General features: G+C 39.8%; 3 protein-coding genes, 6 long non-coding RNA genes and 1 pseudogene across 34 annotated transcripts; 4 read left to right on the forward strand and 6 right to left on the reverse strand.

Annotated features, from left to right (window-relative positions):
• The first annotated feature begins 88,910 nt into the window (after positions 1–88,910).
• DLC1 (DLC1 Rho GTPase activating protein) lies at positions 88,911–573,645 on the forward strand. 19 transcript variants are annotated; one of them, XM_045055298.1, is made up of 19 exons: positions 88,911–88,967; positions 96,443–96,509; positions 166,327–167,468; positions 258,702–258,851; positions 276,840–276,980; positions 362,731–362,764; positions 543,511–543,582; positions 549,516–549,597; positions 556,666–556,729; positions 559,039–560,462; positions 560,975–561,151; positions 563,606–563,765; positions 563,887–564,085; positions 565,639–565,852; positions 567,447–567,561; positions 568,129–568,347; positions 569,167–569,384; positions 570,117–570,290; positions 571,044–573,645. In XM_045055298.1, the coding sequence occupies exons 3-19, from the start codon at positions 166,452–166,454 to the stop codon at positions 571,162–571,164; spliced, it is 4,581 nt and encodes a 1,526-aa protein (XP_044911233.1). In that variant the 5' UTR covers positions 88,911–88,967; positions 96,443–96,509; positions 166,327–166,451; the 3' UTR covers positions 571,165–573,645. The 19 variants fall into 19 exon arrangements, 18 of the variants coding, with proteins under 18 accessions (XP_044911233.1, XP_019683895.2, XP_019683900.2 ...); XM_019828336.3 differs by lacking the exons at positions 88,911–88,967; positions 96,443–96,509 and adding exons at positions 149,496–149,990; positions 153,242–153,500; XM_019828335.3 differs by lacking the exons at positions 88,911–88,967; positions 96,443–96,509 and adding exons at positions 150,324–150,740; positions 153,242–153,500.
• On the reverse strand, positions 94,828–97,370 carry CB1H8orf48 (chromosome B1 C8orf48 homolog). Its single transcript, XM_011281405.4, has one exon. The coding sequence runs from the start codon at positions 97,190–97,192 to the stop codon at positions 96,278–96,280; it is 915 nt and encodes a 304-aa protein (XP_011279707.3). The 5' UTR covers positions 97,193–97,370; the 3' UTR covers positions 94,828–96,277.
• Positions 135,600–183,122, reverse strand: LOC109498755. Of its 4 annotated transcripts, none has more exons than XR_006596363.1 (4): positions 181,341–182,817; positions 175,656–175,733; positions 174,100–174,229; positions 135,600–136,010 (listed from the first exon to the last, which is right to left on the reverse strand). It is a non-coding gene; the product is annotated as an uncharacterized LOC109498755 (long non-coding RNA). The 4 variants fall into 4 exon arrangements; XR_006596362.1 differs by lacking the exons at positions 135,600–136,010; positions 181,341–182,817 and adding exons at positions 155,886–156,487; positions 182,964–183,122; XR_002155645.3 differs by lacking the exon at positions 135,600–136,010 and adding an exon at positions 155,886–156,487.
• On the reverse strand, positions 148,430–153,242 carry LOC123384790. The gene is made up of 2 exons (XR_006596366.1): positions 152,053–153,242; positions 148,430–150,859 (listed from the first exon to the last, which is right to left on the reverse strand). It is a non-coding gene; the product is annotated as an uncharacterized LOC123384790 (long non-coding RNA).
• Positions 183,171–188,447, forward strand: LOC123384792. The gene is made up of 2 exons (XR_006596368.1): positions 183,171–183,252; positions 188,321–188,447. It is a non-coding gene; the product is annotated as an uncharacterized LOC123384792 (long non-coding RNA).
• Positions 314,251–315,350, reverse strand: LOC101086302 (annotated as a pseudogene).
• On the reverse strand, positions 565,649–567,452 carry LOC123384789. Its single transcript, XR_006596365.1, has 2 exons — positions 566,615–567,452; positions 565,649–566,049 (listed from the first exon to the last, which is right to left on the reverse strand). It is a non-coding gene; the product is annotated as an uncharacterized LOC123384789 (long non-coding RNA).
• An 11,141-nt stretch (positions 573,646–584,786) lies between the features above and the next one.
• On the forward strand, positions 584,787–586,862 carry LOC123384791. The gene is made up of 2 exons (XR_006596367.1): positions 584,787–585,875; positions 586,660–586,862. It is a non-coding gene; the product is annotated as an uncharacterized LOC123384791 (long non-coding RNA).
• Positions 586,863–589,666: 2,804 nt separating this feature from the next.
• Positions 589,667–677,097, forward strand: LOC111560099. 2 transcript variants are annotated; one of them, XR_006596372.1, is made up of 6 exons: positions 589,667–590,345; positions 592,416–592,508; positions 598,352–598,417; positions 602,041–602,124; positions 617,981–620,690; positions 676,247–677,097. It is a non-coding gene; the product is annotated as an uncharacterized LOC111560099 (long non-coding RNA). The 2 variants fall into 2 exon arrangements; XR_006596373.1 differs by lacking the exon at positions 676,247–677,097 and adding an exon at positions 645,380–651,233.
• Positions 623,258–699,547, reverse strand: TRMT9B (tRNA methyltransferase 9B (putative)). 4 transcript variants are annotated; one of them, XM_003984641.5, is made up of 5 exons: positions 699,151–699,547; positions 655,206–655,405; positions 642,918–643,072; positions 636,679–636,852; positions 623,258–630,283 (listed from the first exon to the last, which is right to left on the reverse strand). In XM_003984641.5, the coding sequence occupies exons 3-5, from the start codon at positions 643,069–643,071 to the stop codon at positions 629,253–629,255; spliced, it is 1,359 nt and encodes a 452-aa protein (XP_003984690.2). In that variant the 5' UTR covers position 643,072; positions 655,206–655,405; positions 699,151–699,547; the 3' UTR covers positions 623,258–629,252. The 4 variants fall into 4 exon arrangements, with proteins under 4 accessions (XP_003984690.2, XP_019683907.2, XP_019683908.2 ...); XM_019828348.3 differs by having other exon boundaries at positions 642,918–643,126; positions 699,151–699,543; XM_019828349.3 differs by lacking the exon at positions 699,151–699,547 and adding an exon at positions 698,966–699,083 and having other exon boundaries at positions 642,918–643,126.
• Positions 699,548–839,880: the final 140,333 nt, after the last annotated feature.

The following is an 839,880-nucleotide window of genomic DNA, read 5'->3' on the forward strand; positions in this document are numbered from 1 at the left end:
AATTTTAAAGGATCACTCCTAAAGCTCTATATGGGACTTACACATTGATTTAGTGTCTTGTTGAGATGTGATCTAATAAATCTCTTTTACATGATAAAATGCTTAAAAAGCTCATTTTAAGACCATGGTATAAAACTACATATAAAGTAATCCTAATGTAATGCAACTTATTCCTGTAAACATTGAAAATCTTAATTTTCTAAATGCTTTAACCAAGGATATTTTTTTAATGTTTATTTTTGAGAGAGAGAGAGAACGAGCTCAAGGGGCAGAGAGAGGGAGAGAGAGAATCCCAAGCAGGCTCCGTGCCATCAGCCCAAAGAGGGGCTCAAACCCATGAATTGTTAAGATCATGACCTGAGCAGAAGACCTGAGTAGGAGGCTTAACTTACTGAGCCACCCACGTGCCCCTCACGGAGGGTATCGATAGGCAGTGGATAAAGCAAATATAGTCGTACAAGATAAACAGCAAATAGTTTTAAGGGGAATAATAAGAAACTATTTCCTGGGTCATGTAATAACGCCTTCATGACCTGGAACCTAAAACTCACTTGTAATAAATCAAGTGTATTATGCATACCATATTTGTCTAGGCATGAGCTAAAGTCACGGTGCAAACAACAAAAATACCAAACATCCTCCTGTGTTGGCTAACACACGTGACTTCTGTTTCTTAACCTAGATCCCCTACTATCTTTTCTCCACCGCCTTTTCTCTTGCCCGTTTCTTTTTTTTTAATGTTTATTTATTTTTGAGAGGGGGAGAGGCAGAGAGAGAGGGAGACACAGAGTCTGAAGCAGGCTCCAGGCTCTGAGCTGTCAGCACAGAGCCCGACGTGGGGCTCAAACCCACAAACAGTGAGATCGTGACCTGAGCCGAAGTCGGACACTTACTGCACTCAGCCACTCAGGAGCCCCTACTTGCCCATTTCTAACCATTACACTGTCACTTCCACTGGATTGATTTGTCACTCTGATAGAGTTTTACACAATTAATCAACATTAGTCACCTGCCTGAATACAAGCTCCTGTGCAATGACTTTTCAGCGCCTCCTAACAAAAGGTAGAATTTCTTAAATGTCTGCTGGTCTTGTGACTTGCTTTGACCTTTCAACCGTGTCAGAGTGATGTTGCCAGTCACAAGCCTGGCCCTCCAAAGACCTCTTACGCTGTGTTCTTTGTCTTGGAACCCTCCACCACCCTGGGCTCAGCTCTGGCTGGGCGGTGAATCAAAGACCAGGAAGGAACAGAAACAAGCCAGCCAGCCATCATCTAGCCAAACTGACTGCCGACTGTAGCCATGTAGATAAACGCAACCAACACACAGGCAGCCAGACCCAGCGAGCTCAACCCCAAATTCCACCCCAGTACCATAAAGACTTGTTTCTCAGCCGCCAAATTTTGTGGTGATATGTCATACAACAAGGGTTATTTGGTATAGTCTCAGGAACCACTTCCTACTTTGCTAAATTTATAGTTCAACTTTTACTAAATTCACAATTTATATATCTACCCACGTGGTAGCGTGTCACCCATTAGTTCAAACAGAGGCATCAGCAAGAAGTGAGAGACTAATGCAATGCGTATCACCTGTAATTATGTTGCCTTGTGTTAAATAGTCAGCATGAAGATTTAAAATTAACATACTTCTAGAGAGAAGGATTATCTGGAAACTATTTGAGGAGCACAGGAAATAGACAAATAGTGGAAATAGCCACTTGGAGTAATTTACTCGTTTGATTACTTAGAATAGCCTGTAGCCAAAGCTTCTTTAAGATGAACTATTGAAGTTTCCTTCATACGTTTTGGTAGTTGATTTCAACTTGCAAACGGAAACGTATGGGTTATAAATAGTAATAAGCAAAATGGTGCATCGATAATGTGGTGACACTGCTTTTAACCTCAAAATCTTAGTGAATCTGGAATTACCCAGCTACGCTTCAGAAATGTTTGTACCTTTGAAACACAGCATTTTATGATGCTGAAAATAACTCACTTCCTACGACCTACTGAGAAACCCAAACACAGCGCAAAGTGTGATGCAGAAAAAGCAAAACAAAACAAAACACAAAGGTTTTCTTTGCTCTAATGATGAGAAGGCAGAGATAATGCAAACTGGGAAATAAAAAGCCGATTGAATTTAAATGCTTAAATCCATCTGAAAGAAATAAGACTTGTTAAGTTAAAAACCAGTGACTCACTGAAATGTTTCTTTCCGTGTCAGATGAACAAACGTGATGTGGTTGTTTTAGGAATACAAGGTTGTCTACTTGAGGGAATCAACCAGACCCTCCACTGTTTTTACACTTGTACGCTGTCCTCAAAAGTTCCAACATCTCCTTTCCTCTCCCTGCCCTCAGATGATGGTTTGCTCCCTGTTGAAATCAGAATTTCCACAACGTCTCACCACCCCAGCTCATCTCTCCTTCTAGCTGTGCCCATACACTTCGCCTTTTCTTGTTACTATGAATGAGTGAACTATCCCAAATCACCTCCTCCAATATCCTCTAATATCCCCTATACTTCTGTATTCCTTCTGTGAATTTCCGCCATAGTTTCCTCATTATCTGGAGCTAATTCCTCCGATACTCTGATGTAACTATGGAGGAAAATCGTGCTAGGCTACACTTCCAGCACAGTAGTTATAAAATAGTGGCCCTCGTGGGGCGCCTGGGTGGCTCAGTTGGTTGGCCGTCCAACTTCAGCTCAGGTCATGATCTCATGGTTCATGAGTTCAAGCCCCGCGTCGGGCTCTGTGCTGACAGCTGGGAACCTGGAGCCTGCTTCGAATTCTGTGTTTTCCTTTCTCTCTGCCCCTTCCCCGCTAACACTCTGTCTCTCTCGGTCTCAAAAATAAATAAACATTAAAATTAAATTAAATTAAATTAAATTAAAATAAAATAATAAAATTTAAAAAGTGGCCCTCAGACCAGCAGCAACAGCAGCAGCCATCTCACTGGCAACTTGTGAAGAATGCAGATTGAATATACTACTCCCCCCAGGCCTATGAATCTGAAACTCCATAATAGAGCCCAGCAATCTGTAAATTAACAAGCCCTCTGGAAGATTCTACTGCGCCCTTAGGCTTGAGAACGATTGCTAGAGCAATGGGCTTCCATCCAGCCTGAACAACGGCCCTGTCTCCACAAGATCATGCTATTAGCAAAGAATCATGTTTTATTCTCTGCTATCTTTATATTAAATAGTATCTTGACCCCATATACTGTACCCGCTATAATTTTTTCTTCTCTTATAGAAAAATCTTTTTTTTATTAAAAAAATATTTTAATGTTCATTTATCTTCAACAGAGAGGGAGAGACAGAGCGTGAGCAAGGGGAGGGGCAGAGAGAGAAGGAGACACAGAATCTGAAGCAGGATCCAGGCTCTGAGCCGTCAGCACAGAGCCCGACGCGGGGCTCGAACTCACAGACCATGAGATCACGACCTGAGCCGAAGTCGGACGCTCAACCGTCTGAGCCACCCAGGAGCCCCAATACCTAAAATTCTTTATCATACACTTAAATCAGCTCAAAGGACTTCTGAGGTAAGGTAAATATTGGCACTTTAAAATAAAACTGCTATCTCCCTCTTTTAAACTTTATCCGCTAGACTCTAAATGCATTTTAATTATACATTGGGCAGAATGAGAACAGCACAACAACAGCTGAAAAAGAAGAATTAATCCCCAACAAATGGAGCCAAGTTTTTAAAGTTCAGGAGCATTACGCTTAAGATTGCATTGGGGGGGGGCGCCTGGGTGGCGCAGTTGGTTAAGCGTCCGACTTCAGCCAGGTCATGATCTCGCAGTCCGTGAGTTCCAGCCCCGCATCGGGCTCTGGGCTGATGGCTCAGAGCCTGGAGCCTGTTTCCGATTCTGTGTCTCCCTCTCTCTCTGCCCCTCCCCCGTTCATGCTCTGTCTCTCTCTGTCTCAAAAATAAATAAACGTTAAAAAAAAAAAAAAAAAAAAAAAAAGATTGCATTGGGGAACATTCTGCCCCCTATCTGCTCACAAGCAACAGCTCAGTTTTTATGAATGCAGTTTAATCTACCTTGTAGAAATGAACAGCAAAACACAGGAAAGCATCAGTCCATGAGTAAGTGAGGGGCTGCACAGTGTATTAATAGCTGTTGCTAAGTGCATGATTTAAGTATTATTCACAGTGTATTTTCTTAGGTTAATAGAAATCAAATAAGTACACAGAAGGGATTCAGCGCTACATAAAGTGTCGATGGTGAACAGCAAGCAGAAAACTTGCACCCAGATACAAAATAAACGTGGGTTTAATGTCTGCAGTAATCTCTTAGAAAAGTTAATGGAAAAAATATGTCCTCTTAGAAAAGTTAATGGAAAACATATGTCCAGAGACTAAGTAAATTTTCAAGAATAAAACTGATTTATTTCTAGTCTATGTTGCTTTCATCTGAAGGAATAACACTGATCTGTCAGAATTAACATGGAACGCCTCCTTTTCCTGTCTCTCGAAATCATTTGAAGTCTGCAATGGAGATCCAAAGTCTCACCAAGTGCTGCTGACCTTGGGAATGGCAAACATGCAGGGGGGAGCTCTTAACAGGTGGGTGTCTTGCATCATGCTGATTTTTTGCAAATCGCGAAGCCTCTAGGATAAATAGATAATTCATGGAACCTTGAAATGAGTTTACTTCCTAGAAGAAATAAGAAACTTCTCTCTTCCTGTTTTTTAATGACGTTTTCTTTACTTTGCTCTGAGATACAGAAAAAGAGAGACAGGGACAGACACAGAGAGAAAACCAGACTGGGCAAAGAGGTACCCTGAGCTGCAATTCAGGTCAGGCAACAGCCGGAGCTAAACACATGGAGAATCTGAAGCTAAACATCTTGTCAACCCTGGGATGGGCATGGTCCCGAGGAGGAAACTTGGCAGCTACAGACACTATGTCAGAAGCCCAGATAGGGCAAGTCTTACCTTATTTGAGATCCGAATAATTTATCACGTTAATCACTCTAGACATGGAACCCCTTAGAAACTTCTTGAGTAGCTCTAAGAACACATGTGCTCCATTTGTGAATGCTATTAATACCTCATTTTGTACAGTAAGGGAGTCGTTTTATCTGACTATACACACAGGTCCTAAATTTGGAGACTGACAAGATTAAATGTGGTAGAAAATGGACGGCCAATGCAGTGAAGAGGAGAGTCACCTACTCTGTGAATCCTTTCCCATGTTTCTCTCTTTCTCTTCTCTCATTATCTCCTCCATAAAATAAAGGTTTAAGTAGCAGAAATCCGCCCTTAGAACAAGACTTAGACTGGAATTGAAGAGTACCGTGTGGGACCTTGCAAGTAGGACAAAGTGTTCATTTGAGAAGGTGGTGCGAGAGTGAATTCAAATGTCAAAGACTGTTGAGGAAAAAAAAAAAAGAATTCACTGAGGGGATTCTATATGGGGGAGTAGGGGTAGATCTAGCAAAACACCTGAAATCATGTGCAGAATCTAACTATTTGAAGATTTTACTCTCAGCACGGTCTTATTCAAACTACATAGTTTTAAAACTAAATTTTTGGGGGCGCCTAAGTGGCTCAGTTGGTTGAGCGTCTGACTTCGGCTCAGGTCGTGACCTCCAGGTCTGTGAGTTTGAACCCCACGACAGGCTCTGGTGCTGACAGCTCAGAGCCTGGAGCCTGCTTGGGATTCTGTGTCTCCCTCTCTCTCTGCCCCTCCCCCGCTCACACTCTGTCAATCTCTCTCTCCCAAAAATACACATTAAAAAAATTTCTTTAATCAATAAATAAAACTAAATTTTTTGGTAGTGTAAAAGATGGACTGAAAAAGACAGAGTAAGAGGAGAAAAACCATTAGGATATCAGTGTCAGAATTCAGGTGAGTTGATGAAGACAATGACAACAGCCAAGAAGACGTGATAAGACACAGTGAGACACAGTGATCTTTAGCAAATGAGTGAATGAAAGGGATGAGAAGTCAAAGTGGGTCTAAACTTTCAAATCACACAGAGATAGGAATGGGAAGAAGAGTATCCATCTGGAGGGAAATATCATATGCCTAATTTTAGACACATTGAAATTTGAGGAAAACAAGTCAACTATCAACTATGCATAGAAAAAAAGGACAAGACTGAGGAAAAAGGTTTTAATAAACAGTCATCATGTTGGACAAAAGAAATACAGTAAGTTTTAAAAATATACATTTCAAATTATTTGATTTTTCCAGTTTATACCGAAAAGAAGATAATGGACCCATAAAGATGCCATTAATAATGCTTTTTAATTTTTTTCATATTTATTTATTTTGAGAGACAGCATGGAGGAGGGGGAGGGAGAGAGACTGAGAAAGACAGAATTCCAAGCAGGCTCCGTGCTATCAGTGCAGGCACACGCACGTAGCTAGAACTCATGACCTGTGAGATCATGATCTGAGTCAAGATCGAAAGTCGGACACTTAACCCACTGAGCCACCCGGGTGCCCCCATTAATAATGCTTCTTTTAAGAAAAGCTCTGCCCAAGCTCATTTCACTTTTAGTCTTGCAATCCTTAAATTTAAACTATCATTGTTTTAATTAACTACGACTTAATTATTATTTCACGTTAGAATTAGTCACGTTTTGTAATTATACTTTCATATGTAATAAATCAAAATACATATAAATACAATTATTAACTTTCCGCTTTGGTTGCATTACAAGGTTGAGACATAAATATCTGAGATTTGATAACTGATGACAGGTTTTAATATTAGTTCCATTTAATGCATTCTTCTTACCTATAGTACCATAAATTTGCTCTCACCCTGACATTTATCAAATTGATAAACAATGAATACAATGAATTTAACTGTTGGAGTTAAAGCATTTTGTTTTTTGGTTTTTTTAAGTTTATTTGTTTATTTTGAGAAAGAGAGAGAGAGCGTGCACACGAGTAGGGGAGGGGCAGAGAGAGAATCTCAAGCAGTCTTCAGCTGTCAGAGCCCAACAGCCTAACGTGGGGCTGGATCTGGTGAACCGCAAGGTCAGGACCTGAACCGATATCAAGAGTCGGTCGCTTAACCAGTTGAGCCACCCTGGTGCCCAGGTATTTCGAACGTTATATGTGTATCAAATACTGGCTGGAGACACTAACTGAAATTACTATTCAATCCGTGTAAAACAAATATTTTTTATTCTTTTTTTAAAAAGGTATAGATAATCCTCTATGTGTAGCCTATGCACTTGATTAGAGCAATGTGATTGACAAGCGATTTTAATCATTTTCAAATATAAAAAATGATTTTAATTATAAAGGGGTAATTTCAGTAATTCATTTATGCTGTAAGTAAAGATTGCTATTGATTGAAGTAACGTAATTCAAAAATATAAAAAGGTTACTTCTAGAAATGGAAAAATGTCTTTTGAAAAAGAATCTAAATACCCATATAAATCCAATAATAGATTTATTAATGGATTTATTTTACGGCACAAAGCTGATGTTGATTCGCTAACCCATATGCCCTTATGTGGCCTTCTCTAAAGAAAATCTAGTTAAGGGGTGCCTGGGTGGCTCAGTCGGTTAAGCATCCGACTTCAGCTCAGGTCATGATCTCACAGTTCATGGGTTTGAGCCCTGCGTCGGGCTCTGTGATGACAGCTCGGAGCCTGGAGCCTGCTTCGGATTCTGTGTCTCCCTCTCTCTCTCTCTCTGCCTGTCCCCTGCTCACACTCTGTCTCTGTCTCAAAAATAAATAAACATTAAAAAAAATTTTTTTTAAAGAAAATCTAGTTAAGCAGAGAGAATTTGTTATTCCTCAGTACTCTTTTCATATCCATTTCCTCTGTAAAACAAAAGTTTTGCTGAAGTCTGACCAGTTAAATAATAAATGTGCACTAAATGCTAACTTGTAAAATACGAATGTTGTATTTCAATGCAGAAGAAATAACAGAGGATGGATATGTGGTGTCAATGTCTGAGAATCTTGAGAGGAAACCTGGGGACTTCTGTAATCTGTATATCCATGTGAAAAAAACAAAACTCACACATCAAATCTTACAAAAAGTAACTCCGGATGAACTGTAGCTCTCAGTAAGAAAAGCAGTACAGTAAAATTTTCAGAAGATAATACAGGAAACTATCTCCATTGCCTTGATATAGGGAGAGATTTTAAAATATATATACAAAAAGCATTATCCTTAAAGGAAGAAATCCGAGCCATGAACCACATTAAAATTAAGAATATCCGTTCTTCAATATATATTGTACAAAATGCATCATGCTACACAAATAACCAAGAAAAGCCTCAAATGAAGTATGTTTAAAAAAAAAAACTCATGGGGGCGCCTGGGTGGCGCAGTCGGTTAAGCGTCCGGCTTCAGCCAGGTCATGATCTCGCGGTCCGTGAGTTCGAGCCCCGCGTCGGGCTCTGGGCTGATGGCTCAGGAGCCTGGAGCTTGTTTCCGATTCTGTGTCTCCCTCTCTCTCTGCCCCTCCCCCGTTCATGCTCTGTCTCTCTCTGTCCCAAAAATAAATAAATGTTGAAAAAAAAATTTTTTTTTAAATAAAAATAAAAATAAAAATAAACTCATGTAAATCGATAAGAAAATGGATAGCCATCACGATACGAAATGGGCAAGAGGGACAAAGAAGAGACCCACAACTGAAAATGTGCTCAAACTTTATACTCATCTGGAAAATTCCAATTCCAGTTTCCATGAGACCTCACTACATATGCACCAGCATGGCTAAAACTGGAAAGAACGATATCACCAATCGCTAACAGCATGAAGAAACGGAATCAATGCTCCTTGCAGGAGACTGACTGGGTGCAGCCATTTAAAAAGAGCATTTTAGGGGCGCCTGGGTGGCTCAGTCAGTTAAGCCTCTGACTTTGGCTCAGGTCATGATCTCACAGTTTGTGAGTTTGAGCCCCGCGTCTGGCTCTGTGCTGACAACGCGGAGCCTGGAGCCTGCTTCGGATTCTGTGTCTCCCTCTCCTTCTACCCCTCCCCCAGTCACACTCTGTCTCTCCCTCTCTCAAAAATAAATAAACATTTAAAAAATATTTTAAATAAGTAAATAAAAAGAGCATTTTATTCATGCAAGTCTGAACAGACATGGAACTCAAAAATCCTATGATCTTCTTCTAGGTATAATACCAACAGAAATATACATATCTATATACACATATATATGCATAATAACTCCAATTAAATATATTTCCAAGGCAGGGGAAACTAAACTGTCATTTTAGAAGTCAAGTTGGTGACTGCATTTAGAAAGAAAAGGGGTTTAATATTTGGGAAGTGCTTCTAGACTGTTGTCAACATTCTATTTTGACTCGGGTAGTGGTTACATAGCTTTTCACTTCATGAGAACTTATTAAACTGTACATGTATATTTTTTGTGTACTTTGCTGTCCGGAGGCAAGGTATTTCCAAACTAGAAAATGTGTTTAAAATGTAACAACTTCACTTTTTAAACAAATATGGATCTCTCTATTTGCACATAAAAAGGAACATTTGTTGCCTGTATGGGCAGATATTTCAGGTTTACAAAATATAGAATTCCTTCAGTGCCTTATGTGGAATATAGAAATCTAAGTGAACTCACAAAACAGAGATCTGTGAACTGAATTTCACTAATTAAAAGGATAACTCTGACATCAACAAAGCTGAAAAGGAGTTTCCTCCATGCCAGCTGGAGGGCATCTGAGCCCTTATCCATATTTTATCTTTTCCATAGAAATTTGTTTAATTTGTTAATTCCAAAAATGAAGGACCTTGAGAGCCCTCAGCCTCAATGCTGCATTGTTTTTGGAAACTTGTATTAGGAAAGTCATTTTTTCCTCTGCATTGTTCGATAGAAATCCTGCTTTGCAAAGAATTCAGGTCTTAGAGTCAAGTGCCTTTGAGAAATACAAATTAGTATTTTTAGAGGCCACATTCTTTTCATGTCAGAGCCTGATGCTGATAAGCAGCGGATAGGCAGCCTGAAAGATTGTATTTAGTAGATTAACCTGAGTCCCCCAAAGTGCCACATACCTCTGGAACTTCTCATGAGGTTAACTGAGTGCTCTTAGTTTTCCTGGATGCAGTTGGATGCATCAGGACCTATACTTGTCTCTGAAGTGAGACCAAAGACTGAAAATTCTGCTCTGAGCAAAGCAAATCAATGTGAAAAGCAGTCTCTTTATTTTCTGTATCCCATGGGTAATGGTAAAATGTTGAGTGAAAGAGATGATGAAAACCTTTATAGGTTATTAAACGGCTTATATTGCCCTTGAAACAGGGGGCCCAAAGTCAGTTATTTCTGTAGGACAGAAAGTAAAAGTCTGGGCTTTGAATTTGGGGCTTAATAGAGCCTTAAGAAATAACAAGGTAAGTGAAGAGCCAGCCAGTTCTTGGGCAGGAGCCAAAACGGTTATTGGAAGAAATCAGACCCTGTCCATAGGAAGCATTCAAGCCAAAATGAAACCAAATTGACTCCCTGGACTGGCCCGGGATTGCAAAGGAACAGAATCCGTTGGACTTTCCAGAGTGGGCCACAACCAAAGCAGCAAATAAAAGAGTAGATTCCGTGACTTTTTTTTTTTTTTTTTTTTTTTGTCCATTACATGTAGTCTGCTGTGGTACAGAACTGCATAAAACATAAAGAGAAATCTGTAATTAAAGAAAACCCTGAAGTGGTGTAAGAGAATGGTTGGTCTGGCTGGTAATTCCGTCCTTAGTGATTATCAGGCTGGCCATTCCCACATGAACCTTTTCTCCAATTTATAAGTTACCTCACCTTCCAGCTGCCTCTCTGGAAAGAAAGGATATATAATTGGGAAGAGAAGCTCCTCTGGAGACCCCTCCCAAGTAGTCAGGGTAAGGTACCTCCTCAGTATCTCGGCCCATTAGGGGCTTGCACTTTCTTGTCTGAAGGCAAGATATGGTTGCAATTTGCTTTAGGGGGCTAAAAGAGGAAAGTCAGCAACATGCCAAGCACTTCTCTGGCTGCAGCAAATTGCCGGAGATGTTTTTTCTCCCCCTGAATTACTCCCAGGCAATTGCTGTAAATCTCTACTATGGAAATATAAGCTGAGCCTTAGTATACAAACTCATAACCACCCACGGCAATTCTTACAACAAACAAGTGGAGGTTTACTCGGTATGCCGCAATATATACCCTCCAAATGATACCTCATGCTATTCAAGATTTAAAATCCCTTTTTTCAACTCCACCAATTAGAGGTGTTATTATCGATTTATATAGTTGTTTCTTTAGGCTCACCCACAGGTCTACCATTTTCAGAGCTTGGCATTTTTCTTGCTTCCCAGAACTTCCTTCTCAGGGGATCATTTGTCTCCTTCCCAGACCACATTTGTTAAAAAAAAAAAAAAAAAAAAAAAAAAAAAAAAAAAAATTCCTTCAGTAGAGTCTCTTGGTCATAAACTTTCTCAGTTTGTATTTGTCTGGAACTGTCTTTATTTTACCCTCATTCATTGAAACATTTTTCCCAAGTCTATAATTCTAGATTGATATTTTCGCTCAATCTTTTAAATCTATTCTACAGCCTCTGGCTTCTTTGTTTGCTATTGAAAAGGCATCGGTTTAACTACCACTCATTTACGTGTCACCCACTTTGCATTCTGACAGCTTTCGAGATCTTGAATTCTTTTTCTGCAGTATCTGTTTTCCATAGATGGAATTTATCTTTATTTTATTTGGTGTGCATTTTTCTTCCCATATCCAAGGCTTAGTATCTTTCATAAGTACTGGATATTCATCAGATTTTATGTTTGTGTTTTTACGTATTATATATTTTCCATCATTTTTCTCTCGTCATTGACTCACGGAATTAAGATTATGCCCATATCAGCTTGTTTCTATCTTCCAGTTCTCTGTTCCATGGAAAACAAGAAATAAATGGCCCACTCAAATTAGAAAAATTCGAAGAGAATGAGGCTGTATATAAAGTGTCCATTTGAAAGCTGGACAGATGAAGGCAGACCAGGGCACACGCAGCAACCAAATCTAAGCAGTAGCAAACCTGTTAACATCCTAGGTCCTAAGGAACAAGGAGATGGGGGGAGGTTCCAACCCTTGGAGAGACATCTGTATATTGCAGTCTGCCTTGTGATAAGCAATTACTTTCTGTGGAAGAATAAAACTGGAATGAGTCACTGTGCAGAGAGAAATTGGATGATTAATTATCTTTCCATCTTTCTTCTTCCCCACCTCCACCATCTTCTGTCAAGTCTCCACCCTGACTGGCTCCAGCTAAAAGCAGAGGGCATGGGACATAGTCCTTACAAGTCAGCCTGGCACAGACAACAAGGGTGGAGTTTCTCCTGACTCTCTCATGCTTGTGGGTTTGTTTGTTTGTTTTTTTATCGTGGCTTGTGTTCCTTGAAATATTAACTGTAGGAGTCGTTTGAGCCTGCATTTAAATTCCTTTCTTCCAGATTAAGTTTGCCCTTGCTTTACCTAGGTGACAACCTTTTTTTGGGGGGGGGGAGAACTTCTATGGCCTGAATATTTATATCCCCCCCAAATTTTTATGCTAAAGTTTTAACCCCCAAAGGTGTTGGGATTAGTAGATGGGGACTTTGGTTTGGAAGGTGTTTAAGTCCGGAGGGTAGAGCCTTCATAAATGGGATTAGTGCCTTATTAAAGAGGCTCCAAAGAGATACCTTGCCTCCTGGTGCCATGTGAAGATACAATGGTAAGTCTGTGACCTGGAAGATGGCCTTCACCCACTCATGCCAGCGCCCTGATCTCAGACCTCCAGCTTCCAGAACTGTGAGTCATAAATTTCTGCTGTTTATTAGAAGTCCCCCAGTCTGGGGTGTTTTGCTATAGCAGCTTGGACAGACTAAGAAAATTGGTGCCAAGAGTGTGGTTGCTGCTATCACAAATACGTAAAAATGTACAAGTGGCTTTGGCGCTCTATTATGGGCAGCGCCCAAAGAGGCATGTTTGGAAAAGCCTATGCTGCTTTGAAAGAACTCTTAAAGGCAAAGCTGGGGAGGGCTCAGAAAAGGAGAGCTGTAGAGAAAGCCTCAATCTATAAGAGAATATCTAAGTGCTCATGAAAAAGACGTCGGGGGGAAATAGTAATGGTAAGGGCTATTTTGATGAGGTCTCAGATGGCAGGAAGGAACATGTTATTGGCAACTGGAAGAAAGACGATCCTTGTTATCAAGTGTCAAGGAGCTTGGCTGAATTGTGCTGTGTCCTCGTGTTTGGGGAAAGGTAGAACTGTGAGCGATGAAATTGGATATCTGGCTGAAACTACTTCCAAGCAAAGTGTTGAAGGAACAGCTTGGCTTCTTTTGAATGTTTACGGTCAAATTTAAGAAGAAATAAATGATTTGGAGACAGAGTGGTTAGTCAAAAAGGAAACAACACTTAAATATTTGGAAAATTCTCAGCCTATCCATATCGGAAGAAGAAACCACGCTCATCAAAGAACACAAGGGTTGTGGCCAAGTTGGATAGAGTTTGGTGTACATCCATCATCTCAATGGAAACTAGGAGTTATTCATCAAGATGGTGGGGAGATTGGTTTAGATGTTGATCTAAACAAGCCAAAACCTACTTTCTAAGGCAATGAAAGCATGACCCTGAAGGCATTTCAGAGATCTTCTGGGCTGGCCCTCACACTACCTATCTGTAGAGAAGAGTAGAAGGCACCTGCAGGGGGGAAAAAAAAGGCAAAGGAAGAACCTCTACTGTCCAGGGCCACCTCACATCCTGGGTTCAGCTCCAGAATTTCAATTGTGGCGCAAAAATCCTCAACTGCCCCAGGCTCGACACCCACGATATGGCTGCACCTCCAGGGGGCGCCTTCTCCACCAGCCTGTGGAACCCAAGAGCCCTGAAGGTACAACTGCCTCCACCTGGATTTCAAAGTGTCCTTGAGAGCCTCCACCCAGGCAGAGACCTGCTTTGGGGGCAAGACTATTGCAGAGCCCCCAGTGGGGTATTGCCCACCGAGGCCATGGGAGCAGGGCACGGTCCCCATGAACCCCACCCACATTGGTAGATCTGTTGGCCTGCGATTCCAGCCAACTGCAATTCTGGGGGCTCAGCTGCAATGTGGGACACGGAGCCAAGGGGGATTTAGCGTTGTTTGCCTTGTTAGGTTTTGGTCTCCCTTTAGACCTTTTGCTGCCATCCCCCTTCTGAGTGGCTTCGCTGTCTCCGCTTTGCTCCGCCGTTTCGGAGCTGCATGCACCTGGAAACAGTGCTCCTCCTTCTGACAAATGATCAGAAGGTCAAGAGTCTCCTAACGCTACGTCACAATGTGTCATTCACTTCACTTCATCTCTTCATTCTGCATTTCATCTCAAGGCATCGCAAGAGGGAGGGTGAGTACAGTACAATAATTTATTGTACAATTTTACTAACATCGTTAATATCTTACTGGGGTTAATTTTTAAACTAAACTTTATCTTGGGTCTCTCTGCCCCTCTCCCACTGGCATTACGTCTCTCTCTCTCTCAAAAATAAAAACATTAAAAAAATTTCAACTTTATCTTTGGCACGTATGTATAGGAAAATCCGTGGTATATAAAGGGTTTCAGGCATCCAGGCAATTTGCCTTAGGATGGATGGTATCTTGAGTCTCCCTCATACTTGCTTTCGATGATATGTGGATGAGACTGGATGAAGACTTTTAAGGTGATCCTGGAACCAGTTAAGATTTGGGGCGCTATCCAGATGGAATGAACGTATTTTACATGTGTAAAGGACATGAATTTTGAGAGGTCAGGGGCAGGATGCTGTGGTTTGAATATTTGTGTCCCCATCCCACCCTCCCCCCACCCAAATTCACGTGTTGAAATCCTAATGCCAATTCTGACAGTCTTAGTAGGTGAGGCCTTTGTGAGTTGCTTAAGCTTCGAGGGTAAATCCCTAATAAATGGGATTAGTGCCCTATAAGAGAGGCTCTAGAAAGATCCATCCTTCATATGAGGATTTAGCAAGATGACTCTGGCTATGACCCAAAAAGACAATCCTCATCAAAAGGTGACCCTGCTGACACCTTGACCTTGGACTGACTTCCTAGCCTCCACAGCTGTGAGAAATACTTAGTCAGTGGTATTTTGTTAGAGCAGCCCAAACAGACTAAGCCGGGAACACTAAGCAATCTAGCTTGAGTTTGTTCCGGCCATACAGGGGTTATGAAATTTGACTCCAAATATGCGTATGGTTGGGAATTGGGGTTATTTCCATTTCTGACTACTCCATTACTGAGACATGCAAATACTCATACTACCTTCCTCTCTAGAACAGATTTTCTCCTACTTAACAACCTGATTCCGTATCCTTCTGGGGACCCCAGCTTTGTTTGCAAATCCCTGATTCCTCATCCTAATCTATTTACACCCCAGCCTTGGTACTCTGTCTTATTTGTGCAGCCTAATGAAGCCACCAATGTTTGACAGGTCTCTTCAAGGCTAATGCTACTTTCTTCTGTTTTTCTTTTTCAGCTTACTGGGATGTAATTGATAAATAGAAATTGTATATATTTAAGATATAAAATTTGATGTTTTGATACATGTATACATTATGGCTAGTTAACATATCCATCACCCCATCTAGGTACCGTGTGTGTGTGTGTGTGTGTGTGTGTGTGTGTGTGTGTTGTGAGAACACTTGAGATTTACTCTCAGCACATTTCAAGTAGATACTGCAGTATTGTTAACTGTAATCACTCTGCTGTACTTTAGACCTCTGAACTCAATGTTTAGAAAACTGTTAGAATGTGTACTTTCTTATCATTTCTGTTCTGTAAGGAATTCTCTTGGTTTCCTGCCCTCCTCACCTATGCTTTTGTTTTGGGGGGTTTGTCTGTTTATACCTGTGTTCAGCATTTTTAGGAACACTGTAGTAGAACAGTTTCTCTGAACATCCATTCTGCCATAGTGCTTGAGAGGAAACGCCACAATCACCTTTTGAAATTTGGTAAATGTATTTGATAAATACATTCTGAAAAAAAAATAAAAATGACTGAATTCCCACTCTATTGTGAGAATTATATATTTTACTACACATAATGGCCAAAGGAAAATTATTTTTGAGTCCACAGTTCCTTCTTTGTTTCTCAAACTGATCTTATTTTGCAATGATTGGACTGTCCTGACAAAGAGTTCCAGACGGTCATAGCTAATGCTTATGCCTTCCAATCACAAGGCTGTAGTTCGCATTTTCCCCCGTTGGTTGTGGCTTTTCTAATGGTTCCACCTTCTCTGTGGTGGCGACTTTCAAAATGTGAGCAGAAGACTGGTTCAAAATCACCTGACACCCTTATGTAAATAAAGATTTAGGGCCTAAAGGCTAATATGGATCATTACATTTAGGAAAAGATCCAGAAAATCTTCATATTAATTCAGCCTCTATATGACCAAGAGCCACTGAATTATAGGATAAGAATTTTTATGCAAGCACCTTCATTCTCTTTCCTACTAGGTCCCTTGGAAATCGATTTAAATATTGTTAGGAGGTAACAATCATGACTTCCTGTAGAAAGTAGGAACTTCTTTTCTTTCTTTTAAATAGTCATAAGTGTTTTTTTTAATATATGAAATTTATTCTCAAATTGGTTTCCATACAACACCCAGTGCTCATCCCAAAAAATGCCCTCATCAGTACCCATCACCCACCATCCCCTCTCTCCCACCCCCCATCAACCCTCAGTTTGTTCTCAGTTTTTAACAGTCTCTTATGCTTTGGCTCTCTCCCACTCTAACCTCTTTTTTTTTTCCTTCCCCTCCCCCATGGGTTCCTGTTAAGTTTCTCAGGATCCACATAAGAGTGAACACATATGGTATCTGTCTTTCTCTGTATGGCTTATTTCGAAAGTAGGAACTTCCAAGAGTCCTGTGCACTTCCTGTTCGAAATGATGAAATGCTCATTTTGATATCCATCTCTCTTTTTTTCTATAAATCATACAGATATTATTCACACTCTAAACTTGAGAAGCTATGTAAATATCACTAATTTAATATGATGCCCTACTGGTACATTTTAAAAAGATAAAAATCAGGGGTGCCTGGGTGGCTCAGTTGGTTAAACTTCTGACTTCAGCTCAGGTCATGATGTCATGGTTCGTGGGCTGGGCCCCACGTTGGGCTCTGTGCTAACAGCTTGGAGCCTGGAGCCTGCTTCAGATTCTGTGTCTCCCTCTCTCTCTGCCCCTCCCCACTCCCAGCCATGCTCTGTCCCTCTCTGTCTCTAAAAAAAAAAATTAAAATTAAAAAATGATAGATAGGAGCGCCTGGGGGGCTCAGTCGGTTAAGCATCCGACCTCAGCTCAGGTCATGATCTCGCGGTTCATGAGTTCGAGGCCTGCATCTGCCTCTGTGCTGACAGCTGCTTAGGATTCTGTGTATCCCTTTCTCTCTGCCCCTTCCCCGCTCACACTCTGTCTCTCTCTCTTTCTCTCTCTCTCTCTCTCTCAAAAATAAACATTAAAAAAATTTTTTTGAAATGATAGATAGATAGATAGATAGATAGATAGATAGATAGAAAGATGGATAGATACATATAAATCAGTGTGAGAGAGGCCAGTGGAGATTTCATGTAGCAAGCAGGACTTGAAGAAACAATGATAAGTGGTGATGCATGAGAAAGGATATCAAGGAGAGGGATCAGACACAGGCTGCAGAAGCAAGGACACTAATGCAGCATCTGAAGAACAGTGAAGCATCCCAACTGGAGTAAGAATCCTGTTAGACAAAATAGAAGATAAGATTGAGGCTCGAACCTCATATACTGGCTTTGGAATTACACTTGGAGAATCTCAGCATCTGGCAGATCCTGTAGATTAGCTGAACCACACCCAATCCCACCCCCCTCATTCCTTGCTCACTTCCACGGTAGTGTGTCAGAGATGAATACTCACCTCCCAGAGTCACAGTTAGATGTGGTCAAGCGAAACAGTTCTTGGCAATGAGATGTAAGTGGCAATTGCTAGATTTCATGTACAGCCTCTGCTTTCCTAAGAAAGAAACAAAGGGAGGTGGCCTAGCTGCCTTTTCTGCTTCTTGCTCTGAACGTGGACCTGGTGTCTGTATCTATCGCGGCCCACCCTGTGACCATAATATTTAAAAGATTTACGTGGAGATAGTAATTTTGCTGAGTGGAGGTTGCAGATCAGCTGAACTGTGCCAGCCATCGACGTCTGAACTTGGCATAGTGTGAGAAAAACACACCCTTATGTTTAAAGCGCCCTTGGATGAGTTTTCAATTATATGTAGCCAGACACATTCCTAAATTATACTTTAGGGAGGCAGAGAGTATGACTTTTTTTTTTAGGTTTATTTATTTATTTATTTTGAGAGAGCACACCTGGAAGGGGAGGGGAGAGAGAGAGTGAGAGAGAATTCCAAGCAGGCTCCGCACCGTCAGCCCGGAACTTGATGCGGAGCCCGATGCAGAACTCCAACTTATGGACCACGAGAACAGAACCTGAGTCAAAGTTGGAGGCCTAACCAACTGAGAGACTTTGAAGACTTGGATGTTGGTAGCATTTAACTTGCCTAGCAACTTCATTTTGGCCCCATAACATAAGTCTCCTAAAGCACATGGCAAAGGCACCTTCTGGAGATAAGGGAATTAGTCATGGGGACAAAAATTATACAGAACAAAGAGAAGAAAAATACTATCTGAAAAAGTTACGAGTCACACCTGGGTGGTGGGGAGTCATCAAAGATGTCCCAAGCAAGTTAGTAGCATCTTAAGGGTGATTAACCGGGTGGTGGTAGTAACATGAATCAGGAAGGGGTAACTCTTATGTTTACCGTCAAAGATTTGATAAAATTATGTTTTTGTTGGAACCAAAGAAGATTATTAGTTACACATGAAAAGAATACCAATATATGATCATCTACAGATGCTCTGATGCACCATAGTTAAAAATGGGAAACCATCCAGAAGTCAATGTACAGGTGAAGGGATGTGCGAAGTGTGGTATATCCACACAATACCCTATAGCTCTGGAAGATAATAATACCTAGTGACACTGGAACATCTAAAACTGACGCAGACTTTTACAGTCAGGTATAAATTAATGCATGCACTACCCTGTTCCATTTATAGGTGGTGAAGTTAATAATATATACACTGTTGGAAGGATTGTAACAATTGTGTAGCAAAAAAAAAATGCACAAATGAGCAAATAAAACACTTTAGTCAAAAGAGGACTCGGAAAAATATCTGGGGTCAAAAATTCAAATTTTGCAAAGGGTCACCTTCACATCCCAGTTTCTCTTTTTTTTTTTTTTTATTTAAAAAAATTTTTTTTTCAACGTTTATTTATTTTTGGGACAGAGAGAGACAGAGCATGAACCGGGGAGGGGCAGAGAGAGAGGGAGACACAGAATCGGAAACAGGCTCCAGGCTCTGAGCCATCAGCCCAGAGCCTGACGCGGGGCTCGAACTCACGGACCGTGAGATTGTGACCTGGCTGAAGTCGGACGCTTAACCGACTGCGCCACCCAGGCGCCCCCCCAGTTTCTCTTAATACTTAAATCATATTTTTCTGGCAATTCTCCCCTACACATTCAGGAAATTAATTGAAACAGAGTTATTATTACTAGCATATGTTAGTAATGGATGTTAATATTTAGTATATAATAATATAATATGTATTTTTAAATATATATTATTAGTAACATGTATGCATTCTATTTATTATATATTATATTAATTCCATTGATATAATTATCATGTAACATACTCTGCTAGTCCTGGGGAGCTGAGGATGATAAGACACTTCTGAGCCTTGAAACTTCAAACTAGGGAGGGTGAGAGAAACACAACACTCACACACACAACACTCACACACGCAATCTTAATAACTATGAATACTGGGTATTTTGTATGTGTTTCATGATCTATAAGCTTCATAAATACCCTTTCAGATCGATAATGTTATCTTCATTATACAAATGAGAAGTTGAAGCACCTAGCCCTTACGGAATATTCCCCAAGGACACAAGCTGGTAGCAAAGCCTGTTGTTATGAGCTACCTACTATAATTGGAAGAAAGAGGCTTCAAAGTCTAAAAACCTACACAGGCAATTGGTGGGGACAAAAGGCCAGAATATTTGAAATCATGTTTTTTTCTGGAAAACGTAGGTTATATTGTGAGAGTAACTATGCCGAAACCAAATTAATGTAAGTACTATGAAATAAATATAGACAAAATGTGATAAGGGCAGAAAGAAAGGAGTTGATAATACTTTAAAAATACATTTACTAACATAATTTTTAAATACGGGCAAATATAAAAGTGAAAGGAATGACTTCGGATCCTATCCATATAGCCCCAATTATTTTATTAAAAATAAATAGGGGCGCCTGGGCAGCTCAGTTGGTTGAATGTCCTACTCTTGATGTTGGCTCAGGTCATGAGCCCAGGGTCATGGGCCCCATGTGGTGCTGAGTGTGGACCCTGCTCGAGATTCTCTTTATCTCTGCTCTGTCCCTCTCCCCTGCCCATGTACTCTCTCTAGAATAATAATAAAATAAAATAAAATAAAATAAAATAAAATAAAATAAAATAAAATAAAATAAAATAAAATAAGTACAAGATAGAAATTCAAACAATATAGACATTTAAACAATAATAGACCTTTATCTCCACTAAGCCTTTTGCTCCAAAGCAGACAGTGTTAAGAGTTAAAATGACAACATGTATAATATCTTCTATTAAAATTGTGCAAATACATACACTTGCAGACATATTTTGCATCTGAACTCCAACAGTAATGTAATAATAGTGTTCTGTATCTTGTTTCTTAGATTTTCCAATCTTAAAGCTACTTTCATTTCAGAGTTAGTTCATTGCTTTAAGTACTACATAGTGGTTCGCTTCATGATATATGAAGAGAACGAATCGTTATCTCAAAAGCTGACGGTTATTTGTAGCTAGCTCGTAAGAGCCTGTCTTTATTGTCTTTATGAAATTTTGATACTCTCCCTTAAGTCTTTTTTTAGCGTTTCTTTTTTTCCTTTTAAATATAATGTATTGTCAAGTTAGCTAACATACGGTGTGTACAGTGTGCTCTTGGCTTTGGGAGGAGATTCCCATGTCCTTGAAGTCTTCCGTGTCAGCCTCCTGAAGTGCCAGCAGATGGCGATATGACAACACGCTAGGAAATGTGAATTGGCTCAGGGGATGCCAAACTATTTGAAAGTCAAAGGACCGCTCCTTTCCAAAGTAAGAACAAAAACAAAACAAAACAAAAACAACTTCACAAATGTGATCTTTCATGATTTAAGGGTGATTTTGAGCAAAACAGCATAACGTAATCTAAATTAACACTTGTTAATTTAAAAGCTTTGCAGAAGGGTCGTAACAGTAGGTCATGGATCAGCTAAAGGATCTGAGTGCCGGTAGTGAAAGTGGTAGTGGTTTTTACTGGCTCATAATTAGTGACAAATCATTTCCACTCACACTCTCCTCGCAATGACCCTATGAGGTCAGGAAGTCAAAAGATATCTTCATTATACAGGTGAGAAAACTGAAGTTCTGCTTTGCAAAGGCTTAGTCCCAAAATCTGCCTCAAGTGCGACTCTTCTGACTCCAAAATATTGAGCTGTTCCCAAGCCACCAGTTCATTTGCTGGATCTATGATTGTCTTCGTGTTGGTTTTGCTTGCTCATCATAGTGCGTGGGAACTATATACATGATGACATTTTTAAGATGAGAAAATACATTTGCTAGTATGCCATTAGTACAACCAAGATTAAATCTCACCCGGTAGAGAGAAGAGGAAAGAAAAGAAAAAAAGGAGAGATAAAGGGACATCAGAAGGGAGGACAGGTTAGGGGCGCCTCGGTGGCTCAGTCGGTTGAGCGTCCAACTTCGACTCAGGTCATGATCTCACAGTTCGTGGGTTCGAGCCCCACGTCAGGTGCTGTGCTGACAGCTCAGAGCCTGGAGCCTGCTTCAGATCCTGTGTCCCTCTCTCTCTCTCTACCCCTCCCCTATTCATGTTCTCTCTCTCTCTCTCTCTCTCTCTCTCTCTCTGTCTGTCTCTCAAAAATGAATAAACATTAAAATTTTAAGAAGGGAGTACAGGGTAAAGGTAATGAAGGTGGAAGAGGCAAGAAAAATGAAAGGACTGAAGGAATGAGAAAAAGGAGCTGCACGTACAACTGAATAGACTTTGAGATGGTGTAAGAATCGGTCCCAAACACTGATTACGTCTCTACTCCCCACATGCCAAGCTTGGTATCCACAGCCCGCAGAAATAGTATAATTGCTTCAATTCTTGAATGTCTTTATGTAGAGAATATATGATGTGTGTGTGTGTGGATGTATGTGCGTGTGTAAAATGTTAGACATATATATGGTATTTTAAGTTAAAATCACTTAAAAATGGGCAGGTAGAACTGGATGTTTCAACAGGATTTGCCAGTGAGGTGGACCAATTAAAAATTTTTTTAATGGTTATTTGCTTTTTGAGAGACAGAGAGAGAAACAGAGCTTGAGTGGGGAGGGGAGAGAGAGAGAGACACAGAATCCAAAGCAGGCTCCAGGCTCTGCACTATCAGCACAGAGCCAGAGGCAGGGCTCGAACCCGTGAACAGTGAGATCATGGCCTGAGTTGAAGTCACAGGCTTAACCAGCTGAGCCACCCGGGTGCCCCATGAGGTGGATCAATTCAATCCTCTTAAATCCTGCATCGCCTCTACAAAACTAAGACTTTGCAGACACAGAGTTATCGGGAGCCTTAAATGAGATTGTCACACAGCAGGTGTGCACGTGTGCGTCTCAGTCCAGCTAATACACAAGTGTCTGTGTATTTTGACATTAAAGCACTCAGCCTCTGTGACCTGGCCCTTGTTTCTCCAGCCTTGTCTTGTCCCAGGTTTCTCTTCAATCACAGGAACAGCAATGTCCCTCTGGGTTTTTGTTTCCTTTGTTTTGCGGGTGTTTTTACTTCACTTTGCTCTTTTCCTCTTTCAGCCCCTGTTCATCCTTGTTTTTGTTTTGTTTTGTTTTGTTTTGTTTTGTTTTGTTTTGTTTTGTTTTGTTTTGTTTTGTTTTCATATGCCTACCAGCCTGTAATCAACAAGGGCCACCCCCCTTGTGAGGCATCCAGCTCAAGCCCAGAGCACATATTCTGTTAAACCGTGTGAAGGGCATCACTTCAGACAAACTGCATGGCGGTGTCTCGAATTGCTCATGAAGAAATCAACTTTTCCTTCAGCCAAGGACCAACTGAAACTAGGTAGCGCATCTCTCTAGTAAACCGGGATGTTCTTAGCTTGTTTTCTTCACAATGCGTTAGACGTCTCAGGACACCAAGAGGATGATCAGTTCATCTGTCAGTGCAAATCAGAAGGTGTGCTCATGTCACCTGGGCAGCCACCAGAGCTCTGCCTCCAGTGGGATTCTTCACTGTCTACCACTCCCAAGCGCCCGAGACTCAACTTAGTCAAGGGAGCTGATGGGAATAATTAACACTGACACTAGCTAAGTTTTGTGGGGGGGAATAAACTCCAAAGTGAAATGTTTCTTGATTCCTTTTACTACCTCCTTTAGAGCAGAAATTTTAAGTATAGGCTGTCACCCACCCACTTTACTCTCACCTTAATGCAGGTTAAATGGTGCCATCCCATCACCCAGTGGTTTGAGACACTAAATACACAGAGTTTAGAAGTCACAACACAAGCCAGAATGATGTGCAGACAAAGAAGCTTGAGGTGGAGAGTCTCTGGATATACCAACGTACCCTCTCTTGGTATTACCTACGTTCTTGGAAATAATCTTCACAGACCTGGATGCATTTTACTTAGGAATAATAGGCGACCGTCAGAATTGATTAGATAATTCCAACTTCTCCACAAGAAAGGAAAAACAAAAATCACTAGGTAAATGCCAATGTGTTCGTTTCTATAAGAGGAGATCAGACTGAGCGTCTCATGACTAATTCCAAACTTGAATACTAGTTCTTGGTTGGATTTGAGGAAAATCCTGAAGCTTGCTTCAATGAATAGAAAGTCACTTTGCAACTTGATTCTTATTATTTGTTGTGAGGCTGGTGCCATGTTCTGAGATCTGGGAAAGAAAAGAAATGAGCCAACCCTCCATGTCAGTTGTCATTCTCCTTTTCATCCCAGTCCTCTCTTTGAGGTTCCCCTTAGATTCCAACATTTCCAAACAGTACATAAGGCACAGAGCTACAGCGTCCGCCTTACATTCCCATAAGTTAAAGCAGAAAAATAATGACTACAAACTGAGGCACAGGATGGATTTTTCTTGCTCTGAAGTACAAAGGGATTCTAACTATGACCAGCATTCAAAGACTGTATTGCTTTCTCTGTCTTTAACAGAATGTTACTTTATTCTCTGTGTCTGCAAATTTCAAAGATAGGCACATGGATGAAAAATACAAGTCTATTAGCAACCTTTTGTAAAACCTTCCTGTTGTAAAGCTTACCACAAGGTGGCGCTCTTTCTTAGTGTAAATTTCTTTGAAACTCCAGGTTATTCTGAAGTGTTAGATTTCCAAGTTGGGACTGGAGAATTCCCTATATTATTCCATATCTCCAATAATTACATCAGTTGGGTGTTTGGGTAGATTAGCTGATTCATTTTTAAGTGACAAAAACAATTTACCAGTTTGTGCTTTCCGTGGAAATGATGCTATTGGGAAAAGGTTTTTCTGAATATAGAGGACATTGACTAAGGAAAGGCTTCAGTAGACTTGAGGTTTGGATTCCAGTTCTACTGACTTATTCCCTGAACAAAGTGAAAACCCATTAAGCTTAATGAGTCAGAAATACCTTGTCCAGAAAATGATCATCGTTATACATTCCTCACATAGTTGTTTTGATTATTAAATTAGATAATTTACATAAACACTGAACATCATAGGCTTTCAAAGAGTTCACCTTCATGCACATACACACGCCCTTAATGCTAACATGTGCCTAACTTGTTCCCATTTCGTAATGGCTTTTTTTCTCTAAGATAAAAATACTACAATAATGTGCTTCAGCCTTTTTAACCCAAAACTTTTTCTTTGGATCTTCAAGCCAAGGAAAAAATCTATACAATATTTAGGATATTGGTAAAATCTATCTCAGATTTAATCTAATATTTATCGAGTGCCCGCCATAAGCGGCACACGCTTGAGAAATATTCTATATGCTTGAGAAATAGCAGGGAACAGAAAACAATACCTGGAATCAGACAATAGGAATCAGACAATAAAGGTATAAATAGAGGAGATAAGGTCATGTGGAAACCAAATAGAGTAGAGTGGCTAAGAAGGCTTCTTGAATAGGTGATATTTGAGTTAAACTGAAATGTTGAGAAAAAGGTTTGCTCAGAACTGAGGGAAAAGAATTACGAGAACAGAGAGCAGCAGAGGTCCTGACAGAGCAATCCTCTTGAATTGACTGAAAACAGAAAAGAAAGCAGTGTGACCAAAGTGTGATAATCGATGAGACAAGAGAGACAAAAGTTGACAATGTACGTAAGGACTAGATCACGTGGCGTTGAAGATTTTATCTTGAGATGAGTTGTCTCTGGGGTTTTAAACTGAAAAGTAACTTCATCTTATTATTTTACATATATTTCAGATTCATAAATATGAAATAATAATGAGGGCTTTTGTTGCTTAGGTATATTGTTTACTAATTCCTAAACTAATGTTCGTAACCAAAAGCATCAAACTTCTGAACATTTATGAAAAATAAACACTTGATCCTGTGGGTTTAATATAATTTAGAGTTGTTTATAAGGGAACAGTTTTCACACCACAATGAAAACACTGAAATTATTTCTCAGTGGCATGAAATCCCTCTCATACTTTATATTTTCTCTATTCACCAGTAGAATGTAAGTAGAAGTGACATTTGCCTCTTCTGAGCATTTAGGAAACTGATGCATTTTCTCCATTCTGTTTTTCCCCTTCTTCCACCAGAAAACAAAGGTCTACTTAGACCTGAGGGGCTCATTCCCTAAATTGCTGGTTGGAAGAAAGCCCCCCACCAAACTGGCACAGTCTCATTAGGCTGTTTCTTTATTCCCACCCTTCCTTCACCTCTCTGCTATAAAGATATTTTTCTTCCATGAAGTTCTATTCAATCCCTGCAAGATAACCAGCCAATGCTCAATGCTCAAAATCCTTCCACTCTGTCAAGTCTTAGCTTTCTTGTCTGTCCTGCACTTTATCTCATAGAACTCCTTGCCTGTCTGCCCTGCCCTAGAGAGTTGGGGGTGGTGGGGATCTAAGAGTTTAGTAATTTTGCTTGCGAGATTCTTTTTGCCCTCACTGTAGGGATCAAATGCCATTCTTCCCATGTGTCTTCTGCCTGCTAGTAATGGAGCCTCATCTGCCCTTGTCATGGAACAAACAATGAAAACTGACAAGCTGCAGAGGATCCTGGAGCTAAAAGAAATCCCATCAATTTTTGTAGGATACATGGCATCAAACTGCTAAGGCAGCAGGTCAGGTAATGAGAATCAAGGAATTATAAAAACTAAGATGGACATTCTCTTGCTTGTTGAAAGAGATACTCATATCAAGAAATCCAGTGTTGAATCAGATATTTAATAAGGACATCGAATGAGTAGCTGAGAATTTAGAAATACCCTGAAGTCATCTCCTGAAGAATCCAAACATTTGACCACAAACTGAGTTGATCACATGAAATCAACCAGACTATTGTAGATTAAGGTAGAGCTGCCATCTTAAGAAGATGCTCCAGGGGCACCTGGGTGGCTCAGTTGTTTGAGCGTCCGACTTTGGCTCAGGTCATGATCTCACGGTTTGTGGGTTCGAGCTCCACATCGAGCTCTGCGCTGACAGCTCAGAGCCTGGAGCCTGCTTCGGATTCTGTGTCTCCCTCTCTCTCTGCCCCTAACCCACTCGCATTCTGTCTCTGTCTCTCTCAGAAATAAAAAAACATTTAAAAAAATAATAAAAATTAAAAAAAGATGCCCCAGGTTTCCCATGTACTCTTCCTAGTCTTAAAGGGCATAGACTGAATCTTTTGAATAGACTGAAGTTCTCTACTCGTGGTTTAACGTGTTTAAGGAAAAAGAGATTAATTGGGGGAAAGAGCAAGGAAGACATTAGAGAAAGATTGGGAGGGGAAGATATTTCACTAGAGATTAGTAATACCAGATGATAAGATTTAAGAATCCCTGCTATTATGTTTAATACTCTACTTAGCATAATGTCTGGGACATAATCGATGCAGAATGCATGAGTGTTGTGTGAGTAAATGGACGGATGGATAAGTGGATGAATCAGTGATGATTGAATGAATTAATAAATCAAAATTTATTTTGTTAGCTCCCTGGTTATCAATTTGGCAGGGAGATAGAACTACTCAGATTCAACTGATCATTCTCACTTAAAGATTTGGACATGTTCCCTGTCCTCCTGCACCGTCCTACTTCCTTTAAGAATCATTCTTCAGGGGGCGCCTGGCTGGCTCAGTCACTTAAGCGTCTGACTTTTGATTTTGACTCTTGATTCCAACTCTTGATTTGGGCTCAAATCATGATCTCACGGTTGTGAGATCAAGCCCCACGTTGGGCTCCATACGGAGGGTAGAGTCTGCTTAAGATCCTCAATCTCCCTCTCCCCTATGCATTCACTTTCTCAAAAAAAAAAAAAAAAAAAAAAATTAAATCTTCACAATTCACTTTGACCGGTCAGGGAATGAAAGTGGAACACTGACAAGTTTAGGATTAGCAAGGTGAAAGAAAAAGGAAGTGAGAAGCGGGATCTCAAGTTACCTAGATCCAAGGTTCTAGATAAGTAATGAAGACTAAGACATAAAGAAAGAAAAATACAGTCATCTAGCTTCGAAAAGGTGAGAACCAGAAGGAAGTTTTTGGAAACACACAGTTACTGTATTTGATGTTAAATAAAAACCTATTTCCAATTCAATGCCTACCTCACATCCAACTCTACCTTTTGTGTACCATCTATGTATCAAGACTGTATTCGCATCTCTCCACTAGAAATATTAAATGTTTCAACACAATTATATAGTAAAAAAAAATGGCTTGTGAATTCCTATTAAGAATAGCTGGCTTTCAGAAGAAAACTGTGCTCCCACGAACACTTAAATAATTTTTGGAACAGAGCCAATAACTGGGTAATTGACAATTGGTCTATGAATACTTATCTTTGCTTAACAAATGCAAAGTTGATTGTCCTAGATATAGGCTAATCTTAGGAGAAAATAGCACAAATGAAAATAGTGAATATTTTAAAACGAAAGAAAACAATAAATTTTAAAATGTATATGTGGCCAGAATATTTTAAAAGTATTTTTTAACCCTTTTTTAATAGTGAATTTAAAGAGTATGTAGCCGTACTTACAGAAAACTTACCTGCTGTGTGTTCAGTACAATAATGTCCTTAAAGCATATATTTTTAAATTTAATACAATGACTGGCTTCGAGATGCCTACCCTGAATCTAGATCTTGGCTTGCCAATGTCGATCAGTTCTCTAGATTACCTCCAGATGGCAATATCTCACTAAAATTATAATAGTAGGCATCTATTTGCAGTAGACCCTCCTCAAAAAAATCCTATTGGACTCAAGTGCCAGGTATGTAAACTCTGTCTATATAATTTGTCTCTTAAAAGACTGACAGAAAGGTAGGTTCTATCTAATCATCAAGATCAAAATGGAATGCTCACTCTAAGCCCACATTGACCAGCTGTGAGTGGTTTACTTGACTTCAGTGAATTTTCAGTCATTGATTTGACCACTCTTGGACTCACCCAGCTTTTAGTTCAGTTCTATTTTTGTTTTTTGCATTAAAAGTTAGACGTCTGTTTTAAGATTGTATTTCTCTCTGGCTCCCCAAGACTGATTTTAGGTTTTCTGGTGTAGCCTGAGGATTGCGTAGCTGAACTGCATGAACTCATTGGTCATAGCACACCAGATAAAAGTGGATTGGAATCTTTGTGACATTAAGCCAGTTACTCTCTAAGCTTGGTTTCCTTATTAGTAAAACGGGGATAATAATATCTAACTTGACATGGTGGTGGTGAAAATTAATGAGATATTGCATGGAAAGCAGTAAGAGGTATCTCATACATGAGCAGCTAAATAGAACCAATTATATTTCTTTCTGATTGTCACTGTGAACACTGACTGCCAAGATGCCACCCAAGAACTAATCTAATCGAAGAACTTGGAGTGTTCCTCTTTTCCTCCATCGTTTCACCTGTCACCTTGCAATCTCCACTCATTTTTCACGAATCAGCTGTAGTTTTTCTATTGAAGATGTTCCAAGTTCCATAATCAAATTGAGCTGTGCATTCCCATTACTCCAACAAGACTCTGTTGATATTTCTGTTGCAACTTTGCCATGGTGTACCGTTACTTACCTGTTTGCACATCAGTGTCTTTCAATTGACCTTGAATTTTGCAAACTCAGAAACTATATTTTATTTATTTTTTGCCTTCCTACTGCATAGTACAAAGTACAACACATAGTAGGTTCTCAGTAAAGGTTTGCATGAATGAATGAATGAATGAATGAATGAATGAATTCCCTTTCATAGACTCCATCTTGACCACATTTCAGATCTCAGAATTCCCACAGTCCTTTATGAGTGGATTGCAAAATCAGTCTGCTCTGCGCTTTTCCCAGGATAGTGGGAGGAATTGCTTATCTAGTCCCTTTGATTTGGGGCCAGAAGGAATTACTTTTGGGAAGATTGCCCTGCTGGAAACAGTAAACCTTTTACTCTTTTATTTTTTTCTTTCTTTCTTGATTTCCCTTTCAAACCCCCTTTGTCCTATCAGGCTAAAAAGGATTTAAGCCATGTTTCTGTGCCCACTAAATGCTCCTGCCAAAGATAAGAAAGGAGTAGACAAAATTGGAATAGTCTTGTTAGATTTCTGGCATTATGAATAATTGAGCTTTTTGTGATATGATTTAATTTTTACAATTAAAAAACAGAGAAAAGAACTGGCAGTAGTTGAAAAATTCCCGTTGCTCTATTATTAAAACCCATTTTCTACGAAAAATAATCTGACCAAAAACGTGTTTTAAAAAAATATGGCAGTTACGTGGCATTTTGGAGACTAAAGGGAAGATTGGTTGACTGTTTCATTTGTTCATTTTTTGTTTTTTTCACTTTTCAACAGGAAGTTCTGCCTTTTACCTGATAAGATTCAATCATTTGGCTAAATAGAGAAATACTGTCTACTTTTCTGTGTTCAAATAACATCTTTTACCTGATAAGATTCAATCGTTTGGCTAAATAGAGAAATACTGTCTACTTTTCTGTGTTCAAATAATATCTTTACTCATAACTTTTTAACTGGCTGTACCTCATACCTCTCTGATTGTAATCCAAATCCATTATCTGGTGGAATGGGTCACATCATAGTGCATCTTGGCCAAAATTTTAGAGTGGCTTGGAGATATTGGAATGGTTTCAAACTTCCTATGTCTAAAAGGCTTGAAAAAATAATTTACTAAAGGAATGTCAAAAGTTGGGATTAATTACCAAGTGGGAAATAAGTTTTAAGAGTAGCATCATGAGACATAATAAGATATTCTTAATACCTAAATTATAAAAAGGGTACAGGGGTTGGTTTCCAGATTCAGGTGCAGAGGGAAGGGTACCTGACTACAGATCATCGTGACCTAGACAAAGGCAGGGAGCACACTCTCCTGCAAGTATCCAGTGCCCACAAATGGATGCCCCATAAGGAGCAATCACTTAGCCTTTTAAAGATGGAGTGCTCATTTATTTTTAATTGACTCTAAGTAGTTTGGAGGCACCTCACCACAAACTCACCTTACTTGCCAATCCATCCGAATTCTAAGTTACAATCACACATGTCATGCAGAGAAAAACCCTTGGGAAGGAAAAACTTCATCTTCAAATAAAGAATTAACTTCTAAGGATTTTGTCTAAGGAGTTCGGAAACTTAGCACAGTATCAGATGGTGTCTTTGGACCATATTTGATAGTCTAAGCAGATTATGTGCATGGCCTTTTTTTCCCTCCTCCTTCTCTTCCTTCCCCTTTTCAATTCTCAATATATTTTCCACTTCTGTATATCTTACAATTTGTAGGTTACTAGTATGTGGCTCTGTGGGAAAGGCAATATATTCTATGGTAATTGGCTCTAATTGATATTATTCCAAATTATGCTTCTCCCTACCATACAAAAATTAGGGATTTGATGCAACTTAACTGAAAGAGAAACAAGAAGGCAGATAAAAAATGTTAGTCTAGGCCAGTTTCCTATAGCAACCATTCCTTTCCCCATGCTCCAACCATTTGGTGTTTTTGTGACTTTCACGAACTGTTGGCTCATATATAGTTATCTTCTATGTAACGAAAATGGGTTATATTAAAATGCTAAAACAAATTTAAAACCTAACTTACTCAGAAAGTACCCTTGAGTAAATACTGGGTGGTATATATTTCATAGTTAATCATTAAGAAAATTAGTTGAGATTTAAATAGTATATATTTTATAGAGAGAGATCCAAAGCTGTAATTGTGTGACAGGTCAGGGAAAAAAGAAGGATGTCAAAGTAGAGGAAATCAACCTGAGGACTCGGGATTTCATAATGCCATCCCAACACAACTTAACCAAAATTAATGTCAAAGTATAACATCGTGATTCAAGGGCATGTTTTAAATGTTTGGAAATGAGATAAAAGTAAAAATTTAATAAAAATGTACTTGAAAAGTAAATATCTCCGGTCAGAGTTTGCATGTTCCTTTCCTTCGTCCCTCAGAGATGTAAAAGTTCTTGGATTGCTTTCAAGTTCATGCTTCCACAGTCGCATGCCATAGAAGTTATTATTAGCCAAGAAACAAGAACACGCCAATCCATTTTGTGCAAACCATTTTGTGTCTAGAATATAAAGATTGCCAGCCATATGGACATATTGTCATAAATAATTTTGAATAATAAAGATCATATTTTTTTCAACTTTTATACAAGTTATTTCAATTAAAAATCATTCAGAGGTTAATGGATCATCTGACATCAAGAAATGGCAACACATCAAACTTCATTGATTATTACACTTAATTTATATTGCTATGTGATTTATCACTAACAACTATTGAATATCCCTAATATATAGTGAATTGAAACCTCATGCTACTGGATAATTATTTGATGTTAACAAAGAACAGATTATATTCAGATCTTGTGCAATTTATAGTACATGTGATTTTTATTAGTGCTTGGCTCATTGCTTCCAAAATTCTTCCAAATTTTTTTATTAAAATTGTTCTGAATTGAGTTTAGTGAGCAAGATGAGTTCTTATTTTATTATCAAAGTTTCCAGCACATAATAATAAAAATCTGTGATGTAATTGCATAAATATCTCCATTGCCTGGCAATAAGAAAGAACATACAAATAAATAAGATAAATAATAATCAACTGAAACGCACTCCAGAAAATTATCACATTTTCTTTTATCGTTTCTAAAACCATTATTTTTTTTTCACCAAAGGTAATAGAACATTTCTACCTATTTAGATACAGGTAATACTTTTTATCACATTCATATTTTTAATATTACTGAGAAGTTATTCAATGGACATGTTAGATGTTTTAGGAAAAACAATTCATAACAGAAGTTTTTCAACATAGCTAACTTTTCAGAAATTAAATTACTAATTAGCAGTAACAGACCTTTAATGTAAAAAACTGTTTATCCAAGAAATATATGAAACATATATGTGCTTTAAAAACTCAAACACTTCTGAAAAATTTAGGATGAAAACGGTTATCTGCCTAATCACTATTTTTCTCCATTTCTGGCTTTCAGAGACAAAAAAAAAAACCCTTTGTTTTTCTGAATTCTTCTGGTAGTTATCTCCTCATTTCTGACTCATTAGTTCCTATTGATGCTCTTGATTTATTGACTGTAGACATTGTTGACTTTCTGATAGGAGATAGGAGAATTTCGCTCACTTAAGCCACATTTTTCCTGCTCGTTCTATCCTAATAATGACTTCATTGCTTACAGATGCTTCCTTGATTACTGTAGAAAGTTTAAATAATAAAATTAAACCACCTACTCTTGACCCATTAATCACAGTACCACTTTAGTCCTCGCCTTGTAGAATGAGGAACTGGTTACTCCTACCTTTCCCTCCACTCTCTTGCCTCTTCCACATATGATGTCAGATATGTATTTACTTCCTTTATATCATCAGAGTTGATAATATTTATGTTCTTTTGTATCCAGTTAATCTCTGAAATGGATTGATTAGTGGAGCATAACAACAAAACATTTTCCAAATTGCCACTTACCTTATTTACATTCTGAAGTTCTCTAAATTTTCCATCATAATTTAGGTCACACTCTTTTCTCAGAGAGATGACTCTCAGATAATTTCATGAACTTCTCACATTCTGGTTTTCTGGGCCAAACCTAACTGGCCATCGAAGAGTCACTTTATTATTACATTGGGCTGGAGCTACTGTTTCCTGAATCCTGTATCTTTCTCTTCCATCTTCTGCTAAAGGTCATTCTCAAAAACTCCAAGAAAATGGTATAAAGTATATCTGAGAATGACTTTATTTTACTCTTATATTTGAAATTTTAAATATATTTATTTATTTTGAGAGAGAGAGACTGCATGAGTGGGGGCAGGGGCAGAGAGAGAGAATCCCAAGCAAGCTAGGCATTGTCAGCATGGAGCCTGATGTGGCCTTGAACTCACATGGGCTCAAACTCATGAACTGTGAGATCATGACCTGAGCCAAAATCAAGAGTGGGATGCTTAACCAACCAGCCACCCCTACTCTCATATTGGATTAGTAGTTTGGCTGGGTATAGAATTCTAGGCTAGAAATAATTTTCTCAGATTTCAAGACCCTGTCGCATTGTCAGTTAACAATCAGTACTACTGTTCAGACTGATATCGTCTGAGTTTTGTTTCTTTCAAAGTTATCTGCATTTTCTCTTACAAAAGCATAAGGAACATGGTTTTATATTACTTGTATTCTTCACTTTAAAAAAAATTTTAACAGTTTGAGATTGCAATGATGCTGTAGGTCTCTTAACTTTTCTGTCAATATTTCTAGACTTTGCCCTACACTCTGGATGTTTACCTCAATTTTTTCCCAACTTCATTTTTATCTTGCTAATTGTTTTCTATTATCCAAGGGATTTCTTATTTCTTGATGGTGCTCCCTCAAAAATGTAACTGAGCATACATGTATGTGTCAAAATTCATGAAACCTCAAATGTGTGCATTTCATTGCATGTAACTTATACTCCAGTAAAGATGATTTTATAAGATGGAAATTATCCATCAACTTCGTTTCCACTGTTAACCTCTCTTTCTCATTCTGCTGAAATATTTTTCTTGCTGATCTCTTTGCTTCTACCTTTATCAATCTTGAAAATATTCTCCCCGTTCAGTAATAAACAACTTTTAATACGTGACCCAGATCATGTTAGGCTTTCCACTGAACACAGAAGAGTATCTACACAAGTTGGCATAGATTAAGAGGTCTATCTATTGTCTGCCCTTCTCTCCAACTTCATTTCATTTCTCTTATTCACTAGGTTTCTTTTATTGTTTAATTTTTAATGTTTATTTTTGAGAGAGAGAAACAACACGAGTAGGGGTGGGGCAGAGAGAGAGGGAGACCCAGAATCCGAAGCAGGCTCCAGGCTCTGAGTTGTCAGCACAGAGCCTGATGCGGGGCTTGAACTCAGCAGCTGTGAGATCATGACCTGAGCTGAAGTCAGACACTTAACCAACTGAGCCACCCAGGCATGCCAACTAGGTTTCAATAATAGAGGTTTTTGTCTGTTTTGTTTTATTTTGTCCTGGGGTAGGTTTTGTTTTTGGTTTGGTTTGCACGTTCTTGAAAATGCTAAGCTCATTCCTGTTACTTCAGCTTGAACTCATTCCTTCTGGTTGTCTGCACAGCTGACTCCGTCTCATCATGTAGGTCTCATTGTATCTCACCTTTTCAAGGAGGCCTTACCTGACCACCTTATGCAAAGGTCTCCTCCATTTACTACTATACATTTAAATTTTATTTTTTTTTAACTTTAAAACAAAAATTTTATTTATTTTTGAGAGAGACAGCATGAGTGGGGGAGGGGCAGAGAGACAGAGGGAGAAACAGAATCTGAACTAGGCTCCAGGCTCTGAGCTGGCCAGCACACAGCTTGATGTGGGGCTTGAACTCACGAACCACAAGATCGTGACCTGAGCCGAAGTTGGACACTCAACCGACTGAACCATCCAGGTACCCCTACATTTTCCTTTTTTTTTTTTTTAATGTTTATTTATTTTGAAAGAGAATGTGCATGTGCAAGCGGGGATGGGGACAGAGAGAGAGGGAGAGCAGGAATCCCAAGCAGGTTCCATGCTGTCAGCCCAGAGCCAGGTGTGGGGCTTAATCCCATAAACCGTGAGACCATGGCCTGAGCTGAAATCAAGAGCTGGACACTTAACTGAGCCACCCAGGTGCCCCCATGTACTTTTTCTTTATAGTGCTTAGCACTTTCTAAAACAATCTTGTTTCCAGTCTCTCCTGGGACAGGGGAGCAAAGCAGAAGAAAGCTTTGTGTTTGGTAGTGTTGTCTTTATTTGCACATATCTAATATTTTGTGTCTTGCTCAGGTAGCTGCATTTTATCAGCATCCACTCCCATTATCTATATTAACCAATGGATCATGCAGTCTTGATGTTACAAAAAAAAATCCTAGCAGAGCAGGCATGGTTTTAGAGCCAGAAAGATCTTTGGAGGAATTCTGGGTCTCCATTTATTTTGTGATCTTCCATGAGTTAGCTTTAGTCGTCTAATCAACAAAATGAAAAATTATATTTGCTCTGGAAAGGATTATTTGAAGAAATTATATGACCGTTTTCTTAGATATAAAACCAGTAGTTGCTTAATAAATTTAGATCATCTTCCCTATCTGCACTTATCCATTCGCAAAATACTGACAGAATACCTACTATCTGCCCTTAAACTCTCTGGTCTCCATGAGTGTCCCTAGTGCCAAAATCTTACAACCCCCAATAAAAACTTTTCCATTTTGAATCAACATTAATGTTAGGATGTTTTAGTTTATGTTAATAGGAAATTTGTCCTCTATTATCTGTACACATTCTTCCTTATGTCGGTCTTGTGACAATACTTTGCTTCTTCTAAGTCTTCTTGCCCCAACTTAAATATTCCCAGTTGTAATAAATGTTCCTCATATGACGCAGCTGCTATTTTCTGGGTGAATTCCTGTTTGTCATTTTTCCATGTAGTGCTTATTGCCTAGAACTTCACAAAATTCCCCATGTGTTTTCACACTAGGGCATACTGGAACAAGACTGTCATCTCCTGAATTTATTTTACTCGTCATCACATTAACTTTTGTTTTTTCAAGTGGCATCATATGAAGTCTCATGTTGAGAGGCTTCTAAATCTTTCCACATATGTTTCTGTTAAATAATGTCATCTTCGTGTTGTACTTTTACAGATGACTTTGTGTGTCTTAATTCAAGATTTACAATTTCCTTAGTACATTTCGGGCAAAAAGGTTGTAGCGATATCCTATCTTATCTAATTTTCTATGATTTTGAATAGGCAACAAGTGTACTAGTGGAGAACATTCTCAGCTTTCCCCCCAGAATTTGAATAATGTTGAATGCTAACCATTATGTAATGCATGTTTGCGTTCATCTCCGCTCACTAAAAATGAAGTTTTGAAAATATTGACATCTGGGCTTTATGTATGTGTGCCTGTACCATCTGGTGGATGTTATTTCCTTCTGGAATAAAAGAATTACATAGTCTTCTAGGAAGGCAAGTTTGGCATACATAGCCATAAATATAGAACAAAATGAAAAGAACAAATTGGTCAGTAAATTTCAAATCTGTTTTTATTAACAAGCAAGTAATAAATGTAAACATCTGGAATGTGTAACCACTGAACCAAATTTAAATCTAATTCTTAAATACATCCTCATTTTATTTCCATTAAAATTGATATTTTTGTGCTATAAATGGTTGTATTTTCTGTTCATATTGCAGATTCAGAGTATTCATTTAGTGGGATAGTTTTATGTTTCAAATAGATTATTTTCATTCATGTCTTAAAAGCAGCAATTTCTCTAAGGTGCTTGATAAATATGTACTTTTTGTGTTTACCAAACTTGTATTTTTTTCTTCTTTCCAAGGTTTTATTTGTATTCCAGTTAGTTAACATGGAGTGTAATATTAGTTACAGGTGGAGAATTTAGTGATTCATCACTTATACAACACTTGGTGCTCATCACAAGTGCTCTTCTTAATGCCCATCACCTATTTCACTCACACCCCACCAACCTCCCCTCCAGTAACCAGCAGTTTGTTCTCTATAGTTGAGTCTGTTTCTTGGTTTCCTTCTCTTTTTTCTCACTGTGCCATTTGTTTTGTTTCTTAAATTCCAAATACGAGTGAAATCATTTGGTATTTGTCTTTCTCTGATTGACTTACTTCACTTAGCATAAATACTCTCTGGCTCCACTCATGTTGTTGTAAATGACAAGATTTCATTCATTTTTATGGCTGAGTAATAATCTACTGAATATAATATACATAAATATATATATGTCTTATATATATATGTCATATATATATCATATATATATGTCATATATATATGATATATATATATATATATATATATATATATATATATATATATGTCTTTGTTCATCAGTCAATGAAGTTTTGGGCTCTTTCCATAATTTGGCTATTGTTGATAAATGCTGCTATGAACTTTGGGGTGCATGTATCTCTTCAAATTAGTATTTTTATATTCTCTGGGTAAATATCTGGTAATGCAGTTGCTGGATCATAGGGTAGTTCTATTTTTAACTTTTTGAGGAACCTTCACACTGTTTGCCAGAGTGGCTGAACCAGTTTGCATTTCTTCCAACAGTGTAAGAGGGTTCCCCTGTTTCTGCCTCCTTGCCAACACCTGTTGTTTCCTGTGTTGTTAATGTTAGCCATTCTGACAGGTGTGAGGTGATATCTCATTGTAGTTTTGATTTCTATTTCCCTGATGATGAGTGATGTTGAGCATCTTTTCACGTGTCTGTTGGCCATCTGTATGTTTTCCTTGGAGAAATGTCTGTTCATGCCTCTGCTCATTTCTGATGGGATTTTTTTTTTTTTTAGATGTTAGGCGTCGTCAGTTCTTTATATTTTGGATCTTACCCTTTTATTGGATATGCCAGTTTCAAATATCCTCTCCCAGTCCATAGGTTGACTTTTAGTTTTGTTGATTGTTTCCCTCGCTGTGCAGAAGCTTTTTATTTCGATACAGCCCCAATTGTATATTTTTGCTTTTATTTCCCTTGCCTCAGGAGACATACCTAGTGAGAAGTTGCTATGTTTGCTACCAGAGAGGTTATTGCCTGTGTTCTCCTCTAGGATTGTAATGGTTTCCTGTCTCACATTTAAGCTGATAAACATTTTTTTGAGGCTAGGAACATTGTGTCAGTTTCTAACTGAATCAAATTTTGTGTTGATAGTATCTCTAGGGATGGAACTCAACTTAGTAAAAATTTCTGTGGTTTTCATTATCACCCCACCCTGAAGCAGTCATATATGAGGATTTAAAAAATATTCACCCACGTTAATTGGAAAACTATGAAAAATAAATTCATTAAATTATGGTGTATGCCACCTGCTGGTTTTGGTCACCTATTATGCATTTCATCAGTTTCAGATATAACATCCTGACTTTTCTTTAGTGAACCTCATCTACCTCAGTTTTCAGTCCATATGGTCTCGTTGGGACCAAACCCATGCCCTACGCAGAGTGTGGGAAGGTGATGCACACCTGGCCAAACAGTCGGTCCCATCCTCTTAGGCACCAGGTATAAGGAATGAGCCTTCAACAGAAGTTAGAAAAATAAGCATCATTCCTACAACTTTTGCTGAAATAGGAAGAGAAGATCCACGTGTTTACTGAGATTACCAAGCAAGTAGGAAGCGAGCGCAGGCATGTTGGAGAGTATTTTTGAAATCACTTGGAAATTACACCTCAATGTGGAAGACCACATACAGGAAAATATAGCTGAGAGATGGAGAGGTATTTCTAAATATATTGTTTCATCATTTGGACCTTGCTGTACCTGAAAATCAATTTCTGGACTCTTCAGTTGTGTGAGCCAATAAAGGTCCTCCCCCCCCACCCCAACCATTTTTAAATTGAGATTCTGCCCTTTTGCGATGGAAAGTTGCTGATTAAATTGCAGTTCACCCTCACAATTTTCCCCAGGCCCTGGTTCCACACTGGACAAGCCTTTCCAGGATAGACAACTGGATTGCCATGATAGTCATGTGTAGTTTCCAGTACTTCCCCCACCAGCAGCAAAAAATATATAGGATATATTAAGACACATGCCAATTTAACTGCATTAAATTATTACAATAACAATTAGAAAAAGCCATAGTCCTCATGAGCAAGAGACAGTAGAAGCAATCTGGAAATGAATCTTTCAGCTAAAACAGTGGTCAGAAGACTATGGTCCATGAACATATCTAACCCACCACCTGTTTTTGCAAATAACATTATTAGAACACAGCCTCTCCCTCCCCTATGGACCGTTTTTTGTGTCGCAGTGGCTGATTTGAGTGGTAAAGACCGAGACTCTATTATCTGCAAAACCGGCAATATTTACTCTCAGGCTCTTTACAGAAAAAGTCCGTAGATATCACTACTCGTGGATCACCAAGTACACTAAAAAGGGCTCAAATGTGTCCTTTTATGAGCTCATGAGTAGCATGCGTCTGATCCCTGGAGCCCAGGGTCCAAAACTATGCTGAAATGGCCAGTGTGAAACTCAATGGCCAGTTACCTGCATTTCTATTTTAATAATCACATCAAAATAAGTGAATCATAAAGCTAAAGGTATGGAAAGGTTTTGCTGTTATTTCAGGGTATAAAAAAGTAATGATGTGTGTTATTTCAACTATAGAACATTAGACAACCCATAGTCTAAAACGTGAGTTCTTACAGTGTCCATATCTGTCATAGGAACATTTAGTGCCAACCATTTCAAATGGTTTTTATGAATCCCAAAAGAAAAAAAGAAAAAAACAAGTAATTTATGTAAGACTATATTGAGGTTTTATGTAGAGTTATACAATGTAGAGCTTCCTACATTTTTGGTATGCATGGGGAAAAAAAACTGAACATAACTTTCTTATGATCTAAAGGTATCTAGAAATTTTTACATCACTGAGCGTCTCAGCCCAGAGCTTAATTCATCTGGCTTTTAATTCATCTGTGCTGTTGCCAGTAAATCTGTCTATGGTTGCAAAACTACATCAAGATTTTAGAACACTGTATTTACAGAACATAAAACAGACATGACCATGAAAATCTACATGTGGTTGTTTTCCTCTGTGACTTTTATACTTTCTCTGCTTGTGGAAATCTAACAAAAAGAACAACTTAAGAGGCCTCCAAAAAATATCCCAGGAAAACATCCCTTATGAAAATTTCTGCTGCCACCACTTGGGGAGAAAAAAAGAAACATTTTCTTCAGATTTCCAGTCCATTGGTCAGGAGTCTTCGGCTTTTAATGTCTTTAATAATTACTGGGTTCTATGTCCATTTTCAGGTACCTCCCCACAAAGATTCTGTCTCAGTGGGTACAGGATGGGACATAGCTATCTGTGTTCTAACAAGCATACTAAAACAATTCAGGCATAGGCACTGGAAAGCTCTGTTTTGAAAAACTGCATAGGGGCGCCTGGGTGGCTCAGTCGGTTGAGCGTCCGACTTCGGCTCAGGTCATGATCTCGCAGTCCGTGAGTTCGAGCCCCGCGTCGGGCTCTGTGCTGACAGCTCAGAGCCTGGAGCCTGTTTCAGATTCTGTGTCTCCCTCTCTCTGACCCTCCCCCATTCATGCTCTGTCTCTCTCTGTCCCAAAAGTAAATAAACTTCAAAAAAAGAAAAAAGAAAAACTACTGCATAACCTTCCCTGCTTCCAAAGTAATGAATTTTCCCATCTAGTTGTATTAGTTGATTTTTGCTGTTTAACAACAAAACACAAAGCTGCAGGGCTTGCAAAGAGCAGCTGTTGTTTAAATGACCGAAATAAGCTGGGTATCTCTAAGTAGCTCTGTGTATAAAGGCTGGGCTGGCTTGTATGTCAGGGGTGGGCCGACCCATCTGCTCGTCTAGACCAGCTTCAGCCGACATGACCGAGGCAAGTCTCATCCTCCAGCAGACTAGCTCAGACCTGTCCCCATGGTGATGCGGAGACGCTGAAGTAGAAGCCGGGTAGGTCTCTAGAGGCCTAGACTCAGGACAGGCTTGCTGCGGCTCCCACTTCAAGTGAATAGGCAAAGCAAGTGACATAGTCAAACTCAGAATTACAGGCAGGAAAAACCCTTCCTGACACTTTAGTGGGAAGGACTGCAAAGTAACCTGACAAAGGGTAGGGGGACAGAGAGGTGAAAAATTGAGGACATTATTGCAGTCAAGCTCTAAAAAGTACAGAAGAATCTCTGGACTGAAAGTGAATAGTGAGTCATGAGTTTTATTTGGGGGGACGTGGGTTGGTGGACATGCTGAGTCAAGGGCATTTCTGGAAATGGCACAGTGTAATCCCTTCGTATCAAGGTACTTATCCACAGCCGACGCTGTCTTTTCTTCTGTTATCCAGTGAAGTATGTATACGCTGCTGTGCAAGTTCACACCGACTATAAATACAACTTTATATACTGTATTAACATAATATAGTGCTACGTGTCAGACAGAGTTGAGTTCATGAAGCCATCCAACGAATCCAAGCAGAGTTTTATATGAAATGTGAAGGCTCTCAAATAATAATTATGAACATTTTTTAAGAATCATGCATTTGAAAATCAATGATTTCTTACTTATTGTGAAAAAACTTAAGGTTTCACATTTCAGAATGCATGATGTCCTGGGATGCCATGTGTTCAAGCTCAAAGCTGTGATAAAATATATTTTTGAGTACGAAAGAACATACATTTTCAAAGGAGGGTGTAAAATGCCAACAATACATTATCTTAGAATTTTTCTTGAATTCTTTTTATATTCAGGATAGATAGTAACTGTGGCTCATACTTGCCTATTAAATTATATTATCTCAAGACCTAATTGTATTCTTTCTATATTACATGCATGCTGAAATAATAAGACTGGCTTTCTTTAAACATTTCCTGAAATTGATACATCTAAATTCAGTCCGGTTTTGGTTTTTGTTTTAATTAATGTGGATTAATGGAATTTTGTATTATAAAAATATCAATATATCTTTATTTTAATGAATTACCCCAGTACTCTGAAAATTGAAGCTTTTGTGTACATAACATGTAAATATTTAACAGAAATCATTTTGACGCATACATAAATCAGTGCTGGGAGAGTCACTGTTCTCAAAGTAAATACAGAGAGTGAAAAGATAAATTCCTAGTCTTGTGCCTGGTCCTGTCGTGGGAGAACATAAGGACCTCGTTACAATAAATAGACAACTCTTTCTTGTAAACTCACATCTCAGACATTTATAAAAATAGGAATTACTGGCGATAAATACTCTTGAGTTGGAATGCCACAGGAGATCTCCTGCTTAGGATTTCTTTTTTTGCGAAGTCCTCACTAAGTCCTGATAACCAAGGAGCTTCGAAGAAAAAAACATGAGAAGGCACAGAAGGCTGGTACGCGTGGGGTACTGAAAATCAAAGTTCTCATTTTCAGAACACGTTCATTGTTAATAAGAGTGCAGTACCCTTATGCCATGTTTGTTTCCTGGCTGGAGTTTCTACCAGACTTTCAAAAGTGCCAAGGGCATCCCATCCCCCAAGGATCCAATAAATTTGTTGATTTGATGTTACGGACTCGATACCATCAAAAACGAAGTGAACCACGTAAGGGGGCACCTGCTCATTTGGAGCTGTTTGATCATGAATTAACTAAGGCAGGTTCCTAAACCAAAAATACCAATCACACACTGCCTATCAAATCATCATCTTACTTTATTTCGTAGGATTTTGAAAAGCGTCACCTTTTTGTTGTTGTTTTGAAAAGTTACTTGAAAAATGGAATAGCTCCTGCAGGATCTGTCCTTGAAGCTTTTTTAATGCAATTACAGTTGGTATTTAAATTAATATGGTAGTACAGGATAGATTCCAGATTAGAATGGAGAGACTTCCAAAGAGGAATAATGAGAACAGCAAAGAAACTTGCGTCCAGCTCTAACTAGAAACAAGCTCAGACTCTCCAACAGGAGGCGCTTTGGCTGTTCAGACAATAAAGGACTAACCAGGTTTATGTGCCATTCCTACTGAGCACCCTTAATGTATCCGTTCCCTGAGGAAAACTGGGAGGGTGTGCTTTTCCACTGGTTGGGTTACTAAGCAGTAACCGGGAGGGCAGGGAATTTGCTTGTTCACCTCGGTATCACTCAGACCCCAAACCCTCCTGGCAAATAGTTGGTGCATGATAAATAATGGAATGAAGGAATTACAGATTTTAGATAGTTTTAAGGTCCCCGTAGAATTGGTGATTTTATAACAAGCGTAAAGCTCGCATTTATGCGTGTGCGTGTGCTATAAGTATGCTGTTACTGGTTTGAGACAAAGATCTAAAGCATCCATAACAGGACCTTTTAGAGATAGGGTTTACATTTCATCTTGACAGCAGTGAACATTTACTCTTCATCCACCCACCATCACCAAGAAAAAATACCTTCAAACTTCTTATATCATTGATTAGAAGTAAAACAAATCAAAGCCATCGGACCAGTTTAATAAGGATGTTGCCTGACTTTCTCTACTGACACAGTGGATACCTTGGTCTGAGTAATGACGCTCAGTGAATATAAACATATTGTATAATTGACGCTTCGTTAAAGCAATGTGAAGCATACATGGAGGGCTAAGGCCGCCAGAGAAATTTCTCATAAATATGTAGGTTAGGACAGAAGTCAATGCTTCTAAAAATCCTTTATACTGCTAACCCATACCCCATAAAAGCAAATAATAGCGTCAAGAAAGCCATCTCCAGATGGGGCCACTTCAAAATAAAAGCCCTTTGCAGGTCACTTCTGCCTTCTATTCATCAGCCTGTGGTCCAGAATCCATGAGTCCTTACCTGTATTTCCTGAAGGGCTCTTCTGTAATGTTAAGTGAGCCAAGGGCCAATGAAGTCTCTGTAGACTTCCTTGGGGTTCTGTTTCCACACTCCACTCCCCACCTCTCCTTGACCCTATACAATGGAAGCCTTCCTATCTACTTTACTTCTCTGGGTAAACAAAGGCCAGAAGTGGGGAAAACAGTTAAACTCCTTTAAATACCTCTATTACAAAAAAAAAAAAATCGTAATTTTAGTTAAGATTTTTTTTTTAATTTTTTTTTCAACGTTTATTTATTTTTGGGACAGAGAGAGACAGAGCATGAATGGGGGAGGGGCAGAGAGAGAGGGAGACACAGAATCAGAAACAGGCTCCAGGCTCTGAGCCATCAGCCCAGAGCCTGACGCGGGGCTCGAACTCACGGACTGCGAGATCGTGACCTGGCTGAAGTCGGACGCTCAACCGACTGCGCCACCCAGGCGCCCCATAGTTAAGATTTTTAAAGCTCAAACTTGGGGCGCCTGGGTGGCTCAGTCGGTTAAGCATTCAACTCTTGATTTCAGCTCAGGTCATGATCTCACAGTTCCCAGTTCGTGAGTTCAAGCCCTGTGTCAGGCTCTGTGTTGACACTTGGGATTCTCTCTCTTCTCTCCCTCTGTCCCTCCCCCCCAAATAAATAAATAAACTTAAAAAAAAAAGATTTTTAAATCTCAAACTTAACCTACCTTTGATTTTTATACCACTATATTGAGGTACGATTGACATACAAAAAGTTGTAGATATTTAACGTGTACAACTTGATGAGTTTAGAATTAGTGGACACGGGGAAACCATCACCACCATCTATGTTGTATATTCACCACCTCCAGAAGTTTCCGTTTGCCTTCTTTATTATTATTATTATTATTATTATTAGAATCAAAAGGTAGAGTGGTGGTTACCAGGGATTGGGGGCAGGGAATATGTAGGTGCATTTGTCAAAGGATACAGAGTTTCCATTATGTAAGATAAATAAGTCCCGAGATCTTCTGTACAGCATAATGCCTGTGGTTAACGACACTGCAGTGTATACTTAAAAATTCAATAGAAAGGCAGCTCTTATATTAAACGTTCTTACCGCATAAAAAAGTAACTGCGATTTGTATTACTTCTTTAGTACAGCCCTGTCGGGATTTTTAAGTGAACAAACTGCAATGAATAATACTAGAAATGTTTGCTCAAAAAACACTAAGAAATGTTGGCCTGCGTTTATTCTTTTTTTTTTTTATTCGGTCTTTCCTTCGAGAAAAATGTGTACTAATTTAGACAGGGAATTTGATCCACAGAGGAAATACATAAGGATGTTGAGGGAGAAATGAGCCAGGCACTTGGATTAGCTGAGCAAAATCTAGAAAATCTGTAGTGTGGGAAAACTAACAAGCAAAGAAAAACACATGCTCTAAATATTTTACGAGTTTAAAAGCCAATTGTTGCCTGTGAAGGACTCAGTCCTGGTAAATCTCCAGGCTTCTCTGCTTTCCGTTTCTTCAGAACAAATTTAAAAACAAAACAAAACAAAAAAACATGAATTTAAAAACTCTGGCATTGTTATTTTTTATAATCTAGTCTCATAATCTTAGTATACATATTAAAAATGCACAGTTTCTATCACATATTTTACTATGTATCGTAGTGTGTATATTCTTTGAATTTTTCTAATATTACAAATTGAAATGTTTGTATTTTTCATTGTCATGAAAATATTTCTAGTCTTACAGATTTAATTCTTCACTTCTGTGGTCTGGATAGCAGACTGATCCTTTGGTTTGCCTTGAACGAAGAAAACTTTCTTTTTTTTAAATGTTTATTTTTGAGAGAGAGAGAGAGAGTGCAAGTGCAGAGAGAGAGTGCAAGTGCAGAGAAAGAGGGAGAACAGAGGATCAAAGCAGGGTCTGCGCTGACAGCAGAGAGCCCTGTGCAGGGCTCGAACTCACGAACCAAACCCGTGAGATCATGACCTGAGCCGAAGTCAAGAGCCAGACGGCTGCTTAACTGACGGAGCCACCCGGGGAACCCCAAAAGTTCTTGTTACGTGTGAGAAAGGAAAAGAGCGCGTGTCCATCTGGGCGTTAAGCTGTTCTAGATCTTCTGTTTACCCCCTGGATCCACTCTCCGTTCTTCTCCCTCAACTCAGTGTGGACTTCATGGAAAGATACTTTACTTTCTGACTTCAGTTTCATTTGAATGGAGAATGCCAGCAAGAGAATAATAAAGGAAGGGAGGAGAATGGGGTCAGGGATTTAACCTCCTTTTTGCCCTCCCTGGAGAGTCACCTTGGAGACGGGCAACTTCTTTCAAGTAAAGAGGTCATAGTTAATGTCAGTACCCCTCTTCACATAATCCCTCTCCCCCCCCCCCGCATCCCTGTCTCTCCCTCTCTACCCTCCCTCCTCTTTCTCCCTCCTTCTCAATACCATAATCTTAATACCTTAATAGCCCTGGGATCCTCACATGCTCTCTCTTAGGTCCCTTGCTCCTAACTTACATCTTTGAAAGTAAACTAAACGTGCCTCTTCCCTAGTTGTCGACCCTACTCTTCTTCCAGCTATAGCAATCAGTAAGAGCCATGTACTGATGGAGAAGGAACCTGCCTTCTCTGCCTGCAAGCCCTCACAGCCCACTGCTGCCCCACCGAACCTGCTGTCTCTGAAGTCACTGGTGGTGTTCAGCGTCCACAATCCCACTCCTCTCAAAATAGCCTTCCTTACACTCTCTGTGCCCTTCGAAGCCCTGGAGAAGAGCATTCATGCGTTCTTTCTCACACATGTTTTGGGTCACCTTCCACCAAATCACTTTCTTCTTCCATCTCCTTAAAAGCTTTTATCGGCTACTCCTAGCTTAAATGCTGTTGTTCTCCAAGTCTCTGCAGCCATTTCTCTAATTCTACCGGATTCCAACAGTAACTACGGTTTTAACTACCGCCTACACTCTGAGGCTTCCTAAATCTATAATTCCAGATCTTTTTGCTAATTCAAGGCCCGTATATTCAACAGTTCCATTATCAGTTCTAATGTGATCTCTTGGATACCTCAAAACATAGATGTCGGTTTATTAACCCATCTGTATCTCCAACTTAGCTCTTCTCCTGAATATTCTCACTTAAGCAGATATTAGAACGATCTCCCTGGGCACAGAAGACAAGAATAGTGGATTCCGGGGTGTGCCACCCAGATCCCCTCCTTTAAAACAAAGGCATGCATTCCCCCAGTTGCTACAAGAATGCAGACAGCTTATGGATGAGTCCCTCCCCCAAAAGTGCCCTTAGGCACAAAGAGAGCTCCTTTGCCCAAAGTTATGCCCTTTTCCCCGGGACAGTCCATATCCAGTGATTGCTAAATATGGAGGAGCAAAGGCCCACCCTCCTGTCTCTATTGGGAACAGCTCTGATGGCTCTCCCAGCCCCAGATCACCAGTACGTCAAAGAAGGCCTCTGCTGCGAGTACATCAGAGTTCAACTTCTCACTCTGCCCAATCCTGCTTTCCTCAGTCTCTTCCAAGTGTATTCCTGGGAATACTCCCCCCTCCCCAAAACTGCCTGCACAAAATCTTACCTCCATGTCTCTCTTCCAGGAGGCCCAATCTAAGAGAGCAGGAAGTCAGTGTCAGTCTTCATGACCCCATCTTCCTTATCTCCTTCCTGCAATGGTCACAGTCTGAATTCTGTCTTCTGAATAATCACCCTTTCTTTGAATCTGCCTTAGTTTAGATCTCTATCATTCATTATCAGCATTAACACAATTAACTGCTAACGGTCCGCCTAACTCCAGCTTTTCTTTCCTCTGTCTTATCTCCACTCTGCTGCCATTAATGACCTTTGCAAATAAAAAATTCCATCACATCACTCTCCTGTTAAATTCCATGGAGCTTTTATAGTGAATTGAACTCTTGCCTACATCTATAGCATCAAACCCTTTACTTACCTTACTACTATTACTACCATTGCTATTGCTGTGGCCTCTGCCATCACCCCTCACACACATACCCACTCACTTACTTGGAATCTCAAAAAATCCGCGTGGCTCTGGTTTTCCCAATAGCGTATGCTCCCTTGTGCTCTGCTGCCTTTGAAAATGCTTGTCCTTCTGCCTGGACTGTCTCCTTTGGTATACTCCATCCTTCACCTATGTTTTCTCTAGCTCTGAAACTTTAACATGTGGCTCCTGTTAAAATGCAGATTTTGACTCAGTAGATCAGAGGCTGCAAAGACGGTGCCTAGTCAGGGCGCTATCCATAGAGCAGCAAGGTCTGAATGAACTCTGACTCATTTGTTAGGAAGCAGACACGCAAAGCTATTGTTATTTAGTGGCGACATCTGAGTAGGAGCGTTACTCTGATATAAAGCAACACTGGATCCTATTCATATTCTCCTGTAGTCCACTTACAGAGAATTTGTCCAGGGGAGAACATATCAAGGATCTGTGAGGTACCTCTTTGTCGCTGGTCTATTCTCCCCGGCGGCAACCCCACTGGTTGTTCATTGTTTTACGATGACAGTGTTCCCTAAAAGATCACCCTATCTACCAGTGTCATCTACAAAGTGTCGCTAGTAACAAATAAAAGCAAATCAGTATGCAAGGGAAAAAAAAAAACTAAAATTAATTTAAAATGTCCCAAGCTAGTTAGAGTGATAGAACTACAACCTGTCAAAGTTAAATTAACCTCAAAAGTAAGCGGCCATAGGGGAGAGCTTACCACGTCTCTTCCAGAAATGAGTGACCCTTACCTTAAAAATGTTTTGTCTTATTAATATGACATCAGACAGGGTATTAGACTAATGCTGTCATTCTTGGAAATTAATGAAGCCTGAATTACAAACTTAAGTTCTTTTAATACAGTTCTAATAGCATTCATATATTTCATTTTATTAAAACCAGCATATATTTGCTCGTGAGGTTTTTGCAGTGGGTATTCAAGGAAAAGATGGAAAAAGGATAGATCACAAAAAGACGAAACTAGTAAAATAAAAATCAAATTTATAATAAAGACAAATAATAATTAAAATATTATTATTATTGAAAGATTAGGAATAAAAAGTAGCCATGGCAAAAGAAATAATTCACCAGGGATATATGATGATTCTAAATCTGTACGCATTTGAAAACGTATACCCCAAATGCGTAGAGTAAAAACCGATACAGTCACCACGAGAAATGGATAAATTCATTGTCGTACTTGGAGATTTTAGGATACCATTGTCAGAAATGTGTAAGTCCAGTAAATTAAAAAAAGTCAGGGATATTGAATCGATTTTAGTATCTTTGGGCCATATCTTGCTAATCTTCCCTCTTTTATTATTAACACTGCTACGATGGTGGCAATTGTTTGCTGTAACGGTAGACTCCTCAGAGTCCCCTGGAGTGAGTCTGTCTGTTCGTGGTGGACCTAAAGAGATTGTCGGTGGCTGTTTTGAAATAAAACCATCTGTAACATTAGCTGGGGCCCAGCTGGATGCATTTGGCCTTCAGCCAATTAATATAGCCATTACAATCTTTTCCAGTTCATCTTTGGGGGACTCATTCCTTGAATTTGACTAGACTTTGACATTTTTTTTTAATGCCAAAGCCTGCTCTTTTGGGGGCAGCCCTAAATAATTGCTTTAAATTTTCAATGGACAGAGGAGATTGATTTCCAAATGAGGGCTTCCTCTGCTTTCTGATGGGGCTTGGGCTCAGAGGTCGCAACAAAGAGAAGAAGCCTTTTTTCCTGAGTCTTTTCTCTGTCAAGTTAGGAAATCCGTGAGAAGCACCCTTCCTCCAGGATACCCCTGGACTCTCATCCACTCTACGAATCCTTAGACACACACTTGTCAGCTGCACAGTGCAGGAGGAGCGTGGAGGGGTATTTCTTTGTATTTACACCACCTGTTACATAGGAATCACCAGTATTCTCCTTAAAAGTTATGGGGCAGGGCACCTGGGTGGCTCAGTACGTTGAATGTCCAACTCTTGATTTCCACCAAGGTCATGATCTCATGGTTCATGAGATCGAGCCCCGCTGGTCAGCGCAGAGCCTGCTTGAGATTCTCTGATCCCCCTCACTCTCTGCCCCTGTCCCCCTGCTCACATGTGCACATGCACTCTCTCCTAAAATAAACAAGTAAACATTTTTTTCAAAAAGTTATGGGGTATTCTCCCTTGAGTAGAGCCCCCCTCATCATTCTACTAGAGATTCCATCACAACAACTGCTTGCATGGTCTTTGGTTATTACCACTCTTCAGTTTCTCTACCAGGCTAAGCCAAGGTAGCTTTTCTCCATAGACTAGTAAGAACCTAAGGGCAAACTGATTTTTTTCCAGATTTATTGAGGCGTAATTGACAAAATTGTATAAATTTAAGGTGTACAATACAATGATTAGATGCACATATATGTTGTGAAATGGTCACCGTAATAAGATTATTTAACGCATCCAACATATAGTTACCTTTTTTTTCCCCCTTGTGATGAGAACATTTAAGATTACTCCATTAGCAAATTTCAGGTATACGATACCATATTATTAACAGCAATCACCATGACATATATTAGGTGCTCAGAAGTTATTCATCTTGTAACTGGAAAATTATACTCTTTGACCACTATCTCCTATTATCCTCACCTGCCCCCAGTCCCTGGCAACCAACATTCTATTCTTTTTCTATGAGTTGGACATTTTTAGATTTCACTTATAAGTGGGATCATACAGTATATCTGATTTAGTTCACTTAGCATTATGGCCTCAAGGTCTCTCCATGTGGTTACAGATGACAATATTTGCTTATTTTTTTAATGGCTGAATAATATTCCAGAATAATATTATTCTCGTGTGTGTGTGTGTGTGTGTGTGTGTGTGTGTGTGTGTGTGTATACCACATTTTTTCTATCCTTTCCTCCATTGACTGCCACTTAGGCTATTTCCATGTCTCCCTATTGTGAAAAATGCTGCAATGAACATGGGACACAGATTTCCCTTCAACATAATGATTTTGTTTATTTCTGATATATACCCCGAAGTGACATTTTTCCAAGGAAGACATACAAGTGGTCAATAGGTGCGTAATAAAGTGCTCAACATCACTCATCATCAGGGAAATGCAAATCAAAACCACAATGAGATAGCACCTCACACTTGTTAGAATGGCTATTATCAAAAAGACGAGAGAGAGCAAGTGTTGGAGAGGATGTGGAGAGAAGGAAACCCTTGTGCACTGTTGGTAGGAAGGCACTTGGTATATCCACTATCAAAAACAGTATGAAGCACCCTCAACAAATTAAAAATGAAACAACCAAATTGATTCTTGTCCTCCCATGTTTGTTCCATTAATTCTAGAAACCCTGCAAAGTTTATTAATTTTGGGGGTGGGGGTGGGCGATAATTTTTGAAAATTCTAAGTTCTGTGTAATTTCTTTTATACCTAGACTTTTGCCTGACAGCTATGTAGAGCCCGAAACAGGTGCATTTATTACCCATCCGTCTCCATCCCTATTGACAAAACAGAAGAAGGTAGACAGGTCACCTGATACAGCAGAAAGAAGACCGCTCAGATGTCAAGACAAGTCTGAGTAGGTTTGCAGGATTTGTAAGAAGATGCAAAAGTAACCATTGTACGTCTCAAGGATTATCAAAGGGAAAGGGATCTCCGTGAAGCTGTTCAACTCCTAAAACTCATTATCTCACCTGTACATCGTCTGATGGTTTAAATAGTAGATGAGTGCCTGGACTACTGGAACCATCTATTGTATACCAATCCACAATGGGAGGCCTGTTTTCTCATTTATCTGTGCATCATACTTATACCCTCTTTGGCGCTGTGGACTCCTGCCTTGACAGGTAGATTTTACTTAGTATTATAAATTTGCCACCCTCCCCCCCATACTCTTTAAGCCCCCTTAAATTGAATATTTATAGCTAATGTCCTTCTCTGCCTCCAACTTAGAAAGCCTCTATGCAGGCAAGCACACAGATACACAGACATGCACACCTTACACAAATATAACTAATCTTTGTGCACAGCGCATAGCACATAACTGAGCACCCTCCTCTGAACTGAGGGTGAAGTTATTGTGCATTCCCATGAGTTGAAATATTTCCCCCTAAGCCCTTCCTTCCATTGGCAGAGGGAAATCATCTATCAGAATCAGCTAGTGGATATTTTTACACCAGGCAAGTTCTGTCTGGAAATTCAGGCATGTTGTGCTTACCTTCTACCCGATTTGAAAATCAAAGCCGCTTAAGCCACTTTTGTTGATGAATGTGTTTATTGACTGTGTTAGGATGGGAAAAAATACTTCCTATTTTCTGATTCTGTAATCCTAAAGCAGTCAATTAAACTTTTCTCAGAACCAATTCTCTTTGCAAAAAGGAGCTAAACATTTTGTTCTCTAATGTTGCTTAGCAATGGGATTTATAAAGCACTGGTGTTGGAGTCACATACATGGTTTGAAAACTTAATTTTGTCATTAACTAGTTAGATAGCATCGATTAAGTTATTTCCTCCCTCTGACCCTCAGTTACCATTTAATCAATAAAACGCATATGCGCATATATATGTATATATGTATATGTATATATATATATATATATATACACACAAAAGCATCAGACTAGACTTTTTTATTGTTCATTTCACAATCTCTATCCTTTTGAGAGGACAGTTATGAAACCATTCTGACGTACAAATGGCATAAATAATGATACCATCAACAACTGTATATTCAATACCCATATTAGAAACACAGTTGGGGCCTCCTGTGAACCTTCCCCAAGTTACATTCCCAGCCTCTGCCATAGTTACCTTTATTATGGATTTACTTTTTATTATTCCCAAGCATTTCTTTACTATATCTGTATGTATTCTAACCCATCACTTCCTGTGAATCATAGCATACTGGTAAATTCCTTGACAGTTTGCTGTTTCCCTCTTAACATAATATTTGTGAGTCTCATCCAAGAGTATATATTAACTCTCATTGACTCATTTTTCACTGATGTTTGTATTACTTTTGGTGGACATACCACAATTTATGTACTCATTCCCCTCTTGATAACATTTCACTTTTCTGGTTATTTGCTAGAACCCACAGTGAAACTATGACCACTGTTATACAAGTCTCCTTAATTGGTTGTATATATGTCTAGGAAAGGAATTGCTGGGGCGTAAATTATACATTTCTCAAATCTACGAGATTATGACCAACTGTTCTCCAGCATGATTAAAACTATTTATATTTCCTCATCAGTGAAAAGAAATCCTGCTGCTCCATATCCTGGCTAAGACATTTGTTATTGTTGGGCTTTTTCGCTTTTTTGAAGTCTGAGGGCTGAGGAATGGCATCTCTTTGTGACTAATTTGCATTTCACTCATTTCTAGTGAGGGTGAGAATTTGTTCCTGTGTTTATTGGCCATCTGTATTTCCACAGGCCTTTTCGGGTCTTTTTCTATTTTTCTACTTCGTTGTTTTCTTTTTGTTACTGACTTATAGTTTCAAAACTCTATTTTGAATACTAATCTTTGGTAATTTTTTGCATTCCAAGTATCTTCCCCAAACTGCCTTGTTTTTTTCATTTTTTGTTGTGTCTTTTGCTACCCAGACTTTTTCAGTTTTAATCTTTCCTTTATATTTTTACTTCATTTGTCTTGTTTAAGAAATCCTTCATCTCACCTTAAATTTTCATAAATAGTCTACTTTCTTTTATTGTAAATAATTTAAAACTTTTCTTTCTTTCTTTCTTTCTTTCTTTCTTTCTTTCTTTCTTTCTTTCTTTCTTTCTTTCTTTCTTTCTTTCTTTCTTTCTTTCCTTCCTTCCTTCCTTCCTTCCTTCCTTCCTTCCTTCCTTCCTTCCTTTGTTTATTTTTTCGGGGGCAGGTATTTATAATATCAACCTTGTCATCTATAAGTTTTCTATGTATGTCAGAGCCATTTCATAAGATTCTTGTTTCTATACTATTGGCCTATTTGTCTCTGCTTTTGTCTAATACTGTCTTATTCAATAAAACTTTATAAGCCTTGTTATCATAGGACAAGAGCACCCACTAGGTTTTTCTTTTTTTAAAAGTATTCTATTTCTTTTGAGCTCTTTGACCTTTTTAAATGTATTTTTAGAGTCATCCTGCTAATCAAACCTCTATCAAGATTTCTATTAGAATTGCATTACCTTTATGGAGAGAATTGGTAAAGAATTGACATTGATATTAACTTGGTTATTTTTATCCATAAACATAGAATGGCTCAGTTAATTTTTCAGTTCTTTATATACGTTTATTTTCTTCAATATCCTTTAGTAAAATATTATACTGTTCTCCAGATAGTTTCTCTGATCTTGTGATTGACTTTTTCCTAGGTACTGTATATTTTTTTGTGGCTATAGTTAATCATGTATTTGAACTTTATGTTTTCAAATGTTTTTTTTCCCTTGGATGTAGTAAATTATTTTTGTAGATTGGTTGTATATCTAGCAAATTTTATACATGAATAAATATATATCACTAATTTATATTTAATTTTTAAAATTTCTAATATGGAGGGTGCCTGTCTGGCTCAGTCGGTTAAGCAAGTGTCTGACTCTCAGTTTCAGCTCAGGTCATGATCTCATGGTTCATGAGATCAAGCCCCACATAAGGCTTTGTACTGACAGTGCGGAGCCTGCTTGGGATTCTCTCTCCCGCTCTCTCTGTCCCTCCTCTGTTCATGCTTTTTTCTCTCTCTCAAACATTTCAAAAATGTTTCAGTATTATTTGTGCATTCCCTTTCTCTTTTTCTTTGAAAAACTCTTCCAGATTTGACTACTCTATGAGTCTCTTTAAACAGTCAACTTTGGATTAGATTAACTTTGCTAATCCTCTCTTGTAGTTTTTTCTGTTTCATTAACGTCACATTCATTTGTTATTATTACCTTTTTCTATGATTTCAGGTCTATTTTGTTTCTTCTGTAATTTCTTGAGTTGGATTTTTATTTCACTAATTTTTAGATAATCTTTATTTCTAATATTTGCATTTGTGGACATGTATTTTTCTTTAAAGTTTTTTTAATGTTTATTTTTTAGAGAGAGAGAGAGAGAGAGAAAGCATGTGCAGGGAAGAGGCAGAGAGAAAGGGAGACACAGAATCTGAAGCAGGCTCCGGGCTCTGAGCTGTCAGCACAGAGCCCAAAGTGGGGCTCAAACTCATGTGAGATCATGACCTGAGCCGAAGTCTGAGGCTTAAGTGACTAGACCACCCAGGTACCCTGATAAGCTTTTTAATTATGTTGTTCAAATCTTCTTTATGAATTTTTATCTGCAGAGTCTATTATTATTGAGAGATGGATATTAAAGTTTTCCCCATGAAGAAGAACTTTTCAAGTTTCTCTTACAGCTCTAACAATTTCTGCCTATAAATATTTGTGATATAACTACAATCCAGTGTGCAATCATTATATTTCTTCGTGAGGGTGAACCTTTTATCATTATGTAATAGCCATTTCATTTCATTTCATTTCATTTCATTTTATTTATTTTATTATCTTTTTAGAGCGAGGTGGGGGTAGAGACAGAGGCAGAAGGAGAGAGGGAATCATAAGCAGGCCCCAGGCCCAGCGCGGAGCCCAAAGTGGGACTCAATCCAACGACTCTAGGATCATGACCTGAGCCGAAATCAAGAGGCAGATGCTGGGATGCCTGGGTGGCTCAGTCAGTTGAGCATCTGACTTCAGCTCAGGTCATGATCTCGCAGCTGGTGAGTTCAACCCTACATAGGGCTTGCTGCTGTTAGCCTGTCAGCACAGACAAGGCTTCAGATCTTCTGTTCCCCTATCTCTGCCCCTCCCCTGCTTGTTCTCTCTCAAAAATAAATAAAGATTTAAAAAAAGAAAAAAGAGGGGCGCCTGGGGGGCTCAGTCAGTTGAGCGTCTGACTTCGCCTCAGGTCATGATCTCGAGGTTTGTGAGTTCGAGCCCCGCGTGGGGCTCTGTGCTGACAGCTGGGAGCCTGGAGCCTTCTTGAGATTCTGTCTCTCTCCATCTCTCAGCCCCTCCCCTGCTCATGCTCTGTGTCTCTCTGTCTCTCAGTAATAAATAAACATTAAAAAAAAAAATTTTTTTAAGGAAGAAAGGAAGAAAAAAGAGTCCGATGTCCCATGCTCAACTGACTAAGCCACCCTGGTGCTCCTGTAACAGCCCTTTTAATACCCATTTTACTTTTTTGCCCAAAAGTCCATTTCCTTACAAGAGTCCAGTTAACCCAGTTTTCCTTTGGTAGTATTCACCTGGCTTATCACTATCCTTTTACTCTCAACTTTTCTCATTCCTTAGTTTTAGATGGACCTTTTAGATGGACCTTATGTGTTCCATCTAACAATCTCTTAGTTAGATGAGCTTAGTCCATTCACATTCTTGGAGATCATTGGTATTTTTGGCTTTATTTCTACTACCATTACATCTAGCTTAGTTTTTTCCTCTGTTATCCTTTATCTTTCCTGATATACTTTTGGTTGATTTTTTTACATTTTTATTTTCTTTATTCATTTAGAAGACATAAGTTCCATCTTTCTCCTGGCTTACTGCTCCTTTAGCCTTGAGAAGCTTTACCTACTTCATTCGTGGCTTCTGCAGATTTATCTTACTCTTTTCTTAATGTGTGGGTGTGTGAACTCAGCTCTGCACTTGACTTTTTAAATGTTTATTTCATAAACAATATTTAGGGTTTTGTTGTTGTTGTTTTCCTTTTCTTTTTTTTTTTTAATTGGGAGGGGTTTTCCTCCATACCAACCCATTCTGTTAGCAGAAAATCTTCACCCTGTTCTCCCTCTCCTGTTAACATCTCTTCAAACTGATCAGTTGGATAGTGAGGAAGATAATTTCCACCTCTGGATAATGGAAATTTTTAATAATTCTTAAAGACAGAAGGGAGAAAGTCGCTTTTTCCTGTTTTCTGACTGTCCATACTGATAGCAGTAATCAAAGCTTATGTGGAGGAGTAGTTCTCCAAAACATATTCTGCTCAACTCCTGCCAAAAAAGTTGGCCACAATACTTTCTTGTAGACTCTAATTCTCTAAGGGCAATAAAAAAGGTTTTATATGACTTTTAAAAGTTGCTCATCTCTCAATTGTGTTAAGTTGAAAAGAAAAAGATGGAATGCCTGTACCTACTTTTTCTGAAAAATAATTTTTAGTAGCTGTCCTTAGACTCTAGAGCATAAATTGATGACATTTGGTCCACGTTGCAGCTTCCTCCCATATGTTGGCCTCCTTACTGTCTTTTAACGGTTCGAAATCTAGACTTAGAAGGTTGTTGATGGTCGCAGAGACACTCTGACTACCAGAGTTTCATGTTCCCCTCTCATAGTATAGAATAAGTTCTTGCAAGTGGTTGAGCGAAGGACAGCTGTATCCCCAAGTCCCTTCTCCTTTGTAGATAGGTTAGAGCATGTATCTATTTCTCGCCAATAGAATATGAGTGAAAGCGATACATACCCATTTCTAGGCTGAGGTATTTAAGTATCATATGTGTGAGATTCCTCACTCTTTCTGCCTTCTAGAAGCTTCATGGCACCAGGCTTATCTTGAAATTATAAAATGGTAGGATCACGAGAGGGAATTCTGAGTTGTCACTTGGAGGACAGCCATGTAACTCACTCTTGACTGTGATATGAGCAGAAACCAAACATTTTTAATATTCACCCCCTGAGATTTAAGAGTCATTTATGGTATCAGTTGCCTAACCTAGCTTGTACAGTGACACTTTTTTTTCAACAGGCACCTAATACTTTAAGCCTCCAAAATTCGTGGCCGTTGTTAGTTGCTTTTAGGGTAAATATCTCCACCCAGGAGGTGCAATAGTGGAGATGTGTTTTTCAGTGAATTATTTCATATTTTTTACCTTTCAGGGTTTTTGATGAAATTCCTTCAAGGGAAACACACACATATATATTTTTTTCATATAATTTTCATATATTTCATATAATACATATATGGGAAAGCTGTGTTTGGAGGTGCAAGCATTTTTTAGTATATGCGGATTTCAAAGAGAGCATATTCGTTATTTACATTAAATTTGCTCTGAGTTATTAATAGAGCAAATTAAATTACTGTTCAATGTGGTGGTAAGTAGAGCCAATTTCATTATGTTAAGTGGTACTTAAAATGCTCCTAAGTCTTCAATCATTTATTATCTTAGACAGCACATAATAATATGCTAGGTTTTTTTTTTTTCCAGTGAATGCTTTTAAAGGTAAGGGACAGCTGTGTAAGAAATCAGCTTTAAAAGATCCACTCCAATAGCTGTAATTTAACTTTTTTAGCAAGTGGATAAAAATTAACTTCACCTTTATATAAATGCATGAAAATTTACTCAGTTATCTAATAATATTCTAATTACTCTATAGTTAGAATTTTATGTGAGTGCAAAAAAAATAAAAATAAAAATTGAAAAAATGATTTAGCCTATTAAGCTACTGGTGCAAACCTTCCTCTGGGCTCACCTGATATTCTAAAAAGGAATGTGTGAGCTTTTTTCCAGTCCTAAGCTAAGTAAGGGTGTACGTTCTACCACATGTTACTCAAAATGAAACCATTTACCTTTCCAACAAGGTCATGATTAGAAGCTTTATTTTCCTATCAAATTTGAGCTCTGTTTTGCAGTATCAGGATACAATATCCATAGTGCTTAGTTCTATGGTACGTTGTAAGTGAACCTGCAAGGATGGACCATGTGCCTATTGCTTAAAAATCCTGTTTTGGGGGCACCTGGGTAGCTCAGTCGGTTGAGCGGCCGACTTCGGCTCAGGTCATGATCTCGCGGACCATGAGTTCCAGCCCCGCTCATGATCTCGCGGACTGTGAGTTCCAGCCCCGCGTCGGGCTCTGTGCTGACAGCTGGGAGCCTGGAGCCTGTTTCAGATTCTGTGTCTCCCCCTCTCTGACCCTCCCCCATTCATGCTCTGTTTCTCTCTGTCTCAAAAATAAATAAACGTTAAAAAAAAAATTTTTTTTAAATCCTGCTTCACATAGCAAACAGGGATAGAGTTCATTTACCTTTACTAATGCACCAGACTGTTAACCCCCTGTAAGTAATGGTTTGGCTGTATTAATAAGAGTATTATAATGGGAAGCCGTGCATTTTACAGATGGAACATGTACACCCTTAGAAACATATAAGATCATGAGATTTTTACGATAAAATGAGTATATTGGAGCATAAGTTAAATAGTTACTACCATTTAGTAGGCAGCTTGTATGTGTCGAGAGTTGTGATAAGTGATTTATGGGCATAATCTTACTTAATGTTCACAGCATCCTGCAAGTTGAATTCCTACTTTAGGTAAGTAAATTGAGTCTCTAGGAGGATAAATACATTTCTGAAGGTAACAAGGTTAGTTAATGGCGGAACTGAAATTTGAATATTGCTTCCAAAGCCTGTGCATTTTCCACAAAAACACACTGCGTGCCTTCCCAACTACTTGATACAGTTGTATTATGAATTACATATTTTATATTTTATTTACACAGAATTTAAGTATTTTTTGTACTGATGTACTGATCCTATCCCAAATCAACGGAAAAGGGAAGGAAATACCATTATCATTATCATTCCAGAAGCTGGCGACTACAGTTTTCTGGGGGATTAAACTGCTGCAAGACAAAATTATAAATCTGCCTCCCAGTAGAAAGGATCCTAAGCAGGGAATCCCATCTAGTGTGGCAGCCTCTGACACTGGCCATTGCCAACCCAGAGGCAGTCCCCTCCTCTTTCTCTGCTGACAGTTCTCATGGCGGAATTTCCTTAATTTTAGAGATAGAAGTGATCACCACCTGAGCCCCTAGGGATGAATCCTTAGTACTGTAAGCCAGTTTTTGTAACTTCTTTCTCTTTGAGAGGTGTTTGGACAGTCAGGCCTCCTGGATGCGGCTTCTAGAAAGCCTTTGCTTTCCTAACGTAGATGTGATTTCTTAAGATGCTCCAGTCATAGGATGGGTATGCCAACAGATGGCATCTGAGGATGGCTGAACAGAAGGTGCAAAGGACAGCTTCACTCTACTTGATAAAATTGTGTAATCCTTCTCAGCTCCAGTTTTCAGATAAGTAGGTCATTATCCTAAATGTGTAGATACCATGTATGCGGTTCAGAAGAGGAAATTAGAAAAGCCACTAGCATATTTGGGTTTAAAGAACTTCAAAATGCACATTTTATAGGTTTAATTTTCATTATTCTTTTAATATTTCAACCAAAAAAATCAGTAAGATATAGTGAGATTTGTTTTTTCCTGTGCCTATGTTAAAATACTAGAATTAAAAGCAAATTTTTGATTTCACTCTTCTAGCTTGGGACTTTCTAAATATGTCTCTCTAGGGCCACCATCAATAAAATTAGGCTGTTTTCCCACTTCTTAACAGCTCCTTTCTGCCTGCTGACATTCAAGCCAATGCAAATGTCCCTTGTCCCCTCCCCTCTATACCCATCCAGACCCCCTCTACCTAGGGAGTTATTAAGAATGAGAAAGGTAACTGGATAGGGAGGAACAAAGAAGAGGGGGAATTTCTAAGACACTGGGCATAGAAATTGGGGTAAAGGAACTCTTTACCATAATTTTAACATCCAGATAACTCTTTAAATCCAATTGAAAAATATATCATTAATCCTGTGGCTTCATCCAGAAGGGGCACAGAAAGAAGATCATTAGGATAATAGGCTTTGTTCCAGCCTTTAGACACAGAGGGCTTCTCACAAACCCAACACCCTGTGGAAAGCATTCTGATGTTCTGTTTCCGTAAAGAAGAACCACAGACACAATCACATGCTTATTTGCAATCCTTGAAGTGCTTTAGAGTAAAGATACCGTGACATACAAATTGTCATTTCTAATGTCTCCGCATTCAGAGAGAAGGGTTTGATTTCAGAACTGCAAACAATGTTCACTTGCCAAGTATAAAATGAGCCTTCTCCCAGGTATAGAAGTGACTGCAGTCTCTTCAGGGCCACTGTCTTGATTATGAAGTACTATGTCTTTTCTCTCATCCTGCACACCGCATCAGAAATTAGAATGGCAGCTGCTAACCATGCAAAAAGATTTTCCATTTTCAAGGGAAAAGCATTATTTTATGAATTTAATTTTCTCTAACAGAAAACATAATCCACCTACGAAAGAGCATGATGATTTAATTAACATCTAGCTGTACCTTGGCCACTAATGGATGCATTGTTCCTTAACCAGTGTCAAATTCAGAAAATGCTGCTGCCAGATTAAACCTCTCTAAGGAGGAATAAGAAAATATACGTATCTAATCCATTTATATCAGGAGAAATGACCTGGGGCAGTAATGTTATTTTCTATTAAGGTAATCTGGAAAGTGGATGGAAACCAGTTAGACAGTAATTTAATATAAGCACAACACAGAACTCAGAAATGAACAAATTTATTCCTTTACTGAAGAATGGTTAAATGGTACCTTAAGCTTGTATGTGATCTGAGAAAATTGTTTTCAAAGCCTGGAACATAGTAATTTTATGAGCACTGCTTCAAAGGTTATTGAGAAAGTATTCCAAAGGAAATATAAAGGACATATTTCCTCTTATAAAAGTCATTAGAGAGGGGCACCTGGGTGGTTCAGTTGGCTAAGCCTCCAACTTCAGCTCGGGTCATGATCTCATGGTTCATGAGTTCGAGCCCCGTGCCAGGCTCTGTGCTGACAGCTCAGAGCCTGGAGCCTCCTTCGGATCCTGTGTCTCCTCCTTTCTTTGTCTCCTCCTCTCTCTGCCCCTCTCCTGCTCATGCTGCATCTCTCTCTCTCTCTCTCTCTCTCTCTCTCAAAAATAAATAAACATTTAAAAAAATGATAAAAGTCATTAGAAAGTCATTACCTTAACTTATATGTTTATAGTAAGATTTTTTTTTAAGTAAGCTTAAGAATTCTTTACTAAGAATAAAATGTCTGTGCAATAGAGTAACACATTTGATCTAAGCTACCCAGGAGCCCTGAGTGCCCTCATGTGGCTCAGCACCTACATTGTGACTCTGTGTCTCTGTGATCCATGAAATCAGTGTGATACCTGGAAAATAAGGAGCCTCCAGGACCCTGCTCCAAAGATGATGGCCAAAATTCTTTCCAATTATTTATTACCTCAGCTAAACTTGCTGTCAAATATTCTAAATATTTTTCCTTTATGTAAGTATGGTGAGTAGGTAGATGATAGATAGATAGATAGATAGATAGATAGATAGATAGATAGGTGATAGAGACATAGAGATGTAGATAGATACATTGGTAGATATATAGACACATATATAGAGATGTAGAAACATAGATAAATATGCCAAAATCCTAGTAGTGATATGAAGCTTTATTTTACAAACCAACTTAATAGGGGCGCCAGGGTGGCTCAGTCGGTTAAGCATCTGACTCTTGATTTCAGCTCTGGTCATGATCTCACGATTGGTGAGTTCGAGCCCCACACTAACAGTGCGGACCCTGCTTGGGATTCTCTCTCTCATTCTCTCTCTCCCAAAATAAATAAATAAACTTAAAAAAATAAAAAAATTTTAAAAAACCAACTTAATAAAACATCTGTTTGTTCTGACCATTCTACAACTATCCCAATCCTAAACATTCTACATCCCTGACTCCTAACACGATAGCTTTCTAAATATTTTTTAACGTTTATTTATTTTTGAGAGACAGAGTGTGAGCAGGGGAGGGGCAGAGAGAGAGGGAGACAGATTCTGAAGCAGGCTCCAGGCTCCGAGCTGTCAGCACAGAGCCCAGCATGGGGCTCGAACCCACCAACTATGAAATCATGATCTGAGCCAAAGCCAGATGCTTAACTGACTGAGCCATCCAGGTGCCCCTAACACAGTAGCTTTCATATCACCTCCTATATCTTGACCTATGATATATCAAACTTCTAAAACTTTTACAAATTGAGAGTTACTTGTTGGTTGTATCACTTTTTCTCTCATTGTCTGGAAGTAACCATTAGGATTAACTCAAGGTACAATTAGGAAGTTACGTCTCACTTCAAACAGGGTCAAAGATAGTTTCACTTGCATGCTGTTTCACAAAACTGACACCTCATATTTTATTCTTTAGCTTTCAAATAAATGTAGAGATTTTGCCGAAATGAATAAAGAGATACTTTTTGAACGTGAAGAAGATATAAATTAAGACCTGTAGTAAATTAGTGCTTCAGAAAAAGCCTTGCATATTTTAAGGAATAAAAAAAGAAAGGCCTATTAAGAGCTTTTCAGAATCTCCTGAGAGATTATTTGCAGAAAGAAACCAATTTTTATGCAGAGAGTATTTTCTTATAATAACGGTGATTAAAGCCAATTGAATAGGTATAAAGGGAGATCAAGAACAAAATTGTCCATAGATTCAATGCAGTCCTGCCTGGTAACAGAAGATGAACAAAGGGTGAATCTTCAGGTTCTAAGATTTTAATATATGTTTGATGGTTATGCTAGTTTACAAAGTCACATAAGCCATTATTAGCATACAGTAACCCTCCCCTTATCCGCGGGGGATACATTCCAAGACCCCAGTGGATGCTTGAAACTATAGATGCTACCGGACCCTATATATACTATGTTTTTTTTCTATACATACATACCTATGATAATGTTTAATTTATGAATTGACAAATTCATAATGAAATTTCATTCATATGAATTCATATGAATTTATGAATTGGACAAAGAGATTAGCAACAATAATAAAATAGAACAATTATAACAACATGCTGTTATAAAAGTTATGTGAATGTGGTCTCTCTCTCAAAATATTCTGTTGCACAGTACTCACCCTTCTCGTGATGAAGTGAGACCATGAAATGCCTACGTTATGAGAGAAAGCGAGATGGGTGACCAGGCACTGTGACGTGGTGTTAGGCTGCTATTGACCTTCTGACAGTCCATCAGAAGGAGGATCATCTGCTTCTGGACTGAGTTACTGTGGGCAACTGAAACCTCAGACACCAAAAAACAAAACCATGAACGAGGGGGCACTACAGGCATACTTGGTCTGTCTCATTGTGCCTTGTTTTATTGCCCTTTGCAGATATTGTTTTTTACACATTAAACGTTTGTGGCAACCCTGTGTTGAGCAAGCCTGATGACGCCATTTTCCCCACAGCCTTCGCCCACTTCGTGTCTCTGCGTCATATTGTAGTAATTCTCACAGTATTGCAGTTTTTCATTATATTTGTTATGGGATCCGTGGTCCGTGGTTATGACTCGTGGAAAGCTGCGATTATGGTTAACGTTTTTTAGCAATATAGTATGTTTAAATTAAGGTATGTAACATAATAGACACAATGCTATTACACACTTAAAGTATGGTGTAAACATAACTTTTATATGCACTGGGAAACTAAAAAAAATTGCTTTATTACGATATTGGTCTTATTGCAGTGGTCTAGAATCAAATCTTCAAGATCTCCGAGATAGGCTCGTACCATAGATTGATAATTCATTTATTCCATTAGATTCTATTGGTTAGAATATTCTATAAAGTGGAGAAGGAAGCAAAGCTTAATAATACATTCATTTAAGAAATATGTTTTCAATGCCAACTCGTTGCAAAGCCCTGTTCAGGATGCTAAGATATGTCAGTAAATAAAACAAAATCCCCTTTCTCATGGAGTTTTTATTCTGTTGAGTGATATGCCTAATAAACAAATAAATGCATAAATAACTGAATGCCATGAGGAAAAAATAAGACAGGATAAGACGGAGTATGATGAAGGGTGTATATGCTATTTCCATGGGTAGTCAAGAAAGATCCCACAGTTAAGCTGACATTTGAACTGACAAGTAAATACAGAGAAATCCATCTGGGAAGGGGTATTCCAGGACAGTAGTCATCAGGTCAAGTTCCCAGGGCAGGAGCACTGCCGACATCTTCGAGGAACAACCAGAAGGCCAATGTACCCAGACAGTCGAGGGAGCAAGTTGGGAAGTAGAAGAGAAGGATAAGAGTTAAGTAAGGTCAGAGAGCTGGGGTGAGAGGCCAGGCTATTACAGGCCATCCTAAGGGGGTTTTATCTTATTCTAAATGAGGCTGGAAGTTACTAGAGAATTTTTTCAGATCACTTATTAAAGTAGGACAGTAATGGAGGGTCAAGAGAATAACATGATCTGATTTATCTTTTAATGGATCGGCCAGGCTGCAGTATGGAAAATAGATTGCAGGGCAGCAGTGTAGAAAAAGGGAAGCCATTCAGGAAGATCGGCTGATGGCCAGCTCTCTAGGGCAGTAGTAGCCCAAGTGGTGAGAAGTTGGATTATGGATATATACTTGAAAGAAATGGACAGAACTGGGTGAAGAATGTGTGACAGCACATTAGAACTACCTAACGGGAAAATGTAACTCTCAGATAAACAAAACGTTCTGATTTGTAATAGGAGACATAGGAGTTTATATACATTTTTGGTGAAAATACTGTTACATACGTTTTGGTGAATATAGAGAAATGTCTAACAGGTAGCACTGTCCTGAGCTGAATAAGGTAGATCTAAAAATAGCGAGGCACTCCCGTCATTAAAATTTTCAAGGCAGAGACCGTGTATATCCATCCACAGTGTTGTTCCAGAGGGCTGTGGTATCATCAGTTGAGGGATTATACCGCTTGGAGTTAAGCCTTTTCATGATTTTCTTTCCAACAGGGGGAAAATTAGAAGCAATGAATAAACCAGTGGAAAAACTTCAGAGAAATGAATGATAAGTTTTGTTTTCCTATAATCTTTGTTTCAAAATATCCTTCATACCATGAACTTCAGTGAAATATATGTCGGTTCCTGTGCTGATGTATGAATACACCCACAGCAGATTGCACATACAAAACCTCGGTCAACAAATAGAGAATGGTTTCATTGTCTGCAGTAGCATTCCCTGATTGGAAACAGTCCCTTGGGTATTCATTACTGAAGATAAATCCCACCCCTTGAAACTGCGGCCACCTCGCTCATGATACCAGACAAGACATTGCTGGTGAATCCATTTGTTCTTCTCGGCTTTAGACCAACACAGGTGATTAACCAGGTAAAGCTCTTACTCTTCCTTTTATATTTAATATCATATAAATACAATGTATATGTATATGTATGTATATGATACATACATATGTGCATTATTATCTGAGAGGTTTGCGTGTTCACATGTTTCTGAAAATATAGTTATAATACTTTACTCTTGAAATGAAGTTCTGTAAGTAGAGAAAAATGTCTAAAATTAAATGTACATTAAAAAACCTTGAGATGCTTAGGGTTGCTTTCTTGTATTGATTGAAGGTGCATTCATCTAAAAACATAATACTTTCGTGTGCAAGCATAAATTTTGAACAATAATTGATAGTTGCAATGTTCTGTTATGTAACTATTTGGAATTAAGATTTCTGCTGCATAGTTCAAAGTGAAAATACTTGTTCAGTTTAAAGCAGACAATACTGTGTGAGATTTGCATTTGCATTCTTGTTTCCATTCTCTATTATTTTACTGAATAATTTCAGTACATATATCATCAAGTTATCATAGCATTTTGAAGTAATATTTATGTATGTTTATGGTGATTTGGATTAGAAAAATTAATTTTATAGTGTTCTTTTTATCATAAATTTTTAAATAGAATTTGATCAAAATCTAGTAAATAAATCATTTATGTCTTCTGACAATTAACTAAGGTACCAAATAGATCTAAGCATTCCCAGAGAAATATGTTAGCAAGGTTATATTGTCTAAAGGCATAGCTTTTACAAAATTCAGAGCTGCTTAATCAGCAATGTTACAAATGAAATGATTGGTTGCCTTGAGGTTGGGGGCTAATTGAATGAACAGACAGCATGTTTCTCCTTATAGCAACCTATAACACTAATGGATAAGCTAATTCTTCCTTCCCTAAAGTAATTGCACAGTCATCCTTGATTTAAAATCATTTGCATTTACTTGGTTGTTTTCAAACAGGGCAAAGGTCCTGAACAGTTATACTAGGAAGATTTAAATTGTCAATGTGATGTAGAGAGTAGGACCTTTCAGTGTAAGTAATTAAGATTTACCGTGCATCTTTTTTTTTTTAATGTGATGTTGAATCTGCTATCTACTATGATTAGTAAGAAAGCTGATATTACTATAAATTAACCTTATAAGACCCTAATTATGATCTTATTAGTTCTCTGTTGATTCAATTGCTATTCTATTCCATATGATGTAGGAAACTCTGAATAAAATGTTGAAGAAAAAACTCAGTGATTCTCATCAATCAAACTCTGCTTAGATTAGGCTGTGAGTTGTATTTGTTAATTACTTTTTTAATATTGCTAAGACTCATAAACCAATGAGATGTCACAAACATTACGTAGAAATGTATGACAGTAAAAGTCAGCACCCTGACAGTAAACTGAGCCCATATTTCCATTACTGTCTTCATGTGCAAAAATAAATGATTACAAGTTAAGTATTAGTCAGTATGTTTTTACCATTCCGTATTAGAGACAATTTACAGAGCAAGATAATTTTTTGAATGCATTTGCATTCTTGTTTCCACTCTCCATTAAACAAAACTTGTTCGTTCTTTGAACAATTTAATTTATTCATCATCTTCAATTTATCTTAAAATTTAGCATGTTTACTTCTTTATGTTATATTAATAGTCAGGCTGTCTAAAGTATTGCCACGTAAAAACTTTAAGAAATCTTAATTTCTAGTGTCTTAAAATAAGTCTTCACCCTAGTAAAAAGACCTGTGCCTTAAAATCATTACAATTATACAATTATACAAATATACAATTATGTTGTAATGTTGTATGGCGACAGATGGTGACTACATTTACTGTGGTGAGCATAACTTAATGTGCAAAATTGCCAAATCACTATGTTGTACACCTAAAACTGAAAGAGCATTGTATGTCAACTTTACTTCAATAAAAAAATTCAATTATATTATCAGTACAGGTGAAAATGGTCTGATGACAGATAATTATATTTGCTGCAAATGCTTTTATCTAAATAAATTTTTTAATAATAGAGGAGAATACAAAGGTATTCCCTTGAAACCTTCACGGAATTGGAAAGTGTAAAAAAAACAAAATTCATGGAAATAGTAGGAACTTGAAAGGCTTATTTTTTGTTTGCTTATTCGGTTGCCTGGAAAAGCCTTTATTTTGCTATAACTTAAAAAAAAAACTCTATGAGAATTTTAACATATAGAAAAGCAGACAGAGTAGTGTAGGACCAAGTGGTAGTAATTAATCACATATGACCATTCTTGTTTCACACAGAACCCTTCAGTCTGTCCTTGTTTCCATGTTATTTTGAAGTAAATTCTAGACATCATATAATTTCATCTGTAGATATTTCAGCATGCATTGCTAATAAGCTTTTTTCTTTAAAATACAGTTGACCCTTCAACAACGTGAGTTTGAGCTACATGGGTCCACTTTTACATGGAGTTTTAAAAATAAAAACAGTACATTACTGTATTTTCCTTATGATTTTCTTAATAACATTTTCTTTTCTCTAGCTTATTTATTGTAAGATTGCAGTGTATAAGACATATAACATTACAAAATATGTGTTAAGCTACTCTTTAGGTTATTGGTAAGGCTTGTGGTCAACAGTAGGATATTAGTAGTTAGGTCTGGGGGGAATCAAAAGTTATACGTAGATTTTCGACCATGAGGGCACCCCTCGCCCTCAGGTTGTTGTTCAAGGGTCAACTGTACCACAATACCATGATCACAGTTTAAAAAATAAGCATCCTTAATTATCACCAAATAAGTAGGAAATGTACAACTATCCTGTAGTCTCCTAAATGTCTTTTTTTTTTACATTTATTTAAATCAGGATCTAAATAAAGTTCACCCCTGGAAATTCATTGATTTTTAAAAAAATGCTTTAATCTACAAATTCTCCTTCTCTGTTTTTTGCCCTTGCACTTTGTGGAAAAATCCCTGGTTTTAAGTCTCAGGGAATTCCCATCTGGGCTTGCTGAGTATAGTACTATGGTGACGGTACTCCGTATCTCGCTGCCTTCTGGATCGTTCATAAGTTGGTATTTGAGTCTAGACAACCACTCGGATTCAGGATCCAGGTTCTGTTTGAGGCCAGGAACTTCAGAGTTAGCCTTGTTCTTCCATCAGGAGGCATTTAGCGTGTGATTGCTTTCCTTTTTGTGATGCCAGCAACCATTGGTGTTCAACATTGTATATTTTACTTTGAAATGTAAAAAGAGAGTTGATTCTGAAAAATAGTGGACACATTGAAGATACTTATGGAAGCATAACCCCGAACGAAGTATGAATATTACTTCTAGGTTACTTGGCTGGCAAAATCACCAAAGAGGGTGTTTTTTTTTTCTTATATATGCCTGCAGTTTCTAGAACTTGAAATTATACATAGTAAAAATTAAAGGTCTCAAATTTGTTAGAAAATGCACACTCAACTCCTTCCCCTCTTCTCTTTTCTTCATTTTCTTGTTCTTTGACCTCTTACTCTGGCTCTTTAGCGGACGCTTAACCAAGTTATTCAAGTTGCCGCCTCACATACCAGCTTTATTGTTACCCTGATTATTCTAACAGTTACTCCCCTGTGAATATTAACTTGGTTGTAACAATGATGTTTCCAGGAATCAAAAAGAGGGCACATAGCCTGAAAAATAATATTTGTCCTGCTTCCAACTATCTGAGAACTGTGGCTCACATGGTAAAATGCCAACATTTTTTAAGTTCTGTTTATGGGATCACATGGGCAGAATATTTTAAGTGATAATTTTCGCAGACAGGAACTTCTGCATTAAAGTATAAGATAGCATCTGCTTATTGGAATATGGGAATTGGGGCTCAAGAGCTAATCAGAAACCTGATTCCCGGAACTAAAGTATGAGAAACCAGACCTAGAACAAGGCTAACTTATTAGTGGATGGCTAGGCATTACATTTGAGCTGCTTGAAGCTGTCACCTAGAATAACATTAAATGGGACAAGGGGATCCCTCAGGCAGGGTTCATATGATTATATCTTAAGAGATTGGATGAAAGTGGAGTTCCATTTGATAAGACCGAAAATAAACAAATATGTATTTGTCAGGAAGTACTGAATAAGCAAAATATGAAACACAACTTAAATTGGGAAAATATCCATTATGGTCTTATAAAATGGGTATGACGTATAAAATGAGTAAATTCCATTTAGAGTAGTTAAATGAGTTTATGTTGCAAATAGGCGAATACATAAAGGCCCTGATCAGTTGGTGCTTGTAAATGTATGTATGTACACAATATGAAAATGAAACGATGAAAAAGAACTTTATTTTCGATGCTGCTTATACCAATTCCATGATTTTATGCTAAAATATGTTTGCTTTAAATAAAAAAGAACTCTTCAACTACCTAAGGTTTTGAAAGGCATAAAAATAAAAGGAAATCTTTATTAGGAATAAAAGTAATCCTATCCAGGGGTACTGTGGTAGAGTTTTATATTGTCACTGTTCCTTCTTTTTAACTATAATGTACTTTCTGATTTGAGTCAAGATTATTTGCTTGAGGGTTGTCTAGTAATTGACAAAAAATGTAAAATTTCTTAATGTTATTTTGAAATCTCTTTGGACACCCCAGTTATAGCTAATTTTCTGTGATTCAGAGAGCATGAGTAACCATACGGGCATAACTTGTTTTATTGTGCTTCACAGATATTACATTTTTCTTGGAAATTGAAGGTTTGTGGCGACCCTGCTTTGGGCAAGTCTATCCACACCATGTTTCCAATAGCATTCACTCACTTTGTGGCTGTCACATTTTGGTAATTCTCTCATATTTCCAACTTTTTAATTATGATTTTATTTACTGTGGTGACCTGTGATCAGTAGTCTTTGGTATGACTATTGTAATTGTTTGGGGCACTAGGGACCGCCCCCCACATGAGATGGCAAACTTAATCGATAAATGTGTCTTCTAATTTCTCTCCAAACCAGCTGTTCCCTCATCTTCCTCCCTTTCCTCTGACTTCCCTATTTCCTGAGATACCACAATATTGAAACTAGGCCAATTAATAACCTCCAATGTCCTGTAAGTGTTCAAGGGAACCACAGAAGCTCCTATCTCTGCCTTGAAATCAAAAGCGCGAAGTGACTAAGCTGGTGTGGAAGGCCGGTCAAAAACTGAGAGGGGTTGAAAGCTAAGTCCCTTGCACCAGTTAGTTAAGCTGTGGAGGCAAAGGACAATTTTTTGAAGGAAATTAAAACTGTCACTCCAGTGAACAGATGAATGGTAAGTTAAAATGCCTTTGTGCCGCTATGAAGGGAGTTTGAGCCGTCTGGATAGAAGATCACACCGGTCATATTTCCTTAAGTCGAAGCCTAATTCATGGCAAGGCCCTAACTCTCTTCAATTCTACGAAGGCTGGAGGTGGAGGAAGCTGCAGAAGGAAGGCATGGAGCTGCAGAGGTTGGGTCCTAAGGTTTAAGGAAAGATGCCATCCCCATAACGTACAAGTGCAAGGTGAAGCAGCACCTGGTGACGTAGAAGCTACCGCAAGTCATCCAGAAGACCTAGTTCAGATGATTAATGAAGGTGACTACACTAAACAACAGATTTTCAGTGTAGACAAAGCAGCCATATTTTGGAAGAAGATGCCTTCTAGGACTTAGATGGCCAAAGAGAAGAAGTCAAAAGCCTCAGAGGGCAAGCTAACTCTCTTGTTAGGGGCTAATGCAGCTGGCGACTTTAAGTTGAAGTCAATGCTTCTTTACCTTCTGAACATTCTAGAGCCCATGAGAACTATGCTGAAGCTACTCTGTCTGTGCTCTGTAATTGGAACAACAAAGCCTAGATGACAGCACACCTGTTTTCAACATGGTTTATCGAATGTTTTAAGTCCACTGTTGAGATCTATTGATCAGAAAAATAGATCACTTTCTAAATACCACTGCTTATCGCTAATGCACGTTGTCATGCAAGAGCTCTGATGGAGATGTACAGTGAGCTGAGTATTGTTTTCATGCCTCCTGACACAATATCCATTCTGCGCCCATGGATCAATGAGGAACTTGGAACTTTCTTTCTTTCTTTTTTTTTAATGTTTTTATTTATTTTTGAGACAGAGAGAGACAGAGCATGAGCAGGGGAGGGGCAGAGAGAGAGGGAGACACGAATCCAAAGCAGGCTCCAGGCTCTTAGCTGTCAGCACAGAGCCCGACACGGGGCTCGAACTCACGGACTGTGAGATCATGACCTGAGCTGAAGTCAGACGCTTAACCAACTGAGCCACCCAGCCACCTCGGAACTTTGACTTTCAAGTCTTATTATTTAAGAAATATATTTTACTAAGGCTATAGCTGCCATAGCCAGTGATTCCTCTGATGGATTTGAGCAAAGTAAATCAAAAATCTTCTGGAAAGGATTCACCATTCTTGATATCATTAAGGGCATTCATGATTCAAGGGAAGAAGCTAAAAAATCAATATGAACAGGAGTTTGGAAAAAATTGATTCCAACCCTCATGTATGACTTTGAGGGGTCCAAGATTTCAGTCGAGGAAGTTAACTGCAGATGTGGTAGAAACAAGAGAACTGGGATTAGAAGTGGAGCCTGAAGCTGGGACTGAATTGCTGCAGTCTCATGATCAAACTTGAACGGATGAGGAGTTGCTTCCTATGAAAGAACAAAGAAAGTGGCTTCTTGAGATGAAATCTATTCCTGGTGAAGAGTCTGTGAAGGTTGTTGAAATGACAACGAAGGGTTTAAAATACTGGGGCACCTGGGTGACTCAGTCGGTTGAGTGTCCGACTTTGGTTCAAGTCATGATCTCGCGGTTCGTGAGTTCGAGTCCCATGTCGGGCTCTGTGCTGACAGCTCAGAGCCTGGAGCCTGCTTCAGATTCTGTCTCCCTCTCTTTATGCTCTTCCCCTGATCCCACCCTGTCTCTCTCTTAAGAATAAATATAAACGTTTCTTTCTTGATAAAATAAAAAAATAATAAAATAAAATACTACATATATTTAGTTGCTAAGGCAACAGCAGGGTTTGTGAAGATTGACTCCAATCTTCAAAGAAGGTCTACTGTGGGTAAAATGCTATCAAACAGCATCACATGCTATAGAGAAATTGTTCATGAAAGGAAGAGTCAATCAAGGAACAAACTGCTGTCTTATTTCAAAAAATCGCCACAGCCATCCCAAACTTCTGCAACCACCACTCTGATCAGTCAGCAATCATCAACATCAAGGCAAGACCTTTCACCAACAAAAAGATTATGACTTACTGAAAGCTTAGATGATGTAGCACTTTTTAGCAATAAAGTACTGTTAATTAAAATATGTACATTTTTACATATAATGTAGAGCATATTTAATATACTACAGTACAGTGCAAACATAACTTTTTATGCACTAAGAAATAAAAAAATTCATTTGACTCACTTTATTGCAATATTTGCTTTATTGCAGTGGTCTGGAACTGAACCCACAGTGTCTCTGAGGCATGCTGGTATATTTCTTTAGTAGAAATGTCGAGTCCCATTGAGACATTTTAATTACTTTAGGTTTTAATTTCCCCTAGGAATTCCTTAATTGATTTCCTCTTACTTAAGGTTTCAACCAGCGAATTCTATTCAACCCATGCCTTAAGAGAGTTTGTAAATTAATTGGAAGGTTATCAGAGGAACAGGTATGTCTCCTCATAGTACAGTTACTTAAATATAAATCCATAAAGAAATCATTGAGAATTACATAATTCAGGGCCACTTAGAGTCTGAATTTTTGGCACATCTCCTAAAAGAAGAGAAGCCTATTTTTGTTACTGCCTGCTCATGACAGGGCTTATGGGTTCTTTAGATATGGCCATCAGGGTCAGCATCTCCAACTGATAAAACTGGGTAGTACCTCTGATTCAGGCCGTGTATGAGGATACTCACCCTGAATCAGAATGTCCAATAGGTCCATACCTCATACAAACCAATACATACATAGGAAGTTTGAGATTTGTTTTCCTTTCTCACCTGTATATTTTACTTATTATATAAGGACATTTATAGTGCATTTTCTTTCTAGAATGGTCCAAGCTCTTCAAGGACCTTTACATTTTCCAATTTAGGATCAGACTGTCAATATCTACCAAAAAAGAGAGATTTTTATAGGAGTTAAATTTACATATAGATTGGCTAAAATTGACATTGCAGTATGGAGTCTTCTGATCTGTCTACTTAGCATATGCATCCATTTATTTAGATCCTTGTTAATGTCTCTCAATAATGTTTTATAATTTTCTGGGTAAATTACTTCTACAACTTCTGTAGTTTATTCCTAGATACTTATGTTCGTGGTTAACCGTGGTTCCTGCCTTCTTCATCAATATTTGGCAATAAAATTGTAAAAGGAGTTAAGATATTCTCTATCTCTTTGTCATATGGAATATTCTGACTAATATAAAAATGTTAGTAAAAAAACACCTGAGCCTAGCTTCTCTTTTACTGATCAATAATTAACAGAATTTTCCCCGTAGATCTTGAATTCTTTTCTTGTATTCAATTTACTTTTAGTAATTTATTATTCTTCTAGGACATTATCCTTTTTATCTGAATGTATAAAATTATTAACATGAGATTGGCATAATGCTCTTTATAATTCTTTAATCTTTCCTGCTCTAGTGAATATATCTGTTTTATTATTTCTCATGTCATATTTTTCTTTTTGTTTTGATCACACATGACAGGGAATTTTTTTTTTTAATTTTTTTTTCAACGTTTTTTATTTATTTTTGGGACAGAGAGAAACATAGCATGAACGGGGGAGGGGCAGAGAGAGAGGGAGACACAGCATCGGAAACAGGCTCCAGGCTCCGAGCCATCAGCCCAGAGCCTGACGCGGGGCTCGAACTCACGGACCGCGAGATCGTGACCTGGCTGAAGTCGGACGCTCAACCGACTGCGCCACCCAGGCGCCCCGGGAAATTTTTTATTATTGGTATTTTTTATAAAAACAAGCATTTCAATCAGTATGTCTGTTAGTTTTCTTTTTTAAATTTTTTTTATGTTTATTTATTTTGGAAAGAGAGCGAGAGAGACAGAGTGTGAGTGGGGGCAGGGCAGAGAGAGAGAGGGAGACACAGAATCTGAAGTAGGCTCCAGGCTCTGAGCTGTCAGCACAGAACCCGATGTGGGGCTCCAACTCACCGACTGTGAGATCATGACCTGAACCGAAGTCGGATGCTTAACCAACAGAACCACCCTGGCGCCCCTGTTTGTTAGTTTTCTAATTCACAATTATTAAGTGTCATCTGTGTTAATTTATTTCTGCAACTTTTCTCTTGCTTTATTTTTGGTACTTAAGTTACATGTTTGACTTATTTTCAGTTCTGTTTTAATGATAGGAACAATTAAACTTTTCTGAATATAACTAAAACATGGACAATTTTCACATTTATATTCTATAAAGAATTTCATATTTTCTTATTCAGAATAATTACAATGTTAGTTTTGCAATTATTCCCGATGGTAAAAAAAATTATTTCTTAATTATTTTTCAAAATTTCAGCTTGTTCATGGAGTGAGGCAAAGTTGATGTAACAGTATGTATGAGGGAGTTGACTTGGGATTGACATAGCATATTCTAAGGCCACTGCATAAACTGATTTATCACATACTGGTTATTAAAGCAGGGTAACAAAAGTAATAATGCAATAATATTACATTTTACTTTGAGTCAGCTGAAGAAAAGTACAAATGTGTACTTTTGTTTGCAAATGTAAATTTGTTAATATCAGCTTATGAATTGAAGTAAAAGAAAGATGATAACTCACTCATGTTTTGTTTGGCCAAGAAACTCTTTCTTGAAAGAGAACAGGTGTTGAATATGTAAATAATGAAAGTAATCAAAGCAGAACTACCATGAGTGGGCTCAGCAGAGTTGAGGAGGGGTTGGGCTTGCCCAGTTGTCCCCTCGGCCTACTGAGCAGAGGGCAGCGAAAGGGCAGCGAAAGGGCTCCGACTAGCAGCATGCACAGAACACTCTTACATACTTGAAAAATGACGTGAAGGGAAAAATAGTGGAATTTTGGTCGGATTTCACCTTCGTCGTTACTCCTCTCTGAAGTATCATAATTATTTTCATTTGAAATTGCAGTACTTATAATTGTGCATAAAAATCTGAACACTCCCGGGGCGCCTGGGTGGCGCAGTCCGTTAAGCGTCCGACTTCAGCCAGGTCACGATCTCGCAGTCCGCGAGTTCGAGCCCCGCGTCAGGCTCTGGGCTGATGGCTCAGAGCCTGGAGCCTGCTTCTGATTCTGTGTCTCCCTCTCTCTCTGCCCCTCCCCTGTTCATGCTCTGTCTCTCTCTGTCCCAAAAATAAATAAACGTTGAAAAAAAAATTTAAAAAAAAATCTGAACACTCCCCAAACTCAGGAAAGTTAGCTTCTCTGTAAAACGAGAAAGGGGGGGGGGGGGCGCAATTGCTTGGGTGGCTCAGTTGGTTAAGCATCAGACTCTTGATTTCGGCTCAGGTCATGATCTCGTGATTCGTGGGATCAAGCCCCACATTAGGCCCTGTGCTGACAACATGGAGCCTACTAGGGGTTCTCTTTTTCTCTCTCTCTCTCTCCCCCTCCCTGCTCGTGCACTCACACTTTCACTCTCTCTCTCTCTTGAAATAAATAAACTTAAAAAAAATTAGAAAATGGGAGCCTAATGAGGTTTATTTAGACAAAGGCCAGACACTGCTGAGGGCAGAGTAAAATTAGTAGTCAGACTCTTGACATCTCTTTTCTTTTTCTATATAAACTACTTTAATTCCCGATAAGACATTCAAGTCTGCATTCCACACAAAGATGGCTAAATTTAGTTGTCTTGTGGCTATCTTATTCTATATATAATGTCATTTCAAATCTTGCATGTAGCAATTTGGATGAAAATAGGTCACAATGTGTCTATATAAGTGTTTTGCTTTGTTTTGTTTTGTTTTTTTACTCAGTCTGTCTGTGTAGTTGCGAAGTGTATTTTGAGTGGGGACCTCCAAGAGAGCAAGATGTTGACTTTGAATAAAAATATCTTCCTTAAATACATATATCCATATATAATACGTAATGATATCATTTCTTATAGCCTGGTCAGTGTCTCTTATGTTTGTGCCTACTGCAACTCCATTCAAGATTTTATCTCCATCACAAACACACACACACACACACACACACACACACACACACACACACAATGATCTTTATCCTATTGTAGATGTATAAGAGTTGCTTATTTCAACTTAAGTTAAAGAGAGTAAGATGTATCGATATGCTGAAAAGTATAGTCCAAAAAATAGGATTATGTTTAAGGCAAATTGTTTGTTAGTTCTAACATGGTGTTAAAACTCATTCAAGTGGCCAAAATGAGCAGTCTAACAAAGATTGCATAATTAATTCTCATAAGTAATGGGAGAGGCAAAGCAGATGGCCCAGTCACTTTTTATGTCATTACTTTGGTTTGAAAATTGTCCAATGTCAACCCTAATAAAAAAAACTTGAGATATAAGCTGGAAATGCATCCATCTTTCATCTGATTTTTTTTCTCCAAATTAAGTGTGGACCATTTGTTTCTGAATGTTAAAAAAAATAATATCAATAAATTCAGTAAGAATTTGGCTCCAGTAATGCAAGTATAACAGCAATAAATATAAAAAGTCCAGAAGGCATATAATATGAAAAATGTAAATTTTCCTTGTCCTTGCTGGACTTTTTTATGAAGAACAAGATGGCCCAACTCTTCTCTCTTTCAAACAACAGAGCATTGTAGAAAAGAAGAGGGTGTGTTTACATCTGAATTTAGAAGTCAGATGTAAAAGCTTGCTTTCCATCCGTACCCCACCCCCACACTGAGTACACAGGCATTTAACACGGTAGAACAGTTATAATGACTCTAAAACAGTTACCCCTGCAGGTAACAATTGCTAAGACATTGGTTGCCATAAGTGTTTAGCATTTCTTGAGCTTTAACTTCCTAGCGCAGCCTTAGTTTGTTTGAATGTTCCATGTGATTATTTTTAGTTTCATGAAGTCAGGGTTTTGGAAGGAACCTGGAGGTCCCTAGGAAAATGTATAAAGGAAGTAAACCTTTAATTTGAAAGACTCCCCTATGTATCCCTGTTTTCTCTTCCTCCTTTCTGAGCTCATCTGCTCTCGTTCAAAGCACAAATGGTCCAGAAAATCCCAGTGCTATTCTGCCAACCTTCTAAGAAGCTAAAGCATTATCTTTTCCATGAAAATATCAATGAAGTTTAAGACAGATCTTTAGGAATCTCTTGATGCTTGAGGAGGGTTGGGAACGTTCCACAAAACTCTGTGGCAGAACCTGAAATTATAGACCGTCACGCCCGAAGGCTCTTACTTCAAGGTGTGATGAGCCACAGCAGCTGAGAGGCTCTACCAGGAAAACCCACCCTTCAGTCCTCAAACCGTCTCCAACCTCACCCTCCTACTAGTTCCAGAGGACAAAGTCATAAATAAATAGAAGGCCGTGTGTGACAGTTCTTAATGCTTTCTCACAAAGCTAAAGCAGCCACCCAGTCATTGACTATAAAATGTGATAGTATTGGAATTCATTTATTCACCATTTTAACTTCCCCCCATATAACCTTTATCATTTTCATCTCAAAAGAGCCTATACAGGGGCGGTTGGGTGGGTCAGTGAGCTTCGGACTCTTGATTTCTGCTCAGGTCATGATCTCACAGTTCGTAAGATCGGGTCCGTGTTGGGCTCTGTATTGACAGCACGGAGCCTGTTTGGGACTCTCTCTCTCTCTCTCTCTCTCTCTCTCTCTCTCTCAAAATAAATAAATAAGCATTTAAAAAGGGAACCTATACAAAGTGGACCATTTGCCATAAGTATATTAAAAATTTCTTAATTCAGAGAATTTTTACACTCATCAGATATATGTCTAGAAGATTCATACATACATACATGTAAGGGTAGCATGTATAAAAGGAAGACATTTCTTAACGTGGCGTTTTTCTAGATCGTTTTTGAGTGACAGAGTTAGAAACAAAAATTCCAGTGGCATAATGTGCCATGATCATAGGTTTCCCACAAGATTTATTGAAAGCATTTTATTTAGGTTGATTTAACAGTGGTGGATCTGTTTAAAAAAAAAAGGCAGTTCTATTTAAAGATCTTCTTTAAGATATTGGAATACAACAAACCACAGGCAAGGTTTGGCACGGCATTAATGATACATATTTCCATGATTAGTAATCTTTCTCTACTTGGGAGCATCTTGAAATATCTTTGAAGACTTCAAGATTAAAAGTAATTTTTAGGGTTTTTTTTTTTTATATTCATCTCATTCATGGCCAGGCTATTCACAATGCCAAAAGTAGGACATTTTGATGCATTTCTCTTTATCAAAATTCCAAACACGAAAATGACTTTTGAAGTGACAAAAGATAAGTTGTTTCTGTTTACCTGTTGCTTCCATCATTTCAAGATGCTGTATTCACTGTTGTTGGTTTCATAGTTCATATACTTTCATGAAATGAACACATTTATAATCAGTCAGGAGGATTGTCACCTGACATCTAGAACACTACTCTCTTTCAAAAAGAACATGCTTGTGATTTTTGTTAGCAAAAAAAAAAAAAATTAACTAAATGTGCCTTTGATTGGGGAGGACAGGCAAGAAGCATCTCTATCATTTCTTTCTTAGTGATCTTAATGCCTGTGACTGAAAAGTAATAATGACAATTTCGCTGGTGACCTTTAGTCACCCCACTCAGATTCTCTACATGTCCGAAGAGAAAAGCAGTGTCTGTGATTCATACTACCCCAGTTTTTCACAAGAAATAAAGATATCTACACAGAAATAGAGAAAAAGCCACAGTAAAGTAGGAATCCAAGATTGAGTCAATCAAGTATCACATTTGAAGGGAGTGTTCACAGTGTACAAGACTAAAACGTCATAGTGACATCAGTTGTGGACTTATACCTGCTGTGTATGAAATTTTAAAATATTGTAAGAGCAAACTGAAATTAGATCATTTTTCCTAACTTCTGCAGCAATCTCTAGATTGAAAGTATATGTCTAGAAAGGGGTCAGAATATTGTTTTGAAAAGCCAACGATAGGAGAGGTAAAGACTGGGTTCAGAAAAAAAAACAGCAATGTATAAGGTACAATGAAAATGAGGAATATAGACCCTCTACAGACCCTTTCCTTCCTTCAGGAGAATTATGCAGAATATTGAAGAGCTCTGTGCAGCGTGGGTTTGTGGAAATTCGCTCAGAACGCAGGCAAAAAGGTGGAAGTAACTTGGAAGAATCTGATACGGTGTTGGGATAGACAGCAGTTGCAGAAGCAAGGAATTCGGCTGACCCCCAAAAACAAATCAAAACAGTTGCCATAAAATCAACAATTACAGACAACTCTTGGAAACTGAATACAGGCCTGAGGAAGGCAGATTGCCCTAGGCAAAATCAATGAAAGAGGTCTGTCTATACCTCAGAAGATCATGAGGATTTTGTTTAAATTAGGAAGTCTTATATTTGGGCTTCATGCTTATTTATATATACAGAGAGAGATAGAGACAGAGACAGAGACAGGGCACAAGCTGGGGAGGGGCAGAGAGAGAGAGACAGAGACAGAATCCGAAGCAGGCTCCAGGCTCCGAGCTGTCAACACACAGCCTGACGCGGGACTCGAACTCAAGAGCCGTGAGATCATGAGCTGAAGTCAGATGCTTAACCTACTGAGCCACCCAGGCACCCCGGCTTCATGCTTTTTATTCAAGTTTTATTATTATCACGTGGCGAGAGGATTTTTATGTGTATTTTCTCTCAACTGTGCTTTGTCACAATAGGACAATTTCACCCTGGGGTACAACAATGTAACCATTATGAGCACACCCCCACGTGGATAAAGGTCTTTGTCCCCAGGACAGCCTTTCCTCAAGGACATGCAGGACTGATTTCCTAATCAATTTTTATTGTATCAGTTCTAAGTGTAACTAATAACAATATGTCTTCTCTTTTAAAATAAACTGTGAAATCAGGTTAGTCCCATAAAAACCCACCTTAAGAAATCCAATTTTGTGTCAGGCAAGAGGTACTCCATGATGCTCTAATAATGAATAACCCCGTTAGGTAAGTGACTTAAAACGACAAAAGGTTTATTTCTCATTGGAGACACACATCTGCTGATCTCCTTTATGTTGGCCCATCTCCAGCATCCAAGCTAGCAGGGTAGCCTCTATGTAGAACTGACAGGTTGGCAAAGAGTGAATTGACACTTAAAGCTTCCATCCAGAAGTGACACACATCACTTCTACTCAACATTTCACCGATCAGTGCAAATCGAACGGTCACTCTCAGTTTCAGGGGAGCAAAGAATTGCAATCCTACCGTGTGCCTAGAAGCAGCTAGAAATATTTGATGGACAGAACTAATGGCTCCCACATGTTCCCCACTGGATTTAAGCAGTTAAATTCTCTGGTGCTCCGAAAGTGGGTGTGCTGATAAAAACAACTAAGGGATCCAGGCACTTGGAATCAGGGATGCCAGATTCCCCCTGCAAAACACCTTCTCTTGGCCTCTGTTCACAAAATTGATCATGGCTCTTATTAAAAATCAAATCCAACTGGAACACAGATTGGGTGAAGTGCGTTAGGGAATACTGCGGTGCAAATTCAGAAGAAATTTGAACAACTTTGCCACCTCAGACCAGAATATCTTATTCATACACTGAAGCGAAATCGCTTGAACAGAAATAAAAAGAAATAGCACTCAGGCTTGAAATATTTGGGAGGAAAAAAGGAGGGGGCCCGAGGGTGTGACCCTGTTTAACAAGCATGACTCAATAAAATTTCTGGGATTAATTACAAGCAACAAATCCAAGTAGAATAGTTGAGAAGCTAACTTGACCAAACCTTGTTAGCAGAGATTGATCGTGGCATAGCCACTAAGCACTAAAAAAAAATCCTAAGGCCCCCAAAACTGCACCATAAGAAGCTTCAGGCTCAGGCAATAGGCTTCTGGATGCTGTTCTCGTTATGAATAGTATTCAGGATACTGAATGAGAGAAACCTCCTCAGTGGGAAGAACCTTGGCTGCAAGACTGGCTAGCCATGATTCGCATCATAGTTTCAACAAATGTCTTCTCAGTTATAAAAATGCATTCCAGATGAATTAAAGAGCTAAAGTTTTAAGAATTCATAAAAATTGAGAAAAATATACTGGTCACAAATTGAAAAAATATATATTGTGGAAGGATAAGAACACTTAAAAGGGAAAAAAAAGCAATGAGTTATGTAATACTTTAAGAAACCAGTAAGTTTGACTACAAAAAATGAGGGAGATATTAAAATATAAGTGGAACAAACAAAAGGCTAATTGGGGGAGAGAATTAAAGCATCACAACAAATAGTCTGCGTCATTGAAGTATAAAAGTCGTAAATCATCCAATAGTAAAAATAGGGGGATGAGGCAAAACAAATTCAAAAATTTGAATTAAAATTTTCTAAAAGTCATTCCAAAAGTCAATAAATATCACACCCATGTAGCTACTTTTTTGCATTCCGTGTGCTTGGCCTCCTTGCTCTATTTAGCTTCTAATTGTTGGATTACCCAGGCGCCTTACCCTTGGCCTCTTTCTCTATCAACAGGTGCTCCCTAGGCCACCTCAGCCAATTGTAAGGCTTTAATTCCCATATGTCAATGAACCAATATCTCATCTCTCCCTCCAAACTCCAGATATTTATATCAAACTGCTGATTTTAAATCTCCACAAATATATTCCAAAGAAGGATGCATAAGCATCTGGGCTAAGAATGGTTAAGTTTTATAAACTAACACCAGACTGTTGTTTAGACAGATGAAGGATAGCCTAATGAAGAATATGGATCATGTGGTTAAAATACAAAGAAAAACTTGGCAAGGGCTAGCTTTGGTATTTGACTTCTCACTGTGCACTAGCAACCCATAATTGTTATCAGATTCTGTTTTATGTTGAGTGGATATGGTCCAGAACTGTGAAAAATATCTTCTCTTATAGGAATGTGAGGGCAATCTGACTCCATCTGTCACCTGGTTGACTGCCCTGGGGTAAACTAGCTTGTTAGGTGACCTTCTCTTTTCTTATCTCAAAACTATGTGCTTGGTCACAAAACAAAAGAACTTCCCTAATGTGGAGCAAAAGAGTAGCCATGACCCCTCCTAGCCCCCCCCATATTTCTCCTAGTCTAATAAATATCACTTAACCATGAAACCCAAGTCTATATCTTTAGTCTGTGAAAACAGCTGCTGAGATGGTCAAGTAGCCATAATCTCTGAAATATTGTATATTGAGCCAAAAGTTCGAGGTAAATGGCACCAAGATTTTTATTTGAACTTTTGTTTAATATTGTTTCTGTCATTTTTATAGAGTATGCTTTAATTTTATTGCTTTATTATCCAGTAAAATTGGGGGTTTTAAATATGCTATACCCCCAGGCTATATGTTTTTGTAATGTAGTAAATTTATATTTAATAGTCTTACATTGGATGAACACGGCAATTATAATTTTTTACTGCCTGCAAAAGTTTTATCTTTGCTTCTTCTCTCTTTTCTTGGTTCTCAATCAATGTATTCACCTAGATGTCATAGACAAAATTTGAAATAATGATCTCTTCCTCATTGTGCCAAACCTCTTTCTTTTTAAATATTTATTCATTTTTGAAAGAGACAGACATAAGCTGGGGGGGGGGGGCAGAGAGAGAGGAAGACACAGAATCCTAAGGAGGCTCCAGGCTCTGAGCTGTCAGCACAGGGCCTGTCCTGGGGCTTGAACTCATGATCCTTGAGGTCATGACTGAGCTAAAGTCAGATGCTTAGCTGACTGAGCCACCCAGGAGCCCCAGGCCAAACCTCTATCTTTCCTGGGTTCTTTCTCTCTGGCAATCCACACAGTAGCTTAAGGTAACTATCATACCGGTTAATCTAGGACAACGAGCCTTTGCAGAATGTACTTGGAAAATTGGAAAAACTGGCATTTGAACCAAATCTGGGCTCAAACTAGCACCTACACAATAAAGGTCAGGAATTTTGGAGTTTAGTCCGCACACAATGGGAGTGATGTTACCAAAGCATTTTTTAAATGTTAACCTGGAATTGCATAGAGGTATTGACGTAAAAGCATAGAGTGGTCAGGGAAAGAATGACAAAGTTATTGCAGTCATTAAGGCAGGACTTGATAAGGGTCTGGTACAGTAGTTTTGGTGGGGCAGTTTAAGGAAAAGGATGAATTAGTAGGTTACCAACAGAAACTTGCAAGATTGGCTAGCACATTATTTTAGTTGTCTAGTTGTTGTATTTAAATATCAACATATAAGAAAAGACTTCATTTTTATTTCCCATTTAAAAGGACCTACTGATTAAAGAACAGCATTGTAGCTCACAACATTGCCCAATTTCAAATATGAAATCAATGCCACGTCGCCCGTCGAAAGCAAACTCTATTTGTGATGTTCAAAGGTTTAGCTTTATGTTTGAAAAACACACCAATGCTTTGAATTCTATAAAGCTCTTCAAACAAAAAAAGAACATACATGTCTCTTCCACATTTATCATTTTGTTCAGCAGAGTTTTGTTTGGAAAATGTCTGTGATATCCAAAAACAAAGTTCCAGATGGAGGAGGTGAAAATAGACGTATGTTCCAGCTGTTTTTAATCTCTCACTTTTTGGCTGTAGTTAAAATGAAACACACCCTTTAAAAGACAGTATTGTCACTTCAAATGTGAGGGGTTCATGGAGTGGCCACTCACAGAATTCTGAATCTTCTAATAAGAATGGTTTCTGTGCTTGCACAGTCTTGTGGTATATATGTGTGTGCATCTGTGAGTGTGCGTGCATTATGAGTATGTGTGTATAAACAATTTCCCTGAATGGTTCTAGAGGTATGTGTATTTCCAACACCCCACTGCACAAACATACAATCCTAAGTTTACAAATTCCTCTGTTATATCATTACATTGAGGTCCCTGACATAGGTGGATATTACTTAGTTTTGGCAGATTTCTGGTACCTTAGAGTGATCAAAACTAGGTAAGGAAGAGCAAGTCTTACTTGACCACTCTCTGCCAGCATCTCAAATTCAGCGGATCTTGTGGTAATGGAAGTGTTCTTTTTTTTTTAAAGTTTATTTATTTTGAGAGAGAGAGAGAGAGTGCACAAGTAGGGGAGGGGCAGAGAGAGAGAGAGAGAACCTCAGGCAGGTTCCATGCTGTCAGCAAGGAGCCCGACGCAGGGCTCAAACTCCCAAACCATGCAATGGCGACCTGAACCAAAATCAAGAGTCGATGCTCAACCCACTGAGCCACGTAGGTGCCCCATTTGTTTTTAAATGTTTATTTATTTTGAGAGAGACGATCCCAAGCAGGCTGCACACAGCCAGTGCGGAGCCCAACATGGGGCCCTGAACTCATGAACCATGATCATGACCTGAGCCAAATCAAGAGTCGTATGCTTAACCGACTGAGCCACCCAGGTACCCCTGGAACTGTTTTGTATCTCCACTGTATCAACATCCTGCTATGATATACTATTATAGTTTTGCAAGATGTTACAATCGAAAGAAACTGGGTAGATGGTACATCAGATCTCTCTGTACTATTTATTAGAACTGCATGTGACTCTATAATTATCTCAAAATAACAAGTTTGTTAAAAACTCCATCAGTTCAGTTATTTCGCTCTCCCCCAAGAGAACAAACCTCTTATCTTTAATGTCTGCTGATGACACCAGCGCATAGCTGATGGGAACAGAGGCATCAACTTTGTTCTTCCCTACCAACCCCCCCACCCCATTCAGTCTTAAGTCCTGCTGATTTACTTCCTGTTTCTAGAACCCACCTATCTCTTCCTCTCTTTCTCTTTCCCACTGCTGATGCCGAACTTCAGAGCATTATTATCTCTTTCCTTGATTAACAAAACAACCTCAGAGTTGGTCTTCCTGCCTTCAGCCTTATCATTCCAAAAAAGTAGTTCTAAATGCAGCTGTGTATTATACTCCCCCGAGAAGCTTCTGAAAAATACTGTTGCCACAGCTCTGCCCCAGCACAAGTCAGAATGCCTAGAAGGAAAGCCTGGGTAGTGGTTTATTTTGAGAGCTTCTCAGGTAATCCTAATGTGTAGCATGATTGAAAATTATTATCTTCACTACCTGTCTTCAACTTAAGATTCTAGAATGATTTAGCTAAAATGAAATTCTGGCAATTTCATTCCAATCCTTTACCTGCCACCCCCTCTGCTTGGGTTTGAATTGTGTTCCACTCCCCTCCTTCCCCGCTTACATATCAAAGTCCTAATCTGAAGAATGTGACTTTAGTTGGAGATAGGATCTTTAAAGATAGTCCAGTTAAAAGGAGATAATTGGGGGCGCCCCGACTGGCGTCCTCATAAAAAGGGGAAATTTGCCCATGCACACAGGGAGGACTCAACCTGACATGAAGGCAAAGATTGGGATAATGTGTCTATAAGCCAAGGAATACAAAAAATTGTCAGCAAACCACCAGAAACTAGGCAAGAGGAAGAGACAGATTGTCTTACACAGCTTTTTCCCCCCTAAAGAATCCGTGTTTTGCTAAGGAATTAGTAAGTTTGTACGGCCTATACTGTAAAATGAAAATATTAAATATCATATTTATGGTATTATCTTGAAGAGAGTGGTTGTGCAAATGTTTTTTTTTTGTTGTTTTTTTTTTTTCCCCTCACACCACTTCATTGTGGAAGAAAATCTCTCCAGGGGTGTGCATTATCACATCCTGACTTTGGAAAAGCTGCCAGCCTGGAGCAGAGTGTGATAACCTCCCGAGGCAATAGAAACGTTCTTTCATTTAAGAGATGAAGTTAAATGGATGGGGTGTTTTCCTCAAAGCTTTCTCCCCCATGGGGACTAGAATTTTGTCCATGTAGTCTACCTACTTCACACACACAGACACACACACACACACACACACACACACACAGGTTGTTGTTATTGTTGTCTTTAATGCATTAAAATTTTTTCTAGGTGACTTTGATGTGTGCACTCCACGTTGCATGAAATACAATAAATTTTTTTTTTGATGGAAGGACGAAATTAAAAACAAAGAAGGAAGAAAAGAGGGAGCTCAAAAAGGAGAATGGGCGTCTCAAGGCCCAGCATCCCTGGTCAAATTCCTGAAAATTATTTGTTAAGTGGAAGGCCTCTACATCTTTATTTATTTATTTATTTAACGTTTTAGTTTATTTTTGAGACAGGGAGAAACAGAGCATGAACAGGGGAGGGTCAGAGAGAGGGAGACACAGAATCCGAAACGGGCTCCAGGCTCTGAGCTGTCAGCACAGAACCCGACGTGGGGCTCGAACTCACAGACCGTGAGATCAGGACCTGAGCCAAAGTCGGCTGCTTAACCGACTGAGCCACCCAGGCGCCCCTACTACATCTTTAACACTATCAAGAAGTAGCAGTTGTCACTCTCTGTAGCCACCATATTAAGCCCAGTATCTTTTAGGCCGTTTTGGGATTTGGAGGCAACTTAGTCCTCCCTTACACATTTTACTTCAGTCTGTTTCTGCTATTATTTACAAATAGGCCCATCTTGAATTGGGGCCCCTTGTAACAAAGGGCTCTAGAATTTGTTCAAATTGCAATACACAGGTAGTTCCGTTAGTGTTCCCTCTCCCTGCCCCCAGAGAATCAGTCACTGGAGAGGTTTCAGCATGCTTCTCTCACACTTGTCATCCTTCCTAAAATTTCTGGACCACCCACAGATTTTTGGTGACGTCACTGCCCTTCTCAGTTCCATTAGAGTGGCAGTTAGGGACTGCAGACTGAGCTCTTCTGGAAACATAGGTTCTCACAGGCCCTGAGTCTTTGAAGCTCCATATCGTTCTGAGGGTCATGGAGGCAGCATTCTACAAGCTCAGCAGAAATACCGGAGCCTCCCCAAGAGAGAAATGTTACCTACGAGATACAGCGAAGTCTGGACCCTTAGGAGTATTCCACCTACAAGAGAGGGGGACCTGTTGCTTCTCTTTCAAACCCCTGGTTACTTAGGTAGCCCTTCGGGATCCCATGAGTGAACAGCAACGGGGGCATGTGCCCTTTATGGACAGCATCAAAACGGCACAGAATGGAATTTACTGGAGAGCTTCTGCTTTTAATTCCTTAATCTGGACGTCCTTGGTAGAGAATGGGAGCCAAGGGTCAGCCAAATCAGCTGAACTTTAGGCAGTCATCCTACCCTGGCCAACAATTGATTCCATCTGTGCCTGTTGACAGACTCGTGGGCCATTGCCAGCAGCTCCACCAATAAGAGCAACAGCAATTATGTATCCAAAGTTTCTATCTTTGGTGAACGTAACTATGGGAATCTCTTGCCTGACAGATCCTCAAAATATAAATCAAGGTTACATATTAAAGCCACAGTACATCCACGTTGGAGCTCGTTGTTCAAAGTGACCATTTCACTTCTAAAAATACACAGTGCTGGTCTCTTGAACAAGTGGTAGGTGGGACTTCTATTACCCTCACCAGTTTCAGGCTACAGGATTCACAGAGCGTCATTACAGCATACTTTAATGAGTCAAAATTTCATTTAATGCAATGTAGTGTATTTCCGTCATCAGTCAGATATCAGGGGTGAGTTATTCTAAAGAGTCTGATTGCATTTTTGATGTTTGACAGTCAAAACTTGCCAGCCCCACCCTTCTGCCCCACATTTGGGTTAGCTAAGAAGAAAGCCCAGGTGCTCCCGTATTTGTTACTGGCAGGAAATTCAAACCATGCTGGTCCCAGCACACAGGTGGGAATCCTCACCTCAGCTCCAGTCTCTAATGGCAAGAAAAGCCAAGGCAGCCTCTTTTCCTCTTTTTGGAGCCATTTGGAGATCTGCTTGGGAGTTTGCCCTTTGTCCCTCCGAGAAGACTTCATTATGTGAGTAATAAACCTTTCGTAACCTCTCAGGCATTGTGTGGGGTCATCAGTCTTGACATCCAAAGCAAATTTTTGGTGGCATGCACCACAGTGTACTTTCTCCTAAACCTCAGTTAATACGTCAACAAACAGTGGGGTCAACAAAACCAGGCGTTAAGATTATTTCTGCCACCCTGATAGAATTTTGCATTTTTCCCTGTAATTTGAGTCTGCCGCAAGTTGGAAATTTTCTGTATTTCCTATTCCAAAGGGTATTAGCAACTGAGAACAGAAGTTCAGCTGACTTTTCCTTTTCTGTATGTTAAATTAACTATGTATGTCATTTTCATCTGTCAATTCCAGAAAAAAAATGAGGGGCTAAGACCACACCTAGGTAGAGCCACAATTCCTATGTCTTTGCAACTTGTTCATGCTGCTGCGGATACAACTAAATTACTATATTAGGTTCCATCATGAAACAAACTAATATGTTTAAAATGGGAGATATTCTGAGCTGGGTGTCCCAAACATTCCTAAATAGCTCTGAGATTGGAATTTGAATGACTCAGACGTTCAGAACTGAACTTTCTTTTCTCTCCGTCTGACACATCACTTACTTCTGCCTTAAGGATTTCATTATTATATTGTTTATTAAAGGCATAGAGATTTGCAGAGGCAGAATTTTTTTATAACAATTCTAGATGACAGAAGGTAAACTAAATAGATGCATATTTATGTAATTTGTATCTTACAATTACACAAATTGCATATTTGTATATTCCTAAGTTGCTGGATGCGTTTTTAGTGCATTGGGGAAATATGTGGTTTTTCAGCATCTGATCTGTTGGACTTTCTTTTCCAGCTGTACTGGAATCTCTTGAGTGCAGCTATAAAGAGTTTGGAAAAAGGATATTCATTCCTTTTGGATGTACTCAGAGGCAATAAAAAATTTTGTTCAAGTTTAGCAACAAGAAACTTGTTGCTTCAAAACTGCAGAAACCCATGAATTATCTTTATTTTTTTAATTAATTTATTTTAAGAGAGAGGGAGTGAGCAGGGGAAGGGCAGAGAGAGAGGGAGAGAGGGAACCCCCAGATTCTGCACTATAAGCACAGAGCCTGACGCTGGGCTCTATTTCATGAACTGTGAGATCATGATCTGAGCCAAAATCAAGAGTCGGATGCTTTAACTGACTGAGCCACCCAGGAGCCCCTGAATTATCTTTAAAATGAATAATTCAGATGATTTTTTTTTCTATCTGAAAACGTGGATTCCAAAGAAATATTTTTATATTTTTTAAAATGAAAACTGTATTACTCGGTCACATACTTCTGGAAAGATGTCTTATCAAAAACATCCTATTAATTTGCCACTGAGAAAATGTATGTGTATTCATGATAAAAGGGAAGCATCAACCCATGGAAAGAGAAAGAAAAGTCATAGCTGCACAAAAACAAAATGTTGACAGAAAAGGGTATGCCTGAATTATTTTTCCTATTTTGGTGCAAAAGACATATTAAATTTCATTGCTTTGATGCACTTGTTTTTTCATCCATGAAGCTTTTGTTGGGCCCCATTCGTGCTCAACTGTGCTACACGCCATAGATATGATGTAATGTAAAGTCTCCACACTTGAGATGCTCACAATCAAGTAATAAGGAAAAACATATTGAGACACAAGTATTCTAATATGAATTTATATTAATCCCATAGGAGCATGATTGATTTTAATCAGTCAATTGTTTTAGGGTTATCAAATGAGTGCAATGAAAACAAGGTTTTAGGTTGGGCGAAATGGTACATCAAACCATATGATCATCTCAATTGACGCAGAAAAAAAAAATTTTTGGACAAAATTCAACATTTTTTGTGATAACAATTTAACAAGTTTAGAAGGGAACTTCCTCAATATAAGAAGCCCACTTATAAACAACCCACAACTAACATCATATTCAATGGTCCAAGGCTGAAAGCTCTTCCCCTCAAACCAGGGACAAGACGGGGGAGCCTGGGTTCCTGTGGGTTAAGCATCCAACTTTGGCTCAGGTCATGATCTCAGGGTTTGTGGGTTTGAGCCCCGCATCAGGCTCTGTGCTGACAGCTCGGAGTCTGGAGCCTGCTTTGGATTCTATGTCTCCCTCTATCTCTCTGCCTCTCCCTGCTCACACTCTATCTCTGTCTCTCAAAAATAAACAAACATTAAAACAATTAAAACAAAAACAAAAACAAAAAACCACCAGGGACAAGATGAGGATGTCTGTTTTCACCACTGGTATTCATTATAGCACTAGAAGTGAGAACCAAATTAAGCAAAAAAGAAAAAGAAAAAAAAATTATCCAAATTGGAAGGAAAAAGTAAAATTACCTCTGTTCACAGATGACATAATCTTATAGCTAGGAAACTCTAAATAATCCACTTAAAAAAAACCCAAAAACCTGTTAGAGCCAATAAGTGAATTGAAACAAATTTTCAGGATCCAGAATCAACATGCAAAATATCAGTTGTGGTTTTATTCACTATCAGTGGACATCCAAGAAGAAATTGGATTGGAAAAAAATTCATTTACAAGAGCAAACAAGGGAATAAAATACAGTGCTTAGGAACAGATTCAACAAAAGAATCCTACAACTGATACACTGAAAACTACAAAACACTGCTGAGAGAAATTAAAAGCCTACATTAATGAAAAAACATCCCTTGTGCTTGGATTGGAAGGAAGACAATATAGTTAAGATGACAATATTATCAAAGCAATTTACAGATTCCATGCAATCCCCATCAAAATTCCAATGATGTTTATTGCAGAAATGGAAGAAACCATCCTAAAATTTATATGGACTCTTAAGAGACACTGAATAGCCAAAACAGTCTTGAAAAAGAATAACAGAGAAGAAGATTTCACATGTACTGATTTCAAAACTAACTACAAAGCACAATAATGAGACATTGTGGTACCAGCATAAGGAGACCTACAGATCAGTGGAATAGCATTTAGTGTCTAGGAATAAACCCTCAAATTTATGGTGAACTGCTTTTTGACAGGAGTGCTGAAACTGTTCAATGGGGAAAGAGCAGTCTCTTCAATAATTGTGCTGGAAAAACTGGATATCCACCTGTAGAAGAATGAAGCCTTACTTCACACCATAAATAAAAAGAAAATTCAAAATGGGTTAAAGACCTAAACACAAGACCTAAGGCCACAGAACACTTAGAAGAAAACAGAGGGACAAATACACATGACCTTAGGTTTGGCAATGCTTTCTTAAATATGACAACAAAAGCATAAACAACAAAAGAAAAAACAGACACATTTGACTACATTAAAATCCAAAAGTTGTATGCACCAAAGAACACTATTAAGAGACTGAGAAGGCAACCCACAGAATGGAAGAAAATATTTGCAACTCACATATCTGATAAGATTTTCAGATCCAGAATATATCAATAACTCTTCCAATTCAATAAAATAGTCAACCCAATTAAAACAAAAAAGGTCTTTGAATAGACATTTCTCCAAAGATGATGCACACATGGCCAATAAGCACTTGAAAAGATGCTCAACCTCATCAGGCAAATGAAAATCCAAAGTGAAATGAGTCGCTGCTTCACACCTACTTGCATGGTTATCGTTTTTAAAAAATAGAACATAACAAGACATGGAAAATTTGGAACCCTTGTACCTTGCTCGTGGAAATGTAAAGTTCTGTAACTGCTGTGGAAACCATCTGGCAGTTCTTCAAAAAGTTAGAATTACCATGTGACCCAGCCATTCTACTTCTAGGTATCGACCCCAAAGAATTGAAAACGGGTGTCCAAACAGATATTTGTATGCCAACACTCATAGTGGCATTATTCACAGTAACCAAAAAGTGGAAACAACCCAAGTGTCCATCAGCAGATGAATGAATATACATGCATCTAATGTATATGCATATAATGGTACAATATTCAGTCTTAAACAGAATGAAATTCTGATACATGCTACAATATAGGTGAATCTTCAAAACGGTGTGTGGCAAAATAAGCCAGACACAGAAGAACAACTGTTTTGATTCCATTTATATGAAATGTCTAGAATAAGCAAATTCATTGACACAGTACATTAGAGGCCAGCTAACAGGGACTGGAAGGAGCAAATGGGGCGGGGGGGGGGGTATTGCTTAATGGATCTGGAGTTTCTGTTTGGGGTGATGAGAAACTATACAACATTGTAAATGTAAATTATGCCACTGAATGGTACAATTAGCCATGGCTAAAATAGCAAATTTTATGATATATATACGCACACACACGTTATAACGGGGGGGGGGGACAAGGTACAGAAGAGAGTACATAAGTTATTTTTTTTTTAATTTTTGTTTTCAACGTTTATTTATTTTTGGGACAGAGAGAGACAGAGCATGAACGGGGGAGGGGCAGAGAGAGAGGGAGACACAGAATCGGAAACAGGCTCCAGGCTCCCTCCGAGCCATCAGCCCAGAGCCTGATGCGGGGCTCGAACCCACGGACCGCGAGATCATGACCTGGCTGAAGTCAGCCGCTTAACCGACTGCGCCACCCAGGCGCCTCATGTTATCTTTGATGTTTATGTTTGCATAAAGACTTGAAAGGCATAAGAAACTAGCGTAAGTGGCTACTTACGGTTAACATGAATATTCAGCTCATACACCCTAATTCAGTTCAGACTGTTTAAAATCTAGAAATACTCTGTCCCGATTGGTAAATGGCCACTCCCCAATTCCTGCATTTCTTCTACGTCTGTCCTCATCCTGGGATACCCGGTTGTCTGATCATTCAGCAAGTAAAGAGTTAACCCCTGGCAGGCAAGGGTCTGGCTGGACAGCATAGAATTAAGTGGGATGGGATGGGATCAGGGTGGTAGGAAAACTGCATACTAAAACCTTTTAACATCATTTTGATTTTTTAAACGGTGTAACTGTATTACCTATTTACTATAATGAAATAGAAGAACTAAAACAAAATTAAAGAGTACACCAGCTAGGGGCGACTGGGTGGCGCAGTCGGTTGGGCGTCCGACTTCAGCCAGGTCACGATCTGGCAGTCCATGAGTTCGAGCCCCGTGTCGGGCTCTGGGCTGATGGCTCAGAGCCTGGAGCCTGTTTCCAATTCTGTGTCTCCCTCTCTCTGCCCCTCCCCCGTTCATGCTCTGTCTCTCTCTGTCCCAAAAATAAATAAACGTTGAAAAAAAAATTAAAAAAAAAAAAAGAGTACACCAGCTATAAAAGACAATTAAGAGAATTTGAATAAAACAAATGTTACTTGTAGACCACAGCAGCACAAAGAACAAGAGAGTTCAGAGATGTGAAAGTTGTGTAGAGGATAAAATATGGGGGTGGGGGGGGAGGCATAGAAGAAGATGAGATTAGATAGGTAAATGGGAACCAGATATGAAGGAACCTCTATGTGGCATTGGTTAATTTGAGCTATTTCTACAACACTGACAAATCAGATACTACTTTTTTAATCAAGGAAATAAGTTGAACAGGTCTCTGTGTTAGAAAAATAATTCTGCCAACTGCAGACAATGGACTGGAGAGGAGGGAAGCCGGGAGTGAGAGGCTGAGATGACGAGGATAGTGGTAATGAGATGGAAATGAGAAGTCATGGTCAGAAGATACTAAAGAATGATCCAGTGGTCTTGCTGAAAAGTAGTTAGCTTGGGGGTTGTTAAAAGAGGAGGAACAAATAATGACTCTAACATTTCTAGCTTAGTTGACTAAAGGGGTGGATTATGACCTTTAATGGGGAATTCTAAATGGGAAATTATTCCGAATTTGATTGTGAAATGTGAATATATTGAGATGGCAAAGAAAGAATGACATAATGTGGATTTTAAATAAAAAGTTACTATGAAAATGGTAATGATTTGTTTTCCATTTTATTTAGGAATGACTAAGAGGAAATATGCTAAATTCTACAGGATACAACAGTATCTTTATACATAAATGAAGGTCTAAACTCCAAAGAGTGTTATTGGAACATGATACAAAAACTGTTTTGTGCTGATTTTTACAAATTTCTTTTTGACTGTGACAGTTTAGGTGTTAGACATGTAGAAAAATGGCGTCCAGATGCTGTCAGTAATTCTAGGATTTATGTTTTTATAGGGAAATAACAGATAAAATTCCTCAGAATGCATCTAACACTTTTCCAACAAATGTATTTTCAGATTACCATGGTATTCTCCAGGGGGTGATACTGTTTCATCTGAATGGAAATTAGGAGGAACCAGAAAACTTTCATAGAATCTTTATGAACAAAATGGCTTTTTAGAGCATTCTTTCCTCAATTCTGTATCTATCTCCAGCTTCCCCCCTCCCCCCCATCTCCTGCACTTAACCAGGAATACAGTGTATTCAAAGTCTTCATTTCCTTTACTTACATTTACTCCTCAATCCACTTAGTCTGTCTGCCCAATTTCTGTAAGTGAAGTGACTATGGCTAAGGTCAACAGAATCCAACACATAACTAAGTTATCTCACAGGAACTTTCTGTTGAGTTAGCATGCTTAGACAACCCATCCTTTTTGGAATATTCTTTCTTTGATCTCTGTAACATGACACATTCCTGGTTTCCTATGATCATTTCTTCTCAACCTCCTTTGCTGGCTTATTCTCTCCCACCCAGCCATTAGTTGCTGAATTTCTCAGGGGTTGCTCATAGCCCCTCCTGTCTCTCACTCTACTTTCTTCTAGAAAAGCTCACCATATCTCTTATATCAAGTCCCAACCAGATGTCAATGATTCCACCACCACCACCCCTCCAACTTTATTTCAAATCTCTAGGCTCAACCTTTTCTTTAGACTGCACCCACAAATAACCAACTGTTTCTCAACCTCTCAATGTGGATGTCTCAAACATACCTTAAACTTTGTCCAGATAATCACACTCTTAATCACTACCATCAAACAAGATCTTTTCCAATATTCCTATCTTAATGATGTTATCTTTCATCCAAATGCACAAGTCAGAAACTTAGTAACATTCTTAACATTTACCCTTTATTAAATCCCATATCCATTACTTCACCAAAGGCTGTTATTACCTCCTAACCATCTCTTACATTTCTGTACTTCTTTCTGTTGGTATGGTCAAAACCCTAAACTACCAACATCTCTCTCCCGGATTGTGAAAACTTTGCAAGTATACCAACTACAATGTTGCCCTCTATAATGTGAAAAAATGCACTGGATGGAAAGTTTTTAGTCCTCACATCTGTGAAGAAAACATAGTAAAGTCTTAAATTGGTTTCCAAAGTGCCTGTAAAAATGATGATTATTCAAATACACAACAGAAACATTTATCCACATTACACATTATCATTAATAAACACTGTGTTCTGTTTGGATAGCGTAAGTGGTTTGGACAGGTGGTGGAGAAAAGGTAAATGACAAACACTTTTTTCATTCTGCCACACCTGTTCGGTATCTGACCTTTCAAAACCAGAGTTTCTGATCTGACTTTTCTCACTCAGTCTTTTCCAGATTATTTTGGGATCATCTGAAAGCCTGGGGAGGCCCTGATGTGCATCTCCAATAAGGGTAAGAAAGTCTCTGGTATAAAGATGTTCATCCATTTTCTCTTGGAGTAGAAGTGACTCCAGTAAAGTCTTCTTTTGTCTCAGAAAGGCCGATTGAGCCAGTTCTGCTCTTTTTCTGTTGCAACTGGGGCACTGAGAAGAAATGTGTTGATCAGCTGTGGCCACCTGTTTTGGTGCTGTCCTTATGTTTTTTAAGTAGATTCTGTTCAAAAGTTCATCAGGCACAGTACAGTTTAAGGCATCTATCTCTGAAGCCTCTGCAACCAATCTAAGCTGTGGCTTTTTTTGTCTGCTGCTCTTTTTCTCCTTCAAGTTTGCTCTGCGATGGATCAGGCTTATCTGAATGGCGCAAAAAGACTGCCGGGCGTTCAGTTCTTCATCGGATACCCGAGTGCTTTGTGTCTGAAGTTTAGCGTCTGGTTGGTACTGTCCAGAGTTAGTTTCTTTGCCCTTGAGATAGTTGATCCATTTTCTACTGAACTTCTCCTCATTATTTTTGTAGTCTGGAAGCTCAGATTGTTTGTCTCCGTCTTCCAAGGGTGTGGTCGGCTTTCCACTCGCAGGTTTGCTCCCAGAGGCCTGGGGCCAGGGCTGCAGTCCTCCAGAGGAGCTGAATGAACCGGAACTCTGTACCTCATCGGGAATGGTGTCCTCAGAAAGGTCTGCCATAGCCCTCAAGTCCATTTGGGCCAGTTCCCCTGGCTTTTGTGAATTCCTCTGTGCAGATGGCTATCCCTTTGCATCATACTTGGGTGTTCATCGGCTTTGTTCCGGTCAAGACTGGCTCAGGAACTAGCGAGCCCCGAGCGCACCGAGCGCACCGGGGATCAGTCTCAGGGCTGTCGCTCGGCAAGGCTCCCCTTCCGGGCTACGCCTTCCCGCTGCCTTGGCAACGGGGGCGGCAGCGTCATGCGGTCATGCGCAGTGGGTGCGGGCAGGCGCCGAGCTCCTCCTCTTCCCCCGCCCTCCCCAGCTTCGCCTCTGCGCTGCGCCGACAAGCGCAGGTCTCGCTGGGTGTGCAAGGCTCAGACCGTGTTTGCTTTCCAGCGGCTTTTCTGTAGTGCTGTTTTAAATATAAAATCTGACAATCCTTTAGAAAAGCTAACAAACTCCTTTTCCTCAGAGGTCAAATATTTGTCTGAGGCCGACGGGGGATAGGTGGCCTCTGAACTAATTCAAGAATGTTGCCCTGCCCAAATTAAAAAAAAAAAAAAAATGCTGGCCGAAAAGCGCAAGCAAAAACACGTCTGCAGATCTTCTAGCCAGGAGATCACCTCTTTGTCAACCATGTCTTAGAGTAAATATCGAACTGCTGAAACCATCCTTACAAGACTGCCTGCACATCTTGCACAACTTTCTGTGCTCCAGTATTGGGACGTCAGTCTGTGCTCCGGCTTTGCGAAACACGGGTTCTCAGGTCTTTGGTTCAAGCAGTTCTCTGGCTGGCATGTCAGCACCCCTTCTTTTTATGTGATTTATTATTGTTACCCCTTCAAATCCCATTTCCTCAGGAAGGGCTTCATACCCACCCCTGCCCCAGACTCTTTACAGCCTTTCTTTCATGGTTTGCAGCTATTTGATGACGTCCCCCCACATCACGCCACTAAATTAAAACCTCCCTGACGCATTAGAAGGCGTTAGATACATCTGTTAAGTAAATGCATTGAGTGACTCTGAAAACAGAAGTAAATGCAACGTCACAAAGTAGATTCTGTGAAATAAGTACTACCAGGTCAAGGAACTCCCATCTTTATCTTTCTGAACCACCCCCACCCCAACCCATTTACTCTTTTACCGGACATATCCTTTTAGGATAGCCTCTTTTAAAACATGGCAGAATTTTATTAATAACTATTCTCTCGAATCAGAATACGTTGACTCTAAAGATAGACTTTTTCTAGGTCTTAATAAATGTCTGAGTCTAGGTCTTAGTAAGTATGGGAGATAATTTCAAGAGAATGGGCTCCCTGGTCAGTCCCGTGTGTGTTATTCAAGTCTAACCAGGATATACTTAATGTTATTCCAAAAATGTCCACCTTGGCAAAGAATCAAAAGTCTGAAATGTTCAAAAAGCATCTCTCAAATATGAGCCAGGTTCATATTAATGATAAAGAGATTGCAACTTCATTTATTCAACCCAGATAATATTTTATCATATGTTAGTCTTTATATAATTTGTGGATAGCTCCAAGTGATTTCCAGCATCTCAATAGCTCAAGATTTCATTTTTTATGTTTATTTTAAAAACCTTCCTTATAGTCTGAATATTGATACGTAATTCATTATAATGCTTTTTAACTGAAAACATTGATCAAAGAGCTATACTTTAAATAAACTATATTCATGTCCCCTAAAGTGCTAAATATTTTTTAATAACCTTATCCTAGAAGCAGATACTTTTGGGAGAATATCCTGTAATTGACTTTTCTTTCTTTCTTTTTTTTTTTTTTTTTTTTTTTTGGAATAACCAGCATGAGCCAGTAAATTGTTTAGTATTCTATGTGCGTTTTCCAAGACCCAGTTAGGTTCCTTCCAGGGTCCTGACAAAATGCAAGTTTAGTGGAACTTGCCGAAACATCTCCTGGCTATCTTGCCCATGCTTTGACACCCATGGCTGTTTGGATCCCTTCTGTAGGTTGGCTCTTTTTCTCTCAAATGTATGCTTGTGAAGTGCCATAACTAATGTGCTCTGGGTGCCTGGGTGGCTCAGTTGCTTGAGCATCTGACTCTTGATTTCAGCTCAGGTCATGATCCCAGGGCCTAGGACTGAGCTTATGCTCAGCACGGAGCCTGATTTGGATTTATTCATATTCTCTCTCTCTCTCTCTGTCTCAAATTTAAATAAAAATAACACATAATTAAAAAATTAAAAAAAAACAATGTGCTCTGGCACACACAGCGTAGGCAGGAGCCCTTGCCACTTCAAGGGCTGGGAGGAATAGGAAGTAAGGAGATAAATCAGGTGCTCCTGGCCTAACCACCCGATGGCACTACTTTTGTTGCCCTGCAGACACTGTCCCTTCCTTCAAAGTTCTTAACGGGGAGCAGGGCGAAGCTCTTTGTCCAGCTTTCCCTCAACAATCAAGTGTGCTTTACAGCCAGGGGCTTACCCCCAGAGGGAGAAGGTCAAAATTAGTCTTCCTGTCTAATTCCCTTTCTCTCTTATTTCTCTTTTTTTGGAACAGGACACACTTCCAGTTGCTTCCTGGGGGGGGAAAAAAAATATATATATAATATATATATTTTTTTTCAGCATACACACACAGCGATTGTGGTGTACAGGGTAAAAGGAGGGCATCCAGTTTATGAAAAAGGGAAATTAAGTTAACAGATCTTTCAAAAATATTCTACCCTTTACCTAAACTTCACAGCATTGTTCTTGGTTCTGTGGATTAAGCAAAATAAAATATTATTTCTTCTCCTAAGGGTCTAAGATGAATGTGTGAGAAATCTCATGGTGAGGAACGATTTTTGCAGAGTAAAGAATCTTATATCACTCATATTAAAAACATTATTGGGGTGCCTGGGTGGCTCAGTCAGTTAGGCATGTGACTTCAGCTCAGGTAATGATCTCATGGTTTGTGGGTTCGGGCCCCATGTCGGGCTCTGTGCTGACAGCTCAGAGCCTGGAGCTTGCTTCAGATTCTGTGTCTCCTTCTCTCTCTGCCCCTCCCCTGCTAATTCTCTCATTCTCTCTCTCTCTCTCTCTCTCTGTCAAAAATAGATAAACATTAAAAATTTTTTTTAATTATTTCAACTTACGGGACAGTGGTTGTTATTCATGTCTTTAAAATGTTTTCCCTCTCACAAATATCTGAAACTTTCCATTCTTTTTTCCTATGTATCTTCTGTAATTTTGCTGAAATTGATTACCTTATGCAAAGTCACCTTTTACTTTAATAATTATCGTTTTGCAAAGGAAATACATGTTTATTGTAGGTACTTTAAAAGATAAATATAAGCCTCCAATGTTGATTTTAAGTAAAAGTTGCCCGAATTCCAATCTCCCAATGATTATACTATAAACATTTATAAAACATTTTCTATTTCTCCTTAAATAATTTTTGTTAACAAAATATTATGTTTTTATGAACTATTTTCTTCAATTAGTAATAATATGACTTTTCCATTCAAATTATTTTGAAAACATTTATACATATTTGATTTAAGTAAATGATTTAGGCACAAGGTATTTCCAGTTTTTCGCTCCAAAAAATTATTGGAATAAATGTTTCTCTAATTAAATCTTTATGTATATTCATAGCTATACATTTATGATAAATTCCAGAAATTATACCTGATTGATCAAAATGTATGTACAGTTTTAGGGCTTTTAAGATATCAGTTCCTTCCTTTCACTTTTTACCCCCTACTGCATTGTAAAAAAATCCAAGATAAAATATTATTTTATCCATAATTATTCAGTTTATGTCTCTCAGAAGTAATGCCTGTCTAAAAATCTAACCGCATTATGATGATTATCACACCTAAAACATAATAATTCCTTAATATAATCTAATAATTATTCTGTAGTCAAATTTCTCTGTGTCAAAAATGCCTTTTTTGCAAGCTGTCGTGCTTGTATTGAGGTCTCCTCGCTGCATTTGGCTGATAACACTTCTCAAGTCTCCTTTCCTCCACAATTCTTCCAAAGTAAAACCAGTTTTCAAAAAGGAAAGAGAAAAAAAATAATAAAAGAGCACACAGAAATTTAGCTTTTTCTCTGTATGTATGATTACGTTCCCCGTTGACAATTATTAAAGTTCCTAATTTATGCTTCCCAGTTTCTTTGAGAAATTATAAATCAGTACACATTTGTACACTCTTTCTTACAAAAAAAATATATATGCAGCATACTCTATGCATTTCTTTACACTTGTTTTTGTTTGTTTTGTTTTGTTTTGTTTTTTCTTAGAAACCTATCTGGGATATCACTTCACTTCATTCTAGACACCCTCCTTGTCTCTGTTTACAATGGCATTGTCTTCTGTGTGGGAATGTACCACAATAATTCTCACATTTTGGTGGGCATTTTGGTCTTATAAGGAATCGAATTTTTCTGTGTATTTGTGGAGATATATCTCCAATAAGATTTCTAGGAGTGAGATTAGCAAATCAAAAGGCAAAGGCCTATGTAGGGGTTTTTTTGTTTGTTTGTTTTATGTATTTCCAAATTCCCCTCTATAGGGGATACATATTTTGCATTCCTGTCAGCAGTGTATAAGAACAGTGGTTCCCAAGAGCCTGGCCATCAGGATATGTACTCAGAGTTATCAATTTTTGTGAATCTAATGGATGAGAAATGGTATCTCAGTGTAATTTTAAATCGAATTCCTCTTATTGTAAGTGAGACTGAACACCATTTTATGTATATAAGGGCCGTTCATATTTATTTTTTTGTGTACTGTCCATTTATTTTACCCATTTTTCCACAAGATTTTTGATTCATTCTTCTGAATTTTTAAGAAGCACTTGTTCTAATATTGGAGGGGCTCCTGGGTGGCTCATTCCGTTAGGCCTCCAGCCTTGATCAGCTCAGGTCATGATCTCACGGTTTGTGGATTCAAGCCCCACATCAGTCCCTGTGCTGGCAGTGCAGAGCCTGCTTGGGATCCTCTCTCTCGCTCTCTCTTTGCCCCTCTCTCTCAAAATAAATAAACTTAGAAAAATCATTTTAATATTGGAAATATTAACCATTTGTCTGTGAGATCATTCCCAAATGATTTTCACACTTTATCGTTTCATTTGCATATGCTCTTTGCCATGCAAAAGTTGGATTTTTTATTTCATGTTGCAAATGTATCAATCTGTTTCCTTATGTTCTAGGATTCTTAATCACATTAAACATTTTTGTCTAGTCCCATGTTATAAATAAACTTACCCAAGTTTTCTTAGAGTATTTGTGATTCTTTTTATTCTCTGTGTTAACACTCTAATTCTTTTATAGTTTCTTCTCTAATGTGAAGAATAAATCTAATTTTATACTGTTGTATATGGCTATCCATTGATTCAACCATATATACCAAAAGGTTCTTTGTTACCCCACTGTCTTTAGATGCTGACTTTATCATAAATTCTCATATGCATTTAGTTTTTGTTTGTTTGTTTGTGTTGGGTTGTGGTTTGTTTGTTTTGAGTTTCGATTCTAGTACAGTGCTTTTTCTTTCAATTTCTACATACCAATACTATACTGTTTTAACAGACTCTGTAGTATGTTTTAACATCTCATAGGGCCAGACCCCTCTCCATTTTCAGGTAGTTCTTGTATGTTCTTATATCTTTATCTTTCCAAATGACCTTTATGACCAACCTGTCTTGATTCAGGGTAAAAGTAAAAAACCTACAGTCTTTTATTAGAATCCACTAAATTTATAAACATTGAGGATTTTTTAAATTGGGTCTTCCTATCCGGAAATATGGCGTGTCTTCACAAGTATTCCAGTATACTTTGACATCTTTTAGGGAGTTTCCCCATTTAGATTCTGTCCATTTCTTTAAGTGCATGGATTTTACTTCATTTCATTTTATATACTTTTATGTTAGTGATTGTACAGTGATCCACTGTATCTTGCAACTGATTATTATTTATATACTGGAACACTATAGATCTCTGTATTTTTAGTTTATAGCCTGCTAGTTTAGTAAATTTTTATTGTTTCAAGTAGCTGTATCTTTGTCTTAGACATGTGAAACATATATAAAATTTCCTGATAGTTTAGAAATATTTTTGAACTTAGAAAAACAAAAGTCAGAATGAGCTGCGTGACACAGAAATGTCCTATAAGATTGCTATTGTAGCAAAGCTCTGGTAGATAAATAGATGATAGATAAAATATTAAGGAAATTCATCAATTAATAGAGAACAAACTCTCAACTAAAGATGTAAGTAAATTTACTATCTGTGCTTTTTTTTAATATTACAGGAGCATTATTCACATTACCTGGATTTGTGGTTTTCAGACTTAAGTTTAGGGGCACCTGGATGGCTCAGTTGGTTAAGTGTGGACTTTGGCTCAGGTCATGATCTCACAGTTGACAAGTTCGAGCCCCATATTGCCGTCAGCACGGAAACAGCTTCTGATCCTCTGACTCTCTCTCTCTCTCTCCCTCCCCCCCATGCACGTGAGCAATCTGTCTCTCTCAAAAATAAATAAACATTTAAAAATGATAAAAGCATTAGCAATTTTAAGTTTAAATAAAATGAAATCTTGCAAATGCAACAAGGATACACATTTTTTTAATTTTTAATTTTACATATTTATTCATTAATTTTTTTTGAGAGAGAGAGAGAGAGAGAGAGAGAGAGAGAATACGTGCCCAGGAGTGAGGAAGCGGGAGAGAGAGGGAGGGAGGGAGGGAGGGAGAGAGAGAGAGAGAGAGAGAGAGAGAGAGAGAGAATCCCAAGCAGTCTCCATGCTCAGTGCAGAACCCAGTGTGGGACTCTATCCCAGGACCCTAGAATCATCACCTGAGCCAAAATCGAGAGCCAGGTGTTCAACTGACTGAGCCACCCAGGTGCCCCTAACAAGTTTTTATTTCTAAATAATTTCTAAATATCTACTATTTATCTAATTTGAATAGATAATTATAGACAAATTGATTCATACATAACTGTTATAATAAAAACTAGCAACACAGTTTGAGCCAAGGCATTCCAAGTATTGCAATTTTAATTTTTTAGAATAAAGAAAAATGACCATAATTTCAGTTATCTCTTTTTAAAGAAAATTGCCAGAGAGATGGAACATTCTTTTTAATATGTGCGATGGATTCCTTTGCTGGGGCTGCTATAATAAAGTACCACAAACTGAGTGGTTTAAACAACAGAAAATGTCCCATGATCTGGAAACTAGTAGTCTGAAATCAAGGCACTGACAGGGTTGTTTCCTTCTGAGGGCTGTAAGGGAAGGGTCTGCTCTGGGCATCTCTCCTTCACTAGTAGATGGCTGTCTTCATGTTCATATGGTATTCTCCCTGTATGTGTGTCTGTATTCCAAATTTCACCTTTTCTAAGGACACCAGCCATATTGGTGTCTCACCCGATTGACCCCATTTTAAGTTGCTTACCTCTATGAAGACCTGATCTCTAAATGGATGCACATTCTGAAGAACTTGGGGTTAGGACTTGAACGTAAGAATTTGGTGGACATGCAGTTGAACCCACAGCATGTATTTTTTATGAAAAATAGATTAAAGGCTAGTCAGATAGTTTGCCTCCAGAATAGCCTTTTAGTGTAAAACTGCTTGTAATGTGCTAAGTGAGAAAATAGAGTAGTTAAATACAAGCACTTAAGACGCACTGCTTTGTTGGGGTATGTAGAGCTACATTGTAGTGAGTGATGTTGACTTTATTTGTCTGTTAATTAAGAAGTATCTTTGTTTTGGGGCACCTGGGTGGCTCAGCCGGTTGGGCATCCAACTCTCAGTTTCGGCTTAGGTCATGATCTCATGGTTTTGTGGGTTCAAGCCCCACGTCGGGCTCTGCTCTGGAAGGGCAGAGCCTGCTTTGGCTTCTCCCTCTCCCTCTCCCTCTCCCTCTGTCCCTCTCCCCCTCTCCCTCTCCCCCCTTCTCTCTCACAGAGAGAGCCCCTCCCCTGCTCACACTGTCTCTGTCTCTCTCAAAATAAATAAATAAACTTAATTTTTTTTTAAAAAGTATCTTTGTTTTAGATGAAGGTCTTTGGGGGTCTTGTGAATATAATGTATATTCTCTGACACTATTACAAATGTGATTGGCCAGACTTTAGAGTGATGGCTCACATCTAGTGTTTCAAATAAGAAATTTTTGTTTTTTCTGGAAAATAACTAAAATTTAAAATTTTAATTTTAAACAGTTATTTTAAAGTATTTTGATTCATATATTTCAGAGATTTTAATGTTTTCAAGTAATGATTTTCCACCGCTCCATTTGAGTATCTGGTAAAATTCCAAACAAGTGTAGGGCAGAAATTACTGTTATTTTAGAAAATAAATATCTCTAATATATTTTAGTGCATCAATGGTGCTATTCTTCACAAAAAAATAATGTGAAATATGAATTTGAATTGTATGATTTCTTTGCTATTTTTCTTGAAAATTCTTTGGTAACAACATAATACGTAGATTTTCTAACCTTATTTATTTCCCCTTCACTTTTCAAATTGAGAACCATTCTCAGCATCTTTATTCAATTTTATGAAGTTAGATCCCTGGGTCGTCGGACAATACTATTTAATACTGATGTTGGCATCTAGGAAATTATTGTAAATCAGAACCTAATTATAATACATTTATCTTCAAAGCACAGAGGATACATGAAATGATTCCAGAAATGTTGCCATTAATTTGAAGTTGAGTTATATAGTTTTCTGTTTTCTTGAGGGATAGTGGTATGTGCCTCCGGATGATGGGGAAAGAAATTGGAATTCACAGTAGTTTTCCTGAAAACTACTACATACGACGATTTTTCTTCTACTCAATATCTTTGCAAAGCATTTTACTGTAATTTTCCTACTTACAAAGTAAGCTTTCACTGTAAAATGAATATTCATATGATTGCATAGGGTTGAATGACATAGAAACTGCAAATAATTTCATTTGAGACCGATATTTCCACAGAACTATTTTACTGAAGCGTTCGTTCAAAGCCATCATAAAAATATCACCATGCTCGGGAAAGACATCTAATGTAATAAATTGAGCTCACAGACCCAACGTATTTTATCTCCTTATTTTAGATAGGCATTTTCCAAAAACAAACTCTATCACTGAAGAATGTAAGACTGTTTCTTTAGAGCCTTCCATGCTTAACTTGAAAGCTGTCAACCCAGGAGGCTGAAACAGAGCAAGATTATGAAACCTGAGTGAATAGCTCATTCTTTGCGCCCATGCCCTTGCTGCGTGCTGCCCCGTGGTACAGGCCGGAGAGGTATGCACTATGATAGCTAATGAAGCACTTCCTTTATGTCTCGCTGACCAGAACTCTTATTTGAAGCCTGTATATTATGCCACTGAAATCTCACAATATCAGCCTTTGTTCCGGCTAGCAGAGACTGTTTCTTGTCTTTTCTGGGGCTGAATTTCATGCATCAAACTTGTTAGACCCTTTGCTAGTAAGTATGGCTCTATGCTACTAAGCTAATTGCTGCTGTTGTAAAGTTTGTTTTGGTTTTGGTTTCGGGTGCCCTTTTTTATTGCCACATCCCCCAAAGCCAAGAATTTATAATTCTGAAATCATGGGGAGACAAAAGCTTGGAGGTGAAAGCCCCTGGGCTTCCTGCAGATCCCTCCTCTTGGTTAAACATAGTGATAATAACGAACATTGTAAGAACAAGAACAAGATCGAGAATGGAGGGAACGGATCAAAACTCATTGGACTACCTAATCCTAAATGAGAAGTGTTAAAACCAGTCCCCTTGTTATATTTTAGCATATTATTCTCATACTGTGTTATCTGACTGGCTATCTTCCTTCCCTCAACTACTATTATATAGATGGGCCCCGACACAAGCTTTGATAAAGTGACCTAAAGAACTACAGAGTGGTTTTCATAGCTCTCTATCAAGTATGGGCTTCAGGTAACCTAAATACCAACAAGAAATGTTAAAAGGCTCCTCGGAGCTTATACATTCCAAGAAGAAAAAATTATGAACCTCCTCCCCAAACTTGAGTTGTATCAGCTCCTTCATTTTTGCTTCTCGTGATGCAAGAGGGACAGCAGCCCCCATCTTTTGGGTGCTGCTAACTATTAAATAAGGTAACATAGACTAGAACTTGTTACGCAACACATGGTAGTTGCCGTCACCATCAGCGCAATTCCAGAGTAGATGTGATAGGGAACCTGGAGACTGAGGTCCTTCTAATGGGCTCCTACATTATGAGTAATCCAATTGTTTGCAAGCATTCTACTTTTCTGATTCCCCAGTTTTGCATTTGTATTCTACCTACCCAATACAACTTACCAAAGCACTTGTAGAATTAAATGTGTAAAAATACTTCGAACATCAAACAACTGAAAACATGTAAGTTACTTCCTCAAATGAAAAAAAAAATAGAAGTGATTAAAACACAGGAATTCCTTGGGCTCTACCATCTCAACATTTCTCTCATCTTTGTATTTTTTCTGATTGTCTGATCTCTCAATTTTAGTGAGATTATCGAACTTTTCAGGTCAATAGAATGTAAATGTCAGAAAAGTAAATCTCACAATGCCAGCCATTGTTCTAGGTAGTAGAAGCTGAATTCTTTCCTTTGCTAAAGTGCATGCACCAAATTTGCTGAAGTCTTCAAGTATAAATGTAGGTCACTACCTAGAATTTATCTTATTTTCCTCGTCTCTTCATATTTTTTTGTATTTTTATTCTCTTCATATTTTTATCTTTTTTTAGTTTATTTGTTTTGAGAGAGAGAGGAGACAAGTGCACACATGAACAGGGGAGGGGCAGAGAGAGAAAGAGAAAGTTTTGTATCAAATTTTCTAATCTTTGGTAAGGAAAATGCTGTTAGTGATATAAGGCTGTCATCTGAATTAATTTCAGATTTTGATTTCATGTTAGGACATGTGGAATAGCATTATAATATATTCATATGTTATAGTCATAATATTAATAATAGCATGAAAGGCAATTGTGTTGGACCTATAGTTTTCCCAATAATTGCTGAATTGCCTCTCCCCACAGCCTATTAAAACTGTTGAATTCTAACAAAAAATTCTGAAATATAATAACATCCCTTTTGCCTATTCCTTACCTAATATTGTATTCCTTGGAAGTATGCTAAAAATCAAAATCAGTTTAGAGTGGCACTTGTTTGGAGTGAGAGTTGAAAACTAGAATTATGGTTTCTGCCAACTTTTTAAAGATTGGATATAGGTCTTCACTTCTAAGTATTTTGCTATCTCATAGGAAAAGATAACTAGGTATTTATTTAATACTTGACGAGTATATCTGAACAAAGTGATTAACCAAGGTAAAGACAAATTCCATGACATTTCATGGTACTTTGTCAATAGTTTTAACAATTTATGTTTGAGTTTTAAATTCTTACCTTGTTTGGATGTTTCTTTTTTTTTAATTTTTTAAAGATGTATTCATTTTTCAGAGACAGAGAGACACAAAGCACGAGTAGAGGAAGGGCAGAGAGAGTGGGAGACATAGAATCTGAAGCAGGCTCTGAGCTGTCAACACAGAGCCCGACGTGGGGCTCGAACTCATGGACCATAAGATCATGAACTGAGCCAAAGTCGAATACTTAACCAACTGAGCCACCCAGGCACCCCTTGATTGGACATTTCTAAAAGCAGGTACTATTTTTTCCATCTATTTGGCATGTCCACTCCATCCCCACCTCCCAGCATAAAACTGAATCTTACAGTCAGTTCTGCCATGGCCCAGTAACTCAGCAACAATGTGTTCTAAGGCACATGGGAAGAAAGAAATGCCTAGCAACATACTTCCATGGACATAGTATCCATTTCCCATCAAAGGACAGCAGATCTTTTTAAAAATTAAGTAATTTGATTTTCTATACTTTTTCCTACTATTACAAAGTATTTGGAGATGCTTATGCCATCAAAAATCTAGAATTACTAGATATTAAAGTAATTAGGCAATAATAGAGATTGGGGAATTAAGTATGGTACGAGGTTAGAAACTCACGAAACACAGAAAAGAAACCTATGAGTGAGCCAAGGAGTCTGAATCCTTGAGGTCATCTCTAAGTCCTTCCACTCCCCAACAAGATCCCTCCAGTCAGTTACAAAATCCTGTAATGACACCCCTCATATAGGCTGCTTCTCTTCAGTCAGCTCCCCAGTATAGGACATCAATGTCCTTCACTGGATCCAGAGCACCTGTCTTCAAGTTGACTTCACAATCTCTAGACTCTTCTCACACCCTTCACTTACTTTTTTCTTTCCTTCCACACCAGCTCCTTTCAAAATAATTATCCACACTGCAACTACAGTAGAGCACAGCTCCCCTGATTTGTGTTTCTCATCGCTTCTCATCAGTTTGTCTGGTCTGGAACCACAGCTGACATGGATTGGATCATTCATATTGGAAACAAAACAGTAAAACATTTAGGATAATAGTTACTAAAGTCTTTATCTAAAAACATTTGAAGAAGAAGGAGAAAGGAAATTGCTTAAGCAGCTGAAGATTCTCCTGGGGAAAAAACCTAACACTCAGTATTCAATAGCAGATTCCCCCTGCCTCCTACCCATTCTCCTCACTGATTACGACTTCACCCTTCAGGTCTCAACTTATCCATCACTTGGGACAAAACTTTTCCTCAGACCTCTACCTACTCATGCTTTCATGAAACAGAATATGCATACAACAATGACCACATTATAAATAAGTCTGCAATCATGTCATAAGTTGTTTATGGTAGGTCGTAACTGATGGACTGTAAGCCCTACCAGGACTGCAAAAAGTCTGTCTTCTTCACCATTAAGTTATATGTCTTGCACGTATTAAACCATCATTACATTTTGAAAATAATAAATGAATTAAATGATCAAATAATTCATTTGATGGTCTCCCAACAAAGAGAAGCATCTCTAATAGCTTCCTCAGAAGTTAGCATAGTTTTCCCTACTTTTGCATTGCATGCAATATTGATTCAGGTACTCGAAATAATTGACCAGCCAGGCCTCATTCAGTAAAACACGCATGGTTAAATGTACAGCCTGTGTCTGTGTTTGGGTCCAAATCCTTGTCATCTGGCCTTGCCTGAGCAGCAGCCTCAAGTAGACCTCTGCCCTAAAACCCCTCAGAAGGAGACCGAAGCAAACAGGCATCATGAGGCAGTGCTCAGAAGTGGCAACTTACCAGGAAGTCGCCTGGCCTGGATCCCCTACAGTGATTCTTAAATTCTGCTGCACTTTAAAAGTCACCTTTTAAAATATCGGGTAGTTGGGTACCTGGTTGGCTCAGCGGTTAAGCATCCAACTCTTGATTTGGGCTCAGGTCATGATCTCATGGTCATGAGATTGAGCCCTGTGTCATCGGGTTCTGCCCTGAGCTTAGAGGCTGCTTGAGATCTCTCTTTCCCTCTGTCCCTCTTCCCCACTTGCTCTCTTGCCCTCTCTTTCTCACTCTCTCCTTGCTCTCATAAATAAATAAATGAATAAATAATTATATTATAAAAATAATTATAATATTTATTCATCTATTTATTCATTTGTATATACATATTGGGTGGTAGCCAGACCACTCCCAATGATAGTTAAATCAGAATCTTTGGGAGGTGGAGCCAGACGTCAGTGTTTCCTGTAAGGCTCTAGGGGATTCTGTCCAATGTGCAGCCATATTAGAGATGCCACACTGCAGGAGCAGCAATGTTGGCATCACCTGGCAGAGCCTTACGAGGGACACAGCCCCTCTCAGACCAACTGAACTGGAATTTGCACATTAAAGCACATCCCTCCATAATTCCTGTGCATGTTAAGGCACTGCTCTATGACATCTGTCCCAAATACCCTTTTATAAAATAGACACTCTTACCATTATTACCTTATGCCCAGACAGTGCTCCTTCTCATTTCGCTTTCTGCCTTTTGCCCTTCTCTGCAATCTGTGCTCCAGCCGTTCAGAGCTACAATTGCTTAATATGCCACCCTCTTTCATTCTTACTAAATTGTATTTGTTTCACATTATAAAATATTTGAAACATTCAGGAAGTTCAGAGGAAAGTTACTGCTAGAACCGTTGTACCCACCATTAACACGAAAGAAAAAATAAACTCTTACTATGATTCATTAAAAACCAAAAATATGCAAAAGTAATAAAATTAAAGCCACTTGATCATCTCTATCCAGTTTTATTCCTTACCGTTCCTCCCCAAATGTGTTCTCCACCCCAAAACTGGTATATTTTGTATCTTTCCAAACATGCTTTTTTTCCCTCCCATTTGAAATAACATAGCAAGTAAAGTAGCAAGAAAGCCTCATCTCACGGAGCTTATATTCTACTGTGTGGAGACATGTAATAAACATAATAAGTAAATTACATTAGAAGGTCATGTGTGTGACAGGGAGAGAAATAAAGCAGCAAAGAATGAGAGGAAGCTCTGAGGAGTTTTGTAATTTTAAACCGGAGGATCTCTCCAAAGAGATGAAATTTGAACAGCCATGAAGGAGACAAGCGAATGAACCGGGAAGTTGTGGGGAAAAGTGTCACAGACTGAGGGAACAGCAAGAGCAAACGTCCTTCATTGAGAGCAGTCTGGCATGCGTAAAGAACAGCAAAAGTGCTTGGGCTGGCTAGAACAGATTAATGGAACTGGAGGTTAGTAGTCAAGCGTTAATGAGAACCCAATCATGTAGGGCCTTGTAGGCTGTTGTAAACTCTTTGGTATTTTCTGTGAGTCAGATAAATAGCCATAAAAATGTTCTGAGCAGACATTTTAACAAGATATTCCTGGCTGCTGTGACAGATTTTAGATGAGGAAGGGGGAAGTGTGATGGGGTTGGAGTACAAAAATAGAAACAGAAGTCCAAGCAAGAGATAATAGTTTCTTGAACGCGAATGGTAGCAGTGGGAGTGGTAAGAAATGGTCATAGTTTGGGGACATTTTGAAATTCAAGCTTAAAAGGTTTCTCAATGGTACTGGTCCTGAAATGTGAGAAAGAGAAGAGTCAAGGATGAGGGGCACCTGGGTGGCTCAGTCAGTTAAGTGTCTGACTTCAACTCAGGTCATGATCTCACGGTTTGTGGGTTCGAGCCCTGCATCCGGCTCTGTGCTGACAGCTCAGAGCCTAGAGCCTGCTTCAGATTCTGTTTCCCTCTCTCTCTCTGCCCCTCCCCTGCTCATGCTCTGTCTCTCTCTGTCTCTCAACAATAAATAAATATTTAAAAAATTTTTTTGATTATTTTAGAAAAAGAGTCAAGGATGAAAAAGTGAAGGACTGAGTCAAAATTAATGCAAATAGGAAAACTAAAAGACAATTTGACGGGAAGACGGGAAGAGCAGTGTTTGGAAATTTCAAATCTGAGATGCCTTTTGGACACCAAAGTAGAGATTTCAAGTAGATATTCCAGTATGTAAGTCTGGAAACCAGGAAGAGCAAGCTAGATGGCAATATAGAAGTTTGAAAACCATGTGTATATACTTGTATATAGATAGTATTTAAAGCCATCAGGCTGGATGAGATCACAAGAAGAATGTTTATAGATGAGAAGATAAACAAGAAAGCCCTGTGTATTCTAATACCAAGGGTTGAGGGATGTGAGGAGGATCCAGCTAAGGACACTGAGAAGGAGTAGCAAGGGAGATACAAAGAACCAGGAGAATGTAGTGTTCTGGAAGCCCAGTGAAGAAGGTAGGTCAAGCAGAAGGAAGTCATCAACCATATCAAATGTCCTCAAGTAAGATAAAGGCTGAGAATCAACCATTAGCTTTATTAATGTGGAGGACTTTGGTGACCTTGACAAGAATAGCTTTGCATTATAGGGATCAAAGATTCATGGGACTTGGTTTTGTAGAGAATCAGAAAAGAGAAAACAGAGACAGTATGTGCAGGGAACTCTTTTGAAATGAGTTTGCTATTTTGAAAATGCTTTGCTATAAAGGGGAACAAAAAATCGAGAAATAGCTGGCAGAGCAAGTGGGCTCAAGAGAGGATTGTTTTTAATATGAGAGAAAAGCAGTATGTAAATGTGCTGTTGAGAAATCCAATCAAGTGCAAAAATATTCAGATGCAGGAGACAAGAAGAGAAAGGCAGAAATGATGTCCTATCTATAGCGGGTGAGAGAGGAAGAAATTTAGTACGTGTATGGAAAGGTTGGCCTTAGACACACAGATAGTTCATCCAAAATAATAGAAAGAAAGGTGTTGTGTGTATATATATATATATATATATATATATATATATATATATATATATATAAAAGCTGCTGGTTTGTAAATTGCAATATAATGATGTATAAAAGTTATTGATCATAATTAAGGGCACATAGGTAGCTACTGCTATAAAAATTTAATAAGGTTCTGTAGGTATTGATAGCTATTGCGTTAATGAGACTCACATTGTGTAAGTTGAAGTAACAAGATTGTACTTTGTCATTCCTATTCCTAATTCTGTGGATAGCCAATGACAGCCAGCTAAATTCCTTAAAATTCTCTTGCTTTTCCCTCCAACGTTGCATTGCAGAAGTGTATGTAGGGAAGGAGAGAGTAAGCCTGTCCTCGTGATCAATCCCCAGGCTTGTTCTTAGGCAGATCAATCTTAAGAAACAGATATGAAGCTAGAGTCCCTTAAAACTCTCTGTGCCTACATATTTCTGGAAAATCTTTCTGTGCTCTCAGAGATATGTGTATACAAACTGAAGACCATATTTTGGAAGAACAAGTGCCAACCTGAAAATCTAAAAGCTCTGTTCTTAGTCTTGGCTCATATAGTTGACGGTGTAAATCACTCAACTCACTGAATCTTGATGCTGTCTTGGCAAATGAGCTGGGCTAAGACAATATTTTCCAAAGAGTTTTCAAATTAATATTCCCCGTGAAGTGTTCTTAGTCAAAGAAGTTTGGGAAATGCCATCTTTTTTTTTTACAGAAAATACAATACACATTTGTAGAATAAATACACTGAGAATTCTTACAGGAGGAAAACCCGTTTACCTTCATTTAGTCCATTGATTTCTAGGCTATTTGACCATAAAAGATGGTTTTTTGTGTTAAAGAACAGACTTCAAGGCTATCTGGTTCAGAGTTTTCTGTGATTCTCTCTAGCTGGATAGTTCCATGATTTAAAAAATATAGTGTAATTAACATACAGTGTTTATTAGTCTCAGGTGTACAATATAATGATTCAACAATTCTGTACATTCATCAGTGCTCTTTGTGATGAATGGACTCTTAATCCACTCCACCTACTCTACCTGTCTCTCCTCTCACCACTACAAACCTCCCCTCTGGCAACCACCAATTTATTCTCTGTTTGTAAGAGTCTGTGTTTTTTTTTTTAATTTGTCTCTTTTTTTTCTTTGCTCATTTGTTTTGTTTCTTAAATTCCATATATGAGTAACGTCATATGGTATTTGTCTTTCTCTGAGTGACTTATTTCACTTAGCGTTATACCCTCTGATCCATCTATGGTGTTGTAAATGGCAAGATTTCTTTATGGCTGTACAGTTCCATGACTGGACATGAAACATGTAGCTAGATTCAAGTCATAACTGTAGTCACCAATCTGATTAAATGACTCATCCATTCAATAGGGTTTAAGGTAATTTTAAAACAGATAAAGCTGCTGTAGAAATAACTAAAAGAACGTACATAATATTTTGCTTTAAGATTCTATTATTTATTTTCTTTCTACATAGTGCTTCTGCAGAAAATCATGGACAGGAATGAAAATTATCCTCGTCTTTAGTATTAAAATTCAAATTGCCCTTAAACATCTCAAACAGATCATGCAAAACTTCATTCTGTGTTAGTGTTTCTCTGTTGTATGGTTAGGGAAGATGCCTGGCTTTCAGATTCTGAAGATACATCACTTCAGGGATGAAGATACATCACTTGTTTCCTCTAATCTCAGTACCTGCCTGGCACAGAGTAGGCACAATAAATATTTCCCACAGGAATATAGCTGTTTCTGCCTATCCGTGTGTATTTTTAAAACATGCCAGATAGCCATCTTTGAAAACAATGGAAACGAGAAAGGAAAGGATAATGCATTGCTAGACTGATATTAAGCTCCAGTATTTTCCTGTGATCCTTGAAAATCTGAATGTATTACATCCCTGAATTGCATTTGTCTATTTTGGCAGTAATACTCTCAGAGCTTTTTTGGAGATTAGTTTAATATGACCTTCCGTTCCCGAATCCATGCAGGTCTATTTCAATCAACCTGTTCTTTTCCAGATGTTTTCTCTACTGCGTCCTTTAACGTGGTGTAAAAACTTAATCCCTCTGCTGTTTAACGTATCAACGTTTTGTAGACTAGTTGTGTCACATACGTGAATTATGTGTGTTAGCTGCACAGCAATGGTTCTGTGTGATTTCACTGGGTTAGTTCATGGGTGTGTGGAAACACAGATAGTGGAAATGTAATGGGAGGGTTAAAGCAGTTAAATTTGCCTACCTTCCCTAGCTCTTTGGAGTACGTTTTAAAGAATTTTCAACTGAGATGGAAGGACTTTCTCAGATGGTTTGTAATTTTGTTCAGGATAATGAGCTCCCAAAGAAAAGACTTTTTCAAAAGCTATTAATGGTAATACAATTATGTTACCTGATATTCAGTGTTTTCTTCTAATACTCAGAGACTTAAAATCTCGCTAAGACTGATTATTGGACAAAACAGACTTTAAAAGATTTGACTTAATTTCTGCTTAACATGTTTATTTCCTTGCTGTGTTTTTACTGCTAATTTTTACCAACCCCAGAGTAAGAAAATCAGCCCTTTTTTTTTAATAAGTGGAGACCCATTTCTTGGTTTTTAATGTAGTAGGTCAGTTATAACTAAGTTTAAAGAAAGGGAAAAAGTGCAAAAGATAAAATTAACTTCTTATTTTGTAAATCAGGGACATAAGGCATAAAAGAGAGAACAGCTTTTACTGAATGTCAATAATTACAATCGTCATTTCACTCAATACATTCCAATATTTTTCTGGTGTGCACAAAAGTATTTTCTAAAAGCGGATTTCTGTTGTCAGAAACATGTGAGATATTCCCTGTGACTCAGCTAAAAAATTAATGAATTATGATGTCAATCCAAAGAAACTAGATTGTGTTGGTTACCACCTATCTCATTGTTTACCGATATGTTGACATAGAAATAGACCATATTTCTATGCTATCCAGAAATGGATATGCTATCAACTAAAGCCGCCATATTGCTAAATCCATATAAAAGCTGATCATAGGGAGCCTCGGTGGCTCAGTCAGTTAAGTGTCTGACTATTGATTTTGGCTCAGGTCCTAATCTCATTGTTTGTGAGTTCAAGCCCCACATCAGGCTCTATGCTGACTGGCTGATAGCACAGAGCCGCTTGGGATTTTCTCTCTCTCCCTTTCTCTCTGCCCCTCCCTCTCTTGTGCTCACTCTGTCTCTTTCAAAATCAATAAATAAACTTAAAAAAAAAAAGCTGATTAGAGTAAGGATAGGTTCCTAAACCTCTATTGCAATTTCTGTATCAAACTTCTTTTTCCAGAAGTGATAATATTTCTCACTATTTTTGTAATTATTGCACTTAAAGCAAATATTTGACATTTTTAAGTACCAATTATACGCCAGGTGATTACCTCAGGTTTAGAATTACCTCGGGTTTAACCGAGACGATTTTTCTTGAAGAAGATAGAAACAAGGAACATTAACTTTGAAAAAAAAAGTCTTAGCAGTTGATGTCAGGTAGTTGAATATTTCTAATAGAACTGGAGTCAAAGGATGGGGGGGTGAACTTGTTAATTTAACAATTCTCTACCACTTTCAGATGAACAATAATACTTTGTGACATCTAAGTAAATACCTCCAATGTCCTTTAGTTTACTTTTCTAAATACTTATTTTATGTTCCTTACATCCTTTAAAGTTGCCTTTAAAAATTGCTTGCTGTAATCCGTCATCTTCACACCTACTTCTGTATCCCAGACCCTCACATACCTCTCCAAATCTCCCCTCTTATTTTCTGGAAGCTAATTCATTAATTCAGTTTTGTACTGGATGCTTGGCTGACAAGAATGAATGAGATAGACTCAGAAAGACAAATACTAGTCAATTGTGTAATGGCCAGTATGGGAGTACAGACTGCTGTGAACTCATATAATAGAGTTAGCTAATCTAGAGTGTGTTGGGGGGGAGAGGGAAGTAGAGGAAGGATAGGTACGTCTAACAAAGACTCATAACAACAACAGTAAACATATTGCACTCTTACTATGTCCTAGGCACTATATATAGGAAAAACCCATAAACCTTCATGACATTGAAAGAAAGAGGACGTAACCACATTACCTTTCTCTGGAGGACAGAGGACCACACACAGAAAGAAATATTTCCTTGGTGCCTGAAGAGTAGTAGTCACGAGAGTGACATTCACATAAATGTTAACACATTATGCTATATCACTGATGAAGTGCCCATTTTCTTCTTTGTTAAATTTAGTAAGTGTAACTTGTGATATGAGTAGACCTTTAAGTTCTGAGTCCATGGCAAGAGAGCTCCTCTTACCCAGGTCTATCTGAAAGCAATTTCATACAGCGCTGAGGGCTTTCAGTTCTATCTGTAAAGCCACAGAAAGATCAATATTTGCTCAATAACTCTTAAGAATCTCCAGAAGGTTATAAGAATCTGTGCAGTTGTTTATCATGAGTTCTGAATTAAAAATACTATGATGTCCCAACTAAACAGCTTTTGATACAAGATAATACTTCTATTGTATCATCAGCTTTCTGTCAGATAATGTGAAAGTTTCCTCGTTATTTAATTGAAACAGTCATAGGCAATAAAAGTTGTCAATTCATCAAAGGATTTTAAGAGATTATATGTCATAGATATTTAACATATGATTATTATTAAGCTCAGAGTATTTTTTTTCTACATAACTTCATTCAAGAAGAAAGACCTTCTCCAAAGACTTCTTTACTCTAGGATACATAGAGCATCTATTTCAGGAAATGTACAGTTGTTTTAACAATATACAACATTCCAGAGACTCTAGCCAAGTTGTGACAGAAACCATGATTGATGAATAAAATGTGGAAGATGGAAAGAAGCCTAAACCTGGGATATAATATTCCAAAGTGATTAGGGCCAATTACTGAGATGTCGACCCCATTGGAAGCATGGCCGATCTTCTAATGCTGGCTTTCATTATCAAAAGGCCGTACAGACTGAGTGGATCCTGTAATAAAAGACCCAAGAGAACAGAGGACTTTGGTATTTCCTTAGTTTGCATAAAACTTCAATGCGGAAGCAGAATGACATGTTGGTGATTCATGGATGAACCAGTCATCTTCTATAAATGAGACATCTGGAAGGTGATTTCAAGTTGCACCTTAAACATAATCTTGTAAAACTTTGCAGCTAAATATGGCTTTAAAAAGTTCCTCTGTTGATTCCAATATAAAAGATGTAATTCAATCCTGTTAGGGCTTTTTAAAGCGTTCCAAAATATTTCATCATATTAAAATAGTTTTTCAAGATTGAGATTCATAAACATTTTACATTGCAACTGATTAAAAGAAAACAAATTCTTGAATTCTTGGTCTATTTTTAATGCTAGAGCATTAAATTGCAGAATAATTTCAGACCATGAAATTCCATGGGTATTTGGAATTTATGGTGCTCTACAATTATTGCTGAAACCAAGATTAATGACCAATATGAGAAAACCATTACATCTGACAAGCTGGCCATAGGTCTATAAATAGCATATGCTTTACAGGATTTTCAAAACTATTTTTGACTTTATAAAAGATATGAATTACAAGATACTATAAAAAATTGTTTTCTTAATCCCTTCCCCTATTCTCTTCAACGTGTCTTTGAAGCCAATGCACACATCTAATGACTATGTACAAACTATTGTGCTTGGCTGGTATCCCAGTGTGCCTTTAAAAAATTAATAAAGTTGTGAAAATGGTTAATTTTTAATACATTTAATAGGGTTTACAGCATTTTATTCATCATAAAGCATGGAAACATTGGATTCCCAATTGCTCCTTTGCTCTCCATAATAGTATAATAATATAAAAGTTGTTTTTAACCTCATAGACAAAAGATATCAGGCAAATTGAGAGTCTTTTCAAATATGATACCATTTATCTTTGCATAAATGGTTCAGCCAGATAATCTGCAGGTTCCAAATTCAGTGCCTTGTCATCGTTGGATCATCTGGCTAAGTGCTCGCTATATAAGGTACAAAAACTAGAACTGACAAAGCACATTCAACAGAGTCGGACACTACCACAGAATCAATTTACAATAGACTGAGGTTTTAAGAGCAGAGAATAAGAAAGAAGGGTAAACCTTGTACAAACAAGAGACTGCAGGAACCCACCCTGGGCCCCATTTTTGGCCGGGAAAGGAACCCCTGGCAAGCAAAGGCAACTTAGAAACAACTCTGAGCCTTCCTCCGTGGCATTCATAAAGTTGAAGCTTTCCTCGTTCCGTTCTTTATAGACACTTCCCTGGTACCTTTGGGTCGAATGTTCTGCTCTGATCTAAACAGAATCCAGAAAATTTGGATCCTGTTATAAATGGGCCTTTAATGAAATATTCGTTCTGAGCACTCAAGTATTTTGTTTCTAAATCTTGCAGCTTAAATGTAGTTACATCTACATTCATTCGTAGCTAATAAAAAAAAAATGTTGTGAAGTGCCTAATACGTGCCACCCACCGTCCTAGCACTGGAGATACGATGATGAACAAAACGGAAGCTTTAAATCCCAGCGCCTGTGGACAGCACTGCAGTCCCTCACAACTCCAGGCGGAGTGTTGTTAAACTTTAAATCTATGTGAATAGCGTCCCCTGAAGTTGGCAGTGTGCTGAGTGTGTGGCCTTTATGTGGTGACCGGTCTGCTGTTGGATGCATCAAATTCCTCTTTTAGCCAGCGTTACTGAACAAAGAGACGTTGAAGCATGTTGTCCAAGTGAATTTCCCCAAAGAAATAAAGCTTACACGAGAAAGTGCCAAAATATTTTTAACTATTTTAATGGACAGCTTTTCCAAATGGATTGTACACTTCCATGCCTTGCTAAAGAGAATAGGCCGATTAGACTTAACTTATTCTTAATGATCCCATTTCATCATCTTGAACATAGGCTATTAGACTGTGCTAGAATTCAGTGATTATTCTCAGGGGCCTGAATCATGCAGAATAGTATGCAATCGCTGAGCGGCCCCAGCTGCTACACTTTTCAGTTCTTTTGTCTGCTTTCTGTAATCTCTCCCTTTATGCTGTTGGCTCTCAGATCCTCCCATCTCTGCACCTATTACAAGTTTCATTTTCTCATGCTCAAGTACTGTGTTTCATCTGCTCTGAACAGATAAGTCGCAAAATCAAACTTGCTCTAAGCAATTATACTGTATATACACCATACACTTCTTATTAAGACCATGAGGGAAATGACTGCTGAAAATTTTTTCAGTTTGGCTGCTCCATGACCTCAGTAGTTTCTCTGCGTTGCAGGTTGTTGGATTTGTCAGTTAAGTGACCAGTGTATTAATGCTTCCTGTGTGTGTGTGTGTGTGTGTGTGTGTGTGTGTGTGTTTATGTGTGTGAAAGAGAGTGATAAAGACAGTGATAGAGAAGAGTGAAATTGATTACTTTGTGTGCATATACACAATTTATGTATCTATTATCCATGGGCTGCAAATGATATCGAATAACAAAATAATTATATTTGCCATTCTTAGATTATCTATTCATGATATTGACGACTGCATCAGCTGTTTGATCTAAATTATCTATTTCTGAAGTTCAGGAAATTTATAAAACAAAATGTCACAGTTCTACAAGGTACTACTTTAGGAAAGAATACAAAGATATTTTCTCTGAGTCTAATCTTTCAAAAATGTTTTCCCTGCTTTGTATTTGTTTCTTTCATTGACTATATTTAAAAATAAATGTCCACTAAACATATGAGAGGTATAGTAATCATTACAACAACAATATTAGCTGCTGCTTCTTTAGTGTAAAACATCATTGCCAAGTAGAGTGTATCCACAGGTAAGGCTAGTTTATGATTAGAAAATTTATCCATGTAATTTATATTAATAGCAAAAAGAAGAGAACATGTAAGAATTATGATAAATTCAGAAATATTTGACAAATATATGTTGAATAAAACTGTCATTAATAGACAACATAATCATCTATATAGAAAATTTTAAGAAATCTACAAAAAGCTATTAGAACTTGTAATTGATTTAATCATGTCTCAATTACATCAATATACAAAAATCAATTGTGTTCTTATATGTTAGCAACAACCAATTGAAACTGTAAAGAACAACATCGAAAATATAATTATGGATATGTTTAACCAAAAAAAAAATGGAAGACCTACAACCTGAAAACTATACAACATTTCTGAATGTTTAAAAAGACCTAAATAAATCTAAAGATGTCCCAAGTTTATTGATTGAGAAATCAGTAGTGCTATAGAGATGTATTTTCCTCAAATTGATCTACAGATTTAACAAAAATCTCAAACCAAAAAGAAAAAAAAGAAAGAACTTCATGATTGAAAACATTTGACTCCTCAAAAGACTCTCAAGAAATAAAAGGAAAGCCACAGGCTGAGAGAAAATACTTGCAAAATATATACTGATAAAGGATTTATATTCAAAATATATTAGAGATATACAACTCAATAATAAGAACACATAAAACCCGAGTAAAAAATGGGCAAAATACTTAAAAATACAATATTTGAGTATATATGATTTATAAAAAAAATCCATAAGTGTCAAATAAGTACCTGAAAATATTCTCAGTCACATGATAATTTAAATCTTTAAAAATATGAAAATTCAAATCACAACTAGATACCAATGCAAACCAACTAGAATGACTAAAATTTATAAATCTGACCATACTAAGTGCTTTCAGAATGTAGAGCAACTGGGTCTCTCAGAGACTGCTGTATAAGCAAAATAGTTATACAAAACAGTTACATAAGCAAAATAGTTTTTTAATTAAAAACTTAAAGAACCGTTTGGCAGTTTTAAAATATAACTAAATAGACAATATATGATCCAGAAATTCTATTCTTAAGTACTTATCTAATGGGAAGAAAGCATATTTTCACCCAAAGATTTGAATATAATCTTTGTTTCTGCTTTATTTGCTATAACTAAAAACTGGAAATAATCTGTCAATCAATTCGTGAACATTGTGGTAAATTGTGGTATATCTATATAATGTGATACTACTCAGAAATAAAAAGGTTGAACTCCTGCCCTGCGCAGTGATCTAGATGAATGTCAAAACATTATCTTGAATGAAAGAAATCAGATCTAAAACAAAATAAAATGTATGCTTTCATTTCTATGAAATTCTAGAAAAAGTGAAACTCATTTTGACAGAAAGAAAACCAATAACTGCTAGAGCCAGGAATTGAAAGAAAAGAATTACTGTTTACTGAGGGAAATTTCTGGCATGAATAAGACATTCTATAGCGTGTTTTTGGTGATGGTTATAGGAATTTATATATTTACTAAAACTCACTGAATTAATACACTTGACATTGGTGACTTTGTATGTAAATTATAACCCAAAAAAGCTAATAATAACAATAAAAAAGAATTAGCCTGTTAAATTGTTCATTTGATAGCACAGTCATGTGGAATATCAGAGAATTGTGATGGTTCTAAATAGTTAATAGCCTACATTTATTACAGAAAAACCAATAGCACAGAATTTGCTAAATCCTGAGAGGACTTTCTGAACTCCTGTCCTGGTTTTCATCTGTGATCAGTGTCTGTCCGGACATTCAAAACTATGTCTTTAGATTGTTATTTGAACAAATATCCCCAGATGAGTGATTGGCATGTTCAAGGCTTCATTGAGTAACAGGTTCAGGTTTCTTATCTTGTCTTAGCCTCATTGCTAGCCTTCGGGATAATTAGTATAGTACTTCAAGCCTAATAAGCATTTTGGTGATTACAGGAATTGATTGACCTGAATGCATGCTTTTTGAACAATACTTGCAGGATACATGTGACACATACATCCGAAGCAGATGGTTTGTCCAGACATCATTTTGTGAGGGATGGCGCTTATCTGGCGTATTCAGTTCAAGAATTGGAATGTTGAGTGGGACTTTGTTTAGTAACAAGCTTCAATCACTTCACTTTAGTCATATCTAGAGAGGTTCATTAAACTTGGGATTTCATAAAGACCACAAAAGCCGTTTGCTTACAAGAATTGAAATTTCACCACGGAGTGGAATGTATGGATGATAAGTTTTAAGTTTAAACCTATTTTTAATCATAGCAGTCCTTTACTGAGGTAGCAGTGAAATGCTTACCTGGGACCATGGATATGTAAACTGTGTCTCCTGAAAGATTTTAAAAATAGGCCAGTGGCTAGTCTTATAAAAACATCTTTCTTCTCTTTTTTGCCGCACTGGAAAATATTTTAAAGTTTTCCCCAGCTTTAATCAAGAAAATAAAAATAATTTTCTAAATCTGCGTTACCTGAAATCATTTTCTATCACCCCATCCTTCCCCAATACTTAGAAATCATTCACTCTGGAATCTTTCAGTATTTAAATTTTAAAATCCCCACCCCTCCTCCACCCTGCCACTCTTCAAAGCCTCATTTCTAGGAACAAAAACAAAGAATCAAACCTATCACTTGCTGACCTACAGAGGTTGTGATGTTATTTAACTGGAAAGGCATTTCCTGGGCACCCACTGCATCAGTCACTGGCTAGGGGAAGAAGTCTCCTACCTCAAGGGGCAGATTGGAGGGACGTCATTGAAACTGCTCTTCTTTAAAAAAAAATTCTAATGTTTATGTTTTGAGAGAGAGCACAAGCAGGGGAGGGGCAGAGAGAGAGGGAAACAGGGGATCCAAAGCAGTCTGTGCCCTTATAGCAGAGAGCCTGACGCAGGGCTCAGACCCACAAACTATGAGATCATGACCTGAGCGGAAGGAAGACACTTACCCAAGTGGGCGACCCAGGCACCCTGAAACTGCTCTCCTTAAAGTAGCTCTCAGCATGCTGATCTCATCGGGGCTTTCACTAAAATACAACTAAGCTTTTGCTCAACTGAGCAAAAACAGAATCAAATGTTGCCCAAAATCTGTATAAATAATGATTATGACCAAATATGATGGTAGGATGTGAAATTATTCAAAAGAAGAATATTTTACAAAGATTACGGATGAAAAAATGTAAATGGCTAAATGCAACGCACAATGACAATGTCTTATTGGCTCTATATTTCAAGAGTGAGAAGCAAATGTAAAACCAGGAAAAATTTTGTGAGATGAAATGACCTTTTGAAGGCAAAAGCAAAAAGATACAAGTGATGACACTGTTATCCGCGTAGCAGGCAGCAGAGGAGAGGACTGTTTCTTTCAAACAGTACTTACTTTATTCATACAGGGCAGCGATCTTAAGGGAAGAGCTGGAGTCAGCCAGTCTGAGGTTGAAACCTGTCGTGGCCACTTACTACCTGAAGGATGTCGGGCAGGCTACATAGTGATGCTAAGTCTGTTTCTCCGTCTGTGAAATGGGATACTCATCTGACCCTGCTCCGGTGCTAAAGGAGGAGTACTGACTGAAGAAGGCAAGCAGTGCCACACCCACTGATGCGCCACCCTCCTGTGCTGTCCTCCTTTAACTGGCCAAAGGCACACACAAACTTCTGATGCACATTGGCCACAAAGCTTAAGAGGAGATGCAACTTACTATTGTCGCCTATCTCCAGGGCCTTCAAATTCCCTACCCGGGACACAGCGCTACTCCTGACACCCTCTTCAAAGAGTAGGGGGTCTCAACCAGATCTGGAAACACTAATTCTTGACATGCTGCTATCCTTTCATACTTGGTGCTTACATCACCATTCCAGAAGTGTCTTCCCAGAATAGATGTGTTCCCATTTACAGGAATGTTTGTAAACATCGGGTCCTCCAGGCTCCTAAGCCACATTCAGTCTCCGTTCCTTCCCTTCCTCACCTGGAGGGAGAAAGCGGCAACAATGTTGAGTAGCAACATCTCTGCTCCCGCTGGTGGGCATTTCAGACTGTAGTTACTAATACTGTAGTGCCTACTTTGAAGGTTGCTAAGTGAGTAGATGCTGGAAGGTCTCCTCACAAGAAATGGTTTTGTAATTCTGTAGGGACGAATGGTAACTACACTTATTTCTGCTGGTCATTTCACAGTACAAATTTTGAAACATTATATTATGAACCTGGAACCAATATAATGTTATATGACAATTACACCTCAATTAAAAAAAATAAATAAAGGTCAGTCTCCCCCAAGGGAAGCTTGGAGGGTTTTGTGAGGATTAAATGCAATAAGCTTATAAAATTTTAGACGTGTAGTAGATACTCCACGTCAGATATTTAATAGTGATGAAATAATTAAATTATATTAATAATAATATTAATTATTTTGGTTTTTACTTCATAGAGCCTTTATGAGATTTAAATGAGGTAATTGATGTAATCTGCGCAGCCCAGGGCCTGGAACACACTGAACTTGGCTGTTCAGGGCTGGCTGTTACTACCGTTATGTCACTGCTCTTCTTGTTGCTGTTGTCATTGTCACCGTCATCAGTAGGTGCCCTCACTCTGCACTCATCCTTTGCCTAAAAGTACTTCAGTCTTATAGCCTGTGTGCCCTTTCTCAGTAAAACCTTGACTCAAGACATGAGATTGTTTCCCAGTGTAGACAACTTGTACTCTATTTGATTGAGGAACTGAATGGGACACTCAGCTTGAATTTCAAACATTTTCAGTGTTGTATTGTGCTCTGGAGGGTGACAAAAGAGCAGTCAGTGAGATTCAGGGCTGCCATTCACACTATTTTATAACAACACGTGTTAGAATGATTGAGTGTAGCCAACTTGTGGCGAATAGAAATGATAGAACCAGAACACAACTACAGAAAGTGATGTTAACAGAAACATTACATGTTAATGGAAAGAGTGTTTATCTTCCTTGATTTTTTTCTCTTGATCTAGTGAGACCTTTTTAGCTGGAATTTGTGCTAATATTCAGCAGACTAGTGTGTTTGTATTTTCTGTTCTGATTTTTGACAAATTAAAGATTTAATGTGCTTAAAATAGAAGCTTACAGACTCAGAAATATACTGCCTTATTAATTGTATCACACCTAATTGGTCTAGATCCTGTCAAAGCATATTGGCTGTTTTGTAGGAAAGATGCTAATGATTTAAAATTCTCTTATATCTAGGGGCACTTGCGTGGCTCAGTTGGTTAAGCATCTGACTTTGGCTCAGGTTGTGATATCGTGGTTCACAAGTTTGAGCCCCACATCAGGCTCTATGCTGACAGCTCAGAGCCTGGAGCCTTCTTTGGATTCTGTATCTCCCTTTCTCTCCGTCCCTCCTGGCTCATTCTGTCTCTCTCTCTCTCTCTCTCTCTCTCTCTCTCTCTCCATCTCTCTCTCTCTCAAAAATAAATTTTCAAAACCATTAAAATTCCCTTATATTTAATAATACTCCAAAATGATGTGTTTTCCAAAAATATGGTAACTTTGATACCAATTCTTAGATGCATGGAAACAATTTTTGACATGCAGATGGTCTAGTACTTCATAGTCACAAAGGATTAAAGAGAAGATTGAAGATACTCTAAATGCAGGACTTGTTTCACCATGTCCTATGGATATGGAATATCCCTTCTCCAAAAGTTGCCAACAGCTTATGGCTGTAGGTCATTGTGCAAGGCCGCTTGTGATTTTCAAATTTAGAGGCCACCCAGGGCATTGGAAGAAGACTGTGACCATGGACAATGTAACGTGGATTAGTCCTGCCTTGTAAGTCACTAACTGCCTGTCAGGATGCAAGGCATTTAATCTCCTAGAGCCTCAGTCTGATCATTTGTAAAATAGGAGTTGGGTGTAACTGCCTTGCTGCTTTACATAGTTAGTGAGAAGTGCCAATAAAGTAACTCAAAGAAGCTTGTTTCTTAAGACTTTTATTCCTCCTTTATTGTAGCCTCCCCTAAAAATACATACATCTTTAACCTATCTCTCTGTACATTAAACAAAAGCCTTGAACTCCTTAATTCTTCTCTGCAGTGATAACCTATAATCCTTAGAATTCCCCACTCCCTCCAGCTTCACCTGTCCCTGCTCATGATAGAACCTCCGAACTTCGTGTGCCTCTTTGTGCATTCTCCTACCCTCTGTGTTATGTAAAGCTCTTACTCCTCATTAATCAATATCTATGACTTACTTAGTTGGACATTATTGGTGTGTAAAGAGGGAGATACTGTTTCTTCTTCTTTGTTGTTAGTATTGTTAGTGGTAAAACAAACCTCCTTTCCCCCAAAACTAATTTATCAGCTATATGAGAACCAGGCTCCCACTTGTAACCTCTGCACAGTGTCCAATGTAAACATAGTATCGTGGTTTTGGTAGGGCCCCAAAAGGTCTCATTAGCAGTGACGTGAATCTGTGCCTCCATCCACGATTAGATGTATAGTTGGTTCTATAAGACCAAGAAGGAACTAGAGTAAAACTTTGGTTCGGAAGCATATTTCGTTCCAGAAACATGCTTGTAATCCGAAGCACTTGTATATCAAAGCGAATTTCCCTACAAGAAATAATGGAAACGCAGATGATTCATTCTACAACCCAAAAATATTCGTATAAAAATGATTACAATACTGTAATATAATACAAAAATAATAAAGAAAAGACAAAATATAAAGAAGATAAGTTAGGGGCGCCTGGGTGGCTCAGTGGGTTAAGCGTCCGACTTCAGCTCAGGTCACGATCTCGCGGTCCGTGAGTTCGAGCCCCGCGTCGGGCTCTGGGCTGATGGCTCGGAGCCTGGAGCCTGCTTCCGATTCTGTGTCTCCCTCTCTCTCTGCCCCTCCCCCCCTCCCCCGTTCATGCTCTGTCTCTGTCTCAATAATAAATAATAAGCGTTAAAAAAAAATTTTAAATAAAGAAAGAAAGAAGATAAGTTAACCTGCATTTACCTTTGAAAACCTTCAGGACTGGTGTGAGGGAGACAGGAGAGGAGGGTTATTATGGAGGACAACTTCCACTATCACTAACGGAATCACTGCTATCTATTGGCTTAATTGGCTTAATGGAATCTTTCTTTTCCTTTTTGTTCAGATTTAACAAGGAACCTATCCAATGACGCTTGGTTTTGCCTCCTTTTGAGGATTTTGCAGAAATGTGACTTTGTGTTGTCATGAAACAGATTCATTGCTCGCACTGCTACAGCCTTATTCAGGTGGTGTTTTCTACAAAATTTTGCACTGTTTCCCACATTTTACACATCTCCCTAATCTCATTTGAAGTGAGGGATTCCTCCGCCTTTTCTCCTCCTCCTCTGCAGACAAGATGCAGATATAGACTTCTTACAAAATCGTGCAATTTTGGCCACTTGCGATCTCATCCATACTTCTTAGTGATGTCCTTCTTAACTTCCACCATAATCACCTCCTTACTGCCTTTCTCTTCAACCCTTTTCTGCATGTATATACTTGCATGAGTGTTGACTACAATGCAGTATTAATAAACTCTTGTCATAGACTGTATTGAATGTAACTGGCAATAAGGCAGCAGAGGAAAGGGTCTATATGTGCAGGCAGCCTGACCTCGAATGAAGCAAAGCATTCCCAAGCTTCCTCTTGTGTGGAAAAGCAAAGGGCTGTCCGTAGGTGCTTTGAGGGGACAAAAAATACCCTAGTGCCACTTGTGGACACCTCACAATGTTCTGAAAACTTCCTAATTTCTACAAACACCATGTTCTGAGACTGAGCATCCGAGCATGGGAGATGATCACCCACAGCCCCACAGCAAGCAAGAGAAAGAGAGAGAGAGAGAGAGCGAGAGGAGAACCTTTGGTTCAGTTGTGATCTTGTGACATCGGTGTCATAATAAACATACTAGTCATATTGCAAGACATTGCTCATTTATCAATTTAAAATTTCTTAGAAATGTTTGCTTGTCTTGTGGAACACTTGCAGAACAAGTTACTTGCAATCCAAGGTTTTGCTGTATATAGAATGTTGAGTTCTCAAAATCTAGTAATAAGCAGAATTATACAAACCAATAGACATTTATAAATATTAATATTCTTCAAAATATAGAATACTGTTTTGCATAATAATCCTTAATATTTGTATCACAATGTGGGGTGCCTGAGTGACTCGGTTAAGCATCTAGTTCAGGTCATGATCTTGTAGTCTGTGAGTTCGAGCCCCATGTCAGGCTCTGTGCTGACAGCTCAGAGTCTGAAGCCTGCTTCAGATTCTGTGTCTCCTCCTCTCTCTACTCCTCCCCCACTCACACTCTATCTCTCTGTCTCCAAAAAATGAATAAACCTTAAAAATTTTTTTAAAATATGTTTGTATCACAATGTATAACTTTTTGGTTTGTTTGTTTTATGAGCAACCATACCCCCTAACTTATTAAAATCTTGCTACAAGCCAGTGTGATAGTTTCAAAGGACAATTGCTATGTCCCTGGGCTCCCTTTATGAAAAAAATTATCATTTAGATATATACTCTAATTTTTAAATGTTGAAATTTGCCCTTATAAGAATTTTCTTGAGAAAGTCTATTCTATTTCTGTATAAACCAATAAACAAGGTATAGTAGGAAACTCAATTTGTGCCTAAGATGTGTCCACCCTGATTTTCAGGGAGATCCAGATGTTTCTGTCTCGTGGCATTTATATTTCCTTCTCCCTTATTGTGAAACTTCTTCCCCAAGCTTTTGTTCAGATGTCACTTTCCCATAAACTTCCTTCCTAATGACCTACCTAAAATAGCGCACATGCAGGCATGCACGCACACACGTAGAAACACACAAGTGCACACATAGGTATCACTAGTCCATTGCTCTAACTTATTTTCCTTTTAGCAGCTGCCATTACAATTAATATATACACATGTGGTTAATGTCTGCATTCATCTTTAGAATATAAATCCCAAAAGGGAAGGGGCTTTGTCTTCTTATCGATCTAGGACAAAACCCTTGGTCAGTGTCTAGTACCTAATAAATTTTCAATAAATATGTACTGAATAATTGAATGGGTGCTTATGAAGAAATAGGGATCTCCTGTCATTTACATGAGTGGGAGTCAGATGGACTAGGTCATGAGAGGAGGGTGGGCAGCATTGCAGGGATCAGATGGGATGTTCAGTACAAGATCACTCAGATTTTCCTGCGTTACACTCCCCAGAGACTCACAAAGGAGTGCAAAAACAAAACTGTTTTAACAAATGAAAGTCTGTAGAAGGAACAAAATACTAGACGAATCAGTCCTGCAGTTTTCACTGCTGAGAGAGAAGGCAGTGGCTTTGGGGCTGACCCCAGCTGGCTCTGGCTATGGCAGTGACTGGTTTTCATCCCCATGAGTGTGTCCCATGCCTGGTCAGCCAGAGTGGTGGTGCCTTTCCTGGAGATCCGTACCTCAACTTCCACTTAGGATCTGTAGGAAAAAGAGCCACCTCTTTGGCTCATTTGAAGCAGGAAAGGGAAGAAATGGTGCATGTCCTATGGGAGCCAGGAGTTTTCAGGGCACACACACACCAGTCTCCAGGAACTTCCACAACAGTGTGCCCTAATTGTGTCCCCAAATTGATCTACTCTGCAAAATCCAAGTTACAATGTGCTGAGCCTTCTATTGAATTACAGTTGGTGCAGTGTGTGTGTGTGTGTGTGTGTGTGTGTGTGTTTAAGAAAAAAGAACATATAATCAAGTGAAGATACGGTCCTTATCATTAATGAAGTAAGAGGGCACAAACATAGAAGGTCTTCACCATGGAAAATGGTAAAGAGGTATAGTCAAGTAGGCTCATCAAGGAAAGGTTTTTGGAGAAATAGGTGAGATATTTTGGGAGAGCTAGCATAAGTGGGAGTCAGTGGAACAAGACCTAAAAGGTTTGGAAGGAATTTGGACATAATACTCAAAAGGATGACATTAAAAAAGGGAGTCATAAATAATCAGAACTATAGAAACAATATATGAAATATTTGTGATTACAGAGATTTTGAAAAATCGTCCTTGGAAATACATGATTTGGTTTTTGGTCCTCACTATCTACTATTTGTTTCTTAAGGATTCAGAAATTCACCTTCCTTGTTCACAAAGAGTGGACTAATGTTGTCCTCTTTTCGTGATTATTTGCAAGATTAAGAAATTCATGTAAATGAAAATTACAATGTGATATATGGGAGTTGTAATAGTCGCCGCCATTAATTTTACAAATGAGGAAACTAAGGTCCAAACTTATGTGCCTGAAGCCATACAGATAGTTGTTGACTGAGGCTTCATAAAATGTTAATTCTTTGCAAACATCATTTCCACTACATTTCAAATATATTTTGTCCTTCCATACTATGTGCTCACCATGGAAAACAGAAACTACTAAAAATTACAGAACGTAGAAATATATATGCCAGGTTCTATTACTTAAGGAGAATCACTGTTGTATTTTTGATGTGTTTTTCCAGGGCTTTTCTCTATGAATAGGTTTTTGTGATTTTTTTTTTGTTTTTTCTTTATGGTAGTTTTATTGTTTCCTGTTTATAGTAATCACTAGTCTAAAGTAAGCATTATTAATGTGGCAGAGCATTTCAACTAATGCATACTCCAAGTTTTTTTTACAATAATTAAAGATAGGCTGTTTCCAAATTTCCCATGGAATTATGCTGCCATAAACAACTTTGGATACAATTTGAAAACAATTGGCATTTAAGGTATTTATGGGGCACCTGGGGGGCTTGGTCGGTTGAGTGTCCAACTTTGGCTCAGGTCATGGTCTCTCAGTTTGTGGTTTCAAGCCCTGCATCAGGCTCTGTGCTGACAGCTCACAGCCTGGAACCTACTTCACATTCTGTGTCTCCCTCTCTCTCTGCCCCTCACCCACTCATGCTGTCTTTCTCTCTCTCTCTCTCTGAAAAATAAACATTAAAAACTAAAAAAAAAAGTATTTATTCTTTATATTCACTTTTATTACTCTCATTTTATGAAACTGGAAGGTTTCAGATTAATATTGAAAAGAACTTTGGAAATGGTCAAGTACAGTAGTTTAGAGATGGAGAAATGAGGGTCAACAGGGTAAGAAAGGATAATGAGGAGTAGAACACAAACGGATGGAAAGACGGTAGCCAAGAACTTGCGCCTTGAAGTCTGATGTACTTCTCAGTGTGAGAACATTGACAAGTTCAACCTCAGTGACCTTATCTACACAAGGAGCGTATTAATAGGTCCTAGTTCCTAGGATTGTTGTCAGGTTCAAATAGCAATTCCATACAGCTCTGAGAGTAGGGCCTGACAATTAATGAGCCCTCAATACATATCTGTTATGATTCCCAATGTTTTAGTAACAAAAAACAGAGTCAGGGAAAAAACAGTTCCAAGTGGAGACAGGACTGAATAATGGCTTCCTCATTTTAGGAGAAGTTGAAGTGTATGTAAGTACAGAAGGAAAGAAACAGATGAAGAGGGACTCTGAGAGATGAGTTATCCTTAAAGTATTTTTTTAGTTTGGCAGAATCGTGTCCAGAAAAACATTTTCCCCAGTATTCTCTTCCCCTTTCATTTTCTTATCCCCATCCCATCCCATTAAGTGATACTTCAGTATTTCTTGCCTCGAGGGATGTGTGAGGAGAAAGCAGGGAAAGGAAGCTTCTTCTGGCTTTTGCAAGAACCCCCTAACATTTTATTTTATTTTATTTTATTTTATTTTATTTTATTTTATTTTATTTTATCTTATCTTATCTTATTTTATTTTATATTTTATTTTATTTGGTCCCTTTGGGTGCTAGTCAGACCTTAATGAATTCAGAGCATAGGCAAAATATTTTGGAGAAAAATATCATAGGCTAAAACTAGGTGTCTGTCCTGAGACAAGAAGAGCTTTTCTTGGGGTGGGGAAGGGAGCCTTGTAACTAGCCAACTGGGTGACTGGACCAGTCACCTAGACTAATTGAAGTTCCATAAATGGATGTATTTTTAAAGTACCAGAAATATACAGTGTTTTTTTCCATATATGATATGTCTTTCTAAAAATAAGCAGGCAAAATGTTTTCTTTTACTTAGAGATAGCAGAGCTGAGAATGGTTCTTGTGCTCACTATATATATGGCACCATATTTATTTAGAAGAAAGGATAAAACTTCATCCACATATTAACTGACTTTCTCCCAGGGATTTTAGCAAGAAAGAAGTAGTAATTCACATTAAATTCCAACTATTATTATTATTACCACCACCACCACTAATAATGATGATGATAATAATAATAATAATAATAATAATAGATATTGAGTTTCTACTGTCAACTTTTACTTTACATGCCACAAAATGAACCCTCCAAACTTGTAAAAGATTGTGTTAGTCTTCTTGGACTGCTATAACAACATCCCATCGACTGGAAGGCTTAAACAACAGACTTTATTTCTCATAGTTCTAGAGGCTGGGAAGTCCAAGATCAAGGTGTTGGATGATTTGGCTCAGATTAGAACTCTCTTCCTGGTATACAGATGATCACCTATGTGTCTGTGTTTTCGCAAGGCAGAGAGAGAGAGCTCATCTCATAAGGGCACCATGCCATTATTACGTCCATAAAGAGTTCCATCTTTGTGGCCTCATATAAATCTAATCCTCTCCAAAAGGCCCCATCTCCAAATACCATCACATCAGGGGTCAGGGCTCCAACATATGAATTTGAAGTTCGGGGAGGGTGGGGACACAATTGAGTCCATAGCAAGTGCCAAAATATGTACGTATCAAGTTTGTTTGTTTTTTTTTAAAGCAAACTACATTTGGTGACTCCAGTTTAATTTCTGCAATAGGTTGGATCTGGAGCTAGATTTTGTTTGTATTCAAAAATCTTGATAGAACACACTCTTCCTTTCCTTATTAAAATATGAGTACTAATGCAAAATTAGAACAATATGTCATCTGATTTACTATATTTTGGGTCAAGTGGTGAAAGAACTATTCAGACAACCTGCCAGGTTCTGTTAGGTTACACCCTGAGCTTCACGGTTTAAGACAAATGCAAGCTGAAATATTGACTCATAGGCATGTGGTCTGGCTGAAGTGTGTGCTACATGTTTCTGGAAACACACACACACACACACACACACACACACACAGCCAAGAAACACAGAAATGTCTTCAGAGAATGAAAGCAAAAACCTGAAATGGAGTATCTTGTCCTACCAATTTCCACCATTTCTTAGAAAAGCAATTAGGTATTTCCTCTGTGGTTTGCATTTCAAGGAATTTTTTTTTAAAACTCAGCAGTAAGCAAGTTTCTTTCTGTATCATCGCATAATTCCATTTTTCCTAAGGCACAGATGCATTAGCCTTATGACTAAGGCAGCAGGTTGGTAGGTAAGCACAGAGGACCTAGGGAAAGCATATAAACATGACATGGGAAAAGAAAAATAATACATCAGTCAAGTCCAAATAAAGTTGCAAAACAGGCCTCATATTTTGACTTTTGCCTTCATTCCCTCAGATGCCAGCATGTTTCCTTCCAGTTTATATAAGTCCCCAAAGTGTCTTTACAGAACAAATGTTCAGCCCCTCTGTGCACAGATGTGCCTCTTGTTCTAAGTTACCCTTGCCTCTCCCCCAACCCTCTTCCTTCACCGTCCACAACAATCAAAATTCCTGTTCTTTCCAATGTACGGATGGGAGAAAATGATCTAATTAAACTAATGCTCAAATCTGATTTCCTAATAACCTTCCATCCCTTCTTTTCCTGGCTCTTAACTGGGTGGTTTTAGGAACAGAACTGTAATACATGGCCTTGCACTCACAGTAGGAGAGTCTGATGGGATTCAACTTAGTATGCAGAAAAGTAACATATATTTACAATACAGGAAAAAGCAGGACTCTGGCAGTGACATTCCCATTGACCTACAGGATTTAGTTGTTTCATCGTTCCGGCAGGATAGAGGTTCCCTTTATTCTTATCTATTTGCTTTCTTTTGCCCTGAAATTCTTCTCTCCATTGCAGGGAATGACCTTCCTAAATGTGAGTATTCATCTGTAGTTTTTGGTATTCCTGTAACAATTTTCTCTTTCAATATCCCCAAACAAAAGGCATGTCTGAATGAAGGCATAAAGGGTGAAGAGAAAACAGAAAAAAGAATAACTAAATACACTTTTGGATCATCTGGCAAGGTGTTTACAGAGAAGCAGATATTAGAGTTAGGCCTTTGGAAAACAAAGATCTGGAGTGAAATTTTAAAACATAGTTTACTTAAAATGGAAAATAAAACAATACCAAAAGTGGGGCACCTGGGTGGCTCAGTTGGTTAAACATCTGACTCTTGATTTCAGCTCAGCTCATGATCTCACGGTTCGTGAGTTTGAACCCCACATGGGGCTCCACGCTGGCAGTGGAGAGACTACTTGGGATTGTCTCTCTTTCTCTCTCTGCCCCTCTCCTGTTCTCTCTCTCTCCCTCTCCCTCTCTAAATAAGTAAATAAAGCTTAAATAGATATTTGTTATTTGCTAAAACAAACAAACAAAAACAAATGCCGTGTAGGGTGCCATGCAGGCCTACATATTTATACAAATATAAGATTAAAAAGGAATTGGTAAAATTATCTTTAAAGGGTCACAATCATCTTCAAAATCCTTAATAGTACTGAATCTCGCTGTAGGTGTTCAAAAACATTTGTTGTGCTTAACTGATCTTCTTTATTCTAATTAATATTTGAAAAAAATAGATTCTTGCTAACACAACTACTTGGCCCATTCTAAGAAAAATATTTCTTCTAATTCACTTATTTTACTTGCTTACATATCTTGCGCCATCTGTGGTTTCTGTCTCCTTGGTGTTTAGCAATAATTGTCGTTATTGTTGCCTTCCCAACTAGAAGAGAAGCAAATAATCATCTCTTCATGGCTATTCAGATCTAAGCTAAAACAATTTATCTTATGTGCAAATTGTTGGGCATACATACTAGTAATTGAACAATCTCTCAAAAGCTTCAGTGCCATCAGACTGGCTTCCCTTGCACACAGTCCAAAGGAAACAGAGAGACCAGCCCTCCGGGGATTCGATCTCCAAGGTCTGTGAGTCGGTTGCTCAGAATGACTTTGCATGTGGAGTTGTTTTTGCCCTCAACTTTGAAGTCAAATGTCTGTGTTTTTGATAGTTCACACTTTCTACTCGAAACCCAAAATATTATTTTAACTCATTAAAAATCTTGCAGCTCAGCAAGGCCCCAAATAAAATAGCTACTGTGTTCCTATGATTCATTTGTCTACATAGGAACTTGGCAGCCATAATCAACACTCTGCTTTGGCTCACGAATACCTAATATAAGTAGAGGAAACTCTGCTATATTTTGTTCCACAATAGGATTATTTTAATAGTGAAATTCAACCATCCAGCGTAAGGATAAAAGAAACCTATTATGACACATGTTTTATAAACTCTTTCAAACTGTGTTTCTAACATTTGAATATTGGCAAAGTTTTTGCTATGTTCTGCCCAACCTATTTTTTTTCAACTCAAAATTAGATAATGTAATTTCACAAAAACTTTAATTTCAAAGAAATTAAAAGAAAATAATTAGGACCAGGATATAGAAGTGATATTATATAAATGTGAATATGTCCTATTGGTTATTGAACAGAATATTAAAAATTTCCAAGAGTTTAATAATTGTTTATGTCATTTCATTAAAGGACAGTTCTAATTGTGTTCTTTATTTTTAATGGTTAATATGCCACTTCTATCAAGGCTGATAATTGATAAGTAAAATAATGATTTCTATTGGATGCCCAAATAGGCATATGCATGGATTTGTTTACACTTAAAAACTGGCTGAATTCCATTTTCAAACATTTGACTAATATTTACTTGATATTTATTTCAAATATAAATTATTATCCTACTGATATGAAGAGTTTAAACTGGGTAATATTTAAAAATTCTAGGAGCAGAGTAACCTCTATTCCAGGAAATATTAGGTTGCTCGGTGGGAATCCATTGGAACTAAGGGTTATCTAAAGATATGTCTCCAGTTTATAAATAAATGATGCTATTTCTTCCTTCTTGAATGACAGTGGGGAATATTTTTTCAATTCTCTGGACCTTGATCAGATACTTCATTTATGAAAACATTATAAGAAAAAATAATACACATCCTTTTTGAAGGTATTTACCAAAATGGACCATAGTTTTAGCCACAAAAGAAGTCTCAATACATTAAAAAATTCAAGTTATCCATAGTATGTTTTCCAGCCATAATGGAATTAAATTAGAAATCAATAGCAAAGATACCAAGAAGACAACAAACCATTGTTTCTTTTAGACATAGGATGCAAACATTCTGAATAAAATATTAGCAAATTTAATTCAATAATATATAAAACATAATATATCATATAAAATATACATCATATAAAAGATAATTATACATCATGACAAAGTATCCTAGGAATGCAAGATTCTTTTAACATTGGAACATCAATGAAATGTGCCATTATTAAGAGACTAAAAAAAGAAAAACTTTATACATACTAAAAAAGAAAAATCTCATTCAGAAAAAATTGGGGGGAAGGGATCCCAATATCTTTACTGATTAAAAAATACTCTCAGCATACTAGAAATAGAGCAGGTCAGGATTTTTCAACATCAACATCGTCAGTATTCTGGGTCCAGTAATTATTTGTTGTGGGAAGCTGTCTTGTGCATTACAGTATGTTTTGCAGTCAAGAGCATCACTTCCCCTGTTGTGGTGACCAGAAATATTTTCAAACATCTCCAAATATCCCTGGGGAACAAAATAACTTCCAGTTAAGAACCACTGGAATAGAGGGAACTTCCTCACCCTGATAAAGGCATCTACAAAAATACTTTGCAGCTAATATCATAATTAATGATAAAAAAACAAATGCTTTTTCCCTTAGATTCAAGAAAAGGCAGGAATGTCCACTTCACCTATGTTATTCAGTATTGCAGCGCAGATTCTAGCCCATGGAATAAAGCAACAAAAACAAAAAAGAAATTAAAAGCATTCAGATTGGAAAAGAACAAGCAAAAGTGTCTTCATTCACATACAACATGATCACTTATTTAGAAAAATCTTAGGGATCTTCAAAAAAGCTACTAGGTCTAGTTAATGAGTTTTGCAAGTTTGCAGGATACTAGTCAATATATACAAATGAGTTGTGTTCTCTATAACAGTAATACATAATTGGAAATGGAAATTTTTAAGACATCATTTACAATAGCATCATATAGATAAATCTGGCAAAAATGTGCAAGACTATTACAGACAAAAGTACAAAACACTGACAAGAGAAATTAAAAATCTAAGGTTTGAGATACATTGTGTTCATAGAAAAGAAGACTCAATATTATTAAGATGTTAATTCTTTCTCATTTGTTTTAAATACTAAATTGATCAAGATCCCAACAGGCTTGCTCTTTGCTTTTGTTTGTTTGTTTGTTTGTTTGTTTGTAGAAATGAACAAGGTGCTTCTAAAATTCATGTGGAAACGCAATGGCCTAGCTAATCCAAAACGACTTTTAAAAAGAACAAGTAGCAATATTTACAATAATTGAGTTAAAAACTTGCTGGAAAGTTACTATAATCAATGGTATGTGGTATTCTGAAAGATAGACAAATAGATCAATGGGACTTAATAGAGTCTAGATATTGAACCACACATATTTGGTCAATTAATTCTTGTTAAAGTGACAAAGACCTTCTGTGGAAAAGGATTGTCACAAATGGTGCTAGAATAATTGGATATCCATATTATAAAAAGGAAAAAAACCCTTTGATCATACTCTCGCCGTGTAACTTTATTTTTTTAATTGTTTTTTAAAAGTTTTACTTATTTATTTTGAGAGAGAGAGCTTGTGTGTGCACGTGTGGGAGGGGCAGAGAGGGAGGGAGAGAGATAGAGACAAATTAACTTTAAAAGTAGCAAGGATCCTAAATATAAAATCTAAAATCATAAAACTTCTAGCTTAAAGTATAGAAGAAAATATTTGCGATATCAAGAAAACTAATTTCCTTGCCGTGAGACCAGAAGCACAATCTATAAAAGAAAAAACCTGATAACTTTTTAATTTATCAAAATTAGGAATTTCTCCTTCCCAAAAGTCGCTATTAAAAATGAAAGACAATCTAGACTGGGAAAAAATATTTTCAGTTACTTGATAAAGGACTTGTATGCAGAATACACAGAGATCTCTCACAACTCAGTCATAAGGAAAGCAACAAATCAAAAATTTTTAATGGACAAAATATTTGAACAAACATTTCACTGAAGACATGCTGGTGATAAATAAGCATCAGTCATTAGGAAAATGCTAAGGAGATACAGCTATACATCTATCAGAGTGGCTAGAATCAATCATCCCATTGTCAGCATGCAATGTGGAACAACAGAAACTTCTGGTGCAAATATAAAATGGAGCATCTACCTTAGAAAATAGTTTGTCAGTTCCTAAAATTCAAAAATACGCCTGTCAAATGAATCTACCACTCGCTCCTAGGAAATAAAAGCATATGTGCATACAAAGACTTGTACGTGAATGTTTATAACAGTTTTGTTTGTAATAGTCAAATAATTTTGTCCCGATGATGTTGTCCCAAATGTACATTAACAGATGAGTGGATAAACTGTGAATGCTATATCCTTATAATGTAATGCTACTCATCAATGAAGAGGAATGGACCATTGATACGTGCAACAACATGGATGGATCTCAAATAATTATGCTAAGAATCCAGAAGAAAATACATACAGATGATTTCGTGTAGATAAATATCTAGAAAATTTAAACTAATCTGCAATGTCAGAAAGAGAATCTGTTGTTGCTTGGTGGTCAGGGGGGAGAAAGGAGCAAAAGGATTGGGTGACAGACAGGCACAAGGAAAGTTGGAGGTGATGAATATGATGCATTCATTATTTTGATGGTGGCGATGGTATTACAGGAATATGCATTTGTCAAAACCGATGAAATTATAGACTTTAAATATGCAGTTTATTGTGTGGAAATTATATCTCAATAAAGGGAAGAAAAAACACAGGAGAAATGCCAAAAGTAACAAGAATCTGAGGAATTGACAGATGAGAAATAAAAATGAAGATAATTGGCAAGACAACCAGAAAACAGTAGCAAAAACATACTATCTAAAGATGAAACACAAAAGCGGGACCTTTGTAGCTTTAAGGGATGGAATTGGATTGCATGGTGCTGGGGGGAAAGTCCTGTACCTGGTAGTACCAGGTTCTATCATAGAAATACAGGAGGTGGGATTAAAAACAATCACACAGACAAGCATTTTGGCCAAGTTTTCGTGGTTTTTGGTCCTCAACTACTATCTATTAGACAACTGTCTCTTATGGTATCATTTTCATGTGACCAAGAACAGCGAAAAAATTTAAATTGAATAATAATGCAAACCATGATAGTGGTTCACTGAGGTGTGCTGAGTGACTAAATCATAGCTCATGACCTTGGCACTAAATACCAACTTTTCACCTGTGTCATCCTCCCATGTAAAATTAGTCTCTGTGCACTAAATCCCAAGTTCTTCAAAAGAACACTCCAGCATTTCTCCACTCTTCTCTACATCATCTTTTCCCTCCCTTGGGGAAGATGCCATACTTACGGAAAAACAAAACAAAACAAAACAAAACAAAACTAGGCAAGCATCTTGTTCATTCTCCCATCCTGATAAAAACTTCTCACACTATTACCATACCATGTGTTTGCTCCCCTCTGCAGTAATACTTCAAAAACATTGACTCTACTTGTATCTCCAATTCCTTTCCTCAAATTCTCTTTTAAAACATGCTAACTAGATTTTTGTCCGCATGATTCTCTGAGCTTATTCCTGACATTATCAATAGTGACTTCTACATTATTAAATCCAATGGCCAATTAGTTCCTTCTCCTCTTTTTTTTTTTAATTCTTAAACATTTTTATTTTTGAGAGAGAGAGAGCATGAGGTGAGGAGGGGCAGAGAGAGAGAGGAAGACACAGAATCTGAAGCAAGCTCCAGGCTCTGAGCTATCAGCACAGAGCCCGATGCGGGGCTCGAACTCACAAACTGCGAGATTATGACCTGAGCTGAAGCTGGACACTTAACTGACTGAGCCACCCAGGTGCCCCTTCTCCTCTTTATTTATATTCACTCAGTGATCTGTCTTTTGCTGTAAATTCCAACTCTGTGTTCAAGACTTGCAAATTTATTTCTCTAGCTAGACCTCTCTTCCAAACTAGAATTCCTATATCCAATTGGATCCTTGGCGTTTCTATTAGAAGAGTTTAATAAGCATCTCAGATGTAATACATCTAAAATTAAAATTCTTCTCCATATGATATAAAATTTACTCCACTGAGAGCCTTCTCTTACTCATATGATGGCAACTTTATCCTTGAATTGCTCAAGAGGTTTTTTCATCTTTTCTTCTCATGCAGCAAGTTTAATTCCTTAGGAAACACTCTTGCCACTAAATACCAAAGAAAAATTTTACACCTGACCTTTCTCACCTTCATTTGAGCCACCTACCATGTCTCTCACCTGGATTACCCCCCATAGTGACCTCCTAACTGGCCTCCCTGCTTTGACCCTCTATCCCTTTCAGCCTATTCTTACAACACCAGCCAGAGTGACCATATTATAATGTAAAGCAGACCTTACCACTCCTCTGCTCAAAATCTGACAAGGACTCCACTTTTCAGTCCCTCAAAGCCAAAGTCCTTTGAAGATACTATTTAACCTGTTCCTCCTTACCTCCTTGAGTGCATCTTCTAGCTCTCTACCCCTTTCTCCTTCAACCGTATTGATCACCTTGCTATTTTTGGAAATAGCCAGGCACGTTCTTCCTTAGGACCTGTTTATTCCCCTTGAAACTCTGTGACCCCGATACCTGTATAGCCATCTCCTTCATCTTCTAAAAATCTTTACTAGAAAGTCCCTTGGTGAGACCTACCCTGGTATCTCTTATTTAATTCTGGAACATGATCATCCCTCAACACTCATTCCCCATATTCTTTTTTTTTATTTTTTTAATGTTTATTTTTGAGAGAGAGAACACATGCACAAGAGTATGCATGAATGGGGGAGGGGCAGAGAGAGACAGGGACACAGAATCCGAAGCAGACTCTAGGCTCTGAGCTGTCAGCACAGAGACGTGGAGCTCGAACTCACAAGCCATGAGCTCATGACCTGAGCCAAAGTCAGATGCCTAACCAACTGAGCCCAGGCGTCCCCCACCCCCTCGCCCCATATTCTTTATCATGCTTTACATTTTCTGTTCTCCTCAGTAATTATCCATATACTACATAATTTACTTATTATTTTTATTGTTGATTACCAATCCCCTACCTCCCATTTAAACTCCTTGAGGGGAAAGTTCTTTCATTTCTTTTTCTTTATTATGTTTTTTTTTTATTTAAAACCAACTTAGTTAACATATAGGGTAATAATGATTTCATGAATAGAATTTAATAATTCATCACTTTAGCCCATCCTCTACCAACACCCCTCCAGCAACCCTTAGTTTGTTCTCTGTATTTAAGAGGTTTGCCTCCCTCTCTGTTTTTATAATATTTTTGCTTCCCTTGTCCTATGTTCATCTGTTTTGTTTCCTACATTCCACATGAGTGAAATCATATGATATGTTTTTCTTTGCCCGACTTATTTCACTTAGCATAATACACTCTAGTTCCATCCACATTGTTGCAAATGACAAGATTTTATTCTTTTTGATCACTGAGTAATAGTCCATGGTACATATATATATACCACATTTTCTTTATCCATTCATCAGTCAATGGACAGTTTTGCTCTTTCCATAATTTTGCTATTGTCGATAGCACTGCTATAAACATTGGGGTGCATGTGCCCCTTTGAACCAGCACTCCTGTATCCTTTGGATAAATACCTAGTAGTGAAATTGCTGCATCATAGAGTAGTTCTATTTTCAATTTTTTGAGGAGCCTCCATACTGTTTTCCAGAGTGGCTGTACCAGTTTGCATTCCCACCAGCTGTGCAAAAGGGTTCTCCTTTCTCCTCATCCTCACCGACATCTGTTGTTTTTTGAGTTGTTAATTTTAGCCATTCTGACAGGTGTGAAGTGGTATCTCATTGTGGTTTTGATTTATATTTCCCTCATGATGAGTGATGGTGAGCATCTTTTCATGTGTCTGACATCTGTATGTCTTTTTTTTTGGAAAAGTGTCTATTCATGTCTTTTGCCCATTTCTGCACTGGATTATTTGCTTTTTAGGTGTTGAGCTTGATAAGTTCTTTATAGATTTTTGGATACTAACCCTTTATCTGCTATGGCATTTGCAAATATCTTCTCCCATTCCATAGTGTGCCTTTTAGTTTTGCTGATTGTTTCCTTCACTGTGAAGGACACTTTTATCTTGATGAGGTCCCAATAGTTTACTTTTGCTTTTGTTTCCCTTGCCTCTGGAGACACATCAAGTAAGAAGTTGCTGTGGCTGGGATCAAAGAAGTCGTTGCCTGTTTTCTGCTCTAGGATTTTGATAGTTTCCTTTCTTACATTTATGTCTTTCATCCATTTTGAGTTTATTTTTGTGTATGGTGTAACAAAGTGGTCCAGGTTCATTTTACTCCATGTGGCTGCCCAGTTTTCCCAGCACCACTTGCTGAAGAGACTGTCTTTATTCCATTGGATATTCTTTTCTGCTTTGTCAAAGATTAGTTGGCCATACATTTGTGGGTCCATTTCTGGGTTCTCTATTCTGTTCCATTGGTCTATGTGTCTGTTTTTGTGGTAGTACCATCCTGTCTTGGTGATTACAGCTTTGTAATACAGCTTGAAGTCTGGGATTGTGATGTCTCCAGCTTTGGTTTTCTTTTTCAACACTACTTTGCCTATTTGTGGGTTTTTTTCTGGTTCCATACAAATTTTAGAATTGTTTGTTCTATTTCATTTCTTTTTAATCTGGTTGTTTTTAATGATGCATCCCAGATACATAACAGTACCGTGAATATAATAAATACAAAGAAATATTAGTTGAATGTGTGGATAGATATTAAGTATATTTACTTGTATATACGGAGGCTCTCAAATGGTTCTACTTTAAAAGTTATTTATTTTGAAAGAGAGAGCATAAGCAGGGGAGGAGCAGAGAAAGGGAGAGAGAGAGAATCCCAAGCCAGCTCCATCCACACTGTCAGCCCAGAGCTTGATGCAGGGTTCAAACACATGAGCCATGAAATCATGACCTGAGCCGAAACCAAGAGTCGGACACCCAGCTGACTGAGCCACCCAGGTTCCCCACGAACGGTTCTATTTTAAAGGACAAAATATAAAAAGTATATTTAATAGAAATGGAAGGCATATTCCTTCAAGGACATAAGCCTTTGTAACAACTTCATGACCCCCCCCTCATTCTCACAGTGGTGGGAATGTGGCCTGTACTCTAGAGTATGGGGTAAAGTGTAAGGTAGAGTGACTCTCCATGGACAGAGTTTTAAGTGGATCATAGATTTTATCCCAGAGAAGACACCTGGACACAGGCACTTTCACCTCTTTCCCAGGTGCACAGAGCAGGTAAGAGACAATGTGTGGCCTCATTTGAAAGAACTGTAAGAGAAGCTAGAAGAGAGTGTGAACTCCAGGCCCAAAGTGAAGAGGAACAATTTTTGAATTGGCTGAAGATATAGAGACATTTTTGGCCGTGATTATTATGATGCTTCGCAAGGATGCTGAAGCGTGCTGCATGGTGATGTTAGCTTATGTTTTCACATGGAACAAATTCCTTATGTGACATAGAAACAACCTTAGCCTCTACTGGCTGGACACACCCAGACCTCTCTAAAACAAGTCACGGGTGGCTTGGGATCTTCATGCTTCTGACAGCATCCTGACCCTACTGGACAGACAGGGAGAATTGTCAGTTTCTAAAACCATATACACTATTGCGTTTGTGCAAACTATAATTTTTTAATACTTGCTCAGATTATTGTGTAAGCTATTTGCAATTTATCAAGATACTTTTTTCTTTATAATTATTCTTGGGTTGCAATAATTTTCAATGAAGGGAAATAATGAACATAATCATCCAAGAGACAGGTACAATTAGTTTTGGAGAATTTATATGACAGATCCTTTGGTTAGTTTATCATCAAACTTAATTGTGTTCCTTTAATAAATATTTATGGATTAATGCTAAATGTTTAGTGAAAGTGAGTTTGACACAAGTTTGACAAGATTGATTTAAAAAAAAAAACCCTAATGTACATGTGTATTATTAGATGCAAACCACAAAACTGTATTTTTTTTCTTAAGTGGGTGTATGTCTATCAAAATGAACTATTGGAAAAAGCACATAGAAAAACGCTTTAGGAGTGCCTGAGTGGCTCAGTCAGTTAAACATCTGACTTTGGCTTAGGTCATGATCTTACAGCTCATGAGTTTGAGCCCCGTGTCCTGCTCTGTGCTGACAGCTCAGGGCATGGAGCCTGCTTTGGATTCTGTCTCCCTTTCTCTCTGCCCCTCCCCTGCTCACACTCTGTCTCTCTCTCTCTCAAAAATAAATAAACTTTAATTTTTTTTAAATACTTTAAAACCTAATTAGAAATCTTGAATATATTGTTTTCACTGCTTTGACATACATGTGATAACTCTAATAAGTCGCAGGCAACGTTGTTAAATACAGATTTTAGAGGATTGATTTTCATAGACAAAGTGCTCCTACATTTATCACACTAAGTGCATATGTGTGAATACTTCTGAAGTGTTTTAAAGACATTCATTCCCTCTATCTATGTATTAATTATGATTTTGCCATTCTAATGATGCTATTCCTTCCTAAAAATGGAAAGAATCAAACTTTACTTGCACTCACAATGTGACAAATGATAAATGTGGGTGCTGAACTAATGATGCTTGCTACTCAAGTTACAAAGAGTGAAACATTCTTTGCACAGAATAGATCTGGCTTTGCACAGCTGAGGGGTTGTTGGACTACATGAGAGTCCTTGAGCAACCCCGTAAAAGAAGTTGAGGTTCAGAGTTCATGAAGACACCTGGGAGTTGGCCAGTCATAGCCAGTGGGTATTATTTAGTCCTAGTACCTGGGAAGAAAGTTGATCTTCACAGTCACTTCTATTCCTTATTATTCCTTTTTTTTTAAGTTTATTTATTTTGAGAAAGAGACACAGAGAGAGAGTGGAGGAGGGGCAGAGAGTGAGGGAGAAACAGATTCCCAGTGTGGGGTTTGAACCCACAAACCTCGAGATCAGGAATTGGACACTTAACTGACTGAGTCACCCAGGCACCCCTGCTATTCTCTTTTCTTAAAAAAAAAATGTTGGGGTTGGGGTGCCTGGGTGGCGCAGTCGGTTAAGCGTCCAACTTCAGCCAGGTCACGATCTCGCGGTCCGTGAGTTCGAGCCCCGCGTCAGGCTCTGGGCTGATGGCTCAGAGCCTGGAGCCTGTTTCCGATTCTGTGTCTCCCTCTCTCTCTGCCCCTCCCCCGTTCATGTTCTGTCTCTCTCTGTCCCAAAAATAAATAAACGTTGAAAAAAAATGTTGGGGTGCCCGAGTGGCTCAGTTAAACATCTGACATTAGCTCCGGTCATAATATCACAGTTTATGAGTTGGGGCCCTGCATCGGGCTCTATGCTGACAGCTCAGAGCCTGGAGCCTGCTTTGGATTCTGTGCCTCCCTCTCTCTCTGCCCTACTCCTCTCTCTCTCTCTCTCTCTCTCTCTCTCTCTCTCTCTCTCTCTCTCAAAAATAAACATTAAAAATAAGTACATAATTCCTCCACCAGTAAAAATGTTCCAAATGCGTACATTTAATTCAGAGTTCAAAAGACTGACGAGTTGTTTGTTTGTTTGTTTGTTTGTTTTAATTATCACAGAGGGCAAAGTAAGGATGAGAGAGGACAATAAAGGGTGAAAATAATTCTAGTTAAAAATGAATACCGCATCAGCCACAATGGCTTTACATGGACTATCATCTCTAATTTTGAAAAATCCTTAGATCCAGAGGCTATAAAACTGAGGCTCACATGACTTTCGTAACTTGCACAGGGTCATCATGATTGTTAGTTCTGGAGCCTGACTCCTATGCTCATACTCTATTTTCAGCTTTCTAACGGCCTCTATACCATATTTTATTAGTGATCTAGCTCAGAGTAATAAGGAAACATGTAAGGAACTGATGTATTTAGATTTACATGCAGAAAGGAGAAAGGGACAAATGCTTTGGACCACTTCTGTGTGCCTGACACTATGTTAAATATTTAGGAAATTATCTCATTATTTATCTTTATACTCATATTTGGTAAAGCCTTCATGAGAATATAAGTTTTGAGATTTGTTTGGAGTCAGGCAACTGAAGGAAGAAAAATAAATAAGAGTGATTAAAGATTTGGGAAGTAATCCTTCCAATAATAGAATAAAGCATGAAGTCTTGTTTGTTTAGAGAAGAGAACGTTAAGGAGAAAATTACTGTTAAGAGTGTCTAGATCTCTACAAAGGCATTTATAAATGTACGTGAATAGGGTTTTGTTGTTTCCTCAGGCCAGTGGAAACAGGGCAAGACAAAATTGTATGAAGGGGGGATTATGTCACTCATGAGGAGAAGCTTGCTAAGAATTAGGGTACTAATATTTATTGAGCGCCTACTGTCTACTAGAAAACCAGAAGCCCAGAGGCAGAGATAGAGATAGAGATAAACAAGTTATTTTAGGAAAGAACTTACATCAATTCCCATTCCATTCTGCTCCAGTGTTTTCCTGAGGGAAATAAATATAAATTTATAAATATATGTGTATATAAAGCGAATCCTGTGTTCCAATCTGTGAGTTATGTAGGGCTGTCTCTATTTTTAAAGGGGGATCTGAAACTCAGAAAGTTTCAGTCTTCCTAATTTCATACAGCAAGTAAGTGTGAGTCAAGACAGGCAGTGGAACTCTCCGAGGATGGAAAAGACACAAAATCTGGAGTCAGAAAATCTGAGTTGTGGTGTGCACTTGCTCACTTTTCATCATGTGATTCTGAGAAAAATAATTCCACAAATTTCCAATGCTTTATATTTAAAAGAAAAATAAGAGCACACACGGGGGCGCCTGGGTGGCTCCACTGGTTAAGCTTCCAACTTCGGCTCAGGTCATGATCTCGGGCTTTGTGAGTTCGAGCCCCATATCAGGCTCTGTGCTGACAGTGTGGAGCCCACTTCAGATTCTATGTCTCCCTCTCTCTCTCTCTGTCCTTCCCCCGCTAGTGCTGTGTGTGTGTGTGTGTGTGTGTGTGTGTGTCTGTCGCTCAAAAATAAATAAACTTAAAAAAAATAAGAGCACACAAAAAGATTATTGGGAACAGTAAATGGGCATAGTTTCAGTGGAAGTATTTTCAATATGAATATAGTAAGTCTTCAAAGGATTTATGAAATTATGGACTTCCTTCTTGCCATGTAGTTGAAGGTTGCATTAAAGGAATCTAAATGCTCATTTTTTAAATCGCTCATGTTTTTCTATAAACTTCTAACACTTGCTTTTCTGCCCACATGTTTTTACTTGAATGCTTCTCATCTTTAAATTCATATGCAGTCTTTTTGTCTTGCTATTTCATATTTCTCTAATAGTCCATGATTTGCATTACTTCTGAGAGATTTTAGTTATCTATCCAGTAAGAAAAGAAATCGTAGCTATCTCATCATACTTCTTCAGGTTATCAGCTACCCACTATCTCTGGGGATACTAAAAAGATGGCCGTTGTGATATCTAGTTATCTGTCAGTCTTTATAAAAGTTAGAGCCAACTGAAACAGAAGCCAGCAGTGAAAACTACTTACAATGTCAGAGACGCACAGGGTGACTCTTAAGGCTAAAAAGTTTAGTGTTTCTTGTACCTTTCTATATGTTATTCATTTATCATATTGAAATTGGATTTGTTCGCATAATTCCCATTACGGGAAATCTCTAGAAATTTGTAAGCTGCACGTAGACCCAATAATCAGATTGATGTAATCACTAGTCACAGGAAAAAAAAAAATGCTTAGGTCATAAATAACAAGAGAATCCACTTATTGTAAATAAAGTAGAAGGGAGACATTACAGAGCAATTTCAACCAAGCAAGATAATTAAACTCAGAGATACTGTTTCCTGTTTCTCTGGTATAAACAACAAAGCGGCTCCACTGGCCTCTGCACAACCTGGATGTCCTAAGGCCACATCCCTCTCCTTTCCTTCCACTTTCCCTAAAGAGAATTCTGGGTCATAAAGGAATGAGAATTGGTATAACTTCTTTCCTGAAAGGACTTGAGCTTCCTCTGCGTTGATATTTGTGTCATCTTATTATAAGACGAGCTAACATCTATTATTAATTGATGCACTAATTAAAGCCATATTTGCAGTTTCCATTAGCTTATTCCCTAAATTCTCCAGAGTTGGCTGTCTGGTTTTAATCAAAACCAAATGGTAGTCCAAGTTCCCAGCCTGAAGCGGCTAGGAGGAAGTCATTCAGTGGAGGCACAAGAAAGCAGAAAAGATAAACAGATGATAGTTCACAAAATTTGTGTCGGACGAAGGGTGCAGATACCGTGAGCTGCTCTGGAGATGTGATTCAGGGACTCTGTCATGCTGGATGGAAGAACTTGCAAGTACTTAATGTCAGCAAGACTGTAATGGGATCAAGATGGAGTCTGTCTCCTGCTCTCCCAGCCCTGCGCTTGTGTAACTGGAGGATTCTGACTGGAGGTAAAGCTGCATGTGCCATGACAGAAACTACTTTAATTCTGTGAAGGATTCCTGGGATTGGAGAGGTTTGAAGGCAACGTTCTATCTCCTGGCTTCTCGGGATTATCCTCACAGACCTTGTCAGGTACAGTATGCAGGGCTGTAGCATTTTAACTTGTAAGTAGGGTTAAAAAAAAAAAAAGAAAAAGAAAAAAAAACTTTTGCGTTTAGGGGATTACCGTTTTTAAAACACCTAAATTCATCTTGCTCTCCTAAGAGATCTTCTGAGAGGAGAACGGCAAAGGTATTTGGATTAAGTTGTGCACATGCATTTAATATAGTGGAAATGCTGTAGAGGAAGGAAAAATCTGTTTTCTTTCCTTTTTTTTTTTTTTTTTATTCATCAGCAGTGTGGGATAGAGAAAGCTCTACGACTTTATGACTCTCCAGCTAATCACCTCAAGAGCTTTGACAAACTCACTTCAGTTCTGTGTAAAATCAGAACTCCTAAAACGCCCAGGCGGGCTGTGCTCGGCCCCCCTCCCTCTGCTTCGTGCACTCTTTCTCACATGCACTGCTCAGAGGCAGGAAATGCTTCCCAGGCAATCTGGGCCTGCTTGTGGAGGCCCCTTTCGCAAAACATCAGTCTGAATTTAGTGGACAGAAGTCACTAGGAACGCCTTGACAGACTCCTGCTTTAACTGCGGCTCCCTCCAGCTGCAGAGGGTGTTTTTGTTAGAATCACACACTGCGTAAAACTGCTTAGAATAGAGCCATGATCTCAACCACGAAAACGTGAACTTATATTTTGGAGGAACTAACGGGGACGGACTTCTTGGCTAGCCTGAGCGTTGAACAATGTCATGCCTGGGCGTTTCAGCTCCTCGCTGTCTAGGTAAGACGCTGTGGACTCTCTGTCTTTGTATGTCGAGGCAATCTTTGAAGAGGCAGAAAGTTTGACAGAAAGGCTAGCATCTTGCACTGAGTGGTGATTTCCTAAGTTGTGGAGCTCAGCTGTGAAGTTAGAAGTGGAAAATGTTTAGTGAGGAGGAACTGTGAGTCAAACTGTTTTAGCACAATGTCAATTCTAAAACGGGCTCCACAGAGATTTTACTCTCTTCCTCCATGAACGAAGAGTTTATTTGAATCCCTCTTTCTCTTGACTTTTTGATGAATAAGACCAGGTTTCCTGTTAGATGGCATAATGCAAAACAAATACATATTCTCACACTTAAGTGTGAGGGGTAAATGATTTCTTTTTATCTTCCCCTTCTTTTGCCAACAGGGAGAGTAGATAGCACCAGACTGACTTTTCTTGATGATGTATCTCCAGAGAATATTCTGTGGCATGTAAACATATTAAGATTAGACTCCTCAGTAGTTCCCCAAACCGGTCTCAACCACAGCTCAAGCTGTTAGTGTACAACTTAAATGTTTCATTAAGAAACAGGTAAACACACGAAACTTCAAAAATTATTTCTATCCTAAATAGTATTTAATCTGACTTTCAAACACTTTAAATGTTAGAGTTGGGCTTAGTTTATAAGGACTTTCCTAGATTCACTGCCTAGGTCATATTTGTGTGAATATTTGTGAATAATTAAAATAAATCTGAATGACAATGACATTCGCTATTATCATTTTAAGGCAGCTGGAAATCACTACAGTCATATGAAAAACCAAGCATGTATTCATGTATTCATAATTCATATAATCATAAAATTAGATTTCTGTGGGGCTGTAGTCTCTTTAAGGTATCTTAAATGTTTAAGCCTGTACTATATGAAGTAAGAAATCTAGCAATGACTGAAATAAAATGGACTTGCAATGCATAGCATCCTGTTACATTTATATTTCCAAAGATTGAAAAATGAAAATAATTATTTTAAAGAAACAATGTGGGATGGCATGTGAAGGGAATAAATATTCAGGCGTATCTCCAAATCAATTAAATGACCACCAAACGTAACAAATGAAAGATGAGAGCCATTTGACAGTTGGATCATAAGAAATCAAGTGTTTTAATTCTAAACTTTCACGCAGTACAAGGTGACCATTTGTTGCATTAGCTAACTTACTGAATTCTATGCTAGAATGAATTATCTTGGTGAATTTTAACTATTCATTAACAAATTAAGATGTGTTATTACCTTTAAGTATTACAAAAATCTATTGTTAAGCATGTTAAAAATAAAATGCTGACTTACCTAAATTATGATTTCATAATTGAAAAGATTTCATAATTCTTAATAATTCACAATTTGAATTCCTAATCCAAAAGAATTTCAAGGAAGGAAAGATCTCATAAGAGATCACTTCTTGAAGCACTGTCCTGAGGTTTCCACAAGGCAGCTGAGGAATGACATTCAAACATGACCTGTCCAAGGTCATATTGCAAGCTAGTGGAAGAGATAACAGAGGAACCCTGCTTCGTAATTCAGATATCTTTACACTACATCACCTTCTCAAGTAATAATAATTATGCAGAGTGAAGTATGAAATATGTCCAGTAGAAGGCTACTTTTAGACAGAATCTTATAGCACCTCTTTAAAAAATAAAAAAGTCCTAAAACTGCCACCCGGGAGGGGGAAAAAATCATGGCTTAAAAAAAAAAAAGAATCAAATTCACTAAGTAATGAACTTGTCTCAAATGCAAAAGTTTTTATGCCTTTAACCCTTCAATGGAGTAACTTGTTGGTGACAATTTTGTTATATTTCCTATTTATGCTAAGAAAATCCATATGCTAATAATTATACTAATATTAAACTGATGTTTCTTAAAAGCATAGGGCTAGGAAGGAGTTGTCCGATTCATGTCCTCGTATTCAAATAGTATCATAACAAATCTATCCCAACCAGCAATGATCAGGGCTTTTATTCCCCACATCAGAACCGGTCTAAGGACCTCATGCACCCAGACATTCTTTCTTTTATCTAACCTAAATCTCTATTGCTGTAGCCTATTTCCAGTTTTATGGGTTTTTCCTCTGTGGAAACGTGGAAAACCTAAATGGACATATGAAAACATAAGTGTACGTTTGTGGGCCAAATAAAGCCCACTTGCTTTCATCTTGCCTTGTATGGCTTATTTTCAATCCTTTAATTGGTTCATACATCTCCTCTGAGCCTTCTACAAGGTCCTTTAGTTGTAGAATGTAGAATTTCTTACAGTATATAAATAAGTGTCTGAGCAGGGCAGTGTGAAATGAGAGAGTTGGCTACTTAAGCTGTATCATACTTCATATGTGACAGTATATGGTGCCATGCATGCTGAACACTGCACTCTCCAAGGCAAGAAACTTTCTTATAAAACTAATATATGTCATTTCTACTACATGCCATTTCTTGGAGGGAATGTGTGTCCTGATCCTTTCTTTTCCATTTTTACGAACCAGATCGAATTTCCTGATGTTATTACACTTCAAAGATACGCCATTCAACACTTTTGGTGTCACCGTACTGCACATCATTGGAATGAGGAATAAATTCAGTAAAGCAGTAGCTTATACAACTGACTGCATGATTAGCAGGGAGCCTAGCAAAAAAGAATGCATCAGTTTATATTTTTCTTAAGGATATTATAATTTAAAAGGCCGATTTTCCTGACCCCATTTAAACCTGCCCACAGCATCCACCTCGCTACAAAGACCTTAGGTAAGCTTTCATCTCACTCATAGAGGATTGGGTCTTACTGGCTTTAAACAAGTTTAAATTGGGGACGTTTTAAATTAATCTTTTATTTTTCTCTTACGTGTTTCTTCTTGGAAAATGAATGGTGTATTATCTTACAATGAGAATCTCTCTGTAGAAATCATTACAGTACAACAGGTTTCCGAAGAGATGACCTAGTCCTGGATCGGAGAATTTTATTATCAAAATAGAGAAATGTCAATAATTGTACATGAGAATTTAAAGAGGGTGAGGAAAAAGTAAAAACCTCTGGATTTGAAGGAGTTGGCATGACTGTTGTACCTTCCTCCCCCATGTGAACAGTAAGCCCCATATGCCTACAACTTTAACCAAACAAGTTTACAAAGAAGTCCAACTCCAGACTGACTTTGGTGTGGTTATAGGAATGCAACTTTTATTTCCATGGTTCCCTTTTGGCATTAAATTGGTAGTCAGTTCTTAGAGTTTTGAGACATAGATGGACTTAGTTTTTAGTTAAATTAAACGGAATAAAGGTAAAGTGTGGACCTTGAGACCACTTTTAAAAAGAGATTGTTGATTTTGATTCAGTAGATTATAGAGTATATAAGTCAAGTTGAATAAATAAGGACTCCTCTGCAAAAAAAAGGTGGGGGGGAGAAAATTTAAACAGCATGCATATGATTGTTCTCATTAATTAAGATAGATGGGCAGGAAAAATTGTATTAGTTATATGTGTAAAAAATGTTTTGTATATGAATGAATTAACAAAGTATTTTAGCAATACAATTGAAGGAATTCAAAGGGAAAATAAGTTCTGTAATGGAAATGAGAGAGAAAGGAAGTAGGAAGATCAAAGCAAGTTTAGAAATTCAATTAATGTTTCTTTTTATTCTCAGCAATTAACAAAATACTTAACATATGGTGTCCATACCTATTTGTCAATAAATATTTGTGAATAAATAGGAAGGAACAAGGAAAGAAAGGAAAGAAACACCAGTGATAAAGAATGGGAATTGTGGGACTTTTTTTTTTATTTTCCAGACATCCTGTGATGATAGAATAATTTTTACAGGGGAGGAAAAATAAGAGGTTGTCAAGAATCATCAGAGCCTGAGGCCAAAGGTTAACAACATTCTCATAAGATGACATTACAAATTCATTAGAAACCAGAAGGAAGCGTGAGCATCCAGAAGTAGTTTAAAATGAAAAGTTACATGAAGCCAGTGACAGAGCACTAGTGCATTTTCCACTATTTAAATGGGGTGGAGAACTGAAAAGCTCATGGGCAGAGTCAGAAAACTGGCTCTAATTTGCATCTTTGCCACTTGATGTTCTGTGATTTGTAGCACATCCCATAACTACTTTGAGTTTCTGCTGTTTATTAGTAAAATGTGGCAGAGAATGAAAACACTTATATCACTGGGTCATGTTGAGCATCACATGAGATTTTATATGGGCAAATAGTTTTGCACACAGTGCAAATCTTTGTTTAAAAGATTTAAATAAATCTTTGTTTAAAAAAGCATAGGTCAACTAGTCAAGAAAGAAAGACTCATGGTGTTTCACGTTTTGGCCAAGTTGCTCATCTATATTGAAATAGCATGGGAATGCAAGGGATAGTTCCAGCTCATACTCAGCCATGGATTCTGCAGCTAAGGTCAATCAAAAATTAAGGAGTCGTCATCGTCATCATCATCATTAGTATCATCATTACGTCCCGTAACATCTAGTGAGTTCTTGCAGTATGCAATGGGTTAAGTGTTCTACATATATCATTAACTTTGTATTATTATTTTAGCTTAATTTTATTATTTAACCCTCAACAATTTTTCATTATTCCCATTACACAAGTGAGAAAACTGAAGAACACATTTAGGTAACTCAATCACCAAGAAAAAGAAATGGTTCTTTAACCATATTGCCTTCACAAAAAAAAAATGGAAATAATAACTTCTGCCCACCGATAGGCATTTGACCTTGAGCTAGTGACTGAAGCCTGCCAAAATTCCTCCCTATAAAATTAGGGCAATGACAGCAACGACTTCCTAGAGTGTTTGTGCGTGTTATTGCCAAGGGACATAGTGTAAGGACAGTACCTGACCCATAGTAAATGCTTAGGAAGTGGGAGTCTTTTTTTTACTGTTACTATTATAGTGACCATCAGAAGTTTTCGATGCACCTGCTATTCTGTATCCAACAAACATTTGATAATAAAAACAAGTTCAACTGTACATAGGTGACAAAATAAAATGAGAATTGTACAGGGGCGCCTGGGTGGCGCAGTCGGTTAAGCGTCCGACTTCAGCCAGGTCACTATCTCGCAGTCCGTGAGTTCGAGCCCCGCGTCAGGCTCTGGGCTGATGGCTCAGAGCCTGCAGCCTGTTTCCGATTCTGTGTCTCCCTCTCTCTCTGCCCCTCCCCCGTTCATGCTCTGTCTCTCTCTGTCCCAAAAATAAATAAATGTTGAAAAAAAAATTAAAAAAAAAAAGAGAATTGTACATATTAAATACAGACGGGAAAGTTGACATCAGAGGCGGCAACCCCTGCCAGGATATGACGTAACAGAAGTAGCTAAATTCCCAATGATTTCATGTTCCTGATTTCCATGGAAATCATACTTATTTGAATGAATGCCATCTCAGTCTCCTGTTGTCACCTAGCAATCTAAGCACCTGTGTCGATGTAGCCATATCTCTTATTTACAGTGAGCGATTACTGTGTCTACCGTTAGAGGGTTCTTAGAAATGATAGCAAAGCTAAAAATAGAAAGTGGCCACTTAAAGCAAAGACACATCTCACCATGCTGATGATAAAGCTTTATAATCCATGTCCCTTGGTGAACAGAAATGTTGTTTTGCCATTCAAAAAAAAAAAAAATAGCAGCCAAGCTCTTGATATCAAATTTAACTCTAAGATATTTCCTATTGCATGAAAAATCGCAGCAGAAACAAGTTCAGAGCAAAGGCTCTCTTTTTTGGTTATAAGGGATTCTGTAGAAAAAAAAATATCAAAAACAAATGATTAATTATTCATTAATTTATTTGCAGAGACATCTAAGATATGGTATAGTTCTAGATGCTCAAAGGATTCTGCATATGATGGAACACTATCAATGAGAAAACTGTGTACTTTTGAAAAATAGGCAAATCTAAAGAGAATACATGTATCTAGAAAATACTGCATCCATGATGCAATATTATTCCCCATGATGTATTATTTTTTAAATTTTATTTAAATCTAAGTTAGTTGCCATATAATGTAATAATGGTTTCAGATGCAGAATTTAGTGATTCATCACTTACAAATAACACCCAGTGCTCATCCCAAGAAATGCCCTTCTTAATGCCCATCACCCATTTAGCCCATCCCCCCCCCCAACACCCCTCCAGCAACCCTCAGTTCTCTGTGTTTAAGAGTCTCTTACGGTTTGCCTCCCTCTCTGTTTTTATCTTCCTAATTCTGGGATCATTTGGAAACCAGTTATCCTCAAAAAGGTCTCAGTGATATCAGGAAAATATTATGAAGTATTCCACGATTTCCTCAAATTGCCTGTGGGTTACTTAAGAAAACATTAAGAGAATCAGCAGACCTGGCTGACCTGAGCCCTAAAGTGGTAGTAAGTCACACTCTGCCAGTATCTGGGCCCCTCCCTGCGAAAGAAAGAAAGAAAGAAAGAAAGAAAGAAAGAAAGAAAGAAAGAAAGAAAGAAAGAAAGAAAGAAAGAAAGAAAGAAAGAAAGAAAGAAAGAAAGAAAGAAAGAAAGAAAGAAAGAAAGAAAGAAAGAAAGAAAGAAAGAAAGAAAGAAAGAAAGAAAGAAAGAAAGAAAGAAAGAAAGAAAGAAAGAAAGAAAGAAAGAAAGAAAGAAAGAAAGAAAGAAAGAAAGAGTGAGGGAGGGAGGGAGGGAGGGAGGGAGGAAGGAAGGAAGGAAGGAAGGAAGGAAGGAAGGAAGGAAAAAAGAAAGAAAGGAAAGAAAGGAAGGAAGGAAGGAAGGAAGGAAAAAAGAAAGAAAGGAAAGAAAGGAAGGAAGGAAGGAAGGAAGGAAGGAAGGAAGGAAGGAAGGAAGGAAAAAAAGAAAAGAAAGGAAGGAAGGAAGGAAGGAAGGAAGGAAGGAAGGAAGGAAGGAAGGAAGGAAGGAGAGAGGGAGGGAGGGAGGGAGGAAGAAAGAAGGGGAAGGGGAAGGGAGGAAGGAAGGAAGGAAGGAAGGAAGGAAGGAAGGAAGGAAGGAAGGAAGGAAGGAAAGGAAGGAAAGAAATGACTGAGGCTGCATTACATAGCAGGAACCTGAAGGTAAAAATAGGGCACAACAGGAATAATAATTTATAATTTTAGAAATCTGCTTTTTTTTAAATGATGGACTGACTTCTAGTGAATTGACAGAGTTAATTTTCACATTTACTTAACTCCTGGAATCTTTGGCCCCTGAAAGCTAAGAATAAGAAAAAATTTTCCAAGCTCAGGATACACATGAAAAATAGGTCAATATTAAAAGAATATTTTTAAATTGGGTACCTGCTTCTTCAGTTTTCTTCTAAAGCCCAAAACTGATGGAAGCTTGGATGTGTCTTTGGGAAAAAGGAATGTACTACTTATTCCGCTGGCGTGGTTCATTATAGGTGGTTTATTTTATAATGTACTATTTTTTATGATATCTAGACAGCCTAAATGCATGGTAGCTCTCTCATATATAATATTTTAAGCTTCATGAAGCAATTTACCAATAAAGAGTTTCAATACGAGTTTGTTTTCCACAAACAGCTAAGAGGCATAATGAGTAAATTCCAACATCTGACAAAATATGTGGAAGTAGATGGATAATGATTTTGTGAAGAATTGGGACACAGATTGCTACTCAAGAAAGAAAGTCTGCATCCAATCATATGGAGATAAATTCACACATCATATTATTAAAGATCTCTCTCTCCCACAGTCTATTACTAGCCCTGTCAGATTTGGATCAGACAGAATGAATATTTTAAAGGAAAAGCGCTAATTATCTTTTACTAAAATCTGGCTACCCCAACCCCTGACTAGAGTCATAGAAATGCTTTTTTAAAACGTGGTATCTTTTTTGGCTTTTTGTTCATGCATTTACATGAAGGAATTAAGAAGAGTCATATCTGCCTACGCTTTCTTACTGCTCCTAAGCGTCTTGAATATGAGACATCAGTTTGGCAATGAAAAGCATTGCTCTTCATGTTATCATTGAGTTGGAGAGCAGTAGGAAGATGCCCAAATGTGCACCACTTGGTTTGCTAGGTAATTTGTTCCTTGACAGCCTCATCAAGAAAATGAATTTCGTTTTGGCCTCTGCAAATTCTCACTGTAATCAATATTTACTTTGACATTAATGAGCCTACAAGTGAAAAACTCTATTAAGTTGTGATCATGTCTGTGTTGTTGCTTCTGTTCTAATTGTCTGATTCAGTTTGTAAGTGGTTTGGGGGCATTTACTAGTTGCAAATGTGACTCCCTGAAAGTAGGCTCAGAGACATGAAGATTTGATATCGTGATAGGATCTTCAGATTCCCAGTGACTCCATTTCACAGACCTGACCCTTATATTAGCAACAAAGTAGGTCAATGTAGCAATGTTCTTTTCTTGGTTCAGATGCGCTCTTTATCTTTAAAGAGTACATTTTAGAGAGTTGAAACTACTTTTAATTAAAAGGAGAGTATTCCCCTCATTTCTTCTCTTCTTTCCCACAATGGCTGAGAATATGCTATATGGTAGATATTACTCTTATATATGCTTTAAAAAAAGTACTCGGAGGACAACATGACCTACAATTTAACATGGGGTAAGTAATTAATATGAAAGACCCTAAGGGAAATCAGAAGCAACTGTGGACATCTAAAGAAAAAGTAGAAAAATAAAGAGAAAGTGGCAGTAGTGTTATGTCTTTAGTTTCTAGTAAATACATAGAATCTGTGTGAAGGTATTTAAAGATGACCCGGAAGTCAATCATGTGTGCATGCATATGTGTGTGTGTGTATGCATACATACATTTTAAAATTTTCAAATTTTTATTTATATGTGTGTATATATTTATGTCTATATACGTCATTTGTTTCTGAAAGGATAAAATGAGATACCCACATTTAAGGGGTTGAATCAGGAAAGTTGTCATTTTCTAAGTACTATGAATGAGATGTCCAGGAGAAGTTGCAAAATAGTGTAATGAAGAATTCCTCTTTTCATATGCAGTTACTTAGTTCAGGTTATGTACAGCTTATTTTCTATATCTTATTTTTTAATTTTTAATTTTAAAGATTTGTTAAATGTTTTTTATTTATTTTGAGAGAGAGAGAGCGTGCATGCATGCACAAGTGGGGCAGGGGCAGAAAGAGAGAGAGAGAGAGAGAGAGAGAGAGAGAGAGAGAGAGTATCCCAAGCAGGCTCCATGCTGTCAGCACAGAGCTGGATGTGGGGCTAGAACTCATGAACCTTGAGATCATGACCTGACCCAAGATCAAGAGTTGAACACTTAACCAACTGAGCCACCCGGGGGCTTCTTGTTTTCTGTATCTTAAAACTTCTGTTCAGATAACATTTTAGAGAGCTATAGCTAAGAGGATTACCAAGAATATTTGTCCTGAATGGCATAAGTTCCTAAAAGGGTCAAAGGAGGGAGCGCCTGGGTGGCTCAGTCAGTTAAGCATCCGATTTGGGCTCAGGTCATGATCTCATGGTTTGAGTTCGAGCCCCGCATCAGGCTCTGTGCTGACATCTTAGAGCCTGGAGCCTGCTTTGGATTCTGTGTCTTCCTTTCTCTCTGCCCTCCCCTGTTGCACTCTGTCTCTCTCTAAAAAAAAAAAAATAATATATATATATATATATATATATATATATATAGAGAGAGAGAGAGAGAGAGAGAGAGAGACAAAGGAGGAAGAAGGCCATTAAAAAAATACCACCTAAGAATCTTATAGAAAACTACGTGACATTATTGGCCCAAAATAAATACCCAAACTGGCACCTTTATTGTGCTAAAGGAATGAAAAAAGGTATATGTGTTATTGTGAGGGGGTAGTATTGTGAGTGGGAAAGGGAATACAGGGAATAGTTTGGCCCTATTGGATGTGTTGTAGAGGAACTGCAATCATATTTACCTATCAACTCAATCTTAAAATCACTGCTCTCGAGGCGCCTAGGTGGCTCAGTTCGTTAAGCGTCTGACTTCAGCTCAGGTCATGATCTCGTGGTTCATGGGTTTGAGCCCCACATTGGGCTCTGTGCTGACATCTCAGAGCCTGGAGCCTGCCTTGGATTTTGTGTCTGCCTCTCTACCCCTCTCCTGCTCCCACTGTATCTGTCTTTCTCTCAAAAATAAACAAATGTTGGGTCACCTGGGTGGCTCAGTTGGTTAAGCGTTCGACTTCTGCTCAGGTCGTGATCTCATGGTTTGTGAGTTCGAGCCCTGCATCAGGCTTTCTGCTGTCAGCAGAGAGCCCACTTAGGATCTTCTGTCCCCCTCCCCCCCTGCCCCTCCCCCGTTCACGTTCTCTCTCTCTCTCTCTCTCTCTCTCTCTCTCTCTAAAATATAAACATTTAAAAATTTTTAAAAAATCACTGCTCTAGAACATATTAAAATTTAGATTAAATTTAGATTATTATTTAACATGCTTTATGAGATTCAGAAATTTTTCTTTATTTCAAGCAAATAACACATCGAATCATCACAGTTTGTTTTTAGCTGTTTCTCCTATTACCTCCATATTTCTAAACAACATGATTATACAATTTCTTTTTTCCATTTTAGACATTATCTATTAAGTTCCTATTTTGGGAAATAAAGAGTTAGCTCTCCGAGACTATTCTTCCCAGCATCTCTAACCCCATCCCCTACAAAAATGCTATGTTTCAAAAAATAGTTGCTTTCATAATTTTTTATTAAGTCAGTATTTACTACTTGCATTATTTTGGCCACACAAAAAAATCACTGCTAAGCCAAGTAGTGTACTATATTTCTTTTCTTTTAAATCTCTTTTTCCTGGAGGTAATAACTGATTTTTCTAGTTTTCTATGTAATTATTACTAATTCTTCCACCTAAATTGCCTGACTTTATTATAAAACCCTCTCAATGTGGTCACATACCTCATATAATGTATTATATCCATGTTTTTTCCTTAGAGTCATCTCTTGTAGAGAACTTTGGGATTTATTTGAAATGATTGCTTGCTAGGCCTGCTACATAAATTTCATCCTGAAAATTCCATTCCCTGATCTTTGTGTTGAATTTCTGACTCCCTTGTTGCCGTGTCTTTTCCACTTTATTTATTCTCTTCTTTAGGTGGAACTATCCCTACAGTAGCTTCTTGAGAAGAGGGGGGACATATTTTAAGTCTCCTCATATAATTTTATGGTAGAAATAATTTCTCATCAGAATTTTGAAGATATATTTGCCTGTCTTGTTTCCAGTTTTTCTATTAAGAAATCCAACACCACCGAGATTCCCAATACATAATATATAATCTCTTTTCTCTCTCTGATAACATGTATGTGCATTTGCTTAACTCTAAAGCTCTGAAATTTCACAATAATGTTTTCTGCTGTGGCCTATTTTTATTCCTTGTAGTACTGCATACTTTATGAATTCCCTTGTGTCTGAAGACCTGGGTCTGCAAAATTTTCTGAAAACAAATTTGTTAAATCTCTCCCCTCAATTTTCTCTGAATGCACCTGAGAAATGTGGTTCCCCTCCAAGATGACAAATGGGTTTTCAAGTTGTTAGTAATTCTCTGGAGTTTATTGTCGCCCCTGCTATCTTTCTGAAGGAGGTGATTCTAGAATAGTGAAACTCTGAACCTCAGCTCCCATTTGATCTGGATGTTGTGGAGGCAGGAAATTTGCTACAGAGGGCCTTATTCCTCTAGTTTTCTCCTCTAGAAGCCCTATCCAACATTTACACCATCCCCATACCACTCACTATTTATAAGGAAGGAAGGAAGGGAAGAAGTGAGGGAGGGAGGAAGAAAAGAGAGGAGGAAGGAAGGGAAAAAGGAGGAAGGGAGGAAAGGAGGGAGGGAGGGAGGAAGGGACAGGAAAGGGAGGGAGGGAGGGAAGAGGGAAGGAAGGAAGGAAGGAAGGAAGGAAGGAAGGAAGGAAGGAAGGAAGGAAGGCAGGCACACAGGGAGGGAGAAACTGATGACCTTCTGTTTTATGTTAAACTTTACATGGTATCTGTGGCCATGAGAGGACTTATTTTTTTTTTTTTCTTTACGTGAGTTTCTTCCATAAAATTGTTAAGTTCCTTTAGGAAAGGTAGAATATATTATTTAGGTTTATATTCTCAATGTTTAGCGGGGTGTCTGTGGCCCCTGGGCAGTAAATAAACAGGTATTGAAGACTTGTCCAGGTAGCTTTGCTGTCAGCTCCTCAATGCTGCACCCTTGATTTCAGATACAAGTGCCTTATTTGCATCACCTTCTCTCAGGCTATAGAATGAGCAATGGTGATTATCATCAGGTTCTTCTTTTCTAAGGACAATTGCCAGGCCAAAATACATAGTATGTGTTTATTTCAGAAGCAGGTACAAAGGAGAACATGGTCATTTGATATCAGATATAGGTCAGTGATTCTCAAACTAGAAGGTCTCCAATTGTTGTTATTGTTTAGTGTAATAATGTTTAATTTCAGGGCACCTGGATGGCTCAGTTGGTTGAGTGTCTGACTCCCAATTTTTGCTCAGGTCATGATCTCAGGGCCATGGGATCAAGCCCCACATCGGGCTCCACTGTGAGTGTGGAGCCTGCTTGGATTTCTCTCTCTCTCTCTCTCTCTCTCTCTCTCTCTCTCTCTCTCTCTCTCTCTCCCCCTCCCTCCCCCCATCTGCCTCCCCAACCTACACGTGCTCTCTCCCTCTCTCTAAAATGATAAAAAAAATTATATTTAATTTCAATTAACTTTAAAATACTGTATGGCATAAAATGCTTATGTCAAGGAATGGTTAAGTGTTACAAAATTAGCTCAAATAATAAATCTGAAATTAATTGTGTCTAAACACCCTATGCACTAATATCACAAAAAGCAAATTTGGACATTTTACAAACATTTTCCAAAATGGTTACATAATTAGAAGTACATAGAATCTCTTGTAATATTAATGCAGTGGTGTTTGAACACATGCATTTAAGAAGTGAAAAATCCCCATGGAAATTCACTTCATAAAATCAACACCCTGCAATGACCTATACTTTTCCAGATCCTTCATCCAAATCCTCAGCTGCTGAGCTCATTCTGAATGGAATTGCACAAAAAAGATTACAAAAAATATTAAATTGAAATTTGCAAAATAACTAGTATTTAGAAATATCATTTTAAGGAAAGCAGCCTGCTGAGGAGGCTGATGGGGAAAATCAGGTCTTTTACAAAGACTTCTCCATCTATAGGATGGGTTCCAGTCAATTCAGATGATTTAGAAAATGAGGTCAGTATGCTCAGATGCAATTGATAATAATCCAACACTACTTTTTGTTAATACTCTTCAGCCTTTAGATCGTAGAGGCAGGTTATAGCTATAAATCTTATAAATAGAATTTAAATAGGAAGTGTGAATAAGAAAGTCTGGAGAGAGAAATTTTTTAAAAATCTATCAGACTGTAGGATATGGAATGAGCACTCAAAATGTAGTGATGATAGTCACAATGATAATTATGAAATTTTATGTCTTAAGAATATATAGACACTGTACATTCACAAGAATGATTTGGAAATGTCCAAAGAACCTAGATTCGCAGGACAGGAGTTAATGTTTTGTGTTCAATCTACCTAATTTACAATCTCTTCTCGCAACTACATGGCCTCAGAACTTGTTGAACTATCTTCCTTTGACATTATAAAAACACTTACCTATTTGTCAAGGTTAAGTGAAATAATATTATGATAAGGTCCTAGGGGCAAAATTTTTATGTAATCTGTCCCCCAAGGAGTTAATAAAACTCATTTTCTTTTAAGTAAAAGAAACGAATTCAGAATTTAGTCTCAACTTAAATGTAAATGTGGTTTAGGAATGACACAGTAATACCACTTTGCATTTCTTAAGTTAGCCTGCTCTTTCTACACTGGATAAAAATAAAGAAAAGAAAGCATCTAAAACAGAACCGCCCTATTACAACCCAAATTTGCCCATGAAAGCAGAAATTTTCTGGCCTGCATCTATGCGTTTTTTCCACTTTCCGTAGCCTCCCACACTATAATGACTTATGCATGGAATTCAGGGACTTTATATTTTCTTTTGAGTGCAAAATGAATGCCAACATGGAAAATGTGCATGCTGACCATTTTCAAATGGTCACAGGCCTTTGAGAGAACCAGATAGTATCCAGAAAGATATTTGGTCAGGTTAGGGTACCAAATTCTAGTACATTCCTTAATAAGTCTGCTGGTCTTCACAGGATGGGAATATTTACCTTTCTGGCAAGTGCTTAGTCAGAATAGCTTGAAGTGTTTGGTAGGGACTCAGAATCCTTTTCAATAGACTGAAATGACCCAAAACCAGTGTAGTAGTTAATCTTGTTTACGGCTGAAATCAATAAGCCAATCCATGTTATGTGCTGACAGTTCTTGTGTGGAGGAAAAACGAGAAGTGTCTACTTTTTGAATGGGATTTTTCTTTTATGGTCCAATAATTTGGTTTCATTTTGGGGCAACATTTGGATTAGTCATTTTTGCAAAGTTCAGTTTACATTGGTATAATCTGTTTCCTTGAACTAAGGGGTTTGAATAGTTCAAGGCAAAAAGGAGATGGAAACCTGGAATGTATTTATATTCTACCCTATCTTATGCCTGGTTTTCTGGTTTACTGAAATTTTTATGGCTAAAGTCTAATAGAAGTATACAAACGAAACTCCTTGGAGGCCAAAAAGAAAGAGACCGAAGTTTCTGAAGAATTGTACCCATTGTTTTATCATGCTCACATCTTCTTTTTGGTTCTCTGAGTTCCTGCCTGAGGAGTTTAGATTTTATACACACTAAATGTATCTGGAGGGAAGGGGTCCAGGTAGAATCTCATGCCATGGAGACAGTAAAGTTTGTTGGCTATCTAAATTTGGGCCTTAGAACCTAGGCCTAGTGTAAATCCTGGCGTGCTTCCTGGATGTATTGCCTTGGGCAAGTTATTTAACGTCTCAACAAGATGAGCTTGCCACCTAGTAGTAGCAGTAATAGCATGACTGTAAATGTATTTATCCTAAGGCATGGCCAGTGGTCTGTGTTCCATTTTCTTATGAATTATGTGTTAATAGGAGCTAAACCAGATTATTCCATGTTTCTTAGTCTCTCCCTGAGTAAATACGTCCTGGTAGTTTGGCCTCTGTATTAGCTCTTTCACAGACTAGTCCATTACACAGGCTGTCTCTGTAGCTCACGTTTTGCACGAGCAGCTCCTGGTGGCCATTGCTGCAATTCAAACCGAGCAACAAATAGATTTCTGTAAGAACTTGGGTTCACAAAAGTAAAGCAGGAAAGTATGTCAGCTAGAGTAACAAGTTTCTTCTGGTGATTTCTATTAAGTACTGCAAGGCAAATATGTTCTTAATGGAGTGTCAAACACTCAGGACTTACGTCTTCATTCATTAATAGGTCAGTCGATCCACCTGCTTTTCAAATGCTGTCAACGTTTTTTGACCAGAAATATTACATGTGAAGTTTTCTTCTAATATTAGGCTACTTCTTAAAGAAAGAACATCATTAAATCTATGGAAAGAAGCTTTGTAAATTCCCTTACTTAATCTTTCCTAGCACAGATTAAGCACTCTCTTTTCCAAGACACATTTTGACTCTAGAATGATTATCCTAAACTATATATAAATTTTTAAATTTTTTTCATAGGTGGCAAAATGATAAAATTCGCTCTCTTCTTCGGTCCGCGCATATGACGTAATGTCTCCTCAAGTTCCATCTCCTTCAGTGTCACATGGAACATATCTCTCAGTCTGTTGTCAAACTACGATGACATGTCTGTAGCTATCAGAAAGAGAAGCTGGGAAGAACATGTGACCCAATGGATGGGGCAGCCTTTTAATTCTGATGATTGTAACCCAGCATGCCATCATGGACTAGTAGCTGACAGCTCCCAGGCAAGTATGGAAAAAGATGCAACTTTAAATGTGGATCGCAAAGAGAAGTGTGTTTCACTGCCAGACTGCTGCCATGGCTCAGAGCTGAGAGACTTTCCTGGGAGGCCAATGGGTCACATTTCAAAGGAGGTGGATGAAAATGACAGCCCCGAAGGTGAAGATCAGTTTCTTTCTCTGGAGGCCAGCACGGAAACACTAGTGCACGTGTCTGATGAGGATACCGATCCCGATCCCTATGTTACAGATGATAAACAAATTTTAACTACGCAAGGACATAAGATATCAGACCAACATACTATCAGAGGAGCAGGCTCCTTAGTAAAGACACTGCCCGTCATGGAAGGTAACCAAAGTAACTCCTGGGGAATGGCTGGCGGAGCTGACTTGGCACTGGTAGAAGAAAAGAGGGGGAAAAAACCTGTTGACACTACAAGTAAAAGCCTGGAGCTTTGTAATGATATAAGCTTAAGTGAAGTAAAAGATGCATCCCAAACAAATGCATGTGACTCTTCACATGTGAAAGATATTGTGCCTGAGAAGCAATTGCTTAATTCGGCTGTAATTGCTCAGCAACGAAGAAAACTTGACTTCCCTAAAGATGAACATGAAAGAAACACCTGCGGTGTAGTACAGGATGAGTTCTTGGCTATTCCTCACAAGGGCAGAGGACTGCCATTATTAAAAGCAGATTCTGGAAGCTGCCTTCTGCAACCTCCTTCCTGCCCTGATGGAATGTCAGCTGAAAATGGCCTAGAGAAGAGTGGTTTCTTAGAACATCAGAACAAATGTCTTCCAAAGGTCAACTCAGAAGATGGCATGCAGTGTTTACACTTAAAGGAGACTCTGGCCACCCAGGAACCCACAGATAATCCGGTCAGACTTCGCAAAAGAAAGGTAAGGCACATGCACAGATTATCTGGTTTTCGGATTTTTATAAATATCCTTGTTTCTATCACTTATTATTTTGCTGGGATTAAAGAGATATGCAGATGTTTCTTTTGCCGTATAGTGTAGCTGTATAACTCAAGGATTATCTTCTTGGGGGGAACATCAGAATATGTAAAAATTAGAATATAATAACCTATTCATTTCACTAATAGTATTTATCATAGTTTGTGAACTATGCTCTTTGGAATTGTGTTGAAGACAGAATTGGTTTCACTTTCCTTAGTTGGAATTAAATAGCCACCAGATAGCTCATAGTTCAAGGCCTAGCTGATAAGTGTTCTCTAATTTTTAGAAAGAAAGTAATAATACTTTCTTTATTTAATGTCAGTTATTTGGACTTATTTCTTCTGCCCTTCAAAAAGTATATTTTATCATAATTAAAGTGGTATGAATCACACGTTAAAAATGACCCCTTTACATCTCCAAAGACAACAGTATGCCCTACCTCCAAATATGTTTATAAAAATAATACCCTGGCACATTTGCTATCATTAGGTGTATCAACTTTAATTCTGAACCAAAAAGAACCAATAGGTGAAATTACTTTTTATGGTGAGTCTCCTTTAACTACTCCTGTAGATGCCACAATCCCCGTAGAAGTTTCCAAGTGAGAGAAGCAAAGATTGGAGTGGAGTTATTTGAAGCATGGCTTAGCTAGTAGACTCTTGACCAAAATTTGTCTTATCTTTAGGATTTTCCCCAAATTCTTCCCACAATGTAGTGGTTTACTATCCTGATGTAAATACAAATATAATTTCTTCTATAAATGCAACGTGGTCGTTGGCATTGAAAACTCCCTGTGGACTGGACAACATCTTTCCTCCTCTTTTGATATAATATTAATCTATAATGGCACTTCTCCTCATACAAAACCAATGTTCAACTGGACTATGTACAATGAGGAAAGAAAACAATCTCTAACTCTTTGTGGGGGAAAAAAAGAAAAAAGAAAAAACAAAGTCCGGTTTCCATAAACTGTGGTTTTGCTAACAAACTAGATCAGTAACGTGTCATAAATTAGTTTAAATGAAGTCAAAGACTTGACAGCCAACGATCAGTATGCTCAAACTCTATGACAACAGAGCATTCTGTGTTTCTGGCAAACTCTTCTTTCTTTATACATCACATTGAAATATTAATGCTGCATAAAGTTGTTATGATTGGCATGCTCAGGTCACTTTTCCAGAAATGTCCTATATCCTATCAAATCTGCTGGGAATGCGATAATGACATAAGAAATTATTAATCGACCTATGACATAGCTCCCCTAAAATAAGACAAACCCTGCCCAACTGCTGACAAACATTAAACATTCCAGAAACATATGCTCACCACTTGGACATTTATATCAATAGTAAGAATGCTGGAAAGAATTTTCTCTTGGACATGTCACTATAGCATGGTTACATTAGGAGAGATGTAATTATAACCTATTTACAAGTTCTAACTTAAATATTCTATTTTAAGCATGTCATTATCCTAAAGTGTTATGGCGTCGTCTGGTGGAATATTTGCTTCGACTCTACAATTCCTTCGGGATGCGTTGTAATAAACAGATTAAATGCAAAATTTCAAGTTTGGACTTTACTCTAGAAAAGCATCATTATGGGAGAAACCTCTGTAACCAAAGTCTGTAGGAATTTCTGTTCTGTTCGATAGTGAATGAGTATTAAAATACCTTTGAATTGGCAATTTACCATTTTAGAGCTTTACCAAGGAAAATAGTAGAGCAAACTCATAAACGTGCAGAAACGTTTATCATTGTATTGTATGTTACTGACAAAAAAGAATGTAAATTTCCATCAATAAGAAATGCTTAATTATTGTCTGTCTATACTTTGGAATGCTATGCAGCCATTAAAAGATAGAGGGAGATCCATGTACACTAACTGAATGATCTCATGATACAGCACATCTGGCAAAAGGCAGGGGCAGACCTGGATGTGTAGCACGTACCAACCTTATATGACAAAATGTGTATATTATAGATAAAAATATAAATACAAATAGGAACGGGGGTATAAACCCCTCTATGTGGTTAAATAAGACTATGCAAAATCCTGGCTATCTAGGCATAAAATTATTAATAGCAGTTATTTTGAAAGAATGGAATTAAAAGTATAGAAGCAGGGGATTTTCACCTTTTCCCCCATATAATTGTTATAAAACATGTTAGAAATATGGATGAAATGCATGCAATGAACAGAAGTACAAAAGCAAAATAGTACTAGATATATAAAGTATTTGGAACATGTTCTGCATGGCACAAAATGACCTTTATATAGTTATTATGACTATCATTACTTCTATGAAATAGAAACAAGTATGTATAAAGTTTTTCAAAATGTCAACAAGAATTCTAGTCAACTACTCCATTCATAATACCAGTGCACATCATTTAAAACAGATAAGCCTTGGGGCGCCTGGGTGGCGCAGTCAGTTAAGCGTCCGACTTCAGCCAGGTCACGATCTCGCGGTCCGTGAGTTTGAGCCCCACATCGGGCTCTGGGCTGATGGCTCAGAGCCTGGAGCCTGTTTCCGATTCTGTGTCTCCCTCTCTCTCTGCCTCTCCCCCGTTCATGCTCTGTCTCTCTCTGTCCCAAAAATAAATAAACGTTGAAAAAAAAATTAAAAAAAAAACAGATAAGCCTTTTGGGGAGACACACAAGCCACATTTTCATGTCTAAGGTGTTAGGGACCCAGATGCGAAAAAGAATTTGCTTAATTGTCTGTATCTTTAAAACTATTTGTCAGCCATGGTGACAGCTTTAAGATTAGTGCATGTAAAGGTGAAGTAGAATATAAAGTAATAAATTTTTAGAGAACTTTAATCAGCTTATTATCTGATGGTCATATGAGTGAGCCAAATCCTTCACTGAATTTATGAGCATGATTTTTTTTTGGGGGGGGGTCAGGATATAATCAAGGTTCTAAGACTTGTAAAAAAAATAAAACTCAAGTAGAGCTTCTAAGAGTAATCCTGAGAATGTACTGAAATAGCATTATACTAGAGATATAATTGTATGTTACATATACATTATCATTTCTTGAAATCTATAAATCTTGGCGGGCATTCACTGTTTTGCATGCTGTATTTTTGTTGTTGTTGTTGCTTTCCAATGTTATCTCTGGCCATCCAAGGATGGCTACACATGTATTTATTAAGCATCCCAAGTGGAGAGGGCTACATTTGTAGTGTATATAAATATCAATCTTTTAAGCTAATAATTCTCCTCAATATGATGAAATATATAATTAAAGTGAAGCCAATGAAATCAAAGGAAAACCAAGTAGATTAGGAGCAGACATTAGCAAATGAGTCAGAAGGTCATGTGGCATACGACCAGCATTTATAGGGTGTGGGTAAGTCTTTGGGGTAAGGCAGCTGGTTCAGGGCAATTCTCAGAGACAAATTCCACAGAAATCTGGAGGAGGGAGACACTCTAAGAAGTGGTCTCTTTAAACCAAATGAGATGTGAAGATGGAAAATATGTAAGGAAAGGCTTGAGGTTAGACTTTTTTAAAGAACTAGTGTATTTGTTCTTGATGGTGGTTACCTAATTAAAGAGAGTCCAACATTTAGTCTTCTCTAGAGACTATTTAAGTAGTTCCCAAAGTTTTGCATAGCCGTAATAGTTATATAAATGTATGAACATAGTTTTATTTGCTCACACAAAATATAATCCATATTACAAAGCGACATAAACTCCAGAATATAATGCAAAAAGGATCTGAACCTTGAGAAGACACCTGATTCCACATTCGAACAAAAATCTCACGTCCGAGCCAGTAAACTAAACTGTATCATTTTTGCTGTAGTTTTGACGGCTGTCATAGAAAACCAGCATAAAAGTGGCTTAAATCTAACCTCTTTTTCTCACATACACATAATAATTGGGTATAAACAGTACTGGACCAATATGTAGCCTCTATGTTTTCACAGCCCCAGACCCTTTCCATCTAACTGTTCTACCGCCTTGAGCCCTTATTGAGAGTCAAGTCGGTGGGAAAAGGAGGGAGTGCAGGGGTGGCCACAGTCCCGTGTAAGGCAGGACCCAGAAGGTGCACACTTCTTTTTCTCCCACATTTCATGTGCTAGAGTTTAGTTACATGGGCATACCTAGCAATAAGGGCTGAGAAATGGAGTCTGCATTCTGGGTAAGCAGGCGTCTGCTAAAAATTCTATTATCAAAGAATAAGGAGAAATGTTATATTATCACCCATACCATTAAATATGTTGAGGAACAACACTCTAACAAATTTATTCCAGTACATCATGGCCTGTGGTGAAAGGAATAAACAGGCTGCTGTATGTTAGGTGGTGTTTTGTATACATACTTAATTTCACACTACAGAATACCTTCCTGTGTTAGGAGACTTTTCAAAGTGATGTTGATCAAATGCTACACTTTGTTAATGGAAAACTCCCAGGAATGAAACATTATACTGTATATACTGTACTTTATCCCTGGACAAGTGTAATATATTAATTAGAAATGACTGATAAAATCAAGTCTTTTCTCCTTACCCTATCTCTAACATATGTATAAATTCAGTAAAAGCACACTTCTACTTGAAACGACCTTCTCATTCCTTTCTATGACCTTCTTGTTTTTTCCTGTCTCCTGACTGCCAATGTGGGAGCCTTGTAGCATGAGGAGGCTGTCAATGACCAATGGGTGACATAAAGAACAGTGTAAATCATGGAAAAGATAGAATGGGCCAAGATAGGAAGCCAGCTGGAAGAATACAAAAGGGAAGGAAAAAAATTGTCTAAGAAATAAAAACAAAAGGATGGTTAAGCCAAAACCCCCAGATATGCTGAATGAAAGCAGGGACTAGTGGAAGAATTAGGCTTTGTTAAGAAGCCTACTATTATTTGACAAAAAGGAAGGAATACAAAGCAGAGTAAGTATATGTACCCCTGCAGATAGATTCATAATGTATGATTTTATACTGAGTTCCCAGGGTTTTGAAACAGATAATCCTGTTGAGTAGATTATACTGTTTTTAAACTTTGTTTTCCTGGCTCAAGGATTAGGACTGGCAGAGAAAAGTCACCACCAGGGGGAAAGCGGGCATGTAGAGAGGTAACTAGGTCTTCCCAGCCATATTTTAACTGGGTTTGTGTCTCAGATAAACCTGGCAATTTTGCGAGCAGCTCGTTTTGTGTTGTTAGGCCACTGAAAACCATCGAATTGTTTTATGCCATTTAAACTAGTGTTTGCCTTATGAACAACTAGAAAGCCGGAAACATATCTGCAGACATTGGGGGCTCAAATATTTTGCCTCATAATATACTATGTTTATTGTATAGTATATCGTATATCGTATTGTATTGTATAGTATAGTATATAGTCCCCAAAACACTACTGGAGTGTTCTCAAGTAAGACTTCTGTTTGACTCACACTTCAGGCTAGCACGGAAGGGAAAGAGAAAGAGTGCAGAGAAAGAGAAAAGGGGTGGGGCAGAGGAAGGGGAGGAGAAGGAAAAGGGAAAGAGAGAAAGAGAGAACAGAGGGGAGGATAAGTTATATTAGGTTACCAAGAGAAGCACCAGTCAACAGCAAGGAGAAGCAAAGCTCCAAGCCCTTGAGAAAAGTGGATTTCTAGCAGCTGGAGTCAGATTCTATTTCAGCACAATGCGCTTATGGTGATCACCAGCACGAGTTTAGCAAGGAGACAAGGAACACGAATTTGATTCCAGGGCTCATAGAGCAGGTGGAGAGGAATTATTATTATGGGTTCACATGAGGAACTCTGCCGAGTAGGGCCAGTGTTCGCCAGCTCACCTCCACCAGGCTCAGGTGAAGCCCCAGTGAGCCACTATCTCAAGATCCCCAAATGGTTTCACTTTGGGGGGACTTTTCCAAATTTCCTCAGCCAAGTTAGTTGCTTGATTCTCTCCTCATTCACAGAGGACTTCTCTCTTTTGTAACCTTTACTATAAAATCATTTGGTCCCACCACTGCTAACTAAAACAGAAACTTGGTGGGACCAGTGTTGTGTCTGTAGAGGTTCAGATTTGTGTCTGTAGCATTCAGCCCAGTGCTTAGAACTCCATTCATCAGCATTTGAATGAATGAATATTGGTGTTATGGTAAAGAATTTATTTTCAGAAGACGAAATCAGATGTCAAGAGCCTAAGAATAAAGACGCAGAAAAAGTGGAATCATACAACCCAAATCAGAAAACAGATAGCTCATGCTTTGTACTATAACCTCCTCTCTGTGCTCCCTGCTATTTTCATGCTAAAACAGAGCATGAGAGAAGAGGAAGAAAAGAACTATGTAAAATCTGGTTCTCCGAGGCAATCTTTGAGTTTGATTATTATTACCATTGATCTCAAAACAACAAATTAATTGTAACTCATTGGTGCATAGAAATCTGAGGGGTAAATGTTATTTAGAATCTACTCAATTGTTTCCAGAGAGTAATGGGCAAGAGTAAGTGTAGAGAAGGAAATATTAGCTTATCCATTCACTTTTATTTTTAATTTTTATCCTTTAATTTTGTATATAGAAGGTATATATTAATACAAACGTATATATGTTACAGTTTATAAGGAAATACTCACTGAGGAGCATATGACTGAGAATGTTGGGAGGCCACTGGTTCAGAAATCCTCCAGCTTTTCTGGTTCATGTCATTCTGAGGAAGTCAGGAGTGGAGTGGAGGGGAAATGACAGGAAAAATAGAGTAAGAGACTGAAAGATAAATGAGTAGGAGAGATTAAGGGATTTGTTTAGAAAGTGTCACACCACAGTAAATTTCTTTGTAATTTATATTGTGAAAACCACATAAAGTAGGGAGATTTGTTGCCAGGTGCCTCTAAGGCAGAAAAAATATACTCTGAATGAGAGCAATTAGATCTGGATGTTTCTTGTTCCAGATTTTTTTTTAAAAAAAGTAGTTATGATGTGCGATGGGCCTCTGATCCAAGCAGTGCCTTGAATCAAAACTTCAAATTTACATTCTTAGTAACAAGATCATTAATAAATTCACATTAATCCAACATCAGCTTTTATTGGAGCAAGAATTAATACACGTTTATGATGTTATTTTAAATAATTAATGGGTATTTCAGAGCCAGTTGCACATTAGAGGCAAGCGTAATAGTGAAACTGATTTAGTTTCTTCCTCGTGGATTTCTGTTACTAGAAACCAGGACCAGCTTATTAATCTTATAATACCAACAAAACCGCCATAGGTTTTGGCTCCCTCCCTCGACGAAATGCCAATATCCACAAAAGTTGGGATAACTAACATAGCCTACAGAACAGGGCCCTGCCTCTGTTATCTGGGCGCTAAACACAGTGCTGCCCATGGAATCTGTTCACTTTCTGGCTCATGTTCTTAGAAATAAAGTACTTCTCCCTGCTGCCAACAAGATCTCTATTCCACAGATAGTTTTCTAACTGTCAAGAAAATTAGAGTGCCACTTTCGAGATAACCTCGCAATTTTCAAAGGAAACATAAGCAAATAGGAAAATACACTTTTATTATTTTTTTTTCTGTCCTGTATCTACATTGGCAGAGGAATAAAACTAGTGATTAACGAAGCTCTTCAATTTTGGGTTCTATCTTTTGAGCCAGTGGAGCTTTAAAAGGATTTTATAGACGTTAAAAGTTTTATATACATTAAAAGTTAACCCAGGCACTTCAAAACAAGTTGAAATAGCATTATTATTTGGTCTAGAAAATGAATAGCTTGGTCTGAGCTTGATTTTCTAATCAAGAAAATAAGCTATGGTGAGGAGAAAGAGCATAATCTAAATTAAAGTATGTTATTTAATCTTTGTGAAACTTCTATGTCTCTAAAAAAAAATGGAGGCAACATTCCCTATATCACAAGGTTGCTAGAACATTAAATGAGATAGAAAATGTGATTAAACAGCTACCTAATAGAACTACTGTAACAATCCATTCTTTACCAAAATTCAAGGTGGGTTGAGAGTTGAATAACTGAACACTTGCAGGCAGAATCTATATTCACAGCATAAATAGCATCCAGGGTCAGTAGCTAGTTTAACTGGAGATTTCTCAAGTGCTGCATGGTCCATGGTAAGCCTTCACACCTTCTACACTATGGGGATGCCTAGAACCAAGTAAGCATAGAACTGCTTCCCTCACCTGTAGCTTTGTAGTCTTGTATGTTACTGGTTTTCTCTGTGCTTTGGTTTTTTCATCTGTATAATGGAATACTTCACTCTGTTGTTAGGAACATTGAATGTTAATATATACAAGTAATTAAAACAGTGCCTGGCTCATAGACAACACTATGGACTTTAGCTACCCATAGTAGTTGTTTTGTTCTTTGTTTTACTAAATTGCCCTTGTTATAGATCTGAGAGTAAGCTAAACTTGTCTGGGAATAAGTGTGGGGAAAGATTGATAAAAGTTGAGAGAGGATTTAGTATCATACAGTATATCATATCCTATACTGTATCATATCATCATATAGTAAAGCCTGGAATATGCATTCATTAACTAAATAAATATTAAGTACATTCTCTTTCTCCACACTTGGTTGTGTGCAGTATAAGATCTGAATAAAACTCATATATACATCCTTATGTAAAGGCACTTCCATATTCAAAGGGCTAAGTCACATAAATAACAAATGACAAAATATTCAGTTAAATTAACTTTAATAACTATTACTTTTAGAACCTCATATAATATTAGGTTTGGAACCACAAGTATAGTAACACCATGGTTCAACCTAATCCAAGGAAGAAAGTATTGAGATCTATGGAACTAAAAGCATTACAAGCTTCCCTGTGAGGAAGTCAAAGAAGGTTTCACCAAGTGATGCCTCAGCTGAGCTTTGAAAGATGCAAAGACTGTGCCCTTGAGAGAATGAAGGAGAGGAATCTCTCTGTCCTTACTTTAATATTCTTGGAAAATTAAATTTTACTATTTTTTTAATACACAGACTTCAGTCTTAGGGTAAGTGAAATAAACCAATACTTCAAGAAAGTCATTTGCAAACAGTCACTTTTAAATGCTAAGGTGTGTTTTCCAAACTATTTCGTGGTGATATAAACATCAAAAGAGGAGAACAGCACTTCATATGCCATACTTTAGCTGAGGCAAAGCAGCTGTTTTCGTACTTAGATTTTTAGTTTCGTCATTTCTGGGCTTACTTTACCTAAAATAAATAAATAAGTAAATACATCATCTGATTTCATCATATGAGTGAATCCTGGGAAAAAAAAGTGCTAGATATGTTAATTTCCTCCCAGCTAGTATTTGATTAGTTTGCAGAGAAGTGAAATGAAGATTAGGGATGTTTGCTTGATGACTAAAGCATTATCAGGAAATGTACTCACAAAATGGCTCCGCTGTAAGATTGTGGTCAGACAGCAGTACGCAGTAATTTTCTGACCCTCATAGATATGTAAGAATCATCAACGGAGTGCCACTGGTTAATTTATTCATGGTGGACAATCATAACAAGGGGATTTAACAGCATAATTCATCAAAACCATAAGAAGTAAAAAAGCAAGAGCATAATTCCATTTTTAAAAAAAATCAGGGGCGCCTGGGCGGCTCGGTCGGTTATGCGTCTGACTTCGCCTCAGGTCATGATCTCACGGTCCCTGAGTTCAAGCCCCGCGGCGGGCTCTGGGCTGATGGCTCGGAGCCTGGAGCCTGCTTCGGATTCTGTGTCTCCCTCTCTCTCTGCCCCTCCCCCGTTCATGCTCTGTCTCTCTCTGTCTCAAAAATAGTAAATAAACGTTAAAAAAAAATAAAAAAAAAAATCAATTCTAATTACAATGTTTCACATCCCACCCACATATTGGCCTAGTGCGCAATTGGAGATTTTCTTCAGAGTCGCTTGGAAAAGGAACCCAAAGGTGTTTCAGCCAGAACATAACAGATGAGAAATGTACTTCATGAATATCTGATAAAAGTTCAAATTTCGATTTTCATCTTGAGTTTCAATGAAGAAATCCTTTAATAATAAAATCACATAGGGGTGCCTGGGTGGCTCAGTCCATTAAGCTTTCCCACTTTTGATTTTGGCTCAGGTCATGATCCCACGGTTTGCAAGATGGAGCCATATGTGGGGCTCTGTGCTGACAATGCAGAGCCCGCTTGGGATCCTGCTCATTCTCTCTCTCTCTCTCTCTCTCTCTCTCTCTCTCTCTCTCTCTCTCCCTCTCTCTCCCTCTCCCTCTCCCTCTCCCTCTCCCTCTCCCTCTCCCTCTCCCTCTCCCTCTCCCTTTCTCTCAAAGTAAATAAGCTTTAAAAGATAAGAGGGCATAGTCCCTATGAGTGATGTGAATTGTCTGATGGATGACAATGTATTCAGAGGACGGCACTCGGACCACGCTGTTCATCCCCTGTTGTTACACAAAGAAAGACTGGTGCTCACGCTTGGTGGGCTGATGACAACCTTCATTTTCAACACCGTTATTTAGATGTTATTTAGATTAAATGTCAACTTGTGCCGCAAAATCCATTCTATGAATTTTTGAATGAGTTAAACTTTTTCTTGAGAGAATTGTGAAGTGTATAAAGCCTATATAGCAGGAATATTAAGGATAAAATAAGTTTACTTAACAAAAATATTACATATGTATATACATATGTAAATTAATATATAATACATATATAAAATTATATATGCATATAAATTAACTTTCAATATCTGCAGTAATCAAGCACAATCTGGGATGCAATATTTGGCTTCCTGCAACAACGCAGTCTTTATTGATACTTGCAGTAGAGGATGTGACAAAACACAGAGGAACTAAGTGGTTACTACCACAGGAACATTAGCAAGCTGGCTGGTGGTATTCTACTCCCACATGTTTCCAAGGGAGATGTAAAAGGAAACCAGATGGAGGCTAGGCCTCTGCAGTAAATATCACCTTCGAAGTCTGTGGACCATTTTCTCACTCCCCCCCCACCGCCAGCCTCCCACCAAAGGCACAGGGACGTGGAGTTGGGGCAACACAGCACTGGTCTTCTGAGCTCTCGGGTGCAGTGTGTATTTGCCATTGTGCATTAGGACTGTAATTTCAATCCATTTCTCAATACTATCATCCCTTGCATCTTGTCTACATTTTTTTTAACGTTTATTTATTTTTGAGACAGGGAGAGACAGAGCATGAACGGGGGAGGGTCAGAGAGAGGGAGACACAGAATCTGAAACAGGCTCCGGGCTCTGAGCTGTCAGCACAGAGCCCGACGCGGGGCTCGAACTCACGGACCGCGAGATCATGACCCGAGCCGAAGTCGGCAGCTCAATCGACTGAGCCACCCAGGCGCCCCAACATCTTGTCTACACTTTACTGTAAGATAGTAGCATGATGTTTAACGTCCCGTCCTATGTTGATTTACCCGACAAGGAAGATGTAATTCACTTGCCTAGACTGTTGTAGGCAGCATCCTACAAACAAATATGGGGTGAGAGACAGAATCTGCTTTTCATAGGTTCAGGGAATGTTCCAGCTGGAAGAGACTTTAAATACTCTTGCATTTCACTGTAACTGGAATAATGTGTGTGTATTGACAAGGCCAAGGAGCTATAATTTAGAGTGTTAATAGTGGTATGTCCTGTTACCAACGTGAAGCTGCTGCCCCACAGAGAAGATGCTGAGTTGCATATTATCACGGAGAAGCTATAATTTAAAAGCAATCAGAAAGAATTGGCCAACATCAAAATGTAACACAAACCTAATATTAAGGTTTTTTTGAACGATGAAAGGAAATGTTTTATCCTTCTATTTCAGACATTTGTCCTCTCGGTGTGCAGAAAAAAAAACCACACAGCTTTGAGAATTTAACTACCATTTCAGGTATATGCTGACAAGAATATAAATTTTGAAAAACTGAAAATAGAGTCTAAAATGAAGTTTATTTTTCTCAGCTTCTTCCAGTTTCTAGTTTTATAATAAAAAGTCTTTCCTGAGGCATGAATTTTCCTTTAATTCAATTATTCTGTACTCTCTCCCTGCGACCAACAGAGACTTTTATCATAAATATTATCTCTGTCCACTTAGAAGTTACAAAGTGGTTTCTCTCAGATGTCTTCAGTGTTTGGGTTGAGGCATGATAAATTTTAAACAAGCTGAAAAGTATTTCAAACAAGTTCCATACTGTGAGCAATCATTAAAGAGGCAAGGAGAGAAAGGAAATTAGCCAGCAGATTTCAGTATTATCTTCACGCAAAAATTTTTAAACATATTAGTGATTATGTAAAGTGCTACGTTTTTATACTTAAAATTTGACATAGACTAGAAACAAAAAGTATGCTAAGTTGTCCATCAGCCTATTCTAGGCAACTTAAAATGGAAATAAATCTGCTCTTCACATGCAATACATTATAGTTATTATCATCTTAAATTTCCAAACCTGAACACTAAGATGATTTATTTTATTGATAGAAGATAAATAAGCAAGAGTCATATGGTTTACAGGAAGCCAGTTGATTATGAAATTTAATTTCTAACTTTTCAGATAAATCTTTTCATTTTTAAAAAAAGTTTTTTTATATTTTATTTTTGAGAGAGAGAGAGAAAGACAGAGCACGAGTCGGGGAGGGGCAGAGAGAGGGAGACACAGATTACAAAGCAGGTGCCAGGCTCCTGGAGCTGGCAGCACAGAGCCCAACACGGGGCTCGAACCCACTAACAGCGAGATCATGACCCGAGCTGAAGTTGGCCGCTTAACCGACTGAGTCACCCAGGCACCCCTAAATCTTTTCTTTTTTTAATGTTTATTTATTTTTTGAGAAAGAGAGAGAGACAGCGTGTGAGTGGGGAGGGGCAGAGAGAGAGGGAGACACAGAATCCGAAGCAGGCTCCGGGCTCTGAGCTGTCAGCATAGAGCCTGACGTGGGGCTCAGGAACTGTGAGATCATGACCTGAAGTCGGAGACTTAACTGACTGAGCCACCCAGGTGCCTCATAAATCTTTTCATTTTTAAGACGACCAGATTTACACAGGACATGTCAATAATTAAGTCACTATGCTGATGTAGAGACTTCTACATGTGAGCTTCTGCCCAATATCTGCCTCCAGTATTCCCTTCTAAAGTCAGAGCACTGTACAATACCGGGCTGGAACCCTCGTTATCGCACAGATCATTGTAGCAAAGCTCGGTGCACATAAAGTTGTTTGAGGTAAGGGAGGGTGGGTAGGATGATATAGGAGAACAAGGAGAACTGCAGGCTCAGAGAATGAAAATTTGTATGCCAGTAGTTGTTATCAAAATACATGGAAGTCAGGTAAAATCTGTTGTTTATGAGGAGAGACTAAAACAATATAATGAATAATAAAAATGGCTGCACTGTGGTTTCCTACATAATATGAGGGCTCATAGAAGAAATACAAGAGTCAATCTCTACTCAGAAGCAAATACAAGTTCATAGGACCTAGGAACCCTTGCTGTTGGAAGGGAATGGAAAGTAGTCACAAAGTCCTGCTTAAAATACCAAAGAGGTGTAGCCAACACACTTAATGGTGAATAATAACCTTGTCGGGGGATTTTTGTTGTTGTTCTGCATTTCAAATACAAGGAGTTTTACTTGACACGGCGTTTTCAAGTAGTTATTACCATTTCAACCACTTAACAATAAACCTTGATTCGGAAAGAATTATTAGCAAATTCACAAATATTTCCTCCTGGGCCCGGCCGGTCCACTTGCAGGTGCCTCCTGATCTCACTTCCGTGTGTCAGTCCTTAAGTCCCACTTCCTGTTTTGGGCAGTGGGCACCCAGGTGGGAAGCAGCAGACGGATTTTCCCGAAGCACACTACTGTTTGCTTTTGGGGGCTGCTTATATTCACAGTCACCTATTTACCTTCTCTTAACTGCTGCCGCCTCCGTTCTTTCTGCACGGAATGCCACTGCCACTTGATAACACCCTTCTGCATTCCTGACCTGCTTCTCGTGTAACTTTTTGAGACCCAAGAACCAAACAGGTGCGTATCATTAAGAGTGAGTCATAAGCAATAGACACCCCCCCCCAGATGTACAGTCCCACCCTTTCACTTAGGAAGGAGATGGAAAAGCCAAATTTACTTTGAAGCAATGCAAATTAAAGTGTGCCCACGGCTCTAAGAGCTAAAGGAAATCAACCCATTTGTCAAAGATGTGTTTCAGAAATTCAAAGTGTTTATCAAAAACTGTTGCCGGATCCCTATTGTTACCCCTCCCTTTCTCTCTCTTTTTTTTTCCTCTTTCTCTGCTGGGCTAGTCATAGTTCCAAAAAGAAAGCGCAGATGAAAAGTTGAGACCTTTGGAATCCCACTTCACTTTGGAAACACTGTAGAAATGCACTCGCGAGTTCAGCTGTGACTAACAATAGTTATGAAAATAATTCTGCATCCTCAGTATTTCTCATCCCAATCCCCTTAATCCCCTCACCATCTCTTGCTCAAATTACTGCAACATCATCCTGATTTCTTTGGCTCCAGTCCTAAGCCCCACAAATCCACCCTCCGTACGGCCCTCCAAATTATCTTTACCCAACGGAAAACCGTCCCCCTGACCACCGCCCCCACCGCCGTAGCTTTAAAATCCCAATATTCTAGACAAGGTTTTCAAGGACAGTCACATTCTGGGCCCTGTTTACCTTTGTAGTCTTTTCCGCTTTTCCTCGTCTCACATTGACTAGGCACGTTAAACGTCTCTCAGTTATCGAAACTCAGCATACTTTGTTTCTCACCCATAAAGCTCCCCCAGCCCACCTTCCTGCCCCTGGCAGTCTTCGGGTTTCACCGTACATGTCACTTCACTCAAAAAGTCTCCCCCGAACCCCTCAGACTGAATTAGAGCCTCCTTCTAAGTATCATCTGTGCCCGCCGTAACCCTCTGTACATACCCTAGCCTAGCACTTAATCACACAGTGTTGGAATTATCTATTCATACCCATATTGTAGTGGCTGAATTGTGCAGCTCCCCCCCCCCCCCAATAGGAGCATACCCTAACCCAGGAACCTGTGAATGTGACCTCGTTGGGAAAAAGCGTCTTTGCGGATGTGATTAAGAATCTCAAGATGAGATCATCCTGGATTTCCTGGGTGAACCCTACATCCAATGCCAAGGGAATTTATACGGGGCCGAAGAGAAGACAGACACAGAGGAGAAGCCCATGAGAAGATGGAGGCAGAGATTATGCAGGCAAGGAACTCCTGGAGCTGCCCGAAGCTGGAAAAGGCAAGGAAGGATCCCTTCGCAGAGCCTTGGGAGAGAAAGCACAGCCCTGCCGCCACACTTGGGAGTTCTGGCCCCAGGAACTGGGAGAGAAAAAAGTTCCGTATTTCTTTTTTCTTTTTTTTTTTTTTTTTTTAATTAATTTATTTATTTTGAGAGAGTGAGAGCATGACTGAGGAAGGGGGAGAGAGAGGGAGAGAGACAGAGAACCGCAAGCAGGCTCCGCACCAGGTACACAGAGCCGGATGTGGGCGGGGCTCAAACTCACCAACTAAGAGATCACGCAGGACCTGAGCTGAAATCGAGAGTCAGACACTTAAGGAACTGAGCCACCCAGGCGCCCCCAAGAGGCAGCCTCAGGAAACTGCAGTAGTCGCTCCTTAACCGTGTCTTCGGCCAGCTACCTGCGGCCAACCGCCTCCGGAAGCACAGGCCCCGCCTTCTGACGCAGCATCTTAACGTCAGTAGTCACTGGGGTAGGTCCCAGCCCCTGTGTCATCGCCTCGCTGCCCCTCTGCACATGCGCGTTTTATTGTCTCCCATCCTCCCGGGGAAGGGTGAGTACACTACAGTGAAATATTTTGAGGCAGAGTCCGAATTCACCTAAGTTTGTTTGCAGTATATTGTGAGACTCGTTCGACGTCCTTATTCGTTGTTAATCTGCTGTGCCTCGTTTATAAATTAAACTTTATCGGAGGTGTGTGGTATGCATGGGGGGAAAAAACCGCATCTAGGGGGTTTGGTACTACATGCGGTCTCCAAAATCCTCCAGGGGTCTTGGAACTTTCCCCAGTGGGCCAGCGAGGGGGGGGGAGGGTACTTCTCTAGCACACAGACCTAACCTCAAACTAAATTCCTGGGAGGCCGCGACCAGCACGCTTCGAGTTTATTCACCGTTCTCCCCCTCGTGCCTACCTTGTGCTGGCACACGGTGTGTGCTTACTACACACACGAGGGCTTGAAGGATTATTACATTTTGTAGAACGAGGGCCCGAGGGGAGACAAGCACAGTGTGTTGACCATTATCTTCGTGGACAGTAATAATTAACGCTTTTTTTTTTTTTTTTTTACCGCTTTCTTGTTCCAATTGAATCACTTAATCAGTTTTTCCTCATCTTTTATTTCATCTGATAGTTCTTTGGAAATTGTCATAAAAGTAACTGTAAACGATAGCAAATACCATGGGGACATTTCTACAGAAAATGTAGCTTATTTTCTTTGAGAGATAACATGCCGGCCATAATTATAAGTAATTATATGAAGTAAAAATGCCTGAATCAGTTCCAAGCTTTAAATTGCCTCACTGCTCAACTTGAGAAAAGACACTCCCAGTAAGATAGCACTGGTGTATTTACCAATTCCATATTTTTTTTCTTTTTATAAGTGATACATGCACATGGCCAAAAAAAAGTATAAAATGAAGTTGAATTTCCTCTCCGACTAGTCCCATTTTTCCAAAGACCGACCTTGCTAACTGTCTCCAATTCTGATTCATTACCTAAGTGACGATAAGTAACTATAAGTACATGCTTTTACCTGGGACTTGGGCTCAGGTCATGATCAAACCATTCATGACTTCAGGCCCTGCATCTGGCTGTCTGCTGTGGGCACAGAGCCAGCTTCAGATCCTCTGTCCCCCACTCTCTCTGCCCCTCCCCCACTTGCACTCTCTGAAAATTAAAAAAAAAATACATGCTTTTATTTATATTTATTAATTAGTGACAGTACATAGGATTTATGCTGTTCACTTGTGAACGATGAGGTATTTCATTCGTGTGCTTAACAGATATCTTTGCTGTATCCGTTTGCTAGGACGGTTGTAACACAGTACCTGAAACTGTGTACTTCAACAGTAGGAATTGCTTGTCATTTTATTGGTTCTGAAGACCCAAAGTCTGAGATCAAGGTGTCAGCAGGGTTAGTTCCTTCTGTTGGCTGTGACAGAATCTGCTCTGCGCCTCTCTCCTGGCTTCTGGTCTTCGGCTGGTCATTTTTATTGCTCTTTGGCTTGCAGACATATCACTTGATCTCTGCGTTTATGTCCACATGGTGTTGTGTCTGTGTCCAGATTTCCCCTTTTTGCGAGGACACTAGTCATTTTGGAATGGAAGTCCATCCTGCTCTGGTATGACTTCATAAATTGTCAACATATGAATTTGTGGGGTGAGGGAGATAACATTCAGCCCACAGCAGTTGCTTATATTATGCTAAGCATAGTTCGATGTAATGGACTAAATAAAACAACGGCTGACAAATTTTCTATCATCCGAAACTTACTTTCAGTGGAGTTTAGTCTTCTCATAATAGTTCAGAGCTTCTCCCCTCTACCTACGGATTTTTATTATTTACGTATTTTTATTTCCTCTGATATTTGCCTTCAGGAATATGCCTACTAAATAAAATGCTCATTTCTCCATTTGTTGATTATTCATTTTAAATAGCATTTCATTCCCATTTCAGAAGTTCGGAAAATGAACACTTATCCCTTGATCTACCTCTCCTCCCCCAGCTGATCCACAGCTGGGTGTTCAAATAGATTCATTTTATTATTCATTGCCCTTTAAAATATTTATTGTTTAAGTCCTATTTTTAACTAGAAATTGTTGCTATTCAGTTACCTAGTTGATAAACAGTTAATTGAGCACTTGCTGTATACCAAGCACTCCTTTGGATGTGAGAGACACAAAATAACATCTTTGCTTTCAAGGACTTACTCTGTAGTACAGGGAAGCAGAAAAGAGATCCAGCAAATGGATAGTAAACCAACTAAGGAGTAGAATGAACAAAGGAAGGAACAGAATCAAAGAGCAGGATCTTAGATACCATATGAAGGAACAGTTTCTAAAGGGAGAGTGCAATCAGAATGTTTCAAATGCTGTGAGTAGCTCACCAAGAAACTTGGCATTTAACAGCATAAAGTCCATTGGCTGGCTTGTTCATAGTTTGGCGGGGGCATAGGTTTATTTTCATAGAGTTCTTAAGACCAAAAGGGAGGACAGGAATTGAAGAAAGTAAGCAGAGCCAGCTATTAAACAATGATTTAATATTTGCTGTAAAAGAAAATGAAGGAAGAGGGTGAAAGCCAGAAGATGTGTAGTCAAGAGAGAATTTTGTAAAATGTTAAATGGGAGAGATTTGGACATCAAATTTGGAAGCTCAAAGAAATGACCCAGTACAGAAAGTATCATTACTACAACAGAGGAGGCAGGAGTGTTGTCCTTGAACTGGTGAAAGAGAAGGGGATCCAGTGGCCAATGGAGGGATTGGGATTAGAAGGAGCCAAAACCCTGTATATGCCACAAAAGCGAAGGTGAAGCAAATGAAGTATGTTTTCTGCTCGCTCTTTGATGGTACTGTATTCATATTTTACAGATGGAGCATTCTGTCAAACCTCTCTGAGAACACTAATTATAGGGATAATTTAATGTGAGGTTTAGAGGTTTTTAATGTGTAATTAGTATTACCTGAATTATTTCTTTTTGTGCAGCAGTCTGTTTCCCTGCAATTGATTTTTCTTAATTATTTAGTGATTTGGGTTCCCTTCCCTTATTATGACCAAGGAGAATTGGATAGCATAGGTGACTGTTGTATGACCCCTCTATGATTTCTGTAGAAATCCATTCTTCTCATAGGAATGATTTATCTCCACTTCTCATGTTTCTATCCTACCTGTATGCTCATCTCTGCATGAGGAGGTACTATAATAAATTCCTTACCATCTCCCTGGATCCAGTCTTTTTCCTCTTATTCTGGTTTATTCTATACAGTATAATCAGATTTAAACTTCCTAAGAAAACGTCGTCACCAGGTTATTTCCCTTCATGAAAAAGCTAAATAATGTCTTGCTTTTTGTCAAATGAAGATAATATCCTCAGCCTGTATTTTAAAGTTCTCTATTTAGTCCTTGTTAAAAGTTTAAGCTTAGTCTCACTACTCTAATAAGTCGTATAGAGACGCACCACAGATCCATGCTGTCCGGCCACCATGGGCTCTTAGAGGCTCTGAGTCACTCTATACATACACCTAGTTCCTCATTCTAGCATTTACCACTTAACTGTTTCAAACTCATTCTATTTCTTAAAGTTCCTGAAGCTACCTCTCCCTCCCTCTCTCCCTGAAAATATCTTCACTGAGGAAATAAGTGAATGATAATTAATCTTTTTAAAATTTTGTTTGAAAGTCAACCTAATAAATGCCCTGATTTGGTGATACCAAATGCACTTTGAGGAACTATGTATTTTCCTTGTGTATTCTCAGTGATCAAAATGGTATAGTGAAAAACTGGGAGTTTTCCAGCCAATGGATGGATGGATGGATGGATGCCTGAGATGAGATGGATGAGTGAGTGTGTACTTCCCCAGCTATAGTTGAATTGTCTCCATTTTCAGTATGGTTGGTGGAGGACACAACTTTCCTTGCTATGGGTCTGGAAGAAGGAAAAAAGATTCCCTCATGGTTATGTCTTTTCATATCCTCCAGTCTACTGTGTTAGTCTTCTTTGATTTTACAGACAGGAGGGAGTGTATTCCATAATAAAATTATAATTGTTTGCATGAACATATATTTTTGTTAATGTATTCAGTCATCAATTCATTTATTTAGCATTATTTTTAGCATATAACATTTAGGCATCATGTTAATTGCTAGATAATCAGAGATGAATATTATTTTCTTTAAGAAATTCAAAAAAAACTTGAAGGATAAAACTTTCCTAACTCTAACACTTAAGGAATATGCTCCATTAGCATGATGACCATTTATCCTTGTTTGTCTGGCCACTCTGCTTTATGCCTGTTGTCGCCACATCGCCTACTTTGCTCCTCCATTCACCTTCTGAAGTGTCCCATTTTATCACCCAAATGGGACCCAGATTACATTGTTGACTTATGCAGTGCCATACTAAAAAGAAGCGGGTTATGGATGTGTATGTAAAAATGAAAATGCACCTTCCTCTTCTAAATTTGTATTTATTAGTGGCGTAAGAAAATCCTGTTGAAATTAGTAGAATATATTTGCTTTTGTTTTTAATTTTTCTAATGTTTTGAAAACCTCAATCCAATATGTTTTGATAGAGATTAAGCTTTAGATAACTAATGCTTTTTTTAATGCTTCAAAAATATCATGGAAAATAAGGCTCTTATAGCTGGATGTTCACAGAAATCTGTGGAAGAGCTAATATTCACAAAACAATAAGTGACACTAATTAGATTTCTGAAGCAATACTAAAATAGCTCATTATATATTCTCTTTAAAGTTCAAAATGTATAAAATACTTATTAGTGGGGCGCCTGGGTGGCGCAGTCGGTTAAGCGTCCGACTTCAGCCAGGTCACGATCTCGCGGTCCGTGAGTTCGAACCCCGCGTCAGGCTCTGGGCTGATGGCTCGGAGCCTGGAGCCTATTTCCGATTCTGTGTCTCCCTCTCTCTCTGCCCCTCCCCCGTTCATGCTCTGTCTCTCTCTGTCCCAAAAATAAATAAAAACATTGAAAAAAAATTTTTTTTTAATAAAAAAATAAAAATAAAATACTTATTAGTTTTAAATTGATACGTTTCACCCATCACAATTCATCTCTATAGCTTCTTTTAGCTTTAAAAGGCAACCTACTCACTTTTCTTATTCCCTAGGAAATGGTAAACTAAGAACTGATTACCTGTAGAAGTTTCTACACTACCCCTTCATAATTCAGTGGAGAACTGGTTATGAAATAATGACCCAACCATGTGGGAACCACAAACAACACAAGATTGAAGGTACTGATGAGTTTAGATCCATTCTCTTTTTATAGAATAATTTCATTCAACACTAATTAGTTTTCTGAGATGACGTCCGGGTCTCTTTGACATCACAGGCTCATTTCTTAGTGCCACATACCCAGTACTTGTCAATCACTGACCATAGTTTATTCTTCTAAAGATTTAAGTAGCAGCCTCAGGGTTTATATTTCCCCAAATTTACCTCAGAGCTGAAATATACCAAAGAGTCTCCCAATCTCTGGAAGAGATTCTGTGGTTATGGTTGTATTTTTTTTTCCTTGTGAAACTACCACTGTTTATAATCTCTATTTTCTATGGTTGCTATTCATAAAAGGGTCTTTTTAAACTTTCTTTCTTTAATTCACTAAGTAAGTCCAAAAATCTCCATGGCTTCTGGGCACATGCTAAGAATAACAGGAAATTCATTATTATAACCAGTGGTATTTAGCCAAAGCCCTGATAGGAAAGATGGCCTTTGCTGAGTCTCAGCATCAGAAAACTAAAATCCTTTTGAACCAAAATTGAATATCAAGGTTTTCTCCAGACTAAAGAGTTTTAGAACTAAACTTTAATTATGAAGATATCTGTACTGTGTTATAGAAAACATCTTTTTTCAAGTCTTTTAAAAACAAATTCAACCCTGACACAACACGTTTAAGTCAAAGAAGGAAAACCAGCTACAAGTATTTAGGAATCTACTACTTTTTTTAGACAAAATTGTAATTTGGTCTTGTCTGTTAAAAAATGCCATTATGTCACTATCAAAATATGTTCTCATTTAATTGTTAATACCTGCACTTTGCGTTGGTATAAACCCACAAGAGACTTAGTGACCAAATAAAACCAGGAAGGAAAATTTAGGCAGTTACTCTAGAGGTCTTTTATTTTCAGTAAGTCAAACTGACACATCTTTGCATAAATACTACAGAAGAGTAACGTGGAACCTGTTATTGTTCTTACGTTATAATGGGGGAGGGCACAGGGTTAGTTACCTCCTAGAAGAGTGTTGTTCTCTTTCCAGCTCTGACAGCACCTGTGACCTGGAGCAAGCCTGTGCCCTCCATAGGATTGTTTCCTCATTGTTCTGGGGAGGGTATTGAATTAGGAAATCTTTCTGTTTCCCCCCAGCTCCCCATTTCTCTGATTCCCACATAGTTGTTTGATAGTAAATTGTGTTTGGTTGTCAGCATAGTGAATGTTGTTTATTTATCAGCATTTACTTTCAAATATTAGAATTTGTCACACAAAGTTGTCACAGCAATGGAAAGATGATAACCGTGTCACTAAAAAACAAGTACTTCAAAAATTTCCTTCTAAAAACCTGTCTTCCTGTTCCATGTGGATGGTTTACTGATAGATTTCACCTGAGCATTGAGTGTCTGTCTTAGTCTCATCAGGCTGCTATAACAAAATACCACAGGCTAGGTGGTTTAAACAATAGACATTGTTTCCTTATAGTTCTGGAGGCTAGAAGTCTGAGATCAGGGTGCCAGCGTGTTCGGATTCTGGCGCGGAGTCTCTTCCTGGCTTATGGGTGGCCACCTTACTTTGTTCTTACGTGGTGGAGAGAGGAAGCTTTGGTTTCTCTCCCTTTTAATAGGATGCTGATTCTGTCATGGAGGCTTTATCCTCACGACCTCATCTAAAACTAATTACTTCCCAAAGGCCTCACCTCCTAACACCATCATATTGAGGATTAAGGCTTCAACATCATTTGGGTGGAAGGAAGAGGTCACAAATACTCAATCTACATGAAGGATCTCTCTTAACATATCAGGTTAGCACGTCACCCTCCGCCTCCACACTCTGATGCTCAGCATCACACAGTCTGCCTCTTGGTGGTTCTCTAATTCCTTCATATTTGTCTCTTCAACTATAACCTCTTTAAGGTAAAGACAGGTTTTCCTTTTTTCCTTACTTTTACAGTGACTAGTATTTAGGCACTTAGTAAATATTTATTGATAGATTGATAAACCCTCTATAGTGCTGAATACAATATTTTGCCAAGAAAAAGTTAACATATTTGTAAGGGATGTGTACTTAGCACTCTTGCTGTAATACCCTCACTAAAACTATCAGTATATTATAACCGTTTAATTATTTAATAGTCATTGTTTGTGTTTCTGATGAATAAGGAACTTCTGCTACTCAGAGGAAATGTTTACATCACCCTGATTTAGTAAATGGCATCGTTTTGTTTAAGACACTAGCATTTCCTGCCAGATGAAGTCCAGGGGTGTTTCTTCCCAATGAAGCATGACCCAGCAAACTGTCAGGGGTTCAACTATATCCTAGGAGACTTGAGCACTGAAGACTTCTGGAGACACAGGCCAAGTCTCATAGTGTGTAAAGAATTCCCAAGGATTGGGGCACCTGGGTGACTCAGTCCCTTAAGCAGTAGGCTCTTGATTTTGGCTCAGGTCATGATCTCACAGTTCATAAGATTGGGTTGGGCTCTGCACTGACAGCACCACAGCCGGCTTGGGATTCTCTCTGCCCCGCCCCCCAACTCTGCGCATGCGCGCGCTCTCTCTCACTAAATAAATAAATAAATAAATAAATAAATAAATAAATAAGAAAAAAAAGAATGCCCAAGGATCAATGGTCATTAATTCAAGATATCTAATGAATTCTTAAGCAAGTGTTGGATTTAATTTTACACTGTTTAGGATAAATTATAGAAAATTAAACATTGAATTAAAACGTAAATATTTCTGCAAGATTTCCAACTTCTTAGCCTCTCTTTCATTCCTTCCTCCAAGAAAATGAACAACCACTCCCTTCATTCAATGTATGTATGCACGTATATATACACGTAAGTCTGTAGCAAGAACAGCATTAGTTTCTTCTGGAAGGAGACTCAGATTCCTAAGGTGAAGGACACTGCTCCCAGTCTCTCAACTATTCCCTGGGAAAGTTAAAAATAAGTCCCACTGAAAAAATAAGTTGGCACTTGTTATTTGAGAAAATTGCTTTATTCCAGGAACTGCCTCATGTAGCAGAAATTTATTTACCATCTGTGTGGACTTTAAAATTTTTCCATCTTAACTGATACACAACTGAAATAGAAACAGACTTTCCGTGCGTAGGTTTTCCACAGGCCTCAATATTTTAAAGGGTGTTAACTAAGAAACTTTTGGGATTTTTGTGGTCCCCAGAGTGGGAGAGCCCCATGACTGCCCCTCAGGTCTAAAATCTCCTTCTGGAGACAGGCCCCAGGCTGATGTCACTAGTGACTTCAGGTTGGGGTGAAAGGGGTGGGGGGACCTGCCAGGGAGCATTCCAGGGACTTTGCTGAAAGGCATTCTTTATTTTAAATGGCCAGTAGAACAGTTACCTAGCACATTATGTTCAAATAATAAAATAAAAATAAAAGTCCCTTGGGCAATAAATGTCTTCTTCCTGAATTGCTTTTAAGTTATGTAGTCAGATAAGACAAATGTGCTTTCCTCTTTTTCAACTGTATCAAAGGGTTATTTTATTCAAATGTTTTATTAAATTTTTCCACAAGAGGAAGTAACTTTGTTCACTGAGGGGAAAAATGAGGTTGAATGGGTGGCTGAACACAAGTAGATTTATTGTTAAGCAGTGCTTTATATAAACTACAGAAAAATCAAGGGAAATCCAAGTGCCACTTTTTATACCAAAAAAGCTGCGCTGCCCAGATGTTCTCCTACAGTATTAAGCTATTCTACCATTATTCTCGAGGACAGAAACTAGAGTGGCTGTATCTCTTTACATTGTATGCTTTCCCTTCAAGAAAACTCAAGAGCTTTGGACCATTTGGTTATCTGTAAAGACTTTATCAAAGCAGTATCTCACTTTTCTAGACATGGAATGTTAATTTAACAACTATTGGAAGGTCAAAATCATGTCCAGTTATGTAGGGTGTATATTTTAATAATATGTTTCTTATTGCAAATTTTGATGCTAATCTTAACATTCAAACATAAATTTCAATAAAACTTGTAGGAGATAGGAAATTACACAACCTATCCATAATTTCCCTTTTCCAAATTCCTATAATTCCTACACTGTTTTAGCATTAACTGTGTGCTGGCACCAGACCTGGACTACATGCATTATCTCATTTAATTGTCACAAAACTTACCAATTTAGTAAAAATTGGTAGATGAAAAATATGAGGCCTTGACAAATAGATAACATACTCCCAGGTCACAGATCAGTTAAGTGTTGGCTTAATTGAGTCAGACCTCCAAAACCCATTATTCTGGCCATAGCTTTAGGATTAGCCATTAATATGGAAAACCCACATCTGATGGAATATATAGGAATTTTTAAAACATCAGTATTAATCTCAGCTTTTAAGGCCGCCTTTAAAATATAGAAGACTTCAGAACTTCAAAGACTGTTGTTTATTTACAAAATTGAAGGAGAGGCACTTTTACTCTTTGACCTATACATTGGAAAGTAGGCCTGTGAAAATTTAAAAAGTAGGGCTGTTACCCAGACTTACAATCACTGTCCAGTTCTTTGTCACTCCTAGAAAACTGTGCTGTTGCATAAAATTCATAAAAGAAAGTATAAGAGAGTGGCTTCCGGAAACAAAATTCAGTTTGATTCCTGGATCTCTTTCTGGTAGTGGCACTGAGAAAGTCATTCATTGCGTTGGTCTCAGTCATCTGCAGGATTGGAGTAACAATGATACATAAGTGTGGGAAATAATTTTCATGAAATCTGTCACAGAGGACGCAAGTCAATGGTAGCAAAGCTGATGATAATCTAACTCATGGAAACTGAGGGGCAGGGATAAGTAGAACTGTGTAAAATATGAGTAAGTATAGTGTGTAAGTACATGTGTGACTGAATACCACCATATTCTATGAAAACAACAGTTGCTCTAACTAGAACAAAAATTCTGATCATGTCCTTATTCTGCCTCCCCTCAACATTAGTATGTTGCTGCTTTGTACAATAATTTGCATCTTTTAATAGCTTTAAGGTAAAAAAGAATATGAAATTGAAGTATAAAACAAAATCAAGAGTCTAATCTCCCACTTAAATTTCTGTTGTATCTTCTGCAAATTAGCCTCTCTATGTCAAAACATAGAAGTAAATGTAGTGATAATAATTCCAACTTTACTGCGATATTAAAATGACTGAAAGGGAGATTTCTGCTGAGAGCAGTATTGTCCCAACGAAACTTCACAGTGAACTCCAGAAAGAACAGACTCAGATGCCATTAGTCTCACAAGGAGTAAGAAGATCACCAATGAAGCACTCTTCTAAAAGCACACCAACATGAGCTAGGAATAAAGGGAAGACCCAGAACCTGAGTAGTGGGCAGACTGGAAGAACAACATGGAAACTGGGAAACTGAGTCTTGAGCCAGCCCAGGCTGAGCTAAGCCCGTCAAGGTTAGTAGTTCTCCTACCTAGTGACAGAAGCAAAAACACTCTGGCAAAAAAGCATTCCCAATCCCCAACCTAGGTCCACAGAACTCCCACCTATTAAGATCAAGCAATGACCTTCAGTTACAGATTACGAAACAGAAGGCTGCTGCTAGAGCCGAAAGTCAGAAGAGGGCTGATCAGAGTCCAGAAGCTCCAAGTTTCTTGTACTTTTGTAGGAAATGGGGGTTGCATTAATATATGTTTTTAACTTTAGATTTTATTATAATGTAAATTTGCCATGCTAAAAATAAATGGCAAACTTTCAAAGATAAAAGAGTAGAACTTGGGTGAATAAATTTTAAGGAACAAAATGTGATACAAACAAAAACATCAGTCAATACCAAATAAATGCAAAATATTAAAAATGGGATAAATAAAAAGGGAAATGTGACAAAATCACAATAAATGGAAATGGATTTAAATAATTATTAAGTTTATTATATGGAAAACACTCCAGTCACATGCTGTTTACAAAGATCTGTAATGTGTAAAAGTTTAGAAAGGTTGCAAGGTAAAGGAAAAGATAAAAGGTAAATACAAGTGAAATATAGACATTTAAGACAAATTATTAAAACTACCACGTAAAATTATAAGCCACCAATATTGACAAAAATTTCAGTTCACCATGATAATGAGTATAAACTATATACAACTAAAATGGACTAAAAACATAAAGAAAACATTGAACACCTATATATATATATATATATATATATATATATATATATATATATATAGAACTATATAGAAATTCTGAAAAATCTACAATTTTGGTGGGAGGCTATCAAGAGTAAAAAGTTAATAAAGCATCAAATGCTTTAAGCAACAAAATAAGCAAGCTTAATCTGATGCATATTTAGAACTCTATATAATAATTAGAATTAGAATATACATATTGTTCTCAATCACACATGGAGTATTTTGAAAATTGCTACTGTAGACTGTGAAAGATTCTGTGTCTCTCTCTCTGCCATTCCCCTGCTGGCACTCTGTCTCTCTCTCTCTCTGTCTCTAAAAAATAAATATTAAAAAAGTTTTTTAAAAAATAATTGGATTATAAGATATAGTGTACATCTAAACATATGGGTTGGGGGCACCTGGGTGACTCAGTCAGTTGAGCGGCTGACTTCAGCTCAGGTCATGATCTCACGGTTCATGGGTTCGAGCCCCGCGTCAGGCTCTGTGCTGACAGCTCAGAGCCTGGAGCCTGTTTCAGATTCTGTGTCTCCCTCTCTCTCTGCCCCTCCCCCACTTGTGTTCTGTCTCTTTCTGTCTCAAAAATAAATAAACATTAAAAAAAAAAAGATTAAACATATGGGTTGTAAGAAAAAGAGGTACTTACAGGGAAATGTAAAAACATTAAATGCCATTATAAAAGAAGAAAAAGTGAATGATAACGAAGCAGGTGTCTTAAGGAGTAAGAAATAGAATGATATATAAACCCAACTCAAGAAAGGAAATACTTAAGATGAAAAGAAAAATGAAGGATAAAAGCAAATATAAAATTAGGAGACAAAAAAAAATGATAATGTGGAAAACCTAAAAATAAGTATACTGACCTCTATCAAGTCAAGAGAGAGGGAACAAATAATAATACAAATAGTGGAATAATCAGTGATAAAGATTAGGGAATATAATGTACAACTTTAAGTTGATAAACTTGAAAAATTAGATGGCATAGACAAATGATTAAAAATTATAGACTTTCACTGAAATCAACCAAGAAAAAAATAATCTTATAACACTTTTAAAAATAAAAAACCTTTAAAATTCTCCTACAAAGGAAACAAAAAACAGTTTTATAAGCAAATTGTACTTAGCTTTCAAGAAACAATTCATTTCAATCTCTTTATAAACTTGTGCAGTGGGCGCCTGGGTGGCGCAGTCGGTTAAGCGTCCGACTTCAGCCAGGTCACGATCTCGTGGTCCGTGAGTTCGAGCCCCGCATCAGGCTCTGGGCTGATGGCTCAGAGCCTGGAGCCTGTTTCCGATTCTGTGTCTCCCTCTCTCTCTGCCCCTCCCCCGTTCATGCTCTGTCTCTCTCTGTCCCCCCCCCCAAAAAAAAACCTTGAAAAAATAAACTTGTGCAGAGAATAGAAAAGAATAAATGTCACTCATGAACATAGATGCTAAAACCTGAGCAATTCAGCAGTATAAAACCAGATAAAACACTTTAATCAAATTAGTTTAATTCTAGGAATAGAAAGGGTGGTTTGACATTTAAAAAATCTATATGTGTCATTTTAAATAATCATTTGTGAGTTAAAGGGGGAAAAGTATGGTCATCTTAACAGATTCATAAAAGAACATTTGGCAAAATTCAACACCCTTTTTTTTTTTTAATTGAGAAAGCAGGAACAAGCTAGAACTATTTTAACCTAAAAAAGTAATACCTATTTTAAAAAGAAAAGCCTACAAAAAAATAGAATCTCTGGGGCACCTGGCTGGTTCAGTCCATTGAGCTTCTGACTCTGTCTCAGGTCATAATCTCTCCATCCCCTCACCCTCAAGTTCAAAACCCCCATTGGGCTCTGTGCTGATAGCTCAGAGCCTGGAGCTTGCTTTGGATTCTGTGTCTCCCTCTCTCTCTGCCCCTTTCCCCCACGCCCACTCTCAAAATAAACATGAAAAAAATTGTTAAAAAAAGAAAAGAAAGAAACAGGATCTCTAATGGGGACACACTACCATGGTCTGTCTTCAACTTTATGCTGGAGATTCTCCCAAATGCAGGGAAGGCAATGGCAATAAAAGTCTTAAGAATCATAATTTTTGCAGATGATATGATTTTCTACTAAGAACATGTGACAAAAATAGTCAAATTATTAAAAATAGTAAGGGGTGCCTGGGTGGCTCAGTCAGTTAAGCATCCGACTTCGGCTCAGGTCATGATCTCACAGTCTGTGGGTTCGAGCCCCGCGTCGGGCTCTGTGCTGACAGCTCAGAGCCTGGAGCCTGTTTCGGATTCTGTGTCTCCCTCTTTCTCTGACCCTCCCTGTTCATGCTCTCTCTCTCTGTCTCAAAAATAAATAAATGTTAAAAATAAAATTAAAAAAATAGTAAGTTTAACAAACCCACAAATGTTTAGAAAATGTGTATTTTAAAATTTACCATTTATGAAAGCAGCAAGAACTATGTTACAAAGAAGTCTTTATGTGATGTAACTTTGCACATTATACCATATGCTGGATTATAAAACTTTACTGAGAGATATTAAAGGGGATCTAAATAAGTACAGGGATATATTATACTCACAAAATAGAAAGAGTCAGTATTGTAAAGATACCAATGCTCCCAAAGTTGGTCCATACATTCTCTACAGTTAAAATCAAAGTTCTGTTTTTCAAGAAACTTGACAAATGGATAATAAAATATCTCTGGAAGAGCCATGGACGGAAGAATATAGCCAAGAGATTATTAATGAAGTCATGCAAGGTGGGAGAACTGGCCTGCTTAAATGTCAAACATTTTTAAACATATTGAATTCATATAATGTGATACTTATGAAGGAATAGACAAATTAGCTAATGAAACAGGAGAGAAAGCCAAGAACAACCCCGCAATAGTATGGGAGGATGTCCTTGAGGGAAGGGGTGTGGATACCTGGAAAATTGATTATCTGTGTGGAAAAGGATAAAATTAAATCCTCCTCTCCTCTTCCTCTTCCTCTTCCTCTACGGTTCTAGATGGAAGATTAATGATTTAAATATGAAAAGAGAACTTGAAATATTTTCGGTGAGAATATGAGCAGATAAATTTATAACCTTGAAGTCGAATAGTGAGGAATTCATAAACACAAAACACTAATTACATAAGATGTGTACATTTTATATGTTAAAATTTGGAAATTCTAAATTCATCAAAACACAATCTAAAGGAAGCATTTTAAAAAGTGCTTTCAAGTCAGAGGAATGCCAATTAAAATCACAATGATTCTACACCCTCCAGATTGGCACTAATTGAAAAGTCTAACATACCAAATGTCAGAGTTGATTAGGATCCATAGAAACTTGTATACAATCCAGAGATCAATATAATTGATATAACAATTTTAGAAAACAATTTGGCATTATATCTTAAACATTCACATATCTAAAATTACTCTCACTACTAAGTATATATCCTTGGACACAATCTTGAACTTACCCCTCAAGAAATGTGTACAATAGTATGCATTGCATTAATGTTCTAATAGCAAAACAACTAGAAATAATCCAAGTACGCAGTTGTGAAGAAATGGATGAATGCATTGTAGAATATCAACACGATGGCATATTGTACAGATATAAAATAAATTAAGCACTTCAACCCACTACACTAGTTGTTTGTAATATAATGGTGATGGGTGTAAGAGAAGCACATTTCAGAAAACTACATAGAGTTCAATATGTTTGTAGAGCTCAAAAGGAACTAAGTAATATCCCATTTAAGTACACACATATATTCACAGTTTAAAGCGTCTATTTTTAAATTTTTTATTATTTTTTTAAATATTTTTAAATTTTTTATTATTTTTTTAAATATTTGAGAGAGAGAGAGAGAGAGGGAGAGAGAGAGCAAGCAGGGATGGGTCAGAAATAAAGGAGAAAGAGAATCCCAAGCAGGCTCCACACTCAGCATGTGCCCGACATAGGATTCGAACCCACCACAGTGAGATCGTGACCTGAGCTGAAATCAAGAGTCGGCCACCCAGGTGCCCCAGCCCCTGTTTTTTAAAAGCAAGGGAATAAAAAACAAAATAAAAAAAAACTTAAGAGTGGAGGAAGGCAAAGATGAGATAGGAAGGAGCATATAAATGGGCTCAAATCATACCCCAGTTCCATGGTGAGGTGGTGGATTTATGGGAGAATCACTGTAATAGTTGCTTCATAACTTTTGTACGTGGGGCACATGTTCCATATCAACATCATTTGATATTATAATAAAATAACGATACTTAAATGTGGTAACAAATGCAAATATGCTTTCACCATAAAGATTTAGAGAAATTTTTATTGCTGTGTTTTAAATTAATTGTGTTTGAGACCTCTCTTCCCTAATTAGATTGGAATTGCTCAAAGGCCAAGGTTATGACACAATTCTAAGTAACACTTGGTAAATACGACACATGAATGCATCAACTTGATGAAGAAAAAAAGAGTGTCTCCTGTTGCCTTGTGTTTACATGTGTTGCTTTTTCTTTTGTGTGAGTCTAGATTACATCTGACCATGTGCCCTTGGCCACAACACATCTACCCTTCTAAAATAAGAAGACAAAGATCCCTCTTTCTAAGACTCTCAGGCTTCAGGAAGCTTTTGTTCTCGGTGTCCTCCAGCATCAACTCTACTAATTGCCCAAGGCCTCACCCCACATCCATGACCTTGCAATTTTTACCCCTAATAGCCTTGAACTTGAGTATTGACTCTGGGGGAAAAACTTTCCACTGTATTCAAATTTCATCTTTTTTCTCTTCCTTTTATTTTAGTTTATCTCTTTCATTTATTTTATCCCTTGGACAACTGCAGAAAAAGGAAGTGAATTAGCTGCCATTTTCTCCTTCTGGCCCTTCTAAGCTCTTTCATGTCCCCATGAATAGCACTGCAACTCTAGTCCCAGATGGCCCTCTTTCTCTAACAGACAACTCTCTGGGGAAGGTTGATAATCCTAGTCTTTAAAGACATAGGTCCTGGGAATCCAGCAAAATGTCAGGTTTCTGTTTCCTCATCAGAGAATAATAAGCCAAAAATAATAACTCTAAACAGCTATTAGAACAATGTTGCTTCCTCATGACCAGAAATGACCAGTCCCAATTTGGAGACAATTGAGCACAAAAAGCTTTTTAATCTACATGAAATCTACCAAGTTCACTGGTTTCAACAGACCTACTCTGAAGCTAAACAAAATTACAGCTTTTTCATAAACAAGTATCTGTAATAAATCAATGGGAAAAACAAAATAGTGAATATCCCTGTAGTATGAATATGTATCAGATTACAATCTTTTATTCTTTGAATAGATCTGAAGAAACCAATCTATATTTTATCAGGTCATATTTTTAAAACATTCCTCTTCTATAGTTACTGTTACTTTATAGTAAAGAGGTCAGAATCACTCCAAGCAGATATTCTTCTTTGTGACTAACAGTATGAAATTTTAGTCACAAGGCCCAAATTCCAGTGATCTTGTTCCCACAATGTGGACAACCTGATACATATTCAGTCACACACCGTTGACATGCTAGATAACGGTCTTTTGTGAAGTTCCTTGAATGCTGGCAACCAGATAAAAGCATTTCCTAAACCCCTTTGCTTGTTTTCCTAATATATAAGAGGCTACCTTGATAGTCAAGATATTTCAATGCAAAATTGCCAGATGTATGTTGTCTACGACGACAAAGAGGAAGGCCAGGTACTTCTGATTTATTTTTATTTTTTGCGCTAATGGTACCTATGCATCCTAGTGACCAACAATAAAATGATAGAGTTATGGGAGCCTAGAAATAGTAGTGCAACTAATAAAACGTGTTCAGCACTCTTCTCTAAAGACTGTGGGTAGAGTGAGCTCCAGCACCTTGTAGAGTTACTTTGATTACAACCCTGTTCATTTCTTCTGCTTTCCAAAGGGGATAATACTGAGATGAGAACAGATGCATCTGCAGTAAGAACAAGTTACCAAAAACAAGAATGCAGAGGTATTTTGTTCTTCCTGTTCAAGATAATGTGCCAGCCAAGTTATGAAAGAAAAGGTCCCAGGTGAATGTGGACTTTTTAATTATTTTTGGCGTGCACGGTATATGTTACTATAGACTACAGGATGAAATGGCAGCTAAAATATTGGTAGATTTTTAATAAAAATTATCTTGAATAGATTTGTATGGAATTTGTATGGACTAAGTTGAAAATACATCTGCTGAATGATAAAACATATATGCCCAATGGTTGTGCAGCAAGTAGTTACGTAGCTTCCTGGGAAAAGGCTAGAGTCCCAACAACAATACGAGTCTCATTCTGCCCTATCTGTCCCTATAAAGTGGCTTTCTGCCTTGTAGTACAGATACAGAGCAGGGTGGCAAAGGAAAAAAGCTCCTAGAACTGGGCTTTCTCTCCGTTACTTCCAAGGTAATTGAGCTAGATGTTAGCAGAGATAAATGCCCCACTGATACTGTTACTGCTAGACATGTAGAGATGTGGCACGGTGTGACTTGGGAAGCACCTTTGCATACCATGTCGATTGACTTATATATAAATAAAGAAGATACAATGGCATGACAGAAAGCACGTTGGAATCAGAGAGAAGAGATGAGCCTCATGCCAGCTTAACCACCAACTTGCTCTGTGATCTTGGGTAAGTCGGTGAACACACGCCTTCACTTGTAGAAAAAGGAGACTGAATACAATACTTTGCAGGGGGACTGAGCACAGGCTGGGACAAATGCCTCCTTTAAAGGACCATGCATAGTTTGAAATCAGTAATAAATATAATTTTGTATTTGAGAAAGGGACAAACAGCTACCGTATTTTAAATTTGTAATGATTTAAAACTATGGAAGATAAGCTCCACCAAAATGTGGCCTGATGGGTAGTGACGGAGTACTTAATGTTTATCACTGAAGGCAGGAACATGCCCTGGACAGTGCAGGCGTTGAGAGGAAGGGCAAGAAGAGGCTGAAGGTGTGAATGTTTGTTAAAGGCGTGGAAGAAAATGAATGTGCATGTATTTAAGTGTTGAGAAATCCCTTGTGGACTGATGTGCTGAATTTTCACATAAAGAAATGGTGAATTCATCCCAAGGCACCTTGGTATGAGATGCTATTTCACTGACAAGATGGCTTCCGTCATGATCACATTCTGTCTACACATTTTTACATCCATAAGACCCTGTTTTCCACTCGCAGTGTGAAACTTGAACAGCCTTTTCCACAGAAGAAAGGAATGGAATCTGTTTTCAGAATCAGTGCTCATAGTACTAGTGTTTGTTGTTTACATTGTGATTCCTAAATATTCCTGGCCTTAGCGGCAGACACCTACTCATATGTGGTAATCCCTTTTATCTTTCAAATAGCAGAAGTGTGCTATCAGGAAACACGGGAGGAAAGTCTCGTTGTGTTCCTTTATTTCAGTCCGTACCATCATCTCCCCACGTATGTCCCTATGCGTTCTTTGGTCCTTTCTCAGAATCCTAGTCATCCCAAGGCTGTGCTCTCATACCTTTAGAGTCACAGTCATTGTCTTGAACTGTAAATGTTTTTTTGTTTTGCCCATTCCCTGATAGATCTTCCAAGGTAGAGACTTTTTATTTGCCTTTGCAACTCCAGTGCGTAATCAGATCCAAATAACTGTGTCATGATGACTGACTGAATAGATGCACAGAAGATTTCCAGTGACTTTGAGCAAAATGGTTATGGAAGTCTTTTAATTAGGCAACCAACATTTGCTGAGCTTTTATGAACAAGGAAGGCACTTCACAATGGGCTGTGGGAGATTAAAAAGCTACTATGAAGAGAAGAAGCACAGCCCTTTAAATACTGTCATATAATTAGGCCAGTCCTTTTCAGATATAAATGAGTACAAGATAGCGTATTTTGAAAACCTACAAGAGTCACAAACAGTATATATCAGGGTGAGGCCACCTCCCTGGCTGCTGGCATTCATTTCTTTACATGTTCATCAGTTCTTTAGTGAATACTCAATAAATTCCAAGCACAATCCTAGACGCTAATCTGTGGCAGTGAGCAGAATCAGCTGGGCAAGTTTCAGAGGGGCCAGCGTGAATAATTTCCGTTCGCTTGAAGCATGGGTAGGCTCGGGAACAGGCAGACCGGAGTCAGGATGGCATTCCAGGCACATGTACACAGAGCAATACTGGGTGACTGGGGAGGGTGTTCCCCAGGCCATCCTCCTCCTCATAAACTTATAAAAAGAATTGGGCACAAAAATCTTTTTATAGAGTATATTGTGTGGCATTCCAGTTTTAGTATGCTTATTCACAGGAAGCAGTTTTTATGTAATATTTCCCTTTTCTAGAAATCAAAGGGGTTACTATTTAGACCGGATGGGAATAGGAAATCATAATAGCAACACTGCATTAACTTTGCTGTGCAGGAGAAGTAGGTCCAGGGTATCAGCAGCCCGCACTCCGATGCCTGTGAGCCGAGGGCACTGTGGACAGGACATCTTGTTGCTTGCACTCCCAGCCCAACGCCCCTGCCCCCATCAGGAAGGCACAGTGCACTTTCAATGAACAAAGAGATAATACTTACTTCTCTAAGAGGCTGCCCAGTAATTAGCCTCAAAGGAGTCACTTGAGTCATTTTAGAGCTATGAGGAGGGAAGGGGGGAAAAACATTTAGAGCTCATTTATTGACACAGTTATCTAAAAAATAAAATCAGGAAGAAATCCACAACTAGGAACCCTTTTTGAAAAGACCACCGTCTGACATTGGGAAGGATCCAGATGAGGTCAACACCCTCAACTTCCTGTCCCAGAGAAAGACAGAAAAGAGACAGAGAATAAAAGACGGGGAGGGAAAGAAAGAAAGATGAAAAACATAGAGCTCCACACAACTTACAAATTCTCCAGAGATAAAGCAAGAAAAAGGAGAACTTTAAAGAGAACTGCTTTTTTAGAGAACTCTTAGAAGTGCTGCATTTAGAAAATCAAGCTATAGTTTGCTGGTTGTTTAAATTCATATTCTATTAGGAAAGAATTTTTATTCATTAGCTGGACACAAGAAATAGATTGATCTGTGGTAATGGAACTTCATTGAAGGCTCACATTTTTAGCTGATTAGTGTGTTAGTTGAATTTTATTCTTCAAAAGAAGACTGTCTACTTTTATATAAGGCTTTGTGTTTAATACGCTGTTTTACAAAATTGGATGCCAAATGAATAATAAATACACTTTTTGAGGGTTTTTACCAACAGTAATAAGCACACCTTTTTTCCAAGGTGAAGAAAAACTGTGGGTTTGGTTTTTTTGTATTCATTACACATGCCAGAGGTAGGATAATGGTAGAAATGTCACCAAACTTGGTTTGAGGGGGAAAAGGTAATTATAGATTTAGCCCCTGTTTGAGAAGGTCATTGGAAGTATGTTGAACTACTGACATATGAAGTGTCAGCAACATCTGTGATTTCAAAATTGTAGTAGTGACTTAATATCAGATCACTGTTTTCATACATTGTACAGAGTGAACTCTGTGTAACAGGGAACAAATTACTACTTTGGAGTTTTCTCAAATGTCAACTTAGCATTTCAAATAACAAGGGAATTCTTTAGCAGGCTCCCCCATGTTAGAACATTTTATTGACTATCTTATCAAGGCTCTAAAAAATAAAAACTTCAATTGGGAGAAATCACAGTGGGCTGGGAAGTAGGAGTTCTGTGTTTTAATTTTTGCCCAGTTTGACCCTGGGAAACTCAATTTATCTTTCATATAGATACACCCCTTATCTATAATGCAAGGGAGTGAGACTGGATGATCGTTAAGGCTCCCTCCAACTCTAAAATTACGAATCTTGCCAAAATTTCTCCACCGCGGTTGCACACCACACCTAATGGTAATAGACTTCTAATGCTTAAATTTTGGCCAGCATTGAAAGTCTTAACTTTGATGACATTTGATTGTTTGTATACCCATATATGACTTACACTCTGTGTTCTGTGGTCCCTGAAATCATTCTGCTTTGTTTATTAAATGGCTTTGGAATAGCCATCTGCCAACATTGGAGGACTCTTCTAGTGTCAGCTGGTCACCTAGAGACTTGCACTGTGGGTCACAATTTTTATACAGCCGTTACTTTATTGTTCAACCTTGTGGTTTGTATTGGTTCTCTTTGAGCCTATTCTATACTTTAATAAAGTGTTTTGGAGAAGATGATAAGTGATGATAATTTGGATAAAGGATGAATAGTTTCTCTTTTCAACTATTTTCACGCTATACCATAACACAGAGGCAAAAAGTAAAGGTTGAATTACTTCTTGGTGGGGGAGAAGGGGTGAGTGTGGCTAAAACCACCAGACTCCCAATGAGGGTTTGTGTGAACTTTGTTTTTACTGTCAGTCTCACTTAGCATTATTTGTTTATCCATCCGTTCCCTCTGGAAGACTGCTCATATTTTATTCCTCTTAGTATCCTTAGAATTTCCTATAATACCGAAATTCTTTAATTACAGTAATTACACTTGCCTTGCTCTCTTAAGAATAAATTAATATTATACTACTCTCTTTTTTCTCTCATGACTGATATATTTTATAAAATAATTTTCTACTTCATTTTATATCGTTTGTAATATGCTCCTACCTGTGGCTTCATCCCTCCTGATTTAACATCTAAGAACCTCCTAGTCATTATTATAATAAGATAATGTGACAGGAGCATTTTTATTAATATATAATCCTATTTGTTCGACTGGCGCATATTCTAAATAATCCAACAAAATGGACATAGAAATGATGGCTTTTAAAATAATTTTGTTTTTATTCTTTTACTTAGTAAACATTTATCAAGCAATGTGAGTGGGGCATAGTGCTGGATTTAGATAAGGAGTTCACAATACTCTGAAGAAGGGAGCTACATTTAAAAATGCTCAGTGCAGGGGCGCCTGGGTGGCTCAGTCGGTTAAGCGTCTGACTTCAGCTCAGGTCATAATCTCATGGTCCATGAGTTCGAGCCCCGCGTCGGGCTCTGGGCTGATGGCTCAGAGACTGCTTCTGATTCTGTGTCTCCCTCTCTCTCTCTGCCCCTCCCCTGTTCATGCTCTGTCTCTCTCTGTCTCAAAAATAAATAAACGTTAAAAAAAAAATAAAAAAAAATTCTCAGTGCAACCAGAGCATCATGCACAGAAATAGAAATGTATCAAGAACAAAGATTTTAAATGCAATTTTTGAGTTTAATATAGTTCATCTAAGCCACAATTAAGGTTGTGTTCTAAAAATGGACAATGTTTTCAATGATGGCAACTGCAGAATGAAATGAGCAGTGCGGCCATTTGAACCTATTAGTAACACTGCAGGTTTAATGAAGTTGCCTCAAACTGATTTTCTGCAGTCTGTGCAAGTACCTAGAACATACTGTAGTAGGCGCTCAGTCAACATCAGTGGAAACTCTGGAGCTGATCCCAGCTTTCTAACCTGAGGGGCCACAGAGACCATCTTGTTTGAGGGATCTACCACCTGTCAAGTCCCATATAAAAGAGATGTAAGCACATACATCCTGCTTTCAAGGGCAGTGTAGGCAAGGCTGAAAACTTGTACATGTGAAACTGTTGGCCTGCAAGCACTGCTGGGAGATGCTGGCCATGAAGATGGCCAGCTGGAGATGAAGAGGCCCCAATGTTTATAAACTGTGTAGAAGTATCATGCGGTGCTTCTAAAATTTCATTTTGCCTGGTTTTTTTTTTTATCTACATTGCTCTATATATTTAGTTGTTAACATTGAAAAATTCAGTAAATGTCTTCTTGAGTGCTCCTGGAAATGCTGTGGCTACAATATTAGGAAGACCCTTTTGAATTCTTTATGGAAGTAGTTCATCTTCAGAAAGGAAACAGGGAGTGCAAAAACCTTGGACTTAACCTACGTCAGATCACTCCTCCCCGAACATCAGTCCCCTTGCGAGGGAAACAAGGAGAATAGCTATCTACCTTTGTATACCTCGACACTATGTAATCTTAGAAACAGCCGTGTGAAATGGTTATCACATTTTGGGGATCACGCCTACTGGAGGCAGTGAATTCTGAAATAAAATTTTGATGAAAATCAACTGGAAAACTCATTTCAAAACGTAATGTCTTGGGTCAGTCATCCAGAGATTCTGGTTTCATTATGTCTGGAGACAGGCCCAGGAATATACAGTTTTTGTAAGCACCCCCTCCCACCCTGGTTATACCAACATAGGTGGTAAAGAGACTATACCTTTGTAAACATTGTCTTTGAGTATGTGAAGGAGGCGATAGTCCATCTTACCAGTAAAATAAGTACTGAGCATAACACAAAAAAACAGGCTCAGAGACCCCATCTGAAATTGTTAGGGACCCATGAACTCCAGATTAAGAACCCTTAACCTAAAATTTTTCTGTTACCAAAAACTCTGTTGCATGATACCTGGAAGAGAAGTGATGCTTTTCCTTTTTTGGACACAAAGCTTTGTTTCTTTCTTTTTAATAATTGCTATTTCATTTAATATTTATCATTTCAATCAATTAGCATCTTTTAAAAAACTGGAAATAAAATTCAACCAGAAAGCCCCTCCAATTTTTAAAAATTTGGTTAACTAACTCATTGTTCATTCATTAAGTCAACATATGTTGTGTTCCAAACAATATTCGGTTTAAGGTACAAACAATAGACTAACCAACTGCAAAACAGACAAAAACTCCTACCCTCATGAAGCTTACATTGTAGTGAGGGAGACAGATAATATAAACAATATATAAATAGAATATGTAGGAAAGTATATAGTGATACATGAAAACAAGGCAGGAAAAATACAGGAAATACAATCTAAGACAGGGTTGCCAAAGAGTGTCCCATGGAGAAGGTGACAGAGTAAAGATCTAAAGGACACGAGAGAGTGAGCCAGCCTTGCTGGTGTGGGTGTGGGTGTGGATGTGGGAAATGCAGAGTCCATGGGCACGGATAGGATAGTCGGAAGGACTTGACATAGGAGCTGAGGGAGGGGACAGGTGTGGCTGGAGCAGTGTGAGGTAGATGAAGCCTGCCTGCAGGCGATAAGCTCCAAGAATTGAGGATCTCTGGGACCCATGGCTGTTACCCTGAATGTCATGTGAGCCTTTGGAATGTTTTGAAGAGAAGAGTAACATGATACTCATATTTTAATATGCCAGTCACGTATATTTCTGTGTGGGCAATTAGTGTGCAGTGTGGATATCTGAACAAAATGATTCTGTTTATACAGCATTCCATCTCCTCCCCTTTCCTTCGCCAAAGGCAAATGTTTTCATGCTTGTGATATTTGTTTGTAAAACTTAGTATTATTAACAAAGGAGTCATTTTGTTGGATTTATAAACACAGGAGTCATTTTGCCTAATCTGTGATGAACTGTCTATAAATTCTGATATCAAATCAATTCTTATACCTTTGTCTCACTAGATTGTTTACTGTTTACTCAATCAGTCATTCAACAAGTAATTGTTGAGAGTCTTTTATGTGCCAGGCACTTGGCACATGGGGACTCAGTAGTGAATGAAATCAACAGGGCCCAAGAGTTGGTAGAAGTCACAGTTGTCTATCCTTCATGAGTTTCACCACCTATGTACCCTCAGCTAAGTGTCCCAATACTGCACATTATACAAATATTACACACTTGCACACCCCCGTTTTCAATACGTGCCCCTCAGCAGTTTTGTTCCAAGTCTGACTCCTGCCTTCTCTGTAATATTGCTGGAATTTGATCATTACTCTTTGAATGTATTTGCATATGAAATGTGGTATTTTAAGAGGATGGTAATTTATTTACTTTTTCTTAATAGATGTTGCAAACAACAGAATCAGATTTTTCCCCCAACCACTTCTTTACTTTCTCACGTTACATGCTAGTTTGCTTTTACAAGATAATTTTTTTTAATGCTCACGAAACTATGACCTTGTATAAGTTTCCCAGGAGATATGATTCTTAGCATTTTGTTGGACAAACATTTGTTTTTTGTAACTGCATGAACAAGCCAAACTGCACGTAGTCCAAAAAATAATTCCGCCTTTTTCACCACGCTCTAATTTTTAGATGCCATATTCAAGGAACAGTGGCATAATGGCAATTAAAACATTTTAATTTTATCATTTAACGATGAGGAGGATTTTAAACCTTGGCACACATAATAAAATGATTTAACAATCTGAGAAAGGTTTTGCAGTGCGTTTCCAATTTTTGCTTGTCAGCTGAAGGAACATGAAGAAAAAAAATGAAGGCAGTTATATCTTACAACTTCAGAAAGTATTTATTTGCTTAAACAATTAGCAGAAATAAATTGTCTTTTATATACTAATACATATTTTAGCAGATATTCTAATAATTATTTTAGCAGACAAGGAAGTCATCTTTGTACTTACACATAACTATAAAATAATAGCATTTCTACAATGGTAATGAAGTGCTATTGAGTTTCAAATTATAGGAAGTTGAATAAAAAGAAAACCTAGCCAGGCTAGTGGCAGCTCTATAAATTCTTCTGAGGATAGTCATGAGATTTCCAATGAGATACGCTTTCTTAAACCAGACAAATGAATTGGTGGTTTAGTTTAGACACAGTAAACATTTCTCTCTGAAAAAAAAGGAAAAAACACCCTGGGCCATCTATTTTATTAATAAGTGTATAAGGAATATCTCTATTTTCATAGTTATAACAAACAGGAATGGGAATATATGTATTATCTTTTATTGTGTACATATATATTATATGTCTTTTAATACATATATTAATTTTTGATTAAATGAATGTTTTGGTTATTTTTTACATATATGTAATCATATTTCATTTTTTTATTTTTACAAATAATTATATATTTTAAAAATATTTCATCAGAATCAATTCTGGTGGAAATACTGAAGAGATTTACTGTGATATGGGCTAGTCACTTACCTATTTCTCAGTTCTTCTGTTAAAGTAAGGATTAAATTGCCGTATAAGTTATTATGAAGAACAAGAAAGGTAATGACTGTGAATCAATTCTGAAAGGAATAAAACTAAGAAACTATAAGCCAATATTGTCATTTCATTATTACTACTCTTATAGCCATTATTATTTGGAAGATGCAGTCAGCTCAGCTGTGGAGTTAGCTGAGCAAATACAGCTGTGATAGACGATCTTGACGTCAGAATATCCCAGTGAGGTAACCCACCAGAACCACCAAGTATGTATGATTGTGGGCTTAGACTAACCTTGAGACTCAAGATTCAGTCAGGTGAGATCAGCATGGTTTGCATTGATCAAACGTACAGCAAAGTTCTCAGATTCTCAATGTTCTCAGGTCTCTCACTGTTGCTAAATGCAGGGTCCCAGGGCAAGCATACTTTAATTCTAACATCATTTGGGATCACTATAGTTTATACAGAAGCAGCTCAATTTGGAGAACACAAGAATAATTTAGCCACTTTGTTTTCTTCTGATGACTATATGGTAGTTATTTGTATCTAATACTTCAGCAAATGGTTGAAAAGTAAAAACTGTAGCCATACACTGTCAATTTAATATAAGGATATCTGCATATTTTAATATCAAATAAAAAATGTTTCAGTATCTCCTGTAGCCATACACAGAATAACATGAGTTGAGTGACACTTTTACTCTGGGTGATGTTCAATTTTCACAACAGATGTAACTACTGGGGTTAGTCAAATTATGGGTAGATGTCGGTATAACTATAATCTGGTACAATTGTCAAAAATAAACTAACTTTTAATGTTTAATGTATTTATAAAGGTGTATGTGTAAAGAAAATCATTTTGTATCCTAAATCCACTTTAACTTTTTTTCCATTAGATAACTCTTAAAATACTGCTGTAGTCTTCTTTCGTCCTTTATATAAGAGTTCTAAAGCCATCTCAAACAAAATTGGACGCTGCATGCAGCTGAAAACAAGTCAGGCTTAATATCAGCAAAATCTGATTAAGAAATAACCAAAAGTGAATTTAATGTGACCTAAATGAGGCAAAAGATAATTTATACATCGTGTTTTTTCAAATTTATGTAATCTCTGCTTTCCTTTATCTCACATTTATAAGTCTTAAGAAAATCTGACATAGATATGTATATCTTTTTGTTGTGATGATCATTTATCTGGAAAAATTTGTTCTTGGCCATTAATTTTGCAAGACTTATTAAGGAAAACTTTTTAGTCTGAAAATAAAAAGTAATCAAACATTATTAAACTATATATTAGAAAAAAGAAAAAAGGCTTAGAAAATAAAGTTTACAATTTCAGTTAAAAATAAATTTCTTTTCGAATTCTAATTTATTTTTAAATGAAACCTTCTAAGTTTCATTACCCTTAATCTGAATATGCTTTGAGGTAGTATTCCTCTTTGATTTTTTTAAAAAATATGTTTTTAAGTTTGTAAGAAAATGATATCAAAAGAGTTGGGAATTATGATATGGTTTGGGGAATAAAAACTGACAATCCCAATAGCACACGTAATTATTGAGACTTGCACAATGAATGTAGAGTTGGAGAAACCTGTCATCTGGTATTACAAAGTTACATCTGTTGCTACGTTGAAAAGTTTTCTTCAGTTCGATAATACTCGATTGTGTTTTTGATCAAGATTTTTATTTTCCTTCATATCGCATCACAACTTGCCATTAACATGCAAAGGAGCAACACAGGATTCCCATCTCCTGTGTCAGATTCCTGAATTCTCTCCTATGTGTGCATATAATATCCAGTAAATAGTAGATAAAATTTGGAATTTGCATTTTCTGCATTAACTGAAACAAAATATCAACACAATCTCTTCTTTGGAAGAGACACTGATCCCTTGTTTGACCCTGGAAGCGTCATCTCATGAATTCCAAATGGCTCTCCCTTGTTCTTGCAGAGGCAAAGGTTACATCTATTACTTTCTATTATATCAGTTTCATTGGAGTTGAGCTATGTGCCAATCTCCACATCTTCAAAGACTATTATTTACTCAAGTCCAACTGTATACTTAGCCTTCTACATAAAAAGAGTCTTTGTTAAGGCCAGTGATCTCTGATTCTATGTCATTTCACAATACTGGGATGATTTTTCTTAATTGCTTCATAAGGTTAACCTCTGGAATGATTGTGGCTTGTAAGGTACAAGATGCTCATTAAATGGGCTTCCTCAGTAATCCATGAAATGCTTGCAGACCAGCCTCAGTTGCCTGTGTCCATCCTGGTCTCAAAACAAAATCGCTGAAAGAGCCCATACTAAGAGAGCACAGATGTCTCCAAACCCCCTGTACCTCCCAGGGAACAGTCAAGAAACAATGTTGTTTTCTTTGTTGTCAAGTCTGCTGTTGTACATTTGTGGCAGTATGTTAGAAACTATATCATCTGCACCAAAACCATTCTAAACCAAGGTAGAATGTTTCTCAGATTAAAAGGAAAAATTAAGCACCGAACATTATGGAGAAAGGATGGGTGGGATTAATTTTAAGGATGATGTAGATGAACTCCTAAAAAACATTTTAGGAGATATAGGAAAGAAACAATTTGTTCAACCCTGGGAAATCCCATGCATATTACTTAAAAGTATGCTTATATTCCAGGGTTTCATGATTCATTACCAACTTTTTTCCATGCGAGTGTAAGTAGTTACCCACAGTGGCCTACCATGGCCTGAGCAATTGCAGAGGGGGTGAGTCACCTGGTAAGAAGCCTGCCCAGCCGTAATCACTCATGTGGACCAAGTTGATTAGAAGTAGTTTCCAAGATGAGTTTTATCTTTATAATTCTGCTCTTCACAGTGAAAACTTTTTTAACATTTACTTATCCATGCTGTCAATATCCAGGACCTATATTTCACTTTACTAGGGGCAAAGTTTAGGAGGATTTACATGTACAGCATTCTAAAATCTCTTAGAAACTGAAGGAATGTGCATATGTTTTCTGAAAAATGTGAAACGAGCAAACAGGACATTTTCACACTGTATTAATTTACAAGGTGTTCTAAAAGAATCAGGAATACCAATTTACGCTCACTGGAAAAAAAACATAAAAATAGAAATAAAAGACAACTATAGTATCTTCTACTCCAAAATGGCAGCCAATATTAAAGTTTTCTTTTTTTCTCAACGTTTTTTTTTTTTTTATTTATTTTGGGACAGAGAGAGACAGAGCATGAATGAGGGAGGGGCAGAGAGAGAGGGAGACACAGAATCTGAAACAGGCTCCAGGCTCCGAGCCATCAGCCCAGAGCTTGACGCGGGGCTCGAACTCACGGACCGTGAGATCGTGACCTGGCTGAAGTCGGACGCTTAACCGACTGCGCCACCCAGGCGCCCCTGAAGTTTTCTTATATGATTTTATACTTTAACTCTTAGCCTATTCTCTGCATAAATCAAAATTGACAAAATCTAGGAAAAAGATTTTACACTAAGTGTATTATATAGAAGAAATAAAGCCCTAATATCTAATAAACAACTTACATTTTTCTTTTCTGAAATAGTACTGAGAAGCAGTAAAGAGCAGAAGCTCTGGTCAATAAGGACAGAATATTTGAAAACGTATTGCAAACCAATTCTCCACAAGCACACAGTCACCTGAACCAAATCTAGTTTATGCCAAATAGGTATTACTCAATGTCTCAAAACAGTTGGTATCATAAGTCATATACTTATAAGAAAATGTAAGAATGACATGATATCAACAGCAAATGCACAACAAAAATGTTTAGTAAAAAGATAATACTTTTAATCTCAGTATTGAAGATGAATAGAATTCCAGGGTGATCATTTTATTTCCATGGAAAATTAACTGTATTCTGATTCTAAAAATCAACATTTGGAGAAAACATTGCTGACAAGTCAAGACTAAGCATACATCTTAGTTAATGCAGGTGAAGGCTTGAGCCCTGAACACAGTAAAATTTGGGGGAGTGTTTTAAAGTTGCAAGAGACATGAGACCTGAGTCCTAGTTTTTTTGTTTTGTTTTGTTTTTTGTTTTTTGTTTGTTTTTTGTTTTTTTTTTTAATCTTTGTCTGTTTTTTTTTTTTTTCCATTTAATTTACGTAGGGCCAGAGGTTTCTGCCTCCAGTGTATGATGACTTAAATCTTAGTCATAACTAAATGAACAGGCCCAGGCCATGGTTTCCAGTAACAGTTTTTTTCCCATTGGGAAGGGTTTGTGGCAATCAGAAGATGAAAAAAAGTAAAGAATGTTATTTTTTTCATTTCTAGCAATTTGAAAGTATCAGAGAAAGAAAACAAATAGACATATTTAAATGCCCCAAAGCAGTATATTATGCATGATATTAAATTCTGTTGCAGACTTGCTGAAATACATTATATCATATATTTTACAGCCCTGAGGATTGTTGCTTAAGTGGTACATTGACAATAAGCTGAGTAAGATAGAGATTTCATTGGTATTGAGGGTAAATAGGATTTTCTGCCATCATTTTCCATGTTTCTTTGTTGCCAGTTATGGAAGACCTGTCCGTGTTATTTTTTATTCTTTCCAGAGGGAATTTTACCATTCTTTCACTAAATGTCATAAAACTACTTTAGGGCTCATCAGCCATTAGAGTCTTTTTTTTCTTAAATTTTTAGAAGACACATCAAAAGTTTTTTGTTTTGGTGTGACTTTTCTGTTTTGTAATTGATACACTACCAAATCTTTTCCTACAGTGATTTTAGCACTGGGTTGATCACTATTTCAATCAATAACCATCCGGTTCCATAATGACTTACCATTCCCCAGTTTTTTTCTTAGGATTCTCTAAATCTTCCTTAGAGATGAAGTATGCTAAATATGGGACAAGGGTTTGAAATGTGCATTTGTTTGTACTTCTCAGTAGCACATTGGTATGCTGAATTAAGTCTGGCTCCTTGGAAAACTCTTGGGTGCTGAGTATGCAGATTCCTCAGGTTTTTAATCTAGAAAAAGAGTGATGTCTGGGTTATTTTTGTTTTGTTTTCTGTTTTCAGCTGTTGCACCTCAGAGTAGGATGATATCACTCAAAAAAGAGGCCTCCCAACAATAATGTCTGGTTAAGTCTGTAGTCACTGGCATATCATAGATACTAATCCTGTCCCTACTCATTAAGTGGTTTTTGTGGAATTAACCAGATGTTCTACTCTTCTGGGTTGTTTTAGGTGATATAATAATTGGTGTTCCCTACTTGTGCCTCTGTTCAGGGAGGAGAGTCAGCTGCTACAAGCTCTGCGGCTATTGTTCCATTCTCTGGTTGACGAGTTCTGTGAAGATGCGGACTGTGTATTTGTACTTTTATCTCTGAAGCACAGTCTTGTGTTCGTTAGTGCCTAGAGCTTCACATCGCTGATGTACCTTCCCTCCTCTCCTCCAGAACAATTCTGTTTTCTTTTCCTGGTTCAAGATGTAATGAATAGAAACAATCTGGGGCCAACTGGCTACTGATTTGGACAGAAGTGGAAAGACCCCAAGAGCTTGCAATAAGATCAAACCATGAAGCCGATAAACAACTGTCTCTTTCTCTCTCCCTCTGCCTCCTTCCCTATCTCCCCCAGCAGTCCGCAAATTAAAATCACTCAGTTTATAAATTCCACAAAAGCATGAAAGGATTAGGACATTCATGTACAAAGTCATGTATTTTCCAAACTCCATGTTTAAACTAAGTGTAAGTCAAGGCCATCTTCGAGACAGGCTTTTACTACTTACATTTAGTTTAAATACTATAGTTTTTGCACACACACCCTCACACACACTTTTAATGATGTTGCCTCAACTGAATCTCTATAAAAGCCAATACAGAATACAGGTATTGAAGCATTGGGGCTCCTGGGTGGCTTAGTCGGTTAAGCGTCTGACTTCAGCTCAGGTCATGATGTCCTGGTTTGTGGGTTTGAACCCCCCATTGGGCTCTGTGCTGACAGCTCAGAGCCTGGAGCCTGCTTTGGATTCTGTGCCTCCTTATCTCTGCCCCTCCCCCATTTGTGCTCTGTCTCTCTCTATCTTTCAAAAAAAAAAAAAAAGAAGTAAAAAAAAAAGGTATTGAAGCATTGCCAATTACTTGAATATTATCTTAGAAAATGTCAAGCAAATAATTTTCTTTTCTAATTGTATTTTTATATATTTTTCACATTTTGCTTTTGTCTTCCTTAGGTTCAGATTTTCTGGTAAATCTTTCCTAAAGATATAATTATGTTTTAAGTCTCCCTTTTTGCTACATTTTAGGATGCAGTATATATATGTTCTTTTGAAACATCAGTTTGATATATCCATCTCCTATCTAAAATTACTATGAAAGATAAAAATTAACTTCTGGATGCTATATAATGGTTTGAAAAACTGGAGTTGTTAATATCTAGAGAAACAGCAGAAAACATATTGTATCTGACAGGCTTCTAATACCTTTTCCTAAAGTCTTATAATGTACGCACATGCTGAATGAACTGTACAAGGGTTATTTTATGGTACATGCCTACAAAGACATAATACAATTCATATCTGCCTTTTTACACAATTAATTTTGCCAGAAACTTCAAATGAAATTAACAAGAGATTATCATAAAAACAACAAGATCTTCAGTCCATTTAAAAAAAAGTGTATATATACCCAGGCATACTGAGAAACAGGAGGAAAGAAACAAGAAAATAACAGAAATAGAGCCACAAGTGATCTAGATATTAAAGTTATCAGTCCTGAACTTTAAAAAAACTGGTTAGAATATTGAAGATAATAAACAATAAAATAGAAGATTTTAACAGATTTATCCATAAAATTCACCAGAGACATCTATTTAAAAGAATCAAATGGAAATTCTAGGTATAAAACCTACATGGCTGGAATTAAGATTTTAATAGATAAGTTTTCCAAAAGATTTAGCCAGCAGAAGAAACACTTTGTGACCTGGAAAATCAGTAGGAGCCAGACTAATGCACAGATAAAACAATGGAATTTTTTAATGTGATGCTGACATGGAGAAAATAACTAACAACATGTACTGGATTTCCAGAGGTGAGCTGATAAAAAAAAAAGGACAGAAACAATAGTTGAAGAGAATATGGTCAAGAATTTTCCAAAATGTGTAAACGAAAATTTCAAGATTGTTACAAATATGACTAAATACAAGGATATTCACTTTTAGGGAAGTTGTAATAAAACTTAAAATTCAAAAGGGTAAGGGCACATGGCTGGCTCATTCGGAAGAGCATGCAACTCTTCATCTGAGGGTTGTAAGCTTGACCCCATGTTGGGTGTAGAGATTACTTAAAAATAAAATCTTTGGGGCACTGGGTGGCTCAGTCACTTGAGCGTCCTCTTGATTTCAGGTCATATTCCCAGGGTTGCAGGATCAAGCCCCACATCAGGCTCTGTGCTAAGCGTGGTGCCTGCTTAATATTATCCCTCTCTCCCTCTGCCTCTCTCTCTCTCTCTTTATCAAATAAATAAATAAATAAATAATAAAATCTTAAAATCAAAAAGGTAATATTAACAGCAAGTACAGAAAAAAATGGCCTCACACTCAAAAGGTCAACAGTAAGACCTAAAAGAACAAATGACTCATCAATGAATACATATGTAGTCCCTGCACTGTGTTAGTCAGATACCATGGTGTACTTCTTGGAGTAGAAATCAGGGAAAAGTCTAGAATCATATATGAGTATTATGACTATTGTTTTATTAATGCCACGTCAATGAAGAAAATGGGACTGGATTTTACAGATCCTCCATGTAGAGAAATGAAGAAAATGGAAGTGTAGAAATCAATAAAAAATGTAATTAGAGAAAGCAAAAACTTAACCACTAACGTGAGTGTTTTTATTTTTTTTTTTTAGTGTTTATTTATTTTGAGAAAGAGCACAGCAGGGGAGGAGCAGAGAGACAGAGAGAGAGAGAGGGAGGGAGAGAGAGAATGTCAAGGAGGCTCCATGCTTTCAGCACAGAGCCCGATGCAGGGCTTGAACTCATGAACCATGAGATCATGACCTGAGCCAAAATCAAGAGTCAGATGCTTAACTGACTGAGCCACTCAGGTGCCCCAAAATGGGTGTTTTTCAAATTACATTGAAAATTTCCATAAACCATAACCATCACTAAATACTGCAGACAACTACCCTGAATCTCTTTTAACACAAATGATACTTGCTTGTATTATTGTAATTTTAAAAGAGTGCAGTGGTGTAGTGGAATACTATTTTATAATAAAAATAATTGGATCGAGACAAATTTGTGAGAAGAAAAAGTCAGTATTAATTTGTTCTTCAAAAATAACGCTTTAAAGTTTTTAACCTATAGTAATTTTCTTCATTACTTTGGAAGTGTAGAATGCACCTAAAACTACCACATCAATCATGCAAACTTCTCTTCGTCCCCAGTCACTCGTTTGATTTGATCTACTTGAGATTGGGAATTCTAAACCTATCCTTTGAATTTATGATTCTGAGATATTTTTGCTTTGCTTTTTAAGAAAATTTTCTGCATTATGGATCTACACGAAAGCTTAAAAAATATATTGGTGTATTTATATCATTACCTTGACTAATATAATGCTTTGCAGATTCTGGATAGCTGCAGGATATTGCTGGCCAAGCTTGCGCCTTAAAGGAGAACAGTAAATCCTGAGTAAAAGGGTTGGAGAGAAATGCCAAACATTTGACATTAGTTTAAGGATCAGAACCATTTATTAGCAAAGACATGTTATAGAAATGCAAAACAACAGCTGCCTTTTGGATATTCATAATGTTCATTATCATAGAAAGGCTAGGAGAAGTATTACATCTTCTCTGAGCTCTTTTTGCCTGTGCTTTTCTAATCAAATAGCCCCTAGAATCCTTAATATGAATTCTTGGTTATTATTAATATTTTTTGAAATTAAAATCTGTTTGGACACTTTGATAAAGCACTAATTAGCCTAGAATTTCAGCTGCCCTTGACATTTCCAACGGCCATGGGGGTGATCTTATGTCAGTTCAGCATAATTTAACAAACGACGGAGGACCAATGTGTGTTGCAGACAAATCCAAGACGTTAGATTTATAAAAATTTTATGTATTATTTCTCTAGAGTTTTTTGTTATAGTTTTTCTTTTAGCTCTTTTTTTGTTTGTTTAAATACTAAAAGAACTGTAGATAATAAATGTTAAGGGGAAAGCAAAGCTAGTCTTTGTGCTCCTGGAATTAACCTCATCTTCTCCTTTAGTTTCAACTCAAACTGGGCAATAGGACAAAATGGGGATGAAGGAAATGTATACAGAGTATCCTGTTTCTTCTGGCTTCCAAATCCGGCATATTTGTCCATGTGGTGGCTTTGAACATACAGAAGATGAATGAAATTTTTCATAATGGTAATTTGGTAGAATTATCCCAGGACAGATTTTAAGTTTGGACTGTCTGTTAATATCACAAATCATAATTAGAATTCACTTTCTGAGGAGGTAGGAACAAAGCTGTGTCCTTACAAGCATATATTATAGATAGTAAATAGAGAGTAAAAATAGTTCAACATAAAATGCTAAGTCGTAAGGCAAAAAGGAAATTACTGCTGAAGAGAAATAGTTCTCACTTGTCTTTTTAAATTGACTTCCTTCCTACTAGTTGCAGCATTCCTTAGGTATACTTTGTCACCTAAAGTCCTCCAGACACTCTTCTCTTACTGAGCTTTTATCCTTAGGACTCACTACCATGGCTTACTTTGAAGTATTCCTATATTACATGGAAAGGCACTGGATGTTTCATTTCAGAAAAAAAAAAAAAAAAAAAAAAAGCAGGACTCCTTTAACTTTCTACTGAAATTTTAAATATGTAAAAGCAATCTCACTCTTTATAAACATGACATTGATGTACGTATTTAATCAACAAGAGCTGAGACAAGAATGTTGAGATTTTTATAGGAAAACTACTTTACGTCTCTCTTTATACTTACTAACATGTTTGCAAATAATAACAATAAACAAAGCAGTTTGTATCAGTAGTATTTGTGAAATTCAGTAGTACCAAGAGAAACCACCAGAGATCATTAAATAACTTTTAATGGGCATAGAATTCAATTGTTTTCCTCAAGATAGTTTCCATGGAGCCCTGTTTCTGCAAGATACACTGTAAGGAAAATAGGTTTCTATGATAAAAACAGAATAAGATGCCTATGCGTACTCTAGCTCCAGCTAGAGTATTTATAAATTTTCTTGAAAATTCATAATGGATAAAAGAAACCACTGATACTTTTATCTAGGATATTCTAAAAATCCTGTAGTAAAGAAACTAGTGTCTCCCAAATTTATTAGACCAAAGACTTTCTCCGTCCTAATACCTGTGATCATCCCACAGATCCAGTGTTCGCTGGAATACACTTCCAGCAACACTGAACTGGTCATTTTATTCTCCTGCTGGGAAGGATATTCGTAGAGTGAGTTCAAAAAGCTGTTAGTACAGAAAAAAAAATCATTTCTACCAGGGGATTGTTTCTAGAGCTATCATAGGCTTCTTCATCACAAATGAATTAGGAAGGGAAAGACATTCTTTCCTGTACTAAATAGGTTCCAGAAAGACAGAGGCACCAAGTGTGCTTCAACTGATTAGTGGTACTCAGAAAATGGTTTAATGCTTTCTGGGAAATCACAAACAAGTGGTTGTGGGCTTGTGATGTCAGATCTGCTACCAGAAGTTGGGTTTTAGTTTGGATTTTATCTTTCAAGGGATTTTTGACTCAGAAAAAAGTAAAGAAAAGAACACGGGCACCTAGGTGGTTCAGTGGATTGAGCATCGGCTCTTGATTTTAGCTCAGGTCATGATCTCGCGGTTCGTGAGATCTATCTCTGCATTGGGCTCCACGCTGAGCATGCAGCCTGCTTGGGATTTTCTCCCTCTCTCTCTCACACACACTCTCTCAAAATAAATAAGCCTTAAAAAAGAACATACAAGGTGGGGGCGCCCGGGTGGCTCAGTCGGTTAAGTCTGACTTCCGCTCAGGTCATGATCTCATGGCTTGTGAGTTCAAGCACCATGTCAGGCTCTGTGCTAATAGCTCAGAGCCTGGAGCCTGCTTCAGGTTCTGTGTCTCTGTCTCTCTCTCTCTGCCTGTCCCCCACTCATGCTCTGTCTCTCTCTCTCCCTTCAAAAATAAATAAACATTAAAAAAATTAAAAACAAAGAAAAACATACAAGGTATATGTTCCTATTAGAATTTTAAAGAATACCAATATTGGTGCAAATACTAATTACATTTAAAGTTTGCTAATTTAGGGGCGCCTGGGTGGCTCAGTAGGTTGAGCGTCTGATTCGGCTCAGGTCATGATCTCGCGGTCTGTGAGTTCGAGCCCCGCGTTGGGCTCCGTGCCGACAGCTCAGAGCCTGGAGCCTGCTTCGGATTCTGTGTCCCCCGTCTCTCTCTCTCTGCCCCTCCCCCGCTCATGCTCTGTCTCTCTCTGTCAAAAATAAATAAACATTAAAAAAAAAGTTTGCTAAATTATCCTTGGGTGCATTATTGGATTTTTTTCAGATAGAAAGGGTTGTATCGGTAACAGAAAATGTAATACCTAAACCCAAGTATGTGGCAGAACTTCACTTATTCAGCAGAGGTCATCAGACTACTGCCAGTAGGGCAAATCTGACTCCCTGCTTTTTCTTTGCATAAAGTTTTATTGGAATACAGTCATGGTCACTTGTTGACATGTTGTCTGTGGCCGCCTTTTTACTATAACAGCAGAATTGAGTGGTTGTGACAGAGACTGTAAGACACACAAAACCTAACATATTTACTCTCTTGCCCATTGTAGAAAAAGTTTGCTGCCTCCTAGTTGGAAAAGGGTATCGTTGTATGTACTGATAAGTATAGTGAAAGGGGGTAAGTGGTTGGAGAGTAATCAGGGAGAGGAGGTGGCTGGTTTAGACAGGAAATGTCTCTGCACAGAGATGACTTTTGAGCACTGGAGAGACAAGTGAGGAAGCTAGCCTGTGAAAATCTGGGGAATGGTTTCCGTGGCAGAGGCACCATCACAGCTGGAAGTGGAGTGGGCGGAGAGTGATGTGAGGTACACATGAGCGGTAGGAGATGTGATCCTAAGTAGATCACAGATCACAACTTCTTGCTGCCGTATATTCAGATTTTGACTGGTAGGAAGCCGTTGAACTATTCCGAGTTAGAGAAGTGACATGAACTAACTTATTTTAAAACAGTCATTCTGGCTGTTTTGTTGAAACCTAACTGCAGATAAATAAGTAAGAATGAAGTAGGTAGGGCAACTTTAAAAAAAACAACAAAAACTGTAATTTTTATCCTACCATCAGACTGCAAAGGTACTATTGATGAATCGCCTCTCACCATAAATCCCATACATTAGAACAGTAGTTTCAACTCTGGTAGCACAATAAAATCTCCTTGGCAGCTTTTAAAAATACTAGTGCTAAAGTCCACGAAGAGATTGTGATTTAACATGATCGGGGTGGGGCTGGGGACATTGGTGTTTTGTTTGTTTGCCTTTTCGTTTGTTTGTTTAAAGCTCTCCAGATCTCTGTAATGTGCAACCAGGATTGAGAACCATTGTTTTAGAGAAAAATAGCGAAGACCAAACACGTGTCAATTTTATGTGACAGCTAATTATCTGGGACTGTAGAAGAGAGCAGAATGATGTGTAATATAAGTTGTCCAGAAGTTCGCTCTTCCTCGGGACTTTATAAGAACCTCAAAACTTTTCAGTGCCCTGGACAACCTTAAATTCGGATCAGGGACCTGGTTGTCTGAAGCAGGCATAGCTCTGCTTAGGTGTGTCAGTATCAAATGGCCTTTAGAGATCCCAGCAGCTTCCCGATTCTGTTATTTGAATCAATTTGTCCTACATTTATGACCTGATGGTGTTTGCTGGCAGGGAATTTCATAGGTTGAGAGTTTTAAACACAGTCATCTGTGACCAGACAGCCCCGTAAGATAGCCTCAGAAGCCCCTGCAGATCTGCCTGTGCAGTGGTCTCTAGGAGCTAGTTACCAGAGTAATACAACAATATTATTTGCTATACGTAAGCACGTGGCCCTTCTCAGCTTCAGGCACAGCCATTACGTGAGGTCATATGTGCTGATGTGATTTGCCGAAAGAAATAAACATAGAATTAATCACTAGAAAGGAGACCTTATTACTCGCTGTGAAAATGATGCCTTTGGCTTAGATCGTGTGTAAGATGGAATTCTGCGTTTTGACTGGAAGAAAATACAAGTCATATTCTGACATCCAGAGGATGCTCAACCGATTAAAATGTTCACAGGCATGTTCTGAAATAGAAGAAAACAGTGTGTATCTAAAAGAGAGCCAGCAGCATGACTAATGAAAGTCAGACAACAGGCTTTAAACAACACTGCCCCTCCTTCATCTCCTCCCCATTTCTGTTTCACCTTGATGAAGGTTTTCATTCAAGGGTAAATTGAGTCTGTTTGCTGGGCCTTCAATTCTCCGCTTGTCATCCTGAGAAACAGCCGAAGTGGCATTGAGGGCAAAAATAGATGGGAGTAAGTGTCAAGGACAAAGTAGGAGTTCAGCAGGCCATCTGAGCTTTGGGGAAATCTATGCGACATGATGAAAACTATTTCAGTGTTTAGGGTACATGCGTCAAGACAATTAACTTGAAACTTACGAGTCTATAAATTACGAAATATTCTCTCAAAGTTTGCATTTTAACACGTATATTTAGAAATGCGGTTTTTTATTGGCTGTTTTATACAAGAAACCCTCAGTCTCCTTTAACACAAGAGCTGGGTCACGTAACCCTGGTCTTCTCCCTAAAAGGTATGAAGACATAGGGAAAGTTCTTTTTCCAAATCTTAAATCCGTGAGCATCCAGTGGCCAACTACGTTCTCACATTTCTAGCAATATGTGATTTTTTTAATGTTTTATGCATTTTGGCAACGTGTCAAACAAATAAGCTGTTATAACATCAAGCATTTTTTTACGTGGTACTGGATCTTACAAGATAGAGCAATGGAGCAGAGCTCTGGGAAAACACAATTTCCTCTGCAGCTTGTCTGTTTTCTGCATTGTCCAGTCTCTGTGTGTTAAAAAGCTGCTTAAAAAATAAAAAGTTTTTTAGTTACTCCTAAAGGGACTTTAAAATTTATAAAGCCCCACTTGTCTGGACAATGATTTGAAAAAAAATCTCAGAATCTCTTTTTGTGAGAGAGTCTGGAAAAGTGAAACTAATGAAGATTGAAAAAGGGTGAGTCCTTTTGGTGTGCTGACACAGTTTCTCATTTCAAGGATTAGTCTTGATGGGTAATTGAATACTGGACAGTAAAATTTGATATAAAGTTATTTTCAAGAAAAGCACAAAACTTACCTAATACAATAAGCCCGAATCAGGAGTAGTTGTCTCTTTTTCCAATTTATCTCTACAGAACACATTTTTCCTATATACATTTGGACAATATGAAACCAAATAATAATAATAATGGGAAGCAAGATACCTGGATTCTGGTCCCTGCTTCCCGTGATCAGTTTGGGAAATTGTTATTTCTGTAGTCCCAAATTTCCTCATTTATATTTGAGAAAATTGTACTAAAGCTTTAAAATTCCTTATCTGTATGTCTTTCTTGGTTACCTTTCCCTTTGCACTCCATTAGTGGGTTTATCAGAAAATGTTTGTATTTGTTTCCTAGGGCTGTATAACAAAGTATCACAAACTGAGAGGCTTAAAACAATAGAAATTTATTTTCTTACAGTTCTGGAGGCTAGAGGTCTAAAATCAAGGTGTCTAAAATCTAGAGCCTTCCCTCTAAAGGCTGTAGGGAAGAATCACTCCCTGCTTTTTCCTGTCTTCTGCTTCTTGTCAGCAATCCTAGGTCTTCCTTGTCCTGAAGATGCATCATCCTAATCTCCGCCTCTTCATTACACGGTCTTTCCTCCTGTGTGTCTGTGTCTAGGTCTAAATTTCCGACTTCTTATAAGGATACCAGTCATTGGATTAGGGCCCACCATAATCCAGTGTGACCTCATTTTAACTTGATTACATCTGCAGAGACCCTATTTCCAAATAAGGTCATTCAGTTATCGGGGAAGAAGACTAGAACATATCTTCTGGGAAACAAAATTAAACCTAGAACAATGTGTATGAAACCTCTCACTAGTTAAGTGAGAAATAATCAGAGTAATTACTCTCCAGTCTCTCTTTCATGCTTGTTTGTCCCCCATGTCCAGTAAAGCAGCCTATAAATTCAAGGAATTGTTAGATTTATTGACAGAGGCAGAGAGAAGGCTCACCTCACTTTTTTTTTATTTTTTTATTTTTTTGCTATGAAATTTATTGTCAGATTGGTTTCCATACAACACCCAGTGCTCATCCCAACAGGTGCCCTCCTCAATGCCCATCACCAACTTTCCCCTCCATCCCACCCCACCCCCATCAACCCCCAGTTTATTCTTAGTATTTAAGAGTCTCTTATGGTTTGGCCCCCTCCCTCTCTAATTTTTTTTTCCTTCCCCTCCCCCATGGTCTTCTGTTAAGATTCTCAGGATCCACATAAGAGTGAAAACACATGGTGTCTCTCTTTCTCTGTATGACTTACTTCACTTAGCATAACACTCTCCAGTTCCATCCACATTGCTACAAAAGGCCATATTTCATTCTTTCTCACTGCCTAGTAGTATTCCATTGTGTATATAAACCACAATTTCTGTATCTATTCATCAGTTGATGGACATTTAGGTTCTTTCCATAATTTGACTATTGTTGAAAGCACTGATACAAATATTGGGGTACATGTGCCCCTATGCATCAGCACTCCTGTATTCCTTGGGTAAATTCCTAGCAGTGCTATTGCTGGGTCATAGGGTAGGTCTATTTTTAATTTTTTGAGGAACCTCCACACTGTTTTCCAGAGTGGCTGCACCAGTTTGCACTCCCACCAACAGTGCAAGAGGGTTCCCATTTCTCCACATCCTCTCCAGCATCTGTAGTCTCTTGATTTGCTCATTTTAGCCACTCTGACTGGCGTGAGGTGGTATCTGAGTGTGGTTTTGATTTGTATTTCCCTGATAAGGAGTGACGTTGAGCATCTTTTCATGTGCCTGTTGGCCATCTGGATGTCTTCTTTAGAGAAGTGTCTATTCATGTTTTCTGCCCATTTCTTCACTGGGTTATTTGTTTTTCGGGTGTGGAGTTTGGGGAGCTCTTTATAGATTTTGGATACTAGCCCTTTGTCCGATATGTCATTTGCAAATATCTTTTCCCATTCCGTTGGTTGCCTTTTAGTTTTGTTGATTGTTTTCTTTGTAGTGCAGAAGTTTTTAATCTTCATGAGGTCCCAGTAGTTCATTTTTGCTTTTAATTCCCTTGCCTTTGGAGATGTGTCAAGTAAGAGATTGCTACGGCTGAGGTCACAGAGGTTTTTTCCTCCTTTCTGCTCTAGGGTTTTGATGGTTTCCTGTCTCACATTCAGGTCCTTTATCCATTTTGAGTTTATTTTTGTGAATGGTGTGAGAAAGTGGTCTAGTTTAATTCTTCTGCATGTTGCTGTCCAGTTCTCCCAGCACCATTTGTTTAAGAGACTGTCTTTTTTCCATTGGATATTTTTTCCTGCTTTGTCAAATATTAGTTGGCCATACTTTTGTGGGTCCAATTCTGGAGTCTCTATTCTATTCCATTGGTCTATGTGTCTGCTTTTGTGCCAATACCATGCTGTCTTGATGATGACAGCTTTGTAGTAGAGGCTAGAGTCTGGGATTGTGATGCCTCCTGCTTTGGTCTTCTTCTTCAAAATTACTTTGTCTATTCAGGGCCTTTTGTGGTTCCATATGAATTTTAGGATTGCTTGTTCTAACTTCAAGAAGAATGCTGGTGCAATTTTGATTGGGATTGCATTGAATGTGTAGATAGCTTTGGGTAGTATTGACATTTTGACAATATTTATTCTTCCAATCCATGAGCATGGAATGTTTTTCCACTTCTTTGTATCTTCTTCAATTTCCTTCATAAGCTTTCTATGGTTTTCAGCATACAGATCTTTTACATCTTTGGTTAGGTTTATTCCTAGGTATTTTATGCTTCTTGGTGCAGTTGTGAATGGGATCAGTTTCTTTATTCGTCTTTCTGTTGCTTCATCGTTAGTGTATAAGAATGCAACTGATTTCTGTACTTTGATTTTGTATCCTGCAACTTTGCTGAATTCATGTATCAGTTCTAGCAGACTTTTGGTAGAGTCTATCAGGATTTCCATGTATAATATCATGTCATCTGCAAAAAGTGAACGTTTGACTTCATCTTTGCCAATTTTGATGCCTTTGATTTCCTTTTGTTGTCTGATTGCTGATGCTACAACTTCCAACACTATGTTAAACAACAGCGGTGAGAGTGGACAGCCCTGTCGTGTTCCTGATCTCAGGGAAAAAGCTCTCAGTTTTTCCCCATTGAGGATGATGTTAGCTGTGGGGTTTTCATAAATGGCTTTTATGATGTTTAAGTATGTTCCTTCTGTCCTGACTTTCTCGAGGGTTTTTATTAAGAAAGAATGCTGAATTTTGTCAAATGCTTTTTCTGAATTGATTGACAGGATCATATGGTTCTTATCTTTTCTTTTAGTAATGTGATGTATCACATTGATTGATTTGCGAATGTTGAACCAGCCCTGCAGCCCTGGAATGAATCCCACTTGATCATGGTGAATAATTCTTTTTATATGCTGTTGAATTCTATTTGCTAGTATCTTATTGAGAATTTTTGCATCCATATTCATCAGGGATATTGGCCTGTAGTTCTCTTTTTTTTTCTGAGTCTCTGTCTGGTTTAGGAATCAAAGTAATACTGGCTTCATAGAATGAGTCTGGAAGTTTTCCTTCCCTTTCTATTTTCTGGAACAGCTTGAGAAGGATAGGTATTGTCTCTGCTTTAAATGTCTGGTAGAATTCCCCAGGGAAGCCATCTGGTCCTAGACTCTTATTTGTTGGGAGATTTTTGATAACTGATTCAATTTCTTTGCTGGTTATAGGTCTGTTCAAGTTTTCTATTTCTACCTGTTTGAGTTTTGGAAGCGTGTGGGTGCTTAGGAATTTGTCCATTTCTTCCAGGTTGTCCAGTTTGTTGGCATATCATTTTTCATAGTATTCCCTGATAATTGCTTGTATCTCTGAGGGATTGGTTGTAATAATTCCATTTTCATTCATGGTTTTATCTATTTGGGTCATCTCCCTTTTCTTTTTGAGAAGCCTGGCTAGAGGTTTATCAATTTTGTTTATTTTTTCAAAAAACCAACTCTTGGTTTCATTGATCTGCTCTACAGTTTTTTTAGATTCTATATTGTTTATTTCTGCTCTGATCTTTATTATTTCTCTTCTTCTGCTGGGTTTGGGGTGTCCTTGCTGTTCTGCTTCTATTTCCTTTAGGTGTGCTGTTAGATTTTGTATTTGGGATTTTTCTTGTTTCTTGAGATAGGCCTGGATTGCAATGTATTTTCCTCTCAGGACTGCCTTTGCTGCACCCCAAAGCATTTGGATTGTTGAATTTTCATCTTCATTTGTTTCCATATATTTTTCAATTTCTTCTCTAATTTCCTGGCTGACCCATTCATTCTTTAGTAGTGTGTTCTTTAACCTCCATGCTTTTGGAGGCTTTCCAGAGTTTTTCCTATGGTTGATTTCAAGTTTCATAGCATTGTGGTCTGAAAGTGTGCATGGTATGGTCTCAGTTCTTGTATACTTATGAACGGCTGTTTTGTGACCCAGTATATGATCTGTCTTGGAGAATGTTCCACATGCACTCGAGAAGAAAGTATATTCTGTTGCTTTGGGATGCAGAGTTCTAAATATATCTGTCAAGTCCATCTGATCCAATGTATCATCCAGGGCCCTTGTTTCTTTATTGATCCTGTGTCTAGATGATCTATCCATTGTTGTAAGTGGAGTATTAAAGTCCCCTGCAGTTACCACATTCTTATCAATAAGGTTGCTTATGTTTGTGATTAATTGTTTTATATATTTGGGCGCTCCCATATTCGGCACATAGACATTTATAATTGTTAGCTCTTCCTGATGGATAGACCATGTAATTATTATATAATGCCCTTCTTCATCTCTTGTTACGGCCTTTAATGTAAAGTCTGGTTTGTCTGATATAAGTATCGTTACTCCAGCTTTCTTTTGACTTCCAGTAGCATGATAGATAGTTCTCCATCTCACTTTCAATCTGAAGGTGTCCTCAGGTCTAAAATGAGTCTCTTGTAGACAGAAGATAGATGGGTCTTGTTTTTTTTTTTATCCATTCTGATGCCCTATGTTTTTTGGTTGGAGCATTTAATCCATTTACATTCAGTGTTATTATTGAAAGATATGGGTTTAGAGTCATTGTGATGTCTGTAGGTTTCATGCTTGCAGTGATGTCTCTGGTACTTTGTGGTCCTTGCAACATTTCAGTCACAGAACCCCCTTTAGGATCTCTTGTAGGGCTGGTTTAGTGGTGATGAATTCCTTAAGTTTTTGTTTGTTTGGGAAAAACTTTATTTCTCCTTCTGTTCTGAATGTCAGACTTGCTGGATAAAGGATTCTCAGCTGCATATTTTTCTGTTCATCATATTGAAGATTTCCTGCCATTCCTTTCTGGCCTACCAAGTTTCAGTAGATAGGTCTGCTTCTATTCTTATGTGTCTACCTTTGTAAGTTAGAGCCTGTTTATCCCTAGCTGCTTTCAGACTTTTCTCTTTAGCCTTGTGTTGTGCCAGTTTCACTATGATATGTCATTCAAAGATACTTCTATCCAGCTCCAGCTCACTGTTACCAACTTTGATAATTTATTGAATATTGCTTTACATTTTTATTAAATGCTTAAGTATTTATATCTTGAATTCCCAAATATTAAAGGGTATTATATTTTTTATCCTCTCCCTACAGCCTAGTCTGGTTTCTTACCACAGATATTCAATAATGACTCAATTGATAGAACATCACAATAATAATGGGATTCAGTTTCATCCTTCCGGCACCCACCCAGAGTCCTCAGCCACATCATCCTTCTCTCTCCTCTCTCATTCTTTCTTATGCTGACATGTACAAGCACGTATGTATGGATATAGACACTCACATACATACATTCTCAGTACATTCCCATTACTTCCTCCTGTGCCTGCACATTTGCACAGCTCCAAAGTCAATGTTAATAAATGTTGTGGATTGAGAATGGGAAACTGAAATTACTGGTTTCCTGTGTGTGTGTGTGTGTGTGTGTGTGTGTGTGTGTGTGTGTGTATATATATATGTATATAGAGAGAGAGAGAGAGAGAGAGTGAGCGGGGGAGGGGGGGAGAGAGAGCATGAGCAGTGACATCTTGGGTTATGGAGTTCTATTTTGTAAAAACAGCAGTGGCTTAGAAGTCATTATTATTCCCCAGATCTGCTGCTAGCTAGTTACAGGAGCACTCCCTGGAATGTCATATTCATTTGTAACTCTACGGAATTAAATTACAGTTTGTAATGCATGATTCTGTAGGAACATCCATTTTTCTTCCTCCTTCCAGTGAATACAGAGTAATGGGGAAAAATTTTGTCATTTTCTGTGTTCCCAAAAGAGAGGTTTTTTTTTTGATTCAACAGAGCGTGTCTTGTAAAATTTATAGGACCACAGTACCCTGACATCATACAAATTGAAGATAACAGCCTGCATATAATTGCATAATAATCTCATTTCAGTCTGTCAGTTTTAGAGATAAAACAAAAGTCAGTTACTTGCCATTTTGAAGGAGGAAAGCTTAAGAGTCATGCAACGTAGAATAGGATTTGCCACTTAGATATTTGACAGTTAATCAGAAAAACAGACTCAGTTGTTAACTCTTCACATTCAGGACAGCCATTTGTGATTGGTTAATGAAGAACAGCTCTTAATTCATGCTTTTTCCTGAGATTCACCTGCCTTAATAGAGGTTTCCTTGGTGGAAATATGATATTCCCCATCCCTCCCTCCAGAGTGCCATTTCCAAAGATTTCTTTCACCACTTTCCTCAAGGTTTACTGGGCACCCCTGCCCCAGAACACACTCACACACTTTCAGTAGTGAAACTTGCCTCTTTGTTCAAAGAGAAAATAAAGTCATGGGTCAAATATTTTCTTAAGGTTCCTGTCTTCTCCCTACAAATGTACATGACTTTTCACGAATTCCTCCTTTCATCCTTAATGAAATAGGAATCACTCTTCTCTCCCGTACAGCCAATACCTTCACCTGTTTTCTGGATCCCATCCCTTCTACCTCGTCAGTGACTTGGCTCCATCAATTTTCCTAAATATCTACGCTATCAACAACTTTTCCTTCTACTGGTTCTTTTTCTTTAACTTGGTAGACTGTCGAACACGTGACTCCCTTCCTTCCACTCTGCACTTCCTTATTCCCACCCATAGATACCTTTCCCAGGCCTTACAGATAGGTAAATATGTCCCCCATTCTGTCCAGACAAACCTTATCCCCCTGGCGGCAGTTACATACTTTTGTTTGTTTGTTTCCTGAGAGCGCTTTTATTAAGAAAGATTGTCTTGAGATTATCTTGAGCTCAGGGTAAACTCTTGAGCCCCAGGTGGCCATGCTTGTCATCACATTGAGAAAGCTTACCTAGAGACGAAGCTGTAACACAGATGAGAGAAGGAGCTATGATAGCTTTGCTTGATTCCCCAATGCATCTATGTCAGAGTCTACCTACTGGACTTCTCAGTTATATTCCCAATGCCTTTTCTTTCCCCTTAAACTTGTTTGAATAGTGGTTTTGTGAGGGGCAACTGAAATAACTCAAACTAACACGATAGCCTAGTAAATCCTCACTGGACTCTTGACTGACATGGAAGAATCAATTGTGGATTTTATAGCTTACCCTCCTTTGTTGTCTATTTATTCTCTCTTATCATTTTTTTTATTTATCAGTGTTCTTCATGCAACTAGATATGACACCAATTAATTGCATATGCCATGTTATTTAATGCTTTTAAATTTCAAATTACATTGTGAATTTTTCCCTATCAGTAGCTATTTATCCATCATATAACCCATTGTTGGGAATTTAGTGGCAAGAAATACATTTTGAAAAAAAAATACTAGTTTATAAAATTGACTTTCCTAATATTTGGTTGTAAGATTGAGAATTTCTGAGAAATGTAATATTGATTCTTCTCAGCCTTTTCATTGTATAGGCTTTTTAAATCAATTACCAAGTTTCATAGACCAAAGTATTTCAGGTAATTTTGCCAATTTTTCATTCAGTGGAGAATGCATTTCCAAGTTTAATGTCTACTTTGTCACCTTCCAAACTGTGGTAGAGATTTTTAGACAATACATACTACCTCAAAACCTAAAAGCCATTTTTCAAAATATTAAAGGCAGTGTCTCAGTGGTCTGTCCCTCAAGTGTATCTACTGCTGTACTTTAATGTGTAAGTCAGGAACTTCTGGGATTCTTGGATTCTAATGTATAATTGTCACTTAGTATCTATAACAAATTAAAAGTCCAGTATTCATATCTACTGATTGAGAGTAATTAAACATAATTAGAAATATAGATCACATTTTTACTTCTGTATTCTATAGAATATTCTATATTCTATTATAAATATAGATCACATTTTTACTTCTATATTCTATAGAATATTCTATATTCTATTATAAATTCTATAATTTATTACAAAATTATAAATTTTTATAAATCTAGAGGTTCTATCATCATGATAAGAGGTACCAAAAAGAAATATAAGTGCTTCCAATAAATAAAAATAGACCCATTGAATATTACTATTTGCCCTGCACTATGTTGAGCATGGCAGAAAGATACATAAAACTGTCTCTTTTTTTTGAGGTTCACTGATAGGAACCTCAAAACTAAAGTTGCTGCATAAAGACAGAAACGGTGAATCTCTAAACTTTTGGTATTTTTGCTTCTCTTTATGCTACATCAGTGGTCTCAACCAGAGGTACAGAGAGAATCACCACTGAATACTTTTTTTAAAAGGTACAGATGCCTGGACCTTATCCAAGATCTATTAAAACAGAACTTCTGGGAGTAGGGTCCAGATATTTATATTGTACAAAACTCAGTAGTTGAACCTTAGGTGCACCACTGTTAAAAATCATTAGGTTTCAAACTAATGTTTGTAAGAATCACCTAGGAGACTTGGTAATCTGAAAATGTCCAGCCTCACCCACCATGATTTAGTAGGCCTTGAAGGAGATCTGTGATCTGGAATTTCTGAAAAGCATTGCAGTGTTTCTGCTGCAGGTGTTCCATGAGCCACACCTTATATACCACTGTGGCATGTGGATCTTATCTTATAATTTTATTTTATTTTATTTGTCATGATGTGTTTTTCCATTTTATCATAAACCAGCAAGATTCCTCTAGTGATTAAAATCAAAGTCTTTAGAGTAACAAAAGATCTTAAACTTCATTAAATCCAGGGTTTTCTGGATTCCTGTGCAACTTCGTGATTAGGCAGAGATTCTACAAAGTGTAGAAGGACAGCAAAGGGGAAATTCTCTGCCTTCCCTCACCCCGTCACGTTGCCCTGCATCCCTACCAGAGGCTACTTTGATCTCTTCCACATATTGAGTTGCTGTGTAATATATTCATTGAATAAATGGTTCTTGGTCTTCAAGAAGTATGAAAAACACAAATTAGTCCAATGTTTGTATTTCACAGATGAGATAACCAAGTCCTTAGTCAAGTTTTCTTTGCTGCCCATAAGCGTAAAAGTGGAAAATGTGAGAGCCTAAGAGAAAGCCTAGATATGATAAAAATTTATATGATGATATGCATAAGATTTCCCTTGTCCTCAAAGAAACTGAAGTATGACTGTGAGACAAGAATGCTGGAAATGAAATAAGAAACAAATAGTACTAGTGCTAATTATATTCTGTAGCAGGTGCTTTGGGATGCTGAGGACAGGCCTTATGAAGAAAGCAGAACTTGAGCTAGGCTCCAATTTGGGTAAGAATTCAAAAGAAATGGAACATGGATGTGCCCTTGCATGAAGGAGGAACTTTGCATGGCATGTGAGTAGGCTAAGAAAGAGACTAGACTAAATGGGCCTATGAGCTGTGTGTTGAGGGAAAGGGGAAAATCAATTTGGATTGATGGCTTAGGATCATTGTATGGAGGAACTTTGGAAAACCAATATGAGTAGTTACCTCCTAACCTATTTCCTAATTCCTTAAACTTCTCAATTCTTCCATGACTCTACTCAAAAAACTGTACTAAAAGATTGTCAGATAAATGACCAGGCAGGACACTCATTAGCTTTCTAGAATGGGATATATTAGGGAAAACTCACACAGAAGTGGCATGCATTTCCACCACTGCCCATCATATTCAAGTACAACACATTGGAATCCAGCTGGAACAGACATTAGAATCTGCAAAACACAGAACCAGAGCCAGACTACCATATGAAACTGCAGAACCTTGGCCTTCAGCTTTGTTTTATCATCCCAGCATTCCTTGCTTGGGGAGCACAAGCCCTTTCCCTGGAATGATAATGGGGCTGAGGTCCATGATAGCCCAACAGTTTCAGATCTTTTCTACCATTTCAACTTTCTACTCTCTTGCATCTTAAAGGGCTTTTGAAAAAATGTATGCATTTATGTATGTATGTATTTATTTATTTGGGTGGGGAGGGCCAGAGAGAGAGAGAGATGGAGAGAGAGAATCTCAAGCAGGCTGCATGCTGAGGGTGGAGCCCAACGCAGGGCTCAGTCCCAAGACCATAAGATCACCTGAGGCAAAATCAAGAGTCTGAAACTTAACTGACTGAGCCACCCAGGTGCCCCTCAAAGGCGCTGATCCTTTTAAGGATCAACATCACCTTTAAGTTTGTTAGAAATTCAGAATCTCAGGCCCTAGTACAGACCTACTAAATCAGATTTTAAGATCTCCAGTTTATTTGTATGTCTCTTAAAGTTTTGGGAAACAGTGCTTTATTAAAATTGACTTATGGGGCACCTGGGTGACTCAGTTGGTTGAGCATCTGACTTCCTGCTTCACCTCGGGTCTTGATCTCACAGTGTGTGAGTTTGAGCCAGGCATTGGGCTCTCTGCTGTCATTGCAGAGCCCACTTGGGATCCTCTGACCCCTTTCTTTCTCTGCCCCTCCCCCACTTGTGCAAGTGCTCTCGCTTGCTCTCTCTCTCTCTCTCTCAAAAATAAATAAAAACATTAAAAAATTAAGGGTGCCTGGGTGACTGAGTAGGTTAAGCATCCAATTTAGGCTCAGGTCATGATCTAGGGCACCTGGGTGGCTCAGTTGGTTAAGTGTCTGACTTTGGGTCAGGTCATGATCTCATGGTTTGTGGGTTTGAACCCCACATTGGGGTCTGTGCTGACAGCTTGGAGCCTGGAGCCTGCTTCGGATTCTGTGTCTCCCTCTCTCTCTGCCCCTTCCCCACTCACACTCTGTCTCTCCCTCTCAATAATAAATAAACATTACTTTTTTTTTGAAGAATTAAAAGCAAATTGATTTACTTCAGCATTAGCTATGGCCAGTCTCTAGCTCTTTGGGAGCCATTTCTACCTGGAAGGACACCCTGCAAGAAACCCATCTTTGACAACTTAATTCTTACATCTCAGAGACTAAACAGCTAGAGAAAGGGTGCCCTACAATGTCCCAGGGAGCACCTTTTCTTCTGAACTCAAGTCATCCTCTAGTAAGTAGTTGGGTCAGCATTCCTCAAAGTAGTGTTCTGTGAAAAACAAAAAAATTGGAGACAAAGGTTCTATGCTCGTATATGTTTGAGAAATGCTTAAATAAAGCTAAATAATTTTATTTACTTTAGGAATTCTCAAAGCTTCTATACTAATGGACATTATAAAGATTCAGAAAAGAATTACAGAATCCAAAAATCATAGAAAACAGGATTTCATAAAGTTATTTGATTATGCAGACATTTTTCGCAAGTCACAATTCTTAACATCTTGAGGAATAAATCCCTGCTAAAATCCTCAAATACCAGTTTGGAGAACATTAAGCTAGGCCCATGTGTGTGCTTGAAGCAAAGTTATGGTTAAAGCACACAGCATCTTTTGTCAGTGACACATTTTCTTATCCCGTGACTTGTATGGACCCAGCAAATGGCATCTGCCATCCCCCTGTTCTCTTTTGCCACTTTATCTTCTTGCACTGGCACGCACACAGAGACCTAGCAATCACGGAGATTAAAAGACTAATAAGAAAAACAAAAAGCCTTTCCTTCCTGAGCTCCGCATTTTAATCATAGCCTTTCCCTTGTTCTCATAGAAGCCATTTGTACAGAGGGTTTTGTCCCTCTCAGACCAAACTGGGAACTCTGGCTACCAGATTTCTGACCAGATGGTCCATCAGTGAGTATATCAAGTGACCACCAAGTACTTAGCATTTTATTAGGTACCGTGAGGAGTACAAAAACATAAGAAGACATTATTCCTGCATCCCAGAGCTTCAGTCTAATAAAGGATTAAGAGTTCGTTTCTGACAAGGGCAGAAATTGTAAAAGGCTCTAAAGAAAAACATACAATTGAAAGAGACAAGATTTATTCCTGACCCCAAAGAACTCACCATTTTTTCAAGAAAATAGACAAAAATGACTAACACAGAACGAGGAGCCTATGAGGGCAGTGCAAAAGGGTTGGTCAATTCTGAGAGAAAAGAGAGTAAGAAAGGGGTCATAGAGAGGATGACTAATAAATTATGCCCTGGAGAATGGATAGGTTATTTCCACACAGAGCAGGAAATAAAGTGGATTCTGAGCTGAAGAATAGCATAGATTTTAGGCTGACAGAGACAAACAGCTCAAGAAAGATTTGTTTAATCTTTATGTATGTTAAGAAAATTGGTTTCTGTGCAATTAGAAATACTTGGCGTGACAGTCTGTGGCCACGATTAGGCTAGATGCACATTCAGGGAAAGGAGCGATGAGTGGGGTGGAGCAATCCTCTGGAGCTGGCCTCTTGTCCCTGGGTGGGAAGCCTCGAGGACGAACAGAACACCCCAGTGTCAGGAGGGGACCCTGAGAGCCAGGAGTTGTCAGCAGTGGGAAAAGCTTGAAGGGAGGAGGCAGTGCATTGGTAGTTGAGGAAAGTTTGGGAAACCAGCTGGCAACCTGGGACTTTACCTGGAAAGGCATGCTGAACTGGGTAGACAGAGAGTGAAGCTCAGTGCCGCTCACCACTTCTACACAATCACAAAAGAACAGTGCCAGGGTGTGGGCTCAAAGCAAATAGCAGGAAGTCCTAAATACAGATTAAAGTCTGGGCCACATCTGCATCAGACAAAAGCTGGGGGAATTAACACTTCAAAGTGGCAAGTTGTAGGCAAAAACCAGACAAAATTAAGAAAAACCCGTAACATGATAGAAACATTTCAGTAGGATCTCATTGTAAGTAATCTTGAAGTAAGTTCTAACGACTGCAGGGAGAATTGGAGGAAATCCTAGACTAGGACAAATGTAGGCAACTCTTTAAGAGAAAGAAAAATAGAGAATTAGGCAATGGCACTATAACAGCAGGCATCTCGATGAAACATGAAGGGCATAGAGAAGTGTTAGGACACAGATCTGAGGGTAGGAATGACTGATTTCGGGATCTACCTTGTCCCTACTAAGGCTTCTCTTGGCTTCAGTTGTCATATCTGCTTAAAGATGAAATCACTGCATGGTCTCAAGTGCTCCTTCAGCTTTAAATTTGGCAATTCTCAGAACAAAGATGATAAAGTGAGAAAAATGAGGCAAAGAGGCCAAGAAAAGGTTCACCTGAATGTAGAGAGTGTGTCGGAAGAATTTTATCTGAGAAATGAGAAGAAGATATTTATTAAAATATACAAGTATTCAGGGGCACCTGGGTGGCTCCGTCGGTTAAGCATCCGACTTCGGCTCAGGTCATGATCTCACAGTTCGTGAGTTCGAGCCCCGCGACGGGCTCTGTGCTGACAGCACAGAGCCTGAAGCCTGTTTCACATTCTGTGTCTCCCTCTCTCTCTGCCCCTTCCCTGCTCATGCTCTGTCTCTGTCTCAAAAATAAATAAATATTTAAAAATAAAATAAAATATACAAGTATTCAGATAACTAAAAAATATTGGTTTGCCATTACCACTGCAATTGTTGATAATACTACTAAACAAAACCTTTCACATCTCTATAGCAATATGCAATTTAGAGAATGCTCTGTCGGCTCAGAAGAGAAGGGAGGCATTTGTGAAGTGTCTGCTCCTTGTCAGCTTTATGCTAGATGTTTTTATACATAATAGCCATAATTTCTTTATGAAAAAAATTGACTATTAATAATTACCTGGAATATTAAGCATGGATGGCTGTTCAATTTGAATACAATTAAATCAGTCCATTCAAAGAAGGGGGTAGAAATTGTTTTTAGGTGTTTTTTAAGAGGATAAGTTTGTTTTTGCTTTATATACGTTAAACTACAATCACTTTGACCATGGCAATGTGGCATATTTTTGCTTCAACATGGTATAATAATGAAACTGACCCAATATTGCCGAAATTTCAGGAGCACGCAACAGCTTCATTCACCAGGAGGACTTTGTGATACCCCATGTCACCTTCTGCCCAAACACAGCTCCTGTGCCTCCCAGGAGTTTCATTAAGTGAAAGATTGATTGAGGTAGTGAACCCCTTTCTCACTACACATGAATCTAAAAATGTCGGACTGTTAGTGTTGCTGGTATCGTTCCCACTGCTGTTTGTTTGTTTTCTGAGTCTTCCTCTTTGGCTGAATAAAAATACTCAGTCCCGTGAACTCTGAGAGCAAGATGTGCCATTCTCTTGACCCACCACACGACTCCATCAATATTGATTTGAAACAAACCCTCTAGGGCTGTCTGTGTTCCTGGCAACGTTTCAATACTAACATGTGGCTAATTTTTTTAGAGGATTTTTCTTCCCTTTCCTGTGCTCAAGAGGAGCTGTGGAGTTTGTGGGAAACAGCAGTTTGATTCCTGCATCTGTGGTGCTTACATATTTCCCTTAGAGATAGTGACCCTTTCTTCCTAACCCTCTTCCTTTGCTGCACGTTGTGTTCCAGGAAGTGGAAAGAAGCATATTCTAAATGCTTAGAAGGCTTTTAAGACCATATTCCTAGAGACGAGGGATGTGAGAAAATTTGTAGAATTCTCACTACTCACTCTCACAAAATTTAGCAGTTAATGCATATTATCATATTTAGCCATTTAAAGTCAGTACCCGTAGGTGCATTGTGTTACTAAATACGGAGGTTGTTATACAGACTTGTTCAAAAGCAGGTCCATTCTGCTAAAAACTAATTTCTGACTAAGTACGAGAAATATCTTAAGGCAAATAACAAAGATCTGATGTGGGGTTTTTTTTTTGCCATTACTGTTAATTTTTTTCCAGGTGAGACAATGAGTTTTTGAGTTTTTTCTTTTGTTTTAATTTCCAAAGTTCATGAGAACTATCTGTCAGAAGAGGATTTCTGGGTTTCTATTTTCAATAGCAAAAGGGAATATCCCCTTAATTTCCTATTAAATAAAATATAGACATTTCTTGGGATTATTTAATTTACTGCCCATTTTATAGCTATAGTAAAATTTACATTTAGGTTATATTTTTCTGAGCAAATAACAGAATCTTAAAAATAGTGAGATCATAATTCTTATTTTCCCCTTGGTTGGACTTTCTGAGTCTGTAATGGATGAACACTTTCAATCCACAAGGAGACGTTTAGTGTAAAAACATCCAGTTCTTCCTTTAACTTGCTCTCAGTAGCACATGTACTTTGAATTACTTTATCAGTAATGGTGACAGGTCGTACTCTTAAGATCTGTGCTTTCTCATGTATTTGACCTTTCAGTCATCAGCAAACATTTGTGGTTGAATACAATTTGAATAGAATTTAATCAACTTGAATAATGCCACACACCAAAGCAGAAATGGTGTGGAAATGAAATTTTGATTAAGTAGGCACAGAATGTATAAGAAATGCCCATTCGCTTGACACATGTAAAAATATATTATCCTTACTGTTTTACACTAAGACTCAGTAGACTGGCCACAAAGAACAGTGAGGTAAAACTTACTGATGTAGCAGAGGATCCTCTTCACCAGCTTATAAAATGTGTCTACAGCTGCAGATTGCTTCAGCAGCAAAGTTAAGTTCACCTTGAAACAAATAGAAGAAATATGGTGCCACCTGAGAACCTATACGGGGGTGACTCTACAGGGGCAGTAGACATTGCAAAGGGAGCATAAAGGGCTCATTTGTCTTTTTAAATTTTTTTAATGTTTATTTTTGAGAGAGAGACAGAATGTGAGTGGGGGAGGGGCAGAGAGAGAGGGAGGCAAAGAATCCTAAGCAGGCTCTAGGCTCTGAGCTGTCAGCACAGAGCCTGACGCGGGGCTCGAACTCATGAGCTGTGAGATCATGACCTGAGCCGAAGTCAGACGCTCGACCGACTGAGCCACCCAGGCACCCCTCTTTTTTAATTTTCAATATGTTTTTATAACAATACAGTTATTGTCCTTATAACAGTATCATAATAAAGGCCTGGAAAGGGGGAGTTGGTGGGTGAAGAGAGAAAAATAGATAGACACATGCATGGTAAGCTCAAGGGACAGGGCAAACCTAGGCAGGTCAATTCAGGTAAACAGCTTTTTATGTGTGTTGGCGCTTATATTCTTTATTGTGCTTTGCACAAGGCTTTAGCCAGCATTAAGCTCATACCACCCTCAATTCAATCAGATCCAAGCCTATTTTATTAACATGTTTCATGTCCTGTTCCCAGCACACCTTGAACTTCATGCCTTCAGTCCTTCCCATTCTTACTCATTTTCAAGACTCAGTTTAATTGTCCTCTGTGACGCTCACCCCATATGATCCAATAACAATCTCTCTCTCTCTCTCTCTCTCTCTCTCTCTCTCTCTCTCTCTCTCTCTCTCTCTCTCTTTTCTGTTTTGTGTCTTTTGTTTTTACTCTAGCACTAAACTCAGTCATTCCTTTTTGTTTTGGTTACTTGTTTGCATGGCATTCTACTAGATGTAATATAAACTTCTTAAAAGAAGAGAGGATTTATTTTATCTCTTATACACAACATAGTGTTAATTGACCTAATAGTTGCTCAGTAAATAAGGAAAAAAACCAACAACAACACACACACAACAACCTTATTCAGACCCCTCTCTGAAACCGGGGACAAAAAAAGAGAGATGGCCCAAATTTGCCCCGAGAGTAAGTTAACTACCCAAAAAGGAAGAGATTTACGGTTGCCAAAATCCCCTTTTGTCAGCTATAATATGCAGGAACCACGTGTTGTTTTCCTTGCTGTCTACCTTCTCCAGCAGTCAAAATCTACTGAGATAATTGTCTCTTGATATTACTAACCTTAGACAGTTTTTTCATTGTTTAAAAAGCTACACAACATCTAAGCACTCTCCAGCTCTAAATTATTTTTTTGTGGTCTGTTCCATTTCTCCACCATGAAAATAATGGAGATTTAGCTCTAAGTACTGTTCCATCTACCTTGGACTTCTGAAAAGAGTGACATTGTATTGTCTTAACCTCACCTTTTGAAAACACAGAAAGTTACTTTTAATCATTTGTGTAACCCTCATTACATGTGTATTCTATGTGTACACTTTAAAATGTTTTTGAAGGAAACCAAATCCCATTTTAAAATGCTATTTAATGTTCTTAAGCTCTCTAGCTCACAATCTTTATCAGTCACATTTTTATTTGTGTTTATTCAAATGATAGCCAAAGAAATCCTACTCATTGTGGAAATAGGTACAAGTGAACGCCGCAGGAGACTCATATATTATGGAATTAAACTATTTGAATTAAAAGCCACAGAAACGTATTGGTCGCTTTTATGGGTACATAGTTTATATGAAGAACAAACAAGATATATAGATAAAGAAAAATTTTTCCTCAGTGTGCTGGAGAGATTCCCCAGGCAGAAATTTGGGTTAAGAATTATTACCATATTGGGAAAAAAGAAAGCATTGTTTGGTTTCCTTATGCACAAGAGAAAGGCAAACAAACAGGTCTTAATGATCTCAGGGGATTGGAGGATGAGTAACCTCAACATTTTGGAAGCAAAAGGCTATTTTTCAAATGTCCCTTTCCCTCAGAAGCAATATACCACAAAGACGTTTTTGAGTTTCTACTAAGTCTTGTAAGGACACAAATAATGACCTACCATGCTGCCAACACATTCTCCAATCAGTGCATCCGGAAAGTTCTCTTCAATTAAAAAGAAAAGGGAAAGTTCCATAGCAGCTGTTCATGCTTTCTTTCTGTAGAAACTGGCTCTTATAGATTGATAATATTGTCTAGATATTCATGAAAGACTGGGACTTAGTAGGCAACTGTTAATTAATCTAAAAATACTTTTGAGTTCCGCTACATTCATTCTCTGCTAGGTTTACTTCAGTGGTTGCAGCGAAGCCAGAGGCCCCGTCTCCTCTCATGCAGACTTTTAGAATGATTGGGGAGACTAACGTGCATGAAATGCTTAATAATGTAAGGGACCTACTACTGACTACTTATTCCTTTTAAATTAGTAATTTCAAAAAGAGATTAATGAAATATCTATACTAAAAGAAAATTACATGCATGTTGGAATTGTCATTGATTTGTGTCCATCTTGTTCAACTTTATTGAGGAATCATTGACAGATCTCTCTGTGTATATCTAAAGTGTACGACACAGTGATGTGATATCATATACACTGTGGAATGATTACCAGGATCAAGATGTACACATCGGCACCTCACATGGCTAACTTGGTGTGTTTGCAGGCTAGGGAGGGAATGCTTAAGATCTATAAGCAACATTCAAGTATTCGATACTGTATCCATAACTATAGTCACTGTGCTCTACATTAGATTCTCTGAACTTATTTTTTATAACCTAAAGTTTTTACCCTTTGACGTACACTTCCCCATTTTCCCTGCCCCACAGCCCCTAGCAACCACCATTCTATTCTGTAAAATATACAAGTCTAAAAAATCTTTAAATTTTTTCTAATGTTTATTTATTTTTGAGATAGAGCATGAGCGGGGGAGGGACAGAGAGGGAGGGAGACTCAGAATCCGAAGCAGGTTCCAGGCTCTGAGCTGTCAGTACAGAGCCTGACGCGGGGCTCGAACCCACAGAGGGTGAGATAATGACCTGAGCTGAAGTCGGACGCCCAACTGACTAGCCATTCAGATGCCCCCAAGATCTTTAAAAATCAAGAAAATCAGTTTTTTTTTTCTTTTTAAGATTTTACATGTAGTGATACCATGCAGCATTAGTCTTCCTCTGCCTGGCTTTTTTCACCTAGCATAATGTCCTCCAGCTTTATCCATGTTGTCACAAATAGCAAAATTTCCCTCTTTTTTATGGCTGAATCACATTCCTTTAGGAGTGGTCAATTCTTTAGGGGTGGTCCATTTATCCTTTAATGGATATTTTTTAAATGGACATTTTTTTTCATATCTGAACTGTTGTGAATAATGCGGCTGTAAACATGGGGGTACAGGTACCTGTAGGATGCTGATTTCATTTTCCTCGGATATATTCCTAAAAGTGGGATTTTTGCTGGATCATATCTATTTTTAATTTTTTAAGGAGCTACCATATGGTTTTTTTGTAGTGGCTGCACTAATTTACATTCCCACCGACAGTGCACACAGGTTTCCATTTTCTCAACATTCTCTCCAACACTTGTTCTCTCTTGTCTTTTCTAGACTAGCCATTCTAACAAGTGTGAGATAGTATCTCATTGTGGTTTTGATTTGCGTTTCCCTGATGATTAGTGATGTTGAGCACTTTTTCATACGCCTCTTGGCTATTTGTATGTCTTCTTGGAACAGTGTCTTTCCAGGTCCTTTGCCATATTTTAATCATATTATTTGCTTTTAGTTACTGAGTGTTAGTGAGTTCTTTATATGTTTTGGATATTAAACCCTTATCAATTTATGGTTTACAAATAATTTCTCCCATTCTGTAGATGTCCCTTCATAATAAATTGCCTAATAATATCTTAAAAACTCTGACGCATGTTTACTTAAAACACTGTTTAAGTACTTATCAAGAGTATCAACAATTTTATTAAACCCTGTAAAGTTAGTTGCATGGCACTAGCTGCCATTTGACTTAAAAAACAAAATGTTGTCAAATAAGGATATTTTTCCATGGAGTGCCTGGGTGTGGCTCAGTCAGTCAAGCATCCGACTTCAGCGCAGGTCATGATCTTTCTGTTTGTTGAGTTCGAGCCCCGTGTCAGTCTCTGTGCTTCCAGCTCAGAGCCTGGAGCCTACTTCAGATTCCATGTCTCCCCCTGTCTCTGCCCCTTCCCCGCTTGCACTGTCTCTCTCCTCTCAAAAATAAATAATAGACATTAAAAAAAAAAGAGTATTCTTAGTTCATTGCAAGTGTGTAGCGAATCCCCTAAATCTTAAAATCACAAATATAGAATCATCTAGAGTGTATTTAATGTGCTCACTTACTGGACCTCTGTAAATCGTAGCTTCTCTGTGTGGAATATAATTACATCACTTCTCACAAAATGTCAGCTTGGCTTTATGGTAGAGAGCCGAGGTCATAAAGGTACTGTCTTTGGGCTAAAGGAAACGATGTATCCATTCAGGAACTTGTCTAATCTCTAGGATGAGAATTGTAACTCTCGTGAGTAAGGAGGAAGAGCAGGGTATATATATCAAATTGTTCCAGCCAGGACTCAACATACTGAAAGTGATGGTCACAGAGATGACCACCAGATCTCAACAAATCTGGCTGTGGAGAGTGGCACTCAGGGAGGTGGAACCGCTGGACAAGATAAATCATCTCTTCATGTGTGAAAATTTAGTAACCTTACAATTTAGTAATCTTTTTTTGTTTAATGTTTATTTATTTTTGAGACAGAGAAAGATAGAGCATGAACAGGGGAGGGGCAGTGAGACAGGGAGACACAGAATCTGAAATGGGCTCCAGGCTCCGAGCTGTCAGCACACAGAGCCCGACACGGGGCTCGAACCCACAGACTGTGAGATCATGACCCGAGCCGAAGTCAGACGCTTAACCGACTGAGCCACCCAGGCGCCCCTTTAGTAATCTTATTCAGTGAACATCTTTCTGTGTCGATAATGAGGATTTTCTGTTGTTTTTTTTAACGTTTATTTATTATTGAGAGACAGAGAGACACAGAGTATGAGCAGGGAAGGGGCAGAGAGAGGGGGAGACACAGATTCCGAAGCAGGCTCCAGGCTCTGAGCTGTCAGCACAGAGCCCAATGCAGGGCTCGAACTCACAAACCGCAAGATCATGACCCGAGCCGAAGTCGGACGCTCAACCGACTGAGCCACCCGGGTGCCCCGGTAATGAGGATTTTCAATCACTATGTTAAAGGCTTCACAGTATGACAATGTATGGATATACCAAAACTCTTTTAAAATCATTCATGATAACAAAAAAGGTAGTAAAAATAATATTAACAGTGTGTTACACAGTTCACTAACAACATTTTTTTTTTCTGGGCATTTTCATGTTTGTGATGTTTTCCACCTTTTTAAATTTGTAGTTTGTCGTGCTTTATATTCTCATTTTCAATGAATATTTACTTTTTTACCTGAAAAAAAAATAATAACCTATGATTCACAATCACATATTCCCTGTAGGAATTTCAAACAATGTGGAAAAACATATAGGTCTCCTTTGCACCCTGCCAGTTTTACCCGCACTCCCCACTGGTAGGTATCTTTCCAGATATTTGTGTATCTATATATATATGCATACAGAAATACAGAATTTGCTTCAGGTGTGTGTTTTTGTGTGTGTGCCTGTGTGTGTGCGTATGCATATATGTGTGCTGGTTTGGTACCTAAAAGATTTCCTGCTATAGAATATTGTCCTTCGCCTTTCTTTCTCCACTTAACAAATCTTCTTGGAGTGCTTTCCCTATGAGCAGTCGGGCCCTGAGTGCAGTTTTGCAGGTTGTTTCCTGCACAAGGACACCAGACTAAAGTGAGAACTGATTGGCACCTGTGTTTTACTCGTCAAGCAGTGAACCCTGGCACGGGGCTGTGTCCCTCCAAAGGGCCACAATATCTAACTTGCATTGAAGAACTGACTAGATTATTCATGGCTATGTCAGTGCATATGAATCTACCTCATGTTTGGAACTACTGGGTAATAATCTAAGGAATAATGGTGCTCTAATTTATTAAGTTAAACAGGTTTCTACTGATGTCTGCACAGGTTATTTCCAGTACTTTGGCCATAAGAAAAAAATGCTTCAGTGAATAGTATTGGGCATACTAATTTTTGCATGTATACAAGTAATTCTTTAGGATACACAACTAAAATTAGAATGCCAAGTTGAAGGACATGTCCTATTTTAATTTTAAAAGATACTGCCAAACTGCCTTCCAAAAAAGACAGAAATTAACATTTCCAAAGACATTGTCAATCTCTTTTTAAGCATTTAAAAAAAATGTTTATTTATTTTGAGAGAGAGAGAGAGTGAGCAGGGGAGGTACAGAGAGAGGGAGGAGAGAGAATCCCAAGCAGCCTCCACTCTGTAAGTGCAGACCCATGAACTGTGATATCATGACCTGAGCCGAAACCAAGTCAAATGCTTAACTGACTGAGCCACCCAGGTATCCCAAGACCTTGTCAATCTTGAGTGTGGTCAAGATCATTTTTTCTTTTTGGACAATCTAGTGAAAATAATTTCCATTTTTAATTTAATTTGCATTGTTTTGATTACCAATGAAGTTTAGAGTTTTAAATAGTAATTCTTATATAATAGCTTTTTAATGCTTTTGCCATTTTTATTTGATTTTTTAATAATTTCTTAATTCTTCGTTATATATGCTGCAAATCTTTTCTTTCAGTCTGTCAGTTGCCCTTTAAATTTTATCAGTCTTCATTTGTGGATTTTATTTTTTTTTTAATTTTAATCCCACTATAGTTAATATATGGTGTTGTATTAGTTTTGGAGGTATAATATAGTGATTCAAAAATTCTATACACTACTCAGTGCTCATCATGATATGTGTATTCTTAATACCCTTCACCTATTTAACCCATCCTGTTACCCACCTCCCCTCTGGAAACCATCAGTTTGTTCTCTATAGTTAAGAGTCTGGGGTTTTTTTGTTTGTTTCTTTTTTCTTCATTTGTTTTATTTTTTCAAAATTTCATTTGTAGATTTTTATACAGTGTCATAGAATGTTTGAATTTTTTGTTTTGTTTTTAAGAATTTTACAATTAATATTCCTTTGGTCTTATAAGAGACTTTTAAAATCGGTTTATCATAAGCATCTGTGAGTAAAATATGATGTCAGATATTTACCTAAAACATTGTTTTTTAAAACATAGGGAGGGATACATAAAATTTAACAAATATTGACAAATTTTAAGCTTGCAGATATATTAGACATCAGAGTTTATTATAATATTTTTCTGTATTTTCATATTTGTTTAAAGATATCCAGGGAAGCCAGGTGGCTCAGTTGGTTAAGAGTCAGACTCTTGATTTTGGCTGGCGCAGTTCATGCTCTCACAGTCTTGAGATGGAGACCTGAGTTGGGCTTGCGCTGGGCATGGGTCCTGCTTTAGATTCTCCCTCTCTCCCCTCTGCCCCTTCCTCCTCTGTTCACAAGTGCACTCACGCACATGCCCCCTTTCTCAGTAAATAAGTCTTTCTCAGTAAATAAATAAACAAAAGCTATTGGTACTAACAAAGTTTTTTGTTTGTTTTCTTTGGGATTTCTTTTCATTCTTTTTGTTTAAAAATTTTTTTTTTTTACATTTTATTTATTTTTAAGAGAGAGAGAGAGAGAGAGAGAGAGAGAGAGCACACACATCGAGGAGAGGCAGAGAGAGAGGGAGACACAGAATCTGAAGCAGGCTCCAGGCTCTGAGCTGTCAGCACAGAGCCCAACGCGGGGCTCGAACTTACAAATCATGAGATCATGTGACCTGAGCCAAAGTCAGACGCTCAACTGAATGAGCCACCCAGGGGCCCCAGTTCTTTTTGTTTTTTTAAAAACCAGCTTTTCAAGTTTCATTTTATTTTTTTTCATTTATTTTTTTTATATATGAAATTTATTGACAAATTGGTTTCCATACAACACGCAGTGCTCATCCCAAAAGGTGCCCTCCTCAATACCCATCACCCACCCTCTCAAGTTTCATTTTAAAAAAATCCCATGGGAGTTTTGGGTCAGACTACTTGGGTTAAAAATTTAATTGAAAGACAATTAACATTTCATTCATTCATTCATTCATTCACTCAACAAACATTTACTGTATGATGATTATGTGCTGGCGACCAGTCTAGATTCTTGGGTTGTTATCATTGAACAAAACAGGCAATGACAACTAAATTCTAGAAGGGAAACAGACAATATACATAACAAATTTGCTTTAAAATGTCTTAGAAGGAATTTTCCTATCCAGAGCAATTATGTGTCTCTCCATTTGTTACTCTTCTTTTAAATCCTTTGGTGACACTTTAAATTTTCTCCATGAAAATCTTCATTATTTCTTGTTCAGTTTCTTCTAGATATTTTAGTCTTTGTTGTCACTGTGATTTGTTTTTTTCTATTCCATTTTTTAAATGAACAAGAATGTTCCTGTGTTTTTCCTTCTTGAACTGAATTCTTTTATTTGTTTTAATTGATTGTCAGGTTATTCTCTGGGATTTTTAAGGTACAAATTCTCTTCCTTTGTAATATAATCAACTCTGGGGTGTTTTTGTTGTTGTTGTTGCTGTTTGTTGTTTCGTTTCTTCGGCCAGAACCTTAATCAAAGCGTTGAAAAAAATGAGTGATAATGAGTATTCTTACTTTTTCTTAGTATTATAGAAGTGTTTCTAATATTCCACCTCTGTACTTAAAACTTAGTCTAATTGCCTGATACTCTTAATCAAGTTAAGAATATTGCCTTTTAAATCCTTGCTATCTGAGAGAGTTTTGTTGTTTTTCTGTTTATTAAACCACTAACAAGTGATTTAAAATAGGTTTTGAGGGGCACCTGTGTGGCTCAGTCAGTTAAGCATCCGACTTTGACTCAGGTCCTCATCTCACGGTTCGTGGGTTCGAGCCCCACGTTGGGCTCTGGGCTGACAGCTGGGAGCCTGGAGCCTGCTTTGGATCCTGTGCCTCCCTCTCGCTCTGCTCCTCCACTACTCATGCTCTCTCTCTCAAAAATAAATAAACATTAAATTTTAAAAAATAGGTTTTGAATGTTATAAATACCTTTTTTGACATTTGTTGTATTTTTTATTATTCTATCAATATAAAGGTCTAATGGACTTCTTATTGTGGGAGCACTGTAGATAAAAATCTATTCCAATTATGTTATTTTGGGGGGGTCAGAAACCATGGACTAGCTTTCTCTGTAATCTATTACAATTATAATTTATTTTAATGTTCCTTAACCCTCTCTATGCTTTGAATATATCTGTTGAACTCTTTAAAATCGCACTAGGTTGGCCCAACCCTATGTCTTCGAAATTCGGTGGATGGTGCCTTAGATGTGGAAGTTTTCAAAGCTCTACAAGTATACTTACAATCAGCCACTGCAGAGAACTATTACTCTAACATGTGGTTCAGAGGTTCTTAAAGTCTAGCCCTCCATACAGCAGCAACAGCGTTATTCAGGAACTTGTAAAAAAAAAAAAATGCAGATGCTAAGAGACTCTTAAAAACTGAGAACGAACTGAGGGTTGATGGGGGGTGGGAGGGAGAGGAGGGTGGGTGATGGTATTGAGGAGGGCACCTTTTGGGATGAGCACTGGGTGTTGTATGGAAACTAATTTGACAATAAATTTCAAAAAAAAAAAAATGCAGATGCTCCGTCCCATCAAGGATCTACTGAATCAGTCTGTGTTTTGACAAGTTCTTCAGAAGGTTCTGATGCACAGTCATATTTGAGAACCACTGATAAACTGTTGACAAATAAAAAGACAGAAAGAGAGGCAGAAGGAAGGAAAGAGAGAACAAAGGAAAAAAGGAAGGAAAAGAAAAAGAAAGGGGAGGGAGGGAAGGAGAAGGAAAGGAACAAATCATCAGTACGATGATTTAGCTTCTAAATTTGTAGATTAGTAACAATAAGAAGATGCCACTCATATGTAACTAAGTCACTTTTTTAATCTATATGTATTCTTCCCAGATCTTTCAGATCGTTTGTATTAGGTCACCTGTAGAGTAAAACAAAGGATTTACAGGACTTAGGTTAATGGAAGAATTGGAAATTCAGCGTCTCTTGATTTCATCTTTGCTTCTTGTTTCCCAAGTAGCCATTGACACTATCATTTTGTAGCTTGGGAAAGTCTTAAATTTGCTAAAGTAACTTATCAGAAAAAAATGAGAGGATGGAGCTAGATAAGTAGTTCCCATAATTTTTCACTGTAAAGGCTCAGTAGTGTCAAAAAAAAGCCACAGCCACACTGCACGTGCGAGTTGTGAAAACCTATACAGTGGTAAAAAAATTCAATCTGATTTACTCATTTCTAGAAAATTTCATACAAAATATTAACAATTGAAGTGAATTTGCAATTCTAAAAAGATCTGCCTCATGCGCTTTTCAGACTTTATTTTGTTGCTGAAGAAAAATCAAAATGAGAAGTCTTAGATTTGCCTAGGATTATAGCACTAAATAGAACACTGAGAAAAGGAAATTCCTATTCTTTGAAATTGTATAACTAAACTTAGAAGGCAATTACTGTTCGTTCATTCATTCAAGGAAACAACCTTGTATAGAAACCTCTCCATTGGAGTCACATGATACTTGAAACCAAAGATTTCCTCTGATATACCCAGTCAGGGGAGAAGTATGTTAAGCCTAAGAAACATTATTACATGGGTCCAAATACAGTTGCCAGATAAAATTTAGGATCCCCAGTTCCATTTGAATTTCAGATAAACAACATAAAATGTCTTAGTATAAGTATATCCCGTGCAATATTTGGGATATACTTATACAAAAAAAATTTATTTATCTGAAATTCAAATGTAATTGGGTATCCTATATTTTTATTTGCTACATATAGTAATCCTTGTTGCAATGAGAGAGAGAGAGAGAACATGACATATATGAAAAACTAAAAGAAGTTCTGGACTTCTAACTGACATTTTCTAAAATATAGTACAGTGGTTTATGTAAGATTATATCACATAGTATGGTTGATTTTGATAATTGTATAGTTTAAGATACTTTATAAAAAATAAAATTATTACTTACATATTATATAGCATTCATATATTTAAATTTTTATCTAGCTGTAAAAAAGTGAATCCAATTGAAGAAAAATATTAAGAATAATGTAGCAGTAGTCCTCAAAATGACTGACATTGGGGAACACTGGGAATTATCAGAAAGAATGTGAGAGGTAAAACTAGAAAATTTAACAGAAGCCAGGTTCAATACAAGACTTTTTTCTAAATTAAGTCATATAAATTTTTATGGAAGAGGAAGAAATTTTTACTTTTGTCTTTCTTTGTTATCCACACCTAAAAAAGACCATCATAATATTCCTGAAAACAGTTGATGGAATTTTAATGTAAGTAGATGTTTTTCTCACGTTTTCACATCAGGAAAAGTCCTGCCTCCTTTAACATCTGAGCCCAAGGACAGAGCTACTGAGAATTGTAAAACAAACAAAACAAAACAAAAAAGCCAAAGTAACAAAAACTGCATAGATTTGCAGATATCAGGTAGGAGTGATGATACAGAATAAATAACCCACAAAGGTTGACTTTGTGTCTATAAAATGTGTTAAGTGACCATGAAAGTCAGTCTCCAATTTTACCACTTAAACACTGGTTCCAGAATGCCTACCAAATTATTTAAGTAGAAATCATATCCCACTCCCCAAAATGGACCTTTAAACCTAGTGGAGGAAGTCATCCTCAGATTTCCCTGGAATAGAGAAGAATTTCTGCCCACACAATTCTGTCCCTGACTCACATCTGCCACTTCTGAGCACTCCTTAGGACCAGCTGCAGAGATATCCTTTGAGTCTATGCAGGAGACTCTGTAAGCAATTTACAGAAGTCCCAGTTTAAAAATGCTCTATTTGAAACCTCACTGGAATTTAAAAATCAAGCTAAGGAGGAACCAGTTTTCTTCACCATGCTTTGTAAATGGAAGGAGATAACATAGGAAGTGAAGGTAAACACGAAAAAGCCACAATTTACATACCAGTTCAAAGATTCCTTGTAGTAACTTTGAATGAGGGTATTAGATCACCCTCTATCATGTGATACTAAAATGATATTGGCACATGTTACTATTAAGATAACATGCAAAGATTTTGTGGTTGAACAGACTGTATCTGGCAAATCGGAGATAATTACTGGTTTGTTTTATTACCTAATCCACATAAATTTCATCTTGAAATGCACCAGTATAAAAATTAATGTTGACTTGTTTAACTTGCCTAGAAATTCTAACATAGGATAGTTATATTATCTTTAGCCCCTGACTAGCTATTCAGATAAAAATCTTCACTGCTTCTGAAGAAAAAAAAAATGAATAACTTTCTGGTTCTTTAAGCAGGATATTATTTTAAGAAAGGAAAGTCTAGAGTGAGGAATTTATTTTCAGATGAAATGTATAACACTAATATGAGATTTCATACTAATCCAGCTGGCCTCAGATCAAATAATTCAGAATGAAGTCGGGCCAAGTCTTTTGCTAAAAGGTCCCTTTCTATTACGGGTGAACAAGGAGTATTACCAGCCCAGAATGCCAGTAAGATGCGTATGGAATCAAAGACAGTGTAGGGGCCAGAAGTTTGGATTATGAATCAGGAAGTCTTAGTTCTATTCCTGGCCTCGCCTTTAATTTATTATGGCTGTCTATGTGATGCCGCAACTCATTGACAAGCAGAACATTCAGGCAGTGCTATATTTGCTGAGCCAAATGTCCACTATTTGGAAGCATTCAGGTGGTTTACTGCATTTTTTTGGTTTTCTTCCAAATGCTTGGCATTAGGAAAACAGTGCCCCTGCGTCTCTAGGGGAGGCATCCTTTTCTCTGTACTTCACAATCTGTAGAGTGTCTGGTAATCTTCACCTCCTCCCCACTCCATGTGTGTGTGCTGTGTCCTGTGTTGCTCAATAAAGAGCATCTGGGAAAGAGGAAGCTTGGAATTATCTTCCCCAGATAGAAGGAAAGAAGGTAGTGGAGTCTCCTGTTCAACGAATTCCTTTTCAGAGACCTGGAGAGAATGACCCCCTAAAAACCCTGTGTATCTCCCCCAGATCCCATTGTGACCCAAATGACGTCACTGCTCAGGGGCTAAATAGCTCTTGGGACTAAATAAGGAACATCTTTAAGATTTTCCAATGAAAACCATGCGGTTGGCCATATTAGGCTTTTGACAACAAATCGAATTGAATATAAGTTTCTCTCCAAATTTGCCTAAGCATCCACTGACGTGTTTCTGAAAGAAATACAACTGGAAATTTCTTCCACAACTGTGATATATATTATCTGTACCTTGACAACAGCTGGTTACAGTCTCTCGACAACAGGATGTTTCTGTTCTTAGTGTTACACAGGCAGATATTGGGAAAAGGAGACATATATCACACCATTGACTCAAGGTCAGCTCACAGGCAACTAAATAGTTTTTCCTCATTAAAAAAGCAAATCATGCAATCCTATTAAGAATAGCCTATTCATGTTCTAAACAGGCACTTAATTCTTAGGCTGTGTTAAAGAGGGTATATAGAACATGGGGAAATACTTGCCTACTCTGCCCTGGTCTGAGAAGGTGTAGAGTAATATATTTAATTCTCGGCACTATTAATTGGGTCAATGACAGAATTATGTCATATTCAGAGAAGGGTAAATAGAACTAATGAGGATTTGAAAACATGTCGTATGAGAAATCATTAAGGGGACTGAGTATGATTCACCTAGAAAAGGAAGAAAATGGGCACAACATAGTTCTTCAAATATTTGAAAGGTTCTTTCATGGAATAGACACTACTTTATGCTGTCTATTTTTGGAGGGAGAAACTGGGAAGTTAAAGGAAGGCAGAATTCTCAACCTTAATAACTGTACAAGTATGAAATAGGTAGCTTCCTAGGGAACAGTGCATAGGACACAGGAGATGGCCAATAAACATCGTGAAGACTGTTAAAAACGTACAAGGACTTGTCTAGATGCAAAAGTTTCTTGCATTTAATTGTGGTTATCGCTACTCTTCCAAAACATAGTTTCTGTATATTAGAAGGAATGAAAAACAGGTTGCAGTAGTTAAGGAGAGAATAAATGATGCCTAATAGGCATTGAATTAGAAATTGCATCCATGAAAGGGAAGCAAAATGGAGTATTGGAAAAAGACCAAGGCAAGGAGTGGGGAGAGATGGGCTCTACTCTATTCAGTTTGTCAATGGAAAAGTGATCTGGATTTAAAACTCTCTAGCTGCAAAGTCAGAACACCATGGAACCAATAGCCATGATCCTAGAGCTCTAGATTTCTAAAGTCTTAATTTTGGAGAAAGTACCCAAGTACATAATGAGTTACTCAAATATGTTTTGACTTATTTTTTAATTATTTTTTTAAATATTTATTTATGAGAGAGAGGAAACAGAGTATGAGTGGGGGAGGGACAGAGAGAGAGGAAGACACAGAATCTGAAGCAGGCTCTTGGCTCTGAGCTGTTAGCACAGAGCCCAATGTGGGCCTCAAACTCATGAACCACGAGATCATGACTGAGCAGAATTCACTCAACTGACTGAATCACCCAGGCACCCCTGTTTGACCGATTTAAGTGAAAATACACATTGAAGATATGTTAATTATAATGAATTTTAAGGGATTTTACAAACATAAATAATGGATAGTGCAAAGAAGGCAGATACGTGAGCTGCTTCTAGGAAAAAAGAAGTCTCCAGAAGAACACTAAATTTCAGTCAACAATTTATACTGAACTCTACCTGGGCAACAAGAGCAAAAGTTAAGGAAAATAAATGCATTAAATAAATAAAATGCATTATTTCAGTATGTTATTATGTTGACTAAGCCATAATTACAACTGTCGACCTAACTAGCAATGCTTCTATTTGAATCCAATTCTGAGCATGTCTCTCCATCCTACTGATCCCCACTCCTACTATGTGTTGGCACAAATATGCACCAGCTCGCATAAGCTCACAAGAGCAAACTGGTGGCATCTCTTCCTGTTCTGAGTTCAATAATATCTTGTTGGTAGCTTGAAACCAGCTATGACAATATTTACGTCACAGAAAAAATGGCACATGCTACACATGAGGACTTTTGTTTCATTTGGTATCTAGTTTCTAAACATTTACTAACATACCACTCCCCGCTTCCAAGAAACAGCTTCCTCAGACAGTGTCTTCTTTTTCACTTCGATCTCAAAATATTTATGGCCGTGTTATAAAAGCATATCATTTTTTTAATTCCAGTGTAGTTAACACACAGTGTTATATTAGTTTCAGGTGTACCATATAGGGATTCAACAATGCCATATATTATTCAGTGCTCATCAAGATGGATGTACTCTTAAATTTGTTATTTCCTTATGATTACCATAATGTGGGTCCAATTCAGACTTCAGGGGGAAAAAAAAGAACTAGGACTAGAAAATAATCCTAGGTTAATTTGAACTATTTAGTATGTATTAGCCATTTGACTTTGCTGGGGGTAAAGTAGCATGAGGTTCCAAAAATGTTTGATTGTCAGTATGTGGTGAGGATCCTAAAAGTAAAATACACAGGAAATCACTCATGTGCTTACATCCTGCCAGTGGCCCCACTGCAAGGAATAAATTTGACCTTTACAGTGACCTTCATGACAAAATATATTTTGGCTCCTGTTCATATTCACCTGCACATTGTTCTAGTATTCATTCCTTTCACTCTCACTTCCCTTCCTGGTGTCCCCACCTTTTATCTGATCCTCTTATTCATCCAGCTCATTCCAGTCTAGCATCCAAGATGTGTGCAGTACTATTTTCCCAGTTCTCCTCCTTCCTTCTTTCCCTTCCCTTCCCTTCCCTTCCCTTCCCTTCCCTTCCCTTCCCTTCCCTTCCCTTCCCTTCCCTTCCCCTTTTTTCTTTGCCTTTCATTTTTCTTCCTTTCTTTCTGTCTTCCTTTCTCTCTCTCTCTCTTTCTCTCTCCCTTTCTCACTTGCTGTCTCTCTCCATCTCCATCTTCATCTTCGTATCTCTCTTCTACCCCATTCTTTTTCTCCCCATCATGATTTAGCTCTATTTTCCAACCACAGAAAACTATTTTCCAACCACTCTATACAAAGTGGGACACCCCCTTAAGTGACTGTGTAGATTCTTTCCCAATTTATTTGCTTCTTACACTTATTCCTGTATGAAACCATCCTACTTATGAATTTGTTAACTTTTGTTGTGTCTTCTCATGGTTGACTATAATATTCAAGAAAGCAGGAATTTTTAAATCTATTATCCACTTGTGACTACTTTGTCCCTTTAATGGTGCTTGGCCCAGAACAGCTATGACTGCAGGAAAGAAGGAAGGAAAGACGGGAGGGGAGAGAATTTAGCATCTTGGCCTTGATTTGAAGGGGTTAAGGTACTGAAATGTTGAGAACTTCATTAATAGGCAGCTTTACTTATTAAAGAAGGCCCTCTTCGTGGACTATGGAGACAGCATGAAATAAAATCTTCACTGAAGAAGTCAACCTAGCCAAAACCTGCAAATACGCAGCTCTATTTTCAGGCATGAGCTATTTGCTGGAGTTGAGCCATGGACATATGAAAGGTTAGAACTGTTAAATATTAATATCTGGGGCTTCAAAAACAAAGACAATAAAATTTATCCAAAGCATCTGATTTGTAGTCCACTCTATTTTGTGAGGTTTTATGGATGTATAACACAGGATACTGGTCTGTGTACTTGACACTTGATGCTGAATGTAATAGATAGTGAATAAGGAAGCATCCAGGAAGGAAGGCGAAATCAATAGGCTTATTTCTCTAAAGGAATATTGTAGACCAAGGCCGTTTGGTTTTATTCCTTTTGGCAGAGCATTTGAAATAATTTGATGCTCAGCCCATGGATTTAAAAATGTTTTTAAAGCACAATCTCAGCATCCAGTTAATTCAAAGACAAATTGTTTCTGAGACCACTGCTGGTAGGTCTAGGACAACCAGGACATACTGCTTTATCCAACATTAACTTAGTAGCTGGAAAAATATCAAGATATACTTTCTAAGGCTTTGGGAGCTGTTATTTCACTGGCTCCTATTGATTTCGTTACTATTATTCCTGAAAACATATTGCATGTGCAATGTATAACTTGTCTCATCTGCCAGGTAGAAAAACATAATTTTTGTGCTTGAGGATGTTATAACTGGGAAATTAAAATCACACAGAAAAAACATATGTGGATGTAGAGATGCAAAGAACATTATCTTGCCAAACACAACTTTGGTTTTAAAAAGAAGGAAATTATACAAGCAAATACATTGGAGAAGTAATTAAGAGGACTTTGAGTCTTCTTTCAGTCAGGTTTTCCATGTTTTGGGTATTTAGAAGAGAATTAAATTTAGAATAATCTCCAATATTTCCAGGACTTCATTTTAAGGTAGAAGCAGGATTCTACTTTAATGCTCTTTTGACTATGACAAAGTTCTGTGGCAGTGAAGGATATGATATATAGTAAGGTTCAAGTCTGTTTTCAAATATCCTGGATACTCTCAAGCATATAACATAAAACTTTATGATGACAAGAGCCTGTAATTGTGTCAGAGCCTCATTACATGTTTTAGACAGCAGGGACAATGAAAAGAAATTTAAGTAATAATCACAGCATAGTATTCTGAAGTAAGTAATACAACTCAAAAAAAATTCTTAACTTATTCTCAAACTGGATGTCTTTATGGAAATAGGACTAGCTCTTTCAATTTGATGTTAGTCTGTTAAACCAAACACAGGTTCAGCTTACCCAAATAATTTACAAATGTTACCCTAATTAATGATTCTTTGAACACTTTAATAGGCCAACTGTTTGACATCTGGGAAATAATGCTCTAGCTAATGGGGGTACAGAGACTTGTATAGAATTTGATTAATCCATGAAATTTACCCTAGTCAGTCCCTGTTCTTTGGGGTTCCCTCCTAATGAAGGCTAGAGAATTTAGGGGATTAAAAAATGCCAAAACAAAATAAAATGTCTGATTCACTTCCAATACCATCACCTGCTCCCTTGTACCTACATCCCTTAGGCTTCTGTTGTGATATATTTTCCCTTTGAGGTCCCCACTCGTGTTCCTTTCAAAGCTGATTTCACCGAGGTAAATATCAAAGACAGATGAGAAGATAGCACCATGAGTTACACATGATAGTTTTCTTCCAAAGGGCTAGCCCTGAGTCTATTACATGCCTCAATAGATTTTGCTTCTAAAGAACCTTACTGTGCTTTCCATGGCCTTTTTTTCCCAACCCAATGCCCTATCCAACCTTGATACCTTGCACAGCCCACAGGGAATCCGGAAAATTCCTAATACTAATTGACATGATTTGAATATGCAAGAATAGTAAACAGTCATGTGGAAATGACTCTCTATGGTCAATGAGAAGGTTTAGTTATTCCTGTAAGCAACAGTATTTCCATAAATATATCTCAATATTATAAAGAATTCAGGATAAGTAACCATGATCATTTACAAAAATATATACAGTTATGGGGGCTTTTTTTTAATGTGGAAAAAAAAGAAGCTTGAAAAGAAATATTGACAGTGATATAGCTTGAAGCAGCAGTAGGTAAATGGCCCCATGCAAAAATAAAACAAAATGCAACAAAACAAACAAAGCAACTTGCCCACTGTACAAACTGAATCCTGCCGCCTTTGATTATTTTCCCATTTTTTTCCTATACTCAGAAATATTCTTCCAAAAATATTGTATGGATCCTTAAATGCCTAACCACCAACAGTTATTAGTATGTCATAATTGATTTATACCATGAAAAAAGTAACATCTAATTTTTCCCAAGAATAGTCCACAGAAAAGTAGTAAATACGTACCAGTACTCACTGATGTTATACTTCTTTTTCATTTCACTTTTTGCCAGAAGATGTATATTTAAAATTCAAGTAAAATGCTTCTTTGGCAGTAGGTCAGCATCTTCCCAATGAAGAGCCCATTGATGATACAGAATAGAACTTCCTTTCCCCCTTGAGTAGAAGGCTGCCTATTATTCAGTGTCCTTTTTGTCACATTGAAGAACAGGGAACTTTTTATTCTTTCCAAGAAATGCCCTTTCAGATTTAGTAACAACATGTTCTGTTCCTCAGGAAATAAGAGAAGATCGAGATAGGGCGCGGCTAGACTCCATGGTGCTGCTAATTATGAAACTGGACCAACTTGATCAGGACATTGAGAATGCCCTCAGCACCAGCTCCTCTCCGTCCGGCACGCCAACAAACCTGCGGCGGCACGTTCCTGTGAGCTTTCCTCTTTTTCACTTCTTTTCCCATGAGAATGTTACCTCTTTATTTCATACAGTGCCTCTTGCAAATGAAACACCTCTGATGGTAGCACTACCTACCTAAATGTGGCCCTGATACTGTTTCACAAAGATCGCTCAAATAATTCTGGGCTTCGTGCAATATTATTTAAAAGAGAAGTGTGCTTAAAAAGGAAACGGTTATTATGAGCTAGACAAGAAAGAGAGTCACCTGGGGAAATTATGTTTCGTAGAGATCAAATCATCTTTATTGTAGTTGTTTCTCTCATTACCAGTCTTCTCTGACATCGTATAAGCACCATTAGCAATGGTATGTCTGTCTCGTTTAATATTTTTTCTAATATTTCACAAATTTACATTGCACGTAGGAGATGCTTAAATATTTGCTGCATGCACACATGCATGCATGGATGTTTGGGTAGATGGGTGAGTGGATGAATGGATGCTGGACTAACCCGGCATACTACAAGAAATAATTTATATGAGATTAACTTGAAAACACTCTAAAATTCACTCCATGAAATACAGCGAATAGGACAGAGGTGAGAGTTTCATTCTACACTGCATTAATTTCTTATAAGACAGATACTCCTCTGAGATTCTGACATTCAAAATAAAATTTGAAAGGCAGATTCCAGGACTGAGTATGCACTTTACATATTTACTCTATATTAAATGGCTTAGTTTGTACAGATCTACCAAATGTGATGGTAGATTTGCTTATAATTAAGCCATAAATCCCTTTTCAATTAGTCTGTTACTTTTGCTATGCAATAATCAATACATTAAGTCAAGAGATTATATATTTACCTAAGATCAAAGGGTGTAAAATCCTATACATAAATTGGAGCAGCTACCAAAATAGAACTATTCTGCATCAAATTCTCTAATTAGTATAGCTCTATCATTGATTCTGAAGTGATTCAAGACTTAACTCTGACGATGGGGCAGAATATTTCAAAGTAAATGAACAAATTAAAATGATAACTAACCTTGGTATATGCTAGGTATGATTTTAAATGATTTATGCATATTAGCACATTCATTCCTCACATTTTTTAAAAAATTTTTTTTCCAACGTTTTTATTTATTTTTGGGACAGAGAGAGACAGAGCATGAACAGGGGAGGGGCAGAGAGAGAGGGAGACACAGAATCGGAAATAGGCTCCAGGCTCTGAGCCATCAGCCCAGAGCCTGACACGGGGCTCGAACTCCCCGACCGCGAGATCGTGACCTGGCTGAAGTCGGAGGCTTAACCGACTGCGCCACCCAGGCGCCCCCATTCCTCACATTTTTCAAATGAGTGAAAGACAGAGAAGTTAGTAATTATATGCGTCAAAGCTGGAGTACGTACCCAGCGAATCTTCATCTCAAGCCATGCCATTTAACCGCTGCACCACACTGCGTTCTCTAGCTGACCATATTGGGAATCCTATAGCTTAAACAAATGATAGATGATAGATTGACGTAGAGAGGGAGAGGAAGGAATGAAGGAATGAAGGAAGGGGAAGGAAGGAGAGAGGGAAATAAATTAGATACTTCAACTTAAAGCCAGTAGAATGAAATTTTCGTTTTTGTCTGTGATCTTCTGGATAATCATTTCTTACCCTTTAGTATTCATCTCAAATTTTCTTTACAGTGAAATATTGCCCTAAGCTTCTTCTATCTTTCCAGAAAGAATCAATTACCCCTTCTCTGGTGCTGCTATAGTGTCTTGCACATACTTTAGTAGGACAGGATCCCAATGGAAAAACTAATAATATCAAAGTAACCTGAAGACCAACAAGAAGGGGTGTTTTAATCTTTTTTACATATGAAAAGTGTGTAGAATCTTTACACTCATTTCTATTATTTTTAAAAACAGAAATAACCCAGGGTGCCTGGGTGGCTCAGTCAGTTAAGCCTCTGATGTCAGCTCAGGTCATGATCTCATGGTTCATGAGTTTGAGCCCCGCATTGGGATCCATGCTGGTGGTGTGAAACCTGCTAGGGATTCTCTCTCCCTCCTTCTCCCTCTCTCTCCCTTTGCCCCTCCCCCAGTTTCCTCTCTCCTAAAATAAATTTAAAAAATAAAAATAGAAATAACCATATTTTTCAACAAGAGGCATTTCTTAGTACTTCTTTGCCATAGCATACATTTTCTCTTTAGAAGTTGTCTGATGCGAATTTTAATATCTCCCTGTCTTTTTTAATTTCTCCCCTATACTCTCCATCTATACTGAACTTTCCTCAATCCCCATGTATTTAGGGGAAAAAAACCAACCCATCTCTGTATTATTGTCTCCATCTCAGAAAGAAAGGCAGCTCTTATCTGGTAGACATGCATCTTTGTTCAGTGGTAAAGGCAAAACACAAACAGGGACAAATTCGGGTGATAATTTTAGGATTTGCCTACATCTACATCTTCAGCCTCCATTTAAAGTATAAACCAGATTTTATATTGCATGCACTGTCTCCTGGAATACAACCACCATTGCTGAGGATGGTTGATTCTATAAATTGAGATCCATTTCTGAGTTTTCAGCTCAATAAATACTTGGAATAGGCAAATTAATACAATAGAAACCTTATGAACTTTGGGATTTACAGACCTGCATTCAAATACCAGCTCCACAACTGAATATCTAAGAATATAAGAAAACTATGTGATTTCTCAACTTTAGGTTCATGTAAAAAAAAAAGGCAATATTATTTTCTATCTAATGGCTAGTTGGAAGGAGTAAATGAGAGAACATATATTAAGATGTATTGCACAGATCTGGCACAGAGCACGTATTTATACTGTGTTATTCTCTTTCCTTCTCCCATGTGCTCACACCAGGCACTGGGCTAAAGATGAATAAGACATAGCCTGAAGCCCTCAGAGACAAAAACATCTTTTTGGTCTTTATATTTTTCTAGGTCATCCCTTGTTCTTTATTTCTGTTCCTTGGTATTTAAAGCTAATTTTAAAAGTCTCTCATCATCAAAATTTTTTCCACAGGCACTTTCCATTTCTTTTGATAATTGCACCAGGGAATAAGGGGATTATAACAGCGTGATTATGACCTTGATCATCCAGCAAGTATCACTGTCCCAGATTCAGAGGAGAACCTCCCTCTTTCACACCCTAACACTCCACTGTGTATTTACAGTTTAACAGGAAAGACAAGACTACAATCAAACCGTGACCTCAGTTTGAGATTACTTATGAGAAAATGCTAGAGTGAGTTTTCTACCTATGATAAAGGGTGTAAAAAATAATAGACTGGAGTCTTTAAGAATGGATTGAAGATGAAAAATCACTACAATAAGAATACAAATAAAGACTTAAGGTTGCCTTGATAATAGAGACTTGCAAATTGACTATATCTTGGTGGTTCACCGCAGCCCAGGATCTGGTTTTCTCCTCTAGAGTCCAAAAACTTGATTTTGTCCAAGTACTCACTGTGTGCCAGTCTCTTAGAGCTGACAAATGATGGCCCATCTCATGGGATCAGTGTGAGTGGGGGATAGAGAAGGCAGTAGTGTTTACTGACAATTAATCTTTATATATGCTCATTCTTCTGTATTATAACCCTTCCCAAGAGGCATATCGTTCACTCACAATTGTTCACCATTTCCAGAACCAGAACCTCCTTGTCTGATAGCCAAGGAATTTTTTTTCCCCAGTAACAAGGTATTCTGAATATTAAGTTGCTAATTGTGTTCAAGTTAATGTGTAAACAAGGAACTATTGATAATATCTTGGAGTATTTCTTCTATGCCACAGAGAAGCTTAAAAAACATATAAGTCAGGGTCACTTCACTACCTTTAGCTGAACCTTCAACATGGTTCTATAGCATTTTTTTTTTGTCTTCCTGGTCCTTTTCCCATAATCCAAGGCAGCTATTCAAAAATTTTACTATGCTCCCCAAACCCTGACCTACCCTTACACCTTTCTCTTAGCAAACATCCTTGTGTTCCTCTTGGCAGAGAAAATGGACCATTGACAGGAACTTTGCAGCCTCACAACTGTAAATATCCGTAGGCACTCCTTTTCTTCTCTCTTTTCCTCCCATGTCCTCCCTTGTGAGCCAAGATTTATTCTCCTTTTCATCTAGTATATATTCCTTGATTTAATTCTTGTCCACTGCTCTACCATTTCTCTGCAACTCAAATCATGTCTGAAAAATCCAGTAGTAACCTCTCAGTCTTTAGCTGTAGCATTTGAAACAATTGAGTATCCTCTCCTTCCTGGATTTCACAGCTCCCGTGGCTTCTGGCTCCTCTCTTTCCTTTTCTTCTATACCCCCAGCAGTTACTTTTCATATATTTCAGTGGCTCCTCTCCCTGTATTTGCCCCTTAAATCTTATCACCAGATTTTAGGCTCAGTTCTTTCTATGTCTGACAGAATATTCTCCCTGGAAGTTACTATGGCTTCCATGACTTCCTTCATAGTGAGGGTCACCAGTGAGCCCCTTTTTGCTGGCTCCAGATCTGTATATCCAATGGATCACTAGCTACTCACTTCTTTACACCACAATTGTACTGTGTATACACCTCTACTATAGCACATCAGACTGTATTCCCACAATGGGAACTATTCCAAGATTTCTATATTCCCGTTGTCTGGCACAGTTGAAGCATGGAGTAACAGTGATGAATGGAGCCTAGTAGGAAGATGATGTGGAAGATGAATTACACAAAGCAGAGTCACAGCACAATTATTAGGTGGCCGTAGTAATGCTAATTCAGGGCTTGAAGCCACTTAGTTTGGGTATGGTAGCAGTGGAAAAAGAAAAGAAGGAATGGGCGTGAGAGATTCTGAGAGCCGCTGTGTCATATCTCATAATGAATAGAAAGGAAACAAAATAATAAGGATTTGTGCTAAACTACGTATTTGTGAACTCTGGGGTCTGACAAATGTGAGTTTTAATGTCAGTCCTGGTGCATAGTGTGAATTTGCTCAAATTACTTCCCTTAAGACTTAACTACATCGTCTGTCAGGTAGGGCTAGTGAATGTTGAAGCAGGTAATGGCTGTACAGTACTGTCTTTAGAAGGTAAATACAAAATAAATGATAGATTTGTAAAATATTTTTCAGTTTGCCTCAGAACTGTTGTGTTGTTAGAAAGGCAAGAGGTTACCCTGTTAATCACCTAATCAAATTATAAACAGGAAGGCAAAAGGAGTTCTGCCAACTATAAAGGTCAAACATAAATGGCTTATAAATTACCTGCTACTTATGACTATGCACTTGATGTTTATAAGTTACCTGCTATTTATGACTGTCAATTTGATATTGATTCAGTTTGAAATTTTAGTGTATCATATTTCTCTTCTGGTAAAATATTTGTATTTTTCATGCAAAACAAACAAACAGCCTTTAATTTGAAATCACTCAGGGCATGAGAAATTTGGTTAGAGGTGGGTGTTTTTACACACACACACACACACACACACACACACACAGGCACACACACACACATATTTAAAGTATTACCTTGCAGTTTCATTTTTGTTGTGCATGTCTTTTTTTCATTTTTTTCACATCTCATTTTTAAAAATTTATTTATTTTTAAATTTACCTCCTAGTTAGTTAGCATATAGCTAACTATTTGTTAGCATTGTTAGCATATAGCGCAACAATGATTTCAGGAGTAGATTCCTCAATGCCCCTTATCCATTTAACCCATCCCCCCTCCCACAACCCCTCCAGCAACCCTCTTTTTGTTCTCTGTATTTAAGAGTCTCTTATGTTTTGTCCCCCTCCTTGTTTTTATATTGTTTTTGCTTCCCTTCCCTTATGTTCATCGGTTTTGTGTCTTAAATTCCTCATAAGAGTGAAGTCATATGACATTTGTCTTTCTCTAATTTCGCTCAGCATAATACCCTCTAGTTGTGTATGTCTTTTATACCGTTTCTCTTTTTTCTCTTATCTCTTTTTCAGCCTTATTGAAATATAAGTGACATACAACACTGTGTAAGTTTAAGGTGTACAATATTATGATTCAGTATACATATATGTTGCAAAATGCTGGCTACAAGATTAATGAACACACCCATAACCTCACATAATTATTTTGTGGATGGGTGTATGTGTGCTGAGAACATTTAAAATTTACTCTTGACAACTTTTAAGTATATAATACAGTATTCTTAACTATAGTCACCATGCTTTATATTAGATCCCATAACTTATTCCCCTTATAACTGAAAGTTTGTGTCTTCTTTTTTTAGATTTTTTAATGTTTATTAATTTTTAAGAGAGAGAGAGAGACAGAGCATGAGCAGGGGAGGGGCAGAGAGATTGAGAAACAGAATCTGAAGTAGGCCGCAGGCTCCAGGCTGTCAGCACAGAGCTGAACGCGGGGCTTGAACCCAGCAACCGCAAGATCACAACCTGAACCAAAGTTGACGCTCAACTGACTAAGCCACTCAGGTGCCGTGAAAGTTTATGTCTCTAATCACCACTTAATCACTAATCATGACTGCCTCATTTCCTCCACCCCCAGCCCAGGTCAACCACCATTCTACTCTGTTTGTAGGCATTTGCATTGTTTTAGATTCTGTAAAAGTAAGATCATACCATATTTGCTTTTCTCTGACTTATGTCACTTAGCATAATACCCTCAGAGGCCATCTATGTTATCACAAATGATAGGATTCCCCGCTTTTCTCTCTCTCTTTTTCTCTCTCAATATACATATACGTATATATATATATATACACACACATACATATATGCATATATACATAAATTACATATATGTATATATACACATACATATACACATATGCCACATTTTATTTATCCATTTATCTGTCAAAGTAACAACATACTTAGGTTGTTTCCATGTCTTTCCCATTGTGAATAATGCAGCAGTGAACATTGGAGTACAGGTATCTTTTTAAGACGCTGATTTCATTTCCTTCAGATATATACCCAGAAGGGAGATTGATGGATAATATGGTGGTTCTGTTTTTAATTTTTTTGAGAAAACTTTATGGACTTATTTCTGGTCCCTATTCTGTTCCATTGATCTATGTGTCTATTTTGTGTTAGTGCCATGCTGTTTTGATTACTACACTTTTATTCTTCTTTTTCAAGATTGCTGTGGATCTTTGGGGTCTTTTGTAGTTCCATGTGAATTTTAAGACAATTTTTTTCTGTTCCTGTAAAAAATGCTGTTGAAATTTTGATTGGAATTACATTGAATCTGTAGATCATTTTAGGTAGTATGAACATTTTTGCAATTTATTAATTTTTCTGATCCACATACACAGGATGGCTTTTCATTTACTTGTGTATTCTTTAGTCACTTTTATCAGTGTCTTTTAGTTTTCACAGTAGAGATATTTCACCTTATTAGTTAAATATATTATTAAGCATTTTATTATGTTTGTGCTATTATAGATGGCATTGTTTTATTTCTCTTTCAAATAGTTTGTTGTTATTTTATAGAAATGCAATTAATTTCTATATGCTGATACTGATTTTGTATTTTCATTTGTATCCTGTAACTTTACTGATTATTTTTAATTCTTACAGTTTTTTGGTGAGTTGTTAGGGTTTTCTGTATATAGTATACAATATCATGTCATCTGAAACAGAGACAATTTTGCTTCCATTTAGGATGACATACATTTATTTATTTATTTGTTTGTTTGTTTGTTTATTTATTTATTTATTTATTTATTTGCCTGCCTGCTCGCTCGCTCACTCTGGCTAGAACTTCCAGTACTATATTGAAGAGAGGTGATGGGAGTGGACGCCTTTGTCATGGTGCTGATTTTAGAGGAAAAGTTTTCATTTTTTCATCATAGAATATGATGTTAGTTGTAGGTTTGTCATGCATGGCATTTATTATATTCATATACATTCCTTCATGCACAGTTTGTTGAGAGCTTTTATTATGAGAGACTGTTGATTTTTGTCAAATACTTTTTCTTCATTTATTGCGATGATCATAAGATTTTTATCTTTTATTCTGTTATTGTGGTACCTCACACTTGTTGACTTGTGTGTATTGAACATACTTGCATCCCATGGATAAATACCATTTGGACATGATGTAATGTGCTTTTAATGTGCTCTTGAATTCTGTTTGCTAGAGTTCTGTTGAAAATTTTTGCATCTATATCAAGGATATTGGCCTATAGCTTATTTTTTTGGTTTTTGTTTCATTTTGTTTTGTGGTGTCTTTATCTGTCTCTGGTAATAGGGTAATTCTGGCTTTGTAAAATGAGTTTGGGAGTAATCCCTTCTCTTCAGTTTTTTGGAAGAGTTTTGAAAGGACTGACATTAATTCTTTTTTAAATGTTTGGTAGAAGGGCGCCTGAGTGGCGCAGTCGGTTAAGTGTCCGACTTCAGCCAGGTCACGATCTCGCGGTCTGTGAGTTCGAGCCCCGCATCAGGCTCTGGGCTGATGGCTCAGAGCCTGGAGCCTGCTTTGGATTCTCTGTCTCCCTCTCTCTCTGCCCCTCCCCTGTTCATGCTCTGTCTCTCTCTGTCTCAAAAATAAATAAAAAACGTTAAAAAAAAAATTAAAAAAAAAATGTTTGGTAGAATTCATCAGTGAAACTATCTGGTCTTGGCCTTTCCAGTGTTGGAAAATTTTTTATTACTACTTCAGTTTCCTTAGTTATTGCTCTGTTGAGATATTCCATTTATATTTCAGTCTTGTTTCTTAATTTTCTTTTACTTTCAGCTTTATTAAGGTATAATTGATAAATAAAACTGTAAAGTACTTAAAATGTACATTGTGGTGATTTGATATTTGTATGTATGTGAAAAGATTCCCATCATCCAGTTAACTCACACATCTATCACCTCACATATTTATCCTTTGGGTTTTGTTGTTGTTGTGAGAACATTTTAGTTCTATTCTCTTAGCAAATTTCAATTATTGTTTTTTAATGTAGTACTATCATCCATAGTCACCATATTTTATATTAGATCCTCAGACCATATTCATCTTATACCTGAATGTTTTTACCCTTTTACCAACTCCTCTCTATTTCCTCATTGGACACTTTAAGTTCTACTAGTGATTTCTAATTTCATAACAAAAACTACAAAAATTACTTTCATTGTGAGGAATAAGAAAGAGATATTAATATTTTTGAGTCTAGCTATTCTTTCTTAAAACAATATTTAATGAGAATTTTACATGACAGGCACTATTCTAAGATCTGGTGATATATCAGTGAACAAGAGCGGTGAAGTCCCTGCTTTTGTGATACATAGATTCTCATAGAGGGAAGCAGATATTGGAAAAAGGGATGAGTTGAGTGTGGATGGATGGATGATGGATGGATGGATGGATGGATGGACCGAATGACTGATGGGTAGATAAATAGGATGATAGATGGATACAGTTGATTTGTAATAAATAAGCAAGGTAATTGATTATGAAATAGAGAATTATATACTGTGGAGGTTGAAGGAAGGAAACTACTTTAGCTTGAAATGTCAATAAATATTCAAGCTGAGACCTGATTTGACAAGAACGGGCCAACAAAAGGAAACTCTGAGTCAAGAGACAAGAAGGACATAGTCCCTACTGTAGAAACCAATATGGTGTTTTAGAAGAACTGGAAAACAACCAGTATGGCTGAAAAATACCAAGAAACCAGAGAATAATAGAACATAAGGCCAGAAAGTATAAAAGTAGTATAGATGGTATGCAGCCATGTGGGCATGAGAAAGTTGAGTTGTAAAGAGTAGGCACAGAGGTGTTTCACTCATATTCTCTCAGGTTAAAATTGTAGGGTGATATATACCTCTGCTTCTTCCCATTTACATTCCCTTCACCCTCAATTTTCCTTTATGCTCTGAGGCTACCTTATAACACAAATAGAACATTTGATGGATTAATGCCAAGTAAATGCATCTACTCAGCAGACATGTCTTATATACATACTGTGTACTAGTTTTAGGAAGATATCATGATACTAATAATAACAGTATTTATAGTAAAGGCAAACATTTAATGAAAATTATTATGTGCCAGTTACATGTACTTTGCATATATCTTGTTTAACCCTTGTGAAACTCTATGAGTGAATGCTATTATTATACCCATTTCCTTTTTTTTTAATTTGACTATAGTTGATGCACAGTTATGTTAGTTTCAGGTATACAACTTAGTGATTTGACAAGCTTAGATATTATGTTCACCACAAGCATAGATACCATCCGTCCTATTACATTGCTATTACAATATTATTGACTGTATTCCTTATATCCTGTTTTTTATTCCCATGACTTAACTCATTCCGTAAATGGAAGGCCTGTATTTCCCTCTCCTCTTTACCCTTTGTTCAACTCCTCACCCCTCTTCCTTCTAGCAACCATCAGTTTGTTTTCTGTATTTATAATTCTGATTCTATTTTTGTTCACTCGCTTGTATTAGATTCCATTTATGTGTGGAATCATACTGTATTTGTCTTTCTCAGTCTGGCTTATTTCAGTACCCTCTAAGTCCATCCATGTTACTCAAATGGCATGATCTCATCCTTTTTATGGCCATGTAGTATTCCATTATATAAATATAAATATATAAATACATATATATGTATATATACATACACACACATAGTATTCCATTACATACACACACACACACACATAGATATATAGATACACACACACACACACACACGTATACACACACCATTCATCTGTTGATGGACACCTATGTTGCTTCCATGTCTTGGCTATTCTATTGTAAATAGTGTTGCAATAAACATAGGGGTGGATACATGAGTTATTGTTTTCATTTTCCCTGGATTAAATACCCAATAGTAGAGTTACTAGATCATATGATATTTATATTTTAATTTTTTAAAGAGCCTCCATACTCTTTTCCACAGTGGTTGTACCAGTTTGCATTCTCCCCAACAGTGTACGAGGGGTCCGTTTTCTCCACTTGTTTGCCAACACTCTTTGTTCCTTGTCTTCTTGATTTTAGCCATTCTAACAGGTATGGAGTGATATCTCATTGTGAGTTTGATTTATGTTTCCCTGATGATTAGTGATGTTTAACATCTTTTCATGTTTCTATTGACCACATTTACATCTTTAGAAAAATATCTATTTAGGTCCTCTGCCCATTTTTTAATCAAATTGTCTTTTTGGTGTTGAGTTGTATAAACTCTTTATATATTTTGTATATTATTGGATATATCATTTGCAAATATATTATCCCATTCAGTCAGTTGTCTTTTTGTTTTGTTGATGATTTCTTTTACTGTGCAAAAGCTTTTTATTTTGATACAGTCTCAGTAGTTTATTTTTTTGCTTTGGTTACCTTGCCTTAAGAGACATATCTAGAAAAGTGTTGCTATGGCTGATGTTAGAGAAATTACTGCCTATGTTCTCTTTTTCTGTGGTTTCAGGTTTTACATTTAGGCCTTTAATCCATTTTGAGTTTATTTTTTTGTATGGTGTTAGAACGTGATCTAGTGTCATTCTTTTACACGTAGCTGCCATTTTTCCCAGCACCATTTATTGAAAAGGCTGTCTTCCCCATTGTGTATGTTCTTGCCTCCTTTGTCATAGATTAATTGACCATATAAATGTGACTTTATTTCTGTGCTCTCTATTCTGTTCTATTGATATATGTGTCTATTCTGTGCCAGTACTCCACTGTTTTGATTACTACAGATTTGTAGTTGAAATCTGGGGTTGTAATACCTCCAGTTTTGTTTTCCTTTATCAGGATTGCTTTGGCTATTTGGAGTCTTTTGTGATTCCATACAAATTTTAGTATTACTTGTTCTGGTTTTGTGAAGAATGTTGTTGTTATTTTGATAGAAATTGCATTTAATGTGTAGATTGCTATGGCTAATGTGGACATTTTGACAATATTAATTCTTCCAACCAATAAAAACAATATATTTTCATTTATTTGTGTCACATTTAATTTCTTTCATCAGTATTTTATGTTTTAAGAATACAGATCTTTCACTTCTTTGGTTAAGTTTATTCCTAGCTATTTTATTCTTTTTGGTGCAGTTGTAAACCTTGTTTTTTTAAATTTCTCTTTCTGCTATTTTGTTGTTAGTTTATAGAAATGCTGCCAATTTTGTGTATTAAATTTTTTTCCTGCCACTTTATTGCAGTTATTTATACTTCTAGTAGTTATTTGGTGGAGTTTTTAGGGCTATTTCTAGTATCACGTAATCTGTAAATAGTAACAGTTTAACTTCTTTACCAATATGAATGCTGTGCTAGGACTTACAGTACTATTTTAAATAAAAGTGGTGAAAGTGGACATTCTTATCTTGTTCCTGATCTTAGAGGAAAAGCTCTCAGTTTTTCACCATTGAGGATGGTATAAGCTTTAGGTTTTCATATATGGCCTTTATTATGTTGAAGTCTGTTCCTTCTAACCCCATTTTGTTGGGAGTTTTTATCATGAATGGATGTTGAATCTTGTCAAATGCTTTTTCTGCATCTATTGAGATGATCATATGATTTTTATCTTCGGTTTGATGTGGTGTATGATGTTGTTTGATTTGTGAATATTGAGCCAATGACCTTTGCATTCCAGGAATAAATCCCACCTGATCATGATTGATCTTTTTAATGCATTGTTGTATGTGATTTGCTAATATTTTGTTGAAGATTTTTGCATCTATGTTCATCAGGAATATTGGCCTGTAGTTTTCCTTTTTTGTGGTATCTTTGTCTGGTTTTGGTATCAGAGTAATGCCCACCTTGTAGAATGCATTTGGAAGCTTTTCTTCATCTTCTATATTTTTGGAATAGTTTGAGGAGAATAGGTGTTAAATCTTCTTTAAATGTCTGATAGAATTCCCTTGTGAATCTATCTGAAACTAGACCTTTATTTTTTGGTAGTTTTTTTTTTTTTTGATTGTCAGTTCAATTTTATTACTTGTAAAACAATTCATTACTTGTTTTGGAAGATTGTATGTTTCTAGGAATTTATCCATTTCTTCTGTTGCCAGTTTGTTGGCATGTAATTTTTCGTAGTATTTTCTTAATACTCTTTTGTATTTCTGAGGTGTCAGTTGTTATTTTTCCTCTCTCATTTTTCATTTTATTTATTTGGGTCCTTTCTTCTTTTTACTTAATGAGTATGGTTAAGGGTTTAATTTTATGTTTTCAAAGAACCTGGTCTTGTTTTCATTGACTTTTTCTTTCTTTTTTTTCTTTTCTTTCTTTGTCTCTCTCTCTCTTTTTTTTTTTTTTTTTTTTTGGCTCTATGTCATTTATTCCTGCTCTGATCTTTATTTTTCTTCTACTCATCTTGGGCTTTGTTTATTCTTATTCTAGTTCTTTAGCTGTAAACTAAGATTGTTTATTTGATTTTTTTCTAATTTCTTGAGGTAGACCTGTATTGCTTTATACTTCCTTTTTGGAACTGCTTTTGCTGTGTCCCATAGATTTTGGACCACTGTGCTTTCATGGTCATTTGTCTCCATGTGTTTTTTTTTTTTTTATTTCTTCTTTGTTTGCTTCATTGATCTATTGGTTGTGTAGTATCATCTTGTTTAGTCTTCATGTGTTCGTGTTTTTTCCAGTATTTTTCTTGTGATTTACTTCTATTTTCATACCATTGTGGTAAGAAAAGATGTGTTGTTTGATTTCAATATTCTTATCCTGTTTTATGGCCTAATATGTGGATTCATTATGGACAATGTTTCATGTGCACTTGAAAATACTATATATTTTGTTGTTTTGGGATGGAATATTCTGTTATGTCCATCTGATCCAGTATGTCATTCAAAGACATTGTTTCTTTATTGATTTTATCTGTATTATCTATCCATTGATGTAAGTAGAGTCTTAAGTACCCTAGTATTATTGTATTACCATAAATTTCTCTCTTTATGTCCATTAATATTTGTTTTTTGTATTTAGGTGCTCCAGGTTAGGTGTGTAAATATTCACAAGTGTTATATCTTCTTGTTGAACTGATCCATTTATCATTATATAATGTCCTCCTTTATCCTGTTACAGTCGCTCAAAGTCTATTTTGTCTGATACAAGTATTGCTACCTGCCTTTTTTTTCCATTTCCATTTGCATAGTGAATGTTTTTCCATCCCTTTTGCTTTCATACTATATATATGTCTTTAGGTGAGGTAAATTTCTTGTAGACAGCATATAGATGGGTCTTGTTTTTGTTGTTGTTGTTTTATCAATTCTGTCATTCTGTATCTTTTGATTAAAGTATTTAGGCCATTTTCATTTAAGGTAATTATTGATAGGTATATGCCTATTGCCATTTTTTTTGGCAATTTGGCAATGCCTGTTGGTCATTTTTGTAGTTCTTTTTTGTTCCTTATTTTCTTGCTTTCTTTGTGATTGATGAATATCTATAGTGTTTTGTTTGGCTTTCTTTATTTTTTGTTTATCTATCATAGGTTTTGGGTCTGTGGTTTCCATGAGGTTCATATATAACATTCTGAGTTGATAGCAGTTCATATTCATTTGATGGTCATGTAAGTTCAAACACAAGGAAGGAAGGAAGGAAAATCTTGCTTTTTCTTTTTCCCTTTATCATTCCTTTTTACTCCCTTTTCGACATTTTACATATATGTTGCCATATTTTATTTATTATTTTTTATTCATATTTTCCTTATGTCTAATTATAGCCACTTCTTTTCCACTTAAAGAAGTCCCTTTAACATTTCTTGTAAGGCTGGTATAGCGGTGTTATTCCTTTATCTTTTGTTTGTCTGGAAAACCCTTTATCTCTCCTTAAGATCTGAATGATAACCTTGTCAAATAGAATATTCTTTTTCATAGGGCTTTTTTTCCTGCTTAAACACTTTGAAATATCATGTATGTCACTCCGTTCTGACTTACAAAGTTTCTGCTGAAAAATTAGTTGATAGCCTTACAGGTTTTTCCTTGTAGGTAACTTTCTGTTTGTCTCTGGATAGTTTTAAGATACTCTTTTTATCTTTAACCTTTGACATTTTATTACTATGTGCCATAGCGTGGAACTCCTTGGGTTCATCTTGTTTGGAACTCTCTGTGCTTCTTGGACTTAGATGTCTATTTCCCTCCAAGTTTAAGGAAGTATTCAGTTATTATTTCTTCAGAAAAGTTTTCTGCACCTTTCTCTCTCTCTTCTTCAGGGATCCCTATAATGAGAATCTTTGTTCACTTGGTGTTGTAGATCTCTTAATCTATCCTCATTGTTTAAAACATTTTTTTCTCTTTTTGCTGTTCCTTCATCAAAGCTTGTTTGCTTTCCTTTATCCTTTCTTCTAGATCACTGATACATTTGTCTGCATCCTTTCATGTACTGTTGATTCCCTTTAGTATGTTTTTTTTTATTTCAGTTATTGTATTCTTCACCTTTTCTTTTCTTCTATTTCTTCACCTTTTAATATTTTCTTTCTCTTCTTTGAAGGTCTTACTGAGCTCTTCCATTCTTTTTTTTTTTTTTCTAGTCCAGTGGGCATATTTATGATCATTACTTTAAATACTTTATCAGGCATGTTGCTTATCTCTGTTTCATTTAGTTATTTTTTGAGGGTTTTTCTTGTTCTTTCTTGTGGAGCATATTCCTCTAGCTCCCCATTTGTTTGACTTCCTGTGTTTGTTTCTACGGATTAGATGAAACAGCTACTTCTCAAGTTCAGGGAGTTGTCTTGTGTATGGTGTCCCCTATGCAGACCATGGGCTTAGTGACTTTTGCTGGCTGGCTGGAGCTATGGACTGTATATGGTAGTAATTTTTTTTTTAAATCATGGCCTTTACAGAAAGAATAAGAAAAATAATAATGAAAGAAAGTAAGAAAATAGAACAGAAAAGGAAAAAAGAAAAGAAAAAAAAAAGAACAAAATCAAAAAGAAAAAAATTAAAACAAGACAATTTTTTTAGTGTTTACTTATTTTTGAGAGAGAGACAGAGCATGAGCTGGGAAGGGGCAGAGAGAGAGGGGGACACAGAATCAGCAGCAGGCTCCAGGCTCTGAACTGTCAGTGCCTGCAAACTTTGAGATCATGACCTGAGCTGAAGTCAGATGCTTAACTGACTGAGCCACCTAGGTGCCCAACAAGACACATTTTAAAAAGTAAAAAAACAAACAACATCAACAAAAAAACCGTATATACATTTAATTAAAAAGTAAAAATTTAGGGATACCTAGGTGGCTCAGTTCATTAAGCATCTGACTTCACCTCAGGTGATGATCTTATGGTTTGTGAGTTCAAGTCCCTTGTCAGGTTCTGTGCTGACAGCTCAGAGACTAGAGCCTGCTTGGGATTCTGTGTCTCCCTCTCTCTCTGCCCCTCCCCCACTCGCGCGCACACACGCACGTGCTCTCTCTCTCTTCAAAATAAATAAACATTTTAAAACTAAAGAAATAGGGCGCCTGGGTGGCTTAGTCAATTAAGCGTCCAACTTCAGCTCAGGTCAATGATCTCAAGGTTCATGAGTTCAAGTCCCACATCGGGCTCTGTGCTGACAGCTCAGAGCCTGGAGCCTGCTTCAGGTCTGTGTCCCTCTCTGCCCCTCACCCGTTTGTGCTCTGTCTCTCTCTGTCTCTCAAAAGCAAATAAACAGTTAAAAAAAATTAAATAACAAAACCCCTACAAAACCATGGCCTATTTTCTGTGCCCCAACACTACAGGGTAACTGGGCTTGTGGGCTTGTGGACCCTGGGCTCACTGAGGTGGCAAACTCCCTGTGATGACTGGATTCATCAGTTATGGCATCAAGACCTGCCTTCTGAGGCATCAGGACCCTCCGTTTATGGTTTCCAAACCTCTTCACAGCAGGCAAATCCTGCTATGGCCTGGGCTTTTAAGGTTGAAGGAGAGAGAGCATTCCCGCAGCGCCTCAGCCCTTTTAAACCTTGACTTCTCTTTTCTGTGCCAGTTGCTCTTTTAAACAATGTTTTTTTTTTTCTGTGCCCAAAGACAGAGGGATCTGTTCCTGGTTCCTCAGTGCTATCCCTCCCCACTGCAGATTGCAGTGTTGCGGTGGGGTTCCCTTGGTTACCATCCATCTCTCTTGCTGTTCTCTTGCCATTCTCTCTGCCTTTGGTTGTTCAGTAGCTGTTCAGTCAATCTGCAGTTCTTCTTCACGAGGAACTGTTCTATTAATAGGTCGAATTTGGTGTGTTCCATGGAGGAGGTGATATCAGAGTCTTCCTGTGTCACCATCTTGAACCAGAACTCTATTAACATCCATTTCCAAGTGAGAGAATTGAATCACACACGTCAAAACCTAATTCCTACCCCTCATATAGCTCATAGTTTATTAGGTAGATAGACACTTGAGCTAAATGATTTCAAGCCATTGTGGTAGGTGTCACCATGGAGGTCTGATGGGCGTGTAGCAGAGGGTGAGGTGAGGAGAAATGAGAACTGTGTTTTCATTTGACGCTCACAGTGACCCTGTCGCATAAGGGATGTGAAGTGAGTTACTCATGATCATGTAGTGAGGAAGGGGTATCTATGGGGTTCTACCTCCTGACTTAACTGCAGTGCCCCAGCTAGCTCCCACTACCGCCCATTCCAATTTTCAATGAGCTGTTTAATTACCAAAGAATTACCAGTATTTTCTGTCTAAAATCAGACCCTCTGAAGAGTACAGTTGTTATTACGAAATAGTGCATGGTTATGGGTGACATGTCAGTGTCAGTTGTCACTAACTTTTTCTAAAATTTCTTTTAATGTTACTTATTTTTGATTGAGACTGAGACAGAGTGAGAGCAGGGGAGGGACAGAGAAAGAGAGGGAGGCACATAATCTGAAGCAGGCTCCAGGCTCCGAGCTGTCAGCACAGAGCCCGATGCGGGGCTCGAACTCACAAACCGTGAGATCATGACCTGAGCCGGAGTCGGACACTTAACCGACCGAGCCACCCACGCACCCATATTGTCAGCAACTCTTTAGCATCTTCAGTGTGTGTTGGGAAAAGGAGAAGGTGGAAAGATGTGGGTGGCAGGGAAAAAGGCATGCAGAGAGCATGTACATGCCTTTCATATCAATACGTTTTTCTGATAGGATCTGGAGTCAGGATCTGAAAGTGGAGTGGACGCCATTTCAATGAATCAGGCGCCGACAAATTTGTCTTCTAACACCGAATCCAGTGACCTACCATCTTCCACCCCAGTGGCCAGTTTTGGAACCAAACCCAAGTCTACGGTGAGTTGTAAGTGATAGCAGTCAGTTTTAATTGAAATGCTGATGATCATAAGGTAAGAGTTGATATCTTATCCATTCAATATGGAAAAAAATACTCTTAAGAGTCTTGGTTGCAGTAACTTGATAGCATTTAATTAAGTACAGTCTCACATATGTTGCTTGCTTTATAATGGTAACACAAGTACCTCACTGAAACGGGTCATGGTTCTAGAATTACGCAATATATGGTACCAAATTTTGTTGCTGGATAATCAGATCTTTAAAGAACGAAGAATGAAAAATCTGGAGTTGGTTCTCCCTGAATTATTATCCTGACCACACTGCTTACTAGTCGGAAAATTACCTGAGACTAGATACATAGATAGAGAGATAGAGATATATAAAATCACACAAATCATAAATTTTACGTGGGTATTAATTGACATAGCTCAAGCTCATGTAAAGGACTTAAACACTTGGCACAAAATAAATACTGAATAAATGTAAGCTACTATCATTATTATGATAATGCCTCATCAACTTTACAGTGCTACCAAAACAAATAAAAGGAGAATTACTATGTATAATAGTATGGTCTGGTGAATTGTAAATAAAAGACATTTTCCGTTAAGTAAAAAGTTGAACTGCTACGGGAAAGCAGTATTTGACTGTAAAAGGTAACATTTGTGGAGGAAGTAATTACTACTTCAAATATCTAAAGTCCCAGCAGCTCCAAAATAACCTTCCCTAGTTTAGTGAAAATCATAGTGGCATATTATTTTTTTAAGTACCGATGTTAGCTTAACACAGGGAAACAAGTTTGGAGTGCCTGTTTGCCTGATTTTAAAATAAAAGGCAAGTCTGAAATAGGACTCAGAAGAGAATACTCTGAATTTAAAACATGGTAGATATGTTGAATTGCAGGAATATATAGAACATTTTTAAGGGAATATTTATAGAATACCTACTACGTGCCATGCACTATGATAGATTAAAGACTGGGAGAGCGATAAGACATACTTCCTGTCTTTAAAAAGCTCACAATCTAGCCAAGGGGAGTAGGTACATAAACAGTGAAATGCATATGGTAGTGCTGTACATATAGGAAATGGCAGGAACCAATGACCTACCACATAATGCTATTTTAGGGTACAGTGAAAAAACAGGGTCAAAAATACTATGGGTCAACAGGCAGACTGCAGTGAAATGGTGCTCTTCTGTTTCACAGTGTGTAATGAAGGTTAAGATGCAAAATTAAAGTATGAAACCAAATGATCTCATTTCACCATATTCTTACTGAGTACAAAGATAAAAGCCTCTCAACAGTTTTAACTCAACGGTGTAGGAACCGGTGGAGCATTGGCTTTTTGAATATTGGTACAGGTATGTGGCTGACACGTAAGAAGTAAAAAAGGAAGGTGAATTCCCTTTTTAAAGGTATTTATTCTTAAATTCGCTTTTGAAAGCACCTGCTGATATCCTAAAGAGCTGTTCTTTTCTCTCTGATACTTACTCTGTGTTCATCATTTACTTCAGAAAAATTACCATTGGCGTCTGCTATTTCTCCCTTGAAACATACATATTTTAGTGTGTGGTCACCTTGTCATTTTTAACAACTTATACAACTTTGTGTGAAGTTCCCTGGTTTTTCTTCAATACCCTCGTGTTTGTAAATGTGCTCAATATATTTCCATTGAGATATGTTTATGTATTTTTATGGTAACCAACTGTTGTAAAGTTTTAGAATGAGAAACATGATGCCATCGGTTTTATCAGGACCTTGATTCTTTAGAATACTTTGAGATGGGTCTGTTTTCAAATGTTTCATGTTTTGCCACATCATTTGACCGAACTATTCACTCCACAGGCAAAATTAAGAAATGCTAAAGTCAGTTATGAAACAGAAACAGACGTTTTTGTGCACTCCAGATTAAGTGTGTACTGAAAAGTTGTCAAGTTTGGATAAAATAGTACATGACTGTCTCCCCAGATGTTCAGGTGTGACTTGTTACCTGGGTGCATGATCACAGCTTCACAGTGATGCCACAGCTCATTAGTCTGTAAGCACTGAGAACCACGAGACAGTGAACTCAGGTTCCAGACACACAAGACGACCAAAAACTACTGACCCAATCTCGACCAATACCACAGGCAGTTAGACAACTGTACATGGAACTCTGTCCAGCTACTGAACTATAATTTAGTAAAATTCTCCAGCAGGCCATGAGAAGGACCCAGAAATAAACACTCCACTGTCACAGACAGCTGACTTTTAGGAAATTTCTTACTGAAAATGGCCAATAATGAACATAGCTTGAGAAGCAGGCTTTTTGGGGGCTGTAGGAAGGTTCATTTTTTTGCGAGGGGGTGTCGTTTTAATGTGTGTGTGTATATTTTATTTTGTGTTATTATTGGTGTTGACTATTTTGAGTACAGTTCCTTCTTACTACAGTTTGAAAATAATTCTTTGGCTGTGGATCACCTCTCTGTTTTTATTTTGTTTCTTGGCTGGAATACAGAATTTTACCTATTTTATGAGAGAGTAAATAGGTTCTTTTCCCTTCAGTTTGGAGCTTGGGAAATAGATAATGTGTAATGGCAGTCTGGCTATTTTGTGAAAAGAGAGAAAACTCCAGTATCCTACATAGTTATTCTTTTCACAGGGAATTGAAGTTTCAATGTTAATATTAAGTAGAAACATTAAATTCTAAGGACACCTACTTTTGACATCTACCCATCATGAACTAACCTTCTACTCCATCGTGTCATATTTTTACAAAATGTTTACTTTTATTTCATAATTATTTAATGTTACATTTGATTTGCTGCTGTGAAATCTATTTATAATGGTGACTAACTACCACAAATATTTGGCTTTCCTTTTGTACGTAGGACCTCTCTGGGCTTCCAAGTGCCTATTTTTTCAATAAGATTTCTTCTTTTATATGTATTATTAGAACAGGACCAAGGAGTAATCTTCAGATATTTCATGAATACTATGTATATATCATGCCAAAAAAAAATGAGCATTAAGGTATATTTCAGGGATGTATTTCACACAAAAACGAGAAAGTTGAAAGGTAGGATACCCAGTACCAAAAAAACACATTAGATAAAAGAGGTCTAGTGTTTTGTGTCCAAAAAATCACCAGTTTCTCTCCCCAAATCTTTGTTTTGTTCCTTTGAAACAGTGTCATAATGCCTTTCTTGAGAGACACTTTCACAAACAACCCATGATTAGTCATATTGTTTTAAACAAAGTCTCTGACTCACTATAGAAGGATATACTGGCGTCCTTCCAGCTATGGTAATCGGTTGTTTGAGTTGTTCTTATATTCATTAATATGGGGTTGTAACATGAAAGGTTTTAAAGCTCAGCACTAAAACCTCAGGGGTTTTGTTTTTTTCCTAAACATACTTATAAGTGTAAGTCTTCATTAAATTATTATTAATCATTAAGAGATAAACTGAGCCCTAGATAACAACAACAACAACAACAAAAAAAAACAGTGCATTTCGTTTGTAGAATAAGTAACTGGAGGAATAGGGAGAGTCTAGTATTCTACAGAATAATCAAGAGCATCATTCAGAGCAGTGCAAGGATATGTTTTCAATTTAGTCTAAATTCCCCTTCCCTCTGTCTCCCAAAAACTTCTTTAGTTGCCCTGTGATAGAATTCTAATAACAGTGATGAAACCCTCAATCATTTGGGCATGTTGGAACCACAGCTAGACAGAGCAGCTTTGAGTATGTCCTAAACTATCTAAAGGAATTTGGGAACATATTGGCATTCATATCAGAATGTATTACACACTGGAAAATAACCCTTTTATTAAAGACATCAAAAACAGAAATTATTAACCTTCATTATTGTGATGGCTACAGGGTAAAAAAGACAAATCCATCTTATTTTAGCTCAAGGTGGCAACAATGGGTCTAATTCTACAGATTGAGTACACCCCTCATCTTTTCATTATTACTACCAAAATAGCCATGAGACAGATGAGGGGAAACATCAGCTCATGGGAGGATGGGAGCTTCAGGCAGGCAGAAGCACGCCCAGCCGGACAATGCCAGCTCCTCTGGAGAGCAGTTCAGAATAAATCTTGCCCACAGGCTGCCATGACGTGACGCAAATAGAGCTCAGAAGTGGACCCTGACTGCAGTTCATGATCATTTCTCGATGACTTAAAAAGACTCCAATACTGCAATCAACCTGATAGTCCAGCCGCTTTTACTGACAGTTCCAAAAATTGTGTGGTCACTCTACTCTGTTGTTGAAGAGAACACTATCTCAGTACGACCCCAACACAACTGTTTATGCTATAGTCAGTTTAGTGGGGCATTTTCATACAATTGTTTTTCGACCCTCTGCATGATAGAAGGCAAGTAGTACTATTCTGGTCTGGCATTCACTTGCCAAAAGCATTGTCATCCCTTAAAAATATAAATGTTTTGGGGCACCTGGGTGGCCCTATCGGTTAAGCAGCCGACTCTCGATGTCTGCTCAGGTCATAGACTTGCAGTCTGTGAGTTCGAGCCCCGTGTCAGACTCTGCACTGACAGGGCAGAGCCTGCTTGGGGTTCTCTCTGTCTCTCTGCCCCTCCCTACCTTTCTCTCTCAAAATAAATTAACTTTTTTAAAAAAGCATAAATGTTTTGAGGTGCAGAGAAAAGGAGGGTGATGGCACTGTGTAAGAATTTTAACATTATATTTTATTTCTTTGTTCTAAAACTTTTTTGATGTTTATTTATTTTTGGGAGAGAGAGACAGAGCATGAGTAGGGGAGGAGCAGGGAGAGAAGGAGACACAGAATCTGAAACAGGCTCCAGTCTCTGAGCTGTCAGCACAGAGCTTGATATGGAGCTCGAACCCACGAACCGTGAGATCATAACCTGAGCCAAAATCAGACCCTTAACCTATTGAGACACCGAGGTGCCCCAACATTACATTATTTTAAATGAATGTTATTCAAGTTCAGGTCATTAAAAAACAATGTCTTCTTTCCCTTTTTTCACCCCATGAGATATTATTCAGTCTACATTTTTCTTGAAACTATCAATTTATATTTTGGCCACTGTACGTACAAGAACCACAAATTGTCACTCATTGTATTTCTGTGAATCTATATCTGTACCTGATAAAAGCAGAGACAAAAAGAATATGAACTTTAAGAAAGAGCCAGAAGTTTTATCCGGGTAATGATGATGGAGAAAAGCATGTTTGCACGTGTAATAATAATATCAAATGTAAGAAGGACAAACATGTATGAAGTACACACTGTGTGGCAGATATATTATGGATTAGTAAGGCGTAGTTCATGAATCCTTACAACAGCCTTTGAGCTAGATGCCATTATTTCCTAGACTTTATAGAAGAGGAGACTGATATGGATAATGGCTAATCTGAGCTGCCTCTGGTCTCCCGGTAGGAAGGGATGTGGCCAGGATGGCAGCCAGATACTTCGTGCTCCCCCTAAGACTGATTTATTCAGAGATTCGCCTGCCAACCACCTGGCTTCAGAACCAACATAAATTGGTTTGAGAGATTCTTATGTCGGAGACAAATTGTCGCTGATGTTTGAATTATTGGAGTGCACAAGAACAGTTTACTTGTGCAATAAAGAATAGGGGCTGGTTCATCAGAGCATGGCATAGGTCATATTGTGCTAACATCATTTTCTAAGTCATCCATCTACCATGGATTTTATGTGTGTTTATATGTATATGTACAGTATACCAGATTATATATACATGTTTGTACCTATTCATATCAGAATATATATACATATATTTGTGTATATGTGTATATGTGTATATACAGACATGCATTCCCTAGTGTTATTTTCCGAGAACCTGTGTTGAATAATTCTCAATTATATGGTTCAAATTAGTAATTATTAAATTTTTATATAGTCATAAAATTATTATTCAGTATAAGTTCTTATAATATTTTTTTATATAAGACAATTTCTCAGGATAAACACAGAAACCACAAAGGCAGACTTATTCATTGTTACCAGGTATGAGATGTGGTAGTATCTTTATCCGGGATAGGACATTTAAGATTTGAAAAGGTTTGAGAAAGGATTTCAAAAGAGAAAAGCTCAAAAGATAGAAGATAGAGGTTAATGGACACTTTGACAACCAATAATCAACTTAATTGTTGCATCTTTAAAAGGAGGACTTCCACGTAAGGCTGCTTAAAAATAAAAAAAATATATATAAAGCTCAGCCTTTAAATGTGGGAAGACTCAATATCTGTGTGAGATTCTCAAAAGACTGAGTTTTGAAGATTCAGTCAGTTATCCAGTGAAACGATCTGATGAACATAGACCACCTTTGTTACAAATAATACACTTCAGACACATTGACGGGAATTATTTTTTTCAGGTTTATTTCCTAGTGGAGAATTCCACAGTATCCTTTTTGCAGTAAATTAGGCTATGCTTCATGGATATGTGAAAAACAATTCTGCTAAGGAACTATAAAACACTGTTGGCATTTGTCTCAATTACACAGGATTTCAGTAAAATTACACGTGATCCAAGAAAGAAAAGAAAAACCATCAGGGGCTCCCCATAATACTTTCATTGTAAACTAGATTTTATATCTAAATGCAATCACCTATCTTAGGCATACTATCATTAAGCTAACCTCATTATATGGTTGTGATATATTAAATGGCAGGCATTAAAATTGAAAACAAGTATATAGATTCTGGAGTCCAAATCACATTATTTTAAAATATGTTTTAAAACCCAATTCACACACATAATTTTAGTATTATCTGTGTTTTGTCTTACCAGGGTATTATATACTACATTTTTATATCATATACTATATTTTTGTTTAAATGGTTATCAGATGATTATTTTTAACACAGCTGGTAATTTCCCCAAATGCTGTCCACTGTTTAAAATAAAATAGAGGGATAGGGGCTCCTGGATGGCTCAGTTGGTTGAGCCTCAGATTTCAGCTCAGGTCATGATCTCGTGGTTTATGAGTTCAAGCCCCGCATTGGGCTCTGTGCTGACAGCTCAGAGCCTGGAGCCTGCTTCTCTTAATTTATTTATCAAAAGTAAGTAAACATTAAAAAAAATTTTTAAACAAAATCGAGGGGTAAAACATTGTCATTTTTACAAAGATGAGCTACAAATACTCCTTTTTATTGAAGTCTTGGGAAAACATACAAGGTAATACATAAAATTAATTAGAATTTAAATAGTATTTCATAATGTCACATATGATAAGAAATAACATAGTAAAGGAAAAAATGACATGTAATTTTTAAAGAAAGTTTTGTCAGCCTCTTCTGAAACATCAAAAAAATTAAATTAGTACAGCTTACCATTAGTAAATGCAAGAATGTAATGGTCTTAGAAAAATGCCTTTGATTATAATGCTTTTGAGTGTGGCAATTTTACTTTGACATAGAAAAGCAATAACATTAAAGTATGTGGATTTTTAAAGAAATATTGGTCTTTGTTCACTAAGATTCTCATTGTTTATGAGAAAGAAAAATAAGGCACAATTTATAGCTTTTTTAAAGAAAAACTGAGCCACCAGAGGATTGGGAAAAAATGTATTTAAAAAGGACATCATTCTGTGATGATTATAATGAAATATTTCTTAGAATTCTATGATTGTAAAGCCTAAAGGAATCCATTCACATATTCTGGATTTTGAAATAATAGATAAATATGCAATTCATTAACCTTGGGCTTTGAAAAATAGAAACATTTTTATAGTCATTTGCTTTTATATTTAAAATAAATTCAAAATTCTCTCATTTCTAGTGTTTGAAGATACTGACATCTGTTTCCAATGCATTCACACATTAATTCATGACAGTCTCATTTGGGGTGGGTTATTTGATCTCTACAGTGACCTCCTCACATCAGCCTTTTCCCTTTGAATCTAGGAGCTTCATTTTGTCAAAAATAAGCATAATTCGTACCCAGATACACTGATTCTTAATACTAAACACTGAGTGCATGGTATTGGAAGAATTTTTTGATTTGGCAAAATTATTTTTGTCTTATTTGTGTTTAGTTTATATAATCTAATTAGTTGGAACAGAATTCCTAAAGCCAAAAAAAAAAAAAAAAAAGAGGGAGAGATGTAGAAATGGATCATATGGGATCATGGGACAGTGAAAATTTAGTAGATTCCTTAAGGGCAAAATAAGCCATCGTCTCCGCAACCTAAGGTTTAGTCATATGAATGGTACTTTTGTATGTTATCATCATTACAATGAGAAAAATTTAGTTTTTCCATGTGCTGATGTTACTTCTCGAATCCAGCTCATATTTTCATCCAAGAGAAATAACAACTTCCAGTTATTTCTGGGCGATGTAAAATGGCAAGCCGACAGCATGCCACATCACAGCAACCAGGAATATAATTCATAGCACTAAGCAGTAATAGTAACCAGTAAGCTATTTTCGCGGAGTCCTCACTTTCTTCGTTTCAGACCTAGTTGTCCCAAAGCTTTAATTACATATTAAATATATTCCTTGCTTTTTAACTTTTCCCCTTTGATTCTTTGACGGATAATTAATTTTGCCCCTGGCGTCTGGTGGCCTCAACTGGTTTGAGACAGCTGAAGTCCGTCGAAATGCTGAACTGAGGAGTCCGTGTGAATACTCACTAGCAGCTACACAGAGCTTACAGAGAGGGCCTCCTGAACTATAGTTGTGAGCTGTCCGCCACACAACCAATTTCTGAATGAAAAAATAACACCATCAGCCATGTATTTGAGTATTCTGAATATCACACATCTAAACATTTGGAGTCATATAACAAAAATAGGAAAGTAAAGGAATTATTTGCTTTCTATTTATTACGTCCCCAAACACCATCACTTGGGAAATATCAATATTCCTGACTATTCTGGGTATTTACTGAACATCTTATGTGTTAATTTCTGTTTTTAATCAGTTCATATTCTTTACGTTATTATCGCCACTGTCATTTTTAGTGATCCTCTTTTCTTTCCACTGTAATGACTTCATATAATCCAGATGAATTCTGGATTTGTAAACGTCAAAATCAGTTGATGTTCATGAAAATGACTCTTATTGTTTTCTGTTCACAGTAAATTTCTTTATTTTATTTTGTTGTTTTATTGATTCATTTCGAAGGCCCTGTCTGTGTATGTAAATACTATAGTAACTCACCACATAAGCATTTATCAAATTAGCCATAGTGTGAAATACAGAGAATCATCCAAACAGTCAAAAGTAACTGAATAAAATCAGTGCTGTTCAGATTGTGCTCTGGGAACCCCCAGAACTGCCTTCCTCCACCTGCCCCAGCAAGACTTACTTTTATCTCTTTTATATATTGGCCTTATGAATGCTATCTTCTTTGGTCAATCCATAGGATAAATTTTGTTCAAACCCTAGACTAAACAAACTATAGGAGCAAGAAAATGTTGAAGATTTTTTTTTTGCGTGTCTAGGGAGCTTCTGATATATATCTGCTTCGTTTCCAAGATCATCATGGTAAAGCCGCCCCCGGAACTTCCATGCTGCTAGGGCAAGGTATTCATTCCTAAAGCTTCGTCACCACTGAGTCCTGAACTCTGGGAGATAAGAAATAAGAAAGTGTGAGAGAGAGCAGAGTCTGGATCAGAGCAACTTGACTTAGCCTGGGTCTGGGGTTCTGCTCGCCTAGATCATTAAGCTTGTAAATGTGAAACAAATGCAGTACTTTAGAACATTGGGTTGTAGGTAGATAGGTTTGCCTTTTTGTTTGTTTACTTTGTTTCTATTGGGGAATAAAGTCAGAATTTAGATTATTTTTAATAGATGAACATTTAGAACTCAGAACTAGTAGAATTTCCATTTAGATACATTTCCTAAGCAAATATCAGCTAAGTACTTAATTTTACATTTGGAATTTTGTTGTATCAAAATTGTACAATCATTTCCCTACTTGTAAGTCATTTGTAGTTTTTTGTTCTATTTGTATGTTTAGTATACATAACACTACAATGGGCAGTTCTATATATTTTTTATCTGTATTTCTAATATTGTCTTATGTAGTTTCATAGACCAAAAAGTAGTTGCATATTTGTTAAAGAGAATTTTTTTATTACTAGTAATATTGAACTTCTCTTATATTTATCAGACATTTATACACCTTACTTTAATAAAAACGTAAAGAACAATGTTCTTAGCCATATGTAATAACTGGCATATTCATATCTTCATAATATTATTCTACATTTTACTTAAAAAGTATTTCTAATTTATAATGCAGGTGAACTGTAATATACTATTAATGTTATGAAATCCTTTTTTTTTTTTTTTCCAAGAAGCTATAATAACTTGCGATGGCTATGTGTAAGCTACTCTGCTAGGCACCGGGGTCGAGTTTAAGGAAAGAAGAGGTGGGGGGGAGACGACATGATTGGAATCTCTGGACTCAGACTCTGGGACCAAGAATTGCCTGGAGAAGCTGCACTGGTGAGTGCTTCTGGGAGACAGACACGTATGGAGGTGAGGAAGGCCAAACTGGTCAGTAGGCAGAATCGGTTCAAGCAGTAGCAGCTATGGCCTCGGCTGATTCTGTGGAGGTCTCTGGAGCTGGGTATTTCTTCAGCATTGTCCCAAATTGAGGAAGGGGTTAGACCTCTGTATCCTTGCACCAGCCGATTATCAGTCTTAGGCTGCCCCTAGAAAATGACGTAACTCTGAGTGAGGCAGCTCCTTGCTGCCAAGGCCCTTTCCCAAAGAGTATTTCCCGCACTGACAGCAGCAAAGGAACTGATGTACTTGGCCCTGAGGAGGGAGAAGTAGCCTCGCAGTCTCCTCCACACAGGCCATGACCTTCACCTTCATAGGGTGCATTCTCTGATGCAAGCACAGGTACCCAAGCACATGCTTGTGAAAAGATATAACAAGAACCAGATTATAGTTATTAAGACCCAAAGGGAACAACCATAAGGAACAGGAAAGATGCAGACTCAGATATGCCATTGAAGGTAGAACTCATAGGGTTTGAAAATTGACGTTTTGCAAAGGATTAGCAAAAGGAAAAAATTAAAAGTGGATCCAAGATTTACATCTTGAAGAAGTAAGACAATGGTAGGGTCACTAACTAAGGGAGTAGAGAAGCAAAGGTAGAAAAGAGGAGAAAAAGGAAGGTTTTTAAGCCAACCTTATTTTAAGGTATATTTTACATACAATAAAATATACCTATTTTGGGGCACCTGGGTGGCTCTGTCGGTTAAGCGGCTGACTTTGGCTCAGGTCATGATCTCGTGGTCCTTGAGTTTGAGCCCCGTGTCGGGCTGTGTGCTGACAGCTCAGAGCCTGGAGTCTGTTTCAGATTCTGTGTTTCCCTCTCTCAGACCCTCCCCCGTTCATGCTCTGTCTCTCTCTGTCTCAAAAATAAATAAACGTTAAAAAAAAGTTTATACACACACACACACACACACACACACACACACACACCTATTTTAAGCGTGCATACCTCCAGGATGTTTTTGGTAATAACGAAAAGAAGGAAAAACCAAGGCTAGCAGAGGAAGTTTTATTGAGGGAAGTTATATTATCCTTTTTTTTTTTTTTTGGTATTGTTTTACTGTTTTTCCAGGAATGTGATCTTAGCTAAACATGCACTACCTGATAGAATGAAATCACAAACAAGCTAATTTTTTATTACATCTTCCACAACAAACACCCATGTCAGTGACTTTTCTTCCTCCTTGATTAGACAAAAACTCAGGGACTCCCATGAGTCTTACTAAACACTCTTAAATAATACAATCGCTTTAAATTCCAAAAGGTAGCAGTCATAATCAGAAATGAGAAGGTTCAATATGTATAATAATCAGCATTTTAATCTTCCTTTACCTATAAGACTTACTCCCTCTTTTTTAGTTTGGTCTGCCTGCAGCCAGGGGAGGTTGGGAGTGGGGCTCAACTTCCTTTTCCTTCCTAGCTCACCCCATTCATCACTGGCTAGAAGCTGTGTAATGAGAAGTGAGATGGAAAGTAGAATAGAAAAGATCTCACTGGATGAGATGTTCCAGAAACTGTTACCTGCTGTATCAGTTATCTGTTGCTATGTAACAAAGCATATTTAAACTTTGTGTCCTAAAATAGTTATTATTTCTCGTGGTTTCTAATAAGTTCAGAATATAAAAGAAACTCTGGTATGTGGTTCTAGCTTAAAGTATCTCATGAGGCTGCAGTCAAATGTCTACTGGGATGCAGTCCTCTGTCAACTTTACAGGGGCTGCAAGAATCACTTGTAAATTGGCTCACTTGTGTGGCAGAGATTAGTGCTGGAAGATTTGTTCTCTTCTATGTGGATCTCTCAGGAGGGCTGCTTGAGTGTCCTCGTACATGGCACCTGGCTTCCCCCAGCGAGAGCCCAAGAAATTAGGAAGTCAGCCTAGCATGCCGGCCATATTCTGTTGGTCATACAGACCAGCCCTGGTTGAATATGGAAAGCGACCGCACGGGAAATGTTTACAAAGGTGAGAATTATTGAAGGCCATCTTGAAGGCTGATCAGCAAATGAGCCATGTCTTTCATACATGCAAAGACATTCACCTCCTCCAAAGGCCTTCAGAAGACTCCTCTCATGACAGCATCTTTGCCATCTTCAAGATCTTGTTATATTAATTAAATCCAAATTTAGATGAGACTCCCAAGATATAGTTCCTTGAGTAAGGCCTTTGGGCATAGTTCCTCTTCACCTGAAGACCTGTGAACATACCCAGTGATCAGTGCTATGATAGATACAGCATAACCACTATAAATTCTCCCATACAAAAAGGGAGAAAATGAGATGCACACAGGAGTCAGGACCTGCAGAAATTCTGAAAAACAGCATGGCAGATATTTGAATGGTTTTGACTAGAAATCATTCCTACTTACTACCTGGGAGTTAACTCTCCATGGTTCCGGGTTCATCCCTTTGAGATCTTGGTTCTGCCCTTTGAGTCACGCTTCCTTTTTCTTATGAAATGACCACTGTTTGCAGCTGAGTAGTTTTCTCATCTTGGTTTCTGCCTATAGAGTTTGGGGGTTCCAAAATCCTCCATTGGTTTTGCACTATGTCTGAATCTTTTGATCTAAAATAAAGGTGTTTCTGCTAATATAATCTCTTTGAAATTTTGTGCATCTCCTGTGTGTCTTTTTTTTTTATGTTTATGTATTTATTTATTTTGAGAGAGAGAGTGCATGAGCAAGGGAGGGGCAGAGAGTGAGAGGGAGAGAGAGAGAATCCCGAGCAGGCTCCACACTGACAGCATCAGAGCCTGATGCATGGCTCGATCTCACAAACCAAACCATGAGATCATGACCAGAGCTGAAATCAAGAGTAGGTTGCTTAACCAGCTAAACTACCCAGGCACCCCTGGCATCTCCTGTGTGTCTTATTAGAGCTTACGCCATTAGATAGAGCCAACTTACAAATGTCTTCAAGATAAGTCTTTCCCTGCCTCAGACCCCTGCTGAGTCATCTTAGAGGCAGTGCCCTGATGATTCTTAGAAATCCTTTGTTTAATATAAAGGATCTTTGATGTACACCCTAAACATCCTTAGTGAGCTTTTTGTGTGGACAGTTTTTTTTTTTTTAATTTTTGTTAATGCTTATTTATATTTGAAAGAGAGAGGGAGTGCGAGCAGGGGTGGGGCTCGGAGAGACGGAGACAGAATCTGAAGTAGACTCCAGGCTCTGAGCTGTGAGCTGTCAGCACAGAGCCCGATGTGGGGCTTGAACTCAACGAGCAGTGACATCATGACCTGAGCTGAAGTTGGACTTTCAATCTGCCAAGCCACCCAGGCGCCCCTGTGTGGACAGTTTTCTCAGGCATTATCTTAAATATTTTTGAGGACTTGGCAAAGGATTTCATCTTTAGTTATATTGTTTTGGCTGCGACCTAGATTTGATCTTACCTAGAAACATTTTCCTTTTTTAAATTTTTTTAATGTGTATTCATTTTTGAGAGAGACTGTGTGTGTGCAAGTGTGGGGCGGGGGGGGGGGCATGGAGAGAAGGAGACACAATCTGAAGAGGACTCCAGGCTCTGAGCTGTCAGCAAGCACAGAGCCTGAGGTGGGACTTGAACTCATAAACCATGAGATCATGACCTGAGCCCACGTGGGACACTTAATTGACTGAGACACCCAGGCGCCCCTGGAAACATTTTCTTAATTTTCGTATTTATTGTCTGAGGAGGCTGGGAAGAAGCTTCTGTCTTTCCTTTTGCATTTTAGTATAAGTAATAAGAAGTCAGGCAATACCTTTAACCCAGCCTGGAAATCTCCTTTGCTAGATCCCAAAATACCTTACATATATATTTTTTTGCTTTCCACAGTACCACATACAACTGTACTGCTAACTATGCTGTTGCTAAAGAAGGATCCTTTTTTCCTAGTAATACTTTCCTCACTTTTCTTTAAGCTCTCCCTGAAAGCTTCCTCAAAGGCCATCCAGCTGGTGTTAGCAGTATCTTTGGTTTCCTTTAGGCTTTTTTGTTTTTTGTTTTTTGTTTTTACAAATCAACCCTAATGTATGGCTCAAAACAATAGTAATCACCATGTCATGGTTTCCATGTACCAGAAATTCAGGAGTGGCCCAATCTTGCAGTTCCAGTACAGGGTCTCTCGTGAGGTTGCAGCCGCATAGGAGTGGAAGGTCCGCCTCCACAGGGGCTTACTCACACAGTTGGCCAATTGGTCTTTCCCCACGTGGGTCTCTTCACAAGACAGCCTTAGTATCCTCCCATCACAGCCGCTGGTATCCCCCAGGGTGAGAATTCTGGGAAACCGAGGCAGGAGTTGCAGTGTTTTTTATGAGCTAGCTTTGAAAGCCATACATCGTGATTTCTGTTGTATTCTTTTTGGTCATAAAATACCCATCAGTGTGGGAGGGGGCTTTCCAGGGCATGTTTAACAGGAAGCAGAAATCATTGGGAGCCACGTTGGAGTTTAGCTACCACATCTCTAATTCCTTTAGCGGACTCTTTACATCTCTGTTTTCACTGGTCACTTATTTTTTCTGCAGCCCCTAGGAATACAGACACTTTTTTTTTTTTAATGTTTATTCGTTTTTGAGAGACAGAGAGAGAGACAGAGCATGAGCGGGGCAGGAGCAGAGAGAGAGGGAAACACAGAATCCAAAACAGGCTCCAGGCTCTGACCCTTCAGCACAGAGCCCGACGGGGGGCTCAGACTCACAAACCACGCGCTCATGACCTGAGCGAAAGCCGGACACTCAACCGACTGAGCCCCCCAGGCGCCCCGGAATGCAGACACTTTTAACTTCTAGCTGGGGCTTGTTTACCCCTCTGGTCAGTCCTTTGAACAGGTCCTTAAATTATGCCACTCATACATCTCTGATCTATATGAAGCACTAACATGCCTTTTCCTGAAAGGGCTAGGAATCCACCTGCTACGAATACAGCCACATCTCCTTTGATTCATCACCAAATAGGCAGGCCACCCAGTCCAGATCAGGTTCCTGTGTCCCCCATGCTACAGCGACACGTATCAGCCTCTCCATGTCCAGAAGGTCCGTTTGAAGTCCCTTTAACCAGCCTTGAAATGAGAGCAAACACCCTACTTACTAACACTTCTTTGCAGGGCAGGATGTAGGGGGAAACTCCTAGCACACTAAAATCTCTCCCGAAAGTCACTTCTTTCAAAATCTTCTGATTCCCAATCCTGTTATATCCTTCGAGGGTGGGGGTGGGGGATAATTAAGTGTTCTCTCATTCGTCTCCTCAAAATACTTTTTGCAACCTCTACGTTTTCGTCTCTATCACAACTCACTTTGATATCAAATCTATCACCTTAGGGTTTAGGTCCAAACCTCAGTTTTAACGTTGATCACAGGGGATCTGTGTCCTGAGATGTGACGATGAGTGCCAGGACCACATTAGCTCTCTGGGACCCTCTGAGAGATAACGCTTTGAGCAAGGTAAAATCACAGATTCAAAGTTAAGGTCGTGTTTTTTGGTCATTCACTAAAACTGTATTCTGTCAGATAGGCCTGAGTGGAGGGAATTAGGTCAGGCTGACTCCAGGGGAACAAAGATGACACATTCTCATGTAGTTGTTACATGGGCAGCAGGAATAGGCACCAAGGATACCTGCTTATATTTATACTCAGGCTGAAGGACTATTTTTCTTAAATTTTTTACAACAATAGAATACTAAATGTAATTTTTTTCTTAGAAAATTCCTGAAAACTTTCATTAAAATATTATCATCAAGGCAGAAAGTAATTACTGTATATATGGCAAAAACTATATAATGCCACTTAAAAGCAGGAGGTACAAAACTCAAGTCGTTTCAATACTTTTATTACTGTTAACATCATATGTTTATTTTTTCCTAATTATTCCTAGCATATTTCTAAGTTACACAGAGGCATTGTTACTCATGAATTGGTTTAAAGAATATTGTTATAGTAGATTATCCATTTGCTGTATAAATTGAAAGGGCATTACAAGGACATGACTACATGTTCCCTGTGCCTCTTTTCAGTTCAGTTCAATTAAAGTTGTCAGTAAGTTGGCACACGAGGGTAGGGTAGCTCTCTTACTCTTGCAGGCGATAAAGAGCTTTTTCAGTATTGGTATAAACAAAAAAATAAATATGTAATCGGATGTCTGAATTTAAAATAGATTTAAGATAAGAGCACATTGTTTTGAAAGGTTTCTAAATAAATAAAATTATATAGAATATATAAAATATCATATACATTAGATTCTATATTGTATTATATATATTACATATTTTTTTCTCCATGGAGAATCTTTTCATGTTTTTTTTTTAATGTTTATTTTTGAAAGAGAGAGAGAGACAGGGCATGAACGAGGGAGGGGCAGAGAGAGAGGGAGACACAGAATCCAAAGCAGGCTCCAGGCTCTGAGCTGTTAGCACAGAGCCTGATGCAGGGCTTGGAACCCACGAATCCGCGAGATCATGACCTGAGCTGAAGTCGGATGCTTAACTGACTGAGCCACCCAGGTGCCCCCATATTTTTAAAATTGTGTTTCTATATAATGTATTTCACAGTGCACAAGAATGCTTCTCCAGCTCACAAAGATATTTTGGAGAAAAATTCTAACACATTTGATCTCTTCTTGAGTCATAAGTTTGATTATTACATATATTATTTTTAGATATTCTTTACTCCATGAGAAAATTAATATGCCACTAACTTAAAATTCTGTAGCCTTTAGATTCTTGTTCAGTCTTTCAAAGGACTTTCTTCTTTAGTGAGAAAATAGTACATACAGGTAGACACTTAAAACTACTAAGTTTTTTTTTTCTTGGAATAAGGACATCTTACACCTTGAAAAGGAAAATATACAAGAAAAAAAGATTAACGCCAGTTAAAAGACTGTCATCACTAAAACTTTCAAGAATAAAAAGCAAGGTAGTTACAGTATCAATATTGTTGTTTTTGTTTGCTTTTGTTTCTTTTTTTCTTTCAGAATGCTGCCATCTTCTGGTGAAATTGTATATTACTTCACATACACAAAAGATCTAAAATAGAGGCAATTTAGGTTTATATAAATGCATCTTTCATCATTAGGAGGCACCTATTTAAGATTTGTGCCCCTAATGTTCCAAAACCAAAGAGCTTTAAATAATTTTCAGGAATTTTAGGAATTTAGGAATTTTCAGAAGGTGTTTCAGGACTTACAACGCTATCAAAATGTACATTGCACAGTAAATGCATATGGAAGCACAGATAAGGCAAAGTGTCTCTAGGGAATATTTGACATTGTCCTATTTCTGTAAGAATCTATGGCTAAGGATAATTAATTTTGACAGATATTTGCGATATTCATTTTTGCAAACCTTTAAATTTCTAAGTAAGTCATCTTGAAAGAATATTTTGATTATTTTATAAAAACACTTAATAAATTCTCCCTTTTCAACAAAGAGGATTCTTGTGTCTTACACCTCTCTCCTTATCATAGAATTGTTTATATTTGTAAATTATTTTAGAATTATTTGTTAAAGGATATGTAATTATTTATTAAAGATATATAATTTATTAAGAGATATATAATTTATATACTTTAGAAAATTAAAAAATAAAGGATATAGATTTGATACACACAAATATATGCCACTCCTTGTCTGTATACCCTACTTACACACTCTAGTTTCTATCCCTTTTTATTGATTCATTGAAAAAAACTGAAGTTCTTACCGTATGCCAGTCTCTATGGTAGGGACTAAAAGTTCAAACAGAAGATGCCATCCTTGAACTTAAAAGCATGAAATTTAGTGGATTCCTTTAGCCAAGTCCTAGAAATCCTCCCTGGACTACAAAGTCCTTAAATAGCTCATCAAAAACATTTTAATCTACCAAAGCCAAAAACTAGTAAATCACAGTGCAAGATTGTGAAGCATCTAAAAGACTCATGAGCTACTTCTTTTTGTCGCTGATGGTTTCCACCAAATCTTTCCCCCTCATCCTATTAATAGTTTGCTGGCACAAAGAACCCCCACCAAACAGCCATGAAATCAGCACAGTAATCACCATTTAATAGGTAAAGAATCTTGACCCAGTGAGACCCACTGACTTGAGTTACTCGACACTATTCTGGCTATACTGCCTTAACGATGTTCAAAATTTGCCTGATTAAAAAGGTTGGTGTGGACAAGGAGAAGGAAAAGGGGTGTTGTGCTCCAGAGCAGAGCATGATCTGGGGTTGACCATGTTCCCTCAGATAGCACCAGGGCACACAGAAGACTGTTCAGTGAAGCGCCAACTTAGAGCTCAGAGCAAGGAGGAAAGCATGCCATTAGCTTGTTTCACTCCTAGCATTCCACTGTTTTTCCCATTGTTAAAAGGAAACAGGTAAATGATCACATGCATTGTTGAGTGGTGCTTATGGAATTATGTGAAATTGCTCTCCGGATTCTCTGTAGGAGAAAATATGAGCCTCTGCACAGAATGTATGCTTAAGACTTCATGTGATCAGTTCCTTACAGTCAAACCATTCTTTCTGGAAGACCCAACTAAGACAACATAGGAATGGCTTTTCTTTTGGATGCTTTCTTGGAGAAGAAGTAGAGTACAATTTAAATTTTTCCAGGCTTCATGCTGGTAAAAATTAGAAAATCTACAAGTCCTTCTTATAAGTATCTTAGATATCAATATTTCCTGCTGATTTTGGAGCTGACACAGTGTGTGTGTATGTGTGTGTGTGTGTGTATACGTATATGTGTATACATATATAGACATATATACATATATATATAGTGTGTGTGTGTAGATGATTGATAGATAGATATTCCTGTGTTTTCAAACCCAAATTTAATACATTACACTATAGTTACATGTACTTTGTGCTCTTCTCTGAATTAGAATGCTAGGCAAGCTGTGAAGTGTATAATCATTTTTAAAATTCTCATCACATAGCAAAAAAAAAAAAGAAAGAAAAGAAAAATAGCTGTTAAAATTTCCAACTAAGATAGTGGATGGAAAGAATTTGAGATTGTGTCAGCCTGCCCTTTGTCCTCCTGGTTCAGAGGTTAAGTAGAAGCTTGGATTCAGAGTGCTCACTGTGGAGGATCTTAGTCCATAACAAACTATGCAACCATTAGTATGGCAGTTCTGTTCCACTGAAACTATTTAAATAGGTAAATCTTTAAATGTTAAAAATCACAAGTTAAAAGAAGATACACTTCCATTTATATCATTTTCACATATACTCCAGAAAGTATCACCTTAAGGTACATATTATTTGTCCTTCATTAATGCTTTTTCTCTTTTCTTTTTTTTAAATTTTTTAAATGTTTATTTATTTTTGAGACAGAGAGAGCATGAGTCGGGGGGGGGGGGGGGCAAAGAGACAGAGAGACACAGAATCTGAAGCAGGCTCCAGGCTCTGAGCTGTCAGCACAGAGCCTGACACAGGGCTCGAACCCAGAAACAGTGACATCGTGACCTCAACTGAAGTCAGATGCTTAACTGACCAAGCCACCCAGGTGCCCCTCTTTTTTTCTATTTTATCAAATTCTTTTTGAAGTTGATTAGATTTAGGTTAGATTTTGTTAAAGCAATCCAAGCCTGGAAATGATAGTAAAGTTTTCATAAAACAAAGCAATAAAGATTTATAAAATTGATTTTAATATTTGATAAAGCTAGACACACTTATGAATGTATACTTATATGTCTTCTTTGTGTTTTTTAATAAATAGTTCTAAAATATTTTCATTTTGATTAAATAATTTAACTGGCTCCTATTAAAGGGTATCCAAGAAGATTCCATAAATTGTGGAAGTAAATCTCTTAGTGGAGTGCTCAATACATAGTAAGGTTTCTACCAATGATAGCCAGTATTATACCTCAGCTCATACCATAGATGTGTCCTTTAGGAACCAACATTACACTATATGTTAACTAAGTAGAATTCAAATTAAAAGATACAAGAGATGTGTTCTTTAAAAGGAATACATAAAATTGTTTTTATGATGAATTGAATAATATTTTTATAGCATACTTGCACTTTGATTGAATTCTATATCAAATTGTTCTTTGAACTGAACCGAAATCTAGTATTTTCTGTATGAGACTACATTAAGGAGAGAGACCGTCAGTAATTGAGAAAGGGCAACCCCGGACAATTGGGTTAACTAAGAGACCAACAGCCCAGAAAGGACATCCTTGTCCTACAGGTCCCAGCATAAGATGAGCAATTTACCGAGTCAAATTCCCAGAAAGATTGGAATACTCAACCATGAAGAAAAGTTGAAGATAAAGGAGGCTTTTTATCACCCAGAAAAACCCCACAGCATACTTTTGTATTCAAAATGACACTAATGAATGTGGTCATTATCTGGAAGACAAGGATTATGAAAAAGATTAATAATTCACTCACCCCTCTTTGCATCCATCTTAATAATTGTCATTTGGGTTTCGGCTGTAGCATCTTTGCTATTTCCTATAGTTACGCTTCTTTGTTGCCATTTTCTAAGCCATCCCACTGGAGATGCCAGGTCTTGGTATTTATGGTATCCTAATCATCTTTCCTCACTGGAAATATCCCAAAGAACTTATATTATAAACTAGAAATACATATATTCCTGGCAAATATGTTTTTCTGGCTTCTGACTGGCTTAACGCACAGACCTCTTTATGAGCAAAAATCTTGGGCTAAACAATATGTTAAGATGAGTTAATAAGACTGTGTTGTTGTTTTTTTTAAATAAAGCCTCGTCTACGCCTTTGTTAATGTTCCTGTTTTTGTCAATGGCATGTTTTCTTTTCATACTTGAGAAGATGAAGAAATACTTCAGCGTTTGGTTAAAATATGAAAGAAAGTTCATGAACTTTGTCTTGTAATTGTAATAATTCAAATGGCAACAAGTACGCATCAGTTTTCATCAATGATGAATGCAAACACTTAAAGGGATTTCTACACTGTGTTGGCACCTCTGAAGAAATGATGTTCTTCCCACATCACCATAGAAGAGTTTGTTTGGACATTTTCTTGTGACGCCGGTGAACCGATTACCAATCCTAGAACAATGCCGCTGTGGGTGTTCAAAATGGTTGCACACAGGCTGCCCACAGAAACAGTGATTTACATGAATTATATTTCTCTCCATAAATGTTTAATTTTTATTAGCAATTTTTAAGGAAAGCATGATTTTGGACTTTTCAGTTGGAATTTTCTGGGGCTTTTAAAATGATCCCAGATGAAGGTCCATTCTCTTTTGCCCCATTTTTTTGACATTTAGTATCCTGTTTCTTGTTACCAAAACATACATGCACCGATTTTTGAAAGAAATAACAAGTGAAATATAAATGGTAAGGAGGTGTAACTGTTTCCCAATGAGCAGAATCTCAAATCGCAGGCCAAATGGCTGATCCCCAATCAGTTTTAATGTGCTCATTGTCTGCCTCCCTTACTCCCCAATGAAATGTATTTTCAAGAGGAGTTGACTCTTGGGAATGAATTATCATAGCCCTACAGCTTTTATTGCATCCTTTCATAATGTCCTTACTCTAGTCGTGAAGATGCTTTTAAAAACCACATGTTATCTTTTGATTATTTACATTCTATTTATTCAGTAATCATTTATTGAGTGCCTACTATGTGCCCAGCATCATGCTGGATGCTAGAGCTATGATAGGCTTCCTCACCGAGTTCACAGTTAAACAGGAAGACATACTAATAAACAACTAATCTGAACTCAAGGGAGGTGGGGAAGGACACCTCGGCCAGTTCTGAGGCAATTGAGAAAAGTTGGTGTGCAGTAGGTCCCCTCACATATTTCCTTAATATTGAAGGACAGGCAGCCTTACCCTGGTGAAGGCGTAGAGAGCCAAGGGAAGAAATTTCCAGGCTGAGCAGTTAGTGAAAGCAAAGACATGGAGGTGAGAAAGCCCACAGCGCCTTTGGGGACCAGCAGGTGGTTCCGTCTGGCACAGGTGCAGGGGCTTTGAATTCAGAGTAGAGGCCAGTTAGAGTCACATTCCAATGTGTCTCCTACACCATGAAAGGAAGATAAGGGAACTCTAGCAAAGGCCCCTGGGGAACAGGGAAACCATACCTGCATTTTAGAAAACTTTCTTCTGAATGGGGAGGAAACACATTGAAATGACTCTCAGGAGAGGCACTATTTTGAAGGGTTTTATAGCAATCCAGGCACAAAAGACCGAGGCCTTTGTGCTAGGGATGCCGAGGAGGAGACGTGGACAGATTTAAGGTATGTTAAGGAATTGTAATCTGTATGATAAAGTAATATGTTGGGTATAAACAGGAGAGAGGAAGCAAGACCTCTTAAAGACTGAGCAACTGGATGGTAATACCAAGACAGGGAATATCTTTAGCATCGTCATTCCCTTCTTCTGAATTTTCATTTGAGGATCCCTCCACAATACCCAGTTCATGTGGAAAGGCAAGGCTACCTCCAAGAGTACAGCTTGTGATCCAGATCAGAGCCTGTGCTGCAAGCCATGGCCAAAGTGACGTGGGACGGCAGTATGCCTGTGAATGTGTGCGTCTGTGTTGCCAATGGCTGAGTGAGAAAGCTGGGATCCACATGTCCCAAGCAAGTCCACTTAGGGTTTGGATATGAGGAATTTCTTGGGACCTCCTCAAAAACAGGCTCTCTCCTTTGTATTGGGATTCAAGTCGTAAGAATAGGCGAATACAGCTGCTGTAGCCATCTTCCCATCCCAGAAGGAGAAACTGAGAATGAAGATAATAGAGAAGCAGAGTGGAGTGAGGGGAGCAAGAACAAGCAGGTTTTGGTGACATTGTGTGAGCCCTGCTTTCAGCCACCCCTGAAGCCAGTCCCCCAACTGGACTTCTCAGTTATGCACTAGAGAATGCAGAAGTCCAGGGCAATGCCTGGCAGTCAGTTGAAGCACAAGTGTCGGGAGCTCCCAGGAGAAATCTGCCATGGAGTGTTATCTGCAGATAGATGATTTTAAACGTGAGACGATCACCTGCTGGCGCAAGAGAAGACAAAACCCTGGGAAACACTAACAGTCACTTAGTCACTCAACAAATGTTTATTGAGCACCTTCTCTATAACAAATGCTGCATCACTGAACAGAGGCGACAATAATAATTATAAGTCCCTGCTCTTTTAGAGGTGATAGGACATTAGAGGGAAAAGAAAACAACCACAAAAGCCTATTATTATTTTTAATAAGGATATGTTTAAGGAAAAGAGAGAGAAGAAGAAGGAGTAGAGGGTAGGTGTTCAGACAGCGATCAGGGGGTCTAAGAAGTCGGCATCAGTTTTTTGAGTAAAGAATTGGAAGGAAGCGAGGACGCAGACCATATATGTGGCTGAGGCACAGCCCTGCAGGGGCAGGACCAGCGAGGGCAGACGGCTCGGGCCAGGAACCCGCTGCTGGCCGTGCTGGGAAACTCAGCAAGGGAGCAGTGAGCGAGAGCTGAGGGAGCACGCCAGAGGGGCCCACACAGCGGAAGCCTTGTGAGCCATCGTGACGACTTTGACTTCTATTCTGAGACGAGAAGCCCAGAGAGGGTTCTCAGGAGACATGTTTCATGATCTGACTTCGGCTTTAACTGGGTCCCTCTGGCTGCTGTCAGAATAGCCTGTCAGAGCAAGCGGGGAGGCAGAGAGACCCCCGAGGAGGCAGGGGTGACCGTCCTGGCCAGACAGGAAGGTGGCTTGGCCACGGTGGCAGCCGTGGTGGTGGTCAACACTGTCGTATTACAGATATATTTTTGAGGGAGAGCAAACAAATTCTGATGGATTGATGCCGTCTGTCGGAGAGAGAAGTCCAGGATGACTTCGGGGTTTCCGCCAGAGCTGGTGGAAGCGTGAGAGCAGTCCTCAGAGGAAAATGAATCGGGGTGTCTATGCAAGCACGGTCACAAAGTACACAAGAACACAGGTTTGAGAAGAAGGACCTGGTTGAGCACTTCTAAGCACTGCGGAAACACCAAAGGAATTAGATAAACACTGAAAGTTGCCTATTTAACAACAGAAAAAACAGGTCTTTGATGACTTTGTTGAGAATGACTGTCGTCCTTTTTTATTTTTTATTTTTTTTGCCAAAGTCAATTGTATTGCACTTACTAGACTATGAAAGGAGGTCTATCAATAGATTGAATCGAGTGAACCTAGCAAAGCGCGCTGTGTGCAAACTGCCCTGGGAGACAGAAAGAGGTCGAAGGTTAAGACACAGGACCTGTTCTCTGGGCTCTGGGAGCTTGGAGAAGGTGGTCGTACACAGGATTGTCCTGCACGCCCCCACTCCCTGAACATCGTCAGAGAACAGTTGAGCAGGAAGAGCACTGGCAACATCAATACCACTTCTCTTCAGTCAGGAAAAATCCACTGTTCCCCTCACTTTTAGGGCTGCTTAGCCGAGAAGCTCAGAGCCTGCATGTCCGTACCAGACCATCTAGGTTCATCTCCTAGGACTGACACGTGCCTGCCCAGGACACAAATAAGAACAACTTGGAGGGAACATACCCTCTGCTAGAACACTGGTGTTTTGTAAGAATTGTTTCCACGTTGGGAACCACTGCCTTGCATTTTCAGGTGGGTTAAACCCTACTGTCTCAGCCTCAGGTCCTTTGTGATCTGCCTACTGTGAATAATAACAGTTTGACCTTACTGTTGTGCTGTCACATGAAGAGGACAAAGGCAACACTTCAATCAGCAGGAGATGCCTTTACTGTGAAGGAGAAGGTGGCCGAGGCTCTGTGGAAAGAAAGACGGGGAAGAAAGAAAGACACCACATGACTTTGGGTTCAGTGCAGTGGAAAATATACTGCCCCAGAGATGGAAGACGTGGTGTTTAAGGACACTTTATCACTGTGGGACATTAATCTCTCAGCTCAGAAGTGGAGACCAAAACCTTACCCATTTGAGAATTCCCTATCATTTCTTCCAACAAAACAACTCTAATCTTTCCCACTCTGAGTTTTATCTTACTGGAATCAATTCAGCTGCTTGGAACACAGTGGTCACTCGAAGCCAGAGTCAAATATCTCTGGTCCTTGACTAGACTTACTAGCTTTACACACAGAAAACAGCCCTAGAGGCCATAAACAAACACTATTCAAACCCCACACAATTATTGATCGAAACTTGGGCTAGGAGAGAATGTGTGCTTTTTTCTGTAGAATCGTTATCTAAATTGAAAGCTTTCCTAAGGCACTTGTTCTAATAATATCACATCATTCTCATTTGTGAATTTAACTCAAAGGATCTCTTGCAACTCTTTCCTGTTCTACCTTCTTCACAATGGTCCTGGCAGGTCGGCCAAGACAGCTGAATTCATCCCCAAGTAGCCCAGTTCAGACGCAGTAAAACACAAAAGAGAGGACTAAACCAGAGTGTCACTTCTGTAAGCTATGTCACGAAAACGTACAGAGAACCTGATGTAGGATTTCAAAGGGTAAGGGAAAGGTTCAGCATGCCAATCTGAAAAAAGAAAGCAAACCCTTTTCAAAAAACAAGCATCATTTTCTTTTGTTGCTACAATAAAGAAACAGTGTTGTACAGAGAAATAGTTCAGGAAAAGGTCTTTGGTAGGTGCCGGCTGCTTTATGCTCTATCAGGCCTCCGATGAGGATTGATGAGGATTGAGATGCATGAGCTAATTTGTAGGCAGCTCCCCAAAACAGGATGCTGAGTGTGTCACAGGATCTTTAAGGACAGTGTGGGATCATAGCCAGCAATTCTCTGCGTCACGTGTTCTAGCAGGTCAAGGTCTGGACTGGCTGAGTAAGGAACCTTCCACATCCTAAAAGGCAAACATTGCAGGTGGCCTTTCTTCATGTAAGCTTGATCAGATATAACTTTGCAAGGAGAAGGGATCGCAGATGCTGTGAAGGGGGGAGGGACACACAGCAGGCAGGACGAGTGACCAGGACTAAAGTCAAACCCCAGATTAGAAGAGGGTGGGAGATCTTAAACAGAGAATTGAGAGAACAAGGCAAAAGTGAAGAATCAAAAGAGGAATAAATTGAATTTTCTCCTACCTGTAATGTAGTTCTCAGCATTATAAAACACAGTACATAGTCTCAAGGGGAAAATAGAGAGAAAAGGGGACAGATGCAAAGTCCGTGGCTAAGAGAGTGAGCAGGCAGGAATGGGGGTTGAAGGGAAAGTGTTCCCTGTGCATACAGGAAAGGAAGGAAGGGAGTGACACAATGCAGCAAGAATGCAAGAGAGCCCCGGCAGATTCACAGAGATGACTGTGCAGTAGGACCACATGAATGGAGAGTGACTGATGGGGGCTCCCCTGGGATAACCTGCAGCCAGATGACCTCCCATCAGTAGGGAAACAGAGACATTGGTCTGGAAGGGACAGGCCATGTATATGATCTTCCTTATGTCCAAGCATGGGTGGGTGTACCGCCCTGACTGCATCTTGAGAGAGAACTCAGAAGGATACAAAGGGAGATAAGACTGAGTCAGGGCAAGTTCAGGAACCAAAATTCACATCCTCGCTGGCTGAGCAGATTTCTTTTTTTTTTTTTTTTTTTTTTTTTTTAATATTTTCTCTTCCTGTTTGAACTTGGGAGCAATAACACTAGAGTATAAGTCAAGGCCTCTGGATTCTATCACCAACTCTTCAGTTAATTAGTGATGAGACTCTGTCTCTGAGGCTCAGTTTATTCATCCTTAAAATGAACATTTTGGGACACAGTCAGGGTTTTAATGATAGAAACTCCCCACTCACACACTTCCCACCAGTCTACAAGGAACCTTGCATAGACCACAGGCTCCATGAGGCCAAGGCCATGTCTATCTTGATCACTGCCACGTCACCATAGTTGGAACAGTGCCAAGCACACCATAGCAGAGACTCAGTGACCTGTGTGTGAAATGAATTCAAGCAGAACCACATCCATGATGCAGATCAGAGCTATCCTGGCTGAAGCAATAGGGCACCCTACTACCTCAGCTGCCCTCTTGCACCCCTGGATCCCCATGGGAACCCCAGGACAGCAGGACACCCAATTTGAACAGCATTAGCTTCTCTTCTACAGATCATAATTCTTTGGTCTCTGTGCAGCACACAATGTGTTGAAGTGTAGAAATTAATCCGGTTGGGCCTAAATTCACCTTACTTAAGGATCACTTTTCCCACTTCAGCCTCTATTTCAAAGTCTTGGTCTTTAAACCTTCTTGCTATACGTTTCCCCCCTCCCTTTGCAGAAGATGAAAGCATTTTTCCAGACAGGCCTGCTGTGAGTGACTTCATGGAAAGGAATATCTTGCGTCCCTAATGTGCCTCTCACATGGGGAACTCCTTGTATTTATTTATTTTTAAGAATAGGGCTGGGAGGTTGACGTTTCCATTAGCAGTTGAGTGATATTTTTTTTTAAATGAAAACCCTACTCCTCTGTGAGACATGCCTCACATTCCGGTCTCCCCACTTCAGGCAGTTATGTGCTACTAAATATGCAGTGGAAATGACACATGTCTGGAAACCCAGAGGCAACACCGTCTCACAAGTGCTTGCTCAGTGGTATACAATGAAGGTGTTGTAAGCGGTTAATTGAGGAAGGCAGACTCCAAGGCTCTCAGAAGAGAAATCTGTGGCACCTTCGGCATCTGGCATTAGTCCCTTCGATGTATTCAAAGGTGTCTTATGTTTGTGGGCCAGTCAGACCTACAGCAGGGTAAAGACACAGAATCATCTGACCTTCCAGAGGACCCTGGAAATATCATCGTATCTCAAGGTGAACTGAGGCCAGTGATTCCACCCACAAGGAAGGATAGCAGACCACTTAAGGGGATGGATCAGTTCCTCATACATAACATTAGATATTAGCAAGCCATGTGGGCACTTGACTGATTACATTCTATAGTCTAGCATGCTTCTATTCCAAAGGACAGAGGTAATCAGTTTAATTCAGGGCGGTTTTCTCTCCATTTATGTCAATGAAGGTATCCCTACAGGGCATTCTCTTGACCTACGTAAAGGCTAGTAATAGGATAGAGATTATGAAATGGAAATTAAAAATGGAATTGGATTACTAAGGATGATACTAATGGAATACAGATTGGATTAAGTGTAAATTAAGTATCCGAACAGGAAGGCCTTTGTCCTAGTTAAAGAAAGTGTTGAAAGTCTTTGGGCACAGATTTACCATGCAATCTCAAACATACCAAGAGTTTAGTCCTTGGCAAAATATGAGGCTCATTACATATGAGGAGGAGATTTTGCAAGTACCTTAGACAATGGAGTTTCTTAGACAACAGTTCATCTTGTTTTGAATTAAAGATATGAGACAATGTCCCTTAAAATATGCATGTTTTTATTTATACAGGTGTTTACTTTTGGTTCAACTTTGAAAGGTTTGGAAAGAAGTTCTAGCATATGATAAATTTAAAAATCACCTATCCCTATTCCAAAAAGGCAACCCATGTGAGCTTAAGAGATTTATGTGCCAGGACTCAGGGCCACCAAACAAAAGGGGATCTACAGTTGGATTACCCAGAGGCCTGGAAACTTAAAAATAATGTGTGACAGTGAGGAGGAACAAACAGGAGAGCAAATCAGAAAAAAAGTTGATGGGCTGCTGCTCCATCCAAAGTTCAGTATGTGCTCTGAGATTATGGACCAGAAACCACCTTATTACTTGTTCCCTGGCTTCAGTCACTCTCCCACCTTTTTTCTAAAGTTGGACTCTAGCACTGTATTATCCAAGATCTAGAAGGACATATCCCCGGGGGGATGGGGGGGCAGGGAGGAGAGATACAAGAGCATACATGTGAGCAAGATACACACCTGTGCATGTGTACACACACACACACACACACACACACACACACACACACACACACACACACATTCCTCCCTGCTGACACTCAAGTCATAAGTAACAAAGAGACCACTGTAGGAATTCTTTTCAAATTTCAGAGAACTTATTAGAGTACAGAAAGAGTTAAGAGAGCAGGTACCTTTGTACCTGGTTTTCTTCAGCCAAGAAAGGCAAATGACACACAAGCATACATCTTTGTTCTTGATCTTTCAAGTTCTCATGTTGGTGCCAAATTTAAAGAGATCCAAATGAAATCCAGTTTTGCAATCACCAAACACTGAGAAATACTTGAGCATACTTGACGAGTTTAGATTTGGTTGTTCCTGCAATGCTACTGGGAAATGAAGTTATAGGATTCTTTTGCATGATAGCGGGGTGGGTTTTGTGTGTGTGTTTGTTTGTTTATTTTGATTGTATGGGGAGAACATGTGAAAATGATTTAACCAGTGAGTTTAGTTCTACAGTTTAGTAAAGCAGTTTACAGTAATTTATTCTTTGCCGTTTCTGTGCCCTTTGTGTAATAGAAAGCCTTGGAATAACAACCAGGTTCAATTTCAGTCCTGCCACCAGCTTTATGACCTTGGACCAATTTGTTATCTGAGCTTCAGTGCTGTTAATTCATAAAATAGGGATAACTGTACATAGTTCTCATGGCTGCCGTGAAGTTTACAAGAAAGAGTAAATGTGAGTGCTTAGCATTCATTTATTCGATGACATTTGTTAAGTCTCCACATCATGCTTGGTCTGGTCATGCAGACACAAAGCAAAGCCTCTGCCCTCAGGGAGCAAATATTCAAGTGGAAGATAGAGAACAAACTGGAAAGAAATCCCAAGTGAAATACTTGCAGGTCAGTTCCTCAGGCTCTCATTTGTAGCTATTAACAGACTTAGGATTTTGCAATTAGTTGTGTGACTGTATGATTAATGTTTATGTCCCCCACTAAAGTGTGGGCTCCACGATGGTAGAGACCAACTATTGTATGCCCACACCATGCACAGAGGTGACAGATATGCACAAGTACAGAATAACGAGTGAATGAATGGTGGTAAAGAAATAAACAGAAGAGTATATCGTTGAGAAAACAGAGATCTGAGGGAGTAAATCTTTTGATATGATAGGACAGTCTAGAAAGTCCTCTCTAGGAATCTGGAACATTTAAAATATGGCAAGAAGCCAGCCCTGTGGAGGAAAAGAGCCAGGAGAGGAGAATTCTAGACAGGAACTGTCCGGGGCAAAGGCCCTGAGACAGGAAAGAGTGTGGAATGCTTAAGGAACAGGAAGGGGCCAATGTGGCTGGTGCACCGTGAACCTGCAGGGCCTGCAGATGATGTTAAGTGTGAGTTTTATTCTAAACATAATGTAAGTTCCCTTTCCTTCTTCCACGCCTCCCTTTGTTTATAGTTTTGTTTTGGTAACAAGACTAACATACATTCAAAAATTATGCAACAATACTAGATAATGGATAATTAATCGCGGATTACGGGAAATAGATGCCCGTGTTCAGAAGTGGACGGGATGTGAGCTAATGCATCCAGGAAAGGTTAGCCTACACCAGAATTTACCTCTAACTTCACATTTATCTTTGAAATTATTACATTTTCAGGCATTTGCCTCCCAGCTTTACAAAGTGCCCAGAAACCTGGCTGCACCAAGACAAAGTCTTCTCATTTCATGCTGGCTTGCCTCTGCTCTGGAGGATGTCAGACATTTTCACAGGCCAGACTTGACAATGCCCCAAAGCACAGGCTCTTCCTCCAGTTTTACTGGTAGACTTGCAGCAAGTTTAGGCTGCATGTTCTCTAGCACCATCATGTTCACCTTCCCTGCAGATTTTGTCTTCAGTCTAACCCCATAGACTGAATACGTGCTAACTCATCTCTGCCTTGTAAACAGATTCGACTTTAGCCACCTTTTCATACTTTCCTCTTTGGGGGCAGGAAACTGGAAAGTTCTGCTGATTTCTCAGAGTCAGCAGTGGTTAGCATCTATTGTGTCAGTGGCTCTATGGCTCTGAGCTTGGATTTATTTCCCTGGTTTTAGGACATTTTCTGTTCCTCCTTCTTCCTTCTTGACTATTGGAAATCTATCTTGGCTCAACCTAGTCATCAAATCATTAGCTGGCCCAGTGCCCAACATCTGCCATTGCTTCCTTATAGAAGATTACTGATAAATGTGATTGATCAGGAGAGTTTGGGTGGCAGTACTGTTCTCAGTCCTTTGAGTTCTGCCTTGATCAAGAAGCTTGAGTCTATTCCTTCCTACCCTACCAGGAGAGACATTTGATTTTGGTAGGGGAAGTTTGCCAAAAGGTTCCTAGATACTTTGTCTGGAACTTTCTTTGAAATATGCAAATCATAAAAATGTGTAAAGGACATTTTTTATGTATATGCCACTTCTTTAAAATGACACCTGAAATGTGTATTAAATTTCATTTAAAATACTTTCATGTTGTGAAGTAAGAAAGAAGAAGAATATAATAACTGTATATAGCATGAGCCCAACCATGCATACAAGAAGGAAACAAACCAAATTGTTGATGATGTTTATATCTGGGCAGTGAGATTATGGATTTTTTAAATTTTTATTTTTTCATTATTTCATTTCATTTTTCATCATTTCATCATTCATTTCATTTTTCATTTCATTTTCATCAAAAATTTTCATTATTTTTTCATTTCATTCATTTATTTTTCATTTTTCATTTTCATTTTACTTTTTCATTTTTTAAATTTTCATTATTTCATTTCATTTCATTCAAATTTTATTTTTTCATTTCATTTCAAATCATTTATTTTTCATATTTCAAATTATTTTTCATTTCATTCATCATTTTCATTATAATTGTCATAAAATTTTATTTTTTCATTTCATTTATATTTTCATTATTTTTTCAATAAAAGTTTTCATTTTATTTTTAGCATTTCATAATTTTTAATATGTGGATTTCCTGCATAATCAGTATAAGAGATAAGAAATCACACTGTGCAACCAGAATGCACAGAGCAAGTGTTATCCTCCTGATTCTATGTGGTCTTCAATCTGGAACACATTAGGATTAACTGAGGAAAAATAAACTAACTAAATAAAAGGGGTGGAAAAACCTTTTGGAGGTGATGGGTATGTTTATGGCCTTGACTGTGGTGGTGGTTTTATGGTGTATACTTATCTCTACACTCATCAAGTTGTATATCTTAAATATGGACAGCTTTTTCTATGTCAGTCAGATCTCAATAAAGTGAGATAAAAAAATAAAAGGAATTAACTGGAGAACTGTGAACACTGCCAGTTCCCAAACTGAGCCTTTTACCAATTAAATCAGAAGCAGAAACCCAGGCATCGGTATTTTTTTTAAGTTCCCAGGTGATTTCAGTGTACAGCCAAGGTTAAGAATCACTGGTAGACTAACTGGATAGCTTAATGGTTTGCAACGTTCCCTGCAATTAGAATCTCCTGGGGAGTTTTCATAAGACCAGCATGTGGTCCCTAACCCCAGGTTCTAATGTTAATTGGTCTGTGACAGGGCCCTCACACCAGTAGATTTAAATTTTTTCCAGGATTCTTATGTACAGACAGGGTTGTAACCCACTGTCAGGTAAACTAACCTGAGTTGAATATTCACCCTGGGCAGGGCTCTGAGCTGAGTGTTTTATGTGCATTTAATTCTCAAAATAATCCAACAAGGTGGATGTTATTATTCCCATCTCACAGAAGAGGAAACTAGTACTCAGAAACATGAAATAAATTCCTCTAGGCACGCCAGCTCTTTTGAACCCAGGTTGTCTGTCTCATGTGGAGATAGGCAAAGAAAGCATTCTCCCCAGTTTTGGAAGAAATGGGGGAAACTGGGGAGAATGTTTTCTAAATTCCCTAAGGTAGAATCTGGCATACCCACTTTTAATCGTTGATGCAGTAGCTCTTTATATGAAGTTTTTGAACTAGCAGTTGTCCCATTCAATTTCTGTGTAGAACAACATCAAGTGTAATGGCATCCCCAGTTTCCCAGACATTCTGTTTATTCATTCCCTAACCACCTGAATGGCATTAAACTTCACATATGTTCTGATATGTATTGTGGTGCTTTAGAACTTAAACTTCCAACTTGTTACAAGTTACAATGATATCTCATTGCTTAACTTGTGACACTGTCCATCTTCTCTCCTGAAATCATGGCACGGCTGCTATTTATTTTATATCATTTTTTGGTAATAACTAGTTAATTTATATTTTGAGACTTCTTAAAGAATTTTGCAAAACTCCTTACATAATTGAAGGCACTATTGGATGTCCCAAAGCCGACTTCAGGATTGCTGTTCCAGACAAATTTCAGCATCACTGGATTTGCTGAGATCTCCTGTCCGATGCTTCATTTAGAAAGAGTTGTGTTTTGCTGCAGTGGCTGAAAGTATGCTCCACCCCTTCAGAGAGTCGAGATCCCCATCAACTTCAGGCAGATCAGCAGGTGCACGTCACCAGCAGAACTGGGCTCTTTTCACTTATAATCTGAGTCCCAAGTCTTTGAAGTAAAACTCATTTGCCCAGATTTGTATAGCATTACCTGAGCGTAACATTACCCAATAAAACTAAATTGATGGGTTGAGGATACAAAATGAGCCATTTCAATTACCAGGAATTCCGGATCAGCTTATGGGGCAGGTTTTGTGAGATGGCAGAGAGGCCAGAGAACAAATACTGTTTAAAAAGATCATTTGTAACTATTTTCCTTTTGCCTGATAAAATAAGCATTATCTTTCAAATAATGTTACAGAGGAATATCATCCACAAACTTGCAGGGGAACATAGCCTTAACTTGGATAACTTTGGCAATGAGCACATAAAAACAGAAAACAAAGAAGATAAAAAAGAAAAAAGAAATGACCATTTTGGGGGCTTGAGTTCAGATAAAAGGGAATACTCACTTTTTTATTTCCCTTGTCTGTGAGCATTGTTATTTGGCTCCTTCCTTAGGAATTTTATGTTGTACTTTTAAAGGTATTAAAATCCTATTTTGTGATTGGGTTATTTGGGAAGGAGAAACTATAATGGATAAAATGGGAAAATATTTTAATGTTTATTCTTTAAAAGGAAAAGGAAACTCTTGTTACTTTTCTTTCACCTACTTTAGGCCAGGAGAAAACATAGGAGGCAAATTAATAATAGTCCATGCTGCTAAGCAAACAAGAAAAAAATACTTACCAGAGAAATCAAGGGCTTTTGGACTAAATGCAAACCAAAGTCCATCCCTCATCCTTCTACCAAGATGGCACTTAAACTTTGCAATCTCACTGATCTGGAGGAAATAAAACTGATATTTTGAGATGAAAATCTGATTAGAGTTTTAATGTTCTTCAGGTTATTTTACTGTTTATAAGTAAAAACAACTGTGTATTACATGTCTACTTCTACCTATGGGTGTGTATTTTATGTGTTTTTTGCATATGTGGCAAAGAGACTTGTTCTGACATCGCTAGTTCCAGTTAACTACTAAGTTAGAATCTTCTGACTTACAGCTGTGAGTTCCAGAAAAACTTAAAGTGGATAGAAGAATGTTTGTTATAAAGCAACATGTTATAATAACATTAGCCTTTAAAGTTTTATCTGGGTTGGGGGGTGCCTGGGTGGCTCAGTCAGTTAAGCCTCTGACTTTGGCTCAGGTCATGATCTCATAGTTCATGGGTTCGAGCCCCACGTCAGGCTCTATGCTGACAGCTCAGAGCCTGGAGCCTGCTTCGGATTCTGTGCCTCCCTCTCTCTAACCCTCCCTTGCTAGTGCTTTGTCTCTCTCTCTCTCTATCAAAAGTGAATAAACATTAAAAAAATTTAAAGATGTATCTGGGGATTTTTCAGAAAGTTCTTATCTCTTTCAAGGTAATACCTAACTTATGAGAAGATACATACAGGTATTTTAATAAAATTTATATCCTAAGTGGAATTTACATATTTTTTTTAATTATCCAGTGGTCCTCTTCTAATTTCTTCCAAGCATTCTTTACATCTTCAGAGTATTGCAAAATTTGTAGTATGTTTTTAATCCAGGGTAACTCATACAACATTGGAAAAAATAGGTGTTTTCATTCATCCCAATTTTCGTAAGAATTCAACTCATCTGTCACAAAAATCTCTCAACTATTACAATTCTCAAGAAAGAAAATCCTGAAGAATTATGATTGGACTCACAAAAGAAGAAACAACCTGTCTTCTTGTAACTTTATTCAGAATTTCACAATCCATGCTAAACCATAAAGGAAAGGCCAAACACAATAAAATGGCAGAAAACCAGTAAGAATGTGCCAGAGTTCAGAGAACAGTTGCCCCAGGCTTAACTTCATTGACCTTTAATCTCTTTGAGGCATCAGTGACTTTTCTATAAGGCATCTTACAGTGTGACCACACTCAGGCCTTGCATAGTTCCCCTGCAAGCTGGAGTCGTAACAGTCCATGTCAGACCTGACTTTTGGTGCTGAATAGTTGGGTTAAATTTGCCTAAGAAGAAATATAACAGTTTTCTCTGGAATGGCATATTTGAAACACTTTGGCATCAGACAGTAAGGTAGGATGTAATCTCTGACTCAGGGAAGAACTTTTCTGAGGCTTCTTTGACTTACGCTTATGAAGTAATTGGACTCAAAAGACCTTCTAGAACTCTAACAGTACTGTCCTAAAAGTGAAATGTAGCCTAGGAGTAAAAAAAGAGCACTGGTCAGGAAGTCAGAATTTCCATTATTGATGTACTACTTATTAGCCATGTGACCTTCAGAAATAAAGTTTGGAAATCATTTATTAAGCCCTGTACTATAGGTTAGAACTGGTGCATATAGAGCCCAGTTGCTGACTTCAAGAAGCTCAAATTGAATAGAGAAAATAAGTTAATACAAGTTACGATGATATAGTTTGATAAATGACATACAAGCATTTGGAAAAACTCTGAAGAGACAGAGATGGATAATCAGTTTTGTTTGGGGAATGTAGGCAGAAGCATCTGGAGAGGTTTCAAGCAGGACCTTGAAAGGTAACTGCCAAGTAATCTGGAATGGTGAAAACATACAGTGCGGGAGAAGGAAGGACAATTGAGATAAGATGTAAATTGAGACAAATCATGAAAAGCTTTGAATAACTTGCTAAAGAATTTGGACAACACAGCCTGTTTGGAACTAGATTTCTTCATCTTTAAGATGAAGAGCTGAATGGGACTATTTCTGAGTTCATGACCAGGTCTGCAAGTCTAAATGAGACTACATTAAAAGTTCAAGAGGAAATGCTTTGTATGAAAATCTGGCCAGATAATAATCAGTTCCTGTAAAGATAATGCCAAGTTAGTGACTATGACTCCAAACTCCAGAATAATCTCCCTTGCATCATCATATCAGTGCTTTAGTAGAGGGGATGGGGAGACTTTTTGTTTTTTTAATGAATCAATATGACTTTGTGTTATATGTGCAAAAAGGAGTACTTTCCAGGACTTCGAGTTGAATTACTTAAAATGTTATTCTAGGACGATAAAGCTACAGACAGAATTGGATTGCCCCAAATTCATGGATTGAAGTTCTAACCTCTGATGTGACTGTATTTAGAGTCAGGAAGCAATTACAATGAAATGAAGTCAGAATCGTGAGCCCTGGTCATATAAGAGACACCAGAGAGCCTGCTCTCTCCCCTCATGTGTACTCAGAGGAAAGGCCATGTGAGGATCCAGCAAGAACATGGCCATCTGCAAGCCAGAAAGAGTCCTCACTAGAATCAAATCTGCTAGACCCTGATCTTGGACTTCTAACCTCCAGAACAGTGAGAAACACATTTCTATTGTTTAAGCCACCCAGTCTCTGGTATTTTGTTATTGTTTCCCAAGCCGAGTGAACAGATATCAAACAAATGGTATTTATTATGGGACCTATTTTTTAAGTTTCAGTTAAGGTATCAAAATCTATTTTTAAAATGTGATTGCAAGTTTTAGAACATTTGAAATTTTAGTTCTTTATGGCAATTTCAAACACTAGAAAATAATATTTTTTGACAAATATATTTCTTTTTATTGTTATTAAAGTTTTCTCCAATGTATTTCAGTAAATGAGTATTTTATTTTATTTTATTTTATTTTATTTTATTTTATTTTATTTTATTCCACTGTTGGTCATAGTTTGAACCCTACACACTCCCTTCCCTTTCACCCCAAAGGGAACTCCTTTGTATGTAGCCACACACTCATTAGTGCAGAGATCTGGCTGGATCTGCTCCCAAATCTTCTTCTTAGGATTTAGCTCCTTGTCAGGCTCTCCAGGAAAAGCATCAAAAACAATTCTGTCTCCAGGAACAGACCCAGTAGGAGGTGCCAAGATATCAACCTTCTCAGGTGAACTAGCACACATTACCAATTGCCTGAGATATTACTCCCCCCATCTTTGCAAGTTTCAGGTTACAAAGTAAAATCACCACCATTCCTTCTGTTCAAGAGGAACATGATTCACCAGGCCACTGACAACTGTTCTTGGGGCTGTTTCTCCAACATCTATTTCTTCTACATATAAAGAATCTGCATCAGGATGTTTTCTGGCAGTAATGACACAACCAACTCCAAGATCCAGACGAGAAACATCTATCGGCTTAGAGTCAGCACTTCCTGCTATTGATTGTTTTTTCTCCTTTTTCTCTTTCATTTCAATTTTCTCTTTCATCTTTTCTTCCGCTCTTCCTCCTGTTATCTGTTCTTTGGCACCAGAAGATACAGTTCTTATTGGTATAGACTGTATCACTTTTTCGGAAACCGTGGAATTAGCTTGCAGTAGAGTACCAGCTGGGAATGGTATTTGTTTCACTCCGTTTTGAATTTCTGCCTGAACTAGCTCTTGTTTCAATTCTTCAATTTCTATCTTTAATTTAGCATTTTCAACTGGAAGTTTCTTCTCTTCTCTCAAAGTTGCCTGCAAAATTGCTTTCTCCTTAAGAAGAGCAACTTGCTGCTTTAAATATTCAATAATTTGATCTGCTTCTGCACCCTTCTGTTCCAGTCTCTTCAGAACAGCACCATTAGTTGCCATTTTTGTAAAGATACGGCAGAAAATCATAAATCGGTGGACAGAGCAACCTGGAGAGCCTCACCGGGTAGCCTCAGTCTTCCAAAAATAATACATTTTTGACTGATCATGCAGCTATGTGATGATTGTAAATGCAACCCTTCCAATGATGTCTTATTTCTTTTGAAATGAGAATAATCGTTGATTTTAAACCTCTCATTATCTTTAGTTTTATTTTTATTTTTTAAATTTTAACGTTTGTTTATTTTTTCAAGAGACAGAGGGAGACAGAGCACAAGTAGGGGAGGGGCAGAGAGAGAGGGAATCAGAGAATCCAAACCAGGCTCCAGGCTCTAAGTTGTCAGCACAGAGCTCGATGTGGTACTTGAACTAACAAACTGTGAGATCATGACCTGAGCTGTAGTTGAACGCTTAACCAACTGAGCCACCCGGGGAACCCCAAAAGTTCTCATTTTCTACATTTCTGAGCTAGATCAGTGAGCTAAATATTAGTGGCATTCGGCAAACTGAAATGGGCTAATGGATTTGGTGCATAAGTGAATTTCAAACCAAACAAGTTTATTTAAATTTTCTTTTTTCTTTTCCTTTTTTTTTCTTTTTTTTACTTCTAAAGGACTTCTATTTACATGCATGTGTATACTAAAAACTCTGATAATTATTTTGGCATTCACCCAACGTGAATCTTTTATCTGCTGCTTGATGCCAAATACTATGTTGGGCCCCAGGCATAGACATAGGTGGAGATGATTCTCTGCTTCCACTAAAGCTCACAGTCAAGTCTATTAGACAATGGAATTGGCAATGACAGACAATAAAGTATTCTAAGGGCTATGATAGAAGTACAGGTTGCTATGGGAGCATGCGGCAAAAGCATCTAACTAGTTAGAAGGGCCAGGAAACTTCCAGAAAAAGTTTACTTAAGGAAAGCCTGGAAGGAAGTTGGTATATATAAGGCACCAGTAACTATGTCAAATGAAGGAATTTTAATCAGTAGTAAATAGCCAAGCAAAGACGTAGGGAATGAGTTTTTAGGCAGAGTAAACATATTGTTTGAAGGTCTGGAATAAAAGAGCACAGCCAATTACAGAAACAAAAAGAAATTCAATATGGCTGGAGGGCAGAATCTCAAGAGGCTGAAATGTGGAGAAGCATGTGTCCACAGACAAACCTATTAGCCTATTTCATTCTCAACCAGTTTTGAGTAAATCAAGAATTGTGCCACTGGCTATGTAGTACAGGACATTAGAGTTAGAAGGGGCTTTAGAAAAATAATCCTTTGTTATTTTAAGTAAATAAGCAATAAAAGGTTGTGAGACTTTTTATAGGTATTAAGTATAAATTCAAACATATTTTCTCTGACTCAGAAGAAATACCACATATATACTTGGCAATGAAATTTTTTAGATGCTCTGCAACCCCTCACCAGAATGCCCCTTTCCTCTCCTTGTCCCTCCCTGGGAGTTACTCTCCTAAGAACCGAACAAGGAAAGCCTCCCATGGCTTAACTTCTATAACCTGTCTGGGTTGCAGCCTTAAAGAGCAAAGCCGCCTCTAATCACCCTTCAGGAGAAAGTGGTCTATGTTAAGGACAGGTAAGAAGGAAGAGTAGCATCATCTGGGAAATGAAAACTGTATAATATCCTAAATTAAAACTCTAGATGAAAAATATTTATCTTAAGTGGGCTATTGCCCATCTCTACATATCTCTAAATCAATCATGTTTTGAATTAAAGAATAAAATGGAAATTTCCACATATTTTGATTTAATACAAAAATCACTCAGCTTTAACTACAGTTCTAGGCAATTTGTTTAGGTATCAACTTATCTTTACTATTATATACTTATCACTTTACTTTGAAAAATAAAGGGACTGATACGCTTATCCACAGGAGTGAATGTTCTATTTTTAAAGGAAGGATAAGATAATTCATCTAATATTACCAAGCAAGGTTAATGTTTAGCCAGCAGTAAATATTTATTTGACCTCATTCTTATCTGCTTGGTATCTTACACCACACCAAACAGTGTCTACATAAAAATGTTAAAAATTGAAACCCGTCATATCTGTTCCTTTTTTCAAACTTATGTGTTCATAAAATCCTTGACACCTTACAGATCCTTTTGTCTAAAACACATGCATCTACAGATGAGGAAACTGAAGCCAGGGAGAGTAAGTGATCCATCCAACTGAGCGCTTCTGCATGTAGCTTGGGTGGGAAGTAAACAGTGTAGCAAGATTTGAAGGCAGACAGTCTGGCTCCATGACCTGCCCTCAACCACAATGCTCCATGAACTCTTTCTAGTTGCATTTAGTGTTTTATTTATTTATTTATTTCATCAGAAAGCTGTCTCTGCATGATTTCCTTTTATCTCTTTATAAGCATATGGAGCCATTCAGCACCTAACGGGAAACACATTCTATGTGTAAAATACCCCAAAATTAATTACTAATAAAGATTTATGGATCTCTTAATGGTGTGCAAAGCACTACATAGATGGTTTTGGGGAGCATGAGAACTGACTGTAAAGGATATTAATAAAGGTTTTTATTTTACTCTTTATACTTCCCTGTGTTTTTAAAATTTTCTACAGGCGGTGTCTGGCATATATGAATTAAACGTTTGTTAAAGAATGACTGGGTATGTGCTACTATATGCATGGTTATTAATGTAATTTAAAAGAATTTGAAATAAGAATTTATATTTAATTTAATGTAAATTAATTCAAGGGGATTTGTTTGCAATCTCTTTTGAGAAATGTGTCAGAACCTAAGCATCCGGAGAATTACAATTTTTCTAAGTCAGGTTTCAGTAAACACTTTCTATAAAGGGTCAGATAGCAAATATTTTGGGCTTTGTGGCCATTGCCAAAGCAGCATGGACGATACAAAAACCAGTGTACTCGGATGTGTTCTAATAACATTTTATTTGTGGACACTAAAATTTCAATTTCATGTAATTTTCATGTGCCAAAATATATGCTCTTTCACTGTTTTTCATATATCAAATAATATAGTTTACAGACTGTACGAAAACTGGAAAGGATGGATTTGGCTCAAAGGTACAAGCATGCAACTCCTTTCTTAGTGATTCTATTGGAAAAATTAACATTACAGCAATAGTGTAGCATATCAGCAATGGTGAGCTACATGGATTTGGGACTGAAGCCCAACTCTGTTTCCTAGTTTGTGACATTAATTTCGTAAATTCTTTGTGATTCACGTTCTTCTTCTGTAAAATGGGGCCAACAATAATACCCTCCTCATTAGTTTATTATAGGAATAAATGAATATAAATGAATTTATGTAAAACACAATAAGTGCTACATTTATGTTTAGTAAATACATAACTTCATTGTTTAAAAACATTTGAGGGGCGCCTGGGTGGCTCAGCGGGTTGAGCGGCCGACTTCAGCTCAGGTCATGATCTCTCGGCCCGTGAGTTCGAGCCCCGAGTCGGGCTCTGTGCTGACAGCTCAGAGCCTGGAACCTGTTTCAGATTCTGTGTCTCCCTCTCTCTGACCCTCCCCCGTTCATGTTCTGTCTCTCTCTGTCTCAAAAATAAATAAACGTTAAAAAAAATTTTTTAATAAAAAATAAAAAATAAATAAAAATAAAAATAAAAACATTTGGGACTCCTTTGGAAAGACTTTTACATCCAAGTTACAAATCATGGGAGAAGACATCACCACACACTATGGTTACCTATTTTATTAATGAAAACTGTCCCTAAATTTGTCCATTACAAAAATCTAAATCAAAATCCAATATTTGTATCAAAAATCAACTTTGAAACTTGTTATTGGATTTGACTGTTTCAAAATATAATTATCTTGAACAGGAAAAATATTCCAAAGAATGATACCAAAAGAATGAGTACACAGTTTGAAAACAATTACAAAGAGGATACCAAAAGAATGAGTATGAAGTTTGAAAACAGTTATAAAGAGGGCCTTTTGGGTAAGGTGGGAATAGAATCATGGAAGCTTTCAGTCTTCCAAGCTTAATATTCTAACATGGATAATTCTTATTTAGAAATAATCCTTCTGGTGCTTTTCTTCATGGTTACACTTCACACTTTTTAAGAATCTTAAAATCTTGGAGAGGAAATACAATATACACACATAAAAAAATTCAGCTAAGTGCCATCCATGATAAAGGACATACAAGTAATAAAGCAATGCATATTAATGAGGAAGGCTAAATGAATGCCAGTTGAAGTAGTTATAACATCTATCATTAGGGTACATTTGGGGGTGGGCCTTGAAAGAAAGGGAATACAGATTTTAAGAAAAGTTCTAGATGTGGTATGGTAGTGCTTTTCTCCTCCAGACACCTTTTCCTAGTAACAGATCCAGCCTCTGGCCACAGAGGGGAGCACGTGATCTAGCTCGGATCTTCGTAACAATCTCCAGTTTTTCGGACCTGCCAGACAAGACTGCTTATTTTAGTTTCTGGTCACAAATTAAAATTCCTAATATGCTTACAGCAATATTGCAATCGAATGAAGAAGCTGGTGTCAAAGACTAAAGTCAGCAAACCAAAGACAAGCAAAGGAGAGAGAGAGAGAGTCCTGATACAGTTAGATCCGGTCATTCTGAGGCTACGTCCACCTTCAAATTCAGGATGTGTGAAATGCAGCGTATCTTCTTTTTCCTCCCCATATCTCTTGCCATCATGCCTCCTCTTTTCCCATAGTCAGGTTCAGATTACCTGATCATTCATCTAGAAAACTAGTTGTTCAGGTTTCCTCTCCTTCCTCACCCACTTACCCTGTCCACATCAAATCCAGATCCTTGGCCTCTTTTTTCTTTATAGTATTTATTCCTTTTTTGTTTCTTTGTCTAACAAAAATTAGCGAACGCTACTCCATCTCTTTCATCTCCTGCTTTCTACTTCTCAGAGCAGTTATTTTCGGGTTTTATTTTGGTTTTGGTTTTATTTGTTTGCTGCTTCTACCAATATTTGCTTCTACATTTCTAAGTAACATATTTAACTGATATTTCTTGTTTTTTCCCATTTTGTTATTCAGCTATCAAAGATCAAGGTTTAAACTCTCCTACACCACACACACACGCACACGCACACCCATGCACACACACTATATTGTATTATGATATTCTCTTGTTTGAACTTTTTTTTTCCTTTTAGTTGCTTCCTTTGAGGCAGAGCTTATTTTCTATAGTCATTTCACTTATTCACTTCCAAACTCTCTGCCAGAACTATAAAACTTTTCTCAATATGTTGATATTACTGATCTTGTGGTCTGTCATGTTTGTTTTATCTTACTTTATGTTATTCTTGAGGATATTTCTCATCGTGCTTTACATTTTTCTGCTTCTCTGTGGACTGTTATCTATCCCTCTTTCCAGTTGTCAACCTGTCACCATGGTTCTCTTTGGCTCATCCTGGATTGGTTCCCTTGTTTCCTAGAATTCATTCATCGTTGCCTATTTTGGTTTACTTCCTTGTCATGATGGAGCAGTTTTCTCCAATGACTAAGAAACAGTGCGTGGAATATAATTTTTGAAATTAATTTCCACATCTGAAAATGCTTTTAATCTGCCTGGATACCAGATTGATAGTTTAGTTAGGTATCAAATTCTAGGTTAGAAATTAGTTTCCCTAAAAATTTCTAGACATTAGTTGATTGCCTTCTAGCTTACAGTTTTGCTCTAAGAAAGGCCGATGTCTCTGAGTCTCAACTTATATATGAGGTGTTTTCACTTACTTTATGAAAAATTTAGATTCTTCTACTTATCTCTAATGTAGTGAGAATTTACAATGATATGCCTTAGTGTTAATCTATTCCCTTTATTTCTCTACTTTATGTCAATTGTTTATCCTTTAAATCTGAAAACTCATCTTTTTCATTTCTGGAAATATTCTTGCATTTTTAAAAATAATTTCTTTCTCTTGTTTTTTTGTATGCCCTTTTCATATTTCCTACAATATAGATATTAGACTTCTTGGACTTATCCTCTATTTTTTATAACCTTTGACTTCCATTTTCTATGTCTTCATTATTTTTAATCTTTTTTCTGAGAAATTTTATACTAACTTCTTTTCCAAAACCTCTATTGAATTTTTTTTAATTTTTTTTTTTTTTTTGTTTTTCAACGTTTATTTATTTTTGGGACAGAGAGAGACAGAGCATGAACGGGGGAGGGGCAGAGAGAGAGGGAGACACAGAATCAGAAACAGGCTCCAGGCTCTGAGCCATCAGCCCAGAGCCCGACGCAGGGTAAATTTTTGAATTTTTCTTTAAAAAAGAAATACCCGTGACCCTTCATGTCTCTGCATAGTCCTTTTCTGTGGCATCCTGGTCTTATTATGGGATTCTTTACACTTACTTTTATATTGATTCTAATTATGGTTTCCTTTGCATTTTCTTTTCTGCCTTGCATTTTCTGTTTTCTCCAAATTTTGTGTTTTGCATGTATTCTTTTTTGTTTTGCCTTTCATATTATCAGCCTTCCCTATATGTCTGGTGAGCTTTGGCTCTGTTTATGTATAAAGATAAACCACTAAAAATGATTGGATGTTGTGCATTGGAACAGGGATGGGAGACTGGTACTGATGGCTAGTAATCTGGTTGAGACCCAAGTCTTTTTGAAAAGTTTTTCAAATATTGACGTCTATTGTTCTCTCTTTAGCTGACAGGTTTCTTGAGAACGAAATTCTCTAGCATTTCCTAGGTAATGTCTGGCTATGGAATGCTGATTTTCCCTTACTCTCTATTTTTATTTCTGCCCCTCATCCTGTCCTCAGCTCTGCCCAGTATTCTTGGGTCCAGAACCTGCCAGGTTAGTTTGTCCAGAGAGCAAACTTCCTGTCTCCTGCTGAAATGGCCGGTGGGCAGTTAACTGGCTCTACAACTTAGGCTTTAGGATCTGGGAATCTAACTGCTACATATAAAGTCATTCCTCCTCTTTTTATCCCTATATGCCTGTCCCAGTCTTCCAGAATAACTGGTACCCCCAATTCCTGAGCATTTTTAGGGTTTTTTTTAGCTCAACAAATATGTTTCCCTCTTACTGATTTTCCCCCAAGAAGGCTGAGACCACAGCTTTCTACAGCCTATAACATAGCTGCAAACAGTTCATCTTTCTGGAGTAGGAATGTTATTGATATCGCTCACATCTCTGTGTCTTCCTGTCACCTTCCTTTCCCTTTTTCCCCTTGTATATTCTCTTTATTTCTGTTTTTTTCAACTATTATAATATGTTTGTGAAGGAAATCTAAGTTAAATGAATGTTTATTTAATCAGAGGTATCTAAATATTTTTTGAATTTGAAATCATGCCCTCCATTCCTACTATTTATATTCTAACAAAAAGTCTTCATAAAGTATTTTTCACCTTTCTTACAGACTCTTGCAACAGCCTCCTAACTAGTATCCTTTCCAGTCTGTCATCTTTAAATCCACTTCCAACACACCTCTCTATTCATCTATCCAAAATGCAAATCTCTCAATGTCACTTCCATTTGAACTCAATAGCTCCCTATGCTCTAGAGAATAATAACCACCTTCCTTAGTATGGCTCACAGCCCCGAAGTATTCCTTCTCTCTAGCTGGGTTTTGCTCCCCTTACCACATAATGTACTTTAAACTTCAACAACATGGAGCTGCTTGTGCCTAACCATCAAACACACACATACCAACCACACAGAGATCATGTTCTCTTACCTCCTTGCCTTAATACCTACCTTTTTTTTCTATTCCTCCCCCATTTATGCCGTATTTCTGCAAGTGAGATCATCTCTAGGAAACATTTGGTTTTTAATTCCCTCTTGTTTGAGGCATAGGAGCCCCTACTCTACTCATAGAAATCTCTTTATTCATATATACTTCATATGCAGAAATGATCTTCTCATCTTTGGCACCCACAAGATAGGGACCAAGGTTAGTTATTCATCCTTCCTGATTTGCTTATGACCCTAGCATCCTGGACGTGGCCACAGACATACTCCAGCCACTTTGCTTCTTTCTTCCCTCCCCTGTATGCTTTCTGGTAACTGGGACTAAACTCTAACCCTCAAACTGATTTCACTGAGGGTTAAATCTGCTCACTGGGCACAGTCCCAAATGGGCTATATACTGAGGAAGAGGCTATATATTGCTGCTGCCTCCAACATGGCTACTCCAGTCATGTCCAGCCCTGTTGCTCTCGGTCTCAGAACACTCATACATCTGTAAGCTCCAGTGATGACATGCTTGGGGATCTATTAGATTTTCTTCATAAATGTAGATAAAGCTTTCTTCATCACCATTATTAAAGTGTGATTTTGTTTTTTTTTTTCATAAAGTGAGAGAAAGGGATGCACTAAAAAAAATCAGTCACCTGATTTTTTTTTCTCCCTTTATTTTCAGAAATACTCATAAAATACCAAAAGCAGTATATCCTGGTTTTAAGTATGTTCCTCTTGTTCTGAATCCAAGAAGAATTAAAACCTTGTCAGAAATATCTGCTGCACCTGGGAAAGGGGAAGCCAGAAAAACCAATCACGGTGACTACAAAATAAGAAGGAGAGTGTGAACTGGGGTTTACATTGACAAGACCACCCAGCCACTCCATGACTTCCTTTCTGAACACATCCCCAGACGGGACAATGGGAAAATCAATGATTCCATTACATTAAAGGAACTCTGCACTTTGCCATCAAGTTCTTGTACCTTCAGCTCATGTTACAAAGAACTAGAAAAACAGTTAAACTTTATGTACATGATGGCTTCAAGGGATTTTGTAAGCAGACCTGGTAAGCCAGCCACCACGTCAGTCCTTTTGTCTATGAAAAAATGATTTCAGAGTTCCATACAGCAGACTTGAAAGTGAACATTTAGACCACAACTTGTTTACAAATTCAGACGAGTCTACATTTCATTCCTACTCTGATTGAAATCTTAGACTATGATTGTGAATTATTTTTCTCCCCTCAAAGCCAAGAGACTCGAAATATGGCTGAAAATTCAAGCTGAATTGAAAGAGACTCTTTTAACTGCTATTGTGAATCTCTTTATGTAAGAAAATATGTACACTCAAAATTTAGCCAAGTTGTAGAGAGTAACATAATATTCTCCAAGGATAACACTATATAATCCCAAAGTACAGAACTCTGGGCATATTTTGAAAGAGCTTTTCTCAATGTCTGGGATTCTCGTGAAGTCATTTCCTAATGTTGTAACAGGTATCTAGCTTATGTAGCCTAATAATGGCAAATGCACAGTGCAAAACTTCCAAATAACAGATTTGAATGGTTTTATACTATTTATATGAATAACACCATAACACCACCAAAGGTTTATGAGTTTTCTTTTGAAGATAACCTTTAGCTTTTTACCCGAACTCATTTCTGAGTTCAAAAGTGTGAATGAAAAACTTACTTCAGCCATGTCTTGATTAACCATAACGTAGATTATCTCTCCCAAGAGCTCCCTCACCCCCCAACCCCCAACCTCTGAACTGTCTCCTGGCTCCTTCCCTCCCTCTCTTTCCCTCCCAAGGTTGCCTTTAACTCCTCCTTCAAGGAGATCCATTTCCTTTACTTTTTCTGCAATGATTACTTTGTCTTTTTACTCTAGATGAACTGAAATCAAGGTCTTTTTAATTCTCTATTTGGTTGTTACTACAGCAACTCCTGACGTGTTAGACACAGTTTATGACAGTTGGATATTGTTGAGGAGGGATAAACAGGGTGACAAGTTCTGTCCCCAAGGTGTCCTCTCCTCTCAAGTTTTATCTCAGTTTCTTCTAGCAATTCTTCTATCACATGTGGACAGGTGTGTTTCCCCTCTGAGGATCACTCTCCTCGTGTGCCAAATAAGAGAGGAGCGAGGGCTCTAAATTCCTGTTCTGCTTCACTGTTCTGGAATTATATCTATTTGCCTTCTCCGTCTACCAGAGCAACTTAATCATTTCTCATTACCCACCTATGATCCAGTTTGGTAAAATAAATAATTAGAAATTTACTACACCTGGTGGGTTAGATGTGTGCACACCATTAGATTTTTTCCTTTCACACCATATGCAAACTATGTCTAATCGCAAAGTGAAACCCACTTCTATGGGTTTTTCCATTCTCCCCCTTACCTCTGAGCCCCAAGGGAAAAAAATATACCCTAATGATTTTATCCATAGTTGCTTTCCTGACATGTCAACCTGACTTGTATTATTATCGTCATTGTCATTGTGATTGCTATAAAGGGGTAATGGCTAACCTCGTGCATTATTTCACTGGTAACCATTTCTGCCACCTTTATGCAAGAACTATTCTGTTGGCAGTGCTTTGTGGAAGACATCAAAAATCACTTGTCACTCTGTACTCTGTCTTCCTACTTACTAGAACTTCCCTCTAGATTGAAAGTACTGTAAGGGGAGAACCTATAGCTAATTTATCTTTGTGCTTTACTAAGCATAAAATATATAATTTTGGTAAAGTAAGTATTCAAAAAATATTGAATGAATAAATGGGTAGATGAATGAATATTTTATATGATAATAACATAAATTCAAAAAACATCAAAGCAAAAGAAATCCCAAGATTCTGAGAAACCCTCATCACTCTCCCAAAGGAAATACTACTAACCAAACATTTTGATGGCCTGGACCATTTGTGCTACAATTCTGGACATTTATGCAACTAAGTATAAAATTTGGGTCCATAAGTATGTCCAAACAATATGAAATATTGACTTTGGATTCACCTACTGTAGATTTATTTTCAGACCAATGTCTAGAAAAGGTACCTCTCTAAGAAAAATCAGGAGGGTATATGTATACATTGAACCAATGGCATTAAAACTATGTTCTCTACTGCCAGAATCCAACTTTCACCTAAAGGCAATCCAGTATAGGAAAAGAATACAGGTTTTAGAATCAAATATGAGTTAAAATCATTCCTTTTAATTTACTAACAGCTTGACTTTGGCAGGTCACTTATTATTTCTGACCCTCTTTCTCTTACCCAGAAGACGGGAATCATTCTCCTCCTCCTTCTTCATCTACCTAACAGACATGTTTAAATTTCAAATAAGATTTGATATCTAAATTACTTGGCATAGTGCCTTGCATAGATTAGACAATAAATCTTTCCCAATCTTGTAACTTTTATTAAAGGATATTTTATCTCTAAATGTACAGAGAGACATGCAGTTTTAATGCTTTTTTACACTCAGTGAACATACTTGATTGGGGACACCACATTGCATAATCCCAGGAGTTGTGCAAACGGCAGCCTTGTACATGATGTTCTTGTCTCAGGCCTTGAGCCATCACTTTCTGGTCAGAATAGTCACTTGGTGTAGCTGCACTGATAACAACATGAAACTGGAGGAAACACAATAGTGGACTTACCCAATCCCTCAAACTCCTCAAATCACCAAGGAATCGTAAATTCACCTCTCCTTGCATCTTCAAGCAAAGGAAATTATAGACAGCACACATGAACGTGCTTCACAGAAATATCAGTTACATATGGAAAATAAGTACCTATGCTGTTTTGGTACATTAAGGGTGAGGACAATGGGAATTAAGAGGGAAATGTTGGGGTTCCTGGGTGGTTCAGTCGGTTAAGCATCTGACTCTTGGCTCAGGTCATGATCCCAGGCTCATGGGACTGAGCCCTGCATTCGACTCCCACTAACAGTGCAGAGCCTGCTTGGGATCCTCTTTCTCTTCTTCTGTCTCTGCCCCTCATCTTCCCATATGTGTGCTCTCATCCATTCATTCATTCTCTCTCTCTCTCCATAAATAAATAAATAAATCTTAAAAAAAGAGGGAAATGAAATCACTTTCAAGTAGTCAAAGTAAAAATGATTGTTGAGTTCACCATAGTCACATTAAAAATTGAGTTTAATACCTCTACTCCGATTAGTCTGGTCTTGTCTTTGATATACACTGTATTAGTCAGTGTTGTGCAGAGAAACAGAACAGAGAGATAAAGACACAGAGACAGACATAAGATAGAGAGATAGACACAGGTAGAGACAGAGAAAGACTTCTTTTAAAGAATTGACTCATATGATTGTGGGGACTGGTAAGTCTGAAATCTGTAAAGCAGGTTGGCAGGCTGGAAATTCAAGAAAGGGTGGACGTTACAGTCTGAAGTCCAAATTCCACAAGGTAACAGGTTGGAAAATTAGACAAGGTTTCTATGTTGTGGTGTTAAGATAGAATCCCTTCTTCTTTGGTAAACCTCAGTCTTTGCTCTTAAGGTCTTCAAGAGGCCTATCCCCCAGATGAAGTATAATTTGCTTTTCTCAAAGTCAACTGATTTAAATGTCAGTCACATCTGAAAAAAAAATACCTTTACAGCAATGTCTAGACTTGAGTTTGACCAAACAACTGGGTACCAAAGACTAGCCAACTTAACATGTAACACTTATCATCACGTATCTCTTGCTTGACCAAACCAGTCACTTTTCTTGCCATTCTAATCACATAGAATCTTCCAGAGTTTCCTCCATATTTGCCATGTATTTTCAAACATTTTTTCTGAAATATGAAGTAATAGTTTCTTAGCATCTGCATTAAATAGTAAATTTATTATAAATTAAGCTGCAAATCATAGTAAATTAAATTGTAAATAGGGTAGTTCCGATTACTTGTCATGTATTACTTCATATTTAATATGCCCTCAGAGAGGAAGAGTAGGCCTTTACTTGTTTTGTCATAGATCATCCATCATATTTAGTTTATTAATTTATGATTTTAAATGGTTTTTAGTTTAGAATTCACAGAGTGAAAGCAGATTAACTCCTTCAGTTTACACTCACCAAACGTATCCTCTTTATATATTTCAATTTAAAGAGTTTGTTTATTGCTAAAGCAAATACTACCTGGCTTATAGAATGACTTAAAGTTTAGGTATTTTATTATTTTACTTATTGAAAGATTGTTTAGCTGACATCTTGGCTGATCTCGTGTACACATGTGATTAGAGAATTTGATGGATGACTCTTGGTCCTTTACACTTTGGGTACAGATGCAATCAGTCTGTTCTTGGCTGGCCTTGATGGGGCCTGTTCCTCCCTGGGGCACCAACCTAAGAGCTATACAATGTTTGAAAAGCATCTTGCATCTCAGCAGCTGCATACCAGGAGGATGAGCCTGCCTTTTTCACTTATTACGGTCACCATCTTGCCAGCCCTGCTTCGAGGCTGTCTGTCATGATTCTTTACAACATTCCAACTGCCATGACACCCTGTGGTGCTTCAGTCAGGAGCTATCTGGGAATTGTCTAAGCCAGCGATTCTCAAAATGTGGCCTAACAGCATCAACGTCACCTAGGAACTATTAGAAATCAAAACTTCTGAGACCCATGAGACTATGGCTGGAACCCAGGAACCTGTGTCTCAACAAGCCCTTCAGGGGCTCCCCATGCATGCTAGAGTTCAAGAACCTTCTCTAAGCTAAAGGCACAGCACGTGCCAACACTCAAGGTACAAGAGACACAGCTGATTACAGGTTCACCAACTTCATTCTGTCTGCAAGCTCATTTAATTTTTTTAAGTATATTTTTAAAGTTTATTTATTTGGGAGAGAGAGAAGGAGAGAGAGAATCCCAATCAGGCTCTTCAGTTTAAGTATTTTTTTAAGTTTATTTATTTATTTTGAGAGAGAGAGAGAGAGAGAGAGAGAGAGAGAGAGAGAGCACAAGTAGGGGAGGGGAAGAGAAAGGAGGAGAGAGAGAATCCCAAGCAGGCTCCATGCTGCAAGCGCAGAACCTAATGTGGGGCTTGAACTCACAAACGGTGAGATCATGACCTGAGCCAAAACCAAGAGTTAGACACTTGCAACTGAGCCACCTGGGCACCCCCAACATCATCTCAGTTTTACAGAAGACAATAGAGACAAGACAGTTCCCAGAGGTCCTGCTTTATATGATAGCATGTGTCAAACTATCCAATTATTTGAGGGCTTTCTTTTCCTTTCCTTTCTTTTTTTCTCTGGTATTTGTTTAATTACTAATTTTGTAGGGTGTTACAATTATAAGCTATAGAAAGTGGTTCAACAGGAAAAACAGTCCTTTTGCTGAAATGTGATCCTATACCCATTGTTTTTACTCAGATACTACTAAACACAATATTTCCTCCAGCATGAGTCTCAAGGGAGTGATATTGATCCTAAATATCCCTATAGCTTGATGAGAATATGCCTTTGTCATAGGGAAACTGTAAACCTTCAGACAGACCCAGGTGTTGGTAAAACCACCCTCAAAGAACAAGAATAGTTCACCTACAATTGGATACAGCCATAGAGCAGAGTTTAGCATTCCAAGAAGTATATCACTGTATATCACTGGAAGAGATTTCCAGCTCTTCAGAAGCAAAGGCATACATTTTACTTTTTTGTGAATCTTTGATGGATGTATTAATTATGGACTTTATGGATTTGGTCAGGTTGTTACTGGATTTGGAAGACCTTTGAAACATGTAGTTTACAACAATAATAAAACAAGAACACGTACTGCAGTGTGTTTACATTTTAAGCAATCAGCCAGTCAGACCCATTCATTTAACAGGAAAGGAAATAGCAGAAATTCACATCCATTGGGCCTAAGAAATAAAAAACAACCAAAAAAAGGAGTAACAGAAAGTTAGCAGGACTATATTCAAGAGAAAGGTCAATATGTAGCATTGAAGATGAAATCTAGCCTTTTTGAATACCTGGAATGCCTTTAAAGGATATGTGGATGGCTCTTCCTGTCCTTCATTCAGGTGTCTGCTCTGAGGACACCTCACCAGAAAGGTTTCCCTGACCCCCCATCTGAGACTCTACCCTATTACACTCTACCGCAAACTCTGCTTTCTTTCATAACACTTGTTACTACCTTACATTAATTGCTTTTCTGGCTGATCTTACATTTTATCATTGCTTTTTGTCCATCTCCTCCCTCCAGAATATGAGCCCAATGAGAATAGCAGGGATTTTATATGTTTTATTCACTGCTATATTTCTGTTGCTCCAAGCACATAATAGACATTCAAGCAATATTTGTTAAGTGAATGGAAAAGGAAAGAAGGAAAAATTAATATGAACCCTTGAGCCATGAATGAAACACATCATAAATTATAATTGTTATAGACTTTCTATACCAATAATTCTTAATTTGGAGAGAATCACGGTTCCTTTGTGTATTTAATGGAAGCTAGAGATTGTTTTCTTAAGAAATAAACGTGCACATGCACAAATAAACTCGGCATGCAATTATAGGGGTTCAAAAACTGGGGGCCCCAGTTTCTGCTCTATGTGCTTATATATTTACTTTTGTAGAAATAGGCTTTTAAATTTAAATCAGGAATAATCTCTGATACTTAAGAAAATTTTCTGGGGGTGAAAGCAATCCATTCTCTTGATTTCAAAACTGAAACAAGGATAGGGCATCTCTACTCTGTATCGAGCCAGAAACCAAGTGTGATTTAAACACATCTGCAAATATTAACAAAACATCTCAAATACTAAACTGTGATCCGTTGTCTGATGTGATCATTCCTAAAGACAGACCCTCTAGAAAGGAAAGATGGTAAACTGAAACTAGAGAATTACAAGGATAATGCTGTTTCTGGAGCACTTGTTATTTGCCTCGCACCCTGCTAACTGTTTCACATGCTTCAACTCTGTCTTATAAATACTGTACCCTAGAAAGGTTGTCCCCAAAGGCCAGAAAAGTCACACACTGATTGTGCCTTGCCCTCTCTGACTTAGAGGCCAATTACTAAATCATTTAAGCTACATGCATCCCTTTGTATAGCTGTTTTAACTCTGAAAATTGTCCTTAAAATTTTTTTAATGTTTTTATTTTTGAGAGAGAGAGAGAGTGAACGGGGAAGGGTGAGAAGGGGAGAGGGAGGCATAGAATCTGAAGCAGGCTCCGGGCTCTAAGCTGTCAGCACAGAGCCTGACGCAGGGCTTGAACTCATGAGCTGTGAGATCATAACCTGAGCCAAAGTCAGACATTCAACCAACTGAGCCACCCAGGCACTCGGGAAAATTGTTCTTATATGCATCATTTCATTGTCTTTTAACCTCAGAACAACTCTATGATAACGGCAGTTTAGTCTGTAAAATTCCTATTTGACAAGAAAGTTCATTCATGTATTATTAACCACTCTGCAAATACCTACTCATCTGCTCTTATAGAAATTTCCCTGTCTTGTTACCAGACATATGAACTGTAACCCATGAAGTGCTTCTACTAAAAACAAAAACAAAAACAAAAAACAAATCCAAATCAGTAAATGTGTTTGGTTTAATTGCTTGGTTATCTTACAAATATTTTGTGTGAAAAAATCATCTAAACAAAGTTTACAAAAGTAAAACTGTAGATGTTCATAACAGTTGTTGATTCTGCGGAATTCCTTGATTTCCACAAACCAACAATGAAGGTTATTTATTGTTACAACATTGTTTCAAGAATTGAATAAGCTAATGGTTACCAGTTGCCAGTTAGGCTGGTAAGTCATCCCTGTGATCCTTGGCATGTTAGAAGAAGATGAGCCCATCCTGATCATCTGACTCCTACTCCTTACACAGCACACATATGTGCATGCGTGGAGTGGATGTCACAGGACTGAACTTCTAGAGTCAGGAATGAGGGCTCATTCATCTTTGTGTCTTCACAAAAAGGAGGCACTGGCAAAGAACAGATGGTCACTAAACATTGATTTTCTCCATTGCCATGCTTACCCGGTTGTTTCTAGAGCATGTGTTATGATGGACACATTAAGAACAATTTCTCTATTTTAGAGCAGCCAATTGCCCTGTGATTTCTCCTGACTTCTGGCAAAATCAGTGAGCCCACTCCCATGCCACCGTCCTTGATTTCAGAGTTAGAGTTCAGCTGAACCGGTGGCTGCAACATCAACCAACGATTATTTCTAGCTAAACGAAAATAATTTTTAAGAACCTGACGTTGTTACTCTGTTTTTAACTGTTTCAAACATATATTATGTCACTTCAACTTCCAACAAGCCTCCAATTGGATAAGAGAATTATCTCAGTTTCCATGAGGTGGATTCTGAGGGGCAAACAGGCCACGTGACTTGACCAAAGACAAAAAGCAAGTCAGGGCAAAACTGCAGCCAGTTTGTGTTTGAAATTCATCAGGTCAGCCACAAAGGTGGTGTTCGAGCAATCTCACCAAGACCGGAAGTTCCTCTAGCTATGTGGTTAGGCTGGTGACATTGCAGGATATTAGTCAACATATGGTAAGGGATCGGTAAATACTAGCTGGATGAAAGAATAAATGAAGAAGCCTAATTGGTCAAAATTGTATATAAGTTAATATTATGGGAAAATATTTCTTTTCATGCAGTTTATATCAATAGCAGTCAGAAGAATACATATACACTGTGTATGTGTATATATATATATGCACATATATATAAACATGTATATACATATATACACATATATATAAACATGTATATACATATATACACTGTGTATGTATATATATACACATGTAGTGTAATGTATGTAATGTATAATATATACATATGTATGTATATACAGTATATATATATGTAAAATAATATATACATTCTCCCAGAAATTCAGTTTCCTTGATTTGCCTTAGCCTCCTAAATTCTGATATATATGCAGTAAATTTGAACAAGGTGGTGGGACATCAGAACGTTCCCCCTTAAGTTTCCATCTATTTACCATCCATGATGCTCATATGATTATTAAATCAAGACATTAAAAATAATTAGAAAATACAAATTTCATAGAATATGTTATTACCCTGCATCATGACCTTTGAAAATATTGGACCAATTATTTTATGGACCAATTATGAATGAACCCATCCTTAATTACAAATGAAGTAATTCATCATTCTGAAATGAGGCAGAGGATGCATTATTTAATTTAAAACTAATCCTTATTGAATCAAAGTATCTTTACTTGAACTCAAAACCCATATTGCCAATATTTAATGTGTGTTGTAGAAATAATGTCCATATAAAATACTCTTTAATAAAGACCTCCTTTTATGTGTTACATAATCAAGATTTTAGCATAGCAGAAATAAAAGGAAATTAAATATTCTCATAATATTCTGGAATTCAGTTGTACAATAAAGGTATTGTCAAGCAAGTATTTGAAAAAGTCTTCATTCTATCTCTATTTTTTTCCTCCAGGAAGAAGAGTGTACTTTTTCTTTTGGCCTCTGACCAGAAATAATTGATTTTGTTTTTGCATGCTTAGTGTTTATATTTCCAGTTTATCTCTTTTATCTTTAGTGATTAGTTAGCAAATCATTTGCTTCTACTCAATGATTTTTATATCTAAAGTATGTTAGAAAAATGACACATCCGACCCCAGTGTTGTTTTGATTTTGTCTTCTTGAGGTGCACTATAAATGTCATAAGCAATACCAGTCTGTATTTTGGTGGCATACCGCACAGTGTTGTCAAATTTACTCATTACTCATCACAGCAACACTGCAAGTGCAAGTGTTGTTATTCTCATAAATAAAAAAGATAAGATCGAAGCCAAGAACATGTACGCACATCTCAGATCAAGCTACTCTTCCTGCTTAAACCCTCCCAGCTGCTTCCCATTATAACCAGCATAAAATGTTCACAAGGACTTATAGGTCTGGCCTGTGCCCTTCTCCCTGACTTCATTCCTTCTATCCTCCCCTTTTTCACTGTGCCACAGTGACTCTAGCCTTACCTCTGTCCTCTAAGCACACCAGAACTCCTTTCCATTCCGAGGACTTTGCACCCAGAGCTCATGCTCTCCCCGCTGTCTGTGCAGGGCTCTCTCCTCACTGTTCAGGTGGCAACTCAAAAATCACCTCCACGAGAGCTAACTTCCCCCATTCCTTTGGATAAATCCACCTTCTACTCCCTCTCCAAGCTTCCGTCACTCACCAACACACGGTCTTATTTTATCTTCTTCCTCACCTTTATCTGAATGTGACATCACCTTCCTTTTTTTCATGGTTTTAGTCAATCTACCCAACAGTCAAGTTAGCTTCATGAGAGAAGGGGCTTTTCTGGTTCTGTTCATTACTCTTTCCCCAGTCCTAGAGCTGGCACAGAGAAGGCGTTTGAAAAATGTTTTGTGTCTGACTAACTCTGGGCTTGCAAAGATCTTACATTGAGTTTCTTACTCTAAAGAAAAACATAATAAAATGAATGTGTTTGCAGGTAGCTGACAAATCAGTGATAGATAAAGAAGGAGAGTAAGTTGTTTTGGACCATTTAGGAACTCACATTTAGCTTGAGCTGCTCTGCATTTTGTTTTATGTAATCTTAATAAAGTGGTGTCTTAAATGGGGGAAGAGAAGATGTGAAGGACACTTTTGTAACAAATTGGAGACCCATTTTTCTCTGAAGCTTGAAATTCCTCCTTTTGAGCAGTTTTTGAGTCTTAGAAAATTTTTATTCTTCATCTCAAAGAAAATTATTGGTAAGAAAGGATATCATGTAAGAATTTTTCATGGATTTAATAATAGACAACAAAATACTTTTTTCAATTATAGGTAAAGTAGTAATATGTGCTATGTAAAAAATACTATAATCTTCTTAGAAAATACTTTTAGAAAATAATTTTAGAAAATTAAATTCAGTTAGTTATTTGACTTAACTTTTCCAGAATCCCAGTGCTATAGAAATTCTATAGAGGTGATTGAATCCATTCCTCTCCCTTCAAGAAGATAAACAGAGATCTCATTTTTGTAACCTTCTGGACAGATTGCAGAATCACAGCATCCCCCCATTTCACTAGAGACTTGATATAATTCCAAAAAGATCATATTTAAATATATTGTTCTAAATAAACTATCTTAATTCCCTGAAATATCAATTAACCTGGGTTAATTGATAGGTTGAATCAAGTAACCCATAATTTACTCCTCCAAGAAAAGGCAAACCCAAGAAGATCACCTATATTTACTGTTTCGAACAGCTTTCAGGGTATTCTGTGTGTGCCCCGCTGGCCCTGTGGTTTCCACATGTACTTGCTGAAACCAAAGGGGGAGGTGTGCAGCTTAGACCCTTGGAAGCTGGAGGCACTTCGTCAACCTAAGTCTTTAAAAAAAGATCGCATTGTGCCCATTATGCTTTATTTGCTAAGGCGGGAAAATATCCTAGTCCACTTTACAACGATTTTCAACAGTGGTTGAAATTAACGTTTTCTTTTTTGAAATTTAAAGCTACATTAAGGAAAAAAAAAATGCTGCCTATGTTCTGTTTCCAAAACTTTCTGGTCAATCGGGGTTTTACTGTCGTGTGACTTAGTGATCATTAAAAATGCTGAAGCTAATTCGGTTTAAAACAATTTTTGTTGTTTTATGGAGGCTGATGTCAACCTAACATGGTTTGAGCCTTCATCCTCAGAAGTTACACACGTGGTACTGTGGCCACATTCTCCATGCATGATGTCAAGAAACAGATTAACAAAAAAGAATAAGGCACAGGAAGGATAATATTAAAGCCACTTAAAACAAGGAGCAAGTCCTGACTTAATGCCAACATCAATATTTTACTTTTTTTGTCATGTGAAAATATTTGTGCTTCTGAAATATCAGAAATTTCAAAAAAATACGTTGTATTTTTAAACAGAAAGTGGAACTTCCTGAGTTTTAGGGTTTATATAACTTTTTGGTTGGGGGGGGGTTCTTTGAATGTTGATATTTCTGTCTGCATCCTTTCTGAATTAGGACACAGACATTTTAAATTTGAAAACATTCTATGGTAAACAGAATTCAGCCAAGCGACAAAATCAGGCATATAGATCTCTCTCTCCTTGATCTTCCAAAACAGTAGGTGTTTTAACAAAACAATATGAATCCTCGTAACAAGTCCTCAGTTTGGACATGCTTTATTCTCAGCCTTCGTTGGAATGTCACCTTTTACTGAGCCAGACTTCTTAAAATACCGTGATGCTTAGAATTTGTTCTTCGTGCATTGAGGCCATGGCTTCATGGCGCTGATCAAATTTGAGCAAAAGGGAATCCTACAGATTGGAATTGCCGCCCACAAGAAGGTCATCTTTTCTCTCCTAGCAATTATTTTCCATGTGAAAGCAAAGAAAGTGTCCTTTTAAAAAGGTAGCCACCACTCACAAGATCTCAGCTTAAATTGTTGAGAGAGATGGGGCACCTGGATGGCTCAGTTGGTTAAGCATCGCCTTTGGCCCAGGTCATGATCTCACCATTCGCGGGCCCTGTGTCGGGCTCTGTACTGACAATTCAGAGCCTGTGGCCTGCTTCGGATTCTGTGTCTCCCTCTCTCTCTACCCCTCCCCCGCTTTGTACTCTGTCTCTCTGTCTCTCAAAAATAAACATCAAAAAAATTTTTTAAATAAAAAAAATTGTTGAGAGACTTATTTTTTTTATCGCTGTAAAAAATCATTTTTGTTAAAAATTACGCTTCAGAATTAGGGTTGACTCGGAGAAGTAAATGCCACTTGGTTTATCTTCTGTCATTTATTAATATTTTTTAAGCTAAAACTAAACTAGGTACTTGCCAGTAGAAAAACAATAATTTGGTACTTATAAAATAATAAACATTAAAAATTAAATTTAAAAGGTTAATTAAAATTTAAAAAATTAAATTAAAAGTTTAAGCTTATTGACAAGCCATCAATCCATATAATTTCCTAACATAACCAATGTGAGAACCTGTTTACTGGGAAGCTGGAATAATAGAAGCCAGGAATCCACTGAAATCTCTGTGGCAGGAGGAACCTGGCTCAGAGTGAGTCATAAATGAGTGAGTGAGCTTCTCTTCTACTGGCTCATGTATCCTCGAGGCTTATTTTCAGCCCCTTTGGGTATTGTCTTCACCTTATCTATACTTTTCATATCTATCTTTTATGTTCATTTTAACCTCAGTTCAGGTGTGTGAACATTCTTCAGAGAGAGGAAACTCCACCTACAAGGCTGACTTGCGTCCATGCTCATGATGCTGTGCACTGAGGAAAGTCGCTGTGAATAGTTTTCAGTTGTTGTGCCGCAGAGAGTCTGAAGAAAAGCTAAACAAGCAAACCAAACAAAAATAAAAACATGTGTAGTAAGGAAAGACAGATGTGTGCAATCCTAACCCCTGACTGGACCGTCACCTCTTCCCCTCTCACCGTGTGTGGTTGCACACCCAAGATCTGGGGCCCATAAACAGGATGCAGAAGCGTCACGGCCATACAATTGAAAGGTCCCCAATTTAGCAAAAGAGACCTGGAGAAAGGTAGCTGGTGACTAGTTCGAACGTGTTGGCCTCAAAACTATCACCTATAGTTAATGTTTGCTCAGTGCTCACAGGATATGCAACATTCCACTAAAGGAAGGTGGCACAAAAAAAAAAGAGGCACAGAGCCAACACCAGTCTTAGTGAGGTAGACCCTTGTGTTCAGTCAAAACTTCACAAGTATTGAGTTAAATATCTAATAATCAATACACAGAATATATGTCCATGGTCTTCTAAAGCTCCACCCCAGCCAGATTTTGCCAGGTTCTTTTAGATTCGGATGAGTCTACTAGCCAAAGACAAAAATCAGTCTTGATAAAGCAATGTTCCTTTCTCTTGTATTACAAAGCCTGGGCATCATATGTGGACTTGGCATGCCTGTGTATCTATTAGTCAATAAGCATTACTTACAACATGAAAGATGGTACATTGGCACAGGAAGAACAAAAAGAAAGAAAATATATTCATAGGTCCCATACTGAAGGATCTTAGAGTTGAGTTAGAGAAGTATGTGACATAAATATACACAAAAATGTGTAAAAAGACTTGTAAATTATAATACAGATCAGATAGATTTTACATTAGTAGTGGTACTATTTCCTAATCATAAAACACTCAAAAATCAGGCCACCCAAAAATTCAGTAGAAAAATCACTATTTCTGCAAGACTTTTCTTTCCCCTGGGTCTCTTTGAACTGTCATTTTGATGGGAAGAAACTAGATATGAATAGAACTGACCACACCTAGGTTGAGGTGATGACAGGTTTAGACCAGTCTGGGGAGGACTGGGATTCTGTTTATCCTGCAGGCTGGACCCACAGACAGGGATGAGTTTTTCCAGGATACAGACCTAGCTTTGATGAGCCCTTCTAGTTAACCCAATGATCTGTACCAGTATTATAATTTTTTATTCATGTCTTGATATGAAAAAATTGGGAATCTCTGCAAGACTAGCAGATCGTCAAACCTCCAGGAAGTAATACTTGCTTTAGGAAAGTCTAGGAGAGGGAAGAAAGGAGATGTTTACCTGCGTGTCTCCCCATCTAGACTGTAATGAGACACTCCAAGGTGGAACCTTAGTCTTCACCTTTTCCCCAGGGCCAAGGTACCTCTTGCATAGTATCTGTTTAAAATGGAATTGGATGAATCCATGTTTGGACCACTGTTAACAAATGTCTTGGCTTCCTTACCTGCCCTTGCTCTTCAACACGCTCCAGTCCGGTTTCCACATCTACCCTTACTGACTTTTCCAGCAACTTCCTTGACTTCTGTGCTGCTACACCAAATGATCACATTTTCATTCTCATCTTACGGTGTCCCTCCCACTTCCAGAATGCACCTCTCAGTTCAGAAATCTCTTCTTTCAGACTGTGTGATGTCAAAGCCTTCTGGTTTCTCTCTCCTCTGACTGGTTCTGGCCAGTGCTCTGCTGGCTTCTTCTTGACTCAGCCCCTAGAGACCAGCATCCAGTCCCAGGCCTAGTCACTTCCCATGACGTACTCTCACATCATGGGGCCTCACCTCCCTAGCTTGAGGTCCCAGAAAATTTATACTAGCTCAGACCTCTCTTCTGATCCAACAGTTTAAAAGTGCCTGGTTGAGGGGCACCTGGGTGGCTCAGTAAGCTAAGCATCTGACTCTTGATTTCAGCTCCAGTCATGATCTCACAGTTTGAGAGTTCAAGCTCCACATCGGGCTCTGCGCTGACAGTGCAAAGCCTGCTTGGAATTCTCTCTCTCTCCTTCTCTCTCTGCTCCTCCTGTACTCTCTCTGCTCCTCCTGTACTCTCTCTTCCCCCCACCCCGACACCGCCTTTCTCAAAATAAATAAACTTAAAAAAAAATTTAAGTGTCTGGTTAAGTTTGTCCAAAACCAAAATTGGCTCCTGCTACCACCTAGCCCTAGCCCCCTTCAGCTTTCTCTTTCTGCAGTATTCCATCCGCCCAGGTTCTTAGGACAGGAGACAACTTTGGCAGCTCTCTCTCTCTCGAACTCCCACAATCAATCTTTTGCCAAGTGACCCCTAATGATTTCCCCTCCATAATATAAGTTAGGTCTGACCGCTTCCCCCATCTTCATTCAATCCCATGTTCACTGCAGCTCAAGAGGCAGTCATTGGTCTTTCCTGAACTGTTATCCCTTCCCTGTTAGTGCCATCGTGGGTCCTCTTCTTTCCCCATGCATTCTCCTCTTAGCAGCCAGGGTGAGCTCTGAAAACTGCAAAGTGGGTCACATCATCACTCATCTACCTACATCCCCACGTTTAGATGCGAGTGCTTACCATAAAGACAAACTGTTGTATAACCTGGACACCACCTAGTGCCATCCTTTCTGTCACTCACCAGACTCCAGCCACTGATTCTATTTTCAGAACTAGAACAAAACCAGTATATTCTTCTAGCTCAGCAGTTCTCAAAGTATGGTCCCCAGGGCAGCGTAGAGGAAATAGAAACTCTGGAGCCCCACCCTAAACCTCCTGACCTAGTGAATCTGAAAACTCTGGGAGCAGGGCCCACCAGGTGATTCTGATGCACAGTCAGGTTTGAGAACCCCTGATCTAACTACTCTGATGTGGGAATGCCTGGAAGTCCCAGTTTTATCTTTTTATTCCTTAAACATAGCTGATTTGGTAGGCTCTTTTAGTGGACTTAGTGGAGGAAAGATATTGGGAGCCAATATGACTTGTCCAACTTAATAAGCTGGCCTTGATGGCTTTTGAATTACGAATGGCATGATATTCGTATACATTTACGTGTACATTTTTGTGAGCCTTTGGATGTTCTATACCACATCTTGAACACTTAAGTGGAAGTCAACTGATACTTGTAGACTTATGGTCTAAGTGTAAGCAAGCCTTCCTTAAGTAAAAAGCTGGACCCTCTCAGTTTCTTAAATCATTACTAAAAACATCACCTCTCAGCTTCTTGAATCATTAGTGCAGTTTTTCTCTCTCTTAAATCTCAAGTTCACCAAGACTAGGAATTATACTTCATAATTTTTAATATCTTCCTCATTACCTTGCAATATTGAGTCTTAAGTGGTAGAGTCATTTTTTAACTTTAAATTGGAATAAATATAAACCACTGCGTGTTTTAAAACATGATACAAGACGACAGTCTTTTCTCTTCGTGTTTGCTTTTCCCAGAGAATATTCATTTCTGACCTTCGTCTGTGATAATGCCAAAAGTTCTTTCTCTATGAATTCTTAAATTTCTATAGCATTTTCCAAAGAGTTCCAGCAGCTGTTTGTCTTCACATGAAAGACCAATTATTTACTGAGAATTGTTCAGTGACAGCCTGCTTCATTTATGTCTCTACCTTATGATCAGGCCTCAGAAACCACCCACTCATCAGCCTTCTGTTATGTAGCAGAGCAGCATTTATGGCCTTCTGAGATTTTCTTTGTGTGTGTATGAAATTATTGTCCCAGAACATGTTTAAGTGTTTGAGAAGTGCTATAAAGTATTGTGCAATTTAGTATGACTATTGGATGCAAGAAAAAAAATTCCTATGTATCACATTATCCCTCCCTGCCTTATGTGAAATAACCCAACGGTCTCCTCGAGGGACGGGCTCTGGTCTGAAAGCCAAGTTCATTAACCTCACTCCTGCTTCTCTCCAGGCTTTCAGGGCTCTGAACAAACTCTACAAGCAAAAACCCAAGACTAACCAGCTTCTGAGGTTTCTTTTTTGTTTTTTTTTCCCCAGTTTTATAAAATAATTGTCAGAAGTTACAGGATCCTAAAAAAAATTTCTGTTATGATCCTCACTCTCAGTACTTTTGTTGTCTGTTTTCTATGTAGTTCATCTGTGTGCTGTGTAATTTCAAGAAATTCAGAACAGTTTTTAGTATATGATGTTTAAATAGATCAGTCACTTGAATCCAAGTGATTTTTTGGTAAATAATATTTACACAGCATCACCAAATTATTACCAAAAGACTATTTGATACTCTGACAGTTCCCTTACACACACACGCACACACACACACACACATTACACATACAAACATAACACCTCTGAGATTTAGCAAGTAAAACACAACTGTAATTGCATTTTGGTTGGTTTAAATCCCAAATTTTCAAGTTTAGTAAAACAGCTTGATATGCAATAAGATTTAATCTGAAAAAAATCTTCCAATTTTCATTTCATAAGTAAAAGTCCATGGTTTGAATTTGGTTTCGAAGCCAAGAGCTGACTCAGATTAACACAGAAAGGGAAAAAAAAGGAAAGCTAGATCCTATTGATAAAGTTAGAGCTTATTTTAAAATTATTTTTAAGGAATTTCCCTAGAGACGTGTCTGCTACATGTTCCTTAATAATATGAGTGACTAAAAAATCTTCAGGTGGCTTTCTGTGGTGTTTCTGGAGAGTCCCCTTGTTTGCACATTTGAGAAAGGCCTGCAACAACACGGTGCTCTAAAAGGCAACACTACAACGGCAAAAACAACAAAACTTTTCAACATGGCCAGCCTCTCTCTAATATGTGATTTAAAAAATTAATCTCACATGCCAGACTCTGTATCCATTGTTCTCGAATAGCAGACGTGGCCCTCTTGTGCTCGGTGGCACCTCCTGGTAGATTCTAATGAAGCCACAGAATTAAATGCATTGAGATACATGAACCATCTCACATAATCCTTAAGCCAGCTTGCCACATGATTTACACTAACACTGCACGAGAGTATCTTTCTGTATTATCAAAGTCTCTCAGATACATCTATAATCAGAAAAAAATATTTATTTTTAAAAGAAATAATACCACCAACTAGTGAAATGCTTATTTTAGGCCTCAGTATTACTGTGGGATTTAAATAAGACACTATATATTATAGTCAATTACGATGAGTTATTCCTTCTGTTGCATTACCTTATCTCTATGTATATCAGTATGATATGAATACCATATGCCTAACTGTATGCTCACATCATTCTTTGTTGAAAATCTTAACTTCCTTAGGAGGAGAAATTAATTTTTATTATGCTATACGTGGCTCCTGATTTGACTTAAAATATACAGGGGAGCTAAATAAACACAAATTAAGGCATGATGACCATCAAGCCAAGCAGAAAGGTTAACTGCAAAGGTTGAAGGCAGAATAATAATGAAGAAGAGAGGCCAGCTTTCTACTCATTTCCATTAGGTCTGCCACCAAAGGAAAGGCTATTTAATTGTAGCAGGGGAATTTTGTGATTTTTTTTATATTAAGAGTATATTAATATCTTTAAACATGAAATAGTCTTTTTATTTATTTTATTTTATTTTTTATTTATTTATTTATTTATTTTGAGAAAGTGAGAGACAGAGCATGAGCAGGGGAGGGTCAGAGAGAGAGGGAAACACAGAATCCGAAGCAAGGCTCCAGGTTCCGAGCTGTTAGTGCAGAGCCTGATGTGGGGCTCGAACTCACCAACTGTGAGATCATGACCTGAGCTGAAGTCGGACGCTTAACCGACTCAGCCACCCAGGCGCCCCAAACATGAAACAGTCTTTTAAAGGAGACTTTAGGGGCACCTGGGTGGCTCAGTCGGTTAAGCGGCCGACTTCGGCTCAGGTCATGATCTCGTGGTCCGTGAGTTTGAGCCCCGCGTCGGGCTCTGTGCTGACAGCTCAGGGCTTGGAGCCTGTTTCGGATTCTGTGTCTCCCTCTCTCTGACCCTCCCCCATTCATGCTCTGTCTCTCTCTGTCTCAAAAATAAATAAACGTTAAAAAAAATTTTTTTAAAAAATAAAGGAGACTTTAAAGACCTAGTTCCCTAGGAAATAAGATGAATTTTAGTTTACTTGGAGTTCTGTTGATGTTTACAAAAGTTCTTCATTTAAATGTATTGGTAAGTGTGCCATTTATCGCTGCCTAAAAAATTACCCACAAAGTTGGCAAAGTAAAATAACAATGAACATTTATAATCTCACACCCATTTGTCAGAAATTCAGGAGCAGCTTAGTTGGTTCTAGCTTAGCATCTCATGAGGTTGCACTTAAGATATCTTAAGGTGTGCCTGGGACTGAAGAATGTGTTTCTGATAAGACTCCCCTGACCGGTGGCAGGAGGCCTCCATTCCTTGCCATGTCAACATGTAGGGCAACTTGAGTGTCCTTATGACATGGGAGCTAGCTTATCCCAGTGCAAACCATCCAAAAGAGAGAGCAAGGAAGAAGCTGCAACACATTTTATGACACAGTGTCGGAAGTCACACAGTGTTATTTCAGCCATACTCAGGGAGGGAAATGAGGCTCTACCTTTTAAAGGGAGGAGTGTCAAAGAATTTGTGGACATATATCAAAACCATTACAAACTCTATGGGTAATGCCATCTCTATGCAGTAAAGAAATATTACCTCCTAGAACTCATCGGTTTCAGTCTAAGTATTTTACTAACAGACATTTCCAAGAGAAACTCAGATACTTCAGCACAAATTAAGAATTATTTAAAATTTGGAACTTTAAAGATAAGCTAAAACTTTAAAAGTAAGAAAACTATGATCTAAAGTGTTTAACGTTTTTTTTTAAAGAGCTTATTGGGTGCTTGCTTGGCTCAGTCGGTTGAGCATTGGACTTCGGCTCAGGTCATGATATCGCTATTCATGAATTTGAACCCTGCATCAGGCTCGCTGCTGTCAGCACAGAGCCCGCTTCATATCCTCTGTCTACCTCTTTTTCTGCCCCTCCCCTGCTTGCACTGTCTCTCAAAAATAAAAAAAAAATCAGAAAAAATTAAAGTTTGTTTTGACAGAGAGAGTGTGCTTACACTAGAGCAGGGGAGGAGAGAGGGGCAGAGACAGAAGTAGGGAGAGAATCCCAAGATGCTCTGTGCTATCAGTGCAGAACCCAGCAGGGGACTCAGTCCCACAAAAGGTGAGATCATGACCTGAGCTGAAATGGGCATTCCGAAGCTTAACTGACTGAGCCACCCAGGAGCCCCTAAAGTGTTTAACCTTCTTAAAGCTATAGGACAATATCTGAGGTCCCTAGATACCCACTGTAAATTCTTTGGGGTTTAATTGTATGTTAAAATGTCCACTTCTATATGAAATTCAAGTTAATAATATCAATTCAATGTTAACAGTTCATGAACGTTAGAAAGTTTTAAAGGTGGTGGGGCGCCTGGGTGGCGCAGTCGGTTAAGTGTCCGACTTCAGCCAGGTCACGATCTCGCGGTCCGTGAGTTCGAGCCCCATGTCGGGCTCTGGGCTGATGGCTCAGAGCCTGGAGCCTGTTTCCGATTCTGTGTCTCCCTCTCTCTCTGCCCCTCCCCCGTTCATGATCTGTCTCTCTCTGTCCCAAAAGTAAATAAACGTTGAAAAAAAATTTTTTTTAAAAAAAAGAAAGTTTTAAAGGTGGTATAAATAGACAAAAAAGTAAGAAACATAGTAAAAAAGTTTTATAGGGGGTATACTCTTATACTGTAAAAATACTGTAGTACTTGCCCTCAAGGTGCTTGCCCTTTAAGTAGAGCAAAAAGCTTCCAAACATTAACCACAACAATTAAGACTATTATTCGTTAATTTTAGCAACTAACATATTGCTTTAAAAACCAGAATGATTGAACGTATTCAGCAGCTGTGGATATCCGTTAAAATATCCAGTAGATAATATCTTTAATGTTTTGATTAATAAATTAAGGGATTTAATAAAAGCAATTTGATTTATATTCAGAATTTTGTTCAGTGTAAAGAAATTTACTATAGTTCTTGAAAAAAAAACACATGTTCAAAATCCCAGTGGAAAAAATGCATTTGAATCGAAACATTTGTCAGGCCAGCTCAATAAATCTTTAATGTTCTAGTATTCAAGTCTCCCAAAGTGGGGAATATGTGGGAAAATGCCCTTTGTTAATGGAATTTTGACCCAAATACTAAAGAAAAGGGCTGTGGGAATTAAAACTAGGCTTACCAGAGAATATAGCACATTTACTGAATTCTTATATAAGTCACCTCTTTCATCTGGACCATGTGGATTTGGTGCGAATCATTATTTAGAGAGCCTACAAATAACAGCCACTTTTTTTTGTAATGCTTGTTTATTTTTGAGAGACAGAGACAGAGCATGAGTAGGGGAGGGGCAGAGAGAGAGGGAAAAAGAATTCAAGGCAGCCTCCAGGCTCTGAGCCATCAGCACAGAGCCCGATGATGATGTGGGGTTCAAACTCACTAGCTGTGAGATCACGACCTCAGCCAAAGTTGGACGCTAACTGACTGAGCCACCCAGGTGCCCCTACAGCCACTTTTAAAAGCCAATTTTTATGTTTGTTTCTTATCAAAAACGAAGGAAATTTCCTGAAAGCTAGATGAATTATCCCCCTGATGCAGGGCTTATGTAACGGTAACCTCCTACAGAAAAGACAGTGATTAATTGAAAAGGGGAAAGAGCCTCATTACAGATGGAACATTCTATTTGTTGCTAAAATGTATGGAACTGCTTAGGTATCTTACTTGGGAATCTCTTTATAGTGTCTAATTCCTTTATTGACTATTTCTCTGTTAAGCACATAGATGAATAAACCTGACTATTCAAAAAAATGTATGATTCTTTCCTACTACAAGATTTTGCATTTTAAGTTACTGGATTGATATTACTTCTGTGAGTTTAGGATCCTGCTATATTGTAATCCTTCAATAGGATATATATGACATGGTTTTCATATATTTTATTTTAAAACATACTACCCAATATTTTCTTTTGTTAACCAAAAAAAAGTAGATCATTGGACAAAGTTGCACCCAATACAAAAGTTAAGAGCTACCCCCAGAGGAGCCTGGTTTCTCAAAGCAAAGATAGGGTACATTTTTAACCCATTTCATGGATAGCAGAAATCACAAGGAGGCCATATATCCCAGATGTGATTAGGATACAGTTTAAGATAATAAAGTAGCATCTTGCTGATATTTAGAACTAGAAATCATTTGATATAGTGCCAATTTGATTGTTTAAAACCCAAACCAGCTTTTTGTCAGCCCTAATTATCTAGTCTCAGAATTAAGCAACAGCCTAGAGAAGATGCTGAGGGGAATAAGCTGGGGATGCAGACCGTAACCGGATAGTGTTTGCCAATGGGGGGGGGGAATGGAACCCCATTTATCATACAAGATTACTCTTTAGGGTCAGGTGTCCATCATATGCTTCCTGCATTACTTTCACTTTGGAAGAATGTTTTTTATTTTGTCAATGTGCCTGTAACATAAACACTCTCGTAAATGAAACAGCCACTAAACCAATTACTTTTGACCTTGATGAAAGGTAGCACCATTATAAGTATAAATCAGCACTTTACCATCACTGATGATTGATGGAAAAACCCCAGGTCTGCAAAAGCCAGCTCCATTTAAATTGCTCCTTGCTTTGGAGTGAACCTCACTCCATTGTGTTTCTTTGGAAGCATCACATGAGGTTAAACTGCAGAGCATTCAATTTGTCTCATGAAAGTGTATAAACATTTCGAGTGTGGTCATAAAAAGTAAGTGACTTTTTTTACTCCAGTGAGTGTACTCTTAGCCAGTAATGTCTGCTTGGGAAAAATGGGGCGGGGGGGCAGGGAAGGGGCAACCAGCCCAGGACTGACATGTAGAAAAGGCAAAAAGTGCCAGGGTTTCGTGTTTCACTTTGTGTTAGTGTCCCCTGCTCCTTTAAAATCCATCGCATCCACCCAGTCGGCATCTCCAATGTGATGAATGTTCAATTACTCCTTTACACTCACATTCCAGTTTTTATTTCCCAGTAATTAAAAACAATACCAATATTTTCGGTTTCTCATCTATTTTATTTCTCTTGCTATCTATGGTAGCAGGTGTTTACAGAAAAAGTAATATCTCAGTCCAGAGAAGTTACATAGAGTAGGGGTTAAGAACATAGACTTAATCTGTGTTAAAATCCTGCGTTCAATTACTGGCTTGACCATTTGCGAAAGTTGAGACCTTGGGCAGTAAGTTACCTTGTCTCTTATGTGATTGACTCTTATATAAAATGGAATAATGACAGTAGTCCCTTCATAGGGTAGTTATTAATATTATATTAGTTATTATTGCTGGTGCTTAGAAAAATGCCTGGAATAGAGCGAGCACTGAGTAAGTGTTACCTCTCAATAGGCATTGCCTATTCCCTGTGTCATTGGGGCATTTTGCCCTCATTTCATCCAGGTATTCACAAAATGCTGACCCTTCTGATTACTGTTATAACCTGTTTCTTGACTACAGCTTCTCTCTCTGACTTTTCCTTTTCTCAACCTTCTTTCCATTCTCCTCAACTTCTATCTGCCCACACAATTCTGTGGACACCAGCTGGGTGTCTTACAATTTAACTGAATTCTGACACTATGTACCAGAAGGCACATCCCACATGTTAAGGATTCAGTCACTCAAGACTGCCCTTTCCCTCCCCAGTTCAGATGCTAGTTGCAAGCCCAGGTTATTGCCTGTGCTTCAGACCGATAGCTATAGATCGGAAGTTCCAATGACCCACCGCCTAGGTTCAATTAGTTCGTTAGAGTAGCTCATAGAACTCTGCCGAACATTTTACTTACTAGACTACTGGTTTATTATATAAGGATGTATCTCAGGGATATCCAGATGGAAGAGATGTGTAAGGCAAGGCATGGGGAAAGAGTGCAGAACTTCCATGCCCTCTCTAGTGCACAACTCTGCCTAAATCTGCACACGTCCACCAACCTAGAAGCTCTCTGCACCCCATCCATTGGGGCTTTATGGAGACTTCAGCGCATAGGCACAATTGATTAAATCATGGCCATTGGTGATTGAATTCAATCTTCAGCCCTTCTCCCAGCCCAGGAGGTTGGTGGGTGGGGTGAAAGTGCCAACCCTCTAATTATTTGCCTGGCTCCACTGGCAATCAGCCTCCATTCTTAGGTACCATAGTCACCTCATTAACATAAAAAAGACACCTTCATCACTGTTACAATTTAGGAAGTTACAGGGGTTGTAGAAGCTCTGTGCCAGGAACAAGGTGGAAGATCAAATATATATTTCTTTTTACAAATCACGATATCACACCCTTACAGTCACTACTGGGTGTCCCCATAGGCCTAACCTACCTGGAAGCTATGAGGCATGAGACCCTATTGATGGAATCCATACAAAATGTTTCCATATAAGTTACCATCCGAACTAGCACACTTTTGAGAGTAAAAGGAGTTGTTTAAATTAATTATAATTACTGCAAAAAATGTTACTCAATAATTACGTAACTATTGCAGATGTTTAGACCCTACGTTAAATGATGAGACCGCTGTAACAGGAATGCCCCGACTACTATATACACTTTATGGCAGGACTGCTCCAACTCCGTTTCCCCACATATTTCATGTGTGCATATTTCGCATATACCTAACCCATGTTTCCCTCTTCCCCCATCAGGCTCTGTATGTCCTGCAGACCATAGCAGGCACCAGACAACAACTGACTGGTACATCAAGTGACCAGTAGGGCAGCAGTCAGACAGTTCCATCATTACCTGAAGTCAGGATTGAGCTGTCCCTAGCCACGTGTGTCCGAGTGCACTTTGTTAAACCAGCGAGCAACCTGCGTGCTGTTCTTGAAACAAGCAGGTGCTTGTTCGATGACATCTGGAAAGGGCCAGGAAGAAAGGTTTTTTTATCACTAGTCATCTTTCAGATGTAACCATATATCAAAGTGAGAACTTTGTTCTCTGCACATGCATATCACACATTACTAGACAAGATTATAGAAGCCAGAAAGAAAAACAGGCCCTGACCCATATTAATACACTATTCATAATTTTATATCATTAAAATAACACTCCAAAACCAAGTATTATCTTACCATACAATCTAGCAATTACACTCTTTAGTGGTAAAGTTGTAAACTCCAAAGGAGTGGAAACTTGTGTCCACACAAAAACCTGCAACCAAATGCTTATTGGAACATTTTTCATAGTTAACTGCCAAACCCCGGAAGCATCCAAGATGTCCTTCAGTAGGTAAATGGATACATAAACTGGTATATTCAGACAATGGAATATTATTCACTAAGAAGAAGTGAACTGTCAAGCCATGAAAAGGCCATGGAGGAAACTTAAATGTAAATTACTGAGTTAAAACAACCAGGAAGGGCCTCGTGCTCTATGGTTCCATCTATGTGATACTCTGGAGACAGTAAAAAGATCAGTGGTCACCAGGGGTTGGGGGCAGGGTGAGATGAATAGTCAGAGCGCAGAGGACTTTAAGAGCAACAAAACCATTCTGTATGATTCTATAATGGTAGATGCATGTCATATATTTTTGTCCAAATCCATAGAATTTACAACACCAAGAGTGAACTCTCATGCGAGCTATGGACTTTGAGTGATCAGGATGTGCCAACCAAATAATAAATACAACAAACGTACCACTCTGTGGAGGCTGTCGATAATGGAGGAGGCTGTCGATAATGGAGGAGGCTGTGCATGTGTAAGGGCAACGGGTATAGTTGCAATCTTTGTACCTTCCACTCAGTTTTGTTGTGAACATAAAACTGTCCTGAAAAATAAAGTCTAGTTTGTTTGTTTTTTAAAAGGAACATTCTGAGACAAATGCTAAACTGACCAGGATGCCCTTGTAAGCCGGGATTATCCCAGGAAAACCAGAGCATATGGCGCCCCTTCCCATCCAGGTCAGACTTCCTGCACAGACAGAGTAGAAAGGAAATCTGGAAGGCCAAATGGAAACTTTCCAGCAAAGAAGGGGATTCGAGTCCGGCGTGGTAAAAGAAATTGAGCTGGGCTCCAAGACCTTGTGATTTGAGGAGAGAGGTCCTAGAATATCTATCATGTCATCAAAAGCCGGCAATTGAAAGACCTTTACATAATGTTTATCTAAATTAAGCCTTCTTTGTCCCTCATAGGGTAGACTTAATTTATGACTCAATTCAGGCATATAACTCAGAAATGCCAACAAACATCTCTTCTGCCTAAGTATGCATCCTCAAAGAGCAGAACATTTTTAAATATCTCAATGTTTATACAATTTACAGCTTTGAAACATTGAACATTTGGTTATTATTTGATTAGTAGCCTCATTTCAAAAGCCTTTCTTTTTGTTGTTGTTGTTGTTTGTTTTAATTTTTATTTAAATTCCAGTTAGCATACAGTGTAATATTTTTTTTCTTTTTTTAAATTTACATCCAAATTAGTTAGCATATAGTGCAATAATGATTTCAGGAGTAGATTCCTTAGTGCCTCTTACCCATTTAGCCCATCCCCCCTCCCACAACCCCTCCAGTAACCCTCTGTTTATTCTCCATATTTATGAGTCTCTTATGCTTCGTCCCCCTCCCTGTTTTTATATTATTTTTGTTTCCCTTCCCTTATGTTCATCTGTTTTGTCTCTTAAAGTCCTTATATGAGTGAAGTCATATGATTTTTATCTTTCTCTGACTAATTTCACTTATATAGTGTAATATTAGTTTCAGGTTTGTGATTTTTTTTTCCAGTTTCTGTTAGACCTCTGTCACTCCAAATTTCATCCTTAGGTCCCAGTCACATTTAGTGGATTCTTGCCCTCGCTCAGGTCTGTGGTTTATCGCACATATAAAATAGATATTTCAAATCAAATTTATTAGTGAATACCACTACAATAAATATCTCCCTATAACAAAAATGTTTCTGGCATCCAGCCAAAGGCCCACTTACATGAAGTAATATTTGATAAGAGCAAATTCCAATTCAGTGAACAAAGTGATAATTTGTCATAAAAAGATTTATGTATATCATTTAAGTAGTTTTAATCTGTACCTTTTGTGCAGTTATGACTTAGGGGTATATGTTTTGAATTTCTATCAAAAGTTTAGTTCTGCCAAAGTTATTTTAAGTTGGAAGTATGAAACTATGAGATTATTAGTAAATTTGGGGTAATACGGGGGAACATGTAGTCATTGAATTATTGAAATGAACATAAACTTATATTGGAATATAACTGGTAGTAATAACTTGGTCAAGATGGGTATGAGTGAAATGCTTCCTTATCTCTCAGCCTTCTAAGACACTAAATTAAAATAAAACAAACTCATAAACTCATATATAAATTATTTTGTTTGTAAGCTAGATATTGTACAGGATTCTATGTTGATCCATTAACAAATACTTTGCCTCTATACTTTTTTTTAATTCCAGTATAATTAACAGTATAATTAATACAGCGTCACATTAGTTTCAAGTGTACAATGTATACTCAGTGCTCATCACGATAAGTGTGCTCTTAATCCCCTTCACTGGTTCACTCATTCCCCACATACCTTCCCTCTTGTAACCATCAGTTTGTTCTCTATAGTTAAGGGTCTGCTTTTTTGTTTGTCTCTGGTTTTTTTTTTTGTTGTTGTTGTTCATTTGTTTTGTTTCTTGAGTTCCACATATGAGTAAAATCATATGGTATTTGTCTTTCTCTGACTGGCTTATTTCACTTAACATTGTACCCTCTAGTTCCATTCATGTTGCTGCCAATGACAAGATTTCACTCATTTTTATGGCTGAGTAATAGTCCCGTGTGTGTGTATGTGTGTGTGTGTGTGTGTGTGTGTGTGTATACACATACCTCATCTTCTTTATCCATTCATCATTTTATGGATAGTTTGACTCCTTTCATAATTTGGCTATTGTAAATAATGCTACAGTAGACATAGAGGTGCGTATATCTTTGTTAATTAGTGTTTTCATATTCTTTGGATAAATACCCAGTAGCGGAATTACTGGGTCATATGATAATTCTATTTTTAATTTTTTGATGAACCTCCATGCTGTTTTCCACAATGGCTCCACCATTTGCATTCCCACCAACACTGCAAGAGGGTTCCTTTTTCTCCGCATCCTCCCCAACACTTGTTTCTTGTATTTTTGATTCTAGCCATTCTGACACGTGTGAGGTGATATCTCATTATGGTTTTGATTTGTATTTCCCTGATGATGAGTGATGTGGAACCTCTTTTCATGTGTCTGTTGGCCATCTGTATGCCTTCTTTGCAGAAATGCCTGTTCATGTCTTCTGCCTATTTTTTAATTGGATTACTTGTTTTATTAGTGTTGAGTTGTATACATTCTTTATGTATTTTGTGTATTAACTCTTTATTAGATACTTCATTTGTAGGGGTGCCTGGATGGCTCAGTCAGTTAAGCGTCCAAATTCAGCTCAGGTCATGACCTTATGGTTTGTGGGTTCAAGCCTCACATCAGGCTCTGTGCTGACAGCTCAGAGCCTGGATCCTGCTTTGGATTCTGTTTCCCTCTCTCTGTGTCCCTCCCCTTCTTGCTCGCTCTCTCTCTCTCTCTCTCTCTCTCTCTCCCCTTCTCAAATATAAATAAACATTAAATTTTTTTAAAATATATCTCACTTGTAAAAATCTTCTCCAGTTCAGTGGATTAACTTTTAGTTTTGCTTATTGTTTCCTTTGCTGTTCAGAAGGTTTTTATTTTGATGTAGTCCCAATAGTTTATTTTTGCTTTTGTTTCCCTTGCCTGGGGAAACATATCCAGAAAATGTTGCTACTGCCGATGTCAGAGAGATTACTGCCTGTGCTCTCTTCTAAAATTTTTATGATATCAGGTCTCATATTTAAGTCCTTCATCCACTTTGAGTTTATTTTTCTATATGGTATAAGAAAGTGGTCTAATTTTATTCTTTTGGATATGATTGTCCAGCTTTCCCAGCACCATTTATTAAAGCAACTGTCTTTTCCCCATTGCACATTCTTGCCTACTTTGTTGAAGATTAATTGACCATATAATCATGGGTTTATTTCTGGGCAGTCTAGTTTGTTCTATTGATCTGTGTCTGTTTTTGTGCCAGTGCCATACTCTTCTGATTACGGCAGCTTTATAGTATATCTTGAAATGTGGGATTGTGATACCTCCAGTTTTCTTCTTTTTCAAGATTGTTTTGGCTCTTCAGAGTCTTCTGTGGTTCCATACAAATTTTAGAACTATTTGTTTTAGTTTTGTGAAAAATACTGTTGTTATTTTGATAGGGATTTCACTGAATCTGTAGATTTCCTTTGGGTAGTATGGACATTTTAACAACATTTATTCTCCCAATCCATGAGCATGGACTATCTTTCCATCTCTTTGTGTCATCTTCAATTTCTTTCTTCAGTGTTTTATAGTTTTCAGAGTACAGGTCTTTCACCACCTTTTTAAGTTCATGCCTAGGGATTTTGTTCTTTTTGGTGCAAGGTAAATGGGACTATGTTCTTAATTTCTCTTTCTGCTACTTCATTGTTAGTGTATATTTGCCTCTATAATTTTATCCCATCTATTAAACCAAAATTATATTATACTGAATATATATATAGCATATATGTATAATATTATATTAATATAAAATATTAATATTACATACATCAAGTAATGTCTGAATCATATATGGAATTCATTTTAGTTCTAGTTCTGATAAATTCAATAAATGATAAATCCCATTAAGAGTTCTGGTTAAATGATAAAACCCATTAAGAGTGGTAGCCCCAGGTATCTCCTACAGCTCAGAGATCACCCAAAGTTCCCCACAAGTGCAGGAGATAAATCTTCTGCATTTTCTGATACAGGTATGACTTCCACATATGCCCTTAGTCCCTGCTGCTCCAGGTTGCACAGAATAGGGAGCCTGTTCCTCAGTGTAAGGACCCAAAAAGAATAGTATCACTTGTTGGCATCCAAGGGGGCCAAGAATAGACCCACCTAGTAACGGTTGGTGACAGGCTCCGAATTAAAGGTGAGGGCTGAAGATGTTAGCTTCCAAACTGGGCTTTAGAAAACTTAAAACAAGTAGCTGACCAAAAAAGGAGAAATATTTTTTTTTCACAGTAACACAAAAAATAATTACAAATAGTTAAAAATAAATAAAGGAGGAATGAACTTGAGAAAATAAGTTAATCTGACATAAGGAAGTGGAGGAAGCAGAGACAGACAACCTATACCTCTTTGCACTATTTCAGAATAAATAATTACTTTTTTATATCGTGATAACAAACCCAAATAATAGGAAGACTTTACACTTAGGGAGCTCTTGGGCAAGTACTATGATAATCTTTGGGCAGCATGTTGTTGAATCCTCATAAATAGCTCTGAGATGTAGATATTACTTCTACCCTTTTTCTTAGAGATGAGGAAACTGAGCTCAGTTCTAGAAACTTGCCCAAAGTCACAGAGCCCATTGGTGACAGCAAGGAACCTAGTACTTGTTCATGTCCACCTCTATCTTCTATTTCAGTCTTCAGTCTTGAATTCATAATTTGATTACTTATTTTTACAGCATAGCTTTTTATCTCGTTTAGTGCCACTACAGCGCGTAATAAAAGGCTGTGCATATAATGGATACTTAAGGTGTGTCTATTAACTGATTCACTAGAATGAAGCGTAAGAGGATGAGGATCTCAGGGCATGTTACTAATGGCCAGGCATTCCAGAAAGGGGGTGGGGGAAAGGTCATCATTGAAGCATTTTAAGGAGAACAGTGATATAGTAATAAATTTTAGCATGGCTGGCTGCCTTGGAAATGCCCATGAGATACAGAGGGAAGTTTTTTGCACACCAGCAAAAAAAACTGTGATTCAGGTTAGAAAAATAAGGACATGAACAAAATGAAAAAATCCATTATGAATCTAACATTGTTCACCAAGAAAAATAAACAGCCATTCTGAGTCAATTGTTCCCTGAATAAGTCACCTATCTTGAGTATCATGTTTACTGAAAATAAGTCTACATGTCTACGGTGCTCCTTAATTGTGAACTTTCATTAACCAGACTTTAAAAAAAAACAAGCTACCTCGAATAACTAGTATTTCTAAATGGCTACCATATGCAACTCACCATACTTTTCAGTAAAGTAATAGTTTGGAAAAACTCACAAATTGATTTTTGGAGAAGTTACAAATACACAAAAAGGAAGAAATAATGCAATTTTTCTAGTGAAATTTATGAACATACTCAGCTACTTCAACAATTCTCTTTCCAGAATTACTAAGGTTGAGCATAAAATTAGATGTTTTAAAATATATAACTTAACAAATTCACAAAAATAGAGCAACTTACAGCAAACGTCACAAAGTAGGATTAATAAGATATCACAATTATATAAAGCCATGTCAAAGGTAAAATGATTATGCCAAAATGGTAACTTAATTAAACATTGCATTTAGCACTGAACTTTCATAATTACAAAGTTGGGAAGGGAGACATGATTTGTTACATTTTGAAAGGAATTCACAACATGAAAATATATCTAAAGGATATTGAGTTCTGTCATGAATAATATCTTAATCAGTGGATTTGTTGGAAATGCAGAAGCATTAAAATTAAGAACTTCAATAAATGCTGAGAAGAGTTAAGTCAATGTGACTCAGCCATGGGTTTTTCTGTTTATGTAGCTTACAAAAAACGAAACAAAGCAAAAAAAAAATGACTTCCTTTTCAAATGAGTATAATAATTAGCTTTCTCTTAAGCCATGTTTCCAAATAAAAATGGCCTCAGCAAGAGTTTTGTCAGGAGCTGGACAGACTTAAAATGAATATTTGGCTATCTGAAGTGAGCATGGAATGAGAATCAGATTCTGTACTTTGTTGAAGAGGAAGCCACCAACTTTAAATACAGGAAATGTGAGTATGTTGAAAAAGAAAAAAAAACAATTTAAAGGTTAGAGGCCCAACTTACATTTTTATCCAGACAGACAGGGTTATCCCACCTCTGCTCAAGGGTGTGATCAGCACCAAAATATCCCTTAAGAATCAACTTCATCTTTGCTTTAAACACTTACACAACTATTTTAAGCCAAGACCGCAAATTTCTTTACCACAGAATATAGATAAAGCTATGGTTTCAGTCTGCAAACCTGTAGGGACAGTTGTTAAAGTTTGTGATCTTGGCCAGGAAGAAAAAACTTTCTCAGTATGGCTGACATCTTTTATTAAATAAGACATGTCAAATTCTTTTTGGAAATAAGGATATACAACATAAATTACATTTCTTGGGTAATTTCATGCGTTTATTTCACTCTGGTCCCATACATGTGTACCCTGAAAAGAGTTCTCATACTAGCATGTTGTCTCTTCTACTGTACCTGAATTTCCATTATCTTCCATTGAATGATTCAGAAACTAAGTTAAATTGAAATTATGAATGCTAGAGGGTGAAACCTTGGTGATCTTTGACTTCACCAGTCTTATGAATAATAATATAGCAGACAGTGCTTTAAGACCCAGACTCTACTCTGCTCCCCATTTGGCCAACTGAAGATCTGTCACATCGAGCAAGTCACCGATCTCTCTGGATCTCAACATCCTTATAGGAAAACTGACAGAGAAAGAACTAGATCAGTATTTCCTGATATATGGTTACATAGACTACTGGTGTACATCAGCTGATCCAGAGATAAATATTTTAAATTTGAATATTTATTTTCATGTGTATTGTGGGTAATATCAAAAACTCAAACCCATAAATTCATACATTTTATTTTTATTATTTGGAATAAGTCAAATAAAAAGGATATTTATTTGAATGTAATATTTAAGTTTTAGTAAGGGAATAATTTATAGGTGATACATATATATAGTTAAAATTCAAAAGGTGGTATTTGAAGTACTTACTTTGGGAAACACAACTAAATGATATCTAAGTCCCCTTCACTATGAAGAGCCTATATTTTTAATAAGAGAATAATGACTGTCAGAGAAATACTTTGTAAACCAAAACAGACGATATCAGATTGCCAATCAGACACAGCTTTTCAATGAACTTCTTTGTTCAAGTGGGAGCAAATAGAAATCATTGACTAGTTAACAATATCACAGACTGGAGTGATTTCAAAAGAGTCTTTAAATAAAGAGATGGAAACAAACCCATTTTTCAATGTACCTTCTTTTCTTTTATGTTGTCTTTCATGTCTTCCCAAAAATGTGAATCTCCAAACTCTTCCTGTTGCCCATTGTGCCCACAATAGGCTCTTGTGCCCTCATCTGAGACAGAGACTGTTCCTTCACTGATGGTTGTTTTCCTGCAATTTCTGAGGACATAATTGCCCGTTTTGCAATTTGTCTGCAAAATATTTTTGTGGGAACAAAAGTGAATGTTTTTAAGGAAAAGGAATAAATTACTTTGCTACTGATTCTTGCTATATTTTAACAGGCAAATGAAGAGAATTCCTATAGAACAAAACAGAATATCCTACACATTTCTGAGTGAACATATCTAAGAAAATATGCAAAACAAGCACAACCTATGAAGAGAGAAAATGCAAAATAAATTGTAGTGCTTTGTTGTTTACCACAAGACAAAAAAAACAATTTTTTTTCATAGAATGTAAGATCTTTCAGTCTATCATAGCTGCCCATTGATTGAAGGATTGCCTTTCAAAGGGCCTTCTTAATGGTAGTGTTCTATGGTTCAGATTCCAAAGAACTAAGAGAAAAAATAATTTATGTAAGTGAGGGACATGGCATATTAATAAAAATAGCACATTAAAGAGGAAAAATCATACTCCGTTTCTAACTAAAAGCATCAAGAAGAAATTAGATCAACTAAAATGTTTCAATTGTCATCACACAAAAACGAATTCAGATATGACATCTATTACTTATAGTACTGTTTGTTAGCAGCTTCTGTGTGGTTGGTGTAAGTTTCTAAAAGGTGTCCAGCTGAGGTCCCTCCTGTAAGAAAGCCATTCTAGCAGCAGACCAAAAGAATCAACATATGTCTACAACATTTCCGGAAGGCATGTCAAAACCAGCATTTCCCCCAACCATGTTTCACGTCAAAAGCATAAACAGACACACACACAGTCTGAGCTCCCACACACAGCTTTAAAAGACCTCAGTAAGACAAAATTATTTTCTCCCCTTTTACTAAAAAGTTTTCTCTTTAGTGGCTTTTTAAAGTTGAGTTATAAAACCAGATCAATTTAAATGAAAATCTTTACTTGTGGGGAACTACTAGAGGGTCAGTATAGCTATTAAAAAAAAAAGATTGTTAACTTATCATTTGAATATCACAAAGAATAACAAGACCGCGAATGATTTTTTTTCCCTCCCATTTGGAAGTTATTAGTAGACTTCCCTTTGTTCCATTAAGAAATGAGAGAAGAAAATATGAAGTTACAGTGAGCCCATATGGGCAGCAGGAAAATCGTATTTAATTGCTTTATTGCCAGAAATGTTAAATCACTTCCTGAGGATATAGTTCAAATGAAACATATGGCAACTATTAACAAAAACCCCTAATGAATTCAAAAATATGCTTTTTATAGGAGCTTTCTCATAAGCAACAGTCATGCATGTTATTTAAACCGTATATATGAATATGTATTTGCTATTTTAATTCCACAAATGTTTGCTGAACACCTACTCTGTATCAGTCTATACAGCCACTTTGCATGGACTGTCTTGTTCCCAGTGCAGGAATAGATATAACACTATAGAACCCCAAGACATGAAGCCCAAATCTAGCCATGCCTCTTCTCTGAAATGAAAGGCAAAAGACATCTTCTGACCAATGCCTCCTTCCCAAAAGTTCAGTGCCCAAGAAAACCATTGCATTTGCACCCGGGTAGTCCTAATTACCTACTATCTACCCCCTCCTTTTAATGTCCCCCCCCAGCGATGGTGCTAATCATTGCCAGGGAGCATTCACCGCATGGGAACTATTCTCTGTTGTTGTGTATCTCCTTCAGTTGGATTGTGAATTCCACAAAGAAGGAGACTTTGCCAAGGGTTTCTGTACATAGGATGATGTGAGGCATATAACTTAGGAATCAACAAATAGCTCAAATTAATTGAAAATGAAGTGTCAGCATTTATAAAATTTACTCATAAAGCTTCCCTAGAGAGACAGTTCTCCCTCAAATTCAAAGATAAATCAGCTGAGAGACTTTCAGCTGTTATGGCTGGGTACATTAAACTTTGGCTTTCCTTTCTTTAATCACACAGTTATGTCATGGAAGGGAGCCTTGGTGGCTTAATTAATCATGCAGAACATGGTGAGATTCTAAAGTAATAGGCATTGGCTACATGGAGACTAAAATATTTTTGCTTTATAGCACAACTCATTGCTTAACATTTTATTAAATATTTACTTATACGTGCTCAGTTATATACTTTGTAAACAAATAGAACAAAATAGGAAGAAGGCCTATCACTGGTCAACCTGTGATTTGGGGCAACACATTCACTTTGTTTTAAATGCCTTGGCTATAAGAAGAGAGGGCTTACTTAGATAATTTCTAAATATCTCATAGATATTTCTGCACACATATTTCATGATCTTGGCGTTTTATCATGGAATCTCTCCAAATCTTTCTCCTCCTTTGTTTCAGAAAGACTCTGATTAGTATTTTGAAACTCAGTGTTAATGACCTCAGAGGCCAGCATGCCAGTGGTTGTATCCTGGCTTCCATCACTGACTGTGACCTTGCATAAGTTACTTTCCTTTCCAGGACTCCATGGGGTTGTTCTAAGGATTCAGTGAGTTTATGCAGGTAAAAGCTTAAAACTGTGCCTTATCCATATTCAGAGCCTAGTAAGTGTTAGCTACTTTTTCCCCCTGAGGCACTTTCTCCATGAACACCTTTTAACTGCTTATCACCAACATTTGCAGTCTTGTCACTGGGAGGGTTTCTGTTCCTTCTCAAAAAAGGTACATAAGAAGTAAACAAATATCACCAAAACTGTACAATAATTTTCCCATAAAAGGGGGGGAGGGTGAGCGACTTTCCTATAGTGTAGAATCTCAACAGTTTTCTTAAAGGGAAGGAGAAATAGATGGTCCTGCTATAAAAGAAAGGATAATGAGGAAGATAATACGTAAAGCCTATGAAATCCCTTCGATGCCCTGGTCTCTGGTCATGACCCTGCACTCTGCCATTTACTCACCTGATATTCTCCTCATGGCTGGCTGCACCTGCGCCAGGAGGCAGAGTCAGCATTCATGCCCAGAGGACAAGAAGTGAACAACTACATGTAGACAGATATTAGGTCAAAATATACTTTCACTGTAGATTAATTTTGCAAAAATAAAGCCTCCATTTTTTTACCCATAGAGACATTTTCCCCTTATTTGAAAATTGCATCAGTCTCCAAATTCTGTAAGTTCCAAAGGTGAGGATCACAGCAGTTAATCAGTATCTCACAAAGAAGGTGGTATCTTGATATTTGATATTTTTGGAAATGAAGATTGATGCTATTTCCTCCCTCTCTCTTTCCCTCTCTCTCTCCCTCTCACTTTCTCTCTGTGTCTCTCTCTGTCTCTCTCTCTCTGTCTCTGTCTGTCTCTCTGTCTCTCTCTCTCTCTCTCTCTGTCACACACACACACACACACACACACACACACACACACACACACAAACAAAACTAATCACCCATTTAAGCCTACTAGCCTACTTCTCTTACCCCAACTCAGGACTTTGTCCCTGAAGAGAGGGAGAGACATTAGTTGTAGACATCTTGTTTGGTCAGTGGTTTGGGGTTAAAAGGTATGAAATCCTAGTGGGTCAGATGGATCGAAGTCTTCCAGTACAACTTAATACCCTCATGTTTATGATATTATATACATGAATAATTGAGGTGAATGGGAACCAGAAGTTCAACTTCCTTAATTTGTTTTAGAATATCCACAGAGAGTAGAACTAGACATTTATACTTTAAAATCTTTTGAAAACATCTCATTTTGAGCTCTGTTTTTTAAACAGTGATAGTGATAGATGATAGTTGCTGGGAATTGAACTTCTAGACCTCTCATATCGGTAAATTGACCCACTGGCCTAATGCCCATAGAAACAAACAGTAACAGCAGCTACCTTTTCCTGAGGACCTTCAATGCTTTATAGAAGCTACTACAGTTGGTCCTCTCAGTGACCCTAAGAAGTAGATGTGACTGTCCCTGTCTAATAAAGGAGGAATCTGAGCCTTGAAGAGACAAGGCAGAGATTTGAAATGTCCAGACACCCACCAAACAATTTATCTTTTCTGCCTCCAAAACAGGACAAAGAAATTGAACTGTAAAAATTTTACCTAAATTCAAAAAATGTTTTTGGTTTTATTTATTGCCAACATCTTTTTCAGGGTAATAGGAGTTTTCACAGAAGAAAAGAATTACATGATGATTGACAATTATTATACCTGGATCTAGTAACTTTACTGATAGTTCCCCAACTCTCATTTTTATTTTTATTTATTTTCAGCTTTATTAAGGTATGACTGATAAAATTATAAGATATTTAAAGTGTGCACCATGGGATTTAATATACACATACTTTGTGAAAGAATTTCCACCATCTGTTTGATTAACACATCCATCACTTCTCATGCTTACTTTTTTTTTGGGGGGGGGGGTGAGAACACTTAAGTTCTACTCTCTTAGCAAATTTCAGTTATCAAAAAAAATCAATTATACAATACAGTTTTATCAACTCTAGTCACCATGTTACACATTAGATCCTCAGACCTTGTTCGTCTTATAACCAAAACTTTGTACCCTTTTATCAAATTCTCCATATTTCTCCAGCCCTTGGCAACATCTCTACTCTCTGATTCTAGAAGTTCCACTTTTTTTTTTTAATTCCACATATAAATGATACCATGCAGAGTCTGTCTTGGTCTGGCTTATTTCACTTAGCATAATGTACTCTAGGTCCATGTTATTGCAAATGGTGGGATATCTTTCTTTCTCACGCGTGAATAATATTCCATTGTGTATATACCGCATCTCCTTTATCCATTCATTCATTGATGGACACTTAGGTTGTTACCATATTTTGACTGTTCTGAATAATGCTGCAATGAACGTGGAAGTACAGCTATTTCCTTGAGATCCTCTTGTCATTTCCTTTGGATACATACCTGAAGTGTGACTGCTGGGTCATATAGTAGTTCTGTTTTTTAATCTTTTGAGGAAACTCCATACTGTTTTCCTTAGTGGCTGTGTAATTTACACTTCCACTGACAGTACACAAGGGTTCCCTTTTCTACATATCATTGCCAACACTTGTTATGTCTTGTCTTTTTCTTAATAACCATTCTAACAGTTGGGAGGTGATACCTCATTGTGGTTTTGATTTGCATTTCCCTGATGATTAGTGATGTTGAGCACCTTTTCATGTACCTGTTGGCCATGTGTATGCTTTCTATGGAAAAATGTCTATTCAGTTCCCCTGCCTGCTCATTTCTCTGCTGCTAGGTTCTATTTAATATTTGCTGCATTTATGGTAGTTCATTTTATTCCTAATAACATTTTGATGTTTCTTTCTAGTGATAACATAATTTTTGTGGCTTTTTTTTTTTTTCAGGCTATTCCAGGTATTTCAGAGAAGGAAACGGCTGGTAAGTGGACATTTGGTTATGCTTTCCCTCCTATTTTCCTATTTTAGAATAAAATTCCATCTTCATGTAGACATTTTATTAAATATCAAAAGTGTATAAATCTCATCAATTTCTAGGCAAATGTTATGATTGAATTTCTGAAAAATCTATTTGTTTTGCTCAGAATGTAAGAAAAAAGTGTGGTTTTCTAACAGAACGTTACATCATGTTAGAATAAGATGTATGCTTCTTGCAGCCTTACTTGTAACCATAACCACAACTTTTTTTCTTGAGGAAAAGAATTAGATGTTGTTTAGTGTACCAGGGAACAGCCTTTGGAAATCAATTGTCAGTAATCATCAAGATTTATTTTTTTCGTCTTAAATAGCTTACAATAGTAGTCACAGAACGAAGTGTACTTATTTAAAGCTGATGCTATACCATCAAAAGTATAATTTTGAAGCAATATGAATGATTGTATGAGAAAATTAGAAAATGTATCTATGCTCTGGGCTATGATTATAACGCTTAGCAGTACCATGGGAAATGGATAAAGACTAAGGAGAAACATGGAAATGTGAAAAATTAGACTTGGATTGATAGAATCAGGTGCTTTTCAAAAATATCTTTTGATTATCCTCAGTACTGTTTTATGTTTTATGTATAATAATAATAATAATAATCTTTTTTAAAAATTGAAGATATACTACCAAACTTGAAGCACATCACTTAGAAATTTGGTGTTTGTGACTTTGTAAGAACCATGTTAAAGTTTATGCTATCATCTAAATGATGTCATGACTTAAATGACCTCACACGAAAGCATTAGTTTGTCTGATAATTTTTATATGGAGGATGTTCTCTTTCTAGTTCAGTGACCTTACTTTTGCCACCGGGTAGTTTTCACAAAAAAGCTTTCATAGTTTGTATCCTTCCATGAGCTTAACTTTTCTCTCCTCTTTAGGCTATATCTGATTTCTTGACTCTAATATGTTGAAAGGTAGCCCTTCAGAACAGAAGGAAAATACTGAACTGGCAGTTTGAGAGAAAAATTGTTCAATTTAACAAGGCAGTGGTATTTAACGGGTTCATAGCATGTAGTAAATGAATTCAAATTATAGTTCCAGTGCTCTAATACCTTAAATAGATGTGTTAGTATCTAGCTGGTGGGACAAGAAATAAATGGTTAAGTAACATTTACATCACAAAGAGAAAGAAGGTCAAAGTCATGCTTTATCTTGGGTTGTGACAGTCTCTGTAATTTCCAAGAGTAGCTGCAATTTAAACAAAGTTTATAACAGCAAAGTTGCCATCTTATTCCAGAATGTCAGCAAATTCTTTTACACCCTAAGGAGAAAATTAGGATGTGAATTCTTGGCTGGGGGATGGGGCAGGGGAAGGAAGAAGGGATAGAAATGCCACTGCTTGAGGGAATGAAGAGCCAAAGAGTTACTTTTCCTTCTGCCATTTAAATAATTTCGGTTTGATAGGGAGAAGCCTTCAGTGTTTCAAGCTTCTCAAATATTTTAAAGATAGTTTTATTAGAACAAAGAACTAATTAAACAAGAAGCATAAATATAATGAAACCACCACTTTTTATCATGATCTAACCACAAAAAAAAAAAAAAACCCAAAAACATGAAATGGTCACTCTTTAATGATTTGAGTCATTTCTATAATCCTAGGGCACCAATGAAAAGAGGTGATAAATTCCATTCCAAAAGAGGTTCCACAAGGTGATCTGTGAAAATAAGGTCTACCCATTGATACATATGACCTATCCAGACCCCCAGATGTCTGACCCAGGATGGACTAATTTGAACAGAACCTGGCTTCTATATATTAAAACATTAGAATAATTGGAATTTACTCCAGCGTGGATTTTGATGCAGATTTCTTGAGAGTGTACTGATTAGTTTAGAAGGAAATGTGATTTTGTTTGATAATTATAGGAAAGAAATTATTTTTTAAGAATCGGTGAATTTATGTGTCAAGATAAAGACTTGTGTTTGAATATTTTATTAGTAATGGTAACAGATTTGACAATTAAAAGAGAATGACTTATTTCTAGTTTTAAAGGACCATAATGGCCTAAGAAAACTGGTTCTTGTATTACTAAACTTTATTATGCCCCATTTAAAATATTTTCAATTATATACAAATGTATTCCTCTTTATGAATCTCTGTTTTTAAGCTCTGCTAGACAGAAGAATGGCAGTGAAGGCAGAGGACCTACTCAATCTTCTGAGGGTTAATTGAGCTCTTAAATAGGATTAAGCTTCATTCCCACCCTGAGGCCTGTCATTTTTTTTTTTCTGTCTTGTTAAATGAATGTAGCCTATTGTTCCATATTAAGAAAGTCTATTTTTAATCTGTGTGACCTCTCATCCAAGCCAACTGGAACCAATCCCACCAGGCCTTGTGAAGCTCTTAAAAAAAAAAATCATTTTGGGTACATTCCATTAATAATTCTTGAGATACAGTTGTGTGGTTGTTTCTGTGTGTGCTTTAAGTAGACATCTTCTATTCTGATCCATGTTGCTATGTAAATACAGCCTGGTGGAATTAATCTTGCTGCTCATCTTCCACCTTGTGATGACAAAAATCTCCAAGGGGAGACACTTTTGAAAGAACCTGCTGTTGGTTCATTCATTCCAGAAATACATATCGAGCAGCAACATATACTAGGTGTCTTTTTAGGTTCTATCAAGGAAGCAGTTTATGAATAAGGCATGTTCCTTTCCCTGAAGGAACTTAGTCTCAATGTTTTATTGGGCCAGCATCTTCCTTTTCCTCTTCTCAATTGAGAATTTCTTAAACCACCTTATTCAGAAAGCTTACCAGGAAAAGAATCAAAGCATCAAAATGTATGTTCTCAGGATCTGAAATGGGGTGCAATTAATTTATTTTAAAAAATCATAATTAATCACATAAGTATTTGTGTGTAATTGTATCCAACACATAATATTTTCATATAACTCCCTTATACCACCAGCATCTGTATGCCCCTAAAGAGTGGGCCCAATGCCATTGGTATACTCTCTAGCACATCTGCTTCCTATCTGTGTGGCCTTGAGCAAGTTACTTAACCTCCTCATTTTCCCATTTCTAAAGTATAAATAAAGAAGCTGCCATGTTGTTGTTGTAAGGCAACAATGCTTGGCACAAAATAGGCCCTGAAAAAATGGTAGCTGTTTTTTATGATAATTAGTTGTGCTTATAACTACCATGTGTACAAGCCAAATAGAAGCTAGCTGTGTTACTACTGCCCATGTCTGATCCAAGAGCTCTTAAATGCTTCCTCAGGGCACCAATTAACAGTTAAGCAGCCATCCATGTGGAAAAAAGAGATCACTTTCTCTGTAAGCCTTTGAGTGAGTTACTTCAGACAGAAGTTATCACAGCACACACAGAGTTGGTCATATTTTAACCTCTCGTTAGAAATTCCTGTCTCTGTTAGGGTGAAGTTCTCTCTTGTGAACAGATAATCTTCAACTTTCACAGTTTGTCCATGAGAAATGTATACCCTGCATCCTATTTTCCTAGGACTATATTATCCACTACATCCCTAGCCCCTGGGGTAATTGGATAGTGTCTTCCCAATTCCCACCCTTCCTCCCTCACCCCCTACACACAGTCCTGTCAACACTGCCTTCTAATCAACCCTCGTCCCTTCTCCCTGCCATTGCATTAATGCAGTCCTCCACTTCCCATGGACTTTTGCCACAGCAACCAGAACTGGCTTCCCTGACCCAACCTGTCATTACACCAGTCTACTCTCTACACTGTCACCAGAGTGATGTTTGAAAAGCACCACCTGAACGTATCAATTTCTGCTTTAACTTTTTCCTCCTCCTGGCTCTCTACAGGGTAAGGTCAAATCGCCTGCATCATACCTGGCCATTTGTAATCTGGAAGCAGTCTAATGTATTATGCTAGATAATGTCCATTTTGCCACCCAGATCTACTACTTCTCGTCAACTCTGTGCCCTGGAGGCTGACCAGTGTGGACAGAAAGAACCAGGGGACTGCCCACCTTTTTGTCTTCCCTATTCCTTCAATTCCCTTCCCTGTTCCTTCCCTATTCTACCAATAAGAGGAGACTGGGAGGAGAGGAAGGCAGGGTGTGACATTGGGGCTGTGGAGTTGGGTAGTTAGCCCCCATCTGTTTCCCAAGGAGTCCCTGCCAGCTTCTCTTAGGTGACTCTTTCCACACAAGCCCCAGGTACTGAAAACCATTCTCTCCTCTGGCCTTTGTGGCTTCCCTAAATTTATATATAATTCTGTTACTAAACTTTCCTCAGTTACCCAATGTAGCATCTGTTTCCTGTGAGGAGTCTCACCAATATACCTACCAATATTTTCTCCCCTTTCTCTTCCCTTGTGTTGGTTTGCTGGTTTGTTCATCCAACTTCAGCCATCTCATACAGCCACAGAGCCCTTTCTAGCTCTGTGTCTTTCTACTTTTGCCTGCATCATGCAACCGCCTTTCAGAAATATAGATGATAGGCAGAGATAGAAAAGGAGATAAATGGCTTATTCGGAGGGAAAAAGATATGGACATTCATCCTAAATGAATATAATTTCATTTAATTGCGTGAGAGATAAAAATGTCTACACTTATGATTTAGAACGTGTCCTCTATTGCATAGATGCCTATAAATTAGAGAATTAGCATTGCATTTTAGTCACCCAAGTGTGACTGAGCATATTTGAAAAGTAGCGGTATAAAGTAATATGAAATCTCTCATTCTAAAGTTAAATCACAGAACGCCTCGCAAATTTTGACAGAATGCATGGCAGCTCTGAAAAATAGACCATTATTATATTAACCAAAAATGGCAAAGTTTTTGCCCTGAGTGTCTTGAAAATTCTGCTTGTTTTATTAGATCCAACAATATTGTCTCCTTAATGAATTACTTCCTAAGCAGAGTTAGTCATTGATTTTTCCGTGCCCCTAGAAAACTCTGTGTTTGTTACTGCAATCTTATTATCTTGCTTTGTGGTATGCCCTCATGTCTAGGCCATGAGCTTTTCTAGATAAGGGATATTGTCTGTGTGCCCTATAATTAAAACAGCTAATAAGCACATAAGTGAGTGTTCTGTAAATACATGTTAACCAATAAATTATAACTACAAAGATGCTTTGACTTCAATCTTAATGATTTAATGTTAATATAGTTCTAAAAATTTATATAACTCACTCTCCCCCCTCCCATTACTCCTACTACCCCCGTAACTGCCAAATATTTCAGCTGGGTAATTAATTAATGGTGTTATTTGTGGACCTATCTCATACAAATATGTAAAGCGCACCATTGAGAAAGATGACTTAGAATCTGACTTTGTTTGCATTCCTTGGTCATTTTTCTTAGAATGTTTGTACTCCTGCCTTTAGGTTAGTTTGTTGGCCAGAAAATGTTAAAACCAAGATAATGAATAACTATAGCCTGAAACACTTGTGAAAGATAGCTTTCAGAAGCATATAACAGATTCACAGTCTCTCCACATTTTGTGTTGTGGCTAGTAAGGCAGAACATAGAAATCAAATGCTTCTTTGTGACAAATGTGTGAGGGGAAAAATCAGGGTTTTCATAATTTCATTCCAAGTTCCTTGTAAACACACCTAATAACAAAGCCAAGATTTGGTGCCTTTTGGTATTAATTTTCTTGGCTGCCTTTGATCACTGAGAAGAGAAATACAGATGACAAAAACAAAAACCCAAAAAACCCAAAACTGAAATGCAAAGATATTCCCCCTTTTCCAATCTGATTATCATTGCTTGATTCAGGGAATTATCCATGTGATGTATTCTGCTCTAAATCAGGTTTCAATATCTACAGGTATTGGGATTTAATGAAAGAACAAAAATATGACCGCTCTATTTCAGTTTTCCTTTGAAACATTCTGTTCCATACCATGTCTCCATTTTAGTACAGATCAGACTGGTTTTAGTGCTGTCTCACTAGACCGTAAGCATCTTGAAAGATGGAATTTCGTTTTATTCAACTTATACTCCCAGTGTATGACATTACAGTAGTTGCTTGATATCTGATAAATAAATGAATAAACAAGATCTTTTTTTAAAAAATCAACAAATGCTTTACTCCATACATATAATACTCCCAGAGCCAAATGCAGAATCTTATCATTCTATTCTAAGTGAAGTGCTTTCTGTGACTGCAAAGACCCCCAGCTGTTTTACAGGGTTCGGCAGGATCTGAAAATTGTCTTTATCTGGCCAGGCTGGGCTTTGGCCAACATTCCAAACTCTTTATTCCCTTTCACTCTCCAAAAATGAATTTCATTATTTTTATACTAGTAGCTTATAAATACTCACTTGCTCCACTTTTCTTAGTATTATGGTCTCTGTTTGCTTGCTTTTTTATGAGGAAGGAATTTAGGGTATGCCCACACATAACCTCTCAGTTTCTCTGAAACCCAATGTAAACTAATCCATGAAAAGTTGGCTGTGGTTGACTGGGCTGTTGAGAGGAAACACATTAGCTTTCAGGTATCAAGGAGTTCATGAAAAATATAAGTAAGCTATTCTTAAATGCCAAAAATCTTGAATTCATAGGATATTTTTCAGTACAGGTAATTTTCTAAATCTGTTTCTAAATGTTCTGTTGGTATTTCATTTATTACCAAGTAGGAAAAGTAAATCTAGTATGTCACCAGAACCAATCAAACATATTTCCTTTCCTTCCCAATGATATTTCAAGCAGCACAGGTACGTGATAATTTCTCTTTAACGAGTTGCAATTTGAATGATTCCCCCTGTACTTGGAGTGGTCTTCTCAGGTCTCCATAGCCAAAGGTGGCTGGATCTTTCTATGACATGTAGTGATACCTGTGATGTATTCCTGTTCATGAATTATCTTCCCTATCAGGCTCTGAGCTCTTGAAGGTATAAACGTCCTCCATTTTATCTTTGTCACCCTGCACCCAGTGTAGGATCCTTGCACAAGCAGATACCCAAACAATAGTTTTGAATCATGCGTGCACTACATTAATCTTAAGTCTATCAACCACCATAACTCTTCACATTTGACGAGCTTAAAACTTCTTCCTCCAAAAAGCCTTGTGCACATTCTGTTCCCTGCTTCATCCCTTGAAAGAATGGCTATCAGGACTGGGAAGAGGGAGCGAGGAACTACCAGTCCACGCTAATGAGGCAGTTTTGCATTTCAGTATTTTAATTGACATTGACCTTTTATCACTAGAAAAATAAACGTGTCCTTCCAATCTTCCCTGAAGAACAATTTATTAAAAGGCCCCTTTCCATCAGTTTTGTTTTACAGAGCAATAGAAGAACGTTCACGTAGTTTGAAAATCTTATCTGATCATTTTTAGATGCCCTCAAATATTTACTTTTGCAGAATTCACAGTGCACAGTTTGCAGTTCAGTTACTTTTATTAATAATATGAATACATAGACAAATATGTACCCGCAAGATAGTTGTACATTGATTCTACTTTCTTAGGGAGGTGCATGTACTTTGGAAAGGTACACATAACAAGTATTACTTTGACCTGAGTGTGAAATGACCTACCACTCTACTGGTATGACTGTGCTTTTCTTCTCTCACTGACCCTCCTTTGGTTTGAAGGACTCTGATTTGTTTTTCTAGAGGCAAAACTTTGAGATCAATCTCTCTCCCAGATGGATGCATAAATATTTCTATTGTAGACTAAAAATCACATTTTGAGATGTGGTTTATCTAAATGAGAAATCCAAGGCAGTTATTAACAACCATAACAAACTTACTCATGCCCAAGACGAGGCTGGTGCCCATTTTGTTGTGGGAAGGCTGTGCCAAACACCAGTCTGGCTATTTCAGGAGAATGGATCATGAATTCAAAAAGCTATTTTCTCCTGATTACTGTAATCAGATAGAAAAGATTTTATAGGGCGCCTGAGTGGCTCAGTCAGTTGAGCGTCCAACTTCATTTCAGGTCATGATCTCATAGTTCATGAGTTCAAGCCCCACATTGGACTCTGTGCTGACAGCTCAGAACCTGGAGCCTGTTTGGATTCTGTGTCTCCCTCTCTCTCTGCTCCTTCCCCACTAGTGCTCTGTCTCTCTCCACCTCTCAAAAATAAAGAAACATAAGTAAGTAAGTAGGTAAGTAAATAAATAAATAAATAAATAAATAATAAAGATTTTCTAGAATTCTAGGAGTGATGTTTAAGCAAAATGATCCCCTAAAGCCCCCACTTACCCACCACAATGGGGTTTTGATTTTTGTTTTAAAATTTTGTCTAACCAGAAAACACATTCCAGTGACTCCCAACTGCTAATATTATAAGCTTCTTTTTAATATAAATGTTCAATCAATTCTTCCCTAGGGATTTAAGGAAACTAGTAAGTGGAGGATAATAGTACAGTTCTTCACTTCTTTAATTTACCTTTTTAAGTCTCTGGTCTTCTTGGATATATTTATCCAAATATTTTCTCTGCTGTGCTATGATTTCCTGAAAGGCAGACATTTTTTCTTCATCTGCATAATGCCAGACTCTTAGAAGGTCTTTGACTTAATGTTTGTAGAATGAATGGTTGAATGAATAATAACAGCAAGCATTTACTCTGTGCCTGCACTTTCCTAAGCACTTTATAGATACAAACTCAGTAAATCCTCTAGCAACCCTCTAAGGTAAGTGTTACTGTTTTCCATATTATAGAGATGAGGAACCTGAGATTCAGAGGTTGCCTAAAATACCCAAAGTCACACTTTGCCCGAGGCAGGATTCAAAGCAAGCAACACAGACTAGTATGCATGCTCTTAACTACTATGCTGTATGCTGTATGTAGTGGTTAAATGCCAAGACTCCTCAGGCTGATGAATAAATTTTTCCATAACCTGACCTTGACCTTCCTTCCCAACCTTATCTCCCATCCTCTTCTAACACGTACCTTCCGCTGTAGCCATGGTAGCAACAACACTTTTCCCCTAAATTTGCTTCTACGTAACTTGACCTTTGATCCTCCTATTTCCCTTCCATAAATTAACTCCCTCAGCTCCTAAGGTCTCATTTGGGTCTCACCTTCACCATGAAGTCTTCTATGACGACTCCTGCTCATATTAATTTTATGCTTTCTGAAATATGGCCATTTTCATACTTAATGGTATATATGGATTGTCGTTTTCTGTCAAGTGATTCGTCTCAGCATTGCCTCCAATAGTCTTAAGCATGTTTTTAAAAGTCACTTACCTGGGCGCCTGGGTAGCTTAGTTGGTTAAGCGTTCAACTTCCACTCAGGTCATAATCTCACCGTTCATGGGTTCAAGCCCTGCACGGGGTTCTGTGCTGACAGCTTGGAGCCTGGAGCCTGCTTTGGATTCTGTGTCTCCCTCTCTCTCTGCCCCTTCCCCACTCGTGCTCTGTCACTCTCTGTTTCTCAAAAATAAATAAACATAAAAAAAATTTTAAATCATTTAGCATAACGCTGTACACCTAAAAAGGGTATTTTTAATAAATAAACTTTATTTTTTAGAGCAGTTTTAGATTCACAGAAAAATTTAGTGGCAAGTACAGCTCAAATATATGACATTCGTTTAAAGGCAAAACTATGGATTTAGTAAAAAGATCAGGGGTTGGGGATAGAGAGGCATGAATTGATGAAGCACAGAGGATATGGGGGATAGGGAAGCTTTTCTGTGTGATACTGGAATGGTACAGCATGTAGGAGCACCTGGGTGCCTCAGTTCGTTGAGTGTCTGACTCCTGACTTCCACTCAGGTCATGATCACAGGGTCCTTGGGATCGAGCCCCACATAGGGCTCCATGCTGAGCCTGGAGCTTGCTTAAGATTCTCTCTCTCTCTCCCTCTGCCCCATTACCCCACTCTTTCTCTCTCTGTCTCTAGAAATGAAATGAAATGAAATGAAATGAAATGAAATGAAATGAAATGAAATGAAATGAAACAAAAAATAATGGTACAGTGTGTAGGGTTTTCAGATTGGCTTCTTTCAATTAGTAATATGCATTTAGGGTTCCTCCATGTCTTTTCATAACTTGATAGCTCATTTCTTTGTAGCACTAATATTTCATTATATTGATATACCTTAGTTTAAAGAGCTTATTTAATACATTCTTTTGTTTGTTATGTTTTTAAAGTTTAGTCATTTATTTTGAGAGAGAGTGAGTGAGTGAGTGTGCTCAAGTGGGGGAGGGGCAGGGGGGAGGGTAGAGAGAGAATCCCAAGCAGAGCAGACTCCATGCTGTCAGTGCAGAGCCCAGCATGGGACTTGAACCCACAAACTGTGAGATCATGACCTGAGCTGAAATCAAGAGTCAGACTCTTAACCGACTAAGCCTCCCAGGTGCCCCTTATTTAATACATTTGTAATATAAACACTTTAAAAAAAAACTTCATTGATCGTAAAATATATTGCACACTCCACTTATTTCAATCTTTATCCTTTCTTCTTTAGGCAAAAGTAATTCTGTTCTCTTAACCATTGACTTTCATTACTTCATTTCTTTCCTTTGGAATTTCTTCAAGTTTTCAAAATAAAAATATTACTACTAAATATATATATATATTTATATATATGACAACAGCTGTTATTTATTGTGTACTACCATATAATCTCTGAAAAGAGAGCTAGATGACTCCTTATACTAAGCTACACAGAACATCAATCCCTCTGGCTCCAAAGCTTCTGTGTTTTCTACTTCTTCATGCTCAACATTGCCATTTCTTCGACCTCCAAGTGTTGTAATAAAAGTGTGGTCAAAATTAGTAAAACTGTAATAATTCATATAATTTATATGATCTACTTATTTCTGTCCTTATGCCTTTGCTCCTGAAGTTTACTGTTCCCAAAACATTCTTCTATTATCTTTTTTCTCCAAACCACACTCTTCCTTCAAGGACTCACTTGAGTGCCACTTTTTCTACCAAGCCACCTCTAATTGCCCTACCCTCTGATGAACTCTTCCTTTGAATCAGACAGGTTTCACTGCTCATCTTATCTTCTGCCCCTGAAAGGAGCAGCCTAGTATCTTGCGACCCCTCATTCTAACCCATGGCTGGAGTCTGTTGGACCAGAGGCAGGCAAGTGGGGGTGGGGGGTCACACTTGACTCAAGGTCAGAGAATAACTGGCTGACCGGTGCACAACTTCTTTCTCTCTCTCTTTCTGCCCATCTCTCCTTTCTCTCTTTTTTCTCCCTCTCCCTCTCTCTCTCTCTCTCTCTCTCTCTCTCTCTCTCTCTCTCTCTCTGTGTGTGTGTGTGTGTGTGTGTGTATTTCTCAGTTAAATTATGAGCTGAAGAAACAGTCAAACTACAACAGATGCTTTGGCTAAAAATTCATATGCACTGTGAGGTAAAGTAATAGGAAACCATCCTGCAAAGAAGAGCAGAAAAATGGCACGATTGGGCCAAGACAGAGAAGTGAGAGACAATGCAAACTAGAGAAAGAGATAAAAAAAGTAGCTGTTTCCATCCCACGTGTCAGCTGCAACTCTCAGGAGGTCTCTGCCCCACGTCTGCACGATATCTCTGTATCCTCATGCCTCAGGCTTTTCGTTGGACCTAACATGAACTAGTTCCTTGCACTCACATAATTAGGCATCCTTCTCCAAACTCTTATTGAATGTACAGTTAGTATCAAAAATACTCTGTTATTTAATGTTACCTGATATCTTCCATCATTCTCTGCTTCTTCTATATGTACACTATCCCCCAAAATATGTTGTAAAAGAGCCTCCGTGAAGAGCCAGGACGCACTTTTGTTTGCTATTTAGTTTGTTTTACTCCACAAGACCTACCCAAAACTAATTATTTAGTGAATGTTCAATAAAATTTTATTTTTTCACAGTTACATTGCCTTTAATGCTAAAGAGCTATATTACTGCTTCATAATTACCTGCAACCATAGAACATCTGTCCCAACTCTCTTAGCGACACTCATCTACATCAGGACCATCTTATCTTGTATTTATGAGACCCATGGATTTTCTCTTTTCCTTTGACCAAATAAATTATCTCCGTTTAAAAACCACACTCAACTTCATCCTGAACATGCCATTCAGTTTCTAATTGACATTGTAATTTGTTTGAGCCAAGTGCTGCTGCCCCAGACAATTTAATACTTTCAATAGACTGTATTCACATTCCCTCATTCCACTAAACACAATTAGTAAGATATTAAGTAATAATATCTAACATTGTGAATCCACAAGAAGGAACAAAAAACAAACAAATAAGCAGGGGGTGAGACACTTGACACATTTTTTTTAATAAAGTATCTTTAAGAGAAAAAAAAATCAAAATTCTGCTTGACATACCTGTATTCTATGACTTAGTATTTTTTAATTAAAAAAAGTCACCCATGTGGGTTCCATTTCAGCGATTTTTCCCCCTAAGATCTCTAACGGCTGTATTCTAACTGCAATGATGAGGACACTAGCTTTCATCTATGCAAAACAAACATCAGCTAGGTAACCCAAAGTGGGGGGCGGGGGGGGATGAAAGGCTTTTCTCTTTTATAACTTTAGTCAAGTGGGAAGCTGACTTGCTTATCATACACGGGAAGTTGCATTATTTTGTAATACTTTGGAGCACCCGATTTGGGGGCCTTTACCAAAAAAAGGCATCTCGGTCTAATTTGTGACCCTGACACTGAGATGGCACTCATCCTTCTGCAGCTAATCAAGAGCCATTCTCCCAGATGGTCCATGACAACAGAACATAAACAGAGCAGTGACCTCCTCAGCCTCACATACAGGGAGAGCCCTGAGCTTTTTGTGATGCAGACAAGAGGGCTGTGACACAGAGACCTTAGAAATGTCTTTCCAAATGGAGATAGTCTGACTCACGTACAGATGTCTTCAGGCATTCCAAAAGCATTCCCATCTAGAATGTAAGCCAATTTTGAAAAATGCCTGCAGATCACAGATATTGAGACATTTTCCTAAAGGAAACAAAATATAAAATTTCAGCGAAGTAAGTTTAGTTAGATTACAGATAGAAGTTAAAGGAAGCCATAGTTCCTTTCTTTTCTCTCTCTCTTTATTTTTTTTTTTTCTAGTAGGACTTAAGTGAGCCAAGCTAACAGCACTGATCCATAGAAAGAATTCCACATCTGGAAAGTCTTTGCTCCATCTGTCGTAGGTTTCCAGCCTTTTGCTCTTTCTCTTCCATTTCCCGTGACTTCAGCTTACCTCTCTTTTGTTTTCTTTAGTGAAATTATTCAACCCTTAGGGGTTTTGGGGTTTTATTTTGTTTTGTTTTGTTTTTAGGAGGAAGGAGAGCAAAGGAATACTTCATAATGTTTTTTGATTCTCTAGAATTTAGTCTCATTTATGTTTCTTGAAGTTTCTGCATAAGTGATATAGATAGTAAAAACTACAAATATCTGATCAACTCTATGGAATTATATTTTAGAAATACATTAGGTAGACAATGCTTTGATTTTTATGGTTGTACTTATTGGTCTTATTTTAATGGTTTTGATATTGGTCTTAATGGTTTTAGTATTGGTCTTAGACTTCTAATTTGAGAGTCTTATTTTGTTTACCTCAAGTGATAGAAGTTAATATCATAGAATACATAGAAATAAAGTTGCATGTTTGTATCATAGCACTCATTGATATCATATTTAATATAATTAAGAAGCAATGTTTAGTATGGAAGTGCTGTCTCACCACATCCCCTCCTCAGCCTTAAATGCATTAAATGGCATTGATGTTTGGAGATTCTTTTCTTGTCTGTCCTTACGTATTCTCATGGGAATCTCACCCAACTAAAGCTATATCTCCACAATCTCCAGCCCCAGCCTGTCAGCCAAGCCACCCTCTTCACCTTCAGCTGCCCCTGAGACTGGATCACAGAATGACCCACACCCCACATCCTGCACTTTCTACTGAAGTGTTTTTGCTAATACTGTTACCTTTTCCTGAAGATTCCTTTCATACTGTTTCCAAATTTCTATATTTACCTCCTCTTTGAAACCTCCCATGACCTCCTATACTCTGAAATCAGCTCTTTTCCCCAGAACTCTCAAATACTAGACTTGAAGTTCTCACAAGGGTTTTATTCCTTTATATTCTTTATCATGATTATTAAGGCTTATTCTATTATATAATAAAACCCACGTCTAGTTTGTTTTTAAATTCCTGCACATAAAGGACACTCAATTATTTTTTGTTTGAAAGAAAATGGCATTTTTAATTTGAAAATAAAAGCATAGCTTTTTAATGCAATGTTTATTAAAATGTTCATCATAATTTTCTAGAATGCTTGTTTAAGAATTCAGATTCCTAGGTGCCTCCAGGCCTACTGACTCAGAGTCTCATAGACTCAAGAATCTTAAAGGTAATATACTCTCCAGAGAGTTCTAGTCCAAATAAAGTTTGAGGCATCACTGGTTCATGTCAGTGAAAGTTTTCTGGTTATTCTTCCTCCACATGCATATAATCTGAATACATACTTCAAAGTTTGTACTGCATAAAAAAATCCTAAGGCTTAAGACAAATGATCGTGACACTGAATGGCTAGTAAAAGGTCATATTTTATTATAAATATAACTAGAAATATCTCTGAATGTCTTTTTTTACCAGATAGTGTACTAGGCTTATAAAAATATTTAAGACACTATCCTCAAAGAGCATACAGTCAAAGTGAGAGAAAAGATACATATGAAAAGTCTATTAAACAAGCAGAGTAATCAAAGATGCCATATTATGTTCATATAGTTTCACATATTTGCCACTAGCCAACTTAATCATTATCCAACCAGTTAAATATAACAACATTTTAAAGCAGTAAACATATTTGGACATCCTAGCCAGAGCAATTAGGCAGAAGAAGAAGGAAGAACAGGAAGGTTTGTGGGGGGAGAAATAAAAGTCATCCATTTTGGAAAGGAAGAAAAAAAAGTCACTATTTGCAGATACCATGATATTATATGTAGAAAACCCTAAAAACTGCATTAGACAATTGTTAGAGCTAATAAATGAGGTCAGTAAAGTTTCAGGATACAAAATTAATACAGAAAAATCTCTTGCATTTCTATACACTAATAATGAACTATCAGAGAAATTAAGAAAATAATCCCATTGAAATTACATCAAAAAGAATTTTAAAAACCTAGGAATAAATTTAATCAAGAAGGTGAAAGACCTGTATGTTGAAAATTTACAAGACCTTAATGCAAAAAATTGAAGAAAATACAAATAAATAGAAAGATATTCCAAGTTCATGGGTTGGAAGAATTAATATTGTTAAAATGTCCATAACTACCCAAAGCAACATGCAGACAGTGCAATTCCTATCAAAATTCCAATGGCGTTTTTCATAGAAGTAGAACAATTAGTCCCAAAATTTGTGTGGAACTATAAAAGACCCCAAATAGCCAAAGTAATCTTAAGGAAGAACAAAGCCAGAGACATCACCCTCCCTGATTTTAAACTGTGTTACAAAACTATAGTCATTGAAACAGTATAGTACCAGCATAAAAATAGACAAATAGGTCAATGGAACAGAACAGAGAGCCCAGAAATAAACCTCTAAATATATGGTCAATAAATTTGCCACAAATAAGCCAAGAATATACAATGGGGAAAGGATGGTCTCTTCAACAAATAGTTTTGGGAAAACTGGACAGCTACATGCAAAAGAATGAAACTGGACCACTTTCTTACACTGTACACAAAAATTAACTTGAAATGAATTAAAAACTTAAACATAAAACTTGAAGCCATAAAACTCCTAGGAGAAAACATAGGTGGTAAACTCCTTCACATAAGTCTTGGCAATGATTTTTTTGAATCTGACCCCAAAAGCAAAAATAAACAAGCAGAACCACATCAAGCTAAAAAGTTTCTGCACAGCAAAGGAAACCATCAACAGAATGGAAAGGCAACCTACCAAAAGGGATAAAATATTTACAAATCATATATTGATAAAGAGCTAATATCCAAAATATGTAAAGAACTCATACACCTCAATCGCAAATAAATAAATAAATAAATAAATAAATAAATAAATAAATAAATTAAAAAATGAGTAGAAGATCTGAATAGACACTTTTTTTTCCCAAAAAAGACATGCAAATGACCAATAGGTATATAAAAAGATGCTCTACTTCATTAAGCATCAGGGAAATGCTAATCAAAACCGCAATGAGCTATCACCTCATACCTGTTAGAATGGCTATTCTCAAAAAGAGCAGAAATACCAAGTATTGGCAAGGATGTGGAGAAAAGGGAACTTTGTGTGCACTGTTGCTTGGAATATAAGTTGGTACAGCCTCTGTGGGAAACAGGTTCCTCAAAAAATTAAAAATAGACCTACCATGTGATCCAGTAATTCTGCTTCAGGGTATTTATATTAAAAATAATGAAAATCTTAATTTAAAAAGATATATGCACCTCCATGTTCATTGCAGCATTATTTATAATAGCTAAGATATGTAAATAACCTGTCTATCAATGGACAAATGGATATATGTACAATGGAATACTACTCAGCCATAAAAAAAGAAATCTTGCCATTTGCGACAACATGGATGGACCTCAAGGCATTATGCTATGTGAAGTAAGTCAGATGAAGAAAGACAAATATTGTATGATCTCTTATATGTGGAATATTTTACATATACATGGACACGGAGAATAACAGAGAATAGAACAGACTGGTGTTTGCCAGAGGTAGGGGTTAGGGGTGGGAGAAATGGGTGGATTTTTTTAGTTTAAATAAATTGAGCAAAAAATATATAGCAGTGGAAATAATCCCATCTGCAGACATGATGGGAAGAGAAAAAGAGAACAGAGACTATGCAATGAGAAACTGAATACCAGTAAGTAGGTTCACTCACATTCAATAAATAGATGTTTGCTTGGACCAGGTCCTTGTTTTATGTATAAATTTGTCCACAGCTCTCTATTTCCTCCTCTTCTCCTAGGCTAAACGTCCTCTCGCAACAGCCCAGCAGGTATTCTCGAGAGCCTGTATGACAGAATTCTGAACTCTGTGAAATGGAGGACATTGGGGGTGAAGGGGTAATCCAGCATGCGGCAGTAACTCTGGACAGTCACACGAATGCCTTAGGGAAAAGGAAGAGATGGCAGGTGTGAAGATGTTCAGGGAGGGACACGGGGTAATGACACAAACATTACCTAATTTCCAATTTGGTAATCCTAGAAACAGCGCAAGTGACCCTGAAAACTCATTACCACATATTGCTGAAAACTGATATAAATGTTCTAATTTTTCAGTAAGGTTACAGTCCTCAGCTTGCCCTTCATGGAATGTATTCTCCCTGCTCCAGGTTAGTGCAAGTCCAGCCAAATGTCAGCCTATCCAGTTCTCTTCCCTACCATCTTTCTCCCTCACTTCTTCCCTCCTCCACTCGAAAGCTGAGAGCCTGGGGCCAAGGGAAAAAGGACTAGGAACAAGTGATATTGATGAGCGCTGCTCTGCCTGTTGCTCCGGTTGAGTTGTCTAGGAACTTCCTTGGTCTAGATCTTGAGAACACATCCCTTGAGAATGCTTCCAGCCTGCTGAGCAACTTCATGGTAACAACTAAGTGGCAAGATGCTCAAGACACTTGAAACAGTGAGCTAAAAGAGGTCACCTGGTCTGGAACGGTCCAGAGAAGATAAGGGTGAAATAAAAGCCTTGAAAAACTGGAAAGGGAGATCAAAGGCAATTCTAGGCATGGAAAACAGTGTTGGCAAAGTTAGAACAGTGGGAGTGCACACGACAGGGTGATGCAATTGTGCAGCCCAGCCAGCTGGAGCACGGAGTGTGTGTTTGGGAGAAGAGAAAACTGGAAAAATGGGATGGGTCCAGACTCATCAGGCCTTGGAGAGTGATTCTAATTTTTACTAAGAATAGTAAATCCTATTAAATTAATCAGTGGTATTACCCCATGTTGCAAAGATCTAGACATCCTTATTCTTAACTCTGTAGTCAGTAGTAAAGGAAAAAGAAACAGAAATCATTTTTTAGATGATGTACTACAATACCAGAAACCCATTAGATAATAACTATGATCACTATTTGTAAGGACTTTTAATATGTAGATATTACTTTTAATATGTAGCTATTACAGGGGATTTAGTAAATGAGGTTAGAAAAGAAGTCAGAAACTTTTGAGTTATGCTTTTTGCTTTTGGTGATATGCTTTTAAAAAATGAATTCTGCTTTATTATAATTCAACCAAGTGACATCATGGAGATAAAGAAGAGATATATGAGTTTAGAGAACTAACGAAAATAGCTGCTTCTAAAGATCTCCAGTTTTCTGATTTTAGAGCAAATCATCATCCTAAGAAATGCTAACCATTTCCTAAAAACTAGCTAGATAAAAAGGTTTACTTTAGAATAATCATATTTTACACTTAAATGACAAAATGGCCTGCGCTGTTTCCTGCCACCATCCATCCTTTGTTTTTCTTTGAATATTTCAGTTTTCAATGTTCTTACATCGCTGATGATCTATAGTCTTGGTACCAGATGTGAACCACTCACTGTGCATGAAGCTCCAAAGGCAAAAATGCTTCCATTTCCTTTCAACATTTTTTTCCAGTTTCCAACTTGAGATATTAAAACTGCTTACTATGTTGTTCTTCCACATAAATAACAAATAGTAAGAAATGTGCAAATACCAACAATTGCTCATATTTTTTAACGTTTATTTAGTTTTGAGACAGAGAGAGACAGAGCATGAATGGAGGAGGGTCAGAGAGGGAGGGAGACACAGAATCCGAAACAGGCTCCAGGCTCTGAGCTGTCAGCACAGAACCCAATGCAGGGCTCAAACTCACGGACTGCGAGATCATGACCTGAGCCGAAGTCGGACACTTAACCGACTGAGCCACCCAGGTGCTCCATCAACAATTGTTTAATTCAAAGGCTGATTAAATAATTCACAAAACAGTGATTTTACCTTTTCTCTCCATCTAGATACACGAGAGCTAAATTAACACCCATTGAAATACTCAAGCAATTATTATCTCTACATATTTTATGCATATATTTATTTTTTTTAATTTTTTTTAATGTTTATTTTTGAGACAGAGAGAGACAGAGCATGACCGGGGGGAGGGTCAGAGAGAGAGGGAGATACAGAATCCGAAACAGGCTCCAGGCTCTGAGCTGTCAGCACAGAGCCCGACGCGGGGCTCGAACTCACGGACCATGAGATCATGACCTGAGCCGAAGTCAGACGCTTAACCGACTGAGCCACCCAGGCGCCCCCTTTTATGCATATATTTAGAGCAAAGTTCCTAACCTGTTTATGGTGACCTTTTTTTTCACTCTTCTGGTGACACACACCATTTTAAAATATAATAAAAATAGAGTCCTAGAAAATAAAACTGAGGGGAAAAAAACAAAAACATAAAAAAGAGAAACCAAAGTGTTTTATCATTAGATTCAATAGACATAAAATTACTCTGTCCAACTACTATAAGAAGTTTCTAAATGCTTCCTCTAGATTTCTGTGCTCATCCCTGACCATTCATCCAGATTCTGGCCAGCCATTGAAAAGTCTCAAAGACCATGAAGGCCAAGCCAGTAGTGAGTGTGAGGAAAAATTAGGGTCAGAACCTTCTGAGTCTCCCATTCAAGATTAGGGAAGCAGTGCAGGCACCATATTTCTTCTATCTATTAATGAGGGTGCCCCCCCCCCACAACTGGAAAAAAAGGAGGGAAAGAAAGGGAAAGGATTTTGTCTAAAAGAAGCACTTTCTAGCAATCTCCACTGCCCATTGTCATCTGCTTTTTTTCTTCAGTGGGAGTACGCTCGACTTTCTCTGCAGATTCCTTTTCTCCGGTGAAGTTTGCAGATTGCCGCTTCCTGTACAGCATAACCTATGCAAATGAGTAGTGATGTTCCATCTCCCTTAATAGTACTATTTTTCCCTTTCCCGGCTCTTCTTTTTACTTTCTTCTCCTGACTTGTCTTCCTTTAGCTTTTTGTATGCCAGCCGGAAGAGTAAGAGTTTCATTTTCTTTCCTGTTGTTTTTTCTTGCTTAAAATATTTGCAAAGAGGTTTTTGTCTTACTATTTATCAGAAAGAGACTATGAAAGTTACATGTTCTTTTTCTGCTAATGTTAGCAGGATACCTGTTTACTTAAATAATCACTTTTTAAGATTCCATTAGGTGCCTTGGAAAGGAATATGTATCCATACAAATAACATATCCTAATACAATAGTGCAATCCAATAGTAATCTATCATTGAGTTGAAATATTTTTATTGCTTTAGCTAATAATATGCCAATACTAATAACATTGTGTGAAATTATACTAATAATTATTCAATATAGAATGAGTCTTTTTGTGGCACCATTCAAATAAACTTTATTATTGGGGCACCAGGTGGCTCAGTTTGTTGAGTGTACAACTTTGGCTCAGGTCATGATCTCACAGTTCGTGGGTTCAAGCCCTATGTTGGGCTGTCACATGGAGCCTGCTTTGGACTCTTTGTCTGTCTCTCCCCTGCTTGTGCTCTCTCTCTCTCACAAAAATAAATAAATATTAAATAAATAAATAAATAAATAAATAAATAAATAAATAAATAAATAGATTTTATTATTGATAATATCTTAAGTGCCTTATTATAAAACTCTCATACAATTTGACCCAGTAGCACAGTACTGGGATATCATTTCCATATATACATTCCATACATACTCCAAGCCAGTGATCGTTTCTAAGCAGCAGATTCCTCCCCACCTGTCTGTGAAGACTTACATCTGATTCTCAAAGATCCAGAGCTCTGATGATTTGCTTTTTATCCCAGAATTTTCAGTGATATCAAAATTTGAACCCTGAGCTTCTATTTCCCAATTCTGTCACCTCTATGTATTCTGTAAAATAAAATCCATGATTTTTTTCAGTTGGGTTGTTTCTATTTTGCTTTTTTTTGATTTGTAGAAGTGATTTATTATGGACATTAACACTTGTTCGGTTATTTATGTTGAAAATATTTCCTATTTATCATTTTGCTTTTTTTCATCACCTTCAAAATAGCTCTCATGTACGTTATAGTGAATCTCACTCTACCCACCGCCACCACCCCCACCCCCCACCCGCATCCTCAGCCTCTAGCAAGCACTGAGCTCGTGTCTGGCACTATAGTTGTGCCTTTTATAGAGTTACCTGTAAGTGGACAAAGGTGCTGTCACTATTATCTTACAAGTGTTTGTGCAAACGTATGTTATCATTTCTTTTGACTAACACCTGAGTGGATTTAGTTGGTAAGGGTAAGTTTAACCTTATAAGAAACTTCCAGACTTTTAAATTGGTTAAACCATTTTACGTTCCCACCAGCAATATATAAGAATTCCAGTTGTCCCACATCCTATCCAACACTTGATAGGGTTAGTCTTTTTCATTTCAGTGTGCAGTGGTACCTCAATGTGTCTTTAATTTGCATTTCCCTAATGACTAATGAGATTGTGTATCTTCATGTACTTATTAGTCATCTTATACCTTCTTTTGTAAAGTGTTATTTCAAAATTTTTGCCCATTTGTTAAAATCTGATTATTTGTCTTTTTGTTAAGTTGAATTATAGGGATCTTTATATATTCTGGGTATATGTTTTGTAAATATTTTCTCCTAGCCAGTGGCTTGACTTTTTCTTTCCCTTGCAGTGTTTTTAAAAGAGCAAAGTCTTTTTTGTTCAATTTATCCTTTTTTTTTAATGATTGATGCATATTGGGTCCTAAGAAAGCTTTGTCTCACTTAAGGCCACAAAAGTTCTTGTATAAGTCTTAAAATCCATGAACATGGTATATCTCTCTATTCAGGTAATTAATTGCTATTAGCAGTGTTTTACAAACCATTCAGTGTATATGTTTTGGCATGCATATTTGTTAAATTTATCTCTTTCATATTTTTTGATCATGTTGTAAATGAGACTTAGCAATGTTCATTGTTAACATACGGAAATACAATTGATTTTTGTATATTAACCTTGAATCCTATTAAATTCACTTTTTCTTTCTAGTTAATCTGACTAGAGGTTAATCAATTTTGTCGATCTATCCAAAGAACCATCTTTTAATCTCTGTTGTTTGTTTTCAATTTCAATGATTTCTTCTCTTTATTATTTCCTTTCTTCTGCTAGCAGGTCCAGAGCAGAACTAATTTAGTGCCACTACCGAGGCATGACTCTTCTAGGGATTCTATCTAATACTCCATATTACATGAGGTCTCCTCATGCTGACTGGTGGAAACAGAAACTAATTGCAGCCCTGTGTGAGCGCCAGGGTGTTGTCTGCCTGTTGACTTCCATTACTTCTTTCTCAAGTTTCGGAAAGTTCCTTCTACACCTGTGCAGATCAGTATTCGGTCAAAGGCTTGGGGAGACTCCTCTGCGGATCTGCAGAGCTCACTATGTTGCTCCCTTTCCTTTGGTACTCTGACCTGCAAATTCTAACTGCCTCAGTCTCCATAAACTCTGATCTCTGTCACCTCAAGATTCTCAGATTATGTTTGGTTTTCCTCTCTACACTCTGTGGCCAGAAAATACCTTTAAAGCAGTAAGCCGTAGCAATGGTAGAGCTCATCTATTTCCTTTTACCCTCTTTCAGAAGTCACAGTCCTGAATTACCTATGTGCAATTTCTGAAAAACATTATTTTGTATTTGTTGTATGGGGGGGGGGGCGTGGGGTATATCATCAGAATCCTTTCATAGACAAAAGTTAAGGCAACCTGTAAAATAACTTTTTATGAAAACATTCAAACCAGCTGTTACTAGCAGTGTTTTGGGTCCTCTAAATAAATAACATTTATTAGTAATATGGTTGAAAAGGTATAATTAGGTTACATTAACCTAATTATCAATAGGTTGTATTAACATAGAAAATATTTGTGTTCCTAGTTGTCTGACTTTGAAATTATTGCTGAATGTATATGCTTGAGTGCACCATTCAGCCATTATCCCAAATTGCTTTTGATTTTACTATTAGCATAGCATGTTATTAGAGGTTATTGATAATTGTTATACTCCAAAGGATAACCACATCTGACATTCTTTAAGGAAACTTGTAGCAGTGAGTTTACATGAAGGTAAAATAAAGCATTTGAGTATTTATTTTTGTTTCTCAGAAGTCTTATAATTCAGAATCCACAAAAGATTGATTTTTTTGGTTCTAACCTCAGTATAAAGATACATACAAAACTAGTATGAATTGAAATATATACAATTTAAAAGCAATTCAGATAGTCATACTATAAATCTTTGGAGAGAAATTACATCACTGTAATTCTGTGTCATAATGTTGGACTCCTTTAATTCATAATGTACTGGAATTTTATATTGTAAAGAATAAATAATAGAAGAATAAAATGACAAAAGGAAGAATAGAAGAAAATGAAAAATAAGAGCAAGGAAATTATTTCCTCCTAAGCTTAACTGTGTCTAAAATTTATTTTACCAGTAGATATCCTATTCTTTGCTAAGGCAACATAAATTTTCGATGAATTATTTCTTTAGTACTAGTATTGGTGATGCATCCTTGTTGATATTTCTATAGAATTAAAAGTATTTTAACGTTCTGAAATCATGACACAGGAGAAAATCTGAAATCATTACATTAAAAAAAAATTCTGGGAGCATCACTACTTCCTCTTCCCATTCTCTAGCACCTTTTCTTTCCTGTCTTTCTGCCAAAATTTCCAGTGTAGAAAACCAGAGGCAACTAATCAACAGAAAATGGAAAGGAAATAATTGAGAGACAAGTAAAGCAAAATAAACAAATGAACAACTCCAAAGAAACATATTCAAAGCAAGTTGAAAATAGCTTGAGGACAGTATTAAAATGGCCAATTAATTTGCTGATAGATTAGATTCTGTGGAGATAGTTATGAGAAGTGGAATGAGACCACCTACGCCAGTAGAGTTGTAAACTTTCTTGTTCCACTTCAGTAGGACAGGCCCCATCCTGTGTGATTCTGTACCCTTTACTTCTGTCTCCCGCTTTGGACCAGAATCAGGGATCTAGTCAATCCCCTTTCCAGCAATCGTGAAAATACTGTTCCAAGATCACAAGGCTGTCAAGGGGCAGGACTGAAATAAGGTCTGTCTCTACCTTAGTCTATTTGGTGTGCTTCAACAGAATGCCAGAGACCAGGTGGCTTGTAAAGGCAAGGAATACCCCAAATTCTCTTTTATAGGGCACTAATCCCATTTATGATGGCTCAACTCTCATGACTTAATCACTTCCCAAAGGCCCCACCTTCTAATACTATCACATTGAGGATTAGTTTTCATCATATGAATTTGGAGGAGAACATAAACATTCAGTATATAGCAGTTTCCTTTCTCAGAGGCAAGGTGACTTTTCTCAGCCCAGGTGAAGAACTTTGTTTCAGAAAGTCTAGTTAGTAATGAAATTCAGTAGTTAAAAAGGAAAGAAGGTGTCATTGTGTCAGTCAGGAAGGAAAGAATCTTTTTCTTTCCTTATATTTGCTTCTTATTTTAGTGCACCCTTTCTCCTTATTCAACAGTATTCCCCCAACAAGTTGCTTTTACTCTGACAGATAGTGTGATTTGGGTATATATCAGTACTTGTAGAGAAATAGTCTCTGAATATCTTTGATTGTTAACTCCCATCAGTAAAACTTTCTGAGCACAGAACCCCAATATATACATTGATTTATAAACTTTATCCATAAATCACTATACTTGTATGCTCTGTATATTCAAAAAATAGAAATATATAAACAGCTATATAAATAGATGAATATTCCAAGATTTTCTTCTTGCCTTCCAAGGAGACTCTTGTCTGTCCTCAGGTCAGAGATCAGCAATTTGAAGAAAATTGTCATTGTGGTCTATTGGTCTCCCAAGCATCACTACATACCTAATTGATAGTGTAAACAACCTTGCCTTGAACACTTTGGTTGAAAATATTTAACAATTTATCGTAGAGGAGATTCTCAACCAAACTGAGTGTAATCCTTAGAGTTCCAATTATAGAAGCACACTAACAAATACAATTGCCACTTCCACCAGAGCAAATATACTCTATTAATAGAGTCATGTTAAATAAACAAAATTCAGAATGAAAGCAGATATCGGCAGCATGTAACCTACACGCTAGGTATTATTCATTGGAAAAACAGAAACCACTTATATATTCCTCAGAGTTACAGAAGCTTCATACTACAAATTCTTGTCATGGGCTTTTGGATACTTAGATACACAATGAACAACTCCTTTTGTGGCGTTACAGCCCTTTAGGGAGATCTATTATGCCAGGGTAGGCACTGTGATTCACTAAATCTGTTGTCCTGTTGCAGGGGCTGGATCTCTCATGGGGCTTAACCAAATGGGGTTTTAATAATTTCCTTCCTGTTCCAAAGACCCAGATCTAAGCATGGCATTGACTCTTAATAAACATTTCATTTCCCATCATTATTCATACTATTTTGAAAGAACCTACCAGCACTTTGGGTAGCCCTACTGCTCTAATTACTTCAAAAGAGGCTTAAATGAGTTGCATCAGCAAATAAGAGTGGCCATAAGATCAAAGTGGATTTATGCTACACAGGCTTGAAGAATAAGTTTTCTCTAGCATTAGATCAAAGCGTATGGGACCTAGAAAGACTATAAAGTTAAAAATTTTTGTCCTCAATAAGAAGACAAAATTTATCAATTACAGAAAATGAGATAAAATCTATAATACGTTACCAAAGGGGAATAGTTTTCTTAGATGGAAAATATTAGGGACATATTTGAGCCAGAGTCTGTAGCTTAACATACAAACAAGAGTCTCCCAGGTCAGAAAGCAGCCCCACCAATGGCTGAAACTAGCCCTTTATCACAATAAGGAACTGAGAAGTAATCAAAGCGTAATGTTGCTCTTCTCATTTCTCTTATAAGTCCCAGGAGGATCTTGAAAGAAATCAACAGATTTCTCATATTCCCACTTTCCCCATCTGCCAAGCTGAGATAACATTAACTATGGCATACTGTCTCTATCTCTCAGAAGACACTTGGGTTATTTGGAACTTGTGGGAATAAAACTTGAGGAATTATTCTATAAACAGTAGATTTTGAAAAGCACTTTTTCTGCATATAACATTTCTTCTAATGGCCAATAAATACAGAAAACAAAAAAATAAAAATAATTTAAAATTTACACTGTATCAGTGTTTTTACATCATTCCCATGATATGTGGCTGAGTCTCATTTGCAAGGAGTTGAAATATATTCACAATGAAATTTGAATTTAACGAGTTTCCAGAAATAAGGTAACAAGTTGCCAGCCCTACTTTGGAATACAGTAAAATCAATAATTAAAGCCCACTTTGCTTGAAAACATTTAGCTATGCTCCCTTTCTCTAATCATCTGTCAATAAAAGTTACATTTATGTTGGTAAGACTTCCTTTTTTTTTATTTAATATAATAACTTCTTAGGTTAGGTCCATGGACTGTTCTACCTAATGGAACCTGTGCTTAAAATAAGTAGGCTTTTTCAATACCTGCTGAGATGCGCTTCAGTGAAATACTAGTATTATTGTCTTTGAAAGAGAGGGTCACAGAGAAGAAGGAGGGTATTCTGGAACACCTTGGAGATCAGACCTGAGCACCCTATCATTAAGCAATATGTGTTGACCAGGCCTTGGTTCTCTTGATCACTGCCCTTCAATTTTCATAGGTGGGATCTTCTAAAACCCATCTGAGACTCAGGCTTCTTCCACACCATGGACCTGTGGTGATTTTATTTAGCTAAGATTCAAGAGCTTTGGCCCATAGCTTGGTATCAGCTAACCCTAGATAAACACTAATGGGTCATTGTCATCACTGTCATTAATTTATGAACAATCAAGTTGATTGGGAAGCTAATGAGCTTTGGACACAGACAGCTCTGGGTGTGAATCCTGGATCTGCCAGTTACTACCTGACCTTTCTCAAATCTCTTTCTCTGCCCTCCAATTTCCTCATCTCTGAGGAGGAGATAATAACACCTATAAGGGTCTGTGTCCATGGAGATCTATCTATCTACAGTGCTAGAAGAGGTTTTGGTACATCGTAGGTACTCAATTAATGCTGTTTCCCTTTGTTGCTCCCTTTTCCCTTTCTGTGTTTAGGTGTAGAAAGACTTCAATTTCATTACACTCTGCCACTTTGCATAACTCATACAATCAGCGGTTGATAGTCATGCTAGGAATGGTTGCATGTTGTAAATCCAGCCTGGAAATTTAGGTGAGGTCAGTGCTTACGAGTAATTGGGAATCTAAGCTACCTTTCCTTCTTTTTTCTCCTATATGCTTTGTACATGCGTCTATCATAGAACTTATGACACTATTTTGAAATTATTTGTGGTCAGTGTGATTTCTCCTCAAAGACAGAGTTGACATCTTATTCATCCTCAACTTTCCCATGCCTGGCATAGAGTGTGGCTCACTAGTTGTGCTATGGTTACTTCATAATATTCATCTACAAACAGATCTGCCTTGTTCAGCCTGACCAGAAAATGAGTCAACCTGTTTCACAGTGCTCAGACCTCTTTGAAGGAGAAACAAATACGTGCACGCGTGCACACACACACACACACACAGACTTTGGGTACTTTGTTTTATTTATTTTTTTTTAATTTTTTTTAACGTTTATTTCTTTTTGGGACAGAGAGAGACAGAGCATGAACAGGGGAGGTTCAGAGAGAGGGAGACACAGAATCTGAAACAGGCTCCAGTCTCTGAGCTGTTGGCACAGAGCCCGACGCGGGGCTCGAACTCACGGACCCTGAGATCATGACCTGAGCCGAAGTCGGCCGCTTAACCAACTGAGCCACCCAGGCGCCCCCAGGGTACTTTGTTTTAAAATCGAGCCATGTATTAGGCAATCAGATTTTTTGAGATTTTTTTTTTTAATGGAGAATTTTCCCTCGGAATTGACCCCCCCCCCACAGGGACAGAGGTCTACATAACAGCAGTTAGTACTTGTTGCCTCCTCATTCATCTATGTCCAGCCCAATGATAAGGCAAAGAAGACAATATCTACTGACATGCACATTCTCAGTTGGAGAGACTCATAAGCTTTAACAATTTGGGAACAATATGATTGAAAACTCGTGGGTTGCTAATAAGTAGTGGTACAAGTGTTAGTTATAACTAGTAAGCACAATCACACTATTGTAATTATCGTCCCTTGTATAATTAAGTTGTCAAAGTTGATGAGAAAGAGGATGCATGCTGTAGAAATTTGGAGACTCAGGAGATCAGTGTGGGCTGAAAATGATTTCATATAAAAATAATTATGATAATAATTAGCATTCACATGGTACCTTGCAATTTACAAAGTGCTTTTACAGCATTATCTAATTTCGCAAAGGTTATGAACTGGCCCTTAGATACTATGTGATGCCAATAGTAAGCCTCCATGCCAAACCTTGAAAGTTAAAAGATGGCATTTGGGGGATAGTGAGAAAAGAGAGGATTAATACTGCATTAAAAAGCAGAGAATCGGCCAAACTCATTGGAAAGAAATAGATTTCAGAAACTCAGAAACGTATCTTGTCAAAGAAACATTTGGCCCATATTTTGATTTCATGGTGCTTGGCACTTTTCTTATTCTTTGGGGGAGAGTTTTTGATGTGCAATTATAATTATGAAGTTTGCTCACTTGGAACTAAAAGATTCTCAAAACCAGGGGACAGTTGAACCCTATTTAGAGGCAAAACCTAGAATGATATGATGAAACCACCTAATGTAAGTAGAAGCGTAGTTAGAGGGGAGGTATGAGGAGATGATTCATGTTTCCTTTAAAACTCAGGTATCCATTTCCTAGAGAATCCAGACTGATGTGTAGGATGCCGATGACAGCCATATTTTCCTTCCCACACCCACAGCTAAAGGTTGACCTTTCTCTGTCATAAATGGCCTCATCGAAAACCTTGACTTAGTAAAACACAGCGAGTCCATCAAATGCAAATGTGAATGAGAATTTACCGTGGAAGTTGAAGAGACCTCTACCTGCCACCCTCCCTCTCCTTCCCTGGCTTTTTTTGCCTCCTGCTCTGCCTTCCCCTTCAGAAGTGCAAGGTTACCTGGATTGCCCGGGAAGGAGATGTCTATTCAAGTTATTGAATAGACGAACGGCCGAGCATGTACCAAGTCAAGTTATTGGATTACACAGGAAGCCAGAATCATCTAGATAGCCACGAAGGCAGCCCGGGCGCTGCGCGAGCGTGTCGCTGGCTCATTTGTAAGCCTTTCCAGATGTGGCAGCCGCGCGCGCTTGGCCGCGGTCCAGGAGGCCGCCTGCAGTCGGCGCTTCCCGGGCCGCAGTGCGAGCCGCAATGCCGGGATCCTGAGGGCGCAGGGCTCGCCGGCGGCTCGCCCCCGGGCCCGGCGCGCACGCAGCCCGGCCGCCCCGCGCAGCGACGGCCCGCAGCCGCCGGAGGACACGGGCGGGAGGAGAGCGGCATGGTCGCGACGCCAGGGCTGCGCTGAAGTCCCTGGCGGGTGGATGGGGGACCCCGAGGCCCACGTGATGGCTCGGCCCCTGAGAGCCCCTCTCCGGAGGTCCTTTAGCGATCACATCCGAGACTCCACGGCTAGAGCCCTGGATGTCATTTGGAAAAACACCAGAGACAGAAGGCTGGCAGGTGAGGGGCGAATGGGGGAGGGTGGGATGAGAGGTATTAAAAGGAAAACAGTTCCATACACGGACGCAGATATTAACTCGGATAATTAATGATCTCATCGGCTGGATAAAGTTCCTCCCTGCCGTGGCAATGATTTCCATCTCCCTTCCTCTGGTATTTAGCATTTCTGGGATGTTTTTTTCTCTAATGCCTCTCTGGTTTCTGGTCTGATTATTTCTAGATAAGGTTTTATGAGAGGTGTGGGGGGGGGGTTTGTTGTTTCTTTTTTTTTTTTTTTCTTTTAACCTTGGAAAGAGAAGCAAGGTCGTTTTGAGTGTCAGGAAAGCAGTCGTGATGAGCAGCTTCAGGCAGAAGCACGGAGCTCTGCTGTGCTGGTGGGGGTCCGTCCGCCGTGGGGCTGGTCTGGCCCGAGGTGGCCTGGTCTCTGCAAGAGAGGGGCCTGGAAGGGCTGTGTGTCAGTGGAGTAATCTGCCCTGCCCTGTGAGAGCCTGCTGGTATTTCCTCTGGCAGCCTGGAGCTGCTCTGAGTTCCAAGCGGGTGTCAGGTATGCTGGAGGCAGGCGTTTGAAATATAATAAAACACAAATACAGTGGTGCAATTCAAACGTACTAGGGCTCATGTGACACCAGCCAAATGGCAGACTGTGTTTTAAGGGGTACACTAAAGAAACAGGAACTTCTGCCTGATCCTGGTATTAAGAATACGAATTGATATAATATAGCATTTTGCAATAAAATAATCTCTCTGAATTCAGGAAAGGTATCTTAGTCCTGTTTCATGGCTCCTCCTTGTTTGCTCTGTAAGTCTCTGTATTTATATCATCTATGTGAATGGGTCAGAAATGATATCTTCTTAACCTTTTTGGGTAATCCAGTTGTTTTTCATATCCGTATGAAGTTCTGAATTGTTAATATTACAAGTGGCCTCCAAGTGTCAACAGATTTCTGTGCTGTGTGTTATTGGCAAAAGGTCATTTGGCTTTCACCTAATAGCCCTGACATGACTTGAAGAGGGGAAATTTAAGGTTGGTGATTGTGATAAGACAGATTATGAAGATAACATGCTAGTTATATCCCCTTATAGGCTGTAAGCTTGTCCTAAATGCTCGTGAAAATCTTTCTCCTTGTTAAACCAGATAATACTGCCCAGTATAGGACAGAGTAAACAATGTCAAGTCTAATCAGAAAGTAAGAGAGAGAGAGAGAGCAAAAGATTTTAAATGTAGCCATTTTATTATGGCTTTAGGATAAATCTTTAGCAAAAGATTTTAAATGTAACCATTTTATTATGGCTTTAGAAAAATAAAACCTTTAAGAAACCCAACATTCCAATAAGTTTTTTTTAAGCTGTGTTATCTGGTGATAACAGTTTGCAATTGGCTAGAGGAAGTGTAAGAACTAAGATATAGGAGTATAAAGTCTACAACTATAATTGGTTGGCCCTTTCACAGCAAAAGTGTTTCCTTCATTGTTGTCTTATTTGACAAACCCATTGTCACAAATGGAAAGGTTCCACAAACAATGTCTTATTAAAGGTAACGCAAAAATATCTTGTGGTTTGGTGTTTTGAGAGTAAGACTAAATCAAACATTCCTGCTTCCCCTTATATTTTCATAAATGATGATATTTTTGACAGCTATTGGCCTCCTAGAATAAGGATATTATCCCTGGAAAGTTGCTGCCTCTGTCTTGTCATTCGTCTGTGTGTGTGTGTGTGTGTGTGTGTGTGTGTGTATTTGCCTATGTGTGTATACACACACACACACACACACACACACACACACACACACACAGAGTCTCTATGTGGCCAAAAATAGCATCTTAAAGCATCTTAAAGAAAAATAGCCACTTAAAGAAAAATAGTTACTTTTTATATGTGAGGAAAATTAAGCATTTCCACAGCTCTGACAGCAAATGGGATTTTAGCTGTCTATGTCCACCCAAGAAAGAAATTCTTTATGTTGCATAGTTTTTCTTTTTCTTTCCTTTTTTTTTTTTTTTTTTTGATATATATTGACCTCTTAGGCAGTTTACACAGTAGCAAATCCAGGTACTATACTTGAAAAGAAAGAATTTTGGCTACCACAACTGACTGATTACTGGGGACTTGGCCCTTTTCATGCCTCCCCTGTGCTTGGCGCATGGGTCATGGCTCAATCAATGTTTGTCAGATGGAGACTGATTTGGGGCACATCCAAACCTCAAGAGCACTTACTTCTCGTGTTCCCCTCAAACTTCTCCTTTTCACCCAACCTTCCCACTGACCAAAGGCTAAATAATACTTGTCAATTATCCACAAAAAGTCACTTCTCTAAACACCAGATACAATCCCTACTGTGTATCATACCACTTTGCCCTCTGTTGCGGAATGGAGGGAAGTAGAAAGTCCAGATCTCCTGCTTCACTTTATGTTGTGAAATTAATGAAGTGTCGTGTAAACAAGGTTTCGAAGCCTCTGAAGAAAATGCTTCTTTTAATACTACCTGAAATGTTATTTTCATGATGATCATTACTTTGATTAGGTTCATCAAGTTTCTCAAAAAGTAATCGGAGGTTTTAGTTTCTTCCAGAGATTTGTAGTGTTTGGCCACGGGAAAAAGTTTTAAGGTTCCTCGTTGGGTATTTTCTCTCTCAGTCAATCAATAAATCAATCTCTCTGTCTCGTGTGTGTGTGTGTGTGTGTGTGTGTATCTCCCTCTGTGTGTGTGTGTGCATGTGTGTATCTCCCCATCTCTGTGTGCATGTATCTCCCTCTGTCTCTCTGTCTCTCTGACACACAAATATACACACTCGATATAACTTAACAGTTCCTAGTTCTACTCTCCCAAATGATGTCCTGTGTATGAAAACCATCATTTACGTTTCCTTGCCTTAAAATCCTTATATATAAAACAGGGATTCTGCCTGTTATTTTTAAGGATCCCTGTCCCTATGTAAACAAAATACAGAATTGTTGCTGGGAAAAGACCTTCAAGCTGTAAGGGGTGATGGAACACACTGTCTTTTTTTTTTTTAACATTTATTTATTTTTGAGACAGAGAGAGACAGAGCATGAACGGGGAAGGGTCAGAGAGAGGGAGACACAGAATCCGAAACAGGCTCCAGGCTCTGAGCTGTCAGCACAGAGCCTGACGTGGGGCTCGAACCCACAGACCGCGAGATCATGACCTGAGCCAAAGTCGGCCGCTCAGCTGACTGAGCCACCCAGGCGCCCCTGGAACACACTGTCTTAATCGCATCCTCCTTCACATGGAATTGCCTTTTTCTGCCCAGCCACAACCCACAGGGTTTCTCTTACTCCTGTTCTCTCTACCACCAAGCTCACAGGTACACAGTCTCTTTCCTGAAAGCAGAGGATGGCGTCTACGTTTCAGGGAATTACAACTTTGAGGTTAACAGTGGTGATGGCGAGAGTAGACAGCCCTTCTCTGGACGAATTGTGCATCCGTCATAAACTCTAACATGTCCTCATGGCGCCTGTACTGCCTCCTCCCTCCCGTTGGGTACCCAGACTTCGTGCCTTTGTGGTGTATTTCATTCCTGAAGATCTGCTGCCCCTTAATCCTTTCAAATAGGGCTTCTTCGTCTTTTTTGTGCCAGTGGGTCTTTTTTGCATCCTGGTGAAGCCTGCAGATCACATCTCAGAATGATATTTTTTGGTGTATAAATAAAACACGTAGAATTATGAAGGAAATCATTTATAGTAAAATATAGTTATCAAGGTATTCCAAACACAAAATTGTTGTGTAGTAATAGAAAATGAATGAATTGTATCATAGATGAAGATGTTTAAAATATAGGGAAGTAAATATAAATTAAATGTTTTTTAAAGATACCAGTGTGCAGATTGTTATCGTTAGTTAGAAAAAGAGCATTAAACTATGTAGTAGTCTCTGATTCATCTCCTTGTCACCAAACATTATAGATAGAATACTGGGGAGCAAAATCCATATCTGGGTGGGCAATGTGCAAACTTTTAACTTTACTGTTTGGTGGCTGAATGGGGCCAGCAACGATGTCATGCGAACATCTGTGGAAGTCGATTGCACAAAACCACAATCGTGTGTGATCTGGGGTGAGTGTGATAACTCCCAAAACTCTAGGGTAGGAGTGAGTGTAAATGATATTTTGTGATAGCTGCACCAACTGTAATGTGATATGGAAAAGTCTGGTTTCTATTGGGGACAAAGTCACAGGGACAGCTAATGACATTGTGTGCGAGGCAGGGGGAGGTGACAGTTGGTCAACATTCATAATTGGAAGAAATGCCAAATTCCAGTTACAGTTTTGAGAAAATAATAATGAAAATTTTCCTCATCCAAGTTAATGGACGTCCTCTTCTACCCTTAGACCTTGAATTAAGAATCCCTACCATATCCTCACTTCAGCTTCCAAGTACTTCCAGTCAAAAATTCTCCTAGACTGAAATGCTGGGCTCTCATACATGAGATGGCTGGAATTCCTTGATGTATATTCGACAAACTCCGCAAACAAGTTTGGACTGATGTGCCAATAAGACTGCCTCTAAGGAAAAATAAAAGACACTAATATTCAGACTAGAAAGAGATAGGTAAGCTAAAAGAAAGAAAAACCCAGATGACACACATGCACGTAACTTCATCGGCTTGCAAAGTGGAATGGAGAAATAAACCAAAAAGAAATTAAATAAATTAGCCTTTATTTCATGGAATCTAATAAGGTAAGAACAGCTCACATAGCGTAAATCACACTGATTGTTTAAAAAGTATTCAATATAGGGCACCGGGGTGGCTCAGTCAGTTGAGCGTCCGACTTTGGCTCAGGTCACGCACAACCTCATGGTTTGTGGGTTCGAGCCTAGCATCGGACTCTGCTGTCAGTGCAGAGCCTGCTTCAGATCCTCTGTCCCCCGCTTTTCCCCAGGAAAATTTAGGAAAATCTCAATCCAAGTGAGGTTCAGTGGACATAGAACAAATTCAACATGAGATTGGATCCCCTGGGGGATTCTGTTGACTGTTCAGTATCTTCTATCTTTTGTGAAATAGAGTTTTACATTTCACCTGACTAGGTCTCCAATTCACTAGCAAAATGAATGTCTGATGTGCTCTGTAGTACATTGGCTCCCAATTCAATGGGGCATCAGGAATTCTGGCCCATTTCCCATGATGGGAAACCACAAACACTGACTCCTGTGAACTGTCTTCTGCTCATTGGTTCACAGAGGAAAGCAAGTAAGGGCATATTTAATGCCTTTTAACCAAGAGTGATGTATGCTTCAAAATATGCAGGTTCCTCTAGTAAACAAAGACTTCCCTGGATGCATGCAACGCTATGTTAACATTTTAAAGGGTTGGAGAGACAACCATTAATGGTGCTTCATGAGACCCTGTCACATTTCTGGAGGGTAGACGCAGTATGTATCTATTAAATTAGATATTACTATTCCAATAAAAGAGGAGCATGTTGATGTCAAGGTCGGCTCTGATGAGAGAAAACCTAATATATTGGCTCAGAGAGCTTGCTCTGACATCAGACTTCTGGGTTTGAATCCTGGCTCTTGCACTGGATAGCTTTGGGCAAGTCAGTCTGTTTCTTACCAATATAAAGAGGATGGTCATAGTACTTATGTCATAAAATTGTTTCAAAGATTAAATGAGCCACTGTGTAGAGTGCTTAGAAGAGTCACTGGCATATAGCGAAGCCAGAGTGAAACTCTGTCAGTTTGGTTGTTATAACCCAACTTCCCTTTTCCCCATGCCCTATGTCCTTTGAAGTTTCAGCCTGCTAACATGACATCACTATAATTTGTCTAAGCCTTTTGGGCAAAAATAGTTCAACCAGTCCAAAAATATAAAATAAAAGGTGAAATGTCAATGGCAAATGGACTTTATTTCCTTACCTCTGGAAGAAAAAAACAAAAACAAAAACGAAAAATCTAACGAAGATGACTTCTGTGCAGATCTTGCTGAATTGCAAAACGGAATGACTTGAGAATAATTGTTTTTGCACACTGATGAAGAAATCACTCCTTGCATGGCTTTGTCAGGCAACATATACAATATCTGAAAGTCTTCCCAAGCGAGTTGGAACCTGCTTTGAAAATTGCTATATAGATGGAGCCAAACATGGAATAGAGCACCAGCACGAGCAGGCTGGGGTTTCAAGCACGTGGCGCAGCTGTGGAATGGGAAAAAGTATGCTAAATGTCAAGGCTGCCACTTGAAAGGGATATTTGGGCCACCTCCCTTCCTGGAGCAAAACTTCTGCAACTTTCTTCATTTAAAATAGTATGTATAAGCTGTCTGAGTATTTTGCCAAAGGTCCTTATAACTATAATAACAAAATGTGCCCAAAGTCAAAGGCATGGTAGAAGGGATATATTATTTAGTTACAGGTATGCTTAAGGATCTGAAGCTATATCATAAAACCAAAACTTTATTTAAAAGAACATTCTACTGGAAGCTCTCTCTATTCCAGAGGAATTATTAAGGTATAGTTTGAAGTTAAACTTGTCATTGTATACGTTTTTCAATCTCTGATTATAGTAACTTGCTTTTAATAGTTATCATTCTTTTTTTTTTTATTGAAGCCTAGTTGCACACAATGTTACATTAGTTTTAGGTGTACAACATAGTGATTCAACAACTCTGTTTGTTAGGCTGTGCTCCCCACAAGTGTAGCTACCCTCTGTCACCATACAACACTATTACAATACCACTGGCTATATTCCCTATGCTGTACCTTTTCTCCCCATGACTTATTCATTCCGTAACTGGAAGCCTGTATCTCCCACTCCCCTTCACACATTCTGCTCATCACCCTGCCTCCAGCCATCTGGCAACCATCAAATTGGCCTCTGTATTTATGAGTCTGTTTCTATTTTTTGTTTATTCATTTGTCCTGGGTTTTTTTTTATTCTACATATAAGAGAAATCATATGGTATCTGTCTTTCTCTGACTTATTTCACTTAGCACTATACCCTAGATTCATCCATATTGTTGTAAAAGGCAAGATCTTATCCTTTTTTATGACTAATATTCCATTATATATATATATGAATATACACATTTATATATATGTATATGTATGTATATATGTATAATATATGTGTATGTGTATATATATATACACACACCACATATATATACACACCATATATTGTGTATATATATATATATATACACACCATATATTGTGTATATATATACATATATATATATATGTATATATATATATACACACACACACCACATTTTCTTTATCCATTCATGTATGGATGGACACTTGGATTGCTTCTATATCTTGGCTTTTGTAAATAATGTTGTAGTAAACCTAAGAGTGTATGTCTTTTCAAATTAGTGTTTTCATTTTCTTTGGGTAAACACCCTGTTGTGGAATTAAGGGATCATATGATATTTCTATTTTTAATTTTTTGAGGAACCTCCATATTGTATTCTACAGTGACTGCACCAATTTACATCCCACCAACAATGCAGGAAGGTTCCCTTTTCTCCACATCCTAACTAACACTTGTTATTTCTTCTCTTTTTGAGACCAGCCATTCTAACAGGTGTGAGGTGATACCTCATTGTGGTTTTGATTTGCATTTCCCTGATGATTAGTGACGTCGAGCATCTTTTCATGTACCTTTTGGCCATCTGTGTGTCTTCTGTAACCTGTCATTCTTGAACAAAGATGATATGGCATCCAGGAAGCACATGCTGGAATTATTTGTGTATGATGATGAGAGGAGTTGGCATTGATCCTCCTGTGCTCTTTCCCTGTTGCTTGTGAACAACCACCTAGGCTGAAAGCTCTAAAGGCATTGTCTTACTTAATCTTGAAAATAATCCAGAGAGGTATATACTACTGTTTTTATTCCCATTTAAGTATTTTCTTGGCATTACCTTAAAAATCTATTAGTGAGTATCCATGCACAGAACTCAGAAACACCCAAATCTATCAGTCATTACCAATTAATCTCACATATATTTATTGAGAGCCCATTGTATGCAAAACACTGTGCGAGGTAATGGTTGACAATAGGACTGTTGCCTGCCAGCCATGAATATGACACCTGAATTCTACCTTTGAACTCGAGCGGGGCCCTACATGGGAAAGTGAACTCCACTGTAGTGAGGAAGAATAAGCAGTGTCTCTTAAACACTGAGGGCTGTCTAAAACTCATCACTGATTTGTTCTTTAAACCACTGATTCTCAGGGAGATGAGGGAAGACACAGTGGTAAGGGACAGTATCAGAAAAAGCATATGCAGCTTTTAAAAATCTGCTCGATGGATTTATTGTTTTCAGAGTACAAACTGCGTCTTACAAAATGCTGAAGATAGAGAGGGGAAGCATGAGTGGGAGGGACGGAACATGAGTACCAAGATTGTACTTCCAAAATGTCATGGAGCGATAACTTTAATCATTTTTTTGAAGATGATATGCTGATGTTTTCCAAAGTTTAAGTATCCTAAAGTATAAAATATGTCACTGGCTAAAATAGGGTGCTCTTGTGATTCAGAAATCAGAATGAAAATTGGAAGTTGTACTTTAAATATCTCAATTGATGGCGGAGATCACTCTCAGATTTCAAAATACGTGGGCTGTAGAACTGAAATTGACTGTTGCAAGTCTTTTGTGATTCCACAGAATTTCTTAGGGAGTTGAACTGGAAACCAGGACATCTTCTTTTTTCCATCATAATTTGATGAATTTCCATCATAAGTTGAGATATCCATATTACATTTTTAAAGGAAAAGACAAATAATGATGGGTGAGTTGTATTAAAAATGTAATATAATTATTATATTATTAAATGTTACCAGTAACCAAAATTATGTTAGCTAAGCAATAAAAATAGTTAAGGAAATAGAATTCAATGATTAAATACATAATTATAGCGAAGCTCCATATACAAGATGATCTTTAAAAATTCTAGTCCATTTTGGATCAGTGACATCCTAGAGTGCTTTTGAGTAGTTTGAAAATTAATGATCACCTATTCAGTGAGTTATTAATGAAATCCATGAGAAAATTACCAAAGAATATAAGAATTCACATGAATACTGCTTTTATTAGCTTTCACATTTGTAATTAAAGCATATTTTGAATACTGACAATATGTTCATGTATCGTGGCCTCATTTTCTCTTAGGGGTGATTTTACTAGTGATTCCAAAGAATCTAGTTAATTTCAGTTTCTTAGTGTGACCAGTAGAGAGGCTGAAGGATGAAAGAAAGCAGGAAAGTTTTTAAGAATGAATGTTTCACTTTCAAATTAAGAGGCTTAGAGAAAGAGAAAGTATGGGACATGGCTCAGACACTGAACAGTCAAGAAGGCAGACAAAACATCCATCCACTGATGCAAAGAGTAACAAAGAGGGGTTTTGTACTGGATGGGAATAATCTTTTATTAAACTACAAATTAGCTAATATTGGTTGTGCCCTGACTATGTGATAGACAGAATGCTAGGAGGTAGAAAATACGCAAAGGTAATAACTGTGTCTGAATTTCAGTACTCTAGAGTCTATTTGGCAGGAAAAAGTGACCTACAGAGAAAACAAGATTCTAAGGCCTGATTCGACAGGTACCATAAGGTATTTGCTGACCAATCAGTACTTCCCTTCCCTCCCTCTCTCCCTGTTTCCTCTCTGCAGCATCAATTCACCTCTGGTCCAAATGTATTATAACAATAGGATATCCACACTGTTTTATCACCACTTGCTTTTCTGTATGGTGTTAGACTCATGCTCATTTGCACTCGAGTGAACATTATTTTTACATTAAAATTTCCTTGACACAACTACCTTTTAAAGTCATAATTATCTGGACGCCTGGGTGTCTCAGTTGGTTGATCATCCGACTTCAGCTCAGGTCATGATCTCTCGGTTCATGTGTTCGAGCCCCATATAGGGTTCGTTGCTGTCAGTGCAGAGCCTGCTTGGGATCCTCTGTCCTCCTCTCTGTGGGCCCCTTCACTGCTTGTGCATGCATGCACGTGTGTGTGCGTTCTCTCTCAAAAATAAACATGAAAAGAATTTAAAAGTCATGGCTATCACTTTTTCGCTATTGCTCACGGCAATGGAAGCATTTGAATCATTGCAGAAAAGAGTCTCTATGCCACTATGAGGATGTGTTAGTAGTGATGCGTGTGTGCATGCACATGCCAAGAGGGTGGTGTGAAGGTAAATATGGGCATTTCAGGTTGAAGTTGTTTTGCAGAGTAGCATTGGTACTTTCAGCCAGGTAAATTTTTTGGATGTCCCTCAGTGTTTGAAGAAATTCATACACTACTAGCTGGACTGATTCACCAAGTTGCTCCCTCCCCTGAATAGAATAAAACTTTAAAAAACCAAACAAAACATAAAGTACTCCACTATGATTTTACTCCACTTTACCTTAGGAAGCAGTAAGGTTTGCCCTCTTAGAAACAGTCATTGACCTACATCTTGCATTTAGCATTAACTCAAATGTGTTCCAGATCTAAAGTTCCATAAAGACTCGTGAGTGGCAGCCAAGAAGCAGAGAGCGCAAAGAAGGCATTTTTGTGATTTGCCAGGATTCAGACCCTGACTCCTGATTATTTGACAGTAAAAATATCTTCATGTTGAATTTGATCCTCCATAGCAGGACTTTCTAATCAGTAAATTATTTCAGTCAAAAACTGAAACACTCTCAATAAAAAACAAATTAATGACTTCTAGACAAAACCACCAAGACCTAGTGAAAAAACATGGCATATTACTGCTTGGTAAAATCTTGCTTGGGGATCTCTGAACATTCTGATGCCATATATCACTTTTCTCTCTCTGTCTTTTTTCAGTCATTTATTGACAGGAGCACATGTAGGCAATTTCAAACACATGCAAGTGCACACACACACACACACACACACACACACATGCCTCAGGAAGCCATAACTTCAAGGAACTCCTCCATAAAAGATTGAGGATTCCTGATTTACAGGATGCTGATGTGAAAGTCACAAGGTAGCATGTGGTTGTTGACGACTTGGGGTGGAGGTAGGAGCTCAGCACATTTAATGATGTCTAGACTTTGTTTTATCTTGCAGATTTTTTGTGACATAGTTAGCTTTTTGCAGACCACTCTCAAATCACTGACTCAGCATTCAATGTGGTTCTGTTTATCATGATCCATCATCTCTAATCTGGTTTTGAATAGCAGGATGTTGTAGGTCCAGATTGAAGTGTGACCTCTGAACGTTTTCTATTCATGCTTGATTACTATACGCTAGAGGTCTAGACAGTGTTATTGGTTTCTCACCAACATAAACATCTGGCAGAAAAAAAAAAACGAAACTAGATGAGTAAGAGCATTCCTAATCTACCTTACAATATGCTGTATTTAAAATAAAACTTTTTTTTTAAATGAAGCCCATCTCAGGTTGAAAAGGATGTCATCAAACATATTGTTTTTCAACTCTGATAAGACAGTCTTTGGACTATAATTTTTCACTGATGAAAACAAGTTTGAACATGTAATTGCCGAGTGCGGTAGAAACATCTTTCCTTTGTGCTTTAAAGGAAGCTAGAATTTCATTTAGGGAATTCCAGCCAAATGAAATTAGCACATGCATGTTGACTCATGCGTAGCTTGTGGATGGACAGATGAGATGACAAACCAGTGGGGACGGAGAAGAGAGATGATGGGGCCAAACCCACAGCAATGTGGGGATGTGTGTAGTATCAGATCTTCTCGAGTTTTATTTTACATGGGTTGATTATCATGTTCTAAGAGTTATTAGTTGTATTGAATCTATGCAGAGGGCTTTTTTAAGAGCCAGAATGCACCAGAGTAAAGTACCGTGACACTGAATCACAGGGGGAAACTGAGGCCCTTCCTTTATGCTGGGGCTGCAGACCACACCCAACCAAATACCAACAAAACATGCCCGCAGTGAAGACCACCAGGTTGGAGAATATAGACGGATGACAAGACAACCCAAAGTGTTTGCCTCACTCTTGCCTCTGTATACAGGTAGAATATACAACAATATTGGGAAAATAAGACTGGGAAGTTTACACTTAGATATTATAAATTTATGAAATGTACATTCAGTAACCAATTGCAATTTATATGCATGAGTTTGCATAATTTTAAGCTTATTTGTTTTCATTCTTTTTTCTTTCTTTTTTGGTAGGGTACAAAAGAAAGATAGAGAAACATTTCCTCTATTCCTTCAGTTTTGGGTTTGTTTGTTTTTGTTTGTTTGTTTTTTTGATGCATTGATTATTTAGAACCCAAGACTGTGTTTCCAACCAAAGCTCTCTGGCGCAGCATAATCATTGCACAACCAAAGATAAACACAGAGGGTAAACTTCAGAAAAATTATTTCAAAATAGTGCCTGAAAATCTATTGTAATAGATGCCCTTTGCACCATTTAAGATAATAACAACAGTCCGTGACCGGGCCCTCTGTACATACCCCAAGGATTAGCCAGCACATCAGAACCAAGCTTAAGAGTCTGGGGAAAGGGGGAAATAAAAGTTTAATTTTTAAAAAAAGAAAGAATGAAAGGAAAAAAGAACACGTGGCCTGGGAAGGGCATTAACAGGGAGGTGAGGGCAAACCACTGCTTGCTGATGCTGCCCTCTTGGAGACAGGACAATTGAATCTAAGCCACACACCCACCTCCTCAGTCACCACCACACACATTCCAAGCTCCCATTCTTGTGAGGCCAGTTCACAGAAAATGTTTTTATTTCTGTGACCCTGAGCACAACTCCTATTTTGCTGTGTAAAGATTCCCCGAGTGAACCCTCATGGCCTTATGTGATTAATCCCTACCACCGGCCCACACATACCCCAACTCTCAAACTTCTTTGTGATTATCTGCTCTTTTTCTTTACTTATCTTGTACTTAAGTGAGATACTGAGTTTAATCAGCTCACAATGCATAATTTCTCCTTCTTTGTAAGCTTTCTTTTCCTTGTTCCATATTTTTCTCCCTATTCTGACTTAAAATATTTTAACTGATTACTAAAAGACCATTACTTGAGCTCTCTACATAAAAGTGCATGTTTTCAAATCACAATAACTTATGCAATGTCTCTGTTTTTATATGGAGTCTAAGAAAATGGTGTTTGACAACTTTTATTAGGCTAGCAAAAAGCTGACCCCAGTACCATGTACCAATGGAGTTCTAAGGTCAAAAGCCAAGTGCTTTTAATAACTTTTTAAGAGTAGGTAATCATTGCTCACTTTGAAAACTGAAGCATGTACTAATTGCTTTTGTAAAACAAAGGTGATGTTGCTATAGCTAATGGTCCATGCACCCATACCCTGGGAAATCTGATCCCGGTATCTCATGTGACTTAAGTTGCTGTTTTCATAACATACTCATTGTTTTTTGATTCGATACAGTTTGGATAACATTTGAAATTGGTATCTTTGCTTTCTAAAAACCTTTTCTCTAAAACTATCTTTAGATATGTTATCAATTAATTGGTAGCAATATTACCTTTATTAAATATTTTAGACATACGAGAAACCCATGTATCAACCACTTAATTTAAGTAAGAAAAAAATTAAAGTTACTATTTTAAAATAGAAAATGTAAAATTACTGTGGGCCCCTCCTGGATCATATTTCCCTCCTTCATCCTCCCAGCTCCCCCTGCAATTCTCCAATCCTGAACTTAGTGTTGAATCATTCTCTTATTGCATGTTTTTATTACATATTTAAGTAACCTAAGGCATTATTAATTATTGTTTTGCACATTTAAAGTCTGAAGTGGTACCATACTGCAGTATCCTTCTGCAACTAACTTTGCTCAAAATGATATTTTTGACATTTATTCATGCTAAAACATAAAGATCATTTATTCTTACTTGCTGGTATGTAAATATGTCATGATCTATATATCTGTTATCCTCTTGAGAGGCATTTAGATTGTTTCCAGTTATATGCTATTGCAGGCATCTGTTATTAGTAGTACTATTGCTCATACCTCCATGTACATATGTATAGAAGTTTCTGTATGGAAGAGTAATTCATCTAAGGAGAGAACTTCATATTCTAACATATGCACATCTTACATAGCCAAATTGTTCAACACGTTTTACACACCCACCAATGATACATAATACCCAATACAGAAGATAATTTATCAAATGCTATAAAAGTCATAGAATATTTACTTTGAAAAACATAAAAATGTAAATGGTATAGGTAATATAGTAAGAGTCAATTTTATATATATGTGAAAAAATATATGCATATATACATACATATATATGTATACATATATTTGTATACAGATAATAAGCTTATGTATGTATATCATATATATAATTGTATCATGAAGAATTTTTAAATTTTAATAGAATTAAGCAAAGACTAGATGAGTAAGGTTTGGAATGAAGGTTATAAATAATGTTTCATTTTAGTGTGTTTTTTTGTGTAGGTCAGCTAAAGTGCAATTAAGTACCTGTTTAAAGGTGATAATAAAGAACATGTGGAATATATATACACACAATGAAATATTATTCATCCATAAAAATGAATGAAATCTTGCCATTTACAACAATATGGATGGCACTAGAGTAAGATGCTGTGTGAAATAAATCAGAGAAAGACAAATACCCCATGATTTCACTCAGATGTGCAATTTAAGAAACCAAACAAGGAAAGAGGAAGAGAGAGAGACAAACCAAGGAACAGACTCTTAATTACAGAGGACAAACTTGATGGTGAACAGAGGGGAAGTGTGGGTAGGAGGGTGGGTGAAATAGGCGGGGGGATTAAGGAGTGTATTTTTCATGGTGAGCAAAGGGTGATGTATATGGAAATGCTGAATCACTACATTGCACGCCTGAAACTAATATAACACTGCATGTTAACTATTCTGGAATTTAACGTTTTTTTAAAGGTGATAATAAACTAAGTTCATTTTTGCCATTCTGAGCCTGTATTTGGGTACAAATGCAGCAGAGGTAGATGATTAGAATAGAAAATGGAAAGAAAGTCTATCTAAGAATTAGAGGAAGTGAAAATAATCTGATTCAGGGATAAACATCCTCCCAATGACCTATATTAAGAAACACTTAGAGGGGCGCCTGGGTGGCTCGGTCGATTGAGTGTCCGACTTTGGCTTAGGTCATGGTCTCGCGGTCTGTGGGTTCAAGCCCCGTGTCGGGCTCTGTGCTGACAGCTCAGAGTCTGGAGACTGCTTCGGATTCTGTGTCTCCCTCTCTCTCTGCCCCTCCCCTGCTCATGCTTTGTCTCTTTCTCTCTCTGTCAAAAATAAACATTAAAAATTTTAAAAAAATAAACAGAAGAATATCTACAAGATACCTCCTCCCCCCCCACACAAATCCCTTGAAGGCTTCCAGGAAGACCAAGGGTTTTCTGGAACTAAGTATGAAAATCTGGCATAGGGGACCAACTATTTGAATGTCATTGAAAAATGACTCTGTCCTCAAACAAATAATTATCTTCAAGTGGAGGAAGTATTAATTTGCAAAAATTAATTAATCTATAAGCATAGATTGTCTTTTTTAATTCTACTCTATCAAAGGAGTAAATAATGACACTTTAATTTTTAAATGTCTTTTATGAGAAAAGCATCATGTTTTAAAATTATGTGCATGTCGGGGCGCCTGGGTGGCGCAGTCGGTTAAGCGTCCGACTTCAGCCAGGTCACGATCTTGCAGTCCGTGGGTTCGAGCCCCGCGTCGGGCTCTGGGCTGATGGCTCAGAGCCTGGAGCCTGTTTCCGATTCTGTGTCTCCCTCTCTCTCTGCCCCTCCCCCGTTCATGCTCTGTCTCTCTCTGTCCCAAAAATAAATAAAAAACGTTGGAAAAAAATATTAAAAAAAAAAAAATTATGTGCATGTTAAAAACCCATGTCTCCACGTAAACATTTTCCCAGAGAGATATTTAACTAACGATACTTATTCAGTTTTGAATAAACTACGGAACACGGACATGGAGACCTCTGCACTTGTGTTCATCCATCCACCTAGCAGTCTTTCCTGTCACCATATGGATAAGTTGGGAGCAACACACTAGATTGTGTTGGGAAGGTATCTGTTGTCATCTTAAAACTGGGGATATAATCAGCCCCTTACAGTTGCCTGGCAATTTTGGTGAGTTTAGTTTCTTCAGTTAAATAATCTCTTTTCATTTTACTAAGGTGACCACAAGTCATTTCGTGTCCAAAAGGTCATAGGCCATACTTTGTAAAACGTGTGTTGATTTTCATCATCATATGATTATCCTCCTAATTTTAATGCCTTTTATCATTTCTCACGGAATATATTCCCCTCAAGTAATTCTTTAAATTCTTTCTCTTCTTTTCTTCAAAATATAAACCACTTTCCCTTCTCTGTAGTCTCCTAATTTCAGTTTGAACTTCTCTCTGATGACCATCACTTCTGTACCTGATTTACTTATTCAGTCACAATCACTGTCGGCATTATTAATATTTTTAGCACACCTGACGTGATTGACATTTAGAATGAACATTCTCTTCCAAGGAAGTAGCACCCAAGAGGAGACAGAGAAAAACTTGTAGCAAGAGTTTTTAAGCCCCCTTTTTCTTCAGACTCAGAAATAATGTGAAGTTGAAGGGTTTGTTTAATTTAATTAGTTAATTAATTAGTTGTATATATAATATAATTCCAGTGTAATTAACATACAGTGATATATTAGTTTCAGGTGTAAAATATAGTGATTTGACAATTCTATGTATTACTCAGTGATCATCATCATAAGTGTACTCTTAATGCCCATCTCCTAATTCACCCATCCCCCCACCCACCTCCCCTCTGATAAACTGCCAATTTGTTCTCTATAGAGTCTGTTGCTTTGTTTTTTAATTTGCTCATTTGTTTTTTAAATTCCACATATGAGTGAGATCATATGGTATTTGTCTTTCGCTGTCTTATTTCACTTTGCATTATACTCTCTGGATCCTTCCATGTTGTTACAAATGGCAAGGTTTCATTCTTTTTTATGGCTGAGTAATATTGCTATATATATATATATATATGTATATATATATATATATACATATATGTATATGTATATACACACACACCCACATATATATGCATACATATATATACATTATACACACACACACACACACACACACACATAAACGTATATATATTTATATGCCACATCTTCATATCCATTCATCTTTGGATGGACACGTAGGTTGCTAACATATTTTAGCTATTGTTAATAATGCTGCAATATACATAGGGGTGCATATGTGCTTTCAAATTAGTGTTTTCATATTCTTTGGGTAGAATTACTATATCATATAGTCATTCTATTTTTATTGAGGAACCCCTATACTGTTTTCCACAATGGCCACCCAGTTTGCATTCCCAGGCAGTGCATGAGGGGTTCCTTTTCTCCGCATCCTCCCCACCACTAGTTTCTTGTGTTTTTTATTTTAGCCATTCTGACAGGTGTGAGTTGGTATTTCATTGTGGTTTTGATTTGTATTTCCCTGATCATGAGTGATGTTGAGCATCTTTTCATGTGTCTGTTAGCCATCTGCATGTATTCTTTGGAGAAATATCTGATCATGTCTTGTGCCCATTTTTTAGTTGTATTGTTTTGGGGTTTTTTTGGTGTTGGGTTGCATAAGTTCTTAATATATTTTGGATACTAACCCCTTATCAAACATATAATTTGCAAATATCTTCTCCCATTCAGTAGATTGTATTTTTGTTTATTGATTACTATGCAGAAGCTTTTTATTTTGATGTATCCTAATAGTGTATTTTTGCTTTTGTTCACCTAGCCTCAGGAGACATATCTAGAAAAATGTTGCCACAGCCAGTGTCAGAGAAACTATTGTCTCTTCATTCTTCTAGAATTTTTATGGTTTCAGGTCTCACATTTAGGTCCTTAATCCATTTGAGTTTATTTTATTTTATTGTATTTTAATGTTTTTATGTATTTTTGAAGGAGAGAGAGAGACAGAGCATCAATGGGGGAGGAGCAGAGAGAGAGGGAGACACAGAATCTGAAGCAGGCTCCAGGCTCTGAGCTGTCAGCACAGAGCCCGATGCAGGGCTCGAACCCACAAACTGTGAGATCATGACCTGAGCCAAAGTCGGACACTTAATCAACTGAGCCACCCAGGCACCCCCATTTGAGTTTATTTTTATGTACAGTGTAAGAAAGTGGTCCAGTTTCATTCTTTTGCATGTAGCCATCCAGTTTTCCCAACGCCATTGGCTGAAGAGACTATCTTTTTCCCGTGGGATAATCTTGCCTCCTTTGTCATAGATTAAAAGATTGAAGTTTTTCCTCAACTTCTTGATACCTAATTTTAACTGGACTCCTAACATGCAGTGCTAGCCTCTGATCAGTTTTCCTTGCATTGTTGTTTAATGCTTGCCTGACGCAATGAAGTAGATTCTGTTATGAGCCTTGTCTTACAAATGAGGAAACATGTCCAGGGATGTTAAGTAACTTGCCAAAAATCACTTGATACGTCCAAAATTGAGCTTCTTCACTTTCCCATATGACTTGTCTTTTTCATATCAGTTCATGGCAGTCATGTTTGACTCCTCTCTTCTTTCACACCCCACCTGCCTTCCATCAGCCAATCATGTCAGCTCTCCCTGCAAAATACGTGGAGAATCCAGCCACTTGGCACCACTCTCACTGCTACCACCCTGGACCAGGCTACCATCACCTTGAACCTGTATCCTTAACTGCCTCTTAACTGCCCTCCCTACTCCTACCCTTGTCCCCTCCTATAATTTCTTTCCAATGTGGCAGAGTGCTATTTTTAGACATAAATCATGTCCTGTCACTCCTCACCTGAAGACCCTCCAGTATCTTTCCCTCACATTCAGAATAAAATCCCTTCTATGGTCAAGAAATCCTTGCCTGACCCAGACCTGCCTGCCTCTCCTTCTTTACCTTATATTCCTTCCCCAAGTCACTCCACTCCATGCTCTTTGGCCTCTTTGCTGTTCCATGGCCATTGCTGTTCACTCATTCTGAAAAACTCTTTTCTTAGATAGTCACTTGGCTTTCTCCTTCACTCATGCATGTATTCACTAAAATATTAACCTCTACTGAAAGGACTTTCTGGATCACTTTATTAAAATCAAATTCTCCTATCAACCAGTTGCCATCCATTTATCCTAGAATGTTATATATGCTTGTTTATTGTCTGTCTCTCCGTCTGGAATCGAAGCTTCTCCTTGAGGCCAGGAACTTAGTATTGTACACCTAGGAATTCCTAGTGCTTCAAACAGTGCCTGACACACAAACATTTGTGGAGTGATTTAGACCAAATGAACACACACATACTGCCAATGCAGAAATGCATAAGTGAATATCATATATGAAAATGCACAAGTATGTTTTGTGCAGGACCAACTAAGAGGAAAACTAGATTTCGGGGAGTAGATGCAACATGTCCACCTCATACTCTTTCTAAATCAATCAAAATACTCAGAAGCTGTTCGAATCAGTAACCCCTGCCTTATACTCACTTGTGTGGCTTTTTCATAAAGTATTTCTAGATTATATTCTTGCTTCAATGTTGATAGTTCCCAAAGTTCAAATGATATGAGAGTTATACTTGTATTCATCTATGATCAGTCTCCTTTCTCTCTCTATCTCTCTCTCTTTCTGTCTCTCTGTCTCTCCCCCTCCCTCCCTCCCTACCTCCCTCCCTGTCTGTCCTAGCCACACCTTTAAATTCTGATCCTGTATCTTCAGCTGTTTACAGGACATGTCCAATAAATGTTAAATGTTGGAGGTTTTGTAACATCAGATTCAAATCAGTCCCAAGGTTAACCTCATTCTCTATTGTTCAGAGTCTGTTCCCCTTCTACCGGTTGCCTCCCTTCCCCTTCATCCCTTACAAGGAGTCAGTCACCTAATCCTATCGATTCTACTTTCTGTGTGTCCCTGTATCCGCCCCTTCCTTTCTAGTCCCACACGCACCACCATGGCACAGACTGCCTTTATCCTCACCTAGATAAAGCTGACGTCTTGTAAGTTTCTGCCTGTGACTCCAGCGTCACTCAGGCCACCCCATCTTCATTTTGTCACTGTTTTTACTCAAAAGCCTTCAATGTCATGTAATTCCAGGCACAGAAAACCCAAACACTTCTACCTGCTTGTGAAGATGCTGGGTTTACCTAGCTCCACTTACTTCAGTCATTCTTGTTTCTTTACTGTCCCGCCAAAGCACCGGCTTCCTTTCTCTAGAGGTTGCTCCTGTTCTCCAACAAATGTAGCATGATCCCCTTAACCCAACTTGTCACTTTCCAATTCCTTTCTCTTCGTAACCTTTACAACAATGTCAGCCTTTACTGACGTCCCTTTTATCTGAAGTCTTGTAGCACTTAGCCGATTTTTAAAATGTTTGTAATGAATGATACGCTTCTTTTTATTTAGTTCAGCTTGTTGCTGCTGTTTCATATGTTAGCCCTCTCTACCCAATTAGATAGGAATCTACTTGAACAGAAAAAACATCTCTCGTACTTGTATACAGCACTGGTATGCACCCGCATAGCATACCAGCACTTTTTTTTCAGGCAGCATACGCACACACACCCGTTCAAATAAGTCAACATTCCCATTGCTTACTCAGAGAAAACAAGTTTACATGCCAGTTGAGGTAGAGCAGGTAGGAAAGAAATGAGGGAAATGGGATGGGTTTGGAAAAGTTATGAATTCATTTTAAGATTGTAGTGTCTATATAATAACCATCATAGTAGTAGTAGTAGTAATAATAATAATAATAATAATAAGGCACTGATTCCCCACATCCCATAGTCAGAGGCACATTTACAATGAAGCTAATGAAACATCAGAATCCCTCATTTGCACATTTCCCTATAAGGTCCCAAGGGAACCCTAGTGCTGTCTTCACATGTTTTTGTTAAACTCGTGAAATTAAGATATTCTAACCACTCAATTCAGATCTGCATGATTCACAGCAGTGGATTGTCTGTGGGCATTCTGCATTTATAATATCTCATGTTGGACGGTACTGAGGGGGTCAGGGCCTTTTGTATCCATAATTTTCATGCCAAGCACCACTGTAGTGACTAGGTGAGCATTTTTAAATCAGGATGTTTATCCTTTTTATCGTCTCGTCGTTTCCTTAGGCACAAAATGAAATTGGGTGCTCTCAGACTACCTTTGGACTATCTCCTGCCCAAATGAGAAATGGCAAACCCTAGACAAACAGGAAACCAAGTGTCGAAGAGATACAAACTGATTTTCCTTGAGGACCTACTATGTTCCAACAGTGCGCATAAGTCACTGATCTCCATAAGTGCTGCAGTGGCTAAGGCAGATGATTTTCCCCTCTGACAAGTGAGAAAACTCAAGCTCAAAATGTTAAGTGACTTATTGTAAGTCACACGACTAGAAAGAGTTTGAATTTGGGTGTGAGTTCAGTTCTCCTGAATCCAAAGTCCATGATGTTCCTAAACCTTACAGGACTAAAGCAAAAATCAGAAAGTAAATGTTCCAAATAAATGGGGACATACATGACTAACCATTTTAAGAACCTAAGAAAGATCTGAATACTCTCCCTTCTGCATATTTTTTCCATAGTATATTTATGTACACAAAATGTAAAAATGTTGTTTCTTTCCTTGTATTTCTCTGTGTTTTCTTGATCTATTACTTCAGGAAATTCAGAGTAAAGCTGCAGTTTCCTTCGTGAAGTCGAGGATTTATAATTCGTCAGTCCCTAAAGAAAAACGTGAAGGGGAGTGGGGGGGGGCGGCGTGAAAGATCTGAAGAGTTTGGCGTGTGACGCCCAGGCTATTTATCTTCAGGTGCTGGAACGTTGTGTTTCTGTCACCCTGGCACTTGTGATTCGCGGCGTGATCCCGGTTGAGATAGCAGCCTCTCTAAAGCAATAAGAGTGAATTGGAACTTGCTGTGCTTAAGTAATTACTTAATTGTGGCTCCCTGCCATTCAACAGTCTTGGAGAAACCTGTAGTTAGTCGTTCCATGTATTTTATTTCAAGGTGACTTTTGATTATTTCCCTCTTGTATTAGATAGTTTTGTAGCTAGAAAATAGCTGTGTCATTGCTTTGATACAATGCCTACAAGCTAGTCAGTAAACACATCGTGAGAGAGAGAGATGGAGAGACAGAGCGAGTGCTATTAAATTCCCATGCGTTCCAGCAAGGACAGCTGGTTTGGATTAGGAGAATGTTCTACCTTCAGCATGCAGCTTTCCCACAGCTTCGATTCCTCTTTTTATTTATTTATTTATTTTTCCTGTAGCTGACATAAACAGTCGGCATCACATCCTGTATTCGGTTAACATTTTTTGATACAATCAAGATATTTCACTAAATTATTTTTAATGCTGAATACAGCAGACATTTCGTTATTCAGGAATCTGCAAACATTCACACGATGACTAAAATATGCAAAGTGGATTATGTCACACAAGATCATCACTAACAATAGCTATAGTGCTGTTCACTTGCTCAATAGGCATGTGAGACTTTTTACCTTTTTTCTTTTTCTTTTCCTTTTTTTTTTTTTTTTTTTTTTTTAAGGTAAGCATATGAAGTCCTGGGAACTGCCTGACAAGATTAGATAGATAATTCTCATGAGACAACTTGGTTTTGTGACACAAGTGACGACCACCATGGAAAACCGTTTTAGGACATCCAGATTGCAGTTCTACAAAAGTTTGGGGTGGAACTTGGTCCCTGATCGTATCTTCCAATACAAACAGGACAGTGCACAGACCTCAAATAATAGGGGGTCTGATACTACAAAATGTGTTTAAGGAATATCCTTCATTCTACACACTAATCAATACGTTACTGGTAGACATTATTGTTCCAAGTCACCTATAGCCATTCCAGAGAGCCTACCCTTGCCGCTAGCCTAGTGAAACTATTTTAGAAATCTGTGACAAGTAAAGTCACTGTTACTACAGAAATGTAGGCTAGCTAAGACCTTGTTGGAATTCTTAGGAATTTTGAAAGCTTGAGTTACATCGTAATAAATACGTATGATCACTTACAAACGTTTAAGACTTTTTTTTTCATCCATTCAATCAGAGGTCATGAGTCAAGAGTTTTGATTTGTATTCCCCACTCTAGAACTAAACCAGTTCTGTGAGATGAGCAAGTCGGTACCTCATGTGATCTTCATATTCTTTATCTGGAGATACGGGGTTTTCCAAATATGCTATATACCTAAACATTCATTCATTGCTATGCTGTATTGTAGTGAAAAGGTCTAAGACACGGGCTCTACTCTCAAGACAGTTACATTAACCATAGACACAGTAAAGAGGGCAATATTCTTTCATTTCACAAACGGGAATTGAGTACCTCACTCTGCCACATGCTGCAAAGATGGCTGTGGATGTTAATGCCCCCCAGTGCTGTGAGCATTACAAGGAAGCTGTCCCTGGAATTGTCTGGAAAGTGCTAATGGCAGAAGTAGGAATGGGACTGGGTTAATAAGTTCAGGCACATGAGACAAGGTGCAAGGAGATAAATAACTAATAATGTCATTGATTAATCTTTTGTACGGCAGATACTGCTACAGGCTTTTCATACATTTATCCCGAAGTCTCACAAAAATACAGTGAGGTAGGTGTTAACTTTCCCCCGTTATTGTAGTAGGCAAAATTTAAACTTACCCCAGTAGACTGATCTCTTCCAAGATCATACAGTAAGTGAGGGAGTCAGGATTTGAATCCAGGGTCTGTGCCCTTAACCAGCACTCTTCTGCCTTCTAAATATTTGTTAAATGAACTCCAAATATTTTGTTAATGTGAAGTGATTGTTAGTCATAACACAACCTCAGTATATGAATCACAAAGAAAGAATATATGTTATATTCAGAACTTCCATCTGTGAGTGAGTCACAAATCTACATCCCTTTCCCTTACTGCTAGAGATCCTTTTCATTTCCTTTTTTCTTTTCCTTTTTTTTTTTTTTAACTATGGTTTGGTTTTTCTCCAGTCAGCAGGTTTTCCAATGATATCTGTTAATTGAGGGTGTGGTGAGGTTAGGAGACAGCTAATGAAATTTTATTCCATTTTACTTTGATCATCATCCTAAGATGAGTACATGTAGCATAGCCCCCCCACCCCTGCCGTTAGCTATTCTGCTGTGAAAAGTAGACCAGCCATCATTTACACATTCATTCAATAAAATGACCAAAATTGGAAAAAAATTTAAGATACGGCATATAGTTTTCTTTTCCATCAGCATTCAGGTGTCTTATCTTGTTCTTCAACTGCCTAGAAAATTTAGAGAAATATACATAACATACAGAAATCTGGATGGTCATCCCAGCAGGCAGCAACTAACTTAGAAGACAGTCTGCCCTTGAATGGATAGGAAGAGTGTCTTGACTTATGTCCACATATCCATTAAGGCCCAGCACTAGTTACTTCTCATTTCTACATTTACAATTTCCTTTCAGGCATTTTATCCAAGTGTTTTTTTTTCTTTATCTCTTTTTTTTGGGGGGGGGGAGGGGAGAGTGGGATTTCCCAGTTGAGACCACAACATTCTGAGGAGATGAATACACCTAGAAATCTGGTGTATTTGTGTAATCTGAAATCTGGCCTCCCAAATATTTAGTAGACTACTTAGATCCCTAAGCTGTTATGTTTTCAAGGATTTTTGCAAAAAGGATTTTGCAAATTAAAGGAAAGACCGCATTCACCCAAACTTTAGATGGTTACTATAGTTAACATCTGGGCTGTGTCCTGAGATCAACGCTACAGTGATGAAGTCCAGATGTTAAAACTTACCAATGTTTTTGTTACTTCTAAGCATTTGCTGCCTTTGTTGGTTTTTTTTTTTTTCAGACTCTGACTTCTTAATACATGAAGGTATTAGAGAAGAAGGGGAAATGAAATTAGCATATGGCATGAACCCAGAGTAACTGAATTCCTCCTCTTTCGAAGCACACTTTCAGGCCCTCACAGGATATGCAGCCTGTGGGAAGGCAGGCTCCAGGGCCTGCTCATCAGATAAAGATATTTCCATTCAGTTGCTATTTTCAATTAAAATAGGCTATGTGAGGGGCGCCTGGGTGGCTCAGTTGGTTAAGCGCCTGACTTCGGTTCAGGTCATGATCATGGTTCCAGCCCAGCATCAGGCTATGTGCTGACAGCTCGGAGCCTAGAGCCTGTTTCGGAGTCGGTCTGTCTGTCTGTCTGTCTTGTCTCTCTCTCTCTCTCTCTCTCTCTCTCTCTCTCTCTGCCCCTACCCCTGCTCATGCCCTCTCTTTCTCTCTTATAAGTAAATAAACAAACATTACAAAAATTTTTAAATAGGCTATGTGATTGATTAAGTCTTTTCAGATTTAATATTGTGCACTAAAGAAACAGGAAGAGGAATTAAATCAATAATAAATATTCCAAAATGTTTACAGTTGTCTTTTCATCTGATTTTAGTTGTATGTATGCACAGAAATCTGTATCTATACATATATAAACACACACACACTGTATATATTGTCCTAGAGGAGAGGAAACCACCACTCATTCAGCAGCAACCACATTGCAGCAGAGACGTGTTACAGTGAGCATCCGAGGACAGGTTGAAAAAGGCATTGTTAGTCCCTGACATCCATGTGAAGAAGTTAAGAAAATCCCCAATAACAATTTCTTCCTTCGGGGCATCTGGTGGCTCAGTCGGTTGAACGACCAACTTCGGCTCAGGTCATGATCTCACGGTTTGTGAGTTCAAGCCCCACATCGGTCTCTGTGCTGACAGCTCAGAGCCTGGAGCCTGCTTTGGATTCTGTGTCTCCCTCTCTCTCTGCCCCTCCCCTGCTCGTGCTCTGTCTCTCTCTGCCTCAGAAATAATAAACATTAAAAAAAATTTTTTTTTGATATTTCTTCCTTCAAAACCCACTTTAGTTTTGTATCCCTTAATTTATCTAAAATATTTGCATGGCCATCCCAATGTTTATAGCAGCACTATCAACAATAGCCAAAGTATGGAAAGAGCCCAAATGTCCATCGGTGGATGAATGGAGAAAGAAGAGGTGGTATATATATACAATGGAGTATTACTCAGCAATCAAAAAGAATGAAATCTTGCCATTTGCAATGAAGTGGATGGAACTAGAGGGTATTATGCTAAGCAGAATTAGTCAGAGAAAGACAAATATCATACAACTTCACTTATATGAGGACTTTAAGACACAGAACAAATGAACATAAGGGAAGGGAAGCAAAAATGATATAAAACCAGGACTATTTACAGAAAGTGGAAGTCTGGGGGTACATGGATGCCTCAGTTAGTTAAGCCTCTGACTACGGCTCAAGTCATGATCTCACAGTTCCTGAGCCCCGCATCCAGTTCTGTGATGACAGCTCAGAGCCTGCAGCCTGCTTTGGATTCTGTATCTTCCTCTCTCTCTGCCCCTCCCCCACTCTCTGTCTGTCTGTCCCTCTCAAAAAAATTAATTAATTTTTTAAAAATGGAAGTCTGTTTAAGAACTGAAACCAGAGGGAAGCCAGGAAACAGTTCTTAACTCCCTCTCTTGAGCCATTACTGTTTGGTCAGAGTTCTTAACAGGACAGTTGTAATGGGATCTTTCTTTGGAGCATCATGTGATATCTTTGCTTACTTTTCTACATGATGAAACTTCAGATATCTGAAAGCAAGCAAAAAAAGATATCCTCTTATCTCCAGGATATATCACCTTAATTATTTTGTCATTTTCGTAACTAGGAAAGATTTCGAGATCTTTAAACAGTTTCTTTTAGATGCTTTCTAGTTTGTTAATAGCCCTCTTTAGTAAACAAGATACTCTGCATGTGCTCTGAGCAGGTATGGCATGGCAGGAATTCCTCCTAGGCCATATGACATCATTAGTATAATCTATCATTGCAATGCATTTACTCTTTGTATTTGTATCACCTACACCTGTTGAAGGTTCATTTTAAGCTTATGATCACCTATAAGCAAGAGATCTTTTTAACATGAAACAAAATCCTCAAGCCTTTTCTCTTCTGCATCAGAGTTTTGTTTTGTTTTGTTTTTAAACCTAAATATAGAGTTGGCGTATGTCCCAGTTAATTCTAATCTTGTTCATTTTACATACACACTCCCTTACCCATCATGTCAGCCTATTGAGATAATTCTGAGTCTTTATCTCTTCATCTCTTAGCTCTTTATTTCAGCTTTGTGATACCCATAGACTTTATAAGTATCCCATGTGGAACTTTTAATCAAGGACTTTGGGCTTAATTTCATCAAAATACTACTTAAGACATGATCAATGACAAAAATGGTCCAGATGCATTTTTAATTGTCAGTACTCTTGGGGCACCTGGGAGACTTGGTTGATTGAGTGCCCAAGTGCCCAAGCTCAGTGTCGTGAGATTGAGCTCTGGGTCGGGCTCCAACTGCCCCTCTCCCCCAGTTGTGCCCTCTCTCTCTGTCTCTCTCTTCCTCTCTAAATTAAAATATAATAATAATAATGATTGTCACTACTCTTAAAAACCAGCTGTTCGGCCAAAATATGACTCTAGTTGTTCCAGCACCCATCCAGTCTAAAATAACTTCACTAAAATTTTGCAGAATGCTAGCATGCCATTGCTCTGATCTACTGGTCTCATAACTTCATAAAATGGAATTGGTATTTAGAATTGGTTTTTCATCTAATTCTTGCATGCTTCAGTATTTTTATTCCAGCTGTGCTATCTCTAATAATTAACATGTAACTTTAGTATAGTATTTTACACTTAAAAAAAAAAACTTCAACATAAATCACCCTCATGAAATCCTTTTAAACAGATTAAGGAAATGTATATGATTATCTCCATTTTAAAGATGAAGAAACCGAAGCTCAGAGAGGTGACTAGAATCCAGATCTTGGTATTTTAATTTCAATTTGTTGTTGTTGTTGTTGCTGTTGTTGTTTCCCATGACACCACAGCTAACCAGATTCAGGTGCATTGTTTTATATGGTTAGGTACCCGATGAATATTTTTGAATGAGTGGGTAAATCTGTTCAAAAAGTTTTCGTATCCAAGGGCTTTGCCTCAAAAAATTTTGCCATTTAAAAGAACTGGCAAATCTCTGCAAGAACAACAATTAAGTTCCATACTACTAACAAGTACAGCAATAACACCTAAATGTGTAAATAGATCATTTTTTAAGAGTCTGTATATGTGGGGTTTTTTACAGTATTTAGAACTGTGTTTTCTAAATCCTTGCCTACAAACTGGTGCCGATCCAAGTTGAAATTCCCAATGATCTGCAGAAAAATGAGAAGATAAGGGGCAATTGTTATGGATGGAATTGTGCCCCCTCCCTCGTATGTTGAAGCCCTCGCCTGTACTGTGACTGTATTTGGAGACAGCATCTATAAAGAGGTATTTAAGGTTAAGTGAGGTCATAAGGTTGAGAGTCCTAATCCAAAAGGACGGGTGTCCTTGTAAGAAGAGCAAGAGAGGTACGCCTGGGTGGTTCAGTTGGTTAAGTGCCCAACTTCGGCTCAGGTCATGATCTCGTGGTTACAAGTTGGGACCCCGCGTCGGGCTCTGCCCTGACAGCTCAGAGCCCAGAGCCTGCTTTGGATTCTGTCTCCCTCTCTCTCTGCCCCTCTCCTGCTCATGCTCTATCTCTCTCTCTCTTAAAAATAAATTAAAAAACATAAATTTTTTTCAAAAAAAAAAAAACAGAATGAAATACTAGGAGTGTGCTCACACAGAGGAAAGGCCACATGAGGACACAGCCAGAGGCAACTCTCTGCAAGCCAGGAAGAGAGCTCTCACCAGAAACCAAATCTGACAGCACCTTAATCTTAGACTCCCAGCCTCCAGAACTGTGAGAAAATACATTTCTGTTGTTTCAACCATTCAGTCTGTGCTACTCTGTTACAGCCGCCCCACGCTGACCCAACAGTAATGTACTGAATTTTTAATAGTATCAAATGTATTCAGCTTAAAGCCCTGTCCTTTATCTGCCCTTCTTACTTTTCTGTTATTCTTAATACATCCTCACTTACAGAAGTTGGTTTTGGGTGATGTGGATTCATAGGTTCACTTCAGATAGTGAAGGTTGGTGATCCAATCCTGAGCCCATATAGTTTGGAAATTGTGCTGGCCTGTGACATCCAGATGTGCTGGAGGAGACCACGTGGGTGAAGAAATGACGTTCTGTTGGCCCGCTGACTTCAGCCGGGAGAACTCTGTGATCTACAGAGAAGTAAGATCTTTGCGAAGCTTAGTGAAGCAGATGGGAACAATATTGATCTGGCAGGGAGCAGCAATACTTTGGGTCAAAAATGATCAAGTTGTATTAAAGCAATGCAGAGGCAGTGTGAGTAGAGCAGAATCATTTGGTAGAGCTTTAGATGGAAACACTTCTTCCAGACACACTTCTTGATCCCACTCATGCGCCGGGTATTGTCAGGCAGTGAGGCTACAACAGTGAACGTGGCACATCCCATGCACAGAAGGATCTCACTGTCTGGCGCTCAGACAAGGGGGAGGGGGCGGAGGGCAGGGGTGGAAATGGGGCCAATGTCCCAAAGCAATTCCAGGAGAGGCCCCAACCCAGCCCGCTGCATCCTGGCAGGCAAAGGCCTTTCAGGGAGAGTGGATGGCATATAGAAAGGCAGGAAATGGCCAAGCGTGTGAAGGAGCTGATGGCATCAGTGGTCACTTGTCATGTGGAGACATTTGCCTGAAAAGGAAAAAGAACGATAAGTGGGCACATTTATCTTCTGGGTGGGAGATAATGGGCTTGGGGTGTGCTTTGGTTTTCTGTTTATTGTTATGTTTGCTATTTTGGCTTGGGATGTTTGTTTTTTAATCAGGATGAGAGAGACTTAGCCTGAGAGGAAGTTGCCAGTTACGGTGGGGACGAGGGGTGAAGAAATTAAAGTTGAAACTCTGGGGAAGGGCTAAGGAAATTGTTGAGGTAGTAACTCAGAAGACGGGGTGAAAGGCACAGTGAGGAGAGGAGGAGGAGGAGGGCGGCCCCGCCCTGAGGCTGGTGGAAAGGGGATAAAGATTGCTGTGGCAACAGATACCTTGACAAGGAGCGTCTGGGGAGCTGAGATAGATCATAGCCCATGGCCTCAACTTTCTTAATGCAGTCCAGACAGCACCGTCTGCTAAAAATGGATCAGGGCTTGAGGTGAGTGGGGGTGGTTTAGCGGAATCATGGAGGATGGAAAGGGTCAAGTCCAAAAATGAGTCAAAGAGCCTCACAGAGGTTAGGGCGCTTGAATTGACAATGACTGCTATCTACAAAGCACTGGCATTTTCTCCAATGGCAACTTGCTACCTTTTCAAGGGGAGGGTGGAAAGAAACAGTGAAAGGCAGCTTTAATTCTGTGTGGAGGTATTCCTGGTTGAAGGCAATGAAGAAGCAAGAATCTGGGGAACTGAAGGTGCAAGCCAGGAATGAAGGGTGGGTGCAACCAGAAACCCACTCTGGAGGGGAGATAAGGTGGGAGGTGGAGTCCAGAAGGCGGTGTCACAGTTGAAGGCTTCTGAATGATGCGCTCTAGGGAATAAAATGACACAGACAGATGCCCAGTGATGGTTATGGAGTTGCAAGGTTACAATGCATGTGTGTGTGTGTGTGTGTGTGTGTGTGTGTGTGTGTGTGTGTGTGTAGCTGTCTGCAGGGACCTTGCCTCCTCTGGAGAGGCTATTGCCCTTGGGGTGAAAGCAACGGTGTGAACCAAGGTCTAGTGTTCAGTGAAGAAGGAGGAGAAGCAGGATATTAGACCAACATGGACTTGATGGGCTCAACTGCAGAGGAAACTGCAGAATAAGGACTGGGAGGCAGAGAACTTCTAGGAAGCCAGAGATGGCTTTGCAGGGAGAGGAGGAGGGAGCAAGGGCGGTCCAGTTTTCTATTAGGACCAGGAGTTGGAGAAACGGGGCAGGGGGGTTGGGTAAGAGAGCACAGGAGCAATGGCATGAGGAGGCCAGGGGCTCAGGGAAAGGGAGGAGGAGGAGGGGAAGCAAGGAGACAGGAGTGAAGAGTACCGGGCAGCGAGATGGGAGAGGTGCTTCAGGTACCACCTAAGCACCTGCTCTGGGCAAGGCAAAAACTAACCAGGTCCCCACTTCCCTGGAGTTTATACATCAAATCATTGGCCTTTCACTTCATAACCACAGATTACAGAGAGCAGAGGCGTGGTCTCAAGTGACAGCAAAACTACAGCTTAGCATTTACATGTTACTTACCTGATTTGCCCTAAACAATATCCCATCAAAATAAATGCAAACCAGAAAGTGCTTTCAGCTTGGAGCAGTCCCAGGTAGTACTATGAAGCTAGTTATGATATTCTTAAAGTATTGCTTAGTTTGATTACAAAATTATTCCAAAGCCATGGTTAGCCTTAAGTGTATGATAATTAACGTTAAATACAAAGCACGTCTATTACTTTGTACTTGTTTGAGCGTATTTGTAATGTATCTTGGAAGTCAGGCGTTTGTGTTGCTTTGGGGCAGTCAGGCATTGTGATTATGAAAGCAATTAAGAGTGTGGATCTTAGGGGCACCTGGGTGGTTCAGTTGGTTAAGCGTCCGACTCTCAATTTTGGCCCAGTCATGATCGATCGGTTGGTGAGTCCGAGCCCTGCATCAGGCTCCACATTGATGGTGCAGAGCCTGCTTGTGATTCTCCCTCTCTCCCTCTCTCTCTGCACCTTCGGTGCTCTCTCTCTCTCTCTCAAAATAAATAAACTTAAAAAAAAAAAGTATGGGTCTTAGACTGGAGGGGGTCTCAGTTTCCATTTGGCCACTTAGAATGTGGGTAACGTTGGATAGATTCTTTAACCTCTCTGTGCCTTATTTGTAAAATGGGCATGATATTAACACATCTGCCGCACAAAGGTTGTCGTGAAGATTCAGTGAGTCACAAAAGCAAAGCACTCAGAAAGCTGTCTGGCACATTGTAAGTGCTAAGTAAGTGTTAACAGTTGCTATAATTGCATATACTGTGACATTCTTCGCGAGGTATCATATCTTCTATAGTCAATCCTGCTGGCAAAGTACTGGCTGTACTGTCTTTGCAATTGTAATCCTGACCTAGTAACAACTGTGCCAAATTGCACAAGCAGATAGTAATGTTTGGCAGTGCCTGGAGGTTTGACTGTTAATGGAACAACTGGAATGACTTTTACTTGGCACCCAGCCAAGTAACGAATCCCTTCCATCATTTCAGCAACATTTTCGCCTCTTGTTTCTCTATTTGCAGTGGCCATGCATTAAATACCTGCAAAAAGCACCTTACTTCCTTCTGGGCAATAGGTGAAACTCCTTGCAACATGATTAAGGACATGGGATGTCTGGATGGTATGCTTGTTAACACAGGAGTCTGTTTCTGCCTGTATTTAAGAGAGACACTCAGTCTGGGTTTTGTTCATTAAAGTTTTGCAATCAAGGGTCCCTTCTAGGCGGGGCACCGTGCTGACAACAAAGCAGGAATGAACAGTATTTATGATGTAAATGGTGAGATGCATTGGCCTTATGCACTGCTTTACTCATTCAACAAATATTATAAATACGTCTCAGGCACTGTGCTAGACCCTGGGACATAACGCTGCTTGCTAGACTATCTGCAGATATTTGAATATGAACTCAGACAAATGTGATGAAGAGATGAGTGAGACAGTGGTATGCAAGTGAGTGTTGGATGATGGAATGTGGCCGTGTGAAGGAAAAGTCGTTCAACTTACTCTGCTTTCGTAGGTAGAAACTTTTTTACGGACACGGGGAATTTAGACTGGTGTCGACTGCTGTTCTGTGTACTCTTTGGTCAACAAGATTTCTGACTGGTCTTCATTTTGAAATGCTTTTTGAGCACCGAACTCTTCTATTTCAGATGAGACACACACACACACAAACCCCATGCAGAATGCTGCCCTATGAGTGGGTCTGCCCAATACCAGGATAACTGATATATGTTGAAACCTTGAGAACTCCACTCTATACAAACGGTATCCCTGTTGTCATCTGAATTCCTAATTGTCTCGTGGTCAAATCAATGCCTTCTAAATAATTACCTGGAAATCCTCTAGAAAAAGAAAGTCTAAGATATTTAAAAGGCATGCTTTCACACTTTTGGAAGCAAAGCTTTTTTCTCCAAATGAAAACTATTGCCTACACGAAAATGTCTCTTTAACTTCGGCTTCTTCCTGTAATTTGCCATTGTTGCAGATGGCCTTTAAAAATCTCCCTCATTCCAGGCAAAATTATTACTGGACTCCTTCAGTCTGCCCAACTGCCCCCTTTAATAATTATGCTTTCTCAGGACCACCATCCCTGGTCCAAGTGTTAGGTCCTTCCACACCATGTTTAAAGTGTTATTTACATCCTTTAAAACTGTTTTCACCTCCACCTGAATAACGTCTCAGGGTGGGATCTGGACAGTATCTTAATTTGGATTTCCCCTTTAAGAAGTCCCTGAAACAAGGATTTGGGTGCAAAGAGCATATTTAGGCTGTGGCCCAGGAAGCACGCGGAAAGAATGAGGAGGAGAGCTCCCTGAGGGAGGAGGGCCCGTGGAGGACTAGTCAGCAGCCTGCTGGTGGGTGCATGGGTCCTGGCTACCCCTGCTGCAGAACCTCCCCAGAACTCAGCAGCGTAGAACCGCCACTTCTGATGCTCACAGACTGCCTGTGTCGGGAGTGAGGATGGGCTCTGGGGCCTCAGCTGGAAAGTTTCAAGGGCTGGGGTGACTGTGCAGCTGGGGCTGGAGTCACCTAGAGGTGCCTCATTCGTGTCTGGTGGTCATGAATGTCGGCTGGGGCTTGTAGAGCACCGACAGGTGGCCTCTGCACGTGGCCTGGACCTGTTCCCAGTGCTGCAACCTCAGGGTAGTCAGACTCCTCCCAAGGTAGAACAGAGCCCCCAGATGAATGTCCCAGAGAACAAGGCCAAGCAGCCTCAGCTCTTCTAACGTCACCTTACAAGTCACACAGCCACACTGTGTTGTTTACCAGCAAGTGGTGATCCTGCCCTAACTCAAGGGGAAGGAAAAATAGACTTCTATTCTCAACTGAAGTGTGTCAAAGACTCTCCAGCACTTTTTCTAATAAAAAATAAATAAATAAATAATTTTGACACAGTATGGGCAACCATCTTCCTTCTTGACTGGAGGTCAAGGGGAGGGCAAAATATGAATTAACAGGTAATTACAATATAATATAACGCGTAGGTGATGAAAAGAATAGGTACGTACAAGGTGTAATAGGATCACAGAGGAGTGGCACTTAGCTTGGTCATGGGTTCAGACAAGATGGATTAGTGTCAATCAGATGAAGGCAGGGAGGAGATTTCAAGGAGAAGGAATAAAAGCAGCCTCTTGGTGTGTGCAGTTTGGTAAAGTGGAATGTGGAGAGGGCGGGTGAAAGTGGAAGTGGAAGGTCATGAGAAGTCTTGAATGCCACACTCACAGGCAGGGTCCTTATTTTCAGGCAATGAAGAGTCATTAAGAGTCAGTGTAAACCTCTAGAGTAAAGATTATGAAACCCTGAATGAGGTATAGCCGAGCTAAATAGTAGGCGATGGATTTCAGAAGTATTTAGAAAGTAAAAGAATGAATACTGGGGGGGGGGGGGGTTAATTGGGTGCGGGAGTGTAGGAAAGAGAGAAGCCTCGGTTTACCACCAGATTCCTACCCTGGATGCTTGGAGGCAGGCTGGTTCCACTGAGATGAGGAATTGAACAGGATAAATAAGTTAGGGAGGAAATGGTGAGGACCAGGTCCCTGTGGCTATCCAGGTGCTCATGGCCAGTGGTCACCAGGTGTATGTCCCAGTCTAAACTGGGGAGAAAAGACAGGGCAGGAGATACCAATTTGGGAGTCATCAGCAAATACGAGAAGAATGAGGAAGTCCTAGAAGAATACAAGAGCAGCATTTTTGGCTCTAAGAAGGTGGATGTTGCTAATAATTTGGAGTGGTTCATACCTGGTTACCTCCATCTCCTTGATGATGAAGACAGAGTATCTGTTGAGAGAAGGTGGAGCTGGAATACTGAGAACAATTTTTCAAACAAAGACGTATGGCAAATATATATCATAACACAGGAGAAAAGTTTGCTCTGTTGGTGCTGTACAAGTTTTTGTAATTGTTCCTGATGTCAGCATGCCCTCAACCTGTCCTCAGAAATTCTGACACCAAGTCCCATTCACTAAATAGGCAAAAACATTGCTAAAAAGGTGTTAGGGTTATATTGTCTATAGTCTTCAGCACCCCTCACAGTTGATTTCAATTCCTTCTGATTCACATACATCTTGAATAATCACCAAACAAGAAAATCATTAACCATCTTCAAATTTAAGTCTTCACAAAAAACTTCTATAATGAAATGGAAAGAAGGTGTTTTTTTTTTCTTTTCCCTTGGTGTTTACTGGTCATTATTCCGAAACATCTCAACAATCTATTTGTGTGTTAGTTTCCAGCAGATGCTAGGTACCAGGCTTCCTCTGTAAACCTTCCTTACTTTACTTGAGTCTGAATCACAAAGAATTCAGAGTATTGATGCCCTAGGAAAGATGTTTTTCCAAGAGGGGTTGGAAGGGGTACAGAATGTGTTTGAAGACCTAGAAGACAAGATGAACAAGCCTTTCCTTCCTATGAGCAAGTGCTTGCCTTACTCAGTAGATAGTATAATTACTGTCCTGTAAGTATGCACAAGGTTTGTTGTTTTGTTTGGTTTGGGTTTTGTTTTGTTTTGTTTTGTTTTGTTTTTACCTGTAAAAGGGCTTTTCCTAGTTAAAAGGGTTGGAAACCACTGGTTTAGATAATCCTAATCCATGGATAATCCCCACATCTTCACTTCAATGGCTTCAATTGCCTTCCCCAAGAAAGCTCCCTTCAGAGCTCCTAAGGGTGAGCCAAATGGACAGATCTGAGCTTTGCCCCTTTTAATGAAGCATGGCAAATGACCAAAAGGCAAGCTGCTGAAAGAGAAATGAAAGAAACCCAGGGTCTGGATATTCCAAACTGGCTAATTGGCCCCTGAAAGATAGTGAGTCGTGTGCGAATGCCTCTTACTTCCTAACAGCTCAGCAGGGCCTCCGTGGAAGAATACCACACCAACTGGGGAGTCACTGCCGAAGGGGGATACTCAACCAGGGTCCTTTGTCCCTGTTAGAAGAACTGAAAGCCCCTCTTGGGAGTGTTACTTTGCCATTTAGAGGGCTTGGGGGGTGAAGGGAGAAAAGAAGGAAAGGGGAAAACTTGCCTTACATTTTCTCTACTAAGTTCTCGAGACTCCTACCAAAATATTAATTTTTGAGATCTCTTCCTTGTATGGTCTTACAACTGAACCTGACCTAGAATTTAAAAACAAAACAAAACAAAACAAAAAAACAAAACATACAACAGGGTATAATGAGTTTGGAAACGGGAAAGCAAGGAAAAAGAAAAATGTGCCCCAAGTCAGGTTGAAAATTTTAGCGTAGGAGAGCTTGTGTACTTGTGTGATTTTGCCTCCTGCGAGGTCACACCAAAGGTGTTTACTGTGGATATTTGCATAATAATACTCTCTTAAGTGGCCTTTTCTTACTTAACTCTTAATTAAAAGCACTTCTCACCTCTTTGGATAATTTATAAGCATCTGCTTTTGTGTCAGGTGAAGAGAAGTTCAGGGTGTGCATATAAGCATATTAGAAATCCATATTTTGACCCGCCAAAACCCCCTTTTTGTGGAGGTGTAGTATTTGTCAACTAACTGGTGAGTCGGTGCATGAATGACTTACATAAAGAGCCCCACTTACCTCCCCAGATGCCTCCCTCTTTCCTCTTACATTTACATCCCTTTTCTCTTTGGCCTTCCTTGCCCTCTCTTTCTCAGCCTCTGGAGCCTGGTTAGAAGCAAGAACCTAAAACTATCCAAAATAACCTACAATGTAATACTTTGCATGCTAAATCATACTCACCTGCTGACCGTGTGACGGTGTGAAACAAACAGCCCAATCTGTGCTGGTAACATATGTTTCCAGGAAATGTTCAGATTTTGCACATTTAGGGGTTTTCCCCATTCAGAGCAAAGATATTTTCAGATTAAAGAGAATATGTATATTTCCATTTGAATAAAGATTGGTCATTAATAACTTAACTGTCCAAAGTTGTTTAAAAGAAAAACACCAAACTTTGGTTGCATCCTTTTCCTCTACCAAAATTAAAAACATCTTAAGGAAAAGTGGGGGCGCCTGGGTGACTCAGTGGGTTAAACATCTGATTTCGGCTCAGGTCACGATCTCACGGTTCCTGAGTTACAGCCCCGAGTCGGGCTCTGACAGCTCAGAGTCTGGAGCCTGCTTCGAATTCTGTGTTTCTGTCTCTCTCTGACCCTCCCCTCCCCCACCCATGCTCTGTCTCTCTCAAAAATAGAAAATAAAAACATTAAAAAAAATTTTTTTAATAAAAAAATCTTAAGGAAAAGTAGATGAGTCCATGTGACCATCACATGACTCAGATGGGTCATTTTTATGTTCCTTTGAACCACACCTTTGAATCTGGCGAAGCTTCTTACTTGTTCTAAAGCTTCTGAGACTTTGAGAACACTCTTACAGGAAAAGAGCATGTCCAGTCTGGTAAACAGCACCAAAGTACACACTCGCCTCCAGAGACATCTGTTTGAAGTGAAACTTCCATAGTAGGCTGAAGTTTGTTCCTTTGGAAGTTTCCATAACGGGCTCAGAAAAAAAGTCCCCCTAATCTCGTTCCCATGCATCTACTGCTCATTTGAAGATGAAGATTATTTATGTTAAAGAGCACTGCAGCCCCGTAGACGGCTCTCCAGCGGCAGAGGGCTGAAGGGGTGCACTAATGTTTATCGCTGCACCAGAACAAGCATCACAGAAATGCAGTGTCCTTGGCTCACCTCCCAAACTCTGCGTTCTCTCGGACTGACTGCGAGCCACTTTGTAAGTGGTGTTGTTGTTTGAGGAGAACATTTCTCTCTGGGCTACAGTTCTACAGGAGTTGGTATTTTAGCAGTCTTCTTCTGGAAAACTTCCCATTTCCCATACTTGCCTTCATCGGATTCCCCTCTTGAAGTAGAACATGGCACAGGCCTGAGATTACACATGAGGATCGTTTCCCTCTTGAGGTTTGTGCCTGCGTGTGAATGTATGTGTCTGAGCTGGTTCATGGTTTCATTGGGAGCTTAGAGGATGGTATAATGTTGGCCAGGATCCTGGAGTCAGTCCCCACACATTTCACGTTAAAGCAGACTCCTCTGCAGCTACAGACCCAACTCAGATCCCCGCATGGTATCCAATCATTTGGCAATTACATGCCTGTGGCCAGTTGGACAGCATGGAGTGGCAGACCCCAGTCTGGTCTTGCCCTGCCTGTCCTGGCTATATAACCCAACGTCAACACCCAGCTTCTATCACCTTGGATTTTTCCCTATTCCACACACATCTGTAGCAATCCCTATCTTTGTGCCTTAGTCTATACAGCATCCCGATATGGGCATGTTCACCCCAGTCTTCACCCCTGATTTGATACTATGTGATGTGATGTTAGGAAGCCTCCTGGACATTTGCACTTAACTCGTAGCTGTTTCTGCACAGTGAGCACTAGATAAAACATTTGCAAGTTGTTCTTGTAGACTAGAGATACAAAACCTATCACCCTAGGTAGATAACATCCAAAATCCTCCTGCCCAGTCTCCTTCTTTATATAAAGCAAGCAAGAAAAAACAAAAACAAGTGGTTGTATGTTCAGAAACTGATTCCCAGATCACACCACATTGCCTGGTTTTGTTTTGACTTTCCGTCTGGATTGTGTGCTCTTAAGGCAGAGACCTGTGTTCGCTTAATTATACAGTCCCCTACCTCCCAGCAAAGTGCAGTCCCCACACTATGCTCAGCAAATGCCTTGCTTAGCTTCTGGGTGTTCCAGGGTAAGTACCTGCCCCTCCTGGAAGTCCACCTCAGAAAGCACGTACATCACAGGGGAGGAATGACTTTTATGAGCTTCCTGGAAATCAGGCTGATTCCATTTGCTGACTGTGTAACCCAGGACCACAGTTGGGCAGGATCTGCCTGGCTCAGGGGCTCCCAGCCAAGAAGACACATGGGAGTTAAGTCCAGCCTCTCCTCGGGTCCCCGAGCCCTGGAGTGACACAGCTCTAGCGGAAGAAGGGAGGCCTTTTTCTAAGTTGTTAAGAGGTCCCGATATATCACTAAGCCACACACGTATGGGGGCAGTGCCTTTTCCCAGTTTATGGTTTTGTGGAGGTTAGCAAAGTTTCAGGTATAATTTAGGGAGAGGAAAGATGATCAAAATTAGTGAGCTGATAGAGTCCATTTTTAGTTTTCGATAATCACACACACACACACACACACACACACACACACACACACACAACTTGATGTGGGGTAAAAATGAAGATAAATGCAAACCTACATGTTTAAGGACACAGAGCTGCCTAATACTTATTAACATTCTCTAAAGGATGTCAGAATGGTCCTTTTTCTACCTGTTCATTATTCCTTCACTTACTCAGTTATTTTTTCAATAGATGTACTAGGTTCATACGATTTGAGAATAATCAGTTATCACCCAGAAAGAGATAGGCAGCTTTTCATGCTGCACTGTGGAGACACGGCAAGCATTTCTCTGTGTGGTCAGAAAGGCCACTAAAATGCGAGGGAGCCGGACCAGTGAGAAGCTTCATTCTCCCCTTGTGTAATAGATGTGAGTCCAGCTCTGGGTGGTTTGTATGGTTTTGTCCACTGCACTACAGATCCCTGGAAGAGCAAGCAAAACAACTGAAGAGATGTAAGGATTTCTACATGAGAATAATTTTTGTGTAATCGTAAAAGACTAGGGTTGAAAGGGACCTCGTAGCCATCTAAGCAATCGTTCTCTTCATTTGACAGAGAAAATTGAAATCCGAAAAGCTACAACGATTTAAATGTATTTTATTTTGTATTTTAGAAATGTCAAATTATTTTCAGAAGCATCCATGTCTCCTTTTCCCTCCAGACTCTTAGAAACCAGAAGCATCTACCATAGCTTTGTTTCTCCAGTATTTAACATCTCACCCTGGCAAGCAGTAAATCCTTTTAGATAGAGACAATCTCATAATATTGATCTCAAGCCGCATTTATTTCAATAAGCTCATAATAAAAAGTGATAATCGGGCGCCTAGGTGGCTCAGTCGGTTAAGTATCCAACTTCAGCTCATGTCATGATCTCGCGGTCTATGAGTTTGAGCCCCGAGTCGGGCTCTGTGCTGACAGCTTGGAGCCTGGAGCCTGCTTTGGATTCTGTGTCTCCCTCTCTCCCTCCTTCTCTCTCTGCCTCTCTCCTGTTCACACACTCTCTCTCTCCCTCTCTCTCTCAAAAAAATAAACATTAAAAAAGATTTTTTTAAGTGATAAGCATTGCACTGTCCACACTTTATCATAAATATTCCTCATTTATCCTTTTGGTTTCATCCATCTCGAAAGCAAGTACAATAAGATTTACTTGTCTCAGACTTGTAACAGGAATATTGTTAGAGTTTAATAATTTTTTAAAGGAATCCAAGAATCTATGATTTAATACACCCCAATGAATTACTCTTTTTCTTTTGTTCACTATTAACATTATTGTAGGCGATTTCCTGTGGATATGAGTAAAACAACTGTATGACAAGGTTGACAGGCTAATTAGTGGGTTCAAGATTTTAAGTTTTAATTCCGTCTTTAACATCACTTTTACAAAGAGGAACAGACAGAATCTTGTTATCCTATCTCCCATTAGTTAAGATAACTCTACAATAATGCCATTCACTGATGTCAGACAATCAGCTTGAGCTAAGAATGTTAAAAAGAATTGAACTAGTAAGTGTAATCCTTGAAATTTACAGAAAATCAAGATTCTGTAACACTAATAGTTGAAAAAGTAGATGAGATTTAAAGAGAGTATACCTAAAGAAAGGTTGATACTCTTTGATCTTGCAACATTGTATGCGGCCTCAAAACTACTGCAGGAGAATTTCTTTTAGTTATTTCTTATATTCTACATGGTTTTCAATGTTTTGTGTTCACTGAATTTATTTTAGATATACCACAAATAAATTATTCAGAATTTCAAAAATGGGCTCTGTATTAACTTCAGAAAATGGGTAATAGCCTTAATTGCGTTTCTTTGTTTTTGTTTTGTTTTTGTTTTTGTTTTTGTTTTAATTTCGCTGTACCTTTTACTGTTTATTCCTGCTTCCTACTATTAAGGTCTTGGATAGTAAGTACCAAACGTTCTAGTCTTCAAACAGTCCTTCTGAAGACTGCCAGCTATTTATAGTTCTTTCTTCTCCATTTTACTTTCATGGGTGCTTTTAAAGCTGTTGGAAATTAAAGGTCACCAAGGCTGAATGTGTATGTGGCAATTTGTCCAAATTAACTTATTACCGTGGCCTGGTGGGTGATGATGAGACATCTGGTCCATTGCTTAGGAAACATCCTCCACGAGAGTGATTTCTGGGAGTAGGTTTAATTACCTTTTTCATCTCAGCAAAACCTCTAGTTATCCCAGGGATTCAACCCGTGGATTAATTATTTTTAAATTTTAGTTTAGGGGGATCCGTCCTTCAATATCTCATCTAGTTCTACTGCACAAGAAAATTGACACAAATTAGCTCCAGAATAGCTGTTTTTTTTTTATGCAGAGTTAGAATTGCATGCTAAATTTGTCATTCTGTGATGATGAAAAATGGTAAAAATTAGAGACCCTGAATATGCAGATTTTTTAAGCCTTAAACCTTGAGGGAAATGCAGTGTGGTTTCTCTCCATTTTCCTTATAAATTCCAAACGAAAAACAGTTATTGCTTTAGACCCAGCTTTTACCTATCTCGTTTTGCAAATATAAATAAGGCCACCTTTGTCCTTGGCCCATTGAATTACACTTCACAGTCAAAAAAAACATTAGATACTTCATTTTCATGTGTAAACTTGGAGTAAAAGATAAAATATACCTGCTCCTTTTATTGCTTCATTATTATATGGACATACTTATTAAAATGCAACGAACTCAGCATGCTTCCATTAGTAAATTTTGGGGTTAAATGACCAGAAGATAAAAGCCATAGTAAGTGAATTGGCTGTTAATAAAATGTATTTTGCACTTAATTTACAATTTATTTACATGCTCTAAACAACTGGTTCTTCTTTGGGGAAACACCTGGCAGATATGATGCAGCAAGTGTTAAAAGTACACACATTACTCCATTTTTAAAAATGGCTCTTTTTATTGCCATAAATTTGCTCAACTTTGCCTTTTAAAATTAATATACCACAGTAAGTGGTGTTTTTAATAGAGCATGTGTAATAATTACAGATTGTCCTATCCATGTAGTATGAATGACTCCCGAAAGGCATCTTGCTGTAGGCCATAGAGCATGGACTTTGGAGTACAGAAGAGTTGAGTTCAAATTCTGTCTCTGCAGTGTGATAACTGGGTGACCTGGCAAGGTACTTAACTTTCCTGAGTGTCAGTTTTGTTCATTTCAAAAAATCATGATAATATCTCATTTATAGAATGGTAATGATGTTTAAAGGAGACAACTCAAGTAAACCACTCACTGCAATGGCTGGGACTCACCTGACACTCTGGAAATGAACTTTTCCTTCTCTCTCCTTTTTTGAAGAAAGCAGATTAAGAGCAAGACTTCACAGACAAGTCTTATCAAGGCCCCAGAATTCAGTCTTGCCTATTCACACCTTTACTAAGGGGCTCAAGATATCTTCTGCTTTGCCTGCTTTCCAAGTACATTATTTACAACTCAGTTGTTTCCGTTTGGGTTTTTTAGGACAAATCTCTTTTCCTTGCCTAGATTCTGTGCCAAAGCAATACCTCAGAATTCAACTTTTCAGCATCTCTGTGCTTTATCTTGTTCAGCATGGCTTCAAAATGTGATCCATACAACTCTCCAGTGTTCATTTGGCAAACTGGCTTACACCATTGTTTTATTTTAAGTAGAACCTTGGGGAGCCTGGGGGGCTCAGCTCAAGTGTCCAACTCTTGATTTCCGCTCAGGTCATGATCCCAGGGTCATGGGATCAAACCCTGCATCAAGTTCCATGCTTAGCATGGAGCATTCTTGGGATTCTCTCTCTCCCTTTCCCTTTGCACCTCTCCTGGCTCACGTGTGCTCTTTCTCTCTCTAAAATAAGCAAAAATAATTTTCTTTAAAAAAAGTATCCATCTGAAATGAGGGTAAAATGGTCAAGGGCTCTAAACATATATAAACCAGAGCTATAAAGTATCAATTTAGCAGTAGTCAAAAGTGTAAGTAAATACTGTATTTTTAATACTTCATTTTGCTTAGCATTGCACTATTTCTCCCCAAATACTGTTGCTCCTTCAGAGCAACAATAAAAGAACCAGTAAATGGAAGATCTTTGTTTCCTTTATGTTAAAAGAAAGAAGTGTCACCTGTCACAAAAGGGGCACTGAAATGAGAGAAATAGCTGTTTCTAAGAATTTTGTTTAATCCAGTATGGTATTTTATGCATGAGCTAATTTGTACTTGAATTTAAAATTCCAAAAATGATGAGGTAGATGTAAGTGTCTTGCAGTTGCCAAGGCAACATTAATGTCACTTGGAACAAATAAGGGTAATGGGGGGGGGGGGTGGGCAGCTTTTCAGCCATGACTTTCCTCACACACTAAGACTCTAGTTAAATCATCAAGTTGGAATAGCAAAGAAGTAAGAATGACTACATATTTCCTTTTTGTGTGTGGTTGACTGTGAGAATCCTTCAGAGAATCCTGAAGTGTCCCCACATGTCATACCCCATCCCAGCTTTAGCATGTACCGCTCCAGGACTGTCTGTATTCCCCCAACCCTGCATGCTTGGCTCTTTCTCCTCACAATACTCTTGCCCCTAACCCCATCCTATGTCTGCAGTAGATAGATATCAATGGCTGAGTGAAAAATGGCGTCACCTCTTTGGTGAGTAGAATAGCTGTCACCAGACAGACCAAAGAACTAAGGACCCAAGAAGGGCCGTTGTGACAGTCTTAGAGTGAACAAAAGTAAACACAGTGGACTAAATTGGATGTGCCAGATTTGCAAGGATTCGTGGGTTATTTGTTTTCTGGAGACACCAACAACTAGACATAGCAACCTATTAAAAAATCCACAGAGGTTCCTTTGTAAAGAAAAGAGAACTCTGCATATCTGCATCTTAAAAATCACGGTCACAGTTCACGCTTTTGTAGAGAGCTTTCAAGGTGCAGATCAGAAATCCCATTTGCATACAATTAAAGGACAAGACATTTTAAAGTAATTGGAGCACAGTCATGTGGTCAGTAGAGTATGTTGTATGACCTTGGACAAGTCCTATCTAGTCTCCTCATCTGTTAAGAGATTGGGCCAGATTACTGCTGCCATATCTCCCCACTCTATCAACCTTTGACTGGACGTGTGCAGGATTATAAGGAATCATGGACCAATAAATCTGAAAGAAATTTCCAACTCTTATATGTGTTTTCTAAATTGTCTACAAGGAACACAGATTTCTTTTCTAAATTAGGAATTAATGACTGATCTGTATCTTTTTTTAATATTTAAAATATACAGGAATAGAAACTTTAGAGATCATCTTCTTTGATAAATGAGGTCACAGAAGAGTAAGAAGGGGGAGAAGTTTGCCCAAATGTACACAGTAGTCAAGGGTCAGTCCAGGATCCTGAGCAAATTCCACTGACCCCCAGCTAGCGTTCGTGATACATGGAAGCATTGAACACGAAATGGCAATTCTATCAGTTAACAAGGATAAAAGCCCTCCCTTGATTTTTTTTTTCATCTTCCTATCAGGATTTAAAAGCATTGAGGACTAGCAATAAAACCAAGAATTTAAGGAACGTGAAGGCCAGGCACTGATTTGTAAAGTACACAAGTCCTGCAAAGGCCAGGCCCACTTTCTCCTGTACTGAGTCCACTGGCCCAGATTAGGATGGTCGGTCCCTTTCCTCTCCCTGCCGTGAACCCCCTACCCCATTCCGTTCTCCACACCACAAGCAAAGTGACAAATGCCCAGACCCTGATTCATGGTATTTCTTCAGAAAGTAATCCTGTGAAGGCTGTCTGCTCTGGATTGAAGCCACCTTGACATACACTCCGTTTAGGCCACCTGTCTCCCCTCAACTTTCCAAGTGCTGAAACCAGAAAGAGGAGTGGCACCAGCTCTCCTAGGTGCTTTGCAACCTACTCTTGCTTTACCATTTACTTTCACAATTGCCAGTATCATAAGACAAACAATGACTTTTAAGTGAAAAAAGAAATGCAATAAACTAATAAAAGCAAATTGCTGCATGAGTCAGATGATGATTTCCAAGGTGTTCTTGACTCTTGGCTGTGACCCTTTCTGGTGCGATCTCTGTTCACACCAGCAAAGACTGAATATCATATTTTTGAAGATATCCTCTAATCACTATTTACTGGCAGGGAGTGCAAGAAATGGTTTATTGGCTCATATTAGTAAAACATCAAAGTCCTTTCTTAGAAAACAGTGCTGGTTCTCGCTTGTGTGGTGTGCATGAAATCAGTGAACCAAATAAAGCAAGGAGGGCTCATTAGGAAGAGCAACAAAGTTTCCAGTGTCCTTTATGACCGTGCAGCCACCACAGAAGAGATCAAAGCCTCCCTCAGTGGTGTCTGTACATCTGTTTTCTTTTTATCCAACGTGTTATTTGGTTAGTTGTTTGACAACATCAAAGCTTTTGGCCATTAGGTTCTTTAGTCCACATGGGACCGAATTTACTTTACTAATCCATCTGGTCTAAGATATAAATGTTCCTAATAAGTGCAGGTCACCAATTTGAGTGAAATGAATACTTTCAGTATTTAGTTTTAGGGACAAATTCTCATCAGTCTGGAAGTAGAGAGCCTCTTAGCTGATGCGTCTTGTGAAGTTAACCATTTTCATTAAGGAAATGCCATGTAAACTTTTGAATCCAGGAAAAAGAATTTGCTCTCTCTTTCTCTCTCTCATCCTCAATAGCTTTATTGAGATATAGTTCACATAGTATATAATTCACCCATTTAAAGTTTACAATATGTACACAGAGTTATTTTAGAACATTTCCTTGTTCCAAAAAGGAACCCTGTGCAAAATCGACACACTGTACACAGTAAATTTGTGCATTATTATAAGTCAATTTTATCTAAATAAAGCTGGGGTGGGGGAAAGATAGAGAAAGAGAGAAAGAGAAGAAAGAAACTATACTCATCAGTTGTCACTCTCTTTTTCCCCCCAAATTTCCCTCATCCCCAGTCCCAGGCAACCATTAATCAGTTTTATGTTTCTATTGATTTACCTATTCTGAATATTTCAAATGAATGAAATTATCCAATATGTGGGTCCCTTCTGACTGGCTTCTTTCACTTATTACAGTGTTTTCAAGGTTCATAATGTTGTAGCATATGTCAGTACTTTATTTCTTTTTATTGCCAAACAATATTCCATTGTATGTATGTACGTGTGTGTGTATGTGTGTGTGTACGTGTATGTACATATATACACATACACACACACACACACATACACACACATACATACATACTGCATTTGATTTATACATTTATCAGTTGGTGGACATTTGGGTTGTTTCTGCTTTTTGCCTATTATTATGATCAGTGCTGCTGTGAACGTTCATGCACAAGTTATTGTATGTACTTAATTAGCTCTTCATTTCTCTTGGGTATACACATAGGGGTGGAATGGCTGGGTCACACAGTCGCTCTTTTTAATCTTTGGAGGAACTTCCAGGCTGTTTTCCAAAGCAACACCATGTTTTACATTCTTGCCAGCAATGTTATGAGAATCCCAATTCCTTCACATTCTCACCAACACTTGTTATTGTCTGTCTTTTTTATTATAGCCATCATAGTAGGTATGAAGTGGTATCTTTTTGGGGATTTAATTTGTATTTCCCGTTCTATAGGCATGGCCACTGCTGTGGAACTATTGGCATCTTTTAGTGCTTACTGGTTATTTGTATGTCTTCCCTGAAGAAATGTCCATTCAGACTCTTTGCACAATTTTAATTGAGTTATTTGTCTTTTTTTTCTTAAGTTTATTTTGAGAGAGAGTGCGCATGAGCGAGTTGGGGGGGTGGGTAAAGAGAGAGGGAGAGAGAGAGAGAGAGAGAGAGAGAGAGAGAGAATCCCAAGCAGGCTCCCCACTATCAGTGTGGAGCCTGATGTGGGGCTTGAACTTATGAACCCCAAGATCGTGACCTGAGCTGAAATCAAGAGTCGATGCTTAACCAACTGAGCCACCCAGGTGCCCTGAGTTACTTGTAGTTCTATTATTGAGTTATGTGTCCTTCATGTATTCTAGATACAAATCTTTATCAAATACATAATTTTCAAAATTTCTTTTTAATTTTATTTAACTATTCTCTGGCGATTGTGCATTTCCTGTTTATTTGAACAGGAGACTCCTTAAAATGGAATCATGTGTCACAATAGAGGAAATAAAGTCTATTTCAGAGTCCTCTTCTTGCCAAATATACAAAATCAAAGAGAAAAAATACTAAGAATATTAGAAGAAGAGCTTAGAAGTGTATTGGTTTTTTTTAAAAAGAAAGTATATTTGAAAATAAAGTCAGATGGAAAATTCAAAAAAACAAACAAACAGAAAACAAAAAAAGGACTTAGTAAAGTGACCATGGCCATTTTAGTTTTGTGGCAACAATAATTATTCGTGTTTGTATACACAATTAGAGTTTACAATGTACTGTGATAAACATACTCTCTTGTAATCAGCTCTGTGAAATATTACAGTTATTCCTTTTACCAATTAAAAAAGAGGGGAAAGGAAAAGGGATGGAGACATTTTGTAAACTATTTTGTCACATTTGAGACTAAGTTCAGTCTAAACACCAGTTACAAAAATGCTAAAATATTGAGGCCAAAGTTCATTACATGAAGTACAAAAGCCATCCAACCAGTTGTGTAAATGATTGTTTGTTTTCTGTTTTTGTTTTTTTTTTTCAATTTATCCATTTGTATGTGGTATCTGAATGTGAGATGTGAAGTAAAATGACTGTCTATGTCATGATAAATTAACCATAGTTCTAATCACATGATACGAACATCCACAAACCTAAAATTTTATCATGTCTTGCAACACATAGGTCTTTTCCCCTGGGGGTGTGCATTGATGTTGGGGAATGCAGTGTAACCATACAGACTACGTCTGGAGTTTTTATCTAACAGTGCTGCATATACTCCAGAGAATGTTACACACTATTCTGCACTTGATTTACTGTGTGATATCAAGCAGTCCACAAGCTTCTCCCAGCTTCAACTTCATCATCTAGGAGATCCACTAAGGTTCCTATTCCTGACCTGTCTGCCCTGTAGGTTTCTGCTGCATGATCTCTGAGATGGTATGGGTTGGGACCTAAATACAAGTGGGGGAGGGACATAAGAGAAGACGTGGCATCCTGGTATCCAAATAGGAGAGGGGTAGCAATAACGACGTGGTGTTACAGGTCTTGTTGACTGATCACCATGATGAGACTCTATGTGAAAGTAGGATGAGTTGTTTTTATTAATATTATTGCTCATGTAAGCTGGCGATAGGGACCAAACTCAGCAGGCAGTCCCTTCTGTGTTCCTCATAGACTACACAGAGTACTCAGGAACTGTTTTTTCCTTTGTGCCCAGTTTTTTGCTGCAGTTGTAATGGAGGTTAACATCTCACAGTAGTATTAGTCCATGGAGTCCCAGTTTAGTCTATACCCAAGACTGATTCAAACCACTTGAAAGAGGCTCAGAAGCAATCAAGCCTATACCCAGAACAGTCTACTGAAGTAGACCAGGATCTTTCCTCGGATCAAACCCCAAGCATGTGCCAGGGTTCCCCAGGCTACAGAGTGGAGAGGGACCCAAAGTTATGGTAGTGGCAGAAAATCAAGTAGCTTCCATCTGTATAGAGAGAAAAATATCCTCTGAAATGAGACAGGTCCGATGGTCTGACAATAGAGAATATTATATATATAGACCACCCTGGAAAATCTAGGACCTATGATTGCCATATTTTGTGACTTCCAAGAGATGCCATTAGCATCTTCCCCAGAGGACAGACTAGTGGCTGGGGAAGCGAAGTTCACACTTCCAGAATTTATGTTCTGAGCCTGACCATGCAGGCAACTGTGGGAAAGGGTAACTGCTGTCTGAGTCAATCTTAGTCAGTCTATAGGCATCTATTTATATTAAATATTGGGCAGATCTCTATGGATTATAAAGGCCATATAGATGTATGTGCTATTCATTATCATGTAAGAAGTGCTAATTTCTGTCTCTACCAGCATATAAAAGCGTATGTGAAAGTACCTTTAATTTCCTAGAGAAAACTGAAAATGTAAACTGAAATTAATACTAAACAAAAGCGTTACATTCAAAGTCAAAGGGATTAATCAGTTTTTGGGAAAATAATAATTGTCCAAGTGTGGGGAAAAAATCTCCACTGCTTTTTTTGTTTTGTTTTGTTTTGTTTTGCCAAAAATGGACTCCTGGACATGGAAATCTCCCCTTGTGTATGCTATGCATTCAATTTAGACTTTTTAGCTCCCTTTCAACCAGTGGGGAGGTCAGAAATACCTGTGCAGGGGGAAGGGAGTGAATGAAATGTTTGCCCTCTCTGCTTGTAGGTGACAGCCAGATTGTTCTCATTCCTTCTTGAACTGTGTTGGACAAATCTCTTAACTTACCATGTCTGGGAAGTCTTCAAACGTAAAGGTGATGATGACATTCGTTGGAGTGCCTGGAGAAGGAAGCCTTTGAAAGCATCCTAGGGCTACTCCAGCAATCCAGGGGGAACTTGCTCGTAGTTAAGAGCCACTTTGCAAAAGAGGTCTGATTTTCTTAAAGGCAGAACTCCCAATCAGCTTTCTATTTAAAATCACACAGAGGTATAGAAGAAACAGACATTTCCGCCCCATGCAACAGACTTTAATTCCTTGAGGTTAAGTGGCTGGGCTCTCCAACAATTCTTCAGATTGGCCTTTCCTTTCCTGATATAAATAGGAACACTCGTCAAAAATCTCGCAAAGAAAGAATGACAGAGCCCCTAATCCAAAAGCTCTCATCTTCTGTAATTACCTACAGAATTCCTTAAGAAGCTTCCAGCTTTCAGTTCTTTTGGTTTTGTCTTCAGAGGTTAACTTACTAATGTATGATAGTATGATGGGATAAGTAACATGGCCCTTGGCCCTGGGAGGAGTAGCTACAGTAGAGGTAGTAGGAAGAGAGAAAAGCTATAAGCACTCACTCCTGTGGATACTTCCATATCTCACCTTTGCTATACATCCTGTCCTGTGCTAATATTGAGGAGTGAGGAAATATTGTTTGGGAGGAAGTCGCTCCTTGAGGAAGGAAGTGGGCAGTGCAGGAAAAACAAATCAGAACCTTCTCAGATAGAATTCACCTTTGACTACCACTTAAAGCTCCCCACCCCATGTCCAAGTTTTGTCAGACAGGGATACACATGTCAAAACCTGTCTAAGCCTGCCCTTCCCCATAAACAATCACGAATATTCTTCTGAAACTAATGTCACTGGCATTCATGGCTCTCAGATACAGTTTAGGCTCTCAAACTAGACTCATAGATGAGTCTATGCCAATGCTTTCTCATGTTGCAAAGAATGTTACGTATGCCCAACGGCAGCCAAGAAGAAAAACCTAATGAGATTTAGTGGCCATTTATTTCATATATAAGCTGTTTGACCACTAGGACTGAAATCTGCTCAGAGACAATGACATCCTCTAGAAAATAGACTCTGGTTTAAGCATACATGTCTCAAAAACCAAGATACTCAATATTTTTATAGGAGATTCACTATTTTTATAAAAACTTCATGGTTGCTTTTTAGAGCAAACAAATTTAATTTCCCCCAAAGAATTTCAGCCTCCTTGAAAGAGTAAATGAGTATTTCTTGTGTTTACCTGGCTTTAAGTAACTTCTTGTTTGTTTTTGTTTTTTTGTTTTTTTATGTTTGTTTTTTTTTGGGGGGGGTTTGTTTTGTTTTGGTTTGGTTTGGTTTTTTTGTTTTGTTTTGTTGTTGTTGTTTTGTTTTGTTTTGTTTTGTTTTTTGCTTAAACAACAAACATTTATTTTTCCTGGTTCTGGAAGCTCAAACATCCAAGATCAAGTTGCAGGAAGCTTCAGTGTCTGGTGTGAACCCACTTTTCTTTTCTTTCCCTCTTTCTTTCTTTTCTTTCTTTTCTTTCTTCCTTCCTTCCTTCCTTCCTTCCTTCCTTCCTTCCTCCTTCCCTCCCTCCCTCTCTCTCCCTTTTTCTTTCTTTCTTTCTTTCTTTCTTTCTTTCTTTCTTTCTTTCTTTCTTTTCTTTCTTTCCCTTCCTTCCTTCCTTCCTTCCTTCCTTCCTTCCTTCCTTCCTTCTTCCCTCCCTCCCTCCCTCCCTCCCTCTCTCTCCCTTTCTTCCTTCCTTCCTTCCTTCCTTTCTTCCTCCCTCCCTCCCTCCCTCTCTCTTTCTTTCTTTCCTCCTCTTTCTTCTTTCTTTCTTTCTTTCTTTCTTTCTTTCTTTCTTTCTTCCTTCTTCCCTCCCTCCCTCTCTCTCTCCCTTTCTTTCTTCCTTCCTTCCTGCCTCTTTCTTTCTTTCTTTCTTTCTTTCTTTCTTTCTTTCTTCTTTCTTGTCTTGTCTGTCTTTCTTTCTTTCTTTCTTTCTTTCTTTCTTTCTTTCTTTCTTTCTTTCTTTTCTGTCACCAGAATCACCCTTAACTTAACTTAAGCTTTTTTCTAGCATGCACCTCAGATCTTTCCAGCCTCTCCAGTACCCAGCTCTGGTCACTTCATTCTTCTGCTCACAAACTGTCCTCCCCTGTTTTTGAAATAAAGTCCAAACACTTCTGCTTGGCACTGAATGTCTCCATAATCTTGACCACTACTTTTCCAGGTCTCCTCACATTCCTTATATTCTACATTCCATTCACCCTGTCCTGCACATGTGAGTATGCATCATTTTTTCCTACCATTTTTCCATGGTTAGTTCTTAAAGACTTCTCCTTAGAAATGTCCTATTAGCCACTGCAAGCCATATAGATGTCTCTGTCTTCAAGGAGGTAGTGAAGGACAAACATGAGGAATGCCCAGTAGAGGAACTGGGGCACTGGTGAGTAGTCCTAATGACCACACTCTAAAGTCGACAAGTATTAAATGGAAAGAGTTTACGTGAAATACTAAATAATTTCTTCTAATCAAAAGATCCCAAATGTTTTTACCAAAAGAAAAAGTTGTTTTCATGTGTCAGTTATTTTATACACCTCCAGAACACATAATCATTCCAAAAATTACATAACCTGATCATGGCAATTCAGGGTAAAATAAATGCAAAAAAGAAACAGCTTCTTAAACATACTTTTGGTACATTTTGCTTTTTATTAGTTGGTTTCAGACATTCTTCGCATTTTTAGGAAATCTTTTGATTTGTTTCTGTTTTACTGTGTAATTTAAAACTCTCCACCTTTTACTAAAATGTACTAACCACTGAAAAATTAAAAGCAATATAAAAATAGGAACAGTTGAAGCCAGTTTTAAAGACTTTAAAGCTAACATAAATTTTTCAAATTATAATACTTGACTTTCATATATATGTATTCCTAGCAGACCAATAAAATGGAGTGCTCGTTGTTTATTGGAAATTGACATTCCAATGGTGTTAGCCAACTAAGTAATTCTTTTTTTAAAGTTTCCTGCGCAAAAATGTGTCCAGAGAAATATTTCTATACCAATTAATGTTGATAGTTTGGTTTGGAACATTACGTTAAACTAAAGTTAGTTTTATGTGTTCTCTTTTTACCATATTTAATGAATATCATCGGTGGTCGATTTTTCTTCTAGAATCTTTAATCCTTGTTGCAGTATAGAAAAATAGCAAGGGAATGATCAAAAATAGGCATAAGGCAAAAAGCAAGGTTTCACAGAGTTAAACAGATTATTGTATTTAAATAAGCATTTACTGTTCTTTAAAAAACAAAAAGCATAGCTGCCTTATATGCAGAGATGCTGCACAAAATATTAGGCACCAGCTGAGGGACTTAGCAGGGGACGAGGACATTTCTGGTCTGATGGGCCAGGGGAACAAAATTGGTTGAGCTCCTACTATGCGCACTACTCTGTAGTCTTTCAGATTATCCTTTAACAAACCTATTAGTGTTACTCTCCCCATTCTGCAAACGAAGAAGTCGAGACTCAAATATGTAAGAAGACTGCGGACGGTCACACAGCTAGTAACTAACAGAACTAGGATTTCACCCAGGTCTGTTGATTCTAAATCCTGAACTCCTCTCATGACAAAGAAGATGCAGTACATGGAAAACACAATGGCATAAAATAACAGTAACACAGGAAAATTAAGCGGCAGAATCTGAAGGGAAACTATAGTGAGAAGCAAGAGTTCTGGAATCGCCAGGTGATACTCAGATTTCAGAAACGGTTTTGAAATTTTAGCGAGTAAATTTTGGGTACTCCTGACGATAGCACAATCTGAATGGCAAGGTGTGAGGGGAAAATCAGGATAAAATTTTAATATCTTACTTGCGCTTTCAAAGATGTGTCTAACCTACGTAAAATATCAATATACCCAGCAAAATGCTGATGTGGAATGTAATTTTTCTTTCTCAAAACGCTTTTAGTGTAATAGCTCAAAATCCGATAGAGGATAATTTACCCCAACCACCTTTTCAGGCTTAACCTTCCTCTGTAAACTATTGGGATTTAAGATGTGGGCTTTCCTTTCGTCTTTTTCTTACTTTTAATAACCAGGATGGGTGATTAATAGACTTAATAAAAATGTCTTGTTGCGGGTGACCCTGAATTTTTTTGATGTAGTACAATTCTCTGTGATACATTCTGTTGCACGGTACCACGAATGCTAGAGGTTGCCAAGAGATTTTAATTAATGAAGGCAATAAATAAGCCTCCTTAGATATCAGAATTTCAACCTGCTTCGTTGTCTCTTAGAAGGACAGATGAGTTTAACTTCCGCTTGGCAACGCTTTCCTTGATGTTGAGAAATGGAAAACCTTTGGAAGCAATTTTTCCCAGTGAGTAGAATGGGTCCCTGAGTGAGGATTCTGGTTGACAGCCAGGTTTCTGAGTCCTCTTCCCCGACATCTAGACGTCGTCCCGGAACAATCATCCGGGTCAGTGGTGTCGAACATCCCCCACGGAGGCGCCCACGTGGTGGTACAACAGTGTTTGTTTAGTTTGTAGGGAAAACTTGTGAAAGGTGATGACCTTAGGTTAGGGCTGAGAAAACCCAATGAGTTTAAAGTGGCTCAGAAGTGAAGACCCAAAAGATAGTGCCTTCATCTTGCACGTGGGAATAACCTCCAGTACTGCTGTAGCCCAAGTCCCCGCTGTTAAGTTTAAAATGCTTATCACCTGACACCTTCTGTGGGGCTGCCTTTCATCACTCAGCCAGCAGCCAGTCTCACTGACACTCTCCGCTCAGACTACGTGGCTCTCGCTGAGTTTCCCCGACAGGGCACACAGTCACGCCTCCGAGGCCGTTGATCTCCACGTGAACAGTTAGCAGTCCCTCTTGCAAACTCTGGTAGGTTGTGCTTTAATGCAGTAATAAATCAAAGACAAATTGCCTGCATTTAGTTCCTAAAGCAAGGATGTATAGATTCACTCCAGATATAGAAAAAATAAATAGGCTGCGTGTGGCCCCGCCCCTCCCCTCCACAGCAACACTACATTGTGAAACAAATATTGTAAAAATTGATGAACTGTGAGCGATCCCAAGAATATTTGCCTCTGAAGGATGATAAGAAAGTAATATCTGATTGCAAGAGCCAAAGAATATACCATCCTATTTTATGTGTTTACTTAATGATCGTTATATTTAACAACTGGGGAGCATTTGGCCTCTGATGAAAATATGCTTTATGCTTTAAAGTAACTTCTGCTTGGGGGCGCCTGGGTTGTTCAGTCTGCTAAGCGGCCAACTTCGGCTCACATCGTGATTTCGCAGTTCGTGGGTTTGAGCACTACAGGGGCTCTGTGATGACAGCTCAGAGCCTGGAGCCTGCTTCGGATTCCGTGTCTCCCTCTCTCTCTGCCCTTTCCCCGCTCACACTCTGTCCCTTTCTCTCTCAAAAATAAATAAACGGTGAAAAAAATTGAAAGCAATTTCTGCTTGGATCAAAATTATAAAATGTAAGGAGACGTTCCTTTAAATGTAAAGAGCATTTCCAAGTGAACCCACTTGTCCCACAAGCCATTCTGCTAAGCTGCCGTCTGTCTGAGTCACCCTATCCTTCTTTAATGAAAATTCAAATTTTGCATCTTCTTTGGGCTCAGAAGCCTATCTTGTTCAAAAAGTCCCTTGATGACCCCATCACCCCAGAAACCATTATCAGTCATTCAGTTTTGGTTGTTGTGGTAAAATACACCAAACATAAAATTCACCATTTTAATCATTTTAAAATGTATAACTCAGGAGCATTTAGTATATTCAGTGTTGTGTAACCATCATCACTAGTTCCAAAACATTCTAATTACCCCAAAAGGAAACCAGTATCCCCATTGAGCAATCATTCCCCGTTTCTGTAGCTCCCCAGCACCTAGAAACCACCCATTCTTCTGTGTCCGTGGATTTCCCTATTCGGGATATTTCATGTAGGTAGAATTACATAATATTTTCCCCTCTGTGTCTAGTTTCCTTCATTTAGCCATAATGGTTTCAAAGTTTATCCATGTTGTAGCATGTACCAGTATTTCCTTCCCTTTTTATGACCGAATAATATTTCATCGTGTGATTTTACCACATTTTATTCATGCATCGATCAGTGGACATTTGGATTGTTTACGCTTTTCGGCTACTGTGAAAATATCTTTCTCAGGAAATATATTCAGCTATTAAGCTGTTTTTCAGCTGCTATGAACATCCTTCTGCAAGTTTCTGTTTGAATACCCATTTTCAATTCTTTTGGCTCTATACCTAGGAGTAAAATTGCTAAGTCGTATAATTGTATTTGTAGCTTAACAAGGAAATACCAAACCGGTTTTCGTAGAGGCTGTACGATGTTACATTTCCACCAACAATGTATGAGAGTTCCAACTTCTCACAGACATTTGTTATTTACTTCCTTTTTTTGTTTTTTTTCCATTATTACAGCCATCCTTGTGGGTGTGAAGTGGCATCTCACTGTGGTTTTGATTTGCATTTCCCTGATGGCTAGTGACCTGGAGCATCTTTTCATGTACTTTTGGCCATTTGTTTACCTTCTTTGGAGAAATGGCTATTGATTTGCAAATATCTTCTCCCATTTTATGGATTGTCTTTTTGCTCTCTAACAGGCACAAAAGTTTTCGTTTTTAAGTCCGATTTATCTAGCACTTTTTTTGTTTCTTGTGCTTTTGGTGTCATACCTGAGCATCCGTTGCCAAATCCAAGATCGTGGGCATTTACAACTGTGTTTACTTTTTGAGAGTTTTATAGTTTTAGCTCTCAAATGTAGCTCTTTGATCCCTTTTGAGTTAATTTTTATGTATTGCGTGAGTTAAGAGTCCAACATCATTCTTTGGCATGTGGATATCTAGTCCCAGCATCATTTTGTTGAAGAGACTATTCTTTCCCTCAACGATTCAATTGTGAAAGCTTCTAGTTGAAAGCAGTTTACTTAATAATTGAATTTTTTTTTAGTTATTCATCCATGTATGTCTTCTCTGTAGAAGTGAACAGGAACCCATTCGAGGGAGGAGACTGACTTCTTTAATGTTTCCTATATTTTATATAAGGTCTAAAATGGTTTCCAAAGTGGGAAAAAAAAGAAGCCAGAGCAGACTCAAGGTTTTGATCCAGGAAAATCGGGGTAATTTATTCAAAACACAATTTGTAATCTTTTTAAAATATAAAATTAGTAAGGCAGTCTCTGCCCTCAAGATGTTCATGGCCTAATGTTCATGTAACGAGCACATCTGATAGCCATCAGACATATGTGGTTATTGAGCACTTGAAATGTGTTTAATTCTAATTGAGATTCACTGAAAGGATAAAATACACAATGGATTTCAAAAGGTTAATACAAAAGAAGAATTTCAAACATCTCATTAATAATTTTCATATTAATTACATTTTGAAATGATAATTTTTGGTATATTGGATTAAATAAAATGTATTATAAATTTAACTTCACTGTTCCTTTTTATTCTTTTTTTTTAATTTTGTTAACGTTTATTTATTTTTGAGACAGAGAGAGAGCATGAACGGGGGAGGGTGAGAGAGAGAGGGAGACACAGAATCTGAAACAGGCTCCAAGCTCTGAGCAGTCAGCACAGAGCCCGACGCGGGGCTCGAACTCACATACTGCGAGATCGTGACCTGAGCCGAAGTCGGACGCTTAACCAACTGAGCCACCCAGGCGCCCCCCTTTTTATTCTTTTAATGTGGCTTGTGTCATATTTCCATTGGAATATACTGACATAGATAAACAAAAAATCAAGCAACTGTCTCACACAGACACCAATAAGTGATAGAGGTGATATTTATAGCCAGCTCTTAAAATTTTATAACCTGGGCTTTTCATTACTATACAACTCAAAATCAACCAGGAATATAAAGATATGATTGGTGGCTCCAGTTTGAAAGCAGAAGGTGAGACAACGGTCTATAACACATATTGAGTGCAAGACATCTTCAAGGAATACAAACAAAATACAAACATCCTACCCACACTTCAGATCTCATGCGGAGGCATACCTGACCCACACCATTCAACTGGAGAAAACTACAGGCTAAGCCACTGATTCTCAACCAGGATGGTTTTGGTGGCATTTGGCAGTGTCTGGAAACATTTATGATTGTTTACAACCAGACGTACTACTAGCCTCTCATGGGTAGAGGCCAGGTGTGCTGGTAAATATCCCTCAACACACAAGACAGCGCTTGCACAACACAGAATTGTTTGGTTCAATAGGTCAATAGTGAGTTTGAGAAACCCTGGGTTATACTCACTAGGGTGAATATTTGGAGAAAGAAGAGGCAACTGTGTCCAGGAACTCTCAGGAAGACTACAAGAAGGAAGGGACCCTTTGGCGAGCCTCAGAGTACAAGCAGGGATGGGACAAAGGAACAAGGGAGCATTAGCCCTCAGGAGGATTTTAGCCAGTGGTAGAAACTGGAAATGAATTTGAGCCTCCGGGAGCAAAGAGTGTGTCATAACAGGAGAAGCAGCTACCAGAAAAGTGGTCTAGAATTCAGAATTGGGCTCTGACCCTTTTCCTACCACTTGGCAGCTGGTCAGCTTTGAGCAAATCACTTGACCTTTCTGAAATTCAGTGTAACCCTCTGCAATGGGAATAATTTTAATCAAATGAGATCCTTGGTGCACAAACAATTGTGTAACTGAAAATACAAGGTACTGTTAACTTTATCATTATGGTTGTTACCAGATTGAGTTGGTTCTAGAGTACGAGCACTTTGAAAGCCCAGCAAGGAGAGGAGGTTGGGTCTATGGGACCATCTGGAGCAGGAAGGCCATTAGAGAGGAGTGATGTTGTGGAAGGATCACTGTGACACCCTGTGGAGGAAAGATGGGAGCGGGGGAGGGGGTATAGTGAGGAAGGTCGTCCAAGTCAGCTTTCTAGGGAAACAGCATGGATGGATAAGAGGGGCCACAGGGGAGGCAGCTGACAGAAGGCCCTGTGCCCCATGTTCACAGGCAGAGGCCTCCCATGTGGACTCCCATCAGCGACCCGGTGGCAGTAAACTGACTCAAGCAGCTCTATCCTGGTCATGTCGGGGGATAAGTCATGGCTTTTATAGAAGTGGACAGAAAAATAGGTCACTCCATGACCTTATGCACTAGTCCTATGTGTTGAGTGAAAACTACCTGTGGTTTCTAAGACCGAGTGTTTAATGTTGTCTAATCAACATGGAACTCTAAGAAAATGTGGATTCTGAATTTTCCTCGAACTTTGTCCCGCCTTCAACAGCACTACAATGGTGATATTTTTTGAAGCATACACATAAAGGAATGCATTTTCATAGCTCTTTGAGGTTTAGTTTTCCCACGTTTGATACTTTAATTCAAATTCTCCCGGCCTGGCACCAAGGTGGAAAGTTTCCCATAACAATTATTTTTTAATTTAAAATAATTTATTTTATAAGACATTTGGGCAATGACCCTGCAGTTTCACTGTCATAAAAATGTAGAGAATGTAGAATGTGGGCTCCCTTAGGATGTAAGCATCTAATGGGCAGGGATTTGGGGCTGTTTTGTTTACTGCCTTAATGCTAACGCTTAGAACAGTGCCTGACCCATGATAGCCATCAATAAATTATTTGCCGAATGAGTGAGAGAATGTATGAATGAGCAAGAAGCACATGTCGTTTGTGCCCTCTTCCTAGACAGCTGTGTGATTGATCAAGTGCTCTGTGCATCTGTGGTCCTGGGTATGACACTGTCTGATCCCCAGTCATGAACTAAGGCTGTTATCAAAGCTGTCTCACTTGAGACCCATCTATTGTCACTCATCCATGGCCACAAGCACTCGAATCAAGTGTTTTCTCCTCTCCTTGTTGCCTCCTCTGGAACCCGGCAGAGGTAAATCAGTAAAGTTGGAAGTGGATGAAGATAAGAGTAGAAAGGGATCAAATCCCACCCCCCCACCCCCACCCCCGGAAGCGGCAATTGGTTTGTCTCCTTACACCTTCCCCCCAAGAGCGGCCTTTCCATGTTCCCGAAGAAGAAAACGTGGCCCGGGAGGGTGGGCGCCTGGCAAGACTTTTGCACTCCAGTCAAGTCGGCTGCCAGGAAATAAGGGCTCTTCAGTAAGACTTGACAGTGGGCTGGTTCCACCAGTGGAAAAAGAGAAGCCTGAAACACGGACAGTCACCACGCACCGCAGGCAGTAGTTCAAACAAGGTAGAGCTGCAAGGCCAGCAAACGAAACAAATAGGATCGCTATCCTCAAAGCTCGCCAACATACTTCTGCAAACGTAAAACTTGGCTTTCCTCAGGAACTGTTAAAACAACGCAAGAACACGAAATAGATCAAATACGGGTGCCCTCCATAGTCAGAGGGTTCCTCATTTGCGTATTTTCCATTCTGAGTATTTTGAATGTTTCCTGGTCATGAGTAACATTTCCCCAGTTTCCACATCAGCATGCAAGACGTTCCTAATGATACCTGAAATCTTCATTTGGTAGGAGGGAAGCCCCGGGCTATTTTACTCAGAATATGTCTTCTTATAAGGGAAAGCAAACAAACAAAAAAGACGCCTATTCTGAAATGCATTAAGTTATCAAATTCTCATGAAGCATTTGTCAGAGATTTTGTTGCACAGTTGGAGCCTTACTGCAGGCATAGTAAGGATCCGAGAAGATGAGATTTTGTTCTGGAAGAGGAGTTCAGTGGGGGAAGGATTCTGCCATGGGGACTGCCTTCACTGGAAACAGAAGCCCCTCTAGATTCAGAATTGATTCGTGGGAAAAGCCGACTTTATTAGATTTATTTTCTAATGCCATGTCCTTTAAAATAGTGTATTCTTGTGTTTAAAAACCAGTAGTGTTCCAACATCTTCCCAAGTTGAAACTTAAACTCACTGAAAATCTGAAGAGTCCTGATAAATTCAGCGAGCCCTTCGTTTTCAATCTTTATGTAGATGGGGCACCTGAGTGGCTCAGTCGGTAAGCATCCACCTTCAGCTCAGGTCATGATCCTGCAGTTTGTGAGTTCGAGCCCCGCGTCGGGCTCTGTGCGGACAGCTCAGAGCCTGGAGCCTGCTTCGGATTCTGTGTCTCCCTCACTCTCTGCCCCTCTCCCACTCTCATTCTGTCTCTCAAAACAGTAAGCATTAAAACAGAAGTGTTCATTCAATTATTATATAGAATTATAGAAGTGTATGTTGTTAGGTGTATGTATTTCAGGAATATAAAGTATATCAGAGATTGGAGTCGTGTCCTGGAATCTGTGTAGTTCACGGTTGTGAGCCTGTATGCGGTGGGCATGGGTTTACATGTGCATGGTCACTAGAGCCAATAATAATTCCCGAGGAAAATTGTGTTTTTAAGTTCATTATTAGGGTATTTGTAACGTTGGTAACTGTCACGCAGAGTTTTTATTCAACGTCTTTCACCTTGTCTTGGAGACTAAAGAGAAAGGGCAATATATTAACAAAATTAATGTAAATAGATAAATGTCATTTGTAACCATGAGATTACAAATAAACTGTAGCTGTTAAACTCCCACTACGTTAAACGTCTCTTCTCGAAACTCAAAGATTTAAAAAGAAAGTAGAAGGCATTTAAAAAAAAAAATCTCTACTATAGCAAATAGAAAGCTACACAAAATAAAAATTAAAACAGTACCCTAGAGTAAAGCAAATGTCGATCAGGTTAAATGGAAAGGAGCCAAGTCCAGAACGAGGAAAAAAAAAACCATTTGGTCAAATGGAAAACATTTCTGGACTTCTGTCTTTCAGACCTGCCTGCCTCCCAAGCTGTTATATGGTGATATTGAAAATATTTCACGTATCACAGAGATAACATGAGGATGAAAGGCATGTTTGAAGTTCTTGAAACTATTCTGAGAAAGCTACTTGAGAAAATACAAGCACTGTCGATAATACCATGTAGTCCATCATTAAAACCAGGCAGTTGCTTTTCATCCATTTCCTCTTTCTCTCATAATATTTAAAAAAAATTTTTTTAATATTTATTTACTTTGGAGAGAGAGACAGAGTGCAACTGAGGGCGGGGCAGAGAGAGAGGGAGACACAAAATCCGAAGCAGGCTCCAGGCTCCGAGCTGTCCGCACAGAGCCCAATATGGGTCTCGAACCCACGAACAGTGAGATCGTGACCGGAGCCGAAGTCGGACGCTTAACTGACTGAGCCACCCAGGCGCCCCTCTCATAATATTTTCGGACGTTAAAATATCACATAATGAACAGTTTCTAAATCAGCCTTCTTTTGTAAAATGAGTGTCAGAAGCAACACTAAAACCAAATCCTTGTAAACCAATGCAAGCAGAAAATATGGTCTTAGACAACAAACATGGATTCATTCATTCATTTACATCAAGCTGTGGTGGGCACTGGAGACGTAACAATAACCCATGTAGGTCTAGGGCAGGCTCAGGAATACAGACGGGGATAGAGGCAACTCTGGAAGCTTGGAAGGTCAGCATGGCTGGTCATCTTATATGAACAAAATAAAAAGAATGCCATTTATTCGGTTGCTCAACAGAGATGGAGGTCTTTGTAATATTAATTTAAATTCTTAGGGGCGCAGTCGGTTAACCGTCCGACTTCAGCCAGGTCACGATCTCGTGGTCCGTGAGTTCGAGCCCCGCGTCAGGCTCTGGGCTGATGGCTCAGAGCCTGGAGCCTGCTTCCGATTCTGTGTCTCCTTCTCTCTCTGCCCCTCCCCCATTCATGCTCTGTCTCTCTCTGTCTCAAAAATAAATAAATGTTAAAAAAAATTTTTTTTTAAAAATAAATTCTCCATAGAGTGTTTGCATAGTTATACTGCAGTTTAAACTGGAGTCACTTGTTATTTCTTGTGTATCAGGCATGATACCAGCTGTTTGTAGGAATGACTTTTCTGTGATGTGTAAAGTCCTGATTATGATTTATGTAACCTCGCTGTTGATCAGTTTTAGTTTGCCAACATACAATGTGTCTGGTTTTTTTTAAGTTTCCATTCTAGAATGCTGACACACACAATACATAGGATAATTTTACTTGCCAAGACTTCATGTAGATTTCGAGCAAAAAAAAAAAAAAACCCACACACACCTCCTCAGTCTAGGGGTTTCTTTTGTTTTCTTTTCCTTTCTTTTCTTTTTAATGCCAGCCTACTTTGTATTTCTATTTTATAGCTATCATGCTGTAACAATTAGTTTCCTTTTTAAAAAAATTCTTTTAATCTTTATTTTTGAGAGAGAGAGAGACAGAGTATGCGTGGGGAAGGAACAAAGGGAGAGGGAGACACAGAATTCAAAGCAGGCTCCAGGCTCTGAGCTGTCAGCACAGGACCCGACGCGGGGCTCGAACTCACAAACCTTGAGATCATGACCTGAGCCAAAGTTTGACGCTTAACCAACTGAGCCACCCAGGCGCCCCACAAATAGTTTCAGTTACAAGGAATGAGAAAACAGAAATTGATGTTTCCCATACCAATTGTGATGTAGTATTACTATATTATTTCTCTAACAGGCAGAGGAAACAGGACTTGTATTTGTTGATAATTAATATAGTAGCTTACAGTGAGTTTTAGAAAAAAAGATCATTATTTATCTTAAAAGTATCCTGAAGAAGATACTGCTCTTTTTCTCTTACCTTTTATCCCCTTCAGTGTTATTTGTTTAGTAGTTAGAAATCTATAGGAATGAGAAAACTAAGACTCTCTTCATTTCAAATTACAATTCTATCCCTATGAATGAAATTACCTAGAATAAATAGATTACTTAAGACTCACATGCAGAACTTCAGAAAAGAGATTTAAAAGCAGTGAGAATGACAAATGTTTGATGTAGTTTCATTCTGAAGGAAATGAAGGCATAAAACATTTATTCAAAAGATGCCAAAATACATGTTTAACTACCAACCCACTCTAAGACGGAAAACTTAATGTGGTTCTCTTGAACCACCAGGTACCAAATAACAAATGAGGCCCATTTGCCCTGCAATGCCAAAGTATCGATTTCCTTCGTTCTAAAAGCCAGAGAAAGAGCATTTCCAAAACTGATTTCACATGGCAAATGAATTTGCAGAAATGGTTTCGAAATATGGATCTGTATTAAAGATTTTAAAGAAATCCTGTTCTTTTGGCTCACCTTATGTCCCAATTTGATAATTTATTAGCAGACGTAGTGTATTTTGATTTCTTTATTCTTCTGAAGTTTTTCCTCCATTAAATGTTACAATCCTTGTTGATAGATTTCAGGGCTGTAAACTTTGATCTTCTCCTTTAGCGAATATTTTTGTATTACTAAAACAGTATGTAAAACTAGCCAGAATTGGGGGAAAAAACACATTGACTTAGCACAAAGGAACAGGAGAGAACTGTGGGAATATGCTGTGTTTTGTTAACTGTTCTTAAAAAGAAAAGCAAGAAATTAGCAAGCAATCAGTAACGACAGATGGGCAACAAGTTTGCTGTTCCTTCCTTACCCATGCTGTAGCATTTAACTGTAGAAACTTGAAAGGAAGGAAAAAAACACATTTCCTTCCTACCCTCTGCCCCCCAAAACACACTAAAATTTATCAACTATAATCTTTGCATTTGAAAGCCCATAATTGGTTTTAGTTCATTGCCTTAGACTTCCCATTCCCATATTTAATATTTACAGGATTTTTTTTGTCTTCTTCTATGGTATTTCTATGAGCAGTACCATATTCTATAATCTCAAATAACCTTTAATTTTATTGTCAGAGAGACCACCAGGCAGAAGCCATCTAGTTCTTGAGTGACTTTAGCCAACTACCCTCATCTGTATCTCACCATGACTTTATCATTTTCTACGTATAGTTGCATATTCAGTAACTCTCCTGAAGGACTGTGCTTTTTAGGGGGGAAATTATATACAATTGTGGACATTAAGACTGCATGCACTCATAACAAGCTTTAGATTCTCTTTATAGATATATTCACATGTATGCCTAGAAGGAAACATTGACTATTCACAGATGTACACACATGCATTAATATATTTAATAGTAGACCTATTTCATAAGGTCTACTAAAGTTAGAACCTTCTGAAACAGGTAGTTCACCCGACCACAACCTCCCAAAACATTTCTTTCAAGGCAGTATTTTTTTTTTAATTTACAGGCTTTCAAAAAAATCATTAGAAAGACAGAAGTCCTCAGTGACCCTTAACATTCTTTTTATTTTCATATTCTTTAACATTCTTCATATTCTTTAATATCAAAATCAAATATTATATGAAATATAATTAATACAGGCAATATAAATTTATAGGTTTTTATGATCTTTCTCCCATCTTCAGCTCCTCCAGGTTTTAAGGAAATACTTGTAAAACTGTCTTACTTCTTTGCATTTATTAGGCATGCTAAAACAGGTGTGTGTGTGTGTGTGTGTGTGTGTGTGTGTGTCTGTGTATGTGCGTGGTCTGTATTCAAATTCCATTACTGTTTTAATTTTTTAATTCAGTCCTTAAATCTCTGTTCCAAAGTCATGACTCATGATTGATCTGAAACTCTGGACGCTGCAGAAAGGAAGCAAAAGCTTGATAGAATATCAGATAAGAAGAATTTAAAGTTGGAGAGTGATCATTGTGCCTCTGGGTAATTTTTAACCCTAAAACCGTGCACCAAAGACAGGAAAGTGAACTGTACTAGCTTTTAAAATGGAAACTGTGAATCTGAAACTTTTTTGTAAGGTTCAATACTCTTTTACTGAAAAAAAGGTGATTGACAAGTACAAAAAATTGTGTTGATCTTCACAATGTTCTTTTGAAGACCAACTGAAAGAGAGACCAGAAGGAGCCTGATAACAAAAATATTTACCTGTGTTTCCAAATTCAGTTCTCTTCTGCCTACAAACTCATAGGTGATAAGATAAGAATAAGTTTTTTGAAATTCATTTTAGTGCCCATATTTGGAGATTACATCTCTTTAAGTCTGCATGCAAATGTGTATATAACCTTTTATTTTAAACATCTTGGTGCTTTAGAAAAACAACAACAGGACGGCTCAAAAGATATTGTACAAATGTGGCCTTGTTTCCTGAGAAATCATGTCAGCCCATGATTTATCATTCACAAGGGTAAAAATGGGGTGAACTTTGAATAAAAATACTACGGTGAATTGGAAAAAATACCAGATATTTGGCACTTTGACCCAAATAGCATATCGACTGGTAATTTAACTTCTCAGAAGTCATAACATACCGTGGTCTCCAAACTTTTTAAACTGAGTGCACACGAGTCAAATATTTTCAGGCGCACACTGTATATTACATGTGTTAGCATTCACGTGTCTCTAAAATAGGGCTTCTCAGCCTCTGCACTACTGGGGTTTGGGGCCAGATCATTTGTCACAAGGCCTGTCCTGTGCATTGTAGGAGGTTGAACAGCATCCTTGGCCTCTGTTGGCTACATGTCAGCCATGTCTTTCCCAGTTGCCAGCAGCCTGTAAACATCTCTAGACTCTGCCAAATGCCCCCCAGAGACAAAACTGTCCCCGTTTAGAGCCTCTTCTCTAAATCATTTCATATACTGTAAATATACTAAAAAATGTCTATTTTTAAGGTTGAGTTTATTTTACTTGTTTAGTAGTGCCCCCTAAAAACATTTTGCTGTCCTATAAATGTTATTAATAATTTTCAGAGAAAGAATAGTGACAGAATATGCTTTAAATTGTCTTTTACACCTTTGTGTAACAAAAGGTGGCACCCTGACTCAAACTTCAGTTTATCTCAACACTTACTTTTAAAGACCATCAGGGTAGAAAATAGTGTGTAACTCGATATGGACAGAATGCAACTTTTTAAATTAATCACGATACAGAATTTTCTATCCAGTGTAACAATCATCCAAAAGGGTTTTGCTGAAATTTTACTCGTAAATCTCTCCTTTGATATCTTGAAAACAAATAAGAAACTGATTTTTATATTTTTAACTATATTATTAAAATTATTTTAATATTATAAAATATTATTAAAAATATTTTATATTTTTAAATATAAAAATATATTTATATTTTTTAAATATTTTTATATTTTTAAATATTTTATATTTATATATGCTCTGAAATCACTATAGCTCTTCATTTAGAAAAAAATTTAGCTGGTGAGAAAACTAATCAAATTTTCTAATGCTACTTATGGGAGTTTTAATAGGTAATATGTACACATCATTTTCAATAATAAATTCACATAACAATGCACACATGTCCAAAATATTTTAAGAATGCTTTGTATATAACACAAGTCGTTGTTTGTTTTATAAAGCAGTTACTTCTTCACTCACTGTTTAAATGCCACTTTTATCTTGGAGAAACACATTGTATAGACTTTTGAAAAATATATGCTCAGTTAACATAATAGTGACAGCTCTTTGTCATCACAGAAATGTCAGCAAATTTGAAATATTTGCTATTTTACTAACAAAAAATGAGTAAACTATTTTTGGATTCGAGTTCTTTGCTATGAGGATCACCAATGAGGATGGTAAATGGTTTTTCTGGTCACTCTCTACCTCATTTCATATACTGTAAAGAAATCATTGTATTTTATTAATTTTTAAATTACAATATTGGAATATCAGTGTCAACCTGTAGTTTTTCTGCACTTTTGGCTTTGGCTTCTTTGCTAAAATAGCTCATCTACAATTTTCCAGTGTTGTCTCTGTAAACTTAGCCTAGAATTCTTTCTGTGGTTAAATTCATAGTTTTTCTGAAAATATTATTTTTATTAAAAGAGTCATTTATTGAGAAGATCACCTCATTGGTTTTTCTTTCCTTTAGTGACTCATAACAAAAGTGGGAAGGTAATCATTTATATTCCATCATTGAAACAAAATTTAGCAAATCTTATTATAGTCTGAGACCTATTAGAAATGTCAGCACTTTCATTTAACTACATCTGCCAAACCTCTTACACTATATAATTTGCTACAAAACTTGTTTCTTCAATTTTTAACAATGTTTACCGTTTAATGCATTTCCTACTAGTGTTTACTATCAAAGGAATGTATTGTAGTTTGACATCATCTTGTTTTTCAAGGATTCTCTTAGCCATTTTTGTCTTGGCATAAAGAACAAGTGTTTCCTTAATGTACCTTTAAGTCGTAAGGGATATTTTTCAAGTGTGGCTTCTAAACGTTTATCATTAAACATTAGATTGAGTATCACATAACCATACATCATGGAAGAAATCAAGAGACTATGCTTTGGATGTGTAGGCTTAAAATTTCTTGCTAATCGTGATGACCTTGTTCTATCCTTGTCTGATCCCTCAAGGCACATTCTTCCCCTAGGTCACGCGTCACTCTGAAAAATAGTGAACGCATGTTAATATTTTCATAGTCCTTTTGATAAGTTCATGGTGGAGGTGGGGGAATGAAGGCAGACATTTTGCCAAATCTGATTAGACTGTCAACACATAAAGAGTTTGTTTTAGGAGTAAAAGAAACACCAACTTCTTGCTCTTCACTTTGTATCAAGTCAACAGTATCATTTTCAGTCAAATTTCTTTTCAAATGCAAGAGATCCCTTATACTTACTTATGTTTATCCATACGTAAATTGAAATATATATGTATATGCTGAAAGCAAATGAGTACCAGAGACTGCCAACCCATCCAAGCCATGAAATTCCCAGTCTTCCTCAGTAGACTTAGAGTTCTGTGAACACAGGACATGTGGAATGAAGGTGGGAATCAATGTCAGTCTACATATTAAATATTAGCAATGCCTGATTTCATTCTCTGTTAATAAAAAATAAATAAACTACGAATAGAAGTTAATCATATTTTCTTCTCAGACCCCAAAGCATCCTCTTCCCTACTCTCTGGGACCCCACTTTCAGTGCCTCTACCCTGGAATGAGTGCTAGCTACTCTTAGAGGTGCAAATGATGTACATTAGACCACATTGCAGACTGAAATGATCTCTCTTTTCCTATCTACCATTAAAACTTGCAGGGAAGTTTGTTTTTTCTGGTATGACCACCCAATAATGCCATCTGGTCCATAACAGTTTCATTTTTACATGTGATCACAAAATGCTCCATTGCAAGACTGGCCAAATTCAGGCAGTATGATCAAGAAGGTGCTAAGAAGCAAGCCAATTAGTGTCATAGTTATAGTTACAGTACAAAATACAAGACAGGTGCTTGTACCATTAACCAATTGAAAAGCATTCTCTCCACTTAGTCATATGTAAAGGCAATGAAGGAATTTGACCACAAACATTCTCATAAAATTTTAAAAACAGTTCCCTGGCTGAGTTAATATAGGAATGGAATGGTTCAGAATTTCCAGCCAAAGTGTGACAAGTAATTGGTGAAATCAGCAAAATATCTAGTGACCATTTAACAAGACGTTATGTTTTCAGATGATTAAAGTGCAGCATTTTTTTGCCAGTGATTTATTTCGTTTGTAAAGTATCCTACTCATAATGAAATGAAATAGCCATGACTTTAGCTTAATAAAATATTTTATTGCTTTTAAAACCTGTGAGATTGTGTGTGTGTGTGTGTGTGTATGTGTGTGTGTGTGTGTGTGTGTGTGTGTGTGTGTGTGTGTGTGTGTAGGAATGGGTAAAAAAGCTGAACTTAGCCTGAAACTGTCTACATCTACAGTAATTTATTTCTGTGTAGAAGGTTTTTATAAAATCTGGAATTTGAGCTTTACCCTTATCAATAATGGTCTACTGAATACTAAAGCTATCTTTAAAGTGTGAGGGAAATAGTGTGTTTAACCTTAACCTATGTTTGGGGTTCTTGTTACTTTGACCTTCAAATAACTGAAAGTAAGGGGGCTTTGTAAAGACATTCGCTCATGTCAGAGGTTAGCACTACCCACAGGTTTTCTGTTTTCCAACCCTCCGGCCCACACAGACCCTGTATGTTAGCACACCAAGCAGAATTTATTGGTCCATGGGTCCATGTGTCCTAATCCTTGAAGTTTACTACACCAAATGAAGATTTTGGAAGTATTTCTGGCTTTGTAGCAATATTTTCCTTAAGAAGAATCTCTTCCCCCTGAGCATTTTTGCCCCTCCAAGCCTCAAGACTCTCTTGAAAGCCATTCCCATGACAGGCGTACTACAATGATTCTGTTGACCGAAAACACATCAAAGACCCAAGAAGTTAATAATGCTTATGAGTATGTGCAAGACTCGTAATGAAGTCTCGCTTTCGGGTAATAGCAGAGTCAGGGAAATGAGTCAGCACAAACCATTAACAACTCCCCCAGGACAGAAATTGGACTTAAAATTCACACAAAACTACAGAGTTGTTTTCTTATCATGTTATTTCCCATCCATTCTGTTTTGTTTCCCAAAAGGTTTGTTTCGTGTAAGGGACAAGAGTCCTATCACAAAGCTATTTAAAAAGGAATTTCCTCTTCTGCCTATAACCCTGAGGAACCCTTGCCTTAAAAAGTAAAATCCTGTGTTTACCACTAGCACAGATGGAGAAGAAAGATATTCTTAGAGTGACACTGGCAAGAGGAGAGGACGGGACCCCCGCCCACTCTGTCACTTTTGTTCACATAGAAACAGCTGACTCGTCATTTAGACAGGACTGTCCACCACCTCCAGCTTTGTTCAACTTCTTCCTTTCCAGAGAAAATTCATTCGTCGTCTCCCCTTCAGGAAATAGCCAAAGCTAGAAATACAAATCCCCAGTGCAATTCCAAAACCAATAGAAGGAATCTAGATACTTCTTGTCACCTTTATTTCCCTTCCGTTTCTAATTTCCTAATGAATTCCCTATTCCTTTTCTTGACTGAGGAGAGCCCAGGTACTATTTGGGAAAAAAATAATCCAAATAAAAATTTTAAAAGCAAGACGATGATTATTGACACTTGATGCTAAGTTACCTCTAGTATCTTATAACCTAAAATGGAAAAAAAAATAGAAACTAGTAACTGAATAATATGGAAGTGAACACAACCTGAATACTATGATGTCAACACTATCTTTGGTTTAAAAAAAAAAGGCAAAGAGGGATAAAGTGTCTGAGGTGAGTGTTCAGGAGATGAAAAGGAGTGTATCCCACTTTCCTACTATTAATTTTTCATCAAAGACTGACTCTAAAACTAACATCTCAAGCTCTCCTTGAAAAAGAGAGGAAATGTAATGTGTTAAAAGAGAGAAGTCTCTGTTTTGATACATGTAAAGTCATGATGTGAGAAGCAAAATAAATGTTGAATCAATGAATGAGTAAGTGGAAGGATGGACAGATGGACGGATGGATGGATGGACAGATGGATGATGGACGGATGGATGAATGAATGAATAGATGGATTAATTAATCAACAAGGAGTAAAAAAAGATGAAGAAGCCCAAAGGGAAGCAAAGGTGACAGGCAGGTTAGGAAATATGTAGGGATAAAAGAAGGAAGGTAATTTAAGGTCTGGAGAATGAAGACTCAGGTCATTTGGCTTATGTTCAGGAATACTTTTTATACAACATTCAATATGTATTTTAAGGACACTATTGGAAATGTGTAGGTTAGCACTACAGAAGTATAGACAAGAATGTTCAGAATATATTCTAGAGATTTTAGAGACTCCAAATATCTCAGTGTCATAAATTATTTTTCTTTTTAAAGGCTAGTCCACAACAGTATTTAAATAACTATAATAGTGACTAAATTTTATCCTACCATATTAGGAATTAAAAGTTTCTCTTCTTAGTCACATTCTTGGGTATATTTTAGGGTTTTTATAGTTGTTAAATATCACCTTCTTAAATTTACTTTCTTAATGAAGTAAGTTCTTGATTGATTATTATCACGAGGCATAAAATATTTATGAAGTACTTATTCTTATGCATGATTTTATTTTGTTTTTATTTGTGTTTTATGCTCAGGTGGCCTTTGCAAAGTAAACTGTAATGAATATTTTTGTTTCAGTTTTTATTCTATTCAGTGGAGGATTCTTAACATAGTAACTTGACATTACATATTTTACAATTTTATTTTTTCATGCAGAAGTAATTTCAAAACAGAATGGCTGCTTTGAACACTCTCAAATGCAATTCTGAATGCTTCCTACAACCTTGAATGAAGTCCCAAACAAATCAGAAACAGGTTTTTTGGATTTTTTTTCTTTTTTCTTTTTTTTCCCTCTAATTGTCAGTTTGCTTTATTATTTGAAAGGTGGGGGGGGGGGAATCTAAAAATTAAAGCCCTACTTGTTTCATAATAACTATCCACATGCAACTCAATGTATTCAATCCGTTGAATCAACTCCGTCTGTCTTCTGTGCTCTGTAATTATAGTTGAGGCTATAAATGGAAAACTGCAGCCAAACCTTGGTCCCATAGCCTGCATGGTGTCAGAATGGAAGCCAATCTTGTCGACGCTGTTCATGTCCAAAGTTCCACTGAGAGAAAACATCAGTGTTTCAGTCTATTTCCTTACGAATATGGGCTCCAAAGCCAGATTACCTGGGTATGATTCACAGTTCTGCCACTCTTTTTCTTTTTTAATTTTTTTAATGTTTATTTTTTTGAGAGAGAGAGAGCGTAAATGAGGGGCAGAAAGAAAAGGAGACACAGAATCGGAAGCAGGCTCCAGGCTCTGAACTGTCAGTACAGAGCCCGACGCTGGGCTGGAACTCAAGGACCAGGAGATAACGACCTGAGCTAAAGTCGGCCACTTAACCAGCTGAGCCACGCAGGTGCCCTGCAGTTCTGCCACTCTTTAGCTGAGTGACTTCAAGCAGATTATAGAACCGTTCAGCACTTCAATGTCCTGATCTATAAAATAAAGATAATAGTTTGAGATTATTAACAATCTTGTGGGATTGTTACGAGAATGAAATGAATTGATCTAAATCTCTTAGAACATTGCCTGGCGTATTGTAAACCATAAATGCAGGCTGTTAGAGTCATTGTTACTTTTCTTGAAATGTTTCATTACCACAATTTTCATAAACAAAAACATGGTAATACTTAAAATAGCCAAACTGAGCGTTATAACGTGCTATGAAAAGTGGTGTATAGAATAGAAGAAGCAGGAGCCAGAGACAGGAGACCCAGTTTCAAGCTCAGCCATAAAAACCCATCAGCCCCGTGGTCTGTTTTTTTTTGTTTTGTTTTGTTTTGTTTTTTACCCATTTCCCTAACTCCTGTAAACACATAGTAATGATATACTCCCCTCACTGCCCTATGTGGAAGACATACATGAAAATAATTTTAATGTAAAACAAGAATAATTTTTAATATAAAATAAGAGCTGTGTGATAAAAGTGTATACACAGTGTGATGAGAACAAAGAGAAGACAGTAAAAAAGTCTGGACTAGTGGAATAGTAAGAAATGATCCCTAAGGGAAGTGATGTTTCAATGGTTGTTCTAAGGAATGAAGAGAAATTTGCCAGTCAGTGTATTCGGTGGCATAAAAAAAAGTCATGTCTGGGGATCAGTGATTAAGATGAGTTTATATGTGACAGTCCACTCTAAGCTGTAAATCGCTATTAGTTGTAAAATCTGGTTGAAATTCATGATCTAAATGCCAGGCCAAGGAGTTGCACCTTTATATGAGTTCTTGATGTATTGGGAGAGAGAACCTCTAGAACCAGAGCAACATCTCCACTTTGCCTTTCTAAACAGTGCAGTTCAAACCAAATGGCTGAGGGGACACCTGGGTAGCTTAGTCAGTTAAGTTTCTGACTTTGGCTCAGGTCATGATCTCACAGTCCGTGAGTTCAGGCCCCACATCGTTGGGGTCTGTGCTGACAATTCAGAGCCTGGAGCCTGCTTCAGATTCTATTTCTCCATCTCTGTCTTCCCCTCCCCCATTCACACTCTGTCTCTCAAAAATAAATAAACGTTGAAATTTTTTTTTAAATGGCTAAGTTATGAACGCCAGAATTACTGCTGTCAATTTGGAGAGTGAACGTTTTTTCCCTTTGTCCCCTGGCCAACAGTACTTTAAAAATTAATTATTAGCTCAGATCATGTTCCTGATTGTAAGTCTCTTCTAGAACTAACATTAGCTCCCAGATGATTTTCATTTATTTTCTTAAATTTTTATTTTCTTCGATCTCATTCCCTTTTTAGAAAATAAGCCAAGGGCTGGAATACCTAACAATTAGGGACTCTCATCACCTTAGGATAGCTACTGTTAGTAAACTGTGTTGAGATAACTGCATCCAAAAGCAAATAAGGTGGACACTTTTAGTCACATTTATTGAAGCTTTCTGAGATGTTGCAAATGGCTCAGTGACACATACACTCTTTACTAGATGCCCTTGGAAATCTAGCTTGGAAAGTATTCCCAGAATTCAATAAAAAATATGAGAAAGACAAGAGGAACTGAAATGTTTTACAGATACTCAACCATCCATCAAAAAAATGAGCACTGAGGACATATCATAGGCCAGGTACTTTGCAAGGAGATGTAAAGAAACACCAAGTAGAGAAAAAATAAACTGGAGAAAATTCTGGGATGGTTTTTACTTTCTCTGAAGTCGTGAAACCAAATTAAATCCCCATCTGTGCCTCCTGTCCCAAACGTCCCCACCACTAGAAATATTCCCAGCACATTTCAAGCCATGATTGTAGGGGACTTCACATAAAGACGTACTTAAGGATATTTTGATATTAGGTTTGTGGTGTCACAAAGTAGTATACCATGACTGTGACATGGGGAGAAGTTCTCTTAGCCCCAAAGGATAATCAGCACCAGGATATCAAAGGTTCACTGGAGAAGAGTTTCTTTCTGTTTTCAGAAGAAATATAACATCTGAAAGAAGCTGTGAAAGGAGTATCTGCTGAAAATTAAGAATCATAGAACCACAGGATCACAGGATGGGAGGAAGCACAGACATGGTACACAGCCTATTGTCAGCTTGTAGGATACTGTTGATAAAAGAATAGTCATCTGTCCCCCAAATGATGGCCTGGGGAGCGGCAGTCATAGACAATATAGTTTACATTGGTGGACGGTGTAATAAGGACAATGTAGTGAATTGTGGTGTTTTTATTTTTTGAGAGGAAAGAACAATTATTTTAATACAGAAAAATACGAAAGAATAATATAACAAACATCCTTGCATCCCGCATCCAGAATTGACAAATGTGGACATTTTCTCATATTGTGCTATCATTTTTTTACATAAAATATTGTGGATAAAGGTGAAGTTCTTTTCAATACCACTATAGTCCCTTACTCCTCTCCCCATCTAGAGGCAACCACACTCATGAGTTGGCATTTCTTCTCCCATCGACGAGTGTGTGGGTGTGTGTGTGTGCGTGTGTGTGTGTGTGTGTGTGTGTATGTATCAGTTGTGTTTTAATTTACATCAATGGCATATCTTTCAGAGAGCTGAATTTTTTCACTGTTCAAGAACTATATATTCTTACAATATGTCTTTTCTATTCTTCTTAGCTTAAAACATCTTTTATATTGTAAAAGGTGGGAATTAAGATATCTTTAACTGGCAAAAATTTGAAGCTGCATCCTGTGTTTCTACAATGATCCTTTGTTGTTTTTTTGTTTTTGTTTTTGTTTTGTTTTGTTTTTTGTTTTTTTCACTGAACCCTGAAACCTAGAAGTAGGGGAATTAAATCACAGTGTATCTTCTATATAGCGATCAAGCATTCACTTGGATCCCTCCAGGGAAGGGGATTCTACTTGGTACTGTGGTGTCATCTCTAAGGAGTTATTAGAAAGTAGTGCCCTGAGTTGGTCTGAAATCTGTTTCCATGTGGCTTCCTCTGTTCTATACTTTGGACTGTATGCTTAGAGGTCACACAAGTAAAATCAAATTTAATTCTTCACAAAGGTCTTACCACTAGAGAGAGAAACTCTGAGGTTTTTCTCAGAATCTTCTTTCCTACAAATTTGAGCATCCTTCCTTCTGGCAACTTCATGGAACATGGTTCTAGTAACAACAAGCTATATTCACAGTCGCTTCAGCGTATTGTTCATCAATGACAGGAGCTATTTATTGATATATGAAGGTTCAATGATGCCATTGCAGCTGTTGCTACTTGTAAGAACATGCTTGATGAGATGACTCATATGTTTTTGATCTTTCAAAACAATGACTGCCATCCCCAGCTGCAGACAAAATACACTAGTCGTCCTCAGTGGGTGTCCCAGGGTGTCCACGTGACTCCAAAGCTACTCGGCAAATTGGGGATAAGTTTGGGATTAGAAGCCAAAGACTTTGAGGTTCTAGCTGTTCCTTCCATGTTCCATGAAGAATAATTGCTAGGAGTAAGGATGCTCAGATTTGTAGGAAAGAAGATTCAGAGAAAATCTCATGGTTTCTCTCTCTGGTAGAGATATGGTATCAGCTCTGGCCAAACAAGTAAGAAATAGCTATATCGAAGGGGAAAACCATGCTCAGTTATTTTTCTCAGTGTATGCGCACCATGTGTTTTTTTTTTTAAAGAAAAGTTGATTTTCCAAGGTTTACTTTTCTATCCATAACAAAACAGGATAATTCAAGCTTACAGCGCTCTGTCAAGTTGACTATGAAAGGGATAAAATTCATTGTTTCTGTTTAATCCCCCAAACGGAGTCCTTGTCCTTTTGCCAGCATTGCCGGCCTCTCACTGTGACATCCTTCCAGATCAGGTGTGTTGACTCAGACTCAAAACAGCATTTGCAAACGTTTTTGGAACATATCCAATCCCAGCATACACAACTCACCAGGGCCTGCTTTTACTCCAGTCCTGATGTCTGATGCCATCAGGAAAAGCATTCTTCACAAAAATGCAAGGTATTATTTTCACATAATATTCCAGGAGATCAGTAACGATATGTGCAAAGGGTGAGAGATGATTCATGACTGCCCACTCAGCTCCCGAGGAAGTTTCTGAAGCTGATGAATCATTCCACATGGCAACTGGCACGAGGGCCTTGGAAACTGTTTTGATGGCAAAAGCAGTGCTCTCGCTTTCCTGAGGATGGTGATGGATGCCCCCCCAACCCCCAAGGACCTGGGTTCCCTGGAAAAATATGGTATTTGATAAATATTTTGAACCCAGATATGTTTTCTTACTAAGAGAGTAAGGGTACTTCCCTGTGGGTAGCTCTTTGTGAGCTGAAAAGTTTACTCGGATTCTGAGACCAAGTGTTGGCCGCTCTCTGTCACCCACTCTCTGGTGAATTTCTATATTATATTTAGTGCACATTTAAGCCCGTTCATAAGAAGCATGGTTTTATGAAACTGTGTATCAAGCATGTTTGTGGACTTTTTAGGGGCCACAGATATTCCCTATAGATGACCAAAATAGATGCTCATTTCCTTCGATGACTTACTTAAAATGGATTTTTGGTTGAACTCCAGTGAGTCCTGGCAGATCGCCACCTCCCAGGGTGCACCATGGTAATTACAACTTGTTGGCATTCTTTGCAGCAATTTCAGGAGGGATACCAAGAATTAAGCACACAGAGGTTGAATCATCCTTTCATCCTTTGAATGTACTCACTTCCTTTGGTTCTGGCCAGAGCTTTTTGGAAGATACTCTTGTGAACTTCCGTTGCTGGTGAAAGCAATAGAAAACAGAAGGCAATGACCAGGATTGGGTGGCTACAGCAGAAACAAAGATAAATGCCTCTGACCCACGGGCTGGAGGGAGTAAGGAACTTCAGCCACCACTGTTGTGATGCTCCTTCTGTCTGTTTAGTGCAGTAGGTAGATTATCTTTTAACTTTAGCAGTGTATTTTAAAGCCTATTTTTTTTTTTACCATCCTACAGCTCTAAAAGGGAACTCCCTTCTCTTAATTCAAAAAAGATTATTCAAGAATGTTTCTAATGTTCAAATTTGATAAAAGATACTGTCCTGTTAGTCTTCAAAGGACTTCCCTAGTGAAGGAGAGAAGGTGTCATCTGTTGAAAAATAATACTATGGGGGCACCTGGGTGGCTCAGTCAGTTGAGCGTCTGACTTCGGCTCAGGTCATGATCTCGCGGTTTGTGAGTTCGAGCCCTGCGTCGGGCTCTGTGCTGAGGGCTCGGAGCCCGGAGCCTGCTTTGGATTCTGTGTCTCCTCCTCTCTCTGCCCCTCCCCTGCTCATGCTCTGTCTCTCTCTGTCTCTCAATGATAAATAAACATTAAAAAAAAAATTAAAAAAAAAAAAGAAAAATAATACTATGTGATAATATTGTAAGAGCAGTCCCATGGAAACTCATATTCACTTTTCAAATGAATGCCAGTCAGTAAGAGTTAGCGTGTCCTGAGCTCCAGAGGTCTCTCCACTAGGAAGATCTGAAGAAGGAGGGAAGGCTGCAATCAGGTTGGACTGGAACAGAGAGGAAGAGGGTGCTATTGAGCAAGGAGATGAGACAGGAAAGAAGAGAGTCCATCAGCAGAAGAAATTTTATCAAGAAGCTAATTGTAAGGGCACTTGGGTGGCTCAGTCAGTTGAGCATCTGACTCTTGGTATCGGCTCAGGTCACGATCTCATGGTTCGTGAGTTCAAGCCCTGCTCTCTGCTGTCAGACAGAACCCACTTTGGGTCTGCTGTCCCCCCTCTCTCTGCCCCTCCCCTGTTCATTCTCTCTCTCTCTCTCTCTCTCTCTCTCTCTCTCTCAAATAAATAAATAAATAAATAAATAAATAAATAAATACTTTTAAAAAAGAAAATAAAAATAAAAGAAGATAATTGTAGTAGTTGCTCTAGCTATCATAACAAAGGCTGGGTGGCTTGAAAAGTTTATTTTCTCACGGTTCTGGAGGCTGGAGATCCAACATCAGTGTGTTGGCAGTGTTGGTTTCTTCTGAGGTCTCTGTCCTTGGCTTGCAGCCTCCTTCTTATTGCTTTGTCCTCTGTGTACTTGTGCCCCTAGAATCTTTTCCTCCTCTCATAAGGACATCAATCAAATGGATTAGGACCTACCCTAATAACCTGGTTTAGTTAAAAGACCTCTTTAAAGACCTCACCTCCAAATATGGTACCATTCTGATGTAGTAGGGGTTAGGACTTCAAAATATGAATTTGGGGAGACAAAGGTCAGCCTGAGCACTAATGAAACTCACACTTCAGAAGCCCCAACTTAGGTGGACCTCTATGAGGGTCAGGAGTTGCGGTGTTCAAGGCGGGGAGGAGAAGCTATGTTGGAATCACTTCTATGTAAATGTGTCTGGTAAATTGCCAAGAGATATCAAAAGAGAAGACCTGAATCTTTAAATCTCCGGTAATTCCTTGTTATGTCTTTTCTCTTTCTAAATCAGTATTAATTTTCACACCTAACGTTGTGTTAATAGCTGATGTCTTTTTCTTAAAGAGGGCACCATCCAAAATTGCATTCTGTTAGGTTTCACAAAACCTGGGTCTACTCTTTGTGTATAAAATACGTCCCATATGTCAGAGAGTCTCTGTGAGATAAACAATGTAAAATCTCTCATTAATGATCTTTTTTTTCCTTTTTTTTTCAAGTTCAGCCGTCTTCTCAGCATATCCACATTTATCATCCATAGATGTTTACTCAGATTAGGTTTCATCCTGGACCTCTCATTAATGATCTTTCTAGAGATTACCTATCGAGATGATGATATTTGGGATATGTTGGGTGAACTAAGCTACATTATTAAAATGAATTTCACCTTTCTTTTTTAAAGTGGCTACTAGAAAATTTAAAATAAAAAGGTAGCCTACGTCATATTCTTATTGGAGAGCCATGCCTCCAAACTCTCATAACACATCTATTCCCGACCAGATGCTTCTCTTCTGCCCTGCTGAAGCCTAGAGCTTGTAGGAAAGCAAAGGCCAAGAGTCCTGTCTTCTCTCTCTCTCTCTCTCTTTTTTCTTTTGTTAACAGAAGTATAGTTGACACACAGTGTTACATCAGTTTTAGGTGTACAACATAGTTATTCCACAAGTTTGTACTTCATGCTGTACTCACCAAAGTCTGTCTTCTTTTGCCTCTATGCTAATCACCTTCTTAATTTGGATCTGAATGTATTTTTACCTAATTATAGCTGCATTTAGTGGTGAGGGCCAGAGAATCATCCCTAGAGCTTCTTGTGTTAAAGAGGCTTTTTCTTGGCTGTGATTCCAGTGATGCTGGTGCTAAGAGAAGAATATTTGGAGTTTAAAACAAATGACTGAAAAGCAGATAAACAAAATGAATCTGTATATAACTTCCCAGGAAGAGGCTATTTTAACCTCTGTTGTTGAATAGGCTTTACTTAAGAACCATTCACAGAGAGCTGAAATGCTCACAGTTGTTTTATCACGGAAAATTTTTATGCTATAGAAGTGACTTCGGTGAGTTGAAGTCTAATGTATGTTAAAGATCTTCAAATAATTGTTTGAGAAGAGTCTTGATCCAGAGGAGCAGTTTCTTTTTTTAATATTTCATAAAATACACATTTCACATAAATCTGTAAAAAGTAACAACATGAACATCCTTGTACTCACCGTCCAGCCTAAGGAATTAAACATTTCCAATATCTTAGCAAGTTCCTCCCACCTCCCAGACTAACCACTGGTCAAAATTTTATGCTTATCATTATTTTCCTTTTAGTAAGAATTTTACTACCAGAGGAGCTGCTTTCAAAGCTGGTTTAGCCATTTAAAACTGCCTGTCTTATATGGGCCCACTTAAAATACTTACCCTAGATTTTATATAGCAACTTAAACTCCCAAAGCAACTGTTCTATTTTTACGAATATTTTTCCATTAAGGAGAAAGAGGTGGAGGGAAGGAGGGCAAGAATAAAAAATATTATTAACTTGTATGATTGTGCTTTTATATAAGAAAGTGCCACCACAGAGAGAAACGCAATTATTCAGGCTGGAGCTAGAGGGTTGAAGGGCCAAGAAAACACCAGTGAGCCGCCACTGGAAATTGCATCAAAAAGTCTGGCACATAATAAATATTCCACAAATGTTAGTGGCTCTCCTGAAGAGGTAGCCATGGTGAATGCCTCAAGTATTCCCCAGTGATTATGATTAATTTCCTCACTCCTACTCTCTTGATAGTAGAAGCCCAGAATGTCTCTAGCCTCAATTTATTTCCTAAATTCTATCTCCATTTTTATATAATGTAAAATGTAATATTTATATACGTGTTGGTTAACTGACTTTCTCTGTCTCTCCTCTTTATCATCTATGTGATCCTCTACCATCCTTCTGTGCATCTTGGAATGCATACTCCAAAAACCAGAGTGTATTTTTCTTCAACATTTCACCTCAACAGATATTAATGACCACCTACTCTTTGCCAGGTGCTGTATTAAACTTGCAAGACAGAATGATGAATATGACATGATCCCGGCCCCAAAGGAACTTATATTCTAGTGAGAAAAGCAGAGAGGTTAAAGAGACTTTTTCACTCAATGGATATTTATTGAGTACCTAGAATGTGCCAAATGCTCTTGGGCTCCAAGGACAGACACATCCATGACTGAAACAGACAAACTTTCTGCTGTGATGGAGCTTACATACTACTAGTGAGAGGTAAACAATAGAGAAAAGAAGTAAATTATATATTATGTATACATTATTCTGTTGGAAGGCAGTGAGTGCTTTGGGGAAGAAAACTAAAGTAGGAAAGGGGAACAGCGTAGAAGTGTTGAGCAGAAGAGTAATGTGAGTGACATTTGGAATCAGGTGGTCAAGGAAGGACTCTCTGAGAAGGTGACATTTAAGTAAAGACCTGAAGGATGAGGCAGCAGCCATACACCTCTCTGGGGGAAGAGCTTTACAAGCAGAGAAAACAGCAAGTACAAAGGCCATGAAGTGACAGCAAGCCACAGGTTTCTTTTCTCCCCCAGGTTCCTTTTAAAGAAACATCAAAGAGGCCAATACAGGAACAGGAGAGAGTAAGGAAAAGGTAGTAGAAGAAAAAGTCAGAGAGGTGACAGAAAGAAGGACCTGGTAGGCTACTGAAAGGACTTTGGTTTTTACTCTAAGCAGGAGAGAAAGCCAATGGAGGCTGATCAGAGGAGTGATATTAGTTGACTTACGTTTTAATAGGATCAATCCAGCTGTTCACTGATAATAGACTCCAAAGGGACAAGAGTGGAGGCAAGGAAACTAGGAAGCTGTTGGAATACTCCAGGCAGGAAGTGATATTGGCTTACACTAGGTTGATAGTGATGGAGATGACAAGAGCGGGTTCAGTTGTGGATATATTTTGAAGGTTGAGACGAGATTTGCTGATGTGAGTCTGAGGCCTGAGAGAGAGAGAGAGAGAGGAAGCAGGAATAACTAGAAGATATTTTCAAAACATGGAGTTGTCAGGAACCAAGACGGACACAACTGAGAGAGAGAAATAGGTTTTGAGGGGGATATCTGGAGTTCATTATCAGTTCAGTCATTAAGTTTAAATACCTATTTGACAGTTGGGTAGAATTCAGAAAAGAAGTTTGAACTAGAGATATAAATTTGGGATAAATTTAGCATATGGATGGTAAAAAGGCCATGGCTGGATGAGCTCACCAAAAAGAGAGTTTAATTAGAAAACATATCAAAGATGTCTGAGCCCTTAGGCACTCCAACATTAAAAGTCTGGGGGATAGTAAAAGCCAGCAAGAGACTGGAAAATCGTGGCCAATGAGATAAGAGGAAAACCAAGAGAGCATACAGTTGACCCTGAACACACTGGGTTGGTGCACCAACCCCTGCACAGGTGAAAATCCAGTTATAACTTTTGACTCCACAAAGACTTAACTACTAATAGCTTACTATTAACTGGAGCCTTAGCGATAACATCAACAGCTGATTAACATCTATTTTGCATATGTATTATATACTATGTTCTTACAATAAAGTAGGCTAGAGAAAAGAAAATGTCATTAAGAAAATCATAAGAAAGAGGAAATATTTTTATAGTACTGTTCTGTGTTTGGATAAAAAATATTTTACCTATAAGTGGACTCATGCAGTTGCAACCTGTGTTGTTCAAGGGTCAACTGTAGGGCTCTGGAATCCAAAAGAAAAAAGCTTTTCATGGATGATTGATGGTGATTAACTTGTCGAATAATGCTGATAGGTCAAGAAGATGAAGCCATGGGGCACCTGGGTGGCTCAGTGGGTTAAGCATCCGACTTCAGCTCAGGTCATGATCTCATGGTTCGTGAGTTTGAGCCCCGCGTCGGGCTCTGCACTGATAGTGTGGATCCTGTTTGGGATTTTCTCTCCCTCTCTCTCTGTCCCTGTCTGTGTGCACGCTCTCTCTCTCTCTCTCTCTCTCTTCCTTAACAAAGGAGGAAGGAGAAGAAGGAGAAGAAGAAGGGAGGATAGAGGGTAGAGAAGGAGAAGAAGATGAAGAAGCCTTGAGAAGTCACCATTGGATTTGAGTGACTCCAGATGAGCAGCTCTGGGGGTGTGGTAGAAGGTAGGGTCTAATTGGAATGGGCAAAAAAGAGAAAGGAAAAAATGGAATTGAAGACAGTAGAGTGTAAAAGACTCTCACAGAGTTTAGCAGTAAAAGGAAACAGTTAAAGTAGATGAATTGAAATATCTGGAGAGGGAAATGAATTCAAGAGTTTTTATCTGATGGAAGCAACTTAGAAGAAAGAGAAAATTTGGTAATGCAGGAGAAAAGGGGAGAATTTCTGGAGCTCTTGAATGGGCAAGGGAAGGCAGGATCTAGTATGTACTTACCTTGGATGAATGCATAAATGACATTAAGGACAACCTGGCAAATAATCACATGATGAGAGAGATGAAGACAGTAGGAAATTATCAAGCAGAGGTGTTTCCCTCTCTCTGCTCTACTCCAAAAGACAATCTTTACTTATATCTTCCTTTTTCACACTTCTTATTGTTCCCATTAATTATTTGTGCCACTATGAAGTCCCATACCAGATGTTAATAGATACATATTTTAGTGAAAATAGGACCTTACTGCTGATAAACTTAAAAAATATATATGTATCTTCAATAGCAAAATAAAAAGGAGCTATCAATGTGTAATAAGCAGAAAATCCGAATGAAACTATAAAAAATCTGATCTATATTTTATGTCTGATGGTAAAGGTGTGGATTTGTCCATACACAATAACTCTCCATTTTCAGTGTTTAAATGCAGCAGATGTTCCATTTTCAGAAAATCAATTTCATGTGATTGTTTGGGTTTTAATAAGATTCTTAATATCAGTCAGTATAAGACACTATAGGCCTGTTAAGAACTGAGATGAATTGTACATGAATAAATATGATATAGCAAGTGCTTATATATGACCGAGTTGATTTGGTGACCAGTCCACTACAACATTCACTTTAGGAATCTCTTAAATTCAACTTGCTACTTCTCAGTGAATGTTATTACCAAGATTGTGTTCTTTCTACTCATGGTCTATTGGACAATGGCTCCCAAAAGTACTTAGTTTGGGGCTCATCATTATAATAGTTAACCTTTACTGAGGCACTTAGCCTCATGGTATGTCTGTAGGAGGAAGATTGTTTTTAACATTTCAAAGTGAGACTTCCTGAGTTTAAATAATGAGTCTAAGATTACACACTTGTGGAAATTCCTGGGACCCTCTACTATAGAACATCTACTATGGCTACAAAAAGGAAGACTTTGAAAATCAGAGGTGACTTCAACTTAAATTCTGAAAGCCACATAAAACTCTTTCAGGGTAGTCCTGTTGAAGAACAATTTAAAAGGCAGGCGTACTATTGCACTTTTGGAAAACAGCAAAGCACTTACTTAATCTTCCATGGCCGTTGAAGAATTTTCACACTTACTTTAAATTATGTTTCCTCTGTAAAATTAAGCAAAGTGTATAAAGGTTATTTTGCTTTAGATGTTATAGTTTAAACTCTTGCATCTAACAATAATTTATTATTAAAGCATTCTGTAAGGAGAGATTGTGTAAAAGAGAGAGGGAAAAGATAAGAATCATCAAAATCCCCCTTTTGGTTCTTTTTATCCAAAATAATTAAATGAACTTTCTTGGTAACAAGGTCATTATTTAGGAATAAAGCTGGGTACGAGGCGCCTCTCTGGCTCCTGGTTCAGTCAGCTGAGCATATGACTTGTGATCTCAGGGTGATGAGTTCAAGCCTCTTGATGGGTGTGGAGCCTACTCAAAAAAAGAAAAATAAGAGGAATAAAGCTGGGTAGCTGGATGATGGGTGCATGGATGGATGGATGATAGATATTTATATAAATATTTCTTAATGCCATTTGAAGAGTGAGTGAAAAACTTCAAGAAAGTTTTTGTGTATTTTGCTACAACTCTTTTCAGGCCAATTCCTTATCTTTAATTTACAATTCATCTCTTATCTGTTCTAAAGCTGTTGAAAACTCCAGACTCTTGCCATATGAAAGCACTGTCTTCCATGCAAGGTAATAAGGAACTAAAAAAAAAAAAAGTTAAGGAGGATTTTCTGTGAAAAAGTAAATGAATTTGTGTTCTGAGCCCTGTTTCTACAGATTTGTTGATCTACTGCCTCCCCTGCTTCCATGGATTCTGATATTCACAAATAAGTAGTAAATTCTCGACATGATAGTGTCCATAACAGGAGTAATCTGGTTGCCTAAAGCAAATGTCAGTTTTGGCAGAGGTCTTTTATCTGACTTATTTATTGACTCATAACATTGGTCTGTGCATTTCTTTTATATATTAAAATTAAAAACTTCTTTATATTTATTTTATATTTTAATGTTTATTTTGGAGAGAGATAGGAAGAGAGAGCATACACACACACACACACACACACGAGTGGGGAGGAGCAGAGAGACAGGGAGAGAGAGAATCCCAAGCAGGGTCCGTGTCGTCAGGGAGGAATGTGACACGGGGCTGGAATTCACAAACCCTGAGATCATGACTTGTGAGACCATGACCTGAGCCAAAATCAAGAGTCAGCTGCTTGCCTGACTGAGCCACCCAGGTGCCCCCGGTCTGTGTATTTCTTATACACAGTAGGAACCAGGAACACAATGCAAGCCAAGCAAATTCCCCTCTTTTGTGTCCCTCAAGCACAGAATCTGTAGTACTTTATTTGTTTATATGATACATATTTTGCTAGAGTTTCCTTATAAATCTTAAAAAATACAGAGCAACAAACCTGAAGGTCATCATTAGGTTTGATTTTTAACAGCATCTGACTTTAAAAGGCCACAGATCCAGAGTACTAAAAGCAATCTAGTTAATGTTCATTTCATCTCATATGTATAACCCACAGCGCTCCATGACACAGAAAAGGTGCTTGCCCTTAGGGGGCTAACAGTCTAATGGATAAGATAGGTACATAAACAGCTAATTAAAATTTCAGAAGTAACGGAGTCAGTGTTGTAACAGAGGTACGAACAAAGCACCGTGGAAGTGCAGAGCGTGACGATGAGCTTGACTGGACTTAAAGACAATCGGTAGGCTTCAGGAAAGCGATATCCTTTCGTGCGAACCTTGACATATGAATTGAGGAAGTAAAGAAATGTCTGCAAACACAATCTGCATTTGAAAAGTCCTTGGATTGCCAACAACCTATATGAGTTTACCTCTAGGTTTACCTCTAGGGCTGCCACTGATAGTCAGTAACTGATAGCAAATCCAGTATCACACAGTCAGTGACGTGCTCATGTTGTAAAGGGAATCAAACCATATAGGCACAGCAAGCATGCATGCTGAGTAATTGCCTTTTTCGCTCTTTAACAAAGAACAATATACATGCAGAAGAGCGCACGTCTCACTGGCCAGCTTGGTGAATCTTAAACACTGAACACACCCTTTTAACCAAGAACCCCCATCCAGAAGCAGAGTATTGCCAGTTTGGGAGAAGACCTCTCCCACCCCCTTGCAGTCACCACCACTACCCACCCCCAGAGTTCTTGATTTCTATTTTTTCCCTAAAGTTCCTGATGGCTAACAGTAGAGATTTATTCTGCTTTGACATAAACATAGTCACACGGTGTGCACTATTTTGTGTCTGTCTTCCTTCACTCAGAATTACGCTCGTGAGATTCACCCGTTGTTGCTATGTGTGGTGTCCCGTGTTTGTTCTCATTGCTCTGTAGCATTCTATTGAAAGGATATACTACAATTTATTTATCCACTCTACCGTTGATGTGTATTTGGATGGTTTCCAGTTTAGAGCTATTCCAGCCAATGCTGCTATGAGCATTCCAATGCTTGTGTTTGGGTGAACAGTTCTATAGATTTCTATTTTGGTAAATTTTTATTTGGTATATATTTGATAGAATTGTTGTATCCTACCAGATAGTTTTCCAGCTGCACCAGTATAGTCTCCTGCCGGCAGTTTGTGACATTGCATTTGCTCCACTAACAACACTTGATATTTCCCATTGGTTTCATTTTAGCTGTTCTGTAGATGCACAGAGAATTGTCTGTCTTTTTCTTACTGATTTTTAATGTATTCTTTATGTGTTCTAGATGTATTCTTTATGTATTCTAGATAAAAAAATTGTTGGATATGTATTGTGAAAAACCTTCTCCCACTCTTTTAATGGTATCTTCTGATAAGTGTTTACTTTTAACAAAGAGCATCTGTTATTTTTCTTTTATCATTAGTGCTTTTGGGGGCTGTCTATAAAGTCCTGGTCTACGTTTAGGACAGGAAGAATTTCTCCTTTTTTTCAAAAAGCTGTATTTGTTTGCTTTTTACATCTAGAGCTGTAACTCATGGAATTGATTTTTTTTTAATATGATATAAGGTCAGGGTTGAGATAAGCTTTTCTTTTCCTTTAGGGATATCCAAGTGACCCCGAACCATTTTATTGAAACAGGCAATTATTTCAATTAAGTTAAGACATACTATACCCACTGAAATAAGTAAGAAGCAAATATATCCCATCTTCTTAAATATTCTCTATCATCTGAAATTTTAGTTTAAGTGTCAGGGGCATTGTGTGTGTGTGTGTGTGTGTGTGTGTGTGTCTGTGTGTGTGTGTGCATGCCTGGGGGTGCAGGGTGGGGGGTAACTAACTCAAATTTCCAGAAAATAGTAGGGAGGAAATTAGGGAAGGAATAAGTTAATTTCACTACCATAAATCTATTCTACAGATACTAAATTGGAGTAGTTTTACTGTGATTCTGCATTTTTCATTCCGTCCAGAAATAGCGCTGGTTTTTACATGATTCCCAGTCCAACAACCAAAATTTCTCCTGGTTACACTAATGATTCAAACAGTATCTGAAATATAAAATAGCAAAATGGATAGGAATGTTGGCACTTTTGCCCTAGGTTACCACAATTTCATTCGCAGCCTTTGCTCTCATAGCGTGTTGCGTCCTTCAAATTCCATTTGAAAGAGTGATTGCTTAGTGATTTTTATATCAGTAATTCCCCAGACCTTGGGTGTGTTACCACATTTCTTATGCAGAAATTTGAGGGAAGTATGGCTGGAGATTATTATACTTATAAAATGTCTATCACCAATACGCTCCATTTGCTGAGAGCTGCTATAACTTAAACGTGGTTTTCAGTTCTGTGTAGTTCTTGTAATGATTAAAACAAGGAAAATTTTCATTTCTCAAATAGATGACATACAGAAGACTAATGTTACATAATCCAGTATCTACTTTTAGTTAAAAGACAGTTTCAGGGGCACCAGCTCTTGATTTCAGTTCAGGTCTCACTGTTCCTGAGGTGGAGCCCATGTCGGGCTCCACGATGACAGTGTGGAGCCTGCTTGGGATTATCTCTCTCCCTCTCTCTCTGCCCCTCCCCTACTCATGCACACATGCATGCTTGCTCTCTCTCTCTCTCTCTCTGACACACACACACACACACACACACACACACACACACTCTCAAAATAAATAAATAAACTTTAAGAAAAAACATTTTCAGAAAATGATGGAAAAGGTGTGATGTATATGATAAATTTTCATAGAACCCAAGTAAATAACAAAATTTGTTGCTAAAATAAAATTTAACCTCAAATTTCTCAGAGTAGACACACTGATACATTATTGTCACATAAAAATACTTTGTTTTACTCTGACACTCAGCTATAAGAAAACAAAAATTTAAAAATTATGGGACAGTTAAAAAATTTGAGCACTTGGGGCACCTGGGTGGCTCAGTCGATTGAGCACCGGCTTCGGCTCAGGTCATGATCTTGCAGTTCACAGGTGCAGGCCTTGCGTCGGGCTCTGTGCTGACAGCTCAGAGCCTGGAGCCTGCTTCAGATTCTATGTCTCCCCCTTTCGCTGCCCCTCTTCTCTCTCCCTTTCCCTCTCTCCCTGCCTCTCTCTCTCTCCCTCCCTCTCAAAAATAAACATTAAAAAAATAAAAGAAATGTGAGCACTTAGTAGATATTACAAGAAACTATCATTCATTTGTTCAGGTGTGATTATTGTTAAGTTTTTTTTTTAATTTAAATTTAGCTTTTGGAGATACATTCTGAAACACCTGTGAATGAAATAATATGATGTCTGGGTTTTCTTCACCGGAAGCCACTGGAGTTGGGATGGAGCGGATGGGATCTGGACAAAGCACAATTGACGATGAATTGATCATTGTTGAAGCTGAGTAACCGGTACATAGAAATTGATTATATCATCTTTCTCTGTGTTTGCTTAGGTTTGAAATTTTCCACCATAAAAGTTACAAAAATATTTTACTTCAGATACTCATTAACATGAGTATAACTAGCAGTGGCTGGTCCTCATTTCTTTATTTTTCTGGAACCACAATTTAATGCTTTTCCTGAGTTCTGTCAGTGTCTCTCACACATGTACTGTTTTCCTAAAATTGCCTGAGCTGTTTCATTTTGGAAATTTGTCCTTCCATCAAATTTAAAAGTCAAAATAACAACACCCAGACATATGAATGCATACAATACACACACAATCACATACTTATTATATATGCGTGCACCCCTGCAACAAAGGTGTACTGGACACAACAGAAATGTTAATGATATTCGTGGTTCAAATAGGAATTCATTTTTTTTTATTTTGAGGGCATTTTGCATGAATCCTTTTGGTGTATAGGTTCGGTAAGCAAAAAAATACCTACTGCAAACGGTCCCTACTTGACCTACTTATGTTAAGCCTACTTCTACTGAAAGGGAAAAAAACAAAAACCAAAAATACCTTGTTCGGTAACGTCTCAGGGTTGCTCCCCATTTACTTGCCCCGGCCCTGCCGTCTTCCGTGCCGGTACGTAACTGGTCCACTTTTGTCACAGGCACTCATCCTTCTAACTGGAAATGGTGGTTCAGAGAAAGGCTACTTCACTTATTCAAAGAGAATTCTTTCCAGTTTGAAGATGTAGTCTCAGTGCAACTGTGTCTTTAATGAGGAATAATCCAAGTAACAAGGTGAGCGTGTATTATGGATGATACATAAGCACAGTCTGTGTGCATACATAATTACACCCCACAGAGAAACATCTTACTCATTCACTAATTGTAAATATAATCTTTTTTTTTTAATTGTTTTTAATGTTTATTTGTTTTTGAGAGAGACAGAGACAGAGCTTGAGCAGGGGAGGGACAGAGAGAGAGGGAGACACAGAATCCGAAGCAGGCTCTGGGCTCTGAGCTGTCAGCACAGAGCCCGACATGGGGCTCGAACCCACGGGGGGTGAGATAATGACCTGAGCCGAAGTCGGACACCCAACCGACTGAGCCACCCAGGCGCCCCTGTAAATATAATTTTAAAAGGCCAGAGCCCAAAGCAAGGCCAGTTGTTACTGGACACATTTTGGACTTCATCACCCTTCTAAGGCTTTCCTCTCCCCGTGACCAATGACCAGTTCAAGTCCAATATTTTTGTTCCTAGGGATCACCAGCTTTCACCCCTGAATACGATTCATAGTTATTAACATGGATAGGTCTCCTGCACAAGTAAGCTTTCCATCTTATTCTCTTTTCTTGTTGTTGCAACAGCTCTTTAAACTTTTAGCAGAACTAGCTCACTTTTATTTCTTTCATAAAAACAAACAAACAGAAAAGTCCTCGCCTCTTCCACCACACATTTTTTTTTACCTTAAAGAGTCGTATTTCCTCCCAAGAGTACACAGTTTGGAGTCGCTTGAGTTGCCTTTGCAAATGCAGCTTGTTTGCCACTACGGTGTAATTTCTGATCGCTGTTAGACAGGACTTACGGGATCCTGTGAGGACGCAGCAAACGCACAAAGAGCCCATGCCAGTCGGAAAGCAAAGGGTCCTCAGTTGAGACCATCTCAGTGTCGGATAGAACCCGATAACTTTCTCAATACCAGTTCCTTTTAACGGTCTTTCAACTCAGCCCCTGGGCCTCTGTTCCCTCAGCTGTAAAATGGGAATCATAATACCTACCTCCGAGGGTCATATGAGGATTAAATAATCTAATTATTTAGATTGCTTAGAACAGTGCCTGGTATAAAGTAAACACTCAGTAAGTCTCACTGAGGCCGCTGCTGCTGCTCCTTGATAAACGCCATCTGCATCTGTGTGAGTTCTACTGGTCCCTCCAGCCCAGCTCTTGTCCTTTATCTCCCAAAAGCCCTCCCGGAGCTCCCTGCCTTCACAGGTCACCTGCCTCCATGGCTGCTGCAGAGTTTAGGTCTAACATAAATTAGAACCCTTATCTATCTTCTGGTGGAATTGTTAATTATGGCTTGTTTTGCACGTGAATCTTATCTTTGGAGATGGAATTGTAAACTCCGTGGGAAGGTTTTCTGTATTTCTCAGGGACCTAGCACATTGTTAATTCATCCAGGAAGTATCGGGTACTGAGCAAAAATTTGCTAGCGGATGATAGGCCAGAACTAAGTTTATGATTTAATTTTTAATAAAAATAGCATGGCATGTATTTGATACTGTTATTTTGCATTTAATAGAGATTATTTAAAGCTGAGTTTCCAGTTGCTTTCTCATCATTCATTACTTGTTTACAAAAAGGATAGTTATGGAAATACTTAAAATTTTGACAATATCAATTTGTAATAAAACCTGTTTTCAGAGTAAGCCCCCTTCTTCTGACCTGATCATTTAATTTTAAAATAACAGGTCTACCTCCTATGAGATCTTCCCGCTAACTCACCATCAGTCTAGACAGGCAAAGTTTTATTCTGTTTTTAAAGATCACAGAGAAATATTTCTACAAAACATCTCGTCTCATCCTTTTAAGGTTGCCCATTGTGTGAGTTTTCTACGAGTTCGTGTGACTTTCCATGTCTGTGGCTTAAAACAATGTGAATTTATTATGTCTGTAACATTTACCACAAACTTTTAAGAGCACAGATTGATCATCTTCTAGTTCTGGAGCTCAGAAGCCCAAAATGGGTCCCTTTGAGCCCAATTCACGGTGTCAGCAGGGCCGCATTCCTTGGTGCAGGCCCTAGCGGGGAACGGTCCCCTCGCCCTTCTCAGCTTCTAGACACCATGCACCTTCCTCAGCTCCAGGACCCTTCCTCTATCTTCAAAGCCAGTAACAGCCATCAAATGCTTTCCACACTGCATCAACTCCAACCTCCCCTTCTCCGCCCTCACCTCCGAGGAAGAACCCTTGTCATCACACTGGCCCACTGGATAATCCAGGATAATCTCCCTATTGGAAGGCCAGCTGGTTGGCACACAATTCTGCTGGTCTAGTTCTCTGTTGTCATGTAATAGAACATATGCATAAGTTCCTGGGATTAGGATGTGGACATGGGGGTCGAGGAGGCAGTAATCTGCCTACCACAGCCATCTTTTCTGTAAGGAAGACGTTCTTATTTGTAAGCAATTTTCATCCCTCATGTTTTTTTCCCTAGAGGAAACAGTACAAAGGAAAAGCATATTAAAATTATCTTCGGAAGCCATAAAACCGAACCAGGACCTGAGCTGATTGTAATATTTTTATGAGATAAAATAAGAAAGTGCTTATGCTGACGAGCAAAGCAGGAAGCTAGAAATGTAATTTAACAAAAGAAGATCCTATGAAGTGCGAATTTTATTTTTATTTATTTATTTTTCTAGTATTTATTTTTGTGCGAGACAGAGAGACAGCGTGAGCGGGGGAGGGGCAGAGAGAGAGGGAGACACAGAATCCGAAGCAGGTTCCAGGCTCTGAGCTGTCAGCACAGAGCCCGACACGGGGCCCTCACCCATGAACATCAAGATCATGACCTGAGCCAAAGTCAGATGCTTAAATGACTGAGCCACCCAGATGGGTGGTTAGATATCAACTTGATAATATATTTTAGAGCTTCAAGAAAATTACTACGAATACATCCAAACAAGGGAGGGGAAAAAAAATCTAAACCCAAAGAAACAAAAAGTGGACTGATACCAGATTCTTCTCTACTTCTACTTTTTAAAGTTTTTATTTATTTTCTTAATGTTTATTTGTTTTTGGTTTTTTTTTGAGACAGAGAGAGAGCGTGAGCCAGGGAGGGGCAGAGAGAGAGAGGGAGACACAGCATCCGAAGCAGGCTCCAGGCTCTGAGCGGTCAGCTGCTGACCCAGGGCTCGAACCCAAGAACTGCAAGATCATGACCTGAGCCAAAGTCGGATGCTTAACTGACTGAGCCACCCAGGCACCTCAGGAAGTTTGAATTTTAGAGATTCCCGTCTATAAGTAGATAAGTTTGTTCTTTATTCATAATAAACAAGTGATACATACTTAAGACTCCATTTATGGAACATTCTGTGAAAGACAAACATAGAAATGGAGAACAGATAAGTGATTTCAGGGACGAGGAAAGAGGAGGGAGGGTGTGACTTTAAAAGAACAGCAGGAGTTCCCAGTGGTGGCAGAACACTTCTGTCTTGATTGTGGTGACGGTTATACGGATCTATACATACGTGATGGGGGTCATAGAATCATCCACGAAGACATTGTTAAAAATGAGGACATGCAAGAATTGTGAAATCTGACTAAAGCCTATAGTTAGTGTATTATGCCAATCAGTTTCCTGGTTTGGGGGAAAAAGCTGAGTGACGGGTATAACTAATTTTGCAACTTTTTCTGAGTCTGCAGTTATTTCAAGAATATGTTGATCTTTTTAAAACGTTGTGTTTAAAAAATAAGAGGGAAGTGAGAGTGTGGGCAGATGGTTAAAAGCAAAGATGAGCACATAAACATCTGTCTGCAGTGTTTAAGCTAGAAAAAGTAGGCTTTATTTATGGCTTAACATTTGGTAGAGACATGGACCTGTGCAGTTAATGAAAGCTCCAAAAATGCATTCTAATTGTCAAATTGTTCAAAATCTCTAGTTTTACAGGCACTTTAAATTCAATAAACTAAATAGCTTTATCCTTAACCTGGTAGCTGAAAACAGAAGCAGAAGAAAGAAAGAAACCAAAGAAACGTTCTTTGGTTTCTTGAGAAGCCCCCCAAATTAAGAAATCAGATTGGTCTGAAAAAGGAGAATATGTGGAAAGCTTAAATTTCCACCCCAGTTTCCAAGAAACCAAACTTCTGATGGGGAACTTTAAAAACAGGGCTCTGGGGCACCTGCATGGCTCAGTCGATTGAGTATCTGACTCTTGATTTCAGCTCAGGTCATGATCCCAGAGTCATGGGATTGACCCCCAAATAGGGCTCTGCGCTGGGTGTCGAGCCTGCTTGAGATTCTGTCTCTCCTTCCCTCTGCTCTTCCCTGGTTCGCCTGCATGCGCATGCATACACGCTCTCTCTCTCTTTCTTAAAAACAACAATGACAACAACAACAACAGGGCTCAAATGTTTATTCACTTCAAGATATTGAAGACAATTCCAGAAAGCACCTTTCAAAAAATATGTTGATTTTTAAAAATGTATTTACTCAAAGTTCAAGACACTTTAAAACACTCCTGTAAATGTGCTGGAAAGAAAAGCAATATCAATTACCATCAAACATATGGGGAAAAGAAAATATTGTATATAGACTAATGGCTTTTTTGTCACTTAGTGGGGGGTCTGAAGTCAGAGAAGCAGCAACATCAATTTGAAAAAGTTGAAGGAGAAGGAGAAATTAACGAGAGACAAGGAACTCAAGATGAGAGCTTGTTAAACTGAATCTTGAAGGCTCAGAACCATTCAGAGAGCTGATTCCTGTTTCTTTTTGGTCCAAAACCTAGTAAACTGCTGTTAGATTAATTAAGCTACTGAAGAATAGAACTTCCATTTTTTGATATTCGAACAACTGTACAAATCTTCTTGAGAAGTTGCCTCAAAGTAGTACGTATTCCTGACAAATGGATGTCTGGCAAGTTCAAATCCCTATTTTGTCACTTGCTAACTGTGTGAGTTAGGAAGTCTCTAAAACAGAGTCTAATTTGCATCATTTATAAAGGGGAATTAAAATAATGGCTGACATTTATTGAGGGATGGCTATTTTCCAAGTCCGATCTAAATTCTTTATATGTACAGCCTCATTTAATCTTACTGTAACAATAACACTTGTTGAAATACTACTACTTATCTTACAGGAAATGATTAAATGTGAGGAATAAATGAGCAACAAAGTGTAAAAACACCAGGACCCACGTGTTTGGAACATACTAGGTGCTAAGTAATTGTTGATTTCCTTCCTTCAGTTTCTCTTGTTCAGATATTTTCCTAGCAGTGATTTTGGTTTGAGGATCCACTGGCCGCACTCTTATCAGGGATCTCTATTAGTGAGGTTGAAAGTATGTTACTGAAGTATTTGCACAAACACCTTACAAGGCTGAACTCTTAAAATAAATAATTGCCTCTTTAACTCCCCAGACTCTATAAATTAGTTATAAAAATAGCACCCCCAAATGATGTCTATAAAAAGAACATTTTTCTCGAAAGAGTGGCGCCATATGTATGAAGTATAATTATTGGTCCTGTTGGGTTGGTGTTATTATGATCAACGTTTTTATGGGGTTGATCACGTGAAGACTTACTGATCTTTGTAGACTCAGTTCTGAGCCTGTAAACTAATCCTGAGCTCTGTTCTACCATAGATGCAAACCTGCTCCCAAGGACAGACAGACATTCTTTTACCTACAGCAGTAAGATACTTTAAGCCCAAGCTTCTTCCTCCCTTCCCTCCCCAACAGATCCTGACTTAGAGCAGGGTCTACACTGCTCTAGAAACACTGACTTTCCCCGAGGGATTTGAACCTCATTGTAATCTTTAGCAGTACCCTTTCCAAGTCTTAATTAGATGTTACAGGTTAGACCTTCCATAGAAACCTGCTTTCTCTTGCATATAAACTAAGTTTTCAAAGGAAGTAGAGCCCCTATGGAAGCTCAGTGAAGTCTTTCAGTGCCTACTGAGCCCGTAACTATCCACAATTTTTAAAAATCATATGAATTGAGAATAAAAAAAAAAATTGGAGTCAGTTCAGCCTAAATATCATAAATTGTATCATTCCTGAAAGTCTCCCCCAGTCCTTTGTAAACACCTTGACACTTTATTTGGAGGAGATGATAATTTAGTAGCAGCTCTTTCTAGTTCTTTCCTGCATCCATAGTTGTAACTAGTGGGGGAGGGGAAATCGCTTGTTTCTCCTGCACCATCCAGAGATTTCTAAATCTTTGATAAGCTTAGCAATTCACTTTCTCTTCCTCTTTAGCAGTTTCTGAGATGACTACCCCTCACATCACATGCTCTAAAACCCGGTAAATAAAAAAAGTGAAATGAACATACACAATACATGCAAAATGAGTTCTATTTCATAAGTCACGGGAATTTCAGAGCGGTAGGAGGCCTCAGCCACAAAGTGGTCGGTCCCCTGTCCACCTACATGCTTTTGAGCAGTGTGGAAAAGGCTAGATTCGTAGACTAAAACCCCAGGTTAAAAGCCCATGATTGAGGCCACCTCTCTCATTTTTCTCACCAGACCAGACACCCTATGGGACTCAACCCCTCTAGCATTAGACGTCTGCAAATTAGTGTCAACTCATGCTTCCTGTAGTATATAGAAACTTATTTTCAAAGTGGTCTTCTGAAATCAATCATGTATGCCCATTTACATCTTACTAACTCATAGTTCATAACACATATTCATTTCTCTTTTTTAAAAAATTTTTTAACGTTTATTCACTTTTGAGAGACAGAGAGAGACAGAGCACAAGCGGGGAAGGGGCAGAGAGAGGGAGACAGAATCCGAAGCAGGCTCCGGGCCCCGAGCTGTCAGCACAGAGCCCGACGCCGGGCTCGAACTCACGAACTGCGAGACCATGACCTGAGCCAAAGTCGGGCGCTCAACCAACTGAGCCACCCAGGCGCCCCTCTCTTTTTTTAAGTGTATTTAATTTTTGAGAGTATTTAATTTTTGAGAGCGACAGAGACAGTGCAAGTGGGGGAGGGGTTGGGAGACAGGGAGAGAAAGAGAATCCTAAGCAGGCTTCATGCTGCCAGTGCAGAGCCCGATGCAGGCCTCAGACTGACGAAACACAAGATCATGACCTGAGCAGAAACCGAGAGTGGATACTTAACCAACTGAGCACCCAGGCACCCCAAGACATACTCATTTCTCTTTTTTTTCAAGTTTATTTCTTTATTTTTGATAGAGAAAGAGAGGAGAGAGACAAGAGTGCTGGGGAGGGGCAGAAAGAGAGGGAGAGAGAGAGAATCCCAAGCAGGTTCTGCACTGCCAGTACAGAGCCCGATGTGGGGCTTGAACTCAGGAACCCTGAAATCATGAGCTAAGCCAAGATGAAGAGTTGGTTGCTTAACCGGCTGAGCCACCCTGGTGCCCCAGGACATATTTATTGCTAATTCCTCTGAAAGACTGTTTAATGAATTTTCATCTCAGTGACTATGACTGCCTTCATTTGTTTGTTTGTTTTAATATTTATTTATTTATTGAGAGAGAGAGAGAGAACACACATCCTGGCATGTGTGCACCAGTGGGGGAAAGGCAGAGAGAGACAGAGAGAGAGAATCTCAAGCAGGCTCCCTGCTGTCAGCTTAGAGCCTGATGCAGGGCTCAATCCCATGAATGGTGAGATCATGACCTGAGCAGAAATCAGGAGTCAGACGCTTAATGGACTGAGTCACCCAGGGGCCCCTTTTAAATATGACATTCTATGCCTCATCATAAAAGAACCCCTGGGTCTTCAGATACTAATACATAGAACTGTGAGCATCATATCTTTTATCCCTAAAAAATTTTAGTGTATATTGGTGGCCTTCTCTAGCATAGCATGTCCTTGTAGCAATTAGCAAAAATTAAAATTTGTATCCTAAATAAGCTTGAAATCAACTTTATTTCATAAATCACAGAATTTTAGAGTTTAGGGGACCTAAATTGTGAAATGTTTTTTCACGTTCTTAAACCCTTGGAGAATTTGATGAAAAGCAGTAATACCAACAGTTTTTTTTTTTTTATTCTGATTTAGAACCCCTTTTTAACTTTTCAGAAAAAGCAACTGATACTCCACACGTTAAGACTCAGACAAAGCCATAAAGCAGATTCTAAGGCCCAAGTGTGGACTGAAACTCAGGTACCCTGACACCTGACTGGTGGTGGTTTTTATTAGCAATAAAAGCTGTTCTCTCCTAAGTTTCTGCTAAAAGCCAGGTGATATTCCAACATATTTTATGCATATTAGTTATAAATTTAAAAGCATTCAAACCCAATAAAGGTAGAGATTATTTCCTGTTTGACAGAAACATTCATGTTTGGGAGTTAAGGACCTTGCCCAAGTTCTCCTAGATAATTCAACAACAGAGCCTAGGTTTAAATTCCTCTGTATCCAAATTCCATAGGCGGGGATGGAACTACTACATTCCACAGCTTCTTTCTGGTTCTAGTTCTTAGATAATAAAGTATAAACATTCTAGAAATAGCATTTCATTGCATATAGTTGATCTATCTATGAGAAAATAAACAAATCAAAACTTAAAAATGAATAGTGTTGAATTCATTTCTAACCTTGAGCTATCTAGTAGTAAAGCCCCCAAATTCCCAAGCACTACACATCACATTTCCTTCTGACCCATACCATGGTGAAAATAAAGATATATGCCTGTGTACTATTTCTGGACCAATAATAAACTTCACAGAAAACTCTAAATCTCATTTCCTATACCCATGACCTTTTCTTTACTGCACAGAGGAGTATGTGCTCCCCCTAACATTATGATAATAAATTAAACTCTTCTATCCAACGGTCATAACCACAGGGTCACCATCAGGAAAAACAGAACTCTAATCATCGAGGCCATTTCCTGACTGCTGTCGGGGATTTTGGGGCCTCCTTAGGAAAGCAGATAGATGCAGTAACGAGAAGGTCATTGCTGTGGCTTGCTGACCGAAATGATGCCCATCAATAATTGGTTTGGTGTGGACTTCACACTGAATTTTGAAAGCAAATGTAAAACAACTAGTAGTTTATTTCTCCTTTTTGCAAGATGAAGATCAAAAGGAGGCTTATCGGGACTGGAGACAGTTTATTTCCATCTCAGAACAAAAGACAAAGGATTTTGTGTCTTTTCCTTTCTTTTGAGGTTCCTGTGCCTGTTCCTTTCCACTCCCTTTCCTGATTGGCAGTAATATCCTGACCATTAATCTATGTATTTTAAGCATAAAAATCAATTTCTGGAACTTGTCTCATTTATTTTTATGACAGGAACAATAGAAATAACATCAAGTGGCTGGTGGGGGTCAAAGAGACTTAAAATGCCCTGTTAGATATTCCTGTCTGACACCTGATGTCACGATGGCCTGAAATGCATCTAGGACAAGGTCTGGATACAGACCAGAGATCTGAGAAGAAGAAGTTCATCTGGGAAATCGTGCTGACTCGTCCAAACATTAAAATTGTAGAAAACCCTCTAATATTCAAATTAATAATTTCTTTATAAGCTTTCAAGAAATGCCTTAAGACACATTTTCTTTCTTTTGTCTTAGCCGTGTCCTCATAAAAACAATAAGGCAATAAGCAGGGGAGGGTGAGTAGTGTGGCAGCGTTCTTAGAAATGCTGTCACTGTGGCATAGAGAGACCTTCTCTGAGACAGCTTCTAGCCCAGTCCTCATTTTCAAAATCTTCGTTTTCCTTAGAACACAGACAATGAAGAGAGAATGTAGATTCACTGTTTTTGGGGTTTTTTTAGGAAACAAAATAACATTCTAGACAGACTAAGGAAATGGGCCTTAATGTGTATTGTTAGTCAAAGAGCAAATTTGTTGCTTGAGTGGTCCAAAAATAAGAAGTTTAGTTCTTGCTTTTGTCTCAAATCGTCATGTCATGAAATGACAGATGGAAGGTAGACTGCCCAGTTGGAGATTTTATGGCTAGACTAATAATCCATGCAGGTGATGCCGTTTGCAGGACTGTATGAATCAAATAAACACAGTTTGCGGGGCCGGGGGGGGATGGGGGTTCCTCCTGGAGTTATGTCACTGATCCAATGGCATTTGTTATGAGAAATTCATTTTCATGGCTGCCATGGTGACTTCTCACGTAGTGAGGCTTCCATGAAAAGCTGTGCTCTCCTCAGGAGCTAGACTCTTGATTTCAGGCATCATCAATCAGGCAACAAATAATAGCATCAAGACCCAGTAGATAAAATACCCCACTCTTCCCGCTGGGAAGCCATTCAGTTTTAATCCATAATCCTCAGGAAAATGACTGTAAGAACCTCAGGAAAATCCAAAGGGAGCGATGGTCCCGGTCACACACATAATATGTATAATTCTGTGTAATGAGAGTCGCTTACTAAAGAGTCCCCAAATCCCTAATATACAGATTAAATTCCCTTACAGCCTTTCAGAAAAAGTCTCGACCGATTAGACTTAAGAACGTAGGAAATGTTAAGACAAAGGGAGGCTTAGCAAAGTCTACCTCAGTTAGCTTTTGTACCTTTTACCCCCTTAACTCCCTTTTGTAACCATTTGCCAAATTATCCTCTTGCCCAGTGTTTACCCTAGAATGTACATACATTTCTTCCACTAGAAAAGGTCCTTTGTTCATTTCCTCAAGTTGGGTAGCTCAGCTCACTTGGAGTCTTATTGTTGTTCACGCAGAGTTCAGTCCATTTTTAGGGACTTGTTACCTTTGAATGGAGATGAACTGGGCAAAATTTCTCTAACTTGTTCTTCATTTTCAGTATCTGAAAGTGGCTTCATAGCTCAGGAAGCCTGCCTGCTTCTGTGCCAGCTCTGACAAATAAGCAATTTGCTCCAGGGCCACAGGGCAGCAAATTCTCAGTGGCCTCTGGACTCACCTGTCAGCTGCCACCTGGTTCTCCGCTTCTGTAGCCTCCCTCTCCCATAACCACACTTGGTATGAGATGTGGAGTCTTTGAGGGATTCTTTAAATAGCCAAGGACATAATCAGAGGTGTGTTTGAGAAAAATTGATCCAAGTACGTTGGTGTATTTAATCAGTTTCAATAAGATGGCTTAAAGAGCAGAGAAATGCAGTAGATTTGTTAATGGTCCATAGTCTTGATGAAAAGTGGTGATGGCTTGAATGAGGATAATAGCAAGGGCGCTGGGAGATGCACTGCAGAAGGAGAATTCGTTGGGCTTAATGACCCATTGGCTGTGGGGGAAGAGGATACGTTAAGGAGTAGGGAGTCAAAAAAGATGCCAGGGTTCTGAGCCTGTGTGACTTCGATGATATCGTGCCATTGAGGAAATACTGAAAAGAAAGATGCGGAGTTTAGTGGGGAAAATGTTATTTGGCCATATGCTGTAAGGTGCAGAGATATAGCCCCTGCCCAACACCACGGCCCCCTTCCCACCTCTAAGGAAATTAGCCCTGACTCAGTGGCATAATTAGCGATATAGTATCAGGATGTACCGGTAGGCGATGTAATATCAGTGGGCCTGGATGAAACCCTTTTTCCTCCGTTTACTTTCTAGACTCATGTAGCCATCTGAGGTAAAGCAATAGACCTAAGGAAGCCATTCACCCTATACTAGTCAAGGCCACGTGACTGAGTGGAAGGTGAATCACTGCCACTCGTGTGCGGTCAGCCCATTGCACCAGGGTAGAGGAAGGCACGAAGGAGGCCGATGTTTTAAATGCAGCGTCCACTGCTTTTGCTCTACTCTTCAGGAAAATGTAGCCGAAGGAGCAGCTGTTTAAGTTTCAGGGATCCTGGCCAAATCTTTCTTTCCAGAAGAGCCTTGGCAACCGGAAATCCTGGCCACGTGTCCACCTTCACACTAGACTGGGAACAGTACAGTATCAAGAGGTGCCAAATAGAGACCAGTAGCTGGCTGTGGAAACTCAGTGCTCGGGACTGGGGCACGTTGTGACAAGGTTAGAGTCCCTCTCGAAATACAGAAATACTGCTTCTCAGTCCATGTACCAGCCCCCTGACAGTACATCATGTTAAGACCACTTCACATTCTTTGCCTACTTATTCCCTTTCTAAATTAAGCCACGTATCTTTCTTTCATCTCCCTTTTTTTTTTTAACTTAACACTGATAATCCATTAAGACCAAAGTATGAAGTAGGCTTGCTAGATCTATCAGTAAAATTTGGATTTCAGATGAACAATGAGGTTTTTTTAGTATAAGTAGGTCCCAAATATCACATGGGACACACCTATACTAAACAATCATTAGCTATTTATCTGAAATTCAAATGGCATCAGGCATCCCGCATTGTATCTGGCAACCCAAGTACAAAAAAGAAACCAACAGAACCAATCACAGACCCAGATCTGTATCCATTCTGCAACTTACTTATTCTGATGGTGCTCCCCTTTACAGATTTCCAGGTTTTGCACATGCACATGCTCGCACAAAATACACAAAACCCACCAGAAATGAGAAATCCAGACTCACAGTCTCTGCTGATTTGGATTTAACTTTATAACCATCACAGCTCTCTTTTCACTAATACGGTTTTGCAGGTTATTCCACTGAATCCTCCAGACCAACAAACAAGTTTAGTTAACACGAATCAAAGTTTCTGTGTAGAACGTTTGCAAAGGCTCTGAAGGAGGAGTCCATGAATTAAAACATAATTATGAAAAGAGTTTTCTCCTGATGTTTGTCAGTGTCTACTCTGACTATACCTTCCTAGCTCCAGAGGGGTGAAATCCAAACTAAGTCTCACACTGTGTCCCATACCAATGGTTTCCAGTTAATATTTTCATATAGATAAGATCTGGTTAAAGTCAGTGCCACCGGAAGCCTTCAAAAGGAACACCAGGAGGTGAGATGTGACAGAAAGATGCTAGGAAACCACGGGAAGAGACTGGGTCATATTACCCAGTGACCAGCCCAGCTGGTTTGAATAAATGAATATTGGACCACCACATTGGACCGTGAGAACCATCTTGATCTTGCTAGCGCCTTCTTCCCACACTGGATGGTCTTAGCCACTTTGTTCTAGAAGCAGTAAGCGCCTTTCCTCCTGCTTCCTACTATTTCCGTCCAACACAATGCACCACTACCCATGACTTCCCACCTCACTCCACACACACGGGGGGCACTACCATCCTAAGTAGTCTGGCCACAGCCATCAGGCTGAAAAAATCCCTCAAATAAGATTCGGAGTAACCGCTCCTCCTCCACCTTAATGTCTGCCGACCCTAGAATAAGGAGCTTTCCATCCATTTTCAAAATTATTTCTTGATCCTGGATGCTTTCTCACATGTCTTACAGCCAGTGCTGAGCACTAAATAAATTATGTTCCTCTCCTTTGACTTCTATCAGCTAATCATGCAACTCACCAGTCAATCTAGTACTAACTAAATGCAGGCAAAATGTGCTGTGAAGGTATGAATGAATATTTGTTTGCAATTTTAACTTATATTAAAGAAGTATGGTAATATTATGAGGATGGTCTCCAGCTGACTACCAGCCAGGTAACACAAATTTAGGGTTGAGGCTAAAATCACGGGCTACCTGGCTATCCTCGAGATGGTCATGTACGCATGTTGGGAGTATGCCTGTAATAAAAAGATCTAGTTATTACTTAGGGAGGTTCAAAGTCATATTTAAGGAGGCTGCCTGGTATCAACCTGATACACAAATGCAGACAATGACTTGGGGAGAGATCTGCCGATTTGATAAGTATCCATGAATCCTCAAACCGAGTTGGTTACAACTATAGCTTACCGCCATTTAGTTGCCAAGACAATAATTGCTTTTACTTTGATACGTTTGAGTCTCCAAAATTGTTTTCAGTTCCTCTGCCAGGGCCATACCTTTGTTTATCTTTTCCTGAACTCCTTCTTACAATGTTTCTATTAAGTAGGAAAGCTGTTCCAGTAATAGTAACTACAGTGTTTGTTTTACCAAAATGTCTCCGTGTCTAGGTGGGTACTTTTCAGCAGTGGCTCAGTTCTTTATTAAAAGAAGAGGAAAATTTTTGCAATTCCCCTCAGAATTGTATCTGTACTTTTATTCCCTGTTGATTGGAATATGGTACAAAAAAGCTGCTGTGGATTTGGTACGCTTCCAAATGAATTTGCATTTTATTTATCACCACAGCGTCTACTTGCATTTTGGTAACAGTGTGTATATCTGAATGAAATACTTTGTGCCTTCAGTGTACAAATAATGGTTTTATAAACATCTTCCAAGAAGTGCAAGGCTCCTGCAGTGGGCCCACATTCCATAGGTTCAGCAGCACTGTGTTGTTCAATATGTTCTCTATGTTCTAGATCTCAGAAGGTATACTGGCCAGAGAGTGTTCTCTCTAAGGGAGGTGATACATTTCCAGAAGCAGTGGAAGCACATGAACCAGTCAATCTCATGCCAGGGTGAGAGGGAGGAGGAAGGCTGTAATTTAGGATCAGAATCAGGGGCAGGAATTTTTCTTCGAAAAAGTGCTCACTCACATAGTTATGCTAAAGGATCACCACCACTGGTGAACTCTATGGAAACATTGAAAACTGCTCCTAGGATTTTTAGCTTTGTTATTGTTCCAGCTATTATGCCAGAGTTGTTAATACATGCATTCATCTGGGTTTCAGTTCTGCTTCATGTACATATAGGTGGTATCTTTAGAGTGAAGAAAGAAACTATTAGGTCAGATATGGAATAATCTTGTATAGACACATCTCCCCCACTGCCAACACCCCCAGTCCATCCTGATCACCACCTTCTCCTGCACATCGTATTTCCCAGAAACCTTAAAGGACATTGACAATCATTACCTGCTCCTCTCCCCTCTCTGATAAAAGCCCTCTCTTTCAAAGAGAGCTAGCATGCATTAAGCTTTCTGTGGTTCCAAAGCCAAATCCTTCTAGAAGTTTAACCTATGCCAACTAAGAGAGAGCGGGGGGGAAGGAGAACATTGGGAGACATGCCCAAGGCCCTCATGCTTTGAGTGAGGTGGAACAGAGATGGGTCTGCCTAGCCACCAAATCCAGGAGGGTAGCACCCCCGAAAACCATGTGCAGATGCGAGAACCATGTCAAGCTGGGACAGGTACTGGAATATTCTCTGAGTCAAACAGCACTCGGGCCACTCATCAGAGTCATCCTTTATGACTCAAAGTTATATGGCTTAAGGCTGGTGCTACGTTGCTTGTGGTCCTCCTCCTCCCCTTTTCTTGCTAGGGTTCCACTCCTGCCCTCCACCCCTCCTATCTATTTCTTTGCCATTTGCCCCTTCAGATTCACACAGCAGTTGAAAGAACATTCCAAGGACCGTGCATCGGCCAACCCACCAGGGGCTCCAGGAGGGAGGTAAAACATTGCCCTGGCTGCCGTCTGGGGAGACGGTGGACCTGTGTGGGATCTGTTCTGCAGGACCGGTGCCAGCTCACCCAAGGAAAGTTATTAGACGATGGGAATGGGGCTGTGGGGAGGGGAAAGCCCCTGTCTGGGTTTATAATTGAGATGATACACCTATAGGTTGCACAATAAATAAACAAAAGAAGTGATGTTGAATGAGATGGTGCCTCAAGCAAGGGAGAGGGTTCTAAAGCTTCATGTCGGGGCACAGAGCAAAGAGAACCAACTAAGTCCCTTCTCCACCCATAGAGAGACCTCAAAGCAAGAATGTGCAGCTGTCTCCCAATTCCTTGATAAAGACAGAGCCCTGGAGTCATTCTGAGTGACCCGGTCCTGGGCCCGTGGGTGGCTAACACCACTACCTGACAAGGGGAATAGTACGAAGTGCCCAGCTTCGCTTCCCTTGTTTGAATTTCACTCAGGAACTGTGACCCAGAGCTTTGGGGAGTTGGACGCATGAGAATTTTTCTGCCTCAATCTCGTAGTTTCTTGGGCTCCTGCCACAGTCCTGGTATTTGATTTAGAGGCCTAAGAGGGAAATCAGTCCCACGTGGGTAGATAACAAAACACTCTCCACCTTGGAATCATGAAGTGGAATTTGAATCTGAAGCCAAAAATCCTATCTCTGCCTGCTTCACTAATTACATAAATTTCCTTGATAGATTCTGCAGCTGTTTGTGTGAATATAGCTCTGGTTCCCAGAAATGGCACCTCTCAACACGGGGGTTCAGGGCACTGATGCCTGGTCTGGAGCTCAGACCCCTAAATTCTAGTCCTATTTCTGTTAACTGTGTTGGCTTATCCTGGGTTTAGTTTCGTCTTTGGTAAAAAGAAACTCAACAACCATGCTATGATGCAGAGGCATCAAAGAACAGTGAGAGAGACAGAAAAAGAGAGATGGGGAGGAAGAAGAGAGGTGTGTGTGTGTGTGTGTGTGTGTGTGTGTGTGTGTGTTGGTTGGTTGTGGACAGTAACTAGGAATAAATAATCAGTGCAGAAACTTCCAGATGTCACTACAGAAGGGATCATCAGGCTTGACAGGTATCTGCTAAGATAGTGTTTCACCAGGGGAAGAACAACCAGGCATTTGGGGGTGCATTTTCTCCCTCTCTTATCTGTCCCAGCACCTCATCACCCATGTCTGACAACTTTCACCTTTGTTCTCAGTGAGAGTAAAGGACTTATGGGGAATGTACAGTTGAATAACCACGAATTTCCCCCCAAATGCACAAATTACTTCAACACAACTGTTTCTACATTAAAATGTAGCCTGATTATTCTATGGAGAGCAAGTGCATTGTAAAACCTTGCCGCTCTTGTTCATTACGTGCCTTTTAATGGAAAGATGGACCAGTTTGATTAAATGTGGCTCTCATAAAAAGTACTGTGCTTAACAAAATTTAGACTCACAATTAACCCCTCTTGATAATATGAGGCGATTAGGCAGGGAATCTAGAGACCTACTATGGTTAAAAATACTAAGGACTTTTTATATGACACACAGATGAACCAGTAAAAACGTGACCTCTTGGCACCTATAAAAAACGATATCTTGGGTTTCTTTCAGTGAAATATTTGAAGGCTTTAAAATTTTAAACAAAGTCCAGCTGGTTTGTATGCACAAGTTCCAAACCCTGGAATATTCTCATGATATCTAGTTTCAAAGAATTCAACTACTGTAAACTAGTGAGTAAATTAAACTGGTGAGAGATGTTTTCTCTTTAAAAAATTTATTTTTGTTATCAAGCATTACATATGATAAGTAAAAACTGACAGGAAAAATGTAAACTGATCTGGTAGCAAAGGAAAAGGAATATAATTGTAATCCGTATGTAATAAATATTATAAACGTCAAGTTCCCACTCTGAGTGTGAAAGTATACCCCAAAATCTGTGAGGATTTATATTTAGGTAAAATTTAAATAGATTCACGTAGTTACCCATATAAATTCTAGAGCTCAGGGCACCTGAGTGGCTCAATGGATTGAGCGGCCAACTTTGGCTCAGGTCATGATCTCACAGTTCATGAGTTCGACCTCCGTGTCAAGCTCTGTGCTGACAGCTCAGAGCGTGGAGCCTGCTTCGAATTCTGTGTCGCCCTCTCTCTCTGCCCCTCCCCAGCTCACGCTCTGTCTCTCTTTGTCTCTTAAAACTGAACAAACATTAAAATTTTTTTTAATCAATCAATAAATAAATAAGTTCTGGAGCTCAGAGCAGCATCTTTGAAGAATTCTTCCTTTACATCACTGTTCCAGTAATATATTCATTATTTTTGCGAGGCGACAGACTTCTTACAACCCTTTTTGTTCAGACGGTCTAGATTAAACTCAGGTAGCCTTTGATTTGGAAGCCAGTAAACAGCTATGTGGTGATTACCAATGCTTTGTTATGTTTCAAATGCTACATTACCTTTAATCACTGCCCCCTCTTTTTTTTTTTTTAATTGCCCTACTTCTTCCTACCATTCCTGCCAGCAGTAACTGGTGGCAGGGTCTCTCTTGCCAAAACACACGTGCTTCCTCTCTGTGGTGAATTTTTTTCTCTTCCCACACTCTTCCAGGCTCAGTGTCACTTCCCACTTCTGCTCCTTCTCCAATCCCTTCTCCTCAAATGGCATGCCTAGTGTTGTTGTTGTTGTTGCTGTTTTAATTTTACCGCGAAAGATTTTTAACGTCTGTCTCTGCGTTCTTCATGTCTCAGAGTGTTGCAGTCACTTGATCCTGCCTACCAAAGAGAGGGAAAGTTAGTTGCGTGGGGTGATGGGATTTGATTTGTAGGTGATGGTGTGGACAAGTATCCTGCCTCCTCTGACTAAGGCGGTTGAGTTTGCAAGGTCAGTGCGACATGCATGACAAGTTCCCAAGAACTCTGTGTAAATCAGTCTGAAGGTTCTGTGTGAACACCACTCACACAGTTGTTTATCCTTCCTGTCTAGGAATCAGATTCCAGTCACCGCGGTTAAGCCTGGCCTTTTTAGTCTAACCTTCACACCTGAAAAAAATTAGTCCCTCGCAAGAGCAATTCTTAGAAAGCCGCTATTCTTTCTATCTCTAATGTATTCTCTTAAAATAGACACTGACTTCAGGGAGGTTTTCACTTTCAGAGGGGCAGAGGCGTCAGGTTGCTCCTGAGTACGACTTGTAAGAGTTCTTACCTGCCGCTTCCTACCTAAGAAGGCTCTCAGCCAGCCTTTCGCCTGAACTTGTGAGTTGCAAACATTGCCTTTAGCCAGATCAGATACAGGACCATTTGGACTTTTCATAACCTTTCATTCTAGAATTTATAAATGTAGGAACCCACCCTTTCCTCCTCCTAACAACTATGATTAAGCCCTGAAAGGAAAGGATGGGAAGTATGTGAATACTTAGCCCGCCAATGACTCAAGAGGTAGAATTTCCAAGAGAGAAAATACTCTGAGAGATGGGTTTCTCTAGGCTTCGATGGGAAGGAAGAGAAGAGTTTTCCTGAGGGCGTCTCACATGGCAGAACAATGTAAGGCAAAGTTCGAGCTAATATATAAAAAGCATCTGGGGCATCCAGCACACCCTAACCTCGTAACCTTGTAATCATTTGGCACAGCGGGAAGAAATCCAGAACAAAACAAAACTATGTACTCAATATCCTTTGTGTGACTATAACTTAGATCCTCTGGGATGGCCTTTTGGCCATCATACTGATGGTAGGAGGTTGCTCTAGGACACAGCTTGAGCTAAGGTTGGAACAGTTGGTTAGCAATGAGCTTAATAATATATTAATTGAAACTAACTTCCCGGTGGAAAAGAATAGTACTATATTTCAGACGTTATTCACCTTGAATGCGGTAGCCACATCTTTGCTGGATTGCTGCATTGATTCTCCTTGCTGATTCAGCAAGCAACCAGAAAATAAGTGATCACATTTCCTCAAATGTTAGAAGTCAGGAAAGAAGGGATACCATATTCAGAATAAATCTAGAGAGCACATTACTTTTAAAAAACATCTTAAAAATTAGGAATCAGAATGAAAAATTAAGCCAGATTAGTTTCCATTTCATCTATTTAAAAATGTTTCAATTTTATAAGGCAAAGAAGCTAGTTAGAAATTTCTCATTCCATTTTATTTATAGGCTTTTGGCTTATAGTTAATTTATTCAGATGAAGTTAACACTGACTTATAGCTTTGAGTTCCTTTATTTCTCAGGTGAACTATTAATTAAATAATATCTTTACTGCACTTTCATCAGTAAGTATTTATTAGGAGAAATCAAATTTGGGGGTAATCCTAAATTAGCAAGACATTTAGCGTGATGAGGGCCTTACAATTACAAGTTAATACAGTAAGCAATGTAATTTAAAATATATGGGAACTTACAAAAGAAATATTAGAATATTGAAGTCTTATTTAACTAAAAGCATTTATCTCAATATTTTATTATTGAAGTTTTATTTAACTAAAAGCACGTATCTCAATACTTTATTAGCAGACCTCCTGAGGCATCGAAAATGTCTGATTTTGGTGAACATGCTTTTTCTATATAAGTAGATTAAAAATTTAGACTTAAAAAATTATAAACTAGGACTTTCATTAAAATTACCATATTTAAGATTCTAAGATGAAAAATACTGATGTTTAACCATATGTAGTTTTTCTTTTTGCTGGATTTTTGGAGGAGATAGTTTTGTCCTGTGCTCATGATGCGAAACCTACCCATACCAGATAGTCACTGAAGCAATTGTAGCGGTAAAAACAGGACACATTACAGATGTCCATCATTAGAGGGCTAGTTAAACAATTAGGGTATTGTTTAACCTATATAACAGAGTTCTATACAAAATTTAAAAGCAATTAGGTATGTCGTACCTAATTGTATATTACTTATATTATGTTTTTTTATTTAGAAGAGCAAGCTGTAGCACAGTTTAAATAGAAATTTGCAAACAAAAAAGGATATGTATTTATATACCTATACATACATAGAGAGAATATACTAGTAATTGCATAGAAAATGATTTGCATAGTCAGACTAGCTACTACAATAGATGTGGGAGTTTCACTTTTGAATTCATTCAATTCTATAATATTTGGTATTTTTAGATGTGAGCGATGTGTTATATGTATAAGTTTTTTTTTAATTGGCAAAAAAATAGTGGTTAGTGTAAGAGGTTCTGTTATGTACATAACAAAATAGTAGTACCTATTTCTTGGTGGAAGATAAAGTGGTTTCTCTTTTTCTTTCCGTCCTTGATCCATCTGTATTATCTATTTTTTCTACACTAAATATGTGTGTGTAATAAAGAATAAAATTGAAACATTTTTAAAGCAGAGGCTGGGACCTGCACAGGAGAGAGGAAAATGTACAGAGGCAGCATACTGGGAAGGAGTATGCCTGAAAGTGTAATGGTCAAGATAGTTACCAAAGCTTTATTAAGTCGTAAGCTTAAAATGAGTCCTCTCACCAGCTAATTCCCCAAGGCACAAATGGCAGCAGCCTTTCAGATAATTGATGGAGTCCCCAGTGGTAGCATGTGGCCATGTCTTAAACATAATGGAAATGCAGCATTCATTTCGTGTTAAAGCTTACAATCAGTCAAATTTCTAAAAGTGACTTGGGATAGTTCAACTTATTTCTAATGGTTGCCCCAGTATTCCATGGAAATTAAAATCAGTGCTTCATTTACTGAGAATAATCTGTCACTTCACTAAATAAAGATGCTTTAATCAACACTTATTTGAGATACAGTTGAAACTAATCAAATATATTGCCATTCCTTTTGCATATATATTTATAAACTCGGAATTATTGTGTTTTATTTAAAAATTTACAGTGAAGCCAAAAGAATGATTTGTACTTGTCAAGAAAAGGACACAAATTCATCATCCATTGGTAACAATGACTGACTACTATCTTCTGGGCCATTTCAGAACTTCTTATGGACCAGGATATGTGAACTGCAGAAAATGTGGCATGATGGCCACTTTCTGGAGGCACTAAACTCCAACAAAAGATCAGCCTCTGCTCCACAAAGAACGCCTCAGATTTTACAACAGTCTCTCACTCAAATAAATCAGACACTATATTTAGTAACCTGGAGAGGAAGTTCATACTGTTAAATTAATAAAAACCGGTAAAAAGTGAACCACCTATAATATCACATAGATACAGGACAGCTACATTTTTCTGGGGTAGAGTAAACCCCCAGAGATCTATTCCTTCAGTAATAGTTCTGAATGCCAGTAGCATTTATCCGTAACACACACACACGCACACACACACACACACACACACAAGGTAGGCAGCCCTATCACGTTATTTTCTTTCTCTTTTAAAATACTTAAGTATAACAGACAATAAATGCAAATAGTATAAAATTCAGTGTCTTTCCCCCAACATCTGTCATTCAGTCACCCTGATTTTCTTTGGTTTCCTTTTTAAACTTTTGATACATTTGAAAAATACTTTGGTGTAAAGAGTGGACAATGGTCCAACTTTGTTTCCAGATGGCTCCCTGGGTGTCTCACCCTCAGATATTGAATAATCATCCAATGGCGTACGATCCTACATCTAATAAAATCTAAATTCCTCTGTTTGTGTCAATGTCTAGACTCACAATTCAGTTCCATTGATTTGAAAGTACAGATAATGCTTAAGCTCTGGAGTTTGAATCCTCGGGTTGGAATCTCGGTTCTATGGTTTGCCAGCTGTGTGACCTTAGGCAAATTGCTTAAATTCTTAAATGGGGAAATAAATAATCATAAGATTATTGGGGGATTAAACTGTTTAGGAGACGAAAGCAGTCAGAGAGTGTATAACATAGATAGCACTCAATATATGTTAGCAATCATTGCTCGTACAACATACTGTTGTTGTTGTTGTTGTTGTTGTTGTTGTTGTTTTGATATTTCACTACATTGATGGATTAACTAAGGGAGAAGTGACGGATATAAATATTGAGTCTTCCAACTAAATATCACATGGTTTTTCATGTCTGTGAGTCGTCTTTTGTGTCTACTGTCTTCAGACAACTGCTACAGATCTTTATCCGTGTTTTATAAAGATTCACATTCCCTTTTCTATAATTCATCTTCCCCAGATATTTCTTCATCATATGGTTCCAATCCCTGTAATTCCTACTTACTGCCTCCCAACTGCCCTGCTCCATTTTTAGACATCTCTTATTCAAGACACTTAACTGAGGACCTTGACTACAACCTGTGCCTAATGGAGTATAGCAGATTGCACTTCTTTAAAGCAGTTGAGATTCAATAGTACATATAAAGACTCATGCATTGTTTTTATTTTATCTTGTTTTATTTTTTTTTACATCCAAATTAGCATAGAGTGCAACCATGATTTCAGGAGTAGATTCCTTAGTGCCCCTTACCCATTTAGCCCATCCCCCCTCCCACAACCCCTCCAGTAACCCTCTGTTTTTTTCTCCATATTTATGAGTCTCGTCTGTTTTGCCCCCCGCCCCTGTTTTTATATTATTTTTGTTTCCCTTCCCTTATGTTCATCTGTTTTGTCTCTTAAGACTCATGCGTTTTTAAGGCTGGTATTTTCCCTAATGAACGAGTTTTCTGTTGAAATATTTTTCTGTATGTGAAGTCTGAGTTTGTAGAAAGCATCTTGAGAAATCAGACCCTTCAATAAGATTTTATGCTTGAACCCTTTATCTGAGTTTTTGTTTCATGCACATTAAACTGTTGCTAAAAAGCATGGGTCCTTTAAAGTTCAGGGGGAAAGTGTTTATAAAGATCTAAGACTGAGCTGAAGACAAAGCTATAGCCAGAGGCCTGGTTTCCTGAGAAGGAAGGAGTCCCCCACTAATCTGTCATGCTTCTGTCTAACAGGATATTAAAGCCATCCCAGCTCCTTTCTTTTACAGCCCTCTGTCTGTGCTAGCGCGCCACATGACCAGGGTTCCACACCGTGGCTCCTCCAGAGCTCCTTGTTAAGTGCACTCTATGAGGAATTAGAGTATTGGTGACTAAGAAAAAAAGAGAGACAATGAAGCCCTTATTATTGGTTACCATCCTCCCAATCACTGCCTCATGTAATTAGAAGGAAAAAAATAGACCTTTAAGGGAATAATTGAGCCTGCTGGGCAAGCCATTACAATCCTTACTCTCTGTCAGTTCTCCTTGGTTATGACTCTCTGATTACATTAAAGGTGAGATGAATTTTAAAAGAAAAGACTCATAAATTTTTTTTTCTAATTAAAGAAAAAGGTTGTTAAAAATAGATGCATGCACTAAAAGAGGTCATGGGGCCTCCCCGAACCCAACCCACATAGTCTTGTCTTAACTACACATTCCTCTTCAGCTACCTGAGAGGGTCAGGAGGGATGTATGTTAACAGACACACACACACACACACACACACACACACACACACACACACGTACATGTATACATCCCAGACCACAAATGACATTCAGGTGGTGTTGGTTTTATGGGCAATACTACACCCTTCAGACATGAATAGCTGATTTAATACTGGCCCAGAGCTGACAGATCTTGAAGAATGCCTATTACATCCTTTGGAAGAGTTCTATAAACAAGTGTTGTGGTTACCAGCAGAATGAAATCTCAGTCTGAAACTGAGACTTTGAAAGTAATTCACTTGGACAAGTCTTCCCCAACCAAGTGCAAACAAGAGTCCCAATGACCCTAAAACTATTAATGGAGTCTTTTTTCCCTCACAATCTCCTGTTTTATTGAAGCCCCGGTCAGCGAGGCTTTAAAGTTTGTTTCTACATCATTGCTTCCCATGTACAGATGTTCTTCCAACTGATGGTAAGCCAGGCCAAGTATATAGGATCTCTTTGCCATTCTGAGGGTGGAATAAAAAGTATTAACTCTCAAAGAGAGCTTGATAAATATTAGTGCCGGCACTGCTTGTCTGGGAAGCGTGAAGGAACAGGTCAGCTTCTATAGAGCCAAGAAATAGAACCCAGATCAGACAGAGTGAATGAGGTGAGGAGTAGGTGAATAAAGGAGAAACATTAAGGTCTAATAACAGACTATGAGCAGGACATGCCTCAGTGAAGGACTAGGGACAAGAAAAGAACTCCAGTTTGTCCCTGGAGAAGAAAAAAACTCCCAGAGAGAGTTCTGGGAGTAGGAAATGAGGTCATTAATGCCAAGAATATAATGGGGCATCTTAGTTGTGCTTTTTTGGAATTTGGGGGAAATTAAAGCAGAATAGGCTTCATATATGAACAAAAAGCTAAAAAAAAAAAAAAAGCTTCATCCTGGGGTGGTATTGGAACTAGGAAATGAAAATGGAAAGGCTGTGAAATTCTGCTTCAAGTTAAGCTTTATCAGGAATGAGACTGTGCCCTCTGTGTGTATTTTCTATTGTGATTTCTGATCAGTGAAAACAATTATACAGCCATTACTGACCAGTGGGTGTTTGCTGTCCTGCAAGTGCCTGGAAGAGTGAGGATTGAGAGCATCAAGACTGAAAACTTAAGGTTAGGTCTTTAGGAAAATGTCCCATTTGTGTAGCTCAGGCGTGCGTGCGCACACACACACACGCGCGTGGGATTTCGCTGTTGGGAGTTTCTCCCTGTAGGCCCTGCTTAGCCGTTAGTGGCCTAGAAACCAAATCTGGATGTGCTGACAGCCCACGTTTCGCAATCACAGAAGATACTGGCGAGCACTATTCAAACCTTAGCCTTGTTGCAACAGACCTGCTCCACCATGCATGTCACTTTCAGGTAAGGACTCCTGCCTCTACGTAAGTGTGGAATATCCAGATTCCCTTTTCTGATTTTAAGATTTGAGACTGGTGATGGAGGGGAAAAAAGACCATTTGGATCACAAGGCTATTAGTGCAGACAAGTGCTAGATTCATTTTGAAAATTCGAAGAATGAGAAATCCACACGTAGTGATTTAGGGAAACTGCTGGCCCTACATTTGCCATTCTTCGTCTTGCCCTGGAGATTGATTTAGGCCAGAGTATCTGCTTGGATCTGTCACTTCTCCAGGAGTCTGGGACTATCGGGGACTATTGTTTGGAAGCTCAGTTCTGAGGAGGAGTTCAAATGATAAAACCTGTATGTTCAGTTTCTGTTATAGCCTCATAAGGAAAAAAAAAATTTTTTTGACTAAAGCGTAGCTCCTAGACACTCAGGCAAATGAGGAAAAAGTACATAAATTGTGAGCTGATTAATTCATATTTAATACTTTTTAGAGGATGCCAGTGGAAGCTCTTGCCTTTACCTTGCCTAAAATTAGATAGATCATTGCAGAGAGATTGAAAATGTATGCCGTATTAATCAGTGTTCCCTTCATTCTTTCTAAATTTGATGCAGATTTCAAAGGATTGTTTAGGAGCAGGCCTACTTGAGGACCAGATCAAATCAAAACTCACCAAGAATGTCCTATGACTTCTAGATTAAATTACCTGGTCTGCTTTTCCTCCTAGTTCTCTGTGCTGGGTTACGATCTTGGATTTTATCTCCCCACTTTTAAACATTCTAGTAGAATGAGTAGTATGATACAATTTTTTTAAGCATGGACCTGAAATAAACATGGAAGGCCCGTGTCTTAGATGCGATGTGATAAGAATGAACTTTAACATTGGAAAGGTAGATGTTTCTTTACAGAGTCAAATTACCATTACTACTATGATTATTATTAATATTATTTGGCTTTGATAATGTAAACTAATGCAAATAAGCGAAATAAGTGAGATACAGAGAATTACTTTTTAATAACTTATAAATTTAGATTTAATTATTTTCAGAATCACTGATTCACTAGTTCTGGAACTTTTCAGTGATAACAGTAGGAGGATAGCTAGTACAATAATTAAATGAAAAAGAGTCCTTTTAAGACACAGGTAAGGGGCGCCTGGGTGGCTCAATCGGTTGAGCATCCGACTTCAGCTCAAGTCATGATCTCGCGGTTCGTGAGTTCGAGCCCTGCGTCGGGCTCTGTGCTGACAGCTCAGAGCCTGGAGCCTGCTTCAGATTCTGTGTCCCCCTCTCTCCGCCCCACCCCTGCTTGTGCTCTGTGTCTCTCTGTCTTTCAAAAATGAATAAACATAAAAAAATTTTTTTTAAAAAGACACAGGTAAAATAGCAGTGCAATGCAGTTACAACTACAAATATTACAGTATATTTAAGAGCCTAAACAAATTGAACACACACACATCAAAAATAGATTTTGAGTTAAGGTTTCCTTACTGTTACTTATTAAGTGCATAAATATGTTTTGAGCCCTTTATAAACAATCAGTTTTAATGCTCACAACTACCCAGGGAGGTATTACTATTTCCATATGATGAATGAGGAAAATAAGATTTGAAGTTGAAGTAACTTTTCCAAGATAATGTAGCAAACAGGTGGCAGTAGCAGGATTCAAATCTGGATCTGACTCTACAGTAGATTTTTTTCTTTTTACCAACGTAATAAAATTTCTCCAATGTTACTTCTTTTTTAAAAAAATCTTAATACCGGAGGCGGGGGGGTTGCGGGGGGGCGCGTGGGTGGCTCAGTCGGTTAAGTGTTCGACTTCAGCTCAGGTCATGATCTTGTATTTTGTGAGTTCAAGTGCCGCGTCGGGCTCTGTGTTGACAGCTCAGAGCCTGGAGCCTCCTTTGGATTCTGTGTCTCCTCCTCTGTCTGTCCCTCCCATGCTCATCCTCTGTCTCTCTGTCTTCCAATAATAAATAAACATTAAAAAAATTTTTTTTTAATCTTGATATCAGGGCGCCTGGGTGGCTCATTCGATTGGGCGTCCGACTTCAGCCCAGGTCATGATCTTACGGTTCTTCGGTTTGAGCCCTGCATCAGGCTCTGTGCTGACAGCTCAGAGCCTGGAGCCTGCTTCGGATTCTGTGTCTCCCTCTCTCTCTGCACGCTTCCTGCTTGCGCTCTGTCTCTCTCTCTCTCAAAAATAAACAAACGTTCGAAAAAGAAATTTTTTTAAATCTTATTACCAACAAGAAAATATATGTGAATATCAGTTATAAAACATAATAATACAACAGCTGTTAATCCAAAACCCAGCTGAAGATCTGGAATATTACCTTTCCTGTTAAAGCTACCCAGCTGAGTTCTTCCCCAGCTTGTCTCCCTGCCTTGCTCCAGAGGCAATCACCATCCTGAATGTTGAATCTAGCATTCCCTTCCCATCTTGTGAATTACTTTTACCACATAAGCATTTTATTTTCAGTCCTGGTATTGCATTCAACATTGTTGCGGAGATTTATCCATGTTGTCGCACAAAGCTATAGCTCACTTCTTTTCACTGCCATATGTCATTCACTGTGAAAATATGCCGGTGTAAAAGATCTATTCTCAAGGTACCTGGGTGGCTCAGTTGGTTAAGCATCTGGCTATTGACTTCTGCTCAGGTCATGTTCTCACAGTTTGTGGTTTCAAACCCCACGTTGGGCTCTGTGCTGACAGTGCGGAACCTGCTTGGGATTCTCTCTTTCTCCCTCTCTCTCTGCCCTTCCCCCACTCACCTGCCCTTTCTCTCTGTCTCTCTCAAAATAAATAAACTTTAAAAATTTTTTAAATAAATAAAAGATCTATTCTCCACTTGATGGACGTTGGGATTATTTCCAGTCTTTCCTAATATAATGTTACTGCTAACATTTTTGAGTTATACCAGAGTTTCTCTAGGATACATACCTCAGAGCAGAATTGCTGGATCATAGCGTAGTTAATGTTCACTTTTAAAATAAATGTAAAATTGCTTTTATAAGGAGTTGTGCCAATAGACACGTCCACAGCACCATTCCACATCCTCGGCAACAATTGACATTGCCAGACTTTAAAAAATTTTTTTTGTTGTTTATTCATTTTTGAAAGACAGAGACAGAGCATGAGCAGGAGTGGGGCAGAGAGAGAGGGGGACACAGAATCCGAAGCAGGCTCCAGGCCCTGAGCTGTCAGCACAGGCCCGATGTGGGGCTCGAACCCACGAACCGTGAGATCATGACCTGAGCCGAAGTCGGACACTTAAGCGACTGAGCCACCCAGGCGCCCCAGACATTGCCAGACTTTTTAATTGTAAATCCGGCGTATGTAAAATGTCAGCTAATTATGGTATCAGTTTGCATGTCGATTAGTAATTACTTTAAGCATTTTGCAGTTTGCTTATTCACTGCTGTTTTCCATGCTTGCTCATCCCTTCTAGTTTTATTAATTTCTGCTCTTTTATTTATTAATTCCTTTGTTATGTTTTCTTTGACTTTATTCTTTTGTTATTTTTCTAAGCTGGGCACTCTCATTTGCAGCCTTTCTTCTTTGCTTGTATGAACAATTAAGCTTATACATGTCATCAAATACTGGTTGCTATTATATCCCACAAGTTTTCAATATGCAGTACTTTCATGATCATTCCGTATTTTAAATTTTTCAGTATGATTTCTTCTTGAATCATGTGATACTTCGCACCTTTATAAATTGAGTTAAAACATTTAAAATGCATACTGCCGTTATTTAATTACATTTCAGTCAGAGAATACAACTGTTCTCCGTATAACAAGACCCAAGACAGTAGCATGATACAATGGCAGTTATTTTGCTCATGGATCTAGAAGTCGACAGACTCAAAAAGACGGTTCTTCCTCAGGGTTTCTAGGGCAATTGCAGTCAGATGGTAGTGAGGGTTGGGGTCTCTCAAAGGGTTCCCCATTCACAGGTCTGGTGCCTTGGTTGGGAAACCTCAGACAGCCACGGGCTAAAATGGAGTTCCTCCAACATCGGCCTCTCTCTCTTGCCTTTCCAGTTCTTTCTGCCCATCAGGGACTCAGGATATCCAAACATCTCTCAAGAAAAACTGGCTGAAGCCACATGATCTTTTCTAACCCATTTTGGAAGTAAATCAGAATTACTTGTACCACACTCTCGTCATTGAAGGTCACAGGACCACTTGGGTTCAAGCAGAGGGAACATTGACTCTACTTTTTGAGGAGAAGATTGCAAAAGATTTTCTGCACATGTTTTAAAACCACCACAGTGGTCGGTTTGATAGCACTTTGAAATTTGTTAAGATTTGCTCATTGGCTTAGTTTATGGTCAATGGTTGTTTTGTTTGTGTGGTCTTAGTATTACAGTGTAGAGAATATATGTGTTCTAATCAATGGATTCAGAAATCTACACATGATTATTAAAATGTTTCTATTTTACTTTTTCTTTCTTTTGTCTGCTCAACCTATCCAAAATTATGACAGGTCTCTAGAAATCACCCACCATGATATCTGTCATTTTCTCCAATTCTACCAATTTTTGCTCTGTAGATTTTGAGGTTATTTTATTCAGGGCACACAGCTTCAGAATCATTTTATTTTAGTCATTAAATGAACTTTTTTAGTGTTGGGTAGCAGCTCTCTTCACCACTTATAGTTCTTTTTGAATTGTAGACTTTTATTTCTGTCTATGTAGCTACACTAATTTTCTTTTGCTTAATATTAGCCCTGTGTATCTTTTCATATCCTAGTGGTTTTGACGTAGCTCAAGTTAATACATAGCTGGATTTTTATTTTTATCTTCGTTTATATTTTTATTGGAGACCAACTGATCTCTCAGGTTTGGCTTTTAAGTGGCAACTTGAGACCATTTATATTTATTATTATTACTCATAAATGCTGATCTATTCGGACATTTATGTGTATTTTTAATTTGACCTACTCTCTCCTATATCTTTGTCTTCTGCCTTTCTTACTTCAAAAATTTTAAATCTCTTTGTTTTCTTATTCCACATTTTCCCCCTACTAACTATTTCAGTTCTTTTAAAGATGATTCTTCAGGGGCACCTCGGTGGCTTAGTTGGTTGAGCATCCGACTTTGGCTCAGGTCATGATTTCACAGTTCATGATTTCAAGCCCTACATCGGGCTCTGTGCTGACAGCTCAGAGCCTGGAGCTTGCTTCGGATTCTGTGTCTCCCTCTTTCTCTGCCCCTCCCCTGCTCGTGCTCTGTCTCTCTCTCTCTCTCTCAAAAATAAGTAAACATAAAAAAAATGTAAAGATGATTCTTGAAATCTTGCTATGCATATTCAATAAACAAATACAAGCACCTTAGAATACTTTATTTATTTCTGACTGTTATCCCTATAATTGTCTTTTTTTTTTTAATTTGTTTTCAACGTTTATTTATTTTTGGGACAGAGAGAGACAGAGCATGAACGGGGGAGGGGCAGAGAGAGAGGGAGACACAGAATCGGAAACAGGCTCCAGGCTCTGAGCCATCAGCCCAGAGCCTGACGCGGGGCTCGAACTCCCGGACCGCGAGATCGTGACCTGGCTGAAGTCGGACGCTTAACCGACTGCGCCACCCAGGCGCCCCTATAATTGTCTTTTTTAAGCCCCCCCAATCAGACATTATTATTATTGTTGTTAGTATTATTATTATTTCTATTCTCTGCAGTTTTTTTCAGCTTACCTGCATTTTACCAGTTTCTTTGCTCTCCATTCTCTCTTGACTCTCAACCTTTGAGATCATTTTTCCCTTTAAATACATCCTTCAAGATTTCCATTAGTAAAGTTGTATTGATTAGCGACTCCTTCTATTCTTAGTTATCTGAAACTGGCTTTCACATTCATTCTTCAGACTTCTTACACCCACCTTCTTACAGACTTCCTGGACACCCTCCTCCCCACCCCCAACTTGAAGATATTCCCAAGTTCTCTGGCTTGTGTTTTGCTGTTATAAAGTATGCCATCAATTTAACTGTCATTTTCCTCAGGTAATCTTTTCTCACCAGTGCTTTTAAGATTTCTTTTTTTCTCTCTGAAGTATTCTGTAGGTTCACTAAATGGCGCCTAGGTGTGGGTTTCTTTGTATTTATTCTGCCTGCTATACTCTGCTTCCTGTACTTGTGGATTTATATCTTTCTTTGGTTCTGAAAAATCCTCAGCCACTACGAAAGTCTTTATATTAACTTCTTCTAGAACACCAAACTGTTTACACCTGACCTTATCATTCAATAGTCCATGTTCTGCTAAACCCTCTTTCATATGTATATTTTAATAAGCTTTATATTTTCCAGAAGATATAGATTCACAGCAAAATTGAGAGGGTACAGAGTTTTCTCATTTAACCCCAACCCCTCCAACGTATTTGTTTGTTTGCCTTTTATATCCAAGCTGTTTTATATTCCAGAAAAGGCAAAACTGCATAGACAGTAAAAAGATTAGTGGTTGCCAGGGGTTAGGAGGGAGGGAAGAGTGAATATTAGGTGAAGAACAGAGGACTTAAAAAAATTTTTTTTATGTTTATTTTTGAGAGACAGAGAAAGACAGAGAATGAGAGGGGAAGGGGCAGAGAGAGAGAGAGGGAGACACAGAACCTGAAGCAGGCTCCAGGCTCTGAGCCATCAGCACAGAGCCTGATGCAAGGCCCGAACTTGTCAACCATGAGATCATGACCTGAGCCGAAGTCAGACTGAGCCACCCAGACACCCTGAAGAACAGAGGATTTTTAAGGTGGTGAAACTACTCTGTACAATACTGTCATGGTAAATATGTGTCATGATACATTTGTCCAAACACATAGAATGAATAAGAAGAGTGAAGCCTCATGTAAACTATGGAGACTGAGTGATTATGATGTGTCAGTGTAGGTTCATCCATTGTAGCAAGTGTACCACTCTGGTGGAGGGTGTTGATAATACAAGAGGTTATGCTGGTTGGAGGCGACAGAAGGTGAAAGAAGAACATACAACAAAATATCTTGTTCAATTATTGAGTGTTATGGGAAATAAAATGTTTACCTAAGAGAACTGTGCAAATGTAGAATATTATTACATCCCAGATAGACTACATAATGACTTCGATGGAGTGGGGTGTGGTGCAAGAAAACAAGGCAGCCAGCACGTGTGTTTGTCACTTTTTATTAGTTTTGGTAGTTGTTCCAAAAGTGTGTCCCTGCAAGGAAAGGCTTGGATCCAGAGTGTTCTAAGAGTAATGTGTTGGGACGGTGGCTGAGTATTCTTTTCTAATAATTACGATTGGTTTCTTTGAAGAGCGATTAAGTGCATGAAAGTTGGAAAGCCACTCTTAGTGAAAAGTGTGAAAGAAATCACACAAATGGCGATACCAAGCTTCCATTTTGAAAGTCCGGGGGGGGGGGGGGGATGATTACAATCCAAATATAAATGGCAAATCAGAGCAGTGACACAGGAGAAAAAGAGTTCATTTTTAAGAAAGTCATTTGAGTGAAGGCCCTTGCTGCATGGTCCAAATTTCATAAGCAAGTGTAGACACAACACCACATACCTTTTGAGGCCTCAGTGACAGTAGAGGAGGCTTGTCCAGAAAGGAGAAGAGCTTAACTTACGGATTTCTGAAAAGCGTGGTTCTGGCACGCACTTAGGAAACCCGAGAAACTGGCCCTCGAGGGGAAAGGGTCCTACCCTGTGGCAGGTACAGTCCTGGGATTTGCAATAGCACACTCAATGGACCACAGTTTGCTATTCTGAATTGCTGTGAGTCATGGTAACCTACAGAACAGATGCTTTTTCCTTTCCAACATTTTGTGTTTAATTAGTAGCGTTTTTAAATGCTGGATGTGTTTAGAACCTCATACAAAGAAGTGAAAATGAACATAAAGACAGTGTTACACCGTAGTTCAAGACAAACTAGAACCTAAAGCTGGGGGGACCTGAGAGAACATCTGGTGCAATCCGTTCATTTTACAGTTGAGTAAAGGGGAGACCTGAAATAGTGCTCCCCACTCACATAGTTTGACTTTAAAGCCCTGGTCATAATCGTCATTGCAAAAAGAACCAGATTCAAGTTCTTGCTTCCCTAATTATTAGAAGTATGAAATCAAGCGAGCTATGTAACCTCTCTAAGTTGAATTCCTTATCTGTAATAATAATATTTACCTCCAAATTATATTGTATCTAAAACTTAAAATCCTGAGTTAAATGATCCAGCATCCTTGTTCTGTCATGTAAATTATATCTATTTTTATTTATAAATAATTAATATGTAGTATATTATATATCATATATTTTGTGATATTTTAAAAATAAACTAAGAATAAAGAGATATTATTATGTGAGCAACTCAAGGCCACGGATAGTATCTATGACCAGGTTAGGAACATGATTTATATCAGATCTCTTCCCTAGTCTACACATGCATAGACCTTAGGATCCTCACGGATTCATTTTTTTAAATTTAGATCTGGAGAACTCAGTCCTGAAATTAAGTAGGCTTTTCTGATTTGTTTTTTTTTTTTTTTGCCTTTTATATGTTTTGTCAGCTTACCCCAAAAATGTCAATAATCAGTACAGAAGTAGTTTGTTCAACAATAAAACTCTCCCAACAAGTCTTCAAACATCACTCTTCCCCCGTTCATGAGTCTTATTGCCAGGTCTCCTTTTAAAAATGTATAATTTGTTGCCTTGCAATTCCCCCCAAAATGCATCTTAATTCAACTGAATCCATATCAGATAATTGACTGAATCGGTTATGCATGGAAAGCCAAGCTTGACGACAAACTGCAGCCCCATTCTCCTGTCGGCTATTAAAGTAAGTTAATGATCTGGAGCTGTGTAGGGGTTTCCAGAAATAACACTGTAATGACCAACATGCTGTAGTTAGCAGCTAAGGAAAAGAACCGTTTATTTTTTTCAGGCATTGTTCAAACCAATGCCATAGTATCACTATTGTAGGACCCAGTCTACTGTGAAGAAATAGCAACACATGACAACTCAGATGAACGCAAAGCATCTCCTTAGTGGAAACAAACTCATCAGTGATTTCACTCAACTTTTCAAAACTATGGCTGAGAATCTTCTTTGAGCGCATGCTTTAGAATGACATCTGGATATGAATTTAAAAGTCAAAGTAGGAGGAACCACATAAACGGCTCCTTTACTATTTAAAATTTTAATTTTGAGTATAGTTGATAAAGAATATTACATTGGTTTTAGGTGCACAACATAATGATTCAACTTCTCTCTATCTTACGCTATGCTCACCACAAGCGTAGCTACGACGTGTCACCATACAATGCTAGTACAATATCATATTGACTGTATTCCCTTTTATTCCCATGACTTACTCATTCTGTAACTGGAAGCCTGTGTCTCCCTTTCCCCTTCACCCGTTTTACCCATGCCCCACCCCCTCCCTCTGACAACCATCCGTTTGTTTTCTGTATTTATAGGTCTGCTTGTTTGTTTGTTTTGTTTTTTTAGATTCGACATATGAGTGCAATCATAGGGTATTCTCTTTCTCTAACTTATTTTGCTTAGCATAATGCCCTTTAGGTCCATTCATGGCAAGATCTAATCCTTTTTTTATGGCTGCTCGATATACTATTATATATTTTATACACACACATACACACACATACACACACCTGCCCCGTACCTTCTTTATCCATTCATCTATTGATGGACACTTAGGTTGCTTCCATATCTTGGCTATTATAAATAATGCTGCAGTAAACACTGAGGTGCATATATTGTGTTAAGTTGGTATTTTTTTCTCTTTGGGTAAATACCCAGTAGTGATATTACTGAATTATATGGTATTTCTGGGTTTTTTTTTTCAAAGGAACTTCCATACTGTTTTCCACAGTGGCTGTACCAATTTGCATTCCCAGTAACAATTCGTGACAGTTCTTTTTTCGTCACATCCTCGTCAACACTTGTTATTTCTTGTCTTTTTGATTTTAGCCATTCTGACAGGTGTGAGATGATATCTCATGGTGTTTTTGATTTGCATTTCCCCAATGATTAGTGATGTAGAGCATCTTTTAATGTGTTTGTTGGCCATCTGTATGTCTTCTTTGGAAAAGTGTCTATTCAGATCCTCTGCCCATTTTTTAATCAGATTGTTTGGAGGTGTTTTGGTGTTGAATTGTATAAGTTCTTTATATATTTTGGATATTAGCTCCTTATTAGATATATCGTTTGTAAATACCTTCTTCCATTCAGTAGGTTGTCTCTTTATTTCATTGATGGTTTCCTTCACTGTGCAAAAGCTTTTTATTTTGATGTCGTCCCACTAGCTTATTTTTGCTTTTGTTTCCCTTGCCTTGGTAGGCTCATGTAGAAAACTGTTGCTAACACTAATGTCAGAAATTACTGCCTGTGTTCTAGGATTATGTGTTCAGGTTTCACATTAGGTCTTTCGTCTATTTTGAGCTTATTTTTGTCTATGGTGTTAGAAAGTGGTCCAGTTTCATTATCTGGCATGTAGTTGTCCAACTTTCCCACCACCATTTATTGGAAAGACTGTCTTTTCCTCATTGTGTATTCTTGCTCCTTTGTCATAGATTAATTGACCATCTAAGCGTGGGTTTATTTCTGGGTTCTCTCTTCTATTCCATTGGTCTGTGTTTATTTTTTTGCTGGTCCCATGCTGTTTTGATCACTACATCTTTGTAGTAGATCTTAAAATCTGGGATTGTGATACCTTCAGCTTTGTTCTTCTTTCTCAAGATTGCTTTGGTTTTTCGGGGTCTTTTATGGTTCCACACAAATTTTAGTATTATTTGTTCTAGTTTTGTGAAAGCGCTGCTGGTAGTTTGATAGGGATTGAATTAAATCTGTAGAGTGCTTTGGGTAGTATGGACATTGTAACAATATTAATTCTTCCAATCCATAGCCTGGAATATCTTTCCAATAAATGGTTCCTTTGAACAAGATGGTAGAGATCAATACTAAAAATAGTTTTTTGCCCACAAAGCTAAAAGCTAAAATGACCATACTGATGTTGTACTTAGTTCCAGAAAAGTTCTTGGATGTCCCAAGATTTTTTTATTAGTAGATGCATATGTACACACACACACACACACACACACACACACACACACTGCACTTAGAGAGAAGTTGAAAGTCAAAAAGTTTCTCAACAATTCAATGCCCCTAGGTCTCCATCTGGTACCCTGACCCTGACCCTGACCCTGCTACCTTTTTTGCAGAGGCTTTGATGGAGTCTCACTCTATGCAAGACAGCTCTATGTGATGTTAGGGCAGATAGAAAAATCAAATAAGACAGCTAGAATATTTGAGTAAAATATGAAATCTATAATTAAAAATAAAGCAAAATATCTCAGACATTAAATGACCTTGTTTTGCAAATTGATTTTGTGTCAGCATTTCTGGCTTCAAATTGTATAGAAGACACTACTTAAGTAAACGCCTAGTTAATAATTGAAAAAAAACAAATAAGTAAGACATTTTAATTCTGTTTGAATCTTGTTAATTTTTCTGAGTATCATAAATAAGCTTAAAAGGCAGATGAGAAACTAGTAAAAATATTTTTATAATAAATTACAAATGGTTAATGTTCCTAATATATAAGTAATATTTTTAAATCAGTAACAAAAGACAAAATGCTTCATTGAACAAGAAACAACTATAGGATTAAATAGGCAATTTTAAAAAATATAACTAGTTAATAAATATGAAAATATTCAACCAGTGTAACAAAAGGACCAGAAACAAAAGAATAGATGCTGTATGATTTCACTTGCGCTTTTTTGTTTGTTTTTTGTTTTGTTTTGTTTTGCTTTGTTTTGTTTTTTTGAGAGACCGAGAGAGCAAGCAGGGAAGGGGCAGAGAGACAGGGAGAGAGAGAATCCCAAACAGCCTCCACACTGTCAGCACAGAGCCTGATGTGGGGCTCAAGTTGACCAACTGTGAGATAATGACCTGAGCTGAAACCAAGAGCTAGACGCTTAAACTACTGAGCCACCCAGGTACCCCTGTGTGATTTCACTTACATAAGGTACTTTGAATAGTCCAGTTGCTAGAGACAGCAAGTAGAACCCTGTCCCAAAGGGCTGGGGGTGGGGGAGCAGACCGGGGACTTGTTGTTAAAGAAATACAAAGTTTCAGTTGGGGAAGATGCGAAAATTCTGGAGACGGATAGTGGTGATAGTTACACAACATTAATGGACGTAATGCTGCTAAACTATACATTTAAGAATGGCTACAGTGGTATATTTTACTACAGTAAAGCAAATTCAGCCAGTTTAGTATGCAAAAAAATGTAGACTTAAACAGTAATGAGATAATACCTTTTTGCTCATTAACATAGCAGTAGGAATAGAAATTATAATGCTGGCAATACTTAAGTGGAGAGATATGGGAACATTCAAACACTGGTAAAATGTAAGATAGGCACAAAGTTTCTGGATGACAGTTTAGAAATATGTATCAAATGTCCCAATACCCTGCAGCCTCTTAGTTCAAAGTACATACGTGAATTTTCTTAAAGAAATTATCATTCTTGCTCTTTTGAAATTTCTTATACAAGAATGTGCAGCAAATAAAATGCTGAAACATTTATTTGCTTATTTTATTTTTTATATTATTTTATTTTATTATTTTTTTTTTACATTTATTTATTTTTGGGAGACAGAGAGACAGAGCACAAGTTGGGAGGGGCAGAGAGAGAAGGAGACAGAATCCAAAGCAGGCTCCAGGTTCTGAGCTGTCAGCACAGAGCTCAATGCCAGGCTTGAACCTGCAAACTACAAGATCATGGCCTGAGCTGGAGTCAGACACTTAACTGACTGAGCCACCCAGGTGCCCCTATTTTTTTATTTGAGAGAGATAGAAAGAGAGAGAGCAAGCAGGGGGAGAGGGACGGGGGGGGGGGGGGGGAGAGAGAGAGAGAGAGAGAGAGAGAGAGAGAGAGAGAGAGAATCTTAAGCAGGCTACACGCTCAGTGCAGAGCCAACATAAGGCTCGATCCCACAACCCTGGGATCATGACCTCATGAGTCAGATGCTCAACCAACTGAGCCACCCAGGCACCCCAACATTGATTAATTGATTTATGGAGAAACCCATAAGATAGAATATGAAGCAACTATAAAAAGTCACATTCTTCAGGTATAGTAAATGAAATAAGATAGTACAAAACAATAAAACTATGATCCCAATTTTATACAACAAAATATCTGTACTTAAAAACCTGACTGGGAGGATAGACATAAAAATGGAATACAGATGTCTGCAATTATCTCTGGTAGTGCAATTATGAGGAGGTTAACTTTTTTCTTTATACTTTTCCATGTTTTCTAACCTTTCTAGCAATGGATATTTTATAATCGTAAAATTTAAATAATAAGAAAGCAAAGGATTAAATATTATTATTACTCACAAAATAGTGTCCATCCTGAGCTTTCAATGAATTATTTGCCTCCAGCCCCCAAACACTATTAAATGTCTGAACAAAGAATCAAAGGATGCCATTAAAATTGGCTAATTCAGGGGCGTCAGGGTGGCTCAGTCTGTTAAGCATCCAACTCTTGATTTTGGCTCAGGTCCAAATCTCAGGGTTTCCTGAGTTCGAGCCCCTCTCTGGCTCTCTCAAAATAAATAAACATTAAAAAATTAAAATAAAATTGGCTAATTCGATGGAAAAGTAGCCCAGTTTCTTTCATGGAGGCAATTTCTACTTTTTTTTTTTTAATACTTATTTTTTGAGAGAGAGAGAGAGAGAGAGAGAGAGAGAGAGAGACAGAGTATGAGTTGGGGAGGGGCAGAGAGAGAGGGACACACAGAATCTGAAGCAGGCTCCAGGCTCTGAGCTGTCCACATAGAGCCCCACGTGGGGCTCCAACTCATGAACCGTGAGATCGTGACCTGAGCCCAAGTCAGTTACTTAACCGACTGAGCCACCCAGGCGCCCTGGCAATTTCTATTTTGTATTAGCTTGATCTTTGTGTCTCCAGAGCACACATGAAAGAATCAGAGCAGTCATTGGTGAAGACCAAATGGAAGTTGGGAGGGGCAAGAGCTCTGACTTGGTGCCAGTACCCTCTGGGCTCCCTCCTTCCCTGCATGCTGAGCCCCGAGGCCTTGGGCTAATCGTGTACCTGAGCTGCTAAATGAAATTGTCTTTAAAAGGAAACTCTACTGTAAATATTGTAATTATCCCAGGAAAGAGTGTCCATTGATTTATCAAATCAGGATTGAGATTTCAGTGTATTCAGACCCTCCACTGAACTATTACAGAACTGTATCTGTACCTACTTTGTACCTAAGAGTTTTCTCCTCCAAGCCCTCTCTGCATGTTCTTTTGTTGTTGTTATTTACTGAACAACAACATTTAATGAATGAATGAATTTAATGAACAACAACGATTATGGAGACATAATCGACATATAACATTAATTTCAGAGTTGAAATATTATATATACATATATATTATTACAAATTATTATATATATTATATTATAAGTTATTACATATATTATTCTAAATACATTATTATCGAAATTATGTTATTATTATAATATAAGTTTATATTATTACATATAAATATTATATATACATGTATATATATGTATATATTGCAAAATGATCACCACAGTAAATCTAGTTCAAATTGGTCACCACACATAGTTACAAACTGTTTTTTCTTGTGATGAGAACTTTTCAGATCTACTCTCTTAACAGTTTGCAGATACCTAGTACAGTGGCTTCAGTCGTCATGCTGTATGTCCCCAGGATGTATTGATTCATGTTCATTTTTGCTTCACCAGCACACTGCCTTTTCTGGGGTCTAATAAATAATTGTTGGGTGATGAAAGCAGTATGCCAGGCTGGTTCATATGGGATTTAAGTGATTATCTCAAAGGTAGATTTATCTTACATTTATGCATGAACAAGGGACTCCCCGCTCCTCTAAAAATATCACTGGTAGACTAGGTCACCTTCCCCATATTTTAAACTTTTAAGTTGTTCAGAAGACATAATCGAAAAAGGTCTGACTGAACAAGAGAGCTACTCTAAATAAAATTTAAAGGGGGTGAATCTATTTCACTGACTAGCCCTCTCTTTTCCTCTTCTTTCCCCATCTAATACCTCCAGCATTGGGGTTTTAAACATTTCTTTTTTTTTTTTTTAATTAAAAAAATTTTTTTAATCTTGATTTATCTTTGAGAGAGAAGGAGAGACCGAGCACGAGCAGGGGAGAGGCCGAGAGAGGGAGACACCTGAGAAAGAGAGAGAGAGAGAGAGAGAGAGAGAGAGAGCACGAGAGAGAGACAGAATCTAAAGCAGGCTCCAGGCTCTGAGCTAACCCAGGGCTCAAACTCATGAACTGTGAGATCATGACCTGAACCAAAGTCAGACACTTAACTGACTGAGCCACCGAGTTGCCCCTTACACACTTCTGAAAAGGTTAAATACCAGGGTGGACAGTGGGGGAAGAACCCAGACTTGGCCATGGAAACTTAAACATAAGTGTGTATTTTAAGGACAATCATTAAATTTCAAATTTAATTATTTCTCTTTTTTAAAAAAAATTTATTAGTTTTCTTTATTTTTGAGAGGCAGAGAGAGACAGAGCGCATGTGGGGGAGGGGCAGAGAGAGAGGGAGACACAGAATCAGAAGCAGACTCCAGGCTCTGAGCTGTCAGCACACAGCCCGACGCAGGGCTCGAACTCACGAACCGTGAAATCAAGACCTGAGCCAAAGTCGGTCGCTCAACCAAATGAGCCACCCAGGCGCCCCTTTAGTTATTTCTCTTAATCGAATACTGTTTAAAAATTATTTCAAAAACTTTCTATTATTTGTCATATTTCCTTTGAACATTACAAATAATTTCTTTCCACACTGATTTCACAATGCCCCATTTGAACACAAATTATATTACAACATTTTCCAAACTCAGGCAGCTTTGAGTTCCTGTGGGAGAGAAATACATTTCCAAAGACACTGCTTGCTTCATATCACTAGAGCAGAGGTTTAAACCAGTTGCCCTGGAGCTAAATGAGGCTCAAAGTTGCAATTACTTGGAATTAGTTTAGATTTTTTAAGTAGTTGCCAGCATCTAAAAATTGGGAGGCTTGAAATAAAATTACAGAAAGCTAGGAGGCTCTTGAAAAATCTTTAAACCCAGAACCATGGGGTAGCTGTGTTAACACAGGCCAACAATCAAGTGAGCCTGAGTGATCCTGCCCCCTTGGGGAGAGCTGGGTTCCCCAGGCCTCCCCACCCCACTGTGGCTTGCTTTCCTCACCAGTGTTATCTGCCTGAGTGTCTGTAGACATTTGAGTTTTTTTAAAAAAGATGCATTATAGTGGCAGAAAATGCTAGAGGATGTCCTTGGGCAATATCAATGGTATCTAATCTTAATCATTAATATAGAGTAGGAGCCAGAGTCACTTAGCTTTCTGTCATTTAGGATGTGATTTTTCTTGCCTTGATAACACACAGTGGAATGTGAAAACATCCACACGACAGGATATCCCAGTGAACAGCTTCCATGAACCTGATGACCAAACTCAGAACATGGCAGCAAGTAAGCAGCACAGGCCCTTGTCCTTGTGTCGAATTGTGGCAACAAAACCTGGTGTAATTTGTGATGGTTTTTTCTTGCCATGGGTTGAAGGGGTTTGGGAGGACAATAGACTGCTGGTGGGGAAATGGGCCACTTAATCCCTGCCTCTCAGAGTCCAGTGTTTCAATACCCAATGTCAGTTAACACAACTTAGCCAACAAGCCTGCAACAGAAGAAATGAAACGTGGGGTGATGAGTTGAAGGCTAAATGAAGGGGAAGGAGTCGGCACTATCCCCGGGACCCTCTTTCATCTGGTAAAGCACCGCTGTTTGTTGATACTCTTAATGACTTTTCCATTCCTTCCTTCCCCTAGTTTGTAGAGGTGCCTTAGATTCATCAAGGTTAAAGTCAAGATCTCATTTTGTTTTGTTTTAGTCTTCTCCTGGATGACTATTTAAATAGAAACCTCATGTTTCTGTTTGATGTGTCCCCTTAGTAATAGTAATAATAATGGCTAACATCACCAAGTGCTTATTATGTGCTGAGCACTTAGGTGCATTACCCTATTCAATCCTCATTAAAAACCTCAGAAGATAGGCACTAGTTCAACCTCCTTTTTTTAAAGATGAAGATACTGAAGTTTGAGAGGCAATATAATGTATTCCTCACTTGGCTATTAAGTGGGCCGACCAGAAAAGTCCTGCTTTCAACCACTGTTGTACAGGTGCGGCAGCCTTCAAAATGTAGCACATCCATTTCTATTAAAAGTAAGAATTAAAACGATGAAAAGTGGGATTTGGCTCAGGACACAGGCTGTGGATAAACCAAAGAATGGAAGAAGGTGAAGAGATTCAGTGAAGGCCACATGCAAAACAATACCTCACCAAGGATAATGTTTTTGGAGTTATTAGTATTATTAGATGATGAGAAATCCATGTTACAGGAACCTCTAGAGAAATGTGATGAAATTAGAGAAGATCCAGAGAAGGCATCATCAATAATCAAGGAGAAAGGAATGGAGTTTGAGCAAGAAGGGGTGAAAAGATTAGCATGTTTTATTCTCAGATACTTAGTGGGGGTGGTTGTATAGGGATTGCACAAACTCCTAGAAACCTAATTAAATTGAATGTAACTTCACACAACTACTAGTAAACATTAAGAAATTATTCTGAGAGTTAATATGCTTTGGGGGAGAGGCTTAGAATATCTGTATTTTTAGAGTTTGGATTTTTAATAAATAAGGGAAATTAGTATGTTTAGGAGGTGTATTCCTATTTTCTAAGTTTAAAGTACACACTACTGCCTGAGTGGTCTTTTCAAAATTGCAGATCTGGCCAGGGGATGCCTTCATCCACTAAAATGGCTTCTCACTATCAATAACTGGAAAGGATGAAACAATCCTTAACACAGTCACGCAGGGAATTGAAAAGTTCTTGCCCTTACTTTTCCAGCCTCCCCTGGAATCACACTCCACCTTGCTGGCAACTGTGGGCATTTTGACGGTTCCCCCAGCATCCAAACTTCAGAGGGCAGCTCTTCTTGCCTTCTTGGACTCTACTTTCTGGACATTCACAGCACCTCTTTTTCACATGCCCCCTTGTTGCTTCCCCGCCAGATGTAAACTCTGAGCAGGCAGAGGTGGGCAGACCCTTGCCTACTTTGGTGTCCCCAGCAGTTGTAAGTAGGTAAAAGCCCTAGAAGTATCTGTTGAATAGAAACCCAAACCTGCAAGGCCACTCTCCAGAGCCAGCATTCTGATTTGGGTACATTAGAGAGCCAGTGGTAGAATTAGCATTTTTATTGCTTTTAAAAAACTGGAGTGAAAAAGTGTCTTCTGTATTTTAAACCATAATTAAGACAGACTAGTCTCCCATTTGCATTTAACCCTATTTAAAGAGACCTTCCCACAACTCCTCTCTCCCCTCCCCTCCTTTATGTATCTCCATCCAAGACACTATTAAATATTTCATTTATTTGCTTCATTTATTGTGCATCTTCCCCACTAGGAAGTAAATTTTAGTAGGGAAGAGAAGTTCCTCTTTTTTGCTCACTGCCATAGTTCCAGAGCCTGGAACAATGTTTGGCACATAATAAATGCTCTTGATGTATTTGTTGAATGAATGAGTTTAATAGTTTTCTTTGACCAGAGGTAATAGACAGAAAGCACCAGTTAGCCCCAAAGTAATGCAACCCCAGTCTGAATTTTTAAATATCTTTCAGAGGTTGTATTCACTTGTGATCTTTAAAAATGAGGCTTTCCATTATATCAGGGTTCCCTCATATTACAGTGTATCAGAATCACCGAAGGATTTGTAAAAGTGCAGATTATCACCATCGGAAATTATTCTCTGGTGGGGCTCCTGGGTGGCCCAGTTGGTTGAACGCCAACCTCAGCTCAGGTCACGATCTCACAGTACATGAGTTCGAGCCCTCCGTCAGGCTCCGTGCTGACAGCTCAGAGGCTGGAGCCTGCTTCGGATTCTGTGTCTTCCTCTCTCTGTGTGCCTCCCCAATCATGCTCTGTCTCTCTCTCTCTCTCAAAAATGAATAAATATTTTTTTAAAAATGATTCTCTGGTATATTCGACTGGTCCTACCAGTTAGTTACAGTAGGTGCACTGAGTTGAGGCCCAAGGTCCATAGTTTGGAAAACACTGTGTACACAATAGACTCAACACATGCTGAGTAAAAACCCAATCCCTCTGTAGAGCAGTGATAATTACTTACACTTGTCCTGTACCCCTGCAAGCTTTCGCAATGAATGATGACTGTCCAAGGGACAGGTATTCTTCTTCCCATTCTAGATTCATCCCTACCTCCCTGATTCCCCGCCTTTCTGCAAATTTATGCAGTTCCCGCATAATGTGAGGCAGAATCATAGAGATAATTTTAAGTGTGCAAAGCCAACAAGAAAAAGAGGGAAAGTGCGCGATATCGCAGAGTCCAGCTCACGCTTCCCCCGCAAGTAAATGCCTCGAGGCTACAGCCTTTGCCTTCACCCCGGAGGCCCACAATTGAACAGTTCGGGAAGCTTCCCCCAGCAGACGTGGAGGCCAGAGGAAAACATTCCAGCCCCGGGCCGTGGAGGCGCGGGGGCGGGGCCGAGGGGGCGGGGTCAGGGGACGGCCAGAGGCTGTGGCTGGCTCTGCTGCTGCCTGGAGGAGGTGACGGGCGGAGCAACAAGGGGCGGGGTCTGGGGCGGGGCCTCGGACCTGAGGACCGTCAGAAGCTGCGGCCCACTACTTAGGAGGCGCGGAGGAGGCTAAGCTGCCCAGCCTAGACCCTCCCCTCGGGGGCGGGCCCTGCGGGAGGGCGCGGCCGGAGAGGCGCGCGAGAGGCAGAGCGCTCCAGCAGCTGGAGCGAAGGCGCTTAGCTCCTGACCCGGCCATGGCCGAAGTTCTCCTCGACAGGAGCAACCGCTCCCGTGCTTCTTGCCCCTCTTCCTGAGCTCTCTCTCCCTTTGACCTCTGGAAAACGCCGAGTTCTTTCTGGGGCCGTGGCGAGGGGTGCGGAGCGGCGAGCAAGGATGCGCTAAGAACCGCCAGCGCGCGTGTCTCGGGTGCCGCCGTGGGTGCAGGCGCGGGAGTTGAGCTGCCTCGACTTCCCCACCGCGCTCCCGCAACCCCCCGCCGCTGTTGATGTGCAGGGAGAAGCCGGACATCATGATCCTAACACGTAAGCTAGACTTGTGCCTTGCCGTCGGGCCAGCTGCGGGAGCCAGCTGCGGAGGGGACTCGCCGCGGAGGAAATGTCACCCCGCCTTGTCAAGTCGGTGCCTGTCGTTCTGTGCTTTTAAAAGGCTTTCCGAGGAAGCTCGGGACCGAGTCGCCCAAATTTCTCGGAGTGGAGGAGGTGGAGTGTGGGAAAAACGAGCGTCATGGTTTGGGGAGGGAGGTCTTAATTTCGGGTAATGACTCCTGGCAACTCACTGCTACGGGGTCACGGGACGGCGCGCCCGGTGGGCTCCTGGAAGGGCTGGGGGCCGGGGGCAACCGCGACTAATGAACTGAAGCCCACGCTAACTTCCCGCTGGGGCTGTGGGTGCACACCCGGCGGGGGCACACGGAGGGTCGGCTGCCAGCCCGGCCGCGCCGGCGGCCCTGCTCTAAGTCCCAGGCGAAGGGCTCTGGTTCCCAGAGGCGCTGCGCGACCGCCTTTCCGGGGACGTTCGGGGCTCCGTGACTACAGCCCTTCACTATACAAGTCCGAAATCGGTGTGGACTCCCTGAGAGTTTATTATTTGGGGATGTTCAGGCCGCAGTGACCCTTGAAAATGGTTGTTGTTTTTTTTTAACTGCTTGAAAGTAAATTGAGGAAAAATCATTGTTTTAGTTTCAAACGGTTTTTGCTCAAATATTTTCAATGCTGGAAAGTAATTCAGACTTAGAAAGGGTTTTGGTGGCTGCTGGCCCCTGGAGAGGGTTGCAAGCCCCTTGGCTTACGTGTGAGGGGCGCCTGCTGGGAAGGTTGCCGGGTGCCTTCACGTGCTGGGGCGTTGAATCGGGTTTCCTAAAATGCGGGGTGGAGATGCCCACGCCCTTGTCTCCGGAGGAGGCGCCAGCGCGGGGCGAGTCCCTGGGCCGGCGAGAGGAAGGAAGGAAGCACGCCCGACTTTGTGCGTAGCGAAGTCACGGCCTTTGGGAACCCTGTCCCACGCTGCCTCTGTGTCCCTGTCCCCATCTCCGACGTCACCGGCTGAGACTTTGATCCTTCCGAAGGAGTTTCTCCCCTGGCCACAGCAAATTGGCCCTGCCACGTGTAATTTGCAGATTATGCAAATCCGCTCATTTTTCCAGCGTACATCCCGTGTTGCGTGCGAGGGGAATCAAAACAGACCAGGGTGAGCCTGGCGAAGTAGGAACCCTAGGTCCGCAGCCTGCTCGCTGGGCGCATCTGGGAAGTGTTGAGACCTCTCTGCACCTCCTTCGTCTGCATCTCAGGGGTAATAACTGTATTTACCACGCGAGAAGGTTGTGGGGATCAAATGAGCTAATACAAGCGTTTAGTACCGTGCCTGGTATTGATGGTTCACAAATTCCCAATTTGTGCTGATCACTGTGGAAGGAAACGCCTGCATATAGTTATTAATCTGCACCTCGGCGAAGAAAACCTTGCCTCACCCTAGTGTTGAGTGAGCCTTTTTACACCCAACATAGCAAACGGTTCATTCTCAGGATTCGGAAGCTCTTTCGGGCCCTCGTTGGTGCGGTGGAGCAAAGCAGCCTAGGCACAGCCCTCCACTACAGAAAGATTCCTGAGGGTGGCATGTATGACGCATTTGGGTAGAAAAAAAATCACAGCTCTGGTGAAGGTAGAATACTGAGTCTCAAATTACATTTTTTTTTTTTTTGCAAACTCTGTTTGCCGAAGGGATGAGGGAAAATAATAGCCCGGCAGAACTCTGAATGTAAATCTATCAGCAGCTCCAAGAGGTTGACTAATTCGGCATCCATCTGGACTGCAGGCTGGTCCTCCACAGAGATAATTTGCAGACCATAAGTGTGGAATTAATGGAGGCACCCAGTGCCATCTTGGCTTGCAGACTGTAGCAGATGGCCAGAGGGGTGCCCTGAAAGTCAACAGCCCCCCTAATAGAAGAACTGAAGTCCTGGGGAATGAGTGTCAAATAGCTAGCAGATGTGCGTTCAGAAGTTATTTCAAGACATTTTCTGAGAAAATGTTGGCAATTGCATGTATTAACTTTTTATTGTGGCACGCCAGATTTACAGCGTGGCCCGAGCCCGGCTGCATATTTTTTTCATTAGCACTACTGTTCAGTGTTTAAAATGAAGCACAGCAGACTGACTTTCTCTCCCAGCTGCTCTAAAAGTTTGCTTTTGACCAAAAGAAGAAACATAAAAAAAGAGAGAGAGATTTTATTTTGCTTCAGGCTGAGTGACACCTTACACACCAAGCTGGCCAGAAACTCAAGAACAGGGACTGACTTTGTTTCCTGACTCCACGGGATCAAAATAAGTAGCTTCCCACTTGAATCTTTCCCTAGAGTGGATGAGAAATATGGTTTCAGTGACTTAATCTGTGACTTTAACTTACCAATTTTAGATCTTATGAGAAACACCACTTACTCCTTCAGAGTGAAAAGGTCGAACAGTTAAGCAATTGACTATGGCCAGTTGAAGGCAGGGTTCCAGGTTTTCATCCATTAGGCCAGCCAGAGGATTTTCCTAGAGTTGTGGAGGGAAGGTGAGAGACCAGTTGCCTTTTAACCTAAAGCCTTGTTTTGTTTCTTATTTTGTTATTGTTCAATACTATAGTTCAAAGAACTGAGCAAAATTTAAGGGTGTTTTTCCATTAAAAAGGGATATTTGGTTGCTTTTGGAAAATATACCAGATTAATAGGAAAACATGTTACAATTAAACGAGTTATGACTGTAAAGTGAGGGAAAAAGTGTATGTAGTACTTAAACTCTTAACCAGCGTGGGGCTTAGAGGGGATATGGGAGGCCCCATGAAGATGCCCTCCAGTCAGAGTCTTGGTGGGATTCCAAGAGGTGGTTCGAAATACAAAAATAAGTACTTGACTTTCCCTTGGTGTCCCTGTGGAGATTTTAAGCCATGATGCAATGTTAACATGAGAGTGGTTATTTTTATGACCGAGGCAGGTAAATATGCTATTTGAAAATATTCAGGAAAGGGCGATTTGGTCCAGAAGAATGGGGGCATCCAAAGTACAGTGGGTGAAGTGAATCGTGCATTTTTGAAGAGAGCCTTGTGCTGGACAGGATGGTCCAGTATTGTAAACACGAGTTTCTCATGCTTAACTCTCCTTCCTAGCAACAGGAAGACGGAAATGAGGCCATGCAAAAAAAAAAAAAAAAAAAAAAAAAAAAAAAAGCCCCTGAAGGGCTCCAGACAATACTTGACCCACCCTAGCATTTTCCCTGTACAGCCAGAAGACTTGCAAAAGTAAAAATAACTTCAGATGTTTCCCCTTCCTCTCTGGATATTGCCAGATCACTAAAGACCGAATTCTTAGAGCTTTAGAACAAACACCCTAGTCAAACCTGGCCCCGAAGTGTAATGGACATCAAGGCTCACGTCATGCCAAGCCTGTTCTCAAAATTATAAAGCAGACCTGGGGAGAAAGGTGATCTTGATTTTTTGTTCGCATAGTTCAGTGATTAGAAGTCTAAGAGTTGGGATCCAGTAGAGGAGAGAATTTAATTTCTAAACATGGTGATTCCTGAGTTTCATCGAGTGCTGATTTTAACAGGATTTGTCCTTAAACTCTGGAGTTGTGGGGATACCATGCAAAGGAATGATGTGCATGGCATTTAGGACCTCAAAAGTGTAGGACCTAGCAAGTGGTTCTTTGCTGTGGTTATCAGGGGGAACTAATGCCCAGCCATAAAGCGTTAACATCCAAACACTGTGTCCTCAAAAAGCGCAGTCCCCAGTTCGTCTGGTGAAATTAAGAGGAAAATGCTTTTCTGGAGCGGTGTTCACAATTGTCCTTCTATCAGGAATTCCGAGACTTGTGGGTCATTCCTCTTTTAAGAAAGACAGTGCTGTAAGATTAAAATTTGCTTTATGGGAGTGGGTTGCTGGTAGGAGTGCAATCAGTGGTGTTTTCTTTCAACCTCAAATTAGTCAGAAATCTAATTAATGGAAAGGGGGGAAGATTCCCAGCCGAGAAGGGCTCTTCCTGTCTGTCTGCCCTTTTCCTTGTGGGATCCTGTGTTGTTGTTAAGGATTATCATGATCAATGATAAGGAGTAGGGAGTGGTCCTGCTGGGGATTCTTTAATTAGGCCTACTCTGTCTTAACTTTTTTTTCACTATACCTTCCTTGCTGTGGTGCACGGGAAGAAAGGCTTGTGTGTATATTAGTGTGTATAGTCTTATCGTCTCTCACAAGGAATAGTCACCCTTCTCTAGTATGAACGCTCCTTTTTAATTTTTGTAAAAAACCCACAGACTTTTGACAGGATGGTAATAATATTATAGAAGCTAAAATTTCTCACGTACTTTGCCCTTATTGCACGTTTAACCTTCACCTCGGCGGCTCCAGAAAGACCCATGTGATTATTCCCCTTTTACAGATGAGGAATCCGAGGCTCGGGAGAGTTCCATTCCTTGCGGAAGGTCGCTGGCTGTACGTGGCCGAGCTAGGATTCCAACCAGGTGTGCATGGCTGTCACGTGCAATTGAGGGAGATATGCTTGGCTTGAGTTGATTCAATTTAGGAAACAGTATTTGGTGGCTGTGTAGAGCCTTGCAGTTACTTTGCAGTGTCCTAAGGGACTCACATAGGGCTGTAATCTTAGGGTCCAAAGTTGACAAATTAGTGGTTTCTGTGTTCCCCCCTCTGGGGCGCAGTGAATGGAGACTTGAGCCTTTGTCTTTTAACATTTGGGGAAGGAATCTGGGATTCCATTTTCTAGCTTCCATGGACTATAGTGAATAATGCTCTCTTCAGGGAAAGTATTTTAAAATAATATTTCTAAGGGAAAATTCTCTTCCAGATGTCAGTGAAAACATTTGAGTAGCATCTTGAAAATGACTGCCTTCTCAGAGCCTGGAGCCTGTTTCCGATTCTGTGTCTCCCTCTCTCTCTGCCCCTCCCCCGTTCATGCTCTGTCTCTCTCTGTCCCAAAAATAAATAAACGTTGAAAAAAAAATTAAGAAAAAAAAAGAAAGAAAGAAAATGACTGCCTATTAAGAGATAATGTTGTTGGAAACGTCCTTGCTAGCGTTAAAGTGGGAATTAAGGGAATTGATTTCTCTTAGGCATTCATCCTTGGGTTTTTTTGTTTGTTGGTTGGTTGGTTGGTTGGTTTTTTTTGCTGCTGAACTGAGTTTCATAGTAGAAAGTATACTCCTTTTCCACTCATATAAACCTCGGCTTGGTGGCCTTTTCATGTCTTACCCCCCTCCTGTCCCCAGGAGGAAAATCAAAAACTAACTGAAGGCTGAGGTCAGTGAAGCTGGAGTCCTCAGATGCCTTTGACACCTCCCATCCACATTTTGTTCTCTTCCCGCCCCACCTTTGAGTGTCCCGCAGAGAGGATTGCAGGCTGCTTCCTGAAGCTTGTCAGAAAGGCGCCTTCCTTCTTGCAGGAGTCTCTAGAGGATGTCTGAGGGACAGAAGTTTTCCACACCCTGAGGTTGTAGCATTTCCCAGGCTGCAGCGCTGAGGAAGCCATGGAGGAAGGGACCTCGGAGGTGAGATGGCCTGTGGCCCATGACTGAGCTGCACTACAGCCATGCCTTGCCCTTTGTCACACACAGGTGACAGAGTAGATAGAAGACGCTAAAATTCTGAAATCATCTTCACTCCCGAGTCTGGAGAAACTATAAAGTCACAAGGGGACAATCTCCGTACAACTCCCATTTTCAAAGATAGCACGAAAAACAGATCTTCCGTGATGCATGCACCTTTCTAAAAGTCATTTCATGGGAAATTCCCGAACTTTGCAAAGGCAGCCTGGAAAAACATTGCCTCTTCCCTGGTGAGGGGCAGCCGAGATGCCTGGAAATTCAGTGACTAGTCCAAGGTCATATGTGCTTCAGACCTCTTCCTGCCTGCGTGTGTGAACAAAATGGGTTATAGCAACAAAATGAGGATCTTAATGTGTTTGTAGGAAAATGTATCCATATAAAACCAGAAGCCTTCCTAAACTAAAGAGATGTATCGGAACCAGCTTTGACCATTAGATTGTGTGTGTCTGGGGGACTGGTTGTCACCAGCATTTTTAATGAAAATAATTCTTTAGCTGACCTAGAAGACAGTAGTCCTAATTTTTTCTTATACTTTGTGGCACAAAACCGAGAATATCAAATCCAATAGTGTTTTCTGTTTGAGGTTAGACATAGGAATGCCTAACAGCCGCTCTATTTACCAGTTGCTTCCATGTTTTTTATTTTCATTGGTCTTTGTGTAGGACAACTTGATGCTTCATTATATTCTTGCTTTTCTTTTTTCTTGCTGTCAGAATGGACTAAAACCTGAGTGGACAGTTTCTTTAGAATTCCTTACTGTTCCCTCTATTTCTAATTTGCTGCCATTTGCACAGTATTTCTATTTTCTGCCCTATGGCACTATAGAACTTGGGACAAAACCAAAGATTGGGGTTGGAGGTTACTTAGTAGAATAAGCTTTGCTAACATGTAATGAAAGAATTGATGTGCCTGCGAACCTTTCATCATGGAGATGGGGGGTTGGCTACTTTAGGTTTATAACCAGGTATTTTGCCTTGAATCATAAGTTACAAAGGAAGTGGATTATATAATCTTAAAACATCTGCTTCGTTTTATGAAAAAATGAGACTCAGAAAAATAAGATCCCTTAAAAGTATGTTATTTAGATTGTTTCCTTCCTTGAAATTGGCTTCTTAATCTATGCAATTATTATCTTTAAAGGGTTTAGTATTTTAAGAGCTATTTCAAATCATTTTTCTTAGCAATGCATGGTTGCAAATGCATAAGTATTTGATACAGAATACTAGAAATGTGGGTGCATGCTTGTATGTAAACCAAAGGGTTTTTAATCCCACCCCACATAGAAAGGAAATAGAAAAATGTGGTGATGCTGTATCCATTTCCTTAATAGTTTATTTTCATTTGTGCTGGGTAGTAAGTGCCAGTTTTTGATTAGCTGAAAGATATTTTCTGTTCCTGGAAATAACTGGCTCAGTTTAAGTCTGGATACCTGAGAGAGCCATGTCAACCATGGGCTCAAATTAATGCAGAGCTGTTTGCCTTTGGGAGGGATGAGCACATATTTTTTGATGTGATAAAACAGTATTTTGTAAACACTTGAACTAAATGATCCCCAAAGGGGATGTCAATTGATTTAATTTCTGCATTGCTGGAGTGTCTCTTCATGTGCATAATACCAGGTATAGGCTTGCAGGGTGCGTCTCTCATGGTTTCCTTTTTTTAAGGCAAAACCTTATATTAAGTTGTCATCACATCACTGGGGGAAAAATGGGTCCTTTTTCCCTGTTTACATTATTTCTAGGAATGTTCTTTATTAGAAAGCAACAGATCTGCCACCAGACCTCAAGCAGGAGAGAGAGAGAGAGAGAGAGAGAGAGAGAGAGAGAGAGAGAGAGAGAAAGAAGAAAGAAGGAAGGAAAGAAAGAAAGAAAGAAAGAAAGAAAGAAAGAAAGAAAGAAAGAAAGAAAGAAAGGAGGGAGGGAGGGAGGGAGGGAGGGAGGGAGGGAGGGAGGGAGGAAGGAAGGAAGGAAGGAAGGAAGGAAGGAAGGAAGGAAAAACTTAAAAAGGAAACTTTCCAAAACTTGCAGTTTTTGCTTGTACTGAAAAACAGTCTGATGATTTAAAAGTGAGAGTAATCTTTGCAGGCAGTCAAAGTATGCAGAAGGTGCACTAGCCTGGGAGAGCAGGGCAGTTCTGGAACCTCCAGCAAATTACCTAAACTCTGAACCAGCTTCCTCACTGGTGAAGAGAAAAGATGAGAGAAGCTCCAAGAAGCATTTCAGCACCCAACTCACTGATTCTGTAGAAGTCAGGATGCTACTGTTGGCAAAGCATGAACATAAAAGCTCAGTAAACAGAGTAAAACTCAAGGTTTTCTATGGGTTTTCTAAGCATGTTCCTCCTATAAAGATGAATTTTTTTAGTTTGAGGGCTGTAGACACACAAATAAGCAAAAATATCTAGGGTTTTGGGTTCCCTATAATATGAACACAGGCATCACGAGGCAAATCAAGGAACTGATCCGTTAGGAACCAAATTACAAATTTTAGCAATAAGCTTCAGTAAATCTGCAAAATTGGGGAATTTACAGCAGTTACTAATGATCCAGTTTTTTGAGGGAAGAAAAATGCCTCCGTGTAATTGGTGATAAATCTGAAAGCTTAACAGTAGCGATGGAACCTATTCTAAAGGTTGTCTTAGAGAGCAGGGGAAATTGGCATAAAAAAGATCTGAGAGTCAGAAGCCTGGGGAGTTTACAAAGCCTATGGCAATGCCAGGTTTTACAGATGAGGAAACTGGTCCAGACAGATTATTTTCTCAAGGCTACTTAACAAAGCAATGCATTCTTTCCTGAACCTGTTTTCCTGACCTGTTGCAGGTAATACTTTGCCATCTTGGTGTGATGGATTATTAGAAAGTTTTACATTTTCTAAAACAAAACTGTTTTACATCTGAAGAAATAATGTTCGCTGCTCTTTGGGTAACCAGGCTAAGGAGATGCCTGTATGTGCTCTGTGGGAGAACCTGCTTTCCACTTCATGCCTCCCTTCCTTTGTCAGTGTTACGGTACATGGGACCGATTAGCATCCTTTCACAAACTCCTGTGCTTCACCACCCCTCCACCTTTACTCGGAATCTTCTCTCCCCCATCCACTCTTACATAGGAGATTATGTTAGCCTCCTTGAAGGCTGAGCATAGACCATGTGCCCAAGCAGCCCCCTCCCACCTCTGAATTCATACATGTCTTTCCTGTGCCTCATCACATTCTCCTCTGTACTACATGTTAGTTCTTAGTTTACTCTTCCTTCCTTCCTTCTTCCTCTTTTCTTTTCTTTTCTTTTCTTTTCTTTTCCTCTCTCTCCCCCTTCCTTCCTTCTTTCCTTTTCCTTTCTCTCTGTCTCTTTTCCTTCCTTCCTTCCTTCCTTCCTTCCTTCCTTCCTTCCTTCCCTCCCTCCTTCCTTCCTCCCTTCCTTCCTTTGTAAGAAAAAACTATGGTGTGAGAATAATACATTTCAAACTGGTGGCTTTGGTGAGTAACATAACTACTTTTTTAAATGGAATTGAAAAATGTAAGACTGCATAACTAATTTTAAGTGTTATTTGGTGAAACTTGTTTCAGTTCTGCCTATGCTGGTATAGACACGTGTGTTTGTATACGTGAATGTGTGTGTGTGTGCACATGTATACATACATTTGTGTTCCAGGTTATAATGTAAAATGTATTTCTTATGGATCCTGGTCAGAAAAAATAGGAAAACCACTTCCCTAGAACAAAAGTCATATCGTGGCTGTGTAATATTTATTGAGCAACTACCTTGTGCCCCATGCTGCTGTAGGTGCTTAGGATGTATCAGAGAGCAAAGTAGACAAAGAAACTCACCCTTTTGGAGCTTACAGAGGGGAAAGTAAACATAATACATATTTTGGAAGGAGACAAAATAAAGCAGGAAAAGGGGTATGGGGTGGGTGGGAAGAGGCCAGTATAGCTGGATCAGTTAGCTCGAGGGAGATTGGGTGACAGATGGGGTATATGAAGAAGTTAGGGCATGTGGGCTGTAGGTAGTTTCACCTGTGAAATGAGTACTCACTGGTGTTCTGTAGCAGGTCACTTGGGCCTTAACAAACCCAAAGACCTTAGAATAGCCCTTAGGAAACCAGTTCTTTCCCTAGTAGAGGATCATCGGACACTATGTACTCAACTGTGAATTACCTTTCCATTTGGCTTCCTGCTTCTGGGCAGGAACCTCTGTCTGATTGTCCCTGAGCACAGCTGGAGCATACTTCGGAGATGTTCAGTAAATAATTTCTGAGTGAAGGGGGGAAATGAAGGATGATTGGCTTCACTTACATGTATGACTATACCAGACTTAGAAACTGTTAGGCCAAACAGACTTAGAAACTGAATTAGTATCGACTGGCCTTCCAGAAGCTTCCTAACTGGTTTCTTTCAGAATATGCACAACAGATGTTTAGAATGCTTTTAGGCACCTGAGGGTAGGAATGTAGTTGCTAGTCAAAATCTTGGCTGTGATTAGATAACATTAAAGTGTAATAAATATTACTGTATACATTCTGCAATCTGACTTAGGCCATCTAGAAATTCATTTTACGGAGGTAAATCCTGATAACCAGTCTTTGGCAGTTGTGTAGGTTTAACATTTATTTTTATTATTAATTGCAAAGAGAAGGGGTTTTGCATTATAGCTCTCAGTCTGTTTCTGAAGGGAAGAAAATATTAATGGATTCTTTTTTTTTTTTTTCCTTCAAACAAATCTATTTGTACTTCCAATATGGAAGAAGTACTCTTTCAGGACATAAATGAATTAAGAAGCTTTGGGTAGGTGCACCTCACCCAGCGTGGGAAAGGTAGGAGAGAAAAGTTGACAGAGTGGAGAAGGGACAATTTAGGAGTAAGGGGGAGAACAGATTAAGAGCTTGCAGTGTGAGAGAGCATGATGCATCCTGGGAACCTCAAGGAATTCAGTAAGATGAGCAAAGCTTGCATTTGGAGGCCTTCCAGGAGACAAATGCATAAGGCAGAGGCCAAATTAAGAAGGTTGTGGGTCTGCCGAGGAGTTTGGACTGTATCTGAAAGGTGGTGGAGAGTCAGTGAAGAATTATAGGCAGGAGAGTAACATCATGAATTATGTATTTCATGAAAGCGAATCCAGGGGCTCGGGGACTCTTGGACTAGAATAGATTTGTTGTGGGCAGGGAGGGGCAAAGCTTATCACAGAATTCAGTTGGGAGATCTTAGGATAATCCAGGGAGAAAGAGTCCAGGCACCGGAATACAGAGAAATGTTGTGTGGCTCAGTGGTTCTCAATCCAGGCCAGCCTTAAATTTACCTAAAGAGCTTTTTTTAAAAGATCCTCCCTAGACTGAGAAAATCCAAATACCTGGGAGTAGGTGGTGGTTCACGGTTTTAGAAAGTTCCTTAAGCTGATGCCTACTGCATCCAGGGCTGACAGCCATTGAGATCAAATTTTTGAGGCCATGGTTTGCTTCTCCAGTGGGCTGCCCCATGAAGCCTGTGCAACAGTCCTGTAAAATTGGCCACCTCAATGGTAGCTGGAAAATGGGTAAAAAGAATCTTCTTCCATTGGAAGAATCTATGTGACCAGGGTGGGGAAATGAATTTTGTTTTGGATCAGAAAATACCACCTGCCTTCACACAGCTAATATGTTTCTCTGTGGCTGTAAAAGCATCAACATTTCCATTGATCTTTGCCCACAGGTCTGTCATATTTGGGGGAATCCAAGGAATCTGGAAAGTGCTTGAATTTTCTTGCATTCTTCCAATTCCTTAGACTTTTATTTAAGAGATACATTCCATGTAGTTGTGGCATTTGCCTTGAGTCCTGATTTTGGTAGCCTGTTGTCAAAGAAGGCAGGGAGCCTGACAGTTCCTACTGTGAAGATAGGGCACACAGAAGATGGAAGTAATCACATCTCAACCCAGTTACTGTTGCTCAACTGGTTAAGATCAGTGAGTTCAACAGAATGATGACGGGGTTGGGAATTTCTGTTTAACTCACTGTTGAGGGTAAGGGGAAGACAGGGTCATCCCTTCATGCCGGGAAATGTGCAAATATGGACTAATGGTTCCCAGCCTTACACAAAAGGGTCTCCTGGACCTCATTCATCTTATACAACTAACCACTAAAGCTGTTTCCAATAAATATTTCCTGTTTCCTCAACACATTTGTCTGTTGTTTGCTCAGAGAAAACCCAGGCGTTAAAGCAGCATTGTATTTCCATTGTGCTTTTGGTTTCTGATGGCATTTTTGCCCAGTAGAGAATGTTTTTAAAAAATCATCTTCAGGCGCGCCTGGGTGGCTCAGTCGGTTAAGCGTCCGACTTCAGCTCAGGTCATGATCTCAAGGTTCATGAGTTCAAGCCCCGCGTCAGGCTCTGTGGTGACAGCTCAGAGCCTGGAGCCTGTTTCAGATTCTGTGTCTCCCTCTCTCTCTCTGACCCTCCCCCATTCATGCTCCGTCTCTGTCTCAAAAATAAATAAACGTTAAAAAAATTTTTTTTAAAAATCATCTTCAGGGTGCCTGGGTGGTTCAGTTGGTTAAGCATCCAACTCTTGATTTTGGCTCAAGTCTTGACCTCACAGTTCATGGGATCGAGGCCCGCAGCAGCTTCCACTCTGAGCATGGAGCCTACTTGGGATTCTCTCTCTCCCTCTCTCTATGCCCCTGTCCCCCCCCCCAATCTCTCTCTCTCTGTCTCAAAATAAATAAAAAACATTTAAAAAAAATCATCCTCATAGTTGCATATATTGAAGGAAAAGTCATACCTTTAGAGCCAGTTAGAGACCTCTAAAAATGGGCATGAGAATTTAGTGACTGAAGTAATGCAATGTATACGTGGTTTTAATATTTTATTTATTTTTCTTTAATTTCTTTAACATTTAGTTATTTTTGAGAGAGAGAGGCAGAGCATGAGCAGGGGAGGGGGAGAGAGAGAGATACAGAATCTGAAGCAGGCTCCAGGCTCTGAGCTGTTTGTTAGCACAGAGCCCGATGCGGGGCTTGAACTCATGAACGGCAAGACCATGACCTGAACTGAAGTCGGATGCTCAACTGACTGAGCCACCCAGGCACCCCAATGGTTTTAATATTTTAAATGTTGCTCAGTGTTACATATATATTTTTAAGGGAAGAACCTGTCTTGCTCATTTCTGTGAGTCCTAGTTCTGTCTCCACTGTGGCATTTGAATGTAAAGAAAACTCATTTTAAGAACTTATTTCTCTGCTTGTTTCCTCGCCTGTATAGAGATTTTAGTAATCCATGTTTTAGGATCAATGTGAAAAGTAAATGAATTAATGTGCCTTTTAATGCTTAGACAGGGTCGTGCACATATGAAGCACTCAATAAAAGTTAGCCATTGAGGGGCGCCTGGGTGGCTCAGTTCGTTGAGCAACCAACTTCAGCTCAGGTCATGATCTCACAGTTTGTGAGTTCGAGTCCCACATCGGACTCTGTGCTGACAGCTCAGAGCCTGGAGCCTGCTTCACATTCTGTGTCTCCCTCTCTTTCTGCCCCTCCCCTGCTCATGCTCTGTCTCTGTCTCTCTCTTTAAAAAATAAAAATAAAAAAGTTAGCCATTGACAGAATTGTCGGGAGGGAGGCATCTGGGAGGCAGCATTTGGGATAGACCTTGAAGGATGCATGAAATTTGACACTGAGAACAAGGAAGATCATTTCATGCCGGGAAGTCACAGTGGTGTATGGGGAGATGAGCACTGAGTTTGCTTTCGCTGGGAGATAGAGTGAATAGAGAGAGCTGAAAAATCAGGCTGCATGCCTCCCGGAGAGCTGGGGAAACCATGCAGAGGTGTTCAGACTTGATTTTCCAAGCAGCGGAGTTCTAGTGAAGTTAGAGAGAGACAAGATCAACACTATAGATTGGGAAGTGTGATGAGCCAGGATTCTCTCCTCTGAGAGAGGACAGAATTGGAGACGTGGCGCTTTAGTTGGGAGACAAGAGGGAAAGTTATGGACTGGATCGGGGGCGAAACCAGAAAGGGTGTTCTCTACTCGACTTGGATGTAGATATGTATTCACTTCACGTTAAATAAAATGAAAATACTGATTTTTTTTTTCCCAAATCAGCATTACATCAGACTGTTACCATTTTCTCTCAGTAATTGGAAAGGGGTGGGAGTGAAGTCCGTAACTATTTCATTTATTAAAAAACCAGTGACAACTTTTTACAGTTTTTACAGTGTTCTAATTCTGATGCCTAGAGGAGCAGTGAGTTTTCAGTTGTTCTTCACCCAAGGGTTCACGAGTGGACATTCTTAAGTGGAAGCTAGATATGATACAGACTTTTCCTGTTTCCCATGGTTTCACACCTGAAAGAAAGACACATTTTCGTCTAGTTTAGGGTAAGGAAAAGGAAGGTAAAGTACCCGGATCTCTGCAGTTCTTGAAAATACTGCTTTTTAGCCATTGTAAGCCTTTAACTAGATTATCTGCTGAAGAAGCAGAGCTTTGCCTGTTCACACCATTCCTTTCTAACCAAGTGGCCCTGAGAAGTGTGGCTATTTGGACACAGCTTTTTAGATGAATCTGTGGTCACGTGGGGGCTTTTCATTTCCTTGGTGGTAGGGAGTGAGTTAAGAGAATGACAAGATAGCAATAAGTATTTTAGGTTTCTGAAATCACTGGGGGCCTTAAATGAGCAATATGTTTGAGAACATCTGGTAATTTGTAAAGTATTATATAAATAAATATGAAGGCTTTTTAGAAAAATGCCTTGTATCTTACATGCCTCTTGGCAGGAAGCCATTGTAATAAGAAAATCAGAAACATGCTCTAAATAGGTAGCAATATTGGCCGGTGAAGTGTGTCTAATTCAGGCTTTTGTGCGTGTGCTGACCCAGTGTCATGTCTCAATGTAAGTCAGAAAAGAATGGATGTTGAGAATTTCTGGTTACTCACCACTTGTTGAGTAAAATATTAAGAGAGCAAGCACATTTACTTTTTAACAATCTGTTGTTCAGAGTCTAACAATCTGTTCAATGGAAATACCTCTAAATAGTCAGGAAAAGCGAGTTATTTTTTTTTTATTTTTTTTAAACAAACACTTAGCTTTTTTTCTTTCCTTGTCTGCCTTTGAACAGGGGTCACAGAGATAGAGGAAAAAAAGTTTCCTTCTTCTTTTAAATAAAACGTCGAGCTTTTATGTTTTTCCAGCAATACAGTTGTCTAGAAAGTGTTTATTTTATGATTTTATGTAAAGCTTCTTTAATCCCTTTCTGAGACAAGGTGTGGATATGAATACATGAAAAAAATGTTAACTGCAGGTAATTCAAACTGGACAATTCTATATATTCTTCTATTCTGAGCAAACATTGAGGTTCTTACATATGTATGTCACTTTTCCCTCCTGTCCTGAATTCACTCCTGAATCTCATGTTTAATAATGCTGCTTTCATCACTACGCTGAAGAGATTCATGAAAGTAAACTTGGCCATGTCATTTTTTTCCACTCGAGTGCCTTAATTGATTTAGTTTAGGTATTTATTGACTAACTCATCAGGGGATAGCAGGTTGTTTTTTGCTTTGGCGTGCTCTATAAGGACATCCCTACTTGCTTTAAAGAATTTGAGTGTTCTAAATTACCTTTCTTTAAAGGCCAAGGAATTCGTGAAATGATAGGAGAAAAACTGCTGTGAAACCGTAAAGTTACTAGACAAAAGTAAGATATGTATGCTTCTCCTAATATGGATTATCCGCCTCCCTCTGGCTCAGAGGAGAGATGCTTAATGAAGATTTGAATCTGGAATAAATTAATCAATGTTGAGGCATTTATAAATGAGTGAATCGCCTTACATAACTGAGTACTCTCATGGCCTGTGGAAGGTGGGAAGAAGAGTTGAAAGAATATTCTTTGTGCAAGCAGAGAAACTAATGAGTGTGCCCCAGACCTGCTCTGTGAGTCAGTTTTAACTGGATTGTAAGTACCGCTTGAGTGAGTTTGAACACAGTGTGTCAGGTGCTCTTGGGCTTTCTGTTTATCAATACTATCTACAAGATGTTAACCACAGGGAAGCAGAGCTTTATTAGGCATTTTGGCCTGCCAAGATTGTGGGATTTATGGACTTAATGCCCTCTGGGTCACCTGACAGCCTGGGTCTCTACTGCTGGATGCACCTAAAGGCACATTGCCTCAGCACCTGGACCTTCTTTGCACATCCCATTGTGGGGCAGAAGGTCTGTTCCATTGGGCAGGTTAGTTCTCTTCCAGGGTGTCACGTGTATTTGGTGGCCTTTTGTTGATGTGAAGAGCAAACCAGGTTAGACCATCTGGGCTTAAAATTATTTAATCCCTCTTAAAACTGCTCATTGTGCCCTATTTTCCTACTGATTTGTAACCAGAACACAGGAGCAGCACAGAATAGTAACCTACTGTTAAGACCCCATTTTTATTTTTTAAGGAAAGTCAGGTTGTTTGCATTTTCTAAAGTCTGAAGAGATGCACAATAATTTAAATCATTTGAATTATGTGGCTTTTATGTATGTGTATATGTTTATTTTGCTTATCCGTTGTCAATAGGCCTATTTTGCTTCTATAACAAAATCAGAGTTTGTTAAGGAAGAAAGCATGCTGAGGTCCACATGACTCACACTGCTGTCTTTCTTCTGTTCTATTACAGAAATTGAAGCCAAGGAAGCTTGTGATTGGCTACGGGCAACAGGTTTCCCCCAGTACGCACAGCTTTATGAAGGTGAGCGGGCAATGCCACTTTTTTTTAATTGGCGCAATCATATCCTTGGTTCATGATATTATTGATCTATGATTTAGTTTCAGACATTTTAGTGTTCATTAAAGTAGTTCATTAAGAAAACAGTGTAGCAAGTCATAAGACCCTCATCACTCAAAACAAAAGCTAGGAACATGATGGTAATACAACTAACATCTTCTCCCATTCGGTCCCTCTACTCCCCTTACCCAAAATAACGGTCATCCTGAAACTTCTATTTGTCATTTTCCTTTTGCACTTTCCTAATACATTTTTATAAAGTTGCTTTTACCCTTATAAAAAGGATATTATGCTCTATGTAATCTTGTAGGATTTAATTTTTTTCACTTACTAGTATATTGTTAAGATTCTTCTATACTGTGGGTCCCTCTAGGTCACTTGCTTTGACTGCTCTGTAAATAGCCCGTTGTGTGGGTAGACTGCAGTTTATTCACATTCACTCTCCGATTGGTGGGCATTTCAGCCTTTTCTGTTTTACTTTTATAAACTGTAGTCTTAGGAACATTCTTGTACATTGTAGTACTCTTGTGGTACATCTGCAGTAATCTGTCTTGTCTGTAATACGCAGAAGCAGAATTATTAGGTGATGGAGAATACGTATGTTCAGTTTTACAGTGCAGATTTTTCAAATGTGCTTATACTGATTTTCACCCCTACCAGTAACTCTATAAAGATTCTGTCTGTTCACATGCTCTCAGCACTTGATCTTGTCAGACTTTAATTTTTGCCAATCACGTGGATGTATTTTGACTTCAGTTTCCCTGAGCGTGAATGGTAATGTTCGTTTCTTCATGTCATCTGGCCATATGCACTTGCTCTTCTGTGAAATGTCTGTTCCCCATTTTTCTCGTGAGTTGATAGCACTTTTCATAATGATTTGTAAGAGCTCTTCATTCATTCTAGCAAGATTGGTCATGTGTTGCAGATATATTCCCCCAGGTTGTAATTAGGCTTTTTACTGTCGTTTAAGACTGTCATTTGATGAATATTATCTTTTCTGTGGCATTCACATTTTTAATTAAGAAAAATGGACCTTTGAAAAAAAAGAAGATGATGATCTAGGCTGGATTTTTACTCTTTCATTTTGTCACCAGTGCCCTTGGCGGTTACTGGGATGCTGCATCCCAGGATGAAGGGCTCCTCAGGTGTGGCTCATCCTGAGCTTCCGGTACCAGGTGTGGGTGGAGCATACGTGCAGGTGGCAAAAGGAATAGGCTGTTCATTTACATGGGATTCTTATCATACTGTACATGTTATCATTCAAAAAGAATTACAGGGGCACCTGGGTGGCTCGGTCGGTTGAGCGTCCGACTTCGGCTCAGGTCATGATCTCGAGGCCTGTGAGTTCGGGCCCCGCGTCGGGCTCTGCGCTGACAGCTCGGAGCCTGGAGCCTGCTTTGGATTCTGTGTCTCTCTCTCTCTCTGCCCCTCCCCCACTCATGCTCTGTCTCTCTCTCTCTCTCTCTCTCAAAAAATAAACATTAAAAAAATTTAAAAAATAATAATAAAAATAAAAAGAATTACAGGCGCGCCTGGGTGGCTCAGTGGGCTAAGCGTCAGACTCTTGATTTCGGCTCAGGTCATGATCTCACATTCGTGAGACTAAGCCCCACATCGGGCTGAGCGTGGAGCCTGCTTAAGATTCTCCCTCTCCCTCTGCCCCTCCCCCACTGGTGCATGCGCACACACTCTCTCACTCTCTCTTAAAAAAATAATAGGGGGGTGCCTGGGTAGCTCAGTCGGTTAAGCGTCCCACTTTGGCTCAGGTCATCATGATCTCCCGGTTCGTGAGTTCGAGCCCCGCATCAGGCTCCATGCTGACAGTGCAGAGCCAGGAGCCTGCTTCAGATTCTGTATTTCCCTCTCTCTCTCTCTTCCCCTCTCCCGCTCATACTCTGTCTCTCTCTCAAAAATAAACATTTAAAATAAATAAATAAATGATAAAAAATTACAGTTGTGAACCAGTGAACTCCATCTATATAGGTAATTTGCAAGCAAATGTTGGGTGAATAGTGAAGTGATTCCTAAATTGAGAATAAATTAAATGACCAACAGGACTTCTTCCACCTGAAGCATCTTTGTTTCCTCAACTCTGCTGAGATGATGACACTAAATATCTCTCATTTATTCATCCATCATCCATTCAGCTAATCAACAAACCACTATTAATTCTACACCAACAGGGATGGCCAGCACTGTGGTAAATGCTACATATTCTATAAAAATAAAAGCGTCATTCAGACGTCAAAGAGGACTTTTAAGGGATTGCCAGAATCTCAAAAAGCAAACGTAATTTTGGTTCATTTACATTTAGAAAATACGTCTTTTTCATCACCTAAGAAGGAAGGGGATGCCGTCATGTGACAAAATTTCTAAAAGAGTCAATTGAAATGAAATATTTTCACCAAGGATGTCTGGCTCTTCTCACAAGAAATAGTGAGTGTAAAACATGTCTTTTCCTCTAGGGTAATAGGAATCAGACTTCTTACTGGAAAGTGGCATTGGGCTCTCAGGCGGAGCGAGTGGTCACTGGCAACCTTCTTTAACACATGAGCAAAGCCCGTGAGCCCATGCTAAGAGTAGGTATAGTTCGTAAGCTCAGAAGTGCTAGACATGATCAGCAGGTTGCCTTGAAGAGGGATATGGAGTGGGTGGGTGAGAACTCCCCAGAAGGAAATCAGGCAGAGACCATAGAGATCATCTTTATTTCCCTAGCTCACTCAGCTAAAATAATTCATTACCTAATTTACACTACCTGCTCTTGTTCATTGTGGCCCAGGCTCAATGTGTGGTATTTTCCCATGAAGCTGAATTCAGAATTATTTTATTGCTAGACTGTGTAAAATATCTTATTATTCCTCCATTGTAGAGATTTCGCATTCCTTCTCCTTTTTTCTTGTTTCTTTCTTTTTTGAAAGGTACTTGGTTAACATGCATGCTTATTATGGTGGAGTTGCCTATCTGTCCCTTAGAGAGAATTTCTGACCTATTAACACTTAGAGTATCTCTGTCTTTCGTAAGGGCTTGGAGGTAGGGAGGGCTGGGGAGGGACCTCCCTTGTATCGCATTCAATTCACAGCTCCACTGGAGACAGGGAAAGATAATTGCATTAGCAGTGGCAGTAAGGTGGCCGTCCTTTTGTTCTTCTGTTTAGAAATTAAATTTCCTCCAATTATGTTCATTTTTGGTGTTGATTTGCTGCCAAGCAGCACTTTGTGAAGTGTGTGTTTGCTAAGACTCGGTCCCAGCCTCTGTCTTCCTTCTTAACGCATCCTAAAATTCAGACTGCATTTTCATGGAATATGTTTGGGATCTCTTCACATTTAGAAGTCTTTTGAAGCCTAAGCCTGCTTTCGAGATAGACTGTGCATTGTTCTGGGCTATAATTCCTGCACTACATCCTGCCACTCTGTGCAGCAACCCACACATTCCTTGTCTTCCTGTTTTGCTTTATTTTGGTCTTCGGCGATTTATACTTCCTGCCCATAAAGCCAAGCTAGACGATTAAATCCTAACATGAAGAACTAACAGCTTCTTCTGTACATTGGTAAATCATATCTTTTAAAAAACAGTCCTTTCAGAAGAGTCTAGGCAAATAAGAGAAAATCATTTATTTAATTATTTCACTTGTCTTACGTCTAGTCCCTATGTACTCGAGAATTTTTTTTTTAACAGAATCTTCAAGTTAATTTGCATCGGAAAAAAATCTAAAATACAGTTCTGGGTACAATAAGTTAGAATTGCTAAAATAACACAGTCGTGATCTCCTATACACTTAACAGACATGGGAGCTTTTAATTTACATTTATAGATCTGATGTTCCGCTGTGAAAGTATTAAAAATACATTCTTTAATGTCAGCTCTGTCATTTAATACTTGACGCTCTGGGTGTCTTCAAAGTGATATAAAACGCCACAACCTCCAAATAGCTTCATAGTCTACTGTGCTTGTATTTACAATAGTTTACATTCACTATGAGCCTATAGTGTTGGTCTATAAGTTAATGAAGAGATAAATTCCTGCAATACTCAATTTCATATATTTCTTCATAAATCTTGGGCTGCTTCATTGGTCTGCCTGCATTATTCAGGGAATAGTATCAATAATCTAACTCTCACTTTCAGAAAAACGAAGAATAGACTATCACTCATTATGTTAGTTTCCAACGTTAAAAAAAATATATATATACTCTTTATCATTATCTCTAGCCAACAGATTGTTAAGAATACAGAGCTCCATTCTATAAAACCAGCGACTGGAAGTTGGAAACCATAAAAATGTAACAGTCAGCTGAAGATCTAGGACATTCATTACCAATCACCTGTATCCCCAGAACTCCTGAGAGCGGGTCTATCCCAGTATTGCAGCATTAGCCATTTTAGAGGCCATGGGGTTGGTTTTTGTTTTTTGTGGTTTCTCTCTCTCTCTCTCTCTCTCACTCTCTCTCTCTCTCTCTCTCTCGGTTATGGTAATCATGGTTTCCTGCCTTTCTGACTTATTTCACCTATTCCTGGCCCACAGAGGTGCACAGAAGAACTCATACTTAGCATATCATATAAGCATTCTACGGGGAAGACTGAATATACCTAATAGCTGCAACTCCAAAGAGGATAACTCATTTTTATGTAGTGGCAATTCCAGAACTGTTGTAAATTTCCACAGTGATGCTCCCAGTCATCCTCCCCTCTCCTTGAATGTATTTATCAACAAGGGATAAAAAAGGGAATTCTTCTACTGAGTTGACTTTTTCCCCCCTTTTGCCTTTTCAGTTCTTCTGTAACTCCCAGTAGTCTGAGTACTGAACTCTCCTACAGATTAAGGGATTTGGAATTCTATTGTTCTACACAGCTTGTAGCTGGCCTTTTGTTTTAGGGGGAGTTATATAAACTCCTGAAAAGCCATATGGAAGTGCTAATATTTGTTTAAAAATAGCATATCCTGAATTCTCTTTAGCTTTTGATGTCATGCAAATGGTTAGATTCCATTTACTACCACTTGCCATTGTTCTCTAGACCTTTCCTTGGCCCAGTTTTCCATGACCTCTTCCCCTGATCAAATGTGAGCACACACACATGGAAAAAAAAAAAAAAAATACAACCACATTAAAAAGGAATATCCTTCTGGTATTGATTCTGGCTTACATAATAATTTATAGCAGGGGTCTGTTGCCTGCTGATTTGTTTAAAGGTGGAACAGTGTTTTGAACCACTTATCTTTTGACAAGAACGGATCTTTGAGTCCACAGACCACTTTACATCTAAGCTCCTTTAGGACACTGATGGAATTGTCTTAAGTTGCTTTCTTCTCCCATAGCACTTGATAGGAAATGAGGTGTCCTGCACACAGTAGGTGTTCAACAAATTACTTTTTTTTCCTCTGCTAAACTGGGCTAGATTGGCAAGAATTCAGGTGTTCACCAAGTGTCCATCGATGGATAAATGGATAAAGAAGATGATGGAGTATTAACTCAGCAATCAAAAAGAATGCAGTCTTGCCATTTGCAACTACATGGTTGGAACTAGAGGGTATTATGCTAAGCAAAATTAGTCAGAGAGAGACAAATATATGACTTCACTCATATGAGGACTTTAAGATACAGAACAGATAAACACAAGGGAAGGGAAGCAAAAATGATATGAAAACAGGGAGGGAGACAAAACATAAGAGACTCTTAAATATAGAGAACAAACAGAGGGTGGCTGGAGGGGTTGTGGGAGGGGGATGGGCTAAATGGGTAAGGGGCATTAAGGAATCTATTCCTGAAATCATTGTTGCACTATATGCTAACTGACTTGGATGTAAATTTAAAAAATTAAATTAATAAAAAAAACAATTACAAACAAACAAAAGAGAATTTAGGTGCCCAATAAACATATGTGTTTTTATTTTTCTTATAGATCTTCTGTTCCCCATTGATATTTCCTTGGTCAAGAAAGAGCATGATTTTTTGGACAGAGATGCCATTGAGGCTTTATGCAGGTAAATGGAAAATGGAAATGTTTTGAGTGTTTTTCTTTCTTTCTTTCTTTCTTTCTTTCTTTCTTTCTTTTTTTTTTTTTTTTTTTTTGGTCTGTTTTAAGAATGCAGTATTATCAACATGGTTTTTCCTCACCTTTGTTGTACTAATCATGTCAGGTGTTTGATTAGTGAATGTTTATATTAATTTACTTCACTATAAATCATAGGCCTTTCAATTAAAATAAGTAAAATCTTACTGTTTAATATTGCCATGAAATGGTACTATCCTAGGAGGTACTCAAAGAGACCATTCTGTATTCAATACCATATGATTGCTGAAACATATAACATTCAGATGGTTTGGAAACTTGGAACAGTGTTTTTTAAAAGGCAATGTAATTGACTGTAAGGCCCCAGCCAGATACTCTAACAGAATCAAAGCTGTAGTTAAACTGAATGGAAATAACACATTCAGAGGAGTAAAGGAGGGGGTGGGTTACAGCATTGCTAGAGTTAAGAGAACCATTGTTTGAATTCCAGAGAAGCTTCTCTGAACTGTCTTCAGCTTCCCCAGGTACCAAACAGTAACAATAGGATTAAATAAGGTTGTAAAATAACTTGGCACAGCCTTTAACCTAGAGTGGACAGGCAGTAAATGAGCACTGATGTGACATGAGAATAAACCTGTCAGAAATCCTTGATCGTTGTGCTGGTAGATCTTTAGGCTGACGGGCAGCTGGTAGGTTTTAGAAAAGTGGAAGTAATAAAACATGTAACAGACAATGATGGGGCACTGATAATCCTTTCAAACTCCTGATTTTCTATTCATTTTTAAGTTAATTCACCCTTTGCAATTTTCTTCAAAACCTACAAGCTATAAAAGCTGCATTCTGGGGGGAAATTATACGTAGAAAAAATTCACGTATTCATTTTACGTTTAAAATTGAAATAACTTTTCTATTACTCAGTATTTATTTTAACTTGTAAAAGCATCTTTAAGGTAGAATGACACTCAGTATTTAATTTCCCCTTTGCAGGCAAAGAAAGCAGTACCTCAGTGAAAGTACTGTGTTTTGCCTTTCTTATGTAATGTGGTGTTTCCTTTTTTTTTTTTTTAAGTTTATTTATTTATTTTGAGAGAGAGAGAGCAGGAGAGGGGCAGAAAGAGAGAATCCCAAAGCAGGCTCCACAGAGTCAGTGCAGAGGCAGACAAGAGGCTCGATCTCACAAACCATGAGATCATGACCGGAGCTGAAGTCAAGAGGTGGACCCTCAACCGACTGAACCACCCAGGCACCCCTGTAATGCAGTGTTTTCTGAAACCCCTAATTCAAACAGTGGTTTTAAGGAAAGATGGGCAGGATGTTTAGAATGGTGTATGAAATAGACTAGTACTCGTGGTTTAGGAAAGAGAAATGCTATATTAACCACAGAAACACTGTCGCTTTTCAAATCCAATTAAACGGCTGCTTAGAAATGTCCAGGGTATGCACACATTTTCTGAAAGCGGCCGAACCCCAAGTCCTGCACTGTAGTATGTAATACCATAGCTATGTCATCGGCAATGAAAAAATGTCACTAATGCAGTTTGGGAGGGAAGAAGTCAACATCTGGAATATAAACTACTCCAGACATTTTTAAAATGTTTTAATGCTTAGCTATGGGGTAGAATTAATTTATTTTTCAATTCATCACTGGTGATAACGCATATAAATGAGGTCACTCCTAAGATGAATCCTAGGAAATATTTACACACTGAGTCAGATTACCCATTTCACACATTTTACGCCACTTAGTAAGTGGGCTCTCTAAGCAGCAGCGACAGCTTAGGAATTTCTGGGTCATAAAAATTTCACTGCAACATTGCAGCCCAAAGGGGTCATGATTATATTCTTGAATACTTTTTTTTTTTTTAATATCAGTTTGAAATGTAATTGCCCAGCTCTGAGGGGAAGGTCGTCCTCTGCACTTTGTGATTTCCACTGGCTCGCTCTGTTCTGTTGGAGAAGCCACCACCCTTTGAAGGGAATAAATCTGTGTTGCTGAATCTTTTGTGAAAAAAGCCTCGAAACAGCTGGACCAGCTAGACCTTGATCTGTATTTGGACTCTGCAGTGTATTCTGATTGGTTTCCACTTTCTTAGATGCAGAGAATATTGTCTCAAAGGTTAAGTGTGAGGAGGCAGTGAGGTAATGAGTGTGAACATGCTTTAAAAAATACTAGGCCCAAATCAGAGGCCCACATTTGAGTATGTGGAAGAAGTCTTGAGGTTGAGTTTTCTTTCAAAACAAATGCTTCAGAATTCACATAACCGTCATCACCTTGTTTTAATGGAAAACCCAAGGGCTCTTGTCCACATGTTCACATAGGCTCCTCAAGGCAAATGATTCTCTTTCAGGAGGCCTAAACAAGTGTTCTGAAGAAAACGATGGGGGCATCTTCTTTTGAAGTGCACAACAGGTTGTGAGTTGTCAGCAAAGTAGTTGGGGGTACCTGTTTTACTAAATATGTGACATTTGTCTCATTAACGAGACTAGCCTCTTCCACATAGTTTCTCAGCCCATGGAATTCAAGGGCCAGTGAATCACGAAGCTGTTGCATAGTTTGGAAGTTTGCCTTGTGATTTGCCAAGTTCTCTCCAGACTGACAGACTTCTTATTGTAGACTTCCATCTTTTGCCTTGTTGAAATATTTTTGAGAAGTTGATTTTAAATACATATGGTAGGGGCGTCTGGGTGGGTTAGTCAACTGAGTGTCCGACTTTGGCTTAGGTCATGATCTCACTGTTCCTGAGTTCGAGCCTTGCATCAGGCTCTGCTGACAGCTCAGAGCCTGGAGCCTGCTTCGGATTCTGTGTCTCCCTCTCTCTCCCTCCCCTGCTCGTGCGCTCTCTCTTTCTCTCTTTCAAAAATAAAAATAAAATATATATTTAATGTTTTATTTATATATATATAAATATATATATGGTAATATGGTTACAGAAACTCAGTTGAAAAGTTTTACTTCATAAAATATTAAATGTTTTAACATTTTTATCTTAAATAAAACCTTTTTAAAAATGTTTGAGAGAAAGAGAGAGCATGCAAGAGGAGGAGGGGCAGAGAGAGGAGAGAGACAATGTCCCTGCTGACAGGGCAGAGCCCCACGATGTGGGGCTCGATCTCATGAACCTCAAGATCATGACCTGAGCCGAAATCAAGAGTCACATGCGCAACTGACTGAGCCACCCAGCACCCCTTAAATAAAACCTTTTAAAGTTTGTTTTAAATAAAATAATCCTTACATGGTTTCTCATTCCTACCACCACCCCAAACACACACACAATACACACACACACACACACACACACACACACACACACACGGATGTTACAACTGCTCCCAGGTACACACTGGTGTTCTGCTTTAAGATTTATTATAAACATTCTTATACCTGTAACATTGCTGATCTCTTAGCAGAGTCTACTTAAGAGTAGAAGACTTGTACGTTTAATGTTTTCCTGAAAATCATGATAATACTATCTTAATATAAAGTCTGGTAGTGACCAAAAGTTACAATTCAGGAACTACCATGTTTTTTGGATTTGGGTTGCTGACCAACATTCTTGCACTTACATTTGCAAGGGATTTTTGTATTTGTTTCCTTGGAGAGATTGGCTTTTGCCCCAGTCCTGCTAGTTTTGCTGTATAATCCAGTCTCAATGATAAGGCCAAGATCGTGGGAGAGTCACATTCAATATTAATACTGGGGGAGTGGTTTGCTTGCCTTGAAGCATATATAGATAATAATGCAAACTGTGACCTACCATTAGCATACCTCTTCTGACAGGAGTTTTGTCTCCCTAGCATCTGAAAAATATCCCATATCACTATTTTCCTTTGGAGTTAACGACTGACTCCTCCTGTAAACACAGCAAAGAATTATGTAAATAAGGTGATAATCGTATAATGATAAGTACATACCCACACCATCATCTTCAGTGTGCACTTTGTTGTAAAACAGCCCTGGAAATGCCTGCACTGGGTAAAGCAGCCTGCCGCATAACAGATTTCAACTCTGTTACTGTTTCTGTTCTATTAAAAGGGAAGCACGTAAATTTTTAAAGCAATTGCACTGATTCCCAGAAAGTGTCTTTAAGAATCACAACAGTTTTTATTTGTCACGTCTTATTTGGAAAACTGTTCCTTTTTCTTTCCTCACATGTATCTTCTCTTGTACTCTTCCCTGTTTTCGTTTTGAATACGAGGCCCCAATGCCCGCCTGCTACGCTTTTATCAGGGTGCTTGCGGCTGGCTCCCTGCAGCAAAACTCGTGAAGCTTTGATGGCCCACCTTGTCCCCCCTCCCCCTTCAGAGCAGGGAACAAGTTGCCCAGCAGATAAGACCAACACGTTCCTGTGGAGCTGGGCCCTGTGAGGGCCCTGGGGGGCTGCAGCCACCACGCCTTCTGGACAGATGGTGTGTGATACCAATGTGCTGCCATTCATTTGAGGAATCATGCTTAGGGCATAAGCTGCTCCTGGATATTAGCATCATTAAGACTAATTTTAGAAAAGAATGCAGGAGATACTGTTTTTTGAACGTTAGAACCACCATGTTTTATCCTTGTGGCCTTGAACAAGATTCGTGACCTCTCTAAACCCCCTTTCCTTAACTGTAAAAGGAAGGAAAATAGTAATGTAATATATATATATATTATATATATATATATATATATATATATATTATATATATATATAATATATATATATTACATATATATATACACCGTAAAGTTGTATAGTAATATATATATATGTAATATATATATATTACATATATATATACACCATAAAGTTGTATAGTAATATATATATATATATATATATATATATATATATGTATATATACACATACACCATAAAGTTGTTGTGGAGACCAAAATGAAATAACACATATGAGGTGCCAGGCATGGAGCCTGACCCAGAGCGAGCCCCAATTCATCTCGCTACGACCTTTTCATGTCAATATTGTCTGAGTAGCTACAGTCTCACCAGTGGGCATTCTTTGGAGGTCCTGGGAACAGATGAATTTTACAGAAACCTCAAGGAATAACTTCCAGGCTTCAAAATTGAAATGCCATTAGCTTGGTGCTACCAACATAAAAAAGATAATGTTGACCTTTATAAAAGTTGCCTCCTGGGTCTTTTTTGTTGGACTCAAATCTAGAGTTTGTGAACTAGGCCCCTCCCCACTGCCACAGGCTTCCATGCCTAGTAAACCTGGTTATAAACACCACTCAACCATTAAAGCCCAAATGAACTCAAGTGGGTATTTGATTACAGGTTTGATTAATGAAACCCAGACCTAAGACTAAGTGTAACCATTCCGGATTCTTTAAATCTTGAAAACATTTAAGAACTAAAACACACTGTGGGCATCAGTCACGTAAGTAAGGCTGGCCCCTTGGGGAGGGACCTTATAGCTACTCATTTTAAAGTTTGGGCTTTTTCTTAGTTATTTGTTTTCTTTCCCTCCCCATCGACAGAGAGAATTTTTCTGAACATAGGCAACATAGGCGTCCTGAGTTATCTTTGTTTATTCTATAAACAGGCTACCACGTAATCTATGAAATCAAAGGCGGTCTTATCAGCAGGCAAAAATACTTTCTATCCTCCTGCATCAAGTTGTTAGACAAGTTGCAAGAACAGAATCGGGGAGATAAAGCCTTGAAGCAATCTTATGGTCAGTTTGAATTTGTGTGAATTAAATGCTCTTTTCCTATGAAAACAGAAGAATTGCAATTGTAGGAAAAAACAGGTAGCTGACCGTGGAAGACAGATTCGTTAAAGGCTTATTTGAGGAAGACCAAGTGATGGTCATCTGGAAGCTGTCAGAGAGGGCTGTCATTCACACTTTCACATACCACGTATTCCTGCATATGTAAAGGGTTTCTTTTCTCAGCTATTTCATTATTTCCCGATGAGGAACTTTGTTTTGGGGGACTTTGTGGGGGGGAGGGGTTGTTTGGTTGTTTTGTTTTGTTTTAGTATTTGGTTTTCAGGAAACCTGAATTATTTCCCTAATTATAAATTGACATGTTACTCCTTGACAGTGGTAAAAAAAAAAAGTACCCAAAGTAAAAATATGACCCTTGTTCCAAACAAGAATCTGATCAAGTTCTTATTCTTGCTTGAACTCTAAAGACTTTGACCCTCGAGGCTGCTGTATAAAAATTTTTTCAGTAATTGCACTATTGCCACGACTGTACCCAACATTATCCTGTCCTATACCGGACGTTGTAAAAAGAATTGGGTCTTCGAGAGGCACCAATTTCCTTTCTGTCCAAGAACTCATTACATTTTTGAACAGAGTGTCTAAGATTATTATTTATTGCAGATAACTAAAAATTGGTTTATTTCCGTCTTTGGATTTTTATTTGAGATAGAATATACCATTTATTTTACCAAGAACTCTGCTTGGTTCCTTGCTGCTGTTACCATTTCTAAGGAGACTTCAGTGGCTCTTATTTCTTGGCACTGTGTGGAGCTACCTAATGGCCCAACCTAGGTGCTCTAGGAAGAATAAAATCCCTCATTGAGAGTTGTTTGTTCCATGAAGAATAAGAAATACCGGATAGTGCCATAGCAATGTGTCACTTTACTGTAAAATAGCAATAATCAATTTAAATGAAGAAAGGTAGGGGCGCCTGGGTGGCTCAGTTGGTTAAGCGTCCGACTTCAGCTCAAGACATGATCTCACAGCTCGTGGGTTCAAGTCCCACATCGGGTTCTGTGCTGACAGGTCAGAGCCTGGAGCCTGCTTCAGATTCTGCGTCTCCCTTTCTCTTTGTCCCGCACCAGCTTGCACTCTGTCTCTCTCTCTTAAAAAACAAATAAACATTAAAAAAAGTTTAAAAAAAAATAAATGAAGAAAGGTGTAAAGGTATTTTTAAACTGTTCACTTCTTAAAGAAGTTCCTAATACTCTTCTAAATTATAATTTTTTATAGAATAAAGAAGCTCATTAAGCATGTCACCTGTTTGGAAAAAATATTTATCTACCCATCATTGGTTTCCTATCTTTACTAATATTATTTCTTTGCTCTGTAGGCGTCTAAATACTTTAAACAAATGTGCGGTGATGAAGCTGGAAATTAGTCCTCATCGGAAGAGAGTGAGTATATACGATATATAATAGGATGGGAGGAAAGGGGGCAGACCAAAAACTGTGTGTTTTGTAAGAGGTTTTATCTCTCAAACTCTTATTACTTCCTTATTCCAAAAACATCTGCATTTTTTTAAATTTTTTTTTAACGTTTATTTATTTTTGAGACAGAGAGACAGAGCATGAACGGGGGAGGGTCAGAGAGAGAGGAAGACACAGAATCCGAAGCAGGCTCCAGGCTCTGAGCCGTCAGCACAGAGCCCGACGCGGGGCTCGAACTCACGGACCGCGAGATCATGACCTGAGCCGAAGTCGGATGCTTAACCAACTGAGCCACCCAGGCGCCCCAAACATCTGCATTTTTAACATAATAATCCCTTCAGGTTTACCAAAGACCAAGTAGCCTTATGTAACTGAAACCAATAGTTGCAGCGAGGCAATGAATTGCGGTTTTCCTACTGTTTGTTTTTTTTTTTTTAATTGAGATAAAACTGGCATATAACATAATACTAGTTTCAGGTGTATGACACAGTGGCTCAATATTTGCATATATTACAAAGTGATCATGGCAAGAAGCCTCGTAAACATCCATCACCACACATACTTATATATTTTTTTCTTGTGATGAAAAGATCTACTTTCTCAGCAGTTTTCAAATATACCATACGGTATTATTAACTATAGTCACCATGCTGTACGTCACATCCCTGAACCTTATTTATTTTATAACTGGATATTTGTACCTTTTGACCCCTGCCTCTGACAACCACCAGTCTGTTCTCTGTATCTGTGAGGTGTTTTTTTTTTTGATTGTTTTTTATCGGAACAAATCATCTATTATTTTGCCTTTTTAACTCATTGCCTACCCCAGATTAAAGGAATAAGACTTAGGGAACCCCAGTGAACCCTCCATTATTCCCTTCAGAAATTAAAGCTAAAGTTCTTTGGGAACTCTGTCTCTTCCCATGTAACAGTAACAGTGTTTCAGAGCTGCAGGGATGGAGGTAGCCTGTGGGGTGCTGAAGAATAATAAAAGATAGGAGGGAGGAAAAGAGGCGGGGGAGTTGGAGGGAAGGGCAGGAAATCCCACACATTCTAGTGGAATGGTGGCACATAACTTCTGTGGATGAAATGTGAGAACCTTTTATGAGATCGTAGAAGAAGTGGGTGTAGTCCTGGGAGTGAGTGTCACAAATTAGAGTAAACAGGAATAAGTTTGGTCAAAGAACATATTTCTGACTGTTCAGAGTACAGATTTTAATTATCCTACGGTCCCTGTCTTGCAACAAGCCGCCTTCTCGGGGGAGTTAAACCTTTTAAACAAATGAACTGGAACCTCAGCACCCACTGGGCTGTGGAGAGGAGTCCACAAGTCAGCGTTTCGTGCTCTCTACTCATTGTCCTGTGAAACGTGGGTCATGTGATACTTTCCACACCAGTGGGAAAGACATGCATCACACTGAGCTGGGCCTTTTGATATCCCGCCTAAAAGGCTCAGATGCGGTAGTTTGTGACACAGCATAACCCTGAGTCCTGCCCATAAATCAAGCATAATCAGCAAAGATGTAACATCGTGTTTGTGAGTGTTCCATGCTGTCAGGACTGGGTATTTGTGAGGCCTTGTTAAATTGCCTGGAGCATGTCTGAGGTTGAAACTTCACAGGACATGTGTGGCATTAGCTCTAGACCCTGTGTCTGGTGGGGGAAGGGATGAAAAAGAACAGGTAAGAAGCTGAAAAGTATCCGCCTTAAGAGATGTGGTGACCTACCTTGCTTGGTGTCTCCACCGGTCTGGTAGGAGATCTTGTATGCTTTTAGGGTGGCCACAGACTTCAGTGTCCATTCTTCTTAGTGTTTGAAAACTACCTTTTTAATTGTGAAAGAGAATATAAACACATGCTATCAACAGACAGCAAAATTGGAGGCAGACCAGAGGGAGTCCTACCCGTTGCTGACTCCAGCTCAAAATATTTTGCATGCCTGGAATTTTCACAGATCTTAGAGTTTTCCTCTGTGAGCACTTAAAGAGCAGCCTACAGATCCAACAGTTTCTACAAAATAATTCTTATTTAGCTTGAAACACTTGGTCAGGCTTTTTCCTGTCAAAGTCCTGACGTCCAACATACATCTTTGTCATTTAAAAAAAGAATAATAAAGTAATAATCATGATAATAAGTAATAAAATAAAGATACAAAGGGGGAATTGACACTGATGGCCTATCATGAGCCGGGTCCTAGGCGTCCGGCCCCCAGCACACGTCCCCGCTCCCTGCTGTCTGCCGGTCCCAGCGATGAATGCCTCCATTCTGTCTTTGCAGAGTGAGGATTCGGACGAGGACGAGCCCTGTGCAATAAGCGGCAAATGGACTTTCCAGAGGGACAGCAAGAGGTGGTCCCGGCTGGAAGAGTTTGACGTCTTTTCTTCAAAGCAGGACGCAGCCCCCGGGGCCCCCGACGATGCCCACCTGAAGAACGCGGCGAGCCATGAAAGCATGCTGACGGACCTCAGCGAGCGCCAGGAGGTGGCCTCGGTCCGCAGCCTCAGCAGCACCGGCAGCCTCCCGGTGCACGCGCCTCACACCGGGGACGCGGCGACGCCCCGCACGAACTCCGTCATCAGCGTGTGCTCCTCCGGCAACTTCGTGGGCAATGACGACTCTTTCTGCAGCCTGCCCTCCCCCAAGGAACTGTCCAGCTTCAGCTTCAGCATGAAAGGCCACGAGAAGAACGCCAAGTCCAAGACGCGCAGCCTGCTGAAACGCATGGAGAGCCTGAAGCTCAAGGGCTCGCACCACGGCAAGCACAAGGCGCCTTCCAAGCTGGGGCTGATCATCAGCGGGCCCATCCTGCAGGAGGGGATGGACGAGGAGAAGCTGAAGCAGCTGAACTGCGTGGAGATCTCTGCGCTCAACGGCAACCACATCAACGTGCCCGCGGTTCGCAAGCGGAGCGTTTCCAACTCCACGCAGACCAGCAGCAGCAGCAGCCAGTCGGAGACCAGCAGCGCCGTGAGCACGCCCAGCCCGGTCACCAGGACCCGGAGCCTCAGCGCCTGCAACAAGCGGGTGGGCATGTACCTGGAGGGCTTCGATCCGTTCAATCAGTCCACGTTCAACAACGTTATGGAACAGAACTTCAAGAACCGCGAGACCTATCCAGAGGACGCGGTGTTCTACATCCCGGAAGATCACAAGCCCGGCACCTTCCCCAAGGCGCTCTCCAACGGCAGTTTCTCTCCGTCAGGGAAGAACAGCTCCGTCAACTGGAGGACTGGAAGCTTCCACGGCCCGGGCCACATCAGCCTGCGGAGGGACAACGGCAGCGACGGCCCCAAGGAGCTTAAGCGACGCAATTCGTCCAGCTCCATGAGCAGCCGCCTGAGTATCTATGACAACGTGCCTGGCTCCATCCTGTACTCCAGTTCGGGTGACCTGGCCGACCTGGAGAATGAGGACATCTTCCCCGAGCTGGATGACATCCTCTACCACGTGAAGGGGATGCAGAGGATAGTCAACCAGTGGTCGGAGAAGTTTTCAGACGAGGGAGACTCCGACTCAGCCCTGGACTCGGTCTCTCCGTGCCCGTCGTCTCCCAAACAGATACACCTGGATGTGGACAACGACCGAGCCACACCCAGTGACCTGGACAGTACCGGCAACTCACTGAACGAGCCGGAAGAGCCCTCCGACATCCCGGAAAGGAGGGATTCTGGGGTTGGGGCCTCTCTGACAAGGTCCAATAGGTGAGAGCTTGGCTGCCCTCTGGAGGTGGGGGAGGTAGGAAAGGGATTGCTGCCACTCTCATGTGGGGGACATGGGGTTAGGGCATTCCTGGCCCTGTGAGCTCCTAAGGAAAGAGATCAGGAGGCCCTAACATCCAAAAAGGGTGCATGTTGTTTCATAGGTGCGGAGTTTCAGCTTGAGAAGAGGAAGGAAGTCTTGTGGATGCATGGTGGCGATGGTTGTACAAGGGCGTGAAGAGATTTTATGCCCCTGAGCTGTCACTTAGTGGTTAAGATGGCCGTTTATGTAATGTGTATTTTATCGTGGGGGGGGAGGGGAAGAAAAGAATGGAGTAGAAGTCAGTTCTCTCGGTTCCTAAGATAAGAGGCCAGCAGGCAGCCCACCGCTGATTTTGTGTGTACCTGTTAAAAAGCCGTTGTACTCGCCCCTCCCCTTGCTCCTCTCCCTCGTGCTCACCCCTCCCCTGCTTCTCTCTCTTATACTCACCCCTCCCCTTGCTCCTCTCCCATAGGCACAGACTGCGATGGCACAGTTTCCAGAGCTCCCATCGGCCAAGCTTAAACTCTGTATCGCTGCAGATTAACTGCCAGTCTGTGGCCCAGATGAACCTGCTGCAGAAGTACTCGCTCCTAAAGTTAACTGCCCTGCTAGAGAAGTACACGCCTTCGAATAAGCATGGTTTTAGCTGGTAAGAGTTTACTGTGCTCAGTCAACTAATTGGAAATGTTTTGGGGCAGCTCCCTGAAGCTGAAGGTATCCATCCTCTATGAATGCCTTTCGACTATCATCCAAATGTAATCCCTGCATTCTTGAGGCCACATCTGATACTGCTCAAGCCAGTGTAACTTTGGGGACTAAGCAGCGGGATTGGTGGAGGGAGATTCAGTGCCCGGAGTGATAAATGGCCAGTTGATGGAGTGAGAATGCGTTGCTGTTCCATCACACTGTACAGGCACCTTCCTGTGTTAGAAAGAGCCCCCCGTGGGTAAATAGATGTACTGATCAGATCATGTTATGGAAGGAAGGAAAGAAAAATGTTCAGGTCATAGGATGTTGAGACCAACTGTGAAATGCTTACTGTACAGTTCAGGCCTCCTGACCTTCTCCAGGTATGTTTTTAGAAATCATTTTTGATGGAAATATTTGAAGCATCACTCAAAAATCTCCCTGTGCTAAAAAATTCAGGTTATGTTTCTTTCTAACAAAGACACTTCAACAGTGAATAATAAACGTAAGGAATTCACTGCTCTAAAATACTACAGACTAAATACACACGAAGGTAAATGAACTGTTCATGATTACTTTTAAAACTGCGGCCCTCCGTGTGTATCACGTGAGATGGGCATCATTAGGCTGGATGGGCCACGGATGTGACCCACTGTGTGTGTATCTTAATTTTTCTGCTAGCAGTGCAAAGCAGAGAACTATCTCTAGATTGACATCCAAGTGCATTTCACAGTGTCAGCTGGATATCCTTAAGCCTTTTCCCTAATCTGAGTGTTTATCATCTGGATTCACTGCTTTGTATAAAAACAGAGAAGCAGCCCATGTCCTCAGTAGCGCTCTGGAGCAAACCAGAGGGGCCGAGGTACGTCAGCAAAGCAGCAGAACTGTTGTTTCTCTCTCCAGCCCCCCATCTCCTCAGGACTCGTAGTGAGTTTAGCTTCAGCATCAAAGCACCTCCCGTTCAAAGGCTGTTATTATGTGAGCCTTGCTAAATACAGAAGTTGTTTGTTCTGAATGACAGAAATAAGTATTGACCGGTTTATCCCTGCATGCTTCAGATTCTCGGTGGAGATCGTAATGTGTTCTTTGCACATTCCGCCACTGGCTTTTTTCCCCCAACAAAGCAAGTATTATGCACACTTATGGCCATGATACCATAAACTTACTGTATGGAAATACAAATTTGGCTCTATGCTTTAGTTTTACCTTTCGTAGGGCTATAAACAGTAACGTGCCGTGGCTGTTGGCGAGCGCTCAGAAGTCAAAGCAGTCTGTCTTCTGCAGTGTTCCTCTGTGCGTAGAGTCATATTTTCCCTGCTGGCTATTTAAAAGTGCATATTTTACATTCTCGGTTCTGAGTTGCCCACCCCCCCTTCCCACCAAACCCTCAAGAATCTGAAAGTCCGTAATACTTCTTGAGTTCTGGTCAGTTTTTCCAGTGAGTCAAAACCAAATGTAAAAGCCTCGCATTGTGGGATCCATGGAATAGGGAGAAATTCTACACAAAGTTCTTTTCCTGTTCGGCCTTGCCCTCTCTTGTCCCGTTTAGAGAGGTCACTTGTAGAGCTGAAATTTCTGCTTGACAGCATTAAATGCATGACATCGGTTTCCTGTTGCTCCATATACTTCTGGGGCTGGACCTGGTTTCAGGACTCCAGGGAGCCTGGGGTAGGCTCACAAAACCTTCATTGTTCTTTTCCATCTTCCTTTAGAAACCTAAAGATGTTATATTCTCCAGGGTCATCTGCAGGAGAATTTATTTTGACTTCGGGTCATTAGCTTGGCCCCCACTGTTGAGCTCTGGAATTGGTTCTCATTATGTTGGACCAACATCACGTATTTGCTATTTTCTCCTCCGGCATTACATGATCCTTTTTATACCCTAAATACTTTGTATCTCATCAAGAACTTAGAAATGATTCTTGCCCATTTACAGGACAAATGGGAATGTGTTTTTCAAATTCTGTCATGAAGCTCCTAAATTAGGGCCTTGAATGTTCCTTTCTGTTCATGTGCCTTCCTCTGCCGCCATTTTGTAAGGAAGCCCATCAGCTCCCTTAAGGATATAAACCCAGTTCTCAGAGTTAATAGTGGGAGAAGAATCCCCAGTGGAGAAAATGTTACTGGGCCTCAGAGCCCCAACTCTTAGAAGATCCAGAATAGCACTGTCCCGTGAAACTGTCTGTGATGGTGGAAATGTGCTGTATTTGCTCAGACGGCAGCTACTGGTTACAGATGGCTAGTGAGCACTTGAACTGCGGCTAATACAACTGAGGAACTAAATTTGTCATTTTATTTAATTTAAATAGCCACCTTAGTAGCACGGATACAAAGCTCACAGGGTTTACCTGCAAAAGATGGATTAAGGGTCTACAGACAAATAAACATAACCTCCCCCCACCTGCTCTTTAAATAGGGCTGTGCCCAAGTTCATGAAAAGGATCAAGGTTCCAGACTATAAGGACCGGAATGTGTTCGGGGTCCCTCTGACGGTCAATGTGCAGCGCACAGGACAGCCCCTGCCCCAGAGCATTCAGCAGGCCATGCGCTACCTCCGCAACCACTGTTTGGATCAGGTGAGAACTGCCTCGTGCAGGCCCCGCTGAATCATGGGACCTCAGATGCATGCTTCTTTTTCATAGTTTTGTAGTGAAAATGCTGCTTCTGTCTTGCCACTTAATGTTTTTCTTCCAACAGGTGGGGCTCTTCAGAAAGTCGGGTGTCAAGTCCCGGATTCAGGCTCTGCGCCAGATGAATGAAAGCGCCATAGATTGTGTCAGCTATGAGGGACAGTCTGCTTATGATGTAGCAGACATGTTGAAGCAGTATTTTCGAGACCTTCCTGAGCCACTAATGACGAACAAACTCTCGGAAACCTTTCTACAGATCTACCAGTGTAAGTGTTCTTTGATCTTAACGCCGTTGGCCTTGGGGAAAAGTGGGACCACCTGAAACCTTGGCTTCCTTTGATGCCATTCTTTTACAGCCACATGATGACCTTCCTGGAAACACATGTCATCAACTTTTTTCTTCCTTTTCTCCTTGTTTGTGGAATAGGTTTTTGTGTACCTGTTGAATAATGCAGAAATAAATTTCCCTTATCATCATTCTCTAATTACTGAAGCAATTACACATTTTTACATTGTGATCCGGGAGCTCATTCCTTCATTCGTTTCTAGAACAGTCTTCCCTTAGATGCTTAAAAGAGCAGGTACCAAGATATTTCAGTTGACTCTCATCTCTCCAGCAGGGCCTGCTGTGTTTAAAACGTCACAGGTGTCTGTGTGGTTTATCTTGCTGGAAAGTGAATAAATAATCTTTTTCTGTTATTCATCTCCACTTCTGCCAGAAATACTTGGGAAAACAATACCCATGCCCTTCTCACTTTTAAGTAAAGCTTAAAGCAAACAGTTGTCTAAATTAATGGTCAAGATCAGGATTATGGCTTTTACGGCCCCATGTTTTTCTTGGCTCCGTGTGGTGTTACAGCCATGTAATATAGAAGCAGCTTCTCTCCGTGCTCAAATTGTCTCCAGCCTGGCGCGCTGGACCTCATCTTATGAGAAATGGAGCTGGTCTGGATTATTTCATTATTTGTTTCATCCTTTCAGATTTTCTGAAAACACAGGTCACATTTTCCCCACCAAGGTATTTGTTATGTGTTGTAACCATGGAGCCGTTAATCGGTTTGTCCTACGGAGCTGCACTTGACTGACTTGATTTTTCCACCACATGCCTCTTAAAAAAGGCAGATTTGCCGAGTAAAGGAGACCTGAAGGTTGAGCCCCGCATTTTCTACATGTATGTCATTTTCCTGGTTTTATTTCTTAAGCATATATTTTTGTAATAGCCCCTCAGTATGCTTTCTAAAACTTAAAAACATTACTAGTAAAAATATCTGTTTCAGCTGACTCTTTTAGCAGCTTGCTTTCTCCATTTTACGAATGAGCCGATCAGTTCTAGTTATGGAAGGTCCCCAAAGATACTGGACCCTTTGTATAAAGGCCAAGAAAGATTTTATCCCCTTGTACATGTCTTCAATAAGGTTTTTCACTGAAACTACACAAAAGTATAACTGTGTGTTGTGTTTTCAGTAATTGAGAATGGTAAACTGGGGAGTTCCAAAAAAAAAATACTTAGAAAAGAAAAGCTATTCCAAAAACCAAAACAACAGGCATCATATCTGGAGCTGAACTCTGAGGTGGATTTAGGATATTGGCATTGTGGGTGTTGAAACTTTTTAACTCCTCCACAGGCAGGAAATACTTGAGGGCAGTGACGCTGGTGGCCGTCCCTAATTTCTTCCATATTAACCTCAAGTACACTTTCTGCAAGCGCTTGTTCAGGACTGGGCCGAGGTCGTTGGTGCTGGTGTTTGCTTTGGGACGTTTCCTTGCAATGCGCGTGGAAAAGCACCGAGCTGATGGGGGAAATGCCTGTGTTATACAGGTGTGCCCAAGGACCAGCGCCTCCAGGCGATCAAGGCCGCCATTATGCTCCTGCCTGATGAGAACCGGGAGGTTCTACAGACGCTCCTTTATTTCTTGAGCGATGTCACGGCCGCCGTCAAAGAAAACCAGATGACCCCCACCAACCTGGCTGTGTGCCTAGCGCCCTCCCTTTTCCACCTCAACACCCTGAAGAGAGAGAATTCTTCTCCAAGGTACGGGTCAGACGAGATATGCACGCACATGCTCTGTTCTTCCAACAAACGCAACCTACCTTTCCTTCTCAGTTGTCCCTGGGTTTTCATTGGTTTCACACTGGAGTCAAGCACAAAGGAGTTTGGCCTCCATCCTTCACGGTCCCCTTACTTCCCTCCTTTCTTCTCAGCCCCGGGGGCGTAACTTTCCAGACAGTCTAGTGACAACCAGGTTTTGACAGCAATTTGGATGTGTGCTTCACTATGGCAAGTGTTTTCCCTGAACCCCCCCCCGCCCCGTGCCCTCTGTGACGTTGCCATCAAACTTTCTGCCAGCAAAGGATCATGAGGATTTGCTGACCTAAAAAACTGGATGGGGATAAGGCCCTTGCTGCCTTGACTTCTGCAGAGTCAACAAAGCCAAGCCCCCAGCCTGTGCTGCGAGTTGTAAGGTAGTCAGCTGGATCTATCAGAACTAAGGATAGCGTTGAGCCTCAAAGCTAGACCTGGCCCAGGCCAATTGTGTGCAAAGTTTCTCGTTAGATGTATACAAGCTGGGAGTGGCCATAGAAGAAGTCAGAGAATCTGGAAAATAACTAACAAAGGCTGATATTTGCTCAGCACTTACTCTGACCCAACCACAGGACTACACCCTTAACATTCATTCTTTCATTTAATCCTTGTAAGGATCCTAAGAGGTGAAGATACTGGCATGGCCTATTTTAACATGAGGACAGTGAGATTGCAGGGAGGGTCAGTTTAATAGTTTAATAGGTAACTTACCCAAATCTGAAGGGGAAATGGCATAGCCAGTTGAAGCTTCTTACTGGTGTGAGTATTTCACGTACGGGCCTCACAGCAGAGTAGGTGAGAAAGGAGTCCCCGACTGGACACAATCCCAAATGTGAAACCCATCCAGCTGACCCTTCTCCTCAGCTCTAAAGGTGCTTGACACATATTCCTTAGCTACAGGTATGGCCTGGTTCTACTAGTTGAAGTGAGCTTTGCTTCTGAAAGCCATATAGTACAGTATCTTTTTATCTGGTTCTCACGTGGACTGATGCATTCCATCTTCAATAGGATAGGGAACTAGAGATGAGCAGGAGAGAGAGATCAGATAAGATTAAGACAAAATCTCTAGGAAACAATAGATTGTCCCCTTACCTTCAGGAGAGGATTTTATTTATTTAAACCGTAAAGAATGGTGACACCATTTACTGCAACATCCAGTGCCTCCCATCTATGCACCCCTGCAAGCTGCCTTTCTTCTCCCCACCACCACCTAGAGACCTTCTGGGCTGTCCTATTTAAACGGGAACCTGTTTAACGTGATGGTTTTAAATAGCCTGGATCTCACTGAAAACCGCCCCTTTCATGTTTTTGTTTTGTTTTGTTTCGTTTTTTGTTTTTGTGTGTGTGTGTGTGTGTGTGTGTGTGCTCCACTGATAAAACTGAGGAATTTTTGTGACCAAAGTGAAGCTCTCCCGAACCTCTTAAGAACAGATAGGCTCCAGTAAAATAGTTTTTTTCTCTCCTCTGGGTTTCCTGGAATAACATATTAATTAAAAACATATAAATATTTGAGTCTTCCCCCTCCCTTCTTTCTTCTGCCTAGGGTGATGCAAAGGAAACAAAGCTTGGGTAAACCAGATCAGAAGGATTTGAATGAAAACCTCGCTGCCACGCAGGGGCTGGCCCATATGATTGCCGAGTGCAAGAAGCTCTTCCAGGTGAGGCGTCAGGGGGTTTGGCGCTCGGTTGAGGAGAACTCCGATAGTTAGGACCAGGTCGTGGGCACCATGCTTGCTCACATCTTTACATAGCTGGAGAGTATATACGTGGCTGGAGAAGGTCTTTTTTGTTTCTTTTATAAAAAAATCTTATTTTATAACATATAAGCTCATTAGAGCTAATATGTTTAATGAAATTCGCCTATCTCCATACCCCTTTACTTAAGAAGCAAAAGCAACACATTTTTGAATTAAGTTCTGTATCTGAGAGGCAAGCCCTAGGTTAGTCATTTACCCTCTACTGTGACTTCCCAAAGCGCAAGAATACCTCACGTGAGAATAGGCTTTTTGGACACCTTCAGGAAGGTGATCTGTTCGTATCCTCACTACTCACGATAGCACGTGAGTCGGCAGGGCCACCGTCCGTCTGCTGGAAAGTGAGTAGTGGGGGTGCCTGCACCTCCCTGAGAACCCAGTCCGCGGCTCCTGCACTGCCGCTTCCTCTGCTGGGCAACAGGAACAGTACAGGCAGACTCACCTCCTTTTTGTCCCTTGCACCCCCCACAGGTTCCCGAGGAAATGAGTCGATGTCGGAATTCCTACACAGAACAGGAGCTGAAGCCCCTCACTCTAGAAGCACTGGGACGCCTGCGTAACGACGAGTCGGCTGACTACCAGCACTTCCTCCAGGACTGTGTGGATAGCCTGTTTAAAGAAGTCAAGGAGAAGTTTAAAGGCTGGGTCAGCTACTCCACATCGGAGCAGGCTGAACTGTCCTATAAGAAAGTAAGTCTTGTCCCCACTGTCAGCCACTTGGGTTCCAGTGGTCAGGATTCAGGTTCATCAGAGATGAGACCCCGTGGCCGTGTTAACACGGCTGTCTGTGGGAATCTGTCACCCACTCCCTCCCTTGTAGATCTGGGCAGCCAGGTGATTCAGTTCCCCAGGTAAGAGTGGAAGAGTCCAGCAAGGAATAATAAATACACTTGTCAGAGGAATCCGACCATCTAATGAAATCTTCTGGGGCCACAGAATCACACTAGAGTCCCCTGGAATGTTTTACTAGTGGTATTGGGCTTTAAGGTGTTTTATGACATGATCAGATTTTTCCATAATTTGCTCAGAATCCCCTTGCACTGTCCTCTGTTCTCAGCCACTTTTCTCTTGGCCCTTTAATGAGTGGAGAGTACTTGGGGGAGAAATTAACTTGTTAGGACTAAAAGCCCCTTGAAGACAGAGGCATCTTGTATGGTTCAGCATGACAGGCCCGTGATAGTATTTCTTGGTCCTGTCTCTACCACCTTGCGAAGAAATAAACAGTGGGAGTGTGTGGATGGCCATGGAGGCTTTAGAATGGGTATATAAATCATCTGATTTTATTGCACTGACCCTAATATAGGCCCCAAGAGAACAGATGTTAATAATTTTGACTGGAAAATTAGTCTAAGGCCAGGCTTTCTGGCCTGCTCTTGAATATACTTGGGAACACCAGCATATAGATAGTAATTAGCCCCTAAACACATGACCATAAATAGAGCTGGCAGTTTGCCTTCAAAGTGTAGGTGTGTGTGAATTGTAGCACTGAAAAATGCATCCTCTTTTCAGGTGAGCGAAGGACCGCCTCTGAGGCTTTGGAGGTCAACCATCGAAATCCCTGCTATGCCTGAAGAGATCTTAAAGCGCCTACTTAAAGAGCAGCACCTCTGGGATGTAGACCTGTTGGATTCAAAAGTGATTGAAATCCTAGACAGCCAAACTGAAATTTACCAGTATGTCCAAAACAGTATGGCGCCCCACCCTGCCCGGGACTACGTTGTTTTGAGGTGAGAGTTTCCAAAATGATTACTGTGGCAAGGATGAGCCTGGTGTCACTGAATATGATAAGATGGTACAATTATGTAAAACGGAAGGTGTGGAACCATTGCAAATATGGGAAATGTATCTGTATGTATCCCAACAGTGTGTTCATCGCTGAAAATGGTTGGAACACTTTTGGAGCTGAACTCAGAATTAGAGGCACATTCAGTTGAATATGCTCATTGGTAGCAGATTCTTGCCCCTTTAAGGATGGATTTTCTCACTAGAAACAGCAAGTGAATGCATAAGCCAGGAAATAACATTTAAGTCCCAAGTACACTGTGGTTAAAGCTGAATTATATGTAATTCATAAATTCTCTGGAGACATGATTGAAAGAGGAATTCCAGAAATCTTTGAGGAAAGGTCCCGTCATTAGTCCAGAGCTTTCCAGTAGAGCAACCCTGATCTGGATGTCCATGTACAAATCCATTTGTGAAATGTAAAAATGGCTTTCATTCACACTTCAAATTGGTTCTCTTTCAAAGAACGGACATGTGAATACATACTCACTGTAGTGACGCTGCACAGAGTTACTCATTCAAGAGCCCTCGCACAATAGTTCAAAGGATACCGTCTCCAGGACTGGGTCACACAGCGTAGCCACTGACGCTGCCCCTTAGCTTCTGAGAGTGGGGCCCCATTTTAAACTTGGCTTCCAGAAAATTCCATCTTTTTTACTCTGATTTTGTTTCTGCAGAACATGGAGGACTAATTTACCTAAGGGGGCATGTGCCCTTTTACTCACCTCTGTGGATCACGACCGGGCACCTGTGGTGGGGGTGAGAGTCAATGTGCTCCTGTCCAGGTATCTGATCGAACCCTGCGGGTCAGGGAAATCCAAACTCACCTACATGTGCAGAGCCGACTTAAGGTACGTTCTGATTCTAATTTCTGACACGGTGAGGGTCATGAAGGAGATGAGACTTTTTGTCTGACACAGAGAATGGCTTAAACGAACACGTCATTGTGTCTTGTCTGTTCCCTAAAGAGCAGTTTTTGTAAAGTAACACCTTCGTGTTTCTTGGTGTTTGGGGCATGGCTTCCTGATTTCAATCCCTTAGAGAATGTGGTACTAAAGCAACACGAATACTCTGGTTCTGACATGAATTTAAAGCCACAGGAAATGAGAGTTTGAAGTAGCAGGCAGGTGATTCTCATTTTACATTCAAAGATATTTGAATATATGACATACCCTTTTAGTAATTAATTAGGCCTGTACTCTGTGCCATTGGTGAATGTGTGTTCCTATTAGAAAATTTGTGAAATTCAGCAATACAGACAAAAACATGAACCTCTAAAAAACTTTCCAAAGTGGTTAAATTCTCATTTGACGTCTTTACATCTCAGTACTTTTTCAGCTGTCTGTGTGACTGTAATCTGTTTTTGTTCTATATGCTAAAACTTTTCCCAAACAATGCCACTCAATATCTGTACTCAGTATGTTGTTCCTTGAGAAACTTCTGGTTCCAGAGGTGTAACAGTCGTGCCAGGAGATTATCTTGGAATACGATCTTTACTTACAAGGTTTCTGGATCAAGAAATGGAAACGTATTCCGAATTCCCTCCAGCTTATTTCAGTGTTTTCCAGTTTGAAGACTCCATGTGCTTTTCCTTCCCATTATAGGGGCCACATGCCAGAGTGGTACACAAAATCTTTCGGACATTTGTGTGCAGCTGAAGTTGTGAAGATCCGAGACTCTTTCAATAATCAGAACACTGAAACCAAAGACCCCAAATCTAGGTGATTCCTGAAGCCAAGCGACTGCGTCCGCCGTCTGGATAGTTGTTTCTAGAATTCTTGCCAGTCCTTGGAAGAATGCGTTCTGAGTCTAATCTGAAACAAAGCAAACGACAAGTTGGAGTGTAGGAATTGACTTTTCGTGATTTAAGACATTTTCAAAGCTGCTTCCTGTTTGTTTAAGGTCTAGAGTACAGACCTTGACTGGAATATGTAAGACTGTGCAAAAAAAAAAAAAAAAGTATTCTTATCCAAACTGCTTCTGAGAAGCAAAACTATAAATACATCACGAAAAATAATGAAGATACTTCATTCTCTTGTGATTCTGGCGTATGTGTACCTATGTCATTTTATTCGCGGCGTGCTGAGGGACTGGCGTATCCACTGGAATAGTTGGTACTCTTTGACATGTTTCTCACTGAGATGAGCAGAGAAAGGTTTGCACAGAGGAGTGTGTGTATGTGTGTTTGTTGCTGGTCGAATGGCACAGATGTATACGTTGGGGCACAGTGTCTGGCACACTGAGATGCCTCCCCGGAGGATACCGATGCGTCAGGTTCAGTTCAGCCTGGAATATCTGACTGCCCGTGGATCCATCCCGAAAGGGAACCCCGAAACCCTCGCCCACTTGTTTTTTTTTCCAAGTCATTAAGCACATTCCTTTTTTTACCAACCTCCTCTTTCCTTAAAGTAATTGTAGTAGCTTGATTCCGCTGTCCCGTCTCAAACACAGTACGTCTTTAGATCTGATTGCAAATAGTGATACGCTTTTTACCCAGGATAGATCAGGTCAGGGAAGAAACTCCGCCCCCCCACCCCCTTCCCCACCCTTACTAGCTCCAGAGCACAGTTTTATTGTGTGTTTTTGTTTTTTAAGTCGAGATGTAACGACTGAACACTCTAACATCTCCTCAGTCGAGCCCCAGAACTTTTTACCTGCTGGAATTTTTTGCATTTTCATGTTTCGAACCCAAACTCTTGAAGACATACTGAAAACATAGGAAACTACGTCTGTCCCAAGGAAATCCCTGTAAATTTAAACCAAGGTATTAAAATTTAACAACAGGCGTGGATTCTGGTTATTCATAGCGCTTCTGAAAGCTGCACATACTTAGTAATTGGATCTGTCCTTTTCAGCAAATAGGTTTTCTGGTTTTGTGACTTTTTTTTTTCCCCTCGGCTTTGTTTTCCCTACGTTTCTTTTTCTTCTCCTTTATAATGATGCCCCTGGAATGTATGTTAGTGGTAAATGAAAATAGCTATCATAGAAAGAAAACCCAAAAAAAGTGCCAGCACCGTTTTTTGGAAGGGTGGTCTTTATACAGGTTTTACCGTAACCATGAAGATTGACTCATGAGACAGTATTAGTGACTTTATTTTGTATGGATCAAAAGTGAATAATGTATGAATGAGAGTTGTAAGAAGGAGTTTTATTTTGTTATAACATATTATAGTTACCATTGTCAGTGTTATTTCAAAGGTTCTTTGAAGAATTTGCAGCGAGGGAAGATTAGAGTTTTAAAATTTGAGTATTTTGGATATCAGTGTTCCTCATGAAGATATACTTGTATATGCAATTTTAATAGCTTTCAGATTTGTAAGATTGTATGTTGTATATACCATTCTATTAAGATAAAGAAACATGTCCACATGTCCACTGTGCTTTCAAACCTAGATAAAGCATGACAAAAATTATTATTTAAAATATACTTGTATTTATACCTCAGATATTCTTTTGGGTTTTGTACCTCAATGCTTTTTTTTTTCCTAATGTAAATACACTTTACATGAATACAGTCTAAGTAAAAAAAAAAATAAAAGAAGAGGTTTATAACTTGCTCTATATCTGTACAGAACATAATCCGTAAGTGCACTATTAAATGTTTCAAGTAAGGGAAAGGTCTGGCCTGCTTTCCTTCGTATCGCATCTCACTCCTACCCTTAGAACCACAGATGGCAAAGCATATCATCCTGGCATCAGCCAAAATGAAAAGCAGATTTGCTGAAGGAAAAATGAGACTGCAAATAATTTCAAGGCCAAACTGCAACTGAGCCACTCACTAACAAACAGGAAACTCTAGTGAAGGTTCAGGAAGCATGGAGATGCTGTCCTAACAAAGGTCGTTAGGAAAGGATGCTGAGAAAGTTATAAGAATAAGGAACCAGGAAGAGTAAGATGCTCATATAAGCAAAGCCAAGGTCACCGTTTAATTCCACAAAAGGTCTCTTTCCCACTGTTCAGCTTTCCTGTGGAAAGGATTCCTTAACATATTTGACAACAGGAGAATTCAGAGGATGTGAATGTTCCAAGAACTCTGTGTAAGTCACCTAAAGTGATACTGCCACAACTTACTAATTGTGACTCATCACCTAGATTGTAAGCTCTTTGAGGGCAGGGCTCTCCTCCACATCTTTATAACCCCCTACAGCAGCTTTCAGCGTTTTGTACTTGTAGGCACCTAATAAATTTATTATTTGCTAAATGGAACTGGTTGAATTAGCTTCTGTCATTTGAAAAGGAAGAGAATCTAGGATGCCGTCTAAGCCCTCGCTTTGGTTCATCACTGCCCATTTTGAGATTGTACAGAGTGGACATTCTGGGATCCACCTAATGGGATCTTAAAGTATAAACTGGTGAAGACGTGCGGAGACCCTATGTCGGGGCTGTGGACGCTGATGGTAAATTGAAGAGTTCTTTGTGATGCAATTTTAATCAATCTTATTTCTTGGAAACTGATATCCCTTTTAGAAGAGGTTTTATTTGGACAAACACTCACTCTGGGCATAGTAAAGGGAAAAAACCAAACCTCGTAATTTTTAAAAAGACACAAAGCCTTTTTTTTTTTTTTTTAATGTGTGTCCCTGCCTCCAGACCTGGTTTCCTCAGAACTGAATAAAATAAAGATCAAAACATAACATATTAAGCCTGAAATACCTACTACTTTGTTTGACAGGCTGCAGAAGGTTACCAGGATGGAGGAGACATCCTTACAGACCCCATTACAGATTCAGTTGAGTCAATTATTCAGCCCCTACTGTTTACCTCACACTGTGCTCAGTCCTGAAGATACAGCCGTGAGCACCTCACCCTGCCCTCCCAGAACTGAAATCTCACAGACACTAACGTAGAAATGATACACCATGTCCTGACTGACTGAGGACAGGTTCCTGTGTACCCAGGGGGGCAGCTTAAGGTCTTAATTGAACAAAACTCAAGATAACTATATGCAAAGCATCTTGCTTACCAATTTGTAGATAGAATAATTTGGAAAATTCTAACAAATAGTTCTTTAAGAGATTTCTTTTTAAGAGCTGATTGAGACAAGTGAGATTTTTTGGAAAGTAAGTAAAATCTAAAGAAAAATAAAGGAAAATGATCCAGATCAGTACTTTTTTTTTTTTTTAACATTTGTTCATTTTTGAGAGGCAGAGACAGAGCACAAGCAGGGGAGGGATAGAGAGAGAGGGAAACATAGAATCTGAAGCAGGCTCCAGGCTCAGAGCTGTCAGCACAGAGCCCGACGTGGGGCTCGAACTCACAAACCGTGAGATCATGACCTGAGCCAAAGTCGGACACTTAACCGACTGAGCCACCCAGATGCCCCCAAATCAGTACTTTCTAACATCACTAGTTAGGGTGTGTGTATGTGTGTGTGTGTGTGTGTGTGTGTGTGTGTGTGTGTACAGGCAAGGACAAAGGCTATAATGGTGTGTAGAATTCTGTAGCACCATTCATGGGTCTTTATTCTACTTCTGTGCACTTTACACACTTAATTTAAGCTTCACACATACCCCATGAAGCGTATTATTCTAAAATAAGGATATACCTTAGGTAGTGACAAATTAAGGTCCCCAGAGCCAGAAGAAGGAGCCAAGACTCCAGCCCAGGTCCACTACCCGTCCATCTCCCCTTTGTTGACCTTACCTAATTAGGAGATAAATGTCTCATCGTAACAGCCAATCCATATGACCCCAGCATCAAAATTGAGAAGAACTCTAGGAAAACTGGAGGTTCAGAGCAAAATAATCACATTAATCCACATCTCTAATTCAATTGTCCCTATTCCTGAGATGCTTAAGGTGAAATTACATAGGTAAAAATAAATATGAGGCAAAGTTTTGTTTCAAGTTAAGGCTTGAAAGACCTTACAGTTGTGTTCGCAAATTGAATATATGGTTTGAAATGTACAAAGACCACTTAGGCCTCCCTGTGAAACAGGAGAGATTCTCCCCCACCTGCCAGGACAGAATAGGCTTGTGCTCTGACTGCAACCTGCCCAACCCCTCTGATCTTGCATTGCTTCAGGGTTACAAAGGGAACATCTCCCTACAGGCTTCTTAACTTGGATCCCAGGACCAGAACCCCGGTCCTGTGACTTTCTGCAATACCTCATTATGCCGGGATTCCCACCACACAAGCATGCCACGAAATACAACTGAGATCTTTGTGAAGGTGCTTTGAAAAGCAAGGGCTATTGAAAGGTAAAGGAGCTTTCATGAAAGCAAAGTGGGATTTGGCCCAAATGCTTTACCTCACCGGCCTGTTGAAGCATACATTAATGATTATAAAGCAGAAATCCTAAACAATGAGATCATGGCATGCATGCCATCTTGGTGTTCCATCAGGATGAAATTTGCCTAAGGAATTTAAATTCCATTTGCCTAAGGAATGCAAATTACAAAAGACCTCAAAGAGCCTGTGGCAGGGGGGAACTCAGGTGGGTCTGTGCAGTTGCAATGAATTTGGGCCCCTTCTCCAGGGGATGATCAGTCCTTTGCAGGCAGGGAGTTTGCTAAATCATGTTGGCAGCGGCAGCCCAAAGTAATTACCCTTGCTGTGTATACACAGTTCCCATTAGGGCCGCGGTTTGGCTGTCTGGGCCCAAGGCTGTGTTGACACCTATCGCATAAACACCTCCTTGCAGAGATTTTTCATCTCATTGACTTAAAAAAAAAAAAAATTAGTTCAGGGCTAGAAACATGGCACCTCATGGGGAATTTTCATTTCTCTCTCTCTCTCTCTCTCTCTCCTATCAAGATGCAAAGCATTTTGGAAAGCAAAAGCCTCGCTCTCCTTGTGACTCTGAGAATGGCTCTCATCAACCATGGTGAAAGACTTGATGCTCTAAAAATGGTCTAATTCCCAAGGAAATTGTTTCAAAAAGCTTTGTAGGTTACAGGTACTTTTCAAGTACAAGTGTGTTTGGCTCAAGTCTGAATGGACTTGTTAAGCTACCGCATATTAAGCATTATAATGTGTGAGGTACTGGGATGTGTGTATTACATACAGTAAATGTCACATGTAAATTTCATAGCAGTCCTTTGAAGGAGGCCTCATTAGACTCATTTTATAAATGAAAAAGCTCAAAAAGGTCGGGAGGCTTAAAGAAATAAAGTAGCTATCTAATATTTGCAAAGGGACTCAAATATTTGGGACTCTAATATTTGCAAAGGGGCTCAAGACATTCTAGAGCGGCCTGTACAATAGAACATTCTGCCGTCATGGAAATATTGCCTCTCTGTGCTACTAGAGTAGGTACTAACACATGTGGCTGTTGAACACTGGAAATGTGGCCAATGCAACCAAGATGCTGAACGCTTGCTTTCATTTCTTTTTTGTTAGCTTTGGGGCTCCAGGGTGGCTCAGTCAGTTAAGCATCCCATTGTGGCTCGGGTCATGATCTCACGGTCAATGAGCTCGAGCCCCGTGTTGGGCTCAGTGCTGACGGCTCAGAGCCTGGAGCCTGCTTCAAATTCTAGGTCTCCTTCTCTCTCTCTGCCCCTCCCCCACTCATGCTCTGTCTCTCAAAAATAAACATTTCAAATTTTTTTAATTTTTTACTAGTTTAAATTTAAATAGCCACATGTAGCTAGTGGCTACTGTATTGGTGCAAGTTCTATTTCAAAAATCAAAGAATATTTCCAAGGAATCCAATTCCCATCTCTCTTCCACCTATAACAAAATTCTTAAAGAAGAAGGAAGGAAGGAAGGAAGGAAGGAAGGAAGGAAGGAGAGAAAGAAGAGAAATAAAGAGAAAGAGAAAAGAAAGGAAAGAAAGAAAGAAGAGAGGAGGAGAGGGAAGGGGATGGGGGGGGGGAGAAGAGTGGAAGAGAGGAAAGGAAAGAAAGAAGAAAATATGGTAAATTTTTATTAAAATCTCCCTGGCCACATTTCAGCTCAGGTAACTCCACATTCCACCAGCCATGAGACTGTGTCTCCTCTAACCTATGACCAGCTTCTTGTGTTTCTCAAGCTTGAACTGGATGACCTCTTTCCTTTGCTGCTGGAGCATGTGTACTTTTCCAAACCAGAGATAAAGATGTAGCTGATCTGAAAGAATGTTTAATAATTCCGAATATTCTGTTCTGTTGGCTGCAAGCAAAGGAAGCCTCACAGATGTTGCTGCTCTGGACAGAAACAGTTGTCCCTGTGTGGTCTGAGCCTGTCCCCACCCTTTATCTCATCACTGGTGCCCAAGCTTCCTTTCATGTTGGTGACGCCACTTGGCCTCAGCTGTCCGCACCCAGGGTATCCTCCAATGTAGGGACTCCTGATCTAGGTTTGATAACAATGGGACGTCTGAACGCTGAAGTCGGAGGTAGCAGTTCCAAGGCAAGAATATATCTTCCACAAGCATTCCTAGCTTGCTGCCTCAAAGGGATATTTCTTTACCTGCTTTATCCTTTTTCAAAGTTGTCAAAGATCTGTCATATTAAACAGGATAATTTACTAAAGTAACCTATTTCTTTTCTTATTTTCAGTACTAATGCATATTACTTACAACAGCTCACCAAAGCTAGAAAGAAGCCTCTTAGGAAGAAGTGTGAAAGAACTTTCGTGATACATGATCTGAGAGTGCTCTCAGCGAAAAGCAGTTTACGAAGGTTTTTGAAGCTAAAGACCATCCAAGGCTGCCCACTCCTCCCGTGGAAGCTTAGTGAAGGTTCCTCGCCCTGCTCAAGCAAGCACTTAGTGCAGAAGATAATTAATCAAAGAAATGGGGGATTTAATGTCACGCTCCAGAGATGTTAGTTGTCCTGACTTCCAGGGCTGGCTGATAGGATGTATGTTTTCCAATAACAAAGATAAGCCAAGCTCTATTTTTGAAGTTCACACAGTCTGTAAAGATGATTAAAGCAAAAAGAAATTTGAACCCTCGGGACCACGCACAAGGTTGCAATATCTCAAAGAGATAGAGGATATTTTATCCCAAGACCCAGAAGGCTGAAAATGGAATGTACTCTCCTGTAACTTTGTGGAAAGAAAAGAAGATGCCAAATTTCCAGAAGCAAAGCGACCTGCCTGGGAAGGCAGGATCAAGGTGTAGCTGTTGGCTCGTTGGTTTGTTTTTAACCAACCTAATGCCACCAACACTCTCATGTCAGACTGATCTCGGCCTCCAGTGCCACCAGTGGGCATCTCCAGTGGGGCCTTCTACCCTGAGTCATCCAACAGGACTATTCATGACTTCAGCAGGTGGTTCAGCCTGACATCAAAGGGGCCAGCGGCCATTTAAACTTCACGATTGCGTTTTCCGTGATTTTTGCCTCTTCGTGACCCAGCAGACCTAACAGAATAAGAAGACTCACTCTGTTTATTTGCTTTCATCCACGTTCTAGTTTTCTCTGATCCTAACTCCGTTGAATCCCAAGAAGAGTACAAATGGAGATACATCAAGGAATATAAGGGACAGTGCCTCCAAAAAAAAATGAGGGACAAAACCCTCATTTAAGCCACAAAAGAAGAAAGAAGCAGTATGAGAAGGAAGTAAACAAAAGAAGGACTAATGCAGGGTGTCCAGTCACTAAAATACACTCACTAAAATCCTGAAGTCAGGGGTCACCCCTCCTGCATATGCGTCTGGTTTTGGAGACGCCCAAAGAGCCAGACTCTTCTGTTGCCTGATGAAATGCCATTTCTTACTTCACTTGTCACCCTAACTTCTTGGCCTCTTCCTTTTCTTGTCCTCTTGACATGTGGATCTGCTCCCCTCTGGCCATATCTCTTCCTTGTCTCTCCTGTGACTTTTCTCTCTCAATCCTACAAACCAGCCTTACACCCAGGGCCCTCTCCTGGCCTCTAAAGTTGGCTGTTCCCTCTTTCCTCATTCCTTTCCTTCTTCGTTTCTGTCACCTCTCACACCTGCATGTGCCTCCCCTCCCCACCCCACATCCCTGAAAAAAAAAAAAAAACCACTTTAAAAACAAAAGAATTTTTAGTTTTCTTAGGATCCCTTTAATTTACAAAGCAGAAAGGTCACTTTGTGTTTCTCTTGCTTCTATTAACATATAGATATTCAGCCTATCTCTGCTAGACAGGCTTCAGGATCTTTATCATTTGCCTGCTTTGGGCAAGGAGAGCTATCTAAAGTTGTTATAGAGGGAATAGAAAAGGAGGTCGTAAGGCATTGGGGACAGAGCTAATAGTCACTCAGTAAGCTGGGCAGGTAAAGGAGACAGCCGCCGTAGGGTGGTGGTCAGAGAAAGTACATTTGGGGAAATTTTTCCTTTTTTATTTTTTTATAATTTTTTGTTTTTTTTATTTTTTTTTAATTTTTTTTAACGTTTATTTATTTTTGAGACAGAGAGAGACAGAGCATGAATGGGGGAGGGGCAGAGGGAGAGGGAGACACAGAATCCGAAACAGGCTCCAGGCTCTGAGCTGTCAGCACAGAGCCCGACGCGGGGCTCAAACCCACGGACCGCGAGATCGTGACCTGAGCCGAAGTCGGCCACTCAACCAACTGAGCCACCCAGGCGCCCCATGTTTTTTTTTATTTTTGAGAGAGACTAGAGACAGGGAGAGTGGGGGAAGGGCAGAGAGGGAGGAGAGAGAGAAAATCCCAAGCTTGAACTTGGAATGTGGGGCTCGAACTCACAAACCATGAGATCAGGACTTGAGCCGAAACCAAGAGTGGGTCACTTAACCAACTGAGGTCCCCCAGGCACCCCGGGGGGGGGATGTTCTTAAGTTCAGGGGCAGGTACACATGGGTGGAAGTAACTAAGGGGGCATGAATTTATAGGTTTGAAGACAAAGGAAGTGCACCAATGGAGAGGGGAGGGATACACAGGGCTTCCAAGTCCCTCTGCGGGAGGGAAACCATGGGCTCACAGGAGGAAAGGTGGCTTTGAAAGACACGCCTTCCTCTGGGAAGGCAAGGAAGGACAGGCTAATAAAGTATCCTGGTGAGTCAGAGCCTAGGGGGCGCCGTGGAGTCAGAGAATGTTGAACTGGACGGGACTTCTGAGATGGCCGAACCCAAAGTCTAATATCCCTGAAGCAAAAGCAGAGCTAGGGAGGCTGCGACCACCCACAGGTTTTCAGCCACAGCAACAAATGGGCCAGGACCCACATCCGGGGAAGAGTCACCCCCGAGGAGGTAAGTTTTTTCTCCCCAGTAAAACAGCAGATGCCCGATTTTCAGTGTCAGCCCTTTCTCTGTGTTTACCTCCAGCGAGGTGCCCTGGTGTGACCCTCACTCACACCTCTGACTCTCCTGGGACCGGGCCCTCTCACTACCGGCCAAGCTGTCGTTTCTACTCTCCCATCGTTACTCCTGAGAGCCGTGAGGAGCCCTGGGGTTGCGTGATTACCGGTTCCGTTCAGTGGCAGGGCTGCCCGACTCTGGTTTTTCCACGTCCGATCCTATTTAATCCTCGCTGTAAACCTTTGAGGTTGGGAGGCACTATTATCCCATTTTGCAGAGGAGGAAAACAAAGCGCAGCTGGTTCAGTGGTCGGGGTTCCCCCAGAGAAATCACATAAAGCATTTGGAACAGAACCTGCTTGTGGCACACGGTAAGCCCTCAGGGTCCGTTAGCTGCTGTTCTGTCCATTATCATTCTGGAGCTCTTGTTATGTCGTCGGTACGAGCACAGACTCTGGACAGATTCTCAGAGGTCAAACCACAACTTAGACCGACTGTGTGATCTCGGGGAAATGGTTGCTTAGGCTCAGTTTTCATGTCTGCAAAGTGAAGACAATCATAATAAAGACATTAGAACCGTGCCCAACGTATCAGAGGCACCATGTAAATATTACTTCTGAATGTCTGTTTCCTATTATTTCCCAGTTTAAACACAAGCTGAAATAAACAATACCTATTCGTAAGATTAATATTAAGACTAATGCTTAAATGATTGCTTAATATTAATTAAGATTGATACTGTCCAAGCTTGGGTGGCCAGGCCCCCTGGTGAAGGCCTGACAGCTTCATATCCCTATGATGTCTCTAGATTCCCGCACCAGTGGCCTAGATTTTTACGTGGTTAATCAGTCACAAACATGTGTTGAGAACAGAGGAAAGGCACAGAAGAGTGCCGCCTCTCTTGACTTGGAGGTGCGTGTCATTTTTTTCAAGGAGACAGACAAGTAATTCCAGTAAAATGTGCTCCAGTGGATTCTCCACCCAGAGGCCCAGAGCAGGAGATGACACGTGAGCTGGGTGCTGAAGGATGACAGCGGGGAAGGGGAAGGCATTCTGGGCGGGCAGCCCGGAGGAGTGTGGCTCCTGGATGGAGAACGAGCTTGCATACCATTCTAAGGAATTTGTAGGTCACCCTACTGGCGACAGGACGCTTTGGAAAGCCTTGAAGGAGAGGGGCAATACAACTGGATCTCACTATTTAAAAGAGAAGTCTGCAGGTGCCGTGGAGGGTAGGTTCAGCCGGAAGGCATCGGGAGAACAGCAAAGGAGTCCCTTGCAGTAATACCCACAGGAGACCGTGAGCGACAGGGCCAAGAGGGTAGCTTGGGGGTGAAGCAGGAGGAGCCGCTGAACCCGGTTAATCAGGAGGCAGCACGGGCAGGATTTGGTGACAGTCTTTTTAGAGTGAGAGGGCGACTGACCATGAGGCCCGCACTCCAGGAAAGCCCAGCCCCGCAGCCAGGACCGAAGGTGATGCGTGCGGCCTTCTGAGCTAAGCGGTTCAGGCGGGAGCAGAAACAGATCTGAGAAGCGGATGGGAAAGTCTGGCGACGTAAATTGTGGGTGGATTGCGGATTCTGCAGGTGACCTAAGTGCAGCTGTCCCATGGGTGATGGAAATCTGGGAGGAGAGTTCCAGAGAGAAGCCTGGGCTAAGGCGCGCATTTGGAAGAGTATAAAGGAGGCAGCTGAAACCGTGGGTGATGGGAGGTGGCCTGGCTTCAGGAAGAACAGAGCGGCCCCGCCCGTGCCCTGGAGTGCTGACCACGTGCCTACAGGTCACCTCATAAAAGATTCCAGGGCCAGGTAAGGAGATGGGCTCCTTGATAATTATCAGGAACCCACGGATTTGTTTTATTTTTTTTCTTAGCTTGATGTTTTAGGTCCTCGAATACCCTAGCTTATTGAAGACAATGACTTCTGTTCATGAATCCCTTCCGTGATGAGCTGGAAGCTTCACGGTGAAGTAGAATGGGAAAAAGAGTGACTTACGTCAACCAAAAAACTTAATGAAATAAGTGAGCACATTCGCAAAAAAAAAAAAAAAAGTCAGAAATTGCCCTAGACTCTCTGATATTCCAACACAGTCTCTGATTCACAAGGCTAGTGTTTACCAGAATAAAGAACTGGTTACTACTTTAATATCTTTAAAAAACAAAAAACAAGGGGCACCTGGGTGGCTCAATCGGGAAAGCGTCTGACTCTTGTTTTCGGCTCAGGTCGTGATCTCGGTTCGTGGTATCGAGCCCCACATCGGGCCCCGTGCTGACAGTACAGAGCCTGCTTGGGATTCTCCCTCTCCGTGCCCACCCCCACCCCCGCCACCTCTCCCCCACTCATGCTGTCTCTCAAAATAAATAAAGTTAAAAAAATAAAATGATGCAAATCACATCTTAGCACAATAAATCTGTACAAATTGGTTAAAACACTTTGCTGATTTATAGGGAATTTCATCCTCCCCAGATGGTGTTCCTTGCTATCCTGTGATAATCAGAAGCTTCAATTGAAGGTAATATAACATGTGGTTTTGATAAATTATAATTAGAAAAACTAATTAGTTAGTTTGGCTTCATGCACTTTCATTGCCAGACATCAGGTTTCAAAATGTGAAGTCCCTGACGATTACGAAATAAAACAAAATGGAGCCGGTATCCTGGCTGACGAAGAGGTTGGAAACCCACGGCCAATCTTCCTCCCCTACTCACGTCCAGGTTATTCAGTTGGCCGCTGATCAGCCAAGCCACAGGCTGTCCTCCAGGTGACTCAAAGGTCCTGCCTGCTCACATGTCCAAACACTTCTGCGAAACAGCTGAGTGGAAACTTTTAACCCTGCCTAGCTCACTCTAATCCACGCATCAAGAGACTCTAAGAAGGCCCCCAGGGCTGGGTGAAGTGTCTTTCCTCCGGGCTCTGTTTTGCCACACGATTTTGTCATCGTCTGGATTTGTGCTTTGTTTTGATTTGTTTGGGTTTTGGCCTGGTGCTGCCCCTACCAGACAGTCACCTCTTCAGGGGCAAACATTACTTCCTTCTCTGTCCGCAACACCTAACCCAGTACCTGTCATATGCCCAGAGCTCCAAAAAAGTGTGAAACAGATCAGAGACAAACGGCTTTACAGCAAGACTTGCCTTCGAAGACAGAGGATGAAGGATATGTAGTTTCTACCAGGAAAAGCTCAGGTTCAGTTCCAGGCTCTGACAAGTGGAGGGAAAGGAGGACTCCCTCCTGGTCTGCACGTGCTGGAGGAGGAACTTTTTGCTCCAGACCATGCCTACAGCTTCCAGCAAACATTGCCAAACACCTACTATAAGCAAGGGTCCAGGGGACACAGTCAACAGCAGATGTGGCTCTTTGCTGACTCGGAGCCTCCACCTAACTGGGGAAACCGAAATCTAACAATTTGTAAGAGAGTATCTGGAGGGTTCTGTGAACAGCCCCTTAATGAGAGATGCAGAGGACACTGGACTGTGGGTATGTATCTTTCTTGTCCCCGTTATCAGTCTGGACTCTGCAACACAATCAATCTAAATAAGCATCTATCCTCAGAGTGAGGGCTAATGGAGCCTGGAAGAAATCTCAATTAGGGTAAGGATGGACAAACACATTGACATTGGATGCTGGGTCTTTTTTTGATTTCTTTCCAGAAAATGGCAAGAGTGAGACTCAACGCCAGATGCTCACAAGGTATGTTTCTCCTCTTTGTATTAAGCTCTCAGTGAGCTAGGGCTTTACCACAGCTGTTTGCAATTGCATTCCATCTCTCAGCTTCAAATGACACTGATGATTTTCCTTGGGATTCTGTTTTACATGCATCCTGGCAGGGGTGATTGTACCTTAGCTAACTTTTCGACTCATTTACCTACTCACCTACCCTTCAAAAAAAAAGCACCTCTCCTTTAAAAAATAACAAGCAAAAAAAAAAAAAAATTAAAAAAAAAAAAAAAAAGGGGCGCCTGGGTGGCGCAGTCGGTTGAGTGTCTGACTTCAGCCAGGTCACGATCTCGCGGTCCGTGAGTTCAAGCCCCGCGTCAGGCTCTGGGCTGATGGCTCAGAGCCTGGAGCCTGTTTCTGATTCTGTGTCTCCCTCTCTCTCTGCCCCTCCCCTGTTCATGCTCTGTCTCTCTCTGTCCCAAAAATAAATAAACGTTGAAAAAAAAAATTTTTAATAAAAAAAAAATAAAAAATAACAAGCAATCAAATCTGAAGATATTTATTTCACTCAGCACTAATAGTCCACAAATAGAAATCTAACCTTTAAGAAGCAAAATCTTTGAACTGTCAGACATTAGTCTGTAAGGGACAGGAAACGTATGATATGTAATTGAATCACCACCCTCTGTTTTCAATCCTACGTTTCTCATCCCAGATAAAGGGCCTCTTCTCACACTCCCTTATCCTTGCCTCAAGCCTCACCTCTGGGATTCACTGCTGGGAGCAACGGAGTTCGTTTGGTTGCAGCAATCTGGGAAGAAAAATAAAAAGACATAAGTGAGGTTGAAGGGCTGAGGTTTCATGTTCAGGCTCTGAGTTGAGACTCGTAACTTTTTAACGCTTCCCGAGAGAGCTGCATCCTGGTTCAAAGACTCGATTTCGGAAGGGGATTCTCCACCCCAGTACAAGGAGAGTCTGGATTCCACCAGGCCGGGAGAAGACCTCTGCGCTTGACAAATCCCTTCAAATTAATCCTCGACATGAAAGGGCTTATGGTCTACTCGTCTGATCATATTTTTAGCATTATCTTTAGCACCTGCTTGGTCTCAGGTGTGCGGAGCGGCTTAGAAACCTGTAGAGACTTCTTGCAGAGGGTAGGGGTTGGACAGGGAGAGGGAGGAGTGAATTTCAATACATGGATTCAAGGACTCGCTGTGTGATCCCGCTCTAGTGAACTCCCCTCCGTAAAAATCTAATGCTCAGGTCGATGGTGAGGTCTTTGGGCAGCTAGGATGAACTCTGACCCCCGTGAGGACTGGCCAGCCCACACTGCGAGGCTTGGGAATGACATCGGTTTGTGTCCAGGCTGAGATGACAGTGCTGTGGTGAGTGTGCTCCTGGGGTGTAGGTGACTTCTGCTGAAGTGAAGGTGAAGTAACACAGCCTGTTACTTCATATTCCACACGGGGCTCCACTATGACATCACTGAGCATGTGTAGCTGGGAGTAATAGCACGTGACTGATGGAAAATTTCAACGGGATCAGAATTCTGGGACTCCAGTCCTTAATCTGTCTGAGCCTCTGTTTCCATGTCAAGAAACAGGAAGAAGAAATATGTCACCTAGACTAAGGGTCAGGGTAAGCATAAAGGGACTTCACGTATACTGGTCTCCATGAGGGTCTTAGGAGAAACATGCTTTTTTTTTTTTTTTTTTTTTTTGGCCATGCAAATGTAAGCATTGCTGGAATTTTTTCATGGGGTGGTGGCCTTTGAAAATCTTCCAGGATGAAATCACCTCTAGCCCTCCCTGGAGAATAAAGCTGTGGCTTGTTCAAGGCTAGGGTGGACCCCTAAGTGTTTCCTGAGAAAAGTTCCTGGCTTTGCCTGCTGGCCCTTCACACTCCACAGCCGTCTAAAATTTCTAGTCTATACGGACTGCACTTCAGTTAACAACAAACTATGGTCTCTCTCGGCGCTGACCTGATGCCTTCCAACCCTTAGCCAGAGGCTGGACGAGAATGTCCCCCGTGAAGGGCTATTTCAAAATTACTCCGTGTATCACGCTTCTTGGTACTTTAGGTGTTTTCTTTGGGTACAGCCAGACATGAGAAAAGTAAATACTCAGACATTTAACGTTTAGGTTCCAAAGAAAATACAGAGTTGCATTTTCATGGGGGTAGGAAGCCGTTAAGCATTTGGTTTGGATCTGCTTGGGTTTGTGGAGCTGGGCCCCTGCCCCTCCTGGTCTTTCTCTGAGAAACCTCACATCAGGAAACCGGTCTAGTCCTGAGGACTAGCAGAAAGCCCCTGTCCGCGGAGTTTGCTCTCAGAACTGACTTTTATCTCCCCGAACCGGAGTTTTTTGAGCTGGGAACCTCAGAATCCAACTTGAAACTCACGGTAACAATCCCTGGCCTCTAGGGACTGCCTGCTTGTATCGAATCACTTCTCAGACCCCCGTCACCTACCCACCCGCTCTTCTCGCTCCAGCTGACGTGCTTCGGTTGAGAGCTGTCTCAGATCTTTTCTGCGACCAGAACGCCATACAAGCAAACAAAGTGTTTCACATAATCTGTTGCAGAAGCTGATTATCCAAGTACATAAACAGTCTATTATAAACTGGCCAGGCTTTGTGTCAAGTCCTGTCTCCTCTCCCACCCTTTACTGCTTCCGTCCTCAACACGCTGACCAAGGAAGGGGGTTACTAACTAGACTCGACTCTCAGTACAGACCCATGCAAATGAGAGGTACTGGAAAAAACCGGTCTGTTGAATGAAAACCAGAAGATCTGAGGCAAGAAGAAACTGAAGCTTTACTCTACGGTTTCAGTTACGTGAACTCCCAGTTGCCTGACCTCGTGAATGATTTCATTTTGCTCTTCCTATGAGTGCTCTCTAGTTTGGATACCACTAGGGTGTCCCTTTGTTGTCCTGTTTCACTCTCTTTGGGGGAAAGGCTGAGAAAACACTGTAGAGCAGGGGCTGGCAAACTTTTTCATGAAGGGCCATCCAGTAAAATTGTGTATAGTCCACACGGTTCTCTGCTGTGAAAAGAGTGGATCTTCGTTATAATTGGATTCCATAGTTAGGAATTTGCCCCCTCACTAAGTTTATTTACTTATTTTGAGAGAGAGAGAGAGAGAGCAGGCACTTTAGGGTGGGGCAGAGAGAGAGAGAGAGAGAGAGAAGGGGAGAGAGAATCCCAAGGAGGCTCTGCACTATCAGCTCAGAGCCCAATGAGGGGCTTGAACTCACGAACCGTGAGATCATGATCTGAACCGAAATCAAGAGTCGGTTGCTTAACCGACTGAGCTACCCGGCGCCCCACTGAAATTTATTTATAATCCCCAAAGCAATACTGGTGGTGCCTTTGTAGTTAGTTATTCAGGGACATGTGCAGAGCAGTGAAAAACGTGACTCACCAGACACTTATGTTCCCAGCTGTGACGGTGAACAAGGCAACATACTGTCTTCTCATTTCGGCTTTCTTACTGCACACAAATGTCCTTTCGGTGGTCTATTTAGCGTCATGGTTTTTGTGTGTGTTTTGTGAGTGATCGCCATGTTTAAAATGGCGCCCAAGCATAGTGCTGAAGGGCTGTCAATGCTCTACGGGCAAGAAGGCTGTGATGGGCCTTAAGAGGGGAAAACTGTGTAGGCCAGCCAAGTTTTGTCCCAGCACAAGTTGGCCACGTGTGCAATGTCCATGAATAAATAATACAGGAAAATGAAATTTCTTTTAACATAAATACACACAAAATAAGGTTATATATTCATCTGTTGACAAAAATGTTGTGACCAAGGCTTGCAGACCCCTCACCCTGTATTTCCCTCAGGAGCAATGGTTCAGTGTTTGCTAATTCAGTATTCCTGGTAACTTTATAGAACATGATTATGGTGAATAGCGGTAAACAATTTTATTCAACGCAGAGTTAGTAACGTGAAAGCAGCCATACACGCTATGAGCATGGATAGGTTCTAACAAAAGTTTATTTGTGGCTATGGAAACTTGAATTTCATAAATTTTTATGTCACAAAATATTCCTTAAAAAAAGCTTTTCTGCCAACCACTAAAAAATATGAAAACCAGTCTTAACTTGCTGGCCTTTTATGGGCTAGGTTTGGCCCACGGGCCACCTTTTGCCAATTCTTATTGTGTGACTTTGTTTTCAATGAATCCCCCCCCCCTTTTTTTTTAGTGATTTATTTGTTTTATTGTAGAGAGAGAGAGTGAGAGGGGGAGAGGGGCAGATTGAGAGACAGAGAAAGAGAAAGGAAGAGAGAGAAAACCCAAAGCAGGCACCACACTCGGCACGGATCCCAACTCAGGGCTTAATCCCATAACCCTGGGATCAAGGCCTGTGCTGAAATCAAGGATCAGATGGTCAATTGACTGAGAAACCAGGCGCCCCAATTCCGCTGCTTTGGAGCCGGGTCACTGGAGATTAGAGAGACCCACACTCTCATTCCCCTGGAAGTCTGCCATCCTAGGACTCACTCTGATGGGGCCTGAGACCATTCGTGTTCTTTGACATAGGAGACAGTCTGAAGCTGGAGTTCAAATAGTTGGGTTTGAAAGTCAGTTCTGCGATTTCCCAGCGGTTCCACTTGAGGCAACTTTTCTGGGCTTTTCTAAGGCAGAGAGAGTCATCTCCTCACACTGCAGTACAGGTTAAAATGCACAGTCAAGGGGCGCCTCGGTGGCTCAGTCGGTTGAGCGGCCGACTTCAGCTCAGGGCATGATCTCACGGTCCGTGAGTTCGAGCCCTGTGTCGGGCTCTGTGCTGACCGCTCAGAGCCTGGAGCCTGTTTCAGATTCTGTGTCTCTCTCTCTCTGACCCTCCCTCGTTCATGCTCTCTGTCTCAAAAATAAATAAACGTTAAAAAATTTTTTTTATTTTTTTAAAAAGCACAGTCAATAGAGGCTCTGCAGATGGGACTCATATGCACCCTCACGACTCCCACCCCAGACCAGTTACACAGCTGGACTGCTCCCCTTGGGGTTCTTTGGACACTATCCAAGCCTCACCAAGGAAGCAAGCAGCTGCAGAGAAATCTTATTCCTTTCTACCCTCCTCGCCATTTTCAGGGGTCAGGGAGATCATAAAATGAGCCCGAAGATATTCCCCTAAAAAACTAGGCCCCCATTTCTGTGACCTCACTACATTCTATTTAAAGCACAAGGGAGGTCCCCCTAGATTGCCCCCTGCCCCTTGTTTAGGCTAATGTCAGTCAGATAATTTTCAGGCATAAGCAAAAACCTGCTGGTGAGAAACCTCTCAAATGTCACTGCTTACAAAAGAGGGAAGAAAACAGAAAACTCTGTTTATTTTCCTGACCTAAAAGATAACATCGCTTTGCCCTTTACCTTTGTTTAAGGTCAGATCTGGAGCATTCTTTGAAAGTGGCTCCAGAAGAAGGAGTTTCATATATGTAAATTCTTTAGCAATTTACCTTTTTAGTAATAATGATTATTACTATAAAAAAAAAACAACGTTAATTTCCTCATCGGCAAAAATGGAAGTAATGATTTGTATCCCAGCCTACCATTTAAAGTGACTGGTAAACTATACAGGGACGATGTGACAGTCACTGCATCTAAGTCAGCACTGATTCTAAAGTGGCATTTTAGTGGATTTCATAAGCAATGGGTGGCAAACTTAAGTCACCACGGTTATCCCAAGGAACTCGCGGCGCTTCGCAGACAGGGGCACAGAAAAGCGACATTCAGGACAACACAGCCTCAGACCTGAGAGCTGTAAGGGCCCCGGGATGGCGCCAGCCCCTAGCGTAAGAACGAGGAAGCAGGGCTCGGAGCGCGGCGGTGAGCCTGCGCGCCCTGGGTGGAGAAAGGAGACGGAATTCCGCACCTGGCTGCGAGCGCGTCTGCTCCCGGAGCTTCCCCGACCCGGGCGCGTGGAGGGCGTGGGAGGCCGGAGGGGAGGCCCCGCCCCGCCTCGCCTAGGAGACCCCGCCCCCCGGGACGCCCGGCGGCCAAGCGCGCGGACAGGGGCGCCGGCGGGGCGGCGAGGGGCGCGGCGAGCGAGCAGTCACGTAGCAGCCCGAGGATCCGTTCGCTCTGCGCCACGTAGCGCGCGACTCCCGAAGGTGAGCGCTTTAAGATGTAAGCGTGTTACAGAACAGGGAGGATCCTCCTCTCCTCCCTTGAATTGCACCGTTCTAGAAACTGACAGAAAACGGGAAGCTGGCACATTTGAACACGTTAGACTTTTTTGAAAACCAGCGCCACGACATGAGAGACAGCAGGGGGCTCAGAGAGCACGACTTTCTCTTGCTTGGCACAGAAGGAACCAGATTCGGGCAAACCCGACAGGCTGGGATGCCTCTCTTCACTTTACCTGCGCCCCTCCCTGGGCCTCGCTTCCCACGACTCACCCGCCCCCCTCCGCCCGTGCCTCGAACAGCCCTGCTGTTCCACTGTTTTCATCTGGTGGTTGAAGACTTTAAACAATAGTTCAAAGTCCGAGTCCGAGTCCGGGGAGCTAACCCCGCCTCTGCCGCTGGGTGAGGATGTATGTTTGGTGCGTTGCTTCATCCCCTGGGAAGCAGAGATTGAAACAGGAGCTAATGACAGGTGTGCCACGGGGAAGCGTGACTCATCAGGAGGGGCCGCACTGCGGCAGTGCCGTCCTTTGCGGGGCCTTGGTAAGGTTTGAGCCCTCGCCGAAGCCCAAGGCCCCTTTCTATTCCACGTTGCTACTGAAGCTGATCCAGAAAACCTGCACGTTTTTGCAGGTGGCCCTCAGGGCCTTGCCCGCCCTCCTGTGTGGTGATCCCCTCTCCTTGCGCCTGGCGCTTCTCTAAGGCCACGGCTTCCATGGCCAACACGGCTGGTTTTCAGAATTCTGGCCGTGGCGTACAGCCTCCGAAGGAAGGACGAATCAGAAGCACAATGTGTTTGAAAAGGGAGTGGGAAGGTGGAGGCTAGAACCCACCTCACCATCCCGCCCGCCCTCTGCCATCAAGCAGCCTGGCAGGTGGGAAGCCCTTGGGCTCCCCAGGGCACGGTTCAAAAATCACCCTCTTGCAGGTTGAAGCTGTGGATCTTTCAGGGCGTTTTGGTGGCTGAGTCCATTAAGCGTGGGACTCTTGGTTTCAGCTCAGGTCGTGATCTCAGGGTTTGTGAGTTGGAGCCCCGCACTGTCAGTGCAGAGCCTGCTTGGGATTCTCTCCCCGCCCCCCCCCCCAATAAACTGAATTTTTTTAAAGGCTCTTTAGCGTGCTCTCCCTAAAACCTTTTGCCATCCGGCCTCACCATTGCCCACCTCCACTCCCATCCCACGGTCCAGACACACATGGATGTGAAATCCCTTTCACCTGTCCACGTCCCCCGCTCCTGGAGTCTCTACTCAAATGTGGCTCGTTTTTCCTGCCTTCCGGGGCACTTTCCCTGGCACTTTGTGCACACCTCACTGTAGTCCACGGTGACAATTCCAGTACCCGTTTCTCAGGCCTTGCTTGACTTCTTTGCTGCCTTTGAGAGAGAGAGAGAGAGAGGCCACCCCCTCTTTTGAAACTCTTCCTTTAACTTTTAGAACTCCATGACACTGGAGTTTTCATCGTCTGCTCACCCTTTGAGGGTTTTCTCTCAGCCGAGGCTTTCCCATCAGCCTGTTGTTTTGTTTTATTTAATTTAATTTATTTTAATTTAATTTAATTTAATTTAGAGACAGAGCACAAGCAGGGCAGGGTGGGGGCGGGGAGAGAGAGAGAATCTTAAGAAGGCTCCATGTTCAGTGAGGAACCCGGTGTAAGGCTCGATCACATGACCCTGGGATCGTGACCTGAGCCAAAATCAAGAGTCGGATGCTCAACCAGCTGTCGAGACTGCTTTTTTTCTTAAGAGACATATTCTTCCTGTGTGACCTCATCCAGATATTCCCCTAATACGTGAACAGTATTGGTTCTGTTGGCAAAAACGAAGGAGTATCTGGCCCAGGCATTCCTCTCTGTTTCCAGCTACTTCCGTTCCCCTACGTTACCTTCTCTGAGGTCACTCCAAATATCTCCCATATTTAAAAATTTTCAGCTATGCATTCACCCATGCTTAGATATAGTGTGTTAAATTAACTATTGTTGAGAAACAGATCACCCCAAAACTTTTTAGTGGCTTACAAAAACAGTCATCACTTATTACGTCTCTTGGTTCTGGCTTAGGCTCCTTCATGAGACCTCAGTTAAGGTGTTGGCCGGAGCTGTCTCCCCCTGGGTTGAAGGATCCATGTCTCAGGTGCCTTATTCATGTGGTTGGTAAGTTAGCACTGACTCTTGGTGGGAGGCCTCAGTTCCTCTCCATGTGTGTTGCTTGAATATCCTCATAGCCTAGGAACCAGCTTCCTCCAGGACAAGTAATCCAAGAGGGCAAAGTAAAAGCTGCAGTGCTTTCTGTAATCTAGCCTCGGAGTTCAGACAGTGTTATCTCTACCATTCTCTCTTGGTGACTCAGAACAGCCCCAATCCTGTGGGAGAGATTGGCTACACAAGGCTGTGAATACCAAGAGGTAGGGATCGTTGGGGGCCATCTTGGATTGGGCTACCCCATTTAGTTACCCACTTTCTTAAGTGTAACTTAACTCTGACTCCTGTCAAAACTCAGCTCACTGACATATGGCCACTTCCTTTAAGAAGCCTTCCCCGTTGGTGAATTTCCTCTTCTCCCATTAGACCTGAGGCATAGCTCCATTCCCTTCTGCACTAAGCTGCACTGAAATGTTGATTTACTTGCTTCTCTCTTCCCTAGTCTTTGGGTTTCCGGAGGGATAAGAGAGTATCTAAGACAATTCGAAATCAGCGTCCAGAACAATGGTGCATAGCAGAATCTTAGTATAATTTATATAAAGAATAAAGGAATAGGTAAAGAATAAAGAATAGGTAAAGAATATGTAAAGAATAAAGGAACAGGTAAAGAATAAAGAATAAGAAATAGGTAAATAACATTTCCTTTCTCCAACTAGAAGTATTTTGCATAGCTCTTAATTTTTATCACACCTCACTTCAGTTCTCTGCTGATTGGTTTTCATATTTCAGCTTTTGTATTACATTTCCCACCTGCTTCACCCCTGACAAGCTCTGTTCTCCTTTGATCTTATTCTTATTCTTATCTTAATCTTATTCTTAGGAAATAATTATACATTTGGCAGAGATGTAGCTATAGTGACATCCATTGCAACTTGCTTATGATGTTTAGCTCTATAGAAAACCGAATGTCCAAAAACAGATTTGACTAAGTAAGTGATACAAAAACAAAAACAAAAACAGACCGTGGTGTAGCAACTAAAATAATAATATAAAAAATGTTTATTGATATGAAAAGACGTTCACTTGGTGTTCTTAAATGAAGTAAAACAAAATTATAAACATTTTAATGTGGAATTTTTAATTGCAGTAAAATACCTGTAACATAAAAGGTATCATTTTAGCCAGTTTTTAAGCGTCTAGTTCAGTAGCGTTGAATACATTCACCTTGTTGTACCGCCAATGTCCAGAATTCCTCATCTTGCAAAAGTGAAAGCCCATACCAACGCACCTGGGTGGCGTTAAGCATCCGACTCTTGATTTCAATTCAGATCTTGATCTTGCAGATCATGGGATTGAGCCTCGCATCTAGCTCTGCACTGACAGCCAGGAGCCTGCTTGGGATTCTCTCTCTTCCTCTCTCTCTGCCCCTCCCCCACTCTCTCTCTCTCACCAAGTAAATAAATAAATAATAAATAATTTTTAAAAACTCTGTACCAGCAAAGCAACATTCCTTCCTCCCCATTTTCTTTCCTTTCCTCAGCCCCTGGCCACAACCATTCTATTTTCTATCTTGATGAATGTGACTGCCCTGGTACTTTTTATAAGTGAAATCAGACAGTATTTCTATTTTTGTACCTGCTTGTTTCACTCTGCACGATACCCTCAAGGTTCGTCCGTGTTACGGCATGTGTCAGAATTCCACTCCTTTTCAAGGCTGAACAATATTTCATCGTATGTATATGTCACATTTTGTTTATCCACTCATCTGTTGGTAGGATGGGCTGCTTTTAACCTTTTGGCTGTTGTGAAGAATATTGTGATGACCACAGGAGTACCAGTATCTGTTCAAGGCCCTGCGTTCAGTTCTTTTAGATATATACCCAGAAATAGAATTGCCAGGTAATATAGTAATTCTGTTTGTAATTTTTTGAGAAACTGCAATACTGTTTTCTGTAGAGGCTGCGCCATTTTCCATCCCACCAACAGTGCGCAAGAATTCCAATTTCTACACATCCTTGCTGACGCTTATTGTTTTCTATACGCGTGTGTCCTTTTTTTTTTTTTCCCCCATAGTAGCCATTCTGGTGGATGGGGTGGTATCTCAGGGTGGTTTTGATTTACATGTTCCCTAATGATCAGTGATGTTCAACATAGTAGGAGATCTTTATATATTCTGGATGTTAACCTTCTATACATACATGATTTGCAAATGTTTTCTCCCATTCTGTGGTTGCCATTTCACTCTGTTGGTTGTGTGGAAAACATTTTTTAAAGAGAAATGTCTAGGCAGCCATACATGCACTCAGGAAAAAACTGAAAAAACATTCTAGAAACTTAGGGGTATGGATTATGCAATTAAGAGTGATTTTAATTTTCTTATATTATTAACAATTCTTTGGCATAAACATATTACTTTCACAGAAAATTTTTAAGTAAATAACATCTCGATTCTAATAAAGCATAGGTCATAGGTCTGTCCTTTGAAAGTCTAATCAAAAAGGTCTGAAATCAAGAGAATATTCAGATTGTCAGCATCCTCCCAAAGGGGTACTGATTCAAGGAGTGACAGGTTGTTTTACTTTCCTGAGTTTCACTTTCCTCTTGCTTAAAATGCAAGATTTTCCCGGTATTGGAATTCTTTGTTCCGAAGAATTGCTATACACACCATATACATAACTGATTGTCCTTAGGTAACTTTTCCCCGTACCCTTTCTGCTTCAAAAGGCATTTGTTCCTATTTCTATCAGATAAGTCACCCCACAGAATGCCTGGTCCCATGTCTAGGTTGGGGTGTCCTCAGAATCCAGGGCTCACCCCTCTTTGCAACAGCCATAAGCACGGTGCTTGGCATAGTTGCTGAGCGACGTTGCCAAAGCCAGAGGCGCATTTCTGTTATCAGCTTCCAGGAGCATTTGATGCAGGAGGATGACTGCCTCTTTCTGTTGCACTCATCTCCTGTCGGCCCTTCTGTGACACCACACTATCTTGGTTCTCCTCCTTGGTTTCTGGCTACTTTTTTCCAGTCTCCTTTGCAAAGTCCTCTTTATTCTCCAGCTAAACTCTAATGTTTTTTTTTTAAATTGATTAATTTAGAGAGAGAAAGAGAGCGAGAGCAAGCATAGCAGGGGAGGGGCACAGAGAGAGGGGGACAGAGGATCCGAAGCCAGCTCTGCACTGAGAGGCTGACAGCAGACTGATTTGGGGCTCGAACTCACGAACCGCAAGATCATGGCCTGAGCTACAGTTGGATGCTCAACCGACTGAGCCACCCGGGTGCCCCAGCTAAGCGATAATAGCAGAGTTCTTCACTGCTCCTCATTTGCTCTCCTTCCACGATGCTCTCCTTCCATCTATTGCCAAAACTTTAATTCCTGCCTATTTGCCCACTCTTTCTAACCAGCTCACGCGTCTCTGTAGAGCTCCAACTTGTGTATCCAGCTGCCTTGCGGTGTGTGTATGCTGTTTGTCCTTCCAGACCCACTCTGTACTCTTGATGACCCTCCTCTCTGCCCTAGCAGTTTGACTTTTGTGAACGACATCAGAAGGCTCTCTGACTTCCAGCTGGGCTTAGCCAATAGAAGTTTCCAGCAGAAGATTGAAAGGTAGGAGGGTGAGGTCAATAAGTCGATTAGCGCAGCTCCCTCTTTGTGGTTCACCTCAGACCGGCTGTGTCTCTCCACTGAAGGCCGCAGACACTTTCAGAAGGTCCTCTCCATCCACCTCTAGTGCCCCAGCCTCCTCTCCCAACCAGTCACTACCCCTTTCCCTTGCTTCTTCAGGCCCAGGCATGGGAACTCCTCCCCTCTGTCACCAGCTTCAGGGCGCCGCACTGCCTCTTTGCTTTCCCTAAACTCTGCCCACACCTTTGTAAAGAGCCTTTTGATGAAGCTCTCTTCCCCTGGCCCTGGTTTCCTGCCAGGACCCTGACATGCACACGCCTACCCTACATCTCCCCTTGGAATTCTCACGGTCGTCACAAACAGGACCTGTCCACAACGTAGCTTTTGATTTTCCTCCCCATCTCTCCTTCTCCCCGCCGTCTGCCTTCTCTGTGAACGTCAGCACCAGCAGGCCAGGCGCGCGGGGCAGACGCCATGGGGGTGGCACGCGGTCCCCGCAGCTCCTCAGCCGCGCTGTTGTCCATCTTAACTGTCACTACTTCCGTGAAATCAGCTCCCCACGGCCGGCTGCTCCCGACTCTTCAGTTCTCAGCCTGGACGTTATCTTCTGAAAAAAATCTTCCTCGGCACAACCAGTTAAGGGTCTCCCATCCCTTTATTGTCTCTCTCTGTGCCGGTTTGTTTGCTTCTTAGGAAATAATATCACTTCCTAATATCCCTCAGGGAGTGATTATGTATTTCATTTGAGAGCTATAGCTCTTTGGTAGAAAAGGATGAGCCTGAGATATAAATGGTAATGACTATGGCTCTTAAGGTCACCCGATTTGAGGCTAGTGTTTTTTGAGCTTGATCCAACACAGCACGATAAATTTTTTAAGTTCCAGACCTATATCCCTGTTAACCTCTTTACAGTTCAGTATCCCCTCAAAGCCTCATGGAATACAAACCATTGGCTTTATGCATCTATTCTACATTGGCAGAAATAAACTACATGACGTCCAGGGTTTCATCAGAGCCCAGTTCTACTGGCTCCAAGTCCAAGGACTTATCCTTGACTGTACATTTGTTTCAAATAAACTCCACATATAAAAACAACTGTCAAGAGATGTAATCTAGATGCCTAAAATGCCAGATTCATGAGTTAGTGACTTGGCTCAGTCAGTGAGCTGCAAATTCAGAAAACAAAACAAACAAACAAAAATCTAAATGAAAGAACGCATTTCTAAAGCAAATTGCCTTCCTCATGTCAAAATCCTCATACACATGGAGTCAGACAGAAAACAGAAATAGGTCTATGTGTTATCTGAACTGAACTAAAGTATTTGCTTTTTTTCCTCCTTGTGGAACATTGCCTGAACGAAACGCCCATCCTATTTGATATATGGATTCAGAGCTGAGGCACCACGATGGTGTTTAGGGTCTCCAGTGTATTGGTTTTATCTGCTTGAAACCTTGGGGTTGAATCGAGCAAAAGGAATCATGACCCTGGATGCTGCCTCTGGGCAGGGGTTCAGGAAAATAGAGATGGAGAAAGGATAAAATGAGAGGATAACTGGTCCATTCCATGATTATTATTATTATTATTATTATTATTGAGAGAGAGCAAGCAAGGGAGGGGCAGAGAGAGAAGGGGAGCGAGAAGGGGAGAGAGAACCCCAAGCAGGCTCCATGCTCAGCACAGAGCCCAACATGGGGCTCAATCCCAGCACCCTGAGATCATGCCCTGAGCCAAAGTCAAGAGTCGGACTTCAACCAACTGAGCCCCCCAGGCGCTCCTATTCCTTGAACATTACTGAGTGTTATGGACAAGGCACTGCTTTAGGGTTGTGTGTTGACTGTGGTTTGACTCTCATTCCTCCTCATGGACTCTTTTCCAGTGTCCAGTGACACTGGACATTATTTCCTTCCTCGGCTGGTTAAAAGGAAAAAACAACAAAGAGACCAGGAGTCAAGGATGGATCTCGGGCCTATTTTTCTAGAAGCTTCTCTGTGAGCCCCCAGTAACTTCAGAAGCATTTCCTTCACCCGTGCATTCTAAATTCTTAAGCAGCCTATTCACTGTTAGAGGAGGAGCCCTTTTCTTCTGGAGAACTGGTGATTTGGACCCCCTAAGCAGCTTGAGTCCTGCCCCTGGGTGTGGTGAGGCCTGAGAAAAACAGGACACCAAGAAGACAGCTCATGGGATTATAGAACTTTGTTCCGTAGCCCCCACCATCTGCGGTTTGCTTTTCACAGTTCCAGTTACGTGCCATCAACCATGATCCAGAAGCAGTGACCCTCCTGCTGACATGTCGTCAGAAGGTCAGTAGTAGCCCAACATTAGTTACAGTGCCTACGTCATTCACCGCACTTCCTCTCATCACATAGGTATTTTATCATCTCACATCATCACAAAAAGAAGGGTGAGTGCTGGACAATAGGCTATTCTGAGAGAGATACCAGATTCACATAACTTTCATTACAGTGTATTATTATAATTGTTCTATTTTATCGTCTATTAGTTATCATTGTTAATCCTTATTGCACGGAATTTCTAAATTAAATTTTATCATAGGTATGTATGTATAGTATATGTAGGGTTTGGTTCTATCTGTGGTTTCCAGCATCCACTAGGGGGTCTTAGTATCACCTGAGGATAAGGGGGGAACCACCGTATAGGATTTATTCTATTGCTGCCAATACTGGGGGCAGCCACAATGGTGAGGGAAGGTGTTATCATCTCATTTAAAGCTGTTCAATTTGTGTGAAGGGACCAGAGGTCACACCTTGTCTACATTCTCAAGACACGTTTGTAACCTTGGCCTAGCAGAATTGGAGGAAGGAAGTCCAACCCCTATATCATTCAGCTGAAGAAGTAGTGGCTCAGGAGCATGTTTTGTCTGGGACTGCATATCAAATCAGATCATTTCGTTGAGCACTTACTATGTGCAGATGGTTAATTTTATGAGTCATCTTTGCTAGAGTGTGGGGTCCAGTTTGGCCAAATATCAGTCTGTATTTGCCCAGAAAGGTATCTTTTTAGATATGGTTAACATTTAAATTAGCAGACTCTGAGTAAAGCAGATATGTGCCACAATGTGGATGGGCCTCATCGATGGGTTGAGTTGAAGGCCTTAAGAGGAAAGAGTGAGGTCCCCCGACGGGGAGGGAATTATGCTTCCAGCCTGCAGCATCAGGTCTTGTTGGCCTTTCCAGCCTGCCAGCCTGCCCTACAGATTCTGAACTGGCCACCTCCCCCAAATTGTGTGAGCAGATCCCTAAAAATAAATCCCTTTCTCTAGATACATCTTCTTGGCTCCACTTGTCTGCAGAACCCTGACTAAATACATACGAAATGGGAAAGGTGGGGGAGGGCCAGGTGATGAACACCTGGCTTCCAGGCACCTGGGCTCTGCTTCGGAGGACACCTAACCAGACAAGAAACCAGAGTGGGTGTTCAGTTCATGGCCATGTAATCCATGACATTTTGGGGGAACAAGCACTTGTCTTCTTCACACATTCAGCTTCCAGAGTGACAATTTTATTTTATTTTATTTTATTTTATTTTATTTTATTTTATTTTATTTTATTTTATTTTATTTTATTTTATTTTATTTTATTTTATTTTTGAAAAATGTTTTACTTTTGAGAGAGAAAGAGACAGCATGAGTGGGGGAGGGGCAGAGAGAGAGGGACACAGAGAATCCAAAACAGGCTCCAGGCTGTCCACAAAATGCCCAGTGCAGGGCTCGAACTCACAAACCGCAAGATCACGACCTGAGCCAAAGTACGGGACGCTTAGCCAACTGAGCCACTCGGGTGCCCCTGGAGTAGCAATCTTAAAGCACCATAAGCCAAAACCAAAATTAAATCCACCAAGATGCCTGTGAAGGCACAGTGTTCCTCTTACGGAGGAAATGGCCTCACCAAACCCGGGCCGTGTATTGCTGAAGTCAAACGTCTGCTCTCGGCGCGGTGGCAGGGCCCTGTGTTTCTCAAGTACACACGCCGTGTTCCTGCCACATGCTCGAACTCTACATTCTGGGAATTAAGCTGAGGACAATTTCCTCTTCCCTGACAGCAACCGCCAGAGCCTGCTTGCTTTCGTACAGGGTATAAACGCAAAGTGGGTGTTTGCAGGAAAGCTGTCTGAATTCTTTGCCCTTTGGCTGTGCAGAGCCAAACAAAAATAAGCAAAATGTGAAATCTCAGCTTTTAACGAACGTTATCAATGCCTACTACCTTCCGTGGGGGCCTTAGGTGGGAGGTGACAAAGCGGGCTACATTTCCATCTAAAAATAAATGAGCTGGCATTCCACAATGGAAATTACATTCGTTACGACTTCGGCTCCCTTTATTTCTGCTCTCCGTGAGCTTAGTTATACCGAAAAGTAGAACTTGGAGGAAGATATTTGAACAGTTAAGATTTGGAGCACAAAGACAGCTTGCGCTGTGCCCCGGAGTTTCTTTCTGGTGGCGGTCTTCTCCCATGCCTGGTGCTGCTACCGGGTCAGCCACTGGTGATGGAGTCAGTGGTTCAACAGGTTCCCAGAGGATAAAAGGAGACGCTCAAAGCAAGGGTCGATCGGACTTAATGAGACAGAAGAACATTTCAACAAGCTAAGAGGTGGCTCAGAGGCTTGCAGAAACCAAAGATCTGGAAGTAAGGAGAGAAGCTGGCTATAAAGCTGAGAATCTGGGATGGGCAGGGATCAAGTGGCCAGTTAGAATGCGCCCCGGTCTTCCTGCCTCACCCTGCAGTGTATAAATTTACCGTAAAGCACGAGGCTGTCGGGAAAACCGGACAGCTCTTCCTCCGCTTTCCTGTCTTCTCTAGGATTTCCTGCTAGTTGGGCCGCCACCCACCCCGACAGCTACCACGTACCCCCATCCTAGTACGGTCAATAGGCACACAAGGCAAATTACTCATGCGTCACTTAGAGAGCGTGCTGGTGGCCTAGAACTGGGGTGGGCAGCTGTGAAAGCCTACTGGTTCCCTGTGACTGACTCCCCCTTTCCTTATTAAAACGTGTTGTTCCCCCTCCAGGGTTCCCCAGGGCCCCAAGGGAAGGCTCACTGTGATTCGTGTGACTTTAAAATGGGAAAAATGGTCCTGTGGTGGAAATGCAGGACCCACTCGCTAAAGTTCATATGGGGGTCTATTTTCAGGAGTTCAAAGGCAGAACAACAATGATGAAGACGTGGTCGTCAGAACATGGCAGCCGGGAAACCTATGTATCTCATTCTTTTTTTTTTTTTTAATTTCTTTTTAATGTTTACTGTTTTGAGAGACAGAATGAGAGTGGGTGAGGGGCAGAGAGCGAGGGAGACACGTAATCCGGAGCAGGCTCCAGGCTCTGAGCTGTCCGCACAGAGACCAACTGGGGCTCGAACTCATGAACTGCGAGATCATGACCTGAGCTGAAGTTGGACGCTTACTGACTGAGCCATTCAGGTGCCCCTGTATCTCATTCTTAAGACCCTTGTGAGAAGACGCTGCAGAGTTGCTAAATGTGGCATATGTATTTGGCTTTAAACACCTCAGAGCCAACCCCAAAGGGACCGTGTCATAAGTTATGTGGTTGCGGGAGGGTGGGCGCCATGGAAGTACTGTTGCTCTCAGAGTAGAGATTAGAGAAACCCTCGTGGTCCCACTACACGCATGCCCACCCCACCCCCGCCCCCAGCTGCCTCTGAGGAGTAGAGGGAACCACCTTTTCTAACACCCTTACAATCAAAGTGTCAACAGTCTGTAAAGGCTGTGGTTATAGGGGTATGGTGACAGACAATAGTCCCTGCCCTCCAGAATTTTACGCTTTACTAAGAAGGGGGAATCTGCTCTGATTTAATGAGTAGAGGAGATTGAATGGATGGCCTTGGATGGGCACTTTGAGAGGAGAGACATTTGTCACATTGTAAGTCGACTTTACACTGTATTTACACAGTACTCTGCACCGAGACCTGCGACCTGTCCGGTATGTCCCTTCTGAAAACCATGAAGTGGTTGGAAAAAAGGACACATGGAAGAGGTAAATTATACCTGTTTTGGGGTTACAGTAATTCATACTTAGAGGAAAAGGTGAAACTCAGGAAACAAAATCGCGGCTCTCCTGTGCAGCGTGGGGGAAGGGGCACTGACCCAGAGGAGCGGGCTCACAGGGAAGAGAAGGGAAAGGTGGAGCTCCAGGAGAGAAGAGACGCCTCCCCTGGACTAATGAGAGGAGCTTCAGCAGAAGAAGACACCGGAAACGTGCCCTGGAGAGGCAGAGGACACATTCCTTCAGTAGGAACAGCGGGGACACCTTTCTAGGGGAAAGGGGAGAGGAAAACAGGGCAAGAACTGATTCTTGCCATCTTGTAGAACTGATTCTACAGAGCTCTTTCAAGTGAGTGGCATAGAATTTCCTCCATCGCAAGGTGCTTCTTGCAACAGGACCTACAAGCCCTTCTTTTGAGTTTTGTGGGATTTCTTTGTTTTTATTTTCATTCGTTTGGTTTTGCCCCCAGATAGCTGGCTTGGGTGAATACTGACACGAAAATTGTTAGTGTGCTCTAGTCGTGGATTTAGAATACCCTGAATCAGAAGTGACAGCCATGGGTGCCTGGGTGACTCGGTTAAGCATCCACTCTTGATTTCCGTTCAGGTCGTGATCTCATGGTTCATGGGTTCAAGCCCTGCCTCAGGCTCTGTGCTGACAGTACGGAGTCTCTTGGGATTCTTTCTCTCTCCCTCTCTCTCTGTTCCTCCCCGCCTCGTGCTTGCTCTCTCTCAAAATAAATAAATAAACAACCACAACAAAAAGAGGTGAGAGCTCTGGGCTGGGTATCCCAACCAGGACAACCAAAATTTCATGTTACAGATAAATCCAGTTCCCTCCTTGGCCCCTTCTCCCACCAGCCTCTAGAAGGAACAAGCAGCAACCAGTAACCTCAGCAATCCTGTACCAGTCGCTGCCTGGCTATTTCCCCCAGAAGGCTGGTGAGGTACCGTCCTCCCCAGAAAGGATAACATGGCACTCCTTCAAACACAAAGGACCATGCCTTCTTCCCTCTTCCCTGTCCGAGCTTTCCAGGGGAATTCCAGTTTTACCCCAGCGAGTCTACTGGAAACTTCACCCGTCCTCATTTCTTCTCATGAATTACCGTTATTCACACCAGAGCACACACTTGACACCCCTCATTTTGGAGCCATCTCACTACAAGCTCGCCTTTGGTCACGTCAGTCTATTTTTAATCATTATGGGGCTTATGTCTCATGCATTCATTTATTTACAAGTTTATTGTCTATCTTAGAATATAAGGGCCATGAGAGCAATGACTTACTTGTCCTGTTGACTACTGTGTTTTTCATGTTTAGAATAGCGTTTGACATGCAATAGATATGCCAAATCATTTATTATTGCTAAAAATAGAGGGTAGAATCAATTACAAAGCAAGAACTTGGGGAACAAAAATATTGTAATATTAATATGAAAATAGTTTTTACCTCACAGACTCAGAGATACCCGCAATCTACTAAGTGCTGCAATAGAATTTGGAGTAGCCAGAGGTCACTGGGGTTGGAGAGCTGAGGAGAGAGGAACACTAAGGGGTGTCTCTGAGACCCTTTCAGAGAGTCTGTAAGGTAAAAACTATTTTCATAGTAATATTAAGATGTTGGCTTTTTCACTGTGGTGACCCTTCTGATGATGCAAAAGCAATAGAGGGCAAAATGGCCACCTTCTTGGCACATGGCACCAACTGTCACCACATACACACAGGAAAACAGATTCCAGTTTCATTTAAGAATGTCCTGGAAGGTTAGTATTCAAAATCTGTAAAGAACTTACCAGACTCAACACCCGAAAGACAAATAACCCACTTAAGAAATGGGCAGAAGACGTGAATAGACACTTTTCCAAAGACATCCAGATGGCTAACAGACGTATGAAAAGATGCTCAACATGACTCATCATCAGGGAAATACAAATCAAAACCATGATGAGACTCCACCTCATACCTGTCAGAATGGCTAAAATTAACAGCACAAGAAACAACAAATGTTGGTGAGGATGCGGAGAAAGTGAAGCCCTCTTGCTCTTTTGGTGGGAATGCAAAGTGGTGCAGCCACTCTGGAGAACAGGATGGAGGTTTTTCAAAAGACTAAAAATAGAACTACCCTACAATCCAGCAATTTCACTGCTAGGTATTCACCCAAAGGATACAAAAATACAGATTCAAAGGGGTACCTGCACCCCAATGTTTATAGCAGCATTATCAATGATAGCCAAACTATAGAGAGAGCCCAAATGTCCATCGACTGATGAATGGGTAAAGAAGATGTGGTATACACACACACACACAATGGTGTATTACTCAGCCGTCAAAATGAACGAAATCTTGCCGTTTGCAATGACGTGGATGGAACTAGAATGTATTATGCTAAGCGAAATAAGTCAATCAGAGAAAGACAAATACTGTATGATTTCACGCATAGGTGGAATTTAAGAAACAAAACAGATGAACATAGGGGAAGGGGAGGGGGAAGAAGAGAGGGGAACAAACCACAGGAGACTCTTAATGATAGAGAACAAACTGAGTATTGCTGGAGGGAGGGGGGGGGGGATGGGCTAGATGGGCGATGGGCATTAAGGAGGGCACTTGTTGGGATGAGCAGTGGGTGTTATAAAGAAATGAATTACTGAATTCTACTCCTGAAACCAATATTGCACTGTAGGTTAACTAAAATTTAAATGAAAAAAGAAAAAAAAAGAATGTCCTTAAGGCGCTCCTCCTGGCTCATTTGGTGGAGCATGTGACTCTTCATCTCATGGTTGTAGGTCTAGCCCCCTATTGGGTGTAGAGATTACTTGAAAATAAAATCTTTTTTTAAAAAAAGAATGTCCTTGGGGTGCCTAGGTGGCTCGGTCGGTTGAGTGTCCGACTTCGGTTCAGGTCATGATCTCACGGTCTATGAGTTCCAGCCCTGCGTCGGGCTCTGTGCTGACAGCTCGGAGCCTGGAGCCTGTTTTGGATTCTGTGTCTCCCTCTCTGCCCCTCCCCCACTCATGCTCTGTCTCTCTCTCTCTCCCTCTCTCTCTCTCTCTCTGTCAAAAATAAATAGACATTAAAAAAATTTTTTTTAAGAATGTCCTTGATAAATCAGTAAAAATTATTAATTTTGTTAAATCTTGACCTCTGAGTACATGTGCATTTAATATTCTCTGTGATAAAATGGAAAACACACATAAGGCATTTCTGCTGAATAATGAAGGGTGTTGGTTTTCTTGAGGAAAAACGCTTGGCAATTGAATAGTGTGCCAAACTAGCCTTTCATTCCCCATGGAACATCATTATTCTTTGACACTCTAAAGAATGGAAGACAAACTATAGTTATTTAGAGTTGGATATCTGACAGGTATTTTCTCAAAATGAACAAAGTGAGCTTGTCCCCTCTAGTAAAACAACTGACAATGTCAGTTGCCAATGATAAAATTTTAACTTTCAAGAAAGAATTAGGATTATAGAAAGCCCATGTCCATCACAGTGAGCTTGACAGCTTCCTTACAGAAATTATTCTGATGAGATTGGTGGCAGTATATTAATAATGTGGTTTTTTTGCATGTGTAATAAACTGTGTTGAAATTTGGAAGATCTACGTAACTCAGTGAGTCAGTATTTTCCAAATGTTACAAAAGCATGCGTGCGTAAAAGAACCACTGAAAGTGCAAAATAGATGAATGGACTTCATGTAAGAGCATTTAAAAAGTTCATTGAAAACGTTCCAGATTCCACATTAAAATTAACTTAAAGAAATTAGCCCTTAGTGAGTTTGGGTGTACTACCAAAGAATGTGCGCACCTATCTTTAAAAACTATTAAAATACCCCTCCCTCATACAGAGGCTGATTTTTCTTCATAGGCTTCTACCAAAACAAGACATTACAAGAGACAATGTAGGAGCAGAGTAGATAGGAGAATCCAGCTGTTTTCTATCAAGACAGACATTAAGGAGATTTGTAAAATGTAAATGACATCACTCTCATTAAATATTTTCTGTTTTGGAAAATAGTTATTTGTCGTAATTTACATTAATATGTAATACATTATTATTGTCACTCAAATATTTTTAAAATTTCTCGGTGTTACTTTATAATATGGTAAATACTGATAGCCCACCTTTTATTTTTTTTAAGAAAAATTCAGAATCCTCAATTTGTAAGGGGGTCAGTGGGTTTTGAGACCAAAATGTTCAGAGAGCCACTGGCCTGGATAAAACTTGAGAGAATTCAGCAGTGGCTCCAAAGAAAATGAGACGTTTTTCTTCTCTTTGCTGAAGGCCAGGTTCACAGTGTAAGTGACGAAGGGAATTCGAAAATTAAACTGAAGGAAAGAGGCTGATATTTAGGGAGGCTCCTCTGTGCCATAGGACATCTTCTCTCATGCCCTCCTCAGAACTGTCCTGTGAGGTAACAGTGATTCGGTCCCGTGTTGACAGAAGGAGGCTCAGAAGGGTTGGTTAGGGAACAGCTACTCTAAGTGGGGGGCGGAGCCACAGACCTGCCAGCACTTCCCATCACACCAATACATCCGACAATCACCGGAGACGTTTAGGTCCAAAATACCTTCAGCTAAAATATCAGCACAACTGAGGTAAAACATGGCTTTGATGCATCTGAATTATCCCAGTGACCGCCTTGGTGTGCCACCTCCCCGGGGTTGGCGAAGACAATGGCATCACAGAATAGTCACCAGATTTCCTGCAAAACGCTGTAAACCAGATGGTCCTCTCTTGAAACTTCTTGGAGTCGTTCTTCTTCCCAAGGAAAAAGGTTGGGAGTATGTTTTTTGTTGTTTTTGGGGATTTTTTTTTTTTTTTTTTTTTTTTTTTTTTTGCCTTCGGTTTTTGTTCTGGCATTCTTTTGTGAGCCTGGAACTGATTACTAAATAGGGTCAAACAGCTTGAGTTGGGGCTTCCTGTGTGAATGTGAACAGTGCTGATTTCCAGCTTTTCGTTTGATATGTTATCTGTGTTGGCCGCGGCCGCCGCTGAAGTTTCAGATGGCTTCCTTCAATTTCCTGTATTGTGAGGACGGTGGATGTGCGCACATGTGCATGCAGGGAGGTGGCGGGAGGGCGCTTCTGCGTGGATTTCCTTGGATTTTGTGAAAGGTTTTCAGTGAGCCGTTAAGAGGGCCACGCATTTTAGTGGAAAGAGTACTGGGTCGAACAAACTCAGGTCTGGTGCCTGTCTGCCATTCATAATCTGTGTGGTTTCCAGCAAGTTCTTTCTCAGGCCCAGTCCTGCTTCCTTACAAGGCTCCTTCCAGCCTTGAAATTTTGTTAACTCTGAGCTCCACTCCAAGCCACACTGCCTGACTCTCCACACTTTGTTGGTGTGAAAGCTTTTGTTTTTCTTCTTTCTTATAGACGTTCCACGTGTTGTCATCTTTCATTTCCCCGTCTTATCCCTGCATTATAGCCTCTTATATTTAAGTTCTTCTAGAAATGGCCCTCCATCACCAGCTCTCATTATTCAGCTCCCATGGTCTCTGAAATACTATGACAATGGTTGGCCTTTTCTTAGAAGATCCAGAATGTGTTTGCTTCCTGTTTCTGTTACTGGGGATGTCTAGAGCTTAGAGATTGCATTCTGTCAGGATCTTCCCTCGGCCTGAAATACAGGCCAGAGATGCTGGGCTGGCAGCCGCTTCTCCAGCTCTGCTCTATTTTTATCAAATCCAATTAGATTTAAGTATGCGGGATAATGGCAAATTTAATTCATCTGCTTTCATGTCTGGGTATGAACATTTAAAATGGAACCAGGACGTTAAACTCCTCTCTTCAACCAGCTTCCACCTCCCGCGCACGCCATGGCTTCCCCGGAGTGGGTGTAGCGCCATCTAGTGGTGCGATGGGCAAGGCTTTGCTGCCCAGTTCCTGCAATGCTTGAAGAAAACCTGTTGAGTGAAAGGCACGCAAGCAGGGATTGAAACAAAATACTGGGAAAGCTTGCAGCAGATCACTTAGGACGCCGAAAGTTCAGATTTGCTATTCACCATGCAAATGTACATTAAGTTACAAGAATCCCTGGAACCGTGCAAAGCGGAGATTTGGGGGTGTGTTCACTTCAGATAGGAGTCCTGTTCGGTTTTTAACTTCTTAGTGAGGTTTTTGCGCTCTTCGTGTGGGATCCAAATACTGAGTGTTGGTAATTTATGCTCCTGTGAAAAACATGGGCAAATTGCTTCATTTTTTCTCAGCCTCCATTTCTCTTTTTGTCATCCGTAAAAGAGAATTTCTAAGAACCTTTACAATCCTTTAAAAAATGTCAACCAGCTACAAATACTACGGTTCCGTGACTTACTCTAGTGACTGCACATGCTTAAGATCCATGACTTTTTCCATCTTCTAAGAGTGTGATGTTAACAGGAAGTGTGGAAATAATACCAATAGCTGGCATTTAGTGAGTACTGCTACATCTCTGGCATTGTTTTCAGCACTTTACACACATTCACTTTTTTATTTGATCATTCCAAAATTCTGGCTGGCAAAATTCTGCAAGATAAATATGATTCTGCTTGCTTTACAGATAAGGCATCTAAGGCTACCACACCCTGCTCACCATGTTCACAGACTAGTAAAGAAGATGAAAGAGAAGTGAAAAATATGGTACTCTCATTGCAATTCCTCACACCAGTACTCGTGGCATAGAGCACAGTGCAATTTGCTGTGTTCCGACAATCCCAAATGTACTCAGGCCATGTAAGAGGAGCTATTTCTCTGTCTTTCACATACTCATGAAGCTGCTGTCATAAGACGATTGTTAGAGAAGTAGTTAAGATGTATATTCCAAGGATTCAGGAGAAACTCACATTTGTTAAGCTCTAATATGGTGCCCAGACCTCTTCCCTGTGGGGCAAGCAGTGAGGAGAGGTGGAGAATCCGGTCCTCTAAGGATGGCAGGTGGCAGAGGCCCATCAGGACCGATGCAGGGAGGCCACCGGGGCGGGGGCGGGGGCAGACATGATGCAATAATAGCATTCTGTTGCTTTCATTGATGCACTTGAGTATTCCCTTTGAAAGCTCAAGAGCCTTTCCCACCGAGTATTGCGTAGGGTGCTAATACACTTGATGTGGAAAACAGAGCTTCTGGGTCAAATACGACGGCAACCACTGGCCTAAATAAAGTTAAATGGGTTTTAGGCTCTCGAGGAGGACTTCTTGAAGCGTTTTGTATGTCCGTGTGTACTTTTTATGTAATTTATACGTTAAATGTATTTTAATATGTGCAATCAAATAACCTCCAATGGCTAGGGATTTAAGGCAGAAAATAATTCTTGTCTCTATACCAGGAACCCTGTTGCCTAACTGCTGTTAATTTCTGTGTGTGTAAATTTCTGTGTGTGCTACGTGGTAGTAGCATCATTTTGCAACCCTGGGCTGCAGTCCCACAGAGCAACCGGAAGCCCAGCAGCTGCTGCCCCCTGGAGGTGGGGTTGCGCTGCCCATCTTGCAAGCTCCTCCCAGCATCCTGCCCTTAGGTGTTTCCTTTCAATGGTTTTGATTAAGGATCAACTCCACCCTGGTCTGCTATCCCGATGGACTTTCCTATGTTATAGAAATAGTCATGAAATATTAGGACATAAATTGTATGTTTAAGAAGTCTGTTAGGGGCCCCTGGGTGGCTCATTTGGTTGAGCATCAAACTCTTGATTTCAGCTCAGGTCATGATCCCAGGGTCATGGGATCCAGCCCCACATGGGTTCTGCACTGGGCACGGAGCCCGCTTAAGATTTCTTCTCTCTCCCTCTACCTCTTTCCCCTGTTCACACGCTCTCTCTCCCTCAAAAAATATTAATTAAGTAATTAAAAATAAAAGTCTGTTAAGGGGGTGCCTGGCTGGCTCGGTCGGTTGGAGCATGCAACTCTTTATCTCAGGGTTGTGGGTTCGAGCCCCACATTGGGTGTGCAGATTGCTAGAAGAAGAAGAAGAAGAAGAAGAAGAAGAAGAAGAAGAAGACGACGACAACGAAGAAGAAGTAGTAGTAGTAGTAGTAGTAGTCTGGGAGCACCTGGGTAGCTCAGTTGGTTAAGTATCTGACTCTTGATTTCAGCTCAGGTCATGATCTCACGGTTTGTGAGTTTGAGCCCCGTGTCAGGCTCTGCACTGGCAGGGTGAAGCTTGCTTGGGAATTCTCTCTCCCTCTATCTCTGCCCCTCCCCCACTAGTGCACACACACACACACACACACACACACACACACTCTCTCCCAAAATAAATAAATAAACTTTAAAAAATTAAAAAAAAAAAAGAAGTCTGTTAGGAATAACTAGGGTGCTGAACACTTTTTTGGAAATCCTATATCCTGACTCATGAAATCTTACCATTTTAATAATATCTTTTCTGTGTGCTGGGCACTTTACATATGCTAATTTGACTAACCTTTCTAGCAGCCCTATAACAGAAGGTGTATGCAACATGTATGATTTATAGAAGAGGAATTGAACTGAAGATTGATTAAGCACCTTTTGTCCCCAGACCACAACTTCCAGAATCTCTTAGCACCTCCTTGCTGTCTCCTTGCATTGGTCTCTGACACCCTGCAGGACCTCTGCTTCTGGGAACTTCAGCTGATCATGACACAGCATTGTTGAGCATTTACTGGCCCACGACTTCCCTCTTTCCACCAGCTCTCCCCTCCCTCCCCCTGCTCACTGCTCTGAGCGTGACACATGAACAAGCTTCTGTGTCAGACTTTGTAAGATGTTTCTGTATCAAGATAACAAGTGGAAGAAACAAAAAGCAGACTTTTATGTACACTCTGACTTCAATGTGGGAAAAGTGCATAGAAAAGAAGTCTCGAAGGAAAGATGGTGATTAAATTAGAGCTGCAGGGTAATGGAGGACCTTTTCCTTTTGTGTTGGTTTTCGGAAATATGGTTATATGCATTATTAAATGAGAGAATGACCCTTTTCATACATTTATAAGCATCTCTTCAAAAACTGAAAGACATCTATCAGCTCAGATGGTTACCATAGAATATCATGAAATGTGAAATAATCTTTACAGTAGTTACTATTTATGAATTGATTAATACTTGCTATTTACCTTACAAATACAAGGTTGAATTCCCATAAAAAACTTATCAACGAATGGGGCACTTGAGTGGCTCAGTCGGTTGAGCATCTGACTCTTGACTTTGGTTCAGATCATGATCCCAGGGGCATGGGAGTCAACCCCAGGTTGGGCTCTGTGCTGAGTGTGGAGCCTGCTTAAGATTCTCTCTCTCTCTCTCTCTCTCTCTCTCTCTCTCTCTCTCTCTCTCTCTCCCTCTCTCCCCCTCTCCCTCTCCCTCTCCCTCTCCCTCTCCCTCTCCCTCTCCCTCTCCCTCTCCCTCTCCCTCTCCCTCTCCCCCTGTGTCCCTCTCACCTGTTCACGCATGCATTCTCTCTCTCTAAAAACAAAAACAAAAAAAACCTCATCAAAGAAGCTATTGTGGTTTTTTTTAAAGCTTATTTCTTTATTTGGGGTGGGTAGGGGCAGAGAGAGAGGGAGAGAGACTCCCAAGCAGGCCCCACACTGTCAGCGCAGAGCCCGACATGGGGCTCAAACTCATGAACTGTGAGATCATGACCTGAGCCAAAATCAAGAGGAGGATGCTTAACTGACTCAGCCACCCAGGTGCCCCTATTATTGTGCTTTTTATGAGGTTGAGGAAACCGAGGTATAAAGAAATCCAGTGATTTTTCCAAGCCCACATTGCTGGAAGTAGAATTTACAATTGCCAGGCTCACAAAACTTCAGAGTGCCCTCTCAGATAGACATATGCCTGCAATGTCTGAACTTCTATAGGCTGTTTTCACACACAAACTCTCTTGGTCATTTTGCCAGTATATCATCATCATTCATCTGGTTGACATGGTTATTACCTAAGATCCTTATTTTCATGGTACCCAGAAATTTTGCTACTGTATAAAGATCATATGAAGAGTGGCAAAAACAGACCAGAGTCTTCAGCTTCTGACAGTGAGCCTAAGTCCAGCCTCTGACATTAATTCATTAGCAGGTGGGTTGGCCTGTCTCCAAGATGGCCCCCAGTGAGACCTGCCTCCTGGATTCATGCTCTTGTGTAGTCCCCTCCCATGTCATATTAGAGTTTTCCTGTGAGACCAAATGAACACAGCAGAGGTGATGGGCTGTCACTTCTGAGATTGGGTCATAAAAAACATCATGGCTTCCATCTTGCTCACTCTTGGATCACTTACTGTGGGAGAAGCTAAGTTCTGTGACAATAGGACATTTAAACAGTCTATGGAGAGATCTACATGGTGAGAAGCTGAGGCCTCCAGCCAACAACTACGTCACTCAGTGATCTTAGGAGCAGTTCCTCCAGCCTCCTCGAGCCTCCAGATGATTCAGACCCAGCTGATACTTTGACTGAAACCTCATGAAAGAAACTGACTCAGAACCACCCAGCAAAACGATTTCTGAATTGCTGACCCACCAAAACTGAGATGATAAATTTTCATTGCTTTAAACCAGTAAGTTTTGGAATAACTTTCTACATAGTGATGAATAACTAATGGATATTTTGAGGTGTTGGGAGAGATGAGAGTGTTTTGCATATGGGAGGAATATGATGGTTCAAATTATGTCCACAAATATTTAATATTCCTTCAAAAAGGTGGAGCCTCATTCCCCTGTACTTGAGTGTAGGCTGGACTTAGTGACTCACTTCTAATAAACAGACAAATGCAGAAGTGACTTTAAAGGCCAGATCTTTTTTTTAAATTTTTTTTTATGTTTATTTTTGACAGAGAGAGAGACAGAGCTTGAGCGGGGGAGGGGCAGAGAGAGAGAGGGAAACACAGAATCCAAAGCAGGCTCCAGGCTCTGAGCTGTCAGCACAGAGCCCCATGCGGGGCTCAAACTCACGGACTGCAAGATTGTGACCTGAGCTGAAGTCGGACGCTCAATCGACTGAGCCACCCAGGTGCCCCATAAAGGCCAGATCTTAAAAGTCACTGTGCTCTTCCTCTTGGATGGCCTACTCTGGAAAAGGCATGAGCAGTTTTATAGAGAGGCCCACATGACACCGAGACCTGCCAACAACGATTTGTGCGAACCTTATGGGAAGTGGCCCCTCCAGCCCCAGTCAGACCTTCAGATGACAGCATCCCCAGCCAGCATCCTGACTGCAACCTCTTGAGAGACCCAGAACCACTCAGCTAAGTCATTCTCAGAAACTAACGCTCAGAAACTGAATAAGAAAATAAATGTTGCCTTAAGTTACCAAGTTTGCAGGTAATTTGTTCACAATAGATCATCAATATATCACTGATAAAAAAAAATTACCTGATGATATTTTCATATTTAGATTAGAAAGTTTTGGATAAATCTAACCAAATTTTCTTCATTCTCAGGTCATAGAAACTTGAAATGCTCTGCAATTATTCTTGCTCCTGTCCTTCCAATATATGCTCAAAAATTCCTTTTGTCCCTATTATCTAATTTTTACAGATTTTCTATGTCTTTGGTAGCTCTCGCAGAATTAGAGACAGAAAGAGAAACCTGATAAACATTGGAGAGATGGAAGCAATATTACACAAAGGTAGCCCAGCTGGTATGCATATATACTATATTTCATTACATACATATGCAGTTGAGGTCAAGTACAAGTAATCAATCTCTAAGAATATACAGAAGATACAAAATAGTCTTTAACTTTAGGTTCATATTAAATATTGCATCCTTGAAATTCACCCTGGCTGTCTGGATTTGAAAGTGGCTCCTGTAATGTATTCAATTCCATTGTGCTCAGCTTCTCCAGGGAGAAGGGCATGGGGGAGGGCCGAGTTGGAGCCCAGGAAGCCTGGGCAGGGGACTGTTTCTTTTCCTGATGGTGGAAGACCTCTCCTCTCTGCCCTATTCTCTCTTCCAACCCCTGGCCCTTCCTTCCCTTCTCTCTTTTTCCCACCCTTCTTGCCTCTGACTCAGATATTCGGCCCATTAGTTCTATTCCTTGATGCTTTGTGTGCGAGTCTATGGTGTGTGTGTGTGTGTGTGTGTGTGTGTGTGTGTGCACGTGCACGCGCATGCCCAGGAAGGAGGCAGGCAAGGTAGTGGCAAGGGTGATATCTGCTGCCCAAATAAATAATTGCAATCTTCTGTGATGAGTGTATTGCCTGTCGACTGTCTAAAAGGCCACCAGAAAAACTTGCTGATTCAACAAAGCCAAGTTTGTTAGATCTCCTGTGAGGAGACGTCACCCTGATTGCCTTAGTCATGTCTCAAAAAAGGAAATCAGAGAAAGGTGTTCCTATGGCTCCAGGGTGTGGGCTGGGTGATTTTAAGGTGAGTCTTGCAAGGTGGAATCTATTGGGATTGGGCAGAATCCTGCCTTCATAGCTTTCTCTGGATGGGTGGGCACGGAGAAGTAAGGGGTTTGAGGCCACTCTTCCTGCACAAGCCGTGCGTTTTGTAAGTAAACTCTTCAGTTGGTTCACAGCCTTTTCTTCTGGGAACTTGTATTTCATGAAGCAAGCAGCGAGGTGGTTTTTGTTTGATCCTAATACTGTGTAATGCAGGCGCAAGGAATTATTGGTTTCAGCTCTTGGGTGCTATGAAAGTGGTAGCGTGAGGGAGGGAGGGATTCCTTCCTTCCGGGAGAGGGCTGGGCGCAAAGAGGGTGAGGTTGGGAAAGTCTTGGTGGAAGAGGCGCTCCCTGAGCTAAGGATCTAGGGATCCAAGCATGAGTGTGGATTCCCCAGGGGTGCAAGCCAGGAAAGAATCTAGAGTGTTTTGCAAACTTGAACATTTGTACAAGTCAGCTGGGATCTTGCTGAAACGTGCATTCTGCTTCTGTGGCTCTGGGTTCCCAGGTGAGGCTGACGCTGTCCATCTGCGGACACACTTTGAGGAGTTCGGTCCTAGACCCACAGAAGGACGTACAGAACCCTGAGGGCATGAAATGCTGAGGTGCCTTCAGGGAACACCAGCGCTGGGGCATTGGCGTGGGTGTGGGGAGAGTGTGGTGAGGGCTGAGGTGGGAGAGAGCACCCCACAGGGGGCTTTGTGTGCTGGAAAAGGAGTCGGGGGCTTTACAAGCCAGGCTTCAACCCCCCTGCACACTAGCCGGGCCCGTGTTAGTGGTTCTGGGTGGGTCTTGTTCACTAGCGTGTTCATTGTTCACTAGTGTGTTCAAAAAGCTACACAGATGTTTCTCACCTGCAACCAGGCTGGGAAACACTTGTGTAAGCAAAGGAGAACCCTGGGAAGGTCTTTTTTTTTTTTTTTTGAAAGAGAGAGAGAGACAGAGCATGAGCAGGGGAGGAGCAGAGAGAGGGGGAGACACAGAATCTGAATCAGGCTCCAGGCTCGGAGCTGTCAGTGCAGAGCCCGATGCAGGGCTCGAACCCACGAACTTTGAGATCATGACCTGAGCCTGAGTCAGAGGCTTAACCAACTGAGCCACCCAGGTGCCCCCGGGAAGGTCCTTAAAGCCGGTTTGCATCTAAGGTGGCTGATAGCTGTGTGGAGCTGCAGCCGGTGAAACAGCCCAGGAGACCTGAGTTCAACCACAGGGGGGCTTTGGGGATCCCCAAGGACTGTTGAGTCCACGTGGACTGAGAGGCTGTGCCTGGGGAAGCGAGATTGCCTGGTTTGGTGAGGTGAGGGGCCAGTTCTGGAAATTTGCCACCGTGGGCTTGACATGTCTCCCAGGAAGTTGGTCTACAGCCCAGTCCCAGTCTCCAGGCTTGTAGGAACACACAGGACGCAGAGGAACTACGGTGGGCACGGCGTGGGGGCGGGGGTGAGGGGAGCATGATGAAAATCGGAGACAGCTTCCAGGTTTACCTAAGCCTGGCCCTGACCTGGCCCTGACCTGGCCCTGACCATCTGGCAGTTAGTTCCTCGTTGGATGTGTTAGCAGAAAAATGCCTTTGTCCAAATTAGAAATTTGGAACTTGACCTGTTGGTGGTATAAGTGCCTGCTTCCTATCTGTTTCTTTCAACCTTAAGTTTTTTTCCTAACCAATAGAGGACTATGTGTTCCATTTTATAGTTAGAAAGAGAAAGGACAAATGTAATTTCATTACTTGACAGTCTTGTGGTCCTATCTGTCCCTCAAAACAATTTCTGTGTCACACATTTGGTCAACGTATTACATTTTGTCCTGCGTAAGTGGCCTTCTTTGATAGCTGTTTCCTTTCCTGACACTTTGAAACTCAGACTCCGTTTATGTCTTATTTGATTTGCCAGGACTGTTATCGTTAACCTGATTTTACAGCTGAAGAAACTGTACAGATGAGAAAATGGATGCTCAGGAGGGGTCAAGCAACTTGATCAAGTCAGTCAGCCTTTTTTTTTTTTAATGTTTATTTTTGAGAGAGAGAGAGAGATGGAGCGTGAGTGGGGGAGGGGCAGAGAGAGAGAGAGAGAGAGAGAGAGAGAGACAGAATCCGAAGCAGGCTCCAGGCTCCGAGCTGTCAGCACTGAGCCCGACACAGGCCTCGAACGCACGAACCGTGAGATCGTGACCTGAGCCGAAGTCAAATGCTTGACTGACTGAGCCACCCAGGCCAGTCAGTCTTAACAGCAGCAAGAGAGCTCCCAGGAGAGGGGAGTAACACGAAAGAAAGGAAGCCATTTGCTTCCATTATCTCTTCCTGGTCCAGGCTCACCATGCTGTCTATAGGGGTTCACTTGGTCCCTGAGGACTTTCTCTCCAGGCAGAAAGCCATGGGGAACCACACTCACCTTTGGAGAAAGAGGTCCCTTCAAAACCTAAAATCCAAGGTGGTCAGGTCTTGGTTTTTCAACTCCAAAAACTCCTGTCTAGGTAAAAGGCCAAGTTTTTTTTTTTCTCATCCCCACGCTAGACTCCCCAGTCTGGGAGGAAAGGCATAGTCCATTAAAGGCTGCAGAGATTCCCCTGGGCCTCGCCCCCCCCCCCCCCCCAGTCAACTCAAGGCTGACCACATTGCCCTGTGCGGGAGACACTGGATACTGCGAATCCAAGAACCAACAGTAACCCATCACGTATTTATTGAGTGTTTGCCTTATGCCCAGCACTGTCCTTGGCGTGAGAGACGGAGCAGTGGAGAAAAATGACAGACAAAATGCCTGTTCTCTTGGAGCTCTACATCTTGGGGATAAGGGGAGCCGATAACCTATACAAGTAAAATGTCATATTTAAAGATGATAAGGGCCATGGAGAAAAATGAAACATGCAAGGGGAACAGAGAATGTGGGGGGGTGGGGGTTTGTGGGGGAGGAATGTGGTGTGCAATTTCCGATAGGTTCATCAAAGGAGGCCACTTTGATAACATGACATCTGAGCCAAGGCTGGGAGAAAGTGAGGGAACATTGTTTATACTTCAGGGAAGAGCGCTTGCAGTAGAAGGAACAGTAAGTGCACAGTATCTGAGGTACCTGAATCCTGAAATGTTGGACGAACAGGACAGAAGGAGTAAATCTAGAGCTGAGGGAACAAGGCAAGCTAAGTAAGGGAGAAGATGAGAAGGTAATGGGGCCAGTGCTGTAGGTCCTGGAGGGCCATTATCAATTTTATTTTTTATTTATTTTGAGAGAGAGAGGGAGGGAGAAAACGAATGGGGGAGGGGCAGAGAGAGAGGGAGAGAGAATCCCAAACAGGCTCCGAACTGTCAGTGTGGAGCCTGATGTGGGGCTCAAGCTCACAAACCCTGAGCATGTGGACAGCCACATTTAATGGCCCAGGCCAGGCATATGCCATGGGTGGATGTGGAGGTTGGGGGGGGGGGGCGCTGGGTGGGGAGGTAGACCCCTCGCTGCGTCGTGGGGCATAGGCTGCGAGAAAAGCCCTGGAGCCCTCCCACTGAGTAAGTCCCACCCATTCAGTCCTGTTTTCTTCTCCTCAGGTTGGTCATCTTTGCCAACTTCCACATGTAACAGTTTTGAGTTGTCTGAACCCTGCGCATCTCAACAGTTGGTAGTCTGAAGTATTCCAGGGTAGCTTCAGCAGCTGAAGATCCACCATGAGTTCAGTCCTTTAATTCTTCTAAACATATTTAGCATTCCCCGAAGAATTCTGCCTTCTCTTTTCCTCCACAAATAAATATCATCTACTTTCAGGCAAGTACAATTCTCTTCTGTTGTCCCTAAACTGCTTCTAAGTCTGGGATAGTATGTGTTGGAAGATGTAACAGTTTGCTTTGACAGCCTTTTGTTTCCGCACAGGCAGATGTGTTGAGGTCCACTCGCCGGTTCACAGCGTGTTAGTTAGCAGGTGTTTGTTTGAAAGACCCGCTAGTGTCCACTGGGCGGCCTCAGCGGGTTCTGCTGACGGCACAGTTCGGCAGCCGGCTCTCTTTTCCAGAAGAGGGCGCCCGAGAGCCACTCTGACTGTGGAGGCCCCCGAAGCGCCGTCCTCCGCCGGCCTGGCGGGGTCTGTTTAACCAGGAGGAAACCTAGGAGCCATTTTTTCCTTACCTTCAAGCAGCTCTCTAATCAGATTCTAGTTCATTCTACCTTAGGTCTGCATATCTTCCTCTCATTTCTAAACCTGCTGTCCCAGCTCCTCGCTGTGTCTCAGCTCCCTGCCACAGATCCCAGGCCCCCCTCCCCACCCACACCTCCGCCGGTTTCCAGAGTAATCTTTCGGGAGCGCCTGCTCACAAATCTTGAAAGGCTCTGTAGCATTATAGGTTAAAGTTTAAAACCCTTTTCAAGGGCATTCAGGCCCTTAAAGGGTCTGCAACCTGCTTCTCCAGGCTTCTCTGCCCTTTACCTCCTCTCACAAAAGCCACCTTCCCATGTAGGGAGTATACCAAGGGGGTTTGCACAGACAACCCGAGCTGAGAGCCTTTGCCCCCCAGCTCTGTGACTGACAGGAGCCAGACCTCCTTGGTAATTCCTTCCCCTCAGGCTGTTAGGCACTGTAGGCTTCTGCCCTGAGAGGGGCAGACCACATCCTGGCCCTTGTGATATGTGTACTCTGGTAGACAAAGGAAATGCTAAGGAAATAAGTAGGTATGATGAATTCAAAAGAAAGACTACACAAGGCTCTGAGACCATAACTTCTATCTGGTCTGGGTTAGGGCAGGGGCACCAAAGGCCCACTTGAGCAGTATACATTTCAGCTGAGGTGGAACCATGATTAAATCGGACCAAATGGAGAGTGGAAGAATATTCCAGAAAGAGAGAACTGTGCACATTGGTCCTGCTTATTTTTAATTTCACAGGACCAGGAACTGTATCTTATTCTCATAAGATCTCTAACAATATCTAGAATTCCCCTTGCCCAGAGAAATTGTTCAGAAGTTGTTTAACACAAACCACAGAGAAATGAAGAGATTTTGAATCACTATCTTTATTTTTTTAATTAATTAAGTAAGAGAGAATCTTAAGCAGACTCCAGGCCCAGAGTGGAGCCTGACATAGGGCTTGATCTGAGCTAAAATCAAGAGTCAAACACTTAACTGGCTGAGTCACCTAGGTGACCCTAAATCACCATTTTTTAAATGATGGAAAAACAAGAGCTTTCTGTTCCCACGTTTTTAGTACCTTTCTTGGGTGAACAAAGTAGTGAAAAAAGACAAGTTATCCATATATCACCCGGTTTTGAGGACTGAGGCCTCCCAAGATGGCTTGGGTGAGTTTCTTTGGGATGGCTGTGTATCAACCCCCCCCCTCCCCCCGCCACGGAAGCCAGAGCTCTGCAGGTGCGGGAATGTGCAAGTCACTTCAGCTCCCCACCCCTCCCCCCCGTAATAAAACAGAGGAGTGTGGGATTCGATTAGGATGCCCTAACAATCAGCTTCACACGGAGTCTTCTTATTTCGTCGAAATTTGGGGATCCAACTGCATTTCTTTTGATGAGAATCTTTCGGTTGCCTCTGATGCTGATGACCACCCGCAGCTCACCACCCTCCCTGCGCCCAGGATGGGCACACGGGTCTCACATACCTCGCGGGAACCAGGCCTATGGAAGAGGCCTGGGCATAGGAATCTTTGCCAAGGTTCCCAAACGTGGGGCTAGTGCTCTGGCTTGTGGTACATAGGGGGCCATCCCCTATCATGTCGGGGGCCCAGCTCACTGCCCCATCTGGCTCCCTGGGAGTGGGGCCGCTCCAGCCTCCTCTCGATACAGCATCCCCATTGATAAACCCTTGGGGGCTCTGCCCTCTCAAAGGCATGGACGGGCTTGACTTCATGGTCTTGTTCTCCTCCGGAGCGAGCGAACTCTGAACACAGAAGGGATTTCCCTCTGAACCTCAAAACATCACACCCTTCATTGTACACTTAACCAAATCCACTGGCCCCTTTCTTTTCAAGGGAAAGAAAAAGGTAGGAACTGATGGCTAAATATTGGTCACAGGTGATTTCATTTTAGCCCTTGATCAGTTAACGCTGAGGACCAAGCACACATCATCGATTTCACCTGTACTCAGACACAGCCATCCCCTTATCCGAGGTTTGGCTTTCTGCAGCTTCATTACCACGGTCAACCTCGGGCCAGAGCGGGCGCTCCTGCTTCCTACCCTCATGCTGTGTCGCAAAACTTACGTCAGGAACCTCACTTCATCTCACCGTGTTGGCAGTTTTTCATCTCCTGTCGCCACGGGAAGGGTGAGTGCTGGATTTTGATAAATTTTGGGGAGACCACTTTCACATAACTTTGATAAAAATATATTGTTAGAGTTCTATTTTCTATTAGCTATTGTTAATCTTTTAATGTGTTTAATGTATGAATTAAACTTTACCCTAGGTGCATATGTGTAGGAGAAAGCATAGTATACGGAGGGTTCGGTACTATCCGTGGTTTCAGGCATCCACTGGGCGTCTCAGAAAATATTCCTTTCAGATAAGGGGGGAACGTAGTTACAATCTCTCGAGTAAATGAACACCTACTCTTCACACCTGGGAGTCTTAGAGGATGATGAGAGCAGGGACTTAGACCTGCAGGATCTAAAAGGAGAGCTTCTCTTGGTGGAAGACAAAGTGAAGTTGAGACATGGCCCTCCACAGCCAGCTGATCTCCGGAACTGAATTCCGTCAGCCAGAGCCAGACCCAGATCCTTCCTCCCCAGAAGGCAGGCCGGGGGTCAGCGGTGGGTGGGAGAGCTCCTTTATACCCGTTTGCAGCAGGCCCTTTAAAATGGCAAATGCGAGGGGCGCCTGCGTAGCTCAGTGGGTTGGGCGTCTGACTTCGGCTCAGGTCATGTTCTTGTAGTTTGTGGTTCGTGGTTTGAGCTCCGCGTCGGGCTCTGTGCTGACAGCTCGGAGCCTGGGTCCTGCTTCTGATTCTGTGTCTCCCTCTCTCCCCTTCCCCCGCTCAGTCTCACTCTCTCTCTCTCAAAAAACATTAAAAAAAATGTTTTTAATGGCAAATGCAGGGGGCTCCTGAGTGACTCAGGCCTCCAGCTCTTGATTTCAGCTCAGGGCAAGAAATCGTGGTCGTGAGATTGAGCCCAACGTTGGGCTCTGTGCTGCGTGTGGATCCTGCTTGGCATTTTCTTGCTCCTTCTGCCCTCCCCCACTCGTTCTCCCTCCCTCCCTCTTTCTTTCTCTCTCTCCCTTTGCTCTTCCCCCACTCGTTCTCTCTCACTCTTTCTCTCTCTGTCTCAAAAAACAATGTGAATGCAAGTTTGTTCCTAGAGGTTGGGGCTGGGGCTGACATGGAGAACAAAGATACCAGCCAGAAAAGTGACTGGAGTTGGAAAGGTCTTGGTCAACTCCCCGGGGCCCCACCCCCCCCCCCCTTTTTAATTGGAAAAACATAAGGGAAAAATTGTGGGTGATTCAAGACGGTGTGGGGGCACCTGGGTGGCTCAGTTGGTTAAGCATCCAACTTCGGCTCAGGTCATGATCTCACGGTTCGTGGGTTCAAGTTCCGTGTCGAGCTGTATGCTGACAGCTCAGGGACTGGCACCTGCTTTGGATTCTTTGTCTCCCTCTCTCTCTGCCCCTCCCCTGCTTGTGCTCTGTCTCTCTCAAAAATAAACATTAAGAAAATAAATAAAAAGAAGGTTTTTAATTGCTAAAGGTAAATATGATATGTAATGCTGTAAAATACCCTATGTGGAAAGGGCTATAGGATGGTGAGCAAGAAAATCAACACAGGGCAGTGATTCAGGGAGTGCTTCTAAAAGATCTGTGGGGACGCAGAGGACCACAAGCAATGCAAACAGTGTGGCGTGGTGGGGGACATGCAGGTCTGGGTCCTGGCTTGGGCAAATCCCTCCTTGGAGTCGGTGGCAACTAAGGTCCCTGGTGGTTCAAACATCTGGCAATTTTCCACTGGCTGAGGCTGCTCAGGGGTGCAGCTTCGTAGGGACTGTTCTCCGTGCCCTGTCCCTAGGGACTGAGTAGGGAGTGATGTGTACAGTAAAAACCAGGTAGTAATCTTTATTTCCTTCAGATCTAACCATGGAAAAAACTAAAATCTGACAAATCTGTTAAGGAGATAGCTCTTCATCTGAATTTATGCTTAAATATTTTTTAAAAATGGAAGATGAGCACAAAGATGGACAAAGTGATGGTTTGTAAGGACAATAACTAGCAATTTTTTTGAGGGGCAGGGGGAAGAGAGAGAGAGGGAGACACAGAATCTGGAGCAGGCTCCAGTCTCTGAGCTGTCAGCACAGAACCCGACACAGGGCTCGAACTCATGAACCCGTGAGATCATGACCTGAGCTGAAGTCGGACGCTTAATCGACTGAGCCACCCAGGTGCCCCATTAGCAATGTTTTAAAATGGAGATATTTCTGCCAAAGAGTGCAAGACACATGCCCGAGGTTCCACAGATTCTTGCCAAAAGTTTGGCAGAGTGTATTTTGTTCTCAGGACTTTATAGATTTGCCTCTGAGCAGCCACCATGAGGGGCAAACTAATGCTCAGGGAAATGTAGCTTCTTCCATCCTGTCCCAGAGAATGGGAAGAATGGGAGGTGGTCAGGCTTGCACCCCCCCCCCCCAGCCCAGCCAGGGCACCATATGCTGCTAGAACGCACCCCCGCCAAGCTGCGTTAGGGCCACAGCAGTGGCGGGCACAGAGCCCTGTTACTTCACACCTGACTCCGAGAAGGAGCTGACAGCCTGCAGGTGGCGTGGGGCAGTGAAGGTGCCGGCCTTCCGAGAAGGTAAAAAATCAAGTTATTTCGATATCGATACCATGTTTCCACACACGCTTTGGGATAGTCTAACACACTTTTATTCATCTTAAAAGATGTTTTTTTAGTCAATGATATTCTTTTACTGACCCTTCCAAGACCATCTCTTATTAAATGGTTCGTGTCGCTTCCTTTGGACAATAGAATTCAAATACGAATCTGCCCGATTCTTTTGAAGTATAAGGAGAGGTGGCTGGCTGAGTTGACGGGGGACAAGGCCTGTCCAGTCACACTCAGAGTGGAGATAAAAGGCAAAATTTTGGTCATCTAGTCACAGTTTTTAAAAGTACCCTTACACATAATTTAATGCCTAATATATGTCATAGGCATACAAATTACACCGTTTGAAATAATATTGATTTCAAAAAAAATTCTAAACATCATTGGTTAATGCAAATAAAAGATCTTCAGATTATTACAACAGTCAAGATATTTTACATCAGTTTGTGCTTGTAAAACTATTGCTAGCTGCTTCTGGGAAAACCTACATTTTAACTGTAGGAAAAAAAGTTTTTGCGCTTTTGATACAAATAGACATGCCAACATCAGAAGAAGCGCAGCAATATTTAACAATTATTTTTCAATTTCCCTGAAACAAAAGAAGTCCATTAATGAAATGCATTTCTACGGTAATTGATAATTTAATGTTTGAACAAGTACGAGGACTACTTTTTCTTGGTCACTATTGACAACTAACACTAAATATGTATACACATACACTTACAGAACACATACTTAGAAGAACATCTAAAGAAAATGGGTCAGTTTTCACATGTGTAGTTTCTCAGAACCTCCACTAGAGTGACGCTAGTGAGCCTTCAGAATGGAGTGAGTCCTTCCCTAATGGAGTCCCTCTACCAACGTTACTAGAAAATCTGATGGAAGTGGTATGGTTAGCTCATTACAGAGCTATTCAACCAAATTCCTTGCAGGGTGAGTGTAAATATAAATATAAATGTCACTTCTTCAGTGACCCTGGAGAGAGGTTAACCGTGGTAACCCACCGTCTTTTCTATGTGGGGGTAGTATCCACAGAAAAGCAAATGTTTCGCGTGGAGAAAATAGATTGTTTCATATGGATTAATTACGAATTAATTGGGTTGAGGTAAGCTTTATTTTTCCCAGCTGCAGTGGAAGAAGAGACAAAATATGTATTCATTTGCCAAATGAGGGATCCAGTTTGACAATCGGTTCTCACAAGTGACCCATCAGATTGGGCATATGGATGGCATGTTAGCCCTAATCCCACCCAGATAGGCCATCAAGGTGCTTAGTCACCTGAGGAAGACTTGCGTCCAGAGGGGGACAGAATATGAAAGGATTGACGTTTTTACTAATGCATCCCATATTGGGGGATCCAATTTTTGGGGAATCAAAAATAGGACAAATCACAGTTAGTATTTTCTCTTTGATCAGCTCTCTTAGGTTTCTGTGTGTGTGTGTTTCCATGCCATGCCTGAGTGCTTTCTATCGGCATTGTAATTTCCGTTCTTGGTTGGTGAGAGGTCTTTTCAAATGTCCCTGCTCCAGTTCTGTGGACAGTTGATAGGGAGTGTGTACAGTGAAACCGGTAATCATAGTTTTGAGTCAAGGCTGGGAAAAGAGGCGGGGAACATTCTGGTTTGGGGTCTGAGGAAGCTGTTGTAATGCCTTTCTGCTCCCATGGTTTTTCCATCTGCTGGATGGGTGTGTGATAACACTTACCTCATATGCCCTTTGAATCGGTGGAGTGAGGCCCATGCCACGCATTTTTCTTTGGAGAAGGATTACAATGATGGCATGTGAAATCCAAGTTTATATCTAGGGGATGCGTTAATTACTTGTCGTCATATAATTTCTAATAAAGAGGTTGTTTAAAGCAGCAGACTGCAGAACAGAAAAAAGTGGGTGCGACCGCAGGAGATCAGGCTGAAAAATAGTTGGCAGTTTACAAAGAGTCTGCATCTGATACCATCCGAAGGAGTCTGCATTTTTTTTCTGTCGGACACATTATTTTCTTAAATATGCTTCTCAGAATGCTTGTGTTGGAGGATGTTCATGTGCCAAGGGCAAGCTCCGTTAAGTCCACGATTACTTTAGGGTAGGCTTTACATATGCTAATACGCGTGGTGATTCTTTAAGAGGGGGTTTCATAAATTAGTTCAACTAAACAGTACAACGTGGTCGTAGGTATACAACAAACACAAACCTGTTCCAGCCTGGCACTTTCAGGTCACTTAATTTGAATGCCCCGCGTATACTCAACACACCTACCTGACCTGCATTGCCTTATATCCCGTGTATCTGGCACAGAGCAGGGTGCAGTCAACAAATAAAAGGAGCCTCCCTGAATAGCCTCCCTTTTCTGACCTATAAATGGAAAAACAGTAATACAGTGATTGAACGGTGGGAAGAGTTGGAGAGACGTGATCACAGAGCATTTTGTGACCAAAGACTTTTTTGTTTTAATTAAAATCAAATTGAAACAGACTCACAAATGAAAAAAATAGGTGTAAAGGAGGGGGAACTATGTAAGGGATTGCTGTAGAATTATTGTGTAACTGTGAAATCATTGCTTAACTCTGCTGAAGTTCATTTGTAAAGAGGTTAATCCCATTTACCTTGAAAGGCTCTTATAATCTGCGTTGACTATGACTGGGCGTATATGGTGTTGTGCTTGCAAGCTCAGGCTGGGAGCCAGCCTACCCGCTTTTGAATCTCAACCCTGCCGCTTACTAGATGTATGATACTAACTACGCATGTGATATTAGGCAATTAATTTCTTTATGCTTCAGTTTTCCTTATCTGCAAGATGGAAACCATAAGTATATTTATCTCAGAGGGCTGTGGTGAGGATTACAGATAAAATAATTGTTAGATTTTAGGAAAAGTTAGCTGCTCTTATAGTTATCATTTCATATTTTCTACACGATAGCAGAGAAAAGCTCAGGCCTGCCCTGATTTGTATTTCCTAGGATGCGTCTGCTTAGCCAGTAGTTAGACTGGCCATCCATCCCTTCCAAACTAAGTGCTCACAGCTCCCGACCAAGTTCAACAACTCAATTAGTCCCTCTGTCCTCCTCCAAACCCATTTATTTTTATTTTGAAAAAAAAAATCAGTGCTTATTTTTTTGTGTGGCCATTAATAGGCAATGACATTAATGTTCCTGGATGATTTGCATGTGAATTGTTTTCTCTCTGGATTACCTCCAAGTTTTGCCCATTCAATTGATGGTCAGTTAAAATACAGAGGAATTCTTGACTGACCTCTAGAATTTGGAAGAAACAGAAGGGAAAACTAGACATAAGAATCATACACCATCCTGCACAGAACAGTGTGATAGGTAAGGAAGACCAGACCAATAAGATAATCTGAGATAGTCGTCGCACGGTTTGGTAGTGACATGACACTCTAGTGACAATTTAAAAAATAATTTACATAGGTCACACGCATGATTCCCACGATAATGATATTTTGATTGCATTCTTTCCCTCATGTTAATGCAGTTTACCCCAAATCATTTGCCTGTTTGCATGTAATCCTTAAATAGGTCAGCGAGGCATCAGTAAGCCAGCAGAGGTGTTTAAGGAAGAACCTTCCAGTAATCTCCCAGACATTTCCGGTTACTTCAGATAGTGGGACTCTGTAGGGCCATCAGTGAACAGGAAAGAAACTGATACAGTATTAATGGCATCCAAGTTTTCATATTACTTCAGATAGAGCAGCGAAATTTATAATTAAGCAAGTTAAGGCAGACTGAACACTCGTAAGTAAACTGTGTATGCTTACACTCGCTTATGACTTGTATTTCCTTTGGAGGACAATCCTTAATGAAGAGCAAGATTTTTAAATGATTATGATATTGATATTAGCTTGGCTCTTCAACAACATATATGTATATATCTCCAAAGGCAGAAGTTAGAGTTAAGAGTGCTTTTCACATGAATATACCAAAGAGAGGTTATCAGCCACAGAGTTCAGTATTTGCATAAAAAATAATGTCTGGATGCATAGAATTCTTGTGCTCAGCAGATGAAGAACGAAAGATTGCTATTATTAAGTGGCTTCTTATTTACATTCCTGTCAAAATTATGTGAAACTCTTTCTCAAGAACCATTCTAGAGAATCCTCTTACGTAAAGAAGGGTGTATGCGTAGGTGGTCGCTCACACAGGTTAGCGCAAAGCTTTTTTGGTGCACTCTGATAAACCGAGTTCTGTATAAGTGGCACGCTACCACCAGAAAGAGAGGACTTCAAGCAGATTTCTAGCAGAGGCCTGGGATTAAAGACGCATGTGACAACAAGCTTCAGGGAGAGGAAAAATCCACTCATAATAAAAAGGCCATCAAGCCTTCGTTGTAAGAACTTCTCCAACTCTGAGAAGATTTTCTTTCTACCAAGAAAACCGCTTATACTCATGTTTAATGTCCTAATTTAATGGAAGACACTAAATTAATTTATATCCCACTTCTAGGTCTGTTTTCATTGTCCCTCCAATGCAGACTATGCACTGAACAATACAAATCCCACGTGTCATTTCTACCAGACAACCTCACCAACCCAAAAGGTGATGATGTGGTCTTATTTTAGAGCCAAAAGAGAGTTCTATACATCAGTCATTTTCAGATAAACATTAAAAATAATCCCTTACGCTTCTTTGAAAGTGGTATCGTTATTGCAAGATGGAGCACAATCAGTGCAGGAAGAAGAACCCAAGACAGATGAAATGTTATACAAAACAAGAATTGGATTTTTGTCCAGGATTACAGAGGCCCATAAATTAAAAAGGCTTCTGTCAAATGTCGACTCCTGATTATATCTGTCTCCTGATCCCCCATGGACTTAAACAGACCCAAGGTTAAATCTGAACAGGCGTAGTGACCATACAACATCTAATCTGTTTGTCTACAGAGTGTCAGAAACGCAGCCTTTCATTCGTGGGACTTAATTCTGCCTAAATCCCTAATATGGCTAATAAAATGTGGCTTGCAGTAAGATAAGTGCCCAGATTTTTAAAAATCCAACAACAGATCCTCTGTCAAGGACAAAAACTTGCCCCTTAACCATCTATTTATATTGAGAGCCAAAATAAAACAGCGCTTCAACCAGATTCTCATTTCCTAAATATTCCTTCAGTTCATAAGAAAAGCATCATTCTAGGTGAAAACTCCTTAGTCAATCTTGGTCTTATCCTAAGTAGACATTCCTGCTTCGAATAAGGTCAGAAAGATACCACTGGGGTACTTGCAACAACTTCTGATACCTACACATAGCACTCCCTACCTGCTGACGGTGCCTTTAAAAACCTTCTGAGCAACACTGAAAGCCTTGTCATTTACATATTTGGAAGCAAGTTTGCTTACCATTTAGAAAAGTCCTCATAACAACTTGTCTCTCTCTACCGTCTCTGGCTTTTCTGAAGTATGAGGAAGGCCTTGGCAACAAAATAATTTATCACCTCATTCAATTTACATGCATGCCACGGAAAAGGTTTACCTGTTATCTTGCAGACAAATCTAAAGTATAACCAGAGAAGCAGAAATTACCCCCCTTCATTATAAAAATGCTGTTCTAAAAAGGTATACTTAAGAAGAGAATCTTGTACAGAATTGTCAAATCACTATGTTGTACACCTGAAACTAATATGTCGTAAGTTGACTCTACTTCAATAGTAATTAAAAAAAAAAAGACAACAACCAGAATCTGTTAGAATCTGCGTGTAATACTGAAAAATGATACACATGTATCTTTATCATAACTTCGCCTTTCAGGGAAAAGAAAATCCTCACCATATTGAAGTTCATTTTATACTGCTGCTTCTTTTATATTAATAATTTATGAATACCCTTTGTCAAATGCTTTACATGCCAGGCTCTGTGTTCATCCAAAGATTTAAAAGATGATCAAGTCATCATCTCTACAAAGCAAAGTAAAAATGCATTAAAAATAATAAAGTTGGATGCAAATTCAGGTAACCATACCAAACCCTGTGAAAAGACCATGGTCCATCTTTTTGGAGGAACTGTCTAACATGATCTGGTCAATCGCAGTTGTCCTTTTTCTCGGCAATGATACACCAGTTGCCGTGATCGTTCCCGGAGCTCAGAACATGCAGCTCCGACACGTTCTCCTTCAGCAGGCCGTAGAGCTCGCCCTCTCGAAACACATGGTAATAGCGCATCAAGGCTCTGGAATCCAAAACGTCGGGCTGTTGTTCTTCGACAGAAATTGTGGCATCTGGGTTGGAATCTGTGGAGTCAACTGCAGAACTCCTTCTCAGTATTTTACTAGAAGGGTCGCCTTCTTCTACATCACCTGCATTCACACGATTCGCATTGGTGTTGGTGCTTTCCAGAAAATTCCCATCTCCATTTCTCCTAACTTCTCTTTGCTGGCCTCCACGCAGATGTTTCTTTGTGGCTGGTGCTCTCAGCCACTCCAACTGTTTTTGCGAAGTCTCCACAAACACATCTTCATCTGAAGTTTGCTCTCTTGTTGACAATGGCTCTTGGCGATCTAAGTCTAAACTGGAGTGTCTGGAAGGCTGGATCGATATGGTGCTATTGGCCCAAGCCTCTGTAGTCTTCAGGGGCCTCACTCTCTCAACTTGCTTCCTCAGAGTTGACTCATCCAAAGACCTAGAGAAAAACCAGGAACGAAAAGATTTTCCGAATGTGTTATAGAATGCATTTTCTTCCTCTCCTTCCTCAGAGATATTTGCACAACAGGCTCTGGCCATCATTGGTTCATAGTCCATGCTGTGGGACCGTTTGGAATGACCTTGCTCTTTAAAACAAACAGAGCAGCTACAGACAGAACAAGGAGGATGGTAGGGATGGCTTCTTTCCGGATGTCCACACTGCTGTTTTCTCCCAGGCTGGCTGGAGTCTGAGAAGAGCTGGGAGCATAAGGCCCTGTTCCACGGGACAAGCACATCTTGCTTCTCAAAGTGCCGGTTCTTTTGTTCCATGGCCCAAACATAAATCATCAGCTGGCCTCCAGGAACTAAGACCCTGGCCATTTCTTTTATTGCTCTGATTCTTCTCTGTTTTGTAGAAAAATGATGGATGACTGAAAAAGAAGAAACGAGACTTCAATGTGTATACACATACATAAACTCTCAAATCAATATGCTAGTATTTTACATATAATGCAATTTCATACAATGCAATTTCAACACACAATAAAACCTCTTTATTTCCTACAGGGCAGGGCACATGGTGGGTATAGCAAAGCCTTGTTTAAGGGGAGATATAATTCTTATCTTTGGCTCCTATACTTTCTACACAATCTTAGGTAATTATGTAACGTATATGGATTTCAAGTTTGTTCATCTATAATACACTTAAATAATGTGGGGGCGCCTCTGTGGCTCAGTTGGTTAAGCATCCAGCTTCAGCTCAGGTCATGATCTCATGGTTCGTGGGTTCAAGCCTGGCGTCCGACTCTGTGCTGACAGCTCAGAGCCCAGACAGAGCCTACTTCAGATTCTGTGTCTCCCTCTCTCTCTCTCTGCCCCTCCCCTGCTTGTGCTCTGCTCTTTCTCTCTCTCTCTCAAAAATAAATAAACATTAAAAAAATTTGTCTAAATACATAGATAAATTGTAAGTTCCAAATCCTTCCAGTTCCTGAATCCTATGAATTTAAGTAGAAGGATGACCAATGTGAATTAATGAAATTTTCATGGGAGCACTGTTAGGTAAGTGTTCCCGGTGGAAGACTATGAGATAATTCTTTACTTTAACAAATGATTGGTACTTCTTATGCACCAAAAGATTAACACCACTAATCAATGTTAATAAAATACAGCAAATAGAAGTGGAGAAAAATGCTAAAGATTGTCTTCTTACTTAGATAATGCAAAGATAAGCCAGCCTAGCAAAAGTCCAAATGATTGCTTATTATTTTTTTAAATATTAATATAAAGTGACTGTGGGTGTGTTTTTAAAAATCAACATATAGAGGTCATTGTTTTTCTTCCAATCCCTGCAAAGTTAAAGTGGAATTCAAGTAAGACTGTCTTTATCCAATCTAATGATGAAAATATTAGGCGTGTTTTCATCAGTGTGTGGAAAGTGCCAGTCTGAGTTCTGAGAGGAGTCCAATCCCAGTACTATGTCAAAAGAAAAAATCAGATTGTTTTTCCACATGGAGGGGTAAGGCCTACCCCATGTCTCAGGAGGGAAGTTAGTCCCAAGGGAAGTCTGGACACTATGCTCAGGTATGAGTAGTAAGATGCGAGATAGAGGATAGGAGGGTTCCTGAAACCCTCACCATAGTCCAGCGGGCAGCGGTGGTGTTAGGCAAATAAATCTCTAGTTTACCTGCCACAGAGAGATGGTAAATATCTGAAATGAGATTCTTGTATAGAGAAAGCTGTCAAAGGAAGATCAGTCAACAGGCACACGCGGTCTTGTTACCAATCAGGTTTTCGTCCCCACAGTCTCACACAGCACACATGCCCTGGCATCTGCTGTCCTGCCACGCAGAGGCGTGAGAAGCCAGACGTGCGATGACGCGAAAGTGGGTTGGACGAACAGGACGCCAGTGTATTTTATCCTAGATCTGACAGCAACTCACCTTGTGATCTTTGACCAATCACTTGACTTCGCTAGGCCTCAGACTGTTCCTCACTCCAATTCCCAAAGAGCCCCCACTTTTTTTTACTGTTTGTTTATTATTGACAGAGAGAGAGAACACGAGTAGGGTAGGGGCAGAGAGAGAGCCACAGAATCCAAAGCAGGCTATAGGTTCTGAGTTGTCAGCACAGAGCCCAACGCAGGGCTTGAACTCAGGAACCGTGAAATCATGACTTGAGTCCAAGTTGGAAGCCTGTCTGACTGAGCCACCCAGACGCCCCCAGCAGAGAGCCCTTTTCCATGGTTAATTTGAAAGCTTACATTTCTAGAGGCAGAGTCTTGGTCACTGAGCTAAAAGGAGGTACAGAGGTCAGGACAGAGGTAGGATGATCCTAATGTTCATATCTATGACTATTCATGGCCGTGAATATCTCCCATGACTTGCATCTAATCCACTCCAGAATGTCTATGGGTGTATTTTCTACATATGGTCATCCCTTGTTATCTGCAAATTTTTTTTTTATATTTGCAAATTTTGCTACTTGACAAAATGTATTTGTAGCCCCCAAAACAGCACTCTCAGTGTTTTCCTGGTCATTTCTTGACATGATTGTGGTGGCACAGAGCTCCCAATGTGCGTGTTTCCATCTAAGGTTGAGCAAGGTGACCTCTCCTTGCCTGTTTTGGCTTTCTCCCTGTCAACAAGTGTCCTTTGGTGGCCTGTTTAGTGCCACGGTCTTTGCATTTGGTGTTTTGTTGGTGATTTCGCTGTTTAAAATGATCCCTGAGCATAGTGCTTAAATGCTGTGTGGGGTTCCTGAGTGTGAGAAGGCTAGGGTACGTCTTGTTAGATGAGCTTCGTTCGGGCTGTTGCCAGGAGTTCAAAATTGAATAAATTGCCTTTAAACGGAAATACATGTAAAATAAGGTTGTGTACAAATCAGTTGACAAAAAATGCAGCGACAAGAGGCTCAGCGACGAGAGTCCTTTATTTCCCCTGGGAGCAATGGCTCCGTATTCGCTAATTAAGTGTTCGAGGAGACTTCATAGAATATAATTACTGTGAATAATGACAGTTGACTGCGTTCCTTTTGGGGGCCAAAAAAGGAAAAAAAATCATTAAAATAGGACCACTTTAATATAGTAATCTCTTTTTAGCAGATTCCTATGTCTTCAACATTTTAGAATTCCGGGCTTCAAAAGAAGTCTTTTTTTAAAGGAAGAAAGTCTTTATACATAATAGTTCCTTAAACATCTGTTATGTGATGATTCACTTTAATAGCATAATATCACCCAGGAAATACCTGAATCTTTTATATTGTTTAATATTTATATTTAACATGTAATACTAAGTAACTTTTAGGTTAATTTTTTTTTGAAAAACTTTACAAATGAAGATTTCTTCATTATATAAAAATGTATTATATAGGCATCTGTATATTCTATGTAAAAACATTATAAATGTAACTGAAATGGCATGTGAAGATGCATTTTTATGAATTATAAATGTCAGGAAACTATATTGAGTTTTTTTTCTTTTTTTTAAATTTTTTTTAAATTTACATCCAAATTAGCATATAGTGCAACAATGATTTCAGGAGCAGATTCCTTAGTGCCCCTTACCCATTTAGCCCATCCCCCCTCCCACAACCCCTCCAGTAACCCTCAGTTAGTTCTCTGTATTTAAGTCTCTTATGTTTTGTCCCCCTCCCTGTTTTTATACTATTTTTGCTTCCCTTCCTTTATGTTCATCTGTTTTGTCTCTTAAAGTCCTCATATGATTGAAGTCATATGACGTTTGTCTTTCTCTGACAAATTTCACTTAGCATAATCCCTCCAGTTCCATCCACATAGTTTCAAATGGCAAGATTTCATTCTTTTTGATTGCTGAGTAATACTCCATTGTGTGTATGTGTGTGTATACACACACACACACACACACACACACACACACACACACACACCACATCTTCTTTATCCATTCATCCATCAACGGACATTTCCATACTTTGGTTGGACTCTTTGGACTCTTTGGACTCTTTCCATACTTTGGTTATTGTTGATAGTGCTGCTATAAACATGGGGTTGCATGTGTCCCTTTGAAACAGCACACCTTTATCCCTTGGATAAATACCTAGTAGTGGAATTGCTGGGTGGTAGGGTGGTTCTATTTTTAGTTTTTTGAGGAACCTCCCTACTGTTTTCCAGAATGGCTGCACCAGCTTGCATTCCCAGAGACTATATTGAGTTTTTAAAGGCTAAAAAAAAGAATCCCCTTTTGTTTAAAAAGCATAATCACAACTTAAAGGCAAAAACAGTATGCAATAGGGGCACCTGGGTGGCTCAGTCGGTTAAGTGTCTGACTCTTAATCTCGGCTCAGGTCATGATCTCACAGTTCGTGAGTTCAGGCTTTGTGCTGTGTGCTGACAGCACAGAGACTGTTTAGGATTCTGTCTCTCCTTCTCTGTGCCCCTTCCCTGCTTGCTCTCTCTCTTCCCCTCTCTCTCTCTCTCTCTCTCTCTCTCTCTCTCTCTCTCTCTCTCTCTCAAAATAAATAAATAAACAAACAAACTTAAAAAAAATACTGGTCAATTTATGTATACTAGAGCCACATGTTCCTGCTGAGACCCCAGAAAATAGGTAGGTTGAATTCAAGTACTGGATTCTAGAATTCGAAGGGAAGTTACAGAAGATCATCTTTAAAGTCTTGTTAATTCTTGATATTTTATGATGTGCTGTCATTTGACTTTTCCAATGTGCAGGTCTCCTTTAACTGAAAGCATAAAGCAGAGTTTGGCAACCTCAACACTACTGACATTGTGGGCTAGATAATTCTTTGTTGCAGGGGGCCAGCCACTAGATGACAGGAGGTTGTACACACATCCAGTTGAGCCAGCGAAAAATGTCTCCAGACATTGACAAGTGTCCCCCAAGGGTGAAAGGGGCACCATAACCCCATGCCGAGAATGACTGGCATAAAATAAGTAGTCGATTGGCACTGTTGTAATATATTGCTAAATTTTGTTAGAATTGTCAAGCTATTCTCAAACTAAGTGGAAAGAGTGCTTCTTTCAAGCTATTCTCAAACTAAGTGGAAAGAGTGTTTCTTTCTCCAAGCTGTCAGAAAAACATGTGGAATGTATAATTAGATACGGTGTTGACCTCTCAAATTATTATTAGGAGTCATGGAAAAAGCATGTCTCTTTATATATATATTTATTCATGCTAAGATTAGCAAAAGTGCCAGCATAAAATTCTAAATAGGGAAGTAAATATGTACGGACATAAGAGACAATCAAAATTTTTCATAATATAGTTCGAAATGTGAAACCTCGCTGAAAATGACCACGTCACATTAATACAGTTACAGTTCCGAAAAATACATGGTGTGTTTCCACCTAAGGAAGCATTTTTCTTCAGAAGACAGCAACCAGGTATGTTGCATTTCTTCCGCGGACAAAGCAGGAGACCTAAGCTGGAAGCAGAGAAGGACCTAACCACGTACACATGGAGCATTTGCCAGAAGTCGGACAGCCGGGCACTATCCCCGTGCCCGCCACAGTGGCTCATGGCACATCCTTGAAACTCATGTAAACGAACATTTAGCCTCTGAAACTAATGTAAAGGAACACAAAGAACAAAGAACACACTTCTCTGACCTCTCCCCGATTTCTCATTCTTTAGGTGGAATGTCCAACCCAAAAGCTTTCTTTCCACTAAAGATTCAAAACATTTTAATGAGTTTCTTGGTGTAACAAGACTCCCTCCTCATAATGTTTATGCCCAAAATGGACTTGACCATTTCATCTGCAACTAAGTAGGGCTGGCCTACGGTAGGTTTCCATGGCAACCACCTCCTGCCAGTCCTGACTAGTTTCAAGGCTGTGGCCTCCAGGCCTGCATACCCTCACTGTGCAAAGTTATAGTCCCCATCTATTGTTGAATAGATGAAGTCCTCATTTCCTTCAGGAGAGAGCAGTCTCCTCGTGAATTTTTATCTCCCAGTTTTTATCTAGTCAGTCAGCTTTATATAGGATCACCTTGCTTTGTGTGTAATCTATAGTCAAATAGATTAATTTTAAGTGTATTGGAGCAAATCCTTTGCTTTGCAAAAGATTTTCCTCTTTGCAAAAGAACTTGGTGCAAGGTTCCCTAGCACGTTTCAATGGGACTAAAAGTCTAAGTTTCAGGATTACATGTATTGAGTAAAACGAGCCATATCTGTGTATATTTCAGGCACAGGTCTTTGTTGTTTCTTTTCATTTGTGGACTGTGTGTTTTTATGGGGCACACTTGTTGGGAAAATATGAGGAACATATTCCCTAGAGTATGAACAATCTCTGGCAGTAAGAGAGCCGAGTGATGTAAAACTAATGTAGTCCGGGACCGGGTGGGGCCATCTTCCCCGGTGCCCTCATGCACCAGTGAGTAGCAGATTGGATGACACATCCTGCCAGGTGACATTCAGTGCATGAGTTTTACAGTGTTCTGCTAATAAAGGACACAGTCATGACCTAAAGTAGGTAATAAGACTTCTAAAGTTCTACTTCGCATTGGGAGAGCCTGGCTCCATTTCAGTATAACAGAGTATGAAATATTTCGATGACTAAAATTCCTCTAATACTTTCTTATAAGTAAAAGAAATTGGAATGAGTCATGAGAACACAGTACCAGTTTGAAGGTTTAGTGAAAACAATCCTATGTAGCACCTTATGTACATTTGGGATTAGTCAAATGATCCAGTTGAAATGTTTTTAAAAATTAGATGAAATGAATCACACTGACGTTTCTACAAAGAATGAATGTTGGGTTGTGAGAATGGCCTCCACCATTCATGTAATGTCATTGTCCTGGTGAAGAGAGAACGTGTGACCAGGCTGCCTTACCTCCTATGGAGATGATGGCATCGAAGCCCTGATCCCTAAAGGGGAGATGAAGGTTGTCACATACCATGACTTCACATCCTCTACTCCGGGCAATCTCTACCAATGGCCTGCAGTAGTCACAGCCCAGGGTGTACACCTGGCTGTTCACTTTAAGATACTTTCCAGTCCCACAACCTGTAAGAGACAAACCTGTGTTACATACTGTCCTCCCGGAAAGTGGAACACGGTCAGTTTGTCTTACGACAAGGAATAGAAACAACTTTGTATTAACTAACCGAGACAGACTACAACGTGGTTTGAAAATATTCACAAAAGCCAAAGAAAGATCTTCAGAGGGCACTTACATATGTTCATCCATAACAGAAGATGGAAAAGGATAGGGAAAAAGAAATAACATTTATTGAACATTTAATGAGGTAACGTCCATAGGGATTGGCCCACTAGCACAACCAAAAACTGTTAGCTGGCTCATGACAGTGGCTGAGTTTCCTAGTACCCTAGGAATGGTGCCCAGGCCTTTACAAAACTACCTTCACATACATATTTCATTATGCAGAAGTCCGTACATGATGGCATTTATTCTCATGTTATCTCTCCAGAGATTCTTAACACTTACTGGCTGCATAAAACAAACTACTGCCAACCATTTTCACTGGATATAAACAAAACAATCTATACCATAACACACGTTTTTCAAAAATTTGGAATTTGAATGAAAAGGGAATTTCGAGAAATTTTTGTCCAATCTATTGTCAGTTCTTGGTTTTGAATGATCTCTGTTGACTCAGCATACAAGCTTTAGAGCTATTTTTTTCTTCTTAAACAGACCACTTATGACATTCATTTGGCAGAGACCCAAGTAATTCAATATTTACGCAACCCAAAGATCTAGATCAATCAGATCTGATACTACGATGAAGAAGGAAGTAACAGGAGTGGGTAACCATCTTGAAACAAGACCTTCTGGGGTCTGATACCTAGTATTATATTGTAACACGGACATAGCAGTGAATTCCTTTTTCAGAAATATTTAAAGATATCATGGGAGCTGATATCCCTGAAAAAATATCTACCACTCTTCAAGCATGATTAGTTTGCTGCTTCCAAAATGGCAGGCCATTCAAAATTATATGAGACACCAAAAGTATAATTAAAGTTCATCGATGATGCCATCTGAGACAGTGGCAAGTACGTGAATAAAAACAAGATTTCCAATGTCGTCATTTTAATGTGATTGGGGTCTTAGAAATATTTTAGATGTCATAGCCACTGTTCCTAAGAATACTTATGAGGAAAAGTAACCAATATTTGAGGGGAGTTATGAGGAAAATAGGATTCACAAAGTACTTTAAAATTGCAATCCTGAATATTTCAAAGATGATGGTCCTGGTTGAAGGAAAATAATCTGGCAAATGTGTTTGCTTTCTTATTTTTAATTGGCTCAGAGGATACATTTAGAAAAATGAAAGAGAAAATTACCTTCGACTAATAAGGACAGGTTCATGACAAACTGGTGGTTATCAGATGGGATGGGTGAAACAGGTGAAGGGGATTAAGAGTAACACTTATCGTCACGAACGCTGAGTAACGTATAGAACTGTTGAATCAATGTGTTGTTTTTGTTTTGGGGGTTATTTGGGGGTTATTTTTATTTGTTGAATCACGACATTGTACACATGAAACTAATATAACATTGTACATTAATTCAGGAATTAAAAAGTAAAAACAGAAAGAACAGGTTCATGGACCATTAGAGCTAGAGGGAGGTGTTCGGAGGGCGTCTGGCAATACTGAGGCAACCCAGTCCTTGTCAAATCTCAGCATCATTGTCTAGGGCCCATGGCACCCTCGATTTATCCCATTTTCATTTCTGATGGCATTCATTTTGAAGCATAGTGGTGGATCTCGCAGACATGATGCAATTATTTATTTTCCAACTGCATACACTGAGACGATAGAGAGGGGAAGATTTTATCCTAATGAGGAAATCAGAACTCCTGCCAAGCCTAGGGACCCCATTATCTTAAATGTGCAAGAAGTAGATCAAACATTTTTGATACGGCAGCAAGCTCCAGTACACAAGTCATGCTGCTTTACAAAATCTCATTAAATGATAACCTTTCACAGTATTGAAGAGAGCTAACAGAGTGCGTGCTTACATTCCTCTCTATTTTCTATTCTGTACCACACTCAAAGAAGAAAACATAATTGCCTCAATTCAACGAAATGTTTTGGTGCATGGTGGGCGAGTGTTTGCTAGAAATAACTAATTTGAATGTTTCCTCTTGAGTTTGCAGGAACAACTACATTTTTTAAATTAAGAGTTTTTGCTAAGACCTTTATCTGAAGCAGAATTCTCTTTTCCCGTAGGAAAGACAAGAGTAAAGCCTACTTATTTCCCATTTTATACACATTTCTTGAAAGCAGAGATGAAGGGATACGTTTTATTCTGTAGGCATGGTGCTTGCCACGGAGCAAGAGTTGAGTTCTAAATTTTTATTGACTCCATGAAGGAATGGTAAATAGGGAATGACTTAGTAAATTAAATCTTACTACAGAGATTGGGAATAAATACATAGAGTTAAGAGGCAAAGGGAATCTTAATTATTGAAAAGGAAATTTTTGTTATGTACACAAAAATACCATTTTTAATACTATTAGGACAGACGGTTGTCTCTGATGTCAGGTAAAAAGGTAACCTTGCTCAAAAAGAATCTGGCTCTGGTCTTCTTCCTGTTTTCTAAACTAATCTAAACAAAGATCTCAAACCCCAGAACACCCTCCATGAACCATCTAATGTCCTTAAGCGACTAGCCCATTTGAGGTAGCCATATTGTCATGATTGAAGAGAGCATAGTATTTCCTGAGAGTACTTTGGATTTCTGCTGTCTTTGAATCTTCGAAGTTCTTTTCACTTAGGCTGTAATTTCTGCTCACTTGATTCCTGTTACTGGCCCAGACGACTTAGTTTTTCCATCAGGGACTCTTGGTGACGGAATGATGGGGAACGGGGTGATGTGGTGAATAAAATCTAAGTCGACTAAAAGTTGCACCACTTAAATAGTGAAAACAGCCTAGAAGATTGTAGGCAACTGGAACCTGATTATGGCCAGATGTTGATTATTTATGCAAAGTTTTACTAGTAATTAACTATGGATTGCTAATCTAGTAACCAGTCAAGTTAACCAATATAACAAACCATTGATTTTAGCCAAGTGGAAAACCTGGAAAGAAAAAAAAAATGTCCTTTTGGAGATCGTCGTGTTAGCTTACTTTCTTCTCTTCTACTCTCCTTGGGCTTTTGTCTTTCTTTTTCATTTACTTCTTCACTCTTATTTTAAAACCTATCCCCTTGTGTAATCAAAACAATACCATTGATTTACTGAATAGTAAAAATGTAAAAGCACAAAACTTGAAAGATACAAATGGGTAAACAAATATTTACTGGATATGATTATGAATTTGCACAGGGGCACCCAAGGAATATTATTTGTACCATAATTTGTAGTAGCAAAATATGGCAAACACCATATATCTGTCAGTACGGTGCTATTTATCAGAGAATGGTGTGCAGCTTTAATACTGGGCAGCTCTGTAAGCACAAACATGGAATGATCTCCACCAGATATTAAAGGAAACGCAAGTTAGGTGTCTAACAGTTTGTAGAACATACCACTATTTGCATAATCAAAGAAGGAAACTCACCCATATATACACCGGTATGCACAAATATGCTTATACCTAAGTGAACTCTCTCGAGATTATACAAGAAGCCAACTGCTTCTGGCATGGGTTACTTGGTGCCACAGGACTGGGACGGGATGCTCTTTTCACTGTACGCCCCTTTGTACCTTTGTTACGGAGCCATGTAAGTGGGTTACCTATCAAAAAAATTTTCAGCAATTGGGATTCCTCCTTTTTTTCATCATTTGTTCATATCATTTCCTCACTATTTCTTTTGAATTGTTCACCATATTCTTTTGTATTGACTTTGAAGAATGCTCTGTAGGTGAAGCAAATGATCCAGTATTTTTATTAGATAAGTTACAGATATTTTTACTCAGTTGTCTGTTTTTTTTTTTTAACTTCAGTTATATATTTGTCTAGATTTTTGCCTTGTAGAACTTTTAAATTTTTATATGGTCAAAGATATCGATGCAGTCCATTTTCATTATTCACAGGTTCTGTATTTGCATGTTCACCTGCTGGGTAAAATTTGTTACCCCCAAATCAATACTCAAGCACCTGCACGGTGGTTACCAACAAGCCAGTGTATAGAACAGCAGAAATTTTGGAAAAATTTGAGTTGTCTAAGGGGCCCATTACCCATGTCTTATTTTGGTTCTCACCCTACCAACAAGGGTCCTTTATGTGGTCTATTTAGTGGCACTTTTTTTTTTTTTTTTTTTTTTTGCATTTTTGTGCTTTGCGCAATGATTTCATTGTTTAAAATGACCTCTGAGGGGCGCCTGGGTGGCGCAGTCGGTTAAGCGTCCGACTTCAGCCAGGTCACAATCTCGCGGTGCGGGAGTTCGAGCCCCGCGTCGGGCTCTGGGCTGATGGCTCGGAGCCTGGAGCCTATTTCCGATTCTGTGTCTCCCTTTCTCTCTGCCCCTCCCCCGTTCATGCTCTGTCTCTCTCTGTCCCAAAATAAATAAACATCGAAAAAAAAATTAAAAAAATAATAATAATAAATAAATAAAAAAAATGGCCTCTGAGCATACGGCTCAAGTGGTGTGTAGGGTTCCTCAGCCCAAGAAGGCTATCATGAGCCTTATGGACAAGATATACATGTTAAATAAACTTTGTTCAGGCTTGAGTTATAGTGTGTTGGCCTTGAGTTCAATGTTAATGAATCTATACTATATAGTAAATAATGTGTCTTCAAATAGACATACACATGAAACAAGGTTAGGTATTGATCAGTTGACAAAAATGTGACCAGAGGCTCACAGGAACCCTAATCCTACATTTCTTTTAGGGACCATAATTCAGTATTCACGAATTCAGTGTTCATGGCAATTTTATAAACTTGACATAGGGACTGTGAATAATAACAACTGTATTTTCTATTATGATTTCTGACTTGGTGTTACAGAGGGGCCTTTGTCCTAGGTGGATATTAAAAAAAAATCTAATTGTCAGTCATCTAGTCCTTTAATGATTTCATTTTCTTATACCCAAATCTTTGTTTGGAATTTTTGGTGTAAGATATGAGAATGTAGCATGTGATGATACTGTTATCCCAAAGTCACTTATTAAATGGTTCCTTTTCTCCTATTTTAATATTCTGGCATTTTGCTAACACTGTGGTTAGTAAGAGTTCCAAACTCGAGGTATCTTCTGAAACCACATTTAATTACAAAAAAAAAATGACATGCTAGATTTTTCAGAGACTCTCCATTTCTACGTGATATGCACCCCTTCCCCAAATTCCACACTGCTCATACCATCCTTAACATGCTAAAAGTCCTGGGCACTGGGACTAATACTAATATCTCTTGCTAATATTTAGAATAAATATTTACAGTAAATGGCAAATCAGATGGAATTTACAACTACAAAAATTTATGACTTCTGGGCACAGTCTGCATGCAGTTGCTGGAAACAGTTTTAGATGGACATGCCTCAAATAGAAACCCTACCGTGTCTTAAACTTAGTCTTAGATCTACTGGGTTGTGGTTTACCACTGATTCAGAAAGACACTGAGCCAAAGTCTTCCAGGCAAATCAGTGATTATGAAGGTATGACCTAATTAAAGATATGCTCCAATAATGAAAGACCTACAGAATAGTTAAGGGAAAGGATCTATGAGATTAATAAGAGGTTATAGGACTTCTTTTGTAATCCCACAATTCTGGCTCTTCTGTAGAAGGCATGAGAGCCGCTCAAGGTGACCCACCAAAACATTATTTACAAATGTGAGTCGCTCTACATTTCAAATGGTCAGTTTCACCCGCAGTCATTTGTCATGATTTATTCATTCAATGTCAGGTCGATTTAGCGGGAGGATGTATGCAGAGGTTCTTGAAAAGGTCACCATTGTATAAATGTAGATTCAGGAAGTTTCCTAACTTTCTGACTTGATGAATTTCTGCTATAAAGTGAATACTCTAGGTCCTGGCAGGCCAAGGACACAATTTTCGACTTCTGGGTAGAACAAAAATGTAAAATGAATCTGAAAAGGAAAGGCACAATAGAATATATTTCAGACTATGTGGCACAACCCCGGGGTTACCTATGTCAGCGATGAGGCTGCCCGGCTTCTGCTCCTGGAGGAACTGACGGACGCGAGGCCAGGCTTTGCTCTGCAGGTCATTGAAGTAAGGTGCGGTGCCCTCATACACATCATGTACGTGCTGCTTTTCCAGCTGGGCAGCTTCATGATCCATCCTGGGAATGGGGCCACCCCCAAGAAATGCCGGTCAGAGTACACAGCAGAAGGAGCTGAGGAGGATGCAGATTTTCTAAGATTAGGAACCTACAACTGCCAAGGTCATACTGTCCTTTACTTTTTTTTTTAACTGAAAATAACAAAATCTGCACTGTAACCCCACCATAATTGTCCAAAGACTAGCAAATGCATAGTTTTTACCTGCATATCTTCAGAAAATAATGGTTTGGAAATGAGCCAGTCAGTGTAAGTTCCTGTACAAGATCAATTCTTAATTCTGGAAGCATATACAAAAGGTTCACCAAATGGTTCACCCTGGATAAAATTATTCTATTTAATGCTACAGAAGTTTTAAAATTTTAAAACAGGTAGCTCATCACTCCAATCCAATCACAAAGCCCTATTGATTCGACCTTTTTAACGTCTTTGGATGCTAGCCATTTCTCAATCTCCCTACTGATCCAGCTTTAGAAAAGGTGCTCGCCTCTTGTCTGAATTACTTTCATAGCCGTAAACAGATTTTGGGGGGACGGATTTTGGTTGCCCCTCAATCCCTTTCCTTCACTTATGGAAGGAACTATCCACAACTGTTTTCCTAAAACAGAAATCTAATAATGTTGTTTCCCATCTTAGATTTCTTCAAAGGCATTTTATAGCTTGTCCACTCAAGTTCAGGTGTCTTAGTAGGGCATACAAGGCTCTTTCTGATCTGGCCTCAACTTATCTCTTAAAGCTATTTCTCACCGCCCTTCCCTAGCATCAGATGAGGCTGTATTGCTCAGTGCCCCATGGTTTCTCAGACGCGACACACTCTCTCTCATCCAGGGGCCTGAACGGATACTTATGCTTTGCCTGGCTAACTTCCGTTCATTCTTGACATGAGCATCACCTCTTGCAGAAAGCCTTCTCTGACCTCTCATGCAGGATCAGGAAATCAGAAAGGAGTGAGAAAATGAAAGAGCAGTCTTAGAGGCCCCTGCTGGGTTAGGTTTAATCTTTGAATTATTCTCTTGTGGCATGTGAGTGAAGAGTATCCCAGGGAAGTGGCCAGGGGCTCAGCTTGTAGCTTTTTACCAATCAATATGAAAGTATTTTCAATCATTTAAGAACCCATTTGGCCCCACTGGTGCGTATCAGCTAGTTTGCTCCTGCCCCTTTTACTCCCGTGCATCCCGTGCACACTGCCACCGACACAAAGGGCTATAATCATTGATTGGATATTTTGCCTGTAGCACTGGCTGGAAGATGCTAGAGTTCAAGGACTCGCCTTATTTAATGCCGAATCTGCGAGAGTTTGCACACGGCAGATGCTCAATAACGAACAAACACAAGCAGAACTGACTAATCCTGAGTCCAGAGGGTGGCACTGGGTTTGGTAGAAAAGGGAGTGACCCTGGGGGGTGTGGGAAGAGATACACTCACAAACTTGAAGATGAAAGAGTGACAAGAGAGGGGTACAGTCTCTAGACAGCAGACAGCCTGTGTGTCCCGCTCCCCACCCTCCGTCCCCCTCACCAGTCCCACCCTGGAAAGTAGAAAGCGCTTGAGCAAGATGGTATCTGATTAGTTATTGCAAAGTACCTCCCTTCTTACCCTCCTTTGCATTTAAGAAATCTCTTGTGGAGAGGGGTGCCTGGGTGGCTCAGTCGGTTAAGCATCCGACTCTTGATTTCAGCTCAGGTAATTGATCTCACAGTTCGTGAGTTTGAGCCCCGCATAGGGCTCTGCACCGAGATAGCAGAGACTGCTTGGGATTCTCTCTCTGCCCCTCCCTACTTGTCTCTCTCTCTTTCTCAAAATAAACATTAAAAAAAGAAAGAAAGAAATATCTTGTGGAGAGATACTTTGAGACAACATAAATATCCTGTTTCTCATACTCTCATCCACCAGTTGTAGCATCCTATCCATTGGTGATGCTTGCCCCAAACAGTTATTACTATAATTATCACCAAATGATGCTATTTCAATTCCCTCATCCATTCTATGGCAAGGAAGAGCTTTTCAGGATTGACTCTTAAGAAAACAAATGAGCAGTAGACTATCCTTAATTACTACGGGCTGCCCACAGCCCCTGCAGAAAAATCTGGCAAACTCCTAACAGAGTACAAATCTCATTTGTGAGGTCTGACAAAACTTCCACCCAAACTGAAACAGCTTATATTGCACCCTCAACTGGAATTTACAAAGTAAACATATGGCCGGCTATAACTGCCTACACACTAGAAAAACCCAAACACTGAGCGCTTTTCTTTTTAATCAACATCTCAGTAGACTTACGTCTGCTTAAATTTTTTTTTTCCCTCAAGGAATCAGATCCGGCAATACAATTTGGAGGAACCCTAAAACAAATAAATTTTACTTTCTTTTACTTGCACATGGTAATTGGCAGTCAACATAAACACAATTATCTTCAATCTGGCTCTACCTGCAAGATCAGAATTTGTAGTATCTGAACAGTACCCCTTGGAGACCTTTCACTACGTCCTCTCCCAAACTGCCTGGCCTCTACCGTAAACAAGGAGCTCTTTTAAAGTGTGTGAACAATGTAAGTCCACTTTGTTTTTATTGTATTTTACAGTTAAGAGTATATACTGCAGAATGATTAGCTGTGAAACTGATTTGTGGAGCTGGGGCTATCCAAGGTGACATTTTTAACACTGGATTTAAATTTCCTGCAATATTTTCCACATGAATTTTATGCATATAAGCAAATTCCTTGTGGATTAGATCATGTGATTAAGCTAGTGAGGTTGGTACTATAAAATAGAGTGGGGTTCAGGGTGAAGCTAGGGAGATAGGGTTAGGTTTAGCCAGGCTTTTTAACCTGTGGGCTGTCAAATTCTAGGCCCTTGTAGCTAGCTGATGCCTTGTTGGTGAGTCATGAGACAAGGGAAAATAATTTGAAAGGTAAGGGGAAGTCAGATGTAGTAATACACTGAAAATTCAAAGCACTAATTTGGATTTTATTTTAAGTGCAATAGAAAGTAGAAAATAGTTTTAAGTTGGTAGATGGGTTGGGGGAGGTAGGTAACATGATTGGATTTACAATTTTTAAAATTTTTATTTTTTAATTTTTTTTTTCTAGAGAGTGCACACATGTAAGGGAGGGGTAGAGGGAGGGAGGGAGGGAGAGAAAGAAAGAAAGAATCTTAAGCAGGCTCCATGCCCAGTACAGAGACTGACTCTGGGCATCCTCCAATGACGGTGAGATCATGACCTTAGCCAAAATCAAGAGTCCAAGGCTTAACCAACTGAGCCACCCCGGCACCCCTGGTTTTATAATTTTAAAAGATCCCTCTAGGCATATCTTTTAGAGTAGCTATTATTTTATTTGTCACAACCCCCTTTCTTCCGATAATTTGTATCTTGTCCTTCCTGGATGAGCAGGGGACCCAGGCCTGGCCAAACATGGTTATCTCTATCCCGGGACACAATCGTTGGTTCAAGGCGATGCAAGGTGAGCCAATCAGAGTCCTTCCTTGAGATAGCTCCGTGTGGAGCTAAAGAACAAGTGGCCCCACCTCTGGCATTACAGAGCTGTAAAGATGTGAAGGTCGGGCTGCCAGTGGCTAACTTTCCCCACATAGCAAAGATCTGTCTTTAGGTAGAAGAGAATGAAGTGAGGCAAAGTGAATAGACGAGAGACCAATGCGGTGGGAAAAAGAATCATGGCAAGCATAAAATCCTGGTTCTGTTCCCGGAAACTTTGGTTCCTGCAGTCCTGGGGGCTACTCCTCCTACCCAACTCAGGGTCAGTCTGTTCCGTTTGTGCTTACTCTTGTTGGGTTTCTGACCTGGCCAGCACAAGAGTCCTCTCTAGTTCAGCATTACTTCTACCAAGAGCTTTCTTTTTCTGTTCTACTTCTAGTTTGTAGTCCTTAGAAAATGGAAGAGAGGAGAGAAAGTGATAGGAAACTAACAAAAGAGGTCAGTGCCTTGATGTATTTCCCATGGACAGAGGTACAAAGAGAAGGACATCAGCAATTCTTCTAGCCACTGGGTCATCATTAAGAAGTCACACATGTTTAGATGTCCTGTTCTGGGCATGTGATCAGGATAGCACTTCCCCAGTCAACTTCATTCAGGCAAAGCTATGTGTCTTGTTTTGACCATTAAATATCAGAAAAGATGTGGATTACACCTGGGGAGAAGCTTTATGAGCTGGCCTATAGCTCCAGTACCCTTTTCCATGTCTCTGCAAAATTATGGAAATAGTGATGTAGGACACACCCCCCCCCCCCCCCCACCGAGCGATTTCTCTTGATGGACAGACATGATGTGTGTTTTAAGCCAAAAAAGGGGGGAATAAACAGGCCATCATAAATGCCGAATAAGTAATGATAAAACAAAGACTATCAATCCTATGCTATTAAAAAGGACCTTGTGACTATGTGAGTCTATCCTACTTTTTTCTTCATAAACATTAACATTTTCCTCTTTACTATAGATGTAACAAAATTGGGAGAAAACAGGATATAGTACTATATCCCACTTTTTAAAACTTAATTTAATATTGTGAGCCAAGAAGTGACTTTTGCCTGTGGTTTTCTCCAAACTTCTCAAATAAATGTAATTTCCTTCATCCCTAAATCGATGTGTTTCATAGTCTACCAAGTATTATAATGACTTAAGTAACTCTACCAGATTCTGAACTACTAAAGAAACAACGTTAAATATACATCTTTGCTTAGCACTAGATTTAAATATAACAGGTCTAACCACATTTAATGAGTAAATGGAAAATGAAACTCCAGCCAAATAAACTATATATTTTTTTATTTTTTTTTATTTTATTTTTAACAGTTTAGGTACAACTGACATATGACTAACTGCACATATTAAAGTGTGCAATTGGGTAAGTTTTAGATGTACATACCTTGAGCACCATGAGACAATTATGATAATGAACATAGCCATCACCCACACAGTTTCCTTGCGCCTCTCTGTAAGCCATCCCTCCCACCTTTTAGTTTTTCTTAATGCCATGTTTCTGGGTAAAGAAACCGGGATGTATGGGTGCACACTGAGACATATGTCCAATACCCACAATTCCAAACGCAACCTTGAGATTTGATGTGAGCACCAAAAGATGAAATACTTCTAGCGATTGTTGTCAAACTATACACGTACCACACAAATGTATAAACAGTAAAAATATTCAGAGGAGTTGAAAAGGCTTCACGAGAAAAGATTTTCCTAGCATCTCATCAAGGAGATGAGACATTGCACTTGACCTACAGAGAACACAGGGAATGCTGAGAGACCTTGTTTTATCCCCAGGAGTGGCTCCTTGTCCCTAGGGAGGAGTCATATGGCTGCGTATTGTCAGAACAGTGTCTATAGTAACCATTCCTAGAAAGTCAGCTCAGAGACTGAGGTAACAGCCTCTAAACTCATGGCCCAATCACCAGAAGGGATTTGTCTTTTGTTTGTGACGGGAACTTCTGTTACATTTTATCCTGAGTTTCTTTCTGCACCGTTATTTTCTCTGCAGTCAGTGTTCCATGTTTTGGCTCAATGGAAAACACACTTGGTTTTTTTTTTTTCTTATTTAATTCCATCTCACAATACCTACTGAGTATATTTCTGAATTAAAGCCTCTTGCTATGAGGTAAAACAATATAGCTTTTAGAAGAAGAGAGAGAACATCTATAGAATCTTGAGGTAGGTTAAGATTTCTTGAACAGGTCCTTGAAAGCACTAACCATAAAAGGGAAAATAAATAAGTTAGACTATATTAAAACTAAGACATTAGTAGGAGAGTGAAAATTCAACCCACAGGATGTGAGAAGATAGTCACAGTACGTACATCTGACGAAGGACTTGTATCCAGAATACAAAGAATTCTTCCACATCATTAATCAAGAGACCGATAACTCAATATAAACATGGGCAACCCTCCCCCCCCCCCCAGAACTTCACAGTGGGCAGGAGATGGGCAGGAAACACATGAAAAGGTTCTCATCTTCATTCATAACAGGCAGTTGCAGAATAAAACCACAGTGTGACACTTACATGAGAGAATGGCTAATATGAAGAAAAATGAGAATATGAAGTGTTGGTGAGAACATGGGGCTGCCAGAATTAGAATGTGCTGCTAGTAAAAGTGTAAACCGTGTCAGCCTGTTTGGAAGATTACTTGGCAAGTGACAACCAAAGCCAAACCTATGCATATCCTATGGCTCAGAGATTCTACTCTTTATGTATGTGTATACATATCCAAAAGAAATGCACACACATGTTCACCAAGAGACAGAATTTCCACATAGCACTCTTCAAAACAGCGCAAACATGGAAAATATCTGTATGCCTAATATGAATAGAATGATCAAATAAATTGTAATGGATTCATGAAATGAAATATTGTAGAGCAACAAGAATGAAAAGTCTGTGACTGTATGCAATGAGATGGATCAATCTCATAAATGTAATGTTAAAAGAGAAAGACACAAGGAGTATCAAGTGTAGGATTCCATTTATGGAAAGTACAAAACCAGGTAAAACAAATCTTTGCCATTAGAAGTGGGATAATGGTTACCAGGAGGTGTAGTAATTGCAAAGGAGCATGGGAGAACTGTCCTGGGGTGCGGATAATATTCTATTTCTTGATCTGGGTTCTGGTTACACAAGTGTGCTTATTTTGTGTACACTTACATGTACTTTTCTCTATATTTCAATTTAAGAAAACCCTTTCACTTTCAGACAGTTGTCTTATTATGTACTTTAAAGCATTTTAAAACTCAAAGCTGAGCAGAGTATTCTTTCTCAGCTGTGTCCTGCCACTCCCAGGATGAATGAATGCCATTCATTTAGTGCCTTCTTGGGGACGCCTAGAAACTGGAGATCACTAGGTTCAAAGATGAGTGGGGATTTTATTTCAAGGCAGTATCCCCATGAAATTAGATTATGTAATAGTATGTACAAAAAACTGCGGAGCGCATTTTTAGCTCAGAAGAAATTTAACTGAGGATTTCTTTTCTCTTTTTTCTTGGAATAAAATTATAAAACTTTATTGAAGAACATAAAAAAGACCTAAAGAAACACAGATAAACCCAGTGCTTGCGATGTGAACCCAAGCACTATGACCTCAACAACCCACACAATAATTCTGGTTCACAAACACCTTGCTGGCAACCTTTATGGAGACGGTATAGGGAAATTAACTGAGGATTTCTTAATAATTTAAGATGATGTCTGATGTCAGATTATCCAGTAACCAGTGAAAAAAAAGTATATTTGCTCTTAGAAAAGATGTGATATTACGGCAGCAGGTCAGTGACCCCATTGGTCCACTCAAGAAAAGAAACTCATTTTACCAACATTAGATTCGTGTGTTTACTAGATACTGAATAGCTTTCTCTAAACATTCGATGTGAAATTAAGGATGAATTATGTTAGCTACAGCCTCCAAGTCACAACTAATTGATATATGAGGATTAGAGATATCAATAAATGGATGGGAACAGAAATTATGTAAAGAATCCAGGAAGGATGCTGCCTTATCCTCAGCTTATAACAGTGTGTGGGTCCTATTCTTACTTACCATCATTCTCTAATTACCTCGTTCTGTTGTGACTGTCAGTCATTAGCATACTTCTCAGCTACTTCAGTACTTTGTTAGAAATGTTTGGACAAACTGAAATTCCCTGATTTATTACTCCTATGTCGATCAGCTGGAATGTTTAGCCAGTTGTTTATGTGGCTGTCTGTGAGTACACTTATTGGAAAAACCTGCTGAGCTTATTGGAGAATAAAATCTTTCTGAATGATTTCACAATATTTATAAGCCTTGGAACCAAGGAAACGGCAATTTGGAGCCTGATACTTGGACAGTTAATCTCCTGAACAACGCATACGTAACAGAAGAAACAGGGTTCTCCCCAAAAACAAAGAAAGGAGCCAGAAATATGTGCCAATACAGTTTTTCTTTTTAAAGGAGAAACACGGAATGACAAGGAAAAGGAGAAAGGCACTAGGGGAAGAGAAAAAGAGAAGAAAAAGGAAGACAAATATATATCAAATGATGACCGTGTGCTTCCTATAGGTTAATACAAAAGAATCAAGACATGGAAAGGAGGAAAAGTAGACAAAGATCTAAGAGTTCCAATTTTATAGGGATAAAAATAAAGAAGAGGGGTGCCTGGGTGACTCAGTCAGTTAAGTGTCTGACTTTGGCTCAGGTCACGATCTCTCAGTTGGTGAGTTCGAGCCCCGCATTGGGCTTTGTGCTGACAGCTCAGAGCCTGGAGCCTGCTTCGGATTCTGTGTCTCCTTCTCTCTGCCCCTTTCCTGCTCATGCTCTGTCTCTCTCTGTCTCTCAGAAAATGAATAAACGTTAAAAAAATTTAAAAACAAAAATAGGAAAGAAGAGATAGAATATGGAATTGTATGTTTTTATTAATTTTATATCTATTTCAATTAGGGCTCAGAACCAAGTTAATACATTCTAATATTTATTGTTCATAGAATGTATTACCATTAATCATAGAAGTTAGACTCTGACAACTTGTTACTGAGATTTGCTTAGACCCTTGTTTTAAAAAATTAACGTTCAAAATAATGCCAAAGAAGCTTAAAAACCCTTGCTCTAGAAGTCTGGAATTGTATTACGTTGGCGTTTAATATATTATGTTCATTTCCAGTGTAACTGGAAATTGTTAAAAAGGAAATCGTGAGCCCTGCTTGTATGTAAAGTAACACTTCCCCAAATGAGTGCACTAGAAGTGGGGATCGCCACCCTAGAACTCAGTTAAAGTGCACTTACAAGAAGCATCAATTGAAAGATCACCCAAAGCTGGGCATGGCACTATTTTTCTTAAGGCCCTGTTTCTAATACCACTAGGGCATAAAAATCAAATCGCTTCAGGCCACTTGATGTGTTTGAAGAATGGACTGCTACCAAAGGAAAAAAAAGGAGAGTGGGAGGGAGAAAGGACACTAATGTGTGGACCCTAAAGCATGAAGGGATTGCTGGAGGTAATTTTCTAGTTAATACTTGTTTATTTGTCTGTCTGTTTTTTAATAGTAAAACTTTAGTTTGGAAGAGCTGAGGGTCTGCCAGAGGTAGTTGTGGAAAAATAATATTGGGAATCTGAGATTCTGCAAAAGAGCTGATTTCTCCCCAAGCCTGAAGCCATGAACTTATGACCATTATTTGAAATCCCAGAACTTTTAAAAGGTTAAATACTTTTTTTTTTAATGTTTCATTTATTTTTGAGAGACAGAGTAGTAGCAGGGGAGGGACAGAGAGAGAGGGAGACACAGAATCTGAAGCAGGCTCCAGGCTCTGAGCTGTCAGCACAGAGCCCCACACAGGGCTCGAACCCACGAACTGTGAGATCATGACCTGAGCCGAAGTCAGATGCTCAACTGACTGAGCCACCCAGGCGCCCCTAGAGGTTAAATACTTTTAAAAACTTCTGCTTATCCTTTCTTCCTTTGAGAAACTGCCCCTCTCTCAGATTCCAAGTGATGCTGGGGTCCGCTGGTCACATACACCAGGGGTGGACATGTGATGCGATCTAGGACAGTCATTCTCTCTCCCCTGGGAAACTGATAAGAGGTAGTCGGAGCCCAATCACTTAGGGCACAAGCCTAAAGGAAAGATCCTCAGGGTTTCTTCCAAGGGCTGCCTTTCCTGAGGTTTGGTTTGCAGCTCTTTCTTCTATCAGCTACTCAGTACACTCCCAACAAATCCGTCCTTCGTGCCTGAGGGAGAGTTTGTTTTGACATTTGCTGCCAACGGACTTCGTTACGGACTTGAACGTGTCTTTGCGACCACAACATGCACCTCGGGGTGCCACAGTGGAGGAGATGCACCGTGGTCACCGGTGTTCCGACAGGACTTGCCACAAACAGATGCAGAGACCCTTGTCAGAGCCCTGGGACACTGGGGACACTGGGATGGCAGCGTCCTGTGGGAACCATGCTAGCCTAAGAGAAGATCCCGGGTGCAGTAGTCCAGCCATCTTTGCTATCTCCTGCCCTTCTGTTTTGTTCTGCCACAACCTAGTATATGAGTTGCTGTTACAACCTTCCGGTCTCTCTGTCCCCCTTGCCTCCCCCTCCCCCTCATCTCAGGTGTCCATAACACTGGGAGTTGCACCCCTCCTCCTCATTAACTTGCTGGCGACACTTTGTGCTCTTGTAGTAAGAGGTGACTTCAGGGACCACCCAGCATATGTGTTACTCCTGGCTTCATGGCTGCAGCTTGTCGTTTTCCCTCCATGAACCCAAGAAAAGCAGTTTAGAATCTCTGTTTCCTGCCAACGCTGGATAATTTTCTAATAATGGCCATTTAATAATATCCCCTCCCTGTTGAAAACTTTTCAGGGGCCTCTGCTCTCTGTAGGAAAAATCTTGCACTCCTTAGTCTGGCATTCAAAGCCCTCCATGACCAGGTCCCAGTCTGTGTTCCCAGATCTTATATCTTGGTGCTACCATATCTCAAATTCTCGGATTCTACCCAAAGACCTCTACTCGCCCTTCCCTGAGTGGGTCTTAAAAGAGCTCCTCGTTCAGGTCTTTGCTAAAGCCAACAGACTGTTCTCTGTCATCTGAAATGCTCTATCACCTTCCGCTTCCAAAATCTTACCTGGCCTTCAATGTCTAGCAAGCTTTTTCCGCCTCCATAAAGACTTCATGGAGAGCCATAGGTATAAACCAGCTCCCCCACTCTTTCTGTGTTCTGCATATTTATTATCTCTGTCACTCTTAGGACATTTCTCCTGATACCATCTTGAATTCTCAGCTTTGTATATGTGCCCAACTAGATTAGAAGCTCTTGGAGGGCAGGAACTAGAACATGACCTCTTGTGTATATCACAGAGTGCTTGGGATAATGCTCAGCACAGAGCAGACACTCAATATTAACCGTAGAATCAATGTATCATTAAGCTCTTTCCTTCGCTCCTTCTGCAAGACAACAATACTTTACTCCAGACAAACAGGTGCTCGAGTCTTTGATCGAAAATCATAAATGCCCTGCAGGGGGCAACAGGCACTGGGAGGAAACAGGGCTAAGACCGAGCTTTCCCAGTTGTGTTTTGTATTTCAGGATTTCCTGTCCTGGTAGACCCTTGTTTTACAGACCTACCGTAGGCATGCAGAAGTCACATTTTTGTAACTAAAAGCAAGCGTAAGCATTTAAATTGTTCTCCTATTTCTAAATCCCACAGAAGACACAATATTAAAAAAGAGAACACAATGCTGCTTTAAATTTCAAAGACCTACTCAAACTGCAATTCTCTCTTTTTTTTTTTTAATATTTATTTTTGAGACAGAGACAGAGCATGAACGGGGGAGGGTCAGAGAGAGGGAGACACAGAATCTGAAACAGGCTCCAGGCTCTGAGCTGTCAGCACAGAGCCCGACGCGGGGCTCGAACTCACGGACCGCGAGACCATGACCTGAGCCGAAGTCGGCCGCATAACCGAATGAGCCACCCAGGCGCCCCTCAAACTGCAATTCTAACACAACAACACAAGTTGGTCAGGACAGTTCAAAGACTTGATTATAAAAAAATACATGAGTGTTTGTGGTTTGTTTTTTTTAACCTTTTAATCCACAATCCTTAAAACTTAACATCTACAGGGGCGCCTGGGTGGCGCAGTCGGTTAAGCGTCCGACTTCAGCCAGGTCACGATCTCGCGGTCCGTGAGTTCGAGCCCCGCGTCGGGCTCTGGGCTGACAGCTCAGAGCCTGGAGCCTGTTTCTGATTCTGTGTCTCCCTCTCTCTCTGCCCCTCCCCCGTTCATGCTCTGTCTCTCTCTGTCCCAAAAATAAATAAACGTTGAAAAAAAAATATTAAAAAAAAAAAAAAACTTAACATCTACATATTACCTCCAAGTACAGCTTGCAAACTTTTCTATGATAAAAATGATCATTTAATAACACTCTTTATGAGAAAAGCATTTTCCTCTCTAAAAAAATACTAAATATATTCTTGCAATTTTAACTTACCCTGTACAACTATTTTCAAACTGGTTTTTATTGCCTAGTGCAAAAATAAACTCCAGCTTCCTTTATATCACATCATCATAAATTTAAAAGTAGAGACACGGGGCCTAATTAGGTTTGCATAGTGCCCTACACCCTCATGTTATTTGAATTGCAATAACAAAAGCTACTAACCTGAGTCATCTTGTGATGACAGGAAACTTACTTCTTGTCTTTGTGAATCATGGTAGTTTCTACCCTCAGAGAGTGACAATTTTTGCTCATGACTTTCTCGGTGTGTGATGTAAAGGAAAAGTAGTAGGAGGGAAATCAAACAGCGAGGTCCTTCACGCGATGAAGCAATTCTGCATGAGTCGTTCAAGTGAACACAAGCCCTATTAGGAAAAACACAAATACTGAATGTCATTTTACGTAACAAAAATATTGAACCAGCTACAGCCCAGGGTGACCTCTTGACCTCCACATAAACTACCCAGGGAAGATGGGATTAGAAAGAACTGTTCATACATGGAGTATGCCAGAACTATAAGAGCAGTTTCTGAATTAATTCCTAAGCTCTCTATAAAATATACAGTACTGTCTCCCCAAATTACATTGAATGATTTCATCTGGTTCCTAGAAAAATTACCAGCCTGGAGAGTCAACTCTGAATCCCATGGCTTAATGAAATGGATACTATTTCAGACAGTATTACTAAACTGCATTAAATCATTCCAGTACTGTTTGCTCAGTATTTGTTCAGAATACCAGCTACTTCCGCATCACTTTAAGAATTACTCCTATTCTTCGTTGTTCCCATTTATTTTTCTTTTTTCATAGTACGTAGTACAGTAGGTCTGTCATGAAACCCATCAGAAGACTTAGTTACTTAAAAAAAAAAAAAAAAGGACCTTGTATGCCAAAAAGCATTTTGCAATGTATAAGTCTTGGGGTATAAAATAAGGTCTGGAGAGATGCCTGGTGTGGCAGAAAAGCCAATTCTGTAATACCTCGGGCCGGATTCCTTATCTGTAAATGAAGCAAATGGACCTTAATGTAGTTCACAGTTCTCCACCATTTTCCCTAGTCTTCGTATTCTTTGTGTGAATACCTCACTACCACACGCTGCACCTCTTATATACACAGTGATTCTCAGGATGGTGGGGGGTGGGGCATGCATGTGGCTTCCCCCAACCTCCCCCTGCTCTTCACTCCACCCCAATCTTGGTCCGGATCTAATTATCACTGATCGGGATGTGCTCTGGAAAGCTTCTGGGTCTTCAGAATATGCCTATACATTTAAGCCACAGTCATCTCTCAGTCATATCAGGTATATGCTCTGTGCCACCGAGAACCACAAAGCCTGACTTTTAGAAGAACATTTAAGAAGGGTCTTGAAAGAGCTATTAATCAAAGGATCTCATCTTTCCTCATGCGGTTTTAAAGCCTACCTTTATCCTAAAGGAGATGACGTTTGTTTACCGAGCCCTCATGCCAGTCCCCAAAATAAATGCTCTCTGCTAGGATTCACCCTTCCATGTCCTGACCTAAGCACTCCATTGTCATCAGCCAACTTGGCTGGCTATGCCTTTCCTTCAGGCATTAGTGCCTAAATGAATTAACCCTCTCAGATACACCACTGAAGATGGGTCAGTAAAAGTAGCTAACGAAAGGAATTGCAGACAGTGCAGAAGGCATCTGTTAACTACTTGGGTGGGAGCAGGGGTGGGGAAGATTTCTCTATGCCCAAATCATCCTTCCAACACCTATACATATAACTGACTTTCCTCACGTTTACTAAATTATGATCCAAATCTGCTTCTGTTGAAAATGTGTGAATCGTTTTATCTTCTCCAAGAAGTTGCTGGGCAAAGACAAAAGAGGTTAGTATATTCCGTTTAAAATGTTGAATTCAGATGAGTCCTTTAACTATATTAGCCATCTATCTCTAGAGTAGTTAGTATTAAAAAATGTATTATCTTCTCCTTTTTTCCTGAATAAATAGGAAACTATCTTCTAGGGCAAAGGTTTATAACTCAAACCTTCTGAAATTTTGCAGTTAGCCATGTGTGCTCTTCCCTGGGGAAATGGCTCAGCACCTCAAAATTATGGCTTAAGGGCCAAGTCAGTTTTGAGATACATAAAAATTCATTCTTTTACACATTCACTCAGGAATTATTAAGTTTCTTGTACATATAAGGCACTAGGGATAGAGATAAAACAATCTGTCCATTCAGGAACCCAAAATTTAATATGAGAAACAATACAAAGAAATAGAAAACTAAAATATGGTAGAAACTTGACTTTGGGAATGGATATATCCTGAGAGCTTCTGAATCCCCAAACGTATACTGTACCTTATTTAATCCTAATAGTCTTATGATATATATAATTAACCCCACTACAAATTACTAAACATCATAGCCCTTTAGGTCACTTAAAATTCTTCAAAACCACAAATGCCTTGGTCCCATATCTGGTGTAATGAATATTATGATCCAGGTACTATAGGAGCACATAGGACAGGTAACTCGTCCAGCCTGGAGCAGGGGCAGACAGTGAGGGTTCCCTTGAAAGGCTGGCATCAGAGCAGGAGTTCAGAAGAGAGAGGGTAAGTCAGATAAAGGGGGAGTGGGTGATTCTCGGCATAGAAAACAGCATATGCAAAAAAGAAACAAGACCTATTACACTCTCTTTGATGAACTTCAAGTAAATTAATAGCAAGACACGCACACACACACGCATTCATAATTTACTATCATCCAGGCTGTTTTAAGCATATAACCTATGTTAACTTTTAGAATCTACCCAATAAGGAAGATGGCAGCGTAGGAGGACGCTGGGCTCACCACGTCCTGCTGGTCACTTAGACTCCACCTACACCTGCCTAAATAACCCAGAAAACCGCTAGAAGACTAGCAGAACAGAGTCTCCGGAGCCAGGCGCAGACGAGAGGCCCACAGAAGAGACTAGGAAGGACAGAGAGGCGGTGCGCGCTCCACGGACTGGTGGGAGGGAGCCGGGGCAGAGGGGTGGCCCACCAGCCAAGCAGAGCCCCCGAGTCCAGCTGGCAAAAGTGGCGGGGCCAGACGGAATGTGTTTGGACAGCAAGCGGGACTTAACACCTGGAAGGTTGTAAGCGAACAGCTCTGCTCGGAGAGAGGGAAGGCTGGAAGACGATGGGAGGGAGAGTTGTTGAGCCCCGGACGACAGAGCTCGGCTTGGCGGGGAACAAAGGCGCTCACCAGCGCCATCTCCCTCGCCTATCCCCCAGCCCAAATCCCAAAGGGAACCAGTTCCTGCCAGGGAACTTGCTCGCACCGTGCAAACACCCAACGCTGTGCTTCTGTGAAGCCACCCCTCCGGCGGCGGGTCTGACTCCCTCCCGCCGCCACCGGGCCTCTCCTGAAGTGGATCACCTAAGGAGAAGCGAGCTAAGCCTGCCCCCCCCCCCCCACCGTGCCCCTTGCCTACCCACCCCAGCTAGTACGCCAGATCCCCAGCACCACAAGCCTGGCAGTGTGCAAGTAGCCCAGACGGGCCACGCCACCCCACAGTGAATCCTGCCCCTAGGAGAGGAGAAGAGAACGTACACACCAGTCTGACTGTGGCCCCAGTGGTGGGCAGGGGGCAGACATCAGGTCTGACTGCGGCCCCGCCCACCAACGCAAGTTACTCAAGACAGCGCAGGGGAAGTGCCCCGCAGTCCCACACCACTCCAGGGACTATCCAAAATGACCAAACGGAAGAATTCCCCTCAAAAGAATCTCCAGAAAATAACAACAGCTAATGAACTGATCAAAAAGGATTTAAACAGTATAACAGAAAATGAATTTAGAATAATAGTCATAAAATTAATCACTGGGCTTGAAAACAGTATAGAGGACAGCACAGAATCTATTGCTACAGAGATCAAGGGACTAAGGAATAGTCAGGAGGAGCTAAAAAATGCTATAAACGAGCTGCAAAATAAAATGGAAACGACCACAGCTCGGATTGAAGAGACAGAGGAGAGAATAGGTGAACTAGAACATAAAATTATGGAGAAAGAGGAAGCTGAGAAAAAGAGAGAGAAAAAAATCCAGGAGTATGAGGGAAAAATCAGAGAACTAAGAGATGCACTAAAGAGAAATAATCTACGCATAATTGGTATTCCAGAGGAGGAAGAGAGAGGGAAAGATGCTGAAGGTGTACTTGAAGAAATCATAGCTGAGAACTTCCCTGAATTGGGGAAGGAAAAAGGCATTGAAATCCAAGAGGCACAGAGAACTCCCTTCAGAAGTAACTTGAATCGATCTTCTGCACGACATACCATAGTGAAACTGGCAAAATACAAGGACAAAGAGAAAATTCTGAAAGCAGCGAGGGATAAACGTGCCCTAACATATAAAGGGAGACCTATAAGACTCGTGACTGATCTTTCTTCTGAAACTTGGCAGGCCAGAAAGGAATGGCAGGAGATCTTCCATATGATGAACAGAAAAAATACGCAGCTGAGAATCCTTTATCCAGCAAGTCTGTCATTTAGAATAGAAGGAGAGATAAAGGTCTTCCCAAACAAACAAAAACTGAAGGAATTCATCACCACTAAACCAGCCCTACAAGAGATCCTAAGGGGGACCCTGTGAGACAAAGTACCAGAGACATCGCTACAAGCATAAAACATACAGACATCACAATGACTCTAAACCCGTATCTTTGAATAATAATATTGAATGTAAATGGACTAAATGCGCCAACCAAAAGACATAGGGTATCAGAATGGATAAAAGAAAACAAGACCCATCTATTTGCTGTCTACAAGAGACTCATTTTAGACCTGAGGACACCTTCAGGTTGAGAGTGAGGGGATGGAGAACTATTTATCATGCCACTGGAAGTCAAAAGAAAGCTGGAGTAGCCATACTTATATCAGACAAACTAGACTTTAAATTAAAGGCTGTAACAAGAGATGAAGAAGGTCATTATATACTAATTACAGGTCTATCCATCAGGAAGAGCTAACAATTATAAATGTCTATGCGCTGAATACGGGAGCCCCCAAATATATAAAACAATTACTCATAAACATAAGCAACCTTATTGATAAGAATGTGGTAATTGCAGGGGACTTTAACACTCCACTTACAATAATGTATAGATCATCTAGACACAAGGTCAATAAAGAAACAAGGGCCCTGAATGACACATTGGATCAGATGGACTTGACAGATATATTTAGAACTCTGCATCCCAAAGCAACAGAATATACTTTCTTCTCGAGTGCACATGGGACATTCTCCAAGATAGATCACATACTGGGTCACAAAACAGCCCTTCATAAGTTTACAAGAATTGAAATCATACCATGCATACTTTCAGACCACAATGCTATGAAGCTTGAAATCAACCACAGGAAAAAGTCTGGAAAACCTCCAAAAGCATGGAGGTTAAAGAGCACCCTACTAAAGAATGAGTGGGAAAACCAGGCAATTAGAGAAGAAATTAAAAAATAAATGGAAACAAACAAAAATGAAAATACAACAATCCAAATGCTTTGGGATGCAGCAAAGGCAGTCCTGAGAGGAAAATACATTGCAATCCAGGCCTATCTCAAGAAACAAGAAAAATCCCAAATACAAAATCTAACAGCACACCTAACAGAAATAGAAGCAGAACAGCAAAGACAGCCTAAACCCAGCAGAAGAAGAGAAATAATAAAGATCAGAGCATAAATAAGCAATATAGAATCTAAAAAAACTGTAGAGCAGATCAACAAAATCAAGAGTTGGTTTTTTGAAAAAATAAACAAAATTGATAAACCTCTAGCCAGGCTTCTCAAAAAGAAAAGGGAGATGACCCAAATAGATAAAATCATGAATGAAAATGGAATTATGACAACCAATCCCTCAGAGATACAAACAATTATCAGGGAATACTATGAAAAATTATATGCCAACAAACTGGACAACCTGGAAGAAATGGACAAATTCCTAAACACCCACACTCTTCCAAAACTCAATCAGGAGGAAATAGAAAGCTTGAACAGACCCATAACCAGCGAAGAAATTGAATCGGTTATCAAAAATCTCCCAACAAATAAGAGTCCAGGACCAGATGGCTTCCCAGGGGAGTTCTACCAGACGTTTAAAGCAGAGATAATACCTATCCTTCTCAAGCTATTCCAAGAAATAGAAAGGGAAGGAAAACTTCCAGACTCATTCTATGAAGCCAATATTTGATTCCTAAACCAGACAGAGACCCAGTGAAAAAAGAACTACAGGCCAATATCCCTGATGAATATGGGTGCAAAAATTCTCAACAAGATACTAGCAAATCAAATTCAACAGCATATAAAAAGAATTATTCGCCATGATCAAGTGGGATTCATTCCTGGGATGCAGGGCTGGTTCAACATTCGCAAATCAATCAACGTGATACATCACATTAATAAAAGAGAAGAACCATATGATCCTGTCAATCGATGCAGAAAAGCCATTTGACAAAATCCAGCACCCTTTCTTAATAAAAACCCTTGAGAAAGTTGGGATAGAAGGAACATACTTAAACATCATAAAAGCCATTTATGAAAAGTCCACAGCTAACATCATCCTCAATGGGGAAAAACTGAGAGCTTTCCCCCGAGGTCATGAACACGATAGGGATGTCCACTCTCACCGCTGTTGTTTAACATAGTGTTGGAAGTGCTAGCATCAGCAATCAGATAACAAAAGGAAATCAAAGGCATCAAAATTAGCAAAGATGAAGTTAAGCTTTCACTTTTTGCAGATGACATGATACTATAGATGGAAAATCCAATAGACTCCACCAAAAGTCTGCTAGAACTGATACATGAATTCATCAAAGTTGCAGGATACAAAATCAATGTACAGAAATCAGTTGCATTCTTATACACTATAATGAAGCAACAGAAAGACAAAGGAACTGATCCCATTCACAATTGCACCAAGAAGCATAAAATACCTAGGGATAAATCTAACCAAAGATGTAACATCTGTATGCTGAAAACTATAGAAAGCTTATGAAGGAAATTGAAGAAGATATATAAAGAAATGGAAAAACATTCCGTTCTCATGGATTGGAAGAATGAATATTGTCAAAATGTCAATACTACCCAAAGCTATCTACACATTCAATGCAATCCCAATCAAAATTGCACCAGCATTCTTCTCGAAACTAGAACAAGCAATCCTAAAATTCATATGGAACCACAAAAGGCCCCGAATAGCCAAAGTAATTTTGAAGAAGACCAAAGCAGCAGGCATCACAGTCCCAGACTTTAGCCTCTACTACAAAGCTGTAATCATCAAGACAGCATGGTATTTGTACAAAAACAGACATATAGACCAATGGAATAGAATAGAAACCCCAGAACTAGACCCACAAATGTATGGCCAACTCATCTTTGACAAAGCAGGAAAGAATATCCAATGGAAAAAAGACAGTCTCTTTAACAAATGGTGCTGGGAGAACTGGACAGCAACATGTAGAAGATTGAAACTAGACCACTTTCTCACACCATTCACAAAAATAAACTCAAAATGGATAAAAGACCTGAATGTAAGACAGGAAACCATCAAAACCCTAGAGGAGAAAGCAGGAAAAGACCACTCTGACCTCAGCCGTAGCAATCTCTTACTTGACATATCCCCAAAGGCAAGGGAATTAAAAGCAAAAATGAACTACTGGGACCTTATGAAGATAAAAAGCTTCTGCACAGCAAAGGAAACAACCAACAAAACTAAAAGGCAACCAACGGAATGGGAAAAGATATTTGCAAATGACATATCGGACAAAGGGCTAGTATCCAAAATCTATAAAGAGCTCACCAAACTCCACACCCGAAAAACAAATAACCCAGTGAAGAAATGGGCAGAAAACATGAATAGACACTTCTCTAAGGAAGACATCCGGATGGCCAACAGGCGCATGAAAAGATGCTCAACGACGCTCCTCATCAGGGAAATACAAATCAAAACCACATTCAGATATCACCTCACGCCAGTCAGAGTGGCCAAAATGAACAAATCCGGAGACTATAGATGCCGGAGAGGATGTGGAGAAACAGGAAGCCTCTTGCACTGTTGGTGGGAATGCAAATTGGTGCAGCCACTCTGGAAAACAGTGTGGAGGTTCCTCAAAAAATGAAAAATAGACCTACCCTATGACCCAGCAATAGCACTGCTAGGAATTTACCCAAGGGATACAGGAGTACTGATGCATAGGGGCACTTGGACCCCAATGTTTATAGCAGCACTCTCAACAATAGCCAAATTATGGAAAAAGCCTAGATGTTCGTCAACTGATGAATGGCTAAAGAAATTGTGGTTTATATACACAATGGAGTACTACGTGGCAATGAGAAAGAATGAAATATGGCCCTTTGTAGCAACGTGGATGGAACTGGAGAGTGTGATGCTAAGTGAAATAAGCCATACAGAGAAAGACAGATACCATATGGTTTCACTCTTATGTGGATCCTGAGAAACTTAACAGAAACCCATGGGGGAGGGGAAGGAAAAAAAAAAGAGGTTAGAGTGGGAGAGAGCCAAAGCATAAGAGACTCTTGAAAACTGAGAACAAACTGAGGGTTGATGGGGTGGGAGGGAGGGGAGGGTGGTTAATGGGTATTGAGGAGGGCACCTTTTGGGATGATCACTGGGTGTTGTATGGAAAACAATTTGACAATAAATTTCATATATTAAAAAAAATAAAAATAAAAAAATTGTAAAGGGGCACCTGGGTGCCTTAGTCAGTTAAAAAAAAAAAAGAATCTACCCAATAACTATATGAAACAGGAAATAGTATGTTCCCCATTTTACAGTAAGAAAACCAAGGCACAGAGAATATTAGTGACTTTGCAAAGTTACGGTGCCAGTAAGTGGCAGAGCCAGGATCTCAACCTAGAAAGTTAGATTCCAGAGTTCACACTCTTAACTCTCCATCTTGGGGAAAGGAGAAAGGACAGGAGGGGCTGGAAGAGTAGGTAGCAGATCTCATAGGTCTTAGTTTAGCATTCTAGGGAGTCTGGATTTTGTCCTGAACATAATGAGGAACCATTTAAGTATTTCAACAAGAGAAACGACAAAATTTGATTGGAATTTGAAAGTCTCCTTCGGAAATCTAAAGTAATGATCAGAAAGGTACTCAGTGGACTTGAGAAAAGAGTGGAAGACATTGGTGAGACCCTTCACACAGAGATTAAGAATAACACAGCAGAGAACGGGTTCAATAAACAAAACAAGAAACAGGCTTGATGGAATGAATGGCAGGCTGGAAGAAGAAGAGGAACAAATTAATGATCTGGAAGACAGGGTAATGGAAAGTAATCAAGCTGAACAAAAGAGAGAAAAAAGAAGTACACAAAATGAGAATAGACTTAGGGAATTCAGTGACTCCATCAAATGTATTAACATTCCTATTATAGGGATCCCAGAAGAAAAAGAGAAAGAGGGAGACAATGTATTTGAAAACATCATAGGTAAAAACTTCCCTCATCTGGGGAAGGAAACAGACATCCAGATCCAAAGGCACAGAGAACCCCCCCCCCAAAAAAAAAATCAAGAAAAGCAGATACACACTAAGACACATTGTAATTAAAAAGGTAAAATGTAGTGATAAAGAAAAAAAATAAAAGCAACAGTACACAAGAAGACATTTACAAGGGAAAACTAGCAGTTTTTTCAGCAAAAACCTGGCAGGCCAGAAGGAAGTGGCATGATATAGTCAAAGTGCAGAATAGTAAAAACCTGCAGCCAAGTATCTATCCAAAAAGGCTATCACTCAGAATAGAAGGAGAGATAAAGAGTTTCCCAGACAAACAAGACCTAAAGGAGTTCATGACTACTAAAGCAACCTTATCAGAAATATTAAAGGGGACTCTCAGTGGAAAGGGAAGACCAAAACTGACATATAAAAGGAGGAAAAGCAAAAGCAATGAAAATGTGTATTTCTGTAAAAAATCAGTCAAGGAACCAGCAAAATAAAAGATGTAAAATATGAAACCATATACCTAAAACCTGGAGAGGAGAGGAGTAAAGAATGGATTCAAACTTAAACAACCATCAACTTGATGCAGACTGCTACATGCCAAAGAGGTTTATAGAAATTTAATGGTAACCACAAATCAAAAATCAGCAACAGCTATGCAAAGAATAAAGACAAATCTATCACTAAAGAAAACCAGCAAACCATGAAAAAAGGGGAAGAAAGGATCAGAGAAAAACTTCAGAAATAACGACAAAACAAGTAATAAAATAATAACCTTGAATGGAAATGGACTAAATGGTCCAATCCAAAGACACAGGGTGAAAGAATGGATAAAAAATGAGACCTATCTATATGCCTCCTACAGACAACTCATTTTAGACCTAAAGACACCTGCAGATTGAAAGTGAGGGGGTAGAGAAACATTTATCATACAAATGGATGTCCAAAGAAAACCAGAGTAGCAATACCTATATCAGACACAATCGATTTTAAAACAAAGACTGAAACAAGAGACAAAGGACACTATACAATAATAAAGGGGACAATCCAACAAGAAGATATAACAATTGTAAATATTCATCCAACATGGGACCATCCAGATACATAAAGCAGCTAATAACACACAAGGAAGTAATCAATGGTAATGCAATAATACTAGGGGACTTTAACACCCCCATTTATATTAATGGATCATCAAAACAGAAAATCAATAAAGAAACAGTGACTTTGAATGATACACTGGACCAGATGAATGTAATAGATATATTCAGAACATTCCATTCTAAAACAGCAGAATACACATTCATTTCAAGGGCACACGAAACATTCTCCAGAATAGTTTACATGGCAAGCCACAAAACAGTCTCCACAAATCCAAGAAGACTGAAGTCAAACCATGCATATTTTACAGCCACAACACTATGAAACTAGAAATCAGCCACAAGAGAAAGTCTGGAAAGTACCCAAATACATGAAGGCTAAATAATATGCTACTAAACAATGAATTTGAATATACTGATTACCAACAAGGAGATTGAATAAATAATCAAAAAACTTCAAATGAACAAAAGTCCAGGACCAAACAGTTTCACAGGCCAACTCTACCAAACATTTAAAGAAGAGTTAATACCTATTCTTCTTAAACTATTCCAAAAAGAGAAGAGAAAGGAAAACTTCCAAATTCATTCTGTGAGGCCAGCATTACCCTAATACCAAAGCCAGATAAAGACACCAGGAAAAAAGAGATTTACAGGCCAATATCTTTGATGAACATAGACAACAAAAGTCCTCAGCAAAATACTGGCAAACCAAAACCATATGGTTTAAAATGGTTTTTAAAATGCCATTTTAAAAAGGCATTCACGACCAAGTGGGATTTATTCCTGGTATGCAAGGGCGGCTCAATATTTGCAAATCAATCAACATGAGACATCACATCAATAAGAGAAAAGACAAAAAGCCATATGATCATTTCAATAGATGCGGAAAAAAAAATTTGAAAAAGTACAACATCCATTCATGATAAAAGTGCTCAATAAAGTAGTTTTAGAGGGAACATATCTCAATATAAACAACCTAACCTTACACTTAAAGCATCTGGGAAAAGAACAACAAACAACCCAAAACCAGCAGAAGGAAGGAAATAATAAAGATTAAGGCAGAAATAAATAATATAGAAAATAAAAACAAAACAAAAAAAAAACACAGAGTAGAACAGATAAAGGAAACCAGGAGCTGGTTCGTTGAAGAGATAAACTAAATTCATAAACCTCTAGCCAGACTCATCAAAAAACAGATAAAAGATTCAAAGAAGTAAAATTACAAATGAAATAGGAGAAATAACAACCAACACCACAAAAATACAACTATAAGAGGACATAATAAAGGCCACATATGAAAAACCCACAGCAAACATCATCCTCAAGGGGAAAAACTGATAACTTTCCCCCTAAGGTCAGGAACAAGACAAGGATGTCCATTCTCACCACTGTTATCCAACATAGTACAGGAGAGAGTCCTAGCCACAGCAATCAGACAAGAAAAAGAAATAAAAGGCATCCAAATTGGTAAAGAAGTCAAACCTCCAGTATTTGCAGATGACATGATACTCTATATAGAAAACCCTAAAGACTACACCGAAAAATTTACCAAAGTTGATAAGTGAATTCAGTAAAGTCTCACGATACAAAATCAATGTGCAGAAATCTGTCGAATTTCTATACATTAATAATGAAGCAGCAGAAAGAGAAATTAAGAAAACAGTCCCACTTACAATTGCACCAAAAGCAATAAAATACTTAGAAACAAACAGGTGAAAGACCTGTACTCTGAAAACTATAAAACACTGATGAAAGAAATTGAAGACGACACAAAGAGATGGAAAGACATTCCATGCTCGTGGATTGGAAGAACAAATATTGTTAAAATGTCTTTCTACAGACTTAATGCATTCTCTATCAAAATACCAATAGCATTTTGCACAGAGCTAAAACAAACAATCTTAAAATTTGTGTCGAACCACAAAAGACCCTGAACGGCCAAAGTAATTTTGAAAAAGAAAAGCACAGCTGGAGGTATCACAACTCCAGACTTCAAGCTCTATTACAGAGCTGTAGCAATCAAAACTGTATAGCACTGTCACAAAATAAATAGTGAAGAGAATATCCAGAAATAAACCCACAATTCTATGGCCAATTAGTCTTCAACAAAGGTGGAAAGAACAACCAATGGAAAACGACAGTCTCTTCAACAAATGGTGGTGGGAAAACTGGACAGCTACATGCAACATAATATAACTGGAGCACTTTCTTACACCATACACAAAATTAAACTTAAAATGATTAAGGACTGAAATGTGAGACCTGAGACCATAAAACTCTGGGAACAGAGCATGGGCAGTAATTTCTCTGACATCAGCCATAGCAAGATTTTTCTAGATCTATCCCCTGAGGCAAGGGAAACAAAAGTAAAAATAAACTATTGGGACTTCGTCAAAATCAAACAGCTTCTGCTCAGCAAAGGAAATGATCAACAAAACTAAAAGGCAGCCTACTGATGGGAGAAGATATTTGCAAATGACATATCGGATAAAGGGTTAGTATCCAAAATATAAAAAGGACTTATGCATTCCCACACCCTAACCCTACTGATTCTAACCCTAACCCCACCTCCAAAAACAAATAATCCAATTTAAAAATGGGCTGAAGACCTGAACAGACACTTCTCCAAAGAAGACATACACATCACCAACAGACACATGAAAAGATGCTGAACGCCCACTCATCATCAGGAAAATGCAAATCAAAACTATAATGAGCTATCACTTTATACCTGTCAGAATGGCTAAAATTGACAAAATAAGAAACAACAGGTGTTGAGGAAAATGTGGAGAAAAAGGAACTACTTTGCACTGTTGGTCGGAATGCAAACCGGTGCAGCCACTGGGGAAGGCAGTGCAGAGGTTTCTCAAAAAGTTGAAAATAGGGGTGCCTGGGTGGCTCAGTTGGGTAAGCATCTGACTCTTGATTTGGGCTCAGGACATGATCTCAAGGTTTGTGGGATCAGCCCTGTATCAGGCTCTGCACGGACAGCAGGGAGCCTACTTGGGATTCGCTCTTTCCCTCTCTCTCTGTCCCTTTCCAGTTCACACATGCTCTCTCTCTCTCAAAATATACATTTTGTAAAAGTTAAAAATAGAACTACCCTACAATCTAGTAATCACATTAGTGGTATTTACCCAAAATGTACAAAAACACTAATTCAAAGGGATACATGCACCCCGATGTTTATAGCAGCATTATTTACAATAGCTAAGCTATGAAAGCAGCCTGTGTCCAGTGATTGATGAATGGAAAAAGAAGCAGAATATACACATAATGGAATATTACTCAGCCATAAAAAGAATGAAATCTTGCCATTTGCAACAACATGGATGGAACTAGAGCGAAGTAAGTCAGAGAAAGAGAGATACTGTATGATTTCATTCATATGTGGAACTTAAAAAAACAAAAGACAAAGGAAAAAAAAGAGACAAACTGAGATACCAACTCTTGACTATAAAGAACAAACTGATAGTTTGCCAGAGGGGAGGTGGGCTGGAGGGGATGGGTTAAATAAGTGATGGGGATTAAGGAGTGCCCTTGTGATGAGCACCGGGTGATGTATGGAATTCCTAAATTACTATATTGTACAACTGAAACTAATATAACATTGAACATTAACTATACTAGAATTAAATTTTTAAAAATCTCCTTCGGAAATAGTGTAGGCTCATGTTGCCTGGCCAGGTTCACCATGAAGACAGAGAAAGTTAAATATTTGGTTAATTATTTGAAGTATTATGTATGTAAGGTCAAATTCAAGAGATATTAAAAAGGAAGGATCAAATTAATAGGATTGGGGGACTGATGAAGAGTTAAGGCAAAGAGCACGCTGAAGAGGAAGCAGTAATAATAATCTTACACGGGAAGATGTACCATCCCCATCCTAAAACAAAGTGGGAGAGAGAGTGAAAGGCAAACAAATTGAAACTTTGGTAATGACCATATATAAACTGATAAACAGTTCCTTTGGAACACATGTGAATATATCAAGGTTATTTAAGATTCATGTGTCTGCAGGAGCTCAGTTGGTTGTGCGTCGGGCTCTTGGTCTCAGCTCAGGTCATGATATCGTGGCTCTGTGAGTTCGAGCCCTGTGTTGGGCTCTGCACCGATGGTATAGAGTCGGCTTGGGATTCTCTCTCTCCCTCTCTCTCTGCATCTCTCTCTCTCTCTCTCAAAAATAAATAAACTTAAAAAATTTACCTGTCTGCAGGAAAAAGGATAAGAAGGACTAGACATTGGTAACTGACTTTGAAATGCCATGATCAGTAACACGTTGTATTTCTTATATTGGCATGGGCTGTTTGTACATATTCCTTATGTTCTCTTACTGCAGCATTTTCTAGGTAGGGACAGTGGAGCTTATGATGGCTGAATCTTTGCCTGATATTGCAGTTTACACAGTGCTCAGTAAATATCTCTTGTATAAATATGTGTAAAAAGGAATAGAAGAATAAAAAAAGATGGCCCTTTAGACGGTGCTAAGGTCCACCATCATAGGGAATAATCAGAGGGAGGGTTCAGACCTGGATATATTGTTTCTGTGGTGTTTGGAAGACAACAAAGTAAGGTGGATACGAAGGTCCAGACAGCACAGGCTGGACTACAGATCATTTAAAAATCATTATCCTAGGTCTTGGCAGTTAGCACCAGGGGAGTGGATTAAATCAGAAGAGATTATGCAGAATTAAGAAATGGAATGAGGTTAGAACACCAAGGAGCCCCAATATTTAACCCCCACACAGGCTGGTATTAGAGGAAAGGCTAGCCATGGGCTGCTGTTAGAGCTCCACCATAATTAAATTTAATTCAAGAAATACTGACTGAGCCCCGACTAGGCAACAGTTGCTTTGGTAGCTATGAGAAGAGCAGAAGATGGGTGGTCCCTCCTCTCAAGGAGCTATAGGCTAACACGAGAGTAACACAGAACAGCTAAATGATAACAGTACGAGGCAGGCACATGCTTTACTGATAGAAAAATATAGACAGCAAGCGGTGTTAGCTTTCATGATTTGGAGTGACACTTTGAGTATTATCCCCTCTCTGTAATAAGGCAAGTGAAACAGGATGCTGTTCTCATGAATATTCCCTACCCTACACAGAACCCCTTAATGATACACCAGAGAGATTACAGTAGAAATGGTCGGAAAGGGAACAACAGGCATATCTAATTAAAATCTCATAAGCAGAACAAAGTCAAGGCTTCCAAATAACACAATGTGTAGCATTAGGAGAATATGACCCTCTCTGTAAGCCCAACAGGGTCCAAAGGTTACCCCGGAGTAAATGTATGTTGAAAGAATGTGGACATGAGGGAAGTGTATCTAAGAAGGGGAAAGAGGGCAAATATTCCCAAGGAATACTTTGTTTTCCTTGAAAGTTTTCAAAGATTACATGTCTAAGTTGACCTCATTTAGGAGCAAGATACTATCTCCAGCATCTCAGTGAAGGAAGGGAAGGTGATATCTGGACGAGGAGCATGAGTATGCGAGGGAGAGGGGTGGTCACAGGAGGAGAATACAAAGTAGGAAATAAGAAGTCACAGCACAATATTGATGATGAGATCCATTGTCGAAGATTGCTCGTCTACAGGCAATGAACGACTAGGCCAGATTCATTGAACTCCATTACAGTTCATTTTGATTTTGTAGATTAGAGACTGCCAGGAAATCAAGTGTGAGCTTCAAGAAAAAAGGAAACACAGCACCCTGCTTCTGCCAGGCATTTGCTGCTGCTGGTGGTTTGACAAAACCAGCTCTAGTCTGTGTTCAGATAAAGGTAATATAGGATCTCCAAAATGGCAGCTTGCAAGAGGATTGTTCCAGAGTTATGGAAGGCAACACCAGTAGAGAAGTGGAACATGACCCATCTTCCTTCCTCTAAGGAAAGAAGGTTTCAGCAGGTCAGGTGATGAGAAATCCCACACTCCTCTTGCTGTCAAATGACTGTGCAAGAAGGAGTTTGACATGAGGACCACAGTATCAATATAAAAGAAGACAACATCTGATGACTTTCTAAGAACAGAATTAAGGGGATAAATGTGAGGACAATTATATAGTCTTAAATATGTTTATCATATAATTGATTCAAAAGAGGTATGCATGAGGTTGTTCAGAAAAGAAATCTGATTATTTGAGGTTCAGGAAGAGAGTTACATGCATAGGAAGTATAGTAAGATCTGTAATGTCAAACATCTTATCCTGTAGATTGAACCTGCCTCTCTCCTCTCATGTGCCTCCCACCTTCTTCTCCATTGCCTCAGCTTGGAGTTCCCACTCTTGTGGATTTCACAGACAACCCCCCCCCCCCAAAAAAAAACCACAAAAACTCAGAAGGGCATCTGGAGAACAAGAGGGACCAGTTGGTTCTTTACTCAAAGACTAGGACACACACACACACACACACACACACACACACACACACACACATTTTTAAAGCCTATTATTTACTGTCACCATAATTGCACAGAAGAATGGATAATTTACCCCCCCCCCCAAAAGTTGGGAAGCCATAATTTCAAACTAAAGGAGTCCTTTAAAATTGAATAAACTTTAGTTTTGTGAAAAACTGGCTGAACGTCCTTTAATTTTTTCATTCTGCTACTACAGATTGATCGCAAACCAACACTGGAATAAAGAACTGAGTTTTGGGGAAAAGATGAACACAACGGTTTCCAAACCCACCAGACCCTCAGCTTTCACAGCTCTGTGCTCTGAAATTCATCCTCAACAGCACGGTCATGGTCATGTCTCACTCCTCTTCAGACTAGAAGAGAGAGTCCAAATACCTCAGCATGTCCCAAAGCTTTCTGCGATCTGACCCCAGCCCACTACCCTGCTTTTCCCCCCCATGATGTTCCACTCAAAGTAGCCAGTCAGCAAACTGTTACCATGAGATAGACTTTGTACCAGAACGTAGATCAATGATTGTTTCTTTCATTGAGAAACTTGCTACGATAAAGGTTAAGGGAATCGGTTCAGTGACTTAGCTTATTTGTAGTCAAGGACAAACTCCTTATCGAGTGCCACTGCTTTACCTTTAGGACCTAAGAGTCTCTGAATGCTTTAGACCTTTGATGTCTTCATGCTTTTTGTGCATCTGTTCCCTCTGCCTGGATAAACCTTGCTCCCATAGACTTCCTGAAAGACATGATTATCTTTGAAGGGTCAGCTTGTGCCATATTCTCTACGAAGCCTTTCCTGTTCCCCAGCTGGATTTACCTCCCCATGCTCCCTTGTACCTCCCCTTATTACATAGATACACATCAGCACTGGCCCCATGGTGGCCATTGTTTGGTCCATTCTGGGTGCCTCACATGGTGTTAATGAAACAAATACATGGTATTTCACACAAGAATTTTCTGGACCAAGAAATTTACCTTACAGTGAAAGAAGTAAAGTAATAAGTGATGCCCCATCACTGATCTTACCATGGACCCAATCACCTAGAAATCCTTGGCTATTCTAATGGGAGGATGGCCTAAAAAAGACTCATTTAAGGTACAAGTGGAAAACAACATCTTCTGACCTTGAGATGTGGCTTTGTATATATTATTCTGATCTATGTGATATGTGGCACTCTTTTTCCTCTGGGTCTTCGGTCCAGGAAACGTGAGGTAGGAGTGGAGTGAAAATGGAGAGCAATGCCAGTAATAATTCAATCTAATTAATTTTTAAATTTTTTCTCTCCGTTATGCCTCTGGGTTTGCGGGTTTAGAGGTTTTCACACACAAGGGATTACCATGGCAGGGGAGCCTCGTGTGGCAGAACTCTGCATCTGTGGCAGTAGGTCCCGGTCACTGGTCACGCTGACAATTGGACCTCACGGTCTTGAGTTCTGGAGCTGCCCTAAGGTGTACTTACTTTCCAAGTCTGGTTCTCTTTCTAGGACGTTCATATGCTTTCAATAAATTCCTAATCAGTGCCAGAGCCAGCTTCTATTGCTTACAGTTAGGAACCATGGGTCACACGGAACTGGAAAAACCTGGCACTCACTAGTTTATGTGTTTGTTTCCTCCAACTTGACTTTCAGCTCTGTATGACCACACCTGACTTATCTCTTCATCCATAAGATCTCTTAACACATAATACTGTATCCGGCAGATCTGGTGGTGGCAGAAAATTGCCAACTAAAGGAATGAATGAGCTCCCAAAACAGCTAGAAGTGTCAGTTAAAAAGTGTTTTGATTCACACCTTTTTTCTTCTAAAAATTTTTTTAACACTTATTTATTATTGAAAGACAGAGACAGAGCATGAGCAGGGGAGGGGTAGAGAGAGAGGGAGACACAGAATCTGAAACAGGCTCCAGGCTCTGAGCTGTCAGCACAGAGCCCGACACGGGGCTCAAACGCACAAACTGCGAGATCATGACCTGAGCCAAAATCGGACGCTTAACCAACTGAGCCACCCAGGAGCCCCTGATTCACAACTTTTAAAAAGAAAGAGGCAAATAGTAAGTTATAAATTAAAAAAAATCTTGTTATTATTTTTAGTTGTGATGAAATCATGTAAAATTTATCATCTTCACCATTTACAAGTGTACAATTCAGTAGTGTTAGTACATTCACATTGTTCTGCAACAGATCTCCAAAACATTTCATCCTACAAAACTGAAAGTCTCTACCCATTAAATAACTACCCTTTTCCCCTACCCCCAATCCCTAGCAACCACCATGCCTTCTAAGAATTTGACTACTTTAGATACCTAATATAAGTAGGCTCATACAGTATCTGTCTTGTTTTTTTTTTTAATGTTTACTTATTTTTGAAGGAGACAGAGAGACAGAGCATGAGTGTGAGAGGGGCAAAGAGAGAGGGAGACACAGAATGCAAAGCAGGCTCCAGGCTCTGAGCTGTCAGCACAGAGCCCGATGCGGGGCTCAAACTCACGAGCTGTGAGATCATGACCTGGGCTGAAGTCAGACGTTTAACCAACTGAGCCACCCAGGCGCCCCTGTCTGGTAACTGGTTTGTTTCACTTGGCATGATGATCTCAAGGTTCATCCATGGATTTCCTTCCTTTTTAAGGCTGAATAATATTTCATTGCATGTACATGCCACAATGTTTATCCACTCATCCCTTAATGGACATTTGAGTGACTTCCACCTTTTGGCTATTGTGAATAATTCTGCTAGAACATGGGTGTACAAAAAGCTCCTCAAGATTCTGGTTTCCATCCTTTTGGATAAATACCCAGAAATGGGTTGCTGGGTCATAGGGTAGTTCTATTTTTGATTTTTTGAGGATCCTCCATACTATTTTCTGTTGTGTCTCCATCATTTTACATTCCTACTGATGGGGTGCATGGGTTCTACATCCTCCCAACAAGTTATTTTCTGTTCTTTTTTTAAAAAAAAAATAGTATCTAATTGGTGTGGAGTGATACCTCATTTTTATTTGCATCTCTCTTAATTCATGATGTTGACCATCTTTCACGTGCACATTGACCATTTTTTTTTCAACGTTTATTCATTTTTGGGACAGAGAGAGACAGAGCATGAACGGGGGAGGGGCAGAGAGAGAGGGAGACACAGAATCGGAAACAGGCTCCAGGCTCTGAGCCATCAGCCCAGAGCCCGACGCGGGGCTCGAACTCCCGGACCGCGAGATGGTGACCTGGCTGAAGTCGGACGCTTAACCGACTGCGCCACCCAGGCGCCCCTCACATTGACCATTTTTATATCATCTCTGGAGAAATGTCTTCAAATCTCTTGCCCATTTTCAAAGTCAGGCAATTGAGGGTTTTTTTTTTCTTTCTTCCTTGTTGAGTTGTAGGAGTTCTTTATATATTCTGGCTATACACCTCTTAGATATGTGCTTTCCAATAATATCTCCCATCCTACCGGTTGCCTTGTCACTCTGTTGATTGTGTCTTTGGACGCAGAAAGGATTGTGTCTTAAATTTGATGTAGTCCCAAATGAGTTCTAAATTTTAGACTGGGGAATACATATATTCGACAGTGATATGTTCAACAAAATACTTGCTATCCATATGAAGTAACTTGTTTGGGTGTGCGTGTGTAACATTCCGATTTCCATGGGCTCCCGGAAGTACAGCTGCTAACCTACTTGCATTTGTTGTAATAAACTCCTTCTTCCTGGAAGAGAGATAAGGGATGAGCTGTCCATACTTGCCTATAAAGCAAACCCATCAGCTGTATGCTGACAGCTCAACGCTTCCTTCCTGCAGGTCTCTCCCCTCACTTCCCAACCATCAATTTTCCCTCTGCTATTGTTATCTTTCACATCGGTATAAAAATATGCTTCAATATCTCTTAACTTAAAAAAAAAAAACCCTTCCAGGCATGACCACAGATCATTGCCCAGTTTAAGCCCTAATTTCGCTGCTTCCTTTTATGGCAAAGTTCTTCAAAAACACTGTGTCTGTCTGTTGGCTTCCCTCTTATTGCACAATTTTCTGCCATCGTGCTGATCATAAAACAACTGTCAATCCTAGACCACAATACTATAACCAGCAAGTGGAGTGGTCAGGGGGGCTACTTTCAGGGAAAAAAAAAAGCTTTGCTACTGTTGTCTCCCTTTTATTCAAGAAAGAGGTTAAATGCTTTTGTTTTACCAATAATGCAGTGGCATCGAAGTGCCATTCACTTTCCACTGACCCCAAGTCATTGCTTTGACTACAGAGCAGACAGCACTGCGGACGGCAACACTCTGCTTTGTTACGGCCACAGCCTTCGCCACCACCTGAAACGTTTACTTGCAGAACTGTCGGTGGGACAAGGGGGATTTGCAGGTGACTTGATGTCCCTGGAGACCCATTCTGTGGCACTCATACTTCCGCTGCTCTCGTTCTCCAAGCCTCTTTGTTCTCAAACAGCCTTACTTCTGAAACGAAGATTCCTCGTCCAGTAGAAGATCACGGTCCACGTTTCATTCCAATCTGAAGCTTCTCATGGCTGGCTCGGACCTGCTGTCGTCATGAGGCCAGTGGCAGGAAAGATGGAGCGTGGTGGCCTCTGTTTTGGAGCTCCTCTGTTACTCCCAGGTCCAGCTGGCTTCACACCTTTAGTGCTGTGGTGGCATCTCCTGACAAGAAGATGTCAGGGAGCCAGAAAAGTCCCTTTCTGACAGGGACTGGTGTGAGCCGGTGTCTGTGATCTCCTGGCATGGTGGGAACTAACAGCTGCTTCTCTATTTCCTGGAGCATTTGATGGCCTCCATGGAACACTTCCTTGGTTCTTTGCAGACCCTCATTGCTGCAGACCTCAGACCTGCAGTTTCCCGACACGAGTGCACCGTCCCACTGGCAGCTTACGAGGGCCCCTCAGCAGCTGGTCACCTGCTCTGCGCCTCCTGCATTTTCACCTGCCATCTTGTCGCCCCTCTGGATGAGATCGTGGGCCAATGCCATCTGTCTTGTGTGGCCCACATCTGGTCCAAGGAAAACACCTTTTTAAAAAATTTTTTGAACTGTTTGTTGAATTAAAATTTTTAATGTTTATTTTTGAGAGAGAGAGAGAGAGAGAGAGAGAGAGAGAGAGAGAGAGAGAGAGAGCGCGCACAACCAGGGGAGGAGCAGAGACAGAGAGGGAGACACAGAATCCGAAGCAGGCTCCAGGCTCTGAGCTGTCAGCACAGAGCCTGATGCCGGGCTCCAACTCACAAACCAAGAGATCACGACCAGAGCTGAAGTCCCACCCTTTAGCAACGGAGCCACTGAGGCACCCCTAAGGCAAACACCTGTGATCCACCCTCAGGGAGAGCGCTGGTACTTCCCAAACAGTCCCCCTTGGCCTGCTGCCACAGGCTGCTTCTACCAACCTTTCTATTGCTCAGGCTTACGCTGGACCCCAGACGCCGTGGCCTCGCCAAGAGATCTGTGTCCCGACTGCTCAGGGGCCTTTGTAGGACCTCTTGAGGTGTCAGCCCTAGCTGGCCAGGGCCCCCTTCTCAGAAGTCTTGGCCCCGACTCCGGGCCCCTCTGAGTTCCCACCCAGGTCTGGCCCCAGGTCCAGGGCCCTCCTCCAAGCTGCCGGGTTCCGAAAAGCCCATTCCCTTCTCTTTGTTCCCCCAACACTCGGTGGCAACTGCAGGTGCTCTTGCTGTCCTACCTCATTTGTCCCCACTGTGCATGTCAAGCTCTCTAATCTCTGTTTAACCAGCTCCCTGCATCAAATTCCCTCTGTTCACGTAAGTAGTGCGGCCTCCATTTTTCCAACCTGACACCAGTACTTCTCTATTCTGGCACTAGTGAAAACAAGAACATTCCATTTCCACACCCTGCTGGAGTTGTTGCTTGCCTGCCTCCCCCAACTAGTTTGTAAACACCATGGAATCCGGTGTTTTTGGTTCACTGATGGATACACGCAGCACTCTGCACGTGGCCAGGCATATGGCAGGTGCCCAATCATCTTGGTTGGATAAATGAACAGGAAGTATTTCATTTAAACATAAGACATAAAATAAATCTGGTCATGAAAATAGGCTTATAATATATAAATGTTATAACTACCTGCCAATAGATTCAGGGGAAAATAAAGAGTTGACTTTTATAAAATTCTCCGCAATATCCATTTCCTCCTTCTTTCCCACCCCATTTTTTTGTTTAGTAATTTTGTAAGTGGGGGTTTCTCCATTTTTTTTTCTTGTACATTAGGGCATATAATCCATGAGATAGTCATTCGGTGTGATATTGTGATTTATAATAAGAAACGTGGCTCGGTCGGTTAAGCGTCCGACTTCGGCTCAGGTCATGATCTCATGGCTCCTGAGTTCGAGCTTCCATCAGGCTCTGTGCTGACAACTCAGAGCCTAGTGCCTGCCTCAGATTCTGTGTCCCTCTCTTGCTCTGCCCCTCCCCCACTCCTGCTCTGTCTCTCTCTCTCTCTCTCTCTCTCTCTCTCTCTCTCTCTCTCAGAAATAAATGTTAAAAGAATTTAAAAAAAAAACATATACTTGGTCTTTGACTACTATTCCTGACACATAGCTCCTAAAACCATTGTAATTTCCTATATAAGAGCCTTGCGGACATCTTTTGTTGTAATATTTAGTTTTTTTCCCTAGATATTCCTGCAGTGGTTCCAGAGCATAAAGGTGAAATGGGTATCTTTTGTTATTGATAAATACCAAACCCCTTTCAACCACACCTGAGTTTATGTTAAGGAGGTAACCTTTGGAAAGCCCCGAAGGAAGGGCTGCTTGCCAGGGGAGGAGAGGGTTGGAACTACATGCCCATCCCCCAGACCTCCAGAGAAGAGAGAGGGAACGGAGGTTAAGTTCAAACATCAGTGGCCATCCATGTCACTGCAAAGGGCAAGACTGCATTCTTTTTGACGGCTTAGTAATTTGCATTGTACATATGCCACATCTTCTTTATCCACTCATCAGTCACCGAACACTTGGGCTCTTTCCATAATTTGGGTTATTGTTGATAGTGCTACTGTAAACATTGGGGTGCATGTGCCCCTTCAAATCAGTATTTTTGTATCCTTTGGATAAATATCTAGCAGGGTGATTCCTGGGCCATTGGGTAGTTCTATCTTTAACTCTCCAAGAAACCTCCACACTCTTTTACAGAGTGGATGCACCAGTTTGCATTCCCACCAGCAGCATAAGAGGGCTCCCCTTTCTTTGCACCCTTGGCACCATCTGTTGTTTCCTGACTTGTTAATTTTAGCCATTCTGACAGGTGTGAGGTGGTATCTCATTGTTGTTTTGATTTGTATTTCCCTGATGAGTGATGTTGAGTATCTTTTCATGTGTTTGTTGGCCATTTGTACGTCTTCTTTGGCGAAGTGTCTGTGTCTTCTGTCCATTTCTTTTTTTTTTCAATAATTTTTTTAATGTTTATTTTTGAGAGAGAGAGAGACAGTGTGAGCAGGGGAAGGACAGAGAGGGAGACACAGAATCCAAAGCAAGCTCCAGGCTCCTAGCTGTCAGCACAAAGTGGGGCTCGAACCCACAAACTGTGAGATCATGACCTGAGCTAAAGTCAGACACTTAACTGACTAAGCCACCCAGATGTCCCTCTTCTGCCCATTTCTTAACTGGATTATTTATTTTTGGGTGTTGTGTTTGGTAAGTGCTTCACAGATTTTGGATACTAGCCCTTTATCCGATATGTCATCTCCAAATATCTTCTCCCATTCTGTAGGTTGCCTTTTAGTTTTGTTGATTGTTTTCTTTCCTGTGTAGAAGCTTTTCATCTGATGAAATCCCAATAGTTCATTTTTGCTTTTGTTTCCCTTGCCTCCAGAGACGTGTCTAGAAAGAAGTTGCTATGGCCGAGGTCAAAGAGGTTGCTGCCTGTGTTCTCTATGATTTTGTTGGTTTCCTGTCTAGAGTGTATTTATGCTAAGTGACATAAGTCAGCCAGAGAAAGACAAATATCATAATGATTTCACTCATATATGGAATTTAAGAAACAAAACCGATGAACATAGGGGAAGGGAAAGAAAAATAAGATAAAAACAAAGAGGGAGGCAAACCGTGAGACTCTTAACTATAGAGAATAAACTGAGGGCTGCTGGAGGGGCACTGGGTGGGGGGGATGGGCTAGATGCATGATGGGCATTAAGGAGGGCACTTGTTGGGATGAGTACTGGGTGTTGTATGTAAGTGATGAATCACCAAATTCTACTCTGGAAACCAATACTACATTATAGGTTAACTAACTTGAATTTAAGTAAAACCTTAGAAAGAAAAAAAATACCAATGGCCAATGATTTCATCAATCGTGCCTTCAAAAAAACCTGAAGGATACAGTTCAGAGAGCTTCCATGTTGGTAGACAAGTGTCAGGAGGGCATGTGTCAGGAGGGCACACACCTCAATCTCCAAGGGGACAGAAGTTTGGCGCCTTAGTGAGGTCTGGGCCATGCCCTCAGTCTCTCTTCTCTCTGGCTCTTCCTGAGTTATATCTTTTAAAATAAACCAGTAATCTAGTAGATAAAGTGTCTTCCTGAGTTCTATGAGCTACTCCAGCAAATTAATCTAATCCAAGAAGGGGTTGTGGGAACACCTCCCGTATAGCCTGTCAGAAGCACAGGCGACAAGCTGGACTTGTAATTGGCACCTGATGTGGGGGACAGGGGATCTTGTGGGACTGAACCCTTAACGTGTGGGATCTGAGGCTATCTCCAGGTAGATGTTTTTGCAACTGAGTTAAATTGTAGGGCACCCGGCTGCTGTCACAGAATCACATCTGGCGAGAAGTGAAATGGTGAAGTCATTGTACTCGGAGTAGAGAAGACTCCCAGGAGCGTGTTTTTCCTTTACATTCATTCAGTCAATAAAATATGCAGCTCGAAAACTGGAATATCAATACATTAAACCTCACAAATAAAACTTCAGAAGTAGAACTCAGGGCATTTTGGTGTGATGGAAAATACTGTACTGCGAGAATACCCAGGGCCCAGATCTGTCACTTCAGCGCGACCTTGGGCAAGTCGCTTAGCTTCTCCAGGCATGTGTTACTTTGTCTTAGGTATAAAGTGCCCTTCTCGTCTAAGACGGACTGCCATATAGAAACGTACTTTAACATCCCCAAAGTGCAACATAACTTTCAAGCACTGACATTCTATGCCAGACTCGAATTTCTTCTTATGTCCCCAGACCTCAGAGTAGAGAACAGGTAGAGATTTGGGTAGTGAACTAGGAGCTAGAGTAGCTCTCTAGGACAAATCAATCAGAAATTTCTAAAGGATTAATGTTTGCCTGTGAGAGGAAAATTCCACAGAGCAAGCCAGTGGCTTTCTAGATTAAAGGAACCAAAATCAGGAAGGTCTGTCCACTCTGTTCCTCTTCCCAGCCTCATCTTCTGCAGGCCTTTATAGTCTTTTAGTGTGTATGTCTTTTGTGTTTGGGGTGACATCTCATTTAAAATAGAAATTCATTAGGGGTGCCCGAGTGGCTCAGTGGGTTAAGCATCTGACTCTTGGTTTTGGCTCAGGTCATGATCTCACGGTTTGTGGGTTCGTACCCTACATCGAGCCCCGCGTGAGGCTCTGTGCTGGCAGTGGGGAGCCTGCCTGGGATTCTCTCTCTCTCCACCCCTCCCCTCCTCACTGTCTCTCTCTCCCCCTTTCTCTCAAAATAAATAAACTTAAAAAAATAAAATAGAAACTCATCTTTATCATTGTCTTTTTTGAGAAGCTGTATTACACGCAAGGTCCTTCAGCCTATACAATGACTTGTAACAGTGCTTCAAAACAAATTTAAAATTTGTTAGCAGCTTAGTCCCCGTTACTATGCTCATATTGACAATCACTCTATGGAATTAAGACAGTGTTCTGAAAATGTATTTAATACTCTTCTGGCATTCTGAGTGGATTCGTGATTCTAATACTATGAGAGTGACAGCTTCCCACTTAATTAACAAGAAAAGTGGAAAACTCAGGAGGCCTTGTCTTCCCCAGAAATTACCACCGGGAAAGGGCAGCTTTCTGTAGAAAGGAATACACTTAGGTGTAGTGCATTAGTGAAGAAAAGTTCAATATAATTGAAATCGGTCAAATGTTAACATTTTAATGTCAGTTCTATCACAAGAAAAACCTCTAGGGCGAGCACATCGTCACTGTCCTTGTCCCTATACCTTCACTGTGGTCTGATGAGCTTCAGGCTGTGTGCACATGGTAGGGGAAAGCAGGAGTCGAGCACAAGACTTTGATGCCTTAGGGTCCTGAGGCGAAGACAGAGCTGTGACAGTGCTTGGTCCCATTATGGAATCCATGTATTCCTGAGCCTTTGGGTGGTTTTTTACACATGCTTTTGCCCAACATACCAGTATTAAATTTAACTCAGCAAAGATTTCCGGGCACCACACATATCTCTTTAGATGACCATTTCAGAGAGAAAACAAATACAGGAAATGATTTACTCAGAACCCTAGAGTGAAGCAGTTTTTTTTTTTTTTAACATGAAACCCATAGAACATTCCTGCTTCTTGATCTGATTTTTCATGTACCTTAAGTTTATTTTCATGCTATCTAGAATTTTATTACGGACACCTCCCATACCTCAGGAGCATTAACCCCTGGTGTCTGTACTGATGAGGAATGCTACGTGATCCTAAAATGCGTTTTGTTGTATGAGGATTATATTCGCATAATGCAAAAATCAAAAGAGACACTGTAAAAGGTAAACAAGGTAATGAACATGTTGTGAACTCAATTTCTCGCTCCTGTGATCTGGAGAAAGGAGGCCCTGAGTCCTCCAGCAGGCACCTTCCCACTGTGCCCAACTCCTGAACAAACAGGCTAAGCCCATCTCGGAGAGGATGATTCATCCCCCTGAAGCCAGAGTGGTGGAAGGGATTAGCATGCGCCATCCATCTCCTGTGTTAGTCTGAGAAGTCCTGTGCTAAATAAATACGGACTGAACTCCAATGTAGATCAATTAAAAGAAAAGGTTGTTTTTAATGTTTATTTACTTTTGAGAGAAAGAGAGAGAAAGACAGAGGTATGAGTGGGGGAAGGACAGAGAGAGAGAGGGAGACACAGAATCCGAAGCAGGCTCCAGGTTCCGAGTTGTCAGCACAGAGCCTGATGAGGGTCTCGAACTCACAGACCATGACCTGAGCTGACTGATCATGACCTGAGCTCACAGGTCACTCACAGATCATGACCTGAGCTGAAGTCGGAGGCTTAACCAACTGAGCCACCCAGGCACCCCCAATGTAGATCAATTTTAATAAAAACCTATATCACATAATGTAGCATTAGAAATAGCTGAGGTTCAGGTGCCCGGGTGGCTCAGTCGGTTGAACATCGGACTCTTGATTTCGGTTCCTGTCATGATTCCAGGGTCACGGGATCGCTGAGCTTGGAACCTGCTTAAGATTCTCTCTCTCCCTCTGCCCCTCTCTCCCTGTAAAATTTTAAAAAATGGAAACTAGCGGAGGTTGACAAAGATATTATTTATTTTAATCACCTTTATGTAAATCTTACTAACATGTACCACCTATTTTTATTGTCTTTCTAAATATCCTACAAATAACATTTTTTTAATTGGTCACATAGGGGCTGAGTATGAGAACTTTGCTCTCTGGGGTTTAGGAGAGTGTCTGCATCTACATTAAATGGGATTAGGTTTTGAGTACTTCTTGACCGTTTCTGGATAAGCCAATTTGGCGACATCTGTACTGATCACTCTTCCGCCTCCTTGGTTCTGAGTCGTGACCTGGATGCTGGCAGAGGCTGGCAGCACGGGTGACCTCCTGCTGAGTCCCCGGGGCCTGGCCCTCTGAGCCTGGCCTTCGGCAGGCTTTTGCTTTGTAACCAGAGCTCCCTGACACTCTCCTTGCTGTGCCTTTGCTTCAACGCTAGTTTTGTTTCTTTGACACTGAGCTCCTAATAGCTCTGATCCTGGAGTTCCCTGTATTGTAGGCAGTGACCCACCCCTGCTTCATGCATATGAAAAGTGATGTGGTGGTAGGGTTTGGATGTTTACACCACGCACAGAGGCTCTCCGTTCTAAGTGCCGCAATTATGAAAGATGTACAGAAATAGGAGACATGCCAGCTGAAAGAATGGTCTAATTTGCAGGCAGCTTGCATTGTGTTTTGTAAGAATATGTTTGACATTTTAAGCTTTGCTGTGGCAGTAAATTGTACCTCTCCTAGCAGCAGGAGTTATTAAGTCTGTGCCCAGAATAAACCAGACTGTTCTGGAAAGTTTCATTTTTTTCCAATTTTCATCCCCCATTTTATAACTGTGTTTGTCTCTTCGGAGATAAGCCTATAAGGATACAGTCTATTATTTCTCATTTAGAATTAGAAATACCATTTTTTTTTAACCTTCGCAGGGTTTTATCATAATCTCCTTAAAAAGTCAGTATGAGTTCTGATTCTAAATTTTAAAAAATTAAAAATAAATACGACAAAAGATTTAACCTGAAACTCCTGTGGCGGATGGAGTTATCTCCTTCTTAGTGCTGGCTATATAGCACCTAATGGAATCTGGGATGCCATCTTCACGGCCTAAATGTTTGTGTCTCTCCCGAAATTCATATGTCGAAGCTCTAAGTCCCAATGTGGCTGTGTTTGAAGCTGGGGCTTATATATACAGAGGTAACTAAGATTAAATGAAGTCATAAGGGTGGGGCCCTAATCCAATAGGATTAATGTCCTTATATCTTTATAAGAAAACAGAGCAGAGGGGTACCTGGCTGGCTCAGTCAGTAGAGCGTATGACTCTTCATCTTGGGGTCAAGAGTTCAAGCCCTATGTTGGGTGTGGAGCCTACTTAAAAAAAAAAAAATCCAAGAAAATACACTGAAGAACTCTCCCTTGATGTGCACATAGAGGAAAGGTCATGTGAGGACAAGCAAGAAGGTGGCCATCTACAAGCCAGGAAGAGGGCTCTTACCAGAAACCAGATTGGCTGGGACCTCAGTCTGGGACTTCCAGTCTCCAGAACTGTGAGAAATAGGTATCTATTGTTGAGGCCACCCAGTCTTATGGTAGCCCATCCTGACTAAGACACCTTCTATTTTGTCATAGGCACAATTATTTTGCCAAGAAAGCTGATGGTACACCATCAGCTGTAACACGCACCCCCAGTTCCCATGATGTTGAAACACGAAAGGTTAAAAAAAGGTGAATTAGGGGCGCCTGGGTGGCGCAGTCGGTTAAGCGTCCGACTTCAGCCAGGTCACGATCTCGCGGTCCGTGAGTTCGAGCCCCGCGTCAGGCTCTGGGCTGATGGCTCAGAGCCTGGAGCGTGTTTCCGATTCTGTGTCTCCCTCTCTCTCTGCCCCTCCCCCGTTCATGCTCTGTCTCTCTCTGTCCCAAAAATAAATAAACGTTGAAAAAAAAAATTAAAAAAAAAAGGTGAATTAACAATATTTTACAAAGGTAGTTTTTAAAAAGCACCAACGGTGAAAATAACAGTAATGAGCGGAGGTTTTTGGTTCTGTTTTTGTTTTTAGAGAGTGTGCTGTGCACAAGCGAGGAGCGGGGGAGGGGCAGAGGGAGAGGGAGAATCCCAAGCAGGCCTCATGCTGGGTGCAGAGCCCCATGCAGGGCTTGATCTCAAGACCCGGGGATCCTGACCTGAGCTGAAATCGGGAGTCGGACGCTTAACCGACTGAGCCACTCAGACGCCTGACTGGGGTTTTTTAATGTAGCTTTTCCTCAGAAAAAGGCCAATAGTCTGCTTCAGTCACCTGATCTTTGTTTTATGGCCTCCTAAATTGTTAGAAAATTAGATGGTGCAGAGCTCATGCACAAGAAAGTGAGGGCCCCAAATGGGCAAGTAGATATAAAACCAAAGCTTAAAGTTTTATTGTTTACATTGGGAACCTAACTCAGTTTCCCCGGAAAAACCTGAGATACTGACAAAATAGCACCTTATCAGGCTAACTCTGCTCCTACCTTGCTGAGAAAATGCACATTTCTTCAGTTTCCCTCCTTGCCACCCCAAGTCTTGTCCATCCCGCGCCCCCCACGATTACCAGCTGCCTCTCAAGGGCCAGCATCTCTCTGTTGAGCTCCTCTTTCCTGGCCGTCAGCCAACCCTCTGTCTCAATGCAGCCCCCCCCCCCCCCCCCCCGTGGCCTCCTGTCCTCGCCCACACAGCCACCCGTCTCCTCTCCTGAACCGGGAACAGAAAACCGCACACCAAGACAAGCCACGCCCAACCCTGCATCCGCCTGCCAGCGTTAGACGCCCCTTCTCCTCCTTTCCAAGAGGGGCCCGCGAGCCTTGCCTACTTCCTTGGCCTTCCTTCGCCTGTCAACCCGCCGCGGCCTCCCTGCCCTGGAACACCACTCCATCTCAACAGTCTCTCGGGTTTTCCTGCCACAGGCTTCCATCACCAGGTTTTACAGCAGCATCACAGGCCTCAGAACAGCTGTGGTTGCACTGCACGGGATGGTCATTCCGCTGGCACCCCCGGGACTGACCGTTAGCACACGGACCAGAACGTACTCTTTCTGAAGCCGCTGGTCATCCAGCAGGCAGGAAGCCTGGCACAGCTAACGTGCTGCCCCAGTCAAGGGCCCCGATCCTGAGCAAGACCTGGGAGGAGGGCGGGCAGGGTATAAAGGCCAACAGGGAATAGCATCGTGCTGAGGTGGGGTCGAGGAAAACGTCAGCTGCGTGTGGAAAGAGGTTTAGGCTCTATGTCATCTAGGTGAAAACTAATGCCATTAGGGTCACTTATAAATACTTGAGACCCAACTGTTTAAGGAAAAAAAAACAAAAAACAAAACATTTGTGAGTTTTTAAAGGACGCTTAACTGACTAAGCCACCCGGGCGCCCTTGTGTTTCTCAAGGACGAAGGACTAGAATCCACATGTACTGATTCTCCAAGCCCAGTGGCCCAGCTTACCACACTGTAGTCTAGTTTAAATAAACAGATCCAGGAAAACAGGCTTTGTCCGGAGTAGTTGGTGCACAAAGTAGTCAATAACCTGCATAAATGCTTTAGTGATTACTGTTTACCTATGATCAAAATTTCCAGGTCAAAATAGAACAGAGTTTTCCTCCACTGCTTTATTGTTCAAGTATTCTTCGATGTCCTGTTTTAGTGGATGAATCATAACACACAGAGCACTGGGAATCATTCAAAACACCAAACTGTTTGCTTGAAAGTTTACAAGCTCACCGCTGAGTCAAGAGGGCATACCCTGCCTGCAGCACAGAGAGCCAGTATTACGCTGACCTGCCTTCAGCTCTACCAGTGGTGCGATTTCTAGTGGCTTCTGCTTGTCAAAGATCCACTGTCACTGTAAGGTGATATGCGCCCCATAAAACCATCAGTTTTACGCAAGGCTATATCATCTTCGTAAGAACAAAAAGCTTTCGTATGCACGCACTGCCAGTACATTTCAAGAGGCCCAAATGTGCATGAGTAGGACAAATTATCAGACAAAAGGTCACAGATTACTTTGGCTAAAAAAAATATCTTTAAACATATCCAGCTCGACCTTCTGCTCGCTGGTTTCTATATGCTGCATACATCTGGGTGTGCGTGGGTATCTATATAGCTTTTTTAAGGTGTATGGTCTAGCCCACTTTGCCATACTTATGTAGGAACTATAGCATGCCTCACTACAAAAGCAAGAAGAGCTCCGTCTGCATTTCTGCCAACTTGATGCAAGGCCTTAAGAGCTTCCTGTGGAAGAGAGCCAGCATGGAGAATCCAGTCAATGTCTGCAGTGGGGAAAATTAATGGCAGACAGTTGGAGGGACTAGGTGATTGGCTGTGCAGCTTCAAGACCAGCATTTCCTCTGGTTTCAGGCCCATCGATGGATTCTGTGAGCACGGACCCAAGTCTTTTTTAAATTAAAATTTTTTTTTAATATTTATTTATTTTTGAGAGAGAAAGAGAGAGCAGAGGAGGGGCGGGGGGGGGGGGGAGGTGGAGAGAATCCCGAGCAGACTCCATGCTGTCAGCACAGAGCCCAATGCAGGGCTTGAAACCACAAACTGTGAGATCATGACTTGAGCTGAAATCAAGAGTCGGATGCTCAACCAGCTGAGCCAGCCAGGCGCCGCACCCCCCACCCCGCCTCCACCGACCCAAGTCTTTAACCACTATGGAAAGGAAGTAGTTTGTTCAGAAGTCTCATTGCGTGCATCCTCCTCACCTGCTGAGAGCCTGGGTGAGCAGCCTGCACTTCAGGTTCAGTGTAGCTGATTAGCTGTTTCAGCTGGGAACAAATGACAGAACTCTCATTTATTCATTTCAATGACTTGGAGCTATGTTCCCTACACTTGACATGCCATCACCTGGACCCCTGAAGGTAACAGTTTCAGCATCTTCTATTCTAGCAGCAGGCAAAGTGTGCATTACTTTTTTAAGACGTAGTTTATGCAATTTCTAATTTAACATCTTGCATTGCTGGGAAGCATCAGTTAAAACTCAGGAACCAATATTGATACATTATTATTAACAAATGCCCATAGTTTATATCAGGGTTCACTCTTTGTATTGTACTGTTCTGTGGGTTTTGCTGAATACAAAATGTCACGTGTCCATAATTATAGTACCACTCAGAATAGTTTCACTGCCCTAAAAATCCCCTGTGCTCCATTATTGATCTCCTCTCCCCCCTCAAAAAATCCCTGGCGATCACTGGCCTTTTTATTGTCTCAGTCCAGAATCACACACTATTGTTTCCAGAATGTCATACAGTTGGAATTATATCGTATCTAGCCTTTTCAGACTGATTTCTTTTACTTAGCAATATTTATTTAAGGTTCCACCATGTCTTTCCATGGCTTAAAAGATACTTTTATCTTTGGATATCATTCTATCATATGGATATACCACTGTTGATCTATTCACCTGCTGAAGGATGTGTTGGTTATTTGCAGTTTAAAAGTGTTTATAATACAAACGTCCGTGTGCAGGTTTTCGTGTGGACTTGCCTGTTAATATTTCAGTCCACACTGATACAGCTGCCGTCTGGTGAGAACAGACTTGTGGGCACTCTTCATTCTGGAAAGCTGTAAGATATTCACTTTGGGTCCATTTTTGTCAAAGCTCCTTAATACCTATTGGGCTCTCAGCTACCATTTCTGAGAGATTGGCAGATTAACCTCTGCAGATGTATTTTCTGAAGCTTGGTTATTACTAATGACCAAAAGTTTATCAAGTTCCTTCAAGGTGTTACAAATGAATTCGTTTTTTTATTGACTCCAGAGAGGGCTGACATCTGCCACAGAGACTTAGAGAGGGAGAGGTGGCAATCCCTTATTCGTTCCAGACATGTCAACATTACTTTCCAGGACTATAAATCCCTAGTGGAAATAAAGGTGCTTAAATTTTCAGGTAAAAAGTTATACTTTGGGGGCGCCTGGGTGGCTCAGTCAGTTAAGTGTCTGACTTCGGCTCAGGTCATGATTTCACGGTTCGTGGGCTCGAGCCCTGCGTTGGGCTCTGTGCTGACAGCTCAGAGCCTGGAGCCTGTTTCACATTCTGTGTCTCCCTCTCTCTCTGCCCCTCTTCTGTTCACACACCATCTCTGTCTCTCTCAAAAATAAACCAACATTAAACAAATTTTTTTAAGTTATAAAAAGGGATTATCTAAGCTGAGATCAGATGTACCAATGTTCTTGACATTGACTTTCTGATATCTACTTCTACAGCCAAAAGAACATTTTTCTCAGTATCTGGAAGGCCCACAGTCCTGTAGCCTGTCTCCTTTCATCTCAGCTTCCAAATCAACAGATGGCCGTTGGTTGGTTCTGTTGCCTGTTTCCAGGAAGTTCATTCCCCTGTGTTACAAAGATGTTCTTGGTCACATGGAGCCTTCTGTTGTTCAGTCTCCTGCTGCTGATTTCCTGGTTCTTTGTGCCGCTGAAGGCCACTGACTTGACTCAGATTCTGATGTTCTAGATGCCAGCCCTTTTCACTTGCAAAATCCATGATCAATGCATATGGTAGTGAAGACAGAAAAACTAGCTTTCTTCCTTGTGTGGAGATGGAATTTGAGCCTGTGCATGCTTTTTTTTCCAGCAGGCAGTTTCTTTAGATTATCTGCAACCGCTGATTTTTCTGCTGAGTTCTATAGAGGCATAGCGGGACTCCAGTCTGACAGAAGGATGAACAGAAAGAGCCTGTCAAGGAAAAGAATGCTCTTTTTCCCTCCATTTTTAATTTCCTCATTTACAACTCAATACTGTGAATGGAAAAGAAGGGAAAGCAAGGGCTCACAGAGATCTTTGCACAGGCTCACGAGAGCATTATTCACAATCGCCAAACTCAAGTGTTCGCCTACGAATGAATGGATCAACAAAATGTGGAAATACATACCCTTGGAAAAATATTCCTCATTAAAAAGAAAGGAAACCCTCATACATGCTACAACACGGATAAGACCTGAGGACGTTACGCTAAGTGAAATAAGCTCGCTACACGAGGACAGGTAGTTTATTACTCCACTAATGTCAGGTCCCTGGAGTAGCCAAATTCACAGACAGGAAGTAGAATGGTGGTTGCCAGGAGTGAAGGGGAGAGGTGAGCGAGGACTTACTGCTTAATAGGTACAGTTTCAGCACTGCACAACGATCACATGATAAAAATTCTAGAGACGAATGATACTTGCACAAAAATATGAATATACTTAATGCCACTGAACTGTACATTTCAAAATGGTTTAAATGGAAAGTATTATGTATATATTTACCACAATCTCTAAGAAATCAATATTGCAGTTAATGCAATAATGTTATACAACGAGCGTCTCAATCTTGGGTGACCATGAATCTTGGTTTGCTGGCCTAAGTCCCCATTTCTGCTTCTTTGCCCAGGGCACTCGTTAATAGTACCCCTTTCACCTTTAACAGTGTCCCAGGTTGAACAAGAAGTCATATAGTCCCCCTAGATCTGTTTCATAATCGCATAAATCATCGCATGGCCATTCTCATTTGCAAATGTCTGAACATTCAGAATGCACCTGCATTTTCTCAAATTACTCTATAAATTCAATGGCCTACAGAATGTTAGGGGTTCTGATCTTTGTTTTTTTTAACTTAAAACAACACCCATTTATTAGCTGACAGTTCTGTAGATCAGAAGTTGGGAACAACAGGCCTGAGTTTTCTGCTCAGGATATGACAAAGCAGAAATCAAGATATCAGCCAGGGTGAGCTGTCATCCAGAAGTTCTGGGGGAAAATCTACTTCCAAGCCCATTTTTGGAATTGAATTCAAATTCTTGTGGTCGTAGGACAGAAGTCCCTGATAGGACGGAGGTCCCCCTTTCCTTGCTGCCACCCTTAACATTTTTTAAAGATTATACATTACTTTCTTTTTTTATTTATTTTTAATTTTTATTTCTAATAGATTTTGCCCCCCCCCCTTTTTTTTTTGCGCGCGCGAGAGAGAGAGAGAGGGCACAAGTGAGCAAGGGGCAGAAAGAGAGAGAGAGAATCCCAGGAGGGGCAGAGGGAGAGAAAGAGGGAAAGAGAAAGAGAGAGAAGCAGGGCTCACGAGAAGCAGGGCTGGAGCTCACCCAACGTGGAACTCGAACTCAGGAACTGTGAGATCATGACCTGAGCGGAAGTCAGATGCTTATGACTGAGCCTCCCAGGCGCCATGTAGATTACTTTCTGAACGCTGACTAAGGTACCAAAAGCAGTCCTCTTTCTTTACAAACTCATAATTTCTTTAAGCCAAAACCCTCTAACTTTTGACAAGCTCCTTTCAATTTCTGCAGGTTCAAGGGAGCAGACAAAAGGCCCAGTCCGAGACAGTTGCCTCTTTTGGCTGCCGTTTTGTTGTTTTGCTGTTGTTAAAGAGAGCAGCAGACAGTCTTTGAAGTCAGAGATACGTCTGTTTCAATTAACTCTGCTTTTCACCTTAACGATCAGAAAATACCCCACTTTTTCTTTGAGAAAGCCACAGTTCTCCATCCTCACCATAAGAGCACCATTTTACCTGCCAAAACCCTTTCTGACGGTCTCCCCCAGAGTGAGTGTCGGTCTCTCAAAGGAAGAGTTGCGTATCTTTAGCACCCAGCACCAATCATGGTACAAAGGAGGTTCTTAATAGATACATCTTGAGACAGTGAGTAAACAGATCACTCAATGATGTTCAAATACTCGTCTTGCTTGATTGTCCTCAAATTCTGCTTTAAAAAATACACCAAAAAACCATGCCTTCTCTACCCACTTCCTGCTTCAATTTGGCCCATTGATGATCCAACCAGAGAGTGAGTTCAGGTTTGGATGTTCCACTTTATAATACACTTAGAAAATCAAAAGATCATTTTGATTTTTTTTAATTTATTTTTGAGAGAGAGAGAGAGCATGAGCACGTGTGAGCAAGCGGGGGAGGGGCAGAGAGGAGACAGAATCCAAAGCAGGTTCCAGGCTCTGAGCTGTCAACACAGAGCCTGATTCGGGGTTCGAACTCAACAACCGCAAGATCATGACCTGAGCTGAAGTCAGAGGTTCAACCAACTGAGCCACCCAGGTGGCCAGATCATTTTGACTTTTTTAAAAAAAATTTTTTAATGTTTATTTATTTTTGAGACAATGCGAGAGACAGAGTGCAAGCGGCAGAGGGGTAGACAGAGGGAGACACAGAATCGGAAGCAGGCTCCAGGCTCTGAGCTGTCAGCACAGAGCCCGACGCGGGGCTCAAACTCACGAACCGTGAGATCGTGGCCTGAGCCAAAGTCAGACGCTTAACCGAGACACTCAGGTGCCCCTGATTTTCAGTCCATAAAAGGAGTTGTGTCCTACAACTTAACCTGCCACTACGCTCCATATAGCTGAAGACAAGAACTCATCCCCCTTATAACCCAGGGAGAGGGAAATCCAGATTTTTCTCTTGAATGTTTGCTCAAATAGGAAGGAAAGAGAAAAACTGTGGGAAGCGGGAAGTGGAGATCATAATGTGTTACTCTAACATAGATTAATACTACTTACTTTCCCTTATAATTAATCAAGCAATAGTGTAATATTAGATACAAACACTTCCCTCCTGAGAATACACTATGTGTGGGGCTTAGGTGGGGGCTCAGGAGGGAGGACAGTGGATTTGTCTTGAAGCTGCATTTACAGAGCAAAAGCCCTGTGTTTATTTTCATAGGTTTAGTTTTGGTGGCTTGGGTGGGATGGCTAAACTCGGTGTCACCACTGGACTTGAAAGAATGTATTCATATTAGAGTGTGGTTTACCCCAGGCAGCATTTGTAATTCTGCATTTAAATGCTTTCACCACCTACCAGATATCTGAATGGAGTGTTGCCTGTTGAGACATAAAAATCAATTAAAAATAGATATGATAGACTGACAAATTCACTAAGTTACCCTATTTGTTTTTGCTACTCTTTTCATTTTCTAACTCCAAATATCAGAGGCAAATATAAAATGATTGCATTCAGTAATCAAGATTAAGTCTTAGATATGCCAATGGAATTTCTGACTGCCGATGAATGATCATTTATGACTTAGTAATAGTAGAGAGTCCATCATATTTACTTTAATGGTTTGCAAAAACAGAATCTGGCAAGTAGGGTATGAAATATGTTATTACAGTCAATACTCTTATTTAATTTCCAATTAACAGGTCATTTCTATCTTTATGATCCTTAAAAAAAAAAAGCACATTAAAATTATAGAGGAAAGAAAGATTTAGTAGAAACATAGAGACACAGATAACTCATCTAATGAAAGAGCCAGCCTGCCAGGAGCTATAATTTCTGTTATCACGCCCTGAATTCTTCCTTTGTATTGCTATGCATTAAACATAGCCTATCTGGGACTTTGGTGGGGAGGACTTTTTTAGAAATCAATTCTCCTGGTATTTGACTTTGATTACTAAACCAGAACAAAGGAATATTATTTCGTATTCAGATAGAACCACATGCAGAGGCAGGCACTTGGTAATTTTTAGTTATTTATTTGCTTGATGCTTTTTCCAGCAATTTCAACTATAATGACTATCATATCCATCTGTTTGAAATGGAAATTGGTTAGCAACCAGATCCTTTTTGGATTCTTACAATATATCATCTACCTGCTTTGAATGAAATATGCTAGCTCAGGCTCTGATGAAATATGTTTTAGATATGTAAGACGTGATGGGGTGTCACTCAGCTTTCATTCCAGTCTCCTTCAAGTGTGCGTTCCTCAATTGTGGAGGCTGGAAAGGTGTAAACTACATTTCCCAGAGTTCCTTGCAGCTAGGGTTCTGGGCACTGATCAGGTTCTGCCCATGGGATGAGCTGGATGAGAAGGGAGGGAGAGGGTATATAAAAATATATATATATGTTTGCTAGCTTGTTTTTGTCATTAGTAGCTGTGTTCAGTCACTGGCTTCCTGTGTGGAATTGCACTTTGTAAGCAGCTAATCTGATCACTTGTGCCTTGGACTGTCAATAGCTCCAGTGGTGGCTCTGATTCCCAACCTTCATCCCTTGGCAATGACAGCAGCAGCCTTGGGGGGGGGGGGGCAGTTCCGCTGTGCTGTCTGGGTGTCGCCCCTAGAGCTCAGCCTGGATCCTCTTCTCCCCTTTCAGCTGCAACCTCTTCTTCCAACCTTGTCAACACCTAACTCCCATACAAAAACCGTTTTGCTTACAGCAACTAGGATAGTTTCTATTATCTGCAGCCTCCCTCAACAGGGAAGAAGGGAGAGATGAGGGAATTCAGTGCACAAGACATTAGTTCTGATGCCTGGGAAGAACTGCCAAAGGGACAAAGTCTGTGCCCATCTGACACATACAGTTATACATTAAGAACAGGGAGGAGATCAAGGGCCATACCATCCAGAACTACCCAAGTGAGGGCCAACACTGCAGGGCCTGAGGTTAAAGCCAAAGCATAGTTATGAGGGCTGAGAAATAATTCTGGGGACCCCTGGAGAGAGAAGAAAAAAACATTAAGGAAAAAAAAATGACAGGGGAAAGAGGAAGGAGAAAGAAGGGAGATGAGAACAGGGAATAACGGTGAATAAAAGCACGCATATGGTGAAGAGAAGCCTATGCCAGATTTTTCCCTGACCTTGCCTGGATGGTGCTGGAGAGCCGTCCACCAAGGATACATGCTGCTTCCTGCCCCTGCTCTGCAGGCCTAGCTCACAGCTTCTCAGAGCTGGGCTCAGGCTTCTCACATACACACTCAGGAGGCCTTTCCCTGGGTGAAATACACGTGACTCTGTCCCTATAGCTACTGAATAGACATATAAATTCAAACTGGGTAAATATGTATAACCCATAAATGTTTGTGTATATATGCATATAGAGAGAGAATAGCTGGAAATACACAAAATGGAAATACACAAATAAATTTGTATATAGGACACAGATGTGTGTGTAGGATAGCTGGAAATCTACAAAATGTGTATATTAAACAAAAATCTGTTAGATTTTTCAAGAGAAAATTAATCCCAGTGGTTTTCAAGTCAGACAATTAGTAATGCAAAGAGCTGACAAACTAGTCAATCATGGTACATATCGGTTTAGGCTCTGATCAGCTTCAAAAAATGATTGTAAATATCTTTTGTATAATGCATTAGAGTAGTCTGAGAGCCTAAGATGCTTGCTTACACAAAACAAGAGTTCTGAGACCATAATCCTTAGTATAAAAGATGAGAAAATGTGTGTCAGAGCCCAGGCCTGCTGTTCCAGCCTCATTCACAACATTGTCCCTTCCTCATAGATACCTGGCTCTCCTTGGCCCACCCCTACAGTATACATGTGCATGCAGTCTTCGCAGGCGCTGTTCCTTCCGTATCAAATGCTCTTCCTTCCTCAAGGACCGTCCTTCACAACCCCACCGCCACCGCCTTAAGCAAGCACTCCTGACGTCCCTCCCTTCACAAGTCAAATTCCCTGTTTCTGCCCTTGACATTTTTCCTGCCTAGCACGAGCACCGGTGTAATTACAGGTTTACGTATGTATGCCAGCAGACAGGTGTTCCCTGAAAAGTTAGGTCTGTTTTTCTTGCTATGGTATTCTGAAGGCTCAGCATAGTGCCTTAGGTGCCTAGACAGTGCTGAACAAGTGAAAAGCTAAACGAATGCTATGGCTGTTTCGCCCCCAAAGTCCAAATGCTCCATTGTAAACTATGTAACTGTCCATGGGAAAACTAGAAACTATTATCATTTTACGAGGCCCATACTTCTTTTTTTTTTTTTAACGTTTATTTATTTTTGAGACAGAGACAGAGCATGAACGGGGAAGGGCAGAGAGAGGGAGACACAGAATCTGAAACAGGCTCCAGGCTCTGAGCGGTCAGCACAGAGCCCGACTCGGGGCTCGAACTCACGGACCGCGAGATCATGACCTGAGCCGAAGTCGGCCGCTTAACCGACTGAGCCACCCAGGCGCCCCAGGAGGGCCATACTTCTAATGGCATTAACAGAAACTAGCCAATTTAATGTTTAAATTCTATTTTAGAATTCCAACTGGTCATCTCTCCCTCCCCGTACTGTGTCATCATCATTTCCAAACACCACGGCAGGTAATGTCTTTAACCCTAGATAAGCCAAAGGCCTGCGTAAGGTAGAAGATATGCAGGCTTGACAGGGTGAGCCTCTAGCTCCCAAAAGACTAACTACTAGGAGCCTAGCATATACTATAGTGTATACTGTGAGAGCATACAGAATACACCAGGACAGGAGAATGGCCCGTTCGCCTGCACGTTCGGTTCTCCTGTCAGTTACGCAGCAACCCCTCCATAGCCCCCCGGAGATGACATTTAGGGCAACACATTTCTCCTCCTAATACGACTGCTCACAGCGTGCTAACCGCACACTCGATATTACAAATTACTCCATGCGCTTCTCCCAACCACATCGGGAAGGCTCATTATCGCCATTTCACAGGTGAGGAAATGGCCCCGAGATGGGATTCACTCCAGGTATTCCAGTGCTCGCTCTGAATTCCTTCTCTTGAGTGGTTAGAAGTTTGCCTGATTGGGAAGTGAGTAGCCAGAGAGAAAGCCGTCGACTCCTCTTGGATACCTCTTAGCTAGGGGTTCTACACGACGTACTCTCTTACGACATCAAGAGAAGAAAATCACAAAAACCGAAGGACATTCAATTGGCCATGTGGCACCACCACACTTGCAGACCTTCCAGGGACCAAGCTATACCACAATCAGGCTCCATTTTTATTTCCTTCGGTGTGGTCTTAAATAAATCCCTGGCATCTTAACACTTCCATACCTGTCTTCTCAGAGCGCCTTCTCACTTTCCCTACAGGTAGGAACATAAGATTGCACAGACAAGTGCTGACAGCCTCATACCAACAATGCATTATACCCAGGGCTAAATGACAATGAGAGCTTGACTCAATTCCTATTTAAAATACAAATCAGAACATCACCATGCAGTAAAGAAAGATTTAGTTGCATTTTTTTCTCCTGTATATCGCCAAGCTTGACTGGTCCTTTGTAAAGGATAGAGTGATAGAACCTTCATCATGTGTTTCAAATTTTGGATACTAGTTTTCTAAAGGTGCATATGAATTATTTATAGTGACATGCATATAAGTATTCACATATCTACCCGCCAGAAATACCTTCTTTAGAGTCCTCTTAATCTCCAGCAAGATTTGGCTTTAGAAAATACACATAAACAGAGACTTAAGATTTATTTGGGAAGCACCTCTGCCCCTCCATTTTAAAATTTTTTCTTTTAACGTTTTTTTATTTATTTTTGGGACAGAGAGAGACAGAGCATGAACGGGGGAGGGTCAGAGAGAGAGGGAGACACAGAATCGGAAACAGGCTCCAGGCTCCGAGCCATCAGCCCAGAGCCTGACGCGGGGCTCGAACTCACAGACCGCGAGATCGTGACCTGGCTGAAGTCGGACGCTTAACCGACTGCGCCACCCAGGCGCCCCATGCCCCTCCATTTTAAAACAGAATTAACCATGCAGACATAGTATTTTCAGTTTCACATCCCGCTGGTAAGTAAAATTTTTGTTAAAACCTTGACTACCTTGGTGATTTAGCTACAGCAACACACACACACACACACACACACACACACACACACACACACACACACGGACAAATAATTTCCAGAGAACGTCATACAATAATTGAACCTTTCTAGAAATAGGCTTTCTTTTGAATGACAAGAAGAGCCTATAGGGAGCTCCAGTTTCAAATCTGACCAAATGCATTCACAAAGCAGTTGTCTCTGGAGTGGTCTCCTTAGTGAGGAAACACTTTCCAACTTGTCAAGGTCTCCTTTAAAAGAAGTTATGTGCAATCCGTGGCCATCAGGGAGTCGCTTTCATTCTCTGCAAACAACCCTCTCCTCTGAGGTCCTCTCAAGATCCCTCACCAACACTGGAGAGTTCTTTACACTGCATGTTCAGTCAGGCATCAAGGACAGAAAAATCCACAATCTAAACTTCAAACGGAATTAACCATTCATTAGACAGTAACGCCAAGGATTCCATAGTTAATGAGCCACACGAATAGTATTACATTCAACAGCTGAAAGGAGGAGTTAAATGTCAATCATTTGCCTGTAATATTGCTAATAACCTTAACCTCAAAACGATATAGATATCTTCTAGCTCTCTGCCCACAGGAAACGTTCAATGTACATTTAAATCAATGCATATCAACTGATATAAAGCTTTGCACGTAGATATTTACAGCCTTACCCTCTTTCTACATAAAGCGTTTCTATCCTTATGATATTTACCACAAAGAACCCAGGTAATACCACGAGATACACCTAGAGCAATATTACACAAATCCTAGCATCCCGTTTTGAAATTCCTTCTTAAACTGTGTTTTTTGTTGTCAGCTTTGACTATGTCCATAAGTTCTTTCACATCACCTAAAAAATATTCTGACCAACTTTCTGGGTTTAAGTTATTAGCTCACTGTCTCCTGCTAGTTAAAAATCAATTCCCAAGTGGTAGCTTCTAAAGGGAGAGATACACGTGTACTCCGTGAAAACAGAAATCTATTTTCACCTTTAAGACACTAAACATGTCCCCTGAATCTCTGAGTTCTGACTTATCCGATGTTAACATCTGAAGCACATCCCGCAATCCCCTGCCGCATGGCAGGCTCGCCTGTTTTGATCACGTCTAAGTTTTCAAGGTAAACAGGTCACTCTCGGCGCCCGGAACGACAGAGGAAGAGAGCACGAACTCACCTAGGCGGTCAGACCCCGGACACAGGGGACCCGAGCGCGCGAAGCGACCTGTCGCGCCCCCGACTCCCCGCGTGCTGGGGGAGGGCGGGCGTAGGGCGGGCAGAACTAGGGTGGGAAAGAGGCTCGCCGCCGCTCCCCTCTGCGGACCATTGTCAGCGCCACGGTCGCCGGCGCTTTCTGCACGGTATGGGGGCGGGAGACTCTACCGAACCGAATAGTTGCAACGCTCTCCCGGAGCCAGGGAGAAAAAGCTGCTTTTGCATCAGAGCCGGGGGCCGTACCAGGTGTAACTTCCACCCCTTGACCTATTTTAGAGTGTGAGAGCGAAAGCGGTAGGGAAAAATAGACGGAGCGCGCGCGGGGGGGAGGGGGGCTCCGGGACGCGCGTGCCCGAGTGGGAGCGCGCGCCCGCCCTGCCGGGGCTTCCAAAGAGAAGTTACGGCGAGGGCCCCGCGGCCTCCCGGGCCGCGGCTCGGCGGCGGAGCTCGGGGCTGGCCCCCTCCGCGAGCTCCTCCCGCCGCCGCCCGGGTCCAGGCTTCGCGCGCCCTCCTCCGCGCGCGCGCGCCCTGCGCGGGAAGCTCCGTTCCCGGGGCTCGGGGGCCTTCGGGCGGGCTCCGCGACAGTAGCTGGGCGACCGCCTGCGGCCCCGGGCGCGCGGTTCCCCGCCCCCCTCACCGTCCCCGCCTCCCCGACCCGCCCTCACCTCTCCGGAGGCGGCGCTTGGGCTCCGGCGGCGCCTCCAGGCCGGGAGGACTGACGGCCTCGGAGGGGCGGCGGAGCGGAGCCGGGGGAGTGTCGCCTCCCAACCCAGTGCCCTGGGGACGCCCCGCCCGAACGTTCCCGGGAAGTGAGGCTCTGCCGCTCCCGCCCGGCCCGGGGATGGGGGTGACCTTCCTGCCTCCTTCCCAGGCTCTGCGCATCAGCCTTTCCCGGCGTGGCCGGTCCTACGTGGGAGAGGACGCCAAGGGGAGTACACCTGGCCGGCCCGGAGCACAGCAACGCGGTACCTGGGGGTGACAACAACGTGACGCTTTAGCGCCTCTTTTCTCCTTTGATTTTTGCAACCACCTACTTCAACGGAGATGTGCCTGTTGGGTTTCTGGGATAACCGAAGTCCGAGGTGCCAATGCTTAGTCTCCAGATCTTGTCATTGAAATGGGATGCTTAACCTGTTCAAAGAGTTTTGCAAAACTAACCCCATCAAAATAGCATCTATCAGAAGGAGGGATGGAATTTAGGTTAGAAGTTTGTGTCTAAAATTGGACACGTCTGCCCCATGCACACCCTCTTGCTTCTGTAACAATAGGGTTTAACTACTTTCTGCCAAGTCCTTGGTGTGATAATCTTCAACCCCTATTAGTAAGCAACTCACTAGTTGTCAGAAGCCTGTGCATTACAAAAAAAAAAAAAAAAAAAAAAAAAAATTCTCGGGGTGGGGGGGGGCGCTACTCTAGGGCTCCCATAGACACTGGTATATTTAAGGTACTACTAAGAGGGTGGGTGGAGATCAGCATACATAGTTTGTGATTCTGAAATAATTTGCCAGTGCAGCACTATATTGGGGTAGGGGAAGGAACCTTTACTTGGGTATTTCCATGCTCAGGAGAATCAAATCGACGTTTCCTTTTTCTGTAGAAGTTTCCCTTTCGCATTTAAAAGGGGGAAAAATCATGAGCCTGATTTCACATGTTTTTCTTGAGCTGGATCCCAGCCCACTGAAGTGCCACTGGTGATTTTTATTTCTATTCCATGGAGATGCAACCGCAATACGTCCTTGAGTGCAAGATACATATATTTGACACTGTGACGTCCCGTGCCATCTTCTAGCGGTGCACTAGGGGACAAGGCACACCTAAATGAGTATAGTGACTTAAACATAGCAGGTACCTAGTAAATACCTGTCCAGTGAATGGGGTCTCAACAGTATGTGATAAATACAAAAGTGGCCTGTTTCCAATTCTGCAGGAAAGCATGAGGGAAATCAGTTAAAAGTGACGCAGTCAGGGAAGGCGCCCTGGAGGTGGTGACAGGTGCAGGATTTTGCTATGGACAATCGGCTAAGGGATGAAAGTAAGAAAGTCTGTTTACTATGTTTCTGAGATATGGCAGGAGAAGAGGTTCTTAACATTTTGTAGGTATTAGGCTCATCTAAGAATCTGAGAGAAGTTTTGGAACGCTCCTATATAAAAAACAAATGTAAAAATGTTTGCCTATATTTTTCTGGGATTTCACAGACTGGCTAAGGCAAATCTACAGAATCCCTAGAGTTCTGTGGACTTTAGTTACCATTTCCTCATTCGGCAGCAGGGAGAAAAATAAGGAGATTATTCTACTTGAGGCCATCATAACAGGCATTTCCATGGCCACCACCAGAATTTGGGTAATGACCAAGGGAATAGAAAGAAAATTGTGCCGTAGAGGAAATGTGTACACTTGACAAGTAGAGCCCTCTTTCTCTTGAAGCTAAAACATAGCATTTGTGTTCTTTTTGTACCTGAGAATTTCACTTTCATCTCTCAGCAAAAAGATAAAATAAAATATGGCTGTCAAACATGGCTGATGCAGGGCCGGTACATGGAAGGGAATGGCAGGCAGGGTATTGAATTATCATCTCCTTACTTGTGATGTTTGACATTATTCGTGAACAAAGGTAAGTAATCTTTGCTCTCAAGTAGACATAACCAATTCTATGATATTTCTTTTTATTTTAATTTTTTAAGTTTATTTATTTATGAGAGAGACAGCATGAGTGGGGGAGGGGCAGAGACAGAGAGAGAGAGAGAGAGAGAGAGAGACAGAGACAGAGACAGAATCTGAAGCGGGTTCCAGGCTCTGAGTTGTCAGCACAGAGCCTGACATGGGACTGGAGCTCACAAACCATGAGATCATGACCTGAGCCAAAGTCGGATGCTTAACTGACTAAGCCACCCAGGCACCCCTATGATATTTCTTAATTTGGCTGGTTAAAATAGAAATTTGATATTAAAATTTCCTTCTCTTTCTTTTCTTTCTTTCTTTCTTTCTTTCTTTCTTTCTTTCTTTCTTTCTTTCTTTCTTTCTTTCGAGAGAATCTTAAGTAGGCTCCACGCTGATTGATGCAGGGCTCTATCTCATGACCTGAGCCAAAATCAAGAGTCAGATGCTGAACTGACCAAGCCACCCAAGTTCCCCTGTATTAAAAAAAATTTTTTTTAAAGAAATAATACAAGTCTGGCAGTGATGCCACACAGAAGATTCCAGTAGTCCCGCTTTACCCACGTTTTCACTTTCTGTGGTCTCAGTTACCTGGCTGTCAATTGCAGTCTGGAAGCAGACGTTCCTTTTCATATATCAGAACATTAGTCGTCAACAGTCACCTAATGCTACGTCACAACACTGCGGTTACTCACCTCACTTCCTCCCCTCTCCAGGGCATTTTATCATCTCATATCTTCATAAGAAGAAGGGTGAATGCAGAACAATAAAATAGCTTGAGAGAGACAGAGACCACTTTCCCATACCTACTATTACAGTATATTTGTGGAATAATTCCATTTTATTATTAGTTATCGTTGTGAGCCTCTTACTGTGCCTACCTTATAAATTGAACTTTATCAGAGATATGTGTGATAAGAAAAAACATAGTATACCTAGGGTTCTGTCCTGTCCCCGGTTTCAGGCAACCACTGGGAGTCTTGGAAGGTGTCCCTTGTTGACAACTGTTTTATTAAAACGTAGAGACTAGGGGCGCCTGGGTGGCTCAGTCGGTTAAGCGTCTGACTTCAGCTCAGGTCACGATCTCGCGGTCCGTGAGTTTGAGCCTTGCGTTGGACTCTGGGCTGACAGCTTAGAGCCTGGAGCCTGCTTCCGATTCTGTGTCTCCCTCTCTCTCTGCCCCTCCCCCGTTCATGCTCTGTCTCTCTCTGTCTCAAAAATAAATAAACATTAAAAAAAATTTTTAAAAAAAGTAGAGTCTATATAGAAACAATAGGTCTTCTCTTACAGTTAATTATGAAGTAAGTGTTGGTGATGGCCTCAACAGAAGTTAGATGACTGTGGAACATGTAACAAGTGTTCTCCCGTTTCTTTATAAATTTACACTTCATTTTGTATTGCTTAGTTAACTAAATTCCTTTATTATTATATATATTTGTATATCATATACACTGTATGTAAAATAAATATGTGAATACATTATACATAATACATGTAAATATATAAAATATGTTATATTGAAAACGTAACACGAATATATAACTATATATAATATTGTCTATAGTATATATTATTGTGTAACACGTTATGTACTTTGTCTTATTGTCATGTTGCTTAGTCAACTCAGTTCCTTAGTTCGTGAACTCTGGGTCTGGCACGTGCCTCTTGAGCAGATGGGAGGCCACGTTTCTCTGAGTATCTGCTCTGTGCCTTCAGAGAAAGGCAGTGACGGTGGTTCCTCACACAGAGGTACGATATTTGCCGTCACGTGACTCACCCAACAAAGGGTTCGTGTCCGCCAGTCAGAGCTGTCTGGTTTGTCCTGTGGCCCACAAGGCGGTGGCTAGAAGCATGCTGCCCGATAGAGATATGCAGTACGGAGGCTGAGACCTGATGAGATCCTTTCCTAAGTGGCTTAAAGGCGAGGCTTGGATTCGATTCCGAGCGGCGAGTGCTCTAGAGCCTGTGTCTTAACCTGTTTGCTCTCTGCCCCGAGAGAGGCAAAGACCGAGTTAAACTGGGCCACATACACATGGCCAAGTCACAATGTAGGAGTGATGGGTGGCTTGACGGCTGAGAACTCACCCTACTATCCTGCCTGGAGCTGCGTTTCCTCGTTAACCTTCCAGGACCTTGGGCTTCCTTACTTTGTCAGGTAGCTTCGTGATAAGTCTTATCGACGTAGATAACCGGCTTCTCTTCTTTGTAACCTGAATGAACACAGCATACTGGTGGTCTGTAACACCGCCATGACAGGAAACAGGCATAACCATCCTGTCCGTGGCTCCGTTTTTTTAGTGGTCTCCTTTCCTCCTAATAAAATCAGAAGATTCCTTCTTAGAGATGTTATCCGAAATCAACTGTCTACAAATCAAATCACGTTTTTTACCAGCAAATTTTTTTAGTGAACTGAATCTTTTCCCACAAAAAATAGCATTTCTTTTCTCTGAACCATCATGAAAATTATATCCAGAATTTAGCAGTTGTTTTTTTTAACCATTTATTTAGTGGAAATATGGGGGAAAATACAAATCAGTATTTACTAAAACCAAATTATTTCACATCCCTTCTGCTTGAGATTCAATACCAGCTCTCCTTGGCTTTTTAAATACCACACATCCTGTAGAGTAGGCCAGAGTGCCCCTCACGGCCTGGCCCCAAGCTACCTTTCTGGGCTCAAGGAAAATCATGAGATTTCTCCAGCTTATACAGCCCTAAATTCCAGGCCTCTAATTAAAGTTATGGCATTTATGTAGAAATTCATAGAAGCTGTTTTCCTAGAGCTTGTGACCATTTAATCAGTTTGTCCTCCTTGCCTATCATAGTTCTTAGCATTTAGTTAGAGCTCAGTGCATACATTTGAATTAATTAATTTGCATGTATTGCGATAAGCCTCGGATTGTGCTGAATGATACTTAGAAAACTATTTCATTCGTTTCAACTTTGGCTGTCTACTACATAAAAAGCCCCTGGTCAGTACTGGCTTTAACCACTTGGGTGCTTATTTGTTATTACCACAATAGAGACGGACTTAAAAAAAAAAAAAAAAACACATTGCTGTGTTTTTCCCTTCGTTTCTCCTCCTTTCAAAGTCATTCTGTATTTTTGAGCGATCCTAACTAGTTTAGAAAGATAACATCTTGGTGCATAAGAAAATCGGACCTCTCAACAAATGGAACGGTAAACTGAGGTGAAGTTACCTGCAGATTATAGGAAGAAACTGATAGGTGCTCCCAGAATGATCTCTGTAGGAGACCAGAGCTAAAATAGTCTGACAGGGATAGAAAAGGCTCAAGTTTTGTCACCTCATTGGTTTCAAAGCCTTCCCCATAATAAACCAGTCAGAGTGGCCTGGGGATCAAGGAGCTCACGGCTGTTGATAATATAAATCAGCACATCCTAGGAAGAGAAGCACTAACCAAAAGCTGTCCTTGGCATCTGGGGTGTGCGTGGACTGGGGTCCGGGACGCCATCCACCTAGGTCCTAAACCCTTCTCCAGCCGCCGTGGTGCTAACAGAGGCTAGAACTGCTGCCTTTTTCCAAGGAACTGGCATTCTCCAGACCTGTGAAGCCTTCAAGGCCTCTTTGGGGTAAACTGAATTTCCCAGCATGAAGGAATCAATGGTTTCTTATCTGGTAGGGTTTTATGGGCTTTCTGTCTTCCTGAATTACAGAAAAAATAGCCCTGCCAAAAATTGCAATACTTCTCAAGCACCCGTCCTTGGTTCTCTGCTTTTTTCTCTCCGTAATCTTTCCCTGGACAGCTTCATCCAACTTTATAACTGCAAGCAGAAATTCTGCGTAGATGGATAAAAAAAAAATCTGTGTCTCTGAGTTGGTCCTCTCCTAAAATTCTGGATCCACGTTGCTAGCATTTTGCTTGCCCTCTCTGACCTCGGTACATTTGAATCGGAGATCCGATGCCCCGTTGAACTAACCCAGCTACTCTCTGCTTTCTTCTATGAATCCCTAGCACACCTGGCACATCCTTAAACTATTTGCTTCTTATCCCTCTGGCGGCCACCAGCTGCCCATTGTATCTATGTAATACTTTTACTTATCTACTCCTCTCCCTGCCTACTGTTTCTACCCTCCATGTTTATGTCCCATTACTTCTCACCTGGATGATTATAATAATTGTTCAATCTGGTCTCCTGACTTCCAAGGCCATCTCTTTCCCCAAACCTTTTAGCTTTTATCTGGAATTCATCTCTCTGTCCTGAGAATTTTTTTTTAATCTAAATCCTATTTTTCTTTCTCTATAACCTATTTGAGACACATATCACGAACTTTTACAAAAACGATTCGTTCATTTCTTTATTCAACACGTATTTACCGAACCGTTATTATGTGCCAGATAGTGTGCTAGGAAAACACTGGTGAGCAAAACAGATAAAATGAAACAGCTCTCCTCGTGGAACCTGTGGTCTGGTGGGATCTCTGCCGTTAATCGAATTATTACAGACAGTACAAATAAAATGTGTCGTTCGCAACTGAAACGTGTATCTGGAAGGAAGATTACAGAATGTCATCAAAACTCACGCGTCCCGCCTTTCCCTAAAGGGAACACAGGGGTAGCGTTCATCCTGTGGCCTCAGAGTCTGGCCCCGAGTCACGACTGTGGAGGTGTTTAATAAGTTTTTGTTGAAGGAACGGTTACATCCTCTTCTTTCTGATGTGTGAGTATGTGACGCTTTCTGTATTGCACAGTATTGGATAAAATACACAGCAGGTATGTCCTCAGATGCTGATCTCAGCACACGGCCACTTAAGCTGTTTGCTTTCGCTTCCATAACCACAAATCCATGGGTCATCTAGCTCCAGATGCACCTTCTCCTTGCCTGCATAACGTGTAGATTCTTGTTATTCTAGCAAGAGCGTTATCAAGAACAGTCTTTGCTGTTCTTATTCTCACTAGTAATATGCTGTGCTTACCAGCACAAAGCCCATTGTTCCTTACAGTTCATAATGTTTGCCGAAGATGGAAAGCAACGCTGTGTCTCCTGCCCCAAGGGGCAACAGTGTCATCCTCCACTATCGTTTGTGTCGTTTTCCTGCTTCCTCTCCACCTCTGGGGCAATTTGGGTGTTGCTTCTGTGTGCTGCTTCTCCTAACTTCTGCCCTCTTGCTCTTTCCTGAGCTTTTATTTGTCATCTTGTGATTTTTGGAGTCAGCTTTTAGCTGGAACAGTGAGTGACACATGTCTCCTGGTATATCCCCCCCCCCACCTCTCTCCCCCACCCCCACCATGCTGTTATATAATTCTTTTGCAAGAAGCACTCTCCGACACAGAATCTCAGGTATGATTTTTTGTGCGTCTATGTGTTGTTTGTTTTTGGCTTAGAGTGGGCAGGGAACGGGAGAGAGGAACTTATTAGTCATGGTAGACAAAGAAAGACTGTAAAAAATAAATTCCAATAACAGAGAACGTGCTACGTTAAAAAAAATGGAATATCTATCACGCAGGGAAAATATGGGATTATGATTTTGAAGACAATGTTGTCACCTGGAAGTTCAACGTAATGTTAAATGGAAAGGCATTTTGGTCTCTATTTTGTAAATATTATATTTACATCTTTGTATGGGGAAAATGCCAAAATGTTAGTAGTGGTTTCCTCTGGGTGGTGAAACTCTCATTTTTACACTCTCCTATACATTTTTTGAAGAGCAAGGGATTGTATGTAGTTTGGGGGCGAAACATACTCCTATTTGCAGCCACGACGGAGCCGATTTGCAGTCCTCATGGATTTTATTGTCACTGCATCCCTGCCATTACCGATCAAGCGTGTGAGAAGCAGGATTGACATGGAGAAAGCTGTCCTGTTCCTTTTCTTTAATATTATTTTAAATTCTCAAGGGCAGTAGTGAGAGAAAGTCCGGTTGTTTTAAATATAGATTTCCCAATTACCACAGCATTCACTTACCAACAAGCTATTCACAGCTACGTCACAGACACAGCCATATGTGCCCCATATTGTATTGTAGCTAACTTACTTGTCGTGTTCCATCCTGTTTGTGAGGTAAAACGAAATGTCAGCTCTCTGGCTAAGTGTTTTGATTGCATCTATCTATTGGTAACGGTAATCTTGAGTTTATATGAAAGTCAGTTCTGGGAAAAATGGAGTAGATCTGTGTGTACGTGTGCAAATGTGTGCACTTGTGTGTGTGCGTGTGTGTGTATGTGTAGTTCCTGGAGATTTAATAGTCTGGGGAAAAGGAAAAGTGAATTTTTATGCGTTTTTTTTTAATTTTTCTTTGATGATATTTTTGGAACTTTTAGGGGTACAACTTATTTTTAAGTTTATTTATTGTGAGAGAGAGAGTGAGCAGGAGAGGGAAAGGGAGAAAAAGGGAGAGAGAGAATCCCAAGCAGGCTCCACACTGTCAGCAGGGAGCTTGATGTGAGCTCGAACCCATAAACTGTGAGACCATGACCTGAGCCAAAACCAAGAGTCCGACGCTCAACTGACTGAGCCACCCAGGTGCCCCTGAGGGTATAGCTTCTGGAAAAAAAAAAAGTGTTTAAGATTAGGTACGAATATATGTCACCAGAAGTTAACTCGCTGTAAAATAGTTTCCGAAAACTATGCAATAAGAAAATTTTGTTAGAAAACCATTTGCAGTTGTCAAAGTACAATTATTATCTTCTGAGAACAAGACAATACTACTCTACCACAATCCTAGTGAAAACCAGAGTTCTTTGACCCTGATCTGAATAAAGATCTCTAAGTCTTAGATTACTTACCTGCAAAGTGAGAGAGTTCGGTTGTAAGATCCCTGAGGGTCCCACACAGTTCTTAAAACAGAAAGCATTTTTGTTTGTTTCTAGAAAGTTTTAAGTTAAGAAGGGATTTGGTGTCTTCTTTATCTAATTCATTTATGATCAAGTCAGTTCTAGGGAAAATGGGGAAGGAGATTGGGTAGGAGAAGGCTGAGTAGGAGGTTTCTATTTTCCAAGCTGGATTTCAGAGGTCTGGAAGGGGAGTTAACAGTTGGCCATAGCTTCCATTTAACTTACGTGAAGAATTTAGGAAGGACTTGCGATAGGAAAGAGGAAAGAGACGTATTCTGAGAGGATCCAGAGGGCAAACTTGGGGCCAGCCAAAGTGAGTCATAGGGGAGAACATTTAGACTCAAGAAGAGGAAGATATTTCTGAAGTCTGAACTGCCGGAAAGCAGGCACCCTTCAAGAGGTACAATTCTTTGTCACTGGACAGGCAGACAAGGAGGCCAGCCCACTTATGGCTGATGTTTGAAGAGGGAATCCATACATCAGATAACACGCCATGCTTCAAAGATACCTCAGAGTCCTTTCCAGAGCTGAGATTCTTTGATGTGCTGTTGACAAAGGGTGTGGAGACATGGCAGAACGCAAAGTCTGTTCAGGTGTGCGGACAAAGAGTGAGGCTGGTGTTTACAACACAGCCTTTGCAAATCTTCTTTCTCTTTCCTTCTCTTTCATCTTCTCTATTACAGGAAAGACCCTGGTTATGTGTGGAAACAGCAGTCAAGCCAAGGTATAAAATAACATGGGAAGGGGTTTGCAATGATTGGTTTCAGCCCATTATTAGGAACATGGCTGAGACCAGAGCGGGAGTATGCTTTAGAGATGGTGGGGCACCTGTGCACAGGTCATCAGGGGAAACTGCGTTCTGGGTTAAGCAGAAGACTGCTCATACCGCTGATCTGGAATCTGTACTTCCTTTTTCTCACTTAACATGAAAGAAGAAAGGAAATAAAATAAGCAAATAAAGATCATCAGTAGGAAGGTGATTAAAAGCATTAAAAAAAAATCCAACTGAACAATTAAAACAACCACAAAAGGCCAAATAAGGATATTTGGGTTGGGGGGGGGGGCTTCATTCTGTTTTGTTTTGTCTAAAAGCGAAAATAAATTGCCATCACCCAACAAGAATCAGAAACCAGGCGAAAATGCCTTTCTGAGGGGAAGATTGCAGGTGAAGTGGACCAGAGGTTAAGTCACTGCCAAGGGGCAGACAGGTGTGAAAGTCCTCTGCCCATGCATTTTCTATTATTGCAGGAGAAAACTCATTCATCATTTTGGACAGTGGCTCTTTCATCCCCAGGGCAAAAGCTTTTCTGCACTATTCTGGCCGCACATAGACAAATGTAATGTAATATAGGTAGACTTTCCTCATGAGCTCAGTTTTATCTGATCAGAAATCAAATCAGTATAGCCTGAAGAGAACAACGTAAGAGGAATGTCAAACACAATTTCCTGTATCCAAACTGAATACACGTTAAGAGAATTTTCTTTACACAAGAGTTAAATTGACTGAAGAAACCAATGTTCATTCAAAAGAGAAAGCCATCTTATGTGGAATAAAAATGAACTTTTTTTTTTCAAAATTTCATTTTATACCTGTATTCATAAATTATATGTATAACGTTGGTACATCAAAGCTCCAGCTTTGAAGAAAATCTGAAATAGCTTGGAGTTCTAGAGTTCTATATCTCTGATTGTCATGTTCAACTGTTAGTGAAATTTTATGTTAGAATTATTTAGGGGCGCATGGGGGGCTCAGTTGGTGAGTAAGCACCTGACTTCGGCCCAGGTCATGATCTCATGGTTTGTGAGTTTGAGCCCTGCATCGGGCTGTCTGCTGTCGGCACAGAGCCGGCTTTGGATCCTCTGTCCTCCTCTCTCTCTGCTCCTCTCCCTCGTGTGCGCACTCTCTGTCTCTCAAAAATAAATAAACATGAAAAAAATTATTTGGAATTTTTCCAGCATGTATTGATCCAGGACCCTGATGCATGTAAGAGAAAGAAGGGAAACAACAAGGATTTGAAATGATATTTTAGCTCTTTACTATTGAGCTATTACTAAGAGAGGAAAACAAAATCTAAAAGCAAACGAAACAAGACAAAATTATTTGCTTCTTAGTGAATTAATTTTTAATGTTGCTGGCCAATTATTCTAACACAAGAGTAAAGCAAAGAGTTTCCTTAGGGAGGTCTTCTTGTCTTTATGAGAAAATAACATAAAAGAATCACATCATGTTAATAAAGCAATTATGTGTGCATACAAAGTTTAAAAACTGTAAGGGATTTTTGAGACAATAGAGAGTGTGTGAAGGAAACAAATGTTTATTCTAAAAATATCTGATAATTTAGAATTACATGAAAAGCAAAACAAAACAAAATCCATAACTGCACCAATTAAAGACATCATTGTTAACGTTTTAGGGCATTTCCTTCCTGTGTGTCCCTGTCCGTCCAATATTTTGAAAATCAAAATTAGGTTGATATTATATCTATTTTTGCTTTATATTGTATCTTTGTGCAACATATCCATGCTGTTCAGTAATCTCCAGAAACACTGATTTTAGCATCATCATCATAGGTCCTTTTTAAAAGATGTATCATGAGCCAGCTGGTAGACAAAATACAATGATGCATTAACACAGGTAATCCACAGGAGAGCCCAGGGCAACATTATTATACTTACTGATACTGTCCTTCTTTTGTTTGTTTACAAATAAGGAAACTGAGGTAAGGGAGGTTGAGTGACTCACCCAAAGCCAATGAGCGATATGGCTGTGCCTTGAAACGATTTGGTTCTAACTCTAACGCCAATACTCTTAGTGATTATGATACACCACCTCTACGTGAGAAATGTAAATGATGCAAATAAATTGGCAAAACCTTTTTTTAAACCTTGTCAAGCAATCAAATAACATCCTTCAGAGAAGCCTTGCTGAATAAATCACCGTGACAGCTACATCAACCACATCTTCCCTCAGAGAACAGATAATTACTCTCTGGACAACATCTTCCATTTGCTTTTTCAAAGCTCTGAGTTTTATTTTTGTGTGTGTGCGTGTGTGTGTGTGTGTGTGTGTGTGTGTGTGTGTGACAGAGAGAGAGAGAGAGAGAGAGAGAGAGAGAAGGGGAGAGGGGAGAAGGGGGAGAGAGAGAGAGAGAGAGAGAGAGAGAGAGAGAGAGAGAGCGCGCGCGAATATCCCTAGCAGGCTCCCAGCTGAGTGTGGAGCCCAACGCAGGGCTCCAACCCATGACTCACGACCCTGGGATCATGACCTGAGCCAAAAGAGTCAGATGCTTAGCCCACTGAGTCATCCAGGTGGCCCACAAAGCTCTGAGTTTTAAAAGGGCAATACATTTGTCTCTGTGTTTGGGGAAGACTATAAGCCTACCTTAAATTATATATGGAAACCCAGAGAATACAATACAATTTTTTTATAGTAATATTACATGAATTGTAAACTAAAGTGTTCATAAAGTGCTGCTCCGTTTTTTGGTACTTACCATTCCTTACACTGTGTTATTTTTCTTATTATATGTAAGTGCTGATCTCTGCCTGAGTTGTCAACCTCTTCAGTAAATTATATCACTTCTTGCATTTCAGAATCTAACACTTTATCTTGCAAAATATTCAACATTTATTTGCAATACACGTGATTGTATTCTGTTCAGTGTATCGGTTCTTAAATACTAAATATTTAAATGCTACACAGTAGTCCCCTTATATGAATTAGCCTTTATAGATAATCTTGGGTCTAGCAGAGATAGTGCTAAGTGTTCAGGACAGGTCCATTTACCTCCTTGGCACATGGGGAAACTGCAGAGCCCAGCCTCCTTTTCTATTAAGTGGGACGATGTCTGTGTGACTTAATCCTGGCCAAAAGAATGTGGAAAGAAGTGATGTATGCCTTTCTAGTGTTAGTCCTTACCCCCTACGTCCTCCTCTAGATATGGTCTCTCTCTCTGTCTTTCTCTCTCTCTCTCTCTCTCTCTCTCTCTCTCTCTCTCACAGGTGCACACACATGCAGAATTCATATGGAAAACAACTCCTAGAATCATAGGTCCATGAATCTCCATGTGAATACTAAACTGGACTGTGATATGAGCTCTTGAAATCTGGGGGTTGTTTGTTACAGCATCTAATATCCCATCGTGTTATCATGTCCCGAGTTTCTGTTATGCACTACGCCAGTATATACTAATGTATTTCTCTTCCCTTTGCTTCTACTCTTTCTTCAACCTGGTGTTCCCTCCTTCCACATCTTTACCTATTAAAATGCTACATATGACTCAGCACCAATATCCCCTGTTTGAAGTTTTGTTTCATATGAGAGGCAGAATAATCTTGCTAAACTGTCACACAGCTTCGTTGCCTTACTGTAGGTTCTTAGCTGAGTGTTGGTCACCACTATATCCCCAGTGCTTTGTCCAATGGTTGGCATTTATTATCACCCAATAATTCTTGTCAACAAATGGATGGATGGATGGATGGATGGATGGGCGGATGGACAGATGAGTGCATTTCATTTCTCCCACAGGTTTGATAAATTCTTTGTGTGTAGATCATGGTTCATTTATCTTTATACTTCCCAGTCACAGACAGAGAACTTGGCACATGGGAGGCACTCAAAAAGTTTGTGGAATAGCTAAAGTGCCGTTGACAATGATAGAGGTACATTTTTTTTTCTTAGAGTACGCGTTCATCAGAGTTTTATAGTTCTTCAAATATTTAATAACTTTCACAGATGGGAAATTTATCACTACATTTGACCCAGATTCCCCCAATTGCAATTTCAAGTCTTCCACGAGTCTCAGTTACCCTACACTCACAGCATTTTTGAGCAGGAAGAAGTTCACTTCTCATAAGCTACTTCTGTCTGATTGATGCATTTACAGAAGAGATCGTAATGATTCAATTGCTCTAAATCAATACTGCTTCAAGATTTCAGGAAAGACAGGGTTTCTTTAGAGTCTTCTATCACATATTCCTTTTCCTGTGTGGTTTCTATGATTGATCACAGATTTATGCTCGTATGGAGGTGGAAAATGGAGATGTAATTGTTGGGGAGAAATTAGGAAGGTGGTAGTAGGCGATGCTGACTCCATTACCAAAGGCTCAGGAATGACTCCTACAAACAGAAAAGAAAATATTAAAGCATTTTGCAACTATGAAATCAAGAAATAGGTATCTCATGAGTAAGTGAGGTGGAAATCTGTATTTCTTGCCAAATATTATACAAGGGCAGCTAACTGAGCTTTTACATTATAATGGCACAACTAATACCCAAGTGTGTTTTGGTAAAACTTCAAATAATAAGTACAGGAACAGAAAGGCCCTTGCCACAGCCTCCTTCTCAGCGTATACACTCTTCTTCCCAGAAGTAACCTTTGGCGAGAGTGTAGGTCATCCCGCTAGGCTTCTGTGCCATCACCAACACGCATTCGTCTATGCAGATGTGGTGTGTGGGATGGGGAGCAGCTCTTCCCTAAATATCCGACTGGATGGATCAGTCTGCCACTTGCTTTACTTGTTCTCCCACTGTGTCTTGAAAACTCCTTGAAATCCATATGCATAGCTTCACCTGTTCTTTTTAACTGCTGCTGTGACATCCACTGTGAGATTTACCACATTTCACTTAACCACGTCTCTGTTGGTAGAGATTTACATGACTTCTGAATTTATCATTATGCACAGTCATAATGGCAATCATTGCATTTGACCATCTGTGCGCACGTATGAGTTTTCCTGCAGGGTGAAATGTGAGAAGTGGAATATCTGTATCAAAGGATATTTATAGTACATTTACAATTTTGGTGAATGTTCTTCAGGGCCCTTCCGCAAAAACCCCACCTATTTATTGTCCCAACAGTGTATGACGGTACCGCCTTGTCAATGCTGGACACTGAAAATCTTTGTTGGGGAACCTGGGTGGCTCAGTCGGTTAAGCATCCGACTTCGGCTCCGGTCATGATCTCGCGGTTCGCGAGTTCGAGCCCTGCATCTGGCTCTGTGCTGACAGCTTGGAGCCTGGAGCTTTGGATTCTGTGTCTCCCTCTCTCTCTCTCTCTCTCTCTCTCTCTCTGCCCCTCCCCTTCTCGTGCTCTCTCTCTCTCTCAAAAATAAAATATTAAAAACAATTTTAACAAAAAAAAATCTTTGTAATTTTTTCTGCCAACTCTGTAGATTAAAAAAATACCTCCTTGTTCCTTTATTTCGCATTTCTCTAATTGGTAAGAAGGTTGAACAACTTGTGCCATCTATAGTTCTTTTGTGAGTTACCTATTCTCGGATTTCATACTTGGTTTTTTTTTTCTTATTGATTCGCAAGAGAATTTTATGCATTCTAGATAATCCTTTGTTTGCTCTAAATGTTGCAAATATTTTCTCCCAGTCAGTTACAAGTCTTTTCAATCTTGTTTGTGTATTTTTTGTCACACAACTGCTTTACAGTTTTAGGTAGTCAAAACTGTCCGTCTTCTGAGCTTCTGGGATTTGTATTTTGCTTATAAAATCTTTCTCCTTCCCAAGATTATAAAAATCCTTGCCTGTGTTTTCTTACAATGCCTTTGTTGTAGTTACCGTTGTCGCTGCTGTTACGGTGTGAGATAAGGATCGTGGTTGACACAGTGAAATGCCTCACTGAATGACCATCCCGCCCTCCTTCCAGCCTTCCATATAACTGGGGTTTGGGGATGTGAGTCTGGTTCTACCAACAGGAGGCACTTACAACTGTATTTGAACTGAGTTGTTTAGAGAGAGAGAAAAAAAGTGCATGGGCGTTCTTGTGCAGGCTCGAATCATGGCAGAGGCAGCGACTTCTGGAATCAGCAGCTATGGTGGCTGCCTCTAATGGGGCAGACGGATGCCCGTTTTGGCGGCTTGCGAGATGGCAAAGCGGTGTGGTTCGAAGCAACAGCTGTGGCACAACTTTCTGGTTTTGCAGCTTCCTCTTGTAGTTCATGCATCAGTTCCTTGGCTGTTTAGTTCCGTGGTGTGGTTTTGGTAGTCATTCCTGGAGATGCAGCCTGCGATCTTTTTCTTCGCTTATTCGCTGCGGCATTTTGTGAACTCCACATCCTCCTTGTTTAAATTCCTTTCATCGTAAGCTAGCTTGAAAAAACTTGATTGCCCAGAACTCAGAGTCTTAACCAAAGCGAGATCTAACTTTCTGCTTTTCTCCCAAATCTGTCCTGACGTTTGAGCACACTTTTCTCCTTTTGTTTGAAATGTCTCTGTCTTAATGAGTTTCCATGACTAGATTTTAAGGGGTAATTTCTGCAGGTTTCTTTTCTGTTCCATTCATCTTTCTACTCTGTACCAACTACACAGTTAAAATTGCTATAGTGTTATATTAGGTTTTAACAAAATTGGGGTGTCCCTTTTCATTGGTATACTTTTCAAAGGTTTCTTGGTTGTGCATGCACCTTTTCTTTTCCAAATGAACTTCAAAATTAACTGGTTGAGTTACATAAAATAAATCGTTAGTGTTGTGATTTCATTGTCATTAAATTTATATATCAACTTGATAAAATGCTTTAAAACAGTGGTTTTCAAACTTTTTGTTCTCTGGGGTCCCTTTATTCTCTTAAAAATTAAAGGACTTCATGGGGCGCCAGGGTGGCTCAGTCGGTTGAGCGTCCGACTTCGGCTCAGGTCATGATCTCACGGCTTGTGAGTTCGAACCCCCCGTCGGGCTCTGTGCTGACAGCTCAGAGCCAGGAGCCTGCTTCAGATTCTGTGCCTCTCTCTCTCTCTCTGCCCCAACCCACTCGCATTCTGTCTCTGTCTCTCTCAAAAATAAACATTAAAAAATTTTTTAAAAAAATTAAAGGACTTCAGAGAGTTTTTGTTCCTCTGGGATTTGTCTATCAATATTTACTGTGTTAGAAATGAAAAAAATTAGAAATATTCATTAATTCATTAAAAATAACCATAAGACACATTATGTTTTAACATAGATTACAGGCTTATTGTGAAAATAACTAGATTTTTTGGATACAACTCCTGGGGGCTCCCCTCTGCTTGATAGACGGGATGCTGCCTGATTCATAAATTGTTTAATAAAGCCAGTTACATCCCCAAATTTACTCAGCTGAATTTTGTTTTTGTAACAATGCATAAGTATATGTTTTGAGCAATGACAGTTGAAATAAGGAATTAAAATTCTCCTTAATCCACTTGTGATTATATAAAAATAATGCAGGAAGCAAACCTTGTGCTTTCTCACTAGCCTAAAGGAAGGCGTGCTACCACACTGCCTAATCTCCCCCCAGTTGGTGCTGCTGGGCGAGTAAAACGGAGCTTGAGGCAGACAACAACAGATTCCCAGCCTAAAAAAGAGTGAAAAAAGTCCTCTTACATAAAATTTTTAAAAGCAAAATAAAACTATATTTTCCAAAACAAACAAAACAAGACAAAAAACAGTGAGAAGAGTGGCATTCTTTTACATTTTTAAAATGTAACGTTATGTTTCTGACAAGCTCTTTACTGCCTGGCTTAATAAAAGCGAGTTGGATTCCCGTATCTGCTTCTGCATCCAATCTGTTGCGATAGGCTGTTTTGATTGAAGTATATGAAAAAACCACTTGGCCTTACATGGATATGTAGTTGAGAAAGGAAAGTGTTGAATAACATTTTCAGATAAGTGTGGATATTTTTCCTTTGATACGACACTGCAACTTGATATGTAGCAGCTTTATGAGGTTAGGAAAAATGTGGAATCTGAAACATTATCAATGAAAATTTTGTAGTCTAATTCATTAAAATCCATTCATCTGCCTTGGACTCTTAGTACATTTTTACCCATACATTTTGCAACTTGATGTATTGGACATTTGGCAAGTATTATGGAGCTATGGTGACCTTCCAAATATTAACACATTCCATTAAGCAAAATCTTAAAATTCCATTCATTAATATCACCACTGATTTCATCAGAAAAGCCACCAAGTATTGGAGAGCTGACAAGGTCACTATAGTGAATATACATTCTCCAAAATTCTAGTTTTCACGTAAAAGCTTAAATTTTATCATGAGCAATAAACACTGTCAGTTATTTTGTTTGGAGCACTAGATCTTCATTCCATTTCCAAGAAAGTGCTCGCCGAACACCCAAGTCTGAATAACCACAATTTTCCGTAATTTGTTCTTTCAGGTAAAAATGGTTCTCCATGAACAAAGTAGATGAGTTATTTTTTAAAAATCCATCTTTGAGTTAATAGAGCATTTTGGGGTTCAGAATCGAAGATAAGGAATTGTAGATCTGAACTGCATGTACTTCATTACTGATACCCACATGTCTTAGCGCTCACGTTTCGGGGATTATCTCGATGGACTGAACCATCAGTTTATTTGACAAATATATATTGAGCACCCGCCACGTACCAGGCACTGTTGTTCTTGGTCCCAAGGATAACGAAACAAAGCTGTGAAGCTTACATTTCAATGAGGTGAGGCAGATTTAAACAGATAATTATAATCCCAAATAGTACAAGAGCTAGGAGAAAAACTGAAGCACAGTGCAGACATAGAAAACAACAGGGGTGTGACAGAGGGGCTAGGGTGAGGTGGGAGACGTGTGGATGGAGGGCGAGGGGCGGTGCTATTCAACAGGGTACTCAGAGGAGGCTGCCTTGGCCTGTGGCCAAGAGATCCGTGTGAAGTAGGGCACTGAGCAAGAGAAGTCTCTAAGAGATACTCTCTGGGCACGGTGAACAGCAGGTGATCTAGAAGCAGGCATGTTCTAGCGTGTTTGAGGAACTGTGAGGCCAGAGTGGCTGCAGGAGAAAGAGCAAGGAAGAGCTTGGAGGGAGAGTCTGCTGCCAGATCGAATCGTATAAGGACTTGGGATCCTATCCAAGCATGATGGCAAACCATTTGTGAGGGTATTGAGCAGGGGAGTGGCAAGGTGAGGTTTACGTGTAACAAAATTACTCTGGTTTTTGAGTGGTGCAGTAGGGGAGTGTAATGGGTCCTGGGATCTGGTGCTCAATATCTATCCCAGCCTCCTTCTAGAGAACCCCACCCTCCCATCCTGCAGAGACTAGAGTGCTAAAAACCACATCCCCTGTGATAGACGTTCTGCCGATCGGGTGCGTTTGCATGAGATTTCGTCAGGTAAAGGCCCTGAGTCATTTGGTTTTCCTATTTTCTGCTGGCAGGCATCATTGCCGGGAGAAGCGGCTTCTCCTGATCATGGCAGCTTTTAGTTTGTGGCAAAGCAGCCTGGTGTGGGATGCGTGTGCTTGCCTGTTGAGTGATTGGAGGGGTGGCGGCGGCTCCCTTGGTGGCCTGGTTCTACAGTGGATCACCAAAGTTTTTATTGGGAGCTCAAACTGGCATTTGTTTCTTCGGTCTTCCCACTGATTCTGCCATTAAAGTGGCTTCTAGTAAGTTTCTTTTCTGCTACACTAACCAGGTTCCGGTCTCACCCCAGTAGAGGGGGCCAAGGTAGAGACTGGAAAGGGATTAGGAGGCCACTTGTTCTTGCCAGCGAGATGACGGTGGGATGTCGTAAGTGAGGCTGGTGAGAGGTGTTTGAATTCAGAATATATCTTACAAGTGGAGCTCACAGGATTTTGATGGATCGGATGCTCAGTGAGAGAGATTGAGGATTGTTAAGGGTGACTTCAAGGCTTCTGGACCTGGGCAACTGAATTAACTGTGGTACCATTTTCTAGGATGGCAAACCTTGGAGGTGGGACAGATTTGAAGGGGAAAAAAATCTAGAGTTAATTCTGGGCAAGTGTGAGATGCCTGTTAGATATTCACATGGATATATAGTATAGACAGGTGAACACAAGAGACCAAAGTTTATGGGAAACTGGAATACATAAATTTGGGAGTCATCAGTATGCAAATACTGTGGATGGGATTCCTATAGAGGAAGTGTGGAGAGGAGAGAAGAGAAGAAAAGCGGAGGGGAGGGGAGTGTGCAGCAAAACTGAGCTCTAGGCAGTCGGAAGAGGAAGGTGATCAACAAAGAGAGCAGAACACAGTGAGGCAGGCAGTGTCCGTGCTCTCCAGGAACACGCCTGTAACTGAGCAAAGTCGAGTTTGTTACTTGATGCGGCAAAGGGAAACATACCCTTTAGGGAACCACGGACGTCTCAATAAGAGTGTCAGAATGACTCCGTTGTGAGATCTGGGTTTGTGTCCGGTGATTATGGGGAGCGATGCAGGGCTCTTTGGTTTAGACTAGATGCTGTCAGGAAGGGAGAACAATTCTATGATTGGATTTCTGAACAAGTCTATGGAGAAGAAGAGAAGACTAGAGCCAGGGTCAGGCTATAATTGATCCCAAAGCAGCGGTCCCTTGAATTAGCCAGGAGAGAGGGGTGTTTGTGACTCTGTAGGTTTGGACAGTGTTCACAGGTAGGACTGTGTTAAGATAGCATCAGGAAGCAGTTGTTTGTTTGTTTGTTGTTGTTTGTGGAGGTTTTTTGTTTGCTTTTGTTTGTTTGTTTGTTTTATGCCTAATGATCACAAAGTGGCCTCGTATGAGGTTGATGTTCTGTGAAAGTGTCCACATTTGAGAGAAGAACCAAGGCTCAGCTGTGAATGCAGGGCGAGCTCCTAAACAGCACCAATGCCTGACCATCGTCGGCAACAGTCTGGCTCCTGGTTTTGGAGGGAAACCAGGAGAGTGTGGTATATCAACAAAGCCAAGAGATCAAGCTGATTCAAGAAGGGAGGACTGGGGCGCCTGGGTGGCGCAGTCGGTTAAGCGTCCGACTTCAGCCAGGTCACGATCTCGCGGTCCGTGAGTTCGAGCCCTGCGTCGGGCTCTGGGCTGATGGCTCAGAGCCTCGAGCCTGTTTCCGATTCTGTGTCTCCCTCTCTCTCTGCCCCTCCCCCGTTCATGCTCTGTCTCTCTCTGTCCCAAAAATAAATTTAAAAAAGTTGAAAAAAAAATTAAAAAAAAAAAGAAGGGAGGACTGACCAACTCCTTAAAACACTGCCGAGAGTTCTGGTTAGATGGAACTGAGAAGTTCCTGTTGGACTTGGCAATATTGAGTTTTTTGGAGACTTTGACAAAAATGTGGAAAGTTCATTGGATTAAAACCTAAAAAAAAAAAATCTGAGTCCTAGTTTCAGCTGTTATTTTTAAACTAGCCATTTGACCTTGGACAAATCAATTCACTTTTCTGAATCTCAGTTCTCTGTTCGTAGGATGAAGAGGTCGACCTTGATGGTCCCCAAATCCCTGGGGAAGACAGTGTAGGATAGAGTCTTGACTGTAGAACAGTGGTTCTCAAACCCGGGCACGAATCGGAATCACTTGGGGAGCTTGTTAAAATACAGGTTGCTGGGGCCCACCCCCAGAGTTGTGATTCAATAAGTCTGAGGTGGGGCCTGAGAGTTTGCGTTTCTAGCAAGTTCCCACATGAGGCTGCTGCTGCTTCTGGGGCTGGCCCAGGGACCACTAGTGAACCACTGGCATTGACAAAAGAGAAAAGGACTCTGTGATCATACAGATGTGATATCAAATCCTGGCTCCACACCCTACATCTGATATCTTGAAGAAGTCACTAAAACTCTTAGAATCTCAATTGCCCCAGCTCTGTGAATTTCCAAAGTCGCTGCTCCCCACCCCTTGGCCTTGGCAGCCTCTGTTCCCACTCCATGCCCTCTTTGAGGCAAGATTTAACATTTGTCCACAAAGCAAATTCAGTGTCAATTTTATTAAAATAGGTTTTTTTTAAAGGGCAGTGTGTAGAAATGGAGGAAATGATTTATAATGCAGTCATTTAGCAAGTAAGTTACCATCTTAAAATCCTATAAACATTTCCTTTCCATCCTGATATCTCTCCTCAGTGGCCAGCCTCTCGGTTTCCTCCCCTTCCTCCTTGGATGGTCTCCCATGCAGCCTTTTCTTTTCCTTCTCCTCTACTCTTCTTATCCTTTCCATCTTTGTTTGCTTGTTTGTTTTTGAGAGAGGAGGGTGCAAGTGAGCAAGGGGCAGAGAGAGAGAGAAGCAGGGCTCACTCACTGCGGGACTCGAACTCAGAAACCGTGAGATCATTACCTGAGCCAAAGGCAGATGCTTAACTGACTGAGCCACCCAGGAGCCTCATCTCTGTTTTTCTTAAGCGGAGCATTTTTGTTCCAGCATTTTCACTTTATACTATAGTATTTCCATCTCCTCACAAGATGAGCGAACACTGGACTCTCAGGTGACCAGAATTTATGCTAAGTAACACTTGAGGGGTTTAAAAGGACATACGCATTTGGCTTGCATCCTATAAGTAAGCCTATCTACCTTTGTGGGTGTTTGGAGGTGTAAATGAGGTAGGAAATGTCATGCGCCTAGCTTCGTGCCTGACGTATAGTGTAAAAATCACTTGTCGCTCTTCCCTACAGCCAGATCTCAGTTTTTGTGATTTATGGTTTTCTTTTTTTAATGTTTTAAGAACAGTCTTAGCAAATATCTAATTCACAGTTGGGTAGCACTCCCAAATAAGCAGTCTTTCTCATCCTGGTGTCCTTTGCCCTCTCGACACGGTTGATAAGGACTCACAAGTGGGTTCTGATTACTTACACCGGTTGCCTCGGGAGCCAAGCATCAGGGAACGTGGGGATGGATCAAAGTACAGATCTGAAAGGCTCTTTGGGTATATTTTCATTTCCATCTCACTGTCCTTACCACTAAGTTCCTACCCAGTAGCTAAAAGATTGAAAAGCTTAAACTTAATGTTCTAGCTTAAATTCAATGTTCCAAGAGCCTTCCAACCTGACAGCAGTAAAATATTTAAGTCTATTCATCTTTTGGTTCCAGGAATTTCACGAAGATGCTTTTGTCAGATGATTTCCAGCAAGGACATATTTAAATGCATATATCTTATCTGTCTGTGAAGACCTTGAACTTAGAAACAGTTTGTTGGAGGGACTCAGCAGGAGGGGTCAGATGCTTCTTTTAAGCCCTCACCAGCCATCTCTTTGTTTATGACATATTAAGCACTTACTTGCCAACAGAGATGGGAGGTAACTATTGATTCAAGGTATTGACAGTACTTGGCAGGACTCAGTATATGTAACCCGGACACCGAAATGGATTTTTAAATTAACCTTGCTACTCAAGCTTGTATTCAGCCCCCAGATCTGGGAAAATACTCCATTAACAGTCAGATGCTGAGACAGTATTTACACGCTGCACCTACCTATGAGGGTGCCAATATGGAATTTCTGGCTTGCTCAGTTGTATTCGGCCGCCATGCTGCATATATCTCTGCCCGCCCTCAATGACCCCAAATTACCCTCCTTGAATTTCAGATCTTCTCCCACATTCCCTTTGGAGATGAAGGCCTCTGATTTTTTCATTTTTCTAGCCTCTGGAATGCACAGCATAGTGCCTTACACCTGGTAGAAAGAACTTAGCAAATATTTAAGCATAAAGAAGAAATCAAATACTTATGAGATTTAAAATTTGGAGTCCACGGAAGTTGTTTTGAAATAAGATTCTTGCACTTAGGTCTGAATATCTCAGGAAGCAAGCTGAAGCTCTTTGTGGAGGAATACTCAAACCATGCTTTCCACCACCACCCCCCGCCCCCCAGATCTTCTGTCTTCTCACAGGAAACAGAGTATCCTCAGAGACTGCCTTAATAAATTGAAATATGGTCCTACATGCAGGGTTACATAGCCCAGTTCCTAAACATCGCCTTTTCAAATTTAGCACATTCCTCCCTTGAATCCAGGGTCCACAGATTTTGCATCAAGGGACATCATCTGTTGGCATTTGCTTACTAAGGAAACTCGTAGTCCAGACAACGTGTCCCTTGGGCCATCAACCAAACTTCGTATGTATAGACAGGCCCACAAGGATGCATCTGTGTGTGATCATAGAATCACACGTGGGATAGTCAAGGGACATAAAACTTCTAGGACATTACACTGCAATCCACTTTCACTAAAGGGCTGGATTACGTGAGGCATAATTTTAGCTACATCAATCAATAGTTATGATGGCTAAGAAATCCTCTTATCTGAGTTCTTTCTTTTTCTTGATTTCCTCCCTCAGCATAGTGTCTTAGAGGGGAGAAATTTCTTCTTTCCTGACTATATTTCCAAGTTAAATTTTACAGTGAGCATATAATATTTTGTCTTGACTTGGTTTGGGAATTGATTAATTGATTGATTATTCCTTCCTTCCCTCCTTCCTTCCTTCCTTCCTTCCTTCCTTCCTTCCTTCCTTCCTTCCTTCCTTCCTTCCTAAATCTGTAAAAAGGAACAAATAAGACTGTATTACTGTGCTGTTCCAGGAGCTGTATACATTCAGCTGGGTCATATCTCTCATTATTTTGATGCAGTTTTTTTCATTAGCAAATGACATAATAGTCCTGGTTGATTCCTCTGCCCAAGATTTCTATTAAGTTAATAGAAGAGATTAAATCAAGGTAATTGAAAAGATTTGTAATCCCTTTAATGCAATCCTTCATCTCTAAATCTAATTACAGTGACAAGCCTTGGGTCTGACTCATCTTCCTTCTCTGATAGGGAAGTTGTGTCCTGGGCGGGACCCATGTCTTAAATATCATTAGTGCTTTCAGGCTTTGACTTCGGTGAAATAGACTCAGTGAGAGCAGATCCGCTGCCTACAGGTATGCAGGTACAGTAACCACTGCAGAGATCACAGAGGACGTTTGGGGGAACCTTTCCCTCCCTTTCCCCATACTCTTTGTAAATGGATAGGCAGATATACGTTGGTAAAGAGAGTCCCAGCCGATGCATGAAAAATTCCCACACAAATGACCAGCCCACCCAAGCAAGAAGGAACATCACAGAACGGATGATGTGAGTTTGAGAGGGATGGGGCTAGATTCCTCAGGGGAAGAATGTGGAAAAGCCTCAGGCAAGGGAGACTCCCTCCACTGGATGGCCTCGTGTCCACAACTTTTTAAAATATTTTTTCATTTCTATCCCTTGGAAATCATTTTGTACCGGGAGGCAACTAGATGTGGGAGTCTATAGTCATCACACGTCAGTGGGACTTACTCTACTCATTGTAATTTCTCAATATACTGGAGCACTGGAGGCAGGGAGAGGTTGTGGCAGGTCGGATAAATGCATTATATTTCTCATCTTTCATAGAGATATCAAATTGTTCATCTAGGAAGTAAATCAGTAAGTTATGAAATTATGTGAAATTATGAAGTTAACCCACCAGAAACGCTGTCAGTTAGAAGCTGGCAAAGGTTGGGTACCACAAGGGAATGGAACTAGGTGTGTGTGTGTGGGGGGGGGGGGGTCGGATCTAACTTCCCATTTTAGAAGCTTCTGAATAATAGCTTGAATAAATTGCAGGACACATGCACCATGAAATAGTATGTGGCCATTGGAAAGGGTGAGGTAAGGAAGACCTGTCTGTTCTGATGAGGAACGATTCCACCCGGTAGGGCTGATGACAAAAATAGTCCCAGTACGATGTGGATAACATGATCTTACTTACGCAGGGAAAAAAAGGCCTATGCATATACAGACAACCTTCTTTCTCGGTGGTCTTTGCCTGCCATTTCTCCAAGTGTAATTATTACTTGTGCTCCTCCCACGTTCGAAAGTGTCCCAGTTTGGGCAATAAATTCTGTGGTGACCTGCCCCGTCGGTTTGTGCAAGCGTAGAGAGCCGTGTGTGAGGGTCCACTCCATGCTGCGCATTGGAGAAGGCAGAGGGGAAAACTTTTCCTCTTTCCTGACTGCACTTCCAAGTTAAATTTTACAGTGAGAATGCAATGTTTTCTCTTGGTTTGGTTTGGGACTTTATTTATTTATTTATGTTTGTTTATTTTTGAGAGAGAGAAACGAAGGGGAGGGAGGGGCAGAGGGAGGGGGCGGAAGAGAGAATCTTTAGCAGGCTCGCACCGTCAGCACAGAGCCTAACGCGGGGCTCAAACTCACGAACCAGGAGATAGTGACCTGAACCAAAATCAAGAGTCAAATGCTTAACTGAGCCACCCAGGCACCCCTGGTTTGGGGATTTTTTTAGAGTGGGATTTGCAAATAATTCAAAAATGCATCCTCCTCATAAAAATTCAAATAATTCGTATAAAACAAAGTTGATCATCTCTCCTAGGCCAGCTTCTGCTCTTGAGGTGGAATCGATACTCTCAATAAGCAGATGCTGTTTAAGCAAATGGGATCAATCTGCCTTTGAAGCTTGACTTTTACATCTTAAAGAACTATGTCTGTACACATATTCTTTTGCTTTTTTTTTTTTAAGTTTATTTATTTATTTTGAGAGAGACAGAGAGAGGACATGTGGGGAGAGGAAGAGAGAGGGAGAGGGAGAAGCCCAAGCAGGCTCCACACTGCTGGCACAGAGCCTGATGCGGGGCCTGAACCCGTGAACCCGGGAGATCATGACCTGAGCCAAAACCAAGAGCCAAGGCTTAACTGACTGAGCCACCCAGGCGCCCCTGTCTTTTGCCTTTTAACTGTTGTATAGCATTCAATAGTGCTGTGAGCTTAGGTTTCTCCCCTACTCCCCCCAAATTGGTATGTGGAATTCCTTAGCTCCGGGGCCTCAGAATATCACTGTATTTGGAGATAGGGCCTTTAAAGAGGTAACTGAGTTGAAATGAGGTCATTAGGGTGGGCATGCCTATAGGCAGAAGAACACAGGGGAGAGACACATGGTGGAGACAGCCATCTGCAGGCCAAGGAAAGAGGTTTGAGAAGTTGCCCAAGCTGACATCTTGATCTTGGACTTTCTGCCTCCAGAACTATGAGAAAAATGTCTGTTGTTTAAGCTGTGCAGTACACAGGGGTATGTACTTACACAGCCTGAGCAAACTATTACACAAACTAACAAAGTACCATCGTTTATCTAACTACTGCCTTGTTGGATATTTAAGAGGGTTTTTTTTTTCTTTCCTTTTTTTTTTTTGGCTATTACAAATAATGCTGCAGTGAGACTTCTCGTACACTGTTTTATGTGCACAGGTGTAAGGCTTTCTCTTTGTGCACATGTGTGAGAATTTCTCTTTGAGACGTACCAGGAGCGGAATTGCTGGGTTGAAAGAATATTCGTCTTTGAACATTTTTTTAAACCCTGCTAAATGGCCCAAGAATGTCTGTAATAATTTTACTACGAGAAATACTAGAAGAGAGAATTTATTTCTTCGCATTCTCAGCCATGTATGATATTACCCATCTTTAAAACTTGTCAAAGTTGGAGGCAAAGAGTTTCAAGTTTGGAATATATTTTATTATATAAATTTTCCCTAAATGTTTGAGGATTATTGTGTGGGGTTTTTTTTCTTACATAGTTAGTGAGTTTTGTATTTTTTAAAATTCATAGCCTGTCTGCAAGGATTGTCAGGGAGGGTTGGGTGTATCGCAGGGTTCCGAATGCCTGTAGCAGGACTTCTGGACATGGGGACAGATGATACTGTGCATTCCTTGGTGCATGTGGGAGACAGGAAGTGGCTGACCGGCCTGGATGCTCTTCCTGCTGTTCCCCAACCATTACCTTGACATTTGCACCAAGGCCACCTCCAGCTCTCCCATCAACCACTTCAAGGTGCATTTCAATCCAACTTCTACTGCAATGCTCTCTTACTCATATTTCACACTGTGATCTTTCAAACATCCCGTCTCTTTTTAGGGATTTTTCAAAATTTCGGTTCATTTAGAGCAAACCGACTTGTTTCCTGGGCATGTTAAAAAAAAAAAAAAACCATGCACACATATACACACTTACTGTCGTCTCTAGGGTCTTAGAGGTGGAAAGACAGGTTCTTCCATCAGCCATCTTACCCTAACCTGCTGGTAAAGTGCAACCCTATTAGGAGTGAATGTGAGATGGATAGAAGATAGATATTGATTTAAATAATTTCAGTCACATTCTCCTCAATGAATATCTGCATAAAAATGAGAGTAAGCTAGAAATTGAAAGCCACGTGGCCTCCAGAATGAACCCCTAGAAGTGCTCAGTGTGGATTGAATATTTAGGGTGGGTGTCTTTGGGTTTAATAAGGCCGCTGAATGTAAGCCAATCCCTTCATCTGATGCTTAACTTAAGAAACAACAATCTGTTCCAATGAGAGAGCAATCATTGTGCAGGACTTACCTAATAACCATAGGCTGGTCTTCAATGTGGTATCTTCCTACAGGATTCTCAGGGGGAATTTTGACTACGGGGTATGTTACCTTACGTGTTAACTTTAGTACCCACTGCTAACAGAAAGGTGTAGGTCCATTGTATCAACAATGATTATTGAAGATTTCTAAAAATAATAAAGTATTTTAGAAGAGCATCGAGTTGAGATGGACTGGAAGAAAATTTTCACTTGAGGGGCAGTCCGTGTAAAGAAATGAGAGAGTAAGTGATTTTGGAGCGTGGAAACGATGGGGTGGAAAGCGGTGGCAGGAAGAGAAGCTGGCTGACCTCAGGGAAGCAGGAGGCAGTGTTCCCACCCAGAGCCTCACGGGAGCACCATAGAACATGACCTGGGGTAACCCGTGGCCCAGGAACTGATCAAATAGGACTTTGGGGCTATCACAATCTTTGAAATCGTATTTATTGAGAAGTATACTCTAGGTTCTGACAACAATCTTTATTTAGTCGGAGTATTGGCTAATTATTTGTGTTTTTGTTTCCAGATTCCTGCCAACAATTTAATATTGATTTTTGCCATCTGTTACTTAGTGTGTGTCTCAGATTTGTTTCAATGAAATAATTGCTAAAAATGAATTTATCCAAATCTTAGAGAAAAATGTTGAACAGGGCAGAAAGATAAGAACTTCGTGGTGCTTTACAAGAGGGCCCTTCATCCCCTGTAGTTTATAATCCTTACAGTTGTGGAGATGAAAGGATTTTTCAGAATACCTAATGCAACATTCATATTAATGAGAAACAGAGACCCGAGAAGTGGGTTCAAGGACATACAATTTGTTTTTCATGTATTCAAGATGTATGTGTGTATGTATGTGAGTGGTGTTTAATCTGTTATGTGAGCTCACTGTTACTGGAAGAGCCCAGATCCTTCCCCGACTCCGAGATGAGTGCTCTTTTTCACTGTCCTTTTGACAATGAGTCATGAATCATCACTGTTTGAGTACAGGTATTTATGCACCTCTTAGAGCCCCTACGTTACTTTCATCTATCTGCAAGGATATCACGGAATATTCTATAACATACTTTGTTGGTATTAAGATAAATTCAACCATAGCATTCTCCTAAGAAGGAAATGACTTTATGGGTTTAACTTGGCATTGTTTGTACTTTAATTAACTTGTTTGTTCGTTCCATCCATAGTCCTATCCCATGGTCCTTCTATTCACCCAATTTAGGACCCCTCATCCATTGTGATGACTCCCTAATGGACATCATCAGCCCCTACATCTCTGCAAAGTTTCAACCTTTTTCTTCCTATATATACCACAGAACTCAAACAACATATTGAAAACCACTTTTTATTCTGAACTTCTATTATGTTTGAGGTAAACACACTTACCTTAATATTCTGGGCTGAAAACCTGAAAGATTCCAATTTCCTACTTCACCTATTTGTTCATCAAGTTATACTGATTTTATCTCTAGCTTAGAGGCTCATTTTGTCTTGTTTTGATAACCACAATAGCCTCTTACCCTATTTCCATGTGTCCACACCTGTGGTGTTTAGTGTGTTTTTTTCTACACATTCATGTCTCCAATCTCTAGAGTGTTCTTTCAATACACCAATTCAGTTTTTACCAAACTCGGTGGCCATGGAACATTAATTTGCAGTATCCTAAAAGATTTTTGATGAAAAAAGTTGCTTGTTGTAGTAGGAAGAACTCTAAAGCAGATCCTCAAGTTTCCTGGCCCCTAGTTATTCATCAAATACCAATCTACTTACTGCTGTGAAGAGATTTTGCAGATGTAATCAAAGTCCCACTTTAAGATAGGCAAATTGTCCTGGTGGGTCTGACCTAAGCACATGAACCCATGGTCAGAGAAGAGAAGAGAGAGATGTGCTTTGGCTGGGCTAAAAGAAAGCAAGAATCCATTGTGTGAACTGTCTGAGGGGGAAAGGAATACCATGTGGGATGGACCTGAAAGGGACCTCTAGGAGCTCCAAGCAAGTCCCGCTCAACAACCAGCAAGGAAATGGAGACCTCAGTTTTTCAAGGGCAAAGAACTGAATTCTTCCAACAATGAGCTTGGTGGTAGATTTTGCCCCTACCCCTGAGTCTCCAGATGAGAATTTATCTTGGGCAACACCCCAGTTTCAACCCTGTGATAACCTGAGCAGAGAATGGAATCATTACACACCAGACTTCTGATCTGCAGAACTGTGAGCTAGTAAATGGGTTTTGTTTTAAGTTGCTAAGCTTGTGGTCATTTTTACACAACAATAGAAAACTAATGTACGTACTCAATTATATTTTGGAAATACTGAACCCAACGAAGTTAACAAGTTTCTTCATTTCAAGAATTTTCAAGTGTATATAACACTCATTGGAGTTCTTGTGAATCTCCAAGAAGGAAATGCCTTATGATATGTTTCCTAAACCAGAGACATTGGCGAGGAACACTGTTCTACAAACACCAGTTTGGGAAGTTTCTTGTATAATCTTTGTACTTCCTTACTTTACAACCTGTGATTGCTTGCTATCATTCACCAGATAATGTTCAAATATCTTTTTTTTTTTTTTATGAGTGGGGGAGAGGCCGAGGGAAAGGAAAAGAGAGAATATGAAGTCAATGCAGGGCTTGATCCCACGACCCTGGGATCATGACCTGAGCAGAAATCAAGGGCTCGATGCTCAACTGACTGAGCTACCCAGGTGCCCTAATAATGTTCAGACATCTTCATTTGACTTTGGGGAACTGGCACCCTGTGATCCCAGCCTATATTTCCAACATTGTCCTCTGTAATTTTCCTCCATCCAACTTGGCTCATTCTTGTAGACCAAGTGATATTAGTTCAGGCATCTTTGACTTTGCCTGTGTCTCATTTTTTGAGACACGCTCAGATATCTCTTCTGTGACGAGACCCTGTACTACAAACAGACATGCTTGCTATGCTCTTTAAACTCTCATTACACTTTGTTTATAGAGCCCTTAGGTCCCACGTCACTTTACGTGATAATCACTGTTCGCCTCCTCCTATGGAATCGTGAGCTATGTGAGCAAAGGGACTATCTTTATTCAGCACATGATCTTTTATGGCAGAAGTGAACCTCAGGCTTAATTTTCAGAGCTCTCTGGCTGTATTACTGTTTTCTTTATAAAAACTGGGGCAACATTAGCCTGTCTCAAAACTTCTACATTTTCCCCCTTGGATTAAAGTTTCAATTTTTTTTTTAATTTTTTTTATTGTGACCAATTTTTTTATTGTAAATAAAAAAAATTTATTTATTTATTTTTTATTGTGACAAAAATAAAAATGAGGGCAGGGGCCATGTGCGAAGCAAATTTTCTAAAACTGAAAATCTACCGACTTTTGTTCCTCCCAGAAATCTCTCCTACTTGAATAGTGTTCTCTTTTTCATACACCAACACTGCCGCCTCTTTTCCTTTGGTTTCACTCTTTACAGGGGCCACTCGTGACTTTTATTCATTTTATTTATTTTTTAAAGTTTATTTATCCCAAAAAAGTCAGAGACAGTGCGAGTGGGGGAGGAGCAAAGAGAGAAAGAGCATCCCAAGCACAGTCCGCACTATCAGCGCAGAGCCCGACCTGGGCCGCGAACTTAGAAACCGTGAGATCGTGACCTGAGCCGAGACAAAGAGTCAGACCCTCAACCGACTGAGCCTCCCAGGTGCCCCAACTTTTACTTCATTTTAAACTGAACCTGTCCTCACTGCCTGTTCCACACGTAGCCACCAACTACGATTGTTTCACATATTCTAAGAATCGGTACCCCCGTCTCCTCAGGGGAGTCCAGTAAACAGTGGGGTTTTTTTGTTTGTTTTAAATTTTGTTCTAAGTTTTTCTGCACCAGCAGCACAGAGCCTGATGAGGGGCTCAGACTCCGGCACCGGAAGATCATGCCCTGAGCTGAGATCAAGAGTCAGATGCTTAACTGACTGTGCCACCCAGATGCCCCAGTAGACAGTGTGAAAGCAATGTCAAACAAACTAAAAAGGCACACTGTTAAGACTGTCCTCTTCCAGCTCTGTTTTTCTACTTTGTGGACTTATTTTAAACACTTCTAACTAAAGTAGAAACTGATGGTGCTTCACAAGTGTCCCTCCTCTCTTTGCCCTCCGTCCACTGCTTCTTCTTTTGGATTAGCCAATCTCCTACAGGTGCACAGCTTCTTTTACAGTTGGGTTGGATGTGGGTTTGCCAATTAGAACCTGGAGCAAAGTGAAGCAAATCACTTGACGTCCTGGCCCATGAAAGATCCCACCCGACCCCTCTCATGGCGTTCCTCGTCTACCACATTGACCCTGCACACCCCGTACACCAGATGGCACCATTCCCAAGTGGAAGACGGCCAACTGATTTACCTCACTTTGTGTGAAAGTGCCATTAAAGCCACTAGAGTTTCAGGGTTTAATTGTTCACGTGACACAGCCAAGCCGTTACCTAGCTGAGTCTGTTAAACATTTAAAACTTGAAAGTCCGTACAGATTCACTGGCTGCAAATACGTAACTGAAAAATAAAAGATGAATTGGGAAGAAGTCATTCAAGAAACTCTGAATTTTTTTCAAGCGAAGCTTTGTTGTTAAAAATCTAAATGTTAACACAAATGCTATAGACGCACAGATTATAATTAAAGGAATCGGAAGGAAATACAGTTCCCACGCACAGATATAATTTTATCCAAGAACTGGGTTGTACCCCTTCCAGTATTCTTTCAGAACTCTTAATTATAGAGATTACTAGCTCAAGGAACAGGAGGTTAAACATCTGCTTCCTAAAATGAAGCCAAAATCTCGAAACAAATAGGCTGAATCATACTGAAAGTAAAGAATGAGAGGCTAAAATTAAATATCTCTACCAGAAGCTATACTTCTATTGAAACAGTCCTGTATTAAGGAGTCAATGGAAGGGCCGCAGTTAGGTAGTGAGGGCACCAAGACGGAAGTCTTCTCATCTAGCTGCCATTTTAGTTGGGAATTGAGACCCAGAGAGGTGAACTGTGCTAGAGACATCAGAGTTATCCATAGCTGATGCTTTCACCATCCCCAGCAGAACACAGATTAGTGGGATTTGGGAGGGACTAGGAAACAAGCAGGATGGCTCTGTGCCCATCTCTGGAATGGAGAGGAGATGGATAGATGAGAATCCGTCGGGCCTCTGGTGGTGTCCATTGTTTAGTCCTTTGTCATAAAAACACAGGACTTTGAGATTCATTCATTCTTCAGGGCAAACTGAATCCGCACCTTCCTATTTCTTTGTATAGGAAACGTATTTATTAGAGTTGTACTTTAGATCTTATTTTATTTAATTATTGGATATTTTTCAATGACCAAAATTTTACATGGTTGTATGACAGGTCTGTTCTGTGTTTTTTGGTGTGTGATGATTGGTCAGGTGTGGTCGAAAGCAGGGCCACAGGATAAAACAAATAAAAACAAAGTTTATTATTCTCACAGGTCCTAGAAAGAGGAAGAACAACACCTATAGCAGGGCCACTTGGGGAAGCCTCCTGGGAGGCAGGAGACAGAAAGCAGGAACAAAAGGAAAATCAAAGTCAAAGCCTATATTGGGCATTCCTCAGGAAAGGCAAGGCAGGGCAGAGGAAACAAGTTAGGACTGGTTCCTTTGAATACTTTTGGAGGGCTCTAATACTATAGGGATGCTCCCTAGATGTCTGGCCTGAGGTAATTAAGGCCAAGGAATATTGCCTCCTGGACGGCCTGGACCAGATACAGGAAGTGTGGCTCTGGGTCCATTAGTTTTCACATCAAAGGCTCACTTCCTGCTGAGCCTCTTACTATCTCAGAGACTGGCTAGCCCAGGGAGGGGCAATCTCTCCCCCACCAGAAAGGTTTTTAGCATATCAAAACATAAGACACAGAAAATTTTAAAATCTAAACAATACAAAGTCAAACAATCCAGAAGTATATAAGTGAAACATTAACAATCTCACCCATCCCCACCCCAAACCCCTGATATGCTCCCACCTTATCTGAAGTAAAGTTAGCACTTGGGTGTGTATCCTTTCACATTTTTCTCTATACAAGCATATCCAAACAAACATGTTGACTCAAATGTAGGATTTTTTTTTAATAAACGTGGATTCACACCCTATACTTCTCTCTGCCACTTATGCTCTCACTTAACTCTCTATTCCACATTAATACTTGCAGATGTAACTCATTACTTTTAATAGATGCCTAATATTTTATAGGATAGATATTCAAACTTGTTCATCTATTCTTTTCCTCGGGCCTATAGATCATTTTCAGTTGTTTTTCTAAAATAACTGCACAGATGCTTTAATAAATAACCTTGTCCAGGGAAGGGATTAAGATGGCGGCGCAGCACGGAGACCCTGGCTTGTCTCTTCCCTGAAACGCAGCTAGATCAGCGCCACACCATTTTGAACACTTAGGAAATTGATCTGAAGATTAGCACAACAATCTGCATAACTTGAGTCACAGAATTCAACAGGTTCCTGGTGTGGAGAGAGAAAAGCTGCAGAGGGTAGGGACTTTTTTGGGGGAGAGAGGACAGAGAAAGAGAAAGGGGGACAGTGCAGTGTATCGGGGTTGTGCAAAAAAAAAAGCACTCCCTCGAAAGTAGCTGGCGAGAATAAAAGAATGAAAACACTCGTAGAGGACTGAACAAGAAACCTGTTCCCCAAAACCATTGAAGGGAAGACAGGAGAAGGGAGAGGTTTCAATACCACCAGGATTCTTTAAACAGTGGAGCACAGAGTTGGAAGTATCAGCCCAGGGCCTGGCAGTGCTCTGGTGAGGAAGCAGGACAAATCCTCAGGAGCAGGCAGCTGGGTCTGAGGAGTCCCCGTGCCACAGAGGGAGAAGCAGTTCCCCTGCTTGGAAGGCATTTGGTAGAGGCCATAAGGCCTCCCCGCAGGCAAAGTTCCCAGCAGACCCTGGAGAATAGCCATGTTTGCTGGTATGAGTGAAAGACGCCAGAGTGTGGTGAAACCTGGTGCTGGCTGTGTGTTGTGATTTGCCATAATCTCTGAATCATGATCGCACGAATGCTTTCTTGGGCAAGCGGGCACCTGGCCGTTGTTCCTTGAGACCCTCCCCCTGAGAGTCGGGGGTCCAAGCCGTGGGGCTCTCTGAAGTGTGGGGTTTTGAGACACAACCCCATCTGAACAGCTTGGACATGGGCAGAGTAGAGGCAGGGAGCGGGTGGAGGCCTGAGACAAAGGAAGGGTGCTCAATCGAGGGTCAGTGAGAGCACAAAGTTGCTATGCCGGAGACTAGGGAGCTGGATGAAGCCATTTCCACCTATTCATAATAGTAGGAGACTTTCAACACACCATTTACAGCAATGGACAGATCACATAAGCAGAAAATCAGCAAAGAAACAGTGGCTTTGAATGACACACTGGGCCAGATGGACTTAACAGATATATTTAGAACATTTCATCCTAAAGCGGCAGAATACACATTCTTCTCAAGTGCACATGGAACATTCTCTAGAATAGATCACATACTGGGTCACAAATCAGCCCTACACAAGTACAAAAAGATCAAGATCATACCGTGCATGTTTTCAGACCAAAACGTTATGAAACTCGAAATCAACCACAAGAAAAAAATTGGAAAGATCATGACTGCTTGGAGATTAAAGAACATTCTACTAAAGAATGAATGAGTTAACCAAGAAATTAAAGAGTAAATTAAAAAGTACACAGGAGCCAATGAAAATGAAAACACAGCAGCCCCAAACCTCTGGGATGCAGCAAAGGCAGTCATAAGAGGAAAGTATATGGCAATCCAGGCCTTCCTAAAGAAGGAAGAAAGGTCTCAAATACACAACCTAACTTTGCACCTAAAAGAGCTAGAAAAAGAACAGCAAATAAAACCCAAAACCAGCAGAAGAAGTGAAACAATAAAGACTAGAGCAGAAATTAATGCTACTGAAAAACAAAACAAAACAAAACAAAACAAAAAAAACCCAAAAGTAGAACAGATCAATGACACCAGGAGCAAGTTCTTTGAAAAAATTAACGCAATTGACAAACCCCTAGCCAGAGTCATCAAAAAAGAAAAAGGAAAGGACTCAAATAAATAAAATCATGAATGAAAGAAGATAGATCACAAACAGCACTGAAGAAATACAAACATCAATCAGACAATATTATGAGCAATTATATGCCCACAAATTGCACAATCTGGAAGAAATGGACAAATTCCTAGAAACATAAACTACCAAAGCTGAAACAGGAATAAACAGATAATTTGAACACACCCATAACCAGTAAAGAAATTGAATCAGTAATCAAAAATCTCCCAACAAACAAGAATCCAGTGTCAGATGACTTTCAAGGGGAATTCTACCATTTATTTGTATTTATTTTTTTAAGCTTATATATTTATTTTGAGAGATGGAGACAGTGCGAGAGGGGGAGGGGTGAGAGAAAGGGAGAGAGAAAGAATCCCAAGCAGGCTCCTCATTGTCAGTGCAGAGCCCGACACGGGGCTCAAACTCACAAAACCATGAGATCATGACCTGAGCTGAAACTGAGAGTCAGGCGCTTAACTGACTGAGCCACCCAGGCATCCCTCTACCAAACATTTAAAGAAGAGTTAACACCTATTCTCTTGAAGCTGTTCCAAAAAAATGGAAATGGAAGGAAAACTTCCAAACTCATTCTACGAGGCCAGCATTACCATGATTTCAAAACCAAAGACCCCACTAAAAAAGGAGAACTACAGACCAGTTTCCCTGATTAACATGGATGTAAAAATTCTCAACAAGATACTAGCAAAGCGGATCCAACAATACATTAAAATAATTATTTACCTTGATCAAGTGGGATTTATTCCTGGGACACAGGGGCTGGTTCAATATTCACAAGTCAATGTGATGCATGATATTAGTAAAAGAAAGGATAAGAACCATGTGATCCTCTCAATACATGCGGAAAAAGCTTTTGACAAAATACAGCATCTTTCTTGATAAAAACCCTCAAGAAAGTAGGGATAGAAGAATCATACCTCAAGATCATAAAGGCCATATATAAAAGACCCACTGCGAAAATCATCCTCGGGAAAAACAGAGCTTTTTCCCTAGGGTCAGGAACACGACAAAGATGTCCACCTTCACCACTGTTATTCAACATAGTGTTGGAAGTCCTAGCCTCAGCAATCAGATAACACAAAGAAATGAAAAGCATCCAAATCTGTAAGGAGGAAGTCAAACTTTCACTCTTTGCAGATGACATGATACTCTGTGTGGAAAACCCAAAAGACTCCACCAAAAAACTGCTAGAACTTATCCATGAATTCAGCCAAGTTTCAGGATATAAAGTCAATGTATAGAAATTGGTTGCATTTCTCTACACTGATAATGAAGCAGGAATCAATCCCATTTACAATTGCGCCCAAAACCATAAAGTACCTTGGAATAAACCTAACAAAAGAGGTGAAAAATCTATACACTGAAAATTACAGAAGGCTTATGAAAGAAATTGAAGAAGACACACAAAAACATGGAAAAACAGGGGTGCCTGGGTGGCTCAGTCAGTTAAGCGTCCAACTTCAGCTCAGGTCATGATCGCACAGCTCATGAGTTCGAGCCCTGCATTAGGCTCTGTGCTGACAGCTTGGAGCCTGGAACCTACTTTGGATTCTGTCTCCCTCTGTCTCTAACCATCCTCCGCACTCTGTCTCTCTCAAATATAAATAAACATTTAAACATTTTTTAATAAAAAAAAATGGCTTGAACTCACGAATGGTGAGATCATCACCTGAGCTGAAGTCAGATGCTCAACCGACTGAGCCACCCAGGTGCCCCCCCCCCCAATCACCTATTTAAACCATCCTCCCACCCACCTCCCCTCTGGTAACCATCAGTTTGTTCTCTATAACTAGGAGTCTGTTTCTTGGTTTGTCTCTCTTTGCTCATTTGTCTTGTTTCTTAAATTCCACACAGGAATGAAATCACAGGGTATTTGTCTTTCTCTGACTGACATTTCGCTTAACATTATGCTCTCTAGCTCCATCCATGTCATTGCAAATGGCAAGATTTCATTCTTTTTTATGACTCAATAATATTCCATTGTTTATATACACCACATCTTCTTTATCCATTCTTCATCCGATGGACATTTGGGCTACTTCCATAAAGTGGCTATTGTAAGTAATGCTGCTATAAACACACAGGTGCATGTATACCTTTGAATTAGTGTTTTTGTACTTTTTGGATTAATACCCAGTCGTGCAATTGCTGGATTGTAGGGTAGTTCTTTTTGTTTCTTTTTGAGGAAACTCCATATTGTTTTCCATTGTACACGCACCAATTTTCATTCCCACGAGCAGTACACCAGGGTTCCTTCTCCACATCCTCCCCAATGTTTATTTCTCGTGTTTTTGATTCTAGCCATTCTGATAGGTGTGAGGTGATATCTCATGGTAGTTTTGATTTGCATTTCTCTGATGATGAGTGCTGTTGAGCGTCTTTTCATGTGTCTGTTGGCCATTCTTCTTTGGAGAAATGTCTGTTCACGTCTTCAGCCCATTTTTAATTGGATTATTTGTTTTTTTAGTGTTGAGCTATACTTCTTTATATATTTTGGATACTCTTTATAAGATATGTCATTTGCAAATATTTTCTCCCATCCGTAGATTGCCTTTTAGTTTTTTTTTAATTGTTTCTTTCTCTATGCAGAAGCCTTTTTTTTTTTTTTAATTTTTTTTCAACGTTTATTTATTTTTGGGACAGAGAGAGACAGAGCATGAACGGGCGAGGGGCAGAGAGAGAGGGAGACACAGAATCGGAAACAGGCTCCAGGCTCTGAGCCATCAGCCCAGAGCCGGACGCGGGGCTCGAACTCACGGACCGCGAGATCGTGACCTGGCTGAAGTCGGACGCTTAACCGACTGCGCCACCCAGGCGCCCCTCTATGCAGAAGCCTTTTATTTTGATATAGTCCCAGTAGTTTATTTTTGCTTTTGTTTCCATTGCCTCCAAGACATATCTAGAAAAATGTTGCTGTGATCAATGTCAGAGACATTACTGCCTGTGCAGTTTTATGGTTTCAGGTCTCACATTGAGGTCTTTAATCCATTTTACGTCTACTTTTATGTATGATGTGAGAAAGTGATCCAATTTCATTCTTTTGCAAGAGGCTGATCAGTTTTCTCAACACTGTTTGTTGAAGAGACCATCTTTTTCCCATTGGATGTCCTTTCCTGATTTGTCAAAAATTAATTGACCATATAATTGTGGATTTATTTCTGGGTTTTCATTTCTGTTCTATTGATCTATTTGACTAGTTTTGTGCCAGTAGCATACTGTTTTGATCTCTACAGCTTTGTAATAGAACTTGAAGTCTGGAATTGTGATCTCCAGCTTTGCTTTTCTTTTTAAAAATTGTTGAGGCATCTGGGTGGCTGAGTCGTTTAAGCGTCCAACTTTGGCTTGGGTCATGATCTCATGGTCTGTGAGTTTGAGCCCCACATCGGGCTCTGTGCTGACAGGGCAGAGCCTAGAGCTAGTTTCAGATTCTGTGTGTGTGTGTGTGTGTGTGTGTGTGTGTGTGTGTGTGTCTGCTCTCCCTCCCTTGCTCGTGCTCTCTCTCTCAAAAATAATCATTAAAAAAAATATTAGGGGCACCTGGGTGGCTCAGTCAATTAAACCTCTGACTTAGGCTCAGATCATGATCTCACGGTCCGTGAGTTCGAGCGCCATGTCAGGCTCTGTGCTGACAGCTCAGAGCCTGGAGCCTGCTTCGGATTCTGTGTCTCCCTCTCTCTCTGCCCCTCCCTCCCCTGCTCATGCTCTGTCTCTCTCTGTATCAAAAATAAATAAAAACATTTTAAAAAATTAAAAAAAATTTTTTTAATTGCTTTGGCTATTTAGGGTCTTTTGTGGTTTCATATAAATTTTAGGATTTTCTAGTTCTGTGAAAAATGCTGTTGGTATTTTGATAGGGATTATATTAAATCTATAGATTGCTTTGCTTAGTGTAGACATTTTAACAATATTTATTCTTCCAATCGATAAGCATGGACTATCTTTCCATTTCTTTCTGTCATCTCTCATTTCTTTCATCAGTGTTTTACAGTTTTCAGAGTATAGGTCCTTCACCTCTTTGGTTAGGTTTGCTCCTAGGTATCTTATTCTTTTTGGTGCAGTTGTAAATGGGATTGTTTTCTTAACAATTGCTTTTTCTGCTACTTCATTATTAGTGTATAGAAATGAACAAGATTTCTACACATTGATTTTGTATTTTACGCTTTACTGAATTCATTCATCAGTTTTAGTAGGGTTTTGTGTGTGTGTGTGTGTGTGTGTGTGTGTGTGTGTGAGGTCTTTGGAGTTTTCTATATAGAGTAGCATGTCATCTGCAAATAGTGAAAATTTTACTTCTTCTTTACCAATTTGGATGCCTTTTATTTTTTATATTTTTGTTGTTGTTATCCAATTGCTGTGGCTAGGGCATCTAGTACTGTGTTGAATAAAATGGGTGAGAGTGGACATCCTTGCATTGTTCCTCGTCTTAGGGGAAAAGCCCTCAGTTTTCCCACCAGGAGTATGATGTTCACTGTGGGTCTTTCCATATGTGACCTTTATTGTGTTGAGGTATGTCCCCTCTAAACCTTCTTTGTTGAGAGCTTTTATCATGAATAGCTATTGTACTTTGTCAAGTGCTTCGTCTGGATCTGTTGAAATTATCATATGGTTTTAGGTTTCATTATTTTTCTAGTTTATGTTTCTTTTGACTACCAATAACACTAAGCATCTTAGACAAAAGAGTTGCTGAATTATATAAGAACACTAAAAACCACAGTTTTCTCCTGGTCTCCTAGGAAGGTTTGTTCCCCCTGAGGAAGCTGAATCTGCACACCACACGGAAGTGCAGATCCTTGCTCTTTTTTTTACATCTGTGCATTAAACATCTTCTGTCTCCCTGGAACATGATGAAATAGAACTGTAGCCACTTCCAAATTCATTTGATTCAGGCTATGCATAAGATATTGTTAAAATTCTGTTTGTTATTATCTCATCTTGGAGGATAATGAAAACAGCTGTCAGCTACTTCCTTCTGAATGTTGTAATTCATTTTCTCTAAGGAATTAACATTATGTTGAATATATTTAACTATTGAATATCCTTTGGTTTGCAGTCATTTTATGCTGTCACTGGGACCTGATGACACCACTCTTCTGTGGTTTGGGTGTTGTTAAACCTTGTCTTGCTCAAAGGCGTGAATTAAAGAACAATAATAATTAAGCCCTGGTTTCTCTGAGTCGAAGGTAAATAAACCTATGAGGGCTAAACCCTTACTTTTGATAGAATGGCCTCAGAGGGAGGGATATTGGTGAGGGGGCACAGGCTTTGCTTAAGAGCCAGGAGCAGAGCCTCAGATCAGTGTAAGGAGATGACACTGAAGTGGTTGTATTAGAGTTTTCCAGAGACACAGAATTAGATCAATTGACCCATCTATCTACCATCTATCTATCCCATATTAGTCTTACAGAATTAACTCCTGTGACTGGGGAGCTGACAAGTCTCACATTTGTATAATGGACCAGCAGGCTAGAAACTTATGTAACCTTTCAGTCTTGCATCTGAAGGGTGGAAACTCAGGCAAAATTTGTATGTTGCATTCTGGAGGCAGAATTCCTTCTTTTGCAGGAAACATCAGTCTTAGCTCTTAAGGCCTTCAATGGCTTAGATGTGGCCCACCCATATCACAGAGGGTAATTTTTAGAGTCAATTGATTGTAAATGTTAATCATATCTAAAAATACCATTACAGGAGCGCCTGGGTGGCTCAGTCGGTTGAGTGTCCAACTTCGACTCAGGTCATGATCTCACAGCTCGTGAGTTCGAGCCCCGCGTCGGGCTCTGTGCTGACAGCTCGGAGCCTGGAGCCTGCTTTGGATTCTGTGTCTCCCTCTCTCTCTGCCCCTAACCCACTCACATTCTGTCTCTGTCTCTCTCAAAAATAAAAATAAACATTAAAAAAATTAAAATAATAATAATAATAAAATAATAATAAAATAATACCATTACAGTAACATCTGGACTAGTGCTTGACCAAACAGCTGGGTACCATATTTTGCCCAGTTGACACACAAAATTAACCATCATGGTGGTGTATGTTGTATTTGCTTCAGATGAGTTTAAGTGATATAACCACTATTTGTTTCTCTACGGAGCAAGCAGTTGAAAGTGGAGTGTAGCTATAGTCAAGCTATATATAGTCCAAGAGAGATCTCTAATGTCCCATTCATTTCCAGAAGTATCTAGCTCCATGAAAAAAACAAATGCAGGGGTACCTGGGTGGCTTATTTGGTTAAGCACCAAACTTTGGATTTCTGCTCAGGTCATGATCTCATGGTTTATGAGACTGAGTCCCACTGGGCTCTCTGCTGACAGCGTGGAGCTTGTTTGGGATTCTCTCTCTCCCTCTCTCTGCCCCACCCCCTCTCTCTTTCTCAAATAAGAAATACATACATAAACATTTTAAAAGCAAAACAAACAAAAACAAATGCAGACCATGAGCATATCCTCCTTTAAGAAAAGGGTAGGAAAATAAGTAGAGAATGCATGATTTACCTACTCTCCAACCTTTCTTTTCATCTTTTGTCCACTTACCCCAATAAATTGACCTCTTTTCCCTTTTAAAATATCTGGTATTAAGAGTGCTCAAATGAAATGGAATAAACCTTTTCTTTGGCACAATTTTGCCAGTTAATGGGAGAAGACATTCTGGAACCCTGGATAAATTTTAAGTAAAACTTACACCTAAGTTGTTGGCCTTGGCATCTATATTGATCAAATACATTCGAGAATTTTATTTTTTATTTTTTTAAGTTTATTTATTTTTGAGACAGAGAGAGACAGAGCATGAACAGGGGAGGGGCAGAGAGAGAGGGAGACACAGAATTCGGAAGCAGGCTCCAGGCTCTGAGCCATCAGCCCAGAGCCCGACGTGGGGCTTGAACTCATGGACCGCGAGATGGTGACCTGAGCTGAAGTTGGACACTCAACCGACTCAGCCACCCAGGCACCCCCATTGGAGAATTTTAAAACAGCCACTCCTACTTCCCTTGTGTCATTAAAAAAAAACAAACAACTTATCATGGTAAAATTCACATAACATAAAATTAATCATTTTAAACTGGACAATGCATGGACATTGAGTACATTCACGGTGTTGGGCAAGCACCATTTTCCTTCTAGTTCCAAAACATTGCCATCATCCCAAAGTAAAACCCTTACCCATTAGGCCATGTTTCCATCCAGCCTCTGGCACCACTCATCTGTGTTCTCTGGCTGTGGATTTATTTATTATGGATTTATTTATCATTTCTCATAAAAGGAATCAAACAATATGTAACATTTTGTGTCTGGCTTCTTTCCCATCACATAATTTTGGAGGCTCATTCACATTGTAGCATATATCAGTATTTCATTCTTCTTAGTAGCCAAATAATGTCCCACTTAATGTAGGTACCACAGTTTATCTCTTTATCTGTTGATGGACATTTGGGTTGTTTCTTCTGCCTTTTGGTTGTTCTAAATAACGCTATGATGAACACATGAGCACATGTTTTTGTTTGAGGTCCTGTTTTCAGCTCTTTGGGGGAATAAACCTAGGAGTGGAATTGCAGGGTCGTGTGGTAACTCTATGTTTGACATTTTGAGGACTTGTCAAACTGTTACCCACGATGGCTGCACCATTTTAGACTTTCATCAGCCATGTACAAGAGTTCCGGGTTCTCCACATCTTTGCCAGCATTTACCTTTAAAAAAAATTTTTTTTTGTAGTATTCCAGCCATCTTAATGGGTGCGAAGTGGTACCTTATAGTGGTTTTGGTTTGTATTTTCTTAATGGCTGTGTATATCTAGTCCTGGGCATTTGCGTAGTCTTAATATTTTAATTTCATCCTGTATCTTAGGTAACTGGCAGAGTTTCTCACCTTGTAGAGCATAGCACAGTCACCGATGTGCAAAAGTATCAACCCCATTCGCCTGGGGGAGACCTAGGTGGCCAGAATCCTTGAGGTCATTCATCTCAGGCCGGGAGCAGACCCGTCCACTTTCTCCACCAGGCCATGTAATTTAATCATTTTCTATGTGTGCCAGTATCTGAACAATTTGGGGAGTACGAGTTTAAGTGGGTGTGAAAAACCTAATCATCTTGATCTTAGTTAATGTAATAAAAAACTGACTCAAAGCTGTTTTATAGAAGTAGAATTTAATTTTTTCAGAAATCATAACACAGAACTTTCTATAACGGCTCACTGAGAACAACCATCCTTAGACTACGCTCTTATTTTTTTTAATGTTTATTTATTCCTGAGAGAGAGACAGAGTGCAAGCAGGGGAGGGGTAGAGAGAGAGAGAAGGAGAGAGGGAGACACAGAATCTGAAGCAGGCTCCAGGCTCTGAGCTGTCAGCACAGAGGCCGACGCAGGGCTCAAACTTGGGATCAGCGAGATCATGACCTGAGCCACTCAGGTGCCCCTAGACTACACTCTTAAAAAGGTTATTATATTAATCTAATTAGAAAAGTCTACTGATATATGATAGCAATCATAATAAATCATCTAACTTTGGAAATTTTAATCTTCAAAATGGCATATAATATATGAAATGCTTAAAACACTAAAATGCAAAGCACAGTGTATTTATCTTATATCATGACTTACAGGAGGCAGGTATTTTAGATAAAAATCTCAATTCTAGGTAATGTGAGGATCATGTGTCTAATAACCATTTGGCATGGTTAAAGCCAAATATTTCAATAGCTTAACTTATCAGATATTTCATATAACTGGTGCCTAATTAATAGTGATGTAGATCAGATCAGTTATGGCTGAGACCCAAAGATAAGGAAACCCTCAGGGTGGGTTAGGGGATTGGGCAATATCTGATAAGGAGGAAACCCATAGAAGTACCAGAAGATGGACAATTGGTATCAGAGAGGACTAACAGAAAATAGGAAGAATTAGTTCATGGAAAAGACAGGACGCCAGAAAGAAGTCAAAGCAAAAACGTGGGACGTCCCAACAGCCATCTTATCATTGTATCTTCACATGGAGAAAGCATAGAGAGAGATCTCATGTCTCCCATTCTTTTTATAAGAGCGTTAATCCCATTGTGAGGGCCTGTCTAACCCTAATCACAACCCAAAGCCTCCACTTCCAAATCCCATCACATTGGGGGTAATGATTTCAACATATGAATTTCAACAACTGAACGCACAAACATTCAGTCCATAATAGGCAGTATCCTCCTAATCACTGGTCACTAAAGTGACCATTGGATAAGCCGAAATGTTGGGTTGATGCTGAGCCAATAAGTTAATGACTTTAAATGGAATTGGGAATCATAACTCAAATGAGCTTGCAGCATTATACCCTATTTAGAATTCTGTAGAGGAGCATTTAGTCACATTGTGAAATCCTTGTAAAGCTTCCTCCCATAGGGCCTAGATGTTATTAAGTCTGACTTCTGGGCGGTAAGCAAAAGATGTGATGCTGGACGTTGGTGGTAATGGAGAAAGTGCTGGGACAGTCCACCCCAAATCAGCGTCTCCAGCTTAGTCCAGTTCTGGAGGGTGAACAGAAAGCATTGATAAGTGTTAAATTTTGTGGCTCAGTGGAAACATCATCTAAAACAAGATTCAGACACTCATCATCAAGGGTCGTATTGACCAAGGCAACCCATTATTAATACTCAGAATCCGGGTGTTAATCCAAAGTTCTTTTCCCGCCCGAGACATTTCTATGTTCAGAGACAATAGAAAATGTAGCCATTTTATGCAGTTATATATATCAGATTAAAATGAACCTCAAAGACAGCCTATGGCCAATGAAACCTAGAACATAAAGATTAGTAAAGAAGACAGCAGGAGGTGTCTCCAGCAGGCATTCAGCAACCTGATTGGTAAGCTGCACAAGCATTCAGTCCTTATGACAGCCTTCTTCTTTCAGCCCTGGTGGAGAGCTCTCCTGCCTTACACCTGCCCACTGCCCCAAATTCAGAGCCCAGGGGAATGGAAATTTTCTAGTTCTGGAACCATTCCCACCCCCCACAAAAGCGTATATTTTGGGGGAAAAGAGTCTGCGCCAATTGCAACCAGGAAGGGAAATGTATTGGATAAAATACACCTAAGATAAATATTTTCTAATTATCTGCAGGGTAACCAGCACTAAAGAATGTTTACAGGTAATTAGAAAACTACAGGGGCGCCCGGGTGGCTCAGTTGGTTAAGCATCTGACTTGGGCTCAGGTCATGATCTCGCGGTTGTTGAGTTCGAACCTTGAATCAGGCTCTGTGCTGACAGCTCAGAGCCTGGAGCCTGCTTTGGATTCCTGTGTCTCCCTCTCTCTCTGCCCCTTCCCTACTTATACCCCATCTCTCTCTCCCCCCCCTCAAGAATAAATATTTAAAAAAAGAAAGAAAGAAAACTACAGCCAATCTGTGGTACCTGGGGTGGCTCCGTGGTTGAGCAACCGACTCTTGATTTCCACTCAGGTCATGATCCCAGGGTCCTGGGATGGGGCCCCAGCATCTGAGTGGGGAGCCTGCTTAAGATTCTCCCTTTGCCCCCTGCCCACCCACCGTGCGCATGCACGCTCGCTCGCTCTCTCTCTTTCTCTCTCTCAAAAAAAGAAAAAAGGAAAAGAAAAAGAAAGAAAAAAGAAAAAAGAAAAAAAAAAACACTTCAAATAAAAAGCAAACCCCTACAGCCAATCTGCCCTTTCTTATGACAGATTGCAACACACAAAAACGTCCTCAAAGGCTAAATGTGTCGTCATGCCATGTCGAACACAACTTCCTTGCATTTCCTAATAATGTCTTACAGAAGAAATTAAGTTATTTGATTTCTTAGCCACATGAAAGTATGCATGAATGTGACATAAAACCTGGCTTCTGGAGAATATATGCAAATAAGTAGTAAATCCTCTCGTGAAACCAATGCTAGTGTATTATTACATACTTGTACGGCCTTTATGCCTAAAATCAAATCTCCTAAGAACCAGTTCCCAGAGGGAAACCTAGCAAAGTAAAGGGGAATAAAACAAAAGCAACAGCGTCAACCACAAAAACCTGATTTGTAGCATCATTTTGCAATATCACACGAACAGTTATTTATTTAGAAAATAAATATCAGGACGGCAGGAACAATTTCACAAGTTTGCTATAAACACTTTCTACATTTCTGCAAACAATTGTTCTGTAAGTAATTTCTACAAAATGTACACTCTTCTGTTAATGCAGCTTTCCTAATGAAGTTTTATTTCAGAAACTACTAAAAATATTTTTTTTTTTCCACGGCGCCTGGGTGGCTCAGTTGGTTTAGCATCTGACTCTTAATCTCAGCTCAGGTCTTGATCTCAGGTTGTGAGCTCAAGCCCTGTGTTGGGCTCTGCATTGCATGTGAAGCCTACTTAAAAAGAAAAATGTATAAAAAAATATTTTTTTTGCTTTGAACAGATTCAAGAAGGGTTACATAGGTAGAACCAAATACTTGATAGCATAAATAGAGGGAGCATGAGAGAGGAATCCAGAAGGACTTCCTGATTTCCGTGTTGAGTCCATGAGTCTGTGATGCCATTGACTGAATTGAAGATCAGGGAGTAAAATGAAATCAAAGGTTCGGATTCAGAAGTGTTGAGTCTGAGGGACACCTGGGTGGCTCAGTCGGTTGAGCGTCCGACTTTGGCTCAGGTCATGATCTCACAGTTTGTGAGTTCGAGCCCCACATCAGGCTCTGTGCTGACAGCTAAGAGCCTGGAGCCTGCTTCGGATTCTGTGTCTCCCTCTCTCTCTGCACACCCCCCACCGTGCTCACTCTCTGTCTCCAAAATAAATATTAAAGTTCCCACCTTTCTTTAAAAAAAAGTGTTAAGTTTGAGGTGCTTGCCATTCAATCTCTTGAGAAGAAATAACACATTTACACCTGGATATGTGAAATGTGCGACTCTGAAAAGTGGTCCAGAGCAGAGACTGATTTTGAAATTTATGTTTGTAAGTCTTCAAATGGATGGGATCAGCTCAGAAGAGGGTGTTCAGAGAGGAGAGACCAGCTTTTGAGCTTCGGTAGATACCAACATTCGCAATTTCTTCCACTTTTTTTTTTGCAGATAGATTAACTTCCATTGCCTCTATCACTAGTTATTTATTTAACCCTATTCTGAATATAAAATTATGTGTCCACACCAAATAAACCAAACATCTTTTTCATTTCAAAAGAAAACAAGTTTTTTTTTTCTTTTTGTATTCATGCCCCTGAGCTAGTTATTATGTAGCTAGTGGGGTAAAGATGGGGTCTTTACCTAAGAAGTTATTTGGGACAATCTAGGCTTCAAAGTTTATTTTTTGTCAGTTTGACTGTTTATATTGATCACATTAATCATTTCTTTGCCAAACTCCTTCTTCATTTCACACTATTTTTTTTTAAGTGTACATACATGGTATTTATGTGGTTTGTTTGTGGTCTATGTGTGTTGTATTTGTGTTGGTGTATGTGAGAGGTATGTGTGGTATGTATGTATTTTACGTGTGGTGTACGTGTGTATGAAATATATGCCTGATGTAATCATGTGTAATGTGTGGGTCTGGAATATGTGTGGTGTGTGTGTGTTTTACATGATACAAGTATGTTGTAGGTGTGGTGTATGTGTTGTGTGTGTGTTTTACATAAGTGGGTGTGGTATATGTGTGTTGTGTGTTTGTGTGGCATACATGTGTTAAATGTGTGGTGTGTGTGTGGTATGATTGCTGTGTCTGTGGTGTATATGTGTGTATGGTTTATTTGCTGTGAGTGGGTGGTATATGAGTTGTATATGTGTGGAGTGTGTGTGTGGTATAGGTGTGTTTCCGGTAGATATGTGTTGTGTCTGCGTTTCATACCATTTAGAAGCCACAATAGTTACAAGGGGGAAAATCCAGTTTTGTTATTCATTTAAAGAGCAAGGCGACTATGATGGGAATATTTTACCTTAAAATACTAACTCCCCAATAATGCCAGAGCCAGAAGATCACTAAAATTATGGTGCCATTTCTGTACTTTCTACCATTCCTTTGATAGTAAATATTTGCCTTTAGCCTACCCGATCTGGTTTAAAAGGCTTAATTAAAAAGACAACGACATGTAGGTTTTATTTTTTCTTTTACCTAAATGTCTCTTCTCTGTCTAAAAAACAGACGATAATGACATTGCCAAACAGCGAAAGTTTTAACTTCATTGTCGAGAAAGCAAGTGGGTTTAGCAACAGAGAAAATAGAACATACTGGATATTAAAATCAAGGACCATAACAATCAGTACTAAATACTGAATGTCCCTAACACAAAGGCTCACGGCACCAATAACGCTATTAAAATTCAAATGATTTTATTCAGCTGAGATAGGGTCCTTATAGAACTTGTTTACTAAGTGTGTGTGTGTGTGTGTGTGTGTGTGTGTGTGTGTGTGTGTGTGTATGTGTGTGTGTGTATGTGTGTGTGTGTACACACAACCCCTGGTTGGGAAGAATGGGTGTTCCCATGATTAAATATGATGGTGAATGCGTACAGGTAAAGGTACATTCTAAAAGAAGAACCCCCCCCCAAAAAAAAGGGAGCGCCTGGGTGGCTCAGTCGGTTGAGCGTCCAACTTCGCTCAGGTCACGATCTCATGGTCCGGGAGTTCCAGCCCCGCATCAGGCTCTGTGTTGACAGCTCAGAGCCTGGAGCCTGCTTCCAATTCTGTGTCTTCCTCTCTCTCTGGCCCCTCCCCCCGTTCATGCTCTGTCTCTCTCTGTCTCAAAAATAAATAAATGTTAAAAAAAATTTTTTTTAAATAAAAAAAATAAAAGAAGAAAAAGCCGTGAATCTCAGCAGTCTAACAGAAGACTTATTTTTACCAATAGAAAGTCCGTTTGGGCTTGGGCATTGCTCAGACTTTGTCACTCGACGTCTTTTGTCAGTTTCAGGTTTTACCGTTTGAGGTTGAGAAGCAGTCAGCTTTGTTAACCCTGCAAGGCCTTAAGTTTCTGGACGATCCCCTGTCATTTTCTGCTTGCAACGTGGCCAATCGTGCTTTGGCTCCTCTCTTCCACAGTAAGCGATCTCAGCCGGTCAACAGCCAACACTCGCTGTGAACAGTGTTTCCCGGTCTCTTTGCTGCAGTTGGTAACGAGTAGACTACCTTGCAGGTGAAATGTTTCATCCCTGCTCTGCCTGGATCTTTAGGTTGCCGGCCTCTGTTCTCAGCGTCTTCCCCTCCCTCTGACTGAATGCTAAGTCAGACTTTAGGTTTTGGTTAAAGCGGTGCTCCACTTAAACGTACCGTTTTCTGTATTAACCACGGAAGGATAATCACTACAACACGTAAATCCCCCCAAACTTGATCGCGTAAGAGAAACCTATTTCTTGCTCACGTGAAATCCACGTGGGGATTTAAGAGGGGAATTACAGCTCAGATTTAGGCGAGAATTAGGGTTTCCTTCAAAAGGAGGTGAGGGAGATTTTGAATCTTACTTTGTTGAATTTCTGAAAAGAGCCTACTTTTACCTTAAGTGCATGATTTCTTTTTTGTGATTCATACTTTATCCAAAAGCCTCAGAAGTTGAATAATGCCAGATCTCAAAAACAACTTCTAAATACGTTTTTGCTATACCAGCTCCCTCCCATTCTTTTAGAGCGTTAGGATGGGGCTGTTCACAGATATTAGGAGAAATCACTGATTGTGAAGTGAATAGCAAACACAGCCTTAGCAACATGAACTCATCCATGCTGATTGGAAGCAAGACAGAGACTGCATTTGTCAAAGGTTATCAAGGCTTAGTGGTTAGGAGCCTGGCTGCTGGAGTTAGAGCCTCTCTAAAATCTCAGCTCAGTTATTTACCAGCTCTGTGTCTTAGTTGCATTTTTTTAGCCTCTAGCTTTTAATATATTAGCCTCTGCAGAGCAGAGCAGGGAGGATCATAAATTTTAGGACGTTACTCTGGTATTTAAGGAAAGAAGGATAAGACAGTGGTCTTAAGAAACCACTGATCTGGGGCGCCTGGGTAGCTCAGTTGGTTAAGCATCTGACTTTGGCTCAGGTCATGTTCTCATGGTTTGTGGGTTTGAGCCCCACATCAGAGTCTGTGCTGACAGCCTAGAGCCTGCTTCGGATTCTGTGTCTCCCTCTCTCTCTGCCCCTCCCCTGCTCATGCTCTGTCTCTCTCTTTCTCAAAAAATAAACATTAAAAAAAATTTAAAAAAGAGAAACCACTGATCTGAGCACTAGATGTAGTTCTTCCAACTGTGGCATCATTCATTCCAGGCTTTCTCAGAAGACAGAGCTAAGACACAGATGTATGTATACACATTCAAACAGATACACATGTGTGCATGCATGTGTACATGTGCATGCACATATGTATCTTGCACATAATTTCAGTGTTTTCACTTACATGCACCCTTGAATTTGTTGTAGCAGAATTTCTGTTTTGGTTTGGTAGACGTTTTTTGCATGACACTACAAAAAATATTCAAATAGCAAAAGTTCAATTAGCAAGGAATTAGGAAATATCTGGTATAAAACAAGCATCAGATAAATATTTTTTCTTATTCATTATAAACATGGGCCCACCACAAGTGATATAGATTTGTCCTTTGCTCTTAGGCAAATAGTTGGAAGGATGATATTAATGACAAGAAGAGTTACAAGTCACAGTCACAAATGGATTCTGTGGTACCCTGTGTAACCCTCCAGCACACCTTATCATGTATGTGAAAATAAAGAAGTTTATGTCCAGGATGTGTAAACCTCAGATAGCGTCCTTTAAAAAAACAAAACAAGTTGAGATTTCTATCTGGAGGCTGAAATGACATCCACTTGCTGAAGTGCCTGTCATTCCTGGAAGGAACACGAACCTGTCAATAGGCAGATTGCCCCAGGGATTATCCCTAGCTAGAGTATTGTCAGCGCTTTGCTAAATTTCTCTGAATAAGAAATTAGCTACTGCAAGGCAAAATGTCACTTTACTATATTACTTATTAAAGTAACATTTGTTATTACCTAAAGGAGATTCACGTAAAATGAGAATTACTTGCATACTGTAATTTCTCAAACCCAGGCTATTGATGAACCCTGATATTCATCAGTGAGGAAGCAGCTCACAGAAATTAGCTTATTTTTATAATATCTTAAATCAACTTCATAGATTTTTACTTTATAATGAGCAGAATATTGTGCATTTCATGAGCGGTTAAATTAATCATTACCCGAGGGGTCATGAAAAATTAATTTGGAATGAGTTGACAGTTATCATGTGGGCCATTATTTCTTCATTAGAGACAAACTTGCTGATATTTCTTTCATGCTACCCTGAGATAGTAGAACATATATATGCTCCCAGTTCTTGGCACAGAGCTCCTAAAACCCTTCTAGTTTCTTAAGTGATAAGGGCACTAAGAACATCGTTTGTTCTAATATTTGGTCTTTGATGCTGGATCCTGACACTGAGTTCCTAAATCCCTTGGAATTTCCTGGGTAATGGCAATGTCTTTTGTTCTAATGAGGTGACTCTTGGTGGACTTCTGAATGGGGGGTGGTCACCAGAAAGACCAAACCGCGATTAGAAGCTTGACATTTTCAGCCCCACTCCGAATCTCCAGCAAGGGGAGAGGGGCTGGAAATGGAGTTATTGATGGATCACACCTACCTCATGAAGCCCTTCATAAAAACTCCCTCAGTGTGGCATTCGGAGAGCAGCCAGGGTGGTGAACATATGGGGTGCTGGGAGAGTGGTCCACCTGGAGAGGGCACGGAATCTCCACTTTCCCCATATCTGCTCTACACATCTCTTCCATCTGGATGATTATCCGTATTCCTTATCCTATCCTTTATAAGAAGCTGGTAAACGACAAGTAAATAATTGTCCTGAGTTTGGTGAGTCATGGTGGCAAATTCATTGAGCCCGAGGAGAGGGTCATGGGAACTTATACTTTATAGCCTAGTGGCCAGAAACACAGGTGACACCTGAACCTGCTATTGGTGTCTGAATGGGTGGGGACAGTGTTGCAGGCCGGAGCCCTCAACCTGTGGGCTCTGAAGCTATCTCCGGGTAGATAGTGGCGAATTGGAATTAAGCTGTAGAATACCCAGTGAGAGTTTGCCGATGGTCTTTGGTGGAGGGAAACTGAAACACATTTGATGTCAGAAGTGAGGTAGCAGTGAGAATAAAGGAGAAACACGCAGAAGGGAGAGTTTGGGTTTTACCTACACAACAACCGTATTCTAGTTGTTAATGAAAGACAACACGTGCTTTATAGCCAGGGTTGTTATTATCACTTTTTGTACCTAATTACGTCGTGTTTCTGCATCTGAAAATAGTTTGTATCATTGACTGAGTATTGGTATTAGAGTCTCATGGGCACAACTAACTGTATACAGTAGTTACCTTGTGGCCAGAGAGAATTAATGAAATCTCCCTAGTGTCTAACTTATTATAGGGAATTTTGGCATTGTCTCCATTTGAGATGGAATTATGTAATTTTAGAGTGTAAAAGTTACTTAGCGATGCTCTGATATCACTCTGTAATTTGACAAAGCATATTACAAATGAGAGAATTTGAGCTCAGAAAGGTGACGTTAACTAGTTCAGAATCACAATTCAGTGGAAGAACTAAATCCGGAATACAGGCATTGGATTCTGGTCCCCACATGCCTCCTGTATAGCGGACCTTCCTTGCATGTAAGGAACAAGTGAGTGAACTGTACAGGAATCAGATCTATATATCAACTGGTATAAGACCTGTCCAGAACATCATCAGCTGAAGAAAGAGCTCAGCATTCACAACACTAAGAAGCTGCAGATAGTAATTTTAAGGAGAGTAAGAAAAGTCTATTGACTTGCCTTTAGCAACCCTGACTTTACCTTCTCTAGAATTAGTTGCATTTATAGCCATTACATCCCTAACCATAGTATCAGAAATACGCTTCTATAGGTGGACATGTTATTTTTTAAATAGCTTCCTTTTGTAAGCTGCCGTTCATTAGCTCTAAAAAATCAATTAGAAGTATGTCTTGATCCTTTATTGTGTTTTTGTTTGGTTGTTTGGTTGGTTGATGTCAGGCTGTGATTTATCTATTTTTGTTTGTGGCCTAATATCAGTGCTGCCTTGATTAGGGCAAGTTTGCTAATGATGCTAATCAAAGTTACACATTTAGTTTTTTCTTTCTTTAATCATTAATGTCCACCTTGATGTTGGACTTCTCATTATATTCCAGAGCCCAGAAATATGCTTCTTTTTGTACATCAAGCACATCCACTTAGCATTTAGAATTCGCATGGGTTTAGTTCCCTTTAGGCATTTTATGTTCAAATGTCCAAAAGGATGACTAAAATACCCAAGATTCAAAAGACTTTTTATAGAGCAGATATGATGAGCCTGATTCTCTGACTCACAGGTCACAGAGGGATCCCACTGTCAGGCTAGCTAGAAGGGAAGAAAGGTAGAAAACAACTTTTTCTTGCCTATTGGTCAGGAACAGGTAGCCTCCTTGTTTCTTCTATTTCCAGAGCCTAATGCACACCTGCGAACTGAGCTGTTCCCTAAGCCCCTTTGACTTCCTAGCTTACTCACTGTTCAAAGAAGATTTTGTGATGCGGGGCAGAGGGCTACAGATGCTCAGGAGCCAAAGTCCCGGGCCAGCCATCATGTAAGGCCTGGCTTCATTCATTCTGCAGATAGGATGGGCTTCTCTGAGCTCAGGGAATCTGCAGGGTCTCTCTGACGATCATTTCAGATAAAAAAGCGAGTTTGTGTGCCAGTTCCTGTTAATCGTTTAGGGTAGGGATTGGGGTTTTAAATCAAACCAGAAGATTATGAAGAAGCGAAGGACTTTCCCAAGATCTCTAACCAGCTAATGGCAGGATTTGCATTTATTTCTCTTTCTTCCTCTGCACCTCTCCTTTCTTTTCCTCCACAGTTTCTAATCCCTACTAGTTGCTTAATAATTGTTGCTGGTTTAATGTGATGCAGTTAAGTTAATCATCATATCAGTTGACTTGGTCATGAGAGTGCGCATCAATATCTTACTCCTCTTTGTGTTAGTTATTTGCAACAGACTTCTGCATAACAGCAAGAAAATGTTCTGAAATGTTTTGCCTGGGAATGTCCTAGAAATTTTTAAGTTGTAAACTTCAAAAAGTATTTTTTTATAGGGAAGGGTAGAATGTCAAGATCTCAACTATAGGCATTGCTTAGAGTTTTCCAATAGAAACCAGGATTCGTTTTCATCCAGCTCAATGGAATAAGGGTAGATGGTACCACATTACTAATCCAAAAGTGTTATAACATAGCAAAACCATATTCCAACCTTAGAATATTTGAATGAGTAGGGAATATCAAGTGGGTCAGTTGAAGGAGAGAGGGAGAGATAGAGAGCAAGTGGGAGAGGGGCAGAAAGAGAGAGGGAGACACAGAATCTGAAGCAGGTTCCAGGCTCTGAGCTATCAGCACAGAGCCCAACACGGGGCTCGAACTCATGAACCATGAGATCATGACCTGAGCTGAAGTCTGATGCTTAACTGGCTGAGCCACTCAGGTGCCCCAGGAGAACAAATATTTTTTGCAAAGGGGGATCTACAATCTCTTCTGACATTCATCCCACTTTAAATTATCTTGCATAAATAGTAAATTGAAATGTGATGTGGAGTTTGAAAAAGAGGTATGACTGAGATTCAGAGACCCTGCTTCTGACATTGACCATCACTAACCTGCTATGTGACCTTGGGAGAAGCACAGACTCTCTCCTGACCTAGGAAATGAAGTTTAGACAAGTGTTCTCTGCCTTTCTGCTTGCACACTGCAGGATCTTCTACACCAAGAGCACATACACTTATCAATTTTACCAAGAATTAAGGTTTGAAAAAAAATTTTTTAGGTTTATTTATTTTTGACAGACAGAAATAGAGAGACAAAGAAATGGAGAGTGAGCCAGGGGAGGGGCAAAGAGAGAGGGAGAGAAAGAGGATTCCAGGCAGGCTCCACACTGTCAGCATGGAACCAGATGTGGGTCTTGAACTCACAAACCATGAGATCATGTCCTGAGCCAAAAGCAAGAGTTGGATGCTTAACTGACTGAGCCACCTAAACACCCCTCAAAAAAATCAAGATTTTTAAGGGCACCTGGGTGGCTTAGTCAGTTAAGCATCTGACTTTGGCTCAGGTCATGATCTCGCAGTCTGTGAGTGTGAGCCCTGCATGGGGCTCTGTGCTGACAGCTCACAGCCTGCTTCACATTCTGTGTCTCCCTTCCTCTCTACCCCTCCCCCACTAACACACTCTCTCTCTCTCTCTCTCTCTCTCCCTCAAAAATAAACATTAAAAAAAATTTAAACAAAAAAAATCAAGATTTTTAAAGTTTAAGTCCCATTTTTTTCCTGGTTTGTGGCCATTACTGTTGTGTTCTTCTAAGAACTAAGTATCTGATTTTAAAATTATAAAGATAGAAGAAGTGAAAACCAAGGATGGGGTAATATCAGTGAAAATGACAAAGAAAGGACATCTGAAAATCCTTTACTCCATAAAAGCAGTGAGAGAACTGATAACAGTGGTCAGAATCAACTTTTTCACACTTTGGAAATTAGACAAAAGCTTTCAGAAATCTGAGTAACTTTTATTCAAGAAAAATATCAGAATCTTGGTAAAAAAACAGTGAGCTTTGTAGCAACTCAACATACACTATTTCCATCTCCTCTTTCTCAGCTTTGCAACAGCCTTGAGAACCAGCAGTCTTCAACCACAATGAAAACCAGCTATCTAGTGGTTATGAGAGAGGAAAGAACAGGGTTGTGCTTGCCTCAAGGCCTCGTTCCCAGACAGTTGCCACTATTTGATCAATCTGGCCCTGGAAGTCTCCACTTATAAGGCTTTTTTATTTGACCTGACTCAGAACTCATCTATCTCATAGCTCTGGAAGCCTTTTTTTCTAGGGGTTTTTGTTGAAAACACTCAGAGGTGATTGTTTAACTTCATGGCTTTCTGAAATGGTATATAATAGTTGGGACAAATAACAGGCTAACCAAAAAGTTTAAAAGGAAAAGCTGGAGACTGAGATGTCCAGAGGGCCTTTGAAAAGCTTCAACAAATCCTGGGAATTTAGAACACCATGTACATGTTTTAGGGCTGTGCACATGCTCAAGAAAGACCAGAGCTCTCACCTATGGCCGACTGTGAAGCTCCACACAAATGGGAAGCAAAGATTAAAGCAGATTTGTCAACTGTGTAGCCACTTAACTGTGTTAAGATGTAAGATAAAGTGATCCACACCAAAATACACCGTAATCAAACTCTTGAACAGCAAAGACAAAGAGAGAATCTTGAAAGCAGCACAATAAAAGTAACCTATCATGGACAAGTGATCCTTAATGAGATTAATTTTGATTTCTCATCAGAAACCATGAAGGCCAGAAGGCAGTGTGATGACCTATTTAAAGTGCTAAAAGGAAATACCATCAACCAAATATTCTATATCCAGCAAAACTAGTTTTTCAGAAACGAAGGAGAAATTAAGGCATTCCCAGATAAACAAAAACTGAGAAAATTGTTGCTAGCAAACCTACCTACAAGAAATATTAAACTAATTCTTTTAGGCTAGAATTAAAGGTCACTTGACAGTAACTTGAATCCACATTAAAAAAAAAAAGAGAACATTGGCAAAATTAACTACATAGGTAAATATAAAAACAGTATATATTTTTTGTTTGAAAACCTTCTTTTCTCCTATCTGACTTAAAATTCAACTGCACAAAGTAGTAATTATAAATTCATGTTGATGGGCACACAGTACACAACGATGTAATTTGTATAACCAGAATAGCACAAAAGGAAGAAGCAATGGAACTATGTAAGGGCGAAATTTTTATATACTATTGAAAGTTGACACTAATCCAAACTAGATTGTGATAAACTATGATGTTAATTGTGATTTCCAGACCAACCACTAAGAAAATACATAAAAATATAGTAAAAGAAATTACAAAGGAATTAAAATGGTACCTTGGAAAATATCTATTTATTGCAAAAGGCATTTATGGAGGAATAGAGAAACAGAAAGACCTAAGACATACAGAAAAAATTATCAAAATGCAGATGTAAATCTTACCTTACCATTAATTACATTAAATGTAAAGGGAGTAAACACTCAAAAGGCAGAGATGGGCAGAATGAAAAAAACAGAAGTAGACTGAATTGTTTCTCTTCACTTATTATGATAGAAACAAAAGGATGGGAGCTCTACAGCTGGCAGCCTCTTCAACTGTTGATAAAAACCAAGGAATTTATTATTTCAACTCTCAGCAACATATTTCACCTCCATGCAAAGGGATCACATAGAAGAGATGATCTAAGGACTACGGTTAGGTCAATAGAGACACCAAATTGCTAGTCTGCCTTAAAGTATATTCACCACAACTATTCATCTTTAGATTGTTTAATAGAGATCTAATTAAGGAATTTAAGGGATGTTGACAGCTATTAACCTCCCTGTATTTTCTTTTCAACATCATGTCTTTTCTAAGAACTGTTTATCATATTCTCATTAGACTAACTTCCATGTTTAACTGACTTCAATGTTTAATGCCAGAATATGTACAACAATTCCCCCATTCTTTAGTTTTTTCTTCTGATTTTTCTCTCAGTCTGTTCAGGTGTATCTCTAAATACTTTTTTTAAGGAATGCTTGTGGACAGCAAATGTTCTTGTGTCCAGGCACCCAGGACACAAAATTTAAGGAGAGCTCCCTCTTGGATGCCGATGCTACACTTGCAGGCCCTTAAAAGTGAGCATTCCATTAAGAGTGACGTGCCCAGGATGCAAAATATGCCTTATCCTGGTCCTGATTCTGTGTCTTACATTGCCTTTCCTTATGAAGTTGATTTATCATTTTTGGGTTACGGTTTTCCCCTCAAAACTCTATTGCTTTGTTGTATTTAATACTGTACAGAAGACGTGTGAGGCTAATCTGACTTTTCACTTTATTTCTTATCTTGTTTTTTCTTCCTGGACATTTGTAGTACTTTAAATTTTATTCCAGAGCCTAAAACTCCCATGTCATTTGTAGGTGTGGCCCTGTCTTCATGAATTTGACCCAGTAATCAGTATTTAGTATCCTTTAAATATGTTAACTTAGGCTTTTTGTTCGTTTGTTTTAGCTTAGGAAAATTATTCCTTTTTAAAAATGTTTTGTTTATTTTTGAGATAGAGAGCACAAGCGGGGGAAGGGCAGAGAGAGAGAGGGAGACAGAGGATCCAAAGTAGGCTCCACACTGACAGCAGTAAGCCCGATGTGGGGCTCGATTTCAAGAACTATGAGATCATGACCTGAGCCAAAGTCAGACACTCAACCAACTGAGCCACTCAGGTGCCCCAAAAGTTATTCCTTTTAATGATTGTTTCTACTCTGACCTTCTGTTATCTGTTTGGATTTACTATACATTATATCCCTTGAATCTAATGTATCATTTTCCATCTCTCCAATCTGTTCCAATTCTCCTGGTCTAGCTGAAAGGACAAATAAAAATTTTGATTTGCTAACAACAGACATTTCAAATTTGGAGATCCGCCATCTTGGAGAGAGATAGTGGGAAGTGCTGTGAGCAATCTCAGCACTGAACATACATCCTGTACCATTTCTTACATATATTTTATGTGACTGCTAATGTCAATATTAAGTTCAAGTTAGTCTTACCTGGATTTCTGTAGTTCCTCCCTTTCTGCCTGGCTGGTCTATGAGCCCCTTCCATGCCAGTTTTAGTCTGCGTTTGGGTCATCTCTACTGTTTACCTGGCAGCCCCACTGATCAGTTGCATTGACTCATAGAACAAAGAGTACCTCCCAGTAGTTTATCTCTCAACATCCCCCTAGGGATGCCCTTGCCTCTTATTCTCACCCTCTGAGTTACAGAGTATAAGCGGATTCTACTAGGATCTCTCAGTTTAATTCCTAGGCATGTTGCTTTTCTCTACAAGGGAGTTTCAGGCTGTCTCCAGTCTTCCAACACAATCTGATCCCACCTGTACTGTTTCTAGCTGAATTTCTTGACCTTTTTTGATATGTAGAAGACAACTTTCCTTGGTTTGCACAATAGTCAAGGCAGGCTTTATAAGTGTCTCCCCAGGCGTGGATAAAGTCTTAGGTGTCCTAGTTGATGCTTTCTCCCCCTACATATTACTGCTGATGTAATCTCTTCCGTGAGGTTGGGCATACAAAGTGGAGTCTTCTGATTTCTCTTTGCCATATAAATGGAATGAATAAGCAGATGAATGAAAGATAAATAGGTGTTAACCAGGTGAAGAATAGAGGGAGACATTTTAGGTAGAAGAAATAGCATTTACGAAGAATCTGAAGGCAGTATTATTTTTAGGAAACTGCAAGAAAGTCAGTATGGCTACAGCATGGTGGATGGGGTGTGATGGTTAACTTTATTTGTCAATCTAGCCAGGACATGGTACCCAGAGATGTGGTCCAACATTCTGGGTGTTTCTCTGAGAGTGTTTTGGAATGAGACCAACATTTAAATAGGTAGTCTTTGAGTAAAGTAGATTTTCCTTCAATCAGTTTAAGGCTTGAATAGAACAAAAAGACTGATCTCACTTGAGTAAGAGGGAATTCTGCAGTGGATGGCCTTCAGAATTGACTGTAACATTGACTCTTTCCTGGGTCTTCAGCCTCTACGCTGAAAGTTTTGGACTTGCCAGTTTCCATAATGAGCCAACTCCTTTATATATATACATACATATATATATATATATTCTTTCTAGAGAAACAGAATATATTAATATATAATATATAATATATGCATATATATTATATATATTATATGTAATGTATATAATATAATTATATAATATATAATGTGTATATGTATATATAATATGTATATTCCTATTCTGTTTCTCTAGAGAACTATTACAGAGAAGAAAAATGGATACTCAGAGTAGATCATTTATATACTTTATTTAAAGAGTAAGGATAAGGGACATGATCTGATTTACATTTTAAAAGGTTATCTGGCTTCAGTGGACAAGTCAGATTCAAGATATATTTTGGTAATGGACTTGATGTGCAGGATAAGGGAGACTCCAAGGTTACTGGCTTATGCAATTAAATGGATAACACCATCATTATAGATACATGGAGGCCAGGGGAAAAAGGCCTGGGGTGTTGGGGATCATGAGTTCAGTTTGGGACATGTTACTATTGAAGTGCCCATAAATGTGTTAAGAAGATAGCTGGATATACAGGTATGGGCCTAAGAGGTGAAGTATGGATGGGAGCCCTTGCTAGACCCCAAGTTTTGTATGCTGCTCTGCAGTTGAAGCCAATGATGAAACATATATAGAAAGTTTATAGAAGGTCTTCAAATTCAAGTGAGAGGTTAAAAATAAAATCTATAGGAAAGGTCATATCAGTGGTTCCCAAACTTTTAGATATCACAGACCAGTATAACTAAGATAGATGAACAAACAATTGGGAAATTGGTATAAGCTTGCCAACTTTTGCCAACTGAAGACATTTTTTAAAAATGATACCCACTGTCATCATAACATCAAAGAAGGAATAGTTCCCATTCTCCTCCCACTCAAAAAAACCTAGGAAATATATATCCCTAGACTAGGTAATTGTCTTAAAAAGGAATAAATTTAGCTTGTGGAAAAGCTTATTTTTATTATTTTTCTGCAAATTTGTGAAAACTTCATCTCCCACCAATACTCTGGATGAATGTTTGACAAGCAGTGGGGTATAGGACTTGGGGTACTTTGGCTTCATGAGAAGAGAAAGATGACAGGTGATGTAGTCACTGAGTCCTTCATGTGACCTACATGGAGCTTCTGCAACTCCATTCCCCACGTCTCTCCGTCCTCATCCTTCCCCTGCCATTTCGCTCTGCTGCAAAGCTCGTCACGCCCTGGGAGTAACTCTAGCTCAGGACACAAACCTCCTTCCTCACGTCTCTGAGGCCAGCTGGAGCTGTGGGAAAGCTCAGACTCCTACTCCTACATAATTGAGAACTAGAGACATTAGAGCAAAGGAGAAACCCCCGAGACCAGGTGACCAACCTTTCGGGGTTTTGTTCACCTCCTCTAGGAGCTATTTATACGCTCTGGGGTGTGAAACTCAAAGCAGAAGAGTCAGCTTATTTGATGAACATTTTCAGGTCCCTCCTATGGGCTTGCTATGGTATTATGCTGGAAATACAGAGATACAAGACATGGCTCTCTTTCCTTCAAGAAGCTCAAAGGGTAGAGGGATGTGCATGCTGTGCTGGGCCAAACCTTCTGTAGGCCATTGATCAGAACACAGAATTGCCTGATCTGTAGTAGGTAAAGCCTGGAGTTCCAGGCTACTATTTAAAAGGCAAGTTCATGAACTTCCCGCCAAGCTCATGACTGGTGATTTCCTTTTCCCACCCAAGACTCCTATTGGGGAACTTCTGTGAAGATTGAATGTGACTGTAGGGAGGTGAGGCCACTCACCTCGTTGTCTATACCTCTCTCTGTTACACAGCCTCTTACTTATTTGCAGGAAAACGAAAGTAAAAGCAACTGAAATCCTAATTGTCATTCTTTCCCGTCTTTGATCTGGGACCAGCTCTTTTATTGCCTGGGTGCAGTTCATTTGCAGTCAGTAGAGTTGGCAAGAATATGTGCACTTTAGCAAGAATGAAAAGAAAGGTGTAAAGGTCAGCTAGCCCAGCCTGCTTTAGGCCAGAGCTACTGGCATTTGGGGAGGAGACCTGTTGCTACAACCAAGCCCCCTTTTGGCCAGCACCAAACAGAAGCAAAATACAGAGGAGTTTGGACAAGGTTTGGGTGGAGGAGAACTTGGTTCAGTTTGTCAGGTTGGGGGGAGAGGCCTATACTTACATGCTCACGGTGACAGTGACTCTAGCTCCTTCCTGAGCACCATCCCAGCTGCTGTGCTGTCACAGCCACTCTTCTGAAGTCCCAAGGGTCCCTTTCTACCCATCCCCTGGGCGAGGAGTTGCAGCAGTGGTGGCTGTTCCCCTCCGAGGACTAGCACCCCATCTAGACTTGTAGCAGGCGACTAGTGCAGAACTGTTCCCTGGCACCGTAACCTGGGACGAGCTAGTAGGCTTAGGAGAACCTCTGCTACAGCCGGGGTGCTGTCGCGGTCAACTTGTGGAGCTGGCCAGCCCCGCGCGGAACCCTGCACCCTGTGCTAGTGCGACAGGAGCGAGGGGTGATCATAACAATGTCTTCTAAGCTGCATTCAAACTAAAGAACTGAAGGGGGTGGTGCTGGGTGGCTCAGTGGTTCAGTAGGTTAAGTGTCTGACTCTGGATTTCAGTTCAGGTCATGAGGATTTGAGACATCGAGCCCGGCCTCAGGCTCTGCCCTGATGTTGCAGAGCCTGCTTGGGATTCTCTCTCTTTCCCTCGCTCTCTGCCCCTCCCCCACTCACGCCTGCGCGCGCGCTCTCTCTCTCTCTCTCAAAATAAATAGCCTTAAAAAAAATTAAAGAACTGAAGAGGCTCAAGGTTAAGGAGAGTATGCCCCTCCCTCCTGGGGGCGTGGATGGGAAGCCCTTTGTGTAAATGAGCCCGAGCTAAGGAGCGCAGGGCCTGCAATTGTCCCCCTGGAAGTAAGTGGCCAGTGACAGTGTGAGCTGAGTGCCTCAACCCTCGGGTGCCCACAAAAGCCCCCAGATGGAGGAGGCAGTGGCCGTGTGTGTCTTGTCTGCTACAGGGCAGCGCATTGAGCGCTGGCATAGCTCTTCCCCCTTGAAAGAGGAGAGACTGAGCCCGGGGCTCTGAGCTCCCCAACCCACAGGCTTTCTTACCCCAGGGGGACCATCGTCTCTGCTGCTTAAGATGCCCTTTGCCGTCAATGAGTGAGGCACCAGGGAGAGGCATCACTACTCAATTGTACCTTTACTCTGAATCTCTTTTGCACTTTTGTTGGCGCTCGACCCTCAGCCACAGTTTTGCATTCTGGCCGAGCACGTGGGGGAAACAGATGTATAAAACAGAAAACATTTCAGTCTGCCCAAAGCTGGGTTTACAGACCCACACCTGCTTTCGTGGAGGCGCATACCTGTGACACCTGACCCAGGCTGAGGTGACCAATCCAAGGCTGTCAACTGCGCTGAATTGTGGGGAGCGAAGAGAAGTCGGGGTGGAGGTGAGGGCGGAGGTGCAGGGGAAGAGCATCCCAGGCTGAAAGAACAGTGCGAGCAAGACTGGGGAGTTCTGGGTACCCCTGACAGCGTTTCTCAGTCTTTATTTTCCAAGTTGGTAAATGCATCTCAAGACTCTCAGCCGGATTTCTAGAGAGAATTGTCTATTAATGCGTTCAGTCATTCAGCAGACATTTATTGAATGCCCACAGAGTACAAGGCACGATGCATTAAAAGATTAATAAGGCTCGTTCTCTGTCCTCAAAGAACTCAGTTTAGCAAATATTATTTATAAAAAGACAGGTGCTATGATGGAGGTTAGAACAAACTGTTACAGGAACATGAAGAATGGGGTGATTATTTGTGATTACGCAGGTCAGGAAAACTTCGCAGGGGAAGGATTTTGAGATTATGAAATAGGGATGGGAAAGGGCCATTTCTATTGCCAAGATGTTTAAAAACGTCCGTACTTATTTTGGTTTGTCCTATTTGCAAAAATGCTTCAACTGCTGAGATGCCTATAAATTAGATGTTAATTAATGAAGTGAAAATGATGCAGGGAACAGATCCAGATTTATTTTGGATGGAAATCGAGCTTCTCGCGAAAGTCAGGTTATGCAAATAAACGAACTGCCTTCATAATTGTAAGAGAATTGGGAATGTTATTTAAATATGTTATATATATTCTAACAGTGAATATTTATAATGCCAACTCATTTTCTCTGTAAGATAATATATAACATCATGCATTTCTCGTTCTTTTTAAAAATAATTTTCTCCTCAATATTAATGTTTTTCTTGTGCATAAATATAGTATATATGCTATAGCACAGTTTCTCAAATGTGGTGGATTCTACTTTCTGTCATCCAAAAAAGATATTTTTATTGTGTTTATACATACCTGCATAAATCTTAAGTATGTGGGTTAATTAATTTTTACATATGCATATGTTTGTGTAACTACCATTCTAATTAAAGTATAAAATACTTCTAGAATCTTTGAAGACACCTTCATTTCTTCTCCCAATTAATACCCACCCCTGCAAAGGTAACCACTGATCTGATTCTATCCCTGTAGATTAGTTTTGCCTGTTTGATTTAAGTGGAATCATCCAGAACACACCCTTTTGGGTCTGGCTGCTTTAGCTCAACATTAGTATATGCCACTAAATTAATTTTCAAAGCCAGGCAATTGAAAGTCAGAGGAATAGAATATAAGAGACTTGGTATTCTCAGCCTTTTTAATTTTAGCCATTCTGGAGAGTGCATCACAATGTATCTCACTGTGCTTTTAATTTTCATTTCTCTGATGACTAATTATGTTGAAAACCTTTCATACGCTTATTAGCCATTTGGACATGCTCTTGTGAAATGTCTATTTCAATATTTTGCTGGGTTTTTTTTTTTTTGAAGTTGGATTACCCTTCTCCTGTGGAACTGTAGGAACCCTATTCTAAACATAGGTCCTCTGACAGATCAACGTGTTGAGAATATCTTCTCCTGGTCTTCAGCATGCCTTTTCACTCTATTTATTTTTATTTTTTATTTTTTTTAACGTTTATTTTTTTTTTGAGACAGAGAGAGACAGAGCATGAACGGGGGAGGGTCAGAGAGGGAGACACAGAATCCGAAACAGGCTCCAGGCTCTGAGCTGTCAGCACAGAGCCCCGTCCGACGCAGGGCTCGAACCCACGGACTGCGAGATCATGACCTGAGCCAAAGTTGGCCGCTTAACCGACTGAGCCACCCAGGCGCCCCATCCTTTTCACTCTTTAATGGTGTCTTGTTTTTGTTGTAAAGAAGTTCTTCACTTTAATGAATTTCAGACTGATCAATTTTCTCTTTTGAGGTTAGTGCATTCCATGTCCTTTTAAAGAAATATTTGCCTCCTCAAGGGAAACATTATAATGAATGGGGGAAAAAAATGTTTCACCTTTCTCAGAGAATCCTCAAACCTCCATGAATACCAATATAGATTCCCACATTGAGAGCCATACTCAAGACATTGTTATAGAACATCTTGTAGACAGAGCCCCCCAAATCAACACGAAAATACCAACATGGGTAAGGAGTCCTAACTTGAGAGGAGCAGTTACTAGAGAAATTTGGGGGAATATTGGGAAGAAATATTACACTTTAAATAAATATAACATATAATACATATGTTACATAAATAAATACTTTTGCTTCACTGTGTTTCAATAATATGAAAAAGTTTGGGGAGGAGAAAAAGAGCGTGAGATAAGAAAATCAATTCACTTGAAAACATTGCAGCAAAATCCCGGTCCTTCCTTCCCCTCTGTGTCCAGTTTGGAATACCAGTCTCTCCCATTGGCCTACTTTTTATCACCACTTCAACACACACACACACACACACACAGAGAAGATCCTCGTCCGAAGGGAAGAACATGACAGAGCTATTTATGGCTTCTGAAACTTGCAGAACTTGACAGTTCACAAACATAGCAGATGGTTTATAATGGTGGAACTATTGTCGGATTTGTCTACAATGGCTAATTACACACTTATTTCTTAAAATATAAATTGCACGGAGAGTCATTATTCTCACCAAAGGAATATAGTTGTATTTTCATATTTAGTGAGTCATATTATCGTACAATTTCATAGACAAACAGATTTCAAATAATTAGATGTATTAAAACACAATTACCATTTGCCATATTAAACACACATTTTCTAATTTTCAAGGCTGTGAAAAGCTTATAAACATCAGGGTCTTGAGTAGTAGCATGGCTTCATTAACCAATATGCCCAAATTTCTCTCTCTAGCAATGTTCCAACTCAAAATTAAAAAAAAAAAAAAAAAGAAACATATTAAGTTTATATGCCTTACTAAAGTCAGAGCACATCACTCAAATATTTGAAACTGTGTTTTAAAATTTGGCAGAAAGATCTTCCCTCAATGTCCACACTAAGACAATTCATAGCACTAAGACTCTGTTTTCTTGAGTTTGATCTTTTTCCAATTTGTCATGATTATTTTGCGGGGGGGGACCTCTGTGCAAGAATATTAAGACTGAAAATGAAGACCTCTTTTTCTTTGTTCATTTGAGTTTTAATTCCTCATTTAATATGAAAATTTTTGTTCATGCATGACCAATGAATACAACAAAAGGTCACGTGGCTTTGGTAAAAGGGGGTATGGTGAGCCTCATATGAAGACGGCCAGTTCCACTCTGGGGTGGGAAGGGCTCTAGGAAGTCTTTATAAAGACATAAAATAACATGAAAGAGGAATAGGATTTTCTCTTCTCCTCCGTGTCTGCTCTTACTCTATTTTTTTTCAACGGTATTCTTCATAGTTGATCTGTTTTCCAAAAATGTTTTTGTGGATATCTTGTCACCCATGTATCCAGTAGAGGTGGAAGACAATATCTGGAAGATTCCTTAGGTCTCAGTCCTATGGAATTCCTGTCTGCTCCTGAACTGATTGTCAACAGACCACATACGGATAGCAAAGTACTTAAGAGACTGCTCTGGATAGATGCTCGCAAGATTTCAGATCAGAAAGATACCTTGTATTTGTAGGAAAACTCTGGAAGCCACACGTGGGTGGCAAAGATACAGAGCATGCAGTCATCTTTGATGACTTTGCAGTTTGCAAACTTTGCAAAGATGACATCTTTGCAGTTAGCTTTGAAATCCTAAATGAGGTTGGGTTTGTAGTAATTCATTCATTCTGAGCTGTTTCTTCATGTTCTTGAGTACATCTCATTCTGTTCTTTGTGGAGCAAGACTGTAGTCCAAATAGCAAGGAGCCTAATAATGCCATTTAAAAAAAATGTTTATTTTATTTTGAGAGAGAGAGAGAGAGAGAGAGAGAGGAGTGTGCGTGTGTGTGTGTGTGTGTAAGCAAGTAAGTGAGCGAGGGAGCAGGGGAGAGCCGAGAGAGAATCCTAAGCAGGCCCCACACTCAGCACAAAGCCCCACGTGGGGCTCCATCTCAAGACCGATCGTGAGATCACGACCTGAACCAAAATCACGAGTCAGACACTTAACCAACTGAGCCACCCGGGTGCCCCAATGCCGTTTTTGAACAATCAGATATCCTCAGAAGTTTTTGCTCAATAATTAGGATGGGTATCAAATGGAGTCCAGGTTAATTTTTTTTAATGTTTATTTATTTTTGACACAGACAGAGACAGAGAATGAGTGGGGGAGAGGTAGAGAGAGAGAGAGACACAGAATCCGAAGCAGGCTCCAGGCTCTGAGCTGTCGGCACAGAGCCTGACGCGGGACTCGAACTCACAAACTGCGAGATCATGACCCGAGCCAAAGTCAGAGGCTCAACCAACTGAGCCACCCAGGCGCCCCACAACTAATTTTTAACATACACAACAGAATGATTCTTATAACTGATTTATGTCTATTTACAAAAGAAAAATGAAGAAATGTGGAGAGAGAAATCTGAGCTGAAGAAACTTTGTATTATTCATCCAGCAACAACAAATTTTCTTTATTATTTCTAGCAAAACGTGCTAGACTCATTAATCCTGCCAAGTTATTTTTATTTTTAATCCTTTCCCACAGGTTTATGCTTTTTTTTCACATTGTATCAGCCACATTTCCTACTTCAGGATGATTTCTCAGTAGTTTAAATTTGGAAGACATTTTTATTAAGTGGGAATGAATTTAGGGCTTTTTAAAGTCTGAGTCTCTCAGTCAGTGGAAAGAAAGGAGGTAGGGAGTGAAAGAGGAAGAGAAAGTATGTGTCTTATCTTGACAGATGCAGGGATCAAATACAGGGGAAAAAGAGGTATTTTCAAGAAAATGACAGTTATGATAGGCTTTTCCCCATTGAGTAGGTATAGTATTGCCTAGATCTGGGGTAGTACACTATTAGAAAATGATACTTAAAGTCTCTGATCACTTCCCTGTGGGAAGGCATGTAGACTAATGTGGAAGCTTTATAGCCTTGTTACAATTACTTGGTTCAAAATGTGTCTTTACCAACTCTATTTTTACTGTCCCAGCTTTTGGCTTGATCTCTTAAGCGCCTCCAATTAAAATCCCAATACTGTTATTGTTACCAGAAAATACCTTGATGTATCAACATATAATTATAATCAAGATCCATGTACCCACTGTGAGTAGAAAGGTAAGCCCCACCCTTACCTGGCCTAATTCTCATTGTGGTATACAACCTCTGACATTGGCTCTAATTCACAAGGTCTCTAAGGATATTACAGAACTCATGAGGAAAGGCATCTTTACCTGTACGTACGTAAAGGCAAAAGCCATCTATTCAATTCAAAATTCAGAACGTTCCCTTCTTGAAAATATTTTGCATTGATTTGAGTTTTTTCTTTGCCAGAGCTGATGTTTTTGCCTCGTGGTTAACGTTTTCTGGACAGCCTTTGAGTTGGTCCATTGTTGGGTGTCCTCTATCAGATTGATTTCCAGTCGTCAGCTCTTCTGGGTGTGGTGCTGTTCTTTCGTGATACTGAGTTTTCAGAAACGTCAGCTGCTTTTTTATTGTTTTTCCTTATTTATATCTGTTTTAAGGTGAAGGGGGTAGGAGCACATGGAAGCAAAAGACTTGTCCCTGGGTGAATGGTTGTTGGTCCTGACCTGTCCATGAGGGATTCATCACACGCTCTACTTTTAAGATTTGCCGGGACGTGTTCCAATAGGTCCGTTGTTCTTTATGACCAGTTTGACGTCTGTCTCACAGTGTGTGGAACTTGTCATTCTCCATAAGAAGAAAAATGTTTCACTTGCAGATGAAGCTGGCTTTGATGATATGAGTTTGAGTGAATGTGACAAAGAGAGAATAGGTGAATGAAACCTAATTGATGGCACAGAGCAGGACTCCTCTTTTAAACAAAAATACTATCAACCTCTCTTTCACTATTTCTTTCTAGCAAGGCGTTTCCCTGCCTAACGCACTATGCGTTCTCTCAGAAAAATTCACAAGCCTCATTATGAAAAGGTCCTAGAAGAATAGCTATAAAACAAATGCCATCGCTGGTTCAAATTGCCATTTTGTATAAGGAAATGGGATGTTGCGGTATGATGCTCAAGGTAATACTGAAGACCCTTGTTTTATGTCAGGCCTATTTACTACAATATCTTTTTGAAATATCTAGTATGTCATCTGGGACACCTAGCATCCAGAGGCCACCCAGGCTAGTTACATCTCCTTTGGCAGAAGAGTACTCCAAACGGTCTTTTGAAAATTGAAGTTGGGAAACTATGGATCTAGGGATTTCTTCCCTGTCTCTGTCGTCACACGTCAGTTGACACTTCAAAGAGGGAGGGGCGCCTGGGTGGCTCACTCTGTTAAGCGTCGGACTTCCGCTCAGGTCATGATCTCGCGGTGAGTTCGAGCCCCGCATCGGGCTCTGTGCTGACAGCTCGGAGCCTGGAGCCTTCTTCGGATTCTGTGTCTCCCTCTCTCTCTGCCCCTCCCCCACTTGTGCTCTGTCTCTATCAAAAATGAATAAATGCAAAAAAAATTTTTTTTAATAAATAAAGTAACCCTTAAAAAAAAAAGAGGGAAATACACATTTTTATTTAATGTAGAGTTTCAAAAGGGACTTCTACAAGGGGCCAAATGATATAGAACCTTCAAGGCTAAAGTAAAAAAAAAAAAAAAAATTTATTGGATTTTATTCCAAGTATGAAAGGGACTTTTTTCTATGTCTATAGGTAAGAAAGTGGTATGATCTGCTTCAGGCCTCTTTAAGGACTTGCATCTAATTTTCTTTTTCTGAATTTGTGTTCTTTTGGTCAAAGAAGGCCTTCACATTATATATTTTAGACCTGCAAAATCCTGGATCGGCCTGGTGCCGTGGTATGTAAAAGGCTTGGCGAAGTGCCCGGCAAATATGGGGTCCTCATTAAACGGAGAGGTTCCCCATGCATCTGCCTCTGCTTCTTGAAAGTCATGTCTCACGCTGTCCTTTTACGTTGCCCAATTTCTAGCTCAGTGATTGTCACCAAGGGACATATATAAATATTTGTGGAGTTACCAACAGAAAGCGGGGCAGGGAGAAAGGCGAAGAAACTCATCGGTGTTTTCCTTCTCCTATCAGTAGGAGGACCACATAACTGACTTTGTGCTTACTTTAGAACTCTGGCCAATGCAAACAGGATTCTATTCATGGCAGCAGAGCTCCCTCAACATACATGACTGTGGTTCTTAATGGGCAGAAAGAGAGGTGGTAGATAGCACTTTTATGGGGGAATATCTTATTTCTGATTTTGTTGAAGTACTGGAAGGAAACAAAAGTATATTAATACATGCAGACTATTTTGTTGACTGTGAGGCTAATAAGCCGCCAAACTTCTGAGAAAGCCTTCATATCTTTTCAAAGAAGATACCTGGAAGAAATATGAGAACTCCCATTGCTATTTTTATTCTGGATAACATAGACTGTATCCCGAAATAAATAAGCTTCAGATATCTTGCAAACATCAACCAATATTCCTGGATCCTAAATAAAAACTTTAAAAGTTAAATGCTCTTCACAATGCATTCATCCAGAAACGCTGTGACCTCCATGTGGGCAGAAATACACATTACGTTCTAATTTTTTTTTTTAAAGTGTCCTCTTACCTTGACTTCTGAGATCCTCACTTTTTCCTACCATTCTGACTACTCTTTCTTAATCTCCCTGACAGACGCCTATATTTTTCCCCCTTAAACTCTGACATTTTCTAAGCTTATGTCCAAGGATTCTTTTCTTCTTTTGATGTTTTCTCTCGAAAAAGTTCACCCATTTCTGTAGCTTCCTTTGCTTCCAGTGTCTCCAGATCTCTAGCTGGAGTCCCAAGCCTGATCTTAATCACACGAGCCTTACATTCAAGAGCTGCTGAGAGGCTAAGATGTAGACCACAGAGGTTCATGAAGCATGGTCAACTCATCTGGCTTAAGGTCTTGGAGAAGGAGTGCTACACTCTAGTCACGGGGGCTCTGATGAAGCTGATGGTAAAGAAATGAAAGTCTGCAAAGCAAAAAGGCGCACAAAAAATTGTCTGAATGGGAATGGTGTAAAGGTGGATAATGATTTCTAAATAGTTTCTGTAACTGACTATGGTAAAATTAAAACAAGGTATCTCTGGTTTTGCTAATTCAGTTGACTGCTCCCCATTAATCTGAATTACTGTGGTTTTTATTTCCAGTATTTCCCTCCAAAATGAATTTTTATCATTTTTTTTAACTTATATTGAAAATGTCGTACCTACCAGGCCTATGAAAATGAAGCTGAGGACACTGTGTTCCATCATAAAAATGATGTACAAACTTCAAATTAAAAGATAAGTCTTTCAAGCCAAAGCTTTGATAGAATAATGCTCAAAGAGAATTTTGTCTGGTTGAATTCAGGTCACTGAAAAAAGTTCAATACAGAACATTTTCTGTCTAGCATTTTCATTAGATTATTAGTTCAGTTGGATTTCATCCATTTTAAGCGTTGGTTCTTGTATCCTCAGACATGTTTAGATATTAGCAATCCTGAGAGCATAGCGATAGCAAATTTCAGGTGGATTTATAATTAGTTGTAAAGGACCATGTCCTCTACCTCCTTACAAGGTTTGTCGTTATCACATCCTCATATTCCTAACCTTCTCCAGGTCCTTCCGTGGTCAATACCCCAATATCCACAAGGTGAAGGAAAAACTACTCACAAGTCACTTGTCTTCGTCAGGAAAGAAAATTTTCTGATTTAGTCAGAGACCCTTGTTTGGTGTGCTCTCTGTCTCCCTGTAAATCTCCCTTGGGTGTAATAGAAGTTTGGTTCCAACAGTGCATCGTAATGCTTCAGAGCATAAGGTCTTCAATGGGTGTCTGGATTCAAAATCAACTCCTGCTTGTTCTCTGAATGACAAATTATTCAATGCATCCGATCCATTGTTTCCTCACCTTAAAAATGAGAATGAACACATGCTGTTGTGAGAAGCCAATGAAATAATATGTATAAAGTATCAGGTGCAAGACCTGACACATGTAAGTCTGAAATAAATGGTAGCTGTTAGGATTATTGCTATTATTCGAGTACACAGGAACCAGTGGTCATTATCATTGGTAACTGCAGCCACAACTCTCCAAGTACCCTCTCTCCAGCTTGCAACTTTGGAGGTGGTCCACATAATCTGAACCGCCCCTTCGAAGTTCGGCCCACTTCCAAGTTAGCTTAGGTCTGCATACATCACAAGAGGTCCATTAATTCCACAGATATTATTATTGAGTGTGCGTCACATTCCAGGCATTGGGCGGCGGTATGGAGGGTTCAGGAGTCAGCAAGCAGATGGTTCTGCGACTTGGTTGAGGAGTTTCGCCTTCAACCATGATGGAGTGACTGGTACCAGACCAGTGTTAGTACTATCAACAACTAGAAATCTAGTCAAAATCCATGAGTAACTGGTTTTCAGATATTGGGCAACAGGCAGTGCAGAACGGTAAGAGGAGAGAACGATGAGAGAAATGAAGTCACCATAATGACATCCCAGCTCTCTGCCTGGAGGGGAGGAACATCCAAGTCGAGCATGGCAGTCTCGTTGAGCTGAAGAGAAAAGGCCAGGGTTCAAGGAAGCTGAGGCCGTGGGAATTTGCAGACAAAGTGCTGGAGAAGAGGGAGATACACAGAGAAAGGGCTCCAGGGATTGGCAACTGGATTCCCTGGAGTCTTTAGCTGAATACACAGTTGTACTTGCATATAGGTGAGGCTCCAGAAAGGAGGCCACTAAACATCTTGAAAGGAACAAATAGGGAGTTAGAAGCTAAGAAATACCGGAGCTTACACACAGCCAAGAGACGTTTGAGTTCCAACCCGCCAGAGAGGAGATACCTCACTGAGTATCTGAGCATTCAAGAGAGACCCCAGAAAAGCCACATCTTAGAGAGGAGCTACCTTTGTCCCGAATGAAGACTATTCTAGACCCACTCTAACAAAGTTGAAATATAAGCCTCAAAAAGATCAAGTTGTCCACAAACATAGTAAAGAACTCCTTTGTGATTCATTAAAAAATGAATTGAGGTGAGTTTCCCAAACTGTTTTCAATGGACACAAGAAATACCATCTCCAAGTTCAGTTTGTTTTGCCGATGGTTCTAAAAGATAATCGATACACACAATTCCCTGAGATTCGTCCCTCTATCATAGAACTGTCTTTCCAGGAACCGTAATGCAGCTGAGGAACCTATTCAGCCTTTCTAACCAAAATATGTATGAGGGATCCACCAAATTATCTCTTGGCACATCTCACACACAAACCCTTAAGAAGTATTCAGGTGAGATTCAAGATCTGAGGGCCTGATGGCTATCCTCTAAGAGGAATTGAGGCTTTTCTTCTGTGATGCATAGAGTGTATCATGCGAAAAAGATAATTGGGGAAGATATACAACTGGGAAAAAAAAAAAAAAGAAAGACAAAAGACAAGCGTCTGCCATTGTATTACAGAACAGAAGCAAAACAGGAGTCAAATGTAGCCTGGAATCAGATGTTGAAGAACAATCTGGGGGGGAGAAGAAAGGGTAGTGCTGCAGAAATGATTCATTCGTTCACATCATCTGTAGACTGTTCTCGAGGGTTACTTTCTTTTCTCTTCTCTACTGTGTAATTAAAGAAGAGGCGAGTGCCTACACAAAGAGAGGTCTGCGAAATGCTTTGTTAACTTGGGCCATTAGCCAAAGTCAGATTAGCACTTGGGAATCGCTGCAAGCCACACATGAAAACCTTCCAGTTCAACCAAACTGGGAAAGGGCTATTCTTCTCCCTTCAGAATATCAGCTACTGAGTAGAGGGTAAAATCTGAAAACAGGCAAGGATGTGCAGGCTCATTTCCTAAAGCCCTCCATTAAAAGCCAGAATGCTAACCAAATTGAAGATGCCCATCTGGAAGAGATTGTTGAGAATAGTTTTCAAAAAAACTGATGGCTACAAATGGAATATGTATTAAAGAGTAGGAAAAGGAAATTAGATTACATCGAAAAAAGTACACTTGAAGATAAACCAATCTCATATATGACATTTTTAGGAGACCAAACAGGAACAGCGGCGGAAGGAAAGTAAGTTTTGCGTTATCAGAATAAATGAAATATATGAAAAGTTTTTTAAAAACTGCTGATGGCTTGGCCACCTTTTTTATTCTAGAGTCTTGAAATGAAACTATGTAAAATTATATCTGTTTGACTTCTCCTACTAAAGGTTTTTTTAAGAAATTTCCTCCTCCAAGCTAAAGATCTGAAGGAATTTGCAAAGTGGCTATTAACAATTACTGAAAAGTCATTAATTTTTAAAAAGTCTTCGATGACAAGGGGCATCAAGACCCAGAAGGATTGATTAAGAGAGACTGCTTCTCAGGCAGAAGGGAAAAGTTAATGAGAGGGGCAAGAAGGAGCCGCCTGTTCCCTAAATGCCCCACTTACCCCCCTGCATGGTGATGCATTTGGCACCCCTGACATCTTGGTCTATGAAGTCCTATTTTGACTGGTGTGACAAGACTGTCTTGATTTTCCTCTCACCCCCTCAAAAGCCATCTTTCAATCTCTGCCATAGGTTCTTCGACCTTGGTCCATGTGGGGAAATAGGTTCTATTTACATAAATGGGGTAGAAAAAAGGTTAGGGTGAAAGCCGCCACCACAGGGGGAAAGCACCTGAGGTTAGCTAGCGAGATACTGTAATGGGATCATGAGTAACTTATTATATTACCTGCAGGAAATTACTTTCTGTCTGATGCCGATATCCTGTTGTACTCTGATCACAAACTCCACTGGCCCCCTAGACCCTTTGCTTGTACACACAAGTTAATGATTACTGATTGTTTTGTTCACATTCATCACGTGTGTAAGATCTTGTTTTCTTCATGTTCACCACGTGGGGAATATCTTGTGCTCTCCATAAATACGGAGACAAAACCCCTGTTCAGGGCTCTTGTCTCCTCCCGGACATTAGCCTCTCTTGTATGCAATTCTGCATCCACGCTCTTGATGGACAAGAGAGAGCTCCAGACTCATAGTCTGTGACAGGTCCAATGTGAAAACTCTTTCCTTCCTGGGAAATACATATTCTTCTCTTTGATCCATGCTCTAAACTCCAATGATAGAAAAAATCAAATTCCACACATATTTTTATGTTCTGGATTTTCCTCTGTAACAGTGGATTCTATAAGGTTTTAGCTATGCATACACAGTGTGTAGAAGTATTCTTAATGAGTAAAAGTGGTGGAATTATAGCTTTAACCTTACGATGCTTTGAATATTTTCATCCTGGTGAACAACTCCATCCAAGATGGCTTAAACGATTGCTCCTTTGCATTTCCTTTTAGGGTAGAACTCCACTACTCCCTTTCTAAATGAACGGTATGTAGAAGTGATTGACAGGTGTGACAGAACTTACCATGGCAACTCTTCTTAAGGGAAATTGACGGCTGAGCAAATTGAGGGTTTGTGCTAAGAGCATAATAACCCCCAGGCTGTTCTTTCAGGTTCTGTAAGTTACTCAGAATTTCAGAGAAGGGATAATGAATCAAATATTTTATTAGTTCAGAAAGTCTCACCCACAAAATATGTATTTATCACTTCAATTTGTTCTCTCGCTGCCACACAGTTTAGCATGATCAAATTTTTTTTCTGTCTGTGGCATTTGGGTCAAGAGCTCTGATCAAAATGACGTCACTCAGGGCTAGCTTCCGGTCAACACACGGCGGGTCAAGCACTGAAAGGGTCACACCCTGTCTTCAGAGTGTCTCTCAAGACTGGCTACATAATTGGAGGATCTCAGTATAAAATAAAAATGTGGAACCATTTGTTGAAAAAATTATTAAGAATTTCCAGACAGTGAGAGCAGAGCATTAAACCTTCCACCCAGCTACACAGGTTGCACACATGTGAAGGCAGCCAGGCTCCTCCTGGGTCCTTGCCGTGTCCTTTCTCATGGGGGCTGATGTTTTCCTTCTTTCCTGCTCATTAAAATAGGGTGAAAATCGATCCTTCCCCAAGAGGTAGAGTCTGCCTTAACCTAGTCCTCATATCTTCCAAGTCAGAAAAAAGCCTCACTCTGCTTGCAGATTTTATGAAAGCAATCTCCATTTCTGAGTACTGGCTACAGAAAAGTATTAGCCTAAAAAGATTCAGAAAATGGGGCACCTGGGTGGCTCAGTCAGTTAAGTGTTGGACTCCTGATTTCGGCTCAGGGTATGATCTCCCAGTTCATGAAGCCAAGCCCCATGTCGGGCTCCGGCAGTGAGTGTGGAGCCTGCTTGGGGATTTTCTCTCTCTTTCCCTCTGCCCCTCTTCCCTGCTTGTGTTCTCTCTCTTTCTCTCTCCCTCTCCCTCTCTCTCTCTCTTTCACGTGTGCACATGGACATGCAAAATATAAACAAATTTTAAAAGTCAGAAAACATTTTAATGATAGTAACCCTGTCCTAATTGATGGATGAGATCCTAGTTGATGGATGATGAATAGCCTTTTGGATTTATTCCCATTTTTAAGTTTCTAGAACTCTGTAAATATGTGTGAGTATATTATATACTTATACTAAATCTGGGCTTTCATTATTTTAATAATAGAAACCATATCTATTGTTTACAGCAAGCATTGTCTTTTTTTCTTCAAGTATATTACATAAATAAGAAAAAAAAATGAGAAGCACTTAAAAAAAAAAAACTGTATGAGAGCCAGTCTTGTCCTAATACTGTGGAAGGGGTAGAAGAAAGGCAGTCACAGTTGAAGGATTTATTTCTCTGATGGCGTATAACTCTGTATTGCCCTAAATGTGCCTGGCAGATTGCCTCATGTTCCATGTTTGAGTATGATTTCATACTCAGATAAGACTAGGAAATGCTGCATTAGAGATCCACACGAAAGTTTCCTAGATGTCCTGCAGTTTATTTTATTTTTTGTCGTGCAGTTTAAAAAGGAAGCAATGGGGCGCCTGGGTGGCTCAGTCGGTTAAGCGTCCGACTTCGCTCAGGTCATGATCTCGCGGTCCGTGAGTTCGAGCCCTGCGTCGGGCTCTGGGCTGACAGCGCAGAGCCTGGAGCCTGTTTCAGATTCTGTGTCTCCCTCTCTCTCTCTGGCCCTCCCCCGTTCATGCTCTGTCTCTGTCTCAAAAATAAAAATAAATAAATAAATAAATAAATAAATAAATAAATAAATAAATAAATAAAAATGTTAAAAAGGAAGCAAAAACACAAAGAAAATCTATAACCCACTTATTTCCTCACTGTATAACCCAGTTTTGCCCAAACACATTTACTTAATCGCAGAACCGTTTCTTTGTGTAAGAACTATTCAAATCCTGGCATTGAGAACTGGTGTGGAGCGAGCACACTTCGGGAAACGCCGATTGAATGAATCTCTGGAGATCATAGGATGGGAATTCATTGGCTGAGCAACTTCTAGATTCCAGGCACTAGCTTACACAACCGACATACCTTAACTCAACAGAACAACCAGCCCCCAGAGGTGGTGATCATAATCCCAGTTTCATAGATGAGGTGAATACGTTAAACAATGCCCATGGACACACAACCTCCAGTGGTGTGGGATTTTGAGCCAGTGTGTCTGATTATGGAGCACAATGTACCTTCCTCTACGGCATTCAGAATTTACTAACAGCGAAAAGAAAACAACATAAAGTATTTATAGCACCTTATGAATGCCCGCTCTGAGTTCTGAAGGTCGGGTCTTGCATAAGATACGTGGAATTTTCTTAACAGATTTTTTTCACGAATGAAATGATGAAAATGCCTTTTCAAGTGGCCTGCCATCTGTCATGCAGTTAAAGAGAGAAATCTTTTCACAACAAAGCGAGGCTGCATAATTGTACCAAATAACTAAGAGGCAGAATGCAGAATCCCTCTGTGGAGAACCAGAGCTGATGAGCTGGTCTGAATGCTGTTAAATTAAACAAATACCAGAAATGTTATAAATCCCACTAGGTTCATTCTAGAGATAAATGTGTTCGGAGCTTAGCCTTTAAAAGACATTTCCAAACTTTTATTAACCAGCTACCAGAGGCAAAGTGGACTTTCAGGTTTACATTAACTTCTCAGATCCTGATTTACTCATTATTCTTAAAATTGAAACAGATTTGCCGTTGAGTTGCTTTTTCGTTCCAACTGAATAATTCAGTGTTTTATACTTGGTAGCTCCTCCAGATTTTCAGGAAACACTTAATCTTTAATTGGTGAATTACTGCACATATTAATATTAAAGGAAGGATTCCATAAATAAAGGCGCTGTGGCATTGAGGCCGTATGGGGTAGACCCTTGTGAAAGCAGACGTAGAAATAGAAACATATGGGAAGATGGGGTAAACTAGAGTCAGCCTGGACCAGAGATTACAGTGAGAGAAGACCCACTCAGAGAAAGCCCACTGGATGCCAGCACTTGAGGGATCAGCAGGGATTAATTACAGATACCTGGTGGATTGGCTGGACAGCAGTCTGCGTGAAAACACAGACGTGTAGCTATTTAGTAAGCAGTAGACCCGGGATCGTAAGAGTGACCACTGCTAGCAGCTCCTGGCCACCATATCAGGGAGCAGCGTCCCTTCCCCCATGTGGGTGTTAGGGAGAAAGTAGCAGTCACCGGTGCAGGACTGTTCCCCAAGGAGCCACAATACCATGGGGCGCCACGTCAGAGGCAGCAGCAAGGGGACGAGATGAGAGGGACAACAGCCAGAGAAGCTCATTCCGGAACAATGGGGAGAAGAACCCCGGAAGATTGTCAGAGGTGAGAGGATTCTTGAGAGTGGCTGATTTCTGGGCAATGTGAGAGTGTTCTGGAAGTATAATTTGGCGTTATAGTTGCAGGCTAAGGAGGCCCAACAGAAAATGAAACACTCTGGGGCACGTGGGTGGCTCAGTCAGTTGAGTGTCTGACTTCAGCTCAGGTCATGGTCTCGCGGTTCGAGGGTTCGAGCCCCGTGTGGGGCTTTGTACTGACAGCTCAGTTCCTGGAACCTGCTTCGAATACTGGGATACTGTGTCTCCCTCTCTCTCTGCCCCTCCCCCACTCATGTTCTATCTCTGTCTCTCTCTCCAAAATAAATTTTAAAAACTCAAAAAAATGTGGGGCGCCTGGGTGGCTCAGTCTGTTAAGCGTCCGACTTCGGCTCAGGTCATGATCTCACGGTTTGTGGGTTCGAGCCCCGCGTCAGGCTCTGTGCTGGCAGCTCAGAGCCTGGAGCCTGCTTTGGATTCTGCGTCTCTTTCTCTCTCTGCCCCTCCCCAACATGTGCTCTGTCTCTCTCTGTCTCTCAAAAATAAATTAAAATGTAAAAACAAAAGAAAATTTTTTAACTCAAAAAATTTTTTAAAAAGAAAATGAAACATTCTTCCAAACTAGTTTGGGTTGTATTAGTCAGACTGGCTTTTGTTTGTGTCTCTCCGTTCCTATTTCTGTAGCAAAATCCTCTCCACCTGACCATAGGTGTGGGCACATGACCTACACTTGGCCAGTCACAGTGTGTCATGTCCACACATCACTATGACTAGTATGAGCACATAAGCGAGACCAAGTCGATCAGAATATATCCTTGACCTTGAGTCTGAATTCATATAAATAGTAACACATTGCTTATACTATAGTTGGAGAAATTTAAATGCTGGCTGGATATTTCATGATATTAGGGGATTACATTTAATGCTTTGTGTGTGATGATAGTATTCTCCTTATCTTTTAGAAGTACATACAGAAATCTTTATGGATGGAATGATTTGAAATGTGGTATTTGAATCAAAATGATCAGAATAATTCAAGGACATGAGGGTAGATGAAACAAAATTGTCCATGTTGAAGCAGGGTGATTGGAACATTGGGGGCTGTTACAGTATTTTCTCTACTTCTGAGAATGCTTGATTTTTTTTTTCATAATTGTAAGAGAAAAGAAAGAAATTCCTAAGATTTTATCCACTGAAGCTGAGGGAGAGAAGTGCTATTTGCTCTTAGATCACTATGCTCAGAACTGACGACAGCCATGTTCTCCATCCCTGAAGAGAGCCCATCTGTGGTATGCACTGAGACCATCCTGCAGGGGGAAATAGAGCCAGTGGACAGAGAGAGAGGGTGTTGGCCACATATGGCTTCCCAGGATTTTATTCACATGGAGAGCTGATCACCAACAAAGCTCATTACGTATGATCCCTTTGCATCAAATGCTACATTTGTTTATGTCAAGAAAAGTATGTATCTGTGTACAGAATACAACATGGAGGCGATATATATATGTACACACACACACACACACATATATAATATATATATACATATACATATATATATATGATATATATATACATATATGTGTATATATACATATACATATATATATATGATAGAATATATATATAGAGAGAGAGAGAATTAATTTTGGTCTCAAAATAATTATCCTAACACCATTTATTGACTAATTCACCATTTTCCCACCAACTTAATATGCTACCTTATTTTTCTTTTAAGATTTTATTTTTAAGTAATCTCCACATCCAACATGGGGCTCAAACTCACAACCCCAAGATCAAGAGTCCCATGCTCCACCGACTAAGCCCGCCAGGTGCTCCTGATATGCCACTGTAATCAAATCCCAAATACTTAGGTCTGCATAATCTATGAGGTTCTTTTGATCCACATGTTTTTGCACATGTGCCACACTATTTTAACTATTATGCTATACAGTATGATGCTAAAGCTGAAAGGTCCTCTTGGAAAAGTTGTTCTCATTTTTCATTTTTTTTTTCAGTATTTTAATCTTGTAAAGTTTTTAAAAATTCCACTTAGATTTAAATTTTATTTATTTATTTTGAGAGAGAGACAGACAGAGCAAGCAGGGGAGGGGCAGAGAGGGGAGGAAAGAGAAAATCTGCAAGCAGGCTCCGCGATGTTAGCGCAGAGCCTCACATGGGGCTCCAACTCACAAACCATGAGATCATCACCTGAGCCCAAACCAAGAGTCAGACACTTAACCAGCTGAGCCACCCAAGTGCCTCTCCACTGAGATTTAGACTGTATTTTTTCCCCTTTCTCTTCATTTATTTATTTTTTTAAATTTACCTCCAAGTTAGTTAGCATACAGCACAACAACGATTTCAGGAGTAGATTCCTTAATGACCTTTACCCATTTAGCCCATCCCCCCCTTCCACAACCCCTCCAGTAACCCCCTGTTTGTTCTCCATATTTAAGAGTCTCTCATGTTTTGTCCCCCTCCCTGTTTTTATATTCTTTTTGATTCCCTTCCCTTGTGTTCATCTGTTTTGTATCTTAAAGTCCTCATGAGTGATGTCATATGATATTTGTCTTTCTCTGACTAATTTCACTTAGCATAATACCCTCTAGTTCCATCCACGTAGTTGCAAATGGCAAAATTTCATTCTTTTTGATTGTCAAGTAATACTCCAGTGTGTGTGTGTGTGTGTGTGTGTGTGTGTGTGTGTGTGTGTGTGTATCCATTCATCCATCGATGGACATTTGGGCTCTTTCCATACATTGGCTATTGTTAATAGTGCTGCTATAAACATTGGGGTGCATGTGCCCCTTCAAAACAGCATACTTGTATCCCTTGGATAAATACCTACTATTGCAATTGCTGGGTCATAGGGTAGTTCTATTTTTAATTTTTTGAGGAGCCTCCATACTGTTTTCCAGAGTGGCTGCACCAGCTTGCATTCCCACCAACAATGCAAAAGAGATCCTCTTTCTCTGCATCCTCACCAACGTCTGTTGTTGCCTGAGTTGTTCATGTTAGCCATTCTGACAGGTGTGAGGCGGTCTCTCATTGTGGTTTTGATTTGTATTTCCCTGATGATGAGTGATGTGGAGCATTTTTTCATGTGTCGCTTGGCCATCTGGATGTCTTCTTGGGAGAAGTGTCTATTCATGTCTTTTGCCCATTTCTTCACTGGATTATTTGTTTTTTGGGTATTGAGTTTGATAAGTTCTCTATAGATTTTGGATACTAACCTTTATCTGATATATCATTTGCAAATATCTTCTCCCATTCCATCGGTTGTCCTTTAATTTTGCTGATTGTTTTCTTCACTGTGCAGAAGTTTTTATTTTGATGAGGTCCCAATAGTTCATTTTTGCTTTTGTTTCCCTTGCCTCCAGAGACGTGTTGAATAAGAAGTTGCTGCAGCCAAGGTCAAAGAGGTTTTTGCCTGCTTTCTCCTTGAGGATTTTCATGGCTTCCTGTCTTATGTTTAAATCTTTTATCCATTTTGAGTTTATGTTTGTGTATGGTGTAAGAAGGTGGTCTGGGTTCATTTTTCTGCATGTCACTATCCAGTTTCCCCAGCACCACTTGCTGAAGAGACTGTCCTTATTCCATTGGATATTCTTTCCTGTTTGGTCAAAGATTAGTTGGCCATACATTGTGGGTCCATTTCTGGGTTCTCTATTGTGTTCCATTGATCTGAGTATCTGTTTTTGTGCCAGTACCATGCTGTCTTGATGATTACAGCTTTGTAATACAGTTTGAAGTCCCAGATTGTGATGCCTCCAGCTTTGGTTTTCTTTTTCAGGATTGCTTTGGCTATTTAGGGTCTTTTCTGATTCCAGACAAATTTTAGGATTGTTTGTTCTAGCTCTGTGAAGAATGTTGGTGTTATTTTGATAGGGATTGCATTGAATATGTAGATTGCCTTGGGTAGTATTGACATTTTAACAATATTTGTTCTTCCTACCCAGGAGCATGGAATCTTTTCCATTTTTTTGTGTCTTCTTCAATTTCTTTCATAAGCTTTCTTTAGTTTTCAGTTTATAGATTTTTCACCTCTTTGGTTAGATTTATTCCTAGGTATTTTATGGTTTTTGCTGCAATTGTAAATGGGATTGATTCCTTGATTTCTCTTTCTGTTGCTTCATTATTGGTGTGTAGGAATGCAACTGATTTCTGTGCATTGATTTTATATCCTGCGACTTTGCTGAATTCATGGATCAATTCTAGCAGGTTTTTGGCAGAATATTTTGGGTTTTTCTTATAGAGTATCATGTCATCTGCAAAGAGTGAAAGTTTGACCTCCTCCTGGCCGATTTGGATGCCTTTTATTTCTTTGTGTTGTCTGATTGCTGAGGCTAAGACTTCCAATCCTATGTTGAATAACACTGGTGAGAGTGGACATCCCTGTCCTGTTCCTGACCTTAGGGGGAAAGCTCTCAGTTTTTTCCCATTGAGGATGATATTAGCGTTGAGTCTTTCATATATGGCTTTTATGATCTCGAGGTATGCTCCTTCTATCCTTACTTTCTTGAGGGTTTTTATCAAGAAAGGATGCTGTATTTTGTCAAATGCTTTCTCTGCATCTATTGAGAGGATCATGTGGTTCTTGTCCTCTCTTTTATTGATGTGATAAATCCCATTGATTGTTTTGCGGATATTAACCCAGCCCTGCATCCCTGGTATACATCCCACTTGGTCATGGTAATTTTTTTAACGTATTGTTGGATCTGGTTGGCTAATATCTTGTTGAGGATTTTTTAATCCATGTTCACCAGGGAAATTGGTCTATAGTTCTCCTTTTTAGTGGGGTCTTTGTCTGGTTTTTGAATCAAGGTAATGCTGGCTTCATAGAAAGAGTTTAGAAGTTTTCCTTCTATTTCTATTTTTTGGAACAGCTTCAAGAGAATAGGTGTTAACTCTTCCTTAAATGTTTGGTAGAATTCCCCTGGAAAGCCATCTGGCCCTGGACTTTTGTTTTTTGGGAGATTTTTGATTCCTAATTTAATTTCTTTACTGGTTATGGGTCTCTTCAAATATTCTATTTCTTCCTGTTTCAGTTTTGGTAGTTTATATGATTCTAGGAATTTGTCTATTTCTTCCAGATTGTCTATTTTATTGGTGTATAATTGCTGGTAATATTCTCTTATTATTGTTTGTATTTCTGCTATGTTGGTTCTTTCATTCTTGATTTTACTTATTTGGGTCCTTTCCTTTTTCTTTTTGATCAAACTGGCTAGGGGTTTATCAATTTTGTTAATTCTTTCAAAGAACCAGCTTCTGATTTTATTGATCTGTTCTACTGGTTTGTGTGTGTGTGTGTGTGTGTGTGTGTGTGTGTGTGTGTGTGTTTCAATAGCATTGATTTCTGCTCTAATCTTTATTATTTCCTGCCTTCTGCTGGCTTTGGGTTTTATTTGCTGTTCTTTTTCCAGCTCTTTAAGGTGTAAGGTTAGATTGTGTGTCTGAGACCTTTCTTCCTTCTTTAGGAAGGCCTGGATTGCTGTATACTTCCCTCTATGACCACCTTTGCTGTGTCCCAGAGGTTTTGGGCTGTGGTGTTATCATCTTCATTGGCTTCTATGTACTTTTTAATTTCCCCTTTAACTCCTTGGTTAGCCCATTCTTCTTTAGTAGGATGTTCTTTAGTCTCCAAGTATTTGTTATCTTTCCAAACTTTTTCTTGTGGTTGATTTTGAGTTTCATAGCATTGTGGTCTGAAAACATGCACAGTAGGATCTCGATCTTTTTGTACTTGTTGAGAGATTTAGACTGTATTATTTGGGGAGGGGGGGGTAAGATTTAAAGAACCTGGAATATCTTAATAAGTTGTCTGAAAATTGCACAGTCTCTGTATTCTAAAATTAGATTTGAAAATGCATAGTATTTCTGGTTTTCTTTCAGGAAAACTCATGATCCTGTAAAATTCTGAGTTCTTTATTTGATATTTCTACCAGATATTTTGTACAAGGTTCTCCTTTATTTCCAGTAGCATGAGTAATTGAGTAATGCATATTTATTCCGCCACTATAACTTTATTTGAAAAGACTATATCTCTATTTAGTTCTAATGTATATTTGAATTTCTGACAAATCTTATCAAAGTCAGAGCCTGTATTTTTCCTTTGCCTCACACTGCTGTATTCCAGAAAAGACGAATATTTGTTTGGGAATTAGGCTCCCCCTGCTGGTTGATTTAGCACCTTATAATGCATCTTCTCAGTCTTTAAAAATCCAATTCTGTTTTATAGTATCTTCAACCTAAGAGATGAAGTGTTTACTAAATTCTCCACTAGGTGGTCTGCGTCGATAAGATTTATTGAGGTAAAGCTTAGAAGACCCTAAAATTAATTCTAAAATGTACAAACCCGGAACTCAGAGGAGAGATCACAGTAGCTTGAGGACAGTTATGTAGGGTATGTTTAACGATCAGTCCTCTGAAAAGCACTGACTTGTAGTATTTGCTAATTTTTGTGGTGTAAGTACTTCCGTCATGGTTCATGCCACCACGGCTGAGGTCATCAGGTACTGATATGAAGTCATTGAATGTGGAGTTAGGTCGAGTCACTCATAGTTGGCTCCCACAAGCTAGGTCCAACACACTGGTGCTTGGAGGCCATGGGAAGGCTGGCTCTGGGTTTTAAATTCCGTATAGGATATGTGAGAGGCAACAGCACATGGTAGAAAAAATCAAGTGCTTTCAAGTCAGATAGATTTGAACTCAAATCCCAAAACTGCTGCTTTCCGGCTCTGAGCACCATGTTCTTTGAATTAAGTGTTCTTGACTCTGAAATGATTTGATAATACCTACGTTGCAAAAGTATTGTTAAAGTTAAATAGGATAATGTATTTCAATCACCTCAACAGACCATGTATCTTTAATACAAGTCAAGATAACTATTCACAAAGACACAGAGAAGGAAGGACCATCCGGGCCAGAGTACAAGATGGCCAGACACAAAGATGTTTACCATGTGCTGGAACTGGGGCTGTCACACCCAACAGGCATTCATATTCCCTGATCACAGAGAGTTTCTAGTCTAGAAAGAGCAGGCTGCTTAGCTGGCTGGGAGGAAGTCATTCTGGTTATAATTAAAGATAATATTAGAAGAATATAGAACAGTAATAGCAGATAAATAATACCGTGTTTTGGTTTTCTGCAGAAAAGGCAAGAGAAAGCAATTAACTCTCAAGTAATAGAGAACACATTGTCTCAGGATGTCTGGTCCTGGCCCCGTGGCAGAAGGAACAAACATACTTGCCTCCTTGCTGTCTCCTGCCGCTGTGCTGGATTTACTTCTAGATCTTACTTTCAGTAAAGGAGGAATCTTTTGAAAGTTCTCACTTTGTGTAGGACTCTTGGTTCCAACTTAAATCTGACAAAGACCCAAGGCTTTGTTCATCTCCTTGTCTGTTTAGGTATTAAAGAGAGTCCCTAGGGTGCTGAGGACAGGCAAGCCATCAGTTCCCCATAGCCCAGCATCTCTGGGAATCCATCAGAGGACTCCAGGAATTGCCCCCAAAGAGTGGAGAACGGCTCTCAAAACCCAAGTGCATCTTCTCTTCTGTAAATTTTATTTTTCCACAATGTTAAACTCACAGGATGTCTAAAACATTTTCTCCCCCCGTCCCCCACCCCATAACTGTTTTGGAAGCCCGGAATGGGTTTCCCAGATCCTTTTCCCTAGGAGAATTTCTGGCTGGAAAAATTTATAGAATACTAACACAATTTTTAAGTTTTGTCTTTTTATTGTTTTTATTAAAATTTTTTTTTAAATCTTTGTTTTTGAGAGAGAGAGACAGAATGCAGGTGGGGGAGGGGCACAGAGAGAGGGAGACACAGAATCTGAAGCAGGCTCCAGGCTCCCAGCTGTCAGCACAGAGCCTGATGCGGGGCTTGAACTCACAACCCCAGATCATCACCTGAGCCAAAGTCCCACACTTAACCAACTGAGCCACCCAGGCGCCCCTAGCTTTGTCGTTTTAATAAGAAATGAACTGTTGGTGACAAGCAGTTTTCTGAATCCACAAACAAAGGAATGGGGAGAGGAGAGAGGTCAAGGATCAGCCTAGATAAAAGGCACGTACAAGTGTCAGATTACCCCTGCCTTTCTAGGTAGGGCAGACCAGATCACAGTCGCCTCAACGGAAGCAGGAAGGAAAGCGGTCAGACTTCAGCAAAGACTTCCGGGAGTCAGAGAGGCAGAATTGACAAAGGAAGGTGGGAGGAGTGATAGCTTGCTACAGCACCCCAGAGGCCGCTGGGAGAGGGGAGGGAGCATTGGTGTCCAAGGTGCCAGCTGTTTTCAGAGCAGGGTCTCCAGGAGTAGCATGTTATCTTAGGATTGTTTAGATGTTTGGTGTTCATTACCATAGGGTCATCAAAGACATTTTTAACGCATCCCTACGCACTCCTCCCTCTTCCCCCCTCCCCCCCCCCAATACTAAGCTGCTTTGAAACTATTCCAGGAAAAAGCATGAAAAATTACCTAACATTTTTGCCTAGTCAGCTCCCAATGAGAATGCCCGCAAGACCACCTGATTCAGAGAAATTCGTTCTAAACGGGATATATATATATATATATATATATATATATTTTTTTTTTTTTTTAATGTATTTTTCCGTCAAGCACAGATCATTTTGGAGGGGCCTGAAGAATACAGCACTATGAAGGGATTCTGCAAACTCAATCTTTTCTTGAAATCCCAGTTGTCACTCTCAGGATCCCTTCTCCTGGGGAGTTAGGAAAAGGCGGAAGTAGGCGGAGGTCTGCGTGAGGGGAGCCACCTTCAGAGCTGCCTTTGGAAAAGCTCTGCTAGGAAGTTAGACCTCAGGAGCATGCGCACAAGGTTCCCTATAGATCCCCTCTCTGAGCCCCTTGGTCCTGCCAAATCCTTCCGTGTTTCTTTACTTCTAAGCTGACGGAGGAGAGGGAAGCATATTTAGTGCCTCCAGTTTTAGCTCTTTGTAGTCGGGGTCCTGACCAACTATAAGATAGGTGTTTTTTTTATTTTTTAAAAGACGATTTTTTTTTTTTTTGCATTTAAAAACTGTGTGTTTTTAAAAAACTATGGTGAGGGGTTTCAGAAAACGTAGGAGGGCAGTCTCTTTAAGAAAAAAAAAATTAGTTTGTATATTTGTATAGTCTTCTGGTTGTTTAATTGGAAACCGAGCTTGGTAGGTTTTTTAAAAGCATTTGCCAAATTTGCCCTGGGGCTTTGGGCTGCTATTTTGTGGCTTATTTTATTTGAAAACTTTATTTGTTTAAAAACTGAGGCTAGGGGACTTTAAACAAAATCCAAACAAAAGGCCCTTCCTTTTCCCTCTGTACTTCAGGTCCAGAAATGTGGTAGAAGATTTCTATAAAGAAACAGGTTTTTTGTTTTGTTTTCGTTTCGGACTTTGGTTTGTTTTTAATTGGAAACTGAGGCTGGGGATTAAATTTAAACGATTTTTTAAAGCTGTGTGTGAATTTTACAGCAGAGTGTTTCGCTCATATTTTTGTTTCTTGTATCAGAGAATTTTAGTTTTCTTACCTTTTGTCTGCTACTTTGTTTTATATTGGAAACTGTGGCATGGGATTTTAAAATATCATTGCATACTGGAAACATTTTTTTATGTTTATTTTTTGTTTATTTTGGTTTTTGTTTATTTTTTGTTTATTTTGTTTGTTTTGTTACATTTTTTATGTTTATTTTGTTTTACTTATTTTTAAAATATCATTGCATATTGGAAACATTTTTTTATGTTTATTTTTTGCGAGAGAGAGAGAGAGAGAGAGAGAGAGAGAGAGAGAGAGAGAGAACAAGTGGGGGAGGGGCAGAGAAAGAGGAGGACAGAGGATTCCAAGCAGTCTCTGCCCTGACTACGGCCAGCTGTGTCAACCAGGGGCTCAAACTCAAGAACCATGAGATCATGGACCTGAGCCGGAGTTGGACACTCAAACAATCGAGCCACCCAGGTGCCCCCACATACTGGAATACTTTTTAAAAACCACTTAAAAGTATGCAACCAAGCTTTAGGCTACATATTTCTGCTATTTTTGTTTGGCTGTAAAGCAGAAGCTTTTAACTGCACGTGGTAAATTGATAGCAGGCGATACTTTCGTGTGAGTCGTGGTGAAATTCATTTATCCTTTATTTTATTCGATGTGTATTTACTGAGCTCCTCCTCCATGCCAGGCACTCCCCGGGGCTTTGGGGTACAGCAGGGAGCAAAACCAAGTCCCTGGCCTCATGATGCTTGGATTCAGGCAGATGCTTGGCAGGGCGTGCTCTTTGGAAGTAGGAACAGGGATTGTGTCTGGACAGTACATGGAGGGACAAAGGGTTTCAGAGTCAGGTTTCAGGACGAGGTGGAGTTAGAGGTGGGGTGTTAGTTATAAAGTTGGGGGAAGGAGCTGTAGCCAGGAAGAATATGCTTGAAATAGGAGGCTTACGGGGGAAAGGAAGGATTCTGGGTTTGGGTGACTGGACTGGGGGCTGATAGGATCAGAGTTTTTGGATGTCATCTGGTAGATGACGTGGTAGAATACGTGCACCCCCATTTTTATAGGTGTACCCCCATTTTTATAGGTAGTGTGTCTGCTTAGTACTAACTAGACAGTCTAGAAAGGATCCCACTATAAACATGCAGAAATATCCCTCCCATCCAGAATACATACACACATATGGGAAGGTGGGGTAAATTCTTTCTTTTGGCAAATATTTACTGACCTGTTACTCTGTGCCAATAACATATCCAGGCTTTGAGTTATGGCAGCGAACAAAGGCCTTGGCCTAAGATATTTGATTCAAGCGGATGTATATGTTAAATACGTTTTTAACAGTGCAGAGCTGAGCTAGAATCAGGTCTAGAAATGAAGACCAAATACTAAGCTAATAGTGATGCTTGGCTGGGATGTCAGGCTGGGTAGTGTAGGGAGTTGAGACCCGTACTTGAGAGAGGGTAGGAGCTAAGACTCTGGGTCCATGCAAGGGGAGGGCCGTAACCAAAACCCCTCTGAGGAGCCATGACACTTAAGCTGGACCAGAAAAAAAAACAAATCGACACCTTAGCACACAGAGACGACAAGGACAAGAATAGAGAGAGAAAGATCATCACTGCAAATGACAGAAGGAACAATTCATTAGGAAGATGTATTTCTAAACGTGCATGAACCTAACAATAAAGACAATAGTATCGCAATTACATAAAGAAATTGTAAGAAAACACAGTCATTTGGGGAGCTTTAACATGTAAATGTAAGTTAACTAAAATTAAGTTAACTTTAACCTTTAGTTCCTCAGTCGATTAGCCACATTTCTCGTGCTCAGTAGTCACGTGTTCCAGGTAGCTATGGTCTTGGCTGGTACACGTTACAGAGTATTCCCATCATCACAGAGTGTTGTGCGGAACAGCACTGCCGTAGAATAGCTTGTTTTGAATTTCTTCCCATAATTATAACTTAAATTATGTCATGGAGTAAATGCAAAGAGAAAAAAGCAAAGCAAAGCAAATAATACATGTAAGAAACGAAAAATCAATAGAAAAGATAAATAACATCAAAGGCTTGTTCTTTTAAAAGATCAATAAAATATACAAACTGGAGGAAGACTAATAAAAAGAAGTCAGATAAAAATTATTTTAAGGAAAAAGGCAGCATAATTGTCCGTGCATTAGCAAGTTGTTAAAAGGCATAAGAAAATCCTATGAACAACTCTATGGGAAATAAATGTGATGATGTAAACAAAATGGGCTATTTCTAGAAAATCATAACTTAAAGAAATGATTCTTAAAAAGAATAGAAAGCATCAACTCTGTTTAATAGGAGAGTTCTATTTTAAGTTTTCAAGGAAAAATATAAATCCCAATATTTTATAAACCATGACATTGAGTAGAAAAAAAGAGGGAGAGCCAGTCTCCAGTTATTTTCTGAGACAAAAACAACCTTACTACCAAACAAAACAAGAACATTAAAGATAGGAAAATTACCGGAAAATCTCACTTGTGAACAGAGGTGCGAATAAATTATGTCACCCAAATCCAACGTGGTACTTTTCAAAACCCATCAGAACAAAGTAAAAGCTTTCTCAAGCATGATAGATATCATATCATTAGAAAATGTAAAATTCATCACATTTTTAGTGTGAAGAAAATTAATAGATTCCAAACCCATTGTGCTAATAACTTTCAGCACCTTTTCGTGACACAAACTTTAACAAGTCAAGAACAGAGGATTCTGACAAGCATCCAACTTGGTGGTAAAATTTTAAAAGTATTTGCTCTAAATTTAGGGGTAAGATAAAATTCTAAGGCAACATGTTACTCCATTTTGTTACCACAATAAGACAATGGAAATGTAAACTAAGGGGTTCAAGACTGAAAAGAAAGAAACAAAATTATTGTCACACACCTCCCTTTAGCTACTTAGAAATTGCAAATGACCATACTGAGAACCTATTAGAAGGAGGTCACCAACGATGATAGAAACAAAATACACAAAACACAATAGCATTCTCAAACACTAGCAGCATGCAATTACAAAATGAAACTCAAAACAGAGATATGGTTTACAATTAGGAACAAAACCAGGAGGTATAGAAAAATACATCTAACAAAGAATTGCTGATGGTTTTTTAATAAACAAAGCTATGTTTATTAAATGCCATAAATAAAACCACAATGAATGGAATTAAAGATGTGTTATAAACCACTCTTCTCCTTACGTTAAGCCAACAACGCTTCATCATTTCAGTGAAATTTCCGTCAAAATCTGAACAGGATTAGTTTTGTTTATTTTATGGAATTTGGTGAGATGATCCAAAAATTCACATGGAAGGATAAAGAAGGCAGAACAAGCAAGACTTTGAAGAGAAATCGGAAGAATAGGGAATTCAGACCGCAAAGATCTGGATTAACTAGAAACTTTAGTTTTTTAAAATTATGGTATTGTCATAGGAATGGGCATGTAGACCAAGGAAACAGAAGTATAATGCCCCCTCTGTAAATGTCTGTAATAGCAGACGGAGCATTGTATAAGTTAACAGGGAAGAGATACGGCATTGAATAAATGGTGCTAGCCGTGTAGAGAAAGATAAATTAGATGCCTGCAATGTTCAGCCGCAAAAACAACTTCAAGATGGATCAAAGACTTGTAGATGAAAAGCAAAATCATGAAACTTTTAGAAAACATAAGAGAACATCTTGACAACATCAGGGTGTGGAAGAATTTCTTAAGACTTTTGTCAAAAGCCCAAACTACAAAAGAAAAGATTTAAGTTTAGACTTTCTGGTGACAGAGGCGCCTAGGTGGCTCACTCCATTAAACATCCAACTCTTGGTTTTGGCTCAGGTCACAGTCTCACGGCTTCATGGGCGTGAGCCTCACATTGGGCTTTGTGCTGACAGTACGTAGCCTGCTTGGGATTCTCTCTCTCTCTTTCTGCCACTCCCCAACTTGAGCTGTCTCTGTCTCTCTCAAAATAAGCTATATGTATATATATGTATATATGTGTGTGTGTGTGTGTGTGTGTGTGTGTGTGTATTTTAAAAAAAAAGTTTTCTGGTGACAAAAGATGCTGAAAAGTGAAAAGCTGAGCTGTATACCTGGAGAATCTGTGTGCAGCCCAATGACCAACCTCAAATTAAAAAATCACAAATCACTTCCTTACTTAGCTGTGTTAAAATGTCATCTTCTTCTCCATGAAGTCTTAACTCGCCGCCATATTTAAAATTGTGACCTCCCCACTTTGACATTCCGTCTCTTTTTCTTGCAGTATTATTCCCTATAAAAAGTAATGCCTTCCAATATGCTATGCAGTTTACTTTTTTATTTTACTTCTTGTTTGTTTCTCTCTGCAAGAATATGAACTCCATGAGGACAGAAATTTTTTCTTGTTTGATTCACTGCTATATTCCTGATACCTATAGGATGGTTTGGAGCCCATAGTACATGCTCAACAGATACTTGTGGAATGAATGAATGAATGAATGAATGAATGAATTTGTTTTTGTAATCAGTGATCATTTTTTAAGTCCTACTAATTAATAAGAAAAAGTCAAGTAACTCAATATGAGTGGGTAAAATATATGTGTAGAAGTTCACAGAGAAAGAAACCCAAATGGTCAATAAATATGAAATATTCAACCCCACTAGACATCAGCAATTCCACTAGTAATTAAAGCAATAAGACTTACCAAAGTGAATAAGCTAACATGAGGTGTTGCTGATGATGTTGGGCAATAAGTACCCTCTTCAGTTGATGAAGTAAGATTGGTACAACTTTAGAGAGCAGTTTGACAGTAAACTGAAGTGAGCTAGAGATGTGCACACTTAGCATTTCAGTAATGCCACTCGACGTGTATACTGGAGAGCACTGGTTCTCAGAGTGGTTTTACCCCCCCCCCCCCAGGGGATATTTGGCAATGTCTGGAGACGTTTTGGGTTTTCACACTGAAGGGGGAGGAGTATTGGGGGGGAGGAGTCACTGGCATCTAGTGGGCAGAGGCTAAGGATGTCACTATGGACCCTACTATGCCCAGGAGGCTCTACAACAAAGAATTATCTGGACCCAAAATGTCAGTGGAAACACTGCGTCAGAAGCATGACCAAAGATGCTCACAACAATACTATTTGTAATGATAATTTTAAAAGTAGAAACAGGCACAGTTCTTAAAACGGAGTGCCATGAAACAGTTTATTTGAGTAAATTACGAATATGTTTCAACATGGGAAATCTGAAAACAATATTGGGTGGAGAAAAAGCAGATTGCTAAAGAGTATGCACAGATACAAGCTACGTAAATTTTTAAAGCTGAACACCAGTGTAGGAAATCCATACAGTAATTGGGCCCCTCATTTAATACCATTGGCACCTGCCCTCATCAGGTACCTGTCTTTGCCTTACTAACGTTATGGTAGTAAGACCTCACATTTTACATGATTCATTTTTTTGGACACAGATTGTTACATACATATATGATAAAAGCAAAAAGGAAAACTACACGGAAATGGTATGTTCCAACTTCGGGAGCATGGTGATCTCTGGGAGAGAAGGAAAGGCAAGGGAAGGCCAGGGAAGGCGAGGCCAGGGAAGGCAAGGTGAGGCTAGGCGAGGGGAGGCGAGGGGAGGCTAAGGGAGGGGAGGGGAGTCTAGGGGACGTGAGGGGAGGAGAGGGGAGGCAAGGGAAGGCGAGGGAAGACAAGACCTGGGTGGTACTTTGACTAAATGTGGAATGTTTTGTTTCTTTTAAGAAGGAAAAATGATAATTGAAGCAAATATAGCAAAATATTAACATTTCCTTAATTTCCATGGCCCATATTATAAATATCTGTTCTATCTGTGTTTTAAAGTAGCTCACAATGGGGGCACCTGGGTGGCTCAGTCAGTTAAACGTCCGACTTCAGCTCAGGTCATGATGTCCCAGTTCATGAGTTCAAGCCCCACGTCAGGCTCTGGGCTGACAGCTCAGAGCCTGGAGCCTGCTTCAGATTCTGTGTCTCCCTCTCTCTCTGTCCCTCCCCCATTCATGCTTTATGTCTCTCTCCTTCAAAAAATAAATAAACATTAAAAAATTAAAAGAAGTATAAAGTAGCTCACAATGAATAACCAAGAACAAAAAGATAGAAAAAGGATGAAAGGTAGACCAGCACTGGTTTTTAGAATGCAAAGTAAATACAAATCACAGGTCTGCTGCTTTCTCTGTACAACCTTGAGGAGACAGTTCAGTGCTCCTGGGTGTTCTTTCCCTCTCTGTAAAATGGGCTGATAATCCTTAGCCTCCATCAGTATTCCTCAAACTTCAGACATTCTGTACTGCTTCACCATTTCTGCTGGTATTCCTTCATTGCCTGTGCTATTTGGGAAGTCAGCGTATAACCTAAAACCACTTTTCATCTTTCCTGTGATCCCCATGCCCCACTTTGTTGGGTTTTTTTTTTTACTTTTTTTTAACATTTATTTTTGAGAGAGAGAAAGTGAGCCCAAGTAGGGGAAGGGCAGAGAGAGAGGGAGACACGGAATCCGAAGCAGGCTTGCTTGAAATCACAAGCCATGAGATCACAACCTGAGCCGAAGTCAGATGTTTAACTGACTGAGCCACCCAGATTCCCCTGTTTTTGTTTTTGTTTTAATGTTTGTTTATTTTGACAGAGAGAGAGAGGGCATGCATGTGAGCAGGGGACGGGCAGAGAGAGAGAGGGAAAGAGAGAATCCCAAGTAGGCTCCCCAGCACTGTCAGTGCAGAACCCATCACGGAGCTTGACCTCACAAACTGTGAGATCGTGACCTGAGCCCAATCAAGAGTTGGTCACTCAACCAACTGAGCCACCCAGGCCTCCCAAACATGCCCCACTTTGGAAAACATTGCTCCATTGTACGGAACTTTGTGAAAAAAATGAGGCACTAAATGTGACGACACCCAACCATGTTTATGTATATTATATACTCAGCAAATGCAGTAAATAAGTGTTGGATCTTAAGCTGTGTATTTTATGTCACAAATTACTTCTCATAAGTCAAAAATATCAAATGCAGTCAAGGCACCTGCGTGACTCAGTTCAGCGTCTGATCACGATCTCACGGCTCATGAGTTGGAGCCCCACGTCGGGCTCTGTGCTGACATCATGGAGCCTGGAGCCTGCTTCAGACTCTGTGTCTCCCCCTCTGCCCCTCTCCCGCTCATGTTCCGTCTCTCTGTCTCTGAAAAATAAATAAACATTAATTTTTTTTTCAAGTATCTAATGCAGTCATTCTAATTTCATATTTAAAAAAAATGTGATTTTATTTATCTAGGAAACAATGCTTTGGGGGTTTATTTCTTTTTTTTCTCTCTTGGATATAGTAAATATTTTTCCTACAACCTTATTTATAGCATTAATTTATTACACTGATAAATTTGTTATTCAATAAAATAATGTAACTTGAGAGGTTCTAAAGGGCAGGCTTTTATTGAATAATGATCTCAGGTATTCCAGAGGGGAGAGATAGCAAAGCTGCCCCTCTCCCCACCCACTTCCTTGCTTCTGGCCCCTACTTTGGGGGGTTAGTGATGATTCTTTGGAGCGAAAGATTTGAGTGAGCTGAGAAATAAGTCAACAGTGTCACAGGTGATGACTCCAGCCGTAAGTCAAAGAACTATCTTCTGAGAACAGGTTGCAAAAAAACAATGGGGTCCTAGGAAGACTATTTCAACCACACCCGCATGAATAAATGGGTTTCGCACCCGCAGGGCAGCCTGGAGTCTTGCTTACAGGATGGCCACACAGAACTATTGTTTGATGATGTCCTTCTGTTCATGGTCTTCCCTGGATAGGCTCCAAGCTAGAGCCCTATTGGACTAATATTTTCACTATGGTCTCAATGTGCTTTCAGCAAAGCCATCAGGATACAAATAATTTAAAGTCCCAAGCACAGTCTGCATTTTAAAGAAATGTACTTTAAAACCATCTACTTCTCTAAGAAGCTCTTCTTTAAAGGTTTGGTAGGAGAGGGAACAGAAGTCTGGAGAACATTGAAAGGTTGACTCATCCAGGCTATCCCTATTCATTAACAAGATGCATAAATGAAAACTTAGCACCACATACCAGGACAATCAAAAGATATTTAAAATTAAAAAAAATTTTTTTTAAGTTTATTTATTTTGAGAGAGAGGGTGAATGTGGATAGGGCAAAGAGAGAGGGAGAGATAATCCCAAGCAGGCTCCACACTGTCAGTATGGAGCCCAATGTAGGGCTTGAACCCACAAACCAGGAGATCATGACCTTAACTGAAACCAAGAGTCAGACATTCAAATGACTAAGCCATCCAGGTGCCCTTTAAAATACTTTAAAGGATTAAAGACCTAACTATGAGACATGAAACCATAAAATTCCTAGAACATGGGCATTGGCTTTAGCAACATTTTTCTAGATACGTCTCCTTAGGAAAGGGAAACAAAAGCAAAAGTAAACTTTTGGGACCACACCAAAATGAAGAGCCTTTGCACAGTGAAGAGAACCGTGAAGAGAATGAAAAGGCAACCTACTGAAAGGGAGAAGATATTCACAAATGATATATTCATAAGGGATTAAAATCCAAGGTAATTAAAGAACTTCTACAACTCAACAAAAAGTAATAATCTGATTTAAAAAGTGGTCAGAGTAGCTAAATAGACATTTTTTCAAAGAAGACTTGCAATGTGGCCAACAGACACATGAAAAGATGATCAACATCACTAATCATCAGGGAAATGCAAATCAAAACCACAGTGAGATATCCCCTTACACCTATCAGAATGGCTAGAATCAAAAAGACAGGAAATAACAAGTGTTGGTGAGGATATGGAGAAAAAGGAACACTTGTGCACTTTTGGTAGGAATTTTAATTGGTGCAGCCACTGTGGAAAACAGTATGGAGTCACTCAAGAAATTAGAAATAGAAATACCATATGATCCAGCAATTCCAATACTGGGCATTTACCCAAAGAAAACAAACATACTAATTTGAAAAGATATATGCACCCTTGTTTATTGCAGCATTATTTATAATAGCCAAGATATGGAAGCAACCTAAATGTCCATCAATAGATGAATGGATGAAAATAAGGTACCTATATACAGTTGACTATTACTAAACTATAAAAAAAGGATGAGATCTCACCATTTACAACAAAAAGGATAGAAGGTATTATGCTAAGTGATATAAGACAAATACCACATGATTTCACTTATATGTAGAAAAAAATCAAATGAATAAACAAACAAAAAGCAAGAACAGACTCGTAAATACAGAGAACAAAATGATGATCGCCAGATGGGAGGGGAGTAAGCGATGGGAAAAATGGGTGAAGGGGAGTGGGAGATACAGACTTCCAGGTATGGAATGAATAAGTCACAAGAATAAAGGTATAGCATAGGGCATGTAGTCAATGGTACTGTCATAGCGTTGTATGGTCACAAATGGCAGCTACACTTGTGGGGAACACGGCATAACGTACAGACTTTTTAATTCACTATGTTATACACCTGCAACTAATGTAACATTGTGTGTCCACTATGCTTCAATATGAAAAAGTAAATTTTATTTAAGACAAAGTAAAAAAAAAAGAGTTTACTCTACAAGATATCAGACCACGAGCTTTGGGGGCATATATAGAAAACCTAGCGATGGTCCCTAAACTCACAGAGTCTACATTGTTATCAGAGAGAAATATTTGAGGGTAAAACACCAGTATGCACTAGAAATGATCAGAAATCCATTTCAACACTTTAAGAGATATGGTAGAATGTGTGTGTACCAGATTCACTCCTAAATAGATGGTAATGGTAATAGCCTGAGAGTGGCCAAGCTATTCTTCTTAGCACTCACCGTTTGAATGCCTACCTTGTCCTAGGCATCATGTCAAGTACTTTGCACATGTAACTCGGATGCTTCTAAGTCCTTCAGGTTTCTCTGGGTCTGCTTCCTTTGAAATGCCTTGAGTTTCCATCCCTCATAATGTGCAAAATCCAACACATTCTATAATTGACAGTGTGCATGTGAGAGTGAGAGGTGGGTGTTACCTGTCTCCTCACCCAGACTCCCTCTCCCGGATTCTCGGTCACCCCCTCCCAGCTACCCCGGTGTAAGCTGATCTTCCCTCTGCCCTCTTTACCCCCCTCATGACACACCTCCCTTCTTCTTCCTTCCTGAAAACATCACTCACACACAAGCATTGCAGCCAGAAACTGTCTGGAAGGTTGGAGGGAAACAATAAAGCGCCTTAAGAACAGAACAGGGTGGAAACAATCTAAGGTGGAATATTTTAGATCTGACACCGTCTTCTTCTCTCCAAAGATCTCTTCCACTCAGCCCCACTTCCCTCCAAATTTCAGCCTCCTCAACCTGTGCCCATTTCCCTGGACTGGCTATAGTGACCTGGATTTCAAAAACTTTACTAAGCAGAGAAAATCAACTCCTTTGAATTCAGTCCTTCTCCGTGATCTAGACTTGGTGGGAGAAGGGGTTGCCTTTCAAAGACCAAAAGACACATCAGGATATTTTCTAAACAAAAGAACAATTCTCCCCTTAAGAAGTATTCTTCTGACTTGACCATCAATTCAAATGGAAGCAATCTAAAAATAACATTCTTGTTCTTCCTCACTTCTTAAGCACATACATATACACCTGGAACAAGTGATTGTTACTCCCATTTTACAGATGAAGAAAGTGGAGTTTAAGGAGATTAAAGTACCTAATCCCCTAGTTTGTGAGCGATGAAGTTGGAATCCATACCTGGATTTACTGACTCTAAAATGGATAACACTTGACTACTCTATTATATATCTCTGGCACAGAAAGCAAGGCTACTGGCATTCAAGAAAAGTCAGGGAGTGGAACACCTGGGTGGCTCAGTCAGTTGAATGTCTGACTCTTGATTTCGGCTCAGGTCATGATCTCACAGTTTGTAAGTTCAAGCCCCACGTTGGGCTCTGTGCTGACATCGTGGAGCCTGCTTGGGATTCTCTCTCTCCCTCTCTCTGCTCCTCTCCTTCTCACTCTCTCTTTCTCTCTCTCTCTCTCTCTCTCTCTCTCTCTCCCTCTCAAAATAAATAAAATAAACATTAAGAAAGAAAGAGAGAGAGAAAGAGAAAGAAAGGTCAGACGGTGGCAGAAGGTAGAGGAGAGGAGATTTCAGTTGGAGGAAGAGACATGTAAGTGAGAACCAGTCCAAACATGAAGCTATAATGATTTGAACTAAGGGGTGGCAAGGGGTAAAGAGTTCGGGTGGTGAAGGAGGAACAAAAAGAATGAAAAATGGCTTCATGTTTTCTTGTTTGGGTGGCAAGCATTCATTCATTCATTCATTCGCTCATTCAACTAACAGGTACTGATATATCAGGCGTATATATGTCAGGCATTGGGCCAAACAAGAATAGGAAAGTCAGGGATGAGAGGATCAGACGTCCGTGGTCAGACACAAACAGGCTGCAGGAGGGCAGACTTCCCCTTGTAATGTCCAGCAGGCAGCCGGAAATACCAAACTCATTTGCCTCAAAGTTGGTGGTGCTCAGAGAACACCAGGTGGCAGCACGGACTTGGAGGTTAAAGTGAAGCCCGACCAGCTAGTATCTATTAAGTTTCCTATTTTACATTTGAAATGGATTCAAACAAAATACCGTCATTCTTAAGAGGGTACATTTTAAAATATCATAAGCAATGTTAACTAATTAAATGCTTCTTTAAACATTTATGAATAACCTTTCATTTGGCGAGGGAGTGGTTTGTTCTACTAAAATATGTACATTAATATTGCCTAGCTTTTCCATAACGTAATTTATCCAAAAAAAATCTAGCAGAAATGTGCATACAAGTGGGGCAACGGTCTTCCAGCTGGACACGTATTCCCAGTATTATTGAATTGTACATCACCACGTTCACAGTTTGTAAGCTAAAGTCTCCGCATACTGGCAGGGATGGAAAATACTGTAACTGAGAACCTGGAGGTTCTACTACTGCTCTGTGAGGTGAATGTTTTGTCGCGTAATTAGCATGTTATATTCCCGTGTGTTTCGTGTAGATCTGTTGCTATGTTCAGCATAATCCTTCTCTCCATGCTCTGTGTTCCATCCCACCCCGCCCTCCTGGAAATGAAGCGCACTGAATACCCCTTTGCTCTCAGCTTGTCTCATCCTTCTTACAATTACTCCTCCATGAGCTTCTCACTCCATGAGCTCACAAGTCTGCCCGTAATCCAACAGTGAGCTGTTGTTAGGAAGGAGCCAGTGTGAGAGCTGGCATGAAGCCCGCCCAGCGCACAGTGAAGGAAGACCCACGCAGAACAACAACACTACCTTCATCCTCCACACTGAGAGCTTCACAAAAGCTTTAGAGCTTTTAGAAAGACCTGCGTGGCAGGGCCCCCGGCTGGCTCGGTTGGTAGAGCATATGACTCTACCATATGATCTCAGGGTTGTAGGTTCAAGCCCCACGTTGCCTATGGAAATTACTCAAAAAAAATAAAATCTTAAAAAAAAAAAAAAAAAAAAAAGAAGGATGCAGTTGGCAATTAACACCAGGCTCCTATGTTGGTTTCCTTGATTGGTATTTCGCTGTGTGAAGTTATTCTGTATTGTTTAGTCACTGGTAAATAGTCCGTTCCAACTGTGAATTTAGTTCTTCTCAACTGATCACTTTGTTGTCCTTCTATAAGTCTAAATGACTGAAATTCTTCAGGTGTTAATCCATGGTTTTATCCAGCAAAGTGGGGGAAAAAATAAAAGAAACTTACATTGCGAACAGTCTACCCATCAAAACACGTGTCTCTTTCTGAGATATGGTGGAGCTCCAGAGGGCAAGAAAAGAAGAGATTTCTGTAACACACGGGAAAACTGACACAGAAAAGGGGGGGGGGGGGAAGAAAGATAATGCAGACGAAAACATTATACTCCCATGGAGATGTATTTTACAAGACAACTCTCAGTATTATGAAAGGCAAAGAAAATCAGAGGAATTGTTCCAGACAAAATGGACATGACACCTAAATGTGTTGCAGGAACATGCATTGGATCCTGCGCTAGGAAATAAAGGAAATTATTGGGATAATGGACAAAATGAAAATATTGATTCAATATATTGTGTAAATGCTACATTTCCTGAATTTGATCTTTGTACTGTGGTTAGGTAAATGAACATTCTCGTTTTAGGAGACGGAGGCAGAAGTGTTTAAGGAAAAAGGAGCATGGTGTTGGTAACTTGTCAGATAGCTCAGAAAAAAAAATAGACGTGAAAAATCAAATACTGCAAAATGTTATCAAGTGCCGAATCTAGGTGAAGTTTAAAGGTTTATGGAAGTTCCTTTCACTGTTCTTACAATTTTTCTGTACACTTGCAATTAGTTTACATTTAAAAGTAACAACGAGGGGCGCCTGGGTGGCGCAGTCGGTTAAGCGTCCGACTTCAGCCAGGTCACGATCTCGCGGTCCGTGAGTTCGAGCCCCGCGTCAGGCTCTGGGCTGATGGCTCAGAGCCTGGAGCCTGTTTCCGATTCTGTGTCTCCCTCTCTCTCTGCCCCTCCCCCGTTCATGCTCTGTCTCTCTCTGTCCCAAAAATAAATAAACGTTGAAAAAAAAATTAAAAAAAAAAAATAAAAGTAACAACGATAATGATATTAATAATAATGCTACATTCTTCTGCTTCCCATCACACTCACACAGTTGGACAGCTTTGTCTAATCATCTGTGATCACTATAGAATTAAATATGCTCAGGTCTAGGTCTAAAGGTTACATTAGATACCTTTTGTTTTGGTTTATTTACATATTTATTATTAATTACAATATTACGTAAGATAATATATTACATTATGGAAGAATATAATATTATATATATTATTTAAATATTTTTAATAGAAAGGTCAGAGCAGAAAGAAGAGAACTTTTTTCTGAATCACTGAGAGTAAGTTACCAACCTGATAGGCCATAACTGCAGAATACTTCAGTGGGCATTTCCTACAAACAAGGCCATTCTCCTCCAGAATCATAACACAACCACCAAAATCAGAAGATTAACACCGATACATAACTACCATCTGATTCTCAGGTCCCCTCGTCTCACTATTGTCCTCCCACTAACGTCCTTTACAGTGAGTGGGTCCAGTTTAGAACCACATGTTAGACACAGTTGTCTGTCTCTTTGTACCCCTTTGCTCAGGAACTGTCCCTCAGACGCGTTTGTCCATTTGAAGAGAGTAAGTCAACTATTTTGTGGAATGTCCCTTAATCTAAGTTCCGTTGTTCCGTCACGGTTAGCGTCAGGTTATGTATCTTTGGCAGGAATATCACAGATGTGATGCTGCGTTCTCATTGCACAAGAGCCGTGGCACATTATTTCAGTTTGTCCTGTTATTGTGATGTTCACTTTGGTGGCCTGACTAAGGTGTTGACTGCCAGACTTCTCCGAAGTAAAGTTCCTCTCTTTTTTTTTTTTTTTTTAATTTTTTTTTTCAACGTTTATTTATTTTTGGAACAGAGAGAGACAGAGCATGAACGGGGGAGGGGCAGAGAGAGAGGGAGACACAGAATCGGAAACAGGCTCCAGGCTCTGAGCCATCAGCCCAGAGTCGAACTCCCGGACCGCAAGATCGTGACCTGGCTGAAGTCGGACACTTAACCGACTGCGCCACCCAGGTGCCCCTAAAGTTCCTCTCTTTATCTTCGTGATTGATAAGTATATTGTGCACAGGTACTTTTAGGATAAATACCCCATCTCTCACCAGACTTGCAATTTATTCATTTGTTTCTATCGGTATAGACTCATAGTTTTCTATTTTATTCAGTAGTGTATAATCTACTAGTAATATTATTTATTTTAAAGCACAAATTGTGCCTGACTTGGCTAGTGGGAGCCCCTAAAAACTGGGTGTGTGTTCTTCTGACATATCCCCATCATTCTTTGCGTACTCTCTTCATTTCAGACACAGGGAAAAGTTTTCTGTCTCATCCTGGACTTTCCTGCCCCGGCCCAGGAATCAGCAAGTTCTCCCAGGAACCCGGTTCCTTTTTCTAGAATGATATTGGGAAAACCTGATCTGGGTGCTAGGAGTTTTGTTCAGTTATTAGGGCATCATTTCACCCAGTGGACAAGATCAGACAATAAATGTATGCCTGTGTGTATACTTAAATCTATGTCTATCTTTCTATTTAATGAAAAACTGTATATTCACACTGATACTACGAATTCCAATCCAACACTACTGGGTTCATTCTGTTTTCTCCCCCTCTCTGGCAGTGAGAAATCTCCCATTACTCTTTAATACATCTATCTATTTGATCGATTCCCCAATAAATAAACAATCTCTGCGGCCACCATTCACTTCTCGTATAGAAGCGTTCTTCACTATACCTTGGCTCTAAGACATCAAGGTTTGGTTATTACTCTTCTGCACAGATACCTCCTTACTTAGTCTGGGCTCCAACACCTCATGCCAGGCCACTCCTCCCTAAGGATTTCCTTCCCACCCTACTCAAGTTCTAATATTCACTGCCCCACCCCACCCCCTGAGCGGAGGACACACCCACACAGGGATGCCCAAGGGTGGGAGCTCATTCTTCCAGCCGACTTCTTCATTTGTTACCATTCTTTATAAAGTCAGTGAAAGTAGAGAGAAAATAAAATTTACGTGGAATAATCTCCACAAGACGGCAATGTGTTTATAAGCTTAAATGAAGCAGGCTTGAAATGAATTATGTAGCTATTAAGATTATAACCCATTAAGTTTTAAATTCTCTAAACTCAAATCATATGAAATTTGCCCGAGTAGTGTAGACTTCTATGGAAGTCAGGATAGCAGGATCTGCTCTTCCTCTCTCTACAAGACTATGGAACAATTTCTGAGTTTCCCGGATGACATTAAGAATTCAGAGAATGTGCTTCAAAACCTGTTCCATTTTAATGAAGTCATCTGTTGATTCTGTTTCTGTTAGTAAACAAGCAATCAAATGTACTGGGTCTTTTCTTCTACTGGGTGGCTGAGTATTTACTTGAACTGTCAGGCACCCAAGACTTTCTCACACAACGGTGAGGGGAGCCACACGGGCCTCTGCTCTGTCCCTGAGTTTGAGTCTGTGTGGATGATGCCATTTGCATGGCCACTCTCTGAACTCCATTTTTGGCTCTTGATCTATATCTAAACTTCCTGCTTTTCAACAGAGTCCACGTAGTTCACAGGAAAGAGGATGGACTTTGGAGCCAGTCAGGAACAGTTTGCAATCTCTTTAGGTAAAGTTTAGTCTTCTCATCTAGAGAATAGCTTCAAAAGCTATGCCTGTTTTGCTAAATTTCCGTGGCAATTTGGGATAGCATAAATTTATTGGGGGAAATAATTTGATAATTACATGTGTGCTCTTTTTACTTCTTAGTTTCCTAATACGTGGCCTTGGTCCTAGGACACTCAAGGAACCCCTCTGCCTGAGGGAAGGGAGATTAAGATTTCTATAAAAGGAACACAAAACAAAACTAACAACAACAACAAAATGACAGATAGTGTTCCGTTTCTGTCATTGAAACTGTGGTTTAGTTTAAATGAAGCAAAACATTTAAAGCTTTAAAAAAAACATTAGAAATGTAGCTTAAATGAAGCAAAACAAAGGCCTTTCAGGGGAGGCTTTGCCACAAGAAAAGATTACCTAAATTTCATTTTATCTTTTTCTTTAGCTTTGAGTCTTGAGCAAACAGAGCAGAAGAACAGAGAAGCCTTCCTTTTTCTGTAAAGGACACAGGGAGGGAGAAGAGTGAGATGATCTGATGGATGTGCCTGGATTCTTCCCTCTGAAATTTGTTACATAAGTTGAATACATGGACTCTTATCTTGCTACTTGTCTGGGTCTTGGGGAGGAGGACACCTCATAAGCGGCCACATACCAAGCAGGGAACAGTCCGTCCCAATAAACTTGGAAGTACAATGTGGTCAGAGAAATGCCTTGAAGTGTAGCTTCCCAGGCTACTCTCCTTCCCCCAAGGCAAGGACACCATGGAGGCCAGTGGACCTGCCATGGGGCTGCTAGGATAAGGCAAAGTGACTTGCAGCAGAGGCTAAGGGTGGACTGGCCAGGTGACCACATGAAGCATGAAACAGAGAATCAGGAGCTATAAAGGGTGGGAGATGACAAGCTAAGACAGTCTGTGAGAATTGATAGGCTCTGCCCAGAAGCATTGCCCAAAAGGAAGACCCATGAGCTCATCAGCCCACAACAGCAGGTTTGGAAGGAGTTGACGAAGTACCATCACTCTAGAGTGCCAGATAACACTCCAGATTCAACCCAAGACCAGAGGACCCCTTTCCCCCAAACCCAAGAGGTTGTGTGGCCACCCTGTACTACCTTCTACACCAACCACACCATCTCCGGGAGAAGGCAGAGAGGGAGTAATCTGAGAGACAGAATGTTTTCATCCATATGAGAATTTTTGCTTAAATAGGATTGTTCTATTTTTTAGGTTGGACTAAGTTTAGCCTACATTAGAGATTTGTTTTGTCTTATCTCTGCACAGAGTGGGGAAAGGGAAAAGTCTATATAAAAGGTCTTATCTTTGGTCACAGACTCAGGCTGCTACAATGCGTACCCTGCTTATTCGTATGATGCTTTTAGGCCCAACTCAGTCCTAATGACTTCCACCAAAATAAGCAGCCAAGAAACTGAAAACAGGGTCTGAACACAGCCAAGTTATCTTCCAAGAGCAGTTATTAACATCCCATCTGTCACAAACTCCCTCTGCCAACAGTGAGAGAGTGCCGCCCATGGCCAAGGATGGGAGACTATGGGAGAGCAATGGCTTCCAGCTCCTTCTTTGTTGATCCAATCAATATGCTTCTTTTCCATTTCTTTAAGGGCTGATGTTAAGACTGTTGAATTTCATGGAAAGAGGAGAAAGTATTAGGGAAATTTGCACAAGCTAACCTAAGCAGACTTTCTGCAACTCTGCCCATGGTAGGCCACCGTCGATCATTTCATTTCTTCCTTTTTTTTTTAAATTTTTTAATTTGAGAGAGAGAGAGAGATCATTCTTGAGTGTGGGAGAAGAAAAGAGAGGGAGGGAGAGAGAGAGAGAGAGAGAATATCTTAAGCAGGCTCCATCGTCAGCACAGAGCCTGACGTGGGGCTCAATCCCACAACCGCTGGATCATGACCTGAGCCAAAATCAAGAGTCAGACGCTCAACCAACTGAGCCGCCCAGGTGCCCCAGCCATTTCATTTCCATAACTTTCAGGGAATGACAACAGGGACAAGCCTATATACCACATCTAAGTAAAGACTTACTTTTTAAACAGAACCCTGTACTCAACTGAATTCTTAGGACTTGGACCAAAGGAAGAAAACACAAAAGACAAAGCAAAAGATGAGAGGAAAAGTGTCTGGGCCTAAATGTTTACTTTGTACCACCTGAAACCGTATCACAAAATATCAGCGATTCGCCTTATGAAGCTACCTTGCCAAAACAGTACCTTTACAGGGACTTGGAACATAATTCATGTTTCATTTTACATGAAACTGATTAGAAGTATCTATGTTTTATTTACCAACAAGGCCAAATTGCTCACTACTGTGAGCTGTGTTTCTGCCCAAGCTTTGCAGGTGCTGGAGCCTATTAAAAAAAAAAGAAAAAGAAAAAAAAAGCCCTAATTCTGAAGGCAAAATAGGAATTTTCCTACTGGCAGTTCCCTTCTTGGTTAATTAGATGGTATTAGGAAGAAAAAGGTTGGCCACGTTATCTAGAAGAAAGTATTATTAGAGACGGCATTATATCCTAAAAACATTTAAAAGCCTGTGTTTCGGTCTCTAATGTGCCATCTGGAGCAGCTAGTTAGGGAAAATTAGAGCAAATTGATAGGAATATAAAAATTGCCTCAATTTATTAACAAAGATAAAACTCTCTTGATGGGGGAAAAAAAGAGCATTTCAAGTGTCATTTGTGAGTCGTGACTTGACAGACAACAAATAAATAAGGAGGACGAAGAGTCAAAGACTTGTCACTTGTTAGAACACTGGCACACCTGTACTCTAAGAAGTCAAGGAACTTCTCAGAGACCCATTTCCCTTTTTATAGACTAGAGATAAGTTTTTAATTAAAATATATATATATAGAGAGAGAGAGAAAGTCTTTTGCAGTGAAGATTTAGGAGCTGGCTCTCAATTCCTAAGTCTCCTACTTATTTTCTGGCTTAAACAAGGATGGGTATTCTGACTAATGAATCATTATGTTTATAAAGTCCAACATAAACACACTGTCGTTACAATGACCTTGGTTCAAAAAAGTTGTCATGCTTTCTACCACTTATGTTAGGAGGAGAAGAAAGATTGAAATACTTAAGAAATGGTTCTCAAAAAAAAAAAAAAATAGACAATGGTGAATACGCCTACTATCTGTGTACTTCTTACCAGATGCTACAAAAAACCTGATAGAAACTGAGGAAAAATCGCTGGTCTCACAAAGATTCGTTCGTCTCCACCAGGGACCGCTAGGAAGTCAATTCCTGCAGATCATTTTGCACACAGAAGGAGAGCAATGTGGTAACTTCATGGTAAACGCTCTCCACTTTTCCTTTAGAAATGGCTTTGGATTTTTTTACAACGGGTGTCTGCAGGTTACGGGATGGAAATTTCTTGTGGCGTGATTCATTTCTGGTTTTGCTAACAGAATTACTCACCGTTTTTTGAGAAAAAGCATTCACCATGCTGAAGCCTAGAACTTGCTTAGAAAGTAGGAACAGTTCTAACCTCAGACTCATAATCTGGATGCATCGAATGTTACAGCTGTATCTGGTTACCTTTCGAACATTCTCTTATGAGTAAATAAATGAGCACTGGAATGTTCAGTTAAGAAAACAATAATATAAGACCAAAGCATTTTTAAGCCACCTTATTGAGGTGTGACTGACATTCAAAAGCTGTACATATTTAATGTATATACTTTGATGTCTTTGGAGATAAGTAAACACCGAAAAATCATCATCACAATCTGAGTCATAATTGCATTTATCACCTCTTTAAGTTTTCTCTCACCCTCTTATTATTATTACTTTTTGTGATGAAAAACATTTAACATAACATCCACTCTCTTTGCCAATTTTTATTTTTGGTTTAATTAAAAATTTTTTTAATGTTTATTTATTTTTGAGAGAGAGACAGAGCGGGGGCAGAGAGAGAGGGGACATGGAATCTGAAGCTGGCTCCACGCTCTGAGCTGGCAGCACAGAGCCTGACATGGGGTTCAAACCCACAAACCGTGAGATCATGACCTGAGCCAAAGCCGGATGCTTAACCAACTGAGCCACCCAGGCACCCTGCAAATTTTTAAATACACAATACAGTATTGTTGACTATAGGCTCTACTCTGTAGAGTAGATCTTTAAGATTTATTCATCTTGTATAATGGAAACTTTGTACCTTTTGACTAATACTCTCTCACCATCTCCCCCTGGTGCCTGGCAAGGACCATTGTACTCTCTGCCTCTATGAGTTTGACTATTTTAGATTCCTCATAGAAGTAAGAGTAAAGCATTTTTCTAAGTTAGTGATCATGTGCTAGTAAACTGGAAACACAAAATCTAAATGGAAATAAAAAGAATTATAAATCCAATATATTTTGATACAGCCAAAATGCCATGATTTAGGTGGACGATAAATGGTGCGCATCCTACCGAAAGCAAAAACTTTCCAAAGGAAAAGTGTTTCATTCAAATATTTTTAAATGTGGCTGAAATGGTTATCTGAACCCACGAGGAATGCCTCTGCTATGGACTTTGACTTTTCTGGGTCACAGTTAGGAACTGATCCCATCTAAGGGAGATTTGTAATTAAGCAGCTTCAGGCTGGAGGTCATGGTGCCCCTTTGCTCTGACATACCTGCTGGGTTCCCTTTACATCAGTCACATGCACAGTCCCCTGTCTTCCCCACTTCCAACCCTGGGCGACTTACTCACTGACCCATGTTTGATAGATGTGATTCCACAACCAAAAGCACTTCATAGTTACACAGAGAAAGTCCTCCTTGGGGCACGGGATCCTAGTTAGTGCAAAAGGTACTTTGATATCTTCAAAGACTGAGTGCTCTCGTAGCATATCTGACTTCAAAGTTTTAAGCCATTCAAGAACTTCCACGGTCTGGTCTTACCGTTCCCTTCCAGATTGTTCGCAACGCCCTTTCCTGTTTTCCCACACTTCTGTATAGCTGGAAATACTAAGAGTTTTGCTTGCTTGTTTTATTTAATGCCCCCACGTTTTCTTTTGTGTAATTGGCAAAAATTTCATTCTCCTCGGGGCGCCTGGGTGGCTCAGTCGGTTAAGCATCTGACTCTTGGTTTTGGCTCGGGTCATGATCTCATGGTTCCTGCGATCGAGCCCCACATCAGGCTCTGCAAGGACGGTGTGGAGCCTGCTTGGGGTTTCTCTCTTTCCCCCTCTGTCTCCTCCCCCCAACTCCAGCTCATTCTCTCTCAAAATAAATAAACGTAAAAAGAATTTTAAAAAATTTCTTTCTCCTCAAGTTGTGACTATTTGTTTACATCCCACCCTGTCTTCTTACAAGCTGCATTCAAATGACATTACCTTTGTGAAGCCTTCCCTGAATCTCCATCAACCCCTGGCTAGACGTAATCTCTCCCTCACTGCTACATTCCAATAGCAGTTAGCTAGTACATCTTTTTTTTTTTTAATAATACATTTTATTTAATTCAATGTATCCAAAGTATTATTTCAATTTGTAATCAATACAAAAATTATGAATGATCTTTTGTTTTGTAGTGAGTCTTCAAAAAAATCCTGTGTCTTTTACCACATCATTAGAGGTTTTGACAAGACGAATAGAAGATAAAAAAGTTTTTTAGAGGGAGACTTTATCACATTCTAGCTTGTGTTCTTTCTTTTTTTTTTTTTAATGTTCATTTCTTTTGGAGACAGAGACAGACAGAGCATGAACGGGGGAGGGTCAGAGAGAAAGGGAGACACAGAATCCGAAGCAGGCTCCAGGCTCTGAGCTGTCAGCACAGAGCCCGACGCGGGGCTCGAACTCAGGAACCGTGAGATCATGACCTGAGCCGAAGTTGGCCGCTCAACCGACCGAGCCACCCAGGTGCCCCTGTGTTTGTTATTTCTATGCAACTCTCATTTTCCCTCACAGTAATAATAATAATAATAGCAGCTACCACTGTTTTGAGGGCTCACTGTGCCATAAACACTGGGCACGCTAGACCTTAAATCTCACAGTAGCTCTGTAAAGCGAGCATTTCGATCTCTATTTCAAATGAGCAACCAGGTTTAGAGAGCATGAAGCAGGATGGCCCATCCTCACAGTGTCAGCAAGTGGTAACGCTGGGATTCAATAAAACCTCAGTCCAGCCCCAGAACCCATTCTCTTAGCCACTGCCCTATACCCAGATCCAGAAGTTCTTTAAAAGGGAGCTGGAGGAAACTCACAACTGAACACCTAAACCGTACCTGGCACTGGAGCAGGAATTTTCATGGTGCATTATTTCATTTATCTGTGAGTTACATGGTATAATCCCCACTTTGCAGTAGGGAAAGCCAAGGTTCACTATAGATATATATATTTTTTGAAAGGGAACTGACTAGAATAAGACATCTGTAATCCATATAACTGGTGAAAGATTGAGAGCCAGAATATATAAACATGTCCTATAAGTCAACGAGAAAAATCATAACTACCCAGCGAGAAAATGGGCAAAAGCCATGAACAGGGCAAAAGCCATTGAGCACAGAAGAAACCAGAATGATCAAAAACACATGCGCTGATGTTTTGACTATTTCAGCATTACTAGAAATAAAGGGAAATACAAATTACAACGAGATGCATTTCACAGTTATCTAATTAACAAAAATTAAAATACCTGACCACCCCAAATGTTAAGATAATAAGGGGTTTTTTTAGATGAGAAATGAGAATGAAAACTGATACAGTCATTTCAGAAAGAAATTATATAACGCCTATTGGACCTAGCAATTTCACTTCTACATATATATTCCCTGGAAAAGCTTTCCTCAAAATAAATACAGGTATGTTCACCCCAGTACAGACTGGGAAATGGATAAACTCTGGTATTGTAATATAATGGAATATTTTGTTTACTGGGTTAAAAAGAATAATTCTTGTATCAAAAATAGATCAATCTTGATAACATAATACTGAATTTTAAAAGTTGCAAAAGTGTACATTTATGAAAATTTTAAAACAAATGAGGATACCAAATATTGTTTATGGGTAGCAATTACCAAAGTCTACATGAAGTATATGGAGTAAAAGCATTTTTAAAAGTATAAAAAGCATTTTTTAAGTACAAAAACAAAGTATTTATGTATTCACATTAAAAGTGGATTGCTAAATAGGCGTTGTAAAATCTTTCTCTGAGATGGTGGTAGCAATTTTCATTTCCTATTTCCAGTATATGAAACTTCCTATGGCCAACATTTGGAGTGTTCGGGCATTTTAATTTTTGTCAATTTAAAGAGTATGGGGCGCCTGGGTGGCTCAGTCAGTTAAGCCCCGACTTCGGCTCAGGTCATGATCTCACAGTTTGTGAGTTCAAGCCCCGCAGTGGGCTCTGTGCTCACAGCTCAGAGCCTGGAGCCTGCTTCCCATCCTGTGTCTCCTCTCTCTGCCCCTCCCCCACTCATGCTCTGTCTCTCTCAAAAATAAAATAAACCTTACAAAAAAATTAAAGAGTATGAAATGGCATCTCATTGGTTTAGTTGGTATTTCCCTTCATCCTAGCCATGCTGACTATCATCTCCTACGATTACCTCTGGTGAAGGAGATAAAGGACTGAGATGAGGGTTTATACTGGTTTTTGTCTCCGAATAACAATGCCGGAAATTTAATAGCTTAAACCAACACCCATTGACTGTGTCAGTTTCTGTATGTTAGAAGTCCAGGATGTCTGATCAGGGTCCAAGGTTGAAACCGAGGAGTCCACAAGACAGTGTTCGCATTGGACTGGAAAAGAACCCAAGCTCCGTCAGGTTGTTTGCAGGGTTCTTTCCGTCGCAGCTGTAAAGTTATGGCGGCCTGTTTTTTCAAAGCCGGAAATGAAAGAGAGGTTCTCTGTTGTTGCAAGTCTCTGACTTCCAGATGCCCTTTCAAGGGGCTCCCCGGTTACACTAGGCCCAAACGGAATTATCTGCCTTTCTTTTTTTTTTTTTTTTCAATGTTTTTTTATTTATTTTTGGGACAGAGAGAGACAGAGCATGAACGGGGGAGGGGCAGAGAGAGAGGGAGACACAGAATCGGAAGCAGGCTCCAGGCTCTGAGCCATCAGCCCAGAGCCTGACGCGGGGCTCGAACTCACGGACCGCGAGATCGTGACCTGGCTGAAGTCGGACGCTTAACCGACTGCGCCACCCAGGCGCCACATGCCTTTCAACAAACCTAAACTCAGCTGATTAAGGTCCTATAATTAAATCTACAGAATCCCTTACCTTTTGCCATATAACGTAACTTAATTAAGAGAGTGATCTCATCATCTTTGCCATATATACCCATCTACCATTGGGTATAATCCTATGGCATGTCCCCCACAAGGCTAAAGCCTTGATTTTGTCTAGAATATGTTCTCTCTCTCCAAAAAAAATGGCAAAATTTTTTCCAAAAAAATTTTAATATTTATTCAGTCTTAATGCTGCACACACAGATACCTGTTACATTTTTCATTGAAATTAGTTCAAAATGTAAGCACCAAAATATTTTTTTAATAACCAAATTCATCAAGAAAGGGCACTTCAGAAGATTAATAGAATAGAAGAGGAGGATGCAGAAGGGGTCAGGTTTGGTGATATCATCCCTTTGTCTAAACACCAGATTCCGAGAGGCTGAGGGTACTACCTTGATTATTATTTTTTTGGCCTGTTTTAAAAACCAGTGGGCCCATGGATCCAATGTCTGCCCTTCATGCCCAATAAACAAAATGCATCTGTGTTATGTTTTTATTTGATGAAACAGGAAATGAGTTCCTTTGGTTCCCAACTGCTGATGTTACTAACTGGACAGCATCTGGGTTATTGTTAGATTTGCCATCTAAGAGTTACTGCAAATCTAAGAAAACTGTGACCTGCGATCATTAAACACATTTTTGGTCACATTTCTGCAAAAAGAAAATTAACCTCACCTCCAGTAACTTGTTGACCAAGGGAGAGAAACTGATCCTGTCAGGGAAACATCTAGTGAAACATGGCTTAGGTCTATGGCCTAAACTCTAAAATGCATCTACTTTACTGTGAGTGAGCAAAGCATAACAAGTTTCAACAAGATCTGAGCAGACTGGAGGTTTGAATTATATAAACACATTTTGGTGCCAAGAGAAAACACTGTAAAGTAGTTAAGCAACTCAAAGAATAGAGTGTCTGCGTAAACTTGTAAGCAGGGAAGGGGAAACCAGTCCTTTTCTAGAAACTTAAGGAATGGTAAAGATATTATACCTGATCTAACATTTTCAAACTCTTTCTTGACCCCTTGTTTACCGTAAACTGTTTATTTGCCATTTTATTTGCATTAAATTGTTTGTCTTACCTCTTTCAAAAAAAAAAAAAAAATCCAGCGAAAACAAGCAGAAAAATTGGGAGGCCCCTCTGGAAAGTCTTCGTCTGACCCTTCTTTTAGCTCTGTCCCTGTGGAGATTCAGGGACTCAAAGTCCTCCATCTCTAGGCATAAATGGGGCCCAGAGAAAAATCATGCCATGTAGGGCTCTCTATTCATTTCTGTAGGAGACAGGTTTAATTTGAACAAGGATCCTCTTGATTGGGAAAATAGGTTGCAACAGAGCATCCCCGTGGCAGGGAAAAGAGTATATGAAGGAAGTAACAGTGCAATCTGCTTAAGCTTGGTGCCGGTTCAAGGGTTTGAGCATTAATGGCATGTCTATGAGTCTCAGGTGTTTGGCTCTATGTAGTATAGGTACTTCCTCTTCTGTTGGAAGCTTTGCTGAACTATCACCTTAACGGTCCTACAGTAGTTCTGTCTTATTCTGTTAACAAATTACCTCAAAACTCAGCAGTGTAAAACCACAAATCTTTATTATCATACCTAGTTTCTGAGGCTCAGGAATCCAGAAGCAGCTTAGCTGGGTAGTTCTGGCTCAGGGTCCCTCCGGAGGCCCCAGTGAAGTTGCTGGCCAAGGTTTCAGTCATCTGAAGGCTTGACTGGGGTTGGATGGTCTGCCTCCAAGATGTCTGCCTCATATGGCTGTTGGCTGGAGGCCTCAGTTCCTTGATAAGTGAGCCTCTCTGTTTCGTAGTTTTCTTGAGTGTCTTTCTGAGATAATAGTTGGCTTCCCCCAGAGGGAGGATTCAGTGAGAGTAAAGCAAGGCCACAGAGTCTGTTATAACCTAGCCTTGGAAGTGACATAGCATCCTTTCTGCAGTCTTCTGTTGATTGCACAGACCAATCCTGATACAATGGAGAGGAAGATCACACAGGGTATGACTGTTAGGAGAAAGAGATCACTGGAGGCTATCTTGTAGGCAGGCACCACAACCACCAGAAATAATGAATTCCTGATACTTGCTTCAATATTTTTCTCTCCCCATTTCAAGTGATCCCTTTTCCCTAATCCATCGAAGTTTTTATTGTCTTAGGAATTTTTTTTAAAATCTGAAAATGTATAAATGTTAGGGCTGGACTTTATATGTTGCGCCTCCAGAAGGGTGTTTAAACAAGAGTTTTCTTTTGGAGGTGAGGGAAATATTCCAGAATAAGATAGTGGTGATGGTTTTACAACATTATGAATATATTAAAAAGTATCGAGGGGCACCTGGGTGGCTCAGTCAGTTAAGCCTCCGACTCTTGATTTTGGCTCAGGTCATGATCTCATAGTTCATGAGATTGAGCCCCAGGTTGGGCTTTGTACTGACAGCATGGAGCCTGCTTGGGATTCTCTCTCTCTTTCTCTCTCTCTGCCCCTCCCCCACTTGCACACATGCTCTCTCTTTCTCAGAATAAACTTTTTTTTAAGTATTGAATTATATACTTTAAAAACACTCAGAATATGTTATGTGACTTTTATCTGAATAAAAACAATTTTAAAAGAGAGGGCCTGATAGCATTCATATCAAGTCTGCTGATCCAGGAAGACTTATGGTTGCTTTTAGCTCTTTCTATTCTGTTTGTCCTCTCAGCTAAAAACTGAGAGTATGATTAATCCAGAAACTATCAGGTCCTGGGGAAAATGATTTATGGAGCTAACACTCAGAGGAGTTTGGAGTCTAGTGGAAGTAACAGTAAGTACTAGAGTAATGGCAATTTTTTTCAGAGTGCCATTTACTCACATTCCTGTGATCCAACTCACATGATCCTCCCGTCAGGAAATACATACAGCATATTTTATTCTGGCCTAACAAATGTTATCAATAGATTTGTGTACCCTTTGAGCATTTGCCCCATGATCACTTTTGTCGGGGCATTTTTTTCATGATGTGTTATTTCATTTGTTTTCCATTATGCTGTATTGTGTTGTCAGTTACTTGGAGAGGCTCTAATTTTTTTTTTTTCCTGTACTGAATACCATTTGTGGCTATGAGGCCCGAGGCTGCCACAGCTCCTTGAACGGTTTTATTGTTGTCATGCATGCACCACCCTTATCAGTAATCAGGAAAACAAAGTCAACGTCAAGTGGCACCGGTGGTCACTGGGTGCCAGACCTTGCATATGCTGCATCACCTAGTATTAATCAACTGTCCTAAATAGTTGTTAGTCTTGAGCCCCAGACTGGTCATGCAATCAGTTAGAAATATATTACCTGAAATAAGACCCTCGGACAAAGAGCCTTCTGCTTTGAAGCGATTCGATAAGTTATAATTAAATTCAACGGAAACGAATGAACTTGAATTCATCTGATTGGATATGTACAAAGATTGTGTGTTAGCTGGAACTCTCCCTTCCCATTTACCAAATTCTCTAGCACCTGAGAATCTTTCTGTGATCCTGAATCACATCTGAAGATGTTTAGGAAATGGGGGTGAGCGAGCACGCGACTTTCCGACAGGTCCTGGTCTTCTCTTCTCCAGCGCCCCGCATTTCTCTTTTCCTGTCTCGCAGCGAGTCCAGAGCAGAGCTGCTGGTATAAAATCAAAGCATGACGCCACTTGTACATGTTGGCCAAAGTCATAGGGTCAGCACAGCAGATCTGCTCAATGCTCTCAAAGCCCTGTGAGTATTTTCTGTCCCTTGGAGGTCTCTTCCAAGTTCTGTTTTTCAGGTTTTCTGGGGCAACTGGTAAAATAGGGAAGCATTGACTCTCAAGATTGGATGGATCCATCATGTGGTAAAATGCTTTGGTTATTCCTATTCTGTACTGATATCTTTTATTAACTGGAATCATAAAATATGTATAAGTATAAATTGAGTAATAATGAAACTTTCATAATCACTTAATGTTCGTGCCATGGAGAGAGCCAAGGAAATTTGTCTAAGGTTGCAATGGTGCCCAACTATCGTGACATAAGGGATCTTAGGTCAACACAACCGTCATGTGAAGAGAGACAAAGAATACTTCAAAATGTCTTGCTAATGCAATGAGATTTGCTGCCCAAATTTGAAAGCGGTAGCTAGAAAGACATTCCAGAGGTAGAGGGTCAGAGAATTTGCAGACCTCTTGTCCTGGGAAGTCTAGAAGGGAATATCCGGAACACAAAAAGCCTTGTCCTGAGGCTTGCAAGTGGAACCTTCTGATAATCCCAAAATAACCACTGCGACCTGAATCTGCTCTTTGGTACCTTTTACAGATGAATAATCCTGGGGTCCAGCACAGCCAGGTCACAGAAATCTCTCTGAAAGGAACTCATTACATATTTCTGCATCGACAAAACCCATAATCCTTGGTAATCCCCTTTCCCCAGGACTAAAGGGGAAAGGAGGAAAGGAAAAGGACATTAAGAAATTACTCATGTTTTACCATAATAAAGAAGTAAGAGCCTGGATGTCAAGAGTGTTTGATTTCAGTGCCTTCGCAGTTTGGGGAAGAAGTCTGAAACGCTCTTACATGCTGAAAGCAAAATATTTTCATTGGTAATGTAGACTTTTGGCTAAGAATGAGCTTAAAAATATTTAATAGCCAGAAAAGTCATATAAATTGATTAATGTAAATTTCAAAATTTAAAAATATAACTAGAAAAAACTCTTAGGAGAAAAACTAAAAATTCCTGTGCGTTTTAAAATCACTTGCCTGGGGCGCCTGGGTGGCGCAGTCGGTTAAGCGTCCGACTTCAGCCAGGTCACGATCTCGCAGTCCGTGAGTTCGAGCCCCGCGTCAGGCTCTGGGCTGATGGCTCAGAGCCTGGAGCCTGTTTCCGATTCTGTGTCTCCCTCTCTCTCTGCCCCTCCCCCGTTCATGCTCTGTCTCTCTCTGTCCCAAAAATAGATAAAAAGCATTGAAAAAAAAAATTAAAATCACTTGCCAAATGATTGGTGGTAGAAATCCTTGAATAATTAAAATAATTTCCAAATTATTTATTGATTTTTTTAAGTTTATTTATTTATTTTTGAGAGAGAGAGAGCGCAAAAGCAGGGGAGGGGCAGAGAGAGAAGGAGAGAGAGAATCCCAAGCAGGCTCAGTGCTGCCAGGACAGAGGCTCAACACGGGGCTCAAACCCACAAGAACCATGAGATCATTACCTGAACTGAAATCAAAATTTTAATGCTCAACCCCCGAACCACCCAGGTGCCCCCAAAATTATTTATTGGGTTTTAAAAATTGTTTAGATGATCTTTTGTTTGACACGGCTGTCACTAGCCACATGACGGCCCTGTCTGAGCTCTAATTTATTAGACACATGTTCCCTCCACATCAAACTTCTCACAACTTTCCCATTAAATTAATCATGACAGGATGGTCTGTGATGCTGGGGTGTGCATGAGGGTCACTGTCTCTCTCTCTCTTTTTTTTTTTTAATATAATTTATTGTCAAATTGGTTTCCATACAATACCCAGTGCTCATCCCAACAAGTGCCCTCCTCAATGCCCATCACCCATTTTCCCTTCTCCCCCACCCCCCATCAGCCCTCAGTTTGTTCTCAGTATCCAGGAGTCTCTTATGGTTTGCCTCCCTCCCTCTCTGTAACTTTTTTTCCCCTTCCCCTCCCCCATGGTCTTCTGTTAAGTTTCTTAAGATCCACATATGAGTGAAAACATATGGTATCTGTCTTTCTCTGCCTGACTTATTTCACTTAACATAATACCCTCCATTCCATCCACGATGCTGCAAATGGCCAGATTTCATTCTTTCTCATTGCCAAGTAGTATTCCATTGTATATATAAACCACATCTCCTTTATCCATTCATCAGTTGATGGACATTTGGGCTCTTTCCAAAATTTGGCTCTTGTTGAAAGCGCTTCTATAAACATTGGAGTACAAGTGCCCCTATGCATCAGCACTCCTGTATCCCCTGGGCAAATTCCTAGCAGTGCTATTGCTGGGTCATAGGGTAGATCTATTTTTAATTTTTTGAGGAACCTCCACACTGTTTTCCAGAGCACCTGCAGAGGGTCACTGTCTCTCATCTCAGCTCTCAGATCTCCCCACTGTTCTCTAGGGCTTCCCTCCTTTCTGGCCATGCCCTCTGACCCTTCACAATCCAGGACAGGACTGCAGGGCAGGTTGCCCACTGGGAGCCTGCCCTGGCATAAGTGAACCGGAAGGTGAGAGGAAGGTGAGAAGGAAATAGGGGGTGAGGTGGAGGAGGGCTCATCTTGGTTGCCAGGAGTCTGCCTCTTTTGTCTGCCCTCCCCACCACCGCCACCCCCTGCCCCCCACAAGATAGTGGGAGACAGTGGCTGCAGGTCCTGTGTGGGTCAATCTGTGGTCAGTCTGTGCAGGTTTGAGCTCAGCTACTATGCAATACACAAATAAAACAGGGGTAAGAGAGAGAGAGGAGAATAAAAGAAACACATGGCAGTTACTAACAGGTTGGGCAATGCTTTGCAGTTGCCCAGAGGCAAGAGGACCCTAGCTGAGTCTTGGTCTGCCTCAGGAGGGAGAAGGCACGAGGGCATGTTGAAGGGACACCCAGCTTCTCTGTCCAGCAGCTTGCCATTGGTGTGGGGCCAGAGGGAAATTCACATGGTTACTTACTGGTGTGCTTATCCTTTGGCTGTCAACGAGGGTCCCCAGTCGATTGCCTCCCCCGTAGTCCTCTTCACTGTGCCCAGGGGTGCCCTCTCACCCCATGGATCAAGAGAAGGTGTCAAGCAAGTTCCCCCAAACCCTCTGAGGGAACCCAAACAAATAACTGCTATGCCCAGTAGCTCCCCAGCTGCTGGGTCTATACCCGTCTTCATCCCTCGGGCAGTGTTAGGCATTGTTTTGGCGATTTCCCAGAAATATCTTCCTCAGCTCTGCTCCACGTGCACCGTCTCTCGCCCGATAACTTTAAACGTAGAAAGAATTCTCCACCACCTGAAACAGCACATCTTTGGCAAGGTCCCGAACCCTGCTCTCCAACGCTCAAACCAGAAAAATGTGTTAGGATTGTTGTGTGTGCAATTTCTGAGATGATCTATACGTGCTGGATTTGTATTATTGATTATTTTCTCTGCTTGCCATAGTTACTGCCGTACTAATAATCAATAATCAATAATATAATTCAACATTCTTATAGTCCCCAACCATGCTGGTGGGTGCCAGCGGAGTCAGCTCTGCCTGGGGCTATCAAACACAAGAACCTAAAAGTCACTTGGTTGGCCATTTCCCAAAGAATGTTCCATGGACGCAGCAAATCTATGCGGTATATTGGGAAGTAATATTTGGGGGCTGTTAAACCAAAGCATGTTTCTGTTATTTGAAATGACTAGTTTCTGAGTCCCTACATGGTTCTCCTGTCAAGTGTCACGTCTGGACAACTCAAACCTTAGAACTGCTTTCATGGTATAGAGGAGATGCCTTTACCACATGAAAGCTGAGTCGTGAGGCTAGATATCTTGAAGGAAATCGGGGCGCCTGGGTGGCTCAGTCAGTTAAGCGGCAGACTTCAGCTCAGGTCATGATCTCGCGGTGCGTGAGTTCGAGCCCCGCATCGGGCTCTGTGCTGACAGCTCAGAGCCTGGAGCCTGTTTCAGATTCTGTGTCTCCCTCTCTCTGACCCTTCCCTGTTCATGCTCTGTCTCTCTCTGTCTCAAAAATAAATAAACGTTAAAAAAAAATTTTTTTTAAATAAAAAAATAAATATCTTGAAGGAAAATGTGGAAATCAGAAAGGACCCTGAAGGGAAAGCCAACTTCTTATGAACCAGATGGACTCTGGGACGGGACAGGAGACAAAGGAAAGGAACATAGGAGGCCATCACCTTCATTTTAGCCTCTTCCCCCCTGGCTTAAAAGCATAGAGAAGAGATGGGATAGATATGATAACGGAAATGCCAAAATTGGAGGGACTTTTATGACCTGCACCCTTTTTGGAACTCTGAGAGAAAAGGCCACAAGCAATGTGGCCTCGAAACATTGCCAGCCAAGTTTCCTGGGCCAACGTTAGCTGCGTTGCTAGCAGGGACATCTGGTTTGCATTCCACTGGTGTTAACAGTCTCTCCTGCAACATCTATGCTTCGCAGTGACAAGAGTGCTATCAGCACCAGACCTGATCCAAGGCAGGATTTTGGTCCCTGTTTCTAGCTAAGTGACCTCTAAGTTTAGTTTTCTGGCTCTCACAGAGACTCTGTGCCCACTCAAAATCCTTTCACCATATTCCTTTTCTGTGTAAACGGTATGGAGTTGGATCTCTTTATTGGTGACTGTGAACTGTGGTTAGATCCTAAAATAACACAAGGATGGGATTCGATGAGGAACAGACCCGAACATGTTAAATCGATTGAGTGGAGGAGTTAGGGTTCCATTATTTAGGTTAGATGGCTCTGCACCTGTAAACCATTTAGTCAAGCTATCATATATTGTATTTTTGATCACAGGACAGAGTATAGTATTCAAAGAAATGGCAGGAATGATTTAGGACGCTTTTGAGGATGGTCTACTTCTGTAACTTTCACAAAGTTCTACAATAGAGAGATGAGTTTAGGCTGAAGGTGACCCTCTGAGAGCAGAGAGGAAGGCTGGAGACTTGGAGGAGATAAAATTGGAGAAAAAGGCAAGCCTTATCTGCTACACATGTCCCAAATATTTCTCATCAGCCATTCTCTAACCAAGAAAAGAGAATGAAGTGTAGGAAACGCTGGATCATGGCTGGTCTCTGCTCGCACAAGGCTATTATTTTGAACAAAATCAAGGCAGTTGCCATTGATACAAGACCAAGGCACAGAGAATCATCAATATGGAGCATGGATTCTGAGACTCACATGCTCTGACTGTAGCCATTAGCTCATGAAATGGATAAGAAACATATTTATATGACATTTAAAAAAATGTTTTAATGTTTATTCATTACTGAAAGATAGAGAAAGACAGATCATGAGCATGGGAGGGGCAGAGAGAGGGGGGAGACACAGAATCCACGCCAGGCTCTGAGCTGTCAGCACAGAGCCTGACGCAGGACTCCAACTCACAAACCGTGAGATTATGACCTGAGCCGAAGTAGGACGCCCAACCGACTGAGCCATCCAGGCGCCCCTATTTATATGATATTTTTAATGGAACTATTTTCTGGAGAAACCCCACTATTTGCCAACATTAACCAGAGATTGTTCAACTTCTGTGGTGACCTCCACACCCCTAAATCTCTGTTTGGGGTGCTGGATCATGAGAAGCTATAGCTGAACCTGATAAGACTTCACAATATCTAGAGACACTGGAAGTGGAGTTGGACATATTAACTGACAGGGACATTGGGTTGTTTTCCTTTAAGAAATCAATGATTTTAATTCACACAGGCATGATTATCTTTGGAAATGTAGATTGAAGAATGTGTTTGGATGTTGAGTGACCAAAGGGATAGTCTGTCTGTAGAAGAAATAGTTATATGCTCACCCCACAGCTATTTTTACCACTTTGTTTTCATTCAGGTAGACACATTTATGCAAAACCATGAAACAACTAGGAAATGAACCAACTCAGGTGCAATCTAAGTCTATCATGGTGGCCCCATTTCATTAGGAAGTGGATGATTGGTGTAAAGATATAATTCTGGCCAATGAGGAAAGGGGAAGTCTGGTGGAGGCACCTCTTGTCCTGAGTAAGACACAAAAAAGAAACAGTGTTTATTCCTCGGGATATTGTTGTTTATGGACGCATTACCCCCAAACTGAAGCTATCTCTTGGTTTGAAGTTTTCTACATTTCTATCCTGAGTCATTCTACTGATACAGTGCACAAACCTAATGTGTCATCAAATCAGAAGGGACTCTTTTCACACTGAATATACACCAACAGATCGTTATACAACATCCCCTTCCCTTTGATCCCTCTCTCAAGTTGAGAAAGGGCTGAGTATATATTTTTATAAAAATACTAAGAGCCAAGAATAACCAAGACAGTCTTGAGGATGAGTAAAAGTAGGAGGACTTATACAACCTTATATCAAGTCTTATTTTAATCGCAGTAGCCTTGGGACATGGATAGGCAAATAAACCAATGGAACAGAACAGAGAGTCCATAAAGAGACACATACGTATACAGTTGTTTGATTTATGAACAGTTATTCTGCCCTGCAATATGGTAAGATGGTCTTTTGAACAAATGGCGTATGGATCAACATACACTATTTGGATATCTGTATAGAAAAATCAGGGGCGCCTGGGTGGCGCAGTCGGTTAAGCGTCCGACTTCAGCCAGGTCACGATCTCGTGGTCCGTGAGTTCGAGCCCCGCGTCGGGCTCTGGGCTGATGGCTCGGAGCCTGGAGCCTGTTTCCGATTCTGTGTCTCCCTCTCTCTCTGCCCCTGCCCCGTTCATGCTCTGTCTCTCTCTGTCCCAAAAATAAATAAAAACGTTGGAAAAAAAAATTAAAAAAAAAAAAAAAGAAAAATCAGATGGTATTTGGATACCAATAAAGAAAAAAATTAAGTTTAACTCTTTTCACACATGCATAAAAATCAATTCCAGGGGGCACTATAGATCTAAATATGAGAAAGCAATAAAGCTTTCAGAAGGTAATAGAGGAGAACATCTTCATGACCTTGGGTAGGCAAATATTATTTTATTTCATTTTTAATTTTTTTAACATTTATTTATTATTGAGAAACAGAAACAGAGCATGAGCAGGGGAGGGGCAGAGAGATGAGGAGACACAGAATGTGAAGCAGGCTCCAGGCTCCAAGCTGTCAGCACAGAGCCTGACGCAGGGCTCGAACCCACAAACCATGAGATCATGACCTGAGCCGAAGTCGGACGCTCAACCGACTGAGCCACCCAGGTGCCCCAGCAAATATTATTTTAAATGGTACACCAAAACCATAAGGGGAAAGATTGATAGATGGGACTACATTAAAATTAAGATCTAAAAGACACCATTAAGGGAAGGAAAAGTCAAACTACAGATGGACAGATGTATACCTGACAAAGATATATAGAAGAAGATAGAAGACATCAGACATAAGATGTGTATCTGCAAAAGAATGTATAAGGAACTCCAACAAAGCACTAAGAAAAACACAGACGACCCAATACGAAAATGCACAAAAGACATAAAAACAGCCACTTCCCGAAGGGGTGATCCTAATAGCTAATAAACACTTGACAAGATGCTCAGTATCGTTAGTCGTAAAGGAAATGCAGATAAAAACAACAATGTGATACTGCTACAGATGAATCAGAATGACTAAAATTAAGAGAAAAAAGAAGATGAAGAGTGACTAACATGAAGAGTGACTAAATACTGAACATAATTATACCTTCTGACCAGTGTTTTGCTGACAAACGGTTAGCACTCTCCAAGTTCATTTCCAACATAAACAGTGATTGGTATTTTTGTTTATGTTAACAAGTAAGATAGAAGTGAAGGCAAAAGGACGTATTTTGGAACTTCACTTGTCAATTACATGAGCAGTTCTCTGCTAAACTGGATAATAGTTTTCAAATATTCCAAAATACTTTCTCAATTTTTTATGCTATTGACAACGTAATTGACAATGTATTGACAAAGATAGGGCACGCAAATGTGCTTAATGTGCATTATTAATATTTTCCCACCTTTGTTAAGTCTGATAATCAACAAAACAAAGTCAAATCCTGATTTTTAATGATTGCCAATTTCCATGGTGTACTTATTACCGCCAAAACCAATGTATTGCAGCCAAGAGGATGTTCTTGAACGCGGAGTTGGGAAGAGATGCGTAGCAGCACCCTATTATTTTATATTTCTACCATAAAGTTATAATATATACAAATAACCTCAGGGTAATAGCAAGATGTAGTAAAAACTAGGAAATGAGGGATTTTTGAATATCTATTACTATTGTTTTAAAATTATTTACTTTATTGTAAGTTTACATAACTTTTAATAATGGCTATGTTTAACAACTGGATTGCAAATTGCCTAAAGATTTAAAGGTTCTTCTAGTTGGGACAAGCCCGGTCCACCACACCACTGTTTATGACCCAGAAATGACACTTCTTGAGATATATTCACAAAAATATGCACAGGTGTTCTCTTAAACGCATGCACAACAATTTTTATTGCAGTGGTATTCTTAATAGTCAAATACTAGAAACTCCCCAAAGGTCAGTCCAAGATAGACCACAAAATAAATTGTTGCATTTTCAGGCCACAGGGTATAAGTCAGCAATAAAACTGAACAAATTACTGCTTCACCAGCCTCAACTAACAGAATGTCGAGCCAGGGACAAAAGAGTATATACTCTCTGATTCCATTGGCATACATTTGTAAAAAAGGCCAAAATAATCTATAGTAATAGAAGCAGAAAGATGGTCGTTTTCTGGGGTGGAGTAGGGTAGAGAGTGACTGGGAAGTGGCCTGAGAGAGGCTTCTGAAATGCTGGCAAATTTTATTTATTTTTTTTTTTAATTTTTTTTTTAACATTTATTTATTTTTTGAGACAGAGAGAGACAGAGCATGAACAGGGGAGGGGCAGAGAGAGAGGGAGACACAGAATCAGAAGCAGGCTCCAGGATCTGAGCCATCAGCCCAGAGCCTGACGCGGGGCTCGAACTCACGGACCGCGAGATCGTGACCTGAGCTGAAGTCGGACGCTCAACCGACTGAGCCACCCAGGCGCCTCTATTTTTTTTTAATAGTTGTGGCCCCACAAGTGGGTTCACTGCATCAAATTTCACTGATCTGACCCTTGGGGCCACTATGCATGTATGTTACACTTCGTAAGACAGTTACCTTTTAAAAAGTCACTCAGGGTGTGATTTTTCTCATTGCACATGCCCTCCAAGAGAGATTAGTGAGTAGGTGATATCCCTTCCTTTCAAGGAAATGAACTGATTTTAAGACGAGTTCTTAGAAAAAGTAAACATAATTTACTGCTTGTTGTTGAGTCTCTGGATGAAAGAGAAAACACACCCTCTCCCCTACCTGGGAACAACCTTACCCAGAGAGTGAAAAATGCTTGGTTCTAAGGACTTTTCTACTCTAAGAAAACATAAATGATAAGTAAGATAGAATTCAATTAAAATTTAGAGAAGGTGATGGAGATCACCCAACAAGGGTCAGGGATGCAGTTTTAATTGATGTCAGGGATTCCAGAGAGGGTGGAGAAACCCTGTGGGATTGTCAGATCATGAAGGAGCACAGATTGCTTCAACAAACGCAGGAGAACATTGCCGTCTCCTTATGGCAAACGTTCTGATTGAGATCTGGCAGGAATGGTGATTCTGCCCTCCCAGCTTTGTCTTACTTTAAATACTCTATCATGAAAGCATTCTTCCCTGTCTGAGGTTTTCTTGAATACATAAATTATTCTCAGGAGGGTTTTGGCTCTGTTTACTTCTGGTGCTGAGAACAAAGGCACACTATACGAAATCGTTAAAATGGTACGAGACTTCTGAAATGTTAAATCAGCCAGCCAGCTACATTTTAAACAGTGGACTAATCAGGAACTTCTAGAAGCTCACGGTTTAAAGGCATATAAATCAAATAATGGGTTTAAGTAGAAAGAGAACAAAGCATTTGGAAGACTGCCTTGTTTTGTCAATGTTTGTTAAAATAGAGTTGTCTGGTCAATAATCACCCTTTCCTCTACTGTTTTCTCAACATTTTAAGTACTAAGAATCCCTTTCTAAAATTTCAATCTCCTTGTATTCCCATGTTTTATAAGATTCTGTATATCCCAAAAAATTACATGTTATAAATAATTCAGTTTCATTTATTTAAAAAGCTTTATGATTGCCAAAGAGAACATCTACCTGCATGAGGGAACCAGTATAATCCAAATTACATAATAAAATCAATCTGAAGGAAAAAGAAGAACATTTCAGTTACACTGTACTAACTCAACAAAAAATGTGACTTTAGGGACTTTTGCAAAATGGAAACTAGCATGCAAATTCCTCTGACTACCTGCTGTGCCTCTGGAGACCTAGGACACGGGTGGATGAGCCATAGTTCTGCTTTCCTTATTATTGTATCCACGACTTTAAGAGTAGTAGTTTATATATAATGGATGCTGAGTAATTCTGGATATACTAGATATCCAGTCTTTAAAAAGTCTTCCACTGGCATTTTTCAGTCTTTTACCTTGAGTTAAAACACAGAGAATTGTTATTAAAGCAATATGGATGTTTTCCCATGACTCAGTGCTTCATATTGAATTTGTGAATTGGTTGCACTGACAAGGATCCTCCTCCCCACCTAACTTCACTTAGTTGACGGTGCAAAGGAACCAAAAAAAAAAAAAAATTCTTAGGGCGCCTGGGTGGCTCAGTCAGTTAAGCATCCGATTTTGGTTTGTGGGTTTGAGCCCGACATGGGGCTCTGTGCTGACACCTCGGAGCCTGGATCCTGCTTCAGATTCTGTGTCTCCCTCTCTCTGTGCCTCTCCCCTGCTTGTGCGCGCTCTCTCTCTCAAAATAAATAATAAACATTACCAAAAAAACTTGTCTTTAATCCTTATTCTTGCAGGTAGGGAACTGAACGGGGTAGAGGTCAAAATGACTGTCTAAAGAAAGGCATGAGATGATATGCCAGATTTCAATTACCCACGTTAATCATGTTTCTCTTTAAAGACAATAGCAACACATCTATTATCACTGAAAGGCTACAAAGCAAACTCAGAGCTCTGTCCACCAAGACATGCCCACCAACAGAATTAAGCATTCTGTAGTGTTGTGATGGTTTGAATTGTATGCTCCCAAAAGATACATTGAAGTCCTAACCCCTATACAAAGGGGGGAAATTCACGGGAACACAGAGGCAGAGATTGGAGTGGTATGGCTACAGGCTGGGACACCAAGGGTCGACAGCCACCAGGAGAAGCCAGGAAGAGGCAAGGAGGGATTCTGTCCAGAGTCCCCGGGGCGGCATGGCTGTGCTCACACCTTGATTTCAGACTTCTGGCCTCCAGAACCGGAAGCAAGCAAATTTCTGTTATTTAAGCCACCCAGTTTGTGGTCCTGTGTGTCAGTAACCCTAGAAGACAAATACAAGTGTGAACCCTTACGTTGCAGTTAAAGGCCAGCAGCATGGGGACTAATTATTGCCCTGTAATGAAAATCTGACTCTCATAAATGAGCTGGGATACTTCTGTAAGCATTGACATAAGGAACAACAACAAAAAAAGGGTCATTTATGAAGAACCCACTTCTGATTACGGATAGTTATAGCTTTCCATACCCCACTATCTAAAAAACTCCTCCTGGGAAATAAAAACCTCAGTGTGCCCCCAGTTCCCTTGAAATCATATCCTTTAATCCACAGCTGATCTAATACTTCATACAGAATACTGCTAGCTCATATGGGAGACTCGAGAGTGGCGATCTAAAAATGACAGTATTATTGGAATGAAAGCTTCCTGAGCAGTATCCAGACAGGGAGCAACTTAAAAAAAAAAAAAGACAAGGAAGAAAAATCATATTGTTCCACGAATACTAAAAACTAAAACACATAGTTTGCCCTAAGAGATGGCCTACAAATAATTCCCGCTGAGACCTGCTGAGTGTTTCCAAATCATGCTCCACAGAAAACAAGCCCATGAACCACTCATTTAGGAATGTTTAGTTATTCGATACGTTTCAGAAAGACAGTATTCTCTTTCTCTGGGAGTGTCTCTCTGTGTATTTGCGTATTAAACCCTTTCAGAGAGATTTAAAACATAGACAAACGTCTTTTAGCTAATACTGTATTGCCCCAAATCATCTCACTAGGACACTCTTTTTCCTTGTAACAGCCATTGAAATCTAGGAATGTACTTAGAAGCAATGAGCGATAGCATTCCTAGATCCCACCAAGCGCACGAATGCTCCCTAATGCAAGAGAAAGCGGAACTATTTACCGCGCTACGTGGAGAGGTGGGTTTCCAGAAGAAGCACTCATGAACAAATTTACTGACTTACTGAGGAGAAGGTTTGGATTCAGGGTTGGGGGGCCCGTGCAATTTGGGTAAGCCCTTTAAGGAAACAAACACAAAATGACCACGGAAGGCAACACCATTCCTTCCCTGTTCCTTGGAGTAGTCCCAGGCGAGTGAGGGTTTCTGGACCTTACGCTTCGTTAGCTTCATGGAAAATCTGCCTCGGCCTCAAATGTGATTGGCTGTACGAAATAAAGTCAAAAGTCAAGTTAACGGTGGCCTAAACAAGGTAGGCTTGCGTTTCTCTCTCTCTCTGGACAGAGTCCAGAGACGGACACTGCAGGGATGCTGTCGTGACCGCCTCGTGTGAGGTTCCTTCTGTCCTGTTACACTGTCATTCCTAGAATGTTGCCTTTGGCACCCAAGCAAGGCAGGCAGGAAGGCAGCAGGATTGGGAAAGAGCTGAAGAACGGGCATGCCTTGGACTTTAGAGACATGTTCTGCGAGGTGCTTCGAGAGCATCTTCTTGCATCCCATTGGCCAGAATTCAGTTACAGGCCTCCTTTAGCTGCCGGAGAATTTAAGAAAGGAAGTCTGTATTCCAGATGGTCGGGTATCTCAGGTAAACGTCAGGGGTTTTATCATTGCAGAAGAAGAGGAAAATCAGTACTAAGCTAGCATGTTTCTGCCCCTCTCGCTCTCGCTCTGTGTGTGTCTCATTAACTTTTTTTTTTCCAGCTTTTTGGGGGTATAATTTATCTTTCCTTAACTTTTAAAGGGACAGACTCACAGCTGTATCCTCTAGCATTAACGTCTTGTGCACTCAGACACTGATGTCCCTAAAACCACCAGAACAGGCGTTATACCGTTTTTAGAAAATCAAAGGATAAAGTAAACAGAAAAGAAAGTAGAAAAGACCAGACGCATTGGACCGCGGGGGTTCGCACATTCTCTGCAAGCAAAGGCTACTTTTCATCGCCCTGTGGGGCCCCACAAGACAAGACTGAGCCTGAGGTGAGGGAGATGCCAGGGAGAGAGGCAGACCCAGGAGGGGAGCCACTGCCAACCGCAGCCCTCCCCGCCCCCACCCTCGGAATCTAGGCGAGCTTGGGGGCTGGGCGGAAGGGGAGCTGACTCCAGTTGGCTTAAAGAACCTTAAAGCTTTGATTTTTTTCAGCGGAGGGAAGCAGGAAGGTACTTTACTGGAGGAAGGTTTAAAAAGGAAACTCCGTACTTGCATTGCTTGGAAGAGAGGCACGATGTGGAGGATGGTCTGAGCAATTTGAGCAGGCTGATTTCTGACTCTCTGAGCTATATCATTCCTATCAACAGCAGGGTCTTTTCTGCTCCAGAGCCTGTTGGCACTTCAGCCGGCAGGGGAAGATTCCGGGAACCGGGAATCCTCTCTGGGCTGTTGGCAGGCTCGCCCAGGGCCAACTGTGTGCCCCTGCAGCCTGTTGGGGTTGGAACCGCTCTTTGCGAAGCGCGTCCTGGAACAAAGGGGCCCTGTCTGATATTTCCAGCTTCTGAGCAAACCTTTGCCTTTAAAGATGGTGTAGAGTTAATGTAATGCAAACTTCCTCTACTCACAACTTTTTTCAGTTTTCTTTTTTTCCAAACTGAGCTTAAGAGGCATGTGGTTGAAAGTAATAGCACTTACAAAAGGGATCTGTCTACTCCACGGAGGTGTTCAGACACCATTCCAAACCCACATGTGGCATAAACCTGCCCGGGAGAAGCAGAAAGGCACAGGATGCGGCCTATAAAGGATCTTCACTACCCTCAATTATATAAGACATTTCGACAAACTCTGTTCATTTTTTAAGTCTATTAAGTTATCTTGATAAGAAGAGTGTCCTCTGATAGAAACATCAGATTAAAAGCGAAAGAAAAGAGTTCTTCACCAGGTGGAGGGAAAAACTTTTAGCAAGGTCTGAGCTTCTGGCAATGGCCAAGCACAAGTTGGGATAAATGATTAGTAAGTTATAACACCTTATTCAATAAAGCACTGTTTTTAGAAATGCATATATATATATATATATATATATATATATATGTTAGGTCATCTGATATTTTGAGTAAATTAATACATGTGTAGTGTTTTATGATACGAATTAGGTAATTTACTCGGTGCCTTCATTAGGTAATAGCAATGAATGATCTAGTATGATATGAGCTGCTGGAGAGAATCAAATCTATTTTGACACATGTGAGTTAATCCCATTTATCAGTCGTATATTGTTTGTATGTCCTGTGAAAGACACTGGGGTGGACATGGGAGGGATACAAAAATGGGCAGCCAGTTTTGCTGCCACAGCAAGTGAATTAGCCAGTGGGAGGAGATAACTCGGGTCCACAAGTAAATATGATTCACTCTATTTTATAATCGATGGTAAAATGTCTATAAGCAGTAATAGGAGGCTGACTTCTTGGCAACTAAATCACTGTGGGCCAGGCATTATAGAATATAATTTACTTGACCCAGATTAACATGACATGATGACGCATTGACTGTGATAGATGAGGAAACCCAGTCAGAGAACTTGGTAGGTAACGTGCTGCGGGTCAAGGCTAAAGGTCTGGGGAGCCAGGTGTTTAGTCTCAGACTGCTAGACCTTCGCTCTTTGCACTAGAAGACATGCTTTGGGCACAGCAGTGCGGGCTTGAGTCTTTCCGGTCGGCGCATTTACAGATGGTCGTGTAGAAGTGCCATCTGAGCTGGGTCCTGAAGAATACAGACAGAAGCTTATTACAGACTGGTAGGAGGGAAGGAAGTGAGCAAAGACGTGGAGACAAGAAAGTACAGAGGCTGTTTAAGGAACTTAAAAGGAGTCTAATTTGGCCGCAGCGTGGCAAGTAGCGGGAGGGAAAATGAAGAGGCTGGGTGGGAGTTGAGCGGAGTCCATTGGGCCCGGGGCGAAATTCCAGCTCTACGGTGCGGTTTCCTCTGGAGAACCAGGATTGAATCACCTCCTAAATTCCCCTTCGGATTTTGTGTCCAATGGTAGGCTCTATGCTTCCGGCTGGGGACATTGATGAGTCCCAATGTCTTGCAGTAAGACCTTCAGATATCTTCCCAGTTGTGTTTTGCAAGTTAACTGGGTTCCCCGATCATCTTAGACTTCGGGAAATGAGGAGAAGCTTCCCTTAGATTTCCTTACTTAAACCCTATTCTACAAATCTGCCCTGCATGGGGATCATTGAGTCCTTGCCCAGCTGTTAATAAATTGACATCTTGTTTTCCCATTGGTTTTTGTTCTTTGTTTGCACAGATTGTTTGGTTAGACTCTCTATAGAAGTGGGTAAGGGGAAGTGGAGGGGAGAGAGAGGAGGAGGACAGGAGGCTGGGGAGGGCCGGGGAAGAATCTCCTTACCAGCCTCAGGAAAGGCAGATGCTTGAGGGTTGTTGCCTGGGGGGAGACCGGCAAAACTTTCTGGCTTCATGGGTTTTTTCGTTGCATATCCAAAACAAGGAAGATTTTCCAAAATTCAATTTAATTCTACAAATACTTCCTGGGTGCTTAGTACATATAAGAAACTCTCCTAGATATTGGGAGTGGGTTGGGCAAGGAGAGGAAAGAGACAAAATAGCTTCCTTTAAGGAACTAAAGAACAAAATTGAGTGGATTTAGTTTATCATTTACTGCAAACTCTACAAAATATCAAATGACAAATTGACTCATAAGAGCGCTTAGGAGTGAGAACTGGGTGTCTTCCAGGGGGTTATATAAGACAATACCATTTATAAAAATGAGCTTCTTTTGTAGTTTTTCTTTATACTGAAAGCTTCAGTTACCCTTCTCACCTCTGAGAACTTTTAAAAATCATGCAGAGATGCTACCCAACAAATGCCTATGTAAGCAAAGACAGGTTACTCCCACTGCCCATGATCCAGTCCATTCGTGCTCTTTTCAAATCTCATCATTGGGGTGCCTGGGTGGCTCAGTCAGTTACGCGTCCCTCTGCTCAGGTCATGATCTCATGGTTTGTGGGTTCGAGCCACACATCGGGCTCTGTACCGACAGCTCAGAGCCTGGAGCCTGCTTTGGATTCTGTGTCTCCCTCCTTCTCTTCCCCTCCCTCCCCGCCCCCCCAAATAAATAAACATTAAAAAGAAGTTTTTTAAATCTCATCATAGATTACAGAAAACAAATGTTCAAAATAATCACAAACAAAGGAACAAGTAAGATATTTCCGGGATCTAACACTTTTTAAATTAGATCTGAGAAGACACTATTCCAACTGTTAGATTTATCTTCATGTTAGAACATAATCCTTAAAACAGCATGACTCTGGAAGAGTCTTTGCAATATTGTTTCTCACTATTTGGTATCATCCTTGCCTCCTCCTGGGCATATTATGCCACAAGATAAAACGTAAACTTCCTTCTTCATTACAGAAAATACCTATAAACTTCTACAGCCGTATCCTTAATGTGTTTTAATGCTTCTCTTATGATAATTATGAGATTGATTGGATGTTTGTCAAGCAGCTCCAGGGTTCCATGATTCAAGCCCAATGAATAGTTTCAAAAAGAAACTAAATCCTGAGAGACACGAGGGGTACTAGGGAGAATCAAGCATGTGCAAGCCTATGGGAAATTGAGGAGGTTTCACTGTTGCCCTTTTGACAGTGGGTCCCCAGATACACATCCCCCAGCCATTCCTTCCCCATCGTCCTCTCCTGTCACAAGCCAAGCCCGTCCCGTCATATAAAGACAGAAGCTAAACCCGTAAGTGTGTTTGCTGTGACTCTTCCACGTGGGAATGGGGAGACACGATAAACACCCATGGGAAGGGACTGAACGGATGCCAGTGCAAAAGCATCAAGTCCTGTGAGGTTTCCAAAGCATGCCCTTCCTTGGCAGAGATCATCGGTGACCTTCTGTCGTGCACCGTAGGAGTGTGGCCTTTGGTACTTCCAGATCTCCCCATCCGTGGCGCAAATACAGAAGGAACACGCCGTGGTTTTCCTGGGTACGGACTGATGGCACCCAAGACACGGTGGCATTTGCTTTCCCGGGGAAGAAAAAGGACAGTAAGATGGATGATGGCCCTTGCCGTCAGAAAACACCTGTTTCAGAGAGGGCCCCTACGCTGACCAGGGTGAGAAATCTCTGGTTAGTTCTGGTATGTCTGTAGATGGAGGGATGGGAGGTAGAGAGATTAGGTTACTGTGCTCCTTACTGCCTGCCAAGCTAGCACTGGCCCTTCCGTGTTTATTCATGGGCAAGTAGGGGCCCTGGCGCCCTACCCTTTTGCAACCAGCCACAAGAAGCGATGCCCTCGTGCTGATCCCTAGAGCCCTTAGCCCTTCTCAGTAAGATTATACATCAAGCCTTCTCACGATCTTTAAAGACCCTACTGAGGCCTCCCTTGGCCCAACCGGTCACCCACGCCAACTGAGACCTCGCTGTCCCTGATTCTGAGGAACAGCTCGCTTGCTCAGCAGTGAGTCAGTCTTGTGTTTAGCTCCTTCAGCTGTATATTCAGGCCTTAGCATTGGTTTCCTTTTTTAAACACTAGCTCTTCAGGAGCCAGTCTCCTCCTATCCTGTCTTATCGGTTTGGTCTGCTAGAACAAAATGCCACAGACCATGAGACTTATAAACAACAGACATGTATTTCTCACAGCTCTGGAAGCTGAAAGTCTGAGATCAGCATGGCGGTGTTCCGGCGAGAGCCCTCTTCCTGCTTCCCAGCCAGCACCTTCTCCCCATGTACTCACATGGCAGAAGGGGTGAAGGAGCTCTGTGGGCGCTCCAGTCCCCCTCACGAGGCCCCGCCCTCATGACCGAAGCCCCTCCCAAAGCCACGCTCCCCGCCCTCCTAACACCATCACCTTGGGGCGTTAAGGTTTCAGTATATGAATTTGGTGGGGGACACAAACATTCAGACCATAGCACACGCTGTCCTCTCATAGACTATTTCTTGTCTTGTACCATAGTATCCCCAGTGTTTGGATTTTCTGATGCTGACCTCATTTCCTCCTTACCTGCAGTGACCCTTATGCAGTTAATGCCAACTGCTCACCCACTTAAGCTTTGTCCCAGTATCTGACTCAGCTTGCTAGTTACCGTGGGCCTTTACTTTGTATATCACTCGGTTTTCTCCTGAGGACAAACTCTTAATTTTTAGAATTCCTTTTAAGCTCACATTTCTGGGTACCATTTGTTCCTAAAATAGCTAACCCTTGACCTGACTTGCTTGTTCAAAACACTGGCTTTCTCTGGACACCGTGGCTCAAATTGGATATTTAGTTTTTTTCTTTCTTGATTCTGGCTCATTTTACTGCCATCTAAACTCTGATTCAAGAAGCCTACTTCAACAACTGAAAAGAGCACTTAAAAATTCATTACTTGGGATTCTCTTTACAACTGTGTTGTCAATTTTATGATGCTTTTCTGCCTTCTCTAAAACTAATATTGCTTGTGATGAGTTTACTTGAATACTTTTGTTTGTTTGGTTTTCGTAAGTCTTACATTTTCAAATACTTAAAATTTTTGCATAATGACACTGGTAGCTAAAAAAGAGAACTTCCCCGAATTAATAAATTATTAGCTTACAACTGAGAGGTAGGTAGAATTCTCATCCCTTAATTTGCTAACGCCTGTCATAAGGACATAGGGATTTGAACTGAGTCGTGCCAAGGTCAAACCATCCCAGTGTTCAGGTGTAAACAGTTACCTCAAGTAACAAGCAGTGGGAATATACACCTGTTTCACCTAACAAACTTTAAGTACCCGTATCCCAAAGTGCTAATAGCAATTTATGGGCCTTTTAGGCATGAACTTGTTCATGTCTTTTACGATTCCATTTGTGTTTCCCAAGAAAAACCACTTCCGTTGGGGATGTCAGTTGGTCTTTGTACCAAATAGAAATGGGTACAGAAAATGATGGAGTAAGAGAAAATTTCATTATTCAGGCTACTATAATGCGGTTAAGGAATGGTTTGACCTAGAAACACAGACATAGACATAATTTTTAAGTAGTTTCATATGGTTTTGTGCTGTTAGTGTGATGTAGGGGAAAGAACATAGAGTTGAAAACCAGACTAGGTTTAAATGCCAATGCCATTCTTTATTATCTTCATGACCTCTCTGAACCTGTTTCTTCATCTGTTAAAAAAAATTCATATTTACCTTGTTCGAATTAAATAATAATAAATGTACTCAGTAGTTAACACATGCTCAATAATGTAGAAGTAGAAATAGTAACACTAAGTTGGTAAATCTCACTTGGAAATATTATCTCAATAAAAGATATGAAGAAGGAGGGAACTAAAGAATTACAGTTCTGTAAGGGGCGCCTGGGTGGCTCAGTTGGTTAAGCGTCCAACTCTTGATTTCAGCTCAGGTCATGATCTCGTGGTTCCTGAGTTTGAGCCCTGAGTTGGGCTCTGCACTGATAGCGTGGAGCCTGCTTAAGATTCTCTCTCTCTCTCTCTCTCTCTCTCTCTCTCTCTCTCTCTGCTTCTCCCTTGATCGTTCTCTCTCTCCCCCTCCCTCTCTCAAAATAAGTAAATAAATGAAAAAAAAAGTGATCTTGGCAATATATAGGCAGAATTCTCAATGGGAACATGGGAGACCCGTGCTGATATCACTAGACACATGTACTTATTTATTTTTAAATTTTTAAATAAAAAAATCACCTCTCCAGTTGCCCTTACCACAGTTTAAATGCTTTGTAGCCACATGTGGCCAGTGGCTACTCTATTGGAGCAGACAGAAAATATTTCCATCGTTTCAGAAATTTCTACCGTCACTGCTTAGTCTAGACCTGGAGATTGTAAACTTCGTTGCTGCTGTCAAAAAGCAACTGTCTAGGATCAGGCATGCTTTCACAGGGCTGGGAACTAGATACTTCCTATTTTTGGTTTGCTTTCCCCACCATATCAGTTGACTTCTCAGTCCCTAATCCCTATCTCATCGCACAAAGTGCCAAGATTCATTCTTTCTTATGCCGTCTACCAGATCACTTTTGTTTCAAGGTATCTGTTCACTAAACCCAGTTCAGATGTTAACTTTGGGGAGTGTAACATATAACCCCTCTTCAGCAATATTTTAGTTTCAAATTAAAAGTGATGATTGAAATGCCTCTCATTATAGAATTTCAGGAGGAAAATTTGGGATAGGGGTTGTACCCTATACTCTTTAAAAAACATTGTATTTGGGTGACTGCCTAGTTCTGGTTCTATTCTGGCTGCACCCATCGGCTAGGTCAAAACACGAAATATCTCCTACAGGGATCAAATTTGGGAGATGAATAGGGCAGTCATAGTCAAGCAGTACCTTGTTTGAAAAGTTGTTGTCTTTTTTTTTTTTTTATTATTCCACACTTACTATAGGTCCCATAACCATAGTGAGGCTCGTATAACAATGAGTCTGAAATGGGTAAGCAGTAAAACCTTGAAATTCTGCTGCCAGATAGAGCACTTAATGGTCTTTGACTGAAAGTGTTGGAACAGTAGAAGGGTCATATATGCTCAGATCAGATCAGATCAGAAAAATACTCTTCCTGCTTGAAGTTGCCAAGTTTTAAATGTTTCTATTGCCATCATAAGGCAGAATACAGAAGTTTGAGTCAGAGGAAGAAGTTCAAGGTCACTAATAAAGAGGGGAGACATTCCCATTATGTAGCCAGCACTTAACAGGGATCCATGGAGGAAAGCAACCCCTTTAAATATAGCAGGTGAAGATTGCATTTAAAATCAGTACTGTGACCGTTTATACTACAAGGGACTGTTTCTGCCTTTAATACATGAGAGGGACAACCCCAGTACAAAACACTGTGGGACTAGAATCCCACAGAAGATATATAAAGATACATATAGATATTAAGTTCAACAGGACCTGGAGGCTCAATGTAAGGTGAGAGTTCTGACCAGATTAGAACAGAAACAATTCTACTAGTCATATCAAGGAAGGAAGTCAACAAGTTAACACCTGCTGGGAAGAAAAGACATAAATAGGTGTTAGAATTCTCACTGAAAGGGGTGCCTGGGTGGCTCAGTTGGTTAAGTGTCCAACTTCAGCTCAGGTCATGATCTCGGGGTTCCTGAGTTTGAGCCCAGAATTGGGTTCTGTGTTGACACTTCGGAGCCTGGAGCCTGCTTCGTATTCTGTGTCTCGCTCTCTCTCTACCCCTCTTCCACTCATGCTCTCTCTCTCTCTCTCTCAAAAATAAACAAACATTTAAAAAAATTTTTTAAATAACTCTCACTGGGGGCGCCTGGGTGGCTCAGTCAGTTAAGCATCCGACTTCGACTCAGGTCATGATCTCTCAGTCCATGGGTTCGAGCCCCGCGTCAGGCTCTGTGCTGACAGCTCAGAGCCTGGAGCCTGTCTCAGATTCTGTGTCTCCCTCTTTCTCTGACCCTCCCCTGTTCATGCTCTCTCTCTCTCTGTCTCAAAAATAAATAAACGTTAAAAAAAAAAAAGAATTCTCACTGTATATTAAAAATTGCTCATTTAAATTATTAAACTTTATACTTAAATGTATATAGTTCATGATGTGTGGTGTGAAATTAGTCTTTTTCAATTATTTGGGTTTTTTAAATTCTTATTAAACTTCATCTTCTCTTCATAGGTAGATGGATACATCTCATATTCGTCATCCCTATTCATAGATATTTGGACGGGACCCGTTCAGTATAATTCATAGATAATTGGCTGGACTCAGTTGATGCTTGAATTTGAGACAGTGTGCCCTCAGTGGCAATGTGAGGAAATGGGGACTGTACCCAGACACACCTTAGGTCTCTTTCCTGCTCAGCCAGCTAATACCAGTCAGGTATTGCAGGGAACACAAAGTTGTAACACAGCACTTCCGAGAGGTAGCATGTGAGAGAATGTGGGGTGTTCCAATCAGATGGGGGGGGGACTACCAAATGTGCAGTGACCTGATCTGGTGGAGGCTAGCGGTGTGGGCAGCAGAAGAATTCCCGTGAGGCAGAACAAAGGGGACAGAGGTTTATTGAATATATTGTGAGGGAGCAGCAGGCAGGACAGCATGGGAGAGACTGTCTGCCAAGAGCCAGTGGTAGGGGACTGTGGTCAAGGGGAAAGGTGAGAAGGTATGAGAACATATTGCGTTTTCCTTGTTTGGTGCCTCTGTCCCAGTGTAAGTAACCCATTGGTCAGCTAGGGCTCGTGGATGTTTTGAGGCAAGTGTCCTGATGGCCTGTTTGTGTTCAGCCAGGGGATAGGAGGTCACTGTGGACCCTTTCATCTTGCTCAGGCTTCCGCTCTTCAAGTTGGGTTTCCTGAAAGTGGCCTCTACAGAGAAGGTAGAAAGACTCACAGAAAACTGTATTCCCATTTGTCATAAGGAAAGTAACTATTACTCTAAAGCCAGTTTGTCAAGCAGCTGACTCACTAAAAAACCGTTCAGCAGAAATCAATTTACTTCCATCAGCTGTTATGTTACTGATGGGTTTTTATTGTTTAATTGTCCCTTTTCCTCAGTGTCACCTCAGTATCTCAC

The sequence above is a fragment of the Felis catus genome, chromosome B1, assembly GCF_018350175.1.
Source record: "Felis catus isolate Fca126 chromosome B1, F.catus_Fca126_mat1.0, whole genome shotgun sequence".
Lineage (NCBI taxonomy): Eukaryota > Metazoa > Chordata > Mammalia > Carnivora > Felidae > Felis > Felis catus.

Bases quoted from the DNA above. Each gene is read 5' to 3' on its own strand.
- CB1H8orf48 (XM_011281405.4), bottom strand. From the start codon at position 97,192: ATGGACTTGAGGGCTATGGCAGACCTTTCTGAGGACACCATTCCCGAT.
- DLC1 (XM_045055298.1), top strand. From the start codon at position 166,452: ATGTCTGTAGCTATCAGAAAGAGAAGCTGGGAAGAACATGTGACCCAA. The intron at 561,152-563,605 runs GTAAGAGTTTAC...CTCTTTAAATAG, and splicing joins AATAAGCATGGTTTTAGCTG to GGCTGTGCCCAAGTTCATGA. The intron at 563,766-563,886 runs GTGAGAACTGCC...TTCTTCCAACAG, and splicing joins GCAACCACTGTTTGGATCAG to GTGGGGCTCTTCAGAAAGTC.
- TRMT9B (XM_003984641.5), bottom strand. From the start codon at position 643,071: ATGGATCATGAAGCTGCCCAGCTGGAAAAGCAGCACGTACATGATGTG. The intron at 636,853-642,917 runs GTAACCCCGGGG...TGTCTCTTACAG, and splicing joins CAGCCTCATCGCTGACATAG to GTTGTGGGACTGGAAAGTAT. The intron at 630,284-636,678 runs GTAAGGCAGCCT...CTTCTTTTTCAG, and splicing joins TGCCATCATCTCCATAGGAG to TCATCCATCATTTTTCTACA.